The sequence below is a fragment of the Osmerus eperlanus genome, chromosome 5 (genome assembly GCF_963692335.1).
Source record: "Osmerus eperlanus chromosome 5, fOsmEpe2.1, whole genome shotgun sequence".
In the NCBI taxonomy this organism is placed as follows: Eukaryota; Metazoa; Chordata; class Actinopteri; order Osmeriformes; family Osmeridae; genus Osmerus; species Osmerus eperlanus.
The window spans coordinates 9966384-11012407 of NC_085022.1; the positions used below are offsets into that span (position 1 = coordinate 9966384).

General features: G+C 39.9%; 17 protein-coding genes and 4 long non-coding RNA genes across 39 annotated transcripts; 8 read left to right on the forward strand and 13 right to left on the reverse strand.

Annotated features, from left to right (window-relative positions):
- The first annotated feature begins 203981 nt into the window (after positions 1-203981).
- Positions 203982-219860, forward strand: LOC134021093 (ras-related protein Rab-8B-like). 2 transcript variants are annotated; one of them, XM_062461578.1, is made up of 8 exons: positions 203982-204346; positions 204538-204598; positions 204770-204830; positions 204981-205058; positions 218342-218431; positions 218537-218602; positions 218725-218775; positions 218983-219856. In XM_062461578.1, exons 1-8 carry the CDS (start codon positions 204223-204225, stop codon positions 219073-219075), a joined length of 624 nt encoding a protein of 207 aa, XP_062317562.1. In that variant the 5' UTR covers positions 203982-204222; the 3' UTR covers positions 219076-219856. The 2 variants fall into 2 exon arrangements, with proteins under 2 accessions (XP_062317562.1, XP_062317563.1); XM_062461579.1 differs by lacking the exon at positions 204981-205058 and having other exon boundaries at positions 218983-219860.
- Positions 219861-242886: 23026 nt separating this feature from the next.
- LOC134020634 (transient receptor potential cation channel subfamily M member 1-like) lies at positions 242887-249499 on the reverse strand (the record flags this gene model as incomplete). Its single annotated transcript, XM_062460793.1, has 18 exons — positions 242887-244503; positions 244585-244717; positions 244942-245147; positions 245239-245383; positions 245480-245500; positions 245994-246168; positions 246310-246561; positions 246717-246845; positions 246932-247063; positions 247228-247359; positions 247470-247698; positions 247859-248145; positions 248267-248296; positions 248399-248539; positions 248672-248722; positions 248836-248970; positions 249066-249248; positions 249365-249499. Coding segments are annotated over 18 exons (3735 nt in total), but the record flags the coding sequence as incomplete, so codon positions are not given.
- Positions 249500-249605: 106 nt separating this feature from the next.
- LOC134021092 (transient receptor potential cation channel subfamily M member 1-like) lies at positions 249606-256758 on the reverse strand. 3 transcript variants are annotated; one of them, XM_062461574.1, is made up of 9 exons: positions 255649-256397; positions 254645-254721; positions 253817-254021; positions 253519-253732; positions 252764-252888; positions 252469-252640; positions 251956-252130; positions 251737-251860; positions 249606-249704 (listed from the first exon to the last, which is right to left on the reverse strand). In XM_062461574.1, exons 1-9 carry the CDS (start codon positions 255775-255777, stop codon positions 249621-249623), a joined length of 1305 nt encoding a protein of 434 aa, XP_062317558.1. In that variant the 5' UTR covers positions 255778-256397; the 3' UTR covers positions 249606-249620. The 3 variants fall into 3 exon arrangements, with proteins under 3 accessions (XP_062317558.1, XP_062317561.1, XP_062317557.1); XM_062461577.1 differs by lacking the exon at positions 249606-249704 and adding an exon at positions 251355-251443 and having other exon boundaries at positions 255649-256757; XM_062461573.1 differs by lacking the exon at positions 249606-249704 and having other exon boundaries at positions 251602-251860; positions 255649-256758.
- Positions 256759-263141: 6383 nt separating this feature from the next.
- On the forward strand, positions 263142-664251 carry LOC134021090 (proprotein convertase subtilisin/kexin type 5). 4 transcript variants are annotated; one of them, XM_062461566.1, is made up of 16 exons: positions 636486-636754; positions 638284-638487; positions 638617-638685; positions 638803-638845; positions 641733-641878; positions 658874-659068; positions 659437-659523; positions 659679-659877; positions 660048-660271; positions 660369-660611; positions 660819-661064; positions 661198-661393; positions 661779-661984; positions 662167-662267; positions 662561-662735; positions 663611-664251. In XM_062461566.1, the coding sequence occupies exons 1-16, from the start codon at positions 636577-636579 to the stop codon at positions 663967-663969; spliced, it is 2871 nt and encodes a 956-aa protein (XP_062317550.1). In that variant the 5' UTR covers positions 636486-636576; the 3' UTR covers positions 663970-664251. The 4 variants fall into 4 exon arrangements, with proteins under 4 accessions (XP_062317552.1, XP_062317553.1, XP_062317550.1 ...); XM_062461567.1 differs by having other exon boundaries at positions 638806-638845; XM_062461568.1 differs by lacking the exons at positions 636486-636754; positions 638284-638487; positions 638617-638685; positions 638803-638845; positions 641733-641878 and adding an exon at positions 263142-263283 and having other exon boundaries at positions 663611-664250.
- Positions 264191-266652, forward strand: LOC134021084 (uncharacterized). The gene is made up of 3 exons (XM_062461559.1): positions 264191-264249; positions 264282-265160; positions 265945-266652. The coding sequence occupies exons 2-3, from the start codon at positions 264333-264335 to the stop codon at positions 266242-266244; spliced, it is 1128 nt and encodes a 375-aa protein (XP_062317543.1). The 5' UTR covers positions 264191-264249; positions 264282-264332; the 3' UTR covers positions 266245-266652.
- Positions 272582-274688, reverse strand: LOC134020504 (uncharacterized). The gene is made up of 2 exons (XM_062460651.1): positions 274576-274688; positions 272582-273217 (listed from the first exon to the last, which is right to left on the reverse strand). The coding sequence occupies exons 1-2, from the start codon at positions 274660-274662 to the stop codon at positions 272654-272656; spliced, it is 651 nt and encodes a 216-aa protein (XP_062316635.1). The 5' UTR covers positions 274663-274688; the 3' UTR covers positions 272582-272653.
- LOC134020505 (uncharacterized) lies at positions 364664-367611 on the forward strand. Of its 2 annotated transcripts, XR_009930401.1 has the most exons (7): positions 364664-364866; positions 364977-365076; positions 365166-365384; positions 365497-365534; positions 366968-367154; positions 367237-367366; positions 367450-367611. It is a non-coding gene; the product is annotated as an uncharacterized LOC134020505 (long non-coding RNA). The 2 variants fall into 2 exon arrangements; XR_009930400.1 differs by having other exon boundaries at positions 364977-365384.
- LOC134020506 (uncharacterized) lies at positions 369701-373231 on the reverse strand. 2 transcript variants are annotated; one of them, XR_009930403.1, is made up of 6 exons: positions 372097-373231; positions 371865-371961; positions 371578-371679; positions 371026-371201; positions 370801-370902; positions 369701-370446 (listed from the first exon to the last, which is right to left on the reverse strand). It is a non-coding gene; the product is annotated as an uncharacterized LOC134020506 (long non-coding RNA). The 2 variants fall into 2 exon arrangements; XR_009930402.1 differs by having other exon boundaries at positions 369701-370466.
- LOC134021086 (uncharacterized) lies at positions 392777-396003 on the reverse strand. Of its 3 annotated transcripts, XM_062461562.1 has the most exons (12): positions 395742-396003; positions 395380-395450; positions 395116-395292; positions 394964-395025; positions 394795-394881; positions 394664-394705; positions 394421-394595; positions 394274-394341; positions 393999-394168; positions 393814-393929; positions 393606-393717; positions 392777-393511 (listed from the first exon to the last, which is right to left on the reverse strand). In XM_062461562.1, exons 1-7 carry the CDS (start codon positions 395897-395899, stop codon positions 394428-394430), a joined length of 765 nt encoding a protein of 254 aa, XP_062317546.1. In that variant the 5' UTR covers positions 395900-396003; the 3' UTR covers positions 392777-393511; positions 393606-393717; positions 393814-393929; positions 393999-394168; positions 394274-394341; positions 394421-394427. The 3 variants fall into 3 exon arrangements, with proteins under 3 accessions (XP_062317546.1, XP_062317544.1, XP_062317545.1); XM_062461560.1 differs by having other exon boundaries at positions 393999-394341; XM_062461561.1 differs by lacking the exon at positions 393814-393929 and having other exon boundaries at positions 393999-394341.
- Positions 423631-431688, reverse strand: LOC134021088 (uncharacterized). Its single transcript, XM_062461563.1, has 6 exons — positions 431369-431688; positions 429861-431335; positions 428065-429339; positions 427654-427934; positions 424844-427517; positions 423631-424768 (listed from the first exon to the last, which is right to left on the reverse strand). Exon 5 carries the CDS (start codon positions 425771-425773, stop codon positions 424862-424864), a length of 912 nt encoding a protein of 303 aa, XP_062317547.1. The 5' UTR covers positions 425774-427517; positions 427654-427934; positions 428065-429339; positions 429861-431335; positions 431369-431688; the 3' UTR covers positions 423631-424768; positions 424844-424861.
- Positions 432275-449245, forward strand: klf13 (Kruppel like factor 13). The gene is made up of 2 exons (XM_062461564.1): positions 432275-433040; positions 444783-449245. Exons 1-2 carry the CDS (start codon positions 432593-432595, stop codon positions 445097-445099), a joined length of 765 nt encoding a protein of 254 aa, XP_062317548.1. The 5' UTR covers positions 432275-432592; the 3' UTR covers positions 445100-449245.
- On the reverse strand, positions 542308-635977 carry otud7a (OTU deubiquitinase 7A). Of its 3 annotated transcripts, XM_062461570.1 has the most exons (13): positions 635843-635977; positions 574086-574220; positions 572113-572266; positions 566826-566990; positions 566490-566708; positions 565329-565430; positions 564769-564896; positions 564234-564346; positions 552214-552341; positions 551801-551950; positions 546243-546357; positions 545441-545525; positions 542308-545110 (listed from the first exon to the last, which is right to left on the reverse strand). In XM_062461570.1, the coding sequence occupies exons 3-13, from the start codon at positions 572195-572197 to the stop codon at positions 543554-543556; spliced, it is 2847 nt and encodes a 948-aa protein (XP_062317554.1). In that variant the 5' UTR covers positions 572198-572266; positions 574086-574220; positions 635843-635977; the 3' UTR covers positions 542308-543553. The 3 variants fall into 3 exon arrangements, with proteins under 3 accessions (XP_062317554.1, XP_062317555.1, XP_062317556.1); XM_062461571.1 differs by lacking the exon at positions 565329-565430; XM_062461572.1 differs by lacking the exon at positions 551801-551950.
- On the forward strand, positions 590870-591521 carry LOC134020507 (uncharacterized). The gene is made up of 3 exons (XR_009930404.1): positions 590870-591058; positions 591152-591254; positions 591444-591521. It is a non-coding gene; the product is annotated as an uncharacterized LOC134020507 (long non-coding RNA).
- A 511-nt stretch (positions 664252-664762) lies between the features above and the next one.
- Positions 664763-666575, forward strand: gcnt3 (glucosaminyl (N-acetyl) transferase 3, mucin type). Its single transcript, XM_062461587.1, has one exon. It carries the CDS (start codon positions 664834-664836, stop codon positions 666124-666126), a length of 1293 nt encoding a protein of 430 aa, XP_062317571.1. The 5' UTR covers positions 664763-664833; the 3' UTR covers positions 666127-666575.
- On the reverse strand, positions 666271-687574 carry bnip2 (BCL2 interacting protein 2). 3 transcript variants are annotated; one of them, XM_062461586.1, is made up of 12 exons: positions 686701-687574; positions 685491-685586; positions 685274-685353; positions 684969-685151; positions 683675-683857; positions 683465-683567; positions 683228-683359; positions 683035-683121; positions 682847-682945; positions 682366-682401; positions 667808-667831; positions 666271-667320 (listed from the first exon to the last, which is right to left on the reverse strand). In XM_062461586.1, exons 1-11 carry the CDS (start codon positions 687081-687083, stop codon positions 667825-667827), a joined length of 1389 nt encoding a protein of 462 aa, XP_062317570.1. In that variant the 5' UTR covers positions 687084-687574; the 3' UTR covers positions 666271-667320; positions 667808-667824. The 3 variants fall into 3 exon arrangements, with proteins under 3 accessions (XP_062317570.1, XP_062317568.1, XP_062317569.1); XM_062461584.1 differs by lacking the exon at positions 667808-667831 and having other exon boundaries at positions 686701-687566; XM_062461585.1 differs by lacking the exons at positions 667808-667831; positions 682366-682401 and having other exon boundaries at positions 686701-687572.
- A 15682-nt stretch (positions 687575-703256) lies between these two features.
- LOC134020508 (uncharacterized) lies at positions 703257-704686 on the reverse strand. Of its 2 annotated transcripts, XR_009930406.1 has the most exons (4): positions 704566-704686; positions 703988-704112; positions 703739-703902; positions 703257-703409 (listed from the first exon to the last, which is right to left on the reverse strand). It is a non-coding gene; the product is annotated as an uncharacterized LOC134020508 (long non-coding RNA). The 2 variants fall into 2 exon arrangements; XR_009930405.1 differs by having other exon boundaries at positions 703739-704112.
- A 27109-nt stretch (positions 704687-731795) lies between these two features.
- foxb1a (forkhead box B1a) lies at positions 731796-734076 on the forward strand. The gene has a single exon (XM_062460652.1). The coding sequence runs from the start codon at positions 732138-732140 to the stop codon at positions 733077-733079; it is 942 nt and encodes a 313-aa protein (XP_062316636.1). The 5' UTR covers positions 731796-732137; the 3' UTR covers positions 733080-734076.
- A 32150-nt stretch (positions 734077-766226) lies between these two features.
- Positions 766227-770454, reverse strand: LOC134021094 (annexin A2-like). Of its 2 annotated transcripts, none has more exons than XM_062461581.1 (13): positions 770363-770454; positions 769687-769744; positions 769499-769592; positions 769109-769203; positions 768837-768950; positions 768446-768536; positions 768229-768308; positions 768058-768117; positions 767815-767908; positions 767543-767638; positions 767295-767353; positions 766943-767065; positions 766227-766850 (listed from the first exon to the last, which is right to left on the reverse strand). In XM_062461581.1, the coding sequence occupies exons 2-13, from the start codon at positions 769732-769734 to the stop codon at positions 766791-766793; spliced, it is 1014 nt and encodes a 337-aa protein (XP_062317565.1). In that variant the 5' UTR covers positions 769735-769744; positions 770363-770454; the 3' UTR covers positions 766227-766790. The 2 variants fall into 2 exon arrangements, with proteins under 2 accessions (XP_062317565.1, XP_062317564.1); XM_062461580.1 differs by having other exon boundaries at positions 769687-769747; positions 770363-770450.
- A 649-nt stretch (positions 770455-771103) lies between these two features.
- ice2 (interactor of little elongator complex ELL subunit 2) lies at positions 771104-787617 on the reverse strand. 2 transcript variants are annotated; one of them, XM_062461583.1, is made up of 15 exons: positions 787479-787617; positions 787112-787213; positions 786414-786720; positions 786172-786288; positions 785961-786095; positions 785708-785824; positions 785219-785378; positions 784865-785046; positions 783863-784763; positions 783572-783744; positions 783163-783292; positions 773741-773825; positions 773252-773302; positions 772700-772946; positions 771104-771429 (listed from the first exon to the last, which is right to left on the reverse strand). In XM_062461583.1, the coding sequence occupies exons 1-15, from the start codon at positions 787490-787492 to the stop codon at positions 771313-771315; spliced, it is 2838 nt and encodes a 945-aa protein (XP_062317567.1). In that variant the 5' UTR covers positions 787493-787617; the 3' UTR covers positions 771104-771312. The 2 variants fall into 2 exon arrangements, with proteins under 2 accessions (XP_062317567.1, XP_062317566.1); XM_062461582.1 differs by having other exon boundaries at positions 771104-771432.
- A 44581-nt stretch (positions 787618-832198) lies between these two features.
- roraa (RAR-related orphan receptor A, paralog a) lies at positions 832199-993232 on the reverse strand. 2 transcript variants are annotated; one of them, XM_062461588.1, is made up of 11 exons: positions 992973-993232; positions 890201-890230; positions 845282-845367; positions 843722-843863; positions 842240-842635; positions 841525-841646; positions 841267-841399; positions 840350-840457; positions 839212-839322; positions 838882-838994; positions 832199-838423 (listed from the first exon to the last, which is right to left on the reverse strand). In XM_062461588.1, exons 1-11 carry the CDS (start codon positions 993124-993126, stop codon positions 838259-838261), a joined length of 1560 nt encoding a protein of 519 aa, XP_062317572.1. In that variant the 5' UTR covers positions 993127-993232; the 3' UTR covers positions 832199-838258. The 2 variants fall into 2 exon arrangements, with proteins under 2 accessions (XP_062317572.1, XP_062317573.1); XM_062461589.1 differs by lacking the exons at positions 890201-890230; positions 992973-993232 and adding an exon at positions 875613-875774.
- Positions 993233-1042848: 49616 nt separating this feature from the next.
- On the reverse strand, positions 1042849-1044554 carry c2cd4a (C2 calcium dependent domain containing 4A). Its single transcript, XM_062460653.1, has 2 exons — positions 1044425-1044554; positions 1042849-1044253 (listed from the first exon to the last, which is right to left on the reverse strand). Exon 2 carries the CDS (start codon positions 1044226-1044228, stop codon positions 1042861-1042863), a length of 1368 nt encoding a protein of 455 aa, XP_062316637.1. The 5' UTR covers positions 1044229-1044253; positions 1044425-1044554; the 3' UTR covers positions 1042849-1042860.
- Positions 1044555-1046024: the final 1470 nt, after the last annotated feature.

The following is a 1046024-nucleotide window of genomic DNA, read 5'->3' on the forward strand; positions in this document are numbered from 1 at the left end:
ATTTTCACCTCAAACTATTTTCAGTGAATTTCTGAAAGTTCGAAACTTCAATAGCTTTTTAGTCATGTGACGTATCATCCTCAAATCTATTTCAGAGTGTTCATTGATTATGTATACATGTTGCACAGCCTTTGTTTTTTTCATTTTCACCTCAAACTATTTTCAGTGAATTGTTTAGTATTTCAAACTTCAATAGCTTTTTGGTCATGTGACGTATCATCCTCAAATCTATTTCGGAGTGTTCATTGACTATGCATACATGTTGCACAGCCTTTAGTTTTTTCATTTTCACCTCAAACTATTTTCAGTGAATTTCTGAATGTTCGAAACTTCAATAGCTTTGTGGTCATGTGATTTATCAAACTCAAATCTATTTCAGAGTGTTCATTGACTATGCATATATGTTGCACAGCCTTTAGTTTTTTCATTTTCACCTCAAACTATTTTCAGTGAATTTTTCTGTATTTCAAACTTCAATAGCTTTTTGGTCATGTGACCTATCATCCTCAAATTAGTTTCAGAGTGTTCATTAACTATGCATACATGTTGCACAGCCTTTAGTTTTTTCATTTTCACCTCAAACTATTTTCAGTAAATTTCTGAAAGTTCAAAATTTCAATAGCTTTTTGGTCATGTGACGTATCATCCTCAAATCTATTTCAGAGTGTTCATTGATTATGTATACATGTTGCACAGCCTTTGGTTTTTTCATTTTCACCTCAAACTATTTTCAGTGAATTTCTGAAAGTTCGAAACTTCAATAGCTTTGTAATCATGTGACGTATCATCCTCAAATCTATTTCAGAGTGTTCATTGACTATGCATACATGTTGCACAGCCTTTAGTTTTTTCATTTTTACCTCAAACTATTTTCAGTGAGATGTTTAGTATTTCAAACTTCAATAGCTTTTTGGTCATGTGACGTATCATCCTCAAATCTATTTCAGAGTGTTCATTGACTATGCATACATGTTTCACAGCCTTTAGTTTTTTCATTTTTACTTCAAACTATTTTCAGTGAATTTTTCAGTATTTCAAACTTCAATAGCTTTTTGGTCATGTGACCTATCATCCTCAAATTAGTTTCAGAGTGTTCATTAACTATGCATACATGTTGCACAGCCTTTAGTTTTTTCATTTTCACCTCAATCTATTTTCAGTGAATTTCTGAAAGTTCAAAATTTCAATAGCTTTTTGGTCATGTGACGTATCATCCTCAAATCTATTTCAGAGTGTTCATTGATTATGTATACATGTTGCACAGCCTTTGGTCTTTTCATTTTCACCTCAAACTATTTTCAGTGAATTTCTGAAAGTTCGAAACTTCAATAGCTTTGTGGTCATGTGACATATCATCCTCAAATCTATTTCAGAGTGTTCATTGACTATGCATACATGTTGCACAGCCTTTAGTTTTTTCATTTTCACCTCAAACTATTTTCAGTGAATTTTTCAGTATTTCAAACTTCAATAGCTTTTTGGTCATGTGACCTATCATCCTCAAATTAGTTTCAGAGTGTTCATTAACTATGCATACATGTTGCACAGCCTTTAGTTTTTTCATTTTCACCTCAAACTATTTTCAGTGAATTTCTGAAAGTTCGAAACTTCAATAGCTTTGTGGTCATGTGACGTATCATCCTCAAATCTATTTCAGAGTGTTCATTGACTATGCATACATGTTGCACAGCCTTTAGTTTTTTCATTTTTACCTCAAACTATTTTCAGTGAATTTTTCAGTATTTCAAACTTCAATAGCTTTTTGGTCATGTGACCTATCATCCTCAAATTAGTTTCAGAGTGTTCATTAACTATGCATACATGTTGCACAGACTTTAGTTTTTTCATTTTCACCTCAAACTATTTTCAGTGAATTGTTTAGTATTTCAAACTTCAATAGCTTTTTGGTCATGTAACGTATCATCCTCAAATTAGTTTCAGAGTGTTCATTGACTATGCATACATGTTGCACAGCCTTTAGTTTTTTCATTTTCACCTCAAACCATTTTTTCAGTGAATTTCTGAATGTTCGAAACTTCAATAGCTTTGTGGTCATGTGACGTATCATCCTCAAATCTATTTCAGAGTGTTCATTGACTATGCGTACATGTTGCACAGCCTTTAGTTTTTTCATTTTTACTTCAAACTATTTTCAGTGAATTTTTCAATATTTCAAACTTCAATAGCTTTTTGGTCCGGTGACCTATCACCATAAAATTAGTTTCAGAGTGTTCATTGACTATGCATACATGTTGCACAGCCTTTAGTTTTTTCATTTTCACCTCAAACTATTTTCAGTGAATTTCTGAAAGTTCGAAACTTCAATAGCTTTTTAGTCATGTGACGTATCATCCTCAAATCTATTTCAGAGTGTTCATTGATTATGTATACATGTTGCACAGCCTTTGTTTTTTTCATTTTCACCTCAAACTATTTTCAGTTAATTTCTGAAAGTTCGAAACTTCAATAGCTTTGTGTTCATGTTACGTATCATCCTCAAATCTATTTCAGAGTGTTCATTGACTATGCATACATGTTGCACAGCCTTTAGTTTTTTAATTTTTACCTCAAACTATTTTCAGTGAATTTTTCAGTATTTCAAACTTCAATAGCTTTTTGGTCATGTGACCTATCATCCTCAAATTAGTTTCAGAGTGTTCATTAACTATGCATACATGTTGCACAGACTTTAGTTTTTTCATTTTCACCTCAAACTATTTTCAGTGAATTGTTTAGTATTTCAAACTTCAATAGCTTTTTGGTCATGTAACGTATCATCCTCAAATTAGTTTCAGAGTGTTCATTGACTATGCATACATGTTGCACAGCCTTTAGTTTTTTCATTTTCACCTCAAACCATTTTTTCAGTGAATTTCTGAATGTTCGAAACTTCAATAGCTTTGTGGTCATGTGACGTATCATCCTCAAATCTATTTCAGAGTGTTCATTGACTATGCATACATGTTGCACAGCCTTTAGTTTTTTCATTTTTACTTCAAACTATTTTCAGTGAATTTTTCAATATTTCAAACTTCAATAGCTTTTTGGTCCGGTGACCTATCACCATCAAATTAGTTTCAGAGTGTTCATTGATTATGTATACATGTTGCACAGCCTTTGGTCTTTTCATTTTCACCTCAAACTATTTTCAGTGAATTTCTGAAAGTTCGAAACTTCAATAGCTTTGTGGTCATGTGACATATCATCCTCAAATCTATTTCAGAGTGTTCATTGACTATGCATACATGTTGCACAGCCTTTAGTTTTTTCATTTTCACCTCAAACTATTTTCAGTGAATTTTTCAGTATTTCAAACTTCAATAGCTTTTTGGTCATGTGACCTATCATCCTCAAATTAGTTTCAGAGTGTTCATTAACTATGCATACATGTTGCACAGCCTTTAGTTTTTTCATTTTCACCTCAAACTATTTTCAGTGAATTTCTGAAAGTTCGAAACTTCAATAGCTTTGTGGTCATGTGACGTATCATCCTCAAATCTATTTCAGAGTGTTCATTGACTATGCATACATGTTGCACAGCCTTTAGTTTTTTCATTTTTACCTCAAACTATTTTCAGTGAATTTTTCAGTATTTCAAACTTCAATAGCTTTTTGGTCATGTGACCTATCATCCTCAAATTAGTTTCAGAGTGTTCATTAACTATGCATACATGTTGCACAGACTTTAGTTTTTTCATTTTCACCTCAAACTATTTTCAGTGAATTGTTTAGTATTTCAAACTTCAATAGCTTTTTGGTCATGTAACGTATCATCCTCAAATTAGTTTCAGAGTGTTCATTGACTATGCATACATGTTGCACAGCCTTTAGTTTTTTCATTTTCACCTCAAACCATTTTTTCAGTGAATTTCTGAATGTTCGAAACTTCAATAGCTTTGTGGTCATGTGACGTATCATCCTCAAATCTATTTCAGAGTGTTCATTGACTATGCGTACATGTTGCACAGCCTTTAGTTTTTTCATTTTTACTTCAAACTATTTTCAGTGAATTTTTCAATATTTCAAACTTCAATAGCTTTTTGGTCCGGTGACCTATCACCATCAAATTAGTTTCAGAGTGTTCATTGACTATGCATACATGTTGCACAGCCTTTAGTTTTTTCATTTTCACCTCAAACTATTTTCAGTGAATTTCTGAAAGTTCGAAACTTCAATAGCTTTTTAGTCATGTGACGTATCATCCTCAAATCTATTTCAGAGTGTTCATTGATTATGTATACATGTTGCACAGCCTTTGTTTTTTTCATTTTCACCTCAAACTATTTTCAGTTAATTTCTGAAAGTTCGAAACTTCAATAGCTTTGTGTTCATGTTACGTATCATCCTCAAATCTATTTCAGAGTGTTCATTGACTATGCATACATGTTGCACAGCCTTTAGTTTTTTAATTTTTACCTCAAACTATTTTCAGTGAATTTTTCAGTATTTCAAACTTCAATAGCTTTTTGGTCATGTGACCTATCATCCTCAAATTAGTTTCAGAGTGTTCATTAACTATGCATACATGTTGCACAGACTTTAGTTTTTTCATTTTCACCTCAAACTATTTTCAGTGAATTGTTTAGTATTTCAAACTTCAATAGCTTTTTGGTCATGTAACGTATCATCCTCAAATTAGTTTCAGAGTGTTCATTGACTATGCATACATGTTGCACAGCCTTTAGTTTTTTCATTTTCACCTCAAACCATTTTTTCAGTGAATTTCTGAATGTTCGAAACTTCAATAGCTTTGTGGTCATGTGACGTATCATCCTCAAATCTATTTCAGAGTGTTCATTGACTATGCATACATGTTGCACAGCCTTTAGTTTTTTCATTTTTACTTCAAACTATTTTCAGTGAATTTTTCAATATTTCAAACTTCAATAGCTTTTTGGTCCGGTGACCTATCACCATCAAATTAGTTTCAGAGTGTTCATTGACTATGCATACATGTTGCACAGCCTTTAGTTTTTTCATTTTCACCTCAAACTATTTTCAGTGAATTTCTGAAAGTTCGAAACTTCAATAGCTTTTTAGTCATGTGACGTATCATCCTCAAATCTATTTCAGAGTGTTCATTGATTATGTATACATGTTGCACAGCCTTTGTTTTTTTCATTTTCACCTCAAACTATTTTCAGTGAATTGTTTAGTATTTCAAACTTCAATAGCTTTTTGGTCATGTGACGTATCATCCTCAAATCTATTTCAGAGTGTTCATTGACTATGCATACATGTTGCACAGCCTTTAGTTTTTTCATTTTCACCTCAAACTATTTTCAGTGAATTTCTGAAAGTTCGAAACTTCAATAGCTTTTTAGTCATGTGACGTATCATCCTCAAATCTATTTCAGAGTGTTCATTGATTATGTATACATGTTGCACAGCCTTTGTTTTTTTCATTTTCACCTCAAACTATTTTCAGTGAATTTCTGAAAGTTCGAAACTTCAATAGCTTTGTGTTCATGTTACGTATCATCCTCAAATCTATTTCAGAGTGTTCATTGACTATGCATACATGTTGCACAGCCTTTAGTTTTTTCATTTTTACCTCAAACTATTTTCAGTGAATTTTTCAGTATTTCAAACTTCAATAGCTTTTTGGTCATGTGACCTATCATCCTCAAATTAGTTTCAGAGTGTTCATTAACTATGCATACATGTTGCACAGACTTTAGTTTTTTCATTTTCACCTCAAACTATTTTCAGTGAATTGTTTAGTATTTCAAACTTCAATAGCTTTTTGGTCATGTAACGTATCATCCTCAAATTAGTTTCAGAGTGTTCATTGACTATGCATACATGTTGCACAGCCTTTAGTTTTTTCATTTTCACCTCAAACCATTTTTTCAGTGAATTTCTGAATGTTCGAAACTTCAATAGCTTTGTGGTCATGTGACGTATCATCCTCAAATCTATTTCAGAGTGTTCATTGACTATGCATACATGTTGCACAGCCTTTAGTTTTTTCATTTTTACTTCAAACTATTTTCAGTGAATTTTTCAATATTTCAAACTTCAATAGCTTTTTGGTCCGGTGACCTATCACCATCAAATTAGTTTCAGAGTGTTCATTGACTATGCATACATGTTGCACAGCCTTTAGTTTTTTCATTTTCACCTCAAACTATTTTCAGTGAATTTCTGAAAGTTCGAAACTTCAATAGCTTTTTAGTCATGTGACGTATCATCCTCAAATCTATTTCAGAGTGTTCATTGATTATGTATACATGTTGCACAGCCTTTGTTTTTTTCATTTTCACCTCAAACTATTTTCAGTGAATTGTTTAGTATTTCAAACTTCAATAGCTTTTTGGTCATGTGACGTATCATCCTCAAATCTATTTCGGAGTGTTCATTGACTATGCATACATGTTGCACAGCCTTTAGTTTTTTCATTTTCACCTCAAACTATTTTCAGTGAATTTCTGAATGTTCGAAACTTCAATAGCTTTTTGGTCATGTGACCTATCACCATCAAATTAGTTTCAGAGTGTTCATTGACTATGCATACATGTTGCACAGCCTTTAGTTTTTTCATTTTTACTTCAAACTATTTTCAGTGAATTTTTCAGTATTTCAAACTTCAATAGCTTTTTGGTCATGTGACGTATCATCTTCAAATCTATTTCAGAGTGTTCATTGACTATGCATAAATGTTGCACAGCCTTTAGTTTTTCATTTTCACCTCAAACTATTTTCAGTGAATTTCTGAAAGTTCGAAATTTCAATAGCTTTTTGGTCATGTGACGTATCATCCTCAAATCTATTTCAGAGTGTTCATTGACTATGCATACATGTTGCACAGCCTTTAGTTTTTTCATTTTTACTTCAAACTATTTTCAGTGAATTTTTCAGTATTTCAAACTTCAATAGCTTTTTGGTCGGGTGACCGATCACCATCAAATTAGTTTCAGAGTGTTCATTGACTATGCATACATGTTGCACAGCCTTTAGTTTTTTCATTTTCACCTCAAACTATTTTCAGTGAATTTCTGAAAGTTCAAAATTTCAATAGCTTTTTGGTCATGTAACGTATCATCCTCAAATCTATTTCAGAGTGTTCATTGATTATGTATACATGTTGCACAGCCTTTGGTTTTTTCATTTTCACCTCAAACTATTTTCAGTGAATTGTTTAGTATTTCAAACTTCAATAGCTTTTTGGTCATGTGACGTATCATCCTCAAATTAGTTTCAGAGTGTTCATTGACTATGCATACATGTTGCACAGCCTTTAGTTTTTTCATTTTCACCTCAAACTATTTTCAGTGAATTTCTGAATGTTCGAAACTTCAATAGCTTTGTGGTCATGTGACGTATCATCCTCAAATATATTTCAGAGTGTTCATTGACTATGCATACATGTTGCACAGCCTTTAGTTTTTTCATTTTCACCTCAAACTATTTTCAGTGAATTTCTGAAAGTTCGAAATTTCAATAGCTTTTTGGTCATGTGACGTATCATCCTCAAATCTATTTCAGAGTGTTCATTGATTATGTATACATGTTGCACAGCCTTTGGTTTTTTCATTTTCACCTCAAACTATTTTCAGTGAATTGTTTAGTATTTCAAACTTCAATAGCTTTTTGGTCATGTGACGTATCATCCTCAAATTAGTTTCAGAGTGTTCATTGACTATGCATACATGTTGCACAGCCTTTAGTTTTTTCATTTTCACCTCAAACTATTTTCAGTGAATTTCTGAATGTTCGAAACTTCAATAGCTTTGTGGTCATGTGACGTATCATCCTCAAATCTATTTCAGAGTGTTCATTGACTATGCATACATGTTGCACAGCCTTTAGTTTTTTCATTTTTACTTCAAACTATTTTCAGTGAATGTTTCAGTATTTCAAACTTCAATAGCTTTTTGGTCGTGTGACGTATCATCCTCAAATCTATTTCAGAGTGTTCATTGATTATGTATACATGTTGCACAGCCTTTGGTTTTTTCATTTTCACCTCAAACTATTTTCAGTGAATTGTTTAGTATTTCAAACTTCAATAGCTTTTTGGTCATGTGACGTATCATCCTCAAATTAGTTTCAGTGTTCATTGACTATGCATACATGTTGCACAGCCTTTAGTTTTTTCATTTTCACCTCAAACTATTTTCAGTGAATTTCTGAATGTTCGAAACTTCAATAGCTTTGTGGTCATGTGACGTATCATCCTCAAATATATTTCAGAGTGTTCATTGACTATGCATACATGTTGCACAGCCTTTAGTTTTTTCATTTTCACCTCAAACTATTTTCAGTGAATTTCTGAAAGTTCGAAATTTCAATAGCTTTTTGGTCATGTGACGTATCATCCTCAAATCTATTTCAGAGTGTTCATTGATTATGTATACATGTTGCACAGCCTTTGGTTTTTTCATTTTCACCTCAAACTATTTTCAGTGAATTGTTTAGTATTTCAAACTTCAATAGCTTTTTGGTCATGTGACGTATCATCCTCAAATTAGTTTCAGAGTGTTCATTGACTATGCATACATGTTGCACAGCCTTTAGTTTTTTCATTTTCACCTCAAACTATTTTCAGTGAATTTCTGAATGTTCGAAACTTCAATAGCTTTGTGGTCATGTGACGTATCATCCTCAAATCTATTTCAGAGTGTTCATTGACTATGCATACATGTTGCACAGCCTTTAGTTTTTTCATTTTTACTTCAAACTATTTTCAGTGAATGTTTCAGTATTTCAAACTTCAATAGCTTTTTGGTCGTGTGACGTATCATCCTCAAATCTATTTCAGAGTGTTCATTGACTATGCATACATGTTGCACAGCCTTTAGTTTTTTCATTTTCACCTCAAACTATTTTCAGTGAATTTCTGAATGTTCGAAACTTCAATAGCTTTTTGGTCATGTGACCTATCACCATCAAATTAGTTTCAGAGTGTTCATTGACTATGCATACATGTTGCACAGCCTTTAGTTTTTTCATTTTTACTTCAAACTATTTTCAGTGAATTTTTCAGTATTTCAAACTTCAATAGCTTTTTGGTCATGTGACGTATCATCTTCAAATCTATTTCAGAGTGTTCATTGACTATGCATAAATGTTGCACAGCCTTTAGTTTTTCATTTTCACCTCAAACTATTTTCAGTGAATTTCTGAAAGTTCGAAATTTCAATAGCTTTTTGGTCATGTGACGTATCATCCTCAAATCTATTTCAGAGTGTTCATTGACTATGCATACATGTTGCACAGCCTTTAGTTTTTTCATTTTTACTTCAAACTATTTTCAGTGAATTTTTCAGTATTTCAAACTTCAATAGCTTTTTGGTCGGGTGACCGATCACCATCAAATTAGTTTCAGAGTGTTCATTGACTATGCATACATGTTGCACAGCCTTTAGTTTTTTCATTTTCACCTCAAACTATTTTCAGTGAATTTCTGAAAGTTCAAAATTTCAATAGCTTTTTGGTCATGTAACGTATCATCCTCAAATCTATTTCAGAGTGTTCATTGATTATGTATACATGTTGCACAGCCTTTGGTTTTTTCATTTTCACCTCAAACTATTTTCAGTGAATTGTTTAGTATTTCAAACTTCAATAGCTTTTTGGTCATGTGACGTATCATCCTCAAATTAGTTTCAGAGTGTTCATTGACTATGCATACATGTTGCACAGCCTTTAGTTTTTTCATTTTCACCTCAAACTATTTTCAGTGAATTTCTGAATGTTCGAAACTTCAATAGCTTTGTGGTCATGTGACGTATCATCCTCAAATATATTTCAGAGTGTTCATTGACTATGCATACATGTTGCACAGCCTTTAGTTTTTTCATTTTCACCTCAAACTATTTTCAGTGAATTTCTGAAAGTTCGAAATTTCAATAGCTTTTTGGTCATGTGACGTATCATCCTCAAATCTATTTCAGAGTGTTCATTGATTATGTATACATGTTGCACAGCCTTTGGTTTTTTCATTTTCACCTCAAACTATTTTCAGTGAATTGTTTAGTATTTCAAACTTCAATAGCTTTTTGGTCATGTGACGTATCATCCTCAAATTAGTTTCAGAGTGTTCATTGACTATGCATACATGTTGCACAGCCTTTAGTTTTTTCATTTTCACCTCAAACTATTTTCAGTGAATTTCTGAATGTTCGAAACTTCAATAGCTTTGTGGTCATGTGACGTATCATCCTCAAATCTATTTCAGAGTGTTCATTGACTATGCATACATGTTGCACAGCCTTTAGTTTTTTCATTTTTACTTCAAACTATTTTCAGTGAATGTTTCAGTATTTCAAACTTCAATAGCTTTTTGGTCGTGTGACGTATCATCCTCAAATCTATTTCAGAGTGTTCATTGATTATGTATACATGTTGCACAGCCTTTGGTTTTTTCATTTTCACCTCAAACTATTTTCAGTGAATTGTTTAGTATTTCAAACTTCAATAGCTTTTTGGTCATGTGACGTATCATCCTCAAATTAGTTTCAGTGTTCATTGACTATGCATACATGTTGCACAGCCTTTAGTTTTTTCATTTTCACCTCAAACTATTTTCAGTGAATTTCTGAATGTTCGAAACTTCAATAGCTTTGTGGTCATGTGACGTATCATCCTCAAATATATTTCAGAGTGTTCATTGACTATGCATACATGTTGCACAGCCTTTAGTTTTTTCATTTTCACCTCAAACTATTTTCAGTGAATTTCTGAAAGTTCGAAATTTCAATAGCTTTTTGGTCATGTGACGTATCATCCTCAAATCTATTTCAGAGTGTTCATTGATTATGTATACATGTTGCACAGCCTTTGGTTTTTTCATTTTCACCTCAAACTATTTTCAGTGAATTGTTTAGTATTTCAAACTTCAATAGCTTTTTGGTCATGTGACGTATCATCCTCAAATTAGTTTCAGAGTGTTCATTGACTATGCATACATGTTGCACAGCCTTTAGTTTTTTCATTTTCACCTCAAACTATTTTCAGTGAATTTCTGAATGTTCGAAACTTCAATAGCTTTGTGGTCATGTGACGTATCATCCTCAAATCTATTTCAGAGTGTTCATTGACTATGCATACATGTTGCACAGCCTTTAGTTTTTTCATTTTTACTTCAAACTATTTTCAGTGAATGTTTCAGTATTTCAAACTTCAATAGCTTTTTGGTCGTGTGACGTATCATCCTCAAATCTATTTCAGAGTGTTCATTGATTATGTATACATGTTGCACAGCCTTTGGTTTTTTCATTTTCACCTCAAACTATTTTCAGTGAATTTCTCAAAGATCAAAATTTCAATAGCTTTTTGGTCATGTGACGTATCATCCTCAAATCTATTTCAGAGTGTTCATTGATTATGTATACATGTTGCACAGCCTTTGGTTTTTTCATTTTCACCTCAAACTATTTTCAGTGAATTGTTTAGTATTTCAAACTTCAATAGCTTTTTGGTCATGTGACGTATCATCCTCAAATTAGTTTCGGAGTGTTCATTGACTATGCATACATGTTGCAAAGCCTTTAGTTTTTTCATTTTCACCTCAAACTATTTTCAGTGAATTTCAGAATGTTCGAAACTTCAATAGCTTTTTGGTCATGTGACGTATCATCCTCAAATCTATTTCAGAGTGTTCATTGACTATGCATATATGTTGCACAGCCTTTAGTTTTTTCATTTTCACCTCAAACTATTTTCAGTGAATTTCTGAAAGTTCAAAATTTCAATAGCTTTTTGGTCATGTGACGTATCATCCTCATATCTATTTCAGAGTGTTCATTGATTATGTATACATGTTGCACAGCCTTTGGTTTTTTCATTTTCACCTCAAACTATTTTCAATGAATTGTTTAGTATTTCAAACTTCAATAGCTTTTTGGTCATAAGACGTATCATCCTCAAATTAGTTTCGGAGTGTTCATTGACTATGCATACATGTTGCACAGTCTTTAGTTTTTTCATTTTCACCTCAAACTATTTTCAGTGAATTTCTGAATGTTCGAAACTTCAATAGCTTTTTGGTCATGTGACCTATCACCATCAAATTAGTTTCAGAGTGTTCATTGACTATGCATACATGTTGCACAGCCTTTAGTTTTTTCATTTTCACCTCAAACTATTTTCAGTGAATTGTTTAGTATTTCAAACTTCAATAGCTTTTTGGTCGTGTGACCTATCACCATCAAATTAGTTTCAGAGTGTTCATTGATTATGCATACATGTTGCACAGCCTTTAGTTTTTTCATTTTCACCTCAAACTATTTTCAGTGAATTTCTGAAAGTTCAAAATGTCAATAGCTTTTTGGTCATGTGACGTATCATCCTCAAATCTATTTCAGAGTGTTCATTGATTATGTATACATGTTGCACAGCCTTTGGTTTTTTCATTTTCACCTCAAACTATTTTCAATGAATTGTTTAGTATTTCAAACTTCAATAGCTTTTTGGTCATGAGACGTATCATCCTCAAATTAGTTTCAGAGTGTTCATTGACTATGCATACATGTTGCAAAGCCTTTAGTTTTTTCATTTTCACCTCAAACTATTTTCAGTGAATTTCTGAATGTTCGAAACTTCAATAGCTTTTTGGTCATGTGACCTATCACCATCAAATTAGTTTCAGAGTGTTCATTGACTATGCATACATGTTGCACAGCCTTTAGTTTTTTCATTTTTACTTCAAACTATTTTCAGTGAATTTTTCAGTATTTCAAACTTCAATAGCTTTTTGGTCATGTGACGTATCATCTTCAAATCTATTTCAGAGTGTTCATTGACTATGCATAAATGTTGCACAGCCTTTAGTTTTTCATTTTCACCTCAAACTATTTTCAGTGAATTTCTGAAAGTTCGAAATTTCAATAGCTTTTTGGTCATGTGACGTATCATCCTCAAATCTATTTCAGAGTGTTCATTGACTATGCATACATGTTGCACAGCCTTTAGTTATTTCATTTTTACTTCAAACTATTTTCAGTGAATTTTTCAGTATTTCAAACTTCAATAGCGTTTTGGTCGTGTGACCTATCACCATCAAATTAGTTTCAGAGTGTTCATTGACTATGCATACATGTTGCACAGCCTTTAGTTTTTTCATTTTCACCTCAAACTATTTTCAGTGAATTTCTGAAAGTTCAAAATTTCAATAGATTTTTGGTCATGTGACGTATCATCCTCAAATCTATTTCAGAGTGTTCAATGATTATGTATACATGTTGCACAGCCTTTGGTTTTTTCATTTTCACCTCAAACTATTTTCAGTGAATTGTTTAGTATTTCAAACTTCAATAGCTTTTTGGTCATGTGACGTATCATCCTCAAATTAGTTTCAGAGTGTTCATTGACTATGCATACATGTTGCACAGCCTTTAGTTTTTTCATTTTCACCTCAAACTATTTTCAGTGAATTTCTGAATGTTCGAAACTTCAATAGCTTTGTGGTCATGTGACGTATCATCCTCCAATCTATTTCAGAGTGTTCATTGACTATGCATACATGTTGCACAGCCTTTAGTTATTTCATTTTTACTTCAAACTATTTTCAGTGAATTTTTCAGTATTTCAAACTTCAATAGCGTTTTGGTCGTGTGACCTATCACCATCAAATTAGTTTCAGAGTGTTCATTGACTATGCATACATGTTGCACAGCCTTTAGTTTTTTCATTTTCACCTCAAACTATTTTCAGTGAATTTCTGAAAGTTCAAAATTTCAATAGATTTTTGGTCATGTGACGTATCATCCTCAAATCTATTTCAGAGTGTTCAATGATTATGTATACATGTTGCACAGCCTTTGGTTTTTTCATTTTCACCTCAAACTATTTTCAGTGAATTGTTTAGTATTTCAAACTTCAATAGCTTTTTGGTCATGTGACGTATCATCCTCAAATTAGTTTCAGAGTGTTCATTGACTATGCATACATGTTGCACAGCCTTTAGTTTTTTCATTTTCACCTCAAACTATTTTCAGTGAATTTCTGAATGTTCGAAACTTCAATAGCTTTGTGGTCATGTGACGTATCATCCTCCAATCTATTTCAGAGTGTTCATTGACTATGCATACATGTTGCACAGCCTTTAGTTTTTTCATTTTTACTTCAAACTATTTTCAGTGAATGTTTCAGTATTTCAAACTTCAATAGCTTTTTGGTCGTGTGACGTATCATCCTCAAATCTATTTCAGAGTGTTCATTGATTATGTATACATGTTGCACAGCCTTTGGTTTTTTCATTTTCACCTCAAACTATTTTCAGTGAATTTCTGAAAAATCAAAATTTCAATAGCTTTTTGGTCATGTGACGTATCATCCTCAAATCTATTTCAGAGTGTTCATTGATTATGTATACATGTTGCAAAGCCTTTGGTTTTTTCATTTTCACCTCAAACTATTTTCAGTGAATTGTTTAGTATTTCAAACTTCAATAGCTTTTTGGTCATGTGACGTATCATCCTCAAATTAGTTTCGGAGTGTTCATTGACTATGCATACATGTTGCACAGTCTTTAGTTTTTTCATTTTCACCTCAAACTATTTTCAGTGAATTTCTGAATGTTCGAAACTTCAATAGCTTTTTGGTCATGTGACCTATCACCATCAAATTAGTTTCAGAGTGTTCATTGACTATGCATACATGTTGCACAGCCTTTAGTTTTTTCATTTTTACTTCAAACTATTTTCAGTGAATGTTTCAGTATTTCAAACTTCAATAGCTTTTTGGTCGTGTGACGTATCATCCTCAAATCTATTTCAGAGTGTTTATTGATTATGTATACATGTTGCACAGCCTTTGGTTTTTTCATTTTCACCTCAAACTATTTTCAGTGAATTTCTGAAAAATCAAAATTTCAATAGCTTTTTGGTCATGTGACGTATCATCCTCAAATCTATTTCAGAGTGTTCATTGATTATGTATACATGTTGCAAAGCCTTTGGTTTTTTCATTTTCACCTCAAACTATTTTCAGTGAATTGTTTAGTATTTCAAACTTCAATAGCTTTTTGGTCATGTGACGTATCATCCTCAAATTAGTTTCGGAGTGTTCATTGACTATGCATACATGTTGCACAGTCTTTAGTTTTTTCATTTTCACCTCAAACTATTTTCAGTGAATTTCTGAATGTTCGAAACTTCAATAGCTTTTTGGTCATGTGACCTATCACCATCAAATTAGTTTCAGAGTGTTCATTGACTATGCATACATGTTGCACAGCCTTTAGTTTTTTCATTTTTACTTCAAACTATTTTCAGTGAATTTTTCAGTATTTCAAACTTCAATAGCTTTTTGGTCATGTGACGTATCATCTTCAAATCTATTTCAGAGTGTTCATTGACTATGCATAAATGTTGCACAGCCTTTAGTTTTTCATTTTCACCTCAAACTATTTTCAGTGAATTTCTGAAAGTTCGAAATTTCAATAGCTTTTTGGTCATGTGACGTATCATCCTCAAATCTATTTCAGAGTGTTCATTGACTATGCATACATGTTGCACAGCCTTTAGTTATTTCATTTTTACTTCAAACTATTTTCAGTGAATTTTTCAGTATTTCAAACTTCAATAGCGTTTTGGTCGTGTGACCTATCACCATCAAATTAGTTTCAGAGTGTTCATTGACTATGCATACATGTTGCACAGCCTTTAGTTTTTTCATTTTCACCTCAAACTATTTTCAGTGAATTTCTGAAAGTTCGAAACTTCAATAGCTTTTTAGTCATGTGACGTATCATCCTCAAATCTATTTCAGAGTGTTCATTGATTATGTATACATGTTGCACAGCCTTTGTTTTTTTCATTTTCACCTCAAACTATTTTCAGTGAATTGTTTAGTATTTCAAACGTCAATAGCTTTTTGGTCATGTGACGTATCATCCTCAAATTAGTTTCAGAGTGTTCATTGACTATGAATACATGTTTCACAGCCTTTAGTTTTTTCATTTTCACCTCAAACTATTTTCAGTGAATTTCTGAATGTTCGAAACTTCAATAGCTTTGTGGTCATGTGACGTATCATCCTCAAATCTAATTCAGAGTGTTCATTGACTATGCATACATGTTGCACAGCCTTTAGTTTTTTCATTTTTACTTCAAACTATTTTCAGTGAATTTTTCAGTATTTCAAACTTCAATAGCTTTTTGGTCGTGTGACGTATCATCCTCAAATCTATTTCAGAGTGTTCATTGATTATGTATACATGTTGCACAGCCTTTGGTTTTTTCATTTTCACCTCAAACTATTTTCAGTGAATTGTTTAGTATTTCAAACTTCAATAGCTTTTTGGTCATGTGACGTATCATCCTCAAATTAGTTTCAGAGGGTTCATTGACTATGCATACATGTTGCACAGACTTTAGTTTTTTCATTTTAACCTCAAACTATTTTCAGTGAATTTCTGAATGTTCAAAACTTCAATAGCTTTGTGGTCATGTGACGTATCATCCTCAAATCTATTTCAGAGTGTTCATTGACTATGCATACATGTTGCACAGTCTTTAGTTTTTTCATTTTTACTTCAAACTATTTTCAGTGAATTTTTCAGTATTTCAAACTTCAATAGCTTTTTGGTCGTGTGACCTATCACCATCAAATTAGTTTCAGAGTGTTCATTGACTATGCATACATGTTGCACAGCCTTTAGTTTTTTCATTTTCACCTCAAACTATTTTCAGTGAATTTCTGAAAGTTCGAAATTTCAATAGCTTTTTAGTCATGTGACGTATCATCCTCAAATCTATTTCAGAGTGTTCAATGATTATGTATACATGTTGCACAGCCTTTGGTTTTTTCATTTTCACCTCAAACTATTTTCAGTGAATTGTTTAGTATTTCAAACTTCAATAGCTTTTTGGTCGTGTGACCTATCACCATCAAATTAGTTTCAGAGTGTTCAATGATTATGCATACATGTTGCACAGCCTTTAGTTTTTTCATTTTCACCTCAAACTATTTTCAGTGAATTTCTGAAAGTTCAAAATTTCAATAGCTTTTTGGTCATGTGACGTATCATCCTCAAATCTATTTCAGAGTGTTCATTGATTATGTATACATGTTGCACAGCCTTTGGTTTTTTCATTTTCACCTCAAACTATTTTCAATGAATTGTTTAGTATTTCAAACTTCAATAGCTTTTTGGTCATGAGACGTATCATCCTCAAATTAGTTTTAGAGTGTTCATTGACTATGCATACATGTTGTAAAGCCTTTAGTTTTTTCATTTTCACCTCAAACTATTTTCAGTGAATTTCAGAATGTTCGAAACTTCAATAGCTTTTTGGTCATGTGACCTATCACCATCAAATTAGTTTCAGAGTGTTCATTGACTATGCATACATGTTGCACAGCCTTTAGTTTTTTCATTTTCACCTCAAACTATTTTCAGTGAATTTCTGAAAGTTCAAAATTTCAATAGCTTTTTGGTCATGTGACGTATCATCCTCAAATCTATTTCAGAGTGTTCATTGATTATGTATACATGTTGCACAGCCTTTGGTTTTTTCATTTTCACCTCAAACTATTTTCAGTGAATTGTTTAGTATTTCAAACTTCAATAGCTTTTTGGTCATGTGACGTATCATCCTCAAATTAGTTTCAGAGTGTTCATTGACTATGCATACATGTTGCACAGCCTTTAGTTTTTTCATTTTCACCTCAAACTATTTTCAGTGAATTTCTGAATGTTCGAAACTTCAATAGCTTTGTGGTCATGTGACGTATCATCCTCAAATCTATTTCAGAGTGTTCATTGACTATGCATACATGTTGCACAGCCTTTAGTTTTTTCATTTTTACTTCAAACTATTTTCAGTGAATGTTTCAGTATTTCAAACTTCAATAGCTTTTTGGTCGTGTGACGTATCATCCTCAAATCTATTTCAGAGTGTTCATTGATTATGTATACATGTTGCACAGCCTTTGGTTTTTTCATTTTCACCTCAAACTATTTTCAGTGAATTTCTGAAGGATCAAAATTTCAATAGCTTTTTGGTCATGTGACGTATCATCCTCAAATCTATTTCAGAGTGTTCATTGATTATGTATACATGTTGCAAAGCCTTTGGTTTTTTCATTTTCACCTCAAACTATTTTCAGTGAATTGTTTAGTATTTCAAACTTCAATAGCTTTTTGGTCATGTGACGTATCATCCTCAAATTAGTTTCGGAGTGTTCATTGACTATGCATACATGTTGCACAGTCTTTAGTTTTTTCATTTTCACCTCAAACTATTTTCAGTGAATTTCTGAATGTTCGAAACTTCAATAGCTTTTTGGTCATGTGACCTATCACCATCAAATTAGTTTCAGAGTGTTCATTGACTATGCATACATGTTGCACAGCCTTTAGTTTTTTCATTTTTACTTCAAACTATTTTCAGTGAATTTTTCAGTATTTCAAACTTCAATAGCTTTTTGGTCATGTGACGTATCATCTTCAAATCTATTTCAGAGTGTTCATTGACTATGCATAAATGTTGCACAGCCTTTAGTTTTTCATTTTCACCTCAAACTATTTTCAGTGAATTTCTGAAAGTTCGAAATTTCAATAGCTTTTTGGTCATGTGACGTATCATCCTCAAATCTATTTCAGAGTGTTCATTGACTATGCATACATGTTGCACAGCCTTTAGTTTTTTCATTTTTACTTCAAACTATTTTCAGTGAATTTTTCAGTATTTCAAACTTCAATAGCGTTTTGGTCGTGTGACCTATCACCATCAAATTAGTTTCAGAGTGTTCATTGACTATGCATACATGTTGCACAGCCTTTAGTTTTTTCATTTTCACCTCAAACTATTTTCAGTGAATTTCTGAATGTTCGAAACTTCAATAGCTTTGTGGTCATGTGACGTATCATCCTCAAATCTAATTCAGAGTGTTCATTGACTATGCATACATGTTGCACAGCCTTTAGTTTTTTCATTTTTACTTCAAACTATTTTCAGTGAATTTTTCAGTGTTTCAAACTTCAATAGCTTTTTGGTCGTGTGACGTATCATCCTCAAATCTATTTCAGAGTGTTCATTGATTATGTATACATGTTGCACAGCCTTTGGTTTTTTCATTTTCACCTCAAACTATTTTCAGTGAATTGTTTAGTATTTCAAACTTCAATAGCTTTTTGGTCATGTGACGTATCATCCTCAAATTAGTTTCAGAGTGTTCATTGACTATGCATACATGTTGCACAGACTTTAGTTTTTTCATTTTAACCTCAAACTATTTTCAGTGAATTTCTGAATGTTCGAAACTTCAATAGCTTTTTGGTCATGTGACGTATCATCCTCAAATCTATTTCAGAGTGTTCATTGACTATGCATACATGTTGCACAGCCTTTAGTTTTTTCATTTTTACTTCAAACTATTTTCAGTGAATTTTTCAGTATTTCAAACTTCAATAGCTTTTTGGTCATGTGACGTATCATCTTCAAATCTATTTCAGAGTGTTCATTGACTATGCATACATGTTGCACAGCCTTTAGTTTTTTCATTTTTACTTCAAACTATTTTCAGTGAATTTTTCAGTATTTCAAACTTCAATAACTTTTTGGTCGTGTGACCTATCACCATCAAATTAGTTTCAGAGTGTTCATTGACTATGCATACATGTTGCACAGCCTTTAGTTTTTTCATTTTCACCTCAAACTATTTTCAGTGAATTTCTGAATGTTCAAAATTTCAATAGCTTTTTGGTCATGTGACGTATCATCCTCAAATCTATTTCAGAGTGTTCATTGATTATGTATACATGTTGCACAGCCTTTGGTTTTTTCATTTTCACCTCAAACTATTTTCAGTGAATTGTTTAGTATTTCAAACTTCAATAGCTTTTTGGTCATGTGACGTATCATCCTCAAATTAGTTTCAGAGTGTTCATTGACTATGCATACATGTTGCACAGCCTTTAGTTTTTTCATATTTACTTCAAACTATTTTCAGTGAATTTTTCAGTATTTCAAACTTCAATAGCTTTTTGGTCGTGTGACCTATCACCATAAAATTAGTTTCAGAGTGTTCATTGACTATGCATACATGTTGCACAGCCTTTAGTTTTTTCATGTTCACCTCAAACTATTTTCAGTGAATTTCTTAAAGTTCGAAATTTCAATAGCTTTTTAGTCATGTGACGTATCATCCTCAAATCTATTTCAGAGTGTTCAATGATTATGTATACATGTTGCACAGCCTTTGGTTTTTTCATTTTCACCTCAAACTATTTTCAGTGAATTGTTTAGTATTTCAAACTTCAATAGCTTTTTGGTCATGTGACTTATCATCCTCAAATTAGTTTCAGAGTGTTCATTGACTATGCATACATGTTGCACAGACTTTAGTTTTTTCATTTTAACCTCAAACTATTTTCAGTGAATTTCTGAATGTTCGAAACTTCAATAGCTTTTTGGTCATGTGACGTATCATCCTCAAATCTATTTCAGAGTGTTCATTGACTATGCATACATGTTGCACAGCCTTTAGTTTTTTCATTTTTACTTCAAACTATTTTCAGTGAATTTTTCAGTGTTTCAAACTTCAATAGCTTTTTGGTCGTGTGACGTATCATCCTCAAATCTATTTCAGAGTGTTCATTGATTATGTATACATGTTGCACAGCCTTTGGTTTTTTCATTTTCACCTCAAACTATTTTCAGTGAATTGTTTAGTATTTCAAACTTCAATAGCTTTTTGGTCATGTGACGTATCATCCTCAAATTAGTTTCAGAGTGTTCATTGACTATGCATACATGTTGCACAGACTTTAGTTTTTTCATTTTAACCTCAAACTATTTTCAGTGAATTTCTGAATGTTCGAAACTTCAATAGCTTTTTGGTCATGTGACGTATCATCCTCAAATCTATTTCAGAGTGTTCATTGACTATGCATACATGTTGCACAGCCTTTAGTTTTTTCATTTTTACTTCAAACTATTTTCAGTGAATTTTTCAGTATTTCAAACTTCAATAGCTTTTTGGTCATGTGACGTATCATCTTCAAATCTATTTCAGAGTGTTCATTGACTATGCATACATGTTGCACAGCCTTTAGTTTTTTCATTTTTACTTCAAACTATTTTCAGTGAATTTTTCAGTATTTCAAACTTCAATAACTTTTTGGTCGTGTGACCTATCACCATCAAATTAGTTTCAGAGTGTTCATTGACTATGCATACATGTTGCACAGCCTTTAGTTTTTTCATTTTCACCTCAAACTATTTTCAGTGAATTTCTGAATGTTCAAAATTTCAATAGCTTTTTGGTCATGTGACGTATCATCCTCAAATCTATTTCAGAGTGTTCATTGATTATGTATACATGTTGCACAGCCTTTGGTTTTTTCATTTTCACCTCAAACTATTTTCAGTGAATTGTTTAGTATTTCAAACTTCAATAGCTTTTTGGTCATGTGACGTATCATCCTCAAATTAGTTTCAGAGTGTTCATTGACTATGCATACATGTTGCACAGACTTTACTTTTTTCATTTTAACCTCAAACTATTTTCAGTGAATTTCTGAATGTTCGAAACTTCAATAGCTTTTTGGTCATGTGACGTATCATCCTCAAATCTATTTCAGAGTGTTCATTGACTATGCATACATGTTGCACAGCCTTTAGTTTTTTCATTTTTACTTCAAACTATTTTCAGTGAATTTTTCAGTATTTCAAACTTCAATAGCTTTTTGGTCATGTGACGTATCATCTTCAAATCTATTTCAGAGTGTTCATTGACTATGCATACATGTTGCACAGCCTTTAGTTTTTTCATTTTTACTTCAAACTATTTTCAGTGAATTTTTCAGTATTTCAAACTTCAATAACTTTTTGGTCGTGTGACCTATCACCATCAAATTAGTTTCAGAGTGTTCATTGACTATGCATACATGTTGCACAGCCTTTAGTTTTTTCATTTTCACCTCAAACTATTTTCAGTGAATTTCTGAATGTTCAAAATTTCAATAGCTTTTTGGTCATGTGATGTATCATCCTCAAATCTATTTCAGAGTGTTCATTGATTATGTATACATGTTGCACAGCCTTTGGTTTTTTCATTTTCACCTCAAACTATTTTCAGTGAATTTCTGAAAGTTCAAAATGTCAATAGCTTTTTGGTCATGTGACGTATCATCCTCAAATCTATTTCAGAGTGTTCATTGATTATGTATACATGTTGCACAGCCTTTGGTTTTTTCATTTTCACCTCAAACTATTTTCAATGAATTGTTTAGTATTTCAAACTTCAATAGCTTTTTGGTCATGAGACGTATCATCCTCAAATTAGTTTCAGAGTGTTCATTGACTATGCATACATGTTGCAAAGCCTTTAGTTTTTTCATTTTCACCTCAAACTATTTTCAGTGAATTTCTGAATGTTCGAAACTTCAATAGCTTTTTGGTCATGTGACCTATCACCATCAAATTAGTTTCAGAGTGTTCATTGACTATGCATACATGTTGCACAGCCTTTAGTTTTTTCATTTTTACTTCAAACTATTTTCAGTGAATTTTTCAGTATTTCAAACTTCAATAGCTTTTTGGTCATGTGACGTATCATCTTCAAATCTATTTCAGAGTGTTCATTGACTATGCATAAATGTTGCACAGCCTTTAGTTTTTCATTTTCACCTCAAACTATTTTCAGTGAATTTCTGAAAGTTCGAAATTTCAATAGCTTTTTGGTCATGTGACGTATCATCCTCAAATCTATTTCAGAGTGTTCATTGACTATGCATACATGTTGCACAGCCTTTAGTTATTTCATTTTTACTTCAAACTATTTTCAGTGAATTTTTCAGTATTTCAAACTTCAATAGCGTTTTGGTCGTGTGACCTATCACCATCAAATTAGTTTCAGAGTGTTCATTGACTATGCATACATGTTGCACAGCCTTTAGTTTTTTCATTTTCACCTCAAACTATTTTCAGTGAATTTCTGAAAGTTCAAAATTTCAATAGATTTTTGGTCATGTGACGTATCATCCTCAAATCTATTTCAGAGTGTTCAATGATTATGTATACATGTTGCACAGCCTTTGGTTTTTTCATTTTCACCTCAAACTATTTTCAGTGAATTGTTTAGTATTTCAAACTTCAATAGCTTTTTGGTCATGTGACGTATCATCCTCAAATTAGTTTCAGAGTGTTCATTGACTATGCATACATGTTGCACAGCCTTTAGTTTTTTCATTTTCACCTCAAACTATTTTCAGTGAATTTCTGAATGTTCGAAACTTCAATAGCTTTGTGGTCATGTGACGTATCATCCTCCAATCTATTTCAGAGTGTTCATTGACTATGCATACATGTTGCACAGCCTTTAGTTATTTCATTTTTACTTCAAACTATTTTCAGTGAATTTTTCAGTATTTCAAACTTCAATAGCGTTTTGGTCGTGTGACCTATCACCATCAAATTAGTTTCAGAGTGTTCATTGACTATGCATACATGTTGCACAGCCTTTAGTTTTTTCATTTTCACCTCAAACTATTTTCAGTGAATTTCTGAAAGTTCAAAATTTCAATAGATTTTTGGTCATGTGACGTATCATCCTCAAATCTATTTCAGAGTGTTCAATGATTATGTATACATGTTGCACAGCCTTTGGTTTTTTCATTTTCACCTCAAACTATTTTCAGTGAATTGTTTAGTATTTCAAACTTCAATAGCTTTTTGGTCATGTGACGTATCATCCTCAAATTAGTTTCAGAGTGTTCATTGACTATGCATACATGTTGCACAGCCTTTAGTTTTTTCATTTTCACCTCAAACTATTTTCAGTGAATTTCTGAATGTTCGAAACTTCAATAGCTTTGTGGTCATGTGACGTATCATCCTCCAATCTATTTCAGAGTGTTCATTGACTATGCATACATGTTGCACAGCCTTTAGTTTTTTCATTTTTACTTCAAACTATTTTCAGTGAATGTTTCAGTATTTCAAACTTCAATAGCTTTTTGGTCGTGTGACGTATCATCCTCAAATCTATTTCAGAGTGTTCATTGATTATGTATACATGTTGCACAGCCTTTGGTTTTTTCATTTTCACCTCAAACTATTTTCAGTGAATTTCTGAAAAATCAAAATTTCAATAGCTTTTTGGTCATGTGACGTATCATCCTCAAATCTATTTCAGAGTGTTCATTGATTATGTATACATGTTGCAAAGCCTTTGGTTTTTTCATTTTCACCTCAAACTATTTTCAGTGAATTGTTTAGTATTTCAAACTTCAATAGCTTTTTGGTCATGTGACGTATCATCCTCAAATTAGTTTCGGAGTGTTCATTGACTATGCATACATGTTGCACAGTCTTTAGTTTTTTCATTTTCACCTCAAACTATTTTCAGTGAATTTCTGAATGTTCGAAACTTCAATAGCTTTTTGGTCATGTGACCTATCACCATCAAATTAGTTTCAGAGTGTTCATTGACTATGCATACATGTTGCACAGCCTTTAGTTTTTTCATTTTTACTTCAAACTATTTTCAGTGAATGTTTCAGTATTTCAAACTTCAATAGCTTTTTGGTCGTGTGACGTATCATCCTCAAATCTATTTCAGAGTGTTTATTGATTATGTATACATGTTGCACAGCCTTTGGTTTTTTCATTTTCACCTCAAACTATTTTCAGTGAATTTCTGAAAAATCAAAATTTCAATAGCTTTTTGGTCATGTGACGTATCATCCTCAAATCTATTTCAGAGTGTTCATTGATTATGTATACATGTTGCAAAGCCTTTGGTTTTTTCATTTTCACCTCAAACTATTTTCAGTGAATTGTTTAGTATTTCAAACTTCAATAGCTTTTTGGTCATGTGACGTATCATCCTCAAATTAGTTTCGGAGTGTTCATTGACTATGCATACATGTTGCACAGTCTTTAGTTTTTTCATTTTCACCTCAAACTATTTTCAGTGAATTTCTGAATGTTCGAAACTTCAATAGCTTTTTGGTCATGTGACCTATCACCATCAAATTAGTTTCAGAGTGTTCATTGACTATGCATACATGTTGCACAGCCTTTAGTTTTTTCATTTTTACTTCAAACTATTTTCAGTGAATTTTTCAGTATTTCAAACTTCAATAGCTTTTTGGTCATGTGACGTATCATCTTCAAATCTATTTCAGAGTGTTCATTGACTATGCATAAATGTTGCACAGCCTTTAGTTTTTCATTTTCACCTCAAACTATTTTCAGTGAATTTCTGAAAGTTCGAAATTTCAATAGCTTTTTGGTCATGTGACGTATCATCCTCAAATCTATTTCAGAGTGTTCATTGACTATGCATACATGTTGCACAGCCTTTAGTTATTTCATTTTTACTTCAAACTATTTTCAGTGAATTTTTCAGTATTTCAAACTTCAATAGCGTTTTGGTCGTGTGACCTATCACCATCAAATTAGTTTCAGAGTGTTCATTGACTATGCATACATGTTGCACAGCCTTTAGTTTTTTCATTTTCACCTCAAACTATTTTCAGTGAATTTCTGAAAGTTCGAAACTTCAATAGCTTTTTAGTCATGTGACGTATCATCCTCAAATCTATTTCTGAGTGTTCATTGATTATGTATACATGTTGCACAGCCTTTGTTTTTTTCATTTTCACCTCAAACTATTTTCAGTGAATTGTTTAGTATTTCAAACGTCAATAGCTTTTTGGTCATGTGACGTATCATCCTCAAATTAGTTTCAGAGTGTTCATTGACTATGAATACATGTTTCACAGCCTTTAGTTTTTTCATTTTCACCTCAAACTATTTTCAGTGAATTTCTGAATGTTCGAAACTTCAATAGCTTTGTGGTCATGTGACGTATCATCCTCAAATCTAATTCAGAGTGTTCATTGACTATGCATACATGTTGCACAGCCTTTAGTTTTTTCATTTTTACTTCAAACTATTTTCAGTGAATTTTTCAGTATTTCAAACTTCAATAGCTTTTTGGTCGTGTGACGTATCATCCTCAAATCTATTTCAGAGTGTTCATTGATTATGTATACATGTTGCACAGCCTTTGGTTTTTTCATTTTCACCTCAAACTATTTTCAGTGAATTGTTTAGTATTTCAAACTTCAATAGCTTTTTGGTCATGTGACGTATCATCCTCAAATTAGTTTCAGAGTGTTCATTGACTATGCATACATGTTGCACAGACTTTAGTTTTTTCATTTTAACCTCAAACTATTTTCAGTGAATTTCTGAATGTTCAAAACTTCAATAGCTTTGTGGTCATGTGACGTATCATCCTCAAATCTATTTCAGAGTGTTCATTGACTATGCATACATGTTGCACAGTCTTTAGTTTTTTCATTTTTACTTCAAACTATTTTCAGTGAATTTTTCAGTATTTCAAACTTCAATAGCTTTTTGGTCGTGTGACCTATCACCATCAAATTAGTTTCAGAGTGTTCATTGACTATGCATACATGTTGCACAGCCTTTAGTTTTTTCATTTTCACCTCAAACTATTTTCAGTGAATTTCTGAAAGTTCGAAATTTCAATAGCTTTTTAGTCATGTGACGTATCATCCTCAAATCTATTTCAGAGTGTTCAATGATTATGTATACATGTTGCACAGCCTTTGGTTTTTTCATTTTCACCTCAAACTATTTTCAGTGAATTGTTTAGTATTTCAAACTTCAATAGCTTTTTGGTCGTGTGACCTATCACCATCAAATTAGTTTCAGAGTGTTCAATGATTATGCATACATGTTGCACAGCCTTTAGTTTTTTCATTTTCACCTCAAACTATTTTCAGTGAATTTCTGAAAGTTCAAAATTTCAATAGCTTTTTGGTCATGTGACGTATCATCCTCAAATCTATTTCAGAGTGTTCATTGATTATGTATACATGTTGCACAGCCTTTGGTTTTTTCATTTTCACCTCAAACTATTTTCAATGAATTGTTTAGTATTTCAAACTTCAATAGCTTTTTGGTCATGAGACGTATCATCCTCAAATTAGTTTTAGAGTGTTCATTGACTATGCATACATGTTGTAAAGCCTTTAGTTTTTTCATTTTCACCTCAAACTATTTTCAGTGAATTTCAGAATGTTCGAAACTTCAATAGCTTTTTGGTCATGTGACCTATCACCATCAAATTAGTTTCAGAGTGTTCATTGACTATGCATACATGTTGCACAGCCTTTAGTTTTTTCATTTTCACCTCAAACTATTTTCAGTGAATTTCTGAAAGTTCAAAATTTCAATAGCTTTTTGGTCATGTGACGTATCATCCTCAAATCTATTTCAGAGTGTTCATTGATTATGTATACATGTTGCACAGCCTTTGGTTTTTTCATTTTCACCTCAAACTATTTTCAGTGAATTGTTTAGTATTTCAAACTTCAATAGCTTTTTGGTCATGTGACGTATCATCCTCAAATTAGTTTCAGAGTGTTCATTGACTATGCATACATGTTGCACAGCCTTTAGTTTTTTCATTTTCACCTCAAACTATTTTCAGTGAATTTCTGAATGTTCGAAACTTCAATAGCTTTGTGGTCATGTGACGTATCATCCTCAAATCTATTTCAGAGTGTTCATTGACTATGCATACATGTTGCACAGCCTTTAGTTTTTTCATTTTTACTTCAAACTATTTTCAGTGAATGTTTCAGTATTTCAAACTTCAATAGCTTTTTGGTCGTGTGACGTATCATCCTCAAATCTATTTCAGAGTGTTCATTGATTATGTATACATGTTGCACAGCCTTTGGTTTTTTCATTTTCACCTCAAACTATTTTCAGTGAATTTCTGAAGGATCAAAATTTCAATAGCTTTTTGGTCATGTGACGTATCATCCTCAAATCTATTTCAGAGTGTTCATTGATTATGTATACATGTTGCAAAGCCTTTGGTTTTTTCATTTTCACCTCAAACTATTTTCAGTGAATTGTTTAGTATTTCAAACTTCAATAGCTTTTTGGTCATGTGACGTATCATCCTCAAATTAGTTTCGGAGTGTTCATTGACTATGCATACATGTTGCACAGTCTTTAGTTTTTTCATTTTCACCTCAAACTATTTTCAGTGAATTTCTGAATGTTCGAAACTTCAATAGCTTTTTGGTCATGTGACCTATCACCATCAAATTAGTTTCAGAGTGTTCATTGACTATGCATACATGTTGCACAGCCTTTAGTTTTTTCATTTTTACTTCAAACTATTTTCAGTGAATTTTTCAGTATTTCAAACTTCAATAGCTTTTTGGTCATGTGACGTATCATCTTCAAATCTATTTCAGAGTGTTCATTGACTATGCATAAATGTTGCACAGCCTTTAGTTTTTCATTTTCACCTCAAACTATTTTCAGTGAATTTCTGAAAGTTCGAAATTTCAATAGCTTTTTGGTCATGTGACGTATCATCCTCAAATCTATTTCAGAGTGTTCATTGACTATGCATACATGTTGCACAGCCTTTAGTTTTTTCATTTTTACTTCAAACTATTTTCAGTGAATTTTTCAGTATTTCAAACTTCAATAGCGTTTTGGTCGTGTGACCTATCACCATCAAATTAGTTTCAGAGTGTTCATTGACTATGCATACATGTTGCACAGCCTTTAGTTTTTTCATTTTCACCTCAAACTATTTTCAGTGAATTTCTGAATGTTCGAAACTTCAATAGCTTTGTGGTCATGTGACGTATCATCCTCAAATCTAATTCAGAGTGTTCATTGACTATGCATACATGTTGCACAGCCTTTAGTTTTTTCATTTTTACTTCAAACTATTTTCAGTGAATTTTTCAGTGTTTCAAACTTCAATAGCTTTTTGGTCGTGTGACGTATCATCCTCAAATCTATTTCAGAGTGTTCATTGATTATGTATACATGTTGCACAGCCTTTGGTTTTTTCATTTTCACCTCAAACTATTTTCAGTGAATTGTTTAGTATTTCAAACTTCAATAGCTTTTTGGTCATGTGACGTATCATCCTCAAATTAGTTTCAGAGTGTTCATTGACTATGCATACATGTTGCACAGACTTTAGTTTTTTCATTTTAACCTCAAACTATTTTCAGTGAATTTCTGAATGTTCGAAACTTCAATAGCTTTTTGGTCATGTGACGTATCATCCTCAAATCTATTTCAGAGTGTTCATTGACTATGCATACATGTTGCACAGCCTTTAGTTTTTTCATTTTTACTTCAAACTATTTTCAGTGAATTTTTCAGTATTTCAAACTTCAATAGCTTTTTGGTCATGTGACGTATCATCTTCAAATCTATTTCAGAGTGTTCATTGACTATGCATACATGTTGCACAGCCTTTAGTTTTTTCATTTTTACTTCAAACTATTTTCAGTGAATTTTTCAGTATTTCAAACTTCAATAACTTTTTGGTCGTGTGACCTATCACCATCAAATTAGTTTCAGAGTGTTCATTGACTATGCATACATGTTGCACAGCCTTTAGTTTTTTCATTTTCACCTCAAACTATTTTCAGTGAATTTCTGAATGTTCAAAATTTCAATAGCTTTTTGGTCATGTGACGTATCATCCTCAAATCTATTTCAGAGTGTTCATTGATTATGTATACATGTTGCACAGCCTTTGGTTTTTTCATTTTCACCTCAAACTATTTTCAGTGAATTGTTTAGTATTTCAAACTTCAATAGCTTTTTGGTCATGTGACGTATCATCCTCAAATTAGTTTCAGAGTGTTCATTGACTATGCATACATGTTGCACAGCCTTTAGTTTTTTCATATTTACTTCAAACTATTTTCAGTGAATTTTTCAGTATTTCAAACTTCAATAGCTTTTTGGTCGTGTGACCTATCACCATAAAATTAGTTTCAGAGTGTTCATTGACTATGCATACATGTTGCACAGCCTTTAGTTTTTTCATGTTCACCTCAAACTATTTTCAGTGAATTTCTTAAAGTTCGAAATTTCAATAGCTTTTTAGTCATGTGACGTATCATCCTCAAATCTATTTCAGAGTGTTCAATGATTATGTATACATGTTGCACAGCCTTTGGTTTTTTCATTTTCACCTCAAACTATTTTCAGTGAATTGTTTAGTATTTCAAACTTCAATAGCTTTTTGGTCATGTGACTTATCATCCTCAAATTAGTTTCAGAGTGTTCATTGACTATGCATACATGTTGCACAGACTTTAGTTTTTTCATTTTAACCTCAAACTATTTTCAGTGAATTTCTGAATGTTCGAAACTTCAATAGCTTTTTGGTCATGTGACGTATCATCCTCAAATCTATTTCAGAGTGTTCATTGACTATGCATACATGTTGCACAGCCTTTAGTTTTTTCATTTTTACTTCAAACTATTTTCAGTGAATTTTTCAGTGTTTCAAACTTCAATAGCTTTTTGGTCGTGTGACGTATCATCCTCAAATCTATTTCAGAGTGTTCATTGATTATGTATACATGTTGCACAGCCTTTGGTTTTTTCATTTTCACCTCAAACTATTTTCAGTGAATTGTTTAGTATTTCAAACTTCAATAGCTTTTTGGTCATGTGACGTATCATCCTCAAATTAGTTTCAGAGTGTTCATTGACTATGCATACATGTTGCACAGACTTTAGTTTTTTCATTTTAACCTCAAACTATTTTCAGTGAATTTCTGAATGTTCGAAACTTCAATAGCTTTTTGGTCATGTGACGTATCATCCTCAAATCTATTTCAGAGTGTTCATTGACTATGCATACATGTTGCACAGCCTTTAGTTTTTTCATTTTTACTTCAAACTATTTTCAGTGAATTTTTCAGTATTTCAAACTTCAATAGCTTTTTGGTCATGTGACGTATCATCTTCAAATCTATTTCAGAGTGTTCATTGACTATGCATACATGTTGCACAGCCTTTAGTTTTTTCATTTTTACTTCAAACTATTTTCAGTGAATTTTTCAGTATTTCAAACTTCAATAACTTTTTGGTCGTGTGACCTATCACCATCAAATTAGTTTCAGAGTGTTCATTGACTATGCATACATGTTGCACAGCCTTTAGTTTTTTCATTTTCACCTCAAACTATTTTCAGTGAATTTCTGAATGTTCAAAATTTCAATAGCTTTTTGGTCATGTGACGTATCATCCTCAAATCTATTTCAGAGTGTTCATTGATTATGTATACATGTTGCACAGCCTTTGGTTTTTTCATTTTCACCTCAAACTATTTTCAGTGAATTGTTTAGTATTTCAAACTTCAATAGCTTTTTGGTCATGTGACGTATCATCCTCAAATTAGTTTCAGAGTGTTCATTGACTATGCATACATGTTGCACAGACTTTACTTTTTTCATTTTAACCTCAAACTATTTTCAGTGAATTTCTGAATGTTCGAAACTTCAATAGCTTTTTGGTCATGTGACGTATCATCCTCAAATCTATTTCAGAGTGTTCATTGACTATGCATACATGTTGCACAGCCTTTAGTTTTTTCATTTTTACTTCAAACTATTTTCAGTGAATTTTTCAGTATTTCAAACTTCAATAGCTTTTTGGTCATGTGACGTATCATCTTCAAATCTATTTCAGAGTGTTCATTGACTATGCATACATGTTGCACAGCCTTTAGTTTTTTCATTTTTACTTCAAACTATTTTCAGTGAATTTTTCAGTATTTCAAACTTCAATAACTTTTTGGTCGTGTGACCTATCACCATCAAATTAGTTTCAGAGTGTTCATTGACTATGCATACATGTTGCACAGCCTTTAGTTTTTTCATTTTCACCTCAAACTATTTTCAGTGAATTTCTGAATGTTCAAAATTTCAATAGCTTTTTGGTCATGTGATGTATCATCCTCAAATCTATTTCAGAGTGTTCATTGATTATGTATACATGTTGCACAGCCTTTGGTTTTTTCATTTTCACCTCAAACTATTTTCAGTGAATTGTTTAGTATTTCAAACTTCAATAGCTTTTTGGTCATGTGACGTATCATCCTCAAATTAGTTTCAGAGTGTTCATTGACTATGCATACATGTTGCACAGCCTTTAGTTTTTTCATATTTACTTCAAACTATTTTCAGTGAATTTTTCAGTATTTCAAACTTCAATAGCTTTTTGGTCGTGTGACCTATCACCATAAAATTAGTTTCAGAGTGTTCATTGACTATGCATACATGTTGCACAGCCTTTAGTTTTTTCATGTTCACCTCAAACTATTTTCAGTGAATTTCTGAAAGTTCGAAATTTCAATAGCTTTTTAGTCATGTGACGTATCATCCTCAAATCTATTTCAGAGTGTTCAATGATTATGTATACATGTTGCACAGCCTTTGGTTTTTTCATTTTCACCTCAAACTATTTTCAGTGAATTGTTTAGTATTTCAAACTTCAATAGCTTTTTGGTCATGTGACTTATCATCCTCAAATTAGTTTCAGAGTGTTCATTGACTATGCATACATGTTGCACAGACTTTAGTTTTTTCATTTTAACCTCAAACTATTTTCAGTGAATTTCTGAATGTTCGAAACTTCAATAGCTTTTTGGTCATGTGACGTATCATCCTCAAATCTATTTCAGAGTGTTCATTGACTATGCATACATGTTGCACAGCCTTTAGTTTTTTCATTTTTACTTCAAACTATTTTCAGTGAATTTTTCAGTGTTTCAAACTTCAATAGCTTTTTGGTCGTGTGACGTATCATCCTCAAATCTATTTCAGAGTGTTCATTGATTATGTATACATGTTGCACAGCCTTTGGTTTTTTCATTTTCACCTCAAACTATTTTCAGTGAATTGTTTAGTATTTCAAACTTCAATAGCTTTTTGGTCATGTGACGTATCATCCTCAAATTAGTTTCAGAGTGTTCATTGACTATGCATACATGTTGCACAGACTTTAGTTTTTTCATTTTAACCTCAAACTATTTTCAGTGAATTTCTGAATGTTCGAAACTTCAATAGCTTTTTGGTCATGTGACGTATCATCCTCAAATCTATTTCAGAGTGTTCATTGACTATGCATACATGTTGCACAGCCTTTAGTTTTTTCATTTTTACTTCAAACTATTTTCAGTGAATTTTTCAGTATTTCAAACTTCAATAGCTTTTTGGTCATGTGACGTATCATCTTCAAATCTATTTCAGAGTGTTCATTGAGTATGCATACATGTTGCACAGCCTTTAGTTTTTTCATTTTTACTTCAAACTATTTTCAGTGAATTTTTCAGTATTTCAAACTTCAATAACTTTTTGGTCGTGTGACCTATCACCATCAAATTAGTTTCAGAGTGTTCATTGACTATGCATACATGTTGCACAGCCTTTAGTTTTTTCATTTTCACCTCAAACTATTTTCAGTGAATTTCTGAATGTTCAAAATTTCAATAGCTTTTTGGTCATGTGACGTATCATCCTCAAATCTATTTCAGAGTGTTCATTGATTATGTATACATGTTGCACAGCCTTTGGTTTTTTCATTTTCACCTCAAACTATTTTCAGTGAATTGTTTAGTATTTCAAACTTCAATAGCTTTTTGGTCATGTGACGTATCATCCTCAAATTAGTTTCAGAGTGTTCATTGACTATGCATACATGTTGCACAGCCTTTAGTTTTTTCATATTTACTTCAAACTATTTTCAGTGAATTTTTCAGTATTTCAAACTTCAATAGCTTTTTGGTCGTGTGACCTATCACCATAAAATTAGTTTCAGAGTGTTCATTGACTATGCATACATGTTGCACAGCCTTTAGTTTTTTCATGTTCACCTCAAACTATTTTCAGTGAATTTCTGAAAGTTCGAAATTTCAATAGCTTTTTAGTCATGTGACGTATCATCCTCAAATTTATTTCAGAGTGTTCAATGATTATGTATACATGTTGCACAGCCTTTGGTTTTTTCATTTTCACCTCAAACTATTTTCAGTGAATTGTTTAGTATTTCAAACTTCAATAGCTTTTTGGTCGTGTGACCTATCACCATCAAATTAGTTTCAGAGTGTTCATTGACTATGCATACATGTTGCACAGCCTTTAGTTTTTTCATTTTCACCTCAAACTATTTTCAGTGAATTTCTGAAAGTTCAAAATTTCAATAGCTTTTTGGTCATGTGACGTATCATCCTCAAATCTATTTCAGAGTGTTCATTGATTATGTATACATGTTGCACAGCCTTTGGTTTTTTCATTTTCACCTCAAACTATTTTCAGTGAATTGTTTAGTATATCAAACTTCAATAGCTTTTTGGTCATGTGACGTATCATCCTCAAATTAGTTTCAGAGTGTTCATTGACTATGCATACATGTTGCACAGCCTTTAGTTTTTTAATTTTCACCTCAAACTATTTTCAGTGAATTTCTGAATGTTCGAAACTTCAATAGCTTTTTGGTCATGTGACGTATCATCCTCAAATTAGTTTCAGAGTGTTCATTGACTATGCATACATGTTGCACAGCCTTTAGTTTTTTAATTTTCACCTCAAACTATTTTCAGTGAATTTCTGAATGTTCGAAACTTCAATAGCTTTTTGGTCATGTGACGTATCATCCTCAAATTAGTTTCAGAGTGTTCATTGACTATGCATACATGTTGCACAGCCTTTAGTTTTTTCATATTTACTTCAAACTATTTTCAGTGAATTTTTCAGTATTTCAAACTTCAATAGCTTTTTGGTCGTGTGACCTATCACCATAAAATTAGTTTCAGAGTGTTCATTGACTATGCATACATGTTGCACAGCCTTTAGTTTTTTCATGTTCACCTCAAACTATTTTCAGTGAATTTCTGAAAGTTCGAAATTTCAATAGCTTTTTAGTCATGTGACGTATCATCCTCAAATCTATTTCAGAGTGTTCAATGATTATGTATACATGTTGCACAGCCTTTGGTTTTTTCATTTTCACCTCAAACTATTTTCAGTGAATTGTTTAGTATTTCAAACTTCAATAGCTTTTTGGTCGTGTGACCTATCACCATCAAATTAGTTTCAGAGTGTTCATTGACTATGCATACATGTTGCACAGCCTTTAGTTTTTTCATTTTCACCTCAAACTATTTTCAGTGAATTTCTGAAAGTTCAAAATTTCAATAGCTTTTTGGTCATGTGACGTATCATCCTCAAATCTATTTCAGAGTGTTCATTGATTATGTATACATGTTGCACAGCCTTTGGTTTTTTCATTTTCACCTCAAACTATTTTCAGTGAATTGTTTAGTATATCAAACTTCAATAGCTTTTTGGTCATGTGACGTATCATCCTCAAATTAGTTTCAGAGTGTTCATTGACTATGCATACATGTTGCACAGCCTTTAGTTTTTTAATTTTCACCTCAAACTATTTTCAGTGAATTTCTGAATGTTCGAAACTTCAATAGCTTTTTGGTCATGTGACGTATCATCCTCAAATCTAATTCAGAGTGTTCAATGACTATGCATATATGTTGCACAGCCTTTAGTTTTTTCATTTTCACCTCAAACTATTTTCAGTGAATTTTTCAGTATTTCAAACTTCAATAGCTTTTTGGTCGTGTGACCTATCACCATCAAATTAGTTTCAGAGTGTTCATTGACTATGCATACATGTTGCACAGCCTTTAGTTTTTTTATTTTCACCCCAAACTATTTTCAGTGAATTTCTGAATGTTCGAAACTTCAATAGATTTTTGGTCGTGTGACCTATCACCATCAAATTAGTTTCAGAGTGTTCATTGACTATGCATACATGTTGCACAGCCTTTAGTTTTTTCATTTTCACCTCAAACTATTTTCAGTGAATTTCTGAAAGTTCGAAACTTCAATAGCTTTTTAGTCATGTGACGTATCATCCTCAAATCTATTTCAGAGTGTTCATTGATTATGTATACATGTTGCACAGCCTTTGTTTTTTTCATTTTCACCTCAAACTATTTTCAGTGAATTGTTTAGTATTTCAAACTTCAATAGCTTTTTGGTCGTGTGACCTATCACCATCAAATTAGTTTCAGAGTGTTCATTGACTATGCATAAATGTTGCACAGCCTTTAGTTTTTTCATTTTCACCTCAAAATATTTTCAGTGAATTTCTGAAAGTTCGAAATTTCAATAGCTTTTTAGTCATGTGACGTATCATCCTCAAATCTATTTCAGAGTGTTCAATGATTATGTATACATGTTGCACAGCCTTTGGTTTTTTCATTTTCACCTCAAACTATTTTCAGTGAATTGTTTAGTATTTCAAACTTCAATAGCTTTTTGGTCGTGTGACCTATCACCATCAAATTAGTTTCAGAGTGTTCATTGACTATGCATACATGTTGCACAGCCTTTAGTTTTTTCATTTTCACCTCAAACTATTTTCAGTGAATTTCTGAAAGTTCAAAATTTCAATAGCTTTTTGGTCATGTGACGTATCATCCTCAAATCTATTTCAGAGTGTTCATTGATTATGTATACATGTTGCACAGCCTTTGGTTTTTTCATTTTCACCTCAAACTATTTTCAGTGAATTGTTTAGTATATCAAACTTCAATAGCTTTTTGGTCATGTGACGTATCATCCTCAAATTAGTTTCAGAGTGTTCATTGACTATGCATACATGTTGCACAGCCTTTAGTTTTTTAATTTTCACCTCAAACTATTTTCAGTGAATTTCTGAATGTTCGAAACTTCAATAGCTTTTTGGTCATGTGACGTATCATCCTCAAATTAGTTTCAGAGTGTTCATTGACTATGCATACATGTTGCACAGCCTTTAGTTTTTTCATATTTACTTCAAACTATTTTCAGTGAATTTTTCAGTATTTCAAACTTCAATAGCTTTTTGGTCGTGTGACCTATCACCATAAAATTAGTTTCAGAGTGTTCATTGACTATGCATACATGTTGCACAGCCTTTAGTTTTTTCATGTTCACCTCAAACTATTTTCAGTGAATTTCTGAAAGTTCGAAATTTCAATAGCTTTTTAGTCATGTGACGTATCATCCTCAAATCTATTTCAGAGTGTTCAATGATTATGTATACATGTTGCACAGCCTTTGGTTTTTTCATTTTCACCTCAAACTATTTTCAGTGAATTGTTTAGTATTTCAAACTTCAATAGCTTTTTGGTCGTGTGACCTATCACCATCAAATTAGTTTCAGAGTGTTCATTGACTATGCATACATGTTGCACAGCCTTTAGTTTTTTCATTTTCACCTCAAACTATTTTCAGTGAATTTCTGAAAGTTCAAAATTTCAATAGCTTTTTGGTCATGTGACGTATCATCCTCAAATCTATTTCAGAGTGTTCATTGATTATGTATACATGTTGCACAGCCTTTGGTTTTTTCATTTTCACCTCAAACTATTTTCAGTGAATTGTTTAGTATATCAAACTTCAATAGCTTTTTGGTCATGTGACGTATCATCCTCAAATTAGTTTCAGAGTGTTCATTGACTATGCATACATGTTGCACAGCCTTTAGTTTTTTCATTTTCACCTCAAACTATTTTCAGTGAATTTCTGAATGTTCGAAACTTCAATAGCTTTTTGGTCATGTGACGTATCATCCTCAAATCTAATTCAGAGTGTTCAATGACTATGCATATATGTTGCACAGCCTTTAGTTTTTTCATTTTCACCTCAAACTATTTTCAGTGAATTTTTCAGTATTTCAAACTTCAATAGCTTTTTGGTCGTGTGACCTATCACCATCAAATTAGTTTCAGAGTGTTCATTGATTATGCATACATGTTGCACAGCCTTTAGTTTTTTTATTTTCACCCCAAACTATTTTCAGTGAATTTCTGAATGTTCGAAACTTCAATAGATTTTTGGTCGTGTGACCTATCACCATCAAATTAGTTTCAGAGTGTTCATTGACTATGCATACATGTTGCACAGCCTTTAGTTTTTTCATTTTCACCTCAAACTATTTTCAGTGAATTTCTGAAAGTTCGAAACTTCAATAGCTTTTTAGTCATGTGACGTATCATCCTCAAATCTATTTCAGAGTGTTCATTGATTATGTATACATGTTGCACAGCCTTTGTTTTTTTCATTTTCACCTCAAACTATTTTCAGTGAATTGTTTAGTATTTCAAACTTCAATAGCTTTTTGGTCGTGTGACCTATCACCATCAAATTAGTTTCAGAGTGTTCATTGACTATGCATAAATGTTGCACAGCCTTTAGTTTTTTCATTTTCACCTCAAAATATTTTCAGTGAATTTCTGAAAGTTCAAAATTTCAATAGCTTTTTGGTCATGTAACGTATCATCCTCAAATCTATTTCAGAGTGTTCATTGATTATGTATACATGTTGCACAGCCTTTGGTTTTTTCATTTTCACCTCAAAGTATTATTCAGTGAATTGTTTAGTATTTCAAACTTCAATAGCTTTTTGGTCATGTGACGTATCATCCTCAAATTAGTTTCAGAGTGTTCATTGACTATGCATACATGTTGCACAGCCTTTAGTTTTTTCATTTTCATCTCAAACTATTTTCAGTGAATTTCTGAATGTTCGAAACTTCAATAGCTTTTTGGTCTTGTGACCTATCACCATCAAATTAGTTTCAGAGTGTTCAATGACTATGCATATATGTTGCACAGCCTTTATTTTTTTCATTTTCACCTCAAACTATTTTCAGTGAATTTTTCAGTATTTCAAACTTCAATAGCTTTTTGGTCGTGTGACCTATCACCATCAAATTAGTTTCAGAGTGTTCATTGACTATGCATACATGTTGCACAGCCTTTAGTTTTTTTATTTTCACCCCAAACTATTTTCAGTGAATTTCTGAATGTTCGAAACTTCAATAGATTTTTGGTCGTGTGACCTATCACCATCAAATTAGTTTCAGAGTGTTCATTGACTATGCATACATGTTGCACAGCCTTTAGTTTTTTCATTTTCACCTCAAACTATTTTCAGTGAATTTCTGAAAGTTCGAAACTTCAATAGCTTTTTAGTCATGTGACGTATCATCCTCAAATCTATTTCAGAGTGTTCATTGATTATGTATACATGTTGCACAGCCTTTGTTTTTTTCATTTTCACCTCAAACTATTTTCAGTGAATTGTTTAGTATTTCAAACTTCAATAGCTTTTTGGTCGTGTGACCTATCACCATCAAATTAGTTTCAGAGTGTTCATTGACTATGCATAAATGTTGCACAGCCTTTAGTTTTTTCATTTTCACCTCAAAATATTTTCAGTGAATTTCTGAAAGTTCAAAATTTCAATAGCTTTTTGGTCATGTAACGTATCATCCTCAAATCTATTTCAGAGTGTTCATTGATTATGTATACATGTTGCACAGCCTTTGGTTTTTTCATTTTCACCTCAAACTATTATTCAGTGAATTGTTTAGTATTTCAAACTTCAATAGCTTTTTGGTCATGTGACGTATCATCCTCAAATTAGTTTCAGAGTGTTCATTGACTATGCATACATGTTGCACAGCCTTTAGTTTTTTCATTTTCATCTCAAACTATTTTCAGTGAATTTCTGAATGTTCGAAACTTCAATAGCTTTTTGGTCATGTGACCTATCACCATCAAATTAGTTTCAGAGTGTTCATTGACTATGCATACATGTTGCACAGCCTTTAGTTTTTTCATTTTTACTTCAAACTATTTTCAGTGAATTTTTCAGTATTTCAAACTTCAATAGCTTTTTGGTCATGTGACGTATCATCTTCAAATCTATTTCAGAGTGTTCATTGACAATGCATAAATGTTGCACAACCTTTAGTTTTTCATTTTCACCTCAAACTATTTTCAGTGAATTTCTGAAAGTTCGAAATTTCAATAGCTTTTTGGTCATGTGACGTATCATCCTCAAATCTATTTCAGTGTGTTCATTGACTATGCATACATGTTGCACAGCCTTTAGTTTTTTCATTTTTACTTCAAACTATTTTCAGTGAATTTTTCAGTATTTCAAACTTCAATAGCTTTTTGGTCGTGTGACCTATCACCATCAAATTAGTTTCAGAGTGTTCATTGACTATGCATACATGTTGCACAGCCTTTAGTTTTTTTCATTTTCACCTCAAACTATTTTCAGTGAATTTCTGAAAGTTCAAAATTTCAATAGCTTTTTGGTCATGTGACGTATCATCCTCAAATCTATTTCAGAGTGTTCATTGATTATGTATACATGTTGCACAGCCTTTAGTTTTTTCATTTTCACCTCAAACTATTTTCAGTGAATTTCTGAAAGTTCGAAACTTCAATAGCTTTTTAGTCATGTGACGTATCATCCTCAAATCTATTTCAGAGTGTTCATTGATTATGTATACATGTTGCACAGCCTTTGTTTTTTTCATTTTCACCTCAAACTATTTTCAGTGAATTGTTTAGTATTTCAAACGTTAATAGCTTTTTGGTCATGTGACGTATCATCCTCAAATTAGTTTCAGAGTGTTCATTGACTATGAATACATGTTTCACAGCCTTTAGTTTTTTCATTTTCACCTCAAACTATTTTCAGTGAATTTCTGAATGTTCGAAACTTCAATAGCTTTGTGGTCATGTGACGTATCATCCTCAAATCTAATTCAGAGTGTTCATTGATTATGTATACATGTTGCACAGCCTTTGGTTTTTTCATTTTCACCTCAAACTATTTTCAGTGAATTGGTTAGTATTTCAAACGTCAATAGCTTTTTGGTCATGTGACGTATCATCCTCAAATTAGTTTCAGAGTGTTCATTGACTATGAATACATGTTTCACAGCCTTTAGTTTTTTCATTTTCACCTCAAACTATTTTCAGTGAATTTCTGAATGTTCGAAACTTCAATAGCTTTGTGGTCATGTGACGTATCATCCTCAAATCTAATTCAGAGTGTTCATTGACAATGCATACATGTTGCACAGCCTTTAGTTTTTTCATTTTTACTTCAAACTATTTTCAGTGAATTTTTCAGTATTTCAAACTTCAATAGCTTTTTGGTCGTGTGACCTATCACCATCAAATTAGTTTCAGAGTGTTCATTGACTATGCATACATGTTACACAGCCTTTAGTTTTTTCATTTTCACCTCAAACTATTTTCAGTGAATTTCTGAAAGTTCAAAATTTCAATAGCTTTTTGGTCATGTGACGTATCATCCTCAAATCTATTTCAGAGTGTTCATTGATTATGTATACATGTTGCACAGCCTTTGGTTTTTTCATTTTCACCTCAAACTATTTTCAGTGAATTGTTTAGTATTTCAAACTTCAATAGCTTTTTGGTCATGTGACGTATCATCCTCAAATTAGTTTCAGAGTGTTTATTGACTATGCATACATGTTGCACAGCCTTTAGTTTTTTAATTTTCACCTCAAACTATTTTCAGTGAATTTCTGAATGTTCGAAACTTCAATAGCTTTTTGGTCATGTGACGTATCATCCTCAAATCTATTTCAGAGTGTTCATTGATTATGCATATATGTTGCACAGCCTTTAGTTTTTTCATTTTCACCTCAAACTATTTTCAGTGAATTTTTCAGTATTTCAAACTTCAATAGCTTTTTGGTCGTGTGACCTATCACCATCAAATTAGTTTCAGAGTGTTCATTGACTATGCATACATGTTGCACAGCCTTTAGTTTTTTCATTTTTAATTCAAACTATTTTCAGTGAATTTTTCAATATTTCAAACTTCAATAGCTTTTTGGTCGTGTGACCTATCACCATCAAATTAGTTTCAGAGTGTTCATTGACTATGCATACATGTTGCACAGCCTTTAGTTTTTTCATTTTCACCTCAAACTATTTTCAGTGAATTTCTGAAAGTTCGAAACTTCAATAGCTTTTTAGTCATGTGACGTATCATCCTCAAATCTATTTCAGAGTGTTCATTGATTATGTATACATGTTGCACAGCCTTTGGTTTTTTCATTTTCACCTCAAACTATTATTTAGTGAATTGTTTAGTATTTCAAACTTCAATAGCTTTTTGGTCATGTGACGTATCATCCTCAAATTAGTTTCAGAGTGTTCATTGACTATGCATACATGTTGCACAGCCTTTAGTTTTTTCATTTTCATCTCAAACTATTTTCAGTGAATTTCTGAATGTTCGAAACTTCAATAGCTTTTTGGTCATGTGACCTATCACCATCAAATTAGTTTCAGAGTGTTCATTGACTATGCATACATGTTGCACAGCCTTTAGTTTTTTCATTTTTACTTCAAACTATTTTCAGTGAATTTTTCAGTATTTCAAACTTCAATAGCTTTTTGGTCATGTGACGTATCATCTTCAAATCTATTTCAGAGTGTTCATTGACAATGCATAAATGTTGCACAACCTTTAGTTTTTCATTTTCACCTCAAACTATTTTCAGTGAATTTCTGAAAGTTCGAAATTTCAATAGCTTTTTGGTCATGTGACGTATCATCCTCAAATCTATTTCAGTGTGTTCATTGACTATGCATACATGTTGCACAGCCTTTAGTTTTTTCATTTTTACTTCAAACTATTTTCAGTGAATTTTTCAGTATTTCAAACTTCAATAGCTTTTTGGTCTTGTGACCTATCACCATCAAATTAGTTTCAGAGTGTTCATTGACTATGCATACATGTTGCACAGCCTTTAGTTTTTTTCATTTTCACCTCAAACTATTTTCAGTGAATTTCTGAAAGTTCAAAATTTCAATAGCTTTTTGGTCATGTGACGTATCATCCTCAAATCTATTTCAGAGTGTTCATTGATTATGTATACATGTTGCACAGCCTTTGGTTTTTTCATTTTCACCTCAAACTATTTTCAGTGAATTGGTTAGTATTTCAAACGTCAATAGCTTTTTGGTCATGTGACGTATCATCCTCAAATTAGTTTCAGAGTGTTCATTGACTATGAATACATGTTTCACAGCCTTTAGTTTTTTCATTTTCACCTCAAACTATTTTCAGTGAATTTCTGAATGTTCGAAACTTCAATAGCTTTGTGGTCATGTGACGTATCATCCTCAAATCTAATTCAGAGTGTTCATTGACAATGCATACATGTTGCACAGCCTTTAGTTTTTTCATTTTTACTTCAAACTATTTTCAGTGAATTTTTCAGTATTTCAAACTTCAATAGCTTTTTGGTCGTGTGACCTATCACCATCAAATTAGTTTCAGAGTGTTCATTGACTATGCATACATGTTGCACAGCCTTTAGTTTTTTCATTTTCACCTCAAACTATTTTCAGTGAATTTCTGAAAGTTCAAAATTTCAATAGCTTTTTGGTCATGTGACGTATCATCCTCAAATCTATTTCAGAGTGTTCATTGATTATGTATACATGTTGCACAGCCTTTGGTTTTTTCATTTTCACCTCAAACTATTTTCAGTGAATTGTTTAGTATTTCAAACTTCAATAGCTTTTTGGTCATGTGACGTATCATCCTCAAATTAGTTTCAGAGTGTTTATTGACTATGCATACATGTTGCACAGCCTTTAGTTTTTTAATTTTCACCTCAAACTATTTTCAGTGAATTTCTGAATGTTCGAAACTTCAATAGCTTTTTGGTCATGTGACGTATCATCCTCAAATCTATTTCAGAGTGTTCATTGATTATGCATATATGTTGCACAGCCTTTAGTTTTTTCATTTTCACCTCAAACTATTTTCAGTGAATTTTTCAGTATTTCAAACTTCAATAGCTTTTTGGTCGTGTGACCTATCACCATCAAATTAGTTTCAGAGTGTTCATTGACTATGCATACATGTTGCACAGCCTTTAGTTTTTTCATTTTTAATTCAAACTATTTTCAGTGAATTTTTCAATATTTCAAACTTCAATAGCTTTTTGGTCGTGTGACCTATCACCATCAAATTAGTTTCAGAGTGTTCATTGACTATGCATACATGTTGCACAGCCTTTAGTTTTTTCATTTTCACCTCAAACTATTTTCAGTGAATTTCTGAAAGTTCGAAACTTCAATAGCTTTTTAGTCATGTGACGTATCATCCTCAAATCTATTTCAGAGTGTTCATTGATTATGTATACATGTTGCACAGCCTTTGTTTTTTTCATTTTCACCTCAAACTATTTTCAGTGAATTGTTTAGTATTTCAAACTTCAATAGCTTTTTGGTCGTGTGACCTATCACCATCAAATTAGTTTCAGAGTGTTCATTGACTATGCATAAATGTTGCACAGCCTTTAGTTTTTTCATTTTCACCTCAAACTATTTTCAGTGAATTTCTGAAAGTTCAAAATTTCAATAGGTTTTTGGTCATGTAACGTATCATCCTCAAATCTATTTCAGAGTGTTCATTGATTATGTATACATGTTGCACAGCCTTTGGTTTTTTCATTTTCACCTCAAACTATTATTCAGTGAATTGTTTAGTATTTCAAACTTCAATAGCTTTTTGGTCATGTGACGTATCATCCTCAAATTAGTTTCAGAGTGTTCATTGACTATGCATACATGTTGCACAGCCTTTAGTTTTTTCATTTTCATCTCAAACTATTTTCAGTGAATTTCTGAATGTTCGAAACTTCAATAGCTTTTTGGTCATGTGACCTATCACCATCAAATTAGTTTCAGAGTGTTCATTGACTATGCATACATGTTGCACAGCCTTTAGTTTTTTCATTTTTACTTCAAACTATTTTCAGTGAATTTTTCAGTATTTCAAACTTCAATAGCTTTTTGGTCATGTGACGTATCATCTTCAAATCTATTTCAGAGTGTTCATTGACAATGCATAAATGTTGCACAACCTTTAGTTTTTCATTTTCACCTCAAACTATTTTCAGTGAATTTCTGAAAGTTCGAAATTTCAATAGCTTTTTGGTCATGTGACGTATCATCCTCAAATCTATTTCAGTGTGTTCATTGACTATGCATACATGTTGCACAGCCTTTAGTTTTTTCATTTTTACTTCAAACTATTTTCAGTGAATTTTTCAGTATTTCAAACTTCAATAGCTTTTTGGTCGTGTGACCTATCACCATCAAATTAGTTTCAGAGTGTTCATTGACTATGCATACATGTTGCACAGCCTTTAGTTTTTTTCATTTTCACCTCAAACTATTTTCAGTGAATTTCTGAAGGTTCAAAATTTCAATAGCTTTTTGGTCATGTGACGTATCATCCTCAAATCTATTTCAGAGTGTTCATTGATTATGTATACATGTTGCACAGCCTTTGGTTTTTTCATTTTCACCTCAAACTATTTTCAGTGAATTGGTTAGTATTTCAAACGTCAATAGCTTTTTGGTCATGTGACGTATCATCCTCAAATTAGTTTTAGAGTGTTCATTGACTATGAATACATGTTTCACAGCCTTTAGTTTTTTCATTTTCACCTCAAACTATTTTCAGTGAATTTCTGAATGTTCGAAACTTCAATAGCTTTGTGGTCATGTGACGTATCATCCTCAAATCTAATTCAGAGTGTTCATTGACAATGCATACATGTTGCACAGCCTTTAGTTTTTTCATTTTTACTTCAAACTATTTTCAGTGAATTTTTCAGTATTTCAAACTTCAATAGCTTTTTGGTCGTGTGACCTATCACCATCAAATTAGTTTCAGAGTGTTCATTGACTATGCATACATGTTGCACAGCCTTTAGTTTTTTTCATTTTCACCTCAAACTATTTTCAGTGAATTTCTGAAAGTTCAAAATTTCAATAGCTTTTTGGTCATGTGACGTATCATCCTCAAATCTATTTCAGAGTGTTCATTGATTATGTATACATGTTGCACAGCCTTTGGTTTTTTCATTTTCACCTCAAACTATTTTCAGTGAATTGTTTAGTATTTCAAACTTCAATAGCTTTTTGGTCATGTGACGTATCATCCTCAAATTAGTTTCAGAGTGTTCATTGACTATGCATACATGTTGCACAGCCTTTAGTTTTTTCATATTTACTTCAAACTATTTTCAGTGAATTTTTCAGTATTTCAAACTTCAATAGCTTTTTGGTCGTGTGACCTATCACCATAAAATTAGTTTCAGAGTGTTCATTGACTATGCATACATGTTGCACAGCCTTTAGTTTTTTCATGTTCACCTCAAACTATTTTCTGTGAATTTCTGAAAGTTCGAAATTTCAATAGCTTTTTAGTCATGTGACGTATCATCCTCAAATCTAATTCAGAGTGTTCAATGACTATGCATATATGTTGCACAGCCTTTAGTTTTTTCATTTTCACCTCAAACTATTTTCAGTGAATTTTTCAGTATTTCAAACTTCAATAGCTTTTTGGTCGTGTGACCTATCACCATCAAATTAGTTTCAGAGTGTTCATTGACTATGCATACATGTTGCCCAGCCTTTAGTTTTTTCATTTTCACCTCAAACTATTTTCAGTGAATTTCTGAAAGTTCAAAATTTCAATAGCTTTTTGGTCATGTGACGTATCATCCTCAAATCTATTTCAGAGTGTTCATTGATTATGTATACATGTTGCACAGCCTTTGATTTTTTCATTTTCACCTCAAACTATTTTCAGTGAATTGTTTAGTATTTCAAACTTCAATAGCTTGTTGGTCATGTGACGTATCATCCTCAATGTAGTTTCAGAGTGTTCATTGACTATGCATACATGTTTCACAGCCTTTAGTTTTTTCATTTTCACCTCAAACTATTTTCAGTGAATTTCTGAAAGTTCGAAACTTCAATAGCTTTTTGGTCATGTGACGTATCATCCTCAAATCTAATTCAGAGTGTTCAATGACTATGCATATATGTTGCACAGCCTTTAGTTTTTTCATTTTCACCTCAAACTATTTTCAGTGAATTTTTCAGTATTTCAAACTTCAATAGCTTTTTGGTCGTGTGACCTATCACCATCAAATTAGTTTCAGAGTGTTCATTGACTATGCATACATGTTGCCCAGCCTTTAGTTTTTTCATTTTCACCTCAAACTATTTTCAGTGAATTTCTGAAAGTTCAAAATTTCAATAGCTTTTTGGTCATGTGACGTATCATCCTCAAATCTATTTCAGAGTGTTCATTGATTATGTATACATGTTGCACAGCCTTTGATTTTTTCATTTTCACCTCAAACTATTTTCAGTGAATTGTTTAGTATTTCAAACTTCAATAGCTTGTTGGTCATGTGACGTATCATCCTCAATGTAGTTTCAGAGTGTTCATTGACTATGCATACATGTTTCACAGCCTTTAGTTTTTTCATTTTCACCTCAAACTATTTTCAGTGAATTTCTGAAAGTTCGAAACTTCAATAGCTTTGTGGTCATGTGACGTATCATCCTCAAATCTATTTCAGAGTGTTCCTTGACTATGCATACATGTTGCACAGCCTTTAGTTTTTTCATTTTTACTTCAAACTATTTTCAGTGAATTTTTCAGTATTTCAAACTTCAATAGCTTTTTGGTCGTGTGACCTATCACCATCAAATTAGTTTCAGAGTGTTCATTGACTATGCATACATGTTGCACAGCCTTTAGTTTTTTCATTTTTAATTCAAACTATTTTCAGTGAATTTTTCAATATTTCAAACTTCAATAGCTTTTTGGTCGTGTGACCTATCACCATCAAATTAGTTTCAGAGTGTTCACTGACTATGCATACATGTTGCACAGCCTTTAGTTTTTTCATTTTCACCTCAAACTATTTTCAGTGAATTTCTGAAAGTTCGAAACTTCAATAGCTTTTTAGTCATGTGACGTATCATCCTCAAATCTATTTCAGAGTGTTCATTGACTATGCATACATGTTGCACAGCCTTTAGTTTTTTCATTTTCACCTCAAACTATTTTCAGTGAATTGTTTAGTATTTCAAACTTCAATAGCTTTTTGGTCGTGTGACCTATCACCATCAAATTAGTTTCAGAGTGTTCATTGACTATGCATACATGTTGCACAGCCTTTAGTTTTTTCATTTTCACCTCAAACTATTTTCAGTGAATTTCTGAAAGTTCAAAATTTCAATAGCTTTTTGGTCATGTGACGTATCATCCTCAAATCTATTTCAGAGTGTTCATTGATTATGTATACATGTTGCACAGCCTTTGGTTTTTTCATTTTCACCTCAAACTATTTTCAGTGAATTGTTTAGTATATCAAACTTCAATAGCTTTTTGGTCATGTGACGTATCATCCTCAAATTAGTTTCAGAGTGTTCATTGACTATGCATACATGTTGCACAGCCTTTAGTTTTTTCATTTTCACCTCAAACTATTTTCAGTGAATTTCTGAATGTTCGAAACTTCAATAGCTTTTTGGTCATGTGACGTATCATCCTCAAATCTAATTCAGAGTGTTCAATGACTATGCATATATGTTGCACAGCCTTTAGTTTTTTCATTTTCACCTCAAACTATTTTCAGTGAATTTTTCAGTATTTCAAACTTCAATAGCTTTTTGGTCGTGTGACCTATCACCATCAAATTAGTTTCAGAGTGTTCATTGACTATGCATACATGTTGCCCAGCCTTTAGTTTTTTCATTTTCACCTCAAACTATTTTCAGTGAATTTCTGAAAGTTCAAAATTTCAATAGCTTTTTGGTCATGTGACGTATCATCCTCAAATCTATTTCAGAGTGTTCATTGATTATGTATACATGTTGCACAGCCTTTGGTTTTTTCATTTTCACCTCAAACTATTTTCAGTGAATTGTTTAGTATATCAAACTTCAATAGCTTTTTGGTCATGTGACGTATCATCCTCAAATTAGTTTCAGAGTGTTCATTGACTATGCATACATGTTGCACAGCCTTTAGTTTTTTCATTTTCACCTCAAACTATTTTCAGTGAATTTCTGAATGTTCGAAACTTCAATAGCTTTTTGGTCATGTGACGTATCATCCTCAAATCTAATTCAGAGTGTTCAATGACTATGCATATATGTTGCACAGCCTTTAGTTTTTTCATTTTCACCTCAAACTATTTTCAGTGAATTTTTCAGTATTTCAAACTTCAATAGCTTTTTGGTCGTGTGACCTATCACCATCAAATTAGTTTCAGAGTGTTCATTGACTATGCATACATGTTGCCCAGCCTTTAGTTTTTTCATTTTCACCTCAAACTATTTTCAGTGAATTTCTGAAAGTTCAAAATTTCAATAGCTTTTTGGTCATGTGACGTATCATCCTCAAATCTATTTCAGAGTGTTCATTGATTATGTATACATGTTGCACAACCTTTGTTTTTTTCATTTTCACCTCAAACTATTTTCAGTGAATTGTTTAGTATTTCAAACTTCAATAGCTTTTTGGTCATGTGACGTATCATCCTCAAAATAGTTTCAGAGTGTTTATTGACTATGCATACATGTTGCACAGCCTTTAGTTTTTTAATTTTCACCTCAAACTATTTTCAGTGAATTTCTGAATGTTCGAAACTTCAATAGCTTTTTGGTCATGTGACGTATCATCCTCAAATCTATTTCAGAGTGTTCATTGATTATGCATATATGTTGCACAGCCTTTAGTTTTTTCATTTTCACCTCAAAATATTTTCAGTGAATTTCTGAAAGTTCAAAATTTCAATAGCTTTTTGGTCATGTAACGTATCATCCTCAAATCTATTTCAGAGTGTTCATTGATTATGTATACATGTTGCACAACCTTTGTTTTTTTCATTTTCACCTCAAACTATTTTCAGTGAATTGTTTAGTATTTCAAACTTCAATAGCTTTTTGGTCATGTGACGTATCATCCTCAAATTAGTTTCAGAGTGTTTATTGACTATGCATACATGTTGCACAGCCTTTAGTTTTTTTATTTTCACCTCAAACTATTTTCAGTGAATTTCTGAATGTTCGAAACTTCAATAGATTTTTGGTCATGTGACGTATCATCCTCAAATCTATTTCAGAGTGTTCATTGATTATGCATATATGTTGCACAGCCTTTAGTTTTTTCATTTTCACCTCAAACTATTTTCAGTGAATTTTTCAGTATTTCAAACTTCAATAGCTTTTTGGTCGTGTGACTTATCACCATCAAATTAGTTTCAGAGTGTTCATTGACTATGCATACATGTTGCACAGCCTTTAGTTTTTTCATTTTTAATTCAAACTATTTTCAGTGAATTTTTCAATATTTCAAACTTCAATAGCTTTTTGGTCGTGTGACCTATCACCATCAAATTAGTTTCAGAGTGTTCATTGACTATGCATACATGTTGCACAGCCTTTAGTTTTTTCATTTTCACCTCAAACTATTTTCAGTGAATTTCTGAAAGTTCGAAACTTCAATAGCTTTTTAGTCATGTGACGTATCATCCTCAAATCTATTTCAGAGTGTTCATTGATTATGTATACATGTTGCACAGCCTTTGTTTTTTTCATTTTCACCTCAAACTATTTTCAGTGAATTGTTTAGTATTTCAAACTTCAATAGCTTTTTGGTCGTGTGACCTATCACCATCAAATTAGTTTCAGAGTGTTCATTGACTATGCATAAATGTTGCACAGCCTTTAGTTTTTTCATTTTCACCTCAAAATATTTTCAGTGAATTTCTGAAAGTTCAAAATTTCAATAGCTTTTTGGTCATGTAACGTATCATCCTCAAATCTATTTCAGAGTGTTCATTGATTATGTATACATGTTGCACAGCCTTTGGTTTTTTCATTTTCACCTCAAACTATTATTCAGTGAATTGTTTAGTATTTCAAACTTCAATAGCTTTTTGGTCATGTGACGTATCATCCTCAAATTAGTTTCAGAGTGTTCATTGACTATGCATACATGTTGCACAGCCTTTAGTTTTTTCATTTTCATCTCAAACTATTTTCAGTGAATTTCTGAATGTTCGAAACTTCAATAGCTTTTTGGTCATGTGACCTATCACCATCAAATTAGTTTCAGAGTGTTCATTGACTATGCATACATGTTGCACAGCCTTTAGTTTTTTCATTTTTACTTCAAACTATTTTCAGTGAATTTTTCAGTATTTCAAACTTCAATAGCTTTTTGGTCATGTGACGTATCATCTTCAAATCTATTTCAGAGTGTTCATTGACAATGCATAAATGTTGCACAACCTTTAGTTTTTCATTTTCACCTCAAACTATTTTCAGTGAATTTCTGAAAGTTCGAAATTTCAATAGCTTTTTGGTCATGTGACGTATCATCCTCAAATCTATTTCAGTGTGTTCATTGACTATGCATACATGTTGCACAGCCTTTAGTTTTTTCATTTTTACTTCAAACTATTTTCAGTGAATTTTTCAGTATTTCAAACTTCAATAGCTTTTTGGTCGTGTGACCTATCACCATCAAATTAGTTTCAGAGTGTTCATTGACTATGCATACATGTTGCACAGCCTTTAGTTTTTTCATTTTCACCTCAAACTATTTTCAGTGAATTTCTGAAAGTTCGAAACTTCAATAGCTTTTTAGTCATGTGACGTATCATCCTCAAATCTATTTCAGAGTGTTCATTGATTATGTATACATGTTGCACAGCCTTTGTTTTTTTCATTTTCACCTCAAACTATTTTCAGTGAATTGTTTAGTATTTCAAACTTCAATAGCTTTTTGGTCGTGTGACCTATCACCATCAAATTAGTTTCAGAGTGTTCATTGACTATGCATAAATGTTGCACAGCCTTTAGTTTTTTCATTTTCACCTCAAAATATTTTCAGTGAATTTCTGAAAGTTCAAAATTTCAATAGCTTTTTGGTCATGTAACGTATCATCCTCAAATCTATTTCAGAGTGTTCATTGATTATGTATACATGTTGCACAGCCTTTGGTTTTTTCATTTTCACCTCAAACTATTATTCAGTGAATTGTTTAGTATTTCAAACTTCAATAGCTTTTTGGTCATGTGACGTATCATCCTCAAATTAGTTTCAGAGTGTTCATTGACTATGCATACATGTTGCACAGCCTTTAGTTTTTTCATTTTCATCTCAAACTATTTTCAGTGAATTTCTGAATGTTCGAAACTTCAATAGCTTTTTGGTCATGTGACCTATCACCATCAAATTAGTTTCAGAGTGTTCATTGACTATGCATACATGTTGCACAGCCTTTAGTTTTTTCATTTTTACTTCAAACTATTTTCAGTGAATTTTTCAGTATTTCAAACTTCAATAGCTTTTTGGTCATGTGACGTATCATCTTCAAATCTATTTCAGAGTGTTCATTGACAATGCATAAATGTTGCACAACCTTTAGTTTTTCATTTTCACCTCAAACTATTTTCAGTGAATTTCTGAAAGTTCGAAATTTCAATAGCTTTTTGGTCATGTGACGTATCATCCTCAAATCTATTTCAGTGTGTTCATTGACTATGCATACATGTTGCACAGCCTTTAGTTTTTTCATTTTTACTTCAAACTATTTTCAGTGAATTTTTCAGTATTTCAAACTTCAATAGCTTTTTGGTCGTGTGACCTATCACCATCAAATTAGTTTCAGAGTGTTCATTGACTATGCATACATGTTGCACAGCCTTTAGTTTTTTTCATTTTCACCTCAAACTATTTTCAGTGAATTTCTGAAAGTTCAAAATTTCAATAGCTTTTTGGTCATGTGACGTATCATCCTCAAATCTATTTCAGAGTGTTCATTGATTATGTATACATGTTGCACAGCCTTTGGTTTTTTCATTTTCACCTCAAACTATTTTCAGTGAATTGGTTAGTATTTCAAACGTCAATAGCTTTTTGGTCATGTGACGTATCATCCTCAAATTAGTTTCAGAGTGTTCATTGACTATGAATACATGTTTCACAGCCTTTAGTTTTTTCATTTTCACCTCAAACTATTTTCAGTGAATTTCTGAATGTTCGAAACTTCAATAGCTTTGTGGTCATGTGACGTATCATCCTCAAATCTAATTCAGAGTGTTCATTGACAATGCATACATGTTGCACAGCCTTTAGTTTTTTCATTTTTACTTCAAACTATTTTCAGTGAATTTTTCAGTATTTCAAACTTCAATAGCTTTTTGGTCGTGTGACCTATCACCATCAAATTAGTTTCAGAGTGTTCATTGACTATGCATACATGTTGCACAGCCTTTAGTTTTTTCATTTTCACCTCAAACTATTTTCAGTGAATTTCTGAAAGTTCAAAATTTCAATAGCTTTTTGGTCATGTGACGTATCATCCTCAAATCTATTTCAGAGTGTTCATTGATTATGTATACATGTTGCACAGCCTTTGGTTTTTTCATTTTCACCTCAAACTATTTTCAGTGAATTGTTTAGTATTTCAAACTTCAATAGCTTTTTGGTCATGTGACGTATCATCCTCAAATTAGTTTCAGAGTGTTTATTGACTATGCATACATGTTGCACAGCCTTTAGTTTTTTAATTTTCACCTCAAACTATTTTCAGTGAATTTCTGAATGTTCGAAACTTCAATAGCTTTTTGGTCATGTGACGTATCATCCTCAAATCTATTTCAGAGTGTTCATTGATTATGCATATATGTTGCACAGCCTTTAGTTTTTTCATTTTCACCTCAAACTATTTTCAGTGAATTTTTCAGTATTTCAAACTTCAATAGCTTTTTGGTCGTGTGACCTATCACCATCAAATTAGTTTCAGAGTGTTCATTGACTATGCATACATGTTGCACAGCCTTTAGTTTTTTCATTTTTAATTCAAACTATTTTCAGTGAATTTTTCAATATTTCAAACTTCAATAGCTTTTTGGTCGTGTGACCTATCACCATCAAATTAGTTTCAGAGTGTTCATTGACTATGCATACATGTTGCACAGCCTTTAGTTTTTTCATTTTCACCTCAAACTATTTTCAGTGAATTTCTGAAAGTTCGAAACTTCAATAGCTTTTTAGTCATGTGACGTATCATCCTCAAATCTATTTCAGAGTGTTCATTGATTATGTATACATGTTGCACAGCCTTTGTTTTTTTCATTTTCACCTCAAACTATTTTCAGTGAATTGTTTAGTATTTCAAACTTCAATAGCTTTTTGGTCGTGTGACCTATCACCATCAAATTAGTTTCAGAGTGTTCATTGACTATGCATAAATGTTGCACAGCCTTTAGTTTTTTCATTTTCACCTCAAACTATTTTCAGTGAATTTCTGAAAGTTCAAAATTTCAATAGCTTTTTGGTCATGTAACGTATCATCCTCAAATCTATTTCAGAGTGTTCATTGATTATGTATACATGTTGCACAGCCTTTGGTTTTTTCATTTTCACCTCAAACTATTATTCAGTGAATTGTTTAGTATTTCAAACTTCAATAGCTTTTTGGTCATGTGACGTATCATCCTCAAATTAGTTTCAGAGTGTTCATTGACTATGCATACATGTTGCACAGCCTTTAGTTTTTTCATTTTCATCTCAAACTATTTTCAGTGAATTTCTGAATGTTCGAAACTTCAATAGCTTTTTGGTCATGTGACCTATCACCATCAAATTAGTTTCAGAGTGTTCATTGACTATGCATACATGTTGCACAGCCTTTAGTTTTTTCATTTTTACTTCAAACTATTTTCAGTGAATTTTTCAGTATTTCAAACTTCAATAGCTTTTTGGTCATGTGACGTATCATCTTCAAATCTATTTCAGAGTGTTCATTGACAATGCATAAATGTTGCACAACCTTTAGTTTTTCATTTTCACCTCAAACTATTTTCAGTGAATTTCTGAAAGTTCGAAATTTCAATAGCTTTTTGGTCATGTGACGTATCATCCTCAAATCTATTTCAGTGTGTTCATTGACTATGCATACATGTTGCACAGCCTTTAGTTTTTTCATTTTTACTTCAAACTATTTTCAGTGAATTTTTCAGTATTTCAAACTTCAATAGCTTTTTGGTCGTGTGACCTATCACCATCAAATTAGTTTCAGAGTGTTCATTGACTATGCATACATGTTGCACAGCCTTTAGTTTTTTTCATTTTCACCTCAAACTATTTTCAGTGAATTTCTGAAGGTTCAAAATTTCAATAGCTTTTTGGTCATGTGACGTATCATCCTCAAATCTATTTCAGAGTGTTCATTGATTATGTATACATGTTGCACAGCCTTTGGTTTTTTCATTTTCACCTCAAACTATTTTCAGTGAATTGGTTAGTATTTCAAACGTCAATAGCTTTTTGGTCATGTGACGTATCATCCTCAAATTAGTTTTAGAGTGTTCATTGACTATGAATACATGTTTCACAGCCTTTAGTTTTTTCATTTTCACCTCAAACTATTTTCAGTGAATTTCTGAATGTTCGAAACTTCAATAGCTTTGTGGTCATGTGACGTATCATCCTCAAATCTAATTCAGAGTGTTCATTGACAATGCATACATGTTGCACAGCCTTTAGTTTTTTCATTTTTACTTCAAACTATTTTCAGTGAATTTTTCAGTATTTCAAACTTCAATAGCTTTTTGGTCGTGTGACCTATCACCATCAAATTAGTTTCAGAGTGTTCATTGACTATGCATACATGTTGCACAGCCTTTAGTTTTTTTCATTTTCACCTCAAACTATTTTCAGTGAATTTCTGAAAGTTCAAAATTTCAATAGCTTTTTGGTCATGTGACGTATCATCCTCAAATCTATTTCAGAGTGTTCATTGATTATGTATACATGTTGCACAGCCTTTGGTTTTTTCATTTTCACCTCAAACTATTTTCAGTGAATTGTTTAGTATTTCAAACTTCAATAGCTTTTTGGTCATGTGACGTATCATCCTCAAATTAGTTTCAGAGTGTTCATTGACTATGCATACATGTTGCACAGCCTTTAGTTTTTTCATATTTACTTCAAACTATTTTCAGTGAATTTTTCAGTATTTCAAACTTCAATAGCTTTTTGGTCGTGTGACCTATCACCATAAAATTAGTTTCAGAGTGTTCATTGACTATGCATACATGTTGCACAGCCTTTAGTTTTTTCATGTTCACCTCAAACTATTTTCTGTGAATTTCTGAAAGTTCGAAATTTCAATAGCTTTTTAGTCATGTGACGTATCATCCTCAAATCTATTTCAGAGTGTTCAATGATTATGTATACATGTTGCACAGCCTTTGGTTTTTTCATTTTCACCTCAAACTATTTTCAGTGAATTGTTTAGTATTTCAAACTTCAATAGCTTTTTGGTCGTGTGACCTATCACCATCAAATTAGTTTCAGAGTGTTCATTGACTATGCATACATGTTGCACAGCCTTTAGTTTTTTCATTTTCACCTCAAACTATTTTCAGTGAATTTCTGAAAGTTCAAAATTTCAATAGCTTTTTGGTCATGTGACGTATCATCCTCAAATCTATTTCAGAGTGTTCATTGATTATGTATACATGTTGCACAGCCTTTGGTTTTTTCATTTTCACCTCAAACTATTTTCAGTGAATTGTTTAGTATATCAAACTTCAATAGCTTTTTGGTCATGTGACGTATCATCCTCAAATTAGTTTCAGAGTGTTCATTGACTATGCATACATGTTGCACAGCCTTTAGTTTTTTCATTTTCACCTCAAACTATTTTCAGTGAATTTCTGAATGTTCGAAACTTCAATAGCTTTTTGGTCATGTGACGTATCATCCTCAAATCTAATTCAGAGTGTTCAATGACTATGCATATATGTTGCACAGCCTTTAGTTTTTTCATTTTCACCTCAAACTATTTTCAGTGAATTTTTCAGTATTTCAAACTTCAATAGCTTTTTGGTCGTGTGACCTATCACCATCAAATTAGTTTCAGAGTGTTCATTGACTATGCATACATGTTGCCCAGCCTTTAGTTTTTTCATTTTCACCTCAAACTATTTTCAGTGAATTTCTGAAAGTTCAAAATTTCAATAGCTTTTTGGTCATGTGACGTATCATCCTCAAATCTATTTCAGAGTGTTCATTGATTATGTATACATGTTGCACAGCCTTTGATTTTTTCATTTTCACCTCAAACTATTTTCAGTGAATTGTTTAGTATTTCAAACTTCAATAGCTTGTTGGTCATGTGACGTATCATCCTCAATGTAGTTTCAGAGTGTTCATTGACTATGCATACATGTTTCACAGCCTTTAGTTTTTTCATTTTCACCTCAAACTATTTTCAGTGAATTTCTGAAAGTTCGAAACTTCAATAGCTTTTTGGTCATGTGACGTATCATCCTCAAATCTAATTCAGAGTGTTCAATGACTATGCATATATGTTGCACAGCCTTTAGTTTTTTCATTTTCACCTCAAACTATTTTCAGTGAATTTTTCAGTATTTCAAACTTCAATAGCTTTTTGGTCGTGTGACCTATCACCATCAAATTAGTTTCAGAGTGTTCATTGACTATGCATACATGTTGCCCAGCCTTTAGTTTTTTCATTTTCACCTCAAACTATTTTCAGTGAATTTCTGAAAGTTCAAAATTTCAATAGCTTTTTGGTCATGTGACGTATCATCCTCAAATCTATTTCAGAGTGTTCATTGATTATGTATACATGTTGCACAGCCTTTGATTTTTTCATTTTCACCTCAAACTATTTTCAGTGAATTGTTTAGTATTTCAAACTTCAATAGCTTGTTGGTCATGTGACGTATCATCCTCAATGTAGTTTCAGAGTGTTCATTGACTATGCATACATGTTTCACAGCCTTTAGTTTTTTCATTTTCACCTCAAACTATTTTCAGTGAATTTCTGAAAGTTCGAAACTTCAATAGCTTTGTGGTCATGTGACGTATCATCCTCAAATCTATTTCAGAGTGTTCCTTGACTATGCATACATGTTGCACAGCCTTTAGTTTTTTCATTTTTACTTCAAACTATTTTCAGTGAATTTTTCAGTATTTCAAACTTCAATAGCTTTTTGGTCGTGTGACCTATCACCATCAAATTAGTTTCAGAGTGTTCATTGACTATGCATACATGTTGCACAGCCTTTAGTTTTTTCATTTTTAATTCAAACTATTTTCAGTGAATTTTTCAATATTTCAAACTTCAATAGCTTTTTGGTCGTGTGACCTATCACCATCAAATTAGTTTCAGAGTGTTCACTGACTATGCATACATGTTGCACAGCCTTTAGTTTTTTCATTTTCACCTCAAACTATTTTCAGTGAATTTCTGAAAGTTCGAAACTTCAATAGCTTTTTGGTCATGTGACGTATCATCCTCAAATCTAATTCAGAGTGTTCAATGACTATGCATATATGTTGCACAGCCTTTAGTTTTTTCATTTTCACCTCAAACTATTTTCAGTGAATTTTTCAGTATTTCAAACTTCAATAGCTTTTTGGTCGTGTGACCTATCACCATCAAATTAGTTTCAGAGTGTTCATTGACTATGCATACATGTTGCCCAGCCTTTAGTTTTTTCATTTTCACCTCAAACTATTTTCAGTGAATTTCTGAAAGTTCAAAATTTCAATAGCTTTTTGGTCATGTGACGTATCATCCTCAAATCTATTTCAGAGTGTTCATTGATTATGTATACATGTTGCACAGCCTTTGATTTTTTCATTTTCACCTCAAACTATTTTCAGTGAATTGTTTAGTATTTCAAACTTCAATAGCTTGTTGGTCATGTGACGTATCATCCTCAATGTAGTTTCAGAGTGTTCATTGACTATGCATACATGTTTCACAGCCTTTAGTTTTTTCATTTTCACCTCAAACTATTTTCAGTGAATTTCTGAAAGTTCGAAACTTCAATAGCTTTGTGGTCATGTGACGTATCATCCTCAAATCTATTTCAGAGTGTTCCTTGACTATGCATACATGTTGCACAGCCTTTAGTTTTTTCATTTTTACTTCAAACTATTTTCAGTGAATTTTTCAGTATTTCAAACTTCAATAGCTTTTTGGTCGTGTGACCTATCACCATCAAATTAGTTTCAGAGTGTTCATTGACTATGCATACATGTTGCACAGCCTTTAGTTTTTTCATTTTTAATTCAAACTATTTTCAGTGAATTTTTCAATATTTCAAACTTCAATAGCTTTTTGGTCGTGTGACCTATCACCATCAAATTAGTTTCAGAGTGTTCACTGACTATGCATACATGTTGCACAGCCTTTAGTTTTTTCATTTTCACCTCAAACTATTTTCAGTGAATTTCTGAAAGTTCGAAACTTCAATAGCTTTTTAGTCATGTGACGTATCATCCTCAAATCTATTTCAGAGTGTTCATTGACTATGCATACATGTTGCACAGCCTTTAGTTTTTTCATTTTCACCTCAAACTATTTTCAGTGAATTTCTGAATGTTCGAAATTTCAATAGCTTTTTAGTCATGTGACGTATCATCCTCAAATCTATTTCAGAGTGTTCAATGATTATGTATACATGTTGCACAGCCTTTGGTTTTTTCATTTTCACCTCAAACTATTTTCAGTGAATTGTTTAGTATTTCAAACTTCAATAGCTTTTTGGTCGTGTGACCTATCACCATCAAATTAGTTTCAGAGTGTTCATTGACTATGCATACATGTTGCACAGCCTTTAGTTTTTTCATTTTCACCTCAAACTATTTTCAGTGAATTTCTGAAAGTTCGAAACTTCAATAGCTTTTTAGTCATGTGACGTATCATCCTCAAATCTATTTCAGAGTGTTCATTGATTATGTATACATGTTGCACAGCCTTTGTTTTTTTTCATTTTCACCTCAAACTATTTTCAGTGAATTGTTTAGTATTTCAAACTTCAATAGCTTTTTGGTCGTGTGACCTATCACCATCAAATTGGTTTCAGAGTGTTCATTGACTATGCATACATGTTGCACAGCCTTTAGTTTTTTCATTTTCACCTCAAACTATTTTCAGTGAATTTCTGAAAGTTCGAAACTTCAATAGCTTTTTAGTCATGTGACGTATCATCCTCAAATCTATTTCAGAGTGTTCATTGATTATGTATACATGTTGCACAGCCTTTGTTTTTTTCATTTTCACCTCAAACTATTTTCAGTGAATTTTTCAGTATTTCAAACTTCAATAGCTTTTTGGTCGTGTGACCTATCACCATCAAATTAGTTTCAGAGTGTTCATTGACTATGCATACATGTTGCACAGCCTTTAGTTTTTTCATTTTTAATTCAAACTATTTTCAGTGAATTTTTCAATATTTCAAACTTCAATAGCTTTTTGGTCGTGTGACCTATCACCATCAAATTAGTTTCAGAGTGTTCATTGACTATGCATACATGTTGCACAGCCTTTAGTTTTTTCATTTTCACCTCAAACTATTTTCAGTGAATTTCTGAAAGTTCGAAACTTCAATAGCTTTTTAGTCATGTGACGTATCATCCTCAAATCTATTTCAGAGTGTTCATTGATTATGTATACATGTTGCACAGCCTTTGTTTTTTTTCATTTTCACCTCAAACTATTTTCAGTGAATTGTTTAGTATTTCAAACTTCAATAGCTTTTTGGTCGTGTGACCTATCACCATCAAATTGGTTTCAGAGTGTTCATTGACTATGCATAAATGTTGCACAGCCTTTAGTTTTTTCATTTTCACCTCAAACTATTTTCAGTGAATTTCTGAAAGTTCAAAATTTCAATAGCTTTTTGGTCATGTAACGTATCATCCTCAAATCTATTTCAGAGTGTTCATTGATTATGTATACATGTTGCACAGCCTTTGGTTTTTTCATTTTCACCTCAAACTATTTTCAGTGAATTTTTCAGTATTTCAAACTTCAATAGCTTTTTGGTCGTGTGACCTATCACCATCAAATTAGTTTCAGAGTGTTCATTGACTATGCATACATGTTGTTCAGCCTTTAGTTTTTTCATTTTCACCTCAAACTATTTTCAGTGAATTTCTGAAAGTTCAAAATTTCAATAGCTTTTTGGTCATGTGACGTATCATCCTCAAATCTATTTCAGAGTGTTCATTGATTATGTATACATGTTGCACAGCCTTTGATTTTTTCATTTTCACCTCAAACTATTTTCAGTGAATTGTTTAGTATTTCAAACTTCAATAGCTTGTTGGTCATGTGACGTATCATCCTCAATGTAGTTTCAGAGTGTTCATTGACTATGCATACATGTTTCACAGCCTTTAGTTTTTTCATTTTCACCTCAAACTATTTTCAGTGAATTTCTGAAAGTTCGAAACTTCAATAGCTTTTTGGTCATGTGACGTATCATCCTCAAATCTAATTCAGAGTGTTCAATGACTATGCATATATGTTGCACAGCCTTTAGTTTTTTCATTTTCACCTCAAACTATTTTCAGTGAATTTTTCATTATTTCAAACTTCAATAGCTTTTTGGTCGTGTGACCTATCACCATCAAATTAGTTTCAGAGTGTTCATTGACTATGCATACATGTTGCCCAGCCTTTAGTTTTTTCATTTTCACCTCAAACTATTTTCAGTGAATTTCTGAAAGTTCAAAATTTCAATAGCTTTTTGGTCATGTGACGTATCATCCTCAAATCTATTTCAGAGTGTTCATTGATTATGTATACATGTTGCACAGCCTTTGATTTTTTCATTTTCACCTCAAACTATTTTCAGTGAATTGTTTAGTATTTCAAACTTCAATAGCTTGTTGGTCATGTGACGTATCATCCTCAATGTAGTTTCAGAGTGTTCATTGACTATGCATACATGTTTCACAGCCTTTAGTTTTTTCATTTTCACCTCAAACTATTTTCAGTGAATTTCTGAAAGTTCGAAACTTCAATAGCTTTGTGGTCATGTGACGTATCATCCTCAAATCTATTTCAGAGTGTTCCTTGACTATGCATACATGTTGCACAGCCTTTAGTTTTTTCATTTTTACTTCAAACTATTTTCAGTGAATTTTTCAGTATTTCAAACTTCAATAGCTTTTTGGTCGTGTGACCTATCACCATCAAATTAGTTTCAGAGTGTTCATTGACTATGCATACATGTTGCACAGCCTTTAGTTTTTTCATTTTCACCTCAAACTATTTTCAGTGAATTTCTGAAAGTTCGAAACTTCAATAGCTTTTTAGTCATGTGACGTATCATCCTCAAATCTATTTCAGAGTGTTCATTGATTATGTATACATGTTGCACAGCCTTTGTTTTTTTTCATTTTCACCTCAAACTATTTTCAGTGAATTTTTCAGTATTTCAAACTTCAATAGCTTTTTGGTCGTGTGACCTATCACCATCAAATTAGTTTCAGAGTGTTCATTGACTATGCATACATGTTGCACAGCCTTTAGTTTTTTCATTTTCACCTCAAACTATTTTCAGTGAATTTCTGAAAGTTCGAAACTTCAATAGCTTTTTAGTCATGTGACGTATCATCCTCAAATCTATTTCAGAGTGTTCATTGATTATGTATACATGTTGCACAGCCTTTGTTTTTTTTCATTTTCACCTCAAACTATTTTCAGTGAATTGTTTAGTATTTCAAACTTCAATAGCTTTTTGGTCGTGTGACCTATCACCATCAAATTGGTTTCAGAGTGTTCATTGACTATGCATACATGTTGCACAGCCTTTAGTTTTTTCATTTTCACCTCAAACTATTTTCAGTGAATTTCTGAAAGTTCGAAACTTCAATAGCTTTTTAGTCATGTGACGTATCATCCTCAAATCTATTTCAGAGTGTTCATTGATTATGTATACATGTTGCACAGCCTTTGTTTTTTTCATTTTCACCTCAAACTATTTTCAGTGAATTTTTCAGTATTTCAAACTTCAATAGCTTTTTGGTCGTGTGACCTATCACCATCAAATTAGTTTCAGAGTGTTCATTGACTATGCATACATGTTGCACAGCCTTTAGTTTTTTCATTTTTAATTCAAACTATTTTCAGTGAATTTTTCAATATTTCAAACTTCAATAGCTTTTTGGTCGTGTGACCTATCACCATCAAATTAGTTTCAGAGTGTTCATTGACTATGCATACATGTTGCACAGCCTTTAGTTTTTTCATTTTCACCTCAAACTATTTTCAGTGAATTTCTGAAAGTTCGAAACTTCAATAGCTTTTTAGTCATGTGACGTATCATCCTCAAATCTATTTCAGAGTGTTCATTGATTATGTATACATGTTGCACAGCCTTTGTTTTTTTTCATTTTCACCTCAAACTATTTTCAGTGAATTGTTTAGTATTTCAAACTTCAATAGCTTTTTGGTCGTGTGACCTATCACCATCAAATTGGTTTCAGAGTGTTCATTGACTATGCATAAATGTTGCACAGCCTTTAGTTTTTTCATTTTCACCTCAAACTATTTTCAGTGAATTTCTGAAAGTTCAAAATTTCAATAGCTTTTTGGTCATGTAACGTATCATCCTCAAATCTATTTCAGAGTGTTCATTGATTATGTATACATGTTGCACAGCCTTTGGTTTTTTCATTTTCACCTCAAACTATTTTCAGTGAATTTTTCAGTATTTCAAACTTCAATAGCTTTTTGGTCGTGTGACCTATCACCATCAAATTAGTTTCAGAGTGTTCATTGACTATGCATACATGTTGTTCAGCCTTTAGTTTTTTCATTTTCACCTCAAACTATTTTCAGTGAATTTCTGAAAGTTCAAAATTTCAATAGCTTTTTGGTCATGTGACGTATCATCCTCAAATCTATTTCAGAGTGTTCATTGATTATGTATACATGTTGCACAGCCTTTGATTTTTTCATTTTCACCTCAAACTATTTTCAGTGAATTGTTTAGTATTTCAAACTTCAATAGCTTGTTGGTCATGTGACGTATCATCCTCAATGTAGTTTCAGAGTGTTCATTGACTATGCATACATGTTTCACAGCCTTTAGTTTTTTCATTTTCACCTCAAACTATTTTCAGTGAATTTCTGAAAGTTCGAAACTTCAATAGCTTTTTGGTCATGTGACGTATCATCCTCAAATCTAATTCAGAGTGTTCAATGACTATGCATATATGTTGCACAGCCTTTAGTTTTTTCATTTTCACCTCAAACTATTTTCAGTGAATTTTTCAGTATTTCAAACTTCAATAGCTTTTTGGTCGTGTGACCTATCACCATCAAATTAGTTTCAGAGTGTTCATTGACTATGCATACATGTTGCCCAGCCTTTAGTTTTTTCATTTTCACCTCAAACTATTTTCAGTGAATTTCTGAAAGTTCAAAATTTCAATAGCTTTTTGGTCATGTGACGTATCATCCTCAAATCTATTTCAGAGTGTTCATTGATTATGTATACATGTTGCACAGCCTTTGATTTTTTCATTTTCACCTCAAACTATTTTCAGTGAATTGTTTAGTATTTCAAACTTCAATAGCTTGTTGGTCATGTGACGTATCATCCTCAATGTAGTTTCAGAGTGTTCATTGACTATGCATACATGTTTCACAGCCTTTAGTTTTTTCATTTTCACCTCAAACTATTTTCAGTGAATTTCTGAAAGTTCGAAACTTCAATAGCTTTGTGGTCATGTGACGTATCATCCTCAAATCTATTTCAGAGTGTTCCTTGACTATGCATACATGTTGCACAGCCTTTAGTTTTTTCATTTTTACTTCAAACTATTTTCAGTGAATTTTTCAGTATTTCAAACTTCAATAGCTTTTTGGTCGTGTGACCTATCACCATCAAATTAGTTTCAGAGTGTTCATTGACTATGCATACATGTTGCACAGCCTTTAGTTTTTTCATTTTTAATTCAAACTATTTTCAGTGAATTTTTCAATATTTCAAACTTCAATAGCTTTTTGGTCGTGTGACCTATCACCATCAAATTAGTTTCGGAGTGTTCACTGACTATGCATACATGTTGCACAGCCTTTAGTTTTTTCATTTTCACCTCAAACTATTTTCAGTGAATTTCTGAAAGTTCGAAACTTCAATAGCTTTTTAGTCATGTGACGTATCATCCTCAAATCTATTTCAGAGTGTTCATTGACTATGCATACATGTTGCACAGCCTTTAGTTTTTTCATTTTCACCTCAAACTATTTTCAGTGAATTTCTGAAAGTTCGAAATTTCAATAGCTTTTTAGTCATGTGACGTATCATCCTCAAATCTATTTCAGAGTGTTCAATGATTATGTATACATGTTGCACAGCCTTTGGTTTTTTCATTTTCACCTCAAACTATTTTCAGTGAATTGTTTAGTATTTCAAACTTCAATAGCTTTTTGGTCGTGTGACCTATCACCATCAAATTAGTTTCAGAGTGTTCATTGACTATGCATACATGTTGCACAGCCTTTAGTTTTTTCATTTTCACCTCAAACTATTTTCAGTGAATTTCTGAATGTTCGAAACTTCAATAGCTTTTTGGTCATGTGACGTATCATCCTCAAATCTAATTCAGAGTGTTCAATGACTATGCATATATGTTGCACAGCCTTTAGTTTTTTCATTTTCACCTCAAACTATTTTCAGTGAATTTTTCAGTATTTCAAACTTCAATAGCTTTTTGGTCGTGTGACCTATCACCATCAAATTAGTTTCAGAGTGTTCATTGACTATGCATACATGTTGCCCAGCCTTTAGTTTTTTCATTTTCACCTCAAACTATTTTCAGTGAATTTCTGAAAGTTCAAAATTTCAATAGCTTTTTGGTCATGTGACGTATCATCCTCAAATCTATTTCAGAGTGTTCATTGATTATGTATACATGTTGCACAGCCTTTGGTTTTTTCATTTTCACCTCAAACTATTTTCAGTGAATTGTTTAGTATATCAAACTTCAATAGCTTTTTGGTCATGTGACGTATCATCCTCAAATTAGTTTCAGAGTGTTCATTGACTATGCATACATGTTGCACAGCCTTTAGTTTTTTCATTTTCACCTCAAACTATTTTCAGTGAATTTCTGAATGTTCGAAACTTCAATAGCTTTTTGGTCATGTGACGTATCATCCTCAAATCTAATTCAGAGTGTTCAATGACTATGCATATATGTTGCACAGCCTTTAGTTTTTTCATTTTCACCTCAAACTATTTTCAGTGAATTTTTCAGTATTTCAAACTTCAATAGCTTTTTGGTCGTGTGACCTATCACCATCAAATTAGTTTCAGAGTGTTCATTGACTATGCATACATGTTGCCCAGCCTTTAGTTTTTTCATTTTCACCTCAAACTATTTTCAGTGAATTTCTGAAAGTTCAAAATTTCAATAGCTTTTTGGTCATGTGACGTATCATCCTCAAATCTATTTCAGAGTGTTCATTGATTATGTATACATGTTGCACAACCTTTGTTTTTTTCATTTTCACCTCAAACTATTTTCAGTGAATTGTTTAGTATTTCAAACTTCAATAGCTTTTTGGTCATGTGACGTATCATCCTCAAATTAGTTTCAGAGTGTTTATTGACTATGCATACATGTTGCACAGCCTTTAGTTTTTTAATTTTCACCTCAAACTATTTTCAGTGAATTTCTGAATGTTCGAAACTTCAATAGCTTTTTGGTCATGTGACGTATCATCCTCAAATCTATTTCAGAGTGTTCATTGATTATGTATACATGTTGCACAGCCTTTGGTTTTTTCATTTTCACCTCAAACTATTTTCAGTGAATTGTTTAGTATATCAAACTTCAATAGCTTTTTGGTCATGTGACGTATCATCCTCAAATTAGTTTCAGAGTGTTCATTGATTATGTATACATGTTGCACAGCCTTTGGTTTTTTCATTTTCACCTCAAACTATTTTCAGTGAATTTTTCAGTATTTCAAACTTCAATAGCTTTTTGGTCGTGTGACCTATCACCATCAAATTAGTTTCAGAGTGTTCATTGACTATGCATACATGTTGCCCAGCCTTTAGTTTTTTCATTTTCACCTCAAACTATTTTCAGTGAATTTCTGAAAGTTCAAAATTTCAATAGCTTTTTGGTCATGTGACGTATCATCCTCAAATCTATTTCAGAGTGTTCATTGATTATGTATACATGTTGCACAGCCTTTGATTTTTTCATTTTCACCTCAAACTATTTTCAGTGAATTGTTTAGTATATCAAACTTCAATAGCTTTTTGGTCATGTGACGTATCATCCTCAAATTAGTTTCAGAGTGTTCATTGATTATGTATACATGTTGCACAGCCTTTGGTTTTTTCATTTTCACCTCAAACTATTTTCAGTGAATTTTTCAGTATTTCAAACTTCAATAGCTTTTTGGTCGTGTGACCTATCACCATCAAATTAGTTTCAGAGTGTTCATTGACTATGCATACATGTTGCCCAGCCTTTAGTTTTTTCATTTTCACCTCAAACTATTTTCAGTGAATTTCTGAAAGTTCAAAATTTCAATAGCTTTTTGGTCATGTGACGTATCATCCTCAAATCTATTTCAGAGTGTTCATTGATTATGTATACATGTTGCACAGCCTTTGATTTTTTCATTTTCACCTCAAACTATTTTCAGTGAATTGTTTAGTATTTCAAACTTCAATAGCTTGTTGGTCATGTGACGTATCATCCTCAATGTAGTTTCAGAGTGTTCATTGACTATGCATACATGTTTCACAGCCTTTAGTTTTTTCATTTTCACCTCAAACTATTTTCAGTGAATTTCTGAAAGTTCGAAACTTCAATAGCTTTTTGGTCATGTGACGTATCATCCTCAAATCTAATTCAGAGTGTTCAATGACTATGCATATATGTTGCACAGCCTTTAGTTTTTTCATTTTCACCTCAAACTATTTTCAGTGAATTTTTCAGTATTTCAAACTTCAATAGCTTTTTGGTCGTGTGACCTATCACCATCAAATTAGTTTCAGAGTGTTCATTGACTATGCATACATGTTGCCCAGCCTTTAGTTTTTTCATTTTCACCTCAAACTATTTTCAGTGAATTTCTGAAAGTTCAAAATTTCAATAGCTTTTTGGTCATGTGACGTATCATCCTCAAATCTATTTCAGAGTGTTCATTGATTATGTATACATGTTGCACAGCCTTTGATTTTTTCATTTTCACCTCAAACTATTTTCAGTGAATTGTTTAGTATTTCAAACTTCAATAGCTTGTTGGTCATGTGACGTATCATCCTCAATGTAGTTTCAGAGTGTTCATTGACTATGCATACATGTTTCACAGCCTTTAGTTTTTTCATTTTCACCTCAAACTATTTTCAGTGAATTTCTGAAAGTTCGAAACTTCAATAGCTTTGTGGTCATGTGACGTATCATCCTCAAATCTATTTCAGAGTGTTCCTTGACTATGCATACATGTTGCACAGCCTTTAGTTTTTTCATTTTTACTTCAAACTATTTTCAGTGAATTTTTCAGTATTTCAAACTTCAATAGCTTTTTGGTCGTGTGACCTATCACCATCAAATTAGTTTCAGAGTGTTCATTGACTATGCATACATGTTGCACAGCCTTTAGTTTTTTCATTTTTAATTCAAACTATTTTCAGTGAATTTTTCAATATTTCAAACTTCAATAGCTTTTTGGTCGTGTGACCTATCACCATCAAATTAGTTTCGGAGTGTTCACTGACTATGCATACATGTTGCACAGCCTTTAGTTTTTTCATTTTCACCTCAAACTATTTTCAGTGAATTTCTGAAAGTTCGAAACTTCAATAGCTTTTTAGTCATGTGACGTATCATCCTCAAATCTATTTCAGAGTGTTCATTGACTATGCATACATGTTGCACAGCCTTTAGTTTTTTCATTTTCACCTCAAACTATTTTCAGTGAATTTCTGAAAGTTCGAAATTTCAATAGCTTTTTAGTCATGTGACGTATCATCCTCAAATCTATTTCAGAGTGTTCAATGATTATGTATACATGTTGCACAGCCTTTGGTTTTTTCATTTTCACCTCAAACTATTTTCAGTGAATTGTTTAGTATTTCAAACTTCAATAGCTTTTTGGTCGTGTGACCTATCACCATCAAATTAGTTTCAGAGTGTTCATTGACTATGCATACATGTTGCACAGCCTTTAGTTTTTTCATTTTCACCTCAAACTATTTTCAGTGAATTTCTGAATGTTCGAAACTTCAATAGCTTTTTGGTCATGTGACGTATCATCCTCAAATCTAATTCAGAGTGTTCAATGACTATGCATATATGTTGCACAGCCTTTAGTTTTTTCATTTTCACCTCAAACTATTTTCAGTGAATTTTTCAGTATTTCAAACTTCAATAGCTTTTTGGTCGTGTGACCTATCACCATCAAATTAGTTTCAGAGTGTTCATTGACTATGCATACATGTTGCCCAGCCTTTAGTTTTTTCATTTTCACCTCAAACTATTTTCAGTGAATTTCTGAAAGTTCAAAATTTCAATAGCTTTTTGGTCATGTGACGTATCATCCTCAAATCTATTTCAGAGTGTTCATTGATTATGTATACATGTTGCACAGCCTTTGGTTTTTTCATTTTCACCTCAAACTATTTTCAGTGAATTGTTTAGTATATCAAACTTCAATAGCTTTTTGGTCATGTGACGTATCATCCTCAAATTAGTTTCAGAGTGTTCATTGACTATGCATACATGTTGCACAGCCTTTAGTTTTTTCATTTTCACCTCAAACTATTTTCAGTGAATTTCTGAATGTTCGAAACTTCAATAGCTTTTTGGTCATGTGACGTATCATCCTCAAATCTAATTCAGAGTGTTCAATGACTATGCATATATGTTGCACAGCCTTTAGTTTTTTCATTTTCACCTCAAACTATTTTCAGTGAATTTTTCAGTATTTCAAACTTCAATAGCTTTTTGGTCGTGTGACCTATCACCATCAAATTAGTTTCAGAGTGTTCATTGACTATGCATACATGTTGCCCAGCCTTTAGTTTTTTCATTTTCACCTCAAACTATTTTCAGTGAATTTCTGAAAGTTCAAAATTTCAATAGCTTTTTGGTCATGTGACGTATCATCCTCAAATCTATTTCAGAGTGTTCATTGATTATGTATACATGTTGCACAACCTTTGTTTTTTTCATTTTCACCTCAAACTATTTTCAGTGAATTGTTTAGTATTTCAAACTTCAATAGCTTTTTGGTCATGTGACGTATCATCCTCAAATTAGTTTCAGAGTGTTTATTGACTATGCATACATGTTGCACAGCCTTTAGTTTTTTAATTTTCACCTCAAACTATTTTCAGTGAATTTCTGAATGTTCGAAACTTCAATAGCTTTTTGGTCATGTGACGTATCATCCTCAAATCTATTTCAGAGTGTTCATTGATTATGTATACATGTTGCACAGCCTTTGATTTTTTCATTTTCACCTCAAACTATTTTCAGTGAATTTTTCAGTATTTCAAACTTCAATAGCTTTTTGGTCGTGTGACCTATCACCATCAAATTAGTTTCAGAGTGTTCATTGACTATGCATACATGTTGCACAGCCTTTAGTTTTTTCATTTTTAATTCAAACTATTTTCAGTGAATTTTTCAATATTTCAAACTTCAATAGCTTTTTGGTCGTGTGACCTATCACCATCAAATTAGTTTCAGAGTGTTCATTGACTATGCATACATGTTGCACAGCCTTTAGTTTTTTCATTTTCACCTCAAACTATTTTCAGTGAATTTCTGAAAGTTCGAAACTTCAATAGCTTTTTAGTCATGTGACGTATCATCCTCAAATCTATTTCAGAGTGTTCATTGATTATGTATACATGTTGCACAGCCTTTGTTTTTTTCATTTTCACCTCAAACTATTTTCAGTGAATTTTTCAATATTTCAAACTTCAATAGCTTTTTGGTCGTGTGACCTATCACCATCAAATTAGTTTCAGAGTGTTCACTGACTATGCATACATGTTGCACAGCCTTTAGTTTTTTCATTTTCACCTCAAACTATTTTCAGTGAATTTCTGAAAGTTCGAAACTTCAATAGCTTTTTAGTCATGTGACGTATCATCCTCAAATCTATTTCAGAGTGTTCATTGACTATGCATACATGTTGCACAGCCTTTAGTTTTTTCATTTTCACCTCAAACTATTTTCAGTGAATTTCTGAAAGTTCGAAATTTCAATAGCTTTTTAGTCATGTGACGTATCATCCTCAAATCTATTTCAGAGTGTTCAATGATTATGTATACATGTTGCACAGCCTTTGGTTTTTTCATTTTCACCTCAAACTATTTTCAGTGAATTGTTTAGTATTTCAAACTTCAATAGCTTTTTGGTCGTGTGACCTATCACCATCAAATTAGTTTCAGAGTGTTCATTGACTATGCATACATGTTGCACAGCCTTTAGTTTTTTCATTTTCACCTCAAACTATTTTCAGTGAATTTCTGAAAGTTCAAAATTTCAATAGCTTTTTGGTCATGTGACGTATCATCCTCAAATCTATTTCAGAGTGTTCATTGATTATGTATACATGTTGCACAGCCTTTGGTTTTTTCATTTTCACCTCAAACTATTTTCAGTGAATTGTTTAGTATATCAAACTTCAATAGCTTTTTGGTCATGTGACGTATCATCCTCAAATTAGTTTCAGAGTGTTCATTGACTATGCATACATGTTGCACAGCCTTTAGTTTTTTCATTTTCACCTCAAACTATTTTCAGTGAATTTCTGAATGTTCGAAACTTCAATAGCTTTTTGGTCATGTGACGTATCATCCTCAAATCTAATTCAGAGTGTTCAATGACTATGCATATATGTTGCACAGCCTTTAGTTTTTTCATTTTCACCTCAAACTATTTTCAGTGAATTTTTCAGTATTTCAAACTTCAATAGCTTTTTGGTCGTGTGACCTATCACCATCAAATTAGTTTCAGAGTGTTCATTGACTATGCATACATGTTGCCCAGCCTTTAGTTTTTTCATTTTCACCTCAAACTATTTTCAGTGAATTTCTGAAAGTTCAAAATTTCAATAGCTTTTTGGTCATGTGACGTATCATCCTCAAATCTATTTCAGAGTGTTCATTGATTATGTATACATGTTGCACAGCCTTTGGTTTTTTCATTTTCACCTCAAACTATTTTCAGTGAATTGTTTAGTATATCAAACTTCAATAGCTTTTTGGTCATGTGACGTATCATCCTCAAATTAGTTTCAGAGTGTTCATTGACTATGCATACATGTTGCACAGCCTTTAGTTTTTTCATTTTCACCTCAAACTATTTTCAGTGAATTTCTGAATGTTCGAAACTTCAATAGCTTTTTGGTCATGTGACGTATCATCCTCAAATCTAATTCAGAGTGTTCAATGACTATGCATATATGTTGCACAGCCTTTAGTTTTTTCATTTTCACCTCAAACTATTTTCAGTGAATTTTTCAGTATTTCAAACTTCAATAGCTTTTTGGTCGTGTGACCTATCACCATCAAATTAGTTTCAGAGTGTTCATTGACTATGCATACATGTTGCCCAGCCTTTAGTTTTTTCATTTTCACCTCAAACTATTTTCAGTGAATTTCTGAAAGTTCAAAATTTCAATAGCTTTTTGGTCATGTGACGTATCATCCTCAAATCTATTTCAGAGTGTTCATTGATTATGTATACATGTTGCACAACCTTTGTTTTTTTCATTTTCACCTCAAACTATTTTCAGTGAATTGTTTAGTATTTCAAACTTCAATAGCTTTTTGGTCATGTGACGTATCATCCTCAAATTAGTTTCAGAGTGTTTATTGACTATGCATACATGTTGCACAGCCTTTAGTTTTTTAATTTTCACCTCAAACTATTTTCAGTGAATTTCTGAATGTTCGAAACTTCAATAGCTTTTTGGTCATGTGACGTATCATCCTCAAATCTATTTCAGAGTGTTCATTGATTATGCATATATGTTGCACAGCCTTTAGTTTTTTCATTTTCACCTCAAACTATTTTCAGTGAATTTTTCAGTATTTCAAACTTCAATAGCTTTTTGGTCGTGTGACCTATCACCATCAAATTAGTTTCAGAGTGTTCATTGACTATGCATACATGTTGCACAGCCTTTAGTTTTTTCATTTTCACCTCAAACTATTTTCAGTGAATTTTTCAATATTTCAAACTTCAATAGCTTTTTGGTCGTGTGACCTTTCACCATCAAATTAGTTTCAGAGTGTTCATTGACTATGCATACATGTTGCACAGCCTTTAGTTTTTTCATTTTCACCTCAAACTATTTTCAGTGAATTTCTGAAAGTTCGAAACTTCAATAGCTTTTTAGTCATGTGACGTATCATCCTCAAATCTATTTCAGAGTGTTCATTGATTATGTATACATGTTGCATAGCCTTTGTTTTTTTTCATTTTCACCTCAAACTATTTTCAGTGAATTGTTTAGTATTTCAAACTTCAATAGCTTTTTGGTCGTGTGACCTATCACCATCAAATTAGTTTCAGAGTGTTCATTGACTATGCATAAATGTTGCACAGCCTTTAGTTTTTTCATTTTCACCTCAAACTATTTTCAGTGAATTTCTGAAAGTTCAAAATTTCAATAGCTTTTTGGTCATGTAACGTATCATCCTCAAATCTATTTCAGAGTGTTCATTGATTATGTATACATGTTGCACAGCCTTTGGTTTTTTCATTTTCACCTCAAACTATTATTCAGTGAATTGTTTAGTATTTCAAACTTCAATAGCTTTTTGGTCATGTGACGTATCATCCTCAAATTAGTTTCAGAGTGTTCATTGACTATGCATACATGTTGCACAGCCTTTAGTTTTTTCATTTTCATCTCAAACTATTTTCAGTGAATTTCTGAATGTTCGAAACTTCAATAGCTTTTTGGTCATGTGACCTATCACCATCAAATTAGTTTCAGAGTGTTCATTGACTATGCATACATGTTGCACAGCCTTTAGTTTTTTCATTTTCATCTCCAACTATTTTCAGTGAATTTCTGAATGTTCGAAACTTCAATAGCTTTTTGGTCATGTGACCTATCACCATCAAATTAGTTTCAGAGTGTTCATTGACTATGCATACATGTTGCACAGCCTTTAGTTTTTTCATTTTCACCTCAAACTATTTTCAGTGAATTTCTGAAAGTTCGAAACTTCAATAGCTTTTTAGTCATGTGACGTATCATCCTCAAATCTATTTCAGAGTGTTCATTGATTATGTATACATGTTGCACAGCCTTTGTTTTTTTCATTTTCACCTCAAACTATTTTTAGTGAATTGTTTAGTATTTCAAACTTCAATAGCTTTTTGGTCGTGTGACCTATCACCATCAAATTAGTTTCAGAGTGTTCATTGACTATGCATAAATGTTGCACAGCCTTTAGTTTTTTCATTTTCACCTCAAACTATTTTCAGTGAATTTCTGAAAGTTCAAAATTTCAATAGCTTTTTGGTCATGTAACGTATCATCCTCAAATCTATTTCAGAGTGTTCATTGATTATGTATACATGTTGCACAGCCTTTGGTTTTTTCATTTTCACCTCAAACTATTATTCAGTGAATTGTTTAGTATTTCAAACTTCAATAGCTTTTTGGTCATGTGACGTATCATCCTCAAATTAGTTTCAGAGTGTTCATTGACTATGCATACATGTTGCACAGCCTTTAGTTTTTTCATTTTCATCTCAAACTATTTTCAGTGAATTTCTGAATGTTCGAAACTTCAATAGCTTTTTGGTCATGTGACCTATCACCATCAAATTAGTTTCAGAGTGTTCATTGACTATGCATACATGTTGCACAGCCTTTAGTTTTTTCATTTTTACTTCAAACTATTTTCAGTGAATTTTTCAGTATTTCAAACTTCAATAGCTTTTTGGTCATGTGACGTATCATCTTCAAATCTATTTCAGAGTGTTCATTGACAATGCATAAATGTTGCACAACCTTTAGTTTTTCATTTTCACCTCAAACTATTTTCAGTGAATTTCTGAAAGTTCGAAATTTCAATAGCTTTTTGGTCATGTGACGTATCATCCTCAAATCTATTTCAGTGTGTTCATTGACTATGCATACATGTTGCACAGCCTTTAGTTTTTTCATTTTTACTTCAAACTATTTTCAGTGAATTTTTCAGTATTTCAAACTTCAATAGCTTTTTGGTCGTGTGACCTATCACCATCAAATTAGTTTCAGAGTGTTCATTGACTATGCATACATGTTGCACAGCCTTTAGTTTTTTTCATTTTCACCTCAAACTATTTTCAGTGAATTTCTGAAAGTTCAAAATTTCAATAGCTTTTTGGTCATGTGACGTATCATCCTCAAATCTATTTCAGAGTGTTCATTGATTATGTATACATGTTGCACAGCCTTTGGTTTTTTCATTTTCACCTCAAACTATTTTCAGTGAATTGTTTAGTATTTCAAACTTCAATAGCTTTTTGGTCGTGTGACCTATCACCATCAAATTAGTTTCAGAGTGTTCATTGACTATGCATACATGTTGCACAGCCTTTAGTTTTTTCATTTTCACCTCAAACTATTTTCAGTGAATTTCTGAAAGTTCAAAATTTCAATAGCTTTTTGGTCATGTGACGTATCATCCTCAAATCTATTTCAGAGTGTTCATTGATTATGTATACATGTTGCACAGCCTTTGGTTTTTTCATTTTCACCTCAAACTATTTTCAGTGAATTGTTTAGTATATCAAACTTCAATAGCTTTTTGGTCATGTGACGTATCATCCTCAAATTAGTTTCAGAGTGTTCATTGACTATGCATACATGTTGCACAGCCTTTAGTTTTTTAATTTTCACCTCAAACTATTTTCAGTGAATTTCTGAATGTTCGAAACTTCAATAGCTTTTTGGTCATGTGACGTATCATCCTCAAATTAGTTTCAGAGTGTTCATTGACTATGCATACATGTTGCACAGCCTTTAGTTTTTTCATATTTACTTCAAACTATTTTCAGTGAATTTTTCAGTATTTCAAACTTCAATAGCTTTTTGGTCGTGTGACCTATCACCATAAAATTAGTTTCAGAGTGTTCATTGACTATGCATACATGTTGCACAGCCTTTAGTTTTTTCATGTTCACCTCAAACTATTTTCAGTGAATTTCTGAAAGTTCGAAATTTCAATAGCTTTTTAGTCATGTGACGTATCATCCTCAAATCTATTTCAGAGTGTTCAATGATTATGTATACATGTTGCACAGCCTTTGGTTTTTTCATTTTCACCTCAAACTATTTTCAGTGAATTGTTTAGTATTTCAAACTTCAATAGCTTTTTGGTCGTGTGACCTATCACCATCAAATTAGTTTCAGAGTGTTCATTGACTATGCATACATGTTGCACAGCCTTTAGTTTTTTCATTTTCACCTCAAACTATTTTCAGTGAATTTCTGAAAGTTCAAAATTTCAATAGCTTTTTGGTCATGTGACGTATCATCCTCAAATCTATTTCAGAGTGTTCATTGATTATGTATACATGTTGCACAGCCTTTGGTTTTTTCATTTTCACCTCAAACTATTTTCAGTGAATTGTTTAGTATTTCAAACTTCAATAGCTTTTTGGTCATGTGACGTATCATCCTCAAATTAGTTTCAGAGTGTTCATTGACTATGCATACATGTTGCACAGCCTTTAGTTTTTTCATTTTCACCTCAAACTATTTTCAGTGAATTTCTGAATGTTCGAAACTTCAATAGCTTTTGGTCATGTGACGTATCATCCTCAAATCTAATTCAGAGTGTTCAATGACTATGCATATATGTTGCACAGCCTTTAGTTTTTTCATTTTCACCTCAAACTATTTTCAGTGAATTTTTCAGTATTTCAAACTTCAATAGCTTTTTGGTCGTGTGACCTATCACCATCAAATTAGTTTCAGAGTGTTCATTGACTATGCATACATGTTGCACAGCCTTTAGTTTTTTTATTTTCACCTCAAACTATTTTCAGTGAATTTCTGAATGTTCGAAACTTCAATAGATTTTTGGTCGTGTGACCTATCACCATCAAATTAGTTTCAGAGTGTTCATTGACTATGCATACATGTTGCACAGCCTTTAGTTTTTTCATTTTCACCTCAAACTATTTTCAGTGAATTTCTGAAAGTTCGAAACTTCAATAGCTTTTTAGTCATGTGACGTATCATCCTCAAATCTATTTCAGAGTGTTCATTGATTATGTATACATGTTGCACAGCCTTTGTTTTTTTCATTTTCACCTCAAACTATTTTCAGTGAATTGTTTAGTATTTCAAACTTCAATAGCTTTTTGGTCGTGTGACCTATCACCATCAAATTAGTTTCAGAGTGTTCATTGACTATGCATAAATGTTGCACAGCCTTTAGTTTTTTCATTTTCACCTCAAAATATTTTCAGTGAATTTCTGAAAGTTCAAAATTTCAATAGCTTTTTGGTCATGTAACGTATCATCCTCAAATCTATTTCAGAGTGTTCATTGATTATGTATACATGTTGCACAGCCTTTGGTTTTTTCATTTTCACCTCAAACTATTATTCAGTGAATTGTTTAGTATTTCAAACTTCAATAGCTTTTTGGTCATGTGACGTATCATCCTCAAATTAGTTTCAGAGTGTTCATTGACTATGCATACATGTTGCACAGCCTTTAGTTTTTTCATTTTCATCTCAAACTATTTTCAGTGAATTTCTGAATGTTCGAAACTTCAATAGCTTTTTGGTCATGTGACCTATCACCATCAAATTAGTTTCAGAGTGTTCATTGACTATGCATACATGTTGCACAGCCTTTAGTTTTTTCATTTTTACTTCAAACTATTTTCAGTGAATTTTTCAGTATTTCAAACTTCAATAGCTTTTTGGTCATGTGACGTATCATCTTCAAATCTATTTCAGAGTGTTCATTGACAATGCATAAATGTTGCACAACCTTTAGTTTTTCATTTTCACCTCAAACTATTTTCAGTGAATTTCTGAAAGTTCGAAATTTCAATAGCTTTTTGGTCATGTGACGTATCATCCTCAAATCTATTTCAGTGTGTTCATTGACTATGCATACATGTTGCACAGCCTTTAGTTTTTTCATTTTTACTTCAAACTATTTTCAGTGAATTTTTCAGTATTTCAAACTTCAATAGCTTTTTGGTCGTGTGACCTATCACCATCAAATTAGTTTCAGAGTGTTCATTGACTATGCATACATGTTGCACAGCCTTTAGTTTTTTTCATTTTCACCTCAAACTATTTTCAGTGAATTTCTGAAAGTTCAAAATTTCAATAGCTTTTTGGTCATGTGACGTATCATCCTCAAATCTATTTCAGAGTGTTCATTGATTATGTATACATGTTGCACAGCCTTTGGTTTTTTCATTTTCACCTCAAACTATTTTCAGTGAATTGGTTAGTATTTCAAACGTCAATAGCTTTTTGGTCATGTGACGTATCATCCTCAAATTAGTTTCAGAGTGTTCATTGACTATGAATACATGTTTCACAGCCTTTAGTTTTTTCATTTTCACCTCAAACTATTTTCAGTGAATTTCTGAATGTTCGAAACTTCAATAGCTTTGTGGTCATGTGACGTATCATCCTCAAATCTAATTCAGAGTGTTCATTGACAATGCATACATGTTGCACAGCCTTTAGTTTTTTCATTTTTACTTCAAACTATTTTCAGTGAATTTTTCAGTGTTTCAAACTTCAATAGCTTTTTGGTCGTGTGACGTATCATCCTCAAATCTATTTCAGAGTGTTCATTGATTATGTATACATGTTGCACAGCCTTTGGTTTTTTCATTTTCACCTCAAACTATTTTCAGTGAATTGTTTAGTATTTCAAACTTCAATAGCTTTTTGGTCATGTGACGTATCATCCTCAAATTAGTTTCAGAGTGTTCATTGACTATGCATACATGTTGCACAGACTTTAGTTTTTTCATTTTAACCTCAAACTATTTTCAGTGAATTTCTGAAAGTTCAAAATTTCAATAGCTTTTTGGTCATGTAACGTATCATCCTCAAATCTATTTCAGAGTGTTCATTGATTATGTATACATGTTGCACAGCCTTTGTTTTTTTCATTTTCACCTCAAACTATTATTCAGTGAATTGTTTAGTATTTCAAACTTCAATAGCTTTTTGGTCATGTGACGTATCATCCTCAAATTAGTTTCAGAGTGTTCATTGACTATGCATACATGTTGCACAGCCTTTAGTTTTTTCATTTTCATCTCAAACTATTTTCAGTGAATTTCTGAATGTTCGAAACTTCAATAGCTTTTTGGTCATGTGACCTATCACCATCAAATTAGTTTCAGAGTGTTCATTGACTATGCATACATGTTGCACAGCCTTTAGTTTTTTCATTTTTACTTCAAACTATTTTCAGTGAATTTTTCAGTATTTCAAACTTCAATAGCTTTTTGGTCATGTGACGTATCATCTTCAAATCTATTTCAGAGTGTTCATTGACAATGCATAAATGTTGCACAACCTTTAGTTTTTCATTTTCACCTCAAACTATTTTCAGTGAATTTCTGAAAGTTCGAAATTTCAATAGCTTTTTGGTCATGTGACGTATCATCCTCAAATCTATTTCAGTGTGTTCATTGACTATGCATACATGTTGCACAGCCTTTAGTTTTTTCATTTTTACTTCAAACTATTTTCAGTGAATTTTTCAGTATTTCAAACTTCAATAGCTTTTTGGTCGTGTGACCTATCACCATCAAATTAGTTTCAGAGTGTTCATTGACTATGCATACATGTTGCACAGCCTTTAGTTTTTTTCATTTTCACCTCAAACTATTTTCAGTGAATTTCTGAAAGTTCAAAATTTCAATAGCTTTTTGGTCATGTGACGTATCATCCTCAAATCTAATTCAGAGTGTTCATTGACAATGCATACATGTTGCACAGCCTTTAGTTTTTTCATTTTTACTTCAAACTATTTTCAGTGAATTTTTCAGTGTTTCAAACTTCAATAGCTTTTTGGTCGTGTGACGTATCATCCTCAAATCTATTTCAGAGTGTTCATTGATTATGTATACATGTTGCACAGCCTTTGGTTTTTTCATTTTCACCTCAAACTATTTTCAGTGAATTGTTTAGTATTTCAAACTTCAATAGCTTTTTGGTCATGTGACGTATCATCCTCAAATTAGTTTCAGAGTGTTCATTGACTATGCATACATGTTGCACAGACTTTAGTTTTTTCATTTTAACCTCAAACTATTTTCAGTGAATTTCTGAATGTTCGAAACTTCAATAGCTTTTTGGTCATGTGACGTATCATCGTCAAATCTATTTCAGAGTGTTCATTGACTATGCATACATGTTGCACAGCCTTTAGTTTTTTCATTTTCACCTCAAACTTTTTTCAGTGAATTTTTCAGTATTTCAAACTTCAATAGCTTTTTGGTCGTGTGACCTATCACCATCAAATTAGTTTCAGAGTGTTCATTGACTATGCATACATGTTGCACGGCCTTTAGTTTTTTCATTTTTACTTCAAACTATTTTCAGTGAATTTTTCAGTATTTCAAACTTCAATAGCTTTTTGGTCATGTGACGTATCATCTTCAAATCTATTTCAGAGTGTTCATTAACTATGCATACATGTTGCAAAGCCTTTAGTTTTTTCATTTTCACCTCAAACTATTTTCAGTGAATTTCTGAATGTTCGAAACTTCAATAGCTTTTTGGTCATGTGACGTATCATCCTCAAATTAGTTTCAGAGTGTTCATTGACTATGCATATAAGTTGCACAGCCTTTAGTTTTTTCATTTTCACCTCAAACTATTTTCAGTGAATTTTTCAGTATTTCAAACTTCAATAGCTTTTTGGTCATGTGACCTATCATCCTCAAATCTTTTTCAGAGTGTTCATTAACTATGCATACATGTTGCACAGCCTTTAGTTTTTTCATTTTTACTTCAAACTATTTTCAGTGAATTTTTCAGTATTTCAAACTTCAATAGCTTTTTGGTCATGTGACGTATCATCTTCAAATCTATTTCAGAGTGTTCATTGACAATGCATAAATGTTGCACAACCTTTAGTTTTTCATTTTCACCTCAAACTATTTTCAGTGAATTTCTGAAAGTTCGAAATTTCAATAGCTTTTTGGTCATGTGACGTATCATCCTCAAATCTATTTCAGTGTGTTCATTGACTATGCATACATGTTGCACAGCCTTTAGTTTTTTCATTTTTACTTCAAACTATTTTCAGTGAATTTTTCAGTATTTCAAACTTCAATAGCTTTTTGGTCGTGTGACCTATCACCATCAAATTAGTTTCAGAGTGTTCATTGACTATGCATACATGTTGCACAGCCTTTAGTTTTTTTCATTTTCACCTCAAACTATTTTCAGTGAATTTCTGAAAGTTCAAAATTTCAATAGCTTTTTGGTCATGTGACGTATCATCCTCAAATCTATTTCAGAGTGTTCATTGATTATGTATACATGTTGCACAGCCTTTGGTTTTTTCATTTTCACCTCAAACTATTTTCAGTGAATTGGTTAGTATTTCAAACGTCAATAGCTTTTTGGTCATGTGACGTATCATCCTCAAATTAGTTTCAGAGTGTTCATTGACTATGAATACATGTTTCACAGCCTTTAGTTTTTTCATTTTCACCTCAAACTATTTTCAGTGAATTTCTGAATGTTCGAAACTTCAATAGCTTTGTGGTCATGTGACGTATCATCCTCAAATCTAATTCAGAGTGTTCATTGACAATGCATACATGTTGCACAGCCTTTAGTTTTTTCATTTTTACTTCAAACTATTTTCAGTGAATTTTTCAGTGTTTCAAACTTCAATAGCTTTTTGGTCGTGTGACGTATCATCCTCAAATCTATTTCAGAGTGTTCATTGATTATGTATACATGTTGCACAGCCTTTGGTTTTTTCATTTTCACCTCAAACTATTTTCAGTGAATTGTTTAGTATTTCAAACTTCAATAGCTTTTTGGTCATGTGACGTATCATCCTCAAATTAGTTTCAGAGTGTTCATTGACTATGCATACATGTTGCACAGACTTTAGTTTTTTCATTTTAACCTCAAACTATTTTCAGTGAATTTCTGAATGTTCGAAACTTCAATAGCTTTTTGGTCATGTGACGTATCATCGTCAAATCTATTTCAGAGTGTTCATTGACTATGCATACATGTTGCACAGCCTTTAGTTTTTTCATTTTTACTTCAAACTATTTTCAGTGAATTTTTCAGTATTTCAAACTTCAATAGCTTTTTGGTCGTGTGACCTATCACCATCAAATTAGTTTCAGAGTGTTCATTGACTATGCATACATGTTGCACAGCCTTTAGTTTTTTCATTTTCACCTTTAACTATTTTCAGTGAATTTCTGAAAGTTCGAAATTTCAATAGCTTTTTAGTCATGTGACGTATCATCCTCAAATCTATTTCAGAGTGTTCATTGATTATGCATACATGTTGCACAGCCTTTAGTTTTTTCATTTTCACCTCAAACTTTTTTCAGTGAATTTTTCAGTATTTCAAACTTCAATAGCTTTTTGGTCGTGTGACCTATCACCATCAAATTAGTTTCAGAGTGTTCATTGACTATGCATACATGTTGCACGGCCTTTAGTTTTTTCATTTTTACTTCAAACTATTTTCAGTGAATTTTTCAGTATTTCAAACTTCAATAGCTTTTTGGTCATGTGACGTATCATCTTCAAATCTATTTCAGAGTGTTCATTAACTATGCATACATGTTGCAAAGCCTTTAGTTTTTTCATTTTCACCTCAAACTATTTTCAGTGAATTTCTGAATGTTCGAAACTTCAATAGCTTTTTGGTCATGTGACGTATCATCCTCAAATTAGTTTCAGAGTGTTCATTGACTATGCATATAAGTTGCACAGCCTTTAGTTTTTTCATTTTCACCTCAAACTATTTTCAGTGAATTTTTCAGTATTTCAAACTTCAATAGCTTTTTGGTCATGTGACCTATCATCCTCAAATCTTTTTCAGAGTGTTCATTAACTATGCATATATGTTGCACAGCCTTTAGTTTTTTCATTTTCACCTCAAACTATTTTCAGTGAATTTCTGAATGTTCGAAACTTCAATAGCTTTTTGGTCATGTGACGTATCATCCTCAAATCTATTTCAGAGTGTTCATTGACTATGCATACATGTTGCACAGCCTTTAGTTTTTTCATTTTCACCTCAAACTATTTTCAGTGAATTTTTCAGTTTTTCAAACTTCAATAGCTTTTTGGTCGTGTGACCTATCACCATCAAATTAGTTTCAGAGTGTTCATTGACTATGCATACATGTTGCACAGCCTTTAGTTTTTTCATTTTTACTTCAAACTATTTTCAGTGAATTTTTCAGTATTTCAAACTTCAATAGCTTTTTGGTCATGTGACGTATCATCTTCAAATCTATTTCAGAGTGTTCATTGACTATGCATACATGTTGCACAGCCTTTAGTTTTTTCATTTTTACTTCAAACTATTTTCAGTGAATTTTTCAGTATTTCAAACTTCAATAGCTTTTTGGTCGTGTGACCTATCACCATCAAATTAGTTTCAGAGTGTTCATTGACTATGCATACATGTTGCACAGCCTTTAGTTTTTTCATTTTAACCTCAAACTATTTTCAGTGAATTTCTGAATGTTCGAAACTTCAATAGCTTTTTGGTCATGTGACGTATCATCCTCAAATCTATTTCAGAGTGTTCATTGATTATGTATTCATGTTGCACAGCCTTTGGTTTTTTCATTTTCACCTCAAACTATTTTCAATGAATTGTTTAGTATTTCAAACTTCAATAGCTTTTTGGTCATGAGACGTATCATCCTCAAATTAGTTTCAGAGTGTTCATTGACTATGCATACATGTTGCAAAGCCTTTAGTTTTTTCATTTTCACCTCAAACTATTTTCAGTGAATTTCTGAATGTTCGAAACTTCAATAGCTTTTTGGTCATGTGACGTATCATCCTCAAATCTATTTCAGAGTGTTCATTGACTATGCATATAAGTTGCACAGCCTTTAGTTTTTTCATTTTCACCTCAAACTATTTTCAGTGAATTTTTCAGTATTTCAAACTTCAATAGCTTTTTGTTCATGTGACCTATCATCCTCAAATCTTTTTCAGAGTGTTCATTAACTATGCATATATGTTGCACAGCCTTTAGTTTTTTCATTTTCACCTCAAACTATTTTCAGTGAATTTCTGAATGTTCGAAACTTCAATAGCTTTTTGGTCATGTGACGTATCATCCTCAAATCTATTTCAGAGTGTTCATTGACTATGCATACATGTTGCACAGCCTTTAGTTTTTTCATTTTCACCTCAAACTATTTTCAGTGAATTTTTCAGTATTTCAAACTTCAATAGCTTTTTGGTCGTGTGACCTATCACCATCAAATTAGTTTCAGAGTGTTCATTGACTATGCATACATGTTGCACAGACTTTAGTTTTTTCATTTTTACTTCAAACTATTTTCAGTGAATTTTTCAGTATTTCAAACTTCAATAGCTTTTTGGTCATGTGACGTATCATCTTCAAATCTATTTCAGAGTGTTCATTGACTATGCATACATGTTGCACAGCCTTTAGTTTTTTCATTTTCACCTCAAACTATTTTCAGTGAATTTCTGAAAGTTCAAAATTTCAATAGCTTTTTGGTCATGTGACGTATCATCCTCAAATCTATTTCAGAGTGTTCATTGATTATGTATACATGTTGCACAGCCTTTGGTTTTTTCATTTTCACCTCAAACTATTTTCAGTGAATTGTTTAGTATTTCAAACTTCTATAACTTTTTGGTCATGTGACGTATCATCCTCAAATCTATTTCAGAGTGTTCATTGATTATGTATTCATGTTGCACAGCCTTTGGTTTTTTAATTTTCACCTCAAACTATTTTCAGTGAATTTTTCAGTATTTCAAACTTCAATAGCTTTTTGGTCGTGTGACCTATCACCATCAAATTAGTTTCAGAGTGTTCATTGACTATGCATACATGTTGCACAGCCTTTAGTTTTTTCATTTTCACCTCAAACTATTTTCAGTGAATTTCTGAAAGTTCGAAACTTCAATAGCTTTTTGGTCATGTGACCTATCACCATCAAATTAGTTTCAGAGTGTTCATTGACTATGCATACATGTTGCACAGCCTTTAGTTTTTTCATTTTTAATTCAAACTATTTTCAGTGAATTTTTCAATATTTCAAACTTCAATAGCTTTTTGGTCGTGTGACCTATCACCATCAAATTAGTTTCAGAGTGTTCATTGACTATGCATACATGTTGCACAGCCTTTAGTTTTTTCATTTTCACCTCAAACTATTTTCAGTGAATTTCTGAAAGTTCGAAACTTCAATAGCTTTTTAGTCATGTGACGTATCATCCTCAAATCTATTTCAGAGTGTTCATTGATTATGTATACATGTTGCACAGCCTTTGTTTTTTTCATTTTCACCTCAAACTATTTTCAGTGAATTGTTTAGTATTTCAAACTTCAATAGCTTTTTGGTCGTGTGACCTATCACCATCAAATTAGTTTCAGAGTGTTCATTGACTATGCATAAATGTTGCACAGCCTTTAGTTTTTTCATTTTCACCTCAAACTATTTTCAGTGAATTTCTGAAAGTTCAAAATTTCAATAGCTTTTTGGTCATGTAACGTATCATCCTCAAATCTATTTCAGAGTGTTCATTGATTATGTATACATGTTGCACAGCCTTTGGTTTTTTCATTTTCACCTCAAACTATTATTCAGTGAATTGTTTAGTATTTCAAACTTCAATAGCTTTTTGGTCATGTGACGTATCATCCTCAAATTAGTTTCAGAGTGTTCATTGACTATGCATACATGTTGCACAGCCTTTAGTTTTTTCATTTTCATCTCAAACTATTTTCAGTGAATTTCTGAATGTTCGAAACTTCAATAGCTTTTTGGTCATGTGACCTATCACCATCAAATTAGTTTCAGAGTGTTCATTGACTATGCATACATGTTGCACAGCCTTTAGTTTTTTCATTTTTACTTCAAACTATTTTCAGTGAATTTTTCAGTATTTCAAACTTCAATAGCTTTTTGGTCATGTGACGTATCATCTTCAAATCTATTTCAGAGTGTTCATTGACAATGCATAAATGTTGCACAACCTTTAGTTTTTCATTTTCACCTCAAACTATTTTCAGTGAATTTCTGAAAGTTCGAAATTTCAATAGCTTTTTGGTCATGTGACGTATCATCCTCAAATCTATTTCAGTGTGTTCATTGACTATGCATACATGTTGCACAGCCTTTAGTTTTTTCATTTTTACTTCAAACTATTTTCAGTGAATTTTTCAGTATTTCAAACTTCAATAGCTTTTTGGTCGTGTGACCTATCACCATCAAATTAGTTTCAGAGTGTTCATTGACTATGCATACATGTTGCACAGCCTTTAGTTTTTTTCATTTTCACCTCAAACTATTTTCAGTGAATTTCTGAAAGTTCAAAATTTCAATAGCTTTTTGGTCATGTGACGTATCATCCTCAAATCTATTTCAGAGTGTTCATTGATTATGTATACATGTTGCACAGCCTTTGGTTTTTTCATTTTCACCTCAAACTATTTTCAGTGAATTGGTTAGTATTTCAAACGTCAATAGCTTTTTGGTCATGTGACGTATCATCCTCAAATTAGTTTCAGAGTGTTCATTGACTATGAATACATGTTTCACAGCCTTTAGTTTTTTCATTTTCACCTCAAACTATTTTCAGTGAATTTCTGAATGTTCGAAACTTCAATAGCTTTGTGGTCATGTGACGTATCATCCTCAAATCTAATTCAGAGTGTTCATTGACAATGCATACATGTTGCACAGCCTTTAGTTTTTTCATTTTTACTTCAAACTATTTTCAGTGAATTTTTCAGTGTTTCAAACTTCAATAGCTTTTTGGTCGTGTGACGTATCATCCTCAAATCTATTTCAGAGTGTTCATTGATTATGTATACATGTTGCACAGCCTTTGGTTTTTTCATTTTCACCTCAAACTATTTTCAGTGAATTGTTTAGTATTTCAAACTTCAATAGCTTTTTGGTCATGTGACGTATCATCCTCAAATTAGTTTCAGAGTGTTCATTGACTATGCATACATGTTGCACAGACTTTAGTTTTTTCATTTTAACCTCAAACTATTTTCAGTGAATTTCTGAATGTTCGAAACTTCAATAGCTTTTTGGTCATGTGACGTATCATCCTCAAATTAGTTTCAGAGTGTTCATTGACTATGAATACATGTTTCACAGCCTTTAGTTTTTTCATTTTCACCTCAAACTATTTTCAGTGAATTTCTGAATGTTCGAAACTTCAATAGCTTTGTAGTCATGTGACGTATCATCCTCAAATCTAATTCAGAGTGTTCATTGACAATGCATATAAGTTGCACAGCCTTTAGTTTTTTCATTTTCACCTCAAACTATTTTCAGTGAATTTTTCAGTATTTCAAACTTCAATAGCTTTTTGGTCATGTGACCTATCATCCTCAAATCTTTTTCAGAGTGTTCATTAACTATGCATATATGTTGCACAGCCTTTAGTTTTTTCATTTTCACCTCAAACTATTTTCAGTGAATTTCTGAATGTTCGAAACTTCAATAGCTTTTTGGTCATGTGACGTATCATCCTCAAATCTATTTCAGAGTGTTCATTGACTATGCATACATGTTGCACAGCCTTTAGTTTTTTCATTTTCACCTCAAACTATTTTCAGTGAATTTTTCAGTTTTTCAAACTTCAATAGCTTTTTGGTCGTGTGACCTATCACCATCAAATTAGTTTCAGAGTGTTCATTGACTATGCATACATGTTGCACAGCCTTTAGTTTTTTCATTTTTACTTCAAACTATTTTCAGTGAATTTTTCAGTATTTCAAACTTCAATAGCTTTTTGGTCATGTGACGTATCATCTTCAAATCTATTTCAGAGTGTTCATTGACTATGCATACATGTTGCACAGCCTTTAGTTTTTTCATTTTTACTTCAAACTATTTTCAGTGAATTTTTCAGTATTTCAAACTTCAATAGCTTTTTGGTCGTGTGACCTATCACCATCAAATTAGTTTCAGAGTGTTCATTGACTATGCATACATGTTGCACAGCCTTTAGTTTTTTCATTTTAACCTCAAACTATTTTCAGTGAATTTCTGAATGTTCGAAACTTCAATAGCTTTTTGGTCATGTGACGTATCATCCTCAAATCTATTTCAGAGTGTTCATTGATTATGTATTCATGTTGCACAGCCTTTGGTTTTTTCATTTTCACCTCAAACTATTTTCAATGAATTGTTTAGTATTTCAAACTTCAATAGCTTTTTGGTCATGAGACGTATCATCCTCAAATTAGTTTCAGAGTGTTCATTGACTATGCATACATGTTGCAAAGCCTTTAGTTTTTTCATTTTCACCTCAAACTATTTTCAGTGAATTTCTGAATGTTCGAAACTTCAATAGCTTTTTGGTCATGTGACGTATCATCCTCAAATCTATTTCAGAGTGTTCATTGACTATGCATATAAGTTGCACAGCCTTTAGTTTTTTCATTTTCACCTCAAACTATTTTCAGTGAATTTTTCAGTATTTCAAACTTCAATAGCTTTTTGTTCATGTGACCTATCATCCTCAAATCTTTTTCAGAGTGTTCATTAACTATGCATATATGTTGCACAGCCTTTAGTTTTTTCATTTTCACCTCAAACTATTTTCAGTGAATTTCTGAATGTTCGAAACTTCAATAGCTTTTTGGTCATGTGACGTATCATCCTCAAATCTATTTCAGAGTGTTCATTGACTATGCATACATGTTGCACAGCCTTTAGTTTTTTCATTTTCACCTCAAACTATTTTCAGTGAATTTTTCAGTATTTCAAACTTCAATAGCTTTTTGGTCGTGTGACCTATCACCATCAAATTAGTTTCAGAGTGTTCATTGACTATGCATACATGTTGCACAGACTTTAGTTTTTTCATTTTTACTTCAAACTATTTTCAGTGAATTTTTCAGTATTTCAAACTTCAATAGCTTTTTGGTCATGTGACGTATCATCTTCAAATCTATTTCAGAGTGTTCATTGACTATGCATACATGTTGCACAGCCTTTAGTTTTTTCATTTTCACCTCAAACTATTTTCAGTGAATTTCTGAAAGTTCAAAATTTCAATAGCTTTTTGGTCATGTGACGTATCATCCTCAAATCTATTTCAGAGTGTTCATTGATTATGTATACATGTTGCACAGCCTTTGGTTTTTTCATTTTCACCTCAAACTATTTTCAGTGAATTGTTTAGTATTTCAAACTTCTATAACTTTTTGGTCATGTGACGTATCATCCTCAAATCTATTTCAGAGTGTTCATTGATTATGTATTCATGTTGCACAGCCTTTGGTTTTTTAATTTTCACCTCAAACTATTTTCAGTGAATTTTTCAGTATTTCAAACTTCAATAGCTTTTTGGTCGTGTGACCTATCACCATCAAATTAGTTTCAGAGTGTTCATTGACTATGCATACATGTTGCACAGCCTTTAGTTTTTTCATTTTCACCTCAAACTATTTTCAGTGAATTTCTGAAAGTTCGAAACTTCAATAGCTTTTTGGTCATGTGACCTATCACCATCAAATTAGTTTCAGAGTGTTCATTGACTATGCATACATGTTGCACAGCCTTTAGTTTTTTCATTTTTAATTCAAACTATTTTCAGTGAATTTTTCAATATTTCAAACTTCAATAGCTTTTTGGTCGTGTGACCTATCACCATCAAATTAGTTTCAGAGTGTTCATTGACTATGCATACATGTTGCACAGCCTTTAGTTTTTTCATTTTCACCTCAAACTATTTTCAGTGAATTTCTGAAAGTTCGAAACTTCAATAGCTTTTTAGTCATGTGACGTATCATCCTCAAATCTATTTCAGAGTGTTCATTGATTATGTATACATGTTGCACAGCCTTTGTTTTTTTCATTTTCACCTCAAACTATTTTCAGTGAATTGTTTAGTATTTCAAACTTCAATAGCTTTTTGGTCGTGTGACCTATCACCATCAAATTAGTTTCAGAGTGTTCATTGACTATGCATAAATGTTGCACAGCCTTTAGTTTTTTCATTTTCACCTCAAACTATTTTCAGTGAATTTCTGAAAGTTCAAAATTTCAATAGCTTTTTGGTCATGTAACGTATCATCCTCAAATCTATTTCAGAGTGTTCATTGATTATGTATACATGTTGCACAGCCTTTGGTTTTTTCATTTTCACCTCAAACTATTATTCAGTGAATTGTTTAGTATTTCAAACTTCAATAGCTTTTTGGTCATGTGACGTATCATCCTCAAATTAGTTTCAGAGTGTTCATTGACTATGCATACATGTTGCACAGCCTTTAGTTTTTTCATTTTCATCTCAAACTATTTTCAGTGAATTTCTGAATGTTCGAAACTTCAATAGCTTTTTGGTCATGTGACCTATCACCATCAAATTAGTTTCAGAGTGTTCATTGACTATGCATACATGTTGCACAGCCTTTAGTTTTTTCATTTTTACTTCAAACTATTTTCAGTGAATTTTTCAGTATTTCAAACTTCAATAGCTTTTTGGTCATGTGACGTATCATCTTCAAATCTATTTCAGAGTGTTCATTGACAATGCATAAATGTTGCACAACCTTTAGTTTTTCATTTTCACCTCAAACTATTTTCAGTGAATTTCTGAAAGTTCGAAATTTCAATAGCTTTTTGGTCATGTGACGTATCATCCTCAAATCTATTTCAGTGTGTTCATTGACTATGCATACATGTTGCACAGCCTTTAGTTTTTTCATTTTTACTTCAAACTATTTTCAGTGAATTTTTCAGTATTTCAAACTTCAATAGCTTTTTGGTCGTGTGACCTATCACCATCAAATTAGTTTCAGAGTGTTCATTGACTATGCATACATGTTGCACAGCCTTTAGTTTTTTTCATTTTCACCTCAAACTATTTTCAGTGAATTTCTGAAAGTTCAAAATTTCAATAGCTTTTTGGTCATGTGACGTATCATCCTCAAATCTATTTCAGAGTGTTCATTGATTATGTATACATGTTGCACAGCCTTTGGTTTTTTCATTTTCACCTCAAACTATTTTCAGTGAATTGGTTAGTATTTCAAACGTCAATAGCTTTTTGGTCATGTGACGTATCATCCTCAAATTAGTTTCAGAGTGTTCATTGACTATGAATACATGTTTCACAGCCTTTAGTTTTTTCATTTTCACCTCAAACTATTTTCAGTGAATTTCTGAATGTTCGAAACTTCAATAGCTTTGTGGTCATGTGACGTATCATCCTCAAATCTAATTCAGAGTGTTCATTGACAATGCATACATGTTGCACAGCCTTTAGTTTTTTCATTTTTACTTCAAACTATTTTCAGTGAATTTTTCAGTGTTTCAAACTTCAATAGCTTTTTGGTCGTGTGACGTATCATCCTCAAATCTATTTCAGAGTGTTCATTGATTATGTATACATGTTGCACAGCCTTTGGTTTTTTCATTTTCACCTCAAACTATTTTCAGTGAATTGTTTAGTATTTCAAACTTCAATAGCTTTTTGGTCATGTGACGTATCATCCTCAAATTAGTTTCAGAGTGTTCATTGACTATGCATACATGTTGCACAGACTTTAGTTTTTTCATTTTAACCTCAAACTATTTTCAGTGAATTTCTGAATGTTCGAAACTTCAATAGCTTTTTGGTCATGTGACGTATCATCCTCAAATTAGTTTCAGAGTGTTCATTGACTATGAATACATGTTTCACAGCCTTTAGTTTTTTCATTTTCACCTCAAACTATTTTCAGTGAATTTCTGAATGTTCGAAACTTCAATAGCTTTGTAGTCATGTGACGTATCATCCTCAAATCTAATTCAGAGTGTTCATTGACAATGCATACATGTTGCACAGCCTTTAGTTTTTTAATTTTTACTTCAAACTATTTTCAGTGAATTTTTCAGTGTTTCAAACTTCAATAGCTTTTTGGTCGTGTGACGTATCATCCTCAAATCTATTTCAGAGTGTTCATTGATTATGTATACATGTTGCACAGCCTTTGGTTTTTTCATTTTCACCTCAAACTATTTTCAGTGAATTGTTTAGTATTTCAAACTTCAATAGCTTTTTGGTCATGTGACGTATCATCCTCAAATTAGTTTCAGAGTGTTCATTGACTATGCATACATGTTGCACAGACTTTAGTTTTTTCATTTTAACCTCAAACTATTTTCAGTGAATTTCTGAATGTTCGAAACTTCAATAGCTTTTTGGTCATGTGACGTATCATCGTCAAATCTATTTCAGAGTGTTCATTGACTATGCATACATGTTGCACAGCCTTTAGTTTTTTCATTTTTACTTCAAACTATTTTCAGTGAATTTTTCAGTATTTCAAACTTCAATAGCTTTTTGGTCGTGTGACCTATCACCATCAAATTAGTTTCAGAGTGTTCATTGACTATGCATACATGTTGCACAGCCTTTAGTTTTTTCATTTTCACCTTTAACTATTTTCAGTGAATTTCTGAAAGTTCGAAATTTCAATAGCTTTTTAGTCATGTGACGTATCATCCTCAAATCTATTTCAGAGTGTTTATTGATTATGCATACATGTTGCACAGCCTTTAGTTTTTTCATTTTCACCTCAAACTTTTTTCAGTGAATTTTTCAGTATTTCAAACTTCAATAGCTTTTTGGTCGTGTGACCTATCACCATCAAATTAGTTTCAGAGTGTTCATTGACTATGCATACATGTTGCACAGCCTTTAGTTTTTTCATTTTTACTTCAAACTATTTTCAGTGAATTTTTCAGTATTTCAAACTTCAATAGCTTTTTGGTCATGTGACGTATCATCTTCAAATCTATTTCAGAGTGTTCATTAACTATGCATACATGTTGCAAAGCCTTTAGTTTTTTCATTTTCACCTCAAACTATTTTCAGTGAATTTCTGAATGTTCGAAACTTCAATAGCTTTTTGGTCATGTGACGTATCATCCTCAAATTAGTTTCAGAGTGTTCATTGACTATGCATATAAGTTGCACAGCCTTTAGTTTTTTCATTTTCACCTCAAACTATTTTCAGTGAATTTTTCAGTATTTCAAACTTCAATAGCTTTTTGGTCATGTGACCTATCATCCTCAAATCTTTTTCAGAGTGTTCATTAACTATGCATATATGTTGCACAGCCTTTAGTTTTTTCATTTTCACCTCAAACTATTTTCAGTGAATTTCTGAATGTTCGAAACTTCAATAGCTTTTTGGTCATGTGACGTATCATCCTCAAATCTATTTCAGAGTGTTCATTGACTATGCATACATGTTGCACAGCCTTTAGTTTTTTCATTTTCACCTCAAACTATTTTCAGTGAATTTTTCAGTATTTCAAACTTCAATAGCTTTTTGGTCGTGTGACCTATCACCATCAAATTAGTTTCAGAGTGTTCATTGACTATGCATACATGTTGCACAGCCTTTAGTTTTTTCATTTTTACTTCAAACTATTTTCAGTGAATTTTTCAGTATTTCAAACTTCAATAGCTTTTTGGTCATGTGACGTATCATCTTCAAATCTATTTCAGAGTGTTCATTGACTATGCATACATGTTGCACAGCCTTTAGTTTTTTCATTTTTACTTCAAACTATTTTCAGTGAATTTTTCAGTATTTCAAACTTCAATAGCTTTTTGGTCGTGTGACCTATCACCATCAAATTAGTTTCAGAGTGTTCATTGACTATGCATACATGTTGCACAGCCTTTAGTTTTTTCATTTTAACCTCAAACTATTTTCAGTGAATTTCTGAATGTTCGAAACTTCAATAGCTTTTTGGTCATGTGACGTATCATCCTCAAATCTATTTCAGAGTGTTCATTGACTATGCATACATGTTGCACAGCCTTTAGTTTTTTCATTTTTACTTCAAACTATTTTCAGTGAATTTTTCAGTATTTCAAACTTCAATAGCTTTTTGGTCGTGTGACCTATCACCATCAAATTAGTTTCAGAGTGTTCATTGACTATGCATACATGTTGCACAACCTTTAGTTTTTTCATTTTCACCTCAAACTATTTTCAGTGAATTTCTGAAAGTTCGAAATTTCAATAGCTTTTTAGTCATGTGACGTATCATCCTCAAATCTATTTCAGAGTGTTCATTGATTATGTATACATGTTGGACAGCCTTTGGTTTTTTCATTTTCACCTCAAACTATTTTCAGTGAATTGTTTAGTATTTCAAACTTCAATAGCTTTTTGGTCGTGTGACCTATCACCATAAAATTAGTTTCAGAGTGTTCATTGATTATGTATACATGTTGCACAGCCTTTGTTTTTTTAATTTTCACCTCAAACTATTTTCAGTGAATTGTTTAGTATTTCAAACTTCAATAACTTTTTGGTCATGTGACGTATCATCCTCAAATTAGTTTCAGAGTGTTCATTGACTATGCATACATGTTGCACAGCCTTTAGTTTTTTCATTTTTACTTCAAACTATTTTCAGTGAATTTTTCAGTATTTCAAACTTCAATAGCTTTTTGGTCGTGTGACCTATCACAATCAAATTAGTTTCAGAGTGTTCATTGACTATGCATACATGTTGCACAGCCTTTAGTTTTTTCATTTTCACCTCAAACTATTTTCAGTGAATTTCTGAAAGTTCAAAATTTTTATAGCTTTTTGGTCATGTGACGTATCATCCTCAAATCTATTTCAGAGTGTTCATTGATTATGTATTCATGTTGCACAGCCTTTGGTTTTTTCATTTTCACCTCAAACTATTTTCAATGAATTGTTTAGTATTTCAAACTTCAATAGCTTTTTGGTCATGAGACGTATCATCCTCAAATTAGTTTCAGAGTGTTCATTGACTATGCATACATGTTGCAAAGCCTTTAGTTTTTTCATTTTCACCTCAAACTATTTTCAGTGAATTTCTGAATGTTCGAAACTTCAATAGCTTTTTGGTCATGTGACGTATCATCCTCAAATCTATTTCAGAGTGTTCATTGACTATGCATATAAGTTGCACAGCCTTTAGTTTTTTCATTTTCACCTCAAACTATTTTCAGTGAATTTTTCAGTATTTCAAACTTCAATAGCTTTTTGTTCATGTGACCTATCATCCTCAAATCTTTTTCAGAGTGTTCATTAACTATGCATATATGTTGCACAGCCTTTAGTTTTTTCATTTTCACCTCAAACTATTTTCAGTGAATTTCTGAATGTTCGAAACTTCAATAGCTTTTTGGTCATGTGACGTATCATCCTCAAATCTATTTCAGAGTGTTCATTGACTATGCATACATGTTGCACAGCCTTTAGTTTTTTCATTTTCACCTCAAACAATTTTCAGTGAATTTTTCAGTATTTCAAACTTCAATAGCTTTTTGGTCGTGTGACCTATCACCATCAAATTAGTTTCAGAGTGTTCATTGACTATGCATACATGTTGCACAGACTTTAGTTTTTTCATTTTTACTTCAAACTATTTTCAGTGATTTTTTCAGTATTTCAAACTTCAATAGCTTTTTGGTCATGTGACGTATCATCTTCAAATCTATTTCAGAGTGTTCATTGACTATGCATACATGTTGCACAGCCTTTAGTTTTTTCATTTTCACCTCAAACTATTTTCAGTGAATTTCTGAAAGTTCAAAATTTCAATAGCTTTTTGGTCATGTGACGTATCATCCTCAAATCTATTTCAGAGTGTTCATTGATTATGTATACATGTTGCACAGCCTTTGGATTTTTCATTTTCACCTCAAACTATTTTCAGTGAATTGTTTAGTATTTCAAACTTCTATAACTTTTTGGTCATGTGACGTATCATCCTCAAATTAGTTTCAGAATGTTCATTGACTATGCATACATGTTGCACAGCCTTTAGTTTTTTCATTTTTACTTCAAACTATTTTCAGTGAATTTTTCAGTATTTCAAACTTCAATAGCTTTTTGGTCGTGTGACCTATCACAATCAAATTAGTTTCAGAGTGTTCATTGACTATGCATACATGTTGCACAGCCTTTAGTTTTTTCATTTTCACCTCAAACTATTTTCAGTGAATTTCTGAAATTTTCAAAATTTTTATAGCTTTTTGGTCATGTGACGTATCATCCTCAAATCTATTTCAGAGTGTTCATTGATTATGTATTCATGTTGCACAGCCTTTGGTTTTTTAATTTTCACCTCAAACTATTTTCAGTGAATTTTTCAGTATTTCAAACTTCAATAGCTTTTTGGTCATGTGACGTATCATCTTCAAATCTATTTCAGAGTGTTCATTAACTATGCATACATGTTGCAAAGCCTTTAGTTTTTTCATTTTCACCTCAAACTATTTTCAGTGAATTTCTGAATGTTCGAAACTTCAATAGCTTTTTGGTCATGTGACGTATCATCCTCAAATTAGTTTCAGTGTTCATTGACTATGCATATAAGTTGCACAGCCTTTAGTTTTTTCATTTTCACCTCAAACTATTTTCAGTGAATTTTTCAGTATTTCAAACTTCAATAGCTTTTTGGTCATGTGACCTATCATCCTCAAATCTTTTTCAGAGTGTTCATTAACTATGCATATATGTTGCACAGCCTTTAGTTTTTTCATTTTCACCTCAAACTATTTTCAGTGAATTTCTGAATGTTCGAAACTTCAATAGCTTTTTGGTCATGTGACGTATCATCCTCAAATCTATTTCAGAGTGTTCATTGACTATGCATACATGTTGCACAGCCTTTAGTTTTTTCATTTTCACCTCAAACTATTTTCAGTGAATTTTTCAGTATTTCAAACTTCAATAGCTTTTTGGTCGTGTGACCTATCACCATCAAATTAGTTTCAGAGTGTTCATTGACTATGCATACATGTTGCACAGCCTTTAGTTTTTTCATTTTTACTTCAAACTATTTTCAGTGAATTTTTCAGTATTTCAAACTTCAATAGCTTTTTGGTCATGTGACGTATCATCTTCAAATCTATTTCAGAGTGTTCATTGACTATGCATACATGTTGCACAGCCTTTCGTTTTTTCATTTTTACTTCAAACTATTTTCAGTGAATTTTTCAGTATTTCAAACTTCAATAGCTTTTTGGTCGTGTGACCTATCACCATCAAATTAGTTTCAGAGTGTTCATTGACTATGCATACATGTTGCACAGCCTTTAGTTTTTTCATTTTAACCTCAAACTATTTTCAGTGAATTTCTGAATGTTCGAAACTTCAATAGCTTTTTGGTCATGTGACGTATCATCCTCAAATCTATTTCAGAGTGTTCATTGACTATGCATACATGTTGCACAGCCTTTAGTTTTTTCATTTTTACTTCAAACTATTTTCAGTGAATTTTTCAGTATTTCAAACTTCAATAGCTTTTTGGTCGTGTGACCTATCACCATCAAATTAGTTTCAGAGTGTTCATTGACTATGCATACATGTTGCACAACCTTTAGTTTTTTCATTTTCACCTCAAACTATTTTCAGTGAATTTCTGAAAGTTCGAAATTTCAATAGCTTTTTAGTCATGTGACGTATCATCCTCAAATCTATTTCAGAGTGTTCATTGATTATGTATACATGTTGCACAGCCTTTGGTTTTTTCATTTTCACCTCAAACTATTTTCAGTGAATTGTTTAGTATTTCAAACTTCAATAGCTTTTTGGTCGTGTGACCTATCACCATAAAATTAGTTTCAGAGTGTTCATTGATTATGTATACATGTTGCACAGCCTTTGGTTTTTTAATTTTCACCTCAAACTATTTTCAGTGAATTGTTTAGTATTTCAAACTTCAATAACTTTTTGGTCATGTGACGTATCATCCTCAAATTAGTTTCAGAGTGTTCATTGACTATGCATACATGTTGCACAGCCTTTAGTTTTTTAATTTTTACTTCAAACTATTTTCAGTGAATTTTTCAGTATTTCAAACTTCAATAGCTTTTTGGTCGTGTGACCTATCACAATCAAATTAGTTTCAGAGTGTTCATTGACTATGCATACATGTTGCACAGCCTTTAGTTTTTTCATTTTCACCTCAAACTATTTTCAGTGAATTTCTGAAAGTTTAAAATTTTTATAGCTTTTTGGTCATGTGACGTATCATCCTCAAATCTATTTCAGAGTGTTCATTGATTATGTATTCATGTTGCACAGCCTTTGGTTTTTTCATTTTCACCTCAAACTATTTTCAATGAATTGTTTAGTATTTCAAACTTCAATAGCTTTTTGGTCATGAGACGTATCATCCTCAAATTAGTTTCAGAGTGTTCATTGACTATGCATACATGTTGCAAAGCCTTTAGTTTTTTCATTTTCACCTCAAACTATTTTCAGTGAATTTCTGAATGTTCGAAACTTCAATAGCTTTTTGGTCATGTGACGTATCATCCTCAAATCTATTTCAGAGTGTTCATTGACTATGCATATAAGTTGCACAGCCTTTAGTTTTTTCATTTTCACCTCAAACTATTTTCAGTGAATTTTTCAGTATTTCAAACTTCAATAGCTTTTTGTTCATGTGACCTATCATCCTCAAATCTTTTTCAGAGTGTTCATTAACTATGCATATATGTTGCACAGCCTTTAGTTTTTTCATTTTCACCTCAAACTATTTTCAGTGAATTTCTGAATGTTCGAAACTTCAATAGCTTTTTGGTCATGTGACGTATCATCCTCAAATCTATTTCAGAGTGTTCATTGACTATGCATACATGTTGCACAGCCTTTAGTTTTTTCATTTTCACCTCAAACAATTTTCAGTGAATTTTTCAGTATTTCAAACTTCAATAGCTTTTTGGTCGTGTGACCTATCACCATCAAATTAGTTTCAGAGTGTTCATTGACTATGCATACATGTTGCACAGACTTTAGTTTTTTCATTTTTACTTCAAACTATTTTCAGTGATTTTTTCAGTATTTCAAACTTCAATAGCTTTTTGGTCATGTGACGTATCATCTTCAAATCTATTTCAGAGTGTTCATTGACTATGCATACATGTTGCACAGCCTTTAGTTTTTTCATTTTCACCTCAAACTATTTTCAGTGAATTTCTGAAAGTTCAAAATTTCAATAGCTTTTTGGTCATGTGACGTATCATCCTCAAATCTATTTCAGAGTGTTCATTGATTATGTATACATGTTGCACAGCCTTTGGATTTTTCATTTTCACCTCAAACTATTTTCAGTGAATTGTTTAGTATTTCAAACTTCTATAACTTTTTGGTCATGTGACGTATCATCCTCAAATTAGTTTCAGAGTGTTCATTGACTATGCATACATGTTGCACAGCCTTTAGTTTTTTCATTTTTACTTCAAACTATTTTCAGTGAATTTTTCAGTATTTCAAACTTCAATAGCTTTTTGGTCGTGTGACCTATCACAATCAAATTAGTTTCAGAGTGTTCATTGACTATGCATACATGTTGCACAGCCTTTAGTTTTTTCATTTTCACCTCAAACTATTTTCAGTGAATTTCTGAAATTTTCAAAATTTTTATAGCTTTTTGGTCATGTGACGTATCATCCTCAAATCTATTTCAGAGTGTTCATTGATTATGTATTCATGTTGCACAGCCTTTGGTTTTTTAATTTTCACCTCAAACTATTTTCAGTGAATTGTTTAGTATTTCAAACTTCAATAGCTTTTTGGTCGTGTGACCTATCACCATCAAATTAGTTTCAGAGTGTTCATTGACTATGCATACATGTTGCACAGCCTTTAGTTTTTTCATGTTCACCTCAAACTATTTTCAGTGAATTTCTGAAAGTTCAAAATTTCAATAGCTTTTTGGTCATGTGACGTATCATCCTCAAATCTATTTCAGAGTGTTCATTGATTATGTATACATGTTGCACAGCCTTTGGTTTTTTCATTTTCACCTCAAACTATTTTCAGGGAATTGTTTAGTATTTCAAACTTCAATAGCTTTTTAGTCATGTGACGTATCATCCTCAAATTAGTTTCAGAGTGTTCATTGACTATGCATACATGTTGCACAGCCTTTAGTTTTTTCATTTTCACCTCAAATTATTTTCAGTGAATTTCTGAATGTTCGAAACTTCAATAGCTTTTGGTCATGTGACGTATCATCCTCAAATCTATTTCAGAGTGTTCATTGACTATGCATAAATGTTGCACAACCTTTAGTTTTTCATTTTCACCTCAAACTATTTTCAGTGAATTTTTCAGTATTTCAAACTTCAATAGCTTTTTGGTCATGTGACGTATCATCTTCAAATCTATTTCAGAGTGTTCATTGACTATGCATAAATGTTGCACAACCTTTAGTTTTTCATTTTCACCTCAAACTATTTTCAGTGAATTTCTGAATGTTCGAAACTTCAATAGCTTTTTGGTCATGTGACCTATCACCATCAAATTAGTTTCAGAGTGTTCATTGACTATGCATACATGTTGCACAGCCTTTAGTTTTTTCATTTTTACTTCAAACTATTTTCAGTGAATTTTTCAGTATTTCAAACTTCAATAGCTTTTTGTTCATGTGACGTATCATCTTCAAATCTATTTCAGAGTGTTCATTGACTATGCATAAATGTTGCACAACCTTTAGTTTTTCATTTTCACCTCAAACTATTTTCAATGAATTTCTGAAAGTTCTAAATTTCAATAGCTTTTTGGTCATGTGACGTATCATCCTCAAATCTATTTCAGAGTGTTCATTGACTATGCATACATGTTGCACAGCCTTTAGTTTTTTCATTTTTACTTCATACTATTTTCAGTGAATTTTTCAGTATTTCAAACTTCAATAGCTTTTTGGTCGTGTGACCTATCACCATCAAATTAGTTTCAGAGTGTTCATTGACTATGCATACATGTTGCACAGCCTTTAGTTTTTTCATGTTCACCTCAAACTATTTTCAGTGAATTTCTGAAAGTTCGAAATTTCAATAGCTTTTTAGTCATGTGACGTATCATCCTCAAATCTATTTCAGAGTGTTCATTGATTATGTATACATGTTGCACACCCTTTGGTTTTTTCATTTTCACCTCAAACTATTTTCAGTGAATTGTTTAGTATTTCAAACTTCAATAGCTTTTTGGTCGTGTGACCTATCACCATCAAATTATTTTCAGAGTGTTCATTGACTATGCATACATGTTGCACAGCCTTTAGTTTTTTCATTTTCACCTCAAACTATTTTCAGTGAATTTCTGAAAGTTCAAAATTTCAATAGCTTTTTGGTCATGTGACGTATCATCCTCAAATCTATTTCAGAGTGTTCATTGATTATGTATACATGTTGCACAGCCTTTGGTTTTTTCATTTTCACCTCAAACTATTTTCAGTGAATTGTTTAGTATTTCAAACTTCAATAGCTTTTTGGTCATGTGACGTATCATCCTCAAATTAGTTTAAGAGTGTTCATTGACTATGCATACATGTTGCACAGCCTTTAGTTTTTTCATTTTCACCTCAAACTATTTTCAGTGAATTTTTCAGTATTTCAAACTTCAATAGCTTTTTGTTCTTGTGACGTATCATCTTCAAATCTATTTCAGAGTGCATACATGTTGCACAGCCTTTAGTTTTTTCATTTTCACCTCAAACTATTTTCAGTGAATTTTTCAGTATTTCAAACTTCAATAGCTTTTTGTTCTTGTGACGTATCATCTTCAAATCTATTTCAGAGTGTTCATTGACTATGCATAAATGTTGCACAACCTTTAGTTTTTCATTTTCACCTCAAACTATTTTCAGTGAATTTCTGAATGTTCGAAACTTCAATAGCTTTTTGGTCATGTGACCTATCACCATCAAATTAGTTTCAGAGTGTTCATTGACTATGCATACATGTTGCACAGCCTTTAGTTTTTTCATTTTTACTTCAAACTATTTTCAGTGAATTTTTCAGTATTTCAAACTTCAATAGCTTTTTGGTCATGTGACGTATCATCTTCAAATCTATTTCAGAGTGTTCATTGACTATGCATAAATGTTGCACAACCTTTAGTTTTTCATTTTCACCTCAAACTATTTTCAGTGAATTTCTGAATGTTCGAAACTTCAATAGCTTTTTGGTCATGTGACCTATCACCATCAAATTAGTTTCAGAGTGTTCATTGACTATGCATACATGTTGCACAGCCTTTAGTTTTTTCATTTTCACCTCAAACTATTTTCAGTGAATTTCTGAAAGTTCAAAATTTCAATAGCTTTTTGGTCATGTGACGTATCATCCTCAAATCTATTTCAGAGTGTTCATTGATTATGTATACATGTTGCACAGCCTTTGGTTTTTTCATTTTCACCTCAAACTATTTTCAGTGAATTGTTTAGTATTTCAAACTTCAATAGCTTTTTGGTCATGTGACGTATCATCCTCAAATTAGTTTAAGAGTGTTCATTGACTATGCATACATGTTGCACAGCCTTTAGTTTTTTCATTTTCACCTCAAACTATTTTCAGTGAATTTTTCAGTATTTCAAACTTCAATAGCTTTTTGTTCTTGTGACGTATCATCTTCAAATCTATTTCAGAGTGTTCATTGACTATGCATAAATGTTGCACAACCTTTAGTTTTTCATTTTCACCTCAAACTATTTTCAGTGAATTTCTGAATGTTCGAAACTTCAATAGCTTTTTGGTCATGTGACCTATCACCATCAAATTAGTTTCAGAGTGTTCATTGACTATGCATACATGTTGCACAGCCTTTAGTTTTTTCATTTTTACTTCAAACTATTTTCAGTGAATTTTTCAGTATTTCAAACTTCAATAGCTTTTTGGTCATGTGACGTATCATCTTCAAATCTATTTCAGAGTGTTCATTGACTATGCATAAATGTTGCACAACCTTTAGTTTTTCATTTTCACCTCAAACTATTTTCAGTGAATTTCTGAAAGTTCGAAATTTCAATAGCTTTTTGGTCATGTGACGTATCATCCTCAAATCTATTTAAGAGTGTTCATTGACTATGCATACATGTTGCACAGCCTTTAGTTTTTTCATTTTTACTTCATACTATTTTCAGTGAATTTTTCAGTATTTCAAACTTCAATAGCTTTTTGGTCGTGTGACCTATCACCATCAAATTAGTTTCAGAGTGTTCATTGACTATGCATACATGTTGCACAGCCTTTAGTTTTTTCATTTTCACCTCAAACTATTTTCAGTGAATTTCTGAAAGTTCAAAATTTCAATAGCTTTTTGGTCATGTGACGTATCATCCTCAAATCTATTTCAGAGTGTTCATTGATTATGTATACATGTTGCACAGCCTTTGGTTTTTTCATTTTCACCTCAAACTATTTTCAGTGAATTGTTTAGTATTTCAAACGTCAATAGCTTTTTGGTCATGTGACGTATCATCCTCAAATTAGTTTCAGAGTGTTCATTGACTATGCATACATGTTTCACAGCCTTTAGTTTTTTCATTTTCACCTCAAACTATTTTCAGTGAATTTCTGAATGTTCGAAACTTCAATAGCTTTGTGGTCATGTAACGTATCATCCTCAAATCTATTTCAGAGTGTTCATTGACTATGCATACATGTTGCACAGCCTTTAGTTTTTTCATTTTTACTTCAAACTATTTTCAGTGAATTTTTCAGTATTTCAAACTTCAATAGCTTTTTGGTCGTGTGACGTATCATCCTCAAATCTATTTCAGAGTGTTCATTGATTATGTATACATGTTGCAAAGCCTTTGGTTTTTTCATTTTCACCTCAAACTATTTTCAGTGAATTGTTTAGTATTTCAAACTTCAATAGCTTTTTGGTCATGTGACGTATCATCCTCAAATTAGTTTCAGAGTGTTCATTGACTATGCATACATGTTGCACAGCCTTTAGTTTTTGCATTTTCACCTCAAACTATTTTCAGTGAATTTCTGAATGTTAGAAACTTCAATAGCTTTGTGGTCATGTGACGTATCATCCTCAAATCTATTTCAGAGTGTTAATTGACTATGCATCCATGTTGCACAGCCTTTAGTTTTTTCATTTTCACCTCAAACTATTTTCAGTGAATTTCTGAAAGTTCAAAATTTCAATAGCTTTTTGGTCATGTGACGTATCATCCTCAAATCTATTTCAGAGTGTTCATTGATTATGTATACATGTTGCACAGCCTTTGGTTTTTTCATTTTCACCTCAAACTATTTTCAGTGAATTGTTTAGTATTTCAAACTTCAATAGCTTTTTGGTCATGTGACGTATCATCCTCAAATTAGTTTCAAAGTGTTCATTGACTATGCATACATGTTGCACAGCCTTTAGTTTTTTCATTTTCACCTCAAACTATTTTCAGTGAATTTCTGAATGTTCGAAACTTCAATAGCTTTTTGGTCATGTGACCTATCACCATCAAATTAGTTTCAGAGTGTTCATTGACTATGCATACATGTTGCACAGCCTTTAGTTTTTTCATTTTTACTTCAAACTATTTTCAGTGAATTTTTCAGTATTTCAAACTTCAATAGCTTTTTGGTCATGTGACGTATCATCCTCAAATTAGTTTCAGAGTGTTCATTGACTATGCATACATGTTTCACATCCTTTATTTTTTTCATTTTCACCTCAAACTATTTTCAGTGAATTTCTGAATGTTCGAAACTTCAATAGCTTTGTGGTCATGTGACGTATCATCCTCAAATCTATTTCAGAGTGTTCATTGACTATGCATACATGTTGCACAGCCTTTAGTTTTTTCATTTTTACTTCAAACTATTTTCAGTGAATTTTTCAGTATTTCAAACTTCAATAGCTTTTTGGTCATGTGACGTATCATCTTCAAATCTATTTCAGAGTGTTCATTGACAATGCATAAATGTTGCACAACCTTTAGTTTTTCATTTTCACCTCAAACTATTTTCAGTGAATTTCTGAAAGTTCGAAATTTCAATAGCTTTTTGGTCATGTGACGTATCATCCTCAAATCTATTTCAGTGTGTTCATTGACTATGCATACATGTTGCACAGCCTTTAGTTTTTTCATTTTTACTTCAAACTATTTTCAGTGAATTTTTCAGTATTTCAAACTTCAATAGCTTTTTGGTCGTGTGACCTATCACCATCAAATTAGTTTCAGAGTGTTCATTGACTATGCATACATGTTGCAGAGCCTTTAGTTTTTTTCATTTTCACCTCAAACTATTTTCAGTGAATTTCTGAAAGTTCAAAATTTCAATAGCTTTTTGGTCATGTGACGTATCATCCTCAAATCTATTTCAGAGTGTTCATTGATTATGTATACATGTTGCACAGCCTTTGGTTTTTTCATTTTCACCTCAAACTATTTTCAGTGAATTGGTTAGTATTTCAAACGTCAATAGCTTTTTGGTCATGTGACGTATCATCCTCAAATTAGTTTCAGAGTGTTCATTGACTATGAATACATGTTTCACAGCCTTTAGTTTTTTCATTTTCACCTCAAACTATTTTCAGTGAATTTCTGAATGTTCGAAACTTCAATAGCTTTGTGGTCATGTGACGTATCATCCTCAAATCTATTTCAGAGTGTTCATTGACTATGCATACATGTTGCACAGCCTTTAGTTTTTTCATTTTTACTTCAAACTATTTTCAGTGAATTTTTCAGTATTTCAAACTTCAATAGCTTTTTGGTCATGTGACGTATCATCCTCAAATTAGTTTAAGAGTGTTCATTGACTATGCATACATGTTGCACAGCCTTTAGTTTTTTCATTTTCACCTCAAACTATTTTCAGTGAATTTTTCAGTATTTCAAACTTCAATAGCTTTTTGTTCTTGTGACGTATCATCTTCAAATCTATTTCAGAGTGTTCATTGACTATGCATAAATGTTGCACAACCTTTAGTTTTTCATTTTCACCTCAAACTATTTTCAGTGAATTTCTGAATGTTCGAAACTTCAATAGCTTTTTGGTCATGTGACCTATCACCATCAAATTAGTTTCAGAGTGTTCATTGACTATGCATACATGTTGCACAGCCTTTAGTTTTTTCATTTTTACTTCAAACTATTTTCAGTGAATTTTTCAGTATTTCAAACTTCAATAGCTTTTTGGTCATGTGACGTATCATCTTCAAATCTATTTCAGAGTGTTCATTGACTATGCATAAATGTTGCACAACCTTTAGTTTTTCATTTTCACCTCAAACTATTTTCAGTGAATTTCTGAAAGTTCGAAATTTCAATAGCTTTTTGGTCATGTGACGTATCATCCTCAAATCTATTTAAGAGTGTTCATTGACTATGCATACATGTTGCACAGCCTTTAGTTTTTTCATTTTTACTTCATACTATTTTCAGTGAATTTTTCAGTATTTCAAACTTCAATAGCTTTTTGGTCGTGTGACCTATCACCATCAAATTAGTTTCAGAGTGTTCATTGACTATGCATACATGTTGCACAGCCTTTAGTTTTTTCATTTTCACCTCAAACTATTTTCAGTGAATTTCTGAAAGTTCAAAATTTCAATAGCTTTTTGGTCATGTGACGTATCATCCTCAAATCTATTTCAGAGTGTTCATTGATTATGTATACATGTTGCACAGCCTTTGGTTTTTTCATTTTCACCTCAAACTATTTTCAGTGAATTGTTTAGTATTTCAAACGTCAATAGCTTTTTGGTCATGTGACGTATCATCCTCAAATTAGTTTCAGAGTGTTCATTGACTATGCATACATGTTTCACAGCCTTTAGTTTTTTCATTTTCACCTCAAACTATTTTCAGTGAATTTCTGAATGTTCGAAACTTCAATAGCTTTGTGGTCATGTAACGTATCATCCTCAAATCTATTTCAGAGTGTTCATTGACTATGCATACATGTTGCACAGCCTTTAGTTTTTTCATTTTTACTTCAAACTATTTTCAGTGAATTTTTCAGTATTTCAAACTTCAATAGCTTTTTGGTCGTGTGACGTATCATCCTCAAATCTATTTCAGAGTGTTCATTGATTATGTATACATGTTGCAAAGCCTTTGGTTTTTTCATTTTCACCTCAAACTATTTTCAGTGAATTGTTTAGTATTTCAAACTTCAATAGCTTTTTGGTCATGTGACGTATCATCCTCAAATTAGTTTCAGAGTGTTCATTGACTATGCATACATGTTGCACAGCCTTTAGTTTTTGCATTTTCACCTCAAACTATTTTCAGTGAATTTCTGAATGTTAGAAACTTCAATAGCTTTGTGGTCATGTGACGTATCATCCTCAAATCTATTTCAGAGTGTTAATTGACTATGCATCCATGTTGCACAGCCTTTAGTTTTTTCATTTTCACCTCAAACTATTTTCAGTGAATTTCTGAAAGTTCAAAATTTCAATAGCTTTTTGGTCATGTGACGTATCATCCTCAAATCTATTTCAGAGTGTTCATTGATTATGTATACATGTTGCACAGCCTTTGGTTTTTTCATTTTCACCTCAAACTATTTTCAGTGAATTGTTTAGTATTTCAAACTTCAATAGCTTTTTGGTCATGTGACGTATCATCCTCAAATTAGTTTCAAAGTGTTCATTGACTATGCATACATGTTGCACAGCCTTTAGTTTTTTCATTTTCACCTCAAACTATTTTCAGTGAATTTCTGAATGTTCGAAACTTCAATAGCTTTTTGGTCATGTGACCTATCACCATCAAATTAGTTTCAGAGTGTTCATTGACTATGCATACATGTTGCACAGCCTTTAGTTTTTTCATTTTTACTTCAAACTATTTTCAGTGAATTTTTCAGTATTTCAAACTTCAATAGCTTTTTGGTCATGTGACGTATCATCCTCAAATTAGTTTCAGAGTGTTCATTGACTATGCATACATGTTTCACATCCTTTATTTTTTTCATTTTCACCTCAAACTATTTTCAGTGAATTTCTGAATGTTCGAAACTTCAATAGCTTTGTGGTCATGTGACGTATCATCCTCAAATCTATTTCAGAGTGTTCATTGACTATGCATACATGTTGCACAGCCTTTAGTTTTTTCATTTTTACTTCAAACTATTTTCAGTGAATTTTTCAGTATTTCAAACTTCAATAGCTTTTTGGTCATGTGACGTATCATCTTCAAATCTATTTCAGAGTGTTCATTGACAATGCATAAATGTTGCACAACCTTTAGTTTTTCATTTTCACCTCAAACTATTTTCAGTGAATTTCTGAAAGTTCGAAATTTCAATAGCTTTTTGGTCATGTGACGTATCATCCTCAAATCTATTTCAGTGTGTTCATTGACTATGCATACATGTTGCACAGCCTTTAGTTTTTTCATTTTTACTTCAAACTATTTTCAGTGAATTTTTCAGTATTTCAAACTTCAATAGCTTTTTGGTCGTGTGACCTATCACCATCAAATTAGTTTCAGAGTGTTCATTGACTATGCATACATGTTGCAGAGCCTTTAGTTTTTTTCATTTTCACCTCAAACTATTTTCAGTGAATTTCTGAAAGTTCAAAATTTCAATAGCTTTTTGGTCATGTGACGTATCATCCTCAAATCTATTTCAGAGTGTTCATTGATTATGTATACATGTTGCACAGCCTTTGGTTTTTTCATTTTCACCTCAAACTATTTTCAGTGAATTGGTTAGTATTTCAAACGTCAATAGCTTTTTGGTCATGTGACGTATCATCCTCAAATTAGTTTCAGAGTGTTCATTGACTATGAATACATGTTTCACAGCCTTTAGTTTTTTCATTTTCACCTCAAACTATTTTCAGTGAATTTCTGAATGTTCGAAACTTCAATAGCTTTGTGGTCATGTGACGTATCATCCTCAAATCTATTTCAGAGTGTTCATTGACTATGCATACATGTTGCACAGCCTTTAGTTTTTTCATTTTTACTTCAAACTATTTTCAGTGAATTTTTCAGTATTTCAAACTTCAATAGCTTTTTGGTCATGTGACGTATCATCTTCAAATCTATTTCAGAGTGTTCATTGACAATGCATAAATGTTGCACAACCTTTAGTTTTTCATTTTCACCTCAAACTATTTTCAGTGAATTTCTGAAAGTTCGAAATTTCAATAGCTTTTTGGTCATGTGACGTATCATCCTCAAATCTATTTCAGTGTGTTCATTGACTATGCATACATGTTGCACAGCCTTTAGTTTTTTCATTTTTACTTCAAACTATTTTCAGTGAATTTTTCAGTATTTCAAACTTCAATAGCTTTTTGGTCGTGTGACCTATCACCATCAAATTAGTTTCAGAGTGTTCATTGACTATGCATACATGTTGCACAGCCTTTAGTTTTTTTCATTTTCACCTCAAACTATTTTCAGTGAATTTCTGAAAGTTCAAAATTTCAATAGCTTTTTGGTCATGTGACGTATCATCCTCAAATCTATTTCAGAGTGTTCATTGATTATGTATACATGTTGCACAGCCTTTGGTTTTTTCATTTTCACCTCAAACTATTTTCAGTGAATTGGTTAGTATTTCAAACGTCAATAGCTTTTTGGTCATGTGACGTATCATCCTCAAATTAGTTTCAGAGTGTTCATTGACTATGAATACATGTTTCACAGCCTTTAGTTTTTTCATTTTCACCTCAAACTATTTTCAGTGAATTTCTGAATGTTCGAAACTTCAATAGCTTTGTGGTCATGTGACGTATCATCCTCAAATCTAATTCAGAGTGTTCATTGACAATGCATACATGTTGCACAGCCTTTAGTTTTTTCATTTTTACTTCAAACTATTTTCAGTGAATTTTTCAGTGTTTCAAACTTCAATAGCTTTTTGGTCGTGTGACGTATCATCCTCAAATCTATTTCAGAGTGTTCATTGATTATGTATACATGTTGCACAGCCTTTGGTTTTTTCATTTTCACCTCAAACTATTTTCAGTGAATTGTTTAGTATTTCAAACTTCAATAGCTTTTTGGTCATGTGACGTATCATCCTCAAATTAGTTTCAGAGTGTTCATTGACTATGCATACATGTTGCACAGACTTTAGTTTTTTCATTTTAACCTCAAACTATTTTTAGTGAATTTCTGAATGTTCGAAACTTCAATAGCTTTTTGGTCATGTGACGTATCATCCTCAAATTAGTTTCAGAGTGTTCATTGACTATGAATACATGTTTCACAGCCTTTAGTTTTTTCATTTTCACCTCAAACTATTTTCAGTGAATTTCTGAATGTTCGAAACTTCAATAGCTTTGTGGTCATGTGACGTATCATCCTCAAATCTAATTCAGAGTGTTCATTGACAATGCATACATGTTGCACAGCCTTTAGTTTTTTCATTTTTACTTCAAACTATTTTCAGTGAATTTTTCAGTGTTTCAAACTTCAATAGCTTTTTGGTCGTGTGACGTATCATCCTCAAATCTATTTCAGAGTGTTCATTGATTATGTATACATGTTGCACAGCCTTTGGTTTTTTCATTTTCACCTCAAACTATTTTCAGTGAATTGTTTAGTATTTCAAACTTCAATAGCTTTTTGGTCATGTGACGTATCATCCTCAAATTAGTTTCAGAGTGTTCATTGACTATGCATACATGTTGCACAGACTTTAGTTTTTTCATTTTAACCTCAAACTATTTTCAGTGAATTTCTGAATGTTCGAAACTTCAATAGCTTTTTGGTCATGTGACGTATCATCCTCAAATCTATTTCAGAGTGTTCATTGACTATGCATACATGTTGCACAGCCTTTAGTTTTTTCATTTTTACTTCAAACTATTTTCAGTGAATTTTTCAGTATTTCAAACTTCAATAGCTTTTTGGTCGTGTGACCTATCACCATCAAATTAGTTTCAGAGTGTTCATTGACTATGCATACATGTTGCACAGCCTTTAGTTTTTTCATTTTCACCTTTAACTATTTTCAGTGAATTTCTGAAAGTTCGAAATTTCAATAGCTTTTTAGTCATGTGACGTATCATCCTCAAATCTATTTCAGAGTGTTCATTGATTATGCATACATGTTGCACAGCCTTTAGTTTTTTCATTTTCACCTCAAACTTTTTTCAGTGAATTTTTCAGTATTTCAAACTTCAATAGCTTTTTGGTCGTGTGACCTATCACCATCAAATTAGTTTCAGAGTGTTCATTGACTATGCATACATGTTGCACAGCCTTTAGTTTTTTCATTTTTACTTCAAACTATTTTCAGTGAATTTTTCAGTATTTCAAACTTCAATAGCTTTTTGGTCGTGTGACGTATCATCCTCAAATCTATTTCAGAGTGTTCATTAATTATGTATACATGTTGCAAAGCCTTTGGTTTTTTCATTTTCACCTCAAACTATTTTCAGTGAATTGTTTAGTATTTCAAACTTCAATAGCTTTTTGGTCATGTGACGTATCATCCTCAAATTAGTTTCAGAGTGTTCATTGACTATGCATACATGTTGCACAGCCTTTAGTTTTTGCATTTTCACCTCAAACTATTTTCAGTGAATTTCTGAATGTTAGAAACTTCAATAGCTTTGTGGTCATGTGACGTATCATCCTCAAATCTATTTCAGAGTGTTAATTGACTATGCATCCATGTTGCACAGCCTTTAGTTTTTTCATTTTCACCTCAAACTATTTTCAGTGAATTTCTGAAAGTTCAAAATTTCAATAGCTTTTTGGTCATGTGACGTATCATCCTCAAATCTATTTCAGAGTGTTCATTGATTATGTATACATGTTGCACAGCCTTTGGTTTTTTCATTTTCACCTCAAACTATTTTCAGTGAATTGTTTAGTATTTCAAACTTCAATAGCTTTTTGGTCATGTGACGTATCATCCTCAAATTAGTTTCAAAGTGTTCATTGTCTATGCATACACGTTGCACAGCCTTTAGTTTTTTCATTTTCACCTCAAACTATTTTCAGTGAATTTCTGAATGTTCGAAACTTCAATAGCTTTTTGGTCATGTGACCTATCACCATCAAATTAGTTTCAGAGTGTTCATTGACTATGCATACATGTTGCACAGCCTTTAGTTTTTTCATTTTTACTTCAAACTATTTTCAGTGAATTTTTCAGTATTTCAAACTTCAATAGCTTTTTGGTCATGTGACGTATCATCCTCAAATTAGTTTCAGAGTGTTCATTGACTATGCATACATGTTTCACATCCTTTATTTTTTTCATTTTCACCTCAAACTATTTTCAGTGAATTTCTGAATGTTCGAAACTTCAATAGCTTTGTGGTCATGTGACGTATCATCCTCAAATCTATTTCAGAGTGTTCATTGACTATGCATACATGTTGCACAGCCTTTAGTTTTTTCATTTTTACTTCAAACTATTTTCAGTGAATTTTTCAGTATTTCAAACTTCAATAGCTTTTTGGTCATGTGACGTATCATCTTCAAATCTATTTCAGAGTGTTCATTGACAATGCATAAATGTTGCACAACCTTTAGTTTTTCATTTTCACCTCAAACTATTTTCAGTGAATTTCTGAAAGTTCGAAATTTCAATAGCTTTTTGGTCATGTGACGTATCATCCTCAAATCTATTTCAGTGTGTTCATTGACTATGCATACATGTTGCACAGCCTTTAGTTTTTTCATTTTTACTTCAAACTATTTTCAGTGAATTTTTCAGTATTTCAAACTTCAATAGCTTTTTGGTCGTGTGACCTATCACCATCAAATTAGTTTCAGAGTGTTCATTGACTATGCATACATGTTGCACAGCCTTTAGTTTTTTTCATTTTCACCTCAAACTATTTTCAGTGAATTTCTGAAAGTTCAAAATTTCAATAGCTTTTTGGTCATGTGACGTATCATCCTCAAATCTATTTCAGAGTGTTCATTGATTATGTATACATGTTGCACAGCCTTTGGTTTTTTCATTTTCACCTCAAACTATTTTCAGTGAATAGTTAGTATTTCAAACGTCAATAGCTTTTTGGTCATGTGACGTATCATCCTCAAATTAGTTTCAGAGTGTTCATTGACTATGAATACATGTTTCACAGCCTTTAGTTTTTTCATTTTCACCTCAAACTATTTTCAGTGAATTTCTGAATGTTCGAAACTTCAATAGCTTTGTGGTCATGTGACGTATCATCCTCAAATCTATTTCAGAGTGTTCATTGACTATGCATACATGTTGCACAGCCTTTAGTTTTTTCATTTTTACTTCAAACTATTTTCAGTGAATTTTTCAGTATTTCAAACTTCAATAGCTTTTTGGTCATGTGACGTATCATCTTCAAATCTATTTCAGAGTGTTCATTGACAATGCATAAATGTTGCACAACCTTTAGTTTTTCATTTTCACCTCAAACTATTTTCAGTGAATTTCTGAAAGTTCGAAATTTCAATAGCTTTTTGGTCATGTGACGTATCATCCTCAAATCTATTTCAGTGTGTTCATTGACTATGCATACATGTTGCACAGCCTTTAGTTTTTTCATTTTTACTTCAAACTATTTTCAGTGAATTTTTCAGTATTTCAAACTTCAATAGCTTTTTGGTCGTGTGACCTATCACCATCAAATTAGTTTCAGAGTGTTCATTGACTATGCATACATGTTGCACAGCCTTTAGTTTTTTTCATTTTCACCTCAAACTATTTTCAGTGAATTTCTGAAAGTTCAAAATTTCAATAGCTTTTTGGTCATGTGACGTATCATCCTCAAATCTATTTCAGAGTGTTCATTGATTATGTATACATGTTGCACAGCCTTTGGTTTTTTCATTTTCACCTCAAACTATTTTCAGTGAATTGGTTAGTATTTCAAACGTCAATAGCTTTTTGGTCATGTGACGTATCATCCTCAAATTAGTTTCAGAGTGTTCATTGACTATGAATACATGTTTCACAGCCTTTAGTTTTTTCATTTTCACCTCAAACTATTTTCAGTGAATTTCTGAATGTTCGAAACTTCAATAGCTTTGTGGTCATGTGACGTATCATCCTCAAATCTAATTCAGAGTGTTCATTGACAATGCATACATGTTGCACAGCCTTTAGTTTTTTCATTTTTACTTCAAACTATTTTCAGTGAATTTTTCAGTGTTTCAAACTTCAATAGCTTTTTGGTCGTGTGACGTATCATCCTCAAATCTATTTCAGAGTGTTCATTGATTATGTATACATGTTGCACAGCCTTTGGTTTTTTCATTTTCACCTCAAACTATTTTCAGTGAATTGTTTAGTATTTCAAACTTCAATAGCTTTTTGGTCATGTGACGTATCATCCTCAAATTAGTTTCAGAGTGTTCATTGACTATGCATACATGTTGCACAGACTTTAGTTTTTTCATTTTAACCTCAAACTATTTTTAGTGAATTTCTGAATGTTCGAAACTTCAATAGCTTTTTGGTCATGTGACGTATCATCCTCAAATTAGTTTCAGAGTGTTCATTGACTATGAATACATGTTTCACAGCCTTTAGTTTTTTCATTTTCACCTCAAACTATTTTCAGTGAATTTCTGAATGTTCGAAACTTCAATAGCTTTGTGGTCATGTGACGTATCATCCTCAAATCTAATTCAGAGTGTTCATTGACAATGCATACATGTTGCACAGCCTTTAGTTTTTTCATTTTTACTTCAAACTATTTTCAGTGAATTTTTCAGTGTTTCAAACTTCAATAGCTTTTTGGTCGTGTGACGTATCATCCTCAAATCTATTTCAGAGTGTTCATTGATTATGTATACATGTTGCACAGCCTTTGGTTTTTTCATTTTCACCTCAAACTATTTTCAGTGAATTGTTTAGTATTTCAAACTTCAATAGCTTTTTGGTCATGTGACGTATCATCCTCAAATCTATTTCAGAGTGTTCCTTGACTATGCATACATGTTGCACAGCCTTTAGTTTTTTCATTTTTACTTCAAACTATTTTCAGTGAATTTTTCAGTATTTCAAACTTCAATAGCTTTTTGGTCGTGTGACCTATCACCATCAAATTAGTTTCAGAGTGTTCATTGACTATGCATACATGTTGCACAGCCTTTAGTTTTTTCATTTTCACCTTTAACTATTTTCAGTGAATTTCTGAAAGTTCGAAATTTCAATAGCTTTTTAGTCATGTGACGTATCATCCTCAAATCTATTTCAGAGTGTTCATTGATTATGCATACATGTTGCACAGCCTTTAGTTTTTTCATTTTCACCTCAAACTTTTTTCAGTGAATTTTTCAGTATTTCAAACTTCAATAGCTTTTTGGTCGTGTGACCTATCACCATCAAATTAGTTTCAGAGTGTTCATTGACTATGCATACATGTTGCACAGCCTTTAGTTTTTTCATTTTTACTTCAAACTATTTTCAGTGAATTTTTCAGTATTTCAAACTTCAATAGCTTTTTGGTCATGTGACGTATCATCTTCAAATCTATTTCAGAGTGTTCATTAACTATGCATACATGTTGCAAAGCCTTTAGTTTTTTCATTTTCACCTCAAACTATTTTCAGTGAATTTCTGAATGTTCGAAACTTCAATAGCTTTTTGGTCATGTGACGTATCATCCTCAAATTAGTTTCAGAGTGTTCATTGACTATGCATATAAGTTGCACAGCCTTTAGTTTTTTCATTTTCACCTCAAACTATTTTCAGTGAATTTTTCAGTATTTCAAACTTCAATAGCTTTTTGGTCATGTGACCTATCATCCTCAAATCTTTTTCAGAGTGTTCATTAACTATGCATATATGTTGCACAGCCTTTAGTTTTTTCATTTTCACCTCAAACTATTTTCAGTGAATTTCTGAATGTTCGAAACTTCAATAGCTTTTTGGTCATGTGACGTATCATCCTCAAATCTATTTCAGAGTGTTCATTGACTATGCATACATGTTGCACAGCCTTTAGTTTTTTCATTTTCACCTCAAACTATTTTCAGTGAATTTTTCAGTATTTCAAACTTCAATAGCTTTTTGGTCGTGTGACCTATCACCATCAAATTAGTTTCAGAGTGTTCATTGACTATGCATACATGTTGCACAGCCTTTAGTTTTTTCATTTTTACTTCAAACTATTTTCAGTGAATTTTTCAGTATTTCAAACTTCAATAGCTTTTTGGTCATGTGACGTATCATCTTCAAATCTATTTCAGAGTGTTCATTGACTATGCATACATGTTGCACAGCCTTTAGTTTTTTCATTTTTACTTCAAACTATTTTCAGTGAATTTTTCAGTATTTCAAACTTCAATAGCTTTTTGGTCGTGTGACCTATCACCATCAAATTAGTTTCAGAGTGTTCATTGACTATGCATACATGTTGCACAGCCTTTAGTTTTTTCATTTTAACCTCAAACTATTTTCAGTGAATTTCTGAATGTTCGAAACTTCAATAGCTTTTTGGTCATGTGACGTATCATCCTCAAATCTATTTCAGAGTGTTCATTGACTATGCATACATGTTGCACAGCCTTTAGTTTTTTCATTTTTACTTCAAACTATTTTCAGTGAATTTTTCAGTATTTCAAACTTCAATAGCTTTTTGGTCGTGTGACCTATCACCATCAAATTAGTTTCAGAGTGTTCATTGACTATGCATACATGTTGCACAACCTTTAGTTTTTTCATTTTCACCTCAAACTATTTTCAGTGAATTTCTGAAAGTTCGAAATTTCAATAGCTTTTTAGTCATGTGACGTATCATCCTCAAATCTATTTCAGAGTGTTCATTGATTATGTATACATGTTGCACAGCCTTTGGTTTTTTCATTTTCACCTCAAACTATTTTCAGTGAATTGTTTAGTATTTCAAACTTCAATAGCTTTTTGGTCGTGTGACCTATCACCATAAAATTAGTTTCAGAGTGTTCATTGATTATGTATACATGTTGCACAGCCTTTGGTTTTTTAATTTTCACCTCAAACTATTTTCAGTGAATTGTTTAGTATTTCAAACTTCAATAACTTTTTGGTCATGTGACGTATCATCCTCAAATTAGTTTCAGAGTGTTCATTGACTATGCATACATGTTGCACAGCCTTTAGTTTTTTCATTTTTACTTCAAACTATTTTCAGTGAATTTTTCAGTATTTCAAACTTCAATAGCTTTTTGGTCGTGTGACCTATCACAATCAAATTAGTTTCAGAGTGTTCATTGACTATGCATACATGTTGCACAGCCTTTAGTTTTTTCATTTTCACCTCAAACTATTTTCAGTGAATTTCTGAAAGTTCAAAATTTTTATAGCTTTTTGGTCATGTGACGTATCATCCTCAAATCTATTTCAGAGTGTTCATTGATTATGTATTCATGTTGCACAGTCTTTGGTTTTTTCATTTTCACCTCAAACTATTTTCAATGAATTGTTTAGTATTTCAAACTTCAATAGCTTTTTGGTCATGAGACGTATCATCCTCAAATTAGTTTCAGAGTGTTCATTGACTATGCATACATGTTGCAAAGCCTTTAGTTTTTTCATTTTCACCTCAAACTATTTTCAGTGAATTTCTGAATGTTCGAAACTTCAATAGCTTTTTGGTCATGTGACGTATCATCCTCAAATCTATTTCAGAGTGTTCATTGACTATGCATATAAGTTGCACAGCCTTTAGTTTTTTCATTTTCACCTCAAACTATTTTCAGTGAATTTTTCAGTATTTCAAACTTCAATAGCTTTTTGTTCATGTGACCTATCATCCTCAAATCTTTTTCAGAGTGTTCATTAACTATGCATATATGTTGCACAGCCTTTAGTTTTTTCATTTTCACCTCAAACTATTTTCAGTGAATTTCTGAATGTTAGAAACTTCAATAGCTTTTTGGTCATGTGACGTATCATCCTCAAATCTATTTCAGAGTGTTCATTGACTATGCATACATGTTGCACAGCCTTTAGTTTTTTCATTTTCACCTCAAACAATTTTCAGTGAATTTTTCAGTATTTCAAACTTCAATAGCTTTTTGGTCGTGTGACCTATCACCATCAAATTAGTTTCAGAGTGTTCATTGACTATGCATACATGTTGCACAGACTTTAGTTTTTTCATTTTTACTTCAAACTATTTTCAGTGATTTTTTCAGTATTTCAAACTTCAATAGCTTTTTGGTCATGTGACGTATCATCTTCAAATCTATTTCAGAGTGTTCATTGACTATGCATACATGTTGCACAGCCTTTAGTTTTTTCATTTTCACCTCAAACTATTTTCAGTGAATTTCTGAAAGTTCAAAATTTCAATAGCTTTTTGGTCATGTGACGTATCATCCTCAAATCTATTTCAGAGTGTTCATTGATTATGTATACATGTTGCACAGCCTTTGGTTTTTTCATTTTCACCTCAAACTATTTTCAGTGAATTGTTTAGTATTTCAAACTTCTATAGCTTTTTGGTCATGTGACGTATCATCCTCAAATTAGTTTCAGAGTGTTCATTGACTATGCATACATGTTGCACAGCCTTTAGTTTTTTCATTTTTACTTCAAACTATTTTCAGTGAATTTTTCAGTATTTCAAACTTCAATAGCTTTTTGGTCGTGTGACCTATCACAATCAAATTAGTTTCAGAGTGTTCATTGACTATGCATACATGTTGCACAGCCTTTAGTTTTTTCATTTTCACCTCAAACTATTTTCAGTGAATTTCTGAAATTTTCAAAATTTTTATAGCTTTTTGGTCATGTGACGTATCATCCTCAAATCTATTTCAGAGTGTTCATTGATTATGTATTCATGTTGCACAGCCTTTGGTTTTTTAATTTTCACCTCAAACTATTTTCAGTGAATTGTTTAGTATTTCAAACTTCAATAGCTTTTTGGTCGTGTGACCTATCACCATCAAATTAGTTTCAGAGTGTTCATTGACTATGCATACATGTTGCACAGCCTTTAGTTTTTTCATTTTCACCTCAAACTATTTTCAGTGAATTTCTGAAAGTTCAAAATTTCAATAGCTTTTTGGTCATGTGACGTATCATCCTCAAATCTATTTCAGAGTGTTCATTGATTATGTATACATGTTGCACAGCCTTTGGTTTTTTCATTTTCACCTCAAACTATTTTCAGGGAATTGTTTAGTATTTCAAACTTCAATAGCTTTTTAGTCATGTGACGTATCATCCTCAAATTAGTTTCAGAGTGTTCATTGACTATGCATACATGTTGCACAGCCTTTAGTTTTTTCATTTTCACCTCAAATTATTTTCAGTGAATTTCTGAATGTTCGAAACTTCAATAGCTTTTGGTCATGTGACGTATCATCCTCAAATCTATTTCAGAGTGTTCATTGACTATGCATAAATGTTGCACAACCTTTAGTTTTTCATTTTCACCTCAAACTATTTTCAGTGAATTTTTCAGTATTTCAAACTTCAATAGCTTTTTGGTCATGTGACGTATCATCTTCAAATCTATTTCAGAGTGTTCATTGACTATGCATAAATGTTGCACAACCTTTAGTTTTTCATTTTCACCTCAAACTATTTTCAGTGAATTTCTGAATGTTCGAAACTTCAATAGCTTTTTGGTCATGTGACCTATCACCATCAAATTAGTTTCAGAGTGTTCATTGACTATGCATACATGTTGCACAGCCTTTAGTTTTTTCATTTTTACTTCAAACTATTTTCAGTGAATTTTTCAGTATTTCAAACTTCAATAGCTTTTTGTTCATGTGACGTATCATCTTCAAATCTATTTCAGAGTGTTCATTGACTATGCATAAATGTTGCACAACCTTTAGTTTTTCATTTTCACCTCAAACTATTTTCAATGAATTTCTGAAAGTTCTAAATTTCAATAGCTTTTTGGTCATGTGACGTATCATCCTCAAATCTATTTCAGAGTGTTCATTGACTATGCATACATGTTGCACAGCCTTTGGTTTTTTCATTTTCACCTCAAACTATTTTCAGTGAATTGTTTAGTATTTCAAACTTCAATAGCTTTTTGGTCGTGTGACCTATCACCATCAAATTAGTTTCAGAGTGTTCATTGACTATGCATACATGTTGCACAGCCTTTAGTTTTTTCATTTTCACCTCAAACTATTTTCAGTGAATTTCTGAAAGTTCAAAATTTCAATAGCTTTTTGGTCATGTGACGTATCATCCTCAAATCTATTTCAGAGTGTTCATTGATTATGTATACATGTTGCACAGCCTTTGGTTTTTTCATTTTCACCTCAAACTATTTTCAGTGAATTGTTTAGTATTTCAAACTTCTATAGCTTTTTGGTCATGTGACGTATCATCCTCAAATTAGTTTCAGAGTGTTCATTGACTATGCATACATGTTGCACAGCCTTTAGTTTTTTCATTTTTACTTCAAACTATTTTCAGTGAATTTTTCAGTATTTCAAACTTCAATAGCTTTTTGGTCGTGTGACCTATCACAATCAAATTAGTTTCAGAGTGTTCATTGACTATGCATACATGTTGCACAGCCTTTAGTTTTTTCATTTTCACCTCAAACTATTTTCAGTGAATTTCTGAAATTTTCAAAATTTTTATAGCTTTTTGGTCATGTGACGTATCATCCTCAAATCTATTTCAGAGTGTTCATTGATTATGTATTCATGTTGCACAGCCTTTGGTTTTTTAATTTTCACCTCAAACTATTTTCAGTGAATTGTTTAGTATTTCAAACTTCAATAGCTTTTTGGTCGTGTGACCTATCACCATCAAATTAGTTTCAGAGTGTTCATTGACTATGCATACATGTTGCACAGCCTTTAGTTTTTTCATTTTCACCTCAAACTATTTTCAGTGAATTTCTGAAAGTTCAAAATTTCAATAGCTTTTTGGTCATGTGACGTATCATCCTCAAATCTATTTCAGAGTGTTCATTGATTATGTATACATGTTGCACAGCCTTTGGTTTTTTCATTTTCACCTCAAACTATTTTCAGGGAATTGTTTAGTATTTCAAACTTCAATAGCTTTTTAGTCATGTGACGTATCATCCTCAAATTAGTTTCAGAGTGTTCAGTGACTATGCATACATGTTGCACAGCCTTTAGTTTTTTCATTTTCACCTCAAATTATTTTCAGTGAATTTCTGAATGTTCGAAACTTCAATAGCTTTTGGTCATGTGACGTATCATCCTCAAATCTATTTCAGAGTGTTCATTGACTATGCATAAATGTTGCACAACCTTTAGTTTTTCATTTTCACCTCAAACTATTTTCAGTGAATTTTTCAGTATTTCAAACTTCAATAGCTTTTTGGTCATGTGACGTATCATCTTCAAATCTATTTCAGAGTGTTCATTGACTATGCATAAATGTTGCACAACCTTTAGTTTTTCATTTTCACCTCAAACTATTTTCAGTGAATTTCTGAATGTTCGAAACTTCAATAGCTTTTTGGTCATGTGACCTATCACCATCAAATTAGTTTCAGAGTGTTCATTGACTATGCATACATGTTGCACAGCCTTTAGTTTTTTCATTTTTACTTCAAACTATTTTCAGTGAATTTTTCAGTATTTCAAACTTCAATAGCTTTTTGTTCATGTGACGTATCATCTTCAAATCTATTTCAGAGTGTTCATTGACTATGCATAAATGTTGCACAACCTTTAGTTTTTCATTTTCACCTCAAACTATTTTCAATGAATTTCTGAAAGTTCTAAATTTCAATAGCTTTTTGGTCATGTGACGTATCATCCTCAAATCTATTTCAGAGTGTTCATTGACTATGCATACATGTTGCACAGCCTTTGGTTTTTTCATTTTCACCTCAAACTATTTTCAGTGAATTGTTTAGTATTTCAAACTTCAATAGCTTTTTGGTCGTGTGACCTATCACCATCAAATTAGTTTCAGAGTGTTCATTGACTATGCATACATGTTGCACAGCCTTTAGTTTTTTCATTTTCACCTCAAACTATTTTCAGTGAATTTCTGAAAGTTCAAAATTTCAATAGCTTTTTGGTCATGTGACGTATCATCCTCAAATCTATTTCAGAGTGTTCATTGATTAAGTATACATGTTGCACAGCCTTTGGTTTTTTCATTTTCACCTCAAACTATTTTCAGTGAATTGTTTAGTATTTCAAACTTCAATAGCTTTTTGGTCATGTGACGTATCATCCTCAAATTAGTTTAAGAGTGTTCATTGACTATGCATACATGTTGCACAGCCTTTAGTTTTTTCATTTTCACCTCAAACTATTTTCAGTGAATTTTTCAGTATTTCAAACTTCAATAGATTTTTGTTCTTGTGACGTATCATCTTCAAATCTATTTCAGAGTGTTCATTGACTATGCATAAATGTTGCACAACCTTTAGTTTTTCATTTTCACCTCAAACTATTTTCAGTGAATTTCTGAATGTTCGAAACTTCAATAGCTTTTTGGTCATGTGACCTATCACCATCAAATTAGTTTCAGAGTGTTCATTGACTATGCATACATGTTGCACAGCCTTTAGTTTTTGCATTTTCACCTCAAACTATTTTCAGTGAATTTCTGAATGTTAGAAACTTCAATAGCTTTGTGGTCATGTGACGTATCATCCTCAAATCTATTTCAGAGTGTTAATTGACTATGCATACATGTTGCACAGCCTTTAGTTTTTTCATTTTCACCTCAAACTATTTTCAGTGAATTGTTTAGTATTTCAAACTTCAATAGCTTTTTGGTCGTGTGACGTATCATCCTCAAATCTATTTCAGAGTGTTCATTGATTATGTATACATGTTGCACAGCCTTTGGTTTTTTCATTTTCACCTCAAACTATTTTCAGTGAATTGTTTAGTATTTCAAACTTCAATAGCTTTTTGGTCATGTGACGTATCATCCTCAAATTAGTTTCAGAGTGTTCATTGACTATGCATACATGTTGCACAGCCTTTAGTTTTTGCATTTTCACCTCAAACTATTTTCAGTGAATTTCTGAATGTTAGAAACTTCAATAGCTTTGTGGTCATGTGACGTATCATCCTCAAATCTATTTCAGAGTGTTAATTGACTATGCATACATGTTGCACAGCCTTTAGTTTTTTCATTTTCACCTCAAACTATTTTCAGTGAATTTCTGAAAGTTCAAAATTTCAATAGCTTTTTGGTCATGTGACGTATCATCCTCAAATCTATTTCAGAGTGTTCATTGATTATGTATACATGTTGCACAGCCTTTGGTTTTTTCATTTTCACCTCAAACTATTTTCAGTGAATTGTTTAGTATTTCAAACTTCTATAGCTTTTTGGTCATGTGACGTATCATCCTCAAATTAGTTTCAGAGTGTTCATTGACTATGCATACATGTTGCACAGCCTTTAGTTTTTTCATTTTTACTTCAAACTATTTTCAGTGAATTTTTCAGTATTTCAAACTTCAATAGCTTTTTGGTCGTGTGACCTATCACAATCAAATTAGTTTCAGAGTGTTCATTGACTATGCATACATGTTGCACAGCCTTTAGTTTTTTCATTTTCACCTCAAACTATTTTCAGTGAATTTCTGAAATTTTCAAAATTTTTATAGCTTTTTGGTCATGTGACGTATCATCCTCAAATCTATTTCAGAGTGTTCATTGATTATGTATTCATGTTGCACAGCCTTTGGTTTTTTAATTTTCACCTCAAACTATTTTCAGTGAATTGTTTAGTATTTCAAACTTCAATAGCTTTTTGGTCGTGTGACCTATCACCATCAAATTAGTTTCAGAGTGTTCATTGACTATGCATACATGTTGCACAGCCTTTAGTTTTTTCATTTTCACCTCAAACTATTTTCAGTGAATTTCTGAAAGTTCAAAATTTCAATAGCTTTTTGGTCATGTGACGTATCATCCTCAAATCTATTTCAGAGTGTTCATTGATTATGTATACATGTTGCACAGCCTTTGGTTTTTTCATTTTCACCTCAAACTATTTTCAGGGAATTGTTTAGTATTTCAAACTTCAATAGCTTTTTAGTCATGTGACGTATCATCCTCAAATTAGTTTCAGAGTGTTCATTGACTATGCATACATGTTGCACAGCCTTTAGTTTTTTCATTTTCACCTCAAATTATTTTCAGTGAATTTCTGAATGTTCGAAACTTCAATAGCTTTTGGTCATGTGACGTATCATCCTCAAATCTATTTCAGAGTGTTCATTGACTATGCATAAATGTTGCACAACCTTTAGTTTTTCATTTTCACCTCAAACTATTTTCAGTGAATTTTTCAGTATTTCAAACTTCAATAGCTTTTTGGTCATGTGACGTATCATCTTCAAATCTATTTCAGAGTGTTCATTGACTATGCATAAATGTTGCACAACCTTTAGTTTTTCATTTTCACCTCAAACTATTTTCAGTGAATTTCTGAATGTTCGAAACTTCAATAGCTTTTTGGTCATGTGACCTATCACCATCAAATTAGTTTCAGAGTGTTCATTGACTATGCATACATGTTGCACAGCCTTTAGTTTTTTCATTTTTACTTCAAACTATTTTCAGTGAATTTTTCAGTATTTCAAACTTCAATAGCTTTTTGTTCATGTGACGTATCATCTTCAAATCTATTTCAGAGTGTTCATTGACTATGCATAAATGTTGCACAACCTTTAGTTTTTCATTTTCACCTCAAACTATTTTCAATGAATTTCTGAAAGTTCTAAATTTCAATAGCTTTTTGGTCATGTGACGTATCATCCTCAAATCTATTTCAGAGTGTTCATTGACTATGCATACATGTTGCACAGCCTTTGGTTTTTTCATTTTCACCTCAAACTATTTTCAGTGAATTGTTTAGTATTTCAAACTTCAATAGCTTTTTGGTCGTGTGACCTATCACCATCAAATTAGTTTCAGAGTGTTCATTGACTATGCATACATGTTGCACAGCCTTTAGTTTTTTCATTTTCACCTCAAACTATTTTCAGTGAATTTCTGAAAGTTCAAAATTTCAATAGCTTTTTGGTCATGTGACGTATCATCCTCAAATCTATTTCAGAGTGTTCATTGATTATGTATACATGTTGCACAGCCTTTGGTTTTTTCATTTTCACCTCAAACTATTTTCAGTGAATTGTTTAGTATTTCAAACTTCTATAGCTTTTTGGTCATGTGACGTATCATCCTCAAATTAGTTTCAGAGTGTTCATTGACTATGCATACATGTTGCACAGCCTTTAGTTTTTTCATTTTTACTTCAAACTATTTTCAGTGAATTTTTCAGTATTTCAAACTTCAATAGCTTTTTGGTCGTGTGACCTATCACAATCAAATTAGTTTCAGAGTGTTCATTGACTATGCATACATGTTGCACAGCCTTTAGTTTTTTCATTTTCACCTCAAACTATTTTCAGTGAATTTCTGAAATTTTCAAAATTTTTATAGCTTTTTGGTCATGTGACGTATCATCCTCAAATCTATTTCAGAGTGTTCATTGATTATGTATTCATGTTGCACAGCCTTTGGTTTTTTAATTTTCACCTCAAACTATTTTCAGTGAATTGTTTAGTATTTCAAACTTCAATAGCTTTTTGGTCGTGTGACCTATCACCATCAAATTAGTTTCAGAGTGTTCATTGACTATGCATACATGTTGCACAGCCTTTAGTTTTTTCATTTTCACCTCAAACTATTTTCAGTGAATTTCTGAAAGTTCAAAATTTCAATAGCTTTTTGGTCATGTGACGTATCATCCTCAAATCTATTTCAGAGTGTTCATTGATTATGTATACATGTTGCACAGCCTTTGGTTTTTTCATTTTCACCTCAAACTATTTTCAGGGAATTGTTTAGTATTTCAAACTTCAATAGCTTTTTAGTCATGTGACGTATCATCCTCAAATTAGTTTCAGAGTGTTCAGTGACTATGCATACATGTTGCACAGCCTTTAGTTTTTTCATTTTCACCTCAAATTATTTTCAGTGAATTTCTGAATGTTCGAAACTTCAATAGCTTTTGGTCATGTGACGTATCATCCTCAAATCTATTTCAGAGTGTTCATTGACTATGCATAAATGTTGCACAACCTTTAGTTTTTCATTTTCACCTCAAACTATTTTCAGTGAATTTTTCAGTATTTCAAACTTCAATAGCTTTTTGGTCATGTGACGTATCATCTTCAAATCTATTTCAGAGTGTTCATTGACTATGCATAAATGTTGCACAACCTTTAGTTTTTCATTTTCACCTCAAACTATTTTCAGTGAATTTCTGAATGTTCGAAACTTCAATAGCTTTTTGGTCATGTGACCTATCACCATCAAATTAGTTTCAGAGTGTTCATTGACTATGCATACATGTTGCACAGCCTTTAGTTTTTTCATTTTTAATTCAAACTATTTTCAGTGAATTTTTCAGTATTTCAAACTTCAATAGCTTTTTGTTCATGTGACGTATCATCTTCAAATCTATTTCAGAGTGTTCATTGACTATGCATAAATGTTGCACAACCTTTAGTTTTTCATTTTCACCTCAAACTATTTTCAATGAATTTCTGAAAGTTCTAAATTTCAATAGCTTTTTGGTCATGTGACGTATCATCCTCAAATCTATTTCAGAGTGTTCATTGACTATGCATACATGTTGCACAGCCTTTGGTTTTTTCATTTTCACCTCAAACTATTTTCAGTGAATTGTTTAGTATTTCAAACTTCAATAGCTTTTTGGTCGTGTGACCTATCACCATCAAATTAGTTTCAGAGTGTTCATTGACTATGCATACATGTTGCACAGCCTTTAGTTTTTTCATTTTCACCTCAAACTATTTTCAGTGAATTTCTGAAAGTTCAAAATTTCAATAGCTTTTTGGTCATGTGACGTATCATCCTCAAATCTATTTCAGAGTGTTCATTGATTAAGTATACATGTTGCACAGCCTTTGGTTTTTTCATTTTCACCTCAAACTATTTTCAGTGAATTGTTTAGTATTTCAAACTTCAATAGCTTTTTGGTCATGTGACGTATCATCCTCAAATTAGTTTAAGAGTGTTCATTGACTATGCATACATGTTGCACAGCCTTTAGTTTTTTCATTTTCACCTCAAACTATTTTCAGTGAATTTTTCAGTATTTCAAACTTCAATAGATTTTTGTTCTTGTGACGTATCATCTTCAAATCTATTTCAGAGTGTTCATTGACTATGCATAAATGTTGCACAACCTTTAGTTTTTCATTTTCACCTCAAACTATTTTCAGTGAATTTCTGAATGTTCGAAACTTCAATAGCTTTTTGGTCATGTGACCTATCACCATCAAATTAGTTTCAGAGTGTTCATTGACTATGCATACATGTTGCACAGCCTTTAGTTTTTTCATTTTTACTTCAAACTATTTTCAGTGAATTTTTCAGTATTTCAAACTTCAATAGCTTTTTGGTCATGTGACGTATCATCTTCAAATCTATTTCAGAGTGTTCATTGACTATGCATAAATGTTGCACAACCTTTAGTTTTTCATTTTCACCTCAAACTATTTTCAGTGAATTTCTGAAAGTTCGAAATTTCAATAGCTTTTTGGTCATGTGACGTATCATCCTCAAATCTATTTAAGAGTGTTCATTGACTATGCATACATGTTGCACAGCCTTTAGTTTTTTCATTTTTACTTCATACTATTTTCAGTGAATTTTTCAGTATTTCAAACTTCAATAGCTTTTTGGTCGTGTGACCTATCACCATCAAATTAGTTTCAGAGTGTTCATTGACTATGCATACATGTTGCACAGCCTTTAGTTTTTTCATTTTCACCTCAAACTATTTTCAGTGAATTTCTGAAAGTTCAAAATTTCAATAGCTTTTTGGTCATGTGACGTATCATCCTCAAATCTATTTCAGAGTGTTCATTGATTATGTATACATGTTGCACAGCCTTTGGTTTTTTCATTTTCACCTCAAACTATTTTCAGTGAATTGTTTAGTATTTCAAACGTCAATAGCTTTTTGGTCATGTGACGTATCATCCTCAAATTAGTTTCAGAGTGTTCATTGACTATGCATACATGTTTCACAGCCTTTAGTTTTTTCATTTTCACCTCAAACTATTTTCAGTGAATTTCTGAATGTTCGAAACTTCAATAGCTTTGTGGTCATGTAACGTATCATCCTCAAATCTATTTCAGAGTGTTCATTGACTATGCATACATGTTGCACAGCCTTTAGTTTTTTCATTTTTACTTCAAACTATTTTCAGTGAATTTTTCAGTATTTCAAACTTCAATAGCTTTTTGGTCGTGTGACGTATCATCCTCAAATCTATTTCAGAGTGTTCATTGATTATGTATACATGTTGCACAGCCTTTGGTTTTTTCATTTTCACCTCAAACTATTTTCAGTGAATTGTTTAGTATTTCAAACTTCAATAGCTTTTTGGTCATGTGACGTATCATCCTCAAATTAGTTTCAGAGTGTTCATTGACTATGCATACATGTTGCACAGCCTTTAGTTTTTGCATTTTCACCTCAAACTATTTTCAGTGAATTTCTGAATGTTAGAAACTTCAATAGCTTTGTGGTCATGTGACGTATCATCCTCAAATCTATTTCAGAGTGTTAATTGACTATGCATACATGTTGCACAGCCTTTAGTTTTTTCATTTTCACCTCAAACTATTTTCAGTGAATTTCTGAATGTTCGAAACTTCAATAGCTTTTTGGTCATGTGACCTATCACCATCAAATTAGTTTCAGAGTGTTCATTGACTATGCATACATGTTGCACAGCCTTTAGTTTTTTCATTTTTACTTCAAACTATTTTCAGTGAATTTTTCAGTATTTCAAACTTCAATAGCTTTTTGGTCATGTGACGTATCATCCTCAAATTAGTTTCAGAGTGTTCATTGACTATGCATACATGTTTCACATCCTTTATTTTTTTCATTTTCACCTCAAACTTTTTTCAGTGAATTTCTGAATGTTCGAAACTTCAATAGCTTTGTGGTCATGTGACGTATCATCCTCAAATCTATTTCAGAGTGTTCATTGACTATGCATACATGTTGCATATCCTTTAGATTTTTCATTTTTACTTCAAACTATTTTCAGTGAATTTTTCAGTATTTCAAACTTCAATAGCTTTTTGGTCGTGTGACCTATCACCATCAAATTAGTTTCAGAGTGTTCATTGACTATGCATACATGTTGCACAGCCTTTAGTTTTTTCATTTTCACCTCAAACTATTTTCAGTGAATTTCTGAAAGTTCAAAATTTCAATAGCTTTTTGGTCATGTGACGTATCATCCTCAAATCTATTTCAGAGTGTTCATTGATTATGTATACATGTTGCACAGCCTTTGGTTTTTTCATTTTCACCTCAAACTATTTTCAGGGAATTGTTTAGTATTTCAAACTTCAATAGCTTTTTAGTCATGTGACGTATCATCCTCAAATTAGTTTCAGAGTGTTCATTGACTATGCATACATGTTGCACAGCCTTTAGTTTTTTCATTTTCACCTCAAATTATTTTCAGTGAATTTCTGAATGTTCGAAACTTCAATAGCTTTTGGTCATGTGACGTATCATCCTCAAATCTATTTCAGAGTGTTCATTGACTATGCATAAATGTTGCACAACCTTTAGTTTTTCATTTTCACCTCAAACTATTTTCAGTGAATTTTTCAGTATTTCAAACTTCAATAGCTTTTTGGTCATGTGACGTATCATCTTCAAATCTATTTCAGAGTGTTCATTGACTATGCATAAATGTTGCACAACCTTTAGTTTTTCATTTTCACCTCAAACTATTTTCAGTGAATTTCTGAATGTTCGAAACTTCAATAGCTTTTTGGTCATGTGACCTATCACCATCAAATTAGTTTCAGAGTGTTCATTGACTATGCATACATGTTGCACAGCCTTTAGTTTTTTCATTTTTACTTCAAACTATTTTCAGTGAATTTTTCAGTATTTCAAACTTCAATAGCTTTTTGTTCATGTGACGTATCATCTTCAAATCTATTTCAGAGTGTTCATTGACTATGCATAAATGTTGCACAACCTTTAGTTTTTCATTTTCACCTCAAACTATTTTCAATGATATTCTGAAAGTTCTAAATTTCAATAGCTTTTTGGTCATGTGACGTATCATCCTCAAATCTATTTCAGAGTGTTCATTGACTATGCATACATGTTGCACAGCCTTTAGTTTTTTCATTTTTACTTCATACTATTTTCAGTGAATTTTTCAGTATTTCAAACTTCAAAAGCTTTTTGGTCGTGTGACCTATCACCATCAAATTAGTTTCAGAGTGTTCATTGACTATGCATACATGTTGCACAGCCTTTAGTTTTTTCATGTTCACCTCAAACTATTTTCAGTGAATTTCTGAAAGTTCGAAATTTCAATAGCTTTTTAGTCATGTGACGTATCATCCTCAAATCTATTTCAGAGTGTTCATTGATTATGTATACATGTTGCACAGCCTTTGGTTTTTTCATTTTCACCTCAAACTATTTTCAGTGAATTGTTTAGTATTTCAAACTTCAATAGCTTTTTGGTCGTGTGACCTATCACCATCAAATTAGTTTCAGAGTGTTCATTGACTATGCATACATGTTGCACAGCCTTTAGTTTTTTCATTTTCACCTCAAACTATTTTCAGTGAATTTCTGAAAGTTCAAAATTTCAATAGCTTTTTGGTCATGTGACGTATCATCCTCAAATCTATTTCAGAGTGTTCATTGATTATGTATACATGTTGCACAGCCTTTGGTTTTTTCATTTTCACCTCAAACTATTTTCAGTGAATTGTTTAGTATTTCAAACTTCAATAGCTTTTTGGTCATGTGACGTATCATCCTCAAATTAGTTTAAGAGTGTTCATTGACTATGCATACATGTTGCACAGCCTTTAGTTTTTTCATTTTCACCTCAAACTATTTTCAGTGAATTTTTCAGTATTTCAAACTTCAATAGCTTTTTGTTCTTGTGACGTATCATCTTCAAATCTATTTCAGAGTGTTCATTGACTATGCATAAATGTTGCACAACCTTTAGTTTTTCATTTTCACCTCAAACTATTTTCAGTGAATTTCTGAATGTTCGAAACTTCAATAGCTTTTTGGTCATGTGACCTATCACCATCAAATTAGTTTCAGAGTGTTCATTGACTATGCATACATGTTGCACAGCCTTTAGTTTTTTCATTTTTACTTCAAACTATTTTCAGTGAATTTTTCAGTATTTCAAACTTCAATAGCTTTTTGGTCATGTGACGTATCATCTTCAAATCTATTTCAGAGTGTTCATTGACTATGCATAAATGTTGCACAACCTTTAGTTTTTCATTTTCACCTCAAACTATTTTCAGTGAATTTCTGAAAGTTCGAAATTTCAATAGCTTTTTGGTCATGTGACGTATCATCCTCAAATCTATTTAAGAGTGTTCATTGACTATGCATACATGTTGCACAGCCTTTAGTTTTTTCATTTTTACTTCATACTATTTTCAGTGAATTTTTCAGTATTTCAAACTTCAATAGCTTTTTGGTCGTGTGACCTATCACCATCAAATTAGTTTCAGAGTGTTCATTGACTATGCATACATGTTGCACAGCCTTTAGTTTTTTCATTTTCACCTCAAACTATTTTCAGTGAATTTCTGAAAGTTCAAAATTTCAATAGCTTTTTGGTCATGTGACGTATCATCCTCAAATCTATTTCAGAGTGTTCATTGATTATGTATACATGTTGCACAGCCTTTGGTTTTTTCATTTTCACCTCAAACTATTTTCAGTGAATTGTTTAGTATTTCAAACGTCAATAGCTTTTTGGTCATGTGACGTATCATCCTCAAATTAGTTTCAGAGTGTTCATTGACTATGCATACATGTTTCACAGCCTTTAGTTTTTTCATTTTCACCTCAAACTATTTTCAGTGAATTTCTGAATGTTCGAAACTTCAATAGCTTTGTGGTCATGTAACGTATCATCCTCAAATCTATTTCAGAGTGTTCATTGACTATGCATACATGTTGCACAGCCTTTAGTTTTTTCATTTTTACTTCAAACTATTTTCAGTGAATTTTTCAGTATTTCAAACTTCAATAGCTTTTTGGTCGTGTGACGTATCATCCTCAAATCTATTTCAGAGTGTTCATTGATTATGTATACATGTTGCACAGCCTTTGGTTTTTTCATTTTCACCTCAAACTATTTTCAGTGAATTGTTTAGTATTTCAAACTTCAATAGCTTTTTGGTCATGTGACGTATCATCCTCAAATTAGTTTCAGAGTGTTCATTGACTATGCATACATGTTGCACAGCCTTTAGTTTTTGCATTTTCACCTCAAACTATTTTCAGTGAATTTCTGAATGTTAGAAACTTCAATAGCTTTGTGGTCATGTGACGTATCATCCTCAAATCTATTTCAGAGTGTTAATTGACTATGCATACATGTTGCACAGCCTTTAGTTTTTTCATTTTCACCTCAAACTATTTTCAGTGAATTTCTGAATGTTCGAAACTTCAATAGCTTTTTGGTCATGTGACCTATCACCATCAAATTAGTTTCAGAGTGTTCATTGACTATGCATACATGTTGCACAGCCTTTAGTTTTTTCATTTTTACTTCAAACTATTTTCAGTGAATTTTTCAGTATTTCAAACTTCAATAGCTTTTTGGTCATGTGACGTATCATCCTCAAATTAGTTTCAGAGTGTTCATTGACTATGCATACATGTTTCACATCCTTTATTTTTTTCATTTTCACCTCAAACTATTTTCAGTGAATTTCTGAATGTTCGAAACTTCAATAGCTTTGTGGTCATGTGACGTATCATCCTCAAATCTATTTCAGAGTGTTCATTGACTATGCATACATGTTGCATATCCTTTAGATTTTTCATTTTTACTTCAAACTATTTTCAGTGAATTTTTCAGTATTTCAAACTTCAATAGCTTTTTGGTCGTGTGACGTATCATCCTCAAATCTATTTCAGAGTGTTCATTGATTATGTATACATGTTGCACAGCCTTTGGTTTTTTCATTTTCACCTCAAACTATTTTCAGTGAATTGTTTAGTATTTCAAACTTCAATAGCTTTTTGGTCATGTAACATATCATCCTCAAATTAGTTTCAGAGTGTTCAATGACTATGCATACATGTTGCACAGCCTTTAGTTTTTTCATTTTCACCTCAAACTATTTTCAGTGAATTTCTGAATGATCGAAACTTCAATAGCTTTGTGGTCATGTGACGTATCATCCTCAAATCTATTTCAGAGTGTTCGTTGATTATGTATACATGTTGCACAGCCTTTGGTTTTTTCATTTTCACCTCAAACTATTTTCAGTGAATTTCTGAATGTTCGAAACTTCAATAGCTTTGTGGTCATGTAACGTATCATCCTCAAATCTATTTCAGAGTGTTCATTGATTATGCATACATGTTGCACAGCCTTTAGTTTTTTCATTTTCACCTCAAACTTTTTTCAGTGAATTTCTGAAAGTTCAAAATTTCAATAGCTTTTTGGTCATGTGACGTATCATCCTCAAATTAGTTTCAGAGTGTTCATTGACTATGCATACATGTTGCACAGCCTTTAGTTTTTTCATTTTTACTTCAAACTTTTTTCAGTGAATTTTTCAGTATTTCAAACTTCAATAGCTTTTTGGTCATGTGACGTATCATCTTCAAATCTATTTCAGAGTGTTCATTGACTATGCATACATGTTGCACAGCCTTTAGTTTTTTCATTTTCACCTCAAACTATTTTCAGTGAATTTCTGAAAGTTCAAAATTTCAATAGCTTTTTGGTCATGTGACGTATCATCCTCAAATCTATTTCAGAGTGTTCATTGATTATGTATACATGTTGCACAGCCTTTGGTTTTTTCATTTTCACCTCAAACTATTTTCAGTGAATTGTTTAGTATTTCAAACTTCAATAGCTTTTTGGTCATGTGACGTATCATCCTCAAATTAGTTTCAGAGTGTTCATTGACTATGCATACATGTTGCACAGCCTTTAGTTTTTTCATTTTCACCTCAAACAATTTTCAGTGAATTTCTGAATGTTCGAAACTTCAATAGCTTTTTGGTCATGTGACCTATCACCATCAAATTAGTTTCAGAGTGTTCATTGACTATGCATACATGTTGCACAGCCTTTAGTTTTTTCATTTTCACCTCAAACTATTTTCAGTGAATTTCTGAACGTTCAAAATTTCAATAGCTTTTTGGTCATGTGACGTATCATCCTCAAATCTATTTCAGAGTGTTCATTGATTATGCATACATGTTGCACAGCCTTTGATTTTTTCATTTTCACCTCAAACTATTTTCAGTGAATTGTTTAGTATTTCAAACTTCAATAGCTTTTTGGTCGTGTGACCTATCACCATCAAATTAGTTTCAGAGTGTTCATTGACTATGCATACATGTTGCACAGCCTTTAGTTTTTTCATTTTCACCTCAAACTACTTTCAGTGAATTTCTGAACGTTCGAAACTTCAATAGCTTTTTGGTCATGTGACGTATCATCCTCAAATCTATTTCAGAGTGTTCATTGATTATGTATACAAGTTGCACAGCCTTTGGTTTTTTCATTTTCACCTCAAACTATTTTCAGTGAATTTTTCAGTATTTCAAACTTCAATAGCTTTTTGGTCGTGTGACCTATCACCATCAAATTAGTTTCAGAGTGTTCATTGACTATGCATACATGTTGCACAGCCTTTAGTTTTTTCATTTTCACCTCAAACTATTTTCAGTGAATTTCTGAAAATTTCAATAGCTTTTTGGTCATGTGACGTATCATCCTCAAATCTATTTCAGAGTGTTCATTGACTGTGCATACATGTTGCACAGCCTTTACTTTTTTCATTTTCACCTCAAACTATTTTCAGTGAATTTTTCAGTATTTCAAACTTCAATAGCTTTTTGGTCGTGTGACCTATCACCATCAAATTAGTTTCAGAGTGTTCATTGACTATGCATACATGTTGCACAGCCTTTAGTTTTTTCATTTTCACCTCAAACTATTTTCAGTGAATTTCTGAAAGTTCAAAATTTCAATAGCTTTTTGGTCATGTGACGTATCATCCTCAATGTAGTTTCAGAGTGTTCATTGACTATGCATACATGTTTCACAGCCTTTAGTTTTTTCATTTTCACCTCAAACTATTTTCAGTGAATTGTTTAGTATTTCAAACTTCAATAGCTTGTTGGTCATGTGACGTATCATCCTCAATGTAGTTTCAGAGTGTTCATTGACTATGCATACATGTTTCACAGCCTTTAGTTTTTTCATTTTCACCTCAAACTATTTTCAGTGAATTTCTGAAAGTTCGAAACTTCAATAGCTTTGTGGTCATGTGACGTATCATCCTCAAATCTATTTCAGAGTGTTCCTTGACTATGCATACATGTTGCACAGCCTTTAGTTTTTTCATTTTTACTTCAAACTATTTTCAGTGAATTTTTCAGTATTTCAAACTTCAATAGCTTTTTGGTCGTGTGACGTATCATCCTCAAATTAGTTTCAGAGTATTCATTGACTATGCATACATGTTTCACAGCCTTTAGTTTTTTCATTTTCACCTCAAACTATTTTCAGTGAATTTTTCAGTATTTCAAACTTCAATAGCTTTTTGGTCGTGTGACCTATCACCATCAAATTAGTTTCAGAGTGTTCATTGACTATGCATACATGTTGCACAGCCTTTAGTTTTTTTCATTTTCACCTCAAACTACTTTCAGTGAATTTCTGAATGTTCAAAACTTCAATAGCTTAGTGGTCATGTGACGTATCATCCTCAAATCTATTTCAGAGTGTTCATTGACTATGCGTACATGTTGCACAGCCTTTAGTTTTTTCATTTTTACTTCAAACTATTTTCAGTGAATTTTTCAGTATTTCAAACTTCAATAGCTTTTTGGTCGTGTAACCTATCACCATCACATTAGTTTCAGAGTGTTCATTGACTATGCATACATGTTTCACAGCCTTTAGTTTTTTCATTTTCACCTCAAACTATTTTCAGTGAATTTCTGAAAATTCAAAATTTCAATAGCTTTTTGGTCATGTGACGTATCATCCTCAAATCTATTTCAGAGTGTTCATTGATTATGTATACATGTTGCACAGCCTTTGTTTTTTTTCATTTTCACCTCAAACTATTTTCAGTGAATTGTTTAGTATTTCAAACTTCAATAGCTTTTTGGTCGTGTGACCTATCACCATCAAATTAGTTTCAGAGTGTTCATTGACTATGCATACATGTTGCACAGCCTTTAGTTTTTTCATTTTAACCTCAAACTATTTTCAGTGAATTTCTGAATGTTCGAAACTTCAATAGCTTTTTGGTCATGTGACGTATCATCCTCAAATCTATTTCAGAGTGTTCATTGACTATGCATACATGTTGCACAGCCTTTAGTTTTTTCATTTTTACTTCAAACTATTTTCAGTGAATTTTTCAGTATTTCAAACTTCAATAGCTTTTTGGTCGTGTGACCTATCACCATCAAATTAGTTTCAGAGTGTTCATTGACTATGCATACATGTTTCACAGCCTTTAGTTTTTTCATTTTCACCTCAAACTATTTTCAGTGAATTTCTGAATGTTCGAAACTTCAATAGCTTTGTGGTCATGTGACGTATCATCCTCAAATCTATTTCAGAGTGTTCATTGACTATGCATACATGTTGCACAGCCTTTAGTTTTTTCATTTTTACTTCAAACTATTTTCAGTGAATTTTTCAGTATTTCAAACTTCAATAGCTTTTTGGTCGTGTGACGTATCATCCTCAAATCTATTTCAGAGTGTTCATTGATTATGTATACATGTTGCACAGCCTTTGGTTTTTTCATTTTCACCTCAAACTATTTTCAGTGAATTGTTTAGTATTTCAAACTTCAATAGCTTTTTGGTCATGTGACGTATCATCCTCAAATTAGTTTCAGAGTGTTCATTGACTATGCATACATGTTGCACAGCCTTTAGTTTTTGCATTTTCACCTCAAACTATTTTCAGTGAATTTCTGAATGTTAGAAACTTCAATAGCTTTGTGGTCATGTGACGTATCATCCTCAAATCTATTTCAGAGTGTTAATTGACTATGCATACATGTTGCACAGCCTTTAGTTTTTTCATTTTCACCTCAAACTATTTTCAGTGAATTTCTGAAAGTTCAAAATTTCAATAGCTTTTTGGTCATGTGACGTATCATCCTCAAATCTATTTCAGAGTGTTCATTGATTATGTATACATGTTGCACAGCCTTTGGTTTTTTCATTTTCACCTCAAACTATTTTCAGTGAATTGTTTAGTATTTCAAACTTCAATAGCTTTTTGGTCATGTGACGTATCATCCTCAAATTAGTTTCAAAGTGTTCATTGACTATGCATACATGTTGCACAGCCTTTAGTTTTTTCATTTTCACCTCAAACTATTTTCAGTGAATTTCTGAATGTTCGAAACTTCAATAGCTTTTTGGTCATGTGACCTATCACCATCAAATTAGTTTCAGAGTGTTCATTGACTATGCATACATGTTGCACAGCCTTTAGTTTTTTCATTTTTACTTCAAACTATTTTCAGTGAATTTTTCAGTATTTCAAACTTCAATAGCTTTTTGGTCATGTGACGTATCATCCTCAAATTAGTTTCAGAGTGTTCATTGACTATGCATACATGTTTCACATCCTTTCTTTTTTTCATTTTCACCTCAAACTATTTTCAGTGAATTTCTGAATGTTCGAAACTTCAATAGCTTTGTGGTCATGTGACGTATCATCCTCAAATCTATTTCAGAGTGTTCATTGTTTATGCATACATGTTGCATATCCTTTAGATTTTTCATTTTTACTTCAAACTATTTTCAGTGAATTTTTCAGTATTTCAAACTTCAATAGCTTTTTGGTCGTGTGACGTATCATCCTCAAATCTATTTCAGAGTGTTCATTGATTATGTATACATGTTGCACAGCCTTTGGTTTTTTCATTTTCACCTCAAAATATTTTCAGTGAATTGTTTAGTATTTCAAACTTCAATAGCTTTTTGGTCATGTGACGTATCATCCTCAAATTAGTTTCAGAGTGTTCAATGACTATGCATACATGTTGCACAGCCTTTAGTTTTTTCATTTTCACCTCAAACTATTTTCAGTGAATTTCTGAATGATCGAAACTTCAATAGCTTTGTGGTCATGTGACGTATCATCCTCAAATCTATTTCAGAGTGTTCATTGATTATGTATACATGTTGCACAGCCTTTGGTTTTTTCATTTTCACCTCAAACTATTTTCAGTGAATTTCTGAATGTTCGAAACTTCAATAGCTTTGTGGTTATGTAACGTATCATCCTCAAATCTATTTCAGAGTGTTCATTGACTATGCATACATGTTGCACAGCCTTTAGTTTTTTCATTTTCACCTCAAACTTTTTTCAGTGAATTTCTGAAAGTTCAAAATTTCAATAGCTTTTTGGTCATGTGACGTATCATCCTCAAATTAGTTTCAGAGTGTTCATTGACTATGCATACATGTTGCACAGCCTTTAGTTTTTTCATTTTTACTTCAAACTATTTTCAGTGAATTTTTCAGTATTTCAAACTTCAATAGCTTTTTGGTCATGTGACGTATCATCTTCAAATCTATTTCAGAGTGTTCATTGACTATGCATACATGTTGTACAGCCTTTAGTTTTTTCATTTTCACCTCAAACTATTTTCAGTGAATTTCTGAAAGTTCAAAATTTCAATAGCTTTTTGGTCATGTGACGTATCATCCTCAAATCTATTTCAGAGTGTTCATTGATTATGTATACATGTTGCACAGCCTTTGGTTTTTTCATTTTCACCTCAAACTATTTTCAGTGAATTGTTTAGTATTTCAAACTTCAATAGCTTTTTGGTCATGTGACGTATCATCCTCAAATTAGTTTCAGAGTGTTCATTGACTATGCATACATGTTGCACAGCCTTTAGTTTTTTCATTTTCACCTCAAACAATTTTCAGTGAATTTCTGAATGTTCGAAACTTCAATAGCTTTTTGGTCATGTGACCTATCACCATCAAATTAGTTTCAGAGTGTTCATTGACTATGCATACATGTTGCACACCCTTTAGTTTTTTCATTTTCACCTCAAACTATTTTCAGTGAATTTTTCAGTATTTCAAAACTTCAATAGCTTTTTGGTCGTGTGACCTATCACCATCAAATTAGTTTCAGAGTGTTCATTGACTATGCATACATGTTGCACAGCCTTTAGTTTTTTCATTTTCACCTCAAACTATTTTCAGTGAATTTCTGAACGTTCAAAATTTCAATAGCTTTTTGGTCATGTGACGTATCATCCTCAAATCTATTTCAGAGTGTTCATTGATTATGTATACATGTTGCACAGCCTTTGATTTTTTCATTTTCACCTCAAACTATTTTCAGTGAATTGTTTAGTATTTCAAACTTCAATAGCTTTTTGGTCATGTGACGTATCATCCTCAAATTAGTTTCAGAGTGTTCATTGACTATGCATACATGTTTCACATCCTTTCTTTTTTTCATTTTCACCTCAAACTATTTTCAGTGAATTTCTGAATGTTCGAAACTTCAATAGCTTTGTGGTCATGTGACGTATCATCCTCAAATCTATTTCAGAGTGTTCATTGACTATGCATACATGTTGCATATCCTTTAGATTTTTCATTTTTACTTCAAACTATTTTCAGTGAATTTTTCAGTATTTCAAACTTCAATAGCTTTTTGGTCGTGTGACGTATCATCCTCAAATCTATTTCAGAGTGTTCATTGATTATGTATACATGTTGCACAGCCTTTGGTTTTTTCATTTTCACCTCAAACTATTTTCAGTGAATTGTTTAGTATTTCAAACTTCAATAGCTTTTTGGTCATGTGACGTATCATCCTCAAATTAGTTTCAGAGTGTTCAATTACTATGCATACATGTTGCACAGCCTTTAGTTTTTTCATTTTCACCTCAAACTATTTTCAGTGAATTTCTGAATGATCGAAACTTCAATAGCTTTGTGGTCATGTGACGTATCATCCTCAAATCTATTTCAGAGTGTTCATTGATTATGTATACATGTTGCACAGCCTTTGGTTTTTTCATTTTCACCTCAAACTATTTTCAGTGAATTTCTGAATGTTCGAAACTTCAATAGCTTTGTGGTCATGTAACGTATCATCCTCAAATCTATTTCAGAGTGTTCATTGATTATGCATACATGTTGCACAGCCTTTAGTTTTTTCATTTTCACCTCAAACTTTTTTCAGTGAATTTCTGAAAGTTCAAAATTTCAATAGCTTTTTGGTCATGTGACGTATCATCCTCAAATTAGTTTCAGAGTGTTCATTGACTATGCATACATGTTGCACAGCCTTTAGTTTTTTCATTTTTACTTCAAACTATTTTCAGTGAATTTTTCAGTATTTCAAACTTCAATAGCTTTTTGGTCATGTGACGTATCATCTTCAAATCTATTTCAGAGTGTTCATTGACTATGCATACATGTTGCACAGCCTTTAGTTTTTTCATTTTCACCTCAAACTATTTTCAGTGAATTTCTGAAAGTTCAAAATTTCAATAGCTTTTTGGTCATGTGACGTATCATCCTCAAATCTATTTCAGAGTGTTCATTGATTATGTATACATGTTGCACAGCCTTTGATTTTTTCATTTTCACCTCAAACTATTTTCAGTGAATTGTTTAGTATTTCAAACTTCAATAGCTTTTTGGTCATGTGACGTATCATCCTCAAATTAGTTTCAGAGTGTTCATTGACTATGCATACATGTTGCACAGCCTTTAGTTTTTTCATTTTCACCTCAAACAATTTTCAGTGAATTTCTGAATGTTCGAAACTTCAATAGCTTTTTGGTCATGTGACCTATCACCATCAAATTAGTTTCAGAGTGTTCATTGACTATGCATACATGTTGCACACCCTTTAGTTTTTTCATTTTCACCTCAAACTATTTTCAGTGAATTTTTCAGTATTTCAAAACTTCAATAGCTTTTTGGTCGTGTGACCTATCACCATCAAATTAGTTTCAGAGTGTTCATTGACTATGCATACATGTTGCACAGCCTTTAGTTTTTTCATTTTCACCTCAAACTATTTTCAGTGAATTTCTGAATGATCGAAACTTCAATAGCTTTGTGGTCATGTGACGTATCATCCTCAAATCTATTTCAGAGTGTTCATTGATTATGTATACATGTTGCACAGCCTTTGGTTTTTTCATTTTCACCTCAAACTATTTTCAGTGAATTTCTGAATGTTCGAAACTTCAATAGCTTTGTGGTCATGTAACGTATCATCCTCAAATCTATTTCAGAGTGTTCATTGATTATGCATACATGTTGCACAGCCTTTAGTTTTTTCATTTTCACCTCAAACTTTTTTCAGTGAATTTCTGAAAGTTCAAAATTTCAATAGCTTTTTGGTCATGTGACGTATCATCCTCAAATTAGTTTCAGAGTGTTCATTGACTATGCATACATGTTGCACAGCCTTTAGTTTTTTCATTTTTACTTCAAACTATTTTCAGTGAATTTTTCAGTATTTCAAACTTCAATAGCTTTTTGGTCATGTGACGTATCATCTTCAAATCTATTTCAGAGTGTTCATTGACTATGCATACATGTTGCACAGCCTTTAGTTTTTTCATTTTCACCTCAAACTATTTTCAGTGAATTTCTGAAAGTTCAAAATTTCAATAGCTTTTTGGTCATGTGACGTATCATCCTCAAATCTATTTCAGAGTGTTCATTGATTATGTATACATGTTGCACAGCCTTTGATTTTTTCATTTTCACCTCAAACTATTTTCAGTGAATTGTTTAGTATTTCAAACTTCAATAGCTTTTTGGTCATGTGACGTATCATCCTCAAATTAGTTTCAGAGTGTTCATTGACTATGCATACATGTTGCACAGCCTTTAGTTTTTTCATTTTCACCTCAAACAATTTTCAGTGAATTTCTGAATGTTCGAAACTTCAATAGCTTTTTGGTCATGTGACCTATCACCATCAAATTAGTTTCAGAGTGTTCATTGACTATGCATACATGTTGCACACCCTTTAGTTTTTTCATTTTCACCTCAAACTATTTTCAGTGAATTTTTCAGTATTTCAAAACTTCAATAGCTTTTTGGTCGTGTGACCTATCACCATCAAATTAGTTTCAGAGTGTTCATTGACTATGCATACATGTTGCACAGCCTTTAGTTTTTTCATTTTCACCTCAAACTATTTTCAGTGAATTTCTGAACGTTCAAAATTTCAATAGCTTTTTGGTCATGTGACGTATCATCCTCAAATCTATTTCAGAGTGTTCATTGATTATGTATACATGTTGCACAGCCTTTGATTTTTTCATTTTCACCTCAAACTATTTTCAGTGAATTGTTTAGTATTTCAAACTTCAATAGCTTTTTGGTCATGTGACGTATCATCCTCAAATTAGTTTCAGAGTATTCATTGACTATGCATACATGTTTCACAGCCTTTAGTTTTTTCATTTTCACCTCAAACTATTTTCAGTGAATTTCTGAATGTTCGAAACTTCAATAGCTTTGTGGTCATGTGACGTATCATCCTCAAATCTATTTCAGAGTGTTCCTTGACTATGCATACATGTTGCACAGCCTTTAGTTTTTTCATTTTTACTTCAAACTATTTTCAGTGAATTTTTCAGTATTTCAAACTTCAATAGCTTTTTGGTCGTGTGACCTATCACCATCAAATTAGTTTCAGAGTGTTCATTGACTATGCATACATGTTGCACAGCCTTTAGTTTTTTCATTTTCACCTCAAACTACTTTCAGTGAATTTCTGAACGTTCGAAACTTCAATAGCTTTTTGGTCATGTGACGTATCATCCTCAAATCTATTTCAGAGTGTTCATTGATTATGTATACAAGTTGCACAGCCTTTGGTTTTTTCATTTTCACCTCAAACTATTTTCAGTGAATTTTTCAGTATTTCAAACTTCAATAGCTTTTTGGTCGTGTGACCTATCACCATCAAATTAGTTTCAGAGTGTTCATTGACTATGCATACATGTTGCACAGCCTTTAGTTTTTTTTTTTTCACCTCAAACTATTTTCAGTGAATTTCTGAAAATTTCAATAGCTTTTTGGTCATGTGACGTATCATCCTCAAATCTATTTCAGAGTGTTCATTGACTGTGCATACATGTTGCACAGCCTTTACTTTTTTCATTTTCACCTCAAACTATTTTCAGTGAATTTTTCAGTATTTCAAACTTCAATAGCTTTTTGGTCGTGTGACCTATCACCATCAAATTAGTTTCAGAGTGTTCATTGACTATGCATACATGTTGCACAGCCTTTAGTTTTTTCATTTTCACCTCAAACTATTTTCAGTGAATTTCTGAAAGTTCAAAATTTCAATAGCTTTTTGGTCATGTGACGTATCATCCTCAATGTAGTTTCAGAGTGTTCATTGACTATGCATACATGTTTCACAGCCTTTAGTTTTTTCATTTTCACCTCAAACTATTTTCAGTGAATTGTTTAGTATTTCAAACTTCAATAGCTTGTTGGTCATGTGACGTATCATCCTCAATGTAGTTTCAGAGTGTTCATTGACTATGCATACATGTTTCACAGCCTTTAGTTTTTTCATTTTCACCTCAAACTATTTTCAGTGAATTTCTGAAAGTTCGAAACTTCAATAGCTTTGTGGTCATGTGACGTATCATCCTCAAATCTATTTCAGAGTGTTCCTTGACTATGCATACATGTTGCACAGCCTTTAGTTTTTTCATTTTTACTTCAAACTATTTTCAGTGAATTTTTCAGTATTTCAAACTTCAATAGCTTTTTGGTCGTGTGACCTATCACCATCAAATTAGTTTCAGAGTGTTCATTGACTATGCATACATGTTGCACAGCCTTTAGTTTTTTTCATTTTCACCTCAAACTACTTTCAGTGAATTTCTGAATGTTCAAAACTTCAATAGCTTAGTGGTCATGTGACGTATCATCCTCAAATCTATTTCAGAGTGTTCATTGACTATGCGTACATGTTGCACAGCCTTTAGTTTTTTCATTTTTACTTCAAACTATTTTCAGTGAATTTTTCAGTATTTCAAACTTCAATAGCTTTTTGGTCGTGTAACCTATCACCATCACATTAGTTTCAGAGTGTTCATTGACTATGCATACATGTTTCACAGCCTTTAGTTTTTTCATTTTCACCTCAAACTATTTTCAGTGAATTTCTGAAAATTCAAAATTTCAATAGCTTTTTGGTCATGTGACGTATCATCCTCAAATCTATTTCAGAGTGTTCATTGATTATGTATACATGTTGCACAGCCTTTGTTTTTTTTCATTTTCACCTCAAACTATTTTCAGTGAATTGTTTAGTATTTCAAACTTCAATAGCTTTTTGGTCGTGTGACCTATCACCATCAAATTAGTTTCAGAGTGTTCATTGACTATGCATACATGTTGCACAGCCTTTAGTTTTTTCATTTTCACCTCAAACTATTTTCAGTGAATTTCTGAAAGTTCAAAATTTCAATAGCTTTTTGGTCATGTGACGTATCATCCTCAAATCTATTTCAGAGTGTTCATTGATTATGTATACATGTTGCACAGCCTTTGATTTTTTCATTTTCACCTCAAACTATTTTCAGTGAATTGTTTAGTATTTCAAACTTCAATAGCTTGTTGGTCATGTGACGTATCATCCTCAATGTAGTTTCAGAGTGTTCATTGACTATGCATACATGTTTCACAGCCTTTAGTTTTTTCATTTTCACCTCAAACTATTTTCAGTGAATTTCTGAAAGTTCGAAACTTCAATAGCTTTGTGGTCATGTGACGTATCATCCTCAAATCTATTTCAGAGTGTTCCTTGACTATGCATACATGTTGCACAGCCTTTAGTTTTTTCATTTTTACTTCAAACTATTTTCAGTGAATTTTTCAGTATTTCAAACTTCAATAGCTTTTTGGTCGTGTGACCTATCACCATCAAATTAGTTTCAGAGTGTTCATTGACTATGCATACATGTTGCACAGCCTTTAGTTTTTTTCATTTTCACCTCAAACTACTTTCAGTGAATTTCTGAACGTTCAAAATTTCAATAGCTTTTTGGTCATGTGACGTATCATCCTCAAATCTATTTCAGAGTGTTCATTGATTATGTATACATGTTGCACAGCCTTTGATTTTTTCATTTTCACCTCAAACTATTTTCAGTGAATTGTTTAGTATTTCAAACTTCAATAGCTTTTTGGTCATGTGACGTATCATCCTCAAATTAGTTTCAGAGTATTCATTGACTATGCATACATGTTTCACAGACTTTAGTTTTTTCATTTTCACCTCAAACTATTTTCAGTGAATTTTTCAGTATTTCAAACTTCAATAGCTTTTTGGTCGTGTGACCTATCACCATCAAATTAGTTTCAGAGTGTTCATTGACTATGCATACATGTTGCACAGCCTTTAGTTTTTTTCATTTTCACCTCAAACTACTTTCAGTGAATTTCTGAATGTTCAAAACTTCAATAGCTTAGTGGTCATGTGACGTATCATCCTCAAATCTATTTCAGAGTGTTCATTGACTATGGGTACATGTTGCACAGCCTTTAGTTTTTTCATTTTTACTTCAAACTATTTTCAGTGAATTTTTCAGTATTTCAAACTTCAATAGCTTTTTGGTCGTGTAACCTATCACCATCACATTAGTTTCAGAGTGTTCATTGACTATGCATACATGTTTCACAGCCTTTAGTTTTTTCATTTTCACCTCAAACTATTTTCAGTGAATTTCTGAAAATTCAAAATTTCAATAGCTTTTTGGTCATGTGACGTATCATCCTCAAATCTATTTCAGAGTGTTCATTGATTATGTATACATGTTGCACAGCCTTTGTTTTTTTTCATTTTCACCTCAAACTATTTTCAGTGAATTGTTTAGTATTTCAAACTTCAATAGCTTTTTGGTCGTGTGACCTATCACCATCAAATTAGTTTCAGAGTGTTCATTGACTATGCATACATGTTGCACAGCCTTTAGTTTTTTCATTTTCACCTCAAACTATTTTCAGTGAATTTCTGAAAGTTCAAAATTTCAATAGCTTTTTGGTCATGTGACGTATTATCCTCAAATCTATTTCAGAGTGTTCATTAATTATGTATACATGTTGCACAGCCTTTGATTTTTTCATTTTCACCTCAAACTATTTTCAGTGAATTGTTTAGTATTTCAAACTTCAATAGCTTGTTGGTCATGTGACGTATCATCCTCAATGTAGTTTCAGAGTGTGTATTGACTATGCATACATGTTTCACAGCCTTTAGTTTTTTCATTTTCACCTCAAACTATTTTCAGTGAATTTCTGAAAGTTCGAAACTTCAATAGCTTTGTGGTCATGTGACGTATCATCCTCAAATCTATTTCAGAGTGTTCCTTGACTATGCATACATGTTGCACAGCCTTTAGTTTTTTCATTTTTACTTCAAACTATTTTCAGTGAATTTTTCAGTATTTCAAACTTCAATAGCTTTTTGGTCGTGTGACCTATCACCATCAAATTAGTTTCAGAGTGTTCATTGACTATGCATACATGTTGCACAGCCTTTAGTTTTTTTCATTTTCACCTCAAACTACTTTCAGTGAATTTCTGAACGTTCAAAATTTCAATAGCTTTTTGGTCATGTGACGTATCATCCTCAAATCTATTTCAGAGTGTTCATTGATTATGTATACATGTTGCACAGCCTTTGATTTTTTCATTTTCACCTCAAACTATTTTCAGTGAATTGTTTAGTATTTCAAACTTCAATAGCTTTTTGGTCATGTGACGTATCATCCTCAAATTTGTTTCAGAGTATTCATTGACTATGCATACATGTTTCACAGCCTTTAGTTTTTTCATTTTCACCTCAAACTATTTTCAGTGAATTTTTCAGTATTTCAAACTTCAATAGCTTTTTGGTCGTGTGACCTATCACCATCAAATTAGTTTCAGAGTGTTCATTGACTATGCATACATGTTGCACAGCCTTTAGTTTTTTTCATTTTCACCTCAAACTACTTTCAGTGAATTTCTGAATGTTCAAAACTTCAATAGCTTAGTGGTCATGTGACGTATCATCCTCAAATCTATTTCAGAGTGTTCATTGACTATGCGTACATGTTGCACAGCCTTTAGTTTTTTCATTTTTACTTCAAACTATTTTCAGTGAATTTTTCAGTATTTCAAACTTCAATAGCTTTTTGGTCGTGTGACCTATCACCATCAAATTAGTTTCAGAGTGTTCATTGACTATGCATACACGTTGCACAGCCTTTAGTTTTTTTCATTTTCACCTCAAACTACTTTCAGTGAATTTCTGAATGTTCAAAACTTCAATAGCTTAGTGGTCATGTGACGTATCATCCTCAAATCTATTTCAGAGTGTTCATTGACTATGCGTACATGTTGCACAGCCTTTAGTTTTTTCATTTTTACTTCAAACTATTTTCAGTGAATTTTTCAGTATTTCAAACTTCAATAGCTTTTTGGTCGTGTAACCTATCACCATCACATTAGTTTCAGAGTGTTCATTGACTATGCATACATGTTTCACAGCCTTTAGTTTTTTCATTTTCACCTCAAACTATTTTCAGTGAATTTCTGAAAATTCAAAATTTCAATAGCTTTTTGGTCATGTGACGTATCATCCTCAAATCTATTTCAGAGTGTTCATTGATTATGTATACATGTTGCACAGCCTTTGTTTTTTTTCATTTTCACCTCAAACTATTTTCAGTGAATTGTTTAGTATTTCAAACTTCAATAGCTTTTTGGTCGTGTGACCTATCACCATCAAATTAGTTTCAGAGTGTTCATTGACTATGCATACATGTTGCACAGCCTTTAGTTTTTTCATTTTCACCTCAAACTATTTTCAGTGAATTTCTGAAAGTTCAAAATTTCAATAGCTTTTTGGTCATGTGACGTATCATCCTCAAATCTATTTCAGAGTGTTCATTGATTATGTATACATGTTGCACAGCCTTTGATTTTTTCATTTTCACCTCAAACTATTTTCAGTGAATTGTTTAGTATTTCAAACTTCAATAGCTTGTTGGTCATGTGACGTATCATCCTCAATGTAGTTTCAGAGTGTTCATTGACTATGCATACATGTTTCACAGCCTTTAGTTTTTTCATTTTCACCTCAAACTATTTTCAGTGAATTTCTGAAAGTTCGAAACTTCAATAGCTTTGTGGTCATGTGACGTATCATCCTCAAATCTATTTCAGAGTGTTCCTTGACTATGCATACATGTTGCACAGCCTTTAGTTTTTTCATTTTTACTTCAAACTATTTTCAGTGAATTTTTCAGTATTTCAAACTTCAATAGCTTTTTGGTCGTGTGACCTATCACCATCAAATTAGTTTCAGAGTGTTCATTGACTATGCATACATGTTGCACAGCCTTTAGTTTTTTTCATTTTCACCTCAAACTACTTTCAGTGAATTTCTGAACGTTCAAAATTTCAATAGCTTTTTGGTCATGTGACGTATCATCCTCAAATCTATTTCAGAGTGTTCATTGATTATGTATACATGTTGCACAGCCTTTGATTTTTTCATTTTCACCTCAAACTATTTTCAGTGAATTGTTTAGTATTTCAAACTTCAATAGCTTTTTGGTCATGTGACGTATCATCCTCAAATTAGTTTCAGAGTATTCATTGACTATGCATACATGTTTCACAGACTTTAGTTTTTTCATTTTCACCTCAAACTATTTTCAGTGAATTTTTCAGTATTTCAAACTTCAATAGCTTTTTGGTCGTGTGACCTATCACCATCAAATTAGTTTCAGAGTGTTCATTGACTATGCATACATGTTGCACAGCCTTTAGTTTTTTTCATTTTCACCTCAAACTACTTTCAGTGAATTTCTGAATGTTCAAAACTTCAATAGCTTAGTGGTCATGTGACGTATCATCCTCAAATCTATTTCAGAGTGTTCATTGACTATGCGTACATGTTGCACAGCCTTTAGTTTTTTCATTTTTACTTCAAACTATTTTCAGTGAATTTTTCAGTATTTCAAACTTCAATAGCTTTTTGGTCGTGTAACCTATCACCATCACATTAGTTTCAGAGTGTTCATTGACTATGCATACATGTTTCACAGCCTTTAGTTTTTTCATTTTCACCTCAAACTATTTTCAGTGAATTTCTGAAAATTCAAAATTTCAATAGCTTTTTGGTCATGTGACGTATCATCCTCAAATCTATTTCAGAGTGTTCATTGATTATGTATACATGTTGCACAGCCTTTGTTTTTTTTCATTTTCACCTCAAACTATTTTCAGTGAATTGTTTAGTATTTCAAACTTCAATAGCTTTTTGGTCGTGTGACCTATCACCATCAAATTAGTTTCAGAGTGTTCATTGACTATGCATACATGTTGCACAGCCTTTATTTTTTTCATTTTCACCTCAAACTATTTTCAGTGAATTTCTGAAAGTTCAAAATTTCAATAGCTTTTTGGTCATGTGACGTATTATCCTCAAATCTATTTCAGAGTGTTCATTAATTATGTATACATGTTGCACAGCCTTTGATTTTTTCATTTTCACCTCAAACTATTTTCAGTGAATTGTTTAGTATTTCAAACTTCAATAGCTTGTTGGTCATGTGACGTATCATCCTCAATGTAGTTTCAGAGTGTGTATTGACTATGCATACATGTTTCACAGCCTTTAGTTTTTTCATTTTCACCTCAAACTATTTTCAGTGAATTTCTGAAAGTTCGAAACTTCAATAGCTTTGTGGTCATGTGACGTATCATCCTCAAATCTATTTCAGAGTGTTCCTTGACTATGCATACATGTTGCACAGCCTTTAGTTTTTTCATTTTTACTTCAAACTATTTTCAGTGAATTTTTCAGTATTTCAAACTTCAATAGCTTTTTGGTCGTGTGACCTATCACCATCAAATTAGTTTCAGAGTGTTCATTGACTATGCATACATGTTGCACAGCCTTTAGTTTTTTTCATTTTCACCTCAAACTATTTTCAGTGAATTTCTGAACGTTCAAAATTTCAATAGCTTTTTGGTCATGTGACGTATCATCCTCAAATCTATTTCAGAGTGTTCATTGATTATGTATACATGTTGCACAGCCTTTGATTTTTTCATTTTCACCTCAAACTATTTTCAGTGAATTGTTTAGTATTTCAAACTTCAATAGCTTTTTGGTCATGTGACGTATCATCCTCAAATTTGTTTCAGAGTATTCATTGACTATGCATACATGTTTCACAGCCTTTAGTTTTTTCATTTTCACCTCAAACTATTTTCAGTGAATTTTTCAGTATTTCAAACTTCAATAGCTTTTTGGTCGTGTGACCTATCACCATCAAATTAGTTTCAGAGTGTTCATTGACTATGCATACATGTTGCACAGCCTTTAGTTTTTTTCATTTTCACCTCAAACTACTTTCAGTGAATTTCTGAACGTTCAAAATTTCAATAGCTTTTTGGTCATGTGACGTATCATCCTCAAATCTATTTCAGAGTGTTCATTGATTATGTATACATGTTGCACAGCCTTTGATTTTTTCATTTTCACCTCAAACTATTTTCAGTGAATTGTTTAGTATTTCAAACTTCAATAGCTTGTTGGTCATGTGACGTATCATCCTCAATGTAGTTTCAGAGTGTTCATTGACTATGCATACATGTTTCACAGCCTTTAGTTTTTTCATTTTCACCTCAAACTATTTTCAGTGAATTTCTGAAAGTTCGAAACTTCAATAGCTTTGTGGTCATGTGACGTATCATCCTCAAATCTATTTCAGAGTGTTCCTTGACTATGCATACATGTTGCACAGCCTTTAGTTTTTTCATTTTTACTTCAAACTATTTTCAGTGAATTTTTCAGTATTTCAAACTTCAATAGCTTTTTGGTCGTGTGACCTATCACCATCAAATTAGTTTCAGAGTGTTCATTGACTATGCATACATGTTGCACAGCCTTTAGTTTTTTTCATTTTCACCTCAAACTACTTTCAGTGAATTTCTGAACGTTCAAAATTTCAATAGCTTTTTGGTCATGTGACGTATCATCCTCAAATCTATTTCAGAGTGTTCATTGATTATGTATACATGTTGCACAGCCTTTGATTTTTTCATTTTCACCTCAAACTATTTTCAGTGAATTGTTTAGTATTTCAAACTTCAATAGCTTTTTGGTCATGTGACGTATCATCCTCAAATTAGTTTCAGAGTATTCATTGACTATGCATACATGTTTCACAGACTTTAGTTTTTTCATTTTCACCTCAAACTATTTTCAGTGAATTTTTCAGTATTTCAAACTTCAATAGCTTTTTGGTCGTGTGACCTATCACCATCAAATTAGTTTCAGAGTGTTCATTGACTATGCATACATGTTGCACAGCCTTTAGTTTTTTTCATTTTCACCTCAAACTACTTTCAGTGAATTTCTGAATGTTCAAAACTTCAATAGCTTAGTGGTCATGTGACGTATCATCCTCAAATCTATTTCAGAGTGTTCATTGACTATGCGTACATGTTGCACAGCCTTTAGTTTTTTCATTTTTACTTCAAACTATTTTCAGTGAATTTTTCAGTATTTCAAACTTCAATAGCTTTTTGGTCGTGTAACCTATCACCATCACATTAGTTTCAGAGTGTTCATTGACTATGCATACATGTTTCACAGCCTTTAGTTTTTTCATTTTCACCTCAAACTATTTTCAGTGAATTTCTGAAAATTCAAAATTTCAATAGCTTTTTGGTCATGTGACGTATCATCCTCAAATCTATTTCAGAGTGTTCATTGATTATGTATACATGTTGCACAGCCTTTGTTTTTTTTCATTTTCACCTCAAACTATTTTCAGTGAATTGTTTAGTATTTCAAACTTCAATAGCTTTTTGGTCGTGTGACCTATCACCATCAAATTAGTTTCAGAGTGTTCATTGACTATGCATACATGTTGCACAGCCTTTATTTTTTTCATTTTCACCTCAAACTATTTTCAGTGAATTTCTGAAAGTTCAAAATTTCAATAGCTTTTTGGTCATGTGACGTATTATCCTCAAATCTATTTCAGAGTGTTCATTAATTATGTATACATGTTGCACAGCCTTTGATTTTTTCATTTTCACCTCAAACTATTTTCAGTGAATTGTTTAGTATTTCAAACTTCAATAGCTTGTTGGTCATGTGACGTATCATCCTCAATGTAGTTTCAGAGTGTGTATTGACTATGCATACATGTTTCACAGCCTTTAGTTTTTTCATTTTCACCTCAAACTATTTTCAGTGAATTTCTGAAAGTTCGAAACTTCAATAGCTTTGTGGTCATGTGACGTATCATCCTCAAATCTATTTCAGAGTGTTCCTTGACTATGCATACATGTTGCACAGCCTTTAGTTTTTTCATTTTTACTTCAAACTATTTTCAGTGAATTTTTCAGTATTTCAAACTTCAATAGCTTTTTGGTCGTGTGACCTATCACCATCAAATTAGTTTCAGAGTGTTCATTGACTATGCATACATGTTGCACAGCCTTTAGTTTTTTTCATTTTCACCTCAAACTATTTTCAGTGAATTTCTGAACGTTCAAAATTTCAATAGCTTTTTGGTCATGTGACGTATCATCCTCAAATCTATTTCAGAGTGTTCATTGATTATGTATACATGTTGCACAGCCTTTGATTTTTTCATTTTCACCTCAAACTATTTTCAGTGAATTGTTTAGTATTTCAAACTTCAATAGCTTTTTGGTCATGTGACGTATCATCCTCAAATTTGTTTCAGAGTATTCATTGACTATGCATACATGTTTCACAGCCTTTAGTTTTTTCATTTTCACCTCAAACTATTTTCAGTGAATTTTTCAGTATTTCAAACTTCAATAGCTTTTTGGTCGTGTGACCTATCACCATCAAATTAGTTTCAGAGTGTTCATTGACTATGCATACATGTTGCACAGCCTTTAGTTTTTTTCATTTTCACCTCAAACTACTTTCAGTGAATTTCTGAACGTTCAAAATTTCAATAGCTTTTTGGTCATGTGACGTATCATCCTCAAATCTATTTCAGAGTGTTCATTGATTATGTATACATGTTGCACAGCCTTTGATTTTTTCATTTTCACCTCAAACTATTTTCAGTGAATTGTTTAGTATTTCAAACTTCAATAGCTTGTTGGTCATGTGACGTATCATCCTCAATGTAGTTTCAGAGTGTTCATTGACTATGCATACATGTTTCACAGCCTTTAGTTTTTTCATTTTCACCTCAAACTATTTTCAGTGAATTTCTGAAAGTTCGAAACTTCAATAGCTTAGTGGTCATGTGACGTATCATCCTCAAATCTATTTCAGAGTGTTCATTGACTATGCGTACATGTTGCACAGCCTTTAGTTTTTTCATTTTTACTTCAAACTATTTTCAGTGAATTTTTCAGTATTTCAAACTTCAATAGCTTTTTGGTCGTGTAACCTATCACCATCACATTAGTTTCAGAGTGTTCATTGACTATGCATACATGTTTCACAGCCTTTAGTTTTTTCATTTTCACCTCAAACTATTTTCAGTGAATTTCTGAACGTTCAAAATTTCAATAGCTTTTTGGTCATGTGACGTATCATCCTCAAATCTATTTCAGAGTGTTCATTGATTATGTATACATGTTGCACAGCCTTTGTTTTTTTTCATTTTCACCTCAAACTATTTTCAGTGAATTGTTTAGTATTTCAAACTTCAATAGCTTTTTGGTCGTGTGACCTATCACCATCAAATTAGTTTCAGAGTGTTCATTGACTATGCATACATGTTGCACAGCCTTTAGTTTTTTCATTTTCACCTCAAACTATTTTCAGTGAATTTCTGAAAGTTCAAAATTTCAATAGCTTTTTGGTCATGTGACGTATCATCCTCAAATCTATTTCAGAGTGTTCATTGATTATGTATACATGTTGCACAGCCTTTGATTTTTTCATTTTCACCTCAAACTATTTTCAGTGAATTGTTTAGTATTTCAAACTTCAATAGCTTGTTGGTCATGTGACGTATCATCCTCAATGTAGTTTCAGAGTGTTCATTGACTATGCATACATGTTTCACAGCCTTTAGTTTTTTCATTTTTACCTCAAACTATTTTCAGTGAATTTCTGAAAGTTCGAAACTTCAATAGCTTTGTGGTCATGTGACGTATCATCCTCAAATCTATTTCAGAGTGTTCCTTGACTATGCATACATGTTGCACAGCCTTTAGTTTTTTCATTTTTACTTCAAACTATTTTCAGTGAATTTTTCAGTATTTCAAACTTCAATAGCTTTTTGGTCGTGTGACCTATCACCATCAAATTAGTTTCAGAGTGTTCATTGACTATGCATACATGTTGCACAGCCTTTAGTTTTTTTCATTTTCACCTCAAACTACTTTCAGTGAATTTCTGAACGTTCAAAATTTCAATAGCTTTTTGGTCATGTGACGTATCATCCTCAAATCTATTTCAGAGTGTTCATTGATTATGTATACATGTTGCACAGCCTTTGATTTTTTCATTTTCACCTCAAACTATTTTCAGTGAATTGTTTAGTATTTCAAACTTCAATAGCTTTTTGGTCATGTGACGTATCATCCTCAAATTAGTTTCAGAGTATTCATTGACTATGCATACATGTTTCACAGACTTTAGTTTTTTCATTTTCACCTCAAACTATTTTCAGTGAATTTTTCAGTATTTCAAACTTCAATAGCTTTTTGGTCGTGTGACCTATCACCATCAAATTAGTTTCAGAGTGTTCATTGACTATGCATACATGTTGCACAGCCTTTAGTTTTTTTCATTTTCACCTCAAACTACTTTCAGTGAATTTCTGAATGTTCAAAACTTCAATAGCTTAGTGGTCATGTGACGTATCATCCTCAAATCTATTTCAGAGTGTTCATTGACTATGCGTACATGTTGCACAGCCTTTAGTTTTTTCATTTTTACTTCAAACTATTTTCAGTGAATTTTTCAGTATTTCAAACTTCAATAGCTTTTTGGTCGTGTAACCTATCACCATCACATTAGTTTCAGAGTGTTCATTGACTATGCATACATGTTTCACAGCCTTTAGTTTTTTCATTTTCACCTCAAACTATTTTCAGTGAATTTCTGAAAATTCAAAATTTCAATAGCTTTTTGGTCATGTGACGTATCATCCTCAAATCTATTTCAGAGTGTTCATTGATTATGTATACATGTTGCACAGCCTTTGTTTTTTTTCATTTTCACCTCAAACTATTTTCAGTGAATTGTTTAGTATTTCAAACTTCAATAGCTTTTTGGTCGTGTGACCTATCACCATCAAATTAGTTTCAGAGTGTTCATTGACTATGCATACATGTTGCACAGCCTTTATTTTTTTCATTTTCACCTCAAACTATTTTCAGTGAATTTCTGAAAGTTCAAAATTTCAATAGCTTTTTGGTCATGTGACGTATTATCCTCAAATCTATTTCAGAGTGTTCATTAATTATGTATACATGTTGCACAGCCTTTGATTTTTTCATTTTCACCTCAAACTATTTTCAGTGAATTGTTTAGTATTTCAAACTTCAATAGCTTGTTGGTCATGTGACGTATCATCCTCAATGTAGTTTCAGAGTGTGTATTGACTATGCATACATGTTTCACAGCCTTTAGTTTTTTCATTTTCACCTCAAACTATTTTCAGTGAATTTCTGAAAGTTCGAAACTTCAATAGCTTTGTGGTCATGTGACGTATCATCCTCAAATCTATTTCAGAGTGTTCCTTGACTATGCATACATGTTGCACAGCCTTTAGTTTTTTCATTTTTACTTCAAACTATTTTCAGTGAATTTTTCAGTATTTCAAACTTCAATAGCTTTTTGGTCGTGTGACCTATCACCATCAAATTAGTTTCAGAGTGTTCATTGACTATGCATACATGTTGCACAGCCTTTAGTTTTTTTCATTTTCACCTCAAACTATTTTCAGTGAATTTCTGAACGTTCAAAATTTCAATAGCTTTTTGGTCATGTGACGTATCATCCTCAAATCTATTTCAGAGTGTTCATTGATTATGTATACATGTTGCACAGCCTTTGATTTTTTCATTTTCACCTCAAACTATTTTAAGTGAATTGTTTAGTATTTCAAACTTCAATAGCTTTTTGGTCATGTGACGTATCATCCTCAAATTTGTTTCAGAGTATTCATTGACTATGCATACATGTTTCACAGCCTTTAGTTTTTTCATTTTCACCTCAAACTATTTTCAGTGAATTTTTCAGTATTTCAAACTTCAATAGCTTTTTGGTCGTGTGACCTATCACCATCAAATTAGTTTCAGAGTGTTCATTGACTATGCATACATGTTGCACAGCCTTTAGTTTTTTTCATTTTCACCTCAAACTACTTTCAGTGAATTTCTGAATGTTCAAAACTTCAATAGCTTAGTGGTCATGTGACGTATCATCCTCAAATCTATTTCAGAGTGTTCATTGACTATGCGTACATGTTGCACAGCCTTTAGTTTTTTCATTTTTACTTCAAACTATTTTCAGTGAATTTTTCAGTATTTCAAACTTCAATAGCTTTTTGGTCGTGTAACCTATCACCATCACATTAGTTTCAGAGTGTTCATTGACTATGCATACATGTTTCACAGCCTTTAGTTTTTTCATTTTCACCTCAAACTATTTTCAGTGAATTTCTGAAAATTCAAAATTTCAATAGCTTTTTGTTCATGTGACGTATCATCCTCAAATCTATTTTAGAGTGTTCATTGATTATGTATACATGTTGCACAGCCTTTGTTTTTTTTCATTTTCACCTCAAACTATTTTCAGTGAATTGTTTAGTATTTCAAACTTCAATAGCTTTTTGGTCGTGTGACCTATCACCATCAAATTAGTTTCAGAGTGTTCATTGACTATACATACATGTTGCACAGCCTTTAGTTTTTTCATTTTCACCTCAAACTATTTTCAGTGAATTTCTGAAAGTTCAAAATTTCAATAGCTTTTTGGTCATGTGACGTATCATCCTCAAATCTATTTCAGAGTGTTCATTAATTATGTATACATGTTGCACAGCCTTTGATTTTTTCATTTTCACCTCAAACTATTTTCAGTGAATTGTTTAGTATTTCAAACTTCAATAGCTTGTTGGTCATGTGACGTATCATCCTCAATGTAGTTTCAGAGTGTTCATTGACTATGCATACATGTTTCACAGCCTTTAGTTTTTTCATTTTCACCTCAAACTATTTTCAGTGAATTTCTGAAAGTTCGAAACTTCAATAGCTTTGTGGTCATGTGACGTATCATCCTCAAATCTATTTCAGAGTGTTCCTTGACTATGCATACATGTTGCACAGCCTTTAGTTTTTTCATTTTTACTTCAAACTATTTTCAGTGAATTTTTCAGTATTTCAAACTTCAATAGCTTTTTGGTCGTGTGACCTATCACCATCAAATTAGTTTCAGAGTGTTCATTGACTATGCATACATGTTGCACAGCCTTTAGTTTTTTTCATTTTCACCTCAAACTACTTTCAGTGAATTTCTGAATGTTCAAAACTTCAATAGCTTGTTGGTCATGTGACGTATCATCCTCAATGTAGTTTCAGAGTGTTCATTGACTATGCATACATGTTGCACAGCCTTTGATTTTTTCATTTTCACCTCAAACTATTTTCAGTGAATTGTTTAGTATTTCAAACTTCAATAGCTTTTTGGTCATGTGACGTATCATCCTCAAATTAGTTTCAGAGTATTCATTGACTATGCATACATGTTTCACAGCCTTTAGTTTTTTCATTTTCACCTCAAACTATTTTCAGTGAATTTTTCAGTATTTCAAACTTCAATAGCTTTTTGGTCGTGTGACCTATCACCATCAAATTAGTTTCAGAGTGTTCATTGACTATGCATACATGTTGCACAGCCTTTAGTTTTTTTCATTTTCACCTCAAACTACTTTCAGTGAATTTCTGAATGTTCAAAACTTCAATAGCTTGTTGGTCATGTGACGTATCATCCTCAATGTAGTTTCAGAGTGTTCATTGACTATGCATACATGTTGCACAGCCTTTGGTTTTTTCATTTTCACCTCAAACTATTTTCAGTGAATTTTTCAGTATTTCAAAACTTCAATAGCTTTTTGGTCGTGTGACCTATCACCATCAAATTAGTTTCAGAGTGTTCATTGACTATGCATACATGTTGCACAGCCTTTAGTTTTTTCATTTTCACCTCAAACTATTTTCAGTGAATTTCTGAACGTTCAAAATTTCAATAGCTTTTTGGTCATGTGACGTATCATCCTCAAATCTATTTCAGAGTGTTCATTGATTATGTATACATGTTGCACAGCCTTTGATTTTTTCATTTTCACCTCAAACTATTTTCAGTGAATTGTTTAGTATTTCAAACTTCAATAGCTTTTTGGTCATGTGACGTATCATCCTCAAATTAGTTTCAGAGTATTCATTGACTATGCATACATGTTTCACAGCCTTTAGTTTTTTCATTTTCACCTCAAACTATTTTCAGTGAATTTCTGAATGTTCGAAACTTCAATAGCTTTGTGGTCATGTGACGTATCATCCTCAAATCTATTTCAGAGTGTTCCTTGACTATGCATACATGTTGCACAGCCTTTAGTTTTTTCATTTTTACTTCAAACTATTTTCAGTGAATTTTTCAGTATTTCAAACTTCAATAGCTTTTTGGTCGTGTGACCTATCACCATCAAATTAGTTTCAGAGTGTTCATTGACTATGCATACATGTTGCACAGCCTTTAGTTTTTTCATTTTCACCTCAAACTACTTTCAGTGAATTTCTGAACGTTCGAAACTTCAATAGCTTTTTGGTCATGTGACGTATCATCCTCAAATCTATTTCAGAGTGTTCATTGATTAGGTATACAAGTTGCACAGCCTTTGGTTTTTTCATTTTCACCTCAAACTATTTTCAGTGAATTTTTCAGTATTTCAAACTTCAATAGCTTTTTGGTCGTGTGACCTATCACCATCAAATTAGTTTCAGAGTGTTCATTGACTATGCATACATGTTGCACAGCCTTTAGTTTTTTTTTTTTCACCTCAAACTATTTTCAGTGAATTTCTGAAAATTTCAATAGCTTTTTGGTCATGTGACGTATCATCCTCAAATCTATTTCAGAGTGTTCATTGACTGTGCATACATGTTGCACAGCCTTTACTTTTTTCATTTTCACCTCAAACTATTTTCAGTGAATTTTTCAGTATTTCAAACTTCAATAGCTTTTTGGTCGTGTGACCTATCACCATCAAATTAGTTTCAGAGTGTTCATTGACTATGCATACATGTTGCACAGCCTTTAGTTTTTTCATTTTCACCTCAAACTATTTTCAGTGAATTTCTGAATGTTCAAAATTTCAATAGCTTTTTGGTCATGTGACGTATCATCCTCAATGTAGTTTCAGAGTGTTCATTGACTATGCATACATGTTTCACAGCCTTTAGTTTTTTCATTTTCACCTCAAACTATTTTCAGTGAATTGTTTAGTATTTCAAACTTCAATAGCTTGTTGGTCATGTGACGTATCATCCTCAATGTAGTTTCAGAGTGTTCATTGACTATGCATACATGTTTCACAGCCTTTAGTTTTTTCATTTTCACCTCAAACTATTTTCAGTGAATTTCTGAAAGTTCGAAACTTCAATAGCTTTGTGGTCATGTGACGTATCATCCTCAAATCTATTTCAGAGTGTTCCTTGACTATGCATACATGTTGCACAGCCTTTAGTTTTTTCATTTTTACTTCAAACTATTTTCAGTGAATTTTTCAGTATTTCAAACTTCAATAGCTTTTTGGTCGTGTGACCTATCACCATCAAATTAGTTTCAGAGTGTTCATTGACTATGCATACATGTTGCACAGCCTTTAGTTTTTTTCATTTTCACCTCAAACTACTTTCAGTGAATTTCTGAATGTTCAAAACTTCAATAGCTTTTTGGTCATGTGACGTATCATCCTCAAATCTATTTCAGAGTGTTCATTGATTATGTATACATGTTGCACAGCCTTTGATTTTTTCATTTTCACCTCAAACTATTTTCAGTGAATTGTTTAGTATTTCAAACTTCAATAGCTTTTTGGTCATGTGACGTATCATCCTCAAATTAGTTTCAGAGTATTCATTGACTATGCATACATGTTTCACAGACTTTAGTTTTTTCATTTTCACCTCAAACTATTTTCAGTGAATTTTTCAGTATTTCAAACTTCAATAGCTTTTTGGTCGTGTGACCTATCACCATCAAATTAGTTTCAGAGTGTTCATTGACTATGCATACATGTTGCACAGCCTTTAGTTTTTTTCATTTTCACCTCAAACTACTTTCAGTGAATTTCTGAATGTTCAAAACTTCAATAGCTTAGTGGTCATGTGACGTATCATCCTCAAATCTATTTCAGAGTGTTCATTGACTATGCGTACATGTTGCACAGCCTTTAGTTTTTTCATTTTTACTTCAAACTATTTTCAGTGAATTTTTCAGTATTTCAAACTTCAATAGCTTTTTGGTCGTGTAACCTATCACCATCACATTAGTTTCAGAGTGTTCATTGACTATGCATACATGTTTCACAGCCTTTAGTTTTTTCATTTTCACCTCAAACTATTTTCAGTGAATTTCTGAAAATTCAAAATTTCAATAGCTTTTTGGTCATGTGACGTATCATCCTCAAATCTATTTCAGAGTGTTCATTGATTATGTATACATGTTGCACAGCCTTTGTTTTTTTTCATTTTCACCTCAAACTATTTTCAGTGAATTGTTTAGTATTTCAAACTTCAATAGCTTTTTGGTCGTGTGACCTATCACCATCAAATTAGTTTCAGAGTGTTCATTGACTATGCATACATGTTGCACAGCCTTTAGTTTTTTCATTTTCACCTCAAACTATTTTCAGTGAATTTCTGAAAGTTCAAAATTTCAATAGCTTTTTGGTCATGTGACGTATTATCCTCAAATCTATTTCAGAGTGTTCATTAATTATGTATACATGTTGCACAGCCTTTGATTTTTTCATTTTCACCTCAAACTATTTTCAGTGAATTGTTTAGTATTTCAAACTTCAATAGCTTGTTGGTCATGTGACGTATCATCCTCAATGTAGTTTCAGAGTGTGTATTGACTATGCATACATGTTTCACAGCCTTTAGTTTTTTCATTTTCACCTCAAACTATTTTCAGTGAATTTCTGAAAGTTCGAAACTTCAATAGCTTTGTAGTCATGTGACGTATCATCCTCAAATCTATTTCAGAGTGTTCCTTGACTATGCATACATGTTGCACAGCCTTTAGTTTTTTCATTTTTACTTCAAACTATTTTCAGTGAATTTTTCAGTATTTCAAACTTCAATAGCTTTTTGGTCGTGTGACCTATCACCATCAAATTAGTTTCAGAGTGTTCATTGACTATGCATACATGTTGCACAGCCTTTAGTTTTTTTCATTTTCACCTCAAACTACTTTCAGTGAATTTCTGAACGTTCAAAATTTCAATAGCTTTTTGGTCATGTGACGTATCATCCTCAAATCTATTTCAGAGTGTTCATTGATTATGTATACATGTTGCACAGCCTTTGATTTTTTCATTTTCACCTCAAACTATTTTCAGTGAATTGTTTAGTATTTCAAACTTCAATAGCTTTTTGGTCATGTGACGTATCATCCTCAAATTTGTTTCAGAGTATTCATTGACTATGCATACATGTTTCACAGCCTTTAGTTTTTTCATTTTCACCTCAAACTATTTTCAGTGAATTTTTCAGTATTTCAAACTTCAATAGCTTTTTGGTCGTGTGACCTATCACCATCAAATTAGTTTCAGAGTGTTCATTGACTATGCATACATGTTGCACAGCCTTTAGTTTTTTTCATTTTCACCTCAAACTACTTTCAGTGAATTTCTGAATGTTCAAAACTTCAATAGCTTAGTGGTCATGTGACGTATCATCCTCAAATCTATTTCAGAGTGTTCATTGACTATGCGTACATGTTGCACAGCCTTTAGTTTTTTCATTTTTACTTCAAACTATTTTCAGTGAATTTTTCAGTATTTCAAACTTCAATAGCTTTTTGGTCGTGTAACCTATCACCATCACATTAGTTTCAGAGTGTTCATTGACTATGCATACATGTTTCACAGCCTTTAGTTTTTTCATTTTCACCTCAAACTATTTTCAGTGAATTTCTGAAAATTCAAAATTTCAATAGCTTTTTGGTCATGTGACGTATCATCCTCAAATCTATTTTAGAGTGTTCATTGATTATGTATACATGTTGCACAGCCTTTGTTTTTTTTCATTTTCACCTCAAACTATTTTCAGTGAATTGTTTAGTATTTCAAACTTCAATAGCTTTTTGGTCGTGTGACCTATCACCATCAAATTAGTTTCAGAGTGTTCATTGACTATGCATACATGTTGCACAGCCTTTAGTTTTTTCATTTTCACCTCAAACTATTTTCAGTGAATTTCTGAAAGTTCAAAATTTCAATAGCTTTTTGGTCATGTGACGTATCATCCTCAAATCTATTTCAGAGTGTTCATTAATTATGTATACATGTTGCACAGCCTTTGATTTTTTCATTTTCACCTCAAACTATTTTCAGTGAATTGTTTAGTATTTCAAACTTCAATAGCTTGTTGGTCATGTGACGTATCATCCTCAATGTAGTTTCAGAGTGTTCATTGACTATGCATACATGTTTCACAGCCTTTAGTTTTTTCATTTTCACCTCAAACTATTTTCAGTGAATTTCTGAAAGTTCGAAACTTCAATAGCTTTGTGGTCATGTGACGTATCATCCTCAAATCTATTTCAGAGTGTTCCTTGACTATGCATACATGTTGCACAGCCTTTAGTTTTTTCATTTTTACTTCAAACTATTTTCAGTGAATTTTTCAGTATTTCAAACTTCAATAGCTTTTTGGTCGTGTGACCTATCACCATCAAATTAGTTTCAGAGTGTTCATTGACTATGCATACATGTTGCACAGCCTTTAGTTTTTTTCATTTTCACCTCAAACTACTTTCAGTGAATTTCTGAACGTTCAAAATTTCAATAGCTTTTTGGTCATGTGACGTATCATCCTCAAATCTATTTCAGAGTGTTCCTTGACTATGCATACATGTTGCACAGCCTTTAGTTTTTTCATTTTTACTTCAAACTATTTTCAGTGAATTTTTCAGTATTTCAAACTTCAATAGCTTTTTGGTCGTGTGACCTATCACCATCAAATTAGTTTCAGAGTGTTCATTGACTATGCATACATGTTGCACAGCCTTTAGTTTTTTTCATTTTCACCTCAAACTACTTTCAGTGAATTTCTGAACGTTCAAAATTTCAATAGCTTTTTGGTCATGTGACGTATCATCCTCATATCTATTTCAGAGTGTTCATTGATTATGTATACATGTTGCACAGCCTTTGATTTTTTCATTTTCACCTCAAACTATTTTCAGTGAATTGTTTAGTATTTCAAACTTCAATAGCTTTTTGGTCATGTGACGTATCATCCTCAAATTAGTTTCAGAGTATTCATTGACTATGCATACATGTTTCACAGCCTTTAGTTTTTTCATTTTCACCTCAAACTATTTTCAGTGAATTTTTCAGTATTTCAAACTTCAATAGCTTTTTGGTCGTGTGACCTATCACCATCAAATTAGTTTCAGAGTGTTCATTGACTATGCATACATGTTGCACAGCCTTTAGTTTTTTTCATTTTCACCTCAAACTACTTTCAGTGAATTTCTGAATGTTCAAAACTTCAATAGCTTAGTGGTCATGTGACGTATCATCCTCAAATCTATTTCAGAGTGTTCATTGACTATGCGTACATGTTGCACAGCCTTTAGTTTTTTCATTTTTACTTCAAACTATTTTCAGTGAATTTTTCAGTATTTCAAACTTCAATAGCTTTTTGGTCGTGTAACCTATCACCATCACATTAGTTTCAGAGTGTTCATTGACTATGCATACATGTTTCACAGCCTTTAGTTTTTTCATTTTCACCTCAAACTATTTTCAGTGAATTTCTGAAAATTCAAAATTTCAATAGCTTTTTGGTCATGTGACGTATCATCCTCAAATCTATTTCAGAGTGTTCATTGATTATGTATACATGTTGCACAACCTTTGTTTTTTTTCATTTTCACCTCAAACTATTTTCAGTGAATTGTTTAGTATTTCAAACTTCAATAGCTTTTTGGTCGTGTGACCTATCACCATCAAATTAGTTTCAGAGTGTTCATTGACTATGCATACATGTTGCACAGCCTTTAGTTTTTTCATTTTCACCTCAAACTATTTTCAGTGAATTTCTGAAAGTTCAAAATTTCAATAGCTTTTTGGTCATGTGACGTATCATCCTCAAATCTATTTCAGAGTGTTCATTAATTATGTATACATGTTGCACAGCCTTTGATTTTTTCATTTTCACCTCAAACTATTTTCAGTGAATTGTTTAGTATTTCAAACTTCAATAGCTTGTTGGTCATGTGACGTATCATCCTCAATGTAGTTTCAGAGTGTGTATTGACTATGCATACATGTTTCACAGCCTTTAGTTTTTTCATTTTCACCTCAAACTATTTTCAGTGAATTTCTGAAAGTTCGAAACTTCAATAGCTTTGTGGTCATGTGACGTATCATCCTCAAATCTATTTCAGAGTGTTCCTTGACTATGCATACATGTTGCACAGCCTTTAGTTTTTTCATTTTTACTTCAAACTATTTTCAGTGAATTTTTCAGTATTTCAAACTTCAATAGCTTTTTGGTCGTGTGACCTATCACCATCAAATTAGTTTCAGAGTGTTCATTGACTATGCATACATGTTGCACAGCCTTTAGTTTTTTTCATTTTCACCTCAAACTACTTTCAGTGAATTTCTGAACGTTCAAAATTTCAATAGCTTTTTGGTCATGTGACGTATCATCCTCAAATCTATTTCAGAGTGTTCATTGATTATGTATACATGTTGCACAGCCTTTGATTTTTTCATTTTCACCTCAAACTATTTTCAGTGAATTGTTTAGTATTTCAAACTTCAATAGCTTGTTGGTCATGTGACGTATCATCCTCAATGTAGTTTCAGAGTGTTCATTGACTATGCATACATGTTTCACAGCCTTTAGTTTTTTCATTTTCACCTCAAACTATTTTCAGTGAATTTCTGAAAGTTCGAAACTTCAATAGCTTTGTGGTCATGTGACGTATCATCCTCAAATCTATTTCAGAGTGTTCCTTGACTATGCATACATGTTGCACAGCCTTTAGTTTTTTCATTTTTACTTCAAACTATTTTCAGTGAATTTTTCAGTATTTCAAACTTCAATAGCTTTTTGGTCGTGTGACCTATCACCATCAAATTAGTTTCAGAGTGTTCATTGACTATGCATACATGTTGCACAGCCTTTAGTTTTTTTCATTTTCACCTCAAACTACTTTCAGTGAATTTCTGAACGTTCAAAATTTCAATAGCTTTTTGGTCATGTGACGTATCATCCTCAAATCTATTTCAGAGTGTTCATTGATTATGTATACATGTTGCACAGCCTTTGATTTTTTCATTTTCACCTCAAACTATTTTCAGTGAATTGTTTAGTATTTCAAACTTCAATAGCTTTTTGGTCATGTGACGTATCATCCTCAAATTAGTTTCAGAGTATTCATTGACTATGCATACATGTTTCACAGCCTTTAGTTTTTTCATTTTCACCTCAAACTATTTTCAGTGAATTTTTCAGTATTTCAAACTTCAATAGCTTTTTGGTCGTGTGACCTATCACCATCAAATTAGTTTCAGAGTGTTCATTGACTATGCATACATGTTGCACAGCCTTTAGTTTTTTTCATTTTCACCTCAAACTACTTTCAGTGAATTTCTGAATGTTCAAAACTTCAATAGCTTAGTGGTCATGTGACGTATCATCCTCAAATCTATTTCAGAGTGTTCATTGACTATGCGTACATGTTGCACAGCCTTTAGTTTTTTCATTTTTACTTCAAACTATTTTCAGTGAATTTTTCAGTATTTCAAACTTCAATAGCTTTTTGGTCGTGTAACCTATCACCATCACATTAGTTTCAGAGTGTTCATTGACTATGCATACATGTTTCACAGCCTTTAGTTTTTTCATTTTCACCTCAAACTATTTTCAGTGAATTTCTGAAAATTCAAAATTTCAATAGCTTTTTGGTCATGTGACGTATCATCCTCAAATCTATTTCAGAGTGTTCATTGATTATGTATACATGTTGCACAACCTTTGTTTTTTTTCATTTTCACCTCAAACTATTTTCAGTGAATTGTTTAGTATTTCAAACTTCAATAGCTTTTTGGTCGTGTGACCTATCACCATCAAATTAGTTTCAGAGTGTTCATTGACTATGCATACATGTTGCACAGCCTTTAGTTTTTTCATTTTCACCTCAAACTATTTTCAGTGAATTTCTGAAAGTTCAAAATTTCAATAGCTTTTTGGTCATGTGACGTATCATCCTCAAATCTATTTCAGAGTGTTCATTAATTATGTATACATGTTGCACAGCCTTTGATTTTTTCATTTTCACCTCAAACTATTTTCAGTGAATTGTTTAGTATTTCAAACTTCAATAGCTTTTTGGTCGTGTGACCTATCACCATCAAATTAGTTTCAGAGTGTTCATTGACTATGCATACATGTTGCACAGCCTTTAGTTTTTTCATTTTCACCTCAAACTATTTTCAGTGAATTTCTGAAAGTTCAAAATTTCAATAGCTTGTAGGTCATGTGACGTATCATCCTCAATGTAGTTTCAGAGTGTGTATTGACTATGCATACATGTTTCACAGCCTTTAGTTTTTTCATTTTCACCTCAAACTATTTTCAGTGAATTTCTGAAAGTTCGAAACTTCAATAGCTTTGTGGTCATGTGACGTATCATCCTCAAATCTATTTCAGAGTGTTCCTTGACTATGCATACATGTTGCACAGCCTTTAGTTTTTTCATTTTTACTTCAAACTATTTTCAGTGAATTTTTCAGTATTTCAAACTTCAATAGCTTTTTGGTCGTGTGACCTATCACCATCAAATTAGTTTCAGAGTGTTCATTGACTATGCATACATGTTGCACAGCCTTTAGTTTTTTTCATTTTCACCTCAAACTACTTTCAGTGAATTTCTGAACGTTCAAAATTTCAATAGCTTTTTGGTCATGTGACGTATCATCCTCAAATCTATTTCAGAGTGTTCATTGATTATGTATACATGTTGCACAGCCTTTGATTTTTTCATTTTCACCTCAAACTATTTTCAGTGAATTGTTTAGTATTTCAAACTTCAATAGCTTTTTGGTCATGTGACGTATCATCCTCAAATTAGTTTCAGAGTATTCATTGACTATGCATACATGTTTCACAGCCTTTAGTTTTTTCATTTTCACCTCAAACTATTTTCAGTGAATTTTTCAGTATTTCAAACTTCAATAGCTTTTTGGTCGTGTGACCTATCACCATCAAATTAGTTTCAGAGTGTTCATTGACTATGCATACATGTTGCACAGCCTTTAGTTTTTTTCATTTTCACCTCAAACTACTTTCAGTGAATTTCTGAATGTTCAAAACTTCAATAGCTTAGTGGTCATGTGACGTATCATCCTCAAATCTATTTCAGAGTGTTCATTGACTATGCGTACATGTTGCACAGCCTTTAGTTTTTTCATTTTTACTTCAAACTATTTTCAGTGAATTTTTCAGTATTTCAAACTTCAATAGCTTTTTGGTCGTGTAACCTATCACCATCACATTAGTTTCAGAGTGTTCATTGACTATGCATACATGTTTCACAGCCTTTAGTTTTTTCATTTTCACCTCAAACTATTTTCAGTGAATTTCTGAAAATTCAAAATTTCAATAGCTTTTTGGTCATGTGACGTATCATCCTCAAATCTATTTCAGAGTGTTCATTGATTATGTATACATGTTGCACAACCTTTGTTTTTTTTCATTTTCACCTCAAACTATTTTCAGTGAATTGTTTAGTATTTCAAACTTCAATAGCTTTTTGGTCGTGTGACCTATCACCATCAAATTAGTTTCAGAGTGTTCATTGACTATGCATACATGTTGCACAGCCTTTAGTTTTTTCATTTTCACCTCAAACTATTTTCAGTGAATTTCTGAAAGTTCAAAATTTCAATAGCTTTTTGGTCATGTGACGTATCATCCTCAAATCTATTTCAGAGTGTTCATTAATTATGTATACATGTTGCACAGCCTTTGATTTTTTCATTTTCACCTCAAACTATTTTCAGTGAATTGTTTAGTATTTCAAACTTCAATAGCTTTTTGGTCGTGTGACCTATCACCATCAAATTAGTTTCAGAGTGTTCATTGACTATGCATACATGTTGCACAGCCTTTAGTTTTTTCATTTTCACCTCAAACTATTTTCAGTGAATTTCTGAAAGTTCAAAATTTCAATAGCTTGTAGGTCATGTGACGTATCATCCTCAATGTAGTTTCAGAGTGTGTATTGACTATGCATACATGTTTCACAGCCTTTAGTTTTTTCATTTTCACCTCAAACTATTTTCAGTGAATTTCTGAAAGTTCGAAACTTCAATAGCTTTGTGGTCATGTGACGTATCATCCTCAAATCTATTTCAGAGTGTTCCTTGACTATGCATACATGTTGCACAGCCTTTAGTTTTTTCATTTTTACTTCAAACTATTTTCAGTGAATTTTTCAGTATTTCAAACTTCAATAGCTTTTTGGTCGTGTGACCTATCACCATCAAATTAGTTTCAGAGTGTTCATTGACTATGCATACATGTTGCACAGCCTTTAGTTTTTTTCATTTTCACCTCAAACTACTTTCAGTGAATTTCTGAACGTTCAAAATTTCAATAGCTTTTTGGTCATGTGACGTATCATCCTCAAATCTATTTCAGAGTGTTCATTGATTATGTATACATGTTGCACAGCCTTTGATTTTTTCATTTTCACCTCAAACTATTTTCAGTGAATTGTTTAGTATTTCAAACTTCAATAGCTTTTTGGTCATGTGACGTATCATCCTCAAATTTGTTTCAGAGTATTCATTGACTATGCATACATGTTTCACAGCCTTTAGTTTTTTCATTTTCACCTCAAACTATTTTCAGTGAATTTTTCAGTATTTCAAACTTCAATAGCTTTTTGGTCGTGTGACCTATCACCATCAAATTAGTTTCAGAGTGTTCATTGACTATGCATACATGTTGCACAGCCTTTAGTTTTTTTCATTTTCACCTCAAACTACTTTCAGTGAATTTCTGAATGTTCAAAACTTCAATAGCTTAGTGGTCATGTGACGTATCATCCTCAAATCTATTTCAGAGTGTTCATTGACTATGCGTACATGTTGCACAGCCTTTAGTTTTTTCATTTTTACTTCAAACTATTTTCAGTGAATTTTTCAGTATTTCAAACTTCAATAGCTTTTTGGTCGTGTAACCTATCACCATCACATTAGTTTCAGAGTGTTCATTGACTATGCATACATGTTTCACAGCCTTTAGTTTTTTCATTTTCACCTCAAACTTCTTTCAGTGAATTTCTGAAAATTCAAAATTTCAATAGCTTTTTGGTCATGTGACGTATCATCCTCAAATCTATTTCAGAGTGTTCATTGATTATGTATACATGTTGCACAGCCTTTGTTTTTTTTCATTTTCACCTCAAACTATTTTCAGTGAATTGTTTAGTATTTCAAACTTCAATAGCTTTTTGGTCGTGTGACCTATCACCATCAAATTAGTTTCAGAGTGTTCATTGACTATGCATACATGTTGCACAGCCTTTAGTTTTTTCATTTTCACCTCAAACTATTTTCAGTGAATTTCTGAAAGTTCAAAATTTCAATAGCTTTTTGGTCATGTGACGTATCATCCTCAAATCTATTTCAGAGTGTTCATTAATTATGTATACATGTTGCACAGCCTTTGATTTTTTCATTTTCACCTCAAACTATTTTCAGTGAATTGTTTAGTATTTCAAACTTCAATAGCTTGTTGGTCATGTGACGTATCATCCTCAATGTAGTTTCAGAGTGTTCATTGACTATGCATACATGTTTCACAGCCTTTAGTTTTTTCATTTTCACCTCAAACTATTTTCAGTGAATTTCTGAAAGTTCGAAACTTCAATAGCTTTGTGGTCATGTGACGTATCATCCTCAAATCTATTTCAGAGTGTTCATTAATTATGTATACATGTTGCACAGCCTTTGATTTTTTCATTTTCACCTCAAACTATTTTCAGTGAATTGTTTAGTATTTCAAACTTCAATAGCTTTTTGGTCATGTGACGTATCATCCTCAAATTAGTTTCAGAGTATTCATTGACTATGCATACATGTTTCACAGCCTTTAGTTTTTTCATTTTCACCTCAAACTATTTTCAGTGAATTTTTCAGTATTTCAAACTTCAATAGCTTTTTGGTCGTGTGACCTATCACCATCAAATTAGTTTCAGAGTGTTCATTGACTATGCATACATGTTGCACAGCCTTTAGTTTTTTTCATTTTCACCTCAAACTACTTTCAGTGAATTTCTGAATGTTCAAAACTTCAATAGCTTAGTGGTCATGTGACGTATCATCCTCAAATCTATTTCAGAGTGTTCATTGACTATGCGTACATGTTGCACAGCCTTTAGTTTTTTCATTTTGACTTCAAACTATTTTCAGTGAATTTTTCAGTATTTCAAACTTCAATAGCTTTTTGGTCGTGTAACCTATCACCATCACATTAGTTTCAGAGTGTTCATTGACTATGCATGCATGTTTCACAGCCTTTAGTTTTTTCATTTTCACCTCAAACTATTTTCAGTGAATTTCTGAAAATTCAAAATTTCAATAGCTTTTTGGTCATGTGACGTATCATCCTCAAATCTATTTCAGAGTGTTCATTGATTATGTATACATGTTGCACAACCTTTGTTTTTTTTCATTTTCACCTCAAACTATTTTCAGTGAATTGTTTAGTATTTCAAACTTCAATAGCTTTTTGGTCGTGTGACCTATCACCATCAAATTAGTTTCAGAGTGTTCATTGACTATGCATACATGTTGCACAGCCTTTAGTTTTTTCATTTTCACCTCAAACTATTTTCAGTGAATTTCTGAAAGTTCAAAATTTCAATAGCTTTTTGGTCATGTGACGTATCATCCTCAAATCTATTTCAGAGTGTTCATTAATTATGTATACATGTTGCACAGCCTTTGATTTTTTCATTTTCACCTCAAACTATTTTCAGTGAATTGTTTAGTATTTCAAACTTCAATAGCTTTTTGGTCGTGTGACCTATCACCATCAAATTAGTTTCAGAGTGTTCATTGACTATGCATACATGTTGCACAGCCTTTAGTTTTTTCATTTTCACCTCAAACTATTTTCAGTGAATTTCTGAAAGTTCAAAATTTCAATAGCTTGTAGGTCATGTGACGTATCATCCTCAATGTAGTTTCAGAGTGTGTATTGACTATGCATACATGTTTCACAGCCTTTAGTTTTTTCATTTTCACCTCAAACTATTTTCAGTGAATTTCTGAAAGTTCGAAACTTCAATAGCTTTGTGGTCATGTGACGTATCATCCTCAAATCTATTTCAGAGTGTTCCTTGACTATGCATACATGTTGCACAGCCTTTAGTTTTTTCATTTTTACTTCAAACTATTTTCAGTGAATTTTTCAGTATTTCAAACTTCAATAGCTTTTTGTTCGTGTGACCTATCACCATCAAATTAGTTTCAGAGTGTTCATTGACTATGCATACATGTTGCACAGCCTTTAGTTTTTTTCATTTTCACCTCAAACTACTTTCAGTGAATTTCTGAACGTTCAAAATTTCAATAGCTTTTTGGTCATGTGACGTATCATCCTCAAATCTATTTCAGAGTGTTCATTGATTATGTATACATGTTGCACAGCCTTTGATTTTTTCATTTTCACCTCAAACTATTTTCAGTGAATTGTTTAGTATTTCAAACTTCAATAGCTTTTTGGTCATGTGACGTATCATCCTCAAATTTGTTTCAGAGTATTCATTGACTATGCATACATGTTTCACAGCCTTTAGTTTTTTCATTTTCACCTCAAACTATTTTCAGTGAATTTTTCAGTATTTCAAACTTCAATAGCTTTTTGGTCGTGTGACCTATCACCATCAAATTAGTTTCAGAGTGTTCATTGACTATGCATACATGTTGCACAGCCTTTAGTTTTTTTCATTTTCACCTCAAACTACTTTCAGTGAATTTCTGAATGTTCAAAACTTCAATAGCTTAGTGGTCATGTGACGTATCATCCTCAAATCTATTTCAGAGTGTTCATTGACTATGCGTACATGTTGCACAGCCTTTAGTTTTTTCATTTTTACTTCAAACTATTTTCAGTGAATTTTTCAGTATTTCAAACTTCAATAGCTTTTTGGTCGTGTAACCTATCACCATCACATTAGTTTCAGAGTGTTCATTGACTATGCATACATGTTTCACAGCCTTTAGTTTTTTCATTTTCACCTCAAACTTCTTTCAGTGAATTTCTGAAAATTCAAAATTTCAATAGCTTTTTGGTCATGTGACGTATCATCCTCAAATCTATTTCAGAGTGTTCATTGATTATGTATACATGTTGCACAGCCTTTGTTTTTTTTCATTTTCACCTCAAACTATTTTCAGTGAATTGTTTAGTATTTCAAACTTCAATAGCTTTTTGGTCGTGTGACCTATCACCATCAAATTAGTTTCAGAGTGTTCATTGACTATGCATACATGTTGCACAGCCTTTAGTTTTTTCATTTTCACCTCAAACTATTTTCAGTGAATTTCTGAAAGTTCAAAATTTCAATAGCTTTTTGGTCATGTGACGTATCATCCTCAAATCTATTTCAGAGTGTTCATTAATTATGTATACATGTTGCACAGCCTTTGATTTTTTCATTTTTTACCTCAAACTATTTTCAGTGAATTGTTTAGTATTTCAAACTTCAATAGCTTGTTGGTCATGTGACGTATCATCCTCAATGTAGTTTCAGAGTGTTCATTGACTATGCATACATGTTTCACAGCCTTTAGTTTTTTCATTTTCACCTCAAACTATTTTCAGTGAATTTCTGAAAGTTCGAAACTTCAATAGCTTTGTGGTCATGTGACGTATCATCCTCAAATCTATTTCAGAGTGTTCCTTGACTATGCATACATGTTGCACAGCCTTTAGTTTTTTCATTTTTACTTCAAACTATTTTCAGTGAATTTTTCAGTATTTCAAACTTCAATAGCTTTTTGGTCGTGTGACCTATCACCATCAAATTAGTTTCAGAGTGTTCATTGACTATGCATACATGTTGCACAGCCTTTTGTTTTTTTCATTTTCACCTCAAACTACTTTCAGTGAATTTCTGAACGTTCAAAATTTCAATAGCTTTTTGGTCATGTGACGTATCATCCTCAAATCTATTTCAGAGTGTTCATTGATTATGTATACATGTTGCACAGCCTTTGATTTTTTCATTTTCACCTCAAACTATTTTCAGTGAATTGTTTAGTATTTCAAACTTCAATAGCTTTTTGGTCATGTGACGTATCATCCTCAAATTAGTTTCAGAGTATTCATTGACTATGCATACATGTTTCACAGCCTTTAGTTTTTTCATTTTCACCTCAAACTATTTTCAGTGAATTTCTGAATGTTCGAAACTTCAATAGCTTTGTGGTCATGTGACGTATCATCCTCAAATCTATTTCAGAGTGTTCCTTGACTATGCATACATGTTGCACAGCCTTTAGTTTTTTCATTTTTACTTCAAACTATTTTCAGTGAATTTTTCAGTATTTCAAACTTCAATAGCTTTTTGGTCGTGTGACCTATCACCATCAAATTAGTTTCAGAGTGTTCATTGACTATGCATACATGTTGCACAGCCTTTAGTTTTTTCATTTTCACCTCAAACTACTTTCAGTGAATTTCTGAACGTTCGAAACTTCAATAGCTTTTTGGTCATGTGACGTATCATCCTCAAATCTATTTCAGAGTGTTCATTGATTATGTATACAAGTTGCACAGCCTTTGGTTTTTTCATTTTCACCTCAAACTATTTTCAGTGAATTTTTCAGTATTTCAAACTTCAATAGCTTTTTGGTCGTGTGACCTATCACCATCAAATTAGTTTCAGAGTGTTCATTGACTATGCATACATGTTGCACAGCCTTTAGTTTTTTTATTTTCACCTCAAACTATTTTCAGTGAATTTCTGAAAATTTCAATAGCTTTTTGGTCATGTGACGTATCATCCTCAAATCTATTTCAGAGTGTTCATTGACTGTGCATACATGTTGCACAGCCTTTACTTTTTTCATTTTCACCTCAAACTATTTTCAGTGAATTTTTCAGTATTTCAAACTTCAATAGCTTTTTGGTCGTGTGACCTATCACCATCAAATTAGTTTCAGAGTGTTCATTGACTATGCATACATGTTGCACAGCCTTTAGTTTTTTCATTTTCACCTCAAACTATTTTCAGTGAATTTCTGAAAGTTCAAAATTTCAATAGCTTTTTTGTCATGTGACGTATCATCCTCAAATCTATTTCAGAGTGTTCATTGATTATGTATACATGTTGCACAGCCTTTGATTTTTTCATTTTCACCTCAAACTATTTTCAGTGAATTGTTTAGTATTTCAAACTTCAATAGCTTGTTGGTCATGTGACGTATCATCCTCAATGTAGTTTCAGAGTGTTCATTGACTATGCATACATGTTTCACAGCCTTTAGTTTTTTCATTTTCACCTCAAACTATTTTCAGTGAATTTCTGAAAGTTCGAAACTTCAATAGCTTTGTGGTCATGTGACGTATCATCCTCAAATCTATTTCAGAGTGTTCCTTGACTATGCATACATGTTGCACAGCCTTTAGTTTTTTCATTTTTACTTCAAACTATTTTCAGTGAATTTTTCAGTATTTCAAACTTCAATAGCTTTTTGGTCGTGTGACCTATCACCATCAAATTAGTTTCAGAGTGTTCATTGACTATGCATACATGTTGCACAGCCTTTAGTTTTTTTCATTTTCACCTCAAACTACTTTCAGTGAATTTCTGAATGTTCAAAACTTCAATAGCTTAGTGGTCATGTGACATATCATCCTCAAATCTATTTCAGAGTGTTCATTGACTATGCGTACATGTTGCACAGCCTTTAGTTTTTTCATTTTTACTTCAAACTATTTTCAGTGAATTTTTCAGTATTTCAAACTTCAATAGCTTTTTGGTCGTGTAACCTATCACCATCACATTAGTTTCAGAGTGTTCATTGACTATGCATACATGTTTCACAGCCTTTAGTTTTTTCATTTTCACCTCAAACTATTTTCAGTGAATTTCTGAAAATTCAAAATTTCAATAGCTTTTTGGTCATGTGACGTATCATCCTCAAATCTATTTCAGAGTGTTCCTTGACTATGCATACATGTTGCACAGCCTTTAGTTTTTTCATTTTTACTTCAAACTATTTTCAGTGAATTTTTCAGTATTTCAAACTTCAATAGCTTTTTGGTCGTGTGACCTATCACCATCAAATTAGTTTCAGAGTGTTCATTGACTATGCATACATGTTGCACAGCCTTTAGTTTTTTTCATTTTCACCTCAAACTACTTTCAGTGAATTTCTGAATGTTCGAAACTTCAATAGCTTTTTGGTCATGTGACGTATCATCCTCAAATCTATTTCAGAGTGTTCATTGATTATGTATACATGTTGCACAGCCTTTGGTTTTTTCATTTTCACCTCAAACTATTTTCAGTGAATTGTTTAGTATTTCAAACTTCAATAGCTTTTTGGTCATGTGACGTATCATCCTCAAATCTATTTCAGAGTGTTCATTGACTATGCATACATGTTTCACAGCCTTTAGTTTTTTCATTTTCACCTCAAACTATTTTCAGTGAATTTCTGAAAGTTCGAAACTTCAATAGCTTTGTGGTCATGTGACGTATCATCCTCAAATCTATTTCAGAGTGTTCCTTGACTATGCATACATGTTGCACAGCCTTTAGTTTTTTCATTTTTACTTCAAACTATTTTCAGTGAATTTTTCAGTATTTCAAACTTCAATAGCTTTTTGGTCGTGTGACCTATCACCATCAAATTAGTTTCAGAGTGTTCATTGACTATGCATACATGTTGCACAGCCTTTAGTTTTTTTCATTTTCACCTCAAACTACTTTCAGTGAATTTCTGAACGTTCAAAATTTCAATAGCTTTTTGGTCATGTGACGTATCATCCTCAAATCTATTTCAGAGTGTTCATTGATTATGTATACATGTTGCACAGCCTTTGATTTTTTCATTTTCACCTCAAACTATTTTCAGTGAATTGTTTAGTATTTCAAACTTCAATAGCTTTTTGGTCATGTGACGTATCATCCTCAAATTAGTTTCAGAGTATTCATTGACTATGCATACATGTTTCACAGCCTTTAGTTTTTTCATTTTCACCTCAAACTATTTTCAGTGAATTTCTGAATGTTCGAAACTTCAATAGCTTTTTGGTCATGTGACGTATCATCCTCAAATCTAATTCAGAGTGTTCCTTGACTATGCATACATGTTGCACAGCCTTTAGTTTTTTCATTTTTACTTCAAACTATTTTCAGTGAATTTTTCAGTATTTCAAACTTCAATAGCTTTTTGGTCGTGTGACCTATCACCATCAAATTAGTTTCAGAGTGTTCATTGACTATGCATACATGTTGCACAGCCTTTAGTTTTTTCATTTTCACCTCAAACTACTTTCAGTGAATTTCTGAACGTTCGAAACTTCAATAGCTTTTTGGTCTCGTGACGTATCATCCTCAAATCTATTTCAGAGTGTTCATTGATTATGTATACAAGTTGCACAGCCTTTGGTTTTTTCATTTTCACCTCAAACTATTTTCAGTGAATTTTTCAGTATTTCAAACTTCAATAGCTTTTTGGTCGTGTGACCTATCACCATCAAATTAGTTTCAGAGTGTTCATTGACTATGCATACATGTTGCACAGCCTTTACTTTTTTCATTTTCACCTCAAACTATTTTCAGTGAATTTTTCAGTATTTCAAACTTCAATAGCTTTTTGGTCGTGTGACCTATCACCATCAAATTAGTTTCAGAGTGTTCATTGACTATGCATACATGTTGCACAGCCTTTAGTTTTTTCATTTTCACCTCAAACTATTTTCAGTGAATTTCTGAAAGTTCAAAATTTCAATAGCTTTTTGGTCATGTGACGTATCATCCTCAAATCTATTTCAGAGTGTTCATTGATTATGTATACATGTTGCACAGCCTTTGATTTTTTCATTTTCACCTCAAACTATTTTCAGTGAATTGTTTAGTATTTCAAACTTCAATAGCTTGTTGGTCATGTGACGTATCATCCTCAAATTAGTTTCAGAGTGTTCATTGACTATGCATACATGTTTCACAGCCTTTAGTTTTTTCATTTTCACCTCAAACTATTTTCAGTGAATTTCTGAAAGTTCGAAACTTCAATAGCTTTGTGGTCATGTGACGTATCATCCTCAAATCTATTTCAGAGTGTTCCTTGACTATGCATACATGTTGCACAGCCTTTAGTTTTTTCATTTTTACTTCAAACTATTTTCAGTGAATTTTTCAGTATTTCAAACTTCAATAGCTTTTTGGTCGTGTGACCTATCACCATCAAATTAGTTTCAGAGTGTTCATTGACTATGCATACATGTTGCACAGCCTTTAGTTTTTTTCATTTTCACCTCAAACTACTTTCAGTGAATTTCTGAATGTTCAAAACTTCAATAGCTTAGTGGTCATGTGACGTATCATCCTCAAATCTATTTCAGAGTGTTCATTGACTATGCGTACATGTTGCACAGCCTTTAGTTTTTTCATTTTTACTTCAAACTATTTTCAGTGAATTTTTCAGTATTTCAAACTTCAATAGCTTTTTGGTCGTGTAACCTATCACCATCACATTAGTTTCAGAGTGTTCATTGACTATGCATACATGTTTCACAGCCTTTAGTTTTTTCATTTTCACCTCAAACTATTTTCAGTGAATTTCTGAAAATTCAAAATTTCAATAGCTTTTTGGTCATGTGACGTATCATCCTCAAATCTATTTCAGAGTGTTCATTGATTATGTATACATGTTGCACAGCCTTTGGTTTTTTCATTTTCACCTCAAACTATTTTCAGTGAATTGTTTAGTATTTCAAACTTCAATAGCTTTTTGGTCATGTGACGTATCATCCTCAAATCTATTTCAGAGTGTTCATTGACTATGCATACATGTTTCACAGCCTTTAGTTTTTTCATTTTCACCTCAAACTATTTTCAGTGAATTTCTGAATGTTCAAAACTTCAATAGCTTTGTGGTCATGTGACGTATCATCCTCAAATCTATTTCAGAGTGTTCATTGACTATGCGTACATGTTGCACAGCCTTTAGTTTTTTCATTTTTACTTCAAACTATTTTCAGTGAATTTTTCAGTATTTCAAACTTCAATAGCTTTTTGGTCGTGTAACCTATCACCATCACATTAGTTTCAGAGTGTTCATTGACTATGCATACATGTTTCACAGCCTTTAGTTTTTTCATTTTCACCTCAAACTATTTTCAGTGAATTTCTGAAAGTTCGAAACTTCAATAGCTTTGTGGTCATGTGACGTATCATCCTCAAATCTATTTCAGAGTGTTCCTTGACTATGCATACATGTTGCACAGCCTTTAGTTTTTTCATTTTTACTTCAAACTATTTTCAGTGAATTTTTCAGTATTTCAAACTTCAATAGCTTTTTGGTCGTGTGACCTATCACCATCAAATTAGTTTCAGAGTGTTCATTGACTATGCATACATGTTGCACAGCCTTTAGTTTTTTTCATTTTCACCTCAAACTACTTTCAGTGAATTTCTGAATGTTCGAAACTTCAATAGCTTTTTGGTCATGTGACGTATCATCCTCAAATCTATTTCAGAGTGTTCATTGATTATGTATACATGTTGCACAGCCTTTGGTTTTTTCATTTTCACCTCAAACTATTTTCAGTGAATTGTTTAGTATTTCAAACTTCAATAGCTTTTTGGTCATGTGACGTATCATCCTCAAATCTATTTCAGAGTGTTCATTGACTATGCATACATGTTTCACAGCCTTTAGTTTTTTCATTTTCACCTCAAACTATTTTCAGTGAATTTCTGAATGTTCAAAACTTCAATAGCTTTGTGGTCATGTGACGTATCATCCTCAAATCTATTTCAGAGTGTTCATTGACTATGCGTACATGTTGCACAGCCTTTAGTTTTTTCATTTTTACTTCAAACTATTTTCAGTGAATTTTTCAGTATTTCAAACTTCAATAGCTTTTTGGTAGTGTAACCTATCACCATCACATTAGTTTCAGAGTGTTCATTGACTATGCATACATGTTTCACAGCCTTTAGTTTTTTCATTTTCACCTCAAACTATTTTCAGTGAATTTCTGAAAATTCAAAATTTCAATAGCTTTTTGGTCATGTGACGTATCATCCTCAAATCTATTTCAGAGTGTTCATTGATTATGTATACATGTTGCACAGCCTTTGGTTTTTTCATTTTCACCTCAAACTATTTTCAGTGAATTGTTTAGTATTTCAAACTTCAAAAGCTTTTTGGTCATGTGACGTATCACCATCAAATTAGTTTCAGAGTGTTCATTGACTATGCATACATGTTGCACAGCCTTTAGTTTTTTCATTTTCACCTCAAACTATTTTCAGTGAATTTCTGAATGTTTGAAACTTCAATAGCTTTTTGGTCATGTGACCTATCACCATCAAATCTATTTCAGAGTGTTCATTGACTATGCATAAATGTTGCACAGCCTTTAGTTTTTCATTTTCACCTCAAACTATTTTCAGTGAATTTCTGAAAGTTCGAAATTTCAATAGCTTTTTGGTCATGTGACGTATCATCCTCAAATCTATTTCAGAGTGTTCATTGATTATGTATACATGTTGCACAGCCTTTGGTTTTTTCATTTTCACCTCAAACTATTTTCAGTGAATTGTTTAGTATTTCAAACTTCAATAGCTTGTTGGTCATGTGACGTATCATCCTCAATGTAGTTTCAGAGTGTTCATTGACTATGCATACATGTTTCACAGCCTTTAGTTTTTCATTTTCACCTCAAACTATTTTCAGTGAATTTTTCAGTATTTCAAACTTCAATAGCTTTTTGGTCGTGTGACCTATCACCATCAAATTAGTTTCAGAGTGTTCATTGACTATGCATACATGTTGCACAGCCTTTAGTTTTTTTCATTTTCACCTCAAACTACTTTCAGTGAATTTCTGAATGTTCAAAACTTCAATAGCTTAGTGGTCATGTGACGTATCATCCTCAAATCTATTTCAGAGTGTTCATTGACTATGCGTACATGTTGCACAGCCTTTAGTTTTTTCATTTTTACTTCAAACTATTTTCAGTGAATTTTTCAGTATTTCAAACTTCAATAGCTTTTTGGTCGTGTAACCTATCACCATCACATTAGTTTCAGAGTGTTCATTGACTATGCATACATGTTTCACAGCCTTTAGTTTTTTCATTTTCACCTCAAACTATTTTCAGTGAATTTCTGAAAATTCAAAATTTCAATAGCTTTTTGGTCATGTGACGTATCATCCTCAAATCTATTTCAGAGTGTTCATTGATTATGTATACATGTTGCACAGCCTTTGTTTTTTTTCATTTTCACCTCAAACTATTTTCAGTGAATTGTTTAGTATTTCAAACTTCAATAGCTTTTTGGTCGTGTGACCTATCACCATCAAATTAGTTTCAGAGTGTTCATTGACTATGCATACATGTTGCACAGCCTTTAGTTTTTTCATTTTCACCTCAAACTATTTTCAGTGAATTTCTGAAAGTTCAAAATTTCAATAGCTTTTTGGTCATGTGACGTATCATCCTCAAATCTATTTCAGAGTGTTCATTAATTATGTATACATGTTGCACAGCCTTTGATTTTTTCATTTTCACCTCAAACTATTTTCAGTGAATTGTTTAGTATTTCAAACTTCAATAGCTTGTTGGTCATGTGACGTATCATCCTCAATGTAGTTTCAGAGTGTGTATTGACTATGCATACATGTTTCACAGCCTTTAGTTTTTTCATTTTCACCTCAAACTATTTTCAGTGAATTTCTGAAAGTTCGAAACTTCAATAGCTTTGGGGTCATGTGACGTATCATCCTCAAATCTATTTCAGAGTGTTCCTTGACTATGCATACATGTTGCACAGCCTTTAGTTTTTTCATTTTTACTTCAAACTATTTTCAGTGAATTTTTCAGTATTTCAAACTTCAATAGCTTTTTGGTCGTGTGACCTATCACCATCAAATTAGTTTCAGAGTGTTCATTGACTATGCATACATGTTGCACAGCCTTTAGTTTTTTTCATTTTCACCTCAAACTACTTTCAGTGAATTTCTGAACGTTCAAAATTTCAATAGCTTTTTGGTCATGTGACGTATCATCCTCAAATCTATTTCAGAGTGTTCATTGATTATGTATACATGTTGCACAGCCTTTGATTTTTTCATTTTCACCTCAAACTATTTTCAGTGAATTGTTTAGTATTTCAAACTTCAATAGCTTTTTGGTCATGTGACGTATCATCCTCAAATTTGTTTCAGAGTATTCATTGACTATGCATACATGTTTCACAGCCTTTAGTTTTTTCATTTTCACCTCAAACTATTTTCAGTGAATTTTTCAGTATTTCAAACTTCAATAGCTTTTTGGTCGTGTGACCTATCACCATCAAATTAGTTTCAGAGTGTTCATTGACTATGCATACATGTTGCACAGCCTTTAGTTTTTTTCATTTTCACCTCAAACTACTTTCAGTGAATTTCTGAATGTTCAAAACTTCAATAGCTTAGTGGTCATGTGACGTATCATCCTCAAATCTATTTCAGAGTGTTCATTGACTATGCGTACATGTTGCACAGCCTTTAGTTTTTTCATTTTTACTTCAAACTATTTTCAGTGAATTTTTCAGTATTTCAAACTTCAATAGCTTTTTGGTCGTGTAACCTATCACCATCACATTAGTTTCAGAGTGTTCATTGACTATGCATACATGTTTCACAGCCTTTAGTTTTTTCATTTTCACCTCAAACTATTTTCAGTGAATTTCTGAAAATTCAAAATTTCAATAGCTTTTTGGTCATGTGACGTATCATCCTCAAATCTATTTCAGAGTGTTCATTGATTATGTATACATGTTGCACAGCCTTTGTTTTTTTTCATTTTCACCTCAAACTATTTTCAGTGAATTGTTTAGTATTTCAAACTTCAATAGCTTTTTGGTCGTGTGACCTATCACCATCAAATTAGTTTCAGAGTGTTCATTGACTATGCATACATGTTGCACAGCCTTTAGTTTTTTCATTTTCACCTCAAACTATTTTCAGTGAATTTCTGAAAGTTCAAAATTTCAATAGCTTTTTGGTCATGTGACGTATCATCCTCAAATCTATTTCAGAGTGTTCATTGATTATGTATACATGTTGCACAGCCTTTGATTTTTTCATTTTCACCTCAAACTATTTTCAGTGAATTGTTTAGTATTTCAAACTTCAATAGCTTGTTGGTCATGTGACGTATCATCCTCAATGTAGTTTCAGAGTGTTCATTGACTATGCATACATGTTTCACAGCCTTTAGTTTTTTCATTTTCACCTCAAACTATTTTCAGTGAATTTCTGAAAGTTCGAAACTTCAATAGCTTTGTGGTCATGTGACGTATCATCCTCAAATCTATTTCAGAGTGTTCCTTGACTATGCATACATGTTGCACAGCCTTTAGTTTTTTCATTTTTACTTCAAACTATTTTCAGTGAATTTTTCAGTATTTCAAACTTCAATAGCTTTTTGGTCGTGTGACCTATCACCATCAAATTAGTTTCAGAGTGTTCATTGACTATGCATACATGTTGCACAGCCTTTAGTTTTTTTCATTTTCACCTCAAACTACTTTCAGTGAATTTCTGAACGTTCAAAATTTCAATAGCTTTTTGGTCATGTGACGTATCATCCTCAAATCTATTTCAGAGTGTTCATTGACTATGCGTACATGTTGCACAGCCTTTAGTTTTTTCATTTTTACTTCAAACTATTTTCAGTGAATTTTTCAGTATTTCAAACTTCAATAGCTTTTTGGTCGTGTAACCTATCACCATCACATTAGTTTCAGAGTGTTCATTGACTATGCATACATGTTTCACAGCCTTTAGTTTTTTCATTTTCACCTCAAACTATTTTCAGTGAATTTCTGAATGTTCGAAACTTCAATAGCTTTGTGGTCATGTGACGTATCATCCTCAAATCTATTTCAGAGTGTTCCTTGACTATGCATACATGTTGCACAGCCTTTAGTTTTTTCATTTTTACTTCAAACTATTTTCAGTGAATTTTTCAGTATTTCAAACTTCAATAGCTTTTTGGTCATGTGACCTATCACCATCAAATTAGTTTCAGAGTGTTCATTGACTATGCATACATGTTGCACAGCCTTTAGTTTTTTCATTTTCACCTCAAACTACTTTCAGTGAATTTCTGAACGTTCGAAACTTCAATAGCTTTTTGGTCATGTGACGTATCATCCTCAAATCTATTTCAGAGTGTTCATTGATTATGTATACAAGTTGCACAGCCTTTGGTTTTTTCATTTTCACCTCAAACTATTTTCAGTGAATTTTTCAGTATTTCAAACTTCAATAGCTTTTTGGTCGTGTGACCTATCACCATCAAATTAGTTTCAGAGTGTTCATTGACTATGCATACATGTTGCACAGCCTTTAGTTTTTTTATTTTCACCTCAAACTATTTTCAGTGAATTTCTGAAAATTTCAATAGCTTTTTGGTCATGTGACGTATCATCCTCAAATCTATTTCAGAGTGTTCATTGACTGTGCATACATGTTGCACAGCCTTTACTTTTTTCATTTTCACCTCAAACTATTTTCAGTGAATTTTTCAGTATTTCAAACTTCAATAGCTTTTTGGTCGTGTGACCTATCACCATCAAATTAGTTTCAGAGTGTTCATTGACTATGCATACATGTTGCACAGCCTTTAGTTTTTTCATTTTCACCTCAAACTATTTTCAGTGAATTTCTGAAAGTTCAAAATTTCAATAGCTTTTTGGTCATGTGACGTATCATCCTCAAATCTATTTCAGAGTGTTCATTGATTATGTATACATGTTGCACAGCCTTTGATTTTTTCATTTTCACCTCAAACTATTTTCAGTGAATTGTTTAGTATTTCAAACTTCAATAGCTTGTTGGTCATGTGACGTATCATCCTCAATGTAGTTTCAGAGTGTTCATTGACTATGCATACATGTTTCACAGCCTTTAGTTTTTTCATTTTCACCTCAAACTATTTTCAGTGAATTTCTGAAAGTTCGAAACTTCAATAGCTTTGTGGTCATGTGACGTATCATCCTCAAATCTATTTCAGAGTGTTCCTTGACTATGCATACATGTTGCACAGCCTTTAGTTTTTTCATTTTTACTTCAAACTATTTTCAGTGAATTTTTCAGTATTTCAAACTTCAATAGCTTTTTGGTCGTGTGACCTATCACCATCAAATTAGTTTCAGAGTGTTCATTGACTATGCATACATGTTGCACAGCCTTTAGTTTTTTTCATTTTCACCTCAAACTACTTTCAGTGAATTTCTGAATGTTCAAAACTTCAATAGCTTAGTGGTCATGTGACGTATCATCCTCAAATCTATTTCAGAGTGTTCATTGACTATGCGTTCATGTTGCACAGCCTTTAGTTTTTTCATTTTTACTTCAAACTATTTTCAGTGAATTTTTCAGTATTTCAAACTTCAATAGCTTTTTGGTCGTGTAACCTATCACCATCACATTAGTTTCAGAGTGTTCATTGACTATGCATACATGTTTCACAGCCTTTAGTTTTTTCATTTTCACCTCAAACTATTTTCAGTGAATTTCTGAAAATTCAAAATTTCAATAGCTTTTTGGTCATGTGACGTATCATCCTCAAATCTATTTCAGAGTGTTCATTGATTATGTATACATGTTGCACAGCCTTTGTTTTTTTTCATTTTCACCTCAAACTATTTTCAGTGAATTGTTTAGTATTTCAAACTTCAATAGCTTTTTGGTCGTGTGACCTATCACCATCAAATTAGTTTCAGAGTGTTCATTGACTATGCATACATGTTGCACAGCCTTTCGTTTTTTCATTTTCACCTCAAACTATTTTCAGTGAATTTCTGAAAGTTCAAAATTTCAATAGCTTTTTGGTCATGTGACGTATCATCCTCAAATCTATTTCAGAGTGTTCATTGATTATGTATACATGTTGCACAGCCTTTGATTTTTTCATTTTCACCTCAAACTATTTTCAGTGAATTGTTTAGTATTTCAAACTTCAATAGCTTGTTGGTCATGTGACGTATCATCCTCAATGTAGTTTCAGAGTGTTCATTGACTATGCATACATGTTTCACAGCCTTTAGTTTTTTCATTTTCACCTCAAACTATTTTCAGTGAATTTCTGAAAGTTCGAAACTTCAATAGCTTTGTGGTCATGTGACGTATCATCCTCAAATCTATTTCAAAGTGTTCCTTGACTATGCATACATGTTGCACAGCCTTTAGTTTTTTCATTTTTACTTCAAACTATTTTCAGTGAATTTTTCAGTATTTCAAACTTCAATAGCTTTTTGGTCGTGTGACCTATCACCATCACATTAGTTTCAGAGTGTTCATTGACTATGCATACATGTTTCACAGCCTTTAGTTTTTTCATTTTCACCTCAAACTATTTTCAGTGAATTTATGAAAATTCAAAATTTCAATAGCTTTTTGGTCATGTGACGTATCATCCTCAAATCTATTTCAGAGTGTTCATTGATTATGTATACATGTTGCACAGCCTTTGTTTTTTTTCATTTTCACCTCAAACTATTTTCAGTGAATTGTTTAGTATTTCAAACTTCAATAGCTTTTTGGTCGTGTGACCTATCACCATCAAATTAGTTTCAGAGTGTTCATTGACTATGCATACATGTTGCACAGCCTTTAGTTTTTTCATTTTCACCTCAAACTATTTTCAGTGAATTTCTGAAAGTTCAAAATTTCAATAGCTTTTTGGTCATGTGACGTATCATCCTCAAATCTATTTCAGAGTGTTCATTAATTATGTATACATGTTGCACAGCCTTTGATTTTTTCATTTTCACCTCAAACTATTTTCAGTGAATTGTTTAGTATTTCAAACTTCAATAGCTTTTTGGTCGTGTGACCTATCACCATCAAATTAGTTTCAGAGTGTTCATTGACTATGCATACATGTTGCACAGCCTTTAGTTTTTTCATTTTCACCTCAAACTATTTTCAGTGAATTTCTGAAAGTTCAAAATTTCAATAGCTTGTAGGTCATGTGACGTATCATCCTCAATGTAGTTTCAGAGTGTGTATTGACTATGCATACATGTTTCACAGCCTTTAGTTTTTTCATTTTCACCTCAAACTATTTTCAGTGAATTTCTGAAAGTTCAAAATTTCAATAGCTTTTTGGTCATGTGACGTATCATCCTCAAATCTATTTCAGAGTGTTCATTGATTATGTATACATGTTGCACAGCCTTTGTTTTTTTTCATTTTCACCTCAAACTATTTTCAGTGAATTGTTTAGTATTTCAAACTTCAATAGCTTTTTGGTCGTGTGACCTATCACCATCAAATTAGTTTCAGAGTGTTCATTGACTATGCATACATGTTGCACAGCCTTTAGTTTTTTCATTTTCACCTCAAACTATTTTCAGTGAATTTCTGAAAGTTCAAAATTTCAATAGCTTTTTGGTCATGTGACGTATCATCCTCAAATCTATTTCAGAGTGTTCATTGATTATGTATACATGTTGCACAGCCTTTGATTTTTTCATTTTCACCTCAAACTATTTTCAGTGAATTGTTTAGTATTTCAAACTTCAATAGCTTGTTGGTCATGTGACGTATCATCCTCAATGTAGTTTCAGAGTGTTCATTGACTATGCATACATGTTTCACAGCCTTTAGTTTTTTCATTTTCACCTCAAACTATTTTCAGTGAATTTCTGAAAGTTCGAAACTTCAATAGCTTTGTGGTCATGTGACGTATCATCCTCAAATCTATTTCAGAGTGTTCCTTGACTATGCATACATGTTGCACAGCCTTTAGTTTTTTCATTTTTACTTCAAACTATTTTCAGTGAATTTTTCAGTATTTCAAACTTCAATAGCTTTTTGGTCGTGTGACCTATCACCATCAAATTAGTTTCAGAGTGTTCATTGACTATGCATACATGTTGCACAGCCTTTAGTTTTTTTCATTTTCACCTCAAACTACTTTCAGTGAATTTCTGAACGTTCAAAATTTCAATAGCTTTTTGGTCATGTGACGTATCATCCTCAAATCTATTTCAGAGTGTTCATTGACTATGCGTACATGTTGCACAGCCTTTAGTTTTTTCATTTTTACTTCAAACTATTTTCAGTGAATTTTTCAGTATTTCAAACTTCAATAGCTTTTTGGTCGTGTAACCTATCACCATCACATTAGTTTCAGAGTGTTCATTGACTATGCATACATGTTTCACAGCCTTTAGTTTTTTCATTTTCACCTCAAACTATTTTCAGTGAATTTCTGAATGTTCGAAACTTCAATAGCTTTGTGGTCATGTGACGTATCATCCTCAAATCTATTTCAGAGTGTTCCTTGACTATGCATACATGTTGCACAGCCTTTAGTTTTTTCATTTTTACTTCAAACTATTTTCAGTGAATTTTTCAGTATTTCAAACTTCAATAGCTTTTTGGTCGTGTGACCTATCACCATCAAATTAGTTTCAGAGTGTTCATTGACTATGCATACATGTTGCACAGCCTTTAGTTTTTTCATTTTCACCTCAAACTACTTTCAGTGAATTTCTGAACGTTCGAAACTTCAATAGCTTTTTGGTCATGTGACGTATCATCCTCAAATCTATTTCAGAGTGTTCATTGATTATGTATACAAGTTGCACAGCCTTTGGTTTTTTCATTTTCACCTCAAACTATTTTCAGTGAATTTTTCAGTATTTCAAACTTCAATAGCTTTTTGGTCGTGTGACCTATCACCATCAAATTAGTTTCAGAGTGTTCATTGACTATGCATACATGTTGCACAGCCTTTAGTTTTTTTATTTTCACCTCAAACTATTTTCAGTGAATTTCTGAAAATTTCAATAGCTTTTTGGTCATGTGACGTATCATCCTCAAATCTATTTCAGAGTGTTCATTGACTGTGCATACATGTTGCACAGCCTTTACTTTTTTCATTTTCACCTCAAACTATTTTCAGTGAATTTTTCAGTATTTCAAACTTCAATAGCTTTTTGGTCGTGTGACCTATCACCATCAAATTAGTTTCAGAGTGTTCATTGACTATGCATACATGTTGCACAGCCTTTAGTTTTTTCATTTTCACCTCAAACTATTTTCAGTGAATTTCTGAAAGTTCAAAATTTCAATAGCTTTTTGGTCATGTGACGTATCATCCTCAAATCTATTTCAGAGTGTTCATTGATTATGTATACATGTTGCACAGCCTTTGATTTTTTCATTTTCACCTCAAACTATTTTCAGTGAATTGTTTAGTATTTCAAACTTCAATAGCTTGTTGGTCATGTGACGTATCATCCTCAATGTAGTTTCAGAGTGTTCATTGACTATGCATACATGTTTCACAGCCTTTAGTTTTTTCATTTTCACCTCAAACTATTTTCAGTGAATTTCTGAAAGTTCGAAACTTCAATAGCTTTGTGGTCATGTGACGTATCATCCTCAAATCTATTTCAGAGTGTTCCTTGACTATGCATACATGTTGCACAGCCTTTAGTTTTTTCATTTTTACTTCAAACTATTTTCAGTGAATTTTTCAGTATTTCAAACTTCAATAGCTTTTTGGTCGTGTGACCTATCACCATCAAATTAGTTTCAGAGTGTTCATTGACTATGCATACATGTTGCACAGCCTTTAGTTTTTTTCATTTTCACCTCAAACTACTTTCAGTGAATTTCTGAATGTTCAAAACTTCAATAGCTTAGTGGTCATGTGACGTATCATCCTCAAATCTATTTCAGAGTGTTCATTGACTATGCGTTCATGTTGCACAGCCTTTAGTTTTTTCATTTTTACTTCAAACTATTTTCAGTGAATTTTTCAGTATTTCAAACTTCAATAGCTTTTTGGTCGTGTAACCTATCACCATCACATTAGTTTCAGAGTGTTCATTGACTATGCATACATGTTTCACAGCCTTTAGTTTTTTCATTTTCACCTCAAACTATTTTCAGTGAATTTCTGAAAATTCAAAATTTCAATAGCTTTTTGGTCATGTGACGTATCATCCTCAAATCTATTTCAGAGTGTTCATTGATTATGTATACATGTTGCACAGCCTTTGTTTTTTTTCATTTTCACCTCAAACTATTTTCAGTGAATTGTTTAGTATTTCAAACTTCAATAGCTTTTTGGTCGTGTGACCTATCACCATCAAATTAGTTTCAGAGTGTTCATTGACTATGCATACATGTTGCACAGCCTTTCGTTTTTTCATTTTCACCTCAAACTATTTTCAGTGAATTTCTGAAAGTTCAAAATTTCAATAGCTTTTTGGTCATGTGACGTATCATCCTCAAATCTATTTCAGAGTGTTCATTGATTATGTATACATGTTGCACAGCCTTTGATTTTTTCATTTTCACCTCAAACTATTTTCAGTGAATTGTTTAGTATTTCAAACTTCAATAGCTTGTTGGTCATGTGACGTATCATCCTCAATGTAGTTTCAGAGTGTTCATTGACTATGCATACATGTTTCACAGCCTTTAGTTTTTTCATTTTCACCTCAAACTATTTTCAGTGAATTTCTGAAAGTTCGAAACTTCAATAGCTTTGTGGTCATGTGACGTATCATCCTCAAATCTATTTCAAAGTGTTCCTTGACTATGCATACATGTTGCACAGCCTTTAGTTTTTTCATTTTTACTTCAAACTATTTTCAGTGAATTTTTCAGTATTTCAAACTTCAATAGCTTTTTGGTCGTGTGACCTATCACCATCACATTAGTTTCAGAGTGTTCATTGACTATGCATACATGTTTCACAGCCTTTAGTTTTTTCATTTTCACCTCAAACTATTTTCAGTGAATTTATGAAAATTCAAAATTTCAATAGCTTTTTGGTCATGTGACGTATCATCCTCAAATCTATTTCAGAGTGTTCATTGATTATGTATACATGTTGCACAGCCTTTGTTTTTTTTCATTTTCACCTCAAACTATTTTCAGTGAATTGTTTAGTATTTCAAACTTCAATAGCTTTTTGGTCGTGTGACCTATCACCATCAAATTAGTTTCAGAGTGTTCATTGACTATGCATACATGTTGCACAGCCTTTCGTTTTTTCATTTTCACCTCAAACTATTTTCAGTGAATTTCTGAAAGTTCAAAATTTCAATAGCTTTTTGGTCATGTGACGTATCATCCTCAAATCTATTTCAGAGTGTTCATTGATTATGTATACATGTTGCACAGCCTTTGATTTTTTCATTTTCACCTCAAACTATTTTCAGTGAATTGTTTAGTATTTCAAACTTCAATAGCTTGTTGGTCATGTGACGTATCATCCTCAATGTAGTTTCAGAGTGTTCATTGACTATGCATACATGTTTCACAGCCTTTAGTTTTTTCATTTTCACCTCAAACTATTTTCAGTGAATTTCTGAAAGTTCGAAACTTCAATAGCTTTGTGGTCATGTGACGTATCATCCTCAAATCTATTTCAGAGTGTTCCTTGACTATGCATACATGTTGCACAGCCTTTAGTTTTTTCATTTTTACTTCAAACTATTTTCAGTGAATTTTTCAGTATTTCAAACTTCAATAGCTTTTTGGTCGTGTGACCTATCACCATCAAATTAGTTTCAGAGTGTTCATTGACTATGCATACATGTTGCACAGCCTTTAGTTTTTTTCATTTTCACCTCAAACTACTTTCAGTGAATTTCTGAACGTTCAAAATTTCAATAGCTTTTTGGTCATGTGACGTATCATCCTCAAATCTATTTCAGAGTGTTCATTGATTATGTATACATGTTGCACAGCCTTTGATTTTTTCATTTTCACCTCAAACTATTTTCAGTGAATTGTTTAGTATTTCAAACTTCAATAGCTTTTTGGTCATGTGACGTATCATCCTCAAATTAGTTTCAGAGTATTCATTGACTATGCATACATGTTTCACAGCCTTTAGTTTTTTCATTTTCACCTCAAACTATTTTCAGTGAATTTCTGAATGTTCGAAACTTCAATAGCTTTTTGGTCATGTGACGTATCATCCTCAAATCTATTTCAGAGTGTTCCTTGACTATGCATACATGTTGCACAGCCTTTAGTTTTTTCATTTTTACTTCAAACTATTTTCAGTGAATTTTTCAGTATTTCAAACTTCAATAGCTTTTTGGTCGTGTGACCTATCACCATCAAATTAGTTTCAGAGTGTTCATTGACTATGCATACATGTTGCACAGCCTTTAGTTTTTTCATTTTCACCTCAAACTACTTTCAGTGAATTTCTGAACGTTCGAAACTTCAATAGCTTTTTGGTCTCGTGACGTATCATCCTCAAATCTATTTCAGAGTGTTCATTGATTATGTATACAAGTTGCACAGCCTTTGGTTTTTTCATTTTCACCTCAAACTATTTTCAGTGAATTTTTCAGTATTTCAAACTTCAATAGCTTTTTGGTCGTGTGACCTATCACCATCAAATTAGTTTCAGAGTGTTCATTGACTATGCATACATGTTGCACAGCCTTTAGTTTTTTTATTTTCACCTCAAACTATTTTCAGTGAATTTCTGAAAATTTCAATAGCTTTTTGGTCATGTGACGTATCATCCTCAAATCTATTTCAGAGTGTTCATTGACTGTGCATACATGTTGCACAGCCTTTACTTTTTTCATTTTCACCTCAAACTATTTTCAGTGAATTTTTCAGTATTTCAAACTTCAATAGCTTTTTGGTCGTGTGACCTATCACCATCAAATTAGTTTCAGAGTGTTCATTGACTATGCATACATGTTGCACAGCCTTTAGTTTTTTCATTTTCACCTCAAACTATTTTCAGTGAATTTCTGAAAGTTCAAAATTTCAATAGCTTTTTGGTCATGTGACGTATCATCCTCAAATCTATTTCAGAGTGTTCATTGATTATGTATACATGTTGCACAGCCTTTGATTTTTTCATTTTCACCTCAAACTATTTTCAGTGAATTGTTTAGTATTTCAAACTTCAATAGCTTGTTGGTCATGTGACGTATCATCCTCAATGTAGTTTCAGAGTGTTCATTGACTATGCATACATGTTTCACAGCCTTTAGTTTTTTCATTTTCACCTCAAACTATTTTCAGTGAATTTCTGAAAGTTCGAAACTTCAATAGCTTTGTGGTCATGTGACGTATCATCCTCAAATCTATTTCAGAGTGTTCCTTGACTATGCATACATGTTGCACAGCCTTTAGTTTTTTCATTTTTACTTCAAACTATTTTCAGTGAATTTTTCAGTATTTCAAACTTCAATAGCTTTTTGGTCGTGTGACCTATCACCATCAAATTAGTTTCAGAGTGTTCATTGACTATGCATACATGTTGCACAGCCTTTAGTTTTTTTCATTTTCACCTCAAACTACTTTCAGTGAATTTCTGAATGTTCAAAACTTCAATAGCTTAGTGGTCATGTGACGTATCATCCTCAAATCTATTTCAGAGTGTTCATTGACTATGCGTACATGTTGCACAGCCTTTAGTTTTTTCATTTTTACTTCAAACTATTTTCAGTGAATTTTTCAGTATTTCAAACTTCAATAGCTTTTTGGTCGTGTAACCTATCACCATCACATTAGTTTCAGAGTGTTCATTGACTATGCATACATGTTTCACAGCCTTTAGTTTTTTCATTTTCACCTCAAACTATTTTCAGTGAATTTCTGAAAATTCAAAATTTCAATAGCTTTTTGGTCATGTGACGTATCATCCTCAAATCTATTTCAGAGTGTTCATTGATTATGTATACATGTTGCACAGCCTTTGATTTTTTCATTTTCACCTCAAACTATTTTCAGTGAATTGTTTAGTATTTCAAACTTCAATAGCTTGTTGGTCATGTGACGTATCATCCTCAATGTAGTTTCAGAGTGTTCATTGACTATGCATACATGTTTCACAGCCTTTAGTTTTTTCATTTTCACCTCAAACTATTTTCAGTGAATTTCTGAATGTTCGAAACTTCAATAGCTTTGTGGTCATGTGACGTATCATCCTCAAATCTATTTCAGAGTGTTCCTTGACTATGCATACATGTTGCACAGCCTTTAGTTTTTTCATTTTTACTTCAAACTATTTTCAGTGAATTTTTCAGTATTTCAAACTTCAATAGCTTTTTGGTCGTGTGACCTATCACCATCAAATTAGTTTCAGAGTGTTCATTGACTATGCATACATGTTGCACAGCCTTTAGTTTTTTTCATTTTCACCTCAAACTACTTTCAGTGAATTTCTGAATGTTCGAAACTTCAATAGCTTTTTGGTCATGTGACGTATCATCCTCAAATCTATTTCAGAGTGTTCATTGATTATGTATACATGTTGCACAGCCTTTGGTTTTTTCATTTTCACCTCAAACTATTTTCAGTGAATTGTTTAGTATTTCAAACTTCAATAGCTTTTTGGTCATGTGACGTATCATCCTCAAATCTATTTCAGAGTGTTCATTGACTATGCATACATGTTTCACAGCCTTTAGTTTTTTCATTTTCACCTCAAACTATTTTCAGTGAATTTCTGAAAATTCAAAATTTCAATAGCTTTTTGGTCATGTGACGTATCATCCTCAAATCTATTTCAGAGTGTTCATTGATTATGTATACATGTTGCACAGCCTTTGTTTTTTTTCATTTTCACCTCAAACTATTTTCAGTGAATTGTTTAGTATTTCAAACTTCAATAGCTTTTTGGTCGTGTGACCTATCACCATCAAATTAGTTTCAGAGTGTTCATTGACTATGCATACATGTTGCACAGCCTTTCGTTTTTTCATTTTCACCTCAAACTATTTTCAGTGAATTTCTGAAAGTTCAAAATTTCAATAGCTTTTTGGTCATGTGACGTATCATCCTCAAATCTATTTCAGAGTGTTCATTGATTATGTATACATGTTGCACAGCCTTTGATTTTTTCATTTTCACCTCAAACTATTTTCAGTGAATTGTTTAGTATTTCAAACTTCAATAGCTTGTTGGTCATGTGACGTATCATCCTCAATGTAGTTTCAGAGTGTTCATTGACTATGCATACATGTTTCACAGCCTTTAGTTTTTTCATTTTCACCTCAAACTATTTTCAGTGAATTTCTGAAAGTTCGAAACTTCAATAGCTTTGTGGTCATGTGACGTATCATCCTCAAATCTATTTCAAAGTGTTCCTTGACTATGCATACATGTTGCACAGCCTTTAGTTTTTTCATTTTTACTTCAAACTATTTTCAGTGAATTTTTCAGTATTTCAAACTTCAATAGCTTTTTGGTCGTGTGACCTATCACCATCACATTAGTTTCAGAGTGTTCATTGACTATGCATACATGTTTCACAGCCTTTAGTTTTTTCATTTTCACCTCAAACTATTTTCAGTGAATTTATGAAAATTCAAAATTTCAATAGCTTTTTGGTCATGTGACGTATCATCCTCAAATCTATTTCAGAGTGTTCATTGATTATGTATACATGTTGCACAGCCTTTGTTTTTTTTCATTTTCACCTCAAACTATTTTCAGTGAATTGTTTAGTATTTCAAACTTCAATAGCTTTTTGGTCGTGTGACCTATCACCATCAAATTAGTTTCAGAGTGTTCATTGACTATGCATACATGTTGCACAGCCTTTCGTTTTTTCATTTTCACCTCAAACTATTTTCAGTGAATTTCTGAAAGTTCAAAATTTCAATAGCTTTTTGGTCATGTGACGTATCATCCTCAAATCTATTTCAGAGTGTTCATTGATTATGTATACATGTTGCACAGCCTTTGATTTTTTCATTTTCACCTCAAACTATTTTCAGTGAATTGTTTAGTATTTCAAACTTCAATAGCTTGTTGGTCATGTGACGTATCATCCTCAATGTAGTTTCAGAGTGTTCATTGACTATGCATACATGTTTCACAGCCTTTAGTTTTTTCATTTTCACCTCAAACTATTTTCAGTGAATTTCTGAAAGTTCGAAACTTCAATAGCTTTGTGGTCATGTGACGTATCATCCTCAAATCTATTTCAGAGTGTTCCTTGACTATGCATACATGTTGCACAGCCTTTAGTTTTTTCATTTTTACTTCAAACTATTTTCAGTGAATTTTTCAGTATTTCAAACTTCAATAGCTTTTTGGTCGTGTGACCTATCACCATCAAATTAGTTTCAGAGTGTTCATTGACTATGCATACATGTTGCACAGCCTTTAGTTTTTTTCATTTTCACCTCAAACTACTTTCAGTGAATTTCTGAACGTTCAAAATTTCAATAGCTTTTTGGTCATGTGACGTATCATCCTCAAATCTATTTCAGAGTGTTCATTGATTATGTATACATGTTGCACAGCCTTTGATTTTTTCATTTTCACCTCAAACTATTTTCAGTGAATTGTTTAGTATTTCAAACTTCAATAGCTTTTTGGTCATGTGACGTATCATCCTCAAATTAGTTTCAGAGTATTCATTGACTATGCATACATGTTTCACAGCCTTTAGTTTTTTCATTTTCACCTCAAACTATTTTCAGTGAATTTCTGAATGTTCGAAACTTCAATAGCTTTTTGGTCATGTGACGTATCATCCTCAAATCTATTTCAGAGTGTTCCTTGACTATGCATACATGTTGCACAGCCTTTAGTTTTTTCATTTTTACTTCAAACTATTTTCAGTGAATTTTTCAGTATTTCAAACTTCAATAGCTTTTTGGTCGTGTGACCTATCACCATCAAATTAGTTTCAGAGTGTTCATTGACTATGCATACATGTTGCACAGCCTTTAGTTTTTTCATTTTCACCTCAAACTACTTTCAGTGAATTTCTGAACGTTCGAAACTTCAATAGCTTTTTGGTCTCGTGACGTATCATCCTCAAATCTATTTCAGAGTGTTCATTGATTATGTATACAAGTTGCACAGCCTTTGGTTTTTTCATTTTCACCTCAAACTATTTTCAGTGAATTTTTCAGTATTTCAAACTTCAATAGCTTTTTGGTCGTGTGACCTATCACCATCAAATTAGTTTCAGAGTGTTCATTGACTATGCATACATGTTGCACAGCCTTTAGTTTTTTTATTTTCACCTCAAACTATTTTCAGTGAATTTCTGAAAATTTCAATAGCTTTTTGGTCATGTGACGTATCATCCTCAAATCTATTTCAGAGTGTTCATTGACTGTGCATACATGTTGCACAGCCTTTACTTTTTTCATTTTCACCTCAAACTATTTTCAGTGAATTTTTCAGTATTTCAAACTTCAATAGCTTTTTGGTCGTGTGACCTATCACCATCAAATTAGTTTCAGAGTGTTCATTGACTATGCATACATGTTGCACAGCCTTTAGTTTTTTCATTTTCACCTCAAACTATTTTCAGTGAATTTCTGAAAGTTCAAAATTTCAATAGCTTTTTGGTCATGTGACGTATCATCCTCAAATCTATTTCAGAGTGTTCATTGATTATGTATACATGTTGCACAGCCTTTGATTTTTTCATTTTCACCTCAAACTATTTTCAGTGAATTGTTTAGTATTTCAAACTTCAATAGCTTGTTGGTCATGTGACGTATCATCCTCAATGTAGTTTCAGAGTGTTCATTGACTATGCATACATGTTTCACAGCCTTTAGTTTTTTCATTTTCACCTCAAACTATTTTCAGTGAATTTCTGAAAGTTCGAAACTTCAATAGCTTTGTGGTCATGTGACGTATCATCCTCAAATCTATTTCAGAGTGTTCCTTGACTATGCATACATGTTGCACAGCCTTTAGTTTTTTCATTTTTACTTCAAACTATTTTCAGTGAATTTTTCAGTATTTCAAACTTCAATAGCTTTTTGGTCGTGTGACCTATCACCATCAAATTAGTTTCAGAGTGTTCATTGACTATGCATACATGTTGCACAGCCTTTAGTTTTTTTCATTTTCACCTCAAACTACTTTCAGTGAATTTCTGAATGTTCAAAACTTCAATAGCTTAGTGGTCATGTGACGTATCATCCTCAAATCTATTTCAGAGTGTTCATTGACTATGCGTACATGTTGCACAGCCTTTAGTTTTTTCATTTTTACTTCAAACTATTTTCAGTGAATTTTTCAGTATTTCAAACTTCAATAGCTTTTTGGTCGTGTAACCTATCACCATCACATTAGTTTCAGAGTGTTCATTGACTATGCATACATGTTTCACAGCCTTTAGTTTTTTCATTTTCACCTCAAACTATTTTCAGTGAATTTCTGAAAATTCAAAATTTCAATAGCTTTTTGGTCATGTGACGTATCATCCTCAAATCTATTTCAGAGTGTTCATTGATTATGTATACATGTTGCACAGCCTTTGATTTTTTCATTTTCACCTCAAACTATTTTCAGTGAATTGTTTAGTATTTCAAACTTCAATAGCTTGTTGGTCATGTGACGTATCATCCTCAATGTAGTTTCAGAGTGTTCATTGACTATGCATACATGTTTCACAGCCTTTAGTTTTTTCATTTTCACCTCAAACTATTTTCAGTGAATTTCTGAATGTTCGAAACTTCAATAGCTTTGTGGTCATGTGACGTATCATCCTCAAATCTATTTCAGAGTGTTCCTTGACTATGCATACATGTTGCACAGCCTTTAGTTTTTTCATTTTTACTTCAAACTATTTTCAGTGAATTTTTCAGTATTTCAAACTTCAATAGCTTTTTGGTCGTGTGACCTATCACCATCAAATTAGTTTCAGAGTGTTCATTGACTATGCATACATGTTGCACAGCCTTTAGTTTTTTTCATTTTCACCTCAAACTACTTTCAGTGAATTTCTGAATGTTCGAAACTTCAATAGCTTTTTGGTCATGTGACGTATCATCCTCAAATCTATTTCAGAGTGTTCATTGATTATGTATACATGTTGCACAGCCTTTGGTTTTTTCATTTTCACCTCAAACTATTTTCAGTGAATTGTTTAGTATTTCAAACTTCAATAGCTTTTTGGTCATGTGACGTATCATCCTCAAATCTATTTCAGAGTGTTCATTGACTATGCATACATGTTTCACAGCCTTTAGTTTTTTCATTTTCACCTCAAACTATTTTCAGTGAATTTCTGAATGTTCAAAACTTCAATAGCTTTGTGGTCATGTGACGTATCATCCTCAAATCTATTTCAGAGTGTTCATTGACTATGCGTACATGTTGCACAGCCTTTAGTTTTTTCATTTTTACTTCAAACTATTTTCAGTGAATTTTTCAGTATTTCAAACTTCAATAGCTTTTTGGTCGTGTAACCTATCACCATCACATTAGTTTCAGAGTGTTCATTGACTATGCATACATGTTTCACAGCCTTTAGTTTTTTCATTTTCACCTCAAACTATTTTCAGTGAATTTATGAAAATTCAAAATTTCAATAGCTTTTTGGTCATGTGACGTATCATCCTCAAATCTATTTCAGAGTGTTCATTGATTATGTATACATGTTGCACAGCCTTTGTTTTTTTTCATTTTCACCTCAAACTATTTTCAGTGAATTGTTTAGTATTTCAAACTTCAATAGCTTTTTGGTCATGTGACGTATCATCCTCAAATTAGTTTCAGAGTGTTCATTGACTATGCATACATGTTGCACAGCCTTTATTTTTTTCATTTTCACCTCAAACTATTTTCAGTGAATTTCTGAAAGTTCAAAATTTCAATAGCTTTTTGGTCATGTGACGTATCATCCTCAAATCTATTTCAGAGTGTTCATTGATTATGTATACATGTTGCACAGCCTTTGGTTTTTTCATTTTCACCTCAAACTATTTTCAGTGAATTGTTTAGTATTTCAAACTTCAAAAGCTTTTTGGTCATGTGACGTATCACCATCAAATTTGTTTCAGAGTGTTCATTGACTATGCATACATGTTGCACAGCCTTTAGTTTTTTCATTTTCACCTCAAACTATTTTCAGTGAATTTCTGAATGTTTGAAACTTCAATAGCTTTTTGGTCATGTGACCTATCACCATCAAATCTATTTCAGAGTGTTCATTGACTATGCATAAATGTTGCACAGCCTTTAGTTTTTCATTTTCACCTCAAACTATTTTCAGTGAATTTCTGAAAGTTCGAAATTTCAATAGCTTTTTGGTCATGTGACGTATCATCCTCAAATCTATTTCAGAGTGTTCATTGATTATGTATACATGTTGCACAGCCTTTGTTTTTTTCATTTTCACCTCAAACTATTTTCAGTGAATTGTTTAGTATTTCAAACTTCAATAGCTTTTTGGTCATGTGACGTATCATCCTCAAATTAGTTTCAGAGTGTTCATTGACTATGCATACATGTTGCACAGCCTTTAGTTTTTTCATTTTCACCTCAAACTATTTTCAGTGAATTTCTGAAAGTTCGAAATTTCAATAGCTTTGTGGTCATGTGACGTATCATCCTCAAATCTATTTCAGAGTGTTCATAGATTATGTATACATGTTGCACAGCCTTTGGTTTTTTCATTTTCACCTCAAACTATTTTCAGTGAATTGTTTAGTATTTCAAACTTCAATAGCTTTTTGGTCATGTGACGTATCATCCTCAAATTAGTTTCAGAGTGTTCATTGACTATGCATACATGTTGCACAGCCTTTGGTTTTTTCATTTTCACCTCAAACTATTTTCAATGAATTTCTGAAAGTTCGAAACTTCAATAGCTTTGTGGTCATGTGACGTATCATCCTCAAATCTATTTCAGAGTGTTCATTGACTATGCTTATATGTTGCACAGCCTTTAGTTTTTTCATTTTCACCTCAAACTATTTTCAGTGAATTTATGAAAGTTTGAAACTTCAATAGCTTTTTGGTCATGTGATCTATCATCATCAAATCCATTTTAGAGTGTTCATTGACTATGCATACATGTTGCACATCCTTTAGTTTTTTCATTTTCATCTCAAACTATTTTCAGTGAATTTTTCAGTATTTCAAATTTCAATAGCTTTTGGTCATGTGACGTATCATCCTCAAATTATTTTCAGAGTGTTCATTGACTATGTATACATGTTGCACAGCTTTTAGTTTTCTCATATTCATCTCACACTATTTTCAGTGAATTTTTCAGTATTTCAAACTTCAATAGCTTTTTGGTCATGTGACCTATCATTCTCAAATCTATTTCAGAGTGTTCACTGACTATCTATACATGTTGCACACATTTTTTACGGCTGTACTCAGAGTGACTAAAACACCAATTCCTGCTAAAGACTCTGCTTCTGTCTGGAGAGGGCTTAGGAAGATCACCAACTACAAGCCCAGAGACCCCCACACCGTTAACGACTCCCAAATGGCCAACGACCTGAAAGAGTTCCACTGCAGATTTGAAAGACAATTGGACTGTCCTGAACTGCACCTCCCCACCCAAGAGGCCTCCCCCCCACCACAGTGACGACTCTCTCCATTCAGGAGAGAGAAGTTAACAGACTTTTAAAGAGGCAGAACCCTCGCAAAGCAGCTGGGCCGGACTCTGTGTCTCCAGCCACCCTCAAGCACTGCGCTGACCAGTTGTCTCCGGTGTTCACCACCATCTTCAACACCTCCCTGGAGACATGCCATGTGCCAGCCCGTCTCAAGTCCTCCACCATCATCCCTATGCCCAAAAATCCAAGGCCAACAGGATATAATGACTACAGACCCGTCGCACTGACCTCTGTGGTAATGAAGTCTTCAAAGACTCCTCAAAGCCATCACGGACCCTCTCCTGGACCCCCTGCAGTTTGCCTACAGAGCCAACAGGTCTGTGGACGACGCAGTTAACATGGCCCTCCACTTCACCCTACATCACCTGGACTCCCCAGCATCCTACGCCAGGATCCTGTTTGTGGACTTTATCTCTGCCTTCAATACCATCATCCCCGCCTTGCTCCAGGACAAGCTCTCCCAGGTGGACGTGCCCGACTCCATCTGCAGGTGGATTACAGACTTCCTGTCTGACAGGAAGCAGTGTGTTAAGCTGGGAACACACGTCTCTGACTCCCGGTCCATCAGCACCGGATCTCCTCAGGGCTGCATCCTTTCCCCTTTGCTCTTCTCCCTATATAGCAACAGCTGCACCTCCAGTCATCCATCCGTCAAACTCTTGAAGTTTGCGAACGACACCACCCTCATTGGGCTCATCTCTGACGGGGACGAGTCTGATTACAACTGGGAAGCTGACAACCTGGTCACCTGGTGCGGCCAGAACAACTTAGAGCTAAATGGTCTTAAGACAGTGGATATGGTTGTGGACTTCAGGAAGAATACAGCCCCACTCACCCCCATCACCCTGTGTGACTCCCCAGTCAACACTGTGGAGTCCTTCCGCTTCCTGGGCACTATCCTCTCCCAGGACCTCAAGTCGGAACTGAACATCAGCTCCCTCACCAAGAAAGCACAACAGAGGATGTACTTCTTACGGCAGCTGAAGAAATTCAACCTGCCAAAGACAATGATGGTGCACTTCTACACAGCCATCTTTGAGTCATCCTCACCTCCTCCATCACCGTCTGGTATGCTGCTGCCACTGCCAAGGACAAGAGCAGACTGCAGCGTATCTTCCGGGCTGCTGAGAAGGTAATTGGCTGCAATATGCCTACCCTCGAGGACCCTGAGGCGAGTGAGGAAGATTGTGGCCGACTCCTCCCACCCTGGACACTCTGTTCCAGCTACTCCCCTCCGGCAGAAGGCTGCGGTCCATCAGGACCAAAACCTCACACCACAAGAACAGTTTCTTTCCATCCTCTACTGGCCTCTTCAACAAGGCCAAGGATTCCCACTGACATTTAACTATTATCTATTATTAGTCTATCACTGCATCATTGCACTACGCACAAGCCACCTTATTGCACTATTGCCCATTCATATTCATATTCATTTAATTCTTATTAAATTATTATTTTCTATATATTTTTTATTTTTATTTTATCATTTAGATTTTGGATTGTTTTATTTTTTAGATTTTCATTTCCTAGGATTAGTTAGACTACAGTAGTTTTATCATTTTTGATTGAAACTCCGTTTATGTTTATTGTTTGCACCTTCCGGCCACAGTAAATTTCGTGTTTGTGTAAACCTTGGTGAATAAAACCAAATTTTGATTTTCCTCTCACACTATTGTAGATGAATTTCTTAATGTTTGAAACGTCAAAAGGTTTTCGGTCATGTGACCTGTATATTTCAAAGGCCTGTTTAACTGCTAACAAAGTACATTTGCACATGTCCATTTAGAGGCTGAGACTTTCTCTCATATAATCACAATTTGTGTTAATGACAGTGACATATCCAAACCCTTCGACTCCTAGGAAGTGGAGTAAGGGGTAAAACCCAAAGGCCAACTGTAAAGTCAAATAGGCCTGGACTGGTAATTTGTCATACCGGGCAAATGCCCGGCGGGCTGAGGCACCTTTTGGGCCGGTGTAAAATAAAAACGTGATAAGAAGAAGCCCTTATTACAGATGGCAACAGACATTCTGGAGTACTCAGGTATGGAGAGTTAAATTGAAGATTACGTCTGATTGAATTCAATATTAACTTTTGGCTTGAAATATACTTTCATTTTGTTCCAGTCTTTGATGAAAACAATGACTGTTCACTGTGCGGAACAGACAAGCCCCCTGGATGTGGACCAAATACAATATGGGTCAGCTATTTCATTGTAACACTAGTGTGAATGTAATTATGACAATACTACTTAATTAAAGACATGCATTCATGTCAATATGATGATAAATTAACTCCAGAAATGATATGGTTTACATGTATGTAAATCTTACAATCTGTGTGGAGGAAAAAAAATGTGTATGCCTGGTTTAAACTAACCAAGAATTACCATTGCTCACACACAAGTAACTATTTTGCAGCTTTATTTGGTACAATCCAACAAAAACCCAGCAGTAAAACACAAGGTCATTATTAGAAATATAGATAATCTGAGGGCATTTCTTATGCTAGTGTGTTACAGGTTGTCATTCATGGACTTTAATACTTTAAAACAATATTATTGTAATTACTTTTTAGATCCAGTGTGACTCTTGTCAAAGATGGTTCCATCAGGTATGCCTTGGTATGACTACACCTGTCCTGAACAAAGTAAAGAGAAGAAGATGGAAGTGTTGTCTTTGTCACTGACCGTCTTCTGTAAGTCAAATTAGGAATTCAAAATCTTCAATATTTTCATTTGAACTGTCAGACTGACTACACAATAAAATAAAAAGATATCTTATTAACACTTCTTACATGTGTTTTTCAGGAAACCCCAGAATTTTGACACCAATAATGATGAGGTGGCTGCTATACGTCTGCTGCAATTCTTTGAGGTGAAATGTTGCACAACCTAAAGGCTGTGCAACATTTATGCATAGTCAATGAACCCTCTGAAACTAATTTGATGATGATACGTCACATGACCAAAAAGCTATTGAAGTTTCAAACTTTCAGAAATTCACTGAAAATAGTGTGAGGTGAAAATGAAAAACTAAAGGCTGTGCAACATGTATGCATAGTCAATGAACACTCTGAAATAGATTTGAGGATGATACGTCACATGACCAAAAAGCTATTGAAGTTTCAAACTTTCAGAAATTCACTGAAAATAGTTTGAGGTGAAAATGAAAAAACTAAAGGCTGTGCAACATGTATGCATAGTCAATGAACACTCTGAAACTAATTTGATGATGATAGGTCACATGACCAAAAAGCTATCGAAGTTTCAAACTTTCAGAAATTCACTGAAAATAGTGTGAGGTGAAAATGAAAAAACTAAAGGCTGTGCAACATGTATGCATAGTCAATGAACACTCTGAAACTAATTTGAGGATGATACGTCACATGACCAAAAAGCTATTGAAGTTTGAAGATTTATTTTGAATGAAAAAACATTTTGTTACAACCTGAAATGAAAATAAACAAAATAAAGGCTGTGCAATGTGTATGCATACATTTTGAACAGTTAAACATAATTTTTATGTTCCTAGTTCATGTTGTTGAAAACCTATTGACTTTTGAAATTTTAAAGATGTAATTTGTTGATGGTCCCTAAACATACGCGTTGTTTAGGCAGCCAAAAGCATAGGCTAAGCGGCCGGTCGTAGCGTCGCTAAACCCCGGCTAAATTAACACAATACTGGGCGTCTGAATATCTGTTGAATATCGAACTTCCAACCAACTGTACCACGGTGTCTACAACTACATGGACCAGTCTGCAATTTATGTATACGTCACTGCCTAACTCCTCCCCAGACAGCTGGTGAAGTGAAGCGGATTGCTAGATCTACGCGTTAGATTCTAAGTAGCCTAGTTAGACATTATCGTTAACTATTTCGCACCAGAGTGTTTAAATGGCGAAAACATACGATTATCTGTTCAAACTCTTGCTAATTGGAGATAGTGGAGTAGGCAAGACATGTCTTCTATTCAGATTCAGCGAAGACGCTTTCAATACCACCTTCATATCAACAATAGGTGAGTACCCGGCTCTCACTGGGTCGGTATAAATGGCACGTGGTGGCCCATCACTTAATTAAGAACTGTTATATTCTTCAATATCCAATGGCAGAAGACAACCAGCTTGGGGTCATGCTCTTACTTTAAGCTCTTATTATTTCAAACATAACTCAAGCAATGTACATTCCATTGCCATAATGTAATTGCAGGTATAGACTTCAAAATCAGAACAATAGAGTTAAACGGAAAGAGAGTCAAGCTACAAATATGGTAGGTGACTGCATGCCTACTATACATAAGGTAACTCATTGGGGCAACTGATATTCCAGACTATTATTTAACTAACACTGTGACAAGTGACCAATAGTTTACATAATGTACAGAATCTTATGAACTTCAAAGAAGGCCTGACACAGTTTAGACTTTGCCTATTCTTTACAGGGATACTGCAGGACAGGAGAGGTTTCGAACTATAACCACAGCATACTATAGGGGAGCCATGGTAAGAGCTACCCTGCAATTCACAGCTCATACTACCTATCTTATACCATCTATAACTCAAAATATATTGGCTATATATTTATTTTATTGATATGATCTACAGTTATATGCTACAGACATGTTAAAAATGAGCAGTGTTTCATCCTTTCAGGGCATAATGTTGGTCTATGACATCAGCAACGAGAAGTCCTTTGAAAATATAAAGAACTGGATTCGTAATATTGAAGAGGTTGGTTGTATGAATGTAAATTGTAACAATGTAATGTGCCCTTTAATTGAAGTAGCCTAGGTTGAGTCCAGCACCAGCGTCATGAATTGCAGTTAATTAAGATGTAATATATTTCAATCAGGAGAGACCTTGATGAGTAAAGTGATGTTTATTACGAGTGTAGCTTCCCCCCGATATATGGTCCAGTCTTGAACTGATGTTTTTCTGTTTATTTGTAATCCTTCCTTCTTAGTACATAAACATCCATAAACACTGTAAAAACTTGTGCCTCATCGGAGACTGCTAAAAACAATAACTTTTCCGTTACATTCTAATAGTTTTTGAAACATTCCATATATATACACGTCTATGATCTTGCGCAAGCAAGGAACTCAGTTAAATAATAACAGTTTCTCAAACCAAATCAAAGAACAATACGGGGCAAAATCAACCAATAACAAAAACAAACACAATGACAACTGTAGAACCTTTACAGAGGTTGGGTCAGTTACACTCCCACCAAAATTATATGTATAGTATTATATACAGTATATGTATAGTATTATATACAGTGTTAACACACATTTTTCAAACAAATTATGGCTACATTTAATACATATATAATATACTAATAATATAATACACATATTGGTGTTAACACGATATTCACTACGAATAATTTTCTATATAGAAATGGCAATAAATGTGAACTTTTCACCTAAAACACAAAAATAGGCTCAAAATTATGAGTATTATACACAGTGTTAACAAACATTTTTCAAACATTTCATGGCTACATTTAATACATATTATATACAAATAATATAATACACATATTGGTGTTAACACGATATTCATTACGAATAATTTTCTATATAGAAATGGCAATAAATGTGAACTTTTCACCTAAAACACAATATAAGCTCAAGAAGTTAACAACAGGACCAGTTTCTGTACTGGGCGCTCTAATAAGGAGAGTTTACCCAAACGCTCACCCTTTTTGTTCAGTCTTTTATATCCCATGGAGATTTTTACTCTTCTTACAAGTCCGTCTTTCCCTTCGACAGTCTCTATGACCCTTGCAAGTTTCCACTCACCTCTAGGTGACAGTTCATTAATGTCCATCACAACGTCACCTACTTGCAGGTTTCTTTTTGATGAGTGCCATTTCTGTCTTGCCATGATGGAGTGAAGATATTCTTGTTTCCAGCGGCTCCAGAACTGCTCCGCTAGATGTTGCACTCGTCGCCATCTCTTTCCTCCGTACAAGTCCTCTCTCTTGAATGTGCCAGGCGGAGGCATTGCTGAGCTGGTCTTCATTTGGATGAGGTGATTAGGGGTCAGAGGCTCCAGGCTGTCGGGGCTGAATAAGGTGTCCACGGTGAGGGGCCTGCTGTTGACTATAGCCATGACTTCATAGAGGAGAGTCCGTAGGCTAGAGTCATTCAGTCTGTTGTGAGAAAGTGACAATGTGGAGTTAAGGACACTTTTGACTGTTTTAATCTGACGCTCCCACACTCCACCTGCGTGACTTGAGTGGGGTGCATTCATCACAAAGTCACACTGCCTTTGTGATATAAATGTGCTCAGTCTGTCCGTGTCAAGTTCTTGTAGAGCTGCCTTGAACTCATTCTTGGCGCCAACGAAATTGGTGCCTTGATCGCACTGGATTTGGCGGACAGCACCTCTGATGGCGATGAAGCATCGTAAACTGTTTTAATGAATGCATCGGTGGACATGTATTCTAGCATTTACAAGTGGATGGCCCGTGAACAATAGCAGGTAAAGAGTAGGAAATGGCGTTTGTGTTGTTTCCTTCCTTCTGTCGTGACGAAGGGAGCAAAGCAGTCCATCCCACAATAAGTGAATGGAGGAGAGGGTTCCATGCGTTCTTCAGGTAAGTCACTCATTCGTTGCTCCTTTGCTGGTCTCCTAAGTCTGCAACATATTACACATTGACGGATGAATGATGACACAGCTCTGCTCATACCTGGTATCCAATATCCACTGGATCTGATTTCATTAGCAGTAAAGCCCTTTCCTTGATGCTTTATCTTTTCGTGGTTGTGAGCTATTATCAGCCTCGTGACATGATGCTCCTTTGGAATGACAATGGGATGTTTCAGTGACTGTGAGAGAGACGAATGGCGGAGTCTCCCTCCTACCTTCACAATGCCGTCCGTATCAATGAAGACATCCAGTTGGTAAAGTTTGTTATTTTTAGTCAATTGATTTCCTTTCTTTAACTGTTCAATTTCTTTCTCATATGTTATGACATATTCTGCACCCTTCCGTTCACTCACTGTGGAGGGCACTTTTGACTTGATTTTCTTTGCCCGTCGCACAAGGCGGGCCACTGACTGGATGGCTCGGGACCATGACGAGAATTTGGACAGACGGTTTGCAATACAGATTGGTTCTGAGGCCTGTAATGCAAAAGTCTGCAACGTTTGAGCTTTTCTGATCTCTGGATCTCCTATCGCCAGGTCTGGTATCACATCTTCTGATGTTGGTATTTCGCTTTCCCACAGGAACATGGGACCGGAGAACCAGTCAGATCTGAGCAGCTCATTCACTGTTCTTCCTCGGGATGCTCCGTCTGCAGGATTCTTATCGGTGGGCACATGATGCCAATGCTGGGCCGTTGTGCTATTGCGGATCTTCTGAACCCTGTTAGCAACGAATGTGTGAAAGCGTCTTGAGTCGTTGTTGATGTAGCTTAACCCTACCTTGGAGTCTGTCCAGAAGTACTCTTTTGCATTAGCACAGCCAAGCTCTTCTCTAAGCATGTTGCTGATACTAACTGAGACTACTGCCGCTGTCAATTCAAGCCTTGGTATGGTCGTTAGCTTTGTGGGAGCGACGCGGGCCTTTCCTATCACTAGAGAGCAGTGAATCTCTCCTCTTTGGTTCCTGACTCTCAAGTAAGAGCACTGTCCATATCCGCTGGTGCTCGCATCAGTGAAGTGGTGCACTTCTGTGTCAACGACTTCTCCAAAATTGACGGGTACATAACATCGAGCTATGTTGATCTTTTCTAAGTTTGCAAAGTCACGTCGCCAGCTCTCCCACCGTGGCCTCAGAATTTCAGGTAGGGGGTCGTCCCAGCCAAAACCTTGACGGCACATTTCTTGCAGGATCTTCTTCCCGGATATAACATATGGCGCCAGGAAGCCAAGAGGATCATATATGGAGGCTACAGTGGCCAATATGCCTCTACGTGTCCCTGGTTGGTCTGCTAAAGTGTTGTTGAATCTGAAACTATCCCCTTGTATGCTCCAGTGGATTCCGAGAGCTCGCTCGAGTTGTGTGTCTGAGAAAGTCAAATTCTTTGTCGACGTATCCGTTGCTCGTTCAGATGCAGGTATGCTCTGTAGAACGGCTTCATTGTTTGAAACAAATTTGTGGAGACGGAGACCCCCTTTGGCACATATGTCTCTTGCTTCTTGTGCCAACTGAATTGACTTTTCCACCGTGTCCGTACTTGTGACTCTGTCGTCCACGTAGAAGTCTCTTGCTACACACTGTGAACCTAATGGGTGCGAGAGTCTGTTTTCATTGACCAGGTGTTTCAGCCCATAATTCGCGCAGCCAGGGGGTGACACTGCGCCGAAAAAGACTTTCATTCGGTAATCCTTAGGCTGTGTGTTGGCATCTACGTCTTTCCACCACAGGAGAATCGTAAGTAGTTGCGATCCTGCTCTGGCAGGGCTCGACATTAAGGCTTGTCCGCTTGTCCGGGACAAGTGGATTTTTTTGTAGGGCAAGTGAAAGAGAAATTTACTTGCCCCACTGGACAAGTTAAAACTCAAACAAAATAAAATGCCATGTTACTTCACGTTATGTTCCACTCATTATGTTTATTTTACCGATTTTATTTGACCGAATTCTGCATTAGCAAAACACAAAAGAAGTGGCTTCGTCCCAATATCTCTACAGACGATGCATCTAATATCATGCTCAACACTTGAACGGGGGCTTATTACTTGAAAGAGGAATTATTTACTGTGTCATCTCAGTTACACTATCAGGGCTTTGAAATACTGTGACTTGCTCAAGTAAGCAAATGGCTAGTAGAGCATAACATTTCATAATAATTCCAGTAAATCAAGCTGCGCTGTAAGACCCAGTGAAATGTTATACAGATAACAAACTAACATTAGCTAGCATCACTACGACATTGGCTAACTCTACTTCGGTAGGCTATCCTCAGTATTAGCAAGCTAGCTAAATTTATACTGTATCTAAAATAAGATAAATAGCCACGAGACGAGCTTTCACGGGTGTTTGCGCGTCTATTTGCTTCACTCCTTGTGCCTGTGCCTCGTCCATTACTGTTTACAACATTAGCAGGACTACTTGGTTGGCGTTGCCTTCTTAGCGTGAGAAGTACAAGGTTTGACGTGAGAGCGTGTGAACTGGTTGAATTGTGTGTCTCAAGGCCAATGCGTGAGCGTTGGCAGCCCTGTATTAAAAGGTGTATAGCCTATTTTACAGTTGAATATGTGCTGATATTTAACTATGTAGACATTTAACCGATACAAATGCTGCTAATGCTTGCTAGGTACACAGCTGCCGACGCTAGCTAGCTACAAAACGTCAACACAATGTTTTTTTTTAAATAAAATGATAAATCTTTACCCGGACAAGTGACTTTTGTGCATGGACAAGTGAAACGTTAATGTACTTGTCCAAAGGACAAGTGCCTCAAAAAGTTAATGTCGAGCCCTGGCTCTGGCACGTGAAATTGATGAAACATTTCTCTATATCACACAAGAGAGCTATCTGATGCCGTCTGAACCGTAGGAGGACACCGGTGAGGTTGTTTATCATATCTGGCCCTGGAAGGAGGTGTTCGTTGAGGCTTGTGCCACCACACTTCGCAGAGCCGTCAAATACAACACGCAACTTGTCTGGCTTCTTAGGGTGGTATATGCCGTGATGGGGAATGTACCATTGTTCTCCTGGAATTCCATCTTCTTGCACCTCTTCCACATCACCTCTCTCTATGATTTCCTTCATGTATGTTGTGTAATCCTTTTTGTATTTCTCATCTCTGTAAAACTTCTTCCTCAAGTGATTCAGTCTGGTTTCAGCGATGTTCCTGTTGTCAGGTAAGTGTGTCCGTTGCCTAAAGGGTAATGGCATCTCATAATGTCTGTTCATTTTGTTTTATGCCTTCTTTCAGTTTGTTCTGGAAAATTAGATCTTCTTGTGACACTGTTTTGTCATCTCCTTTAAAGATCCTGTAAAGTGGAATTAAAAACGAGTTTCAAGTTTACCACACCACAGAATAATGTGTTATTAACTACCCATCCAAATTCGAATGAAAAAAATACACCGACAAGTATGTTGAATTAGGCTTTGAAATCGTAAGAAAATCAGCAGTTTTCTCTGTTCGAGACTGGGGGGGCGTGTCGCCTGAAGGAGCTGAAGCTCGGCCCCCTCGCTGGAAGGCGCCGCCTCTCTCAAGTAAGCTACCTACGAACCTAATGGACGCTATGTCAAGCCGAACAAAACAGTATAGAATTATAATGTATTTGTTCAATGAGTGAAACATACAGATGCATATAAATGAAATATTCCCCTGAGCTGTAACACAAGAGTAAACATTTACAGCAGAGACAGCAGACAGTGAGCTCTCCAACTACTTCTAGCACATTAGCTACCATTTCATCAAAATACCATCATTCTACACCGAGTAGCCTAATATCAAGTTAGCGGTTTGCACTAATTATAGCAGAGATACCTCTGGAAAAGTTATCTAGTATAATTATAACAAGCACACAGAACTGAGTGATGAACTGCAGGCGGCGGTGGATGGTCCAGGTGCGACCGGAGGATGAACGGCCGGGGGGGCGATGCTCGGTACGGCTCCGCGCTGCAAGAGAAGCCGTGCGTTGGTGAACCCCGTCTGTCTCTGGTCCATGTTAAAACTGTCCGCCGTGAAATGGTTAGTGGCGCAGAGGCGGCTGTTAGAGTTTATCCGAAGCTTTCCATGAGCGTGGCTCTTCACAAAATCTATCCACCTATTTTTCCTTTCATTATCAACAGGGAACCTAAATGGCGTTGCAGCGCAGCTGGAGTTCTTGCATCCAGGGAAGATGCAGTTGCGGGTGGTGGGAGACATCCTGAAGCTAGCTAGCTAGCTGATGTAAGCTACAATAACAGTACAGCAGGAGGAGACATTCAGTGATCTGACGTAGATGGGGCGAAATGACGTAGATAGGGCATTTTTTGGCTCCGCCCATTAAAACCTGATCTGAAAACGGAAGAGAAATGGTTCTTCGGTCTAACTCCACATTTCAGTGCGACAAAGTTTTAGCGCTTTGCACATGCTTTCAGGAACTAATTTCACACGTATATAATGTACTTAGAAGCAAAACATGGAATTTACTTTACAGGATCTTTAATGTCCTTGAAGTCTGACTCGAGGGCGCTGATTACATCCATGGGCGTTACTGGAGGGAGTTCCTTTACAGAGACTTTGTTACACAGGCTGGTGTCTGTTATGTCTAGGGTTGATGTCGAGCAGCTTACAACACTCCATCCTAAATCCGTACGAATGGCGTAGGGCTCGTCGTCTTTTCCTGTGATTACCTGTCGGGGTGTCAATGCTCTGAGACAGTTGTATCCAATCAGAAGCCCAACTTCACAGGTAAGGAGGGGGGCGACTTCGTCTGCGATGGATCTTAAGTGAGACCATCTTCTAGCTGTTTCTTGAGTGGGTATATGATCATGGTTCCCCGGAATACAGTCCCCAGTATATGCAAGGGGGAGGTCAACGTGGATGTATGAGTTGTAGCCTCTCACCCTAAGTCCAGACACCCTTTCACATTTCACAATCACGTTCTTTCCAATCATAGTGGTGAGTTTCAGCTTCACAGGTTGGGTATGTGCTTGCAGCTCATTGCTCACTTCATTGTCGATGAAGGTGCTGTCGCTTTGAGTGTCCAGTAATGCATATACAAGCTGTTCTTTAGATGGATCCGTGGCCACGGACACCCACACAGGAACGACTATGGATGTGCTGCATGATTGGCCCCCTCTAGTGACGTTGAGTGCCGTGGCTTCATTTGGAGTGCTTGAAGGTGTGGATTCTTGGCCTTCTCGCCTTCCACGTCCTATATAATTCTCATCATGGAGACAGGTTGGATGCTTTCCCTTGCATGCGTCACAGGTGACCTAGTTTGAGACACCCGTAACAAAGCCTGTTCTCCTTCACGTGCTTCTGTCTATCATTTAATGACTGTTCCATACATTTTTGACATTGAGGAAGTTGGTGATTGTCATTTTTGCACCACATGCATGGAAGTTTGAATTTTCAATTCTTGTGGCTGTTTGGATGCTGAAGACGTCGGCTTTATTTCCCTTAAATTCGTTTGTGCCTTTCCTTTCGTAGGAAGGGTGAAGAGCATGTGGTGAAGTGATGGGATTACATGCTATCTCTGCTTCTAGAGACACAAAGTTTGTAAAGTCCTTGAAGGTGGGAAAATCTTTACCGTCCATGAGAGCCACTGTGACCTGGTGGTTCCAACAGGATGCCAGCCAATCAGGAACCTTAAGCATCAGCTTTTGATTTTCCTCGCAATCATTTAATATTTCCAGGCCTCTCACATGGGGCATAGCCTGTGAGCAGGCATTCAGGAAATCCGAGAATGTTAGCCCCTCTGCATCCTTGGGTTGTATTTTCGGCCATTTTGATATCTTGTCTCTGAATGCTTGTTGAGTTATAAATGGCTGTCCATATTTTTTGTTGAGTTTTATCCATGCATCTCTGTATGCTTCCTCATCACTTCTGAAGAAAGTGCCTTCAATACAATTTTGAGCAGCACCACTGACATATTTCTTTAAGTGATAAAGTTTATCAGCAGAGGAAATATTATTTTGGTCTATAAGAGACTGGAATGAGGATCTCCATTCGATGTAGTGGATTGGGTCGCCACTAAAGATGGTGGGTGTTGGCATTGGGAGTCTACTTGTGGCTGTACTCTCTTGAATAGCTTGGGCCAGATAAAAGACATCAGTAGGGGTGCTGGCATGTCAGAATGAGGATATCGGTCATTTACAGGTGCATTGAAGGTAAACTGTCTATCGTTCAGTTGCATAGGATGATGATCATGTTCTTGTTTGAATTCCCGATCATATTTTTTAAACCTAGAACGGGCCACCTCAATGTCTTTTTCTGCTTGCAGATGTTCCAATTGCGTTATTTTGTACAGAGCCTCTTTAGCAGCAAGATCTGCGGCTGCCTCAGTTCGTTTTGCCGCTATTCTTAGGGTGTCAGAGTGTTGGCTGGCTTGCGACTGAGAGGCAATACTGCCATATAGAGTGAGCGTAGTCATGGGGTGGTAGCTGATGGAGACGGTGCCTTTCATTTTCCTCATTGAATTCTCCATATGCTTCTGTTATACGCTCTGTAATAATTTTTACAATGTCTTTCGATACAGCCTCACACGAATCAATTCTCCTTCTAAGTACAGCGAATGGTGTCACTCTCTCTCTTAGTTCATCATAAAGTTTCCGTATTTCATTCAGTCCGTTTTCAATTTCATCTGCCATAGCAGCCAGTTCACACTCGGATATATCTTTCTTTAGATGTCTGTTTGTCTGGCGGCTCTGATTTTAATTTTCCATTGTTCATACAAGCTGAGCAAACGTCTTTCCCTCTATTTACTTCCTCCATCTGATATGCTAGCTTTTTCTGCGTAGGTTTGAGAGGGCGGTCTGTACGACGGGGCAAAACTACCTCCTCATCGTCATCATCCATTTCGTCTTTAAAATCAGATTCTAATTCCTGCCGCCCTAGCCCTTGTGTTATCTTCGGGTCATTCTGACCCATCAGTCATTGTGACCCACCGTTGTATTGCGACAGATTTACCGCATACAAAAACAAAGTGAAGCATTTTCTTTTAACAGCTAGGCTGTCTCAGACCCCCCACATTGCAAAGGTTAAAAGAAAATTATTTTCATTTGTTTTTGTATTGGGTAAAATTGGGTAAACACAACGATGGTTCGTTATGAACCTTTGGGTCATGTGACCCGAAGGCAGCACGAGGGTTAAACATGGTTTCACAGTCGCCTTGGTTTAGTAAGCCTCCTCCGTAGGTGACGGGTGGGGGTGTAACGGTGCGTTTACACTGCAGCGACGCGATGCGAGCGACAACATGTTTTCCATTCATTTTCAATGGAGCCAGGCGAATCGCTTGCGTGGTGCATTGTGGGTAGCGACGCGACGCGATCGAGTTGAGATTTTCTCAACTTTATGCAAATGAGGAGCAATTTTCGCTAGCGATGGCCAATGGCAGTGTTTTCTTGTTTCTCGTAACATAGCAACCATGGTAAACATTTCTAGCTTTCAGTTTTTAAGATGGAGGAGAAACTAATTGCCTGTGTGGCTGCATATCCAGTCCTGTACGATACGTCTCTGTATTTGTACAAAGACATTAATAAAAAGAATGAGGCCTGGCGCAGGTTTGCCGACGTTGTCGGTGCTCCTGGTGGTTTTTTTGTACTTTGTACTCTCGAACAAAGTTACGTTAGTTCCAGCCGGGCTACTACTATAAACCCGGCTGGAACTCCCTGGTCGTATCGACAGATTAGCAGAGACTTTGAGTACTATAATAAAACGTTTTTACACATGTCAACGTGTATGTCTATTAAACAGTTTTGTATTTTGTATACAAGTTGTATTTTCATCGATGTTGCGAGTACGTAAACCCAAGTCTGCACACTTGGCCATGACAACTACAACAGTGACTTTAGAGAACTACAATTCTACATTAATCTGTTTGATACGCCCCCGCGCGTGGTGAACTGTGGGAAGGCGAGCGATGGCAGCCTTACAGTGTAAACGCACTGTAAGGCTGCAGGAGAGACTTGATGTAGACGGGTGCAGTCCCGTTCACTGCTCGGAAGGTCAGTACCAGGGTCTTGAATCTGATATGGGCCATGATAGGTAGCCAGTGGAGAGAGATGAGGAGCGGGGTAACATGGGAGCGTCTGGGTAGATTGTAGACCAGGCGGGCCGCTGCGTTCTGAATCCTCTGAAGAGGGCGGGTTGCACATGCTGGGAGACCAGCGAGCAGCGAGTTGCAATAGTCCAACCTTGGCCGCCTTGGTTTAGTAAGTCTCCTTTTCCTTTTTTTCCCATTTGTAGCGTCTTTATAAATACATGGACTTCATCCATTTCATTTAGCGGTAAGCTTTTCTTACCGTCTTCGTTGACCATCATTTACATTTATTCATTAGCAGACGCTTTTATCCAAAGCGACTTCCAAGAGAGAGCTTTACAAAGTGCATAGGTCACTGATCATAACAACAAGATAGCCACAAAAACATTGCGAGTAGCCAAAACATGAAGCACACATTGTGAACAACCAAAGTAAGTGCCAAAGGGAAGAACCATAAGAGCATGTAGTTAAACAAGTTACAATTAAACAACATGAACCGCTATAAGTGCAAGTGTACCTGTGGAAAAAACAAGCAACAATAATAAAAACAATATATCACAGCGAGTACAAAAAGTTTAAATCCGCTACCACTAACCACAAGAGCAACAAGTCTCTAAGCAAGAGTCATTGTGATCCTTGAGGAAACTAACATCGGGTCAAGCGAACCATTCCTAAGTACCGTTGTACTCCCGGAACAAGTGCGTCTTGAGCCTTTTCTTGAAGGTGGAGAGACATTCAGTGTCTCTGATGGAGGTGGGGAGTTGATTCCACCACTGGGGGGCCAGACAGGAGAAGAGCTTGTGTTGGGACCGGGCGGTCTTGAGCGGTGGGACCACCAGGCGGTTGTCTGAAGAAGACCGTAGGTGACGGGTGGGGGTGTAAGGCTGCAGGAGAGACTTGATGTAGACGGGTGCAGTCCCGTTCACTGCTCGGAAGGTCAGTACCAGGGTCTTGAATCTGATACGGGCCATGATAGGTAGCCAGTGGAGAGAGATGAGGAGCGGGGTAACATGGGAGCGTCTGGGTAGATTGTAGACCAGGCGGGCCGCTGCGTTCTGAATCCTCTGAAGAGGGCGGGTTGCACATGCTGGGAGACCAGCGAGCAGCGAGTTGCAATAGTCCAACTTGGAGAGGACAAGTGCTTGGACTAGCAGCTGGGTGGAGTGCTCAGACAGGTATCTCCTGATCTTCCGGATGTTGTAGAGGGTGAATCTACACGACCGGGAGACTGCAGCAATGTGGGCCGTGAGGGAGAGCTCGTCGTCCATGGTAACCCCAAGGTTCCTGGCAGAGGATGAAGGGGTCACCGTCGCAGATCCCAGGGTGATTGAGAGATCGTGGGAGATGGAGGGTTTAGCCGGGATGATGAGAAGTTCTGTTTTGGCGAGGTTCAGCTGGAGGTGGTGCTCGGTCATCCAGGCGGAGATGTCTGTGAGGCAGGCCTCAATCCTAGCTGAGATCCCCGGATCGGTCGGGGGGAACGACAGGTACAGCTGCGTGTCGTCAGCGTAGCAGTGGTAGGAGAAGCCATGGGAGGTGATGATTGGTCCAAGTGAGGTGGTGTACAGAGAGAAGAGGAGGGGTCCAAGGACGGAGCCCTGTGGGACACCAGTGGAGAGCTGGCGAGGGCCTGACAGTTTGCCTCCCCAGGAGACCTGGTAGGATCTTCCCGACAGGTAGGATGAGATCCACTGGAGTGCAGTGCCAGTGATGCCCATCTCAGAAAGTCTGGAGAGCAGGATCTGGTGGTTAACCGTATCAAACGCTGCAGAAAGGTCCAGCAGAATGATGACGGATGACCTCGAAGCCGCTCTGGAAGACTGGAGGGCAGTGGTGACTGAAAGGAGGGCAGTCTCTGTGGAGTGGCCAGTCTTGAAGCCCGATTGGTTGGGGTCAAGCAGGTTGTTCTGAGAGAGAAAGTTTGACAGTTGGTTAGATAAGCCTTGCTACAACTCACTGGTGCTCTCCCTGTACCGTTGTTGGATCGCAGGCAGCTTGATGAAGCAGGTGCAGGTAAAGTTTTTACTGTAGCTTCCCCCCGATATATGGTCCAGTCTTGAACAGATGTTTTTCTTTTTATTTGTAATCCTTCTTTCTTAGTACATAAACATCCATAAACACCGTAAAAACTTGTGCCTCATCGGACAGTGCTAAAAACAATAACCCTTTACCGTTACATTCTAACAGTTTTTGAAACATTCCATATATATACACGTCTATGATCTTGCGCGAGCAAGGAACTCAGTTAAACAATAACTGTTTCTCAAACCAAATCAAAGAACAATACGGGGCAAAATCAACCAATAACAAAAACAAACACAATGACAACTGTAGAACCTTTACAGAGGTTGGGTCAGTTACAACAAGTGTTTGGAGCTTAGACCCCATGGGAAATAAATTATCAAAGGGCGTCTGCCCCGCATCCGAAGAGAAATCCTCCACGGAGTCCACACTGGTGGTGGTGGCGGTAGCCGACGACCCAGGGAGCCGAACAGGTGTTGTGCCGAAATCTCACTCCCTGACAGAATTCCACTCCCCTACGCGTGAACGTGCGCACTGCCTACTACAACATAATTCACATATTACCTCATTCCGAAGATAGAACAGTGTAGCACAACATCAACAGCGTTTCTCAAGTGCAGCTCAACATCACATCATTTTGGTGAAACAATCATTCAGATTTACATGTAGCACAACATACAAATATATATTTCAATGAAACTTGAATAAAATATCCTACTGACAGTTTTCTCAAAGCCTAAGATGAGGGAACCAAGGTTGAACAGTTTACTCGTAACAATCGCCTCAGTTCGCAAATCTATACATAGCAATAGCCTACGCTAGGAAGGCAGTGCGCTGTTCACACATATGAGGGTGGAATTCTGGCAGGGAGTGAGATTTCGGCACAACACCGGAACGAAGTCAACGGGCGGCGACAGGGAGGGTCGCGCACTTTGGTAGCATGGACAAACTAAACAGGGAGAAACACGTATTTAAAGGCACGGTATCATTATGATAGGCTGGCAGGCGGGGAAAGTTCTGTCACCGCTAATTGCTAGAAGAGAATGGCTAATTGATTGCCTACTGAAACCCATATGACAGCCTGACATGAGAAGAGGGAAAGAAGAGAGCGTTCATAGCGGAGAGGGTGAATAGTGGAACATATCGTGTGACCCCGAGTGCAGGGTTCGGTCTTGCCTGACTGAACTTGCGCTAATTTTCATAATTGTTTTTTAATTTTCTGTATGCAGAATTGACATTAGAAATGCGAAAATGATTTCCTATGTATTTTCATGCATTGATGCAGCTGATTTTACTTGCTTTCCATGCGTCTGTTATAACGGTCCCTAGCATGCCTCATCTGATGTGGAGATGATGATCCTCGGTAACAAATGTGACATGACTGAAAGGAGACAGGTGTCTAAAGATAGAGGAGAGAAGGTGAATCTGACTGCATTACTAATGAGCTTTTATTTGATTGTGTAATGCACTATCATCTGTATATCTCAGTATAATATCCCTGATTTGTTTATTTGGTGTCCCCAGGTAGCAATTGATTTTGGAGTAAAATTCTTGGAAACGAGTGCTAAGTCAAGTTTAAATGTTAAAGAGGTAAGGAGTATAAAATGTTATAATAATAGGTAGGCATACACAGTAGCCTACCTAAGTTGTAATTTAGAGCTATGCACTGAACTGTGAGCATGTTGACAATTGACTGCTGTTTTTCCCCTCAGGCTTTTTATACCCTAGGCAGAGACATCATGCATAACCTCAACACTAAAATAGTAAGTTATGGACATAATAAAAGTTAGCTTCAGTATACAGTGACAAATATACTCTCTACCTCTCTCTATATGTATACATACACACACACATACTGTATATACTATCAATACAATATTTCACAACAAAGTTTATTATGGAGCATATAACTCTTCCATTTCATGTTATTTTCCTTGTGTCAAACATACTTCCCCTCCTTTTTTTGTCAGACGGACAGCAATCCACCGGGAGGTAGTGGTCCTGTCAAAATCACAGAGAAGAAGTCAAAGAGAATCAAATTCTTCAAATGTACGCTGCTCTAGAGGTGCCTGTCAGTCTTAAAAGCAGCTGTGCTTAGTGTAATTGAGAAGTCCTAATGGTAGAGGCTCAGAGATCTAGCGGTGGTCTCCCAGATCGTGATCGTCGTGATCCCATCATAAGTCCCAAACTGCAGAGGAGTTCAAGCTGCTCACACCGTAATGACCTTCACATAGACTCAACTACCAACCCATGGAAGGCTATGATTTGTGTTAACATTGACTGGTATCATTACTGTCTCTGTGCTTGCAAAATTATCTCTGTGCTCTTGTACAGTTTTCAACTCAAAAGGTCCTCATACTTATTTGTTTTTGCATAACTTGGTATTTGACTCAGAGGCGGAGGTTTCATTATACATGTCCCACATGTAAACGACAAATCTGTCCTCCGCACTTTTTATTAAGGAAATTACGTTTAATGGCTGCATCCAAAAAACTGTCCCACGGACATTTGGAAACAAACCTATGCCCCTGGTTTGACTTAAATCAGGCTATATTCAGTACTACAGTAGCTATCAGGGTTGTGCACCCATAATAATGTGCATGTGAATGTATATTCAAGTGTTCTAACAAAGTGGTATGCAGGACTCACGCATTTGCTGTGAGACTCATGCATTTCAACCAGTTCACACACTCTCACGCAACACCTTGGATATCTCACGCAGAGATATATATATAATTAATGGACGAGGCAAAGGCATACGGAGCTAAGTTTTCTGCTGAGTTGATAGCTGTCTCGAGTTATACAGAGTTAAATGCCACCTACCAACCCCCTCCCCCGGTCTCCCATATTTTAGTACCCAAACGTTGACAGTTTACATAACATTTTACATTTATTTATTTGATCCAAAGCGACTTCCAAGAGAGAGCTTTACAAAAAGTGCATAGGTCAATGCTCATAAACAACGAGATAGCCCCAAAAACATTGCGGGTAGCCAAAACATGAAGCATACATTGTGAAAAGCAAATAAGTGCCAATGGAAAGAACCAGAAGAGCATGTAGTCAAACAAATTACATTTAAACCACATGAACCCCGAAAGTGCTAGTGTAGCTGGAGGAAAGCAAGCAACAATAATATAATTCACAGCGAGCACAAGTAGTTCAATCAGTTACAACTAACCAACAAGTTACAACTTGCTTACAACTATCTCATGCCAAACCTTTGAAAAAACTTGAGTGCCCTGGGTATGTTTCCATGAAGAGCGATGTAGCTACACAGTTACATTTACATTTATGCATTTAGCAGACGCTTTTATCCAAAGCGACTTCCAAGAGAGAGCTTTACAAAAGAGCATAGGTCACTGATCATAACAACGAGATAGCCCCAAACATTGCGAGCAGCCAAAACATGAAACATACATGGTGGAAAACCAAATAAGTGCCAAAGGGAAGAACCATAAGAGCATGCAGTTAAACAAGTTACAATTGAACAACATGAAACTCCCCACAAGAGTGCAAGAGTGTACCTGTAGAAAAAACAATCAACAGTAAAATATTTCACAGCGAGTACAAGAATTTGAAACCATTAACAACTAACCAACAAGAGAAACAAGTCTCTCAATACGAGTCATTGTGATCCTGGAGGAAATTAACATCAGGTCCAGTTACAGCTCCTATAGCGAAATGTCAGTTTTTGGGGGACACCATCCTAATCGTTAGAAGTGGCTAATCCATTGTCATACTGTGTTACAGTCACAATTGCACATCTACTTTAAGTTGTGCATACTTGGAGGTCACTAGGTCAAGTTTACAGTCGGTGCGTTAGTTTTAGGCTCTATTTAATGATCTGCAGTGATCTCAAACCCCTTTTCAACCAACAAAGAATGGGTACTGTTCCTGTTATAGCACAACATTTTGAAACATCTGGGGCATTTCGACCAATAATAAATAGGTTCGGAAAAAATAAATAGGTTATTTTTTCCCATCTGGAACCCAAAAATTGCAGGTTTTTAATAGTGCAAACAATGGTTATGGAGATGAATCCAGTTCTGTGATTGGAGCGGAGCCCCATAGGGGTTTACACCTATTGGTTTACTCCTCTACGTACTCGTAGCCAAACACTGAAAGACAAAATGTATCCACCGCCAGGTGCCCCCTATATAAGAGGGCGTCAGCCCGCCGTTCATTCTCCCAAAACTAACTTATGTATTCAGCCTGGTTGAACAAAGGTGAGCTGGGAAGGTTCTTTGCTCTATAACCATTGTTCTATGTCGTGGAGCTCCGCCCCATAGGGGCTCTGCTCCTATTGGTTTAGGTGGAGCGAGCGAGGCCAGATATACACCCAGCGAGTCCTGGTCAAAGAACACAGAAACTCAACAGTATCTCCAACAGGCACGTTTCGTATTACTATGCCAAGGTTGGTACCTGTATAGAGACAGCATCACACACAACCCAACCCCAGATTCATCCCCAACGGTTCAAGGGGAGGAGTTCAGTAGGCATACTGTCCGTATGCAAATTCGGAAGGCACGCATCCCCCAATAAACAACAAGACAAGAACTCAGAGATGGTAAAAACTGCACCCTGACCTGAGTGGATCACACTGGCCGCAAAGTGCCACGATGCGCCGCGAACCGCCACTATTGGCTAAGAATGGCGCGAGGCTGTTTACACTAGACACGCATTTCTCCGCCCCGGTCACCAAAGCTCTCTATTTAGCAGTCGATCTACGTTCCTACCCTCACCTATGGTCACGAACCGTGGGTAGTGACCGAAAGAACGAGATCTCAAATACAAGCGGACGAAATGAGTTTTCTCCGCAGGGTGTCCGGGCTCTCCCTTAGAGATAGGGTGAGAAGCTTGGTCATCCGGGAGGGGCTCAGAGTAGAACCGCTGCTCCTCCGCGTCGAGAGGGGCCAGTTGAGGTTGCTCGGGCATCTGATAAGGATGCCTCCTGGACGCCTCCCTGGTGAGGTCTTTGTAAAATAAGTGCTATGGGTCATACACAGACATCCCAACCTGCAGAGACTCATTTCCGGGAGGTGGCTTCTCCCCCCACCCCCTGGGACGCAATCCGCACGCATGATGTACCCCCTCAACCAGCACGTACACGTACCCCCCCCCCCGGGACGCAATCAGGACGCGCGATATGCACCTGTTTCGACCATAAATGACCGTTGCACAGTTTCGCGCTCGCTCTAAATACTAAATCCCCGAATTCCGGTATATTGTATAGCATTTGCGGGCGTCCGGGAGCCGCTATCGAAATGCGGGAGACTCCCGGAACTTCCGGGAGACTTGGGATGTCTGCATACAACTCCATGTAGGCCTAGGCTACTTCGATGATTAACTTTGTGTTGTCAATCTTCACAAATTTCTTTGTTGGTTTGTGATGTAGCCTATGGGTTTCAGTGTCTCCTCTGCTTGAGTGTATGCCAGCTCGTCTATCTCGCTCTTAAACACACTGTTTAGAAACAACTGACTAATAAGTTGGCTTGACAGTCAACGCAATCATCAATCTGGGTTTTTTATTTTAAAATTTTTACATTTTGAGAATTGATCGAATATAGTTTTTGGCCGTTTGGTTGGCCATTTGATAACATGGGCGCGATCGTTTCGGCAGCTGGTCGAATTTTTCCGCGAGCCGCTTGCAAATCTGGCTGTAACCAGTGCTGGTTCCTGAGCAGGTGTTAGTGGTAGGAGGCAGGGGCGGTTTTAGCTAATTGGAGGCCCTGGGCAAAGAACAATTTTGAGGCCCCCCCATAAACAGCACCCCCCCAGAATAAGCACTTTCTGTTTGTAAATCTTACAGCTTAGATACCGATCTAACTAGACAACATTCCCAATCAAGGTGAACACTCAAATCATCTAAACTATAGACCATAGCATTACACATATCAAAACAGAACGAACACAACAATAGAACTCCAAACAACGGTAATTTTACTAAGCTAATGCCCTTACCTTAGTAGCGTTTCAGCTTGCCGCAGGGCATTCTGGGTACCAAGAGTAATGCACATTGTGTAACACACTTCGGTTGTGGATAGTATGTCCAGAAATAAAGCCAAGTCGCTCATTTAGTGGCAGAATCCATTGTTATGTATACAAAATATTACTATATATACTTAACACAAGTTATGAAAAGAGACCGCGTCCATTTTTTATTGTCGACACAATCAAATACAATTATATCTAAAACAAACTCACAAAGCGCTCGGTTACAATACCAAAGTTGAATTAGTAATGTTGTTAGCGATGCTAGCGTTATTTTGCTAGCTAGCCTATAACATTTCACTGGGTCTTGCAGCTGTTTGATTAACTGAAATTATTATGAAATACTTTAGCAAGTTATTGTATTTCCAAGCCCTGTAACTGAGACGACACAGTAAATAATTCCCCTTTCAAGTAATAAGCCCCCGTTCAAGTGTTGAGCATTAAATTAGCTGCATGGTCTGTAGAGATCTTGAGACGGTGACGAAGCCACTTTTTTGTTCTAAAACCGGACTATAAACCGCTTCAAAATATAAGCCGCACAAGAAAACTGTAAAATCGGAGTACAAGCCGCGGCTTATTTTCCGTAAAATACGGTAGTTGGTGTTGAAGTGGCTGTTTGTCTGCTGCTGCTAGCAATAGCTAAACTTGGCCCAGCAGCACTTGAAATATTATCAGAAATGTCTTCATCTTCCACGGACGCATTCTTTGATTGGAAAAACTGCGTTAGCTTAGGTAATTTCTCCCTTAACTTCTCCCTTTTCTTATTTCTTTTTTCACTGCCACTTTGAAATCGTTTAAAGGTGACAAGACATGCTGTTTTTGGATGCTTTTATATAGGCCTTAGTGGTACTGTATCAGAAGTCTCTTTCCCGAAATTCAGCCTTGGTGCAGAATTACAGCCACTACTAGCAGTCCCACAAGGAGCTTTCCTCAGAACGCGCTGTATTAGTGTCTGTAGCTTTAAATGCTAATGAGGAGCGGAGGGGCGGCCTCATGCGCTAATGTTTACAATGGATGTATCGCAATGGCTGTAGCCCCGTTGCTGTAAGATGCCTCGAATTTGACCATTCTCATCTGATAACCCTGGTTTGCAGAGGTACACACTCAGTCATTTCAATGAGGGGAAAGGCGGATATCGCGCGCGCCATAACACCAACAGCAGAACGGTTATCCAAATAACAAAGAAGTGTACAACACTCACGTTACAGCATGTATTCACACACATACTTGATGCTATCTACCTTTCCATTAGCGACAGTAACTCAGCTGTTAGCTGCAGAGCTAATGTTACAGCCACATTCTAAGGGTAGCAAGCTAGGTAACCATATACAGTAAAGCTACAAAATTATATAGCGTTAGTTAACTTACTTGTCCGAGGTTAGTAGCTGGACGAAGGAGAGTTAGTACTGATCCAGAATTTAATTTCAGCAAGGCCAGTTTTGTATTAGCTCAAGTTGAGGAAACAGTCGTGGCTGAAGTGTTTGGCGCAGACATACAAAACAAATGCGCCTACAACAGAAGTTGTGTAGGTGCATTTCCAGAGAAAATAAAATTAAGACACGGGGTCTTCAGAGTCTCGGATGAAGGAACTGTAAAAAGATTTTTGTTTTCCTTTGTACATCCAAACTGAGCAAATGTAATGCTTCGTTCATTTGCAAGCCATGATGTCTCTCGAGGATAAAAACACTTGCACGGTCGTAGCTCAGTTTCTTATGGGCGGGCCAGATTCTCTGGGCTGGCCATGCAGAGAGAGGGGAGGTAACCTTCCTCCTTGTGACGTCACAAGGAGGAGGTTTTCAAACAGAGCAATTGAGCACACCCAGGGCTTGGTTTACACCTATCGAAAATTGTAGCCACTGGGGGACCAAAGGCAGGCTAGGGGAACTCTATTAATATATTAATCTATTTTAATGTTAAAAAACCTCCTAAAGTGAAGTTTTCATGTCATGTCACCTTTAATGTTTCTGCGATCATACACACTCCACCACACGACAAATTCTCCTGACAGAAACGTCATGACCTGAATCATATGTTCCATGATGAATTTAAGATAAAATTTAGCTATAAAGAATAGAATTAAAGAATTGTGTTTTCATGCTTAATTTGAATTGTCATTCGTTTGCAATGACAAGTGATTTATTTTAATTATTAAAAAAATAAATTGTAAATACGACGAGGCCCCCCTGGTGGCCAAGGCCCTGGGCAACTGCCCGACTTGCCCAATGGAACGCACCGCCCCTGCTGGGAGGGACCAGCACTGGACGCAGAGCAGGAGGTTGGGACCAGCACTGGATGCAGGGCAGGAGGTTGGGACCAGCACTGGATGCAGAGCAGGAGGGTGGGACCAGCACTGGATGCAGAGCAGGTGAAAGAGCAAGGAGGTAGAAGGCAGCAGCAAGCAGTCACCAGGTGGGATCTGATTCTCAAGCCATCCCTTGCAACAGCAGGAAGCACACTCAGGGTACCAGGGCTTGTGGACCTGAAAGGCAGGCTAAGAAATAGCTGTTCTGCTTTGAGATTTGTGGATGGTATAGTCATAATAAACACTGATAAACATTGGATATGTCCAAGCATGTATTACAAATGTTTACAGATGTTTACATTTATTCATTTAGCAGACACTTTTATCCAAAGAGAGAGCTTTACAAAAAGTGCATAGGTCAATGATCTTAAACAACGAGATAGCCACAAAAAAACATTGCGGGAAGGCAAAACATGAGCATACACTGTGATAAGCAACCAAGTGCCAGTTGGAAAAAACATAAGAGCAAGTAGTTAAACAAGTTACAAATTAAACAACATGAACCTCAAAAGTGCAAGAGTGTACCTGTAGGAAAGCAACCAACTATAATATAATCTACAGCGAGTACAAGTAGTTAACTCAGTTACAACTAACCAACAAGTGCAACAAGTCCCTCAGTAAGTGTCATTGATTCCTGGAGGAAATAAACTAACTTGGGATTACGCTCTCAACAAAGGCAGTCGCATTTTCTTTCCCTCTCCTCCCCCTGACCTTCCCTGCTTGCTTCCCTGCTTGGCTTCTATCGTATTGTCTAGTTATTCACGGAGAAATGCTCTGAAGTTTCAATCATTTGGATAGTTTTTGAAGATATTACTCAAAATCAAATACTACAAAAAGGAACAACCTAAGAGGACTGAAGCCCAAGGAGAACAGAAGTATTTTGGGCTGCCCTCCAAGACTGACCACAGGCAAGCAAACTTAAGCTTGTTCCCTGTAGAACTATGGCTTGTAATGACTGCAAACAACTTACTCAGAGGATAGTCGAACTGGAGCTAAGAGTCAGAACCCTCTTAGATATCAGAGAGACCGAAGACTTTATAGATTCCATGCTACCTAGCCCGGAGGCTAAGCTACCTGCCAATGAGCCACCCTTGGAATCAGCTTTCTCTCCACCGGCCGTTGGACCGGATGAGTCATGGCCTGCTCTCGGCGCTAAACCAAAGAGGCCTAGCGCCGCTTCTACCTTCATCAGAGATGGGACTGTCACCAAGGATAAACAGCAAAAAAAGCGAGGCAGAAACTCTTCCCGCATCACCTCTCCTCCTGTCACACTCAGAAACAGTTTCGAACCACTGGGAACTTTCTCTCCCTTGTGTGTGGAATCCAAGGCGAAGAGGCACAGGAGTGCTAGCCACGCAGCTAACAAACATGAAGGGCCCAGATCGCCGACACACCATGACGGTAGCTACTACACACATGCAAATCCAACACATCATCGTCTGCTGCGACCGGGAGTCCCCCATTTCACTCCAAGCCCCTCTCGGACCACTCGGGGCGCTTTTCGACCCCCTATCAAGCCTAATCAGACAACAATATCACAGGATTATCAAGATCCAAGGTATGCTAAGACTACCCACAGCCCATCAACACTTAGAGGAGCTAACACTGCTAGCACTATAGAATCTACTGCTAGCACTAACGCAGTGTCTAACCTTGGCCTAGCACAAGGTCCTATCATTGCTAACCCAAATAAGATAAGAACTGGCCCCGCAGCTACTGACAAGGCAAACACAACACCACATATGGCCACTATCTTGATTGGAGATGCCATGACAGCACATGTTAAACTGGCAAAGACAGAAAATATTTGTCTTAGCAACACATCTGTCGAGGAACTGTCGTCAGAGGTACAAACAATCCTCAACAATAAACCAAACAACCCTAAGATTATCATCCACACTGGCTCGTTTGATATCCTACACAAGAAAACTGGCACTGAGATACTTAAAAAACATTTCACCCAGCTACTGAACACACTCAACAGATATCAAGATGTATTCATCAGTGGACCGATTGCATGCTTTCGCAGAGGAAAAGAAGCCTTCAGTCGACTACTATCTTTCAACACATGGTTGGCATCTGTCTGTCTGACACACAAACTGAGATTTATCCGTGCAGACCGTTTTCAAGCTGACGGACTCCACCCAAACCGTAGAGGATCTCGACTACTAACAGCAAATATCAATCACGTGCTCCTGACCACAAATCAAGCTTCTCTCCCTATCCCTGTTGTGTCTAAGCTGACTGACGCATCCCAAACAACCTCCCATGGAACAGAACAGAACATTCAAACAGCCTCCTGCAAGGACATGGGCCCTGCACAGATCTGCACCCCCCGGATGAATTCCCTTGTGATGGAACAGCTCAGTGACAGAGACTTTCCCAAAGAAAAGCTACGCTAGGACAGCCACCATGCTATTTCATTGGACATACCGGTCATCATCACAAACAGAAAATGGCATGGTAAAATGCATGGTTACAAACCTGAAACTAGTGTTAGAAGTCACAGAACTATCCATATTCTTCCAACAGATTTATCTACCCCTGTTTTATCTGTTAATACCCCACAGATGAAACTGGCCCTTCTAAATGTTAGATCACTAAATAACAAAACATTTCTAGTTAATGATCTGGTCAAAGAAAACAACTTAGACTGCATCTGTCTAACAGAAACCTGGCTAAACAATGACACGGCAACAGCAACTTTGATAGAAGCGTGTCAGCCCGATTACAGCTTTCACCAAGTTTCTAGGACATCAAAAAAAGGTGGAGGAGTCGCAGCTATTTTCTCCTCTAAACTGTTGTTCAAAATCACTGAGCTAGGTGAATTCACATCATATGAATATCTTGCTATAGAGCTCAAAACCGAATCAATACTTTTTGTTATTATATATCGGCCACCCAAGCTCTCGCCAATATTCATACAAGAATTCTCTGAACTATTATCACTATGTGTCACTAGATATGACAAAGTAGTTTTAAACGGAGACTTAAATATCCAAGTAAATAAAATAGCAGACCCAAGAACTATTGAGCTCTTAAATCTCCTTGACAGTTTCAATCTAACTCAACACATAACAGACCCAACACACCGACACGGAAACACACTAGATCTAGTGATAACAACTGGACTAAATATCAATAATATTTCAATAACTGATCTACCCCTCTCAGACCATCATTATATACTTTTTAATGTGGAAATTATCCTAACAAAAAACAAAAAAGAATTCTTAGTCCATAGAAGATATTTAGACGATACAGCTATGATTAAATTTTCTGAACAATTTGCTCTATATGAGCCGACTAACCATGATTGCTCTCTGAATGAAATGGTAGAGAACCTCAATGATGCACTATTATCTGTGTTAGACTCTGTTGCACCACTGAAAACCAAATTTAATATGACCTGGTTTCTCTCTTGAACAGAGATCTTATTGGGATTTTTATTTTTGTTTGAATTGTTTATCACTTGTATTATTGTTTTTATTGATTTTATGTAAAGCACCTTGAGCTGCAATTCTTGTATGAAATGTGCTATATAAATAAAGTCTTACTTACTTACTTACTTACTAACATCGGATCCAACAAATCTTTCTTAAGTACCGTTGTACTCCCGGAACAAGTGCGTCTTTAGCCTTTTCTTGAAGGTGGGGAGACAGTCAGTATCTCTGATGGAGGTGGGCAGATGATTCCACCATTGGGGGGCCATACAGGAGAAGAGCTTGGGTTGGGAGCGGGCGCTCTTGAGAGGTGGGACCACCAGACGGTAGTCAGAAGAAGACCGTAGGTGGCGGGTGGGGGTGTAAGGCTGAAGGAGAGACTGGATGTAGGCAGGTGCATAAATCTGATACGGGCTGTGATGGGTAGCCAGTGAAGGGAGATGAGGAGCGGGTGACATGGTAGCGTCTGGGTAGGTTGAAGACCAGGCGGGCTGCTGCATTTTGAATCCTCTGGAGAGGGCGGGTTGCACACGTTCCTACATGTAACTGAATGCAAAAAAGTAACAACCCACTAGCTAACAAAATAGGAGAATTCTGATGGCCTTATCACTCATTAATTAAAAACTTGTAAACAAATTGCATAGCAAAAAACTTTTGACTTTAAAAACGAAAAAATTATAGTAATAAAATTAATATATTTTGACAAAGCTTGCTACGTAAAGTACCTGTTTTGTTTGATGCCGGCTCACACATTTCCGATTTGCGTGATTGTATATTTCTGAATGCCATGGAAACACTCAAATCAATGACAATCGATTTAAAGAGCCGAAGTTACACAGACTCTTTTCATTCAGGTACGTCCTGATTTTCTATCCAGTGGTGTCCCAAGAACCGTTATTACTCGCATGGCGAGATACTGGCTCTGCCGGAACTTGAAAGATGGCGCGTTTGTCCGGATGGTCCGTTTCCTTTTTTGTAGTTTTTATTGCAGAATTTAAAAACAAACAAGGCAACATATAATCCACAACTTAAGTATAAGGATATATAGAAAACAGTCAGAGGAAACAGCTGTTAATAACATGAATAATAATAAGTAATACTAAAAATACAATAAAATTAAATGATTAATAACCCATAAGACATTGTCGTACAAGGGGAGAATTAATTCTAAGTTCAGTAATTTACTTCAGTCAGGAAGTGTTGGATGTAGGATGCCGTATAATTTTTGTTCCTTTGGACCTTTTTGATTTTTTATTTCAAATACAATTAAAATGCATTACAAAAAATACAAACTTGGGGGATGATTTTATAGTTCTACACTTGTGGATAAAACAATTTGCTAGACACAGAATTGTATTGTATTGAACAGAGTTCATTGTCTTTGCTTTGCAATATCAAAGCAAATGTTATGTAGTTTCTGGAAATAGAAGTAGGGAATTAAGAGATATTTTGTTGTATCCAATTGTATATATCACACCAAAATATATGTGTCGTATAAGAAAAGATTATGGTCTGTAGTTTCAACTCATTTTCACAAAATGTGCATGCATTATCATCAATACCAAAGCAGAGTCTAAGCGAGTCTTTAGAGGGGTAAATGTTGCTCATAACTGCAAGTAAATTAAGTGTGTTTCTTTCATGGGGGGGGGGGGTATAGGAAGTGTTAAATACATTGTTCTTTGTTTAGTTATTACATTTTTATCAAATTTATGCAGGATGGTATTTGTGTTGGGATTTTCAGGGTAAATGTTTTTAGTGAAACAACTTCTAATAAAAAGATTATTGAACTTTTTATCCTAAATTAAAATCCCTTTAATTGATAGTGGAGCCAGTCGTGGCTATATAATCTGGTATGCTCATATACATTTCTTTAGAAAGACTTAATTCTTTGGGAAGTGCTTTATGTAATTTAGTGAAATCTGATTGTGAGGGTTTGAAATTATGTTTAGTGCAAAAATGATCATAGTTTAAAAGATTGCCACTGGCATCCATTAAGTCAGTTATGGACCATATATTCCTCCCAAACCAATCTTCACAAAACTAAGATCTGTTGCGATGTAATACATATCTATTATTCCAGAGTACGAGGTGTGTGGTGAAAAGTTATGTACATATAACATTTTCCAATATAACAGTATTTTTTGTGGAACTCTGATAATGATATAGGTAATTTGTCAATATTAAAGTCTGCCCTTAACAGAAAAGCCAGATTGCCAACTTTTTTGAATAAGTGCTCTGGGATACAGTACCAAAATGAACCGCTGTGTTTGAACCAGGACTTCAACCATTTAATTTTTGAGGTTGCATTATCCCTTTCCAGCCTGAGCCAAAATTCTGAAAATTCCACTTGCTGCTAGAATATGATATTAATATGCATATTCATATTTACATTAATTTTCATATTAAATCATACACCTGAACTGTTTATATCACATTGAAGAAAAGAACTAGGGCTTGATATAAATAAATGTATGATTATTTAAGGCAAATCATCCTTTATCAAGGAGATTTCACGCAGACATTTTTTTTACAAAAATCTTCTCCGTCCACCATATTTCATCAGACAACTTCATTTTCAACCACTTTAATTACAAGATAGAGGAAAACGTAGAGTTGGCCAAACAAGGTATATATATTTAGCTTAAAGGGTACATAATCTAGATAGTTTTTTGTTTGTAAATTTGTAACACATATTAACAAACTTGTCTTTACTCAAAATATCGTCTCATAGAGACTAGCTGTTAGGCTGCATAGAAGGGAAGCTTATGAAAAAATTGCCAGAAAACGGAATAGCAGTCTAGCCTATCTATTGAAAGAACTGGAGAAGCACCTGTGCTCTTTTGTTAGCAAGCTAGTTTACAGGCTACAGTAGGTAGTCTATGTGTTTTCGCTATCTAGCTGTTCTTTCAGCTATCTTCCTTGCAAATCAGCGTTAATAAAAAGCAGATGAGATAGAGCTAGCTAGTCTAACTAACATTGACATTTGCTTGTTGCTTAATTGGTGATCTAGAAGACCGTACTGTTCAAACTATTTAAGAACATTTAATGTAGCGAACTAACACGTTAGCATGCTAGCGCAGCTAGCCTAGAATACCGTATTTCTTCGATTAAACGCTGCCCTCAAATAAACGCCGCCCTCAAATAAACGGCGCAACAAAAATGATGGAAAAAATTATGTGTAATAAATTTAATAGAAGAAATACGGTAATTAAGAAAAAATATTTATAATTGGCGACGCCGAGGGGCCCCCAAATAAATTCTGTTTAAGGCCTCATAAAGGCTTGGCCCGGCCCTGGGCGTAGGCCGCATGGGTCAGAGTTTGCGTGGAGGGGGCCGCACATTCTCCCGTCAAGTTTGTTTTTTAAGTCACAACCTTTGCATGGGAACTGGCGTACGCTCATTTTCATTTCCGTTTTGTGCGTACGCCACATTTATATATGAGACCCCTGGTCAAGACGGGTGTATCCCTTGCGCCAAAACAGACGTCACAACTTCAAAATTCGTTTTTAATGTCTTTCTAAGATAATATAGTGGTGACGACTCGAAAGCAAACTTTTAATGTCCTTATAAGTAAGTCCAAGGTGGATACAGCTATATATACAGCTCAACTAAGCCTCTTTCTGTAATTTCCACGTATGAAAACAGCAGATCTAATGCACGCTTCTGTGCATTTCTCGTGCGCACCAGAAAGTTTCTCGTGCGCACCAGAATTTTTTTCCCCCCCATGTCCCTTTAGGGGCTCCGTGCAATAATGAAAATCAATTCAACAAACTAATTTCCATATAATAACCCTGTTAACATATAGTCTATTGTGTACAGTTGCATTGCTGCACCTGTCAAAGTCTCTCCACTGGACCCTGTCACCACAATTTTTTTTTTTTTTTTTTAAGACAAAAAACATGTTTTGCATATTTAGATGAGTGCCTTTTTCTTGTGGCCATTTATTTTCCTCCATTTAAAATATATAGCCTATATATTGGCTAACAGTGATACCAAATGTATAATGTTTTATATAGTTTTTTATTTGCACAATTCAAGCAATACAATTACAAAATAAACAAACATAATAGAGATAAATTAATATCACTGTGCAGGAAGAGGCAAAAAGCCAACTGGGCTTATTTGAAGCCTCCACCTATATAATATTAAAATATTTTAGAAAATTACAAACATAAAATGAAATATGCATAAAATAGACAACAAAATAAAATACTATAATTGCGTTGTGTTATGGCTGTTTTTGACATAGTTACAATATCTATGTTTCTTTAAGCGGTAAAAAGTAAGTTCCTTTGTTATAGACAGACGAATGTAAGAAAGTGAGGCTCTGTGGTGTGGTTTACTCTGTACAAAACAGCAATTAACATTTCTTTTAGGCACTTTTTCAAACAATATATCGAGGAATTCTTTTTTGTTATGTGGGAAAAATCATTCCATAATTTGGTTCCCCTAAATCTGATAGAAAATTGACCTCTGCTTGTCAGTAATTTAGCAGGATGAAGATGTGAAGATTGACGAGTGGAGTATGAGTGAATCTGTGATGTGAATGGTCAGGAATATTTCCATCCCCTAAAAGTATCTTATACATAAAAATGCAAGTTAAAGAAATATTAATATCATAAATAGTAAGAATCTGCAGTTTCTGAAACAAAGGAGCAGCTGAGATGTGTGACTGTGATCCTGTGGCAATCCTAACAAAACGTTTCTGGAGGACCAGCATTTTTTGCAGAGAAGTAGGAAAAGTAATTGCCCAGACTATATTACAATATGAAAGATAAGGAAAAATTAAACTTTTAGAAAAATTTAAACAATATGGTTTGGATATTTGAATTTTCTAGATGTCGAAAATGCAGCTGCTTGCACCTGACGCCTCTGGTACTGCCACATCTTCGGGCTGCAGACTTTCCCTCACTTAGCTTGGCTTTTGGCGGTCTAAACATTTGTTCAATATTTTTTCATTTTGCAGCATTTGCTAGGAGTTCCTGTTGTTTTTTGTCTCTTGCTTTTTCCTCGCCACCCTTTTCTCCTTTTCTTTTCCTTTCAATTTCTTTGCAAAAGAAACAATGTTTTTAGCGATAGCTAAATATGACTCGTTTGAAAACAACTTTTAAATGTCCCATGACATGTAAACTTCACTTTAGGAGGTTATTTAACATGAATATGAGTTCCCCTAGTCTGCCTTTGGTCCCCCAGTGACTAGAAATTTTGATAGGTGTAAACCAAGCCCTGGGTATTCTTCTCCGCCTTTGAGAAAATTAAAGCTCAAACGTTCGGTTTTGAAAATCCTCTCCTTGTGACGTCACAAGGAAGAAGGTTACCTCCCCTTTCTGTGGCCCGCCCATGAGAATCTGAGCTATGACCATGCCAGTGCGATATCGGTTTTTCCTGGAGAGACATCATGGCTTGCAAACGAACGAAGCATAACAGTTGCTCAGTGTTTGAATGTACAAATGAAAACAACATTATTTTTACAGTTCCTTCATCCAAGCCTCTGAAGAACCAGTGTTTGCGCCAAGCATTTCAGCCACAACTGTTTCCTCAACTTGGGCCAATACAAAGCTGGCCTTGCTGACCGTCTAAAATTAAATTCTGGATCAGTACGAACTCTCCTTGGTCCGGCTACAAACCTCGGATAAGTAAGTCAACTAAGGCTCATTTTGTTGCTTTACTGTATATGGTTACCTAGCTTGCTACCCTTCATCATGTCAGAATGTCACCTTCAGAATGTGGCTGTAAAACAGCTAACAGCTAACAGCTCAGTTACTGTCGCTAATGTAAAGGTAGATAGCATCAAGTATGTGTGTGAATACACACACTGTAACGCGAGTGTTGTACACTTCTTTGTTATTTGGATAACCGTTCTGCTGTTGGTGTTATGGCATGCGCGATATCCGCCTTTCCCCTCATTGAAATGACTATGAGTGTGCACCTCTGCAAACCAGTGTGATCAGATGAGAATGGGCAAATTCGAGGCATCTTACAGCAACAGGGCAACGAGCCATTGCGATACATCCACTGTAAACATTGGTGCCGCCTCTCTCCTTCTCATTAGCATTTAAAGCAACAGACACCGAAACAGCTTGTTCTGAGGAAAGCTCATTGTGGGACTGCTCGTAGTGGCTGTAATTCTGCACCAAGGCTGAATTTCAGGAAAGAGACTTCAGATACAGTATTAGGGGACCACTAAGGCCTTTCTAAAAGCATCCAAAAACAGCATGTCATGGGACCTTTAAAACACTGTACGCAATCTCATTGCTTCCACCCACTCCAACGAATTGGCCGTACCCGGAAAACAAATCATTTTTGACCAATCGCGATCTGTAAACCGGACGGACAAGTGCACCGTTCAAGTTTACACGGGGGAACCCCCACCCTTTGGATTTTGGATCGCTCCAGTTAAACAGTTGCTTGGTATTCAGGCCGTCCTTAAAGTGAGCGTAAACTATTCGGCTGTATATTTTTTTTGCATAGTGCCGTGGCTTTAGCAGCCGTTAGTTGGTCCAGCCGTTCTGGAAATCTCCCGATTCTCCCGATGGCCAGTCCGACACTGCCTCTAGGTAATATGACACAGCTGCTGAGAAGCCACCTCCCGGAAATGAGTCTCTGCAGGTTTGGATGTCTGTATTATCCACCTTCCTAAATTTAAACTTGTTAAATTGTCTTACCACCACAAACATATTTTTTGTTGTTGTTCATAACAGAAGTCATTACATGCACAATGGTTGAGCCAGTTGTCATAATTGTAGGCCTAATTCACCATACAGCGCTTGTACATTTGCAATGCGTAGGCAGTTTTGACATCAGTAAACACATTAACAAAATTCACCGATCTATACTGAAAGTGTATCCACTTATTGTCATTCTGTTTGCTAGCCAGCCCCTTTGAAAAGCAGAACCCCCACAAAGCAGCTGGGCCGGACTCTGTCTCTCCTGCCACCCTCAAGCACTGCGCTGACCAGCTGTGTCCGGTGTTCACCTACATCTTTAACACCTCCCTGGAGACATGCCATGTGCAGCCCCACTGCAGTTTTCCTACAGAGCCAACAGATCTGTGGATGACGCCGTTAACATGGCCCTCCACTTTACCCTACAGCACCTGGACTCCCCAGCATCCTATGCCAGGATCCTGTTTGTGGACTTCAGCTCTGCCTTCAACACCATCATCCCCGCCCTGCTTCAGGACAAGCTCTCCCAGCTGAACGTGCCTGACTCCACCTGCAGGTGGATCACAGACTTCCTGTCTGACAGGAAGCAGTGCGTTAAGCTAGGAACACAAGTCTCTGACTCCCGGTCCATCAGCACCGGAGCTCCTCAGGGATGAGTCCTTTCCCCTCTGCTCTTCAGAATACAGCCCCACTCACCCCCATCACCCTGTGCGACTCCCCAGTCAACACTGTGGAGTCTTTCCGCTTCCTGGGCACCATCCTCTCCCAGGACCTCAAGTGGGAACTGAACATCAGCTCCCTCACCAAAAAAGCACAACAGAGGATGTACTTCCTACGGCAGCTGAAGAAATTCAACCTGCCAAAGACAATTATGGTGCACTTCTACACAGCCATCCATCCTCACCTCTTCCATCACCATCTGGTACGCTGCTGCCACTGCCAAGGACAAGAGAAGACTGCATCGTATCATCCGCACTGCTGAGAAGGTGATCGGCTGCAATCTGCCTACCCTCAAGGACCTGCACACCTCAAGGACCCTGAGGCGTGCGAGGAAGATTGTGGCCGACCCCTCCCACTTTGGTCACTCCCTGTTCCAGCTACTCCCCTCTGGCAGAAGGCTGCGGTCCATCAGGACCAAAACCTCACACCATAAGAACAGTTTCTTTACATCTGCTACTGGCCTCTTCAACAAGGCCAAGGACTCCCATTGACATTCATTCACTTATTTAACTATTATAAGTCCATCTAATGGCAATTCAGTATGCATAAGCCACCTTATCTCAGTATCCGATTGCAGTATGTTGACCACTCACGCTGCTCATTCTATTCTTATTTTTATATATATTTTATTTTTAAATTGTTGTATTCTTAGATTGTTTAGTTCTTAGAAATAGTTAAAGATCCTGTAAAGTAAATTCCATGTTTTGCTTCTAAGTACATTATATACGTGTGAAATGAGTTCCTGAAAGCATGTGCAAAGCGCTAAAACTTTGTCACACTGAAATGTGGAGACCGAAGAACAGTTTCTCTTCCGTTTTCAGATCAGGTTTTAATGGCCAAAAAATGCCCTATCTACGTCATTTCGCCCTATCTACGTCAGATCACTCAATGGCTCCTCCTGCTGTACTGTTATTGTAGCCTACATCAGCTAGCTAGCTAGCTTCAGGATGTCTCCCACCACCCGCAACTGCATCTTCCCTGATGCAAGAACTCCAGCTGCGCTGCAACGCCATTTAAGTTCCCTATTGATAATGAAAGGAAAAATAGGTGGATAGATTTTGTGAAGAGACACGCTCATGGAAAGCTTCGGATAAACTCCAACAGCCGCCTCTGCACTGACCATTTCACGGCGGACAGTTTTAACGTGGACCAGAGACAGACGGGGTTCACCAACACACGGCTTCTCTTGCAGCGCGGAGCCGTACCGAGCATCGCCCCTCCGGTGTTGTCGCCCAACTGGTTTCCACGCTAACTGGTTCCCCAGCTGTGTGTTCACATATCAGTCTTCCTTTATCACCTGATTCGTCACAAATTCACAAACATATTACCGGCGATTTTCAAGTCGGATCGCATATTTGCTGCGGCGAATATGAAAGTATGAAAGTATAGGCTACGTGCGCACTACATTACATCCATTCACAACAAAATAAATGGATATAAATCCAGTATAAATCGGCCTTCCTGGCATGGTGGCTGTCCCACCATGCTATTTCATTGGACATACTGGTCATCATCACAAACAGAAAATGGCATGGTAAAATGCATGGTTACAAACCTGAAACTAGTGTTAGAAGTCACAGAACTATCCATATTCTTCCAACAGATTTATCTACCCCTGTTTTATGTGTTAATACCCCACAGATGAAACTGGCCCTTCTAAATGTTAGATCACTAAATAACAAAACATTTCTAGTTAATGATCTGGTCAAAGAAAACAACTTAGACTGCATCTGTCTAACAGAAACCTGGCTAAACAATGACACGGCAACAGCAACTTTGATAGAAGCGTGTCCGCCTGATTACAGCTTTCACCAAGTTTCAAGGACATCAAAAAAAGGTGGAGGAGTCGCAGCTATTTTCTCCTCTAAACTGTTGTTCAAAATCACTGAGCTAGGTGAATTCACATCATATGAATATCTTGCTATAGAGCTCAAAACCGAATCAATACTGTTTGTTATTATATATCGGCCACCCAAGCACTCGCCAATATTCATACAAGAATTCTCTGAACTATTATCACTATGTGTCACTAGATATGACGAAGTAGTTTTAAACGGAGACTTAAATATCCAAGTAAATAAAAAAGCAGACCCAAGAACTATTGAGCTCTTAAATCTCCTTGACAGTTTCAATCTAACTCAACACATAACAGACCCAACACACCGGCACGGAAACACACTAGATCTAGTGATAACAACTGGACTAAATATCAATAATATTTCAATAACTGATCTACCCCTCTCAGACCATCATTATATACTTTTTAATGTGGAAATTATCCTAACAAAAAACAAAAAATAATTCTTAGTCCATAGAAGATATTTAGACGATACAGCTATGATGACATTTTCTGAACAATTTGCTCTATATGAGCCGACTAACCATGATTGCTCTCTGAATGAAATGGTAGAGAACCTCAATGATGCACTATTATCTGTGTTAGACTCTGTTGCACCACTGAAAACCAAAAAGAAGTGCACAAGCAGAACCTCCCCATGGCTGAGAAATAAAAATGTTAGTGAAACGAAAAGAAAATGCCGTGCAGCAGAGAGAAAATGGAGGAAAACAAAGATCACTATCCACTACAATATCTACAAAGATACACTAACCACCTATAATAAAACCATCCGTCTAGCAAGGAGAGAATATTTCTCCAACATTATTACAGAAAATGCCAGAAATTCCAGAGTTCTTTTCTCCACCATTGACCAGCTGCTAAACACTGTCCCTGCCCCACCTCCATCCTCAGCAGTTAAATGTGAAGAGCTTGCTTTGTTCTTCAAGAACAAAATAACTTTGATCAGAGCGAGTATTATTAATAGTGGGGTAGAAACTGACATCTGTAGATTCTGCAACATAACCATGAGCACATTTACCTGTATCACACTTAGTGAACTTTCCAAAATTGTCAGCGAATCTAACTCCACAACCTCAGATATTGATCCTATACCCACAACATTCTTTAAGCGAGTGTTTGATAGTGTCTCAGGTCCGGTGCTAGAGATTATAAACACATCCCTTAGAACTGGCGTCTTCCCAGATGCCTTCAAAACAGCTGTTGTAAAGCCCCTATTAAAGAAACCCAAACAGTCTACTTGCAAATTACAGACCAATATCAAACCTTCCATTTATTAGTAAAGTACTGGAAAAGATAGTTTTAGTCCAATTAAATTCTTTTCTTGAAGAAAATAACATCCTGGAAGTCTCGCAATCAGGTTTCAGGAAATATCACAGTACTGAAACTGCTCTCACCAAAATAATTAGCGACCTCAGACTAAACTCTGATGCAAATAAAGTCTCTATCCTTATCCTGTTAGATCTCAGTGCAGCATTTGATACAATTGATCACAACATCCTAATCAATAGACTGGAAAAGCTTATTGGGTTCACGGATAGTGTATTGAACTGGCTGAAATCATATATCACAGGAAGGAAGTTTTATGTTAGTTTAGATGACCATAGGTCCAAGAAACATGAGAACTGCTACGGGGTTGCTCAAGGAAGCTGCTTAGGTCCATTACTTTTTTCTCCTTATATGTTACCACTCGGCGACATAATCAGAGAACATAACATAGATTTCCATAGCTATGCGGATGACACACAACTATATATATCCACTGAACCCAACGATGCAACGGCCATCAATTCCATTACCAACTGCCTGTTGGCAATAAACAAATGGATGAATGATAACTTTCTTAAATTAAATGAAGACAAAACCGAAGTCCTACTATGTGGCCCCAAATCCAAAAGAGAGATGCTTATTAAGAATCTTGGAGGCTTAACCCCCTGTCTTAAACCAGAGGTGACGAGTCTCGGTGTAATCCTGGACTCAGATTTGAATTTCAACTCTCACATTAATAAAGTGACCAAAACAGCTTTCTTTCACCTGAGGAATATAGCAAAGGTACGACCATTCATAAACCAAAATGATGCAGAGAAGTTAATTCATGCTTTTATATCCAGCCGGCTGGAATACTGTAACGCACTTTTCACTGGTCTTCCCAAGAAAACCACTGAAAGACTACAGCTCATTCAAAATTCTGCAGCTAGATTATTAACCAAAACTAAAAGGAGAGAACACATTAGTCCTGTCCTAGCTACTTTACACTGGCTCCCTGTTACCTTCAGAATTGACTTTAAGGTCCTTGTCCTCACATACAAAGCTCTACACGGACAAGGACCTAGCTACATTGCTAACTCCTTTATAAACTACACACCAGCTAGAACACTGCGATCATCAAATGCAGGCCTATTAGAGGTCACCAGAAGCAGTCATAAGAAGATTGGTGATTCGGCCTTTGTCAATTACGCCCCAAAACTATGGAACAAATTACCCATAAATATTAGGGAAGCAAACACTCTAGACATTTTTAAAAGACAGCTTAAAACCTACCTTTTTACCGAAGCATTTAAGTAATTTTATCTCAAAAGGGTTTTCCTACTTTTTAAAGTTGTTTTCTCTCTTGAACAGAGATCTTATTGGGATTTTTATTTTTGTTTGAATTGTTTATCACTTGTATTATTGTTTTTATTGATTTTATGTAAAGCACCTTGAGCTACAATTCTTGTATGAAATGTGCTATATAAATAAAGTCTTACCTACTTACTTACTTAAGGTGCTATCAGAGCTAGCCCGTCTACGGAGAGCCTGTCCACTCCCTATTAAGCCCCATTGTACCAAATTTGGTTGCAGTTCTACAATAATTCCACTGGGGGTGATCGCGAGCGAGTGCAAAATGAATGGGAGTCTATGGAGCTAAACGGCTAAATTTGTCTCTTTCGCCTGATTGTCGTTGAGAAATCTCAGATTTGATTGTAGTTTTTGCAGGTTCAACATGGATTATAGGTCGAAAGTTGAATGAAAGAGTACTTATGTTTTTTATTTATTTGTTTATTTGTCAGGGACAATGCAGCGCACATTATTACATACATAGATAATGTTGTAGATGTGTTGCATAAAAGGTTTTTAGCCAATAGGCTACTTTGCAACCCCAGTCCCTGGTCAGACCTTTCTAAAAAGTTAGGCAAATACAATTTACTGCATAGTGTGAGTTACACAATCATGCAGCAGATGCGATGTATTAGTATATCAACATTTCACAGATTCATGACCACATTACACACAACAGCACATCACGTAACAACACAATACATTACAACAGGGACGTAACAACACAATACATTACAACAGGGACAACAGAGACACACTGTGTGCTCCTGCCTTTATGACTGACTTAGTGGCTACATGTTTGGTTTTCTTTCAGCCAGTGTTTCACCTTTCTATTAAATGTTTTCAGTTCGGTTTGTGTTTTTATTTCAGTCCATGTCCTTTCAATTTCTAAAAAGGGTGAGTCGTTTTTGCCCATAACACGCTAGCATTCTGCTAATGAATGCTGATTGGTTAGTGAAGGACTGATTACGACCAGAGATCCCGCTTGATGGCATCCGAAGCGGAACCAGAATGTCAGAGCATTAGCAACATTAGCAACATTAGCAACAACATTAGCAAACCAAAAATCTTTCTTGCATGTGTATTGACAGAGAGAGCCTAACCTGTCAGCTGTGTTGTCAATGCCTCGAGAGAAAAAAGGAAGTGACCAGAGCTTGCCGTAAAGCAGTATCTCTGGTCATACGATGTGTATGACGTCATTGACATTTTTTAAGTCTTTTTAGGACAATCTAACAGCCAGCAGGTTTTTTTGCCTCCCCTTTCGAATTCAATATTCAAATTACTAGACAAAAAATTATATCCTGAGAAAAGTGTATTTTGAGGGGTATAGCTCCATAGCCTGGTCCTAACCAGACTCTCGTACATTTCATTTGTACAAAGAGTCTGGCCTCGCTCCATTGACAAGCGTTGACTTCCTTGTAGGCGGGTACTCTGTTGAAGTTTTAAACTATTGGATCTGCCCAGAGCCACTCTGATCTGCCATAACCAATCGCTAGCCTTCGCCTTAGCCAATTCCTTCACCACTACTGTAACAGAGCTAGCTGCCGTAGCTGGAAAATCAAACTGTTCCCGAACCCCGTGGGGAGGAGGGCCACAACATCATGACCACCAACAAAACTCAACAAAGATTGTTCTTGCTCTGGCTTTAGCTTATGGATATTCGGCAGCGTTGCCACAACGGACCGAATGGCTTCACTCGCATCTTTCTCCGCCGCCATTACGGAACTACAACACAAACTAGCGCACAACATCAACGTCATCGTTCTCAGCCACTCCGGTCACTCCTCTCAGCCGGTTGAAAATCAACCTGAAAAATCTGACTTACGTACCAAATGGCCAGACCTAGTATGGAAGCAAAATCAATATTGAGAGGAAGTATGTAGGAGGGCAGAGCCAGGCTAATAGCTCCATAGACCTCCATACACTCTGCACTCGCCCATTAGCGCCCTCATGGAACAAGAGTGTAACTGCAACCAGTTCAGAACCCGGAAGTTTCCCGAGAGTGGCAGTTCTCCCCATATTAGACATTCTCTGGTGCTATTGAAGCAGCTGTTTGACCTTTTGCTTTTCTGTTTCATTGTTTGTATTAATTAATTATTGTTTGAAAAGGACCCCACAAAGGAGAGTTGACCACTTTGGATGGTCAACTCCTGTAGTTTTATGACCACCTAACTTGGAGACAGTTGGTCTGGATACAATGTTGATTGAATGATTGTATTGTTTTAAGGAGTGAGCCAATCACAGAAGAGACATGGGACAGTTACCTTGATTGATTGATTGGTGTATAGAATGACCAAATGTTATAAGTTTAAATAAGACTGAATTGTGAAGGCTACCACTCTGTCAAACGACTCTCTCATACAGGTCCTCCGGTAGGACTGGTCACAGAGTGCTCTGTTACGTGCTTTATTCGAATAAAGAATTTATATCTATTCGGCAGTCATCATATCAATCTAGAAATACAGTGCCGTCGGAAAACTTCCTTTACACACTTTTCTCCTCTTCCTCTCTTTTGTCCTCTGCTTCGCTTTTCTTTGCTTCTGTCCTTTCTTCTGCCTCTTTCTTTTCTTCTGCCTCTCTCTTATGCTTATCTTCTTCCCTGCTCTTCTTGTCAGGCTTTCTCTTGTTATCTGCTTCTCTTTTCTGTTTTCTCTTTGGTGTCCCCCCTCTTCTCTAGATCTCTCTCCCCATCTTCCTCTCACTCCTCATCTGCCTCTTTTTCATCCTCTTTTGGCACATTAACTGAGCCTTCACAAACCCTAACAATGTTTCTCTCACTACTGGCAGCTCTGGTCATCTCCATGCTCTCTCTCAAGCTTTTTGCCTTTCTCTGACTGGTGTCCCAGCTCTTTGGCCTGTGGAAAAACCTTTCCTCATCCACACACAGGAGGCCTTTCTCGGCAGTGTCATCCAGACCTTTATGCATTAAGGCTGTCTCCTCCATCTTTATGTGGTCTTCCTCAGTCTCTCTGGTGGGAAGAATCAGCACAGCCTGAGCAGGACTCTGCCCAGTCTGGGATTCCTGCTGTTCAGCCACTGCAGAGACGGTGGGCAGGTCAGGTTGCAAAACAGGAGACATTAATATAGACACATTAGGTGTCTGACCAAGAGGACTGGGATGGATCTTATATCTAAAGAAGGCTGGCCACTGACTTGGATTCTTGGTTAAATGGTCCATTAGAGAGCTGTAGTCAAAAGTTGAGAGGGCTTCATTTGATTCATCAGCTGGATTGTAGAGAATACCACTCATTGTTTTCCTCTCAGAGTAAGGAGAGGTGACAGTGCCTTCATGAGGATAGCTTTTCAAAGAACTGGACCTCTCTAAAGGGTAGGAGGAAGAAGTTTCAAGGTTGGCTCTTCCCAAATGTAGACCTTTTTTTAGGGGATTGCCAATGTCTACAAATGCCTCTGTAGATGTGTCTGTTATAGTCTCTCCATCAACTCCCTCAGAGGTAGGCTTCTGGTCACATGGGGATATCAGGATGTCCACACATGAGCTGTGCCGCATCCTGTCCCCTGCATCCACATCTAAGGTGTTACCGTACTCCTTGACACTGAGGGCAGAGACGTTGGTGGATTGTCGAAGACTCCTCTGTTGCTCAAGACCTGAATGAGCCATCTTGTCTGCCTCCCTCTGTTCTTCCATATCCAGGTGGAAGCGGTAGAGGCTGTAGCCATCAGAACTCTTGATGCTGCTGTTGCGGAACAAGCCAGATGGGTCGCGCACGGATGAGGCCCGGGAGAGCGTGCAGGTCAGGTCTGACCTGTCTACCCCAGCCAGCTTTTCCAGGGCTGTTGTCATGCGCCCATGGATGTCCTCCAGCTGGGCCAAGCGAAGGTCCACTGTCTGCAGGGAGGCCTTCATGGTATTCTCTCTCTCGTTTACCTCCTCCAGGCGCATGGACATGTTTTCAACCCTGAGTCCAACAAAAAGAAGAGGAACTTTAAGAAAAGGTACTTGTAAAAATTCCCCCAGGAATTGGATTCAGGCGTGTTACCTCTCTGTGGTAACTTTGACACGCTCATCTGTGGAGGACTGCTGCTCATCTTCCTTCTCACGGAAATACTCCTCCACACACTGTTCCTCAAACTCATACAGGTTTCTCAGCTCATCTGGAGTGAGCCTCAGCTCTGTGAAAAACATCAGTATTGCTTCAGGAATCCTCAGGAAAGTGCTTCATTCAGAGGAATACAATTTACACTTCAATTTCTGTTTTACAAAGACTTCTAATTGCCCTAGCAAATGGCTCATGTATCCTTTAAAAAATAAATACAATCGAAACACTTCTTTTTGTTTTGTTAGATGATTGACCTAACCTATAGCTTAGATGTTAGAACTGTGAAAACGAACTCACTGAGTCCTCTGTCTTTCTCATCCAGCTCCCCTTCCTGTTTCTTTTTGGCGCAGTGACGGAACAGCCTGTTGAAGATGATGTAGAGGTGGCTGAAGATGATGAGAGGGGGAGGCAGAATGGGCCGGTCATGGAAGGTCATGATCAGCTGATATCTCTGGAACTTCCACACCTGGTTGGAGATGGACTTCACTTCGAAGAATGTGTTACTGTGGGAAAGAAAGGTGTCCAGCTAAATTGAAATCTAGGATAGGCCAAACCAGTTGTTATTTCAAATTAAATGGATAATTGCAAACTTACTTGAAGACAGCAATGAGCAGATTGACCAGCAGGATATTGGCCACCAGCAGGTAGCAAGCCATGAGTGCAGGGGTTAGCCAGGCTCCAGGAATGCATGGCGGAAGCTTCTTCCCATCCTCATCATAAACATTTTCCCCACATGGAGCTAAGAGAAGAAGACATACACTGTTTTGACGCGGCAAACTTCCACATACCTCATTATTCCTTTATGTACTATTATCTGTATCAGACAAATACTCACGGTTGATTTCCATTGCATAGACTTCAAGTATTTCCACAGCAATGGATAGAAACAAAAATGTAATGATGTGATGAGAAATAAACACAGGCTACACATCAAACTCTGTCTAAGTCAAGACAAAATGCAAGTTCAATTTGTGCTGAAACTTTGTGCCTAATAATAATATTTTTATACTTAGGTGATTTGTGTAACTTTTGTCTTATTAATAGCTTGTCTTCACCGTGACAAAAGACACAGTTCCGTGTAGTAAACTATAGGGTAGATTATCCTATATATTGTGCAAAGGCATTGGCACCTGATCAGCTCCTTCTAGGTGCACAATGCAGGTGAGAGATCTATAATGTTGACAGACCAAAGGTCCTCAAGACAAGTGCCTGCATGTTTGCTAACAGGTCAACAGAGAGAGCCATGATCATTGTTGAATTGGAACAAACAAGCCTACTGTGAATAAGCATGAGACTGAATCCGCCCTGGAATCAGGAAACAGGAATCTTACTATGAATTCTAGCCTTACGGTCTATCGAGTCCGCAAACACTTCTCCATAGATCATCCAGTAGGGCATGTAGAAGATGTTCCTGGCCAGGCGCCAGGTGGGCTCCTCGTCAGGGTGTAGAATGGCCTGCCGGGCCACGCCGAAGCTCATCAACACCACCAGCATGATTACCACAAAGTACATCATGTCAATCATCTGGAAGCCAACCAAGAACAGCAGGGGAGTCATCTGTTAAACTCCAGAGCATTTATTTCCCAATCACAATGAAAAAAGTTACATGATTGTCTACAGTTAATCGCTGAACAAAGACATTGATGGTTCAGTCAAAGTCATTACCATTTTACCGATCATCATGACATAGGGTCCCAGGTATTTGTTCACTCCGAAGATGTCAAGCACGCGAATATACCAGAAGATGATGTCGATGCAGTAGATTACCCGACCCCAGCCCATATAGGGCTCGCTCTGCAGACGTAGAATAAGCCCAAGCAGGAAGGTGGTGATGGCCACTAGGTCTGTGATGTTCCAGTACTCCTCCAGCCACACGTTTATCTTCTGTTTCAGCTTCCCTGGCTCCGACATCAAGATCTGAATAGCAAGGCAAACAATGAACCTCTCCATATTATCTATCATTGTGAGTGTCTTGAGCTAATTCTTTTTGAGTACACTGTGTTTGATTGTACATACTGAGTAGTTACTTACACAGTAACTGATTTAATCACACCAGCAGTCTGTCTTTTTACCTGTCTGATTTTCTCAAAGCCTAGTGTGAGGATGTAGGAGATGACGGTCCACTCGTGTATAGATGGCCAGGGCTCCATCTTCACCAAGATGATGTAGTTGTATAACATCAAGTAGCTCAAGTAGGAGATCTGTCAGAAAGATTGCATTGTCAACACACTTTTCAAATCACCTAATTTTGCAGAATGGGACCGACTGTATGTGGTAGATCACTTACAGTGTTAAACCAGAACTTGGTGAAAGGAGCATTATAGAACTCATAGATCTTTTTCCCGATGGGAACCTTGTGAAATTTGGTGTTTCCTTCTTCCTCATCTCCCTTCCTGGATGTAGCATCACCACTGGCATCCTGGAGAAGCATGATGCTCACAGCACTCATTGTAACAATAATCTTGTCTCTCAGTCTCTCTTTGAACCACCAATCAGCATTATATAAAAAGGAGCACAGTCATGCTTTACTAAAGAAATCTACTCTGCATGTTGCATAGATGAGCTGTTTGGGTTGAACTGAACCTTGCTGGATTTGTTGTCGTCATTCTTGTCTTTGCTTTGGTCAACCTCTCCAGAGCCTTGAGAGGACATCTCATCTCCTAGACGGAAGTCCAGCAGCAGAATCAGGGGTGGGAAGATGATGCCTAGGATCACCTAGGAGGACACAGAGATACATTTACATGTGTTCCGTACTAAATTGATTGCTTCTGTTTAAAATGTTGTTGTGTACACATGTGTATGTGATGAGTATACGATCTTGCTACCTTAATACCAGGACTTTTGCCCATTCTCAGGCAACCCATCCACATGTCTGTGAGCAACATCTGACTGCATGTGTGAGCAATGAAGTCACGTTGCTTAGCAGCCACAGCCAACTTGAGACAGGTCGAGTTACTCCAGTTGGTCAGCTCATAGGTAAGGAGCTTCATGGCGACCTGCTCATCATGCTTATAGGACTGATCCAGGAGCTCATAGGCTAGCTGGCCAAATTCCCTGTGAAATGTAGACAATTATCCTTTTTGACTTATTAGGCATGTGTTTCATCTTTAAAACATGTATTTCAAAAGTACAAATCCATTAGGAAGTCATATCAAATTTCTCAGTTTTCATTGTTATGGCACAATATTGTGATTTTACACTCAGTTTAACCCACTTGGAGTTGTTCTCCAGGTCCTGGGAGATGTCGTCAACCAACTCGCTCTCTGAGGACTCGTGGGCCATGGCCTTATAGAGCTTACATGCTACCAGTGCTTTGGCCATGGTCTCCTCCCCTCTCTGCCATAGAAACAGTGCCATCTTCTGGCGCTTCATCAATACTGCCCATACCATGAGCTCATGGAACGGATACTTGAAGCGACAAACCTCAGGGTCGTCAATGTCAATTTCTACCTCCTCCTCTTTCTTTTTCTTTTTCTTTCCTTTAGGTCTTGGGTCATCATCCTAGTATGATGTAATTGGTAATATAGGTATGAGCATTATTTATTTTCATGCATTTTACAATCTCATAAATTGAGTGAGATAGTTAAGAAATGGTACATTTCATTTCTCCAAGTCATATTACCTCCATTCCCAAGAGTTTCAGGGCTTTTGGCTGCAAATAAAAGCCCAATAAAATCAAATATTGTCAAACATTCTTACTATCATTATCAGACATGTCTTGTGTTTCTTTGGAGATGTGTGCCTTTCCTCTCACCCTCTTTAGTCCATACAGGTTGTTGTAGAGATTACGGAAGGTCTTCCTGGTGTAATTGCAGCGGTAAGCCCCACCCATGAGGTGTTCCATCACCAACCCAATGTCTATCATGGTGATGTTATAATCTGGGGGGAGGTTTCCCTACAAAAGCACAAGAGCACAGCTTGCACAAGTTATTTGCCATGGCACAGGAAACAGTATTCTGACACAAAGGTTCCCCATGTGTGAGTTTGAATCATGATCTACCACCAAGAATGAAGGACATCAAATTACCTTCTTGACTTCCCTCACCACAACGTGCAAGGTGTTCGCAGGACCTAGTTTCTGTGGGATGGAGAAAATGTTAAACAAAAAGACACAAGTAAGAAACACCCATGCAGGGGGCATACAAGTCGCCACTAACTCCCCAGATGAACATGTTCTGTCTTCCAGCTAACCGTGTTATACAGCTCCTCCAGATGGGGGATGGTGAGGAAGTGGTGAATGTTCACACCATTCTCTATTAGCAGTTTGACAAAGTCCACCCTGTCCAGCACTAAGGCGTCCATCATGGCCTGCTCCAGAGAATTCACCTGGAGAGGGGTACCCATGGCCATGACTCAACTCATCTCTTTTCCTGTGTTCAAATGTCATCAGTAGTCAGAAACTCCAGATTCTAGGTTCTTACCCATCTAATGAGCTCCAGCTTCCTGGGATCCGTCTCCTCTGGAGGTTCGGGCTTGACTTTCCCCCCCTTGCCTTTCTTGCCCTTGGCCTTGTTTCTTGTGCCGCTGGCAGGGCTCTTCTGCCTCTCCTGGGTGGGGCCAGCGGTGGTGGTAATGCCTGTTGTATTGGGTAGAGCACTGGCAGGCTGTGGGGGTAGGCAGTGGTACTCATCATGGTTATTTGATTGACATTTACAATGACATTTAAAAACATAATATGGCAAATGCTTGACAATATGTATGTGAGGTGGAGAATACTCACAGGTAAATAGTGTCCATAGACAAATATCTGATTGCGAGCAATGTCCACTCTGTTCCATGCCAGAGCCAGGCTCAGCTGGTCTGGTGCAGATGCATTGGTGCCTGACAGCACAAAAACGCACGCACACACACACACACACACACAAATAGGGTGACCCCTTCATGTATCACTGGTGAAAACATTACCAAAGGTATTAACCTTTAACCTTAAGAAAAAAGTATTTTTTACTTTTGTTTCAGAGACAAAGGGTCTTGTATTATTTATTACCTTTCAGTAAAGCAGTCAAAATAGACATTTCAATATCTTGCTGTCCCTCTGAACCCATTCGAAAAACTGTTATCTATTTTTGAGAAAAGAAGAGAGGGAGAGGAAATTCTGAGTGAGTTTGAATGAGTGAACATACTTCAAGGCAGAACTGATGGATGAAGAGAAAAAAGAGGGATGTATGCATCTCAGGGAAATAAAACTGTTATGAGGTAAAGGTTTATGATACAGTACGACAAGAGCCATGTGGGTAGGATTCCATGCTTGGAAAGAATGTAATTCTCCAAAGACTTCATACTTTGCTTCTACCTGGTGTAATCAGGCTCTGGCTAATATGATTGATAATGTTAACTTTGTTGCTACAAGACTACGTCAAATAGATTAGCCTGTGGGGCTTGTCACATGTGCAGCCATGGTAAATGGGATTAGGTTGGCTGAATATATGGCCACCGGCCAAAGATCTCCCAGAGTTGGTCTCGGGATGCGTTGATAATAAGTGTGAGTGCGTCAGTGCAGGGCTGTAAGATTCAAACCTTGTGGGCCTCTTTGAGGAAAGAACTTGTTAAACTTTGGCTATATTTTTTCCAAATAGTGAGACTTGTCTATTCATGAAGCCTGTTATTGAGTTTAGATTAGATGCCACGTTGTGGACGGACTCTGGGGAGCGCAATTTAGCCTCTGAATTGGGCCTGCATTTGTCTGTCTCTACTGTTCACATGGAATGCATTTAGCTCAGCCTGTGGGATTATGATTGTGACACTGAAACACCTGCAGATTAGTAATAGAACAGTTTAAGGCCTCTTAGATAACCACACACAGCCCTGAAACCTAACAAAGATCTGCCTCTACCATTTGGTTTGAACAGCATAACAGCAGTCATCTAGGTCATTGAAATCGGCCTTGGGTTATGAATCAAATATTTACTTATCAGAGCTGAATTCTCTCCGGGCACTAGGCTGTCTAATTCATGAGAAATTCAGACATTCTGGTGGAATGATATCACTTTGGGCACTGAAAAGCGCGTGAGAATTAGCATGAGGAGAGAGACCTGGCGGAGGATTAAAGAGATGGATCCTCTCCTCCATCTTTGTCCTGTGGCGGAATGGAGTGAGAGAGGCGCTTTAACAGGTGGCTGTGTGCACTGATCTCCACAGCCCAGATGTATGGAGTATGCAGATTATCTCCTCCGGGTATTACAAACTACTAATCACATCACTTACCCACCCAGAAATCTGCTGTGGTTGCATAAATAGTGCTGCCGTTGACCTATTAGGCTGTCCAGCGAGTACTCTGAGAGACCCTTTGAAGGTGTAATCTGCCAACTGTGAAGACACTTAAAAGGTTGCTGCTTCTCTCCAGAACATCTCTATACACTGATTAAACATCTGTCTGTGTTTTATGTATCCATCCATAGCTGTCTTTGATCCTCACATAAGGCCTAGTGATGATGGGATGCATTCTGGGATGAAGCTACTGCAAGGCTCTGGACAGCTAGGACTGGGATAAGACACACATGACCAGCCTGTTACAATTGAGGGAGGTTGATGGGGGGGGGGGGGTTGCATAAATAGTGCTGCCATTGAACTATTAGGCTGTCCAGCGAGTACTCTGAGAGACCCTTTGAAGGTGTAATCTGCCAACTGTGAAGACACTTAAAAGGTTGCTGCTTCTCTCCAGAACATCTCTATACACTGATTAAACATCTGTCTGTGTTTTAAGTATCCATCCATAGCTGTCTTTGATCCTCACATAAGGCCTAGTGATGATGGGATGCATTCTGGGATGAAGCTACTGCAAGGCTCTGGACAGCTAGGACTGGGATAAGACACACATGACCAGCCTGTTACAATTGAGGGAGGTTGATGGGGGGGGGGGGGGTAGTATTGTAGTATTGATTCACATAGTACATGATGGAGGAAGACAGATGAGTGGAAGAATGAATGACATGTATGCTTTACCAAGAAGAGTTTATTAACACTTATACCACCTTAAATACATTACTTGCATATCATATTTTTATTTGACATTTGTAAGTATTCAAGTTGAATACTTCTTATTGATGGTATCTGTCTGTATACTGTACATCCTTTAGTTATTCTTCTACTCACCAGTTCCTTCTTCTTCATACACTCCATGATCAGCAGTTGGATTTGCTGGGACTGACTCTTGCTGTAGTTAAATGTTTTTTGAATGGTCACCAAGAGCTGGTCCCTCACATCCTCATTGATCAGTCTAGAAAAAAAACAATACAGGGCCATTATTCTCGGTGTGTGCCAGAAACTAATAACAGTGTTGAGTAGTGGATGCCACAATTGATATTGTCTCACCCCCCTTCCTCTGTGAATTTGTGTGCGAAGGACATGATATCTGCGGCACGCCCGCTGCCATCACACACCACCACAGGGACGGGGGGGTCGTCCCTAAGGCTCTCCAGCGCTATGGAGATGACATTGGGACCCCCTTCTACTATCAGACACACCACAGGGACTCCCTGACCCAGGCCTGAAACACACCATTTACTCAGTAATCATTTTGACTCAAGGTGGAGCATATGGATGGGCAACATGAAATGTGTCCCAGTCTACATGACAGTTCCCAGCATATGCAGTCTTTGTGTGGGGGAGGTCAGTGGTGACAGCTGAGCATCCCTTTGCTGTCCCTGCCTTATAACGAGCGTCAGGCATAGGATGACAAAGGGAAACCCACAGGTCACAGAAACACTCTCCATCCATCAGTCCATTAGTACTGCATGACAACAGGGAGCTCAGCAGGACTATGGTTCCAACTGCTGAGGGAATCAATGTTATGAAATGTTGTCATTAAATGTTTTCCTGACTTACGGGTATTGATCTTCTGCAGGGAGATGTGCTTCTCCAGCTGCCGGCGGAGTTTAACTTCAGCTCCGTACTTCCCACATGTGCCATTGTCTGACAGGATGAAATGGGAGTGGCTGTTGTTGAGCACAGACAGCTTGCTTAGAGGGTTGGACATGGTTTGGTAGGGTCTGGTCACCTGAAATGAACAGAACCACAAAGTGTCATTCTGAGAAAGTATAAGTAGCATATGGGACAGACTAATTGAATGAGTCTTTCTGGGAAGTGCTGCACAAATAAAACAGAATCACGTTGTACTCACATCTCTCCCTATAAGGTCCTCTTTGTTCTCGACAATCCCCCATGGAGCAATCCCTATGGCACACACCTTCCCTCTGGACTTGGAGGAGTGATCCTTCAGTGCATCCCCCACATGGCGGATTACCCCTGAGAAGACAGGAGTCGAAGACAGCAGGATTAGTAATCCTAGTTTTGCTATCAAATTGGACATAAACACTAAATCCTGGTTAATACTTCTGCGTCTGCGTTCTTAATGTCATGTGCAGGCAGGGCTCTCAAGTTTTATCAAAAGTTTGGTGAGAGATTCCCATACCTATCAATGTTTGGGTAAAAATGTGCTTAAAGTATTTGCTTAAACTTAATTAGAAACAGAGACAGAAGACGCAACTTGGCTTTTGAATATGTCTCAAGCAGACAAGGGATAATAAAGTATTCCATTTAGAGACAACCCTGTTCACACATGCAAAGGTGGCACTGTATAAAAACGTTTTTTTTTTTTCCATATGCTCATACTTGGTTGTACTCCTTCAGACTCTTAAACTTTCTCATACAGTCATATTTTGCAGTCAGTTCATCCCAGTAAAAGCTCTCATGAGTATTGACTACGGCAGCAGATTAATGTGTCCTCTGGCACTGTGTAAGCCATGTTTCTCTATGAAAGTGGTAGAATAGATGACAGCTTAGAGGATTGCCATAACAATATCAAACTGGTTTGCCACTGGCTTCAGAAGTGAGTCCGCAGTACTTGTCTGGCAGTCCTGCTAGACTGGCACTCACCAGTGCTTATTCCACTGGTGAAGATCCAGGCTCCCGTGGTGACTGCAGCTTTGATCAGTCCCTTCCCAAACACCTGCTTAAGTTTGGGTGGCAAGTCAAAGTTTTGGAGGCCTCCATGGACTGAGATGAGCAAGGTGGGCAGTTCCAGCTGCCAGTCCTTCACCATCAGGTGTAACAGGTTGTCAGGCTTGGTGTCATTAGACACTCGGATATACTGGAGAAGGAAAAGGAAAACCAGTCAACTCTGCATCTGTGAACCCTAGGGGCATGTATGACAGTAGTTAGATGTTAGGTGTACCATTGCCTTGTTGATGAAGCCACCACCCTGGAACTCAATGGTGCCGAAGGCATCGGTGGCAGAGGTCTGGGTGTGTTTGAGCACAGACCACCTTTCCTGGGGAGCATCGATCTGTACCAACTGGTGGTTCTCCCCCAAGGGCTTGTTGGTGATTGCACCAGGGGGGATGGCCACGTGCTGGGTCGTTAGCTGACCACAGGCACATCTAGGTGGAAGATACAGCACACAGCAAACATACATGACGTTCTAAAGAATCAGTATGAAAGATTACAAGGCATTTCCTCTGTTATCCACCCCAAATAATTTGAAGTTAGGCTTGCCTACAATGTTTGACTTATTTCCTGTTAGGTTATGTGCTAATGATGTCTAACAGGTCATTATCAATGCAGAAGCTAGAGAAAAGTGGGTTTATGTAATGTTCTTTTGTTAGTAAATCTGTGTGCCTGCTGTAAAGTGTTCTATGGTTTGCTAATTCCTGGCGAACTAGCTGTGAATGAAGATCAGAGAATCATTTTTGGCTCATTTGCAGACGCTGTCTCCTGTCCTTGTTACCCAGATTGTGACGGGGCTCTTTAATGTCAGTAGCCATCTCTGGTTGATACGTGCCTGTATGCACACAGACCTGTTCTTTCTGGCAGCTATTTGCTTGTCTGTGTCTGTGTTATGTGACAGAGAGGCCTTTATAAGGAGCAGGCAGACTCGTCTTCATGAGTGATGTATATCTTCAAAGCTGTCTTTGTTTCTCTCCACCTATTGTTGTTTACTCAAAAGACCATGCATCACAATGGGTACAATTACTGTATGTGAAGTGTATGTAGATTATTTTACCGGGCTGGGTCTTTGCTCGGAAATTTGTGAATACATTCTCTTTTCTGGAAGGTCCTCTCTATCCAACCTTTATGTGCCTACAAAGGTTTAAAAAAAGAAAGAAAAGGAAATTAGCCCCGCCACTCCATATAATAATTTCTTATAACTAGAAGGGCCTGGGTCCTTCCTGTCTTTATGCTGGAGGATGTTTGAAACTGTTTAACCAGCAGACACATTTGAGCAATTATTATTAACACAAAAGTGCATCTTTTGTCAGAAATGAAACATTACATTTATTTTAATCCTGACCAAAAGGTGAGACATGAGCATTTAAATCAACATGGTACAAAATGTGCCATGATTAACACTTGTTTATTATTAAACTAAGTGATTGTTGAATGGTTTGAAAGGGTAGGTTGAGCTCCAATGAAAAAAAGAGGGTTAAGATTTTAAGATACGCCATTGGTTTCATCCAGAGCATGTCTTGTTATGCTTGGAGTTATTAGTGCATGGCAAATTGAATAATAGGTCTGCTGTGAGTTGTCATTGTTCTTCTGTTCGATTCTGAGAAAGAGACAATGAAAATGTTCAAACAAAAGTAGCATTCCCACTAGATATATCAAGTTCTGCTTTAATTGTTGAGTGATCTAGCTCCAGTGCTGGGCAAAAATAGTATGGTTCACAGCAGTGCCAGTCTGGGCAAGTTGATGGTGTATTCCTAATTAAATGTTTTGAGATTATTATTCATCACAATGTACATTCAAAGGAGACAGCATGTCTCATGCTTTCAAAATATTTGGATCCACTACAAGTCCACAATTGTAGGAATTTATCAATTTTAGTTTGAAAATACAATAGAAATCATGAATTCTAGTTAAATTCAGTTTGTCTCATAATGTAACTGGTAACAGCTAGACACAGAAATCTTCAGACTACCATATTGAATAATTTGATTTCAATAATAATATGTCATGCAATATACAATTTCAACAAAACAGTATTCATGGGACTTCTTACATTCTTACCCTTCTTGAGAAAGATGTGATCAGTAGAAATAGTACAAAACAATAATAATAATAAAAAGTCTTATTGAGAAAAGTCCATAACCTATCGTCAAACTGCTGTCTATGGTCTCTATTTAAAACGTGATACATTGTTCAAACCCTAACTTCAACATAGTCCAAAATCATCAATGACAAAGGATGTAGATCTATCATACCATTCACTGCCATATGTAGCTTTTGAGAAATGTAGATCCGCTTACAGTGTACGTGGTCTTCCATGACCCCCAGAAAGTATTTCTTCTGAGGACTAAAGGATTGTGAACCAGGGTGGGTCAAAGAAAAGTTTAAAGTCTGCATGCTCAGTCAGACTCTATGGCTGGTTTTCTTTTGGCGCTGCCCTACTGGTGCTCTTTCCCAGTCTGCTGGTCTCACTGAATCCCACAGGACATGAACCTCCATCACTTTATGAGGGGCCGTTCATATGATGAGCATGTGAGCAGGCTCTTTGTTTGGCTAAGTCTCATGACTCCAGTTCAAGGTAATCCTTTTGGAAGTCCCATGACCCCTCTCTCCTTGCCCACAGGGTGTTTTCATCCCTTGCTTGAACAAGGCACAATAAATCGACTATAAATCGCCATCCCCTAATCTCCAACTTGTTGAAACCCCTTTTCACTTCCCAGTGAGGATATTTCTTGTGTAGGAAGATTGGGATGGAGATATGGTAAGAGTGTCCCATTCCTGGACATGTAGTCTGGTTCAGGAGGAGAGGCAGACAGGAGGCGATCCCCAACTTTTAATCTGAAAATGTCCACCCCCTCAAACCACTTTGATTTAATCTTAATTTGCATAATTGGGAGAATTGGATCGAGGCATTCTTTTGAAAGGGTCCTTTTTAAGACATGACTCGTCTTCAGTTAGGGGCAAGGTCATTTAATGCTAATTGCTATTAATATCTTGAATCTATTTCCTCACAGACTTTGGTTGAAAAAAACCATTAACACTTGGAAGTAGGACTACCATAGTAACACCTTATGTTAATGTTGATCTGCAATTCTCCATCTTTTCCTGCTACTAGTGAACTCTCTTGGGCAGTCTTTTCCTACATGAAAGTGGACGCATGTAGAGAAAGGATTTTAGAATTACGCACACACACGCAAAATTAACACACAAATTTCCTTTCCGAATACTCCTTTTATGGTTGGAACAGTTTAAGCCTGTCTATAAGTCGAGGTAAGAAAGACAGGGTTGGTTGCTTGCCTGCTTGCCTGCCTGCCTGCTTGTCTGTCTGTCTGCCTGCCTGGGAGGAAGAAAGCTAGGATCTCCCTCCCCCTCTTTCTCACCCACACACATGGACTGCTGTTAATTACAGCTGTAGAAAACAAAGAGCACTTCCAGAGAAGTAATGTCCATTATGACGCATCTATTTTAGCTTACTTAAACTCATTATCCACACCAATTAAAACGAAAATGTTGTCAGCAACCAGCAGTCTTGTTAAAGTGCCCATTGAACACTTAGTAAAACCTGCAAGAAGTAGAATTGGATTGGGTTTGGGTTGGGATTCGACCAAACTCAGCAAATTAATACAATTTATGGCAAGCTTGACAACAATAAACAGCATTCATTTGTTACATTAGATACAAAAGACAATTGTACAAGTTGCGAATTAAAACTGCATGTTCAGCATTAGGATTGTCAAGATATACTGGACAATAATTGATTATCTTAATTATTTTTTGCCACACTTACCAAGCAAAAAAATATATACTTAAGTACACTTACAAAGTACAAATATACATACATGTACTCAAGTTCAAAGTCAATTAGAGTGTGAATATACAAAATCTGTATTTGTTAGTATACTTCCAAATACGTAGAAAACAGGTAAATAAAAGGAAAATGTATGAAGCTCTCAAATACATTTACATTTGATTCAGGTAAACTCTTTGTCTGCTTAGGTTGACAGTCATATATGGTAAAAAAAAAAACGAAAAAAAATCTAAATCTTGAGACATAGATTACTTTTGAAACTCTCACTCTTCCTACAATTGTAATAATGAGAAATGTTTCTAATATTTCAGTGTTTTAAAGACAGCATAATATAGCTGTTTATAGGTGTATGTTGTACCCCAAACTATTTCACATGGAATCAGCAGACTTTGCCTGCTGACCCACCGCACCTCTTTGTTTCAGAGCTCAAGAAACTGCTGGGGCTGTCCAGCTGCCTGTGTGGCAACATAGACTCGAGTGATGTGTATGACAAGCTTCTCTTTCAATCTGTTAAGGGTTTTCTGCAAAAATATAATACAAATGTTAAATATTTTTGATACAGATCTTTCAGATAATCAAGAATTATTTATTCTAGTCTTCATGGTCTGGTCTATGTAACAAGGAATGTGCTGTGGCAGACATGTGCAATCATGTATTAAACATATTAAAACTGGGTTCCACATTCTGGCATTAAGCAAAAGAACAGCCAGACAACAATGAAAGTGAAATGGATCAGAATTGATTGGGGGGACCTGTGTGGAATGTGATGTCACCAAGGGTGAAGATAAAAGCTACTAATTGCTGAGCTGTTGGGATGAATGGAATGCCCAGAGTCAGAGCTTAATGCTATGTGACAGAGGGGAAACCCAGAGATTTCTTTAATGCTGAAGAATGTTGCATCTGATTCCCCTCCCTCAATCATTCTCAGGGTAGCTAGCAAGGAAGAGTTTATTGCTTTTCAATATTTCGCAAAAAATACATAAGAAACATACTGTAAGAGAACGTTAGTTTGCTAAGTTAATTAATTGTATTTAACCTTTTGAAAATAACCCTTTTTCTCTATCTGTTTGTAAAGGCACTCATTGTTTTCCATTGAGTCTGAAAATTCAGTTAGCCATCACATGAGTACAACATGCCTCTTATTAGTCATATGATTTGAGGCAGTCATAAGATGTGTTTTAACACTAGTGTGTCTTTATTTACCGTATTTCTTCGATTAAACGCCGCCCTCAAATAAACGCCGCCCTCGAATAAACGCTGCCCCAAAAAATGAACATTGTGTAATAAACGCCACCCTCGATTAAACGCTGCACCAAGAAAATAGGTAGCCGACTTCGCCACTAACGAATTCGCCTTTCATCAACCCCATGTTGCGTGCTACAGATCTGTTGCTGCTGGTGAGTACTTTCTGCACATCTTTCTGTTTGAAAGCTAAAGTGTAACGTTTCTGCATGCTGCTTCAGATTTCTACACAATGTAGAACACTTGAATTTGAGACAGTTAAAGTACTACCCACGCACACCTAATTGATAGCCGCCCTCGAATAAACGCAGCACCAAAAATGAACATTGTGTAATAAACGCCACAGCGTTTGATTTCGAAGAAATACGGTACTGTATTTCTTCGAATAAACGCCGCCCTCGAATAAACGCCGCACCAAAAATGAACGTTGTGTAATAAACGCCGCCCTCGAATAAACGCCACACCCAAAAAAATCTGAAAACGATTATTTAATTGGTTAAATTCAACCCCAGTATTTATTACACATGTACATAACTTTCTACACAACTTTCTGTTTGAAAGCTAACGTGTATGAACGTTAAGGCATGCTGCTTCAGATTTCTACACAATGTAGAACACTTGTATTTGAGACAGTTGTATTACCAACGCACACCTAATTGATGACCTAAATGCAATAAACTTAGCACTCCAGACTCAACTATAAACTTGTTTTCACTAATAAACAATTGACAGAATTGACTATTTTGACTGAATTCATCTATTGCAGGCTGTATTCTCATTGCAACTGTATGTGAGCTGGCAATCAATAGATTGATTTGTCCTCTAGTTGTTCCTTGTTTGTTTCCTTGAACACAAATATCCATCATTTGACCAAATAAGTCAGCATGAGACTGTGCAGTGTGATACGTCATATTTCCTACAATATGCATAATATACAATTCATAATAATAGTTTTTGTTGCTTCAATCATATTCACATCCTAATTAATTGTCAAAGCCTGATTCGTATTTGTGCTACTTATATGCGTTGATCTTTCTGTAAACAATTATTTCTGATGAACCTCAAGTTTATGAGATCATTATTAATCTGAATGTCATAACAACCCAGTGTAAATCCTGCAGCTCAGACAATGTTTTATCAAATTAAATCCTGGATGAGAGGTTACATGTCAATGTGCAAAAATGATTTGCAGTTTAGTAATTTCTTCTTTTGTCCTCTATTTTGTTAAAATAAATAAATTAATTGCACCAGCCTTTTCTTCATCGAGGAATAGATAATGGAAATGGAATAACTCAATATTTCACGTAAACTCCTGATGTCAATGACTTTTTCTGTCACAGAAACAGGCTACATGTTACAATAGAATTATGACTAAGAATATGAACACAAATGGACTCTACTTAATCCCATAATATAATGCTTAATACTTCCCATTTAGAAGCAACAAGCCCTAGTCTGTTTATTTAAATATGTCATGTGTAAAAGCCCAGACCCATTATAAAAGTCCTGCAGTTTCCCAACTCCGTATTCATGTTGGGCTGCTGAAATGGTCTCTGAATCGTTATCATCTTCAAAATCCTCAATTTCCAATTTGCCCCATATCTTTTAGGGACTAGTGGTCTGATCACTTTTCTCCTGATACAAATTATAGAACTGAAGCATCTGTGATGCCTTAAATAGTTACTCGTTCTTGCTTGCTTGCTTTCAAATGACATATTTAGTAAGAGTATGTTAATCACATGAAAGCAGACATTAGAAAGAATAAAGATCCCTAATCTGGCACAGCTGCTGGATGGTACCCATACTGGGCCATTATAAGGGATTACTCTACAGTACTGGACAAAATGGCTCTTCCATTGATTCCATTGAGACAGCTCTTGGTCATTCTGGGCTGAGAGGGCAAGCAAACATGTTTTTGAGCTCCAGTTTGACATGTGCCGTTCTTACACACTTCCCTGCTTTGCTCCCATACACTCACTAGCTATGACACCCAGTAATGGGTTGACTCTGTTTGTAAGGTTGGTAATAAGTCTCATGGGGCTATCTAACAGCAACACTATTGGTAGACTCTGTCACTGGAACTTCTTTGCACAAATATTTCATTTTCCATTCAGTTCCAGTTTTAAATGTGTGTGTGCACAGTATTGCATGATACAACATCCATCTCCACAAGAAAGATGCTAGAAGGGATAAGAATGGCAGAAAAGTATTAAACAAAAAGGTGAATTGTAATAACTATTCTTCAATATCTCAAACTGACTCCGTTAATCTCACAGGGTCACCTGTTGAATGTGAAGCTCTGGTGCACATGTATCTCAACAAGCTAGGCTTCCTCTTACCTTCTGGGAGCCGGACACAGAGCGCTTGATGGAGCCCTGCTTAAAGGAGCCACTTGCTGGTTTCCCCCCTGTCCTCATGCTCTCCATGTTCAAGTCCAAGTCTCTAGGGTTTCCTCACATCAGCGTGTCAGCGCAAGGGAGATTGTCCGTGTGCAGACCAGTGGTCAGCAGTAACAGCTACTACAAATGACACAACGTCCAGTTAGAGCCTCTGTACTGTACAGCCTCTTGTTGAAAAGTTTGGAGAAGTTCCGCTGTGGGTGAGGATCGTAGCTTTCCTTTGGCCTCTCCGCGATTCACTGACAACTGACAAGATATGGTCACCAGCAGGGGATATAAATCACTCAATGACACACTTGGACACATAGACCCTTTTGCTCTGTCTGGCATCCCATAATCGGGCTTAATGCGGTCAGCTCTTGGAAGCTTCAGAGTCTAATGGATGGAGATTTAATAAATGGTTATTGAAGGTAAATCTACTTTGCCACACCATGGCCCCAAACAAGGCTCAGAACAGCCGTGCAAGCTGAGAGGGCAGCACTCACCCCGTGAGACAGGACTGAGTGTCTGGAACAGAAAGCATGGGGCCTCTAAATGTGGCTGTGAGAGGCAGAGAAGCAAAGCAATGTCTGAAAGACAGGCACTACGAATGCATAGAAAGCCATGGAAGAGACAAGATAAATAGAGAAATACTGGATGGACTGACCTCACCTACCCAGAGAATATGTGCCTGGTGGACAATGTGCACCTGCACAATTTTTCTTTGTTAAAATTTGCTCAAACCGAACCCTTACCTCAAACAACCCCCTCTACAGGCCACAACCTGTGACAGCCAAAGACAGACATTTAGTCAAGATAATTACTGAAATGTTTCCTTTTCTTGAACTCTGTACACTTATTACATAAAAAACTAGAGAGGGTACAATTTCTGGGGAAATTGTAGGGTGTGCTTGCTTGCGTCGGTTGCACAGGGGTCCGTTTTTGAATGACATTTTTACAACTGATATTTCTGTATATTTTACATAAAAATGCATACTTATTATTAAATAAAGATTACATAGATTTAAAAGCATTTTTTTTTGCTGCTCATTTACAACTGAAAATACGAGTGAAGTGTAGAATGAAATAGATGTCTTCTCATTTCCCCTGCAAGAGGCAGCCTCATCGTTGAATCAAAACGAATAAATTTGGCAGACCGGTGTAAACATTGACCTAATCTCTATGATTTAAACGTCCTTTTTCCTTTTTCGTCTATTTTCAGGCATTTAGCCTACTCATTGCATTCATTCATTAATAAAGAACCCCCTTTGAAGATTATTCTACGACGTTACCGGCAGTAGAAGATGGAATCGCGATTCAAACAGTACCATCTGCTAACTGAAAATATGCCCCCCAAAACGTAAATAAGCTTGACATTTTTTTTGTGTGGAAAATCGCTCATTCATAAAAAGCTCACTGGTAGCGATCATGTAACAACGCAAAATGCGAACGCAAAATGCGATATAGCCCTGTGTGGAGAAGCTGCCCCGGTAAATTGTACTACTACAGTACGGTACAGTAGTAGACTACTGCTGTGTTCGTCTTGGTAGCGATTGCGTTGGTTGAATTGGATTTAACGTTCCGTTGTACGGTTTAGGATGAAATTAATTATTTTTATGAACAGATTGACAAAGTTTAGGCTGTGGCAATGAAGTTAAGGTTAGTAGTTACATAGACTTTTGATTTAAGTAAGGGGAGTGCCGAACATGTTCTGTCGCCGTTTGACTTCCTAAACAGCTGTTTTTGTAGTGTCTCGCGTAGGCTACAGCGTTGCAGTGAGCTACACTGGTTTGAAACCACAGGTAATGATAATTTCACCCACAAATCGTTTACTTGTAATCCAATGTCATAATAAATCATACAACGAAAATGTATTTGTGAGGAATGTTTATTTTAACGATTGAAAACAGATGCATCATAGACCACTGTAGTATGTGTTGCCCGGGCAACAGAGGCTAATGTCATGATGCTAATACTTCAGTGAAATAGTAGACTCAGAGCCTGTTTAAGGAGAGCCTGGCCGCTCTCTATTAAGCCCCATTGTACCGACTTTTGTTGCAGTTCCACCACTTTACAGTACACTGGGAGTGATCGCGGTCGAGTGCAGAATTAATGGGAGTCTATGGAGCTAAACGGCTAAATTTGTCTCTTTCACCTGATTGTCGTTGAGAAATCTCAGATTTGATTGTAGTTTTTGCATGTTCAACATGGATTACAGGTCGAAAGGTTGAATGAACGAGTACTTATGTCCTTTCGATTTCTTACAGGGTAAGTCGTTGTTGCCCATAACACGCTAGCATTCTGCTAACGAATGCTGATTGGTTAGTGAAGGACTGACTATGACCAGAGATCCCACTTGATGGCATCCGAAGCAGAACCAGAATGTCAGAGTATTAGCAACATTAGCAACAACATTATCAAACCAAAACTCTTTCTAGCATGTGTATTGACAGGGAGAGCCTAACCTGTCAGCTGTGTTGTCGATGCCTCGAGAGAAAAGTGGAAGTAACCAGAGCTTGCCGTCAAGCAGTATTTCAGGCCGTACAATGTGTATGACGTCAATGACATTTTAAAAGGCTTTTTAAAACAGAAAGGCGACTTTAAAAAAATCTATCACCCAGCGGTGTGTATTTTTTTGCCTCCCCTTTCGAATTCAGAATTCAAATTACTAGACAAAAAATGATATCCTGAGAAAAGTGGATTTTGAGGGGTATAGCTCCATAGACCTCCATTCATTCTGCACTCGACCGTTAGCGACCTCATATGGAACTGGAGTGGAACTGCAACCAGTTCAGAACCCGGAAGTTTCCCGAGAGTGGCAGTTCTCTCTTAGACATTCTCTGGTAGACTACTGTTTCCGAAAGTAGATGTACTTCCTTAATACATTTACATTTAGTCATTTAGCAGACGCTCTTACCCATAGCGACAGTAATGTAAGTACAGGGACATTCTCCCCGAGGCAAGTAGGGTGAAGTGCCTTGCCCAAGGACACAACGTCATTTTGCACAGCAGGGAATCGAACTGGCAACCTTCAGATTACGTTTTCGTGACGTTAGTGACGTAAATAGCGTCATTGTTGTGGCTAGCAAGTTAGCCACCGTTAGCTTCACTTTTCGCCACAAAAACTTAATTTCTACTTAAACCGTGCAACGGAACGTAAATCCCAATAGAAGCAACTCAATCGTACGGGACATGGAGAGAGAAAAAAATCTGGTGTGCACGAGAAACTTTCTGGTGCGCACGAGATACTTTCTGGTGCGCACCAGATACCGCATGCACAGAAGCGTGCATTAGATCGGCTGTTTTAATTCTTTGAAATGACAGAAAGAGGCTTAGTTGAACTGTATTTCCACCTTGGATTTACGTATAACGACATTAAAAGTTTGCTTGCGAGTCGTCACCACTATATTATCTCGGAAAGACATTTAAAACGAATTTTGAAGTTGTGTCGTCTGTTTCGGCGCAAGGGATACACTCATCTGGACCAGGTGATCACTTTCAGTCATGAACAATTACAAGCATCTGGCCAACTGCTTGGGTATAGGTGGATGTTTACAAAATGCAAGGAGAATGGATTACATGTAAGAAAAGAAGACATCCGCTTAATTCTAAAAGAACTGGACCCAAGGGGTGTTGAACTCAGAAGAAGCAGGCGTCTCCATCGCAGGAGCTATTTTGCGACAGGGCCCAATTATATTTGGCACTTAGATGCATATGACAAGCTAAAGCCATTTGCTATCTGTATAAGTGGGTGTATTGACGGCTTTTCGCTGAAAATCATCTGGTTGAACGCATTTACTACAAGCAGTGAGCCCAAAATCGTAGGAGGCTACTATATGGAGGCAGTGGAGAGAACAGGTGGCTGTCCACGGATTGCAAGAGGTGACCGGGGCACCGAGAATGTAAAAGTCAGAGACTTTCAGCGTTTTCTCCGTCGCAATATACACGACGGTTCTGCCATTGACAGCTACATTGAAGGAGCGAGTACAGCAAATCAGCGAATAGAAAGCTGGTGGGGCTTTCTCAGGAAGGAGTCGATTGAGTTCTACATCTCTCTGTTTGTTGATCTGAAAGACCGTGGTTTGTTCGACGGCGGATATTTGGACAAAAGTCTAATTCAGTACTGCTTCATGGGTATCATCCAGGTGAGCTACAAATGTATTTTCATCTTGTTACCCTGGCCCACATAACCATAAATCACTCTGTATTCATATTCTCCACATAGAAGACACTGTATGGGTGTGTTGGTGTTTAAACGTTAATGTAAAATTTGACAAGTGCATAATTCTTATTGATACAGTAGTTAATATATTTAGCATAGGCCTATTACCATAATTAAAACTCGATAAATGTCGCCTGGTTCCTTTGATGTCCAGCACGCATGTTTCTGTGTATTATATTGTATGTTCACTGATACATGATCAGTGGTAGCTGCTTTAGAAGAGAAAGAGAGGTCTGGGTTTTTGGTGGGAACGTTTAGAGAGACGGACCGGAGGCTATTTGATCCGTCCCTCTAAACTGTCCCACATTACAAGATAATATACACAGCAACATAAGTGTTGGACATCGCATGAACCTGGAAAAATTCACGTAGTAATAGTTATTATGGTAATAAATGCCAAACATATTAATGTATCATTATAAATAAATAACGACACATGAACATGGCTGAATATTTACTGCTTGGACAAATACTGCTATTTGATATAACTTTTGTAGTCAAAAGCTCGAAACAAGGTAGAATTGTTTGCCATCACATACAGTTTATCCTATGCCAAACTGATTAGAGTAGAAAGCATTTGTCATCAAACATTTAAATTGTTTGAATTTCCAGCCCTCTCATAATTTATGAAAGGCTCACATGATAATACTGTTATTAGTGATATCAGTTAACTTGTTCTCCTATTTTCTATCATGTTGTTTCTCCAGGACGAGTTGGATGAGATGATCTGTGTGTGGGATTCGCATGTCATCAGACCATCAAAGAATGACAGAGTACCAAGTGGTCGACCCAGAATCATGTACATGTTCCCAGAGCTCTATGCAACTCATGACTGTGTTTCCTCAGTGGAAAGCGCTGATGTACAGCTGTGTCGGAGTAGCTGCACATTTCGACCAGCAGTGCCATGTAACATAGACATCTACAACCTCTGCAATGTTCTGATGGAGAGTCACAGTTGGTTCTCACAGCTGATGCTTACCAGGCCTTGGATTTGTACCTGCATTTGAGGAATACGATCATATCCTCTCTTTAATTTGAGATGGTACTACACATATCCAGATCTAAATTAATTATCGGTCCACTGTGCATTTTTCTTTTTCTTTTTTCCAGCTTCATCTTGCTTTCATCAGTGTGATATCTGGGTTTTTTCCCATATCTGCTTTAGAATCAATATTTACTGAAGGCAAAATATTTGATTTGATAAAAAGTATCACAAAACATATGTTAATGTTAGACGTATTTATGGCTATCTGTATGTCATGACAATTGAACTATGAATTAGAAACATGAAAGAACCTCAGACACCACCCTAAATATAGGAAAATTATTTGATGGTTTGCAGTGGAAGTAAACACTTACGTTTGTAGTGGATATTAATTTGATATGAATGTTATGAATGAAGAATTACGTTTTTTTTATTTAACAATATTTTGCTATTGCTAGTTATTGTCAATTTCCCTTATGTGGCTCCAACCAAAATAGCCATCCCTTTCGAAATGGAATGTGCACTCACAGCCATTTTATCAAATTCTGACATGTAAAATATTTCTTTTTGAGTAACTACTGCATAAAACATGCACATGAACATGTAACATTTGCACATGCCTGGTAAATTAATGCATACACATAAACACAGGTCTGACAGACTCATCAGTATGCTTAAACAAAACTTGTATTTTGGACTTGAATACAGTTTCAAACTCCCAATAAACATAAAATTGGCAATACCATTCCTTTTTTTCAGTTTTTGTAAGTCGGTTACATCATCCGTCAGATGAGTTGTGTAACTCTTATTCATGTAATGCAATGTTTTCTTGGTGGTAATACTATGATCATAATGACAATAATCTGCTGTTTTGTTAGAGATTCTATAGGAACATCATCTTAATACAAAAAAATATTTTCAGTACCACTTTTTTTGTGCAAAATGAAATCATTGGTTCAAAACAAAATCATTGGTTCAAAACAAAATCATTGGTGCAAAACAAAATCACGGGTTTATCCCAAAAGAACCTCCAATAAAATAAAGGATGTCACCACACATTCTTTCACTTACTTATAGTGGGGTCTATAGATGTCGATGAAATATCAGTCACTTGCTCAAGTTTTGCAATTTCTATATGAAAGATTACTATTTTATGAATGAAACTTAGAAAGTAAGTATTCTTGTAATGACCTCTGCAGACAATTGTACTTGCGGCAATGACAGTGCTGACAATGTTGCACTAATAGCAATGGTCTATGCAAAGGATCCGGACACTGCCATCAGATACATAATGTAACTTAGAAGATGGACATAGAAGTGTGTAAGATCCCGTCCATCCATTACAAAATATTCATTTCAAAGCAATTGCCAAACAGGATGCTGTCAAACTGCACGAAAGTCTGTGTATGAACTGTAGGTGCATGGTAATTCAAGAACTGCTCCACATGTGTGTGCCACAGGCCTGCGACTTAAACCACACAACCTGTTAAAAGTTACTTCGATTGTGTCTTTGCACAGTACTGTGGATCCTGTGCAGAAGCGCAAGAATATCTCTTTTTTTAGGTCAGTGCTTCTCACATACCGTAGCAGGTGGTTAAGTGCTGTCTGCTCCTGTTGATTCAGGTTCTCACTTGATGGCTTTATTATCTTGGCTACTTTCTTGTTTGTTGCCCTCTTAGATTCATAAAGTTCCATTATGCTGTCTCTTGTTATGGGCATGGGGACAGCATTGTGAATACAGTGAATACTGGAGTGGAAACAGTCAATTATGAACTTTGGCTCTTGAAGAAGAACTTTGTGTGCCATTGTTAAAATGGCAGGCCGGAGGTTGTCTTTAGAAGGCAGGACATGTGAGCCCATTCTTGAGAAAAGGTCAAGTAAGTCCTCCTCAGCAGTTTCATCCATGTTGCCCTGTAGTGCTTTTTCAACCGATGCTCGCTCAGACACTGAAAGCAACCTGGCAAATGACATCATCAAGAGTTCTTCATCCACTGAACTGACTCCTTGACAACAGGCAAGAATAAAAGCTGGTGACAGTCTGATTGGGAGGATGTTGTGGTCCAAATATCCTTTCAACCAAACTCTTCCAACAGCTTGCCATTCCTTCTCTGAATAGTCTGGTCGCAATCTGGGCACTCGCTCATCTTCCCCCTCACACTGTTCCAAGAAGTGTTCCCAGAACGCAGAGTACACCTCTCTTGATACACCGTCACTGTCCACCGCTTTCTCATTTTTTAACTCCATTTTTAGATTAACCGTGAGTACTTTGGGTTCCATGAAGACATTAAGCACATCTTGAACTATGCTTACTCGTCTTAATTTCACATACTGGACTTCTTTTTCATTTTTTTCTGGTGATGCAGGAATACTGTTTATAAATACAGGTTTGTCGTTCAGTGATGAATGCTGCAACATTTTCACAAAAAATAAATTAGGTGTCATGACATTTCTTAAATGATTAGTTATTCATTATTCTCAAATGAAGATTATGCTATGGATTTACTCCTTTTATTTTTTATAACAGATTTAATCTTTAAACAGCTTGGGCTGAAGGATAAATGGACTGCATTTATATAGCGCTTTTCTACCTTAGCGGTACTCAAAGCGCTTTACAATGTTTGCCTCTCATTCACCCATTCATACTCTCAATCACACATACCGACGGCAGCGAGCTACCATGCAAGGCGCCGGCCTGCCCATCGGGAGCAACTTGGGGTTCAGAGTCTTGCTCAAGGATACTTCGGCACATGGCCTTGGAGGAGTCGGGGATCGAACCGCCAACCTTGCGATTAACAGACAACCCTCTCTACCCCCTGAGCCACAGCCGCCCCTAACAGCTAGGTACGTTAGCTAGTGGTACGTGCCAGTGGAGCGAGTGGTACGTGACAGTGGCGCGAGTAGTACGTGCCAGTGCCTCTACTGACACCTAGTGGTACGTGCCAGTGGAGCTAGTGGTACGTGACAGTAGCTAGTGGTACATGCCAGTGCCTTCGCTGGTACATGACAGTAGCTAGTGGTACGTGACAGCGCCTCTACTGGCACCTAGTGGTACGTGCCAGTGGAGCTAGTGGTACGTGACAGTAGCTAGTGGTACATGCCAGTGCCTCCGCTGGCACACCTATTGACAACCGTCTCTATAAGTTTGACTGTGCAGTGCTGCGACTCCAAATGTTTCTTCAAATTTGACGTCGTGTTTTTGTAGCTTGATAGCACTTTGTCGCCACCAGCACAGAGTGTTCAACGAACCTTGATATTTCCATCTTTAGCTGACAAATACTCAAAATAGTGATTGTATTTCCAACTCGAAAACGCGCATTTCTCTCTCTCCTGCTACATTGTTGTTTGTTAGTGATGTGTCGTTCGTGAACGATTCGTTCATTTTGAACAAATACTTACAAGGACTCGGGAGTAACTCGGGAGTCATCTCAAAGAGTGATTCGTTCATTTTCTTGTGGCCGTGCATCGGGACTGTTGCATAGGCTCGTCCAAGTAAACATAAATGATTAGTTCATTTCCCGACTCGGTCTTCAGGTACAAGTATTTGGATTTTTCACGTGACCTGCATAGGCTCTGTAGTGGTAGCTAGAGGAAACGCTAGAGGCAACGATTCGTTCATTTCCCGACTCGGTCTTTCTAAGAGTCTTTGGATCATTTTTCACGTGACCTGCATAGGCTCTGTAGTGGTAGCTAGAGGAAACGAACGATTCGTTCATTTCCCGACTCGGTCTTTCTACGAGTCTTTGGATCATTTTTTCACGTGACCTGCATAGGTTCTGTAGGCCTACTGGAGGAAACGAACGATTCGTTAATTTCCCGACTCGGTCTTTCTACGAGTCTTTGGATCCTTTTTTCACGTGACCCTCATTGTATTTTTTTGTAGAGGAAACAGTTTCCTCATTCCCTTTCACGTGGCCGCTGTTTTAGTAAGACGTGAATGATATTCGCTCCAGTCATCATACTGACTGGTTTTGTTATTTTCACTTTACATTTACACTTACAGTTTAGTGCAGTGTAATTGTTTGCCGTGATAATTAAATGCTAGTGTGATAATAAATGAACAAATCATACAAACTGTCATGATACATTATTTTAATGCAGGAATTTCTTTTAAAATAGTATCTGCTGGTGCACATGTCATGCACTAACCTAGATGAGAATATGATACGTGTTTGCAGTGGACGGATAGCAAGATTTTCAAGCCATGTCAAATCAAATGCTTAGTTTGCCTGCTCTTTTGAGTGCTGCAGCAGCCCATAACAACTGATCAATGAAATAACTTGCTGAGAAGTTATTAATGTAGCCTATACTTAAACTGACATTTACATTCACAACGTCATTACGAACAAAAGGATTTTCTCCCATATCACTTTTTGACACAGGTCGACTTTAGAATTATGTAACTTCAGTTGTGATAAAGATATCTGAGTGATTTAAACAGATTTGTATCCAGGATAGTTTGTAGTTTCCAATATGTATAATACCCAGAAAGTACATTTGCAATCATAGGGTGTCATTTATTGACAAAGTTCTTCATATGAAAATAATGAACTATTGTTAACAACTATATTTACTCAGAGTATCGAAATGCAAATGTAGGCTACCTATATTGACTTCAGTTATTACAATTAATGATATACGCCACTAGGAGGCGCTGATAACAACACAACGATGTGCATTAGAGACGAGAGTCTACAACGGTGGCTCATGTGCACGCTTAAATTCAGTTACTCTGAGTAAATAATTTGTTACCAATTCATTACGTGTGTACAAGTCTGCTTTACATTACAGTCACACCATTACACTATGTAATATAATGTCTAAATCGACTACTTTGTATGGTGAGCTTGTAGTGAGACATCAAAAGTATGGTTTGGATTCTGTTAGCACGAACAGTTTAACTTATTTCTTTAAATAAAAGTTTATAGCCTGTTCTCCGATTCTAAAATGGCCACGGGGCAGTTACACGACAGTAAACAAAAGCTGCAAGACACCCAATGCAACTGCCACGAGACACTTGCGTACCACTATCAACAGAACAGTAACTGTCATGTACCAGTGGAGGCACTGTCACGTACCACTAGCTACTGTCATGTACCAGCGGAGGTACTGGCATGTACCACTAGCTACTGTCACGTACCACTAGCTCCACTGGCACGTACCACTAGGTGCCAGTAGAGGCACTGGCATGTACCACTAGCTACTGTCACGTACCAGTGGAGGCACTGGCACGTACCACTAGCCACTGTCACGTGCCAGTGGAGGCACTGGCACGTACCACTAGCCACTGTCACGTGCCAGTGGAGGCACTGGCATGTACCACTAGCTACTGTCACGTACCACTCGCTCCACTGTCACGTACCACTTGCTACAGTACAGTACAGTTTCGGTTCCGGTTCGCTACTGTGTTAAACATTAAATGTATATTTATACTGTATATGTGTGTGTATATACATATGCATAGCAGATTGGGCCTGTGAAAACTATTTCCATTGAAGCTTACTCTTTCATCGTTTGTCTCTGTTGAAACACTGGGTGCTGAATCGGAAGATCTCTGTAGATGATCCACCTGATGATCATTTCCAGTTTTCTCGGTATGGTATTTACTGGTTTTGTTCCTTAGAGATCGTCTCTGCACTTTCCTGGTCTACAAATAAATTAGCAAATTATAGACTTGCACAGCTATGTTACCTTGTATGACGGGAGAGACACAAGTGGGATGAATATTATTAAATTGAATTTACAATTCATATGCTCCTGCAACACAACACTAAACTCAGATTGAGTACATAGCATTAATTGTTTTTTTGCAAGCTTACTCTTTCACATAGGTTGGATATTGACAGCTTTCTATCTGACTGCAAAAATCTCTGAGAAGAGCAGTGAATATGCAGCACAGTACATAGACTAACTAAGGCTACGGTGTGGAATGAGGTGGATCTTATTAAATGGGCTACCCTTTGAAAATAATACACTCTAATCAAATGCACTAATTTTTACATGACATAGTACTGTGTCATAATGCACCTGAGGTAGGTGTGACATGCAGACATAAGTAGTCTGCACCCATAGTGATTAATCCTTTTTTGTATGTTTAGGAACAAAACAGAAATACAACATATGATTACATATTACTGGCAAAAAAAAACCATGAAGGTGTCTTTTTTGTTTACTAATGGACACTACAATTTAATGTGAACTACTAAACCTTTTAATGCATTCTCTTTTGTGTGCATTCAATTCATCATCAAACAGTTGCTTACATTTAAACCATCTTTCAACTAGTTAATTTTTGTGTCTAATGATTTCTATAGCAACATATTTAATAACAGAAATGTGACGGATAGGAATGTACCTTCATTGGACTGTCCTTTGTAGGCTCGAAGTCCGAAGATGTATCAGAAAGAAGTATTGAGACGTCCTCAGGGTCAAGTTTATCCTTTTCCCGGGAGCAGGTATAGATGCGTAGCATTTCGTAGTTTAGTCTGGTCGTATAGCTGGCTCACCGTGTTCTCAAGGGGTACAGGGTTGTGACTGAAATCCCAGATATCAAATTGATGGTCTTCAACCAGTCCTTTCGAAGATTGTCCATTTGGAAAGAACAAGCCTTTGCCAATCTCCAGTAGCTCCTCCATAGTAACGGTTTTCTGAACAGTCAGGTGCCGTGTTCCACCTCCATGTCTTGTTCTGACCTGATGAAAATCCACTTTGTCGTAGTGGAGCCATCCCATTTCAATCCGCCGGTTGTCTTTGGTTGCATAGCTGTTGCCAACTCTACGGCTTGGGCCTGCTGCCGTGCCATTGTCGGCTGATGTTTTCAGTTGTTCCCGTTCCCTTAGTCTGTCTCTTACTCTCTGCATGAGACTGGGTTTCACTCCACTTTCGCTTGTCACAGTTCCTTGCCTACAAAATGCTCTTAGTGCGAGTCGGTCCCCATATCTCTCAATATACTGCTTTAACTCGTCATCAGTCATAACGTTTATGACGTTAATGTCGATCTGAAAACAGGAAGGCAAATTTGGTTTCTCGTTTTGACATTTAGGCTAATATTATGTCAAAACATTTGAAAAAACACCAAATGGCCAAAACGGTGGGAAAGGATCGTTAACTGCTAGCTAGCACAATTATCCTAACAACGTTACAGCTAACGTTATGTGGCTAAAGTTAAAGATCCTGTAAAGTGGACCTGGAAACGAGTTTTAAGTTCGCCACACCACAGAATAATGTGTTATTAACTACCCATCCAAATTCGAATGAAAAAATAACACGACAAGTATGTTAAATTAGGCTTTGAAATCGTGAAAAAATCAGCAGTCTTCTCTGCTTGAGACTGGGGGGGCGTGTCGCCTGAAGGAGCTGAAGCTCCGCCCCTCGCTGCCTAGTGCCTACCTCCGACCCAGATAATGGACGATATGTCAAGCCAATTAGAATGTATTTGTTCAATGAGTGAAACATACAGATGCATATAAATTAAATGTTCCCCTGAGCTGTAACAGTAAAAATGGACACCAGAGACAGCAGACAGTGAGCTCTCCAACTAGGCTACTTCTAACACATTAGCTACCATTTCACCAAAATACCATCATTCTACACCGAGTAGCCTAATATCAATTTAGCGGTTTGCACTAACTTATAGCAGAGATACCTCTGGAAATGTTATCTAGTATAATTATAACAAGCACACAGAACTGAGTGATGAACTGCTGGCGGCGGTGGATGGTCCAGGTGAGACCGGAGGATGAACGGCCGAAGGGGCGATGCTCGGGACGGCTCCGCGCTGCAAGTGAAGCCGTGTGTTGGTGAACCCCGTCTGTCTCTGGTCCATGTTAAAACTGTCCGCCGTGAAATGGTCAGTGCAGAGGCGGCTGTTGGAGTTTATCCAAAGCTTTCCATGAGCGTGGCTCTTCACAAAATCCATCCACCTATTTTTCCTTTCATTATCAATAGTGAACTTAAATGGCGTTGCAGCGCAGCTGGAGTTCTTGCATCCAGGGAAGATGCAGTTGCGGGTGGTGGGAGACATCCTGAAGCTAGCTAGCTAGCTGATGTAGGCTACAATAACAGTACAGCAGGAGGAGCCATTCAGTGATCTGACGTAGATAGGGCGAAATGACATAGATAGGGCATTTTTTGGCTCCGCCCATTAAAACCTGATCTGAAAACGGAAGAGAAACTGTTCTTCGGTTTAACTCCACATTTCAGTGTGTGTAAGTGTAAGTTTTAGCGCTTTGCACATGCTTTCAGGAACTAATTTCACACGTATATAATGTACTTAGAAGCAAAACATGGAATTTACTTTACAGGATCTTTAATATTTCACATTCACAGCATGAAGTCAGTTAACGGTTAACGTTACCTTATCATCTTTAAGTTTGTTGATTACACTATCCGGTATATTTCGTTTATTTTTCAGGAAGATGAATACCTCCTCCTTGGCATCCATTCTCACCAGTCTTCTCCTGCGCACCAGAAAGTTTCTCGTGCGCACCAGAAAGTTTCTCGGGCGCACCAGAAAGTTTCTCGGGCGCACCAGAAAGTATCTCGTGCGCACCAGAAAGTTTCTCGTGCGCACCAGAAAGTTTCTCGGGCACACCAGAAAGTATCTTGTGCGCACCAGAAAGTTTCTCGCGCACACCAGATTTTTTTTTCTTCTCCATGTCCCTTTAGGGGCTCCGTACAATCGTACAAGACGAAACTTTTGACACCTAGGTTGTCTATGTAGGCCAAATATTGACTGAGTTTTAGGGGGGCAAAAAGAATAATAATAATAATAATATATATGTGAGAACAAAGGTTGTGCCCTTGCAGAAAGCAAAGCACACCCAATAATAAGTATGCAGAATAACAACAGTGTTTTTGCTTGCAGCAAACACACTAATAATAAGTATGCAGAATAACAATAGTGGTTTTGCTTGCAGCAAACACACTAATAAGTATGCAGAATAACAATAGTGTTTTTGCTTGCAGCAAACACACTAATAATAATATATATGTGAGAGAAAAATGGTTGTGCCCTTGCCAAAGGCAAAGCACACCCAAATATGGATCTGGCAAATACTATAAGCTGTGTCACTCTGTGCAACAAAGAGGAAAGGAATTGTTTCTTCACTATCAAATAAAATGATCAAACAGAGCCTAATCCTAAAACACGGGATGCTCACGTAAACAGGTGATGTATTGTAGAATTAAAGTAAATAAAACCCCTCCATATACTAACAGCACACCCTGATGTTAAACGATAACTCATCACGATGCCTTTCTTAGTTCTCAACTGCTGCATTAGAAATTATTCAAAGGAATGGCTGACTGCATTACCTGGTTTGAGCTAAGGACAAACTCAAATCTGATGGAATCCTTCAGCACTGCAACGGCCTCTCAAGTAGCAAGGTGTGAGCTCATCAGTAAAGAGGTGACTGAAGATGAGGACTCCCATTCTTAGGTTCCCTGCAGCAGTCTGGCTCCTCAGAGGAATGGATAATGAATTGTTTCCCCTTGTAAGCAGACACAAATAAGCTTGATCACCTGTGGCTGGCTTCACAGTTTCCTGTCTAAGAGATTATCAAAGGCCTACATGTACACTGGGTAATGTCCTCAGTTGAGCCCTGAAGGAGAAGGTCATACAGTTCAGTCCCAGGTCAGCTGCTCTGACAATATAAACAAAAACAGCATATGTTTATAATTCCGTTTGATAATCACTGGGATAGATTATAGCATTTTTGTAATTAAGCAGGGTTCTTAGAAATATTCTCATATTTGGCATGGAAAGTTAATTTCTGCACTAGGAATCTGCAATTATATTTTGGCCTAAGAATTTGGAGTGGAATTATAATATATGAAACACATGTTCCGGAAGATGAAGAGTCTTTCAGGGAGAATAGTCAAAAAGTAATCTTATCTTGTTTTCCACAGTAGCTATTATTATTGTTATGGGTCGGAAATAACCACTTTTACTGTCCAAATTATTTTGTTAAAATTATTTTTTACACACAATGAGAGTTTGCATAATACTGTAGCTAGCATTTAAAATAGGGTTTATAGTTTTCAGACCACAAGACCACAAAACCACAAGAGGGTGCTCAAACACATTTAATTCAAAAAGTACATAAAGAATTCATTTAAAGAAATAATATTTCATTTGAATGATAACCAGTGTATGCTTTATATAGATATTTGTCTAACATTTAAGAGCATTACAACACTAAAGAAGGGCTGAAACATGTTTGAACTCTATGGCCACAACAATACCGAGGGTGTGTCAATGAAAGCTTAAAGGTGCCATAGGTATGTATAGCATGATTAATTAAATTAAATATGAGAAACAGCGTGTCCGATATTTGTCTGAACTGTCGCGCTTTCCTCCAGCTTAATTGACTGTGGTTTCACAAAAATCTTTTGATTTCACGAAATCAACCAAGGAAGAAGACCCTTCTGACCGAAGGTGATTGGCTGGAACCGGATTGCTGGAACATAATTGGCTGGAAAGTAACGGGCCGGTCCTCTGACACTGAGATGTTCGTGTTGCTAAACTCTCAGACTATCATCCAACCTTTTGCTGAAATTAGTATGCATAGAATTATAGTATTAGTATATAAAAACTATCTATTATACATTTAATTCCAGTTCATTATTAACCTAATACAATGACGTCATGTGTTGCACACATTGCACTGTTTGTAGAAAGTATACAGTTCTTTGATAACATTGTCATTAATACTCTTTTGTAAATGTAATGATAATAACAGATGAGCTCTGTGCTTTTAATTTACGAACGCTGTCTGCCTGTGACACATTTCAACACAAACCAGCGAAAATATATAAGGTCTGGCAGGCAGGTTTAAACTCAGATTACTACCATATGTGATAGTTGGGAGAGAACTGGAGGCATCTTTTAGAGAAGCAGACATGTGATTAAGTACATTAACTGAGTTAATCCCTGTTTTGTCTTTTCCCCCAAAAATGTATATGCAAACCAGACAACAAAATTGTATGTAAAAATAAATAAATAAATAGAACCGGAATGAAATCAAGCTGCACTGATAAATCAAATGCATAATCCGAGGGTTCCAGATACACCCCTACTCAATAAAACCATTATATTTGCTGCACTCGTATGCTCCACATTCTGAATATTTTAGACTCTTTTTTCCCCCCCAGAGAGGTTGGATGGCAACAACAACATCAACAACAGCCGTTTCCCTAAATATCGCAGCAAATAAATTCCCACTTTGTAAGTCTCCCAGGGTTTACCATGGAGATTGATAACTCCCTCACCTGAGACTGTGAGCTACAGGTGCACCCAGTCCCCAGGTCCCTTTAGCATAGGACAACACACAGTGGGGGAGATTCAACCTTTTGCAGATAAAACAGCTGTTACACAGGAGTATTGCAGTTAGATGTGCTTGACAAAGTGAAGAAGAATTTGCATGGGTGAAGGGTGAAAACGCATGTTTGTGTGTGTGGAAGTGTGTGAGCGCTTGTGTCAATGGATGAAAACAAAACATAATGACTAAATTGATTGCTAGGAAAGCAACTCTACAGCAATATGAATCAAGAAGGGCATGTCAGAACATGCTATGACTGTGTTTTGCTTGAATTCTGTCGTCACCTTGAAAATAATTATGTGCATATTTTTGTTACACGTTTGTCATGTTCACTTACATATGTAACCAACAAAAACAATACAACATGTGCAAATTGATTATTTTTACAGTAAAATTACTGTGCTGTGCTTCCTGTGTCTATAAAAATTGTGTGTGGATGCAAAAAGAGAATCGTAGAGTAGGAACATCTACACAGCAAGTGTGAGACTGGCTAACGTAACTCTTTTCTGACACAATCAAGCTATTCCTGATTATAATACTTTAATGATCTATTAATTACCTATTAATAACAATAAAACTGTTTAAAATAGGCTGTTCAGGAAGTGAATGAGCAACAGCTGTTTCTATGAAGCTAAGTCCTAAAATAGAAATTAAATCATTGACATGTAGTGAAAGATCTTCATGCATCCTGTGACTAAAAATTTGAAAATTACGTCTTATGAATCTCAAGGGAACCAGGAGACCTTCGAGTGTAATTACAGGAGGTTCACCAGAGATCTCTGTGTGTACAGTCTTAATAGTGTCCTAAGCACAGAGGTTTCAAACAAGAATAATGTGTTTTATTTGTATGCAGTCTTTTGTGAATATTTGTCTGCAACAAGCTTTGTTCACAGGTACATTATTATTATATATTTAAGTAAAATGTATCTTTCCCACCCGCCAGCCTCATTGCCAGAAGAGAATCTATACATCAGAGTCGACGGACCGGCTTGAACAGTGAAACAAAAACATGGATGTTTACTAACTCTTTAAAGGTGAGGCCCTTGAGATGTATCTCTCAGAGCCGCAAGGAGGTTCACACACTGAAGTGGGGAGTTGGCTCCAGGGAGGGAGGATTATGTGCTATTTATCTTTGAGGCTCAGGAAGAGGGAGGGAGAGGGGGGAGGGAGTTGCCTCTGCAGAGACCTGTTGCAAGATCCATTTATCCTTCAGGGGTTCTGATTAGGATTTGAGAAGAGTAGAATGGGGGAATCCTATGAGCTATGTGCCTCTTGGGGGAAGCTTGGCCAGAATAAAGCCCAGTGGTGGGGGGAAGGACTCAGGCAGGGACTGTTGCTTAATCAGTCAGTCAGTCACCATATGGCCGGCCTGAGCACACAGCTGTTAGGCCTGGCCTGGATACTTGGACTGCCTAAGAGCACACAACTAAAGCAAACAGTTCCTAGAACCTGGCCCCATGAAGGGAAAGACATTCCGTGAATCCTCAGCTCTGAACAGAATCTGGATGGCGAGAGCTGGTTGGCTATCATAACTTCTCTATAGACCTCCTCATATAGGTAATTTCACGGTCTGACCTGGACAGAAGCACAGGTTAAAAGGGAGTCCCCCCTGTGGCTCACAGGCTGTTAAAACAACTTCTTGACCCACAGGAAGTCCATTCCAACGCCAAGCTCCATTTCACAACATGTCATACTTAACAAGGAGTGTTCTCCCCTTGGTGTGTATGGAATGCCGTGTTAGTCAAATTTAAATAAATAAATAGGTAAATAAATAGATGAATACATAAATAAATATGGCTATGAAATAAACCCTGAAATTAAAAAAGATGGCAATAAATCTATAAATATAGCATCATATAATTTACAGCTGAATCCATTTACTTACATCAATAGATAAATACATTTACTTAATTAAAAATGACGTTTTTGTAAAGACGACATTTATTTATTTAATGGGACTTCTATTTCCTAATGCCACATTTATTTATTTTCTGAGACTTTTATTTCCTAACACCACATATATTTCCGAACACCACATTTATTTCTGTGCTGTATTTATTTCCAATCCGACATGCAAACGAGAGGGGCGTGGTTATCTTCAGACCAAAGCAGCTGCACAAGATCAAAGGCAGACAGGGACACCTAGATTCGAGAGATTATGGAAGTCATAAGTAGTGTTAGAGATGGCATGCTGGCCTTAGTAGATCAAATTGATCAGCATGGCTTTTCAGGGGATATCATTTTGGCACACATTGTAGATTTTGTAGAGGTACTTGGGCGGATAAGGGCTCTAGACAACATAGACATTGACCACAAAGTCTTAAATAGTTTGAGACTTATCGAGTACCGTGTTCGTGTGCAAGATGGCAAGTGTAGAAAGCCACCATGGTGCTAAAAAGAATCTTCCTTTAGGATTAAGCGTATTTCTATCGTTGCCTATTATCTGGGTTCACAGTGACGATCTAAGTATTAATTTGTAAGATGTAGTTTCATGAGGGGCTGTGGTATCGTGGGAAATTTGGCTATTGCCTCAAGACAACCCCAAATACGTGATTAGACTACACATTTGGGTATTTTCTGGTGTGCCCATGATGAACCCATACAAAATGTTGCCTGAATGCCAATAAATTTGTGACTGAAAGCTCCTTTTCTATGGAGAATTGTAGGGGCCAAAACTAACTAATAAAATGCATAAATAATTTAATAATTGAATGGATAAATACTTGAATACATGACTAATGATATAATACAAAGCTTAAATAAATGACTGAAATAAATATAATTTAAAGGGGTCATTGATTGCAGAACCGAATTTACCTTGTCACAGTTGAATAACCACAGTTCAGTCGATAAAATGGATATACAGTGAACCTCAAAGTGCATTGACAGCTCTTTTCTATGTAAATCTCACAATTAAAAAATGTAGCTGTAAAACAGTCGGTTTTGAAAAATTCCCTGTTGTGACGTCACAACGGGGCTCCACCTTTCTTGGCTCTGGTCTGTACCTTTGTCACGCCCCAAAATTTTCTATGCGCTGCTCTGTGACCTTCCACAGAATTACAAAGAAGAACGTTTTCCTAGCATATTGACAATGGACTACGGTCGTAAATGCAGTGTTCCAGGCTGTACAGGGAATGCTGACACTTTTCAGAGTCTTCCTAAGGAACCAAACACTCAACGGGCTGTGATGTTTGTCTATGAGAAGATCCCTGTGCAGTTCAACCCTAAATTACACATTTGCTCGAACCATTTCACCGAGGACAGTTTTGAATGAAAACCTTGGACAATTTAAAGAAGGATTAGGGACACACTGGCTGCGATCTGCTGCGAAGCGCCTGGAAGTTCCGCCTTTTTTCTTTCGGCGCTCATGTTAGCAAATGGGACCGACCACACTGGCTGCGAAGGGCTGCGAAGCGCTGCGATTGCCTGCGATCTGCAGCGATCAATTCGGCAGCTGGTCAAATCTTTTCGCAAGACGCTTGCGAAATCGGCTGCAGGATGATGAAATACACCATATTAGTTGATATATTTGAATAAAAAAACATGTTATTAAGATTTTACTACATTAATTGTAGACTACGGTGAACATTTGTAAATTGTAGACTTTATAATTACACAATGTTGGTAACGAACGGCCTTTACATGTGGTTACCCTTATGAAAATGAATGAAAACTAGAGAGGGTACAATTTCTGGGAAATTGTAGTGTGTGCTTGCTTGCATCGGTTGCACAGGGGTCCGTTTTTTAATGACATTTTTACAACTGATATTTCTGTATATTTTAGGCTATATAAAAATGCATAGGGCCTACTTATTATTTATAAAGATTACATAGATTTAAAAGCATCTTTTTTTTGCTGCTCATTTACAACTCAAAATACGAGTGAAGTGTAGAATGAAATATGATGTCTTCTCATTTCCCCTGCAATAGGCAGCCTCATAGCTGAATCAAAACAAATACATTTGGCAGACCGGTGTAAAAATTAACCTAATCTCTATGACTTAAACGTCCTTTTAAGTTTTCCCTTCTCGTGATATTTTCAGGCATTTAGCCTACTCATATTGCATTCATTCATTAATAAAGAACCCCCTTTGAAGTTTATTCTACGACGTTACAGGCAGTGGAAGATGGAATCACGATTCAAACAGTACCATCTGCTAACTGGAAACATACCCCCAAAAACGTAAATAAGCTTGACATTTATTTAGTGGAATATCGCTCATTCATAAAAAGCTCACTGGTAGCGAACATTGTCAGTAACAACGCAAAATGCGATATAGCCCTGTGTGGAGAAGCTGCCCCGGTAAATTGTACTACTACAGTACAGTACTAGACTACTGCTGTGTTCGTCTTGGTAGCGATTGCGTTGGTTGAATTCGATGTAACGTTCCGTTGTACGGTTTACAGATTGACAAAGTTTAGGCTGTGGCAATGAAGTTCAGGTTAGTAGTCAGATAGTTTCACCTATTGAAAGACTTTTGATTTAAGTAAGGGGAGTGCCGAACATGTTCTGTCGCCGTTTGACTTCCTAAACAGCTGTGTAGATGTTTTTGTAGTGTGTCTCGCGTAGGCTACATCGTTGCAGTGAGCAACACTGGTTTGAAACCAAAGGTGATGATAATTTCACCAACAAATCGTTTACTTGTAATGTAATGTCATAATAAATCCTACAACGAAAATGTATTTGTGAGGAATGTTTATTTTAACGATTGAAAACAGATGCATCATAGACCACTGTAGTATGTGTTGCCCGGGCAACAGAGGCTAATGTCATGCTAATGCTTCAGTGAAATAGTAGACTACCGTTTCCAAAAGTAGATGGGGGCCTACTTCCTTAATAATATTGAAGGATTCAAAATCTTTGTGTCTATTCCAATATGTAAATATAGCTGCAAGCAGCGATGCGGGTTCCTCCCCAAAATGGCAAAATATTATAAACATGTACACTGTAGAAGATCGAGACTTGGACAACAAGAGAGAAAAACTACTTCATGTTTGGCCTACAAAAATAGGCTGAACGGGGATTTGAACTCAAGAGTATAAGGTTACTAATCAGTCTCTCTAGCCTCTCTGCTACACACCAACTGCTGAGGGCTAGGGCAGCGCTCATATTCAGCTCCTTGCGAGAATAGCCTGTGACAGTACATCAGCCGACTCTCTGGTCCCAATAAACTACACAACATGCACAATCAGGGTTACCAACAAGATTATATTAACTAACAAACAATAACATTACAAACATCTAACTGAACGAACACAACAACTGAAATCCCTCGCACGGCTATTGTAACCAAACTATTTTCCACAAGTCTTTGAGTTTTTTGACATGCCGCACTGCATGCTGGGTACCCAAGGGTGCTGACGCTGATTATTTAGCTGTGCTCCGACTGCGTGATATGAGTATTAGTTTTTGGTCAGTTTTGGGACAAAGGTTAAGAAACGGTTGACATTTCAAGGTGAAATTGCATGAAATTGCGCATGGTATTTCAGAATGATGTCTGCCTGTTTAATTAAACAAGTAATCAAAATTATGACAGGCCAAAAGACTGTGCCTGTATTCAAACCTGTGACTTGCACTTTGTAGGACACCGTTTCAACCCATTGAGCTACCCTCAAGGATGAGAATACGTGGTCAGTTACTGTACAAAAAAAAGAAGCTGTTTCTCCTGTAGCACGGATTGTTGGATACGGCCAAAGTTTAAACAGCTGTAATTCAATGATCTTTTGACATATCAAGGTGAAATTGTGCATGGTACTTCAGAATGATGTCATCCTGTTTAACTAAACAGATATTCAAAATTAAGACAGGCTCAACCACTGTGGCAGGATCCGAACCTACGACCTTATACTTAGCAGGTCACCGTCCCAGCCCATTGAGCTATTCTCAGTGTTGAATATTGTCATGTTCAGTTACTGTATGAAAAAGTAAGCTGTTTCTCCTGTGGTAAGCGTTGTTAGATTCAGCCAAGGTTGAAACAGCTGTAATTCAATGATCTTTTGACATATCAAGGTGAAATTGCGCAAGGTACTTCAGAACGATGTCATCCTGTTTAACTAGTACACCCCTTTCAGCCATTTTGTATTTGATTCAACTGTCTTAAATAACGTTTTTAGATACATCCATGATACATATCTGTTCAAAATTTCAAGTCAATTAGAGCTTTGGTTCAAGAGAAGAGGAATTTTGAAGGTTTTCCCAAATTATCACTGTACAGGAAAATCCATCATGGCGGACCTTATGGGTCCTTGAGGCTTTTTTGTTCCTCATGAAAAATGAGCCATGCACACCAAGTTTCAGAAGAATTGGAGCAATGGGGTGGAAATGCCATCACTTTGAAAATCGGACTTTAGGGCGTGGCCTGTGGCGCCCCCTACAGTCGAAGGTGTCCCATATTTGGTGTGGGGGTACCCACTTGGATGTAGTATCAATGTGCCAAATTAGACAATTTATTACCAACAACATGTTGAGTTATTGTGGCGCAAGGAGAAGAAGATTAATAATAAATATAGCTGCAAGCAGCAATGAGGTGGCCAAGCAGTCGAATGACCCATAAAACATGTTGTACATCCTCAGAAGAGGGTTACGAGTACACGCAACAAGTTTGGTGTGAATCCATCAAAGATTTGCTGAGATACGACCCAACTTCCTGTTTGCTGGCTTAACGGCACATTTTGATTGGCCGTACCGGGCAAACGGTTTTGAAAATCCAAAAAACATATGATGGCTTTTGTGAGGCTTGGTCTGAAGATGATCTCTGCCAAATTTGGTGAAGATTGGAAAACATTTGTAGGAGGAGTACAGAAAAAACGTTTTTTCAGTAATTCAAAATGGCGGCCGCATCAATTCGGCTGTTATCACAAGTTATCATGTGTCACACACGGGATGTCCCAAGATATCATGAGACAAAGGAATCACTTAATAATGGCAAACGAATCAACAGTTATTGGCCAAAACACATTTTTGCATCCTGCGGCCACGCCCAGTGATCACATGACACCAAATTGTTTGGACATCCTCAGATGAGGGTTCCGAGTCATCATACCAAGTTTGGTGTTGATTTCTCAAGGATTGGCTGAGATATGACCCAACTTCCTGTTTGGTGTCTTTGCTGCCGATTTTGATTGGCTGTACCGGACAAACGGTTTTGAAAATCAAAAATCTTTGGATAACTTCTGTGAGGGTTGCTCTGACGATGATGTGTGCCAATTCTGGGGAAGATTAAAGAAAAATTTTAGGAGGAGTAGGCTTTCAAAGGTTTTCGATAAAACCGGAAATGGCGGAAAATCTATATAACCGGAAATTGAAGACATAGGGTGTGTTGAACTCGTCTTGACCCAGGGAATCCAATGGTACCTCATTTTTGAAAATCGGTCATACGGTTCAAAAGTTACGTGTGTAAACACAAGTCCAACTTTGACCAGTTGGTGGCGCTAGAGTGCTTCAATGGGAGACATGAAACTTGGTGAATATAAAGAGGGGACTGTGCTTAATGAGTGTGCCAAAATTCACAACTTTTTACCATACAGTTCTAGGGGCTGCCATAGACTCCAATGGCAGAAGAAGTGTAATAATAATAAGAAAAGGTAGAAACACTTAAGTGGCTTCGCCGCTTCGCGGCTTGGCCACCAAATATAGCTGCAAGCAGCGATGCGGGTTCCTCCGCAAAATGGCAAAATATTATAAACATGTACACTGCAGAAGATCGAGAGTTGGACAACAAGGGAGCAAAACTACTTCATGTTTGGCCAACAACAGGATGAATGGGGATTTGAACTCATGAGCATAAGGTTACAAGTCAGTCTCTCTATCCTCTCTGCTACACACCAACTGTTGAGATTGTATGAATAGAAAGGGCAGAGTATTAGCTTTGGTCAGCTTTTGGACAAAGGTTAAGAAACGGTTGACATTTCAAGGTGAAATTGCATGAAATTGTGCATCGTATTTCAGAATGATGTTATCCTGTTTAACTAAACAGATAATCAAAATTATGACAGGCCAAAAGATAATGGCTGGATTCCAACCAACTACCTTATACTTTACAGGTCACCATGCCAGCCCATTGAGCTATTCTCAGTGTTGAATATTGTCATGTTCAGTTACTGTATAAAAAAGTAAGCTGTTTCTCCTGTGGTAAGCGTTGTTAGATTCAGCCAACGTTGAAACAGCTTTAATTCAATCATATTTTGACATACCAAGGTGAAATTGTTTGTGGTACTTCAGAAAGATGTCATCCTGTTGAACTAAACAGATAATCAAAATTATGACAGGCCAAAAGACTATGGCTGGATTCCAACCTACAACCTTATACTTTACAGGTCACCATCCCAGCCCTATTCTCAGTGTTGAATATTGTCATGTTCAGTTACTGTATAAAAACGTAAGCTGTTTCTCCTGTGGTAAGTGTTGTTAGATTCAGCCTAAGTTGAAACTGCTTGTACATTTCCTATAAAAACGGGATGACTGGGTTGCTGCTGTAAAGAATAACTTTCTCATCGTTTTTTTTTAACAGGTTGTTTGGAGTGCCATAACTTGTCATGGAAGGGAATTTTAAATCATGCCTAGCATCAGTGGGAATGTGTCCTGGCTTAGGTTACTGAAATGAATTTGTGCAACAGGCAAGGGATCCACCTGAACAATCAATTGACTTCATTAGAGAAAACCATTAGAGTTATCTCTACCATGCGTAGACTACAAGTAGCTAGCTACTGTGGTGAACCTGGCTTGTTTTGCAGTGGTTTACACAGTCTCGCTAAACAGATGATCAGAGTGTTGTGATGGGCTCAAATGAACACGCATTGCTATGTTTTTACAACCGGAGGATTGATTGGAAGACTAGAAACCGTTTTGCCAGAATAAAAAATAAAAAACTATGCTTATGACTGGTTTTGAACCTACAACCATTTGCTTACCAGCCAATTGAGCCATTCCCAGACATTGATTACACAAAACTGGATAATAAAAAAAGCTGTTTCTCCAATGGCGAGCATTGTCAGATTTGGTCGAAGTTCAAACATCTGTAATTCAGTCATATTTCGACATATCAAAGTGAAACTTTGCATGGTACTTCAGGGGCATCTCACCTTAAAGCCTATTAAGTTTGAACCATCCTTCAAAAATACATTTGATTTAGTGACACAAACATATTGAGGCAATGTGTACATTTACATAAATACACCCATTTCAGCCATTTTGTACTTGATTCAATTGCCTTAAGTAACGTTTTTAAATACGTCAATGATGCATATCTGTACCAAATTTCAAGTCAATTTCACCTTTGGTTCAAGAGAAGAGGAATTTTGAAGGTTTTCCCAAATTATCACAGTACAGGAAAATCCATCATGGCGGACCTTATGGGTCCTTGAGGCTTTTTTGTTCCTCATGAAAAATGAGGCATGCACACCAAGTTTCAGAAGAATTGGAGCAATGGGGTGAAAATGCCATCACTTTGAAAATCAGACTTTTGGGCGTGGCCTGTGGCGCCCCCTATGGTCCGATGTGGCCCATATTTGGTGTGGGGGTACCCACTTGGATGTAGTATCAATGTGCCAAATTAGAAAATTTATGACTAGGGACTTTTTGATATATTGGGGCGCAAGGAGAAGAAAAATAAATATAGCTGCAAGCAGCGATGCGGGTTCCTCAGCAAAATATTATAAACATGTACACTGTAGAAGATCGAGACTTGGACAACAAGAGAGCAAAACTACTTCATGTTTGGCCAACAATAATAGGCTGAACGGGGATTTGAACTCATGAGCATAAGGTTACTAGTCAGTCTCTCTAGCCTCTCTGCTACACACCAACTGCTGAGATTTTATGATTAGTAAGGGCTGAGTATTAACTTTTTATAGGATACTGAAACTCTTCTTGAGTTGATCTCTTTCCAGACTCTTAGTCAATGCACAACAAACAATAGTCATGTGGGCAACTGGGCTAGGGCAGCGCTCATATTCAGCTCCTTGCGAGAATAGCCTGTGACAGTACAGCAGCCGACTCTCTGGTCCCATTAAACTACACAACATGCACAATCAGGGTGACCAACAAGATTATATTAACTAACAAACAATAACATTACAAACATCTAACTGAACGAACACAACAACTAAAATCCCTCGCACGGCTGTTGTAACCAAACTATTTTCCACAAGTCTTTGCGTTTTTTGACATGCCGCACTGCATAATGGGTACCCAAGGGTGCTGACGCTGATTATCTAGCTGTGCTCCGACTGCGTGATATGAGTATTCGTTTTTGGTCAGCTTTGGGACAAAGGTTAAGAAACGGTTGACATTTCAAGGTGAAATTGCATGAAATTGCGCATGGTATTTCAGAATGATGTCTGCCTGTTTAACTAAACAAGTAATCAAAATTATGACAGGCCAAAAGACTGTGCCTGGATTCAAACCTGTGACTTGCACTTCGTAGGACACCGTTTCAACCCATTGAGCTACCCTCAAGGATGAGAATACGTGGTCAGTTACTGTACAAAAAAAAGAAGCCGTTTCTCCTGTAGCACGGATTGTTCGATTCGGCCAAAGTTTAAACAGCAGTAATTCAATGATCTTTTGACATATCAAGGTGAAATTGCGCATGGTACTTCAGAACGATGTCATCCTGTTTAACTAAACAGATATCCAAATTTAAGACAGGCTCAAATCACTGTGGCGGGATTTGAACCTACGACCTTATACTTAGCAGGTCACCGTCCCAGCCCATTGAGCTATTCTCAGTGTTGAATATTGTCATGTTCAGTTACTGTATGAAAAAGTAAGCTGTTTCTCCTGTGGTAAGCGTTGTTAGATTCAGCCAAGGTTGAAACAGCTCTAATTCAATCATATTTTGACATACCAAGGGTAAATTGTTTATGGTACTTCAGAGTGAAGTCATCTTGAACCCTATTAGGTTTGAAAAACCATCATTCAAAATGACATTTGATTTAGTGACACAAACGTATTGAGGCAATGTGGACATTTACATAAGTACACCCCTTTCAGCCATTTTGTATTTGATTCAACTGTCTTAACTAACGTTTTTAGATACATCCATGATACATATCTGTTCAAAATTTCAAGTCAATTAGAGCTTTGGTTCAAGAGAAGAGGAATTTTGAAGGTTTTCCCAAATTATCACTGTACAGGAAAATCCATCATGGCGGACCTTATGGGTCCTTGAGGCTTTTTTGTTCCTCATGAAAAATGAGACATGCACACCAAGTTTCAGAAGAATTGGAGCAATGGGGTGGAAATGCCATCACTTTGAAAATCGGACTTTAGGGCGTGGCCTGTGGCGCCCCCTACAGTCGAAGGTGTCCCATATTTGGTGTGGGGGTACCCACTTGGATGTAGTATCAATGTGCCAAATTAGAATTTTTTTTACCAATAACATGTTGAGTTATTGTGGCGCAAGGAGAAGATTAATAATAATAATAATAATAAATATAGCTGCAAGCAGCGATGCGGGTTCCTCCGCAAAATGGAAAAATATTATAAACATGTACACTGTAGAAGATCAAGACTTGGACAACAAGAGAGCAAACCTACTTCATGTTTGGCCAACAACAATAGGCTGAATGGGGATTTGAACTCATGAGCATAAGGTTACAAGTCAGTCTCTCTGCTACACACCAACTGCTGAGATTTAATGATTAGTAAGGGCTGAGTATTAACTTTGTATAGGATATTTACATTTAGTCATTTAGCAGACGCTCTTACCCAGAGCGACTTACGGTAAGTACAGGGACATTCCCCCGGAGGCAAGTAGGGTGAAGTGCCTTGCCCAAGGACACAACATCATTTGGCACAGCCGGGAATCGAACCGGTAACCTTCAGATTACTAGCCCAACTCCCTAACCGCTCAGCCACCTGACTCCCTTATATTCATACTCTTCTTGAGTTGATCTCTTTCCAGACTCTCAGTCAATGCACAACTAACAATAGTCATGTGGGCAACTGGGCTAGGGCAGAGCTCATATTCAGCTCCTTGCGAGAATAGCCTGTGACAGTACAGCAGCCGACTCTCTGGTCCCAATAAACTACACAACATGCACAATCAGGGTTACCAACAAGATTATATTAACTAACAAACAATAACACTACAAACATCTAACTGAACGAACACAACAACTGAAATCCCTCGCACGGCTGTTGTAACCAAACTATTTTCCACAAGTCTTTGCGTTTTTTGACACGCCGCACTGCATGCTGGGTACCCAAGGGTGCTGACGCTGATTATCTAGCTGTGCTCCGACTGCGTGATATGAGTATTAGTTTTTGGTCAGCTTTGGGACAAAGGTTAAGAAATGGTTGACATTTCAAGGTGAAATTGCATGAAATTGTGCATGGTATTTCAGAATGATGTCTGCCTGTTTAACTAAACAAGTAATCAAACTGGGTTGCTGCTGTATAGAATAACTTTCTCATCGTTTTTTAAAAAAGGTTGTTTGGAGTTCCATAACTTGTCATGGAAGGGAATTTTAAATCAATTTACAACCGGAGGATTGATCGATTGAAAAACAATGCCTCTGACTGGTTTTGAACCTACAACCCTTTGCTTACCAGCACATCTCAGCCAATTGAGCCATTCCCAGACATGGATTACACAAAACTGGATAATAAAAAAAGCTGTTTCTCCAATGGCGAGCATTGTCAGATTTGGTCGAAGTTCAAACAGCTGTAATTCAGTCATATTTCGACATATCAGGTGAAACTTTGCATGGTACTTCAGGGGCATGTCACCTTAAAGCATATTAAGTTTGAACCATCCTTCAAAAATACATTTGATTTAGTGACACAAACATATTGAGGCAATGTGGACATTTACATAAATACACCCATTTCAGCCATTTTGTACTTGATTCAATTGCCTTAAGTAACGTTTTTAAATACGTCAATGATACATATCTGTACCAAATTTCAAGTCAATTTCACCTTTGGTTCAAGAGAAGAGGAATTTTGAAGGTTTTCCCAAATTATCACAGTACAGGAAAATCCATCATGGCGGACCTTATGGGTCCTTGAGGCTTTTTTGTTCCTCATGAAAAATGAGGCATGCACACCAAGTTTCAGAAGAATCGGAGCAATGGGGTGGAAATGCCATCACTTTGAAAATCGGACTTTTGGGCGTGGCCTGTGGCGCCCCCTATGGTCCGATGTGGCCCATATTTGGTGTGGGGGTACCCACTTGGATGTAGTATCAATGTGCCAAATTAGAAAATTTATGACCAGGGACTTTTTGAGATATTGGGGCGCAAGGAGAAGAAAAATAATAATAATAAAAATACCAACAATAACAATAGGTTCCCTCCTACCGGAGGAACCTAATAATAATAATACTAACAATAACAATAGGCGCCTCGCAGCTTCGCTGCTTGGCCCCTAAATATAGCTGCAAGCAGCAATGGAGGGGCCAAGCAGTCCAGAGCAGGACATGGCCTCCATAGCACTTGTGCAACAATTAAGTCACAACAACCTGTTGCACTCATGCAACACACCAAGTTTGGTTGAAATATATGTTTGCGTTCAAGAGTACTGAGAGTTCAAAGTTATTTTTCTGGTATAACACCGCAGGCCTCTTCTGCTCATCATGGGAACGATGGAACCCAAGTTTGGTGACAATTGCGCAAATGGTTGCTGAGATATGCTCTTGCGCCTCGTTTGGCGGCTTCGCCACCGCTTTTGATTGTCTCTACCGAAAAAAGGTTTTTGAAAATTAATCTCATCGCTTTTGTGAAACTGGGTCTAAAGATCATCTTTGCCAAATTTGGTAAACATTGGACAAAAATTGGGGCGTGCAAAAGGTTTTTATACTTTTCCATGAAATCCAAAATGGCGGCCGCGTCAATTCGGTTATTATGAAAAGTTATTAATAGTCAGGCTTGATATCTCACAAGACATCAACAGACAAAGAAATTACTTTATTAAGGTAAACACTTCAACAGTTATTAGCCAAAACACGTTTATGCTTCCGGCCACGCCCCCTTTTAGTCACATGACACAATCTTTGGAGGACATCCTCAGAATACGTTTCCGAGGCGGCCTACCAAATTTAGTTTCACTGCCTCAAACAACTGCTGAGATATGACTTCACTTCCTGTCTGGTGGCTTTTCTGCTGATTTTGATTGGCTGTCACGGACAAACGGTTGTGGGTATCAAAATGCTCTACCATAACTTTTGTGCGGCTTGGTCTGAAGAGCATATCTGGTAATTTTGAAGAAGATTTGACAAAGATTGTAGGAGGAGTAGGCTTTCAAAGGTTTTTGATAAAACCGGAAATAGCGGAAAATCTATAAACCGGAAATTGACGCCATGGTGTGCATTGAATTCGGCTTGATCCAGGGAGTCCAATGGTACCTCATTTTTGAAAATGGGTCATACGGTTCAAAAGTTGCGTGTGTAAGCACAACTCCAACTTTGACCCATTGGTGGCGCTAGAGTGCCCGAGTATGGGACATGAAACTTTGTGAATTGTACCAGGGGACTGTCCCCAATGAGTGTGCCAAATTTCACAACTTTCGACCAAGCGCTTCTAGGGCCTGCCATAGACACCCAGTCTTAAGAAGTATAATAATAATAAATATAGCTGCAGGCAGCAATGGCGGGTTCCTCCTCAGCATTGCAAACCATTACAAAATTGACATGACACAGACATGTATTTCATACATGTACACAACATTTCAAGACAATTGGATCAATGGCTGATTTGAAGTCATTTTTTGAAATTCTTCACAAATTGTCACTGTAGAGAAATATCCATGCTGCCGACATTATGGGTTCTTGAGACTTATTTGTTCCCCATTGGCAATAAGGCATGCGTACCAACTTTTAGACATGTTGGACTGACAGGGTTAAAATGCCACCCTTTTGAAAGTGACAACTTTGAAGCGTGTTGTGTCAGGCCACCTGTGCTCTGGTCAGGCCCATCATGCAGAGATCCATTCTTTAAAAGCTTTGATTACAACAATAACTTTATGAAAGTGAGGATACACTTCACTAAAGGAAGTGTGTAGGTTATGTACTACTACTGCTTGCTCTGCCCACACACTTTCCCCATCCATGCGGTTTCCCTCTATCCCAGCGCAGGTCATGCCAAGGCATAAATGCGGCAGCCGTATGAGTATTAGAAGTAGCCCAAAAAACATACCATACACAGTCACACTGTTTTCAAAACTGAAACTGGTTACAAGACCATGGCTATTAGAACTCTACCTGAATTGAGCTCTCTCTAGAGTCTCAGTCAAACAACTGTCAAGAGTCATGTAGGGAACTGGACCAAGGTATAGCTAATGTCCAGCTGTTAGCAAGTGTACCTTGTGATGGTACAGCAGCTTAACAATACTTTGTCATGGTCAGACTCTCTGATCCCATTAAACTACACAACATGCACAATCAGGGTGACCAACAGTATTATCTTAAGTAAAAAACAATAACATTACACACATTTAAGTGAACGAACACAACAACTGAAATCCCTTGCACAGCTGTTGTAACCAAGCTATTTGCGTTTCCACAGCTATTTGCGTTTTTGGTGTGCACTGCATGCTGGGTACCCAAGGGCGCTGACGCTACAATATTTATTATCTAGCTGTCTTCCGGCTGTGTAATATGACGAGATGCTAGCGATGCAAACATGAAAGCTTGTCTCGGGGGGTCATGCATGTGATCTCACTACAAGCTTTTGATTACACGTGAGGACTGTTAGCAAAGTATTTCTATTCGTGTTTTGTTAGTGATTGAATGGTAATGTCAGCTAGCTAAAAACAATGTTAGTTAGCTTGGCTAAAATGGTTTTCATAGCAACAGATATCAACAAATCAGATCTATCTAACTTTATTCAGAAGGGGGGGGGGTGGGAACATATAAACTAGAGGTGAAATGGTAGGCATTGTTCTGCCTTGAAGCTGCGTGCGCATCCTCATTGTTTGTAACCACCAACCCATCTATATGTAAAGATAACATCCAAGCTAGCAATTTCGCCAAATTTGACTGCAGATTTTTTACACCATATGTACTTCGTTATGGTTTTTGAGTCAAACAACTTGCTAAATGATTAAATGTCTGTTAAATGTCAAATCCAACTTTAAATGTATAAAAGAGAGAATTAAACCTAGAGGTTGAAAAGGCTACGTTTGTCTAAACTGACATGCACAAACTCAGAGCACTGAGTTTCAACATCCATGTACACATTTTGTCTCTATTTTTTACTCTACTCTTTAACGCATGACTATGTTTAACTTAATGTCAGCACCTCTCTGTCATCAATTGTCTCTGGAGTGGGGGATGGGGGCTTCTTATCCAACAAATTACATCCCTGAACTTTTAAAACATATCAATGGCCTACTACAATTGTAAACATCCTTTGGCCTTCCCATGCTGGGAAGAAAACTACAGTTTTTCTTTGATTAAACGTTGACCTTGAATAAACGCTGCACCAAAAATGAACATTGTGTAATAAATGGCACCTTCGATTAAACGCCTCCCCCAAAAAATCAGAAAACGGTTATTTAATTGGTTAAAACACAGTATTTATTACACAAGTAATTTACAAGTGTAGCATACTATTATCCCATGAAACACTGGCAGGCACAAGTGTCTCTCTTGCTACAGATTTATTTGAAGCTTTTTCTCCAAATCCACCGTTAAAACTAAACTCACGCTGTAATGAGAAAATAAAGACCACTTTAGCTTAATATGAACATGCAATGACATGCACAGCATGTAAATAACATTCACCAAAGTCAAATACAGACACAAAACAACATACTTTGTTGGCTGCATGCTGTAGCCTACACAAGGGAATAGAGGTTTCCTTAGATTGCTAACAACCTCTATAACAACCTTAAACTTATCACTTAGAGTGAATGTGCATAAAGCTCCAGGACCTGACAACATCCCTGGCTGTGTTCTCAAGGCCTGTGCTCCTGAACTGGCAGAGGTGTTCACTGACATCTTTAACCTCTCCCTGTCGCAGTCTGTCGTCCCCAATAGGTTCAAGGGGGCCACCATCATCCCAGTCTCTAAGAAACCATCAGTGAGCTGTCTCAATGATTACCGCCCTGTTGCCCTGTTGTGATTAAATGCTTTGAGACTTTAGTCAAAGACCACATTACATCCTGCCTGTCACCTGCATTAGACCCACTCCAGTTTGCATATAGGCCGAACAGGTCTACAGATGATGTTGTAGCTTTGGCCTTGAACACTGCTCTCTTTCACTTGGATCAGAACAACATATACGTGCGGATGCTCTTCATCGACTTCAGCTCCGTTTTCAACACCATAGTACCATCCAGGCTCATCATAAAACTACAGGACCGAACATCAGTCCTTCCATGTGCAGCTGGACAGGACACAGGCAGTACGGCTAGGTAACATCACCCCACCAGTCTAACACTCAGCACTGGTGCCCCACAGAGTTGTGTGTTAAGCCCACTGTTGTACTCTCTGTTCACCTATGGTTGTGCAGCCACAAAAAGGTCCAACACTATCATTATGTTTGCTGATGACACCACCATTATCGGCTGCATCAAGAATGGTGATGAGTCTGCCTACAGAGCAGAGTTGGCAACAATGACATCCTGGTGTCAGCATAACAGCCTGTTGCTTAATGTAGCAAAAACCAAGGAGTTGATAGTGGACTACTGGCGGCTGCAGGGAGAACATGCACCCATTCACATCGCGGGCACAGCTGTGGAGAGTCAAAAGTTTCAGATTTTTTGGTATCAACATCAGTGAGGATCTGAGCTGGACACCATATTGGTGTGGTTACAAGGACAGCGAAACAGAGGCTCTTTTTTCAGCGGCGACTGTGGAAATTTGGCATGGACTGCACTATACTGACCAATTTTTACCGGTGCACCATTGAGAGCATACTGACTGGTGGCATTACAACATGGTTTGGCAACAGCACTGCCCAGGACAGGAAGACACTACAAAGAGTGGTCAAATCTGCACAGCGTATTACAAGGACTGCATTACCATCCATTCAGGACCTTTACAGCCAGCGGTGCAGGAGAAAGGCCAAGTGGATCATTTCTGACCCTAGTCATCCCTGCCACAGTCTTTTCTCCCTCCTGCCTTCTGGAAGGCGATACAAGAGTATAAGGTCCTGTACCAGCAGATACAGGGATAGTTTTCTCACACATGCCATCAGGATGCTGAACTGTCCTTGAAATATCTTTTTGCACTACAATTTTTCTTATTTTTTCTACCCTTTTTCTCCATTCTTTAGTATTAAATTTTTTTATTCTGCAAGTTGAACGGACATTGAGCACAAAGAATTTCATTACTTATAAATGCTGTTTATGAGTATATGATAATAAACTTGAACTTGAAACTTTTATCAGAGCTTTAAATTGTCTGTGCTTCGCTTGCTGTTGTCGACTCTCTCACTCATGAGCGTCCCAAAAGGCCTTCAAAATAAAGTCACGTAATAATTCTGAATACAATTATATAATTCTAAATTAAGACATTGCTTGAAAAAAAATTATACATTATTATAATGCAATTGCGACAATTGCATTCAGGCCTATAGATAGTTATACATATTGTATACAATATGGCGAGGTAGCTGACTTAACCATTCCTGAATGTGCTTTTCATCAACACCAAGTTTGCGTGCTATAGATCTGTTGCTGGTGGTGAGTGCTTTCTGCACAGGTTTCTGTTTGAAAGCTGTAAGAATGTTACGGCATGCTGCGTCAGATTTGTACACAAAGTAGAGACACGCGCGGCATACATTTTACACTGGGCTTTTGTTTGACTTCCTTGTCTATTCTGTGTTTGTCTATGGCTGCACTGCAGCTACAATTCACTGAATCTCTCTTACCAATTAAACGTTGCCCTTGAATGAACGCCACCCTCGAATAAACGCTGCACCACTAACTGCTCTATTAAAAGGGTTCACTATGAAGCAAACCATTCTAACAAAATAATAACAACATTTACAATGATTTCAACAAGAAGTCTCTCTGACTTGACAACTCTCTAAACAAGCAACTTTCCAAAGCAAAAAGCAATCTCTGACCAGTGTGGTAATTTTATGTTGACAACTAAACCGCTGATTGGAAGTGCGCAGCTGATTGCCAATCACGAGATAGGGAGACTGATAGCCAACCGCCAACAAACGCTGACTAGACCATACCTGCATGCAGCGAATAGAAAGAAAGAAGGGAGAAAAGAAAAAACACACAACCACAACTATACAGACTGAATTAGGACATTTTAAACATGGGTCCGTAACAAAGACATTGTTAAAAATGCTCATTCACATTCATTTTTCTCAATTAATCTTATCACTTAAACACACTGGTTTAGCATTTTTTCCCACAAGGAAGTCTAACCTCAACAGTGGATCCTTGGTCCCTGGATCTCTTGCTGGAACATGGCATCTAAAAAACACATAGAAAAACCATCAAAAACTATGAAATGTAACATACCACACTACTGCTTAACAATTTCATAGTCTTACATTATCATAACTTCATACTCAACAGTTGTAGTATACAGACCTTTAAGAAAATATTGAAATGGTTAGGATTCTCAAAACACCAATCTCTGTACTTAAAAAAAATATTTAGACATCCATTATTTACCTTTATTCAATTTACACTGTCTACATTCAAATTTAAGTCTGTAAAATGTAAACAGAGAAACGGACTCGACTATAAATACAAATTAAGACCAATTGAGAACAATTTATCTTGCAAATGGTTTTTACTTTAAATTCATGTTTCACCAAAAGAATCATCACAGTTTAACACAAATAACCAAACCTTACTGTTAAAATACTGCCAAGCCACTGACTCACATTAGAAAATTAAAACAAATAAACATAGCCTAGAAGATGTACCTGTAGGTCAATTACATAATCAAGAGCATGGAGTAGGAATGGATGGATGACAAAATACCCCGCCGAGCCCAATCCATTAAATATTTCCTACCCATAAGTTAATTTCCTGAAATGCAATAATTCACCAACATTTTGACAATTTCATGCTCCAAACTTTGTGGGAACAGTTTGGAGATGGCCCCTTCCTGTTCTAACATGACTGTGCAACAGTGCACAAAGCAAGGCCCATAAACACATGGATGAGCGAGATTGGTGTGGACGAACTTGAGTGGCCTGCACACAGTCCTGACCTCAACCCAATACAACACCTTTGGGATGAATTAGAGCAGGGACTGCGAGCCAAACCTTCTTGTTCCACATCAATGTTGGACCTCACAAATGCACTTCTGGAAGAATGGTAAAACATTTCCATAAACCTCTTAAACCTTGTGGAAAGCCTTCCTAGACGAGTTGAAACTATTATAGCTACAAAGGGTGGTCCGACATCATATCCTATGGTTTAAGAATGAGATGTCACTCACGTTCATGAGCGTGTAAAGGCAACCGAGCGAATACTTTGGCAATTTAGTGTATAAAATTGATACAAATATAAAATGTTATCAAGAGATAGGAAATCGTGCAGCATGGTACAAAATGCCGATTACAAACGTATTGTAGGTCTATAGGCTTTCAATGGAACTCCTAAACGATCAAACCATGAACCCAAACAAAGCTAGCAAGCAAAACAACCATGGTACCATTGCTACTTGCTTATGCTAGGTAGCTCTAACTGTGCAGCAAACTAGGCTACCTAGCTACAGTTTCAAAAAGAATAACTTACAATGTGAAGACCGTCAGAAAAACTTGGAACGAACAAACAAAATTACATCAACAATGACATGTAGCTAAAGATAGAATAACCCAACCGTAGGTAGGTACAGTACATAAATTTGAAACGCCGTCCACAAAAGCAAAAACTAGCCTTAAGGGTTATAGCTTGCTCGGCATTTATCTGACCTTGTCTATTTGTTTGTGTATGGCCGCACTGCAACTACAATTCACTGAATCTGTCTTACTAATTAAACGTTGCCTTCGAATAAAAGCCGCACCACAAATGATCATTGTGTAATACACGCTGCAGTGTTTAATCGAAAGACACATTTGGAACTCACCGTACTAATTTAAATTACATCAACAATGACATGTAAAAATAGAACAACCCAACCGCATAGTCACGCACAGTATACAAATTTCAAACGCGTCTCACAGAAGCAAGTATAATGTTAAAGATTTTACGACTTGCTAGCCTGTAATACTGTCTGTACAAAGAGATATTCTTAGCTCAGCTAGCCTACAGTAGATAGATTAGCTGCTATCCTGTTTACGACAGTATAACAGTCTTCAAGTTATCATACGAATACAAACGCTAAAATACATGTTTTGTACTGCCATTGTAGGATCTTATTACTCACTGTCAAATGTAACAATGAAAATCTCTGAGGGCTGCAGGAGTTCTCCAACGATAAAATAAAATGGTCGTCTTCTTGTGCGTGTACCAAGCTCGCGCGTGTGTCAAGGGGCTCTGGCCCCTTGTGTGTGAGAATGTGGAGCACGCGCGCACAGGAGCAAAGGGAGAGAGGATTTGGGGAAACAGCCCTAGAAATTAGCCAAGCATGCATGTTTCAAATATTCACTAAAAATCGAGTTTTCATGTTACAGTCAACTTTTTCTCAGATTTGTGTACTCAACATTCTCAAGAGTCTTCATATGAACTAGTGATTGAATCAGAGTATAGTTTTTTGGCCGGCGGATGTGTAAAGCATTATTTTAGCATTAGCAATAAATTCAATTTGCTTTATATCAATCATTTTTAGAGGTATGAAGTTGCCTTTGCACATGGTAACATGTTGTAGTGTCTTCCACGTGACATACCAAGTTTGGTGTTGATATCTCAAAGATTTGCTGAGATTTGACCAAACGTCCTGTTTGGTTGCTTTGTTGCAGATTTTGATTGGCTCTACCGGACAAACGGTTTTGAAAATCAGAAATCCCTACGATAACTTTTGTGAGGCTCAGTCTGGATATCATCTATGGCAATTTTGAAGAAAATTCGACCAAAAATGTAGGAGGAGTAGGGAAAAAACGCGTTTCCTTAATCTTTATTGTACAGAAAAATCCAATATGGTGGCCGTTATAGCTTCTTGAGGCTTTTTTATTCCTCATGAGAAATAAGGCATATGTAATGAATTTCAGAATTTTGGGACTTATGGCCTGCAAATGGCATCAATTTGAAAATTGACATATTGGGGCGTGGCCTGTAGCGCCACCTATTGTCTCACATGGCCCATGTTTGGTATGGTAGTTACTAATGGTCTGCAGTTTCAACATGCCAAATTTCACAACTTTTTACGGTACTGGTCTAGGGGCTGCCATTGACTCCCATGGGTAAAAAATAATAATACCACCAATAACAATAGGGTTCTCCTACCGGAGGAACCCTAATAAATATAGCTGCAGGCAGCAATGGCGGGTTCCTCCTCAGCATTGCAAACCATTACAAAATTGACATGACACAGACATGTATTTCATACATGTACACAACATTTCAAGACAATTGGATCAATGGCTGATTTGAAGTCATTTTTTGAAATTCTTCACAAATTGTCACTGTAGAGAAATATCCATGCTGCCGACATTATGGGTTCTTGAGACTTATTTGTTCCCCATTGGCAATAAGGCATGCGTACCAACTTTTAGACATGTTGGACTGACAGGGTTAAAATGCCACCCTTTTGAATGTGACAACTTTGAAGCGTGTTGTGTCAGGCCACCTGTGCTCTGGTCAGGCCCATCATGCAGAGATCCATTCTTTAAAAGCTTTGATTACAACAATAACTTTATGAAAGTGAGGATACACTTCACTAAAGGAAGTGTGTAGGTTATGTACTACTACTGCTTGCTCTGCCCACACACTTTCCCCATCCATGCTGTTTCCCTCTATCCCAGCGAAGGTCATGCGGCAGCCGTATGAGTATTAGAAGTAGCCCAAAAAACATACCATACACAGTCACACTGTTTTCAAAACTGAAACTGGTTACAAGACCATGGCTATTAGAACTCTACCTGAATTGAGCTCTCTCTAGAGTCTCAGTCAAACAACTGTCAAGAGTCATGTAGAGAACTGGACCAAGGTATAGCTAATGTCCAGCTGTTAGCAAGTGTACCTTGTGATGGTACAGCAGCTTAACAATACTTTGTCATGGTCAGACTCTCTGATCCCATTAAACTACACAACATGCACAATCAGGGTGACCAACAGTATTATCTTAAGTAAAAAACAATAACATTACACACATTTAAGTGAACGAACACAACAACTGAAATCCCTTGCACAGCTGTTGCAACCAAACTATTTTCCACAGCTATTTGCGTTTTTGGTGTGCACTGCATGCTGGGTACCCAAGGGCGCTGACGCTACAATATTTATTATCTAGCTGTCTTCCGGCTGTGTAATATGACGAGATGCTAGCGATGCAAACATGAAAGCTTGTCTCGGGGGGTCATGCATGTGATCTCACTACAAGCTTTTGATTACACGTGAGGACTGTTAGCAAAGTATTTCTATTCGTGTTTTGTTAGTGATTGAATGGTAATGTCAGCTAGCTAAAAACAATGTTAGTTAGCTTGGCTAAAATGGTTTTCATAGCAACAGATATCAACAAATCAGATCAATCTAACTTTATTCAGAAGGGGGGGGGGGTGGGAACATATAAACTAGAGGTGAAATGGTAGGAATTGTTCTGCCTTGAAGCTGCGTGCGCATCCTCATTGTTTGTAACCACCAACCCATCTATATGTAAAGATAACATCCAAGCTAGCAATTTCGCCAAATTTGACTGCAGATTTTTTACACCATATGTACTTCGTTATGGTTTTTGAGTCAAACAACTTGCTAAATGATTAAATGTCTGTTAAATGTCAAATCCAACTTTAAATGTATAAAAGAGAGAATTAAACCTAGAGGTTGAAAAGGCTACGTTTGTCTAAACTGACATGCACAAACTCAGAGCACTGAGTTTCAACATCCATGTACACATTTTGTCTCTATTTTTTACTCTACTCTTTAACGCATGACTATGTTTAACTTAATGTCAGCACCTCTCTGTCATCAATTGTCTCTGGAGTGGGGGATGGGGGCTTCTTATCCAACAAATTACATCCCTGAACTTTTAAAACATATCAATGGCCTACTACAATTGTAAACATCCTTTGGCCTTCCCATGCTGGGAAGAAAACTACAGTTTTTCTTTGATTAAACGTTGACCTTGAATAAACGCTGCACCAAAAATGAACATTGTGTAATAAATGGCACCTTCGATTAAACGCCTCCCCCAAAAAATCAGAAAACGGTTATTTAATTGGTTAAATTAAAACACAGTATTTATTACACAAGTAATTTACAAGTGTAGCATACTATTATCCCATGAAACACTGGCAGGCACAAGTGTCTTTCTTGCTACAGATTTATTTGAAGCTTTTTCTCCAAATCCACCGTTAAAACTAAACTCACGCTGTAATGAGAAAATAAAGACCACATTAGCTTAATATGAACATGCAATGACATGCGCAGCATGTAAATAACATTCACCAAAGTCAAATACAGACACAAAACAACATACTTTGTTGGCTGCATGCTGTAGCCTACACAAGGGAATAGAGGTTTCCTTAGATTGCTAACAACCTCTATAACAACCTTAAACTTATCACTTAGAGTGAATGTGCATAAAGCTCCAGGACCTGACAACATCCCTGGCTGTGTTCTCAAGGCCTGTGCTCCTGAACTGGCAGAGGTGTTCACTGACATCTTTAACCTCTCCCTGTCGCAGTCTGTCGTCCCCAATAGGTTCAAGGGGGCCACCATCATCCCAGTCTCTAAGAAACCATCAGTGAGCTGTCTCAATGATTACCGCCCTGTTGTGATGAAATGCTTTGAGACGTTAGTCAAAGACCACATTACATCCTGCCTGTCACCTGCATTAGACCCACTCCAGTTTGCATATAGGCCGAACAGGTCTACAGATGATGTTGTAGCTTTGGCCTTGAACACTGCTCTCTTTCACTTGGATCAGAACAACATATACGTGTGGATGCTCTTCATCGACTTCAGCTCCGTTTTCAACACCATAGTACCATCCAGGCTCATCATAAAACTACAGGACCGGAACATCAGTCCTTCCATGTGCAGCTGGACAGGACACAGGCAGTACGGCTAGGTAACATCACCCCACCAGTCTAACACTCAGCACTGGTGCCCCACAGAGTTGTGTGTTAAGCCCACTGTTGTACTCTCTGTTCACCTATGGTTGTGCAGCCACAAAAAGGTCCAACACTATCATTATGTTTGCTGATGACACCACCATTATCGGCTGCATCAAGAATGGTGATGAGTCTGCCTACAGAGCAGAGGTGGCAACAATGACATCCTGGTGTCAGCATAACAGCCTGTTGCTTAATGTAGCAAAAACCAAGGAGTTGATAGTGGACTACAGGCGGCTGCAGGGAGAACATGCACCCATTCACATCGCGGGCACAGCTGTGGAGAGTCAAAAGTTTCAGATTTTTTGGTATCAACATCAGTGAGGATCTGAGCTGGACCACCATATTGGTGTGGTTACAAGGACAGCGAAACAGAGGCTCTTTTTTCAGCGGCGACTGTGGAAATTTGGCATGGACTGCACTATACTGACCAATTTTTACCGGTGCACCATTGAGAGCATACTGACTGGTGGCATTACAACATGGTTTGGCAACAGCACTGCCCAGGACAGGAAGACACTACAAAGAATGGTCAAATCTGCACAGCGTATTACAAGGACTGCATTACCATCCATTCAGGACCTTTACAGCCAGCGGTGCAGGAGAAAGGCCAAGTGGATCATTTCTGACCCTAGTCATCCCTGCCACAGTCTTTTCTCCCTCCTGCCTTCTGGAAGGCGATACAAGAGTATAAGGTCCTGTACCAGCAGATACAGGGATAGTTTTCTCACACATGCCATCAGGATGCTGAACTGTCCTTGAAATATCTTTTTGCACTACAATTTTTCTTATTTTTTCTACCCTTTTTCTCCATTCTTTAGTATTTAATTTTTTTATTCTGCAAGTTGAACGGACATTGAGCACAAAGAATTTCATTACTTATAAATGCTGTTTATGAGTATATGATAATAAACTTGAACTTGAAACTTTTATCAGAGCTTTAAATTGTCTGTGCTTCGCTTGCTGTTAGGTTGTCGACTCTCTCACTCATGAGCGTCCCAAAAGGCCTTCAAAATAAAGTCACGTAATAATTCTGAATACAATTATATAATTCTAAATTAAGACATTGCTTGAAAAAAAATTATACATTATTATAATGCAATTGCGACAATTGCATTCAGGCCTATAGATAGTTATACATATTGTATACAATATGGCGAGGTAGCTGACTTAACCATTCCTGAATGTGCTTTTCATCAACACCAAGTTTGCGTGCTATAGATTTGTTGCTGGTGGTGAGTGCTTTCTGCACAGGTTTCTGTTTGAAAGCTGTAAGAATGTTACGGCATGCTGCGTCAGATTTGTACACAAAGTAGAGACACGCGCGGCATACATTTTACACTGGGCTTTTGTTTGACTTCCTTGTCTATTCTGTGTTTGTCTATGGCTGCACTGCAGCTACAATTCACTGAATCTCTCTTACCAATTAAACGTTGCCCTTGAATGAACGCCACCCTCGAATAAACGCTGCACCACTAACTGCTCTATTAAAAGGGTTCACTATGAAGCAAACCATTCTAACAAAATAATAACAACATTTACAATGATTTCAACAAGAAGTCTCTCTGACTTGACAACTCTCTAAACAAGCAACTTTCCAAAGCAATCTCTGAAACAGCTGACCAGTGTGGTAATTTTATGTTGACAACTAAACCGCTGATTGGAAGTGCGCGGCTGATTGCCAATCACGAGATAGGGAGACTGATAGCCAACCGCCAACAAACGCTGACTAGACCATACCTGCATGCAGCGAATAGAAAGAAAGAGGGGAGAAAAGAAAAAACACACAACCACAACTATACAGACTGAATTAGGACATTTTAAACATGGGTCCGTAACAAAGACGTTGTTAAAAATGCTCATTCACATTCATTTTTCTCAATTAATCTTATCACTTAAACACACTGGTTTAGCATTTTTTCCCACAAGGAAGTCTAACCTCAACAGTGGATCCTTGGTCCCTGGATCTCTTGCTGGAACATGGCATCTAAAAAACACATAGAAAAACCATCAAAAACTATGAAATGTAACATACCACACTACTGCTTAACAATTTCATAGTCTTACATTATCATAACTTCATACTCAACAGTTCTAGTATACAGACCTTTAAGAAAATATTGAAATGGTTAGGATTCTCAAAACACCAATCTCTGTACTTAAAAAAAAATATTTAGACATCCATTATTTACCTTTATTCAATTTACACTGTCTACATTCAAATTTAAGTCTGTAAAATGTAAACAGAGAAACGGACTCGACTATAAATACAAATTAAGACCAATTGAGAACAATTTATCTTGCAAATGGTTTTTACTTTAAATTCATGTTTCACCAAAAGAATCATCACAGTTTAACACAAATAACCAAACCTTACTGTTAAAATACTGCCAAGCCACTGACTCACATTAGAAAATTTAAACAAATAAACATAGCCTAGAAGATGTACCTGTAGGTCAATTACATAATCAAGAGCATGGAGTAGGAATGGATGGATGACAAAATACCCCGCCGAGCCCAATCCATTAAATATTTCCTACCCATAAGTTAATTTCCTGAAATGCAATAATTCACCAACATTTTTACAATTTCATGCTCCAAACTTTGTGGGAACAGTTTGGAGATGGCCCCTTCCTGTTCTAACATGACTGTGCAACAGTGCACAAAGCAAGGCCCATAAACACATGGATGAGCGAGATTGGTGTGGACGAACTTGAGTGGCCTGCACACAGTCCTGACCTCAACCCAATACAACACCTTTGGGATGAATTAGAGCAGGGACTGCGAGCCAAACCTTCTTGTTCCACATCAATGTTGGACCTCACAAATGCACTTCTGGAAGAATGGTAAAACATTTCCATAAACCTCTTAAACCTTGTGGAAAGCCTTCCTAGACGAGTTGAAACTATTATAGCTACAAAGGGTGGTCCGACATCATATCCTATGGTTTAAGAATGAGATGTCACTCACGTTCATGAGCGTGTAAAGGCAACCGAGCGAATACTTTGGCAATTTAGTGTATAAAATTGATACAAATATAAAATGTTATCAAGAGATGGGAAATCGTGCAGCATAGTACAACATGCCGATTACAAACGTATTGTAGCTCTATAGGCTTTCAATGGAACTCCTAAACGATCAAACCATGAACCCAAACAAAGCTAGCAAGCAAAACAACCATGGTACCATTGCTACTTGTTTAATGCTAGGTAGCTCTATCTGTGCAGCAAACTAGGCTACCTAGCTACAGTTTGGAAAAGAATAACTTACGATGTGAAGACCGTCAGAAAAACTTGGAACGAACAAACAAAATGACATCAACAATGACATGTAGCTAAAGATAGAATAACCCAACCGTAGGTACGTACAGTACATAAATTTGAAACGCCGTCCACAAAAGCAAAAACTAGCCTTAAGGGTTATAGCTTGCTCGGCATTTGTTTGACCTCCTTGTCTATTTGTTTGTGTATGGCCGCACTGCAACTACAATTCACTGAATCTGTCTTACTAATTAAACGTTGCCTTCGAATAAACGCCGCACCACAAATGATCATTGTGTAATACACGCTGCAGTGTTTAATCGAAAGACACATTTGGAACTCACCGTACTAATTTAAAATATAGCTGCAGGCAGCAATGGCGGGTTCCTCCTCAGCATTGCAAACCATTACAAAATTGACATGACACAGACATGTATTTCATACATGTACACAACATTTCAATACAATTGGATCAATGGCTGATTTGAAGTCATTTTTTGAAATTCTTCACAAATTGTCACTGTAGAGAAATATCCATGCTGCCGACATTATGGGTTCTTGAGACTTCTTTGTTCCCCATTGGCAATAAGGCATGCGTACCAACTTTTAGACATTTTGGACTGACAGGGTTAAAATGCCACCCTTTTGAAAGTGACAACTTTGAAGCGTGTTCTGTCAGGCCACCTGTGCTCTGGTCAGGCCCATCATGCAGAGATCCATTCTTTAAAAGCTTTGATTACAACAATAACTTTATGAAAGTGAGGATACACTTCACTAAAGGAAGTGTGTAGGTTATGTACTACTACTGCTTGGTCTGCCCACACACTTTCCCCATCCATGCTGTTTCCCTCTATCCCAGCGCAGGTCATGCCAAGGCATAAATGCGGCAGCCGTATGAGTATTAGAAGTAGCCCAAAAAACATACCATACACAGTCACACTGTTTTCAAAACTGAAACTGGTTAGAAGACCATGGCTATTAGAACTTTACCTGAATTGAGCTCTCTCTAGAGTCTCAGTCAAACAACTGTCAAGAGTCATGTAGGGAACTGGACCAAGGTATAGCTAATGTCCAGCTGTTAGCAAGTGTACCTTGTGATGGTACAGCAGCTTAACAATACTTTGTCATGGTCAGACTCTCTGATCCCATTAAACTACACAACATGCACAATCAGGGTGACCAACAGTATTATCTTAAGTAAAAAACAATAACATTTCACACATTTAAGTGAACGAACACAACAACTGAAATCCCTTGCACAGCTGTTGTAACCAAATTATTTTCCACAGCTATTTGCGTTTTTGGTGTGCACTGCATGCTGGGTACCCAAGGGCGCTGACGCTACAATATTTATTATCTAGCTGTGTAATATGACGAGATGCTAGCGATGCAAACATGAAAGCTTGTCTCGGGGGGTCATGCATGTGATCTCACTACAAGCTTTTGATTACACGTGAGGACTGTTAGCAAAGTATTTCTATTCGTGTTTTGTTAGTGATTGAATGGTAATGTCAGCTAGCTAAAAACAATGTTAGTTAGCTTGGCTAAAATGGTTTTCATAGCAACAGATATCAACAAATCAGATCAATCTAACTTTATTCAGAAGGGGGGGGGGGGTGGGAACATATAAACTAGAGGTGAAATGGTAGGCATTGTTCTGCCTTGAAGCTGCGTGCGCATCCTCATTGTTTGTAACCACCAACCCATCTATATGTAAAGATAACATCCAAGCTAGCAATTTCGCCAAATTTGACTGCAGATTTTTTACACCATATGTACTTCGTTATGGTTTTTGAGTCAAACAACTTGCTAAATGATTAAATGTCTGTTAAATGTCAAATACAACTTTAAATGTATAAAAGAGAGCTATATAAAAGAGCTGTATAAAAGAGCTCCGTTTTCAACACCATAGTACCATCCAGGCTCATCATAAAACTACAGGACCGGAACATCAGTCCTTCCATGTGCAGCTGGACAGGACACAGGCAGTACGGCTAGGTAACATCACCCCACCAGTCTAACACTCAGCACTGGTGCCCCACAGAGTTGTGTGTTAAGCCCACTGTTGTACTCTCTGTTCACCTATGGTTGTGCAGCCACAAAAAGGTCCAACACTATCATTATGTTTGCTGATGACACCACCATTATCGGCTGCATCAAGAATGGTGATGAGTCTGCCTACAGAGCAGAGGTGGCAACAATGACATCCTGGTGTCAGCATAACAGCCTGTTGCTTAATGTAGCAAAAACCAACCGGCTGCAGGGAGAACATGCACCCATTCACATCGCGGGCACAGCTGTGGAGAGTCAAAAGTTTCAGATTTTTTGGTATCAACATCAGTGAGGATCTGAGCTGGACCACCATATTGGTGTGGTTACAAGGACAGCGAAACAGAGGCTCTTTTTTCAGCGGCGACTGGAAATTTGGCATGGACTGCACTATACTGACCAATTTTTACCGGTGCACCATTGAGAGCATACTGACTGGTGGCATTACAACATGGTTTGGCAACAGCACTGCCCAGGACAGGAAGACACTACAAAGAGTGGTCAAATCTGCACAGCGTATTACAAGGACTGCATTACCATCCATTCAGGACCTTTACAGCCAGCGGTGCAGGAGAAAGGCCAAGTGGATCATTTCTGACCCTAGTCATCCCTGCCACAGTCTTTTCTCCCTCCTGCCTTCTGGAAGGCGATACAAGAGTATAAGGTCCTGTACCAGCAGATACAGGGATAGTTTTCTCACACATGCCATCAGGATGCTGAACTGTCCTTGAAATATCTTTTTGCACTACAATTTTTCTTATTTTTTCTACCCTTTTTCTCCATTCTTTAGTATTTAATTTTTTTATTCTGCAAGTTGAACGGACATTGAGCACAAAGAATTTCATTACTTATAAATGCTGTTTATGAGTATATGATAATAAACTTGAACTTGAAACTTTTATCAGAGCTTTAAATTGTCTGTGCTTCGCTTGCTGTTAGGTTGTCGACTCTCTCACTCATGAGCGTCCCAAAAGGCCTTCAAAATAAAGTCACATAATAATTCTGAATACAATTATATAATTCTAAATTAAGACATTGCTTGAAAAAAAATTATACATTATTATAATGCAATTGCGACAATTGCATTCAGGCCTATAGATAGTTATACATATTGTATACAATATGGCGAGGTAGCTGACTTAACCATTCCTGAATGTGCTTTTCATCAACACAAAGTTTGCGTGCTATAGATCTGTTGCTGGTGGTGAGTGCTTTCTGCACAGGTTTCTGTTTGAAAGCTAAAGTGTAAGAATGTTACGGCATGCTGCGTCAGATTTGTACACAAAGTAGAGACACGCGCGGCATACATTTTACACTGGGCTTTTGTTTGACTTCCTTGTCTATTCTGTGTTTGTCTATGGCTGCACTGCAGCTACAATTCACTGAATCTCTCTTACCAATTAAACGTTGCCCTTGAATGAACGCCACCCTCGAATAAACGCTGCACCACTAACTGCTCTATTAAAAGGGTTCACTATGAAGCAAACCATTCTAACAAAATAATAACAACATTTACAATGATTTCAACAAGAAGTCTCTCTGACTTGACAACTCTCTAAACAAGCAACTTTCCAAAGCAATCTCTGAAACAGCTGACCAGTGTGGTAATTTTATGTTGACAACTAAACCGCTGATTGGAAGTGCGCGGCTGATTGCCAATCACGAGATAGGGAGACTGATAGCCAACCGCCAACAAACGCTGACTAGACCATACCTGCATGCAGCGAATAGAAAGAAAGAGGGGAGAAAAGATAAAACACACAACCACAACTATACAGACTGAATTAGGACATTTTAAACATGGGTCCGTAACAAAGACGTTGTTAAAAATGCTCATTCACATTCATTTTTCTCAATTAATCTTATCACTTAAACACACTGGTTTAGCATTTTTTCCCACAAGGAAGTCTAACCTCAACAGTGGATCCTTGGTCCCTGGATCTCTTGCTGGAACATGGCATCTAAAAAACACATAGAAAAACCATCAAAAACTATGAAATGTAACATACCACACTACTGCTTAACAATTTCATAGTCTTACATTATCATAACTTCATACTCAACAGTTCTAGTATACAGACCTTTAAGAAAATATTGAAATGGTTAGGATTCTCAAAACACCAATCTCTGTACTTAAAAAAAATATTTAGACATCCATTATTTACCTTTATTCAATTTACACTGTCTACATTCAAATTTAAGTCTGTAAAATGTAAACATAGAGAAACGGACTCGACTATAAATACAAATTAAGACCAATTGAGAACAATTTATCTTGCAAATGGTTTTTACTTTAAATTCATGTTTCACCAAAAGAATCATCACAGTTTAACACAAATAACCAAACCTTACTGTTAAAATACTGCCAAGCCACTGACTCACATTAGAAAATTAAAACAAATAAACATAGCCTAGAAGATGTACCTGTAGGTCAATTACATAATCAAGAGCATGGAGTAGGAATGGATGGATGACAAAATACCCCGCCGAGCCCAATCCATTAAATATTTCCTACCCATAAGTTAATTTCCTGAAATGCAATAATTCACCAACATTTTGACAATTTCATGCTCCAAACTTTGTGGGAACAGTTTGGAGATGGCCCCTTCCTGTTCTAACATGACTGTGCAACAGTGCACAAAGCAAGGCCCATAAACACATGGATGAGCGAGATTGGTGTGGACGAACTTGAGTGGCCTGCACACAGTCCTGACCTCAACCCAATACAACACCTTTGGGATGAATTAGAGCAGGGACTGCGAGCCAAACCTTCTTGTTCCACATCAATGTTGGACCTCACAAATGCACTTCTGGAAGAATGGTAAAACATTTCCATAAACCTCTTAAACCTTGTGGAAAGCCTTCCTAGACGAGTTGAAACTATTATAGCTACAAAGGGTGGTCCGACATCATATCCTATGGTTTAAGAATGAGATGTCACTCACGTTCATGAGCGTGTAAAGGCAACCGAGCGAATACTTTGGCAATTTAGTGTATAAAATTGATACAAATATAAAATGTTATCAAGAGATAGGAAATCGTGCAGCATGGTACAAAATGCCGATTACAAACGTATTGTAGGTCTATAGGCTTTCAATGGAACTCCTAAACGATCAAACCATGAACCCAAACAAAGCTAGCAAGCAAAACAACCATGGTACCATTGCTACTTGCTTATGCTAGGTAGCTCTAACTGTGCAGCAAACTAGGCTACCTAGCTACAGTTTCAAAAAGAATAACTTACAATGTGAAGACCGTCAGAAAAACTTGGAACGAACAAACAAAATTACATCAACAATGACATGTAGCTAAAGATAGAATAACCCAACCGTAGGTAGGTACAGTACATAAATTTGAAACGCCGTCCACAAAAGCAAAAACTAGCCTTAAGGGTTATAGCTTGCTCGGCATTTATCTGACCTTGTCTATTTGTTTGTGTATGGCCGCACTGCAACTACAATTCACTGAATCTGTCTTACTAATTAAACGTTGCCTTCGAATAGACGCCGCACCACAAATGATCATTGTGTAATACACGCTGCAGTGTTTAATCGAAAGACACATTTGGAACTCACCGTACTAATTTAAATTACATCAACAATGACATGTAAAAATAGAACAACCCAACCGCATAGTCACGCACAGTATACAAATTTCAAACGCGTCTCACAGAAGCAAGTATAATGTTAAAGATTTTACGACTTGCTAGCCTGTAATACTGTCTGTACAAAGAGATATTCTTAGCTCAGCTAGCCTACAGTAGATAGATTAGCTGCTATCCTGTTTACGACAGTATAAAAGTCTTCAAGTTATCATACGAATACAAACGCTAAAATACATGTTTTGTACTGCCATTGTAGGATCATATTACTCACTGTCAAATGTAACAATGAAAATCTCTGAGGGCTGCAGGAGTTCTCCAACGATAAAATAAAATGGTCGTCTTCTTGTGCGTGTACCAAGCTCGCGCGTGTGTCAAGGGGCTCTGGCCCCTTGTGTGTGAGAATGTGGAGCACGCGCGCACAGGAGCAAAGGGAGAGAGGATTTGGGGAAACAGCCCTAGAAATTAGCCAAGCATGCATGTTTCAAATATTCACTAAAAATCGAGTTTTCATGTTACAGTCAACTTTTTCTCAGATTTGTGTACTCAACATTCTCAAGAGTCTTCATATGAACTAGTGATTGAATCAGAGTATCAGTTTTTGGCCGGCGGATGTGTAAAGCATTATTTTAGCATTAGCAATAAATTCAATTTGCTTTATATCAATCATTTTTAGAGGTATGAAGTTGCCTTTGCACATGGTAACATGTTGTAGTGTCTTCCACGTGACATACCAAGTTTGGTGTTGATATCTCAAAGATTTGCTGAGATTTGACCAAACGTCCTGTTTGGTTGCTTTGTTGCAGATTTTGATTGGCTCTACCGGACAAACGGTTTTGAAAATCAGAAATCCCTACGATAACTTTTGTGAGGCTCAGTCTGGATATCATCTATGGCAATTTTGAAGAAAATTCGACCAAAAATGTAGGAGGAGTAGGGAAAAAACGCGTTTCCTTAATCTTTATTGTACAGACAAATTCAATATGGCGGCCGTTATAGCTTCTTGAGGCTTTTTTATTCCTCATGAGAAATAAGGCATATGTAATGAATTTCAGAATTTTGGGACTTATGGCCTGCAAATGGCATCAATTTGAAAATTGACATATTGGGGCGTGGCCTGTAGCGCCACCTATTGTCTCACATGGCCCATGTTTGGTATGGTAGTTACTAATGGTCTGCAGTTTCAACATGCCAAATTTCACAACTTTTTACGGTACTGGTCTAGGGGCTGCCATTGACTCCCATGGGTAAAACATAATAATACCACCAATAACAATAGGGTTCTCCTACCGGAGGAACCCTAAATATAGCTGCAGGCAGCAATGGCGGGTTCCTCCTCAGCATTGCAAACCATTACAAAATTGACATGACACAGACATGTATTTCATACATGTACACAACATTTCAAGACAATTGGATCAATGGCTGATTTGAAGTCATTTTTTGAAATTCTTCACAAATTGTCACTGTAGAGAAATATCCATGCTGCCGACATTATGGGTTCTTGAGACTTATTTGTTCCCCATTGGCAATAAGGCATGCGTACCAACTTTTAGACATGTTGGACTGACAGGGTTAAAATGCCACCCTTTTGAAAGTGACAACTTTGAAGCGTGTTGTGTCAGGCCACCTGTGCTCTGGTCAGGCCCATCATGCAGAGATCCATTCTTTAAAAGCTTTGATTACAACAATAACTTTATGAAAGTGAGGATACACTTCACTAAAGGAAGTGTGTAGGTTATGTACTACTACTGCTTGCTCTGCCCACACACTTTCCCCATCCATGCTGTTTCCCTCTATCCCAGCGCAGGTCATGCCAAGGCATAAATGCGGCAGCCGTATGAGTATTAGAAGTAGCCCAAAAAACATACCATACACAGTCACACTGTTTTCAAAACTGAAACTGGTTAGAAGACCATGGCTATTAGAACTCTACCTGAATTGAGCTCTCTCTAGAGTCTCAGTCAAACAACTGTCAAGAGTCATGTAGGGAACTGGACCAAGGTATAGCTAATGTCCAGCTGTTAGCAAGTGTACCTTGTGATGGTACAGCAGCTTAACAATACTTTGTCATGGTCAGACTCTCTGATCCCATTAAACTACACAACATGCACAATCAGGGTGACCAACAGTATTAACTTAAGTAAAAAACAATAACATTACACACATTTAAGTGAACGAACACAACAACTGAAATCCCTTGCACAGCTGTTGTAACCAAACTATTTTCCACAGCTATTTGCGTTTTTGGTGTGCACTGCATGCTGGGTACCCAAGGGCGCTGACGCTACAATATTTATTATCTAGCTGTCTTCCGGCTGTGTAATATGACGAGATGCTAGCGATGCAAACATGAAAGCTTGTCTCGGGGGGTCATGCATGTGATCTCACTACAAGCTTTTGATTACACGTGAGGACTGTTAGCAAAGTATTTCTATTCGTGTTTTGTTAGTGATTGAATGGTAATGTCAGCTAGCTAAAAACAATGTTAGTTAGCTTGGCTAAAATGGTTTTCATAGCAACAGATATCAACAAATCAGATCAATCTAACTTTATTCAGAAGGGGGGGGGGGGTGGGAACATAAACTAGAGGTGAAATGGTAGGCATTGTTCTGCCTTGAAGCTGCATGCGCATCCTCATTGTTTGTAACCACCAACCCATCTATATGTAAAGATAACATCCAAGCTAGCAATTTCGCCAAATTTGACTGCAGATTTTTTACACCATATGTACTTCGTTATGGTTTTTGAGTCAAACAACTTGCTAAATGATTAAATGTCTGTTAAATGTCAAATCCAACTTTAAATGTATAAAAGAGAGAATTAAACCTAGAGGTTTAAAAGGCTACGTTTGTCTAAACTGACATGCACAAACTCAGAGCACTGAGTTTCAACATCCATGTACACATTTTGTCTCTATTTTTTACTCTACTCTTTAACGCATGACTATGTTTAACTTAATGTCAGCACCTCTCTGTCATCAATTGTCTCTGGAGTGGGGGATGGGGGCTTCTTATCCAACAAATTACATCCCTGAACTTTTAAAACATATCAATGGCCTACTACAATTGTAAACATCCTTTGGCCTTCCCATGCTGGGAAGAAAACTACAGTTTTTCTTTGATTAAACGTTGACCTTGAATAAACGCTGCACCAAAAATGAACATTGTGTAATAAATGGCACCTTCGATTAAACGCCTCCCCACAAAAATCAGAAAACGGTTATTTAATTGGTTAAATTAAAACACAGTATTTATTACACAAGTAATTTACAAGTGTAGCATACTATTATCCCATGAAACACTGGCAGGCACAAGTGTCTTTCTTGCTACAGATTTATTTGAAGCTTTTTCTCCAAATCCACCGTTAAAACTAAACTCACGCTGTAATGAGAAAATAAAGACCACTTTAGCTTAATATGAACATGCAATGACATGCGCAGCATGTAAATAACATTCACCAAAGTCAAATACAGACACAAAACAACATACTTTGTTGGCTGCATGCTGTAGCCTACACAAGGGAATAGAGGTTTCCTTAGATTGCTAACAACCTCTATAACAACCTTAAACTTATCACTTAGAGTGAATGTGCATAAAGCTCCAGGACCTGACAACATCCCTGGCTGTGTTCTCAAGGCCTGTGCTCCTGAACTGGCAGAGGTTTTCACTGACATCTTTAACCTCTCCCTGTCGCAGTCTGTCGTCCCCAATAGGTTCAAGGGAGCCACCATCATCCCAGTCTCTAAGAAACCATCAGTGAGCTGTCTCAATGATTACCGCCCTGTTGCCCTGTTGTGATGAAATGCTTTGAGACGTTAGTCAAAGACCACATTACATTCTGCCTGTCACCTGCATTAGACCCACTCCAGTTTGCATATAGGCCGAACAGGTCTACAGATGATGTTGTAGCTTTGGCCTTGAACACTGCTCTCTTTCACTTGGATCAGAACAACATATACGTGCGGATGCTCTTCATCGACTTCAGCTCCGTTTTCAACACCATAGTACCATCCAGGCTCATCATGAAACTACAGGACCGGAACATCAGTCCTTCCATGTGCAGCTGGATAGGACACAGGCAGTACGGCTAGGTAACATCACCCCACCAGTCTAACACTCAGCACTGGTGCCCCACAGAGTTGTGTGTTAAGCCCACTGTTGTACTCTCTGTTCACCTATGGTTGTGCAGCCACAAACAGCTCCAACACTATCATTATGTTTGCTGATGACACCACCATTATCGGCTGCATCAAGAATGGTGATGAGTCTGCCTACAGAGCAGAGGTGGCAACAATGACATCCTGGTGTCAGCATAACAGCCTGTTGCTTAATGTAGCAAAAACCAAGGAGTTGATAGTGGACTACAGGCGGCTGCAGGGAGAACATGCACCCATTCACATCGAGGGCACAGCTGTGGAGAGTCAAAAGTTTCAGATTTTTTGGTATCAACATCAGTGAGGATCTGAGCTGGACCACCATATTGGTGTGGTTACAAGGACAGCGAAAGAGAGGCTCTTTTTTCAGCGGCGACTGTGGAAATTTGGCATGGACTGCACTATACTGACCAATTTTTACCGGTGCACCATTGTGAGCATACTGACTGGTGGCATTACAACATGGTTTGGCAACAGCACTGCCCAGGACAGGAAGACACTACAAAGAGTGGTCAAATCTGCACAGCGTATTACAAGGACTGCATTACCATCCATTCAGGACCTTTACAGCCAGCGGTGCAGGAGAAAGGCCAAGTGGATCATTTCTGACCCTAGTCATCCCTGCCACAGTCTTTTCTCCCTCCTGCCTTCTGGAAGGCGATACAAGAGTATAAGGTCCTGTACCATCAGATACAGGGATAGTTTTCTCACACATGCCATAAGGATGCTGAACTGTCCTTGAAATATCTTTTTGCACTACAATTTTTCTTATTTTTTCTACCCTTTTTCTCCATCCTTTAGTATTGAATTTTTTTATTCTGCAAGTTGAACGGACATTGAGCACAAAGAATTTCATTACTTATAAATGCTGTTTATGAGTATATGATAATAAACTTGAACTTGAAACTTTTATCAGAGCTTTAAATTGTCTGTGCTTCGCTTGCTGTTAGGTTGTCGACTCTCTCACTCATGAGCGTCCCAAAAGGCCTTCAAAATAAAGTCACGTAATAATTCTGAATACAATTATATAATTCTAAATTAAGACATTGCTTGAAAAAACATTATACATTATTATAATGCAATTGCGACAATTGCATTCAGGCCTATAGATAGTTATACATATTGTATACAATATGGCGAGGTAGCTGACTTAACCATTCCTGAATGTGCTTTTCATCAACACCAAGTTTGCGTGCTATAGATCTGTTGCTGGTGGTGAGTGCTTTCTGCACAGGTTTCTGTTTGAAAGCTAAAGTGTAAGAATGTTACGGCATGCTGCGTCAGATTTGTACACAAAGTAGAGACACGCGCGGCATACATTTTACACTGGGCTTTTGTTTGACTTCCTTGTCTATTCTGTGTTTGTCTATGGCTGCACTGCAGCTACAATTCACTGAATCTCTCTTACCAATTAAACGTTGCCCTTGAATGAACGCCACCCTCGAATAAACGCTGCACCACTAACTGCTCTATTAAAAGGGTTCACTATGAAGCAAACCATTCTAACAAAATAATAACAACATTTACAATGATTTCAACAAGAAGTCTCTCTGACTTGACAACTCTCTAAACAAGCAACTTTCCAAAGCAATCTCTGAAACAGCTGACCAGTGTGGTAATTTTATGTTGACAACTAAACCGCTGATTGGAAGTGCGCGGCTGATTGCCAATCACGAGATAGGGAGACTGATAGCCAACCGCCAACAAACGCTGACTAGACCATACCTGCATGCAGCGAATAGAAAGAAAGAGGGGAGAAAAGAAAAAACACACAACCACAACTATACAGACTGAATTAGGACATTTTAAACATGGGTCCGTAACAAAGACGTTGTTAAAAATGCTCATTCACATTCATTTTTCTCAATTAATCTTATCACTTAAACACACTGGTTTAGCATTTTTTCCCACAAGGAAGTCTAACCTCAACAGTGGATCCTTGGTCCCTGGATCTCTTGCTGGAACATGGCATCTAAAAAACACATAGAAAAACCATCAAAAACTATGAAATGTAACATACCACACTACTGCTTAACAATTTCATAGTCTTACATTATCATAACTTCATACTCAACAGTTGTAGTATACAGACCTTTAAGAAAATATTGAAATGGTTAGGATTCTCAAAACACCAATCTCTGTACTTAAAAAAAATATTTAGACATCCATTATTTACCTTTATTCAATTTACACTGTCTACATTCAAATTTAAGTCTGTAAAATGTAAACATAGAGAAACGGACTCGACTATAAATACAAATTAAGACCAATTGAGAACAATTTATCTTGCAAATGGTTTTTACTTTAAATTCATGTTTCACCAAAAGAATCATCACAGTTTAACACAAATAACCAAACCTTACTGTTAAAATACTGCCAAGCCACTGACTCACATTAGAAAATTAAAACAAATAAACATAGCCTAGAAGATGTACCTGTAGGTCAATTACATAATCAAGAGCATGGAGTAGGAATGGATGGATGACAAAATACCCCGCCGAGCCCAATCCATTAAATATTTCCTACCCATAAGTTAATTTCCTGAAATGCAATAATTCACCAACATTTTGACAATTTCATGCTCCAAACTTTGTGGGAACAGTTTGGAGATGGCCCCTTCCTGTTCTAACATGACTGTGCAACAGTGCACAAAGCAAGGCCCATAAACACATGGATGAGCGAGATTGGTGTGGACGAACTTGAGTGGCCTGCACACAGTCCTGACCTCAACCCAATACAACACCTTTGGGATGAATTAGAGCAGGGACTGCGAGCCAAACCTTCTTGTTCCACATCAATGTTGGACCTCACAAATGCACTTCTAGAAGAATGGTAAAACATTTCCATAAACCTCTTAAACCTTGTGGAAAGCCTTCCTAGACGAGTTGAAACTATTATAGCTACAAAGGGTGGTCCGACATCATATCCTATGGTTTAAGAATGAGATGTCACTCACGTTCATGAGCGTGTAAAGGCAACCGAGCGAATACTTTGGCAGTTTAGTGTATAAAATTGATACAAATATAAAATGTTATCAAGAGATAGGAAATCGTGCAGCATGGTACAAAATGCCGATTACAAACGTATTGTAGGTCTATAGGCTTTCAATGGAACTCCTAAACGATCAAACCATGAACCCAAACAAAGCTAGCAAGCAAAACAACCATGGTACCATTGCTACTTGCTTATGCTAGGTAGCTCTAACTGTGCAGCAAACTAGGCTACCTAGCTACAGTTTCAAAAAGAATAACTTACGATGGGAAGACCGTCAGAAAAACTTGGAACGAACAAACAAAATTACATCAACAATGACATGTAGCTAAAGATAGAATAACCCAACCGTAGGTACGTACAGTACATAAATTTGAAACGCCGTCCACAAAAGCAAAAACTAGCCTTAAGGGTTATAGCTTGCTCGGCATTTGTTTGACCTCCTTGTCTATTTGTTTGTGTATGGCCGCACTGCAACTACAATTCACTGAATCTGTCTTACTAATTAAACGTTGCCTTCGAATAGACGCCGCACCACAAATGATCATTGTGTAATACACGCTGCAGTGTTTAATCGAAAGACACATTTGGAACTCACCGTACTAATTTAAATTACATCAACAATGACATGTAAAAATAGAACAACCCAACCGCATAGTTACGCACAGTATACAAATTTCAAACGCGTCTCACAGAAGCAAGTATAATGTTAAAGATTTTACGACTTGCTAGCCTGTAATACTGTCTGTACAAAGAGATATCCTTAGCTCAGCTAGCCTAGATAGATTAGCTGCTATCCTGTTTACGACAGTATAAAAGTCTTCAAGTTATCATACGAATACAAACGCTAAAATACATGTTTTGTACTGCCATTGTAGGATCTTATTACTCACTGTCAAATGTAACAATGAAAATCTCTGAGGGCTGCAGGAGTTCTCCAACGATAAAATAAAATGGTCGTCTTCTTGTGCGTGTACCAAGCTCGCGCGTGTGTCAAGGGGCTCTAGCCCCTTGTGTGTGTGAGAATGTGGAGCACGCGCGCACAGGAGCAAAGGGAGAGAGGATTTGGGGAAACAGCCCTAGAAATTAGCCAAGCATGCATGTTTCAAATATTCACTAAAAATCGAGTTTTCATGTTACAGTCAACTTTTTCTCAGATTTGTGTACTCAACATTCTCAAGAGTCTTCATATGAACTAGTGATTGAATCAGAGTATAGTTTTTTGGCCGGCGGATGTGTAAAGCATTATTTTAGCATTAGCAATAAATTCAATTTGCTTTATATCAATCATTTTTAGAGGTATGAAGTTGCCTTTGCACATGGTAACATGTTGTAGTGTCTTCCACGTGACATACCAAGTTTGGTGTTGATATCTCAAAGATTTGCTGAGATTTGACCAAACGTCCTGTTTGGTTGCTTTGTTGCAGATTTTGATTGGCTCTACCGGACAAACGGTTTTGAAAATCAGAAATCCCTACGATAACTTTTGTGAGGCTCAGTCTGGATATCATCTATGGCAATTTTGAAGAAAATTCGACCAAAAATGTAGGAGGAGTAGGGAAAAAACGCGTTTCCTTAATCTTTATTGTACAGACAAATTCAATATGGCGGCCGTTATAGCTTCTTGAGGCTTTTTTATTCCTCATGAGAAATAAGGCATATGTAATGAATTTCAGAATTTTGGGACTTATGGCCTGCAAATGGCATCAATTTGAAAATTGACATATTGGGGCGTGGCCTGTAGCGCCACCTATTGTCTCACATGGCCCATGTTTGGTATGGTAGTTACTAATGGTCTGCAGTTTCAACATGCCAAATTTCAAAACTTTTTACGGTACTGGTCTAGGGGCTGCCATTGACTCCCATGGGTAAAACATAATAATAATACCACCAATAACAATAGGGTTCTCCTACCGGAGGAACCCTAATAATAATAATAATATTAACAATAACAATAGGTGCCTCGCAGCTTCGCTGCTTGGCCCCTAAATATAGCTGCAAGCAGCAATGGAGGGGCCAAGCAGTCCAGAGCAGGACATGGCTTCCATAGCACTTGTGCAACAATTAAGTCACAACAACCTGTTGCACTCATGCAACACACCAAGTTTGGTTGAAATATATGTTTGCGTTCAAGAGTACTGATAGTTCAAAGTTATTTTTCTGGTATAACACTGCAGGCCTCCTCTGCTCGTCATGGGAACGATGGAACCCAAGTTTGGTGACAATCGCGCAAATGGTTGCTGAGATATGCTCTTGCGCCTCGTTTGGCGGCTTCGCCACCGCTTTTGATCGTCTCTACCGAACAAACGTTTTTGAAAATTGAAAAGTCATATGATTGCTTTGTGAAACTGGGTCTAAAGATCATCTTTGCCAAATTTGGTAAACATTGGACAAAAATTGGGGCGTGCAAAAGGTTTTTACACTTTTCCATGAAATCCAAAATGGCGGCCACGTCCATTCGAATTTTATGAAAAGTTATTAATAGTCAGGCATTATATCTCACAAGACATCAACAGACAAAGAAATTACTTTATTAAGGTAAACACTTCAACCGTTATTAGCCAAAACGCGTTTATGCTTCCGGCCACGCCCCCTTTTAGTCACATGACACAATTTTTGGAGGACATCCTCAGAATAAGGTTCCGAGGCGGCGTACCAAATTTAGTTTCACTGCCTCAAACAACTGCTGAGATATGACTTCACTTCCTGTTTGGTGGCTTTTCTGCTGATTTTGATTCGCTGTCAAGGACAAACGGTTGTGGGGATCAAAAAGGCTCTACAATAACTTTTGTGCGGCTTGGTCTGAAGAGCATATCTGGTAATTTTGAAGAAGATTTGACAAAGATTGTAGGAGGAGTAGGCTTTCAAAGGTTTTTGATAAAACCGGAAATAGCGGAAAATCTGTATAACCGGAAATTGACCCCATAGGGTGCGTTGAACTCGTCTTCGTCCAGGGAATCCAATGGTACCTCATTTTTGAAAATGGGTCATACGGTTCAAAAGTTGCGTGTGTAAACACAAGTCCAAATTTGACCCATTGGTGGCGCTAGAGTGCCCGAGTATGGGACATGAAACTTTGTGAATTGGACCAGGGGACTGTCCCCAATGAGTGTGCCAAATTTCACAACTTTCGACCAAGCGCTTCTAGGGCCTGCCATAGACACCCAGTCTTAAGAAGTATAATAATAATAATAATTATACTAACAATAACAATAGGTGCCTCGCAGCTTCGCTGCTTGGCCCCTAATAAATATAGCTGCAAGCAGCAATGGAGGGGCCAAGCAGTCCAGAGCAGGACATGGCTTCCATAGCACTTGTGCAACAATTAAGTCACAACAACCTGTTGCACTCATGCAACACACCAAGTTTGGTTGAAATATATGTTTGCGTTCAAGAGTACTGATAGTTCAAAGTTATTTTTCTGGTATAACACTGCAGGCCTCCTCTGCTCGTCATGGGAACGATGGAACCCAAGTCTGGTGACAATCGCGCAAATGGTTGCTGAGATATGCTCTTGCGCCTCGTTTGGCGGCTTTGCCACCGCTTTTGATCGTCTCTACCGAACAAACGTTTTTTTAAATTTAAAATTCATCTGATTCCTTTTGTAAAACTAGGTCTAAAGATCATCTTTGCCAAATTTGGTAAACATTGGACAAAAATTGGGGCGTGCAAAAGGTTTTTACACTTTTCCATAAAATCCAAAATGGCGGCCACGTCCATTCGAAGTTTATGAAAAGTTATTAATAGTCAGGCTTGATATCTCACAAGACATCAACATACAAAGAAATTACTTTATTAAGGTAAACACTTCAACAGTTATTAGCCAAAACACGTTTATGCTTCCGGCCACGCCCCCTTTTAGTCACATGACACAATTCTTGGAGGACATCCTTAGAATAAAGTTCAGAGTAGGCATACCAACTTTGTTGTCACTGCCTCAAAGAACTGCTGAGATATGGTTTCACTTCCTGTTTGGCGGCTTTTCTGCAGAATTTGATTGGCTGTACCGGAAAAACGGTTGTGGGTATCAAAATGCTCTACCATAACTTTTGTGCGGCTTGGTCTGAAGAGCATATCTGGTAATTTTGAAGAAGATTTGACAAATATTGTAGGAGGAGTAGGCTTTTAAAGGTTTTTGATAAAACCGGAAATAGCGGAAAATCTATATAACCGGAAATTGACCCCATAGGGTGTGTTGAACTCGTCTTGGTCCAGGGAATCCAATGGTACCTCATTTTTTAAAATTGGTCATACGGTTCAAAAGTTGCGTGTGTAAACACAAGTCCAACTTTGACCCATTGGTGGCGCTAGAGTGCCCGAGTATGGGACATGAAACTTTGTGAATTGGACCAGGGGACTGTCCCCAATGAGTGTGCCAAATTTCACAACTTTCGACCAAGCGCTTCTAGGGCCTGCCATAGACACCCAGTCTTAAGAAGTATAATAATAATAATAATAATAATAATAATACTAACAATAACAATAGGTGCCTCGCAGCTTCGCTGCTTGGCCCCTAAATATAGCTGCAAGCAGCAATGGAGGGGCCAAGCAGTCCAGAGCAGGACATGGCTTCCATAGCACTTGTGCAACAATTAAGTCACAACAACCTGTTGCACTCATGCAACACACCAAGTTTGGTTGAAATATATGTTTGCGTTCAAGAGTACTGATAGTTCAAAGTTATTTTTCTGGTATAACACTGCAGGCCTCCTCTGCTCGTCATGGGAACGATGGAACCCAAGTCTGGTGACAATCGCGCAAATGGTTGCTGAGATATGCTCTTGCGCCTCGTTTGGCGGCTTTGCCACCGCTTTTGATCGTCTCTACCGAACAAACGTTTTTTTAAATTTAAAATTCATCTGATTCCTTTTGTAAAACTAGGTCTAAAGATCATCTTTGCCAAATTTGGTAAACATTGGACAAAAATTGGGGCGTGCAAAAGGTTTTTACACTTTTCCATAAAATCCAAAATGGCGGCCACGTCCATTCGAAGTTTATGAAAAGTTATTAATAGTCAGGCTTGATATCTCACAAGACATCAACATACAAAGAAATTACTTTATTAAGGTAAACACTTCAACAGTTATTAGCCAAAACACGTTTATGCTTCCGGCCACGCCCCCTTTTAGTCACATGACACAATTCTTGGAGGACATCCTTAGAATAAAGTTCAGAGTAGGCATACCAACTTTGTTGTCACTGCCTCAAAGAACTGCTGAGATATGGTTTCACTTCCTGTTTGGCGGCTTTTCTGCAGAATTTGATTGGCTGTACCGGAAAAACGGTTGTGGGTATCAAAATGCTCTACCATAACTTTTGTGCGGCTTGGTCTGAAGAGCATATCTGGTAATTTTGAAGAAGATTTGACAAATATTGTAGGAGGAGTAGGCTTTTAAAGGTTTTTGATAAAACCGGAAATAGCGGAAAATCTATATAACCGGAAATTGACCCCATAGGGTGTGTTGAACTCGTCTTGGTCCAGGGAATCCAATGGTACCTCATTTTTTAAAATTGGTCATACGGTTCAAAAGTTGCGTGTGTAAACACAAGTCCAACTTTGACCCATTGGTGGCGCTAGAGTGCCCGAGTATGGGACATGAAACTTTGTGAATTGGACCAGGGGACTGTCCCCAATGAGTGTGCCAAATTTCACAACTTTCGACCAAGCGCTTCTAGGGCCTGCCATAGACACCCAGTCTTAAGAAGTATAATAATAATAATAATAATAATACTAACAATAACAATAGGTGCCTCGCAGCTTCGGTGCTTGGCCCCTAAATATAGCTGCAAGCAGCAATGGAGGGGCCAAGCAGTCCAGAGCAGGACATGGCTTCCATAGCACTTGTGCAACAATTAAGTCACAACAACCTGTTGCACTCATGCAACACACCAAGTTTGGTTGAAATATATGTTTGCGTTCAAGAGTACTGATAGTTCAAAGTTATTTTTCTGGTATAACACTGCAGGCCTCCTCTGCTCGTCATGGGAACGATGGAACCCAAGTCTGGTGACAATCGCGCAAATGGTTGCTGAGATATGCTCTTGCGCCTCGTTTGGCGGCTTCGCCACCGCTTTTGATCGTCTCTACCGAACAAACGTTTTTGAAAATTGAAAATTAATATGATTGCTTTGTGAAACTGGGTCTAAAGATCATCTTTGCCAAATTTGGTAAACATTGGACAAAAATTGGGGCGTGCAAAAGGTTTTTACACTTTTCCATGAAATCCAAAATGGCGGCCACGTCCGTTCGAATTTTATGAAAAGTTATTAATAGTCAGGCTTGATATCTCACAAGACATCAACAGACAAAGAAATTACTTTATTAAGGTAAACACTTCAACAGTTATTAGCGTAAACACGTTTATGCTTCCGGCCACGCCCCCTGTTAGTCACATGACACAATCTTTGGAGGACATCCTCAGAATAAGGTTCCGAGGCGGCGTACCAAATTTAGTTTCACTGCCTCAAACAACTGCTGAGATATGACTTCACTTCCTGTTTGGCGGCTTTTCTGCTTATTTTGATTGGCTGTCACGGACAAACGGTTGTGGGTATCAAAATGCTCTACCATAACTTTTGTGCGGCTTGGTCTGAAGAGCATATCTGGTAATTTTGAAGAAGATTTGACAAAGATTGTAGGAGGAGTAGGCTTTCAAAGGTTTTTGATAAAACCGGAAATAGCGGAAAATCTATATAACCGGAAATTGACCCCATAGGGTGTGTTGAACTCGTCTTGGTCCAGGGAATCCAATGGTACCTCATTTTTTAAAATTGGTCATACGGTTCAAAAGTTGCGTGTGTAAACACAAGTCCAACTTTGACCCATTGGTGGCGCTAGAGTTCCCGAGTATGGGACATGAAACTTTGTGAATTGGACCAGGGGACTGTCCCCAATGAGTGTGCCAAATTTCACAACTTTCGACCAAGCGCTTCTAGGGCCTGCCATAGACACCCAGTCTTAAGAAGTATAATAATAATAATAAATATAGCTGCAGGCAGCAATGGCGGGTTCCTCCTCAGCATTGCAAACCATTACAAAATTGACATGACACAGACATGTATTTCATACATGTACACAACATTTCAATACAATTGGATCAATGGCTGATTTGAAGTCATTTTTTGAAATTCTTCACAAATTGTCACTGTAGAGAAATATCCATGCTGCCGACATTATGGGTTCTTGAGACTTCTTTGTTCCCCATTGGCAATAAGGCATGCGTACCAAATTTTAGACATTTTGGACTGACAGGGTTAAAATGCCACCCTTTTGAAAGTGACAACTTTGAAGCGTGTTCTGTCAGGCCACCTGTGCTCTGGTCAGGCCCATCATGCAGAGATCCATTCTTTAAAAGCTTTGATTACAACAATAACTTTATGAAAGTCAGAATACACTTTAGTAAAGGACGTGTGTAGTTTATGTACTACTACTGCTTGCTCTGCCCACACACTTTCCCCATCCATGCTGTTTCCCTCTTTGCCAGTGCGGGTGGTGCGGTGGCCGCATGAGGTTTAGGTGTAGTCCAAAAGTTGCCTCCCACAATCAAAACATATTAACCGCAACATTGTTTTCAAACTTTCTCAAAGATGGCTTGAAAACCACAGATATTGACTCTCTTCTTGAGTAGATCTCTTTCCAGAATCTCAGTCAATCCAGAATCAAGATTAGCCTCATAGGCAATTGGTCTGGTCTAGGGCACAGCCCACGTTCAGCTCCTTGCAAGTATAGCCTGTGATAGTAAAATGGCCGACTCTCTGTTCCCATTAAACTACACAGCATGCACACTCAAGGTGACCAACAAGATTATATTAACTAACAAACAATGGCCGGGTTTCCCAGATTCGTTAAGAAGCTCTTAACGCTAAGAGCTTCTTAAGAGCGTTCTAAGAACGCTCTAGAACGCTCTTAGAACGCTCCTAAGAAGCTCTTAGCGTTAAGAGCTTCTTAACGAATCTGGGAAACCCGGCCAATAACATTACAAACATCTAACTGAACGAACACAACAACTGAAATCCCTTGCGTAGCTGTTGTTTTTTTAACATGCCGCACTGCATGCTGGGTACCCAAGAGCGCTGACGCTGATTATCTAGCTGTGCTCCGACTGCGTGATATGACGAGATGCTAGTGGTGCGCTGAGGTCTCAGAGTCTCCTGCCCGAGTTCAAGTTCTGCCCGATTAGCAAGCTATTTTTACTAATGTTTTGTTAGCAATTGAATGGTAATGCAAGCTAGCTAAAAACAATGTTAGTTAGCTTGGCTAAACTGGTTTTCATAGCAACAGAAATCAACAAATCAGATCAGTCGAACTTTATTCAGAAATGGGGGGATGGCGGGAACATTAAAGGTGTAGGTACAGTAAAAGTGAAATGGAACGCGTCTTTCTGCCTTGAAGCTGCGTGCGCATCAACAAGACCCCATCTATATGTAAAGATAACATCCAAGCTAACAATTTCGCCAAATCTGACTGCAGCATTGTATACCATATGTACCGTGTTATGGTTGTTTGAGTTAAACAACTTGCTAAATGAATTAAATGTCAAATCCAACTATAAATGTATAAAAGAGAGTTCCAATCAAATCTGAATTTGTTTTAAACCTAGAGGTTTAAAAGGTTACCTTTGCCTAAACTGACCAACTCAGTTTCAACAGCCATTTACACATTTAGTCTCTATTTGTTACTCTATTCTTAAGGCATGTTTAACTTAATGTCTGCACCTCTCTGTCACCAACTGTCTCTGCAGTGGGGGCTTCACAGGGTGTCTACAGGTATAAACAAGTTAAATGTAAGACCTTTTAATACCACTTCCAAATGAAATTAAAGACCAAACTTACGATGGAAATACAAATCAAAAGTGGAAATATACAGTCATCTTTCCAAGTAAACACTGATGTCTGTTCAATATGAACAGTATGGTAAAATGACAATAATCGGTTGAGTTTAAGAACATTGACTAAATGTGTGTAATGCGGAAGGATAACACAAAAATGTAATTGCTGTCCTAAATTATACTTATTATTACACTAGGGTGGAAATGGTGGAGCAGAAACTAACAATTCCATGAATCCCATGGAAACAAAGGCAAATGTGTGAGATGTACTGATGTGGAGCACAAATGCTCCAAGAAGCAGTACTTCTCTTGAGTGGTTTTTATTCAGATGAATAATCATTGGATTCAGGTCAAAAGTCTATCACTTGAACTAGTTTCATCACTTAAGACACAAAGTCAGCAGCTTGGCATACTGGCACATGGAAAGGATTAAACATTTAGACTTTCATCAAAGTAATGCTGGCTTGTCCTTTTTCATCAATGTCCTCAAAAAAGCAGGCTGCAGAGCTACTGTGTCTGTGGGGTGACTGTCTCTGGAGGGCTGGCAGGCAGGGGCAAGCAGGGCCTGCAGGCAGGCAGGCAGGCAGGCCAGCTGGATCAAGCTGTTCTGGGGTCAGGGCTGAAGAGAAGCTGTCCAGCTAGAGAGGGGTAGTCCAGCAAGGGGTCTGTGTGGATCTCACCATCCTCGAGTCTGTTGCATCCTCTGTTGAACTCTGTTGAGCAGGCCTCTGCATGACCCTCCAGACCTGTCAAAGTGAAGAAAGGGTCCATGTCAGTTGTGAAAAATGAAGCTTTTCCCATCTACACTTGATACAGACTTCAGTTTTGACTGTGAAATGCAGTGTCATTACTTGAACTTGAATCCAAATGTGTTGACGTCATGGAGACCCATGCAGTCACTCAAAACACAGGTTCGATTCCAGGCTCTGGCAAGAGTATTTACCTCTAAACTGGTCAATATATACACATCTGACAAAAGACCAGCTCGACCTTTGCTTGTAAACAGTGATTCTGACTGTAAGAGACCTTTAAATAGCCTGACTTACCGAAATTGGCAAAACTAGCCTGGCTAACGTAGGTCGCTTTCTCAGGGCATATGACGAATGAAACAGGCTCGCCTTGAAAAAGTCTCCCTGCCGCATAGGCTTATTACAAAGACTTTCACGCCAAAAATCACCATTATGAGCCGACAGGTCTGTGGGGAATTGCTTTTTCTCCTAAAGGCTGCTCTCCTCGACCTTTTTGATGAACAATTCGTCGAGATGCAAAATGACTCACTAATTAAAAACACAGAGGAAAAAAGCTAGAGCTACAGTAGCTACTTTTCGAGTTTGGTTTTCCGTCACTTCAGAATCACGATCTATAAGGTCTAAAAGTGCTAAACCTTCACCATAATTCAAGAGTAGTGTACTTTCACAAACCCAATCATTAATTCTACCTTAAAATGTGTAAAACCAGGACTTACCGAAAGTGGCTGCCTCCAACACGGCTTTCACGGGAGACGACTTTCACGGGACACGGGAAACAACAATGGCCGCCGAAAAATTATTTATATTCGTAACAGCGAGCTGCGATTGGAAGCGAAATGAAACAGGGGCTAAAAAACGAGGGTGGGGGCTTGGTCAGCACACATTTTCAAGAAAGCATGCGTGTGTCAAGGGGCTCTGGCCCCTTGTGTGTGTGAGAATGTGGAGCACGCGCGCACAGGAGCAAAGGGAGAGAGGATTTGGGGAAACAGCCCTAGAAATTAGCCAAGCATGCATGTTTCAAATATTCACTAAAAATCGAGTTTTCATGTTACAGTCAACTTTTTCTCAGATTTGTGTACTCAACATTCTCAAGAATCTTCATATGAACTAGTGATTGAATCAGAGTATCAGTTTTTGGCCGGCGGATGTGTAAAGCATTATTTTAGCATTAGCAATAAATTCAATTTGCTTTATATCAATCATTTTTAGAGGTATGAAGTTGCCTTTGCACATGGTAACATGTTGTAGTGTCTTCCACGTGACATACCAAGTTTGGTGTTGATATCTCAAAGATTTGCTGAGATTTGACCAAACGTCCTGTTTGGTTTCTTTGTTGCAGATTTTGATTGGCTCTACCGGACAAACGGTTTTGAAAATCAGAAATCCCTACGATAACTTTTGTGAGGCTCAGTCTGGATATCATCTATGGCAATTTTGAAGAAAATTCGACCAAAAATGTAGGAGGAGTAGGGAAGAAACGCGTTTCCTTAATCTTTATTGTACAGAAAAATCCAATATGGCGGCCGTTATAGCTTCTTGAGGCTTTTTTATTCCTCATGAGAAATAAGGCATATGTAATGAATTTCAGAATTTTGGGACTTATGGCCTGCAAATGGCATCAATTTGAAAATTGACATATTGGGGCGTGGCCTGTAGCGCCACCTATTGTCTCACATGGCCCATGTTTGGTATGGTAGTTACTAATGGTCTGCAGTTTCAACATGCCAAATTTCACAACTTTTTACGGTACTGGTCTAGGGGCTGCCATTGACTCCCATGGGTAAAAAATAATAATAATACCACCAATAACAATAGGGTTCTCCTACCGGAGGAACCCTAAATATAGCTGCAGGCAGCAATGGCGGGTTCCTCCTCAGCATTGCAAACCATTACAAAATTGACATGACACAGACATGTATTTCATACATGTACACAACATTTCAAGACAATTGGATCAAAGGCTGATTTGAAGTCATTTTTTGAAATTCTTCACAAATTGTCACTGTAGAGAAATATCCATGCTGCCGACATTATGGGTTCTTGAGACTTCTTTGTTCCCCATTGGCAATAAGGCATGCGTACCAACTTTTAGACATTTTGGACTGACAGGGTTAAAATGCCACCCTTTTGAAAGTGACAACTTTGAAGCGTGTTCTGTCAGGCCACCTGTGCTCTGGTCAGGCCCATCATGCAGAGATCCATTCTTTAAAAGCTTTGATTACAACATTAACTTTATGAAAGTGAGGATACACTTCACTAAAGGAAGTGTGTAGGTTATGTACTACTACTGCTTGCTCTGCCCACACACTTTCCCCATCCATGCTGTTTCCCTCTTTCCCAGCGCAGGTCATGCCAAGGCATAAATGCGGCAGCCGTATGAGTATTAGAAGTAGCCCAAAAAACATACCATACACAGTCACACTGTTTTCAAAACTGAAACTGGTTAGAAGACCATGGCTATTAGAACTCTACCTGAATTGAGCTCTCTCTAGAGTCTCAGTCAAACAACTGTCAAGAGTCATGTAGGGAACTGGACCAAGGTATAGCTAATGTCCAGCTGTTAGCAAGTGTACCTTGTGATGGTACAGCAGCTTAACAATACTTTGTCATGGTCAGACTCTCTGATCCCATTAAACTACACAACATGGTGTAGGGTGACCAACAGTATTATCTTAAGTAAAAAACAATAACATTACACACATTTAAGTGAACGAACACAACAACTGAAATCCCTTGCACAGCTGTTGTAACCAAACTATTTTCCACAACTATTTGCGTTTTTGGTGTGCACTGCATGCTGGGTACCCAAGGGCGCTGACGCTACAATATTTATTATCTAGCTGTCTTCCGGCTGTGTAATATGACGAGATGCTAGCGATGCAAACATGAAAGCTTGTCTCGGGGGGTCATGCATGTGATCTCACTACAAGCTTTTGATTACACGTGAGGACTGTTAGCAAAGTATTTCTATTCGTGTTTTGTTAGTGATTGAATGGTAATGTCAGCTAGCTAAAAACAATGTTAGTTAGCTTGGCTAAAATGGTTTTCATAGCAACAGATATCAACAAATCAGATCAATCTAACTTTATTCAGAAGGGGGGGGGGGGGTGGGAACATATAAACTAGAGGTGAAATGGTAGGCATTGTTCTGCCTTGAAGCTGCGTGCGCATCCTCATTGTTTGTAACCACCAACCCATCTATATGTAAAGATAACATCCAAGCTAGCAATTTCGCCAAATTTGACTGCAGATTTTTTACACCATATGTACTTCGTTATGGTTTTTGAGTCAAACAACTTGCTAAATGATTAAATGTCTGTTAAATGTCAAATCCAACTTTAAATGTATAAAAGAGAGAATTAAACCTAGAGGTTGAAAAGGCTACGTTTGTCTAAACTGACATGCACAAACTCAGAGCACTGAGTTTCAACATCCATGTACACATTTTGTCTCTATTTTTTACTCTACTCTTTAACGCATGACTATGTTTAACTTAATGTCAGCACCTCTCTGTCATCAATTGTCTCTGGAGTGGGGGATGGGGGCTTCTTATCCAACAAATTACATCCCTGAACTTTTAAAACATATCAATGGCCTACTACAATTGTAAACATCCTTTGGCCTTCCCATGCTGGGAAGAAAACTACAGTTTTTCTTTGATTAAACGTTGACCTTGAATAAACGCTGCACCAAAAATTAACATTGTGTAATAAATGGCACCTTCGATTAAACGCCTCCCCCTAAAAATCAGAAAACGGTTCTTTAATTGGTTAAATTAAAACACAGTATTTATTACACAAGTAATTTACAAGTGTAGCATACTATTATCCCATGAAACACTGGCAGGCACAAGTGTCTTTCTTGCTACAGATTTATTTGAAGCTTTTTCTCCAAATCCACCGTTAAAACTAAACTCACGCTGTAATGAGAAAATAAAGACCACATTAGCTTAATATGAACATGCAATGACATGCGCAGCATGTAAATAACATTCACCAAAGTCAAATACAGACACAAAACAACATACTTTGTTGGCTGCATGCTGTAGCCTACACAAGGGAATAGAGGTTTCCTTAGATTGCTAACAACCTCTATAACAACCTTAAACTTATCACTTAGAGTGAATGTGCATAAAGCTCCAGGACCTGACATCCCTGGCTGTGTTCTCAAGGCCTGTGCTCCTGAACTGGCAGAGGTGTTCACTGACATCTTTAACCTCTCCCTGTCGCAGTCTGTCGTCCCCAATAGGTTCAAGGGGGCCACCATCATCCCAGTCTCTAAGAAACCATCAGTGAGCTGTCTCAATGATTACCGCCCTGTTGTGATGAAATGCTTTGAGACGTTAGTCAAAGACCAAATTACATCCTGCCTGTCACCTGCATTAGACCCACTCCAGTTTGCATATAGGCCGAACAGGTCTACAGATGATGTTGTAGCTTTGGCCTTGAACACTGCTCTCTTTCACTTGGATCAGAACAACATATACGTGTGGATGCTCTTCATCGACTTCAGCTCCGTTTTCAACACCATAGTACCATCCAGGCTCATCATAAAACTACAGGACCGGAACATCAGTCCTTCCATGTGCAGCTGGACAGGACACAGGCAGTACGGCTAGGTAACATCACCCCACCAGTCTAACACTCAGCACTGGTGCCCCACAGAGTTGTGTGTTAAGCCCACTGTTGTACTCTCTGTTCACCTATGGTTGTGCAGCCACAAAAAGGTCCAACACTATCATTATGTTTGCTGATGACACCACCATTATCGGCTGCATCAAGAATGGTGATGAGTCTGCCTACAGAGCAGAGGTGGCAACAATGACATCCTGGTGTCAGCATAACAGCCTGTTGCTTAATGTAGCAAAAACCAAGGAGTTGATAGTGGACTACAGGCGGCTGCAGGGAGAACATGCACCCATTCACATCGCGGGCACAGCTGTGGAGAGTCAAAAGTTTCAGATTTTTTGGTATCAACATCAGTGAGGATCTGAGCTGGACCACCATATTGGTGTGGTTACAAGGACAGCGAAACAGAGGCTCTTTTTTCAGCGGCGACTGTGGAAATTTGGCATGGACTGCACTATACTGACCAATTTTTACCGGTGCACCATTGAGAGCATACTGACTGGTGGCATTACAACATGGTTTGGCAACAGCACTGCCCAGGACAGGAAGACACTACAAAGAGTGGTCAAATCTGCACAGCGTATTACAAGGACTGCATTACCATCCATTCAGGACCTTTACAGCCAGCGGTGCAGGAGAAAGGCCAAGTGGATCATTTCTGACCCTAGTCATCCCTGCCACAGTCTTTTCTCCCTCTTGCCTTCTGGAAGGCGATACAAGAGTATAAGGTCCTGTACCAGCAGATACAGGGATAGTTTTCTCACACATGCCATCAGGATGCTGAACTGTCCTTGAAATATCTTTTTGCACTACAATTTTTCTTATTTTTTCTACCCTTTTTCCCCATTCTTTAGTATTTAATTTTTTTATTCTGCAAGTTGAACGGACATTGAGCACAAAGAATTTCATTACTTATAAATGCTGTTTATGAGTATATGATAATAAACTTGAACTTGAAACTTTTATCAGAGCTTTAAATTGTCTGTGCTTCGCTTGCTGTTAGGTTGTCGACCCTCTCACTCATGAGCGTCCCAAAAGGCCTTCAAAATAAAGTTACGTAATAATTCTGAATACAATTATATAATTCTAAATTAAGACATTGCTTGAAAAAAAATTATACATTATTATAATGCAATTGCGACAATTGCATTCAGGCCTATAGATAGTTATACATATTGTATACAATATGGCGAGGTAGCTGACTTAACCATTCCTGAATGTGCTTTTCATCAACACCAAGTTTGCGTGCTATAGATCTGTTGCTGGTGGTGAGTGCTTTCTGCACAGGTTTCTGTTTGAAAGCTAAAGTGTAAGAATGTTACGGCATGCTGCGTCAGATTTGTACACAAAGTAGAGACACGCGCGGCATACATTTTACACTGGGCTTTTGTTTGACTTCCTTGTCTATTCTGTGTTTGTCTATGGCTGCACTGCAGCTACAATTCACTGAATCTCTCTTACCAATTAAACGTTGCCCTTGAATGAACGCCACCCTCGAATAAACGCTGCACCACTAACTGCTCTATTAAAAGGGTTCACTATGAAGCAAACCATTCTAACAAAATAATAACAAATAAACAATAACAACCGCCAACAAACGCTGACTAGACCATACCTGCATGCAGCGAATAGAAAGAAAGAAGGGAGAAAAGAAAAAACACACAACCACAACTTTACAGACTGAATTAGGACATTTTAAACATGGGTCCGTAACAAAGACGTTGTTAAAAATGCTCATTCACATTCATTTTTCTCAATTAATCTTATCACTTAAACACACTGGTTTAGCATTTTTTCCCACAAGGAAGTCTAACCTCAACAGTGGATCATTGGTCCCTGGATCTCTTGCTGGAACATGGCATCTAAAAAACACATCAAAAACTATGAAATGTAACATACCACACTACTGCTTAACAATTTCATAGTCTTACATTATCATAACTTCATACTCAACAGTTCTAGTATACAGACCTTTAAGAAAATATTGAAATGGTTAGGATTCTCAAAACACCAATCTCTGTACTTAAAAAAAATATTTAGACATCCATTATTTACCTTTATTCAATTTACACTGTCTACATTCAAATTTAAGTCTGTAAAATGTAAACAGAGAAACGGACTCGACTATAAATACAAATTAAGACCAATTGAGAACAATTTATCTTGCAAATGGTTTTTACTTTAAATTCATGTTTCACCAAAAGAATCATCACAGTTTAACACAAATAACCAAACCTTACTGTTAAAATACTGCCAAGCCACTGACTCACATTAGAAAATTAAAACAAATAAACATAGCCTAGAAGATGTACCTGTAGGTCAATTACATAATCAAGAGCATGGAGTAGGAATGGATGGATGACAAAATACCCCGCCGAGCCCAATCCATTAAATATTTCCTACCCATAAGTTAATTTCCTGAAATGCAATAATTCACCAAAATTTTGACAATTTCATGCTCCAAACTTTGTGGGAACAGTTTGGAGATGGCCCCTTCCTGTTCTAACATGACTGTGCAACAGTGCACAAAGCAAGGCCCATAAACACATGGATGAGCGAGATTGGTGTGGACGAACTTGAGTGGCCTGCACACAGTCCTGACCTCAACCCAATACAACACCTTTGGGATGAATTAGAGCAGGGACTGCGAGCCAAACCTTCTTGTTCCACATCAATGTTGGACCTCACAAATGCACTTCTGGAAGAATGGTAAAACATTTCCATAAACCTCTTAAACCTTGTGGAAAGCCTTCCTAGACGAGTTGAAACTATTATAGCTACAAAGGGTGGTCCGACATCATATCCTATGGTTTAAGAATGAGATGTCACTCACGTTCATGAGCGTGTAAAGGCAACCGAGCGAATACTTTGGCAATTTAGTGTATAAAATTGATACAAATATAAAATGTTATCAAGAGATGGGAAATCGTGCAGCATAGTACAACATGCCGAATACAAACGTATTGTAGCTCTATAGGCTTTCAATTGAACTCCTAATAGATCAAACCATGAACCCAAACAAAGCTAGCAAGCAAAACAACCATGGTACCATTGCTACTTGTTTAATGCTAGGTAGCTCTATCTGTGCAGCAAACTAGGCTACCTAGCTACAGTTTGGAAAAGAATAACTTACGATGTGAAGACCGTCAGAAAAACTTGGAACGAACAAACAAAATTACATCAACAATGACATGTAGCTAAAGATAGAATAACCCAACCGTAGGTACGTACAGTACATAAATTTGAAACGCCGTCCACAAAAGCAAAAACTAGCCTTAAGGGTTATAGCTTGCTCGGCATTTGTTTGACCTCCTTGTCTATTTGTTTGTGTATGGCCGCACTGCAACTACAATTCACTGAATCTTGAGTCTTACTAATTAAACGTTGCCTTCGAATAAACGCCGCACCACAAATGATCATTGTGTAATACACGCTGCAGTGTTTAATCGAAAGACACATTTGGAACTCACCGTACTAATTTAAATTACATCAACAATGACATGTAAAAATAGAACAACCCAACCGCATAGTTACGCACAGTATACAAATTTCAAACGCGTCTCACAGAAGCAAGTATAATGTTAAAGATTTTACGACTTGCTAGCCTGTAATACTGTCTGTACAAAGAGATATCCTTAGCTCAGCTAGCCTAGATAGATTAGCTGCTATCCTGTTTACGACAGTATAAAAGTCTTCAAGTTATCATACGAATACAAACGCTAAAATACATGTTTTGTACTGCCATTGTAGGATCTTATTACTCACTGTCAAATGTAACAATGAAAATCTCTGAGGGCTGCAGGAGTTCTCCAACGATAAAATAAAATGGTCGTCTTGTTGTGCGTGTACCAAGCTCGCGCGTGTGTCAAGGGGCTCTGGCCCCTTGTGTGTGTGAGAATGTGGAGCACGCGCGCACAGGAGCAAAGGGAGAGAGGATTTGGGGAAACAGCCCTAGAAATTAGCCAAGCATGCATGTTTCAAATATTCACTAAAAATCGAGTTTTCATGTTACAGTCAACTTTTTCTCTGATTTGTGTACTCAACATTCTCAAGAGTCTTCATATGAACTAGTGATTGAATCAGAGTATCGTTTTTTGGCCGGCGGATGTGTAAAGCATTATTTTAGCATTAGCAATAAATTCAATTTGCTTTATATCAATCATTTTTAGAGGTATGAAGTTGCCTTTGTACATGGTAACATGTTGTAGTGTCTTCCACGTGACATACCAAGTTTGGTGTTGATATCTCAAAGATTTGCTGAGATTTGACCAAACGTCCTGTTTGGTTGCTTTGTTGCAGATTTTGATTGGCTCTACCGGACAAACGGTTTTGAAAATCAGAAATCCCTACGATAACTTTTGTGAGGCTCAGTCTGGATATCATCTATGGCAATTTTGAAGAAAATTCGACCAAAAATGTAGGAGGAGTAGGGAAAAAACGCGTTTCCTTAATCTTTATTGTACAGACAAATTCAATATGGCGGCCGTTATAGCTTCTTGAGGCTTTTTTATTCCTCATGAGAAATAAGGCATATGTAATGAATTTCAGAATTTTGGGACTTATGGCCTGCAAATGGCATCAATTTGAAAATTGACATATTGGGGCGTGGCCTGTAGCGCCACCTATTGTCTCACATGGCCCATGTTTGGTATGGTAGTTACTAATGGTCTTCAGTTTCAACATGCCAAATTTCACAACTTTTTACGGTACTGGTCTAGGGGCTGCCATTGACTCCCATGGGTAAAACATAATAATAATACCACCAATAACAATAGGGTTCTCCTACCGGAGGAACCCTAATAATAATAATAATATTAACAATAACAATAGGTGCCTCGCAGCTTCGCTGCTTGGCCCCTAAATATAGCTGCAAGCAGCAATGGAGGGGCCAAGCAGTCCAGAGCAGGACATGGCTTCCATAGCACTTGTGCAACAATTAAGTCACAACAACCTGTTGCACTCATGCAACACACCAAGTTTGGTTGAAATATATGTTTGCGTTCAAGAGTACTGATAGTTCAAAGTTATTTTTCTGGTATAACACTGCAGGCCTCCTCTGCTCGTCATGGGAACGATGGAACCCAAGTTTGGTGACAATCGCGCAAATGGTTGCTGAGATATGCTCTTGCGCCTCGTTTGGCGGCTTCGCCACCGCTTTTGATCGTCTCTACCGAACAAACGTTTTTGAAAATTGAAAAGTCATATGATTGCTTTGTGAAACTGGGTCTAAAGATCATCTTTGCCAAATTTGGTAAACATTGGACAAAAATTGGGGCGTGCAAAAGGTTTTTACACTTTTCCATGAAATCCAAAATGGCGGCCACGTCCATTCGAATTTTATGAAAAGTTATTAATAGTCAGGCATTATATCTCACAAGACATCAACAGACAAAGAAATTACTTTATTAAGGTAAACACTTCAACCGTTATTAGCCAAAACGCGTTTATGCTTCCGGCCACGCCCCCTTTTAGTCACATGACACAATTTTTGGAGGACATCCTCAGAATAAGGTTCCGAGGCGGCGTACCAAATTTAGTTTCACTGCCTCAAACAACTGCTGAGATATGACTTCACTTCCTGTTTGGTGGCTTTTCTGCTGATTTTGATTCGCTGTCAAGGACAAACGGTTGTGGGGATCAAAAAGGCTCTACAATAACTTTTGTGCGGCTTGGTCTGAAGAGCATATCTGGTAATTTTGAAGAAGATTTGACAAAGATTGTAGGAGGAGTAGGCTTTCAAAGGTTTTTGATAAAACCGGAAATAGCGGAAAATCTGTATAACCGGAAATTGACCCCATAGGGTGCGTTGAACTCGTCTTCGTCCAGGGAATCCAATGGTACCTCATTTTTGAAAATGGGTCATACGGTTCAAAAGTTGCGTGTGTAAACACAAGTCCAAATTTGACCCATTGGTGGCGCTAGAGTGCCCGAGTATGGGACATGAAACTTTGTGAATTGGACCAGGGGACTGTCCCCAATGAGTGTGCCAAATTTCACAACTTTCGACCAAGCGCTTCTAGGGCCTGCCATAGACACCCAGTCTTAAGAAGTATAATAATAATAATAATTATACTAACAATAACAATAGGTGCCTCGCAGCTTCGCTGCTTGGCCCCTAATAAATATAGCTGCAAGCAGCAATGGAGGGGCCAAGCAGTCCAGAGCAGGACATGGCTTCCATAGCACTTGTGCAACAATTAAGTCACAACAACCTGTTGCACTCATGCAACACACCAAGTTTGGTTGAAATATATGTTTGCGTTCAAGAGTACTGATAGTTCAAAGTTATTTTTCTGGTATAACACTGCAGGCCTCCTCTGCTCGTCATGGGAACGATGGAACCCAAGTCTGGTGACAATCGCGCAAATGGTTGCTGAGATATGCTCTTGCGCCTCGTTTGGCGGCTTTGCCACCGCTTTTGATCGTCTCTACCGAACAAACGTTTTTTTAAATTTAAAATTCATCTGATTCCTTTTGTAAAACTAGGTCTAAAGATCATCTTTGCCAAATTTGGTAAACATTGGACAAAAATTGGGGCGTGCAAAAGGTTTTTACACTTTTCCATAAAATCCAAAATGGCGGCCACGTCCATTCGAAGTTTATGAAAAGTTATTAATAGTCAGGCTTGATATCTCACAAGACATCAACATACAAAGAAATTACTTTATTAAGGTAAACACTTCAACAGTTATTAGCCAAAACACGTTTATGCTTCCGGCCACGCCCCCTTTTAGTCACATGACACAATTCTTGGAGGACATCCTTAGAATAAAGTTCAGAGTAGGCATACCAACTTTGTTGTCACTGCCTCAAAGAACTGCTGAGATATGGTTTCACTTCCTGTTTGGCGGCTTTTCTGCAGAATTTGATTGGCTGTACCGGAAAAACGGTTGTGGGTATCAAAATGCTCTACCATAACTTTTGTGCGGCTTGGTCTGAAGAGCATATCTGGTAATTTTGAAGAAGATTTGACAAATATTGTAGGAGGAGTAGGCTTTTAAAGGTTTTTGATAAAACCGGAAATAGCGGAAAATCTATATAACCGGAAATTGACCCCATAGGGTGTGTTGAACTCGTCTTGGTCCAGGGAATCCAATGGTACCTCATTTTTTAAAATTGGTCATACGGTTCAAAAGTTGCGTGTGTAAACACAAGTCCAACTTTGACCCATTGGTGGCGCTAGAGTGCCCGAGTATGGGACATGAAACTTTGTGAATTGGACCAGGGGACTGTCCCCAATGAGTGTGCCAAATTTCACAACTTTCGACCAAGCGCTTCTAGGGCCTGCCATAGACACCCAGTCTTAAGAAGTATAATAATAATAATAATAATAATAATAATACTAACAATAACAATAGGTGCCTCGCAGCTTCGCTGCTTGGCCCCTAAATATAGCTGCAAGCAGCAATGGAGGGGCCAAGCAGTCCAGAGCAGGACATGGCTTCCATAGCACTTGTGCAACAATTAAGTCACAACAACCTGTTGCACTCATGCAACACACCAAGTTTGGTTGAAATATATGTTTGCGTTCAAGAGTACTGATAGTTCAAAGTTATTTTTCTGGTATAACACTGCAGGCCTCCTCTGCTCGTCATGGGAACGATGGAACCCAAGTCTGGTGACAATCGCGCAAATGGTTGCTGAGATATGCTCTTGCGCCTCGTTTGGCGGCTTTGCCACCGCTTTTGATCGTCTCTACCGAACAAACGTTTTTTTAAATTTAAAATTCATCTGATTCCTTTTGTAAAACTAGGTCTAAAGATCATCTTTGCCAAATTTGGTAAACATTGGACAAAAATTGGGGCGTGCAAAAGGTTTTTACACTTTTCCATAAAATCCAAAATGGCGGCCACGTCCATTCGAAGTTTATGAAAAGTTATTAATAGTCAGGCTTGATATCTCACAAGACATCAACATACAAAGAAATTACTTTATTAAGGTAAACACTTCAACAGTTATTAGCCAAAACACGTTTATGCTTCCGGCCACGCCCCCTTTTAGTCACATGACACAATTCTTGGAGGACATCCTTAGAATAAAGTTCAGAGTAGGCATACCAACTTTGTTGTCACTGCCTCAAAGAACTGCTGAGATATGGTTTCACTTCCTGTTTGGCGGCTTTTCTGCAGAATTTGATTGGCTGTACCGGAAAAACGGTTGTGGGTATCAAAATGCTCTACCATAACTTTTGTGCGGCTTGGTCTGAAGAGCATATCTGGTAATTTTGAAGAAGATTTGACAAATATTGTAGGAGGAGTAGGCTTTTAAAGGTTTTTGATAAAACCGGAAATAGCGGAAAATCTATATAACCGGAAATTGACCCCATAGGGTGTGTTGAACTCGTCTTGGTCCAGGGAATCCAATGGTACCTCATTTTTTAAAATTGGTCATACGGTTCAAAAGTTGCGTGTGTAAACACAAGTCCAACTTTGACCCATTGGTGGCGCTAGAGTGCCCGAGTATGGGACATGAAACTTTGTGAATTGGACCAGGGGACTGTCCCCAATGAGTGTGCCAAATTTCACAACTTTCGACCAAGCGCTTCTAGGGCCTGCCATAGACACCCAGTCTTAAGAAGTATAATAATAATAATAATAATAATACTAACAATAACAATAGGTGCCTCGCAGCTTCGGTGCTTGGCCCCTAAATATAGCTGCAAGCAGCAATGGAGGGGCCAAGCAGTCCAGAGCAGGACATGGCTTCCATAGCACTTGTGCAACAATTAAGTCACAACAACCTGTTGCACTCATGCAACACACCAAGTTTGGTTGAAATATATGTTTGCGTTCAAGAGTACTGATAGTTCAAAGTTATTTTTCTGGTATAACACTGCAGGCCTCCTCTGCTCGTCATGGGAACGATGGAACCCAAGTCTGGTGACAATCGCGCAAATGGTTGCTGAGATATGCTCTTGCGCCTCGTTTGGCGGCTTCGCCACCGCTTTTGATCGTCTCTACCGAACAAACGTTTTTGAAAATTGAAAATTAATATGATTGCTTTGTGAAACTGGGTCTAAAGATCATCTTTGCCAAATTTGGTAAACATTGGACAAAAATTGGGGCGTGCAAAAGGTTTTTACACTTTTCCATGAAATCCAAAATGGCGGCCACGTCCGTTCGAATTTTATGAAAAGTTATTAATAGTCAGGCTTGATATCTCACAAGACATCAACAGACAAAGAAATTACTTTATTAAGGTAAACACTTCAACAGTTATTAGCGTAAACACGTTTATGCTTCCGGCCACGCCCCCTGTTAGTCACATGACACAATCTTTGGAGGACATCCTCAGAATAAGGTTCCGAGGCGGCGTACCAAATTTAGTTTCACTGCCTCAAACAACTGCTGAGATATGACTTCACTTCCTGTTTGGCGGCTTTTCTGCTTATTTTGATTGGCTGTCACGGACAAACGGTTGTGGGTATCAAAATGCTCTACCATAACTTTTGTGCGGCTTGGTCTGAAGAGCATATCTGGTAATTTTGAAGAAGATTTGACAAAGATTGTAGGAGGAGTAGGCTTTCAAAGGTTTTTGATAAAACCGGAAATAGCGGAAAATCTATATAACCGGAAATTGACCCCATAGGGTGTGTTGAACTCGTCTTGGTCCAGGGAATCCAATGGTACCTCATTTTTTAAAATTGGTCATACGGTTCAAAAGTTGCGTGTGTAAACACAAGTCCAACTTTGACCCATTGGTGGCGCTAGAGTTCCCGAGTATGGGACATGAAACTTTGTGAATTGGACCAGGGGACTGTCCCCAATGAGTGTGCCAAATTTCACAACTTTCGACCAAGCGCTTCTAGGGCCTGCCATAGACACCCAGTCTTAAGAAGTATAATAATAATAATAAATATAGCTGCAGGCAGCAATGGCGGGTTCCTCCTCAGCATTGCAAACCATTACAAAATTGACATGACACAGACATGTATTTCATACATGTACACAACATTTCAATACAATTGGATCAATGGCTGATTTGAAGTCATTTTTTGAAATTCTTCACAAATTGTCACTGTAGAGAAATATCCATGCTGCCGACATTATGGGTTCTTGAGACTTCTTTGTTCCCCATTGGCAATAAGGCATGCGTACCAAATTTTAGACATTTTGGACTGACAGGGTTAAAATGCCACCCTTTTGAAAGTGACAACTTTGAAGCGTGTTCTGTCAGGCCACCTGTGCTCTGGTCAGGCCCATCATGCAGAGATCCATTCTTTAAAAGCTTTGATTACAACAATAACTTTATGAAAGTCAGAATACACTTTAGTAAAGGACGTGTGTAGTTTATGTACTACTACTGCTTGCTCTGCCCACACACTTTCCCCATCCATGCTGTTTCCCTCTTTGCCAGTGCGGGTGGTGCGGTGGCCGCATGAGGTTTAGGTGTAGTCCAAAAGTTGCCTCCCACAATCAAAACATATTAACCGCAACATTGTTTTCAAACTTTCTCAAAGATGGCTTGAAAACCACAGATATTGACTCTCTTCTTGAGTAGATCTCTTTCCAGAATCTCAGTCAATCCAGAATCAAGATTAGCCTCATAGGCAATTGGTCTGGTCTAGGGCACAGCCCACGTTCAGCTCCTTGCAAGTATAGCCTGTGATAGTAAAATGGCCGACTCTCTGTTCCCATTAAACTACACAGCATGCACACTCAAGGTGACCAACAAGATTATATTAACTAACAAACAATGGCCGGGTTTCCCAGATTCGTTAAGAAGCTCTTAACGCTAAGAGCTTCTTAAGAGCGTTCTAAGAACGCTCTAGAACGCTCTTAGAACGCTCTTAAGAAGCTCTTAGCGTTAAGAGCTTCTTAACGAATCTGGGAAACCCGGCCAATAACATTACAAACATCTAACTGAACGAACACAACAACTGAAATCCCTTGCGTAGCTGTTGTTTTTTTAACATGCCGCACTGCATGCTGGGTACCCAAGAGCGCTGACGCTGATTATCTAGCTGTGCTCCGACTGCGTGATATGACGAGATGCTAGTGGTGCGCTGAGGTCTCAGAGTCTCCTGCCCGAGTTCAAGTTCTGCCCGATTAGCAAGCTATTTTTACTAATGTTTTGTTAGCAATTGAATGGTAATGCAAGCTAGCTAAAAACAATGTTAGTTAGCTTGGCTAAACTGGTTTTCATAGCAACAGAAATCAACAAATCAGATCAGTCGAACTTTATTCAGAAATGGGGGGATGGCGGGAACATTAAAGGTGTAGGTACAGTAAAAGTGAAATGGAACGCGTCTTTCTGCCTTGAAGCTGCGTGCGCATCAACAAGACCCCATCTATATGTAAAGATAACATCCAAGCTAACAATTTCGCCAAATCTGACTGCAGCATTGTATACCATATGTACCGTGTTATGGTTGTTTGAGTTAAACAACTTGCTAAATGAATTAAATGTCAAATCCAACTATAAATGTATAAAAGAGAGTTCCAATCAAATCTGAATTTGTTTTAAACCTAGAGGTTTAAAAGGTTACCTTTGCCTAAACTGACCAACTCAGTTTCAACAGCCATTTACACATTTAGTCTCTATTTGTTACTCTATTCTTAAGGCATGTTTAACTTAATGTCTGCACCTCTCTGTCACCAACTGTCTCTGCAGTGGGGGCTTCACAGGGTGTCTACAGGTATAAACAAGTTAAATGTAAGACCTTTTAATACCACTTCCAAATGAAATTAAAGACCAAACTTACGATGGAAATACAAATCAAAAGTGGAAATATACAGTCATCTTTCCAAGTAAACACTGATGTCTGTTCAATATGAACAGTATGGTAAAATGACAATAATCGGTTGAGTTTAAGAACATTGACTAAATGTGTGTAATGCGGAAGGATAACACAAAAATGTAATTGCTGTCCTAAATTATACTTATTATTACACTAGGGTGGAAATGGTGGAGCAGAAACTAACAATTCCATGAATCCCATGGAAACAAAGGCAAATGTGTGAGATGTACTGATGTGGAGCACAAATGCTCCAAGAAGCAGTACTTCTCTTGAGTGGTTTTTATTCAGATGAATAATCATTGGATTCAGGTCAAAAGTCTATCACTTGAACTAGTTTCATCACTTAAGACACAAAGTCAGCAGCTTGGCATACTGGCACATGGAAAGGATTAAACATTTAGACTTTCATCAAAGTAATGCTGGCTTGTCCTTTTTCATCAATGTCCTCAAAAAAGCAGGCTGCAGAGCTACTGTGTCTGTGGGGTGACTGTCTCTGGAGGGCTGGCAGGCAGGGGCAAGCAGGGCCTGCAGGCAGGCAGGCAGGCAGGCCAGCTGGATCAAGCTGTTCTGGGGTCAGGGCTGAAGAGAAGCTGTCCAGCTAGAGAGGGGTAGTCCAGCAAGGGGTCTGTGTGGATCTCACCATCCTCGAGTCTGTTGCATCCTCTGTTGAACTCTGTTGAGCAGGCCTCTGCATGACCCTCCAGACCTGTCAAAGTGAAGAAAGGGTCCATGTCAGTTGTGAAAAATGAAGCTTTTCCCATCTACACTTGATACAGACTTCAGTTTTGACTGTGAAATGCAGTGTCATTACTTGAACTTGAATCCAAATGTGTTGACGTCATGGAGACCCATGCAGTCACTCAAAACACAGGTTCGATTCCAGGCTCTGGCAAGAGTATTTACCTCTAAACTGGTCAATATATACACATCTGACAAAAGACCAGCTCGACCTTTGCTTGTAAACAGTGATTCTGACTGTAAGAGACCTTTAAATAGCCTGACTTACCGAAATTGGCAAAACTAGCCTGGCTAACGTAGGTCGCTTTCTCAGGGCATATGACGAATGAAACAGGCTCGCCTTGAAAAAGTCTCCCTGCCGCATAGGCTTATTACAAAGACTTTCACGCCAAAAATCACCATTATGAGCCGACAGGTCTGTGGGGAATTGCTTTTTCTCCTAAAGGCTGCTCTCCTCGACCTTTTTGATGAACAATTCGTCGAGATGCAAAATGACTCACTAATTAAAAACACAGAGGAAAAAAGCTAGAGCTACAGTAGCTACTTTTCGAGTTTGGTTTTCCGTCACTTCAGAATCACGATCTATAAGGTCTAAAAGTGCTAAACCTTCACCATAATTCAAGAGTAGTGTACTTTCACAAACCCAATCATTAATTCTACCTTAAAATGTGTAAAACCAGGACTTACCGAAAGTGGCTGCCTCCAACACGGCTTTCACGGGAGACGACTTTCACGGGACACGGGAAACAACAATGGCCGCCGAAAAATTATTTATATTCGTAACAGCGAGCTGCGATTGGAAGCGAAATGAAACAGGGGCTAAAAAACGAGGGTGGGGGCTTGGTCAGCACACATTTTCAAGAAAGCATGCGTGTGTCAAGGGGCTCTGGCCCCTTGTGTGTGTGAGAATGTGGAGCACGCGCGCACAGGAGCAAAGGGAGAGAGGATTTGGGGAAACAGCCCTAGAAATTAGCCAAGCATGCATGTTTCAAATATTCACTAAAAATCGAGTTTTCATGTTACAGTCAACTTTTTCTCAGATTTGTGTACTCAACATTCTCAAGAATCTTCATATGAACTAGTGATTGAATCAGAGTATCAGTTTTTGGCCGGCGGATGTGTAAAGCATTATTTTAGCATTAGCAATAAATTCAATTTGCTTTATATCAATCATTTTTAGAGGTATGAAGTTGCCTTTGCACATGGTAACATGTTGTAGTGTCTTCCACGTGACATACCAAGTTTGGTGTTGATATCTCAAAGATTTGCTGAGATTTGACCAAACGTCCTGTTTGGTTTCTTTGTTGCAGATTTTGATTGGCTCTACCGGACAAACGGTTTTGAAAATCAGAAATCCCTACGATAACTTTTGTGAGGCTCAGTCTGGATATCATCTATGGCAATTTTGAAGAAAATTCGACCAAAAATGTAGGAGGAGTAGGGAAGAAACGCGTTTCCTTAATCTTTATTGTACAGAAAAATCCAATATGGCGGCCGTTATAGCTTCTTGAGGCTTTTTTATTCCTCATGAGAAATAAGGCATATGTAATGAATTTCAGAATTTTGGGACTTATGGCCTGCAAATGGCATCAATTTGAAAATTGACATATTGGGGCGTGGCCTGTAGCGCCACCTATTGTCTCACATGGCCCATGTTTGGTATGGTAGTTACTAATGGTCTGCAGTTTCAACATGCCAAATTTCACAACTTTTTACGGTACTGGTCTAGGGGCTGCCATTGACTCCCATGGGTAAAAAATAATAATAATACCACCAATAACAATAGGGTTCTCCTACCGGAGGAACCCTAAATATAGCTGCAGGCAGCAATGGCGGGTTCCTCCTCAGCATTGCAAACCATTACAAAATTGACATGACACAGACATGTATTTCATACATGTACACAACATTTCAAGACAATTGGATCAAAGGCTGATTTGAAGTCATTTTTTGAAATTCTTCACAAATTGTCACTGTAGAGAAATATCCATGCTGCCGACATTATGGGTTCTTGAGACTTCTTTGTTCCCCATTGGCAATAAGGCATGCGTACCAACTTTTAGACATTTTGGACTGACAGGGTTAAAATGCCACCCTTTTGAAAGTGACAACTTTGAAGCGTGTTCTGTCAGGCCACCTGTGCTCTGGTCAGGCCCATCATGCAGAGATCCATTCTTTAAAAGCTTTGATTACAACATTAACTTTATGAAAGTGAGGATACACTTCACTAAAGGAAGTGTGTAGGTTATGTACTACTACTGCTTGCTCTGCCCACACACTTTCCCCATCCATGCTGTTTCCCTCTTTCCCAGCGCAGGTCATGCCAAGGCATAAATGCGGCAGCCGTATGAGTATTAGAAGTAGCCCAAAAAACATACCATACACAGTCACACTGTTTTCAAAACTGAAACTGGTTAGAAGACCATGGCTATTAGAACTCTACCTGAATTGAGCTCTCTCTAGAGTCTCAGTCAAACAACTGTCAAGAGTCATGTAGGGAACTGGACCAAGGTATAGCTAATGTCCAGCTGTTAGCAAGTGTACCTTGTGATGGTACAGCAGCTTAACAATACTTTGTCATGGTCAGACTCTCTGATCCCATTAAACTACACAACATGGTGTAGGGTGACCAACAGTATTATCTTAAGTAAAAAACAATAACATTACACACATTTAAGTGAACGAACACAACAACTGAAATCCCTTGCACAGCTGTTGTAACCAAACTATTTTCCACAACTATTTGCGTTTTTGGTGTGCACTGCATGCTGGGTACCCAAGGGCGCTGACGCTACAATATTTATTATCTAGCTGTCTTCCGGCTGTGTAATATGACGAGATGCTAGCGATGCAAACATGAAAGCTTGTCTCGGGGGGTCATGCATGTGATCTCACTACAAGCTTTTGATTACACGTGAGGACTGTTAGCAAAGTATTTCTATTCGTGTTTTGTTAGTGATTGAATGGTAATGTCAGCTAGCTAAAAACAATGTTAGTTAGCTTGGCTAAAATGGTTTTCATAGCAACAGATATCAACAAATCAGATCAATCTAACTTTATTCAGAAGGGGGGGGGGGGGGTGGGAACATATAAACTAGAGGTGAAATGGTAGGCATTGTTCTGCCTTGAAGCTGCGTGCGCATCCTCATTGTTTGTAACCACCAACCCATCTATATGTAAAGATAACATCCAAGCTAGCAATTTCGCCAAATTTGACTGCAGATTTTTTACACCATATGTACTTCGTTATGGTTTTTGAGTCAAACAACTTGCTAAATGATTAAATGTCTGTTAAATGTCAAATCCAACTTTAAATGTATAAAAGAGAGAATTAAACCTAGAGGTTGAAAAGGCTACGTTTGTCTAAACTGACATGCACAAACTCAGAGCACTGAGTTTCAACATCCATGTACACATTTTGTCTCTATTTTTTACTCTACTCTTTAACGCATGACTATGTTTAACTTAATGTCAGCACCTCTCTGTCATCAATTGTCTCTGGAGTGGGGGATGGGGGCTTCTTATCCAACAAATTACATCCCTGAACTTTTAAAACATATCAATGGCCTACTACAATTGTAAACATCCTTTGGCCTTCCCATGCTGGGAAGAAAACTACAGTTTTTCTTTGATTAAACGTTGACCTTGAATAAACGCTGCACCAAAAATTAACATTGTGTAATAAATGGCACCTTCGATTAAACGCCTCCCCCTAAAAATCAGAAAACGGTTCTTTAATTGGTTAAATTAAAACACAGTATTTATTACACAAGTAATTTACAAGTGTAGCATACTATTATCCCATGAAACACTGGCAGGCACAAGTGTCTTTCTTGCTACAGATTTATTTGAAGCTTTTTCTCCAAATCCACCGTTAAAACTAAACTCACGCTGTAATGAGAAAATAAAGACCACATTAGCTTAATATGAACATGCAATGACATGCGCAGCATGTAAATAACATTCACCAAAGTCAAATACAGACACAAAACAACATACTTTGTTGGCTGCATGCTGTAGCCTACACAAGGGAATAGAGGTTTCCTTAGATTGCTAACAACCTCTATAACAACCTTAAACTTATCACTTAGAGTGAATGTGCATAAAGCTCCAGGACCTGACATCCCTGGCTGTGTTCTCAAGGCCTGTGCTCCTGAACTGGCAGAGGTGTTCACTGACATCTTTAACCTCTCCCTGTCGCAGTCTGTCGTCCCCAATAGGTTCAAGGGGGCCACCATCATCCCAGTCTCTAAGAAACCATCAGTGAGCTGTCTCAATGATTACCGCCCTGTTGTGATGAAATGCTTTGAGACGTTAGTCAAAGACCAAATTACATCCTGCCTGTCACCTGCATTAGACCCACTCCAGTTTGCATATAGGCCGAACAGGTCTACAGATGATGTTGTAGCTTTGGCCTTGAACACTGCTCTCTTTCACTTGGATCAGAACAACATATACGTGTGGATGCTCTTCATCGACTTCAGCTCCGTTTTCAACACCATAGTACCATCCAGGCTCATCATAAAACTACAGGACCGGAACATCAGTCCTTCCATGTGCAGCTGGACAGGACACAGGCAGTACGGCTAGGTAACATCACCCCACCAGTCTAACACTCAGCACTGGTGCCCCACAGAGTTGTGTGTTAAGCCCACTGTTGTACTCTCTGTTCACCTATGGTTGTGCAGCCACAAAAAGGTCCAACACTATCATTATGTTTGCTGATGACACCACCATTATCGGCTGCATCAAGAATGGTGATGAGTCTGCCTACAGAGCAGAGGTGGCAACAATGACATCCTGGTGTCAGCATAACAGCCTGTTGCTTAATGTAGCAAAAACCAAGGAGTTGATAGTGGACTACAGGCGGCTGCAGGGAGAACATGCACCCATTCACATCGCGGGCACAGCTGTGGAGAGTCAAAAGTTTCAGATTTTTTGGTATCAACATCAGTGAGGATCTGAGCTGGACCACCATATTGGTGTGGTTACAAGGACAGCGAAACAGAGGCTCTTTTTTCAGCGGCGACTGTGGAAATTTGGCATGGACTGCACTATACTGACCAATTTTTACCGGTGCACCATTGAGAGCATACTGACTGGTGGCATTACAACATGGTTTGGCAACAGCACTGCCCAGGACAGGAAGACACTACAAAGAGTGGTCAAATCTGCACAGCGTATTACAAGGACTGCATTACCATCCATTCAGGACCTTTACAGCCAGCGGTGCAGGAGAAAGGCCAAGTGGATCATTTCTGACCCTAGTCATCCCTGCCACAGTCTTTTCTCCCTCTTGCCTTCTGGAAGGCGATACAAGAGTATAAGGTCCTGTACCAGCAGATACAGGGATAGTTTTCTCACACATGCCATCAGGATGCTGAACTGTCCTTGAAATATCTTTTTGCACTACAATTTTTCTTATTTTTTCTACCCTTTTTCCCCATTCTTTAGTATTTAATTTTTTTATTCTGCAAGTTGAACGGACATTGAGCACAAAGAATTTCATTACTTATAAATGCTGTTTATGAGTATATGATAATAAACTTGAACTTGAAACTTTTATCAGAGCTTTAAATTGTCTGTGCTTCGCTTGCTGTTAGGTTGTCGACCCTCTCACTCATGAGCGTCCCAAAAGGCCTTCAAAATAAAGTTACGTAATAATTCTGAATACAATTATATAATTCTAAATTAAGACATTGCTTGAAAAAAAATTATACATTATTATAATGCAATTGCGACAATTGCATTCAGGCCTATAGATAGTTATACATATTGTATACAATATGGCGAGGTAGCTGACTTAACCATTCCTGAATGTGCTTTTCATCAACACCAAGTTTGCGTGCTATAGATCTGTTGCTGGTGGTGAGTGCTTTCTGCACAGGTTTCTGTTTGAAAGCTAAAGTGTAAGAATGTTACGGCATGCTGCGTCAGATTTGTACACAAAGTAGAGACACGCGCGGCATACATTTTACACTGGGCTTTTGTTTGACTTCCTTGTCTATTCTGTGTTTGTCTATGGCTGCACTGCAGCTACAATTCACTGAATCTCTCTTACCAATTAAACGTTGCCCTTGAATGAACGCCACCCTCGAATAAACGCTGCACCACTAACTGCTCTATTAAAAGGGTTCACTATGAAGCAAACCATTCTAACAAAATAATAACAAATAAACAATAACAACCGCCAACAAACGCTGACTAGACCATACCTGCATGCAGCGAATAGAAAGAAAGAAGGGAGAAAAGAAAAAACACACAACCACAACTTTACAGACTGAATTAGGACATTTTAAACATGGGTCCGTAACAAAGACGTTGTTAAAAATGCTCATTCACATTCATTTTTCTCAATTAATCTTATCACTTAAACACACTGGTTTAGCATTTTTTCCCACAAGGAAGTCTAACCTCAACAGTGGATCATTGGTCCCTGGATCTCTTGCTGGAACATGGCATCTAAAAAACACATCAAAAACTATGAAATGTAACATACCACACTACTGCTTAACAATTTCATAGTCTTACATTATCATAACTTCATACTCAACAGTTCTAGTATACAGACCTTTAAGAAAATATTGAAATGGTTAGGATTCTCAAAACACCAATCTCTGTACTTAAAAAAAATATTTAGACATCCATTATTTACCTTTATTCAATTTACACTGTCTACATTCAAATTTAAGTCTGTAAAATGTAAACAGAGAAACGGACTCGACTATAAATACAAATTAAGACCAATTGAGAACAATTTATCTTGCAAATGGTTTTTACTTTAAATTCATGTTTCACCAAAAGAATCATCACAGTTTAACACAAATAACCAAACCTTACTGTTAAAATACTGCCAAGCCACTGACTCACATTAGAAAATTAAAACAAATAAACATAGCCTAGAAGATGTACCTGTAGGTCAATTACATAATCAAGAGCATGGAGTAGGAATGGATGGATGACAAAATACCCCGCCGAGCCCAATCCATTAAATATTTCCTACCCATAAGTTAATTTCCTGAAATGCAATAATTCACCAAAATTTTGACAATTTCATGCTCCAAACTTTGTGGGAACAGTTTGGAGATGGCCCCTTCCTGTTCTAACATGACTGTGCAACAGTGCACAAAGCAAGGCCCATAAACACATGGATGAGCGAGATTGGTGTGGACGAACTTGAGTGGCCTGCACACAGTCCTGACCTCAACCCAATACAACACCTTTGGGATGAATTAGAGCAGGGACTGCGAGCCAAACCTTCTTGTTCCACATCAATGTTGGACCTCACAAATGCACTTCTGGAAGAATGGTAAAACATTTCCATAAACCTCTTAAACCTTGTGGAAAGCCTTCCTAGACGAGTTGAAACTATTATAGCTACAAAGGGTGGTCCGACATCATATCCTATGGTTTAAGAATGAGATGTCACTCACGTTCATGAGCGTGTAAAGGCAACCGAGCGAATACTTTGGCAATTTAGTGTATAAAATTGATACAAATATAAAATGTTATCAAGAGATGGGAAATCGTGCAGCATAGTACAACATGCCGAATACAAACGTATTGTAGCTCTATAGGCTTTCAATTGAACTCCTAATAGATCAAACCATGAACCCAAACAAAGCTAGCAAGCAAAACAACCATGGTACCATTGCTACTTGTTTAATGCTAGGTAGCTCTATCTGTGCAGCAAACTAGGCTACCTAGCTACAGTTTGGAAAAGAATAACTTACGATGTGAAGACCGTCAGAAAAACTTGGAACGAACAAACAAAATTACATCAACAATGACATGTAGCTAAAGATAGAATAACCCAACCGTAGGTACGTACAGTACATAAATTTGAAACGCCGTCCACAAAAGCAAAAACTAGCCTTAAGGGTTATAGCTTGCTCGGCATTTGTTTGACCTCCTTGTCTATTTGTTTGTGTATGGCCGCACTGCAACTACAATTCACTGAATCTTGAGTCTTACTAATTAAACGTTGCCTTCGAATAAACGCCGCACCACAAATGATCATTGTGTAATACACGCTGCAGTGTTTAATCGAAAGACACATTTGGAACTCACCGTACTAATTTAAATTACATCAACAATGACATGTAAAAATAGAACAACCCAACCGCATAGTTACGCACAGTATACAAATTTCAAACGCGTCTCACAGAAGCAAGTATAATGTTAAAGATTTTACGACTTGCTAGCCTGTAATACTGTCTGTACAAAGAGATATCCTTAGCTCAGCTAGCCTAGATAGATTAGCTGCTATCCTGTTTACGACAGTATAAAAGTCTTCAAGTTATCATACGAATACAAACGCTAAAATACATGTTTTGTACTGCCATTGTAGGATCTTATTACTCACTGTCAAATGTAACAATGAAAATCTCTGAGGGCTGCAGGAGTTCTCCAACGATAAAATAAAATGGTCGTCTTGTTGTGCGTGTACCAAGCTCGCGCGTGTGTCAAGGGGCTCTGGCCCCTTGTGTGTGTGAGAATGTGGAGCACGCGCGCACAGGAGCAAAGGGAGAGAGGATTTGGGGAAACAGCCCTAGAAATTAGCCAAGCATGCATGTTTCAAATATTCACTAAAAATCGAGTTTTCATGTTACAGTCAACTTTTTCTCTGATTTGTGTACTCAACATTCTCAAGAGTCTTCATATGAACTAGTGATTGAATCAGAGTATCGTTTTTTGGCCGGCGGATGTGTAAAGCATTATTTTAGCATTAGCAATAAATTCAATTTGCTTTATATCAATCATTTTTAGAGGTATGAAGTTGCCTTTGTACATGGTAACATGTTGTAGTGTCTTCCACGTGACATACCAAGTTTGGTGTTGATATCTCAAAGATTTGCTGAGATTTGACCAAACGTCCTGTTTGGTTGCTTTGTTGCAGATTTTGATTGGCTCTACCGGACAAACGGTTTTGAAAATCAGAAATCCCTACGATAACTTTTGTGAGGCTCAGTCTGGATATCATCTATGGCAATTTTGAAGAAAATTCGACCAAAAATGTAGGAGGAGTAGGGAAAAAACGCGTTTCCTTAATCTTTATTGTACAGACAAATTCAATATGGCGGCCGTTATAGCTTCTTGAGGCTTTTTTATTCCTCATGAGAAATAAGGCATATGTAATGAATTTCAGAATTTTGGGACTTATGGCCTGCAAATGGCATCAATTTGAAAATTGACATATTGGGGCGTGGCCTGTAGCGCCACCTATTGTCTCACATGGCCCATGTTTGGTATGGTAGTTACTAATGGTCTTCAGTTTCAACATGCCAAATTTCACAACTTTTTACGGTACTGGTCTAGGGGCTGCCATTGACTCCCATGGGTAAAACATAATAATAATACCACCAATAACAATAGGGTTCTCCTACCGGAGGAACCCTAATAATAATAATAATATTAACAATAACAATAGGTGCCTCGCAGCTTCGCTGCTTGGCCCCTAAATATAGCTGCAAGCAGCAATGGAGGGGCCAAGCAGTCCAGAGCAGGACATGGCTTCCATAGCACTTGTGCAACAATTAAGTCACAACAACCTGTTGCACTCATGCAACACACCAAGTTTGGTTGAAATATATGTTTGCGTTCAAGAGTACTGATAGTTCAAAGTTATTTTTCTGGTATAACACTGCAGGCCTCCTCTGCTCGTCATGGGAACGATGGAACCCAAGTTTGGTGACAATCGCGCAAATGGTTGCTGAGATATGCTCTTGCGCCTCGTTTGGCGGCTTCGCCACCGCTTTTGATCGTCTCTACCGAACAAACGTTTTTGAAAATTGAAAAGTCATATGATTGCTTTGTGAAACTGGGTCTAAAGATCATCTTTGCCAAATTTGGTAAACATTGGACAAAAATTGGGGCGTGCAAAAGGTTTTTACACTTTTCCATGAAATCCAAAATGGCGGCCACGTCCATTCGAATTTTATGAAAAGTTATTAATAGTCAGGCATTATATCTCACAAGACATCAACAGACAAAGAAATTACTTTATTAAGGTAAACACTTCAACCGTTATTAGCCAAAACGCGTTTATGCTTCCGGCCACGCCCCCTTTTAGTCACATGACACAATTTTTGGAGGACATCCTCAGAATAAGGTTCCGAGGCGGCGTACCAAATTTAGTTTCACTGCCTCAAACAACTGCTGAGATATGACTTCACTTCCTGTTTGGTGGCTTTTCTGCTGATTTTGATTCGCTGTCAAGGACAAACGGTTGTGGGGATCAAAAAGGCTCTACAATAACTTTTGTGCGGCTTGGTCTGAAGAGCATATCTGGTAATTTTGAAGAAGATTTGACAAAGATTGTAGGAGGAGTAGGCTTTCAAAGGTTTTTGATAAAACCGGAAATAGCGGAAAATCTGTATAACCGGAAATTGACCCCATAGGGTGCGTTGAACTCGTCTTCGTCCAGGGAATCCAATGGTACCTCATTTTTGAAAATGGGTCATACGGTTCAAAAGTTGCGTGTGTAAACACAAGTCCAAATTTGACCCATTGGTGGCGCTAGAGTGCCCGAGTATGGGACATGAAACTTTGTGAATTGGACCAGGGGACTGTCCCCAATGAGTGTGCCAAATTTCACAACTTTCGACCAAGCGCTTCTAGGGCCTGCCATAGACACCCAGTCTTAAGAAGTATAATAATAATAATAATTATACTAACAATAACAATAGGTGCCTCGCAGCTTCGCTGCTTGGCCCCTAATAAATATAGCTGCAAGCAGCAATGGAGGGGCCAAGCAGTCCAGAGCAGGACATGGCTTCCATAGCACTTGTGCAACAATTAAGTCACAACAACCTGTTGCACTCATGCAACACACCAAGTTTGGTTGAAATATATGTTTGCGTTCAAGAGTACTGATAGTTCAAAGTTATTTTTCTGGTATAACACTGCAGGCCTCCTCTGCTCCTCATGGGAACGATGGAACCCAAGTTTGGTGACAATCGCGCAAATGGTTGCTGAGATATGCTCTTGCGCCTCGTTTGGCGGCTTCGCCACCGCTTTTGATCGTCTCTACCGAACAAACGTTTTTGAAAATTGAAAATTCATCTGATTGCTTTTGTGAAACTGGGTCTAAAGATCATCTTTGCCAAATTTGGTAAACATTGGACAAAAATTGGGGCGTGCAAAAGGTTTTTACACTTTTCCATGAAATCCAAAATGGCGGCCACGTCCATTCGAATTTTATGAAAAGTTATTAATAGTCAGGCTTTATATCTCACAAGACATCAACAGACAAAGAAATTACTTTATTAAGGTAAACACTTCAACCGTTATTAGCCAAAACGCGTTTATGCTTCCGGCCACGCCCCCTTTTAGTCACATGACACAATTTTTGGAGGACATCCTCAGAATAAGGTTCCGAGGCGGCGTACCAAATTTAGTTTCACTGCCTCAAACAACTGCTGAGATATGACTTAACTTCCTGCTTGGCCAACAACAGGCTGAATGGGGATTTGAACTCATGAGCATAAGGTTACAAGTCAGTCTCTCTACCCTCTCTGCTACACACCAACTGTTTAGATTGTATGAATAGAAAGGGCAGAGTATTAGCTTTGGTCAGCTTTTGGACAAAGGTTAAGAAACGGTTGACATTTCAAGGTGAAATTGCATGAAATTGTGCATCGTATTTCAGAATGATGTCATCCTGTTTAACTAAACAGATAATCAAAATTATGACAGGCCAAAAGATAATGGCTGTATTCCAACCAACTACCTTATACTTCACAGGTCACCATGCCAGCCCATTGAGCTATTCTCAGTGTTGAATATTGTCATGTTCAGTTACTGTATAAAAAAGTAAGCTGTTTCTCCTGTGGTAAGTGTTGTTAGATTCAGCCAACGTTGAAACAGCTTTAATTCAATCATATTTTGACATACCAAGGAGAAATTGTTTGTGGTACTTCAGAAAGATGTCATCCTGTTGAACTAAACAGATAATCAAAATGATGACAGGCCAAAAGACTATGGCTGGATTCCAACCTACAACCTTATACTTTACAGGTCACCATCCCAGCCCTATTCTCAGTGTTGAATATTGTCATGTTCAGTTACTGTATAAAAAAGTAAGCTGTTTCTCCTGTGGTAAGTGTTGTTAGATTCAGCCTAAGTTGAAACTGCTTGTACATTTCCTATAAAAACGGGATGACTGGGTTGCTGCTGTAAAGAATAACTTTCTCATCGTTTTTTTTTAACAGGTTGTTTGGAGTGCCATAACTTGTCATGGAAGGGAATTTTAAATCATGCCTAGCATCAGTGGGAATGTGTCCTGGCTTAGGTTACTGAAATGAATTTGTGCAACAGGCAAGGGATCCACCTGAACAATCAATTGACTTCATTAGAGAAAACCATTAGAGTTATCTCTACCATGCGTAGACTACAAGTAGCTAGCTACTGTGGTGAACCTGGCTTGTTTTGCAGTGGTTTACACAGTCTCGCTAAACAGATGATCAGAGTGTTGTGATGGGCTCAAATAAACACACATTGCTATGTTTTTACAACCGGAGGATTGATCGGAAGACTAGAAACCGTTTTGCCAGAATAAAAAATTAAAAACTATGCTTCTGACTGGTTTTGAACCTACAACCATTTGCTTACCAGCCAATTGAGCCATTCCCAGACATGGAATACACAAAACTGGATAATAAAAAAAGCTGTTTCTCCAATGGCGAGCATTGTCAGATTTGGTCGAAGTTCAAACATCTGTAATTCAGTCATATTTCGACATATCAAAGTGAAACTTTGCATGGTACTTCAGGGGCATCTCGCCTTATTAAGTTTGAACCATCCTTCAAAAATACATTTGATTTAGTGACACAAACATATTGAGGCAATGTGTACATTTACATAAATACACCCATTTCAGCCATTTTGTACTTGATTCAATTGCCTTAAGTAACGTTTTTAAATACGTCAATGATACATATCTGTACCAAATTTCAAGTCAATTTCACCTTTGGTTCAAGAGAAGAGGAATTTTGAAGGTTTTCCCAAATTATCACAGTACAGGAAAATCCATCATGGCGGACCTTATGGGTCCTTGAGGCTTTTTTGTTCCTCGTGAAAAATGAGGCATGCACACCAAGTTTCAGAAAATTTGGAGCAATGGGGTGGAAATGCCATCACTTTGAAAATCGGACTTTTGGGCGTGGCCTGTGGCGCCCCCTATGGTCCGCTGTGGCCCATATTTGGTGTGGGGGGTACCCACTTGGATGTAGTATCAATGTGCCAAATTAAAAATTTATGACTAGGGACTTTTTGAGATATTGGGGCGCAAGGAGAAGAAAAATAATAAGAAGAATACCAACAATAACAATAGGTTCCCTCCTACCGGAGGAACCTAATAAAACTAACAATAACAATAGGTTTCCTCCTCACGGAGGAATCCTAATAATAAAACTAACAATAACAATAAACTAACAATAGGTGCCTCGCAGCTTCGCTGCTTGGCCCCTAATAATAAATATAGCTGCAAGCAGCAATGGCGGATTCCTCCAAACATTGCAAACCATTGAAAAATGTATATTCTTTACAAATTGTCACTGTATATAAAAATCCATGCTGCAGACTTACCAATGGGATACCAAATCTGAAATGCAATACCATCAAGATCCACAGGGGCCTTTATTTCAACCCAAGGAGTGAAGGGAGGGGGCTTAGTGAGCCTACCCATTCAAGAAAGCCTTGTATCTTTGTGCATCAGGGCGTGGCCAGTAGCGTCACCTATGGGTGATGTTGGGCCATTTGTGGTGTGGTAGTTACTGTTAACCTATACTATCAATGTCTCAGGATTAGAAGAACTTTTTACCATTGCATACAAAATCGGAAATGCAATACCATCAAGATCCACAAGGCCTTTGCTTAAGACCAAGGAATGAGGGGGGCTTGGTCAGCCCACACTCGTCTTGCCAAGCCTGCGCGTGTGTCAAGGGAAAGGCTGAGTGTGTGAGAATGTGGAGCACGTGCGCGCTGAAGAGCAGGGGAGACGTTTCATTGGAAATTTCGTTAGCAATTAGCCAAGCATGCATGTTTCAAATATTCACCACAAATCGACTTTTCATCTTACAGTCAACTTTTTCTGAGATTTATGTACTAAACATTCTCAAGAGTCTTCATGAACTTGTGATTGAACCAGAGTTTTTTGACTGGCGGATGTGTAAAGCATTATTTTAGCGTTAGAAATAAATTAGATTTCCTTTATTTCAATCATTTTTTAAGATATTAATTTGCCTTCTCACATGGGAACATGATGTAGTGTCTTTCACGTGATACACCAAGTTTGGTGTTGATATTTCAAAGATTTGCTGAGATTTGATCCAACTTCCTGTTTGGTTGCTTTGTTGACGATATTGATTGGCTGTACCAGACAAACGGTTTTGAAATTCAAAAATCTGTTGAAGAATTCAGTGAGGGTTAATCTGACGATGATACCTGCCAATTCTGGGGAAGATTGGACAAAAATTGTAGGAGAAGTAGTGAAAAAACGTGTTTCCTAAATCTTTATTGTACAAAAAAATCCAATATGGTGGCTGTTATAGGTTCTTGAGGCTTTTTTGTTCCTCATGAGAAATAAGGCATATCTAATGAATTTCAGATTTTTGGGACAAATGGGATGCAAATGGCATCACTTTGTAAATGGACAATTGGGGCGTGGCCGTAGCGCCACCTATGGATAATGGTGCGTCATTTGTGGTGTGGTAGTTACTCCTGGCCTATACTATCAATGTTTCAGGATTTTGAGAACTTTTTCTAAAATGCATTACCATCAAGATCCACAGGGGCCTTCACTTCAAGCCAAGGAATGAGTGGGGGCTTGGTCAGCCCACAATTGCCTGAAATGTTGTGTATGCGTCTCGCCAAGCCCGCGCGTGTGTCAAGGGAAAGGCTGAGTGTGTGAGAATGTGGAGCGCGCGCGCTGAGGAGCAGGGGAGACGTTTCATTGGAAATGTCTTTAACAATTAGCCAAGCATGCATTTTTCAAATATTCACCAAAATTCAACTTTTCATCTTACAGTCAACTTTTTCTGAGATTTGTGTACTAAACATTCTCAAGAGTCTTCATGAACTTGTGATTGAATCAGAGTATCAGTTTTTGACTGGCGGATGTGTAAAGCATTATTTTAGCGTTTGAAATAAATTAGATTTCCTTTATTTCAATCATTTTTTAAGATATTAATTTGCCTTCTCACATGGGAACATGATGTAGTGTCTTTCACGTGACACACCAAGTTTGGTGTTGATATTTCAAAGATTTGCTGAGATTTGATCCAACTTCCTGTTTGGTTGCTTTGTTGACGATTTTGATTTGCTGTACCGGACAAACGGTTTTGAAATTCAAAAATCTGTTGAAGAATTCAGTGAGGGTTGCTCTGACGATAATACCTGCCAATTCTGGGGAAGATTGGACAAAAGTTGTAGGAGAAGTAGCGAAAAAACGTGTTTCCTAAATCTTTATTGTACAAAAAAATCCAATATGGCGGCTGTTATAGGTTATTGAGGCTTTTTTGTTCCTCATGAGAAATAAGGCATATCTAATGAATTTCTGAATTTTGGGACAAATGGGATGCAAATGGCATCACTTTGTAAATGGACAATTGGGGCTTGGCCGTAGCGCCACCTATGGATAATGGTGCGTCATTTGTGGTGTGGTAGTTACTCCTGGCCTATACTATCAATGTTTCAGGATTTTGAGAACTTTTTCTAAAATGCATTACCATCAAGATCCACAAGGGCCTTCACTTCAAGCCAAGGAATGAGTGGGGGCTTGGTCAGCCCACAATTGCCTGAAATGTTGTGTATGCGTCTCGCCAAGCCCGCGCGTGTGTCAAGGGAAAGGCTGAGTGTGTGAGAATGTGGAGCGCGCGTGCTGAAGAGCAGGGGAGACATTTCATTGGAAATTTCGTTAGCAATTAGCCAAGCATGCATGTTTCAGATATTCACCACAAATCGACTTTTCATGTTACAGTCAACTTTTCCTCAGATTTGTGTAGTAAACATTCTCAAGAGTCTTCATATGAACTTGTGATTGAATCAAAGTATCAGTTTTTGACCGGTGGATGTGTAAAGCATTATTTTAGCGTTAACGATAAATTCGATTTGCTTTATATCAACCATTTTTGGAGATATGAAATAGCCTTTGCACATGGTAACATGTTGTAGTGTCTTCCTTGTGACATACCAAGTTACGTGTTGATATCTCAAAGATTTGCTGAGATTTGACCCAACTTCCTGTTTGGTTGCTTTTTTGCTGATTTTGATTGGCTGTGCCGGACAAATGGTTTAGAAAATCAAAACGCCATGTCTTTGATGACAGACACATTACAGTTTATGCTCCGGAAGATGGAGACATTGGAGGAGAACCAGCGAGAGGCTCTCCCATTCAGGCGACTACAGGGCAGACACACGTAAGAGGTGCCAGTGATGGACCTACAGGTGGCCAAAACACAGGCTGAACTCCAAGACCTTGAGGAGCGCCTTAAGGTGCTGGAGTTGCGAAAGAGAGTGGTAAGTGTTTGGAGATGCCATGAACTATGGCTTACACTCAGCGTTCAACGTTCACATTGGTGCTGACAATAAGTTCATGACTTCTAATTCCAGACGCTGTGATGAAGTGGAAGACGGGACTGGAAGAGAAAGCTGTGGAGCTCCCCATAGAATAGACACTCAAACACACCCCGGCAGCCCATTCAAAACAAGCCAGGTGAATGAATCATGATTGCAGTTTCCATATCCAACCTTTCACATGGCTATGTGACAAAAATCTAGAATCACATATTTTTTTGATGATGTATATTATTTTAGATGTGATTTTTTATGACTTGTATAGCCCCTTTTTTCACATGCAATTATGTTGATAGAACACTAACTTATTTTGTGCTCCATTGTCAGGGCCAACAGATAGGACCTGTAGCGGGGACTGGCTGAAGATTTTAATTCACTGTTTGGCACTTTGTTTGAAATAAAATGACAATGTTACATGGAAATGCTGCCTTGTTTATGATTAGCTTGAGTTAGGCTACACATCACACAAACATAGTCCTCCTAAAGTTGGCTACCATGTAGCCTATTATACAAGAACAAGTAGCATTTTGGGCAAATGAGGTCTGCATATGAACCGTCCCAATATAAGCAGTAGAATTGAGAAATATAGGTTACTTAGTTAACGTTGCAGTTACGGACTGGCAGCGTCACAAAATTACGTTGCTAGGAGGTCGCGGTTACGGACTGGCAACGTGATTTTGTGACGTTGCCGTTACCTCATGGCGTCTTTCACTACCCACGTACGCAACGTATGTTTGGTCATCGAATGACGTTGCGGCAACATAAGGGCAACGTAACTGTGTTAGCTGGGAAACACTTTATTTAAATGCATTTTAAAAGCCTGAAACCTCCTCCCCCTACTCCTATTCCTCCCCCTCATCCTCTCCCTCCTCCTCGTCCTCCTCCTCCTCGTCGTCCACCAGTTTGTCCGGAATCAACACCTGCAACATTAGCTACAGTTAGACAGCCGATCAAATGCAAAGAACATTAAGTGGAAGTGTATTTTATCCATATAATGATCCTGGAGTTATTTTTAGGACTGTAACAAGTGAAACGGAAAGTTTCCCTGACCTTCAGTATACAGATATTTACAACCATCATCTACTCATCGTGAACATTTGTCTGACGTAGCAACAGTAACTAGAGATCATGCGCGTCTGAGTCCGTAACCAGGACAACAATGACGCTAAGTGGCAATGACAGCCAACTGTCATTATGATACTTTTCTTGCGTCTTGGTTCATTGTAGCTCTAGTCTAACTGTCTAAAAGTAGCTTGCTACTCTAGAGCAGGGGTGGGGAACGTCCGGCCCGCGTCCGTATGCAGCCCGCGAAATCATTTGGTCCGGCCCGCCATGGCACTGCAGGAACCATATTATTAGGTGCATTATTTGTTGGCAGCAGCACTATTTTAATATGTGAAAGAGGACCGTGGAGGCGCGCAGCGTTGCGTACCAATGTACCAAAAAATGCTGCGCGCGAGCATTAAGTGTGGAATTCCTTTCTAGAAAATCAAATCCAGAATACGTTGTTGGTTTGGGCTAAGCCCCGAATGTTTACAACGTATGGCTCCGCGCCTGATTAACACTCAGATCGATAAGCAGTCTCAAAAATGGTAGCAATATAAAAAATAAACCTCACCAAAGAGAAGCAGTTCCAGCCATCACGTTAGGGGTGAGTTAATTAAATGTTTGACCAAATATAGCAGGCACATTTTTAAGTTGATAATTCTGTACGGCCCCCGAATGATTTTATAAATATCCAAATGGCCCTTGGCAGAAAAAAGGTTCCCCACCCCTGCTCTAGAGCTACTTGACTAAAGCTGTAGCCTTCATCTGTCCAAAAGTAGCTTCAGCTGTTTTGTATTTTCTGCTGATCGGAGTTATACGAACTCAAACATGTTCTGAGGGCAGAAAGCAAAATGATTGGTTTACAGATTCAACCAATGAGATTGAAGGTGAAAGCGGGCTCAGAAGACGTTTGTGTTGGGGATCGGAATTGTCAGGACGTTATAGAGGAAATCTCTGGAATTGTGAAAGGTAAGTGAATATTTAGTTACAATTCAACAAACTTCGACGTTTGCAAAGATAATTGGCAAACATTGATCCGCATAACTAATAATCATCTTACCGTATGCATTACAATTGATTTGACTCCTTAACAGTAATCTCCCGCTCTAGCTAGCTAGCTAGCTACACCATGAGCAGTTTAGCTAAGCTTAGCTTAGCTGCAATGTTAGATGTGGTAAAACGCGCTTAAAAAAAAATGTTAGCCCGCTTTCTATAAAGCCATTAAGCAACAATATAATTGCTACAGACATTTAAACAATTTATTAATCTCCCGCTCTAGCGCTGCAAAGGGTTAAAAAATCCCTCACCTTTCGGCGAAATTCGCAGTTTTGAAACCAAAATAGGTGACCTACGTGAATCGTGTAGATTCGATGAGAAATTGTGTTTTTTTTTTTTGGGGGGGGGGGGGGGGGTAGTATTCATATTCAGTGAACTGCGAACAGGTGCCCGTGTCAGAAGGGAGCGCGAGTGCATGGAAATATTAACTGTATGTTGACATAGACTTAGCTAACGTCAGCTACAGCTTGATGAATTGAGTCATTGAACACAGCAGGAGAGACCGCAACGTTAGCCAGCTAGCTAAAGCTCCGGTGGAAAATTATTAGAAAGAGAATGGTCAGAAAATAGCTGAGAATTGGGGGTATGTATATAAAAGGTTTATCTATTTGACTTTTTAACTATATTTCATCTAACCTGTCCTGTACATGTGGTATCCATCCAAACAGGACATTTGCCACTGCAAAGGGATGCCAGGGACCATGGGACATTTGCACAAGGGAGCATGCCATTCAGAGAGATTGCATTTCTTGTGGCATCTTTACAGCTGTGGTAAAACATTACAATTTTATAAAATACAAGCTAAGTAAATGACAGAATTTTCATTTTTGGCCAAACTATCCCTTAAGGACAACATTAAAACGTTGTCACTTTTTTGTAAGTTTGCAGAGGCCTTTCTTCGTGGGGACCAGGGGTATATTAACTGCCCTTCAATTCATGAGGAAAGAGAAAGACTAGCGCTTCTACTCTTCACTTCACTTGGTAGGTACAATACAGGTTTATACCTATAGTTTTCTGTTGGTTTGAGTTATAAAACTATAACTACAACAAGTGTTTCTTGCTTTCTTTAGAAAGGTCAAGCATTTGTGGTGTCTGCCATAAGGCTGTTGCTAAGAGCAAGGCAAGTTGTTTTTCAAGTCTCAAATGATGTTTCATAAGAAAGAAATGTACCTCCGTAAATTAGTCTCTTCTAACCAACATGTAGACCAAATGTTCAAAATGTGGATTGAGCGTACATGAGAAATGTGTGCAAAACGATCAGGAGACTGCTCTTTGTTTTCTGTGCAAAGGTAATGTATTTTTTATTACATACATTTTGAATTATAACGCATACTTATTTATCTTTTGTGTACAAAATGTGCCCTGATGCATTTTTTATATATATATATTTTTAGTACAAAGTGAAACAACATCAGAACATAAAGAAAACAAACAAGCAGGTAAGGCTTATAGAGTTTTATTTATGGAAAGTCATGTTGCAGAATATAGCAGTCTTTAGACCAGGGCTCCTCAACCAACCACACATGGTCCAAATGTATTCCCTTTATTGTGCCATCATGATTTTACAACTCTTTGACTGTGAAAAATCATTGCATTGCCTAAAACAGCAGAGTGCTCTTTGATGCACATCTAGCTGTGAGTTTGAGAGTGCACAACAATATTCAGTCACCAGACCAGAGTGAGAATGTTTAAAACATCTGGTCACTTTCCCAGTCTGCAGATGAATGCAAAGCTCCTTTAGTTTGAACTGAGATGTTGTACATCCCATATCATAATATCACAGACCATATTCACAGCAGCACCATCTTTGATTTTTAATAGAAATGAAAGTGAGGCTTTGAGGGACAGACATGCAGCTCTTCACTGGATTGTGCTGTTATTTATGTTTTTGGACTGTTTTGCTGATGAAACATGGAAAAATCTTTCCATGTATTTTCAGTAGACAAAAAACTTCTAAGTGATCTAGGTGCTTTACAGCGTTTTACAACAGATGCAATTGAAAACATGGTAAGTCTATCCCTTACAGCCTCACTTTCATAACTGTCATGGTGCTGATCTGAATAAGGTCTATTACCCTACAGAATTAATAGCATTTATTTATTTTTTCATGTTAACAATGAAAGACTCTATTGGGGCCTTGTCGGCCCCCACTATTATTTTCATTGGGATAATCTGACCTTTCAAAGGAAATGGTTGAAGAGCCCTGTAATAGACGTTGCAATATATATATTTCAACATCTTTTTTTCTTCATTTCATCGTTCAAAAGTGTAGTTACTTGTGTTTTGTCTACACTCTCTTTGCAGAGACTGCCAAACAGATAGATGAGGAAGTGGTGGAGAGAGGTTAAGCAAATAATTCCTCTTAGAAAGAATTAGAGATTCATTAGTACAGGAGACATTGTCCCACTAGGATTCAAGGACATACATATATTAGATTAAAACAGGGGTTGGCAACTTTATGGTAATCATTGTGTGATATCAACTCACTCTCCCTAACACCAAATGAAAAATTATATCTATATTCCAAGAAAATGTTGTCGATCTGAAGACTCCCATTTATGTTAAGCTGAGTTTTAAAGAGTTTTTTTGTAGCTCTTGTTATCTTTTACAGATGGCTTCCTTGTAGAAAGCGTACTGAAAGTGTCAGACTTTCAACAGGCAAAGAGGTAATGCAGCAAGCAGGATTAGTGTAGAGAAGAAGAGAACAGGTTATCTTACTGAGGCTGAATAATATACTGTTGTGTTTCACGATGTACATTAAGTAATGTGCTGTGGGCATGGCTGATTAGGTGCTTGCTTACTTGATCGATGTATACTTTAGTCCTTTAGCCCGGATCAAAATACTTAAGCATCTTCTAATTTAATATTACAGATATCTAGTCTCTTCAAGTGAGTTACAGAGGAGATGCTCACCACTTGAGTGTTACTCCAGCAACACTGTGGTTTCGTATTTGCGCAAAGCAAAGGCACAGAAAAAATTGAGGAAAAGCTGACTGGCATGGGTGTGCAGCCCACCAAGCAAACCAAACTGACTTCACTGTGCACTAAACTGTGTGAAGGTAAAAAATGTTAAGGCAAGTGTGTTTTTAGATTAGGTTTTATGGTTTTACTAATAATTCTGTTTATGTCATTCCATTTCAGATGAATGCAGTGAGCTGGTCGATGATGTTATGTTCCTGGCAGCCAAGTTTACGCCACAAAAGAAAGTGGTCCAGGAAATGTCTGAAAATGAGTATGTTCATGATGCAATTTACAAAACTGAAGCCTGCAGGTAAAGTACATTTTTAAGTTTTTCTTTTTATGTTTTTAATGACTGTAAATTTAAACTAAAAGCTGTATGTACTTCAATTGCAGGAAGACCTTACAAACACTTTTAACCACCTTAAGGGGCAACTGGGAGCTGTTTGGACAGGCAACCCATGGACTTGGGCCTGGTTTAATGGGGGGCACATTTGAGTTCATTGACACATGCCTCAAAGAAAAAATCTAAGCACTTAAATCCTCTACGAAGGATATGTGAACCTTATTACATAAGGAAAGTAGTCTATTGTAATGTTGAAACAAAAGACCATTCAAAAAAATCATTATTAAGTGAATTATTTAATCAACATGTGTTTCTTCATTTTGTTCTTATACAAAGCACTAATGGGAGTCTTCAGATGGACATTTTCCTGGAATATATATATTATTTTTCATCAAGACTAAAAAGATATCAGGGGTTGGATACCTCTGAAACACAGAAGGGTAATCATAGTTACACAAGCAATGGTAAGATAGAACATTTACATTTAGTCATTTAGCAGACGCTCTTATCCAGAGCGACTTACAGTAAGTACAGGGACATACCCCCCGAGGCAAGTAGGGTGAAGTGCCTTGCCCAAGGACACAACGTCATTTGGCACGGCCGGGAATCGAACTGGCAACCTTCTGATTACTAGCCCGCTTCCCTAACCGCTTAGCCACCTGACTCGCCTTAGTACTTATTTTATATTTAATAGGTTACAGCTCTCAACATATTTATTTTGTTCTTATACAAAGCACTCATTGACAAAACAAGATGTTAGCATCAAGGGGGGGAAAAAACTAACCATTTTGTCTAGGCAAAGCATTTCTTATCTGTCTACAAGATCAACCACGTTTTTTCTTCTTTTTGACCGTGTAAGTTACTGCATCTTTTGCTTTTTTGACACTTTTACGATATTTATGAAGTGCAGTCACTTTTCTCTTTCTTGACAGTCTGCTAAACTGTGAAAAAACTAATTTGTGCGCCCTCTGTACTAAACTGTACACTTCCTTATCCTCAGGACATTTTTCTGATTGGCTCCACACGCCTTTCAGTGTAACCTTTTTTTCCTCACTGGACATTAAGCAGTGGGAATCATCGGATATGTTCTCGCAAGATGTTGTGTAGAGAATGTTGTGAGCTAATACACACACATACCTCTCCATAGCTATTTGCAATGCATGTGCAAAATTTAGACTCTTTACGACTTACAATTCCTACGCTCCCATCAAAATGATAAACGGTAAGGTTTTCATTATCTGTGAGGTAGGATTCATTGTCAACTATTTTTCTTGCTGCTTCTGCCCTAAGGTCTTGAATTCCAAGTCCTTGTTTCTCTGCAATGTTCTGTGAGAAAATGAGGTGTTTGCACACAGATCCACATTGGAATCTTTTGCAATTGCATTTATGCATCACCAGGGCCCCGTTCGTCGTAAGGGTTGAAGCTAAGTTAATCAATTGTCCCTTTAGCCCGTTAACATTAGCGAGATGAGTGAGAACAGCAAATATCGGTTCTTCAACGGCTGATCCGCATCCAAATCATGTGGTTAATTTCAATCAGGCTAAACTTATCAGGGAAATTGCACGTGTACGTCCTACTTCAAAAGGCAGGAAAATCACCAAAACCGTGATTTTCTAACGGTATAATGGTGGAAAAGACGAAAGAGAGAGAGCGGTGATAGGCTATTCTCGCCATCCGAGCAAACTATTATAATGAGTCTCTACGAAGGCAATAAGCATATTATCATGGCTAAGTCAAACACCGCCACCGCTGCCAGAACAAGACAAGCAGCTTGGCAAAAAATTGCCGATAAGCTAAATGTGAAAGTTTTGGGGAAATTTATAGGCTCATCTTAAGTGCCTCATTACCCCAATCAATCAGATCACATTTAAAGAAATGTGCCTGCTGGCAGTAGGCTTAATGGAAATTAATAATCGAATGAGATCTTGCTAGCGAAAATAATGATCTCAACTCTTTCAGAATAAGTAGGCTAGATAAAAACAAGGCCAAAGAGTATCTAATTGATACGAATTCATAGACACTTATGAGTATATATGTAGGCTACTGCGCTTATATCATGTACTATCTATGTGTATATGCATGTAGGCCTATGTGTAAATCCCTCTTTGATTTCATTGACTGGGGCATGGCCAGGGAATATGATGAATTGATTCATCAGCTGGTTAAGCGCCAAGTACACTTTTCTTACAGCAACGCATGCTGCGGCTTTGCCAATGTTTTCTGCATCGCCTATACTGTATACAAATGTAGCCTATACCTGACGCAAAAAAACTCAAGGCTATGCAGAGTCTGAAGCACAGTTAAAGTTTCTAGTATCTTTATTGTCAATTTCTTCACATGTCAAGACATAAAAAGGAATCGATATGACGTTTCCCACTCTCCCACAGTGAAACATATAAAAAGCACAGGCACAACAGATAAGACATTTCCTAAAACATAGTGTTACATATTCACATACAGCAGCATAAGCTCATAATAAAGCATAAAGCTTGCTGCGGCGTGTGATATTTGCAATGTACGGCCCGAGAAGGTCTTGCAAATAAGTGAGTCCTTGCTGAATCGATATCGCTCAAACAAGAACTCATCCGTGTGAAACAAAGGATCTTGGCAATCGCGAAGAACTCTATTGGTATGGAAAGCTAATCGAACTAAAATATAGCTCCTTGGTCAACTGGGTCTCTCAAAAAGGGAGCTGCCATGTTATTTTCCGGGGGTGTGGCAAGCTTATCCAGCTACACTTACGTTAGCCTGCTCTGGAGCAGGTTAGTGCTAATTGATGTGTTACTTTATTTATCGAAAGTTGCTTCCACGAACCAAAAAGAGGGGCGTTTTTTATCTTAGTCTGAAAATTAGCTCGCTAAACCGCTTAGCGAGCTACGACGAATACACCCCAGGTCAACTCTGTGAGATTGTGTGCTTGTATTGGGTGGAACCAAACACACTCCATTTTCATGCATCTCCACTTTTGAGTCCAGGCCTTTTGCAACCATAGACTGGGCGGCATTAGTCGTCTCTTCACTGTTTGCTCCCTTGATTCGTCCAGTTTCTTTAAGGTCATCCAGGTAACTGAACAATGAAATGACAGCCAAAGTTAAGAAATGGTCAACTGATGTAATAATGAAATGAAAAGCAAATACCCTTAGACATTTGTATAGATTTCATAGGCTATAAACTAGCCTATGGGGGGGGGGGGGGGGGGGGGCACAACTGTATAGAACAAAGGGGGGGCAAACTCTTTGTATACTGTTTTATATTGGATTAGTTTTACAACAATCAACAACAGAGCTTCCTGTATCCAAACAAGTTGATAATGGCAACAGGTAGTGGCCAGAGGTAATATCTATGCAATATATAATCAGGGTACCACAAAAAAATAGTAATATAATTAACTTATATTTACCTGTAATATTTTTGGACATCACCACACAGTAAGCGAAGAAGCTGATCAATCCTGCTATTCATCCTCCCCTTAAGAAACTGATACTTCATTGTGAGGAAAAATCTGTGTACAAAAGTTAATAAACTTGGAACATCCTTAATGAATATTTGTCATGAATATCATGTTATTTACACTATATTTTCAAGTGTAAGTTGAGGGTATTGTGCTATAATTTTAATAGTTGACCTTTCTGCCTTGTTGTTGGTTTCGCTGTTATGGTGATAGAATGACCTGCCAAAGTTGGACCACAAATCTCCCAAACAAATCCACTGATTCTTGAGGTAGGTCGATCCATGTGAAGTATCTAGACAGGTATCGAGCTCTTCGCACTTTCTAGCTGACATGCTGTTAAACTCTTCTTCCTGTGAAGAAATAAGACACAACATTGTAAAGTTATGCCACTTTATTTTACACACATCTAAAGGGGTAGTTCACCCAAAACTGAAAATTGTCATTGTGTGTCTTATATTATACTTTACTCAACCTCATGTCACTCCAAACCTATATGAGTTTATTTCTTCAATAGAACACAATAGATATTTTGAAGATATTAATATATATTTTGAATAATGGTTCAGAGGGTTTTTTTCTTCCATGTAATGAAACATAATGGGGTCCAAAACAACATAAATATAAACTTGACCAATCCCTTTAAAATCCATAGTATACAACTCAAGATTTATTTCCATGTACTGAAATTTCTAAAGAATAAAGTGATTTATTATATAAAAATATTACCGTTAAACAGGATTTCAGTGACACCATTGCTTAAATCACAATATTTCGTTGATTCACTGGCAAGTTCCCTCCATCTCTTCTAACCATCCACCTATGCACAGCCTACAAAAACATTCAAAAGCTAGTCATGATGTTATAATTTTTACATGACCTTTTAAATCAAATTGTATTTTTAAAATGAATATGTCTGTGACTAGTGATAAATTCCTTAATTGTAACTCAATAAGGATAATTAAAGGCCCAATATATATATATTTTTTCCAGTACAAAAGATATATTAAACCTACCTGGAGTACATGAAACCAGCAAAGAAGAACCTTGCCTGTTGGAAAAACTCTTCTTATGACATTGAGTTCCTTAAGGTCACGGTCAATCATTATTGACCTACACAATGAGGAATTGAGAAAGAATTAAGATATGTCAACATCTGTAAAGTTTGTCAAAATGAACAGCTTGTGTAAAAATAAAGTTTTGCTGCCAAAACTTTATTTTTGCTACCCTAAGTTTTTAGCTTCTGACCTGGGAAGAAATCCTGGGTTGTGTTTTGCAAGCTTTTCCAAGCAGATAGCAAGTATGTCTGCTGATTCCTACAAAGTAAGCAAATGGGACTGCTCTCCCAATACTGTTGGTCAAAAGAAGTGCATAAAATGCATAACCATATGATGTCATGGCTTTGTAAGTAGCATCCATGAATACCATGGTATGGGGATGTTCTCTAAGTATATCCTTTTGCCAGGGTGTCTGCACTACAATTATTAGTGGATTGATTTTCCGGAGGGTGTGCTCCAACTTTAGGGGGATCACACTCCTCAACCTCCCTGGGAAAGTCTATTCAGGGGTGCTGGAGAGGAGGGTCCGTCGGATTGTCGAACCTTGGATTCAGGAGGAGCAATGTGGTTTTCGTCCTGGCCGTGGAACTGTGGACCAGCTCTATACCCTCGGCAGGGTTCTGGAGGGTGCATGGGAGTTCGCCCAACCAGTCTACACATGTTTTGTGGATTTGGAAAAGGCGTTCGACCGTGTCCCTCGGGGGCTCATGTGGGGGGTGCTCCGGGAGTACGGGGTACCGGACTCCCTGATCGGGGCTGTTCGGTCCCTGTACGACCGGTGCCAGAGTTTGGTCCGCATTGCCGGTAGTAAGTCGAACTTGTTCCCGGTGAGGGTTGGACTCCGCCAGGGCTGCCCTTTGTCACCGATTCTGTTCATAACTGATATGGACAGAATTTCTAGGCGCAGCCAGGGCGTTGAGGGGGTCCGGTTTGGGGACCTCAGGATCGGGTCGCTGCTTTTTGCGGATGATGTGGTCCTGTTGGCTTCATCGGGCCGTGACCTCCAGCTCTCACTGGAGCGGTTCGCAACCGAATGCGAAGCGGCTGGGATGGGAATCAACACCTCCAAATCTGAGGCCATGGTTATCGACCGGAAAAAGGTGGAGTGCAATCTCCGGGTCGGGGAGGAGATCTTGTCCCAAGCGGAGGAGTTCAAGTATCTCGGGGTCTTGTTCACGAGTGAGGGAAGGATGGAGCGCGAGATCGACAGGCGGATCGGTGCGGCGTCCGCAGTGAGGCGGGCTCTGCATCGGTCCGTTGTGGTGAAGAAGGAGCTGAGTCGAAAGGCGAAGCTCTCTATTTACCAGTCGATCTACGTTCCTACCCTCACCTATGGTCACGAACTGTGGGTAGTGACCGAAAGAACGAGATCGCGAATACAAGCGGCCGAAATGAGTTTTCTCCGCAGGGTGTCCGGGCTCTCCCTTAGAGATAGGGTGAGAAGCTCGGTCATCCGGGAGGGGCTCAGAGTAGAACCGCTGCTCCTCCGCGTCGAGAGGGGCCAGTTGAGGTGGCTCGGGCATCAGATAAGGATGCCTCCTGGACGCCTCCCTGGTGAGGTGTTCTGGGCACGTCCCACTGGGAAGAGGCCCCGGGGAAGACCCAGGACACGCTGGAGGGACTATGTCTCTCGGCTGGCCTGGGAACGCCTCAGGGTCCCCCAGGAAGAGCTGGTGGAAGTGGCCGGGGAGAGGAAAGTCTGGGCCTCCCTGCTTAGGTTGCTGCCCCCGCGACCCGACCCCCGGACAAGCGGAAGATGATGGATGGATGATTTTCACTCAAAGGCTGGTAGTAACAAATGTTTTCCTGCAGCTCGGACGTGACTAGCTTGTCCACACTAATGCAGTCTTTCGCATCAGGACAACTGAAGAGCATTAATGGTCTTCTTGATTAATCGGATATCTTCAGGTGTAACATAATATCGCCGATTATATTTGTCCGTATGTCCATGACACGCTGCCCAGTCCACACATTTTAAAAGTGTTTCTGAAATTGACAGTCCTTGATCGAGCCACATTTCAATGAAGGTTATTAACTCTGGGTCAATCCGATTTTTTACTCCCTCTTCTTTCATGCACACATCATGTCCATTATGTTGAAGCATTTTGTTGACCACAGCAGCTGTGAAACTACCATCTTTGATTATTTTGAAGGACACATAAGCTATGCAAGAATTAGCTCTTGTCTTTTGGTTCTCCTTTGCTTTTCCCCCTTGCTTTGGTTGATCTTTCACATCCATAGTAAAAGTAGTCTTTATGACTTGACACAGGGGACTTGAAGATGCTTTTTGTTTCCTCTTCCAGTTTCTTAATGTAACCCTGCATGAATTCATTCTCCTCCCCAGAAAAAGGTATGACCTGTTGAATGACTTGGGCATCCTTTACTTTCTTTAACTTTCGCCTTATCCCTTCAAGCCAAATATTCTCCATTAACCTGGAAAAGTAAAAAATACAATACAATACAATTATTAATAAAAAAAATAATAATTTAGGTACAAAATTCAAGTTATACGTACAAGCATACATGTACTTATTACTTTGTACAAAACAATAACACTCACGAAAAATGAACCTATGGCGCACTCCTGCCCTGAGAGCAGCGCACAGTCCTGCCCTGAGAGCAGCGCATAGTCCTGCCCTGAGAGCAGCGCACAGTCCTGCCCTGAGAGCAGCGCACAGTCCTGCCCTGAGAGCAGCGCACAGTTGACTAAATATAGAAGCAGGAAACAAACCTATGGCGCACTCCTGCCCTGAGAGCAGCGCACAGTTGACTAAATATAGAAGCAGGAAACGAACCTATGGCGCACTCCTGCCCTGAGAGCAGCGCACAGTTGACTAAATATAGAAGCAGGAAACGAACCTATGGCGCACTCCTGCCCTGAGAGCAGCGCACAGTCCTGCCCTGAGAGCAGCGCACAGTCCTGCCCTGAGAGCAGCGCACAGTCCTGCCCTGAGAGCAGCGCACAGTTGACTAAATATAGAAGCAGGAAACAAACCTATGGCGCACTCCTGCCCTGAGAGCAGCGCACAGTTGACTAAATATAGAAGCAGGAAACAAACCTATGGCGCACTCCTGCCCTGAGAGCAGCGCACAGTCCTGTCCTGAGAGCAGCGCACAGTCCTGCCCTGAGAGCAGCGCATAGTCCTGCCCTGAGAGCAGCGCGTAGTCCTTCCCTAAGAGCAGCGCATAGTCCTGCCCTGAGAGCAGCGCATAGTCCTGCCCTGAGAGCAGCGCACAGTCCTGCCCTGAGAGCAGCGCACAGTCCTGCCCTAAGAGCAGCGCACAGTCCTGCCCTGAGAGCAGCGCATTGTCCTGCCCTGAGAGCAGCGCACAGTCCTGCCCTGAGAGCAGCGCACAGTCCTGCCCTGAGAGCAGCGCACAGTCCTGCCCTGAGAGCAGCGCACAGTCCTTCCCTGAGAGCAGCGCACAGTCCTGCCCTGAGAGCAGCGCACAGTTGACTAAATATAGAAGCAGGAAACAAACCTATGGCGCACTACTGCCCTGAGAGCAGCGCACAGTTGACTAAATATAGAAGCAGGAAACAAACCTATGGCGCACTCCTGCCCTGAGAGTAGCGCACAGTCCTGCCCTGAGAGCAGCACACAGTCCTGCCCTGAGAGCAGCGCATAGTCCTGCCCTGAGAGCAGCGCGTAGTCCTTCCCTGAGAGCAGCGCACAGTCCTGCCCTGAGAGCAGCGCACAGTCCTGCCCTGAGAGCAGCGCACAGTCCTGCCCTGAGAGCAGCGCACAGTCCTGCCCTGAGAGCAGCGCACAGTTGACTAAATATAGAAGCAGGAAACAAACCTATGGCGCACTCCTGCCCTGAGAGCAGCGCACAGTTGACTAAATATAGAAGCAGGAAACGAACCTATGGCGCACTCCTGCCCTCAGAGCAGTGCACAGTCTTGCCCTGAGAGCAGCGCACAGTCCTGCCCTGAGAGCAGCGCATAGTTGTCATGGAAATTTTGGAATACAGTTATAATATGTGTGTTTTATAATGTGTTTTAAGGGAAGTCTAAAAGTTTGTTAAGAAGCTTAATACAGTGACAGTCGATTCAACCCATTTGGTAGAGATGCCATTTGCAGTTTTATAACTAGGAGACGTGAAGTCTAAGAGACGGGAAGTCTGGGTGACCTGAGAGGGTTCTTGTCACCTGGGGAGGAAGAGACAGTTGGTCTGGAGACAATGTGAATTCAACTGTATTGTTATTGTGATCTGCTGCTCTGACCCTTCCTGTTGCAATGGGTGGGGTTAATCAAATACTTGTTTGAAGTGCCCACACAAAGGAAAGTTGACCATTTGACTGGTTTGGGGAGAGAGGCCACAATAAAGAACCGTGGGAACTTGATATGAAGTCACTGTCACTGAGCAGTGCTGACCAATCACAGAGTTCAGAAAAACCATTTGATCTAAAGTTTATATAAGGCAGGGTTTTGGGGTTGTTCTGGATCACTCTGGCGAACGACCTGTGGCTAGCACCTCCTTCGTTATGACTGATCACAAAGTACTTTGTTAAATCATGATCTGTATAAGCAAAATAAATTTATTGTAACCGCCATCTCTTGACTATTCAAATCTACACAGTGCCACTAGAATTTTTCCTTATCACTTGGTGGCCAGTAGGGGGATCCTCATTGGTCTACGGCGTTCAGCAGGCGGCTCCCCTCGGCGAATTGATCTTCCGGCAAAAAGCCGCCTTTCCTTCCGCCATGCGTGAGACAGCAGGGCCAGGGGGGGCGCCCGTTGGACGTTTTGTGGCTGACGCGGGGTCTTCAAAAGAACCGGTGAGATATTCTTTTGGTTACTGTGTGATATTGAATTGTCTAAATGTGTGTTTTTAGGCTATTGTCAATAATTCGGTTAAGTAAGTAATTGGGCAGAGGTAAAACTGTCCTGTACGTGTAAAGTCGTACGAATTAATAAGGTAAGGTTGTTGAACCTACCTTTTACGTGAAAGTCGTAAAAAAATGTCTGCAGAAGTGTGTCGACGGACACACACAGAGGTAGTGTTGTTGACGAACAAACACATAGAGGGAGATAAATTCACATGTTATATCGTGTTATGTGTCTTTTTGAGACCCTAAGGATTAGAATATGTTGGGTTAGTGATAGTTTGAGAAATTGTATTGGCATTGGTGCAGTTCTTATTTATTAACGGCCTAAACGTGATTCTAAGTCCCGAGAGAAAAGTATACTTGTGAGGAAATCAGCTGTGTGAGTGAGTGTTTACAAAGGGTTTGAGTCCCTGAAGGTGGAGAACAAAAAAGATAGGATGTATCCTGAGGGATTTTCAAAACAAAGGTTTGAGTTTTTTACACACGTGTTCATTTTTGTTTTATATGTTTTTTGAGGTTAAAAGAAGTATGAGTAACTAATGGTGTCTATTATTCAAGCTATATACAAATTACAAAAATCAAAATTTTAATTATTTTTCGAAATTTTAATTATTTTTTTTCGGTTTGAATATTTGTAATTTATGATTGTGCAGTTATTTTCATTGAAAGTTGGGAAGTCGGAATTTAATTGTTTTTAGAAACAAAAAGGAGTAATTGTGTCTTTATTTTCCGTTGTTGGTTATCGTTTATGGATTGTAATTCTAAAAATGAATGGTCTGGAGGCAGAATTGACCTGTCTAAACATCGATTACATGAAACAAAAGTATGGTAACGATAGTTTATTGCAAATGAAAATATGGATTGATAAATGTGGATTTTCGAGTGTGGAGTCGTTTTGTTTTAAGGACCTTATTGTATTGCGAAATAGGTTCGTGGGGAGAAATAGATACACAGTTTTTTTAAAGTGGAGAAAAGAATAGATTTTAGCCTGATTGGAGAGCTTTTTCTGATTGGATGGAGATAGGTCAGATATCTTCTGACATCTGCCATCTTTATAGATTTGCTTTGGATTCCTGCAAAGATTGAAGCTTGTGCCTTGACTTGCAATTGCCATTGTGTTTTAAAGAAGGAAAGGTTAAAGTCCTCTCCGGAACAAAGGGTTTGAGTCCCTGTTGTGTTTGGAATAAGCGTGTTGTGGGCTATGGTCAAAGCTGATGCAGAGCGTGTTGACATGCTGTTGAAGAAAACATGTAGGCCAACACGAATTGCTAGGTAAGGTCAATCCAAAATGCGTGCTTTAATTGTGGGAATTTGAGCAAAATGTACGTGAATGTCCGGAGATGTGTCATCTTTGTTGAAAGTTTTCTAGAAATTGTGAGCGAACTCTCAAATCAGAGGGGTTCGTGACCGGAAGTTGAGTTTCGAAATGGTGGCGTACAATGTTTATCGGTTATGACACTGTTGGTAGAGGAGAGACGATTGTTTTACAACTCTGTGTTAACCGTTATATGTTTGATGTTAGACTTTACATCGGTCTGATTACCGCCAGAAGGCATTTGTTTTTGAAGACGGAGACATTCTGTTTTGAAAATGCTAATGTTAATTCTTTGACTGAATTCTCCACTTGAAAAGAGGCGCATGCGCTTGAGCCTAGCGGAAGTTGATTCTTTCAGTAAAGCTCATTATGCGTGCAGTGGCCCACCCGCCATGAGTGCAAAACAAAAAAAAGAAAAAAAAAAGTGCATTTGACGTTGAATTGTGAAGTATATTGGTTGGGAAAACAGATGTGTGTTTCTGTTTCTTTGTCAAACTTAAGAAAATATTGTGAGTTGCCATACTCTTGATTGGGAAATTATGTACAGACCGATTTTCTATATTATGAGCTTGATTCGTTATTGAATAACGCGCTGGAAATTTAGTGTTTGGGTAGGATAATTGGTAAAAGGCCAGTTTTGGCAATAAAAGCGGTATTCATTTTAAGAATTACAATCCCGGGGTTATTGAAACTTTTATAGAAAGTTATGTGTTCAAACGGAAATGTTATGTTGTTTAAGGAATATTTTTGTTTATGTCTGGAAATGTTCGATGGTTTTTAATTAATTTTGTGGAAGTTCACAGATGTTACTGTTGTTTAAAGAAATATGTAAAGGGTTATGAAGAAGTGATTAGAAAGATTGAGCCAGTCCGAGGGACTGAAGTGTATACAAGGGGAACTAGTTCGAGAGACCGAATTGCGTTTGTTGTTAAGGGCAAAGGTGCTACATATGTGTGTTTATTGCTGCTGAGATGATTTGTTGAAATGTGTTGGGTTTGGTGGTATTCATATTTACCTATTTAAATGGACTTGAAGTTGAAGCTTTGTTCAACCAGAATGCTAATACATGGGTAAACTGTCGTTCTCTGACGAGTGATATTAGGTGCATATGTAGATTTCGGAGCCTAATTTTTATGTTGAAGTTAAAATAGTACTAATAGTTGATAGAATTGTAAATATTGAGGTTCTGTTGTAAATATAACCATGGGTAATTGTTTTACATGTTGTAAGAGGGTAGACTTGTCCCTAGAAAGAAATCCGAAGGCTGACATGATTCTAGCGAATTTGCCAGTCCGCTGTCTGTTGAACCAAGTCTTTTACAAATTGCTAGGATAGCTGGGATCTGAGAGGAAGAAAATCTAGGCTGTGACTGTTGGTTAATGGCTAATGGTGAAAACGTGGAGGAAGTGCATTTTGTTCTGTCCTGAGACAAAGGAGAGTCCAGGAAGTTGAATTTGCAACTATGGCAACGACATTGGCTAACAAACTAACACACCGACAGGCGGGTACAGGCTAGTAAAGGAATTGCAGCTTGATATTTGAGATCCAGGATGAGTAACCGCAGGACGCATGCGCAGATGGAAATTGAGAAATTGACTAAGACGAAAATTTTGAGAAATAGATAAATTTGAAGCGAATTTACATATTAATTTGGTTATTTTTGAAATATGTTACGTGATGAGTATTTTGAGACATTTGCTAACAAGGTTTTTGTTTGTTTGAGGACATTTTAAATGAGTTTCAGAAATTCCGAGGAAAGGTGGGGGCTAAAAGAGTCCCGTTACGTTGAGTTTTACAAAGGTGATCCCAGAGGGTGTAATTCTGCATAATTATGTGAGTATTAATGGTGAAAGATGTGTCCGTTTAGATGAATTCGAAGTTTGGTGTCTGAATCACACATCTGTGGTGTGTGATGGTATCCATAAAAATGCAGAAATTAGACCCTGGTTCATAAATTAGTTCTAATTGAATTGGAAAAGTTATACTTTAGCAAAATTAAGTGAATAGATGGTAAACGCCAACCATCGGTATTGTTTAAAAGAAATGAAAAAAGGTTGAGAGTTTTTGCTTTGTTCCAGAGCGCGCTGTTTGATTCGAGTTTGAAATGCGCGATTGTTTATTTGAGTTGATTCACTAACAAAGAGTAATTGAGATAGCTGGTAAATATAGGAATATTCAAAGGTGTATACATTACATGCTTTGATAAAACTTTTGAGGAGTTAAAGAATAAGGTTTTGTTTTACGGGTTTATGTTAAATTGTGAATTTAAAGGTTTAAAAGAAAAAGGGAGAGTTTATATTTTCTTTTGTCTTAAGGGCATGGTACAATGTTTTGGGATAAACAGTTAGGCTGTGATGAGGTTGTATCATTATGGTATTGGTTCATAAAGTGGGTTATGATCATTTGGTTTTGAAATAATTTGGGAAGACTCATTAAGTCTGATAAATTGTGGTTATGATGGTTTGTGCTAAGTAGCTTGTTCTGGACTGCAGCCAAAGCAAGTTATGAAGTTCTACCTATCTAACCTATATAGAAATATAGATGGGGTATAAGTTTGGCTAATGGTTACATTAAGAACATTTTATGGTCTATGTTTCATTTTGGAATCATACAGATTAAATTCTGGTTTAGGGTAGTGATGCTGGTTTTCTACATGTCTTGGAAAAAGAGAGATTTGATTTGGTGAATTTAAATACAGGGAAAAATTAAAAGGGAATCTGAAATGTAAAGGTATTCATTTGAACTGTTCCTAAAGGTTTTTATAAGAAAAGATAATATGAGACTAAAAGATGGGGTAATTTGGTTGTTTTCTAAAATAGTTTTATTTTATACAAATTGGTTCAAAAGTTGGTTGCTTCAGTGTAAGCTTGTTAATTCATAAAAGGGAAAAGAGTTAAAATATTTACTGATAGTTAAATACATCATTGGTGTTACATATGATTTGGGAAAGGTATGGAAACAGGAAGTTTCTTATTTTCACTTATAGAACAACTTGCTGTATGCAAATGTGGAATTCACTCTAACAATTATGATTATTCCACAGGGAAAATGCTAGTGCTGATACTAGCTGGAGCAGTTTCTAGATTGCCTGAATGCATTGATGAACTAACTAGAATATGTTTTTGATGTGATATGTTTACAGGAAGTGATGAGATGATGTTGCTATGTCCGGATGAGCCTAACTTGATAAATTTGGGCTTACAGGACTCTTTTGAGGAAAATTGTTGTGTGACCTTGATACAACATTTGTTACAGATTCTTTAAGGGAAGCACAGGCTTCTTAGAGAGGAAGAGATGACGTTTAGGAATTTATGACTGACTGATGACTGACTGATCCAAACAGAGAGTGACTATGGGGGTTTTATGGTTTTATGAATTTAGTTTCAGTAGTTTGGATTTGTGATAGGATTGTGAGGGTTTGATATGATATTGCTGAGTTGAAAATATTGGACTGTATTTAACCCAGAGTGAGAATTTTGTTTTGTTTGAGTATATTTGATAAGAATTACAGAATACAGCGGACAGATGGAGAAAGGAATGGTGGAATGGAGATTCGAACTTGGACAAATCCACAAGAAAATGCGTTTTGGAAAAAGGAAGGATATGAGAATAAAAATGGAGGTTGTATGGTCTGCATAAAACATTTATCTTGAGATTTTGCTAAGTTAACACATGGAAAGATCATGCCTCTACAGTTTGTGTGATATCAAGAAGAATGCATTATTTTAGCATACAAGAGGATTTGTAATGGATGCATAGTCATTTTGTTAATACTTCATATGTGGGACAAGTATTATGAGAAAAGGAATTTAAACACGATAAGCTTCACAGTTAAGGTTAGAGAAACTATTTGGGTATTGATAGATGGATTTTGTAGAGTTAAATTTTTGGAGAAGTGATACTGTTTAATGATTGTTGGATGGGAGGAAGTTTTAGACTTCTCAGGGGCTCAGTGATCAAGCTTTTGTTAATTTAGATCATTTTCGATGGGATTTTTCTTTGAGGTTATGTAATGATAATGGGTCACACTTGTTTAAGGAAGTTATTTTGGTGTTGATAGGATTCAACATTGTGTTAAACACTTCGGTTGAATGAGAGAACAGAACTTTGAAGACTAAGTCAGACGACAAGAAGTCAGTTACCTTTAACTGACCTCTGTGAGAATGTGCTTATCACTGTGCAACCTTTTTGGAGTCTATTTTGTGTGAGATTCACAGGCAGGTGAAGGAGGCTATTCCTATGACTGGACCGCTGCATGATTTGATACCAGATGACTGGATCGTGGTGAAGGACCTGAAACGCCTGGTAAAACCCAAGGTGGACGGGGCCATACCAGATTCTCCTGACGACTAATCCGGCGGTTAAGATCGGAGAGGAGAGCAACGTGGATACACGCTAACCATTGCAAGCGTGCACCTTGTCCGGAGACGGAAGCAGAGGATACGCGTTCTGCGTAGTACCAAGGAAATTTCCGAGCTGTACGCGAAGTGCAGTGTCGTTGAAAGTTGCCCTGAGCAATTTGATCGTCGTTTGCAATCGATTCGACTAGACTACACCGCCTGACAGAAGTTTGCCTACATTCAACTGAAGATGGCCACTACGGATGCACGACCATGGCATCAGTTCCGACAACCTGGACTTTGTGGTGTACGGGGTACAATGGGTTTGTCTTGAGACTAGCATTTCTTATGTTAATGTTTGAATTATTTTTCTTAATTAACGGTTTGGGTTTATGGAATTGTAAAAAAAAAAAAAAAAAAAAAAATTGGGAATTGTCATGGAAATTTTGGAATACAGTTATAATATGTGTGTTTTATAATGTGTTTTAAGGGAAGTCTAAAAGTTTGTTAAGAAGCTTAATACAGTGACAGTCGATTCAACCCATTTGGTAGAGATGCCATTTGCAGTTTTATAACTAGGAGACGTGAAGTCTAAGAGACGGGAAGTCTGGGTGACCTGAGAGGGTTCTTGTCACCTGGGGAGGAAGAGACAGTTGGTCTGGAGACAATGTGAATTCAACTGTATTGTTATTGTGATCTGCTGCTCTGACCCTTCCTGTTGCAATGGGTGGGGTTAATCAAATACTTGTTTGAAGTGCCCACACAAAGGAAAGTTGACCATTTGACTGGTTTGGGGAGAGAGGCCACAATAAAGAACCGTGGGAACTTGATATGAAGTCACTGTCACTGAGCAGTGCTGACCAAGCACAGAGTTCAGAAAAACCATTTGATCTAAAGTTTATATAAGGCAGGGTTTTGGGGTTGTTCTGGATCACTCTGGCGAACGACCTGTGGCTAGCACCTCCTTCGTTATGACTGATCACAAAGTACTTTGTTAAATCATGATCTGTATAAGCAAAATAAATTTATTGTAACCGCCATCTCTTGACTATTCAAATCTACACAGTGCCGCTAGAATTTTTCCTTATCATAGTCCTGCCCTGAGAGCAGCGCGTAGTCCTTCCCTGAGAGCAGCGCATAGTCCTGCCCTGAGAGCAGCGCACAGTCCTGCCCTGAGAGCAGCGCACAGTCCTGCCCTAAGAGCAGCGCACAGTCCTTCCCTGAGAGCAGCGCATTGTCCTGCCCTGAGAGCAGCGCACAGTCCTGCCCTGAGAGCAGCGCACAGTCCTGCCCTGAGAGCAGCGCACAGTCCTGCCCTGAGAGCAGCGCACAGTCCTGCCCTGAGAGCAGCGCACAGTCCTGCCCTGAGAGTAGCGCACAGTTGACTAAATATAGAAACAGGAAACAAACCTATGGCGCACTCCTGCCCTGAGAGCAGCGCACAGTCCTGCCCTGAGAGCAGCGCACAGTCCTGCCCTGAGAGCAGCGCACAGTCCTGCCCTGAGAGCAGCGCACAGTCCTGCCCTGAGAGCAGCGCACAGTCCTGCCCTGAGAGCAGCGCACAGTCCTGCCCTGAGAGCAGCGCACAGTCCTGCCCTGAGAGCAGCGCACAGTTGACTAAATATAGAAGCAGGAAACAAACCTATGGCGCACTCCTGCCCTGAGAGCAGCGCACAGTCCTGCCCTGAGAGCAGCGCACAGTCCTGCCCTGAGAGCAGCGCACAGTCCTGCCCTGAGAGTAGCGCACAGTTGACTAAATATAGAAACAGGAAACGAACCTATGGCGCACTCCTGCCCTGAGAGCAGCGCACAGTCCTGCCCTGAGAGCAGCACACAGTTGACTAAATATAGAAACAGGAAACAAACCTATGGCGCACTCCTGCCCTGAGAGCAGCACACAGTTGACTAAATATAGAAACAGGAAACAAACCTATGGCGCACTCCTGCCCTGAGAGCAGCGCACAGTCCTGCCCTGAGAGCAGCGCATATTCCTGCCCTTAGAGCAGCGCTATCTTTGCAGCGCTAGAGCGGGAGATTAATAAATTGTTTAAATGTCTGTAGCAATTATATCGTCGCTTAATGGCTTTATAGAAAGCGGGCTAACATTTTTTTTAAAGCGCGTTTTACCACATCTAACGTTGCAGCTAAGCTAAGCTTAGCTAAACTGCTCATGGTGTAGCTAGCTAGCGAGCTAGAGCAGGAGATTACTGTTAAGGAGTCAAATCAATTGTAATGCATACGGTAAGATGATTATTAGTTCTGTGGATCAATGTTTGCCAATTATCTTTGCAAACGTCGAAGTTTGTTGAATTTTAACTAAATATTCACTTACATTTCACAATTCCCGAGATTTCCTCCACAACGTCCTGACAATTCCGATCCCCAACACAAACGTCTTCTGACCCCGCTTTCAGCTTCAATCTCATTGGTTGAATCTGTAAACCAATCATTTTGGTTTCTGCCCTCAGAACATGTTTGAGTTCGTATAACTCCGATCTGCGTATTTTCTGTATCCTTAAAGAGACGACACCACTAGTGTGTAGGCATCCGATTTAGAGCTAGCTAGTGCTATCGATAACATTGTTAGCTACTGTACAAATTAAGACATTTACATTTAGTCATTTAGCAGACGCTCTTATCCAGAGCGACTTACAGTAAGTACAGGGACATTCTCCCCGAGGCAAGTAGGGTGAAGTGCCTTGCCCAAGGACACAACGTCATTTTGGCACAGCCGGGAATCGAACCAGCAACCTTCGGTTAACTAGCCCAATTCCCTAACTGCTCAGCCACCTGACTCCTTGAGATGTTACAACGTCTCAATTTAGCCGACTTAAAAAACCAGTGCCAACTCAAATTGGCTAGAAATTAATATACAATCATTTTCGATATGGCTATTTCACGTTGGATAAACATACAAATACATAGATAGTAGAGCTAAAGTTTGTATTAAAACATATTTACCTCTAATACTGTCCTTTGGGTGGCCCACCTTCACAGGAGTGCGCTAAATTACTCTAAACTGGCCAACTACACAAAAAACACTATTAAATAGTGTTAGTAAATAATAACTTAAATAATAACAAAGAACTATACTATCAACACTAAAACTTAAGTTGAAGATATATTTAAAGGAATTGATTATCAAACGGTATTATAGCTATAAATGAAGGATGCGGGATCAAAAAGTTTTGCTGTCTGTCAACGACTTCTTCACTCAACAACAGGGTTCACGTCACGAGCGGTGACGTCCGCGAGAGATGTGCTGTAATAGGCTAGTATGGAACGTTTCTAGAGACGCAGCTGGTGCTTGGATAGGCTGGATCCAGCTTAGATGTTTTGTTTCAGTGATGGTACATCCCCAAATTATTTATTACTATAATGTATTACTTTGCTCAAATGCAAATTATTGGTACCATACATAAACAATTGATTTAATACTGTACAGTTTCCACAGTGACAGTAGGCTATAGCTCGAGCAAGTCACATCACAGAATGACACACAAACGAAAATATCCGTTCGGAATTTAGATGGTTACGTTATGACCAACGAATGACGTTCTGGAACCCCCCGAAAGTTTTAAACATCATGTATGTCATATCATAACCAACCAGGGACGTTCCTGGGACGTTCCTAAAACGTCCCGAATGTCCCCCAATTTTTTTTAACATAATGTCATATCATAACCAATCAGGGATGTTCCTGGAACGTTCCTGGAACGTCCCGAATGTCAACTAAATGTTTTAACATAACGTCGTATCATAACCAACCTGGGACGTTCCTGGAACGTCCCCTGAAAGTTTAAAAATAAATGTCTATAACTGACTAAATTGTGACCTTTTAGGAACTTTAATAACATCCACACAACGTCCTAAGGACGTCCTAAGGATAACGTCAGGTATAACCTATAGGGGACCAAATAGGAACGTCCCCAGGATGTCCCTTGTTAGCTGGATTATATGTTTGAGCCATCTAATTCAAAATCACCTTAAATTAATTGAGTGAGTTACGAAATGCTTTGCTATCTATATTACTCCTAAGTATTATAGCTAGCACAGAGGTGCAATTAGAATTCCCATTGGAGAAAAACTTTTTGTTACATTTTTTGAGGAATACTGTTTACACCGATGCAATAACAATTTACTGTAAAAGCGCTTGACTTCTCTTCTCTTGATAACAGGATGTATAATGTTGTGGAGAAGGACTGGTTGGGATTGTAGCCCAATGCTGGACCTTTAAAGAAAATGGGGTAAGTATACTTTAAGAGTATCATGTCACTAATTCTTCCAAGTTGTACATGACATCTGTTTTTGGATTAAGTTTATTCGTTTTAATATCAATATGCTCATACTATGAACATAAACTACATTCCACTTTCATTTCTGTACAAATTATCCTACCACTGTCACACGGCCTAGCACTGTGTCCCTGGGAAATTATGGCAAATTGATGAATGACCGTTTATAACAGTTACAATAATTGTATGAGCCAGGGCAACCCTAAAAGCTATGTTTTGAAGCAAAAGCATGACTTTTGCATCACCAAATGCCATACTCCTAGGTGTCAACTCTGGTCTGGTGGAGGAGAACCCATTGGGGTCCCAGGAAAACAGCTGGCAGCCAGGCAAGTGCAAATATAAGACACTCAAAAAAATACTCAAACCATTGCCAACTCATTGTAAGGCATACCTAAGTTGTTCTGATCGTGGGGGAAACATATTTGTCAAAACAACAAATGTTGTCATACTAATGCTTTGTATACCCACAGATGCACGGTCCCGCAACGTCGCCAAAGACGTTGCGGTAACGTATGTTTGGTCATCGAGTGACATTGCGGCAACGTAAGGGCAACGTAACTGTGTTAGCTGGGAATACAACTGGATGGAACATTATGACCTGAAGTTGTAGCAGTTTGCTGTGAGTAAGCATCGATCTGCTGACGTCGAGTGCGAAAAGGTTGTTGTAACATTTCACAATTTCTGAGGCCTGTTCCATAAAGGCCGCTCAAAAAAGTTAGACTTAAAGTCCCAAACCTGACTTATGATAGTCAAGCGGGGCTAAAGCGGTTCCATAAAGGCCAATTCCAGCTCACGCACTCTTACTAATTCAAGTCAGATTTAAGTAGTCAAGCTATAATTGTGCGTGCACCCTATTCTTAAGCAGCCCGAGAGGTAAAACATGGATCATGTCGAATGCCCTACCAGAGAAGGAAACACCTTGGATCACTGCTACTCTACAATCAGCAAAGCATACCATGCGGTCCCCCGAGCAGCACTGGGTCACTCTGACCACGCCATGGTCCACCTGATTCCTGCATACAGGCAGAAGCTAAAGCGCTGTAAGCCTGCTGTGAGGACATCAAAACAGTGGACCAGTGAAGCTATGGAGGATCTGCGGGCGTGCTTGGACTGCACTGACTGGGACATGTTCACGACTGCTACCAATAGTCTGGATGAGCTCACAGAGGCTGTGACATCATACATCAGCTTCTGTGAGGACTGCTGTATACCAACACGCACCAGGGTAAGCTACAACAACGACAAACCCTGGTTTACAGCTAAACTCAGAAGGTTGAGGTCAGAGAAAGAGGCCGCGTTTAGGAGTGGGGACAAAGACAGTTTCAAGGAGTCGAAGAACAGGTTTAGCAAGGCGGTGAGGGAGGCTAAACGACTGTACTCAGAGAGACTAAAACACCAATTCTCTGCAAACGACTCTGCTTCTGTCTGGAGAGGGCTTAGGCAGATTACCAACTACAAGCCCAGAGCCCCCCACTCCACTAACGACTCCCGCCTGGCCAACGACCTGAATGAGTTCTACTGCAGATTTGAAAGACAATTGGACAGTCCTGAACTACCCCTTCCCACCCAGGAGGCCTCCCACCTCCCCCCCTCTACAGTGACGACTCTCTCCATTCAGGAGGGTGAAGTTAACAGACTTTTCAAGAGGCAGAATCCCCGCAAAGCAGCTGGGCCGGACTCTGTCTCTCCAGCCACCCTCAAGCACTGCGCTGACCAGCTGTCTCCGGTGTTTACCTACATCTTTAACACCTACCTTGAGACATGCCATGTGCCAGCCTGTCTCAAGTCCTCCACCATCATCCCTGTGCCCAAAAAGCCAAGGCCAACAGGACATAATGACTACAGACCCGTCGCCCTGACCTCTGTGGTAATGAAGTCTTTCGAGCGCCTGGTGCTGGCACACCTTAAATCCATCACTGACCCTCTACTGGACCCCCTGCAGTTTGCCTACAGAGCCAACAGGTGGACGATGCAGTTAACATGGCCCTCCACTTCACCCTACAGCACCTGGACTCCCCAGCATCCTATGCCAGGATCCTGTTTGTGGACTTCAGCTCTGCCTTCAATACCATCATCCCCGCCCTGCTTCAGGACAAGCTCTCCCAGCTGAACGTGCCTGATTCCACCTGCAGGTGGATCACAGACTTCCTGTCTGACAGGAAGCAGTGCGTTAAGCTGGGAACACAAGTCTCTGACTCCCGGTCCATCAGCACCGGACCACCTCAGGGCTGCGTCCTTTCTCCTCTGCTCTTCTCCCTGTACACCAACAGTTGCACCTCCAGTCATCCGTCCGTCAAACTCCTGAAGTTTGCGGACGACACCACCCTTATTGGGCTCATCTCTGGTGGAGACGAGTCTGATTATAGGTGGGAAGCGGCCGACCTGGTGCAGCCAGAACAACTTAGAGCTCATTGCTCTTAACCCTCGTGCTGCCTTCGGGTCACATGACCCAAAGGTTCATAACGAACCATCGTTGTGTTTACCCAATTTTACCCAATACAAAAACAAATTAAAATAATTTTCTTTTAACCTTTGCAATGTGGGGGGTCTGAGACAGCCTAGCTGTTAAAAGAAAATGCTTCACTTTTTCTTTGTATGCGGTAAATTTGTCGCAATACGACGGTGGGTCACAATGACTGATGGGTCAGAATGACCCGAAGATAACACAAGGGTTAAGACAGTGGAGATGGTTGTGGACTTCAGGAGGAACACAGCCCCACTCACCCCCATCACCCTGTGTGACTCCCCAGTCAACACTGTGGAGTCCTTCCGCTTCCTGGGCACTATCCTCTCCCAGGACCTCAAGTGGGAACTGAACATCAGCTCCCTCATCAAGAAAGCACAACAGAGGATGTACTTCCTTCGGCAGCTGAAGAAGTTCAACCTGCCAAAGACAATGATGGTGCACTTCTACTCAGCCATCATTGAGTCCATCCTCACCTCCTCCATCACCGTCTGGTACGCTGCTGCCACTGCCAAGGACAAGAGCAGACTGCAGCGTATCATCCGCACTGCTGAGAAGGTGATTGGCTGCAATCTGCCTACCCTCGAGGACCTGCACACCTCGAGGACCCTGAGGCGAGCGAGGAAGATTGTGGCCGACTCCTCCCACCCTGGACACTCCCTGTTTCAGTCACTCCCCTCCGGCAGAAGGCTGCGGTCCATCAGGACCAATACCTCACGCCACAAAAACATTTCTTCCCTTCCGCTGTTGGCCTCTTCAACAAGGCCAAGGGACCACACTGACTCTAATGACTTCTTGCTTAAAACACACTGCTTTTTGCACTGCATTACAAAATGGTATCTTGTACATTTGTATTTTTTGTAATATTTGTATTTTTGTATTTTTATATTGTAATTTACGGCAACTTATATTTTATTTTATTGTATATTTAATTCTATTCGAATCCCACTTAGTACTGCTAGTTTATGTACCCTTAGCATAGATAGTCCACATATTTAAATTTTAGGTATATGTTTATTGTATGCACCTTCCTGCCAAAGCAAATTCCTTGTCTGTGCAAACTTTCATGGCGAATAAATCCCATTCTGATTCTGATTCTGATCATACAATCCACCACGGCAAAAGCAATGCACACGACCACGTGACTTCTTCCAGAAAGAACGTTCCCTTTAAATCGTGTACAACGACAGCTCCCTCATCCACCGCTTCATCAAAATAAAATGACACGCCATGATTGACGTGAAAGATAGGCTACGTAGGTCGAGGACCTTTTTAGACCTTTACTTCGTTGATTAAAAAACAGACACCACCAGATTATTATTTTTTACCCATGGGAGTCAATGGCAGCCCCTAGACCAGTACCGTAAAAAGTTGTGAAATTTGGCATGTTGAAACTGCAGACCATTAGTAACTACCATACCAAACATGGGCCATGTGAGACAATAGGTGGCGCTACAGGCCACGCCCCAATATGTCAATTTTCAAATTGATGCCATTTGCAGGCCATAAGTCCCAAAATTCTGAAATTCATTACATATGCCTTATTTCTCATGAGGAATAAAAAAGCCTCAAGAAGCTATAACGGCCACCATATTGGATTTGTCTGTACAATAAAGATTAAGGAAACGCGTTTTTTCCCTACTCCTCCTACATTTTTGGTCGAATTTTCTTCAAAATTGCCATAGATGATATCCAGACTGAGCCTCACAAAAGTTATCATAGGGATTTCTGATTTTCAAAACCGTTTGTCCGGTAGAGCCAATCAAAATCTGCAACAAAGCAACCAAACAGGACGTTTGGTCAAATCTCAGCAAATCTTTGAGATATCAACACCAAACTTGGTATGTCACGTGGAAGACACTACAACATGTTACCATGTGCAAAGGCAACTTCATACCTCTAAAAATGATTGATATAAAGCAAATTGAATTTATTGCTAATGCTAAAATAATGCTTTACACATCCGCCGGCCAAAAACTGATACTCTGATTCAATCACTAGTTCATATGAAGACTCTTGAGAATGTTGAGTACACAAATTTGAGAAAAAGTTGACTGTAACATGAAAACTCGATTTGTAGTGAATATTTGAAACATGCATGCTTGGCTAATTTCTAGGGCTGTTTCCCCAAATCCTCTCTCCCTTTGCTCCTGTGCGCGCGTGCTCCACATTCTCTCACACACAAGGGGCCAGAGCCCCTTGACACACGCATGCTTTCTTGAAAATGTGTGCTGACCAAGCCCCCACCCTCGTTTTTTAGCCCCTGTTTCATTTCGCTTCCAATCGCAGCTCGCTGTTACGAATACAAATTATTTTTCGGCGGCCATTGTTGTTTCCCGTGTCCCGTGAAAGTCGTCTCCCGTGAAAGCCGTGTTGGAGGCAGCCACTTTCGGTAAGTCCTGGTTTTACACATTTTAAGCTAGAATTAATGATTGGGTTTGTGAAAGTACACTACTCTTGAATTATGGTGAAGGTTTAGCACTTTTAGACCTTATAGATCGTGATTCTGAAGTGACGGAAAACCAAACTCGAAAAGTAGCTACTGTAGCTCTAGCTTTTTTCCTCTGTGTTTTTAATTAGTGAGTCATTTTGCATCTCGGCGAATTGTTCATCAAAAAGGTCGAGGAGAGCAGCCTTTAGGAGAAAAAGCAATTCCCCACAGACCTGTCGGCTCATAATGGTGATTTTTGGCGTGAAAGTCTTTGTAATAAGCCTATGCGGCAGGGAGACTTTTTCAAGGCGAGCCTGTTTCATTCGTCATATGCCCTGAGAAAGCGACCTACGTTAGCCAGGCTAGTTTTGCCAATTTCGGTAAGTCAGGCTATTTAAAGGTCTCTTACAGTCAGAATCACTGTTTACAAGCAAAGGTCGAGCTGGGGCCTGTTGCACAAAACTAGGATAAGGGATTAAGCCAGGATATCTTGGTGATCCTGGCTCAATTGATCCGTAATCCGGTTGCACTAAAGATGGATAGGGGGCAGGAGGATATGTTATGGTATAAATTACCATGGAGATTTATTCTGTGGAGCTAGCCTGCTCCAGACCAGGCTAAATTCCAGGATCTATTTAATCTCATCCCTAATGTCAGTCAGCAGTCACCACAAATGGAAACCAATAGTTATTTCACTGCTCACTATACATTGTTATCACATATAACTAGACCCACTGTCATTATTTAAACTTTTTTGATCATTAATTTCAATGATTTTGGATAAAAAATGATTTTTAGATGATGTTGCTATCATTAGATAATTTACAGTTTCCCATAGACTATAAGGCTATATATAAAATGATAGAATATTAGGGCCACAGAGGGGAAAAAAACACAAGTCATAATATTGTAACCAGTTGTTTTAAAGGAGGACAGTTGTTAAAATGACAGATGTGGGGCATTTCGTGAAATTGTACTTCAGTATGGTTTCATAAACAAAGACATGCTGATGTGCCAGAATATTAAGTATCACATTGTCATAAGTATCAAAACTGTAAAAACAATATGTAGCTTTTCTGCAGAAAGAACCAGCCTCATAAATTTATGACTATCCTTTTTCTTCAGTGTGGCCCTAGTACTCTGTCATATAAACAAATACACATTCCATATGAATATAAAAACACAATGTGTAACATTATGTTCCTTTATTGAATAAGGACAAAACAAAGCAGGTAAACCATCAGCTCCTTTCGAAACTGAAGTCACAGTGACTCTACAAGATGGAAAGCACAGAATCCAAGCATATTATACAAAATGATACATACACATTCAAAGGTCTGTATATAACACACCCTGCATGTCTGCACAAATCCATACACATCAACTGAACAGACAAATGAATGGATGCAGTAGCCTCCCTGCAGCCTTGTATTACACACAGTATACCGCACAAACATCATAAGAGGCCAAATTCGTAAAAAAAACGAACCCAAAAAAACCCAAATTCCTCTGCCACCGCAGGACATATTTAACCAAAATTGAAAGCACACATACTAACTAAAATAATTCAACACATATTGGTCCCTCAGCAGCCGACCACTGTCGTCATCAGGGAAGATTGCCGGATTGTCCCAGTCCATGGCTGGTGGCACTCTGGGGGGCCCTCTCCTTCCTCAGGCAGGCCACATTGTGGAGGACAGCACAAGCCACAGTAATATCACATGCCCTAACAGGGCTGACCCTTAATTTGTGAAGGCAGTGAAAGCGTGCCTTCAGGAGGCCAAAGGTCATTTCAACTCTGGCCCTGGTCCTGGCATGGGCATGGTTGTAGGCCTGCTGTGTTTCCTGGGGGTCTGTGAAAGGTGTCAGGAGAAAAGGCTGGCAGCCATACCCCCTGTCTCCCAGCAACACACCAGAGAATTCACCTGTCAACACAAAATCTCATCATTACTACCTCATAAACACAGTGATATTCTTGACACAGCCATGATGGTTATAAATAGGGGTTGTGTGGCTTACCTTGTGATAGGCACTGATAGATTTCAGAGGCCCGAAAGAATCTGGAGTCATGGACTGAGCCAGGCCATTTTGCCACAACATTGCTGATCACACAGTCAGCATTGCAGACCATCTGAAATCATAAGATGAGGAATATTACACCAATCAATGCACATCACTGGCAATGCAGAGTGTTCGTCAATGGACAATATCAAAAAGTTATGTTCACCTGAACATTAATGCTGTGAAAGGATTTCCTATTCACAAAATCGGCCTCATGGGCACCTGAGGGGGCTTTTATCCTTATGTGTGTGCAGTCCACTGCACCAATGACATTGGGGAAACCTGTCACACAAAGTAATGAGTATCCTACTATGTGTTAACAGTTGTCCTGTAATTTGTAGATCCTCTTACCTGCAATCCTATAGAACTCCTCTTTGATGTCACAGAGTCTTCTGTGGCCAGGGAAGGAGATGAAGACATCTGCTAATGCTTTGATAGCCAGACACACACTCCTTATTGTGCGGCAAATTGTGGCCTTGTTCAGCTGTTCTGCATCCCCCACTGAGTACAGGAAGGCTCCACTAGCAAAAAAGCGCAAGGCCACACAAACCATTTGCTCCACACTCAGTGCATGGCTCCGTGCAGTGCGGTGCTTAATCCTGGGACCCAGTAGTCTGCATAGATACCTGATGCCATCTGCAGAAAACCTGTATCTTTCATATAGATGGTCATCAGCTGTGTCATCTTCTTGGAGCTGGGGGAGGAAAGAAAAATAATGATTAATACATTTGTGTTACAGTTAGCATACAGTGTACATTGAAGGCATATCTCACCTCCCTCTCAAGTTTTTTTTATTTCAAGGTCCAGTTTCCTAATTGTCCTCTTTTTTATTTCGGACTCCAGTGCAAGATTTTCCATCTTTTTCTTCTTGTACTGAATGTCTATGTCTGCCAGTTCTATTTGGCGCCGGAGGTGGTTGCCATACAACTTTCTGATAGCTTGTGAGCTCTGTGAACACAATACAATTAGCGCAGCTGGAATTTGGCAGGATGTGGTGTCCTTTTATTAATACGCACTATGTTGCCAGGCTGGTTTTCCCACTGTATAGCATCTGGGTCCTGTAAAAGAAATTAGATTTTTTTTGATTTTGATGAGGACTCCTCACCATTGTAGAGTAAATAGTACTTTCACAGTCTTAACATGATACCTCATGCCTTCTGGAATCCAGAGAGATGGTCTCCTCCTCATCATCGTCTCCATCATGTGCTGTTGCTGCTGCACTGGGGCCTTCACCCTATCACATTTAATCGGATTCATATTGAAGCTAGTAGACAAGACATGCCAGGCCTACAGTATGCCTTTGATGGAGTACTCACTGGATCAGCATCGTCTGGTGCTTGTGCTGGTGGCTCTAACAGGAACACAGTGCTGCCAGACACTGCAAGGCAATAGGTAAACCAAAGTCAGACAGTCCAAATTGATTCAATATGAATGTGGTTGTATCCCATGTAGAGATGGAAGGACATACCTTGAATGAAGCGGGTGGCATCTTGGGAGGAACCTATGCTCGTCTCTTTTCCCCCAGGGATCCCCTCTAAGACGGGCCTGCCTTTATTTAGCTCCAAGGCCATGTCCTCTGCTGGGGTAAGGTCAGCCTTTGGTGACCCACCACCCGTGCCTTGTCTGTGGGTATTCTTTTTCACTGCTAAAACAGTACAGACAATGTGTGAGCAGGCACCTTCTGGGTACAATATATGCTTGTGCTTTGTTAAATATTAGTCAGGGACCATACCATTCTGCAGAATGTTCTTGTATTTGATTTTGACCTGCTGCCATGTCCGTTTTGGCCCGTTCATGTTTAATCTACACACACACACACACACACACACACATTTAATGGAGTCACACTGCAAAAAATTACTTGGTATTTTTGTCTTGTTTTCAGTAAAAATATCAAAAAATGTATCATAGCTTTATACAGTGTGATGGAGTTACTTTACACAATTTCACTCATATCTGCAGTGCATTTCAATTAAAAATTTAACCGTTTCATAATTACAGTACAACTGCATTTTTGGAGATGTGAATTAAATATTTGAATTGTAATTGTGATGTTTCAGCGGAGCGGTGAGTGTGTAATTGTGCACTACTTACGCATTCAGGCGGTCTGCAATACTTTGCCACGCTTTTTCTCTTTGCTTTATCACTGTGGCGGTGTTGCCTTTCTTCTTAATTATATCTTTTACCTCCTCGTATGCCTCCATGAGGATTTGTGCTTCCGACGGGGAAAAGTACGCGGCTCTAGTTGCCATGGTAAATCAGTTAACCCTTGTGTTATCTTCGGGTCATTCTGACCCATCAGTCATTGTGACCCGCCGTCGTATTGCGACAGATTTACCGCATACAAAGACAAAGTGAAGCATTTTCTTTTAACTGTTGGGCTGTCTCAGACCCCCCACATTGCAAAGGTTAAAAGAAAATTATTTTTATTTGTTTTTGTATTGGGTAAAATTGGGTAAACACAACGATGGTTCGTTATGAACCTTTGGGTCATGTGACCCGAAGGCAGCACGAGGGTTAATCTGTGATCTGTGGCGGGGTCTATTTGAGTGAGCCGTGAGCGCGCACCTATCCAGGATTGGTTTCACCTGGCTTAATGAATCCGTGTCTGCTCATCCTGGCTTGGTCTTTGTGCAACCAATTAAGCCTGGACGCACATGTTTTGGCTTCATTGAGCTCAGCTGAGTCATTTATCCCGGATGTCTTAATTCTACTTTTGTGCAACAGGCCCCTGGTCTTTTGTCAGATGTGTATATATTGACCAGTTTAGAGGTAAATACTCTTGCCAGAGCCTGGAATCGAACCTGTGTTTTGAGTGACTGCATGGGTCTCCATGACGTCAACACATTTGGATTCAAGTTCAAGTAATGACACTGCATTTCACAGTCAAAACTGAAGTCTGTATCAAGTGTAGATGGGAAAAGCTTCATTTTTCACAACTGACATGGACCCTTTCTTCACTTTGACAGGTCTGGAGGGTCATGCAGAGGCCTGCTCAACAGAGTTCAACAGAGGATGCAACAGACTCGAGGATGGTGAGATCCACACAGACCCCTTGCTGGACTACCCCTCTCTAGCTGGACAGCTTCTCTTCAGCCCTGACCCCAGAACAGCTTGATCCAGCTGGCCTGCCTGCCTGCCTGCCTGCAGGCCCTGCTTGCCCCTGCCTGCCAGCCCTCCAGAGACAGTCACCCCACAGACACAGTAGCTCTGCAGCCTGCTTTTTTGAGGACATTGATGAAAAAGGACAAGCCAGCATTACTTTGATGAAAGTCTAAATGTTTAATCCTTTCCATGTGCCAGTATGCCAAGCTGCTGACTTTGTGTCTTAAGTGATGAAACTAGTTCAAGTGATAGACTTTTGACCTGAATCCAATGATTATTCATCTGAATAAAAACCACTCAAGAGAAGTACTGCTTCTTGGAGCATTTGTGCTCCACATCAGTACATCTCACACATTTGCCTTTGTTTCCATGGGATTCATGGAATTGTTAGTTTCTGCTCCACCATTTCCACCCTAGTGTAATAATAAGTATAATTTAGGACAGCAATTACATTTGTGTTATCCTTCCGCATTACACACATTTAGTCAATGTTCTTAAACTCAACCGATTATTGTCATTTTACCATACTGTTCATATTGAACAGACATCAGTGTTTACTTGGAAAGATGACTGTATATTTCCACTTTTGATTTGTATTTCCATCGTAAGTTTGGTCTTTAATTTCATTTGGAAGTGGTATTAAAAGGTCTTACATTTAACTTGTTTATACCTGTAGACACCCTGTGAAGCCCCCACTGCAGAGACAGTTGGTGACAGAGAGGTGCAGACATTAAGTTAAACATGCCTTAAGAATAGAGTAACAAATAGAGACTAAATGTGTAAATGGCTGTTGAAACTGAGTTGGTGCATGTCAGTTTAGGCAAAGGTAACCTTTTAAACCTCTAGGTTTAAAACAAATTCAGATTTGATTGGAACTCTCTTTTATACATTTATAGTTGGATTTGACATTTAATTCATTTAGCAAGTTGTTTAACTCAAACAACCATAACACGGTACATATGGTATACAATGCTGCAGTCAGATTTGGCGAAATTGTTAGCTTGGATGTTATCTTTACATATAGATGGGGTCTTGTTGATGCGCACGCAGCTTCAAGGCAGAAAGACGCGTTCCATTTCACTTTTACTGTACCTACACCTTTAATGTTCCCGCCATCCCCCCATTTCTGAATAAAGTTCGACTGATCTGATTTGTTGATTTCTGTTGCTATGAAAACCAGTTTAGCCAAGCTAACTAACATTGTTTTTAGCTAGCTTGCATTACCATTCAATTGCTAACAAAACATTAGTAAAAATAGCTTGCTAATCGGGCAGAACTTGAACTCGGGCAGGAGACTCTGAGACCTCAGCGCACCACTAGCATCTCGTCATATCACGCAGTCGGAGCACAGCTAGATAATCAGCGTCAGCGCTCTTGGGTACCCAGCATGCAGTGCGGCATGTTAAAAAAACAACAGCTACGCAAGGGATTTCAGTTGTTGTGTTCGTTCAGTTAGATGTTTGTAATGTTATTGGCCGGGTTTCCCAGATTCGTTAAGAAGCTCTTAACGCTAAGAGCTTCTTAGGAGCGTTCTAAGAGCGTTCTAGAGCGTTCTTAGAACGCTCTTAAGAAGCTCTTAGCGTTAAGAGCTTCTTAACGAATCTGGGAAACCCGGCCATTGTTTGTTAGTTAATATAATCTTGTTGGTCACCTTGAGTGTGCATGCTGTGTAGTTTAATGGGAACAGAGAGTCGGCCATTTTACTATCACAGGCTATACTTGCAAGGAGCTGAACGTGGGCTGTGCCCTAGACCAGACCAATTGCCTATGAGGCTAATCTTGATTCTGGATTGACTGAGATTCTGGAAAGAGATCTACTCAAGAAGAGAGTCAATATCTGTGGTTTTCAAGCCATCTTTGAGAAAGTTTGAAAACAATGTTGCGGTTAATATGTTTTGATTGTGGGAGGCAACTTTTGGACTACACCTAAACCTCATGCGGCCACCGCACCACCCGCACTGGCAAAGAGGGAAACAGCATGGATGGGGAAAGTGTGTGGGCAGAGCAAGCAGTAGTAGTACATAAACTACACACGTCCTTTACTAAAGTGTATTCTGACTTTCATAAAGTTATTGTTGTAATCAAAGCTTTTAAAGAATGGATCTCTGCATGATGGGCCTGACCAGAGCACAGGTGGCCTGACAGAACACGCTTCAAAGTTGTCACTTTCAAAAGGGTGGCATTTTAACCCTGTCAGTCCAAAATGTCTAAAAGTTGGTACGCATGCCTTATTGCCAATGGGGAACAAAGAAGTCTCAAGAACCCATAATGTCGGCAGCATGGATATTTCTCTACAGTGACAATTTGTGAAGAATTTCAAAAAATGACTTCAAATCAGCCTTTGATCCAATTGTATTGAAATGTTGTGTACATGTATGAAATACATGTCTGTGTCATGTCAATTTTGTAATGGTTTGCAATGCTGAGGAGGAACCCGCCATTGCTGCCTGCAGCTATATTTAGGGTTCCTCCGGTAGGAGAACCCTATTGTTATTGGTGGTATTATTATTTTTTACCCATGGGAGTCAATGGCAGCCCCTAGACCAGTACCGTAAAAAGTTGTGAAATTTGGCATGTTGAAACTGCAGACCATTAGTAACTACCATACCAAACATGGGCCATGTGAGACAATAGGTGGCGCTACAGGCCACGCCCCAATATGTCAATTTTCAAATTGATGCCATTTGCAGGCCATAAGTCCCAAAATTCTGAAATTCATTACATATGCCTTATTTCTCATGAGGAATAAAAAAGCCTCAAGAAGCTATAACGGCCACCATATTGGATTTGTCTGTACAATAAAGATTAAGGAAACGCGTTTTTTCCCTACTCCTCCTACATTTTTGGTCGAATTTTCTTCAAAATTGCCATAGATGATATCCAGACTGAGCCTCACAAAAGTTATCGTAGGGATTTCTGATTTTCAAAACCGTTTGTCCGGTAGAGCCAATCAAAATCTGCAACAAAGCAACCAAACAGGACGTTTGGTCAAATCTCAGCAAATCTTTGAGATATCAACACCAAACTTGGTATGTCACGTGGAAGACACTACAACATGTTACCATGTGCAAAGGCAACTTCATACCTCTAAAAATGATTGATATAAAGCAAATTGAATTTATTGCTAATGCTAAAATAATGCTTTACACATCCGCCGGCCAAAAACTGATACTCTGATTCAATCACTAGTTCATATGAAGACTCTTGAGAATGTTGAGTACACAAATCTGAGAAAAAGTTGACTGTAACATGAAAACTCGATTTTTAGTGAATATTTGAAACATGCATGCTTGGCTAATTTCTAGGGCTGTTTCCCCAAATCCTCTCTCCCTTTGCTCCTGTGCGCGCGTGCTCCACATTCTCTCACACACAAGGGGCCAGAGCCCCTTGACACACGCATGCTTTCTTGAAAATGTGTGCTGACCAAGCCCCCACCCTCGTTTTTTAGCCCCTGTTTCATTTCGCTTCCAATCGCAGCTCGCTGTTACGAATACAAATTATTTTTCGGCGGCCATTGTTGTTTCCCGTGTCCCGTGAAAGTCGTCTCCCGTGAAAGCCGTGTTGGAGGCAGCCACTTTCGGTAAGTCCTGGTTTTACACATTTTAAGCTAGAATTAATGATTGGGTTTGTGAAAGTACACTACTCTTGAATTATGGTGAAGGTTTAGCACTTTTAGACCTTATAGATCGTGATTCTGAAGTGACGGAAAACCAAACTCGAAAAGTAGCTACTGTAGCTCTAGCTTTTTTCCTCTGTGTTTTTAATTAGTGAGTCATTTTGCATCTCGGCGAATTGTTCATCAAAAAGGTCGAGGAGAGCAGCCTTTAGGAGAAAAAGCAATTCCCCACAGACCTGTCGGCTCATAATGGTGATTTTTGGCGTGAAAGTCTTTGTAATAAGCCTATGCGGCAGGGAGACTTTTTCAAGGCGAGCCTGTTTCATTCGTCATATGCCCTGAGAAAGCGACCTACGTTAGCCAGGCTAGTTTTGCCAATTTCGGTAAGTCAGGCTATTTAAAGGTCTCTTACAGTCAGAGTCACTGTTTACAAGCAAAGGTCGAGCTGGTCTTTTGTCAGATGTGTATATATTGACCAGTTTAGAGGTAAATACTCTTGCCAGAGCCTGGAATCGAACCTGTGTTTTGAGTGACTGCATGGGTCTCCATGACGTCAACACATTTGGATTCAAGTTCAAGTAATGACACTGCATTTCACAGTCAAAACTGAAGTCTGTATCAAGTGTAGATGGGAAAAGCTTCATTTTTCACAACTGACATGGACCCTTTCTTCACTTTGACAGGTCTGGAGGGTCATGCAGAGGCCTGCTCAACAGAGTTCAACAGAGGATGCAACAGACTCGAGGATGGTGAGATCCACACAGACCCCTTGCTGGACTACCCCTCTCTAGCTGGACAGCTTCTCTTCAGCCCTGACCCCAGAACAGCTTGATCCAGCTGGCCTGCCTGCCTGCCTGCCTGCAGGCCCTGCTTGCCCCTGCCTGCCAGCCCTCCAGAAACAGTCACCCCACAGACACAGTAGCTCTGCAGCCTGCTTTTTTGAGGACATTGATGAAAAAGGACAAGCCAGCATTACTTTGATGAAAGTCTAAATGTTTAATCCTTTCCATGTGCCAGTATGCCAAGCTGCTGACTTTGTGTCTTAAGTGATGAAACTAGTTCAAGTGATAGACTTTTGACCTGAATCCAATGATTATTCATCTGAATAAAAACCACTCAAGAGAAGTACTGCTTCTTGGAGCATTTGTGCTCCACATCAGTACATCTCACACATTTGCCTTTGTTTCCATGGGATTCATGGAATTGTTAGTTTCTGCTCCACCATTTCCACCCTAGTGTAATAATAAGTATAATTTAGGACAGCAATTACATTTTTGTGTTATCCTTCCGCATTACACACATTTAGTCAATGTTCTTAAACTCAACCGATTATTGTCATTTTACCATACTGTTCATATTGAACAGACATCAGTGTTTACTTGGAAAGATGACTGTATATTTCCACTTTTGATTTGTATTTCCATCGTAAGTTTGGTCTTTAATTTCATTTGGAAGTGGTATTAAAAGGTCTTACATTTAACTTGTTTATACCTGTAGACACCCTGTGAAGCCCCCACTGCAGAGACAGTTGGTGACAGAGAGGTGCAGACATTAAGTTAAACATGCCTTAAGAATAGAGTAACAAATAGAGACTAAATGTGTAAATGGCTGTTGAAACTGAGTTGGTGCATGTCAGTTTAGGCAAAGGTAACCTTTTAAACCTCTAGGTTTAAAACAAATTCAGATTTGATTGGAACTCTCTTTTATACATTTATAGTTGGATTTGACATTTAATTCATTTAGCAAGTTGTTTAACTCAAACAACCATAACACGGTACATATGGTATACAATGCTGCAGTCAGATTTGGCGAAATTGTTAGCTTGGATGTTATCTTTACATATAGATGGGGTCTTGTTGATGCGCACGCAGCTTCAAGGCAGAAAGACGCGTTCCATTTCACTTTTACTGTACCTACACCTTTAATGTTCCCGCCATCCCCCCATTTCTGAATAAAGTTCGACTGATCTGATTTGTTGATTTCTGTTGCTATGAAAACCAGTTTAGCCAAGCTAACTAACATTGTTTTTAGCTAGCTTGCATTACCATTCAATTGCTAACAAAACATTAGTAAAAATAGCTTGCTAATCGGGCAGAACTTGAACTCGGGCAGGAGACTCTGAGACCTCAGCGCACCACTAGCATCTCGTCATATCACGCAGTCGGAGCACAGCTAGATAATCAGCGTCAGCGCTCTTGGGTACCCAGCATGCAGTGCGGCATGTTAAAAAAACAACAGCTACGCAAGGGATTTCAGTTGTTGTGTTCGTTCAGTTAGATGTTTGTAATGTTATTGGCCGGGTTTCCCAGATTCGTTAAGAAGCTCTTAACGCTAAGAGCTTCTTAAGAGCGTTCTAAGAACGCTCTAGAACGCTCTTAGAACGCTCCTAAGAAGCTCTTAGCGTTAAGAGCTTCTTAACGAATTGTTTGTTAACATTCTTAACATTGTTTGTTAGTTAATATAATCTTGTTGGTCACCTTGAGTGTGCATGCTGTGTAGTTTAATGGGAACAGAGAGTCGGCCATTTTACTATCACAGGCTATACTTGCAAGGAGCTGAACGTGGGCTGTGCCCTAGACCAGACCAATTGCCTATGAGGCTAATCTTGATTCTGGATTGACTGAGATTCTGGAAAGAGATCTACTCAAGAAGAGAGTCAATATCTGTGGTTTTCAAGCCATCTTTGAGAAAGTTTGAAAACAATGTTGCGGTTAATATGTTTTGATTGTGGGAGGCAACTTTTGGACTACACCTAAACCTCATGCGGCCACCGCACCACCCGCACTGGCAAAGAGGGAAACAGCATGGATGGGGAAAGTGTGTGGGCAGAGCAAGCAGTAGTAGTACATAAACTACACACGTCCTTTACTAAAGTGTATTCTGACTTTCATAAAGTTATTGTTGTAATCAAAGCTTTTAAAGAATGGATCTCTGCATGATGGGCCTGACCAGAGCACAGGTGGCCTGACAGAACACGCTTCAAAGTTGTCACTTTCAAAAGGGTGGCATTTTAACCCTGTCAGTCCAAAATGTCTAAAAGTTGGTACGCATGCCTTATTGCCAATGGGGAACAAAGAAGTCTCAAGAACCCATAATGTCGGCAGCATGGATATTTCTCTACAGTGACAATTTGTGAAGAATTTCAAAAAATGACTTCAAATCAGCCATTGATCCAATTGTATTGAAATGTTGTGTACATGTATGAAATACATGTCTGTGTCATGTCAATTTTGTAATGGTTTGCAATGCTGAGGAGGAACCCGCCATTGCTGCCTGCAGCTATATTTAGGGTTCCTCCGGTAGGAGAACCCTATTGTTATTGGTGGTATTATTATTATGTTTTACCCATGGGAGTCAATGGCAGCCCCTAGACCAGTACCGTAAAAAGTTGTGAAATTTGGCATGTTGAAACTGCAGACCATTAGTAACTACCATACCAAACATGGGCCATGTGAGACAATAGGTGGCGCTACAGGCCACGCCCCAATATGTCAATTTTCAAATTGATGCCATTTGCAGGCCATAAGTCCCAAAATTCTGAAATTCATTACATATGCCTTATTTCTCATGAGGAATAAAAAAGCCTCAAGAAGCTATAACGGCCGCCATATTGGATTTTTCTGTACAATAAAGATTAAGGAAACGCGTTTTTTCCCTACTCCTCCTACATTTTTGGTTGAATTTTCTTCAAAATTGCCATAGATGATATCCAGACTGAGCCTCACAAAAGTTATCGTTGGGATTTCTGATTTTCAAAACCGTTTGTCCGGTAGAGCCAATCAAAATCTGCAACAAAGCAACCAAACAGGACGTTTGGTCAAATCTCAGCAAATCTTTGAGATATCAACACCAAACTTGGTATGTCACGTGGAAGACACTACAACATGTTACCATGTGCAAAGGCAACTTCATACCTCTAAAAATGATTGATATAAAGCAAATTGAATTTATTGCTAATGCTAAAATAATGCTTTACACATCCGCCGGCCAAAAACTGATACTCTGATTCAATCACTAGTTCATATGAAGACTCTTGAGAATGTTGAGTACACAAATCTGAGAAAAAGTTGACTGTAACATGAAAACTCGATTTTTAGTGAATATTTGAAACATGCATGCTTGGCTAATTTCTAGGGCTGTTTCCCCAAATCCTCTCTCCCTTTGCTCCTGTGCGCGCGTGCTCCACATTCTCACACACACGCATGCTTTCTTGAAAATGTGTGCTGACCACGCCCCCACCCTCGTTTTTTAGCCCCTGTTTCATTTCGCTTCCAATCGCAGCTCGCTGTTACGAATATAAATTATTTTTCGGCGGCCATTGTTGTTTCCTGTGTCCCGTGAAAGTCGTGTCCCGTGAAAGCCGTGTTGAAGGCAGCCACTTTCGGTAAGTCCTGGTTTTACACATTTTAAGCTAGAATTAATGATTGGGCTTGTGAAAGTACACTACTCTTGAATTATGGTGAAGGTTTACCACTTTTAGACCTTTTAGATCGTGATTCTGAAGTGACGGAAAACCGAACTCGAAAAGTAGCTACTGTAGCTCTAGCTTTTTTCCTCTGTGTTTTTAATTAGTGAGTCATTTTGCATCTCGGCGAATTGTTCATCAAAAAGGTCGAGGAGAGCAGCCTTTAGGAGAAAAAGCAATTCCCCACAGACCTGTCGGCTCATAATGGTGATTTTTGGCGTGAAAGTCTTTGTAATAAGCCTATGCGGCAGGGAGACTTTTTCAAGGCGAGCCTGTTTCATTCGTCATATGCCCTGAGAAAGCGACCTACGTTAGCCAGGCTAGTTTTGCCAATTTCGGTAAGTCAGGCTATTTAAAGGTCTCTTACAGTCAGAATCACTGTTTACAAGCAAAGGTCGAGCTGGTCTTTTGTCAGATGTGTATATATTGACCAGTTTAGAGGTAAATACTCTTGCCAGAGCCTGGAATCGAACCTGTGTTTTGAGTGACTGCATGGGTCTCCATGACGTCAACACATTTGGATTCAAGTTCAAGTAATGACACTGCATTTCACAGTCAAAACTGAAGTCTGTATCAAGTGTAGATGGGAAAAGCTTCATTTTTCACAACTGACATGGACCCTTTCTTCACTTTGACAGGTCTGGAGGGTCATGCAGAGGCCTGCTCAACAGAGTTCAACAGAGGATGCAACAGACTCGAGGATGGTGAGATCCACACAGACCCCTTGCTGGACTACCCCTCTCTAGCTGGACAGCTTCTCTTCAGCCCTGACCCCAGAACAGCTTGATCCAGCTGGCCTGCCTGCCTGCCTGCCTGCAGGCCCTGCTTGCCCCTGCCTGCCAGCCCTCCAGAGACAGTCACCCCACAGACACAGTAGCTCTGCAGCCTGCTTTTTTGAGGACATTGATGAAAAAGGACAAGCCAGCATTACTTTGATGAAAGTCTAAATGTTTAATCCTTTCCATGTGCCAGTATGCCAAGCTGCTGACTTTGTGTCTTAAGTGATGAAACTAGTTCAAGTGATAGACTTTTGACCTGAATCCAATGATTATTCATCTGAATAAAAACCACTCAAGAGAAGTACTGCTTCTTGGAGCATTTGTGCTCCACATCAGTACATCTCACACATTTGCCTTTGTTTCCATGGGATTCATGGAATTGTTAGTTTCTGCTCCACCATTTCCACCCTAGTGTAATAATAAGTATAATTTAGGACAGCAATTACATTTTTGTGTTATCCTTCCGCATTACACACATTTAGTCAATGTTCTTAAACTCAACCGATTATTGTCATTTTACCATACTGTTCATATTGAACAGACATCAGTGTTTACTTGGAAAGATGACTGTATATTTCCACTTTTGATTTGTATTTCCATCGTAAGTTTGGTCTTTAATTTCATTTGGAAGTGGTATTAAAAGGTCTTACATTTAACTTGTTTATACCTGTAGACACCCTGTGAAGCCCCCACTGCAGAGACAGTTGGTGACAGAGAGGTGCAGACATTAAGTTAAACATGCCTTAAGAATAGAGTAACAAATAGAGACTAAATGTGTAAATGGCTGTTGAAACTGAGTTGGTCAGTTTAGGCAAAGGTAACCTTTTAAACCTCTAGGTTTAAAACAAATTCAGATTTGATTGGAACTCTCTTTTATACATTTATAGTTGGATTTGACATTTAATTCATTTAGCAAGTTGTTTAACTCAAACAACCATAACACGGTACATATGGTATACAATGCTGCAGTCAGATTTGGCGAAATTGTTAGCTTGGATGTTATCTTTACATATAGATGGGGTCTTGTTGATGCGCACGCAGCTTCAAGGCAGAAAGACGCGTTCCATTTCACTTTTACTGTACCTACACCTTTAATGTTCCCGCCATCCCCCCATTTCTGAATAAAGTTCGACTGATCTGATTTGTTGATTTCTGTTGCTATGAAAACCAGTTTAGCCAAGCTAACTAACATTGTTTTTAGCTAGCTTGCATTACCATTCAATTGCTAACAAAACATTAGTAAAAATAGCTTGCTAATCGGGCAGAACTTGAACTCGGGCAGGAGACTCTGAGACCTCAGCGCACCACTAGCATCTCGTCATATCACGCAGTCGGAGCACAGCTAGATAATCAGCGTCAGCGCTCTTGGGTACCCAGCATGCAGTGCGGCATGTTAAAAAAACAACAGCTACGCAAGGGATTTCAGTTGTTGTGTTCGTTCAGTTAGATGTTTGTAATGTTATTGGCCGGGTTTCCCAGATTCGTTAAGAAGCTCTTAACGCTAAGAGCTTCTTAGGAGCGTTCTAAGAGCGTTCTAGAGCGTTCTTAGAACGCTCTTAAGAAGCTCTTAGCGTTAAGAGCTTCTTAACGAATCTGGGAAACCCGGCCATTGTTTGTTAGTTAATATAATCTTGTTGGTCACCTTGAGTGTGCATGCTGTGTAGTTTAATGGGAACAGAGAGTCGGCCATTTTACTATCACAGGCTATACTTGCAAGGAGCTGAACGTGGGCTGTGCCCTAGACCAGACCAATTGCCTATGAGGCTAATCTTGATTCTGGATTGACTGAGATTCTGGAAAGAGATCTACTCAAGAAGAGAGTCAATATCTGTGGTTTTCAAGCCATCTTTGAGAAAGTTTGAAAACAATGTTGCGGTTAATATGTTTTGATTGTGGGAGGCAACTTTTGGACTACACCTAAACCTCATGCGGCCACCGCACCACCCGCACTGGCAAAGAGGGAAACAGCATGGATGGGGAAAGTGTGTGGGCAGAGCAAGCAGTAGTAGTACATAAACTACACACGTCCTTTACTAAAGTGTATTCTGACTTTCATAAAGTTATTGTTGTAATCAAAGCTTTTAAAGAATGGATCTCTGCATGATGGGCCTGACCAGAGCACAGGTGGCCTGACAGAACACGCTTCAAAGTTGTCACTTTCAAAAGGGTGGCATTTTAACCCTGTCAGTCCAAAATGTCTAAAAGTTGGTACGCATGCCTTATTGCCAATGGGGAACAAAGAAGTCTCAAGAACCCATAATGTCGGCAGCATGGATATTTCTCGACAGTGACAATTTGTGAAGAATTTCAAAAAATGACTTCAAATCAGCCATTGATCCAATTGTATTGAAATGTTGTGTACATGTATGAAATACATGTCTGTGTCATGTCAATTTTGTAATGGTTTGCAATGCTGAGGAGGAACCCGCCATTGCTGCTTGCAGCTATATTTATTATTATTATTATACTTCTTAAGACTGGGTGTCTATGGCAGGCCCTAGAAGCGCTTGGTCGAAAGTTGTGAAATTTGGCACACTCATTAGGGACAGTCCCCTGGTCCTATTCACAAAGTTTCATGTCCCATACTTGGGCACTCTAGCGCCACCAATGGGTCAAAGTTGGACTTGTGTTTACACACGCAACTTTTGAACCGTATGACCCATTTTCAAAAATGAGGTACCATTGGATTCCCTGGACCAAGACGAGTTCAACGCACCCTATGGGGTCAATTTCCGGTTATATAGATTTTCCGCTATTTCCGGTTTTATCAAAAACCTTTGAAAGCCTACTCCTCCTACAATCTTTGTCAAATCTTCTTCAAAATTACCAGATATGCTCTTCAGACCAAGCCGCACAAAAGTTATGGTAGAGCATTTTGATACCCACAAACGTTTGTCCGTGACAGCCAATCAAAATCAGCAGAAAAGCCACCAAACAGGAAGTGAAGTCATATCTCAGCAGTTGTTTGAGGCAGTGAAACTAAATTTGGTACGCCGCCTCGGAACCTTATTCTGAGGATGTCCTCCAAAGATTGTGTCATGTGACTAAAAGGGGGCGTGGCCGGAAGCATAAACGTGTTTACGCTAATAACTGTTGAAGTGTTTACCTTAATAAAGTAATTTCTTTGTCTGTTGATGTCTTCTGAGATATCAAGCCTGACTATTAATAACTTTTCATAAAATTCGAACGGACGTGGCCGCCATTTTGGATTTCATGGAAAAGTGTAAAAACCTTTTGCACGCCACAATTTTTGTCCAATGTTTACCAAATTTGGCAAAGATGATCTTTAGACCCAGTTTCACAAAAGCAATCAGATGAATTTTCAATTTTCAAAAACGTTTGTTCGGTAGAGACGATCAAAAGCGGTGGCGAAGCCGCCAAACGAGGCGCAAGAGCATATCTCAGCAACCATTTGCGCGATTGTCACCAAACTTGGGTTCCATCGTTCCCATGAGGAGCAGAGGAGGCCTGCAGTGTTATACCAGAAAAATAACTTTGAACTCTCAGTACTCTTGAACGCAAACATATATTTCAACCAAACTTGGTGTGTTGCATGAGTGCAACATGTTGTTGTGACTTAATTGTTGCACAAGTGCTATGGAGGCCATGTCCTGCTCTGGACTGCTTGGCCCCTCCATTGCTGCTTGCAGCTATATTTATTATTACACTTCTTCTGCCATTGGAGTCTATGGCAGCCCCTAGAACCATATGGTAAAAAGTTGTGAATTTTGGCACACTCATTAAGCACAGTCCCCTCTTTATATTCACCAAGTTTCATGTCTCTCATTGGAGCACTCTAGCGCCACCAACTGGTCAAAGTTGGACTTGTGTTTACACACGTAACTTTTGAACCGTATGACCGATTTTCAGAAATGAGGTACCGTTGGATTCCCTGGATCGAGACGAGTTCAACACACCCTATGACGTCAATTTCCGGTTCTATAGATTTTCCGCCATTTCCGGTTTTAGCAAAAACCTTTGAAAGCCTACTCCTCCTACAATTTTTCTTCAATCTTCCCCAGAATTCGAACACATCATCGTCAGAGCAACCCTCACAGAAGTTATCCAAAGATTTTTGATTTTCAAAACCGTTTGTCCGGTACAGCCAATCAAAATCGGCAGCAAAGACACCAAACAGGAAGTTGGGTCATATCTCAGACAATCCTTGAGAAATCAACACCAAACTTGGTATGATGACTCGGAACCCTCATCTGAGGATGTCCAAACAATTTGGTGTCATGTGATCACTGGGCGTGGCCGCAGGATGCAAAAATGTGTTTTGGCCAATAACTGTTGATTCGTTTGCCTTTATTAAGTGATTCCTTTGTCTCATGATATCTTGGGACATCCCGTGTGTGACACATGATAACTTGTGATAACAGCCGAATTGATGCGGCCGCCATTTTGAATTACTGAAAAAACGTTTTTTTCTGTACTCCTCCTACAAATGTTTTCCAATCTTCACCAAATTTGGCAGAGATCATCTTCAGACCAAGCCTCACAAAAGCCATCATATGTTTTTTGGATTTTCAAAACCGTTTGCCCGGTACGGCCAATCAAAATGTGCCGTTAAGCCAGCAAACAGGAAGTTGGGTCGTATCTCAGCAAATCTTTGATGGATTCACACCAAACTTGTTGCGTGTACTCGTAACCCTCTTCTGAGGATGTACAACATGTTTTATGGGTCATTCGACTGCTTGGCCACCTCATTGCTGCTTGCAGCTATATTTTTGAAGTAATTTTTGATTTTGTTCAAGATGTGAAGACAAAAACATTATTAGCCCACATCAAGTGCAATTAACCATGGCCTTCTTCAGTGTTTTGAATTTTATCCTACAATTTTCAATTGCTGCCACGTTCTTTTTTGGGCTATTATTCTCAATCTCCTGTTGAGAATATCGACCATAGGCTAGCCTGTCAGAATGGTTTCAGACAGCTCATCAACTTACGCTAATTATCAGTAGGCCTAAATGCATATATATATATGTGTTAAGTAGATTTGGTAGGTCTACAATTTACGCATTTTAACGGTCGTAATGGTTTGACAAGTTGTCTCCCTTGCCATGTTAATTGCGGCAACATTGCCCTTTTTGGGAACAAAAAAACTCAAAAAATCAATTTACGCTGTTGAAACAACACACCTCTGCTGCTTTACGCTATACTTTTTGCGACATAACTCCTCTTTTCGACGATCGCCTGATCTGGGCTGCACAGTCTAAGCTTATTGAGGTCTAGCTTGAATTAGCGTTGCCTGTTAGTGGAACGGAACGTTAGTGGAACGGCTTGAGGCTTAAGTCTAAGTTGACGTTTACCCAAGTGAGACTTATTCGTGTTAGCGCGACTTGCGTTAGCGACGTTGATGGAACACCCCCCTGCAGTACTGTTCAAGGGCACTATTATTGCATCTTAAACACTGACAGCTGTCTCGAGGGCGTGAGTTACATTCTAACACAGTAAGCTATGTCTTTTCTAGTCACGCATAGGCCTACTAGTTGGTTTTATTGAAAACTGCTTACAGTTTTTCACAATTGTTAACACACAAAAAGCAAAAATTCAGCACAATTTTCACAACCTTTACTTCATGTACCAATTGCTCGACCCAATTTGGCACTACTTCACACTCCCTTATCTGCATTAGACTCTGACTTTCCTTGTTTACACACTGATGTCAATTACACATCACCTTGTTGTCAAAACACTACACATAATGTTCAGTTGTTGCACACACTTCTCAAGTAAAATCTCGAAGCATCAACCTACAACACACAACTATTCAAATCTCTAAACACTCAGGTCTGGTGAGCAATTTGCAATCAGGACTGCAGCATAAAAGGGGCCTTGGGCCTCTGTTTTGTTTGGTGGACAATGGAGAACTTCTATTCAATGGAGAACTTCGCCGAAATCTATTTGCCTTGTGTCCTGTAATACTGCATATCAATAGAATACAGTGTGCTCACAGTATTTGTATTTTGCAGGACAAAGAGAACCACACCTTGGAGGAAGAACACACACTTTCACAGCCGAACAGGAGACTGAAATTGTAACTAGAGAGGCTACAATTTCTGGGGAAATTGTAGGGTGTGTTTGCTTGCGTCGGTTGTACAGGGATTCTAATGCCATTTCTACAACTGATATTCCTGTATATTTTATATAAAAACGCATAGGGCCTACTTATTATGTATAAATATTACATAGATTTAAAAGCATCTTTTTTTTTGCTGCTCATTTACAACTCAAAATACGAGTGAAGTGTAGAATGAAATATGATGTCTTCTCATTTCCCCTGCAAGAGGCAGCCTCATAGCTGAATCAAAACGAATACATTTGGAGACCGGTCTAAAAATTGACCTAATCTCTATGACTTAAACGTCCTTTTAAGTTTTCCCTTCTCGTGATATTTTCAGGCATTTAGCCTACTCATATTGCATTAATTCATTAATAAAGAACCCCCTTTGAAGATTATTCTACGACGTTACCGGCAGAAGATAGAATCGCGATTCAAACAGTACCATCTGCTAACTGAAAATATGCCCCCAAAAACGTAAATAAGCTTGACATTTATTTAGTGGAAAATCGCTCATTCATAAAAAGCTCACTGGTAGCGATCATTGTCAGTAACAACGCAAAATGCGATATAGCCCTGTGTGGAGAAGCTGCCCCGTTAAATTCTACTACTACAGTACAGTACTAGACTACTGCTGTGTTCGTCTTGGTAGCGATTGCGTTGGTTGAATTCGATTAAACGTTCCGTTGTACGGTTTAGGCTGAAATTAATAATTTTCATGAACAGATTGACAAAGTTTAGGCTGTGGCAATGAAGTTCAGGTTAGTAGTCAGATAGTTTCACCTATTGAAAGACTTGATTTAAGTAAGGGGAGTGCCGAACATGTTCTGTCGCCGTTTGACTTCCTAAACAGCTGTGTAAATTAGATGTTTTTGTCGTGTGTCTCGCGTAGGCTACAGCGTTGCAATGAGCAACACTGGTTAGAAACCACAGGTAATGATAATTTCACCAACAAATCGTTTACTTGTAATGTAATGTCATAATAAATCCTACAAAGAAAATGTATTTGTGAGGAATGTTTATTTTAACGATTGAAAACAGATAAAGCTACATCATAGACCACTGTAGTATGTGTGGCTAATGTCATGATGCTAATACTTCAGTGAAATAGTAGACTACTGTTTCCGAAAGTAGATGTACTTCCTTAATAATATCAGCTTATACTGTACATTACACATCACAATTGTGTGTCATATCACAAAGTAAAATGAGTAAATAGTTATCACCCTGGCCTCTTTGCTTGTGGCGTTTCTGCAGCTGCCTTGCAGTAAAGCTATAGTTAGCCTAGCTATCCCCCAAGTTAACAGATGCGAAACGAATGTTCTGCCAAAGGTAGTCACGCGTGTTTTCGTGACGTTAGTGACGTAGTGACGTTAGTAACGTAAGTGACTGTGGCTAGCAAATTAGCCACCGTTAGCTTCACTTTTCGCCACAAAAACTTAACTTAAGCCTAAACCATGCAACGGAACGTAAATTCCAATAGAAGCAACTCAATCGCTACCAAGACGAAACTTTTGACACCTAGATTGTCTATGTAGGCCAAATATTGACTGAGTTTTAGGGGGGCAAAAAGAAATAAAAAATAATAATAATATATATGTGAGAGAACAAAGGTTGTGCCCTTGCCGAAGGCAAAGCGAGAGGGTACAATTTCTGGGGAAATTGTAGGGTGTGCTTGCTTGCGTCGGTTGCACAGGGGTCCGTTTTTTAATGACATTTTTACAACTGATATTTCTGTATTTTATATAAAAATGCATAATTATTATTTATAAAGATAACATAGATTTAAAAGCATTTTTTTTTGCTGCTCATTTACAACTGAAAATACGAGTGAAGTATAGAATGAAATAGATGTCTTCTCATTTCCCCTGCAAGAGGCAGCCTCATCGTTGAATAAAAACGAATACATTTGGCAGACCGGTGTAAAAATTGACCTAATCTCTATGACTTAAACGTCATTTTAAGTTGTTCCCTTCTCGTGATATTTTCATGCATTTAGCCTACTCATTGCATTCATTCATTAATAAAGAACCCCCTTTGAAGATTATTCTACGACGTTACCGGCAGTAGAAGATGGAATCGCGATTCAAACAGTACCATCTGCTAACTGAAAATATGCCCCCCAAAACGTAAATAAGCTTGACATTTATTTAGTGGAAAATCGCTCATTCATAAAAAGCTCGCTGGTAGCGATCATTGTCAGTAACAACGCAAAATGCGATATAGCCCTCATAGACCACTGTGGTATGTGTTGCCCGGGCAACAGAGGCTAATGTCATGCTAATGCTTCAGTGAAATAGTAGACTACCGTTTCCGAAAGTAGATGTGGGCCTACTTCCTTAATAATATCAGCTAATATTGTACATTACATTTCATAATTGTGTTTCACAACACAAAGTAAAATGAGTAAATAGTTATCACCCTGGCCTCTTTGCTTGTGGCGTTTCTGCAGCTGCCTTGCAGTAAAGCTATAGTTAGCCTAGCTATCCCCCAAGTTAACAGATGCGAAACGAATGTTCTGCTACAGGTAGTCACGCGTGTTTTCGTGACGTTAGTGATGTAGTGACGTTACGTCAGTGACTGTGGCTAGCAAATTGGCCACCGTTAGCTTCACTTTTCACCACAAAAACGCAATTTCTACTTAAACCATGCAACGGAACGTAAATAAAAATACAACCAACGCAATCGCTAACAAGACGAACCTTTTGACACCGCCGTTGTGTATGTAGTCCAAATATTGACTGATCCTTAGGGGGGCGAAAATAAACAATAACTAGAAAGGTACATTTCCTGAAGAAAATGTGTGTGTTTGCTGAAAGCAGTTGAAACGATTGTTTTGATGGCTTGAATAGTGAAGAAGGTTTTACAAACATTTTAAAAGAGGTATGTGCTTTAAAAAGAAAATGGTGAGAAAAAGTGTTAAAAGTATATCTGTCATTGTTATGCATTGCGAAATTTTCTTACTATTGAAAATGGAGAAAAAACAGTGATGAAAAGAGTATCTTATTGACTTTCATACATTTTTAATCGTTAAAAGTAGTGGTGGGCATAGATTAATTTTTTGAATCTAGATTAATCTCACTGTAATGTTGGCGTTAATATAGATTAAAATGGCTCATTTGAATTCCACCGAAGGCATTCAGAATATGTGTGCTACCCAAATAATGACTAAAAGTAAGTCTTTGAGAACGGGTTTCTCAAGCCAGGTGGCGCATTAGACCAGGGGCTCATCTCCTGTTTCCAAAATGCATCACAAACTGCTTGAGAAAGCTGTTCTATATAATTGGTGATGAAAATAAATTATGTTCAATAAGATGTACTTGTGTTTATTAACTGTTTATTAGATTAGTTAGCTTTGCTGATAGAGCTGTGCTGACGGGCTTGCCTCGGTTGCACTCAAACAGTAGTTTGACGACGACTCTTCCCCTGCGCTACATCAGTGCTTGGCCCGGCATCTTCCGCATTAGCTAAGGGATGCTTTGCGTTTAGGTGGTATTTGAGACTGGAAGAACTCCTACAGTAAACTAATTCCGCATAGCACAAGGTGCAAACAACCTTAGTCTTGTCGAGGTTTCCATTGGGAAGCTTCTTAAAAATACACTTTCTGAAGCAAACCAGGCGGCTTCATAGCTGCATCCATGTTAGCACGTTACGTTTGATGTGATAATTTCATACACAAGGCATACACACAGGTTCAAAGACTCGTTCTCGCCCTCTACAGTGCAATTCGGCTAGGTATACATCCGCGCTAAAATATCAAGGTGAAAGTCATTATAGCTTGCGTAGTACAGACCCAGCTCCCAACCCAACTTTGAGAATAGATTAACGGCGATATTTTTTTATCGCCCGATAAGAGTCTCACGTTAACGCAGCGTGTTAACGCCGATAACGGCCCACCACTAGTTAAAAGTATTAAAGAATGAAAGATTGACAAACAGAAAAAAGTTTGAAGTTAGAAAAATGAGCAAATATAGTGATGAAGAGTATATTACATAACAGTTATCAATATCATAGCAGACAAAAGTATGTCAGCAGTATGAAGGTGGAAAAAAAGTGTTGCTTTGAAACCAAAATGGTGAGACAGTGTTAAAAGTATATCTGTCATTGTTATGCATTGCAATATTTTCTCACGGTTGAAAAAGGAGAAAAAAGAGTGATGAAAAGGGTATCTTATTTAATTTCATAAATGTTAAAGCGTTATGTTAGAGCCATTTGATTTAATTCTAAACCTTTTACATTTTTAAACCTTAGTATTAGTTAGACTTGTACACTTCTTATTTAAGATTCTTATATGTTTAATGTGTGCACCTTCCTGCCACAGTAAATTCCTTGTCTGTGTGATGTTTCTTGGCGAATAAAACCCATTCTGAAAAGTATTAATAATTGAAAGATGTAGAAACCGAAAAAAGTTTGAACAGTGGAACAGTGAAGAGCGTTGGCCAATCGTATTGGTTCCTTGTTTCTTGTAACGTAGCAACTGTTGGTCATTGTCAACATTTCTAACCTAGAATCTAGGTTTTAGGTTCAAGATGAAGGAGAAACTAGAAAGGCATTTCCTGCTGAAAATGCGTTGGAATGCTGAAAGATGAAATTATTTTTCTTAAATTGCAGAAAATACAGAAATGAGAAAATACCCGCAAGCTGAAATGAATGTCAAGAAATGTGTGAGTCACACAAAAGAGGCAGTGTGGAAACTGAACTGCATCATCTAACAACGCTAAGAGCTGAAATACAATGCGGGAGAAGCTAAAAGCTGAACTGTTAAACAGAAGAAGAAGTAGGCCTAGGCTAGCTAGTCATAAAAAGAATATTATTGTCTTATCAGCTGAAATTATAGTTGGGATAGTAATAGCAGTAGCAGATGTGTGCATTGAGTGCGTTTACTCGGCTTTCTTAGTAGGATTCAATGTGTTGATGGAATGAAACATACAGCAGTAGGGCCGATACAGGAAGACACGGCGACACTTTGTTGCAGAAGGATGACGGTGCAAGTTTTGTCCGTGGAGCATACAACGATTAATAAAAAAGAATCATGTAGACACGTTTATTGAGTAATCGCATAACTAATTACACATGTAAACGGAGTAATCGTATTATTGGCATAAACCGACAATTGCTAGTAATCGGGTTTCTCATGGTCAAGTAAACGTACCAATCACCTATTTGAGAGACTGAGTGGTGCGTGTCTGTCGTTACGGTGATGGTGCAGCTATGATTGCTAACGCGCTGAGGGCAGAGAATAAGAGAAATGTAGCTAGAATCCACACCTCAAACATGATAACCTAGACGCAAAACTGTACGTCCAATCCAAAATCTAAGGATATTTTCCGAGACCCAAGACTCTGCCGAAACCAGAGATATTCTTTATATGTCTGTGCAGTCAGAAATACGACTCTACCTGCAGTTTCGAAAACGTGTTCCTTTTGCATTCCTGGTGCGTGTTTGTTTGGGTGCCACGGTGATGGCGCAGCTGTGATGGCTAACGAGCTGGGCAGAGAGAATAACTAATGTAGCTAGAATCCACACCTCAAACAAGTTAACCTAGACGCAAAACTATACGTCCAATCCAAAAAATAAGGATATTTTCCGAGACCCAAGACTCTGCCTAAACCAGAGATATTCTTTATATGTCTGTGCAGTCAGAAATACGACTCTACCTGCAGTTTCGAAAACGTGTCCCTTTTGCTTTCCTGGTGCGTGTTTGTTTGGTTGTCACAGTGATGGCGCAGCTGTGATGGCTAACGAGCTGGGCAGAGAGAATAACTAATGTAGCTAGAATCCACACCTCAAACAAGTTAACCTAGACGCAAAACTATACGTCCAATCCAAAAAATAAGGATATTTTCCGAGACCCAAGACTCTGCCTAAACCAGAGATATTCTTTATATGTCTGTGCAGTCAGAAATACGACTCTACCTGCAGTTTCGAAAACGTGTCCCTTTTGCTTTCCTGGTGCGTGTTTGTTTGGTTGTCACGGTGATGGCGCAGCTGTGACGGCTAACGAGCTAGGCAGAGAGAAAAACGAACATTTACCTAGCATCCACACCTCAAACAAGTTGACCTAGACGCAAAACTATACGTCCAATCCAAAAAATAAGGATATTTTCCGAGACCCAAGACTCTGCCGAAACCAGAGATGTCCTTTATATTTCTGTGCGGTCAGAAATACGACTCTACCGGCAGTTTCAAAATCTTGTTCTTTTTGCTTTCTCTGACGATTTTGTCACCAGATTTGCATTGGTCTCTATGGGGCGAGAGTTGGACTTTGTCTCGCTTTCGTGGGGCTCTGAACAAATGTGTACGTCTGTTGGATTCAACAGACAACTGTCTACGACCAGCACAAAATTAGCTATCTATTGATCCAAAAACGAAGCATGAAGAGCGAAAATTGTGGCAATGCTGGCAAACTAGAAATATTTTTTCAACGACATCCGAAGCTGCCCTCCACTCTAAGCGTTTCAGTCTGCAGTCTAGGGTTTCACGTAAACACCCATGTAAATCTCAGAAACGGCTTGAAAAGGTCATGAAACATAATCAGTGATATTGAAAAAAGTTGAATAGATATCAAAAAGCTGAATTATTTAAAAATAGTTTAGGGTTTTGTCAACATTTTAAAGTTGAAATGGTGGCTCTAGCTGAAAGATTGAGGAAGAAGAAGGATTTGGAAGTTGAAGAAGTTTAAAGAAGTTTGAGAGGATTTGAAAGAAAACTCCATTGGAAACCCATGTTAAAAATATTATGAATATTGATTTATATTAATTCAAGAATAAGAGGTACAAAGCTGAAAAGTCATAGCACCCATGGCCTGAAACTGCTGAATTTTTTGATAGCTGAACGGTTTTAATAGCTGAAGATTTGAAGGCGCTGAAAGGTGCCACGGAAGAAATAGAAGATAAATAATAATAAGTTGAATAAAGATTCAAAGAACAATACTTGGAATGCTGAAGCAGCATTCCAACAATAATAATAAGTTGAATAAAGATTCAAAGAACAATACTTGGAATGCTGCTTCAGCATTCCAACAATAAGTTGAATAAAGATTCAAAGAACAATACTTGGAATGCTGCTTCAGCATTCCAACAACTAATCATGTGTGCCTGCACAACCAGTCCTGTTCAGACACTGAATTTAAAGATGACATCAAAATAATAATCCATAGTGCAGGGTTGCCGATGTTGTCGTTGTCCCTGGTGAGTTTTTTAAATTCAATCTCGTCACATTATGTGACTTTGTTGTGCAACTGGAAAAGCTAGCTACTCTAACTCAGAATGCTGCTGCAAAAAAAGCAGAACTATTGTGGGTGGTAAATAAGATCATGCTACATCTAGCCAGCGGATCATTTCTTGCAAGTGTGTCAAAGTGGTATTTTTACAGACTGTATTAACACCGTAGGCGTGAATAATGCATGCATCGTCATTGTCGTCCATCTTTAGCCGAAGAAGCTAGAGAGAGGATGCAATGGGAGATTTCCTACAGTAATCTAGATACTGCTTCAAATTGAAAACGGAGACAATCTTTTGATTAAAGACAAGTTCCTTAACCTCTGTTGTCAATATCGCCGATAAAAAATAAATACTGTTACGAAGCATTTGTTTGTAGGTAACGAACGATAGACGTAGCTAGTTTCGCCGTTCTATGGCAGCTAGTACAGTACTGTATGATGACAGTCGTAGCTAGCGTTGTAAGCACTCCTCACTAGAATGACCAGAACTTTAAAACAAAAGATAAAATTAGCTCGTCTAATGTATGGTGGACTGAGAAAACATATTTGTCAAAGCGGAGCGAGCGGATGTCGTGGGAGAATTCCTAATGTGTTAGATTTACTGCTTCAAATTGAAAACGGAGAAGATATTTAGAGTAAAGACAAGTTTCTTAACGTCTGTGTTCAATATGGTCAACTAAAAGTAAAAACGTTTCAGTTACGAAGCTTTTGTTCGTAGTAATGCCAGCTGCAGTAAACCTTTCGTGACCCCGGTTTGGCTGTTCGTGACTGGATGAGTCGGATATGACAGTGTTGAGCCTCGATTTTTGCAGATTTCTGTGAAACTTTCTTAAAGAAAAATAATCTAGCTAGATTATGTACACTTTAAGATCAATGTACATACCTTGTTTGGCCAATTTGGTCGATTGTGGAAAAAAGTAGAACCGTTTTTAGTTATGGAGAGCCATCGCGCTAGCTTGGAATTGCGTTATCCCACTCATCACTTCAGTGGTCATAACTTTTAAACAAAATAGTCTATCTTAAATATGTCTGCTGTTCTGAATTCACGACAAACGTACGCACATTTCATACGCTCTAACATATCCTCTATCTTGTAGTGAAAGTGGTTAAAAATTAGGTTTTCTAAAAAAGTAATGCACACAGAGAAGATTTTTGTCAGAATGGCTCCGTGAAATCGTCTTGATAAAGGATGATTTGCCTAACATGATCATATACATATTTACATCATTAGAAAGCCCTAAATCTTGTCTTCAAAATGGTATAAACAGTTCAGGTATATTATTTGAAAAAGTCTGCATATTCAGGCAGGAAAGTGTTAACCATGCATGACGTCACAATTGAATTTGACTTGAACATTCTGAACCATTGAAACCCATTTTGTTTTAGCAACTTTAATACCTTAAAAACTTTAAAAGTTATCAATGAGAAAAGTAATAGCACACTAGAGCAGTTCAGACTTTATCAAATGAAGTTTGAACGGTGTTTCTAGCTTAAACGGTGTGAAAGGAGTAGGTGACGGAAAAAAGTGGGAGGAAAAAAAAACTAGAGGGTACAATTTCTGGGGAAATTGTAGGGTGTGCTTGCTTGCGTCGGTTGCACAGGGGTACGTTTTTGAATGACATTTTTACAACTGATATTTCTGTATATTTTATATAAAAATGCATACTTATTATTTAGAAAGATTACATAGATTTAAAAGCATTTTTTTTGCTGCTCATTTACAACTGAAAATACGAGTGAAGTGTAGAATGAAATAGATGTTTTCTCATTTCCCCTGCAAGAGGCAGCCTCATCGTTGAATCAAAACGAATACATTTGGCAGACCGGTGTAAAAATTGACCTAATCTCTATGACTTAAACGTAATTTTAAGTTTTTCCCTTCTCATGATATTTTCAGGCATTTAGCCTACTCATTGCATTCATTCATTAATAAAGAACCCCCTTTGAAGATTATTCTACAACGTTACCCGGCAGTAGAAGATGGAATCGCGATTCAAACAGTACCATCTGCTAACTGAAAATATGCCCCCCAAAACGTAAATAAGCTTGACATTTATTTAGTGGAAAATTTCTCATTCATAAAAAGCTCACTGGTAGCGATCATTGTCAGTAACAACGCAAAATGCGATATAGCCCTGTGTGGAGAAGCTGCCCCGGTAAATTGTACTACTACGGTACAGTACTAGACTACTGCTGTGTTCGTCTTGGTAGCGATTGCGTTGGTTGAATTGGATTTAACGTTCCGTTGTACGGTTTAAGATGAAATTAATTATTTTCATGAACAGATTGACAACGTTTAGGCTGTGGCAATGAAGTTCAGGTTAGTAGTTAGATAGACTTTTGATTTAAGTAAGGGGAGTGCCGAACATGTTCTGTCGCCGTTTGACTTCCTAAACAGCTGTGTACTGTAGATGTTTTTGTAGTGTGTCTCGCGTAAGCTACAGCGTTGCAGTGAGCTACACTGGTTTGAAACCACAGGTAATGGTAATTTCACCAACAAATCGTTTACTAATGTCAGAATAAATCCTACAACGAAAATGTATATGTGAGGAATGTTTATTTTAACGATTGAAAACAGATAAAGCTACATCATAGACCACTGTAGTATGTGTGGCTAATGTCATGATGCTAATACTTCAGTGAAATAGTAGACTACTGTTTCCGAAAGTAGATGTACTTCCTTAATAATATCAGCTTATACTGTACATTACACATCACAATTGTGTGTCATATCACAAAGTAAAATGAGTAAATAGTTATCACCCTGGCCTCTTTGCTTGTGGCGTTTCTGCAGCTGCCTTGCAGTAAAGCTATAGTTAGCCTAGCTATCCCCCAAGTTAACAGATGCGAAACGAATGTTCTGCCAAAGGTAGTCACGCGTGTTTTCGTGACGTTAGTGACGTAGTGACGTTAGTAACGTAAGTGACTGTGGCTAGCAAATTAGCCACCGTTAGCTTCACTTTTCGCCACAAAAACTTAACTTAAGCCTAAACCATGCAACGGAACGTAAATTCCAATAGAAGCAACTCAATCGCTACCAAGACGAAACTTTTGACACCTAGATTGTCTATGTAGGCCAAATATTGACTGAGTTTTAGGGGGGCAAAAAGAAATAAAAAATAATAATAATATATATGTGAGAGAACAAAGGTTGTGCCCTTGCCGAAGGCAAAGCGAGAGGGTACAATTTCTGGGGAAATTGTAGGGTGTGCTTGCTTGCGTCGGTTGCACAGGGGTCCGTTTTTTAATGACATTTTTACAACTGATATTTCTGTATTTTATATAAAAATGCATAATTATTATTTATAAAGATAACATAGATTTAAAAGCATTTTTTTTTTGCTGCTCATTTACAACTGAAAATACGAGTGAAGTATAGAATGAAATAGATGTCTTCTCATTTCCCCTGCAAGAGGCAGCCTCATCGTTGAATAAAAACGAATACATTTGGCAGACCGGTGTAAAAATTGACCTAATCTCTATGACTTAAACGTCATTTTAAGTTGTTCCCTTCTCGTGATATTTTCATGCATTTAGCCTACTCATTGCATTCATTCATTAATAAAGAACCCCCTTTGAAGATTATTCTACGACGTTACCGACAGTAGAAGATGGAATCGCGATTCAAACAGTACCATCTGCTAACTGAAAATATGCCCCCCAAAACGTAAATAAGCTTGACATTTATTTAGTGGAAAATCGCTCATTCATAAAAAGCTCGCTGGTAGCGATCATTGTCAGTAACAACGCAAAATGCGATATAGCCCTGTGTGGAGAAGCTGCCCCGGTAAATTGTACTACTACGGTACAGTACTAGACTACTGCTGTGTTCGTCTTGGTACAGTAGCGATTGCGTTGGTTGAATTGGATTTAACGTTCCGTTGTACGGTTTAGGATGAAATTAATTATTTTCATGAACAGATTGACAAAGTTTAGGCTGTGGCAATGAAGTTCAGGTTAGTAGTCAGATAGTTTCACCTATTGAAAGACTTTTGATTTAAGTAAGGGGAGTGCCGAACATGTCGCCGTTTGACTTCCTAAACAGCTGTGTAGATGTTTTTGTAGTGTGTCTCGCGTAAGCTACAGCGTTGCAGTGAGCAACACTGGTTTGAAACCACAGGTAATGGTAATTTCACCAACAAATCGTTTACTAATGTCAGAATAAATCCTACAACAAAAATGTATTTGTGAGGAATGTTTATTTTAACGATTGAAAACAGATGCATCATAGACCACTGTAGTATGTGTTGCCCGGGCAACAGAGGCTAATGTCATGCTAATGCTTCAGTGAAATAGTAGACTACCGTTTCCGAAAGTAGATGTGGGCCTACTTCCTTAATAATATCAGCTAATATTGTACAATACATTTCACAATTGTGTTTCACATCACAAAGTAAAATGAGTAAATAGTCACCCTGGCCTCTTTGCTTGTGGCGTTTCTGCAGCTGCCTTGCAGTAAAGCTATAGTTAGCCTAGCTATCCCCCAAGTTAACAGATGCGAAACAAATGTTCTGCTACAGGTAGTCACGCGTGTTTTCGTGACGTTAGTGACGTAGTGACGTTAGTAACGTCAGTGACTGTGGCTAGCAAATTAGCCACCGTTAGCTTCACTTTTCGCCACAAAAACTTATCTTGAGCCTAAACCATGCAACGGAACGTAAATAAAAATACAAGCAACTCAATCGCAACCAATACGACACTTTTGACACCTAGGTTGTCTATGTAGGCCAAATATTGACGAAGATTTAGGGGGGCAAAAATAAATAATAATAAATATATATGTGAGAGAACAAAGGTTGTGCCCTTGCCGAAGGCAAAGCACACCCAATAAGTATGCAGAATAACAATAATGTTTTTGCTTGCAGCAAACACACTAATAAATAAATATATATGTGAGAGAACAAAGGTTGTGCCCTTGCCGAAGGCAAAGCACACCCAAATATGGTTCGTGAGAACCACGCTATCACACTCCGACAAATACAAACTAGGATCCTGGCTGACCAATGCTACATTCAGGAACGTCCAGACCGTCAGCATGTTTTCTGTGTGTACCGAAATAAAACTTTTTTGGCTGCATATTTGTGTGCTATTTTATGTTTGACTATGAAAAAAGTAGGCCTACACTGAGACATTTTACAGAAGGAGAAATGGCTCATTCTCCAGAGCCATTGTCATTACAGTTTTTCTCAAATGCTAAAACACATTTCACAAACGTTTCCTCCATGTTCCCCAATGTCTAAACACAACACCCTTTTCTAAAGCTACATAAACACAACCACACCTTCTCACTTCAAAACTCAAACTTTCACACCAAAAGAGCAGCTCGAAGCTTTCGAAAATGTAAACACTATACACATCATTACACACTACAGCAAAACAATTGAAAACACAATGCTCAATTTGTGAGAAGGTTCTTTGTTTCATAACTGCCAATGCATATTTTTAGAAACTTTACAGTAATGGATCTTCTTAGATCTCTGCAGAGGATTAGGCATTTAGATTTGTGAGTTTCATATGAAGAGTATAAATCTATAGTAAATTCTGCATGTACACTACTGTAACACAACTCAATGCAAAAACAATCTATTGCACACAACAGTACTCTTGAAAACATGATCAGGGTGTGAAGTTTTTTTATTTACTTTATTCACACCACACAATCACTGTGCGGCATCATGTCGCTGAGCTGCATCGGGCCATATTGTCTCTTGCCAGGCACCGCGGGAAAAACGCCTTGGAATGGCGCATCCATCCTTGGAAGGCCTCCACTGGGATGTCAACACAGGCCAGTTCCATTGCCCTTAGGAGGTTATCTCTAGTGTATGGTTGTCTGTCATAAACCTTCCATCTCCACGATGAGAAGAACTCTTCTATAGGCAGGGGTGCACATAACCTATTCAGTGAGTTACTCAGGTGAGTACCAGGAGATGGTGTTTGGTACTCACCACATATGTAGCGTGGTCTTAATAAGTGCAGTCTTCCTCACTCTCCTCCTCAGTGTCGCCACCAATGTCCTCTTCAGTGTCACCCCCACTGTCCTCTGCTTCAGCTTCCTGCATGGTAGATGATGAAGATGCTGCAGATGCACCTCCCTGTCCTTGGTTGAGCCTCCGATTAGCTGTCTCCATCCACAGGTCGACAGCTTGCTTTGGGTCAAATGTCTCTGTGGTCTGCTTTGACAAGTGAATGTGCATCAGGGCTGAGAGACGAGCATGTGACAGACGAGATCTGTACTTGGTTTTTATTATGTTTAGATGTGAGAAACCCCTCTCACAAGCTGCACTGCTTAAAGGCAGTGTAAGAGACAGCTTAACCACCTTGTTGATGTTGGAGTAAGCATCTGGGTTACTTGTATTTACTATTTGGACCAAGTCATACACAGAAGAGGATCCCAGGCGTTTTCCTGCCTGCTTTAAGCGCATCCATTCTGTCACAGTGGTGTCTTTGTCAAGTTGCAAGGTGGCCTCATATTTCTTGAGAATGCTGCAAACTGTTGTGTTTCCAAAACTGTGGAGGTCTTGCATTTCCCGAGGCCATGTTGAGGGATCAAATACTAAGAAATGATCACATGACTTGAGGGAGTTATATCTGACTTCAAACTCTTCAATTAACCTCCTGAGTAAGTTTGTCTTGTCTCTGTCAGCATTTGCATTAGAAACAGTGTGTGCCCTGTGGCCTTCCCCATCAAGCAGAAGTGTAAACTGTCCAATGGCCACCATGAGTTCGTCCTTACATTCTCCAATGGTCAGCTTTTCCTTCTGAAACCTAATGGATGTGGTCTTCAAAATGTTGCCTATGTCAAGCATGTTTGACAGAAAGCACTGAAAACGCTCTGTGCAGATATGCTGCAAGTCACTGTTATCACTTGTAGCCATGCATTTTAATGGCTGGCAATAGTCTTGATATTTTTAGCAGTGTTTCATGCCTCCATGCAGACCATCTTATGTTGTGAAACTTTCCCAGTTTCACAAAGGAGATCCCATTTTCTTCACACAGCTTCTTCAGTGCAGCAGTTTTTTTTGCTCCACCTTTCTGTAAATAAAACTGCAGCAGCTTGACCACAGAGCCATTAAATGTCTCACAGTAAGGAACGTTGCGATCAGCTGATTTTGCGCAATTCTCCAGTGTGTGTGCGGTGCACAGAATGTGCACAAGGGAGTCTCCAACCGCAGCAAGTCGCCGGAGTTTTGGCAAAACGCCGTTGTTGATTCCGACGTTGACAGCAGCCCCGTCTGTGCATACAGCGACCAACTTTTTTGTCCAGTCATCTAGGCCTGTGTCATGGAAAAGTCTCACAAGTCCGTCTGTTATGGCCTGCGCGGTTCGGTCAGCACCCAATTCAATCAGTCCAATAAAGTCCGAGGTAAACTCTCCGTTGCTGGACACAGAAACGATGTAAACGATTTCCTGTTCAGTTTTTGTGATGTCCTCAGATCCATCAAAAAGCAGCCCCCAAAATTCAGCAGACTGCAACTTGGCTCGTAACTCCCCGTTAATGGTGTAAGCGATGCTCTGCATGATCCGTGTGCCACCTTCACGTGAATGATATGCACCTCCGACATTTACTCCTAGCCGCTTCAGTAAAGGAATATCTTCAGAATAGGAAGACATGGGGCGTGCGTGTTTTGCTTTATGGAAGGCGAGGAGAAAAATATTAGACAGAGCTTGTCGCTGTTCTTCATTCAGCTTGTCTCGCCATCTGGCAAGTGGGCGACTGGATTTCTTCTCGGCTCGCTTGTTTATTAGCAATGGCTTGTGCCACGTTCATGTGCTCTTTGCTCTTATCATGTTTCTCAAATAAAGGATGGTTGAAATTCTTTGAGCCTTTAAAAAACGCACCTGTTTTGTCAGCTAGTTGTGGATTTGATCGGCAAATCTTGCACCACATTTCAGTGCGCTCATCATTAGCATCAAGCCACTGCACATCTTGGAGCCACTTTTCCGAAAAAAGTCTTTTCTTCGGCTCTGGCTCCAGTTGGCGTTTCTTAGTAGGTGGTGAAACGCCGAAGAAGCTACTTAATGTTTGTTGTTTTTTGGACATCTCTGACAGTAGTTGTCGACAAGCAATATGTCATGTGTAAGTTTAGTTGACAAGATCGAGATCGAGTAGGCCTAAGCAAAGGCGCGTAGTAATACAAGTGGCATTACGCATTCCTGATTTGTGTCGCGCATGCGTACCTGCGTACCAGTTATGTTCAGGAAAGGGGAGTAGGGTGGCAGACAGACGTTTAAAAAGTGGTTACTGTTGGTGGTGAACCACTCTCTGATTAGGTTTGTTCTGTGGAAGCGTACATTGTCCCAAATTATCACATAAATGTGATGTGCGGGCCCAGGATGGTGTTGTTGGCGGTCCAGGAGGATGTCTTTTAGCTCCTCTAGGAAGGTGAGGAGACGTTGGGTGTTGTAAGACCCAAGGACAGCACGCCGGTGGACAAGCCCCTCCAAACCCATGGCCGCACAAAGAGTAATATTACCCCCCCGTTGGCTAGGAACCTCAGTGATGGCTCTTTGGCCAATGATGTTACGGCCTCTTTGCTTTAGTTTCTGCATGTTGAAGCCAGCCTCATCCAGGAAGAGGTACTCATGAGGTCTGGCCATTGCGTCCAACTGTAATATCCTCTGTGAAAATGTGAAAGTGCACAGGTGTTCAGAACAACAGTCAATCAGGTAGCACAGTATTGTCCAGAAGTAATGTAGGCCACTGAGCAACACAGTATGTCCACTAACTGTACTGTGAACATGGATGTATACTTACTTGCACATACTCGTAACGTAGGTCTTTGTGTCGCTCAGAGTTGCGCTCAAAGGGAACCCTATAGACCTGTTTCATCCGCATCTTTTGGCGCCGGGGAACTCGGTCTATTGTGGCCAAGCTGACATCATCAATGCTCTCAAAGTTGACATTATCGGCAATGACTGTCTCTGATCTCCCGGAGTCTGATGAGGTTGTTCTCACGAACCATATCCACAATGAGGGTTTCTTGTGCCGCTGTAAATATGGCAACCCTCCCACCTCTATGTGGCATTGTTTCAACTCTAAAGAAAGAAACATTTGTTGTTAATTGACATGTTTTACAATACAGTAACAACTGATTTGAAACCAATAGACTACTTTCACAGGCTTGTAAAATTGTATTGTGACAAAGAAAGCAATAGAGTACAATACCTGTTGTGTTGTCTGAATGCCCTGATAATGGTGGCCACGGTGAACCTACTCAGGTTTGGACAGACTCTTAGTCCTGCTTCAGCCATTGTCATGCCATGGACAATGACATGGTCAATGACTGTTGCTCGCATCTCGTCCGTCGTCGTCTTCCAGGCCAGCTCTTCTCCCTCCTCTGACTCGAATTCCTCTTCCCCTAACTCTGCCTTCATCCATTGTGTTTGTTTGGAATCTTCAGCAAACTATACACTCTGAACTTGCTTTTATACATGTGGTCACAGCATTAGCAAGAGGTGTCTTCAATTTTGAGTCGTTGTGTGTAATGAATGACGCCAGGTGTGTTCATTGTGTTCAAATATTGCTGACTGTGGCAAGCATTTTGCATCACATGAGCTTTCATTTGAGAATATGCGAGTTCTTTTGCAACTTGTGTTTTAACAAGGAAAAATGTGTTAAGTGTGTTAAGATTTATGAGAACGGAGGATTGTGTTTTGTGAATTGTGTCTTCATGTGAAATGTGTTTATGATATTGGAAAATGATGGCTAGATTTAGTAAATGTGTTTAGACAACTGGTCATTTGGTTTAGAGGATTGGCTTTTGTGTTTTAGCATTTGAGAAAAACTGTAATATGCTGTGTTCCATTTCTATAATTGTGTTTTCAATGCTTGTTAGTGTGCAGCAAATGCTTAGTCGTGTGTACTCTTATGAATGGTATGTGTGTGTGAAAATATGGCTGTGTGTACCAAATGAGAACACAAGTTCCATTTTGCGAACCGGTAAGAGATTTGATGGCAAAGAGTCATCTTGCAAAGGGAGGTCAGGAAAGTCAGGTTTAGCATTTTGTGTGTGAGGTTTTCAGTTTTGTGTGTGCAGTTTTGAGAAAGCCGTTATTGTTTTGAGAAACGTGTTTTAACAATTGTGAAAAACTGTAACTATAGTATTACTGCATTCAGAAGCATCTACCTGGTTCTGAATTACAATGACAGTCACAGACAACACTTGCCGATATCAGATAGATAAGATAGCCTTCCCAGATTGCCAGTGTTTATGTAGTGCTCATGCCTAAGTAGTCTAGGTGAGTACCTCAGGGATGTTGTTGAGTGCTTCAGATGTTGAATAGCTTGTGAAAAGAGGTCCTCGTTCTGTAGCATCAGCATGGTAGGTTAATGCAGGGCCTTGGGGCTGAGCGTCCAGTTGAATGGAGCCTGTCAGAGTAATCTCTCCTCACCAGTGCCTGCAAGGCACCTCACACTCCAGCCATCGCATTGATCCATACTCTGTGAATAGGGGAACTGATGGTCACAGGCAAATGGGTGAAACAACAGAACCGTGACCTGTGTCCATTTTGCTCTTTTGAGTGGCATTGTATAGAACAGACAAAGGCTCTAAGCATAGTCATGGCTCAGCTTCCTATGTGACCTGAAGAGGAATGTCAAATGAAGCTGCATCCATCTTTGCCACTTAAGTAGGTTCTAAACCATCTGGTATAAATACCCCCCCGCCTTGATAACTGATTTGGATAAATATGTAGAAAGTAAATACATGCATGGCCTTGGGTTCAGACCAATTCTCTCATATTGCTGAAATACAAATGGTACATTGACATTTCGTTCTGTTCAACATTTTATTTTAAAACACAAAATCCCCAAATGTATTATTGTAAGGTGACATTGGTTTTATATTTTTTAACAAAACAATGGTCTATTTTGAATATTCAACCCTCCAACCCCCCCACATATTTAGTTGAGTCACCTTTCACTACAATAATAGCTTTAAGTCTGTTGGGGTAAGTATGTACCTTTCTTCTGGGATTTTCTCCAAGTGGTTCAGGTTGGTTGGTCATGGCTTGTGGACTGCAATTTTCAAATTGTGCCACAGAGTTTAAATGGGATTAAGATCCAGACTTTGACTGAGCCACTGTAAAACGTTCATTTTTTTGCTGTTGAGCCACTCCAATGTTGCTTCTCTTTGTGCTTGGAATCTTTGTCCTGCAAAAGTTCCTTAGATTTCCTAAAATTCTTTCAAACTTCAAAGTTCCTTTTGCAGTTTACTTCAAAGTCTATAGATCTCTGTTGTTAGATTCTGATGGTGTTTTTACACACAGGAGGCTTGGAGGCCAGTAATACTGTAACATGTGTAACCTGTATATCCTTCTGGGTAGAAGCCATGCCACACTCTATTCCAACGAGAGATGACTTGGTTACGTCCTTCTGTTATACCTCACTGACTTGACATTGGATGACCTCACGAGATTACCTGGCTTGAACACAGTGTGACCCACCAACAGCAATTCCTACCATGGCAATACGGGTATGACTCAGTGTGTTATACTGAAAAACCCTAAAAAAGTATTACTGTTCCATGTCTATCTTGGACTGTGGTTATTGTTCCATTTGAATAACGCCTAGTTTCTCTCTGACAAATCTGGTATGCAGGTAGAATTCTGTCTGGGCTGCTCACCTCTGTTTATAACATTTTACATTTAGTCATTTAGCAGACGCTCTTATCCAGAGCGACTTACAGTAAGTACAGGGACATTCCCCCTGAGGCAAGCAGGGTGAAGTGCCTTGCCCAAGGACACAACGTCATTTGGCACAGCCGGGAATCGAACCGGTAACCTTCAGATTACTAGCCCGACTCCCTAACCGCTCAGCCACCTGACACCTGACCTATAAGGTTGGTGAATATTAGTCATCATGGGAAGGCCATTCTGAGACTTGTTAACATCCAGGACTCTCAAATGTCATTTCATCATAATGGTTGGTTATGACAGAAACAAAGAGCAAACTCCTAGGCCATTATGTTTTGATGATTCAATTAGCAAAGGCAAATATATTGTTGTATGGTTTACAAATGGAATGGTTATGCCTGCAGAGCCCTAATCTTAATAAATGAGAGGATGTTATATCTCAGTGTTTCCCAACCGGGGTGCCGCGGCACCATGGGGTGCCGTCTGATGAGAGCAGGGGTGCCGTGTAAAAGTCCTTCAACCAACAGCGGACTGGCCATCGGGAGCACCGGGAGAATTCCCGGTGGGCCGAGACACGTCTGGGCCGGAGGGCCGCTTGCCTTATAATTTTTTTAACTACTAAGAAAATGTAGGCAGAAGACTGAGCGACACAGTTGGCCGTCCTCCATTTCCCCAAGGCCGGTTGGCCAAATGAACGTCTGGGCAGCCATTACCCCGCCCCCTTTGTCTCGCTTACACTCGACAGTGACACTGAGGCTGTGTCTACTACCGCGCACTTTACTAAGTACACTTTACTAAGTACACTGCAATACAGTGCACTTAGATCTCTAGTGCACTCTGTCGCTGAGTAGTGCTGTCTCAAATGGAACACTTAAGTTAACCACTTGGCGGGAAGTGACGGACGCAAATCTGATTGTGACACCCGCGAATCTAAGGCGAATCTGCTCGCGAGTCATTTCGTCCGCCATTATTTTACAAATGAAAAGCTGCCGAAAGGGCTCCTCCTCTTCCGCTACGTAGCCAATATGGCGCCCGTTTAGGGCGAGTAGTGTCCATCGTTGTACACTGCATTTTTTGACCGTTTGCAGTGCGTCATCCGGGTACTTTCAGTGCACTGAATTCTGCTGGTTCTGTCAGTGTAAGCGCCCTAAGCACTGAAAGTTTAAGGCCGAATTATACGAGTCGGACGGATTGATTGAATTTATAGTACTCCGAAGGCTGTGGGTGCTGAAAACAATTCACCGCCAGAAGAGTAGGTGGCGCAACGGTTTTTTGTAATGCGTGTGTCTCACGGTCAATGCGTGAGGGGGGGGGGGGGGGGGTGCTTGACGACCCTGTAAATAAATAAATAATAAAATTCATAGTTTACCCACCTCTATTTTTACCACTACACCACTGGTCGCTGTGGATAAGAGCGTCTGCTAATTGACCAAATGTAAAAATGTAAATGTACTAATGTAAATCATGGCTGTACGGTTTTCTTATCAAAATTCAGTCATAAAGCCTAAATGTTCTCAGTTTAATTTGGACAAATTTGACATCATGAATAATTGTAACTATGTAAAATACTGACGTTTCACATTTCGAGTAATCTAAACTTTCAAGTTATTGTCTGAAGTTGGGAGAGGGTAGGCAGGTTCATTTAGGGCCAAGCGATATCCAATGAAAAGGCAGCTTCCCTGACGACGCTGCCAAATGCTACCGGTCGACACGCCCCCAGCATGGATACAGTCGGCAAGAACTGGTCCTCAGTAGACAGTCACTATACTGTAGAGAATATAGCAGCCGCAATGGGAGTTACAAGCAAGTTTTCCGGTTTATTATTACCTGCAGAATTTCGTTAAAGAGAGATCCTCTTGTTTTGTCTGTTTACATTTTTGTTTTTAACGTTTCCCAGTGAGATGTTGATATTGTTAGAAAGCCGGTAAGATCTCATAGTCCTCTTATGAGAGCGACCTAATCAGCATCACACAAAGGGAACCACGGAACAAGTTCTTATAATAGGCCGACAATTTTTTCTTTGAATGTCTTAGAAACGTAGGGACTGTTTCTATTACGGAATGGATCACTTTGCAGCAGAGTGCCTTGTTTCCATGTCCAGTCGTGCAATTGTCCATGGCCCTAAAGGGAATAGAGAGATAAAACCAGAAACTGCGACTGCTCCCAGGAACGGAGAGGAGATTAAAGAACCTTTGGTAAAAGACAATTCCTCTCTCTTTGTGGTGGCTAGAATTTTGGCGGATTTCAACCAGCAAACCCCCAACAATTTCGCCGATCAGGCAAAAATAAAGGAGGAAAGCCTAGCGCCACCGAATATAACGAAAGATGATGGAAACTCTGCCACACCTACCACCATCTCCGACCCTACGCTCAAACAAAGAGGCAAACGATTGAGAGGTCGAATTGAGCACGAATCACCCCAGAAAAAGCACAAATGCCATTATTCAGGGTGTGAAAAAGTTTATGGGAAATCATCCCACCTCAAAGCTCACCTAAGGACACATACAGGTCAGTGTCACTGGAACGAAATGTACAAAATACTTTAAGGAACCATTTTCTTTTTTTCTCAATTCTACTGCAGAATTTCCTTTATTTTATATATATATATATATATATATATCAAGTTATAGCACATTGATGTCGATGTGTCAGTGTCGCCCACACTGACACATAGATTACATGGATTCTTGTGATCATTTTCACACTCATAGATTGGACAATTTGACAAATTAAGATGTTTCTTAACAACTTTAAGAAACATCTTAATTTGTCAAATTGTCCAATCTATGAGTGTGCTAGAACAAGTTTTGTTCAACTAACAAAACTTGTTCTAGCAAAATACTCTTAATTTGATATGGGGGAGGGTGTCACAAATACTACCACGCCCACTCAAAGCACCCAGCCTTTGTCGGAAACTAGTTCTCCCCTTCCCCCTTTGGCTTGATATTCATCTCCTCTTTCAGGGCGTATTACCCCGACTGCAGTGCAGAAACAAACTTGTTTTGTTTGCACACATAAGCTAAATACAAGAAACCTGCGAAGCACTGGCAACCTTTGGTCTGTATGACCATGGACAAACTTAACTGACCCAATGATTGGTCACTTTTTGTTGTTCAAAAGTGCATACCGGACATACATCAGCATGCAGTATTGTTAAATCTGACAAGTTGTTGTACCGTCACGATGCATCAACTGAAAGCAGGGATATCCACATACCAACATTAGGTATTCGCTCTCTCGAAACGTTCCCGATACATTGTTGATGCACAAATTGAAACATTAACACCTAAACGTACAAGTTTGTTGGTAATAGTTTTCCTGTCTGCTTGAAAGTCTTTGTTGTGAAGTGCCACACCCCCACTAGACAGTCTGCCAACTGATCTGGCCAGTAACAGACTCAGCTAGTTGAGCGCAGACGTGAGGAAGAGAAAGATCCAATGCATAGTTCACCTCAGTACACATTTAAGTATAAACTCAACTGCATTTTCTCTATTTACCGTAATAGCCTACATTCCAGTGCGGTGACATTGTTCAGGTCCACACGTATTCTTATACCCAATCAAATACTTTGTCTTCAAGCTCGTTAAGGTTACATTTACATTTAGTCATTTAGCAGACGCTCTTATCCAAAGCGACTTACAGTAAGTACAGGGACATCTCCCCGAGGCAAGTAGGGTGAAGTGCCTTGCCCAAGGACACAACGTCAGTTGGCATGACCGGGAATCGAACTGGCAACCTTCGGATTACTAGCCCGATTCCCTCACCACTCAGCCACCTGACTCCCCTAAGGTTATTTGTAAATACATTTAAAAATGTGAATATGTTTTGTAACGTTTCATACATTTGCTGTGATACTACACTTTAAAAAGTACATACACTACATAGGATCATTTGTAAAGATGAAAGAAAATAAAAAATAAACAAAAGGTTCCATGTAAAGCAAATAGTTCCAGATTAAACCATAGTACACAGTATGTAAATGTGTGCTATGGCTACTGCAAAGACACACCTACTGAAATTGAGGGAATAATACAGACACACGTAGAAAGGCACTGTGTGATGCTATATCAGTGTTTGGGAGTATAAGAAGTCTCTTCGTATTATCGGAAGGACAATTGATCTATTACATGAACTATATACATGTTTTTATGTTACAGAAAACTGCAATGACAGTCTCTCAGTGTAAGACACTCACAGCCTTTGTGTCTGAGGGTCACAAAATAATTTTTTTTTTTTTATAAATCCCTTTTAAATGACTGCATACTGAATTATCACGCTCAGATTGAAGACATTTAATCAATATCAAAACAAGGTAAAATCTGTCAGGGATCATCACATTTAAAGGTCCCCCATTATTATATGAATGTATTTTCCTTTTGGAATGTGAAGAATGCCTTGATTAATTGCTTGTCTCTGAGTCTTGCCCATATGTCTTTCTATTGGGGCGTTCTACAGTCTCTTGCTCACGATTGGTTTGTTTCATGAGTGTTCCTGCTCTTTTGTTTGGGTAATCAGAGAATGTGGGTCATCTGAGTTCAGCTGCCCTTCTTCAGCCAACCTGCAGTGTCCCAGAGTGCCTTTCCCCCGCACTCAGCACGCTTCCTTTCAGCCCCAACTAGCTGAGCAGAGAGTGAACCGATCATTTTAGCCAACACCACCTTTGTACAGAAATTGATGGGGGAACGCAGTCTTTGAGAACAGAGGGCCAGAAAGCAGGAGTCCTTATTTGACTTTTGAAATCCCCAAACTCCACCCTCTTTAAAGATCTGTGGTATATAATTTGTCAGGGTACAACAGGAACAACATTTTAGTCAGTTTGGCAGAACATACATATAGAAAAACTGCTGTTTAAGCACTAGTTAAAGATAAGCTTTGACATGAAAACAAATGGCATGTAAGAGGCGTTAACTGTTTTGACTTATCTAGAACAGGTCAAGCAGTGAGTTCAGACCACATCTTTAGAGAAGTGTTTTTCATTGCAGTTACAGGGAGATGTTAGGCTTCTGTGGACTGTAGTCTTTACCTGATTATGTGTCTTTCTATTCACTTTGCCCTCACTGATAATCAAATTTGGTTACATAAGGTATTCTGCTTTTCCTAACCACTAAACTGGTGTCTTTACTTCTACTGATAACTCCTCATTGTCAAAGTCAAATAGCATACTCGTTATCTAATTTATCTGATTGGCTGACCCGTGATGTTGCCCTGTAAACTGTATTTCTGCATGTTAGTTTAATAATGCTGTCAGAGGTTCGAGCTAACCAGTCTATGCTCAAAATTTAATCTGTTAACTGTACAACTTCATAATGGGATCCTTACAGTTACAACAGGCAATGAGATGCCTTACATGTACCTAACCTATAACTATGTTGGGGGAAAGGGGTCATACAGTTGGTTGTTTAGGATGAAACATGAAACAAAGCATGTCTCCTGTGGTATTATAGAAAGAGAATTATGTATTTTTCTTTTGTTTTAGATAAGTAGGGTAAATGAGGTGGAGCATAGAGGATATTTGAAAACACATGAAGATGTACTGTTGCTCATTCTGTAGTTAAATGGGTGGGGAACTGCAGCAGGTTGAGGTTATGGGTCAGCTGACAGCTTTGTCTGATCTCCTGGAATGGAGAGGTGGGGTTTCCCTACAATGGCATATGCCAGGGAAAATGAAACCACAATAATGTACAGGATTCTTAACTTAGTAGTTAGTAGTGTTACCTGGAACCAAGAAGTATTCTAAGAAGAAGCAGTGATTCCACAATGTCATACAAAGGCCTTTAAACAACTTATTCTAATGAGAAGATAATTTGAGGCATAACATATTTGCTTGGTATTAGTGGATTTGACTTATTTGACCTTGATTCTAATGTAACATCCCTACTGGTGATGTGATGTGGTGATGATGTCCTATTCTAGTGTGAAGTGTCTTACTGCACTTCTCAGTTGATCTTCATTACTCTGCTTGGCTCTCTCTTTTTTTAAGGAACAACATGAACCTTCTGTGCCCCCCATAGCTGGGCCTCACAAAAGGCCTTCTTGTCAGTGCACAAGGCACAAAACACCACAAATCACCGGGAGGAATGGGGACAATATTCCTCTCATATAAAAGCCCGAGTGACATATTTTACAGTTGGCTTCATTTTTTGTCTAGGTCCTATCCTTTGTGCTTCACTGGGGTACCTCTGGTATTGTGTTGTGGTCATAGAGGGCCCCTAAATCCTTAAACCGACCACCACCTGGCAACAGACTGTTATTTCATAGCTTCATTGGCATTTCAAATGTACTCAATTACACACACATACTTGTAATTCTTTGGAAGAATAATAATTCTTTATTGAGACATTTTACCACATGAAAGTATCCCAAATGCAGCACGCATACCTTCCAGTAGTTACGTTTTGGGCTTATTACACAGCAAGTGCAGGATAAATGGAATGTGCCTGGCCAGGCAGGAATGAGGTGGCGGGAGGGTGAAGGGAGGAGGATCTGTTGCTGTCCCTCCTCCACCCTGACCATGGCTCTGAGACTGACTGGTTCCCTGTCTATTTTTGTTTCATATGATCATTATTCTGAACCATCTGTTGTCATAATTTCTTCAGCTCTTAATACTGACACATCTAGGGTGTAGACTGTACTAGGTCTTTAGGTTTCATAAGGCTATGAGTGTAATGATCCATTATGTTGTAAACTAAGACAGACATTTGGTCATTTCAAACATTTACATTTAGTCATTTAGCAGACACTCTTATCCAGAGCGACTTACAGTAAGTACAGGGACATTCTCCCAGAGGCAAGTAGGGTGATGTGCCTTGCCCAAGGACACAACGTCATTTGCCACGGCCAGGAATCGAACTGGCAACCTTCTGATTAATAGCCCAACTCCCTAATGTAGCTCAGCCATCTGACAGTTTAGTTGGCTGAGTCTTTGGAGAATTATTTGGAATTGTATGGTTCATCTCAAGGTAACTTTTGGTAATGTTAAGTCCATAAAGTTCATGTGTAACTCCTGGTTTGCCATAAAGAAATGAGGTATTAGCGCAATCTACTTGATCTACTTGGGATGTAAATAAAACCAAACAGGTACTGGTAACTCGACTGCTCTAATCCTATGGGTCAGAACTGCCTGTGTTTTTCCTTTGAGCTCCTGACCCATGGACTGATGAGCCTCCAGCACAGGGTCACCCCCTTCCAGCTCCACTCTTTCTACTATATTTACTACACTATTACTTAGTAGATGTACCTGCACTTCTGCTGTATGTGGCTGTGATTAAGAAACCAATCATAGATAGGCATTTGTGCAGCCTGCACTGAAAGACCTTTGTAAGGCTTTGGGTTTGCTAAGAAAATTTCAATGGACCACAGAGCTCATGTATTCTTTAGTTATCTTTGGAGAAGTCTTATAAAAGCCACTCTTGTACATTTTTCCCTCAGCCCCGCCCTCTGTTCTCAAGCCTGCTAAAATGCAGGGAATAACAACCGGGCTGAGGGTTTGCGTGTTCTGAGGTCTATCCCCAGCCACTGTCAGCAGTCCGGTGTCGATTACCCCACGCAGGAAGAGAAGGATCTAGAACTGCCATGGCTTGGCATACTTCACCTCTCCACCACAAAAGCCACCACCCGCATCTCTCACGCAATGCCGGAGGTCTACTGCTCAGGGAGGATGGGGCCAGGAGTGGGAACGTACTGTACAGCAGCATAGTGGGGGTGGGGGCAGATGTAGGGATATTCTTGCCGCTGTCAATGCCCTGCATGGATGTAGGTCATTCATTTAGCTGCATCTGTAGGCCATCTCATAAGTGTGTTCAGAGTGGTGACAGTCCTACAGAAAGAGAGAAAGCGTCACCCTGATAACGCCTGAACCCGAACTGCATCCAGCCATGGGTTGAAATAGTGAGAACTGGCTAACAGATATGTGTAACTCTCGGCAGATATGGCCTCCTGTCTTTAGCAGGTCTATTTACATTCACCGTGGTGTGTTAGGTGTGTTAATCTCTGCCTTGTGATCAATCAGACTGGGGCAGATCTTGGCAGCATGTGTGCTGTAGGGTGTGGTCAAGGGAGAGAGATGAACAGCAGCAGTCAACGCCCTGGGGGAGATTCCAGTCTATGAGGATGACGCAAGATGTTTTTAAGATAGCTTTCCGCCTTCAATGGTTGCTATCTTACCCAAATGTAGCTATGGCCTTGCGATTCCACTGTGTGTCGGGGTGAGGGATTTTGGCTTGATACTGAGCCGAGGGGAGATCTCTTCATGTGTACAGCCTCTGTGACTTGAGTCATGGATGATAGGGTATCTCTGCCCCCACCTACCAGTGCCAATCCTTCTGTAGACGTAAACATCCTCTATTGGCTGCAGTTGTTTCTTTACCCTTAAGGCCGATATATGCTTCTCCGTTTTCCCAAAAACGGACACATGGGAACGCCCTCCTCTACGGGGAACGCCCTCTCGGAGCTCGACGTGCACCTCCTGAATTTTCTAACTATCCGTTGTAATTTCGGATACTTACGGATACCCCCTTGGCTGTGATTGGTCAGTATTAAGAACCGCTTGCGTCAAGGCCGGGGTTGCCGTGATAAACAGGACGAACAGAATCCTTTTACCGCCATTGCTGTAAGTTTTTACAATTCATATTTCAGCTAAACAGTACATGTAAATCAGCATCTGAATTAAAATGTGACGAGAAATGGGCAGTGTAGTTGCTGAAAATGTGCATATTTTATTGATGAAACGGCTAATTTGTAAATTTGCTCCGACTTCTCGATAACCTAGGTAAATAAACACTCGACGACGACTTACAAACAACCGTTGCACCACCTACTCTTCTGGCGGTGAATTGTTTTCAGCACCCACAGCCTACGGAGAACCATAAACGCAGTTTATCCGTCCGTATCAGTGGCGAAAATCTGCTATCAATTTTGGGGGGGACAATTATATCACATTTTCTCAAGAGCAATTCCTGAGGGGGACACCAAAATTACTGCTGTAACACATTGTAATATGTTAAATGTATATAATTAATATTATTTACATTTCTTTATGTTTACGGTGATTTATTGGGGGGGACAAATCATATTTTTCCCAGAATGGAGGGGTCGTGTCCCCCTGTCCCCCCAGGGATTTCCGCCTATGGTCTGTATCCGTCCGTATCCGTAAGCCCGCCCATCCGTAAACGGAGTCGGAGAAGCATATTGCGGCCTTTAGTTAACCAAGGTTAAAAAGATTTGTCTGGGCTAACACACGACTGCTGGCCATTTTACCTAACCCCCAAAGTTGTGAAAGGTTGGGCCACTATCTAATTGAGGCAATAGTGGTGAGATGGTCAATGTATTTCAACCCCCCCCCCCCCACACACACACACACACCCAGAGACAAGGGGATGTAATAATGTATGTCGGAGTATGTGCGGATCCCGTGGTAGCTCTATGTCAATTGCCCTGCAGAGCGGGTGGGGGTGAGTTACGGTTAGCTTGCATGGTTCTTATTTGAAAGGCATTACAATGTGAAGGTTCTCCTGATGACTAGTGTTGCTGCTACCATTGTGCACAGCCTGACGACTATTGGCCCACAAGGTGTAACATGTCATTCAGGGTCTAGAAAGGTTCTCTATGTAAAGACAGTAAGTGAGAATGCTTTGTACTGCCCCTTGTTTGAGAACTTTCACTCCACAAGCCCCAACCAGTCTTGATGACAAACGTCTGACTCACATATGACTGAAATTCTGAAACCATTTGTATCTAGCACCAAATGATAATAAGTCAGACTCCGAAAGGGGCTGTGTGATGAAAGCCTTTTCAAACAGAGTGGTTCTCTCAGTGTTGCTGCACTTCCTCCATCTCTTATGCTAAGATGTGCATCTGCACGCACAGTTATTTTCAACTCCATGATATATTTCAAAGCAAACAAGTAATTGTTCTTAGATCACACACAGTCTCTTAAGTCTTTGGTGTTATTTTTGCTCAAAAGGGGGTTGTACTGTATATTTGTTTGTGATTACAGTTGAGTATTCTGAACACTGCTGAAAAGAATAACTACAATTCTAATTGTATGTTTATTTCTTGCCACACACGTGTTCAAGTTTATATCCCTTAGAAGGCAGTATATTCTAAGCAGGGTGGAGCCTGCACTGTTAGGTGAGATCTTAACCCTATCCAAACCCATAATGCCAAGCATGAGTAGGCCAGCGGTGATGTCATGGAGGAAACCCTGCTCTAGTGGGCAGGGTGATGAGGGTCTTGACTGCAGTCATTTTATTATAGCCCTGTGTGGAGGCCCGCGGTTGACTGGCTGGCCTCAGGCCACAGTCTGCCGTTAACAGACAGTGAATTTCAGCCCTCTGGTGAGTTCTACCATTGCAGTTTGTGGTGCCCCTCTGGTCTAATGTTTCCCAGGTCTGTCCCTGAGTCAGTCCTGAGCCAGAGGTACTCTAGATCTGATGAGCTCTGATAAATGTCTCAGAACATTCAACCTGACCCACCCTCTTACATATTATGATGTCTCAAGTTCCTCCATATAGTGAGAAAAGACATACGGCTTTTAACCCTTGTGCTGCCTTCGGGTCACAACGAACGACCCATCGTTGTGCAGCGACAACTTTACCCAATACAAAAACAAATAAAAAGTTTTTTTTTTTTTTTTTTTATCTTCGCTGTGGGGGGGTGTGAGACAGCCCCACGGTTAAAAGAAAATGCTTCACTTTATTTTTATATGAGGTAAAGTTGTCGCAACACGTCGGGGGGTCACAATGACCCGAAGATAAGACAAGTGTTAAATGTTTGGAGTTTGCAGTTAGTCTCTAACAATGTTACATTAGTCAGTTGCTTCTGATACTTTCAGAGCAAATTTCTGTGAAAGACCTCTGAATAAGGATACAATTCAAGTGACTTGAATGTGAACTTGAGTAGTAGTATCATCAGGACCATCCTTAGCTTGCATTTTCACATGTCAAGAATAAAGAAAGAGAGAGAAAGAACAAATAAGGAAGAAAGGAGATAATAAATAGTTTGCTAGTGGCCTATGGCTGAGAAAACAGAAGGAATGTTATCTGCCTTGCCTTGAGATGCTGGTATCTGTTCATGGAACAGGTGATTGTTGTAGATTCTTGGATCTACTGCTGCTCACGTCAAACACTAATATCATCTCCCAAATTCACCAGATTCTTTCAGATTCCCAACCCCTTTTCATCTCTGGGCAAACTCAGATTCATAGGACAAACATTCACAAGAAGGATCGAGAGAGGGAGAAAGAGAGAACCAAGGATAAGCATTATATTTACTGACCCACCCAGTGGCCCCAAAGAGAACAGTTGTATAACATGAGCACCTGTGACATAATCTCATCGCCCCAGAGGGGAGACACGAGTGCTAGTGCTTAGGGAAGGTACAGTGAGCAGGCATGATGTAACTCACTCTCCGGCTAACTGGGTCACTGTGTTCGTTAGAGGAAAGTGTCCTAATTACTCCCCACCACACTCCATCCCCGCTCTCACCCGTTCTGAGAAAGGCCACGCGCCACCCTGCGGCTAGATATACCGACCATCCAATCAGAGTCTCCGGTGTTACAGATGCCACGTTGCTGTGGCGGGATGGCTTTGGAACTGAAATCAGAGGGGTGCAGGGAGTGGCTGACAAGATTCACTCTTTCATGGAGATGTGGAGGGATGACTGAATGACGCTGAATGCTAGAGTGTGTGATACCATCCCACTGTTGAGGGGCAGCCTCTACCTTTGTCTACCCTCGAGAACAAAGTGTTCGTTTTCCAAGCCTCCCTGTTGCTTCCTCTGATTGGATGGATGGCACTAACCAGAGACCCCTTGCCTGGTGTTATTGAAAGCGTTGTGTCTTCATGCTCTGCAATTGAATGTTAGTGCTTTCATTACATTTCTTAAGAAAACAACACACGCTATTATGTGATGGGGGTGGGGCAGGGTTCTTCTCCTACTTCAGATCAGTGCAATTCTAAGTGTAGTCAGTCCTCAGTGGACTGCTGTTGGTTTCCTGACGCTTCTACTATGTCTGCATAACTGTTGTGGAGTAGCAGAGCCTGAGTTTCTCAGCTCTCTAGTGCACAGTGAAATATTGATGTTGTTGGATCTTTTACACTGCAGCTTGCAGAGCACAGCTCTACATTTCAGTCCATAACTCACTTTGTAGTGTCCTGTCCAGCCACTCCAAGCTGTTTCTCTTCTTAATAAGACACAAAATCAGACACTGCTGAGAGAAGGCCTACATAGTAAAACCAATCTTCCCTCTGTAGCTTTAGGAACTACAAGCTAATCTTAGATTTAGTCTATTTTTGTATATGCTCAGAAGAGGTTCAATCCAGGATGTTTTAAAAAAGGTTTAAAAAGCATGCCCTTTTTGTTTTTATATGTGCATTGTATCTGTGTATGAGAAAAAAATAACCCTAACCCTATGGCTTGAGAATGTTTTTTTCTTTGTGTATTTGTTCTACTTTGAGAAAGGGAACAGGGCATGGGAGGGGGTGTGTTTCATGTGAAACTGCTATATAGGGTGAGTTTTTTTTATTTTTATGAGTTTGCAGGCATGTGTGAGATGTGCGTACGTGTGTGTCAATGCCCATATGTGCACGTAGCGTGTATGCACCCCGTCCTGGGAGGAAGGGAGGAGAGGTGGGCTGGGTGCTGTTGGGCTCAGTGAGCCCAGTGAGTCTGTCTGGAGATGAGGTGAGATGCCTTAGCCCAGGATGCAGACTGGAGCTGTCTAGACTTGCCATGTCTGGAGTCTGTCTGCTTTGGTAACCAGGAGGGGAAAGGGAACCCCCCCCCCTACTGATCGCAGAGTTGCTGTTTTGTTTATATAGTACTGGCATCAGGTACTAAGAGTCTTTTGAAGTTACCCACAGGTAAACCACAAAGAAAAGATAGCAGTTTGGCAGACTTTGCCCACATGTGCAACAGTACTCCGTCATCCCAGTTACTGTATAAACTTCTAGCTCTCCTTTCCGTTTATTTTTATTTTATTTCTCTGACATTCTCTGTTAGGCAGATCCAGAGATCCTATCCCAAAAGGAACATTATAAAAGCCATACTTCCTGCAGCATCAGTAAACAGTACTGCTGTAGAGTCAAAGTGCAGCAAATACTGCCTTAACGTTGGTAAAATTAGAATGCTGGGTTAGCTATTGTCAGGCAGAAAATCACTGAGACGGAACTAAAGGGAATACTGTATTAGCTGTATTGGCCATTGAATGCAGTATACTGGATTTAGACTCAAACCACATGAAAATCTTAGGAAACCACACCAAGATATATAGGACCATCTGGTTTTGGATACATTTGTGTCAAAGCCTACTTTTATTTCCCATGGAGGGGGAAGGGTATAATTTCCTAAGCGTACAGTCACAGATCTATGTTGGAACATGGGCAGGGGAACTATTAGCATCTGGAGTGTAGCTAATTAAACTGTGTATGGTTCCTAAAGCGCAAAATCAGTGTTCTGGGAAAAAAAAAAAAAAACAAGATTCAGTTGAGGCCCTTTGTGTCACTTTCCCAACACATAATTTGTGTTTGTGTGGCGTTGATGACAGATTCCTCCTACAACATGTCTTCCATTTAATAACATCTGAAAGAAAGCCACATTGTTCAAGCCATCATTTTGATAGCACGGTTGCTTAGTTTGATGATGGTGAGCCAAGATAAGGAAGACAGATGGTTTTGAGCTAAAATGGCAACTTTCTCCCCCAATGTGAATTTAAGTGTTCATGTAACAGATTAAGTGATTGGACTTTATGTGTAAATATGCACCCTTATTATAATTCCCCAAGGTCTGCAGGTAAACTCAGAGAACAGTAGGACTTTAACAGTTTATAACTTGGCTATCTGTTGGCAAGAGATAGAGAAGGTCAAAAAACTGCACAGTCTTGTTCAGCTGGCTTGGGCTAGTCTCTGATAATTACTGTTAGCAATGCCTGGCAGTGTTCATGACTTGTCAGCTCTTAAACACCCTCCATGGAAAACTTATTTCTGCTGTAAGCAGTCATTAAAGCTAGACTGTGTGGCATTTTGTCTACCGGTTTCATGATCCATTGAAGGAAAAACATATCTAACTGTTCTTGTTTGGCATGTAGCAGAGAAGTGAGGTTTCTTTCAGCTCCTTTTAGGCCAATTAGTCTTTCACAGTTATAAGTAAATGGTCGACCCTCTAATCTGTTCACGTTTAAACAATATTAATATATTTCTTTATTAGTGATGAGTAAATACTGACAGCTGATTCTCCTTTCCTCCTGTATTGTAGGTGAGCGTCCTTTCCCCTGCACCTGGCCAGACTGCAGCAAGAAGTTTGCCCGTTCGGATGAACTGGCACGCCACTACCGCACGCATACGGGGGAAAAAAAATTTGGATGCCCACTCTGCGACAAGCGCTTCATGCGCAGTGACCATCTGATGAAACATGCTCGCCGTCACTCGAATTTCCAGCCTGGCATGCTGAAAAGGTCTCATGGAGGGGCCGGTAGCAGTGCCACGTGTCCTGGATCGCTTAGCGACTACAGCCGCTCCGATGCCTCCAGCCCCACCCTCAGTCCCACCCTCAGCCCAGCCAACTCGCCTTAAACCCAGACGCACTTTCCGCCTCTTGCTCCCGAGGCCTGTCTTCTCCTCATAGCACCCGTGTTGCACAGTCGTTAGCAACGCCCCTTTGCTAATCCCGCTCTTGCTGTGGTGTACTATAATGTACATAACTGCTTGTTGTAGTGCAATTCCTTGTTTTATCCTAAGGTAATGCCTTTCCCAGATGGCAATATTCACATCCTGTACAATATGTCTGTATTTTTCTAGCTACTGGCCATGGCAAGTTGTCCCTTGTGTTGTATTTCTCTTTTTCATCTAAGGTTTAGAAGAACAAAAATCTAAAAAAACAGACTGACAGGCCGATTGAATCATTTTAGTAGAAACGGGTGATGGGAAGAGGTATACACATACACCTCAGGACTGAAGATAGTTGCTTCTTCTAAGTACTCACCTTGACTGCACAATACAAGCATCACTTTACTCTGAAATTCAACAGAGGTTGAATTTTGCGCCCTGCTCAGGGATGGCCTCGTTAGCTTGCAAGAATGAACACAATGAAGAGAAACGTACATTAAGCAGCCTTACACTCAACAAGATTTGCACTCTTTCCTTTAGTTATTCACCTTTAGGAGAAATAGGTCCAGTCTCAAAGTCATTATAACTCAATGTGTTTCCTGCCTTTCTGTAGAAAGATATAGTTAAAATGGTGAGGATGGAACTCAGATGAAATGGCATTGTGTTGTGACAATGGAAAAGATGTGTGCTTAATATCTCCTGCAAACAAGAATATCCCCAAGTTCTTTAGCTCTGTGTTCTGCCATTTGAACTGATTTGATTTCTAAAGGTTCAAATCAAATCGACAAATGATGTCATGCATAATTGAAGTCAACCAGCAATGAGAAGATAACAGTGAGTGCTGGAACACTCACATAAAAAATAAATAAAAAAAAGAATTCCCCCCAACACACACAAAAATGGAGAAAATCTAGTTTCAAAGCAACTGTTTCTTTAAAAAGCACTGTGCAGTGATCAACACTAATATTTCACACAATAATACAGAGAAAGGGACTCATACTGCACATGAAAGGAATTGCAACCCTTACACAAGCGCATGGAGAAATCACCAGAGACAGGAGTGAAAGAGGGTTATATTCTCAGCCTGTCTTTACTAGGCCTGAGCCTGGCTGTTGTCAATCTCTCAGGTAGAACCAGACGCCCTGCCCACTTCCCCCCTTACCGCTGCCTGGCGTGGCCCTCCACAGAGGAAACGTCTGCATCCCACAGGCAGCTATTCATAGCCCACAGGAGGAGTGGCAAAATGCCATTCCTTTGGAATATTCCTTGCCTGGCTGGCTCTACTTGCCTATCAGTTGAGGCAGAGAAAGCGAGAACAGCGCAGAGCCCACAGCACTCAAACCACAATGAGGCCCCTAACCTGACCACCAGCGGATACATGTAGGCCAGGGTGTTACAGAGCATGCCGGGCCAGGTCAAAGCAGGGATGGGTTTTGGCCAGTGGGGAACACCAGATCAGTATAAACAAAACAGCTGTCTGTAAGAGGCAAAAGGCTGGCCAGGTTCAGAGGTCCCTTGATAAAGAGGTTTGTCACAGGCTTATCAGTCCAAGAGATGAGACCATCAGAATGCCCATCTCCACCCTTCCTCCCCTCCCAACAAACGTAGATGGGTATCTGTAGAAGGAGAAAAAGAGCTGAGAAAATAATATGACCTAAACATTATCCAGCTTTATCCTGAGCATAGAGAGTACTTCCCAAAACACTGTGAGGAGACATATTTAAGGTGCACACAGACCAGAATACAACGCTTCTTCAACTGTAGAGCTTTGTAACAGTTGCTTTCAAACTTCACTCTGAACCAGTGCAACCAAAATGACAGCATATCAGACAAGATTAAGTGCTCTGATATCCCTTGACAAAGCTGACTTGTGTTCACAGGCACAGACATGCATCCCTAATTCAGGCTAAAGGCACTGTTGATCTTCCTGAAAAAGGTCACCACTGTCCAAACTCTGTCAGTCCATGTTATACACGTGTACTCTTGATGCTGAATCACTAGGGTAGAGAATGATCTCATCCTACTCCCTTTAACGTGCCTAGAATTCTACCCATCTCTCATGTGACCATTCAAAATGCAGTACCCTTGTCCTATATCCCCCATCCCTCTGTCATATATGCTCCCTAAGCCCTTTTTTCTCTGTAAATTAGACCTAGCAGACTGGTAGCCAGACTGGTAGATGGGTATATGGGTATAGAGTTTTTCAGCCAAAGAAGCAGGTGTAGGACTCTGAATAGCAGGCCTTGTCCCTGGGTCTCCCTACTGGGCTGGTCTCTCCAGTCTCTGAAAAAAGGAACACATAATATCCCGCTCTATCACATCCTTCAGAAAGAAAACATCCCTTATTTAGATCAAATTAATGGGCATGTTCAATGGGACACTCACTTGAAGATTAATTTAAATAGTTTCCAAGCTGCAAGATGACACTTTGAATGCCATTGTTCAACTGCCAGCTCCCAGTGAAAGACTATGTGAGCAGGAATGTCTCATTCTAGTTAGCTGTCTCAGTTCCAAATCCATTGTGCAAGTTTCTGCATATTTTTCCCATCACACTATTTTGTTATTTTTACCTGCTATTTAGTTACCTTGGTTTGTAGCACAATTATTTCAACATATTGAATTCCTGTGATGCATTTTAAAGTGAACATTTTACTGTTGTCTAGAAGGTCTTAAATTCTATTGTACAGCACATACATATAAAGAAACACATCCTATTGTTGCGAGACTGTCACTTCCTTGTCAAACAGGGTACATTAATAATTGTATTAATCCTAATCTGCACATTTACCTCAGGGTCAAAGTCAGCAGGGCAAATTTGGACTGTTTGCCTATTTTAATCAGTTATTAGTCAGTGCACGGATACAGCATCTACCAGCCTTTCTGGTGCTCTTGAGTGCTTAATCGTCACTGCTGGTCAGTGGTTAACAAACACTGGTGACACAAAGACCTCAGAGCAGACCAAGCCCTTTCCTGTTTGCTTGTACCTTCAGTACCTCCAACCCAGTCTGTCTAGAAGACACCGGTGCAATGGAGATGTTCCCTGTGGAACGCCCCTTTGAAATACCTTCCGTCCTGTAGTGTCAATGGATTTATACAGAGCTCCTACTATTATACTGAGATCAAATACAAGATGGTGGTAAATCTAGTCTATCCATCTTTGCGCATTATCATTGACATGCACAGGCAACTGTAGATCTCTGGACGTTGTGTTTTAGACAAGTTTCTTTTGTTTTCACTGTACCAAAACTACTTGAAATGAAATATGAGAGGTCATCGAACACATACATGTCCAGTTTTACTGTACTTGCAGAACAACATTCATATTAATTCTACAGAATGGGGTTTATAGACTCCAAGTTTCGATCATTAAATGTACATATTATTCCTCTATTTTGTTGTATTTTCCTTTTTCTTTGTTCAGGTTTCATTTAAATATTATTTTAACCATTGATTTGAGAGTGTCACGGCATTATGTTATTGTAGCTTTTTTGCTATGCTGTGTCAGTTTTTTTTACTCATTTTTCATACAAGGCACCCTTTTTTTCAAATACACTGAATGCTCCATGATGGTATCTGGACGAAGTGTTGTACTTGTCCTAGTATACATAGAAAAGAGGAGTAAGAGGAGGGTTTGGCAAAGCAGGGCCTGAAGATAAAAAAAGGGAAATCTTCTGACCTCTAAATCATGTTAGAGATGTGTGGAAGTAATGTACTCATATTTACTATAAACACTTAAGTGTTTCATAACCATAGAGACCACAACATTGTGAGTTAGTCATGTAGTTGTTTGTCATTTTAATTTCAATATCTGTGATGCTTGATGTTTTATTTAGTTTCTCCAAAATGCATACCTGTCTTTAAAAGATGAGTTACTCTAGCCTAAGAAGTAATTTGACTTCATATCTTTTTCATTCATCCAATGAATTGGCTAATGTTAACTCCATTAACTTAACTGTTGGTTTATTTGTCTTTTTAAACCAATGCTTCATTTTAACTTATCTACAACAGAGGATTTGTGTATTTTGTGGGGTAGCCTATGTACAGAATACAATATTAAACAAAATCGTACTCATACTGCACATGAAAGGAATTGCAATCCTTACACAAGCGCATGGAGAAATCACCAGAGACAGGAGTGAAAGAGGGTTATATTCTCAGCCTGTCTTTACTAGGCCTGAGCCTGGCTGTTGTCAATCTCTCAGGTAGAACCAGACGCCCTGCCCACTTCCCCCCTTACCGCTGCCTTTTGGCCAGTGGGGAACACCAAATCAGTACAAACAAAACAGCTGTCTGTAAGAGGCAAAAGGCTGGCCAGGTTCAGAGGTCCCTTGATAAAGAGGTTTGTCACAGGCTTATCAGTCCAAGAGATGAGACCATCAGAATGCCCATCTCCACCCTTCCTCCCCTCCCAACAAACGTAGATGGGTATCTGTAGAAGGAGAAAAAGAGCTGAGAAAATAATATGACCTAAACATTATCCAGCTTTATCCTGAGCATAGAGAGTACTTCCCAAAACACTGTGAGGAGACATATTTAAGGTGCACACAGACCAGAATACAACGCTTCTTCAACTGTAGAGCTTTGTAACAGTTGCTTTCAAACTTCACTCTGAACCAGTGCAACCAAAATGACAGCATATCAGACAAGACAAGTGCTCTGATATCCCTTGACAAAGCTGACTTGTGTTCACAGGCACAGACATGCATCCCTAATTCAGGCTAAAGGCACTGTTGATCTTCCTGAAAAAGGTCACCACTGTTCAAACTCTAGCCAAAGAAGTAATTTGACTTCATATCTTTTTCATTCATCCAATGAATTGGCTAATGTTAACTCCATTAACTTAACTGTTGGTTTATTTGTCTTTTTAAACCAATGCTTCATTTTAACTTATCTACAACAGAGGATTTGTGTATTTTGTGGGGTAGCCTATGTACAGAATACAATATTTAAAAAAATCGTACTTCAGACATGAACTCAATCACCTGTTGGACGGTGTCATGACTCATGATCGGTGCTTGATCACAAATTAAAGCATGATAGATGTTACTGTATGCCAAATGCATAGTGGTAATTCCATGAAAATGCTATACAACTTCAAGGATGCAAAATACAAACTAAAATGACTTAGTGTACAGTTTTGTAAGTGTGATGTTTTTATGTTTGTACAGGATTGGATGAAACAACTTTGTGTATTATATATGAAGTGTTTTTAAATTAAGATATTCCTTGTCCGCTCATTGTCAACATTATTTGCATTATACCTAGACATGCATTCATTTGTTATTTAATTATTTTTACTGTATTATACAGGAACAATGTAAAATAGTTTGTTACTGGTATTTCTAACATAACCAATCTTTATTACAAATGAATGCCCGACCATTCCAAAGGATTGCAATTGGATTTGTTATAAATGTGCTGCTTGCGTCAAACCAATGCACCAATGCTTCATGTTTTTGTATGTTTTTGTTATTATACTGTTAGTCTGTTTCACTTTGTGTACACACGGTACATTTCAGACAGTACAACCTTTCCCTATTCTTTCATTTACATTTTATTTTGTGGACCGCGACTGTCAAACCAGAAAGCTATTCCCGTAAAGACATTCTCCGAGAGGTTTGGCCCCCTGTTTTAGATCCTTAAACAATTTAGCTGTCTTCCCACCAAGTGTTGAAAAAACTGTTGAGTGAAGGGTTCAAATGCTTTTTTTCAGGGGGTTTTCAGGGTTGAGATGGAGTATGACAGCCATGATAAAAAAAAACCTGGTTGAACAGTAAGGGAGACCAGCCTCTTAGACTGCTCAGACAGACAGACAGACAGACAGACCTAACCTGACGTTGCTCTTCCTCAGTTTAAGTCATTACCAAAGGCTTAAAGAAATTTATGAATGTTAGTCCATTGGTTGGTTAGTCCAACCAGTTTTGGACAGTAATGATTGACTGCATATTTGTTGACACATAGGTGTTTATTAACACATGTCTCATTGACAACAAGTAACTTTCTTCTCTTGCCTCGTCTTTTTCTAATGTGAACAAAGGAAGCTACAGTATGGATATGTCAGTGAAACAACTTACTTTAAGATAAAACAACACAAAAATATGGAAATGGCTAAATGTATAGGTATAAATCGGATTGTTGCTGACTTTAGGTATGGCTGTTGATCATCCCTATTGTTTCAGTGATTAAGTGTTGTGGCCCCACTGCCTGAACATGCACTGTGCAGCATACAGACCAGACTACACCAGAGACAACCCTAGAGACAGACTATCCATGAGGTAGATGCCGTATGAGGAACAAAACAATACTTTGGTGATTTCTCCCAAAGATTCACAGTGGAAGACTCTAGGATATTGTGGCATTATGTAATTAGCCAGTCAATGTTTGTTCAGCGCCATTCATTGTTGTTAATAGCCCCTGCTACTCTTAGTGTAATAGTAGTGTATATGAAAAAGAGCCTGACAAGGCCTTAGGGCTTGCTCCTCCTTGTGTAAGTCCTCCACACCTCAAGTTACCTCATGTAACTTGCCTTCATGAAACCTCTATGTTTCTCTTCTGCTCATCACCATGAAATGCCTGTTGTAGTGACTTCATGGTGCTGATCTTCTCCCTCAGCACCAGGTTTTCTCTGTAAAATATATCTTGTACTCAACCATGGCCAGTTCATACATCATGACCTCATCTACTTGACTGCTGGGTATCAACCAAATCACTACGCTGAAGTATTACCGTTGTACAGTTCCATGGATTCTACCGACATTGTCGTGCTGGTCAATAGTTGCTCTGCTGTATCTTTTTAAGACCTTATTTTGTATGTTAGAAAATATATTGTGACAATGTCCTATGCAAATATGAAAATTAACAGAATTTGTTGAATAATGTATGTTGTCATAACTTGTATGCATGAAATAGTGAAGTTTACATTTGGAAATAAATTCATAAATAAGCGCCAATGGACTGTTTGTGCTCCTTATCTGTGTAGCATAAATTCCTCCACAAGTAGACTTGTCTAGCCTGTTATACTGTATTTCCTCAAATTTTCATTTTAAGAGGGACGTGTCAGTTTCCTTTGCAGGAAATGCTCCTCCCATACATCTTGTTGTTGTAGAATTTATCTGTCAGTCAACAGGAGACACAGCACTGTGCACCGCCTTCATGTCAAGACGGTGAAAAACAGTAGGAACACGTCAGACAACATACCCAACAAAATAGATCAACTGTGCACAACGTTGCATACGAAACTGATCTGTGTAGTTCTCTGTGTCATTTCTTGATAAAAGGGCTATACAACTAAAATTGTATTTGATTATGATTTGATAATATTAATAATACAAATAATAATGACATTAGCTTTCTCAGCCTAGGAGCATTGACAAAAACTGTTGGGCAGATCACAGGATGTAAGCAGTACTTAAGCCCCTCCTTCCTGACGGTCTGACTGACCTGAGTTGTGACCCAGCGCAACACAAGCAACAGGAAGTACACCTTGATCCCTCATCGCACCCATACAAATATTTATGGCAACTGGTGAGGCAATAACAATGGGAAGGGCAAAATACAATGGATTTCTTCCTTATTGCATGGAACACACTGTAGCCATAGTTCACGTGACTGTGAGAATCAGAATTTGGTTTATTGGCCATGTAAGTTTACACAGACACAGAATTTACTGTGGGAGGAAGGTGCATACAATAAACATATACGGATCTTAAATAAAAAAGTAGCAAAAGTACAATAGTTTAACTAATTCTAAGAACTAAACGATTGTAGCCTGTGCACCAGGCTGGGACTGGGTTCTTTTAGTCTCCCTCTCCTCTCCGCGCTCTTTTCCAGTGCCAATGACGTCACTAATTGGGGGGTGGAGTAGGCGTCTAATGGGCCACTTAATTACCGTAGAGGTAGGCGTATATAAATAGACACCTGGGGTCCTTACACCGGTATGTGGTCACTCTGCTGCTGGCACTGGTGGTATGAAGCCATGATCTGGGTGCTTCTTGAAGTACGAAGGTATGTCGAAGCGTTTTTCTTCTCGATTATGATTTAACTGCGGGTTACCATACTAAAATGTTTGTTTAATAGTGTGGAGGAGCAGACGCTGACCGAACCGTGGGCTACCAGTGTTTGCGTGAATTTCCGTATACAAGCACCCGCTGGGTATTGTAGCTGCCGTGGGGTACCGGCTACAAGCGTAGTGTTCCTCGCAAACTGACGTGAGCGGCAGGTACGGTTTGAGTTATGCTCTGCCCGCAGTCGTGTAGCTCACTTTCCCGTGTTGCCCTGATGAATGTGCATAGATACGGGTGCATTGGTGCCATGGACTATTTATTCTGTAATGTGTGCCGACTGAATCCGGATCCCAAATTGTATTGACTGTGAAATGTGACCGACCCGTATTAATTGTCTGTTTATGTTTTTAGACTTTTTCAACTGCAGCCGGCATTGTCGGTTGCTGTTCTCTACACGTATGATTGTGGCAGGGCCGGAGTGGGGCCACTTTTCAGCCCGGGAGTTTCAGGCCCAAGACCGGCCCTTTTTTTTGTATACCAAACAGGGCCGGATGCAGCCTGCTTTGACTGGGGGTGCAGTGAACCTTTCTGGGGGGTATCATGATTACAGAAAGGGATCGTATAATTTTTTATATTGATACAATTTGAGACTGCTTAACGATCCGAGTGTTAATCAGGCACGGAGCCAGACGTTGTAAACATTTGGAGCTTTGCCCCAACCTAGGACTTATGGGTTTGATGTGATGCAAGATAGGGACTTCTACACTTAATGCGAGCGTGCACTGCGCGCGAGCGAACATTTTTGGCCATTATTTGAGCGCAAAATAGTTTTTGGCGCTTTATGTAAAATAAACAGAAGTTTTTCAATTGGTAAAATCTTGTCTAGTGATGCCATCACTCCGGCCCTGCTCCCATCCATCCTCCCTGACGCGTATCGTTACAGTAGCGCCGCCCGTCCCAGCTATCGGTAGCCGATCTGAGAAAACTTTTTGGAAAAGACGGGCTATGGACCCAACCAACTCGGGGAGAACTCCCTCACATGGTACAACCCATGCAGAGGCTGAGGTGTCAGAATGCAGAACGTGTGTAGCCTACTTTAAGAGAAGATAGACTAACGTGACAAATGTCAACAACAAAAAAATCCTCGACCGGCCCAAAAGTAAAGCGGCCCACCGACCCAAAAGTGAAGCGGCCCACCGGGAACTCTCCAAATTACCCACCCCGGCCCTGGATTGTGGTGTTGCTCATAGCCTAACAAGCGTTTGGTTTACCTGTTGACCAACCAAACCAACACCTCTATACTATGTATTAATAAAGATTGTATTTTATATTTCTCTAAGAACCTGTGTCTGTACAGATTATTAGCTCAGAGTTCCCCTTGCTCGGGCAGTAGCACAGACAGTTTAGCTCAAGGGGTGGCGTAGTCAGCTGTTCATTAGGGGGCGCTACACAATGTAAAATATAAAATATAAATATATATAAAAATATCAATGAATATAGCTACAAGCAACGATACGGGTTCCTCCGCAAAATGGCAAAATATTATAAACATGTACACTGTTGAAGATGGAGAGTTGGACAACAAGAGAGCAAAACTACTTCACGTTTGGCCAACAACAATAGGCTGAATGGGGATTTGAACTCATGAGCATAAGGTCACAAGTCAGTCTCTCCATCCTCTCTGCTACACACCAACTGTTGAGATTGTATGAGTAGAAAGGGCAGAGTATGAGCTTTGGTCAGCTTTGGGACAAAGGTATTGAAAGGTATTGAGAGACTTGTTGCTCTTGTAACGGTTTCAAATTCTTGAACTCGCTGTGAAATATTTTACTGTTGATTGTTTTTTCTACAGGTACACTCTTGTACTCTTGTGGGGAGTTTCATGTTGTTCAATTGTAACTTGTTTAACTGCATGCTCTTATGGTTCTTCCCTTTGGCACTTATTTGGTTTTCCACAATGTATGCTTCATGTTTCATCTCGTTGTTATGATCAGTGACCTATGCTCTTTTGTAAAGCTCTCTCTTGGAAGTCACTTTGGATAAAAGCGTCTGCTAAATGCATAAATGTAAATGTAAAGGTTAAGAAACGGTTGACATTTCAAGGTAAAATTGCATAAAATTGCGCATGGTACATCAGAATGATGTCACCTTGAAGCCAATTAGGTTTAAAAAACCATTAGTCAAAATTTTGTTTGATTTATTGACACAAAGATATTGAGGCAATGTGGACACTTACATAAATACACCCCTTTCAGACATTTTGTATTGCATTTCTAATTCCATTTCACCCTATATAAAGACACATCTGCCCGCACACTATCCCCATCCATGCTGTTTCCCTCTCTCCCAGCGCAGGTCATGCCAAAGCAGAAATGCTGCAGCAGCCGCATGAGGTTTAGATGTAGTCCAAAATTTCCTCCCACAATCAATACATATGAACTGCAACATTGTTTTCAAACGTTCTCAAAGATGGCTTGAAAACCGCGGATATTGACTGTCTTCTTGAGTAGATCTCAAGAATAGCCTCATAGGCAACTGGTTAGGGTACAGCCTACGCAGGGGCGTGGCCACGTGGGGGCCAGGGGTTAGGGAGTATAGACAGAGATGCTGGAGGCTGAGTAATGTTTTACAACTGCAGCAAGAGACTTCAATAAATAATAACCCCACCCTCCAGAGAATGGCCACCCTGCCGGCCCCCCCAACCTCACAGCAAAATTTAAAATTAAAATAAATACAAAAAACCCTCCTGAACAGAAACGGTATAAAACTGAAATAAATGCATTAGTATTTTTTTTAATCAAGTCATCTTATATTGTCATTTGTCACGCTACAACATAGACTTATATATTAGTAGACACAGCTACTTTAGTCTTCCAAGATGGCGTCCACATTAATTGTCTATGAAAAGTGCTGAGTGGCGCTGTCAGGCAAGCGAAAGTTGTAACAATATAACGACCATATTGTGGTTATCAGACATGATAACCACATCTTCCTCATCTACCTCATCTTAGTCTTTTGAATATCGCCACGATATTATAACAAATTATATTAGGCTATAATTACGTTTCTTATATACTAGGGTAATAATTGGAACAATACGCTGTTCCTATTGGTCCAGAAGACGTTCTCAAAAGTTAATAAATCCGTTTATATACCTCCTGAAAGTTCGCAGAGGTAAATAAACGTTTTTACGGACCTACCAACAAGCGGTTGCCTTGGAGATGTAGCCATTTACCTTAACAACGTGGCATCTGCTCGGCAACAAAGTAGCCTAAATTGCCAAAAAAAAACATAAAACAATATAGTTTTTGCACAGGTCCGCAAACTCCCCGCAATCGCTTCCCGTTTTAAAGAAGTATCTGAAGCAGACAGAAGACAAATTGATGTTGTTGATATGTTGCCTTGGAGATGTAGTGACGTCACCAGTGCAAGTGCAGCTGATTGCTCTGACAACATGGCGCCTGCTCCAGATTCGACCTGTTTGATTTGTGATCTTCCCATGTATTGTTGTAGTATATAAGAAACCAAATGTTTACTCCTCGACAGGTCAGCAAACGCTTTGTCGCCTCGATTTGTTAAAACGATTTGTTAACAAACGTTTTAACAATCGTTTTAACAAATCTCGGTTTACAAAGGCGTTTGCAGACCTGTCGAGGAGTAAACATTTGCTGTTTGTCATGCCATGAGCATAATAACTATCATTACAAAATTGTTAAATTTGCTTTAAAATAACGTAAATAAACGCTACAAACAACCGTCATGTGTGTGTGCAACCATTGTTAAAACTTGCTACAACTAGAGAGGGTACAATTTCTGGGGAAATTGTAGGGTGTGCTTGCGTCGGTTGCACAGGGGTCCGTTTTTGAATGACATTTTTACAACTGATATTTCTGTATATTTTACATAAAAATGCATACTTATTATTTATAAATATTACATAGATTTAAAAGCATTTTTTTTGCTGCTCATTTACAACTGAAAATACGAGTGAAGTGTAGAATGAAATAGATGTCTTCTCATTTCCCCTGCAAGAGGCAGCCTCATCGTTGAATCAACGAATAAATTTGGCAGACCGGTGTAAAAATTTACCTAATCTCTATGACTTAAACGTAATTTTAAGTTTTTCCCTTCTCATGATATTTTCATGCATTTAGCCTACTCATTGCATTCATTCATTAATAAAGAACCCCCTTTGAAGATTATTCTACGACGTTACCCGGCAGTAGAAGATGGAATCGCGATTCAAACAGTACCATCTGCTAACTGAAAATATGCCCCCCAAAACGTAAATAAGCTTGACATTTATTTAGTGGAAAATCGGTCATTCATAAAAAGCTCACTGGTAGCAATCATTGTCAGTAACAACGCAAAATGCGATATAGCCCTGTGTGGAGAAGCTGCCCCGGTAAATTGTACTACTACGGTACAGTACTAGACTACTGCTGTGTTCGTCTTGGTAGTGATTGCGTTGGTTGAATTGGATTTAACGTTCCGTTGTACGGTTTAGGCTGAAATTAATTATTTTCATGAACAGATTGACAACGTTTAGGCAGTGGCAATGAAGTTCAGGTTAGTAGTTAGATAGACTTTTGATTTAAGTAAGGGGAGTGCCGAACATGTTCTGTCGCCGTTTGACTTCCTAAACAGCTGTGTACTGTAGATGTTTTTGTAGTGTGTCTCGCATAAGCTACAGCGTTGCAGTGAGCTACACTGGTTTGAAACCACAGGTAATGGTAATTTCACCAACAAATCGTTTACTAATGTCAGAATAAATCCTACAACGAAAATGTACATGTGAGGAATGTTTATTTTAACGATTGAAAACAGATACATCATAGACCACTGTAGTATGTGTTGCCCGGGCAACACAGGCTAATGTCATGATGCTAATACTTCAATGAAATTAATAATATCAGCTTATATTGTACATTACATTTCACAATTGTGTTTCACAATTGGCCTCTTTGCTTGTGGCGTTTCTGCAGCTGCCTTGCAGTAAAGCTATAGTTAGCCTAGCTATCCCCCAAGTTAACAGATGCGAAACGAATGTTCTGCCAAAGGTAGTCACGCGTGTTTTCGTGACGTTAGTGACGTAGTGACGTTAGTAACGTCAGTGACTGTGGCTAGCAAATTAGCCACCGTTAGCTTCACTTTTCGCCACAAAAACTTAACTTGAGCCTAAACCATGCAACGGAACGTAAATCCCAATAGAAGCAACTCAATCGCTACCAAGACGAAACTTTTGACACCTACGTTGTCTATGTAGGCCAAATATTGACTGAGTGTTAGGGGGGCAAAAAGAATAAAAATAATAATATATATGTGAGAGAACAAAGGTTGCGCCCTTGCCGAAGGCAAAGCACACCCAACTAGAGAGGGTACAATTTCTGGGGAAATTGTAGGGTGTGCTTGCTTGAGTCGTTTGCAGGTGGGTCCGTCCTCTAAGTTTTTCCCTTCTAGTGATATTTTCAAGCAGTTAGCCTACTCGTATTGCATATTTCATTAAGAACACCCTTTGAAACAGCTGCGAACCCCCTTTGAAACAAGCTACTGTAACAACGTTGTCACTGGCAGTATGGAATCGCGATTCAAACAGTACCGTCTGCTGAAAATATGCCCCCCAAAACTTAAATAAGTTTGACATTAATGTAGGGGAAAATGGCTAATTCAAAATAAGTTTGCTAGAGGCAAGTTAGCTGCTGTTGCTCCACATTTCACTGATTGTTTGAAAGCGCCGGAAATGAGAATGTTTCTTTTGACATAAAGTTTAGCTGTGGCATTGAAGACAGTACTACACACTGCCAGTGGGCGAGCCGAGTCTGACTGAGGCTAACGTCAAAACAAGCCGCGGTGTCACTCAAATTCCAAGTTTTACACAAATCACAAAAATATGCTGACCCGCTGGCTATCTTCGCAATCGCCATATCTTTAAAACACTGCCCTCCTTCTGATTTTTTATGTAGAATTGACACTGGTACGAAATTAAGAAAATACTCATCAGAGATCGACAACAGCTGACGCAATCGTCAACGGAGGCTGACAGGGCTCTCACGTAGCAAACCAATCAAAGTTTTTACAGCAAACTACATTAAAATCTCACCATCTGGCTGTCTTCACAATAGTCATATCGTCATAACATTGCCCTCCTTCTGTTTTTTGATGTAGAATTGACCGAACTATAAAATTACGAAAATACTAAACTACTATGACGCTTGCATGGCTGCCGCCTAGGCAGTCTCACGGGCGACCCGCACTCGCTCAAATTACAAAGACTTTCACGACCTAAATAAAAAATCCGAGATGGCAGTTCCACTCGAAATTTCTTTCTCAACAAAACCCAATGGTTGGTAATTTTGGGGGTTGGCATTTTTCACTCATAATCCAAGCTCCAATTTGCGTGCTAGAACGTCTCTATCACGTTGTATCCATGCGTCGTTGCTAACGTGTGCTGACGTAGTGACGTAGGCTAGCACTGGTACCCTTCGTTGACAGAAGACACTTTTTGCCACAAAAACGTTGTAACCTCCTAAACTGTGCAACGGAGTGTAAATAAAAATACAAGCAACTCAATCGCTACCAAGACGAAACTTTTGACACCTAGGTTGTCTATGTAGTCCAAATATTGACTGAGGCTTAGGGGGGCAAAAATAAATAATAATAAAAACTAGAAAAGGCTGTTCCTGCGAAACAGCAGTGAGAATGCTGAAAACCTGAATGGGGATAGCTGACCATGCTAAAAAAGCTGAAAATAGTGAAAATTTAGTAGAAAGTTATAAGCTGAAGCTTCAAAGCAACCGAAAGGTATTTTTGAAAGGGGCTGGAGCAGCATTCCAACAATGATTTGAAAGGATTTACCATTACTTTTAAAGGGAGAATAATTTGCACAAAAACCTTTATATTTTAAAAAGTATAAAAGTGAGAAATGAGAAAATACCCGCAAGCTGAAATGAATTTCAAAAATGTGTGAGTGACACAAAAGAGGCAGTGTGGAAGCTGAACTGCATCATCTGCATCATCTTAACAAAGCTAAGAGCTAAAATAGCCTACAATGCGGGAGAAGCTGAAAGCTGAACTGTTAAACAGAAGAAGTAGGCTAGCTAGTCGTAACAAGAATATTATCGTTTTAACAGCTGAAATTATAGTTGGGATAGTAATAGCAGTAGCAGATGTAGCCTAACATTGAGTGCGTTTACTCGGCTTTCTTAGTAGGATTCAATGTGTTGATGGAATGAAACATACAGCAGTAGAGCCGATACAGGAAGACACGGCGACACTTTGTTGCAGAAGGATGATGGTGCAAGTTTTGTCCGTGGAGCATACAACGATTAATAAAAAAGAATCATGTAGACGCGTTTATTGAGTAATCGCATAACTAATTACACATCTAAACGGAGTAATCTATAATTGGCATAAACCGACAATTGCTAGTAATCGGGTTTCTCATGGTCAAGTAAACGTACCAATCACCTGTGTGAGAGACTGGGTGGTGCGTGTCTGTCGTTACGGTGATGGTGCAGCTATGATTGCTAACGCGCTGAGGGTAGAGAATAACAGAAATGTAGCTAGAATCCACACCTCAAACAAGTTAACCTAGACGCAAAACTGTACGTCCAATCCAAAAAATAAGGATATTTTCCGAGACCCAAGACTCTGCCGAAACCAGAGATATTCTTTATATGTCTGTGCAGTCAGAAATACGACTCTACCGGCAGTTTCAAAATCTTGTTTCTTTCGCTTTCTCTGACGAATTTTAACCACCTCTCCATTGAAGTTAGTGAGAGAATTTGAAAGGCTGCTCTCGCTTCAAGGCTCATAGCTGAAAATCTGTAAATGTGAGCTCTTTAGTAGTTACATTGGCTGAAAGAGGACAATTTTTCCTACATTTTAAGGTATAACTTGTTCCTGTAAGTTAAACTATATGAACGTTAGAGGAATTTGTTTGACAATTTAGTTGAATATCAGAAAAAGAGCAGCCAGCAGTGTGCCACTCTGCTTGCTGCTCATTCATAAAAATCAAGAAGGAGCAAACATTTTAATGTATTTCAAACTGTCATAATTCAAAATTGGCTGAATATTTGAAAAAGCTGAATCATTTGGGAATAGCTGAATGTCTTGTGAACATTGTAAAGGTTGAATGGTGCCTCTAGCTGAAAGTATGCTGAAGTAGTTACGTTTGAAAGAGGAGGAAGCTTTTTAATGATTTGAAAGGATTTACCATTACTTTTAATGGGAGAATAATTTGCACAAAAACCTTAATGTCTTAAAAAGTATAAAAGTGAGAAATACCAAAAGTCATAGCCAACATCTCCTGAAGGAGCTGAACGTTTTGATACATAAATTGTAGGAATCGGTGAAAGTATGCAGAACTAGTTAAAGGCCAAAAAACGGCGGAAGAACTAAGAAGTTGATATAATAATAACTAGAAATAACTAGAAACGGCTGTTTCTAGTTATTATTATAGTTTGCTGCAAGTTTTTGCTTGCAGCAAACACACTAATAAATATAGCTGCAAGCAGCAATGAGGTGGCCAAGCAGTCGAATGACCCATAAAACATGTTGTACATCCTCAGAAGAGGGTTACGAGTACACGCAACAAGTTTGGTGTGAATCCATCAAAGATTTGCTGAGATACGACCCAACTTCCTGTTTGCTGGCTTAATGGCACATTTTGATTGGCCGTACCGGGCAAACGGTTTTGAAAATCCAAAAAACATATGATGGCTTTTGTGAGGCTTGGTCTGAAGATGATCTCTGCCAAATTTGGTGAAGATTGGAAAACATTTGTAGGAGTACAGAAAAAACGTTTTTTCAGTAATTCAAAATGGCGGCCGCATCAATTCGGCTGTTATCACAAGTTATCATGTGTCACACACGGGATGTCCCAAGATATCATGAGACAAAGGAATCACTTAATAAAGGCAAACGAATCAACAGTTATTGGCCAAAACACATTTTTGCATCCTGCGGCCACGCCCAGTGATCACATGACACCAAATTGTTTGGACATCCTCAGATGAGGGTTCCGAGTCATCATACCAAGCTTGGTGTTGATTTCTCAAGGATTGGCTGAGATATCACCCAACTTCCTGTTTGGTGTCTTTGCTGCCGATTTTGATTGGCTGTACCGGACAAACGGTTTTGAAAATCAAAAATATTTGGATAACTTCTGTGAGGGTTGCTCTGACGATGATGTGTGCCAATTCTGGGGAAGATTAAAGAAGAATTGTAGGAGGAGTAGGCTTTCAAAGGTTTTCGATAAAACCGGAAATGGCTGAAAATCTATATAACCGGAAATTGACGTCATAGGGTGTGTTGAACTCGTCTTGACCCAGGGAATCCAATGGTACCTCATTTTTGAAAATCGGTCATACGGTTCAAAAGTTACGTGTGTAAACACAAGTCCAACTTTGACCCGTTGGTGGCGCTAGAGTGCTCCAATGGGAGACATGAAACTTGGTGAATATAAAGAGGGGACTGTGCTTAATGAGTGTGCCAAATTTCACAACTTTTTACCATACGGTTCTAGGGGCTGCCATAGACTCCAATGGCAGAAGAAGTGTAATAATAAATATAGCTGCAAGCAGCAATGGAGGGGCCAAGCAGTCCAGAGCAGGACATGGCCTCCATAGCACTTGCGCAACAATTAAGTCACAACAACCTGTTGCACTCATGCAACACACCAAGTTTGGTTGAAATATATGTTTGCGTTCAAGAGTACTGATAGTTCAAAGTTATTTTTCTGGTATAACACTGCAGGCCTCCTCTGCTCCTCATGGGAACGATGGAACCCAAGTTTGGTGACAATCGCGCAAATGGTTGCTGAGATATGCTCTTGCGCCTCGTTTGGCGGCTTCGCCACCGCTTTTGATCGTCTCTACCGAACAAACGTTTTTGAAAATTGAAAATTAATCTGATTGCTTTTGTGAAACTGGGTCTAAAGATCATCTTTGCCAAATTTGGTAAACATTGGACAAAAATTGGGGCGTGCAAAAGGTTTTTACACTTTTCCATGAAATCCAAAATGGCGGCCACGTCCATTCGAATTTTATGAAAAGTTATTAATAGTCAGGCTTTATATCTCACAAGACATCAACAGACAAAGAAATTACTTTATTAAGGTAAACACTTCAACCGTTATTAGCCAAAACGCGTTTATGCTTCCGGCCACGCCCCCTTTTAGTCACATGACACAATTTTTGGAGGACATCCTCAGAATAAGGTTCCGAGGCGGCGTACCAAATTTAGTTTCACTGCCTCAAACAACTGCTGAGATATGACTTCACTTCCTGTTTGGCGGCTTTTCTGCTTATTTTGATTGGCTGTCACGGACAAACGGTTGTGGGTATCAAAATGCTCTACCATAACTTTTGTGCGGCTTGGTCTGAAGAGCATATCTGGTAATTTTGAAGAAGATTTGACAAAGATTGTAGGAGGAGTAGGCTTTCAAAGGTTTTTGATAAAACCGGAAATAGCGGAAAATCTATATAACCGGAAATTGACCCCATAGGGTGTGTTGAACTCGTCTTGGTCCAGGGAATCCAATGGTACCTCATTTTTTTAAATTGGTCATACGGTTCAAAAGTTGCGTGTGTAAACACAAGTCCAACTTTGACCCATTGGTGGCGCTAGAGTGCCCGAGTATGGGACATGAAACTTTGTGAATTGGACCAGGGGACTGTCCCCAATGAGTGTGCCAAATTTCACAACTTTCGACCAAGCGCTTCTAGGGCCTGCCATAGACACCCAGTCTTAAGAAGTATAATAATAAATATAGCTGCAAGCAGCAATGGAGGGGCCAAGCAGTCCAGAGCAGGACATGGCCTCCATAGCACTTGTGCAACAATTAAGTCACAACAACCTGTTGCACTCATGCAACACAACAAGTTTGGTTGAAATATATGCTTGCGTTCAAGAGTACTGAGAGTTCAAAGTTATTTTTCTGGTATAACACCGCAGGCCTCCTCTGCTCCTCATGGGAACGATGGAACCTAAGTTTGGTGACAATCGCGCAAATGGTTGCTGAGATATGCTCTTGCGCCTCGTTTGGCGGCTTCGCCATCGCTTTTGATCGTCTCTACCGAACAAACGTTTTTGAAAATTGAAAATCCATCTGATTGCTTTTGTGAAACTGGGTCTAAAGATCATCTTTGCCAAATTTGGTAAACATTGGACAAAAATTGGGGCGTGCAAAAGGTTTTTACACTTTTCCATGAAATCCAAAATGGTGGCCACGTCCGTTCGAATTTTATGAAAAGTTATTAATAGTCAGGCTTGATATCTCACAAGACATCAACAGACAAAGAAATTACTTTATTAAGGTACACACTTCAACAGTTATTAGCCAAAACACGTTTATGCTTCCGGCCACGCCCCCTTTTAGTCACATGACACAATCTTTGGAGGACATCCTCAGAATAAGGTTCCGAGGCGGCGTACCAAATTTAGTTTCACTGCCTCAAACAACTGCTGAGATATGACTTCACTTCCTGTTTGGTGGCTTTTCTGCTGATTTTGATTGGCTGTCACGGACAAACGGTTGTGGGTATCAAAATGCTCTACCATAACTTTTGTGCGGCTTGGTCTGAAGAGCATATCTGGTAATTTTGAAGAAGATTTGACAAAGATTGTAGGAGGAGTAGGCTTTCAAAGGTTTTTGATAAAACCGGAAATAGCGGAAAATCTATATAACCGGAAATTGACCCCATAGGGTGCGTTGAATTCGGCTTGATCCAGGGAATCCAATGGTACCTCATTTTTGAAAATGGGTCATACGGCTTCGCTGCTTGGCCCCTAAATATAGCTGCAAGCAGCAATGGCGGATTCCTCCAAAACATTGCGAACCATTGAAAAATGTATATTCTTCACAAATTGTCACTGTATAGAAAAATCCATGCTGCAGACTTACCAATGGGATACCAAATCTGACCAAATCCAAATATAGCTGCAAGCAGCAATGAGGTGGCCAAGCAGTCAAATGACCCAGAAAACATTTTATCCTCAGAAGAGAGCAACGAGTACACGCAGCAAGTTTGGTGTGAATCCATCAAAGATTTGCTGAGATACGACCCAACTTCCTGTCTGCTGGCTTAACGGCACATTTTGATTGTCTGTACCGGGCAAACGGTTTTGAAAATTAAAAAACCATGTAATGGGCTTCGATAACTGACAAGAGTCATGCGGGCAACTGGACCACGGTAGAGCTAATGTCTATCTATATGTAAAGATAACATCAACTCTGGAGTTGGGGGTGGGGCTTCTTATCCAACAAATTACATCCCTGAACATATTAATGGCCTACTACAATTGTAAATATCCTTTGGACCTCTTTTGCAATTGGGCCTTGATACTATCTAATGTAAAATCTAATATTTTCTGGCCATTCTGCAGTTTGTGGAGACTTTCCACACCAGCACACTGTTCCTTTCCTGTATTCTGCATTATTACACTTTTTCTTTGAAACTTTCATATAGGCCCATACTATAGCAGTTACGGATATACATAGAGGAAACTCAGGAGAGTGAATTTGAGATAATGGTAGTGGGAGGATGTTGTACCTTTGTGCTTCTCTTTTTTGCCAGTCCTATGAAACATATCTGGGCACCACTGCTTTTGCCTGCTAGTGTTTGCAATGCTGGGAAGAAAACTACAGTTTTTATTTGATTATACGTTGCCCTGGAATAAACGCTGCACCAAAAATGAACATTATGTAATAAATGGCACCCTCGATTAAACGCCTCCCCCCCAAAAATTAAATTAAAACACAGTATTTATTACACAAGTAATTCACAAGTGTAGTGTACTATAATTCCCATGAAGCACTGGCAGGCACAAGTGTCTTACTTGCTACAGGTTTATTTGAAGCTTCTTCTCCAAATCCAACGTTAAAACTAAACTCACGCTGTAATGAGAAAATAAAGACCACTTTAGCTTAATATGAACATACAATGACATGTGCAGCATGTAAATAACGTTCACCAAAGTAAAATACAGACACAAAACAACATACTTTGTTTGCTGGATGCTGTAGTGTACACAAGGGAATAGAGGTTTCCTTAGATTTCTAACAACCTCTATAACAACCTTAAACTTATCACTTAGAGTGAATGTGCATAAAGCTCCAGGACCTGACAACATCCCTGGCTGTGTTCTCAAGGCCTGTGCTCCTGATCTGGCAGGGGTGTTCACTGACATCTTTAACCTCTCCCTGTCGCAGTATGTCGTCCCTAAGAAACCATCGGTGAGCTGTCTCAATGATTACCGCCCTGTTGTACTCACTTCTGTTGTCAATGCTTTGAGAGGTTAGTCAAAGACCACATTACATCCTGCCTGTCACCTGCATTATACCTACTCCAGTTTGCATATAGGCCGAACAGGTCTACAGATGATGCTGTAGCTTTGGCCTTGAACACTGCTCTCTTTCACCTGGATCAGAACAACATATACGTGCGGATGCTCTTCATTGACTTCAGCTCCGCCTTCAACACCATAGTACCATCCAGGCTTATGGTGAAACTACAGGACCTGAACATCAGTCCTTCCATGTGCAGCTGGATATTGAACTTCCTGACAGACAGGCCACAGGCAGTACGGCTAGGTAACATCACCTCAACCAGTCTAACACTCAGCACTGGTGCCCCACAGGGTTGTGTGTTAAGCCCACTGTTGTACTCTCTGTTCACCTATGATTGTGCAGCCACTAACAGCTCCAACACCATCATTAAGTTTGCTGATGACACCACCATTATCGGCTGCATCAAGAATGGTGATGAGTCTGCCTACAGAGCAGAGGTGGCAACAATGACATCCTGGTGTCAGCATAACAGCCTGTTGCTCAATGTAGCAAAAACCAAGGAGTTGATAGTGGACTACAGGCGGCTGCAGGGAGAACATGCACCCATTCACATCGAGGGCACAGCTGTGGAGAGAGTCAAAAGTTTCTGATTTTTTGGTATCAACTTCAGCGAGGACCTGAGTTGGACCACCATATTGGTGTGGTTACAAGGACAGCGAAACAGAGGCTCTTTTTTCTGCGGTGACAGCGGAAACTTGGCACGGATTGCACTATACTGACCAATTTTTACCACTGGACCATTGAGAGCATACTGACTGGTGGCATTACAACATGGTTTGGCAACAGCACTGCCTAGGACAGGAAGACACTACAAGAGTGGTCAAATCTGCACAGCGTATTACAAGGACTGCATTCAGGACCTTTACAGCCAGCACTGCAGAAGAAAGGCCAAGTGAATCATTTTTTGACCCTAGTCATCCCTGCCACAGTCTTTTCTCCCTCCTGCCTTCTGGATGGCGATAGAAGAGCATAAGGACTTGTACCAGCAGATACAGGGATCGTTTTTACCCACATGCCATCTGGATGCTGAACTGTCCTTGAAATATCTTTTTGCACTACAATTTTTCTTATTTTTTTATTATCAAACGCTGCACCACAAATGATAATTGTGTAATAAACGCTGCAGCGTTTAATCAAAGGAACATGGTATATGACAGCAATAATGTTTAATGTAACTGGCCTTTCTAACGTTACAAGTGGCCCCAGCATTGCCCCTTATGGTCTAGGTGCATTGCAAATGAAGACAAGAGCCTTTTCTTGAGGTTGTCAAATGTCCCATGCAAAGTCACTCAAAACACGGGTTCGATTCCAGGCTCTGGCAAGAGTTTTTACCTCTAAACTGGTCAATATATACACATCTGACAAAAGACCAGCTCGACCTTTGCCTGTAAACAGTGATTCTGACTGTCAGAGACCTTTAAATAGCCTGACTTACTGAAATTGGCAAAACTAGCCTGGCTAACGTAGGTCGCTTTCTCAGGGCATATGACGAATGAAACAGGCTCGCCTTGAAAAATCAGATGTACTGGCTATCTTTAGCAGGCCCTCGTCTACAAAAAGATGTCCTCCCTGAGGTTTTTGGAGTAGAATTGAGTGAAATACAAAATTGTTTACACACTGCCAGTGGGCGAGCCGATCCTGACTCTGAGGCTAACGTCAAAACAATGTACAGTACCCCCGGTCCACAAATCACAAAAATAATCGGAGCATCTGGCTAAAAGCACAATTCCCACATCTCCTAACGGCTTCCCTCCTCGACCTTTTACGTGTACACGTAACTGTAAAAAGGTAGAACTTATGAACATGACGCGCCCAAGGAATGGCTGCCGCCTATGCGGTCTCCCTGCCGCATAGGTTTATTACAAAGACTTTCACGCCCCAAATCAAAATTATGAGCCGACAGGTCTGTGGGGAATTACTTTTTCTCCTAAAGGCTGCTCTCCTCGACCTTTTTGATGAACAATTCGCCGAGATTCAAAATGACTCACTAATTAAAAACACAGAGGAAAAAAGCTAGAGCTACAGTAGCTACTTTTCTAGTTCGGTTTTCTGTCACTTCAGAATCACGATCTAAAAGGTCTAAAAGTGCTAAACCTTCACCATAATTCAAGAGTAGTGTACTTTCACAAACCCAATCATTAATTCTAGCTTAAAATGTGTAAAAACAGGACTTACCGAAAGTGGCTGCCTCCAACACGGCTTTCACGGGACCCAGTTGAAAACAACAATGGCCGCCGAAAAAGAATTTATATTCGTAACGGCGAGCTGCGATTGGAAGCGAAATGAAACAGGGGCTAAAAAACGAGGGTGGGGGCTTGGTCAGCACACAATTTCAATAAAGCATGAGTGTGTCAAGGGGCTCTGGCCCCTTGTGTGTGTGAGAATGTGGAGCACGCGCGCACAGGAGCAAAGGGAGAGAGGATTTGGGGAAACAGCCCTAGAAATTAGCCAAGCATGCATGTTTCAAATATTCACTAAAAATCGAGTTTTCATGTTACAGTCAACTTTTTCTCAGATTTGTGTACTCAACATTCTCAAGAGTCTTCATATGAACTAGTGATTGAATCAGAGTATCAGTTTTTGGCCGGCGGATGTGTAAAGCATTATTTTAGCATTAGCAATAAATTCAATTTGCTTTATATCAATCATTTTTAGAGGTATGAAGTTGCCTTTGCACATGGTAACATGTTGTAGTGTCTTCCACGTGACATACCAAGTTTGGTGTTGATATCTCAAAGATTTGCTGAGATTTGACCAAACGTCCTGTTTGGTTGCTTTGTTGCCGATTTTGATTGGCTGTGCCGGACAAACGGTTTAGAAAATCAAAACGCCATGGGATAACTTTTGTGAGGCTTGGTCTGAAGATCATCTCTGGTCATTTTGAAGAAGATATGACAAAAATTGTAGGAGGAGTAGGCTTTCAAAGGTTTTTGATACAACCGGAAATAGCGGAAAATCTATATAACCGGAAATCGACGTCATAGGGTGCGTTGAACTCGTCTTGATCCAGGGAATCCAATGGTACCTCATTTTTGAAAATCGGTCATACGGTTCAAAAGTTGCGTGTGTAAACACAAGTCCAACTTCGACCCATTGGTGGCGCTAGAGTGGTCTAATGGGATACATGAAACTTGGTGTAGGTATATAAGGAACTGTCCTTAATGAGTGTGCCAAATTTCACAAAAAGTTATCCAAGGGTTCTAGGGGCTGCCATTGACTCCCATGGAACTAGAATAATAATAATAAATATAGCTGCAGGCAGCAATGGCGGGTTCCTCCTCAGCATTGCAAACCATTACAAAATTGACATGACACAGACATGTATTTCATATATGTACACAACATTTCAATACAATTGGATCAATGGCTGATTTGAAGTCATTTTTTGAAATTCTTCACAAATTGTCACTGTAGAGAAATATCCATGCTGCCGACATTATGGGTTCTTGAGACTTCTTTGTTCCCCATTGGCAATAAGGCATGCGTACCAACTTTTAGACATTTTGGACTGACAGGGTTAAAATGCCACCCTTTTGAAAGTGACAACTTTGAAGCGTGTTCTGTCAGGCCACCTGTGCTCTGGTCAGGCCCATCATGCAGAGATCCATTCTTTAAAAGCTTTGATTACAACAATAACTTTATGAAAGTCAGAATACACTTTAGTAAAGGACGTGTGTAGTTTATGTACTACTACTGCTTGCTCTGCCCACACACTTTCCCCATCCATGCTGTTTCCCTCTTTGCCAGTGCGGGTGGTGCGGTGGCCGCATGAGGTTTAGGTGTAGTCCAAAAGTTGCCTCCCACAATCAAAACATATTAACCGCAACATTGTTTTCAAACTTTCTCAAAGATGGCTTGAAAACCACAGATATTGACTCTCTTCTTGAGTAGATCTCTTTCCAGAATCTCAGTCAATCCAGAATCAAGATTAGCCTCATAGGCAATTGGTCTGGTCTAGGGCACAGCCCACGTTCAGCTCCTTGCAAGTATAGCCTGTGATAGTAAAATGGCCGACTCTCTGTTCCCATTAAACTACACAGCATGCACACTCAAGGTGACCAACAAGATTATATTAACTAACAAACAATGGCCGGGTTTCCCAGATTCGTTAAAAAGCTCTTAACGCTAAGAGCTTCTTAAGAGCGTTCTAAGAACGCTCTAGAACGCTCTTAGAACGCTCCTAAGAAGCTCTTAGCGTTAAGAGCTTCTTAACGAATCTGGGAAACCCGGCCAATAACATTACAAACATCTAACTGAACGAACACAACAACTGAAATCCCTTGCGTAGCTGTTGTTTTTTTAACATGCCGCACTGCATGCTGGGTACCCAAGAGCGCTGACGCTGATTATCTAGCTGTGCTCCGACTGCGTGATATGACGAGATGCTAGTGGTGCGCTGAGGTCTCAGAGTCTCCTGCCCGAGTTCAAGTTCTGCCCGATTAGCAAGCTATTTTTACTAATGTTTTGTTAGCAATTGAATGGTAATGCAAGCTAGCTAAAAACAATGTTAGTTAGCTTGGCTAAACTGGTTTTCATAGCAACAGAAATCAACAAATCAGATCAGTCGAACTTTATTCAGAAATGGGGGGATGGCGGGAACATTAAAGGTGTAGGTACAGTAAAAGTGAAATGGAACGCGTCTTTCTGCCTTGAAGCTGCGTGCGCATCAACAAGACCCCATCTATATGTAAAGATAACATCCAAGCTAACAATTTCGCCAAATCTGACTGCAGCATTGTATACCATATGTACCGTGTTATGGTTGTTTGAGTTAAACAACTTGCTAAATGAATTAAATGTCAAATCCAACTATAAATGTATAAAAGAGAGTTCCAATCAAATCTGAATTTGTTTTAAACCTAGAGGTTTAAAAGGTTACCTTTGCCTAAACTGACATGCACCAACTCAGAGAACTGAGTTTCAACAGCCATTTACACATTTAGTCTCTATTTGTTACTCTATTCTTAAGGCATGTTTAACTTAATGTCTGCACCTCTCTGTCACCAACTGTCTCTGCAGTGGGGGCTTCACAGGGTGTCTACAGGTATAAACAAGTTAAATGTAAGACCTTTTAATACCACTTCCAAATGAAATTAAAGACCAAACTTATGATGGAAATACAAATCAAAAGTGGAAATATACAGTCATCTTTCCAAGTAAACACTGATGTCTGTTCAATATGAACAGTATGGTAAAATGACAATAATCGGTTGAGTTTAAGAACATTGACTAAATGTGTGTAATGCGGAAGGATAACACAAAAATGTAATTGCTGTCCTAAATTATACTTATTATTACACTAGGGTGGAAATGGTGGAGCAGAAACTAACAATTCCATGAATCCCATGGAAACAAAGGCAAATGTGTGAGATGTACTGATGTGGAGCACAAATGCTCCAAGAAGCAGTACTTCTCTTGAGTGGTTTTTATTCAGATGAATAATCATTGGATTCAGGTCAAAAGTCTATCACTTGAACTAGTTTCATCACTTAACCCTTGTGTTCTCTTCGGGTCATTCTGACCCATCAGTCATTGTTACCCACCGTCGTATTGTGACAACTTTACCGCATACAAAAACAAAGTGAAGCATTTTCTTTTAACCGTCGGGCTGTCTCAGACCCTCCACATTGCGAAGGTTAAAAGAAAATGATTTTTATTTGTTTTTGTATTGGGTAAAATTGGGTAAACACAACGATGGTTCGTTATGAACCTTTGGGTCATGTGACCCGAAGGCAGCACAAGGGTTAAGACACAAAGTCAGCAGCTTGGCATACTGGCACATGGAAAGGATTAAACATTTAGACTTTCATCAAAGTAATGCTGGCTTGTCCTTTTTCATCAATGTCCTCAAAAAAGCAGGCTGCAGAGCTACTGTGTCTGTGGGGTGACTGTCCCTGTAGGCAGGCAGGCCAGCTGGATCAAGCTGTTCTGGGGTCAGGGCTGAAGAGAAGCTGTCCAGCTAGAGAGGGGTAGTCCAGCAAGGGGTCTGTGTGGATCTCACCATCCTTGAGTCTGTTGCATCCTCTGTTGAACTCTGTTGAGCAGGCCTCTGCATGACCCTCCAGACCTGTCAAAGTGAAGAAAGGGTCCATGTCAGTTGTGAAAAATGAAGCTTTTCCCATCTACACTTGATACAGACTTCAGTTTTGACTGTGAAATGCAGTGTCATTACTTGAACTTGAATCCAAATGTGTTGATACAGACTTCAGTTTTGACTGTGAAATGCAGTGTCATTACTTGAACTTGAATCCAAATGTGTTGACCTCATGGAGACCCATGCAGTCACTCGAAACACGGGTTCGATTCCAGGCTCTGGCAAGAGTATTTACCTCTAAACTGGTCAATATATACACATCTGACAAAAGACCAGCTCGACCTTTGCTTGTAAACAGTGATTCTGACTGTAAGAGACCTTTAAATAGCCTGACTTACCGAAATTGGCAAAACTAGCCTGGCTAACGTAGGTCGCTTTCTCAGGGCATATGACGAATGAAACAGGCTCGCCTTGAAAAAGTCTCCCTGCCGCATAGGCTTATTACAAAGACTTTCACGCCAAAAATCACCATTATGAGCCGACAGGTCTGTGGGGAATTGCTTTTTCTCCTAAAGGCTGCTCTCCTCGACCTTTTTGATGAACAATTCGCCGAGATGCAAAATGACTCACTAATTAAAAACACAGAGGAAAAAAGCTAGAGCTACAGTAGCTACTTTTCGAGTTCGGTTTTCCGTCACTTCAGAATCACGATCTAAAAGGTCTAAAAGTGGTAAACCTTCACCATAATTCAAGAGTAGTGTACTTTCACAAGCCCAATCATTAATTCTAGCTTAAAATGTGTAAAACCAGGACTTACCGAAAGTGGCTGCCTTCAACACGGCTTTCACGGGACACGACTTTCACGGGACACAGGAAACAACAATGGCCGCCGAAAAATAATTTATATTCGTAACAGCGAGCTGCGATTGGAAGCGAAATGAAACAGGGGCTAAAAAACGAGGGTGGGGGCGTGGTCAGCACACATTTTCAAGAAAGCATGCGTGTGTGTGAGAATGTGGAGCACGCGCGCACAGGAGCAAAGGGAGAGAGGATTTGGGGAAACAGCCCTAGAAATTAGCCAAGCATGCATGTTTCAAATATTCACTAAAAATCGAGTTTTCATGTTACAGTCAACTTTTTCTCAGATTTGTGTACTCAACATTCTCAAGAGTCTTCATATGAACTAGTGATTGAATCAGAGTATCAGTTTTTGGCCGGCGGATGTGTAAAGCATTATTTTAGCATTAGCAATAAATTCAATTTGCTTTATATCAATCATTTTTTGAGGTATGAAGTTGCCTTTGCACATGGTAACATGTTGTAGTGTCTTCCAAGTGACATACCAAGTTTGGTGTTGATATCTCAAAGATTTGCTGAGATTTGACCAAACGTCCTGTTTGGTTGCTTTGTTGCAGATTTTGATTGGCTCTACCGGACAAACGGTTTTGAAAATCAGAAATCCCAACGATAACTTTTGTGAGGCTCAGTCTGGATATCATCTATGGCAATTTTGAAGAAAATTCAACCAAAAATGTAGGAGGAGTAGGGGAAAAAACGCGTTTCCTTAATCTTTATTGTACAGAAAAATCCAATATGGCGGCCGTTATAGCTTCTTGAGGCTTTTTTATTCCTCATGAGAAATAAGGCATATGTAATGAATTTCAGAATTTTGGGACTTATGGCCTGCAAATGGCATCAATTTGAAAATTGACATATTGGGGCGTGGCCTGTAGCGCCACCTATTGTCTCACATGGCCCATGTTTGGTATGGTAGTTACTAATGGTCTGCAGTTTCAACATGCCAAATTTCACAACTTTTTACGGTACTGGTCTAGGGGCTGCCATTGACTCCCATGGGTAAAAAATAATAATAATACCACCAATAACAATAGGGTTCTCCTACCGGAGGAACCCTAATAAACATAGCCTAGAAGATGTACCTGTAGGTCAATTACATAATCAAGAGCATGGAGTAGGAATGGATGGATGACAAAATACCCCGCCGAGCCCAATCCATTAAATATTTCCTACCCATAAGTTAATTTCCTGAAATGCAATAATTCACCAACATTTTGACAATTTCATGCTCCAAACTTTGTGGGAACAGTTTGGAGATGGCCCCTTCCTGTTCTAACATGACTGTGCAACAGTGCACAAAGCAAGGCCCATAAACACATGGATGAGCGAGATTGGTGTGGACGAACTTGAGTGGCCTGCACACAGTCCTGACCTCAACCCAATACAACACCTTTGGGATGAATTAGAGCAGGGACTGCGAGCCAAACCTTCTTGTTCCACATCAATGTTGGACCTCACAAATGCACTTCTAGAAGAATGGTAAAACATTTCCATAAACCTCTTAAACCTTGTGGAAAGCCTTCCTAGACGAGTTGAAACTATTATAGCTACAAAGGGTGGTCCGACATCATATCCTATGGTTTAAGAATGAGATGTCACTCACGTTCATGAGCGTGTAAAGGCAACCGAGCGAATACTTTGGCAGTTTAGTGTATAAAATTGATACAAATATAAAATGTTATCAAGAGATAGGAAATCGTGCAGCATGGTACAAAATGCCGATTACAAACGTATTGTAGGTCTATAGGCTTTCAATGGAACTCCTAAACGATCAAACCATGAACCCAAACAAAGCTAGCAAGCAAAACAACCATGGTACCATTGCTACTTGCTTATGCTAGGTAGCTCTAACTGTGCAGCAAACTAGGCTACCTAGCTACAGTTTCAAAAAGAATAACTTACGATGGGAAGACCGTCAGAAAAACTTGGAACGAACAAACAAAATTACATCAACAATGACATGTAGCTAAAGATAGAATAACCCAACCGTAGGTACGTACAGTACATAAATTTGAAACGCCGTCCACAAAAGCAAAAACTAGCCTTAAGGGTTATAGCTTGCTCGGCATTTGTTTGACCTCCTTGTCTATGTGTTTGTGTATGGCCGCACTGCAACTACAATTCACTGAATCTGTCTTACTAATTAAACGTTGCCTTCGAATAGACGCCGCACCACAAATGATCATTGTGTAATACACGCTGCAGTGTTTAATCGAAAGACACATTTGGAACTCACCGTACTAATTTAAATTACATCAACAATGACATGTAAAAATAGAACAACCCAACCGCATAGTTACGCACAGTATACAAATTTCAAACGCGTCTCACAGAAGCAAGTATAATGTTAAAGATTTTACGACTTGCTAGCCTGTAATACTGTCTGTACAAAGAGATATCCTTAGCTCAGCTAGCCTAGATAGATTAGCTGCTATCCTCTTTACGACAGTATAAAAGTCTTCAAGTTATCATACGAATACAAACGCTAAAATACATGTTTTGTACTGCCATTGTAGGATCTTATTACTCACTGTCAAATGTAACAATGAAAATCTCTGAGGGCTGCAGGAGTTCTCCAACGATAAAATAAAATGGTCGTCTTCTTGTGCGTGTACCAAGCTCGCGCGTGTGTCAAGGGGCTCTGGCCCCTTGTGTGTGAGAGAATGTGGAGCACGCGCGCACAGGAGCAAAGGGAGAGAGGATTTGGGGAAACAGCCCTAGAAATTAGCCAAGCATGCATGTTTCAAATATTCACTAAAAATCGAGTTTTCATGTTACAGTCAACTTTTTCTCAGATTTGTGTACTCAACATTCTCAAGAGTCTTCATATGAACTAGTGATTGAATCAGAGTATCGTTTTTTGGCCGGCGGATGTGTAAAGCATTATTTTAGCATTAGCAATAAATTCAATTTGCTTTATATCAATCATTTTTAGAGGTATGAAGTTGCCTTTGCACATGGTAACATGTTGTAGTGTCTTCCACGTGACATACCAAGTTTGGTGTTGATATCTCAAAGATTTGCTGAGATTTGACCAAACGTCCTGTTTGGTTGCTTTGTTGCAGATTTTGATTGGCTCTACCGGACAAACGGTTTTGAAAATCAGAAATCCCTACGATAACTTTTGTGAGGCTCAGTCTGGATATCATCTATGGCAATTTTGAAGAAAATTCGACCAAAAATGTAGGAGGAGTAGGGAAAAAACGCGTTTCCTTAATCTTTATTGTACAGAAAAATCCAATATGGCGGCCGTTATAGCTTCTTGAGGCTTTTTTATTCCTCATGAGAAATAAGGCATATGTAATGAATTTCAGAATTTTGGGACTTATGGCCTGCAAATGGCATCAATTTGAAAATTGACATATTGGGGCGTGGCCTGTAGCGCCACCTATTGTCTCACATGGCCCATGTTTGGTATGGTAGTTACTAATGGTCTGCAGTTTCAACATGCCAAATTTCTCAACTTTTTACGGTACTGGTCTAGGGGCTGCCATTGACTCCCATGGGTAAAAAATAATAATACCACCAATAACAATAGGGTTCTCCTACCGGAGGAACCCTAATAATAATAAATATAGCTGCAGGCAGCAATGGCGGGTTCCTCCTCAGCATTGCAAACCATTACAAAATTGACATGACACAGACATGTATTTCATACATGTACACAACATTTCAATACAATTGGATCAATGGCTGATTTGAAGTCATTTTTTGAAATTCTTCACAAATTGTCACTGTAGAGAAATATCCATGCTGCCGACATTATGGGTTCTTGAGACTTCTTTGTTCCCCATTGGCAATAAGGCATGCGTACCAACTTTTAGACATTTTGGACTGACGGTTAAAATGCCACCCTTTTGAAAGTGACAACTTTGAAGCGTGTTCTGTCAGGCCACCTGTGCTCTGGTCAGGCCCATCATGCAGAGATCCATTCTTTAAAAGCTTTGATTACAACAATAACTTTATGAAAGTCAGAATACACTTTAGTAAAGGACGTGTGTAGTTTATGTACTACTACTGCTTGCTCAACAAAGCAACCAAACAGGACGTTTGGTCAAATCTCAGCAAATCTTTGAGATATCAACACCAAACTTGGTATGTCACGTGGAAGACACTACAACATGTTACCATGTGCAAAGGCAACTTCATACCTCTAAAAATGATTGATATAAAGCAAATTGAATTTATTGCTAATGCTAAAATAATGCTTTACACATCCGCCGGCCAAAAAACGATACTCTGATTCAATCACTAGTTCATATGAAGACTCTTGAGAATGTTGAGTACACAAATCTGAGAAAAAGTTGACTGTAACATGAAAACTCGATTTTTAGTGAATATTTGAAACATGCATGCTTGGCTAATTTCTAGGGCTGTTTCCCCAAATCCTCTCTCCCTTTGCTCCTGTGCGCGCGTGCTCCACATTCTCTCACACACAAGGGGCCAGAGCCCCTTGACACACGCGCGAGCTTGGTACACGCACAAGAAGACGACCATTTTATTTTATCGTTGGAGAACTCCTGCAGCCCTCAGAGATTTTCATTGTTACATTTGACAGTGAGTAATAAGATCCTACAATGGCAGTACAAAACATGTATTTTAGCGTTTGTATTCGTATGATAACTTGAAGACTTTTATACTGTCGTAAACAGGATAGCAGCTAATCTATCTAGGCTAGCTGAGCTAAGGATATCTCTTTGTACAGACAGTATTACAGGCTAGCAAGTCATAAAATCTTTAACATTATACTTGCTTCTGTGAGACGCGTTTGAAATTTGTATACTGTGCGTAACTATGCGGTTGGGTTGTTCTATTTTTACATGTCATTGTTGATGTAATTTAAATTAGTACGGTGAGTTCCAAATGTGTCTTTCGATTAAACACTGCAGCGTGTATTACACAATGATCATTTGTGGTGCGGCGTTTATTCGAAGGCAAAGTTTAATTAGTAAGACAGATTCAGTGAATTGTAGTTGCAGTGCGGCCATACACAAACAAATAGACAAGGAGGTCAAACAAATGCCGAGCAAGCTATAACCCTTAAGGCTAGTTTTTGCTTTTGTGGACGGCGTTTCAAATTTATGTACTGTACGTACCTACGGTTGGGTTATTCTATCTTTAGCTACATGTCATTGTTGATGTAATTTTGTTTGTTCATTCCAAGTTTTTCTGACGGTCTTCACATCGTAAGTTATTCTTTTTGAAACTGTAGCTAGGTAGCCTAGTTTGCTGCACAGTTAGAGCTACCTAGCATAAGCAAGTAGCAATGGTACCATGGTTGTTTTGCTTGCTAGCTTTGTTTGGGTTCATGGTTTGATCGTTTAGGAGTTCCATTGAAAGCCTATAGACCTACAATACGTTTGTAATCTGCATTTTGTACCATGCTGCACGATTTCCTATCTCTTGATAACATTTTATATTTGTATCAATTTTATACACTAAATTGCCAAAGTATTCGCTCGGTTGCCTTTACACGCTCATGAACGTGAGTGACATCTCATTCTTAAACCATAGGATATGATGTCGGACCACCCTTTGTAGCTATAATAGTTTCAACTCGTCTAGGAAGGCTTTCCACAAGGTTTAAGAGGTTTATGGAAATGTTTTACCATTCTTCCAGAAGTGCATTTGTGAGGTCCAACATTGATGTGGAACAAGAAGGTTTGGCTCGCAGTCCCTGCTCTAATTCATCCCAAAGGTGTTGTATTGGGTTGAGGTCAGGACTGTGTGCAGGCCACTCAAGTTCGTCCACACCAATCTCGCTCATCCATGTGTTTATGGGCCTTGCTTTGTGCACTGTTGCACAGTCATGTTAGAACAGGAAGGGGCCATCTCCAAACTGTTCCCACAAAGTTTGGAGCATGAAATTGTAAAAATGTTGGTGAATTATTGCATTTCAGGAAATTAACTTATGGGTAGGAAATATTTAATGGATTGGGCTCGGCGGGGTATTTTGTCATCCATCCATTCCTACTCCATGCTCTTGATTATGTAATTGACCTACAGGTACATCTTCTAGGCTATGTTTATTTGTTTTAATTTTCTAATGTGAGTCAGTGGCTTGGCAGTATTTTAACAGTAAGGTTTGGTTATTTGTGTTAAACTGTGATGATTCTTTTGGTGAAACATGAATTTAAAGTAAAAACCATTTGCAAGATAAATTGTTCTCAATTGGTCTTAATTTGTATTTATAGTCGAGTCCGTTTCTCTATGTTTACATTTTACAGGCTTAAATTTGAATGTAGACAGTGTAAATTGAATAAAGGTAAATAATGGATGTCTAAATATTTTTTTTAAGTACAGAGATTGGTGTTTTGAGAATCCTAACCATTTCAATATTTTCTTAAAGGTCTGTATACTAGAACTGTTGAGTATGAAGTTATGATAATGTAAGACTATGAAATTGTTAAGCAGTAGTGTGGTATGTTACATTTCATAGTTTTTGATGGTTTTTCTATGTGTTTTTTAGATGCCATGTTCCAGCAAGAGATCCAGGGACCAAGGATCCACTGTTGAGGTTAGACTTCCTTGTGGGAAAAAATGCTAAACCAGTGTGTTTAAGTGATAAGATTAATTGAGAAAAATGAATGTGAATGAGCATTTTTAACAACGTCTTTGTTACGGACCCATGTTTAAAATGTCCTAATTCAGTCTGTATAGTTGTGGTTGTGTGTTTTTTCTTTTCTCCCCTCTTTCTTTCTATTCGCTGCATGCAGGTATGGTCTAGTCAGCGTTTGTTGTCGGTTGGCTATCAGTCTCCCTATCTCGTGATTGGCAATCAGCCGCGCACTTCCAATCAGCGGTTTAGTTGTCAACATAAAATTACCACACTGGTCAGCTGTTTCAGAGATTGCTTTGGAAAGTTGCTTGTTTAGAGAGTTGTCAAGTCAGAGAGACTTCTTGTTGAAATCATTGTAAATGTTGTTATTATTTTGTTAGAATGGTTTGCTTCATAGTGAACCCTTTTAATAGAGCAGTTAGTGGTGCAGCGTTTATTCAAGGGTGGCGTTCATTCAAGGGCAACGTTTAATTGGTAAGAGAGATTCAGTGAATTGTAGCTGCAGTGCAGCCATAGACAAACACAGAATAGACAAGGAAGTCAAACAAAAGCCCAGTGTAAAATGTATGCCGCGCGTGTCTCTACTTTGTGTACAAATCTGACGCAGCATGCCGTAACATTCTTACACTTTAGCTTTCAAACAGAAACCTGTGCAGAAAGCACTCACCACCAGCAACAGATCTATAGCACGCAAACTTGGTGTTGATGAAAAGCACATTCAGGAATGGTTAAGTCAGCTACCTCGCCATATTGTATACAATATGTATAACTATCTATAGGCCTGAATGCAATTGTCGCAATTGCATTATAATAATGTATAATTTTTTTTCAAGCAATGTCTTAATTTTGAATTATATAATTGTATTCAGAATTATTACGTGACTTTATTTTGAAGGCCTTTTGGGACGCTCATGAGTGAGAGTCGACAACCTAACAGCAAGCGAAGCACAGACAATTTAAAGCTCTGATAAAAGTTTCAAGTTCAAGTTTATTATCATATACTCATAAACAGCATTTATAAGTAATGAAATTCTTTGTGCTCAATGTCCGTTCAACTTGCAGAATAAAAAAATTTAATACTAAAGAATGGAGAAAAAGGGTAGAAAAAATAAGAAAAATTGTAGTGCAAAAAGATATTTCAAGGACAGTTCAGCATCCTGATGGCATGTGTGAGAAAACTATCCCTGTATCTGCTGGTACAGGACCTTATACTCTTGTATCGCCTTCCAGAAGGCAGGAGGGAGAAAAGACTGTGGCAGGGATGACTAGGGTCAGAAATGATCCACTTGGCCTTTCTCCTGCACCGCTGGCTGTAAAGGTCCTGAATGGATGGTAATGCAGTCCTTGTAATACGCTGTGCAGATTTGACCACTCTTTGTAGTGTCTTCCTGTCCTGGGCAGTGCTGTTGCCAAACCATGTTGTAATGCCACCAGTCAGTATGCTCTCAATGGTGCACCGGTAAAAATTGGTCAGTATAGTGCAGTCCATGCCAAATTTCCACAGTCGCCGCTGAAAAAAGAGCCTCTGTTTCGCTGTCCTTGTAACCACACCAATATGGTGGTCCAGCTCAGATCCTCACTGATGTTGATACCAAAAAATCTGAAACTTTTGACTCTCCACAGCTGTGCCCGCGATGTGAATGGGTGCATGTTCTCCCTGCAGCCGCCTGTAGTCCACTATCAACTCCTTGGTTTTTGCTACATTAAGCAACAGGCTGTTATGCTGACACCAGGATGTCATTGTTGCCACCTCTGCTCTGTAGGCAGACTCATCACCATTCTTGATGCAGCCGATAATGGTGGTGTCATCAGCAAACATAATGATAGTGTTGGACCTTTTTGTGGCTGCACAACCATAGGTGAACAGAGTACAACAGTGGGCTTAACACACAACTCTGTGGGGCACCAGTGCTGAGTGTTAGACTGGTGGGGTGATGTTACCTAGCCGTACTGCCTGTGTCCTGTCCAGCTGCACATGGAAGGACTGATGTTCCGGTCCTGTAGTTTTATGATGAGCCTGGATGGTACTATGGTGTTGAAAACGGAGCTGAAGTCGATGAAGAGCATCCGCACGTATATGTTGTTCTGATCCAAGTGAAAGAGAGCAGTGTTCAAGGCCAAAGCTACAACATCATCTGTAGACCTGTTCGGCCTATATGCAAACTGGAGTGGGTCTAATGCAGGTGACAGGCAGGATGTAATGTGGTCTTTGACTAAAGTCTCAAAGCATTTAATCACAACAGGGCAACAGGGCGGTAATCATTGAGACAGCTCACTGATGGTTTCTTAGAGACTGGGATGATGGTGGCCCCCTTGAACCTATTGGGGACGACAGACTGCGACAGGGAGAGGTTAAAGATGTCAGTGAACACCTCTGCCAGTTCAGGAGCACAGGCCTTGAGAACACAGCCAGGGATGTTGTCAGGTCCTGGAGCTTTATGCACATTCACTCTAAGTGATAAGTTTAAGGTTGTTATAGAGGTTGTTAGCAATCTAAGGAAACCTCTATTCCCTTGTGTAGGCTACAGCATGCAGCCAACAAAGTATGTTGTTTTGTGTCTGTATTTGACTTTGGTGAATGTTATTTACATGCTGCGCATGTCATTGCATGTTCATATTAAGCTAATGTGGTCTTTATTTTCTCATTACAGCGTGAGTTTAGTTTTAACGGTGGATTTGGAGAAAAAGCTTCAAATAAATCTGTAGCAAGAAAGACACTTGTGCCTGCCAGTGTTTCATGGGATAATAGTATGCTACACTTGTAAATTACTTGTGTAATAAATACTGTGTTTTAACCAATTAAATAACCGTTTTCTGATTTTTTGGGGGAGGCGTTTAATCGAAGGTGCCATTTATTACACAATGTTCATTTTTGGTGCAGCGTTTATTCAAGGTCAACGTTTAATCAAAGAAAAACTGTAGTTTTCTTCCCAGCATGGGAAGGCCAAAGGATGTTTACAATTGTAGTAGGCCATTGATATGTTTTAAAAGTTCAGGGATGTAATTTGTTGGATAAGAAGCCCCCATCCCCCACTCCAGAGACAATTGATGACAGAGAGGTGCTGACATTAAGTTAAACATAGTCATGCGTTAAAGAGTAGAGTAAAAAATAGAGACAAAATGTGTACATGGATGTTGAAACTCAGTGCTCTGAGTTTGTGCATGTCAGTTTAGACAAACGTAGCCTTTTCAACCTCTAGGTTTAATTCTCTCTTTTATACATTTAAAGTTGGATTTGACATTTAACAGACATTTAATCATTTAGCAAGTTGTTTGACTCAAAAACCATAACGAAGTACATATGGTGTAAAAAATCTGCAGTCAAATTTGGCGAAATTGCTAGCTTGGATGTTATCTTTACATATAGATGGGTTGGTGGTTACAAACAATGAGGATGCGCACGCAGCTTCAAGGCAGAACAATGCCTACCATTTCACCTCTAGTTTATATGTTCCCACCCCCCCCCCCTTCTGAATAAAGTTAGATAGATCTGATTTGTTGATATCTGTTGCTATGAAAACCATTTTAGCCAAGCTAACTAACATTGTTTTTAGCTAGCTGACATTACCATTCAATCACTAACAAAACACGAATAGAAATACTTTGCTAACAGTCCTCACGTGTAATCAAAAGCTTGTAGTGAGATCACATGCATGACCCCCCGAGACAAGCTTTCATGTTTGCATCGCTAGCATCTCGTCATATTACACAGCCGGAAGACAGCTAGATAATAAATATTGTAGCGTCAGCGCCCTTGGGTACCCAGCATGCAGTGCACACCAAAAACGCAAATAGCTGTGGAAACGCAAATAGCTTGGTTACAACAGCTGTGCAAGGGATTTCAGTTGTTGTGTTCGTTCACTTAAATGTGTGTAATGTTATTGTTTTTTACTTAAGATAATACTGTTGGTCACCCTACACCATGTTGTGTAGTTTAATGGGATCAGAGAGTCTGACCATGACAAAGTATTGTTAAGCTGCTGTACCATCACAAGGTACACTTGCTAACAGCTGGACATTAGCTATACCTTGGTCCAGTTCCCTACATGACTCTTGACAGTTGTTTGACTGAGACTCTAGAGAGAGCTCAATTCAGGTAGAGTTCTAATAGCCATGGTCTTGTAACCAGTTTCAGTTTTGAAAACAGTGTGACTGTGTATGGTATGTTTTTTGGGCTACTTCTAATACTCATACGGCTGCCGCATTTATGCCTTGGCATGACCTGCGCTGGGATAGAGGGAAACCGCATGGATGGGGAAAGTGTGTGGGCAGAGCAAGCAGTAGTAGTACATAACCTACACACTTCCTTTAGTGATGTGTATCCTCACTTTCATAAAGTTATTGTTGTAATCAAAGCTTTTAACCCTTGTGCTGCCTTCGGGTCACATGACCCAAAGGTTCATAACGAACCATCGTTGTGTTTACCCAATTTTACCCAATACAAAAACAAATAAAAATAATTTTCTTTTAACCATCGCAATGTGGGGGGTCTGAGACAGCCCAACGGTTAAAAGAAAATGATTCACTTTGTTTTGGTATGCGGTAAAGTTGTCGCAATACGACGGTGGGTCACAATGACTGATGGGTCAGAATGACCCGAAGATAACACAAGGGTTAAAGAATGGATCTCTGCATGATGGGCCTGACCAGAGCACAGGTGGCCTGACACAACACGCTTCAAAGTTGTCACTTTCAAAAGGGTGGCATTTTAACCCTGTCAGTCCAACATGTCTAAAAGTTGGTACGCATGCCTTATTGCCAATGGGGAACAAATAAGTCTCAAGAACCCATAATGTCGGCAGCATGGATATTTCTCTACAGTGACAATTTGTGAAGAATTTCAAAAAATGACTTCAAATCAGCCATTGATCCAATTGTCTTGAAATGTTGTGTACATGTATGAAATACATGTCTGTGTCATGTCAATTTTGTAATGGTTTGCAATGCTGAGGAGGAACTCGCCATTGCTGCCTGCAGCTATATTTAGGGTTCCTCCGGTAGGAGAACCCTATTGTTATTGGTGGTATTATTATTTTTTACCCATGGGAGTCAATGGCAGCCCCTAGACCAGTACCGTAAAAAGTTGTGAAATTTGGCATGTTGAAACTGCAGACCATTAGTAACTACCATACCAAACATGGGCCGTGTGAGACAATAGGTGGCGCTACAGGCCACGCCCCAATATGTCAATTTTCAAATTGATGCCATTTGCAGGCCATAAGTCCCAAAATTCTGAAATTCATTACATATGCCTTATTTCTCATGAGGAATAAAAAAGCCTCAAGAAGCTATAACGGCCGCCATATTGGATTTTTCTGTACAATAAAGATTAAGGAAACGCGTTTTTTCCCTACTCCTCCTACATTTTTGGTCGAATTTTCTTCAAAATTGCCATAGATGATATCCAGACTGAGCCTCACAAAAGTTATCGTAGGGATTTCTGATTTTCAAAACCGTTTGTCCGGTAGAGCCAATCAAAATCTGCAACAAAGCAACCAAACAGGACGTTTGGTCAAATCTCAGCAAATCTTTGAGATATCAACACCAAACTTGGTATGTCACGTGGAAGACACTACAACATGTTACCATGTGCAAAGGCAACTTCATACCTCTAAAAATGATTGATATAAAGCAAATTGAATTTATTGCTAATGCTAAAATAATGCTTTACACATCCGCCGGCCAAAAACTGATACTCTGATTCAATCACTAGTTCATATGAAGACTCTTGAGAATGTTGAGTACACAAATCTGAGAAAAAGTTGACTGTAACATGAAAACTCGATTTTTAGTGAATATTTGAAACATGCATGCTTGGCTAATTTCTAGGGCTGTTTCCCCAAATCCTCTCTCCCTTTGCTCCTGTGCGCGCGTGCTCCACATTCTCACACACAAAAGGGGCCAGAGCCCCTTGACACACGCGCGAGCTTGGTACGACGCACAAGAAGAAGGCCATTTTATAGTTGGAGAAGACTTGAAGACAACGACTGACGAGACTCCTGCAGCCCTCAGAGATTTTCATTGTTACATTTGACAGTGAGTAATAAGAGCCTACAACGGCAGTACAAAACATGTATTTTAGCGTTTGTATTCGTATGATAACTTGAAGACTTTTATACTGTTGTAAACAGGATAGCAGCTAATCTATCTAGGCTAGCTGAGCTAAGGATTTCTCTTTGTACAGGCAGTATTACAGGCTAGCAAGCCGTACAATCTTTAACATTATACTTGCTTCTGTGAGACGCGTTTGAAATTTGTATACTGTGCGTAACTATGCGGTTGGGTTGTTCTATTTCTACGGTCTTCACATCGTAAGTTATTCTTTTCCAAACTGTAGCTAGGTAGCCTAGTTTGCTGCACAGATAGAGCTACCTAGCATTAAACAAGTAGCAATGGTACCATGGTTGTTTTGCTTGCTAGCTTTGTTTGGGTTCATGGTTTGATCGTTTAGGAGTTCCATTGAAAGCCTATAGAGCTACAATACGTTTGTAATCGGCATGTTGTACTATGCTGCACGATTTCCCATCTCTTGATAACATTTTATATTTGTATCAATTTTATACACTAAATTGCCAAAGTATTCGCTCGGTTGCCTTTACACGCTCATGAACGTGAGTGACATCTCATTCTTAAACCATAGGATATGATGTCGGACCACCCTTTGTAGCTATAATAGTTTCAACTCGTCTAGGAAGGCTTTCCACAAGGTTTAAGAGGTTTATGGAAATGTTTTACCATTCTTCCAGAAGTGCATTTGTGAGGTCCAACATTGATGTGGAACAAGAAGGTTTGGCTCGCAGTCCCTGCTCTAATTCATCCCAAAGGTGTTGTATTGGGTTGAGGTCAGGACTGTGTGCAGGCCACTCAAGTTCGTCCACACCAATCTCGCTCATCCATGTGTTTATGGGCCTTGCTTTGTGCACTGTTGCACAGTCATGTTAGAACAGGAAGGGGCCATCTCCAAACTGTTCCCACAAAGTTTGGAGCATGAAATTGTAAAAATGTTGGTGAATTATTGCATTTCAGGAAATTAACTTATGGGTAGGAAATATTTAATGGATTGGGCTCGGCGGGGTATTTTGTCATCCATCCATTCCTACTCCATGCTCTTGATTATGTAATTGACCTACAGGTACATCTTCTAGGCTATGTTTATTTGTTTTAATTTTCTAATGTGAGTCAGTGGCTTGGCAGTATTTTAACAGTAAGGTTTGGTTATTTGTGTTAAACTGTGATGATTCTTTTGGTGAAACATGAATTTAAAGTAAAAACCATTTGCAAGATAAATTGTTCTCAATTGGTCTTAATTTGTATTTATAGTCGAGTCCGTTTCTCTATGTTTACATTTTACAGGCTTAAATTTGAATGTAGACAGTGTAAATTGAATAAAGGTAAATAATGGATGTCTAAATATTTTTTTTAAGTACAGAGATTGGTGTTTTGAGAATCCTAACCATTTCAATATTTTCTTAAAGGTCTGTATACTAGAACTGTTGAGTATGAAGTTATGATAATGTAAGACTATGAAATTGTTAAGCAGTAGTGTGGTATGTTACATTTCATAGTTTTTGATGGTTTTTCTATGTGTTTTTTAGATGCCATGTTCCAGCAAGAGATCCAGGGACCAAGGATCCACTGTTGAGGTTAGACTTCCTTGTGGGAAAAAATGCTAAACCAGTGTGTTTAAGTGATAAGATTAATTGAGAAAAATGAATGTGAATGAGCATTTTTAACAACGTCTTTGTTACGGACCCATGTTTAAAATGTCCTAATTCAGTCTGTATAGTTGTGGTTGTGTGTTTTTTCTTTTCTCCCCTCTTTCTTTCTATTCGCTGCATGCAGGTATGGTCTAGTCAGCGTTTGTTGTCGGTTGGCTATCAGTCTCCCTATCTCGTGATTGGCAATCAGCCGCGCACTTCCAATCAGCGGTTTAGTTGTCAACATAAAATTACCACACTGGTCAGCTGTTTCAGAGATTGCTTTGGAAAGTTGCTTGTTTAGAGAGTTGTCAAGTCAGAGAGACTTCTTGTTGAAATCATTGTAAATGTTGTTATTATTTTGTTAGAATGGTTTGCTTCATAGTGAACCCTTTTAATAGAGCAGTTAGTGGTGCAGCGTTTATTCAAGGGTGGCGTTCATTCAAGGGCAACGTTTAATTGGTAAGAGAGATTCAGTGAATTGTAGCTGCAGTGCAGCCATAGACAAACACAGAATAGACAAGGAAGTCAAACAAAAGCCCAGTGTAAAATGTATGCCGCGCGTGTCTCTACTTTGTGTACAAATCTGACGCAGCATGCCGTAACATTCTTACACTTTAGCTTTCAAACAGAAACCTGTGCAGAAAGCACTCACCACCAGCAACAGATCTATAGCACGCAAACTTGGTGTTGATGAAAAGCACATTCAGGAATGGTTAAGTCAGCTACCTCGCCATATTGTATACAATATGTATAACTATCTATAGGCCTGAATGCAATTGTCGCAATTGCATTATAATAATGTATAATTTTTTTTCAAGCAATGTCTTAATTTTGAATTATATAATTGTATTCAGAATTATTACGTGACTTTATTTTGAAGGCCTTTTGGGACGCTCATGAGTGAGAGTCGACAACCTAACAGCAAGCGAAGCACAGACAATTTAAAGCTCTGATAAAAGTTTCAAGTTCAAGTTTATTATCATATACTCATAAACAGCATTTATAAGTAATGAAATTCTTTGTGCTCAATGTCCGTTCAACTTGCAGAATAAAAAAATTTAATACTAAAGAATGGAGAAAAAGGGTAGAAAAAATAAGAAAAATTGTAGTGCAAAAAGATATTTCAAGGACAGTTCAGCATCCTGATGGCATGTGTGAGAAAACTATCCCTGTATCTGCTGGTACAGGACCTTATACTCTTGTATCGCCTTCCAGAAGGCAGGAGGGAGAAAAGACTGTGGCAGGGATGACTAGGGTCAGAAATGATCCACTTGGCCTTTCTCCTGCACCGCTGGCTGTAAAGGTCCTGAATGGATGGTAATGCAGTCCTTGTAATACGCTGTGCAGATTTGACCACTCTTTGTAGTGTCTTCCTGTCCTGGGCAGTGCTGTTGCCAAACCATGTTGTAATGCCACCAGTCAGTATGCTCTCAATGGTGCACCGGTAAAAATTGGTCAGTATAGTGCAGTCCATGCCAAATTTCCACAGTCGCCGCTGAAAAAAGAGCCTCTGTTTCGCTGTCCTTGTAACCACACCAATATGGTGGTCCAGCTCAGATCCTCACTGATGTTGATACCAAAAAATCTGAAACTTTTGACTCTCCACAGCTGTGCCCGCGATGTGAATGGGTGCATGTTCTCCCTGCAGCCGCCTGTAGTCCACTATCAACTCCTTGGTTTTTGCTACATTAAGCAACAGGCTGTTATGCTGACACCAGGATGTCATTGTTGCCACCTCTGCTCTGTAGGCAGACTCATCACCATTCTTGATGCAGCCGATAATGGTGGTGTCATCAGCAAACATAATGATAGTGTTGGACCTTTTTGTGGCTGCACAACCATAGGTGAACAGAGTACAACAGTGGGCTTAACACACAACTCTGTGGGGCACCAGTGCTGAGTGTTAGACTGGTGGGGTGATGTTACCTAGCCGTACTGCCTGTGTCCTGTCCAGCTGCACATGGAAGGACTGATGTTCCGGTCCTGTAGTTTTATGATGAGCCTGGATGGTACTATGGTGTTGAAAACGGAGCTGAAGTCGATGAAGAGCATCCGCACGTATATGTTGTTCTGATCCAAGTGAAAGAGAGCAGTGTTCAAGGCCAAAGCTACAACATCATCTGTAGACCTGTTCGGCCTATATGCAAACTGGAGTGGGTCTAATGCAGGTGACAGGCAGGATGTAATGTGGTCTTTGACTAAAGTCTCAAAGCATTTAATCACAACAGGGCAACAGGGCGGTAATCATTGAGACAGCTCACTGATGGTTTCTTAGAGACTGGGATGATGGTGGCCCCCTTGAACCTATTGGGGACGACAGACTGCGACAGGGAGAGGTTAAAGATGTCAGTGAACACCTCTGCCAGTTCAGGAGCACAGGCCTTGAGAACACAGCCAGGGATGTTGTCAGGTCCTGGAGCTTTATGCACATTCACTCTAAGTGATAAGTTTAAGGTTGTTATAGAGGTTGTTAGCAATCTAAGGAAACCTCTATTCCCTTGTGTAGGCTACAGCATGCAGCCAACAAAGTATGTTGTTTTGTGTCTGTATTTGACTTTGGTGAATGTTATTTACATGCTGCGCATGTCATTGCATGTTCATATTAAGCTAATGTGGTCTTTATTTTCTCATTACAGCGTGAGTTTAGTTTTAATGGTGGATTTGGAGAAAAAGCTTCAAATAAATCTGTAGCAAGAAAGACACTTGTGCCTGCCAGTGTTTCATGGGATAATAGTATGCTACACTTGTAAATTACTTGTGTAATAAATACTGTGTTTTAACCAATTAAATAACCGTTTTCTGATTTTTTGGGGGAGGCGTTTAATCGAAGGTGCCATTTATTACACAATGTTCATTTTTGGTGCAGCGTTTATTCAAGGTCAACGTTTAATCAAAGAAAAACTGTAGTTTTCTTCCCAGCATGGGAAGGCCAAAGGATGTTTACAATTGTAGTAGGCCATTGATATGTTTTAAAAGTTCAGGGATGTAATTTGTTGGATAAGAAGCCCCCATCCCCCACTCCAGAGACAATTGATGACAGAGAGGTGCTGACATTAAGTTAAACATAGTCATGCGTTAAAGAGTAGAGTAAAAAATAGAGACAAAATGTGTACATGGATGTTGAAACTCAGTGCTCTGAGTTTGTGCATGTCAGTTTAGACAAACGTAGCCTTTTCAACCTCTAGGTTTAATTCTCTCTTTTATACATTTAAAGTTGGATTTGACATTTAACAGACATTTAATCATTTAGCAAGTTGTTTGACTCAAAAACCATAACGAAGTACATATGGTGTAAAAAATCTGCAGTCAAATTTGGCGAAATTGCTAGCTTGGATGTTATCTTTACATATAGATGGGTTGGTGGTTACAAACAATGAGGATGCGCACGCAGCTTCAAGGCAGAACAATGCCTACCATTTCACCTCTAGTTTATATGTTCCCACCCCCCCCCCCCCTTCTGAATAAAGTTAGATAGATCTGATTTGTTGATATCTGTTGCTATGAAAACCATTTTAGCCAAGCTAACTAACATTGTTTTTAGCTAGCTGACATTACCATTCAATCACTAACAAAACACGAATAGAAATACTTTGCTAACAGTCCTCACGTGTAATCAAAAGCTTGTAGTGAGATCACATGCATGACCCCCCGAGACAAGCTTTCATGTTTGCATCGCTAGCATCTCGTCATATTACACAGCCGGAAGACAGCTAGATAATAAATATTGTAGCGTCAGCGCCCTTGGGTACCCAGCATGCAGTGCACACCAAAAACGCAAATAGCTGTGGAAACGCAAATAGCTTGGTTACAACAGCTGTGCAAGGGATTTCAGTTGTTGTGTTCGTTCACTTAAATGTGTGTAATGTTATTGTTTTTTACTTAAGATAATACTGTTGGTCACCCTACACCATGTTGTGTAGTTTAATGGGATCAGAGAGTCTGACCATGACAAAGTATTGTTAAGCTGCTGTACCATCACAAGGTACACTTGCTAACAGCTGGACATTAGCTATACCTTGGTCCAGTTCCCTACATGACTCTTGACAGTTGTTTGACTGAGACTCTAGAGAGAGCTCAATTCAGGTAGAGTTCTAATAGCCATGGTCTTGTAACCAGTTTCAGTTTTGAAAACAGTGTGACTGTGTATGGTATGTTTTTTGGGCTACTTCTAATACTCATACGGCTGCCGCATTTATGCCTTGGCATGACCTGCGCTGGGATAGAGGGAAACCGCATGGATGGGGAAAGTGTGTGGGCAGAGCAAGCAGTAGTAGTACATAACCTACACACTTCCTTTAGTGATGTGTATCCTCACTTTCATAAAGTTATTGTTGTAATCAAAGCTTTTAACCCTTGTGCTGCCTTCGGGTCACATGACCCAAAGGTTCATAACGAACCATCGTTGTGTTTACCCAATTTTACCCAATACAAAAACAAATAAAAATAATTTTCTTTTAACCATCGCAATGTGGGGGGTCTGAGACAGCCCAACGGTTAAAAGAAAATGATTCACTTTGTTTTGGTATGCGGTAAAGTTGTCGCAATACGACGGTGGGTCACAATGACTGATGGGTCAGAATGACCCGAAGATAACACAAGGGTTAAAGAATGGATCTCTGCATGATGGGCCTGACCAGAGCACAGGTGGCCTGACACAACACGCTTCAAAGTTGTCACTTTCAAAAGGGTGGCATTTTAACCCTGTCAGTCCAACATGTCTAAAAGTTGGTACGCATGCCTTATTGCCAATGGGGAACAAATAAGTCTCAAGAACCCATAATGTCGGCAGCATGGATATTTCTCTACAGTGACAATTTGTGAAGAATTTCAAAAAATGACTTCAAATCAGCCATTGATCCAATTGTCTTGAAATGTTGTGTACATGTATGAAATACATGTCTGTGTCATGTCAATTTTGTAATGGTTTGCAATGCTGAGGAGGAACTCGCCATTGCTGCCTGCAGCTATATTTAGGGTTCCTCCGGTAGGAGAACCCTATTGTTATTGGTGGTATTATTATTTTTTACCCATGGGAGTCAATGGCAGCCCCTAGACCAGTACCGTAAAAAGTTGTGAAATTTGGCATGTTGAAACTGCAGACCATTAGTAACTACCATACCAAACATGGGCCGTGTGAGACAATAGGTGGCGCTACAGGCCACGCCCCAATATGTCAATTTTCAAATTGATGCCATTTGCAGGCCATAAGTCCCAAAATTCTGAAATTCATTACATATGCCTTATTTCTCATGAGGAATAAAAAAGCCTCAAGAAGCTATAACGGCCGCCATATTGGATTTTTCTGTACAATAAAGATTAAGGAAACGCGTTTTTTCCCTACTCCTCCTACATTTTTGGTCGAATTTTCTTCAAAATTGCCATAGATGATATCCAGACTGAGCCTCACAAAAGTTATCGTAGGGATTTCTGATTTTCAAAACCGTTTGTCCGGTAGAGCCAATCAAAATCTGCAACAAAGCAACCAAACAGGACGTTTGGTCAAATCTCAGCAAATCTTTGAGATATCAACACCAAACTTGGTATGTCACGTGGAAGACACTACAACATGTTACCATGTGCAAAGGCAACTTCATACCTCTAAAAATGATTGATATAAAGCAAATTGAATTTATTGCTAATGCTAAAATAATGCTTTACACATCCGCCGGCCAAAAACTGATACTCTGATTCAATCACTAGTTCATATGAAGACTCTTGAGAATGTTGAGTACACAAATCTGAGAAAAAGTTGACTGTAACATGAAAACTCGATTTTTAGTGAATATTTGAAACATGCATGCTTGGCTAATTTCTAGGGCTGTTTCCCCAAATCCTCTCTCCCTTTGCTCCTGTGCGCGCGTGCTCCACATTCTCACACACAAAAGGGGCCAGAGCCCCTTGACACACGCGCGAGCTTGGTACGACGCACAAGAAGAAGGCCATTTTATAGTTGGAGAAGACTTGAAGACAACGACTGACGAGACTCCTGCAGCCCTCAGAGATTTTCATTGTTACATTTGACAGTGAGTAATAAGAGCCTACAACGGCAGTACAAAACATGTATTTTAGCGTTTGTATTCGTATGATAACTTGAAGACTTTTATACTGTTGTAAACAGGATAGCAGCTAATCTATCTAGGCTAGCTGAGCTAAGGATTTCTCTTTGTACAGGCAGTATTACAGGCTAGCAAGCCGTACAATCTTTAACATTATACTTGCTTCTGTGAGACGCGTTTGAAATTTGTATACTGTGCGTAACTATGCGGTTGGGTTGTTCTATTTCTACGGTCTTCACATCGTAAGTTATTCTTTTCCAAACTGTAGCTAGGTAGCCTAGTTTGCTGCACAGATAGAGCTACCTAGCATTAAACAAGTAGCAATGGTACCATGGTTGTTTTGCTTGCTAGCTTTGTTTGGGTTCATGGTTTGATCGTTTAGGAGTTCCATTGAAAGCCTATAGAGCTACAATACGTTTGTAATCGGCATGTTGTACTATGCTGCACGATTTCCCATCTCTTGATAACATTTTATATTTGTATCAATTTTATACACTAAATTGCCAAAGTATTCGCTCGGTTGCCTTTACACGCTCATGAACGTGAGTGACATCTCATTCTTAAACCATAGGATATGATGTCGGACCACCCTTTGTAGCTATAATAGTTTCAACTCGTCTAGGAAGGCTTTCCACAAGGTTTAAGAGGTTTATGGAAATGTTTTACCATTCTTCCAGAAGTGCATTTGTGAGGTCCAACATTGATGTGGAACAAGAAGGTTTGGCTCGCAGTCCCTGCTCTAATTCATCCCAAAGGTGTTGTATTGGGTTGAGGTCAGGACTGTGTGCAGGCCACTCAAGTTCGTCCACACCAATCTCGCTCATCCATGTGTTTATGGGCCTTGCTTTGTGCACTGTTGCACAGTCATGTTAGAACAGGAAGGGGCCATCTCCAAACTGTTCCCACAAAGTTTGGAGCATGAAATTGTCAAAATGTTGGTGAATTATTGCATTTCAGGAAATTAACTTATGGGTAGGAAATATTTAATGGATTGGGCTCGGCGGGGTATTTTGTCATCCATCCATTCCTACTCCATGCTCTTGATTATGTAATTGACCTACAGGTACATCTTCTAGGCTATGTTTATTTGTTTTAATTTTCTAATGTGAGTCAGTGGCTTGGCAGTATTTTAACAGTAAGGTTTGGTTATTTGTGTTAAACTGTGATGATTCTTTTGGTGAAACATGAATTTAAAGTAAAAACCATTTGCAAGATAAATTGTTCTCAATTGGTCTTAATTTGTATTTATAGTCGAGTCCGTTTCTCTATGTTTACATTTTACAGACTTAAATTTGAATGTAGACAGTGTAAATTGAATAAAGGTAAATAATGGATGTCTAAATATTTTTTTTAAGTACAGACATTGGTGTTTTGAGAATCCTAACCCTTTCAATATTTTCTTAAAGGTCTGTATACTAGAACTGTTGAGTATGAAGTTATGATAATGTAAGACTATGAAATTGTTAAGCAGTAGTGTGGTATGTTACATTTCATAGTTTTTGATGGTTTTTCTATGTGTTTTTTAGATGCCATGTTCCAGCAAGAGATCCAGGGACCAAGGATCCACTGTTGAGGTTAGACTTCCTTGTGGGAAAAAATGCTAAACCAGTGTGTTTAAGTGATAAGATTAATTGAGAAAAATGAATGTGAATGAGCATTTTTAACAACGTCTTTGTTACGGACCCATGTTTAAAATGTCCTAATTCAGTCTGTATAGTTGTGGTTGTGTGTTTTTTCTTTTCTCCCCTCTTTCTTTCTATTCGCTGCATGCAGGTATGGTCTAGTCAGCGTTTGTTGGCGGTTGGCTATCAGTCTCCCTATCTCGTGATTGGCAATCAGCCGCGCACTTCCAATCAGCGGTTTAGTTGTCAACATAAAATTACCACACTGGTCAGCTGTTTCAGAGATTGCTTTGGAAAGTTGCTTGTTTAGAGAGTTGTCAAGTCAGAGAGACTTCTTGTTGAAATCATTGTAAATGTTTTTATTATTTTGTTAGAATGGTTTGCTTCATAGTGAACCCTTTTAATAGAGCAGTTAGTGGTGCAGCGTTTATTCGAGGGTGGCGTTCATTCAAGGGCAACGTTTAATTGGTAAGAGAGATTCAGTGAATTGTAGCTGCAGTGCAGCCATAGACAAACACAGAATAGACAAGGAAGTCAAACAAAAGCCCAGTGTAAAATGTATGCCGCGCGTGTCTCTACTTTGTGTACAAATCTGACGCAGCATGCCGTAACATTCTTACACTTTAGCTTTCAAACAGAAACCTGTGCAGAAAGCACTCACCACCAGCAACAGATCTATAGCACGCAAACTTGGTGTTGATGAAAAGCACATTCAGGAATGGTTAAGTCAGCTACCTCGCCATATTGTATACAATATGTGTAACTATCTATAGGCCTGAATGCAATTGTCGCAATTGCATTATAATAATGTATAATTTTTTTTCAAGCAATGTCTTAATTTAGAATTATATAATTGTATTCAGAATTATTACGTGACTTTATTTTGAAGGCCTTTTGGGACGCTCATGAGTGAGAGAGTCGACAACCTAACAGCAAGCGAAGCACAGACAATTTAAAGCTCTGATAAGTTTCAAGTTCAAGTTTATTATCATATACTCATAAACAGCATTTATAAGTAATGAAATTCTTTGTGCTCAATGTCCGTTCAACTTGCAGAATAAAAAAATTCAATACTAAAGAATGGGGAAAAAGGGTAGAAAAAATAAGAAAAATTGTAGTGCAAAAAGATATTTCAAGGACAGTTCAGCATCCTGATGGCATACGTGAGAAAACTATCCCTGTATCTGCTGGTACAGGACCTTATACTCTTGTATCGCCTTCCAGAAGGCAGGAGGGAGAAAAGACTGTGGCAGGGATGACTAGGGTCAGAAATGATCCACTTGGCCTTTCTCCTGCACCGCTGGCTGTAAAGGTCCTGAATGGATGGTAATGCAGTCCTTGTAATACGCTGTGCAGATTTGACCACTCTTTGTAGTGTCTTCCTGTCCTGGGCAGTGCTGTTGCCAAACCATGTTGTAATGCCACCAGTCAGTATGCTCTCAATGGTGCACCGGTAAAAATTGGTCAGTATAGTGCAGTCCATGCCAAATTTCCACAGTCGCCGCTGAAAAAAGAGCCTCTGTTTCGCTGTCCTTGTAACCACACCAATATGGTGGTCCAGCTCAGATCCTCACTGATGTTGATACCAAAAAATCTGAAACTTTTGACTCTCCACAGCTGTGCCCTCGATGTGAATGGGTGCATGTTCTCCCTGCAGCCGCCTGTAGTCCACTATCAACTCCTTGGTTTTTGCTACATTAAGCAACAGGCTGTTATGCTGACACCAGGATGTCATTGTTGCCACCTCTGCTCTGTAGGCAGACTCATCACCATTCTTGATGCAGCCGATAATGGTGGTGTCATCAGCAAACATAATGATAGTGTTGGAGCTGTTTGTGGCTGCACACCATAGGTGAACAGAGAGTACAACAGTGTGCTTAACACACAACTCTGTGGGGCACAAGTGCTGAGTGTTAGACTGGTGGGGTGATGTTACCTAGCCGTACTGCCTGTGTCCTGTCCAGCTGCACATGGAAGGACTGATGTTCCGGTCCTGTAGTTTTATGATGAGCCTTGATGGTACTATGGTGTTGAAAACGGAGCTGAAGTCGATGAAGAGCATCCGCACGTATATGTTGTTCTGATCCAAGTGAAAGAGAGCAGTGTTCAAGGCCAAAGCTACAACATCATCTGTAGACCTGTTCGGCCTATTTGCAAACTGGAGTGGGTCTAATGCAGGTGACAGGCAGGATGTAATGTGGTCTTTGACTAACGTCTCAAAGCATTTCATCACAACAGGGCAACAGGGCGGTAATCATTGAGACAGTTCACTGATGGTTTCTTAGAGACTGGGATGATGGTGGCCCCCTTGAACCTATTGGGGACGACAGACTGCGACAGGGAGAGGTTAAAGATGTCAGTGAACACCTGCCAGTTCAGGAGCACAGGCCTTGAGAACACAGCCAGGGATGTTGTCAGGTCCTGGAGCTTTATGCACATTCACTCTAAGTGATAAGTTTAAGGTTGTTATAGAGGTTGTTAGCAATCTAAGGAAACCTCTATTCCCTTGTGTAGGCTACAGCATGCAGCCAACAAAGTATGTTGTTTTGTGTCTGTATTTGACTTTGGTGAATGTTATTTACATGCTGCGCATGTCATTGCATGTTCATATTAAGCTAATGTGGTCTTTATTTTCTCATTACAGCGTGAGTTTAGTTTTAACGGTGGATTTGGAGAAAAAGCTTCAAATAAATCTGTAGCAAGAAAGACACTTGCGCCTGCCAGTGTTTCATGGGATAATAGTATGCTACACTTGTAAATTACTTGTGTAATAAATACTGTGTTTTAATTCAACCAATTAAATAACCGTTTTCTGATTTTTTGGGGGAGGCGTTTAATCGAAGGTGCCATTTATTACACAATGTTCATTTTTGGTGCAGCGTTTATTCAAGGTCAACGTTTAATCAAAGAAAAACTGTAGTTTTCTTCCCAGCATGGGAAGGCCAAAGGATGTTTACAATTGTAGTAGGCCATTGATATGTTTTAAAAGTTCAGGGATGTAATTTGTTGGATAAGAAGCCCCCATCCCCCACTCCAGAGACAATTGATGACAGAGAGGTGCTGACATTAAGTTAAACATAGTCATGCGTTAAAGAGTAGAGTAAAAAATAGAGACAAAATGTGTACATGGATGTTGAAACTCAGTGCTCTGAGTTTGTGCATGTCAGTTTAGACAAACGTAGCCTTTTCAACCTCTAGGTTTAATTCTCTCTTTTATACATTTAAAGTTGGATTTGACATTTAACAGACATTTAATCATTTAGCAAGTTGTTTGACTCAAAAACCATAACGAAGTACATATGGTGTAAAAAATCTGCAGTCAAATTTGGCAAAATTGCTAGCTTGGATGTTATCTTTAGATATAGATGGGTTGGTGGTTACAAACAATGAGGATGCGCACGCAGCTTCAAGGCAGAACAATGCCTACCATTTCACCTCTAGTTTATATGTTCCCACCCACCCCCCCCTTCTGAATAAAGTTAGATTGATCTGATTTGTTGATATCTGTTGCTATGAAAACCATTTTAGCCAAGCTAACTAACATTGTTTTTAGCTAGCTGACATTACCATTCAATCACTAACAAAACACGAATAGAAATACTTTGCTAACAGTCCTCACGTGTAATCAAAAGCTTGTAGTGAGATCACATGCATGACCCCCCGAGACAAGCTTTCATGTTTGCATCGCTAGCATCTCGTCATATTACACAGCCGGAAGACAGCTAGATAATAAATATTGTAGCGTCAGCGCCCTTGGGTACCCAGCATGCAGTGCACACCAAAAACGCAAATAGCTGTGGAAAATAGTTTGGTTACAACAGCTGTGCAAGGGATTTCAGTTGTTGTGTTCGTTCACTTAAATGTGTGTAATGTTATTGTTTTTTACTTAAGATAATACTGTTGGTCACCCTGATTGTGCATGTTGTGTAGTTTAATGGGATCAGAGAGTCTGACCATGACAAAGTATTGTTAAGCTGCTGTACCATCACAAGGTACACTTGCTAACAGCTGGACATTAGCTATACCTTGGTCCAGTTCCCTACATGACTCTTGACAGTTGTTTGACTGAGACTCTAGAGAGAGCTCAATTCAGGTAGAGTTCTAATAGCCATGGTCTTCTAACCAGTTTCAGTTTTGAAAACAGTGTGACTGTGTATGGTATGTTTTTTGGGCTACTTCTAATACTCATACGGCTGCCGCATTTATGCCTTGGCATGACCTGCGCTGGGATAGAGGGAAACAGCATGGATGGAGAAAGTGTGTGGGCAGAGCAAGCAGTAGTAGTACATAACCTACACACTTCCTTTAGTGAAGTGTATCCTCACTTTCATAAAGTTATTGTTGTAATCAAAGCTTTTAAAGAATGGATCTCTGCATGATGGGCCTGACCAGAGCACAGGTGGCCTGACACAACACGCTTCAAAGTTGTCACTTTCAAAAGGGTGGCATTTTAACCCTGTCAGTCCAAAATGTCTAAAAGTTGGTACGCATGCCTTATTGCCAATGGGGAACAAAGAAGTCTCAAGAACCCATAATGTCGGCAGCATGGATATTTCTCTACAGTGACAATTTGTGAAGAATTTCAAAAAATGACTTCAAATCAGCCATTGATCCAATTGTCTTGAAATGTTGTGTACATGTATGAAATACATGTCTGTGTCATGTCAATTTTGTAATGGTTTGCAATGCTGAGGAGGAACCCGCCATTGCTGCCTGCAGCTATATTTAGGGTTCCTCCGGTAGGAGAACCCTATTGTTATTGGTGGTATTATTATTATGTTTTACCCATGGGAGTCAATGGCAGCCCCTAGACCAGTACCGTAAAAAGTTTTGAAATTTGGCATGTTGAAACTGCAGACCATTAGTAACTACCATACCAAACATGGGCCATGTGAGACAATAGGTGGCGCTACAGGCCACGCCCCAATATGTCAATTTTCAAATTGATGCCATTTGCAGGCCATAAGTCCCAAAATTCTGAAATTCATTACATATGCCTTATTTCTCATGAGGAATAAAAAAGCCTCAAGAAGCTATAACGGCCGCCATATTGAATTTGTCTGTACAATAAAGATTAAGGAAACGCGTTTTTTCCCTACTCCTCCTACATTTTTGGTCGAATTTTCTTCAAAATTGCCATAGATGATATCCAGACTGAGCCTCACAAAAGTTATCGTAGGGATTTCTGATTTTCAAAACCGTTTGTCCGGTAGAGCCAATCAAAATCTGCAACAAAGCAACCAAACAGGACGTTTGGTCAAATCTCAGCAAATCTTTGAGATATCAACACCAAACTTGGTATGTCACGTGGAAGACACTACAACATGTTACCATGTGCAAAGGCAACTTCATACCTCTAAAAATGATTGATATAAAGCAAATTGAATTTATTGCTAATGCTAAAATAATGCTTTACACATCCGCCGGCCAAAAAACTATACTCTGATTCAATCACTAGTTCATATGAAGACTCTTGAGAATGTTGAGTACACAAATCTGAGAAAAAGTTGACTGTAACATGAAAACTCGATTTTTAGTGAATATTTGAAACATGCATGCTTGGCTAATTTCTAGGGCTGTTTCCCCAAATCCTCTCTCCCTTTGCTCCTGTGCGCGCGTGCTCCACATTCTCACACACACAAGGGGCTAGAGCCCCTTGACACACGCGCGAGCTTGGTACACGCACAAGAAGACGACCATTTTATTTTATCGTTGGAGAACTCCTGCAGCCCTCAGAGATTTTCATTGTTACATTTGACAGTGAGTAATAAGATCCTACAATGGCAGTACAAAACATGTATTTTAGCGTTTGTATTCGTATGATAACTTGAAGACTTTTATACTGTCGTAAACAGGATAGCAGCTAATCTATCTAGGCTAGCTGAGCTAAGGATATCTCTTTGTACAGACAGTATTACAGGCTAGCAAGTCGTAAAATCTTTAACATTATACTTGCTTCTGTGAGACGCGTTTGAAATTTGTATACTGTGCGTAACTATGCGGTTGGGTTGTTCTATTTTTACATGTCATTGTTGATGTAATTTAAATTAGTACGGTGAGTTCCAAATGTGTCTTTCGATTAAACACTGCAGCGTGTATTACACAATGATCATTTGTGGTGCGGCGTCTATTCGAAGGCAACGTTTAATTAGTAAGACAGATTCAGTGAATTGTAGTTGCAGTGCGGCCATACACAAACAAATAGACAAGGAGGTCAAACAAATGCCGAGCAAGCTATAACCCTTAAGGCTAGTTTTTGCTTTTGTGGACGGCGTTTCAAATTTATGTACTGTACGTACCTACGGTTGGGTTATTCTATCTTTAGCTACATGTCATTGTTGATGTAATTTTGTTTGTTCGTTCCAAGTTTTTCTGACGGTCTTCCCATCGTAAGTTATTCTTTTTGAAACTGTAGCTAGGTAGCCTAGTTTGCTGCACAGTTAGAGCTACCTAGCATAAGCAAGTAGCAATGGTACCATGGTTGTTTTGCTTGCTAGCTTTGTTTGGGTTCATGGTTTGATCGTTTAGGAGTTCCATTGAAAGCCTATAGACCTACAATACGTTTGTAATCGGCATTTTGTACCATGCTGCACGATTTCCTATCTCTTGATAACATTTTATATTTGTATCAATTTTATACACTAAACTGCCAAAGTATTCGCTCGGTTGCCTTTACACGCTCATGAACGTGAGTGACATCTCATTCTTAAACCATAGGATATGATGTCGGACCACCCTTTGTAGCTATAATAGTTTCAACTCGTCTAGGAAGGCTTTCCACAAGGTTTAAGAGGTTTATGGAAATGTTTTACCATTCTTCTAGAAGTGCATTTGTGAGGTCCAACATTGATGTGGAACAAGAAGGTTTGGCTCGCAGTCCCTGCTCTAATTCATCCCAAAGGTGTTGTATTGGGTTGAGGTCAGGACTGTGTGCAGGCCACTCAAGTTCGTCCACACCAATCTCGCTCATCCATGTGTTTATGGGCCTTGCTTTGTGCACTGTTGCACAGTCATGTTAGAACAGGAAGGGGCCATCTCCAAACTGTTCCCACAAAGTTTGGAGCATGAAATTGTCAAAATGTTGGTGAATTATTGCATTTCAGGAAATTAACTTATGGGTAGGAAATATTTAATGGATTGGGCTCGGCGGGGTATTTTGTCATCCATCCATTCCTACTCCATGCTCTTGATTATGTAATTGACCTACAGGTACATCTTCTAGGCTATGTTTATTAGGGTTCCTCCGGTAGGAGAACCCTATTGTTATTGGTGGTATTATTATTATTTTTTACCCATGGGAGTCAATGGCAGCCCCTAGACCAGTACCGTAAAAAGTTGTGAAATTTGGCATGTTGAAACTGCAGACCATTAGTAACTACCATACCAAACATGGGCCATGTGAGACAATAGGTGGCGCTACAGGCCACGCCCCAATATGTCAATTTTCAAATTGATGCCATTTGCAGGCCATAAGTCCCAAAATTCTGAAATTCATTACATATGCCTTATTTCTCATGAGGAATAAAAAAGCCTCAAGAAGCTATAACGGCCGCCATATTGGATTTTTCTGTACAATAAAGATTAAGGAAACGCGTTTTTTCCCCTACTCCTCCTACATTTTTGGTTGAATTTTCTTCAAAATTGCCATAGATGATATCCAGACTGAGCCTCACAAAAGTTATCGTTGGGATTTCTGATTTTCAAAACCGTTTGTCCGGTAGAGCCAATCAAAATCTGCAACAAAGCAACCAAACAGGACGTTTGGTCAAATCTCAGCAAATCTTTGAGATATCAACACCAAACTTGGTATGTCACTTGGAAGACACTACAACATGTTACCATGTGCAAAGGCAACTTCATACCTCAAAAAATGATTGATATAAAGCAAATTGAATTTATTGCTAATGCTAAAATAATGCTTTACACATCCGCCGGCCAAAAACTGATACTCTGATTCAATCACTAGTTCATATGAAGACTCTTGAGAATGTTGAGTACACAAATCTGAGAAAAAGTTGACTGTAACATGAAAACTCGATTTTTAGTGAATATTTGAAACATGCATGCTTGGCTAATTTCTAGGGCTGTTTCCCCAAATCCTCTCTCCCTTTGCTCCTGTGCGCGCGTGCTCCACATTCTCACACACACGCATGCTTTCTTGAAAATGTGTGCTGACCACGCCCCCACCCTCGTTTTTTAGCCCCTGTTTCATTTCGCTTCCAATCGCAGCTCGCTGTTACGAATATAAATTATTTTTCGGCGGCCATTGTTGTTTCCTGTGTCCCGTGAAAGTCGTGTCCCGTGAAAGCCGTGTTGAAGGCAGCCACTTTCGGTAAGTCCTGGTTTTACACATTTTAAGCTAGAATTAATGATTGGGCTTGTGAAAGTACACTACTCTTGAATTATGGTGAAGGTTTACCACTTTTAGACCTTTTAGATCGTGATTCTGAAGTGACGGAAAACCGAACTCGAAAAGTAGCTACTGTAGCTCTAGCTTTTTTCCTCTGTGTTTTTAATTAGTGAGTCATTTTGCATCTCGGCGAATTGTTCATCAAAAAGGTCGAGGAGAGCAGCCTTTAGGAGAAAAAGCAATTCCCCACAGACCTGTCGGCTCATAATGGTGATTTTTGGCGTGAAAGTCTTTGTAATAAGCCTATGCGGCAGGGAGACTTTTTCAAGGCGAGCCTGTTTCATTCGTCATATGCCCTGAGAAAGCGACCTACGTTAGCCAGGCTAGTTTTGCCAATTTCGGTAAGTCAGGCTATTTAAAGGTCTCTTACAGTCAGAATCACTGTTTACAAGCAAAGGTCGAGCTGGTCTTTTGTCAGATGTGTATATATTGACCAGTTTAGAGGTAAATACTCTTGCCAGAGCCTGGAATCGAACCCGTGTTTCGAGTGACTGCATGGGTCTCCATGAGGTCAACACATTTGGATTCAAGTTCAAGTAATGACACTGCATTTCACAGTCAAAACTGAAGTCTGTATCAACACATTTGGATTCAAGTTCAAGTAATGACACTGCATTTCACAGTCAAAACTGAAGTCTGTATCAAGTGTAGATGGGAAAAGCTTCATTTTTCACAACTGACATGGACCCTTTCTTCACTTTGACAGGTCTGGAGGGTCATGCAGAGGCCTGCTCAACAGAGTTCAACAGAGGATGCAACAGACTCAAGGATGGTGAGATCCACACAGACCCCTTGCTGGACTACCCCTCTCTAGCTGGACAGCTTCTCTTCAGCCCTGACCCCAGAACAGCTTGATCCAGCTGGCCTGCCTGCCTACAGGGACAGTCACCCCACAGACACAGTAGCTCTGCAGCCTGCTTTTTTGAGGACATTGATGAAAAAGGACAAGCCAGCATTACTTTGATGAAAGTCTAAATGTTTAATCCTTTCCATGTGCCAGTATGCCAAGCTGCTGACTTTGTGTCTTAACCCTTGTGCTGCCTTCGGGTCACATGACCCAAAGGTTCATAACGAACCATCGTTGTGTTTACCCAATTTTACCCAATACAAAAACAAATAAAAATCATTTTCTTTTAACCTTCGCAATGTGGAGGGTCTGAGACAGCCCGACGGTTAAAAGAAAATGCTTCACTTTGTTTTTGTATGCGGTAAAGTTGTCACAATACGACGGTGGGTAACAATGACTGATGGGTCAGAATGACCCGAAGAGAACACAAGGGTTAAGTGATGAAACTAGTTCAAGTGATAGACTTTTGACCTGAATCCAATGATTATTCATCTGAATAAAAACCACTCAAGAGAAGTACTGCTTCTTGGAGCATTTGTGCTCCACATCAGTACATCTCACACATTTGCCTTTGTTTCCATGGGATTCATGGAATTGTTAGTTTCTGCTCCACCATTTCCACCCTAGTGTAATAATAAGTATAATTTAGGACAGCAATTACATTTTTGTGTTATCCTTCCGCATTACACACATTTAGTCAATGTTCTTAAACTCAACCGATTATTGTCATTTTACCATACTGTTCATATTGAACAGACATCAGTGTTTACTTGGAAAGATGACTGTATATTTCCACTTTTGATTTGTATTTCCATCATAAGTTTGGTCTTTAATTTCATTTGGAAGTGGTATTAAAAGGTCTTACATTTAACTTGTTTATACCTGTAGACACCCTGTGAAGCCCCCACTGCAGAGACAGTTGGTGACAGAGAGGTGCAGACATTAAGTTAAACATGCCTTAAGAATAGAGTAACAAATAGAGACTAAATGTGTAAATGGCTGTTGAAACTCAGTTCTCTGAGTTGGTGCATGTCAGTTTAGGCAAAGGTAACCTTTTAAACCTCTAGGTTTAAAACAAATTCAGATTTGATTGGAACTCTCTTTTATACATTTATAGTTGGATTTGACATTTAATTCATTTAGCAAGTTGTTTAACTCAAACAACCATAACACGGTACATATGGTATACAATGCTGCAGTCAGATTTGGCGAAATTGTTAGCTTGGATGTTATCTTTACATATAGATGGGGTCTTGTTGATGCGCACGCAGCTTCAAGGCAGAAAGACGCGTTCCATTTCACTTTTACTGTACCTACACCTTTAATGTTCCCGCCATCCCCCCATTTCTGAATAAAGTTCGACTGATCTGATTTGTTGATTTCTGTTGCTATGAAAACCAGTTTAGCCAAGCTAACTAACATTGTTTTTAGCTAGCTTGCATTACCATTCAATTGCTAACAAAACATTAGTAAAAATAGCTTGCTAATCGGGCAGAACTTGAACTCGGGCAGGAGACTCTGAGACCTCAGCGCACCACTAGCATCTCGTCATATCACGCAGTCGGAGCACAGCTAGATAATCAGCGTCAGCGCTCTTGGGTACCCAGCATGCAGTGCGGCATGTTAAAAAAACAACAGCTACGCAAGGGATTTCAGTTGTTGTGTTCGTTCAGTTAGATGTTTGTAATGTTATTGGCCGGGTTTCCCAGATTCGTTAAGAAGCTCTTAACGCTAAGAGCTTCTTAGGAGCGTTCTAAGAGCGTTCTAGAGCGTTCTTAGAACGCTCTTAAGAAGCTCTTAGCGTTAAGAGCTTCTTAACGAATCTGGGAAACCCGGCCATTGTTTGTTAGTTAATATAATCTTGTTGGTCACCTTGAGTGTGCATGCTGTGTAGTTTAATGGGAACAGAGAGTCGGCCATTTTACTATCACAGGCTATACTTGCAAGGAGCTGAACGTGGGCTGTGCCCTAGACCAGACCAATTGCCTATGAGGCTAATCTTGATTCTGGATTGACTGAGATTCTGGAAAGAGATCTACTCAAGAAGAGAGTCAATATCTGTGGTTTTCAAGCCATCTTTGAGAAAGTTTGAAAACAATGTTGCGGTTAATATGTTTTGATTGTGGGAGGCAACTTTTGGACTACACCTAAACCTCATGCGGCCACCGCACCACCCGCACTGGCAAAGAGGGAAACAGCATGGATGGGGAAAGTGTGTGGGCAGAGCAAGCAGTAGTAGTACATAAACTACACACGTCCTTTACTAAAGTGTATTCTGACTTTCATAAAGTTATTGTTGTAATCAAAGCTTTTAAAGAATGGATCTCTGCATGATGGGCCTGACCAGAGCACAGGTGGCCTGACAGAACACGCTTCAAAGTTGTCACTTTCAAAAGGGTGGCATTTTAACCCTGTCAGTCCAAAATGTCTAAAAGTTGGTACGCATGCCTTATTGCCAATGGGGAACAAAGAAGTCTCAAGAACCCATAATGTCGGCAGCATGGATATTTCTCTACAGTGACAATTTGTGAAGAATTTCAAAAAATGACTTCAAATCAGCCATTGATCCAATTGTATTGAAATGTTGTGTACATGTATGAAATACATGTCTGTGTCATGTCAATTTTGTAATGGTTTGCAATGCTGAGGAGGAACCCGCCATTGCTGCCTGCAGCTATATTTTGTTTTAATTTTCTAATGTGAGTCAGTGGCTTGGCAGTATTTTAACAGTAAGGTTTGGTTATTTGTGTTAAACTGTGATGATTCTTTTGGTGAAACATGAATTTAAAGTAAAAACCATTTGCAAGATAAATTGTTCTCAATTGGTCTTAATTTGTATTTATAGTCGAGTCCGTTTCTCTATGTTTACATTTTACAGACTTAAATTTGAATGTAGACAGTGTAAATTGAATAAAGGTAAATAATGGATGTCTAAATATTTTTTTTAAGTACAGAGATTGGTGTTTTGAGAATCCTAACCATTTCAATATTTTCTTAAAGGTCTGTATACTACAACTGTTGAGTATGAAGTTATGATAATGTAAGACTATGAAATTGTTAAGCAGTAGTGTGGTATGTTACATTTCATAGTTTTTGATGGTTTTTCTATGTGTTTTTTAGATGCCATGTTCCAGCAAGAGATCCAGGGACCAAGGATCCACTGTTGAGGTTAGACTTCCTTGTGGGAAAAAATGCTAAACCAGTGTGTTTAAGTGATAAGATTAATTGAGAAAAATGAATGTGAATGAGCATTTTTAACAACGTCTTTGTTACGGACCCATGTTTAAAATGTCCTAATTCAGTCTGTATAGTTGTGGTTGTGTGTTTTTTCTTTTCTCCCCTCTTTCTTTCTATTCGCTGCATGCAGGTATGGTCTAGTCGGCGTTTGTTGGCGGTTGGCTATCAGTCTCCCTATCTCGTGATTGGCAATCAGCTGCGCACTTCCAATCAGCGGTTTAGTTGTCAACATAAAATTACCACACTGGTCAGCTGTTTCAGAGATTGCTTTGGAAAGTTGCTTGTTTAGAGAGTTGTCAAGTCAGAGAGACTTCTTGTTGAAATCATTGTAAATGTTGTTATTATTTTGTTAGAATGGTTTGCTTCATAGTGAACCCTTTTAATAGAGCAGTTAGTGGTGCAGCGTTTATTCGAGGGTGGCGTTCATTCAAGGGCAACGTTTAATTGGTAAGAGAGATTCAGTGAATTGTAGCTGCAGTGCAGCCATAGACAAACACAGAATAGACAAGGAAGTCAAACAAAAGCCCAGTGTAAAATGTATGCCGCGTGTGTCTCTACTTTGTGTACAAATCTGACGCAGCATGCCGTAACATTCTTACACTTTAGCTTTCAAACAGAAACCTGTGCAGAAAGCACTCACCACCAGCAACAGATCTATAGCACGCAAACTTGGTGTTGATGAAAAGCACATTCAGGAATGGTTAAGTCAGCTACCTCGCCATATTGTATACAATATGTATAACTATCTAGAGGCCTGAATGCAATTGTCGCAATTGCATTATAATAATGTATAATTTTTTTTCAAGCAATGTCTTAATTTAGAATTATATAATTGTATTCAGAATTATTACGTGACTTTATTTTGAAGGCCTTTTGGGACGCTCATGAGTGAGAGAGTCGACAACCTAACAGCAAGCGAAGCACAGACAATTTAAAGCTCTGATAAAAGTTTCAAGTTCAAGTTTATTATCATATACTCATAAACAGCATTTATAAGTAATGAAATTCTTTGTGCTCAATGTCCGTTCAACTTGCAGAATAAAAAAATTAAATACTAAAGAATGGAGAAAAAGGGTGGAAAAAATAAGAAAAATTGTAGTGCAAAAAGATATTTCAAGGACAGTTCAGCATCCTGATGGCATGTGTGAGAAAACTATCCCTGTATCTGCTGGTACAGGACCTTATACTCTTGTATCGCCTTCCAGAAGGCAGGAGGGAGAAAAGACTGTGGCAGGGATGACTAGGGTCAGAAATGATCCACTTGGCCTTTCTCCTGCACCGCTGGCTGTAAAGGTCCTGAATGGATGGTAATGCAGTCCTTGTAATACGCTGTGCAGATTTGACCACTCTTTGTAGTGTCTTCCTGTCCTGGGCAGTGCTGTTGCCAAACCATGTTGTAATGCCACCAGTCAGTATGCTCTCAATGGTGCACCGGTAAAAATTGGTCAGTATAGTGCAGTCCATGCCAAATTTCCACAGTCGCCGCTGAAAAAAGAGCCTCTGTTTCGCTGTCCTTGTAACCACACCAATATGGTGGTCCAGCTCAGATCCTCACTGATGTTGATACCAAAAAATCTGAAACTTTTGACTCTCCACAGCTGTGCCCGCGATGTGAATGGGTGCATGTTCTCCCTGCAGCCGCCTGTAGTCCACTATCGACTCCTTGGTTTTTGCTACATTAAGCAACAGGCTGTTATGCTGACACCAGGATGTCATTGTTGCCACCTCTGCTCTGTAGGCAGACTCATCACCATTCTTGATGCAGCCGATAATGGTGGTGTCATCAGCAAACATAATGATAGTGTTGGACCTTTTTGTGGCTGCACAACCATAGGTGAACAGAGAGTACAACAGTGGGCTTAACACACAACTCTGTGGGGCACCAGTGCTGAGTGTTAGACTGGTGGGGTGATGTTACCTAGCCGTACTGCCTGTGTCCTGTCCAGCTGCACATGGAATGACTGATGTTCAGGTCCTGTAGTTTTATGATGAGCCTGGATGGTACTATGGTGTTGAAAACGGAGCTGAAGTCCATGAAGAGCATCCGCACGTATATGTTGTTCTGATCCAAGTGAAAGAGAGCAGTGTTCAAGGCCAAAGCTACAACATCATCTGTAGACCTGTTTGGCCTATATGCAAACTGGAGTGGGTCTAATGCAGGTGACAGGCAGGATGTAATGTGGTCTTTGACTAACGTCTCAAAGCATTTCATCACAACAGGGCAACAGGGCGGTAATCATTGAGACAGCTCACTGATGGTTTCTTAGAGACTGGGATGATGGTGGCCCCCTTGAACCTATTGGGGACGACAGACTGCGACAGGGAGAGGTTAAAGATGTCAGTGAACACCTCTGCCAGTTCAGGAGCACAGGCCTTGAGAACACAGCCAGGGATGTTGTCAGGTCCTGGAGCTTTATGCACATTCACTCTAAGTGATAAGTTTAAGGTTGTTATAGAGGTTGTTAGCAATCTAAGGAAACCTCTATTCCCTTGTGTAGGCTACAGCATGCAGCCAACAAAGTATGTTGTTTTGTGTCTGTATTTGACTTTGGTGAATGTTATTTACATGCTGCGCATGTCATTGCATGTTCATATAAAGCTAATGTGGTCTTTATTTTCTCATTACAGCGTGAGTTTAGTTTTAACGGTGGATTTGGAGAAAAAGCTTCAAATAAATCTGTAGCAAGAAAGACACTTGTGCCTGCCAGTGTTTCATGGGATAATAGTATGCTACACTTGTAAATTACTTGTGTAATAAATACTGTGTTTTAATTTAACCAATTAAATAACCGTTTTCTGATTTTTTAGGGGAGGCGTTTAATCGAAGGTGCCATTTATTACACAATGTTCATTTTTGGTGCAGCGTTTATTCAAGGTCAACGTTTAATCAAAGAAAAACTGTAGTTTTCTTCCCAGCATGGGAAGGCCAAAGGATGTTTACAATTGTAGTAGGCCATTGATATGTTTTAAAAGTTCAGGGATGTAATTTGTTGGATAAGAAGCCCCCATCCCCCACTCCAGAGACAATTGATGACAGAGAGGTGCTGACATTAAGTTAAACATAGTCATGCGTTAAAGAGTAGAGTAAAAAAGAGACAAAATGTGTACATGGATGTTGAGTTGAGTTTGTGCATGTCAGTTTAGACAAACGTAGCCTTTTAAACCTCTAGGTTTAATTCTCTCTTTTATACATTTAAAGTTGGATTTGACATTTAACAGACATTTAATCATTTAGCAAGTTGTTTGACTCAAAAACCATAACGAAGTACATATGGTGTAAAAAATCTGCAGTCAAATTTGGCGAAATTGCTAGCTTGGATGTTATCTTTACATATAGATGGGTTGGTGGTTACAAACAATGAGGATGCGCACGCAGCTTCAAGGCAAAACAATGCCTACCATTTCACCTCTAGTTTATATGTTCCCACCCCCCCCCCCCCCCCCCCCTTCTGAATAAAGTTAGATTGATCTGATTTGTTGATATCTGTTGCTATGAAAACCATTTTAGCCAAGCTAACTAACATTGTTTTTAGCTAGCTGACATTACCATTCAATCACTAACAAAACACGAATAGAAATACTTTGCTAACAGTCCTCACGTGTAATCAAAAGCTTGTAGTGAGATCACATGCATGACCCCCCGAGACAAGCTTTCATGTTTGCATCGCTAGCATCTCGTCATATTACACAGCCGGAAGACAGCTAGATAATAAATATTGTAGCGTCAGCGCCCTTGGGTACCCAGCATGCAGTGCACACCAAAAACGCAAATAGCTGTGGAAAATAGTTTGGTTACAACAGCTGTGCAAGGGATTTCAGTTGTTGTGTTCGTTCACTTAAATGTGTGTAATGTTATTGTTTTTTACTTAAGATAATACTGTTGGTCACCCTGATTGTGCATGTTGTGTAGTTTAATGGGATCAGAGAGTCTGACCATGACAAAGTATTGTTAAGCTGCTGTACCATCACAAGGTACACTTGCTAACAGCTGGACATTAGCTATACCTTGGTCCAGTTCCCTACATGACTCTTGACAGTTGTTTGACTGAGACTCTAGAGAGAGCTCAATTCAGGTAGAGTTCTAATAGCCATGGTCTTCTAACCAGTTTCAGTTTTGAAAACAGTGTGACTGTGTATGGTATGTTTTTTGGGCTACTTCTAATGGCATGACCTGCGCTGGGATAGAGGGAAACAGCATGGATGGGGAAAGTGTGTGGGCAGAGCAAGCAGTAGTAGTACATAACCTACACACTTCCTTTAGTGAAGTGTATCCTCACTTTCATAAAGTTATTGTTGTAATCAAAGCTTTTAAAGAATGGATCTCTGCATGATGGGCCTGACCAGAGCACAGGTGGCCTGACACAACACGCTTCAAAGTTGTCTCTTTCAAAAGGGTGGAATTTTAACCCTGTCAGTCCAACATGTCTAAAAGTTGGTACGCATGCCTTATTGCCAATGGGGAACAAATAAGTCTCAAGAACCCATAATGTCGGCAGCATGGATATTTCTCTACAGTGACAATTTGTGAAGAATTTCAAAAAATGACTTCAAATCAGCCATTGATCCAATTGTCTTGAAATGTTGTGTACATGTATGAAATACATGTCTGTGTCATGTCAATTTTGTAATGGTTTGCAATGCTGAGGAGGAACCCGCCATTGCTGCCTGCAGCTATATTTATTATTACACTTCTTCTGCCATTGGAGTCTATGGCAGCCCCTAGAACCCCTAAAGTTGTGAAAGCCCCTAAAAAGTTGTGAAATTTGGCACACTCATTAAGGACAGTTCCTTCTATACCTACACCAAGTTTCATGTATCCTATTAGACCACTCTAGCGCCACCAATGGGTCAAAGTTGGACTTGTGTTTACACACGCAACTTTTGAACCGTATGACTGATTTTCAAAAATGAAGTACCATTGGATTCCCTGGATCAAAACGAGTTCAACGCACCCTATGACGTCAATTTCCGGTTATATAGATTTTTCGCCATTTCCGGTTTTATCAAAAACCTTTGAAAGCCTACTCCTCCTACAATTTTTGTCAGATCTTCTTTAAAATTACCAATGATGATCTTCAGACCAAGCCTCACAAAAGTTATCCCATGGCGTTTTGATTTTCTAAACCGTTTGTCCGGCACAGCCAATCAAAATCAGCAAAAAAGCAACCAAACAGGAAGTTGGGTCAAATCTCAGCAAATCTTTGAGATATCAACACCAAACTTGGTATGATGACTCGGAACCCTCTTCTGAGGATGTCTACACAATTTGGTGTCATGTGATCACTGGGCGTGGCCGCAGGAAGCAAAAATGTGTTTTGGCCAATAACTATTGATTCGTTTGCCTTTATTAAGTGATTCCTTTGTCTCATGATATCTTGGGACATCCCGTGTGTGACACATGATAACTTGTGATAAAAGCCGAATTGATGCGGCCGCCATTTTGAATTAATTTAAAAACGTTTTTTCTCTACTCGTCCTACAATTTTTGTCATATCTTCTTCAAAATTACCAGAGATGATCTTCAGACCAAGCCTCACAAAAGTTATCCCATGGCGTTTTGACTTTCTAAACTGTTTGGCCGGTACAGCCAATCAAAATCAGCAACAAAGCAACCAAACAGGAAGTTGTGTCAAATCTCAGCAAATCTTTGAGATATCAACACCAAACTTGGTATGTCACAAGGAATACACTACATGATGTTACCATGTGCAAAGGCAACTTCATATCTCAAAAAATGGTTGATATAAAGCAAATCGAATTTATCGCTAACGCTAAAAAAATACTTTACAAATCCGCCAGTCAAAAACTGATACTCTGATTCAATCACAAGTTCATATGAAGACTCTTGAGAATGTTTAGTACACAAATCTGAGAAAAAGTTGACTGTGAGATGAAAAGTCGATTTGTGGTGAATATTTGAAAAATGCATGCTTGGCTAATTGTTAAGGAAATTTCCAATGAAATGTCTCCCCTGCTCCTCAGCGCGCGCGCTCCACATTCTCACACACTCAGCCTTTCCCTTGACACGCGCAAGCTTGGCGAGACGCATACACAATATTTCAGGCAATTGTGGGCTGACCAAGCCCCCACTCATTGCTTGGTCTTTAGCAAAGGCCCATGTGGATCTTGATGGTATTGCATTTCCGATTTTGTATGCAATGGTAAAAAGTTCTCAAAATCCTGAAACATTGATAGTATAGGCCAAGAGTAACTACCACACCACAAATGGCCCAATATCACCCATAAGTGACGCTACAGGCCACGCCCTGATACACAAAGATACAAGGCTTTCTGGAATGGGTAGGCTCACCAAGCCCCCTCCCTTCACTCCTTGGCTTGAAATAAAAGCCCTTGTGGATCTTGATGGTATTGCATTTCAGATTTGGTATCCCATTGGTAAGTCTGCAGCATGGATTTTTACAGTGACAATTTGTAAAGAATATACATTGTTCAATGGTTTGCAATGTTTGGAGGAATCCGCCATTGTTGCTTGCAGTTATATTTTCTCCTTGTTCTCATACAGCTCAGGGCCCCGTTCGTCGTAAGGGTTGAAGCTAAGTTAATCAATTGTCCCTTTAGCCCGTTAACATTAGCGAGATGAGTGAGAACAGCAAATATCGGTTCGTCAACGGCTGATCCGCATCCAAATCATGTGGTTAATTTCAATCAGGCTAAACTTATCAGGGAAATTGCACGTGCACGTCCTACTTCAAAAGGCAGGAAAGGTCGATCACCAAAACCGTGATTTTCTAACGGTATGATGGCGGAAAAGACGAAAGAGAGAGCGGTGATAGGCTATTCTCGCCATCCGAGCAAACTATTATAATGAGTCTCTAGACAATAAGCATATTATCATGGCTAAGTCAAACACCGCCACCGCTGCCAGAGCAAGACAAGCAGCTTGGGAAAAAATTGCCGATAAGCTAAATGCGAAAGTTTTGGGGAAATGTATAGGCTCATCTTAAGTGCCTCATTGACCCAATCAATCAGATCACATTTCTTTTATTGTGCCTGCTGGTATAGGCTTAATGGAAATTAATAATCGAATGAGATCTTGCTAGCGAAAATAATGATCTCAACTCTTTCAGAATAAGTAGGCTAGATAAAAACAAGGCCAAAGAGTATCTAATTGATACGAATTCATAGACAATTATGAGGATATATGTAGGCTACTGCGCTTATATCATGTACTATATATGTGTATATGCATGTAGGCATATGTGTAAATCCCTCTTTGATGTCATTGACTGGGACATGGCCAGGGAATATGATGAATTGATTCATCAGCTGGTTAAGCGCCAAGTACACTTTTCTTACAGCCACGCATGCTGCGGCTTTGCCAATGTTTTCTGGATCGCCTATACTGTATAAAAATGTAGCCTATAGCCTACCTGACGCAAAAAACTCAAGGCTATGCAGTCTGAAGAACAGTTAAAGTTTCAAGTAGCTTTATTGTCAATTTCTTCACATGTCAAGACATAAAAAGGAATCGATATGACGTTTCCCACTCTCCCACGGTGAAACATATAAAAAGCACAGGCACAACAGATAACACAAGACATTTCGTAAAACATAGCGTTACATATTCACATACAGCAGCATAAGCTCATAATAAAGCATAAAGCTTGCTGCGGCGTATGATATTTGCAATGTACGGCCCGAGAAGGTCTTTCAAATAAATGAGTCCATGTCGGCTGAATCGATATCGCTCAAACAAGAAATAAAGGATCCGTGTGAAATAAAGGATCTTGGCAATCGCGAAGAACTCTATTGGTATGGAAAGCTAATCGAACTAAAATATAGCTCCTTGGTCAACTGGGTCTCTCAAAAAGGGAGCTGCCATGTTATTTTCTGGGGGTGTGGCAAGCTTATCCAGCTACACTTACGTTAGCCTGCTCTGGAGCAGGTTAGTGCTAATTGATATGTTACTATGGTGATTTATCGAAAGTTGCTTCCACGAACCAAAAAGAGGGGCGTTTTTTTTTATCTTAGCCTGAAAATTAGCTCGCTAAACCGCTTAGCGAGCTACGACGAATACCCCCCAGGTAGGCTAAATCAGCGATTTGCTTATGTTCCCCTTTGTGCTCGTTCCCTGTTCGTATCCGCGAGCACGTTTCCAGGCAACTTTTCTTGACAAGCAAATAATTGGGTTGCTAGTTTACCCATTTGGGATTGGTTTCAAATTTAGCAAAAATCATTTTAGAAAAATTATTCAATGAAAAAGCTAGTAGTATGAGCCAGATTTGAGAATGCAATACCACCTACATCCACCGGGGCCGTTGCCTTGCGGCAGCCCCCATCAACAGCGCAAGACACAAACCAACGTGCCTGCATTCTGACAGCGCAGTAGCAGCTAACCACTGGAGACCACTGTAACTAACAGGTAAGTTGGTGATACTTGAAAGGATCATTGAAATGATAAGATCATAAAGTTATCTTCACACTCAATTTAATGTGTAAGAATGTGTCGACATTGAGGAATTGTGTCAGAGTGAGTTGAGTTAGGCTGCTGCTGTTATTTTTGCAAACTTGTAAGCTTATCTCTGGATAGCGAGCTAGCGCTAGCTACCAAGTTAAAAGAGTCTTATTGTAAGGTAAAACAAGGGATGCAGAGACCACCTGCAATTGTAGACCTGGTAGCTTTTATTGAACCATACCAGGAGGTATTTGATGTTTTCTCCAGGCTTTGCAAAATTGCACTGGCTATACCTGTCAGCACAGCTGCTTGTGAACGCAGTTTTTCCTGCTTAAAGCTTGTCAAAACACACCTGAGAACTACAATGGGAGAGCATAGGCTGAGTGATCTTGGGGTGTTGAGCATAGAACACATGAGGGGCGGGCGGGCGGGTAGGCAGGGCAGGCCAGCTGAATGAAGCTGTCCAGCTAGAGAGGGATAGTCCAGCAAGGGGTCTGTGATGCTCTCAGCATTCTCTGTTGTTGCTCTCAGCATCCTCTATTGAACTCTGTTGAGCAGGCCTCTGCATGACCCTCCAGACCTGTAAAAGTGAAGAAAGGATCCATGTCAGTTCAGTTGTGAAAAACAAAGCTTTTTCCATCTACACTTGACATAAACTACAGTTTTGACTGTGAAATGCAGTGGCATTACTTGAACTTGAATCCAAATGTGTTGACCTGAGTATTTAGCTCTAAACTGGTCAATATATATACACATCTGACTAAAGACCAGCTCGACCTTTGCCTGTAAACAGTGATTCTGAGACATGTCAGAGACCTTTAAATAGCCTGACTTACTGAAATTGGCAAAACTAGCATGGCTAACGTAGGTCGCTTTCTCAGGGCATATGACGAATGAAACAGGCTTGCCTTGAAAAATCAGATATACTGGCTATCTTTAGCAGGCCCTTGTCTACAAAAAGCAGTCCTCCCTGACGTTTTTGGAGTAGAATTTAGTGAAATACAAAATTGTTTACACACTGCAAGTGGGCGAGCCGAGTCTTACTCTGAGGCTAACGTCAAAACAATGTACCCCCAGGACGCAGTATCACTCCATTTGCAAGTCCACAAATCACAAAAATAATCGGAGTATCTGGCTAAAAGCACAATTCCCACATCTCCTAAAGGCTGCCCTCCTCGACCCTTTTCGTGTAGACCTAACTGTAAAATGGTGAACTTATGAACATGACGCGACCAAAACATGGCTGCCGCCTAAGCCTATTGCGGTCTCCCTGGCGCATAGGCTTATTACAAAGACTTTCACGCCCCAAATCAAAATTCTGAGCCGACAGGTCTGTGGGGAATTGCTTTTTCTCCTAAAGGCTGCCCTCCTCGACCTTTTTGATGAACAATTCGCCAAGATGCAAACAGTGGCGGAACTAGAGTTTTATACATGGGGTGACCAAGGCTACTTCAGGGGGTCCATAGTCCAGAGTCTTGGGTCACTGTTTTCATACAGTATTATCTGGGTTTATAAGTGCTGGAAAATCCAAAATATTTTTTGGAAAAAAAGCGCAAGCACCAGGGACTTATAATAGCATTTCTGTGTTACAGAAATAACACAGTGCATAGTTTATTTACCCCAAAAAACACTGCAATTTGACTTGACAGGTAGCAGAAATCAAGCAGAAATGGACTTGAAAAATATAAATAACTTGGTGCCCAACAACATGACAAATTTACAGTATAATATTTATGTTCATATATATTATGTTAACTAATAGCAAAGCAAAGTTTTGGAATTGGCCTAAACAAGACCAAATTAAATCTGTGTGATAAGAAACCCTTTGGATGTATAATTTTAGAAATTCAGTGTACAAGCTAGTACACAGTGCAGGTATTATTTATTATACCTACTAGCTAACACAGATGTAAACACAATGTTAGGCTAAATTGGGAACCGATCTCTCGTCAATCTGATTACCCTATTTTTCGGAAAATAAGCCACATCGTGTACACGATGCAGTTTGAGCACTTTGTGGAATATAAGACGCACTTTGAAAGGAAACAACGTTACCTTTGCGCCAGTTAACGTTGAGTGGACCACTGCTCACGATTGATTACTTGCCATCTAACTAGACAACATTCCCAATCAGGGTGAACACTCAAATGATCTAAAGACCATAGCATTACACATTTCAAAACAGAACAAACACAACTATAGAACTCCAAACAATGCTTATTTAACTAAGCTAATGCCCTTAACTTAGTAGCTTTTCAGCTTGCCGCAGGGCATTCTGGGTACCAAGAGCAATGCACGAGTATAGGCGATCTACAGCATTGTGTAACACACTTCGGTTGTGGATAGTATGTCCAGAAATAAAGCCAAGTCACTCATTTAGTGGCAGAATCCATTATGTCTACAAAATTATTTTAGATATAGTATAAGTTAAGCTAACTTGCAAATCCTGATGATAGCCTACTGTTGCAGACCTTTCTATGTGACAACGGACAAGGGTGTTTTGTCCCTCGAGAGTTGCCGTAGGCTTGATGCTGAAACATAGAGTTAACATTACTAGAGGAAGCAACTTTTGTCTTCCAAGATGGCGTCCCCATTCATTTCTATGAAAAGTGCTCAGTGGCACAGTGAGGCAAGCGAGAGCACGAAACTGGACCGCGCCATCTTTCCACTTCCGACTCTTCCGGTCTAGCTTTAAACAGTGGCTCTTTTTTTCCCTAGCTCCGAGACCTCGTGCACGCTTGCAACTAGCTGTACACGTGATACTTTGCGACAACCAGTGGCGAGCATAGATTTATATGGTTGCGAGCGTGTGAGCTAAGGCATTGCAGTGGCAGAATGGGGTACAAGTCCGATAAGAATCAGAGACATGATTTACATTTAGTCATTTAGCAGACGCTCTTATCCAGAGCGACTTACAGTAAGTAAAGGGACATTCCCTCGAGGCAAGTTGGGTGAAGTGCCTTGCCCAAGGACACAACATCATTTTGCACGGCTGGGAATCGAACCAGCAACCTTCTGATTACTATCCCGATTCCCTAACCGCTCAGCCACCTGACTCCCTTCACTCCCCTGACACCTGACTCACATGATGCAAACTTTACGGAAATGTATGCTGTCGCTGTATAGTATTCCTTTCACTTGATTTTTAGAAATAGGCTATAGGGCTAAATAGGCTATAGGGCTATTCTAGATGGAACTCATCACAAATGTTTTTTTCTTTGTGATATGATTATGATTTCCAACGCATTGTATCGGATTAAATAAACTGTTAACATGAACAGCTCCGTCGTTGTTCTCGCCAGGCAAAGAAAGCTTAATAGTTATTTTTGTAACAGAAATCTTCCATAATGCAGACTTACCATAGCTTACTGTCAACTTTATATTCAAACAAAATGCCACGAAATTCACACTGCCTTCAATTTAACATCAGTGTAGAAATGTGGCCTGTGTTTTATATGTTCAACCTACAAAACCAAACACCTATTAATGGATATAACGTGATCTAACAAGACTTGGTAATAATGTAATAAATTGAGAAGTGTGTCTAAAATATAATCTACTTTATTGAACGTGCCTTTGAAAGGGGCATATTAACAGAACTATATACAAGACGTTTCCATCAGATATAAGTGGGGGTGAAACATCGTCACTGAGGACCTTCATTGTCCCACAAAAGCAGTCTGGCTTTGACACGATCAAAAAAAGAATAATGAGTGTGTTTAACAAAAGCTTTTGAAGGCAAGACTAATATTATTTAAATATATATATCATTTCCTATTGTGGTTATCAGTTAAAGTACTATTAATCTTCGTCTTTGCTCCAGATAGACATGTCAACAATCTATGCTCACGCTTAACATAATATAATATTTGCCATCATGTCATGAACGTTTTTACGAAAAATCAAATCTATTTTAAAATAACAGGAATAAACTATATTAAGAACATTTCATGTATGTGTGACAACCATTTGCTAAACTTGCTACAACAGGGCAGGCAACTCAAGCCATTTCTTTCAGCTCCAGGTAGGTCCGTGTACTTTGCGGCCAATGTATTTTCGTTTTGAAATTAGAAAACCAAAATTGTGAAAAGAGCTGTTTCCCGACTACAATTTAGAAATAGGAAAACAAAAAATGGAAAACTACCCATTTTCCGTTTTTTGTTTCAATAATAGAAAACGGAAAACGAAAAAACGACCCTTATCTGATTTTCTTTGATGTGCTTAAACATGGAAATTGGGAAGTAAAATAGTGTGTGGAAATCTTTTTTCTAAATTTTGCATAGATGTTTGTGTTGTGACCCGGAAGTTGCTCCCACGAGCTTGACAGTCACTCTGGTCCACATATTCAGGATGTCAGCAGAGGGCGCGCTGCCATTTGTATGGAAGCAAATCAGTGACATGTTTTGAATTTTAAAAGGCATTGAATACTTAATATTGAAATTTAAACAACACCAAATTCACATAAATATATGTTTCAATGAAAAAAAAAAATCTGACAATTTTTTCCCCAAAAATTCTATCTTAAAGAATTTGAGCCTTATGGAACAATAGGGTCATTGTAATCAATAGGAAATCATTGTTTAAATATGATTGGTATGAAAAGGGCATTGTGTTTGTGAATGATGTTATAGATGTCTGGTAACCTTTTGGAATATAAAGCTTTCTTCGACAAATATAATTTAAACTGTACTTAGAGAATACAACAAGATCTGTAAAGCAATACCGATACCATTATTACAGTTAGTTCAAAGCACATTGTTATATGTAAGAATAAGACCCTTACCAACTTTACCAAATGTTTTTATTAATGATTGTACTTTATTTGACAGTAAATGTAATAATACATATATTAGTGATGCTTTGAAATTTAAATATTTTTTTGATAACAGAGGCTTGTGTGTACAGGTTCCGAATATGGTTGCATTGTCCATAAAAATTTTATTTTTATTTTTTTAAATTCATTAAATGGCCCATTTCCCCAAAAGTCAAAGAGACTCACTTTAAAATAATTTATAAAATAGGCCTATATCCGGTCGCTGACTTTCTTAGAAGAATATTCAAATTTGGTGTAGAACCTTCTTTATTTTGTGAGGTGGCTGATGAGACTCTGGAACCATGCTTCAGTCCGATGTAGGCCTAATCCAATTTTGCATTGAGGCTCGATTGCTCTGCGAGCAATTTTATCGTTCATCTGCTCTGCTATGCGCCCTCTGCTGACATCCTGAATATGTGACTGTTACTGATGGGAAGTTATTGATTCAGTTCTTTGAATCTTGTTCAGTAAAATGAACGAATCTTTTTTCGAGTCATTCGTTCATTTCAATTGGAGGGGGGGGGGGGTCTCTCCGTCCACTGCAAACACGTATCATATTCTCATGTAGGTTAGTGCATGACATGTGCACCAGCAGATACTATTTTAAAAGAAATTCCTGCATTAAAATAATGTATCATGACAGTTTGTATGATTTGGTCATTTATTATCACACTAGCATTTAATTATCACGGCAAACAATTACACTGCACTAAACTGTAAGTCTAAATGTAAAGTGAAAATAACAAAACCAGTCAGTATGATGACTTGAGCGAATATCATTCACGTCTTACTAAAACAGCGGCCACGCGAAAGGGAATGAGGAAACTGTTTCCTCTACTAAAAAATACAATGTGGGTCACGTGAAAAAAGGATCCAAAGACTCTTAGAAAGACCGAGTCGGGAAATGAACGAATCGTTTGTTTCCTCCAGTACAGAGCCTATGCAGGTCAAGTGAAAAATCCGAATCAGAATGGTATTTATTCGCCATGAAAGTTTGCACAGACAAGGACTTTGCTTTGGCAGGAAGGTGCATACAATAAACATATAGGGACCTAAAATTTAAATATGTGGACTATCTATACTAAGGGTACATAAACTAGCAGTACTAAGTGGAATTAGAATTAAATAAAATATACAATAAAATACAATATAAGTTGCCGTAATTTACAATATAAAATGATCCAAAGACTCGTAGAAAGACCGAGTCGGGAAATGAATGAATCGTTCGTTTCCTCTCGCTACCAGTACAGAGCCTATGCAGGTCACGTGAAAAATGATCCAAAGACTCGTAGAAAGACCAAGTCGGGAAATGAACGAATCATTTCTGTTTACTTGGACGAGCCTATGCAACAGTCCCGATGCGCGGCCACGAGAAAATGAACGAATCACTCTTTGAGAGGACTCGTTACCCCCGAGTCCTTGTAAGGATTCGTTCAAAATGAACAAATCGTTCACGAACGACACATCACTAGTGACTGTCAAGCTCGTGGCAGCAACTTCCGGGTCACAACACAAAAATCTAGGCAAAATTGAGAAAGAAGATTTCCACACACTCTTTTAATTCCCGATTTCCATGTTTAAGCACATCAAATAAAATCAGATAAGGGGTCGTTTTTTCGTTTTCCGTTTTCTATTATCAAAACAGAAAACGGAAAATGTGTCGTTTTTTGTTTTCCTATTTCTAAATTGTAGTCGGGAAACGAGCTGTTTCCCGACTACAATTTAGAAATTTTGGTTTTCTTATTTCAAAACGAAAATCCATTGGCCGCAAAGTACACAGACCCAGGTAAATCGGCTATCGGCCAATGTGAACTTTTGTGCTTGTGCCCTGTTAGTATCCGCGAGCACATTTGCAGGCAACTTTTATTGACGTAAGCAGATACATGTGGTGCTAGTTTGCCCATTTCGGATTGGTTTCAAACTTAGCAAAAATCAGGAAAAATTATTTTATGGAAAAGCTAGTAGTATGAGCCAGGTTCGAGAATCGAACAAAAATTATTGGGGGAGATAGTTTTGTAAATGTTGACTGGAGAAGAGCCGGAAGTCTAACAAGAAATGCAATAACACCTACATCCACCGGGGCCGTTGCTTTAAGCCGAGGGGCGAGGGGTGGGGGCTTGTGCTGCCCCCACCCCTCGGGGGCAGCACAAGGTGGGGGATTTGTGAAATCAATGAGGGCTGTTCGAATGGCGATGTCAAGAAGAGCAGTGGTAAAATACAAGTTATGAAAAGAGACCGCGTCCGTGTCTTATTGTCCACACGATCATATACAATTAGATCTAAAACAAACTTACAAAGAGCTTGGTTACACTACCAAAGTTGAATTAGTAATGTTGTTAGCGATGCTAGCGTTATTTTTGCTAGAGCTAGCTAGCCTATAACATTTCACTGGGTCTTGCAGCTGTTTGATTAACTGAAATTATTATGAAATGTTATGTTCTACTAGCCATTTGCCTACTTTAGCAAGTCATTGTATTACCAAGCCCTGATAGTGTAACTGAGACAACAGTAACCTAAATAATTCCTCTTTCAAGTAATAAGCCACCGTTCAAGTGTTGAGCATTAAATTAGCTGCACGGTCTGTAGAGATCTTGAGACTAAGCCACTTTTTTTGTTCTAAAACCGGATTATAAACTGCTTCGAAATATAAGCCGCACAAGCACAAGAAAACTGTAAAAAGTACAAGCTTACTGACTGTCTCAGTTTGTCTGTTATTAGAGTCGAAGTTCTAACGTTAACTTACACAGCTACTGTAGGCTAATCAACATTCGTAAAAAATGTTCAGGAAACCCAATGCAAACCTTAAAACTTACTTCAAATATTATGCCTTTTTCAATCACGAAAAGAGCTTGTGGAGCTGTGGAAATATTCTAGCTAGAGAAAAAAGCTAGAGCTAGCTACTTTTTCGAGTTCGGTTTTCCGTCACTTCAGACTCACGATCTAAAACTTGAATCCAAATGTGTTGACCTGATGGAGACCCATGCAAAGTCACTCAAAACAGGGGTTCGATTCCAGGCTCTGGCAAGAGTATTTAGCTCTAAACTGGTCAATATACACATCTGACCAAAGACCAGGGGCCATTTCTCCGTACGTCGCTAACTCAGTTAGCTGGATTTGATTGTTGACGATTTGTCATTATCTTGGATTGTTCGGTTCTTCGAAGCTCATCCTGGACTTGCTGTCATAGCAACAGGTCCGTAAGCTTAAACCTGCTCGGGAGCAGGTTTATTTTATGTAAACACGATTAGATTGAGGCTTTACAAGCAGATGTGATACAGGAAGTCTGTCACAGACATGTCTTGTCCGTTTTTACTACAGGAACCTGTTTCAGAAGGTGCAAGAATAATTAGCAGAATTTTACATGAGCCTATCGTTTTTTTGTGAGGGTGTCATTTACATAATACATTTGTTGAAACCACATCATATGACATTAAAGATGATAAATGAAAATATGAAAGTATGACAACAAAAACAAAAAATAGGCCTAGGTTACTGTAATAAGCGATAAAACGCGTGGTCACTCCTCTACATTTAATTTGGTCTGCTACTTTTTGCCAGCCCTCTTTCTTGGATTTTACAGACTTTGAGGTGTTCCCTAGCCTGGTCCTAACCAGACTCTCGTACATTGCATTTGTACAGAGAGTCTGGCCTCGCTCCATTGACAAGCGTTGACCTCCTTGTAGGCGGGTACTCTGTTGAAGTTTAAAACTATTGGATCTGCCCAGAGCCACTCTGATCTGCCATAACCAATCGCTAACGTTCGCCTTAGCAAATTCCTTCACCACTACTGTAACAGAGCTAGCTGCCGTAGCTGGAAAATCAAACTGTTCCCGAACCCCGTGGGGAGGAGGGCCACAACATCATGGCCACCAACAAAACTCAGCTAAACTTGTTCTTGCTCCGGCTTTAGCTGTTGGATATTTGGCAGCGTTGCCACAACGGACCGAATGGCTTTGCTCGCATCTTTCTCCGCCGCCATTACGGAACAACACCACAAACTAGCGCACGACATCAACGTCATCGTTATCAGCCACTCCCTCTGTTCGCTGATTCGCCGGTAGAAAATCAACCTTAAAATCGGACTTACGTACCTCATGGCCAGACCTATGTACAGAAGCAAAAATAAAATTGAGCGGAAGTACGTAGGAGGGCAGAGCCAGGCTAGGTGTTCCCTGGTGTTCAGATAAAATCTTCAAATTCGGAGTAACCTTCGAGCAAGCTGTTGCTCTGTTGGCTCTGTTGCGGAAAAAACAGGGCGCTCATTTTGGCCACGGTGAGCAGCCATAGACTTATGTGAGCAGCCAATAGCAGCGTTGCTGATCAAGGTTTCTACTATCGATACATACCCCCTTTTAGAACAACGTATAACTCAATCCAGCTATACTAATCATAAACAACAAGTGTGTTCGAAGAACCGAATTAGCCAGATCATGATAAGCAAGATGATGTCATCTTGGATGTGCCATTTGATCTCGGATGTAATAAGCGGCGTACGGAGAACAGGCCCCAGCTCGACCTTTGCCTGTAATCAGTGATTCTGAATGCCAGAGACCTTTAAATAGGCTGACCGAATGAAACTAGCCTGGCTAACGTAGGTCGCTTTCTCAGGCAAATGACGAAGGAAACAGGATTGCTTTGAAAAATCCTAGATACTGGCTATCGTCAGCAGGCTCTTGTCTACAAAATGCAGTCCTCCCTGACCTTTTTGGAGTAGAATTGAGTGAAATGGAGTCACTGTCAGTGAGCGAACCAAGTCTAACTCTGAGGCTAACGTCAAAACAATGCACTGTCACTCAAATTGTACGTTTTCCACAAATCACAAAAATAATAGGACCATCTGGCTAAAAGCACAATTCCCACATCTCTTGAGGCTGCCCTGCCCTTTTCGGGGGTAGAATTTAACGAACTGTAAATAAAATGGTGAACATGATGCAACCAAAACATGGCTGCCGCCTAAGCCTATGCGGTCTCCCTGGCGTCTGAACTCACTCCAATTACAAAGACTTTCACGACCCAAATCAAAATTCTGAGCCTACAAGTCTGTGGGGAATCGCTTTTTCTCAAAGGCTGCCCCCCTCAACCTTTTGGGTGAAGAATTCGCCGAGATGCAAAATGGTTCACTAATTATAAACACAAAGGGGAAAAGCTAGCTATTTTTCGAGTTTGGTTTTCCGTCACTTCAAACTCAAGATCTAAAGGTCTAAAAGTGCTCAAACCTTCACCATAATTCAAGAGTAGTGTACTTTCACAACCTAATCATTCATTGATTCTATCTTAAAATGTGTAAAAATAGGACTTACCGAACGTGGCTGCCTCCAACACGTCTATCAGGCGACTCCAGTTGAAAACAACAATGGCCACAGAAATAATAATTTATATTTGCAATGGTGAGCTGCGATTGGAAGCAAAATGAAACAGGAGCTAAAAACCGAGGGTGGGGGCTTGGTCAGCACACAATTATCAGAAAACATGTGTGTGTGTATCGCCATGCTCGCTCGTGTGTCAAGGGGCAGGATGAGTGTGTGTACGCTGTGGAGCCATTCAATTGAATTCAATCATATATTGACATATCAAGGTGAAATTGCATATCCTCCTACCGGAGGAACCCTAATAAGAATACTACTGTTCTTGTCCTTGGCAGTGGCAGCAGCGTACCAGATGGTGATGGAGGAGGTGAGGATGGACTCAATGATGGCTGTGTAGAAGTGCACCATCATTGTCTTCGGCAGGTTGAATTTCTTCAGCTGCCATAGGAAGTACATCCTCTGTTGTGCTTTCTTGGTGAGGGAGCTGATGTCCCACTTGAGGTCCTGGGAGAGGATAGTTCCCAGGAAGCGGAAGGACTCCACAGTGTGGACTGGGGTGCAGCTGTTGGTGTACAGGGAGAAGAGCAGAGGGGAAAGGACGCAGCCCTGAGGATATCTGATGCTGATGGACCAGGAGTCAGAAACGTGTGTACCCAGCTTAACACACTGCTTCCTGTCAGACAGGAAGTCTGTGATTCACCTGCAGGTGGAGTCAGGCACGTTCAGCTGGGAGAGCTTGTCCTGAAGCAGAGAGGGGATGATGGTGTTGAAGGCAGAGCTGAAGTCCACAAACTGGTGTAGGATGCCGGGGAGTCCAGGTGCTGGAGGGTGAAGTGAAGGGCCATGTTAACTGCGTCGTCTACAGACCTGTTGGCAGTGTAGGCAAACTGCAGGGGGTCCAGGAGAAGGTCCGTTATGGCTTTGAGATGGGCCAGCACTAGGCGCTCAAAAGACTTCATTACCACAGAGGTCAGGGCGACGGGTCTGTAGTCTTTAAGTCCTGTTGGCCTTGGCTTTTTGGGCACAGGGATGGTGGTGGAGGGCTGGTACATGGCATGTCTCCAGGGAGGTGTTAAAGATGTTGGTGAACACTGAAGACAGCTGGTCAGCACAGTGCTTGAGGTGGCAGGAGAGACAGAGTCTGGCCCAGCTGCTTTGCAAGAGAAGACCTGAACAGCGTCCCAGTATCCACCAGTACACCACACCAAGCCAGCACCACATACAACCTAGCAGCCCTAGCAATGCCTGTACGGAGGGCTGAGTGTGTGTGTGAGTGTTGTGATGGTGTTATCTAAGCATATTAGCTTACTCTGAAATCCTTTTTTGCATTTTATATATAGGTAAACATTAAATAGCTGTTAAACTGGTTTTCACAATGTATGCTTCATGTTTGGTTACCCACAATGTTTGGGGCTATCTCGTTGTTATGTTCAGTGACCTATGCACTTTTGTAAAGCTCTCTCTTGGAAGTCGCTTTGGATAAAAGCATCTGCTAAATGCATAAATGTAAATGTAAAATGATTATACATGTTACACAACATTTTGAAAGCAAAGACTGCGCGCCCGTAGGCATCAGAGGGTCCTTGATTGTTGCCACGGTGCTGTTGTCAGGGAAAGTGCTAAATTACTATTGGACAATCAGAAAATCAAATCTGTCTGTTGTGTTCCACCATCTGTAAGCTGAGTCATAGGTCATGCTGCAACATTCTTCAAGTTTTCAATTTCAAGTTGAACAGGCCCAATGGCAGACTGTACGTTTTCACACCAGCATGGTTCTCAGGTTTTCACATGGTACATGTGCATGGTTACCACATTCCCCTCAGGTTGCATAGCTTTTTAACATCTGTCTTCATCCTCTGGATGCCTTTTTTTCTCTTTCACTGTGAGTTATGTCCCTGCAGATACCAGGGGCAAAGCTAAAACAGTTATATGGGATTTAATAGAAGCTGTTCTGACCTGGACTTGGTGGGTGAAGGTATCTCACCAAAAAGCTTTTTAAAAGGGTGGGGGATTTAACTTAGGTGACATCTGTCATCTCGTTCTTGATACTGTGGTATTATGCAGGTCAACTGAGAGTTTTTTATTTTGTAACTATAAGCTGTATATTCCCAATATTCTGTATGCACGGAATACAGTTAAATCTATAAGGTAGTGTTATCAGTGACGGGTGGGATGGAATTGTTAAAGACAGAAACATTGATGGATGGAAGCAGATTGAGGGAGGGAGGAGGGGGGAGAGTGGGTGGTGGAATTACCCAGTGTTTCATCCCAGACACACTCAGACTGGACGTGGGAGACGGTGTGCTGTGCTGATGCTGCTGCCTGACCTGCTCTGCGAGGATCCCCCTCCATCCTGCTGTGTGGGCATGGCTGACTGGGAACTGACTCACAGAAGAAAGAGGGAGAGAAGGATAAACAGAGAAAAACAGAAATAGAACAAGAGACATAGGCGAGGCAAGTTTATTTGTATAGCACATTTCAACAACAAGGCAATTCAAAGTGCTTCACATAAAACCATTAAAAGGGGGGAGGGGGGGGGGTCGTGGACATGGCTAACACAGCATTTTACCCGTGCTTCGCAACTTTACAACTGGCTCCGGAACCAATCATCACTCCTAATGCCTAAACCTCACAGCCAATCAGAGGCAGAGTGGGGAGAGATGTACAGACCCATCATCTAGTAGAAAATGTTTAATACAATATTAAAAATGATGTCTATTGGATGTGAGTTAGTAGTTTTTATGATGTATGCTATATAAAAAATGTCTTTATGGTTAAAAGAATATGACATTGTTTACAAAAGCACAGATTCTACATAGATCTAGCCTCTTAATTTTGCTCTCAAAGTGCACCAGATTGATGCGTTTAACTTTCAAATGTAATACATTTTCCTTCCGGGGGAGCATGCCCCCGGACCTGAGGGTCCCCAGAGGGACCCTGTGGAGCAGAAAAACTAAACGCTGCTTCTCCATGTTTAGTTCTGACTCTTGGAACACAAAGTAGACCAGTCCCAGATGACCTGAAGGCTCGGGATGGTTCATAAGGTAGCAGCAGATCACAAATGTATTTAGACCCTAAACCATTTAGTGCTTTATAAACCAGCAGCAGGATTTTAAAGTCAATTCTTTGTTGGACAGGAAGGCAATGCAAATACCTCAGAACTGGAGTGATGTGATCCACTTTCTTGGTCTTAGTGAGGACTTGAGCTGCAGTGTTCTGAATCAGCTGCAGCTTTCTGATTGACTTTTTACAGAGATAGGGAGAAAGACAGTGGTTCTGAATGGGGTTTTGGGCCAGTCTTTTCTCCACACTGGGAACAGTGTCTGTGACTCTGTTGGAAAAATTGAAGATGTAACACATTTATCCTGTATAAGAATGATTCTGTGTTCAGTATTCCTTGGGTGCAAAGAGAGGCCGAACCCCAAATCTGAACTCTGGGTAAACATACAAGACCCTTATCTTGGGGCTGAGGACTAGGAAGAAGGGGGTTGGTTTGGTTGTTTTAAGGAGATACTTTGTGACAAGGACTATAGGTGGAGACGCAAGGTCTGGTGACCATTTGTTGACACCTATGTGAAGGAGTTTACGACCCCAGGACCGGAGATCCTGTTGTTGTGTTTCAATCAGGGTTGATGTCGTAAACACGCACACACGTAAACGCACGCACACACGCGCGCCAGTTCTATGCAAGGGAGCCAATGAAGAAGAGCCATGGGACATTTGCATGCCTTTGTCTTAACCAATGACTGTAAAGAGCGGGGCTGCTTAAATAGGTAGCTAGCGCAACATGCTAGCAGACAAACTTTGTAGCACAATGGCGTGTGATGTTTTTGTCTCCTTGTGGGCCGGCCGCAAGCAATAAAGATTTCTTAAACTTGTTCACCGAATGACTGTGCAATGCTTGATATATTAATATTTCCCACATAATGGTCCTTCGAGCCGGATTTCAATATCCTTTCCATCATCCAGGAAGAACTGAAATCGTGCACAACAATGGAGAAAGAACTCGCAGCAAATAATTGTTGTTTAAAAAGAGTTGCCCTCCAATGAGTTTTTCCCTGGGGGATGGAAGGTGACGAAATTCTGGACTAGCTAAGAGGCACAGCTTTCGATGGACAAGGTAAGAATAAAATTGTGTATATATATAGTCGACTTTTGTGTTTTTGGGGAAAAAATGTAGAAAAACTCCACAGTGTAGTCGTTAAAGATGCACTCGGGTCCTATATTAGCTAAGACCCGGTGAAAGACCCAGTGAAGCGAGTATATGGTATCCTATTTTACTAAGACCCAGTGATCGATGAGCAGAAATACCCGGTGAAGTAAATAGGTCATGTCGTATGTACAGAGACCTGGTGATTTGTGACATATCAGTAAACTAAATAAAAACTGATGAGCAGCTTAAAGACCTAGTGAAGTACAAAGCACAGTTCAGAGTCGATTTGAGGAAGACTACCGTAATAAACCTCCGTGCCGCACGTAAAAGATTGAGCCAGTCCGAGGGACTGAAGTGTATACAAGGGGAACTAGTTCGAGAGACTGAATCGCGATTGTTGTTAAGGGCAAAGTTGCTACATATGTGTTTATTGCTGCTGAGATGATTTGTTGAAATGTGTTGGGTTTGGTGGTATTAATATTTACCTATTCAAATTGACGTGCTGAAGGCTTGTCCAACCAGAATGCTGATACATGTTTAAACTGTCATTTTCTGACGAGTGATTAGGTGCATATGTAGACTTTGGACCTAGTTTTTATGTTGAAGTTAAAATAGTAGGCTACTAATAGTTGATAGAATTGTAAATATCGAGGTTCTGTTGTAAATATAATAATGGGTAATTGTTTTACATGTTGTAAGAGGGTAGAATTGTCCCTAGAAAGACATCAGAAGGCTGACATGATTCTAGCGAATTTGCCAGTCCGCTGTCTGTTGAACAAAGTCTTTTACAAATTTGCTAGGATAGCTGGAATCTGAGAGGAAAAAATCCAGGCTGTGACTTTGTTAGCTAATAGCTAATGGTGAAAACGTGGAGGAAGTGCATTTTGCTCTGTTCTGAGACAACCATAGAGTTAATATAACTAGAGGAAGCAACTTTTGTCTTCCAAGATGGCGTCCCCATTCATTTCTATGAAAAGTGCTCAGTGGCACAGTGAGGCAAGCGAGAGTACGAAACTGGACCGCGCCATCTTTCCACTTCCGACTCTTCCGGTCTAGCTTTAAACAGTGGCTCTTTTTTCCCTAGCTCCGAGACCTCGTGCACGCTTGCAACTAGCTGTACACGTCATACTTTGCGACAACCAGTCGCGAGCATAGATTTATATGGTTGCGAGCGTGTGAGCTAAGGCATTGCAGTGGAAGAATGGGGTACAAGTCCGATAAGAATCAGAGACATGATGCAAACTTTACGGAAATGTATGCTGTCACTGTATAGTATTTCTTTCACTTGTTTTTTTTTAAATAGGCTATAGGGCTAAATATAGGGCTATTCTAGATGGAACTCATCACATATGATGTATTTTTTCTTCGTGATTTGAGTATGATTTCCAACGCATTGTATCGGATTAAATAAACTGTTAACACGAACACTTAGCTCCGTCATTGTTCTCGCCAGGCAAAGAAAGCTTAATAGTTATTTTTGTAACATAAATCTTCCATAATGCAGACTTACCATAGCTTACTGTCAACTTTATATTCAAACGAAATGCCACGAAAATCACACTGCCTTCAATTTAACATCAGTGTAGAAATGTGGCTTGTGTTTTATATGTTCAACCTACAAAACCAATTGGTTAACCCAAACGCCTATTAATGGATATAACGTGATCTAACAAGACTTGGTAATAATGTAATAAATTGAGAAGTGTGTCTAAAATATAATCTACTTTATTGAACGTGCCTTTGAAAGGGGCATATTAACAGAACTATATACAAGACGTTTCCATCAGATATAAGTGGGGGTGAAACATCGTCACTGAGGACCTTCATTGTCCCACAAAAGCAGTCTGGCTTTGACACGATCAAAAAAAGAATAATGAGTGTGTTTAACAAAAGCTTTTGAAGGCAAGACTAATATTATTTAAATATATATATCATTTCCTATTGTGGTTATCAGTTAAAGTACTATTAATCTTCGTCTTTGCTCCAGATAGACATGTCAACAATCTATGCTCACGCTTAACATAATATAATATTTGCCATCATGTCATGAACGTTTTTACGAAAAATCAAATCTATTTTAAAATAACAGGAATAAACTATATTAAGAACATTTCATGTATGTGTGACAACCATTTGCTAAACTTGCTACAACAGGGCAGGCAACTCAAGCCATTTCTTTCAGCTCCAGGTAAATCGGCTATCGGCCAATGTGAACTTTTGTGCTCGTGCCCTGTTAGTATCCGCGAGCACATTTGCAGGCAACTTTTATTGACGTAAGCAAATAAATGGGGTGCTAGTTTACCCATTTCGGATTGGTTTCAAACTTAGCAAAAATCAGGAAAAAAACTTATATGAAAAAGCTAGTAGTATGAGCCAGGTTCGAGAATCGAACAAAAATTATTGGGGGAGATCGTTTTGTAAATGTTGACTGGAGTTAATAGAATAAAAACGACCGGAAGAGTCGGAAGTCAAACACGAAATGCAATACCACCTACATCCACCGGGGCCGTTGCTTCAAGCCGAGGGGTGGGGGCTTGGAGACAACGAAGAACTATGCAACTATGGCAACGACATTTGTAGCTAACAAACTTGCAGACAGACTCAACAGCGATGGCGGCGGGTACAGGCTAGTCAAGGAATTGCAGCTTGACATTTGAGATCCAGGATAGCTAACCGCATGACGCATGCGCAGACGGAAATTGAGAAATTGACAAAGACGCAAATTTAGAGAAATAGATGAATTTGGAGCGAATTTTACATATTAATTTGGTTACTTTTGAAATACGTTACGTGATGAGTATTTTGATACATTTGCTAACAAGATTTTTGGTTGTTTGAGTACATTTTATATGAGTTACAGACAATCCGAGGAGAGATGGAGAAAGGTGGGGGCTAAAATAGAGTCCCGTTACGTTGAGATCTTACAAAGGTGATCCCAGAGGGTATGGTTCTGCATAATTATGTGAGTATTATTGCTGAAAGATGAGTCCGTTTTAGATGAATTCGAAGTTTGGTGGTTAACAAATGCTTGATCAACATTTGTTTTAATTCCTAGCCAAACAGGGAGGTAAAGCCTTTCTGACCAGAACTTGTATTTATGAGCGTAGAATCTGTGATGTGGCCTATTCAATAAAGATGCAGAATTTAACCCCTGGTTCATAAATTAGTTCTAATTGGATTGGAAAAGTTATACTTTAGCGAAATTAAGTGAATAGAAGGTAAACGCCAACCAGCTGTGTTGGTCAAAGAAAAAGAGAAAAAAGATTTGTCCCAAAGCGCGCTGCTGTTTCCAACAGGCGCTTAGAGGCTGTTTGTTTGATTCGAGTTTGAAATGCGCGCTGATAGATATTTTTATTTGAGTTGATGCATTGAGTAAAAACTAAGAGTAATTGAGAAGTGTTGCATTAAATCATATACAAACTACTAAATATTCAAATTAAATATTTTCATTTTGGGTTAATTTGGTCCGCAAATTTGAGATTTGAAGGATTGTCCGTGCATTACGCATGCTGAGGGAGTAGCCTAATGGCTGGTAAATAATATAGGAATATTCAAAGGAGTATTCTGTATTACATGCTTTAATAACACTTTTGAGAAGTTAAAGAATAAGGTTTTGTTTTACGGGCTTATGTTAAATTGTGAATTTAAAAGGTTAAAAAAGGAAAGAAAAAGTGAGAATTTATATTTCCTTTTGTCTTAAGGGCATTGTTTGATTGACGTGATTGCGAGTCGTAGCGTAATTCTAACATGAACTAGAGAGGGTACAATTTCTGGGGAAATTGTACCCTGAAATTTCTGGGGAAATTGTAGGGTGTGCTTGCTGGCGTCGGTTGCACAGGGGTCCGTTTTTGAATGACATTTTTACAACTGATATTTCGGTATATTTTATATAAAAATGCATACTTATTATTTATAAAGATGACATAGATTTAAAAGCATTTTTTTTTGCTGCTCATTTACAACTGAAAATATGAGTGAAGTGTATAATGAAATAGATGTCTTCTCATTTCCCCTGCAAGAGGCAGCCTCATCGTTGAAACAAAACGAATAAATTTGGCAGATCGATGTAAAAATTGACCTAATCTCTGACTTAAACGTCCTTTTAAGTTTTCCCTTCTCATGATATTTTCAGGCATTTAGCCTACTCATTGCATTCATTCATTAATAAAGAACCCCCTTTGAAGATTATTCTACGACGTTACCCGGCAGTAGAAGATGGAATCGCGATTCAAACGGTACCATCTGCTAACTGAAAATATGCCCCCCAAAACGTAAATAAGCTTGACATTTATTTAGTGGAAAATCGTTCATTCATAAAAAGCTCACTGGTAGCGATCATTGTCAATCACAACGCAAAATGCGATATAGCCCTGTGTGGAGAAGCTGCCCCGGCAAATTGTACTACTACGGTACAGTACTAGACTACTGCTGTGTTCGTCTTGGTAGCGATTGCGTTGGTTGAATTGGATTTAACGTTCCGTTGTACGGTTTAAGCTGAAATTAATTATTTTCATGAACAGATTGACAAAGTTTAGGCTGTGGCAATGAAGTTCAGGTTAGTAGTTAGATAGACTTTTGATTTAAGTAAGGGGAGTGCCGAACATGTTCTGTCGCCGTTTGACTTCCTAAACAGCTGTGTAGTGTAGATATTTTTGTAGTGTGTCTCGCGTAAGCTACAGCGTTGCAGTGAGCTACACTGGTTTGAAACCACAGGTAATGGTAATTTCACCAACAAATCGTTTACTAATGTCAGAATAAATGTGAGGAATGTTTATTTTAACGATTGAAAACAGATAACGCTACATCATAGACCACTGTAGTATGTGTTGCCCGGGCAACACAGGCTAATGTCATGATGCTAATACTTCAGTGAAATAGTAGACTACTGTTTCCGAAAGTAGATGTACTTCCTTAATAATATCAGCTTATACTGTACATTACACATGACAATTGTGTGTCATATCACAAAGTAAAATGAGTAAATAGTTATCACCCTGGCCTCTTTGCTTGTGGCGTTTCTGCAGCTGCCTTGCAGTAAAGCTATAGTTAGCCTAGCTATTCCCCAAGTTAACAGATGCGAAACGAATGTTCTGCCAAAGGTAGTCACGCGTGTTTTCGTGACGTTAGTGACGTTAGTAACGTCAGTGACTGTGGCTAGCAAATTAGCCACCGTTAGCTTCACTTTTCGCCACAAAAACTTAACTTCAGCCTAAACCATGCAACGGAACGTAAATTCCAATAGAAGCAACTCAATCGCTACCAAGACGAAACTTTTGACACCTACTTTGTCTATGTAGGCCAAATATTGACTGAGTTTTAGGGGGGCAAAAAGAATAATAATAATATATATGTGAGAGAACAAAGGTTGTGCTCTCGCCGAAGGCTTGAGCACACCCAATAATATGTGAGAGAACAAAGGTTGTGCCCTTGCCGAAGGCAAAGCACACCCAATTACTTATTCTAAGAGCAGTTGTAACGGTCAGAACATGGATTTCATGAAACAAAGTTATGATAACGATAGTTTAAAGCAAATTCAAATATGGGTCAGAGAATTAGTATAAGGTTAATTTTGAAATCGAATGGCGAGATTCATTCGATAATTGCAACATTGTGTGTTATGGGAACTTATGGGAAGTTTGTGTTGAGACAGAAAGGTTGTTTTTATTTGGCAAAGGAATGTGGTTTGTTTAAGGGTTTGATTTTATTTGAAATGTAACTTTATTTTCAAATAACCACGTGCACATCAAATATCCATTGACATGGAATCAATTGATGGCACTTTTCCAGTTTGGGTTATTTTGAAGCTGTGTTTTTCACCAATGTTTTATTTTGGGATTTTGCCATTTTCCCATTAAGGAACTGTGAAATATTATGAGGAAGCGATTAGAAAGTTACATAAAAGATTGGTTTAGAGAAGATCATGGACGTTTATGAAATGAAACAAAAGAACGTTTTGTGTATGTGAAGAGATGATTGGTTTAACCACTTTGATGTTCTGAAAAGGGAACTATGCATATACTTTGAAGGTATATGGGCAAACATTTGAAGTCAAAATAGTAAAATCTAGGGTTTTTAAGAGTTTTGATAAAGGTAGATGCAATTTGGTTATGAAATGAGAAAGAGAAAATAACTAAAATATACTTTTATTTGGAGTTTGATTATCATTTAGATTAAGTTTTATCTGGATGTTTTATCAAGAGCCTGGCATAATGTTTGTGATAAACAGTTAGGCTGTGATAAGCTTGTATTAATAAGTGGTATTAGTGCATAAACAGGGTTATTATAACCTTTGTTCTGAAATTATTTGGGAAGACTCATTAAGTCTGATAAATTGTGGTTATGATGGTTTGTGCTGATTAGCTTGTTTTGGACTGCAGCCAAAGCAAGTTATGAAGTTCTACCTATCTGACCTTTATGGAAAATGTAGTAGGGAAATATGTTTGGTTAATGGCTACATTAAGTACATTATGTGTACAGACAAGTTTGAAAGTAATGAGATTAACAGTTGATTTTCTAAAGAAGGGAACAAAGAAACAGATTGTCATTTCTAGCCATGACTAATAGGAGTTGAATATCAAATGATGATGTAACAGTATATGATAACACAATACATGTGTTTGCTCAACAAAAAGAAATGTGAAGAGAAAAATACTAAGCGGATTGAAGTATTTCCCAGTCCTATAGCAGAGGTATTAACATAATTTGAAATGATTTATGGAAGAGCATGATGAAGAGGCAGATCAAAACGTTAACCGATTTTATAAAAAATGCTAACTAGAAAAGAGATATCTTCTGCTAAATTCTGTTCCAGGTGAAGCAGTAAACCAAAGAGTGGATGAGTCAAACCAGGAGATTGGGTATTGATTAAAGTTATCAAAGGAAAGAACTGGTCCAGCCCAAGTTGGGAAGGACCATATCAGGTACTAATCACCACACCCACTGGAGTCAAAATAGCAGAGAGGACATTTTGGAGACGCTTGTCACACTGTAAGGGACATTGATACAGGGACAGATTAGTTACTCACCACAGTCTTGAGGCACAAGTCTGACTACAAAGGGGAGTCGTTCTTTAAATTGAAAGGCCCATCTCAACCTCAATGAAGAAATCAACGGCCAACAGAGACATAAGGCCGATATATGCTTCTGCGTTTTTCGAAAAACGGACACATGGGAACGCCCTCGTCTCCGTGGAACGCCCTCTACGAGCTCTCCGTCAGCCCTCGGAGAGCCCCGGAGAGCTCGACGTGCACCTCCTGAATTTTCTAACTATCCGTCGTAATTTCGGAGAGCTACGGAGACCCCCTTGGCTGTGATTGGTCAGTATTAAGAACCGCCTGCGTCAGGGGCGGGGTTGCCGTGATAAACAGGACGAACAGAATCCTTTGACGGCCATTGCTGTAAGTTTTTAGAATTCATATTTCAGCTAAACAGTACATGTAAATCAGCATCTGAATTAAAATGTGACGAGAAATGGGCAGTAGTTGCTGACAATGTGCGTATTTTATTGATGAAACGGCTACTTTGTAAATTTGCGCCGACTTCTCGATAACCTAGGTAAATAAACACTCGACGACGACTTACAAAAAACCGTTGCGCCACCTACTCTTCTGGCGGTGAATTGTTTTCAGCACCCACAGCCTACGGAGAACCATAAACAAAGTCTATCCGTCCGTATCCGTGCGCCCGCCCATCCGTAAACGGAGACGCAGAAGCATATTTCGGCCTATAGGGTGTAACTAAATAGGCTAAAAAGGAAACAGTAAGCAGGTAAAGGTAGAAAATATGGGTGACCTATTTCCTTGTCTGTAGTATTGTGACATCCGTGGTACCATATGTAGCTTACTGTTGCTAATATTCATAATAGTCTTCCCTATGCTATGGTTTGAAAAGGGAATTGCTCTTGCATGATGAATAAGGGAATTATCTACAAGGGAAGATATTGATTATGAAGAATTTGTTTGCTCAACTAGAAGTTCATACTGATAACATTGATTTTATTTTTCTGGGAATGCTAAAGCAGATGTGGCAGCAAAAGAGGCAGCCATACAGGATGTCTTAACATTAGGAAATGTGGATGAGACTGTCTTGAGAGATGCAAGAAGTGTCACCAAAATGATGGGTTATGTAAATTCATAGGAGGAACTTATGTTACTAAAGAATCTATTTAGTTATGTATTGATTTGAGCCATGGGATGAATCATGTCTCAAACAATCTTTACAACAAATGTTGTAAAGATTCAGGAATGGGCGACGACGAGTCAGTCACTGACCTCTGTGAGAATGTCATTTTAATTACTGTGTAGTCTACTTTGTTCTGAAATTCACAGACAGGAGAGAGATGCTGTTTTAAATCCAGTGAGAGGTCTGCTAAGGAGACTGGATTGTGGTGACGGATTTGACACGAAAAGTCCTGGAAATTACCTGAGTCTTTGTTTCTATTTGATTTTGGTGGTGAAGATCTGAAATGAAGTCCAGGTCTGCCGGTGGATGCAACAGACGTCAAATGACCACTCTGCTGAGTGATGACGGGTTTTAATCCCAAAACCATGGGTTTCCCCGTTATGTCAAAGCATTCACACTACTAGACTATAATGCTGTATAGTCTTATTCATTATTATTTTTATGAATTATTTAGATTTTATGTATTTTTGATTTTATTGACTGTGTGTAGGCGTGGTTTTGGAATAACACATTTTATTCAGGATAAACAGGAGGGATATGTTGGAAAAATTGAAGATGTAACACATTTATCCTGTATAAGAATGATTCTGTGTTCAGTATTCCTTGGGTGCAAAGAGAGGCCGAACCCCAAATCTGAACTCTGGGATAAGGTCCAAGATAAGATAAGGGTCTACAAGACCCTTATCTTGGGGCTGAGGACTAGGAAGAAGGGGGTTGGTTTGGTTGTTTTAAGGAGATACGTTGTGACAAGGACTATAGGTGGAGACGCAAGGTCTGGTGACCATTTGTTGACACCTATGTGAAGGAGTTTACGACCGCAGGACCGGAGGTCCTGTTGTTGTGTTTCAATCAGGGTTGATGTCGTAAACACGCACACACGCGCTCCAGGTCTATGCAAGGGAGCCAATGAAGAAGAGCCATGGGACATTTGCATGCCTTTGTCTTAACCAATGACTGTAAAGAGCGGGGCTGCTTAAATAGGTAGCTAGCGCAACATGCTAGCAGACAAACTTTGTAGCACAATGGCGTGTGATGTTTTTGTCTCCTTGTAGGCCGGCCGCAAGCAAATAAAGATTTCTTAAACTTGTTCACCGAATGACTGTGCAATGCTTGATAGATTAATATTTCCCACAGACTCCCCCTCCATCCAGGCCATGTGATGGCACCTACTCTGGCATGGCCCCTGTGGGGTGAGGGGGGTGGAATGAGCTCAGAGTGGAGGCTGGCACTGGGTGTTGAGAACAAGGCCCACCCACTAAGTTGTGGGTGGGAGGTGGGAGGAAAGCTCAGCTCAGAGCAGCACTACTGACTGCAGTTGTGCTGGAACGTCTCAAATCCAGACACTCGCCCAAGAAAAGTCTAGCGCCACAAACATTCTGAATATGGTTAATAAAACCATAGTATCTCAAAGTGGCCTATCGCTCGATCGTTCTGTGGTTAATATGTCCAACTTCTTAGAAAGGCATCTAAGGTAACCTTTCCATACTGTGTACATGTAAATGTACTTAATCACTCTTTGGTTTAATTTGAATATCTTAAAGCGTAGTCCATGTGCTCATCAGGAGCATCAATATTTATAGAAATACATCTCCATTTTGTTTCATTCACCAGTACAGGCTGATTACGTGAGAGAGGCTACAGATGCAGCTGAAAGTGACATAAAAGCAGGATTATTCTAATTAGAATTTTTCATCAGTATCTTAATGAGGGAGATGACTTCCATCCATGCAAGTGGCAGCATGGATCCAAGGCTGTCTCCTCCCAGAGAGCGTGAGAGGCTTGCCAAAAGACTGCTGCGTGTGTCTGATAGAGCTCTTTGTTGCTCCAAACAGCAGGGAGGACCCTCATGCAAATTCAAAAGAATTCTAAGAAATGGGTAACCACAGACACGGAAACACAATACTCTCTGTCTCTCTCGGCATGTGTTTTCGAATGAGAGGAAACGAGATCACGATAAAGAAGTGGACAACTAACTAACGTTGCGGCCGATATACATACATTTAGTTTGAGGCTTTAGGTTGTTAATTAATATTAACAGGAGTTAATATCAGGCTTAATAAACATTAATATCAGGTATTAATAAATGGGTGTTAGGTGGCTGAGCGGTGAGGGAGTCGGACTAGTAATCCGAAGGTTGCCAGTTCGATTCCCGGTCATGCCAACTGACGTTGTGTCCTTGGGCAAGGCACTTCACCCTACTTGCCTCGGGGGAATGTCCCTGTACTTACTGTAAGTCGCTCTGGATAAGAGCGTCTGCTAAATGACTAAATGTAAATATTACGCCCCCATTCAAACCGTGCAAACACCTGCACGCAACAGCAACACGTGCATAATGACAAGTATGTGGTTCTAGGTTCTGTGTGAGAACAGTGATATAACAGTGAGTCAGCCATGAACTGGGGAAGTGATTCAAGACTGATAAGTGAGTCTTAGACACACACATACTGCTTTGGCTATCAGTACTATCACGAGACATGGAAACGTTCACTCCTACTGCAGCTGTCTGGATAAGCCTTCTAAAACAGGATGGACAGAGTGATGGAGAGAGAAGGGGACATATTAGAAAGAGAAGACAAACACACCAAACACATGCACTCACGCACACACACAGTAAACTAGGTCATGTTAGAATCCTGAAAGGCAGTTGGCCTGTTCCTGGGCTCTCTCACCATCTATAGTCACATGTAAATGTGAGTAAGAAAGTTCAGAGCTGTTCACCCTTTCCTTGAAATGGCAGATGGCTCTCCTTAACAGAAGTTAGATGTGATACCCTTTCATCCTAAACAGTTATTCTCTCAGATTAAGATTTAAAGACTTCAAAATATGAGGATCCATATATTGTTAATGCACCAAGGACATTTACTACTGTCTTTTTTATTTTTTACCAAGGTCTTCCAGTGTAGCAAAGTGGACTTTCCCACTAGAGGAACGAGGCAGTTTCAGATTTGGAATGCTACCTTATTTGACAGGACTCATACAAATGTTAAGAACTCCATAACCCCAGACCGGACAAGTTTAATAGGATTTCATCCACCTCTACTCCTTGTTTATAACATTACACAAATGAATGAGACTGACTGAGAAAATAGAACTGAGATAAATGATATTTTCAATTAATTTTGACTGTTGATGCAACTACTGTTGTTTACTGTAAAAATATGCAGGTATACAAAGATGTGTGTTAGATCCTTAGAGGTATGGCAAGACAGATGGCCTATCATCTTCCTAGGATAGAGTAAGCCGGTGACCTTAGTCTAAGCAGTCATAAAGCTACTCCCAAATACTCTTAGAATTACATTTTAATCATGTGCATACACAGAACAAAAAAACACAGACCACGCAGTTGTTGCAATAAACGTCTTATTTTTCCATTTTCATTAATGGAATTAATCATTTCTAGTGTAAAACTCTCAAATGAATACAAAATCATATTTTACAGTTTTAATAATATGGTGAGAGTCCATGAACTGGTCACATAGGTAGAAAGAGGAGGGACATTGCTGTGTTTGGAGTAGAAAGGTGGAAGTAAACACAGAAAGCAGTGGACATCATTGGCCAGGACGTGCTCACTAAGGACAGGGTGGGCTCCAGAACAGACAGACAAGATCACAGCAGATTATCTGATTGGAAGTTCTTTTTTTTTTTTACATTAGTCATGTAGAATGAGCAAAAAAGCACTTGGAGACCTGGGGTTGGAAACCCACGGATTGGTTAAAGCACTAATGATATCACAAAGGCTTGAGGTGCTCTGAGCAGCAGGTTCTATTAATGGCCTCCTGATAGAGAAGAATAAGAGAGGCTATCTAACGTTTGACTGGTGGCCAACACAGTGCTAGTAGCATGATGGCACACATGTGCCGTGCAAAAACATACATCTCACATCAAACATTCGGAATTTTGGATGCAGTGATCCACACCTCCTCTCAATAAATTCTGCCTAGAATATCAAGGGGCTTATAAACACGTTTTGTTAAACTGATATAAATCAATTAACAAACAAAGGGCCCAACAAAACTTCAAGCCTTGCATACCTGAGAACCTATTCACCTAGTGGGTTCAATGTTATCTGTCACGGAATGTACGTTATGGAATAGAATCTAAAGAGTGCTGGGGACTGCGGCTTGGCAGTGATTGTGACAGCGGAAGTCTTCAGAGCCAGAATTCTCACATGACATCTGCTTATGCACTGCAACTCCATATTCAAACACAATCAGCTATTGCAATTACTGCATGATGTGATAGAAGTCTGAGTTTTACACTGGCATTTCTTGTTTCAGGAATCAGACCTCTGAATTGGTTTATCTAAAATGGACACATTCCTTGGTACATAAGGTCAAAGATCACACGCCATGTTATGCACATTATTGTTGTCCAGCACAATAGCATAATGACTGAATTTAAGTTGGACATCATCCTTTATCAATGCACAAACAGACACAGTGGTTGATATTAAGGGTGCATAGACAAACCATGAGAGGGAGTGAGCTTCAAAGCAGCTAAAATCACAACATTATTACTTTAAAAAAATCTGTAATTTTAGTAGTGCACATGTGGCACAATTTATATTTTTAAATGCAGTCTACAAACACACATAAAAAAGTATTGCATTCAAACAGATAAAACATACAACAACTGTCCCGCCAAAGTTAACACGGTTCGCTTTCATTTCTCAACAAAGGCTATGTGACTTTCCCATCCACTTTGAACATACAGCACAGGAGATAGAGGAGAAAATAACAAGGGGTAACAGAATATTTTTCTTCTGACAGAGTAGGAAAATGTTTGCTGTTACTGTATGTTGCACTAACTGCAGAGTGCCAAGAGTGTTGTCGTAGTTTCTTTAGCTTGGAGCAGTTGATGTAGGCTAAGCAGAGGCTATCCTGGCTTGTGCACCTTGCTCTCCCTTTCCCTGCGTTTAAGCTCCTCTTTGTAGCAGTAGGAGCAGTAGTTCTCTGTCTCTGGCCTGCCGTAGAAGGAGCAGTTCTCCCTCCTACAGCGTCTCTGCAGGTAGTAGTACATGGGGATCCCCGAGCTCCACCCTTTGGTCTGGTCTTGATTGAGCCAGGTGTGTGCCGACGGGTCCTCGTCTGCGAAATCCAGGCAGTCCTTGATGTCGCCTGTGTCAAAGCCGTTGGTGTAGGTGTGAGACTTGTGTTCCCCAGGCATGTTGTAGGGGAGTGCCTCACCTGCATATCCAACATGGACGCCAGACAAGCATGTTGGGCTGTAGCTTTGAGAGGACAGGGATCGGTTCTGTTGGGGGTACGTGGCGCAGGTCTTTAGGGTGCCCACCACGGGCCTGTAGGGCTCCCCCTGGAAGCTGGAGGACTCCACGCTGACATCCTGTAGGTGTACAATGCTGTGTCTCTGGATGGGCGGGGTATGGCTGTAGTGGGCGGACACAGGGGCAGGCCCAGCCCTCTTAGCACCGTTACTAGGGGAGGAGTAAGGGGTGGGGATTGGAGTTTGAGAGGGGTATGAGACTGAGGGTAGGGCTGGAGGTGGGGTAAGTGGGGGCAGAGAGGTAGGGACTGGAGAGGCTGCAGCAGGGGTGGGGATGTTCCTGCCTTGCGCCTTGAGGGGCAGCTGGGTGTGGGGGTTGTCACTGTGGTGACGGGGGTGGAGGGGAGACCAGCTGTCTGGCGGGGAGCTGTCAGATCTCTCCCTCTTGAAGACACTCTCCTGTTCGGGCTTCCTCAGTGACACCCCGTTGGAAGGGGGCTTCTTCTCCCCCTCCTTCCTCCTGGTCTCCTGCTCCTGGCTGAAGCGCTCCTGGGCACTGCTCAGGTAGAAGCTGATCATCTCCTCGTGGAACTGGTGCCGGTGACTGGTCAACAGCAGGCCCCCGAAGATGAACTTGCGTTCGCCCTGCATGGCAGCTCGCAGGATGTTTATGCTGAGCTTAACGTCAGTGCTGTACTTCCAGTTGTCCAGGCTCTTTTCTCCTGAGCTTCTCCCTGTGCCTTCCTGCCTCTCGGCAGGGGACGAGCCAGAAGGCCTGTGCCTGTCTGTGGGGGAGGGGCTAGTGGCCTTTTCAGACGATGTGGAGCTGGCAGACTGGCCTGCCTCCTCCTTACTCCCCTTGTTGGTCTTAGACTCTTTCTTTTTCACCTTTTCTCCGTTCTCTGTGCTGCGTCCCGAGACAGTGTTGGACTTGTTTATCTTGCCATGGACCAAACCTCCTAAACCACCCATGTTCTTCTTCAGTTTGATCCCAAGGGTTTTGCTGAAGCTGCCCAGCTTATTGGCCACTGAGTCAGCCCTGTTCTTGTCCTTGTCCTTGCGTTGCTTGTCCTTGTCCTTGCCTGGCTTGCCACTGTTGACGTTTGAGTTGCTGCCCACAGACTCACGGTCTGAGTCTATGGACTCAGCTAGAGACTGGACATCTTCACCTGCAGATGCTGTGGGGGACTCCGGTTGAGCCAGGGGAGCCTGCAGGAAACACGCATGTTTGCACACACAGACACGCTTTCAATCCATGAATCTTAACTTTTGAATCAATATCTAGGCCTACAAATCTGGATGTCTTTTTGTCTGTTTTCTCATGGAAACATTCTATAACGAATCAACGTCATCTCATTCATCTGCTTTCTGCGTAGAAAGACCCCAGCCCTCGTGAGGAGAAACTGGGAGGAAGCCATGTTCAGTCTTTACATTACACATTGACAGATATAATCAGAATCTGTGTTTGATGAAAAGTCCATCTGTGCCTTAATTAGATGAAACAAATAGATTGAAGCCAAAAACAAATGAAGTCCTTACCCTTGTTTCTGACGGAATTCTTATCCATGTTACATTCATGTAATTGTGCAGCAGATTCAGTTTGGCCTCCAGAGAAAGTATGAGACTGAGGAAGGAGACCAACACCATGATTAGAACCTAATACCTATTTACATCCCAGTCAGGCCCTGGGCCTTTCCAATAAGTACATATTGATGTACATTTGACTGTTTATGCTCTTACACTAAGCACAGTAAGGGCATTTGTTTCACATTCATACCAGGATGTTCTGAATTAATTTGTTACTGAGCAACTTACTGGCAGGAAAGTGAAACAGATAAACTCCATTGTGAACCCAGAGGCCAGTCGGTTGAGCTGATCCTATGAGCTGCTTTAACCAGCCCCACTACTGGTTCCATTCACTACACTAACATACACAGCTCACATATTTTCTCTACACACAAGTGACGTGAAAGCCTGCAGCCTTGTAGGATAGCTAAATCCTTCACACAAGAGCCTTGAACATGCCCCCCTTTCTCCCTCTCTCCCAATCATTTCCCTCCCTCCAATTCTACTGGTCCTTCCCTCCGTGTCTTCCCTATCTTCATTCTCCTCCTTCTCTCTCCCTCATCCCCTTCTCCCCCTCTCCCCCTGTCCCTACTTATATCATCTTCTTATTACTCCTCCCCCCCATTACATTCTACCTTTACCTCCTCCCTTCTTTCTCTTTCTTCCTCCTCCCCTCCATCCTCTCCCTTGCTCCCTCTCTCCTTCTCTGTCCACCACTGGTTTGGCTGGGGCTTCCATGACAGGGACACCCAGTGTTGGGGTGTGGCTTGCTTACTTGGCTAGCCTGGTGTTGTCATTGTCGTCCCTCCCCCAGTCCCAGTCCCTCCCCGGGTCCACAGCAAAGTGGAGTGCCAGGAGTCTGTGCTCTGAGTCAGTCAGTGGGATGACAGCTGGAACAGGGAAGAGAGGAGATCAGGACTGAGATGCCATTATGGGATATACTGTACATCTGGACACCAGGGTCATATGTGAGATTCACACTCCTGGTAGGATTCAATCAAACTATCCACCTGGGGCTGGATAAAACAGATACATCAATGGTTTGATGTAGACAGCAATGTGTGTGGCAATTTTTTTTAAAGGTATTCTCACTGGATTATTCAGACTTTTTGATGCACAGTAGCCTTGATATTGCCTTGGGGAATCGAGACCAGGGAGAGGATATGCATGAAACCTATTTGACAGCGTGATAAAAATGCATAGAAAGGCCTGTGACCAGGGCCAATTGTACAACTGCAATGTCCAAACGAGTGTGTGTCTAAGCCTGAGCCCAGATTAATGACTCTCAACCCTTCATTGCTCTTCAGACCCTTCAACTGGGCTCAGCCTTGAGAACATAACTTCCAATCCGTCTTCTTGACTGTCAGCAATGACATGAGCACATAGGTGAGTTAGAGGCCAGCCAATACACAAGTCAGTAGGACAATGAAAGGGCTACAATACTGGATATCTTTTCTTTCTTCTCTGATTCTCCATCAAATGAACATTTCAGAAAATGTCAACACTAATCGCTGAACTGAGAACACGAAACAGACACAGGCACACACCCTTCCTTGAGAGGAAACTTGAGTGGTTTTTTTCTGTGGTGTCTGCGTGTCAGCATGTGAGGGCGGGGGTTCTGTTTTTTCCTAATCCGAGTGAGATGGGGACCTCTAAGGCCCTCTCTACTGCCCACCTGACTGCTCATTAGAGGTAGCACGGTGAGGGGGCTGCTGTCCTTGTGACAACAGGAAGATACAGGCTGTTCAGCAGAAGACATTCCAGCCCTCTCTGTCAACCCCAGATGGAGCACACAGTCTACCCTCCTCACGCCAATGCGCTCCTCAATGCCAGCATGCTGCTCTTCTCCCAACAGGACTCCCACTGCTCAATGGACACGGACAGTAGTTACACCTTCAGCACTGGGCCCACATAATGGTAGTGTCTGAGTCAATATGTGTTTGTGTGTGTATGTGTGTGAGGGAGGGAGTGAAAGTGATAAAAAAAAGAGCGATTTAGAGGCAGAGAAAGACTTAGAAAGATAGAGAACGTAAATAGCAGACAAAGAAAGACAGAGAAAGAGATACAGAAAGAGAGAAGAGAGAGAGAGTCAATAGAGAGGACATGTTACCCTAACCCAGACATCCATAAAACCATTCTGTTCCATCTGTTCATGGGATCAAATGGCAGAGGCTACATTAAACCACTTGGCTTGAAACATACCACTGTCACTTTCACAGAGCAAACAAATCGCACCACATCAGCAGGTCATTGGTTTGTTCAATGCATTGATAAATTAAACTTGTCTGGGAATTTGACATACTCGCTCTGAGGTGCCTTAAGGCCGTCTATGATTTAAAACATACTTTGCACCTCAGTTCAGGAGGGGAATCCAGATCAGTCTGATTGTGCAGTCTGGCAAGGCTGCCAAGGCATGAGAGGGGGTGAAGGCACAGTTTGTTCAGTTCTAGGAAAATAGGATACTGGGCTGAGTGGGAGGACCACTTATACAACTGTCTTATTTAGCTTTGACACACACACAAACAAACCCATTGACACATGCACACACTAAGTCAGTTCCCAGCCGGGTCAGGCAGCGGGCAGAAGGGGTCTGTGGGGTTGCGTCCTGGCTCGCAAGATGCAGCTGTCTGCTTTCCTCGCCAGTCCAAAGTGCTGTGTGTGCTGTTGTTCCCATCTGGGCCAGATCCAGTTCCAGACTAGCGCTGCCAATTCAGCTCCAGGGGACTGAAGTGTAATGTCTTTACTATCCTCGCTGGCAGACTCGGACTGCTGTCCTTAACCCTTGTGTTATCTTCGGGTCATTCTGACCCATTAGTCATTGTGACCCACCGTTGTATTGCGACAAATTTACCACATACAAAAACAAAGTGAAGCCTTTTCTTTTAACCGTTGGGCTGTCTCAGACCCCCCACATTGCGAAGGTTAAAAGAATATTGTTTTTATTTGTTTTGTATTGGGTAAAATTGGGTAAACACAACGATGGTTCGTTATGAACCTTTGGGTCATGTGACCCGAAGGCAGCACAAGGGTTAAATGACTTATTCACAGAGCTTATGTGATGGATGGATGATGTCATGGCTTTCTGAGAAGCGCGAGCTGTGCACGACTGCGTGCAGTCTCAGAAGGGACTGAGACAAAAGAAGAAGAAAGAGGATTCCAGGGGCTGACTTCTCCTGGGATGCTGTGACTGAAGGAAATTGGGTTTTACACAGGACGTGTTTTCATAAAAACACATTAGACTTTAACCAATCTTCCAGCTGTTTAGTGGAATGAAGTTCGCTTTCAGGGTTCAACAGATATTTCTCTAATTTCACTCATTGGTAATCACTCACTGAACGAAAAACATTGTTTGCACTGTGATTATCTGACTAAACAAAATAACTGGTTGAAATTAAATGGATGTTTTACAATAATTAAAAAGGGTATGAAACAGTCAAAAACGACTTTGGTGAGAGCCGTAAAAGGTCTGTTGATTTTCTATGGTTGTCTCCCTCTAGTGGATGAAACCACCTACTGTTTCCACACAACCAAAACCCAGGGTGAATGCATTTTGAAATGATCCTTTGGAAGAACTGCTGGATTATGAACAAATTTGAATTCCAGACATTGGCCACTCTGCATAATTGTGAATTCAAAGGGCCTACTCCACCAAAACAAACTACCATCATCCACACAATTAAACCTGTTTTGAAAGAAGAAACATGGTCGCAATCAACTGGATGAGTACACTTTTGAAATGCCACATAAAACCAAAAAACTAGTTCTCACATCCGGTCTGATTACCAAATTGATGCCATTAAGATGATTACAATTTGAATAACAGGATGTCTTTGGCAGTAAAACTTTCTGAAAGCTAGTCGGCTGGTATTGTGTTGTGTTGGTGGTCTATGCATGAAAAAGGTAATTTATTTCCATTAAGGCAGAGTTGAAGCTCTGAGGAAGTGATGCCAGGTCTCTGATACTGGAAACACGGCTGGAAATAGCTCTGGAGCTTTCAGATGGGCCTCTCACACGCTGCTTAACCACAGGGGCAAAAACGCACACATCTAAATGTCTGTCGCTGTCTTCAGAGAGGCCCAACATTAACACAGTCGGTATGCATTGGTCTAGTAGCAGTAAAGGACTATAGTTTTCTTTCTTCGTTACTTTCTTAGTTCAGCTTGAGTAATCATAATACAAATTACTGCTTGTTGAGGGATGGAGGGAGGCTGGGTTACCAAAGGAGATCAGTCTAAATAAACATTACGCCTGCATCCTTTTCAACCTGGTCCTGCTAGGTGTGGTGGTTGCAGTCTCAGTAGAGTCGACATCAAACCAGCCACAGCCAAGCAAACAAACTGTATAATAGGGCCAGTGGTGTGGGGTGTCAGTGTGATTTAGGTTCAGCTTATAGGAGGGACCATGTCGGCTCTTTCACAGAGCCATATGAAGAAAGACCTGGTATTCCAGCAGCCTGGGACGTACAGACACCTGAACACACATTCCACATGGCTAGCAGGACACACGTCGACAAGGTGAACTGAGAGTGAACAACCCTCTGGCTCAGGAGTGTGCGAGAGGCCAGTCTCAGAAGCAGTTAGAGGTGTTTTGTTGGGACCCAGCCTGTGACTGCCCATATGTGGTGCTGTGGTGGTAAGCTTAGGGCTGGCTTGGGAGGCTCTGCCCTATTTGGCAGTGGTAAAGTGGGTCTGTCTGGCTGACTGGCAGGCACCTGTTCAGATAGCAGTGTTGGGGTGGTCTGGGGGCCAGGGAAGGGGCACAGTATGGGCCGGGCAGGACAGATCTGCATTTGGCCTGGGGTTTACTGAGCATAACTGAAGATAATTTAGATTATATAGAAGCTTAATACGAATAGTAAAGCAATGAATGTAAGCCATTACCCAGCTGTGTCTGTGATGCCATTAATACCTTGAATAACTTACACTACATCCCACAACACAACATCCTTGAGCAACAGTATGATATTTAATAGCACAGAAAAATCTGTCTGGACAGTGGCAGCAAAATTACGTATCCAGATCATCTAATAGTACATTCTGTCCCTGTCTGTTGTCACATGCACATCTCCGGGAACTGCATACTGAGAAGCTCTTTGCACATGAGCACCACCTGCTGGACAAATCTATTACTCTCTGTCTGCCCTGGAGTAAAACGACTCCATAAAAAAGGCATCTGAACAATTATGGGCCCCGGACTTCTTAGTCTTTGATGTGCTGCTGGTTTTATAGAAAATGACTTCAGGCACCAAATAACAAGTTAGTAATGTCATCTGTCAGCAAGTCTGATATGTCTGGTCTGGAGCTCTGTACCGACACGAATGACTGGGTTGGTGTCTACAAGCTCAGAATAGAGAAAGGAGAGAGGGATAGAGAGAGGCAAGAGAAAGAGATAGTGAGAAAGAGAAAGACTGAAAGGAATAGAGACAGAAAAAGAGAATTGGAAAGAGAAAGAGAGAAGGACCGAGTGAGAGAGTGATCGAGGGAGTGAGAGCGAGACATGGAAAAAGAGAGTTGGCCGTCTGCCCATGCTGATGACAAGTCTGTTCCACCCACTGATGCAGATACAGAGGAGTGCTGTGACTACCAAGGGACGGTTGTCAAGGAGATCAGTCTATTTGTGAGTGTGAGGAAATCCTTGTGCCCCAGAGCGCCAGCCAACTCCAATGTGAGGGTCACAGAGAAACAGGATGTTCAAATAAGTGCAAGGAGATGATTTTAGCAGACTACACGTCAATCATGTGTATGTGCTACTCACATTACCACATGTTCAACAGTTACTGAAAGCACCAACTAGTCTAAAGAAGCCCACATCCTGTTCTACAGGCAAAGTTAGTGTTTTGTATTACCCACATTCACGTCCGTATGCTCAGAGGTAAGAGGCTGAGACAGTCTTGGGAGAGATAGAGGTCCACCCTCTACTGCATCCCCAGCACTCGCTCGTCTACTCTCTTGCATCTGGTGTTTAATAGGCTGCTTTAATAATGAATCACTAAGAGATTAGACTGGACTGATGCATTATTCAAACTGGATGACAGGCAGGCTGATGGCTCTCTCAGACTGCTCTCTTATTCAAAAGCAAAGACCACAGTGGTCTAGAGTTTCAATACCATTGCGGTGGGCATTTTGTACTTTCAGAACCTGAAAAAGGTTCAGGAACGTTGGTACCCTTGGATGAGAATGCCTTGAACTGCAGTTTTACTCAGAGCACCGCTTTCTGAACATTCTGTGTTCACTCTGTGGATGACCCCTGACCCCTGTGCTGTCAGAGCTAGATTATGATGATGATGATGAGGTGGTGGTGTGCCAGCTGAGATGGTGGGCAGCAGGGTTCTACCTTGCTCGTGCTGCTGATCCCTCTGCTCCATGGAGACCAAGGCAGAGAAGTGTGCCTGATCATAGGCCAGCACCAGGGGAGAGCAGTGACAGCGGTTGGGGGGCACCTCTAGGGGCAGGTACAGCCCTCCAAAAGGAATGGGGGCAAATGCTGGAATGAGACATTACAAGGTCAGTGTTTCAGCCCTACAGTCCACAACACCAGAAAGGCAACATGTGTATTGCCTGCTGTTTGCATGCTGCTGCTGTTTTTGCATCTTTTAATTCTAATCTCAATCCCTGATGCATTCCTTTTGCTTCCTGTAAAGCCGTTGAATCAGAACATTTTCTTAACTAACCTACGCAGTAAAACAAAGCATAAATAAGAGACTAAATCAGAAGCACTGGTGTAGAGGAGAGACAGAGAGGTCCTACCTTCTCCTCCTGAGTCTCGGAGCATAGTGTCAGCTACGACCACAATAGGCCTGCGCAGCACGTGGGCCAGCACAAACACATGGAACTCCTCCAGGCTCTCATACACTGGCTCCTCTGAGTTGTCCACCCTGCAGGAAGAGGAGAAAATCTTTGCTCAGGACTGAGACAGCCTTGTAGACTTGCAGTGGTACATATGGTGAAGTGACACACATTTTCAACTGTTCAGGGTGTGTTTGTGCATGTGTTTGAGTGTCTGACTGTGTTTGAGTCTGTGTGTGTTTATGTGTATGTTTGCCCATATTAGTGAATGACAGAGCTCCCAGGCTCACTACAATTTTAGCCACAATTAGTCCTCATATAGACACAAACAGCGGTGCTGCCAAACTCTAATTAAGAGCCTCTTAATTCGGATCCAACTATCATCCTGTTTATGGGCTTGGGCCACACTAGGTCCATCACATCTCTAACCTGATTACCGCAGCACAGTCCAAAAGAGCTTCAACACATAAGGCTTAATGAGTAAACTATGCTTCCATAACACGATGAAGGTGGTCAGTATTGGGGATCCTAGATAAGGCTACAAGATCACAATGTTGTTGAAATGTTGTTGAAGCAGAAACATCGCACACCCAGATCATCACATTGTTTGTTGCTTGTTTTATGTCCAAATAACTGCAATTCCAGCATATTTGGTTATTATTAATACACTGTTCCGTTTACCGCTCTTCTTTTAAGCCTAGATGAATATTTATGAATATATGGTTGTTTGGACAATATTAAACGCCCTACATCTCTCCAATAATACCAGGAATCTCTGTGTCTGTTTCCGTGTATTTTTTGGAATGGGATTTTAGGGCAGCGAGTTTCCCACGGTTATCTCGAGAACTGGGCACTCTGCAAAGTTTAGATTTTGCAGGTATCCTTTTTATAATCCAATGGAGTGCAGTGCCGGGTTTGACATTGTTGGATAAGCATTTTGACATTTCCCCAAAATAACAAGATGGATCTTTTTTAGCCATGTTGAGCTCCCACTATACATTAAATTACATTTACATTTAGTCATTTAGCAGACGCTCTTATCCAGAGCGACTTACAGTAAGTACAGGGACATTCTCACCGAGGCAAGTAGGGTGAGGGGCCTTGCCCAAGGACACAACGTCATTTGGCACAGCCAGGAATGGATCCGGCAACCTTCTGACTGACAGCCCGATTCCCTAACCACTCAGCCATCTGACCCCCTATACCCTTCCCTAAGTGCTTGTACTAATGTGCACTGGAGGTAGGCTGTATGATAACTTCAGTGAATTTTGTTTAGTTAATGAACAATTGCGATTAACAAATGCATTTGCAATTCAATTAAACTAAGCGCTTAACGCACCGGAGTTATAGTAGCTAGGAACACTTAGTTCGCTCTCGACTCTCAGCCATGTTGAGTTGACTGAGGTGCACTAAACTAGCTCTCGGCAGCCTAAACGATATAGATATAGCCAGGGATGTAGTGGGGGCTAAACGAACGTACACGCCGTTTACGCACCTCCCGAAATTCGGAAATACCGTTTATATCCACCTCTAAATTGCAGAAATTGCGTTTATCCATCTCTAAATAGCGTTTATGCGCGTTTACGCACATCTAAGTTCCCTGCACCTCGTATTCTGCCGTTGGAATAATCCGAAATAAATTTGGTGTAATTTTAAAACACCAAAGACTAAATTTCATATTGTTTAATATATAAACGCTGTAGTCTGAATCATTTCATCTGCGCTGTATGGTCTGTGACTCTCCAATCAATGCGTTGCAGCTACGGCGGCGACACCAATCAGGATCCACGAAGTACACACACACGTTGTGGATTAGTCTAACTGTTCGGAATGGATTAATTAGCCATGGATATCAGGCAATTTTTTAAGAGACCATCGAGTGCTCCCACTCCCACAGATGCCCGCAAAAGGCCTCAAGTACAGAGTAAGATCAATTCACGTTTGTAACATTGTTTTGGTCTGCACAACATCGCATTAAGACAGGGACAAACGGCTAGCCTACTATTACTAACCTTCTTTTAAATACGATGATGCAGATACAAGCCAACCTTACCGGTCCCATCCAAATAGGCCTAATGAAACGTAAAAATGAATGAACAGGGTTCTCAAGCCTATGTGAAGGAGCTGAATAGCGTGTGTCTCACGGTCAATGCGTGAGGGGGGGTTGAAACAGACGTGAAAGCTCGCCTGGGGGGGGGGGTGCTTGACGACCCTGTAAATAAATAAATAATAAAATTCATAGTTTACCCACCTCTATTTTTACCACTACACCACTGGATATAGTGAGGCATAAGACAGGGACAGTATTATCTATGTCAGACATCCCAACCTGCAGAGACTCATCCCCCCCCCCCCCCCCCCTTTCACGAATACAACCTTTATTCAATCTTTCACTGCACTTTTTTGGGTACCATAGCCTACTGGTATTTAGAAGTTAATTTTCTTTTACAACCGTCAACCGATATGTCCACGTTAGCAGTGCTGACTCGGCTGCTTTCAAACGGTGAGCAAACAGACAACTTCAAGTGGATACTTTCAGTATAGATCAGTGAATTTTGCTACATAAATTCATGTGTTTACTGATGTCAAAACTGCCAGCACATTGCAAATGTGTGTAGCCGATGTGTATCGGTGAAACTCACTCCTCAGGTATGTAACAGGCCACCCGCGTCAACGAATAGCTAGCTTTTCGTTGGCGTAGTTGGTGGCGCTTGGGAAGCCAGAGGTGGTAAGTTCGAACCCAGTGCGGGACGATTTGCCCAATACCTCTGACGGAGCTTGCAAGACCACGTCTGTTACATGTGCACAAACTCTTAACATCAAATCAACTACGAAATTATAATCACCAGCTGCATCACGGACATGGGCACTATTCCTAGTACTTTAGACCGAGGTCAAATCAGTTTCATATTTGAGATTCAACAGACATTCATATTCGTACCTCCGTTCAGGCTCCGCGTCATATTTAGGGACCGGGGTAAAAGAGTAGACAGTCCGAATGTTTCTTCAATATCTTTGTCAAAATCGACCATGCAAACTTCAAACTTGCTGCACATTCTTCTACTACTGACTGACCAATTTGTCCAACCTTTGGTTTGGTGATACTGTTGATTATTGATTAACCCATAGCCAATAAATCAATAAAAACACACATTTTCCAGTATTTCATTTACATTTACATTTATTCATTTAGCAGACGCTTTTATCCAAGGCGACTTCCAAGAGAGAGCTTTACAAAGTGCATAGGTCACTGATAATAACTTTGTAACAAGCCACAAAAACATTGCGAGTAGCCAAAACATGAAGCACACATTGTGAACAACCAAAGTAAGTGCCAAAGGGAAGAACCATAACAGCATGTAGTTAAACAAGTAACAATTAAACAACATGAACCGCTATAAGTGCAAGTGTACCTGTAGAAAAAACAAGCAACAACTAGAGAGGGTACAATTTCTGGGGAAATTGTAGGGTGTGCTTGCTTGGGTCGGTTGCACAGGGGTCCATTTTTTAATGACATTTTTACAACTGATATTTCTGTATATTTTATATAAAAATGCATACTTATTATTTATAAAGATTACATAGATTTAAAAGCATCTTTTTTTTTGCTGCTCATTTACAACTCAAAATACGAGTGAAGTGTAGAATGAAATAGATATCTTCTCATTTCCCCTGCAAGAGGCAGCCTCTCTAAACTTTTAAGTTTTTCCCTTCTCGTGATATTTTCAGGCATTTAGCCTACTCATATTGCATTCATTCACTAGAGAGCAGGGATGTAGTGGGGGCACGTAAACGCCGTTTACGCACCTCCCGAAATTGTGAAATAGCGTTTATTTACCTCTAAATTGCGGAAATTGCGTTTATCCACCTCTAAATTGCGTTTATGTGCGTTTACGAACATCTAAGTTCCCTGCGCCTCGTATTCTGCCATTGGAATAATACTAAATAAATTTGGTGTAATTTTAAAACACCAAAAACTTATTTCATATTTCATATTGTTGAACATACGCTGTAGTCTGAATCATTTCATCTGCGCTGTAACCCTGTCTGTGACCCTCCAATCAATGCGTTGCGGCTGCGGCACCAATCAGGATCCACGAAGTATGTAAACACATACACGTTGTGGATCAGCCTACCTGGAGGGTATTCATCGTAGCTCGCTAAGCAGTTTAGCGAGCTAATTTTCAGGCTAAGATAAAAAACGCCCCTCTTTTTGGTTGGTGGAAGCAACTTTCGATAAATCACCATAGTAACATATCAATTAGCACTAACCTGCTCCAGCTAACATAAGTGTAGCTGGATAAGCTTGCCACACCCCCGGAAAATAACATGGCAGCTCCCTTTTTGAGAGACCCAGTTGACCAAGGAGCTATATTTTAGTTCGATTAGCTTTCCATACCAATAGAGTTCTTCGCGATTGCCAAGATCCTTTATTTCACACGGATGAGTTCTTGTTTGAGCGATATCGATTCAGCCGACAAGGACTCATTTATTTGCAAGACCTTCTCGGGCCGTACATTGCAAATATCACATGCCGCAGCAAGCTTTATGCTTTATCATGAGGTTATGCTGCTGTATGTGAATATGTAACGCTATGTTTTACGAAATGTCTTGTCTTATCTGTTGTGCCTGTGCTTTTTATGTTTCACTGTGGGAGAGTGGGAAACGTCATATCGATTCCTTTTTATGTCTTGACATGTGAAGAAATTGACAATAAAGCTACTTGAAACTTTAACTGTTCTTCAGACTGCATAGCCTTGAGGTTTTTTGCGTCAGGTAGGCTATAGGCTACATTTTTATACAGTATAGGCGATGCAGAAAACATTGGCAAAGCCGCAGCATGCGTTGCTGTAAGAAAAGTGTACTTGGAGCTTAACCAGCTGATGAATCAATTCATCATATTCCCTGGCCATGTCCCAGTCAATGAAATCAAAGAGGGATTTACACATAGGCCTACATGCACATATATAGTAGGCCTACATGATATAAGCACAGTATATCCTCATAATTGTCTATGAATTCGTATCAATTAGATACTCTTTGGCCTTGTTTTTATCTAGCCTACTTATTCTGAAAGAGTTGAGATCATTATTTTCACTAGCAAGATCTCATTCGATTATTAATTTCCATTAAGCCTATACCAGCAGGCACATTTAAAGAAATGTGATCTGATTGATTGGGGTAATGAGGCACTTAAGATGAGCCATTTCCCCAAAACTTTCGCATTTAGCTTATTGGCAATTTTTTGCCAAGCTGCTTGTCTTGCTCTGGCAGCGGTGGCGGTGTTTGACTTAGCCATGATAATATATGCTTATTGTCTTATAGAGACTCATTATAATAGTTTGCTCGGATGGCGAGAATAGCCTATCACCGCTCTCTCTTTCGTATTTTTTTCATACATACCGTTAGAAAATCACGGTTTTGGTGATCGACCTTTCCTGCCTTTTGAAGTAGGACGTGCACATGCAATTTCCCTGATAAGTTTAGCCTGATTGAAATTAACCACATGATTTGGATGCGGATCAGCCGTTGACGAACCGATATTTGCTATTCTCACTCATCTCGCTAATGTTAACGGGCTAAAGGGACAATTGATTAACTTAGCTTCAACCCTTACGACGAACGGGGCCCTGTTCGTACTGGATATATTAGCCATGGATATCAGGCGATTTTTGAATAGACTATCGAGTGCTCCCACTCCCACAGATGCCTGCAAAAGGCCTCAAGTACAGAGTAAGATCAATTCACGTTTGTAAACGTTGTTTTGGTTCGCACAACATCGTATTAAGACATGGACAAACGCTAGCGGCTAGCCTAATAACGTGCTTTCAAATACGATGATGCAGGTACAAGCCAACCTTACTGGTTCCATCTAAATAGGCCTAATGAAACGTAATAATAAATAAATAATAACATTCATAGTTTACCCACCTCCAATTTTACCACTGCTAGAGAGGGTACAATTTCTGGGGAAATTGTAGGGTGTTAGGGTTAGGGTTAGCGTAGGGTTAGGCTTGCGTCGGTTGCAGGTGGGTCCGTCCTCTAAGTTTTTCCCTTCTCGTGATATTTTCAAGCATTTAGCCTACTGATATTGCATATTTCATTAAGAACACCCTTTGAAACAAGCTACTGTAACAACATTGTCACTGGCAGTATGGAATCGCGATTCAAACAGTACCGTCTGCTAACTGAAAATATGCCCCCCAAAACGTAAATAAGTTTGACATTAATGTAGGGGGAAATGGCTAATTCAAAACTAGAGAGGGTACAATTTCTGGGGAAATTGTAGGGTGTGCTTGCTTGCGTCGGTTGCACAGGGGTCCGTTTTTTAATGACATTTTTACAACTGATATTTCTGTATATTTTATATAAAACTGCATACTTATTATTTATAAAGATTACATAGATTTAAAAGCATCTTTTTTTTTGCTGCTCATTTACAACTCAAAATACGAGTGAAGTGTAGAATGAAATAGATGTCTTCTCATTTCCCCTGCAAGAGGCAGCCTCATAGCTGAATCAAAACGAATACATTTGGCAGACCGGTGTAACAAATTGACCTAATCTCTATGACTTAAACGTCCTTTTAAGTTTTTCCCTTCTCGTGATATTTTCAGGCATTTAGCCTACTCATATTGCATTCATTCATGAATAAAGAACCCCCTTTGAAGATTATTCTACGACGTTACCGGCAGTAGAAGATGGAATCGTGATTCAAACAGTACCATCTGCTAACTGAAAATATGCCCCCAAAAACGTAAATAAGCTTGACAATTATTTAGTGGAAAATCGCTCATTCATAACAAGCTCACTGGAAGCGAGCATTGTCAGTAACAACGCAAAATGTGTGGAGAAGCTGCCCCGGTAAATTGTACTACTACGGTACAGTACTAGACTACTGCTGTGTTTGTCTTGGTAGCGATTGCGTTGGTTGAATTGGATGTAACGTTCCGTTGTACGGTTTAGGCTGAAATTAATTATTTTCATGAACAGATTGACAAAGTTTAGGCTGTGGCAATGAAGTTCAGGTTAGTAGTTAGATAGACTTTTGATTAAAGTAAGGTGAGTGCCGAACATGTGCCGGCAATTCAATCAATTTCCCGGCACATTTGCAATGTAATGCAATGCAGATGTGCACACCGCCCCCTACCGAACAAGATGGGTAGCTCGGTCAGCAGGGAGCTGAAGAAGAGCGGCTACTGACGTCACTGCTGCGCCACTCAGAATGTTTTTTCGTTCATTTTGCATTTCTGCAAATGCATTTGAATTTGAATTGTGGTCACGATTTTGCAGCCACGTTCTTAAAATGAAAATGCATTTTTGGAAATGCATTTGAATTTGAATTGTGGTCACGATTTTTCAGCCACGTTCTTAAAATGAAAATGCATTTCTGGAAATGCATTTGAATTTGAATTGTGGTCACGATTTTGCAGCCACGTTCTCCCATCGCATCCCATCATCTTCCGCTTATCCGGGGGTCGGGTCGCGGGGGCAGCAACCTAAGCAGGGAGGCCCAGACTTCCCTCTCCCCGGCCACTTCCACCAGCTCTTCCTGGGGGACCCCGAGGCGTTCCCAGGCCAGCCGAGAGACATAGTGCCTCCAGCGTGTCCTGGGTCTTCCCCGGGGCCTCTTCCCAGCGGGACGTGCCCAGAACACCTCACCAGGGAGGCGTCCAGGAGGCATCCTTATCAGATGCCCGAGCCACCTCAACTGGCCCCTCTCGACGCGGAGGAGCAGCGGTTCTACTCTGAGCCCCTCCCGGATGACCGAGCTTCTCACCCTATCTCTAAGGGAGAGCCCGGACACCCTGCGGAGAAAACTCATTTTGGCTGCTTGTATTCGCGATCTCGTTCTTTCGGTCACTACCCACAGTTCGTGACCATAGGTGAGGGTAGGAACGTAGATCGACTGGTAAATAGAGAGCTTCGCCTTTCGACTCAGCTCCTTCTTCACCACGACGGACCGATGCAGAGCCCGCATCACTGCGGACGCCGCACCGATCCGCCTGTCGATCTCACGCTCCATCCTTCCCTCACTCGTGAACAAGACCCCGAGATACTTGAACTCCTCCGCTTGGGACAAGATCTCCTCCCCAACCCGGAGATTGCACTCCACCCTTTTCCGGTCGATAACCATGGCCTCAGATTTGGAGGTGCTGATTCCCATCCCAGCCGCTTCGCATTCGGTTGCGAACCGCTCCAGTGAGAGCTGAAGGTCACGGCCCGATGAAGCCAACAGGACCACATCATCTGCAAAAAGCAGCGACCCGATCCTGAGGTCACCGAACCGGACCCCCTCAACGCCCTGGCTGCGCCTAGAAATTCTGTACATATAAGTTATGAACAGAATCAGTGACAAAGGGCAGCCCTGGCGGAGTCCAACCCTCACCGGGAATAAGTTCGATTTACTACCGGCAATGCGGACCAAACTCTGGCACCGGTCGTACAGGGACCGAACAGCCCGGATCAGGGAGTCCGGTACCCCGTACTCCCGGAGCACCCCCCACATGAGCCCCCGAGGGACACGGTCGAACGCCTTTTCCAAATCCACAAAACATGTGTAGACTGGTTGGGCGAACTCCCATGCACCCTCCAGAACCCTGCCGAGGGTATAGAGCTGGTCCACAGTTCCACGGCCAGGACGAAAATCACATTGCTCCTCCTGAATCCGAGGTTCGACAATCCGACGGACCCTCCTCTCCAGAACCCCTGAATAGACTTTCCCAGGGAGGCTGATGAGTGTGATCCCCCTAAAGTTGGAGCACACCCTCCGGTCCCCCTTTTTAAAGAGGGGAACCACAACCCCGGTCTGCCAGTCCAGAGGCACTGTCCCCGATGTCCACGCGATGTTGCAGAGTCGTGTCAACCAAGACAGCCCTACAACATCCAGAGCCTTAAGGAACTCCGGGCGGACCTCATCCACCCCAGGAGCCCTGCCATCGCGGAGCTTTTCAACCACCTCGGCGACCTCAGCCCCAGAGATAGAAAGGCCCCCCCCAATGTCCCCAGACTCTGCCTCCACGTCGGAACGCGTGTTGGTGGGATTAAGGAGGTCTTCAAAGTATACCTTCCACCGATCCAGGACGTCCCCCATCGAGGTCAGCAGCGCACCATCCCCACCATATACAGCGTTGACAGTGCACTGCTTCCCCCTCCTGAGTCGCCGGATGATGGTCCAGAATCTTTTCTAAGCCATTCGGAAGTCATTCTCCATGGCCTCGCGGAACTCCTCCCACGCCCGGGTTTTTGCCTCCGCGACCGCCAAAGCCGCATTCCGCTTGGCCTGCCGGTACACATCAGCTGCCTCTGGAGTCCTACCAGCCAACAAAGTCCGATAGGCCTCCTTCTTCAGCTTGACGGCTTCCCTCACCTCCGGCGTCCACCACCGGGTCCGAGGGTTACCGCCTTGCGTCCGCAGCTCCGGTCAGCCGCCTCAACAATGGAGGCCCGGAACATGGCCCATTCGGACTCAATGTCCCCGGCCTCCCCCGAGACATGATCGAAGCTCTCCCGGAGGTGGGAGTTGAAGCTCCTTCTGACAGGGGATTCCGCCAGCCGTTCCCAGCAGACCCTCACATTACGTTTGGGCCTGCCAGGTCTGACCGGCGTCTTCCCCCACCATCGTAGCCAACTCACCACCAGGTGGTGATCAGTTGACAGCTCCGCCCCTCTCCTCACCCGAGTGTCCAAGACATTCGGCCTCAGATCCGACGACACGACTACAAAGTCTATCATCGAACTGAGACCTCGGGTGTCCTGGTGCCAAGTGCACATATGGACACCCTCATGCTTGAACATGGTGTTCGTTATGGATAGCCGTGTCTAGCACAGAAGTCCAACAACAAAACACCGCTCTGGTTCAGATCGGGGGGGCCGTTCCTCCCAATCACGCCCCTCCAGGTCTCACTGTCATTGCCCACATGAGCATTGAAGTCCCCCAGGAGGACGAGGGCATCTCCGGAAGGAGCGCTTTCCAGCACCCCTCCCAGAGACTCCAAAAAGGGTGGGTACTCTGCGCTGCCGTTTGGTGCGTAAGCACAAACAACAGTGAGGACCCGTCCCCCCACCTGAAGGCGGAGGGAGGCTACCCTCTCGTCCACCGGGGTGAACCCCAACGTACAGGCGCCGAACCGAGGGGAAAGAAGTATTCCCACCCCAGCTCGACGCCTCTCACCAAGGGCAACTCCAGAGTGGAAGAGAGTCCAGCCCCTCTCAAGGAGACTGGTTCCGGAGCCGATGCTGTGCGTTGTGGCGAGGCCGACTATATCTAGCCGGAACTTCTCTACCTCGCGCACCAGCTCCGGCTCCTTTCCTGCCAGCGAGGTGACGTTCCACGTCCCTAGAGCTAGCTTCTGCAGCCGAGGATCGGACCGCCAAGGCCCCCGCCTTCGGCCGCCGCCCCCGCCTTCGGCCGCCGCCCGTCTCACACTGCACCCGACCCCCATGACCCCTCCTGCGGATGGTGAGCCCACTGGAAGGGGGTCCCACGTTGTCTCTTCGGGCTGTGCCCGACCGGGCCCCATGGGAAAAGGCCCGGCCACCAGGCGCTCGCCATCGAGCCCCACCCCCGGGCCTGGCTCCAGGGGGGGGCCCCGGTGACCCGCTTCCGGGCAGGGGCAACTGAGAACCATTGTTTGTTTTCTTCATGGTAGGTTTTTGAGCCACGTTCTTAAAATGAAAATGCATTTCTGGAAATGCATTTTCATTTTCAAATTTTACATTTCAAATGGAATTTTGGTATTTATTTGCTGGGGCATGTTTTGAAAATTAAATCTCAAATTTCATTTTAATTAAGTGAAAGATTGAGCACTCTTGAAGAAGAAAATTAAAATTCAAATAGGATGATTGATTACTAATTTCATTTATGAGTCAAATAATGCAGCCACATTCTTAAAATGCAAATGCATTTCTGTCTGCTGCATCACAGGCACTGCACTGCACAATCGCTCTATAATTCCAGAAATGTGTGTGTGTCACAAACATCATCACAGGCACTGTGCCCTATAATTCCAGGAATCTGTGTGTCTGTGTTTGTGTGCCACTAACTGCATCACGGGCACTGTGCACTTGTATCTATTAATGTGAAACATTACTGTAAAACATATATGTAGGTTTAGAACGTTGCTGATGAGTGTGTGAAATTGACTGAATCTGTCAAACGGTCTATTTACAACAGTCTTTTAAACATCCATTATAGTTTGAGAAGATATTTACAGTTATAGTCATAGTGATAATCAGCTCTAGTGAGTTTTGTTGAGTTGGGTTTTTTCTGGATATATACAGGGAGCAGTTTGCTATAAGAGGCATGACTGCATCTGATTCAGTCAGTCAGTGACTGACTGACAATTCTCACAGCATGTGTGCCTGTGTATGTGTCAACGAACATGGAAACTAACAACACAACTTAGCCTTTACTGTGAGGTAGGAAACCGCAAAATTACAGTTTCCACACTGTGCTACTCTGACCTAAAATAAACCCCCTGACACACACACACACACACACACACATACATCTAGTTAAGAAACATCATGTAGCTCACAGTTGCCCAAAGATTTGTTTCCAGACCACATACAGATAATGGCTAGTAGGTGGCAATGTTCCTCATTGGCACACCAGCAAAACCGTGGCCAGTCCACCAACAAATACACAAATAATAGTGCAGGCCTGTCAACCAGGGGCCGGAGCTGAGTGGCCAGGGTCAAAGACGCCTGACAGGCAGCCTGGCCGAGGATATTGATCAAATCGGCCTCTTTACTCTCATGCACACTCACTGCTTTCAAGTCCACTCACAATATACACAGAACCCTCTCAACCGTCACCACAATGGCTCATCAAAATTGTTCAAATGATGAATCAAATCACCATTGTTTTATCACACCATGAGCACCAGTATTTATGTGAGTATTTATGTGTTCTTTGTGAGTGTCTGTGAGAGGGCGGTGAAGAGTGTGAGTGTGTGTGATGGGACTGAGGGACTTACCCTCCCGTTGTGTTGCTGTTCCTGCTGAGGTGTGAGCGTGGTTCACTGGATGCCAGCTTTAGCAACTCATTCCACTCTCTCTCCCACTCTTCCTCAGTGTACACCAGCCCTGACTGCATGCACATATACACATACACACACACCCACACACAAACAAATGTGCATACGCATACACACAAACCCCCACACACGACCACAACACACAAACACACCACACATACATTTGATAAGCCCAAGTGCCTGGAATTTTCACCCACACAAGCACATACACACCAGAAAGTCTCCATGGAAATACTGCTCTTCACAGCAGCCAACCCACACACACGAACATGTAATTATCTCACTCGCTCCGACACATATATGCAGGCCTATTTCTATACCATACATAATCATATGTGCCAGTCCAAGCTTGACCTATCTTCAGTAGTGAAAGCAGTGAGATTTATACTGATGCTGAGAGAGGTTTTAATCTACAGAACATCAAAAATCATGAAGATGCAGCAGAGGACACAGAGTGGATGAGTGTGGAGCTGACCTCTTTGTTCTGCTGGGTCTGTTGCCATCTCCACCTTCTCTTGAGAGCCTCCCTCTCTGCTCCAGTCTTCATCATGGCATACAGAGACTTCCTCAACACTAGGTCTCTGTCATGGAAGCCCCACATCCCTATCCGACACACACACACATATATATACACACAAACACACACATCCCATATTGTGATCATTATAACTGAAAAGTAGAACTCAGTGCTCAAAAGAGTGACAAGTTTACCTGATATGACCCAAGTATTTTATCACATCATTGTCTGTCAGTGTAAATTACATCTACTCCCTCAGCTGTGACATGTACGACACAGGGGAGCAAGCTCCCCTAGCACAGTTCAGCCCTGGGCAAGCATTCAGCTGGCTTGTCACTGATACAGATGAGGCTCTCCTTTCCCTCATAAGGTCAACTCTGTCCCTCTCTGTCATCTTCTGTCATCTCTCTCTCGCTCTCTCTCATCTCTCTTACTCTCTCTCTAGTTTCTCTTGTTTCTCTTTCTACCTTTATCTCTCTCTCCCTCTCTCTCTCATCCACACACCCTCACTCCCTCACCTAGAGAGGCGGCGTGCAGCAGGCAGTTCCCATCCCCTGTGGTGGCCAGAGGGAGCAGCTTCTTGCAGCTGGAGCACATGGTGGACCACCAGTTTAGACGACCTGAAAACACCAGGAGAACCACCTGTTACTTCCAACAGACACCTCAGAGTTTCACAGTTTTACTGGTCACTTAGGACTCCACTACGTCTACGTCCAAATTAGTCTCAAACAAACTTTCCTGTGGTACACACAAGTACACACTGCTCTTCAAATAACTCATTCAAATGTTACAGTACTGACCATCTATTTCACTGAGTGTGTTACAGAAAGAACTATCTGGACATTCTTAGGCCTGAAATAGTTGAGATCTAGAGACATTAAAGAGGAGCAACACAAATACATGCTAGCACCCACATCCTCATGAGCAGACATTCTCCCACTGCAGCTCCAGGAGCATGACCTCCCCCATGTACTCCATCTTCCTCACCATGCTGCCACAAAGCAGCTGTAAACCAAACTCTCCTTTCCCATTCCCTCTCTTCACCTCATCTCCCTCTCACTCTCTTCTTCTCCCCCCTCATGCCTCCAGGCCTGCCCTCCTACAGGATGGTTCTCCCCTTTTATCCTCTCCTCTCTCTCCTCCCCTAGCCTTCACAACTCACCCTCCTCACCCTAACCTCCCTTCCTCTCCACCCGTGCTCTCCTCTCTTTTATCCCTCCCCCTCACCTGCCTCCAGGCAAGCCCTCCCACTGTATGGTCTCTGAGGGAGAGAGGGTGAGCTGAGAGGCCCTACCACAGCCCTGGGCTCAGTTCAGTACAATGCTGTCAGCCTCACTGTTCTGGGCGCTGGCCCTGGCCTAACCTGAGGGTATCATTTATTCAGAGACAGTCAACTCAGAGTGCTTTCTAGATGATTTCCCACCCAGCGAAGATGTACTATCAAGTTCTGATGTTCTTGGAGCAGCAGAAAAGGTTCACGCCTCTTAAAAAACACAAGCAAATCTTGTTCTAAGAGAATATCATTGTCAGGCAATGAATACTGTACGTTGGAACACTGATGCGTTAATAAAGAAGGAACACCATTCTACCACAAATTACTCTAATCAGCCACCTCCATTTTTCATAAAGCTAGTTTCACACCGACATGTCTGGAAGACTAGGCAGTGAGAGAGACTGACCGGCCTGCTCCAGAGCCATCATGGTGGACTGTTCTATGAGGTCTCTCTCGATGAAGCTCCTGAAGTCCTCACTGTAGACGCTGAGGTCGGGCAGCTGGAAGGTGTAGATGGGCATCTCCAGCGGGAACTGCTCGCTGGTGCACTCGCTGGCCACATGGAGGCGAGCAAGGGACACGATGGCAGAGCTGGCGTGGGAGATGCCACGAGACAGGCGCTTCTCTGGGGGCGGGGAAGAGAATGGGATGGGTGGCTCCATTTAAAACTAATCAACAGGAATGCAATAAGACTGCCAGAGACTGTGTGTGAGGGAGTATTGGTGGAAGGATGATGGCTTACCCTGGGCACTGTCCTCCTGCTTCTGAGGGCAGCTGACATGGGTGGGTGTGTCGTCCAGGGGCTTGTAGTAGCGGCCCTCGTTGAAGACGTGTGGCAGGTTGGCAGTGTGCACCTGCCTCAGCTGCTCATAGTCGTTCAGAGCCGCACTCAAGTCCCAGTTTTTGCCTGTGGAATGCCACAACACACACAGACATTCAGGAGTCCATTTGTTTGCATGTTGGTTTTTCAGTCTACACTGAACCTTTTTGCATTTTTTTATTTTAATTTTTTTATTTAACCTTTATTTAACCAGGAAGTCCCATTGAGATTAAAATCTCTTTTTCGAGGGAGACCTGGCCAAGACAGGCAGCAGCATAAAAAACACAGTTACAGACAGAAAAACACAGAACAAGTTAAAAGAAACTAAAAGCTAAGAGCTAAGAAACAGTGACGTAGAGTTAATTTAAGAAACATTTACATATTAGGGAACCTGCCTCTATTTCTTTCATTCGAGATTTAAAAGTAGTCAGTGATATTAGTTCCCTGAGCTTTAAAACATTCTGCAACATATTCCATGATGAGGGTGCAGAGTACCCAAAAGCCCTTTTTCCCGGCCCTTTTTCCCGGTCGACACACCTCATCCTTGGATGAGGTGTGTCTCTTACTCTCTCACCCTCACACGCACACACATACACACATCTGTCTCTTTTTGCTGCTGGTTCCTCTGCCAGAAATCCCTCCCAGGTATAGGAGACACCAGTCAAGACTGAGTCTTATTATACTTCTGGGAGCTGTTGAAGCTCACCAGAATATTTCTTACAAATCATTCTCAGAGCAGCGCCTACCAAAAACTGTCCTCACAACACATTCACAACACATTCACAAAATACATAATCAAGTTGAGTTGTTTATGTTTATATGTCTCATTATGTGTGTTCATGAATGAGTGAGAGATTGTACACTGCTTAGGACCAGTACAGCATGTGTCAATGATCATGTATGCAAACATATAGAGTGTGTTGGTGTGTGAATGTGGTTTTATATCATCTAACTCCTCAGTTTCCTTACGCAGCCACGATGAAGCTGTCATACATCCTGCCTTGCACACGCTGCCTCTATGGACGGCAGATTTAATACACACACACACAATATACATCTTTTTCATGGATCCCACCCACCCTGGGCTACAGGCTTCTTTAATATTAATCTGGCTTCCAAGGTATCAGCAAATTTGTCCTAATTTGTGGGAGTTAGGTGGCTGAGCAGTTAGAGAATCGGGCTAGTAATCAGAAGGTCGCTGGTTCGATTCCCGGCCGTGCAAAAATTACGTTGTGTCCTTGGGCAAGACACTTCACCCTACTTGCCTCGGGGGAATGTCCCTGTCGCTCTGGATAACAGCGTCTGATAAATTACTAAATGTAAAATGTGTGCATCTTTGATCTTTCCGCAAATTAAGTTACAGTCCCTAAATCATCCTCCAGAGGGCAGCACCATACATTTTCCTCTTTACACCTCAGTCTGTCTGTCCCTTCTCACACTCCTAATATAAAACAGCCTCACAGCCTGTCAGAGCTGAGGATGGTGTCTAACACAAGAACACTAGGGTATGTAATGTTTGAAAGGGAACATCAAGACTATTGTTTCTTGGACCTCTGTCTTCGCCCTGCATTAGTCCCAGTGGTGGACATGTGAGCATGGAGCAAGAGGATGTACACATACACACATGGGACAGAAAACACAGAGAGAGAGAGAGAGAGAGCGAGGGAAAAAGAGAATGACAGAGAGACAGAGAGCTCAGTGACACAGTAATGATTAGTACTACCGACACCAGAGGACTGGTGTCAACACAATCCATCATCCAATCAGCCACAGGAAAGGTCGAGACTGAAGCACCGGCTCCTCGTCTCCACAGACACGTAGCACATCCCTGCCCCATCACACCTCCCACAGCTTCTATGCTTCCACACACCCGGTAGATAAGTAACTCAACTATGTGTAGATGCCTGTGTTGACTGTCATATCCTTTTACTGTTAGATTATGTTTCTACATACCTTCCAGTTGTTAAAAGCAAGATTAATATAGGATAGAGATTAGGATAACATATGAACAATTGTATATAATATGGTGGAATAAAATAGACAGCAATTATGCGGTCTGAATTGTTCTGAAAGTGACAGAAATGAAGCATTGTGTTGTTTTGGGGATGTCAGGCACTGTCTAATCATCACATTAAAACAGTTAGTGGTGGGAGGTTCAATCAGTATGCTATTGAGCAGCCTTGTGATCACTGCTATACACACAAACACACACACACACCTGCAGGAGAATATGCTGAGGTCCCTGCTACTGTTAGTGGTGGTTTGACCTATCGTGGTTGACAACAGCAGTGGGATTGTAAATCCCCAGAACAATCCTAATCAATAATGTATATGTGTTCAAAATTGTCTGTTTGTACCACACCGTTGGAGTGGGTTGCAGCAGGCCCAGGCCCGTAAAGATTACCCCCGCAGCCCCCGCACCGCGGGGGGACCTCGCAGGGATGGGGGGCCTCGCGTGGCAGGCCCCCCGTTTTTTTTATCCAATTTGAATTACATGGGATGTCTTATTGTCTTGTCTGTGTTTCCAGAGTTGATATAAAAATTAAGGAAAGTATATTTAATTGTGCTTTCTTTGTTAGCTAGGTAAGTGACATGACGAAGTAGGTCAGATGGTCACACAGACCGGCGAGCCCGCTGCAAATAGGTAGCTAACTGTAGCGTAGCGTAGGAAAAATGAAACGCACATTTAAAAGCGGTGCCCAAAAGCGGCATTCAAAACAGAAAATTTCTTTTTCGACCAGCTGGTGAAGGATGCACTCATCTGCCAGAAGAGACAGGTATTGTACTGTTTGCTATAGCTAACATTGCTGTACCACGTAGCTAACGTTAGCCTATACTTTGACAGCTGTACTGCTCTGTCTGTGTTGTGCTTCCTAGCGTTAACAGAGCCTTCTTTCCAAGAGCCAGGAAAATTAGCCTTGCTCCTTTATTGACTTCCTATCACGCTGACAACATTGAAATGGAGTGAAACTACAAAAAAAAGAGAAAGTAGGAAAAAGTGCTTAATTATAAAATATATTACATAACTGACATTATTAGCAAACATGATAACGTAACGCTATGCGACAGTAGTATCGTGCAGTTGCAGCGATTGCGTTTGACTATTTAAACATACAAAAAACATAATCAAAGTTACAATAAGTCATTGTATTTCAGTTATATACATATTATGATTGTGTAAAACGTACAGTCATTGCTTTCTACAAGATTCACACGACAAAAAATGGCTCCATTTATGATTTAGCGAACACGCTAATAATAAAACACAACTCCATACTATCAAGTGTGCCTGATGTAGCCACGGCCATCAAATTATTTCTGACAATACCCGTGACTGTCGCAAGCGCTGAAAGGTCATTTTCCAAGCTGAAACTGATCAAAACATATCTCAGAAGCTCCATGTCACAAGAGAGGCTGTCAGGTCTGGCCATCCTTAGCATAGAAAATGAATGTGCGCGCAGTTTAGATGTAAAGAGTGTGGTAAAAGACTTTGCACACAGATTTGCTAAAAGACGCGCACATGTGTAGGCTATTCACCTGCAAACCGTTTGAGAGTTTTTTTCTTATTGAATACATTTCCCTCACAAGACAAGCTTGAGTTTTGATATCTTGTGTAACAGACGTGGTCTTGCAAGCTCCGTCAGAGGTATCGGGCAAATCGTCCCGCACTGGGTTCGAACTTACCACCTCTGGCTTCCCAAGCGCCACCACTACCAACTACGCCAACGAAAAGCTAGCAATTCGTTGATGCGGGTGGCCTGTTACATACCTGAGGAGTGAGTTTCACCGATACACACCGGCTACATTCACCCCTCAAACTCACTCCGGCCGGTTAGCTGATGCTAACCTAGCGATCCGGGTCACGGCACCAGTGTAACAGACGTGGTCTTGCAAGCTCCGTCAGAGGTATCGGGCAAATCGTCCCGCACTGGGTTTGAACTTACCACCTCTGGCTTCCCAAGCGCCACCACTACCAACTACGCCAAAGAAAAGCTAGCAATTCGTTGATGCGGGTGGCCTGTTACATACCTGAGGAGTGAGTTTCACCGATACACACCGGCTACACTTGCATTTATTACACGGCTCTTCAGAATGTTCCAAAAAGTTCAGTTGATCGCGTCGGGGTCCTGTTCGTCCCCTCGGTATTTGTATTACATTATCCGTTACATATGTGGTGGGGGGGGGGGGGCTCTCAGGCTTTTTCTGCGGGGGGGGCTCATGTGTTTCCGTTACGGGCCTGGGTTGCAGTTTGTTAATAGCCATTTTATATTTTTCATGCCACCTCAGGTGGAAGATAACACAAAGTCTTCCTGGAGTGGGTGCAGGTTGTGGGTGTGTCAGGAGGAGGAGCTGTCTAGAGGAGTGCTGCACCTCCTCTCAACTAACGTCTTCATCATCAATTTATTACACATCATTTATTTCCAAAACCACAGTTCATTCATCAGTCACCACGCCATCTATCTAAATTGCAAGGGCTTCCATTGCATAAATGGTGAGGTTGTTTGCAATGCAAGAGGTTACGTCACTCAAGTCTACTGTTTGCAATTTCCCAGAATTTCCCTGATGACTCTACAAACAAGTGGGTTTGACAAGAGTATTTCAGCAGTATTGATCACAGATCATGTTGATAGGGGAGGTTGGGCACTCAAAATGGATTTCAACATTTATCTTGCTTTGGTAAAACAACCTTCAACTACCCTGTTACCTTTCACACACCTCCCACATACTGTGCCTTCTCACACTTTGATATTTATCTTTTCCAATAACAATTAAAATAATTTAATTACAAATCAATTCAAACCTTAACCTCATGTGTTGCCAATGCAAATCTGTGTCGCACAAAAGTGAGATAGTCAAGAAGTGATTGCATCATCCAGAGGGGAGAAGTGTACATGCAAGCCAACCCTTGTCCACAAATACCATTTCCATTGAGCATATGGGCACCTCCTCCTCCACCACCTCCTCCTACATCCTTTTGATGTAGAGCACTTTGCTCTCTTCCCGTCTCCTTCTGCATTTCGTGGTGTACTGTACGGAAGCTGTACAAGTGCCATCAGCATTCCACTTCTCAATGAGTTCCTTTGAATGGGCACAAAGCTCTCCCTGGGGAGCGGGCTTGTAAAGCTGCCACGCAGGCCTCTAAATCAGCAAGCTGGCCTGCTGATGCTTCTGCTCAAGACCTTCTCCTCAGGAGATATAGCCGTCTTACCTTCCAGCAGGTCTCTAGCCAGACCTGGTTCTGCCCCAGTGGACTGAACAAAATCTGACAGGACCGTGTCCATGTCCACAGTCATGTGATCATGTGTGTGTGCTGCCCAGGCTGCAGCGGTCGTCTTGATGGACGCCAGGCTTCACAAGTTCATCTGTACACACACACACACACAAACAGAGTGGGAATTTACATTACACTGTACATGAAGGAATGAAACATCCAATGACACCATCCCCCATGAGAGTTTATGCCACTGTGGGGTCAACTAGTGTCAGGGGGGTGTGTCCCAGTGCATACACCCACACCAGCCCTCTGAGCAATGTGTGTGGGGGAATGACTCACTGTGGAGAGAACTGGACAGCAGAGTGTCATGTTCCCTCCACTTTTTTAGGATGCTACACCGAGCTTGTTTAAATCACAGCTAGCCGATATGGTGTACAGGCTCTAATGATTAACAATAATTCCACAGGATCATAAACAAAGCTACAACTCGATGACTCACAAAGTCTGAGCCTCTGAATGGCTTCCATTCAACGTGAAGTGCAATGATCTTGAGTTAGGTAGGAATGGAACCCTGGGCATCATCTCTGGGGAGATAAACACCTAGCGATATTCTGCAGGAACACTGGATCTCTGAGGGTTCACCACCAGCTGGACACAGGAATGACAGCTATATCTGCCTGGCCACTGGGACCTGCCCATCATTCTGTGAGTAGTAGGTCAGGGAGAAGCAAAAAGTGGTCAGCCACATCACTATCTCCCTGGAGGAAACAGTACACCACTATGCATTTGTTGTTTCCAGTTTTTTTGGTCCCAGATGTTGCTTGGTCTGAAGTCTAAATGTGATCTGATTGCGCACTCAACAAAGTGATCCTCATGTTCAGATAGGACAAACAGAAACCGCCTCCATCCGAGCTGACATGAGTGGGAAATAGCTTTGTTCAAGACCCAGCAACTTTTGTCTTTATCATATGCATTATTTATGAGTAAATGCAGCACTTATGTTTGAGTTTAGGTGACCTAGTTACTACCAGCATTGTGTTACATGTATATTCAGCTACTGAGAGGCTCAGTGCATACTGGAGAAAGGAGAACAATCCCCAGCATATTTTAGACCCCTGCTCAGTTCACAGTGCCTGTGCTGACAGTGTGAGACTACTGTTATCACACAGCACTGTACAGAGTCAAAGGAGATTCAGTTCAACCACGTAACTCTGAAAAGGCTATGCAAATGTATGTGATTACTATTCATACAGTACTGTAGTATTTTCCAAGAGAATACCACAAGGATTTGAACTACAAAACAACAATTGTGAGATGGTAATTCTATAGTGTAGACCTACAACACCATAGACCAAAACTAGTTTAGCCCCCTGAAACAGTTCAGGGGGAGTGATAACATTAAACTCTTGCATCACAAAAACTCTTAATAGGTAGACTCAACACTGACCTCATGAGTGTCAGGAAAATACATGCCTCCCCGTACAATCATAAAGCAGGAATCCTGATATTAGAGGGGCTGAAATGGGGTTATAGCCTCTGATCCTGCTCTGAGACACTTTATTGAGGCCTTGTGCTCGTGGAAGGTCATTGGCTTATGTGGGAATCGTGGAAATATGACACACTGCTTCCTGCTACTAAACTATTACAGTGACTAATATGACACAGATACTGGGGGAGGCTCATGACCATCATTCCTACTGTGGGAGTCAGGTGTCTGCTAAATGTAAATGTACTGTGAGACATCTCATCAAGGCCTCCTGCTTGTGGGAGGTCTTTAGATTATGTGGGAGGCCATTTGTTTGTGTGGGAATCATGAAAATATGACACACTGTCTCCTTCTACTGACATATTACAGAGATTTCCAGAAGAAAACTATACTCTGGGTTTAGAAAAAAAAATACTATGTACCTCCAGGCTGTTTGGCCTGTGAGGTTGATGCAGTTGTGTGGTGTGAGTGAAACACTTACTGTCTGCGTTCTCACTGAGGTGGGTTGAGCAGCCTGCTGAGGGCCATGGCTGTGTGCTAGATCACACCCACTGTCCTCTAGTCCATGGCGTCGGCAGCAGGGGAGATGAAAGGGACACCAGAGGAGTACACAGACCTGGAACACATGTACGAGAAATATCAGTGGAAAGTCTCCAAAAGCCAGATACTATTTCAGAGCAGCAAAAACACGCTCTTGCATGACAAGTCTACATTTCGATGATCCAGTGTGTAGGGCTGTTTTGGCAGCCCCTTTGTCACTGGTCACCCAGACACTCGTCTGGGACAGTTGTTGATTTGCATGAATGCTAAAATGACAATCACACCTTAATGACACACCTCTGGAAAGGTGGTCTCAACAGTTGAAGAGGAAGTTGGACCGAGGAAGACTCTGAAATTATCATTAAAAGTTGTGTTCTTGTAAATATAGTTCTAAACAGCTTTTAATGTCATGTTTGATATGATTTTGTTTCTTATTTTATGTATTACATTCTAGAAATAATTGTATTGCTGTAACATGTACATTTACAAGGTTTACAGAGTTTGTGAGTCAGGTGGCTGAGCGGTTAGGGAATCGGGCTAGTAATCAGAAGGTTGCCAGTTCGATTCCCGGCTGTGCCAAATGACGTTGTGTCCTTGGGCAAGGATGCTCTGATCAAACAGACGATTTTTACCTACGCCAGAGTTTCATGTCATTAACTGTTTAGCGCTCAAGGTTACAGGTAACGCACTTGTGCACATTTCTAAAATTGGAGTCAGATATTAACGAGTAAATTATCTCCATGAACATCTAACCAGAATTGAAATGGGTTTCCCAAGCCGGGGACAAACACCAAGCGTCTCCGGCCTTACGAGATCTTCCCCAACTTACAAGTGTCCACTGATGTGCACAAAAACAAGCACCCAACACAGAAAAACAAGGACACCAACTTATCAACATAACATCCGTTGACGTTCAACTTCATGTAAACCCACTTTGCTTAGGAGGAGTCAACAATTCATGTCAGCAACCTTGCTGCATAAAGGCTACATCAAACCATCAGAGAGTGCTCTTTTTCTAGGATGTGCAGGTGTGGGCTGTTTCAAAACCGCTTTTAACTTCACCAATATCTTTACATCAAACGTTCTCTCTAATGGAAAGAATCTCTCTACATCAGGAAGTCCATTCATGATATATCTCAATGCTTGACACAATGACACTGCTTAGATCCCAATCAAGTTAACTGGTGATTTTCGTTGTTTGTATTCTTCCCCTGCTAGCTAAATTGTCTGTTGATTCGATAGCAATTGCTGCCCTTGCTCAGGTTTGTATTTTAGGTGCATTATTATGCTGAAGTATTTTTTATTAATAAAAAGTGGGTTTATTGTTATTATTTGCTACAGAATGCTTAGCCTATCAATATCAAATGAAGCAGGCAGTGTACATGCTTCAGAGTGGCCTACCTTAATCGATAGGCTAGGCTACTGACCATTTACAATAAGTTGTTACGTCAATTATTAATTGTCAGCATTTTTTCCATTTAGAACATACTTCATGAGTGTAAGGTGTCTTTAAGTAGCCTAACTTTATTGCTTTAGGGGAAATAGGACGAAAATATGGGGGGCGGGGGGGGGGGGGGGTGGAGATGCAAAACACCTGGGAATAAATACATTGATTAGAAAAAAGAATATATATATACATATGTTGTTGTTTTTTGGAGCACCGAAGACCCATTTTGACCCAGGAAAAACCCTGTAGTATATTTCTGTTCAGTATCGCTAACCATGGCAAATGGATTTCGAATAACTACAATATCCGTGCTGATCTTGGATTAAATTGACGATGTAAGTCGTCAAAAGATGGAAACCACGCAAGCACGCAAACCAAAAACGCTGCATCCAGTTTTCACAACGGAAGTTGACCAGGCCTAGGGGGAGCGCTAAGTGGAACAACTTGATTTTCGGCCCCACGGAGCTAAAGAGAGAGAGCGCGTTTGCACGTCGGCCACCGTAACTTACTGGACATCAGCCACCAACGACACAAACAATAGGTGTGTTCGACTTCATGCAGCACCGGCGGCGCCGACAGCCGGCTGCAGCCGGCTGCCTTGAAGTTGAGAATGCCATTGGCTGCTTCAAGTCAGCTGGGCAGCAGGCGGCTGCAGGCGACGCCGGTGCTGCATGAAGTCAAACGCACCTAGTTACTGTCCGATTTTCCCACACGCACCTGCATCACTGCTGAGGGCTGGGGCTGTGGATCAAACCATTGTGGGAACAAGTGCGGGGTTCGCAATCTTTTTAAACTTAAAAAAAAAAACTTTACAAATCAAACATATCTCACTGAACTAATACTCAGGTAACAACTTCTCTATCTCCAGTCGTGGAAGCGAGATTCTATCCTGAATTACAATTTAACTGTAGCAAATCTTACGACAATATTGTAGCAAAGTCTCATGAATTACTGTAGCAAAACCAAAACCAACCAGAATCAAATAACTACAATAGCGTGTGGTAGTGAACAAAAGAACTACAATATAGTGTGGTAGTGAACTACAAATATGGCCCTTTTCAAGCCAAACTATCCTCGCCTTCCGGGCGCTCGATCATGGGACGCGCATACAAAGACTCAACTCTTTTGTTTGGGTTCTAGTTCTGGTTTTTCACTGTCTGGTATTTCGTACCGTGTTCTGGCTGTCATTTGGTTGTATTGATTTCACCTGCTAATCGTTAGCGTGCCTATTTAAGTCAAGCCCTTTGTTTGTTTCATTGTGAGGTATTATTATTGTTATTTAGATTGTGTTTTAGACCTTTGCCCTATATCTTTGAATCAGAGACTCAGTTCATCTTCTTGTTCAGTGAGGTTTTTGACCATCCTATCGCTGGACAGTGTGGGGCATCTGCTTTGCGAGATCACACAGGGTGGATGCTCGGAGGCGGATTATGCTCTGGAGTTCCGCACCTTGGCTGCCGGTAATGGGTGGAGCGATGCCCATGGGCGGAAATCCCGGGGGGGACAGGGGGGACACGACCCCCCCAATCCTGGGAAAAATATGATTTGTCCCCCCCAATAAATCACTGTAAACATAACTATGTAATTTCAATAACATTGATAATATGCAATGAAAGCGCTTTACTGATTATGGACACAATGGCGCTTTTTTAAGTTTAAAAAGATTGCGAACCCCCACTTGGTCCCACAATGGTTTGATCCACAGCCCCAGCCCTCAGCAGTGATGCAGGTGCGTGTGTGAAAATCGGACAGTATCTGTTTGTGTCGTTGGTGGCTGATGTCCAGTAAGTAGTTGTAAGAAAGGATTGGTTTGACAATTTATTTCTACCACTCAATACAATAAAACATTCATAACTGTCACAATTTTCCCTGCATTGGTCACTATGTTAGCTTGCTAGCTAGGTAACATCACCAGCTGTTTGAATTAGAGTCAGTGACTGAGAGAAGCTAGCAATGCAGTAGTTGTGTTCCTTATCTGACAAGGTGACTTGAGTGTCTACCATCTGAAATGCACGTAGCTAACGTGAAATTAATCCAGTTAATCGCACCATAGTGATTTCATTATGCATTTGCATAGCTAGCAAACAAACCGATGGAGCAAACATTAGCTAGCACCTATTCCATTTGGCGTCGAAAAAGATGGAAACTTTGCTATCGTCAATTTAATCCAAGATCAGTACGGATATTGTAGTTCTTCGAAATCCATTTGCCATGGTTAGCGATACTGAACAGAACTATACTACAGGGTTTTTCCTGGGTCAAAATGGGTCTTCGGTGCTCCAAAAAACCACAACATATGTATATATATATTCTTTTTTTCTTTTTTCTAATCAATGTATTTATTCCCAGGTGTTTTGCATCTGTCCCCCCCCCCCCGCCCCCCATATTTTCGTCCTATTTCCCCTAAAGGTTTTTCGATCCAAGATGGCGCCAATGATGGCTGCCTCGGTTGCTAGGTGCGCTCTGTTTTGTCTTGTTTTGTCTGTTAATTCAGTGTTCTGCCAAGATTTCCGGGGTTCTCTAACAAGAGAAGTATTTCTAAACATCAGGACTACAACTCCTGTGGATTTGTTTCCCACTTTTCTGCTTCCAGCGGCAGATTTAGTGGGAATTCTAGCCAGTGCCGCGCTAGGCTTTGCTCATGCAGTGAAACGCCGTAGAAGGGGAAAGCGAGCGGGAGCGTTAGTTCGGCTTCGCAGACGTGGAATCCGACCAGTGCTTCCAAGTTTTTTCCTCTCCAACGTACGTTCACTGTGCAATAAAATGGACGAACTTCAGCTACTCATGGTGAAAAACAGAGACTTTCTTTCATCTTCGGTTTTGTGCTTCACGGAGACATGGCTGTGCGATTTGATCCTGGACACTGCATTACATCTGGCAGGCTTTCAACTCGTGAGAGCTGACCGGGACATTGCACTCTCCGGCAAAACCAAAGGCGGTGTATTTGCGGTGTATTTGTTTCTACATCAACAGTGGCTGGTGTGTAGATGTGACAGTGATTCTGCAACATTGTTCTCCGGATCTGGAATCATTTTTTATAAAGTGTAAACCTTTTTACTCGCCACGAGAATTTGCGTCACTCATTTTGGTCGGCGTTTACATGGCACCGGGTCCACAGGTTAAAGAGGCCCAACGCATGCTCGCCGGCCAGATTCTGAGTGTGGAGCGAGCAAACCCGGATTCCCTTGTTATCGTACTCGGCGACCTTAACAAAGGTAATCTCAGCCACAAACTCCCTAAATACAGACAATTCATCAAATGCCCAACCAGAGAAGAGAACACTCTGGATCACTGCTACACTACAGTCAGTAGAGCCTACCATGCTGTCCCTCGTGCAGCACTGGGTCACTCTGACCATACCATGGTCCATCTGATTCCTGCATACAGGCAGAAATTAAAGCTCTGTAAACCTGTTGTGAGGACATCAAAACAGTGGACCAGTGAGGCTATGGAGGATCTGCGGGCGTGCTTGGACTGTACTGACTGGGATATGTTCACGACTGCTACCAATAGTCTGGATGAACTCACAGAGGCTGTGACATCATACATCAGCTTCTGTGAGGACTGCTGTATTCCAACACGCACCAGGGTGAACTTCAACAACGACAAGCCCTGGTTCTCAGCAGAGCTCAGAAGGTTGAGGTCAGAGAAGGAGGAAGCATTTCGGAGTGGGGATAGAGACAGATTCAAGGAGTCGAAGAACAGGTTTAGCAAGGCAGTGAGAGAGGCTAAACGACTGTACTCAGAGAGACTGAAGCGTCAGTTCTCTGCTAACGACTCTGCTTCTGTCTGGAGAGGGCTCAGGCAGATCACCAACTACAAGCCCAGAGCCCCCCACTCCACTAACGACTCCCGCCTGGCCAACGACCTGAATGTGTTCTACTGTAGATTTGAAAGACAATTGGACTGTCCTGATCTACCCCTTCCCACCCACGGGGCCTCCTCCCCCACCCCCTCTACAGTGTCAACTCTCTCCATTCAGGAGGGTGAAGTTAACAGACTTTTCAAGAGGCAGAACCCCCGCAAAGCAGCTGGGCCGGACTCTGTCTCTCCTGCCACCCTCAAGCACTGCACTGACCAGCTGTCTCCGGTGTTCACCTACATCTTTAACACCTCCCTGGAGACATGCCATGTGCCAGCCTGTCTCAAGTCCTCCACCATCATCCCTGTGCCCAAAAAGCCAAGGCCAACAGGACTCAATGACTACAGACCCGTCGCCCTGACCTCTGTGGTAATGAAGTCTTTTGAGCGCCTTGTGCTGGCACACCTCAAAGCCATCACAGACCCTTTCCTGGACCCACTGCAGTTTGCCTACAGAGCCAACAAATCTGTGGATGACGCCTTTAACATGGCCCTCCACTTCACCCCACAGCACCTGGACTCCCCAGCATCCTATGCCAGGATCCTGTTTGTGGACTTCAGCTCTGCCTTACATTTACACATTTAGTCATTTAGCAGACGCTTTTATCCAGAGCGACTTACAGTAAGTACAGGGACATTCCCCCGAGGCAAGTAGGGTGAAGTGCCTTGCCCAGGGACACAACGTCATTTGACACGGCCGGGAATCGAACTGGCAACCTTCGGATTACTAGCCCGATTCCCTCACCGCTCAGCCACCTGACTCCCAACACCATCAGGACCAAAACCTCACGCCATAAGAACAGTTTCTTTCCATCTGCTACTGGCCTCTTCAACAAGGCCAAGGACTCCCATTGACATTCATTCACTTATTTAACTATAAGTCCATCTAATGGCAATTCAGTATGCATAAGCCACTTTATCTCAGTATCCGACTGCACTATGTTGACCATTCACGCTGCTCATTATTCTTATTTTTATATATATTTTATTTTATATTTAAATTGTTGTATTCTTAGATTGTTTAGTTCTTAGAAATAGTTAAACTTTTGTACTTTTACTTAATTTAAGATCTGTATATGTTTAGTGTTTTGCACCTCCCTGCCACAGTAAATTCCGTGTTTGTATAACATACATGGCGAATAAACCGAATTATGATTCTGATTCTAAAGCAATAAAGTTAGGCTACTTAAAGACTCCTTACACTCATGAAGTATGTTCTAAATGGAAAAAATGCTGACAATTAATAATTGACGTAACAACTTATTGTAAATGGTCAGTAGCCTAGCCTATCGATTAAGGTAGGCCACTCTGAAGCATGTACACTGCCTGCTTCATTTGATATTGATAGGCTAAGCATTCTGTAGCAAATAATAACAATAAACCCACTTTTTATTAATTAAAACTACTTCAGCATTATAATGCACCTAAAATACAAACCTGAGCAAGGGCAGCAATCGCTATCGAATCAACAGACAATTTAGCTAGCAGGGGAAGAATACAAACAACGAAAATCACCAGTTAACTTGATTGGGATCTAAGCAGTGTCATTGTGTCAAGCATTGAGATATTTTCTTTTTTATAATCAATGTATTTATTGGGTTTGCTTTGCCTTCGGCAAGGGCACAACCTTTGTTCTCTCACATATATATTTATTGTGAGAATGCTGTTCAGCATTCTCACTATTGTTTTTCCAACTTAGTTCTTCCACCGTTTTTTGTCCTTTAACTAGTCCTGCATACTTTCACCGATTCCTACAATTTTTGTATCAAAACGTTCAGCTCCTTCAGGAGATGTGTGCTTTTGGTATTTCTCACTTTTATACTTTTTAAGATATTAAGGTTTTTGTGCAAATTATTCTCCCATTAAAAGTAATGGTAAATCCTTTCAAATGCCCTCCTGTCAGTCACCACTGCCCTCCAGTCTGCCAGAGCGGCTTCGAGGTCATCCGTCATCATTCTGCTGGACCTTTCTGCAGCGTTTGATACGGTTAACCATCAAATCCTGCTGGCCAGACTTTCTGAGATGGGCATCACTGGCACTGCACTTCAGTGGATCTCATCCTATCTGTCGGGAAGATCCTACCAGGTCTCCTGGGGAGGCAAAGTGTCAGGCCCCTGCCAGCTCTCCACTGGTGTCCCACAGGGATCCGTCCTTGGACCCCTCCTCTTCTCCCTCTACACCACCTCGCTTGGACCAATCATCACCTCCCATGGCTTCTCCTACCACTGCTATGCTGACGACACGCAGCTGTACCTGTCATTCCCCCCGACTGATCCGGGGATCTCAGCTAGGATCGAGGCCTGCCTCACAGACATCTCCGCCTGGATGACCGAGCACCACCTCCAGCTGAACCTCGCCAAAACAGAACTCCTCATCATCCCGGCCAAACCCTCCATCTCCCACGCTCTCTCAATCACCCTGGGATCGGCGACGGTGACCCCTTCATCCTCTGCCAGGAACCTCGGGGTGACCATGGACGAGCTGTCCCTCACAGCCCACATTGCTGCGGTCTCCCGGTCGTGTAGATTCACCCTCTACAACTTTCGGAAGATCAGGAGATACCTATCTGAGCATTCCACCCAGCTGCTAGTCCAAGCACTTGTCCTCTCAAAGTTGGACTACTGCAACTCGCTGCTCGCCGGTCTCCCAGCATGCGCAACCCGCCCTCTCCAGAGGATTCAGAACGCGGCGGCCCGTCTGGTCTTCAATCTACCCAGACGCTCCCATGTTACCCCGCTCCTCATCTCCCTCCACTGGCTTCCCATTACGGCCCGTATAAGAATCAAGACTCTGGTACTGACCTTCCGAGCGGTGAACGGGACTGCACCCGACTACATAAAGTCTCTCCTCCAGCCTTACACCCCCCCCCCCCCCCCCCCGCCACCTACAGTCTTCTTCTGACAACCGTCTGGTGGTCCCACCGCTCAAGAGCGCCCGGTCCCAACACAAGCTCTTCTCCTGTCTGGCCACCCAATGGTGGAATCAACTCCCCACCTCCATCAGGGACACTGACTGTCTCCCCACCTTCAAAAAAAGGCTCAAGATGCACTTGTTCCGGGAGTACAACGGCACTTAGGAATGCTTGGCTGGACCTGATGTTAGTTTCCTCCAGGATCACAATGACTCGTATTGAGAGACTTGTTGCTATTGTTGGTTAGTTGTAACGGTTTCAAATTATTGTACTCGCTGTGAAATATTTTACTGTTGATTGTTTTTTCTACAGGTACACTCTTGCACTCTTGTGGGGAGTTTCATGTTGTTCAATTGTAACTTGTTTAACTGCATGCTCTTATGGTTCTTCCCTTTGGCACTTATTTGGTTTTTCACAATGTATGCTTCATGTTTTGGCTGCTCGCAATGTTTGGGGCTATCTCGTTGTTATGATCAGTGACCTATGCTCTTTTGTAAAGCTCTCTCTTGGAAGTCGCTTTGGATAAAAGCGTCTGCTAAATGCGTAAATGTAAATGTAAATCATTAAAAAGCTTCCTCCTCTTTCAAACGTATCTACTTCAGCATACTTTCAGCTAGAGACGCCATTCAACCTTTACAATGTTCACAAGACATTCAGCTATTCCAAAATGATTCAGCTTTTTGAAATATTCAGCCAATTTTGAATTATGACAGTTTCAAGTACATGAGAACTTTTGCTCCTTCTTGATTTTTATGATATTCAACTAAATTGTCAAACAAATTCCTCTAACGTTCATATAGTTTAACTTACAGAAACAAGTTATACCTTAAAATGTAGGAAAAAATGTCCTCTTTCAGCCAATGTAACTACTAAAGAGCTCACATTTACAGATTTTCAGCTATGAGCCTTGAAGCGAGAGCAGCCTTTCAAATTCTCTCACTAACTTCAATGAAGAGGTGGGTAAAATCCGTCAGAGAAAGCAAGAAGGAAGACGATTTCGAAACTGCCGGTAGAGACATATTTCTGACCGCACAGACATATAGGACATCTCTAGTTTCGGGTAAGTCTTGGGTCTCGGAAAATATCCTCATTTTATTGATTGGACGTGTAGTTTTGCGTCTAGGTCAACTTGTTTTTGGAGGGGGGGGGGGGGGGCAATAAACAGAAAGCAGCACTTCGAAACTGGGCAAAACAACCACCACTACTTTATTTAAACAACTATGTATTTAAGAAGAGCAAGACAATACGATACAAAATTCAAGTTACAAACATAACAAGATAGTGAGGATATCGTTTTTTTTTTACTATATCCTCCCATCCACTACCAAAAAGCATGTTAACTAGCTACTTGAACATCCAGCCAGCCAACTCCGTTTCGCATAAAGAGCAGGTAAGAAGCCCTGGTTGTACTAGTAGCTTCGTCCCCGGTCACTAGCCTGCTGCTTCGTCCTCGGTCACTGGCCTGCTGCTGGATTTGTAAATCGTGTTGGTCCGAGATCCTTTATCCTCTTTTTTTCTTCCAGCGAACGTCTTGTGAAAGGTTTTTTTTGTAAATCAATGAAAGAATGTGTTTTGACCAGTGGCGGAACTAGAGTTTTATACATGGGGTGGCCAAGGCTACTTCAGGGGGTCCAGAGTCCAGAGTCTTGGGTCACTGTTTTCATTAATATATACAGTATAATCTGGGTCTATAAGTGCTGGAACATCCAAAATATTTTTGGGAAAAAAAAGCTCAAGCACCAGGGACTTATAATAGCATTTCTGTGTTACAGAAATAACACAGTGCATAGTTTATTTACAAAACAAAGTGCACTTACACACCCCAAAAAACACTGCAATTTGACTTGACAGGTAGCATAAATCAAGCAGAAGTGGACTTGAAAAATATAAATAACTTAAAAAAATAATAAATAACCAACAACATGACAAATTTACAGTATAATATTTATGTTCATATATATTATGTTAACTAATAGCAAAGAAAAGTTTTGGAATTGGCCTAAACAAGACCAAATTAAATCTGTGTGATAAGAAACCCTTTTGATGTATAATTTTAGAATGTCAGTGTACAAGCTAGTAAACAGTGCAGGTATAATTTATTATACCTACTAGCTAACACAGATGTAAACACAATATTAGGCTAAATTGGGAACCGATCTCTCGTCTATCTGATTACCCTATTTTTCGGAAAATAAGCCGCATTGTGTATAAGGCCCCCCCCCCCCCCCCCAGAATGAGCACTTTGTGGAATATAAGACGCACTTTGAAAGGAAACAACGTTACCGTTGCGTCTGTTAACGTTGAGCGGACCACTGCTCACGATTGATTACTTGCCATCTAACTAGACAACATTCCCAATCAGGGTGAACACTCAAATGATCTAAAGACCATAGCATTACACATTCCAAAACAGAACGAACACAACTATAGAACTCCAAACAATGCTTATTTAACTAAGCTAATGCCCTTAACTTAGTAGCAGTAGTAATTATTTTAAATACAATTAAAATTCATTATTTCATAATCATTTAGTTTTTATAGGCTGTATTAATCTATTAAAAATAGAGTCGGCTCTTCAGATATGCGAGCCAGCTCCCGACGTTCAACTTCAAGAGCCGGCTCTTAGAGCCGGATCGTTCGCGAACGACCCATCACTAGTGTTTTGTCCCTCGGGAGTTGCCGTAGGCTAGATGCTGAAAGCATTTGTGAAATCAAATGCTTTCAGCATTTGATTCGGGAGGGCTGTTCGAATAACGATGTCAAAAAGAGCAGTGGTAAAATACAAGTTATGAAAAGAGACCGCGTCCGTGTCTTATTGTCCACACGATCATATACAATTAGATCTAAAACAAACTTACAAAGAGCTTGGTTACACTACCAAAGTTGAATTAGTAATGTCGTTAGCGTTGCTAGCGTTATTTTTGCTAGAGCTAGCTAGCCTATAACATTTCACTGGGTCTTGCAGCTGTTTGATCAACTGAAATTATTATGAAATGTTATGTTCTACTAGCCATTTGCCTACTTTAGCAAGTCACTGTATTACCAAGCCCTGATAGTGTAACTGAGACAACACAGTAGCCTAAATAATTCCTCTTTCAAGTAATAAGCCCCCGTTCAAGTGTTGAGCATTAAATTAGCTGCACGGTCTGTAGAGATCTTGAGACGAAGCCACTTTTTTGTTCTAAAACCGGATTATAAACTTCTTCGAAATATAAGCCGCACAAGAAAACTGTAAAATCGGAGTACAGCCTACTGACTGTCTCAGTTTGTCTGTTATTGGAGTCAAAGTTCTAACATTAACTTACACAGCTACTGTAGGCTAATCAACATTCGTAAAAAATGTTCAGGAAACCTAAACCCAATGCAAACCTTAAAACTTACTTCAAATATTATGCCTTTTTCAATCAGGAAAAGAGCTTGTGGAGCTGTGGAAATATTCTCTATTCTGCTGTCTGTCTCGCAACAAACGTCCCTCTTCGATTTGAATAATGCAAGCAGCAAAATAAATGCTTCTTTCAACAAGAGGTCAAATGAGATGTCAATCAGCATCAAATTTCCAGTAGCGAATTAAATTTTGGGGTGGCACCCGGGGTGGCCAATCAGATGTCAGGGGTGTCCAGTGCCACCCCGGACACCCCTCTGGCTCCGCTACTGGTTTTGACGCACCGCCACTGATTCACAAAACCTAAGTTTCTGCTAGCTATGCTGCTCTCGTAGATGCTTGTTCTGGTAACTAGGGGAATTTTAAAGGTCGCCGAATCAGTCCAATCGCGTTGAAGTAAGAACGATAGGAAACCATGTCATTGGTTAGGGCGCAAAGATTTGCGCCCCATAATCGAACTTTCAATCCGCCAATGAAAAGCTGTTCCTGCTGAAATGACAGCAAAAAGTTAACTAGCTTCCATAGACTTTGCTGTTACCGGCGCCCTTCACCTAAAGGAGGGGCTTTTCTCAGTAATGACGAATGGCAATATATTATGTTTGGTCACATTTAAGTGGTTGTTGTCAGGGGCTTACGGTCTCCCACACACATTTAACGCGTAAACACAGTACATTTATTATTTTTATTATTTTGTATTTAATTTTTTTGACATGTCTTTTGACATATTTTCATCTCAAAATTTTAAGTGGGGCGGCGCACTTGCGCCCACTATTGACGCACCGCCACTGGTTATGGCCATTCTAGTAGTGATGGGCAAATCGAGGCTTTTCGAAACACCGATACAGTTGAAACATTGGAATTGGGGCCTTTGAAACGCTCGAAAACTTTACTCAACAGCGACATCTGCAGGCAGCTACGAGTATACCATAACTAGCAGTCTTACAGCTAATTGGGTGTGCTTTGTCTTCGGCAAGGGCACAACCTTTGTTCTCTCACATATATCTTATTACTGGGTGTGCTTTGCCTTCGGCAAGGGCACAACCTTTGTTCTCTCACATATATATTTATTATTATTGTGAGAATGCTGTTCAGCATTCTCACTATTGTTTTTCAACTTCTTAGTTCTTCCGCCGTTTTTTGGCCTTTAACTCGTTCTGCATACTTTAACCGATTCCTACAACTTTTGTATCAAAACGTTCAGCTCCTTCAGGAGATGATGGCTATGACTTTTGGTATTTCTCACTTTTATACTTTTTAAGACATTAAGGTTTTTGTGCAAATTATTCTCCCATTAAAAGTAATGGTAAATCCTTTCAAATCATTAAAAAGCTTCCTCCTCTTTCAAACGTAACTACTTCAGCTTACTTTCAGCTAGAGACACCATTCAACCTTTAAAATGTTCACAAGACATTCAGCTATTCCCAAATGATTCAGCTTTTTCAAATGTTCAGCCAATTTTGAATTATGACAGTTTGAAATACATTAAAATGTTTGCTCCTTCTTGATTTTTATGAATGAGCAGCTTGCTGCTCTTTTTCTGATATTCAACTAATTTGTCAAACAAATTCCTCTAACGTTCATATAGTTTAACTTACAGAAACAAGTTATACCTTAAAATGTAGGAAAAATTGTCCTCTTTCAGCCAATGTAACTACTAAAGAGCTCACATTTACAGATTTTCAGCTATGAGCCTTGAAGCGAGAGCAGCCTTTCAAATTCTCTCACTAACTTCAATGGAGAGGTGAGTAAAATCAGTCAGAGAAAGCAAGAAGGAACAAGATTTTGAAACTGCCGATAGAGTCGTATTTCTGACCGCACAGACATATAAAGGACATCTCTGGTTTCGGCAGAGTCTTGGGTCTCGGAAAATATCCTTATATTTTGGATTGGACGCATAGTTTTGCGTCTAGGTCAACTTGTTTGAGGTGTGGATGCTAGATAAATGTTCGTTTTTCTCTCTGCCTAGCTCGTTAGCTATCACAGCTGCGCCATCACCGTGGCAACCAAACAAACAAGCACCAGGAACTCAAAAGGAACACGTTTTTGAAACTGCAGGTAGAGTCGTATTTCTGACTGCACAGACATATAAAGAATATCTCTGGTTTCGGCAGAGTCTTGGGTCTCGGAAAATATCCTTATATTTTGGATTGGACGTACAGTTTTGCGTCTAGGTTATCTTGTTTGAGGTGTGGATTCTAGCTACATTTCTCTTATTCTCTGCCCTCAGCGCGTTAGCAATCATAGCTGCACCATCACCGTAACGACAGACACGCACCACTCAGTCTCTCACACAGGTGATTCCCAGCTAACACATGACGTTGCGGCAACGTTGCCAGTAAGTGCTCAGTTGGTAACCCGCGACGTTACCTTCTGGCAACGTCGTAGCTACGTTATAAAGGGAATGTTGCCAGTTGGTCCCATGGACAACGTTGCCACGACGTTGTACCTTGGTCGGCTGGTTACGTTATTTTTAGACCCGTGGGCAACGTTGCCGTGACGTCGTACCTTGGTCGGCTGGTTACGTTATTTGTTGGTCCCCTGGACAACGTTGCCGCGACGTCGTACCTTGGTCGGCTGGTTACGTTATTTTTTGGTCCCCTGGACAACGTTGCCGCGACGTTGTACCTTGGTCGGCTGGTTACGTTATTTTTAGACCCGTGGGCAACGTTGCCGCGACGTCGTACCTTGGTCGGCTGGTTACGTTATTTGTTGGTCCCCTGGAAAACGTTGCCGCGACGTCGTACCTTGGTCGGCTGGTTACGTTATTTTTTGGTCCCCTGGACAACGTTGCCGCGACGTTGTACCTTGGTCGGCTGGTTACGTTATTTTTAGACCCGTGGGCAACGTTGCCGCGACGTCGTACCTTGGTCGGCTGGTTACGTTATTTGTTGGTCCCCTGGACAACGTTGCCGCGACGTCGTACCTTGGTCGGCTGGTTACGTTATTTTTTGGTCCCCTGGACAACGTTGCCGCGACGTCGTACCTTGGTCGGCTGGTTACGTTATTTTTTGGTCCCATGGACAACGTTGCCGCGACGTTGTACATTGGTCGGCTAATTACCTTATTTTTAGACCCGTGGACAACGTTGCCGCAACGTCGTACCTTGGTCGGCTGGTTACGTTATTTTTTGGTCCCGTGGACAACGTTGCCGAGACGTTGTACCTTGGTCGGCTGGATACATTAATTTTGGTACCATGGGTTAAGTTGCGGCTAAGTCGCTCTTTGGTCGCAGGACAACGGATCTCGAGTGCATATAGTGGTTTATCCAGAGATGGAGAGATCACACTGGACTGCTCTCAGTTCTGACACTTTTGCAATGTACCCATAGTCTACATGAATTTCAATCACACACAATATTAAATGTTGCACCCAGCACGTATAAATGTAGACAATGCATGTAATTCATGTGCAGCTCAGCCCCAGCATGTCATTGGTCATCAATTTTCTCATATGCAGAAACATAGCTTTAATAAATAAGACTGAATCTGGAATATAATTTAGTCTTTCATTCTTTACTATAAACATGTACAAAAGCAATCAATGTGTGATGTGTAACATGATTAAGCAAACATTCTTTGTATAGCACACCAAAGCTGTATGACACACAATGCAAATTTGTGCTCCAATAATTTTTGTGATACAAAATTGTTAAATGTGACCAAAAGGTAAGCGACTCTTAAGAGTTTCATTTCCAAAGACAAGTCATCACAGAATATTACAATTCTTCCTTAGCAAACCTGCCCCTCAGTCTGCCCCTGAGCAACAACTTTGCGCATGCCCATTTCAACGCATCGCTGAAACTGGGGTTTCAGAAGAGATTTTGCAGGGGTTCAACACCGTCTTGTACGCATTGGATTTCAACTGGAAATTAGCTACTTCAAAGGTGAGTTTCTTTACAGAAATAGTTTAAATATATAAACATATTTTCAGAAATTGGATGGGGCATGCTAATACGTATATGTTTGAAATTTAGGCCATTTAGCCTGTTTATGTGCTATCAGATTCACATTGTTTACGTTAGGATTTCGCTAGCTACAGTACAGTAGAGGTTAAACCCTCCAGAAAGTTATGTTGAAATACTGAAAATGCATAGGCCTACATGTTATCAAAGTTTAGCGTCTCACAAATCACCCACAAAAGAATCAGTGAAAATAAACGTTCAGAACTGTTAAAAAACCTTGTCCCAAAATAGTTTATTTAGCCCGGAATTTTCAAAGACTGTGGAGCTAGCGTGGCTGATCACGTTTTAATCAGTCGGCCATGGCATGCACAGCAATGGCGTCTATAAAAGTATCATGTCACTAATTTTTCCAATTTGTACATGCCATCTGTTTTTGGATACGTTTATTCGTTTTAATCTTTAGATGCATGAGTTCTAAATATTTCCGACGCTTCCACCAGTTATTTTTCCAAAACGGCAGCTAGGTAGCTTTAATTAGCTTCCGTTACCTAGCAACCTAGCATAATACTCGTAGCAATGCTACCACCTGCTAGTGTTACTTGTTTGCCTACTAATTGTAAATTTTGAAGCCGTACTATAGTGTTTGTCATATAGTTTTTGTCTATCGGAAAACAGTCGGTTGGAATGTTCAGAATCACACATGTGCGACGCTACGATGTGGGGCCCTGCTTTCGAACGATCACATATGTGCAATTCTACTCCTTTAATATCAATATGCTATAACTATGTACACTACATTCCATTTTCATTTCTGTACAGATTATCCTACCACCGTCACACGGCCTAGCACTGTGTCCCTGGGAAATTATGGTAAAGTAATGAATGACCGTTTAAAACAGTGACAATAATTGTATAAGCCATGGCAACCTAAAGGCTATGTTTTGAAGCAAAAGCATGACTTAAAACTTTTGCATCACCAGATTCCATACCCCTAGATGTCAACTCTGGTCTGGTGGAGGTGAACCAATTGGGGGCCCAGGAAAACAGCTGGCAGCCAGGCAAGTGCAAATATAAAACACTCAAAAAAATATATGCTTTGTATACAACCATTCAAGGTAACATTTGTTATTTACATCATTGTTACAGCTAATCTAGAAGAACCACAGTGTATGCCAATCATGCTAACTCTTGTAAACTTGTTTTACTTGTCTTTAATGACAGACACATTACAGGTTATGCTCCGGAAGATGGAGACATTGGAGGAGAACCAGCGAGAGGCTCTCCTATTCAGGCGACTACAGGGCAGACACACTGAAGAGGTGCCAGTGATGGACCTACAGGTGGCCCAAACACAGGCTGAACTCCAAGACCTTGAGGAGTGCCTTAAGGTGCTGGAGTTGCGAAAGAGAGTGGTAAGTGTTTGGAGATGCCATGAACTATGGCTTATACGCAGCGTTCAACGTTCACATTGGTGCTGACAATAAGTTCATGACTTCTAATTCCAGACGCTGTGATGAAGTGGAAGACGGGACTGGGAGAGAAAGCTGTGGAGCTCCTCATAGAGGAGACACTCAAACACACCCCGGCAGCCCATTCAAAACAAGCCAGGTGAATGAATCATGATTGCAGCTTCCATATCCAACCTTTCACATGGCTATGTGACAAAAATCTAGAATCACATCTTTTTTTGATGATGTATATTATTTTAGATGTGATTTTTTAATGACTTGTATAGCGCCTTTTTACACGTGCAATTATGTTGATAGAACACTAACTTATTTTGTGCTTCATTGTCAGGGCCAACAGACAGGACCTGTAGCGGGGACTGGCAGAAGATTTTAATTCACTGTTTGGCACTTTGTTTGAAATAAAATGACAATGTTACATGGAAATGCTGCCTTGTTTATGATTAGCTGGAGTTAGGCTACACATCACACAAACATAGTCCTCCTAAAGTTGGCTACCACGTAGCCTATTACACAAGAACAAGTAGCATTTTCACCAATATAAGCAGTAGAATTGAGAAATATAGGTTACTTAGTTAACGTTGCAGTTACGGACTGGCAACGTCACAAAATTACGTTGCTAGGAGGTCGCGGTTACGGACTGGCAACGTCGGAAAATGACGTTGCTAGGAGGTCGCGGTTACAGACTGGCAACGTCTGAAAATAACGTTGCTAGGAGGTCGCGGTTACAGACTGGCAACGTCGGAAAATGACGTTGCTAGGAGGTCGCGGTTACAGACTGGCAACGTCGGAAAATAACGTTGCCACAACGTTGCGGTTGCGGACTGGCAACGTCACAAGATTACGTTGCGGTTACGTTCTGGCGTCCCACAGATGCACGGTCCCGCAACGTCGCCAAAGACGTTGCGGCAACGTATGTTTGGTCATCGAGTGACGTTGCGGCAACGTAAGGGCAACGTAACTGTGTTAGCAGGGAATTGCTAGTAATCGGGTTTCTCATGGTCAAGTAAACGCACCAATCACCTGTGTGAGCACCTGCAGAGTCACCTCTTGTAAATTGTATTAGGTTGAAATACTATCAAACTCTGTCTTGTGACTCCACTAATCACCTGTGTGAGAGACTGAGTGGTGCGTGTCTGTCGTTGCCACGGTGATGGTGTAGCTATGATTGCTAATGCGCTGAGGGCAGAGAATAACAGAAATGTAGCTAGAATCCACACCTCAAACAAGTTAACCTAGACGCAAAACGTGTTCCTTCTGCTTTCCTGGTGCGTGTTTGTTTGGTTGCCAGAGCGATGGAGCAGCTGTGATCGCTAACGAGCTGGGCAGAGAGAATAACTAATGTAGCTAGAATCCACACCTCAAACAAGTTAACCAAGACGCAAAACTATACGTCCAATTCAAAAAATAAGGACATTTTCCCAGACCCAAGACTCTGCCTAAACCAGAGATATTCTTTATATGTCTGTGCAGTCAGAAATCTCTACCTGCAGTTTCAAAAACGTGTTCTTTTTGCTTTCTCTGACGAAGTTGTCCCAACATTTGCATTAGTCTCTATAGGGCTTTGAGACAGACTTTGTCTCACTCTCGGGCTCCTCACGCAAAAAGTAAATAACTGCGGGTTTCCATACCCATATGAGTCCGACCAGCACAAGCACGGCATCATATTGATCCAAAATGAAGCTTGAAAAGTTAATATTGTGGCCGTGAGGGCAAAAGTGCCATTTAAAAAAAAAACGGTTTTGGACTCTGCTGTCACTCTGAATTTGCGCAATTTTCCAATGCCTCACTCTAGCTCTCTACATAGAAACCCATGTAAATCTCAGAAACGGTTTGAAAAACTCATGAAACATAATCAGTGATAGAAAAAAGTTGAATAGATATCAAAAAGATGAATTTTTAAAAAATAGTTTAGGATTTTGTCAACATTTTAAAGTTTAAATGGTGGCTCCAGCTGAAAGATTGAGGAAGAAGAAGGATTTGGAAGTTGAAGAAGTTTTAAGAAGTTTGAGAGGATTTGAAAGAAAACTCCATTGGAAAACCATGTTAAACATATTAGGAATATTGATTTATATTAATTCAAGCATAAGAGGTACAAAGCTGAAAAGTCATAGCACCCATGGCCTGAAACTGCTGAATTCTATGATAGCTGAACGGTTTAATAGCTGAAGATTTGAAGGCACTGAAAGGTGTCTTGGAAGAAATAGAAGAAGAAGAAGATGCTTGAATAAAGATTCAAAGAACAATACTTGGAATGCTGAAGCAGCATTCCAACAATAAGTTGAACTAGAAAAGGCTGTTCCTGCGAAACAGCAGTGAGAATGCTGAAAACTTGAATGGGGATAGCTGACCATGCTAAAAAAGTGGAAAATTGTGAAAATTTAGTAGAAAGTTATAAGCTGAAGCTTCAAAGCAACCGAAAGGTATTTTTGAAAGGGGCTGGAGCAGCATTCCAACAATGATTTGAAAGGATTTACCATTACTTTTAAAGAGAATAATTTGCACAAAAACCTTAATATTTTAAAAAGTATAAAAGTGAGAAATGAGAAAATACCCGCAAGCTGAAATGAATTTCAAAAATGTGTGAGTCACACAAAAGAGGCAGTGTGGAAGCTGAACTGCATCATCTTAACAAAGCTAAGAGCTAAAATAGCCTACAATGCGGGAGAAGCTGAAAGCTGAACTGTTAAACAGAAGAAGAAGTAGGCTAGCTAGTCGTAACAAGAATATTATCGTTTTAACAGATGAAATTATAGTTGGGATAGTATTAGCAGTAGCAGATGTAGCCTATGCGTTTACTCGGCTTTCTTAGTAGGATTCAATGTGTTGATGGAATGAAACATACAGCAGTAGGGCCGATACAGGAAGACACGGCGACACTTTGTTGCAGAAGGATGATGGTGCAAGTTTTGTCCGTGGAGCATACAACGATTAATAAAAAAGAATCATGTAGACGCGTTTATTGAGTAATCGCATAACTAATTACAAATCTAAACGGAGTAATCGTATAATTGGCATAAACCGACAATTGCTAGTAATCGGGTTTCTCATGGTCAAGTAAACGCACCAATCACCTGTGTGAGAGACTGAGTGGTGCGTGTCTGTCGTTGCCACAGTGATGGTGCAGCTATGATTGCTAACGCGCTGAGGGTAGAGAATAACAGAAATGTAGCTAGAATCCACACCTCAAACAAGTTAACCTAGACGCAAAACTGTACGTCCAATCCAAAAAATAAGGATATTTTCCGAGACCCAAGACTCTGCCGAAACCAGAGATATTCTTTATATATCTGTGCAGTCAGAAATACGACTCTACCTGCAGTTTCAAAAACATGTTCCTTCTGCGTGTTTGTTTGGTTGCCACGGCGATGGAGCAGCTGTGATCGCTAACAAGCTAGGCAGAGAGAAAAACGAACATTTACCTAGCATCCACACCTCAAACAAGTTGACCTAGACGCAAAACTATACGTCCAATCCAAAAAATAAGGATATTTTCCGAGACCCAAGACTCTGCCGAAACCAGATATGTCCTTTATATTTCTGTGCGGTCAGAAATACGACTCTACCGGCTGTTTCAAAATCTTGTTCTTTTTGCTTTCTCTGACGATTTTGTCACCAGATTTGCATTGGTCTCTATGGGGCGAGAGTTGGACTTTGTCTCGCTTTCGTGGGGCTCTGAACAAATGTGTACGTCTGTTGGATTCAACAGACAACTGTCTACGACCAGCACAAAATTAGCTATCTATTGATCCAAAAACGAAGCATGAAGAGCGAAAATTGTGGCAATGCTGGCAAACTAGAAATATTTTTTCAACGACATCCGAAGCTGCCCTCCACTCTAGGGTTTCACGTAAACACCCATGTAAATCTCAGAAACGGCTTGAAAAAGTCATGAAACATAATCAGTGATATTGAAAAAAGTTGAATAGATATCAAAAAGCTGAATTATTTAAAAATAGTTTAGGGTTTTGTCAACATTTTAAAGTATAAATGGTGGCTCTAGCTGAAAGATTGAGGAAGAAGAAGGATTTGGAAGTTGAAGAAGTTTAAAGAAGTTTGAGAGGATTTGAAAGAAAACTCAATTGGAAACCCATGTTAAAAATATTATGAATATTGATTTATATTAATTCAAGCATAAGAGGTACAAAGCTGAAAAGTCATAGCACCCATGGCCTGAAACTGCTGAATTTTTGGATAGCTGAAAGGTTTTAATAGCTGAAGATTTGAAGGTGCTGAAAGGTGTCACGGAAGAAATAGAAGATAAATAAGTTGAACTAGAAAGGCATTTCCTGCTGAAAATGCGTTGGAATCCTGAAAGATGAAATAATTTTTCTTAAATTGCAGAAAATACAGAAATGAGAAAATACCCGCAAGCTGAAATGAATGTCAAGAAATGTGTGAGTCACACAAAAGAGGCAGTGTGGAAACTGAACTGCATCATCTAACAACGCTAAGAGCTGAAATACAATGCGGGAGAAGCTGAAAGCTGAACTGTTAAACAGAAGAAGAAGTAGGCCTAGGCTAGCTAGTCATAAAAAGAATATTATTGTCTTATCAGCTGAAATTATAGTTGGGATAGTAATAGCAGTAGCAGATGTGTGCATTGAGTGCGTTTACTCGGCTTTCTTAGTAGGATTCAATGTGTTGATGGAATGAAACATACAGCAGTAGGGCCGATACAGGAAGACACGGCGACACTTTGTTGCAGAAGGATGATGGTGCAAGTTTTGTCCGTGGAGCATACAACGATTAATAAAAAAGAATCATGTAGACGCGTTTATTGAGTAATCGCGTAACTAATTACACATGTAAACGGAGTAATCGTATTATTGGCATAAACCGACAATTGCTAGTAATCGTGTTTCTCATGGTCAAGTAAACGCACTCAGTGGCGTAGTAGAATAAAACAGTTCCATTAGCAATAGTAGTAAAGGAGATATTAGCAGCACCTGCAGAGTCACCTCTTGTAAATTGTATTAGGTTGAAATACTATCAAACTCTGTCTTGTGACTCCACTAATCACCTGTGTGAGAGACTGAGTGGTGCGTGTCTGTCGTTGCCACGGTGATGGTGCAGCTATGATTGCTAACGCGCTGAGGGCAGAGAATAAGAGAAATGTAGCTAGAATCCACACCTCAAACAAGATAACCTAGACGCAAAACTGTACGTCCAATCCAAAATATAAGGATATTTTCCGAGACCCAAGACTCTGCCGAAACCAGAGATATTCTTTATATATCTGTGCAGTCAGAAATACGACTCTACCTGCAGTTTCAAAAACGTGTTCCTTTTGCTTTCCTGGTGCTTGTTTGTTTGGTTGCCACGGTGATGGCGCAGCTGTGATAGCTAACGAGCTAGGCAGAGAGAAAAACGAACATTTACCTAGCATCTACACCTCAAACAAGTTGACCTAGACGCAAAACTATACGTCCAATCCAAAATATAAGGATATTTTCCGAGACCCAAGACTCTGCCGAAACCAGAGATGTCCTTTATATGTCTGTGCGGTCAGAAATACGACTCTATCGGCAGTTTCAAAATCTTGTTCCTTCTTGCTTTCTCTGACTGATTTTACTCACCTCTCCATTGAAGTTAGTGAGAGAATTTGAAAGGCTGCTCTCGCTTCAAGGCTCATAGCTGAAAATCTGTAAATGTGAGCTCTTTAGTAGTTACATTGGCTGAAAGAGGACAATTTTTCCTACATTTTAAGGTATAACTTGTTTCTGTAAGTTAAACTATATGAACGTTAGAGGAATTTGTTTGACAAATTAGTTGAATATCAGAAAAAGAGCAGCCAGCAGAGTGTGCCACTCTGCTGGCTGCTCATTCATAAAAATCAAGAAGGAGCAAACATTTTAATGTATTTCAAACTGTCATAATTCAAAATTGGCTGAACATTTGAAAAAGCTGAATCATTTGGGAATAGCTGAATGTCTAGTGAACATTTTAAAGGTTGAATGGTGTCTCTAGCTGAAAGTAAGCTGAAGTAGTTACGTTTGAAAGAGGAGGAAGCTTTTTAATGATTTGAAAGGATTTACCATTACTTTTAATGGGAGAATAATTTGCACAAAAACCTTAATGTCTTAAAAAGTATAAAAGTGAGAAATACCAAAAGTCATAGCCATCATCTCCTGAAGGAGCTGAACGTTTTGATACCTAAATTGTAGGAATCGGTGAAAGTATGCAGAACGAGTTAAAGGCCAAAAAACGGCGGAAGAACTAAGAAGTTGATATAACTAGAAAAGGCTGTTCCTGCGAAACAGCATTGAGAATGATGAAAACCTGAATGGGGATAGCTGACCATGCTAAAAAAGCTGAAAATAGTGAAAATTTTGTAGAAAGTTATAAGCTGAAGCTTCAAAGCAACCGAAAGGTATTTTTGAAAGGGGCTGGAGCAGCATTCCAACAATGATTTGAAAGGATTTACCATTACTTTTAAAGGGAGAATAATTTGCACAAAAACCTTAATATTTTAAAAAGTATAAAAGTGAGAAATGAGAACATACCCGCAAGCTGAAATGAATTTCAAAAATGTGTGGAAGCTGAACTGCATCATCTTAACAAAGCTAAGAGCTAAAATAGCCTACAATGTGGGAGAAGCTGAAAGCTGAACTGTTAAACAGAAGAAGTAGGCTAGCTAGCCGTAACAAGAATATTATCGTTTTAACAGATTAAATTATAGTTGGGATAGTATTAGCAGTAGCAGATGTGGCCTATGCGTTAACTCGGTTTTCTTAGTAGGATTCAATGTGTTGATGGAATGAAACATACAGCAGTAGGGCCGATACAGGAAGACACGGCGACACTTTGTTGCAGAAGGATGATGGTGCAAGTTTTGTCCGTGGAGCATACAACGATTAATAAAAAAGAATCATGTAGACGCGTTTATTGAGTAATCGCATAACTAATTACAAATCTAAACGGAGTAATCGTATAATTGGCATAAACCGACAATTGCTAGTAATCGGGTTTCTCATGGTCAAGTAAACGCACCAATCACCTGTGTGAGAGACTGAGTGGTGCGTGTCTGTCGTTGCCACAGTGATGGTGCAGCTATGATTGCTAACGCGCTGAGGGTAGAGAATAACAGAAATGTAGCTAGAATCCACACCTCAAACAAGTTAACCTAGACGCAAAACTGTACGTCCAATCCAAAAAATAAGGATATTTTCCGAGACCCAAGACTCTGCCGAAACCAGAGATATTCTTTATATATCTGTGCAGTCAGAAATACGACTCTACCTGCAGTTTCAAAAACATGTTCCTTCTGCGTGTTTGTTTGGTTGCCACGGCGATGGAGCAGCTGTGATCGCTAACAAGCTGGGCAGAGAGAATAACTAATGTAGCTAGAATCCACACCTCAAACAAGTTAACCTAGACACAAAACTATACGTCCAATCCAAAATATAAGGATATTTTCCGAGACCCAAGACACTGCCGAAACCAGAGATGTCCTTTATATGTCTGTGCAGTCAGAAATACGACTCTACCGGCAGTTTCAAAATCTTGTTTCTTTCGCTTTCTCTGACAAATTTTACCCACCTCTCCATTGAAGTTAGTGAGAGAATTTGAAAGGCTGCTCTCGCTTCAAGGCTCATAGTTGAAAATCTGTAAATGTGAGCTCTTTAGTAGTTACATTGGCTGAAAGAGGACAATTTTCCCTACATTTTAAGGTATAACTTGTTTCTGTAAGTTAAACTATATGAACGTTAGAGGAATTTGTTTGACAATTTAGTTGAATATCAGAAAAAGAGCAGCCAGGCTGCTCATTCATAAAAATCAAGAAGGAGCAAACATTTTAATGTATTTCAAACTGTCATAATTCAAAATTGGCTGAATATTTGAAAAAGCTGAATCATTTGGGAATAGCTGAATGTCTTGTGAACATTTTAAAGGTTGAATGGTGTCTCTAGCTGAAAGTATGCTGAAGTAGTTACGTTTGAAAGAGGAGGACGCTTTTTAATGATTTGAAAGGATTTACCATTACTTTTAATGGGAGAATAATTTGCACAAAAACCTTAATGTCTTAAAAAGTATAAAAGTGAGAAATACCAAAAGTCATAGCCAACATCTCCTGAAGGAGCTGAACGTTTTGATACAAAAATTGTAGGAATCGGTGAAAGTATGCAGAACTAGTTAAAGGCCAAAAAACGGCGGAAGAACTAAGAAGTTGAAAAACAATAGTGAGAATGCTGAACAGCATTCTCACAATAACTAGAAACGGCTGTTCCTGCGAAACAGCAGTGAGAATGCTGAAAACCTGAATGGGGATAGCTGACCATGCTAAAAAAGCTGAAAATAGTGAAAATTTAGTAGAAAGTTATAAGCTGAAGCTTCAAAGCAACCGAAAGGTATTTTTGAAAGGGGCTGGAGCAGCATTCCAACAATGATTTGAAAGGATTTACCATTACTTTTAAGGGAGAATAATTTGCACAAAAACCTTTATATTTTAAAAAGTATAAAAGTGAGAAATGAGAAAATACCCGCAAGCTGAAATGAATTTCAAAAATGTGTGAGTGACACAAAAGAGGCAGTGTGGAAGCTGAACTGCATCATCTGCATCATCTTAACAAAGCTAAGAGCTAAAATAGCCTACAATGCGGGAGAAGCTGAAAGCTGAACTGTTAAACAGAAGAAGTAGGCTAGCTAGTCGGAACAAGAATATTATCGTTTTAACAGCTGAAATTATAGTTGGGATAGTAATAGCAGTAGCAGATGTAGCCTACCATTGAGTGCGTTTACTCGGCTTTCTTAGTAGGATTCAATGTGTTGATGGAATGAAACATACAGCAGTAGAGCCGATACAGGAAGACACGGCGACACTTTGTTGCAGAAGGATGATGGTGCAAGTTTTGTCCGTGGAGCATACAACGATTAATAAAAAAGAATCATGTAGACGCGTTTATTGAGTAATCGCATAACTAATTACACATGTAAACGGAGTAATCGTATTATTGGCATAAACCGACAATTGCTAGTAATGGTGTTTCTCATGGTCAAGTAAACGTACCAATCACCTGTGTGAGAGACTGAGTGGTGCGTGTCTGTCGTTACGGTGATGGTGCAGCTATGATTGCTAACGCGCTGAGGGCAGAGAATAAGAGAAATGTAGCTAGAATCCACACCTCAAACAAGATAACCTAGACGCAAAACTGTACGTCCAATCCAAAATATAAGGATATTTTCCGAGACCCAAGACTCTGCCGAAACCAGAGATATTCTTTATATGTCTGTGCAGTCAGAAATACGACTCTACCTGCAGTTTCAAAAACGTGTTCCTTTTGCTTTCCTGGTGCTTGTTTGTTTGGTTGCCACGGTGATGGCGCAGCTGTGATAGCTAACGAGCTAGGCAGAGAGAAAAACGAACATTTACCTAGCATCCACACCTCAAACAAGTTGACCTAGACGCAAAACTATACGTCCAATCCAAAATATAAGGATATTTTCCGAGACCCAAGACTCTGCCGAAACCAGAGATGTCCTTTATATGTCTGTGCGGTCAGAAATACGACTCTATCGGCAGTTTCAAAATCTTGTTCCTTCTTGCTTTCTCTGACTGATTTTACTCACCTCTCCATTGAAGTTAGTGAGAGAATTTGAAAGGCTGCTCTCGCTTCAAGGCTCATAGCTGAAAATCTGTAAATGTGAGCTCTTTAGTAGTTACATTGGCTGAAAGAGGACAATTTTTCCTACATTTTAAGGTATAACTTGTTTCTGTAAGTTAAACTATATGAACGTTAGAGGAATTTGTTTGACAAATTAGTTGAATATCAGAAAAAGAGCAGCCAGCAGAGTGTGCCACTCTGCTTGCTGCTCATTCATAAAAATCAAGAAGGAGCAAACATTTTAATGTATTTCAAACTGTCATAATTCAAAATTGGCTGAACATTTGAAAAAGCTGAATCATTTGGGAATAGCTGAATGTCTTGTGAACATTTTAAAGGTTGAATGGTGTCTCTAGCTGAAAGTATGCTGAAGTAGTTACGTTTGAAAGAGGAGGAAGCTTTTTAATGATTTGAAAGGATTTACCATTACTTTTAATGGGAGAATAATTTGCACAAAAACCTTAATGTCTTAAAAAGTATAAAAGTGAGAAATACCAAAAGTCATAGCCATCATCTCCTGAAGGAGCTGAACGTTTTGATACAAAAGTTGTAGGAATCGGTTAAAGTATGCAGAACGAGTTAAAGGCCAAAAAACGGCGGAAGAACTAAGAAGTTGAAAAACAATAGTGAGAATGCTGAACAGCATTCTCACAATAAATATAGCTGCAAGCAGCAATGAGGTGGCCAAGCAATCGAATGACCCATAAAACATGTTGTACATCCTCAGAAGAGGGTTACGAGTACACGCAACAAGTTTGGTGCGAATCCATCAAAGATTTGCTGAGATACGACCCAACTTCCTGTTTGCTGGCTTAACGGCACATTTTGATTGGCCGTACCGGGCAAACGGTTTTGAAAATCCAAAAAACATATGATGGCTTTTGTGAGGCTTGGTCTGAAGATGATCTCTGCCAAATTTGGTGAAGATTGGAAAACATTTGTAGGAGGAGTACAGAAAAAACGTTTTTTCAGTAATTCAAAATGGCGGCCGCATCAATTTGGCTGTTATCACAAGTTATCATGTGTCACACACGGGATGTCCCAAGATATCATGAGACAAAGGAATCACTTAATAAAGGCAAACGAATCAACAGTTATTGGCCAAAACACATTTTTGCATCCTGCGGCCACGCCCAGTGATCACATGACACCAAATTGTTTGGACATCCTCAGACGAGGGTTCCGAGTCATCATACCAAGTTTGGTGTTGATTTCTCAAGGATTGGCTGAGATATGACCCAACTTCCTGTTTGGTGTCTTTGCTGCCGATTTTGATTGGCTGTACCGGACAAACGGTTTTGAAAATCAAAAATCTTTGGATATGTCTGTGAGGGTTGCTCTGACGATGATGTGTTCCAATTCTGGGGAAGATTGAAGAAAAATTGTAGGAGGAGTAGGCTTTCAAAGGTTTTTGCTAAAACCGGAAATGGCGGAAAATCTATATAACCGGAAATTGACGTCATAGGGTGTGTTGAACTCGTCTCGATCCAGGGAATCCAACGGTACCTCATTTTTGAAAATCGGTCATACGGTTCAAAAGTTACGTGTGTAAACACAAGTCCAACTTTGACCAGTTGGTGGCGCTAGAGTGCTCCAATGAGAGACATGAAACTTGGTGAATATAAAGAGGGGACTGTGCTTAATGAGTGTGCCAAAATTCACAACTTTTTACCATATGGTTCTAGGGGCTGCCATAGACTCCAATGGCAGAAGAAGTGTAATAATAATAAGAAAAGGTAGAAACACTTAAGTGGCTTCGCCGCTTCGCGGCTTGGCCACCAAATATAGCTGCAAGCAGCAATGAGGTGGCCAAGCAGTCGAATGACCCATAAAACATGTTGTACATCCTCAGAAGAGGGTTACGAGTACACGCAACAAGTTTGATGTGAATCCATCAAAGATTTGCTGAGATACGACCCAACTTCCTGTTTGCTGGCTTAACGGCACATTTTGATTGGCCGTACCGGGCAAACGGTTTTGAAAATCCAAAAAACATATGATGGCTTTTGTGAGGCTTGGTCTGAAGATCATCTCTGCCAAATTTGGTGAAGATTGGAAAACATTTGTAGGAGGAGTACAGAAAAAACGTTTTTTCAGTAATTCAAAATGGCGGCCGCATCAATTCGGCTGTTATCACAAGTTATCATGTGTCACACACGGGATGTCCCAAGATATCATGAGACAAAGGGATCACTTAATAAAGGCAAACGAATCAACAGTTATTGGCCAAAACACATTTTTGCATCCTGCGGCCACGCCCAGTGATCACATGACACCAAATTGTTTGGACATCCTCAGATGAGGGTTCCGAGTCATCATATCAAGTTTGGTGTTGATTTCTCAAGGATTGGCTGAGATAGACCCAACTTCCTGTTTGGTGTCTTTGCTGCCGATTTTGATTGGCTGTACCGGACAAACGGTTTTGAAAATCAGAAATCTTTGGATAACTTCTGTGAGGGTTGCTCTGACGATGATGTGTGCCAATTCTGGGGAAGATTAAAGAAAAATTGTAGGAGGAGTAGGCTTTCAAAGGTTTTTGCTAAAACCGGAAATGGCGGAAAATCTATATAACCGGAAATTGAGGTCATAGGGTGTGTTGAACTCGTCTCGATCCAGGGAATCCAACGGTACCTCATTTTTGAAAATCGGTCATACGGTTCAAAAGTTACGTGTGTAAACACAAGTCCAACTTTGACCAGTTGGTGGCGCTAGAGTGCTCCAATGAGAGACATGAAACTTGGTGAATATAAAGAGGGGACTGTGCTTAATGAGTGTGCCAAAATTCACAACTTTTTACCATATGGTTCTAGGGGCTGCCATAGACTCCAATGGCAGAAGAAGTGTAATAATAATAAGAAAAGGTAGAAACACTTAAGTGGCTTCGCCGCTTCGCGGCTTGGCCACCAAATATAGCTGCAAGCAGCAATGAGGTGGCCAAGCAGTCGAATGACCCATAAAACATGTTGTACATCCTCAGAAGAGGGTTACGAGTACACGCAACAAGTTTGATGTGAATCCATCAAAGATTTGCTGAGATACGACCCAACTTCCTGTTTGCTGGCTTAACGGCACATTTTGATTGGCCGTACCGGGCAAACGGTTTTGAAAATCCAAAAAACATATGATGGCTTTTGTGAGGCTTGGTCTGAAGATGATCTCTGCCAAATTTGGTGAAGATTGGAAAACATTTGTAGGAGGAGTACAGAAAAAACGTTTTTTCAGTAATTCAAAATGGCGGCCGCATCAATTCGGCTGTTATCACAAGTTATCATGTGTCACACACGGGATGTCCCAAGATATCATGAGACAAAGGAATCACTTAATAAAGGCAAACGAATCAACAGTTATTGGCCAAAACACATTTTTGCATCCTGCGGCCACGCCCAGTGATCACATGACACCAAATTGTTTGGACATCCTCAGACGAGGGTTCCGAGTCATCATACCAAGTTTGGTGTTGATTTCTCAAGGATTGGCTGAGATATGACCCAACTTCCTGTTTGGTGTCTTTGCTGCCGATTTTGATTGGCTGTACCGGACAAACGGTTTTGAAAATCAAAAATCTTTGGATATGTCTGTGAGGGTTGCTCTGACGATGATGTGTTCCAATTCTGGGGAAGATTGAAGAAAAATTGTAGGAGGAGTAGGCTTTCAAAGGTTTTTGCTAAAACCGGAAATGGCGGAAAATCTATATAACCGGAAATTGACGTCATAGGGTGTGTTGAACTCGTCTCGATCCAGGGAATCCAACGGTACCTCATTTTTGAAAATCGGTCATACGGTTCAAAAGTTACGTGTGTAAACACAAGTCCAACTTTGACCAGTTGGTGGCGCTAGAGTGCTCCAATGAGAGACATGAAACTTGGTGAATATAAAGAGGGGACTGTGCTTAATGAGTGTGCCAAAATTCACAACTTTTTACCATATGGTTCTAGGGGCTGCCATAGACTCCAATGGCAGAAGAAGTGTAATAATAATAAGAAAAGGTAGAAACACTTAAGTGGCTTCGCCGCTTCGCGGCTTGGCCACCAAATATAGCTGCAAGCAGCAATGAGGTGGCCAAGCAGTCGAATGACCCATAAAACATGTTGTACATCCTCAGAAGAGGGTTACGAGTACACGCAACAAGTTTGATGTGAATCCATCAAAGATTTGCTGAGATACGACCCAACTTCCTGTTTGCTGGCTTAACGGCACATTTTGATTGGCCGTACCGGGCAAACGGTTTTGAAAATCCAAAAAACATATGATGGCTTTTGTGAGGCTTGGTCTGAAGATCATCTCTGCCAAATTTGGTGAAGATTGGAAAACATTTGTAGGAGGAGTACAGAAAAAACGTTTTTTCAGTAATTCAAAATGGCGGCCGCATCAATTCGGCTGTTATCACAAGTTATCATGTGTCACACACGGGATGTCCCAAGATATCATGAGACAAAGGGATCACTTAATAAAGGCAAACGAATCAACAGTTATTGGCCAAAACACATTTTTGCATCCTGCGGCCACGCCCAGTGATCACATGACACCAAATTGTTTGGACATCCTCAGATGAGGGTTCCGAGTCATCATATCAAGTTTGGTGTTGATTTCTCAAGGATTGGCTGAGATAGACCCAACTTCCTGTTTGGTGTCTTTGCTGCCGATTTTGATTGGCTGTACCGGACAAACGGTTTTGAAAATCAGAAATCTTTGGATAACTTCTGTGAGGGTTGCTCTGACGATGATGTGTGCCAATTCTGGGGAAGATTAAAGAAAAATTGTAGGAGGAGTAGGCTTTCAAAGGTTTTTGCTAAAACCGGAAATGGCGGAAAATCTATATAACCGGAAATTGAGGTCATAGGGTGTGTTGAACTCGTCTCGATCCAGGGAATCCAACGGTACCTCATTTTTGAAAATCGGTCATACGGTTCAAAAGTTACGTGTGTAAACACAAGTCCAACTTTGACCAGTTGGTGGCGCTAGAGTGCTCCAATGAGAGACATGAAACTTGGTGAATATAAAGAGGGGACTGTGCTTAATGAGTGTGCCAAAATTCACAACTTTTTACCATATGGTTCTAGGGGCTGCCATAGACTCCAATGGCAGAAGAAGTGTAATAATAATAAGAAAAGGTAGAAACACTTAAGTGGCTTCGCCGCTTCGCGGCTTGGCCACCAAATATAGCTGCAAGCAGCAATGAGGTGGCCAAGCAGTCGAATGACCCATAAAACATGTTGTACATCCTCAGAAGAGGGTTACGAGTACACGCAACAAGTTTGATGTGAATCCATCAAAGATTTGCTGAGATACGACCCAACTTCCTGTTTGCTGGCTTAACGGCACATTTTGATTGGCCGTACCGGGCAAACGGTTTTGAAAATCCAAAAAACATATGATGGCTTTTGTGAGGCTTGGTCTGAAGATCATCTCTGCCAAATTTGGTGAAGATTGGAAAACATTTGTAGGAGGAGTACAGAAAAAACGTTTTTTCAGTAATTCAAAATGGCGGCCGCATCAATTCGGCTGTTATCACAAGTTATCATGTGTCACACACGGGATGTCCCAAGATATCATGAGACAAAGGGATCACTTAATAAAGGCAAACGAATCAACAGTTATTGGCCAAAACACATTTTTGCATCCTGCGGCCACGCCCAGTGATCACATGACACCAAATTGTTTGGACATCCTCAGATGAGGGTTCCGAGTCATCATATCAAGTTTGGTGTTGATTTCTCAAGGATTGGCTGAGATAGACCCAACTTCCTGTTTGGTGTCTTTGCTGCCGATTTTGATTGGCTGTACCGGACAAACGGTTTTGAAAATCAAAAATCTTTGGATAACTTCTGTGAGGGTTGCTCTGACGATGATGTGTGCCAATTCTGGGGAAGATTAAAGAAAAATTGTAGGAGGAGTAGGCTTTCAAAGGTTTTCGATAAAACCGGAAATGGCGGAAAATCTATATAACCGGAAATTGACGTCATAGGGTGTGTTGAACTCGTCTTGACCCAGGGAATCCAATGGTACCTCATTTTTGAAAGTCGGTCATACGGTTCAAAAGTTACGTGTGTAAACACAAGTCCAACTTTGACCAGTTGGTGGCGCTAGAGTGCTGCAATGAGAGACATAAAACTTGGTGAATATAAAGAGGGGACTGTGCTTAATGAGTGTGCCAAATTTCACAACTTTTTACCATACGGTTCTAGGGGCTGCCATAGACTCCAATGGCAGAAGAAGTGTAATAATAATAAATATAGCTGCAGGCAGCAATGGCGGGTTCCTCCTCAGCATTGCAAACCATTACAAAATTGACATGACACAGACATGTATTTCATACATGTACACAACATTTCAATACAATTGGATCAATGGCTGATTTGAAGTCATTTTTTGAAATTCTTCACAAATTGTCACTGTAGAGAAATATCCATGCTGCCGACATTATGGGTTCTTGAGACTTCTTTGTTCCCCATTGGCAATAAGGCATGCGTACCAACTTTTAGACATTTTGGACTGACAGGGTTAAAATGCCACCCTTTTGAAAGTGACAACTTTGAAGCGTGTTCTGTCAGGCCACCTGTGCTCTGGTCAGGCCCATCATGCAGAGATCCATTCTTTAAAAGCTTTGATTACAACAATAACTTTATGAAAGTCAGAATACACTTTAGTAAAGGACGTGTGTAGTTTATGTACTACTACTGCTTGCTCTGCCCACACACTTTCCCCATCCATGCTGTTTCCCTCTTTGCCAGTGCGGGTGGTGCGGTGGCCGCATGAGGTTTAGGTGTAGTCCAAAAGTTGCCTCCCACAATCAAAACATATTAACCGCAACATTGTTTTCAAACTTTCTCAAAGATGGCTTGAAAACCACAGATATTGACTCTCTTCTTGAGTAGATCTCTTTCCAGAATCTCAGTCAATCCAGAATCAAGATTAGCCTCATAGGCAATTGGTCTGGTCTAGGGCACAGCCCACGTTCAGCTCCTTGCAAGTATAGCCTGTGATAGTAAAATGGCCGACTCTCTGTTCCCATTAAACTACACAGCATGCACACTCAAGGTGACCAACAAGATTATATTAACTAACAAACAATGGCCGGGTTTCCCAGATTCGTTAAGAAGCTCTTAACGCTAAGAGCTTCTTAAGAGCGTTCTAAGAACGCTCTAGAACGCTCTTAGAACGCTCCTAAGAAGCTCTTAGCGTTAAGAGCTTCTTAACGAATCTGGGAAACCCGGCCAATAACATTACAAACATCTAACTGAACGAACACAACAACTGAAATCCCTTGCGTAGCTGTTGTTTTTTTAACATGCCGCACTGCATGCTGGGAACCCAAGAGCGCTGACGCTGATTATCTAGCTGTGCTCCGACTGCGTGATATGACGAGATGCTAGTGGTGCGCTGAGGTCTCAGAGTCTCCTGCCCGAGTTCAAGTTCTGCCCGATTAGCAAGCTATTTTTACTAATGTTTTGTTAGCAATTGAATGGTAATGCAAGCTAGCTAAAAACAATGTTAGTTAGCTTGGCTAAACTGGTTTTCATAGCAACAGAAATCAACAAATCAGATCAGTCGAACTTTATTCAGAAATGGGGGGATGGCGGGAACATTAAAGGTGTAGGTACAGTAAAAGTGAAATGGAACGCGTCTTTCTGCCTTGAAGCTGCGTGCGCATCAACAAGACCCCATCTATATGTAAAGATAACATCCAAGCTAACAATTTTGCCAAATCTGACTGCAGCATTGTATACCATATGTACCGTGTTATGGTTGTTTGAGTTAAACAACTTGCTAAATGAATTAAATGTCAAATCCAACTATAAATGTATAAAAGAGAGTTCCAATCAAATCTGAATTTGTTTTAAACCTAGAGGTTTAAAAGGTTACCTTTGCCTAAACTGACATGCACCAACTCAGTTTCAACAGCCATTTACACATTTAGTCTCTATTTGTTACTCTATTCTTAAGGCATGTTTAACTTAATGTCTGCACCTCTCTGTCACCAACTGTCTCTGCAGTGGGGGCTTCACAGGGTGTCTACAGGTATAAACAAGTTAAATGTAAGACCTTTTAATACCACTTCCAAATGAAATTAAAGACCAAACTTACGATGGAAATACAAATCAAAAGTGGAAATATACAGTCATCTTTCCAAGTAAACACTGATGTCTGTTCAATATGAACAGTATGGTAAAATGACAATAATCGGTTGAGTTTAAGAACATTGACTAAATGTGTGTAATGCGGAAGGATAACACAAAAATGTAATTGCTGTCCTAAATTATACTTATTATTACACTAGGGTGGAAATGGTGGAGCAGAAACTAACAATTCCATGAATCCCATGGAAACAAAGGCAAATGTGTGAGATGTACTGATGTGGAGCACAAATGCTCCAAGAAGCAGTACTTCTCTTGAGTGGTTTTTATTCAGATGAATAATCATTGGATTCAGGTCAAAAGTCTATCACTTGAACTAGTTTCATCACTTAAGACACAAAGTCAGCAGCTTGGCATACTGGCACATGGAAAGGATTAAACATTTAGACTTTCATCAAAGTAATGCTGGCTTGTCCTTTTTCATCAATGTCCTCAAAAAAGCAGGCTGCAGAGCTACTGTGTCTGTGGGGTGACTGTCTCTGGAGGGCTGGCAGGCAGGGGCAAGCAGGGCCTGCAGGCAGGCAGGCAGGCAGGCCAGCTGGATCAAGCCGTTCTGGGGTCAGGGCTGAAGAGAAGCTGTCCAGCTAGAGAGGGGTAGTCCAGCAAGGGGTCTGTGTGGATCTCACCATCCTCGAGTCTGTTGCATCCTCTGTTGAACTCTGTTGAGCAGGCCTCTGCATGACCCTCCAGACCTGTCAAAGTGAAGAAAGGGTCCATGACAGTTGTGAAAAATGAAGCTTTTCCCATCTACACTTGATACAGACTTCAGTTTTGACTGTGAAATGCAGTGTCATTACTTGAACTTGAATCCAAATGTGTTGACGTCATGGAGACCCATGCAGTCACTCAAAACACAGGTTCGATTCCAGACTCTGGCAAGAGTATTTACCTCTAAACTGGTCAATATATACACATCTGACAAAAGACCAGCTCGACCTTTGCTTGTAAACAGTGATTCTGACTGTAAGAGACCTTTAAATAGCCTGACTTACCGAAATTGGCAAAACTAGCCTGGCTAACGTAGGTCGCTTTCTCAGGGCATATGACGAATGAAACAGGCTCGCCTTGAAAAAGTCTCCCTGCCGCATAGGCTTATTACAAAGACTTTCACGCCAAAAATCACCATTATGAGCCGACAGGTCTGTGGGGAATTGCTTTTTCTCCTAAAGGCTGCTCTCCTCGACCTTTTTGATGAACAATTCGCCGAGATGCAAAATGACTCACTAATTAAAAACACAGAGGAAAAAAGCTAGAGCTACAGTAGCTACTTTTCGAGTTTGGTTTTCCGTCACTTCAGAATCACGATCTATAAAGTCTAAAAGTGCTAAACCTTCACCATAATTCAAGAGTAGTGTACTTTCACAAACCCAATCATTAATTCTAGCTTAAAATGTGTAAAACCAGGACTTACCGAAAGTGGCTGCCTCCAACACGGCTTTCACGGGAGACGACTTTCACGGGACACGGGAAACAACAATGGCCGCCGAAAAATAATTTGTATTCGTAACAGCGAGCTGCGATTGGAAGCGAAATGAAACAGGGGCTAAAAAACGAGGGTGGGGGCTTGGTCAGCACACATTTTCAAGAAAGCATGCGTGTGTCAAGGGGCTCTGGCCCCTTGTGTGTGAGAGAATGTGGAGCACGCGCGCACAGGAGCAAAGGGAGAGAGGATTTGGGGAAACAGCCCTAGAAATTAGCCAAGCATGCATGTTTCAAATATTCACTAAAAATCGAGTTTTCATGTTACAGTCAACTTTTTCTCAGATTTGTGTACTCAACATTCTCAAGAGTCTTCATATGAACTAGTGATTGAATCAGAGTATCAGTTTTTGGCCGGCGGATGTGTAAAGCATTATTTTAGCATTAGCAATAAATTCAATTTGCTTTATATCAATCATTTTTAGAGGTATGAAGTTGCCTTTGCACATGTTAACATGATGTAGTGTCTTCCACGTGACATACCAAGTTTGGTGTTGATATCTCAAAGATTTGCTGAGATTTGACCAAACGTCCTGTTTGGATGCTTTGTTGCAGATTTTGATTGGCTCTACCGGACAAACGGTTTTGAAAATCAGAAATCCCTACGATAACTTTTGTGAGGCTCAGTCTGGATATCATCTATGGCAATTTTGAAGAAAATTCGACCAAAAATGTAGGAGGAGTAGGGAAAAAACGCGTTTCCTTAATCTTTATTGTACAGACAAATCCAATATGGTGGCCGTTATAGCTTCTTGAGGCTTTTTTATTCCTCATGAGAAATAAGGCATATGTAATGAATTTCAGAATTTTGGGACTTATGGCCTGCAAATGGCATCAATTTGAAAATTGACATATTGGGGCGTGGCCTGTAGCGCCACCTATTGTCTCACATGGCCCATGTTTGGTATGGTAGTTACTAATGGTCTGCAGTTTCAACATGCCAAATTTCACAACTTTTTACGGTACTGGTCTAGGGGCTGCCATTGACTCCCATGGGTAAAAAATAATAATACCACCAATAACAATAGGGTTCTCCTACCGGAGGAACCCTAAATATAGCTGCAAGCAGCAATGAGGTGGCCAAGCGGTCGTACCGGAGGAACCCTAAATATAGCTGCAAGCAGCAATGAGGTGGCCAAGCGGTCGAATGACCCATAAAACATGTTGTACATCCTCAGAAGAGGGTTACGAGTACACGCAACAAGTTTGGTGCGAATCCATCAAAGATTTGCTGAGATACGACCCAATTTCCTGTTTGCTGGCTTAACGGCACATTTTGATTGGCCGTACCGGGCAAACGGTTTTGAAAAGCCAAAAAACATATGATGGCTTTTGTGAGGCTTGGTCTGAAGATGATCTCTGCCAAATTTGGTGAAGATTGGAAAACATTTGTAGGAGGAGTACAGAAAAAACGTTTTTTCAGTAATTCAAAATGGCGGCCGCATCAATTCGGCTGTTATCACAAGTTATTATGTGTCACACACGGGATGTCCCAAGATATCATGAGACAAAGGAATCACTTAATAAAGGCAAACGAATCAACAGTTATTGGCCAAAACACATTTTTGTATCCTGCGGCCACGCCCAGTGATCACATGACACCAAATTGTTTGGACATCCTCAGATCAAAGTTCCGAGTCATCATACCAAGTTTGGTGTTGATTTCTCAAGGATTGGCTGAGATATGACCCAACTTCCTGTTTGGTGTCTTTGCTGCCGATTTTGATTGGCTGTACCGGACAAACGGTTTTGAAAATCAAAAATCTTTGGATAACTTCTGTGAGGGTTGCTCTGACGATGATGTGTGCCAATTCTGGGGAAGATTAAAGAAGAATTGTAGGGGGAGTAGGCTTTCAAAAGTTTTCGATAAAACCGGAAATGGCGGAAAATCTATATAACCGGAAATTGACGTCATAGGGTGTGTTGAACTCGTCTTGACCCAGGGAATCCAATGGTACCTCATTTTTGAAAATCGGTCATACGGTTCAAAAGTTACGTGTGTAAACACAAGTCCAACTTTGACCAGTTGGTGGCGCTAGAGTGCTCCAATGAGAGACATGAAACTTGGTGAATATAAAGAGGGGACTGTGCTTAATGAGTGTGCCAAAATTCACAACTTTTTACCATATGGTTCTAGGGGCTGCCATAGACTCCAATGGTAGAAGAAGTGTAATAATAAATATAGCTGCAAGCAGCAATGAGGTGGCCAAGCAGTCGAATGACCCACAAAACATGTTGTACATCCTCAGAAGAGGGTTACGAGTACACGCAACAAGTTTGGTGCGAATCCATCAAAGATTTGCTGAGATACGACCCAACTTCCTGTTTGCTGGCTTAACGGCACATTTTGATTGGCCGTACCGGGCAAACGGTTTTGAAAACCAAAAAAACATATGATGGCTTTTGTGAGGCTTGGTCTGAAGATGATCTCTGCCAAATTTGGTGAAGATTGGAAAACATTTGTAGGAGGAGTACAGAAAAAACGTTTTTTCAGTAATTCAAAATGGCGGCCGCATCAATTCGGCTGTTATCACAAGTTATCATGTGTCACACACGGGATGTCCCAAGATATCATGAGACAAAGGAATCACTTAATAAAGGCAAACGAATCAACAGTTATTGGCCAAAACACATTTTTGCATCCTGCGGCCACGCCCAGTGATCACATGACACCAAATTGTTTGGACATCCTCAGACGAGGGTTCCGAGTCATCATACCAAGTTTGGTGTTGATTTCTCAAGGATTGGCTGAGATATGACCCAACTTCCTGTTTGGTGTCTTTGCTGCCGATTTTGATTGGCTGTACCGGACAAACGGTTTTGAAAATCAAAAATCTTTGGATAACTTCTGTGAGGGTTGCTCTGACGATGATGTGTGCCAATTCTGGGGAAGATTAAAGAAGAAAAATTGTAGGAGGAGTAGGCTTTCAAAGGTTTTTGCTAAAACCGGAAATGGCGGAAAATATTTATAACCGGAAATTGACGTCATAGGTTGTGTTGAACTCGTCTAGATCCAGGGAATCCAACGGTACCTCATTTTTGAAAATCGGTCATACGGTTCAAAAGTTACGTGTGTAAACACAAGTCCAACTTTGACCAGTTGGTGGCGCTAGAGTGCTCCAATGAGAGACATGAAACTTGGTGAATATAAAGAGGGGACTGTGCTTAATGAGTGTGCCAAAATTCACAACTTTTTACCATATGGTTCTAGGGGCTGCCATAGACTCCAATGGTAGAAGAAGTGTAATAATAAATATAGCTGCAAGCAGCAATGAGGTGGCCAAGCAGTCGAATGACCCACAAAACATGTTGTACATCCTCAGAAGAGGGTTACGAGTACACGCAACAAGTTTGGTGCGAATCCATCAAAGATTTGCTGAGATACGACCCAATTTCCTGTTTGCTGGCTTAACGGCACATTTTGATTGGCCGTACCGGGCAAACGGTTTTGAAAAGCCAAAAAACATATGATGGCTTTTGTGAGGCTTGGTCTGAAGATGATCTCTGCCAAATTTGGTGAAGATTGGAAAACATTTGTAGGAGGAGTACAGAAAAAACGTTTTTTCAGTAATTCAAAATGGCGGCCGCATCAATTCGGCTGTTATCACAAGTTATCATGTGTCACACACGGGATGTCCCAAGATATCATGAGACAAAGGAATCACTTAATAAAGGCAAACGAATCAACAGTTATTGGCCAAAGCACATTTTTGTATCCTGCGGCCACGCCCAGTGATCACATGACACTAAATTGTTTGGACATCCTCAGATGAAGGTTCCGAGTCATCATACCAAGTTTGGTGTTGATTTCTCAAGGATTGGCTGAGATATGACCCAACTTCCTGTTTGGTGTCTTTGCTGCCGATTTTGATTGGCTGTACCGGACAAACGGTTTTGAAAATCAAAAATCTTTGGATAACCTCTGTGAGGGTTGCTCTGACGATGATGTGTGCCAATTCTGGGGAAGATTAAAGAAAAATTGTAGGAGGAGTAGGCTTTCAAAGGTTTTCGATAAAACCGGAAATGGCGGAAAATCTATATAACCGGAAATTGACGTCATAGGGTGTGTTGAACTCGTCTTGACCCAGGGAATCCAATGGTACCTCATTTTTGAAAATCGGTCATACGGTTCAAAAGTTACGTGTGTAAACACAAGTCCAACTTTGACCAGTTGGTGGCGCTAGAGTGCTCCAATGAGAGACATACAAATTGGTGAATATAAAGAAGGGACTGTGCTTAATGAGTGTGCCAAAATTCACAACTTTTTACCATATGGTTCTAGGGGCTGCCATAGACTCCAATGGCAGAAGAAGTGTAATAATAATAAGAAAAGGTAGAAACACTTAAGTGGCTTCGCCGCTTCGCGGCTTGGCCACCAAATATAGCTGCAAGCAGCAATGGAGGGGCCAAGCAGTCCAGAGCAGGACATGGCTTCCATAGCACTTGTGCAACAATTAAGTCACAACAACCTGTTGCACTCATGCAACACACCAAGTTTGGTTGAAATATATGTTTGCGTTCAAGAGTACTGAGAGTTCAAAGTTATTTTTATGGTATAACACTGCAGGCCTCCTCTGCTCCTCATGGGAACGATGGAACCCAAGTTTGGTGACAATCGCGCAAATGGTTGCTGAGATATGCTCTTGCGCCTCGTTTGGCGGCTTCGCCACCGCTTTTGATCGTCTCTACCGAACAAACGTTTTTGAAAATTGAAAATTCTTCTGATTGCTTTTGTGAAACTGGGTCTAAAGATCATCTTTGCCAAATTTGGTAAACATTGGACAAAAATTGGGGCGTGCAAAAGGTTTTTATACTTTTCCATGAAATCCAAAATGGCGGCCACGTCCGTTCGACTTTTATGAAAAGTTATTAATAGTCAGGCTTGATATCTCACAAGACATCAACAGACAAAGAAATTACTTTATTAAGGTAAACACTTCAACAGTTATTAGCCAAAACACGTTTATGCTTCCGGCCACGCCCCCTTTTAGTCACATGACACAATCTTTGGAGGACATCCTCAGAATAAGTTTCCGAGGCGGCCTACCAAATTTAGTTTCACTGCCTCAAACAACTGCTGAGATATGACTTCACTTCCTGTTTGGTGGCTTTTCTGCTGATTTTGATTGGCTGTTACAGACAAACGGTTGTGGGTATCAAAATGCTCTACCATAACTTTTGCGCGGCTTGGTCTGAAGAGCATATCTGGTAATTTTGAAGAAGATTTGACAAAGATTGTAGGAGGAGTAGGCTTTCAAAGGTTTTTGATAAAACCGGAAATAGCGGAAAAGCTATAAACCGGAAATTGACGCCATGGTGTGCATTGAATTCGGCTTGATCCAGGGAATCCAATGGTACCTCATTTTTGAAAATGGGTCATACGGTTTAAAAGTTGCGTGTGTAAACACAACTCCAACTTTGACCCATTGGTGGCGCTAGAGTGCCCGAGTATGGGACATGAAACTTTGTGAATTGGACCAGGGGACTGTCCCCAATGAGTGTGCCAAATTTCACAACTTTCGACCAAGCGCTTCTAGGGCCTGCCATAGACACCCAGTCTTAAGAAGTATAATAATAATAATAATAATAATAATAATAACAATAACAATAGGTGCCTCGCAGCTTCGCTGCTTGGCCCCTAATAAGAAAAGGTAGAAACACTTAAGTGGCTTCGCCGCTTCGCGGCTTGGCCACCAATAAGAAAAGGTAGAAACACTTAAGTGGCTTCGCCGCTTCGCGGCTTGGCCACCAATAAGAAAAGGTAGAAACACTTAAGTGGCTTCGCCGCTTCGCGGCTTGGCCACCAATAATAATAAAGAGAAACAGGAAAACAATAGTGAGAATGCTTAACAGCATTCTCACAATAAAGAGAAACAGGAAAACAATAGTAACAGCATTCTCACAATAAAGAGAAACAGGAAAACAATAGTGAGAATGCTTAACAGCATTCTCACAATAAAGAGAAACAGGAAAACAATAGTGAGAATGCTTAACAGCATTCTCACAATAAAGAGAAACAGGAAAACAATAGTGAGAATGCTTAACAGCATTCTTACAATAAAGATTCAAAGAACAATACTTGGAATGCTGAAGCAGCATTCCAACAATAAGTTGAATAAAGATTCAAAGAACAATACTTGGAATGCTGAAGCAGCATTCCAACAATAAAGAGAAACAGGAAAACAATAGTGAGAATGCTTAACAGCATTCTCACTATTATAATAATATATATATATATATATGTGAGAGAACAAAGGTTGTGCCCTTGCCGAAGGCAAAGCACACCCAATAATAATATATATGTGAGAGAACAAAGGTTGTGCCTTTGTTCAAAGCACACCCAATAATGGATTAAAAATCGATATGCTCAGTTTAATAATGGGACACGCGAACGTTTGCTGATAACACACGCCCCCCGTCCCCCCCCATAACGTGAAGTGATCAATACTTATGGAAGACGAATGCCGGAGCTAAAATGTATGCTTCAAACGACGGGACAGAAGATAATTTGATCGACTGCACACATGAAGGCAAATTGCTTCACACAGTAACAAGTGGTTGTGATGACTTTTGAGCAGTTTAGCTCTACCTTAGATAGTTAGAGATGAAGCGCGAATGTTAGCTGCGCTGCTGCATGCATCGAACACATGACGTTCCAGTAACTTCATTCCATGCTGTGTGTTCAAATGCTTCTTCATATTTGTAGTATTTCCTCCCTTTGACGAAATAGACTTTTTACACGCGTTACAAGTGGCGTTGTTGTCATTTTGTTGTGTGAAATACAACCAAACTTTAGAACGCTTCTGCCTAGTTGCCATGTTTGCTGCAGTCTGAATAAACTATAAAAGTTCGCGCATGCGCAACGGCACAGAGAATTGTGCCGTGCAACAGCACATCTATGCACGTTGTATCCATGCGTCGTTGCTAACGTGTGCTGACGTTGTGACGTAGGCTAGCACTGAGTACCCTTTGTTGACACAAGGCACTTTTTGCCACAAAAACTCAAGTTCAGCCTAAACCGTGCCACAGAATGTAAATCCCAATAGAAGCAACGCAATCGAGACCAAGACGAACATTTTGACACCGCCGTTTTCTATGTAGTCCAAATATTGACTGATCCTTAGGGGTGGGAAAATAATAATAATAAGATATATGTGAGAGAACAAAGGTTGTGCCCTTGCCGAAGTCAAAGCACACCCAATTACAAACAATTCAGAGGCAACAGCCTCATCCGGGAAGGGTCACAGTGAAGAAGTGTTTTTTAGAGAAAAACTGGGAGTTGGATCCCTGGCTATGGAGGACAAAAATCCTCCACTCCTTTGTGGGAGAAAAAATCAAAGATTTTGCAAGCACTCACAGGAAAAAGCACCGCATATCTTGCCGACACACATGCACACACAAGCTGCTCTCGGCACATCCTCTATTGGCTACTTTGGCCCCTACACCAGTGGGGGAGATGACCTCCACTTACCGTATTTATTCGAATAAATGCCACAGTGTTTATTACATAATGATCATTTTTGGTGGCTTTTATTCGAGGGCGGCGTTTAATTAGTAAGAGATTTCGAGAATTGCAGTTGCAGTGCGGCCATAGACACACAAAGAATAGACAACCCTTACGAAGAAGAAGTATACTTCAAGTTTAGCATAGACATAATAAAGAGTAGACGCCGCATTGGCTGCTGGGCGCGAGAAATGCGGCCGCCATCTTGGACAGGGTAAAAGTGGTATGTATTGACTGTATTAACTTTTCTAACACGCCCCCGAGCGTGGTGTACTGTGGCTTGCCTTCCCACAGTACACCACGCTCGGGGGCGTGTTAGACAAGTTAATACAGAGTTGTAGTTCTCTAAGGTCACTGTTGTAGTCATGGCCAAGCGTGCAGATTTGGGTTCATGTACTCACAATATCGATCAAAATACCACTTTTACACAACATTTATGTAAGTGCAAGATTTTACTAGTGCAAGATTACAGTAGAATACATGTTACGCCACCGGTCACTCAACCAGTCGTTTGTAGGCTGGGCTAGCAGTGGCACAGAACAGTCACGTAATGTGACGAGACTGAATTTAAAAGTAGGCTATAAAAACACACTAGGAACAATGACGACATCGGCAACCATGCACCATGCATTATTAGTTTAATGTAATCTTTAAATTCAGGCTCGTCACATTAGTAACTTTGTTCTGAACAGAACTGGGTGTGCAGACACATACGAAAAGTTTCTCCTCCATCTTGAAATTGTGAAACCTAGAAATGTTTATCATGACCAAAGGTTGCTACGTTACAAGAAACAAGAAAACAATCCGATTGGCCAACGCTAGCGTTTTCACGCTCCTCATTTACATAAAGTTGAGAAAATCCAACTTGCAACGCTCCGCTCCGCTCCGCTCCGCTCCGCTCGCCTTCCCTACGCGAGTGTCAACACCTGGTTTCATTGAAAATGAATTGGAAGCCGACGCCACGCGCCGCCCGCTCCGCTGCAGTGTGAACGCACTGTTAGAACAGTTAATACAGAGTTGTAGTTCTCTAAGGTCACTGTTATAGTCATGGCCAAGCGTGCAGACTTGGGTTCATGTACTCACAATATCGATCAAAATACCACTTTTACACAACATTTGTGTAAAAATACTAGTGGTGGGCATAGATATATTATTTGTTTGTTGTTGTTGATTTTGTGAATTATTTCGACCCCCCCCCCCCCCGCCACAAATAGCTTTCTAATCTGTGGGAAACACTGGCATCCATGTTAGCACGTCACGTTTGATGTGATCATTTCATACACAAGGCATACACACAGGTTCGAAGACTCGTTCTCGCCCCCTACAGTGCAATTCGGCTAGGTATACCCGCGCTAAAATATAAAGGTGAAAGTCATCATAGCTTGCGTAGTATAGACCCAGCTCCCAACCCAACTTTGAGAATAGATTAACGGCGATATTTTTTTAACGCCGATAAGAGTCGCAGCGCGTTAACGCCGATAACGGCCCACCACTAAACAATACAGAATTTTTACTAGTGCAAGATTACAGTAGAATACATGTTACGCCACCGGTCACTCAACCAGGGGGGTATTCATCGTAGCTCGCTAAGCGGTTTAGCGAGCTAATTTTCAGGCTAAGATAAAAAACGCCCCTCTTTTTGGTTCTTGGAAGCAACTTTCGATAAATCACCATAGTAACATCAATTAGCACTAACCTGCTCCAGAGCAGGCTAACGTAAGTGTAGCTGGATCTTGCCACACCCCCGGAAAATAACATGGCAGCTCCCTTTTTGAGAGACCCAGTTGACCAAGGAGCTATATTTTAGTTCGATTAGCTTTCCTTACCAATAGAGTTCTTCTCGATTGCCAAGATCCTTTATTTCACACGGATGAGTTCTTGTTTGAGCGATATTGATTCAGCGGACAAGGACTCATTTATTTGCAAGACCTTCTCGGGCCGTACATTGCAAATATCACACGCCGCAGCAAGCTTTATGCTTTATTATGAGCTTATGCTGCTGTATGTGAATATGTAACGCTATGTTTTAGGAAATGTCTTGTCTTATCTGTTGTGCCTGTGCTTTTTATATGTTTCACTGTGGGAGAGTGGGAAACGCTAATGTTAACGGGCTAAAGGGACAATTGATTAACTTAGCTTCAACCCTTACGACGAACGGGGCCCAGATTCCTTTTTATGTCTTGACGTGAAGAAATTGACAATAAAGCTACTTGAAACTTTAACTGTGCTTCAGACTCTGCATAGCCTTGAGGTTTTTTGCGTCAGGTATAGGCTACATTTTTATACAGTATAGGCGATGCAGAAAACATTGGCAAAGCCGCAGCATGCGTTGCTGTAAGAAAAGTGTACTTGGCGCTTAACCAGCTGATGAATCAATTCATCATATTCCCTGGCCATGTCCCAGTCAATGAAATCAAAGAGGGATTTACACATAGGCCTACATGCATATACACATATATAGTACATGATATAAGCTCAGTAGCCTACATATATCCTCATAAGTGTCTATGAATTCGTATCAATTAGATACTCTTTGGCCTTGTTTTTATCTAGCCTACTTATTCTGAGAGTTGAGATCATTATTTTCGCTTGCAAGATCTCATTCGATTATTAATTTCCATTAAGCCTACTGCCAGCAGGCACATTTAAAGAAATGTGATCTGATTGGGGTAATGAGGCACTTAAGATGAGCTATACATTTCCCCAAAACTTTCGCATTTATAGCTTATCGGCAATTTTTTGCCAAGCTGCTTGTCTTGCTCTGGCAGCGGCGGTATTTGACTTAGCCATGATAATATGCTTATTGTCTTCGTAGAGACTCATTATAATAGTTTGCTCGGATGGCGAGAATAGCCTATCACCGCTCTCTCTTTCGTCTTTTCCGCCATCATACCGTTAGAAAATCACGGTTTTGGTGATTGACCTTTCCTGCCTTTTGAAGTAGGACGTGCACGTGCAATTTTCCTGATAAGTTTAGCCTGATTGAAATTAACCACATGATTTGAATGCGGATCAGCCGTTGACGAACTGATATTTGCTGTTCTCACTCATCTCGCTAATGTTAACGGGCTAAAGGGACAATTGATTAACTTAGCTTCAACCCTTACGACGAACGAGGCCCAGTTGTTTGTAGGCTGGGCTACTAGTAGCAAGCTAGCCGTGGCACAGAACAGTCACGTAATGTGACGAGACTGAATTTAAAAGTATAAAAACACACTAGGGACACTGACAACGTCGGCAACCCTGCACCATGTATTATTAGTTTAATGTCATCTTTAAATTCAGTCTCGTCACCAGTGGCGCCTTAACGCACGGGCTTACCTGGGCTTAAGCCCGGGGCCTCGACCAATCAGGGGCCTCTTAATAATAATACAAAATAATAATGATGATAAACGTCCTTATTCGCGGTGTCATTATTCTCTACAGTGGCATCTGGTGGTGGATGTGGAGGTGGAGGGACCCCCCCCCTCCCCCTTATCTAAACAAAATGTATAAAAAATGTAACAAAAACTAGAGAGGACGGTGTGCTTGCTTGCTTCGGTTGCAGATGGGTCCATTTAATATGAAACAAGCTGAACCCCCTTTGAGACAAGCTATTCTAACAACGTTGTCACCGGCAGTATTTTTCAGATGGAATCGCGATTCAAACAGTACCATCTGCTAACTGAAAATATGCCCCCAAACGCGACTTTTTGGTCTCAGTCTAGAGCCCTTCGTGGAGAAGCTGAATTGTGCTACGAGCAAGCTAGCCTAGCTGCTGTTGCTAGCCAAACTACACTGAGGGGATTGTTTGAATGCTCCGGAAATTCAAAACGTTTCTTTTGACAAAGTTTAGGCTATGGCATTGAAGACAGCGACGCACCACACAAGCTTGAGTTTAAATACATTATTTAATGTGACATTACTTACTGTACATACAAGTGTTGAATTGCTTAAATGTATAATGCTGCTAGTACACCATGGCACAATACGATACTTGCTGTGCAACAGCAATGCCCGTTGTATCCATGCGTTGTTGCTAACGTTTGCTGACGTTGTTACGTAGGCTAGCACTGAGTTCCCTTCGTTGACACAAGGCACTTTTTGCCACAAAAACTGAATTTCAGCCTAAACCGTGCAACGAAACGTAAATAAAAATACAAGCAACTCAATCGCTAACAAGACGAAACTTTTGACACCGACGTTGTCTATGTAGTCCAAATATTGACGGATCCTTAGAGGGCAAAAATAAATTGATTGTGCGATTAGCGGGCGGGGGTCCTCAAAAACAAAACAAAAAGTCTATAGCCCAGGGGCCTCAGGTGCTATTAAGACGCCCCTGCTCGTCACATTACGTAACTTTGTTCTGAACAGAACTGGGTGTGCAGACACATACAATAAGTTTCTCCATCTTGAAATTGTAAAACCTAGAAATGTTCACCATGACAAACAGTTGCTACGTTACAAGAAACAATAAACCAATCCGATTGGCCAACGCTAGCATTTTCACGCTCCTCATTTACCTAAAGTTGAGAAAATCCAACTTGCAACGCTCCGCTCCGCTCGCCTTCCCACAATGCCCTACGCGAGCGTCCACACCTGGTTTCATTGAAAATGAATTGGAAGCCGCCGCCCCGCGCCGACAGTTCCGCTGTAGTGGACACGCACCTTGAGCCCCATTGTACCGAATTATGTTGCAGTTCCACTGGGAGTGATCGCGGTCGAGTGCAAAATGAATGGGAGTCTATGGAGCTAAACGGCTAAATATGTCTCTTTCACCTGATTGTCGTTCAAATCTCAGATTTGATTGTAGTTTTTGCATGTTAAACATGGATTATAGGTTGAAAGTTGAATGAACGAGTACTTATCTCCTTTCGATTTCTTACAGGGTGAGTCGTTGTTGCCCATAACAAGCTAGCATTCTGCTAATGAATGCTGATTGGTTAGTGAATGACTGACTACGACCAGAGATCCCTCTTTATGGCATCCAAAGCGGAACCAGAATGTCAGAGCATTAGCAACATTAGCAACAACATTAGCAAACCAAAACTATTTCTAGCATGTGTATTGACAGAGCCTAACCTGTCAGCTGTGTTGTTGATGCCTCGAGAGAAAAAAGGAAGTGACCAGAGCTCAGGGTTGTAGTGATGGGTCGTTCGCGAACGATCCGGCTCTAAGAGCGGGTAAAAAACGTCCTGAAAGCTTTTAATGCTGGCATACTAAACATTTGGTGTTACTTGTAGATATTACAATACATTTGGCAATGATAGCAATGCTGTTGGACTTGGAAAAGCAGTGTATATGGTTTGGCAGGGGCATATTTTGAGTTCTGATATTGGGCTGGCCATTGGGCTGGTTTTGGGCTGGTTTTGATTGGCCATTGGGCTGGTTTTGTCACACAGACCTGGCAACCCTGTAGTGATGGGCATTCCGGCTCTTTTTCGTGAGCCGTGGGCTCTTGAAGGTGAACGTCGGGAGCTGGCTCGCATATCTGAAGAGCCGACTCTATTTTAATAGATTAATACAGCCTATAAAAACTAAATGATTATGAAATAATGAATTTTAATTGTATTTAAAATAATTGACTAATTCAAAGAACAACAAAAAAATACTTGTAGGCTTAAAGGCGCACACGATCATCCTCACATTCTGTTCCTGTCAATCCTGAGGGAGGGCCGAGCCAACTCACACACAGTCAGAGAGTAGTCAAAACTCGGAGGAGAGCCATGACAAATCAATGCACATAAAGATATGTGGTTACGGTCGAGTATGATTTCATTTAAAAATGTAATTCAAATTGTTTTCACACCCATCATAGTCAAATTCATAGTTAAAACATGTATTTTTTAAAGAGCCGTTCGGGAGCCAAAAGAGCCGGCTCTTTTTGGTGAGCTGAGCCATACGAGCCGGCTCACGAAAAAGAGCCGGAATGCCCATCACTACAGGGTTGCCAGGTCTGTGTGACAAAACCAGCCCAATGGCCAATCTAAACCAGCCCAATGGCCAGCCCAATATCAGAACTCAAAATATGCCCCTGCCAAACCATATAGACTGCTTTTCCAAGTCCAACAGCATTGCTATCATTGCCAAATGTATTGTAATATCTACAAAGTAACACCAAATGTTTAGTATGCCAGCATTAAAAGCTTTCAGGAGGTTTTCTCAGGAGACTGAGAGCATTAGGCACACACACACAGTGCGTGTGTGTATGTGGGCGTGTCCCATGTCCATGTGTGTACGTGCTGATCTGGAGTCAGTTTGGTAGGATTTGGGTATAAATAAATTATTTCATTTAAAATATGGATTTTTATTTAAAGATATTCATGTAATTTGCATGCAAAATAGGTCTACCCGAACCAACGGACAAAAAATTCAACTCGGGGCAACACTTCAAAAGTAGCCCAATTCCGCGGGAAAACCGCAGACCTGGCAACACTGCCAGAGCTTGCCGTAATGCAGTATCTCTGGCCGTACAATGTGTATGACGTCAGTGACATTTTAAAAGGCTTTTTGTAACAAAAGGCGACTTAAAAAAAATCTAAAACCCAGCAGTGTGTATTTTTTTTGCCTACCCTTTCGAATTCAGCATTCAAATTACTAGACAAAAAATGATATCCTGAGAAAAGTGGATTTTGAGGGGTATAGCGCCAAAGACCTAGCCTGGCTCTGCCCTCCTACGTACTTCCGCTCAATTTTGATTTTGCTTCTGTACTCGGTCTGGCCATGAGGTAAGTAAGTCAGATGTCTCCAGTTAATCTAGCTCTGTTACATTTAGTCATTTATCAGACGCTCTTATCCAGAGCGACTTACAGTAAGTACAGGGAAATTCCCCCCGAGGCAAGTAGGGTGAAGTGCCTTGCCCAAGGACACAACGTTGTTTGGTTTTCACAGCCAGGAATCGAACCAGCAACCTTCTGATTACTAGCCCGATTCCCTAACCGCTCAGCCATCTGACTCCACATCTGCACTTGACCGTTAGCGCCCTCATATGGAACTAGAGTGGAATTGCAACCAGTTCAGAAGACGGAAGTTTCCCGAGAGTGGCAGTTCCCCCCATATTAGACATTCTAGGACCTTAGGTATAACCTTCAAATGCATAATGCAACCCTTCTGTCTGCTTCTTTCTCAAGTTGATTTTTCGTTTTTCCATTAATACTCCAATTGATAATTATTAGTATAAGAGTAAAGGGCTTCAAAATGTTTTGGCAGTAATTAAGGTTACAGCTTGAGTACCAAAAAAGATTCAATGTGCAATGCATAATAGATTTTCCTAGACATGAATAATTAGAATAAGATGGATCAAACATGTTTTACCTGTAATGTACTTCAAAAGTATTTTGACTGTTTTTGCTGTATAATAATAGAAAACGTACATCCTACTCAAGAAGAAGTGTATACCATTTTCTGTTTCTAAGCATACTTCTTAAAAGTATATCAAAAGTGAACTATTTTCAAAGCATACTTCTTAAAAGTATATCAAAAGTGAACTATTTTCTAAGCATACTTCTTAAAAGTTTATAAAAAATGTAACTAAAAGTGTACTATCCATATTTTAGTATACTTATACCTTAATATACCTCTTTTTTGTAAGGGAGTCGACAAGCTAACAGCAAGCGAAGCACGGACAATTTAATCCTACGATAAAAGTTTAAGGTTGTTATCGGATGTTAGCGATCTAAGGAAACCTCTATTCTCTTGTGTACAGCATGCAACCATTGAGGTATGTTGTTTTGTGTCTGTATTTTACTTTGGTGAATGTTATTGACATGCTGCGAATGTCATAGTATGTTCATATTAAGCTAATGTGGTCTTTATTTTCTCGTTATAGGCTACTGTTTAGTTTTCACGGTGGATTTGGAGAAGAAGCTTCAAACCTTTAGCAAGAAAGCCACTTGTGTCTGCCAGTGCTTCGAGGGAATTATAATACTTGTGATTTACTTGTGTAATAAATACTGTGTTTTAATTTACCCAATAAGGTGGTGTTTATTACACAATGTTCATTTTTGGTACAGCGTTTATCATTTCTATTAGTTTTTCTATTTTTGGGGGCCCCTGTCAGTCAGGGGCCCTTGGAATTGTCCTAACCTTTCCCCCCTATACGGCGCCCCTGCATACGGTGGCCCACGGGTAGCCTGGTCCTAACCAGACCCTCGTACATTTCATTTGTACAGAGGGTCTGGGATCGCTCCATTGACAAGCGTTAACTTCCTTGAAGGCGGGTACTCTGTTGAAGTTTAAAACTATTGGATCTGCCCAGAGCCACTCTGATCTGCCATAACCAATTGCTAGCGTTCGCCTTAGCCAACTCATTCACCACTACTGTAACGGAACTAGCTGCCGTAGCTGGAAAATCAAACTTTTCCCGAACCCCGTGGGGAGGAGGGCCACAACATCATGGCCACCAAGAAAACTCAACAAAGATTGTTCTTGCTCCGGCTTTAACTTCTGGTTATTTGGCAGCGTTGCCACAACGGACCGAATGGCTTCGCTTGCATCTTTCTCCACCGCCAGTACTGAACTACAACTCAAACTAGCGCACGACAGCAACGTCATCGTTCTCAGCCACTCCCTCTGTTCGCTGATTGGACCACCAAAAATGTGGTTTGCAAAAACTGACTAATATACCGAAATCCCAGACCTAGTACAGAAGCATAACTTACATTGGTGAATTTAAAGGTCCCATCACATGAAAATTTCACTTTAGGAGGTATTTAACATTAATATGAGTTCCCCTAGCCTGCCTTTGGTCCCCCAGTGGATAGAAACTGACAGGTGTAAACCAAGCCCTGGGTATTCTTCTCCGCCTTTGAGAAAATGAGAGCTCAAACGCTCGGTTTTGAGGGCGTGGATTTTCAAAACCGAGCGTTTGAGCGTTTTTCGCAAAGGCGGAAAAGAGTACCCAGGGCTTGGTTTACACCTATCGAAATTTGTGTCGTTGTGTTGTGTGCTAATGTTGTTCTGTTTTCAACTTTTGTTTGCTTCGCTAATGTTGTTGTGTTGTGCACCACCGTAGGGTCAGATACAAACAAGTTTTAGAGAATCAGCACGTTGAATGGAGCTGATGTACCTAGCATTGGCAGATAATACTGCTTGATCCATTTTTCTGGAAACTGATAGACTGGGGGCTTCTACACAGGGGTATTTGTCGCCATTAGTGAGTTCAGAGAGTGTTCCATTTACATTTAGTCATTTAGCAGACGCTCTTATCCAGAGCGACTTACAGTAAGTACAGGGACATTCCCCCGAGGCAAGTAGGGTGAAGTGCCTTGCCCAAGGACACAACGTCAGGTGGCATGACCGGGAATCGAACTGGCAACTTTCGGATTACTAGCCCGATTCCCTCACCGCTCAGCCACCTGACTCCCAGTTCCATAGTACAAAGGATGAAGGATATTATTTAAATGTACACAAATATAATAACAATGGACAGCCCTCTGTGTTTACCTTGTATTTCAAGGCTACAAAACCAACTGTTTCCGCAGAGAATTTCCAACGAGTGAGTGGACAGCGAATAAAAGATGAGATTTTCATCCAACAGTGATACACATGGCAAACCATGGCAAAATGTCAAGCCTGCCCTTCATTTTGGGCTCAATAATCTCTCAACAGTCTCAACAGTTTGTGCACTGTAAAGTGGAAAACACTTGACTAAGCAGGGGCAAAAGTAGGTAGAGACACTGTTTCACTTGCATTTGGTATTGATGACGTAATGGAAACATATAAAAGGGAACAGAATCTTTGAAAGGACACAAGTACATATGATTTATCCTACTGTAGGCAGTAGTGTACAGGATTTTATATAGTGTAATGATAAAGGATATAAGGTATCTTATAACATGGCAAACATTACATGTAAGCCAGGACATAAGGAACATGTGAAAATAACATAATGGGATATATTGTAATAGTGTTTCAGTACACCATGCAGACAAGCTAAGTCCTTCCACTATTTCAAGATCCTTGTTGGAGAGCACAAGATTCAATGAGTGAATGTTAATGCTGGGTGAAAAACGCCCTCACTATTCAGCCTGCAAATCAATCACTCAGCCTCCATCTCTCCCCTTTCCTCACAAAGTCACAATGGGAAGCTTGTACTACTGGTGGTGGTCCTAAGCATGATCGTGTGTGTGTGAGTGTGTGAGTGTACGTGTGTGTGTGTGTGTTTGTGTCTCCAAATGGACGCATGAAGCCTGTGGAAGGCAGCAGATTGGATGGGAAGCTCCTAGAAGCATTCAGTTCCTGGGAGGGGACCTTTTTACATGGTCAACAAGATGATAGTTAGGACTCTAGTGTCCTGTTATTCTTGTGGAATGTGTGATGTGATATGTGTCTACAGTGAATTGCTACCATACACTAACAACTCAGGCTGGTTCTCTAGCTCAGAAGAAACTCCTCCGCAAGAATCTACCTGTGAGGACCCGACACACATCCAAGACACCTGCAGCATTCCCCCAGGGACTGACATTCCAGGTGAACAGACCCACAGTCTTGTGTAAACTCCTGACATGCTATGACCCCTACTGGGACTTTCTGTGTCTTCTCAATCCTTTTGGTTGCATATCTAAACACTAACCTCAATGTACCCTTGGAACAATCAGAGGCTTTGGAGCACAAAGTCTGACATCACTGTGCATTGGAGCAGTGCTATGGAGAAGTATTGTACATGTCCCCTTCCTGATTCATCCATGGGAACATCTGCAACACTGAGCAGCTCAGAACTAGACAACACTGTGCTTCCTTCTGGATGTAACAAGGCAATGATGCTTCATCCTCAGGACACCTCTCTCTGACTGGCAGCTGAACAGACGAAGCTGATGATTCTTTGAACATAGCGGTTGGGGTGAGAATGTGCCAAGCACCGCCCCATGGTCTCTTACTCCCTGTCCTACTTCTACCCCACACCCTTCTCTCTTTCTCTCTGCCCCCCTCTTTCTCAAAGGCAGAAGTGGACATATCTCTACCACTGCCCCCTACAAGCCTTCAAACTGACTATACACCAACTTGCTGCTGGAAGCCATATTGTCACTTTACATCTCATTGATGTGTTGCACACAGTCAGCCCATATGCAGGGGAGTGAGTGCTAGTGTCTATTAAGCCATAATGCATCACATAAATATTTGAACTTTACCTAGATTTATGCTGCAGTCGTATTCAGTAAAGTGTGTCACAATTATAATCATTCACAACATAGATGAGAGGGATCTGCATGGCTGATATTTAATTAATAATAAACATTCACACACACAACACAATCCTCAAACTCTATTTTATTGCAACCTCACACAAATCAGCTTTCTGTTAAACTCCAGGCTTAACCATAAGACCAGACAACTTAAGTTCAGAGATGATAAAGCACCTTCCCTCAGTATTGCCTCCCTACCTCAATGCCTCAGAATCTCTTGGGTATATAGACCAGACTAGGGTTCCAACAAACAGGCATCGACACACAGCTGTGCAGGAGCCACTTCCCTTGTAGATGAATCTGGCCTTCCTGTTGGTTGTTAGTGAGGACAAACTCACAGCTGATCTTACATAATTGTAACTTTACAGTTTAGTTAGAGACTACATGTCTGTATATTCAAAGAATCTATCAATTTATTTCTATACTCGGTGCTCTCAAGTTGTATAAAAAGTTTGCCTTGAGATAACCATAACTGTCAACATAAAAATGGGGATGGGGGATGTTTTCTGATTGGGATATAACTCTGTATAACTAGAAACAACTATCATCTCAGTATGTCTGCACCTCATCCATTAATTGTATATAGAGGGACAAGTTATCTCTTAAGGCCAATATATGCTAGCCTGGCTCTGCCCTCGTACGTACTTCCGCTCAATTTTGATTTTGCTTCTGTACTAGGTCTGGCCATGAGGTACGTAAGTCAGATGTGTCCGGTAGATTTTCTACCGGCGAATCAGCGAACAGAGGGAGTGGCTGAGAACGATGACGTTGATGTTGTGCGCTAGTTTGTGTTGTAGTTCCGTAATGGCGGCGGAGAAAGATGCGAGCGAAGCCATTTGGTCCGTTGTGGCAACACTGCCAAATATCTATAAACTAAAGCCGGAGCAAGAACAAGTTTTGCTGAGTTTTGTTGGTGGCCATGATGTTGTGGCCCTCCTCCCCACAAGGTTCGGGAACAGTTTGATTTTCCAGCTAGGCAGCTAGCTCTGTTACAGTAGTGGTGAAGGAATTGGCGAACGCTAGCGATTGGTTATGGCAGATCAGAGTGGCTCTGGGCAGATCCAATAGTTTTAAACTTCAACAGAGTACCCGCCTACAAGGAAGTCAACGCTTGTCAATGGAGCGAGGCCAGACTCTCTGTACAATTGAAATGTACGAGAGTCTGGTTAGGACCAAGCTAGATATATGCTTCTCCGTTTTCCAAAAAACGGACACATGGGAACGCCCTCCTCTACGGGGAACGCCCTCTCCGAGCTCTCCGAGAGCCCTCGGAGAGCCCCGGAGAGCTCGACATGCACCTCCTGAATTTTCTAACTATTCGTCGTAATTTTGGACAGTTACGGATACCCCTTGGCTGTGATTGGTCAGTATTAAGAACCGCTTGCGTCAGGGGCGGGGCCGGGGTTGCCGTGACCAACAAGACGAACAGAATCCTTTGACCGCCATTGCTTTAAGTTTTTACAAATCATATTTCAGCTAAACAGTACATGTAAATCAGCATCTGAATTCAAATGTGACGAGAAATGGGCAGTGTAGTTGCTGAAAATGTGCTTATTTTATTGATGAAACGGCTAATTTGTAAATTTGCTCAGACTTTTCGATAACCTAGCTAGCATCGCAGTGCAGCGCCACCTACTCTTCTGGCGGTGAATTCTTTTCAGCACCCACAGCCTTCGGAGTACTATAAATTCAACGAATCCGTCCGACTCCGTCCGTCTGTCCGTAACGGAGTCGGAGTAGTATAATTCGGCCTTAAGCCCGCCCATCCGTTAACGGAGTCGGAGAAGCATACTGCGGCCTTTATTTCTCAGTGTGAGAAATGGCTGAAATGCGTGAGTCTCATGGCAAATGCGTAATACTGTTCATGGGGATTTTCTAGATCGATAAAGATTCAAAAATGTTGAATGAATATGGTTTAGCGGCATACAGTTTATTAAATATAATATAGAATGTTACATCAACACAATCTCATATCAGTGCAGTGACAATGTGTTTGTACGGAAGGTACAATCATGTAAATAGTTACACAGCTGAGCTACACAGCTAGGAACCCAGAGGTAATTTAAAGATATTCAGTGAAGCAACTTCCTGTCAATCTTTTCATGCCAGCTAAAAGTTATTACTTAAGAAGCTTAATAATTGCTAAATTATGTCATGACCACATGACAGAAAACTCTGACTTTCTCAGAGACAGGCTTATAATAATTGCCTACAGATTGAAAGATGGACGGGGAACATACTAGTAGTGCTTTTTGCTGTCTTTCCAGAAACTTAGATGATGCGTGTAGATTGGATATAGATGTCTCCTCAGCTGGGGCCTCATGTATAAACGTTGCGTACGCACAAAAAGCTTGCGTACGTTGGTTTTCACGCACACTTTGTGATGTATAAAGATTTACTTGACGTGAGAATGTGCGGGCCGTAATGGAAAGTTTTGAGCAGACGTGAGAATGTGCGGATCGTCCGCAAAGTCTTGTCTGGCTCTGTAACGTGGCGAATTCTAACTGAAAAGTGCCGAAACTCACCAAACATTACAAAATAAAGTTTCCACTACTACGTTTATGACGTTGACTATTCAAAAAACATGAAAATAAAAGTTTGATCATTAATGTTGATGATCATCAAAATGCCAAAACCCAAAACGGGAAATGCTATATAGCCTTCTGTTTAATCCGCCACCACTTAATAACTTCTGTTAAACTTGAGGGTGTCAAACGAACGACAAAATCACTCAGGAAATGCATGTCACGCTAACCCTATAGCTGCCATGCTGTTACGATGCGCCACCACTCGTTTCTTCGTTTAAAGTTTTACATCGGACCATTTCTTTTTAATTTCTGCCATGGTCATTTATGGCCCTATAATAATAATAGTGATTTTATTTGTAATGCACTTTACATTTAGCTAAATCTCAAAGTGCTACAGGTTAAAAACAAGAAAGGGCGCAAATAGTGACAGTTTTCCACTCCGCCGACTTTCTTTTGTCGCTAATACCTGATGACAGGCCGACAAACAGGACACATTTTCTCGCCTCCACCTCTGTTGTCAGAATCTCACGTTGATTGTGATTTATAAAGGAAAGGTGCGCAGGACCTGGCGTACGACCGGTTTTATACATGTGAATATTTCTGTGCGTAGGTACTTTTCGAGTTTTGGCCGTACGCCATCTTCTGGTATGAAAGCTGTACAATCCTTTATACATGAGGCCCCAGGTCTCCTGTCAAACGTACAGAATGACCACATGTACCATGCTACTGCATACAGTACCTCAAGTCCACCAGATGATTTCCTTACAGAGCAGGAGAGATCAAAATCCACCCTGCCATAGGGGACAAAAACACACAAAGGATGGAACAGTGTTTCTACCTTGGATTGAGGGGGGGGGCGGGGGCGGGGGGGCGTTTGCTGGTGATGTTTCTGATTGACTGGTAAGTGACATTTAACTCTGTATAACTCGGCAGAAAACCTCCTTCCGTATGCCTGCGCCTTGTCCATTAATTGTATAAAGCGGGACAAGTTACTTCTCAGTGTGAGAAATACAGGGTGTTGCCTGAGAGCGTGAGAAATTGATGAAATGCATGAGTCTCACGGCGAATACATGAGACTTGAGAGCCATGATGTTTAACTGTGGGACTGTACAGAACTACAGAATTTCTATAAAATTGTAATCTTTTCTTTTAACCCTAGTGTTAAGATTTCACATTCATATCATATATCATAGTTATTTTTGTGGTATGTCTGTGGATGTGATGAACCCACAAATGTGCAACATCAAATAGCCAGGTCATAATTTAAATTTTTAAAATCCTAAAAAAACTTGTTATGCCACAGTTTGGAATGAAAAGGAGAAAACAGGACAGAGTAACACGGCGGTTATTGCTCATTTAAAAAAAGCAGTTAAGGCGGCAGGCATGTGTTACTTCCCTGTATGGAGTTATCAGACCTTGAGAGGATACCAGAAATGTGACAAGAACAGTAGAGAGGGTGAATGACCTCGGCATTGTTGCATGAATGAGTTTAATTTAACACTTGATGAGCACTATGGCACAGCACTGATATTCTGGAGATGAAACAAAGGCAAGGCACAACGAGAAAAGTTGAAGCATTTATCAATGTTTATGAAAATGAATGAGGTACAAGACCCTCTGTTAATGCACAATAAAACCCAATAGGAGTTTTCCTGAAATGAAACAACATTCAGATGCTTTTATAACACAGCTGTAAACCTGTAGAGCAAATTAAAAAAAATCCAACCATTAAACTGAATACAATCAAACAAGTGCTTCTGATTACAGGAATTAGGAGGCAAGAAAGTGACAGGTAGCAGGCGGCAGGACCAGGTTGGGTAGAGGAGGGGCATGAAAGTGGCAAAAGGGTGCCTTCGTGTGCCTAGTGAGTCTCACAGGAAAAACATGACACTGGCAGATGTCTAGTGGTGAGCCTGTTCCCAGACTCGACACGGGACAAGTGAATTATCACAAACTCAATTAGGTAACACAACAGTGGTAGAATCCCTATCTCTGGATGGCGAGAGGGGAGAGAGGTGTGACTGTCACATACAGCAAAGGAAACAGTGGCACAAATTAAATGTAATGTTCATTTAAGGACATTGTGTAACATGGTAAAAGTGGAAGGCCATGCTAACTAAAAAAACATGCTTCTGTGTGAGTGTGAAAAACTCAAAATTCGCCATACACCTCCAGAGCACAGGCGTGGGATCTGTAGGGATGATAGGACTACACCACTACACATGGAAATATTCAGTCTAGAGGTTGTAAACAATATTTCCGCTTTGCAAAACGTATCGCACTTGTCCAACCATAATCAAAGCCTTTCCTGTCCTCTTGCATTCCTGTCTGTAGAGGTTGTGTTTAGATGTTTTAGGGAGGAGCCTTCTCTTATTCAAAGTATGAACTGAATTCCAGCAAGGTAAGAAGGAGATCAAAACTCTGAAAGGATATTTCATCTATGACCTTGTGGGGTTTATCCAACCAGTCTTCGGATTCCAACCTTGACAACATTAATCCAAGACATATTTACGATCTTATGCCTTTTCAAGTTTCTCTAATAAATCCCTCCGTATCCAGATCCTCACGAGCATTGCTACCTAAAGCTGATTTTGAACATCAGTTCAAGTAATCCTAATGTCTTATAAACACGTAATAGGGGTTTTAATGCGAACTACATACTTGTAGGTCAAGCTCCCTTGTTTATTTACTATCCACTTCCTAGTCCACCACCTCTCTATTAAATAGAGCCCGACAGGGAAAACTCAACGAATCAGTCACTCTTCCACTCTCTCCCATTTTCATCTGGCTGAAAGGACCATGTTTAGCACATCCTTCTGGCCTCTAGCTGACCTCTGTGTGCCTGCAGACTGAACACTTAACATTGCTTCCCCACCTGTGGAGAGGCCTGATGAGCATGGCCCACTTCAAAGCACTGTGCAGTGATTGAGTCGTGATTGCCATGGGCCACTTGTCTTATCTCATCTCAAGGACCAAACTTTTGGGGAATGCAAGCCAATCCAATGACATTACATTTCTTTGAAAGGCAGAGTAGTGTTTAGCTGCTCATGCCATTTGATTAAGGCTTTTAGACTATTAATCTATAGAGGTAATATGGGACCACAGTACATTCCACCCTGACAAAATAATTCAGGCTTCAACAGGATATTCAAGCACATTGACACATTTTATCCAAAAAATTCCTGCATTCACAGCAGCGCGTTTGTGACTGTCAACAGAAAATGCATTTTCAGAGACATATTGCTAAAGTGACAAGAAAGCCCAACTGGGCCGAACAACAGCAGTCAGTCTTGGTCTGTTTTTCTGTAGCTAAGTGTCACTGACGTAGACTGTGTTTATTGTGTTAAGTAATCAGGTGCCAGACACTCTCCACAGGAGGATAGTAGCTAGAGGACAGAGGCCCAGTGTGGCTGAGGGCCTCTGTACTGCCAGCCAGGGGTGCAACCCCTTTGGAGATTTGGCTTGATTGTTCCATCTGTCTTCCAATCACTGTCAAGTGTCAGTAAGCCATCTCACACATATTCCAGCTCTGTTTTACTGGATTTGTAAGGGTCTAAACATTTTGATGGTCTGACAAGATTCATTTTAACATCCATAAACGTATAAAGACAATCTAAGTACAACTCTAAAGTGAAAACAAAGGTTATTTTCTGTCATTTTTTGTATCGAAGATTACTTCTAAACTATTCTATAACTATGCCAGACGTCTGTCTGTCTGTCTGTCTGTCTGTCTGTCTGTCTGGAGTCATACATCATCAAGGGGACTAAAGTACAGCACAAAACCAAAACTAAAAGTCAAGCACAGATTTGAATCAATAACAATCTTTTGTCACATTGCTATTTGTAGCATCAACAGTTGAGCATACTGAATTTTAATTTCATCATCACTGTCATATCGACACTGAGCCTAATACAGCCTATGACAAAAACAATAAACTACAATCTCCCTTTACTGTCATTCACAATCTAATTTACATCCTATGATGTAACATATTCCAGACAACAGTCCTAAATACATGATAGTTTTAAGCTCTTGGAGAGATATCCCCCTCCAAGTATTTTCAGAATAGGATAGCTACACTTGAAAGCCTTCCAATGAAACAATATTTACACAATATAAATGTATCACTGTATTGACATTGCGTACTCAATTCACTATTTTCATTTCATGAGGAAACTTATCATTCGAAACATACATATTGAAATGGAAACTGTACAGTGTCACGTTCTTGAAAATACAGGTGCACCTGCGCCGGGTCTGCAGTGGTTTATTATATAAAACCACACAGTTTCTGAAATAATGAATTCCAACCTTACCGTCTTAATTCCGGTCATTACTCCGCATCGTGATGTTTACAATAATAGTTCAGTAGTGTGATATTTCCTTCTGGCTTATTTCTAGGCACCCACTCTGACTGCAGAAATCTGAAATCTTCTCATTCTCTTGTCATAATTCTCCGCTGCAGCAGAAGAACGAAGTCACGCCTTCTCAGAGCTCTACCGTCGAGTGACGTCAGTCCACGTCAGGATACGCCCTCGTCGGAAACGTCTGATAACTAAATGTCTTGCCCTGACTACTGAAAGGTCTACAAAGTAACATACAATTTCTGAAGATTACGTTTGACGGCTGACTTTGAAATTATGGAATTGTTTAAATTCTTCCATTTCTGCACGGCTTTTATTATTTGGAAAGTCCAGCGGATGGTCTGAAAGGCTGCTGTTGCTGAGGGGACAGCTAATTAAATTACAACTAATGTTCCTTTAATGTACACTAACTCACAACTCACAATACCTAATGTCCAATGACAGATTAGGTACCATTTCTTGCAATATACTTAATAATATATACTCGTAACTCATTTCACATTCACAAGGACAACCACAATATGTATTTACTAGGAGGCTAACTCATTGACCAGTCATACCTCATAGAACTCGTCAAGCAAGTTTTGTCTTGCATGCCTTCTGGTGGCAAGACTTAGAAAAACCCTGCTTTTGGAGGACGCGGACAGTGCATCTGTAAACTTCCCTCTACGAATTAAAAAGTCGCCATGAAGACTTCAGCGTTGTTAATATTTTTTTACTGCGTTGGATACATTCGTAGCAAACCTACATTGCTTGCTTGTACAAGTGGACAGTTCGCCTTAAATAACCAATGCGTTCTCTGTCACCCCACCTGCACAGAGTGTGACGGGCATGAGCTCTTCGATTGCACATCTTGTGGTGTTGGTAAGGATTCATCTTTTTATAGCGTCTTGTCACACTTAATATAGCATCTATAAATAGGGATAGTTGAAGCGTCAATGTACAGACCTAAGGCAATTGTATGGGCCCTTTAATACAATGTTTTTCGTTTATATTGTGAACAAGTAAAAATCATAGCTTGGAAGAAGGCGCCAGACTTCATAACAATACATAGTTTTTTGAGGTAATTCATTGTAAGTCTGGTTTACATAGTTACTACATGTGTCATATGATGTTTTTTATTTGGAGGTATCTGGAAAATACAATCCAGTGCACTTGAATGCCAGCTTCTTGATTTCCCTCTGTATAGGACACTCTTAGCCTGATTTGTGACTGCACAGCTGCCACAGTCAAACAAAGACACTCATTAATCCAAATGACAGAGGGTCTTGCCACAAAGCAAGGTTGTTTAATGGTTACACTGTTCAAAACCCTCAGATTTATCTTTCCACACTTGTTTAGATGAAAATAACCAGTGGTTGCTGACTGTGTTGTGTTTGTGTTATAGTATAACACAAAAACATAATTTCTCATGTTCCATCTGTAAACATAAGGTTGAAATCATGTGATCACTTCTTGCCCCTCTTCTGTGAAACCTGACCATGTCTGAAGGGACTCATTGTCAAGCCACGGTTTAGTGATACTACTGTCACAGCTCACAGGAGTTAACTTATGAAAGTCCTCCCACAATATCCTTCAATGTGTGTGTGTGTGTGTGTGTGTGTGTGTGTGTGTGTGTGTGTGTGTGTGTGTGTGAGAGAGACAGATAGGCAGAGAAAGAGAGGGACAAAGAAAGGGAGAGAGAGGTGGCAGTCTAGGGAGGAAAGTGGCTGGAGGGCCTCTCCTCCTGTCTCCCATGTTCTCGCTGCTGCAAGGAGTAGATGTGACAAGGCTGTAACTCAGCAGCAGTTCTGAGACCAGCCCCAGGTGGATGAGCTGGGCGCGGGGCAGGTTCCAGTGCATACATTAGTGGGCTAAGACACACAACAGTGTTTGCCCACAGCTCTGATTCGCTGTTGATTGCCCTTGATTACATCTGTTAGCCACAGCAACATCAGTCAATCTGAGTCGTGTCCTCACCATGTCTCAAATTACAAAAAGGTCATATCAGGAGAACACTGAAGAATGGCAACCCCTTCATGTTTTTGTCAGACATCTTATTAGTGGGTTATCTGTTATAACCACTGGCAGATCTTTAAGATTTAATCACATCATTCTATCACAGTAAGTCACATCATAACATTGGTTGTAGAAGGCATTGAACTTTCCCACAGTTAGCAGCCTGTTCAGATATCCCCCAGCTCATGTGATAGTCAGCCCTGTTATTTACGCTGGGTCGGCAGGGGTGGGGTGGGGGGGAAGGCATTGATTCTCGTTCCCGCAAGAGCCCCCGGTATGAAGAGGTATTTCCTGTCAGTAGAGCTTTGTGGTCAATGCATTCCTGGAGTGACCTTGGTGGAGGAAGAGGAGGGATCTTTACATAAACCGGTCTTGTGTACCTGTACTCCTCACAGATGAAGATGGACATGAGCGCTTCCTCCACCAAGGTCACTGTCAGACATACTGCCCCCGGGGACTCTACCCTGACAGGGCTCACTATGCCTGCCTGCCCTGCATCACCAACTGTGAGCTCTGCACTGATGGCAGCATTTGTGCCAAATGCAGGGAACACTACAGGCTTCAGAATGGAGTCTGCCAAACAGCCTTTTGTGATATGGGTAAGTCAACAAGAGGGAGGTGTGAGAGGAAGAGGAAGAACAAATGCAGAGGATTAGCCTGGTGCTATTAGGAACCCTATGCTGTGTATATGTGAGTGCTGACAGGTGCTCTGTGTCTCCATATTCCAGGCCAGGTTCAGGATCCTGAAACAGGAGAATGTCTCGACTGTGAGATGGGCTGTAAAACGTGTTCCACAGGTAATTCACAGGTCTCCTGACTATCGTCCCTCAATGGAAGTGGTTATCGCCTAGATCTATACCCCCCATCTCCCTGGCTTGATTTTACCTCTTCACTCTTTGTCTTTCTTCACCCAGAAGACCCTGAGATCTGCAACAGCTGCATAGAAGGTTACTTTCTGTAAGTGTCCTTGTCTCAGTCATCAATCTCTTCTGTAGTCTAGTAGCCTGCTCTGTCATCTCCCCACTGCCTCTGTAGTGAGATAACCTCCGGTGTCAGCAGCTATATCAAACGATGGAATGGATGGTGAAACACAGATGATCAGGACACATCCTTAATCTCTGTGTATATTTCTAGAATTGGGTCCAATAATAAAAGTACTTTTCTTCCAGACCATCAAGGCTTTTAAAATTGTAAATGATAAATGGTAAGTATCCATGAATATTTTTTATGCTCTGAGTTTTCCTAGGCTGCCTTGATCTCTCCTCTTTGAGGCTATCTCTCCTCTTTGAAGATAATTTACTCAGTCTGATATTTTCCAACACAAGTCAGAACCTAACCAAACATACACCTTCATATGTATACCATGATCAGATACATTAATATAGCAAAACAGGGACATTTATGTGTCAGCTTGTTGTCTTACCTGCTCCATCCTATTCACATAGATCCAGATTTACAAAGGCTGCAGTGGAAGAAATCTTCAATTGTGCTTCTCTCCCCCATGTTTAGGCCCCCTGTTGCCGAATCAAGTTACCTAGTGCACAGAGTGCCCTGTTACCTGAGCCGTAGGTTTAGCAAAGAACAGCAACCTGCTTCAGACCTCTCTCTCTCTCACACACACACACACACACACACTTCTACTCACACACCACCCGCCCCAACACACACACTCTCTCTCACACACGCATTTATTTGTTCCAGCCCATTTGTCTAGAGAGTTACGGTGCTGTTGTAGAGGTTTAATGCCTGGCCAAAGCAGGTGCATTATTGTTGGGTGGACTCTTTTCTGCAATGTATTGTTATTGTTCTTTCACAGGTGCGGCTGAACATTGCATCTTCTGCAACTATCAGTGTAACTTCGCATTCTGATGGCCTTTGCATATCCCATTCCATTTCTGCACAAAGGACCGTTTTCATCTCAGAATGTCAGTGTACGTGAAACCTGTGGCAAAGTCACCGATGATTTAGGCTTTCTCCTCATTTGAACTCAGAGTGGAGATGTGAAAGAAACTTCGGGGGCTGGAAATGCTGATGCTGTCTCCTCGGTGAACGAGCAGACTAATGTTTGCACAGAGAAGTTCTCCAGCACTGGGGAGTGTGGTATCCAGGACAGCCTCCTGTTGGCACCCAGGCTGGGCCTGCTCTCTATCAGCTGCTTTTGTGAGGGTGATGGATGCAGTGTGGCTCCGCCAGCTGTTTCTCCTCAAACAGCCGTAGCACCACCATCTCAACGCCACGGCAACGAAGCAGGAAGTGCAGGGAAGGGCTTTCATTGAGCTTCAGTGGTCAGCCTTTCATTCACAGCTGTTGGTGTACAGGGAGAAGAGCAGAGGAGAAAGGACGCAGCCCTGAGGTGATCCGGTGCTGATGGACCGGGAGTCAGAGACTTGTGTTCCCAGCTTAATGCACTGCTTCCTGTCAGACAGGAAGTCTGTGATCCACCTGCAGGTGGAATCAGGCACGTTCAGCTGGGAGAGCTTGTCCTGAAGCAGGGCGGGGATGATGGTATTGAAGGCAGAGCTGAAGTCCACAAACAGGATCCTGGCATAGGATGCTGGGGAGTCCAGGTGCTGTAGGGTGAAGTGGAGGGCCATGTTAACTGCATCGTCCACAGACCTGTTGGCTCTGTAGGCGAACTGCAGGGGGTCCAGTAGAGGGTCAGTGATGGATTTAAGGTGTGCCAGCACCAGGCGCTCGAAAGACTTCATTACCACAGAGGTCAGGGCGACGGGTCTGTAGTCATTATGTCCTGTTGGCCTTGGCTTTTTGGGCACAGGGATGATGGTGGAGGACTTGAGACAGGCTGGCACATGGCATGTCTCAAGGGAGGCGTTAAAGATGTAGGTAAACACCGGAGACCGCTGGTCAGCGCAGTGCTTGAGGGTGGCTGGAGAGACAGAGTCTGGCCCAGCTGCTTTGCGGGGATTCTGCCTCTTGAAAAGTCTGTTAACTTCACCCTCCTGAATGGAGAGAGTCGTCACTGTAGAGGGGGGGAGGTGGGAGGCCTCCTGGGTGGGAAGGGCAGCAGTGTTTCCCCTACCATTATATTAGGGGGGCGCCCCGCCCCCCTAAGGCACCCCCCGCCCCCCTGGAAGGTCAAGTTAATAAAAAATAAAGATTCTTTTTTATTTTTTAGATAGCGCCAGATCACAAAATAAGTAATTTAAGGTTACCTTTCCTACAAAACAGGTCTATAGCTTGCTATTTTATTAAACAAACTAAACAGCCTTATGTTATTTATCTTTATTTACACAACGGCATGTCATTTCTGTCTCTACATGGTCACCCCCCCCCCCCCCCCCGCTGCCCCCCCCCCCCTGTAAAAGCTGTAAACCTAGGGGAAACAATTGCCAGTTTTGTGACACTTTAATTGCCAGACTGTGCCTTTAGGCTTGACGATAGAGCCAATAGTCATTTTTCTTTTTATAATGGAGCGAATAGAATTATGAGAGCCTTGAACAGAGGCAATCATGTGTTCATCTAGGTTTTCCAACTGGTTTGATGTTTGGTAGTCAGGGCTCTGGGGAATGCATTGAAGGAGACAATGCAGGTGTGCAGTGCATGATGGGATGAGACTTAACATGCAGGGGGCTGTTACCTCTCTGGTTACGATCCATCAAGTCTTAGAGTTATCCAGCTGTAAACTAATGGCCTGTAGCAACATCTACAGGCTTTCAAAGTGATGTATGCCATTAAATCACAGCAGATCACACAGCAGGTGTTTGATCTCTGGAATGCTTTGTCCTGCCATGCTTTTGTCCTTTACATAAAGAGAGGCAGTGCCTGATCAAAGTAAGGATCCCTGATTTGAAATTGCGCTTTTTAAGGAGTTTTGTTTTTTCAGGTTTAGGCACCAGTGTCGCCGTCACTGCCCCCAGACGACCTACGAAGAGCAGGGCAGGGGGGGGTGTTTGCCCTGCCCAGCTCCATGCATTGACTGCAGGAGGGACTCCCTTTGTCTTGCCTGCCAGGCTGGATACTACCTCAACGGTACTGCACCTTTCTTCTGCTCTGTTCTATCTACTGTTTCTTCCTTTCAGTGAGTTGAGGAGAATTGAAAACAATATTCTTGCTGTAGCCTCAGTTCTAGTTTCAAGGTGGAACTATCCAGGGCTGCGTTTCCCGATAACGATGGATCGTAAGGAGTAGGCTAATCTATGCGCTTTCAAGAGCTATGAATTTTCAAGAGACACTTTAGCTACGGTGTCTTTGGGAACGGCCCGTAAAACTAAGATTCGTTGTACGATGGATTCTACGATCAACTTAGGCTTATGACGCTTTCGGGAAACACAGCCCTTCCTACGAGCATGTTTGGGAAACGCACGTAAGAAATATTGATGGTTTCGTTTTTTGCTCGATCATTGCTACGATCCATCGTTATCGGGAAACGCAGCCCAGGCCAGGGCCTTTGAGTCTGAATAATGACACAATGTACGTAGGTAAATAAGTGTGTGTTACACATCCTACAAAATCAGTGTACTTACTGTACGCATGAGGGTCATCAATCTTCCTGGTTATAGACAAGCCTAGGCAATGAGTCTTCTTTTGCCTTGCAAATCACATGCTTATTGCCATCCTAAAGCACATGGTATATGAATACAGGAAGCATTCAAAAAGGACTGGTCAGAATGGGGGGGGGGTGGGTGTAGGCCTACTGCAGCAGCAGGAGTTGTGTGAGATGCCATCCACAGTGAACTGCAGGTGGAATGTGAATGCTAACCTTTTATAAAAGGTTGCTGATTATTGTTGGAATGCTGCTTCAGCATTCCAAGTATTGTTCTTTGAATCTTTATTCAACTTCTTCATATTTTTATTCTATTTCTTCCGTGACACCTTTCAGCTATGGAAGCTGAAATGCATTTGCAGAAATGCTTTTTCATTTTAAGAATGTGGCTGCATTATTTGACTCATAAATGAAATTAGTAATCAATCATCCTATTTGCATTTTAATTTTCTTCTTCAAGAGTGCTCAATCTTTCATTTAATTAAAATGAAAAAGAAATAGACATTTGAGATTTAATTTTCAAAATATGCCCCAGCAAATAGATACCAAAACTCAATTTGAAATGTCTATTTCATGCCACTCAGTCTCTCACACAGGTGATTGGTATTAGCTGATTAGTGGAGTCACAAGACGGAGATATTCAGTCAACTCGTCTCATTAAAAGACTAAGAGCACTACTACAGGGAGTCAGGTGGCTGAGCGGTTAGGGAGTCGGGCTAGTAATCTGAAGGTTACCGGTTCGATTCCCTGCACTGCTAAATGACGTTGTGTCCTTGGGCAAGGCACTTCACCCTACTTGCCTCGGGGGAATGTCCCTGTACTTACTGTAAGTCGCTCTGGATAAGAGCGTCTGCTAAATGACAAAATGTAAATGTACACCACTAGCTGCTGCTACTACTACTGCACCTGCTGCTATATCTTATGCTACAACTACTAATCTACTACTACTCTTTTACTACTATTGTTAATGGAACTGTTTTGTTCTACTACGCCACTGATACTACTGTATCTGCTACAGCTATTACTATCCCAACTATAATTTCAGCTACTAAAACGAATATTCTACTTCTTCTACTACTTCTACAGTTTAACAGTTCAGCATTCAGCTTCTCACGCATTGTATTTCAGCTCTTAGCATTGTTAGAAGATGCAGTTCAGATTACACACTGCCCTCTTTTGTGTGACTCACACATTTTTTAAATTAATTTCAGCTTGCGGGTATTTCTCATTCCTGTATTTTCACCAATTAAAAAATAATAATTTCAGCTTTCAGCATTCCAACGCATTTTCTGCAGGAAATGCACTTTCTATTTGGCATTGATCAGTGGTGTTTTTATATGTAAAAAAAAATGGTGGGGCAAAACCCATTTCAAAATATAGGATACATACCAGTAAAGCTACAAAACTCCCTCTTGCTACTGATGTGTTTATTTAACACATCAACAAACAGCGTGGCTCCACAATTTCTTTTTTTACGACAGAGCGGCTTGCTTCTACCAGGTGTTGTAGTACACAAACTGGAGAGAGAGACCTTCTTGTGTAATTGCTCTCCTTCTCTCTCACACACATGTAAAATTACCACTGTCATATTTACAAACCTAAATTAGAAATGCAACCAAGCTCAGAACCAATGTGCCTACAGAGCCATACGCGAACAGCAATGTGCTCAACACCACTTAAGGCCACGACGAAGCGGAAAGACAACTTTTTAGGGATACAGATCCATTCTATGACAACAACCTTAATAGATAAGCATGGACACACTGACACTCGTCATTATCTATATCTATTGATCCAGCTCAGAAATATGACCAATGCACGGACCAGCACCACAAAGGCAGGATGATAAAACATGCTTTCACTCACCAAGGCTGAGAGCTCACTTGAAGAGAAAGGTGCCTTCTTTTGTACGCTAACCGTTAGCCACTTTTTTTCAAAAACCACTCCACGTTAAACCTGCGGTTACTTTTACCAGCAGTTTGAGCGATGACAATATTGTGGCTAATGGGCACCACCAAGTCGCTTTACTTCAACTTTCTCCTCCAAATTAAGGGTTTAGAGGGTATATTTAAGGGTATATGGAGTCAGGTGGCTGAGCGGGATTAGGGAAGCGGGCTAGTAATCTGAAGGTTGCCAGTTCGATTCCCGGCCGTGCAAAAATGACGTTGTGTCCTTGGGCAAGGCACTTCACCCTACTTGCCTCGGGGAGAATGTCCCTGTACTTACTGTAAGTCGCTCTGGATAAGAGCGTCTGCTAAATGACTAAATGTAAATGTATATAACCGGTGCTCGAGTATGAAATCCACTTTATTCATTTTCTCAACTTATCTGGAGTTTGTGAAGCTAACCTAGCTAAGAAAATCTACCCTCCTCGCTCTTCTTGCCGACTAATGTTGGCGCTAGACAGAAATATAGCCAATCAGGTCTGAAATACAAAATGACGCTGTGGTGGGGCTACCAGCTGCCTGCCGCACTTGGCATCAAATTTGTGTGATCCACATTACATTACATTCTGAGCATGCGTATTAATACTTTCCCACGTCCAATGTAGCCTACATTGCATTGTGAGAGAGGGGCTAGCCCCACCACGCTCTTCTTCTTGCCGACTAATGTTGGAGCCAGATAGACAGACAGACAGCCAATCAGATCTGAAATACGAAATGACGCTGTGGTGGGGCTACCGGCTCTCAGCCCCACTTGGCATCAAATTTGTGTGATCCACATTACATTACATTCTGAGCATGCGTATTAATACTTTCCCACGTCCAATGTACATTGCATTGTGAGAGAGGGGCTAGCCCCACCAGAGCCCAACCTTCACGATTAGCCTATGGCTGACTACTGCAAACTCGAATCGGCAGAACGCAGTCTGAAGCAGCAAGGCAGGGACCAATGAACATGAAATAAAATAATAACACAAATGAATGATATGCAATTTAGGAAGATGCTATATTCATAGATAAGAAATTATACAAAGTAATCTTCGAGAAATAAAAAATAACATAATTTTGTTGCAGTCCTTTCTGTTGTCAGCAGAAAGGACTGCAACCTATTATAATCTAACATACCGTATTTCTTCGATTAAACGCTGCAGCGTTTATTACACAATGATCATTTTTGGTGCGGCGTTTATTCGAGGGCAGCGTTAATTCGAGGGCGATGTTTAATAATTAGTAATAGAGATTTAGTGAATTGTAGCTGCAGTGTGGCCATAGACAAACAAAGAATAGACAACCCAGATAGCACACATACGGATCTCTCAGACAGCAAATATTTCACTATCTATCTGAATTGTAACTTAGCAAATGAACATACAATGCCTATTAGCAGTAGCTAGCTACTTGATTCAACCTGGATTTTCTGTGTGTGGGCAGGTCGCTTCACCCGGTGGGCCGCTTCACTTTTGGGCCGGTCGAGGATTTTTTTGTTGTTGACATTTGCCACGTTAGTCTATCTTCTCTTAAAATAGGCTACACACGTTCTGCATTTTGACATCGCAGCCTCTGCATGGGTTGTACCATGTGAGGGAGTTCTCCCCTCTCAAATAGAGTTGGTTGGGTCCATAGCCCGTCTTTTCCAAAATATTTTCTCAGATAGCCTACCGATAGCTGGGCCGGGCGACCCTACCGTAACAATACGCGTCAGGGAGGATGGATGGGAGCAGGGCCGGAGTGATGGCATCACTAGACAAGATTTTACCAATTGAAAAACGGCTATGTTTATTTTACATAAAGCTCAAAAAACTATTTTGCGCTCAAATAATGGCCAAAAATGTTCGCTTGCGCGCCATGCGCGCTCTTATTAAGTGTGGAATTCCCTTTCTAGCATCAGATCAAACCCAGAATACGTTGTTGGTTTGGGCTGAGCCCCGAATGTTTACACCGTCTGGCTCCGTGCCTGATTAACACTCGGATCGTTAATCAGTCTCAAAATTGGTATCAATATAAAAAATACGATCCCTTTCTGTAATCATGATCCCCCCCAGAAAAGTTCACCCCCAGTCAAAGCAGGCTGCAAAAAAAAGTGGGCCGGTCTTGGGCCTGAAACTCCCGGGCTGATAAGTGGTCCCACTCCGGCCCTGTGTGTGGGTATTATAATGAAGAGACACAATTCAAGTTAATGATCTTTTATTATCAGACTGGATGTTGATGCCATCAACCTCTTAAAAGAACTCCAACACAGAAAAGAGAGATCAACGGAACAGAGAAACAAATATACAGCTTTGCCTACAGTTCAAAAATTATGAAATGAATTGATTTCAAAAGATATAGCGAAGTAACACTCAGCCATAGGCTACACAAAATCGCATAGGAAACAAATTTTTCCATGTTGTGTTACGTGTATTTTGATCGTATTGTCTGGGATAGCAGCGACGTTAGTATGAATTTTTAATGTGGTGTCAGAAGGAGCTTTGATGTCGGGGTAAATACGGCTATTGCCTCGGAACAAACCCCAAATACGTGATTAGTAGCCTACATTCGGGTAGTGTCTATGGTAACCAGTTGTTCCAGAAGAAGCCAAATCAAGATGTTACCTGAAGGCCAAGGTGGTTAGTAAGTACGTAACTGATTTGAGTAATTTCCATGAGCTAGAATAGCTCGTGGTGTAAAGCAATGGCCTTTGGTCTATTATGTGTTTTGCTCTAGTGCGATCGAATCCCACTTCATGCGAGCCTGCAAATGTTTTATTTTGTCTCCATTTATTTTGTCGTTAATGGTAATGTAGTGCGTACGCAGCTTATACTTTCATATTCGCCGCAGAAAATATGAGATCCGACTTGAAAATAGCCAGTAATATGTTTGTGAATTTGTGACGAATCTGGTGATAGAGGCAGACTGAGGCACGCACCGCTGGGAAACCAGTTAGTTCGGAAACCAGTAGGGACACAACACCGGTTCGGAGCTGGTGCGTAATCGCGAACCAGTTCTTTCTCTTTCGACAGACTGAGAATCGGAAAAGTGGTTCGTACGTGGTTCGCAAAATGCACCACATCGGAGCTGGGCTAGATTGTGAACCAAGAAAGAACCGCTTGCGTCAGGGGCGGGGGCGGGGTTACCGTAACCAACAAGACAAACAGAATCCTTTGACCACCATTGCTCTAAGTTTTTACAATTCATATTTCAGCTAAACGGTACTTCTAAATCAGCATCTGAATTAAAATGTAACGAGAAGTGGGCAGTGTAGTTGCTGAAAATGTGCTTATTTTATTGATGAAACTGCTAATTTGTAAATTTGCTCCGACTTTTCGATAACCTAGCTAGCATCGCAGTGCAGTGCAGACACTAGTTGCTGCGTTTTATCATAATCCTATCAAATGAGTGAAATGACAAACACAAATGTTATGAGCTATTGAGCCTATATTTAACACAAATGTAATACACAAGCACTATACAGCAAAAGTTTATAAAATGTTGCGCTGATAATGCCAGTGTTGTCATACTGCTGCGAGTCCAGGGTATTGCGCAATAGCTAAGAAAACACGTTCTTCGGATTAATAAACAGCCTTTAGACGGGCTCTGCTTTGTGTTTGGCGCTGCCGCGCTAGCGTTGCTAGGAAAGATGAGACGTATACAGTGACGTAATGACGTGGCTCTGTGGTGGCTCTTTAGCCCATGGAAAAGCAAACCGGTTCTTAGTAGGCTCCGTTCTTGAACCAGCTCTGAACTGGCTCTAGCACCAGCTCCGAACTAGCTCCCGGTTCACTTTGGTGGAAAGGGGGTAAAAGAGTGATTCGTTCATTTTCTCGTGGCCGCGCATCGGGACTGTTGCATAGGCTCGTCCAAGTAAACAGAAATGATTCGTTAATTTCCCGACTCGGTCTTTGGGTACGAGTATTTGGATCATTTTTCACGTGACCTGCATAGGCTATGTAGTGGTAGCTAGAGGAAACGCTAGAGGGAACGATTCGTTCATTTCCCGACTCGGTCTTTCTACGAGTCTTTGGATCATTTTTCACGTGACCTGCATAGGCTCTGTAGTGGTAGCTAGAGGAAACGAACGATTCGTTCATTTCCCGACTCGGTCTTTCTACGAGTCTTTGGATCATTTTTCACGTGACCTGCATAGGCTCAGTAGTGGTAGCTAGAGGAAACGAACGATTCGTTTATTTCCCGACTCGGTCTTTCTACGAGTCTTTGGATCCTTTTTTCACGTGACCCGCATTGTATTTTTTTTTTTTTACTTTATTACCCATGATGAACATTGCAGGCATTTATTTGCAGTACAACATCAATCATAAAATAAAAGAAAAAACACCATGGGGTGTTCTAAGAATAATAGTATGTCATCGGCAAATAAAGCTAGTTTATGTTGACTCATTCCTTCGTCGGATATACCTTGTATGAGGGGATTGGTTCTTATCAATTCTGCCAGTGGCTCAATTCTCAGTGCGAATAGAGAAGGGGACATTGAATCTCCCTGGCGGGTACCGCGCCCCAGGGGGAAGAAGTCGGAGCAGTGACCGTTTACTCTGACTTTAGATCTAGGGTTTTTATAAAATATACCAATCCACTTGACAAATGTATTATTGAAGCCCATATACCTGAGGGTCTGCTGGAGGAAGGTCCAGTCAACCCTATCAAATGCCTTCTCAGCATCTAAGCTGAGAAGCATTGAGGGGGTATCCCTTTTGGCTGCAATTGCTTGTAAGTTCAGGGCTCTTCTGACATTATCAACTCCCTGGCGATTATTAATGAAACCTGTCTGATCTGGCTTCACCAGTGTATGTATGTATTTCTGAATTCTCTTCGCCATAATTGAGGTAAGTATTTTAAGATCTACTCCTAAGAGGCTGATTGGACGATATGATGCACATTGGGTTGGGTCTTTATTATCCTTATGGATGACACTTATTATTGCTTCTGACCACGACCCAGGGGGATCTGCCTTTGTTAGTGCGTAATTATAAACTTTGCATAAAACTGGGTTCAGCTCATTCACATATGCTTTGTAGTATTCTCCTTGGAAACCATCTATACCTGGAGATTTATTGTTTTTAAGTTTTACGATATTTTCTCTGATTTCTTCTTCTGAAATTGGCAAAGACAGCATGTCTGCCGCATTGTATTTTTTAGTAGAGGAAACAGTTTCCTCATTCCCTTTCGTGTGGCCGCTGTTTTAGTAAGACATGAATGATATTCGCTCCAGTCATCATACTGACTGGTTTTGTTATTTTCACTTTACATTTACACTTACAGTTTTGTGCAGTGTAATTGTTTGCCGTGATAATTAAATTCTAGTGTGATAATAAATGACCAAATCATACAACTGTCATGATACATTATTTTAATGTATCATATTTTAACTCTTTTAAAATAGTATCTGCTGGTGCACATGTCATGCACTAACCTACAAGAGAATATGATACGTGTTTGAAGTGGACGGATAGCCCCCCCCCTCCCCCCCCGTTGAAATGAACGAATGACTCGAAAAAAGATTCGTTCATTTTACTGAACGAGATTCAAAGAACCGAATCAGTAAAATGATCCGAACTTCCCATCACTACAGCTAATACAAATCACCTGTGTGAGAGACTGAGTGGTGCGTGTCTGTCGTTGCCACGGTGAGGGTGCAGCTATGATTGCTAACGCGCTGAGGGCAGAGAATAACAGAAATGTAGCTAGAATCCACACCTCAAACAAGTTAACCTAGACGCAAAACTATACGTCCAATCCAAAAAATAAGGATATTTTCCGAGACCCAAGACTACTACTATATGTCTGTGCGGTCAGAAATACGACTCTACCGGCAGTTTCAAAATCTTGTTCTTTTTGCTTTCTCTGATGATTTTGTCACCAGATTTGCATTGGTCTCTATGGGGCGAGAGTTGTACTTTGTCTCGCTTTCGTGGGGCTCTGAACAAATGTGTACGTCTGTTGGATTCAACAGACAACTGTCTACGCACAGCACCAGCACAAAATTAGCTATCTATTGATCCAAAAATGAAGCATGAAGAGCGAAAATTGTGGCAATGCTGGCAAACTAGAAATATTTTTTCAACGACATCCGAATCTCAGGCCTCCACTCTAAGCGTTTCAGTCTGCACTCTAGGGTTTCACGTACACACCCATGTAAATCTCAGAAACGGCTTGAAAAAGACATGAAACATAATCAGTGATATTGAAAAAAGTTGAATAGATATCAAAAAGCTGAATTATTTAAAAATAGTTTAGGGTTTTGTCAACAATAAAGTTTTAATGGTGGCTCTAGCTGAAAGATTGAGGAAGAAGAAGGATTTGGAAGTTGAAGAAGTTTAAAGAAGTTTGAGAGGATTTGAAAGAAAACTCCATTGGAAACCCATGTTAAAAATATTATGAATATTGATTTATATTAATTCAAGCATAAGAGGTACAAAGCTGAAAAGTCATAGCACCCATGGCCTGAAACTGCTGAATTTTTTGATAGCTGAACGGTTTTAATAGCTGAAGATTTGAAGGCGCTGAAAGGTGCCACGGAAGAAATAGAAGAAAAATAATAAGTTGATTAATGCTGAAGCAGCATTCCAACAATAATAATAAAGAGAAACAGGAAAACAATAGTGAGAATGCTTAACAGCATTCTCACAATAAATATGTATGTGAGAGAACAAAGGTTGTGCCCTTGCCGAAGGCAAAGCACACCCAATAAGAAAAGGTAGAAACACTTAAGTGGCTTCGCCGCTTCGCGGCTTGGCCACCAAAAATAATAATAAAACTAACAATAACAAAAGGTTTCCTCCTTACGGAGGAATCCTAATAATAAAACTAACAATAACAATAGGTTTCCTCCTTACGGAGGAATCCTAATAAGAATACTAACAAAAATTTGCGAAGCTGTGCTAACGTTACCCACTGTGATGGAATTTTAGGATTTATAGGAATATAGTTACAATGCATGTGCATGGGCGGAAATCCCGGGGGGGACACGACCCCCCCATCCTGGGGAAAATATGATTTGTCCCCCCCAATAAATCACTGTAAACATAACTATGTAATTTCAATAACATTGATAATATGCAATGAAAGCGCTTTGCTGATTATGGACACAATGGCGCTTTTTTAAGTTTAAAAAGATTGCGAACCCCGCACTTGGTCCCACAATGGTTTGATCCACAGCCCCAGCCCTCAGCAGTGATGCTGAGGGCTTGCTGAGTACTATTATTAGGGTTCCTCCGGTAGGAGGAATTTTAGGAATATTATAACCCTAATAATAATAAGAATACTAACAAAAACAATAGGTTTCCTCCTACTGGAGGAACCCTAATAATATATATGTGAGAGAACAATGGTTGTGCTCGCCGAAGGCGTGAGCACACCCAATTAATGTTTTGGTTTTATATTGGCTGGCTTCCCAAAATATCTGAATTTGCAGAGCTAGCGAGCCCGAATTCCGTTTGTGTGGTATTTGCCATCATCTTTGCTATCGCCAGTTTACTCCAGATCGGCACACAAGTGCTTCAAAGTCCCTAGAGACGATTTAGCTTTTGCAACGAGACCATTTAAGATAATTATGACAATGGTAGAATATAGTATAGTTCTGTTCAATATCCGTGCTGATCTTGGATTAAATTGACAATAGCAAAGTTTCCATCTTTTGACGACGCCAAATGGAATGGGTGCTAGCTAATGTTTGCTCCATCGGTTTGTTTGCTAGCTATGCAAATGCAGCTAGCTTAGTGTGTGTGAACCCTGCCAACATAATGAAATCACTATGGTGCGATTAACTGGATTAATTTCACGTTAGCTACGTGCATTTCAGATGGTAGACACTCAAGTCACCTTGTCAGATAAGGATTACAACTACTGCATTGCTAGCTTCTCTCAGTCACTGACTCTAATTCAAACAGCTGGTGATGTTACCTAGCTAGCTAGCTAACATAGTGACCAGGGGCGGAGCTAGACTTTCAGTGCAGGGGGGGCGGAGCTTCATCATGGGGCCCTCTGCTACCAAGTCATTTTAAAATTGAAACCGTAAAAAAAACGGTAAAATATCTGATGAATGCATATGTTATAATGTGTCACTTGTTCAGCCAAGTAAGCCTATATGTCAAATAAGACACAAAGAAAAGCCACATTTGTTGACAAGTTTGTATTGACGAACAAAGTAAACAGTTTGCCAGTCAAATAAAATATTTTCAACACCACGGACAGCAACAGCTGATTGACAGCGATGGTGCTGAACAGGCCAAGTGCGCTCAATCAGTGCCACAGTATTTCTTACAATTTTGTTGTCTGCTTAACGATCCTCCAGAACAAATAAATCGAACAAAACTACCCTTACAAAAAAAAAGTATACTTCAAGTTCATTTTGTAAGTATACTTAGTATAAAAAGTATACTATTATCATGGTACTTAAGAGTATACTAGCAGTGTACTAAAAGTGTACTTATTTATATACTATTTTGTACTAAGTAAACTGAATTGGCCCACTTTTTAGGTCATTTAGTACACTTTAAAGTACACTTATAGTGTATTTGAGGTTTACTTTTGAATACTGTAAAGTAACCTGTGTGGTGCACTTTCAGCTCATGAAGTATACTTCCTAAAGTACCTCAAAGTATACTTTGCAATACTTTCAAGTGCACTTTTAATTAATTTAAGTACGTCAAGAAGTAAACTTAATAAATGTCAATACTCTGATTTACTAATATATTTAAATGTTTGGGGGCCCTTCACACGCCGCTGATCTTGCGTCGCCAAGTAACACCACATATCCTTAGCTGAAAGAAGCAAATTACTGTGTATACACTTAAGATGAAATAATCCAGCTCGTTTTATGAAACGTAACACTCATTTAACTCATGGTTACAATGGTAAACCGGCACAACAATGACAATTACCACGCAACAAAACACTACATTCTAAGCAGACACATTAAAAAAACGAAATTCATGAAGTTACATTTGTATTTCGAACAAACGGCAAACTTATCGGCAAATGTTTACATTATTTACCGCCTTGCATCATGGGAATTGACCAGCCAATGAGCCACGCTATCTTCATTTTGTCACGTCATTATTTCGTTCTTCAGTCAGTTTGACAGTATAACCTTCAAATGCACAATGCAACCCTTCTGTCTGCTTCTTTCTCAAGTAGCTTTTTCGTTTTTTCCATTAATACTCCAATTGATAATTATTAGTATAAGAGTATAGGGCTTCAAAATGTTTTTGCAGTAATTAAGGTTACAGCTTCAGTACGAAGAAAGATTCAATGTGCAATGCATAATAGATTTTCCTAGACATGAATAATTAGAATGCTAAAGAATCATTTCTTACCATTGGCGGCCTGAAATGCCTATCTAACGTTTTATTGAAACGTCTCTGATAGTAGTTCTCGCAGATTTTATGTCATCTGATCGGCCATGTTTGATCGGCCGTTTTGAGAACGCCGATCAAAACCGATAATGGTTATATCGGCCAATATGGATCGGCGCCGATCAGATCGGAGCATCCCTAATATCTGTGCCATAGCATATCCGACTTGAACAACAGCAGGTGCTCCGCCATCCTCCATCTCGATCACTAGCCTAGCTAACGCGTTCAACTAGCAGACTGTACTGTCATTTTCTTTGAACGTTGAATCCGTGTCGTTCTTCAGTGCATTTGGACGACTCTGAAATTGTACAATCTTGAGTCCTTTTAAACAATCCTCGTCGCCATAAATGTTGTGTTGTCCAATAAAGAATCGTGTTGTCATTAACTTATTTTATTGTCAACTCGCTTCGTCTCCCATACATGTGCTCTCTATCTCTTCATACGCCGTCTAACTGTCCGGCTTCCGTAGTTAGCGTTTCCTTAACTATACTACATATATCAAAAGTGAACTATTTTCAAAGCATACTTAAAAGTACATCAAAAGTGAACTATTATCTAAGTATACTTCTTAAAAGTATATCAAAAGTGAACTATTTTCAAAGCATACTTCTTAAAAGTATATCAAAAGTGAACTAGAGAGGGTACAATTTCTGGGGAAATTGTAGGGTGTGCTTGCTTGCGTCGGTTGGACAGGGGTCCGTTTTTTAATGACATTTTTACAACTGATATTTCTGTATTTTATATAAAAATGCATACTTATTATTTATAGGCAGGCTCATCGTTGAATCAAAACGAATAAATTTGGCAGACCGGTACAAATTGACCTAATCTCTATGACTTAAACGTCCTTTTAAGTTTTTCCCTTCTCGTGATATTTTCATGCATTTAACCTACTCATTGCATTCATTCATTAATAAAGAACCCCCTTTGAAGATTATTCTACGACGTTACCCGGCAGTAGAAGATGGAATCGCGATTCAAACAGTACCATCTGCTAACTGAAAATATGCCCCCCAAAACGTAAATAAGCTTGACATTTATTTAGTGGAAAATCGCTCATTCATAAAAAGCTCACTGGTAGCGATCATTGTAAGGTAACAACGCAAAATGCGATATAGCCCGCTGTGTTCGTCTCGGTAGCGATTGCATTGGTTGAATTCGATTAAACGTTCCGTTGTACGGTTTAGGCTGAAATTAATTATTTTCATGAACAGATTGACAAAGTTTAGGCTGTGGCAATGAAGTTCAGGTTAGTAGTTAGATAGACTTTTGATTTAAGTAAGGGGAGTGCCGAACATTTTCTTTCGCCGTTTGACTTCCTAAACAGCTGTGTACTGTATGTTAGATGTTTTTGTCGTGTGTCTCGCGTAGGCTACAGCGTTGCAGTGATACACTGGATTGAAACCACAGGTAATGATAATTTCACCCACAAATCGTTTACTTGTAATCTAATGTCATAATAAATCCTACAACGAAAATGTATATGTGAGGAATGTTTATTTTAACGATTGAAAACAGATACATCATAGACCACTGTAGTATGTGTTGCCCGGGCAACAGAGGCTAATGTCATGATGCTAATATTTCAGTGAAATAGTAGACTACCGTTTCCCAAAGTAGATGTGGGCTTACTTCCTTAATAATATCAGCTAATATTGTACATTACACATCACAATTGTGTGTCATATCACAAAGTAAAATGAGTAAATAGTTATCACCCTGGCCTCTTTGCTTGTGGCGTTCCTGCAGCTGCCTTGCAGTAAAGCTATAGTTAGCCTAGCTATCCCCCAAGTTAACAGATGCGAAACGAATGTTCTGCCAAAGGTAGTCACGCGTGTTTTCGTGACGTTAGTGACGTAGTGACGTTAGTAACGTCAGTGACTGTGGCTAGCAAATTAGCCACCGTTAGCTTCACTTTTCGCCACAAAAACTTAACTTCAGCCTAAACCATGCAACGGAACGTAAATTCCAATAGAAGCAACTCAATCGCTACCAAGACGAAACTTTTGACACCTACGTTGTCTATGTAGGCCAAATATTGACTGAGTTTTAGGGGGGCAAAAAGAAATAAAAATAATAATAATAATAATAATAATATATATGTGAGAGAACAAAGGTTGTGCTCTCGCCGAAGGCTTGAGCACACCCAACTAAAAGTGTACTATACATATTTTAGTATACATATAGTATACTTTAATATACTTATTTTTTGTAAGGGTATACACATATCCCTTATTAAATCTTCATCCTCCTCCTTCATGGTGGAACATTTGCCAACCACTTTGCCCTTGTCAATATGTCCCGCTCCACACACAGAAAGGTGAGATTTGACAGTCTGGCCTCATCCATGCACGAACGCAAGTAGGCTATGTCTACTTGCGGAAAAACATTCTCCGTTTTTACGGAGACGGACACAGGGAACGCCCTCTCCGACGAGGAATTCCCTCTCCGTGCCCTCTCCGAGCCCCTCGGAGAGCTCTACGTGCACCTCCTGATTTTCCTGACTATCCGTCTGTCCGTCCGTCATTTTACGGATACCCCTTGGCTGTGATTGGTCCGTATTAAGAACCGCTTGCGTCAGGGGCGGGGACGTCCGTCTGTCCGTAACGGAGTCGGAGAAGTATAATTCGGCCTTTAATGAGACGTGGACGGCTGAAACTTTGTTGGCACTGAATGTAGCGTTTTGTTGCCTGGCAATTGTTATTGTTGTGCTGGTTTACCATATGAGTTAAGTGACTGTTACGTAACTTACGTTTGATAAAAAGAGCTGGATTAACGGAATGTGGTAGCGCAAGCTCAGAATCCGTAGTTAGCTTCTTTCAGATAATTATCTGCATTGTGTCACTAAGCAAGGGCCCCTTTCTCGTAACGTGACGCATGATCGGCGGCGTTTGGGGCCCCCCTGACTGAAGCTATCTCCGCTACTGATAGTGACCAATGCAGGGAAAATTGTGACAGTTATGAATGTTTTATTGTATTGAGTGGTAGAAATAAATTGTCAAACCAATCCTTTCTTACAACTTACTGGACATCAGCCACCAACGACACAAACAGATATGCAGGCATCACTGCTGAGGGCTGGGGCTGTGGATCAAACCATTGTGGGACCAAGTGCAGGGTTCGCAATCTTTTTCAACTTAAAAAAGCGCCATTGTGTCCATAATCAGCAAAGCGCTTTCATTGCATATTATCAATGTTATTGAAATTACATAGTTATGTTTACAGTGATTTATTGGGGGGGACAAATCATATTTTTCCCAGGATGGGGGGGGGTCGTGTCCCCCCCGGGATTTCCGCCCATGCACATGCATTGTAACTATATTCCTATAAATCCTAAAATTCCATCACAGTGGGTAACGTTAGCACACCTTAGCAAACAAACTATCGTGATTCAACTCAGCTTCAGTTAGTTCTAGCTATCTTGCTGAAAAATAGATCTGGACAAACATGCATCTTGAATTGTAGATTTATATGACAACACTGGTTATTTATTTGAATGAAACACAGTCAGGAACATGAAATAACGTTAGCCCCATTGCCAATAAACTAAATCATCACACGTTCTACCGATGCTAGATACAGGCAGTATACGTTAGTATTGCTAATAACTGTTAGCGACATCATACTACAGCTTGCGGTTGTGATGAACATAAGGTCGGAACAGCACCTCTTTACAGCAACAGCTTCATAGCAAATCCTGCTTTACAAATTGTCCTCGGTGAAATGGTTCTAGCAAATGTGTAATTGAGGGTCGAACTGCACAGGGATCTTCTCATAGACAAACATCACAGCCCGTCGAGTGTTTGGTTCCTTAGGAAGACTCAGTGTCAGCATTGTACAGCCTGGAACACTGCATTTACCACCGTAGGGTACCTGTATTTAGTATTCTGTATTTAGTTAAAGGCTGTTCCTAGTGTTAACCCAGGGTACAAGGGTACTACCCTAGTATTACATAGTAATGTGTTCTATTAGTTTAGAGTTTTAAATTGTTCTATTGGTTTATAATTTAAAACATGGTAAAATAGGAAGTCCATAGTGCTGTCTCAAGGGGGGGAGGCATGTGGTAATGTGGTTTAGGCAAATCTTTAGGAGCCACTAGGTGGTGCTGTAGCATTGACGGTATGGACCAGTGGTTACCTCGGCAGCTGGGCATGGGACGTAGTCAGACATGTAGGCTTGGGCTTGATGAGGCCTAGCAAGTTAATAAATGACTCGTGTTCTAGACATTACATGGTATTCATTTCACCTTATAAGTGGTCCTTGGAGTTATTACAGCCAGTTTTCCCAAAATACATTTCAAGCTTATTTAAGTTTTTGGAGGCATATTTTCAGTTTGCAGATGGTAATGTTGGAATAGGGATTCCTGCTGAGATACTGCCAGTGAAAACGTTGTTAAAATTAGCTTGTTTCAAAGTGGGTTCTTTATGAATGAATGCAATATGAGTAAATGCTTAAAAATATCACTAGAATGGAAAAACTTAAGGGGAATTTTAAGTCACATAGGTTAGGACAATTTTTACACCAGTTTCTTGGTTTTCATGTAACTGTTTCAACTATGTGAGGCTGCCACATACACTATGACCATCCCCTTTTGCAGGGTATGAGAAGAATAGCAAGTAAGTAAGAAGAGAACACTTTAATTTACACTTCACACTTTTTAATCTATGTAATGTTCATAAATAATAAGTAAGCATACTTATTTAAATTACCAAAATATTACCCCAAAAATTGTAGTTAGTCTCTAGTTAGTATTATTACTGAATTGTATAATGATAAGGGCTGTGGTATGTCATACTGTAACATATAATCTATGTAGGTATCCTCTAATTCCAGGGTTAGTACCAGATTTAGACTCATGATTATTTCAGGGCTGGGCAGTCAGATGGAATGTCGAGAGAAAGAGAGAGAAAGTGAGGGGTGGGAGAGAGGGTGAGACCGCGGGAGAGTGATAAAGAGAAGAGAAGATAAAAAGAGAGAAAGGGTGAAAAAAGATGTTTCTGTTTGAAAGATGAGGACTTCAGTTCCAGCATAGTTCTTTTTTACTTTAACGTTTCATCTTAGCGTGTGCATATTTTACAAACAAACAAATACTAATGAAGACCTGTGCGCTTTTGTGTGGATCTGTGTTCGGACAGAAAGAGAAGGGTCAGAAGATAATTCTCACATTTTCTCCTTTGTCCTGCCCTCTCAGAGGGGGAGTGTGTAAAGCAGTGTCCTCAGCACACCTTCAGTGACCCCAGTGGGGGGCGCTGCCAGGTGTGCCACAGGTCTTGTCAGACATGCCACGGTCCTCAGGGGGCTGACTGTGACCTGTGCCCCAGTGGAAATGCCCCTCTACATGGGCAGTGCCCCCTGGTCAACTGCCGGCAGGACCAGTTTTTTGATGGTGAGTGAACCAGTTGTCATTGGTCCATCTGGATGTGGATCACTTCTACTTAGTGTCCTTTGATTTGACCAATTAAAACACTTTTGCTTGGCTCAGTTTTCTTTGTTGAAAGGTATCTATTGTAGACCATACAGTCAAAAACAACTTTGGTCTACTTGATACCCAGTTTTACAATTGACCATGTCTCTTATTATGCTCACAAGCAGCCCAGCTTTACTCACAGCTCGCACAATATTGCCCTCTCATGAAAAGATTCAAATAGTACTCAATTTTTACTCAATTCTGCTTATCTGTTCAGTTGGTTCAACTGTATGGTTTGATAGGGGTGTGATATCATAAAAACAGATTGTATTTTCCTGTGCTCTAAGAATCTGAACTTGAGTGTCACTCCTGTGATGCATCCTGCAAGACTTGCTTTGGACCTCAAGCCCTGGACTGTTCTTCGTGTTTTGAAGGTAGCCTGGCCTTCCCTTCTTTCCTTCTCTCTCCCTTTCTCCTCGATCCACATAATGTACTGTTTATCTCACTTTTAAGCCTAATAAGTCCATCTATCTCTCATTGTCTTTCTGTCTGTCTTTGTTGTTTCTTTCTCTCACTCCATGTGGTGCAGGGTATGTTCTGGACCAGGAGGGTTCGTGTGTGGATCACTGCCCCTCAGGGTCCTATGCTAATCCATCCTCCCAGCTGTGTGAGGAGTGCTCCCCCAACTGTGAAACCTGTGAGCGGACTAGTGATAACTGTGTCAGCTGTCCCACTGGCAGCTACCCTCTGTTCCTCTACCTGGGGAGGTGCTGGTCCAACTGCCCAGAGTGAGTCATCTTTCTTGGCCAAAGATATGTTTGCACTGGGTGGTCTTGTGGATATATCATTTCTGTCTCTCTTCATACATGTACCCATAGTGGACAGAAAGAAATTGTCCAATACTTGTTTTATCCTAACCCTGTATATTTGAATCATGAGTGCTATGTGGTGTTTTCAGAGGTTTCTTTGAGAAAGAGAAGAGTTTGTGTGAGGTCTGTGACACCTCCTGTCTGACCTGTGAAGGCACCAAGTCTCAGTGCCTATCGTGTGCAGACAACCACTTCCTGGAGAGTGGTCAGTGCAGACCCAACTGTTCCCTGAGGACCTACCCTCGGGATGATGGCACCTGTAGACGCTGTCCTGCCCATTGTGACATCTGCTCAGATGACAGGACCTGTTTCAGTGAGTGATAGCCAGAGATTGATTCTTATCTAACAATTTATAGCTGTCATACAATTTCGATGGCAGACCTTTGCCTTTCTTTTTTATTGTTTAATAGAGTGCAGTTTCCTGTACCTGATTTTAAATGGGGTGTGCAAAGCCAGTTGTCCCATGGGCTACTATGAGGACATGGAGGAGGGCCGCTGTGGTCAGTGCCACGCCACATGTGCCAGCTGCTCTGGGCCACTGGCTGACGACTGTGAAACATGCTCCGCTTTCACTCCCAAGCTGTACCAGGGCATTTGCTCCAAAGAATGCCCCACAGGGACGTATTATGAAAGCTTTGTTATGGAATGCCAGGGTGAGAGCAAAATAACATAGAACCCACTGGAAGACCGTCTTCAAGCACAAGCTGTTACCTGATTGTGTAAATGTGTTAATTGGTGATATATTAGGGCTGGTCATTTTATGTTAGCAAATATTGGAGGAGATTGATGGTCAATATTTATCTACCGTACAGTCAGTCATTGTTCACAAAACAATGTTGGTGTTTTAATTGATTATGTAGAGTGTCACCAGACGTGTGCCAAGTGCTCTGGGTCTGAGGCCAACCAATGTACCCAGTGCGAGAAGGGTCTGGTTCTGGACCCAAACACACTGCTGTGTGGGGTAACGGGAGACACAGACTGTCCACCCAGAACATTCCTACATGATGACCAGTTCACCTGCAAAGCTTGTCACCGCTGTTGCCAGTCCTGTGGAGGACCAGGGCATAATGAGTGCCAGACCTGCGCTGTGCCCAAATACCTTCAAAGTAAATACCTTCCACCAGGGTTACCTCCATTTGAACACCAGAACCAGCGAGTGTAACGTTCTTGTGACATTGCAGTGTGTGTGAGTGTGTGTGTGTGTGGTTTTTTTGTGTGTATTTGTGCATCTGTTCTCAGACAGCACCTGTGTGAGTGAGTGTCCTGCAGGTACCTACAGCTCCAGACAGCAGGCCGATGGGGCCGAGCTGGGCTTCTGTTCTCCATGTGACCACGTGTGCGCCAGCTGCTCTGGAGCCTCCCCTAAAGACTGCCTGACCTGCGCCTCAGGATACTTCAACCTCCTCCACCTGTGTGTTTCCAACTGCCCCACTGGGTGAGGGATGATAAAGCCATATCACATTCATGAGGTGTTCCTGCAACAAGTTCAAACATTTACTGTAAATTAGGCACAGTCATAACGTTTGGAGTTTTTAAACCTTAATGCCACCACCCTCCTGTTCTCTGATGCAATGCTTCATCCTGGTTGTCAGTCATCAACTGACGTATGTTTAGGAGTGACAAACAAGGAACTCAAATACCGTTTGCCTTGTTTCCCAAACTTTTATTTTACATTTTGTGTTGGCCATCTGTTTGGAATCTTCCTTACACTCCCTTTCAACAAACAGTGCATTCTTTCCTTGTAACTTATTATTCCAGTAGCATACTGTCAAACTGAAGGCATTCATACTTATTAATCAGGAAACTGCTTCTGTCCTCAGCTACTATAGTAAGAGCTCCAACTGTGAGAAGTGTGATCCCTCATGTGAACTGTGCTCCGGGTCGGGGCCTGAGTCCTGTCGGATCTGTCTGCCTCCCCTCTTGGAGCTCCAGGGGACCAGGCTGTGTGTGGAACGCTGCCCACATCGCTTCTACCCACTCCTTCATGTCTGCAGACAGTGTCACACCAGCTGCCGAACCTGCACAGGTAACCCAAACACTATCCACATACTGTATCTGTACTCAGAGGGATCATTAGTACTCACTGCTCACTTCAGTTCTTTAATCACACCATAGAAGTGCCTTTGGAACAGTGCCATGTGTGCCCCTACGTCAGAGACCTCTGAATTCATTTTTCTGTAAGCGCTCACAGTGTGTGTGTGTTTGCAGATTCCACGCCCCAGGGCTGTTTGACGTGTGACAGGGGTAGCACTCTACAAAACAATGTCTGCTACCCACACTGTGAGGAAGGACGCTACTTTTCAGAGAATGTGAGTTCTTTGTTACAGCACTATTTGATTTTGCCATGGAGTGCAAAGAAGGGAAAGTAAATACATTAAAATGGGATGCCATCTATCTTATTATAAGTTAAGACTGAACAGAGGTGCCACATTATCCCCACAACAGTTTTTGGCTCTCAGGGCTTTTGTTAAGCGATACAATATTTACATTATAAGTGAAGCAGCATAATGCTGTGGACAACATTAATCACCTCTCATTAGGTTCTGAGAACTTTTGGTTACTATACTTTTCTGTCACCAACATTGTCATCCATGTCTTTAAGGAGACCTGTGAACCATGTGACAGCTCATGTAGACACTGTACTGGTCCCAGACCCAACCAGTGTTTAAGCTGCTATGCTGACTCTGCCCTCCATGCTGTGGAGAACCGCTGTGCTCCCTGCTGCCAGTCTGATGGGGAGAATAGCACAGATTGCTGTGTCTGTGACCTCCGCTCTGGTAGAGTATCACAAAGAGCTTATATCAAGTTTTGGTTGACAAACTGGCTTACTGTGTTTTTACTGGGGCACATGCCCCAGTAAAAAAAATAATTGTTAAAGTTTGAGTTTTAACAATTTACTTTAATAGTCAGTGCATTCATTTAGATTGATAATCTCGGAATCCCAATCGACACAGTTTTACTGAAAACATAAACTGATGCTTGCCTGCAGAATTCTGTGCTCTTCTGTGGTTGCTATAATGGCGCACACACATAAGTCCAGGTGTCGGCACACAAGTCAGAATTGAGGTAGGCTAAGAAAACATTACTAAACTGAAGAAAGTTTCTAAACAATAGGCCAACCGATCATCTTATTTGGACTCAAACACAGTAATAACATGAGTCCAACATAGTCCTATTATATTACATGAAGCTCAAAAAACGATTTGCTCTTAAATTGTGGCGCACGCACACGTTAACTATTGATGTCCCTGCCAAAGCTGATATCCAACTTACGTCCCTGAACTGTATGTATAATGAGGAGGCGCCTGTCCCCCAGTAGAGCTTTATGTCTAACAACGCACCTGCTTCCACATATTCTCTTCCTCTTCTCTGTTTTGAAGTTATTTGCACAAGCAACACATGCAGTAATTTAAGGATGGGGCAGAATACTTATTTGTCTTTCAACTTATTATCCTTGAAACAGTTTCCTCTTTACTTGGAATAGTAGACGTGTACGTGTAGTTAACTGACTAATCACATCCCCTCAGAGTTATTGACATTGTGAACACTTGGAATGTATAACTTGCGCAACTTTAATTTCATCACTCACATAGCAACCAACATGATATGTTTGACAAGCAGTAAGTGACTAACTTCTGTTTCCATGTGCTAGCACTGTGTGTGGAGGCCTCTGAGCCCAGGCCGGGGAGTGGCCACACGGCCGACCTTCAATTGCCCACTATAACTCTCCAGCACACCTCGGCCGCCCTGCCCATGTCCCTGCTGCTGGCACTAGGCCTGGCGCTGGCTGTGTTTGGCCTGGTCCAGGCCCGTGCCAGGAAGAGGCTGTGCTGGAGCCAGAGCTACGAGAGACTGAGTGGCAGTGGAAGCACTAGTATGCCCCATGGTGTGCCTGAGCCAGACAGTGGGGATGAGGCAGACGTGGTGTACAGCAGTAAGGATGGTTCTGTGTACCGGCGCTACAGCTTCATCCATGACCAGGACGAGGACAAGGAACAGGACCAGGACTAAGACGTGGATGAGAGCACGTATCTGAATAGATCCTAAATGCAGTGTAGACCAGCCTGTAGTACATTTACTGTACTCCCCAATGTTATGATCTGAAAGTTAGAGGTTTCAAATAGATATCCATGTCTATATATTAGAAAAATTCAATGGGAGTCAGGTTATTTTTATCTTTCGATGTTAATAGAAGTTGTTTAGTATAAATTGTCGTTATATGAAATTGCTAATGTGCTTTCCAATGCAATAAATTCATTTTTTTTTAACTTTTTTTAGACCACAACTGGTCTCTGATTGTTATTAAGGAACATCCAGTTTGACATTGTCAAAAAAGTTGAAAGTCATGGATGTTACCTGCCCTAAATAAGAGACAGCATCACCCAACAAAAAGAAATTCACCCAACAAAAAGAAATTCAAGGCAATGTGGTTATTTGATTATACTTATGACAGAGTTGACTTTTTTGAGTTGTCCATAGATGTCTGGTTGATTGACAGATGTAGGATAGATAGACAGTTAATTAGTCAAAAGTATTTAATGATGTAGAGAAAGATTGTTGAGTATGGATTGTACAGTCCTTAATTACAGATCAGTAATCAAGCAACATGCTTTTTACACTGACAGCTCCTCTTCCATAACATGCCAGACAAACAGGTTCAATTTCACTCAAAGAAGTTCACCAGGACACAAAATATCACATTTCAGTGGCAAACCTCTTATGTGACACCTCTTATGCAAATGCCGACTATCCCAGATAAAAGGGCACTGGGAGTGTCCTTGTATAGTTTCACTGGAGAGCTGGCATGGTGATCGTTGGGATCTGGCATTGATTAAAAAAATCACTTTTTAAAGCTCAGCACCAAAATCTTTTTCCATGGTAGGATCAAGGTTTCGGAGATTCATCCTGAATCTCTCTCTCATACTAATGACCACATCTATGTACTTTCTTCTCTGGCAAACTCACAGACAGACATGCTCACAGAAGAGATCCCTGATAGTGGCAGATGTCGCACCCCAGGAGTATGTCGATGACCTACCCACCTGCTCTGCCATCATCAGTGGGGACATCGAAGGCCTGGGGAAAGGTAACCTTAGTCGGCTTCTGACCTCCAGGAGGAAGAGCAGGCTTCACTCTGAAGAATTCTACCTCAAAGTTACTCAGGATTGTAAGGCATATGTCAAAGACCGAGGGTTCCTCACAACACCACTGAGTGAAGAAGAGAGAGACTTCCCTATTGCCTATTCTATTGTGATCCATGAGAAGATTGAGATGTTTGAGCGACTCTTGCGTGCCGTTTATACTCCTCAGAATGTATACTGTGTACATGTAGACCAGAAGTCTTCTAAGGAATTCATGAATGCAGTGAAAGCCATCATATCCTGCTTTCCCAATGTGTTTGTGGCCAGTACACTGGAGAGTGTGGTTTATGCATCTTGGTCTCGGGTGCAAGCCGATTTAAATTGCATGAAGGATTTGCTGAACTCAACCGTTAAGTGGAGATACCTACTCAACACTTGTGGAACAGACTTTCCCATTAAAACCAACGCAGAGATGGTTCAGGCTCTTAAGTTACTCAATGGTAAGAACAGCATGGAGTCTGAAGCTACAAATGACTATAAGAAAGGCAGGTGGCAGTTCCACCACAATGTTACTAACACTGTGATTTGGACCAGTGTGAAGAAGAGTCCCCCTCCCATCAGCACACCCATGTTCTCAGGTAATGCCTACTTTGTGGTCACAAGGGACTTTGTGCAACATGTGATGGAGAGTAAAAAAGTCCACAACCTTTTAGAATGGGAGAAAGATACATACAGCCCAGATGAACACCTGTGGGCTACTCTTCAGCGTATGCCTTCAGTTCCAGGCTCAAAGCCTGCTAATGAGAAGTATCATGAATCCGACATGATCTCCATTGCTCGTCTGGTAAAGTGGTCTTACCTAGCAGGAGATGTGAAAAGTGGTGCCCCCTACCCACCATGTACTGGCACCTACAGAAGAGCAGTGTGTGTCTATGGGGTCGGAGACCTACAGTGGCTGCTACAACAACACCACCTCATAGCTAACAAGTTTGATCCAGAGGTTGATGATGTTACCATCAGATGTCTGGAGTCAGTCCTCCGCCACAAAGCAATACGTAGTCAATCTCAAGAACTGATGATTTTCTAAAATGTTATTTTCTTTGTAAATATGACAAAATAATATATTTGTGTATAAATGATCTGTTTACATTTGTTCCATGTAGTTTGTATGTTAAATGTGAAGAGTGCCATCTAATGGAAGAAACAATTACCATGCAATTTGACAGCCATGGACTTTTTCTTCCCTGTTCAAGATTATTTTATTTCAGCATTGACTGTCTGCTGATACCAAACATCCAAAACATTATATGCACAGCCACCATCGAAAAATAACTGCTGTGTAGTTACATTCATATGAGTCTTACATAAATCCAGTTTTATGTAAGCAATTCCTTGTACAGTACAGGCCTTTAATGTTTATTCATTTTTACATGAATAGCAGCTACTGTGTAATGCATGCATCCTACTGTAAAACACATTCTATCAAAATTATTTTTGATAAGCAGTCATTTCTAATAAATAAAAGCATACAATTGGGTTCAGAAATGTACAGTATCCACTCTAAAATACTCAATCAACATACTACAGAATTCAAAGAGATTTATCCTTATTCGTGTCACTACTTCTTTATGATTGGTTCAGGTTTCACATACACTCTCACTATTAAATGGCACCCACCCACGACACTCAGATAAAACTATTTCAGGTGGGATTCTTGCAGCAGTAAAGTATGTTCTATGAGTGTTCAATTAAACCTGCTCTAAGCAATGCCATGCAACAGTTGTCTAATAACGTAAAATATGGTTCAAATTCAAATCAAACATAAAAAATATATTAATCTCTGTCCTTTATCACCTTTTGAATATAAATATATATTTAAATGTAATGAAGAACATGCATCAACCATTTGAAACAGAGTGCCTTAAATACATGGCAACAGCAACTGAGACAACATCAAAATATATCTATGTTTGGCTTGATATACAAGAGATTATAAAAACATCTGAAAGAGAGCAGTGAGAGAACAACCAGATATCGGGCAAATGGCACACTAACACAGCTGACAGATAAGTTCCATAATGTAACAGGCAGCATAGTCACAAAAAGGCACTCTGACACAAAGAGCTAGACTTCAGTCGCAGCACACAGGACACAAGTCACTGTGTTTCTATCCATGTTTTTGTCTGTGTGTTCCTCCGTCCTGGCCTGGCAGTGCTACGGCTCTCACTCAGGAAGTGCGGCAGCAGCCATCTCCACTCTGCCATGCATGTCCTGATCAGTCCTGAGGGAGGAGAGCAGGCGGACATCACACCTTTGTATTACTGAAACCAACTTAGCAATGCATTAGAAGCCTTTAAACCCTTTTGTCTCTCCTCATAATAAGTTGATGTGCCAATATCATATTCATATCAGAGACACTTGGTGAGGAAAAAATAAAATAAAAACACTTGTTTGATTTAGTCAACTGAAACCATTTGCATGAGTGGTGGGTTGTTAAGAGAATACAAAGAGTGAAAATATTTGGTTTGCATAGGCAAGGCAGGCATCACAGAAGGGTGTAGGGTACACTGAGGTAGAACTAAGGAATGCAGAGTCATGTGGCCAGCAGTGTGAAGGGACAAGCTAAGTGTGGGGTGAATACTGGTTAGGAGGGCCACGTGCAGCCATGGCAACGGTGCAATCCAAACCCTGGTGACTTGACGCCAGTCCAAACCCTTCAGTCAACACTGCATTCTACAATCCAAACACCAGAAGTCGTGCTCTCTTACCAACCGACCACTTCAATTCAAAACCTGTGAGTTTTAAAGAAATTATACTTAACTAGAGAGGGTACAATTTCTGTGGAAATTGTAGGGTGTGCTTGCTTGCGTCGTTTGCACAGGGGTCAGTTTTTTAATGACATTTTTACAACTGATATTTCTGTATATTTTATATAAAAATGCATAGGGCCTACTTATTATTTATAAGGATTACATAGATTTAAAAGGATCTTTTTTTTGCTGCTCATTTACAACTCAAAATACGAGTGAAGTGTAGAATGAAATATGATGTCTTATTTCCCCTGCAAGATGCAGCCTCATAGCTGAATCAAAACGAATACATTTGGCAGACCAGTGTAAAAATTGACCTAATCTCTATGACAACGCAACGCAAAATGCGATATAGCCCTGTGTGGAGAAGCTGCCCCGGTAAATTGTACTACAGTACAGTACTAGACTACTGCTGTGTTCGTCTTGGTAGCGATTGTGTTGGTTGAATTCGATGTAACGTTCCGTTGTACGGTTTAGGCTGAAATTAATTATTTTCATGAAAGATTGACAAAGTTTAGGCTGTGGCAATGAAGTTCAAGTTAGTAGTCAGATAGTTTCACCTATTGAAAGACTTTTGATTTAAGTCAACCGACTATAAATGTTTTTAATGTCGGGCTACGAATTTATAGAACAACTTCTGTCTGATACATGTGGCATCCTTTAGCCAAATAATTAGCCTACATTTTGCTGAGAGATTGAAGAGCTAGACAACAAATGTTCTAATGAATCACCGACTAAAGTCATCTTCTGACATTGCCTTTGCTCCATGTTAAAAGCTACAAAATGATGGACTGGCAAAAGCTTTATAACTATAAATCTACTCTAAAATGTACTTAAAAGTATGGCGACGACGTTGGCAACTTATCCAGTAGTAAATGTCAAACGACAAGTATGTCAAAGTCGTAGAACCGTGATCCCAAGCTAGCATCGACATCGCTGTGTTTACACCGGCAGACGCTTTGCAAACCACTTCCGGCAGAAATGAAATGCATTTGTGTAGAGTTATGGCGGCCCCCTGGGATTTGGCGCGTAAACTTGTCTATAGTTAGCCGAGCTATCCCCCAAGTTAACAGATGCGAAACGAATGTTCTGCTACAGGTAGTCACGCGTGTTTTCGTGACGTTAGTGACGTTAGTAATGTCAGTGACTGACTAGCAAGTTAGCCACCATTAGCTTCACCTTTCGCCACAAAAACGTAATTTGAACTTCAACCATCCAACGGAACGTAAATAAAAATACAACCAACGCAATCGAGACCAAGACGAACCTTTTGACACCGCCGTTGTCTATGTAGTCCAAATATTGACTGATCCTTAGGGGGGCGAAAATAAACAATAACTAGAGAGGGTACAATTTCTGGGGAAATTGTAGGGTGTGCTCGCTTGCGTCGGTTGCAGGTGGGTCCGTCCCCTTAAGTTTTTCCCATCTAGTGATATTTTCAAGCATTTAGCCTACTCAAGAATCCCCTTTGAAACAAGCTACCGTAAAAACGTTGTCACCGGCAGTATTTCAGATGGAATCGCGATTCAAACAGTATTGTCTGCTAACTGAAAATATGCCCCCAAAAACGTAAACAAGTTTTACATTAATTTAGGGGGAAATGGCTTATTCAAAAGAAGTTTGCTACGAGCAAGCTAGCTGCTGTTGCTAGCCAAACGTCTCTGAGGGGATTGTTTGAATACGCCAGAAATTAGAATGTTTCTTTTGACAAAGTTTAGGCTGTGGCATTGAAGACAGTGACGCACCACACAAGCTTGAGTTTAAATACATTATTTAATGTGACATTACTTACTGTACCTGCAAGTCTTGATTTGCTTGAATGTACATGTGCTGCTAGTACACCACAGCACGATACTCGCTGTGCAACTGCACATCAATCTATGCGTCGTTGCTAACATGTGCTGACATAGCTAGCACTGAGTACCCTTCGTTGACGAAAGGCACTTTTTGCCACAAAAACGTTGTAACCTCCTAAACCGTGCAACGGAACGTAAATAAAAATACAAGCAACGCAATCGAGACCAAGACGAACATTTTGACACAGGCGTTGTCTATGTAGTCCAAATATTGACTGATCCTTAGGGGGGCGAAAATAAACAATAAATAATAAATATATATGTGAGAGAACAATGGTTGTGCTCACCTAAGGCGTGAGCACACCCAACTAGAAACGGCTGTTCCTGCGAAACAGCAGTGAGAATGCTTAAAACCTGAATGGGGATAGCTGACCATGCTAAAAAAGCGGCAAATTGTGAAAATTTAGTAGAAAGTTATAAGCTGAAGCACCTGAAAGGTATTTTTGAAAGGGGCTGGAGCTGGACGAAGGTATAAAACTACAGAAAAGAGAAGAAAAATGCAAAAAGAGAAATAATTCTGAAGAATTTGAAAGTTTAGCAGAAAATTATTTGCTGGAGTTTCAAAAGGCCTGAAATGTATGTTAGAAAGGACCTGCAGCAAGATGAAGGCAGAAAACAGAAGAAAAGAGAAGAAAATAAGAAGAAAAATGCAAAACAATAAGGGCAAAAATTCAGAAAGATGAGCTGCAGGAAAATGTGAAAATTTAGCAGAAAACCAGTTTCTGAAGTCTGGGTTGAACGAATTTGAAGGTAAAAGGACAACACTGGAATGACTTGAACTTGCTGGAAAAACGTAGCAACCGTTGGTCATTGGCAACAGACTGGCAACATTTCTAACCTAGAATCTAGGTTTCAGGTTCAAGACGGAGGAGAAACTAATCATGTGTGCCTGCACACCCAGTCCTGTTCAGACACTTAATTTAAGATGACATCTAAATAATAATTCATAGTGCAGGGTTGCCAATGTTGTCGTTGTCCCTGGTGTTTTTTATACTTAAATAATAAGATCATGTTACATCTAACCAGCGGATCATTTCTTGCAAGTGTGTCAAAGTGGTATTAACACCGTAGGCTTGAATAATAACCGAAGGTGTGAAGCTAGAGAGGATGCAATGGAAAATTTCCTACATAAGCTAAATCTACTGCTTCAAATTGAAAACGGAGACCATCTTTTGATTAAAGACAAGTTCCTTAACCTCTGTTGTCAATATCGCCAATAAAAAGTAAATACTCTTCAGTTACGAAGCATTTGTTTGTAGCTAGGTACTGAATGATAGTTATTAGACCGTATGTGACCTGGTTTCACCGTTCTATTAGCAGCCATGATGACAGTAGAGTCACTAGAATGCTAACAAAAGATCAAATATCGAATCTGTCCGCTGTTCTAAATTGCCCACATAATTACGTATATTTCATTCCAAGACTGCCGAAACCATAGATATCCTTTATGTGTCTGTGCGGTCAGAAATACAACTCCTTTGGCAGTTTCAAAAACGTTCATGGTGCGTGTCTGTTTGGTTGCCACGGTGATGGCGCAGCTGTGATAGCTAACGAGCTAGGCAGAGAGAAAAACAAACATTTACCTAGCATCCACACCTCAAACAAGTTGACCTAGACGCAAAACTACACGTCCAATATATAAAATTAGGATATTTTCCGAGACCCAAGACTCTTCCGAAACTAGAGATGTCCTTTATATGTCTGTGCGGACAGAAATATGTCTCTACCGGCAGTTTCGAAATCGTCTTCCTTCTTGCTTTCTCTGACGGATTTTACCCACCTCTCCATTGAAGTTAGTGAGAGAATTTGAAAGGCTGCTCTCGCTTCAAGGCTCATAGCTGAAAATCTGTAAATGTGAGCTCTTTAGTAGTTACATTGGCTGAAAGAGGACAACTTTTCCTACATTTTAAGGTATAAATTGTTTCTGTAAGTTAAACTATATGAAAATTAGAGGAATTTGTTTGACAATTTAGTTGAATATCAGAAAAAGAGCAGGCAGCAGTGTGCCACTCTGCTGGCTGCTCATTCATAAAAATCAAGAAGGAGCAAACATTTTAATGTATTTCAAACTGTCATAATACAAAATTGGCTGAATATTTGAAAAAGCTGAATCATTTGGGAATAGCTGAATGTCTTGTGAACATTTTAAAGGTTGAATGGTGTCTCTAGCTGAAAGTATGCTGAAGTAGTTACGTTTGAAAGAGGAGGAAGCTTTTTAATGATTTGAAAGGATTTACCATTACTTTTAATGGGAGAATAATTTGCACAAAAACCTTAATATCTTAAAAAGTATAAAAGTGAGAAATACCAAAAGACATAGCACACATCTCCTGAAGGAGCTGAACGTTTTGATACAAAAATTGTAGGAATCGGTGAAAGTATGCAGGACTGGTTAAAGGACAAAAAACGGCAGAAGAACTAAGAAGTTGGAAAAACAGTGAGACTGCTGAACAGCATTCTCACAATAATAACTAGAAAAGGCTGTTACTGCGAAACAGCAGTGAGAATGCTGAAAACCTGAATGGGGATAGCTGACCATGCTAAAAAAGCTGAAAATAGTGAAAATTTAGTAGAAAGTTATAAGCTGAAGCTTCAAAGCAACCGAAAGGTATTTTTGAAAGGGGCTGGAGCAGCATTCCAACAATGATTTGAAAGGATTTACCATTACTTTTAAAGGGAGAATAATTTGCACAAAAACCTTTATATTTTAAAAAGTATAAAAGTGAGAAATGAGAAAATACCCGCAAGCTGAAATGAATTTCAAAAATGTGTGAGTGACACAAAAGAGGCAGTGTGGAAGCTGAACTGCATCATCTTAACAAAGCTAAGAGCTAAAATAGCCTACAATGTGGGAGAAGCTGAAAGCTGAACTGTTAAACAGAAGAAGTAGGCTAGCTAGTCGTAACAAGATTATTATCGTTTTAACAGCTGAAATTATAGTTGGGATAGTAATAGCAGTAGCAGATGTAGCCTACCATTGAGTGCGTTTACTCGGCTTTCTTAGTAGGATTCAATGTGTTGATGGAATGAAACATACAGCAGTAGGGCCGATACAGGAAGACACGGCGACACTTTGTTGCAGAAGGATGATGGTGCAAGTTTTGTCCGTGGAGCATACAACGATTAATAAAAAAGAATCATGTAGACGCGTTTATTGAGTAATCGCATAACTAATTACACATGTAAACGGAGTAATCGTATTATTGGTATAAACCGACAATAGCTAGTAATCGTGTTTCTCATGGTCAAGTAAATGTACCAATCACCTGTGTGAGAGACTGAGTGGTGCGTGTCTGTCGTTACGGTGATGGTGCAGCTATGATTGCTAATGCGGTGAGGGCACAGAATAAGAGAAATGTAGCTAGAATCCACACCTCAAACAAGATAACCTAGACGCAAAACTGTACGTCCAATCCAAAATCTAATGATATTCTCCGAGACCCAAGACTCTGCCGAAACCAGAGATATTCTTTATATGTATGTGCAGTCAGAAATACGACTCTACCTGCAGTTTCAAAAACGTGTTCCTTCTGCTTTCTTGGTGCGTGTTTGTTTGGTTGCCACGGCGATGGAGCAGCTGTGATCGCTAACGAGCTGGGCAGAGAGAATAACTAATGTAGCTAGAATCCACACCTCAAACAAGTTAACCTAGACGCAAAACTGTACGTCCAATCCAAAATCTAATGATATTTTCCGAGACCCAAGACTCTGCCGAAACCAGAGATATTCTTTATATGTATGTGCAGTCAGAAATACGACTCTACCTGCAGTTTCAAAAACGTGTTCCTTTTGCTTTCCTGGTGCTTGTTTGTTTGGTTGCCACGGTGATGGCGCAGCTGTGATAGCTAACGAGCTAGGCAGAGAGAAAAACGAACATTTACCTAGCATCCACACCTCAAACAAGTTGACCTAGACGCAAAACTATACGTCCAATCCAAAATATAAGGATATTTTCCGAGACCCAAGACTCTGCCGAAACCAGAGATGTCCTTTATATGTCTGTGCGGTCAGAAATACGACTCTATCGGCAGTTTCAAAATCTTGTTCCTTCTTGCTTTCTCTGACTGATTTTACTCACCTCTCCATTGAAGTTAGTGAGAGAATTTGAAAGGCTGCTCTCGCTTCAAGGCTCATAGCTGAAAATCTGTAAATGTGAGCTCTTTAGTAGTTACATTGGCTGAAAGAGGACAATTTTTCCTACATTTTAAGGTATAACTTGTTTCTGTAAGTTAAACTATATGAACGTTAGAGGAATTTGTTTGACAAACTAGAAAAGGCTGTTCCTGCGAAACAGCAGTGAGAATGCTGAAAACCTGAATGGGGATAGCTGACCATGCTAAAAAAGCTGAAAATAGTGAAAATTTAGTAGAAAGTTATAAGCTGAAGCTTCAAAGCAACCAAAAGGTATTTTTGAAAGGGGCTGGAGCAGCATTCCAACAATGATTTGAAAGGATTTACCATTACTTTAAAAGGGAGAATAATTTGCACAAAAACCTTAATAGTATAAAAGTATAAAAGTGAGAAATGAGAAAATACCCGCAAGCTGAAATGATTTTCAAAAATGTGTGAGTCACACAAAAGAGGCAGTGTGGAAGCTGAACTGCATCATCTTAACAAAGCTAAGAGCTAAAATAGCCTACAATGTGGGAGAAGCTGAAAGCTGAACTGTTAAACAGAAGAAGTAGGCTAGCTAGTCGTAACAAGAATATTATCGTTTTAACAGATTAAATTATAGTTGAGATAGTATTAGCAGTAGCAGATGTAGCCTATGCGTTTACTCGGCTTTCTTAGTAGGATTCAATGTGTTGATGGAATGAAACATACAGCAGTAGAGCCGATACAGGAAGACACGGCGACACTTTGTTGCAGAAGGATGATGGTGCAAGTTTTGTCCGTGGAGCATACAACGATTAATAAAAAAGAATCATGTAGACGCGTTTATTGAGTAATCGCATAACTAATTACACATGTAAACGGAGTAATCGTATTATTGGCATAAACCGACAATTGCTAGTAATCGTGTTTCTCATGGTCAAGTAAACGTACCAATCACCTGTGTGAGAGACTGAGTGGTGCGTGTCTGTCGTTACGGTGATGGTGCAGCTATGATTGCTAACGCGCTGAGGGCAGAGAATAAGAGAAATGTAGCTAGAATCCACACCTCAAACAAGATAACCTAGACGCAAAACTGTACGTCCAATCCAAAATATAAGGATATTTTCCGAGACCCAAGACTCTGCCGAAACCAGAGATATTCTTTATATGTCTGTGCAGTCAGAAATACGACTCTACCTGCAGTTTCAAAAACGTGTTCCTTTTGCTTTCCTGGTGCTTGTTTGTTTGGTTGCCACGGTGACGGCGCAGCTGTGATAGCTAACGAGCTAGGCAGAGAGAAAAACGAACATTTACCTAGCATCCACACCTCAAACAAGTTGACCTAGACGCAAAACTATACGTCCAATCCAAAATATAAGGATATTTTCCGAGACCCAAGACTCTGCCGAAACCAGAGATGTCCTTTATATGTCTGTGCGGTCAGAAATACGACTCTATCGGCAGTTTCAAAATCTTGTTCCTTCTTGCTTTCTCTGACTGATTTTACTCACCTCTCCATTGAAGTTAGTGAGAGAATTTGAAAGGCTGCTCTCGCTTCAAGGCTCATAGCTGAAAATCTGTAAATGTGAGCTCTTTAGTAGTTACATTGGCTGAAAGAGGACAATTTTTCCTACATTTTAAGGTATAACTTGTTTCTGTAAGTTAAACTATATGAACGTTAGAGGAATTTGTTTGACAAATTAGTTGAATATTGTGGAAGAAATTGGGATTTCATGTGTGCTTACACTAATCACTAATCAATAGAACTAGTCATTGGATACTAGTTAGTACGTTTATCATGTAAGCTTGCTATTAATAACAGTATATTGTGTATATGTGTCAGGTTAATAGATGTTCGAGGTCAGGAGAAAGTACTGGTAAACGGTCCTTGTCATGACAAGGAGAGCTCCAACTATGAACTCTCTAGTGTGAGAGTTGTCATGTGTTGGGAGCAGTGAATCTTTATCTCTGAGACTGTTGAAACGTCATTCCTGCCTGACTGTCACAATCTATGTTTACATTCTTGTGCCCTATTAAAGATGGTCCTTCGGCTTTCGGAGCGGAGAGAGACCTGGTTGAGACCTAAGCTTGGTGTTGTGTTGTCATTTATGGTCAGAAGACTGGTTTTCTCTCCCAATCTGCAGATTGATAAATACTTAGTAAAATCCAGAACTCAACTGAACTTAGTCACTCCGTTTATGAAGAGACGGACAAAACACTTTCTTCATCAATATCAGAAAAAGAGCAGCAAGCAGTGTGCCACTCTGCTTGCTGCTCGTTCATAAAAATCAAGAAGGAGCAAACATTTTAATGTATTTCAAACTGTCATAATTCAAAATTGGCTGAACATTTGAAAAAGCTGAATCATTTGGGAATAGCTGAATGTCTTGTGAACATTTTAAAGGTTGAATGGTGTCTCTAGCTGAAAGTAAGCTGAAGTAGTTACGTTTGAAAGAGGAGGAAGCTTTTTAATGATTTGAAAGGATTTACCATTACTTTTAATGGAAGAATAATTTGCACAAAAACCTTAATGTCTTAAAAAGTGTAAAAGTGAGAAATACCAAAAGTCATAGCCATCATCTCCTGAAGGAGCTGAACGTTTTGATACAAAAGTTGTAGGAATCGGTTAAAGTATGCAGAACGAGTTAAAGGCCAAAAAACGGCGGAAGAACTAAGAAGTTGAAAAACAATAGTGAGAAAAAAGAGAAACAGGAAAACAATAGTTAGAATGCTTAACAGCATTCTCACAATTAGTTGAATATCAGAAAAAGAGCAGGAGCAAACATTTTAATGTATTTCAAACTGTCATAATTCAAAATTGGCTGAACATTTGAAAAAGCTGAATCATTTGGGAATAGCTGAATGTCTTGTGAACATTTTAAAGGTTGAATGGTGTCTCTAGCTGAAAGTAAGCTGAAGTAGTTACGTTTGAAAGAGGAGGAAGCTTTTTAATGATTTGAAAGGATTTACCATTACTTTTAATGGGAGAATAATTTGCACAAAAACCTTAATGTCTTAAAAAGTATAAAAGTGAGAAATACCAAAAGTCATAGCCATCATCTCCTGAAGGAGCTGAACGTTTTGATACAAAAGTTGTAGGAATCGGTTAAAGTATGCAGAACGAGTTAAAGGCCAAAATACGGCGGAAAAACTAAGTGAGAATGCTGAACAGCATTCTCACAATAATAATAATAATAAAGAGAAACAGGAAAACAATAGTGGGAATGCTTAACCTGTTTACGCTCCTGTTTCGCCCGCGAGACAAAAATGCTGCCTCCCCCTTCCTCAGTTACGACGCACTAAATTCTAAAAAATATATTTTTTAGACGCTACACATGTTATACATCGTTGGAAAGCTACGATTCTTGTGCTTCCATTGAAATAAACCAATTCAAGATCAAGTCGCAATAGCAAGCAAAGTCAACGTCTTTTTCCGGTGAACATTCCTTCAACAATGCCAAAGAAAAAAGTTGTACTCACCCTAAGTTGTTCAAATAGGTCCAGGTGTGCAAATCATGCCATCAAAACTTGATCTGCGTAAGTCCCAAGGGTTCAAAGTATCTAACCATGTAAAGTAATTCGTCCAAATACAATGTTTTACGTTCATGAATAGCCATTATCCTTTGTTTCATTATGCAAGTTAGCCGACGGAAGAAACAACTTGTTCACATAAAAGTGTTATTTTCTCCGATTTATCAACGGAGTATTTACAAAATGAAGGTCTCAAAATGTCCGTTGAACCCTCCCCTTTTGATTGACACCTTGTTCGACCCAATAGGAGCTTCCATGCCCCGTTGACAGCCCTCTAAAGCCAACTAGGTCTGTGCGTCCTGCCCCCCCCCCGCCCCCCCCCCCCACACTCGTTCTAAACAAATTTCTCGAACTGGCTTCGACTGGCTCTGAAATTAGCTCGTTAGCCTTGTAGCTGACAGCTAGCTGAAAATGCCAATACCTCATTTGTATGCGTCTGTGGAGCCTTCAAAATAACAGTCGATTGCGCAATATGGTTGACAGAATCAGTGTTCTTTGTGCGCCAATCCTTGGAATCAGATAAAGCACTCCAATGTGTTCATGCTTCAGTTTTTGTGTTTCAGTATTACTAATTAGGGATTTAGCTATTATATATGATATTTCTAAGTACCAGAGATGGGCCAGAGATAACAATTATGAAAAATAATACCTTTTTATTTGACCTTGACCTTGGTTACAAAGGGTCATTTTGGAGTCTCCAAAAGACCCTTTTAGAAAATTCCTGGATGTACTCTTATAAAAACATGTGTCAAATATGAATATATTGTGGTATTATGTTTGACTTTTGATTTGAATTGGGTAAGGCTTCAACCTGTGGTCCAATTTAGTCTTCCAGATAATACCTACCACCTCTAGGCCTCTTCAGGCCTCTGTTTTCAAAACAAAATCTAGGCGGAAATAGAAATTTTCACTTTCCTTGTGTTCAAGCTTCTATTACTCAACACTAGAAGGACTGACAGGGGTCCTGACAACAGGGGACATAACTTCAGAGTGTCAGCTTTCAAAAGAGATCATTTACATGCATGTACTCCAAATGGTTCAAGAACAGCTTCCAATTTACTTTGGGTATGCTGTTTAGGCGTTTTCAGGCAAATTTAACAGGAACATGAAAAGGTTAACAGCATTCTCACAATAAAGAGAAACAGGAAAACAATAGTGAGAATGCTTAACAGCATTCTCACAACTAGAAAGGCATTTCCTGCTGAAAATGCGTTGGAATGCTGAAATATGAAATTATTTTTCTTAAATAGCAGAAAATACAGAAATGAGAAAATACCCGCAAGCTGAAATGAATGTCAAAAATGTGTGAGTCACACAAAAGAGGCAGTGTGGAAACTGAACTGCATCATCTAACAACGCTAAGAGCTGAAATACAATGCGGGAGAAGCTGAAAGCTGAACTGTTAAACAGAAGAAGAAGTAGGCCTAAGCTAGCTAGTCATACAACGATTAATAAAAAGAATCATGTAGACGCGCTTATTGAGTAATCGCATAACTAACTACACATGTAAACAGAGTAATCGTATGGCATAAACCGACATTTGGTTTCTCATGGTCAAGTAAACGCACTCAGTGGCGTAGTAGAATAAAACAGTTCCATTAGCAATAGTAGTAAAAGAGATATCAGCACCTGCAGAGTCACCTCTTGTAAATTGTATTAGGTTGAAATACTATCAAACTCTGTCTTGTGACTCCACTAATCAGCTAATACCAATCACCTGCGTGAGACTGAGTGGTGCGTGTCTGTCGTTGCCATGGTGATGGTGCAGCTATGATTGCTAACACGCTGAGGGCAGAGAATAACAGAAATGTAGCTAGAATCCACACCTCAAACAAGTTAACCTAGACGCAAAACTATACGTCCAATCCAAAAAATAAGGATATTTTCCGAGACCCAAGACTCTGCCGAAACCAGAGATGTCCTTTATATTTCTGTGCGGTCAGAAATACGACTCTACCGGCAGTTTTAAAATCTTGTTCTTTTTGCTTTCTCTGACGATTTTGTCACCAGATTTGCATTGGTCTCTATGGGGCGAGAGTTGGACTTTGTCTCGCTTTCGTGGGGCTCTGAACAAATGTGTACGTCTGTTGGATTCAACAGACAACTGTCTACGACCAGCACAAAATTAGCTATCTATTGATCCAAAAATGAAGCATGAAGAGCGAAAATTGTGGCAATGCTGGCAAACTAGAAATATTTTTTCAACGACATCCGAAGCTCAGGCCTCCACTCTAAGCGTTTCAGTCTGCACTCTAGGGTTTCACGTACACACCCATGTAAATCTCAGAAACGGCTTGAAAAAGTCATGAAACAATCAGTGATATTGAAAAAAGTTGAATAGATATCAAAAAGCTGAATTATTTAAAAATAGTTTAGGGTTTTGTCAACATGTTAAAGTTTAAATGGTGGCTCTAGCTGAAAGATTGAGGAAGAAGAAGGATTTGGAAGTTGAAGAAGTTTAAAGAAGTTTGAGAGGATTTGAAAGAAAACTCCATTGGAAACCCATGTTAAAAATATTATGAATATTGATTTATATTAATTCAAGCATAAGAGGTACAAAGCTGAAAAGTCATAGCACCCATGGCCTGAAACTGCTGAATTTTTTGATAGCTGAACGGTTTTAATAGCTGAAGATTTGAAGGCGATGAAAGGTGTCTTGGAAGAAATAGAAGATAAATAATAATAATAAAAATAAGTTGAACTAGAGAGGGTACAATTTCTGGGGAAATTGTAGGGTGTGCTTGCTTGCGTCGGTTGCACAGGGGGGTCCGTTTTTTTATGACATTTTTACAACTGATATTTCTGTATATTTTATATAAAAATGCATACTTATTATTTATAAATATTATAGATTTGAAAGCATTTTTTTTTTTGCTGCTCATTTACAACTCAAAATACGAGTGAAGTGTAGAAATAGATGTCTTCTCATTTCCCCTGAAAGAGGCAGCCTCATAGTTGAATCAAAACGAATAAATTTGGCAGACCGGTGTAAAAATTGACCTAATCTCTATGACTTAAACGTCCTTTTAAGTTTTTCCCTTCTTGTGATACTTTCAGGCATTTAGCCTACTCATATTGCATTCATTCATTAATAAAGAACCCCCTTTGAAGATTATTCTACGACATTACCAACAGTAGAAGATGGAATCGCGATTCAAACAGTACCATCTGCTAACTGAAAATATGCCCCCAAAAACGTAAATAAGCTTGACATTTATTTAGTGGAAAATCGCTTTCATAAAAAGCTCACTGGTAGCGATCATTAAGTAACAACAGTAACAACGCAAAGTGCGCTATCCCTGTGTGGAGAAGCTGCCCCGGTAAATTGTACTACTACAGTACAGTAGACTACTGCTGTGTTCGTCTTGGTAGCGATTGCGTTGGTTGAATTGGATTTAACGTTCCGTTGTACGGTTTAGGCTGAAATTAATTATTTTCATGAACAGATTTACAAAGTTTAGGCTGTGGCAATGAAGTTAAGGTTAATAGTTAGATAGACTTTTGATTTAAGTAAGGGGAGTGCCGAACATGTTCTGTCGCCGTTTGACTTCCTACAGCTGTAGATGTTTTTGTAGTGTCTCGCGTAGGCTACAGCGTTGCAGTGAGCAACACTGGTTTGAAACCACAGGTAATGATAATTTCACCCACAAATCGTTTACTTGTAATGTAATGTCATAATAAATCCTACAACGAAAATGTATTTGTGAGGAATGTTTATTTTAACGATTGAAAACAGATGCATCATAGACCACTGTAGTATGTGTTGCCCGGGCAACAGAGGCTAATGTCATGATGCTAATGCTTCAGTGAAATAGTAGACTACCGTTTCCGAAAGTAGATGTGGGCCTAGTTCCTTAATAATATCAGCTAATATTGTACATTACATTTCACAATTGTGTTTCAGATCACAAAGTAAAATGAGTAAATAGTTATCACCCTGGCCTCTTTGCTTGTGGCATTTCTGCAGCTGCCTTGCAGTAAAGCTATAGTTAGCCTAGCTATCCCCCAAGTTAACAGATGCGAAACGAATGTTCTGCTACAGGTAGTCACGCGTGTTTTCGTGACGCAGTGACGTTAGTAACGTCAGTGACTGTGGCTAGCAAATTAGCCACCGTTAGCTTCACTTTTCGCCACAAAAACTTAACTTGAGCCTAAACCATGCAACGGAACGTAAATAAAAATACAAGCAACTCAATCGCTACCAAGACGAAACTTTTGACACCTAGGTTGTCTATGTAGGCCAAATATTGACGAAGATTTAGGGGGGCAAAAATAAATTAAAATAATAATATATATGTGAGAGAACAAAGGTTGTGCCCTTGCCGAAGGCAAAGCACACCCAATAAAGATTAAAGATGCTGAAGCAGCATTCCAACAATAAGTTGAATAAAGATTCAAAGAATAATACTTGTAATGCTGAAGCAGCATTCCAACAATAAAAATAAGTTGAATAAATATTCAAAGAACAATACTTGGAATGCTGAAGCAGCATTCCAACAATAAAGATTCAAAGAACAATACTTGGAATTCTGAAGCAGCATTCCAACAATAAGTTGAATAAAGATTCAAAGAACATGCTGAAGCAGCATTCCAACAATAAAGATTCAAAGAACAAAGCAGCATTCCAACAATAAAGAGAAACAGGAAAACAATCAATAAAGAGAAACAGGAAAACAATAGTGAGAATGCTTAACAGCATTCTCACAATTATTTCAAAACTGTACTTGAGGCCTATGAAATCAATGCATTGGTTAGCTTTGGGACAGACAACAGACATCATGTTTACCACCACCACATATAAATTAAGAACCCCTTGTCTTTGATTTATGAGGAGTTAAGTATCTTAATATTCCATAGGACGGTACCACTCAGGTTATCTAGTTCAGAAGGTGACAATGCCCTTTACAGTAGGGATATAGCCTGAGGGGTTTAGTTGCATTCCTCAAGCCAAACAACAGATTTTGTTGTTAGTGTCAAGCAATGCAACAGATGCCTAGACACCTGGCCTCAGCTCTGGGGTGAAAGTGTAGATACCTTTTATGGCTTTTCCTATTTTTTTCGTCGTCAAACCTTAGGAGGGGGGTAGGGAAAAGGGGTTAGGGTATAGAGAAATATAACAGCCAACAGCAACCAAATATCTAAAGAAGCACTATGAACAGATACCAAGAGAGAAGTAGCCAACTGCTGAAGCACAATCAGCTACCATGCTAATGCATTTCTAGAAAACAGGTTCTTGGAAAAGCTATTTACCCACCCTATTTGAGAAAATCCATGTTTGTCTTACTCAACGCCTTCTCAATTCAGCTATTTACCTTTTACAAATCTTAAGTTCTCAGCTTGGCGTAAGAGGCTTCAGAACAATGGCTTTGACAGGACAGAGGAAGTCAGCAGACGAAAATGTTCAGTCCTTCATACAGGTCCCCAAAATGTACCCTCTGTGTTATTCCTCTGATACAGTACGATCGACTGATGCCCTTGACAATAAGCTGATGGTGTCTGGGCAGAGCTTACTTACTGTTTGATGCACTCTGGTATAGACACATACTCCATGGGGACCAGCACAGCCAGGTCAGTAAGGCTGAAAACATACTTGATCTTCTGGGTAAACTTGGAGCTGAGAAAACACAGCAGGGATGTTAAGTCTGTGAGTGACAACAGTGCGGTAGAGCTGACCTTGTTGTTATTAAGCACTTGAGCGCCTACCTTATAAAAGGCTTAGTAATGGCCAGGAGAGTTCGTATGAACCAGGATGGGTGGACAATGATCAAAGACTTTAGATTTTTTCTTAACCTGGCAAAATAAAAAGTCTTGTTACCCTGATGGAACATCATCTTATGTATCTGGGATCTGGTTATATAGACACTCCTGTACATGACAGATGGTGGTAGTGACTCACCTCCTGTCAACCTGTTGATAGCACTTTCTGAGCCAGCCGACACCGGGCATCTTCCTCCGAGACGTGGCCCCGTTCAAATACACAATCATGTAGTTCTCAGCCACCAGCAGCTCCAGTGTTCCAATAACATACCTGCACACGGAAACTGCATCAGCTGGGGCACTAGGTGGGGATCTTAAGTCAAGGAAAAACGTTTTTTTTTTTTAAGATACAAATATAGAAATAAAAATGCCTTACTTGAAGAGATTGTCCATGATGTATCTGTAGTTTGGTTGATTGCTTTCAGGCATAAAGCACACAGCAAACACAATGATGGCATTCAACCCATCTCCATAGTAACCTGCACACACACACACACAAATAAAACAACAACGGTAACTGGACTGCTCTTTCCAGAGCCATAATTCAGGCTCTCTTGTCCATGACAGACCATGCCATGCCCCTGACCTCCGTGGCTGATGACTCTCTTGTAGGGCTCAATGGCCTTCATGTCCACGCGGTGCTCCTGCTCCCCAATGCGGAACACCCTCCAGCGCCGGCCCTCATCCCTCTCCTCTGAGGCAGAGTACTCCTGGACCGACTCCACACCTTTACGCAGCAGCTCTGTGGCCTTGGGCTTGGGCAGGTCATCTGAAACAGAAACAACTTCTTCAGCCAGTCGGTCATCTGGCACATCCTGAGCTAGTGATACCCCAGTTTATCATTCCTCATTCAATGTACTCTGACACTGTATGTGGAGCACAATATAAAAAACATGATAGCTTATAGACTAGTATCTACAGCTGAATTGTATCCATGGTGGATGGACGTCTTTGAAACTTACCTGAACACCTGCAGTACTAATAACAAATATCCAGAAAATATTACAATATATAGATAGAAAATATCCAGCCTTTGATCCATTGCCTGATCAACAATGTCCCCCAATCAAACAAGAGAACCAGTAATCACGTATCGTACGGTGTTTGGAATGTTGAACATGCAATGAGTAGGAGGGACAAAATGTTTAAGATTGCATAAAGCTAAAACATCTCAAAAAAAGTTAATCTTCCCTGTACACCTCAGCTATCTGTCTGAGAAGTGGGATATAAACCATAGACGATTTGAAAGGGATAAGGAGTGAGGGCATGCTTACAAAACAAAAAATGACTTCAATGCATCAGACAACACATGGTCACACCATTAATTTGTTCAAATAGTGGAATTGGAGGCAGAAGAACAGAATCTGGAACGTTTTGGTTGATTGAGCCAATGCAGAGGAAACCAGGGGCTGTCCAGGAGACCTTACCACATGGAAGAGAGAGACCTGCTGCTGGCCTGGGGCCTGTTTCCAGGCAAAGAACGGAAACAATCCTTCCGAGCGACAGAGGAAAGCAGCAGTGTGGAAACACAAAAACACAACAGCACATTTCAACCACACTCAGAAAAGTTGGTCACACCACTGAAAGGTTAGGTAAGGAAAATTAGTTTCTCCACTGAGGGGGTTCACCACTGGGAGAAACAGACCTGAGAAAGAATAGTATTGTCCAACTTTAAGGCTGACCAGGAAACAAGGCGGGTATGCTTGGCTGTCTGTCAAGCCATTAACCTCTTCAAAAAGCCTGTCATTGCGCCAACAACGCATTTCACTCCATTCCGAGTGCGTCTTGAGATTTTAAAGACAACCTGCCAACTCAACACAAAAAGTGGACTATGCTGCAGGATAATATATTGCCAGCGGGTGTTAAATTCCAATTTATACCTTCCCATTCAAACTCATTGCTGTTATCTGAGGGTGTGTCTATGTCATCCAGGTCCAGCTCAGTGCTCTCGTCCAGTTCGTCTGAGAGAAGAGAGCCCTCACTGCGGTCTAGTGTTAGGCTAATGTCTGGAGCAGCCAGTTTCTTCTTGGTCTTCTTACCACTGTTCGCAGCATAGCCTGCACCTTCAGGGGGGCAAATAAAACACAATAAACAATAACACTTAATTATTCAATCACTTCATATGTAATCACTGGAAACAATGGAGTGAGAAGTCTGAAGGGTGATGTTTGAGAAGATCCTGTACCAGGCTGTTCTTCTCCAGATGTGCCAGTGAAGAGATCATCATCAAGATGAATGTCCTCTTCCTCCTCTTCAGGTAATGGCCTACAAATGCAGAATCACAGTCAGGTCTTTATGTCTAGAGAAAAGGCTGGAACCATCTCCCAATGTGCTACTGAGGCATTCATGAGAACTTGTTACAAAGATTGTGTGGTTGGCATGGGGGGGGGGGGGAGCCACACCTGGGGAAATCCTCATCCTGCCATTCCTCTTTCAGCTCCACCCCTTCCATTCTCAAACGAGCCTCTGTCGTTGCCACGGATTCCTGACGCTCCAGACTGCCAAACAGAAGTCAAATTCAAATGTCATTTGAATTTCCTCTGACCTATTCTCCCTATGAGATCCTCAGTGTTCCCCAAAACATTTATAATTTAAAGAGCACGGACACAGAAAATCAGACAGTCTAATTATTCATTTGTAAACTGTGGCTTGTGACTCTTACACTCCTTAACAACTGCCTTTCAAGCCAAGTTCATAGTTCAGCATATAACAGATGGTGTGTGTGGACAATTGATACCTAATTCAGCCAGCTAATTAAAAAATCACTCTGACCTCAGCTTGTAAGTGGAATCACAAGCAGGCCATTGGCTTCTAAAAAGGCTTCAAGGTTAAGAAGCAGTGTGTTATACAGTCAGGGTTTAGATTATAAACCATTAGGCTACTTTCTAATGCCTATCCATCTGTTTCCTTGCGGTATACAGAGCTCCTTTAGTGCGTTAATCAGTAACACTAATGTACTTGCACAACCAGACACAAAAACATTCACAGCATTTTTCCATTCAAGAAATTCCACAACATCAGTATAGCAGTTATGCAGTGTTAATCTCCATGTTACAATGCAATCCAGCTAAGAGAGGGAGCAATGTAAAAATAATTTCCATGAGATTGAGGAACCTAAGGACCATGCACCAAAACACAGCATCACTTGGGTGTTTTGCACAATTGGCCACATTCTTTGAGATAGGGGCATAGGCTTGTTTTCAAATGTGGGTGCCTAGGTGGGACAGCTTCTTTTATTTTTTTTACTGAGGATGCGGCCATTTTCGTAATATAAACTGTGTGTTTGTGAGAGGGGGGTACACATATTTGCCGTTTTCAAAAAGTGTATATGAAACCTACGCCCCTGCATAGGTTTCAAACATGCTTTGACATGTTGATACAGGAATTCCCTTAAGGAAACGTTGATATGCACTATGAATATTTGAAACAACCTCCTCATTTGCTAATTACAGCTCTGTTCCAGCACCCCTAATCAAACACAGGGAAACTCTTCAGAATGCAAATTACAACAATGGAATGGGTATGAGGTGACTCAAGCATAGGTCCATATTAAGTGTACTGTCAGTGTCCTCATAATTAGAAAAACACACAAAAACAGAAAGGACATCAGACCTTCCGTTGTGTGCAGACGCTGGGCTTTGCTGGGGAAGACTGACGGGAGTAGAGCTTCGCTGCGCTTCTTGTTTTTGTCTATTGTCTAAAGTTGCCGTTTCCTGAAGTGGACCTCCTGTTTGGGTTGGACTCCACGGCGCTGCCTCTTCGCCATTTTCCAAAGTAAAAGTAAACTTGCTGTCTTGCAGGTCGTCTAGTGCTTCGTCCTCACACTCTTCTCCACATACTCCAAAAGATGAAGGACTCTTAATCTCCCTAACGTTACTTTCCAGTGTCTCATAAGTCTTACAATCCGTGTCTAGCACTTCGCTGCTATTGTTGTTCAGACTCCTTTCGCCAGCACTCTTCAGCACCACCCCACTCTCAATCACATATGTAGCCATAGGAGATTCTCGCCTGCTGTTTTCCACATAGAAAACTGAGTTAAAAAAAAGAGATAGCAATAAAATGACTCAATCCCACTATCTATGGCCTACCCAAAACCGAGCCTAGCAAGCTGGCTATCAAGCACAAAAGTGCAACTCAGAAAGACCCTTAACTCTAGCAGGACAAGACTTGTTGCACGGTGACTGCTAGCACGTAGTGTGTGACTAGTTGGTGCTAACAAATAAATGCTCAAAAACTGTATTCTGGTAGAGAAATAATATCGCGCAAGGATAACTACCACATTTATTTTTTACTGTTGAACACAAGAATTGTCAGAAGATAAAAAGCTAGCTCAGGAATTCACTTTGCATTCGCACAGTACGTGTAGCCCCAGCTAGCTGGCTGGCTAGCTAGTCTGCAACTCCCTAAATTCTTCCTCCTTCCTTTTCGACTCCTGTCCTGCGAATCCCGTTAGCCAGCCACTGACCAGCTACTGTAGGTCAGTTCGTTTTGGTCGATGTGCAGTATGTGTCAGAGTAACGGGCCAGCTCCACATACACAGAATAAATAAAGTAATCACACACCTTCAAATCATCATCTCAGAAACTATATAGCTAGCTATAGTTAATACATAACCGTGCAACGTACATAACTTACGTCAGCGTGTAAACGGTGAAAAAAAATTAAGACTTTGGGAGTCCCCGTCGCCGGGCCTGAAAAAGAATTAAATATACTCCAACTCTACACCGCGAGGAGGCACAATCTTATAAAACGGTACACAATAGCTACAGCGACTTCTGGTCCATAAACACAGCTTTTATGAACAAAATTAGGAGCCAATCAGCTGCACTTGTGAGCCTGACTGTCCAGAATTTTAGGTTGGCTCATGTTAAATGGAGTAAACTCCCATTTAAACGGTCAAAAACAAACTAAATCAACTTCAACTGGGGGTCCGGCTCAACTCCATACTATTTTCCCGAGTTGCTAGCCACACGTCGTTATCACCACCCCTCCAAACAAATTCTACGACATTGCCCTCTGTTGGTTTAGTAAATAGGGAATGCTAACGTTTCTTGGTAAGTAAAACGCACATAGTAAACTCTACAACAACAACAACAAAAAAGAGACATCCCCTTTTCAGGACACTGTATTTTAAAGATAGATTTGTATAGGCCTAAGTCGAAATAACTTTCCAGATCTTTATTGTATAGGGTTTGAACAATATTTCCCATGTTTGTTCAATGAACCATAAACAATTAATGAACATATAATACACCTGTGGAACTAAACACTAGCAGCTACAGATGGCAGGCAATAAAGGTCACAGTTAGCAAAACTTAGGACAGAGATCTATCTACTGGCTCTGAAAAACACCAAGGCATGAGGACACCAGATGTGGCAAAAAATGGCAATGTCCTACTGTGAGACGCCTAAGACTACAGGGAGACAGCCAGGAAGGACAGCTGATTGTCCTTGCCAGTGGCAGACTGTGTTAGAAATTGTTCATCATGTGGTACACCGGTACAGGATTGGTACATCAGAAAACCACACTTGCAGAACAGGTAGGCCTACAGGATGGTAACAACAACTGCCCTTGTTAAACCAGGAACTTACAATCCCTCCATCAGTGCTCTGATTGTCTGCAATAAGCTGAGATAAGCTGGACCGAGGGCTTGTAGGCTTGTTAAGGCTGGTCCTCATCAGGTATCACCAGCAACAACATTGCTCAAGGGCAGAAACCCACTTTCGCTGGACAAGACAGGACTGGCAAAAAGTGCTTTCCACCGACTATCCTCGGTTTTGTATCACCAGGGGTGATGGTTGGACTCGCATTTATCATTGAAGGAATGGGCGTTACACCAAGGCCTGTAGCCTACTCTGGAGCAGGATTGATTTGGAGGTGGAGGGTCCTTCATGGTCTGGGTCTGTGTCACAGCATCATCAGACTAAGCTTGTTGTCAGTGCAGGCAATCTCAACACTGTGCGCTAAAGGGAAGACATCCTCCTCCCTCATGTGGTAGCCTTCCTGAAGGCTCATCTTGACATGACCCTCCAGCATGGCAATGTCACCAGCTATACTGCGTGTTCTATGCGTGATTTCCTGTTAGACAGGAATGTCAGTGTTCTGCATGGCCAGCAAAGAGCCTGGTTCTCAAATCTCACATCTGGAACCTGTTGAATCAGAGGGTGAAGGGCTGTACGATTTACCCCAGAAATTACCTGGAAGTTGGTGGAAGAGTGGGATAAAATCTCACAGCAAGAGCTGGGTAAATATTGTGCAGTCCATGAGGAGGAGATGCACTGCAGTACTTGCAGCTGGTGGCCACATCAGATACCGACTGTTACTTTAGACCCCCCCCCCCCCACACACACACACACACTTTTTTTTATCACATTTCTGTTAGTCACACATCTGTGGCACTTGTTCAGTTTGATTATAATCAGAATTCTTGGTTTATCAAGGCAGATGGCCTTTTGTGAATTGTGTAACCCTACATAAAGACATGTATTATTAAAATTAAGTAAATAACTCCCTCTTGAGAAAAAAGGTTTCATTAAGCTCCAATGTTCAGAGGCCTGTTCCATAAAGCGAGTTTACTGAATAAGCTAGACTTATGTCAGTTAGTCGGACTCATTTATAGTTCATTCGGTTCCATAAAGCTAGCTCAACGTAGTTCGAACTCGGTTACTATGCTTAGGCTGCGAAACTAGTCTGGTCCGGGGCAGGCTAACAGTGCGTTCACACTGCAGCGGAGCGGGCGGCGCGCGGCGTCCAATTCATTTTCAATGAAACCAGGCGTTGACGCTCGCGTAGGGCATTGTGGGAAGGCGAGCGGAGCGGAGCGTTGCAAGTTGGATTTTCTCAACTTTATGTAAATGAGGAGCGTGAAAACGCTAGCGTTGGCCAATCGGATTGGTTTCTTGTTTCTTGTAACGTAGCAACCGTTGGTCATGATAAACATTTCTAGGTTTCACAATTTCAAGATGGAGAAACTTTTCGTATGTGTCTGCACACCCAGTTCTGTTCAGAACAAAGTTACTAATGTGATGAGCCTGAATTTAAAGGAGACATGACATGCTGTTTCTGGATGCTTTTATATAGGCCTTAGTGGTCCCCTAATACTGTATCAGAAGTCTGTTTCCCGAAATTCAGCCTTGGTGCAGTGCCACAAGGAGCTTTCCTCAGAACGCGCTGTTTTGGTGTCTGTAGCTTTAAATGCTAATGAGGAGCGGAGGGGCGGCACCATGAGCTAATGTTTACAATGGATGTATCGCAATGGCTGTAGCCCCGTTGCTGTAACATGCCTCGAATTTGCCCATTCTCATCTGATAACGCTGGTTTACAGAGGTACACACTCATTGGAATTGGAAGCCGACGCCGCGCGCCGCCCGCTCCGCTGCAGTGTGAACCCACTGTTAGCGTGACTTGGTGCTTAACCATATCTTCCTGTAACACTGACCCAACGGGAAAACAATGATTTACCACGGATATTCTCATTTTCTTATTTTCATCAGTTCAATATGTTCAACATTGATAGAAAATCAACTTAAATAGCCTACATAGGCTACAACATTTAGCCTAATTAGCATTAAACGACGATGAACAATGATTTGATACACGCCACGTTAAACGTAGCCTATGGCTTGCCTAGTTTGTGATTTCAAATCTTTAGGCATCAGGCATAGGCCTATCTCAATCTAAATTATCTGAGTATAATTAGCATAGCTGTATAGTTGTTAACAGTATACAATTGCAAAACAAATCTAAATCCATAGGCTACATCTATATCCTCAATTTTCCCGACACAACCATGTTAAAAAGTTAGGCTACTGGGTAATGTTTTGATTAATAGTAGGCTATTTATTTAAAACAATGTCAAAAAAACACATTTACATGTGTTTAGAGGGTGTCTGTTTTTTAATCAACGAAGTAACTAAAGGTCTAAAAAAGGACCTCGACCTACGTAGCCTACCCTGCAAACACGTCTAGTTGGGCCCCACATGGGCCTCACTTGGGCTAGATGGGCTTAGGCTGGGCATGGGCTCAGAGTGGGCTTTGTTGTTGGGCCCCACATGGGCAGTAGATGGGCATAAGATGGGCTAAACTGTGCATGGGCATAAGTGGGTTCCAGCTGGGCTCCACTCTTAAGATATTCAAAATTGATTATGGATGCTTTTGTTATAGGCTTATTTTAACAACAGTCACTGGCTAGTTCCATTTTTTATTCAAATTTTATCAGGCTTTTTAGCTATTTAGAAGTGTAGCCATTGCACTTTAATAGTGGTTTAAGACAAAATATGAATTTCAACAGACAATATTGTAATAAAATACATTTACTATTATATTATTGTACTATCTAGGTTTCCCAGTTCCACCCCATCACAGAGCAAAAAAAAAAACGTCACTTTGCCGCCTTTCAAAAATATATTGTTTTTTGAATTTGCCGCCTAAAAAATTCCCGCCTTCAGTACCAGTACCAACGTCAGAGCGTCTTTGTCTGATAACTTCTGCAGCAGTCAGTCGCATGACGATCGGATTTCAGACACCATCAGTTTAACACGAAAAAACAGGTAAGAATCTGCCTCTATGTATACTTAAACGGGGATGTATTTTTCACGCATGAGGTTTACTAAAAGCTTTTTTGGAGAGTGTTCGGTTAGCCAGTTTTGAACGTAAACCAATGAGGTTTCAGCCTAACTAGCTAGCAGCTTTCAGCTAGCTATGGTAATTAAACCTGGTTAAAGCATGGTGTTGAACATACAAGTCCAATTTATTAAGTTAATATCAAGCATGTTTTGAGCTTATTTTGAGTGGTTGACTTACATATATTGTTTGGAAGGATTTGGTTGTAAACTTGTTAGCAAGGCAGTCAAACAGGCCTAGTTAGCAAGTGGTTAAAACAAGCTGTAGCACAAGCTAAAATTTATCGTCTGCTTTTTCCACTTGTGCTTGTTTCTTGTCTGTTGCCTTCCCTCCGGTTTTCTCGAATTGGATGAGTATGTTGTGTAGTTGTTTTGAAGAGAAGGGACGATTTGGTTCTTTTTTGATGGGCTATGGAGAAAGTTAAGGAGGTGAGCGCAGCGCGCACACACACGAGAAGGAGAGAGATGGTTAGGCTATAGTCTCAACATGCTAAATTCGCCTCTTTGCCGTACAGAAATAAACGTGATTTTAACTGTGGTGATATTATTAGTTCTTGTTGTAATAGCAGTTCTGTTAGACTGGATATTATTTTCACTTATTATCTTATTAGTCTGCAGAATGTGTGTGTGTGTGTGTCAGCGCTGTATAGGCGTGCTCACACACTCTCATACACACAACGTCGCGCTCCCGCGCGCGGCAAAGACGGCAAACGAGAGAGTGTGTGTTCGCTCGCTCGCCCGTTGTATACACTGTACACACAGCTACTACTTTTCTGTGTGAGCAATAAGGAGTGAAAATTGTATTGTTTAGCAGGCTAAGATAATGCTAATCGCTAGTAAATGCTAACGGCACATCCTCTGGGTGTTCCCCAGTCATGAAGGTTAAAGCAGCATTGCATGATGTTTTGATAGCTAAATAATAGATAATATTAAATGTAATAAATTAATAAAAGTAAACATCACATGTTTAAAATGCTTTAACTCATTGATTGTGCTTGTATTAAACATTTCTAGGAAAGTCATTTTTACAAGTGAGGATGAGGACGATGACAGCCCATCCAGCCTCAGGTCACCACCTACCGCTACATCCAGCCTCAGGTCACCACCTACCGCTACATCCTACGCTACATCCAGCCTCGGGTCACCACCTACCGCTCCATCCTACGCTACATCCAGCCTCAGGTCACCACCTACCGCTCCATCCTTCGCTACATCCAGCCTCAGGTCACCACCTACCGCTCCATCCTTCGCTACATCCAGCCTCAGGTCACCACCTACCGCTCCATCCTACGCTACATCCAGCCTCGGGTCACCACCTACCGCTCCATCCAGCCTCAGGTCACCACCTACCGCTCCATCCTACGCTACATCCAGCCTCAGGTCACCACCTACCGCTCCATCCTACATTACATCCAGCCTCAGGTCCCCACCTACCGCTACATCCTACGCTACATCCAGCCTCAGGTCACCACCTACCGCTCCATCCTACGCTACATCCAGCCTCGGGTCACCACCTACCGCTCCATCCAGCCTCAGGTCACCACCTACCGCTCCATCCTACGCTATATCCAGCCTCAGGTCACCACCTACCGCTCCATCCTACGCTACATCCAGCCTCGGGTCACCACCTACCGCTCCATCCTACGCTACATCCAGCCTCAGGTCCCCACCTACCGCTACATCCTACGCTACATCCAGCCTCAGGTCACCACCTACCGCTCCATCCTACGCTACATCCAGCTTAAGGTCACCGCCTACCGCTCCATCTCCAGTAAGAGACTCCATGTTCGTGCGCATCTTAACCCTCCTTGAGGAGGTGAAAGAAACACAAAAGATTCACGGGAGGATGCTGCAAACGCTGTTACAACAGCGTGGAACCACCGTCTCCACCGTCTCTTCTACCCCAGAGGGTTTCCCCTTAAAGACGGTTCAAGATGTCATGAACATGGAGGAAAAACTGGCGAACACAAACGTCATGTCTGAACTGGTATGTACTATATGTTAAGTCTAGGGTAGTACAACTTAATTCAATTTTATTAGCGGGCTAGCAGTGAATTTCATCTGAAACTTCCCAAGTGTGCTCACACCCATGCTTATGATAGTTCTTTCAGGTTGATAAATTTGCTTTGTATTGCCTTTGTTCCCCCTCAGGTCGCAGCTGTGGCTGACATTGGGGGGGCAACTATTGATGAGGCCACAAGAAGGATGATGGCCTTCCTCCTAGACCACGGCCTGTCTAGGAATTACAACCTTCTGGGCCGAAACGGGAAGAGGGAGTTTAAGGCCTTGAAGTTGTTTGAAGTGATATATGGTAGGTGTGCATGTGGATAATGTTTTAAGTGTTGTACAGATACTAGAAAGTTGTTTATAATACCTTAACATTATGTAATGTTTGTTGTCCTGGCTGAGCAGTATGTTTGCTCATGTCTCCGAGATGCCTAACTGGTGTGTTAAAGAGTGTGTATAATCTTAATTTATACAGCGCTTTTCTTAACATAGTTGCCTTTACAGTCCTGGTGGAGAGTTGTGTTGGCACATACAGTAAGTAAATGACCGTTATATTTATTTCTTGCAGGAGGCATGAAGAAAAACCATATGACCAGCAATATTACCCGTAAAGATGCAGAGAAGGCCATCTCCAAATGGTTCATTGGTTCTAGGGACCAGGGGGGTAATCGACAGGTCCGACAGGCCACCCCTCAACAAAGACTTCAGACATTTGAGGAGCCATAATATGATGAATACAAGTCCACTCACACTAGTGCGACAGGTTGCTAATGAGCAGATGCTGTCTCTTTGACAGCGCTGTTTTATTTCCTAGCAGATTTTGTAGAAAATAATTATAATATCCATAAGTAGGTTTAATTTAGTGCATAATAGCTGAACAAAATGTTTTGAATTATTATTTTTTCGCTTATATATGTCCATATTTCTGCATATTTTGGACCAAGGCCTAGTGCCGCCATCTTGAAAGTGTCATAGTTGGAATGTCATCAGGTGCATTGTTTATAATTTAGAATTGTTCTTGTCCTTAAAGGCCACTGTAGCTTCTGTTATTATTCGAAAGGGTTGGGGTTACCCAGGGAGTGTTGCATTCTAGAACGTTGTAGAACTTTCTTGATGATGTCATATTACACAGTGCACCTTTAAACATAGCCTATTAAAGGTGCAGTGTGTAATATGACATCATCAAGAAAGTTCTACTAAGTTCTAGAATGCAAAACTCCCTGGGTAACCCCAACCCTTTCGAATAATAACAAGCTACAGTGGCCTTCAAGGACAAGAACAATTCTACATTTTAAACAATGCACCTGATGACATTCCAACTATGACACTTTCAAGATGGCGACACTAGGCCTTGGTCCAAAATATGCAGAAATATGGACATATATGAGACCCCTTCTAAGGGAAAAAATAATGATTCAAAACATTGTTTTAAGCTATTATGCACTAAATTAAATGTACTTATGGATATTATAATTACTTTCTACAAAATCTGCTAGGAAATAAAACCCAAAATTCTACACACTGCAGGTTTAAATAAATAAGTATACATGTTGGTACAATTTAGGATAAATTAAATAGGTTGTTGTGAATGTGTTGGGAGTAGTTCTTCATTGGCTTATTTTAAACTTTGTTTAATGTTTTAAAGTTTGTTTTAATTAACAGAACATTTCCCCCAAAAAATATTATTAATAATATAATAATTAGATGTATATACTAAAAATATAGATCTAGATATTAGTTTTATATTTTATGGGGAGAAATAATTCTGAATCAGCAAAAAATTGCAAATGGCAGGTTAGATTCTTTTGTCTAAATTGCAATATGTGCTATTCATTTTTCTACAATTATTACTGCACACACTAGGATATAATATTAATAGAGAATCTCAAATGAGACCAAGATGACAGGCTCAAAGGTAACCTGGATAGCTGAGTATGAAGATTTTTTTTTTTTTTTAAGGTCTATAAAGGTTTATAAAGTTTTTCAAGGTCATCATTCTGTAAAAAAAAAAATAAAAATTTTGAATATATAGAGGTTTGAATAACATTTCTTGATCAAATGATGAATAAGTTGAAAGACATCGATAAAAAACTTAAAACTGTAAAAATAGTATTTGACTTGGAGCTGAACTACATTGATGGCTTGTATGTATATGAATCAGCTAAAGGAGTATGAATATGTGGAAAAGTAAGAAATAGTCTTAACTATGAACTGTAGGGAATTGTTGAACTCTAATAGAAATGATGTGGAATATTTAAACATTTATAGATAAAATTATAATTGAAAGACATGAAAAAAAAATCTAATGTGTGAAATAAGGTTAAGGTTTATGCAAGTTTTCGGTCATTCTTTGTGTGGTACCGAATTTATGTTTGTGCTACTGATTTTTTTTTGCATTCTAACACAAATAAAAATGTAATTAATTGTATTACTGGTCTCTTTGTTATTGTAACTTGTTTAAATAACTGTTTGGGCTACCTGTAAAATAAGCCCCAAAAATCACCATAGGGTAGTACTATCAGGGACCCATAATCAGCCCACATGGGGCCCAGCTAGTGGGTCCTAGATGGGAGTAACCTGGGTTGCCCATGTGGGATTTAGCTAGGGCCCACCCGAAGCCCACCTTCAGCCCATATGGGCTTGCCCACATGGGGCCCCTATGGAACCCCATGACAAAACTGACTGGGCCCCATGTGGGCAGCCCATATGGGGCCCACTCACTAGCCCATATACAACCCACATGGGTGTGTTGACAGGGTATCGTTCACGTCAATCATGTATGGAACACCGATTGTGCCAAAACGTCTGAATTCTCGTTCGTGTACAGACGTTACATTTTAAAAACGTCTGTACACTATGGAAGGCCAAAAGGACAAGTATTAGGACGTCTCCGTGTGTCAACCACGCGTAATTGACGCCGACTTTGCATGCAAAGACGGCGTCCATTACGCCGACTTCCATACAAAGTCGGCGTCTTTTTCGCCTCAAATTGAACCGTGTCACGTGACATGTTCAAAGCACGCGTTTATTTAGACGCGTGCTTTTAACGTGTCACAAAGCATGCGTCTAAATAAACGCATGCTTTTTTGAGACGTGTCTATCAAACCACACGAAATTAACGCCTGGTTTGGCTCAATCAGCGTCTGGTTTTCCAAAATTAAAGTCTGCTTGCTTGAATCTCCGATGGGAAATTACGGCAACAATTGTAACATCTAATACGTAAGTAAAGTAGGTCTTAGAATGCTCGTGCGAGCTAGGCCAAACCAGGCGTTAATTTCGTGTGGTTTGATAGACACGTCTCAAAAAAGCACGCGTTTATTTAGATGCGTGCTTTGTGACACGTTAAAAGCACGCGTCTAAATAAACGCGTGCTTTGGACGTGTCACGTGACACGGTTCAATTTGAGGCGAAAAAGACGCCGACTTTGTATGGAAGTCGGCGTAATGGACGCCGTCTTTGCATGCAAAGTCGGCGTCAATTACGCGTGGTTGACACACGGAGACGTCCTAATACTTGTCCTTTTGGCCTTCCATAGTACACGGCCGTTTTTGACGTCTGTACACGTTTTGACGTCTGTACACGGCCGTTTTTTACGTCTGTACACGTTTAAAATTGGGTGCTACCATTTCATTTTTTTCTGAGGGGAAACCAGATAACGATCATTGCAAGAGAGAAAACCTGTCCACACTCAACCAATCTTGATTGAATTAAGGTTAAGAAATAGGCTAATATAAATTGGTAGTGACATTATCAACAACTGTAGGCTATTTTGTAAGCTACTGAAAAAATAATTACGTTTGTATACTATATCATTTTCACATTTCGAAAAAGGTATACATTTAAGTTTGTTAAAATGCCCACTAGATGGCAGTGTGAGTGCACAAATAGTAAGGGCAGAGCCTCTGGTCAATGTGATGGGTATACCCAAGGATAAATTGTGGCACAACAGCAAGCAAAATAACATTACAATAAAACAGGTTGGGAATACACAGGGTTGAAGACAGCTGGACAGTACACAGAGTAGCCGTATTCAAGAAATAAAACACGTAATACCCATGGCAATATACAAGTAATATCCAACACAGGGAATGTACAAAATACCTTTAATGTAATTGAGAGTAAATGAAAATGTACAGGGTATGTTTTTTTTCCCCCAGGATAGGGATGGGAACCTATCAGTAGTAGTGGTTCCCAACCCTGGTCCTCAGGGCATCCCTGTCCTGGGGGGTGTTCCATCAACGTCGATTAAGGAAAAGCTAGACTTATCTCGCCAAGTCTCACTTAGTTTAGCGAGAGTTCCGTTCCATTAAGGTGGCTTATTTTAGTTCTAGCTACGTAACCAAGGTAACTTATACTTCGGAACTAGCCTGATCCGTGTCAGGCTAAAAGTCAAGCTAAACTAAAATGTGTTGCAAATAATTTCAAACAGGCGGAAACAGAATCTCAAAAGACAGTTCCGTCGAGTAAATTCCTGCGCGCAAACCACTTTAGTCCGTCTTCGGAAACGTAAATTCAGACTTTTTGAAGTGCAGACATTAATGATTTAGCTACATGTTTACTTCATCTCCAAAAAATATATTAATTTAAATAAACAAGTTAAGAAATAATGTCACTTTTGTTTTCAAAAGCCATTGGTTAATTGACATAAAATAAGGACTTAGAAACTAAGCAGAGCGTCTAGACAAGTTACAATCAATTATGGCGTATCCGTTCTTTGACAACCCTGTGGTGGATGAAGGTGCTCAGATTATACAAAGAGCGTTTATCCCACCAGCCCCAAGGGTCTTCAGAGACAGAAGTAATGGTTCCCTGACCAGTATCTGTGGAAGAAGTATAGGTTCAGCAGGCCCAGCATAGTTTATCTAGATAAATGTAATTCTCATTCTTAAAACATAAATATATATGAAATAACACTTTAGCAACTCTTAAGGATGGCAATGAACACATAAGAGCAGCCTACCATCCTTTGTAAAAAGTAATAGAAAGGAGAGTAGACTATAATAGTAGAAAGGAGGGTAGTAGACTGCAGTCTATGTAGGTAGGCCTAGACTATGTAGTCTGCTGGAATCACACACAAGGAAGCAAACCCACTGTAGCCAAGCCTTGACACTGTTCAGTCTGTCTGCATCTGTCTATGTCTTTGCATGTGGGACATTCTTGAACGGGCAACTATGCCAGGAAATATGAAGGGTATACCTTGCTCCAAAGCAGTACCTGAATATTATCATCAGTTTTTCAGGTAATCTTGAAACACAAAGAATCAATGAGACTGTTTATTCAATTGTATAAAGTATTTTCATTGTTTAAAGTAGCCTATATGTTGACAAGCCTGTATATTACCTCTCCTCTGGCTTCCCCAATATTATAGGTGCAATATACTGTCCCCATGGGTGTATCCAGGCCCATTGGAAGACTCAGGGGGTGACTGCCTGGTGCCCCCATGGTTGAAAGTGTTTCTAAAATGCCCAGAGTGGCAAAAATTAGACCAAGTGCCCTACTGTCTGCCATTCACATTGTGAAATATGCTTGAGTGCACAGGATGCCCCATGCAATAAATGACAGTGTGCCCTCTATAAATGTAAAAACATGTCTTTATGAGTTCCTTTATAGTATAGAAAATGTGATGCAGTACCCTATAAGGTGCCCTTACAATGGCCTAAATTGGACTGTTCCCATGCCCTTGCTTCCAATGGAAAAAGGTGCTGTTATGAAGTGCCCTTTATGCTGCCCCTACATGACAGTGTCCCAAATGTTGCCCTTTCCAAAGAAGACAATTAGATTCTGTGCCCAACAGTCTCCCCTAATGTTCCCAGTAGGGCATGCTTTCCCAAAGTGAGGCTGTGACAACACTTGGCACAGCCACAGTCTGTCACTGTCCAAGCCCCCTCTGGATCTGTGGAGGCAGACTATGTTAATTTGAAATACTCGTAATATAATAATGATAGTCATGCTGAGCAATTTTAAATGACTGTTCTGCCAAACAAAGTGTGCAGTTTGGGTCACCTTCTGATCTAAAAAGTCCGTGCTGGATCTGTGCAATACTAGTCATTTCAGTGAATCCCCATTTAAGTCATGGTTATCTTTCCCTTTTATCTTAAAGCTCAGCATTTAGCCTATCAGTTAATAAATGTGTGTGGCAAAGTTATTTTGAAGTAATTTTTGATTTTGTTCAAGATGTGAAGACAAAAACATTATTAGCCCACATCAAGTGCAATTAACCATGGCCTTCTTCAGTGTTTTGAATTTTATCCTACAATTTTCAATTGCTGCCACGTTCTTTTTTGGGCTATTATTCTCAATCTCCTGTTGAGAATATCGGCCATAGGCTAGCCTGTCAGAACGGTTTCAGACTGCTCATCAAATTACGATAATTATCAGTAGGCCTAAATGCATATATATATATATATATGTTAAGTAGATTTGGTAGGTCTACAATTTACGCATTTTAACGGTCGTAATGGTTTGACAAGTTGTGTCCCTTGCCATGTTAATTGCGGCAACATTGCCCTTTTTGGGGACAAAAAAACTCAAAAAATCAATTTACGCTGCTGAAACAACACACCTCTGCTGCTTTACGCTATACTTTTTGCGACATAACTCCTCTTTTCGACGAGCGCCTGATCTGGGCTGCACAGTCTAAATTTATTGAGGTCTAGCTTGAATTAGCGTTGCCTGTTAGTGGAACGGAACGTTAGTGGAACGGCTTGAGGCTTAAGTCTAAGTTGACGTTTACCCAAGTGAGACTTATTTGTGTTAGCACGACTTGCGTTAGCGACGTTGATGGAACACCCCCCAGGTCTATAGAGGATAGAGACCTGTGTTATGCTGGATACACACAAAAATATTTTTTTAATCTTTTAAGATTTTTAAAATGTGAGTGACCACAAACATGAGGACAAGAAAATCCTAAATGTAACCTTTTTGATCTAACCTTTTAGTGTGTGGTGTTTGTCCTCGGGGTTCCCCTCACACATCATGATTTCGGAGCGGCTCCGGCTGCCTAGGCTTAATCCATGTCTGGGAAACTGGGCCGTATCGGCTGTAAGAACAAATACAGTATGTAACAAATGTGATCAGATTTAATCTCCATGCCGCTATGTTGCATTGCCTGAGCAGCTCATCTCCTTGCATGCTCTGCGCTTGGAATCATTATAGGCCACTGAATAGTTGTGAAATGCTTGTCTTGTTGACTAGAAAAACAAATTGTAGGCTTATGTGTATGCTACAGAGTCACATATATTTATGCATAAAGTTCAACACGTTGTTTATGAAATGTCTAAAGTTGGCCAACTTAGATTATGTAGGCCTACCTTAATATTCTAACCCAAGGGGGTTAGTATATTATGCAGTGTACATAATGCACTGTATATATACATCAGTTCTCTGCTTTTTTTTTTTTTTACTGTCGGAGGCCGAACACACCACAAAACAAGGCTACAGTAAAATATATTGACTTGACTAGGAATTAATTAGCCGACGCACTATAGAGGCTTAATTATTATTATTATGATTATAACATGTATATATTACATATTTCCGGTACAGCCAGAGCTCGCCTTTCTCTACCCAGAAGATGGACTGGCCAGGTTCCCAAAGGCAAACACGTGCGCGCTGGTGCTATACTTACCTGTGGGCCAGACTTAACTTTAAAAGGTGTAGCTTGGAATAGGTTCTGCGGATCAGTTTGGGGAGGGCTAAATGTAGTCATAAATTAATTTTATTTTACATGAACACGTGTTTTGTTCTGTTTAAATGTATGGATTTCAAAGGCGTGATTCTCATCTTAGAATTTGTTATGTATGTGATCTGCTGATCCGTTGGGAGGGATGAATATTATTCGTTCTACATGTATCCTATTTTCAGTTACATAATGCAATAACATTAAACACACAAAATTGTATTTGGTCTGCTCATCTTTATTACATTGACGTGATTGAGATTGCTTACTCATTCCAAGGCCTATTGACAATGTGATTACAACAGTTAAATTATGTGTGTGCACTGTATTTAAGACAGGACATTGAGGACCTGATCAGTTCCCAAACTGTCTCTATCTCCACCCAAAGGATTTGTGTGTTGCCTGAGGTGTTCCAACTGTTCGTCACTTGGTTGAAATTGGTTTAGGGGAACCACAACTCTTTGTAGCCAGTCAAAGGCAAGTGCAGCCGCCCCCTGGTCAGCCACCCCCTGGAACTGGCTGCTCCAAATATACCTTGGATACCAGTGTGATGTTGAAACTGTTGTGTCAGACAGCCTTGCACAAAAATGATATGGCGACATGTATCTGGCAGTCCTCAGGTCACGTTTTATACGAGGCAGGTAAACAAAGTGAAGAGCCCAAAGATGCCTTTCGTTGTTGGCAATAATGATTCCTTCATTTTCTATATAGATATGTAAACAAGGAGTGGTAGACATCCGTTTCAAGTCTTATTGTCAGGTACACAGAACACGTCAGACTGGGCACTGACATTTTTGGGACAAGACAATGCAAAGCAACCTGGCATAACATAATAAGTACTTAGATTACATCTATGATAAGCAAAAAGAAAAATGATAATAAATTATAAACCTCCTAAATATACAAAATATTAGACCTCTAATACAGATAAGGACCTATACTAACCTTAGACCTATACTAACCTAAGACAAGTGGGGTACAGTTAGTGTAATATTGCTGATAGTGCAACCAGTAGCTGAAAGTGACAGTGTGACTAGTGAGAAATGCATCAATATAAGGTGGCTAGAGAGAAAAGTCGATGTAAATGTTCATTCAGAAGCCTGCTGGCCCTTGGATAGAAACTGTTGTTCAGAAGGCAGCGGGGTAGAGACTGAAAGATGGGTGGTAGCAGTCTTTTAGAATCCTGCCAGCTTTCCTGAGGCATCGTGTGTGGTAGGTGTCCTGTAGGGCTGGGAACTTCCTGTCGATGATAAACTCAACAGACCTGACCACACTACGTAGGACCTTGCGGTTTTTTTTGTCACGCCTCTCCAGACATCGCCCCACAGTCTTTCAATGCGTTGATTATGAGTGCTCCCTCGGGTTGATCCTCAGAAGACATCCATGAAGAGACAAATGGCGTTTTATTTCACCTCCATAGTCACATCTGACTCTGGATGGGACATCAAACTGGGCGACTGCTTTCGAAAACAGGTCCATTATAATGTCCCTTCTGTTGTTGTTAGAAGCCTTCAGGAAAACCACCAGTCGGCTGAACCCATCGATTCCTCCATGGATTACAATACTCCACCTAAGAGATGAAGGAAGGGAAATAAAAGATTTCACTTGCACATCTTATTTTATAAATAACGAAAAAAATATGAATGGCTTGAATGCAGCTAAAATGATTTGTATACATTTCTGTGCAACATGTTGGGCGTTTAACAGAAAGAAAAGTCCTAACCTCTATTGCATTCATGTGAAGCTGAAAATCTTATTTTAAATTCAAAACTCATAAAATCAGCTTGTCATTTGCTAGGGACACAGTTGGGGCAAATTAACGAATCACAGTAAAACAAGCCACTTTCTTTATGAGCTTGTGGTTGCCATCAAGATGCCACAGCGAATTTGACCCTGCCACTCGATATGTTCTCCTCCTAAGCCTGTGGGACATACTCTGAATAGCAGCACCTTCAGATCAAGTGCATCATCTGGTCTGTGTAGCGACCTCTAAAAGAGAAATTGTATGTACTGTCTATGGAAGACAATGTATACATATTAGAACTTAGATACATTTTTTACATTCATTCCTAATAGTAACTCTGAACAAAACAATGTGTTTAAGGAACAGTGACAAGGCAGCTATATGGTACATGCACATGACAGTTTTTTTCTCCAAAGATATGGGATATGAAAGAGTTCTAGCTATCACAGTATATCAATTTCTTTATGAAATGTATAGAAAGGGTAATTCTGCAGTGTTTCATGTGCTTTGTAAAGAAAAACAAAATTGTGTATGGCTCAGTGAGAAAGGGGTGACATTATTTAGATCTCTCCTGAACTAGTCCTTCAATTGACACATACCTTAACCGTCGGTTCACTGTTCTTCTTGAGACACCCAAGATCTCCGCAATCTGTTTAGCAGAGAAGTTAGGACAACAACATCTGCAACTGCTCTTGGGCGATTTGGTAAACCGGCCTTCCTCCAGTCTGTCCTCCCATTCGAGGTAAGGTGAAACCAGGAGCAACTGCAGTTCAAGAGAAAAATGTTAGAGGCATCGTGTTTTGAATCTTGCTTCTTCAGATCATGTTTAAATATGACGAGTACATTACCACGTTGTTGTTGCTGATCGTTGGCTTCCCGAATTAACTCGCTGAGCAAAAGCATTTCATCAACCACTTCAGATTGAAGCAGTCGCCCTCTGCTCCAGCGAACGCTCGTCGCCATGATCTCCAACCTCTTAGCATGACAAAATATATTAGTGGTAGGCTAACTACAAAAAAGCTTGTTAAACAACTCTTTGAGATGCTGGCTTCAGTAACATAACCGCATTCAGTAACGCAATATTCAAAGCCTTATAAGGTCTAGTTTAATGGCATTCATTTGAGCTTGCTCATTATTAAAGAGTTAGCACTACAAGTGTGATGACGAGTGGTAGGCTAACTACAACAAAGCTTGTTAAACAACTGTTTAAGATTGCTGGCTTCAGTAACATAACCGCATTCAGTAACGCAATATTCAAAGTCTTATAAGGTCTAGTTTAGCGGCGTAAATTTGAAGTTGCTCATTATTTAAGAGTTAGTTAGCACTAAGTGTGTTGATGAGAAGTCAGGAGCCCAGTAAGACAGGACTAGCCAAACAACTATACAAAACAAGTAACTTGGCTTAACGTTGCTAATTGATAGCTTACCTGGTTAGAACAGTCTGTATAGAATCCTGGTCATCTGAAGACAAATGTCTGGTACATGCTTCAAAAGTTCCGAAAGTTTGTGGTCTCATTTTCTGCTATTTGCCTCCACCAGAATTCGAAATCACACACAAAGTAGTGATGGGTCGTTCGCGAACGATCCGGCTCTAAGAGCCGGCTCTTGAAGGTGAACGTCGGGAGCTGGCTCGCATATCTGAAGAGCCGACTCTATTTATAATAGATTAATACAGCCTATAAAAACTAAATGATTATGAAATAATGAATTTTAATTGTATTTAAAATAATTGACTAATTCAAAGAACAACAAAAAAATACTTGTAGGCTTAAAAGCGCACACGATTATCGTCACATTCTGTTCCTGTCAATCCTGCATGAGGGAGGGCCCAGCAGTGGCGGTTCTACATTGAATTACACCCAGGGCGAGTCGCCCCCCCCCCCCCCCCCCCCTCCCCATTGAAATCAAAAGGCTGTTATGGTAAGACCGATTATGTTCTATACAGCTAAAACAGCCTGGGGACAAATTGACACCAAACATAATAGGAGGGTTACATAAACATGCCCTTACACGCTAAATGTCTGTTATTACATGCTATATTAATATAACTTTTAGGGAGGAACACTTTTAGTTATGACGTTTAACTATACTTTGTCACGAAATATAGTTGTAGCAAATAGCAAATGTTCGTCTTTGAAACTACCTACAGATTTGAAAATTCCGTTGGCTAATTACAGGGCCTAACCTAAATAATGAAAATAAATAATGACTGAACTTGTAACAGTTTTGTTGCAAAGCACACTATTATGGTGAAATATTATCTCGTGTTTGTTGAGTTAAAACCGAAATATTGTTGTTGCATAGCAAGCATCATAGCAAAAAGGCTAACAAACGTAAGAGTTAGCCTACCCACCAATTAACATTAGCCCTTCATTCATGACATGGATACCGTAATAATCATACTGAGACATATTTGCATACCTTTATCTTTTTCTCGTTTCTCCTATTCTTCTTTTCTTTTTTTTCGAAATTGGGCACCTGATGGCTTACTTGACCTTTTCCTGTCCATCTTCTTTGGCACTCAACAGTCAACAGATTTCCCATCCCCCCAACACTGTCACTCACGACCAGAAGTCAAGACTAAACCAATTCACCTTGGTGACCACAATCGTTTTGTGTTACATATTTTTATTAGCCATTTCACACAAATAAAAAAAAACAAAATGTGCAGGAACTATAGGCCTATATTTATAATATTATGAATGAAATGTGCGTTATTTGGAAGAAAGTCGAGGTGCAACTGACTTTAGCCCACTAATTTAGAGTATTGCACTATACAGTGGACCCCCCCCCCCTTGTCCGTTCCATTTGGGAGACCCAGTCAGGTAAGCTGTCTGTCCCCCTCCCCTTTTTTCACACAGCTTCTGTGCACGGCACCTTCTCAGCAAGCAGGGGTGCCTGCAGCTGCCTGAAGGGGGCGCCAATTTGCCAATTCCCCACACAGTGAAATGATAAAAAAGAGAACCGCATCGCGGCGCAGAGATTTTTATTTATTTATTTTATGCTTGTGCACCCCCCACGTGACATGAAAAAATGCCGCCCCGGGCAGCTGCCCGGTCCGCCCGTGCCTAAAAACGCCCCTGGGGCCGAGCCAACTCAAGAGTAGTCAAAACTCGGAGGAGAGCCATGAAAAATCAATGCATTTTTAAAGATATGTGGTTACGGTCGAGTATGATTTGATTTCATAATTTAATTCAAATTGTTTTCACACCTATCATAGTCAAATTCATAGTTAAAACATGTATTTTTTAAAGAGCCGTTCGGGAGCCAAAAGAGCCGGCTCTTTTTAGTGAGCTGAGCCATACGAGCCGGCTCACGAAAAAGAGCCAGAATGCCCATCACTAACACAAAGTGTTCGTCTTCTTCTTTGGTTCTTTTAATGGCGGTTAGCAAACAAGGTATAGGTGCATCATCGCCACCTACTGGACTGAAGTGTGATACAGAATAAACCGCACAATTTTTCTTCCCCACACAAATGGACTGTCCCAAATACTAAATGATAGCTACGTAAGAGCCCACATGATCACAGTAGAACTACGTACAGCCTAGCGCAGACACTAGGTCAAAATGGGGGGTGGCTATGTTGGTCCCAACCAATAGCATGGAAGCATAGATGGTCCAAACGTGTACAGACGTCAAAAACGGCCGTGTACAGACGTTAAAAACGGCTGTGTACAGACGTCAAAAACGGCCGTGTACAGACGTCAAAAATGGACGTCTGTACACGTTAATTTTTGACGTCTGTACACGAACGAGAATTCAGACGTTGGCGTTCCATAATCATGGCGTGTCGTTTCATTTTGATGAAGCGGTGGATGAGGGAGCTGTCATACTACAAGGCTTAAAGGGAACGTTCTTTCTGGAAGAAGTCACGTGGCCGTGTGCATTGCTTTTGCCGTGGTGGATTGTATGATCCATGTTTTACCTTTCTGGCTGCTTAAGAATAGGGTGCACGCGCAATTAGCTTGACTACTTAAATCTGACTTGAATTAGTAGGACTGTGTGAGCTGAAATTGGCCTTTATGGAACCGCTTTAGCCCCGCTTGACCTAATTCAAGTCTGGTTTGGGACTTTAAGTCCAACTTATTTGAGCGGCCTTTATGGAACAGGCCCCTGGTTGCTCTGCCTCTGCCATTCTGCCAAGCACTTAATGGTAAACATGAAGAGAAGACATCGTGAAGATAAATACGCGTTTGTCACAGGACGTTGAGGCGAACGTAGGCAGGAGACAGATATGATGCAGGAGGTTGTGTTTTAACGGATGTCCATCAGCAAAAACAAGACTGCAAACAAACTTAGGTGTTCTTAGAAAAAACAATAAACAGAAACCAAATCACGCTTGAATCTAGCGGAGTTCAAAGAGGCAATAGTGGTGCCCGACATGCTCTAACATAGTAAGAAAAACGTGACGATACCCGACAAATGGCAAACACAAACTCACACCTTAAATACAAAACATAATTGGCGACTGCTGAAGACTTGCAAACAGGTGCGCGTCATTACGCATCAATCGCTCACGAAGACGAAGGTGATCGAGGAATCGTAATATTCGGGAGCGTCGTGGCCTGGATCTCCCAATAGGCGTAAGCGTTTTATTGCAATCGTTGTATTTCAAACAGGTTTGTTAAGCAGTTGATGTAGGCCTAGATGTAAAAGTAAATTAATCTTCATATAACCTGTTAACGTGTTATCACCACTAGGTGGTAGCATATAATCACATTTTACACAGAAGTGCTCTCACCTGGGGCTAGCAAATTCACCCATCGAACCTTTACTGAGACTAAAAGATACAACTGTCCTACTTCAAGTATTTCAGCATCCAAAAGCCTAGGTAGAATTGAGGGCTTTTGGATTTTGACAACACAAACATATTGAGCACGAGCCTGTCATTCTTAAATAGACGAACGCTTTTGAAAGCTCTTCAACATTATAAATACAACATCGTTTTTTTTTATTTATCTGAGGACATTCCTTTTAATTACCATAATTTGTTATTAGCCCCTTGGTCAAACAAGACTGAATAATACATGTTACGTTTCTGATGTCAGTATAGTTAGATACTTAATACCTTGTCTGTGATCACCAAATCAGCCTGTGTAATTACTAATTAACACATTGCTATTTACTCTATTGGATCATTAAGCCTCATTATGAAGGGGGTAATCCAGTCAAATTGAAAATTTTATGCTTCCTTTTTATCTTTTATTGCGGTTGCATTTGCTATGTATTCTGTTGTTATAATTCCCCAATGAAATCAATGTTGCCTTTGATGTTTCATAATTAAATATAGTGGCATAAATACCATTCTGATGGATGCATTATTTCAGACAGACATTTGACCATCATGTGCACTGATCTGATATGCAAAGCAGGCCATGCAATCTAAGAAGTGAGACAAGAGCAAATTGGAATGAATACCGTATTTTTCGGAAAATAAGACGCATTTTCTATAAGCCGCACCCCACCAGAATGGGAGCTTTGTTTTTATAAATCTGAGCACTGGAATATAGGCCGCACTTGATACGGGAACAATGATACCAAGCAATGCATGAGTATAGGCGATCTTACAGCATGCCGTTGTGTAACACCCGTCGAAAACGAAAGTAAGTAAGTGCGTAGTGCCCGGAAATTAACTAATAGACGCGTGAGTTCTAAATATTTCTGACGGTCCCCACCATATATATATATATATATATGGTCCCCAACAACATAGTTATTTTTTCCGAAACGGTGGCTTGCTAGCCTTAGTTAGCTTCCGGGCTAAGTTAGCTAGCATAATACTTGTAGCAATGCTACTACCATGCTAGTGTTACTTGTTACTAATAGCCTTCTCATTAGTACATTTTGAAGCCGTAAAGCGTTTGTGGCATAGTTTTTGTCCATCGGAAAATATTCAGTTGGGATGTTCGCAGACATCCCAACCTGTAGAGACCCATTTCAGGGAGGTGGCTTCTCCCACCGCGACTTTATTTCCGAAAAATACGGTAGTAGCTGTAATTGCATTGCAGATGAATAGCCTGAAAGAAATACTGTGGGCTTTTATCAGTGTACTCTATTCAGTGCAGTTGACAGTTGATGTATGTTCTGTACAATTGTTGTTCTGTTCAAGTTATGTGGAACTTATACTGACAGGTCTAACAATGTTATTGGATGTTGGATGTGGTAGATACAGTAGGCTATGTTGTTGACTTCTACTTGGTAGGTCCTTGAGTTTAACTAACTATACTAACATAACTATTTTATGGCACCCTTTTTCTTTCACGCTGACTTTCTATGAACTGTTCTGATGAAGCTAAAAAGCATAAAATATGGTAGCTGTCCTACTCACCTTTTTAGAAATTATGAGCAATTATGAGAAAAGAAATTCAGTACTAAAGTTAGGTGGAGAAAGACCGCTCTTCTTAACTTGAGAGGAGGACTGAATATTATGATCAGGGAAGGAAACTTTAACCTATTTGAGACGCATCATCATGAACGTTCTCGAGCCAATTTCCACAAGTGGGATAGTGGGAAGTATTTAAGCTACTTGAAGTATATTTCTAATGAGAAAAGACAAAAAGGATTCATGTGCATGTTTTATGCAATCTGTTTCTGGGCGAACATGAATAATTATTTATGATAGCAATGCCTAAAAAGAAAGCAAGAGAAAGGCACAGAAACGAGACTAGTAAAAAATTTAAAGGGGAAGTTAAATGAATATTTAAGGGAAGATGAAATATTTAATGGAAACAAATGAGCAAAACATTTAAAACAGCATGATAAATAATAGTGAGCATCATAAGAAAGTGTCTCTATCGCTTTGAGGAATTATGACTATTTACAGCAGTAGCCACAAGCCCTTTGGAATCCACGCTATGCTTACTGTGGTGTCAGTAGGCCTTACCTAATTGTTCGGCATATGCTGGCCACCATTACACATGCACTTTAGGAGCTAACCATCCCAGAAGTAAATTTGATTTATTAGTCTTTCTTTTACAGAAATCCCATACCAGGATCAAAACCATTCTTGTATGATAGTCCAACTCTTTCACCATGAGTGCTTAGTGTAAATCAAAAAGCAGGTGTGAAATCTATAAAAAAAAATGTTAATCGGATGTATCAGCTCTTAAAATGCATTCATTTGTTTTCCAAATCTGAAAATAATTAAATCGGCAAACAAATAATTAATTGAGTCAATGAGAACAATTAGTTCAAAGAACCCTTTGAGACTTGGATGAGCATACTGAACTGGTTAATTATACTAAATGTACTTGAGTAGAGCTAGCTCCTTGACTACTTCCTCTCGATGATGCACTGTCTCATGATACAATATTAATCATGACTCATCTGTAGATGTAACCTGGGACAATGACAACAATCCCCCTGAGACTAACAATTCTATAGATCAAACTAGATTACCGTAGATTAGTGACACATCACAAGATACAATATTGTTCCTGCTGTGTTAGGTTATTCAGCGAATGTGTGTTCTGTGCAGTTGAAAGGCAGTCTTCTCATGTCCGTGTACGGTCTCTATGATACTAACCTCAAGGTTGTGGAAGGAGTGCAGTGACCTATGTGCTCCATACGGTCTGTCCAAGCTGTTCGCTTCAATGAGGTTGTGTTGTGCCAGAGACATTGACTTACAAGCCTGCCTGAGTCAGAGATCATTACCCCTTTGAGTGATGGGGGGGCAGGACCAACCCAACAGCTTTATTTCCCAGTTCAGCAAACGCAAGCTATCACATTCTGTTAGACCTTCCATGCCTCTATCGTAAAGATGGTTCTCATAGCTCCCTTTGTTTTGATCACAACTGAAGGGCCATCGGTCATCCATGGCTGCAGCCACTTTTCTGATCTTCAGTGATTGATGCCATTTTGATGATCCTTTAGTTATATTATTTTTTCCATCACCATGGATAAAAAACCTTCTTGGCTCATTACAGAGGTAGAGTTAATGTCGAAAGTACTACTACCATGCATGTTATTGATCTCACACAACAAACAAATACATACAAAATCTAAACTAGAACACTATGTTTAATCTAGTAAATATTCTTGTCAGGTTGATATTTTATGTATAAGGGCATTCAATTCATGGCCTTTTAATCTATTAGCCTAATCTTACTTTATTGGATCCTGACTAAGACAAGTCCCATAAGGTTTAGCCTTTGATAAATATTCTTTCAGGTTTCTACCTAATTAATCCACATCCACAATGGTTTCCCCTGCTCTTCACCCACTCTCCAATCTCATTGTTAAAGAAAATACTTTTCATACTCAAATGAAAAGTCCTTGGAGACGTGCCAGCTAATGATACTGTTGTGTGTACTTGACTGTGACATCCTCAGGGTGTCTCTTGGCAAAATGTTTTGAGAAAAATTAATTGTGTGACCTGGCTTTCATGGAATGTTGATACATTTCCAAAAGACATGTTTCATCAATCTGTGTTCACCTCATAACTTTTTCAATTAGCATATTTGTGAATGTAGGTACCCTGTTATTAGAGTGTGCATTGTTTGTAGCCAGCAAATAAGCTCTATCAAACGTTATGATCTCAGCTGCTGTGCTCTGATAACTAGAAATCATTTTTTCTTAACAGCCGGAAGCTGTCACAAAGTCAACAGTATGTGCCAAGTTAATGGCTACTGTTCGCTCATTCAGTCAAGTGTAATAGAGAAGCAGCAGGAATTTTGTAACATCTTAATAAAAAAAATACATAACCTAAACAAGCAAGCACATCTAATCTAGGGTGTGGTGTGGTAATTCAGAGCCAATAATGTTGATGCTGTTTACATTTATGTACATCTACTACGTACAACTGTAAAAGACAGCTTGGTTAGTGGCTAGTAAGGACTACTGGTTCAGACAAAACCTGGACTACATAATCGGGCTTTGTATACAATGCAACGCTCAACCTGATATGAAATCAGTGAAGTTTGTTTTCTGCTATCCATGGAATCCTCCTTTGAAAAAAGGGACCACTCGGGCAGTTTTTCAGTTGCTTCTGTCAAGAAGTCTGTCAGCAGCTGACATTTATATATTCCCCTTTTTACTTCAGATTCCATGAATAAATCCCTAAGATTTCTGTTTGAGCTGCAAACTATGAAAAATCTGTTGGTAACTGTCAGTGCATTGATCTTAGAGGCATAGTGATAAGAGAACAGTGTGTGATGGAGAAGCAAACTAATAATCACTCATGTTTAACAATGTTTTACTATACTACACATAAAATACAAGATGTGACAAATAAGATTAGTCCACCCCATCCCAATACGTTTGTTTATGCTCCTATAAAGACTTAATCAAATCTCAACCAAACAATATAAAACTGCAGAAAATCATGTCTTTTAAAAACTTCTGAAATATTTTCTTTTTGGTTTATCAGACTACACTCTGTGTTTCAGGAGACACTGACCTAAAAAGGTTCATAAAAGACTGTTGGAACTTTACAGCCTCCAGCAAGAAATAAATTGGTTCATTCGATGTTTTGCACTGACAAATTATTCTCCAGAGCCCTAACATTCTTGGTAGCAACTCAATTAGCAAGAGACAGATGTAGCAAGAATTACACATGTATGTTTCATAGGAATTTAAATATTTTATTGTTTTGGTGCATATTAACATGGAATTCTATATTGTTAAATGTAGTATTTAAGTATTTGTTATTCATCTTTATATGAAGTAGTTGTAACTTTGCAAATCTTTGAGAATAGGTGCTCTCTATATCCCTGTAGTTTATACTATGGGGTAAAAAGGCCTGAAGCACCTTTGCATTTACACTTTGTGGTTTTGGTAAAAGCCAATATTTCCTATTTTTGCTGAGGGAAGACTTTCACCTGATACTGGTCTATTCACTGTCACTTAAAAAAAACTAGGTGAGCTAAGACTCAGACCCAACATACTGGGACAAATCACATATTAACATTCTTATGTAACAGTGATATACAGCCTCTTTATACTGCAATGAGATTTATCTTACTTCAATATAAAGCTCAATGTAAGCCTTGACAACATTACTCTGATTGAAATAGTACTTCATTTGTACTCATGCATACATTTTTTACTTGGACTAAGCAGAATGTTTACTATACCTTGGGGCATCCTACCTAACACATGATTAAGATGATATTCCTACATCTGAACCCCTGACATCTTCGAAAGGGGATGTAATATTAACCCTTGGAAATGCAGTGAAGTTATTGCAAGGACCCAGGTGGCTACCAGTAAAAGACTGTTGTGCTTTCAAGCATCATTTACCTCACAGGGAAATTACAATACAGGGTTTTCCTTCTATCACTTTACAATATATTCCCATTCATATAGTTACTTTATTTAATGTCTCAGGCAGTCATAGTTTAGATATGAAAGACATTGAATTATGAGGTTTGGCTTGAAAAATATTTTAAAATGGATTTTGGATAATGCGTTACTATATGTCCAGTACATTGTAAACTATGGTTTAATCTATTACATCTTTATATGAGTACACCTTAGTGTTTTAATTCTTATTTATTATGTAACATTTCTGATGACAAAGTGTCTAATACATTTTTTTGACAATCTTGCTCTCAAATTCTTTTTTACTTTACAGTTTGTAATTTTATGGTATACAGTTATGATTCACATAAAAAGTGTTAACCCTTGTGTTATCTTCGGGTCATTCTGACCCATCAGTCATTGTGACCCACCGTCGTATTGCGACAGATTTACCGCATACAAAGACAAAGTGAAGCATTTTCTTTTAACCGTTGGGCTGTCTCAGACCCCCCACATTGCAAAGGTTAAAAGAAAATTATTTTAATTTGTTTTTGTATTGGGTAAAATTGGGTAAACACAACGATGGTTCGTTATGAACCTTTGGGTCATGTGACCCGAAGGCAGCACGAGGGTTAAATGGACTTAGACATTCTAGATCAGCAAGGACTTCTTACACAATCACTTCTAGTGCCCTGAAACATGAGTACTCTAACTGGACTGGTCAAACTTAAATTTGCCTCGTGTTTTTGTGTAACCTAAACAGTGGCACAGGGGGGAGTGTTTTCATGCAGATCATTTATTTTCATAGCTTTGCTGCCTATTGTATATATTTGCTGTTTACTCTTTATTTCTACTACTTAATTGTATATCTATATATGTGCACAACAGGACAATAAACAGGAGTGTATTCTTTCTTAAGTACATCTGTGAATTGAAATGACTGCACAATAACAGCTTTATAGTCTCACATTTGCTCAGTGGGTCTGAGAATACCACTGTGCATAATTAACTGCCAGTGAAATGATCCCTCAAGTCAGTCTGTCTGCTTTATTAACAAAGTAATGCCGTTAGGTTTTAATTGGCCATTTCATTGTTAATCAATTTGATCAATTGGATATAGTACATGGTTTTTCAATAGGGACCATTGATTGTTGTCCTGTCCTGTCCAGTTTTGATTTGTTGGACAAAAAAATTACAAGAGGTATGGTTTTTTGTTGAACCTCTTTGTACCTCTTACAGTATTCTTTTCTTTCATAAACACATGGCATTGCGTAATTGTCATGTGTTTATCAGAACACATGCTATTTGTCCTCATCGTTTGCTTGTTGTTTGAAACACAAATTCACTCATTGTCAACACACTTTAAACAATTGGGGAAAGTAACCTAAGAACACTGAAACTGGCAACATTTGAAAGCTAGGAATACTAGAGCCTTCTTTATTGCTACAGTGTGAGCTTATATATTCTGCAGTGATTGCCTCATGATTGTCTGCACAGCAGGGAAGCAGCACAAGATTGACCTGGATACCACGTCTGACCACAGCCCTTTCACAGATTGCTTCATTAGCATTGTGCCAAAGATAGATGGTAACTTTCTGCTCGACTTGCTGCTCTCTCACTGCTCCGCCAGTGAGAGAGCAGGGGGCAGTCTCTCCTCTGTTCCCCTGGCCTGTCTATTGACCTGCTCCTGGGTCTTAGTTAACATTCAGAGGGCCCTGACCCGAAATGAGGCTTGGCAGCAGAAACAAGGTCCCATCCTCCCTTAAGAAATTAGAGGTGGTAATCTTTCAGGAACCGCACGGTAACCTTCTTGGACCATTTAAATGAAATGGGTTGCAGCTCAGTGTCCTGTTTCTGTGTCTCAGCCCCTGTGTGTCATTGTCACATTGACCATGGCTGCTCCTAGCCAGTTGTAGTGCGCAGCCGTTGTCTTTGACAGCACAGAGGAGACAAATGATAGCTGGTGCTACAAGAAGGTTACATTTAAACACAGAGCAGGTCAATGAGGTAGAATGCTGACTGCTAAATCATTGTCAAAGAGACTAATGGTGAAGTATTAAAAGACAACTGGGCACAGTAAAAGATGAAGTGTTGCATGCTTATGTCCGCATTCATCTTTTTGAACAGACATTTACATATCCAAAGTGAAAACACCAGAAAGGATCAGAATGGGAAATGGAAAAGGATAAAAGATCATGAGGATAGAAACATGTACAGTGCTCTTTCAGTTCCTAGTGGCAAATTGCATAGATTCGTATTGCAAGCCTTTTATTAGAAGTGATTCCATATTACTTGGCAAATCATGACTGTTATCGCTTTTGTTTGTTTGTAAAATCCTACAAAACGCACTTCCTTTTTTGATTGCATTTAAATAATGTGCACTGCTGTGTCTCAGATCCGTTCCACCTGCTGTAGTAATTTTAAAAACACACAGCAAGTTGGAATAACAAACAGAGAAAGAGCCTGGGAACCCAAGGAGTGGTTGTGGCATCTTGACAAGTTTTTAAGTAATTCCTACAAGAACAAACACCCCCAGGCTCGCTTGCTTCATTGCTTGAGTTGTTGAGATGCTAACATCTAAGCAGAGGATGAATGTTGGCCATACAAGACCACCAAAATATTAGTCACCTACCTTGCTAGTGTCTAATCCATGTTTAACTAAAGTAATTGTGCTGTAAACTGTTTAGTCCATTTTAGACCATTCTCTGGTTAATTTCTCATCCATAAAACATCAATATGAAATGAACAAAATTTCCAGAATAAATTGTCTATTATATACTGTATTTATATATAAATATATGATGGTGTACTACCATCACTGTAGAAGTAGAGCATTTGAATGGACTTATACAAAAATACAAATATCTACCTACTGTAATAGCTCTATCTATTAGCACAGTACTAGTCCCAACCTACTGTATGTTCACAGTATACAGGTTGTAGCTGGAGGTTATGTGGACATGGAGTATCCAGGAAGCTCAAGGACGGCTCAATTTTCTAGATTAAACAACGTTCACTCTCTGTCAAATGCCCAGCTCCCAAAACTGCCAAGCCAGAGGAAAATGAGCCCCCACATGGCCCTGGCTGTGCATGACAGGAGGAAACATAAGACAGTTGTGCCTGAAGGAGACTCAGGATAACGAAATAATCTTTAATCTCTGTCCCTTCAAGGCACTTTCAACACCTGTTATCCTTGATGGCATTGTGAGAGAGGGCAGCACACAGATTCATTTAAAGCCTGATAATTATTGCGCTAATTATTCACTTTGGTACAGGGTGATTACTGTCCCTCTTGCAGGTGAATACCCGGACGCATGCCCGCCAGCTGAGGCCAAAGCAGCTCACTGGAACAGTTGTTTCACTCTGTTTTCCCTTGAAGATATTTGACCTCTTGTGTTGTTTGCAATCTGTACTTGGGGGAGGAAAAATAACATCCAGAAACTTTTAATTGCCTAGCAGCAACAGCACTTAGACACAGGTTTAGCCATCTGTTCTCTTCAGATACCCCCCTCCCTTACTGACAGAGAAGCTTTTTTGGTGGTGAGGTGTTTTCCCCTGTATTCTAGTGTTTACTGGATCATTTGGCTAAGATTCTTTTGTAGCACATGGCAGTTGCTATGCAATTAAATACAATTATGGAGCCATGCCATATAATCAATGATGTTAAAGACACGCATTAAACCTATTTTTCCATCTGGTTAATCATTATGAATAAAGATTTTTCTCTATAAAGGTATATTTTTAATTATAACCTGAAGGTCTGAAAGCCTTTGAGACAAATAGATTTATTCTTTGACTTGATTAAATTAAATTAGGTCCAACTTCAAATAGTACACCAAAATGAATTGATTTTCATATCTGGTTAAATGAGCACCATGAATATTTAATCTTGACAGTTGCAGGCTTTATAGTGGTGATTATGCCAATTACGTTTTTGCATTTTTTTATGGCCTTAACTATCATCATGCTGATGACATCACAGTTTAGTTAATCTTACTAAATGCAAAGTTATTTCTGAATTTACCATATAATAAGCTACATAGACCTGAGTGCATGATGTCACATAGTTCTCGTGTTATAAGACGGCAGAGCACTCATTACCAGTCAATGAATAAACTGCCAAGTTCCACAGTACACAAGCAGTCACTGTATCAGAGGTGACTGAATGCAGCACATTTACACTTTTAAGACAGTTTCATAAAAAAGTGATTGTTAGGCCTGCCTGTCCCTTATAACACAGATTACCACGTGTATACATGTGAGCAGCTCTTTAGCAGAGCTCCTTCAAATCCCATGTGATTATCCCTGATAAAGCATTCCTATAAAGGAAGTGACAGTGACACCACAAAGCCCAATAATGCAGGTAGACAATAAATAATTGGAATGGAACGTGAGTTTATATGCATTTGAGAGATGAAAGCAGAAATGATTTGATAACCTTTTATTTATAGAGACAAATACGCACCTCATGTGATTTGGTTGCCTCAGTGGTGGCAAAAATATGTAATTGGCTTGAATTCTGCATTTGGCTTTGAGAAAACTGAAGCCATAAATTAACTTCTGTGGGAAATTACTGACTATAACAGAGAGTTCTGATTCCATAACAGGTTTTCCAAAGGTCAAGATTTGCTGTTTTAGAAGCAATGCTCCAATGTAAATGCTCTGTAGCCACAGTTCTGGTGACTGCTTTGCTCTCTAGGCAATGTCAATTTTACGGAAGGAGTAGAAAATTAAGTCACCAGCAAGTCAAGGGGCCTTATAAAGGTTGCTGTCTTGTCTTAGAGATGGGTCCTAAAGCCCCTGTCTATTACTGCAGACACCCGAAGGACAGATGTTTTGGGCTTAGGGGGGCGATGGAGAATAATAGCACATTAGATTCCTAATGTCTCTGAGATGCCGGACTCAGGGGAGAGAGAACTCTTGGGTAATTCAAATGTGCCTCTCCCTCTCTCTCTTCCTCCTCTCTTTCTTCTCTTTCTTACCACTCCATCGAGTGTCAGGTCCCCTCTGCCTCCTGAGGCATGAAATCCTACCCTGGAGCTAGGAGCATCACAGTCCATTCATCACAAAGCTGACCCGCTCTGACGAAGGAGACCATGGGCTAATGAACTCATTAGAATATCGGAGTGTGTATTGTTCATTGCTATACTGTATGTGCAGTGGAGCGTGGGGGATTTGGGAGTTGAAATAATCACACAATAATAAAAATGAACTTGTGTTCTCTTAAGAATCTATGTTCGACAGTGACTAGTCAGGTTTAAATGTAATAGGTGAGCTTTATTTATTCCATTGCCTTTACCCTTAGTGTGTCCACTAAGCCTACTAGAGAAATACTGTTTTAACCTTAGACATGTATCCCTAATACTGGCGCTGAATTGCATTTAACATCTTTGTACCAGTGGTCATTAAAATAACTTTGATGACTTAAGGATGCCCATGTCAGACTTTATACTATATAACATATTCAATATTACAATTCATAGACATTGTTCATAGAATTTTGTCATGTGTCACATTATTAGATAGAACAATTAGACAAACACATGGGAACCTTCTTATTTGTCCTAGAATATCCATACATCATGTTAAATACGTGGTAGTACAGTCCTATGCAGTGCCTCACACACCCCATCTAATACCACAGAGCCTCCACACCCTAGCATCAGACCAGAGGTACACCTTGATGAGGAGAGAGGGAGGGCAATTCAGACTTCAGGCTTAATTAATCTGATGTCTCTTTTGATGAATGACTCCCAAAGTGTGTTGTAATGGTGTGATATTTTTTCTCAGGTGGAGGGGGCCATGGGTAGGTAATGCTGTTGACAGAGGCACAGGGAAAGTCGAAGTGAGGACTTCCAAGAGGGTTTGTACATGCAGGGCTTTGTTTGCAAAGTTCCTCAGCTCTAACTATGCACTCTGTCTCTGCTGTCCTTAGACGTCAGGCAGCCGGGTACTGGGTGTGATCAGTGGGCCGCTGCAGGGAACATGTGTTTATGGCTCTTTACTGACTGAGGAAATTAGGAATCCCCTGCCATTATCTCATGCTGGGTTTGTCAGTTTTGACAAAAATGATGTGTTGTCTGTAAACATGCTGTGCCTTGCGATATTCTTTATGCTTTACACTAATATGTGCCTCGGGGGAAGGGAACACATTACACTGACAAATCCCTGTTTGACTTTCAAATGAGTGGTGCTTAAACAATTCAAAACCAACTAATTTTGTTGTACTTTTGGGAGGGGAAGGAGGTAGTGTTTAGCTAAGTGAGCAAGGTTGAAATTGATGATCACTGATTAATTATTGGACTGGTAAAGCAATATATCAGTGACCAGGGAAATCTAATGGACAACATCTGCTCGCTATATACTGTTTATGCCACTTAGCACAAGGTGACTTATTGTGTTGAATGTGTACATTATAAAATTATTACAAGAACTACATATGATCAAGATTGGCCATGTTCTCAACATGCCACTTGAACCCTTTAAATGACTTTCCACTAACTATTAGTGACCCATGGAACCATCACAGCTCACTGGGTCCTATTCCGCAGAACCATCTGAAGGGTCTGGAGCAGCTGCGCACACTTCTGTGCTTCCCAATTTGTATAATTGAGAAATAGACTGCCCCATGATGATAGCTATTAAAAGTCCTGAAGGATGCCGATTATGCTGGTAGGATGTTGGTCCTCTTTCCACAAAGCGTTCTGGTTAAGTTATGCACTGTCCTAACAGAGCTAGTACTTAAAGCTAACGATGTCATAAATTTGTCTGACTAATCTGGCAGGTGAAAAAGGGGACTTTGGGATGGAGGGCTGGGTGATTTGAGAGGCAGCTTAATGAGATTCAATGGCCCAGCCCAGGCAATGAACTGGATTAAACTAATCTCATCTCTATCAAAGCATCACTGGTATCCCCCTTGCCCCATTATTCATGGAAATGGGATAATTAGAGTATGATGCTAAGGCCAGACAGACATCAGAGTGACATGGTCTCACACCCTGGGCCAATGCTGTCCTACAATGGAGCCTGCATATCTTCAATCACATATTGATTAAGGTCAATGGGATGGTGCATGTCTGTCAGTCTTGGCAAGAAAGATTAGGGTGATTCTCCATCAGATGATAAAGAATGGATGCTATATCATCTTTTCATTTGTGACATTTGACGCACAAAAGAAAGGAAGATGCATGCAAAAATTTGGATTTCATGGAAAGTAATGTGAATTGTCTGGTTTTCTGTGAGAGCAAAATTGGATAATGTTCTAAAACATTTTTATGGTTCACTGCAGTCAGAGTATGTTAATAGTTTAACGATACAGTGAGTGAACAAAAAAATCTTCAGGCACATTGATTTGCTCCCCCTCATTTATCATATAAAAACATCAATGTTTTTATGATATTTCCAATCAAAGAAAAGCAAGTTATTTCTTGAGTTCAAAATAAACATAGCCAATGTGGATAGATGAACACTTCACATCACTATCTCTCTTGAATTGAACTCCCTAACATGTAGTGCATGGACATGTGGCAGGTCCTATTTTAATTCCTTCATGTAGAGATCCTTGTGCTGGCGTGCTGGGCTGTGGGCCAGGCCAGTGTCCCTGCAGCACCCCCTGGGGGAGAGGAGGCTGTGGTGATGCCAGGCCCCACCAGCAGACTCCAGTCCCAGACACTGTAATTATCTCCTGGGGTAGCGAGCCCTCCTCTGACATGACCACTGCTGAATGGCACCGGCAGACAGTGTGTGCGTCTCCACAATCTGTTTTCCCCCTCAGATGTGTGAGCTCCTCTGGCCAGGGAACCCTGAGGATGTTTTTCCCCAGTTCAGTCTTTGAACTCTCCCAGGGGACTGCCATACAGTCGTTAACAACTGACCACAGTATGCAGATCTGACAAGACCACATGGGCATAGAACAAAATTCCTTTCACAACAGCCCATTGCTATATGTACTTTCTTTATTAGTATTACATTTATATATTTTATAAAAATGGTGGGAAATGACCCACCATATATTTAATGCTTGACTTTACAAGCATTCAAAGAGAATGTTAAACCTCGAAGCAAGAAATCTTTACAACAATGAAATGAATGAACAATATTGCAACCTGATGTACTCTTCAGTAGTGTCTTGAATGTTGTCCTTTGATGTTGATCAATGCTGTGAGAATTCTAAGAAATGTACTGTAGAATTGATGGCAGTCTTCGAAATAGTCAGCAAGCTATGTATGGATGTCAGACCTCTAGCGGTTTACGGATGCTGGTTGAAGTTTTGGTTTGATGTAATTTCAATCAGCAAGCGTTTTAAATAAGATAATTTGATTTCTGATTGTACATACATGGATTCATTTGTTTGAGCTTGAACCAGTTTCAGACAAACGTTATTGTGAAATACATAATACAGTATAGAAAAGCTGAGGTCCTTACTGGCTACTAGAAATGCTTGGTTAACTGTCCAGTTATGACCTTACAGTACTCCTTGGTGACTGAGTGCAATTTAAGATATTCAGTTTGGATCATAAGTAAAATCTTAAGTAAATCAATGTCTTTCAAGCATAGCCATTAATGGTAGTGTTCTTTCATTTCCTTCTTCTTCGTCAAACCACACTAATCCTGATTTACACAATTTAAAACCTTGGCCATATTCCCTACCTTCCAAGGAGATAGAGTAATTAAATTGGTACTTTTTACAAGTCGTGCTCAATAAATCTGAATAAATTAACAATGCATTACTAAGACTGCTACATTAAATTTGCATAGTGTGTTTAATGAATATGCAACTGCAAGTGAAAAGGTCTGCTACTGTGAACTCTTCAAATTAGCATAACTACTTCCAGCATGTTTCTTAAATAATGCTCTCATTTGCACATCACTGAGTTGGCTAATTCTAACTTCAGTCAGAGTAGCCTCTTAATTAAGACTCTTGCTTTAATTTTTAATGAAGTTTGTGTTACATCAGTTCTGACAGTAATGAGGGGGACATGGACACAAAAAGGCTGTTAATAATTAAATTCACAAACCAGTTTGAGGAATAATAATTCCTCAGGAGAAATTACATGACCAATTATGAATTTGATGTTCATTCTTTTGCATGGGCTGGCTCACTTAACTGCTTGTCCTGATGCCAGATCTTCTGAAATGCCTTTCCCGCTGCCCCTTAGACTAAAAGGTCTGACATGTGTTTTAGTGCACAATTAATCATGCTGACATCCAAGATTAAATGCTTTTTATTGGTCTCAATTTATTGGTCTGTGTTACCTGAGTTGGTTTAGCGCCTGTTGAAGTTCATTGATGGGATGTATGAACATAAACACTGTAATGATTGAATGGCAGAGAGGTAATTCACCAGGCAAATGGGTCATGGTAGAAGAGAGGCTGGGTGTTGACATCTCCTGTGGAAACATGTGGCATCTCCAACTGCATCAGTGTTTTCAACAGTTTTCCATTCAAGCATTTTGAGTTTGCAAGATCTGTTCACTCAGTGTTGGTTCATTGTGTTCTTTTACTAAACACGATTAATTTGTCCTACAGAAATGAATGCAGACAACAAATATTTTAATGCATTTAATGTGTGCATTGTGGTTCTATTTATTTTGCATTCCTTAGGGGAATCGTATATTTGTCTTCTATGTCACTTTCTCATTTGAATCATGTATAACTTGATAACATGTATAACTATTTCAACATATTTGATCAGTGGAGCTCTGTAACACTGTCTTGTGAATATTCAATTTAAGCAAACATTTAGAGCACTAAGATAAAAAGATCACCAGAGAAATTAGCTAATTTCCACCATTGTTAATCAGCCTTTATTTGGTTAATCACCAGTTCAATTGAATCTGTTATATATAAACATTCTTTACGTGTATTCAGTGTTGTTTTGTAATCTGAAGAGCTTGTGCCAACCTGGAATGCTGGTAACTCTTTTTCTCCCAGTTTCTTGTGCCAAAAAAGACAAGTAGGGTTTAGTCCATAATGATGCGGAAAGCACCTCAAGAATGTCAGACTCATAAAAAGACAGGAAAATGTTTCTAAATATTTTGTGCATCCTTCAAATCATATTATATTCTCACAATTCCAGTCTGCCACGTAAACATTATTGAACAATAGTAGTAGTAGTAGTAAAATAGTCTACACCAGTAACACAAGATGAATAAACTATATCTGTCTTCTATACTACTTTTACTGGGAAGGTTAGTCTCACTTTGTGCCTTACTCTGTTGCCAGGACAACAGGTTTTCGAAAGTCAATTATTTGGGATTGTAATGGTTTTGGTTCAGACAAGGGAATTGGACATTTCCCTAACTATAGCAGTAAGGCTCTTAATTATGTGTCTGGTCTTAGCTGTGACAGACAGAGCTATTTTCTGATATCCAGCAGCACTTGACATTTCACAGTAATCTTGCATGTGTTTTTCCTCTCATTACCTGAACAGAATAGCCTAAACCTCAGACACTTTAGATCTGGTACTGAAGCCTGGATACACTGTCAGGAATAAAATAAACAAAAAATTAAGGTTTTTAAACACATGCATATTTGGGTTGTTTGACATTTTGTATGTATGTATTTCCTGTTCATATAATTCAACTGATTGCGTTGGTATGTTTAAAAACATAGTTTGATTTTAATTGTTGAATGTCACTCTTTTAAAGTGCAGGCTCTTGTTGTGGTGGTCAACATTTTGAAGTTGAGATTATGTTATCTGGTAAAAATACAGAATGTTCCTTGACACTTCCCACTGAAATATTGTTTGAAATTGTGCTCTTCTGGTCCTTGATTATCTGCTGCACTTACAAACACACTATAGTACATTTCTTTGGATAAAACCTTCGGCTAAGTGAATAAATGTAAATATATTACAATTCATTGGTTGCGCCGTCCCAGTCATTCTCAAAAAGTCAATCCTCTTGATTAATCTGTTTCAGCCACAATAAGAGTTGAAGAACACTTAATCGATAGGATCTCAAACATATAATTTCCTCTAGATATTAGCCGTGCATCCCAAGGTCCTTAGTTGTCTGTCAAGAGTCCAATCCTCACACTGAGAAGAGTAGCAACACCCTTGAGGAATAATGATTTAGAGTTGAGGCTGTGTATAATGATGCCCCAATACAAGCTTGCTTTGATGGACCCAAATATTCTAGTCTTGTTTTAATTGATATGACAGAAATCTGCTAGAAGGCTGCTTCCTGTGCCCTTTGATTAGCCATGGATTAGCAGACCTTTATGTTTTCCTCCGAGAGCCCCTGTTGCTAGCACAGGTTAGCACTCCTATTATTAAACAAATGAATTAGTGCCTGAAATTGTGTCATGCATATTACATTTGAGCAGGAGTCACAGCTAGCTGGTCAACCACAACGGAGCAGTGTGGAGGCTGAGTTGACTGTTTGCATAACTCTTGTAAAGGCTCTATGATTTACTGTGGAGCCACTTTCTACTCAACAGTGTGTGAATGTTGTTCATTTTAAGAGGATATAAATCTTACTCCAATTAAAGCACCTGAATCTACATGGAAAATTCATGTTATTGCTGATTGCTCACATTGACCCTCCTAGAGCTTAGTCAGTATTTGTCATTATTTTGTGGCGTGTATTAAGAAGCGAGCCAGAACAAGAATATAACACATTGTCCTGATCACTTGTTATTTTTATCATAGACCTAGTATCTCTCAGAAGGAAACACACCCTAAAGACAAATGTGAAAGGAAGTCTCAATAACTTTTCATGACTAATTTCAGAGATTAGCCATACATGAAATACGCACACCATTCCTCATTATATTATTATGTGCCATCATGTGCAAAACCCTTGTTGTTGTTTAGGGGTGGGGTAAAAACTGAATTCTTGTTGTGAGGTACAATGTGTATGTAATTCATCCTGAGGGACCAGCTATTCCCTAGATGTGTTACATGAAAGACAGAATAAAATGCCTCTTATTTGGTCCCAATTGGTTAAGTTCTGATCATTACCAAGGTCTTGATGAGCATGAGTCATTCTAGGGGCTCATACTAAAGGGATTAGCATCAGATAGATGTCTTACTTAAATGATCCAAAATGATATATGGTATCAATGCACAGGACATTGTCACCTAGAATATACAGGAAATGATGGCTATATAAAATATCTTTGTGCCTTTCCTCTATGTATATCCCTTAATCACACATCCACAATTGTATATGAAAAGACAGCTTTTGGACACAAGTTGGGCATTTAGAATTCATACATTCCTAACCAGCCTTTCATTGCATTAAACTGTACAATGCAGCTATTTTCAATCAACCTTTTAATGCAAATGTTTGCATCTGACCTTTTATGGAATTTGCACTAACCCTAATAGCATAGAAAGCATTTGCCATTTTAATGGCTATAGCAATTGAAGTTCCGTAAAGCATTCTGTAATTTAATGCAATACCGTATATAAACTGATGTTCCAGAAAAAAATTATAATTGATAAGACATAGCCAGCCAACATATCTTTGATACAGAATGAATAATTATAGTTAACTATATTAATGAATAGTTCAATTAACTATAGCCTATTTACCAAAACTTTAACATGCATTTACTGACGAATGACACACAGCAATTAATAAGAACATCTACGTCTTGGTAATTCAGATCACCACACAACATAATGCCTCAACACCTTCTTTGAGACACAAATGAAAAGCTAAGAGTCAACACTGGGGGAAAGGTCAAAGGTTAAACCCACATGTTTGACCCTGGGGTCGTCAGGCTGTTACAGTTCACTTAATGTGACCAGACATATTGACCCAGAGAGCTGAAGATACTAAGATGTCTAACTCACACATCAGTGCACATTATGAGGAAATAATGAACATCACAGTGCTCATTGCGTCCTGGCAACGCATACCTTAAGAAGGAAAGTTTCATAATTGAAAGACTCCTGTCTGGCTTTATTTTATTATCGGTTCCTCTTTCTTTTTCCCTCCTTCTTCTACTCCATGAGTATCCATTTCAAAGGCTGCCATCTCATTTTCTTTCTCTGTCAAAGCACTGCACCTCCCATATCTGCTTGAACCATATTAATTCATAAATCTTTCAGATAATGGACTTTTGATCTTTTTTTGCTATAGTTTCTGCTCTTCAGGAGTATGTTGTTAATATATCATGTCCTGTACTGTATAATTTAAGTTGTTTTTAAGTTGTATTATTCTCTCAGTTTAACTAAGTAGGACACATAACTAAACAAGTCTATAATTAGCTTTAATGTTCTTGCTTGAAACATGATTCTCTAGAGACATAATATTTTAAATACTTTGCAATTGAAATTTATTAATACAATCTTCACACTCACTTGTCTAGTGCCTTTAAATGTTGTGATTATCGATCAACCTAATGTGTTCTCTTGCAGTTTTTCGAGGCAACATTCCCAGAGAGTGCTGTCTTAACATCTTTGGCTCTTTCTTCAATGGCATCTCTCTTACATGCGTCCAGTGGCAGAGGAGCCACTGCTGTTTTATAGGTCAATTTGTATGAACTAGTGTCATTTGTCACAAAAGCTAAAGAGTAGGAGCAGTGGCTGCCTTGTCTGTAATGAATTATGCAGGGGGATCAGGGGCCCTTGTTTTGGTCGCAGTTGGCAGCACAAACATGGACCTTAGTTTGCACACTCATCAGTCCCGCTGTTTCTCTCCATATGGAGTCAATGAACTGGGGAGAGTCGGGTGCCCCCAACACCCACACACATCTGAATACTGATAGCTTTCAAAACCTCAATACACACACACCCTTTGGTGTTTGCACACACCTATTTGAGATGCCATTGTTCTTCAGATAGCACTATGCTGTGTATTACTATACTGTGCAACTAACATGCCTATCAATGATTGGCAGGGAGAGAACTATGATACCCACATAAGCCTATCTATCGACAATAGTGCAGGTAGGTGGTGGAACTGTCCATGGTGCTGAAACATACATGGTTATGACGCAGTGGGTTCGAATATTGTAAAAGCAATAAACTACTCAGATGGACACAACAAGACCTGTATTTGCTTCTAAGGACATGCGCATTACCAACGTCATTAAAAATAATAATAATAATCACATTTAGTACATTTTAGAGGACTATCTAGGAGAGACAGTTTTTTTATGCATCTTTATTGACAATGTTGTGGAGATGTTGACAAATTACATCAGGTTAATGTGACTGAATAAACTTGATTGATTTCCATAGTTCATCTTCAAACATTTTCATTGAGGAAGACAAAGATGTTATACATCATAATTCTTCTATCAAACTTCAGCTAAAGTTATTGGTACATTTGAACAGTTACATTTACATTAACAGGATGATAGGCTATAATGTGTTTTATTTTTATTATTATTATTATCAAACTTAAATGACATGGCAGATCTGTTTCCGTATAGAGCCTATCACCACCTGATGGCCATGGAAAGTAATTGCCTCTAATTTTGGTGACTGAACCTTCATTCACTTTAAGGCTAAACGTCAACGGTGTTAAAACATCCGTTTGCATGTCTGGGCTACAGCTCATTCCTTCTACGTCCACTGAATTCTACCCGAGGAATTTACCTCTGTGTGTTTCAATTTTTTTTACTACACGTCTGTTTTTGTGGTCTAAGAAACTGGTACGGATTTCAAAATAGAGCAGCTTTTTAGCTTTTTAACAGCGTCCATCAAAAACCTCTGTTCAATTAAGACATTCTTTACACCTGATGTGCTGTATAATGAATACCTAATTCATGTAATTAGTCAATTAACCATAATCCTAACATATGTTCAGAATGCCCTGAAGGTATTCTCCCAGGTACTCTGTGTCACTGCACACAGACGTTAAAAAACAAATGCAATTGAAAATGTATTGCCGTTGGTGGTGGTCTACTACTCTGCTCTTTAAAAAAAGTAGCTTTATGCTGTGGTAAAGAACTAGCATTACATGGTACTTGTGGAAGGAGGAGTGTTGGTACATGTAGCTGCAAATGTAACAACCAAGATTAACATTGTTTTGGTGAAGTGAGTTTATAACTGGGGTTATAATTGAAGTTGATAATCTCAAGTGATGGTCTTTAGGTAGTGAAAGTGAATACCCTATCCCTTAAATTTGCGCTGCATGAGATGGTACTTTTACCATAATGAGGGCCCTCTGTCTGCTAATTAATTGTCATTCTCTTGAATATTCATATATCTTAACACCAGTGCGTCCTTAATTGCGCCGTAAAACATCTCGAGGGAGATTAAATCGCCACGGACTTAATTAGAATCATATTGTCTGAAGTATTATAGAAACTAGGGCCTACGTAGGCAAGTGAAGAAGTGTATGGACTCGCTCTATACACACACTCACACGAATGCGGTTACTTAACCATTCTCCGCAAAAGAAAGGCGTGGTTCAGTGAATGACAGCATCACAAAGCCTGACTGCTGCCTTTCACAGTTGCACTGCGCCTGGTGATAAACGTCACAGAAAAATAAAGGTAGCCAATACCTAATCAATTTTTGAGTATTCAACTTTAATTACGTTTGTGTATAAATGTTTAAATTAAGAACTCCATTTGCACCGCCAGCTATTGCAATTTGTGTATTCATTAGATCTTTGGTAAATCTACATTGCCTCAAGTAAGAGGGAGTTGATAATGTTACGAAATACACAAGTAAGCAAAGTACACAGCGGGACTCCCCAAAAAGTTGACATCAATAGCTTTTATTGCAAGACCCTCAAGGTGATGCACAAGACTAAAGTTTGCAACATGCCAAAGACCACAACTGCTTGACCTGTAAAATTAATTGCTTAACATGAATTTGACCATGTGTATTAATATTAGTGTTGTTGTTGCGGTTGTTGTTGTATTGTAGCCTGTATATATTGTGTAAAAAAATAGGACAATATTATTGTTAATAATTATAGGATGTGGTCGTAAGCCTAAAATTGTTATTTTTATTGACCATTAGTCCATATTAATAATTATTACATTGCTGTTCTTATCGTGGTCTATAAATATAGCCTATTGATTTATAACTGCCCAAAACCTTCAACTACATTTTATTTCGATTTTGTTTTTATTGTTGGCTACATATCATATTCAAGGGTTGAGCAGCATTTCCCGATTTGATTCAGTTTGGCAATATTGTGTGGGTATCATTCGCTGCTTTAGAATCGATTGTCTTTTTACAACATTTGTTTCCTATTGTGTTGAGGTGCAGCAATCGAGGGCAGACGTGTGAAAGTGGTTGTTTGATTCTTCTTTTCATCTCCATGACCTCAGCTTTTGTATCTCATCACCCTGGGAATGTCACGCCTCACTACTCTACTTTGAGATGTTTAAGAAAGTGCCTTTGTTTTCCGTCCTTTTTTAGTCTCGCTCAAAATTGTTTTCAGTCCCCTGCTATAAAGGATACTTCAGACTAGGGCTCAGTTCACAAGTGCAACGCAATTTGGCTTATCCTAACCTTTGTCCGGCTTCTACAAATGACCAAACATCGCACACATTATACAGTTGATCTACTGCTTGAACTCAGAAGTTTGGAAGCGGCAATAAATCGCATTCAGATTTAGAGTCATGGTGGCATTTTCAGTGTGCCATTCGATGGGACAATAGGCCTATCCATATCGCATAACTCTGCAGCGCAAAAAAAAGCACGCATCCTCGGTGAGCTAAAACACGCCTGGCTGCTCCGAAGCTCAATTGGTTAACCGTTAACTTCAGGACAAAGCTTATTTGCATGACAGCTGGAAGGGCACTTTATCGGCGCATGTGAAATTGTAGAATTTGGGTGGTTCTTGGTCCATAGGCTACTGTGCAATTGTGAACATAATTAACTGTGAAAACATCCAGAGTCGATTTACTATGTGTGCGGTGTGTAGTCTTATGTAAGAATGCTTTAAATGTAGCCCGTTTTTTTTTTTTTTGGGGGGGGGGGGGGGGGTTGTCATGATGTAAATTATTTGTATTTCTGCACGGCACAATTTATGTTTACAATAATGTTTAATGTGTGTCTGCCTTCAACTGATGGACCACTGTTTGGTCAATCTGATAGTCAGGTGCATTTGAGGTCAAGGGTGCATGTCTGATTGGCTCACTCTCTTGTTGGCTCACTTGAATTATTCTGAAGCTTGGGGTTTCCGAATATTTTCTAAGATGAATGACAAGTTTAACACGGAGAATATGTTTTGACAAAAACATAAACACAATAAAATGGAAAAAAGCTGCACGCTCAGCATGTGACAAATTTTTTGACAGTTTTGTGCAGCAACCAAGGAAACCGTAAACGTTCGGTTGGCAGCCTACATTAGTTTGTAAACATAATCTTGGAGAGATTCCTTTAAACTCGTCGTCCAATCTCTTATAGAAAAAGCTTCCTGAACACTTGATCTTTGCCTCAAAATAGCTGTGAGCAGTCAACAATGCGTGGTGTTCCTTGCATAGACGATTCTATTCGTAATCCGTCAGACTGGTGATGGGGTGTATTGTGGATTTATGGAGGGAAATTAGCATAAATTATGAGCAAATCCGCGTGCGTGTGTGTGGTCCCTGGTATTGCAAACCTCCCAAGCGGAAACGTGGCCCATGGTGAGGCTGGGCAAAAAGCTTGAATGGCCATAGCTCAAAATAGGCTTCCATTTGGTTTTCACATTCATATAATTGACTTATGGATATTTTATACAGTTTTCACCAGGCCGCCATAAAGGCTCTATTTGCATATCTGAAGTACTTTTCAAATTACTTTACATTAATACAAAATGACAAATTACTATAACATTTCCTTCAAAAGTTTGATTTAAATCAACGTTTGTTTGCCTTATGTTTGTTCTTTCATTTACTTATGTAAATAAAAAAAATAAAAAAACCTATAATAATAAACAAGGTTGAACGCACAACTAATTGGTCCTGTATATATATATTTTTTAACAACAAATATTTATGTTGCCAAAATAATCAAAAGGTAAACACATTCTTGTCAAGATGTCATAACACGTTTGATACGACTGTTTTTCTTAGGAGACAAAAAACAATGACAACAAATCCGTTTTATAGGACTAATGCCAGCACAGTCCAAATACAATAACGTTACAGTCTCTTTTTATCAGTCTATTTGCCATTGTAGTTTCATTTTTACATAATATATAATATTTGGACACTACGCACCCGTGAATCCCACAGAAACGTTAGCGCATACCTTCACATAGTGTTAGAGAGTGCCATCGCTGTTCAAATCTGTGCTGAGCCTTTTCACCCTTTTTCGCGGTCTTCAAATGGAAATGATTTCTATTGGCCCAAGGTGTCCATGTAAATAGGTGTAAATGAAACCAGATTATGCCTTTCTCCCAGCCCCCTCCTCCCAGTGCGATTGTCATGTGATAGCAAAGAGGTGGCACATTAATGGGGCGCCTCTACAGGGGTCTTTTCTGCTCATGTCACCACATAAAACTATCAGACGGTTAGAGGAAGGACATGTAGGCAACAACTTAGCTCACCTTAACAAGGACGAGAGATGAGATCGATTCTACCAATCCAACACGGGAAATAAGATTACTGCCGATTGCTTAAGTAAAGATCACATCTCATCCAAGACAAGCAGACTTTCCAAGGAAGTCGGACTCTCCGCATCCACTGCGTTAGCCAACTTTCTATTGCGATCAACGTGTTACAGCTGCATTGCAGTTTACTATACACGCATGTACAGCATTTGTTTTCAAGAGGAGGGGTGAAGTTAGCATCAAGGACCAACAGGAGACGGATCTTTATTCAACTTTTGTGAGAGCAAAATTCTGTGAGGATGCCACGTCCAGGGAGAAACACCTACAGTGACCAGAAGCCACCTTACTCGTACATCTCTCTCACTGCCATGGCTATCCAGAGCTGCCCGGAGAAGATGCTTCCTCTCAGCGAAATTTACAAGTTCATCATGGACAGATTTCCCTATTACAGAGAAAACACACAACGATGGCAAAATTCATTGCGACACAATCTTTCTTTCAACGACTGTTTCATTAAAATCCCACGTCGACCAGACCAACCGGGTAAGGGAAGTTTTTGGGCTCTCCATCCCAGCTGCGGCGACATGTTTGAGAATGGAAGTTTCTTGAGACGCCGCAAACGTTTCAAGGTAATGATGATGGCATCAGATCATTTGGCAGCTAGTAAGCAATCAGATGCTGCCCATTATCTTCAACAGCAAGCTAAACTGAGACTGAGTGCGTTAGCTGCCACTGGCACACATCTTCCACAAATGTCCAGCTATAACATAGGAGTGTCACAACCATCAACTTTTAAGCACCCGTTTGCTATTGAGAACATCATTGCCCGAGAGTACAAGGTGCCAGGAAGTCTTGCATTTTCTACCATGCAGACCATGTCAGCTGGGTATCCTCTCCACAATCAGTTGACTACAGCGTGGCCCCATATGTACAATCCCGGCGTGATAGACACAGCCTCTCCAATTTCCATGGCGAGTGATTACAGTGCTTATGGCGTCCCAATAAAGTCCCTCTGTCACGGAGGACAGACGTTACCAGCGATTCCTGTGCCAATAAAACCTACACCGACCTCAGTGTCTGGTTTCTCCGCGCTTCCTGCGCACATCCCCGCATTCTTATCAAACTCTCCGCAGTCTCTAAGCCCGACCTCACCTCAGACAGCGACGAGCCAAAGCAGCCCATCTACGCCCAGCGACACCCTGACAAACCCCTCCAGTCTGCAGTCAGTGGCTGTGCACTGACCACCTTCGCGGGTTTTCAGATTTTTTCAGCTAATGAACTCGATTGCAGGTTCTTGCCAAATCCAAAGTTTATTTTCTTGCCACAGAAATTCTAGACAGAAAAACATAATCCATAGCTACAATCACGGCAAGCAATGTCAATGTTGTAAATTCAATTTTGTGTAATGTTTTGCGTTTAAGGATAAATGTCTTATAACATGGGTCCAGATCAGATATTGTGAAATCTTGCTCTTCAATTTATAAATGATGGTTGTTTTCAATGTTCAGTTCAATGTCAAAATATGTGCTTTGCAATGGAATCGAGTTGAGTTGCATAAAATATAATTTGTAGAAGTCCCCGTACCAAAAGAAACAAACATATGCAAAACAACAATAATGCTTTGCCTAGTTGGGAGTAATTTCCTTCTACTGTAACAGATTATTTCACCACAGGAAAAAGGCCTTTTCATTATTTTGTAAGTGTGCTATACAAGCATATGATTGTAATGTCCGTAAAAGGCAGAAACAAGCAAACGTATACAAACTTAAACTTGTTTCATACAATTTGTTTTCTTTTTACAAATGGAATTCCAATCGTTCATTAAGGTTGTGGAAGTTGGTATACCAAATAGGCCTGTACGTATAGGAATTCAGGACAGAATTATGAAACATTGTCCACCGTAAAAAATTGAAAAACAAATGTAAGGCGTCCTTGAATTCAAAATGAATATGTGAATACTGAAAATAAGTTCAATTCAAATATTGTAAAATGCACTTTTTAGTTTTATGTTTTAGTTGTTTATTTTGCGTGAAATTTTGTGAGGCATTTCATTTAAAATCTGTGGTGACCCTGTATCAAATGCTGTTTATTTGTACTTTTCTGTTTAGGGAAAGCATGCTTATCCCTGAACTGTTTTACTCTGGCAGCATGCGTGCTTTTGAAAAGTGTGCAAATAGAATGCATCGAATTAAAACTGGGTCATCAAGATATTTTCACATTAAAAAGGGTGTAAACACAGTCATGTTGTTTGGTGTATTTTGAATGACCGTTTCAGACGTGTCATTAAGGCCATGATTTTATCTGCATTATTATTATAAGTTGTCAAGTAGGCCTATTATTTGTTGTGGTCAGATGCCTAGTATTACAATTCTAATCTAAGCACAGTTATCACATCAAAGTTTCTTCAACCCAAGAATGCTTCATCGAAAGGATTTTGAGGATTCAAGGTGCACACTGCATAGGGTGCACCGGGCCACTATGATTGGAGCTCTCGTGCAGTGCATATGTCCCAGCTCCCGAGCAGAAGCGTTCAAAAAGGGTCCAGAAATGGATGAATCACGCGCTTGATTAGAATGCATGGAGTTGCTACGCCATGGTCACAGCTCAGACAACTGGGCTCATTCATCAAGCTATACACACAATTAAGCCAAACAATACACATTTAGAAAAGTTAACACTCACAATGTACACATCTAGTTGGTATAAATGACACTGAAATAGCCTACAGCAATATTTAGACTGGCCCTAAGAAACAAAGTGGTTGCTGAATATAGCCTAGCACTCAACCTTAAAATAGAGCATGCAGCATAGGCCTACACAAAATCACTTAAAACGGTAGAGAACAAATTATCGTGAAAAGTTCTGAAAGTTCTCAATAATCTGCCACAATTGTAAGTGTAATAGCGTACGTTTTGGTCAGTAAGAGTAAATAGCCTGTCCATCATTTTTTTTGTAACATTTACTTAAGTTCTAGCTTTTGGAAAAATTAACACGTTAATTAAACATTTGTTGGATCGAGCATTGTCCACCTCCTCAAAGCAACAACCCATCTCGGGGTATTAAACAAATAGGCTACATTATAATTCCGTCACTTTATGCAATTGGGTGTCTCAGGCCACTTCATTCTCTCTCATTCAACTCAATAGAAAGTGCAAAGAATTGCAAACGTAGACTTTGCCACCAATGTAGATTTAGCCTTTTTTTCTTCCAACGAGACAAAAAGACTTTTCACAAACACATTGCTGACTGGGGAACTAGGAAACGAGCTCCGAAACTCCTTTGGAATTTAAATCCACCCCTCCCCCAGACTGTTTGCACAACAGTGCTATTTTTTTCAGTGTTTCTATAGTTTGAACCTACATGAATGTTTACTCTGGGTGATGAAATGACAGTGTTTAAATCAACACGGCAAAATAAGAAATTGTCGCATTAATTCGATCATAATCAAATTAGCCTATTCTGAAATGTCTTTACCTGTTTAGTGCCATGTTTGGAAATGGTCGACGTGAAGGTGACTGTACAGCGTTGTATTAGCCTACATTATTGTTTACTCAATTGGCTACTCATTAGTTTAAATTTGAGCATGTTTTAATAGCCTATTATGCAGCATGAATACATTTTGGGAGTAAAGCCAAAGTAAAACAGGTCGCCATCGGTAAAACCTTGTGTTTTCTAGTAATCTGGTTTAACAGGCTGTAATTTTTTTGACACCAATAGGATCAACTCTGTCTTTAGTTAGTCAACCTCCGGCCACTGTTAACTTATAAATGTCTTATTAGGAAAGGGACTGCGACAATAACACTTTTTTATATTGAAGTATTAGTTAATTAATATATAGGCCAGACATTACAGTTGCAGGCATATACGTCAGATAGGCTTACATTATTTAACATTATTTATTTATTTCTGTTTGTCTACTTAGTATGTGTAGACCTGTTGCTGCTACCCCAGTCATAAAGTGCTTTACAGGTTGCACCAACTTGTTTCAACATGTTTCGGTGGTGTAGTATCGATTCACACGTGTAAACTACAACATAAACTGCATCAATGTATGTATTTGCTGCTGTCAATATACAGTGTTATGGCCCGATCGGCAGTTGGGTTAACATTTCATTCTGTAAGGGGTCTACACCCATCTTCTAAAGAGAGAGAAGCTTTGAGAATGCAATGAATTTAATGCTGCCTATATGTTTTTTTTCGTCATTAGGCTACCAATATGACCTCCATTCTTTACTGAAAGAGTGACTGCGTTGTTCTTGTTCTTTCCATTATGTTCTCCTTAGACAAAGAAGAAAGTCATGGGATGAAATATAGCCCACATGCGAAACTTCAATGTTGTAGTTTAATTAAAGTAATTAATTAAAGTGTAGGCCCAAGGTAATTAGCATGCATAATTTATGATTTCATTAATACATGCAAGCAATGGTCTCAGTAATAAACTCAACTTAACCTCAAGTAGGAAGCTGAAATGCACTTGTGTCATTATTTATAAATGTTTATTGTTTGATTATTTATCAAAGTGAAGGGAAGTGTTTAATAAAACAAAATAGCCTATCTGATGCTATCTTGCTTTTCCCAAACAAGTATGACTGGATATGTTTGTCTATGATCTTGTGGATTTATACTTGATGTATGTTGTCACATTTTTGACATGGAAAGGCTTTCACATAAATGTGTGTGTGAATGTGTTTGTATGTCTTTTTAAATATTTTTTTTACAACTGGAACAGATGGTCTTAATGTTTTCTGGACACTAACCTTTTTATTGACAGAATTAGGCCATTACCCGACATGTTCCCAGCGTAGATATAATGGTCTGTCAAAACTATGGCCGTTAAATCGTCCGTTGCTATCGCCAAGCAAAAGTTGAATGAAGTTTATTCTGCAAATATGACACTCTTTACAGAATAGGTTGACATGCCTTTGAAGAGTTTACAATGTTGCTAGTGGCTATGTTTTTATCAGAATTGCAAACTACCTATAGTTATGCAGACTATCTTGTCTGATGCAATGATTTTGACTTCTGACTGCTATTTTAAAGGCTTCTCAGTAACATTTAGTCTTTTTTTTTGAAGTCAATCAAGTACATTTTGTGCAAGAAATCAAATAGAAGCATAGTGTAAGGGATGGATAAGGAAGTTATTATATGGGAAAATAACAATCCCAGTTTTTTTGTAAGGAACATTTCACTTATGCTAAGGTCTGAGTGCATCTTGTCTTATGTACACAGTGGTGTCAGTGTGATGTCATGGTGTTGTGGTAGCATGTTTGTTCCAGGTCTTGGCAGCAGGTCAGTCCCTACATGTCTGAGGCTTTGGGCAGGAGGCAGGTAGTGGTCAGCCGATTCTGAGTAGGAACGTGGAGGCATATAAGGACAACTCCGCCAAACACCCATGTGTGCATGAAATTAGAGTGTCAACATCTGATTCATGCTGCCGGGCGGTGACTGTGAAACAAATTATGTCAGTGGGTGGCAGGAGCAAAGTTTCACTGGGGAGCATTAAACAGCAGCTACGTTTTTTTCAGGACACAGCCTCTCTTGGGGGGGAACACCGTGAATCGACAAATCCTCAAGATTGCTGACAGTACATTTACAAACACCACATTCATCTATATAATTATCAACTATTAGTGATTTACTAACATCAGTTGATCTGAAAATACTGTAGCTGAAAGCCTTAATGTGTTCTTACGTATTTGGTAAAATATCATACAGCTTTTTTTGTCAATAGTGATGTCCCCTTCATTACCCCAATGGGGAATATCTGATGGTCTCTAACTGTTATTCAAGATAAGGATGTGTATTGCCACTGGAAAGTGATGACAGAAGACATTAGGCATTAGGCTTCCTCTTTCATTTTAGTCAATGTTAGATTAAAGAACCAAAAAACGTTTAGTGGTGAAACTTAATATGTGAAACTGAATGTTAGTTTCTAATTTCTTTATTTTATTTTATTGTATATTTAATTCAATTCTAATCCCACTTAGTACTGCTAGTTTATGTACCCTTAGTATAGATAGTCCACATATTTAAATTTTAGGTCCCTATATGTTTATTGTATGCACCTTCCTGCCAAAGCAAATTCCTTGTCTGTGCAAACTTTCATGGCGAATAAATCCCATTCTGATTCTGATTCTGATCTGAGTCCCTGTCTTGGCTCCAATTGAGTGTGAATGCTATGTAGAGCAGGTTGAGACAAGGCTCAGTCAAAGTTAAGTGGAGCTTCTGCCATCCATCAAACTGCTGCTGTCCTAATTCATCTCCACCCAATACCACAATCCACCACTCACAACCAGCTTTCACTCTTTTGATCAATTTTAGAAAAGTATTATTTATCCAGTTTTTTTTAATATGGACCACATGTTATGATCATAATGTGTGCATATATTAATAATCATACAATTGTTTAACAGAAATCTATTCTAAAATGTTAATGTTTATACATAATGTAATGTTTTAATGTGTAACATCTAATCTTGTATGCCTCTAAAATGTGTGCCCCCAGAGATTATCTCTGTTTTATCCTAGCTTGTTCGCTGTATGGCAAGTGGTCTATATTCATAGTAGATAATGATTTTTTCCCCCATGACGACAGTAAGGTTTAGGCAGAGGCATCACTGACACAGGACCAAATAACTGACCAAGTTTCAAATCAACAACTCTCGTTAATGAAGGCACTTAATAGATTTGACACTGGGATGTTTTTCTGTCAAGAGTTTTAGCTGTTAGGTGTTAAATATGTTAGAATTGTAACAGACTCTGTTTGGATTTTAGCACCCTGCTATTTCCCCCTTTAAATGTGGGACAGCAAGCTCATTTATCACCTCTTGGAGGGAATTGACTCTCCACAATCATAAACTAACACTTGCACAGCACTTCAAAGGTGAGCTTGGTAGCAGAGGTGAGAGAAGGCCCTGTGTCTGCTGAGGGCCACATCCACACAGAGATGAGATGGAGCTGATTAGCAGGTTTAGCTGGAGTGTGCAGTGGGCCCCGTGGGGCAGCAGCTGGAAAACCAATCCCCAGGGACCAGAGAGAGGTGTGAGCTCTGACAGCTCCTGTCTCTCCCCTCTGGGTAGAGCAGGGTCAGGGCACCCTCAGTCAGCTTGGCCTACATGCTGGTTAGGAAGTCAGCAGTAATTGTCATTCAGCTAGAGGAATGGAAGTAGAATCCACAATGACCAGCAAAGAGCAGACAGCCTGTTTCCTCTTTGTCTCTATCTCTTTGAGGAAGGATGCTACCTCCTCTCCAGTGAACAAAGCTGCAGTAAAGATCTCCCAATAAAATGACTGTGTAGTTGGAGTGTAGTTCTTTTGAGTGGCTAGTCCATACTACTGACTGAAATAATTATTATTAAATAATTAATTAGATATATTTACTGAATTATGTAGATAACCTGAACTGTTCAAGAGGAGTGGATAGTTTTCTGGACTGAGATTCTGGGAGGTACAGATGGCAGCTTGTCATTGCATAACAAGGCCTCATTGTTTCGTTAATGTAACCTCATCTGTCTTTGATCTAATCTCATGTTGTCACGGTCAGTGTGAAAATCCTCATTAAGAGCATGATCCAGTACTGTGTTCATTGTGATTGTGATAATCTCTTGAATTGAGATTCCACTTTGTTCTTTTGTCTCTTTGTTATTGAACACAATGTGGGGTTAATTAGCAGCTACTGGTACCCTCTGTGTTCCTGGATGGTTAATCACAGCTGAAGTGTACTCTTCCCTCGAGAAACAGGCTACTGGCACTCATCAGACTTATTCTAAACACAAGGGCTCAGTCACTTAAAAACAAACAATACAAACAAGGACAGTTTTAATCCTCCTTCAGAGCCATAAAAGACAACAACCATCACCAGCTCTCAACAAATGCTTAAATTTGTGTGGCCCATCTTGGTCTGGCAGCAACAAATCAGGTGACACACTGAATTCTATATCAATCAACCAAATCATGTATTGTCAAAATGGTTTCAATGTAGTCCTTCCTAAATATAAGGCTTTCCACATTTTTAAGTGTAGAAAGTTTCCGCACAGTGCGTTTATCTGCAGTGTTGCCCTCCGCGTCAGATCAGCTCATTCCCTGGTGGTCTAATTTATGTTAAGTCACAAACCTCCCCTATGGCTGTTTTGAATGGTTGAGAATGGAAACTGTGTGTGCCAGGTTTGTGCCAGCACCAAAGTCCCCTGTGTAATTGTTCTCTATGGGAAGCACATCTCAGTGAAACCATATGCAAGTCCATGGGGCAGTTTCCCAAGAATGAGGAAACTTCTTAGGGGGTTCCACTGCAATCCAGTTTCTCTCTTGAAGCAAGTAATTAATTCAAATCTCAGGAAGTCAATAGCACCCTGGATCAGAAGCATGCCGCACACAGCTGCCGAACCCTCAGACCATGATGTTGGTCCTCCCAGGAAGTCACCTCATCGAGTGCCTCAGTAGGTCAGTGGGTTTTTACAACCTTTCAGCTGACAACATTTTCCAACACGTCCATCAGCTTTTGAAGTCTTCCTGTGATAGTTTTTCATTATTTCCCATCATAAACAAGCAACTCTGACTTTGTTTGCACAGAGCCGGTGTTATTGTCAGATGGTAATGCTCTTGGGATATCACCCTCTCAGTTTAATGATGTAATAAACCTTTAACAAATCAAGACTCAAGGTTCAGTGGCACCTTGAGCTACAATTAGCTCATCTTCCACTGATTAGTTGTTCTTGAAATCAAAGGATTATAACAACGTTCAGCACTAACATCATAATGCTGCAGCTGAAGGAGTGTTTTTCTACAACATCAAATTGTATTGGACTACAGGAAACGTTTCTCACTTTAGAGATTGAGTGCTCGTGGGAAGTTGTGTCCAGGCATCCTCTCTGGTGAGGTGTTTACCCTTCTCCAAGGTGGTGCTATTGTGGTTCTGTCTGATACAAGACCAAAAGGGTTACAACAATCTCTAAGATGAGCAAAGTAATGTGCAGCACAGTAAAATATTTTTATCGACAATTCTCCCTCATGAAAATATTTTAGGTCATTACATTAATTTACAAAGGCAAATGATGCAACTCCAAGAAAGAGATGGCAAAGGGTGTAAAGAACTGGCAATTAAGCACTCACTTTGAAATATTTAGCTGTGTTCGTTTTTTTGTGCAGCTTTTTTGATTAAGCTTAAAATATAACCAGCCCTCATACCTTAATAGCACATGCTTTACTATCATTTACATTTAGTCATTTAGCAGACGCTCTTATCCAGAGCAACTTACAGAAAGTACAGGGACATTCCCCCAAGGCAAGTAGGGTGAAGTGCCTTGCCCAAGGACACAATGTCATTTTTCACAGCCAGAATCGAACCGGCAACCTTCTGACAACCTCCCTATCCTATCCCTATCAAAATTAATATCACTGTACATGTAGAGTGTTGCATAACTGTGTAATGCAGTTTACTTGCAAGCAGAGATGTCAAGAGAATTGCCATTGTCACATTTCTAAGCCATATAGTAGCTTTATTCATATCGTTCTCAAACATGAAACCAGGTATCTCCCTTCAAAAACTGTAGCTGTAATACATAGGTCTCTGGTCCAGCCAAACTCCTCACAGGTGCACAGACTGGGTGGCAGAGGAGGGTGTGAGGCTGCCGAGCTGGAGGAGAGGAGTGGGTTTGTGGGGAGGAGAGAATGAGTCTTTGGTGTTAAGCTCCCAAGACTGGACTGGGCCTGGCAAGGCTGAATGGCTTGCTGCTCCCCATTGCTAATTGTCATCCAACCCAGGGAGGAAATCACTACTGTGCTTCAAGCCAGCCTCTGACGACAAGTGTAAATAAGCATCTAAATAACTAACAAAGGAATGCAGATGTGTGTTGCAGTAAACTCCACAGGGCCCTGCTCTGCCCACCTCAATGGGGCCGTGCAAGGGACTGATAATGTATTTTATCTGGCTTCATTAAATGCTACTCTAGTGGACAAATGAAAGGAAGGGAAAGGAAGGATTGAGGAAAAAGGCACTGGAGGCTAGAGACCAGATAATTAACTGTGCAATATCACTTACCTTTTATTTTATATTGAATATATTGGTCTGACCAACAAGTTGAGATATTAAATACATAAAACCCAATAATTTTTAATCTTGAATTTATATGTTTATTGATATCAGTAGGATGAAGAACCACCCTCAAAAACCTATTTCACAAGATTGGGTCTTGATCAGAGCAGAAAGACTGACATGTCTCCTAGGCCCTAAAGAAATGAATGAATTACAATCCTTATTTTCAAAGGACATAATTAGCGCCTCTAGTAGGAATGTGTAAAGGTGTGTGCAAATATGTGTGGTGTACATCCACAAAAGCACACGTTCCAAAAGTCTAGTATATCATTTTACGTGAAGTGTACACGTTCAACACAAATGTCTCTTCTCACTTGACCTTTACTGCTGCCTTGCTTGTTACTGCATGGAGTGTGTTGTGTGACTTGATGGAGAGCACTTGAGCATGTAGGCTAGCATTGCTTTGAGCTCCCTCCCTCTACACCTCCTTTGGTTGTCCGGCTAGGCCTGCAGGGATGCAAGGAACTTGCCCTAGTAGCAAGGGACTTGCCCTAGTAGCCACAAATCAGCCGGGAGAGTAGGCATGCATCATCAAAGGGCTGGCTGCCCCCATGATTTACGGCCCCCACGAGAACAAGTTAGGCACGGGCACTGTTTATGCACCTGGGCCTTTATCAGGCAGTGAGGATGAGCTCCCTGCAGAAGACATTCAAATGTACCAGAAGCAGATTAGCCTGACTAAATCTTCTTTCCTTAGTCAAAGAATGAGAAAGGAAACCGTCTGACTTCAAAAGACCACTATCCCTCTCTACTGAATGAGTGAAAGGGTTTGGGATGAAAACAGAGCCTTGTGTTTTCAAAGTGCTGATTCACAACTTATTCCTCTAATACACTCATGAAACACTTTTAATTGTGTTAGTTTGCATTCAAAAGGCATGTTTGTAGCTTTAAATTAGAGGCCGCTTTGAAATCATTGATATAAGTGACTTGTGGGGCCAAACAGTGCTCCTGTGCTTGGCTGGTAGGTGGTTTCCTTTTCACTATCAGGCCTGCTAGTGTGTTGCTATTGAAGGGCTGGAAAACTAAAAAAGTAGCAGAACTTAATAGCTTACGTCATTTCTTGTGAAACTGAGATTCATACTTACAAGTAGTTTAAGTAATGTACATTTTATTGCAATATATACTTTTGTCCTGTTCTTGTCAGTCGTAATTAAAATGGTCAAGTTAGTACATTTTTGTCTGTTCCTGTTTTTTTTCCTGGGAAATGCATTTAATGCCATTTTTCATATAAGAATCATTTTCTCTCAATCTTCTCACAAATGTTTACAATGGTCAGTACATTTTGGCAAACTGCCAGCACTTTTTCCATATAAACTATGGACTTCTTTCTCCCTGACTGAATTCTTTCTGAAGCCATTCTCCCTTCCTCTCCTGAATCATCCTTTAATCCAGAGAAAGGCCCATATACTGGCTGTCATACTGCCACTGCCAGCACTCCCAGCTTAAATAAAGTCAGTGTAGCATGAATATAATTCTGTTGATGTATGGCACAGATTGGTGAATGTTCAGTCTGGAGAGCCAGGCCTCTAAACCTCTGTGCGAATGCCTGGCGACTGCACAGTTACCCCACAGCAAAAGGACCACCCATTTAGGATTGAGAGGGGATTTGAAGTCTCCCTCCCTGTTCAATCCTTCAGAGGCCTTTCTTTAGACTGTTTGCAGCTCATCCAATTGTGCCAGTCTTAACATTACTCTACTGCTCCGTAAAGCTTGCTTGCACTGTCAATCTTGTCTTTCAGGATGAAATCCATGTTGATACATGTCCAAACAACTCAAAGCTTACATTAGGTCACGTCAAGTCTTGAGTTCATAACAAAAATAAACAATTGAAGCGTTGATCGGGTAACTACTATGCTGACCTTGAAGACATTAATTATTTTAGCATCCAACTGTATTGATACTATGAGAACTGAATAATGACATTGTGGTAACAGTAAATGTTTTGGTGTTATTTATTGTCAGATAGATTACCAAAGAAAAAAGAACATGACAAAAAAAGTGGCTTGAAAAAAATAAAAATGAAAAGCTAATTTGCAAACCAAGTTTACCAAAACCTTTAAAATGTATGTTAGAGGTGTCGTTTCTAGCAATATACTTCCCAGTTATTTTCCTTCTTAAACAGTTCATTTTCAGTTTCTGTTCATGTTGTCCACACTTCTCTTTGAGATCTTGTATATTTGGATTTCCTGTTTCTCTGCACCACCCCAACATGTTCATTCCCAATGAACTGACACTGTCTTCACTTACAACCAGTTTTTATCAACTTTTCTCACAAAGCACAACAAAACAGGGGGAGGGGATTCTCTTGGCCAGACGGACTAAAATTGCCAGCAACATTGTTCATGAACTTCTCCCCATTGCCATCCCCCAGTGCAGTATACAAACAATCATTTCCACATGCAGTGGAAAGGGTTAGGTCGTTAACAGAGGGAGGAAAGCTTTCAGGGGGGAAATATTCTTCAGCAATGACACAGAAGTAATTTGGGTCTCACTGAGTGATTTCATCAGGGCCTTTTGTCGCCTCAAAATGTTTGACCCAGAGGTCCCTGTCACCCTTGTTGGTAATGGGAGCTGGGGCAGAGTGACAGCTCCAGAAAGTAAAACATTTTACAGCTAACAGAGGGCCTCCAGAGGCGTAGGCATAAATATTTAAGCTCTCCTCCCTTGTCCTAAATACTGGGGGGTCTTCATGGTGTATTTATGTATAATGCAAGATAAAGAGAAAATATGTCAACTGTGTGCTACTAAAGCTGTTTGTCACTTTTGTAGTAATGGGAATTATGTTTGGATGGGTAAACAATTCTCAAAGGTATTGGTTTTCAACTTAATATGATGAGTTGTTACTATATTCAGCAACCTTTGTTTGCAGTAATGTATAATCGCTAGTTTTACTGTGTGACTTCAAGATAGCTATGCTCCACTGCTTGTTTCACAACAAAGAATCATAATGCCATAATGAGTGATGCCCATCTCTAATTTGGTCTAATGACAAAACTCAAAGGGTAGATAATGGTAAAACCATTCACTTGGTTCTATTTCTCAGAGTAAACTTGATTATGTCTGGTGATTGTTCAGGTTGTTTGACATGCCATGAATGATCGTCTTTGCAAACAAAGCTGTTACACAGGCCATCAAATTATCACTGTCAAACTTTTGCGTAATCTGTGCTGATCCTCTTAAAAATATTTAAATTAATACATTTACACATCAATGGGATCCATGGCAACTCTGTGTGTATTCTTCTTCAGGGTGCCTCTTTAACATAGGCCTTTAGAAAAGCACATCTCTTCCGTCATGTTGACAAACAACAAAACAAACAATCTCAAATGAGGGAGCTGAACTTTTTATGGCATCATTATGATTGATAGAGTGCTCTGAAAGGAAAAAGAGCAAGAGGTGAATGTTTTTGAGGCAAACACTTCAGTGTGAGGACCTCATTGACAATTAATAGTGTCGAAAATATTTGATGGTTTCTAGCTGCCAAATGAGTATTCACATCAAATAGGGAAACACTGTGGGACTACGTGATGGAATGTAGGCTATCTTGGACATTAAGTCTGTGTAGATGTTTCGAAGAGCATCAATGTACTTGCCGCAGAGCAGCAAATCTCCCTGCTCCTCATCACCACAACAGTGAAGAACATCCCCTCCTAGTGGATGGAAATAGAAACCTGAACCGATACCTCGTCAGTTTACAATTCTACCCTACCAAAGACCACAACAATTACATTGTGAACTGTCTTTGAATAGATTACTTCATCATCTCGGGCTTTAATGTTGGTGCCACGTCTGCAACAAAATGTGTTGTTGTTTTTTTATTCACATTTTGTTTGTGAACATAATTCTGCTTCCTTGCATTCTGGGATGCATGTTAATATAGCTTGTGGCCTAATTGGGTTCTGAAGATTCATTAATTTGTGGTTAATAGGCACAAACATTAGAAAACAAACTTCTTTACTTTTGAGCTAAGGCTAAGCATGGAATCTAAGTAAGTAAAGTAAATTATGCAGATTGTGTTGATTATACTGACAAAGAGATTTTGTAGCAGGTGTTTTAAAATAGCAGACATTTGGCTGGTATGTTATCAATTGAACATTTCTATAAATAAGTTATGCCTCAGGTTTGAATTACTTGGCATTGACCTTGGTAGTATTATATCAAACAGTCCTAAAACAAATGTTACATACCTTATCATTCAAAAAGGCTATAGATGTCTCTATTGGAAAGCAGAGGGGCTGTAGGCACAAATAGAGATGCCACTAAGAAGGTTAGGTCCCTTCATAGTGTGTGAGCTAATCTGGATCTCTCTGACCCTTCATCAAGTGTGTATGGATGTCAGGGTGGTGTCCTGCACACTGCAGTCCCAATCTGCTAACTTATAGCCTACGCTGTTAGAGTCTCCACAGCCTCTAATTAACATGGCGTCAACTGACAACAGGAAAGAAAAAAGTCACCTTGCTGCGAGGGCATGTAAAGGGTTTGGTGAAAGAAATCAGAAATCTTCAGAAAATGTGCATACTTTAAAAAGTTGTCATCTGTAGAAATTGAGCTTTTGCCCTATGGTCCTCAATATTTCCTTATTTATCAGGCTGGAGCTGAAGCTGGGGAAGTAACAAGACAGTAGCTGGGGCTGGGGATGGGGCTAGGGTTGGGGGTGGGGCTGGCCAGAGCAGAAACTAGGTAGTATAAATCAGGCCAGTCCTGTAAATGTGATAATTCTCCAAAGTTAAACAGCCATAAAAGGCTAGGGAACTCTGACCTTCACAATCTAACTAAGCAAGAGAAGCCAATGATGTGTTGCAGACCCAGCCAAGCCACTCAGATGATGATAAATGATGCCTCAGCATCTCTAAAAAATAACTGTATGTCTTCAATGACATATATAACGCCAGCATTTCAATAGGATTGCAATTTATTTTGCAATAAAATGTTTTATTGTTGGCTATAAAGTATAGGCAACGCTTTTGCAGAAGGACGGGGCAGTCACAGTAGAGAGAACATTTCAAAGGCACATTGTTCTGTAGATCACTCTAGAGAGGATCTAGAGTGCTCAAGAGCACATTTTAATAATGTACTTCTGCTTCTGTCATGAGGGGAGCATACAAATCATCACAACTTATAAACCTTATCATTAGGATATTAGGTATTTTCATTTACTCTCACTGCATCACTTACACCTGCAATGCTTCAGTCTGTTTTGGACAACTTCTTTTTTTACAGTCTTCTAATGAACTGACATGGATGGTAATAGACCCTCAGAACTGTTCACCCCTGTTTCTAAACTAATGTGATGGTGACAGGGCACAAAGAAGATTTGTGGTGTTAGGGTATTACGCTGCATTTATTAATGTTTCACAAACAAAGGTATTTCTGTAGAGTAACACAATGGTGAAATCCCTTGTTTTCCCTCTGTGAGCTTCAACACTCCGATATGGGGTGCAACATGTACAGTCAGTAAGGAGATGAGCCAGCTATACAATGTTTTCTCCGCCTGCCCTTCACACTTGTCAAAGCAGCACCATAAACAGCATCTATTACAATCTGGCCCAGAGACACAGAGCTACCGCTATGCAGAGGAGGTTCTAGTCGAGGAAGCCTGGCTCGGGCTATAAGCATGAATTGGACATCAATCTTTAAGTTTCTAGTCTTTGAAACATGAGGCCAAGAATCTCAACAGATAATTGGGTAACCCTTCCTTTTACAGTCCCTTAAGTACTAGGTATTTACATAGAAAGTAAAAGGTATGTTATGTGTTTTATTGGGTATTACCGATTGGTACCAAGGTGGTAAATACCTAGATAATTCGAAGTATTTACCCATTAACTAAATACTAACGTGCTGCTCATTACTGGGTATATTTTCTGTATTATTGGGTATTATCGATTGGTACCAAGGTGGTAAATACCTAGATAACGTCGCTGTAAACTACTATTGGTTTGGACACTTAGTTTCCGGTCTTTTTGCCAGCATTTTCTTTTGCTATCGCCAGCAAAGTGTAAGTAGTATTATTTTAGGCATACCAAACAATCTACGTGTAAAATTTCATGAACATATATGGACGTTTACATGTCTAAATAATATAGGAAAGTTACTTTGGCCGAAAGACCACTCGGCGACACTCGGGCGACGCTTGGGCGACGATCTTTACTCTGACAAGTGTGTCTGTGTTGTCATCGTGCTGCTACTATGGGTTAGCATATGAATGTATTTCAATGCTAGCTTAACACTACTTTGTCTTGCAAATGAAAATACACGATCATGTGTGACGTGACAGTCAAATTGAGATTTTATCGCATAGTTTGGAGATGTTGAAGCGTGATATCTTATTGTGGAGGACATAACTAAGTCCCCGGATATGTTGACAGCATTGATGGTCAGTTTGGTGACCCTGGATCAAGTTAATATCCCCAGAAAAACAGCAGCGGCCAGTGTTTAGAAGTGCAGTCTGGTTTGGACAAGGGTAGCGCACGGCTAATTTACCGGCGCCAGCGTCTTTTGACCGGCTCTAGTAAAGGCTAAGCTAACTCTAAATTTTTAAACAATATTTAGCTCGAAAGGTAAGAAGTTAAAGCTTAACGTGAAATCAGTAAATCATCTGAAAACGTGATACGATTATTTTTTTTATCAATATTTGAAGTGGCATTTTATCAGAATGTTAGCTAAAAACCGGTCGGGATTGGACACAGTGACGCTAATTCGAAGTATTTACCCATTAACTAAATACTAACGTGCTCATTACTGGGTATATTTTCTGTATTATTGGGTATTACCGATTGGTACCAAGGTGGTAAATACCTAGATAATTCGAAGTATTTACCCATTAACTAAATACTAACGTGCTGGTCATTACTGGGTAATTTTCACTGGTCCTAATTAGGTAAACACAGAGGACAAAACTTAGTATTTACCTGGAAACTTATAAATATTACTATTTAAATAGCGCTGGTAGTAAATTGGTAACAACGGGAGATATATATGGTAAATTCTAATGTTATTGGGTAAATACCGCTGCTACTAAGTAGGTAAAGACGGCCAAGCTCGAGCAGAATTACGAACAAAATACTCTACTCCCTGCAGTTACGTAAGGTTTATGTCGGTAACAGTCCACGTCTAATGAGAAGATAAGATAGTACTTTACAATAAAATACCTTTTCAGATACATTTATCGATGATGGCCTCATTTACTTGGCTGGTATAGCTACGTACCTCCGCGGGAAGAGTTTTCCTCTACTGTCACGGTAAATCTTCTTGGATACTGGGTATGTTCTTGCGCATGTTTGGACTATTTACTCAGTAAGTAATCTGAAACTGGACTGTAAAAGGAAGCCGTGTTTGTTTCCATGGTGTTACCAGGCTCTTACCATACCCTTTGTAAGCGAATACCACTTTGTCAACGTTACCCCTTAGTATGAACTTGTACTATACGTTCCAAGGCGATACCAGGTAAAACATGGCTATTTACTCAGTACACTCTAAGAACAGATGTGTTAAAAACAACTCAATTTGTGTTGTTTTTTTAACACAGTTGTATGTCTAGATAAGGACAACGCAGTTTGTGTTACTTCTAACACATTACTTTTGTTAAACTATGTAACACAGCGATTGTGTAGGTTTTTGTGACACACTTGTGTTATGCTTACACAAAATCAACACACCTGTGTGTTTATGTAAACTTTCATTAATATAATTCAAATAAATGACCAAAGAGCCATGACTACAAATTCAGCATACATTTATTACTTTAGATAAGGTCATCACATGTCATCACAAAAATCCATAAACAAGTTAGTATTTTGGAATGATGTGCGTTTCAAAATCATAGTGACAACAATAAATCAAGCAGTACAACATCTTTAGCATCTTTTAAGTTAATAATTTCATATTCATCTTTCTTCTCTATTACATAAGTATGGAGGTGCTCTTCAAAATATTTTACGGTTAAGATTTGAAGAAACATGAGCACCTCTTCACGTTCACAAATAGGCACTATATTATGCACTGCATATGTCATCACAAAAATCCTTAAACAAGTTTGTATTTTGGAATGATGTGCGTTTCAAAATCATAGTGACACAACAATAAATCAAGCGGTACAACATCTTTAGCATGTTTTAAGTTCATCATTTCATATTCATCTTTCTGTAGTAGTTAGGATAGAATGGGATTGAGCATATTTATTATGTAGTATCTTTAATAAAAATGAATTTAAGAATTCTAATCATTTCTGCTTGGCAAGGCAATAATGATGTACTGGCATCAATGACTTCCTTGGCGGTCCTGACAGTGTGTGTCTTTTTGCAGATTTCTTGCCCATCCAAGAACACAGCAGTGAGGGATTTTGGAGAATCCATCATTTTACTGTAAACATGAAAGAAAAATTATGAATATGGTTTCACACGAACATTATTCATGTTCTTACGCATTAATTTAACTAGCAGTTGTTTTTACAGAAGCGTAAAACAAAGGGATGCTATCGTACCTAGCCTACTGTAGGGTGTTGATCACCTCCGAGAATACACTAACAAATAAGAAAATAAGTAAATCGAATTCAAGACTGAAGCTATGTACCTTTTTGTTTCACATCCTAACGTCGTAAAACTGCTAATGATATGCCAGTTGAATATGCATTTTCAAACTAACTAGGTAACCCTAGGTAGCTTTACCTTTACAGTACATTTGGCTAAAACGGCGCGAACAGTCCAGTTTCATATTACTTACTGAGTAAATAGCCATGTTTACCTGGTATCGCCTTGGAACATATAGTACAAGTTCTTACTAAGGGTAACGTTGACAAAGTGGTATTCGCTTACAAAGGGTATGGTAAGAGCCTGGTAACACCATGGAAACAAACACGGCTTCCTTTTACAGTCCAGTTTCATATTACTTACTGAGTAAATAGCCATGTTTTACCTGGTATCGCCTTGGAACGTATAGTACAAGTTCATACTAAGGGGTAACGTTGACAAAGTGGTATTCGCTTACAAAGGGTATGGTAAGAGCCTGGTAACACCATGGAAACAAACACGGCTTCCTTTTACAGTCCAGTTTCAGATTACTTACTGAGTAAATAGTCCAAACATGCGCAAGAACATACCCAGTATCCAAGAAGATTTACCGTGACAGTAGAGGAAAACTCTTCCCGCGGAGGTACGTAGCTATACCAGCCAAGTAAATGAGGCCATCATCGATAAATGTATCTGAAAAGGTATTTTATTGTAAAGTACTATCTTATCTTCTCATTAGACGTGGACTGTTACCGACATAAACCTTACGTAACTGCAGGGAGTAGAGTATTTTGTTCGTAATTCTGCTCGAGCTTGGCCGTCTTTACCTACTTAGTAGCAGCGGTATTTACCCAATAACACATTATAATTTACCATATATATCTCCCGTTGTTACCAACTTACTACCAGCGGTATTTAAATAGTAATATTTAGTAATAGTTAGTATTTAGTTAATGGGTAAATACTTCGAATTATCTAGGTATTTACCACCTTGGTACCAATCGGTAATACCCAATAAAACACATAACATACCCTTTACTTTCTATGTAAATACCTAGTACTTAAGGGACTGTAAAAGGAAGGGTTACCGATAATTGAACAAAACAATAACCAAAATGGGAAATATATTTTAGTTATTTTGAGGTAGATAAAAGTATTTAGCTTCACTGCTAATGTCTCATAATTAAAAGGTTGTTTCAAATGTAAACCTTGAGGAGTTAATCTGCATATGTATGCATATAATTAATCATAATTAAGGTGTTATATGACAAGATCTCAAGGGACCACTCACAGAAACAGCCTATTTTCTTGATTCCCATGCAGGAGTAGCCCTGTCTGTGTCTTTGTGCATGTGATAGATAAGATGAAGCTGCTGAACGATGAAGGATCTGTTTTATGGTCCATATCAGGATTTTAAATGTGTATACGCACCCAGTAGTCTGCATGACCTCAGGGCTGTGACCCCCTTGGGTAGTGGCATAGGGAAGAAGGAGAAGGAGCAGGAGAGAGAAGGTGAAGGAAGAGAAGGGAGGAGAGAGGAGGTGAAGGAGGAGAGGGGAGGAGAGAGGAAGAGGCATATATGTAAAGCTTGCTGCTCTTTCAAGCTTGTTCCTTAGATGTATTACAGTGCACCTCACAAGGCTAAGTACCATTTAATTTAGTCTTCCTCCCATATTTATCTTCTGCCCATGATTTATGGGGTTGGCATCTCTGCGTTGTTAGTACCATGCATTGTGGGAAAGGACTATTGTTCAGAATGGCAGTTTTGTGATGGTAATATTATGAAGCTTGTTATAGTTCTGTAAACACACCTGCAAAAGTTAATCTCTGTTCGATTGATGGTCTTGTTTATGTTAGTAAAAAACACTGCAATGGGTACTGTTTCGACCTGAAATGAAGATGTTCCCTGCCAGTTAAATACAATTGTTGTGAGGACAACATGCACAAATATACTCAGAAATCATGTATGGAGGAGAGAAACCAATGGCCGCAACAATGGTTAGTGACCTCATGAAAGATTAGAAAGGTTTTGCGACTGGAGGTAATCAGCACCTTGGACCAACCTAACTGATAATCTGAGTTTGAGGTTGGAAGAGATCATTCATCTGATAAAAGTCCAGAGCAAAATTTTATTTTTTTAAGTCCAGGGAACACCTGGTAATGAATGCTCTACCATAGCTTTAATTCGAAAATGAGATTAATTTCTCTGTGTGGATTGTGTGGCTGTGTTAGTTGCCCTTTCACGGGCACTGTGTTGAAGAACTAGGTAACAAAGTGAGAACACCATCTGTAGCAGCTGCTAACTGCAGGCTAATGCCCTCAGAGCCTGCATACTGGAGTGAAACTGACATTTCACTCTCTGAGTTGTGTAGCTCCAGTCCTGGGCCGATGGTCCCTCAGTTTGAATAATTTAGCTCTAGCTTCTTCCACAAGCCCATGAGGAGGAAATCTCCTAAGACAACTCAGGTAGAAGAAGACAAAAACATACACATGTTGCAAATATATAGCAGCACTATGCTTTAAATAAAATTACCTGGTGCTCTCACAGGTTTAATAGGAAGTTGGGAATAATATTGTGAATCATAAAATAGGCAATTTTTAGCACTGGTACAATCAATGCACTGTGATTAGGACTCAGAGTTTTCCCTTGTCTTGTGACCTGGTCAGGTAAAAAGCCCCCCACATGCAGGAAGAAACTGAAACTGTGGGATAAATAGTGATGTGTGCAGAGATCTGGAGAGCTGTCCTACTTGGCAGCCTGCCGGGTTGTGTTTGATTTCATAAATAATTGCAGTCAACAGGGACGCACATTGTTTTAGGTTTAAACATGTTGTTTACCCACTGCACATGTCTAAGGGACAGACACTGCTGTTGATACACACTGCCCTCCAGGAGATTGTACGTGTCCCACCCTAGGCCAATAGTTGGCAAATATAAAAAAAAAAAATCCTGTGTGTGTTAGGTCATGAAAGAGAGACAGGCAGAGAGGAAGAGTTTCTAGGGCACATTCATAAAAAAAAAAACTTTTTCTTCTTTGAGACAATAGTAAGAGTACATATTATGGCAAACCCATGATTGTGTCAATGACGTCGATTAGGATTAAAACACATGAAAGGTGTAACAAAAATGTGATTGATAGCTTCCCTTTTCCATTCCTGCCAGTACATTTTAAGTCAGAGGAGGATAGATGAAAGATGGAAGTGAATGTCGCTGCCGTTGGGCCCAAATCCCACTTTGCACTGACAAATGTAAAAATTATTGGAAAACAATAAAAGTGCGTACTTTCCACATCACCCTCCAGGGATTTCTGATAAATAAGAACGATTTCCTTTAGAAGAGGTGCCTTCACTTGTTCATCTGAGGCATGTCTGTGAGTCCCAGTGGTGGAATGGGCCAGTGTGAGGGGAAAGCAGGGCTGTGAGGGAAAGAGGCAGGGGAGAGGAGAATAATGGTCGTTAGGGATCAGTGTTTAGGCTACACCACTCTGTGTGTAGTATTGGAGATGAAAGGAAATGGAGAAGTAGTGTCCTGAGCCCCTGTTTCATATTCAAATGTGTTCTCTGATGCACAGGGAAAAATCTGTACCTCTCTTAGGTTCAATTTATGACTTTTGTAAACAACCAGTGAATTACAAGTGTATTGTCATTGTGTATTCTTCAACCCACCAAAACAGAAGCTCTATAAAGCAGCATGGTGCCAATTAGGATGGAGCTGGCTAACGTATACTCTCTCCTCTATTCTGATTAAAGTGCATATTGATGGCATAAATTATGGGGTACAATAGATTGTTGGGTTTTTGTATGTACATGTTTAATTAATCCATGCCTGCTTCACTGCTGTGTTGTAGAGCATAGGTGTTAATCTGCTGAAAGCCATAGCAACTTCAAATAACAATGCCAAGCATGCCACCATGTGACATATTAAATGGGAACAGTAGTTTACTTCATGTCTTCCAATTAACAAAGCCCTTAATTCAAGTGATGATAGTCTATTTTTGGTGCCTGTTTATGTGCTGTTTGTCCAAGGACGTTAACTCTTCAGTGAAGTCAAATTCACTGAAGTCAAATTTTAACATTGTCTCCATTACACCCTGTGACACAATGACTGTGTATGTGTATACAATGTTAAATTGTGCATGTAAATAGATTAGCGATTACATTTCAGTGAATAGGGAATTATTTTTAAGGAATCCTGTTTTCAATGCTACACATTCTTGAAATGCTATGTGCTATTGTGTATTCCATATACATGGTGGAGTGTGAGTGTTTGTCTCAGGACCTCCTATCTGAGATCAGATAACACAGATGGGGGGGGGGGGGGGGGGGTGATGACCCCGTCCCAGAGGACCACACTGTTTTGCCTGGAAGGGTAGGGTTAGCAGTTTTTTTTATTTTATCATTGTGCACAACGGTGCTGAATGGATACTAGGAGAATACAGCAATTACTGCATGTAGGCCTGCTGTCCTGGCTGCCTGGTGACGTGTTCCCTGGGGCTCTGCAGGATGATAGTGGTGGGAGGGCCAGGTGGGGGCACTCCCTCCATGAATGAGCCCAGAGCCGCCCCTCCAGACACATGGGGGGCTCCCTTCACCACTAAGACCACATGCCGCAAGAGAGGGGCTTGCCCTAGTCAGTTTGCAAGACCATATGATTGTTATGGTGTTGGTGTTGGCAAAATCCCAGTACAATTTCATTAAACCTCAAACCCTTTTAGAGAGGAATATTAGCAGTTTTGCTTCTTGTTGTAATATACTGAGAACTTGTTACAGTGTTACATACTGAACTTCTGAGCCTTTCCCTGGGAAATGATTTATGATATAATATTTATATTGTCGTTCAGTCGGTAATTCTGACAGCTCTCACAAAGACCATGGACATATTTCACTCACTTTTCTAAGAGTTGAACTAACTTAACAACTCTTCATATTGGATGAATCCTAAAAGGAATATTGCTGTTTATTGGCAAACATCCTGACACATCATCACACACAAAGAAATACACATTAATATTTAATAGGCTCTATACCAAACATTCACACACATACTGTTTGCTCCCCTCCAGACATCAACACTGAGTAGAACCACTGCTAAGTGCAGGGGCTCCTGCTATGCAGTCCTTTGTTGGCTTGCACTGAGAGTGTAAAAGAAAGATCATCGCAAAATAAACCTGCATGTAAATATATAAATAAACACTACTTGGAAATGAGTTCATGCTCACTGTCTTGGTGCATGTGTAAACATAATTGTTGAAAGAAAAGGGATGTTCTCGAGAATAATGATCATCCAATAAATTATTGTTTATTTTGAACTTTCCATTTAATAGTAGGCTCGTACTCCCAATCCCATACTGTAAAACTTGAGCCTTCCTTGCTATGTCATTTTCAGTTGGAACACTACAGAACAGAGACAAACTATATGTATGGTACTGTAAACATCAGTACCATACATATAGTCAGACGTTTTCCAGCTGGCGGTTGAATTATAAATCCATGTAGACTTTTAAATATGAGGCGTGTCACTCATATCAAAGTTATAGTCCAAGGTTTAGGCCCTAAATCAACACAAAGGGAAGCTGTGAGAAACTCTGCTAATGTTGCTCAGTGACTGCAGTGAGGCTCTTACCCGAAATGGCGACTGACTGAACAAAGATGGAAGAGCCCTGGGGAGACTTCTTTGTGGAAGAAATGACATTCCCTCATCCAACTGACTTGGAAGCCGAAGCTATCACACTGTCGAACTCAGACGTTTCCATACGTTTCTTTTCTTTTATTTCTCAGTCAGATTGATTCCCACAGTTTACAGCCATCAGTGCTAGACTCTTAACGTGCGTCTATCCCAGACAGGAAACACAAGGGACAGGGTGGGTCCCGGCTGCCAACCCCCGCCACTAGGGATAGTGACAGCCCATCTAATTGGCAGTAATCAACTGGCGACTGGCACTGAGTGACTGTCGCCTTGTGAAGAGAGAGGGAAGCGGTGTTGACCTACAGAGGTACTGCCTTAGGCTCCTGTGTTACAGCTCCATCACACCACAGCACAGAAACAGCACATGAAACATGCTCCATTTTGGTCAATAGGAGAGAGAGAGAGAGAGAGAGAGAGAGAGAGAGAGAGAGAGAGAGAGAGCGAGAGAGAGAGAGAGAAGAAATTTCCTGAAATTTCCTGTTTCATGAAGAAACTCAGTGTTGAACATCTTTTTTTTTCATAATTTCACTTTCAGCTATTGCTTTGAATTTACAAAAGATTCTTTGTCAAGAGTTTGAGGGAAATTCATCAGAAGAAGTTGAGGGTGAGAAAATGTATTTTTTCTGCTGGAACCAACATTTGCGAAAGTTCCATCTCCTTAAGCAATTATTAGCGGTGATAGTTTGACATGTTCAAGAGTTGTCAACAACTGGCTTTAAACAAAGTACAAAGCAGAAATAAACAGTGCCTTGGGCAATATAAACTTGGGGACTAGCTGCCTTATAAATTATAGATGGCCAGTGAATGGTGATACCAGAAGGGCCTTATTCTACCGATTGTGCTCACTTTGCACACTTCTGAAAGTCAAGGGATGGGTAAGTACTTTTGAATACATTTCAGAGAAAAATGAGCATGTTATTTTTTAAATGAGTTGTGCAATTTCTAAATTGTACCAAATGAACCACAGTATACCCCCAGGGGTTTGTGTCATCTGCTATTCATGTATTTTGCCATCTCTGATTAACTGCCATTCACTTGCAAATTAATTCCCTTCCCAAAGCACGTTTGTAATCTATCTAATTAGCAAAGTTCCCTATACATAAAAGACAATGTTTGATCTTTTTAATCTCCACCGCCCTAACAGTTCTTGGAAATAAATGAAGATAACGTTACTACCATCTCAAAAATTAATGTTGGGTTAAGGGTGATTCTGTCTCTGTTGTCATTGTGACGGTCCCCATGTATAGTGGGCTCTGTGCTCTTGCTCTGTCTATATTGTGTCAGGTAAGTTTTTGTATATGTGATGTTGAGGTAACAATGGCAAAACTTTGTCTTCCAGAAGCTAGCTACTGTATTCATGGTTAACGGATCTCGGATCTTAACGGATCTTAACGGAAAAGAAAAATTATCTCATGTCCTAAGCCTTCAGAGGATTCAACTTTACATACCTCCAGAGTTTTTCACTTTTCCTATTCTCAGGATGTATGACGATAGCAGAATAGTGACCTAAGATGACAAAGACTTGGGACTGGCAGATCTCCCAGGTGGTAGTGTGACTGGTCAACATTGATAAAACACAGCAGGCTGTCCTACTGATGAGGGACTGGTGTCTGCAGGACAGCTCTCCACTGGGGGGTCTGCATGAACGAGACTCCTGGCTGCTGTCACTCTTTGCTTTAACACAAGCCACCAGAGTGATGGGAACAAGGTTCTGTGGAGACTCCCTGTAGGACTGGGCTTACACCATAGGCATGTTTGGACAGGAGAGAGAAGGCCCCACTGAATGTCAATTAAAGAGAGCTTCCTAGGAAAATATGGATGATACTGTACTCCCAACTGGTGTATATTTATACAATTATTTAAAGGTTAAACTCTTGTCTTCTTTAATCTGTCACAGAATTTTTTTCCCAACTGCTTTTGCTTGATGATGTTGATGGTAAGACTTTTCACAATGTAATTGTTTTCTTACATTTCAAAAGGGTGGTAAATACAGTCTCTTCAATCCCTTTAGAAATAAACAAATGTGAATACAGTAAGAAAACAGCCCTATGATCCTCCTCCGTCAACACGGTGAGTGGCAGGTGCACGCCATTTGCTGGAATTCAAGCATGTCTTCACACATTCAGCGTACGTGTCATTAAAGTACGTTAACCAATATATATTCAAAAGTTTTTAAGACTCTCTCTTTCTCTTCAAACTAGAGTTATCTGTGCAGTGCTGCTGTAGATTTCAGAAGACCTTTGAGTGCGAGCGTCACTGCAAAACAACATTCCCCAGAGCTGTTTATTGGCACCAAAATAACTACAATAACTTGAGTTTGTTTTGGATTGAAAGTCTCCATAAATGAAAATAAACATAAGATCATCCATGTGCCGCTGCAGTCTGTCTCTGCATACGAATGCATGTCGAAACTTAGTATTTTTGCAAAGCATCTATATTTCATCCCTTTTGGATTTCATAGTTGTGAAAGTCCAGAATTATTCAACACGCCGACCGTTGTGCCTTTGTCTGTCTGACAGACAGATTGATTTGATGCTAAAGTTAAAAGTCCTTATGCTAATGTGAAGATAGAGCTCTGAAACTGATCAAGAACCTGGAAGATGAAAGCACCTAGTGCTTTAAATAAAGGGACAATGACCATGACACTACATATCATTAGCAAGGTGGAGTTAGTTATGTTGACTCGTAATTGTCCAACATGCCTGGAAGATACACAGACGCACACAGGGCTCCAACAGCATGAGTTGTGTTTTGCATATGCTCAGCTCATAGAGAGCAAAAGAGAGAAGGAGTGAGGGAGCAACGGAGGGGTGGATTCCTACTGATCTTCCCAGTGTCTCCCAGTCATTTTGTTTATCATTAAAAATGAACACCTTGTTCCATTATCCATGAGGGAGCAGCAGTGTGTTAATGTCCCCCTCCTGTGTGTTATCCAGGCCAGACAACGACTTAGCAGGCCATGTCATGGATGACAAGAGACTATACAGAGGCAAAGGCACACATACATTACCTCACACAGTACATGGGGGAGGGGGGGGGGAGTTGGACTCCCCTCAGCGTTCATACTTCTGTGTATAATTAGTGAGAACATGCCAGGGTCTGGGGCTGTGTTTGAGGACACAGACTTATGGCTTTTGATAAAACAAGAGGCGTCAGAGAGACATGAAGAGACCACAGCATCAGTGGCCTTCATCCAGTGTTCTGTTTGTGGGGCATGCAGAGGAGCGTCTCATCACAGGGCTGTCTTTATGATGCTCTATTTGATTGATTATTTAATACAAAACTCCACTGCATGAATCCGAGTGTAGCCAGTGAGGAAAGTCAAATAACGAGGGAGAGTGAAGGTCTGAAGGATAGATTCCCAGATGTTTTTGAAGATCCTCAGAGTAGCCAAGGGCGAGCTGATCTTCTGGCTTTCAAATCCTGTTTTAATATTTCTCTCCATTTTAATGATGTGCTTCCTATCCTTGAGTAAAGTTCTCCGTAGACCGTCTTGATGCAATAGTTTTTTTTCTTCTCAGGGTTCTTTGATATAAAATGTAAGTATATATTTAGTTTCATAGTTTAAAGACTTGCAGGCCATGGCAGAAATACAAATTTGAGCTTTCATGTGCAACCATGTTGGCTGGCTGTAGACAAAACGTTAACAATACATTATTACACCATGCAGAAACTTTTGCTTTAAAGCTGGGCCAGGGGATTCTCGTATCAGCACTCAGACATCAAGTAACTTTTCTCAACTTTACATGCTCCTGTTGGCCCTTTATATGGAAAATTTAACTTTTCTGTCATTTGTGGGTGGGATTCAGTGTAATCATCTTGTTATGAGAGAGAGAAAGAGATAACTTGAGAGTGGAACTTGTTGGAACCTGTAGACTCCTCTCAGGCCAGAGCAGAGCCCAGAGTATCTATCCACAGCAACTCCACCACTCAGGAAAGAAGATGAAATAATGAGGCTAATAGAGAAGAATCTTCCTTCAGAAAGACAATCAAATCAAAAGGCAGTGCAGGCAGCTGTCATTACTATGACCATAAGTGTTTGAGGCCCAGATATCAAAGCCTGTACTTTGAAGTCCTCTGTCCCATCGAGGCCTGCAACCCTTTAAACATGGTTATAATGAAGGGGCTTCATCACAACCTGTCAGTGGCCATTACCAGTCCCTGCCTTGCTCTTCCTGTCCCGCCCCCTCAGGCTGTCTCTTCATGTACCTGCATCTCTTCTCTGCCTTACAAGACAGCACAGCCACTTGAAAGGAGGGGTGCAGCCAGTAAAGTTAGCATATTCTACATTTCATATTCATTATCAAGGAGGAGAGATATAGTGCTCATCAATTTAAATCATCTTCAAAAGCCAGTCCTTTTTTCAGCTCACGCATTGTCTTAGAGTGGAAATGAAGTAGGGCTTGTGTGAGGGAGATATGAAAGACTGAATAGTGGATGTAATTTTCTATCAGTGTTTGTGAGGTGATGAGGTCTTAAGGCCTAAAATGTATTTATTGTATGACACCATTGTTGAACTTCAATACATCAACACTATTGTATGATCATTGTTTCTATCTCTTTGCTGAAGACGTTGAAATGGAAATATGTATATTTATCTTCCCCTCTCTAAAAACAGAGATGGCCATTGAAAATCTGCTGGTTCAGTATCTTGCTTTCTCTCTGTCTCTCTTTCTCTATCTCTGGGCATAGCTTTGATCCGTCCCACCTCAAGTCTTATCCTGGAGGTACCAAGCACTTCCATTCTCCATGGCTAATCCTGCTTCCTGTCTCTGTGTTTCTGTGCTTTAGACAAGCATCAGATAGAAGGGTACAGGAACAGATTTGCCCTGAGAACATGAGAATAACCCCTCTGGTTGTGCGGCGCTCCGCTCTCCAGCGGATTGGCTCATGAATATTTCTTCTGTTTTGGGATGTTGTATTTCAACTCAGTGGTTCAGTAACAAAAGGTGCTTTTGAGAGAAGAATAAAGCAGACAAGAGTTCGAGATGGCACTGACACTGTAAATGTACTGGATGCTCACTAACTTGTTTGTAGTGTGGTGTGTGTGTGTATTTGTTGTGATGTTCCCAGAGTTCTGGACAGGGAGATGTGGAAAGGGCAAAGGTGCTTGTCTGTGCACACAGCATGGCCTCTCCACTGAGCTAGTAGGCTGGTCTAACTAGGCTAGAGGAGACAGAAGCACTTCACTGGTTAACAAAATAATTGCACATGCACAGCAGATTCTATGGGCTGAGGCAATATTGCTCAGCCTGCCACCAGTGGCACTTTTTGCTAAGAAATGTGCTTTGTGTTTGTCAAGTGAGTACAGAGAGGTCTATTTCCGCCGGCAGCCAAAAAGAATGAAAAGAAATAGACAAATCCTTTCCCTTTTTGTGGGAGAGAGCTGAAGGCTATGAGAACCACCTTGTGTGCTATTTCTGCACTCATTTCCATTTCCATGGCCACCTGAGGGAGGTCAGCCGACTCTGGCCAACTCCTCCAGGGGAACCCAGACCCAAAAGACCCAAAGTGACAGGGACATACTCACGAATCAGGCCCTCATCTCCTTCACCATGCACCTTCCCCCTCCCACACCCACACCATTCACCATTGTTGCTGGCAACATGGAGCTTCACTCATAAAGACAGAAACACAGGGAGAAATTGAGAAAACCAGATCCTTTTTTTCCTCACCTCTCTCTTTTCTTCCTCTTCAAAGCCTGCAACTCTCTTCACTGCCCTAGGGTTAATTAACATGAACCAAATACTGAATGATCATACAGACTAAGAAATCTCCAAAGGTTAAGTGTCACATGGGAAACGTGTTGTCAGCAATGGAAGATTTTTTTGGTCTGGTCTCTTTCAGAGTGAAATGAGATAGCAGTGGCACATAGAACTTAGTGTTTCTACTGTCAGAAACGGGAAAGCTTCAGTTTGGGTTCAAACAATGTTTCACATTGCAAGACATGTTGGGGAAAAAAGGTATATTTTCAGATCATTTTATGGACAATACTAAAGATTCAACTAAGGCATCTTATCTTCCTCTGCAGACAGACAAACACAATTTTGACTACAGATACAGAGATCAACTAAAACTAAAAGAAAGTTCATCATTGTTCTCAAAAACCTTAAATTGCCGATTGAAAGCACATTTCCCCTTGGTTTATCCCTTGAGGAAATTAAGAAAATGAATTGTTATCTACAGATATCCTGAACAGCTCATTTTACAGGTGAAATTGAATGAATTGTCAGGGCCATAATTAACACAGGCTCCTTTTCTCTCCCTGTGGCTTGTGTCTGACATTTGGGCCATGCTCGAGTGTCTGCCTGCCTGATTTCCATCTCTTGCATGAAGGTGAGGACTTTGCATATGTGTGTTTGTGTGTCTGTGTGTGTGTCTGTGTGTGTGTTTATGTGAGTGGAGGTCCGGTCTTGACAAGGACGTTGGTGACAGAGCCTGCCTTCAGGAGGTGGGATTAAGATAGAATGACAATCATGGATTAAAGAGCCTCTGTCAATCCCATTGCTCTCCCAGGTGACCAGTTCAATGCCATATGTTCAAACATGGATGGACAAAAGCTTTAGGGCCAGGTTTGTAATGTTTGCATCCTTATCGTGTGCATTAAATGTATAGTTCAACTCTTATTTTAATGTGTACTGTATTTGAGATTTTTAATGTATTCTATAACCCAGTATTGCATTATTACCTGTCAGGGGGTGGGGATATATTCATTATAAAATACTGTATATATTTATTCATTCTCGTACGGCTTAAAGCTGTTACAGAACACATCTTAATAGGTGACCCTCACTCCCAATAGTCTTGATACAGTTATGATAACTACATGTACACATTAAATAAGCTCAATATGTAAATAAACATGAAAATACAACTTGGTATCATGTGTGCCTTCCTTGTTCTTATCTTGTTAGGATTACTTCTAATCTGTATGCACACACCCACACTGGTCCAGAGGTTTATGCAAACAGTCTGGGAGCTGATGAAGTCACAGCTAGACGATTACAACCACTTCAGTGGCAATAATCATTAGTGCGACTGGCTTATAGCCACACTGTCCCATTCAGCACTGGACACACACACACACACACAATACTGTACCACTTGTATCCAGTTTCCTTCTCTATCACCGAATAGAGGCCTAAGATTAACTTTACTTCCATTTCCTCTTACAATCCTATCACATAGATACAATGCTCACCTTACACTACTGTTTTGTATGTCACAGAAACTGGAAGTGTGATTCAACTGGCACAGGAGGTGGTGGTCTCAGAGGGGCTGGCAGGTGCTGTTGAATGGTGGGCAGTGGGTCGAGGGAGAGACTGAAGAGTGATGCGTTTTGTGTCGAGGGAAGAGAGAGAGACAGAGAGAGACAGGGAGAGAGAAAAGAGAAAGTGGAAGGGTTGGAGCCCAAAGACATAAAGACAGGAGTCTAACCTGCCACAGGGCTCTCTCATCATATCCCCACAGAGCATGGCCATGAAGAGCACAATGAACAATCAGCATCAAGTCCAGCCTAAAGCATGAAATAACGCTGACATGCTAAACTAGCAGAAAGTATGTCTGTGTGTGTGTGTGCATTGCTTTTTGATACAATTAATGGCATAGGCAGATACAAAGACATTAAACAAACCGACCAAAGACTACATTTTGTTCGTACAGTAGCCTATTTTCCAACCGTCAAATAAAGTTAAAACTACTGAACCTTCTGTATTACAACATTTTTGGCTGTCCACACTAGCACAGACCAAACTCCTCAAGAGTCAAAACACCCTGCTTGTTTTCAGTGCTCTTTCATAAACCTCTCTGTGTCTTTGTGTGATGAGATACTTTGACTGCATGCAGGGCTGAGGAGGAGACAGGCTTTAATCCCGTCTCTTGTGTTGTTTCCATCAGGAGACTGCTGTATAAAGGAGGCAGTGGGACGGAGTGACGAGAGCTCCACTCCTCCGCCGTGCCTGGTGTCTCAGTTTGAGCCTCATGAAAGGAAGCGGTCCTGACGAGGCCCGAGGCCAGGGATCCTACTCTGCGGTCTGGGGAGGAGCTGCGGAGCTTTAGACTATGCCGTCGTTAGAAGGAGCTGTCTTTCGCCACGATGCCAGCGGGCCCTCAGGGCTGCAGCTTCTTATTTACCATATACAGGATACTCCCTGTCCCTAATGAGGCAGAGAATGCCGCTTCGAAGAGAGACAGAGGCCATGCGTTCAATGGAGGATCCTGCTATGAATTAAATAATAATAATTAAGAAAATATTAATCAAACTCTCTCTCTCTGCTCCTTGATTGTGTTAAGGGAGCAGGTCTTCCAGCTTAGCCTGTAGGAGTGCTCATTTTTAGTGTGCTAGCAACCCATTGAGATGGCTCTAGGCTGGTGTATGCATACACACACACAAGCACATAAACACACTGCTCAAGTCACAGAGAAGGACCTTTTTGGTCCAGTCTATAATTAAACACAAGATGGTACTCTGCACATGCAGGCAATTAGTCTGGGTTCAGAGATGGAAAGAGAAAAGGGGAAAGAAACATGAGAGAGCTGTCAATTCTCTATGTTTTTACAGGTCTGTTTAATAACGCCGGAATAAATAAATGAGAAGCACTAACTAATACCTTCCCCGTGTACAATTGGTGTGTCTGGCGGGCCAAACAGCTGTAGTGTGAAACTTTAATGCTGGTGCCTCTCAGAGTTGTGCCTGTCTTGCCTCTGTGAAGAAGGGAGGATCTAATGTAGCTCTAGCCTAACTGGGACAAAGTGGTGGAGGACTGAGGAAGGCTGGTGTGAACTTCCTCTGTCTCAGGCTGCTGCACCAACAAGTCCTCACCCTGGTCTGGGTAAAAGCCTATGGTTAAAACAGCATTATGTGGTCACCAACCTAGAATCAGTTTGTCCTGTCAGAGGTATACTTTTTCCACGTAAAAGTCCCTTGTCTTAAAAATGTTTAATCATTTACTAATGATGCATTATCTAAACATCAAGACTATCAATGCTGATAGATGCTGTCAAAAACCTAGTAGCAATTACTGTATTCTTGTCAGAGGCATACACTTGTTACGTAAAAGTCTTATGTCCTACTTTTTTTGTGTTATACATCATAAAAACATCAAGCCACTTTCACTCTAAGTGAAATCACTCTTCCAGTCAGTTGTAATGAAGACATTATCACACTTGTCCCTCTCTAGTTAGTTTTTAGCATGCCGGTCATTTGACTCCTGCCGTTGTGTTCATGGCAGTTATCCCTTTTCCCCTCTCTGCATGCCCTGTGTTTGACATTCATGGGCTTAGCCGTCCTCTCTGGGTGATGAAGTGCCCGGGTTTGGGACAGTAAATTGCAAGGATTCAATTGAGGAGAGAGTTCCCCTTGGGTCTGCAGGAGGTCCCCATGGGCTGGCCTTGAACAGAACAGCATGTTATACATCCACATAAAAAGGGAAAATATGGCAGGTACTTTCCTCTTTATGATGCAGAGATTAATCTGCCTCGTGCCCCGCACATAAATCAGCCCTTGCTTTGCAAAATACTGTTTTAGCGTACTTTACCCTATATTTTACATTTCATCAGCAATGAACATAAACCATCACAAAGGGGTAATGTTCTCATCAATATTATTACAAAATGATCATAAATCCAAAGGCTTGTAAAACATTTTACGATTTTCTACTTTGTTACTCAGCCACTGAATAATAGCCACGTATCTGAAAATCAAGTGTGCATCTGTCTGAAATAAAATAATTTGAATAATGATGCAAGATTTTATGCTTTGATAACTAAAATACCTGTTTCATGGTTTTCAAATTGTACAATCAAACTGTCTGTATGGACAGTACGACACTAATGCAAAAACTGTAAGATGAAATACAGATTCAACATTTTGCATAATACGATGCAAAAATAACTAATATATCTACAATCTAGATCTTCTATTTTAATGACTAACATTCTAAGAGGTTGCTATAGTGTAGTTCAGAGCTTGTCTTTCGGGGCCTTTTGCTTGTACTCCAGTAGAACTGCCTTGTCAACACTGTGGCGGATCCTTCATCCTGAGAGACCACAAACTAAACAGCAGAAACACTCTGATGAAGCTTGTTTAGTAGTATGCAAATCATCCTTGCTGGAGGTTAAATTAACATTTTTAATTAAAATATTAGCACCAAACAAACACAGCAAAACACACTAATGATTAAATCATTCTGATAATGTCTTACTTAAAATAAGAAAAATATGATACAGTTATGTTCAGTCTTTTTGCATCCTTAAACCTAAAATCAAATAATTGAATGGCCTCCAAACAGTTAAAGTTAACTTTTAATTAAATACACATCAAGTGTATTATGTATCATGTACAATATTATTATGTAAATAAGACTACCTTAACTATGTTGTAAAAGTAAAACCATCTAGAGGTGGACTGCTGTTTCCCTCTAATAATTAGGGAATAAGACGAATAAAATGTTATTCATGGTCAAATATTTCACGCTGTAGATCAAAGCAGTGCCTCAGAAGGCTCCAGATAGATTCAGGCCATAGTCCTGAGAAAAAGCAACTAGCATTCCTTTATCACACTCTAGTGGACAGTTGTATGAACTGCATGCAAGATCAAGTCTAAATGGGTCATGATGATAATTTGGAAAATGATATGAACAACACATCAACAAAGTAACTGAACCAAGGTGTTTTTAGTCATCTCCTCCGCACATACTCAGAAGAGCCTTCTGGTAGTCCCCCTTGGTGTGCTCCTGTAGAAGGACAGACACAGCAGGTAAGGGAGACTGCATGGACATGCATGCAACATCTAAATGTTCAGGTCTAATATTGGTGGGTCACTTACAGCAATGGTCTGGTACAGGGACTTGCCAAAGTGACTCTTAAACTCGGAGCGGATCTTCATGAGGTCCACCTCGCAGCGAGACAGTATGATCCTTGTCACCAGCTTCTCCTTGGCCCCTTTGCTCTAATACAGAGAATACAGTGATACAGAGAAACAGCCAGGAAGCAGTCTTAGCACTTCTGTAGCTAAATGATGCAACCCTGGTGTAAGCCATTTGCTGACATCAGCTGCTGTATTCCCAGGAGGAACATTAGACTTTTACAAGCAGATGCAGTTTTTACATCTGTTCCCGAAAAGACGAATCCTTAAAATAACATAAAAAAAAACAAAAAACAACAACAAACATAATTACCTTCATGGCTTCACCAAGTCTGGTGGCAAAGTACAACTGTTTGTTCTCAAAGCAGTCAACTGGAAGAAAAGGACAGCGACGCATTAATAAAGTAAGAAGGGAAGACATACCTTAATGCCGTGCTTTGTCAGGAGGTTCCACCGATGATTGAATTCTAAACCTCATAAACTATCATGTGACTCATTAATGTATTCTATCCACACTGGCATGATTCATGTATGTGAATGGATGATTTATGGTCCACATACCCAGTGTGAGGAAAGACTTCTCCAGATCTCCTTTCACCTCCTTGCGGATGCTCTCCTGCATGTCATAGGGGCTGTAGCTCTTGTATCGGTCGAACACTGGCAAAAGAATGAGAGAATGCTTCATAATGCACCTGCAAAACAAGAATATAGTCTAAATACTATTAAGCCTGACAGTTACTTACTCCAGAAAATATGGGACAATTAAGTGTTATGTATAGTATCATACTTCATCTATGACCTGAAAAGTACAGAGGATGATAATATTCAGATACCTTTCTTTAGGTGGGGAACACTTCTCTCAGACATGATAGAGATCCAGGATGCCACATCGGTTCCTTTCCTTTTGACCCCAGCATCATAGAGAGCCTGAGGAAACACCATCGTTTAAAGGTGTTTCACAGACCACACGGACCATATCACAATGAGAGACTGTCTAAACTTTCATTTGTTTTCGCAGATGTGGAGATATGGTTGGTGTGTCTGACAGGGAAAGTCCAGAGGTGGATTGAATTTACTCTGGCATCTTCATCAATCTTCTCATAGTCTACCACCGCGGAGGGATCTGCCCTTTTGGCCTGTTGGGAATGAAGAAATCACTTTGGTATCACAGAAATGTAGTGTGAAACATATCAAAGACAGATGAAGGAGGTCAGTGGAGGAACACCAATACAGCAGCTTAGCCTGACCTGCACTAGGGCCAGCAGCAGCTTGGCAAAGTCCCCAGAGGTGTCTCCAGCCACATCCTTCTCCAGTTCCTTCTTGAACACTGAGGAGGACACCAAGGTTCATTAACACAGAGCTCTGTAACTTCTTAATCTCTGCATCTCTCTGAATTACGATCACCTTGACCAGTGACCAGCTGGCTGCTGTCAGATGTCTGGAGGTGGGGGGTTTCTCACTCACACTCTTTGTAGACTGCTTTAATCTCCACCAGCTCATCCTTGCTGCGAGAGCACACAATCTCAATCAGCGTCTCCTCGTCTGTTCCTAAACCCTGAAGAGTCAAACAAGGGTGGAATATTCGTCATAAAATGGCATAAAACATCAAAGTATTAACACAATGTTAATATACTGCCATTAATAATTTTTTAGATAATTGAATTATTATTATTGAATAGAAACGTCTCAGTATTTCAACCAAGTATACCATTTTATTACTTATAGTGACCTACTTATTTAGTGGGGAATTATTTGCACATTATTTTACCAGAAGAGGGCAGTACAGGCCTGGTTCTGGGCAAGGCAAATGACACAGTAGGAAGGTAGAGAAATGACGTGTGTGGTGTAGGTTTACCTTCATTGAGCCTCTGATCTCTGTGGCATCATACTGGGCTGTGCTCTTCATCAGGCCCAGGATAACAGTCTCCAATGGGCCAGACAGGGCAGCCTTCAGGGCTGTGATCATATCCTATTGAGACAGTATGTTAAAGTAGTATATCTTTAATATTCATAAACCTGACAAAGAATGGAGTCAAGGATCCAGCTTGGGATCAGTACTAAAACTATTCTCTTCCCTCTAAGCAGGGTTCAGGTATACTGTAGGCTGATATGACTGGTTGGTTCTACCTTCTTAGCTCTCCTCTCATATGCAAATGCAATTTCTCTCCTCTGAGAGTAGGTCCTTTTGGTTAAGACATCGATGATGGTCTGTTCGTCCACTCCTAGCACAACCAAAATAAAACAATTTAGAGTGAAAATGTAAAGAAAGAAATCCACAAATTATCCATGCATGAACACGTAAGCACTATCTGATGGAGTACTCTGCCGGCTGCACCAGGCTGAGAACTTGGGAGGAATCCCATTCCAGTCTGAGGGTTTACAGCCAGGAAGCTGACTCACAAATACCAGGGCCTTGAGAGCCTGTACAGTTTCCACATAGATCTAACCACGTCTCTCAGTAAAGCCACAGTCCAGCTCCAGAAAAGCAAACTGCAAATCTCTCAAAGTCTTTCTCACCCTTGGTTTTGATAGCAGTCTCTATTCTGGATGCATCTTTTTCTGGGTCGAAGTTAGTTGCAGGTATTACTGTGGGGTAGGTGGGTTCAGAGGACTATGGATACAGACCAAAAACAGAAATATGTTATGAGTCATCTCATTGAGAGGTATTATTAAAATATAGATAAAGAACATTATACAGTGCTTACCCCAACATTTAGGCTAAGCTGTCCCAGAAACTCAGAAACCAGTGCCATTTTGACTGCCCTGCTAAATGAAGTGGATGAACAGGAGTCAGTTTGACAGCCATTTTAGCAACCTGGTGTGCCATATGAGAATCCAACATTGTGTCAGAAAACTAATGATGGCATCCCAATCACAGAGGTGTTGCACAACTACGACAGCAAAGGTCACATTTAATTTGTGCAAGAATACAGGACAATTACATTACCCCCCAGATATGTAAAGATTTGGTTAACAATAGCTGAATGGGTATGAATGTACATTAAATTGCTGCAACAGTCACAAGATCATACAGCAACCACTTCTTTGTGATTTAAATTTCAGACAATGCCGTCTTTATGGTACTATTGCTATCATAATTATTTTTGGAAGTGTTCATATCCTTTTCGTCTTGATCTTCAGTAAACATTATATGAATGGGACTGATAATGGAGAAGAGTCTTGGATTTTTAAGGATCTGGCAAAAATCCCCAAATTCAGCTAGACACACCCTGGAAAAAGTTGCACTTCAAGCACAGTCAAATAGAACCACGGCCTCTTCCAATCTCTTTGTAGAAAGGGGAGTGTTTTATTTATATTTAATTTCACTCTCAGAAACATAACATACAAAATACCTTTGTAACTAGTAAAACGTCATCTTACCTGACTACAGCGTTGAGATGATGCACAGAATGTTCCTGGATGTGTGGACTAGTATGGGTGTGGTGGTTAAATACCACAGGGGGTTGTACTGCACTTCAAACTCAGCCCTTATCTCCTCCCCATTCTTCCCCTCTCCAAACTTCCTCATGTGCAGAGCAGCCTGCCCCCAGACACAGCCCCACCCTGACTCTCTCATGTCTCCACTCTCCCACAGCCAGACCTGGCTCTGGGCTCCTCTGGCCCTGCGCCTTACCTTGAGCCAGTGCCATTGCTGAGCTCTGACATTGTTGGGTATTGTGGCTCTGGTATTCCACTGCCTGGAAAAGTACAACACCAGAACATTTACGTGTCAGATTGCTCATAAACAAAACGGTGCAACTGGTGCCACCCTGGTGGCTCACAGGGTAAAGTGTGTACCACATGGGCTGAGGCCTTACCGCAGCAGTTTAAACTGCATGTATTCCCCTCCCACTCTCCCCTACCTTTCCAATCTACCTTCAACTGTACTATCCAAAAAAGCACAAAAATGCCTTTAACACAAACAAAGCAACATCATCTGACTGGAAGATAAGATGCATATTATTGTATGGGCATAAAAAGGTCAGTTTTAGTTTTTCAGAGGGAGGGAGAAGCATAATATATACTCTGTTGTCTCACAATGCAACAGTGTCTTGAGAGCTATGTGCCTTCAAGTCCTAAATTCTACATGGAGACTTGTCTACAGAATACCAAATACACAATAAATAAATAAATACATGTTTTTGCTGTTTTCCTACTTTATTTACATTACAAACTATACATAATTCAAACATACAAAGTGCCAAAAAAGAAACAACTGTAAGCTCATAAAGTGAGCTTACAGTTGTTTATATCCAAGTAATCTTGTGACCTAGAACGGCAGAGGGGACAGCCGACCACCCGGTCACTGGACCAGATGGACGTCTGTCTGGTTACTTGTCCCTGTTATTGTCCCTCTGATTCTTCTTTTGTAACCACACATCGCGTCTTTTAGCCCGCGCCCCTTTGTTGTTCTTCTTCTTGACTCCCTGGTTGGGGTTGGGTACAGCCTGCTAGAAACCAAAGTGAGTAAATGGGAAAAGAAAAGGAGGAAGGGAAGTACTTAGTTAAAAAACCACTTTTGAAAAACAAGTCAATAAGACTGACATCTCAACATAATCTGAGCAATACCATATTTAAAACACTAGGTGAACACTAGGCTATTTGATGAATATGTCTCATTTGATGGGACATATGAAGTGGAATAGGTCAATCAATCCAATTGAATTCCCCTAGCTATCTCTGAGAGTGGAAGCAAGCAGCATGACAGAAGGTGAGTTCAGTCAAGACACTCACATATTAGCTTTGACCATTTATTGATAACCATGGAAATAGGTTTGATTTTGGCAGAGTGGATGATCTAAGGGAAGCACTCCCTGCCTCCTCGATGCGACACAGAGTACATACATGAAATATGAGACAGGGAGCAATAGAGATATAATCCCCCTGATGACAGAACATACAGACAGCAAGGGGGAGAAGGGGATGGTGGAGGGCGGCAGCAGCACAGATCATACAGCAACCGGGGGTGAGTGTGTGCGTATACTGCAGCCTTTGAATGCCGCCTTATCGGACGTGGCCCAATGGGCTTGTGCTGGCTACACAGGTGTAGTTAATGAGCGGATGACGCGCGCTGCCCGAGTGCCATGCCTGAACTAGCTTCGCTCCCGTGTGTGATCCAGGCCTGAAGGCATGTAACCGCGGACAACCATCAGTGCTTTCACCACTTCTTTGAGGAACATCTGACAGTTTTAACTGACAGCTCTCCTTGCACTGTTGACGTATTTAACATGGATATTTCTATATTTCTACACCTAGTATTATCTCCATTGTCTCGGTCTCATTCTTTCTAAATGTGTTGTGAGGAATGTGAGAGGGAATGCCAGTACTGATAAGAATGTGAAGAGGAATGTTCTTGATAAGACAGTGTGGTATTAATGGTCGATAACTACCTAATCAGTAAATCATTCATAAAGTTGCTGTATTTTTCAATAGTCAATTTAGTCACTATGGTACACCCACATCATTTACTACTATCTCTCTATCGTAGTTCACAAACCATTTGTACAGGGTAATTTCAGCAGATAGTTTGTAAATGTCTTTTTGGTAAATATTTGCAAGAGCATGGTGAGACAAAGGGCTTGGTGCATGGTGATACTAGGGGCTTGGTCTTCCCTGAGCAGTCTGGGTGTGAGGAGGCTTCCATATTTCCCTTGGCTGTCTCGGCCTTGGACTTAACAGCATGTAGCGTGTTGAAGGCAGGTTGGTGGACCAGCGTACCTTCTGGAAATCCCGAGGGGGGAAGGTGCATGGCACTCTGCCGTGTTTCTTGTGGAAGGGCTGCACATTGGCTGGGTCAACAGGCACCCAGGGCACACGTCCCTGGGTGGGGGGCTGGGGCAGCCTGCTGTGGGCTTGCTGCAGGTCGTACGCCCCCCGGCTGACCTTCCTCCCCTCCGCCGCTTTGTAGATGGTGACAAATGGCTCCCCAGCCTTATGACCGATCATATAGCGCCCCTCCTCCAACCTGCACACACCATGGGAAAGCATGGCTTTATGCCCAGCAGACACATGGGAACCTGAACACTAGTTCTCTGTCCAGAAAAGGGAGGGGTAGTTTGCCAGCGAGTTGCGTCTTCAGAAAACATTTACTGACAGTTCTATTGTGAAGAAGATTGAGGAGCGCTATAAAACACAAACACCGACTTGTTGGCAGGCAGGTAGCTTGTTCCTGCCTGGGGCCTTAATGACACAACTCATTCTACAGAGGATATGATGCAATGTGTACCTGTCCAATCCAAAGACTGAGTTGGTGATAAAAGAGGAACTTACACAGTGATCTTCTTCAGTAAATGATGCAATATGTTCAGTGACTTGGACGGCCTGCAAGTACATTACATTACATTTAGCAGACGCTCTTATCCAGAGCGACTTACAGTAAGTACAGGGACATTCCCCCCGAGGCAAGTAGGGTGAAGTGCCTTGCCCAAGGACTCAACGTCATTTTGCACGGCCGGGAATCGCACTGGCAACCTTCAGATTACTAGCCCGATTCCCTAACCGCTCAGCCATCTGACTCCCAAGTAGAATTAAAAGTAGAAGATTTTCAATTCCATTCAACGGCAGTTCTGCGATTTGAATGTCTGTCAATGAAAAGTGTCCACTGCATCAATTAATAAAATGCGTTCACTTGAGCAAGCACTTAGATAAAAGGATATCTAGAGATAGAGAGGGAACAAGTGCCCATCAAAATAATGGGGAATCTCTCTGCTTTAGAAGCTACAGCCGTAAACTTACTAACCCCTGCTGGGTAGAACTTACTTGAAGTCCATCGAAGCCTTCTGCGTCCAGTCTACTGGAAGCTTTTTTAGCTGTGCTACCTTCGATGTGAGCGCGTCAATATGACCTGGAGAGAAACAGAAAGAAACGTAAACACACTGAAACGAATAAACAAAACAGAGAGCTACTACACTGCAAACCTTCACAGCAACAGTTACTGACCGGGTGGACAATTGTCCACACTCCCTCCACCCTGTGGTTCCCACCCATGCCTGTAGCGTCTCCTGCTTACACAACTGCATTCTGTACCAACAACACGTTGTTATGGGGGGCCTGACAGCGTGTACAGTTGTGTGCCGTAGAATTAGTCACATGATAAGCCATGTGACCCTGTCTGTTAAAGATGTCATTGATAGACACCGTTCTCCCCAACAACCAGTTGAGTGATGAGTGATCCACTGGAATCTTCTTTAGCCTAGCCCTGCTGTATACATCTCTGGTGAATTCAGCATGTTATAGACCTACACCCTGATATTCAGATGTATCATAATGACTCACAGACACAGCTAAATCTCCCTGTTCTCAGATGTAAACCTCTGATAGAGAAGCAGTGTTTGTGGTTGTTACATAGTCCCCCCTCTGGCAAATCCCTTGGTGTGCTCCGTCTTAGACAACAAATCTGGCCACGTCTGCTAGTGTCACTTGAGCCTGGATATGAACAATTCTACTCACTCTGGGGACTACATGAGTGTTTGTGCATTTCTTATTGCAACTCTGCTAGTGTCAATTTTTTATGGCAAGGGAGTGTGTCTTCTGGAATGCTTGCAGACAAAAGGAACATCCCTGACCGTTCCAAAACAAAAAGCTACAGGGCGTGGAAAAGCTCAGCTCGCTATTCACCTGAGAAATCATGTAATAAGGACAACATTCTTACCTACAGGCTGTGACAGAAACCTACCCAAGGCTGAGTTCCAAGAGAAATAGTCTACTAGAACCCAGATGGCCTGTTCCTTGGAGTTTAACCAACGACTCACATAGTAAGGGTAAATTAGGATGAATCCCATCGTTCTTTTAACCATATCAAAGGTTCACAGGCGTCACTCACAACTTAAAGCTACATCACCTTTCAGCATTGCTATAATGAAATATATGTAATCTCTGACATTACAAAATATACACATGCTTGGAGACAGTACCACACGTACTAGGCTACATATGGGGCTGACTATGATGACCAAAAATGCAGTTACAGCTACAATCATTACACAATTACAACTACAATCATTACACAATTACAACAAAGACCAAATTCACCCCTTTTCCACCAATGCATTTTGGGTGCTGGTTCAGAGCAAGTGCTTAAGTGAAAATAACAAAACCAGTCAGTATGACTTGTGAACGAATATCATTCACGTCTTACTATACTAAACATAGCAGTGACGCAAAAGAGAATGAGGTATCTGTTTCCTCTAATAAACCTATGCAGGTCACGTGGAAAAGACTCGTCCCAAAGACACAGTCGGGAAATGAACGATTCATTTATGTTTCCTCTAGCTACCAGTACTGAGCCTATGCAGGTCACGTGAAAAATGATCCAACAGGTGTAGCCTATTCGACATCGGCTGCGTAAAACGACAGGCGAGAGTTGCAGTCGGGGAGGAGTTAAAAACGGCTCCGTAAAGTCGGACATTCCTGCTTCTCGTGGTGTACTGCCCTGACGTCGGTCATGGCCGATCAAGCGCTGTTTGCTTACTTTATCGCTGACGAAGTGCGTGTTCTCGAATTTAATCGTTTTCGCATTAGAACTTGCACAAACCAGTGTACTGAAATTTGTCATTTTATGTATTGGGTTATGTTAAACTCTCCAATCTGCAGATTAATAATACAACCAGAACTCAACTAAACTTAGTTTTTCAGTGAATGAAGAGGCGGACTAAAACACTTTCTTTAACCCTCGTGCTGCCTTCGGGTCACATGACCCAAAGGTTCATAACGAACCATCATTGTGTTTACCCAATTTTACCCAATACAAAAACAAATAAAAAAACTTTTCTTTTAACCTTCGCAATGTGGGGGGTCTGAGACAGCCCGACGGTTAAAAGAAAATGCTTCACTTTGTTTTTGTATGCGGTAAAGTTGTCGCAATACGACGGTGGGTCACAATGACTGATGGGTCAGAACGACCCGAGGAGAACACAAGGGTTAACAATAGTAAGCTATTGCTGTCCGTCAACCCTTAAAAAAAAGAAGTATACTTCAAGTTTATTTTGTAAGTATACTTAGTATAAAAAGTATACTATTATCATGTTACTTAAAGTATACTAGCAGTGTACTTATTTTTATACAATTTTTGTACTAAGTAAACTGAATTGGCCCACTTTTTAGGTCACTTTAAAGTACACAGTGTATTTCAAGGTTTACTTTTGAATACTGTAAAGTAGCCTGTGTAGTGCACTTTCAGTTCATGAAGAATACTTCCTAAAGAGCCTCAAAGTATACTGGGCAATACTTTTAAGTGCACTTTCAATTAATGTAAGTACTTCAAGAAGTAAACTTAATAAATCAAATTCAAAAAAAAAAACCTATTACTTACTAATATAGTATAATGTTTAGGAGCCCCTCAAACGCCTCAGATTATAAGTCACTTAGCGAGAACGGGGGCCCTTGCAAAGTTACACTGAAATTTCTTATCTGAAAGAAGCTATTCACTGCGCAAGCTTTGATGTTAGAAGAATCCAGCTCTTATGAAACGTAACAGTAATTTAACTCATGGTTACAATTGTAAACCACCACAACAATGTAAACAAAACACTACATTCTAAGCAGACACATTTAAAAAACGAAATTAATGAAGTTACATTTGTATTTCGAACAAACGGCAAACTTATCAGCAGATTTTAACACTATTTACCGCCTTGCATCATGGGAATTGACCAGCCAATGAGCCACGCTATCTTCATTTTTTCACGTCGTTATTTCGTTCTTCAGTCAGTTTGTCAGTATAACCTTCAAATGCATAATGCAACCCTTCTGTCTGCTTCTTTCTCAAGTAGCTTTTTCTTTTTTTCCATTAATACTCCATCCATCCATCATCTTCCGCTTGTCCGGGGGTCGGTTCGCGGGGGCAGCAACCTAAGCAGGGAGGCCCAGACTTTCCTCTCCCCGGCCACTTCCACCAGCTCTTCCTGGGGGACCCCGAGGCGTTCCCAGGCCAGCCGAGAGACATAGTCCCTCCAGCGTGTCCTGGGTCTTCCCCGGGGCCTCTTCCCAGTGGGACGTGCCCAGAACACCTCACCAGGGAGGCGTCCAGGAGGCATCCTTATCAGATGCCCGAGCCACCTCAACTGGCCCCTCTCGACACGGAGGAGCAGCGGTTCTACTCTGAGCCCCTCCCGGATGACCAAGCTTCTCACCCTATCTCTAAGGGAGAGCCCGGACACCCTGCGGAGAAAACTCATTTCGGCCGCTTGTATTCGCGATCTTGTTCTTTCGGTCACTACCCACAGTTCGTGACCATAGGTGAGGGTAGGAACGTAGATCGACTGGTAAATAGAGAGCTTCGCCTTTCGACTCAGCTCCTTCTTCACCACGACGGACCGATGCAGAGCCCGCATTACTGCGGACGCCGCACCGATCCGCCTGTCGATCTCGCGCTCCATCCTTCCCTCACTCGTGAACAAGACCCCGAGATACTTGAACTCCTCCGCTTGGGACAAGATCTCCTCCCCGACCCGGAGATTGCACTCCACCCTTTTACGGTCGATAACCATGGCCTCAGATTTGGAGGTGCTGATTCCCATCCCAGCCGCTTCGCATTCGGTTGCGAACCGCTCCAGTGAGAGCTGGAGGTCACGGCCCGATGAAGCCAACAGGACCACATCATCCGCAAAAAGCAGCGACCCGATCCTGAGGTCACCAAACCGGTGACCGGTATCCATTAATACTCCAATTGATAATTATTAGTATAAGATTATAGGGCTTCAGAATGTTTTGGCAGTAATTAAAGATCCTGTAAAGTGGAATTAAAAACGAGTTTCAAGTTCACCACACCACCGAATAATGTGTTATTAACTACCCATCCAAATTCGAATAAAAAAAAAAACACCGACAAGTATGTTCAATTAGGCTTTGAAATCGTAAGAAAATTAGCAGTCTTCTCTGTTCGAGACTGGGGGGGCGTGTCGCCTGAAGGAGCTGAAGCTCGGCCCCCTCGCTGGAAGGCGCCGCCTCTCTCAAGTAAGCTACCTACGACCCAGATAATGACGCTACGTCAAGCCGAACAAAACAGTATAGAATTAGAATGTATTTATTCAATGAGTGAAACATACAGATGCATATAAATGAAATATTCCCCTGAGCTGTAACACAGGAGTAAACATTTACAGTAGAGACAGCAGACAGTGAGCTCTCTAACTACTTCTAGCACATTAGCTACCATTTCACCAAAATACCATCATTCTACACTGAGTAGCCTGATATCAAGTTAGCGGTTTGCACTAATTATAGCAGAGATACCTCTGGAAAAGTTATCTAGTATAATTATAACAAGCACACAAAACTGAGTGATGAATTGCTGGCGGTGGTGGATGGTCCAGGTGCGACCGGAGGATGAACGGCCGGGGGGGCGATGCTCGGTACGGCTCCGTGCTGCAAGAGAAGCCGTGTGTTGGTGAACCCCGTCTGTGTCTGGTCCATGTTAAAACTGTCTGTCGTGAAATGGTCAGTGGCGCAGAGGCGGCTGTTGGAGTTTATCCGAAGCTTTCCATGAGCGTGGCTCTTCACAACATCTATCCACCTATTTTTCCTTTCATTATCAACAGGGAACTTAAATGGCGTTGCAGCGCAGCTGGAGTTTTTGCATCCAGGGAAGAGGCAGTTGCGGGTGGTGGGAGACATCCTGAAGCTAGCTAGCTAGCTGATGTAAGCTACAATAACAGTACAGCAGGAGGAGCCATTCAGTGATCTGACGTAGATGGGGCGAAATGACGTAGATAGGGCATATTTTGGCTCCGCCCATTAAAACCTGATCTGAAAACGGAAGAGAAACTGTTCTTCGGTCTAACTCCACATTTCAGTGCGACAAATTTTTGCACATGCTTTCAGGAACTAATTTCACACATATATAATATACTTAGAAGCAAAACATAGAATTTAGTTTACAGGATCTTTAAGGTTACAGCTTCAGTACCAAAAAAGATTCAATGTGCAATGCACAATAGATTTTCATAGACATGAATAATTAGAATGAGATGGATCTAAAAAATGTAACCTGTAATGTACTTTAAAATTATTTTGACTGTTTTTGCTGTATAATAATAGAAAACGTACATGCTACTCCAGAAGAAATGTATACCATTTTCTGTTTCTAAGCACACTTCTTAAAAGTACATCAAAAGTGAACTATTTTCTAAGTATACTTCTTACAAAAGTGAACTATTTTCAAAGCATACTTAAAAGTATATCAAAAGTGAACTATTTTTTAAGCATACTTCTTAAAAGTATATCAAAAGTGAACTAAAAGTGTACTATCCATATTTTAGTATACTTATAGTATACTTTAATATACTTCTTTTTTGTAAGGGAAGGCAATATTATGCAAATATTACATTAAAATATAGCTGCAAGCAGCGATGCGGGTTCCTCTGCAAAATGGAAAAATATTATAAAAATGTACATTGTAGAAGATCAAGAGTTGGACAACAAGAGAGCAAAATTACTTCATGTTGACCAATGACAACAGTACGGTGTTCATTTTAGGACATCCTCAGATCTCAGACTCAAATCTCATTCTCAAACGAAAAGGCGTAATTTCTCAGACCAAAAGTCGTCACTCAGGCAAAACGGCTTCAAAAACGGCTTTCAAACCTATATGACTAACCTATATGACTTAAACGTCAAAGTATCACTACTGTAGAAGGGAAAAATTTTCAAGCATTTAGCCCACTCATATTGCATTCATTCATTAAGAACCACCTTTGAAACAAGCTGAACCCCCTTGAAACAAGCTATTCTAAGTAACAACGTTGTCACCGGCAGTATTAGATAGAATAGCGATTGAAACAGTACAGTACCATCTGGGTGATTCTCATGAAACTAACCTTGAACCATGGTGTTCATGATTTGAATATAAAAATCATTATGAAATTACATGGTAAAACCTTAATCCAATAGATACACATTCTGTCAAGATATTAAAACATTTCAATTGGTTATTTAAGATTTTTTATGCATTTTCCAGTTAATTTCTCATTACCGCAATGTGTCCCAATTCAAAATGATGGTCATCTAATGTATTACAAGTATTATATTTTTTTTTAAACAATCAATGTAGCTTTGGCCGTCGCGGAGCCAAAAACCCAGGCGTGGGAGGAGTTTGGCGAGGCCATGGAGAATGACTTCCGAATGGCTTCGAAAAGGTTCTGGACCACCATCCGGCGACTCAAGAGGGGGAAGCAGTGCACTGTCAACGCTGTATATGGTGGGGATGGTGCGCTGCTGACCTCAATGGGGGACGTCCTGGATCGGTGGTAGGAATACTTTGAAGACCTCCTTAATCCCACCAACACGCTTTCCGACGTGGGGGCAGAGTCTGGGGACATCGGGGGGGGCCCTTCTATCTCTGGGGCTGAGGTCGCCGAGGTGGTTGAAAAGCTCTGCGGTGGCAGGGCCCCTGGAGTGGATGAGGTCCGCCCGGAGTTCCTTAAGGCTCTGGATGTTGTAGGGCTGTCTTGGTTGACACGACTCTGCAACATCGCGTGGACATCGGGGACAGTGCCTCTGGACTGGCAGACCGGGGTGGTGGTTCCCCTCTTTAAAAAGGGGGGCCGGAGGGTGTGCTCCAACTTTAGGGGGATCACACTCCTCAGCCTCCCTGGGAAAGTCTATTCAGGGGTTCTGGAGAGGAGGGTCCGTCGGATTGTCGAACCTCAGATTCAGGAGGAGCAATGTGGTTTTCGTCCTGGCCGTGGAACTGTGGACCAGCTCTACACCCTCGGCAGGGTCCTGGAGGGTGCATGGGAGTTCGCCCAACCAGTCTACACGTTTTGTGGATTTGGAAAAGGCGTTCGACCGTGTCCCTCGGGGGCTCATGTGGGGGGTGCTCCGGGAGTACGGGGTACCGGATTCCCTGATCGGGGCTGTCCGGTCCCTGTACGACCGGTGCCAGAGTTTGGTCCGCATTGGCGGCAGTAAGTCGAACTTGTTCCCGGTGAGGGTTGGACTCCGCCAGGGCTGCCTTTTGTCACCGATTCTGTTCATAACTTATATGGACAGAATTTCTAGGCGCAGCCAGGGCGTTGAGGGGTTCCGGTTTGGTGACCTCAGGATCAGGGTCTCTGCTTTTTGCGGATGATGTGGGCTAGTGTGGACGCACCCTTAAAGAGTGCGCTAACATGGAATTCTGCATGCATCGGTTTGTGTTTTTGGTTAAACTGCTTTGAGTTTACAAGCGTTGATTGTGATTGGGATACTGCGTTTATTTTTTCCGTTTTTATCAATCTAAATTAATGCACAGACTAAAAGTAAAATTGTTCAAACTCAAACTTTTGATTTTACTGGGGCACAGCAGATTTATACTGGGGCAAGTGCCCCAGTAAAAAGGGTCTAATGACGCCCCTGTCGGTAGGCCTATCATTTAGAAACTTTCTTTAGTTTTGTAATGTTTTCTTGACTACCTCAATTCTGACTTGTGTGCCGAGTCCGATACCTGGACTTCTGTGTGCGTGCTGTAGGGGCTATTTGGAAAGCTCAGAAGAGTGCGCTAACATGGAGTTCTGCGTGCATCGGTTTGTGTTTTCGGTTAAACTGCTTTGATTTTACAAGCGTTGATTTGGATACTGCGTTTATTTTTTCCGGGATTATCAATGTACATTAATGCACTGACTAATAAAGTAAATTGTTAAAACTCAAAACTTTAGATTTTACTGGGGAACAGCAGATTTATACTGGGGCATGTGCCCTAGTAAAAAGGTTCTAACGATACCCCTGGTTGCCACGTTATGTTGGGATGCTGTTGCGATGGCTGTTGGAATAACAAGTTTACTAAATATAGCCTATGCCATGTTTATGTACCATGTCAGCTTTACATGTGAAAAAGGAAAGCTCAGATGAAAGGCTTGGCGGAGAAATGCGCATCTAGTGTGAACAGCCTTGCGCCATTCGTAGCCGATCGTGGCGCTTCCCTGCGCTCCAGGGCGCTTCGTCTGGCAAATCATGTCGTCATTAGAACCCGTGCAGTTCAGAGCCATATAAAAAGTATATAGGCCGCTAACAAAGTCCCCACACGTACTACGTCGCCGCCATCACCCCCATTGGAAACCAATGATAAAAAGGCAGAGACGACACAGACATTGTGGGCAAAGCTTGTCTACATTGTATGCTTTTCGGCTGTGCGAGGGTACAATTGTCACCCCCCATACAAGCGCCGCCGGCGCTGCATGAAGTCGAACACACCTAAAGACTCATACCTGACGATAGGTCACGTGAAAAAGGATCCGAAGACTTGTACCCGAAGACACAGTCGGGAGATGACCGAATTAGTTTCCTCGACTGAGCCTATGCAACAGTCCCGATGCGCGGCCACGAGAAAATGAACGAATCACTCTTTGAGAGAACTCGTTACTCATGAGTCATTCTAAAGATTCGTTCTAGCCCATGGAAAAGCAAAACGGTTCTTAGTAGGCTCGCAAGTTAAACCAGCTCCGAACAGGCTCTAGCACCAGCTCCGAACACCAGCCCCGAACAAGCTCCCGGTTCAAGTTGGTGGAAAAGGGGTAATTGTGAAGCAAATGAAGGGTTCTAACCTGTGCTTTAGAGAGCAGAGATAAAAACAAAGGTGGGGTCTCCTAGATTCCAAAGCTTGAGATGACAGTACCTTTAAAGGCTGTGAAGGAATTCAGACTCACTGAGTCTGAAAAGTGGACTTGGCTAATCTCTGCCAGGTGCATTCTTGTCTAAACCTCCGCAACCCAAAATGGGCGTAGTTATGGCAACCATGCAAACCAAGCCCCAAACATTTACTGTGAAATGACTCATCTCTAGATCCTTCATCTGGTCTGTGGGAGAAAGCCACCCCCCGACTCTGCTGACGAGGAACGCTTGTTACTTGGAGGAAATGCATGATTTAAGTGATACCAACTCTCACTTCATCTGCATCCATTTTTAATACAGAAAAACTAAGATAGGCTTGGTCAAGAGGCTATTTTGTTCAGAAAGTTCAGTTTTACGCTACTAAAATAGTAGCCTAAAATAGTGTATAGTAGGTGTATGGTAAGTCACACCTAGTGTATATAAGAGACAGTACTGGAGCAGAAGAATAATTCTCAACTGTATAAAAGAGACAGTACTGGAGTGGAGCAGAGGGATAACGCTCACCTATATAAGAGACATTACTGGAGTGGAGTAGAGGGATAACTCTCACCTATATAAGAGACATTACTGGAGTGGAGTAGAGGGATAGCTCTCACCTATATAAGAGACATTACTGGAGTGGAGCAGAGTTTCAGCCCACAGCTGGCAGATCTCACTCTTGGTCAGACACTCCATTCCATAGCACAGCTGGTACTCCAGCTTGGGCAGAACATGCACTGGCACAAACTGTAAGGTCCAAAGATACCATAAGAAGATTAGTTCTGTGTTCAACATTTGGCTAGTAGGTCTGAAGTTGACAGGCTCTAAAGGGAAATGCTCCTTGTATGTAGTATATACTTGGCCAATAAAGATGATTCTAATTCTGAAGTTACATTTTACCAAGTTCTAACAAGAGGCAGGTTACGTATAGAGAATGAAATGCTTAGTGTTGAGCGTTGGACTGGTGACAACATGTCGGATTTGGTTATATATAAAATCAACATAGCAACAGAACTTGCACTGTACCTTCTTGGGTCCATAGACCCCCATGGTCTTGATTTGAGCTAGGGCCACAGAGCTGCGCACCATGACGAGCAGGTCCTGTAGGCTGTAGAGCTTGTAGAGCAGGTTCCCCTCCTCCGGAGCCTCGTAGTCCTGCTCATCCTCCGCACTCACCAGCAGATCCTGCGACAGCAGCTCTAGGACAAGAGGGAGACATACACACATTACAACGCAATACAGTACATGGCCCAAGCACTGCTCAGTCGGACGACAACTTGCTGTTTTTGTACAGTAGCGGTGGGAAGTACAGCTTACTTTTCTGTTGTGCTCCATGCAGGGTGCCAGCTGTGACAGGTCCAGTGGAGGCAGCAACGGAAGACTCCCTGTCCAAAGTATCCTCACTCTGCAGGTAGGAGGACACACAGGGTTTGACCATAGATTGAGGGTGGCCATGCCCTGGGGGCCCCACTGCTCGGTGCGGAGAGAGGGCTTCTGGGGGCCGAGCGGAGGCTTTGGCTGGTTCCTGGGCCTGGCTCTGCGAAGGCTTGAGCATGGCTTTCTGCATGCGCAGGATCTGGCCCAGCTGGTCCTGGGGTGCCTTGGCCCTCCTGCGGTCTCTCTTAGGTCCCTCAGAAGGGGGTAAGGCAGGGCTGGGTCTGTGGCTCTGTGGGGACTCGTGGATGGACTCGGCCGAGGAGCTCATGGGTGTATCTGCGTGGCGGGGAAGGAACTTTGATGCAGTTTTGGCTAGTCTCTTTGTCTGTTTGCTGGCTGAGGTGTCTGGGGATGTAAGGTCAACAATGACAAGCCGCTCGTCCTCTGAGTCTCTATCAAAAAGGGCATCCTCCTCCGACTCGTCCGAGTCTATCCTCAGTTTCTTGGCCTGGCGTATGACAGAGCGGGGGGCAGGGCCACAATCGCTGTCCTCCTTCTCTGCTGGCTCTTCCTTAGACGACTCTGTATCAGACCAGGAGTTCCCTTCTTCTCTCTGAACACTACTGCCCTTCTCAGCTAGGATGCAAGACTCTGGAGACTTCGCTTTAGGCTGGGGGAGTATGGAGCCTTCAGGTTTGACAGCGGGGCTTGGTTGTTTCAAGCTTGTGAGCTTCTCGGAAGACTTTGAGGACTCTCCAAAGGTCTCCAGATCAGTGAGATCCACGTCAAAGTCCATGCAGGAGCTCTCAAATGACACCAGACTTCTTTGCAAACTCTCCTTCTAAAAACAAACACTCACCCATTAGATTAATTGGTGATCAATAATACAACTCCATCAAAATACTATCTGTCATGACTGAAAAGTTACTATACAGTACATACCACAGGGGGTAGTTTTTTGGAAGGCGGGATCTCTGTCTTAATGTCGGACACATTTTTACATCCATCTTTCCTGACAGAAAGCATCAGACTCTCCTCATGGTAGATATGACTCCTCTCCCTAATGGTCACTTCTGTCTTCAGTAGGGGGGAGTCAATATAAGCAGTCTTCCTTTGACTACTGCCTGCAGATCACACAGTGAATTTGTGAAATAGCACCACCATGCGGCCAATTCATGCTAATACAGTCTCAACCTTTTCATACAAATCATTAAAAACAAATAGGGGCAAATAGAATAAATCGACACTGAAATATTTTAAATGCATGAAGTACGAAGCTGGGCAGATGTGGCCTACCTTTCCCTGGCTTGGTCTTCACCCACAAAGGTAGCTCCCAGGGGTCACTGAAGTCAGGGCCGTGGTTGTTGAGCAGCCTGACCAAGGCGTCTCTGGTCAGACACACGTGGGGTTCATACCGGGCACATAGTTTATTCGCATTACTGTCACTGCTGACGGCCTAGGATCAGAACACACAATAGAACTGAGGTAGGCAATGATCAAGGCAGCTTCTTTACCAAAGAGACTGACATGTATTGAAACTAAATGAAAAACACACATCTTAAGAAATGATTATGCATCTCGAATCTTTGAACTATGTTTACTATCCTATTACTATGATGCGTTATCTGGTTTAGAGTTTCATCTCAACTTTAGCGCGCTCTGGTGTCTGTCTTTGAAAACTGCAAACCATCAGAGCAGCAGACTCCTCTGATCGTTGTGAACCAGTAAAACTATACTTCAGCTCTGCTTTGTGGCAGTAATTAAATAGGGGAGGAACATGCTTACTGCAAGTGAAACACTGGCTTTTTTAACAGGACTTTTCTCTGATGAAACACTCTCATAATCCGTTGCAAGTTGTGGTTCATCAGGCAGTAAATTACGGTCTGCAATCACCACATTGCCCTAAAGAAATAAAAATTAAAAACACACTTATACAAAACCAGTGCATTTGCAAGGAAAGTTCTGTAGTTCAGCCTTAAAGTTCAATACAGATAAAGAATGTGTTGTAGATGTAATTCTGTATACATCATCTTCTTACCATGGTCACAAGCAGTTTTTCAAATGTCAGACAGAGGTCAGGGCTGAAAGTCCCTCCTGTCAAACTGGTCATCTCATGGATGAGGTACAGCTGTGGATAGGTCTGAATACGTTCCAAGCAGGCTCTAAAGTACTCCTGAAACCGAGACAAGTGCTTGAGCCTTCATGAACACCCTGGCATTATGACCTCTTGGACTGTGAGGTGGCAGTACCTCTGTGTACAACCCTGCTCCCTGGGATATGTAGTTGTAATCTTCTGCACACTTTCGGGCCACATCTTGCAGATAGTTCATGAACTGGGACACCTCAATATTCACACGACCCAAATTCTGCAGTAAAGAGAAGATGCCCCATTTTATTTCTGTTGTGAAAACCATATCCTCCAATGTAGGACCGTTTGTGTGGTGAGGAGAGGGTTTAGCATTTGATTGTCTCAAATATTTTGTGGTAATACCTGAGGAGGTTCTCTGCAAGATTTGCTGGTCAATGCTTGCAGATACAGCATCTGTTCTTTGCAGGTGAGACTGGATACACAGGGGAAAGGTACCCTTGGCTCTGGATAAGCACTAGTTGCCTGGACTTGGCTCTTCTTGTTCATTGTAGTCTTAATGTCCTTGTGGTCATCCTCAGAGTCCTGGCTTTCCCAACAGGCACTACCATCATTGCTGTTGTTGGACTTCTCTCCCTCTTTGGGGGGAGGAATGTCAGGTTTTCTTGTAATGTTCTTGGTCACTCTCTTTACTTCAGTGTTCACTGTGGGACTGAATGAAGGAAAGCACTATATGTCACCTAGGTGTTGCAACAGTTACAGGGCTCTTAACCCTTGTACTGCCTTGGGTCACATGACCCAAAGGTTCATAACGAACCATCGTTGTGTTTACCCAATTTTACAAAATACAAAAAACCTTTGCAATGTGGGGGGTCTGAGACAGCCCAACGGTTAAAAGAAAATGCTTCACTTTGTTTTTGTATGCTGTAAAGTTGTCGCAATACGACGGTGGGTCACAATGACTGATGGGTCAGAATGACCCAAACGTTAACAGATATGGCAATCTCACACCAAACTTTTGACAAAACTTGAGAGCCCTACAATAATGAGAACGTGGTCATAACATGACCTTAGAACAACGTGATTTTTAAATACAACGTTACCTTTGACTAAGAACCCAGAGTTCCTTGATACTAGGGGCAAGAGAATACTTGTCATATAGATCTCTGGTGAAGAATGGACCGTCACTGGGTGGGATGTCCTCCCTGAAATAGGATGGATTTAGTTATAAAATAGCATTAGCTAGCTAAGCCAGGGACAGCTAACTCAGTGGCTAGCTCGTTACCAAAAGTCTTTACAAGATTATGCTCAATGCTACACCGTGTTTTGTTGGTGTAAAATCGACATCACGTCAAGTCAGTGAAGCCGTCATAAGTACGTTTGGGTGTAGTGTGGCTAGGTTCGATAGCCAACGCTAGCTGCCTACTTTGCATCTGACACGTTTAGCTGCGGCTAGGAGACAACACTCACCATATTAGTTCCATAATGTAGCTTTGAATCGTTATTTATCAATAGTACGTTCTGATTGAAGTTGATCACACTGCCAGGTTTTAGGGAAGCGTTTCCCACGCTTGGTTGTTTTGGTGTTACTTTTAAAACGTCCCCCTAGTGAAACAGAGGCATTTTAAACTGTCCGGATACAGTATACAATGCCAAGATGTACAGTACAAGTGCTGCTCACAGCCTTATCTTATTTCTTCAAAAATGTATCTATTGGTCCACCATTACAGTGACAGAGAAAAATGTGTCATTTCACAAAAATAGGACACTTTAGATTCTGATCCAGATTTTTTTATTTTCATTGGGTGTGCTTTGCCTTCGGCAAGGGCACAACCTTTGTTCTCTCACATATATTATTAGGGGCCAAGCAGCGAAGCTGCTGTAATTGTTGGAATGCTGCTTCAGCATTCCAAGTATTGTTCCTTGAATCTTTATTGTTGGAATGCTGAAGCAGCATTCCAAGTATTGTTCTTTGAATCTTTATTCAACTTATATTGTTCTTTGAATCTTTATTGTTGGAATGCTGAAGCAGCATTCCAAGTATTGTTCTTTGAATCTTTATTGTTGGAATGCTGAAGCAGCATTCCAAGTATTGTTCTTTGAATCTTTATTCAACTTATTGGTGGCCAAGCCGCGAAGCGGCGAAGCCACTTAAGTGTTTCTACCTTTTCTTATTATTATTGGTGGCCAAGCCGCGAAGCGGCTAAGCCACTTAAGTGTTTCTACCTTTTCTTATTAGGGGCCAAGCAGCGAAGCTGCGAGGCACCTATTGTTATTGTTAGTATCATTATTAGGATTCCTCCGTAAGGAGGAAACCTATTGTTATTGTTAGTTTTATTATTAGGGGCCAAGCAGCGAAGCTGCGAGGCACCTATTGTTATTAGGGTTCCTCCGGTAGGAGAACCCTATTGTTATTGGTGGTATTATTATTTTTTACCCATGGGAGTCAATGGCAGCCCCTAGACCAGTACCGTAAAAAGTTGTGAAATTTGGCATGTTGAAACTGCAGACCATTAGTAACTACCATACCAAACATGGGCCATGTGAGACAATAGGTGGCGCTACAGGCCACGCCCCAATATGTCAATTTTCAAATTGATGCCATTTGCAGGCCATAAGTCCCAAAATTCTGAAATTCATTACATATGCCTTATTTCTCATGAGGAATAAAAAAGCCTCAAGAAGCTATAACGGCCACCATATTGGATTTGTCTGTACAATAAAGATTAAGGAAACGCGTTTTTTCCCTACTCCTCCTACATTTTTGGTCGAATTTTCTTCAAAATTGCCATAGATGATATCCAGACTGAGCCTCACAAAAGTTATCGTAGGGATTTCTGATTTTCAAAACCGTTTGTCCGGTAGAGCCAATCAAAATCTGCAACAAAGCAACCAAACAGGACGTTTGGTCAAATCTCAGCAAATCTTTGAGATATCAACACCAAACTTGGTATGTCACGTGGAAGACACTACAACATGTTACCATGTGCAAAGGCAACTTCATACCTCAAAAAATGATTGATATAAAGCAAATTGAATTTATTGCTAATGCTAAAATAATGCTTTACACATCCGCCGTCCAAAAACTGATACTCTGATTCAATCACTAGTTCATATGAAGACTCTTGAGAATGTTGAGTACACAAATCTGAGAAAAAGTTGACTGTAACATGAAAACTCGATTTTTAGTGAATATTTGAAACATGCATGCTTGGCTAATTTCTAGGGCTGTTTCCCCAAATCCTCTCTCCCTTTGCTCCTGTGCGCGCGTGCTCCACATTCTCTCACACACAAGGGGCCAGAGCCCCTTGACACACGCATGCTTTCTTGAAATTGTGTGCTGACCAAGCCCCCACCCTCGTTTTTTAGCCCCTGTTTCATTTCGCTTCCAATCGCAGCTCGCTGTTACGAATACAAATTATTTTTCGGCGGCCATTGTTGTTTCCCGTGTCCCGTGAAAGTCGTCTCCCGTGAAAGCCGTGTTGGAGGCAGCCACTTTCGGTAAGTCCTGGTTTTACACATTTTAAGCTAGAATTAATGATTGGGTTTGTGAAAGTACACTACTCTTGAATTATGGTGAAGGTTTAGCACTTTTAGACTTTATAGATCGTGATTCTGAAGTGACGGAAAACCAAACTCGAAAAGTAGCTACTGTAGCTCTAGCTTTTTTCCTCTGTGTTTTTAATTAGTGAGTCATTTTGCATCTCGGCGAATTGTTCATCAAAAAGGTCGAGGAGAGCAGCCTTTAGGAGAAAAAGCAATTCCCCACAGACCTGTCGGCTCATAATGGTGATTTTTGGCGTGAAAGTCTTTGTAATAAGCCTATGCGGCAGGGAGACTTTTTCAAGGCGAGCCTGTTTCATTCGTCATATGCCCTGAGAAAGCGACCTACGTTAGCCAGGCTAGTTTTGCCAATTTCGGTAAGTCAGGCTATTTAAAGGTCTCTTACAGTCAGAATCACTGTTTACAAGCAAAGGTCGAGCTGGTCTTTTGTCAGATGTGTATATATTGACCAGTTTAGAGGTAAATACTCTTGCCAGAGCCTGGAATCGAACCTGTGTTTTGAGTGACTGCATGGGTCTCCATGACGTCAACACATTTGGATTCAAGTTCAAGTAATGACACTGCATTTCACAGTCAAAACTGAAGTCTGTATCAAGTGTAGATGGGAAAAGCTTCATTTTTCACAACTGACATGGACCCTTTCTTCACTTTGACAGGTCTGGAGGGTCATGCAGAGGCCTGCTCAACAGAGTTCAACAGAGGATGCAACAGACTCGAGGATGGTGAGATCCACACAGACCCCTTGCTGGACTACCCCTCTCTAGCTGGACAGCTTCTCTTCAGCCCTGACCCCAGAACAGCTTGATCCAGCTGGCCTGCCTGCCTGCCTGCCTGCAGGCCCTGCTTGCCCCTGCCTGCCAGCCCTCCAGAGACAGTCACCCCACAGACACAGTAGCTCTGCAGCCTGCTTTTTTGAGGACATTGATGAAAAAGGACAAGCCAGCATTACTTTGATGAAAGTCTAAATGTTTAATCCTTTCCATGTGCCAGTATGCCAAGCTGCTGACTTTGTGTCTTAAGTGATGAAACTAGTTCAAGTGATAGACTTTTGACCTGAATCCAATGATTATTCATCTGAATAAAAACCACTCAAGAGAAGTACTGCTTCTTGGAGCATTTGTGCTCCACATCAGTACATCTCACACATTTGCCTTTGTTTCCATGGGATTCATGGAATTGTTAGTTTCTGCTCCACCATTTCCACCCTAGTGTAATAATAAGTATAATTTAGGACAGCAATTACATTTTTGTGTTATCCTTCCGCATTACACACATTTAGTCAATGTTCTTAAACTCAACCGATTATTGTCATTTTACCATACTGTTCATATTGAACAGACATCAGTGTTTACTTGGAAAGATGACTGTATATTTCCACTTTTGATTTGTATTTCCATCGTAAGTTTGGTCTTTAATTTCATTTGGAAGTGGTATTAAAAGGTCTTACATTTAACTTGTTTATACCTGTAGACACCCTGTGAAGCCCCCACTGCAGAGACAGTTGGTGACAGAGAGGTGCAGACATTAAGTTAAACATGCCTTAAGAATAGAGTAACAAATAGAGACTAAATGTGTAAATGGCTGTTGAAACTGAGTTGGTGCATGTCAGTTTAGGCAAAGGTAACCTTTTAAACCTCTAGGTTTAAAACAAATTCAGATTTGATTGGAACTCTCTTTTATACATTTATAGTTGGATTTGACATTTAATTCATTTAGCAAGTTGTTTAACTCAAACAACCATAACACGGTACATATGGTATACAATGCTGCAGTCAGATTTGGCGAAATTGTTAGCTTGGATGTTATCTTTACATATAGATGGGGTCTTGTTGATGCGCACGCAGCTTCAAGGCAGAAAGACGCGTTCCATTTCACTTTTACTGTACCTACACCTTTAATGTTCCCGCCATCCCCCCATTTCTGAATAAAGTTCGACTGATCTGATTTGTTGATTTCTGTTGCTATGAAAACCAGTTTAGCCAAGCTAACTAACATTGTTTTTAGCTAGCTTGCATTACCATTCAATTGCTAACAAAACATTAGTAAAAATAGCTTGCTAATCGGGCAGAACTTGAACTCGGGCAGGAGACTCTGAGACCTCAGCGCACCACTAGCATCTCGTCATATCACGCAGTCGGAGCACAGCTAGATAATCAGCGTCAGCGCTCTTGGGTACCCAGCATGCAGTGCGGCATGTTAAAAAAACAACAGCTACGCAAGGGATTTCAGTTGTTGTGTTCGTTCAGTTAGATGTTTGTAATGTTATTGGCCGGGTTTCCCAGATTCGTTAAGAAGCTCTTAACGCTAAGAGCTTCTTAAGAGCGTTCTAAGAACGCTCTAGAACGCTCTTAGAACGCTCCTAAGAAGCTCTTAGCGTTAAGAGCTTCTTAACGAATCTGGGAAACCCGGCCATTGTTTGTTAGTTAATATAATCTTGTTGGTCACCTTGAGTGTGCATGCTGTGTAGTTTAATGGGAACAGAGAGTCGGCCATTTTACTATCACAGGCTATACTTGCAAGGAGCTGAACGTGGGCTGTGCCCTAGACCAGACCAATTGCCTATGAGGCTAATCTTGATTCTGGATTGACTGAGATTCTGGAAAGAGATCTACTCAAGAAGAGAGTCAATATCTGTGGTTTTCAAGCCATCTTTGAGAAAGTTTGAAAACAATGTTGCGGTTAATATGTTTTGATTGTGGGAGGCAACTTTTGGACTACACCTAAACCTCATGCGGCCACCGCACCACCCGCACTGGCAAAGAGGGAAACAGCATGGATGGGGAAAGTGTGTGGGCAGAGCAAGCAGTAGTAGTACATAGACTACACACGTCCTTTACTAAAGTGTATTCTGACTTTCATAAAGTTATTGTTGTAATCAAAGCTTTTAAAGAATGGATCTCTGCATGATGGGCCTGACCAGAGCACAGGTGGCCTGACAGAACACGCTTCAAAGTTGTCACTTTCAAAAGGGTGGCATTTTAACCCTGTCAGTCCAAAATGTCTAAAAGTTGGTACGCATGCCTTATTGCCAATGGGGAACAAAGAAGTCTCAAGAACCCATAATGTCGGCAGCATGGATATTTCTCTACAGTGACAATTTGTGAAGAATTTCAAAAAATGACTTCAAATCAGCCATTGATCCAATTGTATTGAAATGTTGTGTACATGTATGAAATACATGTCTGTGTCATGTCAATTTTGTAATGGTTTGCAATGCTGAGGAGGAACCCGCCATTGCTGCCTGCAGCTATATTTGTTAGTATTATTATTAGGGTTCCTCCGGTAGGAGAACCCTATTGTTATTGGTGGTATTATTATTTTTTACCCATGGGAGTCAATGGCAGCCCCTAGACCAGTACCGTAAAAAGTTGTGAAATTTGGCATGTTGAAACTGCAGACCATTAGTAACTACCATACCAAACATGGGCCGTGTGAGACAATAGGTGGCGCTACAGGCCACGCCCCAATATGTCAATTTTCAAATTGATGCCATTTGCAGGCCATAAGTCCCAAAATTCTGAAATTCATTACATATGCCTTATTTCTCATGAGGAATAAAAAAGCCTCAAGAAGCTATAACGGCCGCCATATTGGATTTTTCTGTACAATAAAGATTAAGGAAACACGTTTTTTCCCTACTCCTCCTACATTTTTGGTCGAATTTTCTTCAAAATTGCCATAGATGATATCCAGACTGAGCCTCACAAAAGTTATCGTAGGGATTTCTGATTTTCAAAACCGTTTGTCCGGTAGAGCCAATCAAAATCTGCAACAAAGCAACCAAACAGGACGTTTGGTCAAATCTCAGCAAATCTTTGAGATATCAACACCAAACTTGGTATGTCACGTGGAAGACACTACAACATGTTACCATGTGCAAAGGCAACTTCATACCTCAAAAAATGATTGATATAAAGCAAATTGAATTTATTGCTAATGCTAAAATAATGCTTTACACATCCGCCGTCCAAAAACTGATACTCTGATTCAATCACTAGTTCATATGAAGACTCTTGAGAATGTTGAGTACACAAATCTGAGAAAAAGTTGACTGTAACATGAAAACTCGATTTTTAGTGAATATTTGAAACATGCATGCTTGGCTAATTTCTAGGGCTGTTTCCCCAAATCCTCTCTCCCTTTGCTCCTGTGCGCGCGTGCTCCACATTCTCACACACAAAAGGGGCCAGAGCCCCTTGACACACGCGCGAGCTTGGTACGGCACAAGAAGAAGGCCATTTTATAGTTGGAGAAGACTTGAAGACAACGACTGACGAGACTCCTGCAGCCCTCAGAGATTTTCATTGTTACATTTGACAGTGAGTAATAAGAGCCTACAACGGCAGTACAAAACATGTATTTTAGCGTTTGTATTCGTATGATAACTTGAAGACTTTTATACTGTTGTAAACAGGATAGCAGCTAATCTATCTAGGCTAGCTGAGCTAAGGATTTCTCTTTGTACAGGCAGTATTACAGGCTAGCAAGCCGTACAATCTTTAACATTATACTTGCTTCTGTGAGACGCGTTTGAAATTTGTATACTGTGCGTAACTATGCGGTTGGGTTGTTCTATTTCTACGGTCTTCACATCGTAAGTTATTCTTTTCCAAACTGTAGCTAGGTAGCCTAGTTTGCTGCACAGATAGAGCTACCTAGCATTAAACAAGTAGCAATGGTACCATGGTTGTTTTGCTTGCTAGCTTTGTTTGGGTTCATGGTTTGATCGTTTAGGAGTTCCATTGAAAGCCTATAGAGCTACAATACGTTTGTAATCGGCATGTTGTACTATGCTGCACGATTTCCCATCTCTTGATAACATTTTATATTTGTATCAATTTTATACTCTAAATTGCCAAAGTATTCGCTCGGTTGCCTTTACACGCTCATGAACGTGAGTGACATCTCATTCTTAAACCATAGGATATGATGTCGGACCACCCTTTGTAGCTATAATAGTTTCAACTCGTCTAGGAAGGCTTTCCACAAGGTTTAAGAGGTTTATGGAAATGTTTTACCATTCTTCCAGAAGTGCATTTGTGAGGTCCAACATTGATGTGGAACAAGAAGGTTTGGCTCGCAGTCCCTGCTCTAATTCATCCCAAAGGTGTTGTATTGGGTTGAGGTCAGGACTGTGTGCAGGCCACTCAAGTTCGTCCACACCAATCTCGCTCATCCATGTGTTTATGGGCCTTGCTTTGTGCACTGTTGCACAGTCATGTTAGAACAGGAAGGGGCCACCTCCAAACTGTTCCCACAAAGTTTGGAGCATGAAATTGTCAAAATGTTGGTGAATTATTGCATTTCAGGAAATTAACTTATGGGTAGGAAATATTTAATGGATTGGGCTCGGCGGGGTATTTTGTCATCCATCCATTCCTACTCCATGCTCTTGATTATGTAATTGACCTACAGGTACATCTTCTAGGCTATGTTTATTTGTTTTAATTTTCTAATGTGAGTCAGTGGCTTGGCAGTATTTTAACAGTAAGGTTTGGTTATTTGTGTTAAACTGTGATGATTCTTTTGGTGAAACATGAATTTAAAGTAAAAACCATTTGCAAGATAAATTGTTCTCAATTGGTCTTAATTTGTATTTATAGTCGAGTCCGTTTCTCTATGTTTACATTTTACAGACTTAAATTTGAATGTAGACAGTGTAAATTGAATAAAGGTAAATAATGGATGTCTAAATATTTTTTTTAAGTACAGAGATTGGTGTTTTGAGAATCCTAACCCTTTCAATATTTTCTTAAAGGTCTGTATACTAGAACTGTTGAGTATGAAGTTATGATAATGTAAGACTATGAAATTGTTAAGCAGTAGTGTGGTATGTTACATTTCATAGTTTTTGATGGTTTTTCTATGTGTTTTTTAGATGCCATGTTCCAGCAAGAGATCCAGGGACCAAGGATCCACTGTTGAGGTTAGACTTCCTTGTGGGAAAAAATGCTAAACCAGTGTGTTTAAGTGATAAGATTAATTGAGAAAAATGAATGTGAATGAGCATTTTTAACAACGTCTTTGTTACGGACCCATGTTTAAAATGTCCTAATTCAGTCTGTATAGTTGTGGTTGTGTGTTTTTTCTTTTCTCCCCTCTTTCTTTCTATTCGCTGCATGCAGGTATGGTCTAGTCAGCGTTTGTTGGCGGTTGGCTATCAGTCTCCCTATCTCGTGATTGGCAATCAGCCGCGCACTTCCAATCAGCGGTTTAGTTGTCAACATAAAATTACCACACTGGTCAGCTGTTTCAGAGATTGCTTTGGAAAGTTGCTTGTTTAGAGAGTTGTCAAGTCAGAGAGACTTCTTGTTGAAATCATTGTAAATGTTTTTATTATTTTGTTAGAATGGTTTGCTTCATAGTGAACCCTTTTAATAGAGCAGTTAGTGGTGCAGCGTTTATTCGAGGGTGGCGTTCATTCAAGGGCAACGTTTAATTGGTAAGAGAGATTCAGTGAATTGTAGCTGCAGTGCAGCCATAGACAAACACAGAATAGACAAGGAAGTCAAACAAAAGCCCAGTGTAAAATGTATGCCGCGCGTGTCTCTACTTTGTGTACAAATCTGACGCAGCATGCTGTAACATTCTTACACTTTAGCTTTCAAACAGAAACCTGTGCAGAAAGCACTCACCACCAGCAACAGATCTATAGCACGCAAACTTGGTGTTGATGAAAAGCACATTCAGGAATGGTTAAGTCAGCTACCTCGCCATATTGTATACAATATGTGTAACTATCTATAGGCCTGAATGCAATTGTCGCAATTGCATTATAATAATGTATAATTTTTTTTCAAGCAATGTCTTAATTTAGAATTATATAATTGTATTCAGAATTATTACGTGACTTTATTTTGAAGGCCTTTTGGGACGCTCATGAGTGAGAGAGTCGACAACCTAACAGCAAGCGAAGCACAGACAATTTAAAGCTCTGATAAGTTTCAAGTTCAAGTTTATTATCATATACTCATAAACAGCATTTATAAGTAATGAAATTCTTTGTGCTCAATGTCCGTTCAACTTGCAGAATAAAAAAATTCAATACTAAAGAATGGGGAAAAAGGGTAGAAAAAATAAGAAAAATTGTAGTGCAAAAAGATATTTCAAGGACAGTTCAGCATCCTGATGGCATGTGTGAGAAAACTATCCCTGTATCTGCTGGTACAGGACCTTATACTCTTGTATCGCCTTCCAGAAGGCAGGAGGGAGAAAAGACTGTGGCAGGGATGACTAGGGTCAGAAATGATCCACTTGGCCTTTCTCCTGCACCGCTGGCTGTAAAGGTCCTGAATGGATGGTAATGCAGTCCTTGTAATACGCTGTGCAGATTTGACCACTCTTTGTAGTGTCTTCCTGTCCTGGGCAGTGCTGTTGCCAAACCATGTTGTAATGCCACCAGTCAGTATGCTCTCAATGGTGCACCGGTAAAAATTGGTCAGTATAGTGCAGTCCATGCCAAATTTCCACAGTCGCCGCTGAAAAAAGAGCCTCTGTTTCGCTGTCCTTGTAACCACACCAATATGGTGGTCCAGCTCAGATCCTCACTGATGTTGATACCAAAAAATCTGAAACTTTTGACTCTCCACAGCTGTGCCCTCGATGTGAATGGGTGCATGTTCTCCCTGCAGCCGCCTGTAGTCTACTATCAACTCCTTGGTTTTTGCTACATTGAGCAACAGGCTGTTATGCTGACACCAGGATGTCATTGTTGCCACCTCTGCTCTGTAGGCAGACTCATCACCATTCTTGATGCAGCCGACAATGGTGGTGTCATCAGCAAACATAATGATAGTGTTGGAGCTGTTTGTGGCTGCACACCATAGGTGAACAGAGAGTACAACAGTGGGCTTAACACACAACTCTGTGGGGCACAAGTGCTGAGTGTTAGACTGGTGGGGTGATGTTACCTAGCCGTACTGCCTGTGTCCTATCCAGCTGCACATGGAAGGACTGATGTTCCGGTCCTGTAGTTTTATGATGAGCCTTGATGGTACTATGGTGTTGAAAACGGAGCTGAAGTCGATGAAGAGCATCCGCACGTATATGTTGTTCTGATCCAAGTGAAAGAGAGCAGTGTTCAAGGCCAAAGCTACAGCATCATCTGTAGACCTGTTCGGCCTATATGCAAACTGGAGTAGGTCTAATGCAGGTGACAGGCAGGATGTAATGTGGTCTTTGACTAACCTCTCAAAGCATTGACAACAGAAGTGAGTACAACAGGGCGGTAATCATTGAGACAGCTCACTTATGGTTTCTTAGGGACTGGGATGATGGTGGCCCCCTTGAAGCTATTGGGGACGACATACTGCGACAGGGAGAGGTTAAAGATGTCAGTGAACACCCCTGCCAGATCAGGAGCACAGGCCTTGAGAACACAGCCAGGGATGTTGTCAGGTCCTGGAGCTTTATGCACATTCACTCTAAGTGATAAGTTTAAGGTTGTTATAGAGGTTGTTAGAAATCTAAGGAAACCTCTATTCCCTTGTGTACACTACAGCATCCAGCAAACAAAGTATGTTGTTTTGCGTCTGTATTTTACTTTGGTGAACGTTGTTTACATGCTGCACATGTCATTGTATGTTCATATTAAGCTAATGTGGTCTTTATTTTCTCATTACAGCGTGAGTTTAGTTTTAACGTTGGATTTGGAGAAGAAGCTTCAAATAAACCTGTAGCAAGTAAGACACTTGTGCCTGCCAGTGCTTCATGGGAATTATAGTACACTACACTTGTGAATTACTTGTGTAATAAATACTGTGTTTTAATTTAAACCAATTAAATAACCGTTTTCTGATTTTTGGGGGGAGGCGTTTAATCGAGGGTGCCATTTATTACATAATGTTCATTTTTGGTGCAGCGTTTATTCCAGGGCAACGTATAATCAAATAAAAACTGTAGTTTTCTTCCCAGCATTGCAAACACTAGCAGGCAAAAGCAGTGGTGCCCAGATATGTTTCATAGGACTGGCAAAAAAGAGAAGCACAAAGGTACAACATCCTCCCACTACCATTATCTCAAATTCACTCTCCTGAGTTTCCTCTATGTATATCCGTAACTGCTATAGTATGGGCCTATATGAAAGTTTCAAAGAAAAAGTGTAATAATGCAGAATACAGGAAAGGAACAGTGTGCTGGTGTGGAAAGTCCCCACAAACTGCAGAATGGCCAGAAAATATTAGATTTTACATTAGATAGTATCAAGGCCCAATTGCAAAAGAGGTCCAAAGGATATTTACAATTGTAGTAGGCCATTAATATGTTCAGGGGTGTAATTTGTTGGATAAGAAGCCACACCCCCAACTCCAGAGTTGATGTTATCTTTACATATAGATAGACATTAGCTCTACCGTGGTCCAGTTGCCCGCATGACTCTTGTCAGTTATCGAAGCCCATTACATGGTTTTTTAATTTTCAAAACCCTTTGCCCGGTACAGACAATCAAAATGTGCCGTTAAGCCAGCAAACAGGAAGTTGGGTCGTATCTCAGCAAATCTTTGATGGATTCACACCAAACTTGCTGCGTGTACTCGTTGCTCTCTTCTGGGGATGTCTAAAATGTTTTCTGGGTCATTTGACTGCTTGGCCACCTTATTGCTGCTTGCAGCTATATTTGGATTTGGTCAGATTTGGTATCCCATTGGTAAGTCTGCAGCATGGATTTTTCTATACAGTGACAATTTGTGAAGAATATACATTTTTCAATGGTTCGCAATGTTTTGGAGGAATCCGCCATTGCTGCTTGCAGCTATATTTAGGATTCCTCCGTAAGGAGGAAACCTATTGTTATTGTTAGTTTTATTATTAGGATTCCTCCGTAAGGAGGAAACCTATTGTTATTGTTAGTTTTATTATTATTATTAGGATTCCTCCGTAAGGAGGAAACCTATTGTTATTGTTAGTTTTATTATTATTATTAGGGTTCCTCCGGTAGGAGAACCCTATTGTTATTGGTGGTATTATTATTTTTTACCCATGGGAGTCAATGGCAGCCCCTAGACCAGTACCGTAAAAAGTTGTGAAATTTGGCATGTTGAAACTGCAGACCATTAGTAACTACCATACCAAACATGGGCCATGTGAGACAATAGGTGGCGCTACAGGCCACGCCCCAATATGTCAATTTTCAAATTGATGCCATTTGCAGGCCATAAGTCCCAAAATTCTGAAATTCATTACATATGCCTTATTTCTCATGAGGAATAAAAAAGCCTCAAGAAGCTATAACGGCCACCATATTGGATTTGTCTGTACAATAAAGATTAAGGAAACGCGTTTTTTCCCTACTCCTCCTACATTTTTGGTCGAATTTTCTTCAAAATTGCCATAGATGATATCCAGACTGAGCCTCACAAAAGTTATCGTAGGGATTTCTGATTTTCAAAACCGTTTGTCCGGTAGAGCCAATCAAAATCTGCAACAAAGCAACCAAACAGGACGTTTGGTCAAATCTCAGCAAATCTTTGAGATATCAACACCAAACTTGGTATGTCACGTGGAAGACACTACAACATGTTACCATGTGCAAAGGCAACTTCATACCTCAAAAAATGATTGATATAAAGCAAATTGAATTTATTGCTAATGCTAAAATAATGCTTTACACATCCGCCGTCCAAAAACTGATACTCTGATTCAATCACTAGTTCATATGAAGACTCTTGAGAATGTTGAGTACACAAATCTGAGAAAAAGTTGACTGTAACATGAAAACTCGATTTTTAGTGAATATTTGAAACATGCATGCTTGGCTAATTTCTAGGGCTGTTTCCCCAAATCCTCTCTCCCTTTGCTCCTGTGCGCGCGTGCTCCACATTCTCTCACACACAAGGGGCCAGAGCCCCTTGACACACGCATGCTTTCTTGAAAATGTGTGCTGACCAAGCCCCCACCCTCGTTTTTTAGCCCCTGTTTCATTTCGCTTCCAATCGCAGCTCGCTGTTACGAATACAAATTATTTTTCGGCGGCCATTGTTGTTTCCCGTGTCCCGTGAAAGTCGTCTCCCGTGAAAGCCGTGTTGGAGGCAGCCACTTTCGGTAAGTCCTGGTTTTACACATTTTAAGCTAGAATTAATGATTGGGTTTGTGAAAGTACACTACTCTTGAATTATGGTGAAGGTTTAGCACTTTTAGACCTTATAGATCGTGATTCTGAAGTGACGGAAAACCAAACTCGAAAAGTAGCTACTGTAGCTCTAGCTTTTTTCCTCTGTGTTTTTAATTAGTGAGTCATTTTGCATCTCGGCGAATTGTTCATCAAAAAGGTCGAGGAGAGCAGCCTTTAGGAGAAAAAGCAATTCCCCACAGACCTGTCGGCTCATAATGGTGATTTTTGGCGTGAAAGTCTTTGTAATAAGCCTATGCGGCAGGGAGACTTTTTCAAGGCGAGCCTGTTTCATTCGTCATATGCCCTGAGAAAGCGACCTACGTTAGCCAGGCTAGTTTTGCCAATTTCGGTAAGTCAGGCTATTTAAAGGTCTCTTACAGTCAGAATCACTGTTTACAAGCAAAGGTCGAGCTGGTCTTTTGTCAGATGTGTATATATTGACCAGTTTAGAGGTAAATACTCTTGCCAGAGCCTGGAATCGAACCTGTGTTTTGAGTGACTGCATGGGTCTCCATGACGTCAACACATTTGGATTCAAGTTCAAGTAATGACACTGCATTTCACAGTCAAAACTGAAGTCTGTATCAAGTGTAGATGGGAAAAGCTTAATTTTTCACAACTGACATGGACCCTTTCTTCACTTTGACAGGTCTGGAGGGTCATGCAGAGGCCTGCTCAACAGAGTTCAACAGAGGATGCAACAGACTCGAGGATGGTGAGATCCACACAGACCCCTTGCTGGACTACCCCTCTCTAGCTGGACAGCTTCTCTTCAGCCCTGACCCCAGAACGGCTTGATCCAGCTGGCCTGCCTGCCTGCCTGCCTGCAGGCCCTGCTTGCCCCTGCCTGCCAGCCCTCCAGAGACAGTCACCCCACAGACACAGTAGCTCTGCAGCCTGCTTTTTTGAGGACATTGATGAAAAAGGACAAGCCAGCATTACTTTGATGAAAGTCTAAATGTTTAATCCTTTCCATGTGCCAGTATGCCAAGCTGCTGACTTTGTGTCTTAAGTGATGAAACTAGTTCAAGTGATAGACTTTTGACCTGAATCCAATGATTATTCATCTGAATAAAAACCACTCAAGAGAAGTACTGCTTCTTGGAGCATTTGTGCTCCACATCAGTACATCTCACACATTTGCCTTTGTTTCCATGGGATTCATGGAATTGTTAGTTTCTGCTCCACCATTTCCACCCTAGTGTAATAATAAGTATAATTTAGGACAGCAATTACATTTTTGTGTTATCCTTCCGCATTACACACATTTAGTCAATGTTCTTAAACTCAACCGATTATTGTCATTTTACCATACTGTTCATATTGAACAGACATCAGTGTTTACTTGGAAAGATGACTGTATATTTCCACTTTTGATTTGTATTTCCATCGTAAGTTTGGTCTTTAATTTCATTTGGAAGTGGTATTAAAAGGTCTTACATTTAACTTGTTTATACCTGTAGACACCCTGTGAAGCCCCCACTGCAGAGACAGTTGGTGACAGAGAGGTGCAGACATTAAGTTAAACATGCCTTAAGAATAGAGTAACAAATAGAGACTAAATGTGTAAATGGCTGTTGAAACTGAGTTGGTGCATGTCAGTTTAGGCAAAGGTAACCTTTTAAACCTCTAGGTTTAAAACAAATTCAGATTTGATTGGAACTCTCTTTTATACATTTATAGTTGGATTTGACATTTAATTCATTTAGCAAGTTGTTTAACTCAAACAACCATAACACGGTACATATGGTATACAATGCTGCAGTCAGATTTGGCGAAATTGTTAGCTTGGATGTTATCTTTACATATAGATGGGGTCTTGTTGATGCGCACGCAGCTTCAAGGCAGAAAGACGCGTTCCATTTCACTTTTACTGTACCTACACCTTTAATGTTCCCGCCATCCCCCCATTTCTGAATAAAGTTCGACTGATCTGATTTGTTGATTTCTGTTGCTATGAAAACCAGTTTAGCCAAGCTAACTAACATTGTTTTTAGCTAGCTTGCATTACCATTCAATTGCTAACAAAACATTAGTAAAAATAGCTTGCTAATCGGGCAGAACTTGAACTCGGGCAGGAGACTCTGAGACCTCAGCGCACCACTAGCATCTCGTCATATCACGCAGTCGGAGCACAGCTAGATAATCAGCGTCAGCGCTCTTGGGTACCCAGCATGCAGTGCGGCATGTTAAAAAAACAACAGCTACGCAAGGGATTTCAGTTGTTGTGTTCGTTCAGTTAGATGTTTGTAATGTTATTGGCCGGGTTTCCCAGATTCGTTAAGAAGCTCTTAACGCTAAGAGCTTCTTAGGAGCGTTCTAAGAGCGTTCTAGAGCGTTCTTAGAACGCTCTTAAGAAGCTCTTAGCGTTAAGAGCTTCTTAACGAATCTGGGAAACCCGGCCATTGTTTGTTAGTTAATATAATCTTGTTGGTCACCTTGAGTGTGCATGCTGTGTAGTTTAATGGGAACAGAGAGTCGGCCATTTTACTATCACAGGCTATACTTGCAAGGAGCTGAACGTGGGCTGTGCCCTAGACCAGACCAATTGCCTATGAGGCTAATCTTGATTCTGGATTGACTGAGATTCTGGAAAGAGATCTACTCAAGAAGAGAGTCAATATCTGTGGTTTTCAAGCCATCTTTGAGAAAGTTTGAAAACAATGTTGCGGTTAATATGTTTTGATTGTGGGAGGCAACTTTTGGACTACACCTAAACCTCATGCGGCCACCGCACCACCCGCACTGGCAAAGAGGGAAACAGCATGGATGGGGAAAGTGTGTGGGCAGAGCAAGCAGTAGTAGTACATAAACTACACACGTCCTTTACTAAAGTGTATTCTGACTTTCATAAAGTTATTGTTGTAATCAAAGCTTTTAAAGAATGGATCTCTGCATGATGGGCCTGACCAGAGCACAGGTGGCCTGACAGAACACGCTTCAAAGTTGTCACTTTCAAAAGGGTGGCATTTTAACCCTGTCAGTCCAAAATGTCTAAAAGTTGGTACGCATGCCTTATTGCCAATGGGGAACAAAGAAGTCTCAAGAACCCATAATGTCGGCAGCATGGATATTTCTCTACAGTGACAATTTGTGAAGAATTTCAAAAAATGACTTCAAATCAGCCATTGATCCAATTGTATTGAAATGTTGTGTACATGTATGAAATACATGTCTGTGTCATGTCAATTTTGTAATGGTTTGCAATGCTGAGGAGGAACCCGCCATTGCTGCCTGCAGCTATATTTATTATTATTATACTTCTTAAGACTGGGTGTCTATGGCAGGCCCTAGAAGCGCTTCGCCGAAAGTTGTGAAATTTGGCACACTCATTGGGGACAGTCCCTTGGTCCAATTCACAAAGTTTCATGTCCCATACTCGGGCACTCTAGCGCCACCAATGGGTCAAAGTTGGAGTTGTGTTTACACACGCAACTTTTAAACCGTATGACCCATTTTCAAAAATGAGGTACCATTGGATTCCCTGGATCAAGCCGAATTCAACGCACCCTATGGGGTCAATTTCCGGTTATATAGATTTTCCGCTATTTCCGGTTTTATCAAAAACCTTTGAAAGCCTACTCCTCCTGCAATCTTTGTCAAATCTTCTTCAAAATTACCAGATATGCTCTTCAGACCAAGCCGCACAAAAGTTATGGTAGAGCATTTTGATACCCACAACCGTTTGTCCGTGACAGCCAATCAAAATCAGCAGAAAAGCCACCAAACAGGAAGTGAAGTCATATCTCAGCAGTTGTTTGAGGCAGTGAAACTAAATTTGGTACGCCGCCTCGGAACCTTATTCTGAGGATGTCCTCCAAAGATTGTGTCATGTGACTAAAAGGGGGCGTGGCCGGAAGCATAAACGTGTTTTGGCTAATAACTGTTGAAGTGTGTACCTTAATAAAGTAATTTCTTTGTCTCTTGATGTCTTGTGAGATATCAAGCCTGACTATTAATAACTTTTCATAAAATTCGACTGGACGTGGCCGCCATTTTGGATTTCATGGAAAAGTGTAAAAACCTTTTGCACGCCCCAATTTTTGTCCAATGTTTACCAAATTTGGCAAAGATGATCTTTAGACCCAGTTTCACAAAAGCAATCAGATGGATTTTCAATTTTCAAAAACGTTTGTTCGGTAGAGACGATCAAAAGCGATGGCGAAGCCGCCAAACGAGGCGCAAGAGCATATCTCAGCAACCATTTGCGCGATTGTCACCAGACTTGGGTTCCATCGTTCCCATGAGGAGCAGAGGAGGCCTGCGGTGTTATACCAGAAAAATAACTTTGAACTCTCAGTACTCTTGAACGCAAACATATATTTCAACCAAACTTGGTGTGTTGCATGAGTGCAACAGGTTGTTGTGACTTAATTGTTGCGCAAGTGCTATGGACGCCATGTCCTGCTCTGGACTGCTTGGCCCCTCCATTGCTGCTTGCAGCTATATTTATTATTATACTTCTTAAGACTGGGTGTCTATGGCAGGCCTTAGAAGCGCTTGGTCGAAAGTTGTGAAATTTGGCACACTCATTGGGGACAGTCCCCTGGTCCAATTCACAAAGTTTCATGTCCCATACTCGGGCACTCTAGCGCCACCAATGGGTCAAAGTTGGACTTGTGTTTACACACGCAACTTTTGAACTGTATGACCCATTTTAAAAAATGAGGTACCATTGGATTCCCTGGACCAAGACGAGTTCAACGCACCCTATGGGGTCAATTTCCGGTTATATAGATTTTCCGCTATTTCCGGTTTTATCAAAAACCTTTGAAAGCCTACTCCTCCTGCAATCTTTGTCAAATCTTCTTCAAAATTACCAGATATGCTCTTCAGACCAAGCCGCACAAAAGTTATGGTAGAGCATTTTGATACCCACAACCGTTTGTCCGTGACAGCCAATCAAAATAAGCAGAAAAGCCGCCAAACAGGAAGTGAAGTCATATCTCAGCAGTTGTTTGAGGCAGTGAAACTAAATTTGGTACGCCGCCTCGGAACCTTATTCTGAGGATGTCCTCCAAAAATTGTGTCATGTGACTAAAAGGGGGCGTGGCCGGAAGCATAAACGTGTTTTGGCTAATAACGGTTGAAGTGTTTACCTTAATAAAGTAATTTCTTTGTCTGTTGATGTCTTGTGAGATATCAAGCCTGACTATTAATAACTTTTCATAAAATTCGAACGGACGTGGCCGCCATTTTGGATTTCATGGAAAAGTGTAAAAACCTTTTGCACGCCCCAATTTTTGTCCAATGTTTACCAAATTTGGCAAAGATGATCTTTAGACCCAGTTTCACAAAAGCAACGAGATGAATTTTCAATTTTCAAAAACGTTTGTTCGGTAGAGACGATCAAAAGCGGTGGCGAAGCCGCCAAACGAGGCGCAAGAGCATATCTCAGCAACCATTTGCGCGATTGTCACCAGACTTGGGTTCCATCGTTCCCATGAGGAGCAGAGGAGGCCTGCGGTGTTATACCAGAAAAATAACTTTGAACTCTCAGTACTCTTGAACGCAAACATATATTTCAACCAAACTTGGTGTGTTGCATGAGTGCAACAGGTTGTTGTGACTTAATTGTTGCGCAAGTGCTATGGACGCCATGTCCTGCTCTGGACTGCTTGGCCCCTCCATTGCTGCTTGCAGCTATATTTATTATTATACTTCTTAAGACTGGGTGTCTATGGCAGGCCCTAGAAGCGCTTGGTCGAAAGTTGTGAAATTTGGCACACTCATTGGGGACAGTCCCCTGGTCCAATTCACAAAGTTTCATGTCCCATACTCGGGCACTCTAGCGCCACCAATGGGTCAAAGTTGGACTTGTGTTTACACACGCAACTTTTGAACTGTATGACCCATTTTAAAAAATGAGGTACCATTGGATTCCCTGGACCAAGACGAGTTCAACGCACCCTATGGGGTCAATTTCCGGTTATATAGATTTTCCGCTATTTCCGGTTTTATCAAAAACCTTTGAAAGCCTACTCCTCCTGCAATCTTTGTCAAATCTTCTTCAAAATTACCAGATATGCTCTCCAGACCAAGCCGCACAAAAGTTATGGTAGAGTATTTTGATACCCACAACCGTTTGTCCGTGACAGCCAATCAAAATAAGCAGAAAAGCCGCCAAACAGGAAGTGAAGTCATATCTCAGCAGTTGTTTGAGGCAGTGAAACTAAATTTGGTACGCCGCCTCGGAACCTTATTCTGAGGATGTCCTCCAAAGATTGTGTCATGTGACTAAAAGGGGGCGTGGCCGGAAGCATAAACGTGTTTTGGCTAATAACGGTTGAAGTGTTTACCTTAATAAAGTAATTTCTTTGTCTGTTGATGTCTTGTGAGATATCAAGCCTGACTATTAATAACTTTTCATAAAATTCGAACGGACGTGGCCGCCATTTTGGATTTCATGGAAAAGTGTAAAAACCTTTTGCACGCCCCAATTTTTGTCCAATGTTTACCAAATTTGGCAAAGATGATCTTTAGACCCAGTTTCACAAAAGCAACGAGATGAATTTTCAATTTTCAAAAACGTTTGTTCGGTAGAGACGATCAAAAGCGGTGGCGAAGCCGCCAAACGAGGCGCAAGAGCATATCTCAGCAACCATTTGCGCGATTGTCACCAAACTTGGGTTCCATCGTTCCCATGAGGAGCAGAGGAGGCCTGCGGTGTTATACCAGAAAAATACCTTTGAACTCTCAGTACTCTTGAACGCAAACATATATTTCAACCAAACTTGGTGTGTTGCATGAGTGCAACAGGTTGTTGTGACTTAATTGTTGCACAAGTGCTATGGAGGCCATGTCCTGCTCTGGACTGCTTGGCCCCTCCATTGCTGCTTGCAGCTATATTTATTGGTGGTATTATTATTATTATTTTTTACCCATGGGAGTCAATGGCAGCCCCTAGACCAGTACCGTAAAAAGTTGTGAAATTTGGCATGTTGAAACTGCAGACCATTAGTAACTACCATACCAAACATGGGCCATGTGAGACAATAGGTGGCGCTACAGGCCACGCCCCAATATGTCAATTTTCAAATTGATGCCATTTGCAGGTCATAAGTCCCAAAATTCTGAAATTCATTACATATGCCTTATTTCTCATGAGGAACAAAAAAGCCTCTGGAAGCTATAACGGCCGCCATATTGGATTTTTCTGTACAATAAAGATTAAGGAAACACGTTTTTTGCTACTCCTCCTACATTTTTGGTCGAATTTTCTTCAAATTTGCCATAGATGATCTTTAGACTGAGCCTCACAAAAGTTATCGTAGGGATTTCTGATTTTCAAAACCGTTTGTCCGGTAGAGCCAATCAAAATCTGCAACAAAGCAACCAAACAGGACGTTTGGTCAAATCTCAGCAAATCTTTGAGATATCAACACCAAACTTGGTATGTCACGTGGAAGACACTACAACATGTTACCATGTGCAAAGGCAACTTCATACCTCTAAAAATGATTGATATAAAGCAAATCGAATTTATCGCTAATGCTAAAATAATGCTTTACACATCCGCCGGCCAAAAACTGATACTCTGATCCAATCACAAGTTCATATGAAGACTCTTGAGAATGTTTAGTATACAAATCTGAGAAAAAGGTAAGATGAAAAGTCGATTTTGAGTGAATATTTGAAACCTGCATGCTCGGCTAATTTCTAGGGCTGTTTCCCCAAATCCTCTCTCCCTTTGTTCCTGTGCGCGTGTGCTCCACATTCTCACACACACAAGGGGCCAGAGAAGACTTGAAGACAACGACTGACGAGACTCCTGCAGCCCTCAGAGATTTTCATTGTTAAATTTGACAGTGAGTAATAAGAGCCTACAACTGCAGTACAAAACATGTATTTTAGCGTTTGTATTCGTATGATAACTTGAAGACTTTTATACTGTTGTAAACAGGACAGCAGCTAATCTATCTAGGCTAGCTGAGCTAAGGATTTCTCTTTGTACAGACAGTATTACAGGCTAGCAAGCCGTAAAATCTTTAACATTACTTGCTTCTGTGAGACGCGTTTGAAATTAGTATACTGTGCGTAACTATGCGGTTTGGTTGTTCTATTTTTACATGTCATTGTTGATGTAATTTAAATTAGTACAGTGAGTTCCAAATGTGTCTTTCGATTAAACACTGCAACGTGTATTACACAATGATCATTTGTGGTGCGGCGTTTATTCGAAGGCAACGTTTAATTAGTAAGACAGATTCAGTGAATTGTAGCTGCAGTGCGGCCATACACAAACAAATAGACAAGGAGGTCAAAGAAATGCCGAGCAAGCTATAACCCTTGGCAGGTATCATCGTCAGAGCAACCTTCACTGAATTCTTCACAGATTTTTGAATTTCAAAACCGTTTGTCCGGTACAGCCACTCAAAATCGTCAACAAAGCAACCAAACAGGAATTTGGGTCAAATCTCAGCAAATCTTTGAGATATCAACACCAAAGTTGGTATATCGGTGGAAGGCACTACATCATGTTCCCATGTGAGAAGGCAAATTAATATCTTAAAAAATGATTGAAATAAAGGAAATCTAATTTATTTCTAACGCTAAAATAATGCTTTACACATCCGCCAGTCAAAAAACTCTGATTCAATCAGAATTTCATGAAGACTCTTGAGAATGTTTAGTACACAAATCTCAGAAAAAGTTGACTGTAAGATGAAAAGTTGAATTTTGGTGAATATTTGAAAAATGCATGCTTGGCTAATTGTTAAGGAAATTTCCAATGAAATTTCCCCTGCTCCTCAGCGTGCGCTCCACATTCTCACACACTCAGCCTTTCCCTTGACACACGCGCAAGCTCGGCGAGACGCATTCACAACATTTCAGGCAATTGTGAGCTGACCAAGCCCCCACTCATTGCTTGGTCTTTAGCAAAGGCCCATGTGGATCTTGATGGTATTGCATTTCCGATTTTGTATGCAATGGTAAAAAGTTCTCAAAATCCTGAAACATTGATAGTATAGGCCAAGAGTAACTACCACACCACAAATGGCCCAATATCACCCATAAGTGACGCTACAGGCCACGCCCTGATACACAAAGATACAAGGCTTTCTGGAATGGGTAGGCTCACCAAGCCCCCTCCCTTCACTCCTTGGCTTGAAATAAAAGCCCTTGTGGATCTTGATGGTATTGCATTTCAGATTTGGTATCCCATTGGTAAGTCTACAGCATGGATTTTTACAGTGACAATTTGTAAAGAATATACATTTTTCAATGGTTTGCAATGTTTGGAGGAATCCGCCATTGCTGCTTGCAGTTATATTTATTATTGTTATTATTATTATTATTTTAATTTTCCTCCCACTTTTTTCCGTCGCCTACTCCTTTCACACCGTTTAAGCTAGAAACACCGTTCAAAACTTCATTTGATAAAGTCTGAACTGCTCTAGTGTGCTATTACTTTTCTCATTGATAACTTTTAAAGTTTTTAAGGTATTAAAGTTTAAAGTGCTAAAAAAAAATGGGTTTCAATGGTTCAGAATGTCAAATTCAATTGTGACGTCATGCATGGTTAACACTTTCCTGCCTGAATATGCAGACTTTTTCAAATAATATACCTGAACTGTTTATACCATTTTGAAGACAAGATTTAGGGCTTTCTAATGATGTAAATATGTATATGATCATGTTAGGCAAATCATCCTTTATCAAGACGATTTCACGGAGCCATTCTGACAAAAATCTTCTCCGTCTGCATTACTTTTTTAGAAAACCTAATTTTTAACCACTTTCACTACAAGATAGAGGATATGTTAGAGCGTATGAAATGTGCGTACGTTTGTCGTGAATTCAGAACAGCAGACATATTTAAGATTGACTATTTTGTTTAACCACTGAAGTGATGAGTGGGATAACGCAATTCCAAGCTAGCGCGATGGCTCTCCATAACTAAAAACGGTTCTACTTTTTTCCACAATCGACCAAATTGGCCAAACAAGGTATGTACATTGATCTTAAAGTGTACATAATCTAGCTAGATTATTTTTCTTTAAGAAAGTTTCACAGAAATCTGCAAAAATCGAGGCTCAACACTGTCATATCCGACTCATCCAGTCACGAACAGCCAAACCGGGGTCACGAAAGGTTTACTGCAGCTGGCATTACTACGAACAAAAGCTTTGTAACTGAAAAGTTTTTACTTTTAGTTGACGATATTGAACACAGACGTTAAGAAACTTGTCTTTACTCTAAATATCTTCTCCGTTTTCAATTTGAAGCAGTAAATCTAACACATTAGGAATTCTCCCACGACATCCGCTCACTCTGCTTTTACAAATATGTTTTCTCAGTCCACCATACATTAGACGAGCTAATTTTCGAGCACTTTCAATACAAGATACAGGCCATGTTAGAGTTGATATATATACATAAATTGTGTGGGCAATGTAGAACAGCAGACAGATTTGAAATATGATCTTTTGTTTTAAAGTTCTAGTCATTCTAGTGACGAGTGCTTACAACTCATCATCATACAGTACTGTAGCACCCCTAGCCGGGATGCTAATGAGGAGTCGGGAGTCAACCGGTGAAGTGCTGGGTTTTATTACACAGACAGTTGTGGGCCACTGTCTACGCCTTAACTAATACAAATAGTCTCGTAATCTGAACAATCTTGATAATGATGCTTAATGGCTCTGGTTTTGTTGTTTTACCTACACACAGTTGTTGACCTTAAACACGAAGGGAAAACAGAGAGAGAGGTAACCGCCAAAACACCCCTATATATAGGCTACAGCCAAAAATGACCCACCCCAGCTATCCCACAACCTCCCAAACCCTCCAATAAGAACATGAACATTAACAACCAATGAATGTCCAATAACACAGGGTCGCTACACAGCTCCCCCTTTCACAAGCCCTCGACCCCGAGGGCACACACAAAGTCATTAAGGCGACCTGGAGGTCTCCTCTCTCTCTGAGGTCTAGTAGAGTTCTCCCCCCCGAGTGTCTCCTCTCTCACAGCCGCAGTTGGGGTCCCTGTTGGTGCCTCCGTAAAGGTCTCCTCTGGCTGACCTGCCCCATGACTGTCCCCATTGTCTGTTTGGTCACCCCCCATTGTCTGTCTGCCCCTGTAAGGTGCCAGTCTGTCTCTGTGTACCACTACCCTGCGCCTCCTTGGTGGAGTTTGGATCCGGTACACCACTTCCCCCACACGCTCTAAGATCAGGCAAGGCCCTAGCCACGCACTGTCTAATTTAGGGCACCGTCCTTTTTTCCTGGCCGGGTTGTGTAGCCACACCAACTCGCCTGTCTCAAAGTGGCGCCCCCTCGCGTGCACATTATAGTGCCGCTTCTGTCGCATGCCTGAGCTCCGTAGCTGCTCCCTGGCGTAGGCATGGGCAGACTCAAGCCTGTCCTGCAGTCGTCGGGCGTAGTCCAGGCCAGCCAGCACTGGTGTTTCCTCTGGCGGTCGCCCGAACACCATTTCCGCTGGTGTGCGAAGCTCCCTACCCAGCATGAGAAGGGCCGGTGAGCAGCTGGTGGAGTCCTGGACAGCTGACCGACAAGCCATGAGGACCAGGGGAAGGTGGGTGTCCCAATCCTTTTGGTGATTTGCTGTCACTATGGCCAACTGTTGTGCTAAGGTCCGATTGAATTGCTCCACCAGACCGTCGCTCTGAGGGTGAAGCGGGGTGGTGCGGGTCTTCTCCACCCCCAGTCGTTGGCACATTTCTGCAAACACTTTTGATTCAAAGTTCCTTCCCTGGTCACTGTGAATTGACTCAGGCACCCCAAACCTGCTGATCAGCTGTCATGGAAATTTTGGAATACAGTTATAATATGTGTGTTTTATAATGAGTTTTAAGGGAAGTCTGAAGAAGCTTAATACAGTGACAGTCGATTCAACCCATTTGGTAGAGATGCCATTTGCAGTTTTATAACTAGGAGACGTGAAGTCTAAGAGACGGGAAGTCTGGGTGACCTGAGAGGGTTCTTGTCACCTGGGAGGAAGAGACAGTTGGTCTAGAGACAATGTGGATTCAACTGTATTGTTATTGTGATCTGCTGCTCTGACCCTTCCTGTTGCATTGAGTGGGGTTAATCAAAAACTTGTTTGAAGTGGCCCGCACAAAGGATTGTGGGACAAATGGTACAGAGATGTATTGTTTCAAACTGTCACTGAATTGAGTAAGCCAATCATAGACTTGATTACATTGATGGATTGACCTTATAGAATGCCATTTGATCTAACGTGTATATAAGGTAGCGTTTGTGATTGTTCTGCATCACTCTGGCGAACGACCTGTGGCTAGCACCTCCTTCGTTATGACTGATCACAAAGTACTTTGTTAAATCATGATCTGTATAAGCAAAATAAATTTATTGTAACCGCCATCTCTTGACTATTCAAATCTACACAGTGCCGCTAGAATTTTTCCATATCACTTGGTGGCCCGTAAGGGGATCCTCGTCTGCTCGGCGTATCACGGACAAGGACACCCTTAGAAAAGGTGATCTGATCAATCCGGCATAGCCGCCTTTACCTCTATCCAAAATTTTCAGAGAAAGCGGGGCCGATTCGAGGGGGTGCTTGACTGGTTGCGCTTTGACTGACGCGGGATCCTGAAAGAACCGGTAAATATTCTTTTGTGGCTTCTGTGTAATTTGAGTTGTCTAAATGTGTGTTGTTTAGACTATGGTCAATAATTCGGTTTAGTTAGTAATAGGGCGGAGACTGGAGAAGAGCTTTGTCCTGTACGTGCAAGTCGTACGAAATTAATAGGGCGGAGACCGGAGAAGAGCTTTTGTCCTGTACGTGCAAGTCGTACAAATTAATCGGGTAAGGCCGGAGAACTTATCCTATACGTGAAAGTCGTAAAAAAGCATGCAGGGAAAGTGTGCTGACGAGCGCACAAAAGGGTGATAAATTCACATGTTATATCGTGTTATGTGTCTTTTGAGACCCTAGGATTAGAATATGTTGGGTTAGTGATAGTTTGAGAAATTGTATTGGCTTTGGTGGTCATAACAGTTCTTATTTATTTACGGCCAAAACGTGATTCTAAGTCCCGAGAGAAAAGTATACTAGTCAGCTGTGTGAGTGAGAGTGTTTACAAAGGGTTTGAGTCCCTGAAGGTGGAGAACAAAAAAAAAAAATTTGGAAGTATGGGCCTGTGAAATTTCAAGTAGAGGTTTTAAGTTTGCAACACGCGTGTTCATTTTTTGTTTTAATTGCAAGTTATGTTTTTTGAGGTTAAAAGAAGTATGAGTAACTAATGGTGTCTATTATTCAACCTATATACAAATTACAAAAATCAAAATTTTAATTATTTTTCAAAACTTTAATTATTTTTCGGTTTGAATATTTGTAATTTATGATTGTGCAGTTATTTTCATTGAAAGTTGTGAAGTCGGAATTTAATTGTTTTTAGAAACGAAAAGGAGTAATTGTGTCTTTATTTTCCGTCGTTGGTTATCGTTTATGGATTGTAATTCTGAAAATGAATGGTCTGGAGGCAGAATTGACCTGTCTAAACATCGATTACATGAAGCAAAAGTATGGTAACGATAGTTTATTGCAAATGCAAATATGGATTGATAAATGTGGATTTTCGAGTGTGGAGTCGTTTTGTTTTAAGGACCTTATTGTATTGCGAAATGGGTTCGTGGAGAGAAATAGATACACAGTTTTTTTTTGAGGTGGAGAAAAGAATAGATTTTAGCCTGATTGGAGAGGAGATAGGTCAGATATCTTCTGACATCTGCCATCTTTATAAATTTGCTTTGGATTCCCGCAAAGATTGAAGCTTGTGCCTTGACTTGCAATTGCCATTGTGTTTTGAAGAAGGAAAGGTTAAAGTCCTCTCCGGAACAAAGGGTTTGAGTCCCTGTTGTGTTTGGAATAAGCGTGTTGTGGGCTATGGTCAAAGCTGATGCAGAGCGTGTTGACATGCTGTTGAAAAAACATGTAGGCCAACACGAATTGCTAGGTCAATCCAAAATGCGTGCTTTAATTGTGGGAATTTGAGCAAAATGTACGTGAATGTCCGGAGATGTGTCATCACTGTTGAAAGTTTTTTTTTTTGGAAATTGTGAGCGAACTCTCAAATCAGAGACGATTGTTTTACAACTCTGTGTTAACCGTTATATGTTTGATGTTAGACTTTACATCGGTCTGATTACCGCCAGAAGGCATTTGTTTTTGAAGACGGAGACATTCTGTTTTGAAAATGCTAATGTTAATTCTTTGACTGAATTCTCCACTTGAAAAGAGGCGCATGCGCTTGAGCCTAGCGGAAGTTGATTCTTTCAGTGAAGCTCATTCTGCGTGCAGTGCCCACACATGAGTGCAAAAAAAAAAAAAAACCTTCACTCATTTTATTGAGAATTTGACGTTGAATTGTGAAGTATATTGGTTGGGAAAACAGATGTGTGTTTCTGTTTCTTTGTCGAACTTAAGAAAATATTGTGAGTTGCCATACTCTTGATTTGGAAATTATGTACAGACCGATTTTCTATATTATGAGCTTGATTCGTTGTTGAATAACGCGCTGGAAATTTAGTGTTTGGGTAGGATAATTGGTAAAAGGCCAGTTTTGGCAATAAAAGCGGTATTCATTTTAAGAATTACAATCCCGGGGTTATTGAAACTTTTATAGAAAGTTATGTGTTCAAACGGAAATGTTATGTTGTTTAAGGAATATTTTTGTTTATGTCTGGAAATGTTCGATGGTTTTAATTAATTTTGTGGGAGTTCACAGATGTTACTGTTGTTTAAAGAAATATGTAAAGGGTTATGAAGAAGTGATTAGAAAGCCAGTCCGAGGGACTGAAGTGTATACAAGGGGAACTAGTTCGAGTGACCGAATTGCGTTTGTTGTTAAGGGCAAAGGTGCTACATATGTGTGTTTATTGCTGCTGAGATGATTTGTTGAAATGTGTTGGGTTTGGTGGTATTCATATTTACCTATTTAAATGGACTTGAAGTTGAAGCTTTGTCCAACCAGAATGCTAATACATGGGTAAACTGTCATTCTCTGGCGAGTGATATTAGGTGCATATGTAGATTTCGGAGCCTAATTTTTATGTTGAAATTATTTTTGTTGTTAATGGTTGATAGACTTGTAAAGAAAATCTAGGCTGTGACTGTTGGTTAATGGCTAATGGTGAAAACGTGGAGGAAGTGCATTTTGTTCTGTCCTGAGACAAAGGAGAGTCCAGGAAGTTGAATTTGCAACTATGGTAACGACATTGGCTAACAAACTAACAGACCGACAGGCGGGTACAGGCTAGTAAAGGAATTGCAGCTTGATATTTGAGATCCAGGATGAGTAACCGCATGACGCATGCGCAGATGGAAATTGAGAAATTGACTAAGACGAAAATTTAGAGAAATAGATAAATTTGAAGCGAATTTACATATTAATTTGGTTACTTTTGAAATATGTTACGTGATGAGTATTTTGAGACATTTGCTAACAAGGTTTTGTTTGTTTGAGGACATTTTAAATGAGTTTCAGAAATTCCGAGGAAAGGTGGGGGCTACAAAAAAAAAAAAAAAGTCCCGTTACGTTGAGTTTTACAAAGGTGATCCCAGAGGGTGTAATTCTGCATACTTATGTGAGTATTAATGGTGAAAGATGTGTCCGTTTAGATGAATTCGAAGTTTGGTGGTTTACGAATGTATGATTTAACATTTGTTCTAAATCCTAGCCAAACAGGGAGGTAGGAGCCTTTCAGACCAGAACTTGTATTTACGAGCGGAAAATCTGTGGTGTGTGATGGTATCCATAAAAATGCAGAAATTAGACCCTGGTTCATGAATTAGTTCTAATTGGATTGGAAAAGTTATACTTTAGCAAAATTAAGTGAATAGATGGTAAACGCCAACCATCTGTGTTGTTTAAAAGAAGAAAAAAAAAAAGAGAAAAAAGGTTGAGAGTTTTTTTTGCTTTGTTCCAGAGGGCGCTGTTTGTTTGATTCGAGTTTTGAAATGCGCGATTGTTTATTTGAGTTGATTCACTAACAAAGAGTAATTGAGATAGCTGGTAAATATAGGAATATTCAAAGGTGTATACATTACATGCTTTGATAAAACTTTTGAGGTGTTAAAGAATAAGGTTTTGTTTTACGGGTTTATGATAAATTGTGAATTTAAAGGTTTAAAAGAAAAAAGGAGAGTTTATATTTTCTTTTGTCTTAAGGGCATGGTACAATGTTTTGGGATAAACAGTTAGGCTGTGATGAGGTTGTTTTATTATGGTATTGGTTCATGAAGAGGGTTATGATAATTTGTTTTTGAAATAATTTGGGAAGACTCATTAAGTCTGATAAATTGTGGTGTGATGGTTGTGCTAAGTAGCTTGTTCTGGACTGCAGCCAAAGCAAGTTATGAAGTTCTACCTATCTAACCTATATAGAAATATAGATGGGGTATAAGTTTGGTTAATGGTTACATTAAGAACATTTTATGGTCTATGTTTTATTTTGGAATCATACAGATTAAATTCTGGTTTAGGGTAGTGATGCTGGTTTTCTACATGTCTTGGAAAAAGAGAGATTTGATTTGGTGAATTTAAATACAAAAAAATTAAAAGGGAATCTGAAATATAAAGGTATTCATTTGAACTGTTCCTAAAGGTTTTTTGAAGAAAAGATAATAGGAGACTAAAAGATGGGGTAATTTGGTTGTTTTCTAAAATAGTTTTATTTTATACAAATTGGTTCAAAAGTTGGTTGCTTCAGTGTAAGCTTGTTAATTCATAAAAGGGAAAAGAGTTAAAATATTTTTACTGATAGTTAAATACATCATTGGTGTTACATATGATTTTGGGAAAGGTATGGAAACAGGAAGTTTCTTATTTTCACTTATAGAACAACTTGCTGTATGCAAATGTGGAATTCACTCTAACAATTATGATTATTCCACAGGGAAAATGCTAGTGCTGATACTAGCTGGAGCAGTTTCTAGATTGTCTGAATGCATTTATGAACTAACTAGAATATGTTTTTGATGTTGATATGTTTACAGGAAGTGATGAGATGATGTTGCTATGTCCGGATGAGCCTAACTTGACAAATTTGGTCTTACAGGACTCTTTTGAGGAAAATTGTTGTGTGACCTTGATACAACATTTGTTACAGATTCTTTAAGGGAAGCGCAGGCTTCTTAGAGAGGAAGAGGTGACGTTTAGGAATTTATGACTGACTGATGACTGACTGATCCAAACAGAGAGTGACTATGGGGGTTTTATGGTTTTATGAATTTAGCTTTAGTAGTTTGGATTTGTGATAGGATTGTGAGGGTTTGATATGATATTGCTGAGTTGAAAATATTGGACTGTATTTAACCCAGAGTGAGAATTTTGTTTTGTTTGAGTATATTTGATAAGAATTACAGAATACAGCGGACAGATGGAGAAAGGAATGGTGGAATGGAGATTCGAACTTGGACAAATCCACAAGAAAATGCGTTTTGGAAAAAGGAAGGATATGAGAATAAAAAAATGGAGGTTGTATGGTCTGCATAAAACATTTATCTTGAGATTTTGCTAAGTTAACACATGGAAAGATCATGCCTCTACAGTTTGTGTGATATCAAGAATGCATCATTTTAGCATACAAGAGGATTTGTAATGGATGCATAGTCATTTTTTTGTTAATATTTCATATGTGGGACAAGTATTATGAGAAAAGGAATTTAAACACGATAAGCTTCACAGTTAAGGTTAGAGAAACTATTTGGGTATTGACAGATGGATTTTGTAGAGTTCAATTTTTGGAGAAGTGATACTGTTTAATGATTGTTGATGGGAAGAAGTTTTAGACTTCTCAGGGGCTCAGTGGTCAAGTTTTGTTAATTTAGATTATTTTCGATGGGATTTTTCTTTGAGGTTATGTAATGATAATGGGTCACACTTGTTTATGGAAGTTATTTTGGTGTTGATAGGATTCAACATTGTGTTAAACACTTCAGTTGAATGAGAGAACAGAACTTTGAAGACTAAGTCAGACGACAAGAAGTCAGTTACCTTTAACTGACCTCTGTGAGAATGTGCTTGTTTATCACTGTGCAACCTTTTTTGGAGTCTATTTTGTGTGAGATTCACAGGCAGGTGAAGGAGACTATTGCTATGACTGGACCGCTGCATGATTTGATACCAGAGGACTGGATCGTGGTGAAGGACCTGAAACGCCTGGTAAAACCCAAGGTGGACGGGGCCATACCAGATTCTCCTGACGACTAATCCGGCGGTTAAGATCGAGGGGAGAGCAACGTGGATACACGCTAACCATTGCGTGCACCTTGTCTGGAGACGGAAGCAGAGGATACGCGTTCTGCGTAGTACCAAGGAAATTTCCGAGCTGTGCGCAAAGTGCAGTGTCGTTGAAAGTTGCCCTGAGCAATTTGATCGTCGTTTGCAATCGATTCGACTAGACTACACCGCCTGACAGAAGTTTGCCTACATCCAACTGAAGATGGCATCAGTTCCGACAACCTGGACTTTGTGGTGTACGGGGTACAATGGGTTTTGTCTTGAGACTAGCATTTCTTATGTTAATGTTTGAATTATTTGTCTTAATTAACTGTTTGGGTTTATGGTATTGTAAAAAAATAAAATATTTTGGAATTGTCATGGAAATTTTGGAATACAGTTATAATATGTGTGTTTTATAATGAGTTTTAAGGGCAGTCTGAAGAAGCTTAATACAGTGACAGTCGATTCAACCCATTTGGTAGAGATGCCATTTGCAGTTTTATAACTAGGAGACGTGAAGTCTAAGAGACGGGAAGTCTGGGTGACCTGAGAGGGTTCTTGTCACCTGGGAGGAAGAGACAGTTGGTCTAGAGACAATGTGGATTCAACTGTATTGTTATTGTGATCTGCTGCTCTGACCCTTCCTGTTGCATTGAGTGGGGTTAATCAAAAACTTGTTTGAAGTGGCCCGCACAAAGGATTGTGGGACAAATGGTACAGAGATGTATTGTTTCAAACTGTCACTGAATTGAGTAAGCCAATCATAGACTTGATTACATTGATGGATTGACCTTATAGAATGCCATTTGATCTAACGTGTATATAAGGTAGCGTTTGTGATTGTTCTGCATCACTCTGGCGAACGACCTGTGGCTAGCACCTCCTTCGTTATGACTGATCACAAAGTACTTTGTTAAATCATGATCTGTATAAGCAAAATAAATTTATTGTAACCGCCATCTCTTGACTATTCAAATCTACACAGTGCCGCTAGAATTTTTCCATATCACAGCCCACCCAGTAACGCATCAACGACCGTCTCCGCCTCCTGGTCAGAGAGGGCGTATGCCTCCGGCCACTTGGTAAAATAATCCATTACCGTCAACACATACTTGTTACCCTTTCCTGAAACAGGCAAGGGCCCCATTACGTCCACCCCCACCCTTTCCAAATGTGCCCCAACGGGGAACTGTTGTAATAGGGCGTGTGACTGACCAGGTGTACCCTTCCTAGCTGCACAGCTGTCACATTGTCTACAAAAGTCCTCTACATCGCGTCTATGTCGCCCCCAGTAAAACCCTTTCCTGAGTCGTTTAAGTGTCTTAGTCGCCCCAAAGTGCCCCGAACCTAGTCCCCCATGTAGCTGACCTAACACCATCTGCTGTAAAGCCTTTGGAACCACTATCTGCCAGGTGACCTCTCCCGTCGCGGGCGCCTTCCACCCCCTCTGTAAGACCCCCTCATTCAGCCTCAGGTTGTCAAAACCGGCCCACAGTCTCTTTGTTGTTGGGGACAGGGGTGCCACCTCCTCTCTCGACGGCCGTTGGCCCTCACGGACCCACTGCAGTACCAGTGCCAGCTCCCTGTCCTCCTCCTCCCTCTCTCTCCACACACTGTCGTTGACCAGGTGAGTGTCTCTGCATACTGGAGGCCCCAGCTGGCTCACCACAGCCACTGTGCCCTCCTCCTCACACAGCTCTCTCTCCCTGTCAACCCTCTTCTCGCAGTAGCCACAGCCATCGTCTGCACACGGTCGACGAGACAAGGCATCCGCATTGGTATGGCGCACCCCGGCCCTGTGCTCCACTTGGAAGTTGAACGACTGTAGTTCTTCCAGCCAGCGTGCGATCTGCCCCTCAGGCTCTTTAACCCTTTGACGCATACGAACACACCGGTGTGTTGAGAACTGGCTGGTCCCTGAAGCGTACCAACACACCGGTGTGTTGGAACGCGTCCTTTAGAACGTCCAATTTTGTTCAAAAACGTCACAATATAGAGTTCAACATTAGCCTACATGTATATTATGAACATGTGTTTACCTTACCTTTACAAGTTAACCTTATCCATATGAAAACGTTCAGACAATTTAGTTTAGCTAATGTGAGCTAACAGCTAACCAAAAAATAACTCACGCTTCACTCACTGCACCTAGTAAACCATGATATTATCCGTTTTCCTTGACTTGGTTATCACTTTCAACACATTTCACTATTGTATAACCAACCAGAGATCGAAATAATATACATACACTGTATATTTGGAGAAAGTTTACCTTTATTATCTAACTATATGAAATCATTCAGACAATTTAGTTTAGCTAATGTTAGCTAACAGCTAACCAAACATAACTCACGCTTTACTCACATCACCTAGTAAATGTGTTGAACGTTTCAACACATTTTACTATTGTATAACCAACCAGAGATCGAAATAATAGATATACATTCACAAATATGCATCCAAAACATCCGACAAGCGTCTGTCTTTCGTCTCGTTGTGAGCTACTAGAGGCCATCTTTGATTTTTTTTGTGTTCCGGCAACAGACATGACCCTTGATGATGTACCACTTGACCCCGTACACCTCAGTATTTTCTCGTGAGAAGAGTAGGTTATCTCATTGACCCTTTGACACCCACAATGCATTGAGTACTGATAAAAACAAAAAAACATGGCAGCCTACATTATCGGTATTAGCCAAGTTAGCTTGTCGACAGCTACACTACGATAATATATCATATCCATTCACTGTGGATTCACTTGTGTGAATATTTGAAAATCGGAACAGTAATGACAGTACTAAGTTATTTTAATAAATATTTTAGTAAGTTAAAAAACCCACACAAACACGTTTCTTAATTTTTACCACAGTATCCCTTTACTCATTTCAGGTACATGTCCAGGAAAGGGTACAATCTCGTCATTGTCACGTTACATATCAAGGAATATCATTACCACAAACATTCAGCACACAGCTATAAAAAATATATACAAATTATTTAAAACCTTGATGCTGTGTAGGGGTAGGCAAGACTTCCGTCAACATATCGGCAAAAAGGTACAGCATGTTTGAGTTGTGTGATGTACTGGCTATATTTAGGACAGGATCCACTATGGACATCCAGGATCATGAAGGGCTTGGGATTTCTGGGTCTGTTGTCATGACAAGTCAGATGGCTGAGCGGTTAGGGAATCGGGCTAGTAATCTGAAGGTTGCCAGTTCAATTCCTGGCCGTGCAAAATGATGTTGTGTCCTTGGGCAAGGCACTTCACCCTACTTGCCTCGGGGGAATGTCCCTGTACTTACTGTAAGTCGCTCTGGATAAGAGCGTCTGCTAAATGAGTAAATGTAAATGTAAGTCAACTGGCATTTATTGTCATCATATACTTACAGTACACAATGAAATGAAACAACATTCTTCCAGGACCTAGACAACTACAACAACTACGTAGAATTAGGTAAAAAAGATTGGTCCAACAAGACAAGATCCAATTTGTGACAAATGCCTCAAGACACCAATAAGTGGGGATACTCTGAATGTAAACAAGTAGGCTAGTGCAAGGGAAACTGTGAATGTAAACATAACCTACTAAAATCATATGTGGACATCAGTTATTGAGGTAGCAGCCATATGCAAAAAAAGAGTGGAGTGATGATGTACAGGAGCCTGGGGGTGCATGGGTTTGTCCACAATGCGTGTGGCTTTGGGGGTGCAGCGTTTGTGTTTGTGAGGGAAGAGAGATCCTGACTATCTTCTCAGCTGTCCTCACTGTCCTCTGGAGGCCGTGATGCAGCTCCTCGGGATGCTCTCTATAGTCCCTCTATGCAATGTGGTGAGGATGTGGGATGGGAGATGGGCTGTCAGCCTTTGCAAAAAATAAACATGCTGCTGGTACATCAAGGAATTAGGTGTTCGACGGTCTCGTTGATGTTCAGCAAGGAATGGTCACTTTGTGCTGACCGTACTTGCCCGACACCTGAGAGAAGGCCATGTACTATACATGGACAGTTTGTACAGCAGTGCTGTCATTTTCTGTCTCTTGGAACGGGGCCTGTGCGGGCCAACATGCACCTGTAAAATTAGAATTATGTTCAATATATAGAAAACGGTCAACAGCAGGCAATCAAGTGGTATGACAAGTGGTGCGTTTCATTACCCTATGAAACATTACAGTCATACATTGCTGTCTTGTCATTTCAATAGGTTGTTAGATTGAATAAGCATTAAGTCTGGTTTATTCTACATGTCGTCCATCAACTAGCCCTAGCCCAGATTTTCCAAACAAATTACACTTGCCTCTCATTTTTGCTTGAACTGTGGCCTGACAATAAATGAGGAATACATTTTCTATCAACACGGAAATTAATGACAGTAGATGGTAGCAAGAGATCACAAAACATAGCCATCAATATAGAATGGATGTCTGAATTATTGTGTTTGCTTTAATTTGACTAAACATGGCAAGTTAGTAATCGCTAGTTACCTGAATAATACCCTTTACTACGAGCTAGCTAGCAAAAACATCAGATAGTGGAAAACAACCACAGGTCATGCTTTCGTCTCAATATCATGCCACAGGTATGTGTATATTTTGTGGGTATAAATAATCTACTCACCAGAAAAGTTTCCCAGATAAATTGAAGCCAACCAAAAAAGGTTTGAAGGTATCCAAGCAGCATGAGCTTGCTTGATCGCCTTTCGTCGAGGTGTCTGGGAGTCATGTTCCAGTCTCGCCTATAGCTCAATTTGGTTGACGATCAACAGTTGCTGCTAATGTACTTGGCTATGTTACGTAGTTTGTGTAGTAGGATTATAACAAAGTAATGCAAGTGCATCTAGTCAGTCTAGCGTGTTACTAGGATTGTAATGTATCGTTTTGTTTTCGTTTAGCTGGCTCCCATCCAGTAACTTATTTTGTGAACACTGGCTGCGTTGCCAACTCAGAAAGTTTACGAGATGGAAGCCAGCTAAAAACAAAACGATGCATAGCAATCAAATTAGACTGACTGGATGTATCCAAATTATTTTGTATTCGTTATCCGACCACACAAACAACGTAACATAGCCTAGTAAATTAGCAACAGCTAACTTGTTGATTGACTCTTTACTACACTACGAGCTAGCTAGTTTGGCAAAAACATCACCTCGTGAAACACAACAGTTCATGCTTTCATCTCAGTATCGTGCAAACTATATGGGTGGTATAATTTGAGTTATACAAATACTTCAGTCACCAGAATAATAGCCAAAATATCTACTTTGAAGGTTTCCGCCAGTCCCCTGAAGCGGAAGAAATACGTAACGAGAAGGTGGATAAACAAAACAACCAATGAATGGAGTATTCGTCACTAATACGGGGTGCAAACTAGGTCAATGGAAAATGCGAACCGAGAAATACTGAAATTGTATAGCAATTCAATTTTAATGCGTCATAATCAATTTCTGGAACGTTGAGATTGATACAAACTCACGCGCATAAAAAACTCACTCTGGGGGACCAGTCAAGGAATTTAGAACCTACGTGTGAAAGGGTTAAAGGAAAGCAGCCATTGGAGGGCTGCGTGGTCGGTGCGCACCACAAAAGCTACGCCACAGAGGTAGTATTTGAAGTGGCGCACAGCAGCCACAACAGCCAGCAGTTCCCGTCGTGTGACACAGTAGCGCCGCTCCTCTTTGGTGAAGGTCCTGCTAAAGTATGACACAACCTTTTCCCCTCCTGGAACAGGCTGCGCCAACACCGCTCCCATGCCCACGTTGCTGGCGTCTGTGTCCAGGACAAACGGTTGTGACGGGTCAGGGGGGGCGAGGACCGGGGCCTCCATCAAAGCATGTTTCAGGAAGTCAAATGCATGCTGGCACTCCTCAGTCCAAATAAACTCCCTGTCTTTGCCCAGTAGGCTCGTGAGGGGGGAAGCAATGCTGGAGAACCCCTTCACAAACCTGCGGTAATAGGAGGCCAGCCCGAGGAAGCTCTTGACCTGCTGCTTTGCTGTTGGGACCGGCCAGTCTCTAACAGCTTCCACCTTCTCGGACATGGTGCTGACGCCCCTCCCCCCTATGCGATGTCCCAGGAAGGTTACCTCCCGCTGCATGAAGTGACATTTATCTGGGTGTAGCTTCAGCCCCGCTCCCGTCACTCTCTCCAGCACCCTCCTCAGCGTTCCCAGTGCCTCTTCAAAAGAGGTCCCATGAGCCAGGATGTCATCTAGATAGACCAGACACTGTTTGCTGGGGACGTCTGAAAGTACACGGTCCATGAGACGTTCAAACGTGGCCGGTGCATTGCAGAGTCCAAAACATAACACTTTGAACTGCCAGTGGCCACGATGAGTAGAGAACGCGGTCTTAGCTCGTGCTTCTGGGGCGAGCGGTACCTGCCAATAGCCGCTGCGTAGATCAAGGGAGGAGAACCACGAGGACCCCCTCACCATGTCGAGGCACTCGTCCACGCGGGGAAGTGGATACGAATCCTTCCGCGTCACCGAGTTCAACCCCCTATAGTCCACGCAGAAGCGTAGCTGACCCCCTTTCTTAGGGACCATCACCACTGGGGCCGACCAGGGGCTGTTGGACGGTTCGATGAAGTCGGCCCGCTCCATCTCCTCCACAGCCCTGTCTGCCGCTTCCTGTCGAGCCAGTGCTATGCGGCGGGGCCGAATTTTCACCGGTCGTGCATCACCCGTATCGATCTCGTGCTGCATAAGGTGGGTGTAACCCACATCCTGTTCACTCCATGCAAAGCCGTCCTTGAATTCTGTCAGGAGTTGTCTCAGCCGTTCCCGTCGATCTGTGCTGAGCCCCTCGCTGCTTCTCCGACAGACCTCCTCCACCGCTACTAGAGTGGGATCCACCCCCCCCACGGGACGTTGGGGCAGAGGTGACAGTTCAGTAGTGTCCCTAGGTGTGAAACTGGGCGTCACTGGAGACAGCTGATGGGTGCATGTGGCGGGGACCTGTTTCCCCATCTCCCCTCCTGACTCTACAGAGGATGCTGACCGGCAGCCCCCACCACTAAGCAGTTTTTCAGGTGTGGACATTGTAACATCGAGCCCACCTCCAAAGCTCATAGTGCCTGTGCCTAGGTTTAATTGGCAGCCAGTGTCTCTGAGGAAGTCCAGGCCCAGTATACAGGGGTCCTGAACACTTGCCACCCACACTAAGTGTTTCACTGTTCTACCCCCCACAGTCAATGTCATAATCTTCTTCCCCAGCATTGGAGCAGTCTCACCTGTAACTGTTCGCAGTTGGACCGCAGTCCCCAGCTGTTGTGCGCCCCACCACCACAATATCAGTAGGTATAGAGTTTACCCGCTGCTGGTCCTTTTGCTCTCCGTTACCTGGGGGCGTGTCTAGAGTCCGCCCTGCCCCTTCGGCACGGACCCTTTCCCGTTTCCCGAGTTGTGGACAACAGAGCAGTCACGGAGTAGATGACCAGGCTGGCCGCACCCCCAGCAGACTAGAGGGCCAGAGCGCCGACGGCGGGGCTCGCTGGGCTGTTGAGGAGCATTTACAGAGACTGCACGGATTAGCTCTGTCACTTCGGCTGCCCACCTCTGTCGTTCTTCGCTCTCTGTGCATGATCCCGCCGCTCTGACCACCGCTGAGTCCCTTGCTCCCTTCCCGACAGACTCACCCCAGATTATTTCGTTCCGTCTTGCCACTTTGAACGCCTCCTGCAGCGAACGTGGTCTCGCCAGCTGAGTCTGTGCTCGCAGCTCCGGAGGAGCCAAAGCTAGGACGAAGCGGTCGCGTGCTAGCTCGTCCTGCACGGCCGGTGTCATATGACCATAAGCCCGCCGGGTCAAACTTTCGATCTCGTTAGCCAACGATCTAAGTGACTCCCCCGGTAGTCTTTCCCTACGACCCAATGCCGAAAGAATGAGCTCAGGATGTCTGTCCCGACCATATCTCCTATCGAGTGCCCCGACTAGCGCCCTGTAGTCCCGTCTCTGCTCCGGGCTTAGCAACAACAAACAAGCCACAGCCTCCCCAGACAGGCACATAGCTAGCTGCAATGCTCTCTGGTCTACACTCCAACCGTCCGAGTCCGCTAAAAGTTCGAATTGTGCCAAGAAAGCCTCGAGGTCGGCATCACCAGAGAACCGTGGTGTCTTCACTCTGTCATTAGCTCCTGGGTGCTGTGCAGCGCCATTGCCGTTTACATTACCCCGGGTCTGCACTCTATCGCATGGTGGGGGCAGCGATGTGTCACTCCGGCCCTGTCGTGCTGGCTCCATTTTGGCGGGCAAACCACCCACAAAGCCGCCGTCTCTCTCCCTCCGATCCACATCCCCAGCAGGGCACCAGGACGAGCCCCATGCACTGTAATCACCCATGTCGATCTTGACCTCCGTCTTCTCCTTTATCCTAGGTTTCGTGCCCTCCATCGTCTCACACCGACAAAACTAGCCGGTCCACGACCTCAGTTCGAATCACTTCTGACACCAGTGTAGCACCCCTAGCCGGGATGCTAATGAGGAGTCGGGAGTCAACCGGTGAAGTGCTGGGTTTTATTACACAGACAGTTGTGGGCCACTGTCTACGCCTTAACTAATACAAATAGTCTCGTAATCTGAACAATCTTGATAATGATGCTTAATGGCTCTGGTTTTGTTGTTTTACCTACACACAGTTGTTGACCTTAAACACGAAGGGAAAACAGAGAGAGAGGTAACCGCCAAAACACCCCTATATATAGGCTACAGCCAAAAATGACCCACCCCAGCTATCCCACAACCTCCCAAACCCTCCAATAAGAACATGAACATTAACAACCAATGAATGTCCAATAACACAGGGTCGCTACAGTACTGTACTAGCTGCCATAGAACAGCGAAACTAGCTACGTCTATCGTTCGTTACCTACAAACAAATGCTTCGTAACAGTATTTACTTTTTATCGGCGATATTGACAACAGAGGTTAAGGAACTTGTCTTTAATCAAACGATCGTCTCCGTTTTCAATTTTAAGCAGTATCTACCTTACTGTAGGAAATCTCCCATTGCATCCTCTCTAGCTTCTTCGGCTAAAGATGGACGACAATGACGATGCATGCATTATTCACGCCTACGGTGTTAATACAGTCTGTAAAAATACCACTTTGACACACTTGCAAGAAATGATCCGCTGGTTAGATGTAGCATGATCTTATTTACCACCCACAATAGTTCTGCTTTTTTGCAGCAGCAGCATTCTGAGTTAGAGTAGCTAGCTTTTCCAGTTGCACAACAAAGTCACATAATGTGACGAGATTGAATTTAAAAAACTCACCAGGGACAACGACAACATCGGCAACCCTGCACTATGGATTATTATTTTGATGTCATCTTTAAATTAAGTGTCTGAACAGGACTGGTTGTGCAGGCACACATGATTAGTTTCTCCTTCATCTTGAACCTAAAACCTAGATTCTAGGTTAGAAATGTTGACAATAACCAACAGTTGCTACGTTACAAGAAACAAGGAACCAATCCGATTGGCCAACGCTCTTCACTGTTCCACTGTTCAAACTTTTTTCTGTTTCTACATCTTTAAATTATTAATACTTTTCAGAATGGGTTTTATTCGCCAAGAAACATCACACAGACAAGGAATTTACTGTGGCAGGAAGGTGCACACATTAAACATATAAGAATCTTAAATAAGAAGTGTACAAGTCTAACTAATACTAAGGTTTAAAAATGTAAAAGGTTTAGAATGAAATCAAATGGCTCTAACATAACGCTTTAACATTTATGAAATTAAATAAGATACCCTTTACATCACTCTTTTTTCTCCTTTTTCAACCGTGAGAAAATATTGCAATGCATAACAATGACAGATATACTTTTAACACTGTCTCACCATTTTGGTTTCAAAGCAACACTTTTTTTCACCTTCATACTGCTGACATACTTTTGTCTGCTATGATATTGATAACTGTTATGCAATATACACTTCATCATTATATTTGCTCATTTTTCTAACTTCAAACTTTTTTCTGTTTCTCAATCTTTCATTCTTTAATACTTTTAACTAGTGGTGGGCCGTTATCGGCGTTAACGCGCTGCCGTTAACCTGAGACTCTTATCGGGCGATAAAAAAAATATCGGCGTTAATCTATTCTCAAAGTTGGGTTGGGAGCTGGGTCTGTACTACGCAAGCTATAATGACTTTCACCTTGATATTTTAGTGCGGATGTATACCTTGCCGAATTGCACTGTAGAGGGCGAGAACGAGTCTTTGAACCTGTGTGTATGCCTTGTGTATGAAATTATCACATCAAACGTAACGTGCTAACATGGATGCAGCTATGAAGCCGCCTGGTTTGCTTCAGGGAAAATGTATTTTTAAGAAGCTTCCCAATGGAAACCTCGACAAAACTAAGGTTGTTTGCACCTTGTGCTATGCGGAATTAGTTTACTGTAGGAGTTCTTCCAGTCTCAAATACCACCTAAACGCAAAGCTTCCCTTAGCTAATGCGGAAGATGCCGGGCCAAGCACTGATGTAGCGCAGGGGAAGAGTCGTCGTCAAACTACTGTTTGAGTGCAACCGAGGCAAGCCCGTCAGCACAGCTCTATCAGCCAAGCTAACTAATATAATAAACAGTTAATAAACACAAGTACATCTTATTGAACATAATTTATTTTCATCACCAATTATCATAGTAGAACAGCTTTCTCAAGCAGTTTGTGATGCATTTTGGAAACAGGAGATGAGCCCCTGGTCTAATGCGCCACCTGGCTTGAGAAACCCGTTCTCAAAGACTTACTTTTAGTCATTATTTGGGTAGCACACATGTTCTGAATGCCTTCGGTGGAATTCAAATGAGCCATTTTAATCTAGATTAACGCCAAGATTACAGTGAGATTAATCTAGATTTAAAAAATTAATCTATGCCCACCACTACTTTTAACGATTAAAAATGTATGAAAGTCAATAAGATACTCTTTTCATCACTGTTTTTTCTCCATTTTCAACAGTAAGAAAATATCGCAATGCATAACAATGACAGATATACTTTTAACACTTTTTCTCACCATTTTGTTTTTAAAGCACATACCTCTTTTAAAATTTTTGTAAAACCTTCACTATTCAAGCCATCAAAACAATCGTTTCAACTGCTTTCAGCAAACACACACATTTTCTTCAGGAAATGTACCTTTCTAGTTATTATTGTTTATTTTCGCCCCCCTATGCATCAGTCAATATTTGGACTACATAGACAACCAAGGTGTCAAAAGTTTCGTATTGGTAGCGATTGCGTTGGTTGTATTTTTATTTACGTTCCGTTGCATGGTTTAAGTAGAAATTGCGTTTTTGTGGTGAAAAGTGAAGCTAACGGTGGCTAATTTGCTAGCCACAGTCACTGACGTTACTAACGTCCCTACGTCACTAACGTCACGAAAACACGCGTGACTACCTGTAGCAGAACATTCGTTTCGCATCTGTTAACTTGGGGGATAGCTAGGCTAACTATAGCTTTACTGCAAGGCAGCTGCAGAAACGCCACAAGCAAAGAGGCCAGGGTGATAACTATTTACTCATTTTACTTTGTGATGTGAAACACAATTGTGAAATGTAATGTACAATTGGGCAACACATACTAAAGTGGTCTATGATGCATCTGTTTTCAATCGTTAAAATAAACATTCCTCACAAATACATTTTCGTTGTAGGATTTATTATGACATTACATTACAAGTAAACGATTTGTGGGTGAAATTATCATTACCTGTGGTTTCAAACCAGTGTTGCTCACTGCAACGCTGTAGCCTACCCGAGACACTACAAAAACATCTACACGGCTGTTTAGGAAATCAAACGGCGACAGAACATGTTACCCCTTACTTAAATCAAAAGTCTTTCAATAAGTGAAACTATCTGACTACTAACCTGAACTTCATTGCCACAGCCTTAACTGTTCATGAAAATAATTAATTTCAACCTAAACCGTACAACGGAACGTTAAATCGAATTCAACCAACGCAATCGCTACCAAGACGAACACAGCAGTACAGTAGTCTAGTACTGTACTGTCTGTAGTAGTAGAATTTACCGGGGCAGCTTCTCCACACAAGGCTATATTGCATTTTGCGTTGTTACTGACAATGATCGCTACCAGTGAGCTTTTTATGAATGAAATATTTTCCACTAAATAAATGTCAAGCTTATTTACGTTTTTGGGGGCATATTTTCAGTTAGCAGATGGTACTGTTTGAATCGCGATTCCATCTTCTACTACCGGTAACGTCGTAGAATAATCTTCAAAGGGGGTTCTTTATTAATGAATGAATGCAATGAGTAGGCCAAATGCCTGAAAATATCATAAGGGAAAAACTTAAAATGACGTTTAAGTCATAGAGATTAGGTCAATTTTTACACCGGTCTGCCAAATTTATTCGTTGATTCAACGATGAGGCTGCCTCTTGCAGGGGAAATGAGAAGACATCTATTTCATTCTACACTTCACTCGTATTTTCAGTTGTAAATGAGCAGCAAAAAAAAATGCTTTTAAATCTATGTAATCTTTATAAATAATAAGTATGCATTTTTATATAAAATATACAGAAATATCAGTTGTAAAAATGTCATTCAAAAACGGACCCCTGTGCAACCGACGCAAGCAAGCACACCCTACAATTTCCACAGAAATTGTACCCTCTCTAGTTAATATTATTATTTCTTCCATTATGTCCATAGACTATTTGTGCATAGTCCATTGGAATTAAATATTTTCGTTTTTGTGATTTGGCAAACGGTGTGGGTTTCGATGTCAGAGCTTTGTAGTTGGATAAAGGACATGATACATATGTCATGCCAGCAAAACGGTATCATGCCCTTTTAGGATGTTACATTTTGTTAATACGACCATTTCATCTATCCATGTCAACCCTATTACAGACACTTGCAGTAGGCTAGTTTGAAATAGATTTCAATTATTATTAACTTGTTCTTATATTCGATAATTAGTTTATTGGCAAAATGTGAATAAGGAAAAAAGCTAATGATTATACCACAGAATAACATTTTGCAAGTTCAAATCTAACTGTATCAGTATGTCTGTGTTCTCTAGTTGAGTAGTGATGTGTAATTTAAAGAGATTTAAACGTTTGAGCATATTGTATTGTTTTTATTATCCTAATATTATGAAAGTCAAATGAAAGCATACTATCACTAATCACAATACAGGCATGTAATAGTATAATGCAGATACATTTTCTGCAGAGTGTTGTAAAAAATAATAAATATCATAGTACTGATGAAAAATGTAGGCAGATCCTATTGGATTCATATTTATTTAATGAGATAGACAGAAGACAGGAGCCCATTACAAGCGGTAAATTTTATTATGGGATAACAGCACATAAAGCACATCTAAAATCGATGTGTCCAATGCACTTTTAATAAAGGTCATATTAAAGGTACAGTTTCTAAGTACAATATAACAACATTCATATTAGAATGAAAAGTATTTAAAAGACAACATTACATTTCTTATTTTTCTTTACAGCTGTATTTACAAAATGAATCAAAATACTTATTTCCATATTTAAGAATCAGACAAGAAGGAGTAAAACTACATTTGTGAATAGACTACCTGCTAAAGAGAGTTCAAAAGAGCTGAATAAAAAAGGTACATGATCATCTGTCCCAATTTTAACATCAGTAGCAAACATGTGACTTAAGAAATTTATGACAACCACACACCAGTCTTGTCTTTACCATAGTTTGAATTGCTTTTGCATGGAACAATATCCCACACACTCCACCCTTTATACTAAGCATTTAAACCAATGAGCTCACACTAAACATAGAACAAGGAATTCAGTTGTGCTTTATGGATCTTTACACACACAGATACTTAAAATACAATGCATTAGTCCATTTTATGTTTTCAATAAAAGAATCTAAAGTTGCCAAACACAAAACAAAGAACAAACGTTATTATGGATTGTCCATTATTTTGGGTAATCCAAAACATGGTTGTGCAGGTAATCATCAAATGAAATCAACAAAAATGCATTTGTCAATATTTGATTACCTTTCCAATACTCATAAAAGGGGAATTGTAACAGACATAGCTTACATGGTGCGTCAATTACACATGGAAATTACAGGTAAGTATCAACAAATAATATGAAAAATGCGGAGACAGAGATTATTATATGTTTGGAAAACACAAAAACACAATGAAAACCATTTGCACATCTTTATACTGAGAGGCACTCAGTGTGTTACATTGTGTATTATTGTAATCATATTCTGGTTAATAATTGCTACAGAGTTAAAAGAAAAGGTCAAGAAAATACTTGCTTTCTCACATGGCAAGCTGTTTTCATGTACATTTTTTATATTACCACTTAACTAGGGTTCAAAGGGTCAATGACACTGGTTTCAAGGAACCCTGTTTCAGAGCTGTCTAAATGTGAAATGAAAAGGTTGTAAAGAGGCTTTGTCTAACGACATCAACATTGAACTTACCAGTCAGGTGAAGTGCTATGCAGCTGTAGACACTAACGTTTGCATTTGCTACTGCCTCAGCAAGTGGTTTTACGATCAGAAAACCAAAATCATGCTGTTTCAGCCTTAACATTTCTTTTTTTCTGCAGAAATCAGAAAAGCAACCTTATATAACTTGTTAATTAGAAGATACAATTTTTTTGTGAGAAGGAAATAAGAGCCTTATCCCAAGACAAGCACACTGATGCAGGTACTGGCCAAGTCATTTTAACCACTATCATAATCATTATCATTTATTTAGTCCTAATATCAATAATGCACCAATACTCAATGAAATGAATGGACTACTAGGGTGGCCTGGTCTAGGAATCAAGACTTTGTCCACAAAATTAACTTACCTAGCACCACACATCAGGATAACACAAAATAAATGTCGGCACACCCTACCTCTAACAAACTAATCCTAAAGGAGAGAAGCATACTAGTAACAGATATTGTACAACATGGTGTATTTGATAAACAGATAATATTTGCACTGGGTAGGCCTTAGTAGCAGTATTTTCTTCTTACCTATGCAGACAGAAGTTACAAAGTTATCTTTATACATGTGATCAATAATAACATTAAATATTGTGAATAAACAGCAGAGAATGAGGGAGAGAGAAAGTAAGATGTATAGTATACAGGCCAAATTAAGTTCTTAGTTCTCCGCTTGGGAACAGAACTAGTCGAATATACAGACATGGAAAATAAATCACAAAATAAAACCAACTAAACATGATAAATAAGAGGTGTATTTACATGCAGATGTCTAGAGCGTATGCACAAAATTAAAACAAATACACCACATTTATTATTGCTCAACATTCGATTATGGCTAGAAGTTTTTTTTAAATTATTTTTTAATGTATTCTTCTTAAATGCATTTAGTCTTAAAACCTTATCAGCTGTGCTTTGGAAAATGATGACTATAATGCAACAAAATTGGTTGATACATTTGGGAAACACAACATGGTATACTTTTAAGCATGACATAACACCTACCATTACAATCTAAAGTCAATAGGTAATAACTGTTGTCAGGTAGTCATGTTGAGATGGTGGCATGGAACACTGATTAAGCTGTTTTCATTAACTGTATATATGCACCAATTATGTGAGTGGTTAGTCACTAGCTCCAGAGAGCTTTAGAGACTGTGGATTGTTAGTGACATTATGTCATGCTGATAAACCTTAAACTTATTGTATTGTGGCTGGACCAAGCTCAGACTAGAAAAACATGTTCTAAAGCTACTGCCTCCTTAATAATATAACCCTGTTCCTCCTTTATTAAAGCCTTGTCTGGGGGTTGTCTTTTACACACTGTAAGGACACACACATACACACACTCTACAAGTATTGCTTTTTACACAGGGACAACAGAGCAGAGATAGAGGAATTACAGGTTACTGTATGTACACAGCTTAAGTTGCAAACTCTTTTGCCAAACGTCCGAAATGAAAATAAGGACTACCAACACTCTACCATGTTATATCATGATAAACATGAAAATCAAGTTTGGGGTCATTTCTTTCCATGATGCTTTATCACAATCCACTGTACACCTAACAGGAGTCAAACGTGGAAAGTGATAGCTACACTTATGGGCTTCATGGTACAATAATGAGACCTTCAAATACACATAGATGTTCAGAAAAATCTCCACTGAAGTAGCTACTGTATCCTACAAATTGTGAAGGTGTCTATTTTAGAAAGGGGCTAAGTGTTGGTTTTTGTCAGACCTTGAGCACTATGACCTTGCTATCAAATGAGGTAAAAGAATGGAATAAGATATTCAAAATGAGAGCACTGAAGAGTTTGAAAAGAGAGCCGACAACAGCAGAGTGAACATAAACTGGAAACCTGGTCAATCTTAATCTGAGAGACATCTCCTCATCATCATCCAAATGGGAACAACATGTTCGGTGAACTACGCTCAAATTCAGCTGCCAGTAATAAATCGGAAACTGTCAGAGATTATGAAGCGCCCATGAATTAAGGAGATGTTCAAGCACATGCTACGCAGCTGTCCGGACAACAGAGAGCTGCTTCTGCTGTCTACCTGAGGGCTCCCTGAGCATCCATGTCTGCCTCTGCTCTGCTCTCACTGCAGGGTCATTAGCCCACTTCGCTGGATTGTCAGTCATTGTTAGTTTGAGACTGTTGTTCTGTTGTTGAGCCAACTGGGTTGCTAGTGGTCAAAAATCCAGAGCTTTGACACAATACTGAAATAATTACTGGGTAAAGGAAATCCAATACAACCTAAATACAGAATGCATATTGCCTATATTAGTTTATTTGGTTGCTCTAACAATGACGAGCATTGTCATTAGTTGACCCTGATGACACCATTTGAGTACGGAGAGATTTCTAATGATTGTTTGTATTAGAAATACAGAAAGTCAAATAAAATGGTAATTCAAATGGCTGATGAGAAAACCGAGGTCAGAGATTAAGTAAATACTGTATTGTTTGTTTTGAGCTTGAATCCGAGGATTATTTGTGTTGTTTACCAGCTCTGCAGTACTATGATACTCTACAGTAATGCTAATGCATATGACATGCTGCTCTTTCCTGCTTATTGTCAAACATCCCAGAACAAAACATCCTCTAACCTTAATAAGAAGCAAAAATATAACATAATATATCATCTCAAACAGAATGTGTAAAGAAACTCTTCCCTGAGGGGTGACAGCACAAGACTGTAGGTCTTGTACAAATTGCACGGCAAAGGAATGATCATGTGCAAAAACAACAACAAAAACAAAAGCGCTACACTGAGGGTGGCATCTAAATTCATGCTTTGACGGGTTTCTGAAGGGACTTTTGGATTATTGGGGTGGATTTTCTTAAAGTAACCACTGAGATGTATTGAGTGTCAGACCAATCCATTGAACATTATGGGCAGGTAAATTGCAAAACTGGGACAACAGCTACTGTATGGCACATCCAGGGTTAGTCTAGTTCTTCACAACCATACCCACAACAAAGACGCACAGAACGAAACAGAACCACAACAACAAAGCATTCTGAAAATAGCACTTGTTCTACCATTGTCATGTTTCTCTCCTAATCATACACAGAACAGCTACTCTACAGTAATTATTGCGGGAATATAGTAAGTGCTACCTGACATCTTGTTCTCTCCCCTTCTCTTTCATGAGTTTACTCACTGTACATGTTACAAAAATAGAAGCTTTACTACCAGACAAGGCTTTGAATATTTACCCATCTCTTTCCTTCTGTCCCATATGAAATGGCATGGCTGACCTGAGGCCTTCATAAGGAGGCCTTTAAAGTCCCTCCTTCATGTGCAGTACACACTCTAACATGACGGGCTCAAGAGACGTATTACATGGTCAGAGTGTCTGACGTGTATACATTGGGATGCGTCGGCTCCCTGCTCTTTTAGCCTGCTATATCTGTATCTTCCACGAGAGAGAACCATTGGGTTGAGAACAGCTCCTGAGCCATTCAATCCAATGTTGGCAAACAGACATGAGAAAGTAATCCAAACGTTTCACCACTCTTCTACCACAATATGTACGTGTGTGTGGAGGGTGTGGTGAAGGGGTGATCAAATCTGCTTTGTCCACCAGGCCTCAGTGTTATCCAGCCATGCCAGCCTTCTAACCAGAACCCCCGTAGTGCCTTTGCCCATCCCAGACCCAGAACTGTTCATATGAGACCCTCAGGATTAGCCTCTGTGACTGTGGTTCAACTTGTACTTCTTGTGCACATGCAACACATCACTCGGTAATATACAAGTCTTAAATTAAAGAAAGGTGCAATAAAAGTGCCTTATCAATTCAACAATTAAGAATAGTCTAACTACTAATATCATACATGTTATTTAAAATAGATTCTATAAACATTACTTTTTTTTCTGTATAATAAGTACTTATGACCGTATACCCTGTAGTACATTATAAAACAGGTGGAATGGACCCTTTCCAAAGTAGTGGTGCCCTCGTTCCTCCAGAGCACTCGTCCAGAGAAGGATTAATAGCAGATGGCCTTACACGATTTTACTATGCAACCATGGTGGATGGAGTCTTTGACAGCTAAAATCATTGCATTTTTTTACTAGAATTACCAGAATTCTACTTTTCTTTTTTAGTCGATTGTCCATAGAGAGGTGCCGATTGCATCACCATGCCGACGGAGCTTCTCTCAAAGGTTTTGCGAGTTTATAATCCACGCACTGCATCGAAAAGATATACAGCGAAACACAAGAGAAGGGCTGAACTTGACCTATACGTGCACATTTACCTGGAATTCATTTATACTGTGGGACAACCTATGAGGCTGATGATCAATGAAAAAAGCATACCTGTATTTCTGTTGTTTTGGGGTTGTGGTCAAATAGCTGACACAGCTCAATTTAATGTAAAAAATAAAGTATGATGTATTTGATGTATTTCGTTTTTCAATAGAATAACTCATGTGCTATAGGAACTCTAAAGGAGAGAGGTGGAGCCACAGATGTTTAGTTGACAATCTCAGGCAGTGCATAGTGAAAGGATCACCGATCAGTGCGAATAGTCATGTGACTGTGCCAGTATAGTGTGTGAGTGTGAAGGTCAAGTTCAGTTCAGAGAGAGTATGAGTCTCTGTCTCCTTTTCATGTCCCCTAGGTCTTAGAGCCCCCCGTTCTCACCCCCACAAGTGAATTCAACCCGCAAAAAACAAACGTACTGTAGCCCCCTTCCTTCCAAACCACCCCATTCCCCACACCCAAAGCCCTCCCCTCCGGGATAAAACAAAAAGAAAAGACTTGTGCAGTGTGCTGTTGGTCCTGGTTTGTGCAGGGCACTGGTAAAGTGTCTCAGATGAATGCTCCACATTCCTCCATGGTGGGCACACTGGCACCTGGCAAGGCTGTTACCCGTCAACAGGCATGGACTGCTCAAAGTCCGATCCGAAAAGCTCCTTGTATAAGGGGGGGAAGTGGGCGCGCACAATGTCTGGGTATATTGCTTTGAAAGCCGTCAGCTTCTCTGTATGCCTGCTGCACAGCGCTCGCAGTGTTGACACTTTGCATATCAACTGTGTGAAGAGAGGAGACAGGCTGTTATTTAGACTTCCAGGAAGGCAAGGACATGGAGCTATGGCAGAGAAGACATCTCCCTACAGTTGATCTCACAAAGGGGCAAACGCACATGTAAATATTGATACAGCCTGCCTACCATGAAGAAACCTTGACACGCCATCTGATGGAGCTAGTACACAATACATTTTGGCTGGAAATAGACGCTTGGTTGCAGGATACCAACCGTGAAATCTACTGCATCTATGGCTTGATTTAATCTAGTGTTCTTCCTGTTGTTGGTTGCACACTGTATTCAAAGAGTTTGGGTTCGTTTTCAATGCTTCAGTTGAGACCAGGCCCACTGGACCATCGCTTTCTGCAGGATCAAACTCTGTATGTGTGTAAGAGTTTGTTTATGTGTGTGTGTATTTGTGTATGTGTGTGTATGTGAGAGACACAGTGTGAGAGTGTGTACCTTTGTGAGTATGCCGTCTTCTCTGTGGTTCTTCTGAAGAACATGCTGGAGAGCCAGCTGGATCTTCTGCTGGAGTTTCTCCACCTTTACCTTCTCCTGAAGCCAGGAGCGGTCTGGGAGGTAGAGACACACAACATTCATCTCTGCAGCCTTCTTACAGACCACTCAAGGTGAACTAGGTCAAGATTGTGATAAATCAATGCTAGGTCCTCCTAAGGGCACAAAGGGACACGAACGCCCCCTGCAGGAACAGTAGCACATCTGCCTGCTCCAACCCCTCCAACTCCTTCAACCCCTTGTGCTTACGTCTGCACTGTCAGTGACACCTACCTGCAGACATCAACACGAAAGCGGAGAACAGGGCGATCTCATCCTCAGACAGGTGCATAGAACACAAGTTTTTCCCGAACTCGAAGACGGAGCTGATCAAGTCGTCACAACCTGCCACAGCAAAGGACACAGAGTGAAGACAGGGGTTGAGACAGACCAAAAGACAGAGTCTCATCTTTGATCTTTATTGGGAGAGAGGCACACAGGCAAAGGAGAGACATGCTGACAGCACCCAGGATATGTGGCAAGCAGAACAGGCAAGGTTTTTACTGACTTTCCCCTTCCAGGCGGGGGACTTTTGGCAGTTGGGTGGCGTTACGCAACCCAGAATGAGGTCACTAATGAGTCTTTTAGTTAAATCAATTATTGGGGATTGAGAGGGACAGGCTGATGCCAGAGCAGCCCCCCCACCAGCTCAAGTTTAGAGGACACAGGGAGGCTTGTTAGAGAGACCACACACATGACACTGGAAGAGACAGTATTGTTTCTCGTGGCCTCACACACACACAGGAAGTCAAGTCATGCCCAAGGAAGACATACACAGACATTCATGGACACACAACCATACACGAATGAAAAATCACATTTTATGCGCACACACACAAACACACACAGAGAGAATCAGATTCAAGCATTCAAAAACTGGGATTTTTTTAATTTATCAAATGCATTTGTATGCAGAGGATATTATGCAGTCGACAGTCTTAGTACTGTTATGGCATTTAAAATGCTAAAACTACTTGTTTAGACTCCAGATATTTTACTTTTGAGTTCCTCTGATGGTTTTGATAGAACTATCCCAAATGTCTTTATTTATTTCACACTAACAGGAGCCATATGCAGCACTAGTGCTTCAGTAACAATTTTGCTGTACCATATGGAACCACAGGGTAGAGGGCATAGCCAGGTGAGCTGGGGATGAGATCTTAGTGTGACCTTCCTGGCTCACAGCACTGGAGTGTGGAAAACACATCCCTTCTCTGCTAGACCATACACTGGCAGCGAGAAATAGGAGTACTGCAATCACACACACACAAACACTTACTAAATACACTTGCATGCGCACACAACATTTATGCGCACAATAACACACACGCACACACACACACACACACACTGGGACACTTGGAAGACTCACCTAATGACTTGAACACATCGGGACCAGCATACTTTCCATCGAAATAGACTGTGTTATTCTGCGAGTCGAAGGCACGGCACATTCTCACAAACACAACTTCCAAAGAGCCTGCAGAGGAGACAGGAGTACCATGCTAAATCTGGCATCTTCTCTTTAACAAATAGAGTTAGTGCTGCAAGTCATGCATCAGCATGGCCAAACACACACTACAGTACATGGCTTATTGGGTTATTCCTCATTTGGACGCATCCATCTAGAACAGAAAAGGCCAGAAGAACCATGGAAAATATCCCATATCACCACATCGCAGTCTGGTCTACATTCACCCACGATGAAGAGAATGGTAAAATAGAGTACTTAGTTCAGTAGCTACACTTCTCTGTGCAGTGGGGGTAGATAAAAGGATAAAGAAGTCATGATAGAAGCCATTAATGCTTCTTATAACAAGTGCAGCTGTTTTAAAATGTCACATTAGACAAGGGATCTCAGTCAGTATTTCATTATCAGTTTTAGAAGTGTGAAAGCAGCAGTAAAGTCTCAAGTCTGCTTTGTACAGGCCATCCAGAAGGGCTAGACCTGTTGGGTTGTTTACTGTGTGGACGTGTAAGTATTTGTTAGTGTGTATATGCCTACGGAGTGATTTGTTGAAGGGCAGGGCACAGAGCGAGAGGAGGCAGCTAGTGTCCAACCACTGTGTATCCAGCCAACACTAGCTCTGCATGTGTATGTTTGCATGCGCGTGTGTTTATGCATGTTTAAGAGTGTCTGTGTGTGTGTTCACTGAACTGAGGAACAGAGAGAGGAAACAGGCAGGGGAGGGGGTCTCTTCCACCCAGCCTGACTGTAGTCAGGTCAGCTACACCCTTGTGACAAACCCGGGGGGGAGAGGAGAGGGCCATGCTGACAGGCTGTCATACCTGCTTTCAGCAGCACTATCTGATCGTTCTGACACAGCTCCATGAAGCCGTCGATGCGCTTGGCGAACTCTACCACGTACTGGATGGCCTCTGTTATTTTTATGGCACACAGCTGCCACATCACCTCCCGAGGCTAAGGAGAAGGAAGGGAGAGAGAGAGAGAGAAACAGAAATTATTAGGTTGTAAATGGTTCAGGTGATTGTATTGTTGTGTTGGTCAAATACTGCAGCAGGTGGCCCAGCTCTGCTGAGGTGTACCTTGTTCTGGTAGCTCTCCATCTCTTCCTGCAGGAAGGCCTGCCAGGTCATCTGCTGCAGCTCCTCCCTCAGGTACTGACACGTCTCCATGTGGGACTTGGAGATGTTCTGGGCCAGGTGCTCTGCAACATAACCATGCGCCCAAGAAGACGCGTCACCGTCAGAGACCTGAACGCAACTCACACAGCGCTGGACTAAAGTTGAATAGAGTCTTGATAGAAATATGTCATAGGAGGGTACACATACTCGATTGGAAAATGCCACCATGTTGATATTTTTGTTAACGGCCTCCAGGAAGCTCAAAGCTGAAGGTTCACCCAAACACAATGTCGCAATGACACAAATACAGATGAGGAGTGAGGTGGTGGTCCACGCAACATATTACTCATTGAAACAAAGGTCACATCTGATCAGAGAGAAATATTGAGCGTAAGAAAACGCAAACGGTTTGAAGACACATCTGTTAAAAGGAGTTCCAAGGCACTGGGGAACCGGAAAAAAATGATTTCCCCAGACGCATGCCCTGCTGCTTCATGATTGGCCCTAATTAATGGAAACTAATTACAAAAAAAATCTCTTTTAATGAGCGCTGGAGATGAGTCTCCATCCTCATGCTATTTTAAGCAACCTTTGTGTCGTTTTTCCCCCATGGTTGAGTTGGCCCCCTCAAATCCCCCCGTCCCACCTACACCCCATTCCCCACCACCACCCTTACCTAGCTCAGCCATGGAAACGGTGGGAGAAGTCTCCCCGTTGGTGAAGGAGCAGTAGGGGAAGAAGCCAGAGCCGGGGGCAAAGTCGCAGATGGGCTCAGGCTTGATGCCATTGATGTCCAGGCCGGACTGGTCGGGGGAGGGCTGGATGTCCAAGTAGAAGCTGCTGACCGCAGAGTCTGGTTTGCTGCCGTCTGGGGTGTGGCTGTCCATGTAGCCGCTGAGGTCGTCGTGGAGCTCGGTGAGGCCGTTGGTGGAGAGGCCGTAGGTGGGGGTGAGGGGCTCGGCCTCGCCCGGCTGCTGCTGGTGGTCGCGCTGCTGCTGCTGCAGCCGGTGCTTCTGGACCTCGGCGTACAGGCTGTCGCGCTGCTTCTTGGACATGCGCCCAAACTTCACCGCTGTGGAGGAGGGCGGGGGCAGGGGCAGGGGGAGAGGAGGGATGGGAGGGTTGGGTGGGTGGGGGAGACACACACACATGCACGTCAGACAGACACTCCGTGACTGACACATTCCCCTGGCACCTGTATCCCTGTGGCAGAGCAGCAGCCTGACTGAAGATTTAGGTGTTTCACAGGGTATTAGCGGCGCACTGTCTCATTACTACAAAACGTTCAACATGAACATCTTAACTAGGACTCTTCTTCAGGGAAGGCAAGCTGTTGCAGCTGTGCTGCAGTGACTTTTACAGCTTACAGGCTACTCAGACATGAGACGAGCTGAATCCCTGGCTCCTTTTACACAGTCTCCAGACTAAACTGAGCTGGTCGTTAGAAGGAGGCCCCTCGGACACTGGGGTCTGGCAAAGAGTCAGAGGGCCAACAGAGTGGAAATGAGCGGAGTGGAGGGGAGCATGGGCAGATGGCCTATGGTGTGCTGAGTGAAGGCATAAGTCACCTTGGCTGGTCTTTATTGTGTGTGTGTGTGTGTGTGCATGTGGGAACATGTGTTCATGTTATTGTATGCACATGTGTCAATGTGATCCCATGCATGTGTACATGTATGTGTGCATTCATGTGTCTTTGTGTGTCTGTGTGTGTTTTTGTGTGTAGGAGAGCAGTGGATAGACTCTAAAGACCTGGCCTGATTAAAGGCTTTTGTCACAGGCCTGGACTCTTCAGCTCTGATCCACAGCCAACAACCTAGCCAAGCATGGCCCAGCCCGGCCTACCCTACCCTACCCTATCCTATCCTAGCTGTAGGCTCTGCAGGTTGCCTGCAGTACATACAATCACCTGTGTGCTCCCATTACAGCACCTCACCTGCACCAGCACTAATGCCATCTCCTAATGACCCCTAGTTCATCAAAACTACTTTCTGTCACAGCACACCCGTAGGACCTACACTCACCTGGTGCTCCCATGCACCAACGTGCACAAGCCAGTTCAGAGTAAGTTGTCCATACATGTACTGATCAGATTACCCCGCAGGCTCATTTTCAAAATGTTCCCTCCAGTCCTTTAATCTACATGTGCTACTGTACGTACCGTCCCGGGACATGCCCACAGCCAGACACTTCTGCAGCCGGCAGTGCTGGCAGCGGTTGCGGCTGGTTCGGTCGATCAGGCAGTTCTTCTGACGGGGGCAGGAGTAGGCGGCATTGCTCTGCTGACTCCTCCTGAAGAAGCCCTTCGAAGAGACACACACACACGGGCTCAGAACACTAGCCACCCTGGGCATGCAATGCTCCTCACACAGAGCTATGGGGGAGATCTACGGGGCTTCAATAACGCTATGTGAATTCTCGCATTGTTCTCTATGGTGTTGCCTTTTATCGGGTACTTATCAAGAGTGATATGTTGTGGTTACGCACACTAAAGAGGATTGTGTTTCTCCATAAGGAGTACACAGCCATACCATTAGTTTGTAATGCATTACTTTATGTTATTGGTTTATGAGTGCTGGTGAATTGTTATCGTACAATTAATTAAGAAGGTAATGGATATGAACTGTGTGCATTGCACAGGGATGGTGTGTTTTCGTCTAACGGGGAGAGAAGACGGTATTTTTCTTCAGCGGGGGTTATTAGTGTTGATTAACACGCGTTTCAGCGCGTGCGGCTCTGAGGGATGGCACACACACACCGATCGGATTCCTCATCCTCTGACTTAATGAATTGATTCCAGCACATCATTAACATGCCCCACTCCACTGCTCCATACACATATGTCTTAATTAGCTGCTCATTGGCTGTTTAATTACAAGAAAACAGCTGACAGCTGCCAAGTTGCTTTATAATGGCAGCCATTACGGAAGTCGGCTATAACTGCCGGTGACAAGTAGCACTCTTTAATAACGCTGTGATTTATGGTCCAAACTCCTCTACTCGCACATATCATTAAAAGCCTCTCTGCCTGAAGTAATTAGCAATCATTAAAGATACATTTCAGCAGTTTACTCTTCAGCATTTTGTTTCTCCCACCGTCTTTGTGTGGGTGGGTGGAGGGTGGGGTGTGCGTTCAGAGGAGCAGCTGAAATTCTCCCCTGTCTGTCTGAGAGTCTCTCTTTCACACACACACACACACACACACACACACACACACACACACACACACACACACATACACACGCGCGCACACACACATTAACACACACACACTGCAAAGGTGCAGTCTGTCTGAGGAATGCTAATGATTTGCTTGGTGACAAGCAGGGGAACAAGAATACACTGCCAGTGCAACATTTCCCCTCTCACTGAATGGTTGGTGTTTTTGAAACAGTACAAAAGCTGGCTTCACTGAGAGCGACATACTGTAGCAAAGAGCCAACAATCTGCTATAATTCAAAGCGCTTCCTCTTTTGATGGTTTTATTTCAAGAGTGGGACGCAGCACAACTGAAAGCAGTGAGCGAGTCTGTCCCTGGGAGGGACAGGAAGTACAAGGATGCCGAGTCACTTTGTCCTGCTAATTGTGCCGTTCTGGGACATCCTCTGTGTGGCTTGACCACTTTAATGATGAGGCTTTCCATGTGTTTACACTTTGCTGTTACTCTCCAAATCTTCCCCAAAGTTGGCCAGCAATTTTGAAGGCAGGTTTTCAAGCTTACCTTACAGCCTTCACATGTTATCACGCCATAATGGATGCCTGATGATTTGTCTCCACAGATCTTGCAAGGAATTATTTCGATTTGAGCTGGAGAAAGGAAAAGAAAAAGACAAATCAACACTTTTTCCCCCCCTTGCACAAGTCACAGTACAACTCCTTTACCATGGATGCATGTAGGTACATGAAAGAGCAGTGCGCTTCAAACACATCTTATCCTGTGACTTTGAAACCTTCACTTCCATACAGCATTAACAGAATATCCACAGAGATGTGCGTGAAGAGGCCATTTTAAGTTTTCATGGAGCCACCAACAAGCCAGTGTAAACATGGTGTCAATTTACATCGTAAGCACAACTTACATAAGGAAAAGCCACAGCTCTCTGCAAACCTCCTAACCTTCCCCAGTAGTAATTCTAGCCCCACAGCATGACAAAGAATCAACCACCTGACTGTACTTATTCCCCAGTTGAAATGTTCCTCTTCCCTGCGCTTCAAACCCCTCAAAACCTTAGCAGTAAATGCACAAATGGCCACAAAGAATGATAACATTCTTACTGTACAGAGCTAGTGGCTAGTCTCAAAGTGGTTGTAGAGAGTGGGGGGTTCTGTTGAGAGCAGTAATGTGCAGTATAGACTGTAGTGTGAGGCCGCTGACAGGCTTGTGATTCAGCAGGCTGCCAGAGAGGACAAAAGCACAGAGGACAGGCCTCATCCATCCTTGGCATGGAGTACAGGAGCAGACCACAGGGCAGTCGTCGGCAGAACACACACGCATGCAGGCGTCTGAGACACAGAACTCCCAGCCAGCCCCTCGGCTCCCTGCTTTATCACTGCAGCCGACAACTCTCTCTCTCTCTCTCTTACAAAGACAAACGCGAGAATGCACAGATACACACGCGTACACACACATTCTCTCTCTCTTTCGCGCTCTCCTCTCGCTCTTTCTCTCCCTACAGAGATTTATATCTCCCTGCCCTCCTCCTAATCGTCTGAATCCTAGCATTGCCACAGCACAGCCAGACGAGCCCTCTTATCTGGTCTGATTGAAGAAACATCACTGCAGGATGTTTATTACAATATACTGGCTGACTCCCTACAAAGTGGCAGACAACCAATCAAATCACAGATCATCTATTCTACCTTAGACCTGAAGAACGAAATTATTTCCCCCTTTACTAACAACTATGAATCATAAGAAACCAGCAAGGCGTGCATGCAAAGTGAAGCCCTGTGTCAAATGATCACACCAGCCTCCTACTAGAACCATCCAACTTCTGTCTGGAGCTGGCGCTCTACTGGAGGCAATCCGAGGATACCTCCATGCCCAATCCCTCCAAACTAATTTGATCACATCAAATGGACCTCTGCTTAGGCTCAATCCGGCACACTTATGCCATTTAATCAGCAGGCGCATGTGTTGTGATAATGTCCCTGACTCTAAGGCCTGGCCAGTGGAGGGTCCCTGATCCACTACCCCTGGTCCCCAGCGACACACCAGGCTCCACTCAGAAAGCTGTTAGCTGCACCGCTAGCACTGCAGGACTCAACAAAACTTCTCCTGTAAACAGTGAATTAGCCTACATCTGAGGCAGACAAAGGCTGCGAGGGCGCCCAGTGGAGAGCAGTCAGATCTCCTGTGAGGAACACCTCAAACGAAGCCGTCTGCGTAGCCCGCTTTAAAATGGAGGGGCAACGTTCCTCATCTGCTTACATTAGGAAGAGGCCCAAGCAGGAGCCAGATGCTGACAACCTAAGTCAAGAGGGTTACTCTATGATGAATCCATGGGAGCTACCTCCATTCTGTCAACGGGTGTGTTATTTTGGTTATCTCGCTGTGAACACTGGCATTGCGGGCAGTGCACTCCATTGTTTGTTTTTGTGTTCTCCCTGCATGAACATTAGCGCTGCAGTGTGTTTCGACTCCTTTAGCGTTTTCAGCCTCATTACTTACATAATTTGTTCTGACATGCACTCACAACAACCGAAGCGTGCTGTAATTACGCCTGACTGTGGTGGAGGGACGCAGTTCTGCAGTGATGTGCCCTATCCATCGGGTGGCAGTGCAGGGCTGTGAGAGACACTCTTCTTTTCTCGGCCCAGCCTCCAGACCCACATCTCAGCCTCACGAGCTTCAAGCTCTAAGCTCCAGGCTTAGGCTGCTGCCAGCCTGCCCCCCCCCAATCCCCCCCCCCCCCCCAGCATGGCTGTGAGATGCCTTCATCTCTCCTGAGGAGCCAAGGCTGACTGAAGGCTCGCTCAGGCCTGACAGAGGCTCTGCCACATCAGGTGAAGGCAGGAGGGCCGACTCTGCAGGATGCCAAGCCGGGCCGAGCTGGGCCAGGCTAGGAAGGGGGCGTGAACATGCCTTCCAAAGCCCTACCATAGGAAGGCCATTAATGCACACACAGATACAAAACTGCACACACAACCACACACAAACAACAAGACGCTTACACCCTGTTGTGAAAACCACAATTTAATAATAGTGTAATAAGCTACCTTCTGAGAGAGAGGGTTAAGTAAATACACAGTATGTGGGAAGACAGCATGAAGATTAAATAAGCCATGAAGTCATTTGCAATCAGTTTGAGTTAATATTTGTGTGTGACTATGCTATGGCCCAGCACAATGAACCACCCTGGTGCTCCCGAGTGACAACAGGGGTTTAAAGAGAATCCACACTGGGGGATGTCGTCAAACAGAAGGGCCTGCTCCTAAGCACTCCAGATCTGGGAGTCAATATCTATTGACACAACGGGCTGTGGTGTTAACTGCTTCTCCATGCTGAAGCAGTCAGCTGCTGCCTCCTCTGTGCTGGACCAGCTTACTGATGTCCTGATCCCATGCACCGGGGCCCTGGGTCCCTCGGCCCCTTTGCCCACCCTGCCAGCTAGCCCAGCCCGCTTGGTTTACGACATCAAAGCCGGGCAGAGTGAGACAGGCAGACGTGCTTAAGCCTCTCCGCGCAGCCTCCTCTCTGCACGGCCAGGGTTGTAAGGTGCCTCCGTCAGCACACAGGCCACATCAAAGAGTAAGGGGTGGCTGGGGGGGGGGGGGGGGGCTGAGATGCACTGATGATGTGTGAATCACTGCACATTCACACCGCCGCGAAAACCCCTCACCATGTTGGAGCCGAACAGATGCTAGTGACTTAGATCCAGCCCCGTGGTGTGTGGGCAGCTCTGACAATGGGAACACGGAAGCTGGCCTTGGTGTTCAAGAGCTCCTGCTCTTGATGATGGGGAGATATTAGCTGTGTGTCTGCCTGCCTGCCTGCCTGCCTGTCTGTCTGTCTGTCTGTCTGTCGTTCCGTCTGTCTGTCTGTGTGTGTCCGTAGAGCTGTGTGTCAAGGACACTTATTCACCAGTTCTGCCATTTGGAGAGGATGATTGTCACTCAGAGCCTATATCCAAAAGGAGGGGCCGGGTACTCTCTGTGGACCCCTGTGGCCCCCAGTCCTTAATTGTGTTCTCACCCCTGCTCAACACAACCCCAGCTAGACACAAACCCAGGATGGGACCAGGAAACAGACGCACGAACACACGAAGCCTTCCAAACGAAGGCCCTGTGCTTCAAAAGTCTTTTACATTTACATTTAGTCATTTAGCAGACGCTCTTATCCAGAGCGACTTACAGTAAGTACAGGGACATTCTCCCCCGAGGCAAGTAGGGTGAAGTGCCTTGACCAAGGACACAACGTCATTTGGCTCGGCCGGGAATCGAACTGGCAACCTTCAGATTACTAGCCCGCTTCCCTAACCGCTCAGCCACCTGACCCCCGCTTTTGAAGCACAAAGATATCACGCATATCAATTGAAGAGAACATGTATGCATTCAGAGCAGGCTTGTGTGAATATAGAAAAAGACTACAGACCTTGCTGAACCTCTATGTCTGGTGACATAACGCAGGATTAGGATGATCCCTTACATTACAGAACCATGTTGCTGCCATCATTCTAAATCTGACAGCTTAACCCATTGCCGAGTTGGTGTCGGTCAGCTATTAAAGTATTTTTAATGACCTACAGCCCCATAGGCTGGTAATATTGGGAGGGAAGTTCAAAGCCAAACTCGCCCTTTGTAATTGGTGTATAACTGTGAGGCAGTGAATGACAGGAATAATGTGAGTGTGGTTTTGCGTGTGTCTGTGTTGTGTGTGTATGTGGCACTGGGTGGGTAAGGGGGTGTTAGTGTGTGTTGACATCTGTTAGTGACCAAATGACGCAAGCCAGTGGGCTCATGTTGGAGATTATGTAAGAGATTGGACAGCAGTGCTGGGTCTGTGTACAGCACAGATTAACAATGGCTCTGCAGTCCAACACACAGGGACAAATAACGGTTTAATCAAATTCTCCACTAAACATTTCACAACACAACAACAAAGCAAATGTTGAAAAAGACCACATGACTTCTCACATGACTACAATATGATAATCTGTTTAAAAGATTTCTTTCAAGGGGAACATTCACACTGACGATATAACACTGCCTGGGTCAGTGGACAAGCTTGCAAGTGCAGAGTGAGCAATGTTCTACAACCATGATTTGCAACCATTTTAACTGCTAGATTGATTTCCCCCTTTGGCAGTGGAGATCAGCTGTCTTTGGAAACAGAAGGAGCCTTTTTTGAACAGATACCCACAATAGTCAGACCAAGTCTTAGAGAAAGCGACAGCCTAACAAGAGCTGGAATCACAACCCTGTCTTGTTTCATCTGCCAGGCTCCACTGTCATGTTGTAGAGTAACAGAACAGAATGGGAGCTTTTTTTTATTCCCAATTGCTCAGCAGAAGAAAGGTTATTTGAATGTCAGAGGCATAGGACAGCATCGCTACCGAGCACAGACAGAATAGCATAAATGTGTTATTTGTTTAGGGATTGGAGTATGTTGGCTTATTACCATGAGCTACTGTAGCCCATATGGCATTTACTTCTAAATACAGTAGCACAAGAGAAACCACACCAGGCTTACATATTCACCTGCACATAAACAACTCTGTATCATCATTTTAACTTTCCTCAGTCTAACACAGAAACCAGCTGACCATCATTTTTTTTTATGTCTCTATGCTTTGCCGCCTCCTGCTAATTCCAGAATGTCAACCACCGCCATCCTAAGCTATGATTCCATAGAACTGGAAGCCAGCTATATGTGAACAGATATTCCAGTTTCAGTGGAACTGCCTTAAACTTTTCCTATTATTCCCACATAGCAGCCCAGTGACATTGCTAAAGCCCAGGTTTGGACGATAGCCCCAGGCTGCTTTTTGGATGAACTCATGCATGCTTCTCTGTGTTTTTTGTGTGTGAGGCCATTAATATTTCAGCACCACCCAACTGGTGATGCCTGTACAACACAGCAGCATTTCTCTCCCCCTGTATTTACTTGACTGTCTTATTGAAATGCATTCTGACACCATCGATGCGGGGGTGCATAGAGGGGAAGAGTATTCCCAAACCTCACGTAAGACATCTCTCTCCATGTCTCTCTTTCCGCCAGAGGAGCAGTAATTTGGGCACTAATTTATGTGTTGTTGTGGCAAAGATTGACGAGCTTCCTGACTGGGAGTCTGTGTGCTTGCACTCTGGGGGAAACAACAAAAGCCCGGGTTTACCGAACAGACGAGCACCGGGAAGGGTAGCATGTGTGCGGCGCCCCTTCCCACCTCCCCCGTCCCCGCCCGCCGCCCCACCTGAGCTCCCCTCCTCCCCTCTGCCGCACCCCCTCCTTGCTCTCTGTGATCAGTGACAGGTGAGGCTGTGCCCTTGGTGAGGGGGACCCTGGTGCCAGGGGGCACGCTCCCCTCTCACTCTGCCACCGTGTGTGGCTCCCAGAAGAAGCCTGGGGCAGGGGGGGGGCAGAGAGACATCCAGCTTCATCTGATGGCACAACACAGTCAATCTGTGGATACACTATGCACTGCACTCACTCGCTTATGCATTCTGTCTATCCCTGCTACTGGTTAGTCACGGGGAGCAGTGAGAGGGGAGGTGCCTCGTCAGGGGTTGCTGTTTACACGTCTTCTGCACTCTGAACATTTACGCATATTCATCAGAGAACGAGGTTCAGCTAATCTTCTGTCGGGACTTCATTTGAGGTCCCTGTTAAATCATGACATGATAGGGACTGAGTGCAAAGTTTTCCTGTAGTTGTTTTGTCAACACAAACAGTACCTTGTGATGCATGGTACTGGACTTCACAGAAGGCTCAGATTCACTGAGGCTGAAATCACAGAGGGCCCATTGATTGACTGCTTTGGGAGCTGTGGCAGTGGCGGCACCGTTTGAATGCGAAAACGTGTGGGAGAGCTATCTCTCCATTTTGAACCTGGCTGTCCACTTGAGCTGAGCAGGCTGTGGTTGAGGACTCGATGGTGGCTCCTGTAGTTCTGTAGAGTGGCTTGGTTAAGCAACTCTTGGCCTCCCTAAGCCCCTCAGGGACACACAGACTAGGACCCGAATATGCAGAGAAATATAAATAATGATCTCTTCAAAAAATCCAGCGCAATTACACGGAGAAACCTTTACATAACAACAAAGAGGCTTGTTCCATGGCACCGGGGAATTTGCCGCTGCCATGCTATACCACTACCTTTCTCCTGTAATTGCTGCATTAGTATGCATTTCTGGGATATGCCTATCTGCTGCTGTACTTTATTGACTATGATCTCCTTTGTTAGGCCCTCCTCACAAAGAGACAAGAAGTTATGATGGCATCCAGTTAACTGACATCTTTGCACCGTTCTACCATGTATTGTGTGTGTTGAATGGAGTATGATGAATGTGGTTCATTTGATTGATAGGTTGTAATGGCTTGTACGGTAAGTGTCTGTGTCACAGCAAACCCTGTGGATAAGCGTGAGTTTTGCTTAGTTCTCATGCACATATTGTGTGCTTGATAATGCATGTGATTGTGTGTGTGTGTTCAATATAGTTGGATGAATGTGGTTCATGTGACTGATGGTGAGAGGCCTGTCCCTCAGTGGGGTGGGGGTGGTGGAGGGGGAGGGGAGAGGGTGGATGGGGGAGGTGGAGTGGATGGGGGCTGGAGGTCCAGGCCCAGGCTGATGCTCAGGGTCAGTGGGTCAAAGGCACAGAGCCAGAACACACAGGGGGAGCAGGGAGAATACTTCAGCTGACAGTAATTGTCCCTCTGTGCCTGCCTTAGGAAAACATGTTTCCACTGGCTGCCTGGCCCAGATAGTAATCATGAGCTTGATTTGCTCCGTTGAGGAGGGGAGCACAGCGTGAGCCTCCAGTAATGGCAGGGATCACTGTTACAATCCTAGCTCACGTCAAACGAATACTGAATTGTAGTTCCAAAGTGCTCTTTCGACAACTCACGCTATAGCTACTGAGCTGTAGTTATACTGTTCATGTTTGGGTCCATGTTTGTACATATCAATGTATAGTGCAAGGGAAATATTGATCTCCATTAGTCATCTCAGGAGAGGGAAACATACCTTTCTCCTGCAAATCCTCAGCTTTACTGACTGATAGAGATCTTTCTGTACTATTTCCTCAGACGCACCAGCGTAGCCTGGCAGAGATGAGTTAAACAACCTGAACAGTCTTAGCCTTACTCCTAAACATCTCGTCAGTTTACAAAACATCATCTTTGGTTTGTTCTGAGCTAGATCTCAAGGTCAACAAACTGTACGTAGCTGGAGGGAGAGATGAAAAAGAAGTGATGAAACCAAGATAAAGGCTACTTAATACAATGTCTCAAGAACTTGTCACATTACACTGTAATAATATTTGAACAATACCAAACGTAGGTTGGCAATAATGTGCCACATTAGTGCTGGTACTATAGCTTTGATTGAGACCCTGGTGAAAAATGTGTCAGTGATTAAAGACTGAATTCTCTATAACTCACAACATCAGTAACTCAACCCGTTTAACTAGAACTAGTCTTCAAATCAGTACTACACCACCTCTGTCCTTGGATGCACTAGTCTGGGGTTCTCATCAGCGGTGAAAGAGCAATGAAAGGAGAAGCAAGATAAATGACATCAACAGCCAGCTGATACTTCCATGGACGTGTGATTGAGACAAATGGGCCTTGTTACATTAGCAGGGATACTAAATCCTGCTGCTCACAGATCCAGTGGACGATAGACCTGAAACTAGAGTCCCCCACCCTTTCCAGAGATCAGCTGTGTCATGGGACCATAGAAAGAGAGAGAGATGGTGAAAGGGAAAGATAGAGAGGGAAAAAGAGAATTATATATAGAGAGAGAGAGCAAGAGATGGAGAAAGGGAAAGAGAGAGAGAGAAGGAAAAAGATAAAGAGAATGAGAGAGAGAGAATGTTTTCAAGCAGTCTGACTGAGTGGCCCCAAGTCCACTGTGTTGTCCTGGACACTTTTGCTTCTCCCCTCACACAAGCCTGTGCAGACCTCAAGCCTCTCTTGCATTTGTGTGTGCGCATGTGTGCATGTCCGTGTGTGTCAATATCCTGAAATGAAGCCCAGGCTATTTAACTAAAGTTTAACAATCATGCTTCATGTATTGTTAATGGAACTACAAGTGCAAACTAATTTAATTGAAAACATTTGATTACCAGAATGTTAAATATTTATTTTTAATGACATTTTGACAGCATTTTATTACATTTTGCTGCTGGCACTGTCAGTTTGGCAGATGACCAGCCAAATGAAGCCTTATGAATGTGAATGGGTTGAGTGAGCTCTATTGTTGTTAACAACATTTTCGCAACGTGTACTATCAAATCACATCGGCATAATTTACTCCCAGGCATTTATTATACTCTGAGCTTTACCACAAAACATGTTAAATGATCATTTTGTTTGTGTGTGTATGCTGGCTACATGACAGTAAAGCAGACATGGACCTTTCCAGGAGTCAGCCTTGAAGAAGATTTGTCCCCCTATGCTGTGGCTTGGTTTAAGCAGACCGTATGAAAGGCGTTCCTAGATAACAGGGGAGTAGGACTATAGTCTTTCCTGCTGCCACACACAGTTCACAGACTGCTTACAGCGTGTTAAGCACAATCCCCTCCTGCACCACTGTTTTCATAACCCTACAAACACTGGCCTGGTTTTGTTTAACATGGCAGGATTACGCAGCCATGCGCAAAGCATGCTTCCCTCCTTGCATGCTCGTGCCTGTGGTTGAGGGTTAGAGCTCTAGCTGCTGCTACCTTTGCATGAACCTGCCTCACGACTGCTTGTGAATGTACTGTGGTGCCTCTAATCCTGGGCTAATAAAGAAGTGCCAAGATGGATGATTGCATAAACACACCCCAAAAGCCCTCAAATAATGATCAGCCCATTCTACTAGTATGCAAAGGCTATTTGCATAGGAGAAAAATCAGAAAATCCCTCCTGCCTCGCCCCAACCAGGAAGCTGCCATGCTTTGTTGCTTCACGAAGCAGTCAATACAGTAGTTTCCACTGGAGAGTGAAGCTACGCAGGCTGCACCAGCATGAGATGGAGATAAACCTCCCATCCCCTCTCCCCTCCCTTCCCCTCCCTTCCCCTCCCCTCCTCTCCTCTCCTCTCCTCTCCTCTTGGAGGATGGATAAAAACTCCATTCTTATCCACTCTCCAAACACTTATTCAAGGCCATAGTACTCAGTCTCTGCTGCCCTGAGTCAGCTTCACAGATGATGCCTGTCATGGACACTAATGAAGACAGGTTGTCGGGGGTTTGATTTCTAGCAAGATCCTGACAGCTCTGTTCACCTGTTCAAACAAACTATTTCTGAGAAGAACTTTCAGACCAAGACAAAAACAAAGATGTTGAGGAAGACAATAAAAATCATAATACTGGTACCAATGATTCACCCCCACCCCCCCCCCCCAAAAGGCCATTAAAATGTGATTAGGTGCTTGCTCCCACATCCCCATTCCTGTCATTGAGTGTTTAGCTGTGTATGTCTCGTACAGAGGGTATGAAAGGGAGGATCGTGTGTGATAGAGATGGAAACGGGAGTGAGCGAGACAGAATGAAAGATTGAGAGAGAGAGGCAAAGGGACAGAGAGAGGGATAGAGAGGGAGGAAGAGAGAGAGAGAGAGAGAGAGAGAGAGGGAGAGAGGGAGAGAGAGAGAGAGAGAGAGAGAGAGAGAGAGAGAGAGAGAGAGAGAGAGAGAGAGAGAGAGAGAGAGAGAGAGAGAGAGAGAAAGAAAGAAAGAGAGAAAGAGAGAAAGAGAGTAAGAAAAGGAGAGAGAAAGAGGGAGGGGGATAGTCTGGGGCAGGAGAGCGTGGGACGTTAAGATGCAGTGGGAGGCCCCACTCCAGGAGGTTGCTCCCCAGCATGGAGGCAGCAGCAGCCCCCTGCCTAATGAGGGGTGAAGTGGGCCCCCCTGTGGGACCCCCTCAGGCACATTCATTAGGAGATGAAAAAGTGTTTCCTGCGGTAGAGCAGGCGCTCGCCGCGGCCCGGACATGTTTAATTTAGACCCAAGTGAAGAGAGGCCAGATTGGCCAGGTCTAATCTCACAGGCCCGGGCCAAAGCCATTGACAGGCAGAAACAACGGGTTGATACAAAGTCAGAAATGGTCAGTTAAATAATACAAAAGTCAATTACATCAATATAAACCATCCAAGAACAAAAGTTTGCTATAAGATACATTTGGAGATATGTTTTTGTCTTTTTGCAAATTGCAGTATGTTGCATACTGTACTTTCTCATCTTCCTCGCTACAGGCAGCAATGATAGATTCATTTTAGCCAGTGGTGGTTTGTGGATAGGGAAGCAGGGATTATGATAATGCTGCTTCCAATTCTGCGAGGAGAGTACATAAAATAGGCTTTTTCTACAATACAAGACAGGTGGAAAATACAACTGGTAGGTTAATTCATGAGCTTAAAAAATGAATTCATTGAGAAGATGTCTCTGGAAAATCACATTTCTTGAGACACACATACATTTGTAAACACAGTAAAAAGTCACAGCTGCAGTTCATTGACTCTCACCCATGAGAGGAAAAGGTGCATTAAAGAGCTATCACCTTGCAATGATTCACATACAAGCCTTCTTATCAGAACAGTTTATCCTTGTTCTTTATGTATCCTCTTATTTATTAAGACGGTCTCCTTGCCTTGTTGGATATGTAGAACCAATCTCCTGTAATTAGCAACTGCTAACCTTTGGGGTGCTAATCTCCCGCGAATTGTGGATTTGTACATCAAAGCCCTACACTTTCATATACAGGCTGTAGTCGGGGTTTGAAATTACAGTCGATTTGAAACCTGCAATTATTTGTATATGGATGCAAACAGCCTCCTCTTTTATGTCTGCCAGAATCCCGTGGGTTTGCCGTTAAGAATCCTTAATCCACTCCAGTGGAATCCAAATATAGAGTTAACACTGGGTTCCAAAACTCAGATGTGCAGCCAAGTGCCTGCTGTGCACGTAAAGTAGAGAAAGCTTCCTTTTTGCATCGTACAGATTAGATTTCTTTGGTAGCTTAGATGCATCACATAAGAAGCAGGCAATTGCTATGGGGGATGAAATCAAACATGATTAAATAATGGAGTGTGGTTACTTTTCCAGCCTTTGCCTTCCCAGAACATTAATTGAAAGTTAATTAAACACTCAATGTCTCTGCCTTATGTCTCAAGCACATCACTTGTCCAGAGCCCTTCTAATGGGGTACACACTATGATGTGTAGAACTCTGAGCCCGGACTCTGAGCCCTTTCCTATCCAAGGCCAGAATAAATCAATTTTTGTGCAAGGAAGGGGGAGATTAAACAGAAGGAAAACAACTCTGGGAGAGAGCTTCCCACACATACAGTACACACACACAAAGAGGAAAGATGCCTTAAGCCTGTCTTGTCTCTAATGAGAGACATGAGCTTCACATGTGTCAGTGCTGTGCAGCATGGGAAACAACACATGCAGGATGGAGGTGGGCTTTGATTCAATCTAGCCCATCTATCTTTGTACTACATCAATACATGTCAGTGGCCAGCAGGCATCCATCATAAACACTGGATTGAGTCAGGTCCACACACTCAAATATCACAGTTTAACAAGACACGTGTAACTGTAGACATCAAGTTATTTGCAGATTGTGTATGGCTGGTTGCCATTTCATGTACATTCAGTGACACTGAAAAAGAACGAAAATACTAGAGATTATGTCGCAAAACAATGTGACACGAAAGTGTCCTCCTGCTCGATCATTGGTTGGTAATTAAGTAGTAATGAATTAACAATGATGTTGTTATGTATTTAAAGGCCACCCTACACCTAGCCTGAAACTCAAGCCTCCCATGGAAATCTCTTACTTACCTTACAGTAACATGGACCTCACAGTTACACTTAAATTACCATGCTAAATGGGAACAGACACCCCACCCTCCGACACCTGACATAAACATGCATGCATAAGTGAGCAAGATGCTATTGAATGTCATGGAAAACCTGACCATGACAGCTGGAATCAAGATTCATATTGCTGTCTACTCCACTCTGCTCTGCATGTGTCAACAAGAGAAATGGGAGGCAGCTGAATCATCCAAAGTCCTCTACACATATGTGCAATGATGTCAGATTTATAGTCAGATAAAAAAACGCAACAAAAAAACATAACATACGAAACACTCTGGGGATTGGCTTTGAGCGGTGGCAATAACCTTGCATGCAGCCAAACTATGATTTATGCACTTTGACTTGGGAGTGCACAGGACAGGTACTGTGTGTGTGTGCACGGTGACTGGGCCGGGGACTGCAACAATGATGGAACAGACTCTGAGAAAAATAGTCTCTGTGTAAAATTGCTTCATCTGTTTACAATTCCATTTGGGGTTTATGAGAAAGACAGACAAACAGAGGCTGATATATTGGCCCGGTGACACGGCTCGGCAGGAGCATTCACACACAGATTCATCTCTCACTTTAGAAGCCAAATGATACGTCTAATTTGCTGCGAGCACAGTTATTTTTAACTTCTCCAGCTGTCAGATAATGGAGCTTGACTGTCAGCGCTGTGTGTGTATGTGTGTGTGTTTATGTGTGTGAGTGTGTGAGTATGTGTGTGCTAAAGGTTGCAAACTCTTTTCAATTCACCTTTCCCTTTGAGAGAATTACAAAACGCACATTCTATTAGTTAGGCTGATTGACATTTCTTTTTCCCTTTATCAAAACCAAAGGGAGATTAAAAAGAGCGTTGACTGGATGGAAATGTAGACTTCTAACTTGTTTTCTGAATGTGGCTTTGACATGGCGTGCCAATAATTACAATGCCTTGAAAAGTTTCCACTTTTCACTTGAAAGAACAGTACGATATCCTGAATGAACAAACATTATAGTACACCACGAAGGTCTTACATTTTACATTTAGTCATGTAGCAGACGCTCTTATCCAGAGCGACTTACAGTAAGTACAGGGACATTTCCCTGAGCCAAGTAGGGTGAAGTGCCTTGCCCAAGGACACAACGTCATTTTGCACGGCCGGGAATTGAACCAGCAACCTTCTGATTAATAGCCCAATTCCCTAACCGCTCAGCCATCTGTCTCTTGCAGCACCATTTTTTCTATTCAGTGGATAAAGTTCTCCACATAACATATTATTACTGTACATTATTACACATTAAGTGCTTGAAAGTTGTAATGTACAAAAGGCTAGAAGTATTGTTTAGGCAGGTAATTCATGTGCACTCTCTTTACATGGTCTGGCTAGTTTTTAATGGCTACCTCACACTTCCGTCTTCCCAAACTCAGTAACAGAATGCCAAGGCAAACTGTCTTTAATCAATCCACTAGCACTCTGCTATTGTGGCAGTGGTCTCTCTGATGTAATCTAGATGGACGTTAATGGATCCTGTGGACTCTCCTCATCAGATAGAGGTGCAAATCACAAGCCTCTCTCTGTGTATGCAGGTAATAGTAGCCTAATAGCCGTCATCCAGCTAGCCGTGGCTGCACTTACATAGTTCTCAATTGATGAACTAAGAGGGGCTTTCTACATGACAATCTCCATGGAACATCACATGGAACATTAGTAGTATGCAGGTAAGCCTGAAGTGTCCCATTCACTAATTCAGCAGTAACGGGAACTGCATGGCCTGAGAGTCATCTCCGACATATATATATATACACATATATATACAGTACCAACACTAATATGAAACTAATATGACGTTCTCTGAACAACTTAATAACTGTGGGTGGTATCAGTTACCTTAATCGTCACACAGCCTATTATATTGTTCAATGTCATTGCGCGTCCATGAAAACATTCCAACTGTCCCAATACCCACCTGACCTCTGTTGTTTGCCAACAGCTACTCAACAGCAGTTTATGTAACAGCAGCAAGCGGCCCATTCAGAGGATTGGCTCTGTTCACTGAGACAGGCCAGCTGAAGAGTCAGTAGCCTAGACAGACTATGCTCTGCTCCACACTGGAATTAAGCGTGCCATGTCCAGGCCCTGACACAACATAACAGGGATTAGGGCCCCAGCCTGCCTCTCAGGTAACCAAAGACAAAGACCCAAGTAGGCCATGACCCTAGTGGCTTCCTGCCCTGAGGTAAAGTGAGGGGGGACCAGCCATGAGCTCAGGTTAACTACTCTACAATGATGTTCTGGCCTGGGAACTTAAACTGTAATCAATGGCAGTTTGAAATCTGATGCCTTCCAGTAGGTGTTCTATTAGAGACAAAAGGCTTCCAGAAGAAGGTGGGTTGAAGTTCTGACCTCCAACAAAATACTGTACAATGTCGGGCAAAGCCTCCTCGTGAACAACTCATATAAAGCTTCTGGATTTCACAAGCCGACTGTCTGGTCCAAAGTCAAAAGCATGAAAGTGCATGACTTCATTCACATTGTATAACTTTAAAAAATTATATATGTCATTCCAATCAGTTTGAGAGAGAAAATCAGAATCATGAACTTTCATGTGGCATCTACAATGTAAATTGGAGGAGATGCACTAGGAGGACTTCACAACAATAACGGCTATTCTTCTCTCGTTTCGGTGGTTAATCACACGTTTTTTGTCATATTTGGACTCACTGTCTGCCAACCTGCTGAGGCAGCCATGGCTTGGTGGAACTTGCTGAGATAGGCATTACTATTGCCAACAGCTAACCAAATGGATATGGTTCTTTTCAAAGCTTAGTTAAACATTGGCTTTGGATTCCTTCCCTTTTTAGTTGAGATTTCCAGTTTCTACATGACTGTAAAATACATGACCAAATGAATAGCTTTACCTCTGCATTGTTAATAGGCCTGCATACTGTCAGGATCTCCTTTCTCACCTCATATGGCATGGAACCAACATGCTTAAGTGCCAAAGGCTTATTACTCTTTAAAGGTTACACGAGTAGCGGATAATGGTGGTGGTGAAGTGGCATCGGAGACCAAACCCTCTAGTGAAACAGTAGCCCCTACTACAACTTTCTACATGCTCCCCTGGCCTTAGGATGGCCAACTCTCTACTCAGAGCTTGTAACACAATATCCTTTATGATTCTAAACACAGTGAAGCAGTGTAAGAAAACCTCTCTCTCTCTGTCTCTCTCTCTGTCTCTCTCCATCCATACACTCCCTATTCCATTTGCATGACTTGTGCCCCGTCATGAAAGAACATATGGTTAGGGGAGTTCTCCACAAAACTCTTCACTTTTCTCCTCCACACAAGTTAAATTACAGTGGAGGTCGCGACGGGGGACTACAGCATGCTCATCGTTGACAGCAGCTATTCTCCTGGCATGTTTGTCAACATTGCTGCCTGGTGTAATTGGCATAATTGTCAGGTTAGAGCTCTGAACAAACCCGGAGTCCTCCTGGCGAATGCCGGCCGTGTCATTAAGGGGGTATGTTTGTGGAGGCGCTCTCGGGGACATACATGTGAGCCTGTTGGAGAGACAGCTTGCCTGATAAAATGGCTGCCTCTTATCTCTGCTATGCATATGAAAGGCTTATGCCTTCTCCATGACAGATTTTACTTCTTGTCACTGTGGGATTTGCCCAGATACACCAGAACAGAGACTGGTGAGAAAACAAACAAACAATGTAGCTCCTTCATAGCCTTATTTAACCACTGTCCACATTCACATGTATGTGAATGTACAGTATCTGTATGTATGTATGTATGTATGTATGTATGTATGTATGTATGTATGTATGTATGTGTGTGTGTGTGTGTGTGTGTGTGTGTGTGTGTGTGTGTGTGTGTGTGTGTGTGTGTGTGTGTGTGTGTGTGTGTGTGAATGTGTGTGTGCATGTGACCACAGTTTGTCTGTTCAAGGATAACGACAGAAGGAGCATTAAGGAGATTTGTTCCAAAAACATTGAGTAAGTGTCTCAATGCTGTCGTACCCTCATCTCCTCCACAGCAATTTAAAAAAGAACTGGCAGGCCGAAGAGCTTGGCAATCCAAGAACCAGTCTCAATTATCTCTTTAATCTGTAATGAATACTTTATATAATAATGATATAGTGTCTATAATTACCATGATGAGGTGGGGCGCACTGAAAGCTAATCGTTTGTATCATCACTGCTGGGTAGCTTGGTTATTAAACTGGCAGCAAGCATAATGCTATTTGTTTGTTTTCTATGATTGCTCTTTTACTCCCAAAATAAACAAGATGCCTCTTTTGAGCTACAGCTGTATAATTTGTGGAAGCGGCAAAGAAATTTATCTATAAATGTATTTTCAATTTGAGGTAAGCTGCTGTCATGAAAGCTAAATCACAACCAGAGAGAAGATTATTCTAATTGCTTACCAGCTGCCGCACATTCTGTATTAATACAGGATGTCAGAATACTGTTCAAGTGGAGAGGATTTTTTGAATGTACTGCATGTAGTCAAGTGCTATATAATTGTTTACAGAGCACTTTTGATGGGGGTTTCATTTTATGCATGACACAGTGCTGTACTGTACGGAGTGTTTTTTTGTGTTGTCAAGTCTCTTTCTGAAAACGACCATAATACCAGCATGGCTGTTCCTCTGGGGCTTTCTCTGCCATTTGCTCAAGCTTCCACAATCCCCCCGACAGGCCTGTTTATGGCTGAGCTGTGAGCAGTGCAGGAATCCACAGACACGCCTTCATTAGAGATTAGAGTGACCGTCACAAAGTCCCCAGTCACCACCTACCAAGTCCCCACAGTCTCCCTACTTCACTACTTTACTTACACACAGCCAGGCTCATTCTACCAATATTCATTGGAAAATAGCTATTAAAGGCATTTTTTGTCAGGTACAGGGGCAGGGGGAACTCAATCGCAGACCAAAAAACAGGAAGTGAGGGTTTAATAATTCAAACAAGTATAAAGACGGCAGGCATGGGTCAGAATCCAGGACAGGTAAGAGTTCAAAAAACAAATATTAAATCCGAAACAAGAAGGGTAAAAATGGTCTGAACAGGAATGTGACACAAGAAAAGTTTATGATCATTGACCTATGCACTTTCCCAAGCTCTTTTTTGTAAGTTGCTTTGGATAAAAGTGTCTGCTAAATGAATAAATGTAAATGTAAGAAATCGCTGGAAAGGCTCAGGAAAAATACTGGCACAATCTGGAAGGGAACAAAGGAACAGAAGGGTATACAGTCTAAACTGAGTTGATGAGCAGAGCACAGGCGAGGCTTGTAATAGTAATTGTATTCAATAGAGGCATGGTTGAAGATTGATCTCAGGCAGAGGTATTGGCACATTTTAAAACCAGACTTTGATGGCCTTTCTTCATAAGGGACAGCCATAGACTTGGATGGATTAAATGGATGTAGTGTAGTTGTTCTCCAACTGTGATGGGCCCAGCACAGTGCTGTGATCCTTGCATTTCTAGACCTCCCATTTCACATGCATGTCATGTTCTACCTCTCCACCAAAGACTGGTCAGGGAGACGAGTTTGTCAAATATATACCATGCGTGACATGCAGGCAGTTTCACATGAAAATCCCATTTTGACTGCAGCTGCCAACACGTACTGACATAGTTCAACAGCAGCTGCCAGGAAATGAAGCTCTACTTCTCCATATCGAGATTGGATCCCAGTACAGCCCTATCGTTGTTGTCAAACAACATGTCTGCTTCCTCCCACTGAGTCTGCGGACATGGAAGTGTCTGAGTGTGGGTGATGGAGAACATCCCTCCACTGATTCCCAGCAGGATATGAATGAGGATGGGAGAGGGCAGCGGTGAAATAGCATCTTGAATTTGCTGGATCTCGAACCATACCCTCTCATTAGGAAGTGACGCTCCCACATACAGTACATACACTTAGACACGCGGGCACACACACAAATACATGCACTGTACAGTATGTAACGCTCACACACAACACCTACTCACAACTCCTACGCATTTGTAGCCTATGCAAAGCTACCACAAGGATATTCACTTTTCAAGGGAAATACCCACTGTTAAGGTTATATTCAGGAAACCTGCCAGCTCTTTTACACCTACAAAAAACAACAAAGTGCGATGTAATGCAGAATGCTGCAGAGAAATGTTGCCATGGCAAGGGAAAATGAAACCTTTCAACGCAGTATTATACAGCCATTCCAACTCCCATCAACATCCCCCCAGTACCGCAAGAACAAAGACTCTATTCTTGGAGGGAACATTAAAGACAGACAGCTGTCAATCACTTCTCCTGTGACTATATTTCCTGTGTCAGAGAGCTTGCCGGATGGGGGAATGTGCAATATTCTGATAATATTCCATGCAAACTAATGCAACTCAGAACTCTTCCCTACTGGCCAGGAGGGGAAATGAGAACAGGTAATTATCGGATCGCCCGAAGGCGAGAAATGATAGAGATTGGGGTTATTATAACAGGGATATTTAGCCCTGCTAATGAAGGCCCATGTTTTGAGAGCACCAGGTGGGAGGAGCTGTGGGGAGGAGTGAAGGGGTGTGTGTTGTGTGTGTGGGGACGACGACTGAGGGGGTGCCCGAAGTGTGTCCATGCAAAACGTTAGGTGTGATAAGACCCTATTGCATAAGGCAGAGGCTAGCCTCAGCACCAGCCCAGGCCTGACTGCTCAGTCACTCTCCCCTCCTCTCTGCATGTCTGACAAAGACAGCATGGTAGAGGCTCGGAGAGAAGGATAATGTCTACATTTACGCCATATTAACTTCTTTCCACATTTTCATGAGGTCCGGTCTGTAGTTATCTGGGTGTAGAAGAGTGGGGGTGGCAGTATTAGCAGGGGTTAACAGCAATGGCTGTTCTGCATGAGACCAGCATGTTAATTTAAATTCTTTGCCAGTCATGTAGTCCTTCATAATCTATCTTGTACAATGGTCATTCATTAGGAGACCAGGAGATCATGCTCTAAGAGAAAGACACTAATGGGCCAGGCCTATTTAACCCCACAGTATACACTCACCCATTTCAGTAGCACAACTTCAGCAGTAACATTTAGAAAGAGACTGCTTATTTTGTGTGTGCAGCAGTTCCCCTTGATGGATATGAAATGTTAAACATGTCATTAGGATTCACAGGAGTCCCCTTGCCAGACGTGCTCCTCGCAGACATCAGAATTGCTAATTTGCTGGTTTGCCTGCAAATAACCGGTTGGTCTAAGAGGGAATGAATAGAAACAGGAGTCTGATTTGTCCAGATAACCTTGAAAGCCCTCAGTCCGGCTTCCTGTGGATGTGCTTAGCTCAATCAGTCTCTCTTTATCATGATAATCTGAGCCTCAGTGCACTGTAGCGCAGAGGTCGGAATACTGAGTCCTACCTGTTAGCTAGCTCTAGTGTCTAAATAGTATAATATTCAGTCATTCATTATGGTTTTTGGTTAAATTAAATATAAATGTAACTTAATCACAATAATAGAGACTGATTAAGCCTTTGATCCAAAGACTACATTTTCATAGCTTGAGATAGATGATGGTGGCCACTCCAAAGCCATGCCTTGTCAGGCCAGTGAGTCAGCAGAGAGGCAAACTTGTGATTGGCCGGGCTAAGCAGTTTGGATGTGATGGTGATGTGAGTGGACTGGCTGGTCAGACCTGGGGATAGCGTACTGTTCTAGGGCCATGGCTGGTACAGACCCCAGTGCTTTCTCAGCACATTGCACATCAGACTTACTAAGTAATGCCTCAGGACTGGAGGCATCAGCATACAGAGGATCCACAGTTTTTTTGGAACCCCTACAGCAATTACAGCTGCATGGTCTAGATGGAGAGGATCTTACAGATAAGCGTGTATTTTGTTTAGAATAAACATTCCGGTATTCATGCTGAAAGTGAAATTGAGGATCTCAGCGTGCCCAGTTGCAAGTCCATCATGAGAGGCACTGGCTTCCTGCTAGAAAACAAATCCTAGTGGAGATCTATCATTGGAAGGAGGATATGTGTGTGTGTGGAGGAGAGTGGGGGGCTCACTGTTTTCTGTCACGGCCTCAGCTGTGCTCAGACAGTATCCCTGCACAGCGCTATCTTTCACCCAGCCAGGCGCATACCTCCTCCTCGCCCACAGACCCCACTGTGCCCAGGCAGCGCCTGCCCGACAACACATTCATTTACTCCCCACAGGACCCCCACAACCTGTCAACTGGGTCTGTGTTGCAGGCCTGCTCAAACACACCAAGACCGGATGGCTAGGAACGGCATAGAACACAAAACAGACACGCATACACAAGTTTCCTTTTCACATCATTAAATGCTTAATTTCAAATCAGACTTTAAAGATATGTCTACTAACACCTTATCATGGTGCTGGGCTAGACTTGAGGGAGGATGTTGTCCCTGTAGAGGATTTGGTTAGTGGTAACACTAAGCGTTGATGAATTAGCACATGAATAGAGTGGTATGTGCATGTGTGTGTATGTGTGGTGTCTGTATTCAGAATGTGCCTGTACATGTGGAAAGACACAATTTAACAGGCTAATGTGTGAACACCATGAGCATGATGACTATGTTCCCATATCCCGAACCAGAGCCTTGAGGCGAGACTTAACTCCAACCTGGAGACACTGATTTTGTCTTTCAAAGAGAGCGATGGTTGGAGGAACAGATGGAGATGTTGGACGCTTCCAGGAATTATTAATGACACGCTCTGATCCTAAATGACCTTCAGCAAATAGCATGGCCTCCTCACACAGGATAACTCACCCTGCCTCTCACATCCATGTTATATACAACAAACATGGGTGATTGGAGAAACACTGGTCTGTCGTTACTGTACCTCAGGCTCTAATCCAATCAGGAAGGCTCTCTTCCATTTTTTGCTCAAAGGCATCGCAGACATCCAATCATGGTAAACACAATCGTACGTTCCAGGAATAGATTTGAGATTTATGCTGCAAACACTAATTCCATAAAGCCCAATTTGTTTCACCCACAATGGGAGCCATACGCTGAAATTAATCTTCAGAAAGCTTTTCCTGTAGATTTTTTTGCTTCAATAGAGGTTTGCATAGTTCTTTGTAGTGGGTGAGGGGATATACTATTGTGGCATCAAATCTATCTTACAAGCATATATCAGTAACAGCCATAGCATTTCTGTTACTTATGGATAACAGTCTATGACACAACCTCCAACTACTCCTGAATTGCCTGGGAGTGATTCTGAGCTGTTCATTCCACATTCTCTTACCTAAAGATGAAATGACATAGAAATGATTTTTTTTATTTTTTTTTATTTTATGCTCCGTAATCTACAAAATATACTGTATCAAAGATTTTTGTTTGCCATTCACTCAGAAGTGTTATCTATGATTGAGGACTGTGTTGTAGTACTCTCAGGTAATTGTAACCGCCATGCTGAAACTCTATCTGGGTAAGTGAATGTTTTACTACTGAATAGTCTCAATGGGGATTGTACATTTCAGAGATAGCTTTATCAGATGGTTTGCAATACAATATATGTTGTTGGTCGATTTGAGCAACAATACCCTGGAATGTTGGCTTATGATCCTTCTGTAGCCTTGGGTGTCTTGTAAAATCATGCCTTAGCAGTGTTCTGTGGCATGTCTTTACAATCTACATCTGAAGGAGAAACCGATCAAACTCACTTCTCAAACTCAAAAAGTATAACAAAATATATTATTAAATCAGGGGCCGTCTATGTATCTCCATACTTGTAATTAATTACCACAGGGCTTGCTAATGAGAGTATACATTCATACAATGGCTTGGCATGTTTATTCAAGATAGCTCAGAAAACCAACTCCCTTATGTATAAATTATAATAATAACAGACCATGAAATCAAGAAACAACATCTCCACCCTTAGATCAAAGACTGAGGGTGGCTAATCAATGCCCATGAAATTAGTCAAAGATCAAAACACACTGCCATGCCCATTGAACTGTAGGATGTTCTACCAAAGGCTTTAGACATACAGTAGATACCAGATCCTCCAGCCCTTTATGTGTACCCTCCCATACCTGGCGTTACAGTGGCTTCTATGCCCAGAGGATGCACATACAAAGGAGTAATTAACTGTGGAGCAAAAACATGCCTGGGTGGAAACAGAGAATCAGAGTTCATGCTCTTTGTCCTGCATGCATTGCGCTTTACCTGGATCCGGTGCATAGTCATTTCTCCATCTCAAAACCATCGAGCTACACCTCTCAAACAAACATAAAGCCACATGCCCTCCACCACACAGTACTTGGAGACATCATTTCCTCTGTCTCTCACGCACCCAGTGAGAGAAGCCCCAGATTTGTGCCTTCCCCCTCCTCCCCATGCACCCCGTCTGCCCCACCCCCAAGTGTGTTTCTGTCTGCCAGGCGCTCCCTGGCTGTCTCCCCTCCCAGCTTGGTGGCTAGGCTCTCACGCGTAACACGGTTTGTCTCTCTCATCACAGCAGTGTACCAGCTAAAATATTTACTAAAAGGAGCACAGCAGATAGCCATTTGTTTCTCCCGAGATGATAGTGTCCCATCCTGTCCCCTATATTAACTTCACCGAGAAGCACAGGCAGTCGTCCTCACACAGTCTGATTTAGATGTGTGCAGCACTGCTATCTCATCCCTCAACTCTCTTTCAATCTATCACACACATTCCAATGCCTTCTCTCAGTCTTTCTTTCTCTCTAAATGAATAAAAACGGTATCTGTGTCCACTCATATGTGTGGACACAGACACAAGTATTTAAAAAAGTGCACAGGCCCCTGTGATATAATTACTTATGGATAAACTATACATCACAATGTACACAAACCATATACTATTACTTGTCTATGGATGGCAGAGGACATGATTGGAGCAGTGTAAAAGCTGTATTGCGCCTGACAGTGGGAAGTCATTAGAGTGCAACAGTGGGCTGCATGGCTTTGATAATAATTGAGAACACACACTGTTTGTGCAGATTCCTCCTCAGTCGCCCCGAGTCACACATGAAAGACAATAATGTAGCTAGCAGCACCAGGAGAGAAGGCTGATGTTCCAATCCCCTCAAACTATTGACAAAAACAAAAACTTGAAGAAGACGGCTGCTGATTGGTAACTTAGCGACAGATCCCTTCAAGCAAATAAAGCAGCTATGCCAGCTTTCAACAGGAACAATTCTTTTGTTTCAGTGGGGATGAGATCAATTAGACGGCAAATAAGCTGTCCCTGGAAGATATTAAACACACTCTCCCAAACAGAAGTTCTGCAACTTCTCTTTGAGGAACAGAGGAGCTATTTCTTTCAATTTATATGATGCTTCTGTCTCTTGTATTGGCATGAGGGAGCTCTCAAAATGAGCAGAGACCAGTTTTTTTCCACATCAGGGATGAAGACAAATTTTTCTGTCCAATTTGGGCTTCTGTAAGAGGTTGATCATAAGCACATCCTGGGATTTTGAGCGAGGGTCTGTGCTGACGCTGCTGTTGTTGAGGCTGGAGCACACTGAGCAGCCAGAAAGCCGGGCTGACAAGGACCTGCACTCAGCACAGGGAGAGCTCTCATCCAGAAACAAAGGAGCTCAGGGGAACAAAGGCAAAAACACCCCAAAAAGCGACTTGAAAACAACAACAAAACATCTCAGAACCCTCCAGAGGAGCAGCAGTTGGGTGATTGCCAGCTGCACTACAACTCCAGATTACCAGGCTCTGTGAGAGCCTTTTAGCAATCGCTTTGAGCTGTAGCATCTCCAGCTCCTTAATCAGACGGGCTGGGGAGGGAGGGAGCCAGGGAACGCACGGTTGTGACACGCAAAGGGCTCAGCGCAGCGGGCGATCGACTCATAATCAGCAATCAGATATTAGAGCCAGCCCATGGGGGGAGGGGTGCTAATCTCAGAAAGGTCAAGAGCCTCTCCACAGCCTGTCAACCTTGCCACCCCTGCAGACACACCCATACATTGTCTGGGAGGGCCCCCTTCTAGGTTGGCCCCTGCACTCCATTCAGTGTTCAGGACCACAGGGCAAAGAGGTGCACCATGGTGGAATGTTTGTTTGACATCCTTCTGTGAATCACCATTGTCAATGGATTAGAACTGTTATATTATTTATTGATAGAAAGACTTTCCATCAATCAGGCCCCTGATAAACCTTGGCCTGTCTATTTTTATCCACACCATTTTAAACCAAATCAAGTTCAATGCACAATATTTCCCTTTTAAATCCTTTCATCTTATAATTAGCACCAAAGCAGCATTATTTTATTGCAAATAAATATATGTGCATATAAATAAATTCTAAGTGGACTGTTCCAACAAGGCTGTTTCCCTTTGTTATTCATGCTGATATTACAATTTGCTTTGTACAGGTTTTGTTTGGAAAAGTATGCCTGAGGCAAGTTACCCAGAGACTTAGGCTGTTTATCAATCCACGTTTTTCTCCGTTCTTGCAAACTCATTTTACGTCATCTTTCATTACCAAGTACGGTTCCAATCCAAAGAAAACAAGTCACCAAGAACGCCCAAAATACCCGGAAGTGTTCTTGATCCGCCCCTTTTATCGAGGATGCATCGGATGATGGCTTGGCCAGCGAGAACGCATCTGATTTCCCAGAAGTCATTGAAAGATGTCAGGAGAGACGGACAAACTTCATAACTGTAACTTTTTACTATTCATATTTCAGCTAAACTGTACGTGTAAAAAAAAGTGAACAGGTGAAAAGGTGCTTATTTTATTGATAAAACGGCTAATTTGTAAATTTGACTTTTCGATAACCTAGCAAACGAGTCCAGGGTATTGCGCAATAGCCAAGAAAACCTGCATCTCAATTCGTTCTCCGTCCTTGGGTTCTTGCAAGACCGTACTCGCAAGGATGCTTACGAGAACGTTCTTCAAAAGAACATACTTGCGTTTTTAGCGTTCTTCGGATTGATAAACAGCCTTAGTATCATGCCTGTACTCTGCTACATCCTGCTTTGTTGTGACGACTCTTAACCATTCTTGTGTCTGTGTCTGAACAGAACTACCCAGCTAGGACAGTGCCCCCCTACTGTTAAGGAGTGCTACTTCAACAAATAATGATCAGCCCCTACCTCCACCACCATGCCTCTACATGAACAACTAATCAAAGTGCTCTCTCTCCTCTCTGTCCTTTGTAAACAAGACTGGTCCCGGAGAGTGGGCGGAGACTACCTCCGCTAATGCCACCTCTATCCTTATTCATCGGAAATCCTGCCACCTCGTACTTCTTACCTGAACCTAAACCAGTCCGAATGTGTTAGTGGTTCTCATGGAGAAGACAGAGGCATGCTCAACCCCCAGACTTCAGATCCTCCTTCACATCTCTCCCAGTCCCTCATCCATGGCACACCATATAGCCTTCACCGAGACAGAGAGACTTTAAACTTTACTCATTCAACCACTCCTTGTTAGCCATAGCACAGATAACACACTAGAGACACAGCAGAGGTCTCTCTCTCTCTCACACACACACACACACACACACACACACACACACACACACACACACACACACACACACACACACACACACACACACACACATACACACACCAGAAAACCATTCCGTTCCCACCTCACCTCCCCAGGATGGACACTGAAGGAGACAGTGAGGCTGATTTTAAATCCCACAAACAACAATGCTTCCCTTTCACTGAGATCTGATTACAACAGAGTAGAGAGCAGCCTGGCATTTCAGAGGAACACAGGTCAGCTCTGTAGCAGTGTCAGAGCAAGACACTGTCCTGTTGGAGTACGGAGCATAGATATCAGACAAACTGGAGGTAAAAAAAAGGAACCACAGAAAGAGAAGAACGGAGAGAGAAAGAGAGAGGAATATAGACACAAAGATGGGGATGGGGAGGGACAGGCCAAACACTGCAGGCTCTGGAGGAAAATGCTTCAGCTCAGTCTGGACCCCCCCCTCTCTCCCTCTCCCTTTTTTTATCTGACAATAGAGAAAGAGAGGTGCCCCACTGTCAACACCTCGCACCTTATGTGTCTTTATTCCTCAGTATTTGAGTCAGACAAAACGCAAAATCAATAATGCTTTTTCTCCTCCATTTCCTCTTTGATGCAACTTCAAAAGGCCAGTGGACAGCACTCCAGAGGCCAGGGTCGAAAAAAAAGGTAATGATACAAAACACTCAAGACACTAAAAGAAGTTGAAAAACCTTTCCACTTCCAGATCCTTTGCTCAGTTAAGTTGAGAAGTCAGGGTTGAACAGAGCAGCCATGTTGCACAAATGGCATAATAGAGAGCACTAGATTTGATAATAACACCAGCTACACTGGATGAAAAAAAAAAAAAAAACATGTTGGTAGAATTTTTAAATTAGCGATAGATGAACTTGTAGCTGCTGTGAAACGGTCTGATTGAATCACCCAGACAACAGACTGAGAACAACATCCCCATTTTTCCTCACTGCTCTGGGAGCATAATCCACTGACTGGTTACTCTGTCCTTTCATTCTCTCTTTGACAAATCTAGGCAGTCTCCTCTACAGGCTTAATTTCTCTCTTCACCTTTATACACTGCACGTCCCTGTCCTTACTGCTTCTATGCAGCTAAATCAAAAATCCATGCTCTCAATGGCCAGTCAATATCTCATTAACCAGTCCATCCACACACAGTGGTCTGAGCCAGCAGACAGGCAGACAGGCAGGCAGGCAGGCAGGCAGGCAGGCAGGCAGGCAGGTGTGTCTCACTGCAAGCTGCAGACACCAGCAGAGCTTACACACTTTAATAACCTGTAGAGACACCACTCTGCTTCCTCCCAGCTAAGCATTGAGGGCGTTCATTAACACATGCACACACAGACACACACACACAATCACACACAATCACACCGCCACTAAGCACTGCTTATCTCTGTCGACTGGACTGATGTTTGCCTTCACTCTATTCTGATGATTATCTGTCTCATAAATGCTGTTTACACCATTTTATAAATTATTGATTGAAACTAATACTACCATAAGTATTCAGTATTTATTTTAACAGAACTTGTACGGAATACAGTCAGTCATGACGTCCTCATATTTGTAATATTATATACAAATGGAGAGAGAGACATATTAGTTCAAAAGCATCACAACATACAGTATGTCGATATGAAGCTAGCTGTAAACAAATGTTGTTTTATGGCAAGCTGACCTTATTTTGAACCATGTTTGATGAAGTTCTTTTTGCCTTCACCTTAAACCCTCCCTCCCTTACTCTCTATGTCCTCAGTCCTTAACTGGATGATACTCAATCTTGTTCAACTCTGCTGTGGTGTGTGTAGGAGTCTTTGGCATGCATTGGTCAAGAGCCCTTTCCTCGCTCACTGATACACAGAGACACGGAGCACATCTATTTACTTGTTTTAGAACCCTTAAACCAGTTATAAAATTAGATGTGGCTTTGCATGTGTGTCTTCAGTTCAGGAACATTATTTACACTCTAGTAAACACACTAAAGCACATAGTTACAGCATGCATCTGACAGCACTCATCTGACAGCAGTCCAGTATTGCGATGAGGTTAAAAAAGCATTGCGATGGCCCGCAGAATTATTGCTCTTGTTGAATGGTTAATTATAATATAGATGAAACACACTTTACTTTTTTCTGTCTTTTTGCACATCAAACGTCCTTCTTTAATTATGTAATTACTATTTGGAATTTTCATCTTAATTGTGCTGAGTAGGCTGGCTAATTTGCATGGGGTAATGAGAGGGATGTTTCCATTCCAGGTAATTAGGTACTTGAGAGAGGCTGTGGTGTGGCTGTGAGGCTGGAGATGCAGAAGAATGGTGGGAGGGATGGAGGTGGAGAGAGACCCAGAGAAATAGAAAGTGAGAGACAGAGAGAGGGAGACAGAGAGAGAGAAGAGAGAGAGAAAAAAAAGAGACGATACATGCTTTTTGGACATACTTTGCTGTCTGTCTACTAAAGTGCATGCAACCTGTAAAAATGTTTGTATTGTAACATAAATGTCAATACCTGTCTCTTCTACTCTTTGCCTTTAATACAACGGTATCCTACAGAGTAAATGGACAGAATTTCTTATCCAACCACAGTCAATTTCACCATAATTAATATTAGTGGAAAGGTGTATGTGCAAGTATTCAATCTCTCTATCAACCACACAACAGCCCAAAAGGGAAAAATATGTCATAAAAATAATCTCGGAAATCTGCCCACAGTCCATTTCAAAGAAACATCTTGTCCATGACACCCAAATGAAGGACAGTAGGTCAGAGGGTCGTGTTCATATCTGCCTTAGCGGCAGCGCCTGTCACTCTCCCACCACTAGGCAATCTTTACCTCAGCCTGCTCACACACAGTGATGGACAGCACCTTGAGAGAGAATTTCACACGGCTCTTCCTCTCAGTCCAGAGGTGTTGAAGGCCGTCAGAACTCACCTGTCTAAAAGGGACCTAGTCACCCTCACTGTGACTGCAATACAAATACTTTACAGCAGACAGATACAGTGTATGGACATAAAAGCCCATCGAACACTGCAACACAAATGTGTTGCATTTATTTATAATCAAAATACTTCACAGCAGACAAATACTGTGTATAGATTATATTTTTTAAACACACTGAACACTGCATCACCAATTTATTTTCCCACTCTTTTTATTCAAATTACATACATTTTTATTCAAATATTATTATCTAGAACACTATAGATACCCCAGTCTCTATTACAGTAAGAGGCTGTGTGTTTGCAGTGCCTCAGTCAGAAAGCCAAGAAGAAGGCCGAGGGGTAACAGAAGCCGTCCTGGGATCTCGTCTCCTCGGCCAGCCCTGACACACTGCATACGACAGCTGCCGCTTCCTCACCTCAGCTATGGTGTGTGAAGCCGTGCAATATGTGTGCATGCATGCATGCATGACGGTGTACATGTGAATGTATGTGCATGTGTTTGGCTTCATTATGTACATGTGTGTACACGCTAGAATGAGTGTAATTTAATTTGAGTGTGGATAGATGTGAATGCATGTATAAGAGTGTGTGTGTCTGTGTGTGTGTGTGTGTGTGTGTACGTGTATGTTTGGTATGTGGATGTCAAAAAAGGATGGGACACGTGTGTGTGTGAGAAAGAGTGAATGAGAGAGAGAGATAGTGAGGAAGTGAGCGAGAGAGTGACACAGAGAGAGAGAAATAGAGAGAGAGTCGGGGTTGGAGCAGAGGGATTAAGCATGCAGGATCAACATTATAGAGACTGGGAGGACCACGTCTAGCCTGCATGGCCACACAAGTATACACAGCTACCCCCAAAAAATAGGTCAGTGGAACACACACTCCCACAGACAACCCACCCACGCACACACACACACGTTCACACACCAGTATCAACTCAAAGAATCACCATCTGACAGTGAAGTCTGTGACTCCTGTCTGCGACCCACGTTGAACGCTACGACACACACATCTGAGCAGACATGTCCTCGGGGCTGGAACAACAGGATTAAAAAGCGGAGCAGACAGACAGAGCCCCCCAGGCCCCCTACACCTTCCCCCCTAACATCCACTCCAAGACCCTACAGCTACCTCGGGAGCCCCAATCTGCTCCCCTCATCAGGGTGAGGACCACACCGACTCTGGTTTCTGAATTGCCTCACAAACCCAGACTCAAACACACACCACTCTCACCAAGCCAGACTTCAAGTGGTGAAAATAAAACAAGTCTTGTTACAGACGTCATGTCTTTCATTTAAAATGTGGAATATGCAACTTTCCCTACTGAATAAAATAGCTTTGATAAATAAATGAAATATTATAATACATCATGTAAATATAATAAACTGAATACCCTGGAAATCAACACATTCAGATTCAGAGGCAGCCTCCTATTACTCTCTATATCTCGCTCCGTCACTCTCCCTTCTTCCCCTCACACTCTGTGACACTCTTTCCTTGCAAGCGGCTGAAATGGAGAGTTGGCAGGCTGTGAATAGACAAGCTTCACTCCCCTCTCTACTTGTTACTCCGAGGCTGTCTCATGCACAGTGGTGGATCAGCATGCATTCTGCTCTTACCTTTCATAGCTGAAATCACAAAATACATCATTAAGCTCCGAGTCCATAAGAGAACACTATCACCAGCGCAAAGCCTTCTACTGCTGTCTCAGCAGCAGCTGGCCAGCACAGCTCTGTCTCCCAGCCTCCGAGCATGACCACACGAGAATCCATGTGACTGTGACATCAGCGCTAATGTCCGCCTGCTCCCCGCCCCCTTGCCTTTGATTGGCACAGCAGGCAGCCAGTGGGGGCGCTGAGAGCTCAGGCAGAGAAGCTGGCCCCTTTCCCACTGATTGCAGTCAGAGTGGTGTCTGAGGGCTCGCTAGACACAGCACACTTTCACTATCGCCCCTTGCTTATCTTCACTGGAAGAGTCATAACAGTGGTTCTGTTCTGTACCAGACATCTCCTCTTCGTGGATTTTCCTTTATCTCTAGATGTTCTCCATTCCTAATATCCAAATGTGAAAGGATAAGGGAGAAAAAGAAAGTACAAAGGGGTGGGTCGAGAAAGTAGAGAAGAAAAAAAAGATAAATGAGGAGGAAGAAAAAAAGAAATGGAAAAAGAGAGGGTGATATGAGTAAATTATAATGCGTATAGAACATTTACAAAGAGATAGAGAAAGAGAGAGGAAGAGGTGGGCTGAGAGGCACTGTAATTCCCCATGGCTCAGTGACAGCAGTGGCCCTGTCCTTCCTCACTGGTCTGTAGATAGGAGAGATCTGTATGGCTCCAGATGTCTCAGAGCAGCCCCTCTCCCCTGACCTCTCCACAGGACACACACATCTCTCCTCTCCTGCCGCTCCCTCACACCACGCTGGCAGGTGAAGAAGGGGAGATAGTGACGAAAAAGGTTTTGCTGATCTCCTCCACCCCACAGCGACCAGAGGATGAGTTTACTCTTATCGTTCTTTCTCTCTCCCTCCCCCTTCTCTCATACTCTTTCTCTCTCATTCTCTTTCTTCTCTACCTTTCCATCTCTCTGTCTTCCCCTCTTTCTCCCTCTCTCTTTTTCTCCCCCTTCTCCTCCCCCTCCTTCCATCTCTCTTCCTCCCTCATATAATAATCTGCTCAGACCTTTACCAGCTGGCACTCTCTGATACAATATTCTGGTTTTAGTGCAATCCAGTTCTGGCCAAGCCAGCTTCATTTTGAATCTCCATAAATAAGTGGGTGTTCATATCATCTCTTCATGAGAGAAAAACGCTAAACATTTCATGGCTTTATTTCCAGCAGTCTCAAAAGCATCAGTTTATGACTACAGTCAGTGTAGGACACTGGACAAACTGTACACATTTTTTCTTTGCTAAATCCAGTCTAGAGTAACTAGAGAATGAAACCTAAAGCCAGATGATTATTACACGATTACTACAGTGACTTTATTCATTCATTTTTAATATACTGTACTGTACATGTCTCCACAACACGAAAAACATGAATATTCTGATTGCTAAAGAAGGGGAAACCATACACTACTACATGCCATCATATTCAAATGAAATCTCTTGAACAGGCACCATCAATCTAGTAAATGTAGGTCTTTCATTAGGACCCCTAGTATGAAACATTAGATACACTAAACATATTGCTCATGTTATTACAACTTCACTCTGTCACTGCACAGTATATAATGAACAAAATTGAATTTAGTGGCATAATTTAAATGAGGCGTGTCATGGTCACAAACAAGAGACAAGGATGCCTTGGTAAAAACTTAACTGATTTTGTCTTCTGTCAAGTCTGGGGGTTAGAACCACAAGAGCCCCCGTCGTTGTCTGAATGAGAACCCCTACCCACGCTGCAGAGGAGTGGGTAAACTGTCACTCTCTGTGGTCGACTGTGTGAAAGCGCAGTCTCTATCAGACTCAACTGAGGGGACAGTTACATCTGCTGGTGCTTCTGTGTGCCTGTTTTCCTGTTTAGAAAACAGCGTGGCTTGTCCCTCTCTATGACCTTTCTATCGCTGTCGCACACACGCAGACATACATAGACAAACACACACTCACACATTTGCACACACTAAGATGACTGACTGGATAACAAAAGTTTTGTCTGCAAGTTGGTTATCTGAGATAGATCAGAGTGGAACATCTGTGTTCATCTCTGTATGTGAAAGTGAGAGTGGGAGTAGTTGATTTGTCAGAGTGCATTGTGTTCGGTGTGGGTGTGTAAACGTGAACTAGTAAGTTTTCATAAAAACTAGACACTGCGCAAATTGATTTGATCAATCAGTGATTGATCAAATCAATCACTGATACAGTACCAATACCGTAAACATCATGAAGTCGTCTCAAGGTCATCTTCAAAATAAAAAAAAAGTATACAGTGGCTGAATGATCATATTTTTTTTTATCTCAGTGTGACTTCTCCTTGTGCATCTTTGCAAGGAGAGTCAACACAATGCCATGGTGCCCTTGCCTCTCTGTGTGCTTGTTCTCCCTATCCCTGACACTGCCCCCAGCCTCACAGCCCTGTCAGGTTAGCTCACACCAGCTACAGTACTGTACTCTCAGCTAAGGAGAATCCTGGGCATTACTCCAATGTCCACACTCGTTTTCCAGACTGGACAGCCACAGATACACTGTCTCAAGCAATGCTCTGGTACACACTGGATCCGAGCCATGGGGCTTCTGAGGACAGCTGCTGCCAGCAAGACCACTTGCTCTGCACTTGATGGTCCAATCTCTCTAACACCGGCCATTACCTGGGACAGGACGCCAATACTGGTGCTACTGAAGTCATTAAGACATTGACTAAGCTAGAAAACACCATTTAACTAAGTGTCAATTGTGTGCATGATATGGATTGATGCGTATTCAATACCATTCTTTTAAATTGATTGAACGTTTTGATTGAAATATTGAATGTGTCTGTCTTTTCAGGTATTGATGGTACATCAGGAACATCATGAATACCTGATTACCATCCTGAGGGTGACGGTACTGGAAGGTCCCCCTAGATGTTTGAAGACCCCATCCCTCCACAGAGTCTGTGTACCACTGGGCTGAGCTTGGCTGCGGAGGCAGGTCCACACACACACATTGCCTCTGCTCTGCATAAACACTGGCCCAGTCAAGTGTCTCGCTCTCCTCACTGATTAATTCAAGCAAATGTATTTATTGTAAACAAGCCCTGTGGGATGGAATTCAATTGAGAGGAGGCACCGAGCCTCCACTGGTGCCCCCGGAGGAAAGAAGAGGACCAGAGTCGATAATGGCCTCATTAGCAGTCTGTCAGTAGCCATCCCACTGACTGGGCTCACCACACAGCTGATACCACCTTAACTCCTGCACCACTGGAGCCGCTCGGCCTCCCCCCCACCCTCCGTCCCCCTTCACTCTACGCTCCGCAGCCCCAGGACTCTCCAGCTGACTGTGTCCACCCCCCACCCCCGCCCGCGACAGGAGACATCTCATCATAGCTAACTACGGGGGTGGGGGTGGGTGGCCCTCCTGCCTTGAACAGCTAAACCACATTAACACGGTCTGACAGACAAACGGAAACAATACAAATCAATTTCATATGCCAGGGATTGCAGGGCAAAATATTGAACGGTAGTAGTAGCTACCCATACAGATACCCTAGACAATCATAAACCAATTTAGAGCCATTTTAGGCAATTTCCTAGGCCTTCCACATGTAGGGAATACTTCAATACATCATAGAGACAACAAAGGGACTATCTTTTTTCAGGGAGAGAAGGGGAGACTATTGGGTCTCTTTCAAATGAGCAGAGAGCCGGGTTTTCTAAAGTGAGGCTTAATGTAAGTTTGAGCATGGTAAGTGTGGAAACATACATGGATGTTGTGCCTTAAGTTTCACAATATAATGTTTACCTACAGGATAAACATTATGCTCCTCAGCCATCATGGAGAATGGGTTTTCTGTAGAGCAGTGTGGAGAGGAGTGTTGCTACAGAAGCAGTAGAGAAGGGAGGGCTACTGATAGACACACTGACAGTGTGATCAGGGAAGGATCTCCATTAGTGAGTGTTCTCTACTCTTTATATTCACAGCCTTAGGCCAGCTCTGCTCAGTTCCACCATTACCAACAAACACACATTTACACACAACACACACACACAAACACACAGTGTACTGTATACACTGTATACATGAGACGTGCGTGAGACCAAGAGGGGAATTGAGACAAAAGCGTTGGTAGACTGACAAAGTTAGTGATTAAATAGGACTAATATATGAAATGATCCCACAAAATAATCATAATCTTCCCCAACAGAGTAAGTACATTCCACCAAATCCAAATCATATTTCCATATAAAAGTAGTCTGATTAGTTTGAATCTCATCTCAACAACAACGGCACTCTGTAACCGAGAACAGGTTTCAGTTCAGACAAAAGAGTTTTGCAGGGAATAGAAATAAACATCACAATGTCAAAGACCTAGAATGTTCTTTTGCAGGGGAGTTCATGTCAGTTTCAAATTCTATTTGGACCCTTCAAGGTATTCTGAATATGGAGAATTTGATCAGCATTAAACTCCACTTGCGCCTCCTCTAATTGAAAGCATCAGATGCCCCCCAGCATCTACTGTGTACTGCAGCCGCTTCATAGAGGTTGTTGATGTTGCTGTCATCGCTTTCTTGGCTTTACAGTAGTAAGGGTGGAAAACCATGCCAATTCCTTCGACTCTGGGTAGTTTGTAATATGAGAAACGCAGTCTATTGGGTCAATTTCTTGTAGAACAGAACCACCCTTATTATATTTGATCAAGATCAAGAAATCCACAACCGTCGAACAATAAATGTAAAAAATACTTAGAGATGAGAGATGTAGCCTACAATAAACAGGCTTGTCCATTTAAACTGTTATATGAAAAAAGTCCAACAAATCAATACAAATCACTTTTTTAAATGAAGCACCCTGTGTCTCTTTCAAATGAAGCTGTCCTTGGAGAGAAAGAGAGAGAGAGAGAAACAGAGGGAGAGAGATAGAAAGGGGTATGTGTTCTAAGCAAGGGAAGAAAAGGAAAGAAAGAGTGAGAGATTATAACAGGCATGGCAGGCTGTGTGAGAGGCTTAGCCTGGCTAGGTGGGGAGGTGGAACCCTGTGAATTCTAATGAACTGGCAGGACTCCCCTAAACCAGCTCCATCTTCACCACAGGAGAAGAAAGGAGAGGAAAGGAGAGGAAAAGAGAGGAGAGGAGAGGAAAAGAGAGGAGAGGAGAGGAAAAGAGAGGAGAGGAGAGGAAAAGAGAGGAGAAAAGAGGTAAGGAGATAAAAAGAGATTGGTTGAGAAGAGAGGAGAAGAGAGAGCCACCCCCCCTCTATGGCAGACCAAACAGAGCAGGTCATTTTGCCTGTGATAATTATGGCCATAACCAGGCATGAGGGATTGGTAATGGGCCTGCTTATTCTTCATGTGCTGCAGAGGCGACGACGGAGCCTGTCTGAGGGAGTGAGGCATGATTATGTGTTTTTCTACCTTTGGTGGGGTGACGATGGTAAGTTGCAATGGCTGCTGAAAAGGGCAGCGGGGGACTTGGCCTTTGAAGGGAAGTTAACGAATGGACTTCATTATTGAGGAACATACCAGGAAGACCTCCTGGAGTGTGTGATATATTATCTACCTACACTACACACTCCCCCAACATCACCAATATAGTACAACATCAACTCTGAGGGAGGAGGACGTTTAAACAAAAATATTTAACCTTCTGTCAGGAAGACTAAAAAAGAAGTACAACCAAACACAATGTGCCCATGTTTGTATAGATTTCCAAAAAATCACAAATATTGAGATGGGATATTTTGCGCAATAATTACATTTCTTATTTTCTAGCACTGTGAACTACGAGGCTCTGTCTCTGACTTTTACACACCGAAAACCATTACAATCACCAAAAATGTTTTTCTTAGACAAACACATATTTAAAATGTTGTTTGACATTAAGGTGCTTGTGTTCCCCTGCCCATCAGGCAGTCTAGTTCAACACGGTATACATTACATTCATTTACTAAGGAGAACACTGCTCAAGCATGAAAGTTACTTTCCCTAAGTTCACAGTGCTCAATAAAAACAAGTGACCCACCAAAAGGACTGGCTTTTTCCTTAAGATTGAGGTAGATCTTCAGGCTATGCACCATGCGCGCACCACTTAGCCTCCCCCTTCTGCCATTGCTTGCTGGAGTTTCTGTATGGTGGACAGAGGGACCCTTTTAGTGAGCATGCACCGAACACTTTTACTCTTGACTTATGAGGATGCCATGGGTGCAGAAGAGTGATTCATCACTAGGTGTGCTCCTCCTGCACCCTCACACATTAGTAATGTGGTCCTTAGAGGAGGAGTCCTGTCATCACTCTGTACCTGGACCCTCGGAACAAGCTAGGTCAACAGGAGGCTGCAACGCCTGCTGGCCCACTTTTAGTCTTTCACAGCACCTTTAAGTTTCCTCTGGGTCCGGGAGAGCTGAGCCTGACGGCATGCTGAGCTGGGCCAGGCTGGCCTATCCACGCCGAGCAGCTGGCCAGCTGTCTCTGACTGTACATGTGCTGACACTACATAGGCCGGACATGCGGCCATTCACTAAATGTTGAATCAATATAGTACAATGCAGTACAGCCTGTTATTTTTGGGTATGTTAAGGATAACTGGAAACACACTGGTGAGGGTTCAATTATAAAGTAACCATGGAATATTGTATAATAATTATATTCTGGAATGTCACAAAGAAATTACAGTTTCATTTCCAGAATGTACAATGTATGAAATTCAGGTCTGAAATCATAGCAAAAGGTCTCATTCAAAATGAGAAATAAGACAGTGTATGAGAACTTCCCAGACTTTTCCATCCAAATCAGCCTGGGGGAATTTCATCGCAAGGCTTGCTAGTCTTCTGTAATACCAGTGTAACAGATCTGCATGAGTAACAAACACATGATCATCTTTTCTTTCATAGAATACAGAGCCACTTTAAGTCAGCATAAGCTTTTGACCTTAACACTGCAGGTAATGCACATTTAAACACCTACCTCAGTCTTCGTGTTTGTCATTTTACTTGTGAAGATTAGGTGTAAAAAGGCTATTTGAAACCAAAACATAGGATTAAGGGATAATGCTGCTCTGTGTCTTGTGAGTCGACCTTGAGTCTGTAATCCAGCACAATACTGGGTAACAGCATATCTCCCTTTCTCCTACAGTCAATACAGTCACTGCACAAAACTCTCTGTGCTATAACTGCAGAAACACAATCATGTCAGAAAGCTAATTTAAGGGGAACTCATCTGTACCAGGACATTTATCATTGAGTAATATTGATACATTGGATAACAACTTCAATGCAGTAAATGAAATATACATTAAATAAATGTCATATAAAATGTATAAAACATAGAAATAATTAAAAAAATACTGTATGGTACAGGAAACGCCTCTAAAAAGAAGAAATTTTCATTTATCTGAAAGATAAAAGACAACTGTTCGCTGAATTAGGCAGGAGCATACTATAATGAGAATGGGTTGAGAAATGAACTTGATCTTTAAATTGAGCCCTCCTTAAGTAACTCACTGCATTATTAGTGTGGCGGCTACTTAATCAGAGAAAATGTCAATTTAGCAACAGGATGCCTTTGCAATTATGCCTTCAGTGGCAAAAAAGTATAATTTTACATCATGACACAGGGGTATATAAAGCCTGCATATATTTCTCTACCTCTGTCCCTGCCCATAGAGACTGAAGGTCCAAGTCTCCCTCTCCTTCTCTCTATCTTTCTGTCTGTCTCCATTCAGCCAGCCTTATTTCCTGTCTCTCTCACTCATTTCCCCCCCTCTAAGGTAGACACAGTGGAGAGAGAATCTGCCTTTGATGTCTGGGATCCTATAATGCTGAGGCGTGGAATTCCGCATGCCTGTTATCTGGAGAATCTTAATGATCACGGTCAACTTCACAATAGGTTAACCGTATTCCTCTGTTCTCACTCTGCACAGCCACGCAGACACAAATGAAAAGCAACAGAAAAAACACAGCAGAGATCTAATGAAAAAACCAACACATTCAGTTGGTTGTGATCAACACACACGTAAATGTGTAGGATCACCAGCGGATCAACTGCCACTTCTTTTTTCATATCGGTGTAAACTGATATTTCTGTCTGTGTCTTTACCGAACAAGAAATGTTTGGTATTACAGTAGCTATATTCTACATCCAGATACAAACTAATTACTCCAATCACATGCACTATTTCTATATTCTGAAACCAAACTTGTAATTTCATATTACATTGATATAACAATAAAAATTCTAAATAATTCAGTGCTCAAATTATACATGATAATTATAGGCTCCATTATTCAAACCAGGACTCATTGCATTTGCATTTTCATAGTTATGATAATTACAAATCCCATAACAGAATACTTCAGATAATTGTCTAAATAACTCTACCATAGAAACAGTCAATTAAGTTGTAAAAATAATTTGGTGTGGTGTTCCATGTCTTAGAGACTGCAGCCAGACAGCAGCAGGTCAGTGATATATGCTGGGTAATGTGGGGAGGCTGTGTGTGGGAGAAATGAGGAAGGAGACTGTGTACATCCTTGCTCCTCCAGAGGAAGTTAATGATGGCACAAGGACATTTAATTATGGGCTCCATCTTCAAGCTTCCCCCGTCAACATCAGTCAGGATCATATCCAGAGGAGTTCTATGACCTCGGCATCTGTCGCTCTCTATGAATCAAACCTTTCATTACATGCTGACACCCTTGTCCTGTGCTGCCTCTGCATGCACTGCACCATGGGAAAGTGATGAGCCAATGGAAACCTGACGAGTGACAGATAACTTGAGCTTGCGCAAGTCCGACCCACTCTGTGGCAACGTCGGTGTGTGGCGGCCCTGCCTGTCGCCAGCCCTGCCAAGAGCCTGGCCTGGCACACCTCGCCATATCTGCAACCTCACCCCCCTTCCCTGCTCCCTCCTCCCCCCTCACCTGGGGCAGCAGGCAGTCGGCAGGAGAGAAATCGTCTACAGCAGATGGGACCACTTCCGTTAGCCGGCCCATCCGAGCATTGTGTCCTTGTCACATGTCACTTACTCTTGTTTTTCTGGTCTGACAACACTTCAAGACAGGGTCTTTCAATGCTGGGCACGACACAAAAGGGCAGGGTGAAGGAAAGCTGACGAGGCTTCTCCTCGCTTCAGCTCAGGCACTCTGAAAGAGCCAGGACCAGAGAAGAACCAGATTAAGAGCCCACAAAGAGAACCCCTTTACCCCACAAAAAGGTGCCGCTACCCCCACAGCTCCCCATGCCACTCTCCTCCTTTCACACACACTGGAGCCCCAGTAGGTGATAAAAAAAAAACCTTCTCCATTCTGAGAAACTTATGCAAAGAAAGTGCAGTCAGAAAAGGCCATTTGCAATTTGACAAAATGGCAGACATAATGCTTTTACTGAAAAATGAAGACCTGTCATATTGTATGGCATAGAAAAAAATACAGTGGGAAGAAAAAATTGAGAAAAATCACGCTGGCCTGGTTTACGACAAATAGATAGCTCTATTGATTTTCTTTTTACAGAGACTGTCCATCTCTCACTCTTGTGATTATACTGACCTATTTCAGACAAAAAGACAGTCTATTATGGATTAAACCAATGTGTCCACAAAGAAAAAATAATTTAAAAAATAAAATAAAAAATACACTTCATATAATAAAACATAACCTATTGTAAAGGCAGAAAAAACAGTGCATGTCAATTTCAGCATTCTGTGTTGTTCAGGGAGGTGACAAATCTAGTTTCATACTGTGAATCATGTAACATAACAATCAGCTTCTGTTAGTACAGTAGGGACACTGCTCCTGCCTTTGTTTAAGAGGAATACTGCAACACTTAACAATTTGATTAAATGATATCAGAAATATTAGCAACCTTTTACATTAAGGTTAACTACCATGGGTGATTGTATTGCAATAGTAAAACATACTAGTTAAAAAGGAAATTCTATGCAGTTACAATTACACTTCTTTAAGGTTTAGCGGTAAAAGAATAGTGAAACTGGGGGGTTGGGGGAGGTGTGTGTGTGTGGGGGGGCTTTCCAGGGGTAAGTGGATGATTACATTGATCTTGTTTGGTAACACAAACTTCAACTGTCCCTGTACAACATCCACCTTACCTTACCCCTTACACCCTTCTGCTATAGTGTGCCATCTTACACTTTTATATCAACCAACAGTATACTGCTAACACTTAAAATACCATACACAGCCATTCCTATGTAACTACAATGTTTTTATTAGTATTTCTACTTAGTAACATGGTAATGAAAGTGACTTTACTGTTAAGTGTTACCCAAATATTTATATGTAAAAAAGATACGTCCTTCATATAGTTAAGACTGAACAAGATAGCCTTTTTTATTTTTGTTGGTATCTTTTTCAGTATTGTGACCAGATATCCACAGAGCTCCTTTCCCCTTTTTTCTGACTCAATCTTTACACCAGCCTTTTAAAACAAAATGTGCGTATTTTATGTTGTATTATCTACTGTGTACATATAGTGTTCATTTGATTCATATGATGTGTGTGTATTGCATGTGTTTTTGTTAACATTCACATGTGAGGGTTTATGTATTTGTGTCTGTTTATGTGTGTATATGTGCATGAATGCGAGTGTGTCAAGCGTGCGTGTGTGTGTGTGTGTGTATGAATACTGTGTTTAACCAGACTATCTCTCTCTCTCTGTTTAGCCCAGGGATCCCGGCTGGCTGATCTTCATTATCAGCCCTAGCTAAACAGTGTACTGGATGCACTTCTCACATGAGTGCAAGAAACAAATCCCTACAGAGCTGATTCAAGGCAACAATGTGATGAAACACCTTCAAACAAACCGAGATACTGGAACACTGAGCTATGCAGAGACAATTCACTCTGCCCCCAGCTATTCTACAGGAGTATACCTGTTGCCAAGCAAAATTATACACATTTGCAGGGTACAGCATGATTAAGGACCATGAATCTCATATTTGATTAACAGTAAATACTTTAAACACTGGATACCAATAAACATTATTATTTTAGTTGAGAAATGAATAATTCAGCAGGTGAAGCTGATGTACAAAAAACCTGAGCCTTTATCTACAATATTGCCATCAAAATGTAGCATTCTGAAAACACACTATAGATAATTGAGAGACATTAGGGTATTCGCTATATTTACACATTTAAACATTAAAATAACATAAAAATATTTCGTATATGCCACATAACAGCACTAGAAAACGCAAAATGTTTATAATATTCTATGTTAAAATATATACAATACACTGAAACGGCATGTGCTGTATGAAGTCTAAATTGTATCTAGATGTTAGTCCTGTTGTCTAAAACGGTGGCTGACTGGAACATATAAACAGTGTTGGTCTCTGAGAAGAGGAACTCTGTACCCAGGCCAGGTAAACGAAGACGCAGGGACAAGCCCATGTTTCTTAATCAGCACAGGCTGGCTGTCCACACAATAGAGATCCACAGAGGAACAGAGTGGGCTTGTATACCGGGTGTTTATGAGATGGAGCTGAAGAGCGGGGTGTTGTCTGTTCTCCTCTCTTACTCCTCGCTCTACTGGAGCTGGATCCGTGTTACTGCCTCCCTCTGGCCATTCTGGAACCCAACAGAACACAGAAGCGTTCCTCTGCACTTTCTCCTAAATCTCCCTATTTTTTTATGTTGTCATGTTTTTTCAATATTTCAAATGTACAGTATATATGAAGACATTTTCTTTTGTTGTTTTCGCAAAAAGAGACAAGTAATGTGACTGGATTTACATAAAATAACAAGCCAGTGGATAACAGTATCCAGCTAAACACAGTGTTCATTGTACTGCTGCAGGACTGTAACAGAGTCGAGAATGAGAGGATTAACCAGATGCAATCACAAAATCTTGATTCTCAGTAGTAGACTGCATCATGGCTGGCCAGTTTGTGTGTTGGAGAGTGTTTATTTTTCTTCCTGTTTGTGTGTGAGAGTGCTCTATGGTTGCAGTCTGCTATCAGAGCTGAGAGATACGGGCACTCCTGTCTGCAGATGACAGATTAGAGGTGAGACATGTCATCTCTGTGTAATCAGTAGGTGCATCTGCTCCACACCATCTCCCTCAACAGGTCTGCACAGAAACACATCCCACAGACCCTGCTAGAGAACTTTCTTTAGGGTAGCTGATATCAAATATTTCACAAATACACTAACACTACACACTGATAGGTATTTCTATTAAAAAAAAAACATTTTATCTTCAATGGTGACATACAGTAGAGTAGCCCTCGACAAAACCATTATTTTTCAATCTGTACAAGGTGCAAACAATTTACAATTTAAAAACACATTAATTCTCATGAAATCTAGCCTAATTCACTCTATAGGACACTTTAGTGGAGCCGTCTGCCAGGTAGTATCCCTAAATAAACATAAGGACTATAAAACTGTCAGGGAAAATGTAAAAGATAACCATACTTGATCCCATGTTGAGAATTACAGCTTTGTGGTAAGAGTTATATGGTCTATTAGAGTTGGCCCACCCTAATGGTAGAGAGTGTGTGCCTCCGATCTCTTCTCATTCCCCCGTCACTGCATGACTGGCTGGGGGCCGTGACAGTAGCCAGCACAAAGAAGCAAGTATCATTATCATCTGGAAACCTTCACCTCCTTAAAGCTGGGTACTTAACTCAGGAGACGAGAGCGGGGGGAGGAGGAGAGTTGGGGAGATGAGAGGAGGGGCTGCCAGGGAACAGCTGCCTTTGTAATGTATATTGATGAACAGACTCTTCCAGGGGTTTGATCGTTCAGACAGGGCACTGGGAGAGAGAGAGATACGTGTCTCTGTGGCCTCTGTAGCCGGGCCTGGGCTGGGGGGATTTCCCCTTCCCTTCCCCTACCCACTCCTCCCTGTCCCTGACTGGGATCAGCCTCTTTCATACCACAGGACCTCCAGGAAAGACATGGAGGGAGAGCACATCTAGTTTGGCGACGTGGTGACACAATCAGGGTGGACCTGCAGACCATTGATAGAGCTGGAGCCAGTGAGCTTACATGTAGGGTGGAGCCATCAACCTCATTAAGACCCCACCAGTCCTTGAATAACCCTTTCTGAACCCCAATAATCACCTACAACCTCCCTTCACAGTATCCCTGACCAGTAAATGGCCATAGAAAGTCTCAGTGACCACACACATCCTTAGACATGGGGAACTATGTCTTCCTGTCTACACGGCACATCAATCAGCTACTTGTTAAAGAGGTTTACTTTGATTTCCTGACACAGATGAGATGTGAATATTTCTCATTGAAATGAGATGGTGCGGCCGAGCCGCTGCCCAAGGCTTTGAACCCAGACTCCTAAACCATGCTCTTTGATTCCAGCCCCCTTCCAGTGTGGAGGTAGTTAGCTCTGTGCTAATTAAGATAGCAGTGGGGTGCTGGATAGAGGGTCAAAGGGGGGCTCTGTTCCACCTTCAAGAGAGGGAAAGATATCAAACACGCACTTCAAACAGACACTCCAGCCCCCTGGACAGGCAAATAGCTTTGCGAAATCATCCACCTGACCTCTGTGTGTTCGTTTTGAGACACTCAGGTAGGGCTGTCTGGAGCAGATGACGGGATCTTGCGGCCTGCTGTCTGAAGCTAGGAATGATGTGTTGGAGAGGATCATCCTCCCAGCCAGGAGGAAATGAGGGGAGCAGCTCCAGGGCTGCTACAGAAAAGCCCTCTGGCCTTCCCTCTCCACCGGCTTCATCATCATGATCAGAAAAAAACAATAGCCTTCAGGGCTGGCCTAGTCTGTAATGTTCTCTCTCTCTCTCTCTCTCTCTCTCTCTCTCTCTCTCTCTCTCTCTCTCTCTCTCTCTCTCTCTCTCTCCTCTTACACACACACACACACACACACACACGTGTGGACACACACATAGACACGGGTATTGCTGTGTCTTCTGTTAAGCGGCTCACATGTGCACCACGCTGGGTCTGCCTCTGTACATGTCGTATGTGCCCGGTAGGCTATCTGTGTTGGGAGTACACAGTTTACCCAGCCTCTAAAGGTTACAAACAAACCCCATCCGCTTTTTTCTGTAGAAAGCTTTGCCTGGAACAAAGAGGAGCTTCAGGACCCTAGCTGCTGTACCAGAGCGTGATGTCGGCAGTCATGAGACAGACTGTAATTTACAATTTCCTTTTAAGGGTTATTATCATATTCTCCACAGCATAAATCTCAGATGATAACAAAATTGCAATAAAGCAGAAAGGTTGTCATGAGGGAAACTGAAAGTAAATGGATGTGTGCTATTGCAGGTTTGTTTACTCATGGTAATGGTATTCACAGTTCAGTTTCTGCTGTTGTTTAAAGTGAAGGGGTTACACTACTGTCGTAAAAGTATTTTTACCCCTGTGTAAGGTGTTGCAAAGTGTGATTCAGAATTCAATTATTCATGTTTTGTATAAATAGACCATGGAATTTGTAAACATTCCAACCAAATAAACTGTCAGTTGTACATTTTCTGTCCAGTAATATTGTTATACTGTAGTGCTGAGCATCTGCTTGTTTTTGAGCCCTCTCAAAAATCAGTTGAATAAATATACATGTATTAAAATATTGGTACTCACAGGTGTGTGTCTTCTTTGTTACTGAGATACCTGCAACGAAAGAGAAACAACACATTTAGAAATTCAGATTATGAATAAAGTCTAATTGAAACGATGATGATGAAGATCCTGCAGCACTACCTACTACTGTACATTCTCCAGATCAGGCTTAAACTTCCCTCACTGCTTAATTTTGAAACCTGAAATCTCCCAACACAGACAGGCTATCAGACTGAACCCTCAAACATTACAGAATATTCAGAATAAACAAACACGTGTAACACCCTAACATATGACCTCACAGCACCCAGGAAGTGGGTGTATGACTAAGCCATTCCCCCCCCCACCCCCGCCCCTCCACCCTTTTCTCTACGAGTGTCAACTCATCTAACTCTGCCTCCACCCCCCGCCCCGTCTGCGAGGCTGCTCTAATGCCCCGAGAGGCCGGCACACGCGGGCCAGCGCACACCCAGCCCTGGTCCCCAGTGGGCCCCTGCATGCTCATGCTTTGCAGGGCGAGAGAACACTAATAGATCCCACTTGTCATGTGGAAGTAATGGCTAATTTTTCTACGGTTTGCATTTGAAACTCATGGGGGTTGGAGAGCAGACATGATTCAATAATTATTGCTGAAAAAAAAAGAGAAAGCATCTGGCCAGAGATAACGATGTTTCAGACACGTTTAGAGAAGGGGGGAAACAAGTCAAAGAGCAACGAGGGGGAAAACAACTCGAGCCCTCAGCCGTCTGTACATAGACACACATCTGATATCAACTCCATTGAGCAGAAAGAGGGAAAACAGTCACCTAGGGGCCTGGGCTCTGTGATTCTACTCTATCATTGTTCCAATGCTCATGACCATAAACCGGCGCCTGGCCAACTGTGACAATATGCAAAGAGAAAAACACTCGCACAGCAATCCTGCTTTAATTCCAGAAGTCAATCAACAGTGAAGTGAATGTTGACCTCTTGGCCCATTACTGAGCATTGGTATCAAGGTATTGGAGGAGGCATCTTTACTGTGAGGTGCATTTGTTTTGATGATTGGAGCACTGCTATTTCCATCTGAGGAACATGTCTGTTTCCTTGGAAATTGTAGAAGAGGTAGAATAGAAATAGGAGAATAGTGTCAGGAGTTCGAGGAAAGCAGGGAGCTTTTTCCTGGCTTAGCCACAGATCTTTCAAACACCATTACAGATACATCAAGCAGACACCCAAGGTGTTGAATCGCAATCAGTTAATGTTAGATTTAGAATCTTGAAAACAACTAGAACCTTTTAACTGTAGACACTAAACACTATTCCATACACTGAATGCATGGAAATTATATGTTAATAGCACTCACATACAATTTCACAATATGGGTGGCATTGTATCTGTTTGCAAACAAAACTCAACAGTAAAATATATATCAACCTTTTGTTTATATACATTGTAGCGGGGTTTGCTCGTGTAAAGGTAGAAATACTTAATGTATAATAAAGTCTCGGGGCACCACCCTAATATTGGTTTAGGACATTAGGGAATCCTATATTTAAACCTCCTTAGAATCCTGTTAAATGTGCCTAAAAACGCCTAAACAGCATACCCAAAGTAAATTGAAAGCTGTTCTTGAACCATTTGGAGTACATGCATGTAAATGGTCTCTTTTGAAAGCTGACACTCTGAAGTTATTTCCCCTGTTGTCAGGACCCCTGTCAGTCCTGACAACAGGACTACTAGTGTTGAGTAATAGAAGTTTGAACACAAGGAAAGTGAAAGTTTCTATTTCCGCCTAGATTTTGTTTTGAAAACTAGAGGTGGTAGGTATTAGCTGGAAGACAAAATTGGACCACAGGTTGAAGCCTTACCCAATTCAAATCAAAAGTCAAACATGATACCACAATATATTCATATTTGACACGTTTTTATAAGAGTACATCCAGGCGTTTTCTAAAAGGGCCTTTTGGACGCACAGACCTAGTTGGCTTTAGAGGGCTGTCAACAGGGCATGGAAGCTCCTATTGGGTCAATCTTGGTGTCAATCGAAAGGGGAGGGTTCAACGGACATTTTGACACGTTCATATTGTGAATACTCCGTTGCTAACCGGAGATAAACAAAGTAAACAAGTTGTTTCTTCCATCGGCTAACTTGCATAATGAAACAAAGGATAATGGCTATTTATGAATGTAAAACATTGTATTTGGACAAACTACTTTACATGGTTAGATACTTTGGACCCTTGGGAATGTACGCAGATCAAGTTTTGATGGGTTGTTTGCATACCTGGACGACACTGAACCTTTGAGGGTAAGTAGAGACCTTTGGCTTTGGCGTTGTTTACAAAGTGGTGACTGGACAAAGACGTTGACTATACTTGTTGTTGAAATGGTTTATATATCTACAAGCACAAGAATCGTAGCTTTCCAATGATGTACAACGTGTAGCAGTCTAAAAAATATATTTATTAACATTTAGTGCGTAGTAACTGGGGGAGGAGGGGGCAGCGTTTCTGTATTTTTTAAAAGATGAGACTGACTATTACATATTAACCGGACCGGATCTTTAGGAACAAATTCGTTCTAAGTGTAGAGCCAATCGTAACATTAGTGAACACGCACGTCAAATATCTTTACAATTAATTTATTCAAGTAAGGTAAACAGATCGTATGAACAAGTTAGATTATGGGTTTGATATGAGAGATTGGTGTCAATGAACAGAATGATCTAACTTAAAGAAAGACAGAAATTGTACAGTCAATGATTACATCCTTACAAATCATAAACAGAGCTCACGCCAATGCCATGTCGGGGAGGAAAGAGCGTTAGCCATAGTTACGTTTGATCAGGGGTTGATCAATGAGGTTGAGGCCGGTTTGCGCCAAAGGTCCATTTGAAGAATCTGAAGTCAAAGCGCGGCTGCGCTGCAAGGTCATGTGACTGAGTCTGCGGGATCTCAGTCAAGTCGCAATTAGAATTGCATTTTTGGTTCTTCTGTTGAAACGTCCAGATAGTGACACGTTCACTATGAAGTTGAATCTCAGGAGAAGCTTGGTGACGTCCTTTGGAACGCAAATCCTGATGGTGTTCATGCCATGGTTGGTTTCGCTGGAGTCAGAGATTGATGGTCATCTTGGAGTTTTATACAGTTCAATGTTCGAGGGAGGACCTGTCTGGGGTCAGACGTTGATTGGGGGAAGCTTCTCAACTCCCCCCTCCTTCCTTCACATCTACCAAAGGTGTGAACTGGTCTCTAGCTGTTTCATAATGAGACATGAGACAGAGGTGGACCACATAGACCACAACAACAGCAAGCTTGAGCTTTTTACATTCTACTGAATAATTATGTTCAGTGTACCTTTATTGGCTGTGTCTCAAACCTGTTTCTGATTATCTAACATGCTTCCTACCACTGTCATGTCAAGACGTGTCAAGACGTGAAAACAAATCTGTACACAATGTGCTTGGACGGAAGAGGAAATCATTACTGTTCAAAGACTCACAGGCTTACTCAAAGAGGTGGCCTGTTGCTAGGCAGGGAGAGGGGGGGGACAGAGATCCCACTTCCTCCTCTATGTGTCATCTAGGGCCATCTGATTGGAGGTGGCAAGGGGAAAGGGCAGAGGAGCCAATGGGTGAGTCAGGCAGTGGGCGGGAGGGGCTTGGCTCAGGGCTTTGACATTGGAGATGGCTGCCAGGATACGTCCAGCCCACTGGATGGCAGGTTCAGAGGTCAATCTGAAGGTTAGACTCTCCTTTACTGACAAACTATCTGGCACTGGCAACCCTTCCATTTGAATGAACAGTCCCCTACGTAAAATCTCAGATACGACTGTACAATTTACATTGTATCGGTGCCTACTGCGTGCAGATACTGTGCCTGTGAGCAACTAGAATCTTCCCTCATTTCACTATAGTCGAATATCTCATTTGCTGCAATTGAACGCGAGACAACTGTCATCTGTTAGACAAAGATCTCTCAGAAGTTAACCAGCCCTGGTAAACACACAGGGTGCATGCTCCTTCAGTCTCTTCTCATGAGAATTTCAGCCTGGTGAGGGAGAGAGAAACGGTGTGCAGACTGCTGGAGGTTAACCTCCACCACATTTATCTGCAGGGGGGCACACTTCCTGTAAACATGCCACTTAGACGGGGTGGGGAGGGGCCGCCAGGCGGAGCAGCGGCCCAGCAGCGGCCCAGCAGCTTGCCGCCGCGCTGCTGAGATGCGGGCGCCGTGGCAGGCGTCTCAAAGTGACAGTGCCTGTAATGAAGTCTGAGTCGTGCGGCAGGCCGTACGTCATAATTCCCGCTTCCTTAACGCCTGACAGGGAATGATTATCATGGATGGTTATTGTCACCCTCCCCTCCCTGGGAGACGAGCCATGCTCTGGGGTTGTTGCACCGTGACATTCAAAGTTACAGTCTCCTTCATATAATGGAGCTGTCCTCTCAGCGCGCTAATGGGAGCGATCCATTTAACCTGTGCCAGAAACACACAGACGAGGAAGTTCCTAATGCAAGGCCTCTCCCGTGGGGACGTCACTCTCTCCCCCTGGCTGCTCCCTTCCTGCTGCTTGATTCATTGACTGGTGCTCCTCACTTCTCCTCATTCACTGCTCAGTCTGGGGAGACAGGGAGGCCCACTTCCTCCTGGCTTGCTCGCCACATCAATGCTCCACACCAGACGCACTCAAGGACATGGCCATCACTGTGAGAGTGGGGCCAGTCAGGGGCGGCAAGGTTCTCTAGTCCTTGCGACCCATAGGCAGAGTCCACTCTAGCCCACTATAGTCCTACCTATCCTAATCACAGGGACAGTATTGTCCCTGGGAAAGTATAACAAATAGTCCTGGATAGAAAAAAGAAGACACATTTTTTATCATGGGATGTGACACAGAGAGCGCCAACATCAACACACTCACACCAGCACACACACCACATGCTTGAGTGTCCATGAGGAAGTGACAAGATGTGTGAAAGGTGCGCTTTATATGTAAGCTACACAGGTTGGATTGAGAAAAAGTTATTCTAACGCTATAACAATGTACACAATCTGCAACATGAAGGGAATAAGGCAGCTCCGTGTTCTAACTTTGGGAAGGCCGAGTTCTATACACAAAGTCATTTCAACAATCCTCCCTTCTGAAGTGACATACTTAGCCTTATTATACCAGTATAAACTCTAAATGTGAAAACGTAATGATTAAAAAGCATAATGATTCTAATCTGCTGTCCCCCTAATACACTAAAACACTTAATCCATAGAGAGGCCAACTCTCTGGGGAGGCTCAAGAGAAAAATGACTTCTCTGTCTCCAGGCACTGTTATTTCTGGTCATTTCTAATTGGTTTTAACTAAAAGCAACTACTCAGAGGTTCCACAGGTTACTCCAATGCATCGCTATGGAATTATCTGCAAATAGAAGATTTACATCCAAATTAGATTTAGAGGACATTGCAACTGTCTTTCAAAAAACAAGAAGAAACCGAGTGAGCATAAACATAAAAGTGAAATCACACTCACAGGCTTGATCATCTCAACCAGGGAGACATATAGAGTTATCATAGGGATACAGTAATGATGACAGCTCTCGTTGACCAAGAAGCGTCTGTCTTTCACCGGCCCAGCCCTCTCTCCCTACATGTGTTCCCAGACTGCTGCACATCCTCTCCCATGGTGTGGTTCTGCTTTGTTGGGCCTAGCTGGCGGTCTCCAGGTGAGTCGTCAGCGCTGTTTGGTGGCTCGTGAATTATACATGGCAGCAGAGGACTAGATGTGGCCCAGGAGGGCCGGGGGAACAGCAGGCATGGCTGGGAGGCAGACTGAAGACTGACGGAATTTTAATTGTACCGCAGGGAACAGGACGATAAGCGCTATTGTTATTGGTGAGCGGCTGCTGCACAGGTTCACCCAGCTGAGTGCTTAAACAAATCGCGGGGCTCGTTGCAAAAATAGTCCCCTAGCGGTGTGCTGTACTGAACAGTACTGTACGCGGAAGCTTCCAGACCCTGCACGCTCTGATCCAAGGCTAACACCAGGAGGAAGGCTCATATCAATGATGTCATATTAATATTGACAATCATTCTCTCTGAGATAAAGAGCTGACAGTTGTGCTAAAATCTAGCCTAGTGTTGTTCTGCAATGCTCACAGAGGACCAATGGAGGAGAGCTTAGTAGCAGTGGAGCGAGATTGGGAAACAATTAAAAACAACTTCCTTTCCCTTTTCATTCAGAAAAACACTAGTTGGGCATTGGGCTGTTTGGAGCTAAGGAATTGAAGAAGACAAACGACAGGCTCTCGGCTGCTCTGAAGTAGCTGGCTCTGATTCTGGCTGTGCTGTACTGTAATTCTCTCCTGAACAGGGCTCCCCAGGGGAGGGTGAATACAGAGAGGCCCTGAGCGCTGGTCAAAGTGAGGCCAGGGGCACAGTCAGGCCTCTGTGTACTGAGGGAGCAGGCGGTTCCCAGCCTGTGGTAATCTCTCTGTGATCCAGCTTCAACCACACATGAAACCCAATCGCCTCTCAATCCTCCCCATAAATAAAGCCCGGCCACTTCCAGAAGACCACCCTGACTGACTGTGCTGCTCTACACTAGAAGATCCACAGTCTGTAGTGGTCATGTCCAGGGCGTGTTCAAGTACTACAGGCATATATGAAACACACACTGAATACATTTTCAGCTTATTGTACATATACATTGAATTTGCAATGCCTATTTCAAACAAACTGTACTATTTGCGCATGTGTTACTTTTGACATGGGCTTGTAACGACTCTTTGCAAAATATAAACACTGCTTACGTTTGCAGTACTGGCAATGCCTGGTGTACCTGGTGTTTTTTCTTTGTGGTCTGCTATTGTGCATGAGCAGTACTGAGGAGAGAGTTGTCACACAGTAGACAGTTCCTACAGGAAACCACAAGAGCAGCGTGCATGTTGACACAGCGACACTTCTTCTACCCAGGAGCTCACACAGACACTGACCCATCTGAATCTATCTTGTTATGAATCTCATGGCTGGCTTCTTCAGCCCTCATGTGTTTTATTGCAGCATCTTACCTCATGATGGCCTTTACCTGAACATATGATGTGATAACTTCCAGTGGATGTGGGGCTAGATGACCAGTGACAGTGTGCTAGCAGTATGTCAATACGGTACTGTGGAGCTCACAAGATAACTAGTAGGCTGCAGACACCTACTGTAGGAGAGTGAAAACAACAAGTGCCTCTACAGACCAGAGGTCAGGCTACTAATGCAAGGTCTCTCAGGTACCTTGGAAAATGAACAGACTATATTCAAATCCCATTCATGACTATCTATTTTGTTCATGTTAATACTATGCTGAAGACGTGTCTAATGAACTGGACTCCATTGGGAGGCCTGTGTATGCAAAAGGACGAGGCCCAAAAACTGTGGAGTCATGGCTGCTGATAAGGACTTGGCTCTAATTACTCAGATGGGAGCAAGTTGCGGCCCCATTAGATCTGGTCTTAGCCCTTGCCAATAAGGCAAACTGGCCCTATGAAGCCTACCATGTAATGAAACTTCCTCCGAGATGAATTACATGTCTGTCAATCCTCTAATTAATATCAGGGACTTAGACTCCCGACTGATGCTCAGAACAGGGAACCAGGAGACCTAGAGAAGGATTGAGGGGCTTGTGAGCTCCGGAAGAGTAAAGACAGGAAGAGAGAGAGAGGCAAGCCAGCTCCCTGCTACAGCAAATCACTCTAGTCATGGCTTGCATGTATTTTTCATGTATTTCATAATTAAAACCTGCACATTCTGTAAGCCCTCCATGCAGCACAAGGATCAAAGGTACCACTATTAGCGTAGAGTTCATCAGAGGAGCCACTCTTCCATTTACAGGCAACAGCGCCATGCTTAAAACCCAAACACCCTGTAATTACAGACATGTGTGATAGGGGGACAGGCAGGGAGCTGGACTATGATTAATAGAACACAGATCAGAGTTTCCTCCCTCTGTTTTTCAAAGCTAACACAACAGAGGACTTTACACATGAGTATAAGCCATCCGTGGCAGATAAAGAGGCCGATGAAAGACTGAATCCATATTTCCCACATCCACACTGAACAGGGCAGGTGCCTGGATGCCTGCTGCCTTCTCCCATATAAATGTAATCAGAGGACAACACAGAGGATAGCACCTCACAAAGCCCAGCTCTGTGAGGAGCAAGGAAGTGTTCCTCCTTCTCATGGTTTAATCAACAGAATGGCCTGTGTTTAGTTATTTATTTTGTCCCACTCACTCCTAAGTAACCGGAGCCCACAGGGCATTCCATATGAACGGGCCGCCTGTGAGACATTCTTTCCATGGAGGTGCAGCTGACAGAGGAACAGAGGAATCCAGTTTCCCTGTCCAGGCCACTGGCATTATCAGCAAGACAAACCATGGCTAGTGGGCATGGTTTGCAGCAAGTAATGGTGGTGTCATCATCCCTTATTTTCGTCTCCACAAAACAAGTCTGATGTAACAACTTAGGAGAGCAACCGCACAAACAACGTATACTTATTACTAAAATTGCATATATTAAGGGGTCATTTGTCTGCCATTGCTGTGTAATAGCATGTAAAGAAAATCCTGACTGCTTATGAAAGATATGCAATAATTATCCCCATCATATGGTCCATTCATATTACAGTGGTTAAGTTGTTTGTGTTCACTATATTACAGTAAAGAGGCCCAGGCTGGAGCCAGGAGAATCGTCACACGCAGACCACTGCTTTCCTCTCAGCTGATGGGGTCAGCAATAGTTCAGTCTATTGTCCTCCACTGACGTCTGGACGAGGTAACAGGAAGGGCTGCTGCTTTATTAAGTAGGATGACAATCCTGATAAACACAGTTTGGTTTCCTGAGCTGGCAGCAGAGTGTGGGGGACGGGCAATAAAGCTGAGCCAAAGCCAGGCAAGTTGCTGAGGCCAGGAAGGAGCCAGGCCATTAGCACTCTTTATTGTCTGTCCACACAAGCCAACCACTTCACACCAGCTCACATCCATCTGACTTGTGATTGATCCAATCAACATCACTGTTGATGGCTGGGCTCAGACGGACAGCTGTTTGACCTTTCAACCTTCCCAGTGGTGTCTAACAAGTGTTCCTGGACTGCAGGCCAATGAATTTCCAGTACCACTGTGGTGATGAAATGATGTACAGTAGGATGTATTAAGATAAGGACTGGGTGACGGACTGGCACTGAAATAAAATGCAAGCATTCTCATTTCCTGTACCTTTAAAGTTACGTTTTTATATAGATGCTTTTATCCAAATTCAAGGCAACATACAAAAGAGCATATAGTAAGTTCAGCATATCATCAAGGTTAGAAATGTGTTTCTGAGTTTCTGAGAAATGAGTTCTAACAGTATTACAGTGGTTGATGGCAAGGAACAGTCTGATACGAGACAGTGCAACAACAGCATCATCTCTCAAAACATCACAAAAAGGTAATTTGTATAGATGCAGTGCAGATACCAAAAGAGTAATGCATAGATTATGTGCTGTGTATGGTGCCCTTCTATGCATAAACTACAGGCACAAACACACACACAACTCCCACACACACAAACAAAGACACACACACATTCAGTCAATCACCAACACACATATTCACTCAATTACTAACTTCCTCACTCCTTTACTCACTAAAGCACTCAAAGCAATGCCAAAGGCATAAAGGGTTGTGGGTCTATGGTTAAACCTGTGCCAGGTCAATAGCATTAGGTATACCTTCTCTCCACCATATATAAAAGTAGTAGCCATGACGGGCAGTAATAATTAATGGCAAAGTCTATAAGCATTCCATTAGGTGCAAGCAGCTGTCATAAACATCTTAATTAATTTACAAAGCAAGCAACTAGGGAATTATGGCGACGTAAAAATCTGCTTCCCTCTGCCGCTCCATAGCACTGGAACAGATCGGGCTTTTAAATTTTTAAACATGCCTTTCATGTTCTCTAGAGCACGAAAAAGCCTTTGAACAGTCAGCTTGTTAGGAAATGCACCTAGCAATCCAGCCAGTACCTCTGGGTCGTCCGAACCACACAGTGAGGGGAGGCCGGCCTTCGCTCTTCTGCTCCTGCTGCTTCTCATGGCTCTTCATCTCTCCGTCTATCTGCTCACCTCCATCATTTCTGCAGCTGTCTGTGGTGCTGGTTGCCCTATCCTCGCGTCTTCCTCTCTGCCTTCTCATCCTCCTTTTTTCTCTGCCTCTCTCTCCCTTTGTCTTTCTCATTACCTTTCTCTTAAGACCTGCTTTAGTTTCATAGCTTAGCCTCGCTGGCAAACAACAGAGAATTAGGAGAAAGACAACCCACCGGACCACCAAAGACCTGCAGCACTCTTCAGAGAAAACTGACCATTTTATCACAAGTCAAAACAACTAAGTTATCACAAGGATTCCGGCTCCCTCAGAACAACAGCTGCCCCTGTTGCTGTTGCGTCCTCCACATATGGGTTTGTTGGGAGTGTCTATGGGATTGTGTGGGCAGTTGCTCTGATAGTAGATGTATTCACTGCAGGAGTGGGGGAACGGGGGCACATGAGGGTAAGACATGCCCCCCCCCTTTGCCCTTAACCTCCTCTCTCTCTCTCTCTCTCTCTCTCTCTCTCTCTCTCTCTCTCTCTCTCTCTCTCTCTCTCTCTCTCTCTCTCTCTCTCTCTCTCTCTCTCTCTCTTCCTGAGAGGTCTGGATTAAGCTGCCTACTCCATTATAGGGAAGGCTTAAAAGTGTCCCCCCTCTCCAAGAGAGGATATCAGCCGCTGCTGACACTAAGTAGGGCTGACCCATCATTCTGGAGCAGGGCTATCAGTCGCTGGAACAGCTAAGTTTAAGGGAAGCACTCTGTCCTGAGACTCTTTCAGTGACACTGTGCTGGGTGGTTCAGATTAGAAAATCACAGACATGCAGCATATTAACTCATATTAGTATTCCACTGTTTGTTTGTGTGTTAATTAGTCAAATGCGATAGATCTAGATAACACTGCTAGTATTGTCATTATTTTGTTATTGGCTCCCCTTCTTGCTGTCACTCTCTCTTTCTCTCTCCATCTATCTGTCTGTCTCTCTTTCTCCCCATTTCAGCCGATGCTATATTTGCTTAACCCAGCCAGTGTGACAGCACTCAATGCTAAAGCACTCCCAAGGCAGATGATCAAAGTCAGCAGTCAATTCAAATTACAATGCATTGATTTGATGTTTCCTAACCTCCCAGGTCTTTATTTAACGCTGCCAAGGGCCTTGAGGAAATTTCACAGCATACCTCATCTCTCTCTCTCGCTTTGACTGCCCTCTGTTTTTCACATACGCTCCGTCTATCTCTCTCTCCTTCTCTCTATCTCTCTCTCTTGCTAAATTTGACCCTGAGAGGTAGATCAAAGACTAAATCACCAAACCAGAACATAACCAATGATCCACTTCCACTCCACTAAATAATCCCTGCTACATAAACTGTGAGCAATGCTTGGGAGTAAATCACCACAATTATTTCATACAGTACAGTTAGTTTGACGCTCATCATTTATTCATTTCCTGTTCTTTATTTACTTGGCTTCTACTCTGGTGAAATCCTGCCATTATGCTCCAAGGGGATATTCCGAGCGCTGCCATGCTTTATTCAATTATAAAAACCTAATATAGTGGAAAGGTGCACCCTGAATTATTTCACACGTTCTCTGCCACTGTCTTGCTTGTTGCTTTCGTGGTGGGATGTGTGAACTATCCGACTAAGAAATGCTTCCTCCGTTCCCTGGCCTTCACCCCAGAGCATGGTTTAATGATGGGCAGTGTGTGTGAGTGTGAGCGTGTGCGTGTCTACAGTATATGTGTGTGTGTGATTGTGATCTTGTGCTGAGTGTGTGTTTCTTTAATGTTTGTTTGTGTGTGCTTCATGCCATCGTGCTTGCTTTTGGTTGGGGGGAGGGGGTGCTGTATTTGCAATGGGAGCCTGTCAAAAAGTCTTAGCATCAGAGCCACGGCACAGTGACACACTGACCTACAAGCACAAAGGAAGATTTCATCTGCCTCGAGATACACAGAGAAGGAAAAAATAAATACGAAATATGAATTAATGTAAAAGAGGCATTCCTTAAAACAGCATTAGTCATCACGGTTGTGTGCAGAGCACTGCATCTTTAATTATTCCTTTAGAGCCAGACAAAGTCAGCAAGGCGTGAAGAGTGCATATCGATTTCTGACTTGAAGACAGGACACACTAGGACACACCAGGCAGGGAGAGGCTTGCAAGACAGGCAAATCAAAAATGGGGCTCAATATCCTATTGAGTCTCCTACTGAGAGACACCATGCAGATTCTGTTGTACAGAAGATGGAGACTGCTTTAGTGACCATGGGGACGAGATGTGAGGGCGGGTCTAAGGGGGAGTGGGAGGTTGCTACTGGCTGACTTGCCATGCCACACTCAGGAGTGGCAGCTATTGAGACAAGTCACAGCCAGAGGTCCTTCCCATTAGAAGTACGACCGGAGGAGGTGATAGGGTACACTTCTGCAGACGGAGTTGACTAGGGCCGGCTGTGTAAATGAGCTGAAGGGAAGCGGACAGCTGAGTTATTTACAGACTCCTTGGTGATTGATTTGAGCACAGTATGAATTGCTATTTGGGTGCTGGAGCGTTGTGCTAGACAAGGGTCTAAGGTGGCCAGACATGTTCTTCACACATACCCAGATTAGTTGCTCCAATGTATGTCCAGCCAATAAAAAAAAAAAGAAAGAAAAAGGAAAAGAACATTTTCAAAATCAGAAAAGCAAATAACAGATTTTACTGGGAAAGAAAACAAAAATTAAGTGTACTGTACCTCACTTTTCTATAAAGTGTTGACCGTGATAATAATACCAGGACATTACTGCCAATACTGACACCCCTTCCCTAAAAGTAATGTAAATGTCTTAATGTTTAGAATAAACATGAGTCTGTCTCCTGGGGCCGAGTGATTACGGCATTGTGCATGTTCTAGAAATGAATGCTAATCCTCTCAGAGCAGAGCAGTGAGGATCTGGAGTGGTGCTGTATTGTTCTTTTATGAGAGGGGCTGAGAACACAGCCAGGACCCTGTCGGAGCTGGGAAAAGAGAATTCCCAGCTACATGCTACACAGACAGTACATTTAGAGATGAGAGCTGCAGCAGCAGCACTTAACTAGGGAAAGGCTGAGGTAAACCCACCAACCCCACCACGCAGGACTTGTCAATGTCTAGCCAGGTTGCTCTGGAAATACCCTGGTTAAAAATGCATCTGGTGAAAGGAGATGGAGGTGAGGTGGAGGAGAGATGGATGGAGGAGAGTGGAAGGGAGGTGGAGGGGAGAGCGGTGTCGGAGAGATGGATGGAGGAGTTGAATTGAATGGAGTTAGAGGGGAGAAGGAGGAGAGGTGGAGGAGAGATAGACTGAGGAGAGTGGAAGGGAGGTGGAGGGGCTTTGGACAGCCTGGTGCAGCAGAAGGCCTGTTCAGTGCCACTACTGCATGTCTCATCCCTGCTGCCTCCCTTGCACTTACATAATTCACACAACCAAGGGGAGGGGATGATGCGCCACGGGGGGTTGACGTCCAATTGCGTTTGGCCATGTGGAGAGAAAAATATGTGTGTATACGGGGGGAGTTTGCACCACAGCGGGCTTTGATGGCTACACAGTGAGACTCCCTACGATGTGCTGAAAAGGGGGTGTGATAGCCCGACCCCCTCCCAAACCCCCCATACCCATGCTTTTATGAAGCCATGTGGAATATGGATACAAGGGAAACAAGACGAGGAGTCGCAGCATATTAGAGGTGCACTGATCCAGACCACGGCATGGTTATTTATTAACTCGCCGAGCTTAGCTAACTGCCTGCTCAAATGAGCTCTGGGTCTCACTTGTGCCCACCACTGCAGTATCAGCCCCAACTACTTCGACAGTAAAAACTGTTGATGTCATGCATGCAACCTTGAGGGACTTTATTGGTTGAAATGAACTTCTCACTCTGTGTGAGAAGTTCTGATTACTTGATGTTAAGTTCACCCTATTGATCAAGAACATAATGTGTAATTCAAGTTTATGTGTAACTTGGGCAGAACTGTATCATAAGCAGATGGTCGACTGCACCACAGCCAACATACAGTACTACAAATGTAATTATTTGGCAGAGGCATCATTATAGATTCAGAAGAAAAAAACACAATACAGCACAGTAAACTAAGACCACAGCCATGCTTACACATCTTACAGAGTTAAGTCAGTGAAGAGTGTGATAATGATGTCAGTAAATAGATCCTAAGTCACACCAAGCACTTCTTTCATGTTAAAATCTCTTCCATTTATTGGCACCAAGACACTGCGCCCGACAATGTTTTTAGCCAATTTCAACACCTCACAGTTGGGGCGTCAACACATTGAAATGGTGAAAAGAAACACAGACTTTTAACAGGGAAGAAACACATCTCTTGAAAAAAAGCAGTAAGAGCTGCAATTCTCCAGAGTGAATCCCCCTTATGTCTTCTCCTCTGTGTTTTTGGCAGGATGAGCAGCACACAGGAAAGCGCTGGTAGACAACACCTTCTCTACCTGAAGAGAACATCTTAGCTAGGAGTTTAGGCTTGGGAGACTAATAGGAGCCTCTCACTTCAGAAGAGGGGAAGGAAAGGTTAGACTTTCCATTGGCTTACTCTGTTGATGCCAGGGCTCTGGTCTGAAGTGTTTTGGTGAGTTGTTTCATAACTTCAGAAGCCATTTAGGGAAGTGCCAGGGAGAAGCAGTGGAAGCTTCTGGAAGCATTTAGGGAACAGGCAGTGAGCAAGAGAAGTGGAATGTTGATGTGGTCATTACCAGACAGTTCCTTTCATCATTCCAGAAACTGCCTAACACATACACTCTTTCTCAGTGTCTTCAGAAGCTCTCAGCTGAGAGAGCCTAAGCCTCTTGGACATTTCGTTTAGAAAAACGAAATGATGAGAAAGAGCAAAAGATTCCTGTGCGTATGCCAAATCATGTCTGATAAATGTATCTTTTTCTAAATGCTGGCTCTGACTCAGAAGGCATTTTCAAGTTGAGATGCAAAAATGTCAGCCAAGACAAAAATGATTATTTTCACAACCTGCCGAAACATAAAAAGCCCATCTAAAACACAGCCATATAATTATTTCATGAATTCAAATGAAAAACACAAAAAGGATGTTTCAAAGAAAATTCACATAAAAAGACAGAACAAAAATTATCTCGAGGCATTTTTTTCTGTTCTTCAGTCTTCGGAAAAGAGAAATTTATTTCTGCCTTCATCTCTAAAATGGATGCAATTTATTGCCTCTCCAAAGCTCATTTTTCACTGGCTTGCAGGATCCATGGGCCATGGCAGGCAATGCATATCTGCCTGCCTCCCTTGGCCTCGGGTGCTAATATGTGGAAACTGGCCCCGGGATATAGAGACCAACCAATGGAAGAGGAGGCAGAGGGACAGAGGAGAGAATCAATCCCTAATCGCTGAGGAGGAGGTAGGTGGGCGTGGAGAAGAGGAGAGAAAGAAGAAAGAGAGAAAAAAGGGAAAGATGTGTGTGTTTACCAGCAGACATTTGGACACTGTCAGCTGACTGCCAGAGCTTCAGGATTTCAGGGGGAGAGGAGGTTATATAACTATCACAGCATTGAATCAGAGAGACAGAGGGAGCAATGGGTGTGGAGCAGTGAAAACAGAAACAACATATTGATAGATACAGTAGACACACAGACGGACAAAAAGACAGACACACAAAAAGACATACAGACAAAGAGACAGACAGACACACAGACAGACAAAGAGACAGACACAGACAGACAAAGAGATACAGACATACAGAAAAGTGCCGCATGGGGCACATCAGAAGAATCAGACATTAAAGCGATGGGGGAAACATGGACAACAAAAACAAACAGAGGCTTCGGCAGACTGTATGTGAAGTGTGTGAATACCCATGCGGAAAGTTAAACATGCATGGGGGTGCACTGATGTGAGCACAGGTTAGGGTTCAGCACATCCATCATGTATGCATTATCTTGGCACAGAGTCCCATTTAAGCAATGCTTGCATGCCCCTGAAGTCACATGGCTGACCATGTCGCTCTGAGCAGTAGAGCTGTTGGGCTCTGTCCAAGCCAGCAGAATGGAGCTTCAGATCAGCCAATCCCCACTGCGAGCCAATGCCCACTGAGTCTCCTACCAGCCCTTAACAATCTTCTCACCCCTGTAAAGCCCACCCAAAGACTACTCAGACTGAGTGAAGTTACACGGATCATATCATTCTAGAATCTGGTGACATACAGAACCCAGTATTCAACACAGGATCAAGATCCTGTTTTTGTAATGCCTTGCTGTGTGAATCTAACTCTATTACACACATACATGCATGCATGCATGCACACACACACACACACACACCCAGGCATGCAAGTACATACAGTACACACACTCCCACGCACGCACACAGATTCACACACACCTTAAGCACAGTTAGCTCAAGGTGCATTCTGTCCTGTGACCTTGCTGTTACACTTCTACCGAGCAATGAATAACTATCACATTTCTTTGGCTGACAGCTGACACCAAGAGGCACAGGTGATATACGAGACATGACAAGTGATTCTAATTAAATGTAGAGCTTGTGGATGTAAAGTGGCAGGAAGGGAACAAATCCTGTCCAGGCTGAGCGTGCTGGACCAGCATGCCCTGCTCCAAACGAGATGAGCTGTGCTGTCAGGCCTGCCTCAGCTGTCCTGTAAACCTGGCCCCCACTCCCTAGGGGGAATGACAGGTTTCAGCTGGAGGGGAAAAGGAACACACACACTCACACGCGGCCGCGCTTACACCTCCCGTCTTTCGACAACAACAAACACTGACACAGCGTGAACCATGGCAACGGCCGATGCAAAGCAAAAATGCCTTGTGCATTTGTCCCATTGTTGAGCACTAACAAGGAACAAAGCACGGTGGGCTGAATCCAATGGCCGGAAGAAAACTGTCATGAACGAACCAGCTTCAGAGCCATGGAGGAGGCACAAAGCCAACACTCTCTGAGAGCAGAGGCTACTTGAGTAAAGACACCCCACGGTTCATCGTGCCTCGTCAACAACTGTACGTTCCCAAGCCCTGTGTTCCTTCAGACCTCGGAACAAAGGGGCAGACATGGAAAGTCTTTTTCATAAACGCTCGCAATGGTTTTGTTGAGATGTGGCCGAGGGCCCCGTGGTACTCAAGGCAAACCGGAGTGTGACGCTTTGTGACACAGGACTGAACTTTCCAGAGGACATCCAGAGGGCCTTTAGCCACACAATCAGACCCCCCGGAGAACAGCCCCACCACATCAGTTAACCTCCGACCTCGCTGCGAAGACTTTGTTCCCCTGTGGTCACGGTCAGCCAGTTGACAGCCAATCTAAATCATGCTCTTCTTTGGCGTCAGAGCCCGCTATGCCAGTTGGGGTCTGTTAGTAGCAGGAAAAGGAGCCTGTCATATTCCCATCCAGAGACGGACAAGAAATCTGTGTTCGATCACACAGAGTCATGCCTCAATGAATTCTGTTCACTCCTGCAAACTACAGGCTAACTTGATACATCTGGTGTGCAGCCTGTCAGTTTTTCCACGATGGCACTGTGATATAATGTCTGGAACAGTCTGAAAAGGTCTCTTTTCTTATTTGAACGTGCAGGGATGGAAGCAATGTACTGTAAGCTGCATAGACTTACACTCTCTTTTGAAATGTGTTCCTCTTCTGAATTTCCTGACACTCCATTTGCTGTTAACATTAAAGAGAGAGAGAGAGATCTCCCCTTCAGATATAGTGAAAATAAACCCTACCACTTACTCACTGCAGTGAATGTCATGTTATTGGCAGAAAACACAGTTTCTTAGTTTCAATGTTGCAGTGTGATTTCTACACACCACAACAGCTAGCAACACTAGATTCTTCCCTATCCTCAGACATGATGGACAAGAGTGGATAGTGGAATCCACTCTAAATTAAGGTTAGCTCCCACCCACTACATCAATACCATAGGTGATATTCTAGACAATTCTGCACTGACAACAACATAACCGAGAACCAGATAATACCAATCCGACTGGTCTTGCTAGCTGAACAGCATTTCACATTGCTTTACAATTAACAAACTGTATAGGCAATTTTGAAAAAGGTGAGCAGATAATGCTCTTGCTGTACAGTGAATCTAATGAGCCTAGTGGGCATGCTCCATGGGAGCGAGTTGAGCCCAATGAGAGATATCCAGCTGAACAAACAGTCAGAGGTGTTTAGTAAGGAGCAATGGCAGCTCAATCTGGCTAGCATTCTTGAGGATTTAGAAAAAGCGTCTCGATTTCTGCTACTACATTCCTGGTGTGATGAAAACCATGACTACCAGCAAAATGCGGTGCCTGTATTGACAGAATGTGTGTTGTTTTCCTTGACAGCAAGAAAAACAATTCAGAGCTTATTTCCCCAAATCATATTTGTTAGACCTTCTCCTTACTCATTTCATCTTTTGGGTTTCTAAGGTGCTTGATGTTGGCCAGGGTCCATCCTTTCTCTCAGCTCTCAGCTACCAGACCCCTCCTACAGTCCAGCCCACAAGCCCTCTATTTTGGTTGCTTCACAAATCCGCTGATGTGATTAGAGAGGATGATGATTACAGTTACATAACAGCATCAAATTAATTTGCGGCCGAACATAGTAGTGGCAGCAGGAAATCACTCAAGCTCTCAAATCTCACTTTATCTTGGTTTTCTCCTGTACTCCCCCGTTCCTCTATCTTTCCATTTCTTCAAGCGACCAATGACACCTCCAAAAGCGTGCGGACACACCTCCCTTCGCTCCCAGCCCCTCCCTCTAGTCAATTAAAGTCACATCAAGGTATTAAAAGGAAATAGGTTAGTGGAGCATTGCTGGGGGAAAGAAATACAACAAACCCATTCAGATGTCACTGTGTCGACCTTGTGCATTACGCAAGGAAGGAAACACGCCAGTGAGGGGATGTGGAGAGGGTGGAGCAGAAGAATGATCTCACCACCCTCAGACCAACATTCAGGCTTGGCACAGAGGCTGAGTCAGAGCCAGAGCTGATCCAGACCTCCTCCTCCCCATCGTCCTTTTACACCCTGCAGCTCACAGGAAGCCCTCTGGGGGAGTGGGGGTGGGGGGATGGGTAGCCCCAGGAGCTGGGCTCTGGCAGAGGGGTTGGATGCCCTCTAAAGCATGCCTCGTCTCTCTCCAGTGCCCCACCACCCACCCCCTACCAAATCCTCTTCAAATGCAGGATTAGAGCTGAGCTTGAGGGAACGAGAGGCCCATAGCTTCGGTGCTGGATACGCCAACAACCATCATGCAGGCAGAGACAGTGCACTTGTTGTGAATCACTTTGAGAATTAGCCTCTAGTGTGATGGAAACTCAGCAGGGGAGCAAAGCAGGGAGGCCCAGTGCCTGCCAGTTTGAACAGAAAGGCACGGACATCAAGATATTGTACCATACAAACATCATGAGCTCCATTTACACAACACATGAGGTGGTACATAAACAAGGGACATGTCCTACTGTACCCACCTAATCTACTGACACTCAATAGTGGTCATTTGTTGCATTCTAATTGTAACTTTAGAAAGGAATGTTACTATACTGTTCAACAATGCTTTTCCAATGTCACTTTAGGCTGCCAGCTATACACCACATTTTATGTGAGCTAAATCATAAGCACAGACTTATTATATGACTGTACATCATATACTGTATGTACACGACTCTACTCCCTACTGCATTAAATTAAACTCATGATTGAGAAAAAGATGATGTACACTGACATGCTAGTGATAGATTTACAGACAGAAAAACAGATGATTTACAGTACAGTGGTCTGCCAGCACATATCCAGGTAGTACTGTGTTCTTTGGCGTTTTCATTTAAGGTGTGGCCAGGCAAGCCAGGCTGAAGCTCCAACAAAGTCAGAAGGATTTGCAGGATGCCAGGATTTTAAATGTCTAATTCCCCCTGATGACCACTAAAGGCCTTAGAGATGGAAATGAAATAATTCCTTTTGACATCAGATAGTCCATAGACTTTACCCTGAGTTGAGCACATCATTAAGAGCTTTTCCCGTGTCTGTTCCCCACATCAGACTTAGGGCTACAGAAGAATGGATGGAAACGTATATTATTGTCTTCTGATGCGGCAGGCAATGGTGGAGAGGCTAAAAGTGCCATTAGTTCACCTCCTTGCAATGCATAGTTGTTTTTTCTTGTGTTTCCATTATCACTACAATTATGATGTTGATTATTTTATAATAGAAAAAAGCCATTAAGGGTAACTAATAAGAATTGTTCTATAAATCTTGATGAGGCATGAAACAAAGAAAAAAATAAGATTCAGTCTGTTACAAAGAAAGGATCCCTAACCTGTGAAAAACACAAATCTACGAATGACACTGCTTTGAACTCTGGCAGTGACAAATGGCAGGTGTATTTGGGTACTGTATTAGCAAACATTTTTAAAACATTTATATTTAGCAATTGTGCAAGTCTGATGCTGAGCCTTCAGTTGAGATGTGGTTGAGACAGCTGGGTGGGATCTTTCATCTGAAGAAGATAAGATTCAAGGATGCAGGAAGGAGCTGAGTGTTTAATAAGACATGGGGACCAGTGTTGAGACACTCAAAGGTCTGAGGGCGGGTGAAGGTGTGGAATGAATGATTGACAATATTGATCCTGTGATGGCTGTATTATGTTATTATTATGTTTATTTGTCTTATTATTATAAGTCTTGCTTTTTAACTATCTCTGCCATTGATGTGTATAAAATCCACAAGTATAATTTATAATTTATGTGGACTTTCGCTATCTAAGGAATTTCTCGTAATCTCGAGATTTGATTTGCAGAGTTGACCAATCCCGATGGTACAGGAATGTAGTCAAGTGGACCGTTGGATAAGTAGATAATAAAACAGATCATCCATTAGCAAATTATAATAAACAACTTCAGTGTGTGCTATTTCCTCTCTCAAAACAAACTGTGTCCATAACTGATCAACTGCAGGAAAGCCAACAACCCCTCTCTGTATTGAGCAGGGCTATGCTGGGAACAGCCTCTCTTACCTCTCACTTCTGCCTTATCAGATTCTCAGCAGGAGTCTCAGTTCCGGCCTCTGATACTGATCAGTGATGAAGACATGGTCAAGGTGAGGCTTGAGTGACACCTACACACCCAACGTTAAAACAGCCATGTAAGCTGCAGTTCACCTCTTCACACTGTCTGCATAATGAACATGTTATCTCCTTCTGATTTTAATTAAAGGAGAGAGACAGAGATCCAGAAGGCTAGATCTAAGACGGTTAGCACCTCAGGATCCCACAACCTCTATCAGATTAGAGGATGACTGAAGCAAACGGGATTGGTTCTGTGACGAAGCGGAGGAGTTCATGCTTTAAAAGCCGTCTCGAGGAGCCATTCGTCTTGCCTATCACATGCTAGGAGGAATCACACATTGTGAAGCAGATAATTTAGATTAGATTAAAGCTGTCGAGGATAAGACAGATAACACATTATCTATGAAGAGAGCAGTGAGATCTCAACTGTGTGCGTAAGGTAATGAAGCCAGGTCAGCTGGATTTATACAGCCACAGTTCATATCAGAGATTGCGTTCTGTCACAAGGAATCTGTTTAGATGTAGTTGATGTTGATGTTGTTGTCTGAGTCACTGCCAAAATTAATCAACACAAGAGGACAACACTTATACTGTATCATCAGCAATCTGATCAACAGCACATGACTCCTTATAGACAAGACATCAACACTATACAGTATACTCTACTGTATTTCTTCAAAGAGGCCTGTAAAAAACGTCATATATTTCGAGGAGGGTAAAAAAAATGGAAAAAGGATAAAGATAGAAATGTTGCTAGTGAGATTAACCAATCTGACCCTTTAAGGAAATGGCTATGGCAGTGTGAAATTCTATAGACTCGTCACTGAGGGGATGAAAGAGAAAGAAAAGCAAGGGTTGAAATCTGCATCCTCCAAAGAGCCTGCTGCTCTAATCTTTGCATTGTGAAGGCAAAAGACGGGTGAGTCAGATTTACGTCACCATTTGTTTGGTCTTTTTTTTCCACCCCCAAACGTTTCTTCCGGTTTCCTCTTTGAGACTTGCCTTAAGGAAAGGAATTGGTTTACAGTTTGGTTCTGAATTTAACTGAAGCGGGCAGGAGGAAAAATTAGTATTTTAATCACTTAAATAAATATTTGCAATCTGGGGCTGACCCTTGAAATAACTTACTTCATATCTCCTTAACCTTTTGCCCTTACCTCTCATCCAGACGTGCTTTTCACCTCGACTGGCCAGACGTTCAGTCAGACAGTCAGACAGAAAACAGACAGCCAGACAGCCCTAGCACATACAGCTCCTCACCTCCATTGGCCACACACATCTATGGCTCTGCTCTCAGCTCTGCAGGGACATACAGGACATGCCTGCTATGTGAGACTGGGGCGAGAGGAGGAGGAGGAGGAGGGGGAGGGGGAGGCAGGCCAGACTCGCTGGCGAGACTGGCACGTCGTTTTCGCCTTCCCTCAAATGCTTTGACAGGGAGTAATGACTTGATCAAAGCACCGGGTGTGATGCCGACCTTGAGATTTCCTACTTAAGTGCCTGAGCGCTGGGCAGTGTGGAGCGCTAAGGGAGAGGTGGCTAATGTGAGGCTGCCACTTCTGTACAGTTTGCTGAGGAGACACACCGATGATCTGGGATGTATCTCAGCAAAGACATAGCTCTGGCATCTTTAATTGTTCAGAGGAACGGTGCCTCATCACAATTATAGAGCATTCAGGAAGCCTCCAAACTCATTTAGCTCTTCTCATTAGGGAACGGAATCCACTAAACACAAATTCCACTTCTGCCGCCCGAGGCAAAAAAAATATATTTTTTTTGATTAATAAGATAAGACATTTAAGAATATCCAAAAGAAGGAATAAAAGATCTGTTGTTAAAAGTGAAAGATATCTCACTGTGCCAGCATATTGGGGGGAGGGGGAAGGTAGACAGACAGTTGAAGGGAGAGGAGGACAATAGGTTGGCATACAGTGAACAATCAAACCACACCGCAATACACTGCCTTACTGCTGATCTCCTCATTTCAGACAAGGCTCTTCTCTGTGTGCGTATGAACTTTGAATGATAAAAGGCCCTACGGAGACTAGCCAACACAGCCCAATACACCCAGTATCCATAATGAGCCTTCTCATCACCTTCCCCCAGTCCCCCTAATCTACTTTCCTTGGGCTTGATGAGCTAAATAACTGGCACAAATGAAACACTGCACACATTCAGTAAATGAAAACCTCAGGCATGAGAGGTACGACAGAAGTAGCAAGTAATGCATTACAACAACTAAACGCAAATGAATTAAAAACAACGTTCAGCACATGTAACCATTTGTCATTCAAATCTGGAGAACAGAGGAGATCAGTGGAAAGGTGAGATGGAGCTGGTGGAGTCATTTGAAGCTTGTAAAGCCATGTCCATGAGAACAGCTGGCCAGCAGGGTCCTGGTCTGTCAGTTTTTAATGGAGGTGTGGGTGACCACTGCAGGGTGTATCCCTGGATACCTGTGCTAAGTGCACTCAGCAGTCAATGGCCCATCTTGGTCTGGGTGAGATGCAGCACCTCTTCCGGGTGGTGTGACGAACAGGTGTAGCCAGACCTGCACAGCATGGAGGTCCCTCACACATTCCTCCTTCCCTATGGGTCTTCTAGGCCACATCTCTCTTCCTCCCCCACATCCTCTGGGGTTTAAGTGAGTGGGCTAAGCTAAGCTAAAGAGTTCATCCATGTTCACCTTCCACAGACTGTATTTTGAGTGCAGCTTTGAAAAACGTCTCAGTATTTATTATATGTAAGAAAATAGTCAACAAAGATTTGTCCTTGTGATTCTTGTTATTTTCTTAGAAGAGGGAATTATTTAATCCCGTTAAGGTTTTATCTGATGCTTTTAATCTGCATGAGGTTCAGGTAAATCTGTATTGGAGAGGTATATCAAATATGTTTTATTTATGCCTCAATTGTCTGATTGTTGAGAAAACTGTCACCACCCTACACCTGCAGAGGGCATTGTAATGCACATCATGGTGTCAGCCTTGCTGCTGCAGTACGTGTATCTGTGTGCAAAGAGACAGAAAGAAAGTGAGCCCAACACCAGAGTCATCATAGAGAATGTCTCTCTGTATGTAAATCAACTCCCACTCATCATGACTTTAGTCATCAGGAGAGAGGGAGAAAATGAGAGAGGGGTAGGGAGAAAGAGAACAAAATAAACATAATTTCCTTCATTTCAGCACATCTGCTTCACATCTGACAGCTTTCCAGACAGATTTGATTAGTCTTTCTTTTCTCCGCTGTGGAGAATGTACACAAGCCAGTTGCCATGCACCGTTAACTCAAACAAAATAGGAGTCTCTGGGCAATGTTGACGCACAGACCAACAGTTTGGCCCTCTGAGCTGGAAAGATTGTCCTCATGTCTTATGTCAGTTTCAGTCACAAAGCCTGATCTGAGACCAGAGACAACAGAGGATAAGATGACCAGTGGAAGACATGGCTGATCTGTAATCCTGTGCTGAGCAGACCTAAGCATCAGCTGCATAACATTTCCTACTTCATCAGTTGCCTTAGTACGGATATGTTATTTCAATCTTACTTCCAATAAAGATGGTGTAACTGGGGAGAGAAAAAGAAAGAAAGAAATAGAGAAAGCCAGAGGGAGAGAGACAGAGGGAGAGAGACAAAGTGTGTGTGTGTGTGTGAGAGAGAGAGAGAGAGAGAGAGAGAGAGAGAGAGAGAGAGAGAGAGAGAGAGAGAGAGAGAGAGAGAGAGAGAGAGAGAGAGAGAGAGAGAGAGAGAGAGAGAGAGAGAGAGAGAGAAAGAAAGGGCTATTTACACAGAGATCCTGCAATTTTGCCATTAAGGAGACCCCTTTTTATGGCAGTTTCCTTTGTTTACATTGAACCAAACGACTGAGAGGCAGCATAAAGGTGCAACATTTCCCACCTTGAACAGGCAGAGAAAAACTGAGAGAAATGCTTCAAGAATCTTATTGGAATCCCATTAGTTTTTCTAGATGAGTTATCTGAGATAATAGCTGTCGTAGAGTCATATCACTTTGTGATGTTTTTTATATTTTACTGTTGCTTGCTTTTCGACAGGTACACTCTTGCACTTTTTGAGGTTCATGTTGTTTAATTGTAACTTGTTTAACTACATGCTCTTATGGTTCTTCCCTTTGGCACTTATTTGGTTTTTCACAATGTATGCTTCATGTTCTGGTTACACGCAATGTTTGGGGCTATCTCGTTGTTATGATCAGTGACTTATGCACTTTTGTAAAGCTCTCTCTTGGAAGTCGCTTTGGATAAAAGCGTCTGATAAATGAATACATGTAATGTAAATGTTGTTAATCCCTTACTAGAAATATTGTAAATGGCTGCTTGAGACCTCTCATTCGTCTGGTGGACAGGCAGTCATCCACGAGATTGGAATCATTTAGAAGAGTAAACACCCCTGCTTGTGGCAGGTATCAGGGCTGTCTGTATCAGCACAGCACTCTTGTAATCACAGGCATACTTCAACACAGTGGCGTGTCCTTATCTATTTTCCTCTCCTCAGAGGAAGTAACTGAAGCCCCTATTAAAATGGACAACACCCTGTGGGCCAACTACTGCTGTCCATACACCTCTCCTCACACCCAGAATCACTCTGCCGCTAAAACCAAAAGACAGGCAAACCCATTTGGTGTACGATGTGTTGACACTAACAGGCACATTAAGTACACCAACATGTGTGTTGGAATAATACATAGCTGGCTAGATATTCGGGCCCTCTCTTGACAATAGACACAAGAGAAGGGACTGGTCTCTGAGGTATAGTGTAAAATACAATATTAAGCCCCCCCCCCCCTCTCTCTCTCTCTCTCTCTTTCTCCCTACCCTGATTTGTGAGCTAGAGTGGGTGAGTTTAAGAGGTGGGGTATTATCTATGACTCTTGCCACCCCAGTGCACTCTCTGGGATAATGTTCTTTTTGGGCATGATCCTTCTACTGCAGAAGTCATGCTGTCTTTACTCAGAAAAGCAGAAGGGGGGTTGTGGGTGGGGAGGAGGTGGGAGGTTGTTTTTTCCCCTCAGACTTATAAAAACCCTCTTTTACACTTGGACCCACATGTTACTGTAACAGAACCAAAATAACTGGGAAAGAGAATATCATTACGGGACAATTTGCAGATTATGGGCACTGCAAATTGTTAATAATGTGTAATTGGATCGGAAGTAAATCTGAAATATCCGACAGATCTGTTTATTACTTATTCAAGAATTACAACACTGAGAGCTCCAGTTCTAAGTGCACACCTGTTGGACAATGTATAGTAAGATGAAAAATTTACCTAATGGTGCTTTTACTGTCCCAACAGTATTTTTGCACCTGTTTTGACTGTTATCCTGCCAAACCAACCAACCACTAAGGTGTCACATAGACACTGAACCTATAGATTGCTATGAACCCTCCAGTGGCCCCAGCCGTGAAACTTTAAGCTGTGTCAATATTTAACTCAGGCCCTAGCCTGCTTAATAGAAACTGGTGGGATATACTGTACTGCTGCAGAACAGAGAAATTGAATAATATTATGAGTGTCCAATAACGCTGCATGGACATACCATACTGTACGGACCGGTAAAGTATAAGTTCAGCAGTTAGACTAATAGAGAACTACAGCCTAGTCAGATAAAGTAACAGGAATGCTTTCTAGTTACATTTTACATAGTGCTTTACACTACCCTGCAGCATTCAATCTAAGGAGCTTTTGAAGAATAAATAAATGGTCTATGAGGCTTCAGGTGACAACAGAATGTTCTATCAGCGTCTGCAGATATGATCAGGTCTATCGTGCAGCCGTGGCTTGCAATCTAAGGATCAATTTCAATCTGGGGATGTGATAAAAGACAACGATGCTCTTGCTTTGAGCCTACCAATTTGACAGCAGCCAATGCCTCCAAAAAAACTAGGGAGAAATCAGTTCAGCTTGAAACATAAACTGACTAGTATTTTATCCATTCCTCTAAGTTGCAATCTGGTACAGAACTAAACCATCAGCATAATCAACTATCTCCTGTACTTTCCAAGTACCGCTACACCTGATCCAGATAATGAACAGCAATGCCTTGAGCTTACTCCAAGCTTTCAATCAAGTTGGTTCAGTGACATCTATAAAATAATTCAAATAATGAATGTACAGCTATTCCAGTCAGTCTAATGCAGTTATGGAACCAGTTAAAGGAGGCTGTGTAATCAGTGAGGCTGGCTGTGCTGCTCTCCTCCACTAGACTACTCCTGGAGGTCATGGCTTATTCCCCTACCTTTGCACTACATCCAAGCCAGTCAGCCAGTCAGCCAACCAGCCCACCAGCCGGCAAGCCAGTGCCATTTCTCCCCTGCACTCTAATTGCCTCCATTACAGTATCTGCACTCAGATAAAATGCTAATTTCACAGCACATTAATTTCGTCCAGGGTGAACAATAAGCAACACAAAGCCCAGGCTGGCTGCCTTTGCCTGGGCAAGCATGTCTACAGGCACTGGGCTCCTCTCCCAACGGTGGAGGAGTGAGAGCACCATTATGCACAGGTCAATGAAATGAAGGAAAAATCCATCGATTCTACATTTGAAAAGAAAACAGAGGAGCAGGGCTGGGTCAGGGTGATTAATAAGGCTCAGACGGCCAGTGTCAGGCCGGCCTGCATAGAAGAGCAAAGACCTTACCAGTCATGGTGGCTCTGCTACCGTTCAGATCACACCTCACACACAACACATGCCAGGACTATATGTTCAATATACTGTGTGCAGTCAAGTGATTTTATAGTCCATTTCAGTCTGACAGAGCTGGTAAATAACCAGAAGAAATAAGGTATCAATGTATCAAGGACTTCAGCTAGAAGTTAACAGATATTTTTACCACACAATTTGTCGGGCCTACCACCATATTCTCGTTCATGAATTCATCGATCATCCATATTTGTCTTGCTTAGTGGCATTCGTCTGCGTACATCAAACTAATGTTCTCCTAATACATGTATGGCTTGATATCCCCCATTCCGCTCTGTAAGTCCAAAAATACTGAGCACCCCCGCACTGACTGTCTGGCTGACTGTCTGTCTGTCTGTCTGTCTGTCTGAATGACTGTCTGTCTGGCTGACTGTCTATCTGGGGAGTGGGTGGGGTGTGATTAGTGGATAGGTGGTTGAGGAAGAGGAAGAAAAAAGAGGGGTGGGGCACGGGGCCAGAGGCAGTGCGTGGGACAGCGAGCAGACTGTCTCAGTGTGAATCAGTACGAGCGGGGCAAACAGCTTTACAGGGGGCGAGGTGTCTGTCTGTGAGTGTTTATCAAAAGGGGATGAGGGGTAGAAAAGGAGAGAAGGCATATTCAGTTAAGAAAACACAGAAAATGTTTGAGAGGCAATGGCAGGTGGTATGATATGATGCCTGCTTACCCTCCTGTAATTAAACCATTACTGCAGGGTCTGGAGAGTTTGTGGGGATTACATAATGCACTCCAGTGTGCTTGAGTGGGCCAGTCCCACAGGATAGAGAACTGAGAGAGGGAGAGGAAGAGAGAGATGACAGAGAGAGAGAGCCATGAGAGATTAAGTCCCTTTCATCTGAAACCAGACTCATATCTCCTGAGTTAAGCACTAGAGGAAGACTATGCGGTTTTTAACATCCCCCCCCCCCCGACGCACACCCCTCCCAGCTCATGAGATGTGCATTCAAATGCCTGTGGACGACTCAAGCCCCAATCCCCCAGTGCTAAATGCATCAAATTTCTAAGAATCACAGTTCAAACTGGAAACACTCAGCTACCAGCGCCACCACTTTCAACAGAGATCCCTGGGCTGCAGAGCCAATGGTGGAGCAGGGATGTGTCAACATACAGTACTGCACTTTAACTAGTGTTCCAGTGAATGCAAAGCCACATCTCAAGACGACGTGGGGCAAGGGTCGGTTTTGAAATGTACATAGGAAAAGAACAAAGAAGGAACAAGTAAGGTATCAAAAGTATAGTTCCTGTAGGAGTAAAATGCTGTATGAATATTTTCAGTGTTATGCAAGTCCCGCAGGACACAATTACTGTGTGCAATCAAAAAGGAAACAAAGCACCAGAGAAACCTGATGAGGAAAAGATACATTGTCAGGAGAGGAAATTCAGGCATGTGTTTGTGTTTATGAAGGTATTTCTATAAAGTCTTATAAAGGCCAGATGTCCAACCCTGTCATAAGCATGTACCAAATAGATTTTTCACAGCAAGCCCAGGTCATAGGTCATGGCCGTAGAAGTTCCCTAGCATGCTCGTTATGCACAGTTGCCAGTTTTGTGAAAGAAAACAATAATCAGTCACTTGATATCTCTTATTTCAGAACACTGCCTCTTCTCTACTAAGAGACACATACATATACCACAGACCAAGGGCAGGACACATGTGCGGCAGCAAATAGATATATTATTCCATATCATCTACGTGATGGAATTGTTTCCTCCAGAGCAGAGGCAGGGGAGTGAATCACTATGATTGCTCACAAACAGGCAGATTCAGCCGAGACACAGTCAGGTTTGGGAGCCATCACTCAAAGCCAGAGAGACAGACCACTTAGAGCCCTTCTCTGAGCCCTCTCTATGCCAAGTGGATGAGGGAAATCATCACATGAGAAATATTCCCATTCTCTGGCTGTGATCACACAGGCCCTCCCTCATATCATCATGGCAATATAGCAATCAGGCCAGCGTCTGTGGATGTGTCTGCTCAGTGGGGGCAGGGTTCCACTCAGCAGTGTTTGCTGAAATAAATCCTGCATCTCCAGTGGTGCCAGACACCCGACGCTGTCCTTGCCAGCTGTCTGCCACGCCACTCCGCTTCGCTCGGCTCGCCACTACACTGCGCTGCGGTGACTGCTGTCCGACGCCCACCGCTCAGCTCCTTGTTTTCACAACAGTTCCGGAGCGGACGGCTGGCACAGCTGTTCGCAGAGTCCCTACGGCCTTTTAAAAAAGGCAATAAATCAATCTAGGCACTCAATACAGGCGGGAGATTGACCAATTAAAGTGGCCCAAGATGCTTGTTTTCAGGCACACAATTTTACAAATTTGCCATCTATTTATACCGACTCTGACTCTCGGGGAGAACAATCCGTTGGCTGGATTGAGCCCATTACTGTTTTATTCTCTGGCGATAGGTTCCTTAATCACAAATCAACATTCTGTCACAGTCCTAGCACAGTGTGCTTGTCCAAACATGTACTCATAATGTAAATAAACATGTTTTATATAATTCGTATACAGAGAAGCTGTTCTTCATTGTAAACTTAATGAGTTTGTAAACAAACTCCAAGGTAATGCCAGTTTGTAGTATTATGTTAATGAGTGGGTATTTGTCCACATACAGCACTGTCAGACTTAGCCATTACTGTGCTAAGTGTGCAATTATTTGTCTGGCCTGGGAACATAGACTTGTTTAAATATGTTATTCATTCTGTCTTTCAGATAAATTCACCCCCTGAAAAAACAACCTGGCAGAAAATGAACTTTGAGAAAGCAGAAGAGCTACAGGTGCGCTGGCATCTGCTAGCAATCTGTCTGGGTGCTGTAAATTGTGTATGATCTAAAAAGCATGTATTGGAAGTAAAAAAATGTTTTGATCCATTAGCAAGCTGAGCATCATCCTTGTTCCCTTGTTCTCTGATTATCAATCTCTAGGCAACAATCAAATAACAGACTGAATGCACCTGCACGTCTGTTTTTCCATATGTTGTTATGTTGCTAACAGCCATTAGTTAACATTCCTCCAGATCCCATCACCATTTGAATCAATGTTCTGCAAGAAATACACCACGATTCATGGATCCTTACGAGCAGAGTGAGGAATGGTGATTTTACACAGCCGTCGGCTCATTGTGGTACAGTACTACCTAATTAGTGCAACTCCACAGCATATGCCACTGACTACAATTATGCAGAAGAGTCCTATATGCATCTGCATTTGTATCTCATGTTATTCAAATTAGATAAGAATTCCTGATCATTATTATTGTTCCTATCCTGTCCCTATAATTAAATGCTTACCTACAGTTTTGTGTTAATACGCAACTTTTCATTTGCCGTTTAATCTAGTCAGCTGATTTCCAGACATGCTGATTTTACAGCAAGACAATCAATTTTATGGGATGAATATGTCCTTCAAACAGTCATTACGCATAATAACTCATACATAAGAATATGAATACACAGATCTGTGTGCACCTGTTCTTTGAGCCAACAGTGTGGGGAAGAGACGTGCAGTACTCCTGTTGAGACCGGAGGAAACCCCGGGAGACCGTGCCAAAGTCAGAGGAGAGAGACTCGCCTCCCTACAAGTCACACCCCCTCTGAATCCCTTATCAGTGAAACATTGACTCATCTAAGTCCCTGCTTCTCAGAATGGCCTTCCTGTTCTTAACAGCCCATTTCCACTATCAGAGCCTCATCAATGCAGAGCACGACTTTAACCTCAGCTGATAAATCACTAGAACAATGAGCTCCAACGCAAAGCCATTGTCTGTAATTTATAACTGTAACATTCACAACCGAAGCACGGCACACACAGCTGTAGTTTCCATTGGGATCAAAGATGTCTAAAAATGCTGTTTAGGTGCATGTGTTGCCCATTTTAAAGCAGCACTACTTGAAATATTTAAATATTACAATAGAGTTCAAACACTCAAATTCTGATGCTATCAATTACCCTTTTTATTCCTCAATTCCAGCTACTTAAATATTAATATGATTCCATAATGAGGCTGAGTGGTCTGAATCACTCAATGTCCCTGAAGGCAGCTTTTCATTGGGCCACGACTGCCCAGACAGAAACTGATGAATATAATAAGCACACTACACTACACTTAGCCTCCGACTGTGTGGATATGTTGAGTTTTCTTATACGTCTGGGAAGTGCAGCAAAAGGGCACATGTCCAGTGTGCAGGTATCAAGCCATAACTGTGATATTTGTAAAGTGTGTGAGTGTGTGTTTGTAAAACAGAAATAATTATGACTCAGATGTGTGGAATTTTTGGGAAGCACACCACATGCCACTTTAGTGGGTAGATTTCTCAAGTTTACTTCATGCATGAAAGGGTGCATTCTGCCTATAGTATGTATTTCCTGACAAACTTAGATACAAAATTGTCTTCCAAACGAACTTGTGTGCATTTCAGAACCAAAAAGACAACATTGGCCTAACAAAAAAGCTGAGGTGAAAGTCTCTCTGGAATCAACCTGATGATGCCATATGAAAAACCCAAGAAGTAGATGCATGATGCATGCATAACTCAACTAAATGATATAAACAATTATTGGCATGATTTTTCAATGTTTAGGTAAAAACAAACAATTTAATAATTCATTCATGATAGGGTTACCAAAATGCTAAAGCTGCTGAAACAATTACTAGCCAGTGAAACTGTCAATTCTGTTCATTTGCTCTTTTCATTGGCCTTTACTGGCACTTTCCCCTGCTTATGAATGAAGTCTGTGATAGAAGATGAAGGGTCAGTGGTTTAAAGGCGGAAGTAGGACCTTTCAATAACTGCCTGATGAGGGTTGCAAGTTGACTGCAGCAAGTGAGAAATGAGTCGCTTAAGATCACTTACATTGTTACATTTCAAAAAGCAATTTCCTTAAGTCGCTAAAATCAGACATCCAATTAGAATCCGATTTTTGTAAGCGGAATGAAAGGAGTGGCTGTGCTATCAGCTCTGTCTGGGGTACAGACAACCACAACTCATCTCAACAGCAAGGCTTTCATGTGCAGGACCCCATATCATGCAAGTCTCACAATCTAATTAGCTCCTCTCAAATGGGAGAGCACTCATTTGGAAATGCTGCTCAAAACCACAAGAGATAAGTTGCTGGTGTTGTTGAATTTATCAACAGATCCTCGCTTTAAAGTTCCATGTGAATATGAGCAATCATGCAACTGACTCATACTGTACTATAGTTGCTAATTTCACAGAGTTAAGACACTGTGAAATTAGCAACTATTTAGTACCCTCATGGAATCAAACACACCAGCACACTTGTAATACAGCTTTTGACAGGGCCTTGTATTTTCTTTATTTAATGCAATTAACTAGTAGCCTGGTCCTAACCAGACCCTCGTACATTTCATTTGTACAGAGGGTCTGGGATCGCTCCATTGACAAGCGTTAACTTCCTTGAAGGCGGGTACTCTGTTGAAGTTTAAAACTATTGGATCTGGCAGAGCCACTTTGATCTGCCATAACCAATCGCTAGCGTTCGCCTTACGGTGCGTTCACACTGCAGCGGAGCAGGCGGCGCGGGGCGTCGGCTTCCAATACATTTTCAATGAAACCAGTCGTTGACGCTCGCGTAGGGCATTGTGGGAAGGCGAGCGGAGCGGAACGTTGCAAGCCCGTGGCTTACGGATGTTATTCGTGAAGAACGGTCCACCCTTCGGGCAGCTGAGAGGAGATGGCGCAAGTCCAAAGGCGGTCTGGACCTTGATAAGTATCACTCCCTCCTCAAATTCTTCTCTTCTCACATAACTGGTGCTAAAACCCTCTACTTTCTGAACAAAATTAACTCTGCTTCAAACCCCCACAAACTTTTTTCTACCTTCTCCACCCTTCTTAACCCACCTCCCCCACCCCCTCCCTCCACCCTGACAGCAGACGACTTCTCCTCCTTCTTTGAGAAAAAAGTCGCCGACATTAGCAGTCGGTTCCCTAAACCCACCTTTCCTACCCTCTCACCCTCCATGACTGACCCAACTAAATGTCTAAACTCTTTTTCTCCCCTGTCTGAGGCAAAGATCTCTGACCTCATTCTCTCTCATCGCCCCACCTCCTGTCCCCTTGATCCTATACCCTCCCCTCTCTTTCAAACCATCTCCCCCTCCATCATAACTTTTCTTCTCCATGTCCTAAACTCCTCTCTTACCTCTGGCACCTTCCCCTCTGCCTTCAAACAGGCTAGAGTTACCCCTCTACTCAAAAAACCCTCCCTTAACCCTGCCGTTCTCCAGAACTACAGACCGGTATCACTGTTACCCTTCCTTTCAAAAACAATTGAACGTGCGGTATCTAACCAACTGTCTAACTTTCTCTCTCAGAACAACCTGCTTGACCCCAACCAATCGGGCTTCAAGACTGGCCACTCCACAGAGACTGCCCTCCTTTCAGTCACCACTGCCCTCGAGTCAGCCAGAGCGGCTTCCAGGTCATCCGTCATCATTCTGCTGGACCTTTCTGCAGCGTTTGATACGGTTAACCACCAGATCCTGCTCGCCAGACTTTCTGAGATGGGCATCACTGGCACTGCACTCCAGTGGATCTCATCCTACCTGTCGGGAAGATCCTACCAGGTTTCCTGGGGAGGCAAACTGTCAGGCCCTCGCCAGCTCTCCACTGGTGTCCCACAGGGCTCCGTCCTTGGACCCCTCCTCTTCTCTCTGTACACCACCTCACTTGGACCAATCATCACCTCCCATGGCTTCTCCTACCACTGCTACGCTGACGACACGCAGCTGTACCTGTCGTTCCCCCCGACCGATCCGGGGATCTCAGCTAGGATTGAGGCCTGCCTCACAGACATCTCCGCCTGGATGACCGAGCACCACCTCCAGCTGAACCTCGCCAAAACAGAACTTCTCATCATCCCGGCTAAACCCTCCATCTCCCACGATCTTACAATCACCCTGGGATCTGCGACGGTGACCCCTTCATCCTCTGCCAGGAACCTTGGGGTTACCATGGACGACGAGCTCTCCCTCACGGCCCACATTGCTGCGGTCTCCCGGTCGTGTAGATCCACCCTCTACAACATCCGGAAGATCAGGAGATACCTGTCTGAGCACTCCACCCAGCTGCTAGTCCAAGCACTTGTCCTCTCCAAGTTGGACTATTGCAACTCGCTGCTCGCTGGTCTCCCAGCATGTGCAACCCGCCCTCTTCAGAGGATTCAGAACGCAGCGGCCCGCATGGTCTACAATCTACCCAGACGCTCCCATGTTACCCCGCTCCTCATCTCTCTCCACTGGCTACCTATCATGGCCCGTATCGGATTCAAGACCCTGGTATTGACCTTCCGAGCAGTGAACGGGACTGCACCCGTCTACATCAAGTCTCTCCTGCAGCCTTACACCCCCACCCGTCACCTACGGTCTTCTTCAGACAACCGCCTGGTGGTCCCACCGCTCAAGACCGCCCGGTCCCAACACAAGCTCTTCTCCTGTCTGGCCCCCCAGTGGTGGAATCAACTCCCCACCTCCATCAGAGACACTGACTGTCTCTCCACCTTCAAGAAAAGGCTCAAGACGCACTTGTTCCGGGAGTACAACGGTACTTAGGAATGGTTCGCTTGACCCGATGTTAGTTTCCTCAAGGATCACAATGACTCTTGCTTAGAGACTTGTTGCTCTTGTGGTTAGTGGTAACTGACTTAAATTTTTGTACTCGCTGTGATATATTGTTTTTATTATTGTTGCTTGCTTTTTCCACAGGTACACTTGCACTTATAGCAGTTCATGTTGTTTAATTGTAACTTGTTTAACTACATGCTCTTATGGTTCTTCCCTTTGGCACTTATTTTGGTTGTTCACAATGTGTGCTTCATGTTTTGGCTACTCGCAATGTTTTGTGGCTATCTCGTTGTTATGATCAGTGACCTATGCACTTTGTAAAGCTCTCTCTTGGAAGTCGCTTTGGATAAAAGCGTCTGCTAAATGAATAAATGTAAATGTAAATGTAAGTTGGATTTTTTCAACTTTATGTAAATGAGGAGCGTGAAAATGCTAGCGTTGGCCAATCGGATTGGTTTCTTGTTTCTTGTAACATAGCAACTGTTGGTCATGGTAAACATTTCTAGGTTTTACAATTTCAAGATGGAGAAACTTATCGTATGCGTCTGCACACCCAGTTCTGTTCAGAACAAAGTTACGTTATGTGACGAGCCTGAATTTAAAGATTACATTAAACTAATAATGCATGGTGCAGGGTTGCCGACGTTGTCAGTGTCCCTAGAGTGTTTTTATACTTTTAAATTCAGTCTGGTCACATTACGTGACTGTTCTGTGCCACTGCTAGCTTGCTAGCCCAGCCTACAAAGTGACCGGTGGCGTAACATGTATTCTACTGTAATCTTGCACTAGTAAAAATTCTGTATTTTTACACAAATGTTGTGTAAAAGTGGTATTTTGATCGATATTGTGAGTACATGAACCCAAGTCTGCACGCTTGGTCATGACTACAACAGTGACCTTAGAGAACTACAACTCTGTATTAACTTTTCTAACACGGCCCCGAGCGTGGTGTACTGTGGGAAGGCAAGCGGTGCAGAGCGTTAAAAAACATTGCAGTGTGAACGCACCGTTAGCCAACTCCTTCAACACTGTAACGGAGCTAGCTGCCGTAGCTGGAAAATCGAACTTTTCCCGAACCCCGTGGGGAGGGGGGCCACAACATCATGGCCACCAACAAAACTCAGCAAGGATTGTTCTTGCTCCGGCTTTAACTTATGGATATTCGGCAGCGTTGCCACAACCTCAGAATAGCTTCCCTCGCATCTTTTCCCGCCGCCATTACTGACCTACAACTCAAACTAGTGCACAACATCAACGTCATCGTTCTCAGCCACTCCCTCTGTTCGCTGATTGGACCTACAAATTTTTTTTCTCTGAAAACCAACTAATACACTGAAATCCCAGACCTAGTACAGAAGCAAAATAAAAAATGAGCGGAAGTACGTAGGAGGGCAGAGCCAGGCAAATTAACTAGTGGGTTTCCTTGTAAATTATTTGTAAATTATATTTTCTTGAAACTGCTACAACTTTACTTAGCAATTCAAGATACTGTACAGTATTTTGGCAAATAAGTGACTGTAGGACCTATGACTAAATACATTTACACAAACCAAATTTAATTCACGAACATTCACAAACACAAGCACACCAACACACACACACACCCTGTCCACAGAGTTTAGCCAACCAGCGAACCATGAAACATCTTCAACCCTTTCTGTTCCCATAGAAACTAAAAATCATATTCATTTTACAAGGCTGTTCTCCACAAAAAATTTTTACCATCTGCTAAAACATATAGTCATAGAGAAAAGTTATGTGATGAATATTTCAGGGGGCTTGTGCTAGCTAGCAGCTTCAGGCTTTATGGTCCCTGGTCAATGAAATCCCTGAAGGCAGAATCCAGTCACATCCTCCCCCAGCAGATACACAGCTAAGAGCCCTGTCCTTACATAGAGAAAGAGCTTCCTATCAGCATTTTCACAGAGCTCTCACTCCCAAAAAAACAGAACCACCTTGTCTTCTCCCTTTTAACAGATTGACACATGATATGCTATGCTAATTTCTGATGGAGTAAGACAACACAATAAGTACTAATGGATCCTTAACAACTCAAAAATACTAAATCCAAAGCTGCCAACTCCACCACTTTCATACTCTTATCAACTGGCAGGCAGAGGAAGTGGAAGACACAGTACTCCTCTGGCTGCTCACTCCTCCCCAGTCTGGACTAGAGCCAGACAGCTTCACATGGGCTGGAACCCCATTGTGTTCCAGCGAGTTACCTCCTCCTGCCATACATCATTGGTCGACAGAACACTGCCCAGGAATAAAAGGGACAACTGAGTTGGTATATTAAGTACAGCAGCATCCAATCCATAAAAGTCAGCATTAATAGCCAGACCAGCCATTTCATTTTTCATCTACAATGAGGCCAATTAGAAGAGTTGAAATGAGGTGTTGGAAAGATGCCCATTTTTTAGGGCCGTGTCACAAGACACGGACACATTATTTATTCCCCCCTCTACCCCCTCACCTGCCAAAATTAATGGCTCACAACAAGCTAATTATCCTGGTTAATCTGGATTATTATGTATGTTCTCCTGACCAACATCAACAGTTTGTGAAGCATATGTAGCAAGTCTGTGGTCTGCTGCTGGCCTTGTGTTGAACATTACTCTGGAGGACCGACACTGCCCAACAGATGGGGAGTAGCGAGCTCACTGGGTTCACAAGAGTTAGGGGACAAACTAAAACAACACAGAGAGCTCCAAATACCAGTCTTGCACATCTGTTCGGTATTGTTATGTTTAAATTGTTCTTCTTTGTTTTTCTGGGAGTACAATTTTGTGAGGTCGCTCTAAGCAAAGAAATTACATGTGGTCCAAAAGAAATGTTTGCTTTTTTTCTTCCTTTTTGGGGGAGTGTAATGATAACTTATGTTCAACCACAGACATGTAATGAACACTACTGGGCATTTTGTGCTTTTTTTGTGTGGTTTGGGGAAATAGGAATATTGAAGATTTTCACCCCACTGTTTACTGCAGAAATGTAACTTACAATCACTATTAATTTTAAATGCAGTTGGATAAACATATTCCCAATGGACAATGGAAAATACTTGATATACTTGTGTGGAAGAAATTGCGATTTCTGGTGTGCTTACATTATTCACTAATCAATAGAACTAGTCATTGGATACTAGTTAGTATGTTCTCATGTAAGCTTGCTATTAATAAGAGTAGATTGTGTCTATGTGTCAGGGTTAATAGATGTTCGTGATCAGGAGAAAGTACTGGGTAAACGTCCTTTGTCATGACTACAAGGAGAGCGCCAACTATGATCTCTCTAGTCTGAGTGGTCATGTGTTGGGAGCTGTGAATCTCTTCCTCTGAGACTGTTGTAATGTCATTACTGCCTGACTGTCACTATCTACGTTTACATTCCTGTGCCCTATAAAAGATGGTCCTCCGGCTTTCAGAGATGAGAGAGACCTGGTTGAGACCTAAGCTTGGTGTCATTTATGGTCAGAAGACTGGTTTTCTCTCCCAATCTGCAGATTGATAAGAATAGGGCACAGGAATGTAAACATAGATAGTGACAGTCAGGCAGTAATGACATTACAACATTGTCCGTCTCTTCATAAACGGAGTGACTAAGTTCAGTTGAGTTCTGGATTTTAATAAGTATTTATCAATCTGCAGATTGATAAAAACGAACCCCGTGGGGATCAAAGATTGTTCTTGCTCCGGCTTTAACTTCTGGATATTCGGCAGCGTTGCCACAACGGACCGAATGGCTTCGCTCGCATCTTTCTCCGCCGCCATTACGGAACTACAACTAAAACTAGCGCACAACATCAACGTCATCGTTCTCAGCCACTCCCTCTGTTCGCTGATTGGACCGGTAAAAAGTTTACCGGAGACATCTGACCAATCAAGCCCAGACGCAGTACAGAAGCAAAATGAAAATTGAGCGGAAGTATGTAGGAGGGCAGACCCAGGCTAGTTATTAGATGCATCAAGGTAAAAATAGGTGTTGGGATTTGGGGAGCATGAGACAGTGTAAAAACATGAACATATGCTCAAACAAAAACACACGTGGAGCTCAATGTAGGAGAAAAAGGTGGATGCAGAATTTAGGTTTTAAACATAAATCCTATATCTTGTCTTCCCTGTATGCCCAGACTTGAATCCAAACCTGCCCCCATCTCCACCTCCTCATAGCAGCTTACCCGGCCCAGGAGAGAGGGGGAGGCACTGGGGGAGGGATGTTTCATTTGGCACTTTTGTACGCATGAAGAGGCCAACTTTTCCTGTAAAATAATCAAAAATACCAAGTGAAAATGCTCCATTTTGAACAGCATGTTTCTTAATGTAAAAGTGGCAGGTGGCACATTTGGAGTGGGCTTTGATTGATCCCCAGCTGTTTGGGAAATTGTCCACCGTCCCAGAATCCAGGTCAAAGTGATAAGCATTGTGGGCACCTCCTCCAGGAGAGCTGCTCACATGCTCTCCTCCAGGTGTGTGTGTGCCAGTGCCGTGGCAGGAGCCGGATGGCAGCATGCTCTTCACCGAGAGCCGATCTTCCCCCACACAGGCACAGCCCCACACAGGCACAGCACTGCATGGGAGTATGTGGAAAACACAAGAACGCCAAACAATACAGACACATTTCCTATGAAACTGAATAAAATATTTTTCATTATATTTTCACTCAAATCCAGAAAATTACAACTGGAATAGTAGTTCTATTGAAACATAAAGTTTGACCTTTATATTGTTTTACAATTTATACTATAGACAATTTAAAGCTTCATTTCTGTAATTTCAAGGTCTGTTTCGATTGTATTCTTGTACATAATCATATCTGGTTTGAGAGACTATAAACAGACATTTTCAACAGAAATCCTCAAGGACATCTTTTGAAGTTCAAACAAGGTGTCTTAAGTGCAATTTTAACAGACATATCGATTCAGGGTATTATTTTACCGTCGGATTACACAGTCTGATTGAACTGTCAATATTATAACTTGAACTACCTACCATATCAAGTAATTTAACCAGAATGACATTTTCAGGCATCTGCACTGTGCAAGCTCAGAGTTATTGTTTAAGTTCACCAAAGAACAAAGGAGTCCTGCCATGAAAGGCAGGCGTCTGTAACACTACGCTGCATTAGCAAAACTGGCAGCTGTATTTTTTTCTTTCTATTTTCTCTACATGATTTTTTTCCCCAACCTGGCGGATAATCAAAGCCTTTTACAAAAGGAGTGGGGACAGTGACAGAGAAATGAAATACAAACTACATGAGCAGTCATACATTTCTAATGGATCTCTTTTAATCTTGAAAGGGAGACTTTCTATAGTGAATTAGTCTTTTTTGTATCCCTTTAATGCTTCCCAGATAAATATATGCAAATCTCTAGCTAATGCTAACAGCAGTGACAAAAGAGCCAACTATCCTCTGTTCTGTTCTATGCAGCCAGGGGTGCTGTGACCAGCCTGCTGCAGACACACTGACACAGCCCTTTGGAACCACACATTAATGAAGACATCTGGATGTAACAAACTATATAGATTTGTATCTATATAACTAGCCAACCCATTGGTGGGGCAAGGTTATGATACTGACATGATTTCATTTACAGTACTTTATAGTAGCATTTTTGAGCAATCTGTTTCTGGAGTGTCTTGAAAAGTCACTATACCTAATAGAAAGTAAACCTAATTATTTTGAGGATGACACAGTCAAGAAAATAGATAATAAAACTAATTGCAGACAGACAAGGTGTTGCAAGGATGTGTTATAATGTGTTATTGTTATGCAACTAAACAGTTCATTCAACTTATTGCATTAAATCAGTTGAAATGCACAATCAAACAATCACACTACAATACCTACACCTGAAAATATTTATGGTATATATATGGTCAAACATAATGATGTGTTCTACTGATGAACTGCAATTATTGAAAACAGTTACTTGAAGAGATGGTTAAGTTTTATTTATTTTCTTTTTAAGATATATTTTTGTCATTTTACTGCTTTATTGGATAGGGAAAGGCAGGGAGAGACATGCAGGAAATGGGCCAGAATCAAACCCAGGCCCCTGCAGTAAGGCCTCAGCCCATATCGTATGTGCTCTACCCGGTCATCCACTTACATCAAGAGGAGATGGTTTGCTGCTGCTTCATGATTTATGTTTAAAACAAGGACACATAGGCACTGCACATCCATCTATTTTCATTTTGAGGGCCTGACTGGCAAAGTCTAAATGTGGTTAACTAGTCGAGGCTGAGTTAATCCTTTTATCTAGATCCCCGCTGCAGGGGATCCCAAACACTCCCTGATTAAAAAGGGAAACGTGGGCAATGAACAGTTTAAGAATCATGGGCTCTAAACAGATAAAGGCGGAACGCCTTGTTGCTATGGCAGTGCATATGGAATGACTTGCGACAGTGCTTTCCCTGTCTAATATATTCACATTATTTATAAAATATTTCATAAGGAGCATAGCAAATGCTAAATATAAATCCCAAAGAGATGCTCTTCCCCTTTTCCAGCGGAAGCCTTGGAATGGCAGTGCTGGTGTTACACAGCATCTCCTTTGGAAATGTGGGTGTTTGTTCAGAAACTACACAGCTTTTTGATTCTCCATTCCCCCTTTTCGTCAAAAAGGAAAACCCTTGAAAAAATGCTGCATCTCTCCTCACTGCCAGAGAGAAACAGTGAACAAAAGAGACAATGTGATCTGTTCATGTGGGAAATGAGATCCTTGTCTAAGATGTACCCACTGCTCTCCTGATATAGTTAAACAATGGCCAAAAAACACATTTATAATATTGTCTACAAAAAAGCAGAGTGGCTTGTATAAGAAACTGACAAATATACATTAGCCTTGAGATTAATCAAAACTCTCCAACAGAAAAAAGAGGAATAACATGAAGTACTGTACAGTACACATTTTATATAATGAGGAGCAAATGCAAGACATCTTAACAAGGCATTTTAAACGAGTCAATAGGTACAGTACTGTTTGTTTGAGTGTATAATCTGAACAACAACCTAGCCACCTACAAAGCAAACACGTCAAATACCATAGAGGACACAATACCCCCCTATCTCGCCTCTCTCTTTCTATCCTCTGTGACGGAGCAGGACAACCGCACCACCATTTCTACTGTCAATATTCCCAGCATCCATTTTCACCTGGCTGACACCTTTTACTGGTCAAGGGATGAATAAATCACACTTAGTGTACTCCCTTGGTAGTTAGACTAAAAAAAGGATATCAACATGAAGGAGGACTGCAGTGTTTTCCTGTCATTGCTGCCCCTGAGGTACAGTGAAAAATTACAGCCGATAAAATAACATTTTTCAAAGAGCCTTATTGCTCTTTTAATCTATCCGCCACAATGGATGGCTTCTGGGATGCGTTTCATTTCATCTGAACACAAACAATCCTTCAAAGGGCTTAATAACAGTTACACAAATGAGCTTCATTAATTACCAGCTAATGGAATAATAGCTATGCCACCTCTACAACAGGAGAGGTGTGGGCTTAGGAAAAAAACTATCTAGGACTCCCACTTGTCTTTGAGCTTCATTAGTGCTTGTACAGAACGCTATGGAATGCACAAATCTGAACATAAAATATGCTGATCACATTTTTCAGTCTTTAGCCATCAATTTTGGTCATTTGCTAGTGACGAATAATTCACCAGTGGAAAATATTCTGCAGCCGAGAATAGGCCGGAAGGATGTAGCTGCAGACCATATTTTACTATTGTATAAATGTGTAAAAGTATTTTGAGACATCTGTTGAAACTGCCAGGCCTGTTTTCATTGTGTTAAGGACATTAACAGGAGATATTCTCTTTAAACTAGGCAAATAATTCTGGTCAAGCATATTGTAAAAAAGAACCATGCAACTACCCTTCTGTACATATGCTTAGCAGTGATGACGTGCTGCTTGCCTCAATTACATGGATACATATTAGATATCAGATTTACGAGTGAATGTGAAAAGCGCAAACTGAACACATCAGTCCCATGCTTCCGTCAAAGCATATATACAGTACAACAGTCGTGATATTTTTTCCAAGATCTGATAAAAACAACAAATAGAGATGGATAGAGTTGGGGAAAGAGTAGTTAATGAATGATGAATTAGAGACTAGGGGAGGCATCATAAATTCTGACAAGACAATGTTGTCTGTCGGGTGATAAACAGCTCTGCTGGATGGAAGCTGCCTCTCGGTGCATCTTTCAGACGCTCGCTGCCACTTTATCATCCCCATCCTGCTAGATTACACCTCCAGGGTTCAGGTGGGAATCCATCATTGCTATTATTACCTCAAGTCAGAAGATGCATCTATCACCGCTAAGGTTACCATAACCTCAATATTAACAGAGGGAAAAACCCCTCTAATAAACAGCAGAAAGGATGGCCCGGCTGGTGGGATTTCATCTTCCTTTCACTTTTAATAAGACACTCAGAGGAATAAAGATTACAGGCCATATTTAGCATGCAGAACAAATCAGGCTCTTCCTCTCCTTCTCTCCTCATTCTGGTTAGTCATTAGGATCTGGGGGGTTCTAGAGTAGAGGCTTTCCCTGGTTCACCAGTCACGCAGTCTGCCTTCTTCTGTTCTCCTGATAGCGCCTGCAGCTGCTGTTAATAAGGCTCGTCTGAGGCCGGATGTGGACGTATGGAAACAGAGTGGTGGGGTCCCCATACTGTGCAGTACTGAACGCACACTGCTGGAGTGTTGGCTTTCCCAGCACCTAACAATGTGAGGGCCGGCTTGAACAACCGAGGAGGAAACGACTGACTGGTTCCCAACATGGGGGCACAGACTTATGAATGATCCAGCGTCTTTAATAACCCACCCATACCAAAATAATAAAACAAGGTGCTAATGGATAATAGCTAAGCATCTTTGAGGATTATTGGAATGTGGTCGAGTAGGTATCTCCGAGTGCTTCAGAGCAGGAGGTGACACAAGGTCCTGGCTCTGCTGAGTGTTTTTGCATGCCACCCCTGACATGAATCATTCATTATCATTCTAATGAATATCATCAGCCAAATGAAAAATCATCACTGCTGCCAGTGTCTCCATAATCTACCTCCAATTACACTATGATCAGAGCATCAACTCCAATAATAAATGCACTCCAATTAAGTTCAAATATATTCAAAGGGCTTTTCACTTTGAAACCAGTCTTGTTATTCCCTCATATATCTGACAACAACACTCATTACAGTGCCTCCAAACCAGTAGTGGAGAGACCATGTAAATATTTAAAGCCTCCACAAATATATAAATATTCATTCCAGAATGATTTGATGCACTAAATAAATAATCCCTTGTTAAATAAATGACACCCTAAATAAAACTTTAAAAACAGGATCTGGGGAAATGAAGATGAGATGAATCAGGCAGGGAAACATTCTGGCGAGTGAGGGTAAAATGTCAGCTTTCACTCCACCCCATTTGAATTCCTAATGGCAGCCATGCAAAAGAGCTAGGCTAATTAAAGCCTAGCGACCAATTAGATGAGCTTTAGCTGCACCTTTTGGGGAGGTGCTGAGGGATGTGACTCTGAAGGGAATATCTGTTCAGGAGGTGGAGTAAGGGAGCCACTGAAAACACTTCTCTCCTATGACAGAAAAAGGGTTAGCAGATTTAATTTCTTCCAAGCTTTTGGATAAACATGACCCTGTTCCACAGATCCATCAATGGCATCAGTGCCCTATAGAGGATGTGGAGCAGTGAGTAATGGAAAACCTGAATAAATCAAGTTCCACGACACATTCCTGCGTGTCCACTGTTGATTCTGAACTGTTGAATGAGCACCGAAGAATAAATTAATCGAATGTGTCCTTACTCCGACCTTCCCTGACAGACAGGTGTGTCTACAGGCCACTGCTCTCCTAACAGTTGAGAGACGTAATCCTAGATGTCGCCATGGCCCATTCTCCTGGCCTGCCTCCCTCCCTCCCTTCCATGCCCCTGGAGGAGCAGGCTTTTATGCTTCTTGAGCCTGCCCTATCACACAGTGGGCTGCCGGGACAGTGCTTTTGTGATGGCCATGATTAGTCTTTTGTGTTCCCAGGTAGAATTAAGATGAAATTCTACAGGCAGTCATTGTGTTCCTATCTTCAGGATACTCAAAAAAATATGTTCCGTTTTGAAGGGGTGAAATGAAGCCCGTGGGGCCTTGGCAGCCTTTGCTCTGTGGGGAAATACACAGCGCAAACACAATGAGAACAATCTTGTCCTTCAGTTTCTTTGTACTCCATTGAACCTTAGTCTGTCCTGCCAATTTAGCCTTTTTTACAGAGCAGTACTGTCTCACTCTCGTCTGCCTTCTTCTTTCGACTGGGTTCTGAGAAAGACCCAAAGGCTGACGAGATGGCAGCCTCCACGTTGCCAGACTGAGAGACCCTCCGGGTGTATTACCCTATCCCTCAGTGCTGGGTATGCTAATAAAGTTTAGGATGGTGGCTTTCAGATGTGATAATTATGGATTTATTTGTAAGCTGTCACTTCCCTTAATGCTCAGGGACATCAAAATAAGTTCAAACAGCAGCATCTGAGAGGATCACATTTGCTCGAGTACCAGAGATCCAAAGAACATGCGATTCTCATGATGCTGGAGGTCTGTCAATAAACAGTCATCTAGACAGCCATGCGCTCTGGAGACCTGCGCTGCATGAAATGGGGCTGGTAAATATATTTTGATTTCATACTTAGTCACATTCAAACATCAAGGCACTTTTTTTCAGTGGATGACATACACTACAGTCAAAAAAAGACAAACAAAATACACCACCACCTCATCCATCAACCTATAATGTATTTGAGCAGTCTATTACTCGTCTCGATCATGTTTTAGATTAAAAACAGGAAGATTCGATTCATACAACATTTTCAGATTGCAGGGAGGGCCATAGTGAGCTTGGAGTGGAGTTTTAGCACGCAAACAAATACCCCACCCTTTGAACATCTGTACACTGCTGCCAATCAGTCTCTCTGCAGGAGAGTGTCAGTGAACAAACAAGAGGCAGAGAACAAGCGGTAATTATGTCAGAGCACAAAAGGAGGCAGAGAAGCGTCTACTTGAGACCTGACACATGCTTTTAAAAGGACAACTAAGCACATTGTGTTGATGAGCTCCTGTTGGATGTTGAGTGGCTCTTTAGTGAGGGAGGGAGCTGAGGGAGAGAGGAGGAGAGAGTCGTCTCTGTGTGCCTGGTGAGAGACTGAGATGACTGTTCAGGTAAGGGCCTGTACACTACCTGAGACCCCCATCCACATCTTCAAGACTCCCACAAAAGGAACAAAATGGCTGTGGCTAGACTGCACTGCCTCTCTGCCTGCCTGCTCAGTTCTCAGACACTTTTCTGTCGTCTTCCAGGGAGAATTCTCTGTCAGTGGATAACTGTACATTACGGCCTGATAAAAACGATGGAATCTAGCCATCCATCTTGATTTTCCTAAGTTAGTGGGCGGGCAGTATTAGAACAGAATACCTGCCACTCAGTGGAAGAACACAGGAACTGTAGCTGGTGTTCAATGTCTGGCAGCAGAGTAGCTGGGGAGAGACTGACACACTAATACGCCCTCAGGAGAGAAATACCCAGATAGAGGAAAATTGAGGTTTTTCTTTTATATGTTTGAGAAAAGAGTAGTCACACTGTATGTTGACAATGATTCATATTTCTGTACATTTACTGATTACAATCCTGTATTTTGAGTGCACTTACCTTGCTTGTCTGAGTGTCCAGCTACACAGAAGTACATTTGATCATATTATAAATTATGGCTGTAATGTACAGTATATTGAGAAGCCAAATAGAGTGGTTTAATGTTTGTTATGGTACACTAATTGACTTACACAAATACTGTATGTGCCTTGGTGTGGTTCTACAGTGTATATAAAAAGGGGGGTGTTGTAATCAGTGACAGGTGAACACATACCTGTTGTTGAGATTATGAAGCATCAAGCAAGCCAGTGCAACATCACAAAAGAAAAAGAGAAAAAAACACATTTTATGAGATTACAGAAACACATAGTACATTATGCAATTACAGTAACAGATGTTATCCATTGATATATCTATGCACGTATATTTAAATAGACATACATTCATTATCTGCATTTAAAAATAGGGACATGGCTATCTATTCATTGTTGTACTCAGATTTAATTTGAATACATACATGGTTACATTGTTTAGACTCTTGTCAGAGAACAAAGCAGATTAATTAAACACAGAAGCCCTAAAATGTCAGAATAGGTTAAGTATCAGCCCTCTGCTGGTTATCGTGAGGAACTCAAGTTCACACAAGTAGTGCATACATATGGAAATTGTGACAGAATATCCAATATCTCTCTCTCTCTCTCTCTCTCTCTCTCTCTCTCTCTATCGCTCTCTCTCTCTCTCTCTCTCTCTCTCTCTCTCTCTCTCTCTCTCTCTCTCTCTCTCTCTCTCTCTCTCTCTCTTTCCCATGCTGAGGCAATAACTCTCTAGGTGTTGTTTCACAGTTGCACTGGGCTGCCTCAAAGCACACTATATCACCATCTCAGATTACATCTGATGAGCTTTGGAGTGTAATTGAAGTGTAGATTACTATCTCTCATGTGCTTTCCAGATCAAAATAATAAAAATGTAAGAGGGGGAGAGAGAGGAATGTGAATATGCTGCACCACTGGATGCTACGCTCACTATTACTTGCCCTCCCACAACAGGGAATACATCTGCCTAGCCTTCTCAGGAGGACATCCTGGGTACTTAGAAAATTGAGCCCCCTCCCCAACTTCACTCTGGACCAGTGGGTGACAGTCTCAGACATGCCCGTCTGAGAGAAGGGGGGCAGAGGGCGGGGGAGGGCTGGGTGTTGAGAGATGAGGAGTGTTGGAGGACATGGGCGTCACTGAAAGCTGACTGGCAGCTCTGAGAGCAGTGAGATGTCAGCAGTGGTCCAGAGGAGCTGTGCTGGATGAGCCCAGGCACAAGCAGTTCAAGGATATGACTAAGGACGGGATGGAGGCCCTAATGAGGTCTGCAACCAAAACTAAAAGGTTCCCTCTCCTCTTCTGGTGAACCAGGGTTTTTGCCATTCAGAATGATTTAAATATTGTATCAATAAGAGGACAGGGGTATGTGACTGACTTCTAGACATATTCCCATCTAGCATGCATTAGGTTAAACTAGTAAAAAAAAGTGTTGCAAGAACATAGAAGCTAACCAGTTGAAATAAGGGATGGATTGATATGGGGAAGAACTATGTTCGGAAGAAGACTACAAAATTAGGAAATGAATAGGTTCACATGACTAGAGGGCACAAATTCTGCCAAGCTCACAAGAACCCCTCATTACTGCACCTCGCGGACTCTCCACTGGCCCTTTGAAGTGCTCTGAGGTGCATCGTGCTATGAAACGAGCGTGCTTAATCCACTTGTTAATCAAGTGTGTTTCTGAGCTTGTGTCTGAGGAGCACTTCTATCCTGATAAGATAGAAATGCATCTCTGAAATTTGATTGGAGGGATATCAAAAGACTAAGGATGTATCCTATAGAGAATTTTTACCCAGAAGTAAGATATGCATATAAAGTATCCTCTGGTCTATCAAAAAATGTGCATAATGGAGTTTCCTATGAATTTATGTGGCAATTACAGTAAGCTAGAAAACATTTCAGATTGTCCAGCTATGTTCTATGTGATTCTGAGCTCCCAAAATGTTCACATTCTATCCATTTCAATACCAAAAGTACAGAAACATGATTAAACCTCTCCCTGGACTAACAGAACACACAAGGAGGAGAGATTAGAATAAAAAAGAAAAGCCTTTTGGGTTTTTGAAGGGGCTTAAATTTGAAAGAAGGACTAGAGATGGGATGGGGGCTGGCTTCTCATGGTTGTCTTCCTGGTTTCACTGTCTGCCCTTGATGAATGCGTTGTCTCACAGTGAACAGGAAACATACAGACACGAGAGTAGAACAGGACGCTACAGTCTCTCTCCTCTACTGTCTCTCTCTCCTCCGCCCTCTCTCCCAGCCCTGTGGGCCGCTCTGAGATAGAGCTAAGGAGGCCTAGCACACTCTCCCCCGCTGCGCCAACAAGTCTCCTTTTCACTTCAATTAATGAGCCATAAATAACCCAATGAAGGTGTCAACAAAGAGTGCAATTTATCACGGCTTTCACTACTGCTTTCCATGTGAGCAGGATGCTCATTCGTGGCCTCACTGCTCAAACAGAAACACTGCAAGAACGCACAGATATCTATTTATTCCGAGCCGAACACTCCTAGAATTTATCTTGAGAAGAAACACTCACAGGTGCGTGTGATTTGACAAATACACAGCAAACACTGGGCCTCGGTCTTTGTTAGGTTTCCGCAGACAGACTGGCAATAAATTTGGTTAAGAGTGTAGGGGACAGGACAACAGAGTCTCTACGCTCCCCTGAGGATGCCATGGAGTCAGTGTTAAAGACACTTCGCTCTGTCTCAGTTTACTTTGGGTTGAGCAGCCTTGGTGCCCCTCCAACATGTGAAGCAGAAAAAAAAGGGAAATTCTGTATAGACTGTGGAGTTTGTTTGAGCAGTAGGAAGGATTGCTTTATCACTGTGTCCCATAAATGTCACTTTGAGTCAACAATAAAGAGAAAATATACAGTACTGAATAATATACCCTCTTCAGAACTGAATGGCTCCTAGAAGATTGCAACAAGCAGAGGTACAGTAGTGTGCTGTAGTGCTTCAGAGAAAAGAGGAAGACTCCTTGAATAATATATGACAGCTTGGGTTTTGAATCCGACATTAAAAGTGATGACGTGATGTTATGTTAAACAGACCATCTTTGCTGCAAGATCGTTTGCATGTAAAAATAAGCACTAGCTGCTGAATACATCTGAATACAAGCATTTTCAGCCTTGAAGCTAAGCCGGAAATTGAGTGTGTAGTGTATGAATACGTCTAAACCAATTAATGGTTTCTGATAACCCACTCATCTTTGGAGAGGATTGTCTTTCTAAATAACACTGAAACATGTCCCCTCTCAAGCAGACAGCACACACACGCGTTTTGACTAAGACACGTATTGGCACATTAATGTTTTTTTCTTTTTTTGAATGCATCACAAAACACACTCTTCAACTCGTGGATCTTGCATAACATCAGCGCACAGGAAGTCTTTGTCTTGGCATCAACTGGATCCTCAAGTATAAACCCCTCCGTACTCAAGCCTCTTTGATAGTGTGGGATGTATACTTTATAAACAAAAGGCAGCAGGATACAAAATAAGTACACCATTCCAATAAGAGCCAACATAGAAAAGATGAGAGAGCTAGATCAAATCCATTACACCGGAGGGACATTAAGCTCTCCTATCTTGGAAAAACATTTCGACAATTTCACAAGGCACCACACAATGATATAAATGTCCACAAACCATAATCAGTCTGGGTTACACACATGGCCAGAGAGCCCAGATAAATGACATTTCCTAAAATCACGCTGACATTTTCCCTTATCAAGCGGCAGGCACTGGCATGGCAAGAGCAAGCTTGTCAGTCAGTGGCAGACAGGCCTTACACCTTATCACAAGGGCACTCACACTCTGTGGAGCTGCAGCTGGACTGATGGGGCTTAGGCCAGAGACATCGACAGGGCCGATGGGGGCTGGGGCTGGAGCTAGGGCTGGAGACAGAGTCTAGGACTGAGGCTTAGGCAAGAGACAGAGTCTGTGGTTGGGGCCAAGGCCGGGGCTGGGGCTGAGGCTGGGTTTGGAGTTGGAGACATGCAGTAGTCTTGGGCTGGGGCTGAACTCAACCAGCCTCCTTCCCCTCAGAAGCAGACATAAAGCAGAGGGAATCAAATATTTAAAGTTGATAATGATGCTCTTCATTAAACTGGGAGTCTGAATACAAATTTGGGGTATATAAATAAAGAAATAATTGAAAGTGGCAGACATCTTGGGTTTTAGAGGAAAGAGTAAGTAGGAATGCTATCATTCAACCATTTCTTTGTAAACGGCATGACTCATCTAATGCTGAATACATGGAAAAACAACAGCTGATATTACATTTTAAATGTGTCTGCCGTCTGATTTCTGCTTTTCGTGTGATACATATACAGGTAGAGACCATGTGTGATAGTGTGAGGTTCATGGATGAGGCATTGTGGGAGTAGGACAATGTAAGAGTGGGGGTTGGGGGGGGAGTTATAGAAAACCTGGCAGCAGATGTTGGAGTCAGAGCAGCCAGATCCCGCTAAGCCTCTCTGAGTCAGAGCAGAGCTCATGGAGCAGTCTTAGCCTTGCATCTCCACTGAGGGGGGATCCCATTTAACCCCCGAAGCAGCACATGATGATGGGGAGTTTATGCATGACATTGGAGATTAATCGAATAAACACATGGCTGTTTACACTAACAGTGCATTTGAAACCGAGTCAGTGTGATCAGGAAACCAGCCTTTAATACTAAACAGATGCAATAACAGGAGTTTTTTATTTTTTTATTTAGCAGTACACAGCAGATAATCTCACCTGTAACTACTGTATTCAGAGGAGTGATGGATGACTTAACAAAATATACATTATATACCAGCGGGTAAACTCAATACACTCATTAGTTTCCGATGCTTTCCTTTTTCCCCAGGAGTAGCTAATTGATGCCTCCCTCTTCCGTCTCTTTGTTTTCTCCTGACAGAAACTGTGAAATAATTCACACCCAACTGCCACACTGGCACCAAACACAGAACAACACAGCTTGCCCTGACTACATTCCCAACATGAAAACATAAGGAAACTTGATTTAGAATGTAACGAAGAGTCAAATAATTAGTTGTTTGTATTTATCTATCTAGAGTAAAATTAATAACAAATACAAGTTGCCCTAGTTTACTCACGGTCTTCTTGAATGTTTTGAAGTACTGTATGCACATACATAAGAAGCAATTATAAGCGCCAAGCATTGTTTGTTTGTACCGTGACAATGTATGAGCTGATAATACAGACAGCAGAGTTGGAAGAGAAAGACTGGTCCAAAACTGAAGCCCTACAGAGACAGACACACAAACATCCCAGGAATGGTTATCAGCTCACTTCCTGTGTGAAGAGTCATCTGAATGGATGACGCAACCAACTCATCTTCAAATTTCCCATAGAAATATAAAAGTTCCAGTAGATAGAATTTCAACAATGACATAGTCTCATTATAGTCTGAGACATAGCCTTAGCGTTAACAGTAGAATATGATGTAGCCAGAATTTTTGTTTACCCAATGACAATCTTATCCCCTTCCTACAGGACAGTTTTTGGAGTTTTATCAGAGAGGCTCATTAAAATTGATAACACTCTTGTTTAATATTTTATGTAAAAAGTCACAAAATGACACAATATTGTACCATTTGTTCATGTATTTTGGTATGTATGTATGTATGTAGGAGAGCACATTTCACGTCAATCCTGTTTGTGTAGCACACCACATCTTTTAATCCATGATATTTTAAGCACAAAACTAAACATGTTTGACACTGTTCTGTGTGAAACTTGACAACAACATACCACCATGTGGTAGCTCTCTGAAATGTGATGTCTCTGAAATGGTAAAATATGTACAACAACATACGACAACATCCCCTTGAGCAGGCGATTTAATTAGAAATGATAAGTTGTTGTTTAATGTCAGTACCTATAGCTTTAGGCTCTCTTGCATTATACTTTCTGTTCTACAGATGGGCATCCTTCTATTCCCTACAATTAAGTCATCATCGGATATGTTCCAAATGTGAATAGGCAACACAATGAGAGCAAGGAGCCTTCCATATCCTTCTGCGCATATGGGCTGCCATTTCTCTTTAAGATCTTCATAAAACTCTACTCTAACAGTCTATTACTGAGACATGGCTACCAGAAGCCCCATGTCCACGCATGGGCCCGGGACATCCATTCTTTTCATTTCCTTCGAGCAGTTTGTTTAGATTGAGGGACAAGAAGTCTGGATCTCAAGATGAACTTTCAGCTTGTTTCACTGATTACTGTGAGTCTCATCTTGAAAACATTCATCTGTATCATTAGGATACGGGGAAGGCTTGTTGTGATAGCCGGACAAAAGGCTCCAAGTTTAATCTTTTGCTGTTCATCCCTTTGTGCTTTCATGCTTTTTGAAATATCCTACAGCATTCGGTTCATAATGAAGTGACAACCATATGTCCAAATAGAGAAATACGAGAAGGGGATATCATTACTTTAGAGGAAGTATATTTGCACCAAAGTGTATTTGATGTCATTCTCCCACCATCAAAAGGCAATAATTGCCATAGTGACACTCCTCAGGGGACACTTGGAAAAAGAGAAGAATGTGATGAGGACCATTCAACAGTCATTTTTCAGGGAAGGCATCTGACACCTCAGTGATCAATATCTAATCTGGAGAAATAAATTGCAGCTGTTTGTCTTTCATCTTGTCGGAAATGTATAAGCATTGTCACAACAAGCAAGGGGCATTAATCAAATAATGAAATAACGGATGGAGGAGAAGAGAAAGGATAGTAACCCGCTCTGATATTCAGTGTGACCTAGTGCTGTTGACATGATGCATCTTGTATCACATCTTGTTACAGCAGTGTAGCTGGCGAGGCTTGAGCAGAGATCATCTCCTCTCTCTGTCAAAAACGAAGGCGATGAATTGGATATCTAAGAAAAGATACAGTTCCCCTGTGTACACTGTGAATAATATGCTGTAACATGCATGGATGTCATACGCTTGTACTTTTGACCTTCCTCTATTTGACAGTAAAGAACTATTTTTCCATTTATTCTCAGCCCTTGTCTTTGCAATTACCGTGTTCCAATCTCGCTTTGTCCCTGCAGTCACCCACAATACCCAGAAGAATCGGCAGTCTTTCTTCTGGTGTAGCAATTACTGTCCCTATCTTTTTGAAACAAAAAGTTTGGTGTAGGATATTAGAAAATGTCAAATTCAGGTTATATTTCACTTTGCTCCAAAGGCGATGTGGTGCACTCTGGAAACACTATCTTTACAGCTTCTGCATTATGCATGAACCCTTTGGTCCAGCACTGTTGTCTATGCCGGGAGAGGGGAAATCCATTGTTAGCTGTCAGTATGGCATAGACTATACATGACTGAGAAAAAAGATATGCTATCAAAGGTAATGTCACAAAATTATCTATTAACAAAGAAGAAGTGCAAAAATTGTCAGTGTTTGGAAAAGGGTTGCTCAGTTTTATTTTGTCATGTTTTTGAATGTGTATTTTTATAACTTGATATATTTTCTGAAAAAAACTAAACATTCAGTCAAATAATCGCAGAGTCTGTGTGTGATATGTGTGAACTCGGGGCTCATATCTCATGGCTGCAGGTCAGGCTAATCACATCCCAAACATTCACCTTCATCCTTGGCGTGTCGAGCTGGAACTGTTCTTAAACAGTCGGCTCGACGGTAAGGTACTGTCATTCATCAGCTATACTACATGTTCTCAACTCTGCCTTCAAAACAACATTTTGGGAGACTGTGGCTAATATGGGAATGAATTTCGTTTTTAGAATACTGTACAGTACACCAATTGGAAACCATTAATCACAAGTGAACATTTCTTGAATTAAATAATGTATCTATTTAGGGACTGGGTTAAACTGGTAAGTGAACTTTCAAATAACAGACGGAAATGTTTTATCTGTTTTATCTAAAATTACTGCCAGTTCATAGCCAGAAATGCCAGCTCTATTGAACCAGGAACCCCAGGCTGCAAAATTACACTGGAGCGCTAGTTTACCACATGGAAAAGTCTGATGACATAACTGCTTGAGTTCAACATTCCACACCTTGTTCGTTTTTTGCTCCCTCCATTTGCTTCTATGATATTCTCTTTGTCCTGCATGCAGTGGCGGCCGGGACTTTGCAGAGGCCCCCCCGCAAAGTCGGAGCTCGAGGCCCCTCCCCTAAATCCACTCAAAATGTATCTCCATCCTATCTTATACATTGCTGTCTACCTTTAAATATAGCCTCTATATGTGAGAGAGAAATAAAAAAGTTTAAAAATAACAAAAGCACAACAGCAGCCTATTTGTGTGGCGTCCTGCGGAAACCCGTCGGATGTCGCGGCAGCTCATTGTTGGCTATAAGCCATAAAAGATCGAAAATCGTTTTCTGTCAAAATTGAGATTTTTGATGTTTTCTATAGTTAACACCCTAAACTTCATTGTAATGTACAAAAGTATATATTTACTTATTAAAAACAGTTAATTTCAACGGTTTTTGGACATGTCAGCTAGCAAGATTTCCAAGCCATTTCAAATCAAATGCTTAGTTTGCCTGCTCTTTTGAGTGCTGCAGCATCTCCAAACAACAAAAAATAACTTGCTAAGAAGTTATTAATGTAGCTTATACTTAAACTGACATTTACATTCACAACGTGATTACGAACAAAATGATTTTCTTTCCATATTCGCCACAGAATTAGAATGAAACGGAGTGGAATCTTTGAATGCAATTTTCTAGCTTATAACTTTTTGACACAGGTCAACTTTAAAATGATGTAACTTCAGTTGTGATAAAGATATCTGAGTGATATGAACATATTTGTATTCAGGAGAGTTTGTAGTTTCCAAATATGTATAATACCCAAAAGACCCAAATGTTCACGATGTGAAGGGTTTCTGCAGGCCGCCACACATTTGTCGTTGTTCAAAACCAAAGACAGCGCTAGCCTTCTGATAGTTCAGCACCAAGGATAGCATCGCCGAAATAACACACAATCAACGGAGGAAAGGAAAACATTTATTCTTGCCAATAAGTAGGCTAAGCAAGTATATTTATTGTTGGTTGCTGGTGAAGACGTGCTGCTGCTAGCTACCTGCGGCTGCGGTAGTGTTTCGTCTGTGGAGATGTCTTTAATATTCCTCTCTGGCTGGTCTAAATAAGTGTGTAATCTTCGTTTTGTTCGACCTTGTTCAGACAACAGTTTATTGCTGCGCTTTTGGGCACCGCTTGCATATTTTCTTTTACTCATGTCTCTACCGTCATCTAGCAGAACGTAATGATTAGCATTTTTTAAATGTGCGCGTTCAATAGGCGTAATGGCGCAAAAGGCACGTAAGATGCGCAAAAGCCATTGTTGCCAGATTCTGGGATTTTTTGGGACTATTTAGCCCATGGAAGTGGATGAAGATCTGTTACGTTGCCTACATTACGGAATTCCTTTACCTGGCAGTTGAAACTTGGGGCTCTCAATGAGCGCCCTCAAAGTGTTTTCCTTGTTTTTATATATATATATATTTTATATTGGCCATTAGTCTGTTTTTTGATATGCAGGGCAGGGCCCTTAGGGCGTGGGGGCCCCCCCGCCTCGCGGGGGCTGCGGGGGCTTCCCAGCCGCCACTGCCTGCATGTTTCACTGCCGTAATTACAAACAAGTGTCACAGACGACTGGTTAAACTGCCTTGTGACTAAAAATAGATCCAAGACTTTCAGTACAAGTCTATGCAATGTTTCCTGTTTTGAAAATTAAAAGCCTTGTTGGGTTCCCTGGTCATCGTGAAACCCAAACCAAATCCTAGACAGACGCTATGATTGTAGTTGATCGTTTTGAAAAAGTGAGATTTATAAAGGACTCATTGACAATGAGTGCGACTGGCTTTTGGTGATCTTGCATCTAGTTTCTACAGCATTTATTCAAGCCAGACTAACACAATCCAAGTAAAGAAATTTAGTTTCTATAGAAACAAAACAGGATGGACACAATTGTTGCCGTTGGAGGTTCTGGGATGACTGTACAGCCATTGTATTCTCTGGTAGGGAATTCCTAAGCTCCCAGAACCAATATCCTGTTTAGGCTCAGCATAGTTTGCCTAACCCTTTAACCCTTCATGTAAAATCTGAAGGAGAAAATGAGCAAACTCCCAGCGGCCAACTCCCAATTCAGGACAACATGGTTGAACTTGAGAATACAGAGGGTCCTAGCCTAGATAAGTTTATTCCAAAGTCAAGGTGGACAGATGGTGGTGCTGGGGTATCAGCCTCTATTTCTCAGGTGAAATCATGCAAACGAAACAACTGTCCTCTTTATACATCATCTCTCCCTCTAAGGAATGCCGCTTTGTTGCCTGCTTACAACACAGTCCAAACTACTTAAAAAATGTCTTGGGGCAGGTGAAGATTGGTCTCGGAACATTTAGCTGACAACATCCACAATGTCATTTTCAATGCTGTGATATTATTTCATCTCACCAAACTACAAAGCCTTGCTGTTACCTGACCCCTGATGAGAACTCTCCTCTATAACAGCACTGCATGCACATTCAATTAGACATGCTTGGAAATGCTCAAGGGTGCCGGGAAAGTGAAGAGTCAGACACGACAGAAATTAAGCTTGTTACAGAGTGATTTCAACTTCACTTAATTCAACCTCACATTCCTCATCTCTCCACCCCTCCGACTGGGTTTTTTTTCCACAACACAGAGGCAGGATTTACATATTGCAGGTAAACTGGGGAATAAAGAATGCAGATCCAATTAAACCTCTAGGGAGCTAATTAGTTACAATTAAGTTTCTGCTTCACTTGTTGTGCAGAAATATTTGGTAAACACCTAGAGAATGTAAAAAAAATCTTGCCCTTTACTGTGAACCTAAAAAAGTCTGAGAATTACTCCAGTCGAAAGTTAGCATGTGTTGATTTACATGACATGAATTGATATTTGAAAGTATTATACTGTTATTGACATCAAAGCTAATAGGGGTAACTTGTAAAATACACTTGTTCTGACATGGTACAGTATAGTCAGGCTAGTGTCAATCCCCTGTGCTTGCCACATATACTGGTGAGTTAATAGCATGTTGACTTAATTAACATTAATAATAAATATTAGCCACTGCTCATCTCTCCTCTATCGCTCTCATTTAATAAAAACGATGTAATGTGGTAAACTGTGGGAAGCAGAGTAACATTTTTTGTAAAAGTCCAAAACTTTAAAGGAAAAACACTCTAAGGTGCATCATTTGCTATCGTTCGGAATATGTCACAGTCGGTGCAATTAGATACCAAGATAGAGTAATCACATGTAATAAGACAACAATGGCAACATCATTTCCACTGCCTCTCCAGAATAGGAGCGAGAATGAGGAGGTGAATAATGCAAACTTTGAGTCACCTGTTTAATCCTTATGTTAAGAAGCACTATACTTTCCATTCTGTACTAACCCGTTAGGACAGAAAGCGCATGAGCTGGGCTTCAGTTTGAATTATAGGTGGGCAAAACATTAAATTATGTAAGTCCTTTAGATGGACAGAGGAATACTACTGTACTCACTGTACCAAACAAAAATTATACTGTATTAAAGCCAGAGCACAGCACCCTACTCTATAGGTAGTCCATCAAATTGAGATCTGAGAAATATAGAGTAGAGGACCATGACTCTTTTCACACATAGTCAGACTGACTAGCCTCTGCCAAAATCCCAGCAGTTAGGGAAGGTTTTCTTTGAGTTTTTCTCTCAGCCCTAACATGTTGCTCTCTCACAGAGCAAGGTCAACAGATTATGTCTCGTTGGATCACTGTCACCTTTGTAGCGGAATAGTCTGGGGAGAATTTTAAATACCTGAGTCATTGATTCTGCATTTGCTTTGGTTAAGAGTAAGAGTAGTATTTCCTGTTGTATATCATTTCCAGATGTTGTACAGGTACAGTATATCTGTTTTGTTGTCTGTCACAGACTATTCCAAATGCATCAACAGTATATATAAAATCATGTAGCAGTAGCTTTCACCAAGGTGAACCGTTTCAAGACTATGTATAGAACACATCCTAAAGTACAACTACAAAGATCACATGAAAGGATTGGATGCAACTTCAAGGCTATTGCAAAAAGGTTGCATCACCCAAACAAACTTAGATATGCTGAACATACCGAGAAAGGATGTGCAATAACACAGACAATGCCCTATCTGACACCTTTTAGTACCACTACAATTTCATTCACTAAGACAGCATGGGGGAGCATATGTCTACTGGTAATGTACTGGGGGGCCCTCTCTCTCTCTCTCGCTCTCTCTCTCTCTCTCTCTCTCTCTCTCTCTCTCTCTCTCTCTCTCTCTCTCTCTCTCTCTCTCTCTCTCTCTCTCTCTCTCTCTCTCTCTCTCCTCTCTTCCTAGGTATTTCTATCTCTCTCTGTCTTTTTCTCTCTCATACACATGGAGGCACACGCATACAATGTCTGTATGACTGCATTTACTAAAGAAACACAGGTAAGGTGATGCTTGGTGACAGCATAAAAGGTGCTGAGCTTGACCACAACATCTGGCCATGCGGTGGGGTAGGAACGTAGGAGTCTAACAAGGCTAACTTAATTATGTGTGAAAGCCCCTCTGCCTGTCAATGACCTGTTTCATGAAGCAGTACAGGTCTGTAAATAGACATGTTATTTGGTTAGTTTCACCATCACATTTTTATTACATTGGTGATGTAAGTACATTTACAGATGATGTTTTGATCAGACTACAGCTGAACAAAAGGATGTAGACTTTGTTTAGATTTTTATATTCAATGTTGCAATCAAGAGGTATTATTTAGATTTACTGTAATGCATATATATTTTCCTTTGTGATTTGGTAGTCCTGTAGGGCTTACATTCCAGCAAAGATGTGATTGTTCTGAGCGAGACATCAGACCCAGCCACCAGAGAAAAACACACACACAAGTTAAATATTCTACCATACCACAAGATTACAAGTCACCCAGAGGACCTCCCACTGTGCTGAGACCGAAACCATGTCACAGGAAACAACGCTGTCACATGCCAGAGGGGCTCGCTTCCTGCAAGCCAGCTTCATCTCACACAGACATTTCTAGACTGAATGACTGACTGACTGTCTTCACTGCTGACAAAACCTCCTCCGACCCCAACAAAGGAAGGGAGAGAGGAGAAAAACGAAGAGTTCGAAAAATGAACGTGGAACTTTCATTGTCCTAAGCCGTTCCCTCCGCACAGATGCGCAGCCGAGCCAGTGCAGCTGGCTGGCTGACAAATGGGAAAAAATAGTCCAATTTGAGCTGGTCGTTAGCAGTCGGAGCGCAGCATTCCAGATAAATGAGCGTCTGCCTCAGGTATGGCAGCAGATCTTCCGGAAGCATTCCTCGGAGACCGGTCCGTAGCTCAGCGGCCCCTTCGCCGTGCCTTCGATCCGACAGGCCCGACACTACAGCAGAGGTGACCTTGCAGCTCCGCTCCTGCCGGGCGTCTTATTTTTACACTCACGACCCCCCCACAGCCCCCTCCATTCCCTTGGCCTCTCCACTTCCTTTTTTTCTGTAATCCCCACTTAAAGAGACAGTGTGGTGGTTCTTATATCATTAACTTCCCCTTTCCAGCACTTTTTAGCTCAGAGAGGTAGAGGGGTAGAGTGAGGGAGGGGGAGAGAGAGAGAGAGAGAGAGAGAGAGAGAGAGAGAGAGAGAGAGAGAGAGAAGGGGGAGGCAGAGAGGAGGGTGAGAGAAAGAGAGGATGTTGTACTAAACTCCATCTGGTCTCGTTCTTGGGTGAAGGGTGGAGAGCATACTCCATTAAAAGTGTCTGTGAGGGGTTGAGCTGAGTCAAACACTTACTCTGATGTTTTGACTCTGACACTCCCCTTGTTGATGCTATAAAAGTCTCAGAGTGTGAACGCATGTGTGTCTGTGGAAGTGTGTGTCAGAGTGTTTGTGTGTGTGGGAGCCAGTGCCAGTTCCCAGTGCAAAGCTGCTTCTTTTGTACACCCACAGTGGCCAAAGGGACCGCAGTTTTTGTCAATGCCACGCTAGTTAACTTCTGTAAGGGCCTTTGCAGAGGCAGGCCAAACACACACACACATACTTTATCCCTCATGTTTTGGACTCTATTTCAGGCCGTTGATCCAAAGGCAGCATTTAGACAACACCAAATAGGAAACCGACTTAGACAGGGTTCAGATGCCCTCCGTAAACTCAGACCTACAAGAATGAAATTACTTGAGAAAGATAAAAGAAAAAACGAAACAAAAAAAGAGGATTTGGTTTGTTCATTTTAGACATATTGCTCTTTTATTACTTTCCCATACTCTTTGGTTAGAACTACTATCTCAATTAACAATTTCCCTGACACACATCCACATCCTCACTCTACATACATTGCTATTGAATAAATCATTGAAATTTATTAACATACCGTACTCACAACAGTTGTACCTATGTTTGTGTTTGTCTGTTAAAGGCAAAGCTCTTATTTTATGTGAGTAATACATGTCTGCTTGCAGCAAAGATAACACACCGAATAACAAAAACACTGTGTCAATTTCACTCAGAGAAATAAACAAATCTTGACTGACAAAATTAAATCAATTATTATCTTTGAGTCTGGACCCACTAAAACCGTTTATTTCTCAGTCGCTATTGATCATATGAAACCTATACACCATCTGATTTGGTATGGTAAAACTTTGTGCAAAACACCTAAAGATGGCAAAAGTCTATTTATATTAAAGATGAAAAAAAATGAATGTGCTTTTTACCGGCGCAGTCCCATACATACAGTACATGTTATGCATGAATAAATGCTGTGGAGAGAATTTGTACTGAATGTACTACTAAAGTATGTTCAATTAAACATGGTTTGTGGCACTGTAAAGTGCCCCTATGGTGTAACCTCATCATTTTTTGTAGCAAAATGTTAAATTCAAGCTGATCTTGAAATCGAGAAAAGCCATAGACACTGTGGTCTTGTGCAGATAGGGGAGTTGCTTCACATTCATTTAAGGATAGTCAAAGCAGAGCTCACCTATCTTGTGTTCTCTACCAGAACAAGCATTTCCCAACAGAATATACCTTTACTATACATTTACAGTAGGTGTCTTTTCTAAACTCCTCTTTTGGACAAAGTGTTTACTCGCTGAAGAAACAGAGAGTGACACAGGGGTGGACAAAGAAAAAGAAGCACAGGGAGAGAGAGAGAGGGAGAGACACTGAGATGGGCTTTATGAAAAGGAAGGAGGGATGGAGAGAGATAGAGGTGGGATCCAGCTGTCACAGCAGGGAGAAGGTAGCCCAGAGACACTGGCCCCGGTGGGACCCGCTCAGTCACCTCAATGCCACAATAAGCCTGTAGATCCAATCAGCCATCTACAGGCTTCTCCATCTATCCATCCATTCCCCTTCCCTCGCCCTCCCCTTTCCTGCAAATGAGATGCCGGTCTGTCGGACAGACCTGCTCATAATAAATGAGGACGGCCCTTCATGGGGGAAATAAGAGAGCGTGCATGCTCAGAAATACCAGGACTTTCCCTCGATCTTCCCCTGCTTCTCTGCCTTTCTTTTTTCTCCTGTGAAAAGCTGCGGAGCAGCGACGGAGGGTGAAAGCATCTGGATCATGACCTTTCCTCAGGCGCGCTGAGACAAATTAGAAGCAGACATCTGAGTAGAGTGAGCAGGTTGTCCAACTATCATCTTAGCTCCAGACTTCCTCTCCGTCTTTCCCTCTCAGAATTTCTTTAAAGATAACAGGTTTCCCCCTAAATCCTTGTCACCATTGTTTATTATTAAGATCATAATCCATAGACTTTGTTTTTTTCTCACCCATAGATTTCTTACTGTAGTTTCCAGTGATGCTCTCAGCATAAGGTAGATGACTGCTATAGAAATCCTCTCAACTAAGATCACTGGGGCACTGGAAATGTTTTGGCTAATCTCCTGCTCCATTGGACTACCTTCGCAGAAGGACTAATTGTTTCCATTTCAAAGTAAATTTGCTGCCCTAAGGAGAATCTGACAGTTGGACACCACAGACCTAAACATCCTGAATCTTAGACTGAACCTGATCCTCCAGCACAGCTGTTCTGACTGAAATGTATTCCCATTTACCGTTACAGTCTATCCCTGTCTGTACAACAGAAGCTAGATATCAGAGATTATATCTAGAGTTTTAAAAGGTCCAAATTGCTATACACCATTTCTGAAGAGGACCAAAGAGTAACTATAGTTGAATAAAACCTTTATAGAAAAAGACATAACAGTAATTTTAGGCCATTTGAGAGAATCTGTGAATGTTGGTAATAAAGCAATCAGATTTCAAATGTATGTTCAATTTCCTGTGGAATGTTACCAAGGTAATTGAGTTAAGTCTTAATTAATCATGTTGACAAGATGCTGTGGGAGACTTTTGAACCCTGTAGCCCTCATGTTTCTTAGAAGCTCTGGAGAATGGGTCCAGAATAGTCCTTTAGGTCGTTTTTTGTCTGATTGTATCTCTTCACAAATCATCTGCATAGTCAGCCATTACAGAGGTGCTCCAGCAGGGATTGAGGGTTAGTATGTAGCTCCTGTAGCCAATGCAGAAATTCCTCATCATTACATTCACCAAACTTTAAGTACCAAAGCAGGGACCGTCTTACCTGGGGTCATGTGAACACAGGACAGAACACCGCCAGCAGGATGGAGAGAGAGAGAGAGAGAGAGAGAGAGAGAGAGAGAGAGAGAGAGAGAGAGAGAGAGAGAGAGAGAGAGAGAGAGAGAGAGAGAGAGAGAGAGAGAGAGAGAGAGAGAGAGAGAGAGAGAGAATTCTGTTAGTTGGGATCATTGGATAAACTCTTTACATTGTAATTTTGAATATCAATGTCAATATCATGGTAAAATGAATATGGCAGAATGTCACAGGTGGCATAAATGTGTTATTTACAGTGTATCGGTCTTAATCGAGGGTAATACAGTCAAATTAAGTACTGCACATCATGATATTTTTATGGTCTAGGAAGAGAATAACAGCAAAACAGGTAAGACACTTCAAAAAGTCTATAAATGAACTGTCCAATGACACTGCAAAAATTCCAACAAAACCTCTACAATGAAATCTACAAAAAGAGATTGTGCATTGGTTTGTGCTTTGCATATATGCGGACATGGATTACTGCCTTTTTGAAACTAAAAGCAAACTGAAAATGGAAAACAGTGGGAGACTGTAAAAACAGAGTTGGCAAAGCCTCTTTCCATCCTCTCACACCCACATCCCTCTGAATGAATGAGGAGAAAATGTCACTTTTATGACCAAAACTATTGCTAGAATGAACACGTGTGCAGTGAGTGAGTTTTTCTTTGTAACAGCAAAGTTTATAGCAGACGATATCCACAGACGCCAGCGTCTCCCTGTGAAAGCCTTCAGCCTGGACTGAATACTGATGTGTCTGACTGATCGCCATGTCTGTGGGATCTAATATGAAAGGTGGACAGTGATGAATGTCTTCCCTCCACTTACTGGCCGTCTGATGTATTATGCATCCCCATCTGATCAGAGAGCCTGATGAGGCACCGGGAGACAGGGGGACAGGGGGGCGTCCATGTCCAACGCACCCTGACATTGGTTATATAAATGACTGCACCTCCACGCCTCTCATTTCCCACCACACAGGTCACAGGGGGAGCTAATAGGGCCACCGTTAATAGGGGATGACTGACTTCAGCTGGGGCCGCCATGCATTTTGATGGACTGCAAATTTGACAAAGTCTCTTAACACAGAGGCTGAACCATGCTCCCTGTCAGGCAGGAGCCTAATTGTCAGAGACACAAATGTTGGCGGCAGCCGGCGGATAGCGCTACTGGCTGCCCAACAGCCACTGTGATCATCTGTCTGTGTGCATCTCAGCTCTCTCAGAGAAAAGAAGGTGTGCTCACTTCAGGTCTTCCGCAGACAGAGCCAGGGAAAAAAGGAGCCCTTATCGTTACAACCTGTCAAAGACAAAAAAACCATTATTTAAGACTATTGCTTTGATCTGTGGCTAGTGGAGAGCGTGTTTTGATGCTGACATCATGTTGCCAGCAATAAAACTGAAGGACTGAAACCCTGTTATTATCCTGTAGGAGAGAGCTGTAGAACTGCAGAGCGCTGTTATGTTCTCTCACCAGGAAAACAGCATGGGTAATTGTGCCTCTACACAGGAACAGCGTAGGCTCATTCTTTGTTTAAGTGTCCACCAGGAGAGCACTCTTTGACACGTCCATGGCTCCTGAGTGCCCATCACACACACATTCTAATGTGCTGAAGTAATATTGACTGCAGCAGAGAAATAAATAAAAAAAAGCCCTGGGCCTCTGCGGGCTCAACGTGGGCCCTAACGAGTTTACGGCCGCCCCTAATTGAGCCATTTTCACATCAGCGGTTGTTTTTGTCAGATCAAGAACTGCTCAGGCTCTCCCAGCTGTGATTTGCTTCTCCCACAGTCAGCTCACGGCCCAGCACACCGGAAGGTCAGCTTTGGTACAGATAAACCCATTCACACAAACACACACACTGCCTGACACTGAGTTGCAGTGCACACCCAATGTAGTACTTGTTGCGCATTGGAAAACATTTCCAGGAACTACAGAACACAGTGGAGCCATGTTTTCTGGCAGGACAAAACAAAAGTTCAAAAGATGACAGCGATTAAGATGCGGCCGTGTGATGTGCAGAGTCTGTTTCTGCTTGTGATTCTCCGTACGCTGTATTGAATGTTTTTTATTTATTATGTGAAGTCTGCATTAAGCATGGTGCTCATTTGTTTAAATCTGCATGTAAATGATGCAGCAGTAGTGTTTACCAGCCAGGAAGAGAGGAGCCATCTTTAATTCATTAGAAAAACACACTTTGCAGAAAGACTTTCAGAGGAGGGTTAACACTAGCTAGGCAGGCTTAATACTCGCTCAGTATGCAGAAGAGGCCTTTAATAAAGCACTGGATAATAGGTGAAAAAGGCTTGGGCGAAATGCAGCCCTTTTCCAATGAGCCATTAATTAGTGCTGAAGGAGGTGAACAGCGTGTTCAAAAGCTGAGGATTCTTCATTAGTCATCCAAAGACTGCACACTGCTCTTACAGGCACACAATTATCTCTTCTAAGCCCCCAGCAGCAGCACCAGAGCCAGCCCGGAGTCTCCACACTGTGGAGCTGGCCGCAGGGTGTCATTGTCACCGCAGCCCTGAGGATCAACATGAAGACCAGTGGGACACTGATGTCCAGGCCGGAGAGACAGACATGATGTGGGTGTCAGCCCTCAACAGGCCATCACTCATCTCTGTCACACTCCTGCTTTGTGTGGAAAACTGATCGCACACCATGGCATATCTGGGTGTTGTAATTAGAGGAGGGTAGTAAAATTCACAAAAAGACACCGCATGTGATCTAATTAGCATTGTATCAAAGCAGCATATCAAAGTTGTATCAAAATGTGCTTTTGTTTCATTTTTCTTTTATCTTTGGAGGGTTTGTTGTAAGACGTGTTCATGTCATTAGAGTAGACTCACTTTAAGGCATGAAATCAACCAGAATTGTAAGTACTTGACTGACATGGACCTACAAGATTATCTTACACAACAGAGGGAATAGTATAAACTGATTAAAGTGGGCCAGGGAAAATCAATAGTCTTTTCTAAAAATCATACTTTTCATTATCCCTTGTGCAGTATTATACCTGCCATTTTGTAGTTGTTGAAATCTGTCATCTATCGACAGTACATCAATTTCAACAGCCATTTTGATGGCAACCACAAAAATACCTCTATTACAGGTCCAACAGAGACTCTAGAAGTGTGCTTCTGGAAGGTCTGAAGAAAGATTAGATGCTGTATTTCTTGTCGGCATTTTGCTCACAGGGTTTAAGTATATCCTGTAACTTTAATGTGTTCTTAACATTGGTAATATTCCCCCCAAAAAAACAATTGCAACTGTTATGTTTATGGGAAAGCAGGCATTGATGGCAAACTTCAGATCCCTGTGCCCCTGACAGGTGTAGCACAGGCAAAGAGAAGATCAGCCAGGAAGAGAGGAGGAAGAGGAACATTCTGCTGGGAAGGCGACAGGTCTGAGCTAAGTCTATTATTCCATGCTCATGCAAACATTTATAAACACACACATGCACACAAATACTCATAAATACAAACACACATACACACACACACACACACAAAGCAGACAGACACACACACATACCCACACACAAACAAACACGCACACCAACTTCCCTGTTAGACCGTCATCTTATTTTTTAATCTTCTACCTGTCGTAACACACTGATAACTGGGACCAAGACCAAACAGAAAGAAATAAGAAAACAACAGAGATATAGTCATTTACAGGGAATCTATTTCAGTCAGGGACAGCTCCTTTCCCCTGTTACTGAATTAATCAAATCCAAAGGACATCATCTTCAAACTCGACATTCCCCTAAAGGCGAGCATCTCATTTCGCATGCAGCCGAGGAAACTTCACAACATCCTAAAAATACTGCCGCTCCTGGAAGAGGTGCTCTACCAGTCTGAAGGGAAGCATGAGTAACTAGCAAGCCCATGGGAATAGACATTGTGATTAGATGCAAAAATTCAGCTTTCATAAACAGCATTAGTTCTTGTTAGACATCCCACCCCTCCTACAGATGCAAGCCCTCTCTGGTTTGCCAGGCACAGCGGAGGAGAGTAGGGAAGGACTGTACAATTGTTATGTTGTACCCAGTCACTCTCTCTCTCTCTTTCTCTCTCTCTCTCTCCCTCTCTCCCTCTCTCTCCTTGTCTCTCCCTCTCACACTCACCCTCTCTCAAGCATGGCCACTTCTTTCTGTTAGCCAGATGTTTGGACAGGGATTCTTCTATACATGGAAACATGGAGCAATCATAGCAATAATAATAATAACAATACATGTTATGTATAACACGTTTTTCTTAAACCACAGCGTAATTGCCTATATACTTTCAGTGGTGTTCAATGAAAAGTACGTAAGTAAGTAGATGCTCCCTCACTCTAGCACTCTTCCTTTTGTTTCGTGTCCACCCAATTGCAAGAATGGTCTAGAGTTGCCATGGATACAAACAATATGACACCACCTGTATTTCAATTTCAAAAGGTAATGGGAGCAGACAATTTTGCAGTCCATCACTCACTGTCAGCCCCAGTTATCAACAAATTTGTCTTACTGTCAGTTAGTCATACTCTTGACTCTGCTTATTACTCTGCTGCAAAAATGCAAAAAAAAGCTGAAACTATTTGTGATGTGAAAAAAGTGAACCTCTGAATTTCTATGAGCATAAAAAGGTGGGTTTTTTGCTGTGTCATGATTATTGTACACCTCTTAGAGCAGTCACAGTATCTTCCACTGCTAAACTAGTTCCTGGACAGGTCCTGGGAACCATGACTTTACATACAGTTCAATGTAAAGGTTAATGCCTGTTTCACAACTTATTTAAGAACCACACATCACCCCGAGGGAATGTAGAAGTCAGGTGTGTAATAAAATGGCTTAAACAGCCTTGCTGTGTTGGTACTGCAATTCGACCAACCAACTGTTGACTGGACTGACACAGTCAACCGCTATTCACTGTCTTATCTGAACATCTACAGCATGCAGTATATGGTGAGCCATTTTGTGAGCAAAGCTCCAGTAAAATGAAGTGTACATAAAGTAATAAAATGCAAGACCTAGTCTCTGCACCATGAATGAGTCGCTTCAGCCGTGGGGAGCCGGTGAAATGATTGTGATTGGATGCGACACATAGAATCCAGATCAAAGCAATCTCTAGTGTTTTGGCCCCCAGCACAGTGTACAGCAGGCCCACACACACACGTACATACACACTCACAGATACACACACACACATTTAAAAACACACACATACAAACACACAGTGGAGCTGGATTAGACTGGATTGGGCTACGATGTGCAGAGAGCGTTGATGGATCTGAAGAAGACTATGACGTCCTTGCAGTGTCCTTTTTGTGACCTTGCAGTTGACCTCAGAGCACGGGCGGGGCAAGACAGCTTCCTAGTGAAGCATACCAAGGCACATCTGAATGACGAAAATGTACCAACAGTACCATTTTTGGGTACCATTGGCACGGACAATCGGGTATTTGCCAAGGCATGAATGTTGAATGTGTTGGTAGTGAAGTGGTTTAGTGGCTTAGAGAAAGTACATTTTAGTAGGGAAAACTTGGCTAATTAAACCAGATGTTCTATTGTGCAAGAGCAGAGTTATAGCTCTGAAGACAACAGAGCAGAAATGAATGTGTGAAATATCCAAAGAATGATAGAATTATCTTCATGTCATAATTCATACAGCTCTTTACGTCTGGAGATTTATCTCAGCAGTGGTCGGTTACACTTCCTCCATCATATGCATATGAAGAGGGAAGAATTAGAGCAGTATTCATTAAAATCAAACAATTCTTCTCCTTCAGTCCTCCTTTTCCATGTACTAGCTCAACTACTGTACATGTACAGTAATCACCACTTCTTTCTCACCATGCAATTTCTTACTTTATTATCCCTTGTTTTGGTGTACATGTAAAGTAAGTGATGTGTACACTGACATGCAGATTTTCTGTGTGAGACGCTTATCTGTCCAGGGTCAATAGGTCACTCGGAGAATTTCACACAAGGTTTAGGTCTTTACAGGAGACAGCAAGAATACAGTACAATTGCCAGACAATGATGAGTTAGGATATTGTCAGGTATGACCTTTCAAGAATAACAATATGCTGACCACAAGCTGCTGTACCCAAGAAGTAAATGTTACATGGAAACTATCTTTATATGTTTATTACAGTGTATATATGCCATTCTGTAACCAACCCACTTTATTCATTCGAATACCAAGTGCTAGATGTTGATGGTTGACTGATTCCTTGCCGGCTACTAATAAATCTGGTCAACCCTTCTCTGACAAGTTATGCAACACTTAACATGAAAGTTACATTAACTACTAATTAACTAATCATAATGTAATGAAGGGTAACAACACAGCAGTTCCTATGTAGCAGTTACAGTAGGTATTGCCATGTAGTCATGTGGAAGTTAATGTAACCTTGATGTAAAGTGCCCTTTGTTATAAACATTCTGCAGTAGGTGTGAATGTGTTGTAGACTAGCAAGTGACTTGCAGCTCTCTGGTTCCAAATCCTGTTCTGCAGTGGTTTTTCCGAGACTGTGCAGAGGCTGTTGTCAGCACTGACGGCAGCCCTACAGGCAATAGCAAGACACCTTTATTCTGCACATAGAGGCCTGGCACTCTCACACAGGGAGTGCTACTACCCCTTAAAAAAGGGACAGCTAGGGCCTTCAAGTCTGAAAGTACTCCTGTTCACCAGCTCATCTTTTCTCTCTGCCTCGTGTGTGATTCCCACAGGCCCGTCATGCAAGCCTTCTATCAGAGCATCACAATCTGTGGTGCCTTTGCAACCTGCACTGTCTTCCTGATGGTTATATAACTGCATACTAATAAAACATACAGTGTGTAGAAGGGTATCCTTCTTTTATAAAAATGTCCAATGAGGCTTAATCATGGAAACATTCTCCCTGCTTACTGACTATTGGGTTCTAACAGAGAGTTGCTTGTTCAACATTAGAAAGCTGATTACTTCATTTATTTTTTACTTCTATATGCTCAAAGCCACAAGAGAGAGATAGTCCAAAAACCCTGTCTTCAAACAGGGAAGCACCTCAAACAAATGTTAGGGACTGTCCATGGAGTGGACCTAACAGAACTTCTGAACTGGCCAAAGCTCAGGTGCTATAGCCTTAGATGGAAAAGCCATAGGAGAGAGGTACTGATCTCAAACAAGCCAAACCAAAGCAGATAATCTGTGGAGATCTAACAAAAAGACAGAGGTACTTTGAATAATTATTTCTAATGACAGAAAATATTGTACCTAGTACAGTTTCTTGGTTTACACTGATACATGTAACTACCCTACACAAATTCAATGTACTTCAGACTTGATAAGACACTAGCCAGGAAGGCTTATCTAGTGAGTGGTGCGCTGTGGTAGCAGCAGCTGAAACACATCTGCTCTGCAGGAGTAACCGCATGCTTTAACAAGTAGGCAAACTGTCAGAGAGGATTAATGCCCTACCTTAAACCTGAGTTAATAATAAATGGGCTGTTTACTTGTTCAAGGGGGAGGCCATAGATAACTGCTCTCAAAACCCCTCCTCTAAGTGCCAAAAAGATAAATTCTGGTTAAGTGGGGACCTGCCTGCTTTGTGGCCTCCCGTTCCCCAATCATTACTAACAAAACAAGAGTTTTATTCCCATTTACTAATAGGAAAAGGTCAGAGTACATGCATTTACTGTAAACAGAGCAGTGGAAAGTCCTCTTTAATTGGCTGGCCCTCTATAGGTCCAGTGTTGGACAGGTCAGGTCATGTTCAAAAGAGGCCTCCTCACAGTTTTTACCATAAAACCTATGCTCAAATTAAATTACAACATGCAGACACAATTTTTAATTCTACTTGAATCTAGGCATCGATAACCAAACCATAGACCAGTAGACCACCAGAAACACCCTCTCTCGCTGGCTCTGCTCTCTCTCTCTCTCTCTCTCTCTCTCTCTCTCTCTCTCTCTCTCTCACTCTCTCTCTCTCTCTCTCTCTCTCTCTCTCTCTCTCTCTCTCTCTCTCTCTCTCTCTCTCTCTCTCTCTCTCTCTCTCTCTCTCTCTCTCCCTCTCACTGTATAAATCCCAACAAAGGTTTGGGCAGAGAGCCGAGGGCGTCTTCAGAACAGGCGACATGCATCGCCGTCTCAGCTGCTGATGCAGGCAAGAAAATGTGGGAAAGAAACCCCCCTCAGAAGGAGTCAAAGAAACGTCTTCTTCTTCCCCTCTCCCCTGCTCTCCTAGAGGGCTGTATTAGCCCTCGGTGGGGATTTAGCTAATGAGCCTAGCTACTCTCCACTGGGGGCATCCCAAGACAGGCTTTCTCCTACAATTGGTTCCAAAGGGTTTAAGCGTGCTGGTCGCAGCATAGCTCCTATCTGTCCAGGAGATTAGAAGGTAATAAAATAGATGGAGGAGATGGTGGTAGAGGGATAAGACTTCACATTATTTGCTGTTAGAGTGATTCCTTGGCCTAAGCACTCTGACATGGCTCTATAGGCTGTCAATATTTGTTTTTATTTAAGACAGTGGGTTATGTTTAAGGGTCTTACTTCCTTTTTATTCATATTACTATAACCAGACAAGCACATTTGAAATGGTCTATGTATTTAATACATGCAATGCAATTGGATATAATTTCTCTAAAGCATCTATGTCTATTGTGATTTCTCGACAGTGTCTTTGTCTATGTTCAACACCCTCTATTCAAGCACCTATTCTTCTTGGAGAGAGGAGAGAGGTTCAGTTCCAGAAGGATATCTTCCATCCTCAGGTCCAAATATGCAAACAAAACCTGCTGTAATCCTGACTACGGTATGTGTAGGCATAGGATTCTGTCTGTTCTTGTTACACATACAACTGACAAAGAGCTTATCACAGAGGATTACCGCCTGGTTTTAAAGGTGTTTTTCCACATGAAACTGTACTCATGGCACAGCACCAAAGCACCAGGGTGTGGTACATAACAGTACTCTTATTCTTCCTAATTCCCCTAATTAAAATACATAATTTCAACCTGACAAGGCAGACAGTATGCATGGTGAACACTCATCATTAGTTCAGGTTGGAGGATCACAGATCAAACATTTTGGGCCCTATTTTAACGATCTGAAACGCAAGTGGCCGGGTTTCCCAGATTCGTTAAGAACGAATCTGGGAAACCCGGCCAGTATCAAAACGCAAAGCGCAAGTAACTTTGTGGGCTAAAATGGGTTGGTCCGAAGTAGCTACATTACTAATGGGTGTGGTTTGGGCGTAACGTGCAATAAAACAATCAGAGCGTCATCTCACATTCCCTTTAAGAGCAGCACTTGTTCCATGGCGGATTGCTATTATAACGGCGAATTTGCCAGGCGCACGCCAGCGGTTCACAGCCGAGGAGACCGACGTTCTAGTCAGGGCCGTAACAGATAGACCCCCCTATTTTGACGATCTGAAACGCAAGTACCAAACCGCAAAGCGCAAGTAACTTTGTGGGCGGGACTCCGGCTCGGTTGCTATTTTGCCGGCGGGATAAATGACTTTGCGCCTGGCGCAAATCTAAAATGGGTAGGTCCGAAGTAGCTACATTACTAATGGGTGTGGTTTGGGCGTAACGTGAAATAAACCAATCAGAGCGTCATCTCACATTCCCTTTAAGAGCAGCGCTTGTTCCATGGCGGATTGCTATTATAACGGCGGATTTGCCAGGCGCACGCCAGGAGCGGTTCACAGCCAAGGAGACCGACGTTCTAGTCAGGGCCGTAACAGACAAGTGACATTGTATGGGAAAGGCAGAGCAGTTTTCTCATTGCACTAAATTGCCCGCTCATGCTGCTCATTCAAATTCTTAGTCTTATTTTTATATAGCCTACCCTATATTTTATTTTTTAAATTGTTTGGTTCTAGGAATTAGTTTAACTATTGTACTTTTTTACTTAATTTAAGACCCGTATATGTTTATTGTTTGCACCTTCCTGCCACAGTAAATTCCGTGTTTGTGTAACATAGGCTACATGGCGAATAAACCGAATTCTGATTCTGATGGAGATGGGAGAAGAAACCCACCCAAATTAGCTTCGGTTAAACAGGCGTGGGAGAAAATTGGCACAATTGTTACAAATCATGTTCACATACATAGAGATTTCTCGTGAAAATCTTTTTATAATCATTGAAGAAATGTAACACGCCATAAATCAAAACAATGTAACGTAGCTTCGCAGAAAGAAGACCCGGCCTCGCCAGCAGTGTGCACGGACCAAGCTTTCGCCCTTAAAATAGCATCTGAATAATGCGCCATTGACTTTAGACCACGTTTTTCCTGGTCAGTGGCGGAAACTGTTTTTCGGAAACTGCAAAATAGCACCAGGGAACGTTTGCGCCGGAACACGCCTCCTTTTTCGCTGAACCGCCCACGGGAGCGCAAGGTCATTTCGACGTGCGTCTGTGGAGGGAAAAGTCAGCTTTGCGTCGAGTGCAAACTAGGAATGATACTTGCGTCGTTGACAAAGTCAATTGCGCTGGGTGCAAGATCGGGCCCAGAGAAGTGACATTGTATGGGAAAGGCAGAGCAGTTTTCTCATTGCACTAAATTGCCCGCTTATGCTGCTCATTCAAATTCTTATTCTTATTTTTATATATATTTTATTTTGTAATTGTTATATTTTTAACTTGTTTAGTTCTTAGAATTAGTTTAACAATTTGACTTTTTTACTTAATTTAAGACCCGTATATGTTTATTGTTTGCACCTTCCTGCCACAGTAAATTCCGTGTTTGTGTAACAGGCTACATGGCGAATAAACCGAATTCTGATTCTGATGGAGATGGGAGAAGAAACCAACCCAAATGAGCTTCGGTTAAACAGGCGTGGGAGGAAATTGCCACAATTGTTACAAATCAAGTTCACATACATAGAGATTTCTCATGAACATCTTTTTATAATCATTGAAGAAATGTAACACACCATAAATCAAAACAATGTAACGTAGTTTCGCAGGAGGAAGTCCCTGGCCTCACCAGCTGTGCGCACGGATCAAGCTTATTGCGCCCTTAAAATAGCATCTGAATATCGCGCCATTGACTTTAGACTACGTTTTTCCTGGTCAGTGGCGGAATTGTTTTTCTGAAAGTGCAAAATAGCACCAGGCATTGTTTGCGCTGGAACACACAACCAAACAACAACCAAAGCTTAGAACCCTGCCAAAGTCAATTGCGCTGGGTGCAAGATATAGGCCCGTAAAGTGTATTTTTGTTTATGCATAACATCCACATAATACAGAAATGGATTAACTGTATGATTATTAGGTATAATTACTGGTGAACATCCACAGTATTTTGCAACATTCTAGCAGAAAGCTGTCCTTCAATAGCTACCATACAAGAGGTCCACGTCCTAAAATGAAGATGGATGTGACCGCACGACAAAGACGTTTGATTTGTTAACAACCGTCTTGTTTTCCTGACAACCATTCACAAAAACAACACTCTAGCACTGACTCACTCGTGAGAAGACTGATTTGGTCTGCTTCTGCTACTTCTACAGACTGCTCAGGTCTGTAGAAGTGCTTCATTTCAACAGTCAGACTACCAGACTAAACCCCCGGGACAGCCCACCACCCCGGGCTGGGACTGGGTTGAAGCACCTTCTCAAAAAATATCATCTTCTTTGTAAGGCCAGGAGGGGGCCGTCTTGCCAGATATTTTCCGGCTCCCTGTGTTACTTTCTATCCAGGGGACGTTCTCTTACAATCCTGAGACTAGGAGCATGAATATCACCCTCTCAGTTCCTAATTCTCTGAGGTCTATCTAGGGTATAAATCATTAAGACAGATGCTCCTCTGAGACGTGAAGGTGCTAATATACATCTTGCAACAAAAAGCATTTGATTTCACTTATTCCAAGCCCTGTCTGAGGTAACATGCATAGCAACCTTATGTAAATGTAACCTCTTGTTGAAGGGGCCTCACTCACCTTCTATACACATGTACAGAGATTAACGTGATGATTGTTATCATGTTTTATTTAGAGATAATTCTGATACTTCAGACCAACTAAAAGGTGTTCTAATGTGCGTGATCCTGATAAGGCAGACAGTGTGATGATACAATTCTGCGCTGTATGGAGAAGCAGTTGGAGACAGCCATTGTTCTCCCACTAATCCTGGCTCAGCTTTGGAAGCAACCAGCACCGTAGCTTCAGATGCACCAGGAAAATCTGTTTCCTCCGCTTGGTGCCATTGTTTACTTTGTTTCACCCAAATATTATCAGCGGGCGGAAAAAGTAGGTCTGCGATTGAAATATGAGCCGTGTCTGAAGAAATGCATTGTGACTAGCCAATTAAGTTTCCTCCTCCTCCCTGTGGCAAGCTCTTGTCTGCTGCCAGGAGCTGACTGGTGGCAGTGATGTGACTCTCTGGTGTCGGAGAGCACATCAAAGAAGGGGGTCTGGGACAGGCCTGTTCTACCTTTGAACATGGAATGGGATTGGAGCGAGCTCTGTGCCAGCTCTCTGCAGGCTAGGCTCAGTCTGATCACAGACTAACCAGCCAGTGCTGCTACTGCGGCAGACACAGGCACAACCACCTCTACCGTCAAAGCCCTCTGTGGTACAGTATCCAACAGAGAGAGAGACAAAGAGAGGGAGAGAGAGAAGACCACTTACAGCAAAGCTTCCTGTAGAACTAAGACTGTATACGCAAAAGCCTCTGCTGCTATTGGCATGACATGGTGATGCCAAACGATTTGATGTGAACGGAGAGGTCTCCTGAGTTCTGTCATTGTGGTAGGAGGAGATACATGCACATGTCATGTACGGCCTTATCCACTGGCACATTGTACATACACACCTATGAAGCTGACAATGGCCAGTGGGAACGAAAGAGTGTCTAAACCCAGCGAGCTCTGACCTGTTCTCAAAGCTCCTTTCAATTAAAACTCAAGCTTTTCCTTTCTTTTTTTTCTTTCCCCTCTTCCACTTCATTGGCACAAAATATTAATTACATTAATTATAGTTCACACTCTCCCAGTTAATTGTTCAGCAGTGGAGGATTTCAGAAGGCCTCAGCTGAAGTCTGCGAGATGAACACAGACAGGAAGGGTGTGGGGCAGGGGGAGAAGCGGGAGGAAGGGGAGGGGGCTCTAATGCCTCTCTACTGTCATTGGACTGTGAATCCCAGATGGGACTCCCATCATGCACTGCTTGCTCTGTCGAGAGGTGACTCGTCCACCCCCTGGGTGTACTGCCTCCTCCACCCCTCAACCATCCTATCCTCCTCTCTGTGTTTTCTCACTGCTTTAAATGTCCTTCTATCACTAAGACACATAATACTTTCTTTCATGAGCCATTCACTAGATGAACTACGGATGACCTTATGACCATGAGTAAAACATATACATATATTGTTTAATATACAATGATCTTCATAACGATCGAGCAAATGAGTTTACGAAAACAATATGTGTGGGTGAGAATGTTTATTAGCACAGACTGTTATCTGGTTAAGCAGAGAGAGAAAAACATGAGCTGGCAATTTGCTTGCTACGTAATCTCTCAACCCCTACATCTGTGTAACAAATGCATTGTAGACTCCCCAGTTTACAATAAAAGGGCTATATTCTGTCTGTATCCCTCCAATTAAACAGATAATTATGCAAATGTAGCCTTTCCTGAGTCAGCGAGTGGGCAGTGGAAACTGAGAGTCCTAAAGGGTCTACTACCGCATTCACATAGGGCAGTCTATGATGGAACAGCACACACACACACACAACACACACACTCCACCTTTAATTATCAGAAACAAGAACTAGACAAGAAGAATGTCAATGGCCACCAGGAGGAAATGAGGATCTTCATGCCGACTAGGCTCATGATTGCATTTAAATGTCACTAAACAGGTCTACCGCACATTCAGTATCACCTGAAGACGCATGCTTAAGAGTTCTTGTAAGTCAATACAGCAGGGTCTTGTTAGTCAAATATTCCTCCAAATCCAAGAATAATTTCAATTTGTCTCAATCATTTCACAGTTTACAATGGAACATTAAAACACTTACCTACCTACACCTACCGAAATACTATTCTCAGTGGTACATCATGACTAAACTACTACTGTTCATCAGGCCAAAAAAGCAGTCTTGTGTGATGACTGTGACAACTTAAGAAAAGGCCTGCCAGAGTCAAGAGATTCGAGACAAATTCCAAACTATTCAATATGCACACCACTACAAAATGCTAATAGAAGAGACAAAGCAATCTGCTGACAGGATTCCAATATGAGGGTTGTTAGGAGTCAGACAGAGAGAGAGAGGGAGCTGGATGCTTGAGTGCTCTAATCCCACCTGCCTCCCTTGTGCACTAAGGGGAAGAAGGGGAAACAGGCCCTCAGGAAGCTCAATATCTGCATCTGCTTGACCACATCTCGGCCTTACACATACAGCAAGCCTCAATGGCGGACAGGCAGGCAAGGTAAGAAGGCAGGCAAGTATGCAGACTGGCAGGCATGCAGGCAGGCTTGCAAGAGCTGCTGGAGCTGGAAGACAAGAGCAGAGCAGACCTCTCCTTGCAGACTTCACACAAGGCAGTAGATCCACTGAAACATTCATAAGGGCGGGCAGCGTGGCGGCATGGAGACAAGCCCCAGCCTCTGATCGACAGGCGAGACCCCCGACTGGGATGGACCCCCAGCTGCTCTTTAAAGAGGGTGTCTGTGACGAGTCCCCTCACCCTGGCCATCAGCCACGGGCTCTGGGGGTCCTAGGCTCTCTGGCTGGGCTGCCCGTGGGAGGGCCGGGCCAGTCATGCTGTGGAGCTCCTACAACTGAGTTGTAGGAGCTCCACAGCATGACTGGTAAGGCAGGGGTGATGTGAAGGTGAAGCCCAGGGTCTCCTTTGACACACACAGTTTATTTCTCAGTGACTAACAGAGGGCTGCTTGTGCCTGCGGAAAAGTAATCACAGAGCTGACGTGTTTGGATTGGAGGGTGGCTGGGCCTGCCCGCTGTGGAAGCAACTAACAGGACTATTACTAACACAGGAAACATTCACGGATTAAAAGAGCAGGATGTTATCATAATAGGGCTAGGTGTCTATGATGTGTACTATGTTTGCACAGTTTAACTCACTGTAAACTTGGAAAGTGACATTAATCCATAGTGAATTCATGCACATCTCAGAACCTCAGCAGTCCTGTTTCCCACTGCTATGAGGATAGCAACTAAGGCAGCTCATTTACCCGTTCTTGTTGATTCTAATCAGCACCATTTACCTGAAAATTGTGAATAGAGGTGCCAGACATGTGCCATTACAACATGAGTCACAGGGGAGACTGACTGCTGAAATCTCCACCTTGTCTCCAGCACACTTCCTGTGTCTCACTATTTCTGCACTATATCTGTTTCCTTTCCTCAGCATAACCACCATCATCCTATTACAAGGAAAGAGCCTGAAAAACAGCAGCGCTCAAAATCAAGACATGCCCGATCTCAGACACAGCTCAGAAAACACAACTCAGGAAAAGTAGAAAAGAAACAGGCCCAATCGGAGCCTTTTCATGGATGAGTGAAACGTAGATAGTTGTGTTTCAGTATACCTCTCTGCACTCAGAAAATAGTCAAAATGCAAGAATAGTGAAAAGCTGCTCTCATTCACAAGAACAAAAGTTGTGTGCAAAATTGAGATTTGTTTTGTGAAGTGTGGGTGAAGGTGTGAGTTTTGCACAGTTGGGTGTCAGTTGCTAGTCCTTCCATAACCCCTGTCGGACTGCCTGGCCTAGTGTTCATCCAGCCCCTCCACACACTGGACTGTGGAAGAGAGGGGACGAGACAAGGCCATAGTCTCTCCCACACATGTACCTTTGAACCACAGCTCTCCTTCATGATCACAGCATTGCAGAAACAGAGCAAGGCCCCATTACTGTGAGTGGCAACTACACTTCCACAGGCAATCTAAGACACCAATTACACAGAATTTTAAAGTGTCTAATTGAGGCCCTTCAGTCTGAATATGTTAGTGGCACTTTTGATTCCAAAATGAAGACAACATGTTCAGCTATAGCACGCTGCTACTCTTCAAGGGATGTGTGGTGTTTAATGGCAGGCTCTGGTGCTCAGGCTCTGGCTGAGTTCTCATTTCAAACCACCACCCCCTGGAGGGATAATCCTTATTTTGTTGCAGTGGCTTATTACAATGCTAGTGGTAAACTTTGCATTTAACCACAGGCCCTGCTTGATGCGAGAAAAACCCTCTGGAGTAAGTGTCAAGTCTGCCATATATCAAGAAACCACATTTAATTTGTGGAGAAAACTTAAAACCCATCCCTTCAATGAAGCACTAGGAATCATGTACAGTTAACTGTTTATCTGTTAAACTTGTAAGTGCAAAATTGCATCACTTCCAAGTAATAACTTAATGGATGACAAAATATTTTTATATAAACCAAAATAAAAAATAACATGACAGGTTATTTAAACAGAGACGACTCTCATTCTGGAAAATGAAATCAAAAGCCTCTCAAATTACAGTACTGATGAACTTAGTGTGCCTTGAATTTGACTCTCAGTGCAGTGCAGCGTCCAGGCTGTTTTGCTCTTATCTAGTATGGGTCACACTGAGACTTCCACTACTCCAAATCCCAAAACAGACACCAGACTCTCATTAGGCACCCCATGTTGGAAAGCATGAATTATGCAGCACACTCAGTACACTGGCCAGCGTCTGTACATTCACCAGTGTGTTTGATCTCGTCAAGTTTAGCTCAGATTTCTGCATTTATTCTGCAGCGTTTAACTAAGCTAGTTCCCCCGAATGCACACAAGGGTGTCACAGGCAGTCACTACCATTTGATGGGTATAAATATGGGAGCATTTGAAGACTAACCCAAAAGACTAGTGAGGCTATATAACTTGCATCGAGTAGATCAGCTAATGAGAAGCCAGCCCTGGTCTTTGGCATCATAAACATTTTACCAAATGTATTCCAAAGCCCCCTGGAAAAGCATCTTGAGATTTCTTCTCCTTCTGTATTGCACTTCATCTCATTACTAGAAGTAGTGAAAAACATTCTAGACTTACTTTGAAGAACTTTGAGCTGTGCTAAACCAAAAGTCAAAGAGGTGAAAATGGGTGCATTACTATTTCGCTAGGCAGTTAAAGAGTACGCCCAACGAATATCGCACAGGTGTTGCAAATTTGTGTTGTCAGGGGGATACAACAAAGTGACAACACTGAGTGAAGTGAATGAAAGATGACAACCTAAAACTAAAAATCACATGTTTGATACTTGCTGCTTTGTGGTGTGCTTGTCAGTGTGACACTGTCTGAGAAGAAACCCGGGCCCAATCTTTAACAGTGCATCAACAGCCATGCATCAACACTTCCTATCACTCAGAAAAACACTCTGGATGTTTGGAAATGCATTCGGTCTGTGGTCCACCTGACATGCCTACTTAATAATCTGTTCTCATGTGAGTAGAAATCTAAACAAAAAGACAGCAGAGCTGTGGAGTGAGAAAGCAGAGGCCAACTCTGATGGGCAGAGGTGGGAACTTCAATATTATGGTCTCCTCCTTTCAGACACGATTCATAGAGAACTTTGTGGTTGGCCCTCCAATTGGCTACAAAATTCGTTGGATCCTTTTTTATATATATATTAAGAAGAGAATAATATGTTTCACTTAGCAACCAATATCCAATCATGTATGAATCCCAGTGATTAACAAAGGGAAATGGACTTCAGAGTCGTCTGGGACAATAATCAGAGGGGAACAGCGCTTAATGCCAAGCCATCATGTTACAAATGAATTGATTTGAAAAGAAATGGGATATTGGGGGGGGGGGGGGGAAATATACACATTTCAAGCTTAGCTTTATTGAAGGTCAGAGTAGCCTACTTGCAGTGTGGCCAATCTTCCCCTTAAGTCATTTTGCTTTAATTTCCACATCTGATACCACAAAAAAAGTGGTCCCTGTAAGAAGGATAAGCTTAGCATTGGCCAGAGCTAAAAATAATAAGTCTTAGATGTTAAGAGACCAGGGTTTGTTCTCCCAAGTCATTAGCTGAGATAGCCGTTACTGACTTCTATTCCCTTAGAGAAGGTCTGGAGGAATGGAACACCGGTTGTTCTTGCCTTCAAAGTCATTGAAAGTGTGTGGCTTCCTCACCATTTAAGCACTTTTCAAGGTACATTTTGAAACAGACAACCAATTCCACAGTACTGTGAGTAGGCAAGTCAATACTGTGAATGGATTGTGATAATGTTATTAAAAACACTCAGGTTGTGGTTGATAGGATCGCAGCATTCAGTCATACATTTCAATCAAAAACATATTATCTAAGAAGACTCAAGATGCACAAGCTTTATACAGATCAGAAAATCACAGCCCACTGGAGAGATCACCATTCTCTCTGCGAAAGCAACACTGAGGAAGATACTGCAAGTTGTAGTATAGAGAATCCACAGAGGAAGTTAAATAGTAAACAAGAATAATTAATATTTGTTGCTAGAGGATAATCCAAAAGGATTAAGCGGTGAAAAACTTTGATTCCGAAGAACAGCAGTAGCAATAAGAACCACAATGTGTCTAATTTGATATTTTGGAAGGTTTCTCCTTAATTCACAACGTATTGCTCAGTGACAGCACACTTGACATACAGCCACTCAGTTTGCCCGGTTGACGGCAATGAAGTTAAAAAGTTAGAGGCTATAAAAGTGATGTATGTGACAATGGCATTTCATCATGTGATGTACGGTTGTACCATCTTCCAGATCTTCTGTGTTAGCCAGGGACCCAGAGGAGCCTCGGTATCTCTATGATAAACTCATCTGGCATGATTTATTAACTAGTGAATCACACACTGCTCTCACTCCACAACACACACACACACTTTTCCCCACAACAGAGTGGAGTAGCAGCTCCATAGGGACAGGCAAAGTCATTAGCACCTTAAAACTTTTTTCCTGCTTTTACAACAAGGTATTAATTTAAAACTTTGTCCCAAAACAAAGGATCCTATCAAAAACTTTCCTTGCCATTTTCAGTACTCTTATATCGGATATCTTACTGCATCAATGCAGAAGGTCAGGTATTATACTTCACTGCAAATCCTTTGTTTGTTTATTTGTGTGTAATCAATCTTTTTTTTCAGGGTCTTGATGAGCCCTATTATCAGTTTGATGGTAGCTAAACTCCTTTGCTGGTCTAAAGTGACCTTGCAGAGGTTGGACTACAGAGTAAAGCAGCTGTCTTATCACATTGGCCCTGTCCTGGTCTCTAGCGGTCCACAGAGTGCACTGCTGGCAGTGGACGGCACAAAGAATGCTGGCATCATTTCATTCTTTGAACCTCCATCTGCCACGACTCTGACCAAGGGGCTACTTCTTATTTTAGACCGTCTATTCACATCCTCGTGTCCGTGTCCGCCCACCCCGTCCCATTTAACCATCCCTCCCTCCAGTCCACTCTTCAAACGCAAACTTTGTTTCCCAAGGCAGAGATGCGCTGCACTCTACGAAGTAGACTAGAGGCAGCGGTGTCCTTTCTCAAACTTTGCCAGGTGAAGGATGGCCGACTTGCTCTGCTCTAATGGACAGAAGGCTAGCTTTTGTTCTGGAGCACTCTCACACAGCAATTTTGAGGAAATCCCTGGCAGCGAGTCAGAGAGAAACATTCAATCACGCAGATCACTTTACAATGTGCCACAGTGTGAAATATTTCAAATGTGTAAGCGTTAATAGAACAGTCTTCCAACTCTAATATCTTATATGACATGACTGTCCATAGTAGGCCTGGAGATTCTACCAGCTACAATTGGGAATTACAATGTATACATTAGCATGTACTGTAGGTTCTGAATAAATAAATAAGTTTGACTATGTTTATGCAGATATCTAAGGAAACTCAAATATCACATTTTAACATTATATGTTCTGTGGTAGAGTAGATATATTTCACGTATCAATTGCAGTATCAATTACAGTGCATAACCGTTTCATGTTGCTTCATAATTCAATTTCCTATTTCAATTCAGTTTATTTCTTTATTGAAATGCACTGTTGTATGAATGCAGATACAACATAGCAGTCAGGAGTCTAAAACCGCACCCTCGCCACACACACACACAAACAACACACACAGTCCCTGCACCACATGGCTGTGGTTTTGTAAAAAAATGCATCACATTTTCATTCTACTTCAGCTGCTAGACAGGCCAGACTCCAGACCACAACATGTTGTAATGATGGATGGCTTTCATGTTAAAGATATCTGTGCAACCCCCAAAGAAATACATTCTAAGTGACATTTATGTAGTACCAAGGGGAAACGGGCCATCTTAATTGAGTGCATATGGAGCCTGGGTGAGATCTGGCTCACAGATGATGGCTCTGAAGCGCTTGTGTAATTTTACACCAGATAAAAAGAGTGTGATATGCATATCCAAACATTTAGGCCACAACAAAGGCTTTTTATTTAACTTCATGAGGTTTTGCATTTGGAAATATTGTGTTTTTATTCACAGCCTGCTTTTGATCTTCCAATGATTCTTTCAATTAATAAAGTGTAAAAGCAGCTAATTCAATCTACCTCTCTTAGTGCAAAAAAACAACACTAGAAACAGTTCCTGTGAGTTTGCAAAGGGGGCAGAATATGTGATGACAAGCTGACAGCATTTGGAGGCTGTGCTTCAACAATGTGGCTTTTTTACAGTCTTGTTGGCGGGGTATGCTAAGTGTAGATTCAGAACCAAATCAAGCAGTGAAAGTTTGCCAAAGAAATGTCTGGCAGACAACATGTTTCTCTCCTGCTGGATGAATCTCCACGGTAGGAAGATACACCTAAGGCCATTGCTGTACCAGAACAGTTGACTTTGACTTTTTGGTGGTTGTACTCTCACAGGTGGGACTTGAATGAACTGTAATCATTATATGATTAAGGGATCTATGAAGGCTGTTCCTAATATCTTATGACCTATAGGCTGTTACGTATTCATCAGATCAATATACTGTACAATGATTTTCCTCTTGAGTACCGAGATGAAAGAGCAGCTTCTGTAAATACTTAATATCATTTTGAAGAATGTTAGCTTCAAAATGCATTTCCTGCAATGATAATTAACAAAATATGACAATATCATTAACAAAAGTCACCAAGTTGATGCCAAATTGCATTTTACACCAATCAATATTGAGGAGTAAACCATCTGTGAGCTGTTTGGGGGGAAAAAGCGTCACACTCATGCCCTCCTCATCTTGAACAATACTTGTTTTCCCACTGTCCCCTGGCTACACTGTGCTGATATACTGTTAGCCCTTTCTAGCTGTTCAAGAAGACAGAAACGCATAGCTTCTGAATTGTTCTGTACATTGAGATTACTCGCTAGAGTGTGCATTGTAACCCCAGGAGGTTGTTCGAAATTTAAAGAAGTGTAGATTAATAAATCATAATCCCCAACCCAGAATTTCTCAGTCACCTTTTTTGTTGTGCGTAACACCTCTATTCTCCATGGACTGGGCACAGTGCGACGCATAAGATCCGTGCTGTCTCGGCGGGCTCGGCATCTCCATGCAAAGCCTCCCAGATTCTGTCCTATCAAAGCGGGTTGTGAGACCTAGCCGCAGAGCGTAGGTAGTCCCTTGCCATACATGCTTAGCAGCCTCTGGGACTAGCGCTCCAGGTGCTCATTGACTTGCATGAATGCTGAGTTTAGTTCTCACGCTAACAATTGCAAAAGACTGATCAGCTACTATTGATTTGTGGCAGTTGATGCTCTTGTTTCTCATCCAATAGGAAGATTACCACACAATTGATTGCAAGGAAAGTCCACATGTAAAAACATATAAACGAGAAGTAGATACGGTAGCAATCTTCGTTGGTCCCAACTCAAGTAGGAAGGATACTTCCTATTAAGGTGAGATTCAGATTTGATACAGCAGATATAGGAGATTCTTTACATCAGCATTCATCTGTATATTAAAGGTAAAGTTCCACAATGTGGTGAGTGAGCAGGTCTGAAAGTATGTGATCAGGGCTCTGAGACTGTAGACAGTTTTCACCCCTGAGTGCTGCAGAGTAACCCTGATACTGTACAGTAGGTGCCCAGAACAAGATGCCGTCTGATTTCAAGGACACAAAGGATCCCAAGGTACTTGTTGAAGAGGAGGAATATTATTAACCCTGGTGGCTTGGCCTCCCATTCCTTCGTACTTCAGAGGCATAACCATCAAACTATTACATTAGAACATTTCTTTGAATTTGAAAGCTAATTTGACTTGGGGAAATTGTTCAGAATAAGGTCAAAACAATGGCACAACAATGGCGGAAATGGGGCATTTTAAAAATATCTAGACAGGGAGAAAAGTTTGGCAACACAAACTGTACTTTTTTTCTAGGGCAGTGTACACCAGCATGACGAGACACTTGTAAAAAAGGAACAAGCACACTTAACTCTTGAAAAAAGCTAAATGAGAGATGATATTGAAATTCACAACTTCTTCAACGTCTTTATAATTAAGCTTAAAAGTTGCATTGTATGGTCAGCTTTGAAAAATACAATAAAATGTTTGTGAATGTTACTGTTTTTCTTCTGCCTTACCCAAAGCTCTCTTGAGTGAAAAATACATAAAAACAGGTGACATACTGTACAGTATACAACAATTCATACGTTTAGCAATACAAGTTTATTTAAACTGAAAAATACTTTAAAATCAGATCTGCAATAGTAATTGACTTCGGTAATCCTTTTTTTACAACAGCTACAAAATCCCCCCAAATGTCTTTGGGACATACATTTTATCTCACCGAAGTCTTTTACCCCCTAGACCCCATAGATTAAACTCTGCTACTGTTAGTGGATATAGTGATTGCGATAGAGTGAACCTGCACAAACTCTGTCAGAGTAGTGTGTCTTTCCACTTGTCTTTGCAGTATAGGACATGGCAGTATGACAATATTCTGTCTGCCATCCTCAGTGACACAAGACTCAGGAGCTCCACTATAATTAACCCTGGCTGGTCTCCAGCCCAGGTAGAACAGGCGAGAGGGGCCAGGGACTGCCAGCGTGTCTGGCAGACGCCATCAATTCCCAGAGCTTGGAGTTGAACCTGCACGGGAGACACGTTGACACTCTCTACCACATGCCTACACAGTGGACTCAGCAGAGCACTCCAGCCAACAAACCCATCTGTGGAACTCATTATTAGATCATCACTAAATGACTCAAGCAGGTCCCTCTATTCTCTCTGCCTATACAGAAATCGGTTACGTTTAATGTAGCTTAAACACAGCATCCTCGTCCGATAAGTACACTGACTCACGTATAGTATCAACTTCATACTGAGAAAGGTGGCATAGGTCAGGTTCCCTGTCATTGGCAGATCATGCTGTTTGGCAGATCATGCTGTTTGGCAGATCATGCTGTTAAAAGTATCAACATAATGTAACTTAATCCAAAAACACTGCCTTTAATAAATGTGCCTCAGAGTTTCTTTAAAGAGTTCTGACATTGTAGATATCATCTTAGCTGTCCAGGGATAAAGGGAATCCATAAGCCCCTCATTGTCTACAGTTTGACCAAGTGCTTGGCACATAAAACCCACACACCTTCTGCCAAAAACTGCTGGCTCGCACACAAGTCTGCAAATATATTTTCTTTCCCAGCTCTGAAAAATGATTTGAGTATAGATGGTCAGACGACATGCAGAGATTATAATTTTTTTATCTGATACAAAAGTTTTGTGGAATCCTAAAAGATAATGGATACAATTTATCCTTCCATATTCCTGCTCCTGGCAAAAATAAAACCACTTGTTTTATACACATTGTATTTTTCTCAGGTACACATTTGACTACACGTCAATTAACATAAATATTATGATTTAACACTGAACCTTTTTTATGAAAAGAGACAGTATTACAGTATATTTTGTATTTAAAAAGCAAGTGTCACATGAAAAATTTAACTGCAAATGAAACACTGAGGATATAACCCTTTTTTATAATTGTTGTTGTATAAATTGTTGACAGATTCATTGCTCTTTCTGCCTAAGGAAACTTTGCACCAGCACAATTACCCAGCCTAACTCTCCCTCTTCAGTGTTGCTTCCAAGTGATTCATGAAGTTCTTACGTACAACTAAATGAAACAAGTAGATACTCCATATCCTACATTACAACCCTTGCTAATGTATGTTTTCTGCTTCCATCTCTGTCATTAGCACTACAAATATACATAGCTGCTTGCTAAATAATAGTGCCAAGCTCCATGTCCTCCTTTGTGATTGTATAAAACAAATCACTCGTCATCTGAAGATCTGAAGTAATTCAATGCAATATACCACAGGTGTATTGACAATATATTACAAACGCCTAAACTAAATGAATTACTTTTTATTGTAGGGGTACATTACATGACCGTAATGTCTCTAAAAACTTCAGGAAGTCAAAAAAACGAATGGACTAATTAGCCTCAAAATGACCCCTGGAGCCCCTTCAAGGATTTTGGTCCTACTCTTATCTCCCCATTTGAATTCCAAGGGCTTTCTTTCCAAAGAACCTACAGTACAAGCAGCTACAAAGAGTATAAGAGGATTTTAATTAATGAGAAGAAAAATATTCAGCTAATCCATACTGACCTTTCACCTTCATTGCAATTTAAAGTTCATGGCCATTTTAAATTCATTTTCTATAAGCTTGAATGTCTAAAGACATACAAGAAATAAAGAGAAGGTGAGATTTGTTACTGAATTCCTGAAGGACTGTTCCAGCAATGCAATTCGAGCTCTGTGACTTTCTGTGCTCTGGGCCTTTAAAGCAAAGACACACATTTTCTAAATCTGACACTGACATCTGCAATTTCTTCACCAGCAAGTTCACATTGTAATCAGACTAGTAGTCTGTTCTCCCTGTTTTGAACTCTTTTAGTAAGAGATGCTAAATGCATATAACCTGTTTCAGCTGTCATTAAATGTGCTTCTGTTCTACTTCCCGTAATTGATCACTGCGGTTTGAGTTTAGAAATAACAAGAGATGATACAGAGCATTTTGTTCTTAAGTGAATGCTTAGTGACATAAGTCATATAATACATCATTAAACCCAGACTGTTGTTAAGGGTCAAACTGAATCAAAATGTACTACCAGAGTTTAAACCACCTACAGTAGCACTCTCCGAGTCAGCTGGGCACAAAATACCCTTCTGTTCCCTCTGTCACCTCCTGGTACCTTCACGCTATGTGGACGGATCTTGGAGGGAGGGGGAGGCAGAGGGAGGCAAGGGAGAGAGAGGAACCAGGGGGTGAGACCGAGGAGGATGCATAAATTAGCCAAACCACTTAGGTGATTTCAACTAAAATTAGCAGGCCTGCCTGTGGGCTCCATCAATTCTCAACTTCCTCAAACTCTGACATGCATGGGGGAACTTTCTCCCTGCGGCCCCTGTGTCTAGGAGCCCCTCTCCTTCCTTACCCTCGTATCATCCTTGTTCCCGCCACGCTCCGGCATGCAGAGATCCAATCAGGGTTCCCCTTTACAAATCCGATACATCCACCATGGACCTGTTCTTTATAACACATCCTAAAAGATTCCCCCTGGTTTACACCTATGGAATGACAGCACCATACAGAGTTCATGACTTTGACCTCTACAACAATGTTTAGAATGAGGGAATATACTCATATATTCTTTGTACTATACATTAAAGTTTTCTATTGTCTCGGTTTACTAAGAGATGAAGAGTTACTGAACATAGCTAAAACAATTAAACTATTTAATTAGTGAAAAAAACTTGTTTTATGTGGTGTGTTATGGTTTGTCAAAAGAAATTTTATTAAAAAGACCACCACAACGCTTGCTTTACTGAGTTACTGAATTAGCTGTGGTTATGTGAGTTGGTGTGCCAAAGGCAGAATATGACAAATAATATTGGGAATAGTTTTGGGGGGATTTTGAATACAAGTGCAGACTAAACCAGAACTAGCCACGCCCATAATTACATGGAAATATTGAGATAAGTGCTCAGGACTTACTACACACAGCATTATTCTCATAATTTCAGGCTCTAACAGGTATCAATAGTTTTTGTTGACACACAATGAGCAAATACACAATATTTCGATAGGCACATTGGATATACATTTCAATGGGTACCTGTGATGATTATCACAGAGGGTTCCTGTTACTATGTCGACGGATAATGTAACTATTACTTGCTCTATTAATTTAACTGATTGGATTAAAAAGATCTCTAGCCTTGTGTGAGACTAACATGCAATTTCCTCTCTAATCGAATGACTTATGGGGCAACATTTATCTACACCTGGTCCCACCTGGCACCCTTTTTTTACCCTTACCAAATGCCCAAACCGTCAGGTGGCCAACCTGCCATGAACAATCAAATGCACATTTTATGGTTAGCGAGTATAAACTTTATCTCTGGACAGCGACAAATATGGTTAAAATAATTCCTATACAGTAACTATTTATGGTCAACTGTACACTACTGTATTCAGACAACCGAATGACTCCATTAATCAGAAAGGTAAGTATAAGTAATCTGCACATAAAATCTATCTATGGACAGAACAAAATCACTGGTGTCAATGACAAATGTTAAATATCATATTTTGAAAATAAATATATTGATTGTTCTGTGTAATGTTTCAACAATGTTTCAACGGTATGTGTTTGTGAAATCAAGCAACACTAACTTTCATGTTTATTCTATCCTGGTTAAATTGCTTACAAAATACTGCAGGAGGAACACTGTATTTTGTTGCTAACCAGACAGTGGCTAATCAGTGAACAGACAGCAAACGTACACAGATCATGCGCACACAGACATGCACACACATACACACAAATACAAACGCACACATGCATATAGAGCCTTACTGTAGAACAAAACAAAGCAACCTATAAAAAGATGGCGCACTGACTCAGTAATCAGAGATGCAAACATGCATAAAAAAGTGACTGTTCATATTTGCTGCCTGAGCGCCTACCCAGACCCACAGACAGATGAAGACATTTCATAGAACGATATAGCACAGCTAGCCAAGCAGACTAAATTGACCTATTCCTTAATCGCTTTTAATGAAGACAATGTGAGCCTTGAGTGCCGTTGAGACCTCCAGCACTAGTGCAACCCGTGCACCAACACTCACAGACTGCAACACAAATTAAACACAGCAGAGATGGTGAATTACAATTCTAAATAGAGAATTCCAAATCACCTCTTCCAATGCCTACCTTACCCCCAGCAGACATTCTCTAATTTGTCCAATTACTGGGACTAGTGTTCCAATTAAAATGTCATATCCAAAGGAATTTAATTTGAGATGAAAACTGCCAAGCATTGCTGACTGGTAGAAGATGAGTATTATCACAAAAACCTTACAGCTTTTTTCATCTTTCCTTTCGCTAGGAAATTATGTTCTGAATTTTAAAAACAGCTACAGTGGTGTTCTACAAATAAAAACATATATATGAAAGGGAGGTACATGTATATTTTAAATAGTTAACCTATCAAATGAAATCAAAATATGATAAGACAAAATATATTTGCAAAAGTGGTCGTAAACATGCTCAACAAGTCCCTTAACATGTCAACAAAAATCTATCCTACACAATGCTGTGCGCGTTTGTTCGTGCCCTTATGGGGCTGCATATTTAGAGATGATTTGCTAGTGTGTCCATTCATCCTCAGTCCCGTGCAATGATGAGAGCCTGTGTTTTGTCAGCTCCAGCCGTGAGCCAGCCTTGGGATACCACTGAGACAGAGGGGTCAACTTAAATTAAAACCTTTTGATCACACCACTGTACAACATCACAGTTGGCCGCCTCTTTCTTGCCATTATGCAACCACTAACATCTGTTACTTTTCGCAGTCTTCATGTTCGGCCTAAGAGCTCCAATGTTATGCAATAGGTTAGCGCAAGAGATTAAATCAGCATCAAAAATAAGATGGGCAGCACACAGCCAGTACCTGCCTGGCTGAAACAGACTAACTATATATTGTGTGAATGCCCAACTTTTTCAATGATCCATAAATACAAGATCCACGTACATACATTTGCTTTTTCATCATGCATGTTGAACTAACTTTGGTTCAGTACTTTAAGCGTGTAAAATGAAATCATTTTGTCTCAACCTCCACTTTCTATTGGGCCAGAACTGTTGAAAATGTATGCAGACAAATGTTCTCGTCTCTTTGGGGAATGACCAGCGGAGGACATTTCTCAGGGAATATGCGAACATTCTTTATGCCGCATAACATTTCAAGCAAACCTATTGTTTGGAGCTGACAAGGTGCTCCATGGAAGCAGATCGGCTGTTACATCAAATTCGCCATTATGACCTCCGCCCTAGTTTCAAGAGTGAAAAAAGAGAGCAAGTGGGAGAGTGAGAGAGAATGAAGAAAAGAGAAGTTAGAGAAAGGGGACTTCCAAGGACATCTCCAACTTTCTAATGGAGTCTCCAGAAGCAGGAATGGGGCTGGTAACGAGGAGGGCAGGAGGAACAGCATCTCCCTCTGGAGGCAGTGACCCCATCCCTTTCTGACTTCCACTGAGGCTGGAGGCCAAGGGCAGCAAGACATCAGGCTGCTCTACACTGTTGGACAGGCTGGATGGGTCATCTCCCATCATGGACCATCTTCACAAAATAAGCATTCATTGTAATACATAAAATTTGCACAGCATATGAGATGGAAATTTGACTTAAATTAAATCAATAAATATATAGAGTAGGCTATGTATATATAAATATATATTCTTATTTTTTCTCAGTTCCAGCCTAACTAGCTGCATAAAGACGAGCTACAGTGACAATGCCTTCTCCATATGTCTATGGGCATCATCAAAAACTATTTTTGCTCTTTATTGGTAAATCATCAACTTCCATATGAAAGTAAAACAAATGACAGACGTTCGAGCCCCTTGGCGGACCGTCGAGTGGGCAGGACAGCAAAGCCAGGCGGCCTGACGAATGCTCAGCCAAGCCAAGCTGGAATGGAAGTCAAAGACACTCCTCCTCAAACAAGCCCACCGGCTTTCAAAGAAGCAGCCATTAGTGAGTCCTCATCAAGCAGAAGTAGGGGCCTGTTTGTTATCCCAGTGGGCCGGGGAGAGCGGCTGGCCACAATACGTCTGTGGGAGGAGGAGGAGGACTACAGAGATGAGCCCTGGACCCAGTGGTGTCTCTAAGCACAGTCAAGCCGCACAGCCTAGGCACACTCAATTCCCAGCCCAACTGTCACTGCTGGCACTGGGTTCAGCCCCTTCAAGCACATAATCTGTGCTCGTATGGCTGTTAAGCACCACACCTCCCAGTCCCTCACTCAGCCCTTGCCATGATATTGTCTCTCTGTGCTGCCTCCTCTCTATCATCAAGCCACAAAAGGTTACGGCACGTTTAGCTTGCTCCGACAAGCTGCATCTTGGTAAACAACATGACACCTTTACAGTGTGGACTGAGTTCAGGATACCTCACATGCTGTATCTCACTCATTAACATTTTAATTGAGCAGTGAAACAAGATCTCGTAAAACGCAAACCCAGTGCATTTCTCCCGGTGCTGAGAGTGTGTAAGTGTACAGTACGCTAGTGGGGGAGCAGGTGAGCAAGACCAGTGCGGTGCAGAGTGAGACTCCCGCCAACCAGAGGATTGCTACATTAATCTCAGTGAAAACAGAGGGGTCCGAGGCAGCCCTCTGCCATGCCAAAATCACCCATTGACGCTCATCTCTCCCAATGACAGAGCGATGAAGTCACATGAGTTCAGGTGAGCGAAAAATGGCAGCCTGCTTGATGCCCAGCCGGCTACTTTAATTGGGTAAAACAAAGTAATTTGATAGCAGCGTGGGGGGCACGAGGGGGTAAATGATGGGACAGAAGGTCACTGCTTCTCTTTTACTCTGTTGTGTGCCATCCACCAACACTCCCAGCATGCTCTACAGTTAATATTGAGATCTATTATACAGCAGTCTTTCACCATCTGCTTCTCACATGGTGAACTTGTGCTAGACTTCATAACATTGAATAAATAAAGTATCTTGGAATTTTCTGCGCACTCTGCATCAATACTAGTGCCATTATAATAAAGGACTCTTAAATTAAAAAAAAACTAGTTCCAAGGAATCAATTGCAAAATGGCCTTCTATGTAGTACATTTCTCTGTAGTGCTTTCTGTATACACAGCAGCAAGGAATAAAGTCTAGAAATAAACATCACCCTTTCCTTGGCCTGGTTGTCTAAAAAAACTACCTAGAACAGCTTTATCTCAAACATAACTGTCTTGTTCAATCTAAAATGGTGAGGTGATACAGTGTGTATATCACCTGTAGCCTCTTTAGGTCCATCTCAAACCTCCACCAGTGGATATTTTTAGCTTTTCAGGTAAAATGACAATTGAGTGGCTTTCAAGGCAAGCCTTCCAAGAAATGTCAGGGTCAGAAAACAAGAGTGGTGGATCCTTTGGTCAAGGCTGGATGGTGCATCATCAAACTGTGAAGATAACGCTGCTGTGAGATAAATCAGAGCAGGGCCCTAGCTGTACACACAGAGGCCCCAGCACTAAGTCTCGCTATAATCTCTGCCTCTGCAAAATCCCATACAGCAAATTATCTCTGTTTGCTTTATGATACCTTTTCCTGAAAAAAATTGTGTCGAAATGCCATTCATACCAAAAGGTCAGGAATTAAGAGTAGCTTCTTTCTTTCAAAAGACTTTAAGATGGGAGAAGGTAAGACTGGCAATTACTTACACATTCCCCTTGAATGTCACCCGTTTGTTCTCAGGACCACAGTTCCTTAAACAAATAACAAACAAAGAATATTTACCTGTGTTATCTGTGAGTGTACTGTAGTTGTGTGAGCACATGGGGGCGCATGTCAGTATGTGCGAGTGTGTGTTCTGATGCATGATACAACTCAACAAATGACCCTCTAGCCTGTGTGGGTTTTCTCCCAGGTGTGTCTGATGCATGGATCACGAGGAGCCGAGCGCCCAGGGCTGTGTTGGCACAGCCGCTCTGGGATCAGCACTCAATGTGGCCCTGCATTTGCATTGAGTGGAGGAACGGTTCACCTCCTCAACACACTCCACTCTGCATCAGAGGTCCAGTGGAAGAGCATGCTAGACTAACCCCCTGCGGGCAGAATCAGGTGTTATCTGTCTGACTGGGGACACCACCATCAATCTCTCCTGTCCACTCCTGCCTGGAATCAGATCAGCACAGGAAATGCAATGCGTCTGTGCTAATCAAGAGGACCAGATACACAGTGAAGCAGGGAAGAGCTATAGCATTTGCAATTCAATTAGACAATAATGTCAATATGTTTGCTATTCAATTTACCTGACTGAAATGTTCATGCACTCACTTTTCAATTGTTGAATCAATTGTGATATCAGAGATGTTGGGGAACTTGATATCCCAACAGATAACTTTCCCTAAATGAACCATCTCTTCCTTATATATTCACATGCTTTCATCACCACTGCTGGATTGTCAAGCAAAACCATTAGAAGATAACATGGTAAGTTCCAGGTACCAGGTATGATAATTATGGTAAGTCCATCTGTAAAATGTTTAAGCCTATCACAGTACACTGCAGACTCAGTAAATAAACTACCATTTGTACAGAAAACATGAGTGATGTTAGTGCTGTAATAGCACTGCCATTATAGCTAAATGTACAGTACATTACACATGCATCCTGTACATATTGAAGTAACCTTTCTGTCTTTCTGGTGGAACAAATCCTGTATGTTTTTTTGCCCCTGTGCCACTCGGAGACAGGGAGAAAACAAAAAAGAGAAAGAGGAAGGAAAGGAGAAATAAAGTAAGAGGGAGATGGTGAGGAGAAAACATGCAAGAGAGAAACCTATGTTGACACCTTGTCTAACTGATAATCTTATCGTTGAGTGATGGCTTGAGTTTGAAAGGCACTTTGTCCAATTAGGACTGTGCAGCAAATTTCCACCTGTCCCTGACAAAGATGAAGTGGCTCTTTCAGAAGACACTGTGGCGCGAAGCCAGGTAAGAGAGTCCAGACATTGCTTCTGGAGCAAGCAGCAATTAATGAGCATTGCAAGCAAAGCTTGTTTAATGCAGGATGACACAAAATGAATTAAAAATCCTTCTTTATTTTACTATTTTATCAATCAAGTAAATGATCTAAACAAACAACCACTATCTAAACATTTAAGTGAATTATTCAAAAGATTTCACTGAGTTCAATGTGTCTATAATGATAACTTCACCAATTCTACTAGACTTTCAGACAGACAAATGAAATCAACTTAGCTTGACAGACCCAATGCAAAGATAACCCACAATCAGCAATCAACACTTCCTGAGCAATCCCTTAAATAAAGATTTCCTTTCCTACACACAAACTTCCATCTGTCAGTATGTTCACGGTCAACCAGCATGATGATACTAAGCCTCAGAATTCCACTCCAAAATCTGAACATAAATGAGAAGCCTTATTGGTATGCCAAGAATGATCTGTTATCTGTACAACCCCATCCTCAACATTGACTGAAGACTTCCAACATCCTATTTTGGTGGATCTATTTCCGTCTGTCACTTAAAAATAGGCTTTTAATAACCCGACATGGTGTTAATTATTGCTCTTTAAGTACGACATTAGGAAAATAAAGTAGCAAATGCTGATCAATAACACATCTAAACTAATGTCTTTAGATGTGAACATGATTGGTGTTCCATGGATCGTACAAGACTAAGTCTTAGTGTCTGCCACAGTTCAGCTCAGCAGTTTTGACACATATTCATCAAGCTCTGTCTTGCACCTCGTACAGCAATCAATCCATATGCACAACAATCAAATATTCATTAGTAGCTTATTCATATTCAAATTCTGTTTTAGGGAGATAACAAAGGGATAAAATGATCGTTGTTGAAAATATGAACCAGAAAAAATGGTTTAAAATGTATTTCTTAGCATAAGTTCAGTATAAGAATCAGTTCTTCTCAACACTGTTTATCCACAGCCAATGAAATAAAATATTTGTGAAAGTTTAAACAACTGCTGTTGTTTTGTAGGGACCACCAACACAGACATTTACATTTAGTCATTTAGCAGACGCTCTTATCCAGAGCGACTTACAGTAAGTACAGGGACATTCCCCCGAGGCAAGTAGGGTGAAGTGCCTTGCCAAAGGACACAACGTAATTTTGCACAGCCAGGAATCGAACCAGCAACCTTCTGATTACTAGCCCGATTCCCTAACCGCTCAGCCACCTGACTCCCAGACAAAGCTTTCAAGGTTTAAAATTCATAAAGGATATGTCCAGGCTCACAGATCTACAGTACACTGTTTATGAAATCAAGTGCACACAATGTTTAATGTTGCATTTACTGCACTATGAAGAAAGTCTGAAGGTCAGTAAGGACCCCTGTCCTTGAACAATATGCCCCTAACTACTGATACATTTAAATAAGATCTAGCTAATAGTTTCCCATCCAATGTGATTCAACATGATTAATACTTGTGGGTATTGTTTAACCACTCCAGTTCATTGGCCTTCGGTAATTGGCAAAAAAGCTAAAGAGATGGGCTCCAAATATATTAATAATTAGTTGATTCTGCACTCTAAAAGATTCTGTCCAACCTCACAAGATTTTAATCAAACACTGAAAATAGTAGCTGATTGTAATCGGCACTCAAAAGTCACCAGGGGTGTTTGAAGAATCTGTCAAGCCTGAGAGCAGAGCTAATTCGATTAAGTGGCTGCAATACCTGGAGGGAATGGGATCTGTATCACTCACTTTCTTATTTATGAGATTAGGTCTTGCTTGTTACTCAATATAAATAATCAACCCGGAAGAAATTACACTTATTTTCAAGTTGTGTCATCTTTTTGTTTAAAAAAGTTTTTTTTTGTTTATTTTAGGTAAAAGAAAAATAAGCAGGATATTCCATTCTTATGTATCTACTATGACTTCTATTACACTAATTGAGTTATACTGTAGGAAAGAGTAAAGTTAGACAAAATCTTACAAGTTTTGCTGTTTTAAAGCATATCAAAACAAATAATAGCCAACACTTAACCTGTACATATACTGTTTTTATTAATATATGACTCTCAATCTACTGCAGAAAAAGAGACTACAATATACAAAGATGCAACTAAACTGGTCTGTTGGGACAAAGAAGATGTCAAGTCAAGTTGCTGAAATGACCTACTTTTTGATGCCCCTTTGAATTTCCATAGTTGCTTTTAAAACCATATTTAACATCTTGTAAAGGGACATTTGAGGAGGAAAAGCAATGACAATATTGCACAATATCCACATCAATTAGAAGAGACAGTTGGACCAGTGGGGAAAAACATGATTCTCCTCCCAGCCTCAGAAGTGTGTTCTACATGTTCTACAGGTGACAGAACATCATACACATTTTCCATTCTTTTTGACTGACCTCAGTCATCCCACACTCTAAACACATTCCATAAAAACATGTCCACCATGAGAACTGTTTCACCTGGAGTATAGTAAGCACTCAGAATAACAACAGTTAAGTGTCTCTTGGGTGTACTGTTGAAATACCATGGATTTGACCATGGATTTTACACTGTTACCTCTAGCTGTTTCTCTACTGTAATAACAGTAATGTCTGGGAGGGGCTCTATGCTCTACACATACAGTATCAGCGTTCTGCTTTTGAAAAAGGGATTTATGTTAGGTTTTGGTTGCAGCATGACCTGCCTGTAAGACTTACCCACACAATAAATGATTGCGGTAGAATCTTCAAGCAACAAAAATAACTTGCAGATGAAAAAATAAAGATACTGATCAATGTCACCTTTCTTTCACTTCATTTTGTTGAGTGTTTAGAGTATGTATATCTGCTAAAGTTCTTTACATATCCTCAAGGGTATTGGAACTGCTACAGGCCTGGCCCTGGATATGACATAAGAATTCCTTTGAATGATCCTTAGACCCTTTACACCACCTTCCCCCACATGGCCTCCACCAAGGGACCCACTTCACAGCTCAGTACTGGCTGACTCTTGTCAGACTACAACTTTACAGCAATGCTACTTACTCTGGGTCACAGTGTACCACATTAAATTTAGACTCCTTTAACACCCTCCAATAATGCATCTAGAGTATTCCGTTCATTACTATTCAGGCTTTTTTTTTGCAACCAACTTCTGTAAATGGGCCATGGATCTGAGCTGTCATTCACCACTGGAGATCTTGCATCAAAATCTGGTTCTTGTCACTAGCACTGACTTCCGTGCCAGCCCCAGTTGAGCCACTGGTGACTCTAAAACTCTCAAATGAATGGCCCCAGAAGGATAAACTTTGAGTAGTCCATAAATATGTTTAATCAATACAGTCAATTGGGTCAAACACAAACTTATCTCCATAAACTTTAGGACAAACAAACTTTTAAGTGACGTGTTTTTCTGAATGTAGTTTTTCTTTCTTAAAACATTTAACTGAGGTCTGTGAGCTTTGCATTTACAATACAACTCGTTTGTGTTTTTTGATAATAATGGGGTCCAATGGGGTCCATTTTTCTAAGAGCATTCCTGAGTGAAGGTAATAGGAGGGAATGTCTGGTACGCGTGGTGGTGTTCTGTACAAATAACAGTAGGTTGAGGACCGGAGGAACCACAGCAGTCCCAATGTAGTCTGAACTGTAGGAATCCTCCTACAAATCTCTATTGACAGCAACATGCCACATAAAACAGCATAGTAGACACTCGCTATCCTATTGGCTAAACAAATATTACTTGAATCTGACAAACAAACTTTGCTTAACACAAACTCTTTGAATGATCTGTTGTAAATTAACTTTATAGGGAAGAGAAGGGAAGGTAAGGTAAAGTGAGGTGAGACAGAGGTTTAAACTACATCTAGTAAATCCGATATGCCTGAATCAACCAGCAAACCCATTTTTAGATGGCAGTTTTTGCCGGTGGCTATTTGAACAATAGACTCCTTACTGATTTAATGACCTTGATAAGGCTAGTGTGAACCTGGTTGTTTTATAGTGGGCCTTAGACTAAAGCTAACACAAAGCATTGCAACAAATGACAGGTTTTAACAAGAGATATTGTTACATACTGTATCACCACTAAGTATTCAAATCAAGGAGGGACAGACCCCATTATTATGTCATGGGCTGTCTGCCAAGAAGTAAGAGACCCAAACACATTGCTCTCCAGGATCTACCTTGGCTGTCTGGATGGCAGGCAGGCGTCTGGCTACCTGCTGCTTGGTCCTCCTCAGCGAGCAGGGAAGTCTAATCCCTGGTATTTGAGAATGTCACAGCCTCACTAATGTTGCTGTCCAGTGGAGTAGTGTGAGCACCATGCCAGCTCAGGGCTTTCTGAGGCTTTGTGTAAAACCTTGTTTGGAGGCCTATGCTTCCCTGCGCCCCATCCGTCTTCTGTCAGAGCAGCCTAAACACATGCTGCCACTCCGGCTCCAAGTACAGCTGATGGACTCTTGTAGTAAAAGTCAACTTAGGTGTTCAGTAAAGGGATGGTTGTGTGCTGAAAGGTGTTTTCAGACCCATTATATGTAGCAGTAGAAATTATGAGCAATAGGAAGCATGCTGTGATGAATTAAGATGAGAGCAGGCTGTTAAGTGTTGTACTGACAGACTCACTCCTCAGACAGGTCAGACCACTACTTTTAAGAACAGTAATATTGACAGACTATTGAATGGGAATAGAAACGGAAGGGTGGACAGTGTAGGAAAAACAACAATTTTGTCAGCTACATGTTCAATCCTGCCATCTCAGGCCCATTTTGTGAAAAATGAATCATCCACACACTATGTTTACAAACAGCACATGATCGCCATTCATTTTGCACAGCAACAGACTAACAATTATTACCTTTGTCCCTCAATAACATAGTTTTTTGAGGTCTCAAAATTTTGATGATGAACACACACACACCAGCAAATGTGCATGGTTCAGGGCTGAGCACCAAAGCTCTCATCACATCTGCAGATTCAGAGCTTACATATGTAATTCTGAGGCTTCAACCAAGCTTCTGCAGCCGAGGCTGTCAACTTACATAACTATCTATTAATATTATAAATAAAGGGTATTAGTGTTCAGGGTTAAAGCAGTAAATGTTCTACATAAGGAATGAGATGTAGATAGATGTCTGAATGTGGCACTGTAATCCTGAAAATGCCTTACTGTACATGTGTGTCATGAATTGCTTAGCCACATTCTGTTGTTGTTTCACTTTATTCCAATCCTGCAATAGATTGGTGGTGCATATTAGAATGGACAATAAGTGTGTATTATTGTACACAGAAAGAGAACTATCACAGAGCATTCATGTTTTTATTAACATGCTAAAAAGGCTCATTTTGTTTGTCAGATCTGATCAAATGTAGAGTTTTTACCAGTGTAGCCTACAGTTAAGTGAACTTCACAGCAGACTCTCAACCTACAAAAAACAACAATACTTTAATAACATCACATCCTTTTTATATTTATATAACAGTACTACTGTTTTACTTTTTTTTTTTATTGAGGAATAAGTATTTAGAAAAAAACCGGGGGAGAAAAGTTTTACAGCAGGCACAGATTCCTTGAAGCATTCTTTAAAGTTGTGTCTCACTTTTTTTCGCCCATTCAGCGTTACATAACAGCAAGGCGTCCTTTTTCCTGTATTTCTCTTCTAGACACACTTTAACTATGCATAAATGGGTGGGGGTGAATGTGGGTCAGCAGGTTAGCAGTGTCTCGAAACCAGACTTCTTTAAAAAGAACACCCTGAGAGCTTTGGACTGCAAAAATGCCTTTGTAACTTCCTTTGCCTCTTATTACATAACCGAGCTTTGGTAGGAACCTACCAAGTTGTTAGAAAAGTGAAACAATCCCGTTATGCCACAAACTGTAAAGTGATTCGGTCATTGATACACACTGTAAACTGTACATGTTTTGATCACAGTATCACGTATCTTGTCTTAAATGGGATATTTGAAGAACTCGCTTACAATTGAAAATATAATGATTTTCGTTCTCTCCCTCACTCTGGCGCGCCTCTGTTTATGGCTAAACCTGTTACATAACCCGCTTACATTCCACATTCACCATATAAGACTCTAAATATAGGATTCCTTTACTAGAGAGTCTTTCACAAGAAACCATTGAATAATTGTTATGTCTGAAATGTAATTTTTAGTCATTGATGGATTGCATACAGAAGTATTACACTGGAAATGTTTTCATTGAACTTGGAAGAGCTGTTTGAATGGAAGCTGTCTGTAGGGGGTGTGGCTAACCTCTGCTGTATTGTACAACATGAACGGTAATCATGTGGTAAAATGAATTACACGAGACCAGTAGACTTAACTGAAATAAATAACCAAAATGTCTGTATTTAGTGATGTGCCTTTTATGTGTCTGACCTGGCGCGCGTTACATGGCAAGCCGGTCTACAGTACGTCTTCACGTGAGAAAACGAAATACAAATACATTCAGGGGAGTAAATGATAGTGGACCAAATACAATAATAAAATATAATAGCATTCGATATCGGTCTGTTCAATGCAGTTTCTAAAAGTTCATCATGGTAGTAGGTTACCATATTCACAAACGTGTAGCGACATACGCTGCAGGCTTAATAAGTGCATGTGTACGGTAATCAGCAACTAATAACTTGGTAGCGGACTTCTGGTGGATTGTGAGCTACGGTCACTTACAGCCAACAGATTATTATCTGTAATGACTGAGGATATCAACATTTGCTAAATCTGTCAGTTGTGCTCGAACGGCAAAGCATTAAGGCAACACATTTGCCACAGTGAAATAAATACAAAACTGTTATGATAAGAAAGACAGACATATAGCCCTATGTTAGTCAATAATAACATAATCTGCAATTTTTTTGAGGGTAGCTTTGATTGGAGAGCCACACGAAGTCTTCCAGGCAATGAATCCGTTTTGAAGTTTGAACCATTCGGTGATCAATCAATATTTTTCATGTAATGAGAACGGTCAGCTGCTTACCTCTATTGGTGCTTGAACAGGTCTGCCTTCGAATGGGAACTGGATGGTCCGCTTTTCGGAGCGTCTCCAGGTTTACCGGGGTTTCCCTGACCGGGGTAGCCGGCTCTGAAGCGCTGTTGCCCGGGTCGCTTGCTGGATCTGGAGGAGACTCCATGTTGAATTTCAGATTTACTGCTAAACTATCGGTAGTATTTTAGACTAAATCTGAAAGATTTGTGAGCTCCGAGACTTCGTCAGCTATCTATTTTACAGTAGAACTCAGAAATGAGATATGCGAGTGTGTCTTGAGGTGTGTGTGTAGGTTTGATTGTCCACTGGTAGCGCTAGAGAGATCTCCAGTCATAGGCTACAACCAAAAAGGGAGAGGTTGACAATAGCCGATTAATAGATGTACAGGCTACAGCTCCCAGAGTTGATTTTTCCATGACTTAGTGCAAGTGGCCACTGACTTTGTGTTTGCGAAATGTATTTGTGTAAATCTGTTTTTAAATAGAAAAAGCCTATGGTTTATTCAAGATTGGACTTGATAGTCTCTAGGTTTAGCACTCCAAATTTGAGGCAGTTAACCTGAAACAACCGGATATAAAATTATTTATTTGATGTGGTGAACTAGCCCAGAAAACCAATTTAGAAACCAAACCAATTGATTGTCTTTTTAGAACTTTTTTAATCATCAACCATCATGAACCTCGTCATATAGATTCAGTGGTAGAAGCTATGCATGCGTGCATAATTTCTAGCAATAGAATCATTCATGAACCATTGGAATTTCTGTCCAATTTACAATAGTGTCTCATGTGTGCTAAGATACATACTGTATGAATATGCAGATAAATATGTAGGCTGTTTATGACTTATCTCTATGAGGAAGTTCTCTACATGTATCACAATATTAATATTAGTGATATTATCTTGTTCATTTGGCTGGTTGGCTATTACAATAACTACTAGAGAGGGTACAATTTCTGGGGAAATTGTAGGGTGTGCTTGCTTGCGTCGGTTGCACAGGGGTCCGTTTTTGAATGACATTTTTACAACTGATATTTCTGTATATTTTATATAAAAATGCATACTTATTATTTATAAAGATTACATAGATTTAAAAGCTTTTTTTTTTTGCTGCTAATTTACAACTGAAAATACGAGTGAAGTGTAGAATGAAATAGATGTCTTCTCATTTCCCCTGCAAGAGGCAGCCTCATCGTTGAATCAAAACGAATACATTTGGCAGAGCGGTGTAAAAATTGACCTAATCTCTATGACTTAAACGTCCTTTTAAGTTTTTCCCTTCTCGTGATATTTTATGGAATTTAGTCTACTCATATTGCATTCATTCATGAATAAAGAACCCCCTTTGAAGATTATTCTACGACGTTACCGGCAGTAGAAGATGGAATCGCGATTCAAACAGTACCATCTGCTAACTGAAAATATGCCCCCAAAAACGTAAATAAGCTTGACATTTATTTAGTGGAAAATCGCTTTCATAAAAAGCTCAGTGGTAGCGATCATTGTCAGTAACAACGCCAAGTGCGATATAGCCCTGTGTGGAGAAGCTGCCCCGGTCGTTCGTCTTGGTAGCGATTGCGTTGGTTGAATTGGATTTAACGTTCAGTTGTACGGTTTAGGCTGAAATTAATTATTTTCATGAACAGATTGACAAAGTTTAGGCTGTGGCAATGAAGTTCAGGTTAGTAGTTAGATAGACTTTTGATTTAAGTAAGGGGAGTGCCGAACATGTTCTGTCGCCGTTTGACTTCCTACAGCTGTGTAGATGTTTTTGTAGTGTCTCGCGTAGGCTACAGCGTTGCAGTGATACACTGGATTGAAACCACAGGTAATGATAATTTCACTCACAAATCGTTTACTTGTAATTTAATGTCATAATAAATCCTACAACGAAAATGTATATGTGAGGAATGTTTATTTTAACGATTGAAAACAGATAATTAACGCTACATCATAGACCACTGTAGTATGTGTTGCCCGGGCAACACAGGCTAATGTCATGATGCTAATACTTCAGTGAAATAGTAGACTACTGTTTCCGAAAGTAGATGTACTTCCTTAATAATATCAGCTTATACTGTACATTACACATCACAATTGTGTGTCATATCACAAAGTAAAATGAGTAAATAGTTATCACCCTGGCCTCTTTGCTTGTGGCGTTTCTGCAGCTGCCTTGCAGTAAAGCTATAGTTAGCCTAGCTATCCCCCAAGTTAACAGATGCGAAACTTCAGCCTAAACCATGCAACGGAACGTAAATTCCAATACAAGCAACTCAATCGCTACCAAGACGAAACTTTTGACACCTACGTTGTCTATGTAGGCCAAATATTGACTGAGTTTTAGGGGGGCGAAAATAAACAATAAATAAATATATATGTGAGAGAACAAACGTTGTGCTCTCGCCGAGCACACCCAATAATATATATGTGAGAGAACAAAGGTTGTGCCCTTGCCGAAGGCAAAGCAAACCCAAATATTGTCGATTAGATTTGTTGTTGCTGTTTTTGTGGATACCATTAGTAATATTTATTATTATTTGGTTATTGGTTCTATGCATCTTTTCAGGTGACATAAACTGCTTATATCTGGCGCCAGTGTACGACTGCAGAAAGCTTTCCATTCATAGCTCCGGCCTCCATGCTTGTGCTGTTTGTAGTGCGATTATAAACACCATGCCTTCTGCATGTGATCAGCGCTGAGCCTTGCAGGCGGAACCACGCCCCTTTAAAAGAGCTGCACGTGGACTTTGATATGCTACTATTCTTCAGATCTCTCCAGACTAAATAGACCAGGTATATTACCCACAAATTGTTAAACTAATGACATAATCACCACAACTATACTACAACTGCTACTGCTTATACAAATAATAGCAGTTAGAATTGAAAATAAATCAAATCAAATAAAAACAGTCAATAATTATTGGTCTTGTAGGATCATTACTTGTATTATTATTAGTAATGGTAGAAGTAGCAGGAATTTGTATTAGTAGTATTGTTTATTATTTTAGAATAGGTTATAGAAGGTAGGGAATGTTATTAAGATAGAACATAAATAGGTTATAGCCACAGCATTGCCACCAAGCCGGCTAAGCGAGGTTGATCACCGGTCACAATAACATGGCCTTCAGTCCACCCCAGAAAAAGACCTGAGGACTGGTTCCAGTGACTGGTAAAGTGAGTAAGGTCTCACTCTTGTGTTTGTGCATTAACATGGTGATAGTTTCCTTCCTGAAATTTTAGAGCTCATAGGCAGAAAGAGGGTGGACCATGTAAAGACAAGATGGTCGAACAGCGCACACAGTAGTATAAATGTCAGTGGAAGAAAACACCTGTATAGAAAATATTCTCCAGTGTAGATTTTACGTAAACATGTGTGTTTATATCAAATTGCATGTAAATTTATTATTATTATTATTATTGTATTACACATAATTTAATCTATAACTAAATGCACATGAAGTATAGTTTAATACCCCAATGCCCCAAGACAACAGGAGAGCTGTAGAGAATAGAATTTAAGTACATTGTCTTGAAAGGTGGCCAAATCCTTTCGTACCAATGAACTTTACCTGAATGAACCTTCTTTCTCAATGTATCCCTAACCTCGAAGGTAAATCTATCCCTCTCTCTCTCGTTCTCTCTCTGTCTCTGTCTGTCTCTTTGTCATTTATTCTGTCTTTATCACGCTTACACAGAAACATACACACACACTCCCCTTCGAGCCATGTCCTGCATTTAAACTGAGATGATACAAGGACACGTTTTATGCAGCTGGTTTAATTTCTGAGTGATAATGAATTATGCCACTGTCACAGACTGGAGCAGGGAAGAATGTGAGGTGGGCAGCTCTACATGCCTGGCTGTGTTTAAAAATGATTGATTAAGCTGACACCAGCTCAGGGGTGCTCCACCGCTCCATTCTTCTCCCTCATTATGTAAGGCTATATTTCAAATCAGATGAGCACAGGAGGAAGACTCGGGAGACAGACAGGACACCCTTCAGATAAAAAGTTTATCAGACAACAGCCACCAAGATGGGAGGGAGTCAGGTGGCTGAGCGGTGAGGGAATCGGGCTAGTAATCCGAAGGTTGCCAGTTCGATTTCGATTCAATGTCCCTGTACTTACTGTAAGTTGCTCTGGATAAGAGCGTCTGCTAAATGTAAGATAAATAAATTTTCCTTCTTTAATCCTGAGACTTGGAAGGAACTAGTTTCGGGAAAAAAAGTGTAATCTTACCACAAATAACAGGACATCCTGAACTGTCATGACACTATACAGGAAGAGCAATACAATACAGTCCAGTCCAGTGAGTACCAAATATTAGGATTGAGACAATACTGTATTGGACAGTAAGAGCACCGATATTTCACAGTCCTGATGTTTTGTCCTGGGTGGACATCCTGACATCTCTTTGTTGTGTTACAAATCGGACATCAGAATGAGAGTCCACTGAACACAGCTGCACAACAAATGGTTTCCCTGCTGATTATGTAGCAAAGAGAGCCGGAGTCTAAATGAAAGGGACATATTAATGACTTTTCATTTATTCATGTGAGGGAAATGAAGAGGCAAGGCAACTGTTGCACAACAGTTGACAGAATAAAGATCCAACATGGGGGGATGATTGTATTTCTGATTTCTGTCTGACAGATGGTGGTATCAGGAGAGAAGCAGAGTGACATATCAGTGGCAGTTCAAAGCAATAAATAATGCGATGTATGGCTGTGTAGCCTGGTGTGTACAGGGCACACACAGACCCATACAGAAAGTACAGTGGGTCTGTGGGCAGTTGTGCAGTTTTTGATACATGAGTCAGTATGGTTATTTAAGATACAGATGCAGGTGTCCGGAAATACAGTATTGGGATATTATTGTCTTGGCCTGTTTGTGCTGCCTGAGTCTAATATCAAGGGCACTATTAAACGGTTTTTCAGACAGAATACTGTAAATCTCAAGTCAAATTGATAAATAGCACCACCTAGTAGCATAGCAAGTTATTGTACTGTAATAAGGTTTGGGCTTTTACTTAAAAACATTACATTAAGACACTATTATCTAGAAATGAACTGCTGTCCTAATTTGATTTTAAAAGATTGATGTATGTCAGTGTGACTGTGATACAACAACATACCCGGCAACACCAGTTTTTCAGATGAATAAAATCCTCTGTAGTACAGTAGCCTACTGTAGATTTCCTTTTGTCAGGTTATGGCAAACTCTTTCCTGTCAAAGCTACAGTTGACTCATGGCATGTGTATAGAGTTCATATAACTAGGGACTGGAGTGATTTTCTCAGTAAAAAATCAGGAGGTGAAAAATGTGGTGGTTATTTGTACCTGACAGAAGTTAAGAGCGTCTCTCCCTAAGGCCCCTGTCTCCCTGTTGACCGCAAGGCTGCCTTCTCCGCCAGCACCAGCTCACCTTGTGAGATCACACTTCCCCACTGGCTGATGAGATGGCCTACTATCCCATAACCCATTGCTTCTGTGTGTCAGGTTGTGTTCTCTCAATGTACTCAGTCTCATGCATTTGATTGTAATAGAGGCCTGTGTCATAAAACTCTGTCCATCTATACTGCATTCTCATCGCGCTAATGGGCTGCTTTATAAATTAATGTTGTCATTGCTCAGTGGTCATCTTGTTATCTACGTCCTACCTCAGTGGTGTCTCAGTGTCATGTGATAAGACACTGGAGTGTAAAAAAGTACATTGGAATGTCATAATCATACAATTACAGCGATGAATTTGAAAATCATATTTCCTAATTTACTGAACGTTGAGATACAGTGGGTATACATTCATACACATCACACAACTGCAGATATTGTCTACAGTAGGGACTGACCATAGTGAAGTCAAATATGGAGGCTTATTGTACTGATGTATAAAAGCTCAATATATGGTTGCCCATTGACATGTAACCATAGACTGTATGATGTGAACAAGAAAGCAGAGCTTTTCCTGCTAACTTGCCTACCCAACACTATCTGATAAATCTAAGCCAGGAATCAGATAGAAATGTGCGGTCTCTGATGTTGTGGGGTGTTGCTAATTTAGCCTTTAGCTCCATGGTACTGTAAATCACAACACGCAGGAAGACAAATGTCAGAACACATGTTGCAAGAGTCTGTCTTTGAGCAGAAGATTCCTTTAATTGGGTGTGCAGGGACTGAGTCCAATCCCTAGCACCCTCATCTTTCTCCTTATTCCTCCTCTCTCTCTCTCTCTCTCTCTCTCTCTCTCTCTCTCTCTCTCTCTCTCTCTCTCTCTCTCCCTCTCTCTCTCTCTTTCCCTCTCTCTCCCTACATGTTAACAAAAGGCTGAGAGATGAAAAAGACAGCATCAACCCATCCCTGCTCTATGCCATTATAGAACAGAGACACTGGGGGTAAAGAGGTGTTATGCTGAACTTCAAGGAGTGCTTTATATAACTCTCTTTTTTAGTCTCCATGTTTTATGTTTATTTTACTTCTCCCTCCTGTCCTGACGTCTGATTGACACGGCTTCCTGTCATAACAACTATTAGTCACTGAAACAGCTAATACGGAATCCACTGATACCTTCTGGAAATATTTTTCTGAGTTTAGGAAAAGAAATTGAGAAACTGAACCATTCTCTCCATTGTCTTCTCACCAGACCTGGGATACTAACCCGTCACCTACGTACGGCTGTCACATCCTGTTAATGTCAGTGGAGGGAATAGAGATCATAAAGAATAGATATTCAAAGGCCTAAAAACAAAGAGTCTCCACAAAGCCTTCCTTGTTCTAGAAGTTGAAATGTCCATGGAGTAAAAACTAGCAGGCTGAAACTGAACTGTTGGTACAGATTGTGTGTGGAGTGTTTAGTAATCCAATTTGTCAGTGAAGATTTTGTATTGATGATATAGTATCATCACCACAATAGCTTGAACAAACAATGCAGACAGCAAATTAATAATTCACTTTCAAACTTTTGCACATCTACTGTTTAGAGAATTGTATGAACTGTTGTCCAGTCAATCGTTCCATCTCCCCAGAGCCTGTGACCTGTGTCTTACATCTCTGTTTGTTTATGCCTAGCCATGTCTGTCAGTGGCAAACAGCAGGCCCTGAGCAGCACAGCCACACACACACACACACACACTAATGAGTTAGCTAGACAAACTTGCAGTAGACAAAGACAGACTGAATTCTATTCAGTATCTCAGCCCCGTTCAGGCCTCTCTCAAAAACATACAAACCTCATTCCTGGTCCTACAGTATCAGTCATCTCATATGTGTATCCCTCTATGTTGAGTCCACATTTCTATTATTACAATAAGTTATATAAATGCTGCAAGACATTCTGACCACAATATGACAGTACATTTTACAGTGCAACACCAATTATGTACAGATTCTTGATAATGGTACTTGATTACTCTGGAAAATTGTATTTCATAACACGGGCAGGTATTCAAGAACTTGATGCATATATAACTTATATAAAATAGATTGTTACTGTGTTATATGCTTGTACATGAATCAATAAGTACATGGACCAATAAGCCCCCAAGCGCTATAAGGAGTGACTGTCAGTTGTCAGAATAAGTGAGAAAAGAGAAGCATTGTGGAACTGATGGAATGTTCTTATGAAGCTTTATGCTTTAATGCTGGTATTGTACTGTATGTGTAAATAAATGATTTGTGAGGGATCTGTTTAGGCCTTTTGAAAACTTTTAAAATCATAATTAATCCTTCATGAAATACGTTTTTTTCAGTGTAACCGAAAGTAGTATTGAGAGATATTTTGAAAATGCTTGGGCCATGAAAAGATGGTTTGAAATTCATTCAGACCAAAATAGACACCCGTACTGAAAATTACAGAGAAGCAAAAGCTGAGGCTGGAGTTTTCCCCAAGGTTCTTTAAAGCCTGAATTGTTTCCAGTATGTGTATCTCTTTAACAACAAAACAAGTCACTTCTCTCTTTCCTCTGTGTGTTTTTTCTTTCACTCTCTCCCAGCCAGACCCCATGGTGAGCAGCAGGCACCTTTTATTGATCAACACAAAGTCTCAAATAAATGAGTCCAGAATGAGAGCTATGCTCCAGGGAATTCAGGGGAGTCTAGGTTCTATGGTCCCCCATCCATTTGAATCACTCTCCTAATGAAGAGGCTTCTCTCTGCTGGACATCCATAACTCACTGTGCCAGAGATACCTCCACCAGCTCAATCAAATCATTCTTAAACAGCAGCCTCCCTCTTCACTACTGTGATACCCTTTTCAAAATAAACAATGCACCCTGTAAAGGAGTTGAATTTTTTTTATAGATGTGAATAGTAAACCTAAAATAGTACAATTTGAAATAAATTGGCAAAATTTGGGGCTTTCAAGATTAGTTTCAGTTTTGAGACAAATGTATTTGGCTTCTTGTCATGATGCACCAATTACTGTATATGCTTTTCCCTTAATTTAGTGTGCAATAGATTATTTACATTTGCTACCAATGTTTCTAACATAAACTTTCTTCATAGACTTACCTTGCTATTGGGTGGCATCTGATTACACACCAGCAAATTCAATTTGTCTGGAAAAACAGTCAAAATATCAACGAAAGACATCTGAAGTGGGGGCAACTTGGTGTTTAAGGCTGCAATTATATTATAATGATATTAGCCAATAATCATTTCATACATACAACTGTGAACATAATTAAATAATTGTGCATGGACCAATCAATAAAGCAATTATATTTTGGTGGTATGGGATTTGAGTGCTGCATTTCTAGCATGAGCTCATGAAGCCATTTATTACACCTATGCAAACTGCAATTTCTCAAGTATAATTCATGACAACCTCCACACTCATTCAGCATGATATCCAAAACATTTCCTAAAAGCATTTCTAGTTAACAATACCTCACTGCAAAAACTATACATCTGAGTGTGATAATCTTGTTTTTAGATTTTAAATATAATTTGACTTGTTTCTGGTATAAATGGCTTACATATTGAATTAATTTAAGTAAACAACACATTACTTAAAGAAATCTTATTAAGTGAAAATATCTTACTGTTCTGGCAGTGAAATATACTTGTTTTAAGCATAAGCAAGCTGAAAACGAATACTTTTGCACTTAAATAAGATTGGAAATTTTTGCAGTACTGTTCTTTTGAATAGTTTCACAAAGTTTTTAAATGGCTACAAGTGCTACCAAATTCAGTTATCTAAAGTTAAATGGGGATGACAAACCATTTAAAATACATCACATTTTATGTATGGTACCAGCACATAGCTGGTAACCATAGCTAACTGTTAATTCCATATACCGTATCTACAAGCCAATACATCCCAACCAATAAAACTGACAAATCTGGGCTTTCGGAGGGCGAAAGCTTCACACAGCATGATAGGATGTAATCTATTTCTCTGATCCTTTTTCACCCTCCAAGTATGTTAAAAGTTATTGAAACTCCAGAACTTTGTGAACTACTGTTTCATACACACACTCATATTTTACATTTAGTGACGCCCAGAATCTTTCTCCAGCATCTGCTCCTCTCACTGTGTGGAAGGGGAAAAATCCATCACCTTCCCCCAGGGTTTGCATAAGCCTCTCAGAGAGGGGAGTTGCGGCTGTTGGGCTATTTGTTGCCACGTCCTGGGATTCACCCTGTCCTCTCAGATTTGATATCTGAATGCTCCACAGCTCAGTCTGGTGTGGGTGTCCTGGCCAGGGCTGAGACTCCAGCCCCATGGATAGACCTTGGGTGGCAGTATAAGGCTTTACACTTACATCCAACGCTGGTCTACAACACTACAAAACCCTTTGGAGGAATGTGACATGATAATACAAACACAGCTGTGATGGTATACATTACAGTGATATTTGACATTGATGTCAACACTCAAGTATGTTGCACGATACTATCCATCCAACACAAGACAGAATCCCTTAGATGGATACTACAGTAAATGAGTCCAATTAATTTTTTTGTATCCAAAACATCCCCTGTAGTGTGGGATCTTTTTAAACTTCAGAGAAACGTGCACATGACTGGGGTCTCCAGGGATCTTCTCTCAACTGGAACACATTAAGTTCTCTGTGATTAACAGCTTGCTCAGAGACCCTATGGTGAACTCTGATGTTTGATCTTTCATTTGTGGTGTAACACATGGGGCACTCTTTGTGTGTGTTGTTGTAGCCTGTGGGCACTGTGTGCTCTGTGAGCAGGGGCACCAGGCCAAGTGGACAGAGACGAGGCTCTCATCTCTACAGCTGGCCTGACCCTCTCACACACCCACATGGGGGAGTGCATGACCCAGGCCAGCACAGCCATTTAGACACACACTTTTGGATGCTCTTGTCAGATTCCTAGAAGAGATAACAGAAAACAATGACATTGTTTCCAGAAAAAGCAAGATAGTGGACTGTGCAATAAGATTTTATACGAGAACTTCACTATCCATTTTCATCTGGAAAGATAACTCTTGAGACCAAAAATCTGATATCTTTTTTTGTGATGTGAACTGTATTTTGAAATCCGAGAGCAGATAATGACCACAGGCTGATGAATGTCTTCTTACAGCAGACCTCTCCCTGTTGAAAGGGTTCCTTATTATCGATCAAACTAAACAAGCTGATGGGATGGAGTCAAAGTCACCTTGATATAATTCTGGCAATCAATCATTTGGAGAGCGCTCTTAGTCATGGTTGGCAGTGCCATTAGCATCAGCCTGGCATTGTTTGGGAAGAGCTCCGTGGAGGGTATTCCGTGATTAACACAATGAAGAACTTCACATCTCTCTGCATTGTTTAGATTTCTGCTCTGTTAACCTCTGTTAGTGATTTGATATCTGACCAAAGTCTCTGTAAACATTGATTAGTTTGTGTGTTTGTACCTGCTTGTAAGTAACAGAGTATGTCTACTCTACATGTATACCTTTTTGCCTTTTCTTGTCAACCAGTTTCACCAGAATGGGCTGATCTACCATGGAAAACTTGTCAAGAATGAAGGTCTAAGAAGCTCACAGACTGCCTAAGCTTTCTCCACTAAGTCCTACATAACAATAGCCACAGTTCAAGTAGCTGACATAATGTGTTCTTTCTTATTTTCAACAACTTAAAAAATGTCTGTCCTGTCTCTCGCCCCCACAATCACAACATATTTTATGTGCAAGCAAATATAAATCCATAGGACATGCAGTTTATGCACAACTCATCCCAATGTGCATATATACTATTGCTGGTCTCTTGTAGTAGGCACAACTGTACCTGAACAGCATTACTTGAAGTATTGTTCTCTGGTCATGGTCATTAACTACGACACACACCTGTACTAGGGCTTTTGTGGTTCTCCTGCCAGGGTTTACCACACTAACATGAGGAAAGAACTCGCCAAAAACCTGGTATGAGATCAGGGTGCAACACACACTTGCCCTTTGGTCGCGTTTGGGTGACACTCGACGCGTTAGGTTTTCCTGAAGTTTTTATGCAGTTGATAGACATATGGCTCGGCCTGGTGTTACGTAACCCCAGCCCTCAACATCTGCCTAAAGGCCCAGGCATGCAGACCTTGCCAGCCTCCATATGAATCCAACACCATTGGAGCTCTGTCATTCATGGCTTTTTAATGTAGCCATTGTTCCTTGCCTTGTTCTACTTATCAGACATGAATGTGTACAAATACGCTGCAATAATAACCTGCGGTGGTCCACCTACTGGCTCAGCTGAGGAAGAAGGCAGGCTGGTGGCTGGGAGAGAGAGCTGTGGCTGGCTGGACCTACACCTTGTTGACAGGAGGGCCCAGCGCACAGAGCAAGTTGGGAGTTATTGGAAAATAAATCATAAATCATCTCACCTCAGTGACAGAGAGAGGCCCTCGCAGAGCCTGTCTTCTCCTGTGTGGCTGACTTGTGCTCCTCTGATTGCTAGCTCCTACTTTAATGCACATGCTAATATTCCTCTAACGAGTATGCATGCAGCACACCAAGGGTGTATCATTATGGAACCAGAGAGAGAAAGGAGCTATGAGTCCCTGTAGCACGAATAACATTTTGACCTTTCTTACCTTGAGTGCTGCTGTTTTCTCTGGAAGCCTGCTCCTTTCAGTCCCTTGAGGCACCTTGACTTACAAGGTAGATGGTTCTTTCTCTGAGGTGATTTGGCTGACTACCTCTCTCTCCAAGAGACTGTGAAAGAAATGTATTGAAGGATTCCGAACATGTTGGGTGGTATCCTTGCTAAAGCCCTGACAGGGTGTCGTAAACACAGAGTGCAAATGGTGAAAACCCAACAAACACATCTCTGTGCAAAGGCTGTGAAACCGGGCTGTTGATCGAGCCTTTGGTAAATATTGAGAAGAGGGGTTGTTCCGGTAACATGGTCTGCAGATTCATCTGTGAAGAGAAGAGTACAAAGATGAGCACCCATGAGGATTCCGGGAGAGATGGTTAGTGTTTGATCAGCCATCAGGTGTCAGCAGTGTTTCGGCTGTTAAAAACACAGGAGAGGCTGCCGCTCTTGTTTGTGCCGAGCACATTTCTTCAAAGAGCCTCCACAGCTCTGTAGCTCCTCATTTAAATGGGAGAGTTTCTCTCTGCTGCTCTTGGTGCTGCAGCTCCTGTTGACACGGGACATTTTCTCCGCAAAAACACGTTACCGTTGTCTTTATCCCTCAGTGTGTAGATTGGGAGGGTGATTAATGACCACTTCTGAGACTCTATCAAAGCATGAGAGGTGCTCGGCAAATCCATCCTAATTACTACACAGTGTTACAAACATGTGATAGGGATAATATCTTAGACATGCTGAGAGCAATGCCTTGTTCTTTCATTTCACCTAGCACTCGATAAGTGCTCCACTCAGGTACAACACAACTATGTTCGCACTGAATTTTAACCAGTGCTTTTAATGTGATGTATTATGCTATCTTTGTGCTTGCAATGTAATGAATGTACATGCATTTCCAGGATCTATGTGTAGAGGTGCCCTCACACCCCAACACAAGCAAGCTGCAATAAACAGCTTTAAGTTAAGTATTATAAAGTAAGTAAAGGAATAAGAGAAAGAATGAAAATGCATTCCGGCGTACTACGAGATGGTAAATGTTAGCGCCTGCTGCATCGCACTCCATATCACTTCGCCCCATATGAAAAATACTTTGCTATTTTGGAACTCCCTGGCAGCCATAGTGGATCACCACAGACCCAGAGCTCATTTATCTTTTGTCAGAGATGAAGCCAAACTAACGCCATCTCCTGAAGCCGCTAAAGAATGAGGAGGGACGTAGGGAGGGTAAAAATAAACCTGGAGCCCAGGTAACTACACAGACAAGTCACTCCACAAGTAATGGGTGGCTTTTGAAAGTGGAACTCTGTTTGAAACTGTCTGGTTGGGAAATTATGCTGTTTAGTTCCACAGCAACTCGATCTGGGCTTTGGTCGTCTCTTGTGCGCATTCATTGTGAAGAGAAAACCCGGATACAGTTTTTGATGGACTAAAATGTCTGTATCAAATGCTTTCGAAAGAGCTTCACCAATGGCACTCTGAATACACTGCACAGTGAAAACATGGACAAGAGGTTATTATAGCAATATTAATGTTTGAACACAATTTGCTTAACAATAGTAAATATGACATGCAATGATGCAAAATATTTATACAGAAAATTCAGTAAAAGCAAAGGACTCGTTTAGGATACTATTCACATCAAGGTTTCACATCGTGGGCTCTGGATCACTATGCTCCCTCTGCATCAGAACCATGCACAACCATGCCAAGGATATCCCTTCTGGCTCTGCAGATCACTCCATGATCTAACAGGCCTGCCATGTGATAAGGAGCAGTCATAGAAAGACACATCTCTGTGACAGTGCAACAATTTCAGGTCAGACTTGCGTCTCCTCAAAATGAATGCTCGGTGGATCGTGAGAGGAGTGTGGCCTGACAGAGCTCAGGTATCTTACCTCAGTGACTCTGGCTGAAGGCGTCGGGCTGATACTACAGCAGGCAGGCGAGTGCCACACTGATATGCGACTGCGTGGGCACTGTTGCAGAACACCAAGCCTGCTGTGTCTGGCTTCTCATCTGCCTCTCCCCCTGCCTCTGTCTCCACACTCCAGAGAATGACCCAGCTAGGGGCCACTTCCCCCAGGGACTGGAGAGGGGGATAAACACACCGTCTCCATGCACAGCCAGTGGGACTGTCAATGGGGAAACACACCATGACTTAGATTGGTACTGCTGTGATTGCCTCTCCATGCCTGGTGTGGCCTGATGATGGCTCATCTCTGGCCCCAAGATGAGAACCTGATGAAATGTCAGGAGTCAAACAGCATCAAATTAGAAATCGACAGACAAGGGCTGCATATAGGGAACATTACACCTATAGTGTTGGTCTGTGGATATCACCTCACATGATACTGGGATATGTGTGCTTGTATTTTACTGCACTGTAACTGAACCCAACTGGACAATACTACATCTGAACACAAAATGCTGCTTTCTGTTTCAGCAATAGAACCAATTGTATTATCAAAATGTATTATGTATCAGCGATCAAGATCAAGATGAAAAAAGGAATCCAGTTGGAAATAAATCTAATCACATCCTCAGTATCTCCTGGCATGTCTTTTTAATCAAGCTACAAAAAAGACATTTTCTGTGTTGTAGGTCCTGGCCGGCCAGCACTCGAAGACATGTTAAGTTTATCTCCAGCAAATAGATCAGCAGTGTATTAATATGTTTCCCCTGTAATGATCTCCATTCCCATTGCACTGGGCCCATTTTGAGTTATTTGCTGCTGGGCATGGCTTCTTGATAGAATCAGAATTCCAATTTGACTGTGCCGCTTAGCAGCCTTAATTTGAAGGCAAGGCTGTCTGTAGTCCTGGATAGTCCATTCTGTGTGCAGGCTCCCTTACCATGCTTTTTTGTACAGTGTACTAAAAAACTGACAATTCTGGATGAGGTTTTAGGAGGAAAGCTTTTAGCTTCAATTATATTGTCTGTGCATTAATATGAATGCACAATGTTACTTTAGTTGTTTTTATTTTAAAGATTTTATAGTTAATTAATTAAATGAGACATCAGGTTTATAAATTGTCTTTGTGTTTATTGTTTAATTGAAGGGAAATACGGCAATACTGATACTAATGATACTGACTGATACTATTCACATTTGATGTTTCTTAAAGCACTTGCAATGATTCTTATTAATATTCATATAGTGGTAGAGTTAACATTATTATTAGTAGTGGTAAAGTGTTGTGGTATTGCTCTAGTAGTTGTTGCTGTGATTATATAATTTCACATTCATCACTATTATGTGTTTCAATCAATGTGTTAGTGTTCAGTATAAAGAAATTCTATGACACAGTACACTCACGCTGCAATAACCAGAACATATCAATAATACAACATTAGCACTCAGAAAACAGGCACAGAGAGGGCTGTAATTGAGTTCTTAATTAGCCGAGTTTGTCAGGAGGCAAAGTGGCTCATCAGGCCACTAACAACTATGTGACCAGTGGGTCCTTGAAAAGGCCTTTGAACAATCATTCTCAAACACTTGATAACAAGCTGGAAAAGGCTTGGTGGGAGGTCGAATTAAAATTAATATGCAAGAAAACTACCTTGTTTAAAAACCCTTTCACAATCACAAAAACAGTCATACAGTATACATGTGGTTTACTGTAACACCAGAGCCCTTAATTTCTGGATAGAGGACTGCTGCACCCTCACAATTATTGGTTCAGTATAGCAAGTCTTCAATGTCTATCTGTTCCATTGATTGTGTTTGTTATCTAATCACAGTTTCAATGTGACATGAGAGTGTGTGCACGTGTGTGAGAGAGAAAGACATATATATATACAGAGAGAGAGAGAGAGAGAGAGAGAGAGAGAGAGAGAGAGAGAGAGAGAGAGAGAGAGAGATGAAGTGATGTACTGTAGATGGATACCCAGTCAGCTGGCACTCAGATCCAGCTGGGGTACGTGGAGGCACTGGATGCCTAATGAGGCTCTCTCACCCCAGAGAGTTCCCCACACTCCACCCCCAGTTCCCCAGATAGAGGGAGGGACTCTCCATGCCTATCACATGCCTGGCTTCTTCAACAAACAGCAGGGAGCTGATACAAACACAATCAATGTGTAAAATGTCCCCTGTGTCAGAGTCTGTTCACTTACCGTCACTGATCACAGTTGATCACAGGCAACCCCAATGTAATCCTAATCCGCTGTATTTTCTACACATCTATCATGTAATAATGATGTTTTTTAATGTCAACACAGCTTAATTCAGGTCACACATTGAATACACTGTTCAAGAGCATCTGAAACACTTTTCTTAAGCAGTAAAAAAAAATCATGGATTGTCCAGGTAACACTTTATAATAAGTCAACGCTTTTTGGCATTTACAAAGTGTTAACTAATAGTTAGTTAATCCTTTATAAAACATTTTGAAACATTAACAATACATTATTAAATAGTTAATAAGCTTATTATTAAACACTATGTTGATCATTAATAAACACTTTTAAAAATTATGCATTTTATTCATAATACAATTCATAAGGTGTTTGATAACTGCATTATCATACTTTATACACAGCTTGTTAATATAGTTGCAAACCAGTAGTTTAAAAGGTGTTAATGGTACATGAGCTGGTATAGAAAGCATTAGCAAATGGTGAACAAACCATTTACATTGCCTTTATAAAGCATGAGTAAATAACTAATAACATATTTACTTATGTCTTTAATTAATGTATGCCAAGTCGAATACAGGATGTACACTATGCTTTGCAGATATCTTAACAACTATTTTATAAAGACTTACTAATGATGCAACTTCTGATTAGTAATGCAAGTTATAAAGCATTTACTAACTGTTAGTTAAGGCTTTTGCGTGACCTAATCTAAAGTGTGAACTATTTATGCCTTATTAAGCATTTATAGAAAGACTATAGGCCTATAGATGTTGTGTTTTTGTTTTTTAGAAGAAATAGCTGTTAATTTATTTACCTGGGTAATAAAATAGTATTTTATTTCCATTAATAAGCAATACAGTAGAATTGGTATAAAAGTTGGTTACCCGAAGCTGTATTTTATTTTCCAAAAATGGCTGTAATAAACTTCAAATGTTTAGCTACTCCTCGACAGGTCTGCAAACGCCTTTGAAAGCAGAGATTTGTTAAAACGTTTGTTAACCGAGATCGTAGGTCGAGGTTTACAAACAAATCGTTTTAACAAATTTAGGCGACAAAGCGTTTGCTGACCTGTCGAAGAGTAAACATTTGGTTTCTTATATACTACAACAATACGTGGGAAGATCCCAAATCAAACACGGCGAATCTGGAGCAGACGCCATCTTGTCAGAGCAATCAGCTGCACTTGTACTGGTGACGTCACTACATCTCCAAGGCAACATATCAACAACTCTTTTGAGAACGTCTTCTGAACCAATAAGAACAGCATATTAGTTCAATTGCAACAACAGTACGAGCGTTCTGATTGGCTAATGGGTAGTCATGCCAGCCGCGTATATCTATGCGCGTATTGACCTCATCTGCGGTCTGATACGTATTCTTATTGCCCTCCGCTGATGTCATCTTCAAAATGAGCGAGATCGAGGAGTTTTACTATCCAGATGACAATGAAGACATCAACAGCGACGAGGACATTCTTAACTTTCTAAAAGAGCACAGAGTGTGAACACAGAGAGAAACGACAAGCGCTAGGCAGATTGCTAGGTTTGGTTGCTCAGATTTCAGATTGGTTGCTAGGTGCTAACACCTGAAACACACCGTGAGAAGACGAGTAGAGCTGAACAAAACTACATGTTTTAAATGAAAAGAGCTAAAAATGCCATATAATAAACAACTTACTAACCTCGACCGTTCAGTCATGCCGGGAAATATCAAACTGAGGTTTTAACGTATCGACCGCTGTCACTCTCGGCTAGTAGAGCTAAGTAGTTAGTAAGACACATGCCTGTCATTACTTCAATAAAATAGTAATTTTGTGTTTCACATTGTGTTGTGTCTGTTTCCTTTTGAGAAACGTATGTTCAGCCTTTGTGAATGTGAGGTTCGAGAATGGACAAGAATACCTTAATAAATAACTTATAAATGTTTAATAAGGCAGAGATAGTTCACACTTTAGATTAGGTCACGCAAAAGCCTTAACTAACAGTTAGTAAATGCTTTATAACTTGCATTACTAATCACAAGTTGCATCATTAGTAAGTGTTTATAAAATAGTTGTTACGATACCTTTGTGAATGTGAGGTTTGAGAATGGACAAGAATACCTTAATAAATAACACAAAAGCCTTAACTAACAGTTAGTAAATGCTTTATAACTTGCATTACTCATCACAAGTTGCATCATTAGTAAGTGTTTATAAAATAGTTGTTAAGACATCTGCTAAGTAGTAGTGTACATCATGTATTCGACTTGGCGTACATTAATTAAAGACATAAGTTAATATGTTGTTAGTTATTTACTCATGCTTTGTAAAGGTAATGTAAATGGTTTGTTGACCATTTGCTAATGCTTTCTATACCAGCTCATGTACCATTAACAGATTATAAACTACTGGTTTGCAACTATATTAACAAGCTGTCTATAAAGTATGGTAATGCAGTTATCAAACACCTTATGAATTGTATTATGAATCAAATCCATAATGTTTAACAGTGTTTATTAATGATTAACATAGCATTTAATAATAAGCTTATTAACTGTTTAATAATGTATTGTTAATGTTTCAAAATGTTTTATAAAGGGTTAACTACCTATTAGTTAACACTTTGTAAATGCCAAAAAGCGTTGACTTATTATAAAGTGTTACCATTGTCCACAGTGCCTGTCTAGCTTTCTTAGTCTTGTAAAACCCCAACCTAATGGCCTTAGCTTTGTGAGGCCAGTGCTGTGGCTCAGCCTCTGTTGGAGAATAGTCCCCAGACAGTTGTAAATTCCAATAAAAGCTTCACGCCAAAGTGAGCGTGAGTGAGTTATTCTGTTAAAGGGGGAGGTCGGCACAACTCCAGTGAGCCCTCTTTCCATTACCAAGCTGCTCCCCAGTGCCTAATGGCCACGACCCTCTCCGCTGGGTAAATGTTTACCCTACCATAAGAAATACGGAGACTGGCCACAAACAGGAATACAGAGGCCAGCATGGGCAGTGAGATAATGAGGTACTATTACCCAAACCTCCCTGGGTTGAATAGAGCCAATGCTCATTATATGTGAGACGATGGGGAGGAGAGACTAATGTGGTCAGGCAGGAGCAGCTCTACTCTTCCACAGAGAGGCTGCCTTCATGCAAGCATAAAAAAGAGACAGGGAATAAAGACTCAACAGTGAAAATATTTGAACAGTCTATTCAAACACCTTGTGGATTGCAAGGAAGGCAGACGGCCAGAGAGCAGTTGTTGAGAATGGGCAATGAGGAGATGGCGAAGACACTCAGGCAGTTCACTGGGTTTTTGTCATGGCCTGCCAACGTGGCTTTGATTTACTGAGGGACCTATTGATAATTAATTGTATCATCTGTTTCCTCTCCCCATTCTCGCCAAGAAAAGTGAACCCAAACTCTTCATCAGAGGCCTGGGTACAATTCATATCATTATGGAGGATGATTGGACTGGAGCTGGCTGGATGTTCATGTCAACAGATGGCACACATACACTTTCACTCAAAACCCGAACGAGAAAACTGACTCAAGAAAAAAAGTTGCCAAGGTATGGAGCGAACAATTAATATTCCTCTTGTGAGTACACTTCTGTGGATCTCAGTGCTTATCTAATCATATAGGCTAGAAGTTGGGTTATTTCCTCAGGCCTAATATTCCATCCTGTAGCTGACACAGCAAACACTCTTTTTGATTCTACCTGTTGTTAATTCAGCTTGTCAAGTATGGTTCATCACAGGTTTGTCTATTGTCCACGGTAATGGGTGTTCATGACTTGAACACTTTCTGTCTGACTGCATCTTCAAATAATCACAGCTCCCTCGCGCGTCAACTGTGTGGGTGATGTCTGAGGCAGTCTACATGGTTGTATATTGGAACATACTTTTACCTCAATAATTCATTATCTTGGAGGGATGCTGAATAATTGAACTGAACTTGGAGGCTTTTCAGCTCAGTGGAGCTTTGCATGGGGCTGATGGATCTCAGGGATTCTCTGCACATTACAGTGAGAAAGGGGAAACATAGTGCTAAGCTGTGTTTCTGTTTTCACTGCTCACTCATTGATCAATTATTCAGCGATACCCTCTGACTATGACCTGGGTTCTGAGAAACGCCTCAGTCTTCCCAGCCAGAGACGGGTCTGTGACAGTGTCTGCTTTTCTCATTGTACTGCGTTTAATGCTCCATCCAGCGTGCTCTCATAGCTCGTAAAACACACTTGAACTTTCCAAGAGACATCCTTTTTAGCTGGCCTGGTGTATCTATCGGTTAAGATATTGCTGTTACTGTCTTTCATCTGGTAAATGAGCCCTCATGTTCCAGCAGCATGAATGAGACAGCATATCAAATGATGAGCAGCGTGGTCACTGCAGGGCAGCACTGTTGTTCTCTTGCCTCTCTGTAATGTTGGGAGGTTGGGTGGTTGGGAGTCTGGAGAAGGGTAGTGAGGATAAGGGCAGAGGGAGGGGGGAGGGCTGGTCCTAACTCTGTCTTCGAGTGCTGGGGGGTCTCTTCATCTGAGCATGGCTTCATCACACTGGCCCACTCATGAGCAGTGAGCCCTTTTAATCAAAGGCATTATTCTACAGCAAAAAGCTAGCCTCTCTGGTCCCTTACTGTGAGGGTCTAATTAACACAAAGGAAAATACTGCCGCTGCACTGAGGCGCTGGAAACAGGAGGCCTCCATCAATGTGCCTGGAGAACACACACACTCACACTGAGCAACATTAACACCATCTGTATTTAAAACGAAGGTGGATGAACTGCAAATAATGTGAGAATGATCGTAACAACTATTATTGGCAATTCGGCCACCGTATATAATCTTTACTAGTTGCAAATATAGCAGGTCATGTATGCATTATTGATGATCCGATAAAGCTTGTTTTTTGTGTGTAAAGTGCTGCTTTGTGGGATCACCATTTTATTTAAGAAGATGGTGTAAAATATTTTATCCAAGTGTGGCAAGAGTCGCTTTGTTATTTAGAATCAGCCCACAGGATTTACTTTGCATTGTTCAAATATCAAATGAAGTCAGCTGTGATGTACTTATTGAGGCCAAAAGACATCCTTTAGAATGGGAATCAAAATAGCCTGATATACAACCATTTAGAGGTCAAGCTGGGTTTTGTCTGATATGATTTATGATACAGTAGCTCACCTACAGCTGTAGGGGAGAGTACATGTCATACAACATTGCTTTGTTAGAAAAACACAGTTTGATACCGTTTGATAGATGGATTTGAAGTTGCCCGGGCTTCCTGACACAAGCTGAGCATGTTTTAGACAGAGGTGTTTAATCTTCATCCTGAATTGTAGGCTCCTCACGTCCCCTGAGTTCCTTGTTTTCCTGTATTGATTAAAATCTGCCCTATCCACCTTCCTGGTGTAAGAACTCCTTCAAAGAAGGCTCAGTGGGATTATTCAGTGAAGAAAAACTCACTCCAGTCTTTGCTCTGGTGGTTGCTGTAGCTTGTTCACTGAATCAAATATGTTGGCGAGCCCTGTTGAGTAAAACATTGCTTATTTCATGTATAACCCTTCATTGACTCCTGATCGACTCAGTCGAATAGTAGGTCATGACCTTTCTATGGCATGAACATCTTTTTTTGTTGCATTTTCTTGTACCCTAAATTGTATTCTAATGCAGAGCAAAGGACACGCGTAGAGTCAGGGGATTACTGTGAAAATGAGCCCTGACCTATCTATAAACACAGACTGTCTGAGGACTGGGTACCCTCCCTCTTATCTGAAGCTGAGGAAATAATTTTAAAACACATGCACAGGTCTGTGTCTGTGGGTATGTTGTACAAAGGTATGATGGCAACAACCACTTAATTTGTGATTAGGGCTTTATTCAGGGGTGTGTTTATTCTCTTAGGAATTCATTATATCCAGAGGCTCCTTCATTTTTTCTTTCCTGCAACTCATTCCCCCTGTGAGGTGATTTAATGCTATTCTCTAGGTGATAAAGAACTGAAGAGCATGACCACAAATACACTGAATACATTAGCTCTTTTCTCCCACTCACCCAAGGAAGGTTATTCTTCCATGCTAATTACCCAATGCTACACATTTTTCAGATATGTTTTATTCCATTGACATCAAATATTTTATGTTATTATATGCCAGGTGTCTCAACACTTATGCTGAATATGATTCTTTTTACTAAATAAAGTGTGTGTGTGTATATTTATAAACTATAAGAAAAAAAAAAAAATACATTTAAAATCTGGATGACATTCTGGCATGTCACCTTATGTATAATGTTGGAGATTAATTCTGTAACTCACACATATTACTACTGTTGATCTGCAATGAGAGCTGTCATACAGTAGAGCCGGTGTTTGAGTCCTACTTTGTCTTTAGGCTAGGTTTGCAGACTGCCGAAGGCTACAGTAGGCCATCTGTGGCAAAGGAGGGGACAACTGTTGCTGACTAAATTAGCCAGCTCCATCATCCTGATGCATCAGTGGAGGACCTGAGCTCTCTGTGACCTTTCTCTCCCCCACAACCAAGCCCTCTCCTCCACTAATATAGATGCAAACTCAAGTAGGTCAAGCACCAGGTATAAATCTTCCTTGGCAAGGCGCAGCGGCATTTGCCAGCCATGCACCACAGGCTGGCGTGACGGACTGTGAGAGGAGGTGTGTCTGAGGCTGGAGGCGGCTATGCCGTAGCCCCTGCCAGTGGGCTGGGACCAGCTTGCTCCCGGCCGAAGGGCTCGCCTCCCGCATGGTCACCAGTTGGCTGCAGCAGTGTGTTTCTGAGAGATGATATTTGTTATCAAAATAGGGCTGACTGTGCATTTACAACACTGTAGAGAAAGGACTGTTGGAATGGGTTTACTGAAGACAACTACAGAAGTTGAAAGATAACTTGCAGTACAGGCCAGTCATGTCCCTGAAGATGGCAGAATAATTCTACATATTAATAAGATCAATATCAAGGGCAACTCATCACCATTTTTAGATCTGTGTTTAATGAATCACCCTATGTCAGTGACACTTCTATAAAGTATATTGTGAGTTTTATTAAGAGATTTGACCTTTGTAGTTTTACTACAGCCAGACTTTAATGCAGAAATAATCAACATTGAAAGCATGCAGTAAAGATTTTTTGTAAAAGACAAGCATTCCAGTTGTGAAATAAATCGGAATCGTGATCACTTACAAGATTTTATGTTTGACACAGGTTAAATACTAGTCTTGTCAAAGCCCAAAGCATTTGGAGAGCTGTCTTCACCTACAGTAAAAGCATTTCTTAACCAGTGGCAGGTTTGAGTGTTTACTATGGTGGCATGTGCCTCAAATACTGTTACAATTTCGAACAAAATTACTCTTTGTTGCAATCAATCTATCAATGGACAGCATACCTGAAATAACGAATTCACATGTAAAATAAGCAATTACTCAACTCCCTCTCTCTCTTTCACTATTCAGATTTCTTGCCTCAAACTGTCTCGCTCATTTTTCTCTCTTTTCAAAAAGAAGCATTGACACAAATAAACAGTGTCTGGGAGAGTACAATCATCTAGGCTCTAGAGGTTGAGGAGAGTAAGCCAGGGTGGCTGTGCTTACACCATATAAAAAATGAAGGTTAGTATTGAGTTGGTAGCCCTGGAGCTGCAGGCAGGGGTGATAAATCCACCTGTATGAGAGCTTGTATCAGACAGGCCCAGGCCACTGGCAGATAAATCGGCCGGTCCATGCCCTGACTGGAAGAGACAGCCCAGTGGGCTTTCCCGCCGCTGAGAGTTATATTTCCAGCCTTGTCCCTTGCAGGTTGGAGCACAGCTTCAGGACACGAGTGAGCTAAATGGAACGTTAATGCACTAAGTTTCCCATCAGAAATTTCCATAATTCATTTCCACGCATTTCCTTGAGAGCACACTGCAGGGCTTTAAGGGGAGGGGCTGGGAATCTAAATGTACTGGCTCTATGAAAAGGGACTTCTGATCAACAGCTATATGTAGTTGTAGCCTAATGGTGGGAATCTATCACCATACCTTAGAGTCAGGTTCTTAGGTTAAACAGGTTCCTTTGTCTCATGTTTAATGTGCTTTTTGCAGCATGGTGAAAATATTCCTTGTCTTGTCTGTCCCCGTCTTTCGATTTTCTGCGCTTACGTGCAAGAAAATCTGTTATTCTTTAAGCTTGTGCATTTAAAAGAAATACATTCTTTTAGCCAATTCATTTGCATGAATAAATAAGCCATATTCACCTCTTTTATTTCCCGCTTGAATCTATGTTAAAAGATTTGGGCATGTTGGAGAGTGCCTTCTCAATTCTCTTTGTATTCTTGGTTAAATGATTCCCTCCTGTTTATTTTCTTATTTCTTTTTTGGACTTTTGTTCTTCAGAAAATAGTGTAGGTCTCTTTTGGTTTGCAGGGCCCAGCGGATACTTTTGATCTGTTCTTCAGACCAAGGGCTGTTTGTATCAGTTATTATCTTAAATACAAGCCTGGATATACCACCAACCTCCAACAAAGCATATCATATTTTGTATGTAGTTGGGTGCGAAGAATGTTCATTTTCTCTGCACTTGATTTGTTTTCTTAAATGTACAATGACAACAATGTATTGTTTCATGCTATATTGCATTGTCTGAAAAGAAGCATAATCCTAACATGCACCCCATGATTTATAAGATTGTAGAAAAACTCTGGAGTAATAGACATTAATGGGTGTTTGCAGTTAATCTGGGTTTGAGAACAAATAGTTTGAACCGAGTGTTTAGAATACAGAAATAGTCTGGACACCAGGTGCTCCTAAAGATGTAGAACATTATTCCCTGCAGTGTGATGAATTGGTTGACTAAAGGGAGTGTTCATCCAAAAACCAGTACAGTGTGCATTCTATGAAACTTGCACCTGACTAAGTTTAGGAGGTGAGACATGTTCTCAATCAGTCTAATCATTCTTTCATGGCAATCACAGTTGCTGTCTTTACCACATTACAAGCACAGATCTTAGTTTGAAACCTTGTTGTTCTCTAATATTGTGTAACGTTAAACTGTATGGTGTAATTACAGGAAAATTACATTTTATTAAATTAATTAATTAGTAATTTAAATTACTAAACATTTTGAAATTATTCATTTAAATGATATATCACTTTGAAACTCAGGATGTCATTTATGATAAATAGCGATTTTGACTAGGATAGTCCTTTGTCTACAACAAGGAAATTCAGTTATTATTCTTTTTGCTGTGCCGGTAAGGACCAGAGAAAAAAATAAAAATTGTTCTCCAAGGGAGATTTTGCCCAAGGTAAGACACAGGTGGATGAAGCCCGGAGCAGGGTCACAGTAAAGATTTATACTATGTACGGAGTAAAGAACAGAAGAAAAATGGCCGTTCATGTAGCGTCTCAGTGAAGCGAGCAAAACAGCTGTTCACAGAGTGAAGAAGTGGTCAGGTAAGACAGGCCTGGAAATAATAATCACAGGCCCATCTGCTGACCTGGGACTGCATGGCCCCAGGGCTCTCAACACAAGCCCTCCGTATGGAGCAGAGCACAGCCCCAACCCCAGGAAGCCTCTCCGCGCCTGCGCCCCTGCCTGTGCCAGGCTGCTGACACGGCCACATGCTCCCACTCTGTGGCTGCAGTCTCTCTAATCCTACTGAATACACTGTGCTGGCTATCTATATCTATACTGCCATGGAACCCCATGATAGTACACTGCTGTCTCTCCAGTAAGGACAAGGTGGATGAAACAAAAAAGAATACAAATAGAAACTTTTGCTGTGAGTTTACGAAGCCATGAATGATCATGGGAAGGCCACAATGGGACTTCAGTTGCTGATTTATAAGTAAAGCTGATAACTTGTTGTTTAAGGATTCATTTTGAATATATCGATTTGTCAGGTTTGTATACGGTGTCTCTGTAAAAAGTAAAACAATCAGAAACAGGAGCTCAAGGGCCCATCTCCTCAGCTGTCAAAACTGTTTAATTCAATCATTTATTTAATGCTTAATAGCAGCATAAGATGGTATTTTTATGTAATGTGGGATTAAAACACATTTATCATATTAGTCTGCATATCAGTGATTTCCTGCCTGTGCATCTTTAATAGTTTCTCCTGGAACAAATCAATATGGTGCTGTAATTGACCGATGAGGAGAATGAGAAGAGTGAAACTCCTAATAAGAATTAAGGAGGGAGCAAGAAAACAGGGTGAGCTGAGTCCACAAATGATGAAATGGACAGCATCTTCAAAGTTACTTAACCCTGACTCCAGTTTCTATTTCTGACAGATTCCTATCAATTTTCCTGGCAACTAGTCACCATAACTACAAGAAGACTAGTTTGTCTCCCTTAGCAAGACTGCTCCTTTAGAGAAGACTTATCAGTGAAACAACTATAGAATACCACTGTTGGTTGACCTCCAAGTACAGCTGGACAGTTCAAAATGTTACAGCACGTCAGATGAATATACCGTGGAGACAATTTGTTTATGATTTTAAGTATTAGGTTATATGGGGAGTATGCAGGTACAAAATACAGTACAAATCAGTGTACAGAACAGTACCACATTTACTGTAAAAAAAAGTTTGTTTCTAGTACACACCAACACATCAACACACCCAAAATGTTATCAACTCAATACTTCATGTCATGCATTCAAAGCACTTAGTACAAAAAGGCAACTTAAATGTATTAGAAAGAAAGTGTTTAATAGATTAGCATCACCACAGCACATTATTGCTGACACCCTGAAATGATTTGTTTTATGTGTGCTGGGTCTTGAAGTTTAGAAGCAGGCTGTCAGTGATGATAGAATAGAATTGATGCAAATGGTAAAGGCTGAGAAAACAACAACTTTGCTGAGGTTCCTACTTTTGTGTGAAATAGAGGGGGGAAACTTCAAACAGCAAAGGCAATTTTAATTGTATCGATTCAGCCATACAAATGTATAACAATTCTCTCAAAAAGAGTGCAAGTCAGCACTGTCTCTGTCTCCTTAGCCGAGGGGTGCTAGTTTATTTTGTAAGACCCTCAACCACATAGACAACACACAGTCACATAGGAGAGAGCTTAGTTTCGACTGATACAACACAATACTTGAAAATTCTTAGGGAGGCAAAGTAAACATTGTTCAAAACCCTGCTTAAATATGATCAGCACTGCAAAATGCAAACAGAAAGATAGATAATGTGACTTCTGTGCTCGCAATTTTATGACATATTACAGGAGCAATGGGGCTTTGAAGATGTCGAGATATATTAATTTTTATGGCTGATTTGCAGTTAAATCTGCCATCATTTTCTTGCCATTTTGTTTATTTTCTAAACTACTGAAACATTCCTTATGGTGGATCTGTCACAAAGTACTGTAAGACTGCATATCCAACAATATCTGGCTAAAAGTACCTGCAATTCTGCTGACATGCAGGGCAATAAAATGCTTCTTTCAGCTTTTGCAATGATCACTATTTTTCCAATGTGAATGTTGTCAAAGAGTCAGGTGGCTGAGTGGTGAGGGAATCGGGCTAGTAATCCGAAGGTTGCCAGTTCGATTCCCGGTCATGCCAACTGACGTTGTGTCCTTGGGCAAGGCACTTCACCCTACTTGCCTCGGGGAGATGTCCCTGTACTTACTGTAAGTCTCTCTGGATAAGAGCGTCTGCTAAATGACTAAATGTAATGATCCATTATGACAATAAATAAAGTAAAAGAAAAAAACAGAAATTTACAAAAAATTCTGAAAAGCTTTACAGACTAAAACCATATTTACTTCCTGCTGAACATAAAGTAATATAAGCCTTATAAGATTTGTAATGAAAATGTTTGTTTTTTCCTCATGTGATTTGTCAAATGTATCATGGTGAATTTTATTTTACCACAAGATGGAATTGCATTTGTTGGTTCAGCCATTCATACAACTCATTCAGACCATGCTGGCACACAGCCTCTGTTGAGGTATACATCATACCCATGTGAACATTCCTTTAGACACAGATGCACATTTCCAATCTGTGCTCCTCTTCTGAGATTATTAGGAATTATTGTGTGAGTTTGTGTGTGTGAGTGTGTGTTGTGTATGTGTGTGTTTACAGTCCACCAGGACACATAATGTTCACATGTGCAACAGATGACAAACCTAGTCTGATGGGAATGGTCATTTTCCAGGTAGGGTTGGGCCCAGACTGAGGAATGAGCTTTGTGTGACTGTCAGGGGACGTTACCAGATGACACACATATCTCCCAGCCGATGATGATGATCACATTTGATACACAGATGACATTCTTTTCCCTGCTGTGACCACACAGGCTCATTCCTCTAACATGACATCCTAGCCTGTATGGGTGTTATTCATGTCACATCTATCATTCTAATGGAGACATAGTAAAACCTCAGAATTATTGAACAGCGACACACTGTCGTTTTCGTTCGACCAAAAGTTATTGTGATTCTGACCAACTATAGATACAAATGTAGTAGACCACTCAGTCAAATAAGTTATTTATTTTATTCCAGTGAGCGAGAATTTTGTGAACAGTACAAATATATTATGCAATTACACACATGCCCAAAGATTAAATTGACCCATCCATTAAATCTAAATGTCCATGAGTTTTTCTCACTTTTCCCCATCTGCTTATACAGATTTTTTTTTATTATAACACACAATGGTAACAAATGACCCTATGGTCAACATGTATTAACAGCAACAGGAACAGTTTCTGTGGCAACTCACCACAAAACAGAATGTTTAATGCTGCAGACAGCCTCCCCCAACAGTCCATTCAAGGGCAGCATGGATAATCTAAAGATTCTTCCGGTATCTTTAGATGTATGGAAGAAGTCTGATCAACTCTGATGAGGCTACTGGCTTGCATAAAACAGAGCAGCGGGCCATATTCCTTCACATAGCTTAAACCATGGCCTCTGAAAGCACTGCTAATTGCATCTGGGATTTGGTTCTCCAATTCCACTGTGCATTGCACGCGGCCGTGGAGAGTGGGGGTGAATTAGCGTCTGGCGGGGTGAAGCTTCTGCTTGCTGAAGCCTTGACAGTACTTTGTTCTGAATGATTGTTCTCCAGACAGCTGACGGAGGTGCAGGGCTCACACAGGGTTGTTTGAAAGCCCAAAAGGACATGAGGCTACATCATCAAAGTCCAGCAAGCCTTCCATGTGTCATGGTGAGATTAAACTCTTCCAGAGAGGGCAACGCCTCTGATCACTCCATTCAATCGATGGGATTTGAATAAAGGAATAAAAGATCAGGCGTTGTGTATTTTAGGATTAAGGCATGTTGGAGCTCTACCAGTGACAGACGCCATCAATCACAAGTTCCCTCCACTAGTTAGCTAAAGTTGATATTAGCCTAAATAGGACACATCTGTTTGTTGCTGCAGACTCTGACTTTAATTAATTCTCAAGTTGTTTTATTTTTAGGCAGTGATTTTTATTTGTTGCTGCAGTGTACATGTGTGCATAATGTAAATTGCAGCATTCCTTTGCTCACAGTAAGGGGATAGCACTGCAGTACTGTGAACGGGACACAGAAGAACACACAAGAACACTCAAGAACACACACACAGTTCTTACACACACACACACATAAAAGTATGTGGCGCTCTAGTCTGTCTCAGCCTGATTTTCATCCCAGTGTACAACATCATTCCTTCATCTCTCACAGTCTGTATTGGATATTAGTTTCTTCTCTCCACTTTTCAAAAGAGAATGAGTTTACTCCCTTGGAGCTGAGTTCAAGGGCAGGTCAGTGTAACCCATGGAGACAAGCTCTCGCCAAGACCTTGGTTTCAGACAGAGGAAACAGCCTAGGACATTTTCATGCCTGGGTTGAGCTTGGACCCAACCCCAACCTTGTACCGTGACTCTCCCAGATCAGGAAGTGGTGCTGATCCACTTGGACTGTCCTTGCTTCCCCAACCTCTGAGGTTCTGCCACACCAGCACTAATGGCTCTGCCTTCCCTCCATCACCAGCAGATCAGAACTGCAGCAGTTGCTCGTGTTCTGGCGCAACGGCTCACCTGATGATCTGAATCCCAAAGATGTGATTTCCATCCTGGCTGCTCTCTGATACCTTCATACCCCTATCCTGGCCCCTGTCGCCCACCATGTCCCACAGTGGGGCATAATTAGTAAAAGCCCCAGTCTCGCCATGCACTCCTATTATTAGCCTAATGTTTAAAGCCCCATTCCTGGTCAGATGGTCAATGCTGGAGGGCAATGTGTCACACTGCATGGGCACAAAAGGTAGCCAAACAATGCCTATCGAGGACAGGTGCCACTGCAGTCCTACCATTTGGCTACAGTACACCATTGTGGTTGACAGTGCACACTGATAGATGAATTGCTAGTGGTTCAGAGCCACCATTCTTCCCATCATCCCCGATGGACAGACAGGGTATCTGCTCTCTTCAGCCCATGCGAGCTGTCAGGACAGCTGTTCGACTAGAAGAACATTGTGCCCTTGAATGACTCTGACTCATGTTTCCAACAGCTCAATGATTGAAATAGAAGGTAAATAAGACACATCAAAGAGAGACAGAGGGAGGAAATCTGCGGCATCATTATGTTGGGCCTCTATTTGCGGGCCGTACGAAGCTCCACAGACATGTCCTTGGACAAATTGGAGGGTTCCCAGATTGATGTTTTTGGCGATGAGGGCTTCACAGAAAGATACAGAATTTGATTGGTGTTTATCCCCTTCATCGTGTCTTCATTGTACTCGAGCACATCTTGTCTTCTATTGTGCATGGCAAGAACTTCAAATTGTTTTACTTATTCTACTCAATTCACATAGTTTTTTTCTGCTTCCTGTAACTGACAGAGGAAAACATGGAATATCGTATTACTAACTTCAACTTCAAATCTAATAGAAATATGTCAATTTGGTCAGAATTCATGGGAAGTCCATTTTTGTCTATAGCCATTTATGTTGCTGTATTCAACAGTAACTTCATTACTATTCTGAGGTTTGTTGGTTGTTTTTATGATCTGGTTTTGGCACTGACTGTGGATAGGTTCAACCCTTTTGGATTGGGAGGCAGGGGAGGAGGAGGCCTCTTCTGGTCGGGTTAGGCCCCCTGCAGCAGCTTTGTTCCTGGGTAGGAGCAGCAGAGCCCAGCCTCTTTACTCACAGCCGGCTGGAGCAGGAGGTCGATGCGCACCTGAACCCTCCACAGCACCGTGGGGCTGCAGGGCCCAGCACAGCACCGAACACCTGACCTGCTCTGACCCCTCCTCAACACGTGGCTCCTGGGAACCTACCCCCTCAGCTCAGGGACCACTACCAGACTCTCTGTTAACACACAAACTGTACTGGTCCTTCAACACCTCAATAACAGAGAGAATAATCCACAAAAGATACATATACAGTAGGTACACAAAAGAACACATTATGCACATGGGAACAGAACCATGCCCAAATAGACACACACCTACTCCCTTATGCACAAGTCCTCTACTACACACACACACACACACACACACACACACACATACACACTGACACGTATAAATGCACAACATCTGAGCCGGACATTTTTTATCTCATCTCATCTCTATTTTATCGTTTCATGTGAATCCAGGTAGAAAAGGAAAGCTGTAAATTGGTCAATATCTCCATCTTGTGGACATTTCTAATGCTTTGTGGATGGAAAGGGCCTGCAGTGAGGGAAGCACTCACCATGTGGATGGACTCTGGGTCAGCTGAGGCCGGAGAAACGTTAAGTTCTCTTGTACTCAGTGGTGCATCTATTGTTGTCACTGAGACTGGATTATGAATCATGAGGAGATACATGCACTTAAACATAGTTCTGGGAATGTTGGGTGATATGATAACACTGAAGTGAATGAAAATCACAACATGAAAAAGTGTTGTAAACAAGATACTTTCATGTGTGAAGTCGTTTGTCCACACAAGCAGCCTCTCAGGGTCAAAGAGGAGGTGGGATAACTTTATCATGAATGTCACTTTGTTTTCGGTTGGTTAGTCAGGCGCCCCTCTTGGATTGGCTTCTCGGATGACGGCGCAGGTGAGCCCCACAGAGAACCCCCCCCTCTCCCTGCTGTGGCCCTCCTACTACAACAGCCCTACTTTTTAATATGCAACATCTGTGCCGGGAGAGAGCCTTCCAAAATGGCTGCTCCTTGGAGGATGACGGTAGAGTCTGCTTAAACTTAGGGCTGGGGCATTTGGTACTGCAAGGTTCTGCACAGATGTTAGCATTCACAATGTCACTTTGTCCTCGGCTACAATGCCCCGGGAGCTCTGTTTTGTGGGGGTCTGTGTTTTATACACACACTTACCAATGAGATCGCTTCATCTCCATTTCTCATTGGAATAACACCCGTGCACGTGGCTTGTTCTGCCTAGGCTGGCCCTGCCTCTGATCAGAAATTGACTGGGTGACTCAATTTTGTTGTTCAATTGTACAGTACAGGAATCTTTCAAGCTGCTATTGATTATTTCGTTGGGGTATTCACTGTGGATATTGTTGACAGGTTCCTTTCAGTGTATTCAAGAGATACTTCACTAAAAACTGTGACATTTTGTAAAAAGACGTTTACAGATATGAAGAGAATAGTAATGTCATAGCCACAGACAAGGAAGTCTTTGCATCCCTTCCTGTTTCATTTGTAAAGAAGGATGAGCTCACAATCATGAGTTGTACTTGTACTATCCCATCATGAAACCTTCCAAAAAGGAAAGCCATAACCTAAAGGTTGCTTGTCATCTGGATTATTCCACTGCTTCTTAAATGACACTCTGGACAGGGATACAGTGAATGAGAGAGGAAAAGAAAGGAGGAGAGAGAAAAGGAGAAAGAGAGATGAGAAAGATGAATTTAGGGAGCTTAATGCATCGCTTACAAAAAGAAGACGTTCATATTTAATGGTCATCATTAAGGCTGGGTTTGAGCACAGAAGACGCTTCTGCTATTTTCCTAAACCCCTTGAGCCAAGTCCTTGTGACAGCCCTCCACTGCATCCCGGCAAATTATCCGCTTGAGCTAAGACGAACAAAAACAGCCCAGTGCGGGGGAAGCGAGGCCCAGCCACAGCGCCTGTCTTCTGATGAGGAGACACGTCACTTTGCATCAACTGCATCCCTCCATCCCTCAATCCCTACCACAGCTCTGGTGGATGAGAGCAGGACCACACCACAGAGAGAGGTGAGCCTCCAGTAGCCACTGTCCAACACTGTTTGGTGCAAAGGACAGAAATTAGGAGAATCCTACTGTAGGAGGCTAGAAATACGCAACAAAGCCAATGGAAGCATTTATTTCGGTGAGATAAAGTACTTTCTCGCTAAACCCCATTAGACTGGTGGTCTGCCTTGGTCCCAAGTGTTTACTATAGAGGATGCCCAGTGAGTAACCTGGATTTACCATGCAAATGTGTTTTGTTCCATTGAGAACATTGCACATGCGTAGGAGAAAAAGAGAGAGAAAATTATATGCACACAGAAGAATAGATTTGCATACATGTACCGTACACGTTGAAAATACTGGTACTCCTTCTGATGTTAAAGTAAATCCTAAAGGAGTGTATGTTTATATGTCTGTGTGGGTGTATGTGAGTATAGTTCAACCATCTAAGGAAACCTATCCACAAATAACACTTGACTACTTTGAGGAGAAAGACTCAGCCGGCCTCTAACAGAGTGCCAGTGCTCTCTCTGGTGGTCACAGCTGAAAACGCAGGAGTTGCATTTATTACCGACAATCTGAATCTGTTGGCTGTGCACTTCTAGTTTTTCAAGCTGTTCATAAAGTATTGTTGCTTCTGGCCTCTTTCTCAAGGATATGCACTGACGCTCAAGGAGACTTGAAAAATTGAGTCCCACCAAAATAAACCTGTCTTCCAAGATGCATGTGCTCCAAGTCCAAATTGGCCTATTTAAAGCCATATACATAGACAGTCTTTGAATAATATTGACTTGCATAGCACACTGAGGTCGAGGACAGGGAGGTAGTCAGTGTGCGTTGGCCCATCGTGAGACAGAGAGTGATGCAGAGTTAAACAGGTGCCAACAGGTGTGACACAAAGTTTCTTCCATTTTCATGAGCTTATATTTTGGTGGAAATCTATCAAATTTGATTGTGGGTGTGGAGAAAGTAAAGGACAGATATTAATAGTAGAGGTAATAGCATATTGTGCAAGAGGACTCTTCTTTACGTGGTAGGTGGTCACCATTCAGAGCTTGTTGAAGAAACATTACTAAATGCACAAAGCCTCTAGAGTTGGCTACATGCCAACACCTTGAGAACATTGTAGATGATAATGAAGTCTCTTTCTGTCAGTATAATTCAAACAGATTACTCTGTAATAGTAATTGATTACGATTACTAATTACAATAGTAATCAGGAGATTACTATTGATTAACACACTTTCTTTTTCCCACATGGCATGATAGAGGAGGCCTCACTGTCTATTGACTGTCCATCCGAAAAGTATTCACAGCACATCACTTTTTTCACATTTTGGCATGTTTCAGCCTAATTCCCAAATTGATTCAATTCATTTTTTACTCAAAGTTCTACACATAAAACCTCATAATGACAAAGTGAAAAAAGTTTGTTTAGGATTTTTTATAATTTGCAAAAATTAAGAACGAAAATATAACATGTACATAAGTATTCACAGCCTTTGCTCAATACTTTGTTACAGCACCTTTAGCAGTTACAGCCTCAAGTCTTTTTGAGTATGATGCTACAAACTTGCCACACTTATTTTTTAGCAGTTTCTCCCATTCTTCTTTGCAGGATCTCTCAAGCACCATCAGGTTGGATGGGGCGCGTCGGTGCACAGCCATTTTCAGATCTCTTCAGAGATGTTCAATTGGGCTGGGTTTTCATCAAGGATGTCTCTGTACATTGCTGCATTCATCTTTCCCTCTCCCAGTTCCTGCAGCTGAAAAACAGCATGATGCTGCCACCAGCATGCTTCACTGTAGGGATGGTATTGGCCAGGTGATGAGCGTTGCCTGGTTTCCTCCAGACATGACCCTTGGCATTCAAGCCACAGAGTTCAATCTTTGTTTCATGAACATTTTGAATCTCATGGTCTTAGAGTCATTCAGGTGCCTTTTGGCAAACTCCAGGCGGGCTATAATGTGCCTTTTACTGAGGAGTGGCTTCCGTCTGCCAACCATACAGGCCTGATTGGTGGAGTCAGTGCCGGTCCCAGCACATTTGGCGCCCTAGGCCTTTGGCAAGGACATATGACGTGGCGCGGTTGGCGCCCTCTGCTGGTAGTGCGGGAGCGTTAATTAATGGATGTACTTGGGAAATTGCCGCCCCCCTCTTCATGCCGCCCTAGGCGGCTGCCTATGTCGCCTGTAGGAAGGACCAGCACTGGGTGGAGTCCTGCAGAGATGGTTGTCCTTCTGGAAGGTTCTCCTCTCTTCACTGAGCAACGCTGGAGCTCTGTCAGAGTGACCATCGGGTTCTTGGTCACCTCCCTGACTAAGGCCCTTCCCCCCCGATTGCTCAGTTTGGCCCTGCAGCCAACTCTCGGAAGAGTCCTGGTGGCTCCAAACTTCTTCTATTACGGATGATGGAGGCCAGTATGCTGATTGGGACCTTCAATGCTGCAGAAATCTTTCTGTACCCTTCACCAGATCTGTGCCTCTATACAATCCTGTATTGGAGGTCTACAGACAATTCCTTGGACTTCATGGATTGGTTTGTGCTCTGACATGCACTGTTAACTGTGGGACCTTATCTAGACAGGTGTGTGCCTTTCTAGGGGGAGTCAGGTGGCTGAGCGGTTAGGGAATTGGGCTAGTAATCTGAAGGTTGCCAGTTCGATTCCTGGCTGTGTCAAATGACGTTGTGTCCTTGGGCAAGGCACTTCACCCTACTTGCCTCGGGGGGAATGTCCCTGTACTTACTGTAAGTCACTCTGGATAAGGGCGGCTGCTAAATGATTAAATGTAAATGTAAATGTTCTGTATCATGTTCAATCGACTGAATTTACCACAGGTGGACTCCAATCAAGTTGTAGAAACATCTCAAGGATGATAAGTGGAAACAGGATGCACATGAGGTACATTTTGAGTGTCATGGCAAAGGCTGTGAATACTTATGTACATGTGATATTTTTGTTAGAATAGAATAGATTTCCCAAAATGTCCAAAAATATTTTTTCTTGTTATTGTGCATACACATTATACACATTATTGTGTGTAGAATGTTGAGGAAATTGCATTTGATCAATTTTAGAATAGGGCTGTAACATAACAACATGTGGAAAAAGGGAAGCGCTGTGAATACTTTCCAGATACACTGTGTACTATTCTTATGTTGCTGATGAGCATGCTATAATTTGGATATGCCAAATATGAATGGAGTCAGGTGGCTGAGCGGTTAGGGAATTGGGCTAGTAATCCAAAGGTTGCTGTTTCGGTTCTCAGCCGTGCCATTGACGTTGTGTCAATGGCACGAAGTGCCTTGGGCAAGGCACTTCACCCTACTTGCCTCGGGGAGAATGTCCCTGTTCTACTGTAAGTCGCTCTGGATAAGAGCGTCTGCTAAATGTAAATGAATATATTAGGTGTCAAGATTAAAGCAAAAGAATAACATTTTAAGATCCAGAATATGATTAACAAAAACATTTACATTGCGTCAATAATCAATTAAAACAGCATTGTCATCTGATCTATTTTTACAAAACCCTCCAGATTGTAAAATAACACCTTCCGAATATAAACAACTTCCAAATACAAAATACAAATGTTCCACTACTATTCTCTCAAAACTAAATTAAATTCATCTACAGTATAAAGTGCCTTGACCTCATCCAATTTAATGGGTGAAAGGAGTCATTCGTTGATTACGTGAGAAATAATACTCGCTTAGTTTGCATCCTAACAGTGGCTGGAGACATGGAAGATCCATTTGAAATAGAATGATGCCATGGCATTATCAGAGGAAAGTGTGGTTGCAGACTCTTGGCTTAGAAGGCTTTCAAGAGATGTTTTTCACGACTGAATCAGATTTTCTTAAATAATTAAACTGCTTCATTTCCATCTTGTGGCAGTAAATGGGCACTTTATTAAACACACATATAGTACATGCACAGTGTCTGCAAGTGGTCTGTCTAAATCTGAGATTTCTTGCTGTAAATCTCTTTCTGTACACCCGAGCACTCTATCAATATTCATGTGATTTGTGCCGGAAGGCATTTGTGTCTCCTAAAAATAGCGTGGGGATAGAAAGAATCTCACACAGTGTCTCCTAACATTCATGAGCACCGTCCCTGTGATTGGTAGTAAACAAATGTCTCTTTACCGAGATCCTACAAATGCTGTTGAGTAAACACTTGTAAATAATTGCTGGGGGTCAGTTTGCAATGACATTTAGGATAAACCGCATGAATCAACATCATATTTTCATACACAAATTAGAATAACTAATACCACCATCAGAAAACATTATTTGCGCATGTACTGTACATGTGTGTGCCTGTGTGTGAATCATAAAGATAATTCATGATTCCTACTACATATGTTTATGTCTAAATGTCTCATCTCTAAGCCAGTTTTGATAAGGTTTCTACTTTCCTTCTGTACTGAATGCTGAAGTGTTTGGTAGTCTCCAACTGCAGTGACTTGTGTGATCTACAGTATGTCTATAGTGGGCTAATTCACAAAGCCTCGCATGCTTAAAGATCTTCACCTTAATTGGAAAGTTCACAAAGTACAGAAGATAGTTTGCTTTAACAAAACACTCTTTTGGACCAGCACCCATCAAGGTGTCCAATAGAGGGCAGCATCCACCAAGTTGCTCAATAACAGAAACTCCAATCTTCAGCAACTAGAGACCACAGAAAATTATATCTTCGTAAACATACTATTAATGGGGAGGGGAGTCAGATGGCTGAGCGGTGAGGGAGTCGGGCTAGTAATCTGAAGGTTTCCAGTTCGATTCCCAGCCGTGCCAAATGACGTTGTGTCCTTGGGCAAGGCACTTCACCCTACTTGCCTCGGGGGGAATGTCCCTGTACTTACTGTAAGTCGCTCTGGATAAGAGCGGCTGCTAAATGACTAAAATGCAAAATGCAAATGGCATGACATGAATTCATAAAATGAAATGTAACATTAGTCAAATATGGTCACACCCAATTCCTGTCCAAGTCCTGTACGGTTTTGTAGAAAAACCCCTGTCGAGCCAGGCTGCCATCTCTTCATGGTTCAGTTGGACAAAAAAACACCAACAAGTTTCCACGGAGACATACATTCTCACACTAATGATGCATCCGGTCAGCCAAAGGTGAGAGGTGCAGCAGCAGGTCATTTCCGACTCGCTGGTGTGCCTGAGGCTACACTTTCATCTGCATGTGCCTCTGGAGTGAATAATGGAAATGGAAAGTCTGACAGCAGTAATGTGGTGACAGAGCAAGAAGGTGTTGAGAGCAGCAAGGGCTCAGCACCACATGCAAAACCTGAATTGGCACTAAATACTGCTGTATGTTGCTTTTACTCTGTGTTCATGGTGGCCCCATGGTGTCACAATCATTCCAAACCACTTTTCATAAAAAAAACATGAGCCATACTGCCTTGCTCAATGGCATCACACTTTTACTTTACTTTTACTTTATTTCATTTGAATGAAGCAAATGGGTCAACCACATGACTGTTTTGTAATACCAAATAAAGAATAATTTAGGCACAAATGGGGTAGTGCTGTACATTGCAAATCCATTCCAATAAGCAGTCTCACTTACAAAGCAACAAAGCACTGTGGGAGGATTTCCATTGCCATAGAGCTGTTCATTCTAAGGAGCTCTGCTTCTGACAGCGTGTGTGGCAATGAGAAAAACCCTGCTGCACATGTTGTCATTTACCCTGGTGAGCGGTTGGGATGTGGAGAAGTATGGCAACACTGAGATATCCATGTGTGTATGTTCCCCCCCCCCCCCCCCCCCCCCCATGCACAGATACACAGGCAGGATGTCAGCCTCTCAGACTCCAAAGGAAGGTGTGGAGGGCCCTTATGACGTACAAGCAGCCTCCACATACAGATCCAGGCTTTACAGAGCACCTGCCTAGCCATGAGAGCCCCTCTGACTTTGAGGAACAAAACCACATCTACAATTATACGCAGCACAGGCATATTACTCATTCATGCATCCACACAAAAACTTGACATTCACACTACTCACATGTATACACGTGTGTGTTGTCGCACAGCCACAAACATGTGCAGTGCCATGATATTTGAGCTGCCTGGCCTTTGCGAACTACATCTTTGTGTCACACAATACAGGGAATCAGCTGGGAAACCCAACATATTCAAATAGTACTCAAACTCTAGTCACATAGGCACAACAAACCAATTTATTTGTAAGTGAATGAGGTTTTGATAAGGGAGACACAACTCGTTTGACAAAGCGTAGCCAGACCATGGGATGTTCTGCATTGCTAATCAAGAACAGTGATCCTTTACTTCAGTGTGACAGTAGGAAAGAGCAGCATGGATGATGAAATTAATAATTGTATCACTTCAAACATTGTTCAACACAGTCAGTCTTCACGAAAGCTTTATACCATGTCAGTTTGTAGACTGAACATGTTGGACTGATAGTCCAGTGGCAGTTGAAGATAGTTATGAGCAGGCTGTGGAATAATGAGCTGGTTAGAGAGCTGAATTAGTTTTTCCTCGCAAATGCAAATGGATCCATAACTTCTCCATTTATTTCCGATTTACAAGGGTGTTATCAAAGGGCGAAGACCAAAACACCTCTGCATGCATTGGATAGAATTGGATGGATTCAACCAATAAGAACAACAAATTGTCAACTTGTTTGCTTATGAAACTGCCTCAATGGCGCTCCACTACAGTATACAGTCATCGTATTAAGTCCGCCCCATATCAGATAAGCGGTTATGACTGGCCTAATCAGATACTGATCAGAGGGAGATCTGTTTCAATGGGAGGGTGGCCAGACCCATCTCCCAGAGCGAATAAGATATGAGCTGTCACATTTGTCAGGTTTCCGAACTAGTACTGAATCAGGTTAGAGCCAAAACCTGCAGGAAAGAAACTTTCTGTATACTACTGTACATCATCTCTTTATTTTATCATTTAAGGGGTAGTACTCATCTTTAGACAAGGACTACAGCAGCCTCCATTAAAGGAAGGATAGGTTATGCATTCAGGAGTTCCTATGTTCAGCTATAGCATATTTACAGTGAACAGTAGTGCAAGTCAGACAGGATCTTTTCATGCCGCCCTCAAGCCCATTGCCGAGGGAAGACAATGGTACCACACTGCTCTGACGCATCATCATTCAAGTTGAATGACAAAAAACCACAAGGCTTTCTGAATGGAAAATATCATGTGACAGGCATACTTGATATACTTGATATGTAGACATAACATCAGATGTCTGGTCTCCTTGACCTTTCAAGTGCTACACATTGTGTTGACAATCTACTGACAAATAAAAATGTGTATTCAAGCAGCAATTCATGTCTGGTTTTATACAATTGCCCAGAAACCTAGAATTTATCTTGATACTGAGAGGACCTTTAATTGCTATTTTCTTTTTAACATTAATAATGTTCAATGCTGTCAACGTAATGAATAATTGCTCTAAAGGCCTCTAAAGGCCTCTTGCTCTTAGTGATCCCTTCAAAACAAATTTCCATAGTAATGCTTTCACAGTGATGACACTGTTGTTGAGGGACACAGCAACCTCTGTCTCCCACACCTGTGTCAAAAAGAAAATACTTTCCCACCTACACATCAGGAACACAAGGAATCTGAAAAGGGAGGTAGGATATTGTCTCCTCTTGGCCTTTAGAGAGACATAGCTGGTGAGTTGAGATTAGTATTCCTCCACAGGAGGTCTTTGTGTTGACTACGCCTCTCAGGATAATTATCATGGCATCCCCACACATCCAGCCCCACCTGCAACAAAAGACTATGTGGGTAGAAAGATGGTCCATAAGGGTCCTTTATTATTCATTGGGTTGCCAGCTGTATTGGAAATACCTTTCAGTACAAACTGTGTACCCTTTAGTACTAAATCTGTTTAGTACTAAATCTGTCAGTATTTTTTAGAATTGAGGTCTGTTTGGTATGAAACCAGTGTAGATTTCTGTTTTGCACTGTTATAGCCACACGCAGAATAAACCATGTCAGAAGCTCAGAATCATTCAAATCATGCATGTTAGCATGAGCTGGCTCTAAGGATAATGCAACACACAGGGTATGTGATGTTCATGTTAAGATGCCTCTAAACTGCTTTTGCTACCTCTGTTCAAGCACCCACATAAAAAGTATACAGTTTCACAATGCTAGTCCCAGTCATGACCTATTAGTAATAGTCAAGAAGTACGTATGTTAGGTCAGATAGAAAATAATCTCAAAAGGACTGTTGATAAACCAGGCATTAAAGAGAGCATGAAACAAAGCTGACCTATGCTACAGTCCAAACTGTGAAAAGTTGTAAAACATGACACTGTAATGTATCTAGCCGGTATCAGTGGGTTGCCCTGTAAACAAAGGCAAACGCAAACACACATCCATCACCCAGTTAGCATGTTTACTCAGCATGAGTAACGTGACCTACAGGCTGTGAGCCATTTTATCATCTTATGTTGATCACACGTGATATTTGAAGCCCTTTTGTAAATCATAAGACATGTTTAAACATGAATTTAAATTACGATTAGCTGCCTAGATAAACCACTGCACACTGTATTTATAGAGACTGTACGGTTGTGACAGATTTCAGTTCAGCATTATCAACTTAAGAATGTGAGAAATTATGTGTGTTCATTCATCTACTGTATCTAATTATCAATCAACCAATCCATCAATCAATCAATCAAATTTATCAATGAAATCTATCTATCTCTCTATTTATGATTTGGAGTGTATTTATGGAAGGTGAAAAGTATATGGTGACAAATGTACCTACACTTTGAACCTCCGAAATGTGGTTCTACATCACAGGAATATAATTTAGTTGTCCCTTTGCTTGCTTTTTTGTAGTCAATCCTCAATCACTCTAACATAGGATACCAAAATAGTGTCAGTGTCATTGAATAACAATGATGTACTGTTGCATGATAAATATTTCAAGGCCGGCTCCATTCAAAGTGTACATATCAAAATTCTCAACTCACAATGCTGTACATGTATGGCATAATTGCATTGTGCTCACTGCCAGAGTATATCATTGCCATCAGATGCAGGAAAACTCAATATTGCAATGTAAACATACAGTTTGATTTATAAAGTGACTCTTTAAGTCTAGCCAGCCATGTAGTACAGTAGCATGTGATTATGGGAGCTTTCAAAGGGCACAATTTCCTGACAACAACATAATAGAGGTCTTTTTTATTAGCATGGATAGTTTAAGGTTATGTAATAGCCTAGCTAAAGTTGGTGGTAGTAGTGATGTGGGTGTGTGTGTGTAGTGGGGGGGGGGGGGCAACTGCTTCTATTTTAAAGTGAAAAGAGACTATAAAGGTGTTGAGTTATGGTAAATAAAAGTGTTGAGTTATGGTAAATACACTGCATTTATATGCACATTTTAGCAGCACACCCGAAGCGCTTCACAGTTGCCTCTCATTCGTCCTTTCGCACACATGCTCACACACACACTCACACACACACACACACACACAACAGCCCTGATAGGCACTAGCCTGCCCATCAGGAGCAATTTGGGGTTCAGTGTCTTGCTCAAGGACACTTCAACACATGGCCAGGAGTTGGGGATCAAACCACCAACCTTGCGATAAGTGGACGACCATCTCTACCCCCTGAGCCACGGCCACACTATGATTGCAAAAGTCTTGAGTGACAAACTTAAATGTGTTCTGCATTTCTTTCAATAACTGAACTCAAGGACAAAAGCTTTCTGCATAAATGAGAGGTCATCAAAGTAACTCTAGAAGACAATCTCTGCTCGCCAGCCAGTTAATGTTAAGGTCATAAAAGTACTATGTGTGTTATTGTTGTTATATATTGCATACATAAAAAACATATAATAATGATTATAATGTAAGTCCTTCAAAAACATTGTGGTCAATAGCCAAGAAGAAAGAGATTGTGAATAGTTGAGGATTTCACATATGTATCATTTGTAATGTACTCCATTTCAAAGTCAAGGACAAACTTTGCAACATTCACAGAGAACTAGTACATCAGTAGAGGAGGGGTGATGTGATGGGTTCCTTTGTGGTTTGGAGGTTGCTGCTGTAAGTGGATCACAGTAAGTGGGACGGTTGGTATGACACAGGCACTGGGAGACCTAGATGTGTCTTGCTGCCTCTGCCTCTCAAGAAACTTGATAAAGTACTGGCTCACAGGTAACAAGCAGCACATACTGTTACATAGTTGATAAGGGTAACTATACTTTCCGGAATTGTCTTCAAAGACCAATGTGTTTTCACGTGTAGTGTTTTTAGAAAGAACCAAAAGTGGGCCAATAGAAATAGGACTCCCACTGACACTGACTCACACTGCCCTGGTCATTAAAACTTCAAGGTACATCTCTTTCTGGTTCACCTCAGCTGTGATGAGGTCTTGGGTAGGTGAAAACCTATTACGTAAGATAAGGTTTGCATGAGAGGTGTCTAAGTTTGTGTGTAGCATTCACGTGTGCATATTCATATGTGCCTGAAAAGAAATTAAGCTACAGCAATTTGACTGACTAATATTGTCTAAAAGGTTTGTTCTACCAATCTATCAAATTATTCTAGTATGGTGTAATAAAACTTATTTATCCTAAAGTGTGTAATCATTTGAGAGATTGTAGTGGGGTGTAGGAACAGCAATACCACATCAAATATTTAATCTACATGTTTTTTTTTACCTCTCAAACTTAATACATCTGGATCACTGTCAGGTAATACACAATGATATTTAAAAGTCCTCAGCATATCTTACAAATTACACTGTAAGGCCGATAGTTGGTTTGCTTTGTAAAGGATCTACGTAGTAAGATAAAAGGCTTTGTCTTTAGTTTGGGACAAGGTTTATGAAACAGAATGTGTAGATTAGCAACTACTGCCGTATTAGTCATAAGTATTACTTTCAATTTAATAATAAATTCACAATTTGTTTATTGTTCACATTGGATTAGAATTTCTTATTCATTTAGGCAATTTGCATGTGTTTTGGCACATGCGTGAAAAAGAGAAAGAACAATTGTCTACAATTGGGCACAATAACTACATGCACATGAATGCTGATCAAAACTGATTAGTTGATTTAGTGACATTGTCATACTCTTCACAAGTTCTAAACATTCTTTCATCGTGTGAGCCATCACATTCAAAATAAAAATCTGTCAGACATACATGTATATTCCATAAACATGGAACTATGACATAGAATGTTTGTGATGTCATTTTTGGAAACAGTCTTAATATTCTTTAAACTATAAGTGCAATTGTCAAAACAGTTTAATGGACATCGCAACTCTAAATGGTTGTTTCTCAAAAGGTAGTTTCTCACCCAAAACATTTAAATCGTGCTTCAAAACCTAGTCATTGCATCAGTGAATTAGCCAGTGCAACCAAAATGAAAAGTTATTTTGTCATTGTGTGAGCCCAACTGGTCAAAATATTTAGATGTTTTTTCACCATGGAAGTCAACCATGGAAATGTTTGTTGTAAACAAATTACACTTTTTTATAGTATTGTAACATTCAATAATTTTTATATATTTTCTTGTTTAACAAGAAATTCATGAACATATGCATAAGTATTATTTATAACAGTTATGTAGGTAGGGAATGTAAATGTATTTCAGCAGATTTTCTATCAGTCAGTTTAATTTGTTTGAGAATAGAGATTTGGGGTATTTAGATGCAAGCGAGAATCAAACAGACAGGAACAGGCACCACCAAAATACCGAATAAAAGGATCTCACACATGAAAGGCCGGATCTCTATGGTTTCCCTTGGAGCTGAACCCCGTTGCCATGGGAGCTACAGGAACTGAGAAAAAAACTGGGAAACTCGCAGCCATTGTCTTTGCCCCAGTATGCAGTTCAGTGATTTATTTTGTCCTGTCTAACAGCATACAGATACAATAATGATCCAATTGTTCCTCCTCATGCTTTTTGCATTGGAATAAAAATACTTATGCGGTAAGCATAAACATGTTTCTTACAATGTAATACAAAATGAATCAAAACTGTAGTCTGAGCTAATCACAGACCTCCTCTCCTGTCTTTTTGACATGCTGTGCGACCCCTGCCTGGTCTCTGATGTCACTGTCTCAACAGTGTTATCTGTCCACCAGACCACCAGAACATCACCTGATTTACCACTAAAACACGTCACAGCTCTTTCATTACACAGACTGTTTGCCCTTTGCTTAATGGCTATTAAGAAAATATTGCATAACATCCAGTATGACAATTAGCATGGCCAGCAGCAGGCATCTGCTGTCTGGTGTGAACACACAGCTCTGTGACTGACCTCAAAACACACAAGAGGATAGCATCTATGGTCTAATGTTACACATATCATTTGAAATGATGATGAAATTAAGGGTTTAATTTGCATGTAATATTTTATACACAAGATAACGGATTCAAGTGATTTAATACTTTAATATTGTCAAGCCTGTATGGTGAAGCTTGACAATGTCAAGATAGGGAAGATAGGGAAAACAGATACATTCAATCAGAACATTTGCAGCAAAGTACTGAGCAGTTTTGACATACAACATGTGGCTGTTATGTACAGAGTAGGTCACGTTGCCATCACCTCATCAACACAGGGCAGGTGCACATCCACTACGTGCAGGTCCAACACACTTCTTACATCCTCCCTGACCATACATTAGACCACACACTAGACTGTGTTTTGCCCCTGCTCACAGAGTGAGTTCTCATTCTAATGCCTGAATCCATTCTATAATTATTTTCATAATCTATGCTATTATATCCAAGATATAAGATTAAGGCAGCATGGAGTGTTATATTAGGCTAAATAAAGTCTTGTTTCTATGAATTACTCAAATAAGTTCTGCAACAGTGGAGTCAATAAACAGAATTACATTTTATTTTTGTCCATCTGCTGTGTGTTATCAAGTCATAAAGCAGAGACTGGAACTTCCTGCTCCACAGACATGCAGGCCCAAGAAATCATGAACCATTCAGCTTCAGCTTTGTTCTGTTTTGTATTCCTTTCTAGAAACTCTCCTGCAATCTTGTATTGTGTTGTTTGCGTTTGTGTGTGTGCATATATGTGTGTGTATTCAATGATGTGGCACTGTCTTTGATAGCCATTCTGCACAAATGACTATTTCAGCTCACATGACATGACGTGGGGTCTTGACACAGCGTACATATTAATATCTTGGGTAATTGTTTCCAATGACCAGCCCTGGATCTGGCCACACTAACAGCAGCTTGACTGTACCATCAACACAAGATTGTCATGGCACTGACCTAGCTTCAACATAAGGCAGACTGTTACATCAGAATGAAATCCCTTTGGACAATTTGTTTTGGGTTCTTAAATATCAAATTTCATTGGATGTTGAAATGTTATAACCTCACACATTTAGTGCAAGGTGAACATACTATATTAGTTGTTCTCAACAATAAAGACCGACAAAAGACATAAACAAAAAGGACGGTTCAGACACAGATTCAGCATTTGCCTGTTTTGGCTGCATAAAGACTGACTAGGGGTTGGAATTGCAGCTTAATTATAATGATGTGTACTAAACATTTAATGAACATAGAGTGTGATGTATACAAAATGAAGTTTGGCCCAGGTGTGGGTTTTGCTGGTACATTTAGTTGAGATTCCATTTGAGCCATCAATATAAACAGTCTGCTCTGACTGGAACTAAGCTGTTCCCACAGCAATCACAGTCCCTTTTTACTACCTTCCAATAATGAGCCCCTCCACCTGACGTCATGGTCCAGTGTCTGTTGCAATTTTAAATGTCAATGCATCATCCTCTCATTCTTTTTTAAGTTCAGAGGGAATTGGAATTGGAACCATGTCACTGTCGTCACTAATCAGAATTCCAGAACCATGTACCCTATTGAAAAGGAAATAACACATTAGTCAACGTTTCTTGTGTTAATCTTTACACTTACCAAACTGTACAGTTACTGTGTAGTGGGAATTTGTTTTACAGTGAAAGAATATTTACATATTACCTGACAAAACAGCATGTTGCGATAAGCAGACTGTAAACAGTAAAGGGGAAATTTCTGGGTGTGTTTTGGCTTAGAAACAGGCTCTTTAACCTCATACTAATGTACGAGGTGGGCTTTCCTCCTTGGCTTATTTTGTGAAACCACTGACAATCAAACTGGATCTGTAGCAAAGCATGGCAGTTCAGACAAGAATTGGGAGTGCTGTTTCTAATATTTACATTTATTTAATAATATTTCCAAGTGCAGCTTTAAGGGGACCATAAAGGGATCCTACAGGTACATTCAAGTCTAAGCACATTACGTGTTGTCCTTTTGTTGTTTTCCTTCTTTTTTTGTACCAGCAGAAATAGAACATTTAACTATAACAAAGTTAATAGCAAACAATGAACGTGCAAGACATGAAATACATTTTGCCATTCAATCCTGGCCTCAATTTACAACACATACTGTCCATCTAGTAAAGTATTGGTTTGCCATTGTTTGCAATGTTCTGTCGTTTGCTATTGATTATACTGTTTCTTTGTCTGCCAGCATATCAGAGAAACTGTTCTCACAACAGAAGGGTTGCTAAGCAGCTTTAGCATGGAATACGCCAACATGGTGCCAGACACTTTGACAATGTCAGGTTGTAATTTTCCCCCAGTTTGCTGTAACAGAAAGATGTGCTTTGGAGGGTGGGTTCCCAACGTGTTTGCTGGTCAGTGAATTAAATAAAAGCCTTCCACACTCTGGCTTATTCAATACAACTTTCTTTCTGTACATTGTCAGTACTTAGACCTTAGACGTCCAGGCTTCTTTTGCTGGTTCAGGAACGGTTACAGTGTCATTACAATTCAATTTAACTGATTCTTTGAACATGGGTAGTTGATCAGTGCCTGTCCAGCCTAGGGAATCACCGGTAATTTCCGTCTATTATGAGGCATTTCTCAGCTGAGTCAACAATGAATACTAAGGTGTCAAATACTATCTGTCTCCTCACATTATGGAAACCAAGGCTGCCTCTTGTGTATTGTTAAATGCAGGTTAGAGGGATATTGACGGGGTGGGTGATTGTGTCACACATGGAGTTCCTCCAATGCATCAGCCTCATTGCTGAGACTCAACAATGAACAATGACAAGGGGGTTTGCGGATGTTTGGTTTGTAAACTAATATAAAATTCGAATGAATAGCAGCTGACTAATGCTTTCAGCAGGCTTTTCTCGAATAGACAATCCTGACTCACAGAGCGTAGGTATGGAGTTATACCTCCTTACCTGACGTTGCCAGTCCTATACTGGAATATTGTGGAGCCCTAAGAAGCACATAGTCAATCATTAACTGAGAGAAGCGGATGCTTTTAATACCTGATCTTTATAGTTGAACAGCATGATTTGGATGAGGTCTGCTTAAGGAGCTGCAGCCCTCCCCAGGGCAAGCATCTACTTATTCAGTACCTATACATGAGAGTACATAGTACACTTGTGGAGTAGGAGAGCACCTGTTTACTTGTGTTCTCTGTTCCTCTTGTGTGTTCCTGATGAGTTGTCTGAGCTTAAGTTAAAAGAACTGTATTGTATCAGTACAATGCATTGTAAAAAAGAATGGAAATATAGTGATACAAGTAATATGTGTAATATATTGGATGGAATATATAGTTATATCTAGTTGCTCTGAGACATATCCCTTGCACAATAATGTACAATTTATCCCATGCCTCAAAACTCTGATTCATTCTAGAGAAATCAGATTATTTTGAGACTGTTATGGCTGTAAAAGCCTGAAGGTTCATAATTAGACACAATATGGCCAGTGCTGAAGGGCAACTTGAGATCAATGTGTCTTTGCCCCTGGAAAATTACCACTTTCATTGAGTTGTGTTACCCTGAATATATCACTACCAAAATGGAGAGACCATCTCCGTTTAAAGGATGCGTGGCATTTTCTGTCCACTGAGTGCATACTCAACTGCGTCTGGATGAGATGTTGTTTTTCATTTTTGTAAAGCTAGGCAAGAATATTTTTTTAGGGACTATATACAGTACATCCTGTCAAAACTAGTACTGTAATTAGCCAAGTTTGATATTCAGATAGTTTATAAGATGAAAATCTCCCCCAAGGCCTATGGAAACTGGTATTTTAATCATTGCAAAGGTCAGGAAACATCAGGCTTAGAGGAAACAAGAGAAGGTGAGTCTCTCACATCAGCTCAAACTGAGACAGCACCCAATCTGGAGTTATTACTAATCAGTCTGAGGGCTGTAGTGTATTTCTCAACAAGGGTGAATAAGTAAGCAGCCTACTGATTGTTAGAAACTCAACAAATGCATTATAAGTTGTGTTTAGGGTGAATGACGCAGTCAAACAGTCATATATCCCACCAATCTGTATCATATTGCATCAAGATGAGGATGGACTGTTTCATCTGAAATGTGATAATTTCTTATCTGATAATGTTAGTCTGACATGAGAATTAGACAAGGAAACGTGTTTTTTTTTCATAATTTATTTGATAGAAAATCTCACGTTACAGTATAAAAAATAAATGACAAAACATTTCTCCAGACTTGAGAGGTAGGGATAATCAAACCTATAAAGTTATAATGCTAGTGAGGGGAAGTTCACAGTCCCCTAAGACATAGTCTCTCTTCATGGTGGACATTTTGTTGACCACTTTAAAGCGAAGCGACCTTTGACAGAGGTCCTCTTCAGCAATAGCATCAAAGAAAAAGTCCTCGTTGAAGATGGGGTTGCGGCTCTTCCGAATGACCGTGCTTCGCTGCTTCTGGACCTTTCCAGGAACCAGGGAGAGACTGATGCTGCAGTTGATACTCTTTGGCTCCACACAGAGAGCATACAGGCCCTCGGCACTGATCAGCCGAATCCGTAGTCGTTGGTTATCAGGACAATACTCAGCAGAGAGACGCATAATTCCATCTTTCCCAATGGGCACCAGGCTCTCCTTCATCATCCTGTCCCTGTGCAGCACCAGGTCCATAGGGAGGATCTTGGGGGGTGCAAGGCCAAAGCTCCTGGGAAGGCCCTCCACCAGTCCCTCTGATGCCCTTCTCATGACGTTTGGGCTGTTGTCTGTGGAGCTTCCCTCGTCTGTGGATAGGGAGTTGTTCCTTGACACTATGGCCTTCTTCATGTTCCGGGATAGCAGCCTTTCATGGCTCAGAGTTTTGAAGAGTGAAGACTTGGGCAGAGACCTGGGTAGTAGAGGGGAACTGAAAGGTGAAGACTCAGCAGAAGAGGTGGTGTCACTGTCAGTGGTGCCCTGTCTGTTTAGGGTGTATCCTCTTGGAGACAGTCTTGCAGTCAGAGTGTTCAGACTAAAGGATGAAGGGGAGGAAGAGGGGGAAGAACAGGAGAAGGTGGAGGGAGACAGTCTGGAACATGTGTTAGATCTGCTCCTGGGCAGAAGCAGGGGAACACCACAGGATCCAGGGTCATTGTGGAACAGGGACTCCTTCCTCCGGGTATGGGGGCTTTCCAGAAGAGTGCAGAAGCCATAGCAGGTCTGGGTTTTGACCATGTGGGGCAGAGAGAGGGCCGCCTGGCTCTGGGGGTCTGCGTTGGTAGTCTCCTCATCGCTGCAGTTGTTGTCATAGGGGCCCTCGTCCACACTCTCTACTTGGATAATGTGTGGACTGAGGAGCTCACGTGCTGGAACGTGTCTCCTGGGACTTCCCCTCTCACAGGGGGACACCCGGATAATGGGGGCGGGACGGCTGTGCTCCCCAGCCTTGGCCTCAGGCAGGGATGGGATCTTAGGAGGGATGCAGAACTCTGGGATGGTGTCAGGGGTGATGATGTTTGGCCACAGAGAGATCTTCTTGCTTTTGTCAGTTTTGTCTCCAAACATGATGTCACCAATTCTCAAGCTGTATTCTGTCGAAGGAGGAAGCAGGTTCGTTTTTTCCACCGATATACGGATCTTCTCAACCACCCACATGAGTTCTCAGAGAGGGGGAATTAACCTGTGGAAATCAGAAAAAACTATTTGTAAGATAAATTACATTCTCGCAACCAAGGGGATTTCAAATTAAACTTGGAGAAAAGTAATATGACAAGGATGTTATTTTGAAGTGTGAAAACAATTATTTTAAAACACATTGAGTCAAGTAGTGAAGCATTGTAGTGAAGCTTACCTTGTATGAATGACATCCAGGTGTTTTGGACTCAGAGCTGGATATGGTAACGTGGTCAAGGTCTTGTGAGCAATTTCAAAGGATCTCTAAGTAGCAAACTCAGACTCTCTTCTTCTCAAGACCATAATAAATGTCGGCAGCAGTAAGGGCTGCAGGCTGTTTAAATAGGGCCGGTGGTAGAAGGGGAGGAGACCAGGAAAACTCACACCCCCACTCTGGGCCTACACGATCCTCCCTCTCTGCTTAGACACTTGTTCCCATGGAGATACTCAAGCCACAACAGAGCACTTTGCGCCCACCCACATTTCTGCCACACACCAGTCAGGAGGTAGAGGCCACAGAGATAAGAACAGTGTGAGAGTGAACATGTGTTTGACAAAAGGAAAGGCTGTTAATTAGCATGTTTGATTTTCCGTTTATGTAGATGAGAGGAGGAATGTAACCTTGGTCAGTCTACATGAGATAAGATTAGGATTTGGGTCATTCTATATAAAGCAGTTAAAAGCTAGAACACTTAAAGTGAGAGTACTGTTGAGAAACTTGGAAACATTTTGTGCAAGACTGTATTTACTGAAATGTCTGTCAACTAAATGAATAGCACTGCACCCTTAATTAGATGAAAGAAATAACACTGACTATTTGCTTGACTTAAAGTTGACGTCAATGCCCATTCTCCAAGTTTAGTCATTGCCAAAGGTTATGTTGCTCTCTGTGTTTGCTAAAACTTCTGTTAAGGTGTGAATAATGTCCTTTTTATAGTGTCTTATAAATATTAACTATTAGCTAAAAAATTACCAAATGAAAATAAACATCACAAGAGACTATAAAGCCATTCGTCCTGTACAGAATTTTTGTTTTGTTTCACATTATTTGATGAATTTTCCTGAAATTCAACTTAAGAACCAAGCAGCTTATATTGGCTGGTCAAAACTACACTGAATTAAACAGTTCTACACGGTTAGACTCATCAGACTAAGACCTGTCTGAACTCGAGTCACTGCTACCCTCTTGTGGTAGCAAGTAAGTGATTTCATTCTATTTACAGTAAGACTAAAACCATACTACAAAAACACACTTTAAATTATTCAGATTGATTTGTACTGAAATATACAGCTACTTTTGAAAGTAAAACATTAAACATATGATTCTGATCAAAGCTGTTCTTCAGAAGTCTCGTTCGGAGCATCCTGGTGTAGAAGATATCAATATGGGGATCTTGTTTTTCTTTATTCTCTTTCTTTCTCTGTCTGTCTCTGGGTATCTCATCAAAACAGCCTAAGTGGGACATGTTCCCTGTGCAACCACGTCATTCAACAGGTGGTAAAATGATACCTAATGGTTTCTGAGAAAAAATCTAAAGGCTTTTAAAGGAGCCTTCTCAGAACCGTTGTTCTTGTTCCTAATGGTCTAGAGACTAATAGCTGTTTTAATTGGTGCACATGTCATACACCTTCACATTTCATACCGTGGAAGACAAGTAGAAATTAAGTCTGAACTTAATAATCACACATGCCAGTGCTTCCATGTACCTGCATGTACCGCCTACTGTTTACATACAATATAGAATGGTTAGCTTTTCGTTAGAGGCGATGACTGGAGT

Bases quoted from the DNA above. Each gene is read 5' to 3' on its own strand.
- LOC134021093 (XM_062461578.1), top strand. From the start codon at position 204,223: ATGGCGAAAACATACGATTATCTGTTCAAACTCTTGCTAATTGGAGAT. The intron at 204,599-204,769 runs GTAGGTGACTGC...TATTCTTTACAG, and splicing joins AGAGTCAAGCTACAAATATG to GGATACTGCAGGACAGGAGA. The intron at 204,831-204,980 runs GTAAGAGCTACC...TCATCCTTTCAG, and splicing joins CATACTATAGGGGAGCCATG to GGCATAATGTTGGTCTATGA.
- LOC134021092 (XM_062461573.1), bottom strand. From the start codon at position 255,777: ATGTATCACGTTTTAAATAGAGACCATAGACAGCAGTTTGACGATAGG. The intron at 252,641-252,763 runs GTGAGTACAACG...TGTTCATTTCAG, and splicing joins AGGACCTTATAGGGAGAGAT to GTGACCAGACCCTACCAAAC. The intron at 252,131-252,468 runs GTAAGTCAGGAA...GGTGTGTTTCAG, and splicing joins CCTGCAGAAGATCAATACCC to GCCTGGGTCAGGGAGTCCCT.
- LOC134021084 (XM_062461559.1), top strand. From the start codon at position 264,333: ATGACAGAAAGAGGCTTAGTTGAACTGTATTTCCACCTTGGATTTACG. The intron at 265,161-265,944 runs GTGAGCTACAAA...TTGTTTCTCCAG, and splicing joins GCTTCATGGGTATCATCCAG to GACGAGTTGGATGAGATGAT.
- LOC134020504 (XM_062460651.1), bottom strand. From the start codon at position 274,662: ATGGATGCCAAGGAGGAGGTATTCATCTTCCTGAAAAATAAACGAAAT. The intron at 273,218-274,575 runs GTAACGTTAACC...TCCTGTTTTCAG, and splicing joins ACAAACTTAAAGATGATAAG to ATCGACATTAACGTCATAAA.
- LOC134021086 (XM_062461562.1), bottom strand. From the start codon at position 395,899: ATGGCAACTAGAGCCGCGTACTTTTCCCCGTCGGAAGCACAAATCCTC. The intron at 395,451-395,741 runs GTAAGTAGTGCA...GTGTGTGTGTAG, and splicing joins ATTGCAGACCGCCTGAATGC to ATTAAACATGAACGGGCCAA. The intron at 395,026-395,115 runs GTATGTCCTTCC...ATTGCCTTGCAG, and splicing joins TGCCACCCGCTTCATTCAAG to TGTCTGGCAGCACTGTGTTC.
- LOC134021088 (XM_062461563.1), bottom strand. From the start codon at position 425,773: ATGGCTACAAGTGATAACAGTGACTTGCAGCATATCTGCACAGAGCGT.
- klf13 (XM_062461564.1), top strand. From the start codon at position 432,593: ATGGATCACTTTGCAGCAGAGTGCCTTGTTTCCATGTCCAGTCGTGCA. The intron at 433,041-444,782 runs GTCAGTGTCACT...CCTGTATTGTAG, and splicing joins TCACCTAAGGACACATACAG to GTGAGCGTCCTTTCCCCTGC.
- otud7a (XM_062461570.1), bottom strand. From the start codon at position 572,197: ATGACTGTGGACATGGACACGGTCCTGTCAGATTTTGTTCAGTCCACT. The intron at 546,358-551,800 runs GTAGAACCCTGC...TCCCTGTTCCAG, and splicing joins GGATCAGCAGCACGAGCAAG to CTGTCATCCCACTGACTGAC. The intron at 545,526-546,242 runs GTAAGCAAGCCA...CTCCTTCCTCAG, and splicing joins GACAACACCAGGCTAGCCAA to TCTCATACTTTCTCTGGAGG.
- LOC134021090 (XM_062461566.1), top strand. From the start codon at position 636,577: ATGAAGACTTCAGCGTTGTTAATATTTTTTTACTGCGTTGGATACATT. The intron at 638,488-638,616 runs GTAAGTCAACAA...TCCATATTCCAG, and splicing joins AACAGCCTTTTGTGATATGG to GCCAGGTTCAGGATCCTGAA. The intron at 659,524-659,678 runs GTAGCCTGGCCT...CATGTGGTGCAG, and splicing joins CTGTTCTTCGTGTTTTGAAG to GGTATGTTCTGGACCAGGAG.
- gcnt3 (XM_062461587.1), top strand. From the start codon at position 664,834: ATGGTAGGATCAAGGTTTCGGAGATTCATCCTGAATCTCTCTCTCATA.
- bnip2 (XM_062461584.1), bottom strand. From the start codon at position 687,083: ATGGCTACATATGTGATTGAGAGTGGGGTGGTGCTGAAGAGTGCTGGC. The intron at 683,122-683,227 runs GTGAGTCACTAC...TTATTTTGCCAG, and splicing joins TATCAACAGGTTGACAGGAG to GTTAAGAAAAAATCTAAAGT. The intron at 682,946-683,034 runs GTAGGCGCTCAA...GTGTTTTCTCAG, and splicing joins ATTACTAAGCCTTTTATAAG to CTCCAAGTTTACCCAGAAGA.
- foxb1a (XM_062460652.1), top strand. From the start codon at position 732,138: ATGCCACGTCCAGGGAGAAACACCTACAGTGACCAGAAGCCACCTTAC.
- LOC134021094 (XM_062461581.1), bottom strand. From the start codon at position 769,734: ATGGCACTGGTTTCTGAGTTTCTGGGACAGCTTAGCCTAAATGTTGGG. The intron at 767,909-768,057 runs GTAAATTCAATC...GTGTTTCCTCAG, and splicing joins AGATTGATGAAGATGCCAGA to GCTCTCTATGATGCTGGGGT. The intron at 766,851-766,942 runs GTAAGTGACCCA...GTCCTTCTACAG, and splicing joins CCCTGTACCAGACCATTGCT to GAGCACACCAAGGGGGACTA.
- ice2 (XM_062461582.1), bottom strand. The intron at 785,825-785,960 runs GTAAGAAGATGA...TTATTTCTTTAG, and splicing joins AAAAACTGCTTGTGACCATG to GGCAATGTGGTGATTGCAGA. The intron at 772,947-773,251 runs GTAAGTTCCTCT...TGGTGTGTGCAG, and splicing joins TTACTGAAGAAGATCACTGT to GTTGGAGGAGGGGCGCTATA.
- roraa (XM_062461588.1), bottom strand. From the start codon at position 993,126: ATGGAGTCTCCTCCAGATCCAGCAAGCGACCCGGGCAACAGCGCTTCA. The intron at 842,636-843,721 runs GTACGTACAGTA...CCTCCTCCACAG, and splicing joins TGTGGGCATGTCCCGGGACG to CGGTGAAGTTTGGGCGCATG. The intron at 839,323-840,349 runs GTGAGTCTTCCA...TTGCTGTGGCAG, and splicing joins CGATGTGTTCAAGTCATTAG to GTTGTGACGACTTGATCAGC.
- c2cd4a (XM_062460653.1), bottom strand. From the start codon at position 1,044,228: ATGTGGGTGGTTGAGAAGATCCGTATATCGGTGGAAAAAACGAACCTG.